General features: G+C 44.3%; 1 protein-coding gene and 1 long non-coding RNA gene across 2 annotated transcripts; one reads left to right on the forward strand and one right to left on the reverse strand.

Annotated features, from left to right (window-relative positions):
• Window positions 1-16,231: 16,231 nt before the first annotated feature.
• LOC141053222 (uncharacterized) lies at window positions 16,232-669,318 on the reverse strand. The gene is made up of 26 exons (XM_073550619.1): window positions 669,272-669,318; window positions 642,312-642,491; window positions 574,641-574,724; window positions 572,103-572,270; window positions 564,219-564,302; window positions 562,750-562,917; window positions 542,074-542,316; window positions 535,616-535,846; window positions 459,802-460,032; window positions 457,776-457,898; window positions 454,988-455,272; window positions 443,923-444,169; window positions 435,126-435,315; window positions 429,827-429,980; window positions 393,436-393,603; window positions 363,138-363,305; window positions 357,613-357,780; window positions 353,245-353,376; window positions 254,992-255,129; window positions 215,307-215,369; window positions 208,935-209,044; window positions 150,808-150,882; window positions 100,861-100,954; window positions 98,025-98,086; window positions 55,946-56,048; window positions 16,232-17,579 (listed from the first exon to the last, which is right to left on the reverse strand). The coding sequence occupies exons 2-26, from the start codon at window positions 642,471-642,473 to the stop codon at window positions 17,190-17,192; spliced, it is 4,041 nt and encodes a 1,346-aa protein (XP_073406720.1). The 5' UTR covers window positions 642,474-642,491; window positions 669,272-669,318; the 3' UTR covers window positions 16,232-17,189.
• Window positions 669,319-867,514: 198,196 nt separating this feature from the next.
• LOC141053076 (uncharacterized) lies at window positions 867,515-871,911 on the forward strand. Its single transcript, XR_012220960.1, has 3 exons — window positions 867,515-867,570; window positions 870,820-870,918; window positions 871,267-871,911. It is a non-coding gene; the product is annotated as an uncharacterized lncRNA (long non-coding RNA).
• The last annotated feature ends 281,522 nt before the right edge of the window (window positions 871,912-1,153,433 follow it).

Below are 1,153,433 nucleotides of genomic sequence, written 5' to 3' on the forward strand. Positions count from 1 at the left end.
ATTTTTCCGTCTTTTGACCCACTGAGTCATGTGAGGTCTTATTTTTTGCGGGACGAGTTGACGTTTTTATTGGTACCATTTTCGGGCACGTGACATTTTTTGATCGCTTTTTATTCCGATTTTTGGGATGCAGAATGAACAAAAACCAGCTTTTCATGAATTTCTTTTGGGGGGTGCGTTTACACCGTTCCGCGTGCGGTAAAATTGATAACGCGTTTTTATTCTTCGGGTCAGTACGGTTACAGCGATACCTCATTTAGGTCGTTTTTTATGTTTTGTCGGTTTTTTGCAATGAAAACAATTTTATATAAAAAATAATTATTTTTGTATCGCTTTATTCTGCGAGCTATAACTTTTTTATTTTTTTGCGGATGATGCTGTATGGTGGCTCGTTTTTTGCGGGACAAGATGACGTTTTCAGCGGTACCATGGATATTTATATGCGTCTTTTTGATCGCGCGTTATTGCACTTTTTGTTCGGTGGTATGATAATAAATCATTATTTTTTGCTTCGTTTTTTATTTTTATTTTTTAAGGGGTTCGCTAAAGGGGTTAACTAATGGGCCAGTTTTATAGGGCAGGTCATTACGGACGCGGCGATACCAAATATGTGTACTTTTATTGTTTTGTTTTTTTTTTATTTTCAAAAAATGGATTTATTGGGGAATATTTTTTTTTTTTTAACTAATTTATTTAGCGATTTTTTTTAAATTATTTTTAACACTTTTTTTTTTTTTTTTTTACTTTATTACCTTGTCCCAGGTGGGACATCACTGTCCTGTGACAGATCGCTGATCTGTCACATCACAGATCACTGTGACAGATCAGCGATCTGTCACAGGCACTGCTGCAGACTTCCTCATGCCTGCGCTTTGCAGGCACTGAGGAAGCCAGCTTCCTCAGGCCCCCGAAGGCCCCCGTCGCCATCTTGGATTCGGGGGCCTGGAGGAAGGGAGTCCCCCGCAGCAGCGCTGCACATTGCGCTGCCGTGGGGGGCTCAGGGAAGCAAGGAGGGAGCCCCCTCCCTGCCGATGCTTCCCTTTAACCCCCGGTACACCGCGATCGCGTTTGATCGCGGTGTGCAAGGGGTTAACGTGTCGGGGGCGGTCCGTGACCGCCCCTGACACATTGTGCCGGGTGTCAGCTATGATAATTAGCTGACACTCGGCCGCGATCAGCGGCGCTCACCACGTGGGCGCCGCTGATCGCGATGACGTAATATTCCGTCCATGGTAATTAGGTCCATGGTCACATGGACGGAATATTACGTCAATTGTAGGTAAGGGGTTAATGGGTGCAGTAGCTGTGACATGATCAGAGTTTTTAGATGCAGTATTGAGGAGAGAGGAGAAAGCTAATCCTGCCCACACCAGGCTCTGTGTACATTGTTTATTGACAGTGAGCTGCTTATCACAGGAGGGGGTGTGGCTGGACAATGTCTCATGATTATCTCCTAGTGATAAAACCTCATTGTTGGTAAACAACAGCATACAACCAAAAAAGTGAAATCTGTGTCTCAGCTGCTACATCATGATGTTCTCAGATTAGATAGCAAAAACCTGCTGACAGATTCCCTTGCAATAGGAACTGTTTCTTTCAGTATAACACAGACACATGGGTTTACTAGAAAAAAAAAGATAGTAGTTGATGAATTAACCCGACGGCGTGGCACTAGAACTACGTGAACACAGGAAAAACTCATGTAGCCTTTAGTAGCTAAACTCTCCAACACACTAAATCACCTTGTATAATCTGCCTGTATAATGCTAGATCCATGACATCCATGTCTGGGCTCCATTCCTGTTAGTACTGTAATTACGATATGCAAATCCTGAAAAAATAGGGACAAGCATTGTAATAACGTATGTAAATTAGCTGCTGCAATCATTACATAAAGCCCGTTTACTCTGAGGCTGAAATCCCAGATACATGTAACTTTTTTTTTTTTCATTTTAGATAGGACGATTATCATCTATATTCTGAGATTTTCATAAAACTTTATTAACGTTTGCACATTCAGCCCTACTTAATTGTTTTTGGAAGAGCTGTCCGTCATCCTTTATATCCAGGACTGCGATGTCATAATTCCTTGAAGCAATTATGTTGTGCTTCTTGTTTCAATAATTTGATACCATGGGGAACACATTTCCTTTGAATAGGAAGGAACATTATCTTTGTATCACACTTCGTATGCATGAATTGAAATAACAGGGAGAAAAAAAACTGTAAAAATAATGGCTCGCTGTCACAACCATGCTTGGTGCCAGTAGAACATGGCTTAGGGGAATACACTAAACAGATGTTTTTGACCAGAAAGCGTGGTGAGGCTTGTACTCACATCTCAATACAAGATTGATTTTGGTGAAAACATATTTATCTTAGATTGAAGCATCATTTTCAGAGATGTGTATTAATCTTACAATTTTTCATTTATTTTGTAGGTGTTTGCGAGCACATACACCACTGCCGTTCCCAGAATTTGTGTAATTGTGATCACGTGCACCAAACATCTAGAATAACAAAGCGTGAGAAAGGCTCCCAGTAGCCGAAACGTTGCCACGCCACCAGGGCTATTAAAGTCCTTTTGGTACTTTAGCAAGTATTGGAGTGCTGCCTCTTTATTCCATTTTAGAATAACAAAGGAATGTATTGGAAAATTGCAGTAAATCATTAAAGAGTTTTTACAGTACATGCGATAAATGTATAATTGCTGGGGATTCAATCTCTGAGACCCCTACAATCCAGAGTATGGGAGTCCAAGAGTCCCATAGGTGAACAGAATAGTACAGAAGTATAGTGTTGTATTGACTTCTATGAGACAGAACCATGGAAGTGAATGAGGTTGAGGTTCTTTCTCATTACCGCTCCTCTCACATAAAGGACTTTGGGACGCCATTTTCAGGATTGGTCCATCAGACATTTATTTAAGGGAATCTGTCATCAGATTTTTGCTTTCCCATCTGAGACCAGCATAATCTAGGGAAAGAGACTCTGATTCTAGTAATCTACCTTTTACTTTACTGGTTGCTGAAGTTATTATTAAATACAATTTTATCTAGCAGTTCTCTGAATGCTGAGCCCTGTATAACCCTGCCCTCGGCACTGATTGGCAGCTTTCTATGCACACTGTGCATAGGCAGAAAACTGCCAATCAGTGGTGTAGGGACATGGTCGGTCTACCTGTCAACAGGCCAAAGAGTCCTCTAGTAAAAATCTCCTGCTGATAAAACAGTGAATTACTACAGCAAACAGCCAAGTCAGTGACATATTGCTGCAATTAGGGTATGAAACAACTTTTCAACATTAGGCTGAGATACATCGGCTTAGTAGTACACCATCTCTTAATATTACTTCCTAATTAAAATCAACCATGTGGGGGCCTAAAATCTGCATCCAGTGATCCATAAGTCAAATTATTTTCTCCATTTTGTGCACAAATTCAGTCTCACACCATTACATACTACTACAGCACATAAAGACAAACAGTATCATCATACAGTGTCAACTATTGGAGACTCTCCTCCAGGCCTTGGGTACCATATTCCTGTTAAAAATAGAATTAAAATAAAAAATAGGGATATACTTACTCTCTGTCGGCCCCCAGAGTCCTCCCGGTCCTCAGCGGTGCACGCGGCGGCTTTGTGCCAAAATGACCTTTGTGACATCACGGTCGCGTGACCGCTACGTCATCATAGGTCATTGAGATCAAAGGTCGACAGGAGGTAAGAATATCCATATTTTTTATTTTTTTAATTATTTTTAACATTCTATCTTTTATTATTGATGCTGCATAGGCAGCATCAATAGTAAAAAGTTGGTCACACTTGTCTGCATCGTGAGCACATAACCAAAATGTTCGAGCACGCCAAAATGCTCAGAGGAGACCCGAGCATGCTCTGGGAAACCATAGTAACGAGTATACTCGCTCATCACTAATCGTTATTCCTCTGAGTAGCAGTTAAATCTAATGACTCACAGGTGACATCTTGGATCGGATGGATTCACTTTCCTATTTCTGTTCATTCAGACCACCACCCTGATTTCTCTTGGTCATTACTTGCTTCCTTTAAGATATCTTTGATTTCCTCATATATCTATGTCCATAATTATACTTCTGCTGAAAATATAGTACAAGTAAGAATAATAGCAGAAAATCGGTAGTTACCCAGACGGTAAAAGTGTACAAGTGGGTCCTCCGCTAAGTAGTGCCCTAAATAATAGTGGGGTCCCTAACACTGTAATAGTACCTCTCTTTGTGCTGCCTACAATATTTGCTCTCCATTTGTTTCCTACGTTGTAATAGTGCTCCTTTTCTGCCTCCCACAGTAATACTATTTCTTGACTACTCACCACACAGTTGATGTCATATTATTGCCCCATCCCACAGTAATGCTGCCCTCTTACTGCCCCTGAACACAGTTGTGATACACGTAATGGTGTCCTGTCCAAAATATTGTTAGCGCCTGCTCGATCCACCTTAGATACAGTTGACTAAGGTGCTCACCGAAGCAGAGGAAGAATCACTCAAACACCTCTTGGCCATGACACTACAGTGCCTGTGAGCTGGGGAAAGAATAACGTTTAGAAGGCCCATGGATGATGTAGAGTGGTCCTGCCATGCCTACAAGATGTTTGTATGTGGACTGACTGCGGCAAGTACACGATATGGGGTGGGAAAGGTCCACGCTCTGATTAATTAAATATGAGGATCACTTATGTTCGGGGTCTTTTAATGTCGATATCTTCAATCTGGGAGATATTTGACTTTTTGCAAGTATCTAGCGCAACAACTACTATGAATTAATAGGAAAAAAAAATCTTACATATTACAAAGGTCTGCTCACATAACTTAGCAAGCAGGGCAGCAGATTTACTGCAAGAGATAAAGGGAGAGAGGAAGCCATCTTTCTGGGCCAGCATAGACTAAGCAAAGTGGTATTTACAGGGGCCTGTACATATTAGGCATTATTCTGTAAACCTCTGGAAAAGATCCATCCAGGCTACTAAGCTGATTACGCCTATGTTAACAGCAGCCAGATGTTCTGTCTCATCTGTTTGGAAATCAACATTGGCTTCTTCTGCAATATGTGCACATAAAAGGTCAAGATCATGGAGCTTCACATACTGTAGTATGACCTAATCACACTGCATGAGATCTAACAAGGTATGGGAACTTTTACCACTAGATTATTAGCAGCCTACTAATAAACAATGCAGCCTTTTCACGTTAAACTCTTGTAATCAAGGTTCAGTCTTTACTCTGAAGGAACATGTAACCTCAACGTTGACCTTCCTTGCCTATTGACTTTCCTTTGTATATTCATGATTAAATTTAAAATATTAAAGAGGGAAGCTATTATCATATGCTTATAACATACTAAGATTAAGGAACAATCAAAGTTAGAAAGATTAAACATGAGCAAGATGAAGAACAGGCTCCTGGCCATGTGAGACCGCAATAAGAAGGCCTAGGAATCATGTCAGATGCAAGTCTATTAGGAGATATTATTACAGGGTGTTCTGATCAGGGTTGTAATTAGAAAGTAAAGGAACCCATATCTGTGAATACACTAAGCAAACCAATTTATACTTGTCCTCCCGGCATGGAAACATGCTACATTTTGTCTGGTGATGGAACAGGATCGGAAAATGAACCATTCCGAGGGACGAGCTAAAGATCACCACCTTGGACCACATACAACTATTCTTAATTAGGGAAGGTTAAGTGTTTGACCCATTGTAATACTAAATGAAGACAAGTGATCAGCAGATCATCTCTCAGGCAACATCAGTAATACATGACACTCGTAATTTAAAGGACAAAAAAAACTCCCATAAGAAAATGAACTTTAAAATAGACTGCAAATGCAAATCTGTATTGTGCGAAAAGTGATTGACAAAACCCCAAGGCGGGATGTAATCAGGACTGCTGAAGACTTTACAATGAAATAAAGAAATGTAATCGCTTGACAAGACCTCCTGGATTTACACTATTTCCCACTATGATAAAAGATTTAGGTTCCTCTTTGATTTACATATCTTTGCGAGAGGGGTAGTTAAACAACTATATCATGCTTACTTGATTTTTTCTGCTGGCTTAGCATAATTCTGAATAATAAAAAGAGCATAAGGTGATTTATAAGTTCTGGAAAGAATAAACTATTTTTAACAAAAAAATCGGCAAGATAGCGTTCTGTTCATCAAATCCTCTGTCACATTACATCAATCAGACCTTTATAAAGTGAATGCTTAGCAGATTGCTCTCATCAGTACAGGAACCGTTACATAACTTAATGTATATGCTGTACAGTCACATTTCCAGCAAATGAGAATAGGTAGAGCAAATCCTTCGCCAAAATGCAGATTTTTTTTGTAATTAGCTTACATGAGGATTCAGCCATTTTTCAGAACCATAAAAGGCCATCAAAATGTTAATTAAAAAAATCCTAATACCAACTCTCCTCTGCTCCATATCAGCCGTCCAGTCCTAGTTACATATTCGGCTGGAATCTCAAAGGTTTTGTGCAAGCGCACAAAAGGTCACGGCATTATGGTGTCATTATGTGCACCATGACCTAGTTTGCACATGCACAGAACCCGCTCTAGCCCCATCAAAGCCAGATGCCTTGGCCCAGTGCTAGAGTCCCAAAGATTTCAGTGCCAGCAGCAGCAACCTGAAGTTGCTGTGAGGACCAGACGGGTGACTGCGAGGAGCGGTGGAGATGCAGAAGTGAGCGGTAAGGTGAGTGTAAGGATATTCTTCATTTTTTTCATCTTACATTTATAATATTTTGGTGCCCGGAGAGATCCCAAAGCACAATAAAGGACATTAAATTAACAGAGAATAACTTCTTCGCAAACAGTATTTCTCAGGGAAAAACTTGGGAACAGACAAGTTCAAATTTTGCCTGATCCACTCATCTTAATTTTTAAGGAAATTGGTGGACTGCAATATCAAGACAGATAATCAAACTTGGGGTTATTCAATTTATTAAAAAGATGGCTGAGGTATGATCTAATTACAATGTTCAAATATATTATTATTTTGAACTTTGGTCCCTTTCCAAAGTTCAAAAAGCACCATTAATTCGAATGAACTGGACATTAATGGATAGTACTGGCATCCCTCCCATGACCTGGTTACATTTAGGCATGCAACACTGACAAGCTGGCATCCTCTACACCTAAAGGAAAAGGTTTCATCATCACTGACAAGGATTCTTTACTGTAAGAGAATTGAACCTATTGCGCTCTCTGCCGCAAGACGTTATGATAGATACTTCATTGAACAATTTCAAAAAGGGCCCGGATGCTTTTTTGAAAAATATGATATTTCAGGTATTATTGGTCCTAAATTTTCGGAAAAGGGACATTGATGGTATTTATTCTGCATCAAAGTCTTGGAGTCGGGAAGAATTTTTTCTTTTAATATGGAAAATTAGCAATTCCCTCGCTGTTTTTTTTTTCTTCTGAGGGCAGAAATGTTTTTTTCAACTATAACAACTATGAAACAAACTGCAGATAGGATATATAGAAGGTAAGCGGGAGCAGTGGTCCTTAATATTCCAAATTCATATACCCAATTCTTTAAGAATTAAACTTACCAGGTGATGATTATATAGTAAATGAGTCAGGGACACGGCGTGTCCCACTTTGGCCAAGCAAAGCACAGGGATGAGAAATTAGAGCACTATGGTATCCTGCTGTATGTTCAGGTTACATTTATTTATGCTTATAATTTAAAAAAAATAAATATAAAATGTCTACCAATTTTGGACTCTGGTCCCTTTCCAAAGCAAATGGTACATGCTCCATCCCTACTAGGTTCAGCCACCTGTAACACTGACGTTGTCAAACTTAAATTTCCGAATGTAATAAAAACTGGAATGATAATGAACCCCAAAGGGTCTTATCTGGATTAAAATGAGAAACAGAGGCAGATAAAATTCTCATCTACAAAGCAAGTCACAAGCCATGGGTTAGCTTGAACAAGTTGGCTGCTGCAGAATCAAAGAACAGAATACACGGTATACCATGTAAAACTGGAGAAAGGTGGACGTAAATCCATGCTCCCAATATTATAAGGTGCAGGAAACCGTGAAGATGTGAATGTGGCTTATATTTATCTGTGCGTTTTGAAGCACACCTGCTTCTTCCTCAGGACAAACCAGTGATAAAATCCTTTTTTCCCCTATTAGGCTAACAATTTGCCAGCAAGTAGTTGCTAACTACCTGCCAGTTTTGCCCTTCAAAGATGTCTCCTGGCACTGGCGATGACTCTCCTATTTCCTTTAGCTTCACATTGACAGAGCCGCACTTTCTTTTTCTCTCTGCTCAGTCGATTTGGCATCTCTGCCAACATCATGGCGTTTGAGGCGAGAAAGATTCACCGCACACTGTTAATTCTGGTTATGCAAGGTTTTTATTGTTCGTGAAAGCAGACATAAAAAGTTACTCTGAAATCTGTGTCAAAGTTACGACGCCAGGACATTTTTTATGTCTGCTCTCACGAACAATAAAAACCTTGCATAACCAGAATTAACAGTGTGCGGTGAATCTTTCTTGCCTTGGTCGAGGGGTCACGAACCACATTCCACCAGCGCCTCGCCAAACGACCAAGTGCATGCCAATCCTGTAGTATCAACATCATGGTGATTGACAGCCAGCTCCAGCAGTTAGGCTGTGAAGAGCCGGTTGTCAATCAACATGATGCTGGCAGCGCTGACCCATCGACAGAGCAGATCGAGAGACAAGGAGTTGCTCTGTCGAAATAACGTCATAGAAGGCAAGAGAATGGTCGTCAGGAGTGGTCCGTGACTGCTCTGAGCCGGAAAATATTGTCGCAGGACAGAACTGGCAGGTAGTTAGCACGTTCTTTGCCCCATAGGCAAAGAAAAACAAATATCGAGGATAACCCCCTTAATGGCTTCACCAACTGTGCTCATTTTTCTTGACCATAAACACTAGCAATTAATTTGGGCAGTCTATGCATATACTATATAAAAATAGATCAAAATAGCAAAACATAAGAGGAAAACATTTTAATGCTATTGTATAAATAATTGGATTTCAGTATTATCCTGAGATTCCAACAGTATTATGTCTTCTAGCTTTCCCAACCAACATCATGGTAAGTCATACAATGAGTGACTTAATATTAGTATATAAATAGCAGGATGACAATAGACCAATGAAGTACTATTCAGATATTGGAATGGCAAACTCTTATACATAAAAGAAACACAATGAGATGAAAAATTGTAACAGGTGCAACAGTTGATGGTAAAAATATGAACTCATCTCCAAAAAAAATGTAACAGTACCTTTTATACAAAGACAATAGAAAAAAAAAGTGAAGCATACAAAACAACCCTTGTCGCTTTAATCAGTTGATAAAAGCATAAAGATAATCATCTTTTTTCATAGACAGTCTCCAATTTAATTCAAAGCCTAATATTTGGAAATCACAGAGAACAAATAAATATGTCTACATTTTTTAATGAAAATTACAGGCTCTGTGCTGATGCTCGACACAAAAGACAATTTAGTTCCTCACATATAAAATAACAAGTATCAGTAGCTATAGGTGACAGCTAATTTCCTTTAGCCTTGCTGTGCCCTGAAGCTACTAATGGAAGCCTGTTTTCAAGTACTATTGGAAAATATTAAACAAAAACAAAAAGAAAGCTGTCATTTTCTTGGGTAATTGCAATCCAAACTAAGTGCAAAGCTAAAGTACTTCACATAAATTACATAAATATATTAGCGTTTTATTTAAATAGATCCGGTTATTCATACAAAACAGTGCCGTTATTGGAGCATAGAAAAAAAGGTTTATATAGTGCAGACATTTTCATCCATTACTACAAAAGAGAATAACGTACATTCTATAGTAAAGCAACTTTGGTCCATGGTCATTTTGAAACATACAGTGGGGCAAAAAAGTATTTAGTCAGTCAGCAATAGTGCAAGTTCCACCACTTAAAAAGATGAGAGGCGTCTGTAATTTACATCATAGGTAGACCTCAACTATGGGAGACAAACTGAGAAAAAAAAATCCAGAAAATCACATTGTCTGTTTTTTTTTCCTTTTATTTGCATATTATGGTGGAAGATAAGTATTTGGTCAGAAACAAAATTTCATCTCAATACTTTGTGATATATCCTTTGTTGGCAATGACAGAGGTCAAACGTTTTCTGTAAGTCTTCACAAGGTTGCCACACACTGTTGTTGGTATGTTGGCCCATTCCTCCATGGAGATCTCCTCTAGAGCAGTGATGTTTTTGGCTTTTCGCTTGGCAACACGGACTTTCAACTCCCTCCAAAGGTTTTCTATAGGGTTGAGATCTGGAGACTGGCTAGGCCACTCCAGGACCTTGAAATGCTTCTTACGAAGCCACTCCTTCGTTGCCCTGGCGGTGTGCTTTGGATCATTGTCATGTTGAAAGACCCAGCCACGTTTCATCATCAATGCCCTTGCTGATGGAAGGAGGTTTGCACTCAAAATCTCACGATACATGGCCCCATTCATTCTTTCATGTATCCGGATCAGTCGTCCTGGCCCCTTTGCAGAGAAACAGCCCCAAAGCATGATGTTTCCACCACCATGCTTTACAGTAGGTATGGTGTTTGATGGATGCAACTCAGTATTCTTTTTCCTCCAAACACGACAAGTTGTGTTTCTACCAAACAGTTCCAGTTTGGTTTCATCAGACCATAGGACATTCTCCCAAAACTCCTCTGGATCATCCAAATGCTCTCTAGCAAACTTCAGACGGGCCCGGACATGTACAGGCTTAAGCAGTGGGACACGTCTGGCACTGCAGGATCTGAGTCCATGGTGGCGTAATGTGTTACTTATGGTAGGCCTTGTTACATTGGTCCCAGCTCTCTGCAGTTCATTCACTAGGTCCCCCCGCATGGTTCTGGGATTTTTGCTCACCGTTCTTGTGATCATTCTGACCCCACGGGGTGGGATTTTGCGTGGAGCACCAGATCGAGGGAGATTATCAGTGGTCTTGTATGTCTTCCATTTTCTAATTATTGCTCCCACAGTTGATTTCTTCACTCCAAGCTGGTTGGCTATTGCAGATTCAGTCTTCCCAGCCTGGTGCAGGGCTACAATTTTGTTTCTGGTGTCCTTTGACAGCTCTTTGGTCTTCACCATAGTGGAGTTTGGAGTCAGACTGTTTGAGGGTGTGCACAGGTGTCTTTTTATACTGATAACAAGTTTAAACAGGTGCCATTACTACAGGTAATGAGTGGAGGAAAGAGGAGACTCTTAAAGAAGAAGTTACAGGTCTGTGAGAGCCAGAAATCTTGATTGCTTGTTTCTGACCAAATACTTATTTTCCACCATAATATGCAAATAAAAGGAAAAAAAAACAGACAATGTGATTTTCTGGATTTTTTTTTCTCAGTTTGTCTCCCATAGTTGAGGTCTACCTATGATGTAAATTACAGACGCCTCTCATCTTTTTAAGTGGTGGAACTTGCACTATTGCTGACTGACTAAATACTTTTTTGCCCCACTGTACATTCCTAGGTTTAGAGGTATCTTTGGTCAAAATTATTGCCAAATGTTGTTTGAATGAAAGAGGTAGTACTAAGTGGTTTATATGTAGAGGCAACATGATTATCATTATAAGCTGCCCTAAGCCAGCTATGCACTCATTTGCCAGTTATTGGCCAATACTTCCCAATGAACATCCTTTTTTTGGCCTCGCCTGAGCTTGCATGTTTTGTTTTTTTTTCAATGGGTGGAGAGGGGAATAAACAACTAATAGTCACCAGATAAGCAGTGGCTAATTTGCCATGGAAACAAAGGATTGGAAATGCTAAAATCCAACATGTCCACTCCTACTTTCTCCTAATATCTGCCTCTGAATTTGGGCGGCCCCCCACTTACAAATAAGACAATTTGCTCCAAAAATGGACTTGACAAAATGGTTGGCACCCTCAACTTAATATTTGATTGCACATCCTTTGGAATAAAAAAAGCTTCAATCAATCGCTTCCTATAACCGTCAACAAGCTTCTTACACCTCTCAACTGAAATTTTGAACCACCTGTCTTTTGCAAACTGCTTCAAGTCTCTCATATTTGAAGGACGCCACCTCCCAACAGCAATTTTAAGATATCTTCATAGGTGTTCAATCGGATTTAGATCAGGAATCATTGTGTAATGTGGACCCGTCTTGTGTGACACGACCCGCAGGTCGGTAACAAACAACAAGACAAGGCACGTGTAACTGTCCTGTGTGGCTCGACCTGCAGGCCGGTAATTGAAACAGCAAGACACGGAGAAAGGGGCAACAGTTACAATGGTGGGCCCTGCGATAGGGAATGGGGATGTGGAGACCTCCTGCACTCCCCTGAGTCAGTGTCCCTTCACTCCTAACGATCCCTAGGCAGGTTCCGCACCAGGCACCGATCAGGATAACTGTCACCCTAGCACACCTTACACCTATCCCTTGCTAGGGAGCTAGGTGGTGCAGGCACTGGCCCCAACGCTGTACTAATACACACCAGGGAAAAATACAAACAGGGGAAACACCAAAAAGACTTATCTTGCTCTGCTGCAGCACCAGGCAGCAGAGTGCATCACCGGATTAACTTTTCACAGTGGCTCGACACCTCAAAGCCAGCTGCCACCTTCACCATCTCACTCTGCTGCGGACACCGGGCAGCCAGAGTTCAACACCAGTTTTATCAGTGGCTCCAAACTTCAAGCCAGCTGCTAAACTTCACCAGGTTTCTGCAGTGGCTTCACACCTCAGCCAGCTGCTCCCTTCACCATGGCTGGAATCCCAAAAAGACGCTATCACCAACACCTTCTCTTAGACCATGACCCTATATAGGAAAAGGGAATGGTCAAATGATCAGGGGCTAAAAACTGCTATAACCCCAGTGACCACCGGGGGCAAAAGGCAAAGCAAAGAAAACATCAAGTGCAATGACCCTAACGGCCACCGGGGGCAAAACTAGAACTGAAACCACACAGTGAGGAAAAAAAAGGTTACCAGTACTTTTATCTGTCATGATCCAGCATAGATCATGACACATTGCTGGCCACTTCAGAACTCTCCAGCACTTTGTTTCCATCCATTTCTTCTTGAAGGATGTTTTGAGTCATCGTCTTGCTGGAAGATCTATGACCTAGGATGTAAACGCATCTTTCTGACATTGGGCACTACATTGCAAACCAAAATCCTTTGGTAATCTTAAGATTTCATGATGTCTTGCACACAGTCAAGGCACCCAGTGTCAGAGGCGGCAAAACATCCCCAAAACATCTTTGAACTGCCACCATATTTGATTGTAGGTACTGTGTTCTTTTTTTGTAGGCCCCATTCCGTTTTCAGGAAACCATACAATGATTTCCTTTACCAAAAAGCTCTATCTTGGTCTCATCTGTCCATAATATGCTTTTCCCAGAAGGATTTCAGCTTACTCACATACATTTTGGCAAACTGCAGCTTTATATGTTTCTGTGTCAGTAGTAAGGTCCACCTAAGACTCCTGCCATAGTGTCTCATTTCATTCAAATGTTGGCAGATAGTTCACGCTGACACTGATGGACCCTGAGCCTGCAGGACAGCTTGAATTTCTTTAGAACTTGATTGGGGCTTTCCATCATCTGAATTATCCTGCGTTGCAACCTTTCATCAATTTTTCTCTGCCATGCAGGTCCAGGGAGATTAGCTAGAGTGCCATGGTTTGCAATGTTCTTGGTTATGTTGTGCACTGTGGACAAAGGAGCATCAAGATCTCTGGCTACGGATTTGTATCCTTGAGTGTCACGGTATGTCTGGCTCTGCGTAACGCTACCCGACGATTGGTCAGTCACAAAACCACAAGACAGACAAGGGGACACCGTGGAAACAATTACAACGGTGGGTCCTATAATAGGGAATGGGGAAGTGGACACCTCCTGCACTCTCCTAAGGAAGAGCCCTGACTCTCCTCATGTTCACTATAGGGGTTCTTTCAACCTGTTGCCGGCCAGGATACCTCAGTCCTTCACTTGCCCTGCACCTATCCCTTACTAGGGAACTCGCAAGTGCGGACACAGGTCCTCACCGCTGTACTAGTAAAACACAAGGAAAAATAACGGACAGGGAAAAACAAACAACTTAGCTTTCTCTGCTGCCAATGCTCCTGAGGCAGCAGAGTACGGCACACAAACTCAGCTTTCAGCAGAAACACCACTGCTCCAGATATGCTGCAAAAAACACTGCTCCAGATAGTTCCTCTCTTCTCAAAGGTTGGTTAGCAAATTACCAGTATTACCAACAGGGAGCTGCAGCAGCTGATGATCTTTTATAGGAAGGAGGGGGGTCACCACCTGCTGACTAATTAAAACTGTAGTAACACCAGCGGCCACCGGAGGGTGAAAAACCCAGCAACCGACCAACTACAGTTGTAGTAACACCAGCGGCCACCGGGGGGCAAAAACTCATATTAACTCCCGAGGCCTGAAAGGAAAAAGGTTTATAAGAGTATCCAGACTCTGCCACAGATACAAGAATAGATCGTGACATTGAGAGTGTTGATATTGCTCAAGGCACTCAGTGCCAGAGGCAACAAAACAACCCCAAAACATCTTTGAACCTCCATTATATTTGACTGTAAATTCTGAGTTCTTTTCTTTGTAGGCCTCATTCCATTTTCGGTAAACATTAGAAGGATGTGCTTTACCAAAAAGCTCTATCTTGGTCTCATCTGTCCACAAGGTGCTTTTCCAGAAGGATTTTGGCTTACATACAATTTTGGCAAACTGCAATCTAGCCTTTTTATGTCTTTGTGTCAGCAGTGGTGTTCTCCTAGGTCTCCTGTCGTAGCGTTTCATTTCATTCAAATGTCGACTGATAGTTCAAGCTGACATTGACGCACCCTGAGCCTGCAGGACAGCTTCAATTTCTTTTAAAATTGATTTGGGTTGCTTATCCATCATCTGGACTACACGGTTTTACAATTTTTAATCAATTCTTCTCTGTCATCCACATCCAGGGAGATTAGCTACAGTGCTATGTTTAGAAAACTTCTTGATTATATTGCACATCATGAACAAAGGAATATCAAGATCTCTGGGGTTGGCTTTGTAACCTTGAGATTGTTGATATTTTTCAACAATTTTAGTTCTCTGTCCTCAGACAGTATTATTCTTTTTCTGGTCTTTCTGATTAGTGTGGCACACATTGACATGCAATGCAAATATTGAGTCAATTTCTCCCCTTTTTATATGGTTTCAGGAGTGATTTTCATATTGCTCACACCTGTTACTTGCCACAGGTGATTTTACACGAGCATCACATTCTTGAAACAAAACTGTTTACACACATTTTTAAAAAAGCGCCAACAATTTTTGGGGTTTAGTTTGAAATTATGTTCAATTTGCCTATTTTTCGCTGTTTTTGTTTGTATTGTTCCAATACACACAAAAGAAATAAACATGTGTATAACAAAATGTGTAATTGCATGAATTTTCTGGGAGAAAAACTTCATTTTCTGGAGCAATTTCAAGGGTGCCATCACTTTCAGCCATAACTGTATTTTTTTATATTGCAGAAACTTATCCCTCCCCTTCTTTTTACATTATTGTTTGCTAGAGGTTATTGTGCTGGAGGATTCTGTGCATTGACCCATGGGGTATTACGGCATTTCTTGCAGTGCAGAGGTAAGCTAAGGTAATTTGGAGAGGTGAGACAAGAGTCAATAGATTAGGCTCCAATGGGTGCAAATGGGTCTGGAAGAAACAAGTGAAAAGGGGGCTAAAGGATAGAGAAATCAAGTTCGGCGGAGGAAGCCTGATAAAAGTTTTTTTCACAGCCAAAGTAATTGGATACTTGACCAGAATCGATGGCGGTCTCAAAACTGAGCTATATGCGAGTATTCGAGAAGACAAGTTACTTCGTACATTCTAGTTCTATGGGTATGAAAAGAGCAACATGGTGTTTCAGCAGGACAACAATCCATGTCAAGATTGGAGAAGAAATGTTTCAATGACAATGAAGTAGAGGTGCTGGATTGTTCCTCTCAGTCCCCAGACCTTGACCCAATCGAACACTTGTGGGTAGAGTTTATGAAAAATCTGTATATATACCGAAGTAAGTTGACCAATGTTCACCAACTTTGGAAACATGTAGAAGAGACCTTGAATCAAATTTTAGTTGAGACATGCTGTAATCTGATCAATGGCATGCCCAGAAGGATTCAGGCAGTGCTGAAATACAAAGGTCAATTTACAAAATACTAACAAAATACAAAAAATATAAATTTTGATTTTTAGGAGCAAAACAGTAACAATGCAGTGACATGACAAGAATCTGCATAGCTAATCATAGGCTAAATAGTTTCAAGTCAAATTTATGTATGAGATAGCCAAGAGGATTGCCTATAAAATGATGGCTATCTCATGTTTAAAGCAGTAGTGAATGTTGAGATATGGAGCATGACAGCCAAAAATTCAAAACATTGTTACCTTTTTGTTTGTCAGCATACTACTGGGAGGTTCACAATCACATTAAATAAGTCCAAAACTAGGAGCAAGAGGCAAACTGCATAACAGGAAATCTGAAAATATTTTCAGGAATGAAGACTGCAGAGTGAAGCTTCATGTAGCATTTGTCATTGGAGTTAACCACTATATGTATTAAAACAAATCAAGAAAAACATGTCTACTTTCTCCCACAAACAGCACCAAACCTGTTTATGGTTTATGTCTTGCATTATTGATCAGCTCTATTGTAATTAAAAGGGTTACATTACAATGCCAGATGAAATCTGTGAACATGTATGACACTGGTTTTGAAAGAAGACATTTTCTAATATTGATCATAGTTTAAAATAACTAAAATTGTTACATGCTGATAGTGCCTGTGTAACAGGGCAAGCAGCTGCCTGCTATGGTTCAGTTCTTGAGCCTGCTCAATACATGGAGATCTGAAATGCATAGTACATATACAACAGATGTTGGGAAGGGAGTAAAGGATATAAAAAAATCCCAATAAATTATCACAATAAATAATGACGCCACCATGACTCAAACTATGTAGATTACAACATATAATAAGTACTTTCAATTGAAATTTGACCACAATCTAAATAAGGAAAATCAGTGAGTAAACTATGAAGTATGTATCAATGTTGAGGTTAGAACCAATGACTACATAAACTCACATAAATCTCATTTCTGTCCATTTATCTCATTGTAGTTTCTTTGTAGAAGAGCAGAAAGCTCTAAAATGTGTTTTGTTGAACATGACTTGTCTTCTGAATTTTTTACAACTAATTGTTCTAAGACCCCATTTAAGATGTCTTTTGCTTCTTGGCTTTGGGGAAGAATCTGCAATGGTCTACCACAGCATGTTTGGTTCACGTGGCTGCAGGATAAAATACTGTTAGGGCTGGTCTCATTGTGGAGAATGTACTTTTGTCCTTCAACTTTCAAATGAGTGAAAAGATTTGACAGGGTTTGACTGTAGGTTTGCAACTGGAGATCCAGCTTCTGGTTTTTAAGCCTTTCCTCTTCCACCCGCTGCCGTAGACCTCCATTCTCTTGTTTTAGTTCAGCCAGCTACATCAGAAAAAGAAAATACGAATGTCATACAAAAGTCAAGTCAATACATATGAACAATTGATTTAACATAATTCATCGATAACAACAAGATTCATCAACTTTTAGAAGTGATGTCCAGAGGCACCACTCAACTTTTCTTTAAGCCTTTATAACAAGGAAAACATATTTATTTTTGCAGTTGTATTGTCTATATGGGATCCTTTGCTTAAGTCTGAAATCACACATGCAGCTTTAGATGTAGTTATTTTAGATCAAACACTGGAGTAGATACAAAAGAGAGCAGTTTCAGTCATTTCTTAATATTTTTCTTTCTTGTTGGATTTACTCCTTGCTTTGTCTTGAATATAACAAAAACTGTAACTGTTTCATCATAACAATGTCAGCAATAAAACACATACATTTAATAGCTTAGAGGTCTATATACCTCTATCTACGCTATGATGACAAAAGAATATCCAATGGAAGACCTCCCGCACTAAACAATATGATTATAATTTCAGGAACAGGACATGAGTTCAAGATGTTGATTTGGCTCCAAACTCCAGAGATCTCAATTCGATCAAGCATCTGAGGTCCAATCCAAGTCCAATCCATGAAGGCCTAACCTCACAAAGTGTAAAACTGTTAAATCTTCTATTTCAGGTACATACATTAAGTAAAACAGGAATCTCCAGGATTAAAATCTAATGCCATTTGACTTTGCGGTCTTAATCTTGGCTTCATTAATTGAGATGATTAAAGAGAATCTTTCATCAAATTTTTCATATTAAACTTGACACATGATGAAATAGTGTCTGAGGAGTGGAATTTAACTTTTTTTTTGCCTCTCCATTGTGGAGATATTAGCAAATATTAACTTTAGTTTTGTTCAAATATTATTACATAGTTTTCATTAGGGCGTGTACTTCTGCCTACTGTATGATGCTGACCAATCATAAGTAGGCAGCCACATAGAAGTGAAGAAGGACCTGTGATGATATAATCAGGGTCACATCACCATAGTCCACATGTCCTGCCAGCCATAGTGTGCAGCCTAAATAAGCACACAAGCTATATTATACAGCACAGAAGTGTGGCGCTACTAACTCATTAGTTAACTAATTAGGAGCCAAATATTTGATTGCTAATAGAAGGAGAAGCAAAATGAAAAAAACCCTGTAAGGCTGTGTGCCCACGATGTGATTTTTAAGCATTTTTGCAGCGATTTTCGGCGTGAAAACGCTGGAAAAACGTTTAAAAATAGTGTACAGAACGCCCCCCATGCATTCCTATGGCATTCCGCACATGCTGTGCTAATGCTGTGCTTTTTTCCGCGGCGGAATCGCATCACGGAAAAAATCCCAGCATGATCATTCTTTTGTGCGGAATCGCAAAGAATTGCCGCGATTCCGCACCCATAGGAATGCATGAGAATCGCTTACTTCCCGCATGTGGCTATGCCCACCATGCGGGAAGTTAAGCATCTCATGTGCGGTTGGTACCCACGGTGTGGAGGAGAGGAGACTGTCCTCCAGGCCCTGGGTACCATACCCCTGTAAAAAAAAGAATAAAAAATAAAAAATCGGGGTATATTTACCTTCCGACATCCCGCGCTGCATTCCCGACCTAAGCGTTCCCAGTAATGCCTTGCGGCAAGGTCCTGTGATGACGTGGTCTCGCGAGATCGCTATAGTAACGCGAGACCAACGTCATCACAGGTCTCACAAGGCATTACTGGGAACGCTGTGGCCCGGGATGGCAGCGCGGGACGTCGGAAGGTAAATATACCCCGATTTTTTATTTTTTTATCATTTTTAACATTTTATCTTTTACTATTGATGCCGCATAGGCGGCCTCAATAGTAAAAAGCTGCTCACACTTGTCAAACACTATGTTTGACGAGTGTGACCAACCTGTCAATCACTTTCCAAGCGATGCTTCAAATCGCTTGGAAAGTGCTTGAGAAAATCGCGGCAAAATCGCGAACAGAATCGCGGTAATCGCGCGTTTTCTGGGAAGGAGTCTGGTTTTCAGTGTGCGTTTTAACACGCAATGTGGGCACATAGCCTAAAACGTTTTATTCCACTCTGCAGCCGCTATTACATTGTGTGTCCAGTTCAACATGAAAAGTTTGGTGGAAGGTCCCCTTTAACACCGCAAAGTTGAAATGCGTTGGATTTAACATCGGAGATTGCTGTTTTTATATTATAGAATGAAAGTGCTGGCTTCCTATACCAATTCCATGGAACAGTGCACTTGCAAGGAGGGAAAGGATTTATTATGAGAGCGGAAAGCTGTCAAAACATGATCTTTAATCTCAACATCTTGGGGTCAGTGATCTTTTGGTGTCCTAACTACTTTGGTAATAGGGTTTCTGCCCAATTTTAGGCAGGAGGTGTTCATGTTATGGCTGATTGACACATATTTAATGTAGAAATGCCTGCACTTTGGTAGAACCAGGCAGTTATTACTATGCAAAAATGGCACAGATAATTAATTGTAATTAAAATTATATAGTGATTATCACTAATAAACAGGGCAGTAATCACTTTATTGACCATATAATGCATTTCTAATTAAGAGACAGGTCTCTGCCTCATGTATTATGGGCATAAATGTCACACCAATTTAAAAATTGAATGTAGTATGCAAAACTGAGAAAATACAAAGAATTCAACATTATTGTAAAATCACCTATAAATGAGTTTCAACCCTTGGTGTTTGATGTGATAATGTTATAGTTTGAGCATGGCGGTAATAATCATAGGGAGAGGTAAAAACTAGTCATTAGATGTAACTCAAATGCTGTATTTAGCAATTTGGGTGTTAATTAAAAGATTGTTCTCTGGCTGTAAAATGATAAAATGCAGGCAATCGAATCTGAGTCCTGGAATAATGGACAATAATGTGTAGTCCATAAAGCTTTCTAGTTATTTGACATGATTAGTGTGCAGGGTTTTTAGACGTTTCTTTCCCTTTTAGGAAACTTTAAAATGGAAATAATTGGAATCAAGTTTAGTGTCACTTATCTTTATCAGAAATTCATACAAAATCTATTCATCTTAGCGAGACAATTTCCAATTCCATTTATCACTTTCTAACAGCCATTCTGGGCAAGATGAAGCATTAAGTGTAAATTTACAAATTAATCGTTTATACGTTATACAGGAGTCCCACAAAGATTGGGGTAATAAATATAAATGAGAACCCCAGACAAAAAGAATGATTTTTGTATAGAATAACAGTATAAACATAAAATAGAAATTATTAAAAACACCAAATTTTCCAGCGTTTACTAGATGTAACCATTTTTTTTTACATTTGTCTAGAAAAAAGTGAATTCTTTTAAAATACAGTTTCTTTTGGCACCGTGGTTACATGCATTTTCTGTATACTCGGGGAAAATTTTGTATAATGTGTTATGCTTTAAGAGGTTGTATAGGATTAGAAATAGATGGTTGCAACATTCTAAAGATAAATGGTGGGTGTCATTATAGCTCAGGCTCATTCACTTTAAAGGATTAGATCTACAATACCAGAGATAACCCATGGAGTGGCGTGACATTTTTTTCTGGCTGAAAGCCGCCATGCGTTTTTAATCCTGAACATTTTTCTAAGCCTAAAGGAGCAGCGTACAACACCTTGATTTAAAGGACATGGAAAAGATACTCACATGAGGTTTGCCTGGTAAGTTCCTTTAATTACTGGATGTTGCATTTGCCTCAACCAACCCTATCAATTACAGTTATAATTATCCTTTCTAAAGATTTGTTAGATGTGTTGCTGATTGTCACATCCGCCATGTCTGTTTTGCCTCATGACCCCTGGAGCGGTGTGCACGCGCATCTCATGTCTGCTATCCTGCATGTTCCCTAGAGCAGTGTGCACACTCACCTCATGACTGTTGGGCTGCAAGATGCCTGCGCTTCTGCTCTGCCTTCTGTGATCATCTCTGTGTTCCAGGAACCCCTGATCATGTGTCCTTACTAGGCTCCAGCGCTGTCTGGTTCTGCAATCATCTCTGCATGTCTGGAACCCCTGATCATGTGACCTTTCCTAGGTTCCAGCACTGTCTGGTTCTGCAATCATCTCTGCATGTCTGGAATCCCTGGTCATGTGACTGCTCTTTGTGATCCTGGAGGAACTGAACTGGAAGTTCTCCCCTGGTCTTGACCCGGAAGTACTGGTGCTATGGTGCTATATCTGACCACCCCTCGCTATGGTGAGGGCCTGATTATTGTGTTGCTTCCCTGCATGACTGCTTGGTCTGCTCGGTCGCTCCCTGTTTTCTGTGCCCCTGCACTCTGCCCTGTCGTGCGTCTCTGCAAACGCTCTGTGCTTGTACTCTGCCTCTTGTCTCGTGCCATGTCTTGTGCTGTCTCTCGTGCCATGTTTGTCCTTGCCTTGCTTTGCCTTGTAGTACTTCCACTGTTCTCTGCCTTAGCCTGTTTTGCTATGTCTCTCCTTAGCTATTCTTTGACTTGTAGTCCTTCCTCTGTCTTGCCTGTTTTGCCATGTCTGGTCTTTGCTATTCTGAGCCTTGTAGTACTTCTCATGCTTCTTGTCTCAGCCTGGTTTTCTGTATTCTGTCCTATTGTGCTCTCTTGCACATTCCTAAGTCTAGTCCCAAGGCTCTGCCTTGGCCCGGCTCTGGGCTTCGGCCTACGCTCCACTGCTAGACTCTGTCCTCTGGTGCTCTCTAGCACACTCCCTGACTAGTCCCAAGGCGCTGCCTTGGCCCGGTTCTGGGCTTCGGCCTACGCTCCGCTGCTAGTTCTATGTCTCGTTTCCTGGATAGTCCCAAGGCTCTGCCTTGGCCCGGCTCTGGGCTTCGGCCTACGCTCCGCTGCTAGCTCTGTTCTCGCTCTGATCTGACTATGGGTTTCTGTCTCTGTTCCTCTCCGTGTTCTGCTCCCTGCTTTGCCTTGCCTCGCTCCTTGTCTTGCCTTCCCTGAACCCCGGTGTGGGTTCCCTCGCCGCCTCCTGTGCCTTGGTCGTGCCTCGTGTTTGTGTACAGCCATGTGCACTGGCCAGTGAGGCGTGGCTCCTAGCATGCACCCTGCCTTGAACCCTGGCATGGCTCCTAGCACGCACCCTGCCTTGAACACTGGTGTGGCTCCTAGCACGCACCCTGCCTTGAAACCTGGCGTGGCTCCTAGCACGCACCCTGCCTTGAACCCTAACCCTGGCGTGCCCTCTGCACGCGCAGGACTCTGCTTTGTTTCTTGTGCTTTGGCGTGTCTCTACACACGCACCCTGTCTTGTTTGTTGTACTTTGAACCCTTCTCTCTTGTACCTTGGCATGTTCTACACATGCGCCCTGTCTCATTTGTTAAGCCTTGAACCCTGGCATGTCCTCTACACACGCACCTTGCCTTGTAACCTGGCGTGTCCCCTACACACGCACTTTACCCTAGACCCTGGTGTGCCCCTAGCACGCATCCTGCCTGGAATCCTGCCTTGGACCTCGGCGTGTTCCCTAACACGCACCATGCCTGGAGATCTGTCATGCCTCCTTGTCTGAATGTTGGCTTGCCTGCCGGATGCCGGGAACCTGCCGAGCGCTGCGAGAGATCGTAGGCCTGATGACTGCGGCCTGATGTCCAGAGCTGATGTCCGCAGCCTGATGCCCTGATCGTGTCAATCGTTGCCAGCTGTCCGGAGTCTGATGCCATTGTGCCTTTACCTGTACCCAGGCGTGCCTCCTGGCCCATACCATGCTATGGACCTTGGCGGCCCACGCATGCACCCTGCCGTGTTGCTTGTTTTCACTTTTGCACTGAATGTTATCCTGAAGTTCTTAATGAAGATACCTTGAACTTACCTCGTCTTGTCTTGCTTCCTGCTCGTCCGTGTCGTCAGACACTTGCAGATAGTGTTCCCCTGAGCCGGCCGTCTGGTCCCAGCAGTTGTAGTGGCTCACCCCCTTGGTCTTGCCCCTGACACTCCATGTATAGGGGGTGGTTTCTCACAAGGTAAGCTCGCCCTTGGTGGGCGGGTGCCACGACCCAGAGGGTCCACTCAAAAAATCGGCTCAGCGGAAGCTGAGTCCATCACACTGATCAGTGAGAGCCTGGGTCCTGATAACCCCTCTGATAATTCACGGTATGGCTCTAAAGTGTACAGCTCCTGCCTGAATGTCCCTATAGAGTGGTGTACGAACCCTTAGAGTATCTACTGAATCCATACACTGCTCTGTTTGCATTGATTCAGGGACTGTGGACTTCAAAGCGGCGCTTTGTCACTGATGCGACTGCTCTTAAAGACAACAGGGGATACACTGATACCGCAGGTCAGCAGGCGTAAGCTGATGAGACTACTGCTCCCATCGGGCTACGTCTGCTGTCACTTATAACTGATAACAGTGACAACAGGTGCTGCTGATAGGAGACATAGTCTCATCAGCAGGTACTTGTGCTCACAGTTAATTAAAAAAAAAGTAAAATACATACATATTCAAATAAAAATAAAAAACCCCATTATACTCACCTAACACCAAATCCCCGATGCCCACGTTTCCTATAAAAATGTAAAATAATAAACCAACATATATTCATCTGTCCATCGTAGTCCACGTAATCCCGAGTGTCCCTTGGCGATTTGACTGCTTTACTCGGCCACCGGGCCGGCGATACACTGACAGGAGGTAATCGCTCCCGGAGTGTATAGCACTGAGCTGCCATGAGAAAATTCTCATGCAGCGGTGCAGTAAGTGAAAGCATCGGAGCTGATCAGTTGATGAACTCCAGTGAACTCTCTCACGGCAGCTCAGTGATACACTGCGGGAGCAACTACCTCCTGTCAGTGTATCGTCGGCGGCCGAGTAGAGCAGTCACATCACCATGGGACGCTCAGGATTACGTGGACTATGACGGACAGATGAGTATATGTTGGTTTATTGCTTTACCTTTCTTTAGGAGATGAGGGCATTGGGGAATTGGTGTTAGGTGAGTAAGTTTTTTTTTTTTTTTAAACTGTGAGCACAGGCACTGGCTGAAGAGACTATGTCTCTCATTAGCACACCTGCTGTCACTGTTATCAGTGGTCAGTGACAGCAGACGTAGCCCGGGAGCAGTAGTCTCATCAGCCTACGTCTGCTGATCTGCAGTAAGCTTTTTACTGCAGGTCACCATTCTGGTCACAGACACAGCTCCGGGGTCATGCTGACATCTGACAGCATGACCCTTCAGCACTCTGACCGACGGTTTTACTGGCGCTAGCATTACTGCCAATAAGAACCACCGCGCTGGTGTTTTTCACGCTGTCACACAGATGACAGCGTGAGAAACACCATAGGAAGCCGGTAAAAACGCACAAAAAAAAAAGCAAATCCGCTAACATTATTATACCTGTGCTTTTGCTGCAGCTTTGACTGACTCAATTGAAGTAAATGGGTAAAAACGCTGCAGAAACACACAAAGAATTGACATGCTGCAGAAAAAAAGCACTGCTAATACTCAAAGGAAATTTACTGATTATGTGCACAACACTTCTGGACTGTCATTGAATTAGCTTGCATAAGGATTCCATAGCGTTTTTGGCCCATTTCCGTGCAGAATAAACACATCAAAAACGTACTGTGTGCACACAGCCTTAAAACAAACCTCATGTTAGAAACCGTTAAGCAAAGCATCATCAAGCATTTATAACTGAGGAGAACTTAACTCTTTCACTAAAGGATGTTACAGTACATCCAGACTGCAGGTGACTTCCCGAAATTGGGAGTACAGCTATGTCTGAAGGATGAAAAACAAAAAACACCACAAACCACAGAGTCAAAAAAGTCCATTAAAAAAGTATCATCATTTATTCAAAAACATTATGAAACAGGTATATAAACAAATACATGTGTACATATAAAGACAAGGTCAGAGAGAAAAGCTCAGGTGGTAAAAAACCAGCTCATCCAAAAAGTTTCATATGGTGGGCATGTGAAATACATCATGAACAAGTGTATAATAATAGAAAAATGCTATTAGTAAAGTGCCAGTGCTTAAGTATTCCATTAAGTCCTAGCAAAATGCATTATATCACTCCATAGATGCTACTAATCTGTTTTAAGGTATTTTAATAGAGAGCATCATAACTGTATCTAAGCAGATTCAACAATGCAAGAAGTCAGGCTAAAATAAGCAGTTAGTCATGGCTCTTACCCATGTTTTACCACCTGGATGGGCCACTCAGCAGCCCCCCCCCCACTACATAAAAAAAGTTGTGAATTCTGCCATCTCTTTCTCTCAGACAGTCAGACTGAGAAATCCATCTGAACCATTCTATCGAACAATATGGGTCGGTGTGCTGTCCGTGTTATATCTAATTAAGAATTGAACAGCACACATCTGATTTATATGCTCATCTACATGAGCCCTAATACACAGTGAATGTTGCATTCGTGTACATGAGCAATGATATAACTTTTTTCAATTCTGACCTGATCTAAGAGGAACTACTACGTGATCAATGGTGGGTCCCCAAAAGATCAGAAATTTATTACCTAGACTATGAATAGATGATAAATGTCATTCATGGAAAAATCCTTAAAGTGAATCTGTGAGCTTATACATGCTGCCCAATCTGTGGACAGCATACATCAGGCACTGGCTGTGTGATAGCCAAGTATGCTTTACTCTGAAGCCCTGCGGCTTTTAAAGCTGTTGGGGACTGAGACCAAGCTGTAGGGTGTTCGGACAAGCGGGTCCCTGGCGGCTTCTCCCCACCCGCTGTACTGTGTTGATATCGGGCTGGGAGGAGCTGATTTTAAAGAATGTTTTTCTCTGAAACACCATAGCATTTCAGAGTCAAAGATATCTGGCTGAGATCATGCCTGATACACAGCGTCGGACTGGAGCACCTTGGGCCCACCAGAGAAAATCATTCTTGGGGCCCATTATGTAGCTGCATAGAAATAAATACAAGAACACACCAATTGCGTGGTAAAACACGCTAATATCAGGGTATAATATAAGGTAGTATACATCTTAATTATGTAGCAGGGGTTGGGGTAGAATCATAGAGAGGTAGCCACCTCATAGAATATAATGTAGCCCCCCTCATAAAATATAATGCAACCCCCTCTGATAGAATATAATGAAGCACCCCACAGAATATAATGCAACCCACTCATAAGGTATAACGCAGTCCCCACCATAGAATATAATATAGCACCCTCATAGGTATAATGTAGCCCCCGTCATATAGTATAATGCAGCCCCACCACAGAATATAATGCAGCCCCCTCATAGAGTATACTGTAGCCCCCTCATAGGGCATAATGCTGCCCCCTCATATAGTATGATGTAGCCCTCCCAAAATTTAATGTAGCCCCCTGAGAGAATGCAGACCCATCACAGAATATAATGCAGCCCCCATAGAGTATACTGTAGCCCCCTCGTATAGTATCATGCAGCCCCCCAGAATATAATGTAGTTCCCTGAGAGTATAATGCAGCCCCACCACAGAATATAATGCAGCCCCCCCACAGAGTATACTGTAGCCCCCTCATATAGTAATATGCAGCCCCCCAGAATATAACGTAGTCCCCTGAGAGAATAATGTAGCCCCAACACAGACTATAATGCAGCCCCCCATAGATTATACTGTAGCCCCATCATATAGTATGATGTAGCCCTCCAAAAAATAATGCAGTCCCCCCACAGAATATAATGTAGCTTACTCAAATTATAATGCAGCCCCTCTCCACCCCCATCATTGTCCTCATCACCACCTCCATCATTGCCTTCTCCCTCACCACCCCTATCATTATCCCCCATCACTGCCCATTCCACCACCTCAATCACTGCCTCCTCCCCCACCACCATCATTGTCCATTTCATCACCTCCATCATTGCCTCCCCCACCACCATCATTGCCCAATTCATCACCTCCATCATTGCCTCTCTGTCATGATCCAGGTTGGATCTGACAGAGTAAATGCACAAAGTATTTTTTTCTCCCTTGGCTGTGTGCCAAAGGTGGTTTTGCCCCCGGTGGCCATTAGGGTCATTGCACTTTGGTTACCTTAGTTTGTGCACGTAATTATGTAACAGGTGTGATAGCTCTCTAAGAGAGTATCAGGTGTGTTAATCACTGTTGGTGATAAAGTATTCATTTGCAAGCAAGCCTGGGTGAAGGTTGGAGCTAAAGGAGAGTCACGGGCAGCTCAGTGAGATCCCTGGAGTGTCAGCTATGGTGTCTGCAAGGAGTGCTGGCATGGCGTGGTGGAGTCACAGCTATGGTGTCAGCAAGGAGTTCGTGCATGGATTGGTGGAGTGGCAGCTATGGTGTAGAGCTGCACTCAAAATGCTGGACGTTGTTGCTGAGAGCTGGAATCAAGCATGCTGGACTTTTTGGCAGAAAAGCTGGACTCATTTGCGGGACTCTGTTTCTGGACAGCTCCACGCAGGTGTGGACTCTGTTTGTTCCAAGGCTGCACTATGATGCTGAGAAGGTCCATTTCTGGACAGTGCACCCAGATGTCGGACACAGTGGAGAAGATGCATGCAGGTGGTGGGCTCTGTTGCTGGGAGCGTAAGCAACAGAGCAAATCTAAGTGGTGTTCCCCTGTTTTGTCACTTTTCCTTGTGTGTGTTTAGTGCAGTGTTGGGATTAGTTTCCGCACTGACCAATTCCCTAGTGAGGGTTTTAAATGCAGGGCGAGTCAGGGTTTTGTGGTTCCTGATCGGCACCCGGTGCGGAACCGGCCTAGGGAACGTTAGGAGTGTAGAGACACTGACTCAGGGGAGTGCAGGAGGTCTCCACTTCCCTGTTTCCCTATCGCAGGGCCACCATTGTTATTGTTACCCAGGTTTTGACTATTCCATTTGTCTTATTGTATTAGTTACCGGCCTGCGGGCCGCGTCACATAGGACAATTACACGTGCCGCGTCCTGTTGTATTAGTTACCGGCCTGCTGGTCGTGTCACTCAGGACAGGGCACGTGATACTCTCCCCACTATTGCCCATCACCTCCATTATTGCCTTCCCCCCACCACCATCATTGCCCGTGAGCTCCATCCACAACATTGCCCATCACCTCCATCATTGCCTCCCACCATCATTGCTCATCACCTCCATCATTGCCCATCACCTCCATCATTGCCTCCCCCACCATCATTGCCCATCACCTCCATCATTGCCTCCCCCCACCACCAACATTGCCCATTTCATCACCTCCATCACTGCCTCTCCCCACTATTATTGCCCATCACCTCAGTTATTGCCTCCTCCCACCACCATCATTGCCCATCAGCTCCATCATTGCCTCCCCCACACCATTCTCCATCATTGCCTCCCACCATCATTGCCCATCACCTCCATCATTACCCATCACCTACATCATTGCCTCCCCCAACCATCATTGTCCATCACCTCCATCATTGCCTCCCCATCATCATTGCCCATTTCATCACCTCCATCATTGCCTCTCCCCACTATTATTGCCTCCCCCACCACCATTGCCCATCAGCTCCATCATTACCGCACCCACACCATTGCCCATCACCTCCCTCATTACCTCCCACCATCATTGCCCATCACCTCCATCATTGCCTCCCCCACCATCATTGACCATCACCTCCATCACTGCCTCCGCACACCATTATTGCCCATCACCATTGCCTCCCCCACCATCATTGCCCATCACCTCCATCATTGCCTCCCACCACCAATATCATTGTCCTTCCTCACCTCCCCTCTCTCTCACACACAAACACAAAGCACCGAACCACACACGCACTCACACACAAAGCACCGCACCATATACACACACACAGACACACACAGCACAGCTCACCTCCCCGCAGCAGCACAACTCGGCAGCCTCTTCCTCGCCGGAAGCTTTCTGTCTGAGACAGCATGCTGGATGATGATGTCATTCAGCTGGGCGGTCTCAGACAGGAAGTTCTGGGCAGGAAGCAGGATGCAGGGATGTGCTGCACTGTGTGTCTGTGTGCCTGCTTGTGTTTATGTGGTGCAGTGCTTTGTGTGTGAGTGTGTGTGTGGTGCGGTGCTTTGTGTGTGTGTGTGGGGTGCGGTGGTGGGGATTTACATGCGGGCAGTGTTAGCTGCAGCCTGTGGCTAACGCTGCCCGCTATTAAAGAGAAATGGTATTCATGCCTCTCCACGCCCATGGGGGTGTGGGGAAGTGTGAATATTCATTTTGCTTTAGCAGCGGGGACAGGATCCTGTCTAGAGCTGCTGCTACGCTGGCATAGGGTGGGCCCCCTTGACTCAGGGGCCCCATAGCCACTGGCTGGGGGCCCCTGGAGCAGTGGGGGCCCTAGGCAGCTGCTGGCCATATTTCCAGCAGGTATTAGTGCCTGGGCAAGCCGGAGAATGCTCCGGTGGGCCAGTCCAATCCTGCTGATACATTCTACCCAAGTCGTGGGCAAGCATCAGATGACAAGTTCAGTTTAAATGTTAAAAATCAAGGGTGCACTGACTTCGAAGGGACCATGTGAGTGTTGGTGCTTGACCAGTAGGGTGAGAATGGGGTGGAGTGATTTATGAATGTGTGCACGCAATCTGAAGGTTTTAAGCCAAAACCATGAACAAATGTGCAGCTTTTAGTATGTATTCAGACTGGACATCCGTTATGAGGCTGCAGACTGGCTATAGCAGTCATGTAACATTAAAATATAATTTACGAGGTGGTTACTGCCAATGGGACAAGTGTCATCTCCTCCTCTTTCATCAGAACGCTTACAAAATAAGTTACCTTAGACACCTTATTGATAATATTTAGACCTATATGGTGACAATATTTACCATGCCCAAATAACTATGGAAATGTTCTGTATTTCCTCTTTTACCAGGTTTCTAAAAAAGCAGAATCTTATTTGGCATTCGAGAATAAATATTAGTGCTGTTCTGATCTCAATCAGGGGACATTCACCGAGCTTGAAATGGAAAGTTTGAACCTTAAAGATAAGTTGAAGTTTAGTCTTCTGGAAGTATGTAATAACAGAATGATGGTATTGCAATTTGTACATTTCTAATGTGGCAAACCAACACATGACGCCACGCAGAGGGAAGGTGAGAATAATAATTTTTTTATGCACTAAAGAGCAATGGCAGAACAGGCAACATATAACAGCATGGGGCCCAAGGATAAGGGACACATACCTGGATAAGGGACACATTAAAAGCATGGGGGATGGGGCCCAGGATAATGACACATGCCAGGATAATGGATATATATAAAAAGATGGGGCCCAGGATACAGTGTGTGGGTATATATATATATATATATATATATATATACACACTGTATATATATCAGAATGGGGCCCAGGATAAGGAACAAGTGGGGGATGCATATACCACAATGGGGACATATATACCAGGACGTGGCCCGGGCAGGATAAAGGACATATATTTCAGGATGGTGGATAGTATACCAGGATGGAGAACATATATATACACCAGGATAGGGGGAGGTCCAAATCTTGCACTGTGGCCCATGAGACTCTAGTTATGTCACTGACTTAATGATATTTTATTTTCTTACAGAATCTGACATAGGGTAACAAACCATATAGCTCATATGTTTACAAGCTTGGATCTGACACAGACTCCTTCTTTTATAATATTTGGTGGTAAGGCCTAGCTCTTGAAGTACAATCTGTACATTATAATCTGCTAAAGTCATAACTAAAGTACATTTCATTAAAGAAAAGAAAACTATAAAACACAGACCAATGCAATTTGGTTTAACAAAGCTTTAACAAGAAAGGTACAGTGCAGAATGTGCTATAATCGTACCGCTGATGAACAGCTTTTAGGAATTTATTCGGGAACAAATTTGGACAGCATTCAGGTCCAACAGAGGCAAAGTATATTTCAATGTGACAATCAATGTAAAAAAAATAAAAAATTTAAGTATAAAAAAGCGAATCTTCAAGAATCATTAAAAATGTCTCTAGAGACACCAATATCCAAGGTTGGTTGTGGTCAATTTAAAAATGGAACATAATTAGACGTGGATAAAGAAAGAGCAGCTCCTAAAAATAGTGAAACATGCATGAAGGATCTTCTCCTTAAAAAATGGGAATATAATTTAACATGTATGAAGAAAGATCTGCTCTTATTCCAAATACTCATTACCAACTCAAACACACCAGAAGACAGATGGTCTGTATGCAGAGCACAGGTAATGGAGATTTAATGGCAAGGAGACTTTTAGATCACAATTATTAGAGATTGGTGAATTAATTTGAGAGGAATTTGAATTCTACCGGAATTTTACAAAAATTTGTATTCTCTAGAATGCAGATTTTTTTGTAACTAGCTTCATGCGGATTCATAATAATGACAGCTGGCTGGCCACCATCTTCCAGAACCATAAAGAGATGCTATCAACAGGACATTCACTCCTATACATTACCAGGTCGGACAGTTCTTTGGGGAAGTCACGGGGCCGTGACCCGACTCTGTGGAACTGGCTGTGCCGTAAAATGGGGAATATGTATATGGGATTTAACATGACGCCACCTGTGTTCGGCAACGGATGGCCGACGTCACTAAAGGAGACCAGGCGTCTGATGGTGACGCAGCTGGGATGGTTCTGCTCCCCACAGGTGGAGCTGAGTTCCAGGTCTACCGTTCTGTTTATGTCAGGCTTTGTGCACCTTTTGGTGCAGGACTCTTTTCCTTTACTTGATGGTTGATAGTACAGACCGGGACACTGGTAACAGATCGTAATGGAGAGACGGGCAGCCTGAAAGCAATTTTTGATACACCTGGCCAGGTAGGTGCAGAGGACTTCATTCTGTCTCTCTGTTTCTTTAAAAAAAACGTTGCCCGCATGGCAGGCAGCTCGAGCTTATCACAGGTGCCACTCCTTTGTGTCGGCTCCAAGCTATGGTATGCTGCTGTGCAGCTGGGTATTAGATCGGGCCAGGAGACCTGCAGTCCCCTGCCCTCTGGATTTAGCTGCCGGGACTTCAGTACCTGCGCAACCATGGACTCAGGTGTCTGTTTTTTTGCGCTCAGCTCTGGGGTGAGTTTAATCATAGCTCCACTCCCCAGGTTCTGCTCGATTTCTGTCCTACTGACACCTGGTAAGGGGACCCCTCCTTGCTTCCAGGCATGACATTACTTCCTGTGAGGGAGGCAATGCCACTCTGGCAACCGGACTCCTGGGGTGCCACATTCCCCCTTAGTGAAATTCTGTTCTCCCGGACTGAGGAAATATAAACATATTAACATGTGAACAATCATATTAATTTACAAGATATCAAAAATAAAAATTACAAAAACTAAAGCTCAAAAATAGTCCTGGTGACGATTAGTCCATGCGTCATTGTCCATTGTTCATTCCTGAGCCAGGTCGGTAACTATATACAAGTATTGTCCTGGTCACGAATCCAGTGACCCAATCATCTATTAAATCAAGTAAAATAGGATTGCTCAAAAGTTCTTACAGAGTCTCTGTAGGCTCATATGCCTGACGGTTATGTACTTACATTACATATTTACATATCTTATTTACACGATCTACTTACATGCGGAACCTTACAGAGATTTGACCTAGGGTACTACGGGTAGACCTTCGTAGCACTGGTACTGGTGTAGTGCTCTCTCTATTGGCTGCGCTACTGGTGACTCTACGTAGCACGGGTAAACCTGATGTTCTACGACCACTGATGCTCACTATGGGCATGACAGTTTCGCCACTGGCAGGGGGTGGATTATCTTTCTCCACTGCTTGTGTGGCATCTGCTGCTTGAGCCCACTGGTCTTCAGGCTGGTCTTAAGTCGCATCTCTTTCTGGCACTACTAGCTGGGAAAAAGTCAAAAAGGGCACAACTATGGCCTGGTTCACCCTTGTCCACTTTGGAGGGAACTTGCAGCGTAGTGTGCCAATCTTTCCCTCCACCTTTTCCACTGACTGAGGAATGTCTTGGTCTTCAATCCTTTCCTATAGCTGGTCAGGGCATGGTTTTAGATGATCCCTCGACACTGCCGCTGTGCTTTCTCCTCCATCTTTACTGATGAGGCACACCTTGGTGTTATCAAAGTCTGAAGGTAAAACGGTGTATGGCTCAGCCTCCCACTGGTCGTCTAGTTTGTGAACTCGCATTTTCCTTTTGAGTACCTGTTCTCCATGTGACAAGGGAACTACAGGGGCGTGCTGATTAAAATTTCTTTCCTGCCTGGGACAAATTTTTCTCTACACATTCTTGCACCTTGTGTTGCTGTAGCCGCTCCGTATCCCAGTCTGCAACAGGTAATGTCGTCTCAGGGGTTAAAACTCCCATGTCCAAGTCAATGGGTAACTTGCCAGGTCTTGCCCTCATCAGGTAGGCGGATGTACAGTTGTTGGAGTTCAACGGGATGTGGTTATATAAGTCTACCAAATCCGTTAACTTCTCTGGCCACAGGCTATGCTCTTCCAGGGGCAGAGTCTTCAACAGGTCTTTTACTACCTGGTTCATTTTCTCGCATATCCCGTTCGTCTGGGGATGACACGGCATAGTTCTTATTTTCTTGCAGCTGTACAGGTTACAGAACTCCTGGAACACTCTGCTTCAAAGCCTGGGCCTTGGTCAGTAAGCACTTGTTCAGGGTCTTTCGGTTTCAGGTTGCATAGACCACATTCTGGACACCATTTCTCGATTACTTTCCTCATGCCAACCCAGTAAAATCGCTCACGTAGCAGGACTTCCAACTTCTTCCACTCAAAGTATCCTGTTCCATCGTGGTATGCTTCTAAGACCATTGGCGCATCCCGCTTTGGGACTACCACCTGCCAGACCACTTTGTGCGTTCAGGAGTTGACACTTCTCCGACACAGCTTCCCCTCATTGATGAACAGCTTGCTCTTCTCCTTCCACAACTGTTGGGTCTCTTGTGGAGCATCTGGACCGGGGTGTGAATCAGCTTGTGTCAGCAATTCCTTTACTAGGCAGACTGCTGGATCGCTGTCCTGCGTTTCTGCCCATCCATGGTGGGGCAATGGGTTGTCTCTTGCACGGCATAGTGCTTGTCCCTCATACAGTGGAAGCACTGGGCCGCACCAGGGTGGTGGAAGGCTGGTAACTCGATTTCTTTGAGTTCCTCTGGGTCTTCCCCCCCATCCAGCAAGTTGGCATCTTGGACAGCGCATCAGCATTAGCGTTTTTATGCCCCGCCCGGAATTTGATGGTAAACTTGTAATTGGACAGCCGAGCCATCCATCGCTGCTCCAACACACCTTGATTCGCCGTTTCAAGGTGGGTCAGCGGATTATTATCCATATAAATGGTAAGCTTCACTGAAGCTAGGTGGTGCTTGAATCGCTCCGTTACCGCCAAGACTATGGTGAAAAACTCCAGTTTAAAGGAACTATAGTTGTCGGGGTTCCTTTCCTTGGGACGAAGCTTCCTGCTGGCATAGGCAATCACTCTCTCTCTCTCTGCCTTGCTGTACCTGGGAAAGCACTGCTCCCAATCCCACATTGCTGGCGTCCTTATAGAGTATAAAGGGTTGGCCATAATCGGGGTAGGCCAGGACTTTGTCTCCCGTAAGAGCCATCTTCAACCGAGTGAAGGATTCTTTTTCTCATTTACTCTACTTGAACGGATGACTCGGGTTCTTGGTCTTCTTGGACTGGCCTATTAAGAGGTCCTGCATAGGTGCCACTATCTTGGTGAAGCCCTTTATGAATCTCTTGTAGTAACCTACCAAACTGAGTAACTGCCGCACTTCCTTGATAGTGGAGGGTCTTGGCCAGTCCATGATCATGGTGACTTTTTCAGGGTCTGGTGCCACACCTTCGGCGCTTACCATGTGACCTAGGTACTGCACCTTGGACTTCAACAGGTGGCACTTGGATGGCTTTACTTTCAGGCTGAAACCGGAAAAGGCCTCGAACACCACGGCCAGGTGATCCAGGTGGTCTTTGCACGTCTGAGTAGACGATGACATCAACCAGATACAACAAAATGGTTTTGATGTTTTTATGTCCTAGGCAGCATTCCATTAACTGCTGGAACATTCCCGATGCATTGCAGAGCCCGAATGGCATGCAATTGAACTCGTAGAGGCCCATTGGTGTCATAAGCGCTGTCTTCTCTCTGTCTGCTTCTGCCATGGGAACCTGCCAATACCCACTGGTAAGATCTAAAGTGGAGAAATAGTTGGCGGATCTCAGTGCAGCTAAAGATTTCTCAATTCGTGGTAACGGGTAGGCATCTTTATGTGTAATGCGGTTAATCTGCCTGTAGTCAATACAATCTCACTGTACCATCTTTCTTTTTAATGAGGACTAATGGAGCTGCCCAGGGGCTACAACTATCTCTGATTACTTCAGCCTCCTTCAGCTCCTGTAACATACCCTTGGCACATTGATAGTGAACTGGGGGTACAGGCCAGTACCTCTCTTTAATGGGCGGATGATCTCTGGTGGGGATATGGTGTTGGACCCCTTTTATTTGTCCAAAGTCTACCAAAGTCTAGAGGGTTTGCTAAAGACCTGCTCATATTCTTGAACCACCCGGTAAACACCGTGCTTTTGGTGCGAAGGGGTGGAGTCAGTACCTATGTGTAGCTTCTGACACCAATCCTCCAGCTGCCCCTCAGAGCCATTGTCCTTCGCCTGGTCGGATAGAAGCAAGGGTTCCACAGCCTTTATTGCATTATTACTGACAGTGAATAGCTTAGCAAGGGTGGCATTCCGGGGTAAATGGACCTCTTTCTCCCCACAATTCAGGATGCATATCGGTACCCTCCCCTTGTGGACATCGACTACCCCTCTGGCTGACAGGATGGTGGGTCTACTATCAGAGCACATGGGATCTACCACGGCCTGGTAATCTTGACCCCTGAGGCCTATTGCTGCCCGACACCAAATCAACATTTCACTGCTAAGGGGTATTGCAATGCGGAACGGATCACTCACTCTGACACTGCCGACTTCTCCACTAGACAGCTCTACCTGTTGTCTCTGCATCAGGGCTCTGATTTACTTTTGCAGGACATGCTGCTGACTGGAACTGGCAGTCTCGGCTACCTGTTGCAACAAAACAATAATTTCTCCAAGACAATTCTCTATTACTGTGGTTCCTAGAGGAATCATAGGATGGCATTCTTGTCTGTCAATATCAACTATAATCAAACCTTGCGACTGGAATTCTACTCGGTCAACCATGATAGTCACACTTCCTTATACCCCACATGAGGCAAGGGCTGACCATTGCTGGCAAAGATTTAAAGTGTTCATCTGGGCTGTGAGTAATGTCTGAATCAGCCCAATACCGTTTAAAAAGGGTATATAGCATCGCTGTCACCTGTGTGACCAATAAAGCATTCATCGGGATGCCATCAAGCACGATGGGAAGAACTGGCCATCCTTCCACATACTTGTCTTGAAAGCTTTGTGGGCCCAGTCATCTTATTCCTGGAGGTTGGCCCTCTGCCCCAGGGGTTGCTTGTTTAAATTACAGAATTTTGCGATGTGCCCTGCTTTGTTGCAGCAGCGGCAGATGGGCCGTCCATCCTGGTCGTAGCGATTGTTCTCGCTTCCTCTGGTCAGTGGGATTCTCCTCTGCCATCGCCACGGGACGCTATCTGGACTGGAGGCCAGCTGGGTCTTCTCTTTTAGGGACATTTGCATGGACTGCATGGTTTTGGTTAGTGCAGTCACACTTTTTGTCAGCTCCTGAATCTGGAAACGAAGGCCTGCAGAGGAGTCATTATCTAGGGTCTGCGCATCAGCCTTCACGGGTGCCGGGGAAAAGGATGCCACCTCCTGGTGGTATGTGATAGCTGGGCGCCGGAGGGGTGCAGTGCCACTTGGGGTTGGTTCTCGCAGTCCCCGGATGGCCCGGTCTTTAAATCGTGCTAAGTCCAGGTCAGGGTTTCTCAGGGCCATAATGCGCAGCTGTGTCCGGTGAGCGGTAGACAGGAGCCCTTGGTAAACTGCTTGGCTAGCAATCTGTCCTCGTCTCGCACACTGTCAGGGTCTACCTGTTTAATGGCCTGCAGCGCCTCTTGTAGGTTTAGGGCATAGTCCCGTACAATGTCCTGCACCCTCTGTTTGCACCCGTAAAATTTCATTTTAATCTCCGCTGCTGTGCGAGTGTCAAAAGTATCTTTGAGCTGGGCCTAAAATTTTTTTGTGGGTGTCCGGCCAGGACTTCACCTCCCTCTGGAATGCACCGGTTAGCTGGCCAATAAGGATGCTGACTTTTTGGCTCTCTGACAGAGGTACACTTCGAATAAACTATGCAGTCTCTCCTTAAAGTTGCTCAGAGTGTGCGACTCCTCTGAGTCCTGAGGTAGCCAGTCCACCCCTGGGATATATGGCATGGATAAAGGCATTACGGTGGCTGCGGCCGAGCCCGCCGCTGGATCCTCTCCTAGATTGGACATCTCCTTCCCTCCTAGTAAACTTAAGCCAGGCTCTGGGTATCATTACAGTAGTAAGCGGCTGCTTCACAGGCGGGATGGATTGAGCTCCCAGGGGTTTCCAAGTCGGGGCCTCCTGCTTTCGGAATGCTGTGTGGCGCAGTAATCGTGGCTATTTTACAGTTCAATAAAGTCTATGGCACACAGAACCCAGTAATACCAGGCTATGAAATCCTGTTCGTGATGCCAAATGACACAACCACCAGGGCCTTGGGGTACTCAGAACCAGGTTCTTTGGGGATGTCAAGGGGCCGTGACCCGACTGTAGCCCTGGCTGTGTGATAAAATGGGGATATGGGATTTAACGTGACGCCACCTGTGGTGTTCGGCAACGGATGGCCGACGCTGCTAAAGGAGACCACTAGGGCTGATGGTGATGCAGTTGGGATGGTTCTGCTCCCCTCAGGTGGAGCTGGGCCCCAGGGCTACTGGTTCTGTTTATGTCAGGCTTTGTGTACCTTGTGGTGCAGGACTCAGGGTGCAAGAGTTCACTGGAGGACACAAGGTCTGTAATTTTCTTTTCCTTTACTTGATGGTTGATAGTACAGACCAGGGCACTGGTAACAGATCGTAATGGAGCGCCAGGCAGCCTGGAAGCAATTTTGGAAACACCTGGCCAGGTAGGTACGGAGGCCTTCCTTCTGCACTGTCCTCCCTTTTTCCTTGCTGCCTAACAGCTCATCCTCCTGCTGCTAACTGTCTCTCTCTGTTTTTGAAAAACAAATCATTGCCCGCATGGCAGGCAGCTCAAGCCTATCAAAGGTGCTGCTCCTTTTTGTCATCTCCAGGCTCTGGTATGCTGCTGTGTCGCCGGGAATAAGATCAGGCCAGGAGACCTGCAGTCCCCTGCCCTCCAGATTTAGCTGCCGGGACTTCAGTACCCATGCAACCACGGACTTCAGTATCCAGTTCTTAGAGCTCAGCTCTGGGGCGAGTTTAATCACAGCTCCACTCCCCAGGTTCTGCTCGACTTCTCTCCTACTGACACCTGGTAAGGGGACCCCGCCTTGCTTCCAGGCATGACATTACTCCCTGTGGAGTGCCACACATGTTTTTCCTTGTTATTTATTTTGATGGATTATGGATGCATTATTTGCATAAATACTTTTGTTGCTAATTACGTTTCTATAGACTAATTACTGCATTGGATAATGAACAGTTTAGCTATATTTGTTAAATAGATCCTTTCATCAAAATATCCCTATTTATCAATTGTATAGAAAAGATAGTTTATACATTAAGATATTTCTCGCAGAGAAGCAGAGAGTTTATTCAATCCCATTGACAACAATGTACTCCAAAAAATTCAATAATCAGAAGACAAGCTTTTATAAAAGGTGCAAATTGTCTTTATTGAGTGTAACGCGCGTTGGGGCATTTGCGCTTTGGATTGGGCTTGCGGCATGGGTAAGGTTGGATTTGGGTTATATACTATACAATGAGCTACGGCACACTGATTGTTACTTAGCAGAATTTCTGTAGATGTGTTAGTACTGGTGTATCCTGTTCAGTGTGATTTGTGCGATGATTTTTGTTTCCCAACCCCCTTACTCTGGCCTATTTTACCGTTTGCATATATGCATGTTAATTGGCTGTGCAAAACAACGTATTATGCAGCTGTATACCACACTATGCACTTTAGCAATTGATGTTTATTTGCACGCCTATCTACATTCATCATGAGGCCCTCCATGGTATTATGGTTGTATCACTGCCCGCTTGTTCCTTATTACGCTAATTTTTAGCATCAATTTTCTTGATACAAATATTATTGTTACACTCAATAAAGACAATTTGCACTTTTTATAAAAGCTTGTCTTCTGATTATTGAATTTTTTGGAGTACAATGTTGTCAATGGGATTGAACGAAATCTCTGCTTCTTAGATGTCTTTCATTATATTGTTTGAGAGTATCCTATAGGTGGAATATGTATACCGTAACCCAATTTTTCCCATATGTTTACATTATTTATTAACTATCTATTTAGGGTGATAGATAGATCGTTAATTGGGGACGCCATTTTGCGTTTGTCCTTAGGGTGTCAACCTCCGCGGCCCAGGTAGGAATGAGCCTATGGCTAATGTTAATTTACATTATATACTGTAGTCCATTTTTCCACATACATCACCTGTGTGGATAGGTGGACTTTTTCTGCTCCACCTTTTTTTGGCCTCTTTTTAATTGATTATGGGTCACAGCTGTGCTATATAATTTATTTGTTGTAGCTCTGATATATATACAGTACAGAGCAAAAGTTTGGGGACACCTTCTCATTCAAAGAGTTTTCTTTATTTTCATGACTATGAAAATTGTAGATTCACTCTGAAGGCATTAAAACTATGAATTAACACATGTGGAATTATATAATTAACAAAAAAGTGTGAAACAACTGAAAATATGTCTTACATTCTAGGTTTTTCAAAGTTCATTCTCTTGATGAGCTTCAAGAGGTAGTCACCGGAAATGGTCTTCCAACAGTCTTGAAGGAGTTCCCAGAGATGCTTAGCACTTGTTGGCCATTTTGCCTTCACTCTGTGGTCCAGCTCACCCCAATTCATCTCAATTGGGTTCAGGTCTGGTGACTGTGGAGGCCAGGTCATCTGGAGTAGCACCCCATCACTCTCCTTCTTGGTCAAATAGCCCTTACACAGCCTGCAGGTGTGTTTGGGGTCATTGCCCTGTTGAAAAATAAATGATGATCCAACTAAACGCAAACCGGATGGAATAGCATACTGCTGCAAGATGCTGTGGTAGCCATGCTGGTTCAGTATGCCTTCAATTTTGAATAAATCCCCAACAGTGTCACCAGCAAAGCATCCCCACACCATCACACCTCCTCCTCCATGCTTCAAGGTGGGAACCAGGCATGCAGAGTCCATCCGTTCAACTTTTCTGCGTCGCACAAAGACACGGTGGTTGGAGCCAAAGATCTCAAATTTGGACTCATCAGACCAAAGCACAGATTTCCACTGGTCTAATGTCCATTCTTTTTGTTCTTTAGCCCAAACAAGTCTCTTCTGCTTGTTGCCTGTCCTTAGCAGTGGTTTCCTAGCAGCTATTTAACCATGAAGGCCTGCTGCTCAAAGTCTCCTCTTAACAGTTGTTGTAGAGATGTGTCTGCTGTAAGAACTCTGTGTGGCATTGACCTGGTCTCTAATCTGAGCTGCTGTTAACCTGCGATTTCTGAGGCTGGTGACTCGTATGAACTTATCCTCCGCAGCAGAGGTGACTCTTGGTCTTCCTTTCCTGGGGCGGTCCTCATGTGAGCCAGTTTCTTTGTAGCGCTTGATGGTTTTTGCCACTGCACTTGGGGACACTTTCAAAGTTTTCCCAATTTTTCGGACTGACTGACCTTCTTTTCTTAAAGTAATGATGGCCACTTGTTTTTTTTCTACTTAGCTGCTTTTTTCTTGCCATAATTCAAATTCTAACAGTCTATTCAGTAGGACTATCAGCTGTGTATCCACCAGACTTCTGCACAACACAACTGATGGTCCCAACCCCATTTATAAGGCAAGAAATCCCACTTATTAAGCCTGACAGGGCATACCTGTGAAGTGAAAACCATTTCCGGTGACTACCTCTTGAAGCTCATCAAGAGAATGCCAAAAGTGTGCAAAGCAGTAATCAAAGCTAAAGGTGGCTACTTAGAAGAACCTAGAATATAAGACATATTTTCAGTTGTTTCACACTTTTTAGTTAATTATATAATTCCACATGTGTTAATTCATAGTTTTGATGCCTTCAGAGTGAATCTACAATTTTCATAGTCATGAAAATAAAGAAAACTCTTTGAATGAAATGGTGTGTCCAAACTTTTGGTCTGTACTGTGTATATATATATATATATATATATATATATATATATACACGTATAGCTGATTCATAGCAAAACCTTTCGGGTATAATAGGGCCATCTACTGTCACCTCCACTGCTCACTCTCCCCTGCCCATTCCTCAGCATATCTTCTTCCTGCTGCCATAATGCGTTGCACCTTTATGCTAGGCTGAGACTTTTTCTGTTGCTAGATCTGGGATGACCCTATGTATGCATATTGTAAGGTCACGGAGACGTTGAGATCTGCATGCACCTCATCACAGGCCTACAGTTAACATGCAGCGTGTGATGGCACTAAGAAGAGCTGTTTAGGACCGTACAAGGGACAGTGAGGTGAGTATTAGTACATTTTTTCCTACATCTTACATTTATTATACTCTGGGGTCCCTACAGACTTCATAGCTGTATAAGGGACATTTAATTCCCTAAGAATAAATTTACAGAATTTCTTTGTGAAATCCATGTGATCTGGCGAATTTGAATCTCATCAGATCTGCTCATCTCGAACAATGGTCTTCTGCATAAGAAGGAAGACTGGAGTTTTGCTAGCAATGACAGTCGTAATAGTGAATATTTCAGTAATGACATTCAGGCATCTACATTATTTTAAACAAAACCGCCTTAATATTAACTGTAAATAGGGGTCTGAAAAAATCTCAGAGGAATTTTTCATTTCACAGTGATATTTTCTTTTTACCATTTTAATTAGAAATCCAGTAATTGAGAGAAAACAAAAATGGTAAACGTGGTTATGATGCCGCCCCTATTACACCCTGAATTCACATATCGGTAATAAAGGTTTAGACTCTTTTAATGTGGCAATTATCACCTAATTAGGGTCCTGTAAAGATAACATTTCAATTACATGTATAAAAAAAGAGATAAAACGAATCCTTGATGTGAAAAAACACATCTGAACCATCTCACGTCTCAATGTGGAAGAATGACAGGTGTTGCTTAAAAACAAAGACTCCTTCCAAGCTGCAGGCCCTCCTGATGTAACGGCTCCTTTTCTTGCCTACATGAGGTCCGTAATGATCACATCAACTGTTTTATGGCTAAAAACAATAATGTTCACTATTAAGTACTGCAAAGCGGGCCTGCGAGCAGCTGGGGTAATTATAGCCCACCATCAATGAGACAGTAAACATTAGCGACCTTCCTCCAGCTAGCACTGAACATGCCGATTATGCAGGGACAATTTAGTTTGCAGTGGCATGGCCATTTTCTGGCTATTAGCAGGAAATGAAATGAGATATTTCATTATTATTTAGTATGAAAATTCTGTGGAGAAGTTGCTGAAAATTACCGCTGAATTTATACTTGAGTTACTACACTCATTATTTCAAACATCTTGGTCTGAATCAATATCAGTAATGATTCATTCTTTTGATTAAGAAGTGACTCCATCTGTAGATGTCAGATAATTACCAAGATGACCCATAATGAGAACATTTCACAACTCTCTGACTTAACTTTCTTATTCCCTCAACAGCATAATGACTTCCTGAAAGAGCTTTTTATAGTGTGCCTATGCTCCTGGGGTTTCTTTTCATGATCAGCCACTATCTTGGCAATGTGCTCATTTTTATTTTGTCTTTAGTTAAAGAATATATATCTTATGCATAAAAAACACACAAACATCACGCTGCGATAGACATATTGATGTTCAGTAGATTGGACAAGTGGTAATAGGTACCTGTTCTTGGAAGACAAAAAAAAAATTAAAATAAAAGAAAAATGGCCTTTTCAAAGGAGCTGGAAAGCAGCTTTAAATTATGACACCAAATGTGCTTTGTTATTCAGTTAAGAATTCAAAGGGGAATTAATCTCTGTTTTATTATATCAAATATTGAAATAAGATGGAGGATATTCTTTTGATCTATCCACCAGAGGAATGGAATGCAAAAAGTTTTCAAAAAGGAATCTAAACTTTCAGTATGACAGTTTAGCATAAACCGTGAAATTTATTATGGAAGCGGTATACAGAGGATGCTTTGTAGCTGTCACACGCGTTACTGTTTTCTTATGGTTGTGCACTATTCCAGTTGACTAATGACAGTGTTTACAACTGTATGTTTTATGTCTTTGCTGTAGAACTGAAGATCTTTCTATGAACGTAGTTTATAATTTTTCCACCACTTAGCTTGACCATAAACTGCTTGCTGTTTTCCAGATCTTTGTAACTGCAAGCGATTCACTGACTGCTTTTTAGGAAATAAAAACAGCAATAGTAAATGTCTGAAGCCAAAAAGTGGGGAAAAACACGTATATTATTTACCGGTAATTTGTTTTTTCGGAACTCATGACAGCACCAATGAGAGAGGGGATCTGCCCTTCGAGGACAGGAAACCTTCAAGATTAAAAGGGCGGATCCTCTCTCCACATCAGTAGGTTTATAGAGCACGAAAGGACCTCCAAAATTAATGTAAACAACTTAAATACCTATCATTATTACAGTTTACTCTCACCACCATTGAATAACATAAACCACACCCAAGAAGGTGATAAACTTAGTAAAAAAGGGGGGAATATAAGCGTGCTGTCATGAGTTCCGAAAAAAAACACATTACCATTAAGTAATGTGAGTGTATTTTGATACCCATGACAGCACCGAGAGAATTATACAGAACCAGTGCAACTTAGGGTAGGAACACATCCTGTAGAACCTCTATCCTAAATGTGAGGTCAGAGGAGACAGATAGATCCAGTCTATAGTGCCTATAATAGTTAGGACAAGAAGACCAAGATGCAGCCTTACAAATCTGTTCGATGGACACGTCAGATCTTTCTGCCCAGGAGGTTGCCATCGCTCTCATAGAGTGGGCTTTAAGCTTTCTGGCACCGCTCTACCTGCCTCTGAGTAGGCTATCCCAATGGCTTCTCTTATTCACCTCGATGAAGGTACCGCTGGAAACCTTAGACCCTTTTCTGGCTCCCTGGAAGGAGATAAATAGAGCCCTATCCTTCCTCCATGATTCTGTGGCTGCTAAATACTGCATAATGGCCCTGATTTTATTAATTGGCTGTCCATCAACGTTCACCATCCAACCTGACTGAACTGGAGAGAATCTGAACAGAAAAATGGCAGAGGATCCCCAAATCCAGGTGTGAAAAACTTGTTGCATCATTCCCAAGAAGACTCATGGCTGTACTAGCTCAAATGGGTGCTTCTACTCAATACTGAGCAAAGAATCTGAATATTTATCACCATGTTATATTTCAGTTTTTCTTTTTTAATAAATTTGCAAAAATGCTTTTTTTTCAGTCAAGATGTGGTGCAGAGTGTACATTAATGAGAAAAAAATGAACTTTTTTGAATTTACGAAATGGCTGCAATGAAACAAAGAGTGAAAAATTCAAAGGGGTCTGAATAATTTCCGTACCCACTGTATACGCTCTTAGTGCAAATGTAGTACTATTGCAAAAATCATAAAGTGCTTGTATACATTTATCCATGTTTTTCAATGCGGGATGACCCCCACTGAAAAAGCTTACGCAAAACATGCATCTGGGGTTGGCCCCTGGGAATTCTGTGGTCTGTGCACCGGCACTTTACAACATGGGTAAGTGTGTACAACCCTTATAATTTGGGAATGGGCAGTATAGTTATTTTATAATAGAAAAAATTGGAGTCTGGCTCAACAAGACTGGATTTTCCTTTTCCTTTTCAAAAGGAATTATAGTGCATACAAAAGAAAATTTTCATGGTGGACATGACCCAGTCGACGCATTTTGACTGCATGAAGCAGTCTTACCCATGAGTCATGTGCTCTTCGTGGGTCCAATTTAGATTTTTCTAGATTCAAAAGTCATCCTAAAACTTTTAAGGTATTGCATATTTCCCTTACTTGATATTGACAGTGATTGTATGAATTTCCCACTATGAGAAAATCGTCTACATTAGGGGACAATCAGTCTGTTCTCTTCCCGGAGGTGGGCCGTGACCTCTGATAGTAACTTCGTGAACACCCGAGGTGCCACTGCTAGGCCAAAGGGTAGGGCATTGTACTGGAAGTGCCATGTGACCCCTTCTATTGTCACTGCTACCCTGGGAAATTTTTGGAAATCTGGATGTATTGGCACATGGTGATATGATTCCCTTAGATCGAGTACCACCATATTAAATCCAGGAAAGAGTAGTTTAACTGCAGATTTTATCGACTCCATCTTGAATGTGGAGATTTTCAAGAACTTGATCAAATTTCTTAGGTTGATTATCTGTCACGCACAGTGTAGGACAGACTAAGTGCAACACAAAGGGATGAGGGGAAAGGGAACCAAACACTAGGGAAGGGGAGAGTGGAGACCCCTACACAGATCTAAAGTCACCCTGTCTGTCCTATCATTCCTATATAGGTTCTGCACCTATTGCCGAGCAGGATACCTAATCCCTGCCTGACCCTGGCGATAAGTCCTGCACAGGAAAGGACAGGATGAGCGCTAGTCAATCCTCACTACAGCTAAAGACAGCTAGAGTACACAAAAAAGGGCACACTTAGCTTGAGAAGACTCAAAGAAAAACACAGATGTCCTCCATCAACATCAAGGAGGAAGATAGTAGACTGCAATAGCTCCAAGCCGCAACAGGGAAGTGCAAATAGAAAATATCACCCGCGCTTGTCAGCAGCAAGCAGGAAGTATATCAACACTCAGGTCCAGGTGTGGCCATTAGCACCGGGGGAGGAGGCCACTTGTCTGCAAAGCAAACTACTGAGACCTGACATATGCAGTGCAATGGTCTGCAGCCTCTGACAAATCCAAGACATTATCACCCTGTAAGAATTGTCTAATTTTTTTAAATAAGGAACAGGGGTAAATAAAAACTTTTCTCCAACTGCTCTAGAGTAACTTCTAGTAGATTAACAATCTAAGACTCTAACGCCCATTATCACAAATCTCTCTTATTGAGGCGTGAGAAATTCCAGCCTCAGGCCCGATTTTACTACTTTATGCTGAGGACCCAGGCATTGGAGGAATATTTTTTCCAGGCTGAAAGGAAGAGAGAGCCCCCTCACCTGCGAAAAAGAGTAATTTGAGGGGACTTCTGCTTTCCTGGGAGGGACCAATGAATAAGAATTCTTTAGTTCTTTTGGATCTGTTCACTCACTATTCTTGCTCTTTGAACACCCGCCTCCCGAAATTTTTCTTCCTCCGAAAGGGCTGCTTAAAGGAAGAAAAGGGGAGTTTGGGAACCCCTTCATCGGGGCGCAACTTCCGGTTTACGCCCCATGGCCGCGCATCCGGCTACCGTACCCCATATGGTGATGGCGCCACAGCCCACGCTCTGTCTGAGGGACAAAATTGGCTGGAATTCAGATCGGACGCCATGTCACGTTTGGAAAGCCCCTGATGTACCTAAACAGTGGAAACTCCCCACAAGTGACCCCATTTTGGAAACTAGACCCCCCAAGGAACTTATCTAGATATGTGGTGAGAACTTTGAACCCACAAGGGCTTCACTGAAGTTTATAACGTACAGCGGTACAATTAAAAAATCATATTTTTTCCACAAAATGATCTTTTCACCCCCAATTTTTATTTTCCCAAGGGTAACAGGACCCTAAAAGTTATTGTGCAATTTGTCCTGAGTATGCTGATAACCCATATGTGGGGGTAGACCACTATTTGGGCACATGGCAGAGCTCGGAAGGGAAGCAGCGCCATTTGACGATTTTGGCTGGAATTGAGATCGGACACCATGTCGAGTTTGGAAAGCCCCTGATGTACCAAAACAGTGGAATCCCCCCACAAATGACACCATTTTGGAAACTAGACCCCCCAAGGAACTTATATAGATGTGTGGTGAGCACTTTGAACCCCCAAGGGCTTCACAGAAGTTTATAACGCCCAGACGTGAAAATAAAAAAATCATTTTTTTTTCCACAAAAATGATATTTTTGCCCCAATTTTTTATTTTCCTAAGGGCAACAGGAGAAATTGGACCCCAAAAGTTGTTTTGCAAATTGTCCTGAGTAGGCTGATACCCCATATGTGGGAGTAAAACACTGGGCGCATGGCAGAGCTTGGAAGGGAAGGACCACCATTTGACTTTTTCAACGCAAAATTGGTTGGAATTGAGATCAGACGCCATGTTGCGTTTGGAGAGCACCTGATGTGCGCAAATAGTGGAAACCCCCAATTCTAACACCAACCCTAACCCCAACACACCCCTAACACTAACCCTAGCCCTAATGGGAAAATGGAAATAAATACATTTTTTTAATTTGATTATTTTTCCCTAACTAAGGGGGTGATAACGGGGGGTTTGATTTACTATTTATGGCGGTTTTTATGTTTGGCAGCTGTCACACGCTTAAGATGCTTTTTATTGTAAAAATAGTTTTTGCATCACCACATGTTGAGAGCTATAATTTGTCCATATTTTGACCCACCGAGTCATGTTAGGTCTTATTTTTTGCGGGACGAGTTGACGTTTTTATTGGTACCATTTTCGGGCACGTGACATTTTTTGATCGCTTTCTATTTTGTTTTTTGGGACGCAGAATTTACAAAAACCAGCATTTCATGAATTTCTTTTGGGTGGTGCGTTTACGCCGTTCCGCGTGCGATGAAATTGATAAAGCGGTTTTCTTCTTCGGGTCAGTACGGTTACAGCGATACCTCATTTATGTCTTTTTTTATGTTTTGTCGGTTTTATGCAATGAATACAATTTTATATAAAAAATAATTATTTTTGCATCGCTTTATTCTGCGAGCTATAACTTTTTTATTTTTTCTCTGATGATGCTGTGTCAGCTCGTTTTTTGCAGGACAAGATGACGTTTTCAGCGGTACCATGGATATTTATAATTATAGAAGGATAGGGAAAATGAAGGGAGGTCAGCTCACCAGTCTCGGTTGCGATCCATAATCCTCCTGCGCACGGAGTCACCTTGATCAGGGGTGTTGACTGAAGCAAAATAAAGGATGGAATCTCCAGCGCTGGACTTCAGTTAAAAATACATCATTTATTGTAAATTCTTAAAATCGAACAGAAAAAAGTATGGATAAGGACATACAGGCAGATGGGGTCTCTGGTGGTCTCCAACCAACGCGTTTCGACCTAGAGGGTCTTACTCATGGTTCACACTAGACCAGTACTGACAACTACAAATAGTACAAAGACTAGTAAATCACAGGTGTTGGACAAAAGAATTAATGAAAATAGGGAGTATCCCTACCAGTTAACTCTTGCAAACACTCAGCCTAATGTGGAGCTGAAACAAAAACTTGTCGGAAAAACAGGAAAAAAAAAAAAAAAAAAAAACTAATAAAAAGATATCATAAGAATATAATAACAATCACAAAAATTATCAGAATAACCAGAATTGAATAGGACTAAGTAGAATGTAAATATACAGAAGAAAATATCAATCTAATTGCAATATTAAATCAAGTCGTTTGTTCAGACCTAATGGTACTCTTGTATTTAATTTAAAAATCCAAAAGGATTCACGATTTAATAATTTTCTCCTGAAATCACCTCCCCTAGTAGATCTATAGACTGTCTCTATTGCCATAATTTTGAGACTATCAGTTTTACCTCCATGAACAGTTTTACAATGATAAGAAACTGCTGAAATATTATAATTACTACTAGTAGCTTCTGACAAGTGTTTCCTAATTCTCTTTTTAAGAGGTCCTATTGTACAGCCTACATATTGTAGGTTACAAAAAACGCATTCAATAACATATATTACTCCTTCTGAATTACAATTTATGTGAGACTGAATAGGGTATGATATGCCAGTAACACTAGAAGTGAATCTGCTGGTTTTAACCACATAGTTGCAGACTTTACAGGGATGATGTCCACATTTGGAAAAGCCTTTATATGACAACCAAGTATTATTTTTAGTTCTCCTATTACTGATAAAAAGACTGGGGGATAAGATATCGCTCAAAGCAGGAGCTTTCCTGGCTATGTATCGTACCTGGGTATTGTCCAGAATTTGACCAAGTTTATTATCATTGTGTAAAATAGGTAAATATTTTTTGACAATGTCCGTTATCTTATTGAATTGTGGACTGTACATGGTAGAAAAACTAACTATAGGACGGTCATAATTATTACAGGGGGCCCGTGTGCGATTCTTTTTCTTGTTAACAGTAACTCCAGTGTGTACAAGGCTCAAAGGAGATTCATTCAGCAGGGTGTGTCTATCGATCCTGCTGACAATATTATCAGCTTTCCTTAGTATCCAATTAGCATATCCTCTGTCCTTAAGTCTAGAGAGGGTTTTGTTTGATTCTTTGGCAAATGTTATATGTGAGCTGCAATTTCTTTTTAACCTAATTAATTCTCCCACTGGAATGTTTTTAACCACGTGCTTGGGGTGACAAGAATAAGCTTGTAAAATTGAATTTGTATCTGTGGGTTTTCTGAAAGGAAAAACGCAGACCTTTTGGCTGTCAGAATTCACAGACAAAGTCACATCCAGATAACTGATAGAAAAATCCGACACTGTAAATGTAAATGAAAGATTAAAATCATTCATATTAATATAGCTAATGAAATCACTAATCCCTGAGATGTCTCCCTTCCAAATCAAAATCAGGTCATCTATAAAGCGACCATATAGTTGTATATTTTGTGAAAAGGGATTATTGTTACATAAGATATATTTCTCTTCCCAAACAGCTACTGTAATATTAGCTAAAGCTGGGGAACATTTGCCCCCCATACTTACTCCTTGTTTTTGTAAGAAAAAAATTCCATCAAATGAAAAATAATTATGTGAGAGAAGAAAGGAAACTGCATCCACAATGAAGGATTGAATTTCTATCACATATGTGCTATATTTGTCCAAAAAGAATGTGAGACTAGAAATAATCACATTGTGTGGTATGGACGGGTATAAACCCACCACATCACAAGTAATCCATGAATATTCTGGTGACCAATGATAATCATCCAAAGCAGAGATTAACATTTTGGTGTCTCTGATATATCCTGGAAGATCAATGACCAAAGGTTGTAGGTAATGATCAACCCACTCTGCCAATTTCTCTGAAAAAGACCCTATCCCCGAAATTATAGTTCTAAAGGGGGGGGGAACAAATCCTTGTGGATTTTAGGAAACGCATGATAAATGGGAATCACAGGGTTCTTGATATTAACATAATCATAAATTTTCTGTGTTATGGCCCCTGTGATTAAACCATCGTTTAATAATTTTGACAAATCACACTGAAATTTAGACGTGGGATCACTAGAAATCTTGGAATAGGTAGCAGAATCATTCAAAATGCGCAGATTTTCTGAATAATACAGACCAGCATTAAGCACGACTACTCCACCCCCTTTATCTGCCTGTCTCACCAGAATGTCAGCATTATCTTTTAACTCTTTCATAGCTGCTCTCTCTTGTGCTGTTAAATTGTCATATGTCATTTCTGTTATTTTATCAAGCTCCACTAAATCTTTCTCTATTAGTTCTTGAAATATATCTAAAATAGCAGGTCTGGACTGAACTGGATAAAACCCTGGATTGGGCATTTTAAAGAGATCATTTAAAGTCCTATTTTTTGGTAAGGAATGTGATTGTAAGTCTCTAAGAGTGGAATAGCCTATAAGATCTTTAAAAGAAAAATTTCCATAGGGAAAAATTAACTCCGGAATATTTGTAGATCCAGACAGTGACAAGGTCTCTGAAGAGGTGGACTGGTAGTCAAAATGGCATTTCAAAGTTAAATTTCTGGCAAACTTATTCACATCTAGAAGAGTCTGATAAATATCAAATTTGTTGACTGGACTAAATCCCAAGCCTTTGCTCAAGAGAGTCATATGAGCTTCTGATAGGATATAGCTTGAAAGATTTATTACAGGGCATGTTGATATCTCCTCCTGTTTCTGAAGTGGTAGTTTCTTTTTATGTTTCCTCCCCGCTCTTCTCCGTCGTTTTTTGATCTCCTTACGATAATTCCATCACTACGGATATCCTCAGAATGATTAGTGTTGAAGGAAGCATCTAAGAACTCTTCTGACGTATTCAGATTAGAACTGGAAGACACTGTTGAATCATGAGACCTGGTGAAGCTGACCCTGCGATCTCTATGGTGAAAGCCTGAAAAACCATGCTGGTATCGTTTTTTACCTTCTTGAAAAGGACGGCTTTTCTTCCAGGAATAAACCTGGTTCAATTCAAAGTCGCGTTTGTCTCTTGTGAATTTACTGCGTTTTATATCTGCAATATATTCTTCCAGTTTGGAAAGATTTTTTTCCATTCTTGAATTAAATTTGTCAAAGTCTTTCACATTATTGTGTTTGTTCAGAGAAGTCTGCATCTTAGTGATCTCTTCTTTAACACAAGTCATCTCCAGTTCCTCATATTTAATAATCAACTCCATTAATTTGAAAGAACTTTGTGTAAGAATCTGCTCCCACTCTAATCTGAAAGTGTCTGAGTAGATGAAGGTAGGTCTTTTGTTCAGTCTCAATCCCCTAGGGATAAGTTTTTTCGTCAGGTAAGATTTTAGAGAGGTCATGTCCCACCATAATCTGGTTTCCTTATTTTTCCGATTTTCCAGTTTATTAAAAAGGTTTTCTAAAGACTCTACCTGAGAGACCCCACTGCTCACATTAATAACATCATCTGTAGAGTCAAAAATGGCTGCAAAGATATGCTGCCTATTTCTGTCCAAATCCATGTCCATAGAATTAGTGTTTACAAGCGTCCACAACAATTATAGAGTAAGGGAGCAGGACTAGATCATAAATATAATTATAGAAGGATAGGGAAAATGAAGGGAGGTCAGCTCACCAGTCTCGGTTGCGATCCATAATCCTCCTGCGCACGGAGTCACCTTGATCAGGGGTGTTGACTGAAGCAAAATAAAGGATGGAATCTCCAGCGCTGGACTTCAGTTAAAAATACATCATTTATTGTAAATTCTTAAAATCGAACAGAAAAAAGTATGGATAAGGACATACAGGCAGATGGGGTCTCTGGTGGTCTCCAACCAACGCGTTTCGACCTAGAGGGTCTTACTCATGGTTCACACTAGACCAGTACTGACAACTACAAATAGTACAAAGACTAGTAAATCACAGGTGTTGGACAAAAGAATTAATGAAAATAGGAAGTATCCCTACCAGTTAACTCTTACAAACACTCAGCCTAATGTGGAGCTGAAACAAAAACTTGTCGGAAAAACAGGAAAAAAAAAAAAAAAAAAAAAACTAATAAAAAGATATCATAAGAATATAATAACAATCACAAAAATTATCAGAATAACCAGAATTGAATAGGACTAAGTAGAATGTAAATATACAGAAGAAAATATCAATCTAATTGCAATATTAAATCAAGTCGTTTGTTCAGACCTAATGGTACTCTTGTATTTAATTTAAAAATCCAAAAGGATTCACGATTTAATAATTTTCTCCTGAAATCACCTCCCCTAGTAGATCTATAGACTTTCTCTATTGCCATAATTTTGAGACTATCAGTTTTACCTCCATGAACAGTTTTACAATGATAAGAAACTGCTGAAATATTATAATTACTACTAGTAGCTTCTGACAAGTGTTTCCTAATTCTCTTTTTAAGAGGTCCTATTGTACAGCCTACATATTGTAGGTTACAAAAAACATTTTTCATTAATTCTTTTGTCCAACACCTGTGATTTACTAGTCTTTGTACTATTTGTAGTTGTCAGTACTGGTCTAGTGTGAACCATGAGTAAGACCCTCTAGGTCGAAACGTGTTGGTTGGAGACCACCAGAGACCCCATCTGCCTGTATGTCCTTATCCATACTTTTTTCTGTTCGATTTTAAGAATTTACAATAAATGATGTATTTTTAACTGAAGTCCAGCGCTGGAGATTCCATCCTTTATGGATATTTATATGCGTCTTTTTGATCGCGCGTTATTGCACTTTTTGTTTGGCGGTATGATAATAAATCATTACTTTTTGCTTCGTTTTTTATTTTTATTTTTTAAGGGGTTCGCTTAAGAGGTTAACTAATGGGACAGTTTTATAGGGCGGGTCGTTACAGATGCGGCGATACCAAATATGTGTACTTTTATTGTTTTTTTTTTTAATTTCCAAAAAATGAATTTATTGGGGAATATTTTTTTTTTTTCTTGAATTTATTTAGCGATTTTTAAAAAATTATTTTTACACTTTTCTTTTTTTTTTTTTTTACTTTATTACAATGTCCCAGAGGGGACATAACTGTCCTGTGACAGATCGCTGATCTGTCACATCACAGATCGCTGTGACAGCTCAGCGATCTGTCACAGGCAGTGTGCAGGTTTCCTCCTTGCCTGCGCTTTGCAGGCACTGAGGAAGCCAGCTTCCTGCAGGCCCCCGGAGGTCCCCGCCGCCATATTGGATCCGGGGACCTGCAGGAAAGGAGACCCCCGCAGCAGCGCTGCACATTGTGCTGCCGTGGGGGGCTCAGGGAAGCACGGAGGGAGCCCCCTCCCTGCCGATGCTTCTCTTTAACCCCGGTACACCGCGATCGTGTTTGATCGCGGTGTACAAGGGGTTAACGTGTCGGGGGCGGTCCGTGACCGCGCCTGACACATTGTGCCGGGTGTCAGCTATGATAATTAGCTGACACCCGGCCACGATAAGCGGCGCTCACCAAGTGGGCGCCGCTTATCGCTATGACGTAATATTCCGTACATGGTAATTAGGGCCCAGGGCACATGGACGGAATATTACGTCCAATGAAGGAAAGGGGTTAAACAGCTCTGGGACAGTGTGGCGAGTTTTGAGTGGCGACTTTTGTGTTTCGACTTTTATGTGGCGAGGTTGGTGTATGTGTGGTGAAATGTGTGCTGAGGGTGGTATATGTGTTGAAGCACGTGGTAGTGTGTGGTGCATTTTGTGTGTGTGTTCATATCGCCGTGTGGTGAGTATCCCATGTCAGGGCCCCACCGTAGGAACTGTACGGTATATACTGTTTGGCGCCATCGCTCTCATTCTTTAAGTCCCCCTTGTTCACATCTGGCAGGTGTCAATTTGCCTCCAACACTTTTCCTTTCACTTTTTCCCCATTAGGGGCAAAATTGTTTGGTGAACTGGAATGCGCGGGGTTAAAATTTTGCCTCACAACATAGCCTATGACGCTCTCTGGGTCCAGACGTGTGACTGTGCAAAATTTTGTGGTTGTAGCTTCGACGGTGCAGATGCCAATACATACACTTTTTCCCCATTATGTAGACAGGGGCAAAATTGTTTGGCGAATTGGAAAGCGTGGGGTTAAAATTTCACCTCACAACATAGCCTATGACGCTCTCGGGGTCCATATGTGTGACTGTGCCAAATTTTGTGGCTGTAGTTACGACGGTGCAGATGCCAATACATACACTTTTTCCCCATTATGTAGATAGGGGCAAAATTGTTTGGCGAATTGGAAAGCGTGGGGTTAAAATTTCGCCTCACAAAATAGCCTATGACGCTCTCTGGGTCCAGACGTGTGACTGTGCCAAATTTTGTGGCTGTAGCTGCGACGGTGCGGATGCCAATCCCGGACATACACACACACACACCCACATTGAGCTTTATATATTAGATTGTAACTGCTTTGCAGTTTGTACATTGCGTAAACCTCTATCTACAAATACACTGGCCAGTTATGAAGCCACTTCATCCTATTGACAGGGTGCTGTATTTGCACTTAATCTATTAGTAGCTATACTCTATACAATATACATATAGGTAAGGAGGAGGCCATGTCTGGGCTTAGCCAGTGGCTGGTGGGGAGCCTTAATTGCATAAAGAACTGATTTTCATCAATCAATATCTATGTGGCAAATAGGCTGCACCATCTAGCAGTCTGCAGAACTGATCAACTTTTCAGGATGTAGAATAAAGAAAAATAATATTTTGGTGACACCAATGTAGTAAATGTGGTGCTCCAACTCAGTGCCCATGGCGGTACCTACCATCAACAGAAAAAAAATGGATTATTAGAAACAAATTTGATCAAAACACATTATTAATCAGAATTTATTTCTTGGGAGATTTTCAAGGTTTGGAAAGTTTAGTCATATAACTAGGAAAAGGTTAATTCTTTAATTTTCTTCATTTCTGCATTTTTTTCCTCCTTGCCGATTTAAAACATTGTAATAACAAAAGCACAAGATTTGTTTTGTAAGTAAGTCTATGTATTCAAAAAGTACAATTTTGCAGGTTACCTTCTGATTTAAAAAATGAATAGATGTAATATTGTTCTTTAACCGAACTTGCATGTCACCAGAAGCTGTTAGATTCTTCTTCAGTATGTTCATGTGCTCCAACCTAATATAAATGGAAAATAAGACATTTTTGCATCAGCCTAAATCAGCAGAAATAAGCCATAGACATTTACAAAATACTTTTAGAATGTCTATGTTCGATTTATATAATGACTTTCATTATTATGTTTGAGAGCTACACTATAGACTAACAGGGTTGTCCAGCACATGAAAAAACATTTACAGGCTAGTCGATTTCTAAAGGCCCCATCTCACATAGCGAGATCGCTAATGTGTCATCGATTTTGTGATGCAACAGCGATCTCGCCTGCGATCTCGCTACATGACACGCAGCAGCAACCACCCCCCCTGCTGGATATCGCTGATCGTGCAGGAATGTCCTGGGCCATTTTTTCGTCGTCGGCGTTCCGCTGGCATGCATCGCTGTGTTTTATAGCTGGATTGTTGCTGCTTCGCTGAAGAGATCTGCCTGTTTTACAACTTACTAATGATCATTTAGCGACGCACCAGCCCTACCCTACCAGGTTGTATCGCTGTCAGTATCGCTGGTGCATCGTTAAGTGAAATGGGTCCCTAAAGCTGCTTGTTCCCTACCTGTCTCTACTTCCTGTTGTGCTCATGACATCCTAAAATTGGTGAAACAACTGGGATCCCAACTGATAAGGTGTGTGACAATTGTTACATTAAATTCCTATTGACAGTCTACAGGAGTTATAAAGAATAAATGGTCGCACATGTTCACTTACGGCTCCCATTTTTGTGATCAGTGGAGATCTCAGCAACTGGATATGTAATAAAAGTTTTTTAAAAGACAACTTAAAAGAGGACCTTTCACTTGTTTGAGCATGGTAAATTGACTACATCATGGAATAGTGGCTGCAGCGATGAATAAAATGTAGTTTAGAAAATCTGCCAGAACAAAGTATAAAGACAAAAGTTGTCAGTCAGTTTTTTATGAAATTATTTTATTCTCATTATTTGATTCTGTCTCTTGTGTAGTTCTTTGTGTACTTTCTGTTCCTACATAAAGCCAGCAATGCTGAAAATATGATGAAGAGAATTTTTGTGGTAGACTTTTTTTTTTCAGTTTTCTATTTACATTTGTGTAGCTTTTGTTAATGTGTTTAAATGATTCCATAATCTAAGGATGAATGTGAGAGTTGACAGCATTGTGAGATGAGACCTAGAAGTGTTTGTATTGATACATAACTCAGCTCTACTGTAGCTCCAGACAGTAGCTGAAGAGTTATGTTTTGTTACAAACACTTCCACTTACTCAAATTAACTCACAGGAGCTGTCAGTTATCACCTGCTCCTTCATACTGATTGTTGTGAAATGTTATCTAGAAGTATTTGTAATGATACATATCTCAGTTCTGCTCATAGCTGCAGAGATCTGTGAGGTGAGGAGGTCATATTATTTTATTCCCTGCATGATGCTGCCTGCATGAGATTGGTCAATCTGATGCAGGGGAAGAAGTACACACCCCCAGACAAAAATCTCTAATTAAAGCCCAGTTGAACTATACCATTACAGGCTAATAATGCAATAGAGAGGAGAAATGAAAACAAAAACTTTGTTTTGGTCAACTTGCAGCCACTATTCCATGATTCGGCTAGTTTTGACATGCTCTTTCTTGTGGAAGGTCTTCTTTAAACCACTGCCAAGGTGAAGATTAGAACAGCATGCAGCACTGTGGTTGCTGTTATATTGACATACATCTTAAAAGCACCTCTCATACCTAAATAAGAACCTTTAGTTACCATTTGGATCTATCACATGTGTCACAGCATCAGGCGTCCATTTTACCTGTATGTTGAAGCCATGGCGCTAGTACGAACTGAGCCAAACTTTTTTCTCTGCTTTTTGTTTCACATACACACATTCAACAAAAATGCTATCTTTGTAGATTTTACTTTACTTTTTATGTTACATGCCAATAAAAATATTTTCTTTCACATATTGGACTAGTCTAAGTATTGCTAAGATATCCGCGAAAACAAATAAACAGATTTTATGGGAAAAAGTTAAGTTTCGCAAAAAAAGCAAAAACAAATTTAAGCTGCAAAATAACAAGGCACTACGTAGAATATGATATTATGTTTATTATTCACAAATAGGTTCACGTGCAATCATTACATGGTATCAAAGAGCAGTCAGAAAGGCAGATGGCATACAGACATGCAGATCTGACAGCCTGTCCTTGTGATAGACACAGTCTGCATCAAAGTTCCTTGTAACTTGCCTGTGGAGTCTGTCAAGAGAGACGCTGTAACAGAATAACTCTAAGAAAGATTCAAGGGTAGCGCTAATGGCAGGATGTGTAGTACTTAACACATCCTTGTTTGTAATAGTATGAACAAGGGCAAACATATTTGTGATTAAATATGCATTAGGTACGAAGGGCTGTGATGAATGCTGCAGACTTCTGCATAGGAACGTTTCTCGCGTGCTATCAAGGCATCCCATTAGGTTCTTCACTACTTCTACAGAAAAGAAATGGCTTCTGTGGAATTAAGTAAAGGCTAAAGTTTTTAAAAAGTGGATAATCTGTATTTCTATAATTGGAAGGACCAAGTTAATGCAAAAAATGATTTGGTTCCTGTTCATTGCACGGAGAAATGCCTATGTGATCTGCCATCGGATCAATGGAATGCAAAGAAAACCAAAGATATGAATAAATGGATTGATTTCCATAAAGTCACTGGATTCTACTTTATTAAAGCAGATACTGATCTATTCAGCGATAACACATTACAGGGATCAGCTTGCTCTACTTTTGCACTAAACTAATACAGTCTAAAAAAAGAATAGAGTACGCTCATACAGCATGAGGACACTCATCCTGCCCCTACCCCAAGTGGTTGAGGGGAACAGTGTAAATTAATATACGGCGTCCATTACTGACTGGTGAGGTGGAGTGTGGTTTAAAATTATCACCAGGAATTAAATGAATGTATAACTGTCACATCAACAACTTTGCATAAATCGATTGTATAGGAAAAACACTGTAGGTTAATACCATTCTAAAGCTGTGCAGCTGCCATACTGAAAGCCTGGTTACCAGTGGGAAGAGAACTCTGGCTTTCAGTCATAGAGGTTTGCTGACGTGATTTCAGTCACCGCTTGGTACACAGAAGTAAAGGGTGGCTGTAAGCAGGACCTGGAACACTGAATATGAGGCAGAGAAGCTATTAACCTGCACATTAACCCCATATCTGCAGATTAACAGCATTTCAGGATATAACAGGTACTATTTAACCCCTTTCTGACATCTGACGTACTATACTGTCCATGTGCCCTGGCACAATTCGACCACCTGCATGCTATAGAAGCGATCAGCCCGCAAAAAATGACTGTCCCATAGTGGAACAAAGTGTAAAAGTAAGAATGAAGTAAAAAAAAAATTTAAATAATTGTAAAAATATTAAAAAAAAAAATCAATATTTATTCTATCACTAAATAAATATTTGAATGAAAAAAAAAATCTTAACAGTAGAATTACACATATTTGGTATCCCCTTGTCCGTAATGACCCGGCCTATAAAATTGTCCCACTAGTTAACCCCTTTAGTGAACACCATAAAAAAAGGCAAAAGTAACAATGCTTTATCAACATACCGCTGAACAAAAAGTGGAATAACACGCGATCAAAAAGATGGATATAAATAAATGTGGTACCAATGAAAACGTCATCTCGTCCAGCAAAGAACGAGCCACCATACAGCTCCATAACCGGAAAAATAAAAAAGCTGTAGCTCTCAGAATATATCGATGCAAAATTATTTTTTATATAAGATAGTTTTTATTGTATAAAAGAACCAAAACATTAAAAAATTATAAAAATGAGGTATCGCTGTAATTGTACTAACCCATAGAATAAAACTGCTTTATCAATTTTACCACACGCGGAATGGTATAAACGCTTCCCCCAAAAGAAATTAATGAAATGTTGTTTTTTGTTCATTCTGCCTCCATAAAATCAGAATAAAAAGCGATCAAAAAATGTCATGTGCCCGAAAATGGTACCAATAAAAATGTCAGCTCGTCCCGCAAAAAACACAATCTCACATGACTGTGGGCCAAAATATGGAAAAATTATAGCTCTCAAAATATGGTGATGCAAAAACTATTTTTTGCAAAAAAAGTGCCTTTTAGTGTGTGACAGCTGCCAAACATAAAAACCCACTATAAGACCTCTTTCACACGTCCTGATATTTCCGGTACCAGAGATGTTGTGTAATACTTGCAGCACATGTGTGGCATGTGTGTGCTGCCTCAGTACCACAAGGACAGGCGCCAGGGAAGAAGCGTTACAGTAAGAGCTGTTCCCCGGGGCCGGGTGCTGAACACGGCTCTCTTCATTGTCCATCACTCTGCCAGCTATCAGCACAAAAAGGGGAGAATGATGAGAGCCATGTTCAGCACCTGGCGCGGAGGAATAGCGCTTACTGTAACTCTTCTTCCACGGTGCCGATGCGTGTCACATGGATGACATCCATGTTTGTTATGTGTATGCATGTGTGCTGGATGCTTTATGGCCCGTGCTGACATTAAAAAAAGGACATGTCAGCATGTTTTGCCCATGGACACACGGTCCATGAAAACACACTGACATGTGCACAGACCCATTCACTTGAATAGGCAAATAGCGCTCCGTTCCTCCCGAGTCTCTCTGCATGGCTAAGTAGCACTGTACAGCCACATATGGGGTATTGCCACGTTCAGTAGAAATGGTGGGACAAATTTTGCTGCAATTTTTACCAAATTCTTGTGTGAAAATGTAAAATCTTTGACTGAAGCTAAATTTTGGTGGTAAAAATGTAGTTATTTTGTCCTCACCACCCAATGGTATAAAATTCTGTGACACACCCATGGTGTCAATATGGTCACTACACCCCTACATGAATTCATTGAGAGGTGTAGTTCATGAAATGGGGTCACTTATGGGGGTTTCTGCTGTTTTGGCACCTCATGGGCTCTCCCAGTGGGTCATGGCACCTGCAAACCATAAGGATATGTTAACACTGGGCGCTTTTGCTTTTTTATGCTAATTTTCAGCTGTTTTTACAGTACCAGCAAAGCCTATGAGATTTAAGAAATCTCATGAGCACACTTTTTTTTGTGTCATCAGGATTTTGTCCTTTGCTACGTTTTTTGGACATAGAGCATGTCACTTCTTTCAGCGTTTTTGCAGCATTTTTCACCCACTGGCTTGAATGGGTGTTGAAAAAAATGCTGCAAAAATGCAAGTATCATTATTTGCAGTGTTTTTGCTGCTAAAAAGTCAAGGACACTAGCATGGACAAAGAGATAAAAACGCACCAAAAATGCACCTAAACCTGCGTTTTTGCAACAGCTTCTTTCCTGCCAAGAACATCAGGCTTTGCTGCAGAAAAAAAAGCAGCAGAAACGCCCAGTGTGAACTTACCCTAGCAGTAAAATCTGGCGCTCCTTCCCTTCTGAGCTCTGCCATGTGCTAAACAGTGGTTTAACCCCATATATGGGGTATCAGTGTACTCAGGACAAATTGCACAATAACTCTTGGGGTCCAATTTCTTCTGTTACCCTTAAAGTTGGGGACAAAAAGTTCATTTTGTAGAAAAAATATGATTTTTTTAGTTTTATAGCTCTATGTTATAAACTTCTATGAAGCACTTGGGGGTTCAAAGTGTTCACAACACATCTAGATAAGTTCCTTAGGGGGTCTAGTTTCCAAAATGTCACTTGTGGGGGGTTTCCACTGTTTAGGCACATCAGGGGCTGTCCAAATGCGACATGGCGTCCGATCATAATTTCAGCCAATTTTGCATTGAAAAGTCAAACGGCGCTCCTTCCCTTCTGAGCTCTGCCACGTGCCCAAAGAGTGGTTTACCTGGATATATTGGGTATCAGCATATTCAGGAGAGATTGCACAACAATGTTTGGGGTCCAATTTCTCCTGTTACCCTTGGTAAAATAAAAAAAATGGATCTGAAGAAATTTTTTTGTGAAAAAAGTTAAATGTTCATTTGGAGTGCTCCTTGCACTCCAGCCTATGTGATGTACACAGCATTCTCACTGTCTCCTATACGACGCATATATAGCAGTCTATCATGGATCCTTATCTTATGTGATGTAAATATGGCAGACTCCATGTACCTTATTTGATTTGAATATACATATATACTGTACATGTAATGTGTACACAGGAATCTCAGTGTCTCCAATGTGCTGCATATACTGCATTCTCAATGTATCCTATGTGATATACAGAGTTCAGTGTCTCCTATATGATGTATAAACAGCAGTCTTGGTGTATCTTGTGTCATTTATATACAGCAGTTTTGGTGTCTCTCAAGTGATGCATACAGCAGTTTCAGTGTCTCCTATGTGATGTATGTCTTTTTCGTGATGTACACAGCAGTCTTGGTGTCTCCTATGTGATGCACACAGAAGTCTCAGCATCTCCTACGTGATGTATACAGCAGTCTCAGTGTCTCCTATGTGATGTACACAGCAGTCTCGGTGTATCCTATGTGATATATAAAGCAGACCCCCCATTGCTTCATTTCTGTAAACATTGCCTGAGCAGCGTTGAATTTCCACTTTGAGGACGATTGCAGTGTAATATGCTTCTGTGTTGGGAGCAACTTAACTGCTGCAAGCCGTTCTTTTCAAAAATTAATCACAAAGCGTTAAATGCACTCCAGACCAACAATGCAAATCTGAAAAAGCAGTTACTCAGTTACTAGTCGTAACCATCAATACCACCTAACATCACAGCGTCACCAAAGAGAAGCAGTTTCATCCATTATAATAGGAGTGAGTTAACTAAGTATTTGACCAAATATATTAAGCTATTTTTCAAGTTGATAATCTTGTATATAATGATGGTATGGCTATCCAAATAGCCCTTGGTAGAAACAAGGTCCCCCGGTTCTCTTTACAGTAATTGTCACTTCAGCATTTGAACTACTTCTTCAGCTTTTTGACCCAAAAGGGTGAACTTAGGACTACAAAGTTGACCAAGTATGGAATGGACTAAGTATGGAATTGACTAAGTATGGAATGGACAAGGCAACTGTTAGGTGGATTCATAACTGGCTTAGTGATCGGACCCAAAGAGTGGTCATAAATGGCTGCACATCCAGTTGGAAGAATGTCTCAAGTGGGGTACCACAGGGCTGTGTCCTGGGCCCTGTAGTGTTCAACATCTTTATCAATGATTTAGATGAAGGAATTGAGGGTAAACTGATTAAATTTGCTGATGACACAAAGCTAGGAGGGATAGCTAATACTAGAGAAGAGAGAGAGAGGATTCAAAAAGATATAAATAAACTGGAGCAGTGGGCAGCAACTAATAGAATGATTTTTAACAGGGAAAAATGCAAAGTACTACATCTGGGCAATAAAAATGAAAAAAGCATATACAGAATGGGAGGAATAGGGCTAAGCAACAGCACATGTGAAAAAGACTTGGGTATACTAATAGATCACAGACTGAATATGAGTCAACAGTGTGATGCAGCAGCAAAAAAGGCAAATGCAATTCTAGGATATATTAACAGAAGCATACAGTCTAGATCACGTGAAGTCATTATTGCCCTCTGCTCTTTGGTCAGACCTCATCTGGAATACTGTGTCCAGTTTTGGGCACCACATTTTAAAAAAGATATCAACAAAACTGGAGTAAGTTCAGAAAAGAGTGACCAGAATGGTGACGGGTCTGCAAACCCTGTCTTATGAGGAACGGTTGCAGGATTTGGGAATGTATAGCATGCAAAAGAGAAGACTGAGAGGAGACTTAATAGCTGTCTAGAAATATCTCAAGGGCTGTCACATTGTAGAAGGATCATCTTTATTCTCATTTGCACAAGGAAAGACTAGAAGCAATGGGATGAAACTGAATGGGAGGAGACACAGATTAGATATTAGAAAAAACTTTTTGACAGTTAGAGTGATCAATGAGTGGTACAGGCTGCCACGAGAAGTGGTGAGTTCTCCTTCAATGGAAGTCTTCAAACAGAGGCTGGACAGACATCTGTCTGGGATGATTTAATGAATTCTGCTTTGAGCAAGGGGTTGGACAAGATGACCCTGGAGGTCCCTTCCAACTCTACGATTCTATGATAGCATTTGCAGAGTTGATTGCGTTCAGCATGATTTAGACTTGTCTTTTCTATGGACTCGACATATTTGCAGATCTCTGTGTACATCTGTAAGGAACTGCACAAGGGCAGCCCCGAGGATAAGGTTTTTAACGTGTTTCACCTTCCTCAGATATTGTGCATCTGTAATAAACTTTCCTTACAATATAAATGTTGCTCACTGTCATAGAGAAAAATGTAGCTTTAAAAAAGTCAAATAAATTTCTTCCTAGGAGAAACCGACATGAAATCCTGCAGACATTTTACACATTCAAAAACAGCATTTCAAAGAAAAAAAAATCTCCTGCAATTTGCTGTTTGAAGAGCTGAATATTAGCTGCATCATGGTTGTGGAGATGCATTGGTAAATAACTCTCCTTGCTGGAGATGTAATTATGGGTTTCTAAAAGCTGATCCTTTTTGAATGCATTTCTTTTTCATTGTGACTGGCACTAATCAATAGTATGAGCAGATTTTTTTTTTCAGCTACAGGAAATGGTATATGACAATGGCTTGTTCTCGAGCACGCTTTTTAAAAATCCCTTTGTTCAGAAATATATATTGATGTATTACTTGGAGCTGTTTCTCTTCCCGTGAAACAAAAGCCTACTCTGCAATCTAATGTCATCCTGAATTTCTCCATGTGTCCTGGGCACAAAAATCAGGGAATCTCTGTGGCTCATTCCAGGAAGTGTCACTGCAAACACTGATCTTCATGTGTGCTAAATAGATAGACTACCAATATGCAAAGCAATAATTACTTATAAAGGGCTTATATTGGTTTCTTGGTTCGGAAACATTGCGGCTTCTTCTTCTGGGTCATATGGTGGCATCTTAATGAATTCAGAACATTAAAAGAGTAGCCTAGAGTGCTTTCTTCATCAGTAAGTTTCTAGAGAAGCACCATGTGATAGTGTGGCTTACCAGATGTGCCCAACTGACATTGTATATAGAGTTTAATGTTATAATGATCAGAAAAGAAGATCCATTAAATTTACATTTGGAAAATAAAAATTCAATGGCAAGCATACAGAATTTAAAAAAACAAAATGAAAATCAGTATATTTGCAATTGTGAAGTAAAGTATAAACTTGTCAACTAGTGATGGGCGCACCCCTGGATGTTGAAGTCCAACGGGTTTGACAGGACAGTTAATAAAAGTTTGGTTCGGGTACCAGAACGATACCCGAATGCGGACCCCATTCAGATGAATGCGGGGCCCGAGCTACTCTGTCATCTGCATGGCAGTGCAGCAAACACTGAATCTGCTCGGTGGTAAGATTATTACTGTTGATTAGAGGGCCAGCAGCTGTGAACTGCGGTAAAAAGTTTACCTCCAATCATAGTTGTTGGCTGATGAGAGAGTACTTCTCCCATTAGCCTACGCTTGTTGCCACTGATAACACCTGCACTGTAAATAAAAAAAATAAATAAAAAAGGCATGGATTCCCCTCTATTTTTGATAACCAGCATGACAAAACTGACAGATATTGGCCCCCCAGCCTAAAAATAGCAGCCCACAGCCACCCCAGAAAAAGGACAAGTCTGGCCCTGTGGCGGTGGTAAAAGGGGTTAATATTTGTGGGGTTAATGTCACCATTGCATTGTCAGGTGACATAAAGACCACAGGTTAATAATGGAGAGGCGTCTATAAGACAAATATCCATTACTAATCCTACAGTCATATTGTAAATAAAGACACAGCCAGAATAAAGTTCTTTATTTGAAATAAAAATGCACACCGTTTTACTTTTTTATTTAAAAATAAAAAAACAAAGCTATGCTCACCTTATGCCCATTCTATTGAATCCCTCGTCCCTTGTAAAAAAAACAGAAAATAATAAACAATACTCACCTAAGTCCATGCCATTGAAGTCCTGCTCTCCTGTAAAAAAAAAAAATAAAATAAAAAACAACCATATCCATCACCTGTGCAACAAACTTTCCCCCTGAGAAATTTCTTACTGTGGTGAACTCACCGAGCTCAGTGATGCACAATGAGACTTTTTCTCACGGTGCTTGTGGTGATCTCACTGAGGTCACCGCAGTTCATCAGCCTGGCTCAAAAGTGAAGTGAGCTGGGAACGCAGCATCAGTAAACTATGGTAACCTCGATGACATCACCGCTAGTCATTGATGCTGCTCATTGTTCCGTGGTTTTCAGCCAGGATGGTCGCATCTTGGCACCGCCAAGGTTGAAAACCACTTATCGCAGATATGGATCACAAACGTGGCACAGTATGTCGGACAGGTAAAAAAATGGTGAGTATAACGGTTTTTTATCTTTACATAAAAAAGTAAAAGGGGGTAATTTTATTTCTAATAAAGGACTTTATTCTGGTTGTGTCCTATTTTACAATATGACTATAGGGTGGGCTTGAAGTCACCTCACAATACAAAGATGACATCAACTTCACAAATATTAATCCTACTTGCCATCACCACAGGGCAAGTGGGAAGAGCCATGCAAAGAGCCAGAATTGGCACATCTAATTGATGTCCCTTTTCTTTCTGGGGCAGCTGTGGGCTGCTATTTTTATGCTGGGTGGGCTAATATCCATGACCTCTAATCTGCCTTAGAATACCAGCCCCCAGCTGTCTGCTTTAGCTTGACTGGTTGTCAAAAATGAAGGTACCCCATGTTTTTTTTTTTAATTCTTTATTTAAATAATTTAAAAAATGGCATAGGACCCCTCTATTCTTGATAACCAGCTATGGATAAAGCTGAGAGCTTAGGGTAGGAGCCCACAGCTGTCAATTTTTTCATGTTGCTTATCAAAAATAGAAGGGAACCTATCCCATTTTTATACATTTTTTTATTTATAGTGAAGGTGCCGGCTGATGAATACTCCCATCAGCTGCCGCCTGCCCTCGATGTTATCAACAGCAAGCGTAGGCTGATGGGAGTAATTCTCTCTCACCAGCCAACACCTCTGAGACCGGACATAAACTTTTTACTGCCGGTCCAGCTGCTGGCGCTCTGACCAGCGGTAATAATCTTACCATCGTTAAGAGCCACTGGCGTTTCTCACGCTGTCATGCAGATGACAGTGTGGGAAACACCTGATGTTCGGGGTGCCATACTCGAACAGTAACAGACTTCCCGGAGAAGTCTGTGCTTGGGGTCTGTGCCCAAACAGTAGGTGTTCAGTACGGACTTTGAATTTTACTGTTCGGGTTCGTCCATCTCTATTGTCAACATGACAAATTAAGGGTAATACTGATACAGTATGCCATTTCACTGTCTTTTATCTCCCAAGTCTATGTTATTTGATTGTAGTTGTGTACTAGTATAGAGTCAGGCATTGGGACCATATGGGTATATTCAAATGCAGCAGATTTCTTTGCAGAAATTTCTACAACTGTTCTATACGTCTGAATTGAGTGTGATGAAATCTAGTTATTGTATGAAATATATGCCCAGATTTCACTGAAATCTGACTTTTATTGAAATACTATATACAGTTGTGGCCAAAAGTATTGACACCCCTACAATTTTGTCAGATAATACTCAGTTTCTTCCTGTAAATGATTGCAAACACAAATTCTTTGTTATTATCTTCATTTAATTTGTCTTAAATGAAAAAACACAAAAGAGAATGAAGCAAAAAGCAAAGCATTGATCATTTCACACAAAACTCCAAAAATGGGCCAGACAAAAGTATTGGCACCCTCAGCCTAATATTTGGTTGCACAACCTTTAGCCAAAATAACTGCGACCAACCGCTTCCGGTAACCATCAATGAGTTTCTTACAATGCTCTGCTGGAATTTTAGACCATTCTTCTTTGGCAATCTGCTCCAGGTCCCTGATATTAGAAGGGTGCCTTCTCCAAACTGCCATTTTTAGATCTCTCCACAGGTGTTCTATGGGATTCAGGTCTGGACTCATTGCTGGCCACCTTAGAAGTCTCCAGTGCTTTCTCTCAAACCATTTTCTAGTGCTTTTTGAAGTGTGTTTTGGGTCATTGTCCTGCTGGAAGACCCATGACCTCTGAGGGAGACCCAGCTTTCTCACACTGGGCCCTACATTATGCTGCAAAATTTGTTGGTAGTCTTCAGACTTCATTATGCCATGCACACGGTCAAGCAGTCCAGTGCCAGAGGCAGCAAAGCAACCCCAAAACATCAGGGAACCTCCGCCATGTTTGACTGTAGGGACCGTGTTCTTTTCTTTGAATGCCTCTTCTTTTCTCCTGTAAACTCTATGTTGATGCCTTTGCACAAAAAGCTCTACTTTTGTCTCATCTGACCAGAGAACATTCTTCCAAAATGTTTTAGGCTTTTTCAGGTAAGTTTTGGCAAACTCCAGCCGGCTTTTTTATGTCTCGGGGTAAGAAGTGGGGTCTTCCTGGGTCTCCTACCATACGGTCCCTTTTCATTCAGATGCCAACGGATAGTACGGGTTGACACTGTTATACCCTCAGACTGCAGGGCAGCTTGAACTTGTTTGGATGTTGGTCGAGGTTCTTTATCCAACATCCGCACAATCTTGCGTTGAAATCTCTTGTCAATTTTTCTTTTCCGTCCACATCTAGGGAGGTTAGCCACAGTGCCATAGGCTTTAAACTTCTTGATGACACTGCGCACGGTAGACACAGGAACATTCAGGTCTTTGGAGATGGACTTGTAGCCTTGAGATTGCTCATGCTTCCTCACAATTTGGTTTCTCAATTCCTCAGACAGTTCTTTGGTCTTCTTTCTTTTCTCCATGCTCAATGTGGTACACACAAGGACACAGGACAGAGGTTGAGTCAACTTTAATCCATGTCAACTGGCTGCAAGTGTGATTTAGTTATTGACAACACCTGTTTGGTGCCACAGGTAAGTTACAGGTGCTGTTAATTACACAAATTAGAGAAGCATCACATGATTTTTCGAACAGTGCCAATACTTTTGTCCACCTTCTTTTTTATGTTTGGTGTGGAATTATATCCAGTTTGGCTTTAGGACAATTCTTTTTGTGTTTTTTCATTTAAGACAAATTAAATGAAGATAATAATACCAAAGAATTTGTGTTTGCAATCATTTTCAGGAAGAAACTGAGTATTATCTGACAAAATTGCAGGGGTGTCAATACTTTTGGCCACAACTGTATGTAGCTGATTTTCAGTTGCCGAAATGAGATGTTTGTGGATCTGTATTTGGCTGGTTTACATAAAGCAGAATAATAAAGACACCAGGCGGCACGGTGGCTCAGTGGTTAGCACTGCATACTTGCAGTGCTGGGGTCCTGGATTCAAATTCCACCAAGAACAACATCTGCAAGGAGTGTGTATTTTCTCCTCATGTTTGCATGGTGTTATGAATAGGTCACCGAGGAGGATGGCAGGAATAGGCTAGATCACCAGGAAACCAGAAAGGTTGGTAACTTAGCGGATTGCAGACCCCTGATCCTAACAACACAACTAGCAGTAGCCGTGGGGCGTACCTACGATGCCCTAGACACCTCAGCACAGCCAAAGAACTAACTAAGCTTAAAGCAAGAAAGGTGAAATCTAAACTGCCCCAGAGTAGAACCCCAAAGAAATAGATAGCCCCCAAACATATAATGTTGTTAAGAAAAGATGAGGCACAAACGCAGGCAGAAAATAGACTGAGCAAATGATGGGGCCCAAACTGTCTAGATAGGATAGGAAAGGAAGGACACAGTCTGCAATCACGCAAAAACCCTAAAAAATCCAACACGTCTGATGTACAAAAAACACTGAGGTCTCACGACCTCTCCCCCACTATATCAGTATTCTGGTGTGAACTGGCAGCAAAGCAAAAGAGACTAATATAACAGGGGACTGAACAAACTGACACAAGCTGTAACATATGGAGCGGGGTCCAGCACTGCCCCAGCAGGGAGCATGCTCAACCCTCACAGCAAAGCAGAAAGGGGCAAAACCAGATCAGATGCAAAGGATTAGCAAATTAACAACTTAACTGAAAAATGCAGGATCAGGCAGGAGACAGCAGACCTCAAAATGCACAGGAAGAAACTAATCACCAGCAGAAACTGAGGGAATCCTGCTTACTTATATCCTCCCCAGTCAGTAACCCCTGATTTCCAATCATCGTCGTGAGGTGGCAGACTTCTCTCAACCCGGCCAGCTCCACTACCCGCAGTAACCACCAGAGGGAGCCCCGACTCAGAAGTCAGATCAAGAGAATTCACAACAGCGTGGGGTTCCTCTGGGTACTCTGGTTTCCTTCCATATTCCAAAGACATACTGATAGGGAATTTAGATTGTGAGCCCCATCGGGGACAGTGCCAATAATGTCTATAATCACTGTGGAATTAATGGCGCTATGTAAATGAGTAAAATAAATAAATCAGATAACCTACTTATAAAACCCCATCCAAAAGTGAATATCTGAGTGTGGATCTCTGGGAGTGGTTCAGGGCCTGGCTTTAAAAAAAAAGGCTGTGGAGTCAGAGCCCATTTTGGTGGAGTTAGAGTCGATATAAAATGGACTGACTCCGACTCCTAAAATATATAATAAATTGGGTACAGTAGTTCAATGCAGTTTGTGGAGAATATTTTTTCATAAGAATTTGGAAAAGTTATGAAATATCCTATAAATATCTGTCCTATTTCTGATCTAAGGTCTTTTAGCTGAGATAAATCTGTGCTGCAGTTCATGTTCATGATAAGTAGTGAAGCTCCTCCTCTACAGATAAGGGGAAAAATAACAAACACACAGGGAAGGAAAGCCTACATTCATCTCATCTCAGAATTTCTGGAGTGAACAGGAAAGCGGGATTAAAGAAGGTAAGTACTTCTTAAAGCATATCTAAATTGTCAATAAACTGTGCATAAATCAATAGTCCAGTATATGTTGTCTCTGTATGTTTTATGTTTTAGTTTGTTTTTCCTCTTAGCTCATGTTTGGAGAAATTAGCTGCTCTGATGACTTATATACACTATACATAGAATATGAGTGGAAAAATGTTTTATAACATTTCAAATTCGGAAACACAGTAACAGGATAGATGAGTTGCATACATATTTGTGTGTGTGTGTGTGTGTGTGTGTGTTCTGGAATGTGATTCAGCACAAACATGTCCCCTCCCTTCTCCCCTCTTCACAGACTGTGAAGAAATATGATGTGAAGCATTTAGTGAGCTGTACCCTGCTGAGACAAGCCTTGACATTGAAAGTTCAGAGTAAAGCTATTTAACAACACATTTTACAAACTTTATACTTATCATTTGTCCTATTGATTTATGCAAAGATTGTTTTATTTCTATCCCAAATTATACAGTGCATGATTCCCTATTCTTTTTGAAGAATTACAATATACTTAATTTTTTTCACAGCACAAAATTATTTTGAGAGCAAATTTACATAATTACAAAATGACTAAGAAGCATCTTCTGAAGTCAGCTGTATTTGGCATTTCACAGTGACTCAAGATGATATACACTGACACGCAAAATGTTTAAGTGACCCAAATGAAAACAAATGCTGTGATGCCAAAATCAGTGCATACTTAGGCAGTGGTAAAAATGCTCCTTCAAGAGATTCCAATCTAAAAAGACATTAACAATGCTACCTCCCAGAAGTTTACAAAGCTGTGACTGAAAAAGATCAGAGCAGCACCAAGAAACCAGAGGCCAGCACTTCCCACCAGGCAAAGGAGGAGGAAAGAGCCTCTCAAACATCAGTTACAAGATATTTTGTAAGTGATAAAGTTACTGTAACAATGACAGCAGACGTGTTTAAAAGACAGCTCATCGAGCTTGTTGTGAAGGACAGTGTACCATTAACATTATTTGCACAACCAGCTTTTACAGCTTTTAATGGAGAAATGGCCTGCAAACTTGGTGTTTCTCTGGAAAGAGAAAGTATTAGAAAATTAGTGATTGAAGAAGCCCTTAACCAAAAGGAAGATCTTAAAAAGACTCTCAAGAGACGCTTTGTATTTCTTAAAATGGATGCCTGCACACATCACAGAGTGAACTATTTTGCCATCAATGTTCGATATGTTTGTGACAACAAAAAAATTGTTACCAAGACACTGGCAGTAAAAGATACTAAAGCTCATCACAGCAGCCAGTTTCTCCAGAAATTACTGGAAAAATTTCTGCAAGATTATGAACTTAAAAAAAGAACAGGTTCTTGCTATCGTAACTGATAATGCTTCAAACATGATAAGTACAATTAAACTGACGATTCAGAGTAATAAAGGTGAACAGCAGCTAGAAGAACATTTCACATACAGTATGTTGGATATAGAAGGCCACAGTCCTGTTCCCATAACGGAGGAACAAACAGATATTACTACAGAAGAACAGCAAAATGATTCTTTACAATTAGGTGATCTTGTTGAAGCTGCTGCACACCTCTTTCCTATTCATCACATGCGCTGTGTTGTGCACATGCTGCAGCTGGCAATAAGGGATAGTCTGCAAGAGGGACATGCTGGAACTCTGATTAGCAAAGTGAGGAAATTGGCTATTGCTGCCAGAACCCCTAAAATTGATTCCAGTTTGAAGAGACATGCTAGAAAAAGAGCAATTGTGGATTACGCCACTCGGTAGGGCAGCACCTATTTTATTTTATGATCAAGCGATTGCTTGAGATGAAACCATTCCTTGTAGATATTGCCAGCCCTCAGGTAACACTACATGAAGGTCAATGGACACAGGGGGCTGAATTGAAGGAATTGCTTCATCACCCATTTACAGTGACTAAAAAGTTAGAAGCTGAGGATTTAACGCCTGGCATTTTTATAAAGGGGTGGAAGAACTTGTTGTCTTGCCTGTTCCAAAGAGAAGGTTTAATTGCAGATAGCATTGCTGCTTCAATGAAACAGAGAGAGACAATGCTATTAGAAAATAAAATTCTTCTGGCAGCTGTTTATGTGGACCTGAGTCATCGTATTTTGCAGGATGATCAACAGCTTACTAAAGGAAAAGAAGCTCTGATTGAGGAAGAAGTTAGGATGAGTGGGCTACAGGATGGCCAAGAGCAAGAGGACTCGGGTCCTGCCAGTGCTGCTGCTGCTGCCTTCCTTCATCCACATCAAATGAGGAGTTTGATTTTGACAAGTATTTGGATGATATGGACCAGGCAAAGCGTTGCTGCAGCTAAAAACATTCCACTCCCATAGAAAAGAGATTGACCATATTTCAGCAAAATTTTTCACTTGCTCTCAAAGAAGTAGAAGAGTTCAATCGTTCATCAAAACTGACTGTGCATGAGGCAATTCCATTATACCCTCAAATTGTTAGAGGTGTTGCCTATGTGGTTAGTACTTTGCACCAACCCAAGTTAGTGTAGAGAGGTTGTTCTCTAGCCTTAAAATAATTAGGTCAGATTTGAGGTCATCTATAAAGGAGGATCTGATGGAGGTGATACTATTTCTCAGAACAAATTCATAGACTGCACAAATGTTATTCGGTACGTTTTTGTTGAAAATTGCTTTTTTCCCCACTTACTGCATAGTGTATAATAAACTGTAAAGTTTTTTGTTCTAAAGTTGTTTTCCAATAAATATATTTTATGTTCTATATAAATGGCTTGATTATTGTATCATAATAATGATTAAAAGCCTGATGTTACCATTTTACTACAGTAAATTTATCCCTTAAACTTAAACATGAGCCATGTATGAGGAAGTCGGAGTCGTGGAGACGGAGTCAGTGTCATGGGAATTGAGGAGTCGGAGGTTTGGCTTCCCGACTCCACAGCCCTGCTTTAAAGGGATTGTCCAGAACTATTATATTGATGATCTATCCTACAATAAAGTATTTCCCAAACTCCAGGCTTCATGTCTCCCAAACAGATCATGTTTTCATGATTTCCTTAGTATTGCACAGGTGAGAGAAATCCTGAAAATATATGTTGGCAGGCCATGAGAAACACCGCTACCGGAGACTGGTGGTGCCCAACACCTGGCACTTTATAAATCAGATGTCATCTGTAAGAAGTGTATGGGGCAAACAGCTCTGTACACTGCTTATTAGCCACTCCCAGGTAATGTAACTTGTCTCTCATTCAAGTAAACGTGAGATAATGTGTAGTACCCAAGGGCAGTTACTAAGCAATGTATGAAGCCGTACTGGTCAGCTATGAACATTCTTTACATACAAACATCATTGGAGCAGAAAACAGTTGATTGATGGGGGTTCCAGGTGTCAGACCTCCTCTGATCTCATAACGATGACTTATCTTATGCCCAAATCATCAATATGCTAGGACCATACACCTTTAAATATCTCATTTTGGGACATGTGAACTGTGGTACCGCAGTAGTGATACAAAAAGCTTTGTATTATATTGTTCATAATTAGAAAAAAAAAATCTAATATTGACAATGTCACACCTGTCAATTTAGCCAAGTTTGGTAATGCAGAATTGCCCAATTAATTTCAGCTCAACCAAGATGCAACGCAAAACACAACCCATTTCCAAATAAAGTGCTATTGCTTTTCATATTTTATGGTTACTGAACAAGCCTTTTCCGTTGAGAATATTGGGAGAACACAGGAAGAATTGCAACTAGTGCCAAGTCAGTCTTGTACCTCAAAGCACATGATGAGAACTTAAAGAGTGTAGCCACCAGTAGAGGGAGCTCACCGCATACAGTTTTACAGTGAACCCAATGATAATACAGTATGTAGTAAGCTCTCATGCATTCTCCATTAGCCAGCATTTTATCTTTTTCTTTAACAACTAAAATGCTGAATGTTCTAAAGACATATTGAAAAATTAATTATTAAAACAGCATTTAATAAAAGTAGATTATTTTTGGCATACAAAAAGGTGGCAATGGCCACAAAAGAATACCTAGTTCCCTTGAGTTCAAAGTGTGACTTTTTTTTTTACATCTGAATGTAAATGAAGAACTTGACTAACTGTCACTATGTAGAATTAGCAGTTCTCGTGTTTAGGCAGATATTATTTATATAGGTTAGAAATGGTGACGTAAAGCGATTATATTGTGATGACTACACCAGGTTGCACCAAGATTAACAACTGTATTTTATTTTTTATTTTTTCTTACCTAGGTATTGTGGAGCGCTGCTTAATAGCTATGCAACAGTCAGGACTGCTCGTATGGTGTCAGGCTGATTTAATTTCTAAGACACCCGGCTCAGTGAATGATTGGTGACAACAAAAATGAATAATTGCTGCCTGGTTCTTCCTGCTGCCTGCCTTATTACTGTAACTATAAGGGGAGAAAGGGCAAATACAATGTGCAATGTGACATGTGGCCCAGGAGCGTTTATCTGACTCTACCAGAGACTTCCCGACCTTTGCATGCACACAGCGCCTCTTATAATTGCTAGTTCTCCCCTCTGCCTCCATTTCTCAGCTCGGCGCAACAATGGCACACAAGGAGACAACATTTAGGTCTTGTTTTATCTCCAACGGCAAATATTTTATGAATAAATAAATATTAACAAGACGTCTTATCAGCGGTGACATTAATCCTTTAATGTACCACATCTAATAATATAGGAAATTATACATCTGCAAGTCTCCTCCATCTTGTTACAGTCATGGTAGAGGGATGTAAGATGTAGTCTTTATGATACAACTAACAAGAACGTAGGAAGTTACAATAAAAAGTTTGATGAAGAAAGGATGTACAGAGAAATTATACCCGCGAGGGTAGAAATGTGTCTTTCTCAGAAATTCTACTTGATTAATTCTAAATGATACAGAAGTCACTCTGAGGTTTTTCACGATAACTTGTGGACCAGTGAGAGTCTGTATGATGATCATGTTGGGCAACTGTAATGACCGTCTACAGTAGTGTTCACAGTAATGGACCATAGAGAAGAGAAATAAATGGATCATCAAAGACAGAAGAGTGTATTTGTCACTTTGGCATGTAAATGTTTCACGCAAATATGCTGCTGGTACTAATAACCACCACAGTAGCAATAGAAACCGATATTCATTGGTGGATCAACTGGAAAAAATACAACTGGTCCCAGTAACCACCACAGTAGATACAAAGAAACCAGTATTCATTGGTGGATCAACTGGGAAAATACAACTGGTCCCAGTAACCACCACAGTAGATACAAAGAAAGCAGTATTCATTGGTGGAGCAACTGGAAAAATACAACTGGTCCCAGTAATTATCACAGTAGTAACAGACACTGGTAATCATTGTTGGATCAACTGGGAAAAATGCAACTGGTCCCAGTAATTATCACAGTAGTAACAGACACTAGTAATCATTGTTGGATCAACTGGGAAAAATGCAACCGGTCCCAGTAATTATCACAGTAGAAGAAGCTTCATTGTGCAACACTTTATTATTGTACAACAGAGAACACCACCAGGTAGGCCATAGGTCACTCAGATGGCCATGATGTAGGTGCGTTTTATCGCTAGAATTTTAGCTGTAAGTCCCGGCATGGTAATGGAGTTTAAGACTCAATCTAACTGCATCAGGGATCAATCAGGCTGTTACTTTGGTCGGTAGCATTGCAAGATGCAACCAACACAAATTACTTGACAGAAATACATCGACATTATGTCATTCTGAGTGACAAATAAAGCCTTACTTGCCAACTCTCCCAGAACGTCCAGAAATAAAGGCGACCTTCCAAAGTCCCAGTGGGAGTTGGAAAAAGTCCCAGACAAGTAGCAGTTTCAATCCTAGGTATTGATAGGGCGGTCACTATGCGGCCATATTTTTTGTTGTTATGCAATGGTCTTGATACATTGTAAGTGCACATTCTAATAAAAAGTAAATAAAATACAGGGTGGGCTATTTATATGGATACACCTAAATAAAATGGGAATGGTTGGTGATATCAACTTCCTGTTTGTGGCACATTAGTATATGGGACGGGGGAAACTTTTCAAGATGGGTGGTGACCATGGCGGCCATTTTAAAGTTGGCCATTTTGGATCCAACTTTATTTTTTCCAATGGGAATAGGGCCATGTGACACATCAAACTTATTGAGAATTTCACAAGAAAAACAATGGTGTGCTTGGTTTTAACATAACTTTATTCTTTCATGAGCTATTTCCAAGTTTATGACTACTTATAAAATGTGTTCAAAGTGCTGCACATTGTGTTGGATTGTCAATGCAACCCTCTTCTCCCACTCTTGACACACTCATAGCAACACCGCAGAAGAAATGCTAGTGATGGGTGTCTCAATATGGAAACTGCTGCACCACACACACACAGACTTACACACACACTCAGACTCATACACTCACACATTTAGACTCACACACTCAGACTCACACACTCACTGACACACACACTCAGATGCACACAATCACTCTCTCACACTCACTCACATACTCACACACAGATACACTCAGACTCACACACTCTCACTCTCACACACATACTCTCACACACTCACACACACTCAAACTCACACACTCACTCTCACATTCTCACACACACTCAGACTCACTCTCACACACTCTTACACTCACTCACTCTCTGTTAGGGCTGGCGAACGCATTAAATAATAAAGATGGTAATAAGGTGCGTTTGCAGCCCGGGGTCCACCGTGTAGGGGTGATAAACTGCTGCTCAGTAATGGCGGATGCTATATGGCGGTATAATAGAGGAACACATGCGGGTTAATATCACCCGGGGTGTACAGGGGCGGACTCTGTTGCTTCACAGAGCCTCACTACCGCTGAACATAAATGCCGGAGGCTGTTAAAGCTCACAGAGCTCGGCAAGGTAAACGCTCAGTATCAGATCACAGAACTCAGCCCCAAGGACACAGGGTCAGAGTCCCTCTAGACCTACTAAGCATGCGGTGTCGCAACTGCGGACGCCACTAAGTGACGTTGGCGACCATGGAGTGTCGACCAAGTGAACCGTGGCGTACAGACCAAGCCACCACTTGGTGTTGATGCCAGTCTCTGACTCTGCCTCCTACTTGCTCCTCAGCCTGGGTGTTAACAGGCAAGGGTAGGGGTTTCCAATGAGTCATTCACCAGAGACATGCATACAACTCTCACTCCACATGGTCTAAATCTTTCTCTATATTAGCCTTTTATAGCCACGTCCTTTCGGGACTTTCCTGACCTTCCTGATGGTCCAATCCGAGCTGGAGAAGGACCTGAGCATATGACCTCCGATCTCCAATGAGAGATCGTCCCCTGGGCATGCTCAGTGGACCGAAAGGAGGACTTAGAACCTGGAGTAGCTCACTGCTGACGAGCATGCGTTGCTATAGCTGGACCAGAGGTGGCAGCAGCAACCAAACCTACAGAGCTGGTCTGAGCAGAGCACCTGGATTGACGAGTCTGCTGAGCAGTCTCCTCTGCGGCCGGAGAGGAATGGGAGACTGCCGAATGCAAGGCTAGGGATTCCTGCTGTGCAGCGACAGGAACCCGACGCCTAACACTCTCACACACTCACGCAGCCTCTTGGGTGGTACCACCGACGCACTGCGCCTACGCGAATTCCACGCAGGCACAGTGAATCATTTGGCTGATCCCGGTGGCAGATACGTGACGTGTCTACAGGCAGATGAAGCCGGTCACAATAAAGGGGTTCTTCCAAGAACGAAAGTTAATTTTAAAAATTGCCTGTGTCTGACCGTGTACGAAGCATACCACTTCTCCTGGGCAGGAGAGGAAGCAAAAGACAATACTGACATTACAGCATGGGATTACAGAGGGTTCATTTTGTGAGGTAAAATATTTGACTGACTGTTTTTAAACAATATTTTACCTCACAAAATGTATCCTCTGCGATCTCCTGCTGTAATGTCAATATTGTCATTTGCTTCCTCCCCTGCCCAGGAGCTGTGGTATGTTCTGTACACAGTCAGACACAGGGGTGAGAGACAGAGCACAGGGGGGAGACAGCTCAAACGGGACAGCACATGAGGGGAGAACACAGCACAGGAAGGCAGAAAGACAGCGGACAAGGGGGATAGCACATCGGGTATACAGGTCAAAGAAGAGAGCACAGATGGGAGAAGTCAGCACATGGGGAAAGAGTGGATAGGTGGGTGAGCACACGGGGGGAGAGATTGTCAACGCTTCAAAGCCTGCCCCATCATTACATTACCGCCCTCCCGATGCGATAGCATCGGGCCTCCATCTAGTTTAAAAGATCTGCAGGCCAGTTAAAAGTAATCAGTCAGAATATTTTGGCTATGGAATATGAGAACAGCATGACATAAAGGCAGACAAAGTGATTCCAGCGATGTATCACTTACTGGGCTGCTTGGTGCAGTTTTGAAATCCCTGTTTTCTCTGCAGTAGATGTAGTAGTGGTCAGAATGCTGAGCTGTGTATAACCTCGCCCATGCCCGATTGGCAGATTTCTGTGTATACTGTGCGTTGTCAGCAAGCTGCCAATCAGTGGGGGAGCGGGGTTACACAGATTAGCATGACTATCTTACACATGACACCTAGTCCTGCAATTAAAATTTCCTGGTGATAAAATACTAATTATAATGAAAGCGCTGGGCACAGACCAGTAAGTGACACATCCTTTCAGCAAAATGAGGAAATATCACACAGTTCTTAATTCCAGCTTCCTCACACATTGAGAAAGGTCAGCACGATGGACCACAGATGTGCGCAAAGAATCATTTACTAATTTATTAAATACATTACTATACTTTGCAGTGATGTCTGAACAGCCATAGTCCTAAAACTACCGAGGAACCGTTCCTAAATGTTTGCAGACACTTGTCTGTGATCAGCGGGAGCCCTCCACCCACCGCAATACTTCATGTTTCAACAAACACAGTGTGTGCCCAAAATGTGCCTATAGACAATTTGCTAGAGAAATGCAGCCCTCTTATTCATGGCACCTGTGTGTCACGGGCTTGTTGTTCCTAGTAACATTATTAAACTATCAATCATAGAAACAGACAATGATAGATATATCAGAAGTGCTCCGCAGGGAAGCAGCGTCAGTACACTGGCTACTGCTAAATTACAACTCCCATCCTTTTGCTGTTTGCTATGGGTTTGACCAAAACATACATGTCACAAGCGCACGTATTTCTATATGAGAGCATGGCATAAATATACAATATGCATCTATTTTACATTTCAGAAGTTGTCACATTATAATAAGACTGATCCAGAACATGTGCAGAACAATCCTATTGTATTAGCAGCGATGTAATATGTAGCTGTATTCTTGCCTAATGCTGCACGGTAACACGTACGTATAGTTTTATGTGAAAATGGTCTTCGGTTGCATTGATGTCTTACAGTGTTGGTGGCTTGGGTTTGGCTTTGACCACAGACATTATCTGCATAGACTTTTGATGTTCTCAGCGAGTTTCCTTGGGGTACTCGGGTTTATTCTTACACTTCAAAAAATATATACCAAGAGGTCAATAGACTTCCTAGGAAAGTGACCAGAGAGTATACAGTATGTGTCTTGGGGTTTCTTCACATGTTGCATTGCAAAGAGTGAAATCCACTTACATCTTCAACATAAATTGACATTTTGCGGATTTCAAATCTTCAGCACAGCTCAGTTTCCATAGAGCAAGGTTTATGCAGGATGAATAATTAGTGAAATCTCATCAACAAACCCGGTACTGACAGATGCAGTGGATTTTCCACAAGAGAAACTGGAGGTGAAAACCTCTGTACTACGCTGTGGAATTTGTTGACGCTAAGGAATGGTTAATTAATCTATGATAAAATAATAAAAAAAAATGTGCTGAATTAGAAACTAGCCTTAGGGTTTGTCATGTAATCTGCTAGGTGTTAGAAGAAGACACCGCGTTAAGATTGAGTTGAATTGTATAGTAATGTAAAGGAATATTTTATTGTTATTGATGTTTTCTATAAATCTGCATTTTATCCTTATGGCCAGTTTGTCTCTTGGTTTCCTGGAGGTTTACCTCAAGGCCGTCCCTGGGGATTGGGGAGGGCTGTCCATAGGGGAACCATTGAGAAGGCATAGGGATATATGTTAGCAGAAGTTAAGGTAAGATATAATTACCAGCATGGGAACAGCCCACATATTGGGAGGTGCTAAATAAGATAGAAAGGGGAAGCACTTCCTAGTTAAGGATAGAAGTAAGGAAGTATTAGACAGCATCAGTGGGGAGCTACAGGTTCATTGTCAGCGGATGTATAGGTGGCAAAATGTCCTCTCAGTCTCAAGTCACCCATACACCATGAGGACACATCTGAAATTTCACACAGATCCTGAGTCGGTGCAGGGGCCTAGGGCCCAGAAGAGGCATTGGATTCCATGGCTCTTTCTTCCTTAAATGGAAGAGAACGATCAGGTCACAACAAGAGGGAAAGATGGTGGGCCTCAGGGACGCTGTACTGCTTTGTAGGAAGCCCCTGGAACCAACACACCTTTATGTATCCAAACTACAAAGTAAAGTTGAAACTGTTGGATCAGGCCAAAAGTCTCCTCTTATGTGTGCAGCTGTATCCGGTCCCAAGGACAGGGAGGTAACAAAGACTCCCGAACAACAAGTGTGTACAGAACGAATCCCACAACACAAATGCCAGGTTCCTGTTTAGAAGAGGGGTTTCAGGGTGAAGAGAAGTCAGTACTGTCCCTGAGCACCCCTTAAAATCCACACTTCATGTCTGAAGGCAGAATGAACACCTGACCAAAGGTAGGCCTCAAGAAAAAGTGTGCAAATGAATACTGTCATAAGGGTGTCACGTACCCCCTGAAAGACCTGGATGTCCAGTAATGAACCGCATGTCTTCTTTACACATTAAATGGATTTAGTTTCCTCTGGTGCTGAAGAGGATAATGACCCTTTCTATGCTGGTCAGAAACATGCAGCTCCATTTTAGCTTCTACTGATCTGGTCATTATTTCTTCCTATAAAAACTGGTCGGACCTTCTTGTCACTGCTGATGAAAGATTTGGCTTCCTGTGCTGTATGCTAAAGCTAAGTGGAGTAGAGCTGTTCTGTTGTATTAGGGTTCTGTGGTTTACTGTAGTACGTGTATGTTTATCTCCTGGTCCCTTTTCCCATTTAACTTATTCCTCCCCGTCCCTATCCTCTTCCCTATTGTTGGTTAGTGATTTTGTGTGATAGAGGTTTTCTGTTATCCTTGTTTTGTCTTTTGTGTCTTGTTTACCTTACATTTCTGTCCCATGCCTCATGAGGTGGGGGCAGGGACCTATCAGGGCTTAACAGGAACATAGTAAGGTCAGTGACTCAGGCCTCTGTACCTTCAAGAGTACCCTTGGACAATGATAGTTAGGGTCCAAGTTCCACGGACAGTTTGAAGCCCCCTTCCATAACAAAGAATGTCACAGCATGACAATACATTGAGCAGACATATCCTTGGTGTGGCACATGGAATCCAAATATGGTCTTGGATGCCTAAAATCTGAAAAAATAGTATATCCTATATTGCTGGTACCTGAAAAAGAAAGTTCAGGCAGCCAAGGAACTCCAAAATCTCATCAGGCTCCATTCCAGTTGATTACTAGATTATAGATGCATTTACTATGGCTTTTAATCTGCATCCCATCGGCAGACAGCCTTAAACAGGTTAATAGATTGATAACATGAAACAAAAGCAACAGGAAGTAAACGTAAATCTTCCCCAATCCTGGATCCTTTAGAGGGAATCTGTCACCAGGTTTTTGCTACTCCGAGAGCAGCATGATGTAGGGGCAGAGACCCAGATTCCAGCAATGTCTCACTTAATGGATGCTGCAGTTTTCAGCTCTCTGAATGCTGAGCTCTGTATAACCCCACCAAATCAATGATTGACAGCTATATGTGTACACTATGCACAGGCAGAAGGATGCCAATCAGTAGTGGTGGCTGGACTATCTTGGAAGCAGAACACATGATTATCACATGATTAATTTCCTACTGATAAAACAGTGATTTTTTTTATAAAAAAAACTACACTAAGCAGCCTAGTAAGTGACACATTGCTGAAATCAGGGTCTCTGACTCTATAATATGCTGCTCTCAGATTAGGTAGTAAACATCTGGTGACAGATTCCCTTTAAGGTTATGTCCACATAAAGTCTTTTAACTCAGGTGTACCAACAAAGTGTTTTTTTAAAGAAGAAGACACTTCAAGAAACTCTGGCATTTCATTTCCTGAGGTGCCTTTTGTGCCATTTTTTTCATGAGATTTCTGAGAGCCTTTTTCCCATGCATTTAGCAGACAGCGATTATTGGTGGGTTTTTCACAATTTTTTTAGGCAAACTTTTTACTGAAATTTACTCCTTTCAATAAATAAAGAAACTAATAGTGTTTTTTGAAGTTAAGATGATGGCACAATGCACAAAAAGCTAGGAGGCCATCTCCTGGGCATCTTTTGTGCTTTCTCATTAACATGTATTGCAAAGTACATAGCGTATTTCGAGTGGAAAATTCCTGAAGAATGGCCTGGTCACTAGAGATGAGCGACTTTGCCTTTTTTCGGGTCGAGTCGGGTTTCATGAAACCCAACTTTCGCAAAAGTCGGGTCGAGCGAAATCGGCCGACTATAGGGAAAAGTCGGGGGTCCGACTGAAACACGAAACCCAATGTAAGTCAATGGGGAAGAAAAGTCGGCAGTGAGAGGAGGACAGGAAACACACCTACAGTGACCATTTTAATGACAAAAACATCGATTATCATTACTTAAGCTTGGAAACCTTAATTTTCTTCCTAATAATAGTTAGACATTGAAAACTGGGGGTTATTTGGCTAAAGTTGTGGGGGGGTAGGTCTGGCTCCAGATTTTCGTGGGCCCTGGGCCAAAGAGTGTCACTGGGCTCTTTTAACACATGCCACAATTCATGATCCTCTGATACGGCAGAGAATTAGCGGCATAGTACAATGAAAAATACTTCACTTCTAACATCTCATGACTGATATCCATTTTAAATTCTCCAATAGCTCCAAAAACAGACAGTATATTCCTCCATACAGTATTATGGGCACCGCATAGTGCGCTATACAGAGTAATGAGGCCAATATATTTCTCCATACAGAATCATTGGTCTCATATAATGTTCGATACAGTATAGGATGAGCTCCACATAATACTACAGTATATGTTGGTCCCCATGGATGAAGCTCCACTGTCTTATGGGCCCAAATAATGCTCCATATATAATGGGCCCCATATCTAATGCTCCAGTGTATAATGGGCCCTGTAAATGCAGCTCCAGTGACTGATGTCCACCTTCGGAATGCTCCAGTGTATGTTGTGCCCCAGATATCATTCTCCAGAGTATCGTGCTCCCCAAAAATTGCTCCAAACCTTTAAAACAATTAAATAAGTTTCCTCGCTAGGGAATCCCTGTACTAGTCTGGACTCCTCATCATCCCCATCTTCCCTCTCTCTGCACTTGGACTGTTTAGGCAGAGGGCGTACAGACGTGATGTCATCGCGCTCTTTGACCAGAATGTCACTGTCAGGAAACGCGGAAGACGTCACGGCGGAGGAGCAAGGAGAGGTAAGTATTTCAACTTTGTAAGTGCTGTGATCCTTACCAAGTGGCGGGGCCCACTCGTTGGCGACGGCACTGGCACAGGGCCCCTCATAGTACGGCGGTGTGTCTGACGGCGGGTGTGCACCCCCACCGTCAGAGACACTTGATTGCACTATGAGGGACCCTGTGCCAGTGCCCGTGCCCAAGAGTCGGCCCACCCACCTGTCCAGGGCAACGGCACTCGCATAGTTGGGTGCGCTAGGTGGTGATCCCGGCCATGGGGGGAGGCAGCCCAGTTAGGGAGGTTTACAAAATGGCATATGTTGATGTTGGACATTCAGCTGCTGCAAAAGGCGAAATTGGGCAAGTGCGAGGAAGAGGAGGACCAAAGCAAGTCATTTTTCTGGCAACCTAGGTGTCATCAGGGGAAGGTGGGACAAAATCCTTGGAAACCCATGCATGGTTCATTTTAATGAAGGTTAGATCATCCACATTTTGGGTCGACAGACGGGTCCTTTTCTCTGTCTGGATTGATCCAGCAGCACTGAAGACTCTTTCCGATAGTACACTTGCAGCTGGGCAAGCGAGCTCCTGTAAGGCATATTGTGCCAATTCAGGCCAGGTGTCCAGTTTAGCGGCCCAATAGTCAAAGGTGAATGACCTGTGAGGGAGAACATCGATATGGGAGGAAAAGTAGTTTGTAACCATAGTTGACAACTGCTGTCTCCTGTCACTTTCAATCGATGCAGTATTACCTGTCATGTGAGCGGGACTTGAAAAGTCAGTCCACTACATGGTCATGAAACCCCTGTCTCCAACGCCACTTCTGATGTGTGCACCACGAACACCTCTTCCAAGTTGCCCCCGGCCCCTACGGCTCGTGTGAGAATCATCACCGCTGCTGTGTGCTGGGAATGCCTCAACAAACCGGTTTACCAGAGTTGCTTGTTTGTTAGCCAATATTAGGTCAAGGTTCTCCTGTGGCATGATGTTTTGGAATTTGCATTTATAGCGTGGATCGAGGATGCTGGCCAACCAGTAGTCGTCATCGTTCATCATTTTGGCTCTGCCAGGCATAATCTGACATGTGGGCCAATGTTCCCGGTGTCAATGATGCACTGCGAGTGCTGGGTGGAGGAGCACTTTCTGGCAAATCCACATTCCTCCAGTCACGCACAAAGCCTGTACCAGACCTTGCCACGCCACCATTTTCTCTTGCCCCACGAGAAGCATCCTCCTCCCCTAAATATTCATTCCCATCATCATCCTCTTCTTCTTCCTCCACCTCGTCCAGGAGTGGTCCCGAAGCAGACAATGGCTGACTGTCATCAAGGCTTCCCTCCTCCTCTTCCTCATCATCCTCGGCTGCAGACGCCTGCTCCTTAATGTGCGTCAAAGTTTGCATGAGCAGACGCATAAGTGGGATGCTCATGCTTAGGATGGCGTCGTCTGCGCTTACCAGCCGTGTGCATTCCTCAAAACACTGAAGGACTTTACAGAGGTCTTTCAGCTTCGACCACTGCACACCTGACAACTCCATGTCTGCCCACAAAGTGGCTGCCCGTGTATCCTCCCACAAATGCATTACAGCCTGCCTCTGTTCGCACAGCCGCTCAACCATGTGCAGGGTAGAGTTCCACCTTGTTGCAACGTCGATAATTAGGCGGTGCTTGGGAAGGTGGAGCAATCGCTGCAGCTTCTGCATACGACTGGAGTGTACGGGCGACCGGCGGATGTGCGAGCACAGTCTTCGAACCTTATGGAGCAGGCCTGTGAACTCCGGATAGTTATGGAGGAAGCACTGCACCACCAGGTTCAAGGTGTGAGCCAAGCAAGGTATGTGTCTGAGTTTTGAAAGGGCTATGGCTGCCACAAAATTCCGGCCGTTATCACTAACTACCTTGCCTGCCTCAAGATTTAGACTGCCCAGTCATGACTCAGTTTGTCGCTGAAAGTAGTCGGCCAGTACCTCCGCGGTGTGTCTGTCGCCCAAACACATCATCTTCAACACAGACTGCTGATGCTTTCCACTAGCTGATCGATAGTGGGACACCTCGTGTGCAACACTGGCAGCTGCGGATGGAGTGCTCGTGCGACTGCGCTCTGTGGACAAGCTTTCGCTTCTGGAGGAGGAGGGTCGAACACTTACAGCCAACTGTTTCCTATACTGTGGGCTAGGCAGCACTGTCCCACCACCGCTGTCCCCTGTGGACCCTGCATCCTTCACATTAACCCAGTGCACAGTGATGGACACGTAACGGCCATGGCCATGCCTACTGGACCATGCATCTGTGGTGAGGTGCACCTTTCCACTCACTGATTGCTTGAGTGCATGGACAATGCGGTCTTTCACATGAAGGTGGAGGGCTGGGATGGCTTTGCGAGAAAAGAAGTGCCGACTGGGTAGGTCATAGCGTGGTACTGCGTAGGCCATGAGTTCTCGGAAAGCTGCGCTTTCAACCAACCGGTAGGGCATCATCTCTAACGAGATTAGTTTGGCAATGTGGGCGTTCAAACCCAGTGTACGTGGATTAGAGGATGAGTACTTTCTTGTCCTACTCAGTCTCTGGTAGGGTGAGCTGAAAATTTGCTGCTAGTGGTGTGCTAACCGGTGGGCTTAAAGTGGGGGAAACAATGTAGCATTGCTGACTACATTCATTGGGAGCAGTTGCACATGTGGTACGTGAGGTTTGGTAGTCCGTCCACGCTTGCAAGTGCATGGTGGTTAAATGTCTAAGCATGCAACTGGTATTCAAATTTCTCAGATTTTTCCCTCGGCTAAAGGTCTTTGCGCACTTCTTACAGATAACCTTTGCCTGATCATTAGGATTTTGTTCAAGAAAGTGCCACATTGCACTCTTCCTACCAGGGAAGACATTTTCAGGCCTTGCACGCTGTGCTAATTTGACCGTCTGGCCAAGCTGTCCTGCAACTCTTTTGGGTTTTGTAACCCGTTTTTGGACTGCTCTGGGCCTGCCAGATAACAGCTGTTGCGATATCGATGCCTGCTGCGTATGCTCCTCCTCCTCTTCTGAGCTATTGGCAGCGGCACCCTCTTCCCCCAATGGATGCCAATCTGGGTCAACAATTGGGTCATCCATCACCTCCTCTTCAATGTCATGTGCACCTTCCTCTGTGTCACCGTGTATGGTGGTATAGTATGCAGGAAGGGGCACCTGAGTTTCTTCTGGGTCAGATTCAGGCTCAGTACACTGCGAGGACTATGTAGTGCTCTGTGTGAATGTACCAGCAGAATCATCTAGCAGTGGCTGTGCATCAGTGCACTCCATCTCTGATTCATGTTGGACTGGGGAATTCAGGCTTTCACTTGATAACCCAGGCATGGTATGTGAAAACAGCTCCATGGAGTAATTTGTAGTGAGGCCTGCCGCATCCTTCAATTTTGGTACGAGTGAAGGAAAGGTGTGGTTCATGACCATGAGCCTCCAATGACGATGCAGTGCTTTTATTTTTTGAAACTTCAGAAGAGGAGGCGATAGAACTGGAGGCTGTGTCAGCAATGTAAGCCAAAACTTCTTCCTGAAGCTCCGGCTTTAAAAGCGGTTTACCTACTCCCAGAAAAGGGAGCATACGAGGCCTTGTGGAGCCAGACAATGACGCAGGCTCACCATCTCTTGCCTTAGGTGCTATTGTGCTTTTGCCACTACCAGCAGAAGCACCACCATCAGGACCAGCTGGCAACCCCACCCACTTCCACGGCCTCTTCCACCATACTTCCTCATTTTTGTGAAAAAGTACCCAAAATAACAACAGCTATATGGTACTGTAAAACAAGGTAGAGGGTGTATAGAATATTGCTGAGAATTTGACTCTCACTGTAGATTGGAGGACGCTGAACTGTTGTCTCAGGCCCAGGAGAGATTACACCGCAATGTAATGGGCTGAAATTGGATGCTGTATGACAAGGTGGACGGTGTATAGAGTATTGCTGAGAATTTGACTCTCACTCTAGATTGAAGGACGCTGAACTATTGTCACTGGCCTAGGAGAGATTGCACTGCAATGTGACAGGCAGAAATTGGCTAGTGTATGACAAACTACAAGGTATTTATAGAATTGGGCAGAATTGGAATCTCACTAGAGTGTAGGTCTGTAAGAACGGACAAACTCCTCGGCTTTTTCTTACAGAGTCACACACAGATCACAGATAGCTTCAATTTGGCCGTGATACCAGCTGGTACACGGTACTGTGTGAGGAACGTACACCGCTGTACGGTGTGTGTATGTAAAATTGTCAAGCTCCATGTTTTTGTATACGGACTGACACACGCTGTCTCTGTCTAGTTTTGAATGTAATCAAACAGCAGATATGAGAAACTGTTTGAAAAACAGACAAAACTCTACGGTGTAGGTCTGTAAGAACGTACAAACTCCTCGGCTTTTTGCTCACAGAGTCACACACAGCTTCAATTTGGCCGTGATACCAGCTGGTACACGGTACTGTGTGAGGAGCGTAAACCGCTGTACGGTGTGTGAAAAAATGAACACTCAGTAACTCACCAGGACAAAACAATAAAATTTGGATTGCTTTGAAAAAAGCAGTTTGAACACCAGTGTGCACACAGCAATGCAGCTATCAGGGAGCCTATAAGGCAGCCTAATAACCAACAGAGCTGATGCACCAAAATATAGCCTCCCCCCTTGCACTGCACAGTGACTGGTGTGTTGTACAGGCAAAATCGCTAGCAGCAGAAGCAGTTTTCTTTATCTTCTTCCCTGCCTAACGCTCTCCCTACAGAATCAGCAGCAGCAGCTCTCCCTATTCTGAGATCAGCATAAGTAAGATGGCGGTCGGCGTGCACGCCCTTTTATACCCCCTGTGATGCCCCACAAAGCAAGCCAATCACGTGCATGCCCTTCTCAAAGATGGTGGTGACCACTGCCTATGTCATCACATTGCCCACAGTGTCTGTTCTTCCTGATTGGCTGAAAAAGGGCGCTGAACATCTTTTCAAACGCGACTTTTGCGCTTAAGTCGCCAACCTCGTGGCCGACCTCACGCTAAGGTCGGGTTTCGTTTCATGAAACCCGACTTTGCGAAAGTCGGCGACTTTTGAATTTTTTCGACCTGTTTCGCTCAACTCTATTGGTCACTCCTTTTTACCGCTTGGTGATTTTAAAAAACTGAAGCGGTTAAAAGATGTTCAAAACCCTGAACAGCAAGTCACTTTTATATAAAGATGCATATGTACGTTCTATGTTGCGCTTTCTGATCGGCTTTTCTGGTGGTGTCTGCAGTGGAATCTGCCTGAAATAGACATCTTGTTCACATACCCTTAGAAGAATAGGGGAGAGGAGGAAGAGGAGCCTGCTGTGCTCCTGAAGATGGCTGCACCATTGACCCAAATTGTGTACTTTTTAATAATGCTAGCAGAGACCAAATTCTCTGAATTGGAGAAGAGCAAAGGACCTAAGGACCTGTTACACTAAGCGATATCACTAGCAATATCGCTATAACGTCACTGGTTTTTGTGACGTTATAGCGATATTGCTAGCGATATCGCTATGTCTGATACTTACTTCTGACCGCTCCCCCGCTGATTATCGCTGATTCCGCGAGAACGTCCTGGACCGTTTCTCGTCGTCAGCTTCCTGCTGGGCTTTCTGCTGTGGAGACGAGCGACGCGTGGATGCGGGTGGGAGGACATCAGGATCGCCTCATCTGACAGGTAAGTAGCGACCCCCGACCCCTGCGATGTCGCTGGTGAGATCTGCCTGTGTGGCAGCTCACTAGCGACCACTTAGCGATGCACCAGCGATCCTGACCGCGTCATATCGCTGGTCGGGATCGCTGGTGCATCGCTAAGTGTGACAGTACCTCTAAAGTTGTCCAGATCTGCCAATCTGGCCAGGTACAGAGCAGTACTTACAAGCTGTATAACAAACTGCTTGCAAGTGCTCACTCCTTCCAAAGTAAACCAACCACTGCAGAGGTGGCAAGTAATCTAGCACACAAGCTGTAAACTATAAAAATTGAAAACCGCACCGTTCTTGAGAACATTTTTAATAAGAAGAAAAATTGCCAGGCTGCTTGTTTTTAACAGCACTCTGCATATTAAACCAATTACGAACATGAGACACCACCCTAGCAAAAAAACTAATACCGTACTTATGTACAATGTAAGTGCTTTATAAAAATTATACACTATTCTCTGTCAAAGATGGGAGTCATCCTAATACATGACAATATGAAACCACATAATCCAAAGGGGAGATTCAGAGTTTGTGTGGGGTGGCGATCCTTGAATTTGGGAACATTACTGTATATTTTATAGCCAAAAAAAAAGTAAAGAAAGGAAGACTTGGACACGGGACATCACTCGCCCAGTTCTGTAACCTCATGGCTGTAAATCTTAATCTTTTAGTGTGATAAGTGGTCTCTGTGGTAGAGGAGTCTGTGAGTTAACATTCAAAAAGAATAATTATTCTAAAATGACCTAAAAAAGGGGAAAAAAGCAAAAGGAATAAAAAAATCAGAGCCGCAATGCTCCAGTTCTCAGAACTTGAGATGAAAATGTCCTTTCTACTGATGTATATTCCATCTCCGCGTGCTTTACTCAGCCGTGTTCTAATCAGAGCTGCGACATGTCTGCAGCCTTTCCCATTGCTACCTGCTGTGCTTTGCCTCACAGTTCTTACCAAAGTGTATTTTAGAAACCTTAACGAACAGCGCCGGATAAACATGGCTGCCATCCACACATCCCGGCGTCGAGCAGAAGCAAATTTGTCACATGAAGCAGCGTCCGTTTCCGCTTCAAGAAGCAAACCTGCCATTTCGTCTTATCACTGGGCATCTAGATATGTGCTTATTTCTTCTGAGAACATGCTGTGCTGGTATAGCACACTCAGTTGTGACTCCAGTATATTAATGAAATTGTAATGGAAAAAGGAAATTGCATACAACTGGTAATATCGCCCCCGACATATACATCATTTTTGTTATGTTTTGTCACAGAATCTTAAATTTTTTCCCTATCTTAACTTCCACAAACACAAATGACGGATTTCTCTCCATATCCTCAGCAATGACATTTGCCGTAAATTTAATTTATAATAGTGTACCAAGTATCCGGTGCCGCACTGTCATTGAGATTATTGAAATGATAGTTGTGTGAGATGATCTATCAGTCCAAACTGCAGGACTTGGACCAATCTCGTCTATATTAAAATTACCTGCGCTGTAAGAAAGCCATAACTCTTCCGCTTTCTCTTACAAGTTTGCCTTCTGTTTTGAGTTTGGTGAATAATTGCATTCTGCTGATCAAAAACAAATTCTAATGTACTCGGCACGCTGTCATTGATCACTGGAAGCGTTAATATCCAATAAAAAATATGTGCATGTTTCCGACTAACACTGACATCTTTATAATAAAATCCCGTGCTCTCGGGCCACTGTGTTTTTTATGCTAAGATCACAATTTACTAAAGTGCAGTGTGAAAACCCCGCAATTAGATTCTATTAAATTTTCAAGCCTCAGTTCCTCACTTTTCAAATGATTTATGTGAAGGCTGCAACTTTAATGTAATTTCGTAGAGATGAGTAACTGGAGCAGTGGGATACTGAGCTCCTGCCCAAGAAAAGCAGAATACTCAATTCTGTAATCTCACCTATATTCAGTGCGGAAAACGAGGTGCCGGACTGCAATTTCGTAGTTATTAGATGCTGTTCTTCTCCAATCACAATGCAGGGTCCTATGACTTACTGGCTCCTCATCTTGCAGCCATAACAGAACAGTATTAAACTGGTTTAACTGGCTGCTGACATAAAGAGGTTGTCAACAGTTATCAAAAAATATTTTTTTCATTTCCCTAGAAATAGTATTAATCTTGCCCATGAGCTCTGTCCATTATATCATCTGAGGGACATTTCAACCTTTTTCATGTCACAAATTTGGACCCTGAAAAGCCCTGTTCCCTGGGACGGTTTGGGGCACTTCATAAGTCCATTGGCTAACAAGCACTCATTGGGCTTAAAGGGATTTGCCCAATGAAAACAAGGCGATAACCTGTTGATAAGCGGTAGTCTAACTGTTGAGACCTGCAAAGATCGTCAGAGTTGGGCACTTTTATTCCCGTTAGATTGGTGCGATGGTACATATGCTTGACTTGCCACTCTATTCACTCCTTATGGGGCTGCTGAGCAATGCACTAGGCTTTATCTGGCAGCCCCACAGAAAATCAACGGAGCAGTGGTCAGGTGTTATCTATCAGGCTGTATGCTGCTGTTTACTTACAATGAAGGTTTTATTACCAGGATATTATCATTGCTGGACTTGGTTTCAAAGGACCGACTGAGCACGCCCCTCTCTGATAAGCAGCTCACTGTCGGTATGCAATTTACATAGTGAGCCTGGTATGGGTAGGGTTAGCTTTCTGAGTCCTGCTACATCGAAAAACTAATTGTGCCACAGCCACTGCACCCAGTAAACTAAGTGATACATGGTTGGAGTCAGGATCTCTTTCCTACATTAAGCTGTTCTCCGATGAGGTAGCAAAACCCTGGTGACAGATTCCCTTTAACACATTCATATAGATGTATATATACATTAATCTACTGTTAGGCACATAAAATAGACACATTTATATATGTACACAAGTTTGGCCAGTGTACATTTGCACCATGTCTGTAGCATGCCTCCAAGGCTGAAGTCAGAGGAATTTCCAGATGAAAACTCTGATTATACATGTTTGACGGATGCCACTGAGTGGCAATAGTCATTCATAGACAATATATGTGAACACAAGTTCCTGAAATGTATTTTAAAAGTATGTTAGTTGTGATCCATCCATCAACCATTTTACTGGATGCTTCTGTATGGAATTGCAGTGCTATTTTATACAATCAAGAAAAAAAACAGACATATGCCAGCCAGGAGATCAAAAGCCTCTGTCTAGTGAATGGGCCTATGGATCTAGTTAGCGTATCCATCAGAGGAAAATGTACATTATATTCGCAGTGTAAAATAAGACCTATTGGGAGACACCCTGTTACTCTTTGGATTTATCTATAAAGCAGTGAGATCTATTCTTCAGTTATAAGGAAGTCCTAATGCATAACAGGTCACCTCAGATAGATCCAACTGATGATTAGGTCAGCCCCCTCCTGACTGACTCTGTAATGTTTTCTAACCTTTACTCCTAATATGTACTTTATGTAGTTTTTTAAGAAGCTGGAAAACCCCATGAAAAAAGACCTGTAACTCCCTTGACATGTATAATAAGTAAATGCGGTCTACACAAAATAAAACTCTGCACTGTTTCTTGGTTCTTCTGTAAGTCATGTACCGGGGTGTGTTCCTCAGGATACAGCAAAGTCATGGGCAACAAAACCAACTCCTACACAGATCACTCACTGTAATTATTTTACTTATTTATGGGGATGACTCAACCAGAATATAGAAAACATTCAAAACCTTACACCTACATTCAGCAGAGAGGCTGAGACTTTGTGCTGTACAGTGTGGTGCCCAAATAATCTGTACCTAGTACTATACTTTTTATAGATCTACCTACTGACGTGCCTGTCTAAACCAGCTGCCTGTTACCTGTTAAGGCTAGTTTCACACTAGCGTTTTTTGCGCTGCGCCTCGTGCGCTTACCAAACGCATGCAAAAACGCATCATGCGTTTGCTGTTTTTTTGCGCATGCGATTTAACCAGTTTGTCACCATGTTAACTCAAAAAATGCATGTGATTTTAAACGCAAGCGTGCGCATGTCCTAGTGCATGCATGCGTTCCCATATACTGTAATGCTGTTTTTTTGCGCATTCCGTGCGCTAACGTGCATATGCATTTTTTTAAGACAGGTCGGACGGACCAAAAATGCAACAGGTTGCGTTCGGCGCGCACTACAAAAAAACGCATGCGCACGAAAACGCATACGAACGCGTGCATGCGCTAGACCATGCGCACCCATGTTAAATATAGGGGAGCAAGCGTTAAAAAACACAAGTGTGAAACCAGCCTAACACCCTGGGAATTGGGACAATTATATGAGTGTATCATAAGGGCTTGCATGCGGTACAGGACAACAGTTAATAATCTTACAATCAATAACCTCTATACCCAACCAAATATCCCTTCCCCGTCCCGATGTGACTTCAATGAACTCAAAGGAATAGTCCGTCCTCAACTATACCCAAAATACCTTAACAGTTAACCAACTATAATGGTCCTCAGAAACTGTCTCTTGAAAGAAAAACAAGTTAAAGCTTGGTCTGAAGTCCATTGTGTGCCGTATCAGCACCTAGGCGTGGATTAGGATTCTTAGTTAAAGAACAAAGGAACAAAAAGGAAATGTTGCAGCAAATCCGGACGTTGAGGACACTGATTTTGGCACTAAAAGTGGCCTGACACAGTCAATATGCCCATCTGTTGTGAATTCCCTTTCTGGGCTCCCTCTAGTGGTTACTGAAGGTAGTGGAGCTGGTCAGATTGACAGAGGCTTGCTACCTGATAATGATGATGATGATTGGAGATCTGGGGTTTCTGAATGGATTATTTAAGACAGTTGACTTCCTTCAATCCCTGCTGGTGATTTTCTTCCTGTGCCTTCTGAGGTCTGATGTCTCCTGCTCTGTTCCTGCATGGTGCAGCTAAGTGGTTCATTTGCTAATCTTTTTGCATTTGATCTGGTTTTGTCTGTCTCTGCTTTGTACGGGTCAGCTTGCTTCTGCTGGGGCTGTGCTGGATCACCGCCCATATGTTACTGCTTGTGCCAGTTTGTTCTGTCCCGTTATATTGGTCTCTTTTTGCTTTGCTGTCAGTATATACCAGAGTGCTGAAATAGTGGGGGCGAAGTCCTGTGACTTAAGTGTTTTTTGTGCATCAGGCATGTTGGATTTTTCAGGGTTTTTTGCGTGATTGCAGACAGTGTCTTTCCTTTCCTGTCTAGTCAGTTTGGGCCCCATCATTTGCTCAGTCTATTTTTCTGCCTGTGTTTGTCTTTTCATCTTGTCTCACCGACAATATATATTTGGGGGCTATCTATTCCTTAGGGGTCTGCTCCGGGGCAGTATAGATTTCACCTTTCTTGCTTTAGGCTAGTTAGCTCTCCGGCTGTGCCGAGGTGTCTAGGGCATCGTAGGTACGCTCCACGGCTACTGCTAGTTGTGTGGATAGGATCAGGGGTCTGCAATCCACTTAGTTACCAACCTCTCTGGTTTTCTGGTGGCTTAGCCTGGTCCTGCTATCCTCCTCGGTGACCCATTCATAACACCCATCTATCTAACTACAGGCTCTATCTCAGCCTTGAGTATTTTGGAGCAAGAATGTAGCAAGGTATACAAAAAAAGGTTGTACTCTATTGTGCTAAAGCATGTCAAGATGAAATATATGAAATATGAATATTTCAGCATATAGGCTGATGTCTGAATTCCTGGGTGAATGTGGATACCTCTCTCAGTAAAGACTGTATTTAAGGGTAAGTAGGAACCTGCTATAATTAAATTCACATGTTGAAGGGCAGAGTGTTAGAGAGGTATTCACATTGATACGTAGTGACCCGTCAGTTTTTGAGACCACCTTCAGGTTGGTTGAAGGGCAGGCATGTTTTGGCCAAATAATGTGCAAGGCGTCTCATTTTTTAACTAATATTCAGAAGCCGTATTGCTCTATTCATATTGACATGATTTAGCACGATAGAGTGGAACCTTTTTTTGTATATTGTACATGGAGGTAGCTAATCGTGTTGTGCACCTATTCACACTATCTTGGATGTACCAATCAGTTTTTTGTTATTTCTATGTTAGCTTACTGACCGAGCATTCCACCCTTCAATATGTGGTGATTTTAATTACAGCAGGTTAGTATTTACCCATAAATGAAGGCTCTACTGAAAGAGATGTCCACATTCACCAAGGAATTCAGACATCAGCCCAAGAGAGGTATTCACATTGATATGTAGGGACTCATCAGTTTTTGAGACCACCTTGACGTTGGCTGAAGGGCAGGCATGATTTGGCCAAATAATGTACAAAGCGTGTCATTATATCCTAATATCCAGAAGCCATATTGCACATTCACACTATCTTGGATGTGCCAGTCAGAATGTAGTGAGGTGCGTGCATGCCTACCCACCACGGTGGCACAGTGGGCCTTAGCTTTTCTTACAGACCCGTCTGCTCCAGACAAACAATCAGTGTGTACCAACGGATGTGCGGCCCCTCAAGCAGGCGACCGGTAGCATTGATAATTATATCTTAACTCTTCAGAGGCGTCCAATGCCTATCACGCTATTTCCCATCCTTTTCCTTCTCTCAGTAGTGCTCCTGGCTGGAATCTCCTCACATCTAGACAGGTTCTGGTCACAGACACGACCAGCTCCAATCTCCCACTGCTCTGGTCTCAGTGGGATGCTTCCACAAGAGGATGTCGTTGGATTCCCTTCTCTTTATTCTGAATAAATCCAGACTGCCCTTAAGATGGCCGTACTTCCTCTTCCTGTGTTTCACATCACTCAGGTTGTAGCCCCACCTCTGACATTTTTCATGCATCTCACAGTCTTTCAGTAATGTTTAGGCAACAGCGACATCTTGTGACCAAATAACAACATTACTGTAGATGAGCAAATCTATTTACAACAGGTACAGTAATATACTGATGCGGGAAACAGGCATTCACATTTATAGCATCCTGGTGAGCCGACACACATCTCACACGTCCTTCTGGATATTTGTGAATAAACAGACAATTGGGTGTTACCACATCTCTGGTAGAAGGGGCATGCGACTACATAGTCACGCAATGTTAGCATTGATTGGATTGTGTCTGTCTGTGCATGGATACACCCCCAGCTGGTAACAACCAGAGGAATAACAGAGGAACGGCACAACATATAGTTCAAAGAAAGCAGCTCCACAATTTTTTATTTATTGTTAAATCAGTCAGTCATTCAATAAAACAGACATGTCCATGTGGCAGATCATATATAATTAATTCATACTAATTCTAGTTTATAGGCAATTACTGAACATAACCAATTTACCAATTAGCAGAGGGATAAGCTCATTTGGTGTCAAATGTGATGGTTTCAAAATATGCCCCTCCCCCTTGGCAATAACAACTGTCAGACACACATCAATCTCAAATATTCTCCTTTATACTGGCAAATGCTCAAAATTGTTTTTTAGGTTTATTGTTTTTTTTTTAAATTGTGCCTATCTCAAGCTCACGAGGGAACAAGGTGGTCACCTACTCCTTGCCCATAACATACATGCAGAACTGCCGCCATTGCCAGGACTACAATAGAGATCTTGAGTTTGCTTATTCAGTATTCTTGTTTAATGTGATTCTTATTGCCTGCAGAAAATCCCCCCCCCCAAAAAAAAAAAAACAAAAAACAGAAAATGTATGGCTGAGGGGCTGCCGATCTCATGCATATCCACGGCAGTAACAATGGGAGGGATCTGCATCTCTGACTGTATTCCCTGTTATTAGCGATGCTCCGGGATGTTTTGTAGAATGAAATTCGGCGCAGATCAGACAATCAAATGAAATAAAAGCATGCGGGGACTTACTCTTGTGTTTCCAGCTGTCTTTTAAGTTCTGAAAGTACTGCTCGCTGTTCAACACCACTTTCCTATACAAACCGAAAAACATGAAATTGCTTTCAGCATTTAAAAAAGGCAGATTTTAAGGCTTGCGAGAGCTTTTTATTTTTTTTTTTCTCTCCACAAATTTCGAGATGAAAAATATTACCTTGTCTAGAAATGCATCAAATGTTGATTTCTAAACATAAAATTCATTCCTGACATGACGAAAAAAAATTTTTTTTTTGCACAGCTAAAGCAGGTTATGGAGGCAAAACTGATTTTTGCTACAATGACGTGAAATATTCTACTTTTGCAATGACCCTTTTCTTGTTAAATTTGTTGCTTCCCCACCAATATCCTCATTCATTCTTTAAAAGAAATACTAAAGTGCTGTATTAACTCATTTTCATCTGAAAAACCACTTCAGCAACAAAGCCCAGAAGTAATCGGGCCACTAGATATTTATGAGATATTCACATTTTCACTGTGGTCCTCAGACACAAGAAGGTGCAATTTCTCAGTAGGTCACTGACGCTATTAAGGGGTTGTCCACTAATCGATATTGGTGACCCCACCGTTTTCAGCGCTGGTGGTGGCCAGATGTACACAAAGGTAAAGAACCAATGATCAGCACACCTCCGTACAGTCTAGTGGTCATACCCGGTACTGCAGCTCAGCTCCTATGGAAGTGAATAGGAAGTGATTGGATTTAGTCCGTGAGTGGGATTGATCAACTATTTAACTCATTTGCAACTGGAACCTCCGATATTCTTTTATGAACAGGACCATCAGCCACATTATTGACTGAAAGTGAAAATTTAATTTAAAAAAAACAACCAACCATAGTAAATATGCTGATGACATCTCTATTTGCACTGTACAATGTATATTTGATGGGTTGACGCAAAAGAGTATCACGCCCCAGCCAGTGACTTCCATGGTGAAGGACATGCGCTCCTGCTTGATTGATGAGCTGCATTGGTGCCCCATTGGCCTTAAAGGTGTGGTCCGAAACAAACATTTACCCTACATTTAATCTTAAATGATTGCCTATTTTATCTAATCTCTTTTCCCATACACTTTAATTAAAAATTCCCTATCATTCCCTCACTATACTACCTAACTGCTTATTTTTACCTGCTTCCTGTTTAATGATCCTTTGTTTGAGAGCCCCAGTGCATACTTGGACATTCATAGTTACAAAGGTTGAAAGAAGAAGTAGGTCTATCAAATTCAATCTTTCTCCACCAATTGTCACTAAATTATCTACAACCCACAATCATCCAGCCCTTTTTTAAAAGCTGTTATAGTGTCAGCCATTACTACCTCTTGTAGGGTATTCCAGTCTGACTGCTGTAACTGTAAAGAACCCTTTCCTACTTAGCTGTTGGCATCGCCTTTCTTCCACCCGTAATGAGTGCCCCCTAGTTCTAAGTATGGTCTTTGGAAGGAAGAAGTCATGTTCCAATCCTTTGTATTGACCACACATATATTTATACATGTAAATGAGATCTCCTCTGAAACGTCTTTTTTCTAAGCTAAACAAGCCCAACTCAGGTCAGAGGGCACGATGACGTAGTTAGTGCATGCCGCGCCCTCTGCTGCCTGAACGTTACTGGAAAGAGACCCGGAAGACAGAGCGGCGGGCAGCGATGGAGCGGGGACTGGTAAATATCGCCAGTGCCGTGGGCCTGAGCCAGCGGCGACACCGGCACCTGGCCCCTATAGCACGCCGGTGTCCCCGCCTGCTCAGGACACCGGCACCTGGCCCACAGCGACGAGAGGTGAGTATGTCATTTTTTTTTTAAATGGCAGCAGCAGCTTGAGCAGCATTATATGGGCATAATTGGGCATTTTGTATGGAGCATCTTATAGGGCCACCATTATCCTTTGTGCAGCATTATATGGGGCATATTATGTATGGAGCATCTTATGCGTCCATCATCCTATGTGCAGCATTATATGGGGCATATTTTGTAGGGAGCATCTTATAGGGCCAACATTATCCTTTGTGCAGCATTATATGGGGCATATTATGTATGGAGCATCTTATGCATCCATCATCCTATGTGCAGCATTATATGGGGCATATTTTTTGTATGGAGCATCTTATGGGACCCATCATGAACTTTATGGAGCATGATATGGGGCTCTTGATTCAATATGGATATTCAAAAGCATTTAGCCTACTGATGTCTCAATTAATTTACCTTTTATTGGTATCTATTTTTATGTTTTAAATTTACCAGTAGTTGCTGCATTTACCACCCTCGGCTTATACTCGAGTCAATAAGTTTTCGCAGTTTTTGTGGCAAAAGTAGGGGCCTCAGCTTATACTCGGGTTAGCTTATACTCGAGTATATACGGTAGATTATACATTAAATAGACAAACATTTAGGATTGAAACAAATGTTAGTTTCAGACCACCCCTTTAACTGGGCACTCCTGATGCTGCTGTATGGCACAATGATGCAAAAGCGAGCTGGAATCAGTGCTAGCAGTGCGCTGGAGCAATCCCAGCCAGCTTCAGTGCAGTGACTATGCGCGCAAGAGAAAAGAGCTTGTAAAAATTGTGCTTGGTCAGTCAACGCTGGTAGACTACAGCGGTGGCTGGAAACCTAGGCAACAAGCTAAACAAAAAAATATATGTATTTATTAGGAAAATGTAGTGGAATTTTAATAAATAGTAAACTACAAAAGTGCTTGTTTTAACACGCAGTTTCAAATAATCTCATGAATGCAGATGGGAAAAACACTTTCACATATTTTTAAGCAGTAACAAAGCAATTCATTGAGTTTTCATTTAGAAAGACATCACTACCTTTAAGTGTTTACTTTCATTTTTCGTCTCTTCCATTTCTGATCTAAGTCTGTTTACCACTGCAGACAAGATCTCTTCTCTTTTTTGGAAGTTGCTGCGGAAAAAAAATCAATATGCATGTTATTCTAAATATATATATACATACTTTACCAATAATCTATTATACATCATGTTGCATTTTTCTGCCACAATTTTCAAAAATGATAGTAAAAGAATACAGTAGTTCTATTGTGATCTTGGTTAAAAAAACAGACTGAGGTCACTACATGTGAACACAGCCTTAAACTATCTACTCGATGCTCACAATGTCAGGGTTTGGTTCCATGCACCCTACTGACAAGCCAGAATTCTGGAGCACTGACCCTAATAACTCTACCCCACTATATCTTCCCTATTGCCCTTCCAGGATGTTTCACACAGTGATGTCACAGTTACATCTTTCACTGACTCAGTTATTTGCACGTGTTGAGTATTTCCAAGCAAATTTTTCTGCAACAAAAAACGGTTTTGGTAACAAAATTGCCTAATAAAACACATACGCTTTTACTTGTGCTGCATTTTTTCTTATTCATTTGAATAGGTTAAAAACTCTGCAAAAATGCTGAAGGCATTGACATTCTGCAGATTTCAAATACCGCTTTCATATTTAGAATCCGTATGGAAAAAATAAGCAGCGTGGGCATGAGATTTCAGTAATATAATTCTCATTTGCTGGTACTGTAATGTGCAGCATTTTTACCTTCGAAAGCATGAAGAAAAAAGCGGAAAAAAATGCAGCATGTGAACAAGTCCTAACTGACGCAATGCAGACTGTGAGTGGCACAGAGAGAGAAGGAGGGAGGTAGAAAAGCCAGCTAGTGAAATGTTTATGGGATTGTCATAGATGCATATCTTTATACATTTTCTGATTAAAGACATTTTATTAGATCCATAAAAAGTTTAGACTCTAAATTAGCCCTCTGTACAGTTACGGCCTCCTCCTCAGCAAATTTCTAATCAAATTTCCCAAACCTTTTAAGTGTAAGTGCACAGGACATCTTTTTCAGGAGGATTCCACAATGGAAACCACCTTAAAAGCCTATGAGAAAATGGTTAAAACAAAGAACATACGCATTTCTATATATAAGACAACTTCCGATCTGTATGTTCAGACTTGTGAACGCTTTTTGGCTGCTTTAGGTTTCTAAAAACATCAAGTGATTAAAAGAAGTGACATGTCCATTCTTCTGCCATTATTGTCTTGGAAGACATTCTGTACTTTACAATACAAGTCAAAGGAAAAGCTCAAAAGACAAGCAAAAAATTTTTGGAGTGTTTTTAGATTGTTTTTGCTTACAAAAATCACAAGTGTTGTCTTCATCATTCAATGGAGTGCGAAAAACACTAGTGGAAAATGACAGTAAAAAAAGACAGAATTTCAAGACAACCAGCTTTGTAAACAGCATTGTGTTCCCATCCATAGTATTTACTCATGTGACGGCGGCCTCTGCTGTCCTTAACCTGCTACAGTATTCCTTCCGATGGATGGTGACATCAACACAGTTCACATTCTCCATGGGCAATATTGACTATAAAAATTCAGTGGAGGGTTAAAGAGTTGACCAACAGTATTTGGTTATATCAGAACAGAAATCTGACTGGAAAGTGGACAAACCCTTTAACTTTTCATTAAACTTTCCCATGCTTAAGGTACATATACAATGGCTTTTATTAAAGTTAAAGGAATTGTGCACTACGCCGACAACCCCTTCTCAATCCCTATGTTTCCCCGCCATGTTTCTAGCGGTGTTAGTACTGGCTCTTCCTGGGCATAATAATGTCACGCGATCCCTTCGGCCAACGAGTACTGACTTCCCTCTCATGTCCTACGGATGTAATTGACCTCCAAAGGAACTCAGAGTAAAGGCTGCTCTCTCACTTACTCTGGATGCCTTAATTTGTCCAAAGGAAAGGAGAGTGAATCCAGCACTGATCGCCGCAGGGATCGCATGATATAATAATGTCACATGATCCCAGGGACAGCCACTGCTGACACCATTTCAGGGGGCGAGTATAGCTGTTATTATTTTACAGGGGTGAAAACATAGGGATTCAGAAGGGGTTTACCAAGTAGTGGACAACCACTTTAAGGCTAAAATTAAACCTTAACTTTCAAAACTTTCAGAAACAAATACTTAATTATAAAAAATAAAACTTGAATTGTGTCAGCTGTTGGATAATTGTAATAAATGTGACTAGAGGTTTTTCTCTATATGATAAAAAGTGCACATTAGACCATTTAATAAATGACTGATTATTATAATATTACATAGTTATGTAGTACACAAAAAGAGAACTGGAAAAGAGAAATGTAAAAAAAAGACACTCATCAAAATGCATAAAATGCAATGGTCATTACAGGATAGTAACATCAGGCCACAAGTTTGTGTTGACAATATGAAAAATTTATAGAGTCTGAAGAGCAGCGGGAGGAGGCAGGCGGCGTGTCACATATATTGTATATGTAGCCTTCTTTGTATTATTTGTATTTTCTACTTACATCTGAAGCTCACTATAAATCAAAAGCAAGGCCAAAGGATCTGTATATTAGAAACACAAAAGCTGGAAGCACTTCTCCGAATACATAATTTATGACCCTGGTTTCTCCAGTCCTTGGAGCAGTTGTATTATACCACTCGCATTTGTTTCTTTGTGTAAACTTTGATTGTTGTTTTACTTTTTTTTTTTTTAACAAACAGTGAAAGTTATATAACAAGCCGCCATGCCCAGCGCTCGCACTGTGCGCTTTGCCAAGTCCAAAAACCAATGTGACAGAGGGAGTTTAGCTATAATGAACTTTAATAAAAGCACTTAAGCGCAGGCAAAGCCCCCCCATAAAACCTGATGACATCATAATCTTTCCTGTTGTAAACTTCAGCGGTCCCCTTCTTAAACACGAAATATGAAACATTTATAGGAGTGGATGAAGTAGGACCTGTAAAATTCATCTTCTGAGTATTAACAGCTAATTCTTTATTTGTTTCATGTTTTCCTAACATCCTGTTTCAATAGCCTATTACTTAGATATTGTCCTTCAGCCACATGGACTCGCACATTCCTGCCAGCTGAGATAGCCTGATTTATAAGAGTGATATCCCGAAAATCCATATGTTTGAATACATCCTGTGAAAGTAGTTATGGGATGTCCGCTTCCATACATCACAATAGTCTGCAGCCAAGAGAAAAGTAAATTAAACGTATAGTATTCCGCTTGTTTTATGAAGACAGTGAGAGCGATCACACAGTATGGCGCATCCATATGTACACGGCAAAGTGTGAAATAAGATTAGTGCTGAACAGATGCTCATTAATTTAACACTTTAACCTCCCCATTCCAGACTGACACTGGACGTCAGAGTTAGCATTGTATTATTTCAGCATTTTAGGGTACGGGCGAATACGCAGGGGATTTGGCTGTGAAAAAAAACTGTTGCACATTATGAATTGTGAATGAGATTTCTCTACATATCACTCCCAGGCTGCGGAGAAAATCTGCAGTATAAATAGATCGCACCCACAGCATTGAAACCTACAGCATGCCAATTAATGCTCTGATATCAGTGCAGAGTGAATTGGGAGGCATATCCTCACCTTTTTCAAGACAGTAGCGACCACAGTGGAAAGTCCACAATGGTATTATTATAAGATTGTATACGCTAAAAATAGACCTTAAAGCACCACTCCAGTGAGTTTTTTTATTGCACAGCTGGAGTGGTGCTTTAATTGTAAGTCCCCTGCATGATACTCACCTTCCAGGGTTTTCATTGCAGCTCCGGTCCATCTCTGGCGAAAAGGGACCTGCCTGCAGCTCCAGTGTTTCACGAAGCTGTGTGGAGGTCCCTTTCCAGTACAAGTGTATGAAAGCCTCGCTCTATCTCTCATAGACTTGTATTGAGCACGTGTGACGTAGCTTCTGACATCCAGCCACTCAGAAGATACTGTCACAAGATGGCGCCACTGGACCACAGTGGTGCCGAAAAACGAAGACGCCGGAGGGTAAGTACATCTCCAGGAGCAGGGGACTTCCATTTAAAGCGCCACTCCAGCGCTGAAAGAAAACAAAATGCTGGAGTGGTGCTTTAAAGAGATCTGTACTAAAGTCATATATTGTCATTTAGAAAACTCCTCATATTAGGGAATATGGACGTCATAGTGGGAATTCAGCTGTTTATGTATTCCCTTTTAGCTAACATGGGGAGCTTCTAAGAGCTACTCTTGCTTTTGAAGACTGGGCAAAGCAATCCCATTGCATCCATGTTATACTACATTTCTCCCACAGAGGCCACTGTTTGGATAGCTACAGTTTCTGAATCTGGCCCAGCAATGATCTTCTGATTGTTGGGTCTGCTTCACTCACAAGAAGGGGTATAGCTGTAAAGAGACAAGATCTATAAAATGTATTTGGTGCTTAAAAAAATGCCATAGTCAGGCACCAAAATCATTATAAACTGCTTAGACGCAGCATAAAATTGGTTGGTAGGATGAGCAAATCTCACAACATTCATTTTGAGCAGATTTGATTTGGAGTGAATAAAATGGACCCAAATCAAAAATGCCCTGAAAAATGTTTATTATGCTCTGAAGTCTCACCAAACCCCAAAACATAAAACAAATGATGGGGAGGAAAAGGTTTAAAAATAATAAAAATAATAAACATTATACACATACTGTGGTGTAATGACCACTGTGTCCACGAGGGGGCGCTGTGTGGATGTCCCAAGAGTGTGAGTGGTTGAAGAGCCATTATGTATCTCAAGGTGGGTGACCTTGAGATAGAGACATATGTATGTTTATGAATGCTATTGTAAAGTATATATGTCTGTGTGAAGGACCTGTGGTGAGGTCATAGTCATGTGACCCGGTGGGCGTGGCTATGGACCATATAATGTGGCCAGGTTAGGTCACATGGAGTGAATGCTGGGACCAGGCTGGTCCAGTTTGGAAGGTCCCGTGAGGAGAAGGATCTCCTCACTATCAGCCTGTGGAGCGGCTGTGTGTGTAATGGCGGCCAGTATCTGAGAGTCCCTGAGGAGTGAATGGACTTCTGCGGCCTGGAGAAACAGCCATATGGGAACCCTGACGTGGGTGAGATAACCCTGGGGCTAAATAGCCTCTATAATGGACGCTCTCCTGTAATGCTGTGTATATTGCTGCTGGAGGTTTATGAAGGATGAATAAACCTCATAGACTAAGATTTGTTGGAAAATCCTGTGCCGGATGTGTTTTTCGATCGCTGCAAGCGAGAACCCCTTACTTACATGACAGCGCTACCTCACAATACCTATCATGAAGTACTGTGGAGCTGCAATGGTGCACGGGATAGGTGAGAATAAAATATTTATTATTTTTAAAGAACTATTTCAGAATTTTTTTTTTATTTTCTCATACTGCTGGAGTGGTATCATGAATGTCTGTTCCCAGCCCCTTGTAAAACACTTCCCAGCCGCAATTTTCAGCTTTCTCAGGTAAGGCTCCTGTTCTGTTCTGTCATCTTGTGACTGCAGCTCCGGACTGTTAAGGAAAGTCAGAGGTAACAGTCACAAGTTCTCACAGTTTGGGCTCTCATAGACTTACATTGAGGAGTTTAGGTACTGTCACACTTAGCGATGTACCAGCGATCCCGACCAGCGATATGACGCGGTCAGGATCGCTGGTACATCGCTAAGTGGTCGCTAGTGAGCTGCCACACAGGCAGATCTCACCAGCGACATCGCAGGGGACGGGGGTCGCTACTTACCTGTCACACCAGGCGATCCTGCGTCCTCCCGCCCGGCTCCACGCATCGCTCGTCGTCACAGCAGGAAGCGCCGCAGGAAGCTGACGACGAGAAATGATCCAGGACGTTCTTGCACAATCAGCGATAACCAGCGGGGGAGCGGTTGTAGGTAAGTATCAGACACAGCGATATCGCTAGCAATATCGCTATAACGTCACAAGTTATAGCGATATTGCTGGCGATATCACTTAGTGTGACAGGCCCTTTTGTATGCTCTCCCCGTGTTTGCGTGGGTTTTCTCTTGGTGCTCCGGTTTCCTCCCACATTCCAAAGACATACTGATAAGGAATCTAGATTCTGATCTCCATTGGGGACAGTGATGATAATGTGTCCAAACTGTAAAGCGCTGCGGAATATGTTAACTCTATATAAAGATTATTATTATTAAGTGACTTCCAGTTCGCCCAGTAAACATTGGAGAGATCCAGTGGGACATAACTAGCAGAATAGGACTGGAGCAGAAGACGAGGGTGGTTAGTATGATACTAGAAGCAGGGAACATACATTAGTGAGACCACTCCGGTGGTAAAATGATAATAAAAAAGTGCTGCTTTAATCACTTCACAGTGTCTCAATTCATTTTGGATCTGTGTCAGAGTCTGGACTCTCTGTATAAACCTTTTTCCTTTCTGGCCTCGGGGGTTAATATGGAGTTTTGCCCCCGGTGGCCGCTGGTGTTACTACAACTGTAGTTGGTCGGCTGCTGGGTTTTTGCCCCCGGTGGCCGCTGGTGTTACTACAACTGTAGTTGGTCGGCTGCTGGGTTTTTGCCCCCAGTGGCCGCTGGTGTTACTACAACTGTAGTTGGTCGGCCGCTGGGTTTTTGCACCCCGGTGGCCGCTGGTGTTACTACATGTTTAATTAGTCAGCAGGTGGTGACCTCCCCGCTCCTTCCTATAAAAGGTAATCAGCTGCTGCTGCTCCCTGTTGGTAATACTGGTCATTTGCTAACCAACCTGGATGAAGACTGGACCTACCTGGTGGAGAGGGGGTTCAGCTTATTTGAAGCAGTGGTGATGCTGCTGGATGCTGATCGGGTGCCTTCCTCTGCTGCTTGGAGCATTAGATAAAGCTAAGTTTGGGTTTTTAGTTGCTTTAACCCCGTGGTGTCTGTTTTATTTTCCCTTGTGTGTTATTTGGTGCAGTTCACTTTATTCCCTGTCTCTCCTCCTGGGGAGGGGGTTGGTGGTTTAGCTCAGGGCTAAACAGGAGATAGGTTCAGGTCGGGGACTTGGGCCTCACTACCTTCAAGTGTACTCCCAAGTTAAGGAAAGACATCCTTAGCCTGAGGGGCAGTTCAGGGGCCCAGGTTCCACGTCTCCTGCCTTTTCCCTACTGCCCCATGACACACAGCCATCAAAAGAAGATAGCCAGCTAGCTGCCATTTTGGAAGTTTTTGTGTACTGAATCCCCCAAAAACTCAGATTTGCCAGAAATAGTGATGAGCGCAAATGCTCATTACTTAACTTTGTTGAGGGTGCTCGGTATATACTGAGTATCATGGGTGCTTGAGTGTCATGTTCTAGTCCCTATGGCTGCATGTTTTGCGACTGTTAAACAGCCCAAAAACGTGTGAATGCCTGACAAACACGGGCAGTGTTTTGGGTGTCCAAGGCTACTTTCACATTAGCGTTTTTTAGCACTGCGCTTCGTGCACAATAGAAATGCATGCAAAAAACATATGCGTTTTGCATGTGTTTGCGTTTTTTAGGCACATGTGTTTTAACCAGTTTCTAGCCATGTTAACGCTTAAAACGCTTGCGATTTCAAACGCAGGCGTGCGCATGTCCAAGCGCACGCCTGCGTTCTCATAGACTGTAATGTTATTTTGTCGTATTCCGTGTGCAAGCGTGTGCATGCATTTTTTTTTACGCCGTTGGACGGACCCAAAAATGCAACAGGTTGCGTCGGGCGCGCCTAGGCGCACACTACAAAAGAAAACGCATGCACACGAAAACGCATACGAATGCGTGCAAACGCTAGACCGTGCGCCCGCCATGTTAAACATAGGGGCGCATGGCGCATGCATGCGCACAATGCGCTACGCTAAAAAACGCTAATGTGAAACTAGCCTAACAGTTGCAAATCTTGCGGCCGTGGGGACTCAAACATGTCCCTCGAGCACCTGTGATACTCTGTGCATACCCAAGCACCCTCAGCAAACTCGAGTAAAGAGCATTTTCGCTCAGCACTAGCCAGATGCTGAAATTTTGGAGAAATTCATAACAAATTTAATTTCTTAAACCACAGAAATCCTTTTTTGGTGGCTCCTTCCCTCAATGGCATTTCCTCTTTTGTCTCTGCTTTAATGTCAGGACACACTTCAACTCCCAGCATGCTCAGGACATAAAAAAAACAAAAAACAAGCAATAGATTTTTAAGTTTGCTGTGTTATTCTCCACCTCTAGACGCAGGTAAACACGTATGCCGATACACATCGCCGTGTACCCTGAACTGGTGAACTCAGGTTCACGATTATAAAAGAGAAGACTAAATAAACATGGCACGGATGAAAAAAACAAGAAGAAAAACACAACCATCAAATATTGCACTTTCTGTGTTATCAGAAGGCAGAGGAAGCTAACTATTCGCAGTTTTTATTCTTCTTGGTATAAAGCAATGCACTGGGTACGGGGTAAAATTCCATGACAGTACGACTCCAGAGACATCTTTGATCATTCATTGTGATGCATAAAATATGTCACAGCTGTACCATAAAAGATATCAGCCATCAGGCATGGCTGTCATTTGCCCTTGCTGGTTTATATGAGGGAAAGGGAACAAAAAAAAAGTCAGCTTTTCTGTTTTATACTTCTGTAGAATTACTACTAAGGATAAACACAAGCTATTTAGACTATGCACATATTATCAGACTTCTGCTTCATTTCAAACGGAGCCTCATCATAAAATAAACATGCTAAGGAGGACGGCTCGGGCGGATATTTCCTTACAACATACACCATTTCATATGTTGTTATAAGCTGTGAATATGTTAAGGGCTGCTGGAGAGCTAGGCTCGAAATAAAGGATTACACATTTCCCCGGAGACTGGTCCCTTTCATTTGATTTTCTGTGATGCTCGCATCTTATTTTCATTCAAAATCTCATCGTGTGTAACAAAAGCCTCAGTTATGACTACAAAAGCAAAGTGGCAACTAGAAATCCATGACATTTGTATCACAAAAGACAAAAACAGGCAGCAACAAAATGGGTTGCCTACACCATGGGCACATTACATAGATATATATATATGTTTAGGATTTGAATATTAAAGGGATTCGCCTACAGTCCTCTAATTTATTAAACAACCACGGGCAGTGGAATTTTGCTAGACTATAAATTGGGATTCATGGTGTTTTATCTCGTGTATATTGTTTCATGCTAAACTGAAAACCCAGTGTAAAAGTAATGCAGAACAGATAGATCAAGGCGGAATATCCTCACATCCAACATCACTCCTGCTCAGCTCCACATTTGGTGTCTATTTTAGGTTATTAGGGATATCAGTATACTAGGGAATCCCTACCATAAAGTTATCAACAAAATCACTGCCAACAGCCATGAAGATGGAAAAGAGACAAAAAGCCCCTCTTTGTAGACACTCTCTCGACAGAGTATGGATTCTGGTTAGTCCTGATGAAGAGGTCCAGTGTGACCTCGAAACGCGTTGACTTGTAAACCTGTTCTAATAAACGATTTGATTTTAAGGATTTTATCTCAGCAGCACATGAGTGATACCTCCCATCGTTTTCCTTGTACATGTGTTATACAACTAGTTCCAATTGCAGTAGCCTATCCTCATAGACGAGACTAAACTAGTGGACGCACATTTGTGGATTGTGCTGATGGCACGCTCATGGCAGCTGGAAGGCCAACTAAATGCCCCCTGTGCTTGCCATGTTTGTGCCGATTGCCTGTTGATTTTACAATATTAGAATAATGCTGTAGTATATTACAAAATTAAAGAAAAAAAAATGATGTGCTTAAAAAATATATAAAAGTTCGTATGATCCCTCATTTTGCCAGAATATGCAAATAATCTAAAAATGAATATATTTGGTATCGCTGCATGTGTAAGTGTCCAATATGATAGAATGTCAGAATATTTATCCCAAATATGGTGAAGGCTAAAATGAGAAAAAAAAAATGGCCAAATCATTGTTTTTTTTGTTATTTGCCTTCTAAGAAAAATAGAATAAAAAGATAAGAAAGTCATATAGATCCCAAACAGGGAATTATAAAAAAAAAACAAAAAACAACTGGAAATGTAACAAACAAGCCCCTGCACATCTCTAGTGACTGAAAAACAAAAAGGTTTTCACTGTTGGAAACCAAGGAAGGGTGACTTTGCAACCAAGCATTTTCATGGCAGAATACTGCAAAACTGAAAGAAAAAAGTCTATTTTATCTGTAAAAAAACATTTATCAGTTCTGAGAAAACATAAGAAGTTACAGTGGATGAAAACGTAGACCTTTTCTAATATATATCATTAGGAAATAAGTTGAATTCTCATAGTATTAAGGAGAGGCAGGTTTTAGTTTTTTTAGGTTCCCTTTACCACCATGGGCCCAAAATCTGGGAGATTCTCATCTCTGGGCTGTACCAATTGAGAGAAGGGCAGTGGATTCTAGTCAATGTCTGAATGGTAAATAGAGCCTTTTGTGAAGACTTGTCACACTTCGGGAGGACTCATACTTCATCTGTTTTGTCTTCCTGTCAAGTTGCTATTCCTCTGAATACAAAGAAATAATTGATTAACCTATCTTTCTTATAAATTTTCCTAAAGCGGATTCATAAACATGACAGATGTGTAATAAGATGTTCGTGTAAATACTAAAAGAAGACATAGCTGCTTCTAAAGGGTCCATCTGCAGGAGGAAAACATGGCAGTTTGTAAAGAGTCTGCCACCTTCTTGCCACATCTCGCATTGATGTGCCATCCTGGATGAGCTGCACTACCTGAGCAACTTCTGTGGGTTGTATACCGCCTCATGCTAATGTACAGTACCTGTAGGAGAGCAATGACAAAAGCGATCCAAAACCACCAACAAGGATGAGAACAAAAGAATGGTCTCCTTTACAAGAGTTGTCTTGCTAATTGCCTATCATTTCTACCTGCTGTCTGTTCCAATTGGACAACAGGAGAAATTAATTCACAATCTGTTTGCTTCATAAAGCTGGAGTCACACATAGCGACTTACCAGCGATACCGACACCAATATCATGGTGTCAGGATCGCTGGTAAGTCACTATGTGATCGCTGGTGAGCTGTCACACAGACAGCTTCACCAGCGATCAGCACAAGAGATGCCGAGCGCCCGGCATCGCTTGCCATCCCTGTAAAAAATAGAATTAAAATAAAAAATATTGTTATTCTCACCTTCCGACATCCCGCGCAGCCATCCTGCCTCTCTCCACGCTCCGGTCCCAGTAATCCTTTGCGAGAATGACAGCGAGAGTCACAGTCTCGCGGGAGCGCGAAGTCTTGCGGTCATTCGTGCAAAGGATTACTGGGACCGGAGCGTGGAGAGAGAATGGCTGCGCAGGACGTCGGAAGGTGAGAATAACAATATTTTTTATTTTAATTCTATTTTTACACCTGATCGCTGGTCTCCCGCCTGTCACACACAGCGATGCGTGCTGGCCAGCGGGAGCCCAGCCACCAAAAAAATGTCCAGAGGTTTCTTACAGCGATCAGTGATACCGGCAGGGGGGCCGCTCGCTGATCGCTGTCACACACAGCGATCTCGCTGGTGAGATCGCTGTTACGTCACAAAAGTTGTGATTCAGCAGCGATCTCGCTAGCGAGATTGCTATGTGTGACTCCCGCTTAACTGGACAGGTTGATTTCACAGAAGTGTGACTGAGTTATATTGTGCTGTTTAAGTGTTCCCTTTATTTTTTGAGCAGTGTATAATGATATGAAGAAGTAGATTCTCCAGCTAACTTCTATATTCTAATGATGTGTTCTCATTGTCACAGTAAAGGTTTTTTTATTTGCAAAGTGAATTATTAATATCCAGCTTTTAAAGCAAATGAGGTAGGACTAATCCCGTAAGGTGTCACTTCCCCCAGACTAGTCCTCCTGTGACAGATATCCTGCACAATTCCCATACAGTAAAGCCCCCGTCACACGTAGTGATCTTGCTAGCGAGATCGCTGCTGAGTCACAAGTTTTGTGACGCAACAGCGATCTCACCAGCGAGATCGCTGTGTGTGACACTTACCAGCGACCCCCCCCCTGCCGGTTATCGCTGATCATCCTGGAATGGACAGGACAATTTTTTTGATCGCTGGTCTCCCGCTGGCCAGCACACATCGCTGCGTGTGACAGGTGGGAGATCAGCGAGCAGGAGCTGGTAACTAAGGTAAACAGAGGGTTTCTAAGCGGCGCAGCGCTTAGAAACCCGATGTGTGCCTTAGTTACCAGCGCGCTGGTGCAGGGAACTGGTAACCAAGGTACACCTCGGGTTTCTAAGTGCCGCTTAGAACCCGATGTGTACCTTTGTTACCAGCCCCCTGCACCAGCGCGCTGGTAACTAGGGTACACGGTGGGTAACTAAGTGACGTGCGTCGCTTGTTACCTGCGTGTTGCTGGTGCTGATCGCTGGTGAAGCTGTAGTTTGACAACTCACCAGCGATCAAGTAGCGACACACCAGCGATCCTGACAAGGTCATATCATTGTCGGGATCGCTGCTACATCGCTATGTGTGACGGGGCCCTATGGTCATGGAGTCATAATTAGGGAATCTGAGGCTGAACTAGTCTGGGGAAGTGACACCTTGCAGTACTAGTCCGATCTACTTTAATAAAAATGTGAAGAACTAAAATCGGACGTAGTCAAAGGTACCTGTATTTTCAAATGATTTTTTTTTACCAGTTCAGAAGAATTTGTTTTATCAGTTTTGCCTATTGCATGCACCATGTCTAATTTTCAGTTGGCTCTAAGTTGGTGCGTGGAGACTGGCTGTTAGGCCACATTCAAATGTTCAGTAATTGGTCAGTATTTTACCCCAGTATTTGTAAGGGTACCCTTACACTTAGCGATGCACTAGCGATCCCGACAACGATATGGATCGCTGGTGCATCGCTAAGTGGTCGCTAGTGAGCTGCCACACAGGCAGATCTCACCAGCGACATAGCAGGGGTCGGGGGTCGCTACTTACCTGTCAGACGCGGCGATCCTGACGTCCTCCCGCCCGCGTCCACGTGTCGCTCGTCGGCGCCACAGGAAGCCCAGCAGGAAGCACCTGACGAGAAATGGTCCAGGACGTTCTCGCTTGATCAGCGATAACCAGCGGGGAGCCGGTCGGAGGTAAGTATCAGACATAGCGATATCGCTAGCAATATCGCTGCTGCGTCACAAAATCGGTGATGCTACAGCGACATTGCTATGTGTAACGGGGGCTTTAGTCAAAACCAGAAGTGGAACAATCAGAGGAAAAGTATAATAGAAACACGTCACCACTTCTTCATTTATCACCCACTCCTGGTTTTGGTTTACAAACACTGATGAAAAATACTAACCAAATAATGAACGTGTGAACGTGGTCCTCTGACTGGTCAATAGTGATAAACTCCTGCTGATAAAACACTCATTGTCTTGAAGCTACAACACACTTATCAGCAGGAGATTATCACTGCCTGACTAGGTGTCACATGCATGGCAGTCAGGCTAATCTGTGTATCCTGGCCCCAGAAACTGAATGGCAGCTTGCTGACAATTCAGTGTGGGCAGGATTATACACAGCTCAGCATTTGGACCACTGCTACATCTACAACACATAAAACAGGAGTTCTATCAAACTGCACTAAGCAGCCTAGTAAGTGACACATTGCTGATGTCAGGTTGTCTTCCCTTATATTATGCTGCCCTCAGATTACAAAGCAAAAACCTGCTGACAGATTCCCCTTAACACATTATGCAGGTATATATATAGTACACAAATGCACACAATAATGTATAAAATATGCACATACACATAACACATGTATATACAAAATAACATTTTTGTATTGCACCTGTTCAGACTATTTTTTCTTGGTTCATTCATTTATGGTTGTTACAGCCGTAACTTTCATATTTTTATCATTGCCAAACACATACGTAAGTGTTACATTTAATTATACAGAGCACATACAGATGCTGGGGTCACTCCCCCAATGTCCTGAGTAAGAAGAGGCGAAACCTAATGATCACAGTATTCTGATTAAATCATATTCAGTCAGACTGTCGCTCCCCTCCCACTGTATGTTATTTACGAGAGACTGTCAGAATGTTATATCCTCAGACAGTGCCTAGCACAAAAACCACAGGGGCAGGAGAGAACACTGTGCTGCTGCTCCTAAGGTAAGATGTTATACCCTCAGACAAAAACTAGAAGGGCAGGAGACAACAATGTGCTGCTGCCTCCTGATACTTCAGACTGCCCTTGAGGCAAAATGTTATACCCTCAAACAGTGCCTAAAACAAAAACCACAGGGGCAGGAGACAACGCTGTGCTGCTGCCCCGAGGATACTTCCGACTGCCCCTGAGGGAAGATGCACCTCACGGCACCAATACACCTGGATGTTGGATCCCCACTGATCTATGCATCAATTCTCACAGAAGTCTGCATTCAGTTTATTTAATCCAAAATGGGCATGGTTTGAAAAAGTGAAAAAAAAAGTGAGGTGCAGAAGATCCTTCTCATTACAGCAGAGCACGAACCACCGAAGCCGTAAAGAACCTGCTGTGGTGTGAACAACTAACAGTAAAGTGTAATGAGATTGTTACTTAATAATACTGTATATTTAACTTTCCAAAAATGATCGAATCGTCTTGCCAGTTCTTCCATTCCCCCCTTTCCTTGTGTGCAGCTGCCGCATTAACCGTTTTCTGTTTGAAAGTTTTCTCCTATTAGCTCAACATACATGGGTCATTACATTATTTGTTAATTTACTACGCAGCGGTGCTTTGAAAGAGAACGAGTAAACAGCCGCTTACCCGACATAAAGAATCGATTAGTGGTCGCCATCTGGTTCAGCTCTTGAAAAACTGGCTGCCATATGTTTCGGCCAACACGACAAAACAAACTGTTTTATATTGTCACCACCTCCAGCTCTGTTTTATGTATTGTACCAGCTTTAATAGACTTATGAAATGGATTAGAGGCTGTTTCGCTTGTGCCCTACTGCTAGATGGAAAGGAAAAGGAAAAAAACCCCAGAACGTACAGAAAGGTTTTAAAGGAGTCAACGTCACTTGAAATAGAAGGCTCCTGACAGTCGCAAATAAAAAGAGGAGCGGTAATTGTTCCACTACTTATTACTGTGTGTTTTAATCTGTAAAGGCTTTAATTAAAGTCATTCTTATCACAACTAGGAAGACTGCAATCACCAAAAAAACAATAGGAAATTAATTTACCATGTAAGAGATTAACAGCATCTAAAAATCGGATTCTTCTACTGTACGATTTCATAAATAATGCATATATAAATACATATAGGTTGCTGTTGGAAAAATAACATATCAGGTTCAAATGAAATCAAGGAATGTTAATCTCTTTTGCAGCTGCTATTTTTGTTTTATGGTATTTTTACAGCTGTTTTTAATTTCTTTTAAGAAATACTAAACCTTTAGGAGAATTCCCCTGCGAGCAGCCACAGTACAGATAATTGGTTTCATTGCAATTCAGATTATGAACATCATTTTTCAGTTGTTACTTTCAAACTCCATGTACAGTGAAATCTGTAAGCCATTTTCTTCATTTCAGCTACCTCAAAAAAAAAGGCAAAATTACACAAGCGACACAGTCACATTATTCAATTGTCTCTAAAAGTATTTACCTATATGGCACGCATTGGAAGAGCCCGGAAAATGTGCCTAAGTACAAACACATCTATAATTTTACATAAAAATCTGGAGGGTATGGTTGCTATGCTTAACAATGGCTTCTGCGCCGTGTCTCGAATGTCACGAAAACAGAAAAGTAAATGCAGAACAATTTAAATGGTTCAATATATTTGCTCAAAATAGCAGAATGCGTCACTTTAAAATGTATGCTGCAGCTCCGCTCATAATCACCCTGCACGCCCTTGGTTTGCTTTTATACTGTTGATTATTTTATTTTTCAAGGGAGAAAAAAAACACTTCCATAAGAGGCTGTTAAGAGCTCAAGGTTAGCAAACATCTTGTGATTTCCTGTGCAAATTAGGCTCAATAAATTATGCTACATATTTATTTCTAGAAGAACAGTAAAAAAAAGATGATGTGCAGACAATTGTTTCTTAAAACTTTTCATGTATATGGAGTCAAAACGGGCTATATCTCAAGTCAAAGACATAATAATACACGGCTCCTGGACCTCAATGCAAGAGCCCCTCTGCCAACTGCCAGTTACAATTTCTATCAAGCACCAGTGCCTGGATGCAACCACCCTGCGAGCCTTATGGCTATGCCCCTGAATACAAAGGGGAGAAGCAGTACACACAAACAACGTATGAGACAGTCAGATCACAAAAGATTACAAAAAGCAGTCCAAAAAAATCTTAGTCATTGGCAAAAAAAAAAGGAGGTGGATCTGTAATGGTGGTGGGAGCTGATGGATTGCTCCCTGATGACACTCAAGGGTTAATTGCATATGATGTTCATGTATGTGATAAAGGTATGATAACCACTGAAGCTGCGGTTAGCTAGCACAGGGTTAACCGTAATGGCGAACCCAGTTTGTGAGAGGGAACTGAGTGTTAGCGGCAAGTGCAGGAAGTGACAGTCAGTCAATATGAGGGCAGCAGCGAGTAACATAGCAGTTCTGAGGCTGCTAGGGACAACGTAGGCCTGATACTCGGGGCAGTGGATGTTAGGAACGGCAGAATGCACTAAATAAATAATAAAGTGCGTTCGCCGCTCGGGGTCCACCGTGCAGTAGGTGTTAAAACTGCTGCTAAACAATGGCAGACACGCTATGTGGCGGTATAATGCGCTCGGGTTCAACGTCACCCGATGAGCGCAGAGCGGACTCTGATAAACTCACAGAGGCGCTGTAACAAAAACATACAAGTATACACTGAGCCAGTTAGACTTCACCGGACTCATTGAAATTGCACGCACGGTATCTGGTCACATGACACGGTTCCAAGACAGGGGCGGTGTCCGTCTAGACCTACCGTGTGTGCGGCGTCGCTGCTGCAAACGCCGGTAAGTGCTGCTACATGCAGCATGACAGCAGACACAGCCGCTAAGCGATGGCGCCTTGAGAGATGTGACACCACCGGACGCTAGCGTAGAGGTGCGGTGTGCATAGTGGCCTAAGGCTTGCCACTGACTGGCGCTGACTGCTAAACTAGTTCCCTATCCACATACGTAATATCAGAGGGAAGGGGTTTTATAATGAGTCAGTCACCAGAATCATACATCCGTCACCATTCACACATAGCAAGTATAGTCTATACTAGCGCATGGCTGAACGGCCATGTGGCCCTTTTATAGCCGTGCGCTGCCGGGACCTTCCAGATCTCTGAGATGGACCAATCAGATCAGGAGAAGGACCTGAGCACGTGACTCCCGACCTCCAATGGGAGATCGTCTCATAAGTATGCTCAGAGGAGCGGCAGAGGGACTTAAGGCCCTTTTACATTTAGCGATGCACCAGCAATCCGACAAGCGATCCGACCCAGTCAGGATCGCTGGTGCATCGCTAAATGATCACTAGTGAGCTGTCACACTGGCAGACCTCACAGCAATGCAGCAGTGACGAAGCGCACAATACTCACCTTTCACACACAGCGATCCTGGCGTCCTCCCGCCCGCGTCCACGCGTCGCTCGTCGTCACCGCAGGAAGCCCAGCTGGAAGCTGACGACGAGAAATGGAGCCGGACATTCTCGTGCTTTCAGCAATGGACAGCGGGGGAGCCGGTGGGAGGTAAGTATCACGCATAGCGATATCGCTATAACGTCACAAAATCAGTGACATTATAGTGATATTGCTGTGTGTAAAACCCCCTTTAGTCTCAGGAGTAACTTGCTGCGAAGCAGTATGTGAGGCTCTGGACTCCTGCTGTGTAGCCGCAGGAATCCGACGCCTAACAGTGGATTACTGCAAATACCCTTCCATGTGATTCTGTCTAAATTGCCTGGGGCAACCTCGAAATGAATGTCGGGGACCAGAGGCACACTCAGCTTGCGAAGCTACAGGGAAAGATGGACTCAAACTACATGGGGCGGAAGGTATTGCAAACCGGATATACTGCTAGAGGTGAGGCAGAGACCCTAGAACTAGGAAAGCCAGTAAGAGGGACATGCCACCTATACCAAGAACCATGGCTGAAGTTGTGCACTGTTCCTTTGGGAGAGATGACAGCCCGTTGGGCCTTATCCTTTGTATCTGACTGTAAATACTGTACATACTGCCATTCACAAAGTACAAGTTTGGTTTTTGTGAACCATGTGTTTCCTGGACTAATTGCTGCCCTGGTGCCAGAAGAAGGATTCCTGGAGTCAGAAGAGGCCTGCAGGCCAGAAGTAAGTGGGAAGCACCACATACACAACAGTACACCAGGACTGAGACACATCTTGTCTGCAGGATGCCAGAGAGAGTTGGGATCGAAGCTCGCCCACGACTACATCACTTGGGTATCTTAGGCTACTTTCACACATCAGGTTTTTTCTGACAGGCTGGATCCAGCTCTTTTTTCAAAAACCGGATCCGGCTGCAGATTTCGCCAGATCCGGTTTTGTGTCATTGAATTGTATTAGCGCCGGATTGCGCCACATGGCCTTCCGGTTCTTCCGATTTTCGCCAGATCTGGCTAAATGTTTCATTCCGGCGTCTGGAAAAAACGTTTCTTGTAATGTTTTTTGTCTGCGGTGAAAAACCAGACAGCGCCTCTGGCTGTTTGCTACAATGGTAGTTTATGGGCCCCGGAATGCGGATCTGGTTTTTACGTCTGAGCATGCTCAGATCCCATTGCCCAGCCCCCAGATAACATATATAAACAATGCCAGTGAGGCACTCATTCATCCATTACCATGCAGCCAGCCAGCCACAGAGGATCCAGCCACAGAGGATCCAGCCACAGAGCAGCCAGCCACAGAGGATCCAGCCACAGAGCAGACAGCGACAGAGCGGGGCCAGCGACAGAGCATTTCCAGCAGCTGCAGAGCATCCAGCAGCCACAGAGCCAGACCAGCCACAGAGCAGCAAGCAGCCACAGAGCCAGGCCAGCCAGCCAGACATGTTTTCTTCTTCTGGGAGCCCTACCTCACGGTTTCCACGCTTAGAGGTAAAAAAAATTACTTACCTTTCTTGACTGCAATAATCTTACTGACATCACCTCTGGTTACAGCTGCTGAGGTCTCGCGCTATGAAGCGTAAGACTGGCAGTGGCTGCAGCTCCAGTCTATGGAGCTGCGTTCTCTGAATGGGGTTCCATAGACTGGAAGAAAACAGGGATCATCCAGGGACCTCCATATGGACTTCGGCGGACCCTGTAGATTATTTTCTTCTGGTAATAAATGGGTGAAAGACGGTAATTGTCAGGCAGTGTTTTTTAACAAATAAAGGACTTTTGTGTGCGTGTGTGTTTATTTTGCCTATGAGGTTAGTAATAGGGGTGTCGGATAGACACCTCTCCATTACTAACCCCTGGGCTTGATGTCAGGCGATATTACACAGCTGACATCAACCTCAAAACCATTACCTCGATTGCCAACGCACCAGGACAATCAGGAAGAGCCGAGGCTAATTTAATGGAGGTGTCATTTCTGAGGCGGCTGAGGGGTGGTCATTTTACGTTAGGAAGGGGACAATATCCATGGCCATTCCCAGCCTATTAATATCAGCCTGCAGCTGTCTGCTTAAGTCTTTGCTGGTTATTAAAAAGACAGGGGACCCCACACCATTTTTTTTATTTATGCCTAAAAAGCTGCATGATAAGCTCCCAAGAGTTTATTAAACATCTGATGGCTATCTATCTCTCTCTATATGTACTGTATCTATATCTGTATATAAGATTGCTTTATTAGTTTTGTAAACTAGCTTTAAAGGGAATCTGTCACTGTTTTTTTTGGCCTATCAGATGCCGGCATTGACATCAGGGGCTCATCTACAGCATTCTGTAATGCTGTAGATAAGCCCCCGATGTAACCTGAAAGATAAGAAAAACACGTTAGATTACACTCACCGGAGAGGGCGGTCCGGTCCGATGGGTGTAGAGGTCCGGTCCGACGCCTCCCATCTTCATACGATGCCGTCCTCTTCTTCCCTTCCTGTTGTGGCTCCGGCGCAGGCACACTGCTCTGCCCTGTTGAGGGCAGAGCAGAATACTGCAGTGCGCAGGCGCCAGACCTCTCCCGACGCCTGCGCACTGCAGGACTCTGCTCTGCCCTCAACAGGGCAGTGCACCTGCGCCGGAGCCACTACAGGAAGGGAAGACCGCGACACGCATCGGACCAGACCGCCTCCTCCGGTGAGTATAATCTAACGTGTTTTTCTTATCTTTCAGGTTTCATCGGGGACTTATCTACGCATTGAATCACAGTGTCCAAAATATTGTTTTATGAGATTAGATCAACAAATTCAGAGCTATCTCATATATCCTGCTAAAATTATCAAACCTTTATTAATCAATTATGCAAAATAAACACTAAAATTAATAATGCATCATACAAAAGGAACGAAGAAATGAACCCAATAGTGCCTTTCCCTATACTGACCTGTGTATCCCTACCTATCAGCGGAGGTTGGAGCTCTAGGACCTACGCATTGGCTCCCCCACTCCTTGACGGCTCTCCCTGCTACCCTTATAGGGCCCTATAGTGGCAGGGGTGTGATAAGGCGTTTATAGGTAGGTGAGAAAGAAGAGAAATGTCTTGGATGGAGTGTTCTTGGTTTTCTTTCTGGTGTTCTTCTTAGTTAGGATGTCTATTATGATAAATGGACTCTATCTAGAAACACATTCTCCAGAACCCTCATATCTCACTGATCTAATATGGATATGTATGAATATAGATTATAAATAGAGCCCCCCAACAAACCAGAAAGGAGACTATTAGGTTATCAATACCATTAAAGATACGTCGAAAGTTATAGATATACTCTCTTTAACAAAAATCCTCTTACAGCTCAGTATTTAATACACAGGTCACTGATATATAAGAAACAGTGTCCCATTAAAAAACCCCAAGAATAGGTGTGGTGCACCACATCAAACAAACCAAAATTGTAAAAAAGTGTGTATAGTGCTAAAAATGCACATCTATATGTCAAAATTGATATAGAGTTCAATAAGAAGCGATGTATAACTAGGTTAATTAGCCCGGTTAGATCTAGCCATCTGAAAAATTATTCACATAATGATGAAAAAATATACTGAATTATTCATGGTCTGTATGATGGAATAATCAACAGGCATAACAGCACTATAGATTATATTGTGCAATGCACAGAATACAGGAATCATGTAGGGGTTCCAATAGTCCATTCACTCATGGACTGTGCAATTTAGAAATGTAAAAGCATGAACAACCTGTTCCTTATGGTCATGCATTAATATAAGAGGGAGATTAAATAACCCCCCTTTCCTTAATCATTATAATTCAATAGTCGCCAAGTAAAACATCCAATTTAGACCATCATTCATAGACAGTGTAACAACCCTGCTGGCATCACTACATGGCCTCTCATCCCCCGCACACCAACTTACTTTCTCCTTCAAACCATGCTGTGAAATCTGTCTGTTGCCAGCCCTGAGCTCCATGTGCTATGCCTCTTGTTTTCCTGCTTGCTCTCCATGTTTCCTGACTGTGTGTATAGGGGGGCGGCGCCTGAACTCTCTGGTTCTTATGCAGTCTGGGTGCACCTGGGTAATCTGTCCCTGACCAACCACCTGGAGCCCTTGACTATTTAGTTTCGCCACTCCCACTGAAACATTGCCTGAGCAATGTCTATACTCAGTTAGTATTCCGCTGCTGAGGAAGCCAGGCCCTGTTCTGTCTGTCTCCTTCTTTGGAGGATTACTCTAGTCTTGCTTTGTACCCTGTCTGCCTGCCGGGAGGCTGAATATCCTGGCCCTTGAGTCTTGTTCCCTGTACCTTGTCCATACTCTGTCTGCCTGCCAGGAGGCTGAATATCCTGGTCCTTGTGTCTTTGTCCCTGTGCCTCTGTCTGAACTCAGTCTTACCTCTGTCTGTCAGTCTCCTTGTTTGTGGTTCCTTCCCTGCCGTGTCTTTCCTTGTGTCCTCTTTATCTGTGCATCTGCACGGCTCCCTAGCCGCTCTGCCTGCACGGCTCCCTAGCCCCTCTGCCTGCTCCGCGCTCCCTAGCCGCTCTGCCTGCTCCGCGCTCCCTAGCCGCTCTGCCTGCTCCGCGCTCCCTAGCCGCTCTGCCTGCTCCGCGCTCCCTAGCCGCTCTGCCTGCTCCGCGCTCCCTAGCCGCTCTGCCTGCTCCGCGCTCCCTAGCCGCTCTGCCTGCTCCGCGCTCCCTAGCCGCTCTGCCTGCTCCGCGCTCCCTAGCCGCTCTGCCTGCTCCGCGCTCCCTAGCCGCTCTGCCTGCTCCGCGCTCCCTAGCCGCTCTGCCTGCTCCGCGCTCCCTAGCCGCTCTGCCTGCTCCGCGCTCCCTAGCCGCTCTGCCTGCTCCGCGCTCCCTAGCCGCTCTGCCTGCTCCGCGCTCCTGCGGCTCTGCCTGCTTCGCACTCCTGCGGCTCTGTCTACCTGCACCTCCTGTGGCTCTGCCTGCTCCGCACTCCTGCGGCTCTGTCTACCTGCACCTCCTGTGTGAACAGGCCCAAACCTGTTCCTTCATACTCCATTCCTTCCTGCCTATATCCATACCTGCACCTCCTGTGTGAACAGGCCCAAACCTGTTCCTTCATATTCCATTCCTTCCTGCCTAGATCCATCCCTGTACCTCCTGTGTGAACAGGTCCAGATCCTGTTCCAGCATACACCACTCCCTCCTGCCTACACCTGCTGTGTGAACAGGTCCCTACCTGCTCCTTTTCATACCACGCCAATCTGTCCGGTGTCTCCAAGCCGTGCCCGCCTGTCCTGTGTCTCCAAGCCGTGCCCGCCTGTCCTGTGTCTCCAAGCCGTGCCCGCCTGTCCTGTGTCTCCAAGCCGTGCCCGCCTGCCCTGTGTCTCAGCCGTGCCTGTCGTATCCACCTGCCTGCCTGTCTATAGCCTCTGTCAAGGTGTCCTGTTCCCGAGTGGGATCAGCAGCCACAGCCAGACACCACCCTGGAGTGGCACCCGGCAGCTACCTGCCGCACAAGCCTGACCTCACCATCAGAGACTCCAGTGAAGACCAAGGAAGCTGCCGTAGTTACGCCCCTTCCAGGGTAGTCTGGTTTGTGGCACAGTGGGGCCACAACCCCCCGGCTCGCGCCATTCAGCCAAGGCGCGAGCGTGACAGTTTGCTCAGGCCATGGTCCCCGCTGAGTCCCATGTCCTTTCGCCCTCGGAGCAAGATGAACTTTTTTGCCAGTATGGGCAACCAAATAAATTTACCCGGTCTGAAGCCCAATCCTTCACTGCTCCACCCACCATTGTGGTCTCCAATAGACTGTTTGCTCAACTAGAGGCTGGCATACCTAAAGTTGAACCTCCCTCGGACCCGCCAAGATATGATGGGAACCCCAAGCACTGTCGTGCCTTTATGGAGCAGTGCCTACGCTATTTTCAATGGCATGCTCCCTACTTCGCCAGCGATCGGGTAAAGGTAGGATTACTAATGTCCTACCTAACAGGAGATGCGTTGCAGTGGCTCAACCCCCTTTGGGAAGCAGGGGATCCCATCACCTCGAGCTTACCGGCCTTCCTGGTGGCCTTCTGCAAAGCCTTTGACAAGCCTGGTACAGTGTCTCCTGAAAAGTCTTCCCCTCCTAGCTTCCAGGAACGGATCAGACGAAAGAGACCTGTGGCCAATTCATCTTCTCCGTCTGTGACCGTCCATGACCCATCTGTTCCTCAGCCTGCCAAAGCAGCCCCCATGCAAGATCCAAGAGGTCTAAGAAAAAGGGGCTGGCTAGGTTGTCGCCAGAGGCCAGTCCTGAGAAGGAACATCCTGATGGTCTCAGCCCTGTGAAGCCAAAGCTCCAGAACCTTGGGCCAGTAGGAGAGACTGCCCTTGGTGAGAGTACCTCCTCGCTACTAAAGTCTGTGACTGTTCCGGTGCCTTGTGGGAGTTTCGGCCGTGCAGATGTATGCAAGCTACAAGCCAGACAAAGTCTGTGCATGGTTCCTGCTCCAGAATCCATGCAGGGGGTTTGGTGATGGCCAAGCCCTACTTGTGAACAGTCCAGCATTGAGGGGTCAACTACAGCTCCTAATCGGAGCATTATACACAGAGACATTTGTCTTCCACCTGCTGACCAACTTGCCCACCGGTCGTTTTGAGCCGGGCACTCTATTGCCCCTTCCGGTCCAAAGACCCAGCATGGTGCTGTATTTGGATCTGCCTAGCCAACAGAGGTGTCTAGTTCCATTACTGCAAGGTCAGTCTTCTGTATCGTCTCCTTCTCCACCTGATCTGCCGGCTATCAAGCCATGGTGTACTGACGTCACTGAAGAAAAGAAAACAGTGGCGCCCTCTCCGTACACCTCCGGTGACCATACCAGTGACCAGTCCTCAGGAACATCCCTGACACTTGATAGTCTTCCCCAGGATGATGGGCTGAAGATTGATCCTGAGTGGATGCCCTCGGCTCCTCTATGGTCTGTGGGTGAAGGTCCCAGGATTAAGCAGTACTCGTTCGCCTACTTGAAAGAAGTGGTCCAGTCTGTTCCGGGTAACAGGCGGAGGTGGCTCCCCGTATGTATGCCTCCAACTTCCATGTGGCAGGTGGATGAAGAGGTGAGAACAGTGGCCTATGCATCTGTTTTTTACCCGTCTGGAGGAGGAGGTCCAATTTTCTTGGGATATCGGGCTGAAGTTGGACTCGGTAAAGGTCTCTTCGGTTTCCAGCTGGCCGGCTGATGTAGGGGTCAAGTCTGAGGCTTCCAGGTCCCTGCTTTCTTCCACTCTGGAGGAAGAGATCCAAGTCCTTATACCTTTGGTGTTGGAGGCTGTTGGGCACCAAGAAACTTGGCACTCGGTGATTCCGGATGGCACACCTACTTCGTCTCACCAGAAGGATGCCCTGTCAGCCTGGACTGTATGTGGTTCCATACTCCTTCTTCAGGTCATTCTGGCAGGCTTGAGGAAGAGGGGCCGTAAAGGGGGGGTACTGTAACAACCCTGCTGGCATCACTACATGGCCTCCCATCCCCCGCACACCAACTTACTTTCGCCTTCAAACCATGCTGTGAAATCTGTCTGTTGCCAGCCCTGAGCTCCATGTGCTATGCCTCTTGTTTTCCTGCTTGCTCTCCATGTTTCCTGACTGTGTGTATAGGGGGGCGGCGCCTGAACTCTCTGGTTCTTATGCAGTCTGGGTGCACCTGGGTAATCTGTCCCTGACCAACCACCTGGAGCCCTTGACTATTTAGTTTCGCCACTCCCACTGAAACATTGCCTGAGCAATGTCTATACTCAGTTAGTATTCCGCTGCTGAGGAAGCCAGGCCCTGTTCTGTCTGTCTCCTTCTTTGGAGGATTACTCTAGTCTTGCTTTGTACCCTGTCTGCCTGCCGGGAGGCTGAATATCCTGGCCCTTGAGTCTTGTTCCCTGTACCTTGTCCATACTCTGTCTGCCTGCCAGGAGGCTGAATATCCTGGTCCTTGTGTCTTTGTCCCTGTGCCTCTGTCTGAACTCAGTCTTACCTCTGTCTGTCAGTCTCCTTGTTTGTGGTTCCTTCCCTGCCGTGTCTTTCCTTGTGTCCTCTTTATCTGTGCATCTGCACGGCTCCCTAGCCGCTCTGCCTGCACGGCTCCCTAGCCGCTCTGCCTGCCGCTCTGCCTGCTCCGCACTCCTGCCGCTCTGCCTGCTCCGCACTCCTGCCGCTCTGCCTGCTCCGCACTCCTGCCGCTCTGCCTGCTCCGCACTCCTGCCGCTCTGCCTGCTCCGCACTCCTGCCGCTCTGCCTGCTCCGCACTCCTGCCGCTCTGCCTGCTCCGCACTCCTGCCGCTCTGCCTGCTCCGCACTCCTGCCGCTCTGTCTGCTCCGCACTCCTGCCGCTCTGTCTACCTGCACCTCCTGTGGCTCTGCCTGCTCCGCACTCCTGCGGCTCTGTCTACCTGCACCTCCTGTGTGAACAGGCCCAAACCTGTTCCTTCATACTCCATTCCTTCCTGCCTATATCCATACCTGCACCTCCTGTGTGAACAGGCCCAAACCTGTTCCTTCATATTCCATTCCTTCCTGCCTAGATCCATCCCTGTACCTCCTGTGTGAACAGGTCCAGATCCTGTTCCAGCATACACCACTCCCTCCTGCCTACACCTGCTGTGTGAACAGGTCCCTACCTGCTCCTTTTCATACCACGCCAATCTGTCCGGTGTCTCCAAGCCATGCCCGCCTGTCCTGTGTCTCCAAGCCGTGCCCGCCTGTCCTGTGTCTCCAAGCCGTGCCCGCCTGTCCTGTGTCTCCAAGCCGTGCCCGCCTGCCCTGTGTCTCAGCCGTGCTTGTCGTATCCACTTGCCTGCCTGTCTATAGCCTCTGTCAAGGTGTCCTGTTCCCGAGTGGGATCAGCAGCCACAGCCAGACACCACCCTGGAGTGGCACCCGGCAGCTACCTGCCGCACAAGCCTGACCTCACCATCAGAGGCTCCAGTGAAGACCAAGGAAGCTGCCGTAGTTACGCCCCTTCCAGGGTAGTCTGGTTTGTGGCACAGTGGGGCCACAACCCCCCGGCTCGCGCCATTCAGCCAAGGCGCGAGCGTGACAGACAGTATAGTTACCATCAATCTGTCCACATGACCATACAATAAAGATTTCAAAGAAGGGTTGAATAGCCCATTTAAGCAGAGATACTGATATAACAGAAACCAACAGAGCATCATACCATGAGAGGTGACCTCCCTGACCATCTGGCCACATCCTGCACATTCCATGTTCAAGCTAAGTACTCAATTTTTCCATCACACTCCTGATGAACCTCGGAAGAGGGGAAACGCGTCGAGTTTACATTGGAGTTAGATCTGTTGGGGTTTTTTATGGGACACTGTTTCTTATATATCAGTGACTTGTGTACTAAATACTGAGCTGTAAGAGGATTTTTGTTAAAGAGAGTATATCTATAACTTTCGACGTATCTTTAATGGTATTGATAACCTAATAGTCTCCTTTCTGGTTTGTTGGGGGGCTCTATTTATAATCTATATTCATACATATCCATATTAGACCAGTGAGATATGAGGGTTCTGGAGAATATGTGTCTCTAGATAAGAGTCCATTTATCATAACAGACATCCTAACTAAGAAGAACACCGGAAAGAAAACCAAGAACACTCCATCCAAGACATTTCTCTTCTTTCTCACCTACCTATTAACGCCTTATCACACCCCTGCCACTATAGGGCCCTATAGGGGTAGCAGGGAGAGCCATCGAGGAGTGGGGGGGCCAATGCGCAGTTCCTAGGGCTCCAACCTCCGCTGATAGGTAGGGATACACAGGTCCGTATAGGGAAAGGCACTTCCCTATGGTGTTCATTTCTTCGTTCCTTTTGTATGATGCATTACCAATTTTAGTGTTTATTTTGCATAATTGATTAATAAAGGCTTATCTACAGCATTACAGAATGCTGTAGATAAGACCCTGATGTCAATGCCGGCAGCTGATAGGCCAAAAAAACGGTGACAGATTCCCTTTAAATTACAGAGAATTACAGTATGTAAAAGATGATGTTAAAAATGCATTGCATAAGGTTGTCAGAGATGCTAGTTGAGAAAAATTGCGTTGTACTTCCATAATACTCGCATGACTCTTGTCCTACTTTTCTGGAGCAACATTGGAGCAATTTTTTTTACGCAGGTGAGACCGAGCCTTTAGCCACAATATCTACAATATCTATGATCTTTGGGTTTCTAGGGAAGCAGAGCTGTACTTTGAATATGCTACCCTTAAATAAAGTAGCATATTCAGGCAACAGATAACTGTAAAACAGCTGTCTTGTTTGCAAAATCCATTTTTTAAAACCCAATTAAAGGGGTTGTTCACTATTTGGACTACCCGTCTCAATCAGCATGTTTGCCCACATAAAATATAAACATTTCTACTCACCAGCCTTAGCTCTCACTTCCTCTTGATGTCTGATTCATCCAAAGTTGGTATAAGTGAAGCACGTGCTGCACTGTTTGTGTTACATAACAATGTGAATGTAAGCCTTGGGAGAGCCAGTGAGGACACCGCTTGTACGGTGTCGGCACCAGAGGTGAGTTTAAGTGATTTTATTTTATGGGGTGTGAGGTAGCGCTGTCATTTAAGTAGGGGATCACTCGCTTGGCAGCCACAAAAACAGATCCGGCACAGGTTTTCCATAAACTCAGAACGGTCCATGCGGTTTATTAAACATCATAAACCATGACCAGCAATATATAAACATCATAGCATCCATGATAGAGCTTCACACTGCTAGCAATGTCCAATACGCAGGCTTTTCAGCCTCACAGTTATATCTCACCCCGTCAGGATTCTCTCATGGCTGCTTCTCCATACTGGAGACATTCATTCCCTCCAGGGAACTCTCAGGCACTTGCAGCCATTAAACACAGCGTCCACACGTGCTGTCAGGCAGGAAGCCCCATCTCAGCAGGACCTTCCACTCTGGACCAACCAGGTCCCAGCATTCACCCCATGTGACCTACCCTGGCCACATTATATGGTTCATAGCCAAGCCCACCGGGTCACATGACTCTGACCTCATCACAGGTACTTCAAGCACTTACACATTCTTTACAACAGTGTTCTTTAAACACACCCCCTGGGTGGGTTTGTAGGTAACTGGCCCGTCCATCTCCCTAGTTACCTGGAGACTTCTCCCTGTCACATTAAAGCAGCACTTCAGCAGTATCACTGCTGATCAACACATAAGTCTCCATCTCAAAGACACCCACTTTGAGATACATAATGGCCATTCAGTATTCTGCCATTCATCCTTTCTCTTGGGACATCCACACAGCGCCCCCTAGCGGACACAGTGGTTACTACACCACAGGGGGTAAACATGCTGATTGATACGGGCTTGTCTGAGCAGTGCACAGCCCTTTTAAGGTGTTATGCATTACTTTATCCTGAGATGTAAAAGGTAGCAAGTGAACAGTCAATTCTTTAAGTTGATGTGTTGGAAGCAGGAAATATGGTTGAAGTTGACAAGGGACAAATTATGATTTCATGTGTGTTACTGGTTTCCAGTGATTAAAACCTACCAAAAACATTCAAAATATATAGTGAATACTAGTGAGAGTATTCATGCTAAACACGGTCCACTGCTAAAGGTGCCCACACAAGAGCATCAAAACTGGACCATGAATCTATAGAAAAAGGTAGTCCGGTTTGATGAACCATGTTTTCTTTTTCATCGTATGGAGAGAAGGCACCAAAAGCACCATGGGAAATAGGCAAGTTGGCAAAGGCATCTTGGTGTTCTGGGCAATGTCGTGATTAGAAATTTTGAATCTTGGTGTTTATTATAAAGATAGGCCTCACTCAGTTGGCAGTTTTTCACATACCACTTGTATCCATGTTTTTTAAGGTAGAGCTCGTACATATGATAGTCTATGGGGTAGATAAAATGTCTGACTCTTCAATCGGATCGAGTGGTACGCACATAAGCTTGGAGACTAGTTCGATATTGATCCGAATGTCAGACCAAATTCCCCAATGCTAGTCTATAAATCCTTAAAAAGATCTGAGAAAAACTGATGGAGTCTGACCAAATTCAGAAGGTAAAAACTCACACACTGACCAAACTCTGACACTTACCAAAAACACTAATGAAGCTCAGACTGTTTTTTTGCATTTCAAAAAAATCACTGACCTGTGAAGGAGCAAATTCGGTACTTTGCCTAAATATTTTTGCACACAAATTATACACGTTTATCAGGTACTGTCTAATGGTTCTTTTATCAGGATAATGCATCATTGCCACACTGAAAAATAATCAATGGTTTGAGAAACACGATAAAGAGTTTGAAGTGTTGACTTAGGCTGGAGTCACACATAGCGACTCAGCAGCGATCCTGACAACGATATCAACGTGTCACACAGACAGCTTCACCAGCGATCAGCACAGCGACGCCCGCGTCGCTGTGCACGTTAGTAACCAGCGCGCTGATGCAGGAAGCTGGTAACTAACGTACACATCGGGTATCCAAGGGACGTGCGTCCCTAGATACCCGATGTGTACGCTAGTTACCAGCTCCCTGCATCAGCGCTCAGGTAATATACACATCGGGTATCTAAGGGATGCACGTCCCTAGGATACCCGATGTGTACGTTAGTTACCAGCAGATCGCTGGTCTCCCGCCTGTCACACACAGCGATGCATGCTGGCCAGCGGGAGACCAGCGACCAAAAAAAAGTCCTGGCCTTTCCTGCAGCGATCAGCGATACCGGCAGGGGGGCCGGTCGCTGATCGCTGTCACACACAGCGATCTCGCTGGTGAGATCGCTGTTGTGTCACAAAAATTGTGACTCAGCAGCGATCTCGCTAGCAAGATCACTATGTGTGACGGGGCCTTTACTCTCCAAATTTACCAGATGTAAATTTGATCAAACATTTGAGGGATGTACTACAAAAACATTACTAATCCATTGAGTCACCTCTCCCAACTTACAAGACGCTGCTGTAAAAAAAATACTAACTTTTTTTGTGTCGCCATTTTCTGAGACCTGTAACATTTCCATTTTTATAAGATAGGAGTGTGGGAGATTATTTTTTGTGGGTCCAGATGATATTTTTATTGATAACATTTGGGGGTAGATTTAACATTTTGATAGCCTAATACAGCATTTTTTGTGGTATTTCAGTAACCAAAAAACCCTCAATTTTTTACTTTTTGAATTTTTTTTATGTTTACGGTGTTTATCGATTGGGTTAATTACTTTTATATTTTATTCAATCTGAATTTTCTGGTTGTGGCGATACCACACGTGCATTTATTTTTATTATCTTTATTTTTAGTGGGGGAAAAGGGGGTCAATCTTAACTTTTATTTAACTTTTATGTTTTTTGATTTTTTTTCATATTTTTCATAATTTTTAAATATATTCTATTCAATCAAAATGTTATGGTTTCAGCGATACCTCGCGTACATATATTTTTTATTATCTTTATTTTTTCAGATTTTTTAAATTTTTTTTATTTTTTTTTTACTTGTAACTGTATTTATTAGTGAACTTAGAGAACTTTAACCTGCGATTGTCTGATCGATTGTAATGAACGCAGCAATAACACATTATTGCTTCATATAGCCACAGGTTGTGTTTCAAAGGTGCTCCGTGATGACAGCCATGGAGGTCTTCAACAGACACCCAGCTATCATAACACATCAATGCCACGTGACTATGTTACAGAAGTGCTTATAGGCACATGTCATCTCCTATCTCAGTAATGTGAAAATCTGTCTTCACTGAAGACAGATTTTATTATTGGATTGATAGTGAAAGATTGGTCCAGGAGGAAAAAGAAGCAGATTTCTCTGATATATTACAAAGCTGCTTATTTTCATATGTTCTATTGAGTCATAAAATAAACTCAACTAGAGGTGGAAGACCTGTGAAGACTCAGACGTCAAGGTTAGATTTCAGAAAGGCAGATTTTAAGGGATTCAGAAAGAGAATTGGAGGGATCCAATGGCTGGATATCCTTAAAGACAAAAATATCCAGGAAGGATGGGAAATCATGAAAAATGAAATTCTCAAAGCACAGTTGTTAACAATTCCGAAAAGAGGGAAGAATAGGAAGCATTTAAGGAAACCAGGATGGATGAACACAGAACTTAAGCACATGCTAAAAAGGAAGAAAAAAATGTTTATAAAATGGAAAGAGGGAGGCATATCTAAAGAAGAATATAATGCTGTCTGCAGAACCTGCAGGGCACAAATCAGTTTATCTAAAGCTGAAAATGAATTGAGGCTTGCAAGAGATGTCAAAAGAAATAATAAAGGATTTTGGTGATATGTCAAAAGTAAAAGAAAAGTCAAAGATGCTATAGGATTTTTACAGGATGAAAATGATGAAATGGTAAGACAGGATGTTGAGAAGGCTGAACTTTTAAATTCCTATTTTGCATCTGTTTTCTCTCAGAAAGGAAATGTAACATCAACTGTTATTCACTGTCCTATTAAGGGAATAGAAGAATCCAGGATATCTATAAGCAGAAAGATAGTGAGGAAACACTTAGTTAACCTAAATGAATTCAAGTCTCCAGGTCCAGATGAATTACACCCCAGAGTACTGAAGGAGATAGCAGAAGAAATTTTTGAACCCCTCTCCATAATCTTTGAAAATTCTTGGAGAACAGGAGAAGTGCCAGAAGACTGGAGAAGAGCAAATGTTGTTCCTATCTTCAAAAAGGGGAAGAAGGTGGACCCAGGCAACTATAGGCCGGTGAGTCTGACTTCTATACCAGGAAAGATCTTTGAACAAATTATTAAACAACATGTATGTCAATACCTGGATTAGAATGAAGTGATTAAACAGAGTCAGCATGGGTTTGTAACTAATAAGTCATGTCAGACTAACTTAATTTCCTTCTATGACGGTATCACTGATTGGGTGGATCAAGGAAATGCTGTAGATATAGTATATCTTGACTTCAGCAAAGCATTTGACAAAGTCTCTCATACAATCCTTATTGAAAAAATGACTAAGTATGGAATGGACAAGGCAACTGTTAGGTGGATTCATAACTGGCTTAGTGATCGGACCCAAAGAGTGGTCGTAAATGGCTGCACATCCAGTTGGAAGAATGTCTCAAGTGGGGTACCACAGGGCTCTGTCCTGGGCCCTGTATTGTTCAACATCTTTATCAACGATTTAGATGAAGGAATTGAGGGTAAACTGATTAAATTTGCTGATGACACAAAGCTAGGAGGGATAGCTAATACTAGAGAAGAGAGAGAGAGGATTCAAAAAGATTTAAATAAACTGGAAAAGTGGGCAGCAACTAACAGAATGGTTTTTAACAGGGAGAAATGCAAAGTACTACATCTGGGCAATAAAAATGAAAAAAAGCATATATAGAATGGGAGGAATAGGGCTAAGTGATAGCACATGTGAAAAATACTTGGGTATACTAATAGATCACAGACTGAATATGAGTGTGATGCAGCAGCAAAAAAGGCAAATGCAATTCTAGGATGTATTAACAGAAGCATACAGTCTAGATCACGTGAAGTCATTATTTCCCTCTACTCCTCTTTGGTCAGACCTCATCTGGAATATTGTGTCCAGTTTTGGGCACCACATTTTAAAAAAGACATCAACAAACTGGAGCAGGTTCAGAAAAGAGCGACCAGAATGGTGACCGGTCTGCAAACCCTGTCTTATGAGGAAAGGTTGCAGGATTTGGGAATGTTTAGTTTGCAAAAGAGAAGACTGAGAGGAGACTTAATAGCTGTCTACAAATATCTAAAGGGCTGTCACATTGTAGAAGGATCAACTTTATTCTCATTTGCACAAGGAAAGACTAGAAGCAATGGGATGAAACTGAATGGGAGGAGACACAGATTAGATATTAGAAAAAACTTTTTGACAGTTAGAGTGATCAATGAGTGGAATAGGCTGCCACGAGAAGTGGTGAGTTCTCCTACAATGGAAGTCTTCAAACAGAGGCTGGACAGACATCTGACTGGGATGATTTAGCGAATCCTGCTTTGAGCAGGGGGTTGGACCAGATGGCCCAGGAGGTCCCTTCCAACTCTACGATTCTATGATTCTATGATTCTATGAAAAATAAAATAATGGTTACTCTTTAAATGACACAAGTCTAGCTACAAAAAGTATTTTAAATGTCATACTCATGTCTCAGTGGATAAACCTAAGTTGTGCAGTAGATGAACATGAGAAATTGTAAAACATCTTTTAGACATAGGTTACAAAGAGCAAATCACTCGTCACGTCAGAAAGTCATAATTAGCTGACACACAAACACACACAGCGCATGCAAAGCCCTAAAATGTCAGCAAAAAGGAAATCAACACATATCAAATGCAAATAGAAATATTTCATGCTGGCAGTGGAAAATATGTTAAGAATTTATTTAGATACAGTCATTGTCTTTTGTGGGAAATTATGTCCAATTTGCCTTTTTCTGCATTTTTTTGTGTTGTTTCAATACACACAAAGGAAATAAACACGTGTATAACAAAATATGGGTAATTACAATAATTTTATGGGAGAATACTGTCATTTTCTGGAATCATTTCAAGGATGCCAACACTTTCGGCCATGACTGTATGTGCAGAAAATGAACAATATACAGTATGGGATGACTCTCTCGCAAAAGGGTAACAATGCTTTGAATTTTTGACTTTTAGTTGAGATGAATCTGTGCTGCACTTTATGTACATGCTCAGTAATGATCAGTGCTGTGGACTCGTAGTTGAGAAGAATCTGTGCTGTACTTTATGTACACATGCTCAGGAGTGACCAGTGCTGTGGAGTCGTAGATGAGATGAATCTGTGCTGCACTTTATGTACATGCTCAGTAGTGACCAGTGCCGTGGAGTCGTAGATGAGATGAATCTGTGCTGCACTTTATGTACATGCTCAGTAGTGACCAGTGCTGTGGAGTCGTAGATGACATGAATCTGTGCTGCACTTTATGCACATGCTCAGTAGTGACCAGTGCTGTGGAGTCGAAGATGAGATGAATCTGTGCTGCACTTTATGCACATACTCAGTAGTGACCAGTGCTGTGCAGTCATAGATTAGATGAATCTGTGCTGCATTTTACGTACAAGTATATCAGAGGGCAATACAGAGATCTCTCCAATGAACTGTTTGTACCAAGGACTCTGACAAGAACAAGGGGGCATTCTCTTCGTTTGGAGGAAAGACAATTTTTGCACCAGCATAGAAGAGGGTTCTTCATGGTAAGAGCAGTGAGGCTCTGGAATTCTCTTCCTGAGGAAGTGGTGATGGCCAACTCACTGAATGAATTTAAGAAAGGAATGGATGCTTTTCTTGTGAGTAACAGTATAGAAGGTTACGAATAACATATTATTATAGGTAGATGGTTGACCCAGCTTAGGGGAAGGAATTTTTTTCCCTATGGAGAAAATTGGCTTCTACTCTGTGGGTTTTTGCCTTCCCCAGGATCAACAATGCAGAACAGCTGCACTAAAAATAGGCTGAACTAGATGGACATAAGGTCTTCCTTCAGCCTTCAAAACTATGTTACTATGTTACATGCTCAGTAGTGACCAGTGCTGTGGAGTCGGAGTTGAGATGAATCTGTGCTGCACTTTATGCACATGCTCAGTAGTGACAAGTGCTGTGCAGTCGTACTTGAGATGAATCTGTTCTGCACTTCATGTACATGCTCAGTAGTGACCGGGGCTGTGGAGTCGGTAAGCCAAACCTCCGACTCAGACGCCTCAATTTCCCTCACTTCTGACTCCAGAGACCTACCTCACTACTGAGCATGTACATAAAGTGTAGAACAGATTCATCTCAACTAAAAGCCCAGATCCTTAGATTAGGAACAGAACAGACATTTATAGGACATTTCATAACTTTCCCAAATTACCAAAAAAATTTACAGCACATCCTGCATTGTTTCACCTAACAAACACTATACCATAAATGATTAAAATATAACTATTAATTCACATCAATATAAGAGCAACAATTAAATACAAAACATGCAAGCACACACCATCACCAGGAATAATAAAAAAAACCCAGGGAGGTGCCTATCCCTGATACTCACTGAGCCACCCTACCTGCCAGCGGAGGTTGGCACCCTATGAACCTCTGCAAGCATTTCATCAGAGGGAATTTGCTCAAGATATCTCTTATCTACTGGCCATTGGGCCATTTCCAGAACATGGACAACTATGAGCTAAGTAGTCCTTCATTTTGTATTCTTCCAACTGTCATGCCACTCACATGATGCAGTTTGGCAACATTTTTGGCTGAGAGACCATTATCGATGAGCTGAATGATGCTGTTTCTCTTTTCTTAAGAAATCTCCTCTCTCAGCACTGGCATCTCATCTCCCAAGATCTTGGTGCTGAGATCTCCATCTGGGCATGCACCTCCCCTTGCAGCCATTTTCCCGTAGTCCACCGCATAGGAAACCATGGAACTGAGGGGGGCTCTGGCCTTTCACAAAATATCGGCAGAGCCCCCACAGCAGCACCGGAAACCCCAGCGGCGCGCCGAACATCCGAACACCCCCTCATCCCAGCCTGCGGCCTGCAGCAACAATCTACTCTTTCCTCCTCCAGCCGCGACCGTGGGACCCTGCTCCACCGTGACTGGTAAGGTATATCCGCAATATAAGACGCACCCCGATTTTCCACCCAAATTTGCAGGAAAAGTGCGTCTTATAATCCGAAAAATACTGTAAATAGTTTGGGTGTCAAGTAAACCACTGGATGCTGTTTGGCTGAAACCTCAGAAATCTTGAGGAGGAATCAGTACAAGTGTGCAAGAAAAATGAGTTATTACATAATGATTACTGGGTAATCGCTCAGCTGTCTGAGTAAGGCCGGGGTCAGACTTGCGAGTGTGATGCGAGAAACTCGCATCAATACCCGGCACTGCTGCTGGCACTCGGGACCAGAGTGTGTGGCTGCATGTATTTCTATGCAGCCGCACACTCCGGTCCCGAGTGTCGGTATTGATGCGCGAGTTTCCCGTATCACACTCGCAAGTCTGACCCCGGCCTAATACAAAGACTATGATACAGAATTGACTCTGAGTCTCCATCTTGCATCTCCTGCCTGCTGGAGACAAGTGTTGACCTTAATTACAAATTCAGTTCTGCTACATCTGTACATTGTGTCCTAAATTCTTAATATTGTATAATTGCTAAAACATGAGAATATGTCTTACTGTATGATGGTGCAATTCAATAAATGGTTATTCATGACAAGTTTTCTGGCCAAATCATAAATTAGATATCGAACAACTAATTTAGTTCTGACAAAACGTCTTTGCTGCAAATAGTCTAATAAAAGCAAACTCTTCAGATGTAAGTAAATATGTGGTTTATTAAGATTGTATTACGTGCATCTCAATTTTTCATTAACCTGGGAGGTTTTTTTAAGGCTAATACTGAAATACAAGAAACGGAATGAAACTAACACGCAGATCTTTAATTGTGTTACTTGTACCTGCTTTATGAAAGATGAGGATCATGTATGCACTCGTATAAAATTACACATTGCAAAAAGATTATTAATAAATGAAATCATATTAAAGTAGCATTATACAGTAGGTGGGAAAGATACAGAAACTGCAAATAAAAAAAGGAGTCATTTTCAATACTGTACACTCTAAATCCCAAATTTCTTGTCTGTTATTTGGTCAGGTTCATGATACCTGGTGACCCTTTCTTGCAAGATACCTTCGATCACATTTATAAATTCCTAATAAATATTTACAAAGTATGAGCGCAACACGCAGAACTAAAAGCAATTACACAACTTATCATGCTGTCAATGAGGTTATTATTGGTTGTCTGAGAACTGTTCTGCCATGCTTACTGCCACCCAAATCATCAGGATCACAATTTTCTTTAGCAATGAGTCCTGCTTTTGTCTAAGACGCAAAGATAGATGAAAATTGTTCTATATACCATATGGGCCACAGGAAGGCCTCTTCATGGCATTAAACATCACACCAGTCCTAATTCCTCAATTATCCTGTGAGGTGACAATGTACGGTAGCCAGACCCCTGTAGTTTTCATTCCAGGTACACTAACAGCTCGGCATTACAATGATTTGGTCATGGAACCAGTGGTCCGGCCATTTCTCCAAAGTGTCTCCGGAGTTGTCTTTCAACATGGCAATTCCAGACCACATCATGATCATGCTTCTGTTAGCAGAATGCGTGACCTAAATGTGCTACCATAGTCTGCAGTGTCTCTGGAATTGTCTCACATCGAACATATCAAGGAAGCTGCCAGCAGCGGAGCTTGATGATTTACATTCCCAGCTGAATTCTATATGGCAGAATAGTCCTTAGACAACTCATTGTTAGCAGCCAAGGTGTGTAAGTACGTGTACAGGGTGGGCCATTTATATAGATACACCTAAATAAAATGGGAATGGTTGGTGATATAAACCTCCTGTTTGTGGCACATTAGAATATGCGAGGGGGAAAACTTTTCAAGATGGATGGGGACCATGGCGGCCATTTTGAAGTTGGAGATTTTGTATCCAACTTTATTTTTTCAATGGTAAGCGGGTCATGTGACACATCAAACTTATTGGGAATTTCACATGAAAAACAATGGTGTGCTTGGTTTTAACGTAACTTTATTCTTTCATAAGTTATTTACAAGCTTCTCTTTGTTTACAGCCATTGACATGTCGCAGAGGTTAACACATGACACAGATAGAAATTGTGTTGATGTCTGGTGAACACAGTATCCAAGTCATTGCAGCACATTTCAATGCAAGACACCCTACGCAAGAAAACTGTCACCATTCCCATTTTATTTAGGGGTATCCATATAAATGGCCCACCCAGAAAAGTTTGCCTCATCACTGAACATAACATTCTGTGTACACTGAGGGTCCTGTTCCAATTTTTGTTTTTCCCATTCTGCAAATTGAATGCACCAATCTGGGTCACCAACCATTCCCATTTTATTTAGGTGCATCCATATAAATGACCCACCCTGTATTTCTTCACTTGACACTCATAATAGATGCTGACTACACTGCGTTCCAAATTATTATGCAAATTGGATTTAAGTGTCATAAAGATGTAATTTTTTGTTTTTCAAATAAACTCATAGATGGTATTGTGTATCAGGGCTCTTTGGATCACTGAAATCAATCTCAAATTCCTGTGATAATTAGTTTACCAGGTGAGCCCAATTAAAGGAAAACTACTTAAGAATGATGTTCCACATTATTAACCCCTTCACTACCAAGGGTGGTTTGCACGTTAACTACCGGGCCAATTTTTACAATTCTGACCACTGTCCCTTTATGAGGTCATAACTCTGGAACGCTTCAACGGATCTAGGCGGTTCTGACATTGTTTTCTCGTGACATATTGTACTTCACTTTAGTGATAAAATTTCTTCGCTATAACTTGCGTTTATTTATGAAAAAAACGGAAATATGGCAAAAATTTAGAATATTTTGCGATTTTCAAAGTTTGAATTTTTATTACCTTAAACCAGAGAGTTACATGACAGAAAATAGTTAATAAATAACATTTCCCACATGTCTACTTTACATCAGCACAAATTTGGAAACAACATTTTTTTTTGTTAGGAAGTTATAAGAGTTAAAAGTTGACCAGCGATTTCTCATTTTTACAACAAAATTTACAAAACCATTTTTTTTAGGGACCACCTCACATTTGAAGTCACTTTGAGGGGTCTATATGGCAGAAAATACCCAAAAGTGACACCATTCTAAAAACTGAACCCCTCAAGCTACTCAAAACTACATTCTAGAAGATTATTTACCATTCAAGTGCTTCACAGGAGCAGAAGCAACATGGAAGGAAAAAAATAACATTTAACTTTTTAGTCACAAAAATGATCTGTTAGCAACAATTTTTTAATTTTCCCAAGGGTAACAGGAGAAATTGGACCCCAAAAGTTGTTGTCCAATTTGTCCTGAGTACGCTGATACCCTATATGTGGGGGGGGACCACTGTTTGGGCGCACGGCAGGGCTCGGAAGAGAAGCAGCGCCGTTTGACTTTTTCAACCTAAAATTGGTTGGAATTGAGATTGGACGCCATGTTGCATTTGACGAGCCCCCAATGTGCCCAAACAGTGGAAACCCCCCACAAGTGACCCCATTTTGGAAACTAGACCCCCTAAGGAACTTATCTAGATGTGTGGCGAGCACCTTGAACCCCCTGGGGCTTCACAGGAGTTTATAACGCCCGGGCGTGAAAATAAAAAATCATATTTTTTCCACAAACATGATCGTTTAGGCCCCAATTTTTTATTTTCCCAAAGGTAGCAGGAGAAATTGGACCCCAAAAGTTGTTGTCCAATTTGTCCTGAGTACGCTGATACTCTATATGTGGGGGGGACCACTGTTTGGGCGCACGGCAGGGCTCGGAAGGGAAGCAGCGCCGCTTGACTTTTTCAACCTAAAATTGGCTGGAATTGAGATTGGACACCATGTTGCGTTTGACGAGCCCCCAATGTGCCCAAACAGTGGAAACCCCCCACAAGTGACCCCATTTTGGAAACTAGACCCCCTAAGGAACTTATCTAGATGTGTGGTGAGCACCTTGAACCCCCTGGGGCTTCACAGGAGTTTATAATGCCCGGGCGTGAAAATAAAAAATCATATTTTTTCCACAAACATGATCGTTTAGCCCCCAATTTTTTATTTTCCCAAAGGTAGCAGGAGAAATTGGACCCCAAAAGTTGTTGTCCAATTTGTCCTGAGTACGCTGATACTCTATATGTGGGGGGGACCACTGTTTGGGCGCACGGCAGGGCTCGGAAGGGAAGCAGCGCCGCTTGACTTTTTCAACCTAAAATTGGCTGGAATTGAGATTGGACGCCATGTTGCGTTTGACGAGCCCCTAATGTGCCCAAACAGTGGAAACCCCCCACAAGTGACCCCATTTTGGAAACTAGACCCCCTAAGGAACTTATCTAGATGTGTGGTGAGCACCTTGAACCCCCTGGGGCTTCACAGGAGTTTATAACGCCCGGGCGTGAAAATAAAAAATCATATTTTTTCCACAAACATGATCGTTTAGTCCCCAATTTTTTATTTTCCCAAAGGTAGCAGGAGAAATTGGACCCCAAAAGTTGTTGTCCAATTTGTCCTGAGTACGCTGATACTCTATATGTGGGGGGACCACTGTTTGGGCGCACGGCAGGGCTCGGAAGGGAAGCAGCGCCGCTTGACTTTTTCAACCTAAAATTGGCTGGATTTGAGATTGGACGCCATGTTGCGTTTGACGAGCCCCCAATGTGCCCAAACAGTGTAAACCCCCCACAAGTGACCCCATTTTGGAAACTAGACCCCCTAAGGAACTTATCTAGATGTGTGGTGAGCACCTTGAACCCCCTAGGGCTTTACAGGAGTTTATAACGCCCGGGCGTGAAAATAAAAAATCATATTTTTTCCACAAACATGATCGTTTAGTCCCCAATTTTTTATTTTCCCAAAGGTAGAAGGAGAAATTGGACGTCAAAAGTTGTTGTCCAATTTGTCCTGAGTACGCTGATACTCTGTATGTGGGGGGGACCACTGATTGGGCGCACGGCAGGGCTCGGAAGGGAAGCAGCGCCGCTTGACTTTTTCAACCTAGAATTGGCTGGAATTGAGATTGGACGCCATGTTGCGTTTGACGAGCCCCCAATGTGCTCAAACAGTGGAAACCCCCCACAAGTGACCCCATTTTGGAAACTAGACCCCCTAAGGAACTTAACTAGATATGTGGTGAGAACTTTGAACCCCCAAGTGTTTCACTAAAGTTTATAATGCCCAGGCGTGAAAATAATAAATCCTATTTTGTGCCCACAAAAATGATCGTTTAGTCCCCAATTTTTAATTTTCCCAAGCGTAACAGGAGAAATTGGACCCCAAAAGTTGTTGTCCAATTTGTCCTGAGTACGCTGGTGCCCCATATGTGGGGGAAAACTACTGTTTGGGCACACGTCGGTGCTCAGAAGGGAAGAAGTGACGCTTTGGAATGCAGACTTTGATGGAATGGTCTGCGGGCGTCATGTTCCGTTTGCAGAGCCCCTGATGTGGTTAAACAGTAGAAACCACCCACAAGTGACCCCATTTTGGAAACTAGACCCCCTAAGGAACTTATCTAGATATGTGGTGAGAACTTTGAACCCCCAAGTGTTTCACTAAAGTTTATACTGCCCAGGCCTGAAAATAAAAAATCCAATTTTGTGCCCACAAAAATGATCGTTTAGTCCCCAATTTTCAATTTTCCCAAGCGTAAGAGGAGAAATTGGACCCCAAAAGTTGTTTTCCAATTTGTCCTGAGTACGCTGGTGCCCCATATGTGGGGGAAAACTACTGTTTGGGCACACTTCGGGGCTCAGAAGGGAAGAAGTGACGCTTTGGAATGCAGACTTTGATGGAATGGTCTGCGGGCGTCATGTTCCGTTTGCAGAGCCCCTGATGTGGTTAAACAGTAGAAACCCCCCACAAGTGACCCCATTTTGGAAACTAGACCCCCTAAGGAACTTATCTAGATATGTGGTGAGAACTTTGAACCCCCAAGTGTTTCACTAAAGTTTATACTGCCCAGGCCTGAAAATAAAAAATCCTATTTTGTGCCCACAAAAATGATCGTTTAGTCCCCAATTTTCAATTTTCCCAAGCGTAAGAGGAGAAATTGGACCCCAAAAGTTGTTTTCCAATTTGTCCTGAGTACGCTGGTGCCCCATATGTGGGGGAAAACTACTGTTTGGGCACACGTCGGGGCTCAGAAGGGAAGAAGTGACGCTTTGGAATGCAGACTTTGATGGAATGGTCTGCGGGCGTCATGTTCCGTTTGCAGAGCCCCTGATGTGGTTAAACAGTAGAAACCCCCCACAAGTGACCCCATTTTGGAAACTAGACCCCCTAAGGAACTTATCTAGATATGTGGTGAGAACTTTGAACCCCCAAGTGTTTCACTAAAGTTTATACTGCCCAGGCGTGAAAATAAAAAATCCTATTTTGTGCCCACAAAAATGATCGTTTAGTCCCCAATTTTCAATTTTCCCAAGCGTAAGAGGAGAAATTGGACCCCAAAAGTTGTTGTCCAATTTGTCCTGAGTACGCTGGTACCCCATATGTGGGAAAAAACTGTTTAGGCACACGGCAGGGTCGGAAGGGAGTGACGTTTTGAAATGCAGACTTAGATGGAATGGTCTGTGGGCGTCATTTTCCATTTGCAGAGCCCCTGATGTGCCTAAACAGTAAAAAAAACCCACAAGTGACATTGATTTGGAAACTAGACCCCCAAGGAACTTATCTAGATGTGCCCCAACTAATCTAATGTTTCCGGTAACGAAATTTAGTAGTGCATTGAGGTGTGGTACAATTTGAAGCAATCCTTCATACACAGGCCAGGTTTTTCGGGGCAGGTGTCGCATTGATAAATGGTGTCCTTGCGTATTCCGTTTTTGTAACACACTCGGCACCTTTTTTGCGATTTACCTCTTTTTCCAGTTTGCGGGACCTCCCCCGGGAAATGCTGACCTGGTACAATACGAGCACCTTCAGTTCCGGAAGTTCTGGGGCCCGCTCCTTCCAGAGTGCCAAACATCAGGGCCTTAACCACTACCTCCTGAAACTGAAGGTACGACGTATCGCTGGGGCATGCACATTGTGACAATAGGAATGCGTTGAGCATTGCCAATTGGACGATGTGCACGACCAGCTTTTTGTACCACGCCTTGGCCTTTCTCAAAGCATTGTACGGTTGGAGGTATTGATCGGAGCGATCAACGCCCGATCAATGTTTTTATTGTACCCCAGCACACATTCAGGTTTGCTGACCTGTGCCGAGGTACCCCGTACAGTGCTGAGGGCGCTGCCATCACCGTATATGGTGGTCAAGAGAAAGACATCCCTCTTGTCCTTGTACTTGACCACCAGCAGGTGGTCGCTACATTGGGCCCTGCTCTCACCTTTTCGGAGCATCTGCCCAAGTAGCGTCTTCGGGAGGCCTCTCTGATTTTTGCGGACAGTACCGCAAGCTGCGGTACCTCGCGCAAAGAGGGCTTTGTAGAGTGGGACACTGGTATAAAAGTTATCAGTGTAGAGGTGATAACCTTTATCCAGCAGTGGGTGCACCAAATCCCACACAATTTTCCCACTCACTCCCAGGTCAGGAGGACACTCAGGGGGTTCAATCCTGGTGTCCTTTCCTTCGTACACTCTAAACCTGTGGGTGTACCCTGAGGTACTCTCACACAGCTTATAGAGTTTGATTCCGTACCTGGCCCTCTTACTGGGCAGGTATTGACGGAATCCGAGCCTGCCCTTAAAATGGACCAAGGACTCGTCCACGCAGATGTTCCTTTGGAGCACGTACACTTCAGCAAACTTTTTGTTGAAGTGTTCGATGACCGGCCGAACTTTGAACAGACGGTCAAAGTTGGGGTCATCTCGTGCGAGACACTGTGCATTATCGTTATAATGCAGAAACTTGAGGATGGCCTGAAAACGCGCCCGGGCCATGACCATTCGGAATACTGGAGTGTTGTATAAAATATCAACACTCCAATATTGCGAAATTTCAGGCTTCTTCAGGATACCCATGTGGAGGACCAGGCCCCAAAACTTCGTCATTTCAACTGCGTCCACAGGAGACCAGTTAGTATAGGATGAAAGCGGGTTTTGCTCCAAAAATTGCCGAGCGTACAAATTAGTTTGCTCCACCATGTGGTTAACAAAATCCTCAGAGAAAAAGACTTTGAAAAAGTCAATTTCTGTGAGGCCGGTGGTGTCAAACTTGATTCCTGATTCTGCCACAAAATCAGGAATCAGTGGCTCGTAATTTTCGGGGGGCGAGGTCCACACAGGGTCTGCTGAATCAGCTGCGGGCATGGTGGGCGCTGCCTCATCTTCTGTCCTGGAGCGTCTGCGTGGCGGTTCCGCAGGACCCGAGGAGGAAGATGAGGAGGGGGAAGAGGAAGAAGAAGAGGATGAAGAATCCGAAAAATAAAGAAAAGTCGGATCGTCATCCTCGCTATCAGTGTCGGAGGCAAGGTAAGAATATGCCTCCTCCATTGAATAGCGCTGTTGGGAGGAACATGATGGGCGGGACATTTTTTTGTGTAAATATGGTGCTTGGGTGTACTTTATTTATAACTGTGTATGTGGTGGGGGGCTAGTGATTGGTGCACACTATCCTGTAAGAAAAAGCTAAAAGGAAATGTGGAAAAAAAAGTCTAAAACAGCAGGACCTAGATATGGTAAGTGAACGGCGTCACTTACCAAAATTCAGTGGCTGCTGGATGTGTGCACAGGGGTGGCTCAAAGGGGGGGGAGGTGAAAAAGAAAAATGGAAAACAGTCGGCACGAACTTTTATAAGTGAATTGCGTCACTTATCAAAATTCAGCGGCTGCTAAATGTGCACACGGAAACGGCACAAAGGGGGGTAAAAAGAGGGGGCTGGGAGGATTGGGGTGGATGAATAGAGATCGGACAGGGATCAACAGTTAGGGTTGTAGTTACGTGGCACAAAAAGGGGAGAAAAAAATTTAAAACGGCAGGCAGGTGGCGCAAAAGTGGGGTGGAGGGGGGTGGGGGATGGGGGGATTGGGGTGGATGAAGAGAGATTGGGCAGGGGTCAGTTAGGGTTGTTGTTAGGTGGCACAAGGGGGGGAGAAAAAAAATGAAAAACGGGATGTGTGTGCGAAGGAAAAAAGGCGAGCACGAGTGTTGATCGGTGAACTGCGTCACCGATCAACGCTCGGTGGCTGCGCACGGAGGTGGCGCAAAAGTGGGGTGGAGGGGGGTAAAAATAGGGGGAAGGGGGATGGGGGGATTGGGGTGGATGAAGAAAGATTGGGCAGGGGTCAGTTAGGGTTGTAGTTAGGTGGCACAAGGGGGGGAGAAAAAAATGAAAAACGGGATGTGTGTGCGGAGTAAAAAAAAGCGAGCACAAGTGTTGATCGGTGAACTGCGTCACCGATCAACGCTTGGCGGCTGCACACGGAGGCGGGCCAAAAGGGGGGGTGGAGGGGGTAAAAGGGGGGTGAGGGGGGGTAAAAGGGGGGTGAGGGGGGTAAAAGGGGGGACGGGGGAATGAAGATAGGTGGGGGGGTGAAGATAGATTGGGCAGGGGATCAGGGATCAATTAGCACTTACAGTTGTAGTTTTCTTTCTTCTTCTTCTTTCTTCTGCAGGGATTGTGATGCTACAAGCTGTGGCACCACAATACCCAGCACAGGAGCTCTTGCTGCGTCCGACCTCTCTGCAGGAATCCTCAGCTAGAGTGAGGACCCCTGCAGACAGGTTAGACAGGTCAGAGGCAGGTCAGGGGGCAGGTCACAGAGCGGTCACTTCGCTGCTGTGACCTGTCATTGGTGGGATCGAATGATTACATCGATCCCACCAATCCCTGATCTGCCTGGTGACCATGGTAACTGCCTAGGATCGGAGCTCACAGCTCCGATTCCTAGGCAGGTCATGGCCAGGTCATCAGCAGGGCACAGAGCGGTCACATGGTGACCGCAGCTGTGCCCTGTGGCTGGCGCGATCGCCGATCTAATCGATCGCGCCAACCACTTCCTGCAGGCCCTACTGGGCCTGTCCTAGGCTCTGGCCTAGGATCGGTGCTATTACAGCACCGATCCGGGCCGGTACCGGCAGGGCACAGCGGCGATATTGCGCCGCTGTGCGCTGCGATTGGCGCGATCGATTAGATCGGCGATCGCGCCAATCTGGGGGCTTTTCTCCGGTGCCTGGCGTTGCCAGGCACCGGTCCTAGGATCGAGTACATCGGTACTCGATCCTAGCCTAGATTCCTGTTGTTTCAGCCAATCTGATTGGCTGAAACAAAGAGAGTTGCTGTGATTGGTTGTTCTGAATTGAACAGCCAATCACAGCTCAGAGAGGGGCAGGCCAGGGCGGAGACTGCCCGGGATGCCGAGGCCATCTATCCTGAGGTAAGATGGCATCGGCATTTTAATGCGATCACCGCGACTTAAGTCGCGATGTCGCATTAAAGGGCATGACGTAATATTCCGTCCATGGTAATTAGGTCCATGGTCACATGGACGGAATATTACATCAATTGTAGGTAAGGGGTTAAGCAGGGCACAAGTTTCATGGAATTTAGGAAAGAAAAAGGACCTCTCTGCTGCTGAAAAGCATCAAATAGTGCAATGCCTTGGTCAAGAGATGAAAACATTAGATATTTCCGAAAAATTTTAACGTGACCATCGTACTGTTAAGAGATTTGTGGTTGATTCTGAGCACAGACATGTTTGTGCGGAGAAAGGCAGAATGAGGAAGGTTTCTGCCAGGCAGTTCATCGGATTAAGAGAGCAGCTGCTAAAAAGCCATTACAAACCAGCAGACAGATATTTAAAGCTGCTGGTGCCTCTGGAGTCCCTCGAACCTCATGGTGTAGGATCCTTCAAAGGCTTGCTGTGGTGCGTAAACCTACTATTCAGCCACCCCTAAAAAGTGTTCACAAGCAGAAATTGTAGCAGTGGGTCCAGACATACATGAAGACTATTTTTCATACAGTCTTTTTTACTGATGAGTGTCGAGCAACCCTGGATGGTCCAGATGGATGGTTGGTGGAAGGCCACTATGTCCCAACAAGGCTTCAGCAAGGAGGAGGAGGAGTCATGTTTTGGGCCGGAATATGGGGAAACAGCTGATGGGGCCCTTCAAGGTTCCTGAAGGTGTGAAAATGACCTCTGCAAAGTACTGTATATAGAGTTTCTGACTGATAGTTGTCTTCCATGGTATAAAAAGCAGAAATGTGCCTTCAGGAGCAAAATCCTCTTCATGCATGACAATGCACCATCTCATGCTGCAAAGAATACCTCTGAGTCATTGACTGCTATAGGCATAAAAGGAGATAAACTCATGGTATGGCCACCATCTTCCCCTGACCTCAACCCTGTAGAGAACCTTTGGAGTATCATCAAGCAAAAGATCTATGAGGGAGGCAGTTCACATCAAAACAGCAACTCTGGGAGGCTATTCCGACTTCATGCAAAGAAATCCAAGCAGAAACTCTCCAAAAACTCCCAAGTTCAATGGATGCAAGAATTGTGAAGGTGATGTCACAAAAGGGTTCCTATGATAGCATGTAACTTGGCCTGTTAGGATGTTTTGGAGTTAAATAGCTTTTTTGTTCAGTGAATGTGACCTCCTAATGCTGCAAATTCCACAAATGAACATTTTCAGTTCTTTAAAACAGATCAAATGTTTAGAAATTCTACTGTGCCTAATAATTTGGAACAGTGCAATTTGAGTTTTTATTCATTTTGGAGATTATACTGTTATCATTGGGAGGTTTCTTCAATAAAATTTGATGTATACTCTAACGGGTGATGACTTTTATTAGACTGACTGTCATTTGTACTGACTATTTAGGAAAATCATAGAAAAATATCATTTGCATAATAATTTGGAACACAGTGTAAATCAAGAATTTTTTAAAAATTTTGTTTCCATTTTTTTCATCACTTATATATCTTTAACATCATCCTTGTCACAGGTTTACAGCGAAAGAGAGGTGCCAGAAGATCGCAGCTTCTGGTTTCTCCTACTCCTGCGCTGAATAGAAGCATTTCACCTTCATATTAAATGGTGCAAATTTCTTTTGGCAGTGCAGAGGTTAACTTGCTTTGTTGAGAGCTCTTGAAGTTAAGGCTCTCAGCTGTGCAATGTTAGCCACTCCCATCTCCTATTTAATCTGGGTCCTGACTAGAGATGAGCAACACACACGTACTCAGTGAGATCCCCGCTAGCACCATGAGAAAGTTGCACGGTGCAGAGGAGAGTTCACGGCAGCATAATTCTCCGAGTGAACTCGCCTCTGCACCATGCGACTTTCTCACGGTGCTAGTGGGGATCTCACCGAGATCACCGCAATGCAGACCGGCTGGGAACACAGCCTCAGTGATGTCACCGCTAGTCACTGAGGCTGCGCTCGCAGCTGTTCATTCACCAGTGGCTTTCAGCCTGGACGGTCGCATATTGGCACCATCAAGGTTGAAAACTAATTATCCCCCAGACATGGATTACGGTGTGGGACAGAATGACGGACAGGTATGGTATATTGTTGTTTTTTTATTTTATTTTTATTACAGGAGATCGAGGGTTTCGCTGGAATTAGGTGATGCAGTAAGTATGGTTTAATTGAGATTAAAGGAGTCTGTTTCATTTTTCAATTAAAGGATTTTATTTTGGCTGTGTCTTTATTTACCATATAACTTTAGGGTTAGTAATGGATAGGTGTCTTATAGACGCCACTCCATTACTAAGCCATGGGCTTGATGTCACCTGACAATACAAAGGTGACATTAACCTCACAAATACTAACTCCACTTGCCACTGTTACAGGGCAAGTGGGAAGAGCCAAGCAAAGTGCCAGAATTGGCGCATCTAATAGATGTGCATTTCTGGGCAGCTGCGGGCTATTATTTTTAGGCTGGGGGTGCCTATATCCATGGCCCCTTACCAGCCTGAGAATACCATCACCCAGCTGTGAGCTTTAGCAAGACTGGTTGTCAAAAATGGGGGGGACCTAACGCCTTTTTTTAAATTATTTATTTAAATAATTTAAAAAAACAGAATGGGGACCCCTCTATTCTTGATAACCAACCTTGCTGAAGCTGATAGCTGAGGGTTGCAGCTATCAAGAGCTATCTTATGCTGCATGGCTTGGAGATTGTTGGTGGTAGTTATTTGAGTAGGCGCTTAGTGGATTTATGTGTGACTGTTGTTTGATTTTGAGTGTGTGATAATTATCTTTCTTCTCCTACTTTGGTTTAACCCCATCCTTCAGTCCCCGGTGCATTCCTCTGTTATATGTGTGTGTATATTTGTATGTTTGGCATTTTCTGTTACCCCTGTTCATATTACCTTTTTAAGTCTGGTTGGTGTATTGTGGTACACCCCACTTCTCTGAGTGGGGGAAGGGTACAGACGGATGCCGGATTCAGGAGTTAAGGCATGGTATTTGCGTCTTCACCATCAAAAGTAATTCGGGGAGCAGGGCAAGCTAGGGCTGCGGTAGCATTAGGGACAGAGATGGACACCCAGGACAGCCAATAACAGAGATGTGAAATTCCTGCTATTTCCACAATTCCATGACTTTTCCTTCATTAATAGAATTAAAGAAAAGATTCACAGGCCCTGGTCCAGCAGCCATGTCAGTATTCTGTAGCAGCTGAATCAGATAACTGTGATTCTCCTGCAAAAACATGATGTTGCAGAGAAGTCGTAGTACTAGCATGAATATCTGCCTTATATCCTCAGATAGACAAATATGACTACAATGAATATTGTGCCTTGATAAATGTATCTTACAAGGGCAATTGTAGATACTACAGTAATGCAAAGCAAATACACTTAATATTGAGGTGACAACAAAAAAAAAATACATACTCTCTGTCCTCTGCCAGGTGTGCCAGGAGTTGGTTTTGCTCATGAATTTTCTCACCTAGGTTTTCGTTGGCATGCCTGTTCAAAAAGAAGAAGAATTTAGAATGTGGAAACTATGTTTTTATTAGCAAATATATGAAGCAGTTTAGAAAATATCAGATCAGTAAGTAAAGAAAACATTAATAAGCCAAATAGCTGATTTAAAAAAATCACCTGCATTTGGAGAGATAAACAAGAAGATAAAGAATTCTGCAAACAAAAACTCTTTTTAAATATTCCTATAAAATAATTTTCTCAATGTTGATAGTTTCTCTCAGCTCACACCACAAAGCTTTTTAGGACTAAATGATTATTTACATTGCACTATAGTGACAAACTGTTAGCCAGCATAGTGCAATAGACTCAAATGCATACCCCCTAAATTTTAAAGACGGAAAAAAGAGATATATTGACTGCTGCAACAGAATTAAAACAAAACAGAGGACACAATCTTAATAGTAGAACAGGGAGTTCATGGCTCCCCGCTCCTCCATTGTATTAAATTGTATCTGTGTCCAGCGGACACAAATACAGTTTCAATTCAGACATGCCATTGATCTTTCAAGACAGTTTCCTGATGGATGGGAAGTATACATCAAGTGTAAGGCCTCTTTCACACTTCCGTTTTTTACAATCAGTCACAATCCGCCAGGTTTTGAAAAAAACGGATCCTCAAATTTTTTTTGAGGATCCGTTTTTTTCCCATTGACTTGCATTAATGGCGGATTGGTGTCCGTTGCATCCGTTTTTTGTGAGGATCCGCCAAAAGTTGCTGTCCGTCACCATCCTCAAAAATTTCAAAACGGAGCTTGTAACGTTTTTTTCTCTGGCGGATCCTGCAAACACTGATTTAACCCGAATTTCTTTCTGGGTGCCGGACAAAAAAAAATATTCTCTCTCTCTCTCTCTCTCCTTCCCGGCCAGCGATTCCTTTAAATTTCTTCATTTTCAGGATCCGTCTGAAAACGGATCCTGTGCCATCTGTTCACATCAGTTGAGAACGGATCCGCTTGTCCGCCTTTTTGGCGGATTATAACTGATGCAAAAAACTGAAGTGTGAAAGAGGCCTAAGGGTACCGTTACACTAAGCAATGCACCAGCGATCCCGACAACGATATGACCTGGTTAGGATCGCTGGTGCATCGCTAAATGGTCACTAGTAAGCTGTCAAACAGGCAGATCTCTTCAAAGACGCAGCAACGTTCCGGCGATCCGTATAACGACCTCGGCGGTCGTTGGGACCTTGTCACACAGCAGCTGTTCTGGCGACTCCCGCCTGCGTCCCTGAGTTCATAGTCACCAAAGAGGTCACTCGTTGGTGTCAAACACAGCGATGCATGCTGGCCAGCGGGACACCAGCGATCAAAAAATGGCCCAGGACATTCAAGCACGATCAGCGCCATCGCAGCGGGGGGCCGGTCGCCGCTATGTGTCACACGTATCGAGATCGCTGTTGCATCACAAAATTGGTGACGCAGCAGCGATCTCGCTAACGATCTCGTTATGTGAGACGGGGCCTTAACTGGCACTTGAAAAAAACCTGTGTAACTAGATAAGCAGTCACACTCACCTGAATTGAGGTAATCTGAATGTAAATTAATCAGTTAGTGCCCATAATCTCCATAATGAAACACTGTCTGCATACTATTGAAAATTATATTTTAAACCTGTTGTTGCATAAGTATGTCCTTTTTCAGTGAAATGTGGCAACAGCTGATATCATGTATAGGATAATATTGAATTTTGACAGTTGATAAAATAGGGTTTGCTTCTGTTACGATGGCCACTCAACATGTATTTCACTCTGCTCCTCCGTGTACCTGATCATCGCTCTGAGCTGCCTGGTGCTTTTCTTTCAGCTCTGTTGTTTGTGAGTTATAGGGAGGTGCGGCCATACTCTGTAGGAATTTGTTTCTATTCAGTTCTGCAGAGATCTGCTTACTTGGCCTATCACCTGCCAGCGGGTGATATACGAGGCAACTCCACGCTCCATTCCTCGCCTGAACTTAGGTTCTTAGTAGCTCTGTCTCTACTTCCTATATTAGTTTATTCCTGTGTTGCCTCAGCTGCCAGCTTATCATGGCTAGTTATCAAGAATAGAGGGGTCCCACCCATTTTTTTTTTAATTTAAATAATTAAAAAAAATGGGGTGGGGCCCCCTGCATTTTTGACAACCAGCTAAGTTGAAGCAAACAGCTAGGAGCTGGTATTCTCAGACTGGTAAAGGAGCCATGGATATTGGCCGCACCCCAGCCTAAAAATAGTAGCCCGCAACCGCCCCAGAAAAGGCGCATTTACTAGATGCGCCAACTCTAGCACTTAGCCCAGCTCTTCCCACTTGCCCTGGTGCGGGTGGAGGTGCTTTAAATAGCACATATCTCCCAGCCATTGGCTGGGGACACTTTAGGATGGTGCACACTTGGCCCCTTCAAGAAGCATGAGCAGGCACCCTAAGTACAGTGCCCAGAGATCTGAGCACTGAGTGCGTACTCCGAACATCACCAGAAGGAGAGGACTGAGGAAGTGTGGGACTGCGGTGGTGAGTGAGTTGGCATCTCTGCTGGGGAATGGAGGCAGAGATGCTGGCGCTACAGTACCCCCTTTTACACCCTCTTTTTAAAGCCAGCAAGGAATCTCTCCTGGAGGATGGCATGAATGTTCTTCGTAGGCTCCCAAAACCTGCTCTCAGGACCAAAGCCCTTCCAATCCACAAGAAAGATCTTTCTGCTTACCTTCTTAGTGGCCAGACTATTCTCTACCTCCAAAATGTCTTCAGTGCTAACTGGAGCAGGAATGGTACCGGGATCTTTAAAAAAAGGGCTGAGGATGACAGGCTTGAGGAAAGACACATGAAAAGAGTTGGGGATCCATAAAGAGGTAGAAGTCTGAGTTTGTAGGCTACTGGATTGATCTGTTTAAGAACCTCATGTGGTCCGATGAAGCGAGGGCCCAATTTATAGGATGCCTTAAGTCAGACATACTTAGAGGACAGCCAGACCTTGTCCCCAGGACGAAACAGAGGCAGACCCAGATGTCTCTTGTCTGCATGTCTGTTCATCCACTCCGAGGACTTCAATAATGTGGACTTGGTATCCTCCAAGATTTTAGAAAAACCCTTGATGAGGGACTCATCAACTGGAATTAGTCCTACCGGTAATGGTGTTTGCAGGAGTCCATCATGACAGCACCACCAGGAGGTAGTCCTTCTTATCCTTGATAGGGACAGGAACACAGATGAGGTTAAATAGCCCCTCCCCACCACCACCCTTCAGTGATTTTCTCAAGTACCACACCAGGATGGATGCAACAAGATTTTTTTTTTTAGTGAATTTCCTCTCTACATACATTCAGATCTTACAGCAGACAGGAAATCAAAAGGAAGGGAATATAAGGGTTACTATCAAGATGGACACCTGGAAACACTATTACCTGTAGGACTAATTCCTACTTTCCAGGATGTCCTTCCTGACAGCACCACCAGGAGAAATAACAAACAACTCCTACTAGGGCAGGATTATTGCTTGGAGGACTTTCCTCCCAAAAGCCGTCTGTTGGTTTGACAAAATGCCCAACTTATAATGTCTGCAAAAAGTATTTAATTTTTACCAAGTTGCCGCTATGCAGATCTGATCCACACATGCCCCTGAGCTCTCTGCCCATGAAGTCGAGATTGCTTTCAATGAGTGAGCCTTGAGGTTTTCTGGAGGAGTTTTCACCGAGACGCACGCTGCTCTAATCGTTGACTTTATCCACCTAGCGAGCGTAGATTTTGAAGCTTTCTTCTAACAGCATGCAAGAGTATGTCCGTGTTCTCAGAGGAAAATAAGCATTTCCTCCTTTCCTCAGGATGCAATACTGTGGAACTTTCACCTTCGCCCATGTCAGGATCAAAGTAGTAAGACAACTCTCCTTCTGAGCTTGGGTCCACATCACACCTGGGTCTTTTAAACTGTGGGGACTGGAAAGGCATTAGAGCGGAGACAGTACTCTGTACCTCTTCCCTAATCATGGTTTTCATACTGGTTAGCAATGAGGCTTGTTCTTCCGTAAGTAATTTAGTAATGCAGTCCTCACAGAGCTTCTTATCATAGCTCTCCGGGAATCTGACATTACATATGGCACATCTATTAGCCTTCCTTTTGGTCGCTGAGGTGGGTCGCCTAAGCGTCTCCTTGTCCTAAAAAGACAATATATGAAAGACTCCTGTAGGCTATTTGGATCTAGGGAAAGTAATGTGACTTAATACGCTTCACTCACATGATCCAAAGATTGATCTAAGGACTGGACTTCAAAACGGCTAGTGCCCTCCATATTAAAGTAGGACTGCTGCCAGCTGTTCCTCACCCTTAAGTAGTCTGTCTTACCTGGCTCCAGGACATCTAATTCCTCAGATCCTTCCAAGCCCCAGCTGCTGCCAATCTTCATAAATGCGCTCTGCAAGTGTCCAGCGGTATTACGCGCCCGGAACGCACGCTGCAACACGAGAGAAACACAGGTATCTGGCACCATATTCCCGCCTGCACACCGGTCGGTAATCCTCATCCTGCGCACACCCCCCGGAAGCTGCGTCACCGGCGTGCCCACCAATAACGCGGTCTGCTATACTGGATGTTCACTCGGGAGTGTGCGTTGTCCCAGAAGCCGTGTGAGACCCGGAACTGGCAGCAGATGCCCAGAGCCCTATAGAGAGGGTTGCGGCTAATCCCGGGAGCCCATAGCTCGACCGGATGCTGAGGGACCCTCCGAGGTGTCTGCGTGGTTTACCAGAAGCCCTCCTGAGAGCATGTACTCCTCCTGTACATATATTCCGAAGCCCAGAGCCCTATAGAAAGGGATGCAGCTATACCCAGGAGCCCCCAGCTTGACCAGAAGCTGAGGGACTCCTCCAAAGAGTGTCAACGAGGCTCCAAGCACAGGTATGCTGAGCCTATTCCTTGTCAATGAAACTTTTGCACATGTGTGCTCCTCTTCTGTGTCTGTCCCTGATAGAGACAGGAAAAACACTAGAGGGTGGTGGTGGGGAGGGGGCTAGTTAACCTCTTCTGTATTCCTGTACCTATTAAGGATAAGAAGGACTACCTCCTGGTGGTGCTGTCAGTAGGGACATCCTGGAAAAATGGAGATTTGGCAGATTCACTCACATGGTTGTTGTACAAGAATTCGGCCCACGGCAGGAGCTCAGACCAGTCAATGTGGTGGATGCTGACAAAGTGGTGTAGAAAGTTAGTAAATATCGAACTGACCCGTTCTACCTGGACACTTGATTAAGGGTGGTAGGCCGAAGAGGAATCCAGAGTGACGTTAATTAAATTACAGGTGGCCCTCCAGAAACGAAAAGTGAACTGGATGCCTCTATCTGAGACAATATGGAGCCGAAGACCATGGAGGCAGAAAATGTGTAGACTGAATTACTCTGCAAGTTCTGGAGCAGATGGGAGACCGGACAGTGGAGTGAAATGGGCCATCTTGGAGAAGCGATCCACAACCACCCAGACAATGGTACACCCGGCCGATACTGGAAGATTGGTGATGAAATCCATTGCAATATGCTGCCAGGAAGCAGATGGTATGGGCAAAGGGAGTAACCGACCGGTAGGAAGCTACTTTGGGGTTTGCTCTGGGCACAAGAGGGACAGGCAAAGATAAAATCCACAATATGCTTGCGCAAGGACAGGAACGGCCACCAATAGTGTCAGGAAAGGAATAGAGATGTACTTTTCTGACTGACATGGTCACCCAACTCATATATGTGACCCCAGAGAAAGACCTGCTTCCAATCACATTCAGTAGCAACAATCTTTCCAGAGGGGAGACAAGACAAATCCAACTGAGTGACCGCAAAAATTTTGGAGGGCTCAATGATGTGTTGGGGTTCCTCCTACTGGTCGAAAGACTGGAAGGATCTAGAGAGGGCATCCGCCTTGACGTTCTTATCTGCTGGCTAAAAATGGAGTGTGAAGCTGAAGTAGGTGAAGAATAGAGACCACCTGGCTTGTTGTGGGTCAACTTGCAGATATGCAAGATTTTTGTGGTCCATGTGTATAACCACCGGATACATAGCTCTATCCAGCAATAAGCACCACTCCTCTAGAAGCAGTTTAATTGCCACTAGTTCTCTATCTCCTATAGAGTAATTGCATTCCAGAGCAGAGAAGATCTTGGAAAAGAAGCTGCAGGTCACCATGTGACCAGAAGAAGACTTCTGAGTAAGAACGGCTCTGGCCCCTGAAGGAGCATCCACCTCCAGGAAGAACTGCTTCTTATTGTCCAGATGATGCATCACAGGAGCTGATGAGAAGGCCTGTTTTAAAGACACAAAGGAGTTTTCTGCCTCTGGAGTCCATATCACAGGATTGGCCCCCTTGCACCTCAGGCAGAAATAGGAGCAGTCCGAGAGGAGAAATTTGGAATAATCTGATGCTATTAGTTCGTAAATCCGAGAAACTGCTGGATGGTTTTCAGACCATCTGGACGAGGCTACCTTAAGACGGCAAAAATCTTCTTGGGATCCATTTTCAAGCCGGTCTCAGAGATGATATACCCAAGAAATGTAAGGGAGGTCTGTTCGAAGACGCACCTTTCATATTTGGCGTATAGACGGTTCTTCCTTAACCTCTGCAAGACCTGGCAAATATCCCTCCTGGTGTGCAGGCATATCGGGTGAGAACATCAATAAGTCATCTAGATATTCTACCACACAAGTAGAGAAAGTCCCAGAAGATGTCAGTCATCAGTTCTTGAAAGACGGCAGAGGCATTATAGAGTTCAAAGGGCATTACCCGATACGCATAATAGCCTTCCCAGGTATTAAAGGCCATCTTCCATTCATCTCCTTGAAGTATACGAATCAGGTTGTATGCCTCACGAAGGTCGAGCTTTGTGAATACTGGGGAACCCTTAAGTCAATGGAACAACTCAGATTAGAGGCAGGGGGTACTTATTACTAATGGTAATTTGGTTGAGACCCCTGTAATTGATACGGTCGTTTTTCTTCACGAAAAAGAATTCAGCTCCAGCCAGGTAGGAAGATTTCCAGATAAATCCCCTGACAAGGTTCTCTTCAATATACTAGGACATGGCACAGGTCTCAGCCTATGACAGGGGATAGATTCGGCCTCGTGGAGAAGCGCCTCATAGGTCAATAGTGCAGTCATACAGTCTATGAGGTAGGACAGTCTCGGCCTCCATTTTAACAAAGACATCAGCTTATGTCCAGTATTCAGCAGGAAAGCCGGGCATATTATATGGAGAAATCAAGGGTTGAGCAGGATGAATGGGAACTAAACATCTCTTGTGGCACTCCTGGCCCCAACGGAGTACTTCTCTGAATCTCCAATTCAATACTGGTTCACGTTTTTGCAGCCATAGCAGGTCTAGAAGTAGAGGGTGAGACCGGCCCAACATCACAGAGATTAACCTTCTCCAAGTGTAGCATTCCTACTCCTACAGGCTCAGTCACGAATAGGATGGTTTTGGAAAATTTTCCATCCACTGAAGAAACCACCAAATGATCGAGATGTTGGATCAGAATCTGATATTGTTCCACTATGGCCTGTTGAATGAGGTTACCTGCGGAACCAGAGTGGAGGTAGGCCAACTTGACAAAATGAATGCTGCCACAGGAAATGGATACTGACAGAGTCAGTGACAGAGAGGAGTGATTTTCACCCAGGGTGACCTCGCCAACAAACCCTAGGCTCAGGCATTTCCCGGTCTCTCCAGGCAGATTACATGCTCAGGACTGCCACAATAGAAGCACCTTCCCTTGAACTGGCAGACCTCCTGACGATGCTTGGTCATCTTCACTTGGTATACCTGCATGGACTCAGGATAGGGGGTGCCGGAGCTGAGGTTTGCTGCATAACAGGTCTTTGAAAGATAAGAGCCAGGCATACAAGTCTTCTCTCGCGGTTCACCTCCCTGGAACGCTCCTGAAATATGATGTCTATCCGTGTTGCTAAAGATACCAGGTCATCCAGAGAGGTGGGAATATCATGACCGGCCAGCTTATCCTTGATTAGCCCAGACAGGTTTTCCCAGAAGATGGCTACCAGAGCCTCATTATTCCAGGTGGGTTCTGACAACAGGATGCAGAAGCATACAGCGTACCGGCCCAGTTTTCCCAGGTGCAGTCGGAGGAGAGAAGATGCTGCTAAGGACGCTTGACCGGGTTTGTCGAAAACCTTACAGAAGGCTTCAAGAAAGGACTGAAGGTTTGACACTAGATGATTTCCTTTCTCCCATAGCGGGTTAAGCCACGTCAAAGCCTCGCCAATGAGGTGGGACATAATGAAGGTCACCTTGGCCCAATCTGAGACTAACGCATGATCCAAGAGTTCAAATTGTAGCGTGCACTGATTAATGAACCCTAGCAATAGACCAGGATCAAAGTCATAGGGTGGAGGAGCAGACAGACAAGGTCCAAAGCCAGGTACGTAGCTGGCAGACTGTTGAGGCACATCTGACACTGTTGCAGCTTGAGTAGATGCGGATGCAGGCGGAGTTGTCAATGTGTCTAGATGGGTGATAAGTGTCTGCAGATAGGATAGGATCCTGTCCTGTTGGTCTTTCTGGTGAAGACCTCCAGGTACAAGTCAGAGTCGGAGGAAGCCTGAGAGTGAGCGGATTCCATTGCCTGTGTAACTTGTATCAAAATGGAAGGTGGAACCACTGTGCAGCGATCCAAGGAGAGCCTGGAGGGGTGTGAATAAGTGGCTCAACATGTCCGACCTCAGGTGCACTGCTGCAGATGATACTGTAATCTGAGGATGGATGAGGGAGGCGATACCAAGTGCTACACTAGGACTTATGTTGGGTGGATGGCAGCTGATCCCCAAAGGACAGGAGGCAGGAACAGTCCGGAATGGTAGACAGGCAGATGGTGCACGCTTGACACCTTTAAGAAGGGATGAGCACCCTAAGCACAGTGCCCTGGGTTCTGCACGCTGTGTGTACCCCAGGACATCAGCAGCAGGAGAGGAGGGAGGATGTACGGGACAGCGGTGGCGAGTGAGTCATCGTCTCTGTCGGGGAATGAAGGCAGAGGGCAGAGATGCTGGCTCTACACAACTGCACCAGGGCAAGTGGGAAAAGCTGGGCAAAAGCACCAGGATTGGCACATCTAATTGATGTGCCTTTTTTGGGGAGGCTGAGTGCTGCTATTTTTAGGCTGGGGGGCCAATATCCATGGCCCCTTACCAGACTAAAAATACCAGCCCCAAGCTGTCAGCTTTATCATGGCTGGTTGTCAAAAATACGAGGGAGCCCATGCCGTTTGTTTTAAATTATTTATTTAAATAATTTAAAAATACGGCGTGGGACCTCTCTATTCTTGGTATCGAGCCATGACAAAGCTGACAGCTGACAGTTGCAGTCCACAGCTATCAGTTTTGCTTGTGCTGGTTATCAAAAATAAAAGAAGGTGCTGGCTGATGAATACTCCCATCAGTGGTGCCTGCTTTCGCTGTTATAAGTGACAGCAGGTGTATGCTGATGAGAGTAGTACTGTCTCATCAGAAAAACACCTGCGACCAGTGGTAATCATTTTACTGTCGGTCATAGCTTCTGACTCACGCGGTCATCTGACAGAGTGGGAATCACAGTTCTCTGACCCGCAGTAATGATCTTATCGCCGATCAGAGCCTGCGTTTGCCGTGCTGTCATGCAGATGACAGCGTGGCAAACAATGGATATTTGGGCACCCAGCTGAATGGGGTCCAGGTATCGTTTTTTTAGATGTTCGGCCGTACCTGCCGGACCCGAACATTCACGGGTTTGCCATCACTATTTCCTATTTATTATTTTATAAGGGGGACTACTTCATTTAGAAAGGGTTGTCCAGGTAGTGAACAACTTCTGAAACTTTATAATATAGTCTCTAGGTCAATAATGTGACTGATGGAAGAGACTTTAGGGATATTGGCATCTCAAGTTTGAGTCTATTAAAGTGTATATTCATGCAGCATGCTCCCGCTCAGACTAAAGGGGGTTTTACACATAGCGATATCGCTATAACGCCACCGATTTTGTGACGTTATAGCGATATCGCTATGTGTGATACTTACCTCCGACCGGCTCCCCCGCTGTCCATTGCTGATCGCGCGAGAATGTCCGGCTCCATTTCTCATCGGGCGCTTCCTGCTGGGGCTTCCTGCTGTGATGACGAGCGACGCGTGGAGGCGGGCGGGAGGACGTCAGGATTGCGGTGTGTGAAAGGTGAGTATCGTGCTCTGCGTCGCTGCTGCATTGCTGTGAGATCTGCCTGTCTGAAAGCCCACTAGCGATCATTTAGCGAGGTCGGATCGCTGGTCGGATCGCTGGTGCATTGCTAAATGTAAAGGGGCCTTTAGTGTATGAAAGTGAATATGTTACGTACATAGACATTCAAGCAGAACTCTCCTCTTGCTATGGGACTATATTCACAGATACTGACAGAGTTTAAAAAATGTAGGCACTGAAATAATCATACTATTCCAATATCCCTGAGTCTCTGAATAATACCGACTTTGTGCATTAATATTGGAACCACCACCCATTGACCACACTATTTACAATCTATCCATATAGAAATCAAAAGTGCAAGGAAATTGTAAAACGGAATAGGGAAGATCTTCAAACAGTTAAACAGCATTTACAGTCAAGGCGATTTCTAATAATATTTGAAATGTATCCTTTATGTATGCAGAGCTAAATTTACTTACAATCCACCCTAAGGCACAAACTGCAGTGAAGTGAAATTTACTGAGGGTTATGGCGCAACATCATTTCAATTCCTTCGCTGATGTCAGGCCATAAAGAAGGAAACTATATGCTGCAACAATCCAAACTTTATACAATTGACCAGAACTTCCACAGAACATAAATGGACTACAATAAATAAGACAAGGTAAAATCCAAATACTACTACTGGCTAATTGAAAGGAGAAAGAACATTGCTATTGCTACCATCTATGATTACAAAGCCAATAACAGAATTGACATTGTACCTTGCCTTCATAAACCAAACTCCAACTGTGAGCAAAATTTTAAGTGTCGTTTAGGGATTACTTTCACCCAGGACAACCCTTGTCAGACCTATTTGTTTCACACAGAAAAAAGTATTTCTGCAAGAGGGGTAAAATAGGCAGTGATTCACCTTCTGGAACATTATGAGCCAAAGATGTGGCTTATTTTCAAAAAGGCCGGCAGATCATTGTTTCTCACAGATATTTTTAAACCCACCTGGTACATCTTGCTTTAGAGGTGCCTTCACTAAAGGGAATCTGTCAGCGTTTTTTTGCTATGTAATCTGAGATCTGCATGTTATAGGGGCAGAGACTTCGATTCCAGCCATGTATCACTTACTGGACTGCTAGGTGTAGCTTTGTCTGTTGTAGATGTAGCAGTGATCAGGCTTACCCTGTAGAGGCATGACTAGTTGCCTACCGGGTCTTCATTATAGCCTCTTTTGATGAGAATAGGCTGGGCTGCCAGTAAACACCAGGTGCTACTTGAGGGCAGTTGACTGGAGGGGCAGAGGCACGAGTATGTGGTACAGGAGGGCAAAGACAACGATGTGGTCAGCCGGTTCGAAATCAGTGCAGGCAGTACAGGTTCAGGATACATAGCCGAGGTCAGAAGCAGAGAGGTCAGACAGGACATGTACACTAGCAGAGTCAAAAATGGGAGGAAGAAATGCACAAAGCACAATCTGGACACTAGCTGAACAAAAAGGCCCTAGGAACCAACATTTGGGCAAAGAGTGGTGGGTGAAACTGCCTGATATAGAGTCTGCTCACACGGGATAGGCTGGGGAACATAGTCTCTGCGTGGCACAGCAGGGTTAAATTCTTGCATAGACTGGCTATGCCCCCTAAGCCACACAGAGACACCTACAGATGCAGCAGTGCTGCAGGAGTAAAAATTCAGCAAGCCCATCTGACATGAGTTGAAACCAAGTGGCGACCATGGTGAGTAGGGCGGCACTGAGGAGGCATGCATGTTACCACCATGACAGTACCCCCCACTTTACACCTCTCTCTTTTAGTCTGGATCCTCAAGGAAACGTCTAGGGAATAGTAGGGCTGCAGGCATTTTTGGCAGGCTTGCTCTTGGAGGACTCAGTAGTACTAGTACACTGTGGACTGGCAGCCACAAAGAACAGAACATCCCTGGCTGGTTTGGATTAATATCTCCTCAAAGTTGAAGCCACGGTCTTAACCAAAGGAACATCTCTTAGAAGAGCCACTTCAACAATCTTAGCCGGGAAAAATTTGTAGTGATCCCCCCTCAGAATCAGACATATCACAAATTTGAGGCGATGAAAGCAGGGCCGAAGGCATGGGAGGTGGGGACTTGGGCAAGACCTTGGTAAGGCAGTTGGTAGAACACGACAATCCCCAATGAAGCACCTGACTGGTGGACCAGTCAACAACTGGTGCATGTAGACGGAACCAAGGAAGACCTGGAAGAACAGAGTCTACAGAGCTAGGTAGGACATAACAGATTTTTTTAGAGTGCTGGATTCCACATTGCAGGGTGACAGGCAGTGTGACATGATGAATAGGCTCCACCGGAGGTTGTCAGTCAATGGAGGCAACAATCAGGGGACGAACAAGCTGTTCAGTAGGTATTGACGATCTAGGTTGGAATGGATGAGGTTATGAACAGATCCGAAGTCTAAATGGGCTGCAGTGGAGAGACACTTCTTTCCCCCTTTTCAAATCAAGGTGACTTGGGTCAAAAGTTTTGGACAGCTGATTTTATCATTCCAGGGTCATCTCTTCGACTGTCCTAAGGCGCTGGAGGCATCTGGGCCTAACTGGGTACTGACGAACATAATCTCTCTCGCTTTCACAGTACATGCACACTTTGTCATGATACCTTTGCTGTCACTCTTGTACAGAGAGTTTGGATCATCCTACCTGCATCAGCTCTACGGTAGACTTCTGGCAGCAAAGGTCACTAAAAGGTTAAAGCCGACCTAGGAGTTTTCCTGAAAAAAGCAGACAATTGAGCATGTTCTAGAGCTTGTTCATGGAAATGGAGATCAATCCTAGATGTGAGGTATATAAGGGCATCCAGAGAGGATGATAGATCTCTGCCCGTCAACTCATCCTTCATTTCAGAACAGTTCCGCCGCCAAGGTGCAGAATCATAAGGCATACTGGGCCACGGTATCTGTGACCTGTCACAGAGTCAGCAGGAACGAGTTGGAAGACGAGGTGCGTTCAGGTACCTCGAATACTGCCTGGAACATATCTAAGAATCTAGCAACATCGCAATTCTCAGGACCTCCATTCTCCCAATTGAGGTTTGCCCAGGTCATATCTCAACCAGACAGCAGAGAGACCAAGAAAGCAATCTTGGTCTGGTCTGAAGGAAAAAGAAGATTGTGGAGGGAGAATTGGATCTGGCACTGGTTAATGAAGCCACGGCTCTCCAACAAAGTAGGACAGAAATGGAAGCTGAAGTTTAGCTGTTCCTCCAGACCCTGGAACTCCTGGTTGCTCCCCTAGAGATGATGTCAATGCTGAGGAAGGCGGACCTGACAAGGTTGATGTGCATGACATGGTGGACATAGAAGTGGATAAAGCCTGCAGGAGAGTTGTCATTACATTAATCCCCAGCATTAGCTGGTGTTTACTAGAGTATCTGGTGGTGAGAAAAGGCTTGGCTGCCGGTAGATATCAGGTGCCATTCCAGGGCAGTCCCCGGGATTGCAACAGCTGAGGGTCCACGGGTATTTGGTAAATTTTTTCATTCTAATACGTTTGCTTTTTAGGACCTGATATTTTTCATGTGATAAGACTTCGATGGCTGATTGGTTTGAGGTTACTTTAATTAAAGCATTGTGGGATGTGGAGGTATATAGACTTTGATAAAGATTGCTGCGCCAATCGAAATGTGTTGCTTTGTTCTCTTGTTGCCACAGTGCTGTCCAGGAGCATTTTGCATGTTTTAATATGGATTGAATAAATGTTTAATTTTTACCAAGGACCTAGAGCATCAAACTTTGTTTTTCTATATTATTATACACAGACTGAGACTTGTATTCCCATTTTCAAAATTACTCAGCACTGAAGTAGCCTACCACAATAAGAGTAGGCTTATAACCTCCTGTTGATACACTGAAAAGGCCTAAAATTGCGCTGCTTGGCCATCCCACATCCTTTATACTGGTTGTAGTCCACTCTAATTGGCTGGGCTAGACCAAGTGATTTGAATGATGCAGGGCATTTATCTGACAGCCCACCGAACTGCACATGATAGCATTAGCCCACTCTCGGAGTCTTCATGGGTGTGTGAAATTACTCCAGACGGATCCTCGTTAATTGCAGAGTGTTCAAATTCATGGACACCTGCGAATTTCAGGAAATTCGACTTGAAGTTGGACCTCCATAGATCAATGTGCTCATCTCTAGACAAGATATAATCCATATCTCAGTTGTGTTCCATTTTCATATAACCTTGACCTTAGTCACACAGCTTCTATTATATATGCTCTGAAGTATATTCTGATATCTATGAATTATTGCAAAGGGTTTTGTGTAATGTGAGATGATTGTCATGCTAACCAATACCCTATTAAAGAACTGAGTAAAATAACAGTATCAAGTTCAATCGCTCTCAAAAATAACCACTCATTATATCTGCTCCTTGCTGCATGTTTTTACTTAATTCTCTGCCTCTGTGGACATATGAATTTCTCATTTTTTTCCGGATAAAAAACATATTTTCCCAATGATTTACACATGGCTTCAAAATACGCAAAATTAAAAAAGAATTGGCCAAATGTCTTTAAAAGCCTTTGATTATTTGATCTTTTCCACTTAGGCATTAAAAATGATAATAATACTACTCTAAAAGAAACAGCACAGTAAGGCCGCCACCCCTAACAGTATATCACATAATGCCATCATGAGATACTGTTGTCATCTTGACGTATGGGATGAACTGCAAACAGCTGTCCTGTGTGTTGAGAGGCATGGAAAACCTGAAGCTGATTAGACTTCTTGTCATAGCTTTGACTGCTCCAGCTCTAATTTGACTCCAAACTGAAATATCAACAAAGAAGAATGAGAAAATTAAAAATTCAGCCCGTTTTGACATTGTTTTCTTGACAACAGTTTGACGTTAATATTGTGGGTGGATAAAATGAAAAGAAAAGAGCTGTCTCCAAAAGAGGAAAAAAAATCTCTTTATGGAAGAAAAAAAAATGATGGAACTGCAAGACTGAGCTCATCTTCATGAGATTAGACATCTTGGAATTGCAGCCGTCAATGGAGAAAATAGAACCCGTGATAATACCTTACTTCTGATAATATGAAAAACAGGACTTTTTCTACAGATTTCAAGGAAGGAAGCTGAGGGCCACAAAATAAAAAAAAGCCCTGAACACTGTAGAGGAGTTCATATTTTAATTTTTGTGGCTCTGTTCACACCAATTCCATTTTTTCTATTTATGTTACTGTACATAATGTACCAATGACAGCTGTGAGGAAAAGGTTTCCAAACAGACCCTAAAGAACACAGCCAGATCCAAGTGGCTTCTGTGATGGTGCAGATCGCAGGACATTTCACCGACTGCATTACAAAGGGTAAAATCGGTGACATGCGAGGAGTCTGCACAAGAGGATACAAAAAAGAAAAAGAAAAAAAACGCTATGTGGCCAACACCATTATCCATCTATCTTTCCCATACAAGGTTTTAATTGGGATCTAAGCCTAGTTTCCTTTTCAGTCACCATTAAGATGAGGCCCTGTTTGGCACATGGAGAGGTAGGACATACAGTGTTTAGAGACTATCCATTGGTTGGATGGCTTTTGTGCTCTTTGGTTAAAAAAAAGTCTAAGTACCTTACATTTTTAGCAATATTGGAGTTCCTTCATTCATTTGTCGCAGTGTGATGACGCACCGATATGTATGGCTGCATAAGACGCTAGGATAAGCGGCAACAGATAGTTTGCGCACAAATTCGCAGTCAAAATCCACTGTGTACTCTTATGTCAATTTTTGCTTAACAGCAAGAATATATCTATTTAACCCCCTAATGAAAAAGTGCAGAAAATTCATTGCAGTTTCCATTTCATGGAGCAGCGTTCAAACTTCTGCAATCCAGGAAGAGCTGGCCGGTTCTCCAGTTGTCAGACACAGCTTCGGACCCAGGGAAGAAGACAGGAGCTGTATCCACTATCTTCTATCTCACCTCCTACACAGTGATCATATATAATGGCACCTCTCCAATGCTTCTGTAGGACATGGCAAACTTAGCAGATCCATATCAGCTTTGCCAATTATGTAGGGCACAACAGGAGGCTGTTCTCCTCTGTATTTTCACCAGGGATCGTTTGATAATCTATTTAGGAATAAGTTCATTTTTGGTCTCATCACTCCAAATTACCTTGCTCTAGAAGTGTGAGGCTTGCCTCTGTGCTTTTCTGCGTATTGTAAGCGAGATACCCTATGGCAGTTGCGCAGTAATGGTTTTCTTCTGGTGACTCAACCATACAGCCCATTTTTCTTCAAGTGCCTCCTTATTGTGCATCTTGAAACAGCCACACCACTAGTTTTTAGAGAGTCCAAAATTTCAGCTGATCTTATTTGTGGGTTTTTCTTTGCATCCCAAACAATTTTCCTGGCAGTTGTGGATGAAATGTTTGTTGGTCTACCTGACTTGGATTTGTTTTTACAGAGCCCCTGATTTTCTATTTGTTAATCACAGTTTGAACTCTGCTGACTGGCATTATCAATTCCTTAGATATCTTTTTGTATCCATTTCCTGTTTTATACAGTTTAATTACCTTTTCCCATAGATCCATTGACAATTCTTTTGCTTTCCCCATGACTCACAATCCAGAAATGTCAGTAGCTGGATGAAAGATGCAAGAGTCTGTCTGGATCCCAGAAACTCATTCAGCTTTTATGCACACACTGATTACAAGCAAACAGGTCACATTTGAGGATGTTACCTTTAGTAGCCATTCAAACCCATTTGTTTCAACTTCTGTGCAAGTTATCAGGCCAAAATCACCAGGGTATGTGAAATTTTGATCAAGGCCACTTGGATGTTTTGGGTTGTCATTATGATTTAAAAAGACAAAAACACCGTAGTTTGACAATAAATGGCTTCACCCAACCACTAACCATGAGTGGAGAAAAAGTTTTGGTGTTATTATTCTTATTCTTTGAAAAAAGGCCAAGAAAGCAAACATTCTGCCAGGGTATGTAAACTTTTGAACAAAACTGTTACTTATACCAACCAAACCAGAGACCCACCTTTACACAGCACATTGTAATGAGGGGCCAATACTTCAAAAGTGTGCTGTTTGTTTTGGTGGGTATGAGGTACCTTGGTTTTCTTACATTAACAAAAGAAAGCAAAAAAATGAATTGTTTTCTTATGAAATTGGCCATAGTGTGTTAGAAATAGGAAAAATGGTGAAAGTCCCATCTCTGTAACCAAGATATACTGAATTATTTACTTTGGTCATGATTAAAAGCCTCTGTTCGAAATGTGTAGACACTGAGCCTTTTGATGTATATTATTTTAATGTTTTTATAAACTTCCCGGTTTTAAACCTTTTTCAACAAATGTGACGTTTTAACTGTATTTTTGAATTGCAAATGATGGATTCTCTCAATCTCCCACTTCCCATATACTCGGGTATTGTTCTTAGGTCAGTCAGCAATGGGCAATAGAGTTTTTAACTCATTTATTATTTCACCCATCTCAACTCAAAGCTATTTTCTTTGGGTATTTAAACCAGTTTATAAGATCTAAGACATATATATATATATATATATAACATTCACTTGTAATCCAAAAAGACTGCTAATAGAATATATTTCATAGAAACTCCATGGTACGCTAAGTGATCTTGAGTGCATACTATATTGGTTTAGTAAATTTGGAAATTGGAAAATGAACTGCAATTTGCTAGAAACATATGTTTTATAGTAGCCATATGGACTGTAAAAGGAAACAAAAGCCTTGAGATGTCCATTGACTTGTATGAAAAACTAGCCATGGTTTGTGACACAATTCCATTGAGATCAATTTTTGTACATAAAAACTCAACATCAAATATTTTGCAAGTTAAAAAGTAAAAAATGCCTTTCAGGACATTCATTTTTGTAAGGAAGTTTTTTCTTTTTATTTTAGCAAATGTAAAACTTCCTTTCGACAAGTGTAAAGACACACGAGCAATCGGTTATATTAATCATAGACTATAATAATTCTGTTCAGTAAAATAAAACCCATCAATCGTTATGAGCACCATATGTCTGTGCAGCACTAATATGCACAAAATTATCTACAAATTTAAGAGATGCTGCTTCTCTCTTAGAAAATTATATATAATTTTGCAGTTACGGTGGCAACCTGTAATGCTAGAAATCAACTGATGAGAGAGGAGATGTAATTGCACGTCTGCCAATCAGGAGCAGAAGATACCAAGGTTTAATTAATTTGTGCTTCACGAAAGGCAATAGTGATTTCGAAAAGCGAGACTTGCGCTTCTAAATCCTTGCAAATAAAGAATCATGTTTGCTTGTTACAAACCTAATATGCAAAAGGAAAACTATGTTGATGACTCCGGGCCAAGGTTGACATATGCAAAGTTAATGTCAATCAAGGATCAAGGAAAGCGAAGAGTTGCGAAAACGGTCCCAAATTAAATGTAAGTATTCAAACATCCAAAAGGGACAAAAGTAAAATACTGAAAAAAAAAACTCAGAAACAAGTTTAAAGACAAGTAAGAGTAATTTCAAAGGACAAAGTAAAACATTTTCATTCATTACTGCCCCATCAAACAAATAAGCCACTATTAACATACAAGTTAGATTTCTGGAAGTATTTTTATTTTTTAACCCTACTGAAAAACAGTCTACCAGACGCTTTAATGTCTGATAAAAGGATTGGGCTCAATAATAATAGCATTGTCCATGATGTGCAGCGACTTCAATCTATTTTTACAGAAACCTTGCGACCATTTAAAAAAAAAAAAAATCACTACTTCATAAACTTTGTTTTAATGAGGACGTTAGCAACTTTTTGTCTCAAGGGGGTAAAAATAATTTGTCAGGGTAGTACAAAGATTTTGCTGTAAATTAACAGCTCCAGCCTAATAATTATAAAACTCATTCATTATGAGCAGGGCCTTCACTCCTTTTGGTATCTGATTTATGTGTTTCTTTGTAATGTCTTTATTGTCTGTACAAGTCCCCTCTATAATGTAAAGTGCTGCGGAATATGTTGGTGCTATAGAAATAAAAATGATTATTATTATTTTTGTGTGTCAGCACAAACTATCTGTCAACATTTGAATGAAATGTAACACTAAGGCAGGAGACCAAGGAGAACCCAACTGCTGACACAGACATAAAAAAGCTAAACTGCAGTTTGCAAAAATGTACATGAGTAAGCCAAAATCCATTTTGTGGACAGATGAGACCAAGATAGCTTTTTGGTAAAGCACATCATTCTACTGCTTACCGAAAACAGATTGAGGCCTACGAATAAAAGAACACAGTATCTACAGTCAAATAGTCAAATATGGTGGAGATTCAAAGATGTTTTGGGGTAGTTTCGCTGCCTCTGCACTAGGTGCCTTGACTATGTGCTAGGCATCATGAAACCTAAAGATTGCCAAAGGATTTGGGGTCGCAATACAGTGCCCAGTGTCAGAAAGCTGGGTCATGAGTCTTTCAGAAGGACAATGACCCCAAACACACTTCAAGAAGAACCCAGGAAAGGATGGAAACAAAGAGCTGAATAGTTTTGAAGTAGCCAGCAATGAGTCTGTATCAAAATCCCATTGAGCACTTGTGGAGAGATCTTAAAATTGCTATTGGGAGAAGCACGCTACAAATATGAGACACCTGGAGCACTTTGCAAAACAGGAGTGGTCCAAAATTCCAGTTGAGAGGTGTAAGAAGCTTGTTGATGGTTATAGGAAGTGATTGATTTCAGTTATTCATCCAAAGAGAGTGCAACAAAATATTAAGCTGAGGGTGCAAACAATTTTGTCCCTCCCAATGTTGATGTTTTGTGTAAAATTATGTCCAATTTGCTTTTTTTTCACATATTTTTTTGTGTTGTTTCAACACACAATAAAAGTAAACATGGGTATACCATAAAATGTGTAATTGTAATAATTTTCTGTGAGAAATATTTCATTTTCTGGAACAATTGAAAGGGTGTTAACACTTTTGGCTTTGACAGTATAATGTGTTACACTTGTAGAAAACTTGGCACTCAGGTAAATGTTGTAAGCAGCTCATTTTATTTTCTGCAGGCAATCCAAAAATAAAGAAACATTTCAGTACTACAATGACCTTCATCAGTCATACAGATTGCAGTGTGCACAGGGTTACAGGCAGAAACAAACGCTCAGGATATGCAGCATATGCTGTAGCAGTGTGTGGTGTTGGAGCAGTGAGGGAGTCTATAGGTCATCAATGTCAGATTAGCCGGGGTCCAACTCCCGACACTCCAGGCGATCAGCTGTTATCGGTGTAGGCAGCGGCTGCCGGCCGACAATACTTACTTGACGAGCTGCTTCTTCTACTTGTAGTGACCACATAAGGGTACTATACATCTGCCTCCTATTGATTTAACCTATAACAGAGAGAGCAGCTCAGCAAGTATTTTCATCTGGCAACCGATGTCCCAGACACCAACAACAACTGATCGTCGGGGGTGTCGATACTAAGGATAGGCGATTGATGTAAAAGTAGTGGACAACCTCTTTAACTGTCTATCGCTGTTACAGCAATGACTGTTTTTATTAAAGGTATCAGACCCATATGTAGTGGCACATCTCCCTTTTAAAAAGGTTGTCCAAAACTTTATTTTGATCACCTATCCTTAGTATAGGTCATTACTAAAAATTGGTGGGGGTGTGACACCAGGTACCCCCACTTAATGGGGCTGTCCTCCAAACAAAGTCAATTTTATTTTATAGATCTTAGAATAAAAATAAGTTCCACAATTGGATGTGTTAACATGGGTTAGTGTTCTGAGATTATATATGTCCCCCTACTGCTAGGTACTGTGTAATGGATGTGTCTGGCCATGTAGGAGAATGGTTGGATATACCACACCTCCTGAGTAGGGGAAGAAGCAAAAGAGAGTATACAGACATTACAGCATGGGATCACAGCTGATTTTTTCTGTGAGATAAAACAAGTTTTCAAACAGGCAGGGAAATTATTTCTCTACAGAAACAAGCAGCTTGATCCCATGATGTAATGTCTTTATACATACTCTTTTTTGTATATATTCAGGCCATGTGCCTGCATGGTCAGACATAGCTATTACACAGTACACAGCAGGGGCACAGGCATAAGATTATATCAGCACAGGAACTTTTTTTTCTAACACATCTAATTGTAAAACTTATTTTTAGTCCAAGATCTACTGAACAAAGTGCACTTTGTTAAAGTGCCAACCTCTTTAAAACTAAAGGAAAAACACCGTATGCACAACTTAAGAAGGTGCTCAAGTACTGCCCCACACCGTACATGAATAATAAAGAAAACTTGGCACCCAACTTCTAGAATATTTTTTGGATTTTTTAATGCAGCCAGAAAATAATAGACGTTTCGGCCTCCATCAGTAAGAGACTGCAGTATAGTAGTTAATCGCATTCAGTGTGATAGTAGAAGTGACACCATAGTCACCTTAAATGTGCCTGGTCATGCACTAGGCGCTGGGCATGGAGCCTCAATCAAATAGTACCTGGGTGGGTGGGGGTGCCGTGACTATGGTGTCACTTCTACTATCACACTGAATGCGATTAATTACTATACTGCAGTCTATTACTGATGAAGGCCAGTGAGGCCGAAACGTCTATTTTCTGGCTGCATTAAAAAATCCAAAAAATATTCTCGAAGTTGAGTGCCAAGTTTTCTTTATTAACCTCTTTAAAACTGTCATCAAGTGTGGTAACTCATAGTATGAGGTATCCATAGAGATTCAAAATAACGTTTTATATACAAGGTATAAAACATAGATGAAACGGGATCCCGGTTGCAATGCAACATGCCGTGGTAAGTCACTTTTTCAACCAAAATCTCGTTTTACTACTCCAAATTATAATAAGTCTGCTGCCTCTGGATATTCTCTGAATCCAACATTCATCAGACCGCATTTAAGAGCTCTAAAATAGGTTATCTTTTCAACATAAATGGGTAAAATTGACAAACGCTTTGCTTACAGCACAGGGGGTACACAACTTGGACCAGTGGCATCATGATGCCATAGTCCGAACAGTCAATTAATTAAGAGTGCCCAGTTCTCGGCAACAGCAAGCAATAACTAATAACATTTATGTAGATCTTTTTCATCTCATCTCCTATATATTTAAGTAGTGAATGGCTCCAGAGTTTTGTTTGATTCATAAAAAACCTTCTGTCAGCTCACACAGGATTGAAAAGGTTTGCACATTTGGTTTCCATATTACAAGTAAATTAACAATTCCATCTCACGGGGTAAGGGAAAGCTGATCAGATGACCTGGCTTTGCCAAGTACCTTTCAAAGCCCATGGAAAAAAGAGTGATTTAATATTTTGTTAAATTTAGCACACTAATTTAGTATCAAAACTTTACCAGAGGAAAGAAAATAATCTGTACTGAAATCAGTAGTTACTGATGGAATGGCAGTAAACACTTAATATTAAAACTGTGAACTTTAACATATTAGTAATATTATATTCTCATGGTAGAGAGTAATTAAAAAACAGGTGCCTTGTAGCCATTATCTTTTAGATACTATCAATGGTGCACAGTGTCGGTCTGCAGTGCCAAGGGCCCACCAGTAACTCCCACCTGAATACTTGTCCATAAGGCCTCTTTCACACTTCAGTTTTTTACAATCAGTCACAATCCGCCAGGTTTTGAAAAAAACGGATCCGCAATTTTCTTTTGAGGATCCGTTTTTTTCCCCATTGACTTACATTATTGGCGGATTGTGACGGATTGCCGTCCGTTGCATCCGTTTTTTTTAGGATCCGCCAGGATGCTAGTGTCCGTCACCATCCTCAAAGATTTCAAAACGGAGCTTGCAACGTTTTTTTCTCTGGCGGATCCTCCAGACACTCATTTAACCCGAAATTCATTCTGGGTGCCGGACAAAAAAAAAAAAATTCTCTCTCTCTCTCCCCCTCTCTCTCCACCTCTCTCTCTCTCTCCCCCTCTCTCTCTCCCCCTCTCTCTCTCTCCTTTTCCAGGCTGCGATTCCTTTAAAAATCTTCATTTGTCGGATCCGTCAAAAAAACGGATGGGTGGCATCCGTTGTCATCAGTACTAAAACGGATCCGCCATCCGTCCTTTTGGCGGATTTTGACTGATGCAAAAAACTGAAGTGTGAAAGAGGCCTAAGGCACAAATTAAAATATTATGTAAGACTGGCCCCATTTATCAAAAATGGACTTGTTGCTGAGAGCAGGCAATCAGAGCTCAGCTTTAATTTTTTACATCGCTTAGGAAATAAAATTAAAGCTTTACTGTTTGGCTGTTTTAGACAATAAAAGTGGGTGTTTACATCAGTTATGATATATTTGGGCACATTACTATGTTCATAAAATGGCACATGTGATCTGCACCAAATTTAGTAAATAATTCCAGTACTTTCAATCACAAATTCTGACACGCTGTGGGAGATTTATCAATGCTGGCGCAGAATGTGAGCACTGCAACAAACTCTGCTCAGTTCAGCCTGCCTTTTTCATGGACTAGATAACTTGCTAACTAGTGGATCTCCATTCCAACCAATGGGACCAGGACAGACAGACAGAACATCTGCCCAGTTCAGTCTTCCTTGTTGATGGACTAGATATCTTGCTAACTAGTGGATGACCATTCCAACCAATGGGACCTGGACTGATAGACAGAACAATGTGTTATCCCTAATGAGGCGCTCTTATCCTTGTTCCAAAATGTAGCAGCAGATGAGGCACCCAACCGCTACCCAATTAATGCTCTAAAGAGCTGGTGGAAAAAGACAAACGGAGCCTCACAGGTGAGAAGAGCAGCAGTCATGCATGTGCACTACTGCTCCATTACAAATGGGGTAAAAGTTCCCCATTCTGCGGATTGATGCAGAACCCCAACGATAACTTGCTTTCACCGAACAACCCTTTAAGCTCTCCAATTATTCCTGATGCATCTGTATGTGTCAAAAAATGTTGTAGAGGCATCCTAAATAAGTATCTTAATGCCCACTAGTTTCCAATGCCAGAGAACTACAACTAAAACTAAGTACCTGATGCACTCATCATTCCTCCGCATAACCATCAACACCCACTACTGCCAAGAGAGCTATGGAGAGCACTTCTAGAAAATCTAAGACACATCCCTTCCAATGATGTTGGCCAACAGACGGAAGGAAGCCTTAGATTCTTTTTAATTTCATTAATTTTTAACATTTTATATTGAAGGTGAAGACATCAGTGGCCAGTTTGTGTAACTTATTACGGGGCTCTAGTATTGAGAAATGACAAGAGGCGGCATGAGAAAAGCATCAGGTATGTTTGCTATACATGTTCCGTATATAGTCAAAGTATCGGTTTCAACTGAAGGGTCCATGTAATACATTAGTAAATTTAACCTAATATTTTTTCAAGGTTTAAACCATTCAGTGCTCAAGACATTGCATCAATTTCTTACAATTTTGACAATTCCGAAACACACTAAAATGTACATTTCTTATAACACAGGTGAAAAAAGTGCCCCAAAGTCCAGTAAGGAATCCAATAAAATTAATTTTTAAATATTATTAATTACTTATTCCTCATATATTTTATTCTAAAACTCTTATGTAGTTACTTAGTAAATAATAATCCTCTGTATACAGCACCAACATATCCCTCAGTAGTTTATAATCCAGAAGGTAAATTTACAGAGAAATAAACTATTTAACCCCTTTCTGATGTTGGGCGTAATAGTACGCCTACGTCTGAATCCCTCTCTTTGTCCCTTTGATGTGGGCTTCGGCAGTGAGCCCACATCTTTCCCGGCACGTCAGCTGTTTTGAACAGCTAATATCTGCATCTAACAGCCATAGGTGGAATCGCGATCCACCCGCGTCTGTTAACCTGTTAAATGCCGCTGTCAGTGTCTGACAGCGGCACTTAACTCGCACTTCCGGTAAGCGTTAAGCGTGCTGGAAATCCCACCCATGGTGACCCCTTCACATGATTGGGAACACCGATTGGTTGGCAAGACAACCAGAGGTCTCCAGAAGACCTCTATGGTTGTCATAGCTTGATTGCTATGAGCGCCACAGTTTCTAGTCTCCCATGGAGACAATTGAAGCATGCAAGAAGTTAAAAAAAGTTGTTAAAAATATTAAAAAATAAAAAAAAATAAAAGTTCAAATTACCCACCTTTTGCCCCATTCAAAATAAAAATAATAAAATCTATATATATAAGAGGCATCGTGATTACTCGCTAATTCCGCTCCTTGCACAGTAGCTCCGCCCACCACATCACCACACATAATCCCGCCACCCACCCCATTACCACACACAATCCCGCCCCCACCACATTACCATACACAATCCCACCCCCACCACACTACCACACACATTCCCGCCCCATACCCATTACCACACACAATCCCGCCCCCACCACATTACCACACACAATCCCGCCCCCACCACACTACCACACACAATCCCGCCCCCCACCACACTACCACACACAATCCCACCCCCCACCACATTACCACACACAATCCTGCCCCCCACCACATCACCACACATAATCCCGCCCCCCACCACATCACCACACATAATCCCGCCCCCCACCACACATAATCCCGCCCCCCCACCACATCACCACACATAATCCCGCCCCCCCACCACATCACCACACATAATCCCGCCCCCCACATTACCACACATAATCCCGCCCCCACACTACCACACATAATCCCGCCCCCACCACATCACCACACATAATCCCGCCCCCCACATCACCACACATAATCCCACCCCCCCACCACATCACCACACATAATCACGCCCCCCCACCACATCACCACACATAATCCTGCCCCCCACCACATCACCACACATAATCCCGCCCCCCACCACATCACCACACATAATCCCACCCCCCACCACATCACCACACATAATTCCGGCCCCCCACCACATCACCACACATAGTCCCGCCCCCCCCCCACATCACCACACATAGTCCCGCCCCCCACCACATCACCACATTCAATAAGACTGGCGTTCTCCTACCTGATCCTGTATTCACACATGGTCAATTATACACTGCATTCTCTAGAGTAACAAGTTGTAAAGGTCTTTCAGTTCAAATTGTACCTGGTAGAAGTCAAGGAAAGATCTTTGAAAATGACGAAAATGACTATACATTTAATTGTGTTTACAGAGAAATTATAACTTAATTTATGCTTCGTTATGAAATTTGTATAGATGCTGGAATGAATAAAAAACGCACATCTTACTGAATCCAGTTTGTTTTTGATTTTACACTGTGAATAAAATGTATCATTAGTATTATTCAGATTTTTAATGATTATTATTATTAGCTTCATTTTAATTTAATTTACCACCCGTCGTAAGCGCTATTGAAAGTGGCGCCTATTTTTTTATTTTTTTTACTATAGTTTGGATTTTTTTTCACCACTTAAATACAAAATAACCTAGACATGTTTGGTGTCTATGAACTCGTAATGACCTGGAGAATCATAATGGCAGGTAACTTTTAGCATTTAGTGAACATGGTAAAAGAAAAAAAAAACAATTGTGGAATTGCACATTTTTTGCAATTCCACCGCACTTGGGAATTTTTTTTCTCATTTTCCAGTATACGATATGTTAAAAACAATGGTGTTGTTCAAAACTTCAACTTGTACAGCAAAACACAAGCCCTCGCATTACCATTTTGACTGCAGAATAAAAAAGCTATGGCTCTGGGAAGAAAGGGAGCAAAAAACAAAAATGAAAATACCTCCGGTCATGAAGGGGTTAATAATACAAACAAAGGCCTTGCTTGCATAAGCTTAAAATCTATCGGGAGACTATGGAAGACATGTAAAAGGTGCATGACCTGTATAATAGTCAAGCCTCCATTTACAGAAGAGAGAAATATACACAAAACTGCATAAATCAGTCATCAGACAGTATTTCTAGACAGATATAAAGTGCACTAGATTATGGCCAGATGCTATCGCATCGGGAGGATGCGATAGCATCACACCTCTTGCCATGTTAACCCTCAACACACACACTCCTCAACACACACTCCTCTCACCTTTCACCATCTCCACTCACTCTTTCACTCCACATACGACCCCTTCTCTCACTCCGTCTCTCATACTCACGCCGTCATCGCCGCTGCTCCACGATCCCCGACATCTTCTTCCGCCGGCGCCATCCTGGATCCAGACGTTGTCCACGCCGGCGACATGTTCTTGCGGCGACGCCATCTTGAGTATCGTGAAATCCCGCGATAGTCAAGATAGCGTCGCCGGAAGAACATGTCGCCGGCGTGGACGACGTCGGGATCCAAAATGGCGTCGGCGAAATCTCGCGAGTTTTCGCCGACGCCATTTTGGATCCCGACGTCGTCCTCGCCAGCGACATGTTCTTGCGGCGACGCCATCTTGACTATCGTGGGATTTCGCTGATCCAAAATGGCGTCGCCGCAAGAACATGTCGCCGGCGTGGACGACATCGGGATCCAAAATGGCGTCGGCGTAATCTCGCGAGATTTCGCCGACGCCATCTTTTTGGATCCCGAGTCGTCCACGCCAGCGACATGTTCTTGCGGCGACGCCATCTTGAATCTCGCGGGATTTCACGAAATCCAAGATGGCGTCACCGCAAGAACATGTCGGCGGCCTGGAGAACGTCTGGATCGGCGGCGGAGGAAGATGTCGGGGCAGCGACGATGACGGTGTGAGTATGAGAAACGGAGTGAGAGAAAGGAACGTATGTGGAGTGAAAGAGTGAGTGGACGTGAGTGGAGGTGAAAGGTGAGAGGAGTGTGTGTTGAGGCGGTGTGGTGTGTTGAGGGTTAACGTGCGTGTGTGTGTGGTGACGTCACCGGTTACAACTGGACGGACGTTGTTACAACCGGAAGCTGGTTAGGGCATTTATTATTATAGATTATGGCATGAGGGATAGTGAAGTGTTGAATGAAATGATCATGCTCTGAATAATCGCAAACAAAAGAGAGGTAAAAGATAAAAAGTCACAATATAGAATGTGAAAGGTCTGTATAAAAAATTGTAAGTTATAACTAAAACTCTGGATGCTGGGAATAAAAGTAAAAATCTGAGGTAGTGCATTCCATAGAACTGGTGAGGCACAAGAAAAATTTTTAAAATAGGAGAGGAAAGATTGGAAAGAAAAGGATGTTAGTCTTAAATTGTAAGAACTGAAATACTGTAGAATGATATAGTTAAATCTGCGCTGTCGGTGTTCAAGGATAGAAGAGGTGAAAGGTATCTAAGAATGCGGTATGTCAATGCGTTTCGAATTTCCAAACTTATTCATCAGGACAAACCAGTCAGTGAGTAATACAATCAAACTTATCAAAGGTATAAATAGACATGATATTAAAAAACAAAGGTGTGTAGGTTAATGGACTTCAGATGTCATATGATCAAGAAGAGTTAAAAAATGAAAAACATTTAGGACTTATTCTAAAATGTATTGTTAACAACATATATAATTAAAAAATATATTCTTATTAATTTAAAAATTGTAACATTCAAACAATAAAAATGTATAAAATAAAATAATTTAATTATGTACAGTGGCTTGTGAAAGTATTCACCCCCTTGGCATTTTCCATGTTTTGCTATCTCACAACTTGGAATTTCACTTTTCTTAGGTTTAGCATCAGTTCATGTAAAGAACATGCCTACAACTGTGAACATTTGGTATTCTTGTTATTGTGAAACAAACAACAAATAGGGCAAAATAACTGAAAACTTCAGTGTGCTTAACTATTCACCCCCTTAAAGTCCATACGTTGTAGCGCCTCCTTTTGCAGCAACTACAGCTGGAAGTCACTTTGGATATGTTTTTATGAGCTTTCCACATTTTGCCACTTGGATTTTTGCCCATTCCTCAAGGCAAAACTGCAACAACTCCTTCAAGTTAGATGGTTTCCTTTGGTGAATAGCAATCTTCAAGTCTGACCACAGCTTCTCAATGGGCTTTGACTAGGCCACTCCAAAACATTTACACATTTCCCCTTAAACCACTCGAGTGTTGCTTTAGCCGTATGCTTTGGGTCATTGTCTAGTCGGAAGGTGAACCTCCGTCCCAGTCTCAAATCATTGACAGACTGAAACAGGTTTTGCTCAAGAATATCCCTGCATTTTGCACCATCTATCTTCACCTTGACTCAGAACATTTTCCCAATCACTGCTGCTGAAAAGCATCTCCACAGCATAATGCTGCTATCACAATGTTTCACTGTGGGGATGGTGTTCTTGGGTTGATGGGCTGTATTGGTTTGGCACCAGACATAGCATTTATCTTGGTGTCCAAAAAGCTACATTTTGGTCTCATCTGACCACAGCACCTTCCTCCATACATTTGGGGAGTCTCCCACATGTCTTTTGGCAAACTGAAAACGAGCCTGACAATGTGTATAAATAAAGGCTTTTTTCTGCCCACTCTTCCATAAAGGCCACGTCTATGGAGTGTACAGCTTATTGCAGTTGTATGGACAGATACTCCAGTCTTTGCTTGGGACTGCTGCAGCTCCCAGATTGCTGCTTGCCAATGGGTTGCTCCATCGCATTTTTGTATTTTGGGTTTTTTTTTTAAGTACATTTGTGAAATGGGTAGTCAGGAAGGATACAGGCCTGCAGTCAGTATTGCATTATTTGGATGATTTTTGGAATTTCGGTCCAGTCGATCGTACAATGTTCAATTTTGTTGAAGGTGCATTTAAAGCAGTTTCAGTCACCAATAAGCAAACCTAATTTTGTGTGTTGCATTATTCCAATGGGCAAATTTTTTTTGTAGAAGACTAGCTAGTGATATGGCAGGGGCTTGTAATCTTTCTCATTCGCTTTTCTTCTAGTAAAAAAGCTGATTTGAGAATTTGGTTGTCCTTTATGGATCTAACGGTAGATAGGTTTTGATGAAAGAATGAATGGACAGTTCAGAGTTGGAATTGTTCACTGATGCATCAGGATGACACGGTTTTGGTGCATGCATATTTCAAGGGCAGGTGGTTTTCAGGTTCTTTGTCAGAGGAAAGGGATTTAGTTCGTAACTCAACATTAATGGAGCCATTTCCCATAGTGAAGACAATCAAAGTTTGGAATGAGATGTTCCTCAACACGAGAGTTAAATTCTGCTGCTGTAATCTGGCGGTGGTAAAGGTCATTAACAGCTTGTCTGCATCTTCCCCTTTGGTCATTAATCTGGTTAGGTATTTGGTATTACGAGGACTAGAATTAAATGCATGGTTTTGTGCTAGGCACGTACCAGGTGTGCGTTAGGCTGGTTTCACATTAGCGCTTTTGTGCGCAGCGCATCGTGCGCACCCGTGCGCATGCGCACTGCGCACCTATACTTAACATGACGTGCGCATGGTCTTGCGCATACTTGCGTTTTCGTGCGCATGCGTTTTTTTGTCTTTTGCGCCAGGCGCGCCAGACGCAACATGTTGCATTTTTGGTTCCGCCCTGTCTCGTCAAAAAAACGCATGCGCACGCTTGCGCACGGAATGCGCAAAAACACCACATTGGAGCCTATGGGAACGCATGCGTGCGCATGGTCTTGCGCACGCTTGCGTTTTTTTGCGCATGCGTTTTTGAGTTAAACAAGTCTAGAATGTTCTCTAGACAATGGAAAAAACGTCACACTTAAAAACGCATGCGCATAAAAAACGCCAACGCATGCAAAAAACGCATGTAAAACGCAAACAACGCTGCGTTTTTTTTACACATCAGCGTGCGCATGACGTTAAAAAAACGCGCGTTTGTTTTGCGTTTTTCTTTGCGTTTTTTATGCGCCCGATGCGCTGCGCAAAAAAACGCTAATGTGAAACTAGCCTAATAATATAATTGATACCATTTCTCATTTTCAGTGGTATTGTCTTCTTTCGCTGGCTCTGTGAGCAAAGCAGTAGGCCACCCTTTATCTGGTTCATCTATGGCAGTGTTTCTCAACTCCAGGCCTCAAGACCCACCAACAGGTCAAGTTTTCAGGATTTCCTTAGTATTGCACAGGTGATAATTCCATCACCTGCTCAAGCATTAACAGCATCACCTGTGCAATACTAAGGAAATCCTGAAAACTCCGGATAGCCTTTGATTTAATGATGCATTTGGTAGGAAGTGCCACCTGGATAACTTATGAGTCAGTTTGGAAAGAATGGTTGGGTTTTAGTAAGGGGTTAAGTAGTGAAGGGATGTCTGATGATTTGTACTTTATAGGAGATTGCTTTTCAAAGAGAGTGTCTATTATGAAAAAGATGTCTAGTTTAACCTCTTTGTTTAGGATGTTGAGTCTAAGGGTGTGTGCATATGCTGCGGATTCTGCTGCGGATCCACAGCGGGTTTGGTCCTGTGGATCCCTGCTGCGGTGTACAGTACCATTAAATTAAATGGAAAATGAAAACCACAGTGCAGACAGTGCAGATTTTTCCGTGCGGATTTGCTGCGGTTTCAAAACCGCAGCATGTCAATTCTTTGTGCGGATTCTGCAGCGGTTTGGCACCTGCTCCATGGCAGGTGTCAAACCACAGGGGAAATCCGCAGGCTAAACCGCAGAAAAACTGCAGATAAACCACAGGTCTTTTGATAAATCCAAGCGGAAAAATCAGCAGGACAATCCGCAGCGTGTGCACACACCTTTATGGATTTATTTAAAGTTTTCATGGCTCGTGGGCTTTAAAGGGCTACAAGAGATGTTTCACAGCTCAGGATAAAAGGAAACCAATATATCTTTCATTGTTAAGTGATATAATTGGAGATTTAAAAAAAAAAAATGTATGCTTAACTGTTTTGGAGGAACATTTATTTCATGCAGCTTTCTCTCTGGCCTTTTTCAGCACATTTTGGATTAGTGAATTAGTCAGCCGTACAGTGTTATCTCAAGATGGTCTGTCCCTTGGGGATGTGGAGTGGCTAGAGGATCGGGTCATATGTACGTTATGCTGTTCCAAGACATTCCAGGATAGTAAAAGGAAGGTGACTCTGTTGGTGCCTTGACGTGTCCAGTTATTTTTAGATTCACAAGGATGGCAAGGCCCTTTCTAGGTTTAAAATTTGGGCAGTTTTTCGGAAAGTACTAGAAAGGCTTAGTCTTAACCATAGGGAATTTGCATCTCAATCTTTTTTGAATAAGGGCAGCCACCAAAGCAGCGAGATGAGGTTTAATTCCAGGATCTCCTCAGGAAACTAATGGTGTGTTTTTATTTTATACATGTTTTAATTAATGAAGACTGCTGTGGCCATATACTGGTATTTCCATCATCACTCAGGGTTATATCTTTATTCGTTTGTGCCAAGGACACTTTGCAACACCCTAGTCATGAATGACAGTATCAATATGAATTTGAACATTTCCAAAGTAAGAAAAAAGTCAAATCGTAGTGCCGTTTTGAGTGACTTTTAATTTCTCTTACAAGTCATTTACCTTGATTCTTTCATTATTTACTTCCAGTCGATAAAAGTATGTCCAGGCCCTTTCACATATCACTTTTTTTCCATCAGTTGCAATCCGTCGATTTTAGAAAAAAACGGATCAGGCGACTGAGTATATGTGTCTAGGGGTTTCTTCACATGTTGCATTGCAAAGAGTGAAATCCACTAACATCTGCAACATAAATTGACATTTTGCAGATTTCAAATCTCCAGCACAGCTCAGTTTCCATAGAGAAGGGTTTCTGCCAGATGGATAATTAGTGAAATCTCATCAACAAACCCGGTACTGTATGGACACAAAGATATTTGCGGTAAAAAATTTTTACTGAAAAATATTTATTACATTGTAAGAGCACACGGATATTACAAAGACATGATGCATGTTTCCAGGAACGTCCCAAAGTACGGAGGTATCACCCTCAGAACAAAGGTACCTAAACAACTCATGTTTATGGATTCATGACGCCAAAATTTAACACCATATATAAGGGCTCCATAGCACATTTTTTACCGCAAACTCCTTGTTCTCTGGTATTTTCAATTGTATTGGGAGTAGGTAACAGGTGTTTGGGTGGTTTTTACTGTGCTTCCACCCTATAATACCAATTATGCAGCTGGGCTGTCTGACAGGGACACAAAGGTGCATGGCTCGTCACAGCACAGTTATCAGAAATTTGTAAGATTTTTTATCACCTCGAAATAAATGGAGAAACTTCAAACTGAATTCAAGCAGGGATCTGGAAAAGTTTAAGGCATCAATACGGAAAACACTGTAAAAAAACAAACCTTTCCTGTTCTAATAAATAACCTTCATTTACTGAATATGTAATACCCCTTTAAAAATGATAAGTCATGCAGCCATGAAAGATACTGAACACTTTGGCTTTTTGCTTTGATATCATGTATGATGCCATTAGGGTAAGCCCTTGTCACTGTAATCCTCCATACAGGCCAGCTGTTTTCTTAACAATAAGCCCATATGCCCAATAAATCTTATGCAAAGTCTTTATTATATCTCCAGGAAATAAAACAGAAACATTTGTTTAAAACTTCGATGCTGTAAAGCTTGCACGAAGCGTGACCGCTTTTCTCTTTTTAAGGCAGGCGAGTTTGGACAATTAGAATTTTGTTTGTGTGGTATACGAGGGCAGCAAACATTTCAGTGGTTAATTAATTACGTTCGGCTCCTTTATACATCTGATTGCCCTTGCAGCCGCAGAGGCTCTGGAAACATTTAACGCATGTCGGTGCGCTGAAAGAAAATGCCGTCCCCTCTGTATGTTGATAATCAGAGCTTTGGGGGGATTGGAAAAGAGCAGTTTTTGATTATAATGTGGCTAAGTTTCAAAACCGGACTTTTACCAGGTGCAGCCCTCTAATTTTATACATCGGCCCACGCACTCTGCTGGCTTCTGCTACGAGAATTCAAATGGAAAACCCAGCTTAAAACATGTTCACAATTTTGCCCATGCTGAATTAATGGCACTTCAGATTTAACTTTGAAACGTCTCCCACCTCTTCAGGGAGCCATCTCGCAGCCTCGCAGTCTCTAGTTTCCCAGTGGGGGGAAAGCCTCCCAATTAAGGAGGCATTTCAAAACTGCTGACAAAATGCAATATTGAGATATGTATAAATATTTCATATGATGCCTGAAAGTTTTCTAGGGCTGTCTGGCAGTCTCTCTTTAAAATGTTCAAGTAAGTCCTGATGCCAAACACATAATATAATAAAAACACAGACTAAACTTGGAACTCGTATACATAGGATATGTGACATGTGTGGTATTTAAAGGTTTTCACTTTTGCAGTTTGGTTAAACATTTGATACTTTGCTAAACAAAACATAAAAAAATCAATCCCTTAAGAAAATAAAATCAAGCAATAGTGTTTTGGTGATTTAAAACCAAACATTACAATTATATACACCATGGTGAGCCGGAATACAGCGGTATTGTCATGTACTATTGCATAAAATCTGACAAATGCAAAACAGTACTGTAACTAATCTACTGTACATAAGATCTCATTCAGAGGTTCTCTCCGTGATTTAACAGATACAACACGTACATATTATAGTCCATAGAGCTGGACAAATATACATTATTATTGGTCTAAATGACCTTAAAAAAACAACAACTCATAAATGTCCATTTTTAAATGGATGTGTGGATTAAAACTCGGACAGCACAAGGATGCTGACCCAGTTGTATCATAGTGCTTTCTGATTTTTGCTGAGAGTTTGATGGGTGAAGCTTGAAAAACTTACTGTATTTTTCAGAGTATAAGACGCACCCCAAATTTTGAGGAGAAAAATAGGAAAATTTTTATTTTTTAATAAAATGGTGGTGCTTTTTATAATCCATGCCTCTTATTGCTTACTGGAGGTGGTGGCTGTGGTGAAGCGGGGTCCCAGGGCCGCTGCTGGAGGAGGCAGGAGTGGGGTCATCCTGCAGGCTGGGATGAGGAGGTGTCCGATGTGCAGTATGCCGCTGCAGGTGTCCACGGCGGTGCTGCTGGGGTGCCCGGCGCTGCCTGGGATGTCCAGTTTTGTGGGGGGGCTCATCTCCCGAGATCTTGATGCCGAGATCTCCATCTGCGCATGCGCCACCCCCGGCAGCCATTTTCGCGGAGTCCACCGCACAGGAAACCAAGGAACTGCGGGAAGCTCTGGCCTTCCACGAAACATCGGCAGAGCCCCCTGCAGCACAGTCACCCCGGGCAGCACCGCCGGGCACCCCCTCATCCCTGCAACTGTATCGGTAAGGTGTATATGCATTATAAGATGCACCCCATTTCCCCCCCCCAAAGATGGGGGAAAAAGTGCGTCTTATAATGCGTAAAATACGGTACATTATAGATAATATCCATCAGGAAATCTGCTCCCAACCACCAAGTACTGTGACTCGCATCCCTTCCTGCATCTCCCCTGGCTCACTCTCCACATTTGATCCCATCACAGAAGTCTCCAGACTCCTCTCTTCCTCTCGTCCGACCACATGCACTACCGACCCCATTCCCTCACATCTCCTCCAGTCTCTCTCTCCAGTCATCACAGCTCACCTAACTGCAATTTTTAATCTCTCCCTCTCCTCGGGCATTTTCCCATCCTCCTTCAAACACGCCATCGTTACTCCATTACTAAAGAAACCCGCTCTCGACCCATGCTGCACAAACAACTACAGACCAGTCTCCAATCTCCTCTTCATCTCTAAAATTTGGAGCACCTAGTTTACTCCCGCCTTACCCGTTACCTCTCCACTCACTCCCTTCTAGACCCTTCACAGTCCGGCTTCCGCCCCCCTACATTTGACTGAAACTGCACTCATCAAAGTGACCAATGACCTTCTGACAGCAAAACGTAACGGTGACCACTCTTTGCTCATTTTTCTTGATCTATCTGCAGCTTTCGACACTGTTGACCACCATCTCCTACTCTCTAGGCTCCAGTCACTAGGCATTAAGGACACTGCTCTCTCCTGGTTCTCTTCCTATCTCTCTGACCACTCCTTCAGTGTTTTGTTCTCTGGCTCCACGTCATCTCCTCTTCCTCTCGCTGTTGGGGTACCTCAGGGCTCAGTCCTTGGCCCCCTTCTCTAGTTCTCTCTACACAGCCACAATTGGACAGACCATCAGCAGATTTGGCTTTCGGTATCATCTTTATGCTGATGACACACAACCATATATGTCATTCCCCGACCTTACCCCCACTGTACAGAATACCAGTGACTGTCTGTCCGCAGTCTCCAACATCATGTCTGCTCTCTATCTGAAACGCAACCTCTCCAAAACTGAACTTCTTCTGCTCCCGCCGTCTACTAATCTCACTAAATCTGACATTTCCCTCTCCATGGGTGGCACCAAATAACACTCCGGCAGCAGGCATGCTGTCTGGGTGTTATGTTTGACACCAATCTCTCCTTCACATCCCATATACAATCTCTTGCCCACTCTTGCCACTTACACCTAAAGAACATCTCTAAAATCCGCCCTTTTCTCACCATGGAAACAACAGAAACCCTCACTGTAGCATTGATCCACTCCCGCCTGGATTACTGCAATGCTCTATTAATTGGCCTCCCCGTTACTCAACTATCCCCTCTCCAGTCCATACTTAATGCAGCAGCCAGGGTCATCTATCTGGCTAATCGGTACTTGGACACGTCCGCTCTTCACCAGTCCTTACATTGGCTGCCCATTCATTATAGGATCCAATTCAAAGTACTTGTTCTCACCCACAAAGCTCTCCACAGTGCAGCACCCCCTACATCTCCTCCCTCATTTCTGTCTAATGGCCTAACCGACCGCTGCGCTCTGCAAACGACTTTCGGCTAACCTCTGCATTAATCCATATCTTCCACTCCCGACTCCAAGACTTCTCCCGTGCTGCGCCAATCCTCTGGAATGCACTACCCCAAGAAATTAGGACTATCCACAATTTGCATAGTTTCAGGTGCTCCTTCAAAACACATTTGTTCAAAGCGGCCTATCGCATTCACTAATCAAAGTCATTCTATGTGTAAGTGTGCATGTGTAGTGAATGGGCTATCTCCATCCATCCCTCACTCCCTCAAGATGGCTGGACCTTCATTGTAAATACACCATTGTAAATACACACCTGTACCTTGTATCTCCCCCACCTCATTGTAGATTGTAAGCTCTCACGAGCAGGGTCGTCGTATTTTGCTTTAATTATTTTATTGTTAACGTTTTTACTTATGAATTGTGTTTTGAAACTGTTAAACTGTAAAGCGCTGCAGAATATGTTGGCGCTACATAAATAAAGATTATTATTATTACATTAATTTTTATTTCATACAAACAAAACCTTTGGTGAAATTCTGATGGTAAGAACTGAGACCCCGACCATAAAACTGATAGGAAAATGCTGAAGAATGGCTATATTCATAAGTGTTTTTTATTCAAATTAAAAGTTACTATTTACAATACCAGCAAAACTTAAGAGATTTCAGAAATCTCATACACACGCCTGTTTATTTTTTCCTGACCGAATGTTAGGACTACAGCGTTTTGAAATCTGCAGCATGTCAATGATTTCAGCTTTTTTGTAGAATTTTTTCACCCATAGAAAGAAGTGACAAAAAGTGGGGAAAAAAACCCCTGCAAGGAATGTAACAGCATTTTTCACTGCAATTTTGGTGAATAAAACTAACTTTATTAAACCTGTGCTGTACTCGTAAAAAAAAAAAAAGAACACATGTAATCCACACTTAAAAAAATCCTGCAAAAAATAAACAAATTCGAAAAATGCTTTAGCTACAGAAAAAAAAAAGAATCAAAATATGCAGCATATGAACATAGCCTAAATTGAACACTTTTTTTTACTTATGAGAAAAATTCCAGATGTTTGAATGAGTCCTAAGTAGGGATGGGGAGACCGGTGGTAATTTGGATTCTGGTACCTGACCAGAAATTTTTAAAAACTTTTGTTTGGATATCAGAACAGTACCCGAACTTCCAGAAGAGCCTGAACCCCACTGAAAGTAACGGATTCCTGAAATGGTAAAAAAAGAAAAGAAATTCTCTCTTTCAATGACTGTCCGGTACGAACGCCGAACATTTCTGTCTGGATTCACCCATCTCTAGTCCTAAGGCTGATTGCCCACAATGAGATTTTATCGTGTTTTTCAACCTGTTCGTTTTTGCTGTGGCAAACACGCAGCATTTTACAGTATCAGCATAGTGGATTGGATTCATACAAATCTCATGTCCATTGTGCTTCTTTTTTAAATTGCATAAACTGACCTGCGGAGTGTTTTTCCAATCTGCAACATGACAATTTCTCTTGCACGTACGTTGAGTTTTCTGGAATTTCCCCATAGACTTACATTAGATGAGAAAAATCCGCAGGTAAAATAATGCATGTGTTTTAGTGCATTCACACAGCGTCAACAAATCAACAACACATGTATTCCGCACCTAAAAGTGTCAATATTAGGAAGTTTCAAAAGCAAAGCAGCTTTATTTAAAGCATCACTGTTGGTGTATGTTTGGTGCAACAACTCCATTCCTGTCTGAGTGTTTAGTTGTTAGATTTGTATGCTGTTCATAAAATTAGAATAAAAAATAACTCCCAGAGGCATACACAGGGAGAGCATGCGACTGTATTTCCTGTGTTTGTGTATGAGAGAAGCAGCCTGCTGTAGATGCTGCACAGTTAGACACACACATGATTTATTCCAGATCTATTAAGCTTATCATATATTGTTACTGAATAAATAAGCTCTGTTGTCACATGCTTGGAGAGTATCCTGAATAATCCACTGCCAACAGAACCCCAGGGTGACACAGCAACAGAGAAGATGTCCATTAGCAGCAATCCTGTCAAGTTCTCAGTGCCAAGCCTCACTAACCAGAACTACCAGTCCTGGAAATTGAAGATGAAGATGCTGCTCATAAGAAAAGGTACATGGAAATATACTTGGGAACAAGTGCCTCATTCACTACCAGATGATTGGCTAGAGAAGGATCAGAAAGCACAAAGCATGATCTCCCTCTGTGTAGATGATAATCAGTTTGTGCATATATGCAAGTGTGTAACTGCAAAGCAGATGTGAGATGAGTTACAGAAAGTGCATGAAAGATCAAATCTCAGCAATAGGCTTTATCTTATGAGAAAGCTGGATCAGTCTAAGCTAAGTGATGAACAGAATATGCAGGACTAGGTAAGAAACATCCTAGAGATTGTGGAGCATGTCAGGGGTATTGGAGAAGAAATTAAAGATTTTCATGTTGCTGCACATCTCTTATTTGGTCTTCCAGAAAGTTATGACACACTCGTGACTGCTGTAGATGCACGGCCAGATGATGAGCTGACACTAGAGTATGTTAAAGGCAAACTTGTGGATGAATTCAAGAGAAAAATACAGCATGTAAGCAGCAGTAATGAATCCAGAGCAGAAACAGCTTTAAAGACACAGGGTTTCCCTAAATAAAAGCGCAATCTAAGAGAAACTCGTGAATGTTTTGTCTGTTAAAAGCCTGGCCACATTAAAGCAGACTGCTGAATTTGGAAAGCAAGAATGAGTAAGTTTAAAAAGCAGAACAGTCATCAAAGAGTTAAAACAGCTGTAAAGTAAGATTCTGCATGTGCTGAAACTGCATTTAATGCCAGTACAGGCCCATCTGCAAAGCATATATGGTGTATAGATTCTGGTGCAAGCAGTCATATGACAAATAACAAGGATTTCTTCATTTACGTTAATGAAAGCAAGTCAGAAAAGGTCATCTTAGCTAATGGTCACTATATGACTTCAGAAGGAGTAGGAGATGGCTACCTCCACTGTCCAGTTTCCTTACCACAAAGCAGAAAGATCCCAATAAAGGATGTTCTTCATGTTTCCAGCCTTGAAAGCAATCTTCTGTCAGTAAAGAAGCTCACGCAAAAGGGAAATGTAGTTACTTTTATACTTTTAGAGATAACAGCTGCATCATCTCAAAGAAGGGTCACACTCTTGCAGAAAGAAAAATCCAAGATGAACTTTATCAGCTAAAATGCAAAGAAAGAGTGTACAGTGCTAGATAAGATCTACATAAGAACTGTATCCATGTATGGCACAGATGTCTTGGGCACAGACACCCAGAAGCAGTAGGAAGCTAGCTCAACTTGCAAATGGTATTGAAATCAACCAGTGTAGTCAAATAATGAAGTGCACTAGCTGTATTAAAGGGAAAATTTCCAGAAAATCCTTTCCAAAATAAGCACCACTAGATCTGCACAGCCTCTGGATCTGATACATACAGATGTATGTGGTCCAATGAGTGTTCAAGCCATCATGACAGATTGATACAGTATCTTCAAAACAGAGTGCCAGGTAAAGCCACGCCAAAGAGACTGGAATGCAATTAAGAGAATTCTTCAATATGTTAAAGAAACTCAAAGGCTAAATGTTAAGATATCTGCATAAGGAGATCTCACTCTCAGAGGTAATGTGGATGCCGATTGGGCTGGAGATTCACGTGATCAGAAATCAACAAGTGGTTACTTGTTCAAGTGAGGAGAAAATTCAGTTTATTGGTCCAGCAGAAAACAAGTGTCAGTCACATTATCTTCTACAGAAGCAGAATATATGACTGCTGCTTATGCAAGTCAAGAAGTAATTTGATTGAAACAACTTTTGGAGGATTTCAGTAAGCCATTAGCTCAAACAACAGTTATCTATGAGAACAACCAAAGATGCATTAAACTTGGCAACAGTGAAAAGATTAGTGCAAGGACTAAGTACATTGATGTTAAACATCATCACTTATGTGACTTAGTGGAACATGATGTACTCGAGTCTGACAAGATGATAGCCAATGGTATGACAAATCCATTATCAAGAGCCAAGTTTGTGGACTTCACAACCGAAATGGGACTAACAGCATAAGTAGTTGCTGAGTGGGGGTGTTCAAATATGTTTGGTGCAATAACTCCATTCTTGTCTATGAGTGTTTCGTTGCTAGATCTGTATGCTGTTCATAAAGTTAGAATAATAAAAAAAACTCCCAGAGGGTCACACAGAGAGAGCATGTGACTGCATTTCCTGTTTTCCTGTGTCTGTGAGAAGGAGAAATGGTGTAAACACCAACAAAAAAGCGACCACAGGTCCATTATTAGAAAAATATACAAATCTTTATTGAAACAACTTTAGGCAAAAGACAAATATGTCTCGGGTATGCTATACTATGTTGCTGTTGTTTATTAGCATTTTTTGCTTGTGTATGAGAAGCAGCCTGCTGTAGATGCTGCACAGATAGAGACACACAAATGATTTATTCCTGATCTATTAGGCTGTGTTCACACACAGCGTTTTTTTAGCGGTTTTTACCGCGGTTTTCACTATAAAACCGCTATAAAACCGCTAAAAACAAGCTTCCCATTCATTTCTATGCATTTTGCACTTTCTGTGCACATTGATGCGTTTTTTACCGCGAAAAAACCGCATCGCGGTAATAAACGCAGCATGCACATTAATTTTGCGGTTTTTTCCGCGGTTTAGGCTTCTCCCATGCTTTTAGAAACCGCTGCGGTAAAAAACGCATCAAAACCGCCGCGGAAAAATAGGTGCGGTTTCTGGGAAGGGATTCAGGTTTTTGTGCAGAAATTTTCTGCAACGTGTGCACATACCCTCAAGCTTAACATATATTGTTCCTGTTTGTTCCTGAATAAAGAAGCTCTGTTGTGACACACTTGGAGAGTATCCTGAATAATCCGCTGCCAACAATGATACACCAACAAGTGACAAAAAATGCAATAAAAATGCAGGGTATAAAAACGCAAGTAAACTAAGGGTGGGCTTACATCACGTTATAGCCATGCGTTTAACTCATCTGTTACTTAGCGGCACTAACGCTATGTAACGGATGCGTTAACGCACCCACTGGCTGCCATTATAGTAACGCATCCTAACGCATGCCAAATTTGGCATGCGTTAGTGATGATGTGTTACTTTGTGGCGCACACTCGAACGCGGTCTACCGCGTTCTAGGGTGCGTTAGGTCTAACGCACAGCGAATGGACGTGTTCGCTGTGGATATGCCTGTATGGCTAACGCATGGTAACAAAATGTTACCATGCATTAACGCATACGCTAGTGCTAAGGGTTAAAAGGATGCAAAAAATGACATCAGCGTTAGCGCATCCATTTAACGGATCCGTTAAATGGAAGCCCCTAACGCAATGTGAACCTAGCCTAAGGCACAGAAATTCTGCAGCGTCGAAAACTCAACAGACACTTATCATGGGAACGTAGCCTAAGAAAGGTAACCTACCCTCAATGTCAACCTAAAGCAACAATGAATGATTGCAAATCAACTGGAGAAAAACAAAAAAAAATGGGCCGGCGTATAAATTGGAATGCATGCAACGTATAGGAGCATGTTCACACTGGCCAGCAAACAGACAAAACCTACCATTGAAAAAAGCATAAAAGCCATACCACCATAGATGTAACTTAACTTATTGATTAACCTTTATGAAATCTTATGGGGGGGGAGGCTGCAATTGTTAGTAGATAAAAGTATCTGTAAATAATGAGTAGACACAAAGTACTGTCAAGTTTTCGTTTTTGCCTAGAAGTTTGCATTTACTGTAAATTTCAAACTTTTGACTCTCCTAATTGATAAATGTGGGATTTGACTGTCAGTAAAGTTATTCTTTAGCAGGCTCGTGTTGCATAATGAAATGATTAGGGAAATGAAGACAAGAAAAAAAAAAGTTTCTCGACCATTCAATCATTTTTATTTCTCACTTTTTGAAAGATAAAATTAACTAAATGTGTGTGTGATTCCAACAAAGAACAGCTGTAAAATAAAAGTACAAAATAGATACTTTGTGCATAATTACCATGCGTAATTACCGCATATATTGGTAGGTATGCATACCATCATGAGCAATTTTTTTTCTATGTTTCAAAGCACCAAAATTGACAAATGAAGTAACTTTGCAAATAGACTTGACAAAAAAGGTTTTAGTTGGATGTAACTCATACTATAGGTCTGCATAAATGTCATGGCTTCATTATACCGCTGCACAACCAGCTCTACCATTATCCACTGTATTCTCACCCATCCCCTGTAGACTGTGTTCCGTCATGGATAGAGTCCTCTCTCCTCCTGTACTTGTATTGTTTAAAATTATTGTACTCGTTTTCTCGGTGTATAAGACTAGTTTCACACTAGCGTATTTTACATGCAGCGCACGGCGCCGATAAGTCCTGCCCCCTGCCCGCCCCATCCAGTCATCGCCTCCTACTATCGTACACGGCCGCATGCGATCTGCGCACCCTATCTTTAGCATAGGGTGTGCAGACCGTGCGCTGGTAGGATTTTTGCATGCGCTGCGCACTTTTGAAGGTACGCCGAGCGCGCCAAAATGCGACATGGTGCGTTCGGCGCACACCGGTGCACCTTCAAAAGTGCGCAGCGCATGCACAAATCCTACTAGCGCACGGTCTGCGCACCCTATGCTAAAGATAGGGTGCGCAGATTGCATGCGGCCGTGTGCGATAGTAGGAGGAGATGACCGGACGGGGCGGGCATGGATCGGGCAGGGGGCAGGGCTTAGCGGCGCCGTGCGCTGCATGTAAAATACGCTAGTGTGAAACTAGCCTAAGCCTTTTCACATGTAAAGCACCATGGAACAAAATGGCGCTATAATAATAAATAATAATAGATGCTGTATGCACAAAACGAAAGGACATTATTTGCAAAGTTCAGTTATACATTTTAGTTACATTGAAAAAATTATAATATTAAGATAGTGGCGGTTCAACTGCTGAGATCTCCACCAATAGCTAGTGGAGTGCAGCGGTGTCCACGCTGTGCAGTGATGAGGCAGTGACCCAAGCAAGTTCAAAACAAATGTGCTTGAGGCTATGTGCTCACGTTGCTTTTTTGATGCAGAATATTCCTGAGCGGAAAAACAAATGTGCTTGAGGCTATGTGCCCACGTTGCTTTTTTGATGCAGAATATTCCTGAGCGGAAACGCACATCCTCTTCCCGGGAAAATGCAAGCGTTTTATGAAGCGCTTTTGTAAGCGTTTTTGACGCTTTTGTTAAGCGTTTTAGCATGCGTTTTCCTAAGCGTTTTTGCAATACAATTGTATGTATCCAGAAGAGCACGCGTTTCCGCAAAATTAATGAACATGCTGCGCTTTTTGTGCTAAGTGTTTCCTCAGCGGAAAAAAATGCACCATTAGCACAACATGTGCGGATTCCATTATGATTTCATGGGATGCTTTTCTTAAGCGTTTCCGCAGCAGAAACGCGCATCTAAAAGCGCTGCGCTAACACTTAAAAAAGCAACGTTGGGACACAGCCTAAAGAGAAGGTGCCACCAGTTTTCTTGTAGTTTTGTTTTTTTGTGAAATTACGCTTAAAATAGTAATTGAAATGTATTACTGCAATGTTTGCACTGTTTGCAAACATTTCTATATGAAAAATATTACGGTATATATTTTTATACAAATACATATATTTACCATTAGGGGAGAATTTTCCGTTTTAGACTTCAAGCAGCTATAGTAAGACTTACCAGCTGTTAGCTGAAAAATTGGGGCAGTAACTGCTGACATCTCCATTTCCCTCCCCTTTTCGGAGTTCTATTATCCCTGGGGCAGAATGAAGAGTAGCATCACAGGGCAGTGCCATTTTGTGGGGTGACTGCCCTGTGATCTATCATCAGCAGTTAAGGCACCGTCACACTAGGCGACTTACCAGCGATCCAGACACCGATATCAAGGTGTCAGGATCGCTAGTAAGTCGCTATGTGATCGCTGGTGAGCTGTCACACAGACAGCTTCACCAGCGATCTGCACAGCGATGCCGAGCGCCTGGCATCGCTTGCTATCGCTGTAAAACATAGAATCAAAATAAAAAATATTGTTATTCTCACCTTCCGACGTCCCGTTCAGCCATCCTGCCTCTCTCCACGCTCCGGTCCCAGTGATCCTTTGCACGAATGACCGAGAGACTTTGTTAGCCCTCGAGACCGTGACATCTCGCGGTCATTCGTGCAAAGGATCACTGGGACCGGAGCGTGGAGAGAGGCAGGATGGCTGAACGCGACGTCGGAAGGTGAGAATAACTATATTTTTTATTTTTTTTATTATTTTTTACACCTGATCGCTGGTCTCCCGCCTGTCACACTCAGCGATGCGTGCTGGCCAACGGGAGACCAACGACAAAAGAAACGTCCAGAGGTTTCTTCCAGCAATCAGCGATACCGGCAGGGGGGCCTCTCGCTGATCGCTGTCACACACAGCGATCTCGCTGGTGAGATCGCTGTTACGTCACAAAAGTTGTGACTCAGCAGCGATCTCGCTACCGAGATCGCTTAGTGAGACGGGGCCTTTACTGTCTCTCTCTCTCCCATCAGGCTCTCTTATCCAGATTACATGATTTCTCTCACCCCCTCTCCACAATATCTGGCCATTCACTGCAGATCCTTATCTCATCTTACTGAGGGATGAATCACAACTCCTGCTGAGCAGCTGACAGCTCCTGCTCTGATAATGCTATTGTAAACTGTTCCTCCTTGTTGTCTCTGCTATTCTGCCCATGCTTTTCTCCTGCATTTTACTCCTGTCAATCTAGGATCTGTTCTACTGGAAGTAGTACTGCTTATGTTAGCAGATCCAAGGGCTCCATGAACATGGCAGCAGAACACTCCCACTACTGTGAATTGTGCCGCCCACAGAGGCGTGTCCAGTTCACAGCAGTGACAGTTGCCTTCCATTAGATAGGGCCGGCATCCGTCTGTTATCTCCTATGACCATGGGGTGCCGTATTGTGACACTGAAAGTGTTGTGCTGCTACTGTGAAAGCAAGATGTCAGCCCTCAGTGCCTTCTTCAAACTCCTATAACATAAGAAATGTTTCAAATGCAATCAGAGCTTGGTTATAACAGCATGTTATGTTACATTACATTAATTTACTAATGATCTACAAACGGGGTACCCTCCCTTTAATCAAGAAGCACCACTACCCAAACAACATGAAGACCAAGGAGATCTACAAACAAGTCTGGGACAAAATTGTTGAGAAGTCAAGTCAGGGTTGGTTTATAAAAAAAATCCCAATCTCTGATGATCCCCCAGAGCATAATAATAATAATAATAAATTTTATTTTTATAGCGCCGACATATTCCGCAGCACTTTACATTTCAGAGGGGATTTGTACAGACAATAGACATTACAGCATAACAATAATCACATACAGTAGATTATAACAAATACCAAGAGGAAAGAGGGCCCTGCTCGCAAGCTTACAGTCTATGAGGAAAGAGGGAGACACGAAAGGTGGGTGGTAACAGTTACCCTGATTGTATGGACCAGTCATAATGTTAAGTGTGTAACAGTACAGACACAGAGGGCTAATGGAGGCATAAAGCATGTGGGAACATGATGCGGGGAACCTGGTTATGGTAAAACTTTTGGCTCTGCCACACAGGGATAGATTAGGTTAATGTGTTGGGGTGGTAGGCCAGTCTGAATAAATGCGTTTTCAGGACACGCTTAAAATTGTGGGGATTGGGGACTAATCGTATTGACCTGGGAAGTGCATTCCAAAGAATTGGTGCGGCACGTGTAAAGTCTTGGAGACGGGAGTGGGAGGTTCTGACTATTGAGGATGCTAATCTCAGGTCATCAGCAGAACGGAGGGCGCGGGTAGGGTGCTATACTGAAACAAGGGAGGAGATGTAGGGTGGTGCTGAGCCATGGAGGGCTTTGTGAGTGAGGGTAATAAGTTTATACTGAATTCTGGAGTGGATGGGTAGCCAGTGTAATGACTGGCACAAGGTAGAGGCATCAGTGTAACGATTGGTGAGGAATATGATCCTGGCTGCAGCATTCAAGACAGATTGGAGGGGGGAGAGTTTGGTAAGAGGAAGACCGATTAGAAGAGAGTTACAATAGTCGAGACGAGAATGAATAAGAGAAACAGTAAGAGTTTTTGCAGCGTCAAAGGTAAGAAAAGGTCGAATTCTAGAAATGTTTTTGAGGTGCAGATGACAAGAGCGAGCCAGTGATCGAATGTGGGGGGCAAAGGAAAGCTCGGAATCAAGTATGACCCCAAGACAGCGGGCCTGTTGCTGGGGAGTAATAGTGGAACCACACACAGAAATGGCAATGTCGGGTATAGGTACATTAGTAGAGGGAGGAAACACCAGGAGTTCAGTCTTTGACAGGTTCAGTTTCAGATATAGTGAGGACATGATATTAGACACAGCGTTTAGACAATCGCCGGTGTTTTCTAGAAAGGCTGGCGTGATGTCAGGAGAAGAAGCGTATAATTGGGTGTCATCAGCATAGAGATGGTACTGGAAACCAAATCTACTGATTGTTTGACCAATAGGGGCAGTGTACAAGGAGAAGAGGAGGGGACCTAGAACCGATCCTTGGGGGACCCCAACAGTAAGGGGAAGATGAGAGGAGGAGGAATCGGCAAAAGATACAGTAAAGGAGCGGTCGGAGAGATAGGAGGAGAACCAGGAGAGAACGGTATCCTTAAGGCCAATGGAACGGAGCATAGTGAGGAGGAGCTGATGATTCACAGTGTCGAATGCTGCAGAGAGATCCAAGAGAATTAGCATGGAGTAATGACCATTTGATTTAGCTGTTAGCAGATCATTAGAGACTTTAGTGAGAGCATCATCAAATCCATTATCATCAAATGGAAAGAACATGGTACCACAACAAACCTGCCAAGAGAGGGCTGTCCACCAAAATGCTCAGCCCAGGCAAGGAAGGTATTAATCAAAGGGGCAGTAAAAAACACCAAAGGTAACCCTGAAGTAGCTGCATTGTTCCCAAGAAGAGACTGGAGTATCTGTCCACACGACCACAATAAGTTGTACACTCCATAGAGGAGGCCTTTATGGAACAGTTGTCAGAAAAAAATCCTTTACTTACACACAAAAATTGTATGGCTCATTTTTAGTTTGCCAATAGACATGTGGAAGACTTCCCATATACATGGAGGAAGGTGCTGTAGTCAGATGAGACCAAAATTGAACGTTTTGTCCACGAAGGTAAACACTATGTCTGGCGCCAAACCAACACATCTCATCATTCATCAAGAGTGGGGGATTTTTTTTCGGTAGCAGAGGACAGGGAACATGGTCCAAGTAGAGGGGAAGATGTATGGTGCAAAATTCAGGAATATTCTTGAGCAAAACCTGTTTCAGTTTGTCAGTCATCTAGGACTGGGACGGAGGTTCTCCTTTCAACAAGACAATGACCCAAGTTGTTTAAGGGGAAACGTAAATGTTTAGGAGTGGCCTAGTCATAGTAACATAGTTTTGAAGGCTGAAGGAAGATCTTATGTCCATCTAGTTCAGCATATTTTTAGTGCAGCTGTTCTGCATTGTTGATCCTGGGGAAGGCAAAAAACCCACAGAGTAGAAGCCAATTTTCTCCATAGGGAAAAAAATTCCTTCCCCTAAGCTGGGTCAAGCATCTACCTATAATATTCTGTTATTCATAACCTTCTATACTGTTACTCACAAGAAAAGCATCCATTCTTTTCTTAAATTTATTCAGTGAGTTGGCCATCACCACTTCCTCAGGAAGAGAATTCCAGAGCCTCACTACTCTTACCGTGAATAACCCTCTTGTTCTTGTCACAGTCCTTGGTACAAACAGTTCATTGGAGAGATCTCTGTATTGCCCTCTTGCATACTTGTACATATATATTAAGTCTCCCCTAAGTCTTCTCTTTTCTAGAGTAAATAGACCTAATTTTGATAACCTTTCTGGGTATTGTAGTGAACCAACTCCATTTATCATTTTAGTAGCCCGCCTTTGAACCCTTTCAGTTCAGTAATGTCTTTCTTGAGCACCGGCGTCCAAAATTGCACACAATACTCCAAGTGTGGTCTGACGAGTGATTTGTACAGAGGGAGAATTATGTTTTCATCTCGTGTCCCCAGACCTCTTCTAATGCATCCCATGACCCTATTTGCTTTGGTGGCAGCTGCCTGACACTGGGCACTCCAATTTAGCTTCTTATTGACTAAGATGCCTAAGTCTTTTTCCATGTCTGATTTCCCTTGCAGTTTCCCATCTAGTCAAAGCCCTGATCTTAATCCAATTGAGAATCTGTGGCCAAACTTGGAGATTGCTGTTCACCAAAGGAAACCATCCATCTAACTTGAAGGAGCTGGAGCAGTTTTGCCTTGAGAAATGGGCAAAAACCACAGTGGCAAAATGTGGAAAGCTCATAGAGACTTATCCAAAGTGACTTGCAGCTGTAATTGCCGTAAAAAGAGAATCTACAAAGTAGTGACTTTAGGGGTGAATAGATATTCACACTGAAATTATTCAGTAATTTTGACCTATTGCTTCACAATAAAAAGAAAACCAAATGTTCACAGTTGTAGGCATGTTCTATTATGCAAACCCTACACAAACAGTGAAACTCCAGGTTGTGAGGTAGCAAAACACGAGAAAATGCCAAGGAGGGTGACTACTTTTGCAAGTCATTGCAACATTTCTAAATGTATAAATTATATTTGAAAAATAACATTATCGGTCTCTTGAATATTGTGACCTGTATACAGGCACATTAAGGCCATGTTCACACATGCAGTATTTGGTCAGTATTTTCCATCAGTGTTTGGAAACCAAAACCAGGAGTGGGTGAAAAATGCATTAGTGGTGCACGTGTCTTTATCATACTTTTCCTCTGATTGTTCCACTCCTGGCTTGGGCTTACAAATACTGATATAAAAAACTGACCGAATACTGAACGTGTCCCTACATTTATTTGTATCATAACATACAGATTTGCATAAACAAGGTTCTGAAGAATTTAAACTGATGATGAACGTAAAAGGGTTGTCTGCTATAGTTATTTTTCTTTCAAATTGGGCCCATGGTAGTTTTTAAAAACAGAAAACCTACCAGACTGCTGTTGTGTCCCTCATAAAGCCCCCGTCACACATAGTGATCTCGCTAGCGAGATCGCTGCTGAGTCACAAGTTTTGTGATGCAACAGCGATCTCACCAGCGAGATCACTGTGTGTGACACTTATCAGTGACCGGCCCCCCTGGCGGGTATCTCTGATCATCCTGGAATGGCCAGGACATTTTTTTGATCGCTGGTCTCCCGCTGGCCAGCACGCATCGCTGCGTGTGACAGGCGGGAGACCAGCAATCAGCGAGCTGCCGCTGGTAACTAAGGCACACATTGGGTCCCTAAGCGGCGCGCAGCGCTTATAAACCCGATTTGTACCTTAGTTACCAGCGCGCTGGCGCAGGGAGCTGGTAACCAAGGTACACATCGGGTTTCTAAGTGCCGCGCGCCGCTTAGAAACCCGATGTGTAACTTGGTTACCAGCTCCCTGCACAAGCGCGCTGGTATCTAAGGTATACAGTGGGTAACTAAGCGACGTGCGTCGCTTGTTACCCACGTGTCGCTGGTGCTGATTGCTGGTGAAGCTGCCTGTTTGGCAGATCACCAGCGATCATGTAGCGACACACCAGCAATCCTGACAAGGGAATATCGGTGTCGGGATCGCTGGTGCGTCGCTATGTGTGACGGGGCCCTAAGTCACCCTTATTCATCTTACCATAGAGGTCATCATATGCAGACAATGAGTGGCCACTGACTGGCTTCAGCACTGACATATTGTCCAAGTAATTCGAGAAGGTGCTCAACATGAAGGCCACAAACATTTGCAACAAACAAAAAGGTTTAAATTTCTGGCACTGTGTGGCAGATTCAAAAGAAATAAAAAAATGGTGAGCAGCAGGAATCAAACGAGAAAAAACTGGGCACTTTTGACCTGGTGATTTGTCCCCTTTAATGTAAAAAAAAATACCTGCCAGACTGCTCGCATATCCCTTGTTAGTTCCCTTAAAGGCCCCGTCACACTAAGCGACTTACCAGCAATCCCGACACCGATATCAAGGTGTCAGGATCGCTAGTAAGTCGCTATGTGATCGCTGGTGAGCTGTCACACAGACAGCTTCACAAGCGATCAGCACAGCGATGCCGAGCGCCCGGCATCGCTGGCCATCGCTGTAAAAAATAGAATCAAAATAAAAAATATAGTTATTCTCACCTTCCGACGTCGCGTTCAGCCATCCTGCCTCTCTCCACGCTCCGGTCCCAGTGATCCTTTGCACGAATGACCGCGAGATGTCACGGTCTCGAGGTCTAACAAAGTCTCACGGTCATTCGTGCAAAGGATCACTGGGACCGGAGCGTGGAGAGAGGCAGGATGGCTGAACGGGACGTCGGAAGGTGAGAATAACTATATTTTTTATTTTTTTAAATTATTTTTTACACCTGATCGCTGGTCTCCCGCCTGTCACACACAGCGATGCGTGCTGGCCAGCGGGAGACCAACGACCAAAGAAATGTCCAGAGGTTTCTTCCAGCGATCAGCGATACCGGCAGGGGGGCCGCTCGCTGATCGCTGTCACAAACAGCGATCTCGCTGGTGAGATCGCTGTTACGTCACAAAAGTTGTGACTCAGCAGCGATCTCGCTACCGAGATCGCTTAGTGAGACGGGGCCTTAATTCCTCTTGTGATGGGGAATGTCATTTGATCTCTACAACCAATTAGTGGCCACTGACAGGCTGCAACGCTGACGTTTTGTCGAAGATAGAAGAAGACTGTCTTTTCAAGCTCAGATCGAAGATCGACATTGCAGCAGATAAGTGACCCTGATTGGCTGAAGGAGGCACATTATATACACTTCTGGAAAAAGACGCGAGGAGACCAGCGGGGGACATAGGCAGCTGTGTGGAGGAATTGTAGGGTACCGAAAAGGTGAAATGGAAATAGTGGAAACTCCCTTACAGTTGTCTACAAATAAAGCGATCAGTAGGTGTTCCTAACAAAAATAATACAATTTTCCATAGTTTGAGGTGATGTGTATTTTTACCGACATAATCTATAGATTGGGATCCTACCACTGAGAAACAGTACCAGGCAGTAGCTGCTGGCTGGAGGAGCAAGCATGAGCTAGAGTAATCTAAATAACTGGGGCAGTAATTTTATGAGCAGTCTGACTATTTAGAATAATCTTGCTCAGGCTTGCTCCTCCAGCCAGCAGCTACAGCCTGGATACAATCCAAGGGACCCTGCTCTAGAACTCTTCTCCCATCAGCACAGCCTATTTTTACAAGTGTTTTTTTTTTATATTTTTCATGGACATTTTACCTGGGGATCCTCTCCAGCCTTGAAGCAGCAACAGGTGGAACTTTTAATAGGGGCAATCCACCATCCCCTATGTGAGCAATAGCATTTTTTCCATTTTTCTTCCTCTTTTAATAGGGTCATCCTAATGTGTGCAATTTATCCACAGCTTGTACTACAAAATTAAGCTGCTGAAATTTTTAAATGGCACTGGCAAGCATTATGTCGCTAGCTAATATGGCCTTGCCAGGTCTCTAGCAAAATCATCATAAAAGCAAAATCATTATAAAACTAAAGGCAGATAAGCAGCATTAAAAGCAAACCTTTATGCTATGTGCACACAGTGCATTTTGATGCGTTTTTGCAGCATTTTTTCCATGCGTAAATGTGCCAAAACACTATGGAATCCTTATGCTAGCTTATTCCATGACAATGCACTGTGCAAATGATCAGTAAATTTCTGTGCGTATTTGCAGTGCATTTTTTCTGCAGCAAGTAAATTCTTTTTGTGTTTCTGCATCTTTTCTGCACCCATTGACTTCAATTGAATCAGTCAAATCCGCAGTAAAAATGCAGGTATAAAAATGTTTGCGGATTTGCTGAGTTTTTTGTTTTACCGGCTTCCTATGGTGTGTCTCACGCTGTCATCTGTGTGACAGCGTGGGAAACACCGGCGTGGTGGTTCTTATCAGCGGTAATGCTACCACCGGTAAAATAGTCCACTAGAGCACTGCGGGATCATAATGTCAGATGTCAGCGTGACCCCGCAGCTGTGGTCACCCACGGTCTCATCTGCCAGCGCCCTGTGTCAACAGTTAAAGAAAAAAAAGGTAAAACATACACAGTCAAATAAGAAAGCATTATACTCACCTTAACGCCCGATGCAGTCATCTCCTAGAAGTATTGTTAAATAATAAACCAACATATACTCAGCTGTCCACCATAGTCCACACAATTCTGAGTGTCCCAACGGCGATCTCACGTGTAGAACAATCACATATGATGTGACTGCTCTACCTGGCTGCCGGCGATACACTGACAAGAGGTAATCGCTCCCGCAGTGTATCAATGAGCTGCCGGAAGAGTTCACTGGAGTTCATCAGCTCCAGTGCTCTCACTTACGCATTGCTGTGTAAGAACTTTCCAACGCAGCAGTGGTGCCATAAGAGAGATCACCGGAGCTGATCAGCTGATGAACTCCAGTGAACTCTCTCACGGAAGCTCAGTGCTACACTGCAGGATTGATAACCTCCTGTCAGTGTATAGCCGGCTGTCTTTGAGAGCAGTCACATTACTGATGTGACTGCTCTCAAAGTGATCATGATCATCGAGGGACAATATGGATTATCTTCTCGGTGGACAGGTGAGGAATATTGTGGTTTACAATTTTATTTTTGTTGCAGATGTTGGCTTCGGTGGATTAGGAGTTTGGTGAGTATTGTTTAGTTAAGATTATTAAAGGAGTCTGTGTCATTATTTCAAATAAAGGACTTTATTCTGGCTGTCTGTGCGTTTATACACTAATTGATAGGTGTCTTATAGAAGCCTCTCCATTACTAACCCATGGGCTTTATGTCACCTGACAATACAAAGGTGACATCAACCCCACAAATATGAACCCCACTTGCCCTCACTAAAAGGCAAGTGGGAAGAGCGAGGCTAAGTGCCAGATTTGGTGCATCTTATACATGTGCCTTTTCTGGGGTGGCTGTGTGCTGATGCTTTTAGTCTGGGAGGGGCCAATATCCATGGCCCCTTCCTTGACTATTAATATCAGCCTGCAGCTGTCTGCCTAGCCTTTGCTGGTTAGATTTTATAGGGGGACCCTATGCCAATTTTTTTCTGGGGTCCCCCTGTAAACTAGCCAGTAAAGTCTAAGAAAACAGCTGTGAGCTGATATTAATAGCCTGGGAAACTTTATGGCTATTGGCTCCTTCCCGGAATATTAACATCAGCCCTCAGCCATTGGCTTTCCCTCTGCTGATTATTTAAACTACGCGGGAGCACACGCAATTTTTTTTTCTTTTAAGTTAACAGTTGCTGTCTGGTTATAGCCTATGTATGTTCCTTCTGTTAACACTCCTACATAGGCTGGTGACAATGTGTGTGTGTTTGTGTTTACTTATCGGCTTAGTAATGGGAGTGTCGGGCTGATACCTTTTTATTACTAAAGCCCCTGTCACACACAGCGATCTCGCTAGCGAGATCACTGCTGAGTCACAAGTTTTGTGATGCAACAGCGATCTCACCAGCGAGATCGCTGTGTGTGACACTTACTAGCGACCGGCCCCCCTGCCGGGTATTGCTGATTGTCCTGGAATGGCCAGGACATTTTTTTAATCGATGATGTCCCGCTGGCCAGCACGCATTGCTGCGTGTGGCAGGCGGGAGACCAGCGATCAGCGAGCTGGCGCTGGTAACTAAGGTACACATTGGGTTTCTAAGCGCCATGCGGTGCTTAGAAACCCAATGTGTACCTTAGTTACCAGCCGCTGGTGCAGGGAGCTGGTAACCAAGGTACACATTGGGTTTCTAAGTGCCGCGCGCCACTTAGAAACCCGATGTGTACCTTGTTACCAGCTCCCTTCACCAGCGCGCGGGTAACTAAGGTACACAGTTGGTAACTAAATGACGTGCATCGCTTGTTACCTGCATGTCGCTGGTGCTGATCCTTATTTAGCTCAAAAAAGCATTTAATGCTGTACAAAAACACATGCAAAAAACGCTTACAAAAATGTGGCAAAACGTGCGGTTTTTCTGCAGGGTTTTTCCTGCCAAGAGATGCAGAAACCTTGCAGAAATTTCTGCAAGCAAATACTCAACCTGTGCACATAGCCTTAATGTTCAAAAAGTCGATCATGAAGACTACATTAACTAATTAAGTGACAATGGAATACTGCTAGAAGGTAATAAAATCCACAAATAAGACAAAATATGCAGTAGAAGTAATGGTGTTGAGACTCAGGAGGAATTTAAGTATGCATAGCAGACTCACAAATCCATAGACAATTGAAATAGCACCAGCATCTAAAAATCTTATATCTTTATTAGCACTCATATATAATACCACATAACCGTTCTCACAGCAGTCCTTTTTTATAGCTTGACTATAAGGGTACCGTTACACATAGCGATGCACCAGCGATCCCGACAATGATATGGATCGCTGGTGCATCGCTAAGTGGTCGCTAGTGAGCTGCCACACAGGCAGATCTCACCAGCAACATCGCAGGAGTCGGGGGTCACTACTTACCTGTCAGACGCGGCGATCCTGACGTCCTCCCGCCCGCGTCCACGCCTCGCTCGTCGGCGCCACAGGAAGCGCAGCAGGAAGTGGCTGACGAGGAATGGTCCAGGGAGTTCTTGCGTGACCAACGATGAGCAGCGGGGGAGCCGGTCGGAGGTAAGTATCACATGCAGCGATATCGCTAGCAATATCGCTGCTACGTCACAAAATCGGTGACTTTACAGTGATATTGCTAGCGATATCGCTATGTGTAACGGGGGGGCTTAACTCCTGGGAGCCCCCAGAAATCATGTGTTAAATGTGAGGGGACTCTGCAAAATGTTGTCAGTTCCATTCTGCCACCATCACAGGAGAATAGATTTACAGATTGACAAATCAAGCCTGTGATGTACATGAGGGTGCCCCAGCTATAATAGAAAAGGTTCAGAATGGGAATCTTGTGTGGCATTAGTCAACTAGATTAAAATACCTATTTTCACTTTTAGCTAAAATACTTGCTCAATTATCTCATATAAATCCTATTACATCAAGTAACCAAAATAGCTATGAGCGAGGTGTTGTCCTTACTGACTAGGTCACATGATATTGACAGTGCAACCGGTAAAGACGTGAATAACGCAAATAACATTAGAACCAACAATGGAGAGAGCTTATTTGTAATAAATACCGTGACTGATAAACTCCAAAATGCACAACATACAAACCAAGACCAACAATATGGTGCAACTAAAGTCTCATAAAAAATATTATATTATACTGATATGAAAGATAAATAACAAAATAAAAATAAAAAGCAGAGTAACTCAATGGAGGGCTACACATGCAAATATAGGATGTTGCTTTTAAGCTTGTAATATAAGATTCCCAGTGCCAATAATGTAGATCATAATAAGGAATATAAAGTAAAGTATATAGTTAAGAGTACTTACATCATGTGATGATGACGGGACTTAGTTGCAGAAGTGGCCCTGGCACGCCAATACATGTTTCCCCCTAGCTTAGTCAGGTGACACAGCCCTGCAGGCCACATCTGGTCTTCTGGCTGTTACAGTCCAGCTTGTGGACTGAGGAAACTGAATGGCTGAAAACAACATGAAGCTGCCCTCCCTCACCCAATGCCCCAATATTACTGCTACCTGCAGGATGCAAATAGCGGTGAAAATATAACGATGCAGGAGGGAGCTGGAGAGAGGTGATTATTTGTTTTGCTTTTTTTGTTAAAATGTTAAGAATGTGTGTGGGATGTGTCTGTACAGTATATAGGGGGTCTATGTAGGAACTCATACTGTATACAGGAATGCTATGGTGACTTGTTCTGTATATATAGGGACTTTGTGTGAGATGATACTGTATATAGTGGGACTGTGTGGGGGCTCATACTGCACATAGGGGACTGTGTGGGGATCATACTGTAGAAAGAGGGGCTGTGTGGAGATCATGCTGAATATAGGCGATGTGTGTGGGGTCATATGGTATATAGGGGACTGTGGGCTCATACAGTGTATGGGGAAGTTGTGTGCGGAGTCGTACAGTATATAGTGGGGTGTCGGCAAAGATAATTCTGCTCAATATTATATACTAAAATTAATACAAAATAATAAATTTAATTAATGTTAGCATTAATATTGAGAATAATTAATTTCAGCTAATTTGTTCAACCCTCCACAATAGTCATGGTATCTCATGTTCCTAGGGAAAAATACACCCTTTGTATAAGGGGTATATGAAGAAGACATCCAAAAGTCAGGCATTTCATTTTAACAATACATAAAAAATTATTAAATTACAGTAAGAAAACCGATAAAAAGGGTATGTGTACACAAAGCCATTGCAGTAGAAATTTCTGAAACCAAAAAAGCATCTCTTGGCATGTAAAAGCTTTGTAAAATATGTGCTTTTTTGACACATTTTTCCATATTCATTTGATTGGTGAGAAACGCTGCAAAATCACTGAAACAGTTGTCATACTGCAAATGTGAAACTGCTTCAAATCAGCAAGGAAAAAATAATCAGCATGCGCGTGAGACTTCAGAAAACGCATTCATTTTGCTGGTACTGTAAACTGCAGGGTTTTGGTGCAGAAATTTCTCCTGCAAATTCTGATAGTTTGCACATACCCCAAAAAGACAAAAAAAATAGAAAATAAAAAGTGTTTCAGACTTTGAATATAAAGAGCATATTTGGGCCTGATCACAAGGAAATATACGCCACCTCCATAATACACTTTTATTACAACCTTAAAAAATAACTTGGCCAATTATATAATTTTAAAATTAACATTCTTTCCTGGATTGGAATAAGTCACAGAAACTTATGAAAAATAAACTATTATTTTGAAAAGCAAGCTAAAGTAAATGTTTTAACTCGGCTCTCTGAAAAAAAAAAAAGAAACGAAGAAAATAAAAAAAAAAGTCACTAAAATCAACCAGGCAGTCCTTAAAAAAAGTGTACTGTAATATAACACCATACCTATAACTGCTTAACAGCCCAGAAAAAAAGATGCTTTAAACAATGCAGAAAATGATGTGCGGCATTTATCAAATTTACTTACTTTTGCTCTTTGATCCACTGATTAACATTTTCAGCCACAAATTCACTTTCCTTATGGAGGCGACTGTTGTCAGTTTGTGTTGCTTCTAGAGCTTGGCGCAGGATTTCCAGCTGTGGATGTAGACAGATCAAAGACTATGATGGACTCCCTAGAACAAGGGCTATCTGGAATACTAATAATAGTCTGTAATACTTGTAAAGAATCAAGTCATTTTTCTCCACTCCTTCAAATAATCATGGTTTCCTTGTACATGCTATTAATTGATTCAATATGCGAGATGGAATGCCTGAACCTTTCCCACGCTTTACATTTACCAGTATACTATAATATGCATTACTCTACCTCCAGAGGTTGTTTAATTCAAATCAGGCTTATATTATAAAAACAAAGAAATATGAAAAGAGCCGCTACAACTTGTAATGTTTAAAGTGTAGTTTTAGGTTAATGTGTGCACCGTGATGTGATTTTCATGAAAAGGCTATTTGCCATTGAGGGGTAACTTCAAAATTATTGCAAACCAAACCTGGGCAGAATTTAAGGAGAACGACTACGCTTCATCTTTAAACAATGTGATCGTTCCTCTAATAACAGATCAAATGGAAAAACACAAGTGAAATTGTGCCACAAGTCGGACGAGTGAAACTGGCCTTAGAGGAGTTGGCAACGACATTTAAAGAACTTGACAGGGTCGGCAACATGTGAAACACTAACTCTCATATCATCACGCGACCACTTCATATGTGATTTGCATATACCGGATTATGTGCCAACTGCTTTCTCTTCCACTTCTCTCTTGGCACTTTTAATATTATACATTTCTCGAGGAGTACCTGTTTCACTTCCATTTTTTTTTACAGAAACAATATGATACCACAGAGAGAAGTCCACTTATAATAAATCCTGTACTTATCAGGGTCTTCTCAAGTTTGAAAGTTATCCTCTACCAAAGAATAGAAGAAATGCCGATTGCTGTAGGTCAAACGACTATGACCCTCAACAATCCTAAAAAATAAGGCTGTAATGGAGAGAAGGTCAATCACGTGCACTACCTCTCAATTCATTCTGATAGGAACATGAACCATTTCCGGAGCGCTAATTAAGAATAAAAGAAGCAGTAGTGCTCATAATCAACCTCCACTCCATTCAGCTGAGGCTCTTCCAGAATGGTCTTGGGACTGGTGAGGGTCAATGGTGGTCACTCACCGAGCAATCAGAAAGTTATCTTCTATCCCATAGATAGGGGATAATTTATAAAATCGGGAGCACCCCTTTAAACCTACCTTGCCATACACATGGTTTACTGGCATGGCATATACTAAAGCATACGGTAATTAATAACATATCCTATTAGAAAGAAGTTGTGACATATACTACTGTAGAAACTCACTAGTAATGGGGTATTACAATACTACACATTTGCCTTTCCTGATCTGCAGGGATACTCTTCCACCTCATGGAAAGCACAAAATCTCACACAGACACTTGTCTGTGTCACTCCTTGCATGACTGATGACATCATACATATTCACAAGGTACATCAAAGAAATTGCAGTCTAGGAAAAAAGATGATGCTGGCAATGGTCGAGATCCCCTGCAGGTACATTTGTATGGGACATTCAGGCAGAGTCTGAGCAAAAAGAGAATGTATCGCAAAATAGGATAGCAACAATTAAAGCTATGACTTTCACAAGGCTACAACGCTATAACACTAGGTTAGTAAATGAGCTTGGAGGAGTGGGAAGGTGATATCCTTTATCTTCTGGCTCCTGCCCTATCAGATGAAAGGGAAAAGCCCAGTAATCAATTAGTTTCCATGGACAGTGTGGAGAATATGCTGGCGGATGGAATGAAGAATTCATACTTAAGATGATTAGTCATTCTGAGAGTTTGACAAGCTGTTGATGGATCTTCAAAGGATTGAGGAATGGGATTATTGGATCATAATTTATTGATAAAACCCATGTTGTAGCCAGAGTTGTCCCTTCTAGGCAAGGCTTTTCAATGAAGATATCAATCTCCTTTGTAAATTTCAGAGCTGCAGTATTATCTCATTTAGTGAGTAGGTTGAAAAGCAAATTATAATCTTTCAATCTAAAGGGACTTGGTGATGAATACTCTAACTCCAAAGCGGACTTTCTTTTTGACATACAATTACCACATGCAAACCAAATGGCTTGACCCTAAATTGCTTTTGTATACACATACATCCCATTATGATGTTTCATTAGATTATAGTGAGGTGAAATGACTTAATACATTTATCAGATTGCAAATTCATCAAAGTTCAATATATTTTGGAATCATTTTTTCTGTTGCAAATTTTGCTTTTTTACCATATTGCTCAATAAATCGCTAAAAGCACCTTTAAAATGTGATAAGAAAATTAATTTCTTAGTTTCCAAGGAAATTAGATCGATGTTCTTTGTGCTTTCATGCACTAAATTAATACACAGGGCTGTTTTAAATCTTTAATTTACAAGTTGAAAGTATTTTTATATTTTAGTCACTTTATGCAAATCATACAACATATAAACATTAAAGGGGTTTTCCAGGCTTAAAAAAATAGGCTACTGTAAATGATCATTAAATATTAAGATAGATAAACCTTTAACTTTGGTGTCCAATCTGTTTGTTGCCTCTTTGATCCTGGATTCCTGCTAATGCGCTTCCGGTCATGTCCTCAACACAGAACAGCATATCCTCAGGACATTACCGCAAATAAGTCAAATGCAAATACTTTCTTATTTCAAAGTACAAGTAAACATAAATTTATTACTATCTCACTACTCACTGAGCAGACGCTAGCGACATCACCCGGTGAGCCCGCCAGCTCTATTCACTCAAAGTTCTGACCTCATTCAAAACGCATCGATACAGTGTAAGAAACATCTTATTGCCCCTCCATACTTCCATGGCTGGGAAGCAGCAGTCTGAAATCACAGCAATATTAGTTGCTACGACTCCTATGGAAATTAGTAAAGAAAACTACCATGAACACCAGAAGAAAGGATGTCAGAGCTGATTATTGAGTCAGACAGTTGCTCTAATGTTATACCTGGTCCAGCAGACAAATCAAAGATAAACTTAGTAATTTTTTGTTTTGATTTTGCCAGTGACTTAACCCCTTTCTGATATTGAACATAATATTCCGTTCATGTGACGTGGGCCAATTTGACCATGGACAGAATAATACATCATCGTGATCACCCGTGCACACAGGGGGTGCATGGGTGATCGTCGCCGGGTGTCAGCTGATTCTGACAGCTGACACCCGGCACTAGGTGTCAGGAGCGGTCACAAACCGCTCCCGGCACTTTAACCCCCAAAATGCTGTGACTGAAAACAATCGCATCATTCCGGAAGCCGGCAGAGGTTAGACAGCCCCTCTGCCTTTGGATAAAAAGCATCTTTTAGGCTAGTTTCACACTAGCGTTTAAACGACGCGCGCACGGCGCCGCTAAGCCACGCCCCCTGCCGGCTCCCTGCCCGCCCCTTCCTGTTATCGCCTCCTCCGAGCGCAGAGGGCTGCATGCGTTATGCGCACCCTATCTTTAGCATAGGGTGCGCAGGCCTTGCGCAACTATGAATATAGCGTGTGCTGCGCATTTTTGAATGTGCGCCGTGCGCGCCAAAATGCAACATGCTGCGTTCGGAGCGCACGGCGCACCTCCAAAAATGCGCAGCGCACGCTATATTCATAGTTGCGCACGGCCTGCGCACCCTATGCTAAAGATAGGGTGCGCATAACGCATGCAGCCCTCTGCGCTCGGAGGAGGCGATAACAGGAAGGGGCGGGCAGGGAGCCGGCAGGGGGCGTGGCTTAGCGGCGCCGTGCGCGCGTCGTTTAAACGCTAGTGTGAAACTAGCCTAAGCGTGTGACAACTGCCAAACATAAAAACCCGCTATAAGGCCTCTTTCACATGTCCTGATATTTCCGGTACCTGAGATGTCAGTGTCCGTGTGTGTAATACTTGCGGCACACGTGTGGCATGCATGTGCCGCATCAGTACCACATGGACGGGTGCCAGTGAAGAAGTGTTACAGTAAGCCCTGCTCTTCGGCGCCGGGTGCTGAACACGGCTCTCATAATTCTCTCCTGCTCTGCCGGCGATCGGACTATTACTCCCATCAGCCTACCCCTGCTGCTGTTAATATCAGTGACAGTAGGAGCTGCTGATGGGGTATTCATCAGCTGCCACCTGCACTATAAATAAATAAATGAAAAAAATGGTGTGGATTCCCCTGTATTTTCTATAACCAGCCAGGCAAAACTCACAGCTGGGGGCTGCAATCTTCAACTATCAGCTTCAGCAAGGCTGGTTATCAAGAATAGAAGGGTCCCCATGCTATTTTATTTAAATTATTTAAATAAATAATTAAAAAAATGGTGTGGAGTTCCCCCCATTTTTGACAACCAGTCTTGCTAAAGCTCACAGCTGGGGACTGGTATTCTCAGGCTGGTAAGGGGCCATGGATATTGACACCCCCAGCCTAAAAATAGCAGCCCGCAGCTGCCCAGAAAAGGCACATCTATTAGATGCCAATTCTGGCACTTTGCCCGACTCTTCCCACTAGCCCTGTAGCGGTGGCAAGTGGGGTTCATATTTGTGGGGTGGATGTCACCTTTGTATTGTCAGGTGATATCAAGCCCACAGGTTAGTAATGGAGACGCATCTATACGACACCTATCCATTACTAATCCTATAGTTACGTGGTAAATAAAGACACAGCCAGAATAAAGTCTTTTATTCGAAATAAAACAAAACACAGTTTTACTTTTTATTTAAAAATAAAAAACAATACTCACCAAACGAATATACCATCGAATCCCTCATTCTCCTGTAATAAAAGTAAAACAAAAAAACAACAATATATCATACTGGTCTGTCGTTTTGTCCCACGCTGTAATCCATATCTGGGGGATAATTAGTTTTTAACTTGGACGGTGCCAAGATGCAACCATCCAAGCTGAGAGCAGTAGTTTACCTGCACATATTGGGTATCAGCGCACAAACTGCACAATAACTTTTGGGGTCCATTTTCTCATGTTACCCTTGGTAAAGTAAAAAAAAATTGGATCTGAAGAAATTTTTTTGTGAAAAAATTAAATGCTCATTTTTTAAGCATTTCAAAAATTCCTGTGAAGCACCTGAAGGGTTAATAAACTTCTTAAATGTGGTTTTGCGCACCTTGAGGGGTACAGTTTTTAAAATAGTGTCACTTTTAGGTATTTTCTATTATCAAGGACAACATCTGCAAGGAGTTTGTATGTTCTCCCCGTGTTTGTGTGGGTTTCCTCCGGGAACTCCAGTTTCCTCCCACATTCCAAAGACATACTGATAGGGAATTTAGATTGTGAGCCCCATCAGGGACAGTGATGATAATGTGTGCAAACTGTAAAGTGCTGTGGAATATGTTAGCGCTATATAAAAATAAAGATTATTATTATATACACCCCTCAAAATGACATCAAATGTGCTGTGCGCCCAAAGAAAAAAAGTGGTGTTGAAAAATGAGAAATCGCTGTTCAAATTTTAACCCTTATAACTTCCCAACAAAAAAAAAAATTTGGTTTCAACATTGTGCTGATGTAAAGTAGACACGTAGGAAATGTTACGTATTTTGTGTAACACATCTCTGTGATTTAAGGGCATGAAAATTCAAATTTGGAAACTTGCAAAATTTTCTTCAAATTTGTTTTTTTTTTTTTCACAAATAAATGCAAGTCATATCAAAGAAATTTCACCACTATCATGAAGTATAATACGTCATGAGAAAACATTGTCAGAATCACCGGGATCCATGGAAGCGTTCTAGAATTATAAACTCATAGAAGGACAGAGGTCAAAACTGTAAAAATTGGCCTGGTCATTAGCATGCAAACCACCCTCGGGGGGGGGGGGGGGGGGGGGGGGGGGAGTAAAGGGGTTAAAGAGGTTGTCCACTACTTTTAAACTGATGACTTATCAGGATAGGTCATCAACGTCTGACTGGCTGGGGTCTGACACCCGGCACCCACGCAGATCATCTGTTATTGGTGTCAGCGGCAGACTGAAGTACACACTTGCGAAGCTGGCTGTCTTCTGATAATGGATTATTTTTCTATTACCGAAGAATCCCTTTAAGTTTGAATATGTCACAGGATTACTACAGATACATGTCTAAAAAACTGTAACATATAAACAAGTATTTCATAAAGCGAGTTCAGACATGGACTACCAAATCGCATCATTGTCTCATGGGTTAATTTCTGCATTGATGAGAATTCCTACATCTGTGTTATACTTTAGTTTGAAAGAATAAAAAATATAGAAAGACCGGTTGGATTATAGCAAACCTTGACTAATAGCTAAGAATTTTCTTTGAACTTACCTCCCTCTGTGCAGTAATGTATTTCTTTTCTGAGGTTTTCAGTTCACTTTTCAAGTTTGCCACCTAATAGACAAAGAGATCAATTAGCACAGAAGGCAAGCTAATATAACAAATACACAAACACATTAAAACACACATTGTGACATGAACATAAAAGGTACCAGGATACACAAACTACAATGATCTGTAGCCCCACTGAGACATGAAGCGACATGAAGCGCTTCCACTTTTAAATACAAAGAATAGGTTTAGAAATAAGTCATATTTGCAAAATTGAGCAAGAATTAATACGGTTGACCATGTAGAAAATAGCTCAACATTAATACTGCTATAATGAACAAAGTTAGCTGTATACGTATGTTTCCCCACCTAAAGGACATTTCAAATTTTATTTTTTTTTATTCTGTTTTGTTCCCAAAATTAATAGAGAATAAAGTTAAATTATCTATTACTTTGTATAAGATATACAAGGATAAATGAGATTATTTTCTAACCATGTATACGAGTACACATACACACATACACAGTATGCACGGTATAGTTAAGTGCACAGCCTACGACATGGGAGCCTGGGGTTCAAATCCCTGTGGAAAATAAATTGAAGAAAATTATATAACAAGGCTCCTAACACTATAAGGGTGTGTGCACACGCTGCGGATTCTGCTGCGGTTCCGCAGCGGTTTTGGCCGCTGCGGGTCCGCAGCTGTTTTTGCTGCGGTGTACAGTACCATTATTCCCTATGGGAATAAAAAAACGCAGTGCAGACAGTGCGGATTTTTCCGCGCGGTTTTTCTGCGGTTTTGAAACCGCAGAAAGAATTGACATGTCAATTCTTTCTGCGGATTCCGCTGCGGTTTGCCATCTCCTCCATTGAGGAGATGAAAAACCGCAGGGCAAAACCTCAGAGCAATCCGCAGGTAAAACCGCAGGTCTTCTGACCTGCAGATTTACCTGCGGATTTTACAAAATCCGCGCGGCCAAATCTGCACTACAATCCGTAGCGTGTGCATGTACCCTAATACTACCTTAGGTAGCTGTTAAAAGTGCACAACCACTGACATGGGAGACTAGGTGGTTTAAATCCTGGCTCTGTCCTGTTGGACATAATATGCCAGTAGTGGTCCTTGGGCAAGGCTACTAACACTATAGTGCCTACTAAAACATAAAATAAAACATGAGAGTGTCACGAACAAAGAGAGTCATGCCGGCTCGGACGTCGCCCGGGTTAACAAGGTCCATGTCAGGTGTCGACGAACCAGGACAATCTGATGATAAATGGGCTACTGGAACAAACCATGGACAAGGCAAGAGAACTTGGATCTGAAGAAATGCTACTATAACAGCAGACAAAATGAAAGAGAATATATAAAGCGTATGAGTAAACTCCGGATGGATACGAGACCTGCATGTCCACTGACTGAGATATAACTAGTCAGCCAATGTTTCAATATCACAAAGAGAAAGCTATTATCACAACTTGAGATGGATCAACTGCACTGCAGATCCACCCCACATGAAGACCTGGAAGAACAACATGTGCAAGAAAGATCCTGAACCAATCCTGCAATTAGAAAGCACTGCCTCTGATCTGAAAAAGATCTTGGATAAACTAAATACCATCAAGCAAAGAAACTCCACCAGACAGTATGCTAGAAGACGCCAATAGAGCACTTGCATCAATACCTACCACCACAACTCAAACTAATGAACTGATCTATGCTCATGGAAATGCTTGGCTATACAACCAGCAAGAACAACAGGAGTACTGGAACAGAAGACTTGGAGACAAAGATCAAGGTGACACAAAGGGAAGCCAACTAACAGAAATACATAAGGGTGTAAAGACCAAGCTGGCCAAATATAAAGATTCTAGAGACAGCTAAACAAAGGCTCACATCACTTGCTGCAAGACTAAAGGGGGTTTTACACATATCGATATCGCTAGCAATATCGCTAAAGCATCACCGATTTTGTGACGCAGCAGCGATATTGCTAGTGATATCGCTATGTCTGATACTTACCTCAGACCGGCTCCCCCGCTGTCTATCGCTGATCGCGCGAGATCGCGCAGCTCCATTTCTCGTCGGGCGCTTCTTGCTGGGCTTCCTGCTGGCGCCGACGAGCGACGCGTGGACGTGGACGTCAGGATCGCCTCGTCTGAAAGGTAAGTAACGACCGCTGTATCGCTGCTGCATTGCTGTGAGATCTGCCTGTGTGGCAGCTCACTAGCGACCATTTAGCGATGCACCAGCGATCCTAACCGGGTCGTATCGTGGTCGGGATTGCTGGTGCATCGCTAAATGTAAAGGGGCCTTAAGCTGAGGCCAGGAAGATAAATGCCCTGTTCTCCATAGAACCATCCAAAGCATCCAAGGTCTACTCCCTACTCCCTCCAATAGCAGAGAATGAACAATACTGGAGGAACATATGGGAGAAAAAACACCAGTGATATGTGGCTGCACGATCTGAGAATGAAACACAGTAACCACCTAGAGCTAGAACCAGTCACAAGTACAGAAGCAGACATCCAACAGCAGATCAAGAACATAATGAGCTGGATAGCACCTGGCCCTGACATGGTTCACACCATCTGGCTAAAGAAATTAACAGCAAAGCAGATGACCCAACTGCTAGAAGCCTGTCTAACACAAGGAGAACAGTGCTAATCATGAAGGAAAGGAACAGTTCCATCCAACTACCGCCCAATAACCTGTCTTGCAACAACATGGAAACTCCTGTCAGGCATCATAGTCACCAAACTACAGAACCATATGAATCCAACTGAGAAGGGAATTGGAACTGACACTCTAAGTACCAGCCTGGATTGACTACAGGAAAGCCTATGACTCAAGCCACACAAATGGATCTGTGAATACTTGGCTCTCTACAATGTCAACAGGAAATTAAGAAACTTCCTCAGAAACGCAATGATGAACAACATTGGATGTCAACTAACACAAGTGACCATCAAATGCGGCATATACCAAGGTGATGCACTGTTCTGCATAGGCTTGAACCCCCGCAGTCAGATAATTACAGAGTCTGGCTACGGAGACAAGCTCAAGAGTGTAAGCACCATCTGCCACCTCCTCTACATGGATGACAACAAGCTGTATGTGAAAAATGAACGAGACATCAGTTCACTGATCCACCTGACAAGGATCTACAATCAAGACATTGGGATGTCCTTTGGACTGGAGAAGTGCAACCAGTTGGTAATAAAGAGAAAGCAAGGTAGTCAAGACTGATTGATGGAGTGGAATTAACAGCAGGACACATAGCAGATGTACAGACTTGCTACAATTACCTTGGCATCCCACAGGGATATGGTAACCATGATGAGGAGGCAAGGAAAGCAGCAACATCCAAATACCATCAAAGGGTAAGACAGGTCCTGAAGAGTCAGCTCAATGGGAATAATAAAATCCACACTATCAATACATATGCCCTGCCAGTTATCAGAAACCCTGCTGGCATAGTGTGCTGGCCAAAAGAAGAGCTAGAAGGTGCAGATGTGAAGACAATGCATGGAGTTCTCCACCCTAAGTCTAGCACCCAAAGATTGTATACCAACAGAAAGGAGGGTGGTCGAGGCTTGATAAGCATCCAAGCCACCATCCCGGATGAAACAAGGATTATCCAGAAATACATCAGAAAAATGGCACCAAAAGATGAGATGCTGAGAGAAAGTCTTGGGCAGTGATGGCGAATCTTTCTGAGACCGAGTGCCCAAACTGCAACCTAAAACCCAATTATTTATGACGAAGTGCCAACACATGCCAAATGCCGCATCATGATCCCCTTCATGCAGAAATATGCCCCATCATGATCCCCTTCTTGCAGAAATATGCCCCATCATGATCCCCCTTCATGTAGAAATATGCCCCATCATGATCCGCTTCATGCAGAAATATGCCCCATCATGATCCCCCTTCATGCAGAAATATGCCCCATCATGATCACCTTCATGTAGAAATATGTCCCATCATGATCCCCTTCATGCAGAAATATGCCCTATCATGATCCCCTTCATGCAGAAGTATGCCCCATCATGATCCCCTTCTTGTAGAAATTGCCCATTCTACTACCTCCATCATTTCCTCCTCCCCATCATTCCCATCATTTTCCCTCTCCCCATCACTCCCATCACAGCCATCATTGTCCCTCTCCCCATCACTCCCATCATTGTCCCTCTCCCCATCACTGGCTCTCTTCCCATCACTCCCATCATTGTCCCTCTCCCCATCACCGCTATCACTGGCCCTGTCCCCATCACTCCCATCACAGCCATCTTTGTCCCTCTCCCCATCACTGGCCCTCTCCCCATCACTCCCATCATTGTCCTTCTCCCCATCACCGCCATCACTGGCCCTCTCCCCATCACTCCCATCATTGTCCCTGTCCCCATCACTCCCATCATTGTCCCTCTCCCCATCACCGGCCCTGTCCCCATCACTCCCATCATTGTCCCTCTCCCCATCACTGGCCCTCTCCCCATCACTCACATCATTGTCCCTCTCCCCATCACCGCCAAAACTCCCATCATTGTCCCTCTCACCATTACTACCATCATTGTCCCTCTCCCCATCACCACCATCACTGGCCCTCTCCCCATCAGCCCCATCATTGTCCCTCTCCCCATCACCGCCATCACTGGCCCTGTCCCCATCACTCCTATCATTGGCCCTCTCCCCATCACTCCCATCATTGTCCCTCTCCCCATCACTCCCATCACTGTCCCTCTCCCCATCACTTGCCCTGTCCCCATCACTCCCATCATTGTCCCTCTCCCCATCACTCCCATCATTGTCCCTCTCCCCATCACTGCCCCTCTCCCCATCACTCCCATCATTGTCTCTCTCCCCATCACTGGCCCTCTCCCCATCACTCCCATCATTGTCCCTCTCCCCATCACTGGCCCTCTCCCCATTACTCCCATCATTGTCCCTCTCACCATCACTACCATCATTGTCCCTCTCCCCATCACCACCATCACTGGCCCTCTCCCCATCAGTCCCATCATTGTCCCTCTCCCCATCACCGCCATCACTGGCCCTGTCCCCATCACTCCCATCATTGTCCCTCTCCCCATCACTCCCATTATTGTCCCTCTCCCCATCACTTGCCCTGTCCCCATCACTCCCATCATTGTCCCTCTTCCCATCATTGCCATCACTGGCCCTCTCCCCATCACTCCCATCATTGTCCCTCTCCCCATCACTGGCCCTCTCCCCATCACTCCCATCATTGTCCCTCTCCTCATCACTCCCATCATTGTCCCTCTCCCCATCACCGCCATCACTGGCCCTCTCCCCATCACTCCCCTCATTGTCCCTCTCCCCATCACTCCCCTCATTGTCCCTCTCCCCATCACTGGCCCTGTCCACATCACTCCCATCATTGTGCCACACTCACGACACACACACACACCAGCGGCCACACACACACACACACCAGCAGCACACACACACAACAGCGGCCACACACACACCAGCGGCCACACACACCTCTCCGCGCGCCGGCAGCATCCTTCCTGTCACTTCCTCACACACATTGAGAGTCGCGGCCGCGGCTGGATGACATCATTCAGCTCTGCGCCGCACCGCTCAATGTGTGTGAGGAATTTGCAGCTCTGAACAGTGAGGCGAGGCCTTGGCCGCGTGCCAGCTGAGAGGGCTCCGCGTGCCCTGTCTTGCACGCGTGCCATAGGATCGCCATCACTGGTCTAGGGCAAAAACAGCAGATCTGGAAGGAAGAACAAGAACATGAAGCGCCATGGCAAGACAAGCCACTGCATGGGATGTACCATCGACAGATAATGGAGGTGGCTGACATGGAGAAATCAGGACTCCAAGAAAGCACAGAGGCACTAATCATAGCGGCGCAAGAGAAAGCACTAAGTGCCAGATCCATAGAAGCAGTAATCTACCACACAAGACAAGTGCAGACTATGAAAAGAAACCTAAGAAACCACCAACACATAGTGTCAGGATGCAAAATGCAAGCAGGAACAGCGTATACCAAACACCACAACCAAATAGCGTGAATTGTATACAGGAACATCTGCACAGCATATGGGCTAAGTCCCCCTAAGTTCAGATGAGAGACCCAAAAGAAAGTGATGGAGAATGAAAGGGCAAAAATTCTGTGGGATTTCAAGATCCAGACATATAAGCAGGTATTGGCTAACCAACCAAAAATTGTGATAGTAGACAAGGATCAGAAGACAGCAATGATAATAGATGTGGCAGTGCCAAGTGACAGCAACATCAGAAAGAAGGAATAGGAGAAGCTGGAGAAGATGTGGAAGGTGAAGGCAACAGTGATTCCAGTGGTGATAGCAGCACTTGGAGCAGTGACCCATACATTGGAAGAATGGCTACAACAGATCCCAGGAGCAACATCTGAGCTTTCTGTCCAGAAAAGTTCATTGCTGGGAACAACTAAGATCCTACGCAGAACCCTCAAACTCCCAGGCCTGTGTTGGAGGATCCGAGAATGAGAAAGGACAACAAAGACCATCCTCAGTTGGGGGTGAGAAGGAAGTTTACACACACAAGTGCTTCTCACAAAATTAGAATATGATCAATAAGTTAATTTATTTTAGCTCTTCAATACAAAGAATTCAAAACGTAAAACTCATATTGTATGGAGTCATTACAAACAGAGTGATGTATTTCAAGTGTTTATTTCTGTTAATGTTGATGATTATGGCTTACAGCCAATGAAAACCCAAAAGTCATAATCTCAGTAAATTAGAATAATTAACAAAAAAAAACACCTGCAAAACCTTCAAAACATTTAAAAAGGTCCCTTAGTCTGTTTCTGTAGGCTCCACAATCTTGGGGAAGTGTTGTGAACTCTCTTGTTCCAACTTTTGAGGCAGGGCTCCCTCTGGTGGATACTGCTGGTAGCGGAGCTGGTCAACATGATGTTAATCCAACAGCTGCAGAGGATAATTGGAGGAATGGGGGTAGTGACTGGGAGTACATAAGCAAGCAGACTTCTCTCAGTGTCTGCCGGTGATACTCCTTTCTTTTCTTATTGAGGATTTCTGTCTCCTGCCTCTTCGTGCATTTTCCAGCTAAGTGTCATTTGCTAAACCCTTTGCATCTGCTTTTGCCATGCTGTCAGGGGTCAGCTTGCTCCCCCTGGGGCTGCTGGCTCCTGCCCTGTGTTTTTGTATCTTGTGTTTGTTTGCTCAGTCCCCTACTGTATTAGCCTGTTGCTAGCCGCCAGTTCACACCTGAGTGCTGATATAGTGGGGGCGAGGTTGTGCAAACCTCAGTATTTTTGTACTTCAGTCATGTTGGTATTTTTAGGGTTTTTGCGTGATTGCAGACAGTGCCTTTTCTGTCCTGTCCTATCTAGTCAGTGTGGGCTCCATCATTTGCTCAGTGTATTTTCTGTCTGTGTTTGTGCTTCATCTTGTCTCACCGACAATTTATGTTTGGGGGCTGTCTATTCCTTTGGGGATCTGCTCCGGGGCAGTTTAGATTTCACCTTTCTGTCTTTAGGCTTAGTTAGTCCTACGGCTGTGACGAAGTGTCTAGGGCAGCGTAGGAACGCTCCACGGCTACTGCTAGTTGCGTTGTTAAGATCAGGGGTCTGCAATCCGCTGAGTGAACAACCTCTCTGGTGTTCTGGTGGCATAGCCCATTGTACTCTCCTCCTCAGTGACCCATTCATAACAGGGAAGACTGCTGACTTGACAGATGTCCAGAAGGCAGTCATTTACACACGCCACAAGGAGGGTATGCCAGAAAAGGTCATTGCTAAAGAAGCTGGCTGTTCACAGAGTGCTGTATCCAAGCATGTTAATGGAAAGTTGAATGGAAGGAAATAGTATGCTAAAAGAAGGTTCACAAGCAACTGGGATAACCACAGCCTTGAAAGGATTGCTAAGAAAATTCTATTCAAAAATTTGGGAGAGATTCACAAGGAGTGGACTGCTGCTGGAGTCAACGCTTCAAGAGCTACCAGACACAGACGTATCCAGGACATGGGCTACAAGTGTCACATTCCTTGTGCCAAGCCACTCATGACCAATAGACGCCAGAAACATCTTATCTGGGCCAAGGAGAAAAAGAGTGGGCCTGTTGCTCAGTGGTCGAAGGTGTTCTTTTCAGATGAAAGTAAATTTTGAATTTCATTTGGAAATTAAGGCCCCAGAGTCTGGAGGAAGAGTGAAGAGGCCACAATCCAAGCTGCTTGAGGTCTAGTGTGAAGTTTCCACAATCAGTGAATGTTTGGGGAGCCCTGTCATCTGATAGTGTAGGCCCACTGAGTTTTTTCAAGACCAAAGTCAGTGCAGATGTCTACCAGGAGATTTTATAGCAATTCATGCTCCCCTCTGCCGACAAGCTTTTTAGAGATGGAAATTTCATTATCCAGCAGGACTTGGCACCTGTCCACACTGCCAAAAGTACCAATACCTAGTTTAAAAACAACAACTGGAGGATCCTGAAAGCGTGCTACACACACATTGCGAGGATTCAGAAGTCTGCCGTCAAGTGAATGACTGCAGATTTTAAACTCAAGCCTGGACAGATCATTTAAAGATTTCTGGTAGAAGGTTTACACAGTAAAATATCGATAATGGCAGATGATACAAAACCATGTAAAGCAGTCAATACAAGAGAAGATAGTATTCTGCTACAGATGGATCTGGATAAGTTGGAAACTTGGGCTGAAAGGTGGCAGATGCGGTTTAACAATGATAAATGTAAGGCTATACACATGGGAGGAAGGAATCAATATCACCATTACACACTGAAAGGGAAACCACTGGGTAAGTCTGACATGGAGAAGGACTTGGGGATCCTGGTTAATGATAAACTTACCTGGAGCAGCCAGTGCCAGGCAGCAGCTGCCAAGGCAAACAGGATCATGGGGTACATTAAAAGAGGTCTGGATACACATGATGAGAGCATTATACTGCCTGTACAAATCCCTGGTTAGACCGCACATGGAGTACTGTGTACAGTTTTGGGCACCGGTGCTCAGGAAGGATATAATGGAACTAGAGCGAGTACAAAGGAGGGCAACAAAATTAATAAAGGGGATGAGCGAACTACAATACCCAGAGAGATTAGCAAAATTAGGATTATTTAGTCTTGAAAAAAGGCAACTGAGGGGCGATCTAATAACCATGTATAAGTATATAAGGGGACAATACAAAAATCTCTCTGAGGATCTGTTTATACCAAGGAAGGTGACGGTCACAAGGGGACATACTCTGCATCTGGAGGCGAGAAGGTTTTTCCACCCACATAGAAGAGGATTCTTTACTGTTATGGCAGTGAGAATCTGGAATTCCTTGCCTGAGGAGGTGGTGATAGCAAACTAAGTAGAGGGGTTCAATAGAGGCCTGGATGTCTTCCTGGAGCATAACAATATTGTATCTTATAGTTATTAGGTTGTTTAGAAGGACGTAGATCTAGGGAATTATTCTGATGGAATATAGAGTGAACTAGTTGTACAAATGTCTTTTTCGGCTTTGCTATGTTACTATGTTACTAGTTTAGTGCTATTATCACTAATGTATATGCTGGTAATATTTGGTTTTGGTTTTATGACATTTGTTTGTTATGTTGCAATATTATTATTGAAGTGTTATATTATATTTAATTGGTATTATTTATTATAATTAATTGTTATTATTAAATCTTAGATAGTGCTATTAGAAATATTGGCCTTGTAGTAAATCTTGATTTCCTTCCTAACCATGACATACAAAGCCACCTACAACCTTTGTCCTCCATACATCTGTGACCTCATCTTCTGGTACTTACATGCACGCAACCTCCGATCCTCACAAGATCTCCTTCTATACTCCCCTCTTATCTCCTCTTCCCATAATCGCATACAAGATTTCTCTCGCGCATCCCCCCTACTCTGGAACTCTCTATAACAACATATCAGACTCTCGCTTACCACGGAAACCTTCAAAAAGAATCTGAAGACCTACCTCTTCCGACACGTCTACCATCTGCAGAAACCACCGATCGACCAAACCGCTGCACGACCAGCTCTACCCTCGCCTACTGTATCCTCACCCATCCCTTGTAGATTGTGAGCCCTCGTGAGCATGGTCCTCTCTCCTCCAGTACCAGGCGTGACTTGTATCGCTTAAGATTACTGTGCTTGTTTTCATTATGTATACCCCTCCTCACATGTAAAGCACCATGGAATAAATGGCGCTATAATAATAAATAATAATTTCATGCAGGCAGGATGATATTAAAATAGATACCCCAATCTGGATCTTGGGGGCAGGGACAAGCATGGGCCTGTGTGAAGTGCCAGGCTTGAAATTCAGTACCAGTCAGTTTCTAATGTGGGCCAATTATTGCAAACATGAATTGTTAATTTGCAAACTCAAAAATGTATTTTTCCTAACAAAGTCATTCAAAAGGAAAGCTAAAATTTAGCCTACAAAATTTTAACTAACAAGAATTCAACCAAGTCTTATAATTCATTAAACAGGTGTCCAGCAAACAGTTAATTATACAAAAGGACATGTTGTCAGCAATGGCACCATATGAAAGAGAAATGTCACAAGACCTGAGAAAGAAAATAATTGATTCACACAAGAAAGGTGAAGGCTATTAGAAGATTAGCAAAAATTTAACAGAGATGAAACTGCAACCATGTGAGAGAGCTGTCAAGGCCGACTGCAGAAGTTAACTACTGACTTGCAAGTTCTCTGCAGTTAACTAAAGAAGTAGAAAGCTAAACTAGGGTGAATGTTTCCAATGACACAATGCGGTGTGTACTGTAGTGGAATGGCATGGATAAGTGTCGCTCACAAAGGAAGCCTCTCCTAAAGTGCATACACAATAAAGTTGACTACAATGTGCCAGGGACCATGCTGAAAAATTTGAAGACTACTGGCATTTTATTCTCTAGAGTAGGCCTGCACAACATATGGTGCATTGGGGGCTGCTGTCAGTAAGGGCTGGGGGTGTGGTTACAGTCACCGCTCTGTATACTCAGAGCGGTGACTGAAACGGTGTCGCCACTGGGACTGAAACCGAATGCTGCCAGAGAGAATAAATTTCATTTTTTCCACACAGCGTTCATCTACATGCAGGTACTGGGCAGGTTAGTAGCATAACTCTATTAACCTGAAGATTAACCCCATATTTCTAGGTTAATAGCATTTTTGATCGTGACAGATTCATTTTAAAGTTTAAAGTGTCACTTTGGCGCTAGGACTTGGGCAGAGCACGCTCATGAGCCTCCTGCTTCGATGCGTTTAGCAGCGTGATGAGGTCATGACACTGCTAACATTACTGATGCTGTAGCGCAGAAGAGGTAAGGATACGCCTAAAAATGTAAGCACTCTAACAGGAGCTGAAGATTAAACATCCTATTGAGGAGGAGGAAGAGGGGGATTGCTGGGGAAGAGCTGTGGGGTGGATGTTAACAAGAGGGGCGGTGTGTGGGGACATTATGGAGAGGACCTGTATGTGGGAATGTTATGGAGAGGAGCAGTGTGTGGGGTGTTACAGAGAGGGGTTGTGTGGGGGGTAAATTATGGAGACAGGCATTGTAGTTGGACATTATGGAGAGGGGCTGGGAGGGAAAGACATTATGGAGAAGGGCAGTGGAAGGAAATATTATGAAGAGGGGCAGTGTGGGTAGGATATTATTGAGTGAGGCAGTGCGGTAGGGCTATTTTGTGCAGGAAGCACTGTAAGACGCAATTAAATATTTGGGAGTGTAGCATCGGATATATCTTTATTCATGGGACAGTTGGAAGTAAACTATTAGCCAAAATGTCTTAGTATGCTGAATTATACTTATATTTTTAAGGACACAGTTTTGGGATGTGCTACTGAAGACAGAGATGAGGAAATATTGTAGAGACGAGCTCTGGGCATGAAATCTCGTCATGGCATCTGTACTACGTGGAGACAAAAGGGATGAGAACGATTAGAGAAGTCTCCTGTTAGGTACCTGCAAGCAAATGTTTATTTGTGAACCTTCTTGGTCCACAGTCTGATGATGGTTGCTTACATCAACTACAATGGTATCTCCTTACCATTGTTAAGGACATACTGGAAGATGCAGGTCTACATGATACAAGTGTATATGGGGCTGACCTGAAACTGCAGTTGATCACTATACTAAGCTTGGTGATGTATTCATGTAGAGACGGTGGTTCTGATCATGTGGCAATCTATACCATGCTTCATGTTAAAACTGAAAAATCCTCAAAATTTAGTTTTGAGATTATAAGGAGACTTTGATTGAGTTTCTGCTTCAAAAATTTGGGAATGTTCACATTGATTTTTTCTTTTTTAGAAGAAACTCTCAAAATCTTTATCAAATACTAAAAACTTGGTTCTGCAGATGTATTCATGTAAATACCCCTTTAAATTTTTTCTCGGCCTTTGGTTCAGGATGACAATTTGGCCCTTGGACCAAAAAATGTTGCGCAACCGTCCTCTGGAGTGATAAGACCAAGATAAATATTTTTGGAACTGATGCCTTCAAAACTGTATGGCATTGCAAAGGTGAGAAATACAAAGAAAAATGATTGGTGATCAGAGTAAAACAAGGTGGTGCCAGTGTCCTTATGTTGGGTTACGTGAGCGCTACTGATGTTGGGGAGCTACATTTCATTTATAGTATCATGAGTTCACAGAAACACTGGTCTATATTGAAAGAGAAGATGCTACCATCACTCTATGTTCTTTGTTGTGAGTTCATTTTCCCCTTCACCATTGAGGTCTGATGAACTCCCTCTTCTGGTGAAGGAAGGTACTGAGGCTGATTACCAAGCACCTGAGCAGGATGATGATGACTGGGTGACTGGAATTGCTGACTGGATATAAGGCAGCCGACGCCCTTCTGCCTTGCTGGTGATTTCCCTGAGGGATTCTAGGAGACCAGTCTGATTCCTGCTCCTCAAAAGCTAAGTTTTCTGCTCTGCTTTTTGCATTTGTGTTTTGGTTTTGTTTTCCCTTGTTTTTCTGGATTTCTGCCATTCCCTGCTGGGGTGAGCTGAATTTCTTTTTGCTCTGTCTTCAGAAAATACCCGAGTACTGATAAAGTATTTTTGAAGCCTAGCGTCTTCAGGGCTTTTTTCCCTATCAGTCTGTTGGCTCTTGTTTTGATAGGGTTTTGGCGGATTGCAGACAGCAGCTTTTCTATCCTGTCCTATTTAGTTAGCTTTGGCACCATCATTTGCTCAACCTATTTTTCTATCTGTGTGAGTGTTTTTTCAGCTTGCTTCACGGTCATTATATGTTGGGGGCTGCCTATTGCTTTGGGGTCTGCTCTGGGGCAGTTTAGATTTCCCTTTCTGTCTTTAGGCTATTTAGTTCTCTGGCTGTGATCGAGGGGTCTAGGGCACTGTAGGAACCCCCCACGGCTACTGCTAGTTGTTGTTGATAGGTTCAGGGGTCTGCAATCCGATAGCTGCCAACTTCTCTGGTTTTCTGGACTTAGCTAGTATTTCTGTTTTTCCCTCCTACGGTGACTCATTCATAACAGTTCTTGCTAGATATGCACTTTTTCAACATGACAATGATCCAAAACACATATAAGGCTAAGGTTGAATTTCTGTAGAAAACTGATTCAGCAGCCTTCCTTTGTGACTGGGGCACAAACATGCAAAACAAAAAAGGGCCTTCCACAAACTGTTACCACAAAGTTGGAAGTAACCTATTATCCAAAATGTCTTAGTATGCTGAAGTGTTAAGATTTTCCTTCAATAGAACTAAGGGGCCTAAGCAAAGCTCTGGAAAACAACCCCATAGCGTTATTCCTCTTCCAAACTTTGGCAAACATTTTGAACAATACCGTTAAGCAGGTTGGCACCTCAGCACTCTGTGACCCCCACTAACTTTAGATGGTCTCCCACATCGTGACTGACTTGCTATACCTTCCAGTGCTTCCAGTTTTCAATAATACCACTCACAACTCATCATACAATATTTAGGAAGCAAAAAGACCACAAAGTGAATTGTTGCAACAGTCCCATCCTCAAATTGGTTGAACTCTTTAGAAGACAATTCACAAATGTTGGCATAAGCAGACGGCATGGCTTGGGACAGGATTTTATATACCTGTGGCAATGAGACTGTTTGAAATAGTAAGGGTGGTCCATACCAAGCAGAAAGCAAAAAAAAAAAAACAGAACACATCTTAAATAGCCTATACTATACAAATATTAATGTACAGTGGGTACGGAAATTATTCAGACCTCTTTAAATTTTCACTCTTTGTTTCATTGCAGCCATTTGGCAAATTCAAAAAGTTCATTTTTTTCTCATTAATGAACACTCTGCACCCCATTTTGACTGAAAAAAAAACAAAAATGTAGAAATTTTTGCAAATTTATCAAAAAAGAAAAACTTTAATATCACATGGTCATACGTATTCCGACTCTTTGCTCAGTATTGAGTGGAAGCGCCCTTTTGAGTTAATACAGCCATGAGTCTTCATGGGAATGATGCAACAAGTTTTTCACACCTGGATTCGGGGATCCTCTGCAATTCTTCCTTGCAGATCCTCTCCAGCTCCGTCAGGTTGGATGGTGAACGTTGGTGGACAGCCATTTTCAGGTCTCTCCAGAGATGCTCAATTGCCTTTAGGACAGGGCTCTGGCTGGGCCAGTCAAGAATGATCACAGAATTGTTCTGAAGCCACTCCTTTGTTATTTTAGCAGTGTGCTTAGGGTCATTGTCTTGTTGGAAGGTGAACCTTCGGCTAAGTCTGAGGTCCAGAGCACTGTGGAAGAGGTTTTAATCCGGGATATCTCTGTACTTCTCTGCATTCATGTTTCCTTCAATTACAACCAGTTGTCCTGTCCCTGCAGCTGAAAAACACCCCCATAGCATGATGCTGCCACCACCATCTTTCACTGTTGGTGATCGTATTGGGCAGGTGATGAGCAGTGCCTAGTTTTCTCCACACATACCAGTTAGAACTTTTTGATGATAATTCTATCTTCGTCACATCAAACCAGAGCATCTTATTTCTTACAGTCTGGGAGTCTTTCATGTGCTTTTTTAGCAAACTCTATCTGGGCTTTCATATGTCTTGCACTGAGGAGAGGCTTCCGTCTGGCCACTCTGCCATAAAGGCCTGCCTGGTGGAGGTCTGCAGTGATAGTTGACTTTGTGGAACTTTCTCCCATATCCCTACTTCATCTGTGGAGCTCATCCACAGTGATCTTGGGGTTCTTCTTTACCTCTCTCACCAAGGTTCTTCTCCCACGATTGCTCAGTTTGGCTGGACGGCCAGGTCTAGGAAGACTTCTGGTGGTCCCAAACTTCTTCTATTTAAGGATTATGGAGGCCACTGTGCTCTTAAGAACCTTGAGTACTGCAGAAATTATTTTGTAACCTTGGGCAGATCTGTGCCTTGCCACAATTCTGCCTATGTGCTCCTTGGCCAGTTCCTTTGACCTAATGATTCTCATTTGGTCTGACATGCACTGTGATCTGTGAGGTCTTATATAGACAGGTGTGTGCCTTTACAAATGAAGTCCTATCAGTTTAGTTAAACACAGCTGGACTCCAATGAAGAAGTAGAACCATCTCAAGGAGGATCATAAGGAAATTGACAGCATGAGACTTAAATATGAGTGTCTGAGCAAAGGGTCTCAATACTTTTGATCATGTGATAATTCAGTTTTAATGCATTTGGAAAAATTTCTAAATTTCTGGGGGGGGGGGGGTTCGGTCAAGATGAGGTGTAGAGTGGATATTATTGAGAAAAAAAAATGAACTTTTTTGAATTTACCAAATGGCTGCAATGAAACAAAGAGTGAAATATTTAAAGGGGTCTGAATACTTTCGATACCCACTGTATCTAACTGTAATGACGTTTTATAGATTCAAACGCTTATGGGCATGGTCATTAGTTTGCCAATTCCTGTAATAATGATGTGTCTTATATTACTTGAATACCGTATATACAAGTGGCAATATAAAAGTACAATAAGTACAACTGACTCCTGCCACTCTTCACCACTCAAACTAGGCACACCCTAAAACGTGCGGGTAATACTGCATGCATAGTGACATAATGCCACCTGCCCAATAGACACAAGACTGTATATATTGGCATACAGCATAATTAATGCTATTATTAAAAATTACAGAACTGCATAGATGTGGCCAAATATTTATCTTTACACAAGAAAATGAATTCAGTCATATTGTGCCACACATTCGGAGAAGTGCCAATTTATATTTTACAGTAATTGCTTTAGAAATCAGAGTTGAGGCCACAGTGTGAATCTAAGGAACACAAAGAGATCCTTTGTTAATATCCAGTTAACCCACCGAGCAGGACCTGCCACTCAAAGACCCTTTTTCTTCCAGTTAGAGCGAAATTTTATAATTACTGATTTACCAAAATCTGGCCAAATTACACACGTGGCAGCGTCTTTCTGCTCCGTCTATAAACTGCTCAGCTTTATGTCTTGCTGTTTATAAGTCTTACAAAATGCTGCGTGTCATTATGGCCTCATTACTGTTGGCTGGAAGTACATTATAGCTTATATAAATATTATGTGTAGGCTGCAATTTGGGTAATCAGCTGCTCGTGATTGACAGAAATCCACACTGTCATTTACACTGCTCTGTATGAGCCTCGGGGGAGCGGGCGTATAAGCTCTAATAAGTATATGCTATCTGCAAATGCTATGGCAATCCCAAGATCTTTACAAAGGTACAGAGAGGAGAAAAGGGGAAGTATTTTTCATCTACCTAATAATGAGCACTTTCATCTCTTCGCACCTGGTAGGAGAGACTAAATGTGTGCTGTATGCTTAGAACAGAAAATATTTACTAACTGGAGTCTTTCCTCATATTTTTACATAGAGTATTTGTACAGAAAAACTATTTTAATATTATATCATGGTGTTTCCAGCCTATATTTATTTTCCTACTTGGGTAACAGCTGATTTGGGTGGTAATCGTTAAAGTAGTTGTTCATTACTTTAACATTAATGGCCTACCCTTAGGATAGGTGATCAATGTCTGATCGGTGGTGGTGGTGGCACCTGGCACCCTTGCCGATCAGTTATTCTCGTTAGAGACAAGTTACGGAGCTGCAATCAGACATTGAGGACCTATGCCCAAGGTGAAAATTGAAATGGAAAACCTCCCTGCAAGACAATAAAAACTTGCAGTGAATAAACACAATTCCTTCACAGTTTTTTGGGATTTGATTTCATGGTATTCATTGTATGGTAAAAGTGATAGGTAATAGCAGCATGATTTTAATGCTCCTAAACAGAAATATCTGTCCTACGCTGTGTACCTGATTAAATAATTGCACCTCACTGTGCTCCCTGCAAAAAATCTGACCCCCACTTTGCCCTCTAAAGGTACATGACCTATACACTGCCCTCTCCTTTAAAATGTTGCCTGCACACCATATCCCCCTTATGAATTATAACTCTTACACTGTCTCTATTATGAACTATGGCCTCCATACCGCTCTGCCTTGAGTGATGATGACCATAACTGCCCCCTTTATGAATTATAACAACCATACTGTTCAAACTTATTAGATATAACCATCAGACTGTCCGCCCTTATGAACTATAATGGCCACACTTTTTGCTTTATAAAGTATAACTGTCACACTGGCCACCCTTGCCAACTATAACCTCCACACTGCTCCCTTATGAACTATGGCCCCCACAACATCTTCACTACATGCAGTCACCTCTCCGTTGATTATCCTTATGCTGTACCTATCTCCACACTGCCCACCACAAGCTGCCACTCTCCATACTGTAGGAGCAGGAACTGACATCTCCCTGTTCTCTGAGCTGGATGTCAGTGTAACACCCAGGTTGGAGAAGTGGTTGAGTTCCACTCCTGGGGGACACCTTAGGCCGCCGCCTGAGGTGAGATACTCATCTCACCTCATGGCAGAAGAGCCCCTGTGTATGGGGGCCTCTCCGTTCTCTCCTGACAATTAATGACAGGGAAGAGAAGGATTTGGCCAATTCTCTTGTTCTCCGGAGTTGGAAAAGCCATAGAATGAAGATTCTGTCAGTGGGTTTTTCATTGAGATCACAGGGATAAGGGGCTGAGAATTCTTGTGTATGAGACTTTAGAAACTCTGCTGAGATTTGTCAAGACTAATAGAAGGCATATCAATAAATGAATGTGTAGCTATATATGAAATACTCACACAGTATTTACTTTTTCTGTATCTAAATATATTTATATGTAAAACACACATACGGTAGATACCTATATATAATATACCCAGGTAGAGCATTCCCATGTAATCTAATATACATCTGTGTCTACCTCATATGTGTATATAAGTTTATATTATACTAGATGTGGGCCCAATGCTATCGCATAGGGAGGGCAGTGATAGCAGTGAGCCACCAGAGGGCACCCGCACCCCATCTCCAGCACACGCCACAAGCCGCTGTCTTTCCTGATGGCTGTGACTGCATGAAGGTGGATGGGCAGGCAGCGGCGGGATCCGGCGTGTGTAGTCAGGTGGCAGCAGGTCCTAACGGTGGTACGGTGGCGGGTTCTGGCGGGGGTCCGGCGGCGGGTCCTGCCGGGGGGCAGTATGCCTGCGACAGTAGGGGGGGTCCAGCGTGGGTGTCTCAGCGGTGTCCCGCTGGTGGTACTGCGCAAGGTCCTGGTACCACCAGCGGGTGCCATATTGGAATACCCATCACTTGGGTATTCCAATATGGCAGTCAGTGTACTTCCGGTGCGGCGCGGTGGATTGTGGGATTCGAGGATGTCCGGACGGAAGTGGATGATGGACAATTTTAGATAAGTATATAATAGATGAGGTTTTGTGCTGTACCTGTGTGTGCTCAGCTATAACAGGTATAATACATATTAGTATAATGTGTGCAAACTGTAAAGCGCTGTGGTATATGTTAGCGCTATATAAACATAAAGGTTATTATTATTATTAATATGTACTCCACAGGAGGATGGGGTCAGGCCCAGCCTGGATTTGTCAGAGCAGAAATGACAGGAGGTAACCTGTCAGAGAATACAGGTAGTGATTTACTGACAGTGATGCCGAGATTTGAGCTCACTGGTCGGTGCTGTGTGTGGAAAATAAACCTGATCTTGTACGGACCAGACAGCACAGAGCTCGGGGTCAATGTCAGTAAATCACTACAGGGTGGGCAATGTATATGGATACACCTAAAAAAATGGGAATGGTTGGTGATATCAATTTCCGGTTTGTGGTACATTAGCATATGGGAGGGGGAAACTTTTCAAGATGGTGGTGACGATGGCAGCCATTTTAAGGTCGGCCATTTTGAATCCATCTTTATAAATGGCCCACCCAGGTGTATCCATATAAATGGCCCACCTTGTACTTCAAGTCTATGACTGCGGCTGCTGCCTCCTGCCATTATGTTCTAAACAATCTGACACATTCCCAGCTGGCTGTTCATTATCTTCTATTTAGTTTGAAGTCAAGGGTCAGTGAGATTCTGCACACAGTTGTAACTTCATGACAGCCCTGAGTGTGCAGATGTTGCTCTACACAGGCTGGAAGTGTGGTGCAGGAGGTGATGTAATAACTGGCACCAGAGACGAAAGGAGGAGCGACGATGGTGGTAGGCACATGTTGCACGCTTTGCCGCACCCTGCTGAATTGTGGAAAGTAAAGCAGCATGCGATGAGAGGCTAGTGCAGTGACTCCTCTTAGTTACACTGGTAAAACAAACTTTATTTAAAATTGTAAAACGCTGCACTGGAGATCGGGGACAGTGCACTTATGATTTGAGGCACAGGATCAAAGTGCCTAGCGATGTTCCTGCTGCTATGAAATCAGATTGCCTTTTAGAAGTTTGTCCTCTCTCTCTCTCTGTGAGTACTGATTTATACAGGACTCCATAGAAATGTTGTTTCCAGGGCCTAATTATGTAGTCAGAATAAACACAGAACAGTAGAACTGAACTATGTCTCATAACAAACATGTTAACTCCTGCAACTTTCACAGCTTTGCAGTATTGCAACATGGCTACCTGAGAGATGGAAGCTGAAAGGAACCTGCAGATGTGTCAGGTATAATCACACATAGCTCTGCAGTGAGAACAAGAGACCAGAGAGCGGCCATTACACACAGGGCTGGACTGGCCATCTGGCAACTCTGGCAAATGCCAGACAAGCCTGTCTGGTCATGGGCCGCCTTGTCTGCTACGCTGTTAACAGTATCGGCGTTCTCAAGACACCCATACTGTTAAAAGTTGTGACAGAGCACAAAGTCGCTGACTCCGTCTCTTACCCCAGCAGGCCACGGGTATCATTAGAAATATTGGTCTTGTAGTAATAATAATAATAATCTTTATTTTTATATAGCGCTAACATATTCCGCAGCGCTTTACAGTTTGCACACATTATCATCACTGTCCCTGATGGGGCTCACAATCTAAATTCCCTATTAGTATGTCTTTAGAATGTTGGAGGAAACCGGAGAACCCGGAGGAAACCCACGCAAACACGGGGAGAACATACAAACTCCTTGCAGATGTTGGGATTCGAACCCAGGACAGCATTGCAGAATGCTGTAGATAAGCCCCCAAAAGGCAATGGCCGCATCTTATAGCGGCAAAACAAGGTGACAGGTTCCCTTTAAAATAAGCTCTGGAAGCAGATTCTCATTCAGATTACTGACTGGCCCATAGTCCTGAACTGCTCAATTGAATACAAGAAAAACATTGATATATCTGAAATAAAACATCAGATCACAGATACGAAGGTATCGTTTTATTGGTTGATATGACTGACAGATTCCTTTTAACGGCAATTAAAATGCTCAACAAGGCCACCACCACAAGTCCTTGAATGCTATATGAACACACATATATATATATATATATATATATATTCTGCAATATTCCGCAGCAATACAAAATCCCTCCTACTACCTGTTAACCCTTCTATCCTCCCTACTCCTTCTTTCTACATAATGTGTCTATTGGCAGATTAGGCTGAACAGTAACTTGTATTGGAAAATGTTGAAAACTGGGTTTCAAAGGCACGAATAGGAGAACAACAGAAACAAATTTAATAACCATATTTAGGATATATGCACACATTCAGGATTTGCAGCATACTATTCTTCTGCGAACTGTGGTGTTTTGGCAGATAAAATGCTGTATAAAATGTGCACTTTTTTGCTGTGTTTTTTGTGGAGATTTTCCCCCATTCGATAGTATGGGAGAAATCTGCTGAGAAAATGCTGCAAGAATTGACATGCTGTAGGTTTAAATAGAAACTGCTAGCCTGACCACGCCCCTCCTGTGATAAGCAGCTGACTGCCAATAGACAATGTACATAGACAGCCTGGTGTGGGCGGAGTGAGCTGTAGTGTGGGTGAGGTTAGCTTTCTGAGCTCTATTTCATCCTACATCTAAGAACTCTGATTGTGTCACAACTGCTACACCCAATAAACTGATACATCACTGGAATCAGGGTCTCTTTTCCTACATTATGCTGCTCTCAGATGAGGGAGCAAAAACCTGCTGACAGATTCCCTTTAAATTTGCTGCAAATCTGCAAGGAAAAAATAAGCAGTGTGCGCGTGAGACTTCAGGAATATCATTCACGTTGCCTGTACTAGGAAATCCTTCAGATTTTGTAACAAAACTGCGTGGAAAAAAAAATTTGACAAAAATTCTACGTGTCCTTTTACCCTAAAAAGTTATTTTTTTTGTACCATTTACTAAACACTGACTTAAAACCAATCACAGTAAACAGACCAGAAACTTTATTCTGTAGATTTGATTTTTTTCACCTTCCAGCTTGCACAGGTTTTACTTCAGAGCTCAGTGGCCATTTAACAAGAAGCATGCTATATCTCTTCCTTCATTCTCTTGATCTACCTATAATAGGTCAACCTCCCTTACCTTAATATGACTGTGCAAGTGGTGATTTTCAGGAGAAAGTTCACTGGGGCAATGTTCACATGTTCAGTATTTGGTCAGTATTTGTAAGCCAAAACCATGAGTGGGTGATAAATCCAGAAGTGGTGACGTGTCTCCATTACATTTTTCCTCTGATTGTTCCACTCCTGGTTTTGGCTTACAAATACTGATGTAAAATACTGACCAAATACTTAATGCGTGAATGTGGCCTAATATGTCTGAATGCCACTAGTGTCCTCGGACCACAGATGCCACTATTGTTCCCAGGAGTAGAAAAGTATTAAGTTACGTACCGGTAACGGTATTTTTCGGAAGCCCATGACAGCACCACGAGAGAGGGGATCCGCCCCATAGGAACAGGAAACCTACAGATACAAAAGGGCGGTACCTCTCCCACGCATCAGTTGGATTACAGAGCTTGAGAGGCTACCATGGTTAGTACACAACATATGATATATACAACCTATCTACCCTATTTAACAGAATTATTTCATACCATCTCCCACATAAGGTGATTCTATGAACAAACTTCTAAGGAGTGCACCCCTATATGTGAACAAGGGAGGGAACTAAGGGTGCTGTCATGGGCTTCAGAAAAATACCGTTACCGGTACGTAACTTAATACTTTATTCGGACTCCCATGACAGCACCACGAGAGAATTACAGAGATGTAAACTAACTTAGGGAGGGACTACAGCCTGCAGCACCCTTAGCCCGAAGGTGAGGTCTGAGGAGGCACCCATGTCTAACCGATAGTGGTTAAAAAAGGTGGAAGGAGATGACCAGGTGGCCGCCTTACATATTTGATCAATTGATACTCCAGATCTCTCTGCCCAGGATGATGCCATGGCCCGAGTGGAATGTGCCCTCAGGTTCTGTGGAGCCGGACCGCCACCTGCTGTGTAGGCAAGAGAGATAGCCTCCCTAATCCACCTTGCTAATGTGCGTTTTGATACTCTGTATCCTTTTCTGGAACCTTGGAAGGATAGGAATAATGCGTTCTCCTTCTTCCAAGGATCCGTGGCTGCTAAATATGTCAGTAAGCACCGCCTAATATCTAATGCCTGAAGTTTCTGCTCTTTAGGGTTGGTTGGATTAGGGAGGAAGGAAGGCAGAACTATCTCCTGTGTCCTGTGGAATTGTGTTGCTACCTTGGGAAGGTATGCTGGATCTGGCCTTAGGATCACTCTATCCTGTAAGAACTCTGTGTAAGGAGGCAATCTGGAGAGTGCCTGTATGTCGCTCACCCTACGTGCGGATGTTATTGCTACCAGGAATGCTGTTTTAAGGGATATAATCTTTAGTGAGGCGGAATCTAAAGGTTCAAACGGACTTTCTGTCATGGCTGTAAGGACTAAGTTTAAGTCCCACGGTACGCATCTGTCTTTGTGTATAGGTCTCGATCTGGCCGCTGCTCTGATCAACCTTGCTACCCAATAATCTTTTGCAATATCAGCTGCAAACAGGGCCCCTAAGGCTGAAACCTGTACTTTTAGCGTACTTGTGGAGAGACCCAATTCGAAACCTTTCTGGAGAAATTCCAGAATATGTTTCGTGGGAATTCCATCTCTGATGTCAAAGTGAAAGGTGGATAGGAAGCGTTTCCAGGTCCTAGCATAAATATTAGTGGTGGTTAATTTTCTGCTTCTTAGGAGGGTGTCAATTAAGTTCTTGGAGAACCCTCTATTTTTTAATAGTGACCTTTCAAACACCACGCCGTCAAATGAAGTCTCGCTACTTGTGGGTGGCTGACTGGCCCCTGGTAGAGGAGATCCGGAAGGTTCGGTAGTACCCAGGGATCGCCTACCGACATGGTCCTCAACCACGCGAACCAGGTCCTCCTGGGCCAAAAGGGGGCAATCAGTATGACTCTTGCCTGATCCGCTCTGATCTTCCTGACTACCAGGGGAAGAAGATTCAATGGTGGGAAGGCGTATGCCAGAGAAAAGTCCCATCTTATCAGTAGGGCATCCACCGCCAGGGGATTTTCCCTGGGGTTCAGAGAGCAGAACAATCTTTCTTTTCTGTTTTCTCTGGTGGCAAAGAGGTCTACCTCTGGCTGGCCCCATCTGCGGACAATCTGGCGGTAAATGTCTTTGTTCAAAGCCCATTCTCCTTGTCTTAGAGCCTTGCGGCTTAAAAAGTCTGCTCTTACATTGTCCTTTCCGCTGATGTGGAGCGCGGTCAAAGATAGACAATTTCTCTCTGCTATCTGGAGGAGCCGTTCTGTTATCTGCATCAGAGCGCTGGAGCGGGTTCCACCTTGGTGGTTGACATATGCTACCGCTACCTGGTTGTCCGAGTGTATCCTCACATGATGGCCCTGCAGGTAGATAATGAGTTTCTTGACTGCTCGCTCTATCGCCAATAGTTCTCTCTGGTTGGATGAGATTTCAGAATTAGAATCCCACTGGCCCTGTACCACTATGTCCCCCATATGGGCTCCCCAACCAAAGGAACTAGCGTCTGTGGTTATAATACGGGTTATCTGTGCTATCCAGGGCACCCCTGACGCTAGGTTCTCGCTCTGAAGCCACCATCTTAGTGATGTAACAGTTGAGGGGCTTAGACACATCCGACCTTGTAAGGAGCCTCCAAGGGCCCTGCTATTAATCAAGACGTCGTTTTGAAGGGTTCTGGTATGGAACTGTGCCCACCTTACTGCTGGGATGCATGAAGTTAGAGAACCTAACAGGGACATGGCCTGTCTGAGGGTCATAGATGGATTATCCATTGCCCGAAGAACCTGCTCCTGTATCTTTTGTAATTTATCTAGTGGTAGCAGGCACCGCTGAGTGTCTGAATTTAGTATCAATCCTAAAAATTTCTGTATTTTTAAGGGCTGGAGTGGGGATTTCTCGTAGTTTAAAATCCATCCTAGGTTTTCTAACCTGGATCTAGCTTTTTCTATCTGGGATTTACAATGACCCATCGATTTTCCTACAATCAAGAAATCGTCTAAATATGGAATGATTAAGACGTCAACCTCTCGTAAGTGAGCCATAACTTCGGCCACTAATTTTGTAAAAACCCTGGGTGCTGCTGAGAGACCAAAGGGAAGGGCTCTATACTGAAAATGACGTACTGTGCCCTCTACTGAAACTGCCACCCTCAGGAACTGCTGGAAGTCTGTATGGATAGGTACGTGATAGTACGCGTCTTTCAAATCTATGACTGCCATAAAACAACCTTTAAACAATATTTTTATTGTTGTATTAATGGACTCCATTTTGAATTTATGATTAATCAAAAATTCGTTAAGGGAACGAAGGTTTATAATCGTTCTGAATGTGTTATCAGGTTTCTGGATTAGAAACAGGGGAGAGTAAAACCCTCTTCCTCTTTCAGCCTCTGGGACCTCTACCAGAACATTTTTCTGACATAGGCTCAAGACTTCCGCTTCTAAAGCCGCTTGTTCAAGATGAGAAGATCTTAAGGGGGTCAGTTTAAAGGTGTCCCGCGGGATCTGGGTAAATTCCAACCTAAGCCCGGTGGATATTACCTTGCGCGCCCAGTCACTATTCGTAATCTGCGACCATGCCGGGAAGAAGGATGACAGTCTACCCCCTACGGGAACCGCTAGTCATTGATTTGGTTTCTTTTGATCTCTTGACGAGCGTGTAAACATATAGCCCGTACCTCGTCTCCTTCTGTCTTCCCATCTGGGTCGATCTCTAACAGGTGAAGAGTTGCGCCTTCTCCCCTGGCCAAATCTCCTTCTACCAAATGGGCGACGGTAGGACGCTGATGAAAGGTTTGGGAACTTTTTCTTGTCGTCCCCCGCCTTTTCAAGCAGCTCGTCTAGGACAGTTCCAAATAAGTATTCGCCCTCACATGGAATCGCACAGAGCTTTGCTCTGGACTGGATGTCTCCCTGCCAGCACTTTAGCCACAGGGCTCTGCGAGCTGCGTTAGAGAGACCTGCTGCTCTGGCGGCCATTCTCATTGCATCCGCTGAGGCATCTGCTAGGAAAGCTGCTCCCTCTTGGATGGTCGGTAGGGCCCCAAGAATTGTTTGTCTTGATGTACCCTGCTTTAGTTGTGACTCCAACTGGTCCAACCAGACCATCATGGACCTGGCCGTGCACGTTGAAGCCACTGCTGGTCTTAAGGACCCGGCCGCCATCTCCCAGGTGTTTTTCAGGAAGGTATCAGCTTTCCTGTCTAAGGGATCTTTAAGGGATCCCATGTCCTCAAGAGGGAGCGAGGATTTTTTTGATGCCTTCGCAATGGCAGCGTCTAATTTGGGGGCTCTGTCCCAAGAACTTACTGCCGGATCGTCGAAGGGGTATCTCCTTTTGAGGGCTGGTGGTAGCGACCCTCTTTTGTCCGGTCTTTTCCACTCTCTGTGGATCAGATCCTGTATCTTTTGGTTTAACGGAAAGACTCTCCGCTTCCTCTGTTCCAGCCCACCGAACATGACATCCTGCATGGATAAATGGGGCTTAGGCTCCTCTACCTCCATTGTCCCTCTGACTGCTTTGACCAGCTTGTCTACCCGGTCAAGAGGCAGACAAAATCGCCCCGAGTCCTCTTCTCCTGAAGAGGACGAGGGAGATGAAGCCTGGGAGTCTCTGCTTTTTCTCCACTCTGCTGAGGAATCAGACTCCGCCGGGACCTCGCCCCTTAGACTTTGCGGCTGAGACAAGGACTTTAGGGTTTCCCTCATTTCTACCCTGACAATGTCTCTCAAACTCGCCGCTACTGCAGGCGACTCTTCTGCCACCGTCTGCTGAATACAGGGGGGGCACAATCTTTTGAGGCACGCGTCTGGTAATGGGCATGCACAGAGTGCGCATTCCCTATGTTTATTTTTATTTGTAGCTTTTTTTCCCTAGAAAAAGAAAAACACAGAAGGGGGGTCCCGTCACTGAGTGAACTTTCACGAAGATCACTTACCAGTGCCACAATCAAGTACCGGAGAACGAGGGGGATTTCTTTCAGCCGATGCTCCTGTCTGCCTGGAGGAGCTTTTACGAGTGGACTGGTCACTTCGTCCCGCATTACTGTCACGGGACCCTTTCTTTTTCTGTTTGACCTGCCGAAGGTCATCCAGGGGCGGCAGTGATGTCTGCCGCTGCTGCCCTTGCTTCTGTCGCTGCTGCTCTCGATCGCTTTCCATCACCACTGCTGCTGCTGCTGCACACTGCTGCATGTAGTAATGTGGCCAAGGCAAGGTACCCTGCCCGGGTCCCGCCTAAATACCCCTCCTCCGGTCAGCAGTTTCCATGCCGCGCCCCTCCCCCCCCTTAATGGATCTCCCTACCCCAGCTGGCGCCCCACCGCGCGCCATCGGTGTTTCCGATGGGCGCCGCCATCTTGGGATCGCCGCGCACGCGCAGTAGCGCGCTGACCCGGAAGCGCCTCCTCCGCCCGCCCCCTGACGTCACCGCTACCCCGGAAACGCCGGAAGCTCCGCGGGACGCCCGGGAGCTCCGGAGCAGCGCCCGGTCGCAGCCCTCTGCACAGCGCTGGCAACCTATCTGCGCCGCCGGAGCCGGGAATCCCGGGGGGGAAAATACTTACCGGCGGCGGCGTAATTCCGGAGACGGCCATCCTCCGGACGCCGCTCCCTGCTGTCCACGCCACCGCCGTGATACCCATCCTGGGCCACCGTGGCGTCTTCCAGAAAATCCGAACCAAGCCGAGGTAGGAGACCCCCTCGCTACCGGTGTCGGCTGGCCGGTCTGGGATCCCATTCTTCTGTAGGATCCCGTCCCCTCAGGAACAGGAAACCAACTGATGCGTGGGAGAGGTACCGCCCTTTTGTATCTGTAGGTTTCCTGTTCCTATGGGGCGGATCCCCTCTCTCGTGGTGCTGTCATGGGAGTCCGAATAAAAAACACATTTCCACAATTTCTTCATTACTGTATACTAGATTAAAGGGATATCTCTTTCTTGTACATTTATGGCATATACATAAAAAGTCCTGTTCTTGAAATAGATGCAAATTCCATTATTGGGACCTTATGGACTATCCTGTACATATTCTAAAAAAGTACAATATAGTAATACCCCAGTAACAAGTCTCAGTAACATTTGACTCATATAGCTGCATATCTGCAACAATGGTACAGCTTAAAATATACAAAGGCCTTATGGGTATCTTACATATAGTAGAAAGGTAAAACAAGAAAAGATAGTAAACCATATTATGGTATTTTATCCTTATCACTAGAGTTGAGTGATACCGTCCGATACTTCAAAGTATCGGATCGGAATGGATCGGCCGATCTTAAAAAAAAAGTATCGGTATCGCCGATTCCGATACCGGAAGTCCCATTCAAGTCTATGAGACTTCCGGTATCGGAATAAGAAAAATCCTGTTTTTCCCTTGTACAGCCTCTCTGGGGTCTGTACGGGCCTTTCGGGGGGCTGTGCCGGCCTGCCAGGGGGTCTGTGCAGGCTCCGGTGGTCTGTGCCGGCCTGCCGGGGGGCTGTGCAGGCTCCGGGGGGCTGTGCCGGCCTGCCGGGGGGCTGTGCCGGCCTGCCGGGGGGCTGTGCCGGCCTGCCGGGGGGCTGTGCAGGCTTCGGGGGTCTGTGCAGGCATCGTCCGATGGGACTACAAGTCCCATCGGGCGATGCCTGCTACCATGACAGTGATTGACACATTAGCCAATGATGGGACAGTAGTAGTCCCATCATCCGGCTAATGTGTTGAATGTAAAAAAAAAAAAAATTACATGCTACATACATGCTACATACATACAACATGCATACTACATACATGCTACATTCATACTACATACTACATACATGCTACATTCATACTACATATATACTACATGCAACATACATACTACATATATACTACATGCATGCAACATGCATACTACATATATACTACATGCAACATACATACTACATATATACTACATGCAACATACATACTACATATATACTACATGCATGCAACATGCATACTACATATATACTACATGCTACATACATACTACATATATACTACATACATACTGTATGCTACATACATACTGCATGCTACATACATACTACATGCTACATACATACCACATACATACTACATGCTACATATATACTACATATATACTACATGCTACATACATACTACATATATGCTACATACATACTACATACATACTACATGCTACATACATACTACATATATACTACATACATACTACATATATACTACATGCATGCAACATGCATACTACATATATACTACATGCTACATACATACTACATATATACTACATACATACTGCATGCTACATACATACTACATGCTACATACATACCACATACATACTACATACATACTACATGCTACATATATACTACATATATACTACATGCTATACTACATATATACTACATACATACTACATACATACTACATGCTACATACATACTACATATATACTACATACATACTACATACATACTACATGCATGCTACATACATACTACATGCTACATACATACTACATATATACTACATGCTACATACATACTACATATATACTACATGCATGCTACATACATACTGCATGCTACATACATGCTACATACATACTACATGCTACATACATACCACATATATACTACATACATACTACATACAATACATTCATACAATACATACATAGACATACAGTACATATAACATAGAGTAACATACTTACCAATACTTGTCACATTGTTCCCCGAAGCCATTGTCTTTTACGGAATAAATATTAACATAACAAACCACAAAAATACTCACCCACGATCCGAAGCAGTCCACGAGTGTGTCCCACGACGATCTTGGGTAGAGAACTGCAGCATCAGCTGTTGCTGCCGTTCTCTACGGGCTGCAGGAATACAATGACGGAAGGTAGGTATCCTTCCGCACTGTATTCCTCCGCCACTTAAAAAAAAAAAGTCCCTAGTCTCACTTTATGCCATTGCTGTGCCATTGCCGGTACAGACCCCCACAGGGTGCACAGACCACCGGCAGGCCGGCACAGCCCCCCGGCAGGCCGGTACAGACCCCCACAGGGTGCACAGACCACCGGCAGGCCGGCACAGCCCCCCGGCAGGCCGGTACAGACCCCGGGCAGTCCACACAGCCCCCCGGCAGGCCGGCAGAGACCCCCGGAAGGCCCGAAATGACGGCGCATCATGATGCGCACACACCGCGCATCATGATGACGTCAGGCTGTCAATCAACTTTGAACTTCCGATTCCGATGCCGACTTCCGATATTGAAAAAATATCGGAAGTCGGTATCGGAATTCCGATACAGCAAGTATCGGCCGATACCCGATACTTGCGGTATCGGAATGCTCAACACTACTTTATCACCTTTCGCTATTTTCTTTCCTCCAGAAGTAAGCACAGGTCAGTGTGAAAAGTTCTCCAATCTACTGTATACTAATGGTTGTCCTCTTTACTGAATTAGCGTGTATTTTCCTATCACTTATGTAAACTGTTTTTTTTTTTCTAAAGCTTTTCTCAGCTGATTTAGCTAATACTATGGCATTGCATCTCCAAGAGGCCTTTCCCGGTCATGGCCACCCCACTTGTGTGCCATGTGGCTTTCCTATACAGTTAACAAATGGTATGTAAGTGCATATCGGCCATTCAACGCATCAAAGAACACACTTCTGGCCTCTGCTTTGTGTATGGTGGACTACAGCAAGTTGACGGTATACGATGGGAAAAAGTCCCGATGTATACTCTAGGCAAAGTGCTCAGACACAGTGTGCACCTAGCCTTACAAATGAAAAAATGTAACTTTAAACTCCAGCGGACAAAATCCAGGATGCAAAATTTTAAAAAGTTTTTTCTTGCATTAGCAAAAATTTTTATTATTAAAGTCCATCATAAAATAAATCCACACTTCTGGACAGTAGATAAATAGATTAGGGAAGGGGGGGCTAGCCTCTCAGACTACGCGTTTTGGCGAATTAACGCCTTCTACATGGTCTGTCCAACTGAAAATTAAGCTACCAATATATAAGGAAGAGGGGGGGAAGGGATGAAAAAAGGAATTAAAATCAAGAGTAAGTCCTCCCATACTTTAACCCTATGATGACAAAACCCCAATCAATAGTGATACATGGAAAGAGCATATGAAAAATCAGTTAACAAGTATACAAATATATATATGGGAAAAAAATGTTCCAGCATTCTACATCATAATAATGTCACTAAATAAATATCTTGACAAAAAGATACAACAAACAAAAGATATATATATGCATAAACATACATCCACCAGATGGATAGATCATCAATTTTAATTATAAATGTATTATTTCTTATTCGATTCCCTTTAATCCTTCTTTCTGAAAAAAAAAAAAAAAAAAACCCCAAAAAAACCGCCCCCCCCAAAAAAAAACAAACAAAAAAAAACAAAAAACGGAAACACATTCAATAACAAGTAATAAGGTCCTGTCTCTTATTCGTGCCATCTGGTGTACGACTACCTAAAGTAAAAATCCAAAAACTCTCCCTATTTATTAATTTGCGTTTATAATTACTGCCACGTGGAGGTGGAAAAACCTTTTCAATGCCCATAAAGGAAAATGAATCTGTGTTTCTTCCATGGACTATCACAAAATGTCTAGATGCAGCAGAAATAGTAAGTGCCGTAGTGCTCTCAATATCGCTCAGATGTTTACGAATACGCCTTTTTAAGGGTCCTGAAGTACAACCAATATGTTGGATCAAACAAATGGTGCATTCTATTGAATATATGATATAGTCAGAACTACAATTAATAAAATTGTTAATTACATAGGTTTTTTTATAAGCAAATGAAGAAAAAAGTTTCGATTTTTCCGCAAAATGACAGCACTTGCACTTTCTTGCACCACATGGAAAAAACCCTTTCATATCCAACCACGTTGTTGGAGTGGTGGATTTTTCAGAAAAATAACTCGGGGAAAGGATATCCCTTAAAGAAGGTGCTTTTTTGGCAATAAATTCAATTTTGTTATTTCTCAAGATTTCCCTTAATTTTGGGTCCTGATTAACAATGGGTAAATATTTCAGAAGAATTTTCTTGATATTATAAAAATCTGTACTATATTGTGTTGAAAAAATTATTGTAGATTTTCTAGTATCAGAATCTTTTTTCTTTTCGCAGTCGACGTCAGAGGTATTAGAAATTCCTATTTGGAATTTGTCCAGCTTTATCCTATCATCAGCACAAATTTCCTTGCTATCAAGAGGTTTGAGTTTTTGTCCTACTCAGAATTTTAATATTTTTAATACTATTTTGGATATAAATAAACTCGCCAGGAATATCACTATAAAATCACATTTTGAGGAAAGTAAGGAGCATCATCCCAGAGCAGTGTGTCCAGTGGAATTAAATAACGATACATTTTTTTCGTTTGAAGAACAGAAAACAATGCTGGACTTGCAGATTCTGGAGAATGAAAATAATCTGGACAATGGCGGTAATTATAAACGCAAATTATTAAATAGGGAGAGTTTTTGGATTTTTACTTTAGGTAGTCGTACACCAGATGGCATGAATAAGAGACAGGACCTTATTACTTGTTATTGAATGTGTTTCCGTTTTTTTGTTTGTTTTTTTTTCAGAAAGAAGGATTAAAGGGAATCGAATAAGAAATAATACATTTATAATTAAAATTGATGATCTATCCATTTGGTGGATGTATGTTTATGCATATATACAGTCATATGTAAAAGTTTGGGCACCCCTATCAATGTTAACCTTTTTTCTTTATAACAATTTTGGTTTTTGCAACAGGTATTTTAGTTTCATATATCTAATAACTGATGGACTCAGTTATATTTCTGGATTCAAATGAGGTTTATTGTGCTAACAGAAAATGTGCAATCTGCATTTAAGCAAAATTTGACCGGTGCAAAAGTATGGGCACCCTTATCATTTTCTTGATTTGAACACTCCTAACTACTTTTTACTGACTTCCTGAAGAACTAAATTGGTTTTGTAACCTCATTGAGCTTTGAACTTCATAGCCAGGTGTATCAAATCATGAGAAAAGGTTTTTAAAGTGGCCACTTGCAAGTAGTTCTCCTATTTGATTCTCCTATGAAGAGTGGCATCATGGGCTCCTCAAAACAACTCTCAAATGATCTGAAAACAAAGATTATTCAACATAGCTTTTCAGGGGAAGGATACAAAAAGTTGTCTCAGAGATTTAACCTGTCAGTTTCCACTGTGAGGAACATAGTAAGGAAATGGAAGAACACAGGTACAGTTCTTGTTGAGCCCAGAAGTGGCAGGCCAAGAAAAATATCCGAAAGGCAGAGAAGAAGAATGGTGAGAACAGTCAAGGACAACCCACAGACCACCTCCAAAGACCTGCAGCATCATCTTGCTGCAGATGGTGTCACTTTGCATCGGTCAACAATACAGCGCATGCATAACGCCTTTTTGTATGACCAAACAACTCAATCTTTGTTTCATCAGTCCACAGGACCTTCTCCCAAAATGTAACTGGCTTGTCCAAATGTGCTTTTGCAGACCTCAGGCGACTCTGTTTGTGGCGTGCTTGCAGAAACGGCTTCTCTCGCATCACTCTCCCATACAGCTTCTCCTTGTGCAAAGTGCGCTGTATTGTTGACCGATGCACAGTGACACCATCTGCAGCAAGATGATGCTGCAGGTCTTTGGAGGTGGTCTGTGGATTGTCCTTGACTGTTCTCACCATTCTTCTTCTCTGCCTTTCTGATATTTTTCTTGGCCTGCCACTTCTGGGCTTAACAAGAACTGTACCTGTGTTCTTCCATTTCCTTACTATATTCCTCACAGTGGAAACTGACAGGTTAAATCTCTGAGACAACTTTTTGTATCCTTCCCCTGAAAAGCTATGTTGAATAATCTTTGTTTTCAGATCATTTGAGAGTTGTTTTGAGGAGCCCATGATGCCACTCTTCATAGGAGAATCAAATAGGAGAACTACTTGCAAGTGGCCATCTTAAATACCTTTTCTCATGATTTGATACACCTGGCTATGAAGTTCAAAGCTCAATGAGGTTACAAAACCAATTTAGTGCTTCAGGAAGTCAGTAAAAAGTAGTTATGAGTGTTCAAATCAAGAAAATGATAAGGGTGCCCATACTTTTGCACCGGTCAAATTTTGTTTAAATGCAGATTGCACATTTTCTGTTAGTACAATAAACCTCATTTGAATCCAGAAATATAACTGAGTCCATCAGTTATTAGATATATGAAACTGAAATAGCTGTTGCAAAAACCAAAATTGTTATAAAGAAAAAAGGTTAACATTAATAGGGGTGCCCAAACTTTTACATATGACTGTATATCTTTTGTTTGTTGTATCTTTGTGTCAAGATATTTATTTCGTGACATTATTATGATGTAGAATGCTGGAACATTTTTTTCCCATATATATATTTGTATACTTGTTAACTGATTTTTCATATGCTCTTTCCATGTATCACTATTGATTGGGGTTTTGTCATCATAGGGTTAAAGTATGGGAGGACTTACTCTTGATTTTAATTCCTTTTTTCATCCCTTCCCCCCTCTTCCTTTTTATTGGTAGCTTAATTTTCAGTTGGACAGACCATGTAGAAGGCGTTAATTCGCCGAAACGCGTAGTCTGAGAGGCTAACCCCCCCCTTTCCCTAATCTATTTATCTACTGCTCAGAAGTGTGGATTTATTTTATGATGGACTTTAATAATAAAAATTTTTGCTATTGCAAGAAAAAACTTTTTAAAATTTTGCATCCTGGATTTTGTCCGCTGGAGTTTAAAGTTACATTTTTTCATTTGAATCTTTCGTGGCTGGCTCCTGCTCTGGTCTCCGTGCAGACTTTCTCCTGGATTGATATTGGATCTCACACACCGGGGTGTACAGGTAAGCTGGCTTTGAGTTTTTTTGTATAGCCTTACAAATGTTCATTATTACATTATTACAGAGTCTTACAGTTGTGGCCAAAAGTATTGACACTCCTGCAATTCTGTCAGATAATACTCAGTTTCTTCCTGAAAATGATTGCAAACACAAATTCTTTGGTATTATTATCTTCATTTAATTTGTCTTAAATGAAAAAACACAAAGAATTGTCATAAAGCCAAATTGGATATAATTCCACACCAAACATAAAAAAGAGGGTGGACAAAAGTATTGGCACTGTTCGAAAAATCATGTGATGCTTCTCTAATTTGTGTCATTAACAGCACCTGTAACTTACCTGTGGCACCTAACAGGTGTTGGCAATAACTAAATCACACTTGGAGCCAGTTGACATGGATTAAAGTTGACTCAACCTCTGTCCTGTGTCCTTGTGTGTACCACATTGAGCATGGAGAACAGAAAGAAGACCAAAGAACTGTCTGAGGACTTGAGAAACCAAATTGTGAGGAAGCATGAGCAATCTCAAGGCTACAAGTCCATCTCCAAAGACCTGAATGTTCCTGTGTCTACCGTGCGCAGTGTCATCAAGAAGTTTAAAGCCCATGGCACTGTGGCTAACCTCCCTAGATGTGGACGGAAAAGAAAAATTGACAAGAGATTTCAACGCAAGATTGTGCAGATGTTGGATAAAGAACCTCGACTAACATCCAAACCAGTTCAAGCTGCCCTGCAGTCCGAGGGTACAACAGTGTCAACCCGTACTATCCGTCGGTGTCTGAATGAAAAGGGACTGTATGGTAGGAGACCCAGGAAGACCCCACTTCTTACCCCGAGACATAAAAAAGCCAGGCTGGAGTTTGACAAAACTTACCTGAAAAAGCCTAAAACATTTTGGAAGAATGTTCTCTGGTCAGATGAGACAAAAGTAGAGCTTTTTGGGCAAAGGCATCAACATAGAGTTTACATGAGAAAAAAAGAGGCATTCAAAGAAAAGAACACGGTCCCTACAGTCAAACATGGGAGAGGTTCCCTGATGTTTTGACTACCAACAAATTTTGCAGCATAATGTAGGGCCCAGTGTGAGAAAGCTGGGTCTCCCTCAGAGGTCATGGGTCTTCCAGCAGGACAATGACCAAAAACACGCTTCAAAAAGCACTAGAAAATGGTTTGAGAGAAAGCACTGGAGACTTCTAAGGTGGCCAGCAATGAGTCCAGACCTGAATCCCATAGAACACCTGTGGAGAGATCTAAAAATAGCAGTTTGGAGAAGGCACCCTTCAAATATCAGGGACATGGAGCAGTTTGCCAAAGAAGAATGGTCTAAAATTCCAGCAGAGCATTGTAAGAAACTCATTGATGGTTACCGGAAGCGGTTGGTCGCAGTTATTTTGGCTAAAGATTGTGCAACCAAGTATTAGGCTGAGGGTGCCAATACTTTTGTCTGGCCCATTTTTGGAGTTTTGTGTGAAATGATCAATGTTTTGCTTTTTGCTTCATTCTTTTTTGTGTTTTTTCATTTAAGACATCTTTTTGAGGAAGAAACTGAGTATTATCTGACAATATTGAAGGGGTGTCAATACTTTTGGCCACAACTGTGTATTCTGTCTACACGCTATATTATTTGCTCGCCGATCTGGACCTCATGTAAATCTAATTTTTACATATGGAAGATTTTATTTCTTCTGACTTGCCCCAATAGATTACTCTAGAAATCAAAAAGGCTCCCATTAGAAAATGTTCATTTTTATTTAACAACTAATTATATATAGAAAATAACAATAAAAACAGGTCAGTTGCTGTGACAATCCTCACATATATTAAAATTTGAGACCAGCAGTGCAGTTACAATGCTGCTCAATATAGAAGATGAACAAAACAAAAAAAGACAATGTGTGAATATACGCTAATGAAAATAAATAAGTAAAAGCAAGTGCATTAAATAATTAACATAGGGTACTTAGTAAACACTGTGTTTGATAAAAAAAAAGCATAAAGCTGTCCCACCGTGACAAGGTGTACCCAATTGGGACAGTAACTACACTCTCAAACGCTCTCTGTTTGTTTCTATGGCCAGTGTGAACATGCTCTTACACGAAGCATGTTATTCAAGTCATACTCTGGCTCAGTTTTCTGTTTTGGTCTTTAATATTTTTGTACTCAGTACAAATAGGGTGTGGCCCCTTTTCACTGAGATGGGCAGTACATATATAGTCCCTCCAAAGCTGGGTGTCCGGTTGGGACCTGGTGACTCTATGCCACTGTTTCACACTAAGTAGGTATTAACATTAGAGAGTGTAGTTACTGTCCCAATCGGGTATACCTTGTCGCAGTGGGACAGCTTTATACTTTTTCTGATCAAAAACAGTGTTTACTAAGTACCCTATGTTAATTATTTAATGCTCTTGTTTTTACTTATTTATTTTCATTAGGGTATATGCACAGATTGTCTTTTCTTTGGTTGTGTTTGTTTCTATGGCCAGAGTGAACATGCTCTTACATCATGCATTTTATTCAAGTGATACTCCAGCTCAGATTTCTGATTTTCTTCCCTATAGAAGATATATAGTTGCAGCCACTGTATACCATTGTAACAGCGACCATTCTGCAATAAAAAAGGAAATCAGCTCGGTCCTAATTCTCCTTTGAAGTCCTACTTGGTACAACTTGCCTGGTAATATCATATCCAAGTCTTCCCTAAGCTGCTATAAAGCAAGTCTACGCTCACATACTGTTACTGACGTCCAAAGTTTAGAATTATATAAAAAAAGGAATATCTATTGTATAGTGTGTAAGATTTGCCAGATGTCATTGTATCTCTCCAGTAAGTAATATACAACCAATGTGAAATACATTAAGAACTACACCTTTTCTGAAATAAATACATAAAAAGTTCTAAAATATAAATACAAAAATGCCATTAATAATTATTACGGTTGTGACGGCCACTTACAATGAGCGGCTATTAGCCAGCCTACTGGATACATAGGGCAGGTGCTGCAGAATACATGACTAACTAAAACTGTAAGACAAGCTCTTGTATCGGAATTTGGAAGAAAAGAAATAATACCGATTTTTATTTAATTACAAAAGAAGTAGACAAAAAAAGAGGCAGCAGTCTTGTGTGTACATTAGGTGCAGATTTACACAGTGACTATTCCATACGGAGACTCATAAAACTGACAAATGTTCTTCTGTTGCTTTGTGACTGTACAGGACGGGATTTACTAGTAAAGTGCAGTAATGGAATCTGTGTACAGAAGAAGTGGTAAATGTCTTCTTTGCATGACTGTTCCAATGGCCTTTAACCCCTTAATGACAGAGCCAATTTTAACCTTAATGACTAGGCCAAATTTTACAATTCTGACCAGTGTCACTTTTTGAGGTTATAACTCTGGAACACTTCAGCATATCCCAATGACTCATCAGCGCAATTTTTTTAAACAACATTTTTTTGTTGTTGTTAGGACGTTATAAGGGTTAGAAGATGACCAGCGATTTCTCATTTTTCCAACAAAATTTACAAAACCATTTCTTTAGGGACCACCTCACATAATGCCCCCATGTAAAATAATAGCAGTTATATTCATCTCTGGTGCAAGTGCCATTCCATGCAGGGCTGTGGAGTCGGTAAGCCAAACCTGCGACTCCGACTCCTCAATTTCCCTTACACCGACTCCGACTCCAACTCCGACTCCACGACTCCGACTCCGACTCCCACACATATTGCTTATATTTAAGTGAAAAATTTATTGTAGTACAATGTGAACCTCAGACATTTAATCATTTTTATGATCCAATAATCAAGATATTTAGATAGAACAGAATATATATTGGTGTACTACCCGGTTTTCATTCTTTTTGGTACAGATACGATATGGATAGACAGATATGGATAAATGGATAGATAGAGCAGATTTCTAATCTGCTTTTGCTATTGAAAACATTATCTATGAGCTCAAAAACCTTTCAGGTGATGCAGTTTTTTAAAAAGATGATCAGCTTTTGCAGCTGAAAAACGTATCCTCAAAAAACACAGGAAAAACGCTGTGTGAATGTAGCCTTAGATCAGGAATATAACAGCCATTTATAGGACATTTCATAACTTTCCCAAATTCCTATGAAAAAATATTCAGCACATCCTGCATTGAATTACTGTACCCAATTTATTATATATTTTAGGAGTCGGAGTCGGTCCATTTTATACCGACTCCAACTCCGACTCCACCAAAATGAGCACCGACTCCGACTCCACAGCCCTGATTCCATGTATGTCAGTGCCTGCTCTCATGGGGCTTGGTTGACATTGTTATGTCCCGCAAACCCAGCAGCCAATCATTGGCCACATACCTCTCTCTTCCTTTAGACAAAACGGAGATTCATAGGAAGTCGAAGAGCAGCAGCATGTTCTCACTTCTTCCAAGTGTCAGTTTCGTCTGCAATCCCTGACATTACTGGAGGCGAGTTTAGCAATTATTTTACATTGGGAACTATGCTGATTGAGAAGGGGTTGTCTGATTAGTCGACAACCCCTGTAAAGTAGTAATCTGGCTCGGTTCTCTTTTGTAACGGAAACTAAGCAGGCCTGGTGACTCTACCTCTATGGATAACTGCTGCATTGCGTTTATAGCGACAAGTATTTTGCCCCTGCCAAATTCTAATAAATAGAACATGATATCTGCAAGTGAGGTGATATATCTGTAGACGTATTAAAACCAGCCCCACTCACTTTTTGATACACGAGCGAGATAGATTCTAATAAGTAGGACATGTGTGCAATACCTGGCACATGCACAGCCGAGCTGGCAGATCTCTGTAGATGAATTAATAAAAGCTAACTCTTATTGCGGAATCTTACGGAATGTGGAGTGTTGTTTGCCACATTAGAAATGCACAAAATACAATACCATCATTCTGTTATTACTTACTTCCAGAAGACTAAACTTCAACTTATCTTTAAGGTTCAAAATTTCCATTTCAAGCTCGGTGAACTTCTCCTGATTGAGATCAGAACAGCACGAACATTTATTCTCGAATGCCAAATCAGTTTCTGCTTTTTTAGAAACCTGGTAAAAGAGAAAATACAGAACATTTTTCATAGTTATTTGGGCATGGTAAATATCGTCACCATATAGGTCTAAATATTATCAGTATGGCGTCTAAGGTAACTTATTTTGTAAGCGTTCTGATGAAAGAGGAGGAGATGACACTTGTTCCATTGGCAGTAACCACCTCGTAAATTATATTTTAATGTTACATGACTGCTATAGCCAGTCTGCAGCCTCTGATGATCAGAAGCTCATCAATATTCCCTCATAACGGATGTCCAGTCTGAATACATACTAAAAGCTGCACATTTGTTCATGGTTTTGGCTTAAAACCTTCAGATTGCGTGCACACATTCATAAACCACTCTACCCCATTCTCATCCCACTGGTTCAGCACCAACACTCCCTTCCGAGTCAGTGCACCCTTGATTTTTAACATTTAAACTGAACTAGTCAGCTGATACTTACGCTACAGTGTTTCAGAAAAAAAAACATACTTTAAAAGCAGCTTCTCCAGCCCAATATCAACACAGTGCAGCGGGTGGGGAGAATCCGCCAGGGACCCACTTGTCCGAATACCCTAAAGAACAGTCTCAGTTCCCGACAGCTTTAAAAGCCACAGGGCTTCAGAGTAAAGCATACTTGGCTGAGATCACACAGCCAGTGCCTGATGTATGCTGTCCACAGATTGGGCAGCATGTATCAGCTCACAGATTCACTTTACGGATTTCCCCACAAATGGCATTTATCATCTATCCATAGTATAGGTAATAAATGTCTGATCTTTTGGTAACCCACCACTGATCACTACTAGTTCCTCTTAGTTCAGGTCAGGATTGAAAAAATTCCGGTATATCATTGCTCATGTACACGAATGCAACATTCACTGTGTATTAGGGCTCATGCAGACGAGCATATAAATCAAAACTGTGGTCTTCAATTCTTAATTAGATATCACACAGACAGCATACTGACCCATGTTATTCAATAGAATGGTTCAGATGGACGATTTTTTTCTCACTCTGATTGTCCATGAGAAAGCGATGGCAAAATGTACCTTTTTTCCAAGTCTCGAATGAGACTCACCCATTCAAGTCTATGGATGCATAAAAAAATCAAAGTTTCCATATGGAACATAACTGGTGGCATCTGATTTTTGTGGATGTATTTCTATTATAACCTGTAGGGGAAAACTGTATTTGCTTTTGTACATTTTTTAATGCAGTTGTATGAAAATGGATCGCACATGGTTGTCACAAAAGCATCACAAGGATGTCACATGGAGTTAAAAAATGAACATATGGATGAAAATCAGAAAAAAAAATATACCCAAGTTTTCTGGATAAAACTTGGATGATTTCTCATACACGCATCTGTAGCTTCAGTTGGACTTAGAGACTATGAGGTTAGGCAATTTCAATCAGTTAATACAGAGAATAAATAGATGATAAAGAATTAATATGGTGCCAACACTATTGGAAATATTTCCATAAATATGAATGTAATACATATAATACAAACGTGTATATAAATAAGAGGACATATAATCAAAACAATATATACATACAGGCTCATCCACCAATGACCCGACGCACATTTCACTGATGCAACATCAGGGGTCAACCATATAAATCGAATGTGTGCTGTAAACCATTTTAATGTAACAGCACGCGAAAAACACACTGACCAATGTTATTCAATAGTGCTAGTCAGATGGACGATTTTTCATTTATGTCTGTCTGTCCGTGAGAAGAAAACTGCAGAGTGCAATTTTTTTCTGCGTTTCGGAAGCATGAGAGAAATGATCCCATATGGAACATCCAGGTGGCATCTGATTTTTGTGGATATATTTCTATTATTAACCCAGGAAACTGTATTTGTTTTTGGACATTTTTTAATGTAGTTGTATGAAAAAGCATGTTCTTCAGACATCACACGGATGTCACATGCACTTACTGTTAGTCTGGCAGAATACGGGGCTATGTTATCTCAATCAGTTGACAAATTCAGCTTTGCAAAATATACAATGCTAATAATGTTTTCTAAGAACAAAAACATATAACATTTCTTTCTATTAAATGTGTGAAATATATTTCCTATTTTAAGACATCTTTACATAAATGTCAATGCTGCTTTATGCAGCTCAATGGCATGAAAACTAAACGTAGTCACAATTAACCTTCAGCACTTCTCGATACATTTGCATCACCAATTATCTAAGGTAAGAATTTGCCCTAGATCAGCCAAGGTGACAGCATATAGTGATGGTAGATCAGCTTAATATCTTTCGATTCTTTACAATAACAAGCTTAACAAAGTAAAAGACAAAAAGCATTAAGAGCAATCACTGCTGCAACGTTTGAGGGAACAGATCACATTTCGGTAAAAAGCTCTTCTAGTTTCAGAGTAATGTATGGATGCACGATGCCTAATTCATCCCATATATGGCTGTAATATCGACATGACAGCGCAGGCAGCAGAACACTACATATGGTTTACATTTAAAGCATATATATGAGTGATTGGAACAAACACCAATTTCTATTTTTTCCCTTAGCACAAAGCGTAAAGAATTCAGCAGTTTCTAATGAAAACATTGCCTTTGTGGTAACAAAAAAAAATCTTTATGGAAATAAAATATATATTTTTAAATGTTCTCAGAGAACAATTTTCTGCCAAGACGGTGAATAGAAGGAAACATGCAGCCATAAAATTTGTGAACGGTTGAAAGGGAAGCAGTGAATTTTTCATTTCTTCCCCCCTTCATTAAAATGTACCAAGTACTCATTAAACTTTATGGATTAGTCATACTTAGCACCACGTACACTTGTGCCTTAAAGGGTTTTCCAGAGGATAAAAATTATTTTTAAAAGGGCTCAGACTGGTTTTAAAAAAAAATGAATACTTTCCCTCTTGCAATGCCCTGCAGATCTTCTGATGCTTACTTGGCCCCCATTGGTCTCAACTTCTTGGTACCTTCTCGAGACATCCGAAGTGCCCACTCAACCAATCACATTTTGATAATCACAATAGGGCACCTGTGCTGTGCAAAAATGCAATAACAGTGGGACGTGTCCAACTTGCAAGCCCTTATAGTTACTCAGAGTCCACCGCCAATAAACTCAAATTACTAAAATGAGACTTCCAGGTTTACAAGAGCTTACAGGAAAGAGTCTCCTGAAAGTTACAGGGAAATTGGGGATGTATTACTAGTGAAGGCAATCAGACAATGGTCTGGCTTACAGGAACAATCAGAGAATATACCAGAAATAGATAATAAGTCTGACGTACTAATGAGCATTCTCGCAAATCTCCCCACTGTTCAGGATGATATTTAACAGCTGGTTGCTGCATACAGTGGGTACGGAAAGTATGCAGACCCCTTTACATTTTTCACTCTGTTTCATTGCAGCCATTTGGTTAATTAAAAAAGTTCAATTTTTTTTCTCAAATAATGTACACTCTACACCCCATCTTGACTGGAAAAAAACAGAAATGTAGAATTTTTTGCAAATGTATTAAAAAAGAAAAACTGAACTATCATATGGTCATAAGTATTCAGACCCTTTGCTCAGACACTCATATTTAAGTCACATGCTGTCCATTTCCATGTGATCTTCCTTGAGATGGTTCTAGTCATTCATTGGAGTCCAGCTGTGTTTAACTAAACTGATAGGACTTGATTTGTAAAGGCACACACCTGTCTATACAAGGCCGCACAGCTCACAGTGCATGTCAGACCAAATGAGAATCATGAGGTCAAGAGAACTGACCAAGGAGCTCAGAGACAGTACTGAGGCAAGACACCAATCTGGCCAAGGTTACAAAAGAATTTCTCCAGTACTCAAGGATCCTAAGAGCACAGTGGCTTCCATAATCCTTAAATGGAAGAAGTTTGGGACCTTCAGAAGTCTTCCTAGACCTGGCCGTCCAGCCAAACTGAGCAATCGTTTGAGAAGAGCCTTGGTGAGAGAGGTAAAGAAGAACCCCAAGATCACTGTGGTTGAGCTCCACAGATGCAGTAGGGAGATGGGAGAAAGTTCCACAAAGTCAACTATCACTGCAGCCCTCCAACAGTCGGGCCTTTATGGCAGAGTGGCCCGACGGAAGCCTCTTGTCAGTGCAAGACATATGAAAGCCCACACGGAGTTTGCTAAAAAAACACATGAAGGACTCCCAGACTATGAGAAATAAGATTCTCTAGTCTGATGAGACAAAGATAGAACTTTTTGGTGATAATTCTAAGCGGTTTGTGTGGAGAAAACCAGGCACTGCTCATCACCTGCCCAATACAATCCCAACAGTGAAACATGGTAGTGGCAGCATCATGCTATGGGGGTGTTTTACTGGTGCAGGGACAGGACAGCTAGTTGCAATTAAAGGAAACATGAAAGCGACCAAGTACAGAGATATCCTGGATGAAAACCTCTTCCAGAGTACACTGGACCTCAGACTTGGCCAAAGGTTCAATTTCCAACAAGACAATGACCCTAAGCACACAGCTAAAATAACAAATGAGTGGCTTCAGAACAACTCTGTGACCATTCTTGACTGGCCCAGCCAGAGCTCTGACCTAAACCCAATTGAGCATCTCTGGAGAGACCTGAAAATGGCTGTCCAACAACATTCACCATCCAACCTGACAGAACTGGAGAGGATCTGCAAGGAACAATGGCAGAGGATCCACAAATCCAGGTATGAAAAACTTACTGTATCTTTCCCAAGAAGACTCATGGCTGTACTAGCTCAAAAGGTGCTTCTACTCAATACTGAGCAAAGGTTCTGAATACTTATGACCATGTGATATTTCAGTTTTTCTTTTTTAATAAATTTGCAAAACTTTCTACATTTCTGCTTTTTTCGGTCAAGATGGGGTGCAGAGTGTACATTAATGAGAAAAAAAATGAACTTTTTTGAATTTACCAAATGGCTGCAATGAAACAAAGAGTGAAATACTTCCGTACCCACTGTATCTGCATACACAGGGGGACTTCACTCACTCTCAGATCACTCCTATTAGCCAAACAGCACCGTTTTTTGTGCCATTTTCTTTAATGAAATCTAATAAATTCTTGTATTAATAAGTGCTTTCATATATTACATTTTATTTAAAATGTAAATGGTTACTCTCCCTTGCATGAATCAATAATTTAAGCTAATATATAAGCCATTTTCTAATACATATTATTAGATAATTTTACTTCTTTCTCCATTTACAATCAATCTCTTCTGTTCCTGCCTCTTGAACTCATCATTCACATTAAAAAAATAAAATAAAATCCAGATATCTCAAAAATAGATTGACTGCCATCTCAGTGAGGAATCAGATTGGAGCTGTCTTTTTAAGTTTACGAGGAGAGGAAGAGATGAGGATGCATCTTTATACTAAAGTGATTTACTTCACTCCAGTGCTGGTTTTAACAGCCACTCTGCTTAGGCTGGTTTCACATTTGCGCTGTGTTTTTGCGCACGCGTTTTTCCCCTATATTTAACATGGGTGCGCATACGTGCGTGATTGCATGCGCACGTATGCGTTTTTCGTGTGCTGCATTTTTTTTTATGGTGTGCGTCCTTAATTTACAGACGCTACATGTTGCATTTTTTGGTCCGGCCAACCGCTTAAAAAAACGCATGCGCATGTATGTGCACGTTTTGCGCAAATAATTACCATTGTGGTCTATGGGTGCGCATTGGCATGCGCATGCATGCGTTTTTTTGGTGTCAATTGGTTAGACTAGTTATAAAAATCCCCAACAAAAAAAACCTCATGTCTATATAAAAGGAGGTGTCTGCCTGCACTGTACCATAACTAGAGACAGCCTGGAGAGCAGAAAGACTGCAAAAGAAGACCCCATTTTCAATTCCAGCTTCAGCGGCAAGAATGTGAGTATTATTACATCTAAAAATGTATGCCTGCCCTTTTAAATTGTATATTTACTATTGCTTTGTATTATTTTTACATGCAGTATGTCTTCGGAATTGGAATATTCACCATCCCGTCAGGAACTGGCACCAGCAGACCGTGAGGTGATTATTTTTGTGCGTTTGGTAAGTATATCTGCTGCTACTCAAAATCTCTAACGTTTGTTGTTTTTTTTCAGACATCGTCATCTTCAGCGGACGCGACTAGTGAGGGCGAACAGCAGGAGAACCAAGCCATGTCCCAGTGGTGATACGGAATGTAAGTATCAAATGATTTGTGATGTTCTTTATTTTTTATCTTTATATTTCCTCTTTTCTGGATCTTTTTTGTAACTTTTTATTCACACAAAATTTGAATATTCTAATGAATGTGTTTTGTCTAGGTTCCACAACGGGAAGACGTCTAACTGGATAATGAGCACCTTATCCGCCTGGTCCAGGAGCGTGCCCCATTGTGGGACAGCCGTGACCGGCTGTACAAGGACAATGTGGTGACCCGGCGGCTATAGAATGAGGTGGCTGCCGCGTTCATGGATGGCTGGGACAGTGCCACTGCATTCTCCAAAAAGGCCTTTAGTAAGTATTTCACTGCTCTGTTGTGCCACAGTGACTATTGTCCTTGATGGCACTGTTGGGTTTCGTGCTAGATATATTCTAGCACGAAACCCAACAGTGTCATTTGGCTCAACAGTGACTGCTTTGGGTATTGTATTGCTGTATTGTGCAGCATTGACTCTTGTTCGTGATGGCACTGTTGGGTTTAGTGATAGCATACGTCGTGCATCATACACAATTGTTAAATGTTGTTTGTTTTTCCAACAGTGGACAAAGTCCGAACACGTTGGTCCTCGATCAAGGACCGCTTCAACAGTGATGTTCGTGCTGAGGGCCAGGTTCGCAGTGGTTCTGCATCAAGTACAAGAACAAGATACCGGTACTATCAAGCGTTGCAGTTCCTAAGACCGGTCCTTGCACCAGATCGTAAGGATTATAATTTTTTGGTTTTTATTTTTATTAATCTGTGTTCTTCTAATCCACAGCTGATGCTTCTTGTAAAGGCATGATAGTAATGATTTTCCTTTCTTCCACAGCACCTGGAGCAGCACCCTGCAACTTAGCCCTGGAGCGGTCCTTCATCGGACGACCTCGGACCAATCTCAGCCATCCGACAGCCAGGAAGCACCTTGCATGTCAGCAACACAAACAGCTGCTGACCAGGAAGCTGGTCAATCAGGTGTTCCCCTGTCCCAGGTCTCTGCCACTGGTTATGCGGGCACTACCCGCCAGCGGCAGAAGGCCTTGGACAGGAATGTCTTGCCCGAGTTTATGCACTTGAGCGAGGCCTTTAATGCCAGCCTCAAGTCGCTGTCAGACAGAGTGGAAAGCGGTTTTTCACTCATGGAATGTTGTTTTAACCATATGGAACACCGCTTCCATTCTGTCGAACAGCGCCTTGACCGTCTGGAGGCCAACCTCAACAGACCAGCGCACCATTTTTTTAGTAAGATTGAAAAGGGCATGGCGGAACAGCTTAGTCCTGAGCAACAGCTGAATGTGCTGCAGGCCTGCAACAATGCTTTCTTGCAGGCTATGCAACATAATCGGTACGGGCAGCAGTCAGTGGTGTCATTTCCAATTGTGCCACCATTGACTCGTTTCACCTCACTACCGACTTGTGCTGCATACCACTGCACGGACACCTCTACTCAAAGCCAGGACACCCACCATTACACCACCACAAGTCTGAGTACTGCTGGTCACTTCACCGACACAACCCTGGCAAGCGCTGCTCCTGTCTGGAGCACCACCGCCACCCCCATGCATGCTTGGAGCACAGCCACAGTAACCACTCCTCAAATGTGGAACAGCCCTGCCGCAAACACTACAACATGTACTAGCCCTGCCACCACCACTCCGCAAACCTGGACCATCACTGCCGCCACCAGTCCTCCTGCAAGGACGAGCACTGCCACCGCCACCACAGGGCATCAGCAGCAGCCACAACAGCAGCAGAAGGGGGACCCACATTCCTTATTTGCCCCAAGTTCCAGGCGGCACCAACAATCAAGGCGGGCATTGGGCCCAAGTAGGTCCAGGCAGGCCAGTTTAAGGAGACAAACAGGACCACTGTAGCTGAACCTCTGTGCTCTCCTCCTAGTGTGTCTAGTTCCATTCCCATAACTGGCTTCCTTCCCCCACAAGTTTTGTTGCCCCTTCCCCTAGAACACCTTCATCGACTATAAGCTGTTCATCTTCACTGCACACCCCCAACTTGCAACCATCTGTCCCCAAACGCAGAAAAAAATAAAGTTTTATTATTTTTTTTTGGTTAAAAATAAATTTAAATTTCTGGTTCACCATAACAAAGTTTGATTAATGTTTTTGGCGCAGCCTACACACAATGCGCCTTAAACTTTGCAAGGTGTCATAAAAAGTGTTTTGAGGATTGGCTGTTTTTACCATTCTCATTTCACTTATTGTGATACTAGGCAAGGGGGATTATAGATATACCTTGTAATTAACAACATACTCTTATTACATGTGTGTTGAATCTACTGATGGGTAAAATACACGTCATATGTTCAATACCAAGGCCTAGTATAATAACTAGAGTTGACCGACTAGGATCTGGTTTCATGAAACACAAACTGGTCAAACTAGGGCAAAAAAAAGTCGGAGATTCATTCGAAACCCTACTACAATGTTAGTTAATGGGAAATAAAAGTCGGCATTCAGCGGATTACATTCATCCACTCAATGCAGACTTTTTTTCCCCATTGACTTGCATTGGGGTCGGGTTTTGAACGAAACTCCGACTTTTTTTCCACTAGTCGGACCAGTTTCATTTGAAACGAATTTGGTTTCATGAAACCCGATCCTACCTAAGTCGCTCAACTCTAATCATAAATATTTATCAATCATGGCCTGGATAATACACATCATATTTAACCTGCAGCGTTGCTTACGTACCAATATATTTCACACAGACTAGCGATGCTGCAGTTTAACTCATATGTGTATTTACCTGCCCAGGTGTGAGATCATGAATTCACAGGTATACATGGGAAGTTTTTTATTTTATTGGAGTGTAAAAAACATAGTGCACTCGGTACTGGTATCAAAACAGGTTTTTTATTAACATACACACAAAAAAACATTTTTACACTATTTCATCTTGCAAATTGGTCCCTCATTTGGCCAACTTCAACGGATGACCTGAGAGGGTGCTAAGTGAATTCAGGCAATGGGTTAGGAGCAGCATCGAGTTCAAAGGTCGGGTGCTCTTTAGCCATCACAAAATTATGTAGAACCACACACGCCTTCACCACCTCATCCATTGTTTCAAGTTTGAGATTAATGGCTGTGCCGAGAATTCGCCATCTGGAGACAAGAATCCCAAAAGCACACTCTACAGTTCTTCTGGACCTGGTCAGCCTGTAATTAAAGATTTTTTTGGTGTGGTCCAAGTCACGGCTGGAGTAGGGTTTCAGTAGATTTGCACACATTTGAGAAGCCTCATCCCCAACCATTACAAAGGGCAGTGGCGGAGCTTCGGTGTGGGGAAGAGGCCGTGACATAGGGAAATTAAATTGGTTGCCATACAACCTCCGGCCCATGTCTGAGTTTTTAAAAGCCTGGGAGTCATTACCACGGCCAAATGCTCCAATGTCCACTGCTACAAACATACATCCGGCATCCGCAATGGCCATGAGTACTATTGAAAAGTACTTTTTGTAATTATAGTACTCAGATCCAGTTCTTTTGGGTTTGATGATCCGTATGTGTTTACCATCAACAGCTCCCAAACAGTTAGGGAAATTGCATACTGTCCAGAATTTGTCAGCAATTCCCATCCACTTTTCAGCGGTGGGCAGGGGCATAAATTCTGGACAAGAACGTTCCAGAGAGCCCGGCAGGTGTTCGCAACAATTCCAGACAAGGTAGAGATTCCAATACGGTACTGGAAGTGTAGTGAAGATAGGGTCTCTGCGAAACAGAGAAAGAAGTAAAATTAATATTTCTGTATATGGTTTTTTAAAACTATAAAATAAAAAGTTAGTACATTCATGAAAAATTAGCCCATGTTTTGAATAGTACATGTAAAAAAAAAAACCATCAGACCCCACCCCTTGGTTTTTAAATATTACGTACCGTAATGTCACTAGGAGCCGTTCCTCAGGAACAATCACACGACGGAGCTGTGTGTCCTGTCTCCGGATGGATTCTTGGACATGAGCAAGCAAATCCCTGAAGCTTTCTTGGGACATCTGGATATAATCTGTAAATTTCTCTGGGTTTGCCTGTAGCTCATGGAGGGTGTGGTACGCCCCACGGCTCTCCCGAAGTTCAACAATCGGATGTATCCACATACACGCCGCTGCCGTCTTCGCTGTCTCTCTCTCTTCCTTTGTTAATGGCAAGCAACTGCATATGCCCTAGCCATCGCGATGTCCAAATCCAAGTTGAAGAGAGAACTCTTCCAGCACAGATCCATGTTGACATGAGAAAAATCAAGCAAATGTGAAGAATACTGTAGACAAGGTCTATATATTAACATACCACACCGCCACTGAGGTCACATTGGTCGTGTGTGTTGCAAGATTGTTATCTAGATTTTTTTTTGGGTGAGGACAAACAATGTGCAAAAAAACGCAAACGCACTAAAAACACATACAAACGCTGCGTTTTTTTCCTGCATGCGCATAAAAATGCTTGAAAAAAACGCAGCGTTTGTATGCATTTTTTTCATACGTTTGTGTGCGCAAAAAACGCAGCACAAAAAAACGCAAGTGTGAAAGTAGCCTCAGTACTGTTATACAAAGTCCTCCATGCAGCTGCTGCTTCTGAACATTTTGTACAGGGAATAAAAGCTTTTTGAAGATAGGCTGTGCAGATAGAAAAGAGTCTGTCGCTGCAAGATAGTTCAATGAGGGTTCATTGATTCTGAATATATATGGTACACAAAGACAAAAAGAATGCAGGACTCATTCATTGGTCTGCGTGCTGCATATGAGAAAATCACTGGCTGGTCTCCACCTGCCAGCTCAGAGACAGGGCCGGACTGGTCATCTGGCAATTCTGGCAAATGCCAGAAGGGCCTGTCTGGTCATGGACCACCTTGTCTGCTATGTTGTTAACAGAATCAGTGTTCTCAAGACACTCAAACTGTTAAGAGTTGTGACGAAGGTATCATTAGAAATACTGATCTTGTAGTAAATGTTGCTTTCCTCCATCCAGGGTAAAATTAGTAATATATCCCATGATCGGGGCAGGGACAGCATGGGCCTGTGTGATTTCAAATGCCAAGGCTGATTTTTAGACCTATTCCGTACCTGCTCAGAGACAACTGAAAATTATGTGGGATACAAATCAGATAATAGTCAAACAGTGTTATTCCTCGTGTACAGGTTATTGTGAATAGTCACTTGAGATGACAGGTTTATTTTATTGCATGCTATATTTAAACCCAAGCATTAAAATAATCATTTGTAAAAATCTATGTAAAACAACAACAGAGTTTTCAAATGTATTTTGTGTTAGGTCATCCAACTTTTTCTGCAGACTTGTGGTGATGGGATATTTGGACTGTGTGCAATGAATCATTTCCCTGCATGTTTTTTTAACTCCTTTCTGCAGTACCAATGGTGAAGGTGATTGGGTTTCTCTTGAGTATAATGTTGCTGATATTTAAATGACAATCGGTGATGGAACCAAGATAACCAAAAAGGTAAGTGTGTCAATTTTATTATTATTTTTACGTTGAGAACTGCCGTATATTAGATACAGCAAGATAGCTTTGCTCCAATTGTCTGGATTGTTACCTCCAGTCATGCCAATACACAGTTATAGTGCAGGAGCCTGCAGTATAATCACTCTTCAAAATTATTTTCTTTATAGATTTTATTCTTATTAGCAGTACAGACCGGCTGTGGAGAGTGCGGTCTACCAGATTACCGTCTCTAAAGCTATAAAACGCACAGTATGTCTATGGTGCTGGAGACAGAAACCTAGAAGAAACCATGGAACAATGTTGGCAATATGTTTAAAGAAACAATAGGAAAACGTGACATTATGAATAAATTACTAAATACCTTTAATTGGCAAATCATATTTATTTTGACTAAAGAAGTAATCACTAATCCCACTAACAACAACATTTGCAAGAAGTTTGTATGTTCTCCCCGTGTTTGCCTGGGTTTCCTTCAGTTTCCCACCACACTCCAAAGACATACTGATAGGGAATGTGGATTGTGAACCCCAATGGGGACAGTGATGATTATGTCTGTAAATCGCTGCGGAATTAATGGCGCGATGTAAGCGATTAAAATAAAATAATGGTTCTCTAAAGTTTATTAAAATGACCACTGTTTTGTTACACTGACAAAAAACTATCCTAAAAAGTTAATAGGATTGGTGCTTGTAAGCATGTGCACATGTGCAGTATGAAGCTCCGCTGCTGTGACCTTGAGGATAACTATACCACATACTATAAAGCTATCACCTTGGTCATAGCAGCATAGCTTCCTACAGCATAGACACAAAGGCACCTGCACTTTTTTAGATTTATTCATAATAATGTTCTATAATTTTTTTTCTCTACTTACGAAAAAAATGTGTATAGCAGAGGCTCCTGCAAGGTTTTATTTTGCATAATAAGGGGTTCACGTTAAAGACAAGGGCTTATTTCAGGACTGGTATTTTGTAAGCAGGTCTTGATGCAAAGCCTGCTGGAGTAAGGCGCCTGTAATGAACTTGGTGCATCTTTCAGCTGTTGCGTACCAGCAGAAGACTTCTTCTTCAGTCATGTACTTTGGTACTTTATCCCACCTCTGTGGAGTAAATGAAGAAGTTGTTGGCCGCACTCAGCCACACACGTCCACCCCTGCTATGCTCTGCTCACTTTTCTAAAGATGGAAAAAAAGCAGCAAAACCGAAAATGTTTGCTGAAACAAATCCCCAATTCTAGAGAACGTTCCTATCATTACTATAACGCTTCATGAAGTCATTGTTTTTACGGTACATACATTTTGTTGATATGTTTCCCTACGGATTACTCGGCGATGACAGAGAAAGCTGACTCAGAAACTAGATATAAGCACAACAAATATTTTAGAACACGTCATTAAGCTTTCATTTCATTTTGATACCATCCTTCCTTTTAAAATGCATTTTAAACTACAGAATAAAAACAAGTGTCCTGTATTTCTTTGTCTGCTAAGACCAGGTGCACACTTCTTTACTTCTTAGCACAAAGGGAAATGTTTTATGGTTGTATAAGGAAGGAAAAAAAAAGATTTACACACATTTAAGAATGTTATTTATTAGACAGGTATCAAAAGCCATGCAGGTTCACATATCTTTATTCAAGGGGTATTGGCACAATGAGGCAAATGAATCTACATTCATTAGATTTAAAACATTCCAATTTATTTTTAGTGCACACATGGATATACTTTTTACCTATTTGCGGCACAAGGTCTGCCTAAAAATATGTATTTTTTTCCTCCCCTTGAGAGCTATGAATTTCATAATGTGACTTGGGACCTTTTTTTTTGCAAATTCTTCCTTCTATTTATTATCAGTAAAAGAAGAGCTGATTTATGGAGCCGGCTGTGCCTTAAGGCATACACCATAGGCACAGACATAACCTAAATTCTGAAAATAATTAAACCTATTAAAGAAGGTGTGGAACTGCCAGATCAGGATTTTATGATCCGCTAAACTTTTAAGGCTTTTACAAAGAGTTAGAAAGTGACTCCAAAATGAAAAATAATATATACTTGACCATATACTCATCATAATTCCCTATCATCACACATTAATGAACAAACTTATCGGAGGTCAGGAGAGGATGGAGGGTGATTGACTGCTTCTTCTCTATGACATTATTTATCACTAGGGTGGAAGAACACTAATGTTTGAGCATAGCATCATATACAGTAAGTATATATGCTGTAACGCTCGCGCCCTGGCTGGTTGGCGCGAGTGAGGGGAGTGGCCCCACTGTGCCACAAACCAGACAACCCTGGAAGGGGCGTGACTAAGCAGCTACCTGGGTGTCCACTGGAGCCTCTGATGGGGAGGTCAGGCTTGTGCGGCAGGTAGCTGCCAGGAACCACTCCAGGGTGGTGTCTGGCTGTGGCTGCTGATCCCACTGAGGGACTGGACACTGATTGCAGGTGCAGGCAGGTGCTGACAGGCACGACTGGTACTATGACAGGCACGGCTGGCATTTTGGCAGGACAGGCAGGCATGGCTGGCACTCTGACAGGACAGGCGGGCATGGCTGAGGCACTGGCAGGCAGGAACTGACTCGGTAATGACAGGACAGAGACACGGACTGGGACGAGTAGGATATGTGAACAGGTAGGGGCTGTGCACACTGGAGGTGCCTATACCCTTCATCCAATTTTAATGTGGACAAACTCAAATGAAAGCTGAAAGTCTGAACTTCAACTGCATCTGTTTTGTTTAAAATTGCATTTATGCTGGTTATCTGATATGTCCTTTATGTGTACGTAATATTTAATATATGAAATATCTGCAGAACATGTAGATGTGCTGAATATATATATATATATATATATATATACTGTATATATTATTTTCCTGGGTTTTTGTAGTAATGTGCCCTTTATTCAGCTTTTATAATTTTTTAAAAAAATATTCTTTATATAATAAAATAAAATTTATTCTATAATACCATAAGTCTTTTTATTGCATATTTTTTTTAGGATTTTATGTGTATAGTGCAGGACTTTGATTTTATATACAATTGTTTTTTTGTTTGATTTAGCAAGGTGTTCTGCAGCAGCAGGTGCCACAGAGAAGGAGAGCAGAGCGGAACCGCAGATATGCAGAGAGTAACTGCAGCAAGAGACTCTGCAGCAGCAAGAACAAAGCAAGTCAGAACCGCTAGGTATGAGGAGAGACACTGCAGTTTGCAGCAAGAGGTTCTGCAGCAGCAGGTGCCACAGAGAAGAAGAGCAGAGTGGAACCGCAGGTAGGCGGAGAGGAGCTACAGCAAGGCGTTCTGCAGCAGAAAAAAGGGAGTAAAGACCAGAGTACCCAGAGCAGGGAAGGAAAGACCACAGACTGGGAAAATACAGGCACAGGTATATGACAGAGTTCAGACTAGGCTACGTACTGAGAAAGGCATGGAGACAGGGATAAAATGGGCATAGGTATAGGACGGAGTTCAGAGAAGGCAAGGTACAAGTCAGTGCACAGGAACTAAGACACAGACCAGGATATTCTGCCTCCTGGTGGGCGGAACGAGAAATGCACAAGGCACAGAGACAGGGATACAGAGACCAGGATATACAGCCTCCTGGTGGGCAGAAAATAAGACACAAAGCACACGGAAACAGATCTGGGAATAAAGCGCCCAGAGCAGGCAGAGACAGGAAAGGGCCTGGCAAGTCAGCAGCAAGGCACTGACTGAGTATAGGCATTGCTCAGGTAGCTTCCACCAGGTGGAGCTGCCCTAAATACTAGAGGTCTCTTGGTAATTGGCCAGGGACACATTAGGCAGGTGCACACTGATTCGATGAGAACCAGAGAGTGTCGGCACCGTCCCCCTATGCAAACAGCCAGGAACCATGCAGTGATGCAGGCAGGGTTGTTACACATGCGTACCAAAAAAGACACCCCTTTCATAATGAAAAATAGGTATTAGACCTACTGGTAATGATGTTTCCAGGAGTCCATCCTGACAGTACCATGGAGGACGTCCTCCTCCTCCTTACAGGGACAGGAAAAGCACACGAGAGGTTAAAAGGTCATGTCCCACCCCCTCTCCCTCAGTGATTTAACAAGTACCACAAGGTGGATGATGCTAGTAACAGTTTAATGAAACAATCATATTACAGCATATGACATAACATAATACAACATAGTATAACATAACAGGGAGGGAACTACCCATGCTGTCAGGATGGACTCCTGGAAACATCATTCCCGGTAGGTCTAATACCTATTTTCCAGGACGTCCACCTGACAGCACCATGGAGAGTACCAAAGCACCTCCTCAGGGTGGGATTACCGCCTGGAGAACTTTTTTCCCAAATGCGGTCTGCTGACCAGATAGCACATCAAGCTTGTAGTGCTTGCAGAATGTGTTAAGATTGGCCCAGGTTGCTGCTCTACAGGTTTGATCAACCGAGGCCCCCGCCCGTTCGGCCCATGAGGCCGATACCGCCCTTGTAGAGTGGGCCTTTATGGAATCTGGCGGGTTGGTGCCTTCTGCTTGGTAGGCGTCAGAGATTACTGAGGTAATCCAGAGCGCGATGGACGCCTTAGAGGCCTTCTTCCACTTATTTTTCCCCCAAAAAAGGATGAACAGGTTTGGGTCAATGCGCCAACTATTGGTGGCCTCTAGATAGTCTAGAACTGCCCGACTCACATCCAGTGAGTGAAGACGCTGTTCCTTTTTATTACGGGGATTATCACAGAAATTTGGTAATACTATTTCTTGGTTTAAATTTTTAGAAGAGGCTACATTTGGAGTAAATGCCGGGTCTAACCTTAAGATTATACGGTCATCTCTTATCTGGAGATATGGGTCCTTAGTGGACAGGGCCTGGATCTCCCCTATTCTTTTGGCCTTGGTAATGGCTACCAGGAAGGTCGTTTTACGAGTGAGATCAGAGATGGTTATTTTCTCGCTGGGGGTGTAGGGGTCTGTACAGAGAAACCTGAGTACCAGGCCCAGGTCCCAAGGCGGGGTGAGCTGCCTAATCGTGGGGCACAGGCGCTGCGTGGCTCTTATAAATCTTATTACCCAGGGATGGGAAGCTAACTGGTAATCGAAGGCACTCAAGGCCGAAATCTGGACTTTTAGAGTGCTGGGTTTAAGGCCTTTATTAAACCCTGCCTGCAAAAAGCTTAGTATGCTAGGGATGTCAGGGGTGCCTGCCACGAGATCGGACCTGCCACCCTCCAGACAGAATCTTTTCCATATCTTTCGATAGATTGCGGATGTCACTGGTTTCCTACTGGCCTATAGGGTGGATATGACCTGATCCGACAACCCCTTTGCCTTCAGGATGTCCCTCTCAGGATCCAAGCCGATAGGTGGAGTCTTGCTGGGTTCGGGTGGTGGATCGGGCCCTGGTGGATGATGTCCTTCCACAGGGGTAGTTCGACTGGATTCCCTACTGTCATGGCTCCTAGAAGGGGAAACCAGCTTCTCTTCGGCCAGTATGAAACGATCAACATCACTGTCATATGGTATACAGTCTATCTAGAGTCAAACGCATGTGTATAATAAGACACATGAGACATAAGCTTCTTAAGCATTTCTTGTATTACTTCATACAAGTAGTGCAGTAGCAGGATAGTTGCAGAGTTAGGCAAACAACCAACGATATTCAGAGTCCATTACTTTCCTGTCAGAAGTAGCTTGCAAGCAGAAGGGTTCTGTGTCCACAAATGGTTCCAAGCAGAGGAGATCCAGGCTTCACAGACCAAGTCACAAACTGGGAATAGAGCTGATTCAGGAGCACAGGTGAATCAGCTGGAGCTGATTAAAAGGACAATTGGCAGGAAACAGGGCAGGGACATCATAGCTGAGTACTCCATGTTATTTGAGGGCAAAGTCACTGCACATGCCAGGAAACAAGATGGCCAACGACAAGCTGAGGACTCCATATTGGTTGAGGGCAAAAGTCAATGCACAGTCCAGGAAACAAGATGGCCGACACACTAAATGCGAAGATAACGGATCTAGCATAAAAGTCCGAAAACATTACATTACTCCCCCCTTAAGGACAGCCTCCGGATGGCCCCAGTCCAGGCTTTCCCGGGTACCTCTGATGGAACTGGCGGAGTAAACGAGGCGCATGGAGATTGGAGGCTGGTTCCCACGAGTTGTCCTCAGAAGAATAGCCTTGCCACTGTACCAGGTATTGCACCCCGTTTCTACGCAACCTGGAGTCCAGGATCCTTTCCACGACAAACTCCTCCTGGCCATCGATGAGGACCGGAGCAGGAGGGGAAGAAGAACGACCAGGGAAAGAATTGGGAGTTGCAGCCTTCAGTAGAGAAACATGAAACACAGGGTGAATCCTCATAGATCTCGGCAGTTGAAGGCGACAGGCAACGTTACTGACAAGCTTAGTAATCTTATAAGGCCCGATGTACTTATGACCCAATTTGGATGATGGTACTCTCATCTTAAGGTTCTTAGTTGACAGCCAAACCAAATCTCCTACCTTGAAGGTTGGTGCAGGTTTACGAAACCTATCTGCCGATTTTTTATACCTGTCCTGAGCGGATTCCAGATTCCTCTTAAGTAGATCAAGGTTCTGTTGTAGAGATGTGATTCTGTCGGCTACAGCTGGGAGAGGTGTGTCTATGGGAAATCGAGGAAGGATGTTAGGATGATAACCCAAATTGGCATAAAAGGGTGACAACTTAGTGGAAGCGCTCTGCGAATTGTTGTAAGAGAATTCAGCCAGTGGGAGCAAATCCACCCAGTCATCTTGTAGGTGGCAGATAAAACAGCGGAGATACTGTTCTAGGGTCTGGTTAGTCCGCTCAGTCTGTCCATTTGTCTGCGGATGAAAGGCAGAAGATAGATTAACTTTGATGTTTAACGCAGCACAGAAGTGCTGCCAAAACTTTGAAGTGAATTGCACCCCTCGATCAGATACAACCTCATCCGGTACGCCATGCAGACGAAACACATTTTGGATGATCAAGTCCGATGTGTGTTTCGCAGTGGGTAAACCCACACACGGAATAAAATGGGCTGCCTTTGTTAACCGATCCACCACCACTAGAACTGTGTTCTTCCCTTGAGAGGTTGGCAGCTCCACAATGAAGTCCATTGATATGGATCCCCATGGACGGGTGGGAATGGGTAGGGGTTGCAAAAGACCTGTAGGCGACGAACGTGGAGTCTTGCATCTAGCACAGACTTCACAAGAAGTGACATAATCCAGAACGTCTCTTCTGTACGTGGGCCACCAAAAGAAGCGAGACAGGAATTCTTGAGTCTTCAGAACTCCTCTATGCCCCGCTATTTTAGAATCGTGGACGAGTTGCAGTACTTTCCCTCTGGCCGCTTCAGGAATATACAGGCGTTGCCCCTGAATCCACACACCATTCTTATATACAAGACTTACTTCACAAGATGGTTGTGCCAACCAGGGATCCGTATGGTATGCTTCCTTGATATCGTTAAGCAAGTCTTGATTATGGATCACCCCCAGGAACCTGGAATCAGAGATAATAGTCTTATGAAACGTGAGTGGGATAGTTTCATCTGAGTAGAGTCTAGACAACGCATCGGCCTTTCCATTACGCGATCCTGGTCTATAAGAGATAACAAAACTGAATTGGTTTAAAAAAAGACTCCAACGAGCCTGGCGAGGAGTCAAACACTTAGCCGATCTGATAAACTCGAGATTGCGGTGGTCAGTCAATACGATTATCTGCTGTGCAGCTCCCTGAAGGTGGTGTCTCCATTCTTTGAAGGCTGCGATGATGGCCAACAATTCTCTATTACCCACGTCATAGTTTCGTTCTGCAGGAGACAACCGCCGAGAAAAGAAAGCACAGGGATGTAAGACTTCTTTCTCGCCTGTCCTCTGGGAGAGGATAGCTCCAATGGCACTGTCTGAGGCATCCACCTCTATTATGAAGGCACGTTCAGGGTTAGGATGCACCAGAATAGGTGCCGTGGTGAATTTCTGTTTCAGGCGGGAAAATGCTTCTTGAGCCTGGGGGGTCCAGGTAAAAGCAGAGTTCTTGCGGGTAAGCTGTGTGATGGGAGACACTACCTCAGAAAAGTTCCTGATAAAACGCCTATAAAAATTAGCAAACCCTATAAAGCGCTGGACCTCCTTTACATTCTTGGGGACCGGCCAGTCTTTAATGGCTTGGATCTTACTCTCATCCATACTAATTCCTCGTGACGTCATTACATACCCCAGAAATTGGATCTCCGTCCGATGGAATTCGCACTTTTCTAGTTTGATATACAGATGGTTTTGTCGAAGGCGTTCTAAGACCATTTTCACATGTCTGTGATGTTCCTCTGTGGAGTTAGAAAAAAATCAAGATATCATCCAAATAAATTACAATGAATGTATCCAGGAGATCTCTAAAAATGTCATTCACCAAATGTTGGAAAGTTGCTGGGGCATTACATAAACCGAATGGCATTACCAGGTATTCAAAGTGTCCGTAGCGTGACCTGAAAGCAGTCTTCCATTCATCCCCAGGTCTAATGCGGACCAAGTTATAGGCCCCACGGAGATCCAACTTAGTAAAGAGCTTTGCATGCCGTACTCTCTCCAATAATTCCGGAATCAAAGGTAGTGGGTAACGGTTTCTGATCGTGATCTTATTGAGCTCCCGATAATCTATGCAGGGCCTAAGAGATCCGTCTTTCTTCTTCACAAAGAAGATTGGTGCACCAGCGGGAGATGAAGAATGGCGTATGAAGCCCTTGGCTAGCTGTTCATCTATATAGTCCTTTAGCGCCTTTAGCTCTGGGCCTGCCAAAGGGTAAATCTTGCCAAACGGTATCCCTGCACCTGGTAATAGGTCTATTGGACAGTCATATGGACGGTGAGGGGGTAGTAGGTCTGCGTTTCTTTTGTCGCACACATCAGCATACTCACGGTATATTGCTGGTAGCTCTGAGACTGATGGTGGTCCCTTAGGGATGGAGCAGACTGAAGCTTCTGGACTTATCTGTGTCTTCGGAAAGTGCAGTTCTTTAGTCTCCCAATTAATCGTAGGATTCTGAGCCTGCAGCCAAGGCAGTCCTAGAATAATAGGGAAATGAGGAGAAGAGATGAGCATAAAGGACAGACTCTCTTGATGGTCATTACCCATGAGGACCTTCAGGGGTTCCGTCTCCTGGTCCACTGGTCCCGAGTTTAACAGTGAGCCATCCACGGTCTCCATCTGTACAGGAGTAGCCTTCTTTACTGAATGTACGTTATGTCTCTGGGCAAAGGAGATGTCCATAAAATTGCCGCTTGCCCCTGAATCAATCATAGCGGAGGTAGATACCCAAACGGAGTGAACCCTGAGTTTGAGGGGAATGAAGCAATGAGAATTGTTGTTCTTGCAGCTCAGCTGGGAAACCGCTGAGAGGACCGGAAAAACTGCTGCAGTAACACCTGCATCGGGCTCAGAGATAACGGAGTTCAAGTCCGAGTAATCAATGTCTGTATCTTCTACTCCCTCTGGGGTCTGTAGTGCGGACCTGACAGAACCCCTCTCACAGCACTCGCAGTGTATGATGGCTGCAGTTGTCTTACGAGAACGACTGGGGCAGTTGATGATGAAATGTCCTGACTTACCGCAATAGAAACACAGATTTTCCTTTAGTCGCTGTTCCTTACGTGCATCACTGACCCGTCTCTGTAAAGAGTCCACCTGCATAGGCTCGGGTTTTGGTTCTCGTATAATCCTGCTCAAGGACTCCTTGGCTGGAGAGGGAGAGAATAAATGATTAGAGTGCCTTAGCTCCGACCACCTCTCCTGTCTGCGTTCAGTAAGCCGAGCATCGATCCGAATACAGTAGTTGATAAAATCTCCTAATGCTGTAGGTGGGTCGACACGAGCAAGTTCGTCCTTAATTACAGAGGATAATCCTCTCCGAAAAACCGATCTTTTAGCGGAGCTATCCCAAGTGGTGTCGAGGGCCCATCTCCGGAAATCCAGAGCATATTCTGCTACTGAGCGCTTACCTTGGCTTAAAGTCAACATAACTCATTCCGCTGTAGCACCGCGGTTCGGATCATCGAATGCCTTCCCCATAGCTGAAATGAAAGCATCAAGGTTATTTAGACAGTCGTCGTCAGTCTCAATTAGAGGGTTTGCCCATGCGAGAGCTTTGTTGGAGAGCAGCATAATTATTGTTAATACTTTAGATCGCTCAGTAAGGAACTGAGGCGCATGAGCCGCAAAGAACAGTTTGCATTGATTAATGAATCCTCTGAATCTTTCCCGTTCACCGCCAAAGCAGAATGGTGGTAGCTTGGGGATTCCCATTGCCGGGGTGGAAGTTTGGGTTTGGACTTGTCGCTCCAGAACCTCAATCCGGGTTCGTAAGTCCTGAGTGGTCTGTCCGAACACCTGTAGATTATGATCACTCCGATCCCGCAGACTTGCAAAGCTGTCCTTTACTGCCTGTAGATCGGCAAGGATTGAATTGGTTACTTCGCACAGATGTTTAATAGAGTCCTCCATATTCCCCGAAGATGTATGGCAGAGAGGCTGGAAAGAAAGAAAAGGAGCACAATAGTGTTTACCTGTGGTAACACTCCTGACTTAAAAGAAGGGAATGTGTTCACCTGGAAAGGTTGTGAGAAGCCACAACCACTATCACATATATCGATATCTTGGATCCACAGCCTGCAGCGGCTCCCCAACGGCAAAGATCCAAAAAAAAAATAAATAAATAAAAAATCTCTATACAGGTTGCAGCGGTGTCTCAGACCCAGCAGACTCTATCATGGCTCCTGAATCTGTCATATGGTATACAGTCTATCTAGAGTCTAACGCATGGGTATAATAAGACACATGAGACATAAGCTTCTTAAGCATTTCTTGTATTACTTCATACAAGTAGTGCAGTAGCAGGATAGTTGCAGAGTTAGGCAAACAACCAACGATATTCAGAGTCCATTACTTTCCTGTCAGAAGTAGCTGGCAAGCAGAAGGGTTCTGTGTCCACAAATGGTTCCAAGCAGAGGAGATCCAGGCTTCACAGACCAAGTCACAAACTGGGAATAGAGCTGATTCAGGAGCACAGGTGAATCAGCTGGAGCTGATTAAAAGGACAATTGGCAGGAAACAGGGCAGGGACATCATAGCTGAGTACTCCATGTTATTTGAGGGCAAAGTCACTGCACATGCCAGGAAACAAGATGGCCAACGACAAGCTGAGGACTCCATATTGGTTGAGGGCAAAAGTCAATGCACAGTTCATGGAAACAAGATGGCCGACACACTAAATGCGAAGATAACGGATCTAGCATAAAAGTCCGAAAACATTACAATCACTCTTGCATGGTCCTCGCGTATCTTCCTGAGCACTGCCGGTATGAGAGCCAGTGGTGGGAACGCATAAGAGAGGGATTCTCCCTAAGTCTGACTCAGGGCGTCTACGCCTGCCAGGTGGTCCGTCGGATTCAGGGAGTAGAATCTGGGGACCTTCGAGTTCTTCCGGCTTGCGAAAAGATCTATACTGGGGGTCCCCCAACGCTGACAAAGATGGTCGGAGATTTCCACGTTCAGTTCCCACTCTGTCGGGTGGATCTGTTGTCTGCTCAAGTAGTCTGCTACTTCGTTCTGGGAACCTTCTAAGTGTACTGCGGTCACTGATCAGATTGTTTGTTCTGTCCACGTGAATATTTTTCCCGCCAGGGCCTGTAGTGGTTGATGTCTGGGCCCTCCCTAGTGCTTCAGGAATGCCACTGCCGTTATATTGTCGGATAATATGCGAACGTGATGATTCTTTAGTACCGGCTGGTTTCGCCGCAACGCTTCCCAGTCCGCGAAGAGCTCCCTGAAATTGGAGGATCTGGTCCTGATGTCTACTGGCCATTTTCCTTGGAAGATCTTCCCTTCTATGTGGGCTCCCCATCCCCATGCACTGGCGTCTGTGGCGACTACCACGTATGGAGAGGTTGTCCATAGTACGCCACTTGAAGGTTTCTGGACTGTGTCCACCAGCGAAGGGACTCCTTTACTCGTTCTGGCAGCCTTAGGGGTTTGTCTAGCGATGCCTGACTTCTGTCCCACTTCGCGAGGATCTCTCTCTGTAATGACCTCGAGTGGAATTGGGCCCATCGGACACACGGGATGCAGGCCGTTATGAGGCCCAAGACCTCCATTGCCTCTCTTATGGAGCATTGACGCCTCAACAGGTCTCTGGTTCTGGCCTGAATAGTCCTCTGCTTCCGCTCGGGTAGCCAGGATATTCTGTCGGCTGAGTCTAGAAGGACTCCGAGAAATACTTTCCTGGTCTCTGGCCTGAGGTCCGACTTCTCCCAATTGATCACCCAGCCAAGGAACTCCATTACGGTAGTTGCTCGGTTCCTGTCTTGAATGAGCACTTCTTTGGATCTTGCCACCAGTAGGAAGTCGTCTAGATATGGAATGATCACGATACCCTGATCTCTCAGGTAGGCCACCACCTCCACCACCAGCTTTGTAAAGATTCTGGGAGCTGAAGCCAACCCAAATGGAAGACACTGGGACTGGAAGTGGCAGGTCCGGGCTGGTAAACTGACCGCGAACCTTAGTAGCCTCTGGGATGAGGGATGGATAGGGACCTGGTAGTATGCCTTTTTCAGGTCTAGGGTGCACATGGCGGCGTCCCTGTCTATTAGGAGGATTGCGAATCGGATCGATTCCATCCGGAATCTCTTGTACCTGACCCAGGCATTCAGTGGTTTCAAGTTTATGATAGTGCGGGCCTCGCCGGATGGTTTTGTGATCGAAAACAGGGAAGAGTATTGTCCTCTTCCTCTTTCCGACGGAAGAACTGGTACTATGACTTTTGAGTTGACCATGTCCTGTAGGTCTGTCCACATTGCGGAGTCCTCCAGGACGACAATGGGGGCAAAATATGTCGGGGGAGGTGAATAAAGCTCTATACTGTAGCCTTCCGCGATGGTTCTGAGGACCCACTGATTGTGGGTGACTCGGGACCAATTTGCTGCGAAGTGGAGAAGTCTCCCCCCATTACCTATGGCGTCATTGCCTCCTCGATCTAGATGTTGATGTGAAGAGGGGACCCTTGTTCCTCCCACCTTGGTTGGAGGAGCTCCTATAGGAGCTTCTATTGGACCTTGCCCGACCCCTGAAGTCAGTCTGTCTCGTAGAGAAAGGGCTGGGGCCATCTGGGTTTTTCCTCTGGGAATGCCTTATTTTTATCAGACACTAGCTCTAGAATGTTATCTAGGGCTGGACCAAATACCCTCAGGCCCGAGAAGGGGATGGCGCATAGCTTTGTTTTAGAAGCGTTATCCCCCAACCAGGATTTAAGCCATACCGCTCTTCGGGCCGCATTAGAGAGGGAGCTGTTTCTGGCTGCAAACCTCACTGACTCAGCCGACGTATCCGACAGGAATGCCGTGGCCGATTTCATGAGAGGAAGTGATGCTAGGATGTCTGATCAAGGGGTCTTGTTGGCTAGGTGTTCCTCCAACTGCCCCATCCACAAAAACATAGACCTGGCCACCGAGGTGGCTGCTATGTTGGCCCAAATAAGAGCCGCCGACGTCTGCCATGTTCTCTTTAACAAGACGTCCGCCTTCCTATCCATCGGGTCTCAGAGACCTGATGAGTCCTCGAATGGGATGGCAGTCTTCTTGGTAACCTTGACGACAGGAACGTCTATTTTAGGGACTTCCTCCCATGCCCGTGTTTCCTCGGGATCAAAAAGCAGTCTATTTTTAAAGTCTCGGGAGAGTATCAACCGACGCTCTGCCTCTTTCCACTCCTCCTGGACCATTGTCTTGATGTGTTCACTTACGGAGAACACTACCTGTTTCCGGGCCACCAGTTCTCCAAACATTAAGTCCTGTCTGGACTGTGGTCTAGGGACTTCCTCTATTTGCATAGTATTTCTGACTGCCTGGACCAACTCATCCGTGTCCTCCAGTCTGAACAGGTACTTCCTGCTCTGATCCTGTCTATCCCCCAGGATCTCGCCTTCCTCCTCCTGATCTGAATCCCGGAAGTTGGACTCCTCACTAGGGCTTGCTTCCAAAACTGGGTCTGCTTCCCACCTTGGACGCTTGCGACTCGGCCCTGGGCTGGGGGACTGATGCCGTGCAAGGCTGGCTGTAGAGGCCTGAACTTCCTCCCTTATCAGCGATCTCATTTCGGAAAGGAGGGATGGCTGTTCCTCGCCTATGACCCTTGAGGTACAGGGTCCGCATAGGGTCTTGTTATAGGTGTCTGGCAGCTTTATCCTACATACAGGGCATCGGACCGATTTGGAGGTGGCTTTTGCCGGGTCCTTCACCCCAGAGGGGGATTCAGCCGGGGTTCCCTTCTCCTAATAATACAGAATGGGGCACCTACTCAGAACTGGGCTGCGGGGATGGGTGGGGGAGGGTGGTCTGCGCCCTGTGCACTTACCCCTCCACCTGCTGGAGCGTTTCCTTCCATCCTGCGCGATTCTGCAGAGCGATCTGGACCTCAGGAGCGCGCGCTGGGATTCAAGGCCGGCGTGTGACGTCACCGGACGTGACGCAAGGCCGCCTCCTCCACTTCCTGCCTGGGCTGCGCCTGCACACGACCGCGCTATGCTCCTGCTGCCGGTGCCCACTCGGCCTGTCGCCTGCGGTGGGCCGACCCCCGTCTGCTGTGGTGGTCTGTTGGAGCCGCCGCTCCTTCCTCCCGGCACCGACCACGCCGTCCTCCTGCCGGTGCCCGCTCGGCCTGCCACCTGCGGGGAGCTGACCTCCGCCTGTTATGGCAGTCTGCTGGAGCTGCCTCTCCTTCCTCCCGGCGCCGACCACGCCGTCCTCCTGCCGGTGCCCGCTTGGCCAACCGCCTACGGGGAGCCGACCATCGCCTGCTATGGCGGTGAATCCTGGAGCAGAGAGCCTCCCCTGGAGAGGAACGGCTCCCTCCAGGAGCGTCGTCCTGCTCCTGGCCTTTGGAGCAGAGGACTCCCCCTTGGAGAGTTTCGGCCCCGGGACCTCTTGACAGGGGAAGGATTGGACTGGCCACACGATCCCCTGAGCTTCTCCGGTAAGTTCAGCTCAGTCTCTCGTGTGTCCCTCCATGTAGGAACAGGAAAATCACTGAGGGAGAGGGGGTGCTTTTCCTGTCCCTGTAAGGAAGAGGACATCCTCCATGGTGCTGTCAGGTGGACGTCCTGGAAAATTATGCTTTACCTATACAATGTGTGAGTGGGGAATTACATGACCACATGTATTGGATTAACATACTTGTGTTCATGTGTCAACTAGTGTTAGGCGTCGGGTTTCTGCAGGGGCACAACAGGAATCCAGAGCCTCACATTCTGCGGTCTCCCATTCTCTATCGACTGCAGAGGAGATTGCTCAGCAGCCCCGTCGTTCCAGACGCTCTGCCCAGACCTGCTCTGTGGGTCTAGCAGTTGCTGCCACCTTTGGATCAGCAATAGCAATGCAGGCTTGTCAGCAGCAAATCACTCCAGAGGCTAAGTCCCTCCATCGCTCTACTGGGCATGCTCACGAGACGATCTCCCATTGGAGATCGGGAGTCACATGCCCAGGTCCTTCTCCAGATCTGATTGGTCCATCTCAGGGATCTGGAAGCTTCCGGAAGGTCCCGGCTATAAAAGGTTTGCATGGCTGCTCGGCTATGCGCTAGTATAGACTCTAGTTGCTATCTGTGTGAAAGATGATGGATGCATGTGCCTGCGAATGACTCATTAAGATCCCCTCCCTCTGATACTATGTGTGTGGATAGGGACTTAGTCATAGAGTCTGCGTCAGTCAGTGACACGCTACAGGCCACAGTGCACATCTTACAGAACTAGTGTTTGACAGTGCGCCCCCTCTTGGACATTGTCATATTGTGGTTGGATGTCGCCACGCTGCAGTCAGCAGCACGTGTTGGCGGTAGCGACGCTACATGCATGGTAGGTCTAGATGGACTCTTGGGCCTAGTCCTGTGACCATATACCGTGCGTGTGTAGGGAGGAGGGCCCCCACAGAGTGTCCGGGCCAGAACCAAGGGGACCGCCATGAGTTCCTAAGGAAACAGTACCCGGGGAACAGAGGAGGAGAGTGGACTGTTGAGAGTGACAGGACAGCAAGGGGAGGGGCGAGTATAAAAGGGACAGGGAGCGCGCAGAGGTATCAGTTGGTGAATCGTCAGACACGGAGCAGGAGACGGAGGGGGCATGAGAGAACGGGAAGGACACTGACAGTTCAGAGACCAGCAGCAGAGGGTAGATACACAGTGGCCCTCGGGAAAGAGGCGCCGAGCTTACCGACAGGGGACTGTCTCTTCACCCCCAATCCCGGGTTACGATCTGCCCCGGTCATCCTCGGCTGCTAACGCTGAGCTTGAGCCCTCTGCGGCCTGTCCGCTCCCTCTCCCGGCTGCTGCCATCTCCCTTCAGCTCGCGGTTGCGGCCTGCCCGCTGCCACCCGCGGACGCTGCCGATTCATGTCAGCCCGTCATTGCGGCCTGTCTATCACCGCTCACAGCCGCCTTCAACCCTCTGCAGTCTGCAGTTCGGGCCTGTTCCTCGTCAACAGAGACACTCTGCACACAGTCCCAGGCTGTGTGCGTGGCCAGTAAACCGCCACTCTTGAGCACTGCAACACAACCCTGCTTGGGGACAGGAGTCACATTGAACTCGCTAACAAGCGCAACCCCGCTGTTACACAGGGGGTTACTTCCTCTCAGGACTCCATCAGGGCCTGTTGTGCCCCAAATCCTCCAGGGTGCTGGGGCGCCCGAAGACTACTCCAAATCTTCAGCAGCTGGGCCCAGCGGCTGTGACGCCAAGGCAGCCTCAAAGACGCCACAGCAGCCTCATCAAAGACGCCAGAGCAGCTGCATCAAAGACTCCAAAGCAGCCTCATCAAAGACGCCAAAGCAGCCTTATCAAAGATGCCAAAGCAGCTTCATCAGCAACACAGCTTCCACAGAGACGCCGAGGGACGTCAGGACGGATAAGTGACATTATAGAGTATAAGGACCCGTAGACGGCCATACCCTGGCCCCATAGTAACCGGCCTCGGCCGTTGTAGTCGTGTTCTTTCCAAATAGTGCTTGGTTGTACTGAGTCCCAGCGAGGACAACTGTTGTTATCCCTTTTTGGTTGCTTAGTATAGCCCTAGCGGCTTTAAATTATAAAAAGTTTGCTTTTCAAAGTTCAACCAGTCTCGCGTCTCGTCACTGCATCCTGCGAACCTGCTGTTACCTACACGTGCACAACGCTGAGACCTGTGAGGTCAACAGGCTCGGCATTTATGTTTATGTCTTAGGTGCCTCTTTGATAATAACAGAGCTCGCCAGTGCACGCCGGGTGACGATCAACCCGCGTGTGCCATACCGCCATATTGGTGCGTCTGCCATTATAAAGCAGCAGTTTAACAACTCTGCACGGTGGACCCCGGGCGGCGAACGCACTGTTATTTAATATTTAGAGCGTTCCGTCGTCCCTAACAAACTAGTTTTCTGCAATTTTCTCCATCTGAGAGAGGCGGGGTGAGACTAGTCTTCACATGTCCGCATGTATGCAACTCACATTCGTGGTCACTTTGCCATCCACACGATATAAACATGGGGAACTGTGAGAGAGTGCAGAGTTTGGAGCTCCTTACTTAGAGTGACCTCAGACTTTTCCACCGATACCAAACAACCCTTTTAACTAAAGTTGACTTCTTTGTAATAAATTAATCTTCAAAACACACAAAAATAGTAAAAAGATTAATAGAAAAACATATATAAATGGATCTGGAGGCAATTAACCAACCGGTTATTGTTGTATTTCATATTTTCTGGCAGGTACCATATAAAATTCTCAAAGAATACCTGGAAACCTTATTTGAGTACAATGTCCTCGCAAGCTTTATTAGATAATGTTAAAAGTAAAGCGCTCGTGGGACCAACTCAATTTTTATTAGTCTTTATGAAATGCTATACTTCTTGGTAACATAAAAAACACAGAAAATGTGTCACAGTGTAAAGTAACAGATGTGCTAAGTGTCGTAAGACATCAAAAGATTTTGCTCAGTCTTAGGCATAATCACTATGAATATATGACCCAAAATTTTCCATAAAGATTAAATTTCATGAAAACTTATTATTGACGAGAATATAGACCTCGCTATTTTGGGGAATAAAAACAAGAATGTGTGGTGCCCGTAGAAGCAATCACAATATAAACTGAAAACTCAGCTACAGCAACCCAGTGGAGTTTAACTCATTAATACATTAGATCTTAATGTAAAAGAGATGGTCAAGTAATTTGCAGTTTTAATTTTTCAGCTTTGCTGAATTTTGCTGGGGAATAAAATTTACTGCAAATTGCAATACTGCAAAGCCTCTAATTGCCATGAAAATTGGTGTATAATATTCAGAGGTCACCTAACATAAATGCAAGGTAAGGTTCACGTGACAGTCAAAAAGGCTAAATTTAACACCAACCTGTCCATAATATTGTTCTGACCAAGTTTTAGGAGAAACGACCCCTTCCTCAAGCACACATTTCCTCCAAAACTTAGCTAAATTGGAGAGTGTCATTTCCAGCTTCTGTGAACATTTTATATTGATTTTGAGAAAGTCAAGCTGTCAGCATTTCTATGAGGATCACATGGAAATATGGATGATAGAGTGTAAGGTTCTACAGATGGACATTATGAATGTGGTGAATATATAAAATGGTGATAATTTCTACATTGCACTAAAAAAATGTTTATGCAAGAAAAGTGTGCCAAGTGCAGTTATTGTTGGACATTTTGTGAGGTAGACAGTTGTTAGGCAGTGACCGGTGTCATATGTGAGGGTCGCTATGTGTCACCTCCAGGATGCGCACAGAAGCATATTGAGGCCGTGGGAGTACGTTGCAGTCACAGGCATAGCTGTGATTGCAATGCAAAATAAAAGTAAGTGTTGGTATTGGGCAAGCTATTTGTCCAAGGCGGTCTTTTATTTTTTAAACGGACTACTGGATAATAGAGAGGCAGTCAGTTTCCTTCCCGGACGGGTTTTTCCAAGTAGCCTACGGCCACAGGTACCCTGTGAAAACCCTTGCAGCAGAGGGTTGGGTGTGTCAGTTTGGTCTTGCAAGTGTGCAGAGCAGGAGGCTCTGCAGAGCTTCACCTGTGTGAGGCAACACAGGCAAGTGGAGACAAAAGGCCTGGCACCCCTCAGCATGCATGGCAGTGCAGTTGGGTCTCAGATGTAGGCTGTCTTGATTCCCAGCTGAGAATGTCATGTGCTATTTATGCAAGTTGGACATTAAGGCACATTTTGCTTTGAACTTTGCTTAGTCACTGCTTCATCACTGACTCAGGAATTGAAGGTAAACTGATTAAATTTGCTGATGAAACAAAACTAGGAGGGATAGCTAATAATAGAGAAGAGAGAGAGAAGATTCAAAAAGATATAAATAAACTGGAGCAGTGGGCATCAACTAACAGGATGGTTTTTAACAGGGAAAAATGCAAAGTACTACAACTGGGCAATAAAAATGAAAAAAGCATATACAGAATGGGAGGAATAGGGCTAAGCAACAGCACATGTGGAAAAGACTTGGGTATACTAATAGATGATCACAGACTGATCAAGAGTCAACAGTGTGATGCAGCAGCAAAAAAGGCAAATACAATTCTAGGATGTATTAACAGAAGCATACAATCTAGATCACATGAAGTCATTACTGCCCTCTACTCCTCTTTGGTCAGACCTCATCTGGAACACTGTGTCCAGTTTTGGGCACCACATTTTAAAAAAAGACAACAAACTGGAGCAAGTTCAGAGAAGCGTGACGAGAATGGTGACCGGTCTGCAAACCATGTCCTATGAGGAATGGTTGCAGGATTTGGGAATGTTTAGCTTGCAAAAGAGAAGATTGAGAGGAGACTTAATAGCTGTCTACAAATATTTGAAGGGCTGTCACATTGTAGAAGGATCATCTTTATTCTCATTTGCACAAGGAAAGACTAGAAGCAATGGGATGAAACTGAATGGGTGGAGACACAGATTAGATATTAGAAAAAACTTTTTGACAGGTGATCAATGAGTGGAACAGGCTGCCATGAGAGGTGGTGAGCTCTGGGATGATTTAATGAATCCTGCTTTGAGCAGGGGGTTGGACCAGATGGCCCAGGAGGTCCCTTCCAACTCTACCATTCTATGACTCTATGATTGCATGATTCTACTGCACAGTGTGGATAACGCTGCACTACACAGTTGATATTAAAATTCAGGAATCTGGAGATTTGTGCTTTGTATTAACAGAAAAAAATAATTATGGCTTCTCTGCCAGTGACACACAAGCCTAGGTTTCAGGATTCTTCTTTACTAGAAAAGTAAGGACACAAGGTGTTAAACTGCCTTCCTGGTTTGCAATTGCAGTTTATGAAGACAAAAATAACCTACTTTTATTAAGGTGCTGTAACTGCAGTATATCACTGATCAATTAATTCACCAATTTGTCACAAATTACAAGGGGGATATATTCGTATATCCCACTGCTGACATCAATTTGTCAAGTACCCGCTTCTCAGCATGTGACTTGGGGTTGCACCTGCAAGGGTTAATCTACCTCCTCTCACTCAGTCCAGCATTCAACCTCTGTCCTATGCTGCAATAGAAGCATAAATCACACCCCGATACAGACAACACACCCCGTTTCAATCATGCTGCAACCACTCACCGAATACAAGGGCGATGAGTCCCGGAAATATTACTACTACTGTCTGCCAATCATCAGGGTCACACACTTTAAGGCTATGGATTCTTTAGAGCATACAAGGTTCAAACTCATTAAAGTTTTAAGCTTTAATAAAAAAGGTACAGTGCTTACAATAAAAAGGATATAAAAATGGAAATAAAAAGTGATATACAAATATGCCAAACGGTGATAAAATAAAAAGGATAAAATTACAGAAATACCTACAACGTTTCCATCTGCAGTTATTCTGTTTCCTGTGAGAGGAGAAGCAAATTATGGCACACATCAGCCTTCCGGACTGCCCCCACACGTGAACATCTTTCTTTGTGTACAGGCCTAATTTATAGATTTGACATGGAGATTCGATTTCTAGACCAGCCACTCATGTTAATATTCTAATTGCTGGTTTGTGACTGGACCATGGCGACTCTACCAATGAATACATTATTTTCTCTGAAAACTCTTTGTGTAACTTTTCTCATAGATAGATATTGTCAAGCTGCAATTGACATCTCTCTTAGAAGATTCAGAAGGTGTGAAATGTTTCCACTTTGTGTGTTCTCAGCAAGGCCCCCTGGGGAGACTGGAGACTGCCTTTCTCAGGATAACATATGCTGTGACCTTTGTGAGACCTACAGTCTAGGGACAGATGTCAATTACTGCTGGTCATACATCCATACATATTTCACTACACCTCCCTCCTTATGAACGTGCATGGGGGTTGACTTACAGGTTCCAAAGGCATACTGATAGGGATTCTAGATTGAGAGCCCCATTGGAGACAGTGCCAATAATGTCTGTAAAGCGCTGTGCAATTAATGGTGCTATATAAATGAGTAAAATAAATAAAAAACAAATAACAAATTCACAGTCACTTGAATCTTTATTATTCACAGACAGACTACTACTCCCAGTTTCAATGTGCATATTAGTTCATTAGTGTTGACACAATTCAATTTCAGCCTTTTTCTGACCTCCATTTCTAGGCTGTAAAAGCATATAATGGTTCTGCTTAGCCAACCCCAATCTTTTATATAGGTTGTGATATTTCCCCCAATTGGCTGCTTTGACCATGTGATGTAATAGCTGCAGGGTATTTTAGGGAAATCTTAGCTGTGCAGTACTGCTTAGACATATGGATAGACTAAGGAGGGACAGAGCACTATTTCCCTCCTGAAGCACAGATTTTCCTAGAATAGTTTTCGAATTCCATATACAGAGCCCCTAAGTGCTAGAAGAACAGAATCCCTTCCTCAAGTGACCCCATTTGGGAAATTATACCTCATTGGGAATTTATCTACAGGTGTAGTGATGATTTTTGCCTCCATTGTAGTTACCAGTACGCTGTAGTGACCAGTATCCTATCACGACCAGTATGTTGTGCCTAGATCATGCTTATGAAGACATGCACCCATAAGTTAGGCAAGTTCTCATCAACTCAGAAATACCAAACATGTGAACGCTATATGTGGTTTAGGTACACTGTGGGGCTCAGAAGGGAGGGGTGCCGCTGGATTTGGGAGCGCAGAATGTTCTGAATTTTTTTTTTTTGATTGGCAAGGAACCATTTTGCTTTTCCAGAGTCTTTGTACTACTAGTAACATGGAAGCCCCTATATTTCTGTTAACAGATAACGGACGCGAGTTTGGACTTGCTTTTTATTTGTGAATTGAGTTGAACCTTTTGTCAGGAATATTTTACATAACGTTTGGGATCACATTTATCCAGCATTCTACGCTGAGCACTTACATCAGGCTATCCAGCTATATCTCTGATTGACATGATTCAAATGAAACCCCCAAGGGATCTATTCACTATGAGGCAGCAAATTTGCTCTAGACTCCATCTGATATCTGTTCAGTGGTGTCCTTATTTTCAGAAGTGCGCAAAACTGTGGATGGCGGCACTTTTATGCAATCCTAAAAAGACGGACACCACTAGATCATAGGTCCTATGGCGTCCACAATTCCTCCATCTGCCTCATTATAGGGAATTTTCTGCCAAAGATTCCGACTGAATCACATATTTCAGAGATTTCCATGGAAAACCCAGTGTAAGCGCTCAACGCAGGATAAATGTGTGCCTTATTGAGATCTTTGGGAGGCAGAATGAATAAATCAACAGCAGGTGAAGAATTGATTTTATTTTTTTTACGCCGTTCCTTGTATAGTATAATTGAAATGGCGACTTTATATTTCAGGTTGGTGCAATTATAGTGATACTAAATTTATATCGGGTTTTTATGTTTGGCTGTTGTCACACACTAAAAAAATGATTTTTATAGCGGCCTCACCATATTTTCAAAGCTATGATTTTTTTCATATTTCAGCCCACAGGATCATGTGAGGGCTTGGAATTTGCGGGAGGGCGGAACTTACTTTTTTATTGGTACCATTTTCAGACACATGACATTTTTTGATTGCTTTGTACTGTTCAGGTCCGTCCATTATAATCATGAGTGCTTTTATTTAAACCCAAAAAAACAGGCAACCTTTGGGGACAACAGGTGAAACAGAAGTCTTTAGCTAGTACGCTTCCAGAAAGCAGGCATAGCAGCATTAGAGCATAGTTTTGAGTCAGTTGAGCTTGTGACATTATCAGTAAAATAGAATTATATAGCGATCCCTTATAAACTTGAAAAATAGAGTGTTTACTTCTGCATTTGAGCCAGACACAGGCAGGGAAAGGAAGACTGATTCCAAAAGCCAAAGAAGTAAGGGGCCAATATTGTTTTTATACTATATGTAGTGGGTTATTCCAGGAGAACCCCTTTAAACAATCCTTATTTAACGACCTTCAATAAGTGACTGTCAAATTTAAAAAACAATTTTTTCATCTACAAAGAGAAACTACTGAAGAAAATGACATTTTTCTTTCAAAATCTGCTACAATTAAGGAAAGAAGAAGTTGGCAGAACAAACTGCCAGGACAAAGAACACTGTTCTACTTCTCTGTGATACCCTGACAGCACTCAGATTTTAGTCTTAGTCGGTAAGATTACATTTTTTACTCATTTTGGAGGTTGAACACAGGAAGGGTAAAAGAGCGTCTAAGGCAAGACAATGTATTAACCTTTCTTATTTCATTTACTTTGAGACAGTCAACCTTCAGCTTGCGCCACGTGTTCCTTCTACAATTAAAAGATACCATTTATCATAAAGTTATTGCATTTTAACAAAGATATGTGAAGCTTCCAGCAAAAACATCTTGGCTTTCTGCTCTGAGCCTTTTGAAAGAATCATGTTTTTGTATGTAAGGAAAATAAAACTTTTTTTTTTCCTGTGGAACATACCACGGCATGTTAATTCAGCATTAATTATAGAACATGTCAAACTGTATTTCAGTCAAAGCTTGCTGCAAGTCTCCTGAGCTTTCTTAATGACAGTAATTATAGGTCATAAAAAGAGTCGTCTGAAATTAACATTTCTCTCATGTCTTGATGGGAAGATGTAAATGGTCACACGATGCAGATGTTTTGATTAGTAAAATTTTCACTTCCTTTTTTGTTTCAATGCTTGTCAGATTTCACAGTGCTAAACCTCTGGGTGCTTTTTATCAGCTGCCAGAAAATCAAAGTGGAGGTGTATCCAAATACGCTGAAAAAAATGGATAGGATAAAAAAAAGAAAAGATCTTTCAAAGTTTTGTCTGCTTCATATTTCGAAATGTCCTATTTTCCTCCTGATTGTTTCATTTCCCCAGGCACATCATCCATTCTCTGGGCTTCTGACAGACAACACTTTTTTGGATCACGAGAAAAATTTACAGAGAAAATACACTTACATAAACTTCCAGGATAAACAGAGTGTCTATTAATACTCTACAGTATACCAGGTTTCCTACTTGACAAGTAAAGACATCTGAAGGAGGAGTAACAATTAGACAGATTTAAATATTTTTTTTTATTTTGGCTGCATGGTGACTTTGGATAGAACTAATGCATGATGTCGAAGTTTAAAGGGCATTAATGAGAACGGAAATACACAAGAAAAAAAGATGCAACCAATGTATCCAGACTGCACCCACAACATTATATATTTGTCATGACAGACAAGGCAGTCTGGACTGTACACACTTGTCTGCTTACAACCCTTCAGGCCTTTAATACATGTATGGCAGAAATCACAGTTTTTCGGCGATGGTCCAGTTCTGTAGCACCATCTTGTGAGTGCAACTTCTGAGTGGCTCAGAAACATCAGCAAGCGATAGATGCTACTGTGCATGTTCTGTCGCCTGCACCATTTTGCTGAAGTTACATTTTTTTTTTCAAAGCCAACACTATTATATGCAAGCGATAGATGATACTGAGCATGCACCACCACCAATGCCATTTTGCTAAAGTTTTTTTCTTTTTCTCAAAGCCAATACTATTATATGCAGTATGTAAAATAGAAGGCAGGTGACTGAAGTTTCAGTGACCTGTCATAAGTCCATAAGTATGAATATTTAAGCAGAGTACCACATAAAGCCCCACCCAATGACGGCTCTGAAGCACCTCATTAACTGAATACTGCCAGTACAAACTAAACAACAGCCACAAGGCGCATTTCATCAACCAAGGTATCATTTAATTCAGTATAACGGTGCCAACCTGACACTGTATGTAGTTTACTTAGCAAATCCTGCTGACAGGTTCTCTTTAACTGGAAAAGTCTTCAGAAGACCTCACCTCCCACCAGACTTCCTGCTTGCCACATGGAAATGTGCTCCAGAAGATCGACAGGTTGGACTAGCAGCTTTGCCATGCTACAGATCCAAACTGTGTGCTTTTCCATGCTATAAGCATCAGAGAAGCACAAGGACACTAAAGTTGTCCAGATCCAGCGATCTGGAAAAGCTTCAGGGTGGTGCTTACGAGATCTAAAACAAAGCTAGCAAATCACACTCCTCGTCTAGGAACTTGGCCACCTCTAATATACAGCAGAAGTGGCCAGTGGGCTAGGCAGATGTCAGCACTCAATAGAATTAAAAATACTTTCAGTTCTTGAGAACAAAGCAGATTTTTATTAAGAATTAAAGAGGAAAGTTGCTTGTGTTTTGCAAGCACTTTGTAATGTTCCCATTTAACAGGATGAGAAAACCCCTTTAAATAAACAATTAACATGGTATGTACTGTATATGTACTCCATTCATTTAGTGCAATGTACAAATCATCACTAGCTCATTTTGTAGATAGATGACCTTAACTATTATGATATGCAACTTTATTTCTAATAAGTATCCAAAATTTTTAACTACAAACTCCAGACAATTCATACATGGCCAGCAAACATGGCAAGAAGATCTTCTTTGCTGGGAACCTATCCTAATGTGATTTCTCTACTGGGCTGAAGACTACATTTATATGGGTAGGAAGGATCTTGCTGTAGTTAAAACCGCCATGGGCTGATGGGTGGAGTGCTTAGTCAGAGAACCTGTATTTACAAATATAAAAAGACAGACCCAGGAGAGAAATCACATTAGGATAGGTTCCCAGCAAAAAAGGTTGCTTTGCCATGGCTGATGAGAATACATGAATAGGCCAAATTATGTGCCAAGTATCTTTGGAATTCAAATTTCATATATTTCATGTTTACATGCTATAGCACTACAGAGTGCAACTTTATTTGACAGTTATGTATGGTGATGGCTACTCTTAGTATGCATCTTTACACACTAGTTTTTGATTTGGAAGTGGCGGTCAGTCTTTTGATATTTATACATAGACTCTCTGACTGAGCACTCCACTTATCAGCCCGTGAAGGTTTTATCGATAGCAGGATCCTACCTACCCATATGAATGTAGGCTTTAGCCCAGGAAAGGAATTACATGCCCAGCAAAGAAGGTTACCTTGCCGTGGCTTTGCAAAATTGGCCAAAATTATGTGCTAAGTGTCTTTGTTATTTCATATTTTATAGAGCAGTAATGGAACTCAAATTTCATGAGTGAAATTTTATCAGAGAGAATAGCTGCCATCTAAAACACAAGGTACATAATCACAAGCATGAAGGAGCCTAATAATTTCAATGCTCTCTTGAACCCGGTCTTGCTCAGCAGTAGTGGTTTTCCTTAGGCTAGGGTCACACTACCATATTTTCTCTCCTATGAGAGAATCTGGCCAATTATGCTAATCACACTCTGATCATACACTGATCAGAGTTTGATCATTGTATGATCACAGTGTGATCCGATTTTCTTGGATGAGGAAAGGATGGAGAAAATAAATTCTTCATCTCCTCCATTCTGTCAGTTTGTGGAAATCGGACAGCAATCAGATATCATCCGAGCGCAGTCCGATTTTGTTCACGGCTCACTGACATGCATGGCCAAGCACGATCCAAATATCAGATGCAAATTGATTATCCTGCAGTTTTTATCTCAGGCACACTGTGTCCGAGGAAAAAAGATTGAGCATGTGCATGGCCCCATAGAATAACATCAGTCTGAGAGCTGTACGTTGTTTCGTCAGCTTGTACATTGATTGAAGTACTGTCGTCTGCATGAGCCTTAAATCTTACAAATTTAAGAGAAATGGAGATGGGATTCTGAACCACATAATGCCAAATAATAGTTTCCATACCAACACTAACAATTGATCATTATATGTTAGCACAGTGCAATAAAAAAAATAAAAATACACCTAAAATAAAAAATCAGAATTTTTAAAACTATGCTAATTGTACAGGTCCAGTGGGGAATTAGCAGAAATTAAAAGCAAAGCACTTGGAATAAGAGAAGGGTGACACCTTAAGTAATAATAAAACTAATACTTGACATTCATCCTCCTAGAAAATAATAATAAGATAAACTTTTGCAAGGGCATTCTGAGCAGCCAATCCGGTTTTATTAATAATTTCCTGTTCCTATATTGGAAGCTCACATTATCTGGTCACAGTCACAGTAGACCTGCACAGATATTTAATAAAGCTGCCATTGGTAATCCTCTCTGATTACCTATAAGCTTCCAGCTGTAATACACACTGTGCTACAGCTCCGTAGAAGGACATCACACTGTCACCTGGTATGATGTTTGACAGCTTATTCTGCAATATCAAGCTAGCACAAAATTGCTTTTTCCAAATCCATCCCTAGTTAATAACTGAAGGCAATAATGGTATTCAGCATGCGTAATATACTGAGAAGGCAAAATGAGGCAACAGAGAGAAAATGATTAAAGACTGACTATTATGAGGAGGAGATCAAACGTTGAATTTTGAAACCGACAACAATGGTTCAATTACAACATCATGCAGAGAGCGCTACGAGTCTACACTGCGATTCGGGGAGACGCACGCACACTACAAAGACCCATTGTGTGAATAAGAGATGCCTTCTAATTTCAATTTAAACAAAGCAATATTTCACATTTTATTTTCGTGACGACTGTATGCACAGTAATTCTCCCCTGAGCCGTGCAGGGACATATCTCTTGATAAACTACGTACCGTGTACATTCATCTGCTTGTGCACAATGCTCTGCTCATGTTTTTCTTTATACACCCGTTTCAACACAGCATAAGAATTACCGTAATACTGGTTTAGTCTCCAAGTAAGGGACTCAAGTCTACAGAATGTAAGAAGCTTGCTACATACTGTCCACCATATTGCCGTATAGCCATAAACTGGATTCAAGCTTCAAGGGATTTTACTTACATACTGACTAGCTGAAGTATAACAAAGCTGAATATCCTCTTTTTTGTTAATTTTTATAGATCATTTCAATTGCTTGGTTACAGTGTTGTCAACTTGGCTTTTTGTTTTTTGCTAGACAGCTTATGAAAAATCACGGACAGGAAATATTTTTTATAAACACATTGAAAAACATTATTATATAATGTTGATTAACCCCTTCGCACCCGAGCCTGTCTTTGCCTTAGTGACCAGGCCAATTTTTTCAATTCTGACCAGTGTCACTTTATGAGGTCATAACTCTAGAACGCTTCAACGGATCCTACTGATTCTGACAATCTTTTCTCATGACATATTGTACTTCATGATGGTGGTAAAATTTTTTAGATATGATCTGCGCTTATTTGTTAAAAAAAAATCAAAATTTGGCGAAAATTTAGAAAATGTTGCAATTTTCAAACTTTTAATTTTTATGCCCTTAAATAAGAGAGTGATATCGCACAAAATAGTTAATAAATAACATTTCCCACATGTCTACTTTACATCTGCACAATTTTGGAAACATAATTTTTTTTTTTTTAGGAAGTTATAAGGGTTCAAAGTTGACCAGCGATTTCTCATTTTTACAACAAAAATTGCAACACCATTTTTTTTAGGGACCACCTCACATTTGAAGTGAGTTTGGTTGGTCAATATGACAGAAAATACCCAAAAGTGACACCATTCTAAAAACTGCACCTCTCAATGTATTCAAAACCACATTCAAGAAGTTTATTAACCCTTCAGGTGCTTCACATAAATGAATGGAATATGGAAGGAAAAAATAAACATTTAACTTTTTTTCACAAACATTTTACTTCAAAACCATATTTTTTATTTTCACAAGTGTAAAAAGAGAAAACGAACCACAAAATTTTTTGTGCAATTTCTCCCGAATACGCCAATACCCTGTATGTGGGGCTAAACCACTGTTTGAGCACACGGCAGAGCTCAGAAAGGAAGGAGTGCCGTTTGACTTTTTCAATGCAGAATTGGCTGGAATTGAGATCGGATGCTGTTATGATTGAGTCACCGTAGGAGGCAAAAACAGAACTGCTAGCTAAGTCCAGAAAACCAGAGAGGTTGGCAGCTATCGGATTGCAAACCCCTGATCCTATCACAACAACTAACAGTAGCCGTGGGGGGTTCCTACGATGCCCTAGACCCCTCGATCACAGCCGGAGAATTAAATAGGCCTAAAGAAAGAAAGCGGAAATCTAAACTGCCCCAGAGCAGACCCCAAAGCAATAGGCAGCCCCCAACATATAATGACGGTGAAGCAAGATGAAAACACTAACACAGACAGAAAGATAGACTGAGCAAAGACGGGGCCCAAACTACCTAAATAGGAAAGGACAGGAAGGCTGCTGTCTGCAATCCGTGAAAAACCCTATGAAAATAAGAGCCAACAGACTGACAGTGAAAAAGGCCCTGAAGACGCTAGGCTTCAAAAAAGCTATGTCAGTACTCAGGAATATTCTGAAGACAGAGCAACCAGCAAAAGGAGATTCAGCTCATCCCAGCAGGGAATGGCAGAATCCAGAAAAGCAAGGAAAACAAAAACAAAACATAAATGCAAACTGGCAAAGCAGAAAACTTAGCTTTAGGGAAGCAGGAATCAGACTGGTGTCCTAGAAGTCCACAGAGAAATCACCCACAGGGGAGAAGGGCGTCGGCAGCCTTATATCCAGTCAGTGACTCCACTCAGCCAGTCATCCTCATTAGACTCAGGTGCCTGATAATCAGGCTCATTACCTTCCTTTACCAGAATAGGGAGTTCACCAGACCTCAGTGATGAAGGGGAAAATGAACTCACAACAGGATGCCATGTCGCATTTGGAGAGCCCCTGATGTACCTAAACAGTGGAAACCCCCCACAAGTGACCCCATTTTGGAAACTAGACCCCTTAAAGAACTTATCTAGATGTGACATGAACACTTTGAACCCCCAAGTGCTTCACAGAAGTTTATAACGTAGAGCCATGAAAATAAAAAAATCATTTTTTTTCCATAAAATGATCTTTTAGCCCCCAATTTCTTATTTTCACAAGGGTAACAGGAGAAATTGGACCCCAAAAGTTGTTGTCCAATTTGTTCTGAGTACACTTGTACCCCATATGTGGAAGAAAACTACTGTTTGGGCACACGGTGGGGCTCGGAAGGGAAGAAGTGATGTTCTGGAATGCAGACTTTGATGGAATGGCCTGCGGGTGTCATGTCGCGTTTGCAGAGCCCCTGATGTACCTAAACAGTGGAAACCCCCCACAAGTGACTCCATTTTGGAAATTAGACCCCCCCAAGGGACATATCTAGATGTGTGGTGAGCACTTTGAACCCCCAAGTGTTTCACTAAAGTTTATAATGTAGAGGTGTGAAAATAAAAAAAATCATTTTTTTTCCACAAAAATGACCTTTTAGCCTCCAATTTTTATTTTCCTAAAGGTAACAGGAGAAATTGGACCCTAAGAGTTGTTGTCCAATTTGTCCTGAGTACGTTGGTACCCTATTTGTGGGAGAAAACTACTGCTTGGGCACACGGTGGGGCTCGGAAGGGAAGTAGTGACGTTCTGAAATGCAGACTTTGATGGAATGGTCTGCGGGTGTCATGTCGCGTTTGCAGAGCCCCTGATGTACCTAAACAGTGGAAACCCCCCACATGTGATCTCATTTTGGAAACTAGACCCCCCAAGGAACTTATCTAGATGTGTGGTGAGCACTTTGAACCCCCAAGTGTTTCAGTAAAGTTTATAATGTAGAGGCGTGAAAATAAAAAAATCATTTTTTTTTCCAGAAAAATGATCTTTTACCCCCCAATTTTTATTTTCACAAGGGTAACAGGAGAAATTGGACCCTAAGAGTTGTTGTCCAATTTGTCCTGAGTACGCTGGTACCCCATATGTGGGAGAAAACTACTGTTTGGGCACACGGTGGGGCTCGGAAGGGAAGTAGCGACGTTCTGAAATGCAGACTTTGACGGAATGGTCTGCGGGTGTCATATTGCATTTACAGAGCCCCTGATGTACCTAAACAGTGGAAACCCCCAATTCTAATTCCAACCCTAACCCCAACACACCCCTAACCCTAATCTCAGCCCTAACCATAACCCTAACCACAAACCTAACACCAACACACCCATAACCTTAATCCCAGCCCTAGCCCTAACCTGTGTACCTGCTTTTTTTTTCTTTACTTTTTTTTCTTTTTGTGACAAGATCGCTGCCCTGCGATCTGACTCATAGTAACGCCACTTCTCCTCTGATCTCACACTAACAGATGATCAGAGGTGAAGCAGCGGTACTATGTGACAAGATCGCTGCCTGGCACATAATAACGCGACTTCTCCTCTGATCTCACAATGACAGATGATCAGAGGTGAAGCAGCGTTACTGTGTGACAAGATCGCTGCCTGGCACAGCTGTGCCAGGCAGCGATCAGCTGTGCCAGGCAGCGATCTAGTCACACAGTAACGCTGCTTCACCTCTGATCATCTGTCAGTGTGAGACCAGAGAAGAAGTCGCGTTACAATGAGTGAGATCGCCGGGAAACAAGCAGCTTTCCCAGCGATCGCTCCCATTGGCTGCTGTGATGCTGATGTCATCAGGACCTGAACCAATAAGGTCTCGATGACGTCGGGGGTCCCAGCATGCATTGTGCACCGGGATCCCTGCGTTATAAGTTATGTGGGGGTCCCGGGGGGCACAAAACCGCCGACAGTAGATAAACGTCGGTGCTGCACAAAGCCCAGCAAGCGCCAACGTTTATCTACAGTGGGCGGTCGGGAAGCAGTTAAAAGTGATCCATGTCTACAGCCCATAGTTCTGATAAGAAGACATCACCTGAATTCACTGTAAACTCTAAAATGATTATAATTAGCCAGTTTCTTTAGCAATGACCTTTTGTGTCTTATTACCCTCCTTGTGGAGTGTGTCAGTGATTCCCTTCTGGACATCTGTCAAGTCAGCAGTCTTCCCCATGATTGTGGAGCCTACGAAACAGACTAAGGGACCTTTTTAAACTCTTAGTAAGCTTTTGCAGATGTTTTTTGTTAATTATTCTAATTTATTGAGATAATAACTTTTGGGTTTTCATTGGCTGTAAGCCATAATCATCAACATTAACAGAAATACACACTTGAAATACATCACTCTGTTTGTAATGACTCTATATAGCATGTGAGTTTCACTTTTTGTATTGAAGAACTGAAATAAATTAACTTTTTGATGATATTTAATTTTGTATTTAGCACCTGTATGATTACGTCTGCGACCTAATAAATTTAAAAAGTTTGACTACTCTATTTTTTTTTAATCAAATGTGTTGGGGATATGATTTTGCGGCACTTACTAATACATATGACAGGTTTTCCCTCCTTTGTTCTCTTAGCACAGCATCCCTCTCAGACTAAGTACCTCAGCATGTTTTTCTTGACTTAGAACAAAAAACAGGTAAAAGCTTATACACAGAAACACGGTGCATTAGCATAATCAAATATATAGAATATTAAGTTTAATTATTGAAATAACACACACCATTGCAAAATCAGAATTCAAATCATTTGAAAACTCACATCAAATATGGAGTAAGCAAAATAATATGATACAAACTCCCCAGCAAGGAAAAATTACCACAAAATCACAAAAATATCACAGAAGAGAATTTACAAACGAGGTGATCTCTAGTGCTCTAGGGAACCAGACAATCGTACGAAATGGGGGAAAGACTAAGTTTAAAACTATAACATACGAGTTAAAAAAAATGGAGTTAATTTTGAATATTTGTTTGTTTCTATCCATATATTGGTGTGTGTGGTGCTGAAATAAGCTTCAGGGATTTACAGACCCTGACCTAATAACCATATAGCTTCATTAAAAGATTATCATGGTGCTCTATGGATTAGGTTCAGCTTCCTAAAAAATAAGGAGCAGCAAATAGGACTTCATGGTGTTTTTCCTCGTATCACAGGGATGAATGCTATCCCTAATGTAATCAGTCAGAGCGAGAGATCAGATAACAAACATGTTAATTTCATTTGTGATGAGGTAATAAAACTTTCATTAACTGTGAATTTTAAACACATTTCATTTACGATAATTACTATTGTAAACAAATGTTTTGCCTTACTGCTACAGATAAGTACTGATGAGTTATGGGGGTGCCATCTGTTCACAGTGAAATTAGTACCCCTAAATGGAGCTAGGATATGCAATATAGGAGTCATAAAAAAGCATACTCCAGAGCAAAACAGAGACATAAATTACTTGAGAATTACCATATAATAAAGTGTATCCTTTCGGAGCGCTGCCTGCTTGAAACTAACACAATGTAAGGCCCCCTTCACACGTCCTGGTGATTTCTGTAGTGGAAAAAAACAGTACTGATGAGATTCTTGGTCCGTGCCCGTGTGACAGCCTTCTGTACGTACGGGACATCCGTGTGCTGTCAGTGTGGCATGTATGGAATGAAATATAACATAGAAATTAAAGACTTTCATGTATTAACCCCTTCATGACCCAGCCTATTTTGACCTTAATGACCTGGCCATTTTTTGCAATTCTGACCAGTGTCCCTTTATGAGGTAATAACTCTGGAACGCTTCAACGCATCCTAGCGATTCTGAGATTGTTTTTTCGTGACATATTGGGCTTCATGAAAGTGGTAAATTTAGGTCGATAATTTTTGCATTTATTTGTGAAAAAATCAGAAATTTGGTGAAAATTTCGCAATTTTCAAATTTTGAATTTTTATTCTGTTAAACTAGAGAGTTATGTGACACAAAATAGTTACTAAATAACATTTCCCACATGTGTACTTTACATCAGCACAATTTTGGAAGCAAAATATTTTTTTGTTAGGAAGTCATAAGGGTTAAAAGTTGACCAGTGATTTCTCATTTTTACAACAAAATTTACAAAACCATTTTTTTAGGGACCACCTCACATTTGAAGTCACTTTGAGGGGTCTATATGGCAGAAAATACCCAAAAGTGACACCATTGTAAAAACTGCACCCCTCAAGCTACTCAAAACCACATTCAAGAAGTTTATTAACCCTTCAGGTGTTTCACAGCAGCTAAAGCAATGTGGAAGGAAAAAATGGACACTTTAATTTTTCCAACACAAATTTTCTTTCAGCATCAATTTTTTCATTTTCACATGGGCAACAGGATAAAATGGATCCTAAAATTTGTTGGGCAATTTCCCCTGAGTACAGCGATACCTCATATGTGGTCATAAACCACTGTTTGGGCGCACGGCAGGGCTCAGAAGGGAAGGAGCACCATTTGACTTTTTGAATGGAAAATATGCTGGAATATTTAGCGCTTGCCATGTCGTGTTTTGGAGAGTCGCTGTGCGCCTAAACACTGGAGCTCCCCCACAAGTGACACCATTTTGGAAACTAGACCCCTTAAGGAACTTATCTAGATGTGTAGTGAGCACTTTGAACCCCCAAGTGCTTCACAACAGTTTATAACATAGAGCAGTGAAAATAAAAAAATCATTTTTTTCCCTCAAAAATGATTTTTTAGCATGTTATTTTTTATTTTCACAAGGGTAACAGGAGAAATTGGACCACAAATGTTGTTGTCCAGATTGTCCTGAGTACGCTGGTACCTCATATGTGGGGGGGGCACTGTTTGGGTGCAAGGCAGGGCGCAGAAGGGAATGAGCGCCATTTGGCTTTTTGAAATGAAAATTAGCTCCTATCGTTAGCGGACACCATGTCGTGTTTGGAGAGCCCCTGTGTGCCTAAACTTTGGAGCTCCCCCACAAATGACCCCATTTTGGAAACTAGACCCCTAAGGAACTTATCTAGATGCATAGTGAGCACTTTGAACCCCCAGGTGATTCACAGAAGTTTATAATGCAGAGCAGTAAAAATAAAAAATCTTTTTTTTTCCTAAAAAAATTTTTTTTAGTTGGCAATTTTTTATTTTCACAAGGGTACTAGGATAAATTGGACCCCATAAGTTGTTGTCCAGTTTGTCCTGAGTACGCTGGTACCCCAAATGTGGGGGGAACCACTGTTTGGGCACACGTTGGGGCTCAGCAGGGAAGTAGTGACATTTTGAAATGCTGACTTTGATGGAATGGTCTGCGGCCGTCATGTTACTTTTGCTGAGCCCCTGTGTGCCTAAACAGTAGAAACCTCCCACAAGTGACCCCATTTTGGAAACTAGACCCCCCATGGAACTTATCTAGATGTGAGATGTGCAACTTGAACCCCCAAGTGCTTCACAGAAGTTTATAACTCAGAGCCGTGAAAATAAAAAATCATTTTTTTCCCTCAAAAAAAATGATTTTTAGCACACAATTTTTTTCTTCACAAGGGTAACAGGATAAATTGGACCCCAAAAGTTGTTGTCCAGTTTGTCCTGAGTACGCTGATACCCCATATGTGGGGAGGGACCACTGTTTGGGCACACGTCGGGGCTCGGAAGGGAAGTAGTGACGTTTTGAAATACCGACTTGATCGAATGGTCTGCGGGCATCATGTTACGTTTGCAGAGCCTCTGATGTGCCTAAACAGTGGAAACCCCCCACAAGTGACCTCATTTTGGAAACTAGACCACCCAAGGAACTTATCTAGATGTGTGGTGTGCACTTTGAACCCACCAAGTGCTTCACAGAAGTTTATAACGCAGAACCGTGAAAATAAAAAATTTTTTTTTCTCAAAAAATGATTTTTTAGCCCGCAATTTTTTATTTTCACAATGGTAACAGGAGAAATTGGACCCCAAAAGTTGTTGTCCAGTTTGTCCTGAGTACGCTGGTAGCCAATATGTGGGAAGGGATCACTGTTTGGGCACACGTCAGGGCTCGGAATGGAAGTAGTGACGTATTGAAATGCAGACTTTGATGGAATAGTCTGCGGTCGTCATTACGTTTGCAGAGCCCCTGATGTGCCTAAACAGTGGAAACCCCCCACAAGTGACCCCATTTTGGAAACTAGACCTTCCAAGGAACTTATGTAGATGTGTGGTGAGCACTTTCAACCCCCAAGTGCTTCACAGAAGTTTATAATGCAGAGACGTGGAAATGAAAAAAACATTTTTTTCCACAAAAATAATTTTTTAGCCCCCAATTTTTTTTTTCCCAAGGGTAACAGAAGAAATTAGTCCCAAAAGTTGTTGTGCAATTTTTCCTGAGTACGCTGATACCCCATACGTGGGGGTAAACCACTGTTTGGGCACACGTCGGGGCTTGGAAGGGAGGGAGCACCTTTTGACTTTTTGAACGCAAAATTGGCTGGAATCAATGGTTGCACCATATCGCGTTTGGAGACCCCCTGATGTGCCTAAACAGTGGAAACCCCTCAATTCTAACTCCAACCCTAATCCCAACACATCCCTAACCCTAATCCCAACCCTATCCATAACCCTAACCCCAACACACCCCTAACCCCAACACTAACCATAACACTAACCACAAGCCTAACCCTAATTCTAACCCTAACCCTAATTCCAACCCTAACCCTAATTCTAACCCTAAATCCAACCCTAACCCTAATTCCACCCTAACCCTAATTCCAACCCTAACCCCAATTCCAAACCTAACCCTAATTCCAACCCTAACCCTAATTCCAACCCTAACCCTCTTTCCAACCCTAACCCTCTTTCCAACCATAACCCTAACCCTAATGGAAAAATAAAAATATTTTCTTTATTTTATTAGTTATGCCTACCTATGGGGGTGATAATCGGGGGGTTCATTTACTTTTTATTTCATTTTGATCACTGTGAGTGTGATCAAAATGAAATAATGGAATCTGCAGTCGGCAGATTCGGGCAGGCGCACTGCGCATGCGCCCGCCATTTTCCAAGATGGCGGCGCCCATGAACCGGACCCGCCGGACACCGGGAGCGACGGGGGGGCTTAGAAGGTGCCGGGGGCGGTGAGAGTGGGTGAGGGGGTTATCAGAAGCTGGCGGGGAGCGGAGGGAATGGGAGGGGGGCAGATGATGACAGCGGCGGCAGATCGCCGCTGTCATTCAGTGGCGGGGGGCGATCGCCGGTGGGGGGGGGTCGAATCGGTGTCTCCAGCCATGTCTGATGCTACTGCAGCATCGGCCATGGCTGGATTGTAATATTTCAAAAATTTTCATTGATGAAATATTACTATCGCTCTGATTGGCTGTTTCACTTTTAACAGCCAATCAGAGCGATCGTAGCCACGTGGGGGCGAAGCGATGCCCCCTGTGGTGAATTACAAAGTCCCCTGTATCTGCGGGTCAGGTGACCTTTCAGTGACCCCGGTCACCCGACCCGCAGGGGGGCTTTGAATTCATGACACAGGGTATGCGTCATAGGTCGGATTGGCACCGACTTTCATGACGCATACGCTGTGTCACAGGTCGGGAACCGGTTAAAGATGTTCAAAGATAGAGATAGATAGTGATAAGGAACATGATCGATAGATAGATGGATAGACCGATAAAAACAGGTCGATGTGAATTCTAATCAGTAGTTTACGTGCTTATTTTTCTCTACTTATATTGTTTAAGTAAATAAATAAAGTTAAAAAATGGCGTGGGGGTTTCCCTTAATTTTTAAAACCACCTGAGGGAAGTCTGGCAGCTGGGGACTGATGTTAATATTCTGGGAAGGGGCCAATAACCATAAAGTTTTCTAGTTTATTAATATCAGCTCACAGCTGTTTAGTAAGTGTCACAATCCATTTTTGGATCTGTGTCAGATCTAGGATTCTCATTTATAAACTTTTTTCTTTCAGGCCATCGGTGGTTAATATCAGTTTTTCCCCCCGGTGGCCACTGATGTAATTGCATTGCTAGGTGAGCTTGCTAATACAGGTGGTGACCATTCCCACCTTCCTTTAAAAGGTCACCTGGTGCATCAGCTGACTGTTGGTGATACACTTCCTCTTTGGAGACCAACCAAGCAGCAACCAAGCTGAAGACAAGAGCTTTCTGGTGCAGTGGTGCTTCAGCTGAATGCTGTGATCAGGTGCCTTACTCTGCTGTGCGGTGCATTGCAACAGAGAAAGCTAAGTGTAGTTTGTCTTATCTTGTTTTGTTATATCTTTCCTTGGTGTTGTATTAGTGCAGCAGTGGCACCAGTGTCCGCACTTGCCAATTCCCTACTGAGGGATAGGTGCAGGGCAAATGAGGGCTAAGGTATCCTGCTCGGCGACAGTTTGAAAGAAGCTGTATACGGACGTCAAGATAGACCAGGGCACAGCCTCAGGAAAGTGCAGGAAGTGTCCATTTCCCTGTTACCTATCGCAGGGCCCACCGTTGCAATTGTGTCCCCGGTGTTCCCTTGTTTGTTTGCTGCTTGGTGACCGACCGACTGCTGGGTCGTGTCACACAGGGCCAGTCACTTCGTGACATTATCACCAACCCTAACATTTTTTTTCTGGTGAGCCATGGCCCATATGCAGGCCTTTGTCCAACTGCTTCAGACCCTCACTGAGGAGCGTAGGGTGCCGCGTGGTGAGGTAGTGCAGCAGCTGCAACAGTTGGTGGGGTTCGGGGCCTCGGCTCAGGTGCAGGCTCAACCAGAAACCAAGATATCTCTCCCAGACAGGTTTTCTGGTGGCAGAGATTTTTTGGTTTTTCAGGAGGCCTGCAAGCTATACTTCAGGCTCCACCCTCGTTCATCAGGGAGTGAGGAACAATGGGTGGGATTCATCATATCCCTTCTTAAGGGTGATCGCCAATCCAGGGCCTTCTCCCTGCCAATTCACCATCTCTATGGTCAGTGGACAAGTTTTTTTGCGCCTTTGGCGAATATGCCCCCTGTGGTCCTTGCTAGGGAGGAGGACACACCGGTGCAGTCGGATGAAGCCATGCAGGTGGGAGGAGCTAGTTCCCAAACGGTGTTGCCTACGGTTCGTTGTGGTGTGTGTTGTGAGTTCATTTTCCCCTCCGTCACTGAGGCCTGGTGAACTCCCTATTCTAGTGAAGGAAGGTAGTGAGCCTGATTATCAGACACCTGGGACTAATGAAGACGATTGGCTGGGTGGAGTCACTGACTGGATTTAAGGCAGCCTACGCCCTTTCTGCCCTGCGGGTGATTTCTCTGTGGACTCTTGGACACCAGTCTGATTCCTGCTCTCCTAAAGCTAAGTTTTCTGTTTTGCCTTTTGCATCTAAGATTTGTTTTTGTTTTTCTTGCTTTTTGGATTCTGCCACTCCCTGCTGGAGTGTGCAGTGTTCCGTGAGCTCTGTCTTCTGAAGGTACCTGAGTGCTGATTTAGTTTTTGAAGCTTAGTTGCTTCAGGGCCATTTTTATATCAGCTTGTTGGCTTTTGTCTCTGATAGGGTTTTGGCAGATTGCAGACAGCAGCTTTCCTATCCGTTCCTATCTAGGTAGTTTTTGGGCCCCGTCTTTGCTCAGCCTGTCTTTCTGTCTGTGTAAGTGTTTTCATCTTGCTTCACCGTCATTATATGTGGGGGGCTGCCTATTGCTTTGGGGTCTGCTCTGGGGAAGTTAGATTTCCCCTTTCCTTCTTTAGGCCTATGTATCTCTCCGGCTGTGATCGAGGGGTCTAGGTCATCGTAGGAACCCCCACGGCTACTGCTAGTTGTGTTGATAGGTTCAGGGGTCTGCAATCTGATAGTTGCCAACTTCTCTGGTTTTCAGGACTTAGCTAGCATTTCTGTTTTTGCCTCCTACGGTGACTCAATCATAACAGAATCACCCGCCCAACCGCAGATCCTGGGGTACTCAATAGCAGGAAAGAATTGTGTTTTTAAAAAAAAAAAAAAAAGTGTATATTCTTTCCTCTATCTCTGAGGCCGTAGGGGGAATTTTTTTTTCTCTCAATGGAGATAAAGCAAGTGTCTGATCGCGTGGAGCAGCTCGCTGCTGAAGTGCGAGGAATTTCCGCCTATCTTGCTCGTTCACATGCTGTTGAACCAAAGATCCCCACACCTGATGTATTGTTTGGGGATCGATCTAATTTTTTGAGTTTCAAAAATAATTGTAAATTATTTTTTGCTTTGAAGCCTAACTCGTCAGGGAGCCCCACGCAGCAGGTTAAAATTGTAATCTCTTTGCTGCGCGGCGATCCCCAGGATTGGGCGTTTTCTTTGAAACCAGATGACCCTATTCTGACTAATGTGAACGCATTTTTTCAAGCCTTGGGGTTCCTGTACGACGAACCTAATGCTATTGATCAGGCTGAAAAGACCCTGTTAGCATTGAACCAGGGTCGAGAATCTGCAGAGTTGTACTGTCAAAAGTTCCGAAAGTGGGCGGTCCTTACTACCTGGAATGATAGTTCCTTGGCTGCTCTCTTTCGGAAGGGTTTGTCAGAAGCCGTAAAAGATACTATGGTGGGATTTCCTGTTCCCTCTGGTCTGGACGATTCTATGTCTTTAGCCATTCAGGTTGATCGGCGTTTACGTGAACGCAGGATTACACGAGAGGTGTTGCCACCGGTTGAACAGACGTCTGAACCTATGCAATGTGATAGAGTTTTGTCTAAGGCGCAACGTCAGGAATTCAGAAGGCGTAATAAGCTGTGTTTTTTCTGTGGAGATGCCTCCCATGTTATTTCTGTTTGTCCTAAACGTGAGAAACGCTTTGCACACACGTTTTCTGTTGGTGGGGTTCAGCCTAAGTTTCTTTTGGCGATTACTCTGATCTGTTCCCTGTCCACATTTTCCGCCAAGGCTTTTGTGGATTCGGGAGCAGCGCTAAACCTAATGGACTTGGATTTTGCTAAACGTTGTGGATTTCCGTTGACACCTCTGCAGACGCCTATCCCTTTGAGGGGGATTGATGCTACCCCTCTGGCTAAAAATAAACCTCAGTTTTGGACCCAGTTGGTCATGCGGGTCGCCCCAGACCACCACGAAAATTGCAGATTTTTGGTGTTGCATGGTCTGCATGATGCCGTTGTTCTGGGGTTTCCCTGGATGCAGATTCATAATCCAGTTTTGGATTGGAAGTCTGTGTCTGTGGTGAGTTGGGGTTGCCGGTGTACCTTTAGTGAGGCTCCGGTTTTTTCCACCTCTCCTCAGTCGCATGAGGTTCCTGACTATTTGGCGGACTACTATGATGTATTTAGTGAGAATGAGTCTGCGTCCTTGCCTCCTCATAGGAGTTATGACTGTGCAATTGAACTAAACCCGGGGTGTAAATTTCCTAAGGGTCGGCTCTTCAATTTATCTGTACCCGAGCACGAGGCTATGCGATCCTATATTAAGGAGGCGTTGGAGAAGGGTCATATTAGACCATCCTCTTCACCCTTAGGTGCCGTTTTTTTTTGTGTGGCCAAGAAGGATGGTTCTTTAAGGCCTTGTATTGATTATCGTGCCCTCAATAAAATTACTATTAAATATCAGTATCCGTTACCCCTGATTTTGGATCTATTCTCTAGAGTCAGAGGTGCTTGCTGGTTTACCAAGCTTGACCTCAGGGGGGCGTATAATCTTATCCGCATTAAGCCGGGGGATGAATGGAAGACGGCGTTTAATACTCTGGAGGGACATTTTGAGTACCTGGTGATGCCTTTTGGGCTCACTAATGCCCCTTCTGTCTTCCAGTGCTTCACGAACTATATTTTCCGAGACTTTGTCGATAAATTTTTGATTATCTATCTGGATGATATTTTGATCTTCTCCAAGGATTGGGATTCTCATGTGGAACATGTTCGGACTGTGTTCCGGATCTTGAGAGAGAATTCTCTGTATGTCAAAGGATCAAAATGCCTTTTTGGAGTACAGAGAATTTCTTTTTTGGGATTTATTTTGTCACCGTCAACTATTGAAATGGACCCGGCCAAGGTACAGGCCATTTATGATTGGGTTCAGCCCACTTCTTTGAAGGCCCTCCAGAAGTTTTTGGGTTTGCTAATTTTTATCGGAAATTTATAGCAAAATTTTCTAGTATTGCCAAACCATTGACTGACCTGACCAGGAAGGGTGCAGATGTGTTGAATTGGTCTCCGGAGGCGGTTGCTTCCTTTCAGGAGCTGAATCGTAGATTTACCTCCGCCCCGGTTCTGCGGCAACCTGATGTCTCACTCTTGTTCCAGGTAGAGGTGGATGCTTCTGAGATTGGTGCAGGAGCGGTGTTGTCCCAAAAGGATCCGGTAACATCTAAAATGAATCCCTGTGCTTTCTTTTCCCGTAAGTTCTCTTCATCTGAACGTAACTATGATGTGGGGAATCGGGAACTGTTGGCCATGAAATGGGCATTTGAGGAGTGGAGACATTGGTTGGAGGGAGCCAAACATCAAGTTGTGGTCCTCACTGACCACAAAAATTTGATTTACCTAGAGTCGGCTAAACGCTTGAACCCTAGACAGGCTAGGTGGGCCTTGTTTTTTACACGTTTTGATTTTGTGGTCTCTTTCCTTCCTGGAACTAAGAATGTCAAGGCAGACACCCTCTCTAGGAGTTTCTTTGCTGATTCTCCTGTGGTGACCAAGCCTGCCACCATCTTAGGCGAAGGGGTAGTTCTTTCTGCCATCTCGCCCGATTTGAGACTTGCTCTGCAAGAGTTCCAGGAGGACAAACCTGAGCTTTGCCCCAGTGGAAAGTTGTATGTTCCTGACCAGTGGAAGAAGAGAGTGATGCCTGAAGTTCATTGCTCTGCATTGGCTGGTCATCCAGGTATTTTTGGTACTAGAGATCTGGTGAGTCGCTCTTTTTGGTGGCCCACCTTGTCTCATGATGTCAGGAATTTTGTGCAGTCCTGTGGGACTTGCTCCCGGTCTAAAACTTGTTCTCGCTCTAGTGGGTTGTTGATGCCTTTGCCGGTCCCCAGGAGGCCATGGACCCATATTTCAATGGATTTCATCTCTGATATGCCGGTCTCTCAAAGAATGACTGTTATTTGGGTGATTTGTGATAGGTTCTCTAAGATGGTTCATCTTGTACCTCTCCCTAAGTTGCCATCTTCCTCTGAGTTGGTGCCTCTGTTTTTGCAACAGGTGGTTCGCTTGCACGGGATTCCAGAGAACATTGTATCTGACAGAGGAGTTCAATTTGTGTCTAAATTTTGGAGGACGCTCTGTTCCAAGTTGGGAATTCAGTTGTCCTTCTCCTCTGCTTTTCACCCTCAGACCAATGGGCAGACAGAGAGAACAAACCAGACCTTGGAGTCGTATTTGAGATGTTTTATTTCCGCTGATCAGGATGATTGGGTTTCATTTTTGCCCTTGACCGAATTTGCTTTAAATAATAGAGCTAGTTCTGCCACTTTGATGTCACCTTTTTTTTGTAACTTTGGTTTTCACCCTCGATTTTCTTCAGGGCAGGTGGAGCCTTCTGCCTGCCCAGGTGTTGACACTGTGGTGGAGAGAATGCACCAGATCTGGGACCAAGTGGTGGATAAGTTATCTCTCTCCCAGGAAAAGGCCCAGCGGTTTTCCAATCGTCATAGGACCATTGGTCCCCAGTTTAAGATTGGTGATATGGTGTGGTTATCATCAAAAAATATTGCTATGAAGGTGGCTTCTCCTAAGTTTAAGCCTAGATTTATTGGACCTTACAAGATTTTGGAGATTATTAATCCGGTCTCTTTTCGTTTGGCTCTTCCTGTCACATTTAAGATCCATAATGTCTTCCATAAGTCCTTGTTGAAGAGGTTTGTTGAGCCAGTTGTGCCTGAGGTGGCACCTCCGGACCCTGTATTGGTTGAAGGTAACTTGGAATATGAGGTAGAGAAAATTCTGGATTCCCGTCTGGCTAGACGGAGACTCCAGTATTTGGTTAAGTGGAAGGGTTATGGTCAGGAGGATAATTCCTGGGTCTCTGCCTCTGATATTCATGCCAAAAGATTGGTGCGTGCCTTTCATCAGGCTCACCCTGATCGCCCTGGTAGCGTTGTTGAGGGTTCGTTGACCCCTCCTCAAGGGGGGGGTACTGTTGTGAGTTTATTTTCCCCTCCGTCACTGAGGCCTGGTGAACTCCCTATTCTAGTGAAGGAAGGTAGTGAGCCTGATTATCAGACACCTGGGACTAATGAAGACGATTGGCTGAGTGGAGTCACTGACTGGATTTAAGGCAGCCTATGCCCTTTCTGCCCTGCGGGTGATTTCTCTGTGGACTCTTGGACACCAGTCTGATTCCTGCTCTCCTAAAGCTAAGTTTTCTGTTTTGCCTTTTGCATCTAAGATTTGTTTTTGTTTTTCTTGCTTTTTGGATTCTGCCACTCCCTGCTGGAGTGTGCAGTGATCCGTGAGCTCTGTCTTCTGAAGGTACCTGAGTGCTGATTTAGTTTTTGAAGCTTAGTTGCTTCAGGGCCATTTTTATATCATCTTGTTGGCTTTTGTCTCTGATAGGGTTTTGGCAGATTGCAGACAGCAGCTTTCCTATCTGTTCCTATCTAGGTAGTTTTTGGGCCCCGTCTTTGCTCAGCCTGTCTTTCTGTCTGTGTAAGTGTTTTCATCTTGCTTCACCGTCATTATATGTGGGGGCTGCCTATTGCTTTGGGGTCTGCTCTGGGGCAGTTAGATTTCCCCTTTCCTTCTTTAGGCCTATGTATCTCTCCGGCTGTGATCGAGGGGTCTAGGTCATCGTAGGAACCCCCCACGGCTACTGCTAGTTGTGTTGATAAGTTCAGGGGTCTGCAATCTGATAGTTGCCAACTTCTCTGGTTTTCAGGACTTAGCTAGCATTTCTGTTTTTGCCTCCTACGGTGACTCAATCATAACAGGTGTGGGGGCATGGTTTTACTGTGGGCAGACTGGTCTTTTCATCGGTGTCTGCCCAACGCGCGCCAAATCATCTGTACCACCTAAGCCGCGTCCCCTGGTCATGTGGAGGGAGGCGACCAGGGAGTGGATATTTCTTCCATTTTTTCCCCTCAGTGTACCTTGTCAGCAGAAGTGGTGGTTGGCGGAGTAACTAAGGGTATACCGGTGCTTGTGGACAGTGGAGCAGGAGTCAATCTGGTGGATGCTCACTTTGTCCAGACCCATGGCCTGAGGTGTAGGAAGCTAGCAAAACCCCTAAGCGTCCAGGCCATTGACTCTGTCCCACTTAGCCAGAGGAGGTTGACCCAAGTCATGGATAATATACATCTGCGTATAGGGACTCATCAGGAGTCCCTGTCGTGCTATGTCTTGGGGGGAATGCCATCACCTATTGTTTTAGGCCTCCCTTGGTTGAAAAGACACAACCCGGTCATAGATTGGCGGTCTAGGGAAGTAGTCAGCTTGGATCAGTCGTGTGAGGGCTGCTGCCCAGGGGCTACTGTCTCTGCCATCATTCTACAACCTTCCCCTTCTCCAGTATGGGCAGCAGAAGTGCTGCCAGGGAGTAGGGGAAAGTCTCAACCCTCACCACAAGCTAACCCTGAGTGTCGGAGTGCTCTTAGGAGGAGGAGTCAGAGGAGAGTGGTGGTTCCTCCTGAGCTTTGTGGGGGTGTGAGTGTGACGACACAGGGGGACTCCTCTGTTGTTGGTTCTGTGATGAGTTCACCATCTTGTGGCAAATGTGTGCATGGCAATAAACATTCAGGTCCGGACCTGTGTGTGAATGAGTACATATGGGTGTCCACCAAAAAAATCCAGTGGAAGTGTGCTGCTGGGGTCTGGAGTTCTCGGGTGATTGGGCCGTATCGGGTTTCGGCCATTCTTGGCCCAAGGACTTACCAGCTGGAGTTACCCCCAGTAATGCCCGTACACAACTCATTCCCCAGGTTGGCACTCTGGAGATGTGTGGTGCCTCCGGAGCATACGTTGTCACCTTCATCAGTACACGTTTGCCATAAACCTGAGAGTCAGGTGATTGATGAGGTGAACTCTGGTGGATCAAGGCGTCCTTATTTTAGGTTGTTTTTTGGTGAGGTGTGGCGTTGAGGGTCCAGAGGCCCCTCATTGAAGGAGGGGTACTGTTAATCCATTTTTGGATCTGTGTCAGATCTAGGATTCTCATATATAAACTTTTTTCCTTCCTCTTTGGAGACCAACCAATCTGAAGACAGGAGCTTTCAGGTGCAGTGGTGCTTTAGCTGAATGCTGTGATCAGGTGCCTTTCTCTGCTGTGCAGTGCATTGCAGCAGAGAAAGCTAAGTGTAGTTTGTCTTACCTTGTTTTGTTATATCTTTCCTTGGTGTTGTATTAGTGCAGCGGTGGGACCAGTGTCCACACTTGCCAATTCCCTACTGTGGGATAGGTGCAGAGCAAGTGAGGGCTACGGTATCCTGATCGGCGACGGTTTGAAAGAATCCATATAGGGCGTCAGGATAGACCAGGGCACAGTCTCAGGAGAGTGCAGGAGGTGTCAATTTCCCCGTTCCCTATCGCAGAACCCACCATTGTAATTGTGTCCCCGGTGTTCCCTTGTTTGTTTGCTGTTTGGTGTCTGACCGATTGCTGGGTCGTGTCACACAGGGCCAGTCACTTCGTGATAGTTAGCCTTTACTGGATATTATAGGGGAGATTCCCCCAAATTGACCTGGGGTCACCCCTATATTTACTAACCAGCACAGGCTAAAACGACAGCTGCAGGCTAATATTAATAGTCTAGGAAGGGGCCATGGATATTAACCCCCTCACATACTAAAAACATAAGCTCTCAGCTACCACAGAAATGACGCATCCATTAGATTAGACAATACTGGTGCCTAGTCTCTGCTTTTCCCACTTACCCTTGTACAGTAGCAAGTGGGGTAATAGCAGTGGGGTTGACATCAGTTGTTTAATGTTCACTGACATCAAGCTCAGGGGTTAATAATGGAGAGGTGTCTATCAGCCACCCCCATACTCAAATTTAAAGGGAACCTGTCACCTCTTTTTTGGCCTACCAGCTAAAAATATCAGTTAATTGAGTGTCAGCTATGCATTCCACAACTACTTCTAAAAACCCCTGACTCCCCATGTATTACCCATAAAAACCTTTTTTAATGCTCCCGTGCTGTATGGTAATGTGTTCGGTCCGGTCCGAGGGGTGTTGCTTTGGTTCCCTCACTCCACCCCTCCTTGGTTTGCTGTACGCATTCCTTGCCGTGAATATCGCAGATCGAATAGAGATTTTGCATGTGCACATTCAAATGGGATCTAGCGCGTGCGCAGTATGCTTTGCCTAACTGTGGGCAAAGTCAAAAAGCAGTCCAACGCATGCGCACTACATCATATCTGTATTTCTCGGCCGTAAGGACACCAAGAAAGTCTTAGTTACTCACCGGTTAACGGTGTTTTTCGGAGTCCATGACAGCACCACCTGAGAGAGGGGATCTGCCCTTCAGGAACAGGAAACCTACAGATACAAAAGGGTGGCACCTCTCCCACGCATCAGTTGGATTACAGAGCACAAGAGGACCACAATGGTTAATAGCAAAATTATATACAGTACTTTACACAACTATTCTTTACCAGTGTACATACAAGAGGAAGAAGTGCACACCCAAATTTAAACTAAAGGGAGGGAATATACGGGTGCTGTCATGGACTCCGAAAAACACCGTTAACCGGTGAGTAACTAAGACTTTATCGGTCGTCCATGACAGCACCACCTGAGAGAATTACAGAGAGTAAAACTATTTAGGGAGGGACTACAGCCTGCAGTACCCTTATACCAAAAGAGAGGTCTGTGGAAGCACCCAAGTCTAGTCTATAATGACTATAAAAGGTGCTCGGAGAGGACCAAGTAGCCGTCTTACATATCTGGTCAATGGACACTTCTGACCTTTAGGCCCACGAGGTCGCCATGGCTCTGGTGGAATGCGCCCTCAGCTTCCGGGGTGGCGACCTGCCTTTTGAGGTGTATGCTATTGAGATCGCTTCTCTAACCCACCTGGCTAGTGTACTTTTTGATGCTCTACAACCTTTCCTAGGGCCATGATGAGAGACAAACAGGGCATTATCTTTTTACCGGGGATCGGTAACTGCCAGATATTCTTTGAGGCATTTCCTAACATCCAAGGTGTGAAGCTTCTCTTCCTTCTCATTAGCTGGATTAGGGAGGAAAGATGGAAGGACTATCTCCTGTGTCCTATGAAAGCTGGAAACTACCTTAGGTAAATATGCCGGATCAGGCCTGAGTATTACCCTATCGTCCTTGAACTGTATATAAGGAGGACGTCTAGATAATGCCTGGATGTCGCTTACCCTACGAGCTGAGGTTAGAGCTACCAGGAAGGCTACTTTGAGGGACAGGTTTTTTATGGAAGCTAATGAGATAGGTTCGAATGGGGCTTCTGTCATAGCCGTGAGGACTAGGTTCAAGTCCCACGGCATGAATTTATCCTTCGCTATTGGCCTGGATCTACCTGCTGCCTTAATGAATCTACTGATCCAGTAATTACCCGCGATGTTGCAGCTAAAGAGGGCCCCCAAGGCTGATACTTGTACTTTAAGGGTACTAGTGGAGAGCCCCATATCCAGACCTTTCTGAAGAAACTCTAAGATTTGGTTTACAGGTACTGAAGCGCCAGCAACCACTCCAGAGTTCTGCAGGAATTTTTTCCAAATACTGACATAAATTTTGGTGGTGATGACTTTTCTACTTTTAAGTAGGGTGCTAATCAGGTCTGGAGAGAAGCCTTTTTCTCTCAGTAGTGTCCGTTCAAACTCCACGCCGTCAGATGTAGGCCAGCCACCTGAGGATGGAACACTGGGCCCTGGGATAGGAGATCCGGGATGTCCAGAAGGACCCAAGGGTCGGACACTGACATGGTCCTGAGGCAAGAAAACCAAGCCCTCCTGGGCCAAAATGGAGCGATAACTATCACCCTTGCTTTGTCTCTCCTGATTTTCTTCATCACCAGGGGTAGTAGCGATAGGGGAGGGAAGGCGTATGCTAGCCCGAAGTCCCACTTTATCAGAAAGGCATCTACCGCCAGGGGGTTCTCTCTGGGATTTAGGGAGCAAAATTGTTTTAATTTTCTGTTTTCCCTGGTAGCGAAGAGGTCTACCTCTGGTTGTCCCCATCTTTGTACAATCAGGTCGAAGATCGAGGTGCTTAGGGACCATTCTCCTTGTTTTAGTGGATTGCGGCTTAGGAAACCTGCGGTAATATTTTCCTTCCCTTTTATATGTAGAGCTGTTAAAGATTGAAAATGCTGCTCTGCTAGCCGGAACAACCGTTCTGCCACATTCATCAGGGGTTTGGAACGAGTCCCGCCTTGGTGGTTGATATAAGCCACGGTGACCTGATTGTCGGAGAACACTCGCACATGATGGCCCTGTAGATACACAAGTAGCTCCTTAGCTGCCTGCTCTACCGCTGTCAACTCTTTCAGATTAGATGACATTTCTATATGATGATGCTCCCATAGGCCCTGTACCAGAATCTCACCCATATGGGCCCCCCAACCGGAAGGGCTAGCATCCGTGGTGATTATGCGGGATATGTCATACTCCCAGGGGACCCCTTTGGATAAATTATCTTTGACTAGCCACCACTCTAGGGACTCCCTTGTGTTTCGGGACAAGGTTAGCTGACCCTCCAAGTAACCCCCAAGGACTCTCTGATGCCTTAAAACCTTGCCCTGCAGTTTTCTTGTATGAAACTGTGCCCACTGGACTGCCGGGATACTGGACGAGAGGGAACCCAGAAGGGACATGGCTTTCCTGAGGGACATGGTAGGGTTATTGCAAGCGTTCAGGACCTGATAGTGTAGGCGAACAAGCTTCTCCGGGGGCAGACAGCATTCCTGTTTCTCAGAGTCTAGGATCAGGCCCAAGAACTGTTGGACTCTCACCGGCTGTAACCAAGACTTTTTAATGTTAAGCAGCCATCCTAACCCCTCTAGGGCAGACATTGCCCTTTGTAGTTGTTCCAGACAATGTTTTGCTCTGAGCTGAAAGTTCCGGTTTTGTCCCCATGGTGGACCTTATTGCTTTAACTAGCTTATCCATCTGGTCTAAGGGGAAGCAGAATCGACTCGAGTCTTCCTCTGAAGATGATGAAGTGGAGGCCGGGGAATCTGAAGAGTCATCGATCCTTAGGGCGGGGTCAAGGACTCTGAACCTGAGAAACTACATTCTCTTCCCCTAGAGGAATCCTTTTTAGATAGGGCCTTTATCTCTGTCCTGATTATGTCCCTCAGGCTTGCGGTGAAGTCCGGCGTTTCTTCCGCTACCTGTATGGACGGGGGAGAGTGTAAGGGCCTGTCAATCTACCCCAGCCAACGTCCCCTTCCACCCCTACCGTTTGTCTCACGCATGGCTGACACAACTTTTTAGGGTGGCCGTCTGGCAAGGGGCAACTACAGAGGGCACATTCCCTGTGCTTCTGTTTTCCCGTAGCTTTCCTCCCCTGCAAACAAAACATAAGGGAACACTGCATCAGGGTACATTCATGGAGATCTCTTACCCATGCAGATGAGGCAGGTACCGGATCACGGAGGGAGGCAGGAGGATCCTTTAGCTTGGAGGAACTTCTGTGGCTTTGTTTGCCCGTCCGTTTCTGTTTTTTCTGCTGGCCACTCGCATGCGGCTTCACTGTGGCCTGTTTCTGTGGGTGCTCCTGCACTTCGTCCAGCTGCTCTAAGGGGGCTTCTGTCGTATCCATCGCTGGCCTTCAGAAGCACCCCAGCAGCGTCACCTCCTGCCTTTTAAGGCCTCCTTGCCCGGGTCAGCAGGGTTCTCGCGCGCACCCCCCACCCGGGACCCCCCCGCGACCCTCCCCCCGCAAGCTCCGGTCCTCCCCCGGCCACCGCGTGCCGCCCAGGACTGCCGCGCACACGCGGCGTGCACCGGAAGCCGGCCGGCACCCGACTTTCGGCGTCCCCGGCCCCGCCCCCTCCGCCGCGTCACTTCCGCCGCCCGTCCGAGGCCTGCGGGGGACGCGCAGAAGGAGCAGGCACGGCGCCCCCCGCTCAGGCCAGGCTACAGCCCCCACGCGTGCCGACCTGCGCCGCCGACCAGGCGCCACGCCAGGAGAGAGAGAGAGCGGCCACGGGGAGAGCGCACCAGGAGGGGCCCAGGTCATACATACCTGGTGCGGCAATATGGAGGCGGCTGTCCACCGGACCCCTGGCTCCCACCTGCTCTCACCACCGTCGTGGAGACCTGCCCGGCCCCACCGTGGCGCTTCCAGGGACCCGAGCTTGACCGAGGTAGGAGACCCCCTCGCTACCTGGGTCGGTCAGCCGGCCTGGGAATCCCTTGGCGACTCGATGATGGACGATCTGAAGGAAGTCCCGTCCTCTAGGAACAGGAAACCAACTGATGCGTGGGAGAGGTGCCGCCCTTTTGTATCTGTAGGTTTCCTGTTCCTGAAGGGCGGATCCCCTCTCTCAGGTGGTGCTGTCATGGACGACCGATAAATAAGCAATGTTAAGGATCAAAACCCGATGGTTAGAAAAGAAACCTTGGTGAAGCCGATGAAAAATACATCCTGAATACTTCCCATTGAAAATTGTCCAGCAGTACTAACAGCTAAAAAATAACATCATCCAGTGGGACCCAACTACAATCATCTACTGTTTACTGTAGAGAAGTCTGTCCAGAATTGGTCTTCATGGAAGAATTGCCTTTCAAACACCATACTTTCGACATGCAGACAAGGCCAAGTGACTGACAATGGAGAATATGTTGAAATCTACTTTTCACATGGATAAACCTTCTCTTCACAGTGTGCTCCGATTCTCTCATTTGAGAGAATCGGATCACATTATATTGACACTCTGATCAAACTCTGATGAGAAGTTTGATCAGAGTGTAATTTGCATAATCAGCCAATTCTCTCAGATGACAGAATCTATGACCACCTGACCTTGTCCAAATTTAAACTCATGTTACATAGTAGTCAGTACACAGCTGCCATACTTTACAGTGATTCTGAAGAACCACATAGAAAGTTCAGTTGGTCTAGTAGGATTTTCTTGACATTTTCATACTTGGATTTCATGGCAAAAGCCATGGTCTGTAAATGACTTACAACACAGTAAAGGGATCTCTTCATTGAAAATGGTCAGTCAGAAGGGTACAAAAAACTTCCAAGCCATTAGATATACCATGCAACACTGTTACAACGGTCATCAAGAAGTGGCTTGAATTTGGCACAACATTGACATTATCTAGAACTGGATGTGCTTCAAAAATTGATTGACAAACAAGAAGAAAACTGGCGTGGTAGTCTGCCAAAAGGCCTACAGCAACACTTCATTAGCATCCTGATTGGGTTCATTGCTGTGGGGTGGCTTTTAAGCTGATATATATATATATATATATATATATATATATATATATATATATATATAACACAGTGTCATCTAAGTACCTTATGTTATTTACTTGTACAACTACTATTTACTTAATGCGGGATATTTGCTCATTTTGTTTTTATCCTTGGTTATGTTAGGTAATGGCCACTGTGTGAATGTGTACCTACATATTTCTCTTATACCAACATGTGCTCCAGCTAATTTGTTTGGTTTAACATTGCAGGAACACCAAGAATTTCTGGCAAGTACTGTTTTTTTTACTGCTTGTAACAACAATCAACCATATTCTTTATATGTCTGAACTGAGTGGTAGGGTGTGTGGCAATAGAGAAAGCCTATTCTTATAACAAAAACATCCAAGACCAGCTTTGACCAACAAGTCTGCCAAAAGCATGTGGAAAAATGGCTATGGTCTGATGAGACCAAGGTTGAACGTTTTGGCCATAATTCCAAAAGATATTTTTTTGCGCGAAGCCAACACTGCACATCACCAAAAGAACACCATATCCACAGGGAACAATGGTGAAGGTATCAATATTCTTTAGAGATGTTTTTCAGCAGCTGGAACTGGAGCTTTAGCCAGGGAATTTTGAACAATTTTAACTATAAGTCAATTTTGTCTCAAAACATTCAGGTTTCTGAATGCTGAAGATAAAGACGAATTTGAAGCATAAGCAGGAAAACAACCCTAAGCATACCTCCAAATCAACAAGAGAATGGCTTTGCTAGAAGAAGTTTAAGATTTTGAAATGGCACAGCTAGAGTCTGGACCTGAATCCAATTTAAAATCTGTGCTATGACCTGAAGAGGATACTGTACGAGGGATTTGCCCTTGTAGTCTGTCAGATTTGGAGCACAACAGCAAGGAAGAGTGGGCAGAGATTGACAATTCTACATGTGTCGTGCTGATCGGTTCCTATCTATAAAGTCTGAAAGCTGCCATAAATTCAAACAGTATTTCAACAAAGTATTATTTTAAAATTGTGCATATGTATTCAATTACATTATTTTAGTTCTTTATTTTTATTTTTCCACCAGAAAATACTTCAATTGAATTGTACATACTTCAGTTGACACTAATGGTGGAAAAAGTTCTGAAATTATTCTTCTTGGTATGATTTTTTTTTACATAACAAAAACCAGGCATTTTAACAGATTTGTGTAAACTTTTTATAACCAATGTAAGGCTATGTTAAGAGAGCTTTCTGTATGCAAAATGCTCCTGGTGTACAAATTGAGCATATCCAAAGAATACAGTGAGCCAGACACATGCCAAGTATACACCATGCAATAAACTGTTTTTTTAGGAAATGCATTTTATGAGAGACTTATTCAACTGTATGTTTCTATGGTTGAAAACATTGGGGTTGTAAGTTGGGTGCATACTCCATTGGTCTGATGCATATTCCGAATATAAACAAAAAATGCAACGTAAACCTAATGGACTTGTCCTGTCAAACCACATGGATTACCTATCTGATGGGAATCTGACACCCCCCATGATCAGTGGATCCTAACACGTACTGCTGAACAGATCTAACAAAAAAAAGAGCTGTCACTCTTAGGAATGGCGGAACGCACTAAATAAAAATAATAAAGTGCGTTCGCCTCTCGGGGTCCACTGTGCAGTAGATGATATGACTGCTGCTAAGTGGTGGCAAGCAAGATGGCGGAAATGCGCAAGTGGGTTAAACTACACTGTTAAGTCACAGAGGTGCCAACAAAGACAAATATAATAACGCTGAGCCTGTTGGAGTCACAGTACTCATAGTAAATGCACACACGGTATCTGGTCACAGGAGCAGAGCCAAAGACAGCGGAACTGTGTCCGTCTAGACCTATCGTGCGTGCGACATCGCAACTGCGGACGCCCAGGAGGGCTGCAACTGCAGCGCGGCGTAGGACACGGCCACTAGACGACAAAGCTAGTGCGGAAGCGCAATGTCGGACGCTAGCAACTGTGGATGATGTAGTAGTGGCGCGCTGGCACTGACTCTAAGCTTAGTTCCTGTCCACATGCGTAATATCAGAGGGAGGGGCTTTCAAATGAGTCATTCACCAGAATCATACATCCATCATCATTCACACAATAGCAACTAGAGACTATACTAGCACATGGCGGAATGGCCATGCGCGTTTTTTATAGCAGCCGGGACCTTCCGGAAGCTTCCAGATCTCAGAGATGGACCAATGAGATCTGGAGCAGTACCTGTGCACATGACTCCCGATCTCCAATGGGAAATCGTCTCATGAGCATGCTCAGCAGGAGGACAGAGGGACTTAGCCCCTGGAGAGATTTGCTGCAAGGCAATCTCCTCTGCGGTAGATAAAGAGCAAGAGACCGCAGAATGTAAGGGTCTGGATTCCTGCAGAGCAGACACAGAAACCTGACGCCTAACATGTTACACATTACATTGAATGGATCTGGGCTCCATAGCTGTTTCATGCATTCATCCAGCTACACACTAATTATTACATGAAATGTCTAGATCATACCAAGTCATGTGGCTGTTCCGAACCAAGGGAAGACAGAAGAGACAGCAGACCCAAAGGTAGGTAAAAGTCAATAATTCTTTAATAATCTTGTATCCATTAAGACGACACACAAGGGATTTAAAACCGACACGTTTGTGGAGTCACTCATCCTTAATAACTGTACAACAAATACATTACAATGGTCTTACTTAAAGCACAATGACCCAATCAGCTAACACATGACGCAAATCACAGGATACCACATGACAGGAGAACCACATGACTGAGAACAAACCTGAACAGTAATAAAGGAGTTTAAATTATGTATGCAAGATTCCAAAGTGAGAAGTTCTGTGACCAAAAATATATTAAAAAAATTAAATGAATAATATTTGAACACTAACTAATGACATAATGGAGAAAATACAAGAAAAATCCCTACAGCTCATATGTCACAAAGTCAAAATCAAATACAATACTATAATTCTGTAGTTGTCACGCTAGACATGCCAGACGCATTTGCTAAGAGGAACGTAGCTTCCATAGGGAGTATTATTTTCAAAAAGTTTGCGAGAAAGAGGTTATAATTCCTCATTAGCATCTACAGCATTTAATAGTCATACACCAACTTAGAAATCCATTATTGGAGGATAGAAGTGCAAATCAAGCAACAAGTGGTTCAGTTGCATCTGTCACCTTTTCTACACCTTTTAGTCTGCAGTTCTGGCAAATAAGAATTATTATCCAAAGAAACCTCTCTATTGCTCGTCAAGATGATATTTTGGGTGAAATCATTTCAGGTGGCTGCAGATATGTAGCTAGGAGGGGGCGATCTCTTGGGAATATATTATCCCCTACTTTATTCCACAAACATGATACCACAAATTTTATATTGATAAATTCATTACTATTGGTAGCCATCACGTGGTATACTACAGGTACTTCTCACAAAGTTAGAATATCATCAAAAGTTAATTTATTTCAGTTCTTCAATACAAAAAGTGAAACTCATATTACATAGAGTCATTGCAAACAGAGTGATCTATTTCACGTGTTTATTTCTGTTAATGTTGATGATTATGGCTTACAGCCAAAGAAAACCCAAAAGTCATTATCTTAGTAAATTAGAATACTGTATACCACCAGCTTGAAAAATGATTTTAAAATCCGAAATGTTGGCCTACTGAAATGCATGTTCAGTAAATGTACTCAATATTTGGTTGGGCATCTTTTGCCTCAATAACTGCATCAATGTGGCATGTCATGGAGGCGATCAGCCTGTGGCAATGCTGAGGGGTTATGGAAGCCCAGCTTGCTTTGATAGCATCAACAAAAAAGAAAGGTCCTCCAATGAGGTAAAAAGATATATTTTTATTCAACACATTAAATGATAAAAATTTGACACGGCAACCATATAGAAATAGGATAGCAAAAAAACACATACACAATGGGTGACACAATACATAGAAAAAAATCAGTTATGGCACATGACGTAATATATGACAACAAATTAATTAAGACTGTGCATAAAGCGCCTGGTATCATGAAAATGTATCATATAGTATATATCATATATCCAAAGGTGTAATGTAATCACAAAAATGCGTCACAAAATACGTGCAAAAATGCATAAAGTGCCTAGTGCAAAAAATATATATATCTCGTATGTGTGCGTATATGTATATGTGCATGCCTTATATGTTTTTTAGTTCGCATGTATGTATGCACCCTTATTTGTTTGTTTGTCCTTTACCTTTAGAGATTTTTATTCATTAGAATATATAAAAAATCTTCTTATTTTGTCTTGGTGTCCTTTTTCCAAATATCTCTTTATACTGCACTCTTTGCACTTTAGTATCATAATATCTTGTTTTTCTTTATATATATATATATATATATATATATATATATATATATATATATATATATATATATACACACACACACACACACACGGTCGTGTATATATATATATATATATATATGTATATATATATATATATACACACATATTTGCGTGATATATTCATACTCCATGTCTGTCGTTATCGACTGCAGCTTTGTCTTGCACTTTAGTACCATAACACTTTGTCACTTTACATATTTTTTGGCATCTTTGTATGCCATATTTGACAACACTGTCATTTTTTCTTGGCATCTTTGTGAATATACATATTGTATGACATATTTGTATGCCATATTTTTATGGCATTTTATGGTTTGTCTTTTTCATATGTCATTTCTTGATAGCACATTAGTCTAGCACATTTTCACTGTAATGACATTTTTCTTTGTATTCTTGTCACTTTTTATTCATTTAATCAGGTATCCATGCACGCCACAGGTGTATGGTAGTTCATGGTATTTTCTTCATATACTGCACAAATTATTCTTCTTCTTGGGTCACCACTCACTTCTTTATAACTTGGATGGTAATATACTAGTCATTATACACTATGCCCTCTTGTTGGGATTTTTTATAAAATAAGTATCTTATTTTGTGCACTGTCGCACTATTGTGTATCTTTTTTTACATATCCCAATTTTTTCTGAGGTGTGGTATTTTTTATTCTCATTATTTTATGTATTTTTTATTATTTTTTCATTTTTCATTTTTAATTGAAATAAAAAAAATTTCTATTTTAATTTTTTGTTATTATTTTATTATTTTTGTTTATATATTTTTTTAAAAAAAACTTTTTCTGTATATAGATTTTGTATTTCGCATAAAATATAAAAATATTTTTCTACCTAGATATATGTACATGTTTTTGTATGGATATGACTTGATAACTAGAATGACAGGGAGGATGCATGTGGGCCCGCATGCATCACCCGTTCATGTCATTAAAAAAGTTTTTAAAAAAAATGCCATTTGTGTTATGTGTACTTTATATTGGGAGAAATGCTCTATGACTCTGAAGTCTGTTAAACTAAGATTTCGATTAGGATCCTATTTTTATTTGTGTTTGCCCCGTTTACATTCTTTTTTAGGATGGGTTACATTTTGCTAAGTGGTATACGAATGCACCGTATAATGTGGGCCGTCTTTATGAGATACAACATTGACGTGCCCAGTGACGTGTTGTCTTCTAGACAACAGAGTATGTCTCCTATCATGGGTAATCCAAAATGACGCTTAGATTTCCGGTTTTTGCATGGGGAGCCGTCGCCAGGACGACCGTGGGGATGCACTCCCGGGTATCACGTATTGATGACAGCGCTGTCTAAATATCTAGGACACGGCGGCTTTTACTGGGGCACACTTCCGGAAACGGGAACTAAGTATAGCGCAATGCGGATGTTGGGAGCCGTGCACTTCACAGGTGATCTGCATTATGTTGATTGGCAACACATCAAGGTATAAAAAGAGCAGTCTTGTGAAATGGGAGATTGAGCACCCCTTCTGAGGAAGATATACATCGAAACGCACGTCAGTGGGACAATAGGTGACACCCTATTTTGGTAAATATAATCTCTTGATTAGTTTCTGTGATCTTTAGCCATGGAGAAAAATTTTTTTTTCCATATCTGGTCTCCTTTTTAATTTATTTACATCTTTGCACTTTATTAAAAGGTTTTTTCCTTTCTAAGGAGATCAGTTATAGGAAAACCAGCAATGCCAGTATGTTATGGATCACTATGTGCAAGAACTTTTTTGATGGAGTAATTGATGTAATAATATATTTTTATTTATAAAAATTGTTATGTACTACTGTGTTTCAGTACAGTGTCTGTTGTAGTACGAGATATATATATTTTTTGCACTATGAACATTATCCATTTTTGCACATATTTTGTGAAGCATTTTTGTGATTACATTACACCTTTGGATATACAGTGTTGGCCAAAAGTATTGACACCCCTGAAATTCTGTCAGATAATACTCTGTTTCTTCCTGAAAATGATTGCAATCACAAATTCTTTGATATTATTATCTTCATTTAATTTGCTTCCAAGGAAAAAACACAAAAGAGAATGAAGCAAAAAGCAAATCATTGATCATTTCACACAAAACTCCAAAAATGGGCCTGACAAAAGTATTGGCACCCTCAGCCTAATACTTGGTTGCACAACCTTTAGCCAACATAACTGCGACCAACCGCTTCCGGTAACCATCAATGAGTTTCTTACAATGCTTTGCTGGAATTTTAGACCATTCTTCTTTGACAAACTGCTCCAGGCCCCTGATATTTGAAGGGTGCCTTCTCCAAACTGCCATTTTGAGATCTCTCCACAGGTGTTCTATGGGATTCAGGTCTGGACTCATTGCTGGCCACCTTAGAAGTCTCCAGTGCTTTCTCTCAAACCATTTTCTAGTGCTTTTTGAAGTGTGTTTTGGGTCATTGTACTGCTGGAAGACCCATGACCTCTGAGGGAGACCAAGCTTTCTCACTGGGCCCTACATTATGCTGCAAAATTTGTTGGTAGTCTTCAGACTTCATAACGCCATGTACACGGTCAAGCAGTCCAGTGCCAGAGGCAGCAAAGCAACCCCAAAACATCAGGGAACCTCCGCCATGTTTGACTGTAGGGACCGTGTTCTTTTCTTTGAATGCCTCTTTTTTTTTTCCTGTAAACTCTATGTTGATGCCTTTTCCCAAAAAGCTCTACTTTTGTCTCATCTGACCAGAGAACATTCTTCCAAAACGTTTTAGGCTTTGTCAGGTAAGTTTTGGCAAACTCCAGCCTGGCTTTTTTATGTCTCGGGGTAAGAAGTGGGGTCTTCCTGGGTATCCTACCATACAGTCCCTTTTCATTCAGACGCCGACGGATAGTACGGGTTGACACTGTTGTACCCTCGGACTGCAGGGCAGCTTGAACTTGTTTGGATGTTAGTCGAGGTTCTTTATCCACCATCCGCACAATCTTGCGTTGAAATCTCTCGTCAATTTTTCTTTTCCGCCCACATCTAGGGAGGTTAGCCACAGTGCCATGGGCTTTAAACTTCTTGATGACACTGCGCACGGTAGACACAGGAACATTCAGGTCTTTGGAGATGGACTTGTAGCCTTGAGATTGCTCATGCTTCCTCAGAATTTGGTTTCTCAAGTCCTCAGACAGTTCTTTGGTCTTCTTTCTTATCTCCATGCTCAATGTGGTACACACAAGGACACAGGACAGAGGTTGAGTCAACTTTAATCCATGTCAACTGGCTGCAAGTGTGATTTAGTTATTGCCAACACCTGTTAGGTGCCACAGGTAAGTTACAGGTGCTGTTAATTACACAAATTAGAGAAGCATCACATGATTTTTCGAACAGTGCCAATACTTTTGTCCACCCTCTTTTTTATGTTTGGTGTGGAATTATATCCAATTTGGCTTTAGGACAATTCTTTTTGTGTTTTTTCATTTAAGACAAATTAAATGAAGAAAATAATACCAAAGAATTTGTGTTTGCAATCATTTTCAGGAAGAAACTGAGTATTATCTGACAGAATTGCAGAGGTGTCAATACTTTTGGCCAACACTGTATGAGATATACTATATGATAAATTTTCATGATACCAGGCACTTTATGCACAGTCTTAATTAATTTTTTGTCATATATTACTTCATGTGCCATAACTGATTTTTTTCTATGTATTGTGTCACCCATTGTGTATGTGTTTTTTTTGCTATCCTATTTCTATATGGTTGCCGTGTCAAATTTTTATCATTTAATGTGTTGAATAAAAATATAACTTCTTACCTCATTGGAGGACCTTTCTTTTTTGTTGATTGTATTTGGTTTCACGGTCCTCCGTGTTATAACCTTTATCCTTCCTGTTTTGGTCAACTTGCTTTGATAGCAGCCTTTAGCTCGTCTGCATTGTTGGGTCTGGTGTCTCTCATCTTTCTCTTGACAATACCCCATAGATTCTCTATGGGCTTAAGGTCATGCGAGTTTGCTGGCCAATCAAGCACAGTGATACTGTTGTTTTTAAACCAGGTATTAGTACTTTTGGCAGTGTGGACAGGTGCCAAGTCCAGCTGGAGAATGAAATTTCCATCTCTAAAAAGCTTGTCGGCAGAGGGAAGCATGAAGTGCTCTAAAATTTCCTGGTAGATGGCTGCACTGACTTTGGTCTTGATAAAACACAATGGACCTACACCAGCAGATGGCATGGCTCCCCAAACCATCACGGATTGTGGAAACTTCACACTAGACCTCAAGCAGCTTGGATTGTGGCCTCTCCACTCTTCTTCCAGACACTGGGAAATTCATTGATTTCCAAATAAAATGCAAAACGAACTTTCATCTGAAAACAACACCTTGAACCACTGAGTAACAGTCCGATTCTTTTTGTCCTTGGCCCAGGTAAGACGCTTTTGGGTTGTCTATTGGTCATGAGTGGCTTGACACAAGGAATGTGACACTTGTAGCCCATGTCCTGGGTACGTCTGTGTGTGATGGCTCTTGAAGCAGTGACTCCAGCAGCAGTCCACTCCTTGTTAATCTCCCCAAAATGTTTGAAAGGCCTTTTCTTAACAATCCTTTCAAGGCTGCGGTTATCCCGGTTGTTTGAGCACCTTTTTCTACCACACTTTTTCCTTCCACTCAACTCTCCATTAATATGCTTTGAAACAGCACTCTGTGAACAGCTAGCATTTTAGCAATGACCTTTTGTGGTTTACCCTCCTTGCAGAGTGTGTCAAAAACATCTGTCAAGTCAGCAGTCTTCCTTATGATTGTGGAGCCTACTGAAACAAAGTGACATTTTTAAATGCTTAGGAAGCCTTTGCAGGTGTTTTCTGTTAATTATTCTAATTTACAGAGATAATGACTTAAGTTTTCATTGGCTGTAAGACATAATCATCAACATTAACACAAATAAACACTTGACCGCATATGGCGACTACAGTTTTTCCTTTTTATTAATACCTACCCAGCTCCCAGTATTCCCCCACTCCTAAAATAACGCACACTACAACTTTTAATTCTTTGGATAATTTTGGCCACAGCGGCCGATTTTATTAACGAACAATAACATTAACAATAAACATCAAAATATTAATCTTAATGCAAATAATATGAGGGGAGGGTTCTTGGAGCTAAAAGATCTGGCTATAAAACCTCAAAATCTACCACCATGTTACCCTCAGCCATCCAGCCCAGCTCGAGGGCACCGTAACTCCCGTTCCGGGAGACTAACCACCAGAGCTCCCGAGGTAAAAACCCCGTCCAGAGCCCATCACAAAAAGCCAGATCTCCCATACCCATTTAAATTGTCGGGAATATTACTTCCAACTCCTTCCCCGACCAATCACCGCCAACTCCAAGAACCCCACCCCCCGCCCCGTAGCCACTGTGACGACAGCAACAACGCCTCGTATGGATTTTCACCAAAATTCCTCTTGCACTTTACATATCTATCCATTAACTGTATTAAAATTATTTTTTTTTTTTGTATAAACATATAAATACACATTAATCCCCTAATCCCTCACCCTGTACGACCGCACAACAGGGAGGGTGGGTGGGTCTTCTCTCCTCTGCTGGTGATGAAGTGTGGCTTCTTCCCGCACTTTTTCCGCATCCAGGCTGCCCCCACCCCGAACCCCTCCCCTGACCCCATCTCAACCAATCATTTCAAATCTGCCACAACAAATTCAAAACTTGCCGGCCAATTGCAGTCATGGGGGGCTTCCTCTAGGCTGTGCCCTCCCCAGCCCCCTCCTTGAAATAGATCACTCTGTAATGACTATATAATATATAAGTTTCACTTTTTGTATTGAAGAACTGAAATAAATTAGCTTTTTGATGATATTCTAATTTTGTGAAAAGCACCTGTTTATCGAATGCAGTGCATGTTAAATAAAATATATAGGTTGCACTATTAGAAATCTCAGAACATCTTGCTACTATAGTCAAAAAGAATGCATCCTATTCTATTGCGGTAAAGCATTTTGACAATGTATAAAATTGTGATACTAAACACATTGGGTTCTATAGTGTAGAGGTTTCCTACCCTATCAGAGGGTGACGTTGGCTGAAGCGCCTCATGTTGAGAGAAGATTTTTGGATACTTAAACTTGACACCAAATACCCTGCAGGTATGAATTTCAGAAAAGATCTGTTTTCATTTTTTTCTGGGTGCGATATCCTCAGGCCCCAATAAATATTTAATATATGGGGGGTTTTTTCCCTCTATATAGCATATGAAGTGCAGGGTTTTTTCTATTTTTTCTACTTATTTTGTGAGCTACTGTTCAAATATTATTCAACTAATTTTTTTTATATATTTTAGGTCACAGAACTACTTTATGGGTTTTAATTCCCTTGTGTGTCTTTTTAATGGATAGAAGACTAAAGAATTATTGACTTTTACCTACGGTACCTTTTGATGTGCAGTCTCTTCCGTCTTCCCTGGTTTCATTACTGCTGTGCTGCACCAGCCAGGAACATGGCACCCTTTGGCCGGTCCTCTTCCCTGCATTGGAATTAGCGTGATCGAGCTCCTTCACCTTTCCTCTTCACACTGCTATGTGGCTGTTCTATTTGTGTTAGCGACCAGATATCTGATCCTCACACTTACAATTCTGTACTGTATTGTGCATTATTTAAGTGGTCACTAGGGCACAATAGTATAAAAAGTGCCAATATATCTTAAAAATGAGCATGTAGCGCTCTACCATACACAAGCCAGCTCAGCCAAGCTGAGTATGCATGTGCTTTCAGTGCAAGTGGTAGAGTAAGCTGCTGAAAACACCTCTAGCGGCAGCTTATGTCCAGAGAGAACAAAATAATTACGGTTAAAATGCTGAATGCTTGATCCTACTCATTACTTTCGCCATCTTCAGGAGGACCCCATACACATTATACATCTGCTGGTTCCACCATAACCATAAGGTTCAACAGACCTTTATGTGTATGAAGACCTTTGGAGTTTCCACCAACTAAGGCAATACACACTCTTAAGCTCCATATTGCTAACATATTGAGACAGTAATTAAGGAACTCACCACCCACAACATGATAAGAGTTTATTGGTCACAAACAAAAAACTTTGCACAAATCAATAGTAAAGATGAATAAAATAAACTTTGAAATATATCTTTATCAGACAAATCGCTTTACACTTGTATGCCACTTTCTCCACTAACACAACTCATCGTAAACTCTGGAGAAAGCATGCCATATCAGTCTTGCTCAAAGCAAAATGGACTGCCAGCGAAGTCAAGTGATTAGCTAAAACGCATATTGTAGTCTAAATAGAAGGAAGAGGGGAGGAGAATTCAGCATAATAATGGACCAGGCAGAAACGAGTAAATGGAGTGTAGCTTCCAGAAAATGTATTTTACTTTAGAGCTGGATTCACAGGCACACTGCTCTCATATGCTATGGAATGTCATCTATGCAGCTGCTTTTGTCAGCGTGCTAAATAGAAACAAGAGCGGGAATCCATCTCTCAGTGTGTACTGCATATGGAAGACATTATAGAAGTTAGTCTCCACCAACCAACTCAGAAAGAACTGAAAAGTAGAGAGATCACCTCCAGAGGAGATAAGTGGTGAAAAATGTAGGATATAAGTCAAATATTGAACACAAAAAGTATTACTCATGCACACAATCAATTACTTATTTTCATAAGTTACTTGAAAAGAAAGGTATGTTTTAAAGGGTTACACTCAAGCTGTCTCTTGAGCCACTCAGAGCTATGATGACTCTCCTCACTTCTTGGTTTAACAGTTATGATGAGCAACTGAACTGTAGTATTATTATAGAACTGTAATGTTCAGTATAAGATTTGCTATAATATAGTCATCAGTTATTTATTTTGGCAAGTACACTATTAACAGCATCTACATAAAGCGATACACAGTGGATCTGACCAAGTATACAGCTCAGGTCAGGAAGTGCCATAATTAGGAAAACTACTTTGAAAGTCAATGCTCAGCACTGGTGATATTGCAAGATTTATAACAGCAGCTTGTCAGGAGCGTAGATGTAGTGAGAGGTAGATGAGATGAAAACTGCTGCATAGAAATCAATGGGCCAGACAGTGTGGGTGGTATGTTATGAATAATCGCTCTCCAGAACTGTAACTAATGTGCACTCTTGGCCAAAGTGGCCAAGCTCCATGGATACCAACTATGCAAAATGAAAGATAAAAGCGGTCATTGCAGGAAAAGGACAGCAGACAGAAAAAGCAGATATGTTCATGCTATATATCTAACTAAAGCAATTTAATAACTTGAGAATACCCCTTTAAAAAAGAAATAGATTAAGAGCTTGATAGTGAGATCATGACTAGAGCCAGGTAAGGATAAATGTCTGGGGATATATATTATTTTGGCAGCAAAAACTCCTAAATAAACAAGTGTCACATATTAGTAAAAACCAACAGGGATGAATTCCAAAAGTTTCTTCACATTTTTTGCATTGATATTAATAAAAAAAAACACTTTCTATGAATAGTCAAGGGAAACGTTTACCTCACTCCAAAGCAAAACACACAAATCAATAAAGAAATGATTAATATACCATAATGTAGTTTAATGTTGGCATCTCTACTAGAACTGTTCAGATGTTCAGAACACAGTCATAAAGCATTTCTTCAAATAATAATCACAATCTGGAAAATATTCTTCTGGGGGAGTTCATGCATCTGAAGAAGCACAAGAGTGCAAGTGCTTTCTGAATCTAAGAGACATCATTACTTCTAGCATCTATTTATCCACACATCTGCACTTACTACTCACAGTATCAAAGTCAAGAGGGGCCTCAGCTCTAAATCTCTCTGGATAAAAAAATACTAAAATCTGATAGTTGTGTCATTCATCATGACATCACAATATAAAATCTACTGTTTTACATAGGATGACAGGTAACTTTTGAACCATCACAATGGACAGATCACAAATCCCTACGGCTATGTTCACATTTGCTTTGGAAGCAGCATTGTGCCGTAACATTTAGCAACAAAAGCATCACACTATGGATTATTATTGTTGCTGTTGAAACAGTGAAAATCAAAATAAAACATTAAAGGGAAACGGTCACCAGGTTTTCCCAATATAAACTGAAGTCACCACCTTTAACTAGCCCATTACCGCAACCATCATACTGTTTGTAAGACCACAAATCCCCCTTAAAATCTCCAAAGATACCTGCCGGGTCCATGCGAAAACCAGTGGACGATAAAACATATCTTAGAAAAGGGATCTGCTTAACTGAGAGGATACATTTCTCTGGTTTGACAAATAATTTATTGTCTCCGAGTATCTGTAAGACCAGCCTGACATGTATCTGATATGACTCAAGGTCAGGTGAATAAATGAATATGTCATCAAGATAGATTACAACAAATCTACCTACCAGGTGACTTAAAGATGTAATTTACAAAGTGCTGAAAGACGGCGGGAGCATTAGTCAACCCAAATGCGGTCACAAGGTTCTCATAGTGTTCCTCAGGTGTATTGAAAACTATTTTCCACTCTTCCCCCTCTTTAAAATGAATGAGATTATATGCCCCCTGAGATCCATTTTAGAAAATCATTTTGCTCCTACAATCCGATTAAAGAAGTCCAGGATGAAAGGGAGTGAATACGAATCCTGGACCATAATCTGATTGAGCTTCCAGAAATCTAGGCAGGGGCGTAACCCCCCCCCCCATCTTTCTTCTTTACAAAGAAAAACCCAACAGCAGTGGGAGATGAGAATGGTCTGATAGTATTTAGTCATCCACCAATTGTGCAAGTTCTCCAACTTAAAAAGATGAGAGAGGCCTGTAATTGACATCATAGGTAGACCACAACTTTGAGAGTCAAAATGAGAAAACAAATCCAGAAAATCACCTTGTCTGATTTGGAAAGATTTATTTTGCAAATTATGGTGGAAAATAAGTGTTTGGTCACCTAAAAACATGCAAGATTTCTGTCTCTCACAGACCTGTAACTTCTTCTTTAAGAGGCTCCTCTGTCCTCCACTTATTACCTGTAGTAATGGCACCTGTTTGAAGTTGTCTTCAGTATTAAAGACATCTGTCCACAACCTCAAACAGTCACACTCCAAACTCCACTATGGTGAAGACCAAAAAGCTGTCGAAGGACACCATAAACAAAATATTAGCCCTTCACCAGGCTGGGAAGACTGAATCTTCAATAGGCAAGCAGCTTGGTGCAATGAAATCAACTGTGGGAGCAATAATAAAAAAATGGAAGACATACAAGACCACTGATAATCTCCCTCGATCTGGGGCTCCACACAAGATCTCACAGCGTGGGGTCAAAATGATCTCAAGAACGGTGAGCAAAAATCCCAGAACAACACGGGGGACCTAGTGAATGACCTGCATAGAGCTAGGACCACCATAACAAAGGCTACCATCAGTAACACACTACGCCACCAGGGACTCAGATCCTGCAGTGCCAGACATGTCCTCATGCTTAAGCCAGCACATGTCCGGGCCCATCTGAAGTTTGCTAGAGAGCATTTGGATTATCCAGAAGAGTAATGGAAGAATGTCATATGGTCTGATGAAACCAAAGTAGAACTGTTTGGTAGAAACAAAACTTGTGTTTGGAGGAGACAGAATGCTGAGTTGCATCCAAAGAACACCATACCTACTGGGAAGCATGGAGATGGCAATATCATGCTTTGGGGCTGTTTCTCTGCAAAGGGACCAGGACGACTGATCCATGTACATGAAAGAATGAAAGGGGCCATGTATCGGGAGATTTTGAGTGCAAACCTCCTTCCATCAGCAAGGGCACTGAAGATGAAGCATGGATGGGTCTTTCAGTATGATAATGATCCCAAGCACACCACCAGGGCAACAAAGGAGTGGCTTCGTAAGAAGCATATGAAGGTCCTGGTGTGGCCTAGCCAGTCTCCAGATCTCAATCTCACAGAAAACCATTGTGGAGGGATTTGAAAGTCTGTGTTGCCTAGCGACAGGCCCAAAACATCACTGCTCTAGAGGAGATCTGCATGGAGGAATGGGCCAACATACCACCAACAGTGTGTGCCAACCTTGTGAAGACTTACAGAAAACATTTGACCTCTATCATTGCCAACAAAGGATATATAACAAAATATTGAGATGAACTTTTGTTAATGACCAAATACTTACTTTCCACGATAATTTGCAAAATAAATCTTGCCAAATCAGACAAGGTGATGTTCTGGATTTATTTTCTCATTTTCACTCTCATAGTTGTGGTCTACCTATGATGTAAATTACAGGCCTCTCATTTTTTTTAAGTGGGAGAACTTGCACAATTGGTGGCTGACTAAATACTTTTTTCCCCCACTGTACATAATTCTTCAAGGTCTGTCTCTGTGGACTAAATATATTATATAGTCTGCTCTTTGGCAGCTTGGCCCCAGGAAAAAGATGAACGGCACAGTTATAAGGACGATGGGGAGGAAGTTCTTGCCTCCCTGCTCCGAAAACATATCCCCAAAGTCAGACAGGTATTTAGGCAGACTTGGTATCCACCCTTGCAAGACGGGAGCCCACGCAGTGTCCTTGACAATGCTCACTCCACTTTACCAACTCCCGAGTCTGCCAATCTACCACAGGGTTGTGCAGAGTGAGGCAAGGTTGTCAAAGAACCACAGGAGAGGGCAGACCCTCTAGCACATAATAGTCAATATCTTCTGAGTGCATGGCCCCTACCTGTAGATTTAACCCTAAAACGACTTGAGTAAAATACCCCTGTCTCAAGGGTGTAGAGTCGATGGTGATTATGGGTATAGCTCTGGACAGTGAACCTAGCATCGATCAAGTTAAACCTCGCCCCACTGTCCAAAAAGGCAGAAGTAACCACCTTATTTTTGCACAGATGGATTTCAGCAGGCAGAAAAAATTGTGTCCTGCCCAAGGACACGAAGATATGTACACCCGGGTTGATAATCTCCTCGCAACCCGGGCTCCTTAGTTTTTCGGCGGCTGTTTACAGTGAGGTAGGGAAAGAAATGCACCTTTCTCTTACTGTTAAAACGTACTCCCCCTTTACGCTGAACTACAGACTGATTTCCAGAATGAGTTGCCTCACCCAAATGCATAGGGTCCTCAGATGACTCAGACCAGGTTTCCCTTGACCTGGGACCTCCCGCACATTGGGGTGTCTCTTTATGTCTCTGGCAAAAAGAGCGATCCACCCATATAGCCAGAGACATGGCCTCCTCAAGGGAGACTGGAGTCTCACATAGGGCTAAGGCATCCTTCACCCTTACTGTTAGCCCTTCACAGAACTGACTACGGAGCGCGGGGCCATTCCACTACATGTCTTTGGACCACTCCAAAACTTTGAGCAATACTCCTCCACCAGCTGGTCATCCTGTCGAAGCTGACGTAGTGTGGACTCAGGGAGATGCAGTCGGGGTCGTCGTATATATGTCCCAGTGCCAGAAAAAAATCCTCCACCGTCAGGAGCAATTGGAAGTTGGACGGGAGAAAGAATGCCCATGCTTAGGGGTCACCCTGAAGGAGCGAGATTATTATCCCACCCGTTGCTCCTCAGTTTCTTAGGAACAAGGATGTAACCTGAAGTGTAGTTTACAGGCCTCCCTGAAAACAATAAAGTTGTCACACACCCCCAGAGAACCTGTTAGGCAAAGCGATCTTGGGCTCCACTAAGGGTTACCTGGGAGTTATGGTCTCCAAAACCTGATGTGTTAGGGTGCTGCAAAACGACAGTGCATAGATCTGTCACCTCCAGGCTGTTCTGCTGCAGTTGCCGTGTCAGAGCAGGGATAGGCTACATAACGGATGAAAAAACAGTTTCAGTCAGAGCTAATGTCACCACACTGTTGTCAGGTGTCCAGAGACCAGGGGCTCCTTCCTTGTCTCTAATGCTGGAGGTGCCCTAGCTCACCCTGGTCCCCAGAGTACTTCTGATGGTGAATATGCTGGTGCTACGTACCTTGCCTTAGCTCCTGAATCCACCCTCAATCTTCACCCTTCCTCCACCCAGGGAAGAGGGGGTGTAGTAGTGTATCGCAATGCACCAAAAAATCTAACAGGGATAACGAAAAATACCAATCATACAAATATACTCAAACAAACAACAGAAATGCACTGGGGAGAGGAGGATGGTGTTAAATCAAACTAGGAGAAGAAGAGGAATTATCACACACCCAAAACCTAGCAACAGTCACAGACAAACCCATCAAACACCTTCTCAAATAACAACCATCAACAACCTCCAGCCATGCAGCAAAAGATGCTCTGACAAGGAGTGCTAGCCAGGGCCCAGATTATATAGGAGATGGGAGTGGCTAACAGTAAACAGCTGAGCCTTAATGCAGGAAAGCTTCCAGGAGCTCTTAACTGAGCAGATTAACCCCTGCACTGCAAAAATAAAAATCGTTTTGCAATTAGGGAGTGATTTCTTGGATCCCAGAACGGTAGCCACAGCTGTAGTGCTCAGTACTAAAATATAATGCCCTCCATGCTGCTGAACGTTTCTTAGACAGAAAAAAAATCAGGCATCCTGTAAATGAGAGACATCATAGCAGTAAGTCTCCACCCACTAGAACAGTCATATAATGGCCATAAATAGTGTCATATCACGTATACACACACCAATGCTTATTTTGAAAAGCTAGCTTAAATGATCAATACACTTTAATGAACCCCATTGATGTTGGACTTTCAAAAAGTGCCATCTCCTTACATCAGATGCAGTTTGTTCTGAGCTATAGAACCTGAGTTAAAGTATTACAATGTAATACAATAATGTAGTTAGATCTGAACCCATATGTAGGATATTTGGTAATTAGTAGCTAGTCTTATCTAGTGACATAAGGGATATCACAGCTCAGGCAGTGATTTCTTGGCTTTCTAGCCAACTAATCGTCAACATCCTCATGATTAGTGATTCAGCGTGCAAAATGCCTAGTAACGTGGAGACCTCTAAAGCCGTGTTTAATTAGCTGACATGTGATGGCCTCTCTCTTTTTTCATCATGTTTTCATCAAACCTGAATCACCGCGGTACAGGCTGCAATTTCAAGGACTATACAGTAATTCTGTTATAATGTCAGTCAATCTGCTTTGGTCTATTCCATCTGCCTGTCCCTATAATATACTATACCAACAAAACATAGCATGAATTGAATGAAGAAAATTGCTACCATACCTTAAGGGGACAGTAGGCAAGTGTGAAGACTATTGGGATTGAGTGACAAGAATCTTCTGTTAAAGTGTTACAAGAAGGGGAAAAAAAAGGGTGGTGAAGTAAAAGAAAATCACTCAAGAGTCTAAGATAAAAATTAATGGCTACCATATACAGTGATAGAAATTATGTTTGGTGCTTACAATTAATTAATTCAACTAATTACTCTCCTTCAGCATTTAGGGGCTTTCTTATTACATTATCAGTATAAATTTATTAATAGCAAAACGTGAAACAGTTTCAAAGGTGATTATCATTCTATGACTTCTAATTTATAATGCAGAAATTCCTTCACTGTTAAAAACTGGTTGGGGGCCCAAAAATTACACAGCAGAGGAATCAGAAGGCAAGTGAAAACTTAAAAGACTTGTCTCCTTTAAGAGCATCCCATTCACCGGATGAGGTTTGTTATAAAAATAATGAACCGCATTTCATTCACTGTTCGTGGCTTCACTATTCTCCCCCACTGCTCCTGATACTGGCTGCAGTCATGATGTCACTTCGACAGTGCGGCAGCCAATTGTCATGGTCAGGCGTGGCTGGACACAGCGCTCCATAGAATATGCCCCATATGCTACTCCATAAAGGTTATGGCCCCATAAGATGCTCCATAAAATATGCCCCATATTCTGCTCCATAAAGGTTATGGCCCCATAAGATGCTCCATAGAATATGCCCCATATGCTGCTGCTGCGAATAAAAAAAAAAAAGTGAGCAGGCGGGGACATCAGTGCGCTATGGGGGCCAGGTGCCAGTGTGGCCGCTGGCTCATGGCCCCGACACCTCCGATATTCACCTATCCCGTTTCACCGCTGCGCGATGCTCTGTCTTCCAGGTCCTCTGTCACTGACTGTTCAGGCAGAGGGTGCACACTAACTACGTCATTGTGCCCTCTGACCTAGACGTCACAGCCAGAGGACGCAGAGGACAGAGCGGCGCATGGCGGTGGAGCGGGGACAGGTGAATATCGCATATGCTCCCCACATCATACTTACCCCCTCCTGGCGCATCTCTGCAGTCCGTGCTTCTCCGATGCCGGCAGCTCCTTCCAGTGGTCACGTGGTACCGCTCATTAAAGTAATCAATATGCGCATATTCATTTCTTTAATGAGTGGTACCACGTAACCGCTAAACACAGGAAGAGCTGCGACACCGGAAACGATCCGAGAAGCAGGGGCTGCAGAGACAGTGCCAGGAGGGGGTGAGTATGATCTGACAGCCGCACTTCCCCTCCCCCGCCGACCCCCTGGTCTATGACTCGAGTATAAGCCGAGAGGGACACTTTCAGCCTTAAAAAATAGGCTGAAAATCTCAGCTTATACTCAAGTATATACGGTATATATATTTTAAATAAAAATGGCAGGCCCAGACTGGTGATAGATTCTCTTTACGCAAGTAACCAGTATAGAAATGTAAGTAGGTGTCAAGAGCAGTACAACGGCTGAGAAAAATTTATAGACCCAAACATGAGGTTCTCAGTTATCATGTTGACTGCAAAAAGTGTTCTGCCTATTTTATATTTCAAGATGAGTTCTCTTGCTGTTGGTGCAGTGCGGTGACCTTTGTTGCAGCGTTGTTATTTCTGTGGGATGGTAGGCTGCAGAGCTATAGAGGCTTTGTCTGGATTGCTCCCTTTGCTGGCACAGTGTCCTACAGCTATGATCACTACCTATAGATTTGACTCATAGGATAGGGACCCACTGAGAGGTTTTGCCATGACATGGCTTATACATTATTAGCAAAATATTAACGAAGATCCTTAAGTTAAACTGTTGCGTCTTATAGTCCAAAAACTATGGTAATTAAAGATAATTGGAGTGCTGACTACAAAAATTAAACATGATTTTATTGATACAATGATAAGTAACATACATAATCATAATCTTATACACAAAAATGATTAAGGAAGGAAAAGATAGGATCCACAACAGAAGCCCTGGGAATGAGGCATTAGGGGTAAGAGGCAGTTCCACAAATTACATAAGTATACAGTGTTGGAAGATCATGTAAACATATACTCTCCTAGTGAAAATGTAGTAATATTGCAACAATCATAAAGTGCTTGTGCTGAGACGGTCTACTATTACTTATAAACTGAGAATGTGGAAAGCAGGGCCATAAAGTAAATGTACTGCCCATACCCAAGTTATAAGGGTTGCATACACTTGCCCATGTTGTAAAGTGCCAGTGCACAGACCACAGAATTCCCAGGGGCCAACCCCAGACGCACGTTTCGCGTAAGATTTTTCAATGGGGAATTTTTTCTATAGCTGCAGCCTAACCTAAATACTATAATAAGATTTCACTTTGTTACTTTGATAGTAGAGATTAATGTATGAATTGTGCTCTTATAACAAAACATATGGCCAATTTTCTGACAATTGAAAATGGATTTTATTGTATCCACTGACACAAAAAAAGCGTAAGATCTTCAATTTACTTATAAACTGATCAACCAGCTTTATACTAGGAAAAATTGTAAAAATATAAAATGACATTATAAAATTAAGTGCTGATTTTGTCCAACCGGTATCATTATAAGTAACAGTGCCTGAACCAGTCATCCAGTAGAGGATAGTAATATTAAGAACTGCATGTAAATATAAGAAGTGAGGACGATAGTATGTCTGTGATCAAAACTTCAACCCTCTGACATAGGCAGTTAGAAAAAAATAGTTTTAAAGTCACTCTAAATCCTGTAAATGCCCACTATATTGTCACCCCCAAGTTATTCCTCTTTTTTAAAGGGAAGGTGCCATCCCAAAAAAAAATTTTCAGCAATTGAAAAAATGTAAAGAATTAATGTTTACATTTTCTTAAAAAATATTATCATTTGTTTTTAATTTTGCAAAATATGAAAAATAATTTTAAAAAGTTTGGCATTTCCACTTGTTAACACTAGGGGGAGCAGCTACTGAAATCTGGCACAAAAACCTATGACATCTAGGAACACAGTGAGCAGCCATTTTGATGGGGCCTGCAAAGTTACTGACTGTCTTTGCATGTAAACTCTGGATCAGAACGGCCATCAATCAGCCTGATCCAGACTTTGCAGGCAAAGACCCCATTCCCCTCCTCAGATCCTGTCCTGGCAATGTGTGAAAGCGAGGCGACAGGCGCAGTCCGGGGTGACGCTGGGAAGCAGGATGGTGAAAATGTAGCCATACAGTAACGATAAAAATGAGACCCCTCTCTTCAGCTGCCTCACCAGCCCTCCCCTGACTGCACCTATTACCCCTGACCTGTGTGCAGGTGCTCAGCCAGAACCACCCTAGAATGGGTCCCCTTTTAGCAGATAATACTGCCATAGTGTTCTCACATAATACCGCCATATAGATCATACACAATACCGCCATATAGATCATACACAATACCACCATGTAGATCTCACACAAAACCAGCAGGGTGACAGCAGCACAGAGTATTTCAGGAGAGCAGTATCTCACGGGATAGGATTAGATACACGGCTCAGCAGGCAGCATCACACAGGAGAGGATTAGATACACGGCTCAGCAGTCAGTATCACACAGGATAGGATTAGATGCACGGCTCAGCAGACAGTATCACACAGGAGAGGATTAGATACACGGCTGAGCAGTCAGTATCACACAGGATAGGACTTGATACACAGCTCAGCAGTCAGTATCACACAGGAGAGGATTAGATGCACGGCTCAGCAGACAGTGTCACACAGGAGAGGATTAGATACACGGCTCAGCAGTCAGTATCACACAGGATAGGATTAGATACACGGCTCAGCAGTCAGTATCACACAGGATAGGAATAGATACACGGCTCAGCAGTCAGTATCACACAGGATAGGAATAGATACACGGCTCAGCAGTCAGTATCACACAGGAGAGGATTAGATACACAGCTCAGCAGTCAGTATCACACAGGAGAGGATTAGATACACGGCTCAGCAGTCAGTATCACACAGGAGAGGATTAGGTACACGGCTCAGCAGTCAGTATCACACAGGATAGGATTAGATACACGGCTCAGCAGTCAGTATCACACAGGATAGGAATAGATACACGGCTCAGCAGTCAGTATCACACAGGTTAGGATTAGATACACGGCTTACAGATATGCCCACACTGGTGAAACTTCCAGCCCCCCCATACACTAGACTATGGGCTGTATATGTCACTGTCCTCCTCAGACAGCCATAAAAGCTGTCATAAAAGGGAAGGTGTCAGATTACCGGAGATCACTGGGGCTGTGAGTGAGGAGGCGGAGACAGAGCAGAAGAACACAGTAGAGCAGGAAGCACAGGGCTGAGCCTGGAGTAAGCAGGACAGAGGAGCATAGAGAAAAGTCACCCGCACTCACCACTCTCCATCCTCCAGCTCCAGTGAGCGCTTCTCTCCTCTGCTGACCACCTTCTCCATATCTTCAGCCTCTCCTCACAACACAGGACCCGTTATGCCACAAGTGGTCCTGTGATAGAGGGTAAGTGGAGCTCAGCAGATAGCACTGGGCTACAGTAAAATGGCGCCCAGCCACACCTACAGCAGTGAATGGTGCAGCCCACAGGGGCGTGCCCAGTTCACTGCTAATGAGGCTGCAATGTGGGGTCGGGAGCCGACCGCAGTCTCCTATGTCCAGGGACGGCCATATTTGCAGACTGTATGAGTCCTCCACAGATCTGCAAATCAAGATGGCCGCGCCCAGTGGCTACATTAAAACATTATTACAAACAAACCATAAATCCTGGTTAGTACAACATTTGCTGAAACAACATGTTTTGTTACTTACTATTTTTTTGCAAATTATATAAAATTGTGGCACCTTCCCTTTAAAGCTTACACACATTTTATACAAACTTTCTAAAAAGCACATTGCATAAAAACTAACTCTTCATCCATATATTCTTTTTGTCTACTGGCACTACTAACAATATACACCTACTTTTATCATCCGCAGCTGAATAGTATTCTCATTTCATCAGAGAAATGAAAAGTATATAGCTAACGGGGTTATCCACTACTAGGACAACCCCTTCTTAAACTGAATGTTTGGCCCCAATAAAATAAAGCCTTTATTTACCTCCAGAGCGGGCACTGTTCCAGCGGTGTTGGCACTCGGCCTCCCCAGGCTTTGATTCGGTGTGACAAGTAACGCTGGCGCCCAATCAGTGTTGGAATCATAGCCTTTGCCTTCAGCCAAACTGAACATGAAGAGGAAGCCAGAACTGAAGCTGATCCCGGACTTCTTCATGTTGAGTTTGTCCGAAGGCTGAGACAGTGAAGCCAGCTCTGATGGGGCGCTGGGCATCATGTGTCATTCCACCGCATCACAGCCTCTGGACAGCGAGTACCGACACCGCACAGGTCTTTGACATGTAATTCTATCACTACTAGTGTTGAGCGATACCATCCGATATTGAGAAATATCGGATCGGATTGGATCGGCCTGATACCCAAAAACGTATCGGGTATCGCCGATTCCGATCCCGGAAGTCCCATTCAAGTCAATGGGACAGAAATATCGGAAAAAAAAAAAAACCCTTACTTGCACATCCAGTTCGGGAGGGGGGAAGAGTGTGGGCGGTGCATGGGCGGACACTGTGCGTGTCTGTGTGTGCGGGCCTGCCGGGGGTCTGTACGGGCCTGCCGGGGGCTTGTGCTGGCTGCCTGTACGGGCCTGCCGGGGGCTTTTGCCGGCTGCCGGGGGGTCTGTACGGGCCTGCCGGGGGCTTGTGTCGGCTGCCGGGGATCTGTACGGACCTGCTGGGGATCTTGTGTGTGTGCAGGCTTCGTCCGATGGGCCTATAAGTCCCAACGGGCGATGCCTGCTACAATGACAGTGATTGACACATTAGCCAATGATGGGACAGTGGTAGTCCCATCATCCGACTAATGTGTTGAATGTAAAAAAAACAAAAACATACATACATATATACAACATTCACACATACTACATACATACTACATATATGCAACATTCATACAACATACATACATACTACCTACCTACTACATATATACTACATTCATACAACATACATACATACAGTACATACTACATATATACTACATTCATACAACATACATACTACCTACTACATATATACTACATTCATACAACATACATACATACAGTACATACTACATATATACTACATTCATACAGCATACATACATACTACATATATAAAAAATTCATACAACATACATACTACATACTTCATATATACTACATTCATACAACATACAAACATACTACATACTTACTACATACCTACATACAACATACATACTACATAGAATACATTCATACAATACATACATATAGACATACAAGTACATATAACAGAGTACATACTCACCATTACTTGTCACTTTGATCCCCGAAGCCTGTGTCATCTGTGGAAAAGTATGAAAATAACCAACAAGCAATATACTCCCTGATCCGCAGAAATCCACGAATGTCCCACGCCGATCTACCGTGGAGAACAGCAGCATCAGCTGATGCGACTGCTCTCTAGGGGGCTCCAGGAATACAATGACGAGAGGAAGGTATCCTTCCGCACTGCATTACTCTGCACATTTTTCCACAGATGACACTCGCTTCGGGGATCAAAGTGACACGTGATGGTGAGTATGTACTCTATGTTATATGTACTGTATTTCTATATGTATGTATTGTATGAATGTATTGTATGTAGTATGTATGTATGTATGTATGTTGTATGTCTGTAGCATGTTGTATGTACTATGTATGTATGTATACACAAGGAGAAAAAGGAGTGACTGAATCCAACAGTTTTTTATTATAAAAATATGAAACTTTTATTATAATTGGTAAGTATAGAAAAGCACAATAATCATAATATAATTACACATAAAATATGACACCATACACCAGAATAGGAGATACACAACAATAGTAGGAGGCACCAACCCACAAAAATGCCTAAGATATAATAGCCCTTATGGGATATAGTTAGCAAACAACTGCCTATGTAAAAATCCTATCGTAACCATAATATGTCTAGGGTGGCAGAGAGCTCCCAAAGCGGGCTGACATTATGGAAATGAAAACAACGGTAAGAGTTCAACCATACATAATTATGCCAAAAAGGTAAAGAGATTATAATGCGAACGCTTACCAGATGGTGCCCACTAGCCCCCGGTTGTAAAAGGAATCTCCAACGCGCGTTTCGCGCTTGCCACTAGCGCTTTCTCAAGGAGATGCCGCTAGTACTGGCGCAGGACCTTAAGTAACCATAACGATCATCACATGTCTGACCATGTGATATGAATGAACCAATCAAAAGCGGTTATAGCGGCGCATGCGCCGCGGCGCCAGCCAGTCCTCTCAAATAAAGACAGACGCCCATCGTTGGACGCGTGCTCAAAATCAGCGCTCACGTCACAAGTATAGAAGGCACCGCCCCCATGGGGAGGAACACGGGAGGGCACACAACGCATGCGCACAACCGCAGAGTCACGGTACAGACGTGACAGCTATTAATAAGGCTACATACAAACATGGAGAAATCAAAAAAGCACACAGATCAAGTAGCGATTACACCCACACAGTCCCACCCCACACAGAATGCCATCACAATCAAAGATATAGAATAGATCTCTACATCCCCAGCTCCATTAACAGATATAACCAGTGGTAGAAAAGTGTTCAATACATACAGCAGGGGGAGATTCAAATACAGTATCCAATCGATGGCAACTGAATGGCTGGAGCCGGTGAAGAAGAAAACGGTGGATCCATGTGTACCAGAACAGCGGCAGGAACAATAAAACTAAGAGATAAAAAATGAGAAACAATTAGAAATTAAGAACAATAAAAATACAAACGGGGAAAATGATGGGCAGTGGTGGACATGGACAACCCAAAAGGGTAACTTATTCTACAGGAAAGAGGCAAAGCTCAGAGACTCATTAAGACCTTTTGGGGTAATCGTATCCAGCATAACAATTCACTTAGATTCTCTTTGCGCCAAAATTTTCTTATAGTTACCGGCTCTGATCCCTAGATGAACCCTATCAATCCCCCTCACCATTAATGTCTGTGGGTCACAGTTGTGCACCAATTTGAAGTGACGAGGGATCGTCTTTAAAACAGAAAGATCGGTCACTGTCTTAGCCCCCAGAATGTCACGAACGTGCTCCCGGATCCTCACCCGGAGTTCTCTCGAGGTTAAACCCACATATATAAGAGAACACCCGCAAATGGCATAATACACCACATTATCACTGCCGCATGATATCCGTTCTGTAATTTGAAATTCTTTCGACCTGTTCGAATTATGGAATGTTGAGCACCGTGAGACATTGCGGCAGGCCAGGCAGTGGCCGCACGGGACCGAACCAGCCACAGGGCCCCTAGTGCCAAACGGGTTGATTGTATCAGGGACATAATGGCTCTTAGCCAAAAGATCCCTTAAATTCTTAGATCTTCTTGCAGTCATCAAGGGATGATCACCAACAGAAGATCTAAGAATTTAAGGGATCTTTTGGTTAAGAGCCATTATGTCCCTGATACAATCAACCCGTTTGGCACTAGGGGCCCTGTGGCTGGTTCGGTCCCGTGCGGCCACTGCCTGGCCTCCCGCAATGTCTCACGGTGCTCAACATTCCATAATTCGAACAGGTCGAAAGAATTTCAAATTACAGAACGGATATCATGCGGCAGTGATAATGTGGTGTATTATGCCGTTTGCGGGTGTTCTCTTATATATGTGGGTTTAACCTCGAGAGAACTCCGGGTGAGGATCCGGGAGCACGTTCGTGACATTCTGGGGGCTAAGACAGTGACCGATCTTTCTGTTTTAAAGACGATCCCTCGTCACTTCAAATTGGTGCACAACTGTGACCCACAGACATTCATGGTGAGGGGGATTGATAGGGTTCATCTAGGGATCAGAGCCGGTAACTATAAGAAAATTTTGGCGCAAAGAGAATGTAAGTGGATTGTTATGCTGGATACGATTACCCCGAAAGGTCTTAATGAGTCTCTGAGCTTTGCCTCTTTCCTGTAGAATAAGTTACCCTTTTGGGTTGTCCATGTCCACCACTGCCCATCATTTTCCCAGTTTGTATTTTTATTGTTCTTAATTTCTAATTGTTTCTCATTTTTTATCTCTTAGTTTTATTGTTCCTGCCGCTGTTCTGGTACACATGGATCCACCGTTTTCTTCTTCACCGGCTCCAGCCATTCAGTTGCCATCGATTGGATACTGTATTTGAATCTCCCCCTGCTCTATGTATTGAACACTTTTCTACCTCTGGTTATATCTGTTAATGGAGCTGGGGATGTAGAGATCTATTCTATATCTTTGATTTTGATGGCATTCTGTGTGGGGTGGGACTGTGTGGGTGTAATCGCTACTTGATCTGTGTGCTTTTTTGATTTCTCCATGTTTGTATGTAGCCTTATTAATAGCTGTCACGTCTGTACCATGACTCTGCGGTTGTGTGCATGCGTTGTGTGCCCTCCCGTGTTCCTCCCCATGGGGGCGGTGCCCTTTATACTTGTGACGTGAGCGCTGATTTTGAGCGCGCGTCCAACGATGGGCGTCTGTCTTTATGTGAGAGGACTGGCTGGCGCCGCGGCGCATGCGCCGCTATAACCGCTTTTGATTGGTTCATTCATATCACATGGTCAGACATGTGACGATCGTTATGGTTACAAAAGGTCCTACGCCAGTACTAGCGGCATCTCCTTGAGAAAGCGCTAGTGGCAAGCGCGAAACGCGCGTTGGAGATTCCTTTTACAACCGGGGGCTAGTGGGCACCATCTGTTAAGCGTTCGCATTATAATCTCTTTACCTTTTTGGCATAATTATGTATGGTTGAACTCTTACCGTTGTTTTCATTTCCATAATGTCAGCCCGCTTTGGGAGCTCTCTGCCACCCTAGACATATTATGGTTACGATAGGATTTTTACATAGGCAGTTGTTTGCTAATTATATCCCATAAGGGCTATTATATCTTAGGCATTTTTGTGGGTTGGTGCCTCCTACTATTGTTGTGTATCTCCTCTTCTGGTGTATGGTGTCATATTTTATGTGTAATTATATTATGATTATTGTGCTTTTCTATACTTACCAATTATAATAAAATTTTCATATTTTTATAATAAAAAACTGTTGGATTCAGTCACTCCTTTTTCTCCTTGTGTATGCATAGTCCCATGGAGTGGAACCACTTATCATGGCAGACCATATATTTAGGTTACTGCTATTTGTGTTCTGTAAAATATTGGGCTATTGTGTTTTACTATGTATGTATGTAGTATGTACTATGTATGTTGTATGAATGTAGAATATATGTATGAATGTATTATATGGATTATGTATGTTGTATGTAGTATGTATGTAATATGTATGCTGTATGTCTGTAGCATGTTGTATGTATGTTGTATGTATGTAGTATGTATGTATGTTGTATGAATGTAGTATATATGTAGTATGTATGTTGTATGAATGTTGTATATATGTAGTATGTATGTATGAATGTTGTATGTATGTAGTATGTATGAATGTAGTATGTATGAATGTAGTATATATGTAGTATGTACAGTATGCAGTATGTATGTTGTATGAATGTAGTGTATATGTAGTATGTATGTTGTATGAATGTAGTATGTATGTATGTAGTATGTATGAATGTTGTATATATCTAGTATGTATGTTGTATGAATGTTGTATGAATGTTGTATATATGTAGTATGTATGTAGTATGTATGAATGTTGTATATATGTAGTATGCATGTAGTATTATGCTGTATGAATGTAGCATGTATGTAGTATGTATGTAGTATGTATGAATGTTGTATATATGTAGTAAGTATGTTGTATGAATGTTGTATATACAGTGGGGCAAAAAAGTATTTAGTCAGTCAGTAATAGTGCAAGTTCCACCACTTAAAAAGATGAGAGGCGTCTGTAATTTACAACAAAGGTAGACCTCAACTATGGGAGACAAACTGAGAAAAAAAAATCCAGAAAATCACATTGTCTGTTTTTTTTTTTCATTTTATTTGCATATTATGGTGGAAAATAAGTATTTGGTCAGAAACAAAATTTCATCTCAATACTTTGTGATATATCCTTTGTTGGCAATGACAGAGGTCAAACGTTTTCTGTAAGTCTTCACAAGGTTGTCACACACTGTTGTTGGTATGTTGGCCCATTCCTCCATGCAGATCTCCTCTAGAGCAGTGATGTTTTTGGCTTTTCGCTTGGCAACACGGACTTTCAACTCCCTCCAAAGGTTTTCTATAGGGTTGAGATCTGGAGACTGGCTAGGCCACTCCAGGACCTTGAAATGCTTCTTACGAAGCCACTCCTTTGTTGCCCTGGCGGTGTGCTTTGGATCATTGTCATGTTGAAAGACCCAGTCACGTTTCATCTTCAATGCCCTTGCTGATGGAAGGAGGTTTGCACTCAAAATCTCACGATACATGGCCCCATTCATTCTTTCATGTACCCGGATCAGTCGTCCTGGCCCCTTTGCAGAGAAACAGCCCCAAAGCATGATGTTTCCACCACCATGCTTTATAGTAGGTATGGTGTTTGATGGATGCAACTCAGTATTCTTTTTCCTCCAAACACGACAAGTTGTGTTTCTACCAAACAGTTCCAGTTTGGTTTCATCAGACCATAGGACATTCTCCCAAAACTCCTCTGGATCATCCAAATGCTCTCTAGCAAACTTCAGACGGGCCCGGACATGTACAGGCTTAAGCAGTGGGACACGTCTGGCACTGCAGGATCTGAGTCCATGGTGGCGTAGTGTGTTACTTATGGTAGGCCTTGTTACATTGGTCCCAGCTCTCTGCAGTTCATTCACTAGGTCCCCCCGCGTGGTTCTGGGATTTTTGCTCACCGTTCTTGTGATCATTCTGACCCCACGGGGTGGGATTTTGCGTGGAGCACCAGATCGAGGGAGATTATCAGTGGTCTTGTATGTCTTCCATTTTCTAATTATTGCTCCCACAGTTGATTTCTTCACTCCAAGCTGGTTGGCTATTGCAGATTCAGTCTTCCCAGCCTGGTGCAGGGCTACAATTTTGTTTCTGGTGTCCTTTGACAGCTCTTTGGTCTTCACCATAGTGGAGTTTGGAGTCAGACTGTTTGAGGGTGTGCACAGGTGTCTTTTTATACTGATAACAAGTTTAAACAGGTGCCATTACTACAGGTAATGAGTGGAGGAAAGAGGAGACTCTTAAAGAAGAAGTTACAGGTCTGTGAGAGCCAGAAATCTTGATTGCTTGTTTCTGACCAAATACTTATTTTCCACCATAATATGCAAATAAAATGAAAAAAAAACAGACAATGTGATTTTCTGGATTTTTTTTTCTCAGTTTGTCTCCCATAGTTGAGGTCTACCTATGATGTAAATTACAGACGCCTCTCATCTTTTTAAGTGGTGGAACTTGCACTATTGCTGACTGACTAAATACTTTTTTGCCCCACTGTATGTAGTATGTATGTAGTATGTATGAATGTTGTATATATGTAGTAGGTATGTATGTAGTATGTATGTTGTATGTATGTAGTATGCATATATATATTTTTTTATACATTCAACACATTAGCCGGATGATGGGACTAGTACTGTCCCATCATTGGCTAATGTGTCAATCACTGTCATTGTAGCAGGCATCGCCCGATGGGACTTGTAGTCCCATCGGACGATGCCTGCACACACACAAGACCCCCAGCAGGCCCGTACAGACCCCCGGCAGCCGGCACAAGCTCCCAGCAGGCCCGTACAGACCCCCAGCAGCCGGCACAAGCCCTCGGCAGGCCCGTACAGACCCCTGGCAGCCGGCACAAGCCCCCGGCAGGCCCGTAAGACCCCCGGCAGCCGGCACAAGCCCCCGGCAGGCCCGTACAGACCCCCGGCAGCCGGCACAGGCCCCCGGCAGGCCCGTACAGACCCCCGGCTGTTGGCACAGACCGCGCATCATGATGCGCACAGACCATGCATCATGATGACATCATTTCAGCAGCCAATCACAGCCACAACAGTGGCTCATTGCATTATGGGGATTTCCGATTCCGGTATCCGATATTGTAAAAATATCGGTACTCGGTATCGGAATTCCGATACAGCGAATATCGGCTGATACCCGATATTTGCAGTATCGGAATGCTCAACACTAATCACTACCTTTATGTATTGTTATCTCTGTTGCTGCACTTAAGGGGAATTAACAATTTTATTCACATGCAAATGAGGCATTAAGTGTTCTGCACATCAAAGAGCACTTAAAGAGCCACCGCTTTCAGAGCTTGCTCCCCACCCAGCACCAACATTCTTAGCTTGATTATTATTATTTGTTAATATTATAGCGGCATTTTTCCATGGCACTTTACATGTGAAAAGGGGTATACATAACAAAAAACAAGTAGACCCTGCCCGTGAGGGCTCAAAATCTACAAGGGCTGGATGAGGATACAGTAGGTGAGGGTAGAGCTGAAAGTGCAGCAGTTTGGTGGAAAGATGGTTACTGCAGGTTGTAGACTTGTCGGAAGAGGTAGGTCTTCAGGTTCCTTTTGAACATTTCCACGGTAGGCAAAAGTCTGAAATGTTTGGGTAGAGTGTTCCAGAGAAGGGGGGATACACGGGAAATATCTTGTATGCGATTGTGGGAAGAGGAAATAAGAGACGCGTAGAGAAAGAGATCTTGTGAGGATTTCCTTGTCTGACACCTGACCGTGAGCTATCAATCAAGCTAAAGAGACTGGAGCTGGGCAGGGAAACAACCTTGGAAAGCAGAAACTTGGAAAGTGCTCTGTCAAACCCAAAGCACTTCATGCCTCATTTGCACGGGAATGGAACTGCTAATTACTTGGGAATGCAGCAAAAGATAGAAAATATAAAGGTGTTGATGGATTTACCTTTCAAAGACCTGCATGCCTCTATATATGAATTGGGGGGCTGATCTTACTGACAGTATTTAAGTGAATTAGGTCTAAGGAGAATAAGGTCATATAGCCTTAGGGTCAATCAATACAAAGAATTAAACAGTAGATCATAGATTTCATTGAACTTCACAGTTAAAGGTATGTTGCAATTGTGTATTACCCCCTCATGACTTCTTGGCAACGATAGCAGTGTCTGTACAATGAGCATGAAGAGTCTGCTTGCAGCGATGTAGTAATGGCCTAACGCTCATAAGGAGCTACTTGTCATTAGTAGACAAAAGGATGAAGAGTACAAATGTGTATTTCTGACATAGGGTTGTGGATTTGATGGGTTCTTCAACACCTTAACATGCCCTGATCATTAAAACATGAATACCTGATGCACTTATTAAGCATCTATATGTTAATCAGACAGCATAAATATCCCTTCATCTTCCTGAGCATCAGGAATTTGCTAATTACAAAGCTCAGCTGCCCCTGGGTTTTCATAGAAACATTATCCATATTTAGTCTGCATGTTGACAGTTCCCCGGTAGTACAGTATGCTAGATTTATAGAGCATCTACCCAATTCATAAGTAAAACTTTACTTTAACCTTTATACCAGTAGCTTCCTTATGGATCTCCAATGACACAGACTGTTCCCAGGATTGCCTACAAAGCAGTTTTGAGAGTAGCTGACAAGTGGCCATCATGCTCCTAACAGATCCATTGCTCCCTGCTTTTCCTTTACTCTATACTTTAACGTCCAGATGCAAGAGCGAGTCAAGTTATATAGAACAGGCTCATATTTTATAAGCACTTGTATTAACAGGAACATAAGTTCAGGGCATTGAACAACATATGTATTTTAACAATAGCTCCGCAAAGCAAACAGCTTGAAAATCAAATGAAGTTTTTGGTCTTCTCTTAAAACAATAACATTTTAGTTTCTATAATGGAAATCAGAAATGCAAATAAACTTATCCCAAAAAATGCAGGGCCTCAGCTCGATTAATACTAGCAAGCTTTTCGAGAGTTTTGACAAGTACGTGCAGACGGTACATTTTAAGAAATTATGGCAAGTCAGTTCTCATTTTTCTTACAATTAAAAGTGTTGCTCTGTGTCCCTTTACAGTATTACGATTCTCTGAGGCCCGAAAACGCTGCTTATTAAGTCACGAAAACACTGCACGGTCTAAAATCACTGGTGGTCAGGAGTTAAAAGCAAAGTGTCTCGATTTTACGAAAAAATTATAATTATGAGTCATTAAGGTTCCAGTATCAGCTCAAGGTAATGATGAAACACTCTTGCCCCCTTTAGAACATCTTGTGTTACTTAACCCCTTCAAGACCAAGAGTGGTAACTCGAGACGGGAACAATAAATCTTTGAAGCCACAGGAGAGAAATTTAATCTTAATAGTTTCAGTCAAAAGAAATATTCAAGCAAGCTCCCCAAATTTTCTGCGACCTTTGTATCTCCTAATTAGATAACAGATGGAAGAGTTCCTAACAACTCCTCTGAAACAGTCACTTGTTTCAAAAGGAAAAAAAAAAGTGTTTTAATTTTAGTAACTTTGATACAATGATTGTAAACATTTGTGTTACCTCCTCTCTGGTACTTTTATGTTGAAGTTTCAACAATTCGATTTTGGATTCTTGCTTGAATTCAGAAACCTTTTCTTTCAGTCTGTCGAGCTCAACACAGAGAACAAAGTTCTCTTTTGCCTTCACATTCAGCTAGAAACAAAATGAAATCCTATTAACCAGTTATCCCACAAAAAAACATATATTTTCTGTACTACTATACTTCATAACAGTTTGACTCAACCACTCAGCTACTCTCCTGTTCCAATTTATATTAAGTATTACATTGCGCTCAGTAACAAAATTATATAATAATAAAATGGGTAGTTTAATAAATAAATGATGAAATCCTGATTTTCTCTGTATATAGTGAATCAAGTGTATTGTACTAAATAGTGCTCATATAGAAGAGCAGATGACCCAAGGGAATTCTCCTATTCCCCTGTGGGCAATTCTGAGAATGAGCCTTTGGCTCTTACATGCAATCAGTGTTTTCTCAAGGTAAGAATGCATAAAATGTCCTCAGTTTTCACCTGATTATGTACATACTGTACTGTTGTAAATTCACTTTCTGGCCTGCCTCTGGTTGCTAGTGAAGGTAGTGGAGCTTGTTGTATTGACAGAGGAGTCGCGAGTTCTCTTTCTGGGCTCCCTCTGGTGGCTACAGGAGGTAATGGAACTGATCTAATTGACAGAGGCCTGCCACCTGATAATGAGGATGACGATTGGACATCTGGAGTCTCTGACTGGATTTAAGACAGCCGACTCCCTCTATCCCTGCTGGTGATTTTTCCTGCCTCCTGAGGTCTTAGTTTCCAGTTCAGTCCCTGCATACTCAAGCTAAGTGTTCTTTGCTATTGTTCACATTTGATTTGGTTTTGTCTATTCAGTTGTGTGGTCAGCCAGCCCCGGCTGGGGCTGTGCTGAATTTCCATCCTTATGCTACTGTTTGTGTCAGTTTGTTTTTTGTCCCTTATTAGATTGGCCTCTTTTTGCTCTGCTTTCAGAATATGCCTGAGTGCTGATATAGTGGGAGAAGTCTAGTGACTTCAGAGTTTTTGCTATCAGAAGTGTTGGACATTTTTGCAGGTTTTTGTGTGATTGCAGACAGTGTCTTTCCTTTCCTGTCCTTTCTAGTTAGTGTGGGCCCCATCGTTTGCTCAGCCTATTTTCCTACCTGTGTTTGTGTTTTCATCTTGTCTCACCAACAATATATGTTTGGGGGCTGTGTTTTCCTTTGGGGGTCTGCTCTGGGGCAGTTTAGATATCCCCTTTTCTTGCTTTAGGCTTATTTAGTTCTCCGGCTGTGTCGAGGCATCTAGAATCATCGTAGGCACGCTCCACGGCTACTGCTAGTTGTGTGGATAGGATCAGGGGTCTGCAATCTGCTAAGTAACCAACCTCTCTGGTTTTCTGTAGCTCAGCATGCTCTTGTTTTCCTCATCGGTGACCCAATCATAACACTGTACATCAAATAAAGTTATTTTTTACTACCTTTAAATAAAGCGGGTGAGTGCAGTAAGATCCAGCTGGTGAGTGCCGTAAGATCCAGCTGGTGAGTACCATAAGATCCAGCTGGTGAGTGCAGTAAGAGCCAGCTGGTGAGTGCCATTAGATCCAGCTGGTGAGTGCCTTTAGATCCAGCTGGTGAGTGCCGTTAGATCCAGCTGGTAAGTGCAGTAAGATCTAGCTGGTGAGTACCGTAAGATCCAGCTGGTGAGTGCCGTTAGATCCAGCTGGTGAGTGCCGTTAGATCCAGCTGGTGAGTGCCGTTAGATCCAGCTGGTGAGTGCCGTTAGATCCAGCTGGTGAGTGCCGTTAGATCCAGCTGGTGAGTGCCGTTAGATCCAGCTGGTGAGTGCCGTTAGATCCAGCTGGTGAGTGCCGTTAGATCCAGCTGGTGAGTGCCGTTAGATCCAGCTGGTGAGTGCCGTTAGATCCAGCTGGTGAGTGCCGTTAGATCCAGCTGGTGAGTGCCGTTAGATCCAGCTGGTGAGTGCCGTTAGATCCAGCTGGTGAGTGCCGTTAGATCCAGCTGGTGAGTGCCGTTAGATCCAGCTGGTGAGTGCCGTAAGATTCAGCTGGTGAGTGCCGTTAGATCCAGCTGGTGAGTGCCGTTAGATCCAGCTGGTGAGTGCCGTTAGATCCAGCTGGTGAGTGCCGTTAGATCCAGCTGGTGAGTGCCGTTAGATCCAGCTGGTGAGTGCCGTTAGATCCAGCTGGTGAGTGCCGTTAGATCCAGCTGGTGAGTGCCGTTAGATCCAGCTGGTGAGTGCCGTTAGATCCAGCTGGTGAGTGCCGTTAGATCCAGCTGGTGAGTGCCGTTAGATCCAGCTGGTGAGTGCCGTTAGATCCAGCTGGTGAGTGCCGTTAGATCCAGCTGGTGAGTGCCGTTAGATCCAGCTGGTGAGTGCAGTAAGGAACAGCTGGTGAGTGCAATATGATCCAGTTGGTGAGTGCCGTAACATCCAGCTGGTGAGTGCAGCGTGATCCAGGTGGTGAGTACCGTAAGATTAGGCTGGTGAATACCGTAAGATTAGTCTGGTGAGTACCGTAAGATTAGGGTGGTGAGTACCGTAAGATTAGGGTGGTGAGTACCGTAAGATTAGGGTGGTGAGTACCGTAAAATTACTCTGGTGAATATGGTAAGATTAGTCTGGTGAGTACCGTAAGATTAGTCTGGTGAGTACCGTAAAATTACTCTGGTGAATATGGTAAGATTAGTCTGGTGAGTACCGTAAGATTAGTCTGGTGAGTACCGTAATATTGGGCTGGTGAGTAGCATAAGATTAGGCTGGTGAGCACCGTTAGATCCAGCTGGTGAGTGCCGTTAGATCCAGCTGGTGAGTGCCGTTAGATCCAGCTGGTGAGTGCCGTTAGATCCAGCTGGTGAGTGCCGTTATATCCAGCTGGTGAGTGCCGTTATATCCAGCTGGTGAGTGCCGTTAGATCCAGCTGGTGAGTGCCATTAGATCCAGCTGGTGAGTGCCGTTAGATCCAGCTGGTGAGTGCCGTAAGATTCAGCTGGTGAGTGCCGTTAGATCCAGCTGGTGAGTGCCGTTAGATCCAGCTGGTGAGTGCCGTTAGATCCAGCTGGTGAGTGCCGTTAGATCCAGCTGGTGAGTGCCGTTAGATCCAGCTGGTGAGTGCCGTTAGATCCAGCTGGTGAGTGCCGTTAGATCCAGCTGGTGAGTGCCGTTAGATCCAGCTGGTGAGTGCCGTTAGATCCAGCTGGTGAGTGCCGTTAGATCCAGCTGGTGAGTGCCGTTAGATCCAGCTGGTGAGTGCCGTTAGATCCAGCTGGTGAGTGCAGTAAGGAACAGCTGGTGAGTGCAATATGATCCAGTTGGTGAGTGCCGTAACATCCAGCTGGTGAGTGCAGCGTGATCCAGGTGGTGAGTACCGTAAGATTAGGCTGGTGAATACCGTAAGATTAGTCTGGTGAGTACCGTAAGATTAGGGTGGTGAGTACCGTAAGATTAGGGTGGTGAGTACCGTAAGATTAGGGTGGTGAGTACCGTAAAATTACTCTGGTGAATATGGTAAGATTAGTCTGGTGAGTACCGTAAGATTAGTCTGGTGAGTACCGTAAAATTACTCTGGTGAATATGGTAAGATTAGTCTGGTGAGTACCGTAAGATTAGTCTGGTGAGTACCGTAATATTGGGCTGGTGAGTAGCATAAGATTAGGCTGGTGAGCACCGTGACATCTGGCTGCAGAGTGCCGTATCTATCTACTCTTTGTGATGAAGATTGTGCTTGTTCGCTAAACTTTGATACTGCGCACTAAATACTACAAGCCAGTGATTAGGGCTCTCTGTATCCCAGCTGATGTCGACATGAAGGTAGTGTCAACTACTATTTTTCTCTATGTATTCATGCTTAAAAAGGGGTTGTCCACTTCAGGACAACCTCTTCTTGAATGCTAATGTGGCCCAGAAGAAATAAAAAACACATATACTTTCAAGACTGACACCATTTCTACCATTTTGGTACTGTGTTTCCTGCAAGCAATGTGAGGATTGACCGGCTGCAGCCTTCTCACTTCTGTTAAATGGAACAGTAATCAGATGGAATCACTGGGAAACACAATAACAACAATGCTGGAAGGAGGCTGGTTCTTAATGTATGAATGCTTTTTATTTAATTTGATCAATTTGTGCAGTAGTGGACACCCACTTTAACGCGTCAGTAGATGACAAAAATAATAGAATAGTGTTGGAATGCTAAACGAGGGAGAAAACTTGGAAATCACAGGTGTAGAAGAGCAATATGCATCTTTTATGGTTTACCTACCCAAACCAAAGACAAAAATAAAACTTACGGTACAAAAATTATGTCTTGCATTGTAACATGAAAACAACATTCGATGGAACACAGCAGTGTTACCTGTTCGACTGTCTGTTTGTGATTTGATTGTAATAAAGTTATTTCCCGTCTTAAATCACAAATGTTCTGCTCAGCAGACTCCAGACTTTTTGAACATTTTCTGCAATGTCTCTTTGACTGTTCCAAATCTTCTTGCAGTTTTGCGATCATTTCCTCATAAAATTCAGCCTTGAACATAAAAAATGTGCAGTTTGATGAAGACCTTTTTTATAGCATTTAGGAGATTATTTAAAGATCACCATATGATTGCGGTAGAAAGCAAAAGCAAGCGCTAGCTACTTTGAGCCCTTTTTACAGCCCAGAGCTGCGTTTTAACTATGATCGAGATCTTTAAACAATTCTCTTAAGTTTTCCTATTCTGATGACGGGGGCACACATAAAGTAGCAGCCAACGCCTGACCTGCGTGTGAAGATACAGTTGTAAGGAGTTCCTCGCCAAATGTGTGAATGCAATTTTTCTTCATTCCTTTTATCAGAGAATAGAGCCTGTACAAATAATAAAAGGCACGGGTTTTGTAATCCTCCAGTCATCTAACCTCCCCACAGGGGCAAACAGAAGCAATGTGCAGTTCCATGGTGTCAGGAGCCACAACCAGAGGATTAAAACAAGCCTTATTACTGTACAAGCTCCGATACTCTGTTAAATTACTTATGTGAACAATTCAGATTGCAATACCAATTTTACCTACTGCTCAATGCGCCTACAACAAGGGGGGGATTTAATAAAGCTGGGACACAGATTACTTTTAGGAAAATGGTGTTCATATTCCTTTTCTGCGCTATATACATAATAATTTCCACCGAGATATTTCACACTGAATTATAATAAAATTGCGTCCAAAACACAATCTGCTACAATAAGAAGGATTATTCTGTCACCGGAATATGTCATTGTTCCCTGGTTCCCCATAGATTTAGTTTAGAAATTTTAAATATCTTAGCTATAATAAAACTCTCACTATCAAATAAAAAAACATTTAGCCTTTAGTTATATTTGACATTTTTTTTTATATCTAGATTGGTCTACGATGACCCCTCTTACTTGCCTGTCTATTGCTTGGACTTTGGCATTTTTATTCTTGCAAATGAGATGCTTCCAAGAGGAAAGGGACAATGAAAACCTTAAAATTGCAGACCTGAAAAGGACAGCTTTTTAATGTGAATTACATTAAGTGACCTGCCCGGGTGATCGAGATGACCTCCGAAAGCAATATATTGGTCTATGGGAATAATCTCAAGAAGAATAATAATGAATGTTTATGAAGGTGGGAAAAAATATTCTACATATAAAAGGTAAATGCTTTAGACTAGGTTCATGCTTTCTGCAGAAAAAAAAAAGTCAGAACCAATTTTGGAAAAATTCTGTACTAAATGGTGGAATCTTTGCTGCAGATTTTACTGCTGCTGATGTTTTCTTTTCCTACATAAAATGCAGTAATTGTTACATAAGACAAGGTGTTACCACAGAAGGAGGGCTGTGCAAATAGCAGCAAGGAACCAGCCATGGAAACACCAAGTGAAGGATGTTTTGTCTTAGCATGGATAAAAGCACTTTCCAGGTTAAAGAAAAAACAGAAACATTGTAAGGCTATGTGCGCACGTTGACTATTTGCTTGCAGAAATTTCTGCAAGGTTTCTGCATCTCTTGGCATTAAAAAATGTTGCGGCAAAAACACGTGTTTTGCCACAATTTTTGGAGCATTTATGCAGCGGTTTTGCATGCATTTTTCGGAAGTGTTTTTGTACAGCAATGACGGCTTTTTTTAGCTAAATAAAGATATTTAAAAAAAAAGTTTTGTGATGTAATTTCTTGGTTCAACACCACCTCTTTCATTCTGATGCTGTAGCATCAGCGTAATCTTGATAAGTAAACACAAACACACAATGTCACCAGCCTATGTAGGAGTAGAATGAACCTACATAGGCTGTAACCAAACAGCAATTCTTAATTTAAATAAAAAAAAAAATGAAAAAAAAATTGCGTGTCTCCTGCGTAATTTTCATAACCAGCAGAGGGAAAGCTGACGGCTGTTAATATTCTGGCAAGGACTCAATAGATATAAAGGTTTCCAGGCTATTACTATCAGCTCACAACTGTTTGTTTAGCCTTTACTGGCTAGTTTACAGGGGGACCTCAGAAACAAATTGACATAGGGTCCCGCTATAAAATCTAACCAGCAAAAACTAAGTAGACAGCTGTGGGCTGACATTAATATCATAGGAAGGGGCCAGGGATATTGCCCCCCCCAGACTAAAAACAACAGCTCTCAGCCGCCTCAGAAAAGGCACATCTATAAGATGCGCCAAATCTGGCACTTAGCCTCGCTCTTCCCACTTGCCCTGTAGTGGTAGCAAGTGAGGTGATAGTTGGGGGGGTTGATGTCACCTTTGTATTGTTAAGTGACATCAAGCCCCGAGGTTAGTAATAGAGAGGCGTCTATAAGATGCCCCATAACTAACCCCATAGTGATATTATAAAAAAAACACAGACACCCAGAATAAAGTCCTTTATTTGAAATGACACAGATTCCTTTAATGAATCTAAATTAAACCATACTTACCGAACGCCTAATCCACTGACACCGTCTCCTGCAACAAAAATAAAATAATAAACCACAATATTTTTCACCTGTCTGCAGAGTAGATAATCCATAATGTCCCACGATGATCCTGATGACTTTGAGTGTAGTCATAATAATATTATAATAATAAAATTTATTTCTATAGTGCCAACATATTCCGCAGCACTTTATATTATAGAGGGGACTTGTACAGACAATAGACATTACAGCATAGCATAGCAATAAACACATAGATCAAAACAGATACCAAGAGGAACGAGGGCCCTGCTCGCAAGCTTACATTCTATAAGGGAAAAGGGGAGACCCGAAAGGTGGATGGTAACAATTGCTTTTATTGTTTTTATGGTTTGAACCTTCCCTAGCGTAAGAATCGGGTGTTCCTGTGGCTGCATGAACCAGTCAACAGTCTAAATATGTAGCAGTACAGACACAGAGTATTAAATGCAAAAAGCATGTGAGAACATGATGCGAGGAACCTGGTTATGGTAAAAAATTTAGAAATGAGCCACACAGGGATATTTACGTTAATGCGTTGAGGCGATAGGCCAGTCTGAACAAATGAGTTTTTAAGGCACGCTTAAAACTGTGGGGATTGGGGATTAATCGTACTAGCCTGGGTAGTGCATTCCAAAGAATTGGCGCGGCTCGTGAAAAGTCATGGAGACGGGAGTGGGAGGTTCTGATTAATGAGGATGTTTACCTCAGGTAATTAGCAGAACAGAGGGCATGGGTAGGGTGGTAGGCTGAGATGATGAAGGAGATGTAGGGTGGTGCTGAGCCATGGAGGGCTTTGTGGGTGAGGGTGATAAGTTTATACTGAATGAGAGCCGGCGATACACTGACAGGAGGTAGTCGCACCAACAGTGTAACAATGAGCTGCCGTGAAAGAGTTCACCAGAGTTCATCAGCTGATCAGCTCTGGTGATCTCCCTTACAGCACCATTGCTGCATGAGAAAGTTCTTCCATCAGCGGCTCTTGCCATCACTGTTATCAGTGAAAGTAGACATAGCATGATGGGAGGAGTAGTCTCATCAGCCCACGGCTGCTGATGTGCGGTAAGCTTTATACCGCAAGTCACAGCTGCGGGTTACAGTAACATCTGCGGAGTCATGCTGACATCTGACAGAATGACCCTGCAACGCTCTGACGGTCTGACCGGCGGTAGCGTAACCATGGGTCACCGCTGCGAGTCACAATCACAGCTGAGGGGTCACGCTGACATCTGACAGCATGACCCCGCAGCGCTCTGACTAAGGCTGTGTGCACACGATGCGGATATCCAGCGGATCCGCAGCGGATTTTTCGGCGCAAAAACGCTGCATATCCGCATTGTGATGTACAGTAGCACTTAAATCAATGAAAAAAAAAAGCCGCTGTGCAGACACTGCGGATTTTTCTGCGCGGTTTTCCTGCGGTACAAAATCCGCAGCACGTTACTTCTTTTGTGCGGTTTTCCACCTCCCCAGTCTCCAAATCCGCAGGGGGAAATCCACAGTGGAAAACCGCACAAAAACCGCAAGAAAACCACATTAAAAATGGAAGAAATCCACAGGAAAAATGCAGGTCATTTGACCTGCGGATTTCTTCAATTCTGCGTGGAAAAATCCGCAGGGCAAAAAAGTACATCTGCACTCAGCCTGAAGGCATTACCGGAGGCAGTGATACGCCAATCAGAACCACCACTCCGGTGTTTCCCATGCTGTCACACAGATGACAGCATGGGAAGCCCGTAAAAGAGCAAAAAAAAAATCAAAGCCGCAACATTTTTATACCTGCGTTTTTGCTGCGGATTTGACTGATTCAATTGAAGTCAATGTGTGGGACATGCTGCAGAAAAAAATGCACTGCAAATACTCAAAGGAAATTTACTGATCATGTGCACAACACTTCAGGATTGTCATTGAATTAGCTTGCACAAGGTTTCCATAGCGTTTTTGGCCTAAGCGCTGAAAAAATGCTGCGAAAACACATAAAAAATGCTCTGCGTGCACATAACGTAAGGGTACGCTCACACTTCTGTATTAAATTGGTCCCATCGTCATCCAGGTGAGTGGGACGATTTTTTTCTCACTTGTCATCTGTGAGTTGTCCGTATGCAATACTATTTTTTATTCAGCAGCTATTAATCTTGTACAGGGCCATTTACAGTCTCCTATGCTACAAAGTTGTAATGTATCTGTAAAAATCAGATGCGACTGATGATCCATACAGCATGAGATTTCTTTCTCGCACTGTTCCGATTTTAGAGTGAAATCTCAGCATGCCGAATACAGATAATTCACAGATCTGCACTGCCTCATTGAGTAACATGGATCCGAGTGCAATCCGATTTTAGATTGGATTGCACTTGTCTGATTTGTACGCTCATGAGCGAGACCTAGAGGTTCTCTCACACTGGCACGTAGCCAGTGTGTAACTTGGACAATGTTTCATCAGAGAGCATTATCTCCAAAGTCATACTATGGAGCAGTGCCGATTTGCTTTTTTTTTTTTCATGCCATATCGGCATGCATCCATACAAATTGATGGGTGCGTGCAAAACATCAGACTACACTTGGATGTCATCCCAGTGTAATCCGATATACGCTCACTCACGGAACGGAGAAGATGGAGAAATTAAGTTCTCCATTTTCTCCGCACCTTCACATGCAAGAGAATCGGATCACAGTAAAATGACACTCGAATCACGCTCACAGCAGATGTTTAAGCCACGGGTCATTTACATACAGCATCCGATTCTCTCGCCAGAGTGAGCAAACCCTTAACCTGATAAAATGTTGACCTGTAAAGTATCTATGGCATGTATTAGTTATAAGTAGACTGAACCTTTACCTGTTATCTGCCTCTCTTTATCCCACGATAAGGAATCAGAATGGAAGATCTATGGAGCAGACTGGGCATCGCCATACAGTACAACATTTAATACCAGATGGAAAAAATACCTGTGCAGTGTAATATTTAATCTGTTTCTCTCCTGTAGAAAGATTCAGGAGGAGGATTTTCATCTGTGCTTGGGTTTGAAGTAGATCATTTTGAGATGAACTACTTATCTCCTGTAAATGGTGAATTTCATCCTCCAATTTTATCAGTCGATTTTCTTGTTCTTTAATCTAAAAATATAATGGAATATGTATTTTTTTTAAATAAATACAGGTGATGACAAGGTGAAACTTGGAAATCATAGAGACACATTATATAGCTGAAAAGCTTTTTTACCTACCAGAATACTACCTCTAATTTGGATACACTCTTAAAGCGAACCTGTCAGCTCTTTTGGCTGATATAAGATGCGGCCACTGCTGTTCAGGGCTTATCTACAACATTCTATAATGCTGCAGATAAGCCCCCGATCCGACCTGCAAGAGAAGAAAAATTAGTTTTATTAAACTCACTCAGTGGGGCGGTCCGGCCCGAAGGGTGCACAGAGTGCCGGGAAAGGTCAGAGAGACCCAGTGCCTGCGCACTGCAGTACGTTGCTCTGCCCTCATCAGTGCAGATAAGAATGCCTGTGCAGGAGCACGATGCCGGGGAGCCTGTGAAGCAAGCAGGAAGGCGACAATGCAAGAAGATGGGCGGTGCTGGACCCAGACCTGCAACACCCATCGGACTGGACCGCCCCCCGAGCGAGTAATATAAAAGTTATTTTTCTTATCTTTCAGGTCGGATCGAGGGCTTATCTACAGCATTATAGAATGCTGTAGATAAGCCATGAAAGGTAGTGGCTGCATCTTATATGGGCAAAACCTGGTGACAGGTTCCCTTAATTATAGTGGAAAAAGAACAAGGAAACATGCAGCAAAAAATGAAAGTCAAAAAAGTCAACTCAATTCCCTTCTTTTTTCAATGGCAAATGTTAAATAATTGGCGGAAATGCTTTTTTCAATAATGGGGGGCTAAAATATTTTGGACTGTCATATTATTATTATTATTATTTATTTATATAGCGCCATTAATTCCATGGTGCTGTACACATGAGAAGGGGGGTTACATACAAAGTTATAGATATCGTTAACAGTAAACGAGTTTCCACAACAAATTTACAATGACAGACTGGTACAGAGGGGACAGAGGGGAGAGGACCCTGTCCTTGCGGACTTACATTCTATGGGATAGCGGGGAAAAGACAGAAGGTTGGGGGTGCAGCAGCTCTGGTGGTGATGAGGCGGCAGCTCAGGCAGTGGTGAGGCGGCAGAATGGTTATTGCAGTTTGTAAGCTTTCCTGAAAAGATGGGTTTTCAGGTTCCGTTTAAACGATCCGAGGGTGGTTGATAATCGGACGTTTTGAGGCATGGCATTCCAGAGGTTAGGGGATAGTCAGGAGAAATCTTGGAGGCGGTTGTGTGAGGAACGAATAAGTGTGGAGGAGAGTAGGAGGTCTTGGGAGGATCGAAGAGTACGTGATGGAAGATATTGGAAGATTAGTTCAGAGATATAGGGAGGGGAAAGGTTGTGGATGGCTTTGTAGGTCAGTGTTAGTAGATTGATCTGGATTCGTTGGGGAATTGGGAGCCAATGGAGGGATTTGCAGAGGGGAGAGACAGGGGAGTAGCGAGGAGAGAGGTGGATTATTCGGGCAGCAAAATGGAGGACAGACTGGAGTGGTGCAAGAGAGTTAGCAGGGAGGCCACAGAGGAGGGTGTTGCAGTAGTCAAGGCGGGAGATGATGAGGGCATGTACAAGAGTTTTAGTAGATTGAGGACTGAGGAAGGGATGGATTCTGGAAATATTTTTGAGTTGGAGGTGGCAAGAGATTGGACATGCGGTTTGAAGGACAGGGAAGAGTCAAGAGTTACTCCAAGGCAGCGGGTTTCAGGTGCAGGAGAGAGCATGATGCCATTTACCATAATAGATAGATCGGGTAGGGAAGATACGCGAGATGGAGGAAAGATAATGGGTTCAGTTTTGTCTACGTTGAGTTTTAGAAGCGAGAGGTGAAAAAGGAGGATATGGCTGACAGACACTCCGGGATTCTGGACAGCAGAGAGATGACATCTGGGCCAGAGAGGTAGATCGGAGTGTCATCTGCATACAGGTGGTACTGGAAGCCATGGGACTTTAGGAGTATAGATGGAAAAAAGTAGGGGCCCCAGGACAGAGCCTTGGGGGACTCCAACAGAGAGGGGGCGGGATGAGGAGGTAGTGTGGGAGTGGGAAACGCTGAATGTGCGGTCAGAAAGGTATGAGGAAATCCAAGACAGGGTGAGGTCTTTGATGCCAAGGGAAGAAAGAATCTGTAGCAGTAGGCAGTGGTCAACTGTGTCAAAGACAGAGGACAGGTCAAGAAGGAGGAGCATGGAGAACTGTCTGTTAGCTTTGGCTGTGAGTAAGTCATTAGTAATTTTGGTCAGGGCAGTTTCAGTGGAGTGGTGGGGGCGGAAGCCAGATTGCAGGATGTCAAGGAGGGAGTTAGATGAGAGGTGGGGGGAAAGTTGAGCATGGACATGCTGTTCAAGGAGTTTGGAAGCAAACGGGAGCAGTGATATGGGGCGATAGCTGGGCTGAGCAGTTGGGTCAAGGTTTGATTTTTTGAGGATGGGTGTTATGGTGGCATGTTTGAAGGCAGAGGGGAAGGTACCAGAAATTAGGGATAGGTTGAAGAGATGGGTTAGGGCTGGAATGATCATATTAGTGAAGTTGGGGAGCAGGTGGGAAGGGATGGGGTCAAGTGCAGAGGTGGTGAAGCGTGATTTGGAAAGGAGATGAGTAAGCCTTCAGTGATGTGGGAGAGGGAGGTTATTAGGTCTGGTATGTGGAGCAGTTGGGGTGGTGGAACTGTAAAGGTTTGCCTTGTTTAGTCGATCTTGTTTTTGAAGCAGGTGGCAAAGTCCTCAGCAGAGATGAGGGGAGCTGGAGGTGGCAGTGGTGGGCGGAGGAGAGAGTTGAATGTGCTGAACAGTTGTTTTGGGTTGTGGGATAGTGAAGTTTTGTGAAATAGGTCTGTTTAGCAGAGGTGAGGGCTGATTTAAAGGCAAGTGTAGCTTGATTAAAAGCAGTGAAGTCGTCTGGCAGGCGTGTTTTCTTCCAACGCCGTTCTGCGACCCTGGATGCTTGTCGAAGTTTTTTGTTTAGGTTGTTGTGCCAGGGTTGCCTATTGGTTTGTCACATTTTGCCATGCATGAGAGGGGCGACTGAGTCTATGGCTGATGTGAGGTTGGCGTTATAAAAAGCAGGGGCACTGTCCGTGTTATGGAGTGAAGATATGGAGGACAGAGGTAGAAGAGAGTCTGTGAATGTCAAGGTGTGTGAGGTTTCTGCGAGGATGTGCTAGTGGCTGGACATGGAGGGCAGGTGAGAAGGACAAGGATGAGAAGGTGAGTAGATGGTGGTCAGATAGGGGGAAGGGAGAGGTTGTGAGATTAGATAGGGAAAAGAGGCGGGTGAAGATGAGGTCTAATGTATGTCCATCAGTGTGGGTGGCTGTGGAGGACCACTGAGTAAGTCCAAAGGATGAGGTAAGTGACAGGAGTTTGGAGGCTGCTGGCTGGTGGGTGTCAATGGGGATGTTGAAGTCCCCCATGATAATGGTGGGGATGTCAGCAGAGAGAAAGTGGAGGAGCCAGGTGGAAAATTGGTCAATGAAGGTAGTGGTTGAGCCCGGTGGTAGGTATATGACAGCCATTTGGAGATTAGAGGGAGAGTAGATACGGACAGAGTGAACCTCGAAAGAAGGGAGAATAAGGGAGGGTGGAAGTTGGATAGGGTTGAAGGAGCAGGTTTTAGAAAGGAGGAAACCCACTCCTCCACCATGTCTGTTGCCAGGGCGAGGAGTGTGGGTAAAGTGGAGGCCACCATAACAGTGCGGCCGGGGAGGCCGTGTCAGCAAGGTCTCAGTAAGGGCCAGGAAGGAAAGGTTGCGGGAGGTAAAGAGGTCGTCATATCTGGAATGCTATAATTTATAAGTAAATTCAAAATCACATAGAAGAAATAATATTGGAATACAGTTGGAGCTTGGACCTACAAATTCCTAAGTAACAGATTTGTGTCTCTTGGCCTCCGCCATGTCTTTTACTCCTCGTCACTTTGATTTACTGTAAGACAAATAGGTGCAGCAGAAGCCTCCTTGCTGTGTCCTAGGTGCAAGAGGAAAAAACAGTACTGAAGCTTGCGCCCTTTGGATAAGGGAGGTGGCTTCAGTTGGCCATCGTTGAAAATAGAACTGGCCAATGGGAGATAAATCCTTTTATTTTCTGCAGGATTTTCATACAAACTGCAGAATCATGTAGATTATGCTTTAAACTGAGCAATTAGATTATTTGCTCAATTCAAACATTCATTTAAAGGATTATTCCCAGAATTACACTATTTCTTTTACAAAGCACAGTAAATGTATACTTAATGTTAATATACATACTGAGCCGAACATAAAATTTCTTTCATGTACCTGTGTGATTTTTCATCTCTTTCTGTCCCGTGTCCCATACATCTTTCCATAGCTGAGTAAGCAATCCTATTCTTATTTGCTAAAACTACATTTATCTGCAGCACTTGCTTCTCCTCAGTGCTGCAGACCCCTACCCTCTTCTCCTGGGTGCTCCTGACTATCTACATGTCTGAATTATCACAAAGCTAATCTACGGCCTCTTTCACACATCAGGTTTTCGCCGTCAGGCGCGATCCCGCGCTTTTGACAGAAACCGGATCCGGCGAAATGCAATGCCGGATCCGGTTTCCCCCCCATTGACTTGCATTTGCGCCGGATCGCGCCGGATGGCCATGCGTTTCATCCGGTTTTCGCCGGATCCGGCAATGTGTCGCGATCCGGCGTCTGGAAAAAACGGCTACTGTAACGTTTTTTGTCTCCGGCGAAAAAGCCGGACACGCCGGATCCGGCGCGTCCGGCTTTTTCACACAATGAAAGCCTATGAGCGCCGCAATGCGCCTGATCCGGCGAAAGCCGGATCCGGTGGCCGGATCCGTTTTTTTTGGTCTGAGCATGCTCAGTAGCTCTGCCCACTACAACCTGTCAAAGAAGGGCTGTAGGAACATGCTATATATAGTTTTCCAGTAGCCAATCCCGTTCGGAAGGCCACAAGGGTCAATTTTAAAAACCAGATCCGGCGTAATCCGTCGAAAAACGGATAGAAAAACGGATGAACCGGATGAGACGGATCCGGTTTTGTCTGTCAAGAACAAGACGGATCCGGCAGAAAACCGGATCTGGCACATCAGGTTTTACAAAACATTTGCCGGATCCGGCATTCCGGCACGACGCCGGATCGCGCCTGACGCCGAAAACCTGATGTGTGAAAGTAGCCTAAGTGTAGAATTCACCTTATGCCTCTGTGCACTCTATGCCCCTGTACAGTACCTTGACTGACTGATATTATCTTCTCTAAATCTACATCAATATGGCTGCCTGTGTGGTTTTATTTCATTGTTAAAGGGAACTTGTCACCAGAAAAAAACACTATTAACCTGCAGATATGGGATTAATATGCAGGTTAATAGTGTTATTAACCAGCCCAGTGCCAGAACTTACTCAGGCGCTGTGGGGAGAAAATGAATTTTATTCCCCTCGGCAGCATTCCAGTTTCAGTCACGGGGCTGGTGCCAGCGCTGGTCAATCACCACTCTGAGTATATAGAGCGACAGCTGTAACCGCGCACCCGACCCTGACTGGCAGCAAGCCAGTCACAATGCAGAGCCACTGTCAGTCAGTAAAGCCCCCGTTACACATAGCGATATCGCTAGCAATATCGCTGTAACGTCACCGATTTTGTGACGTAGCAGCGATATTGCTAGCGATATCGCTATGTCTGATACTTACCTCCTGGATCATTTCTCGTTGTCAGCTTCCTGCTGGGCAGGGCTTCCTGTTGCGCCGACGAGCGACACGTGGACGTGGGCGGGAGGACGTCAGGATCGCCGCGTCTGACAGGTAAGTGGCGACCCTCGACCCCTGCTATGTCGCTGGTGAGATCTGTCTGTGTAGCAGCTCACTAGCGACCACTTAGCGATGCACCAGCGATCCTGACTGCGTCATATCGCTGGTCGGGATCGCTTGTGCATCGCTAAGTGTAACGGTACCCTAAGGGGGGTGCGGATAAAGACACCACTCTCCAATATCTATACTCAAATCTGGATGACTGAACCAGTGCTGGTGCCTCCTCCGTGACTGAAAACAGAACACTGCGGGGGAAAAAGTTGATTGTCTCCCTTCTGCGCTCGGCTAAGTGTGGGCAGCAGGCAGGTTTATAACGCTATTAACTTTCAGGTTAACCCCATATCTACAGGTTAATAGCTTTTTTTCTGGTGACAGGTTCCATTTAACCGGTTTAAAGCAGAGCTCAACTTTCCTGCACTTCTTTGCAATGAAGCTTATACAGTGGCATGTAAAAGTTTGAGCAAACCCTGGTCAGCATTAATGTTATTGTGAACAGGTAAGCAAGTTGAAGATGAAATGATCTCTAAAAGGTCTAAAGTTAAATGACACATTTTCTTTGTATTTTAGGCAAAAAAAATGTATATTTTCAGCTTTTAAATTTTAAAAATTGGAAAAAGGAAAATGGGCAGATGAAAAAGTTTAGGCTCCTTGCATGGTTAGTACTCAGTAGTTTTGAAAGTATCATAACTTGAACATGTTTTTTGTAGCCAGCCAAGAGATTAACAATTCTTGTTTGATGGATTTTCATCCATTCTTCCTTGGAAAATTCTTTGAGATCTGTGAGATTCCTGGGTCGTCTGTCAGGCACTGCTGTTTTGGAGGTCTAGCCACAGATTTTCAGATCAGGGTACTGTGAGGGCCATTGGAAAGCCTTCAGCTTGTGCTTTTTGAGGTAGTCTATTGTGGATTTTGACGTGTGTTTAGGATCATTATCCATTTGTAGAAGCTATCCTCTTTTCAACTTCAGCTTTTTCTACAGACGGTGTTAGGTTTGCATCAAGAATTTGTTGAAATTTCATTGAATCCATTCTTCCCTCTAACTTTCACTGAAATTTTGCTTGGTCTTCCAGACCTTATGTTGACCTCCACTGTTCCCGCCGCAGCACGGTGGCTCAGTGGCTAGCACTGCAGCCTTGCAGCACTGGAGTCCTGGGTTCAAATCCCACCAAGGACAACATCTGAAAGAAGTTTGTATGTTCTTCCTGTATTTGCATGGCTTTCCTCCCACATTCCAAAAAGACATAGTGATAGGGAATTTAGATTGTGAGCCCCATCGGGGACAGTGATGATAATGTATGCAAACGGTAAAGCGCTGTGGTACATGTTAGCACTGTATCAAACTGAGGAAAGGGCAACTTGAAAATGCTTTGTTATCTTCTTGTAGCCTTCTCCTGCTTTGTTGGCCTCCACCATTCTCAGAGTGCTGGCAGCTGCTTAGAAAAACCCATGGCTGCTGTTTTTTGGCACAAGGTTAGAGAAGGCTGGGTTTTCATAAAGATAGGAAATTTGAATCACCTGGCCTTTACTAATGATGTTAATGAACACGCCATAACCCTAACAAGCTAATTAATATCTGAAACCTTGGTCAAAGATATCTGAGCACACAAATCTACAAAAGGTGCCCAAACCTTTGCATTGGCCCATTTTCTTTTTTGCAATTTTTAAAATGTAAAAAATGACAATGTATATATATTTTGCCTGAAATACCAAGGAAATGTGTCGTCTTAAACTTTAGGCCTTTTAGAGATCAATTCGTTTTCAATTTGCTTAACTTCAAAATAACAGTAATTTTTACCAGGTGTGTCCAAACTTTTACATGCCACTGTAATTACTAGTCAGAGCAGGGTTATGTTTGTTGCCTGCTGCTGAAAGATCAGTAATGTAAAACTGCAAATACTGCTCTGTTGATGCATATGGCAGAGGATTATCTTCTGTCATATGCATCAACAGAGCAGCATTTGGAGTCTACAGTAGGCAACAGACAGTTAAAAACCTCTCAGGTTGTCTATACACTGCCCTATTTTGTAGTATGCCCCTCCTTTGTACAGCCCAATCCTGCAGTACATCAATCTTCTCAGCCCCCCTTTATACAGCTTATCCTGCAGTATATCCTTTTATCAGTTCAGTTCTAGAAATATCCCAGTGCAGAGCTTTGCTGGCAGGCATCAAGCTGAGAAAGAAGCACTGTGCAAGATTGACCAAGGGCACTAGAACAGCACCTGGATGGTTCCATTGGCAACTAGAGGAGAAACAAAGAAACAAAACCTGGAGTAGCATCCATGGCTGTGGGGGAAGGGGGTAATATGTACAAAACGGGGCAGTTTCAAAAATGAGTTATATTAGCACACATTAATATGTGTGCATTAGTAAAACACATCATTGTGATTTGGGGAATAACCGTCTCTTTTTCTAATCCAGTTAAAACTACTGTAACAAATGAGAAAATAACGTTTCCGAACATGTTTTGGGTGCATTACAAAGCTCAGCATCCTGTTCATTCTGTGAACGGTTTATGACATTCATATATGATATTTCTCAATGTGAAAACTCCTTATAGAGCAGTTATGCAGCATGTTCCCTAGAAAACAGAATATTGCCATGGACCACATGTTGGAAGCAGGCTCACAGTGGTGTTAATACGTCTGACTCTGGTGTTACAAAGACCAGCTATGTCTTGTGTACAGAATGAAGGCTCAGTTGTGTTTGATCAACTACGTGCCATTATAAAGTGGTGAGCGAACGTAGGAAGTAATCACACAACGTTTCAATTTGACCAAACATTGCAATATCTAGGGAGATGACATGTTTTATTTTCACACTGCCTTTAAAAGTAATGAAATTAGGAGTCTTACTCAAACACACCTGAGGAAAATAACTCTCAGCTCCTGACAAGGCCAGCAATATTAGCAACATAAAACGGCTGGTAGGGCGAGTGAGCTCACAGCTGCAGTTCTAAGGCTGCGATTATTAAAAAATAATTGTGTATTAAGCCTGGATTAAAAAGTGCCCTACAAACACACATTGTGATTTACAGCAAAGGAAGCCATGGTATTCCATTTACAATGATAAAATGCTTGCTGAGGAACATTACTCAAAGTTCATTACCAGACCTGGGATTTTAGCCCCTCTGCATGCAATTTACCATGTGTTTTTATTTCCTAATAGATGTAAAAGTGCTCGAGAAATAAAATTCAAGGTATAGCAGCTGTTCTGTGCCCTGCATGGAAAACAAGAATTGCCATGGAAAAATCTGAATTTCCTTTGCTTAGGCTGGTTTCACACTTGCGTTTTTTTTTTGCGCTGCGTTTTTGCGCATAAATGCGCATACGTTTTTTCCCTATACTTAACATGGGTGCGCATAGTCATGCGTTTGTACGCGTTTGTATGCGCATGCGTTCTTTGTTGTGTGCGCCCGGGCGCACAAAATACATCCTGTTGCATTTTTTGTGCGCCCGACCTGTCTCAAAAAAACGCATGCACACAAAATTCACCCAAAAACACATTATAGTCTATGGGTGCGCTGACGTGCACAAGGACATGCATTTGTTTGTAAAGACCAAGCGCAAAAAAACGAGAAAACGCATAAAAAACGCATGATGCGTTTTTTATGCCCGTTTGCACTGCGCACGCGGCGCAAAAAAAGCAAGTGTGAAAGTAGCCTTACATAGTATTTTCTAGAGCTGCATATAGCTAATGTTTAAATAGAGTCTGTTAGCACAAAATGACTGTTCAAACCAAGCATAGGTGCTCGGTGCAGCCTTTAGCATAGCCAATCGGTCTGGTGCATCTTTCTAACAATTTGTGTTCCATCTACTTCTGTCCTCCTCTGACTCCTGTGAAGCCAGTGCTGCCAATCAAAGAAGAAGGGAGAAAAGGATAGATGCCAAACAAGGAAGATGGGAGATGCACTGAACGGAACTGGTTGGTCACAACTAGGGTGCACTAAGCGCCAGGACTTTTATTTGCTTAGATGACAGACCATGTGGCAGGCAATCTTGACATGGGTCTAATCTCTTAGATCTGAACTCTGAGACAACCACTTACTGACTGCACAGGGAACCCCTGATTCCCAACTTGCAATGCATATCGACCACCAGCTTCATAGTTTTTAAAGAAAAGTTGGGTAACACTGTTTGATGCTTCCACAGCTGTTATAAACTTTAACTGAAAGACGCAGGCACAAGCATACCCACTTTTTCATTAAAGCTTGTCACCTGTTGCATGCTGTTCATGCTTGCATAAGCAGAATGTATCAGCCACTGGCGGTATCATCACAGTCATGCGCTTTTTCTCTGAAAAGCTGTGGCATTTCAGGAAAATAATATACTTTTAATAGCATATGTAGACCATGCCATATAACTGACTAGTCGTACAGGCGGGTCCCCGACACCTTCTCTTCGCCCACTGACAGTGACTGACAAGCCTCTGCCTGCGCGCGTGTATCAGCAGAGGCTTGTCAGTCACTGTCAGCAGGCAGGGACAAGCCATTGATGGCCCGCCTCTACGACTAGTCAATAAATAGCACGAGTCGGCCACAACAGCTATTAAAGGTATGTTTTTCTCTGAAACATTAGCGTTTTAGAGACAAACAAACATGGCTGTGATTGTTCAGCCGGTGGCTAATACATGCTGCCACAGATTGGGCAGTATGTATCAGCTGACAGGTTCGCTTTAAAGTGGACTCATTTTTTTTCTCCAGAGCTGTGACAGCCATCTAATAGGAATTTATCAGAGTCCCAATAACATCATTAATTTTTACTGATATAAATATGGTAGATTAAAATAGTTTTAAGAAAAATATACATCATATAGTTCAAAAAGGGGATCACACAACAGAGTCACAGCTGAGCAGATTGGTCTTCCGGATACACCAAGTGGTGACAGGTATAGCAATGTTACACTTTCAATTAAATGTATAAATAGTACATGCCATAAGGAAACAATGAAAAAAAAGTGATGGTGCATATGGGCCATGAGATGATGATACAATAAATGCATAGCGTATAATAACTGCCCATAGGCTCCAAAACATCCAAAAGTGACAGTGCACATTCTTCCAAAGAGATAATAAAGTGCCGTCTGCAAAAAGTCCTGACTATTGAAATGTTAAATGCACAAGTGGCAAGAAATTTCAAGGTTATACAGAAAGGAATGCGTGTTTAGCCCAAATTGGGAGCATTGTACCCAAAAAGAGGTTAGGAAAATGTAACCACATGAATGCTGTACCTGTTGGTGGACTACTCAGTCTGGAAACACGCCTCTGACCCCCTTAAGAAAAAGCTAATGTAAAACGCGCGTCGGGGCAATAGTCAGGACTTTATGATCCCCTTTTTGAACTGTATATGATATATTTTTCTTAAACTATTTTAATCTATTTATATCAATAAAAATTCATGACTTTATTGAGACTTTGTACTTCCCTTCTTTTTTGGTTCTATGACATTTTGGAAGTTTTTCCCATTTGTAATCAAGTGGTCATTCTTGGGATAAGGAATTTATCAGGCATCTTATAGATGATTATGTGGAAGAGAATGAGATACCCCTTTAACAGTGCTAACTTTTCCACATTTTCTAATTCAATTAGCAATTGTATAAAACAACAAAAAAGGTACAGCATATAGTATACATACATATATAGCATACATACAGCATATAGTATACATACATATATAGCATACATATAGCATACAGTATGCATACATATAGTATACATACAGCATATAGTATATATACACAGCAGCCACTACCTTACTAGTGTAGCACACCTCGATGCTCCACGCTCTCTGCGGGTTACAATCATTCTCATTCACTCTGACGAGCACCAAACTACAATATGGACTGACAGTGCACCAGAGTCGCCAAGTTGGCAGCTGCCTTATCTGTATGAAAAAATAGCTCTATCCATGGTTATACTCTCAGTAGTACAGTATAACATTTAAGCCTTGAGTATAAGAATTCTTCTGCTCCACTGTAAATACCTAAGTATATTGTAATGCACATATAGAATGCCAAAAGGAATTAAAATAAAATCACCGTTCCCCAAAGGAGCTGTGAATATGCAGATAAATACTAAAGAAAACCGTATAATGAGAAAGAAATATCTGTGTCATACATTTCTTATCTTCCGTCCAGCATTTCTTATCAGTCATTTGGAGATTACACATCATTTTATCATACACGGCTTGTGCATAAACAGTCAGACAAGTCAGAAAAAAACTACCACGCATGTAAGCCCAAGTAAGATCATAAGTCAATCCGATGAATACGTCTCTCATGACTATCTGCATTATATCCACTACTGTAGAGGCTCCGCCATGTGCTGCAGCTAGCGGATGGCGTGTCCCGTCTATTCTCACTGGATACGCTCAGCAATGTGCAATAACTAGGTGTCATGTGAGCCAACAAAATCTATATCATGTTGCCAAAAAAGAAACTTATTATATGAGTAATGTGCCTTAACATAGACCCAGAAAAGCACTGCAGAGACCCCGTCATCAGGCAATTTTACTAAACTGTGACTGAGAAGAGCACAACACTTAGGCCTGTTTCACACTTCCGTTTTTTCAAATCCGTCAAAATCCGTTGTTTTCCGTTAAAAAATGGATCCGCCATTTTTTGCAGGATCCGTTTTTTTTTGTCCCATAGACTTCCATTAGCGATTACCGCGGATCCGTCAAAAAACGGATCCGTTTTTTTAAAAACGGATCCGTTTGCATCCGTTTCCGTCAAAAAAACGGAAACGGATCCGGTTGGCGGACACAAAAACGGAAGTGTGAAACAGGCCTTAGGAGATATCACACTTTTGGTATTTTTTTTTTTAATAAAATGAAAAAGTCAGGAGAATGTATTAAAAAATAAGTGGCAAGAATGGATAACACAACAGAAGTAGTAAAGCTCAGCTTCCCCTGTCATTCCAAGTCCGACATTGCTGGGTCCTTGCTGGTCTCTGATTACCTGCTCAACCACTCACTGGAGGTAGTAGTAACCTACATTCGTCAAGAACGGTCTGAGTGATATTCCCTATGTGTGAAGAGGAAACACGAAGCAGAGGGGGAGCAGGATCCGTGAAGTGAGATTTGATTATTTAATTAATGCCACTTGGAGACTTCAATTTTTTTTTACTTTACACATTAAAATCTAAGCAGATAGGGTAACACACAATTATTATTAGAGACATCATTATCATTATTTGAGACAGAGACCCTGATTCCAGCAATGGGTCACTTACTGGGCTGCTTGCTGTATTTTTCATATAATCACCATTTCATCAGAGGGAGATTATCAATAGAGGACTAGGAAACCTGCTGCCGTGTAGTCCTGCATATTCCTGATCTGTGTATAACTCCTTCCCCGTTCACCCTTTCTGTGTACGCTGTTCATGGGAAGTAAGCTGCCAATCGGTGGTGTGGGCGGGGTTAAAAAGAGATCTACTTTCAGATAACTGGTAGAGCTGCAGCAGAAAAAAGCAGTTATTTTATTAAAATGACATCAAGCAGCTCAGTAAGTGACACATCACTGGAATCAGGGTCTCTGCCCCTGCATTATGCTACTCTCAGATGAGCAGCAAAAACCTGGTGACAGACTCCCTTTAAGTTGACCTTACATGATAGTCATCACATTGACCATCATTTTGTTTCTTAACCCCTTTCCAACGTTGGGCGTAATAGTACGCACATGTTGGACTCCCCCTGTTGCGCCGAAGCCCGCACCTTTCCGCGCACATGTCAGCTGATCTATATACTGGACATGTGCCCACAACAGCAACGGGTGGAATCGCGATCCACCCACGGCTGTTGACTAGTTAAATGCCGCTGTCAATCTCTGACAGCGGCATTTAACTCGCACGTACTGGAAGCGCGCCTTTTATCCCGCCAACAGTGACTTCATCACATGATTGCGGGTCACCGATGGGTCGGCATGACAACCAGAGGTCTGATGCAGACCTCAATGGTTGTCATTGCTGGATTGCTATGAGAGCCGCCGGTGGTTGGAGCGCATATCAAGTGAGCATTTCTGCTACACACCGGGCGATCAAAGTATTGCAGCTTAGCATGGAAAAAATAAGACCTCACTCAACCCCTCACTCAACCCCAGGAAAATGGCGCAACTTTTTTTTTTCTTTTCAACAAACTTTGGAATTTTTTTTTCACTACTTTCAAAAAAGAGACCTAGACATGTTTGGCACCTGTGATCTCGTAATGACCTGGAGAACCATAAAGGCAGGTCAGTTTTAGCATTTAGAGAACTTGGTTAAAAAAAAAAAACAACCAACTGTGGAATTGCACTTTTTTTTGCAATTTCACCACACTTGGATTTTTTCCCCATTTTCCAGTACATGATATGTTAAAAACAATGGTGTCATTCAAAATTAAAACTCGTCCCGCAAAAAACAAGCCCTCACATGGCCATACTGACGGAAAAACATGGATTTTTGTGAGTATTCACCGTAAAATCCTTTTCTCCGAGACGCTCATTGGGGGACACAGATACTGTGGGTGTATGCTTCTGCCACTTGGAGGCTGACACTAAGTGAAAAAAAGAGGTTAGCACCTCCTCCGTAGTATACACCCTCGCCCCTATTGCGGGGTGGAAATCAGTTTGGTGCTAAAGCAGTAGGAGGACAACAAAGCAGCCTTAATACAGGTACAACAACATGTCAAAAAACATCACTCTTATCTCAAACTAGTAAATGTACCTAAATTTTAACAAAACAAGAGCCAACTGGCTATTAGGGTGGGTGCTGTGTCCCCCAATGAGCGTCTCGGAGAAAAGGATTTTATGGTGAGTACTCACAAAAATCCATGTTTCCCCTTCGCCTCATTGGGGGACACAGGTACTGTGAGACATCCTAAAGCAGTCCCTGGGTGGGAGATTGACTCACCGGTCCAAGGTACATGCCTCTTTTGTTTAAAGGTGCTCCACCGCTGCTTGGAGAATCCTTCTACCCAGGCTCGCATCCGCCGAAGCCTGAGTATGACTATTACAATGTCTGGCAAATGTGTGCAGGCTGGACCAGGTTGCTGTTTGCAAGCCTGTTCTGTCAAAGCCTGATGCCGAAGCGCCCAAGAGGCGCCCACTGCCCAAGTATAGTGCGCTCTGATCCCTGCTGGAATCAGCGTGCCTCTAATGCGGTATGACTCCTAAAAAGTCAAACAAAAAACCATCTGGCTATGGTCGAATTTGAGGCAGCGAGTCCCCTTCCTGCGCCCTTTGGGGAGCACGAACAGCATGTTCGTCTGACGAAAGGGAGCCGTCCTCGACCCGTACCCCCGGAGGGCTCTTACCAGGTCTACCATGTGACGAGCCTCTTCCACACGGTGCACCGGTGCTGGACAAAATGAAGGCAAAACAATATCTTCATTAAAGTGAAAAGAGGACACGACCTTCGGCAGAAAGGGAGGGGTTGGTCTGAGCACCCCTTATCCTTATGAAAAGCGAGGAATGGAGGAATGCCGTCAGCTCTGAAAAACCTGGCTGACAAAAGTGATGGCCACTAGGAACTCCACTTTCCAGGAAGGGAACCTCAAAGAAACCTTCTGAAGCGGTCCCAAAAAGGAGCTTCCTGCAGAACCCTTAGGACTAGGTCCAGGTCCCAGGCATCCATAGGCGCCTTATAGGGAGGTGCCAAGTGGGAGAGACCCTGGATGAAAGTCTTTACCTGTAACCTGGTAGCCATTCCGCACTGGACCAGGACGGATAAGCTGATATTTGTCTCCTGCGGGAACTTGGGCCAGGCCCAAGTCTAGGCCCGACTGGAGAAAAAACAAGATGTTGGGGATCGAGAATCTCAGCGGAGAAACACCGCGTCCTCGACGACAAGCGAAGAACACCCTCCAGGTGTGGTGGTAAATTCGTGCTGAGGTCGACTTCCGGGCGCTAACTATTGTAGCGACCACCTTGCTCCCAAACCCTACCTGGGTTAGAATCCAAGATTAACTGGCCATGCCGTCAAACACAGGGCCACTGAGCTCGAGTGGCAAATCGGCCCTTGAAAAAGTAGCTTTGGGAATTCTGGCAGTCGCCAAGGAACGTCGGCGAGCAGGAGCATTAGAACTGCGTACCACGGTCAATAGGACCAGTCTGGGGCCAGCCGAATCGCCAGAGCCCCTTCCCTCTTGATCCTTTTGATGACTCTCGGCAGTAGCAACAGCGGGGGGAAATAGATATGGGTGGCGACACTGGTTCCATAACACAACCAACGCGTCTACCGATTGCCTGCGGATTCCAGGCCCGAGCAACGCATGTGGGCACCTTGGCATTCACTCTGGAAGCCAACAGATCCACATCTGGTGTTCCCCGCAGCTAAAAAATCTGCTGGAAGACTTCAGGATGTAGAAATCACTCTCCCCCTGAGAAAGTCTGCCGCCCAATTTTCCACGCCCGGGATGAGAGCTGCCAAGGTCACCGAGTGGTTTGTTGGACCCTCTGAAGAATGTGCCCCACCCCGAGCATGGTTGCTCTGCTGCCGGTGCACCCTTGATGATCTATATAGACCACCACCGTAGCTTTGTCCGATTGAATTCAGACAAGGCGGCCTGCAGAAAGTGATGAAACTGTTGCAGAGCCAGTCAAATTGCCCGTATCTCCACTAGCTCGGTCGGGAGGAGAGCCTCCTGCGGGGACCATCGCCCTTGGGTCGTGTGGTGGCGAAAACCCTGTGTGACGTTTTAGGAAAGAGCTACGTCAGAGAGTGGACCCTCTGGATCGCGGATCCGGAGCCCCTGGGCCGAGCACTCCAGGTGAAGACCGACCCCTATACAGGGATCGTTTGGGGCAGGACCACAGGGGACGGAAGCGCCACAGCCGGAACCAAGAGGGACGGCTCCACGGACAAATAAGGACTAGGGAGAAGGATGGCTTAGATACGGACCCGGGACTGACGGACGGAGGAATGAGACACAGGGCAAGGCAGTGAGACAGAGCGTGGACAAGAGGAACTACAGAGGCATGTAACACAGGGCACGGCAGGGAGGCAGAGCATGACCAAGAGGAACAACAGAGGACTGTAACACAGGGCACGGCAGGGAGGCAGAGCATGGACAAGAGGAACTACAGAGGACTGTAACACAGGGCATGGCAGGGGGGCAGGGCATGGACTAGAGGAACAACAGTGGACTGTAACACAGGGCACGGCAGGGAGGCAGAGCATGGACAAGAGGAACTACAGAGGACTGTAGCGGCCAGAGGGTGCAGGAGACTACACGATCATCAGGCGTCCTCCTCATAGCGAGGACGTCTGAAGTATCCTAGCACCCGGAAGTGCGTCCCCCTGTCCTGCCCCTCAGCGCCGCCCACCGCTGGAGGGAGAGAGCTGGAGGGAGAGAGCGGGAGGGGGCGCGCGCGCGACAGGGAGCGGGTGCCAGGAGCAGCTGTGAGGAGGAACGCAGGACGGGCGCGCGCCTGGACGGGGGCGCGTAGGTAAGGAGACGCTGCAGCGTGCGCTGCTGCTGGAGGGGCATCGGCGGGCATAGCCGCCGATGTCACAGTACCCCCCTCCTTACGTCCTCCCCTACTGAGATTTGCCAAAAACTTTTTCAGAATCCGGGGGGCATTGATATTCTCTCGGGGCTCCCAGGACCTTTCCTCGGGGCCAAAACCCCTCCAATCGATAAGGAAAAGGGTCTTTCCCTTGACTCTTTTCATAGCCAAGATGTCTTTGACCTCAAAGACGTCGTCCGAAGCAACTGGTAAAGGAGGGGCGATGGAAACTGGTTGGAACCGATTCAGGACTACGGGTTTCAAGAGCGAGACATGGAAGGCGTTGGGAACACGGAGCGAAGCAGGCAACCACAGCTTATAAGCCACTTCATTGATGCGTCCGATCACTTCAAACGGCCCAATGTACCGAGGGCTCAACTTGTAAGAGGGAACTCTCATACGGATATGTCGAGTTGAAAGCCAGACTTTGTCACCTGAATGGTACGGAGGCACGTCCTTTCGTCTTTTGTCCGCATGTTTCTTGATTCGGTTATTGGCGCTCTTGAGCGCTTCCCTGGTCTCCCTCCAAATCTGCGAGAATTCCATTGCGAGTGAATCTGCTGCGGGCACTCCCGTAGATGTGGAAAAGGGTAGCGGAATACCTGGATTTTGACCGGTTACCACAAAGAATGGTGACTTGGCGGTAGATTCGCTGGGATGGTTGTTGTGCGAGAATTCAGCCCAAGGTAGGAGCGCGACCCAATTGTCCTGATGGGCGTTGGAGAAGTGACGTAAGAAGGTAGTTAACACCTGATTAATTCGCTCCACTTGCCCGTTTGTCTGAGGATGGTATGCAGAGGAGAAGTCGAGAGATGTACCCATAAGCCGGCAGAGAGCCCTCCAGAAGCGAGAGGTAAACTGGACCCCCCGATCCGACACAATCCGATGAAGAAGACCATGCAGCCTGAAGATCTGGTGGATGAAGATCTCGGCCAACTTCGGGGCGGACGGCAGTCCCGGTAAGGGAACAAAGTGGGCCATCTTGGAAAAACGATCTGCTACGACTAAGATGGTGGTACATCCAGCTGAGCGGGGTAAATCAGTCACAAAATCCATAGCGATTTGCTGCCAAGGAGCCTCAGGAACTGGTAATGGGTGAAGAAGACCGGAGGGCAAAGCCCTAGCCACCTTGTTCTGGGCACAGGTTGTGCACGAGGCTACATAGTCCATCACATCCTGGCGAAGCGTGGGCCACCAGTAATACCGGGAAAGCAGCAAGAGAGTCTTCTTAGTCCCAACGTGCCCAGCAACTTTGGAGGAATGCCCCCAGCGCAGCACCTCTGAACGTCTGCCTTGAGGGACGAAAGTTTTACCTGGCGGAGGAGTGGAAAAATTCACAGGAGCCATGGTGATCATCTTAGCAGGCTCGATAATATAGGATGGGTCTTCATCCCTCTCCAGTGACTGTAACGACCTGGAAAGGGCATCGGCCTTGATGTTCCTATTACCAGGTCGAAAGTGAAGTTGAAAGTCAAAGCGGGAGAAATACAGGGCCCACCTGGCTTGCCGGGCATTGAGTCTTTGGGCAGACTGCAGGTAAGCCAGATTTTTGTGGTCCGTAAGGATGGTGACGGGATGTACAGCCCCCTCGAGTAAATATCGCCATTCAGCCAAGGCCATCTTAATGGCAAGTAATTCCCGGTCTCCAATGGAATAGTTGCACTCCGCAGGCGAAAAGGTTTTAGAAAAAAAAAATGCAGGGGACCAGGCGCCCGGATGAAGCCTGCTGGGACAGGACCGCCCCCGCTCCAGTGGAGGAGGCGTCCACCTCTAGGACGAAGGGCCTGCTGGTCACTGGCCGATGCAAGATGGGTGCAGATGCAAAAGAACGTTTCAGAGCCAGGAAGGCGTCTTCAGCTTCGGGGGACCAGCTGTTGGGTTTCGTTCCCTTACGGGTCAAGGCCGTGATGGGTTTGGTAACCGTAGAAAAATGAGGCACGAATTGACGGTAATAGTTTGCGAACCCAAAGAACCGCTGGATGGCCTTTATCCCCACTGGACGGGGCCACTTGAGTACCGCACTGAGTTTTTCGGGATCCATCTTCAGACCGGAATCGGTGACGATATATCCCAAGAAGGGCAATGACGTCTGCTCAAAAAGGCATTTCTCAATCTTGGCATAGAGTCGATTCTCTCGAAGGCGATGCAAGACCAAGCGTACGCTCTTGCGATGGGAGGACAGATCGGGCGAGAAAACGAGAATGTCGTCTAAATACACCACCACACAGGAATAGAGCAGATCCCGGAACACCTCGTTGATAAATTCTTGAAATACCGCTGGTGCGTTGCAAAGACCAAATGGCATGACTAAGTATTCATAATGCCCGTCATGGGTATTGAAGGCCGTTTTCCACTCATCCCCTGCGCGGATCCGGATCAAATTGTAAGCTCCCTGCAGATCTAACTTCGTGAAGATCCGAGCTCCTCTCAGCCGGTCAAAGAGCTCTGGAATCAACGGAAGGGGATATCGATTTTTAACGGTGATATTGTTTAGGCCCCGGTAATCTATACAAGGCCGCAGGGATCCGTCCTTCTTTCGGACGAAGAAAAAACCCGCGCCCGCAGGGGAAGAGGACTTCCGGATAAACCCCTTGGTCAGGTTTTCCTGAATGTATTCCGTCATGGCAGAGGTCTCGGCTGGAGAAAGAGGGTACGTTCTTCCTCTGGGAGGGACAGCTCTGGGAATCAGGTCGATAGGGCAGTCATAGGACCGATGTGGAGGCAGGGAATCCGCTTCCTTCTTGCAGAAAACATCAGCGTAGGCGTGGTATGGAACAGGAAGGCCCGGGAGATCGGTTGGCCTAGGCAGAGAATGGGGATGAACAACGGTCCGCAAACAGCGTGCATGGCAGGCGTGCCCCCAGCGCAAGATCTCCCCGGAGCGCCAGTCGACAACTGGCTCATGCCCCCTAATGGCGTGGGATAGTTGAGGCAGGACATAAAAGGCAATCTTCTCGAAGTGAAGTGCACCAATTTGTAGCTCAACTTCGGTGGTAACCATGGTGATGAGTCTGGGCAGAGGTTTGCCATCGACGGAGGTGATTGCTCGCGGGTTTCTTAGGACAACCACGGGAATCTGGAGTTTGTCCACTTCTTCCTGGCGGATGAAGTTGCCCGCTGCGCCCGAGTCCACATACGCCTCCACGGAGCCATGCCCCCGACCTGTAATAAGCAGAGCTGAAAGAGTAAGTGGAAGAGAGGGGGTATGATCACCTAGGGGGCCCTCTCCTACCTGGCCTAGGTGGATGCGTTTCCCGGTCTCTCAGGGCAAGTGCGTACGAAGTGGTTGGCCCCTCCACAATATAAACAGAGTCCATTAGTCATCCACTTCCTGCGCCGTTGTTCGGACAAGCTTGACGCGATCCACCTGCATAGGCTCAGGAGCAGAGTTACTAGAGGGTGCAACAGCGCACGGAATGGGGGCTTGGTATAACCTAAAGGGCCTTCTCTCCCTGGCTGACTCTCTGGCGCGTTCCTGAAAACGCAGATCAATACGAGTAGCCAGAGAGATGAGATCTTCCAGGGTGGTTGGAGAGTCACGCCCGGCCAGCTCATCCTTGATTTTACTAGAAAGACCTCTCCAAAAGGCACCTACAAGAGCTTCATTATTCCACCCCAGCTCCGAGGACAGGGTCTGGAAACGGATGGCGCATTGCCCTACCGTCAGGGATCCCTGGCGAAGGTTAAAGAGGGCCTCCGTAGTGGAAGCAAGGCGCCTGGGTTCATCAAATACCTTGCGAAATGTTTCCAAAAAACTCTGGATACTGGTGACCACCGGGTCATCTCTCTCCCATAAGGGATTCACCCAAGCCAGCGCCTCTCCCTCAAGATGGGACACTATAAAGGCCACCTTAGCGCGGTCTGTGGGATATTGTTGGGGCAGGAGCTCAAAGTGCAGTCTGCACTGGTTTAAAAATCCCCTACACAACTTCGGGTCCCCACTATACCTGGGCAGCTTTCCAAGGCAGGGAGGAGGAGCTGGGACAGCGTCCCGGGGTTGGGTAGAGGCGGCCGCGGAGGACTGTAGAGCAAGCAGTCGATCATCCACAGACGCCATATACCCCAGAATGTGAGATTGAGCGTTGCGCTGCTGTGCGAGCTCCTGCTGGAGACTGGCTAAGAGGGGGGCGTGCCCAGGGTCAACGGTTTGCATGGCGGAAAGCCGGTTGTCCATGGATTTCATGAAGGACATAATCCGGGTCTGATTTTCCCTTAAGAACAGTAGTTCCTTTTGAGTGGCAGCCGCGACACCGGCGGGGTCCAGGGCCTGATGATACTGTGACGTTTTAGGAAAGAGCTACGTCGGAGAGTGGACCCTCTGGATCGCGGATCCGGAGCCCCTGGGCCGAGCACTCCAGGTGAAGACCGACCCCTATACAGGGATCGTTTGGGGCAGGACCACAGGGGACGGAAGTGCAACAGCCGGAACCAAGAGGGACGGCTCCACGGACAAATAAGGACTAGGGAGAAGGATGGCTTAGATATGGACCCGGGACTGACGGACGGAGGAATGAGACACAGGGCAAGGCAGTGAGACAGAGCGTGGACAAGAGGAACTACAGAGGCATGTAACACAGGGCACGGCAGGGAGGCAGAGCATGGATAAGAGGAACTACAGAGGACTGTAGCGGCCAGAGGGTGCAGAAAACTACACGATCATCAGGCGTCCTCCTCAGAGCGAGGACGCCTGAAGTATCCTAGCACCCGGAAGTGCGTCCCCCTGTCCTGCCCCTCAGCGCCGCCCACCACTGGAGGGAGAGAGCGGGAGGGGGCGCGCGCGCGACAGGGAGCGGGTGCCAGGAGCAGCTGTGAGGAGGAACGCAGGACGGGCGCGCGCCTGGACGGGGGCGCGTAGGTAAGGAGATGCTGCGGCGTGCGCTGCTGCTGGAGGGGCATCGGCGGACATAGCCGCCGATGTCACACCCTGCTCCCCAGTAGAGGAGACTGGCTTTGGATGTCATCATCAACCAATGGTCTGGCAAAAAGGGCTTCCCCTGGGACAGAGAGGGACTGGTTATCCACCATTCGAGCGACTCCCTGACTTGACAGGATCGCCGGCCCCACTGATCGAACGTGAACGGAATTCTTGTCCCAGGCTGACAAGAGGGCGTGCTGCAGGGGGCAAAGAAGGAACTGGCGAACGGTAGTGCTTCTATTGCCGCCACCATTTCTCTTAGAATCCGCATCCCGAACCAGCTGGAATGAGGGACTGGATGGCGAAGTGTCCAGACTCCCTCAGAAGAGTAAGCGCCTCTTCCTGAGGAGAATTACCAGCCCTCGGCAAGTGTCGAGGATCCTTCCTAAGAAGGAAAAACCTCTGAGCTGGCACAAGAGATGACTACCTCGCGCTGACCAACCCTAAGCGGCAAGAATATCCAGCGTGATGTTGACATTTTTCTCGCATGCCCGTGCTGAGGGGCCCTTAACTAAGAGGTTGTCCAAGTAAGGCAAAAATGACTATGCCTCAAGATTGTAGCATGACCATGACAACTGTCATAACCTTTGTGAACACTCCGGGAGCCTTGGCTAGCCCGAAGGATAGTGTTATGAACTGAAAAATGTCGACCATTTATGTCAAAGCGCAGAAACCTCTAACGAGCAGGAAAAAATGGGCTCGCCACCTGATGAATGTACTCATGCTCAGCCTAGAATGGCCGGTGGCCATGTGCAGATATGCGTTCTGGATATCTATGGAGGCCAAGTATTCTCCCCGCTTCATGGCCAATATATCTGACCAGAGAGACTCCATCCGAAAAAGTCTGATGCTGACGAATCTGTTCAGAAGCCTCAGGTCCAAGACAGGTCTGACAGACGCGTTCCCTTTTTGTGAACCGCAAACAGCCTGGAATCGCAACCCTGAGCTCTTTCGTGTTCTGGCACAGAAACGATTACTCCGTTGTACTGGAGCGATTCGATGGCCCCTAATAGAGCCCTTGCCTAGGTTTCCACCCTGGGAAGACGAGAAAAGGAAAAACCGTCTTGGAGGGCATCTGACAAAATCTATTTTGTAAACCTGAGGCCACCAACTCCCTTACCCACGTGTCGTGTGCAACACTGAACCAGATGTGGCGGAATCAGAGTAGACAGCCGCCCACCTTGCCGGTGTCGTCTGGCAAATGCCTCAAGTCATTTAATCGACTATCTTTGGGATCTGGATCCCCTTAAGCTGGGCTGCTGAGTTCGCATTCTCCCCAATGGGTTGGATCTATATGAGATCTGACGCTCCCTATCCTGGTTGGGGCGGCCTGAAGTGGCGGAATTGGCCGCTGTGGTACACCCGGGGTTGCGAAAAAGATCAAAAACGTGCCTGAAAAGGGTGCGAAAAAGGCGGTTTGATCCTTTGTTGAGGGAGAAAAAAACGCTCTTTCCTCCTGTGGAGTCAGAGATAAGCTTATCCAACTTCTCTCCAATAAACGGCCGCACTGATCATAAGGCAGAGAAGTCAAGGACTTCTTGAAAGCAGAATCGGCCCGCCATCCATAGAGCTCTTCTGGTAGAAATTGCGCTAGCGGCAGCAAGTGCCGAGCAATTAGCAGCATGCAAAGACGCATTGATTACATAGTCCCAGGTCCATCGCCATCTGCCTCGCGATCTCCGATATCTCGGCAGGTAGCTCTGCTTCTGCGCGACCCTGTTTAACGATTCTGACCATGAATTCATGGCCTTGGCTGCCCAAGTCGCTGCGAACGAGGGAAAGAGCGCTGATCCTGACACCTCACTTACTGAGCAAGAAGCTCTTTATGAGGCGATCCGTGGAATCCTTAATAGAGGAACCACTAGAAACGAAACAACAGGGTTTCAGTGGCTAGACGCGACACCAGTGGAACCACCATCGGAGATTTCATCCACTCCGGGGAGATTGCATATTGGTCGCCTCGCAGGGGAGGGCTCCTGGGCACGATCGGGCTCACAGGCTTCGCATAATTTTTGGCTCTGGCATGTGGCAAAAAATTAACCCCTCCAGAAATGCATGCGGCATAAGGGAACGCGATTTACTTTTCCCAATCATATTGCAGCCAGGTCTAATTCATATGAGGGTTGAAGGGAAAGGAGGAGGGGGCAAAAAACGCCACCTTTAAATTGCAGCGAGCCTCCAAGATCAGAGTCACACTTACAGTGTCCTGTGACCCACGTGCTCCTGTCGCTGCCTCTGCTGCGTCTCGCTCTTGTCCTCCGGGTAGGGCGGGCCATTCCTATCCCGGCCGTGGCCTACCTGCCATGAAGCTGGGGGCTCAATCTGTTCGGCATCCGCTTTAGCCAGGGGGCGGCGCCAGGAATGACGTCACGCCAGAGGCGGGACTTCCGCCTGCTGCCCAGTCACGGCCAGAGCCGCGGACTAAATTTTGCCCGCACGCCCGACGCGGGAGGAGGGGGTTGAGCGGACCGGCGGCCCGCAGGCCGAAGGCTCCAGTCCCTGCCGCCAAAACCCGGCGCCCACGCCTGGCGGAAGGAGGGAGGAGGGAGGAGAGGGAAGGAGGATTGCTCTACACTTCCTAAGATGCCTGGAGCTTCTTGGAACGCTGCTGCAGGCCCTCCCCAGCCCTTTATACCTGACTCCGGCTCTAACCTGTACCACCAGGTAGAGGGGATGGGGTTAGTTTATGGACGGTGCCGGGACCCAAGCTCCATCTAACCCCTTCAGGGGGTGAGGAGAGGGACCGTCCGCCGCCTTGCAGCACTGCTGTCTAGCGTTGGTGGAGCAGTGGGGGCCATACCTAGGGGTGGACAGGGCTAAGTCCGGCATCGTGTCCCACGTTGCGGGAGAGGATACGTGGAGGGACACTCGCACGTGCTCGCCCGTTGTTGGTTTGGGGAAATCGGACCCTTTCAATAGGATCCGTTGCCCCTGTCTCTTCTTCATAAAATAAACAAAAATAAATGTCTGGGGAAAAAAACCCAAATATGTCCCTCGGTGCGGGAAAGGATACGTGGAGACGATACTCAACACGTGCTCGCCCGTTGTTGGTTTGGGGAGATCGGACCCTTTCAATAGGATCAGTCGCCCCTGTCTTATCTTCATGGAAAAAAAGAGAGAAAAAAAAAAAGTCTGGAGAAAACCAGACACGTGTGCCTCCAAAGACACTAAGCAAAAAACTGATTTCCGCCCCCAATGGGGGCGAGGGTGTATACTACGGAGGAGGAGCTAACCTCTTTTTTTCACTTAGTGTCAGCCTCCAAGTGGCAGAAGCATACACCCACAGTATCTGTGTCCCCCAATGAGGCGAAGGAGAAATAAAAAAGTAATGACTCTGGGAAGAAGGGGAGCAAAAAACAAAAATGCAAAAACTGAAATACCCCTGGTCATTAAAGAGTAAATGTTTAAATTTTTACTTCATAAATCAATAGCACACAAGAAAATAAGCAACTTTGTAATATATCTTTCCAAAGAAATCTGCTTTTCTTCTCCTGGATTAGTCAGTCATTTTCAATATTCTTTACTCTCAGGTAAGTGAAGTGAAAATTACATTACTGAGAAAGGAGAAGGTGATTACTACTGATAAGATTCTTATATTGGCCAAAGTGGGAGGAGGCAGGCTTGTGGCTCCTTCCACTTCCTTCCTCCTCACCTCCTATATTTCACACTAGCTGAAGAGCCCGGCGCTGCACGGGCATAGTAACTAACTACGGTTATAACAAATTATAATGATTATATCTATATATATATAAAACTGAGAGTATAGCCCTGCCCACTCCGCATAGCCACATTCACTATAATATACCACATCATCCCGTCAGCCAGAGCCACCGGACTACTACCCCTAATATTCCACATCATCCAGTCAGCCAGAGCCACCGGACTACTACCCCTAATATCCCACATCATCCCGTCAGCCAGAGCCACCGGACTACTACCCTACTACCCCTAATATCCCACATAATCCCATCAGCCAGAGCCACCGGACTACTCCCCCTAATATCCCATAACATCCCGTCAGCCAGAGCCACCGGACTACTACCCCTAATATTCCACATCATCCCGTCAGCCAGAGCCACTGGACTACTCCCCCTAATATTCCACATCATCCCGTCAGCCAGAGCCACCGGACTACTACCACTAATATCCCACATCATCCCGTAAAAGCCACCGGACTACTACCCCTAATATCCCACATCATCCTGTCAGCCTGAGCCTCCGGACAACTACCACTAATATCTCACATCATCCCGTCACAGCCGCCGGACTACTACCCCTAATATTCCACATCATCCTGTCACCCAGAGCCACCGGACAACTACCCCTAATATCCCACATAATCCCATCAGCCAGAGCAACCGGACTACTCCCTCTAATATCCCATATCATCCCGTCAGCCAGAGTCACCGGACTACTACCCCTAATATTCCACATCATCCCGTCAGCCAGAGCCACCGGACTACTACCCCTAATATCCCATATCATCCCGTCAGCCAGAGCCACCGGACTACTCCCCCTAAAATTCCACATCATCCCGTCAGCCAGAGCCACCGGACTACTACCCCTAATATCCCACATCATCCCATCAGGCAGAGCCACCAGACTACTACCACTAATATCTCACATCATCCCGTAAAAGCCACCGGACTACTACCCCTAATATCCCACATCATCCCGTCAGCCAGAGCCACCGGACAACTACCACTAATATCCCACATCATCCCGTCACAGCCGCCGGACTACTACCACTAATATCCCACATCATCCCATCAGCCAGAGCCACCGGACTACTACCACTAATATCCCACATCATCCCGTCAGCCAGAGCCACGGGACTACTACCACTAATATCCCACAGCATCCCATCAGAGCCACCAGACTACTACCACTAATATCCCACATCATCCCGTCAGAGCCACCGGACTACTACCCCTAATATCTAACATCATCCCTATAGCCAGAGCCACCGGACTACTACCACTAATATCCCACATCTTCTCGTCAGAGGAACTGGACTACTACCCCTAATATCCCACATCATCCATCAGCCAGAGCCACCGAACTACTACTCCTAATATCCCACATCATTCCGTCAGAGCCACCGAACTACTCCCCCTAATATCCCACATCATTCCGCCAAAGCCATTGGACTACTACCCCTAATATCCCACATTATCCAGTCAGCCAGAGCCATCGGACTACTACCCCTAATATCCCACATCCTAACTTCCATACCGGAGATCCCTTTAAGAGGGAAGATGTGCCTATGAGATGGAGGTTGTGTGATGGGTATATGGGCAGGGGGGGGGGATTCATTTCTGTCATGTGCTCTGCTCCTTTCTGTGGGGGCAGACAATGGCTGGGAGCTTATGTTCCCGGGGATGCTAGATTTCTCCCACCATGGCAGTGTCTGCTGAGGTGTTGTCGTGGAGTGAGAAAACTATTGCTCACGGCAACCAATCACAGCTCAGCTTCTTTTAAACAGCTCTGGTGAAATGAAAGATGCTTCGTGATTGGCTGGTGATACACACAGACATACATTCACTTTTATATATATAGATAAAATCTTATCAGTACCAACTGTCGCCTCCTACCTAAGTGACATAAAAATCTGTCTTCACCGAGTACGGATTTTAACAGAGAATTGTGAATTTTGAAAATAAATGATCTGTCCAGGGAGAAAAAGAGGCTAATTTCTTGGATAAGATATATTACAAAGTTGCTTATTTTAATGTGTACTACGGATTAATGAGATAAAAATTTAAAGGAGTATTGCCATCTCCAAGATCCTATCCCAATATGTAGTTGGTGTAATAATAATATTAGCAAATACTTCCAATTAGAAATATAGTATAGTTTTTCTGATTTGCTGTGTCTCTTTTCTCATGTGCAGACATTGCAGAATCGTAGATATCCATGGTTACATCCACTGATATAGTGAGTTAGATAGCTAGTTGATAGTGGTCATAACCATGGATACCTAAGGTCCTGCAATGTCTACACATGAGGAAAGAGACAAAGCAAATCAGAAGAACTATACTACATTTCTAATTGGAGGCATTTGCTAATATTAATATTATTACTCCTACTACATATTGGCATAGGATAACAGCCATTAGTTTTTTACAATATACACTGAGGATTTACCAGCCCCATTATTGGTTTACACTGTTACATCTCTTCAAGTAATGATTTTGCAATCTAATGTTGTTGCAAGTTCAGGGGTCCCAGTGTTAGGTCCAAAAAAAGACTTCTAATAAAGGAATAATGCACCCATCTAAAAGGACACATATGCTTTGTTTTAGGACACTCAAGTGATAATTAGATAAGGGTAATTTTAAGAAAAATTATGCATTTTAACCATTTGAATGAACAGGACTATTTTGGGCCATGATACTTTTAGGAATGTTTCATTCCAAATTTACTTTGCTGCTTAAAGCGAATCTGTCATCAAAATTAAATGCATTGTCAGGTTGGCGCCGTTCCGCTGATTAAAATGATACCTTGGCTGATGAAATCCGTCTTGTGGTTATTTAATCTTTGTTTGCAGTTTTGAGTTAAAGAGATGTCCCTGCTCCAGAGTGGCCTGTGTGCGGGGCTTTTTTGGTGCTCTGGCCTCATCGCCATCATTCTGGCTTAAATGACCGGTCACTGAACATTCATTGACCTGCCTTCTACATTAAATACGGCGCTTACAGAGTTAATAGTGTGGTCTTTAAAAAAAATTACGGTAACTCCAAGAAAATGGTGCCGGTGGCAGCGCCTGTGCAGTAGCATCTATGGGAAAGCGAAGCTTAATCTGCACAAGCGCCACCCATCAGTGGCCAAGGCTTATACAGATTAACAGCATCGCTTGCCAAGAGATGCTACTGTGCATGCCACCGCCATTTTGCTGAAGCACAAAAAAAATTGCCTCCAGCAAAATGACGGTGAAGCATGTACAGTAGCATCTATGGGCAAGTGATAGAGAATACTGCGCAAGCGCCGACGCCATTTTGATGGAGTTAATTTTTTTTTTTTTTAAAGACCACACTATTAACTGCACAAGTGCTGTATTTAAAATAGGAGGCAGGTCACTGTCATTTAAGCCAGAAAGATGATGATGAGGCCAGAACAACAATTAAAGACCCCACCCCTAGGCCTGCCCCAGAGCACGAGAATCTCATTAACTCAAAACTGCAAAGATTAAACAACAATCACAAGACGGATTTCATAAACCCAGGTATCATTTTAATCAGAGTAACAGCACAAACCTGACAATTTGTAGAAAAGATTTATGATTTCTTATTATTTCACACTGGCCATGATATATTTTATTTTTTATGCCTTATAGAGGAAAAAGCGGGCTGAAACTAATTTTTCTTTCGCCCTAATTTGAGGGGTTTTTTTTTCACTCAATAATATTCTTTCCCTAAAATGAATCTTATAACTATTTTAGTTTTAGCTTTACATGTGGATTTGCATATAGTTGAATACTCATCCAGGTACAGACATTTCTGATTGCAGGTAAAGAACAGATAGGGCCAAGGTAGAATACACAAGTAATCTTGATATTGGGGCAATTATTATACATATATTATGTGCAAAATAACTGCACACCAATGACTAGTATGCTTGACATTGCACAAGTGTGCCTTTTTTAATTTATCTTTTTTTACATTTGCTTTATTTTACAAGTTATAATAATTGCGTTGTTGCTCTGCCCAGATTAGTAAGGAACACAACTTCTTGCTGATTACTATCATCACATATAGATCATTGATAACAGAGACCTAATGGTAACTGCTCAACTGTTACCAATGATTTGTCTGCTGACACACACAGAATAGATGCACATTGCGTTTTCCCTGAATGGGCCCTCTGTAAAAAGAAAAAAAAAGGATTCTGTAACATCACAGGCTGAACCAATCAAATGTAGAAGCATACTAAAAAATAAGAGAGCAACATAAATGTCACTTATTACCAGATGAGAGTCGCTCTTCTTTTTTGACTTTAAATGTTCCACTTCACTTTCCAGGTCTGATGTCTGTTTCTTCAGCTTGTTTATCAGATTTTGACCATCTTGATGATGAACCTGGCCCTGATTGAGCTCTTCACGTAAACCTTTTACTAGATTCTCATAATTTTCAACCTACAAGAAAAGTATACGAATATTCAGTTAAGATGAATTTTAATCTATGAATTGAAACAATTCACCAATTTTGAAAACTGTGAGTCATTAAGGACAAAAGAAATAACTATTCATGATAAAGTGATTAAAAGGGTTTACTCATCCGAACAAACCATATCTAAATGCCAACAAATTAGTTTTCTCCCACTGTTTGATATAAACAAAACACAATAGGAACAATGCCAGGAGGAACTGTGGAGTAGGAACTGTGCCAAGAGGAACTGTTGATGCTCACAGAGAAATCACTGGGACACACTGATAAGCGGTGCAAATGTAGTGAACTAGACTTCACAAGAGCCAGAAATCACATGGAGAATATGATTAAGCACACAAGGCCTGCTCCATCAAAACCGGCATTGTTCACATCAGTCTTGATTAGGAGGAATGTTGGAGTCAAGTCGTTCCTGATCCATAAAGAGGTGCACGCCTCTTCATTCATGAATCTGGGGCATCTGACGAGTGGTGTGCACCTCCTTCCGCTACCCCAGAAGTCTCACTACAGTCAGCTACTGGAGAGAGATTTATGTAGTAGGGAATGCCACAGTTAGTCATCAATTAGACAAGTTGTAATGTCCAGCCCTCACCGACCCTTGCCCATTTTGTTGGAGTGGAGAGAATCTGGAGTGAAAATGCTAAATGTCGCAAAATTTTGTCGTAACTCCAAGTTATGCCTAAATTTCGCAACTTTTCAAAACATTTGCACCAGAATTCTGATTTGAAAGTTTTGAAGAATCGGGCCCATACAAGTAACACATCTCCACCTAGAATCTGGCTTCCATCATTCCAATCTCTGATATAAAAGCTGAAACTCCCAAACATGTATAGTTCTGAAGTGTATTAACTGGATAGTTCATACTGCAGACTCAATCTATCCATGCAGGAGTGGATTTGTTCATGGGGAGAAAAATGGATGGAAAACACAAATCCAAACTCTTCAAAGGGATTGCCCATTTCATTAACCCCTTAACGACCAGAGGTATTTTTGGTTTTGCAGTTTCATTTTTTGCTCCCCTTCTTCCCAGAGCCATAACTTTTTTTTATATTTTGGTCAAAATGGCCATGATTTTTGCGGGACGAGTTGTACCTTTGAATGACACCATTGGTTTTACCATATCATGTACTCAAAAATGGAAAAAAAATTCCAAGTGCGGTGAAATTGCAAAAAAAAAAGTGCAATCCCACACTTGTGTTTTGTTTTTTTGCTAGGTTCACTAAATGCTAAAACTGACCTGCCATTATGATTCTCCTGGTCATTACGAGTGCATAGACACCAAACATGTCTAGGATCGTTTTTATCTAAGTGGTGAAAAAAAATTCCAAACTTTGTTAAAAAAAAAATTTAGACATTTTCTGATACCCATAGTGTCTCCATCTTTTGTGATCTCAGGTTGGGTGGTGGCTTATTTTTTGTGCGCCAAGTTGATGTTTTTAATGATACCATTTTGGTGCAGATACGTTCTTTTGATCGCCCATTATTGCATTTTAATGCAATGTCGCGGCGACCAAAAAAACGTAATTCTGGCGTTTTTACTTTTTTTTCTCGCTACGCCATTTAGTGATCAGGTTGATCTTTTTTTTATTGATAGATCGGGCGATTATGAATATGTGTATGCTTGATTTTTTTTTAGTTGTTTTATTTTGAATGGGGCAAAAAAGGTGGGTGATTTGAACGTTTATATTTTTTAAAAAAATATTTTTTTCCACTTTTGGCATGCTTCAATAGTCTCCATGGGAGACTAGAAGCTACCATAACCCGTTCGGCTCTGCTACATACAGGCAATGATCAGATCACCTGTATGTAGGAGAATTACTCACTTGCTATGAGCACCAACCACTGGGAGGCACTCATAGCAAACCAGCAGTGAAAACCATAGAAGTCTCCAGGAGACCTCTGGTTGTCATGCCAACCCATCGGTGAACCGCGATCACGTGACGGGAGTCACCGATGGGCGGATTTCTGGCACAATTGCCGGAAGTGCAAGTTTAATGGGTTAATAGCCACGGGTGGATCACGATTCCACCCGCGACTGTTCCAGGCACATGTTAGCTGTTCAAAACAGGTGACATGTACAGGGAAAGACGTGGTCTCGCCGCTGGAGCCCACATCAAAGGGAGGGAGTCGGACATCAGTGTACTATTACGCCCGATGTCAGAAAGGGGTTAAATAAATGGGCCAGTTAGGTAATGTTTTAAAACAACTAAATAACTATTAAATACCTATTAAAAGACAAAGCAGTGCTGCTGCTCCTCACTGGTCTTTGCTTACAGTGCTATAACAGTCATATGATGCAGCATGATACCAGTACTGCAGCTCTTTAAAGGGAATCTGTCACCCAATTTTTCGACTATGAGCTGCCGGCACCGACATCAGTTGCTTATCTACAGTATTCTGTAATGCTGTAGATAAGCCCCCGATGTAACCTGAAAGAGAAGAAAAAGGAGTTAGATTATACTCACCCAGGGGCGGTCCGGTCTTGGTCCGATGGGTGTTGCGGTCCAGTGCCTCCCATCTTCTAACGGTGACGTCCTCTTCTTTTCTGCCTGTCGTGACTCAAGCACAGGTGCACTGCTCTGCCCTACAGAATGCTGTAGATAAGCCCCTGATGTCAGTGCCGGCAGCTCATAGTCGAAAAATGGGGTGACAGATTCCCTTTAAACAAAGACCGGTGAGGAGCAGTGGAGAGGTGGTGATACATCAACAGGGGGTTTCAACTGGTAAGCATTGTTTAGTTTAACATTTTAAAGCATTAAGAGTATCACCTATTTTTGCATAACCTTCAAAATGAAACTTCTTTAAGGCTGCTGTAGATGCACATCAGATGTACTGCCATTGAGAAAGGTTTTGTCCAATTTGCATCTTTTGGGTATTTTTAAATCCTGTAGCTAAACATTTTTTTAGTAAGCATTGTGGGAATCTCAGGCCCTCGGGTCGTTTACAGCCCAAAATTACCTTTTCTCAGCCCAATGAAAAGATTTTCGTGGAACACAGTGCACAGGCAAGAAGCTGTGTTTTCTTATTCTATGCCGCAGCCCCAGCATCTCCTGTGGTGTCTATGCCGCAGCCCAGCATCTCCTGTGATGTCTATGCTGCAGCCCCTGTAAATCCTGTGATGTCTATGCTGCAGCCCCAGTATCTCTTGTCATGTCTAGGCCGCAGCCCCAGCATCTCCTGTGATATCTATGCTGCAGCCCCAGTATCTCTTGTGATGTCTATGCCGCAGCCCCAGCGTCTCTTGTGATGTCTATGCCGCAGCCCCAGCGTCTCTTGTGATGTCTATGCCGCAGCCCCAGCGTCTCTTGTGATGTCTATGCCGCAGCCCCAGAGTCTCTTGTGATATCTATGCCGCAGCCCCAGAGTCTCTTGTGATGTCTATGCTGCAGCCCCAGCGTCTCCAGTGATGTCTATGCTGCAGCCTCAGCGTCTCCTGAGATGTCTATGCCACATCCGCATATCTCCTATGATGTCTATGACGCAGCCCCATTGTCTCCTGTGATGTCTATGCCGCAGCCCCAATGTCTCCTGTGATGTATTTACTGATGTCTTGGCATCTCCTATGTGATGTATATACAGCAGTCTCAATGCATACCATGTTCTGTAGACTGCAGACCTCCCCATTGCTTGAGTTCTATAAATGTAATATGAGAAGTGATGAATTTCCCACTGTGAGGAGACCTGCAGTGTAAAGGGCCTGTCACACTAAGAGATATCGCTAGCAATATCGCTATAACTTGTGACGTTATAGCGATATTGCTAGCGATATCGCTGTGTGTGATACTTACCTACAACCCGCTCCACCGCTGCTTATCGCTGATCGCGCGAGAACAGGCTGGACTGTTTCTCGTCGTCAGCTTCCTGCGGCGCTTCCTGCTGTGACGACGAGCGACGCGTGGAGCCGGGCGGGAGGACGCAGGATCACCTAGTGTGACAGGTAAGTAGCGACCCCCGTCCCCAGCGATGTCGCTGGTGAGATCTGCCTGTGTGGCAGCTCACTAGCGACCACTTAGCGATGTACCAGCGATCCTGACCGCGTCATATCGCTGGTCGGGATCGCTGGTGCATCGCTAAGTGTGACAGTACCTTAATATACATGTGTATTCGGTATGACTTACTGCTGCGAGGTCTTTATAAAACGTGTCATTGCCTGCATTCCAGACCGACATAAATCTGGAAAAGCAGTTATGAGTAGCAACATTATCGGTGCCACCTAACATCACAGCCACACCAAAGAAAAGCAACTCCTACCATCACATTAGGGGTGAGTATATTAAGTGTTTCACCTAATGTAGCAGGGTAATTTTCAAGTTGATAATTTTTTATGAGCACTGAAGGATGGTATAAAATATGCAAATGGACTCAGCCAGAAAAAGTTCCCCATCCCTGGCGTGCAGAATCAAACTTCCATTCTTTACATTATAACACATGGAGAAGCATGGAAGAATGGAGAAGCAACTATTAGGTGAATTGTGACAACTAAATAGTGCTACAATCAAGCTATGTGTAATGCAGCCAGACTGTTATCTTAAGTCATACTGCAAGGCTCGTTAAAGGGTTGACTTGTAAGATTGCTACTTCCAGTAGGTGGCACAATAGTTCAAGTCCTCTTCCTCTCTGAAGAGACAATTTGCGTATTTCATTTCCCAGAGGAGAATGCAAGGTGTTTAGGTCCCCTTATACCGGCGTGTCAGACCTGACAAGTCACTTCTCCAAAAGGAGCAAAAGGAAAAAGCTTACCCCTTAGACACCAGTCTTAGCCTCTCACCTAGCTAAATCAGATCTCATACTTTGCACTGATGAGGGGCAGTACCCCGAAACACTGTGCCTTCAAATTGAGATTCCGATTTGGCTTTTATCCCAAGTCATTTTGCAAGGCTCATTAAAGGGTCGATATTCATTTGTAGTATTGCTACTTCCAATAGGTGGCACTAGACTACAAGTCCTCTTCCTCTCTGAAGAGACAAATTGCATATTTAATTTCCCAGAAGAGCATGCAAGGTGTTTAAGTCTCCTCATACTGGCATGTAAGACCTGGAATGTCACTCTCTACAAGAACACTTACCTCTTAGATCCCTGTTTTAAACTCTGAAACACTCGATTTTGGAGTGCTATCTTTTGTTTTGTTTAGAGACAATGATTTCCATGCTCTCTGGTCCATAAAACTACATTAACATAGCAAACCACTGCATATGTAGTCAGTGCTAGATCAGATTTATGAGAAGAGCAGCTGTCTGGAAAAGACGCTTAGATGCAATGCAGCTCAATGCCTGTGTAGTTATAGACAAATTATTCCTAATTGTATCACCTATAAGTGAAGTATACTTCTAATTATCTTCTTCCTACAGCTGTATGAAAATCAATAACCATAAGCCTTAGAATGAAACACACACTGCACGCTCCTGCAGGCTTCTAATGAATGCAAATAGTTTGACCTTTCCTTGACAAGCCTGAATATTGTTTCATACTTTTGCCATTAAACTTGCTGTTATCAGCAATTCACATTACAATCAGGACAAAAAAAAAGCAGAACAATAAAAAAGAAAAAAAAATCAAACTCAAAAAATAGGAAAATTAAAAAAAAAAAAAATTGACAACAGCAAGAGGAAATCAAAATTGTACAAAACAAGTGCGTGAACTTTCTGCATCTGAAAGCACATATCTGGATGATGAGCTTCTCGGTTGCATAATGAATTTCTTTTATTCACGTAGCTTTTTGTCTGAAGAGGCTCTCGAATCATCATGTGGATGCAGTTCTGCATAATTTTTATATAAATATTAGAGGAACACTTTGGTAATTGGTTTCCATCGAAATTCACAGTCATTTTTTCTCAAGAGCGGCGTTCTTTAAAAACAAAGGTTAATTGAAAATTGGCTTTAGCTAAACCCCACTGCTGGTGATATAGAGAGCTATCGCAAATGGATAAATAGGATGATGATGCAGGTAGAAACTTTTACTCAAGGGACGTGGAGGATGGACCACTGTTGCAGCCCTGGTGTGCAGAAACTAGCCTCTTAACTACTTGTATCACTTTTTAGAAGTGTTTTCCCCCTAAGGATAACTTATATATTAAAATGGCTACAGTTATATCTGCAAATGTACAGGAGCTGGATATTCCTTATATGTATTATACACGGCTTTTCATTTCTCCAAATGCAGCCAGCCATGTAGACAATGGGGGTTTTCATTGCACATGTCACATCTACATTCAATGGCATTATAAGAAAAATGCACTATGATTACTGAACATGTCAAACATAACCAAGTATATTGATATTACAAATATTGAAGTATATTCATCATTATTGTCTAATTCTTAGGCAGTGCAAACTTGTCATAGAATTATAGAATGGTAGAGCTAGAAGGGACCTCCGGGGTCATCGTGTCCAACCCCCTGCTCAATGTAGGATTTACTAAACCATCTCAGACAGATGTCTGTCCAGCCTCTGTTTGAAAAATTCCATTGACGGAGAACTCACCACCTCTCGTGGCAGCCTGTTCAGCTCATTGATCACCCTCACTGTCAAATTGTTTTTTCTATTATCTAATCTGTATCTTCTCCCTTTCAGTTTCATTCCATTGCCTAACTTAGGGTACCGTTACACCTAGCGACTCACCAGCGATCCCGACCAGCGATATGACGCGGTCAGGATCGCTGGTGAATCGCTGGGTGGTCGCTAGTGAGCTGCCACTCAGGCAGATCTCACCAGCGACATCGTAGGGGACGGGGATCGCTACTTACCTGTCAGACGCGGCGATCCTGCGTCCTCCCGCCCGGCTCCACGCATCGCCCGTCGTCACAGCAGGAAGCACCGCAGAAAGTGGCCGACGAGGAATGGTCCAGCAGCTTCTCGCGCGATCAGCGATAATCAGCGGGGGAGCCGGTCGGAGGAAAGTATCACATGCAGCGATATCGCTAGTAATATCGCTGCAACGTCAGAAAATAGGTGACTTTACAGCGATATTGCTAGCGATATCGCAGTGTGTAACGGGGGCTTTAGACTAGACAGTCTTAAAATGAGCCAAATTTATCATAGTGTCTCATGCTGGTTGATAAATCTAAATCTTTGTTTTACAGCACCTATTAGTTAACTTACTTTCTGTCAAAATTTAAGTAAATTTTCTTGACACACAGAGCCTGATTCATTAAGACTGTGTTTCACATGACAGTTTAAATCAACCGAAACAAGCCTACTTAATTAAGAGGTGCATACAACTCTTAATGAATTGGGCGCAAGTGACTGATTGACGTGTGCCTCTGCCTGAATTGTTACTCCAGTCTACTGAAATTCATGGCATTAAAGTGTAAATTTTGATTAATTAGACCGGCATGCTTAGCCTATTTTGGTGAAGCTGTTCAGGACATGTGCATAAACTTTGAGTTGTGCCAAAATTTTGTGGCATGTTAGAGGATTTTCGAATGGTGATTAAAGAAAAACCACAAAGTAGATATCTTCACCAAAGGTAATAATAATCTTTATTTGTATAGCGCCAACGTATTCTGCAGCGCTTTACAGTTTCAAAGGTATCAATGTAATCAGTACTACAGTGCCATTACAGCCATATCTAGTTTACATTACAAAATTGTGCTGACATGTTCTCTTTAACCCCTTCATGACATGTGTGATCTACCCGCGGCAATTAACCTTGCTGTCAAACTCTGACAGTGGTATTTAACGCGCGCTTCCGGCCATCAGGCCGGAAATCCACCCATTGGTGACCCTCGTTCCATGATCGCCGGTCACCGATGGGTTGACATGACAACCATAAGTCTCATTGAGACCTCTATGGTTGTCACTGCTGGTTGCTGTGAGCGCCGCCCGGTGGTCAGTGCTCATTGCAAGTGAGTTCTATACTACATACAGGTGATCTGATCATTGCCTGTATGTAGCAGGGGCAATCGGGTTATGACATCTTCTAGTGTCCCATGGAGACTATTGAAGCAAGCCAAAAGTAAAAAAAAAAGTGTTTAAAAATATTTAAAAAATATAAAAGTTTTCTGCCCCCCTTTCGTCCCATTCAAAATAAAATACAAAAAAAAAAAAAAAATCAAATATACACATATTTGTTATCGCCGCATTCACAATCTGTCAATATAAAAAAAGAATTATTCCGATCAGTAAACAGTGTAACGAGAAAAAAAAAGTAAAAACGGCATAATTACGTTTTTTTAATTGCCATAACATTGCATTAAAATGCAATAACGGGAGATCAAAAGATCGTATCTACACTAAAATGGTATCATTAAAAATGTCAGCTTGGCAAGCAAAAAATAAGTCCTCACCCAACCCAAGATCACAAAAAATGGAGACGCTAAGGGCATCGGAAAATGGCGTAATTTTTTACGAACTTTGTATTTTTTTTTCACCACTTAAATAAAAAAGAACCTAGACATGTTTGGTGTCTTTGAACTCGTAAATAGAGATGAGCAAATTTGTTCGGATTCGGTTCCGAATACAATCAGAATCGAATATTGTTTTTGCAATATTCGTTGAACACAACCGAAAGTCATTAGAGTCAATGGGAGTAGAAATTACCAAATATGTTCGGAACCGATCATAAGACACATATTCGGCCTGAATAGTGTTCGAATATGGCACGAATTTGTCAAAATCAGATTCGGGCCAAAGTCCAAACAAATTCACTCATCAAGCCGTAATGACGTGGAGAATCATAAAGGCAGGTCAGTTTTAGCATTTGGTGAATATGGTAAAAAAAAAAAAAAAAAATCCAAAATAATGTTGTTGAATTCCACTTTTTTTCAATTTCACTGCATTAGGAATTTTTTTCCCGTATTTAAGTACCCGATATGGTAAAACCAATAGTGTTGTTCAAAAGTACAACTTGTCCTGCAAAAATCAAGCCGTCACATGGCCATATTGACGTAAAAGTAAAAAAGTTATGACTCGGGGAAGAAGGGGAGCGAAAAACAGAAACGCAAAAACAAAAAAGGGCTCCGTCTTGAAGGGGTTAAAGAATTTTCCCACTACAAGAGTTATTAGGTTTGGCAGCAGAAAGCAGTAAAGATGTCAAGTGATGACGTGACCTTATGCTTGCATGCACAGAACCATCCTGGGCCTCGTCAGAGCCAGAAGAGCAGGGATTTCAGCTCTTGCTGCAGTGATGAGAAGGAACAGATGAGGGATAGTTAAAACGCAGAGTATAGAGAGGGAGCGGTGAGGTGAGTTTAAACACTTTATTTATTCTTAACATCTTAAGTTTATTATGCTCTGGGGTCGGAAGAGATCCCAGAGCATAACAAGGGACAATCAATTCATGGAGAATAGCTTCGATGTGAATTGAATTTCTCAGGAAAATCTGTGGGATTTGGCAAATTCAAATTTTGTCACATCCACTCATCTCTACATCTTACTATTAAAAGGGACCTCGAAATGTAATTTTGTTGTTACAAAAATATACGAGCTATTTAGTGCATATGGTCTCACCAATCTAAATTCAATAAAAATGATGCCCTCTAAACGAAATAGCAAGCAGTCATAAGCAACTTCCATTGAAACATGTGGTCACATGACAGGTGGAGAAGAGGTGGATAATTTTTTTGTAAGTATATATGAGTTACTAATACCATTTAGATAAAACCGTCATGTACATGTGTGACTTTTCAGAAAAAAAATAATTCCACTGATTCATAATTATTGCAATAAACAGAAAATTTATATTTTCTTTAAATGTAATAAAAATATATAGGCTACCTTCAAATGTATCTGAAAGGATTGTAATGAGTGGGATATGCTTAAAATCAGAGAGCATATATGTATTATATAGCAATTTCTTCTAAAAGCAATACAAAAAAAGATCAAATATGACATGGCAATTCATTCTGGATGGGAGCGCTGCTATGTAATTAACCGATTTGTGCCAATCATGATCACAGGTAATCACTCACTGGCTTCAGGATATATTAACTTAAGTGTGATTAAAGTATGAATGTGAAATTATAGGATTAAAATATACATTCTTTTTGTACAAATTAAAGTTAAATTGTGGCAATTTGCTTTCATGATAATGTTCACATAGCACTAATGAATTCACGGCTATGCTGTCAGACTAAACACTGCTATTTGACACAATTTAACGGCATGTGATAATAACACTTTATAAATTATTTTTATACTTTGAAAACAGTGCAAATAAAACATCACAAGGACACCATATAAAACAGCTCTGGCAAAAATTAAGAGACCACCACATCAAAACCCTGTCATGGGCAGCCCATTCTCCAGACCTAAACCCCACTGAAAACCTCTGGAATGTAATCAAGAGGATGATGGATAGTCACAAGCCATCAAACAAAGAAGAACTGCGCCAGAAGCAGTGTGATAGGTTGGTGACAAGCATGCCAAGACGCATGAAAGCTGTGATTAAAAATCATGGTTATTCCACAAATTATTGATTTCTGAACTCTTCCTGAGTTAAAGCATTAGCATTGTTGTTTCTAAATGATTATGAAGTTGTTTTCTTTGTATTATTTGAGGTCTGCAAACACTTTTTTTTTTGTTTTTTTTCACCATTTATCCTTTTCAGAAAAAAAATTAATGCTTGGAAATTCGGAGACATATTGTCAGAAGTTTTTAGACTAAAAGAACAATTTACTCAGAAATATGCCTTGTGATAAAACACTCCGGGATCGCCTATGCTGGGGTCAAAGGTCACGTGCATTCAGCATGAAACTCAGGCGCAGAGCTGGGATTTGGGTGTAACTGACCCTGGGTCAGGTTTATTAACGGTGAAAGCAATGCAAAAGGAAATAAAACATAAAACAAATCCTTGCCTGTCCGGCACTAACTAAACAATGGACAACCTAACTACCAACTGGCGGGCTTCTCCCGTCCAGCCAAACCACAGTTGCAGTGGACACTGCTTCCACTCGCGTGTGTCTCTCACACAGACAGGCTCTCTGTGTTCCCAGGCTGAGACACTCACACAACCACCTTGCATCCTTTTATATCCACCTCCCATTATTCATTAGCAAGCAGGTGCGATACTGACCAGACTAGGCCACATAGAAAAGGAATCTGGGCGAGATATACTTGCCCTCATCCACTATTCCCACATGATTCTCACATATCCCCCCCTCTGCTCAGACCACTCCGGCCGAGCAATGACACCCGCCAAACAGTGCACTCGGGACAGGGCATCTGCATTTCCCATCTGTACCCCTGGGCGGTGCTCCACCGTAAAAGTGTAGGCCTGCAGGGCAAGGAACCACCGGGTCACCCGGCTATTCTGTTCCTTGTTCAAGTGCATCCACTTGAGAGGGGCATGGTCAGTGATCAGCCTGAATTTTCGGCCCACCAGGTAATATTTGAGGGCCTCTAGAGCCCACTTAATGGCGAGGCACTCTTTTTCTACGACTGCATACCTTTGCTCGTGTTTATTCAGCTTCCTGCTGAGATAGAGGACTGGGTGTTCCACTCCGTCCCTCACTTGTGAGAGTACGGCCCCGATACCGGTATCAGAGGCATCCGTTTGTACCACAAACTCACTGCGGAAGTCCGGAGTCACCAGTACGGGCTGAGAGCAAAGTGCCCGTTTTAGGCTATGGAAGGCTTCTTCAGCCGCTAAACTCCATTTAATCATGACGGAGTCTTTCCCATTTGTAAGATCTGTCAGGGGGGTAGCGATGGCTGCAAAATTGGGTATGAACCGGCGATAATAACCGGCGATCCCCAGGAAGGCTTGCACCTGCTTCTTGTTGACAGGTTGTGGCCAGTCCTGAACTGCCTGAATCTTATCAACCTGGGGTTTAACAACACCCCTCCCAATTACATACCCCAAATACCGGGCTTCTTCTAGCCCGATGTGACATTTCTTGGGGTTCGCGGTTAGACCTGCCTCCCACAGGTCGTCAATCACAGCTTGTACTTTCTGGAGATGAGTCTCCCAGTCCAAGCTGTAAATGACAATGTCATCCAAATAGGCCGAAGCGTACCGCCTATGTGGCCTCAAGACTCGATCCGTCAGTCTCTGGAAGGTCGCCGGTGCCCCGTGCAGTCCAAACGGCATATACACATACTGAAATAAACCTTCCAGCGTAGCAAATGCCGTCTTTTCTCTGGCCACCTCAGCCAGAGGGATCTGCCAATACCCCTTTGTTAGATCTAGGGTCGTAATATACCGGGCTTTTCCTAACCGATCTATTAACTCGTCGACCCGGGGCATAGGATAGGCATCAAATTTTGAGACCGCATTCAGTTTCCTGAAGTCATTGCAGAATCGGATGGTGCCGTCCGGTTTAGGAATTAGCACAATCGGGCTGGACCACGCACTGTGCGATTCCTCAATGACTCCTAACTCTAACATTGCCTTCACTTCTCGGGAAACGGCTTCACGGCGCGCTTCCGGGATTCGGTAGGGCTTTACGTGAACTGTGACACCAGGTTCCGTTACAATGTCATGTTTCATTAGCATAGTCTGCCCGGGTTTTTCTGAGAAAAACTTTTGGTTGTGAAGTAGAAACTGCCTGACCTCAGTCTTTTGCCGCTCCGAGAGAGTCTCTGCAACCCGTACCTCCGGCACGGTATGCGGGCAGACAGGACGGGCCAGCTCCGCTGATAAGGCAGACCGATCCTTCCAGGGCTTTATCAGATTTACATGATAAATCTGTTCAGGTTTCCATTTACCTGCCTGGTATACTTTGTAGTTTACTTCACCAACTCTTTCCTTGATCTCAAAGGGGCCCTGCCACTTTGCCAGGAACTTACTGTCCACCGTGGGGACCAGGATCAACACCCTATCTCCGGGTGCAAACGTACGTATCTTGGCGCCCCTATCATAGATTCTTTTTTGGGCTCCTTGAGCCTGTACCATGTGTTCTTTGACGATAGGCATAACAGCCGCAATACGGTCCTGCATTTGTGTGACGTGATCTATCACTGTTTTAAACGGAGTGACCTGACCCTCCCTGGTTTCTTTTGCAACATCTAACAGTCCGCGAGGACGTCGGGCGTACAATAACTCGAAAGGCGAGAATCCCGTGGAAGACTGGGGTACTTCCCTGATGGAAAAAAGCAAATACGGAAGTAAATAGTCCCAGTTCTTCCCATCCTTGTCTATCACCTTTCTCAGCATCTGCTTCAGAGTTTTATTGAACCGTTCAACCAACCCGTCTGTTTGAGGGTGATACACGGATGTGCGTAACGGTTCGATTTGTAACAATCGGCAGAGCTCCTTCATTATCCTGGACATAAAGGGGGTCCCCTGGTCGGTGAGTATCTGTTTTGGTATACCAACCCGACTAAACACATGCACCAGTTCCTTGGCAATCGTCTTGGTGGCCGTGTTACGCAAAGGGATGGCCTCCGGGTAACGGGTGGCATAATGCAAGATGACCAGGATATGTTGGTGTCCACATGCAGACCGTGGAAGGGGCCCAACTAAATCCATCCCAATCCTCTCAAACGGGACTTCAATAATAGGTAGGGGTACCAAAGGGCTACAGAACCGGGGCTTAGGTGCAGAGGCTTGGCAGTCAGGACAAGACTCACAATATACACGAATATCGTGATGCATGCCTGGCCAAACAAAACAGTGTAATATCCTTTCGGTGGTTTTCTGGACTCCCAGGTGACCTCCCATCACATGTCCGTGGGCCAGGTCCAACACCTGCCGCCGGTAGGGTTTTGGCACGACTAATAGTTGCACCGTATCTTCCCCCTTTTTCTCTATCTGATAGAGTAAATCATTCTCCAGAACCATGTAAGGATATGCCAGCCTAGAGCCAGGTTCTACGGGTACCCCATTTATCACTTTTACATTTGTCCTAGCCTGAGAAAGGGTAGGATCCTTTATTTGCTCGCTTTGGAAGTCATCTTTCTGAACTTCTAAATCCGGCAAACGGGGAGGTGGACGGCTGTCGACCTCCTCCTCTTCCCCGGTCTCCTCCGTATCACCCGCCATGACTGAAAACGGGAACGGCAGGTCATTTCCCGCAGACTCTTCCCCAGAGTCTTCCGGGGAGACCTCTTCTAGGGGTTCGGGACCCACACGTGCCCTGGGAGAAGAATCATGTACACCATTACCCTGGGGTATCAACTGATTCTCCCACAATTGCCAGAAGTGGGGAAAATCCCGGCCCAGGATAACATCATGCAATAACGCCGGGACGAGTCCCACTTTATGTTGCACAGACCCATAGGAAGTTGTAATGCATATGACCGTGGTGAGGTACGAACAGGTGTCTCCATGCACACACGTTACAGAAAATTTGTCTGATGGTCCAGTTGGGGCTGACACCAGACTGGCCTTCACCAGAGTCACCACACTTCCCGAGTCTAACAATGCCACCACATTTTTGCCATCAACAGTTAAATCACACAAGTGTTTTTCCACATCCTTTTGACCGGCATTCACACTCACTACCCGTGCAACCATAGACATGCGGTTTTTAGCGTCTGTGACGTCGCACTGCATGGGTTCAGTAGTGACCGGACAGTTCACAGCAATATGTCCCATCTCTTGGCAGCGGAAACACCTAACGGGCCCCTTGCTTAGACCATAGTTCGTTACTCTCAGCCTCGCATTGTGGGCAGTCCCGTTTTCCTCCCCCACTGTCTTAGGGCTTTTTCCATCTCCCCTACTCCCTGGAACAGTCTTACCGGTTCCACGTGGAGATGATGAAGAACAAGGTGGGGTAGCGTCGTCTCGGAGTCCTTCCGCCACGGAGTAACGTTCAACCAGATCCACCAGTTGATCTGCCGTCATAGGATTTCCATGGCTTACCCACTTCCTCAGGGCTGGCGGTAGAGCTCTCAGGTACTTGTCCATGACGACTCTCTGGATTATCTCTGGCGCTGTCAGCACCTCGGGTTGTAGTCACTTCTTCGTCACGTGGATCAGGTCGAACATCTGTGACCGCGGTGGTTTATCCGGCTGATAAGTCCATTGATGCACTCTCTGTGCACAGACAGCGGTCGTCACTCCCAGCCGGGCCAAGATCTCGGCTTTCAATTTGTCAAAGTCCTGCGCGGCTTCAGGCTCTAAGTCATAATAAGCCTTTTGGGCCTCACCGGAAAGAAACGGGGCAATCAGGCTGGCCCATCGTGCCTTCGGCCATTTTTCTCTCACCGCCGTCCGTTCAAACGTGGTCAGGTATGCCTCGACGTCATCTTCGGTCGTCATCTTCTGCCAGTACCGACTCACGTGAATCACTCTCGACTCGGCTTCCAGGTTAAGCTCAGGTAAGCTCGCCAAGCGCTGCGCCACCTGCTGGAGAAGCGAACGATCGGTAACTGTCATGTCCACCAACTCCTTCAGCTGGGCCATCATCACCCGATTAGCTTCTTGCTGGACGGCGGTGGACTGTACCAGCGCTTTCACCACGTCCTCCATGCTCATGCTTGCAACGTGATGCCCGCGTTCTCCACCACAATGTGATAAAACACTCCGGGATCGCCTTTGCTGGGGTCAAAGGTCACGTGCATTCAGCATGAAACTCAGGCGCAGAGCTGGGATTTGGGTGTACCTGACCCTGGGTCAGGTTTATCAACGGTGAAAGCAATGCAAAAGGAAATAAAACATAAAACAAATCCTTGCCTGTCCGGCACTAACTAAACAATGGACAACCTAACTACCAACTGGCGGGCTTCTCCTGTCCAGCCAAACCACAGTTGCAGTGGGCACTGCTTCCACTCACGTGTGTCTCTCACACAGACAGGCTCTCTGTGTTCCCAGGCTGAGACACTCACACAACCACCTTGCATCCTTTTATATCCACCTCCCATTATTCATTAGCAAGCAGGTGCGATACTGACCAGACTAGGCCACATAGGAAAGGAATCTGGGCGAGATATACCTGCCCTCATCCACTATTCCCACATGATTCTCACAGCCTATAAAGATAAAAATCAGACAAACTGATCATTTGGAAGTGGTCTCTTAATTTTTGCCAGAGCTGTACATTAAATAAAGTATTCAAGAGTGTAATTTGGTTTTAATCACTTTCTTATTTATGCTAACATTTCAGGGTGACCACACTTAAGGTACTGTCACACTAAGCGATATCGCTAGCAATATCGCTATAACTTGTGACGTTATAGCGATATTGCTAGCGACATCGCTGTGTCTGATACTTACCTACGACCGCTCCCCCGCTGGTTATCGCTGATCGCGCAAGAACGTCCAGGACCGCTTCTCGTCGGCCGCTTCCTGCGGCGCGACGAGCGTGGAGTCGGGCGGGAGGACGTCAGGATCGCCTAGTGTGACAGGTAAGTAGCGACACCCGTCCCCAGCGATGTCGCTGGTGAGATCTGCCTGTGTGGCAGCTCACTAGCAACCACTTAGCGATGTACCAGCGATCCTGACCGCGTCATATCGCTAAGTGTGACAGTACCTTTACTCTCAATATCTTTTGCAGATTCTAGGATCGCTAGAAAAGTACTCTCCTAAGGAGTAAAGGAATCACACACAAAACAACTACAACTGACACAAACTATAGTAAAGTGAATGAATCCAACAAAGTCTATCACCAGCAGGAGACATCAATAGCTGAAGTTATTTAAAGCTGCACTCAAGAAATGCTAGGACAGACAAACAGAGTAAATGAATAACTGTGGTAAAAGGGGTATTCTCATCTCCTAGATCCTATCCAAATATGTAGTAGGTGTATTAATAATAATATTGGAATATACCTCCAATTAGAAAAGTAGTATAGTTCTCCTGATTCATTATGTATCAAAGGCCTTCTTCACCCGTCCGTTTTTTGTGCCTGTATGCGGTCCAGTTTTTAAGGGCCGCGAATACGGACATACAGTGGGTACGGAAAGTATGCAGACCCCTTTACTCTTTGTTTTATTGCAGTCATTTGGTAAATTCAAAAAAGTTCTTTCTTTTCTCATTAATGTACAGTCTGCACCCCATCTTGACTGAAAAAAACAAAAATGTACAATTTTTTGCAAACTTATTAAAAATGAAAAACTGAAATATCACCTGGTCATAAGTATTCAGACCCTTTGCTCAGTATTGAGAGCTAGTACAGCCATGAGCGTTCTTGGGAATGATGCAACAAGTTTTTCACACCTGGATTTGGAGATCCTCTTCTCCAGTTCTGCTAGGATGGATGGTGAATAGTGATGAGCGAGTATTTGGATGTGCTCTGAGATTTAGTTTCTGTCATCATAGCTGCATGATTTGCGACTGCTAGACAGCCTGACTACCTGTGGGGATTTCCAAACAAACAGGCAATCCGAACATGTATTCAGGCTGGCTAGCAGCCGTGAAACTAAATCTCTGCATGCATCCAAATACTCGGAGATCACCCAAGCATGCTTGGGAAATCTTGAGTAACGAGTATACTCGCTCATCACTAATGGTGAATGCTGTTGGACAGCCACTTTCAGGTCTCTCCAGAGATGCTCAATTGGGTTTAGGTCAGGGCTCTGGCTGGGCCAGTCAAGAATGTTCACAGAGTTGTTCTGAAGCCACTCCTTTGTTATTTTAGTTGTGTGTTTAGGGTCATTGTCTTGTTGGAAGGTAAACCTTGGCCAAGTCTGAGGTCCAGAGCACTCTAGAAGAGGTCTTCACCCACAATAACTCTGTACGTGGCCGCTTTCATTTGCTTCCTTCAATTGCAACCAGTCGTCCTGTCCCTGCAGCTGAAAACCACCCCATAGCATGATGCTGCCAACACCATGTTTCACTGTTGGGATTGTATTGGGCCGGTGATGAGCAGTACCTGGTTTTCTCCACACATACCACTTAGAATTATCACCAAAGAGTTCTATCTTCATCTCATCAGACCAGAGAACCTTATTTCTCATAGTCTGGGAGTCCTTCATGTGTTTTGTAGCAAACTCATATGTCTGGCACAGAGCAGAGGCTTCCATTGGGCCACTCTGCCATAAATACCCAACTGGTGGAGGGCTGCAGTGATAGATGACTTTGTGGAACTTTCTCCCATCTTCCTACTTCATCTCTGGAGCTCAGTCACAGTGATCTTGGGGTTCTTCTTTACCTCTTTCACTAAGGCTCTTTTCCCATGATTGCTCAGATTGGTTGGACGGCCTGGTCTAGGAAGACTTCTGGTGGTCCCAAGCTTCTTCCATTTAAGGATTATGGAGGCCACTGTGCTCTTAGGAACCTTGAGTACTGCAGAAATTCTTTTGTAACCTTGGCCAGGTCTGTGCCTTGCCACAATTCTGTCTTTGAGCTTCTTGGCCAGTTCCTTTGTCCTCATGAGGTTTGTGCCTTTATAAATTAAGTGTTAGGGCTGGCGGAACGCACCAAATTATAAAATAATAGTAGGTGCGTTCGCAGCCCGGGGTCCACCATGCAGAGGTGGTACACTGCTGCTAAGTAATGGCGGAAGAACTAAGCGGTGTGAAACCAGTCACACGTGGGTTACGTCACCCAATGTGAACAGGGCGAACTCTGTTACTGCACAGAGCCGCACCACCGCTGAAATTAGATGCCGGAGCCTGTTAACTCACAGAGCTCGGCCAAAAGAGCGCACAGTGTACAGCCACAGAACTCTACCCCCAGGACACGGGGTTAGAGTCCTTCTAGGCCCACTGAACATGCGGCATCGCTGCCGCAAGCGCCGCTATAGACACTGGCTATGGAGCACGTGCACTGAGGCATGCCGAGTCCCTGGTGAGGCCAGATGCCTGACTCAACCTCAGACCTACCTACGCCTAAGCCTGGGCGCTAGCAGGCTAGGCTGCACAACACATGCGTACCAAGGGTAGGGGTATCTTAATCAGTCATTCACCAGAGACATTCATACGTGCATACATCACTCACTCCACATAGTCTGTAAATACAGTCTATACTAGCGCATGGGCGGCAATGCGAACCTTTTATAGCCACAGGCGTCCGGGACCTTCCTGGCTTCTCGGATGGGCCAATCCAAACACGAGCAGGACCTGAGCACGTGACCCTTGATCTCCAATGGGAGATCACTCCACGGGCATGCTCAGTGGCCCGACATGAGGACTTAGTCCCTGGAGAATCTCGCTGCTGAGCAGCATGCATTGTCATAGCTGTGCCAGAGGTGGCAGCAGCAAGCAAACCCATGGATTTGGCCTGAGCAGAGCGCCGGGACTGATGAATCTGCTGAGCAGGCTCCACTGCGGCCGAAGAAGAATGGGAGACTGCTGGGTGCAAGGCTCTGGATTCCTGCTGTGCAGTGGCAGGAACCTGACGCCTAACATTAAGTCCTATCAGGTTAATTAAACACAGCTGAACTCCAATGAAGGAGTAGAACCATCTCAAGGAGGATCAGAAGGAAATGGACAGTATGTGACTTAAATATGAGGGTCTGAGCAAAGGGTCTGAATACTTATGACCATGTGATATTTCAGTTTATCTTTTTTAATAAATTTGCAAAAATTTCTACATTTCTGTTTTTATTTCAGTCAAGATGAGATGCAGAGTGTACATTAATGAGAAAAAAAATGAAATTTTTTGAATTTACCATGTGGCTGCAATGAAACAAAGACTGCAAAATTTAAAGGGGTCTGAATACTTTCCGTACCCATTGTACGCACATCCATTAAATTCAATGGTGGTGCGTACATGTCAGGTTTTACACATGGAAAAAAAAACATTGCATTGCCTTCTAACCACCCCCACAATTATCATGGTGTGTGGGAGGTTAGAAGGCAATGCAACACATTTCAAACGCAACTCCGGCGCTCTTTGTCACAGCTTCCAGCTGTCGAAAAGCATTGCATACTATACGTTTGAATTGCATACAATAGAAAATGAACTTACAGCTTGAGACATCTCACATATCACTGCTATCTTTCGGGCGACATGGTCGTATATGCCCCACAGCACTGCCCTGATAATGAAACACGTCGGGAGCACGGGAGGGAGTGTCCACCATTGTATACCTTTAGGAAGGTCAAATCTTTTGAGTGATGCATATTGCATTCTGTATCTGACCTTTCCATATCTGTTTATGCCTTATCACGAATGTATCCACAATATGGTAACTATATATGGTGGTCAAAGGGTTTTGGATAGACCTCTCACCATAGGCTATACTGTGTGGAAAAAATGCACGATGCTCTGAGACACCCAGATCCGCTTCTGATTTCTATATTCCTGTAACAGAGGTATCGTATGTGGAGTATACCAGTTGTCAGGAGTATTTATTTATGTATTTACTGGGTGAACTAAAAGTTCCCAGAGGTCTTACCATTGAATAGACTACTACACATCTACTGTGTATACCCCATTATCTGTATTGTTTGTCATTGCACTCTGGGTTTGTGTATTTATTTTAAAAGTTTATCATTAAAAGTTATTTTTTATTTCAAACGCTGCATATCTGATATGTTAAGTTAGATACCATCATCTGCTGTATATATCCTTACATATTAGTGACTTTTCTTTTCTTCTCCTTAACTTTAAAAAATTCATTATTGAATCTGAAACAGTGAACCATTACATGAGCAGGTGTTTCAAGTTTTACTACCTCCTTGGAAGTTCTGCAGACTCCAATCTGCATCGGTTCTTGCCTCAGTAGGATGAGACGGAGAAGTCACAAAACACCATTGAATGTTTTCTTATCCCCAAGATATCTGTCCAAACACACTGCCAGTGACAAGGTCTCATCCAGGGACAACAGGGAGGGGCTTAAAACCATCATTTCTGACTAGTAAGACCCTGGCAAAATTGACTGCGGAGAGCTGGGTCATTCCCGGAGGTCTCCACTATACAGCATCTGAACTGAAAGCACTACTCTACCACACTAGGTTTTCCCTGACCCAAACCTGTGGATCAATGACTCAGCAACTGAGGTCGTCATATTAGAGCCCCAGAGCAGATAAAAAACCGTCTACTGAGGAAAGCACTGGAGAAGCCTCAGGCAGAGAAAATGTCCAAGTCTGAGGATCTCCACAGAGCAACAACAGAAAAATACCCTCATGTTGACTCTCAATTCTAAATGAAATAGGACAGAGACGAAAAAACAATTTACATGAAAAAAGAAAGATAGAAAAGTTACTTCAGAGCCTGTCAAAAAATACGGCAAATTTACCTTAGACTCAGAAGACGGTTTTAAATGTTGTAGAACCTACATAGCGGCGATTAACATATGTTGAAACTGCTACATGACAAGGACCAAAATTGTGTGGTCAAGGTGTCCACAGCATTTATGATGGCTTATTAGCACACACAAAAAAAGGAGTGGACTGGTGATAATGTTATGACTGCCAAAGCATATTCATACGGGTAACATACAAACTAGGGAGACAAATATCTGAATCTGAAAGGTCTCTGTTTAGACTAGGAAATGCCCTTCTCTGACCCTGGTGTGTCCCAGCCTGACGCTAAGGATGGCATCCTAATATAACGCAATTGCACCCACACTTGACAGCAGCTTACCCAGAATGTCCTTAGCAGCTCGTAGGATCACGAGAGAAGCGGTTCCCCAATGAGTAAAGGAATTGCACACAAAACAACTACAATCAACACATAGTACAGCAAAGTGACAGACTCCAACAAAGTCTATCCCCAGAAGGAAACATCAATATGGGAAGGGAAGGTATTTAAAGCTGCACCTGAAAAGCGATAGGACAGACAAACAGAGTAAATGAAAAACATCTGTGTTAAGCTAGACAGACTGCAACCAGATAAAAAGTTTGTCTCCTGTGGCTTGGTAGAAAGAAGATCTGACCACAGAACACAAACTCAAAGGATCGAATCTAGGAGAATGACACTTACTAAGCAGTGACCAAACAGTAAAATCCTTTGAGCACTTACTGTATGGAAATCACTTAATAAATGATGGGCAGCACTGTTGCAAGATCTCTCGCTTTTCTGAAAAGGGCCACAAGGAGTTAAGGGATGTGAAAATTCAAGCCCTAGAAAGGTGTGCCATTTTATGGGGGGTTAACAAAGAATTTCTGGCATACCTTTGACAACAACTTACAGCATATTCAGAAAAGTCACCAATCTGAGGATGACCACTCTTTCATAAATAAAAAAGGGCAGCCCCAGACTGCTGGTCTATTTAAAATCTACTTTCATGATTTATGTAGCAGATACAGATGCGGCTTCTGATCTTAATTATGCACTTTTGTATTTGCATCTGATAATAAAATGACATCACTTCTGATATCAGTGTTTGCAGTGTCTCTGAAAACCTTATTGTGATGGTCACAGAGGCCTGGGAAATAAAAAGACAGGGAGGCTCTACCATTAAGTTAGTAAAACTTACATAACATGTCCCATTCCTGGGTTAAACTGGTTAAGGTACTGTCACATTTAGCGATGCACCAGTGATCCTGACCACGATACGACCGGGTCAGGATCGCTGGTGCATCGCTAAATGGTCGCTAGTGAGCTGCCAAACAGGCAGATCTCATCAACGATGCAGCAGCGGTCGGCGGTCGTTACTTACCTGTCAGACGCGGCGATGATGACGTCCTCCGCCCACGTCCACACGTAGCTCGTCGGTGCCAGCAGGAAGCCCAGCAGCAAGTGGCCGTCGAGAAACGGCCCTGGACGTTCTCGCACGATCAGCGATAGACAGCGGGGGAGCCGGTCGGAGGTAAGTATCACACTTAGCGATATCGCTAGCAATATCGCTGCTGCGTCACAAAATCGGTGACGCTTAAGCGATATCACTAGCGATCTTGCTTAGTGTGACGGGGCCTTTAGACATACATAAAATAGATACCAAGACTACTATTGATAACATCTAAAGGGTTAAACTATCATAAATATTATGAATGGTACTAGCGCCAATTGCAGCAGTTACATTGAAGTTGCATCTGGACAAGACAGGCACCACCCACTGTGTATATATCAGGCCCAACTCTTCACCAGAGCACCCACATGCGCACCTGATATCTGACATATAAGTATAACAAATGTCAACAAAGTGTTAAACGTGAGTAAAAATAACCTGTTTAATTTCTTATTGTCAAAAAGTTTTGTTTTAACATTTTCATTTTTAAAACTGCCATCTGCGATATTCACATATTCTTCCTTAATAGACGGTGTAGCATGGTATGTGTGTACTTTGAGGCAGCAGAATAGGTTGGTGTTAATGGACGTAATAATTTAGTGAAGGCAGTAGCGTAGCTACCGGTGGGCAGAGGGGGCCCACCTAGAGTTACGCTACTGTAACTGTATCGGCGTGCGCCGGGCTCCCATACAGTTACAATCTGTCACAGAGAAGGGAGACTCGATCACCCCTTACTGCCACCCAGCCTCTATAGGGCCCTTGTGCAATGGGGGGGGCTGGTGCCAGAACCGGGCCCCCCGCAGTCATCTCAAGTTCAACTGTGTCGGCTGAATGCCGAAACATTCGGAAACTTCCTTGTGCTTGTAGGAATAAGAATTAATTGTGGAAGTGCCACTAATAACCTAAGCCATTATCTGTTTGTATGAATGCTGAAACAGTTGAAAACACTGATGAGACAGGGAGCATCATGCTCCCTCTCCCATCACTCTCCCTCTGTGTCTGATGTCTCTGATGCAGACACTGACAGCAGGTGCAATGATATCATTACTTGGCGTCCACAGTCCTGAGATTAGCGGGTACTTGGAGCAGCGGGGGAATGAGGAGGAGAGACGAGTATTTTATTTTTATTAAGGTGAGGGCATGATCGTATACAGAGTCTGCTTATGGGGGTGCATTATACTATATAGGGTCTGCCTATGGCGAGTGCATTATACTATAGAGGCCTATGGTGGTGCACTATACTGTATAGAGTCTGCCTATGGGGGTGCATTACACTATATAGAGGTCTTTGGGGAGGGCATTATACTGTAGAGGCCTATGGGGAGTGCATTATACTATATAGAGGCCTATGGGGGTGCATTATACTATAGTCTGCCGATGGGGGTGCATTATAGTATATAGAGGCCTATGGGGAGTGAATTATATGGTATAGAGTCTGCCTATGGGGGTGCATTATACTAAATGGAGGTTGCCTATGGGGAGTGCATTATACTATATGGAAGCTTATGAGGAGTGCATTATACTATAGAGGCCTATGAAAAGTGCATTATACTATATACAGGCCTATGAGGAGTGCATTATACTATATTGAGGACTATCTGGTGCATTATATTACATGGAAGCTATTTAGAAGGTTATCATAAAGTGTGGGGATTAAAGTGAGGGGCCATCCAACAGTGTGGGAGTTAATGTGGGGTCTTTGTACATTGTGGCGGCCATCATAGAGTGTTGGAGCCATCAAACAGTTTGGAGGCTACTAAGGGGTCACTATACAGTGAGGGGGCATAATACTAAAGTATAAGATAGCATCATACTGTGTAGAGGGGAGCTGTGCAGGGGACAGACTCAGGACATTATTAAATGTTAAGTGAGCATTGTGAATGCTCACTGGGGCACACACAGGATATTATTACTTTCTAGGTGGCAAAATGTGGGCACTGTTTTCTAGGGAACTTGCACGTGGCATTAGGGTTGTTTTACCATTTAGAAGACTCACAGTAGGGGTAGTTATAAGGACACATACAGCAGTAGCAGTTCTGTATTGGGGTAACAGCAGGTTGAGGAGTTTGTGCAGGTTGGGAATAGATGGGGACAGTGCAGGAAATGTCAACAAATGTGTCTTTGTTGTAATCTCTGCAGCCGAGTCCTGGCTGGAGAAGTTGTTGTGTCTGTCTGGGCCAGGTGGAAAATATGGGAAACGTGAACCCTGCAGCAAAGGGTTGGGTGTGTCAGTCTTTGCTTGCAAACTGCAGAGCAGGTGGCTCTGCAAAACCCAGCGTGTGTGAAGCGAAGCCAACGGATGCAAAATGCCTGGCACCCCTCAGCTTGACACGATGGTGCAGTCACCCATGGCAACAAGTCCCGGAAGCGGACTGTTTTGACGCCCCGGCTGCGATCCGAAGGATACCGTTTTTCCTTTCATTTTGTGAGTTTTGGACAATAAAGACATTGTCGTTAAACTTTTCCTGGGTCACTGCCTTATTACCGCACGGTGTGAACACCGCCGCACTACATTTTATATAACTGTGCTGTAATCACTTACATATTCCGTAGGACTGGTATCTACAACTATATAGTCACCATATGGCGGTAATATCAATATTGGTCTTTGTATAGAGACTATTTTCACTAACAGGGCAGTGATCTGCTGAGGTTGCCCCAAACCTATAGTTAGGGTGCGCCACCATAGTTGTAATCAGGGCTACCTGGTTAGGGGCACACTCAGAACTTTCACCTCCACGAACCAAAACCCTAGCTACGCCTCTGAGTGATGGGCACGGATATGTATGCAAAGCCCGAACTGTTTGCACAGTGTAAAAAAGTGTTACTGTGCAGTCTGAGCATCTGCTTCCACATACTGCAAGGGAAGTGGATTTTCCGTTGTGAAGTCACTTGCAGAAAATCTTATACTTGCAGACACTGTACTATGCTGTGGATTTGAAATTCCAGGAAATGAATACATGGTGCAGGTTTCAGTGCACATTTCATCCTTTGTAATGGGGTGGAACATGCATAAAATTTGCACCTTTCCCTAATATTTTACTCTTGCGAATTTCACAGCAGGAGATACCCGCTTGGAAACATACCATATTCTAGGATTTCAGTACTCTAAAGCCAACGATAAATCATTCGCCCACTAATGATAATGGGGGCATTGTCCCAGTCTACACAGTAAAGCTGAAATGTGAACTTCAAAAACAGGGAATGTCAACCTGTCTTGTGTGTACACCAATGTCTAATGTAACACCTGGAATATACACTCCCATAAAAAATACGCCACTAACATTTTTAGAAAATCCCCTTTAAGAAAAAAGCCGAAGAAATGTTTTGAAGGGTCCAGAAATTATTAGCTTCCACACATCTGTAACTTCAAAAACAAATAGCTGTATACTTACAAACAGATGAATACAATTCCAGACCTGTCTGTGGCTTGGCAGATGCCGGGAAATACAGAAATTTGTTGACTGTGTCGGCAGTAAACAAAGCGTTAAACATTTAACACTTTCTCGAATGCCCGTGATTCCTGTTCATCAGGAAAAAAAAAGCCTGGCCTCATCTGAGAGAATGATAACATTACACTTCATCTGTCTTTTGTGTATTCAAGGGGAGGAGGCAAAAAGATATTAAAGTACAAAGGATTTGCTTGAAAATGCAGGTTGCATAGGAAGGGAATTCACTAAGGGACAAAAATAATAAAAACGCTTTATATTAAAAAATCAATAAGTAGAATACTTTTATAGCTATGCATGCCTGTTCGTTTATATGGGAGTAAAGGAATAAGCCTCTGGCAGACCCTACTAGAACAAAGGATTGGGGGTCCTGAAGTACACTACGCCAATCCCACCTTCACCCAAAGGCAGATCGGCCATTGAAAATCAGGTTACGGTCCCTCAATACATGTAATATTGTCAGTCGGTCCCTTGATGCCACAAGGGATCTGTTGCCTCCCACAGGACTGGAACATAAAAAAAAAAAAAAAAAAAAAATTAAAAAATGGCGAACTCTGTAGCTTTTTTCTTCTTAAAATATTTCAAGATGTAAGAATCAACTAGAAGAAAAGCTTAAAAACAGAGTCTTTCTAATTGAAATGATCACTTTACTTCCAAGCTCTGAAAGGGTTAATCACATTTAGAAAACATCATTTGTCCAAAGTATTGGGAGTCTGACAACTGGGACACCACAATCCCAGAATTCTGAATGGAATGACAATTAATGTGCATTACTCATCCATTCAGTCTCTGTGGGACTCTCGATAAAAGTCAAGCTCTGTCGTCGGCTATCTCCGGCAGTGCCAAAGAGGATAAATAGTGCAGTGGTGCGCATGTCCGATCACTGCTCCATTCAGAGCTTACTTCTCTAAATTGATGAAGTTGGCGGGTTTGGAAGCCCAACTGATTTTAGGGATGGGAATATCCCTTTAGTTTCTCCATGATGTGGTAATTTTCCAATTTTTGCACTTTACTATTCTCCTCCCCATCCTCTCAAGAGACATAAGATTTTTTATTTTTCCGTCCACATAGCAGCATAGACGTATGAGAGATTCTTTTTGAAGGACGAGTTGTATTTTTGAACAATATCATTCACTACACTTTTCAAACTACTGGGAAAACACACACAAAAAAAAAACCAAAAAAGAAAACCAATCCTTGCTTGAAATGAAGAAAATGAAGTCCCAGCACCTTATAGTACTGGCAGAATGCAAATGGAGAGAAACTGCTTGCTAAAAAAAAAGAGAGCATAGCAAGTTATAGACTGTTAGGGCAGATCAGGATATATCATATTGGGATGTCCACAAAAATCAGTTTTAACTTGCTTGGAGGGGATGAGGGCAGCAATATTATGGTTTTCTACAAGATTTACGTGAAATAACAGGTGTGCTTTACATGCAGCTTAATCCCATTCCTTCCTGCTCTATTAAAGATTATCTGTAACTTTGTTCACTATGTAATGTTTAGGTCAGACTCTCGGGGCTGCATTATTTTAGAACACATAATGAGATGTGCTACGTTATTCTCATACAGGGCTGGAAATTCCACGTCTCTTTCGGTACGGTGTTTGCTCGCCACATGCAAATTTATGGAGAAATCACTCAACATAATCAAAAATTTGCTTCCCGTAAGATCATAAGCCCCCCCTATTCTTCTAATTTTGAGAAGGGAAAGAGGGAAATTGAACTCTTTTGGTATGATATAGTGACAGGCACTGGCGGACACAGACAAACGTGGGACAATATGTGGGCCCTTTGCAATCCGATAGTTCACCATAATGCACATTTCCACCTGTTTTAGAGGGGATATTGGCCCCCTTACCTCTTGGGCCCCTTGTGCACCAATGGTATGTCAGCCCCTTCTTGACAGGTGATCCAAGCTTACACATTACCCTACACTTTCATTGTATATTGTATGTATAAAAAATAGAAAATATGAAATAATAATAATGAAAATACTCGTATAGGAAAAAAAAGCAAGCCACAGAAAAAAGGCATTGCGAAAGAAGAAATGTATAAAATATGGGGGAATTATTCTATAAAGAGATGAATGAATCGATTGGCATCAAGATGAATTCGTCCAAATGTTTTGAAATTCGAAATGTATGAATCCATCAAAATGGCGGTCTTTGCAGGATTCTTTTGAGTGTTTCGAAGTGGTTGAAAATGTAAAAAAAAAAAAAAGAAAAAAAAAAGAATATACTCACCTGTGCTAGCCCCCCGCCCCTTGTTATTACACTGGATCTCCCTGTCTGGTCCTCAATTGGGTCCCTCCAGTGTATTATTCTCTGTTCCGGATCTTCTGTCACTCACTAGATCTCAAGCAGCCATTTGGGGCACAAAGCATGTCACCATTATCTGTCGTGACCCAGTGAGGCTTATTCAGCACTGAACTGAAGAGAAAACCGAAGACCAAAGGGAGGCAGCAGGGGACCTAACTGATGTAGCAGCAAGGCAGAAGAGAGGCAGGCCAAGACTTCCTTACCCTCCGTTTTTATGCTTTGAGCCTGGAGAAACCTCAGAATTTAATAAAAGTCTTTCCAAAGCGGATTCGATTTAATTTTATTAAATCGAATTTGCCGGCCAATTTTGGGAGATTTGCTAATCTCTTGAAGTGTATGTCAGGTAAAGTAACTGGCTCTAATTCATTAAAGAAGCACTCCTCGCATCAAAGTTTGTATCCTCTTAATATATTGCAATCATCATATTATATAGCACTGTGTACTTACAATTGCTCATTCTGTCTTTCTACCCAGCAAATTCTTCTCGTTCCCATTAGGTCTATGATATCATGTGATTAAAAACAGACTATCTGCATCCTTCTAAGCTCTAAGTAGAAAGACGGAGTCTCTTTTTCCTGCATGAGTTACCACTGCAAAAGTCCCTTACTGCAAAAGTCCCTTGCAGGGAAGAGGAGGGAGCAGTTGGTTCAGGAGTTGAAGAGGAGGTGGCGCTGGGCTGCCAGAGACTTTGCAGTGAAGTAGAATTGTAGTCCTAATGATGACTCATGCAGAGGAAAAAGACGTCCTGTTTCTACATAGACCTTACAAGGATTAAGCTATTATGCTTTTAACCATGTAATGTCGTAGACTTAATTGAAAAGAGAAGCGTTAACTGAGTAGAAATGAGCAGTTGTAAGTACACAATGCTACAGTTGTGGCCAAAAGTATTGACACCCCTGCAATTCTGAAAGATAATACTCAGTTTCTTCCTGAAACTGATTGTAAACACAAATTCTTTGGTATTATTATCTTCATTTAATTTGTCTTAAATGAAAAAACACATTTAGAATTGTCCTAAAGCCAAATTGGATATAATTCCACACCAAACATAAAAAAGAGGGTGGACAAAAGTATTGGCACTGTTCGAAAAATCATGTGATGCTTCTCTAATTTGTGTAATTAACAGCACCTGTAACTTACCTGTGGCACCTAACAGGTGTTGGCAAAAACTAAATCAAAATAGAAAGAAATAGCCAGCTCACCAGAGATCAAGCGCAGAAACTCGGAGCTCCGTGCGGACCAACGTCATAGACCATAGAAGGAAAGTTCTGCTCCAGCTGCTATTAAAATCTTCTTTAATGAAAAACCATTAAAACATACAATGGTGAAGACTCTCCATGTAACCACACCACAACAGAGATGACAGGCTACGCGTTTCGACCAGACGGTCTTTGTCAAAGCCATGTTTGAAATTTGCCTTAGATTAGACATATATAACAGTGTCAACCCGTACTATCCGTCGGCGTCTGAATGAAAATATGGTAGGAGACCCAGGAAGACCCCACTTCTTACCCCGAGACATAAAAAAGCCAGGCTGAAGTTTGCCAAAACTTACCTGAAAAAGCCTAAAACGCTTTGGAAGAATGTTCTCAGGTCAGATGAGACAAAAGTAGAGCTTTTTGGGCAAAGGCATCAACAGAGTTTACAGGAGAAAAAAAGAGGCATTCAAAGAAAAGAACACGGTCCCTACAGTCAAACATGGTGGAGGTTCCCTGATGTTTTGGGGTTGCTTTGTTGCCTCTGGCACTGGACTGCTTGACCATGTGCATGGCATTATGAAGTCTGAAGACTACCAACAAATTTTGCAGCATAATGTAGGGCCTAGTGTGAGAAAGCTGGGTTTCCCTCAGAGGTCATGGGTCTTCCAGCAGGACAATGACCCAAAACACACTTCAAAAAGCACTAGAAAATGGTTTGAGAGAAAGCACTGGAGACTTCTAAGGTGGCCAGCAATGAGTCCAGACCTGAATCCCATAGAACACCTGTGGAGAGATCTAAAAATGGCAGTTTGGAGAAGGCACCCTTCAAATATCAGGGACCTGGAGCAGTTTGCCAAAGAAGAATGGTCTAAAATTCCAGCAGAGCATTGTAAGAAACTCATTGATGGTTACCGGAAGCGGTTGGTCGCAGTTATTTTGGCTAAAGGTTGTGCAACCAAGTATTAGGCTGAGGGTGCCAATACTTTTGTCTGGCCCATTTTTGGAGTTTTGTGTGAAATGATCAATGTTTTGCTTTTTGCTTCATTCTCTTTTGTGTTTTTTCATTTAAGACAAATTAAATGAAGATAATAATACCAAAGAATTTGTGATTGCAATCACTTTAAGGAAGAAACTGAGTATTATCTGACAGAATTGCAGGGGTGTCAATACTTTTGGCCACAACTGTATATTTAATATGGTGATTGCAATATATTATGATTAAGAAAACTTTGATAGCAGTGCTTCTTTAAGGTGTTGCAGTTAGAAGAGCCCAATTCATTTAATGAGTAAGCTGCATCTTACAAATTATGGGAAAAGTGGCCATAAGTGTGACTTTTACACCAGAAAATTCCCGTAAACACTTTGATGTACCGGCACCTCTGTGTCTATAACTAAGAAGCAACACATGACGGAGCAGTTCAATGGGCTATGTCTTAAAGGTATTTCACATAAGATCCAACAATGACCCCTAGCAACACTCCAAAACAATTTCAATGCAGCCTTTTATAGTGGCATTACTCTGCATTGCGTACTATCCTGGCATGTGATGTGCCATATGTTCCTACAATAGATATCCTATTGGTTCATATGCACATAATGATTATATACCCACTGCAACAAATTGCACAATTACCAGTTAACATAGTTACATCCAAATCTGCAAAGATTCCCAAGTGCAAAAACAAAATACTTTGGGGTGATCGCTAACAAATAGCTTACAAGGGCGCAAAAAAGAAGGAATGATAGGAGGGGCTGCCTGGAGGAATGAATGCTTCTCCCTCGGTGACGTGGGGCACAGACATCACCACTACTATGCTCCCTCGTAAGCCTTTAATGTTCTGAATGATTCCTTGTTACATCTTACTTAGTATCGATCTTACAGCCATCCTTACCTATCCTTTACCCAGTGTGGTCATTGAACAGTAGAAAGGTTCAATAGGAAGATCAGCTCCTCATCCACTTTTTCTCGAAAGCAATTTGTATTATGGATTTATTTTAATAGTGTACAGTGGCAGTTGCTGTTTTTACTATTAAAAAACGGTTTGATTATCTGACCTTGCTTACTTTATCTTTTTAGGTTCTGTGCACAGGCTCTAAAACGAATCAATAGACGGGAATTCCTACACAGCATTATGGTGAAATCAATCTCAATTCAGACTTATTTATACTTTCCGTGCATGGCTCAATCTCTTTCTCTCCTAATTGTTTCTGCATTTTTTTAATAAAGCATTTCTAGTTACAGAATAATGCATGCAGTTTGGCGAGCTCAATCATTTCAGAATTTCTCTGCGTAATGGCAAAATTAACTTAAATCCTCCTGCAAAGTTGTTCTCGATTTGTATTCCGAGGGAGTACAAACTGGTACTGGGTAATGACCTTTTTTGTTCAATCACTATATAGCGCAATAAATATTCATCACTACTGCTCCGAGTCTTCCTATTATTACTGCTCCTTCAGCCTCTGAATGCACAGTGTTAAAAATAGGATATAGGTTAACTGCCAAAATAAAAAGCGAATTCAAGCAATAAATAGAGAAATAAAAGATTTCATCGAAAAGAACAAATAAAATGTAAAAGAAAATTAACTTAATGGTAAAAAAAAAACCAAAAAAAAAAACTTGTTTTATGTGACCACCAACGCGTGCGGACAGAAAGGAAAAGATGAAATTCTACAATACCTCTTATTGTGTGCGAAGATTGGTCGGGTACAGATTGACCGGGGTTATTTATATTCAACCACAAATATAATGCATTTCCACCAGAAAACATTTAAAATATAAGACAGAGTTCCGATTCCTCACACAAGACTGCATCCAAGATTTTACCTTCCTTGTATTCATGACCCAACACACAAAGCAATAGTCAATGGAATATGGGCAAGCTATCCAATACTAATAATGGAAAAATAAATAATTACGGTATTTGCCGAATTATTAAACTTACCAGCAGATCTGGCTTTTGTAACCCTTGGATATCAGAAAGAGCAAGGAAAATGAGGGTGCGTCTTATAATGTGTATATACCTCACTGGCCACGATGGAGCAGGGTGCCAGGGTGGCGGCTGGAGGAGGAAAGAGTGGAGCGTTGTTGCAGGCCACAGGCTGGGATGAGGGGGGTGTTCGGATGTGCGGCGTGCCACTGCGGGTCTTCGGTGCTGCTGCGGGGGCTCTGCCAACATTTTGTGAAAGCCCAGAGCCCCCACAGTTTTATGGTTTCCTATGTGGTGGACTCCGGAAAAATGGCTGCCGGGGGGCAGTGCATGTGTAGATGGTGATCTCGGCACCAAATTCTCAGGAGATCAGCGCTGAGATCTCATCTCCCGAGATCTTGGTGCAGAGATCTCCATTCTACCCATGCGAAGCCCCTGGCAGCCATTTTCCCAAAGTCTATAGCATAGGAAACCCTGGAACTGTGGGGGCTCTGGCCTTTCACAAAATGTTGGCAGAGCCCCTGCAGCAGCACTGGACACCCGCAGCACCGAACACCCCTCATCCCAGCCTGTGGCCTGTAGCGTTCCACTTCTGCCTCCTACTGCAGCGACCCTGCCATCCCGCTTTACCGCAGACACCATCCCTGGTAAGTAAAAAAACGCATGGATTATAAGAAGCACCACCATTTTATTAAAAAAAAAAAGTTTTTTTCCTATTTTTCCTCCTCAAAATTTGGGGTGCGTCTTATAATCCGCAAAATACGGTATATGCATATACACACACACATTTATGGACAGAGGTATTGGGCTATCTACACATGACACCTACAGTACATGAGCTTTTTGACATCCCATTCTAAATAAATGGGAATCTGTCACCATTTTAGCCACCTAATCTGAGGGCAGCATGCTACTGATTCCAGCAATGTGTCTTTTATTGAGCTGCTTGCTGCAGTTTTGAGAAAATCACTATTTCCTCTGGTGCAAATCTACCAGTTCTCTAAATGGAGTTCTGTGTAACCCTGCCCACCCCACTGATTGGCAGCTTTTTATTTTATTTATTTTACTCATTTATGTAGCGCCATTAATTCCACAGCACTTTACAGACATTATCATCACTGTCCCTGATGGGGCTCATAGTCTAAATTCCCTATCAGTATGTCTTTGGAATGTGGGAGGAAACCGGAGTACCCGGAGGAAACCCACGCAAACACGGGGAGAACATACAAACTCCTTGCACATGTTGTCCTTGGAGGGATTTGAACCCAGGACTCCAGCGCTGCAAGACTGCAGTGCTAATCACTGAGCCACCATGCTGTTGTACACAGCTTTCTGTGTACACTGCGCATAGGCAGAAAGCTACTAATTGGTGGTGGGAAAGGGGTTATACAGATCTCATAAATATGTAAGACTATATGGCAGCAGGTTTACTAGTCTTTTATGATAATCTCCTGCTGATAAAACTGTGATTTTATCAAAACTGCAGCCAGCAGACCAATAATTGTCACATTGTTGGAATCAGGGCCTCTGCCTCTACATTATGTTGCTCTCAGGTAAGCAGGGCTGTGGAGTCGGTGCTCATTTTGGTGGAGTCGGAATAAAATGGACCGACTCTGACTCCTAAAATATATAATAAATTAGGTACAGTAGTTCAATGCAGAATATGCTGAATATTTTTTCATAGGAGTTTGGGAAAGTTCTGAAATGTCCTATAAATGACTATTCTATTCCTGATCTAAGGCTACATTCACACACAGCGTTTTTCCTGTGTTTTTTGAGGATACGTTTTTCAGTTGCAAAAGCAGATCAGCTTTTTAAAAAACCGCATCACCTGAAAGGTTTTTGAGCTCATAAATAATGTTTTCAATAGCAAAAGCAGATTAGAAATCTGCTCTATCTATCCATTTATCCATATCTGTCTATCCATATCATATCTGTAACAAAAAGAATGAAAGCCGGATCGCACACAGACTAACACTCCTTTTTTTTTTAGCACCAGTCAGGTACACCTCATAGCTGCCCAAAAGGACTCCCAGGACAGGCATTGCTAGTCTTCAGTAACATCAACATCAACTGATAGTTGGAATAAATAGACAACATTCATCACATCTTCTTAAGGTGCAGGCTTTATTTTCAAGTGTAGGGGTGTGAGGTATGAGGTTCTGCAGCAGCTGAGGTGTGAAGTATGAAATTCTGCGGAACAGTAAGAGACTCTACCCCCCCCCCAGGTTTGATCCTGGCTACGCCCATAGTGTGAATGTAGCCTGAGGATCTAGGCTTTATCTTAGCCGAGATAAGTCATAGTGTATGTGTATGTATATATATATATATATATATATATATATATATATACACACACACACACACACACACACACAGTACAGACCAAAAGTCTGGACGCACCTTCTCAATCAAAGCGTTTTCTTTATTTTCATGACTATGAAAATTGTAGATTCACTCTGAAGGCATCAAAACTATGAATTAACACATGTGGAATTATATAATTAACAAAAAAGTGTGAAACAACTGAAAATATGTCTTATATTCTAGGTTCTTCAAAGTAGTCACCTTTTGCTTTGATTTCTGCTTTGCACACTCTTGGCATTCTCTTGATGAGCTTCAAGTGGTAGACACCAGAAATGGTCTTCCATCAGTCTTGAAGGAGTTCCCATTTCTGGTGACTACCACTTGAAGCTCATCAAGAGAATAAGGCCCGACTCACAGTCTCCAATCTAGTTCATCCCAAAGATGTTTGATCGGGTTGATGTCAGGGCTCTGTGTGGCCAATCAAGCTCTTTGATGACAAACTCCCGCAACCAGGTCTGTATGGAACTCTACGTTGTGCACTAGGGCACAGTTATCCTGGAACAGAAAACGGACATCCCCAAACTCTTCCCATAAATTTGTAAGCTACAGTTGTCCAAAACGTCTTCTTATGCTGAAGTATTTAAAATGTCCTTTCGCTGGAACTACAGGCCTAGGCCCCCATCAGTTCTTACAGCTGGAAAAATGCAGCCAGGCAGGTGATGTGGCAAATTGTCAAACCCAAAACAATTGTTTGTCACTCCGCAAAACAGATTTTAGCAATTCCACTCACAGGTGGTGGCGGAATATTTAGAAGGGAAGAAATTCGACAAACTGACATGATGCAATGGTGGCATCCTACTACAGTACAATATTAAAAAGAGCCATTCTTTCACAAATGTTAGCAAGGGCAGACTTCATGGTGAGGGGCTGGATATTACGCACTTGTGGCAATGGGACTGAATGAAAAATCTGACTTCAATGATTAGGATGTGTGTCCTGAAATTTTTGTTCATATAGGGGGATATGTAGATAGAAAATGCCCAAGTCTTGTGTCAATGCAGGGAACAAACCTCTGCATGGAGAATGCATGGCTGTGGATTGTCTGTTGCACTGCAAAAGGTGAAATCTACTATGAACATCCACAGGAAAAATGGACATACTATGAATTTCAACATTTGCACTGAAAAGGTGCAGGTGATTTTTAAAATCGCATATATTTCACTGGTACTGGATTAGCCGATGGAGATTCTGCATGCAAATAAATGGTAGATATGCTTACAGATCAATAGGAAAGGCACATCAACATTTTCTGAACTGGCTGTGTTCACATGATGCATTTGTATTGTGTTTTTTACTGCAATTTTCCAATAATGAGATAAAAACAATTGAGAATTTTACAGTGTGTTCAGAAAATTCCAGCAAAACGAATGCATTGTGTGAACATGGCCTTTGATGGCAAGACTATGAAAGTTATTCAGATTGTAAAGCGCTTGGTACCAGCAGAAAGACATATCTATCTATAGCTATAAAGATATATAACAATTAAGGTACCTGCTGCTGTAAATTTTGGGCATTCTCTCGGACCGAGGCATTCTCGATCTCATACTTATGGTTGGTCTGTTGAAACTGAAGACTTTCCTGAACTGTCATCTGATGCTGTGACTTTAATGCTGCTAATTCAGCTTTCACATTTGCCAGCAGTTCTCTGGAGTAACAAAGGAAAAAAAAAGACAAATATGGCGATTTTAATATATAGAATAAAACTAAATGGTGATGTGCGGTATTGAATAAAGTCATGTTTTAATGTCATGTAACACTGGTGTGTATGTGTGTAGTGTGAAGAGAACATAATTTGTATTCTCGTTCCTTATTTATTTATATCCTAGAAAAGCCAAAGACTGTAAACATCTTGAGAAGATTTCCTAATAATTCCATCACACATCAGCAATACATAATAGACCCGAGCTCACAAACAGGTCATGAATATATATTGTCTATACATGCAATTCTGAATGGCACAAAAGGACTAATGTTTTTCAAAAGAAAATGTTGCCGGAAGGAGAGAGAGAGAGATTACTTTATATACACTATAAATCACTTTTGCAATCTATTCTTTACAAGAAAGCATGTTACTATGGAACTGCTAAGACACCAGAATACCCAATGTTTGGGTCATCTAAAATAAATTTTGTCTTTCAAATGAACCCAAAAAATGTGGTTATTTTTCTGCTGGTTTTATATACAACAAATGAAACATAAGTCTGAACTGATAATGTTATGGCTACATCCACATGGGTCGGGTATGCTGCGGCTTTTCTATCAGGAAATTCTGCAGTATGTCATACTACCAGGGTTGTGAATTTGATGAAGTCTCTTTGGCCTCTTTCACACTTCAGTTTTTTGTGTCAGTTAAAATCCGCCAAAAAGGCGGAAAAGCGGATCAGTTCTTAACTGATGTGAACGGATGCCACAGGATCCGTTTTTTGATGGATCCGCCGAACGAAGAATTTTAAAGGAACCGCTGGCGAGAGAGAGAGAGAGAGAGAGAGAGATTTTTCTCGTGCGCCAGAAAGGATTTCAGGGTTAAATTTCCGCCTGACTTCCTTTCTCTGGGCATGTGCACTGTAAAATGGTGGATCCGTTTTTGTCAAAAACTGGCGGATTTTGACTGATGGTCCAAAACGGAAGTGTGAAAGAGGCCTTCCACACACTGTGGAAAACAATCTGCAAAACACCTGATCCATGAAGTTTCTGTGCACTGATGTACCTTAGCAGGCAAATATGAGACCTCAAATATCCTAGTTACCATTACTGATATAATCACAACCCCGATCCATGTGTCCTAGTAGGCATGTATCCACACACGAGGCGCCATTCAATGAGCCGCCGCAGAGAATTGCACCAGCTCTGTCCGTATGTTACAGGGTCAGCCATTTAAATATAAGGGATTGGCCTAGCGGCACTATATATCCAATATAATGACGAAACCTAAGGCAAAACAAAATGAGCATATACCCTGCTGTAAGTAAATTTGTAAAAGCAATAGTGCATTTAAAGAGCAAAGCGTACTTCATAAACTCAGTTTTCGATTTAAAAAAAAAAGTGTAAAAGCCATCCCTCCAGCGTCAAGCTGCACCCAAATCGGGGTGGTCCTAACCTCTAGTATTAAACCTTAATGTGTGTCATAGTGACGTCAATGTGAATAAGGGCAGAGCAGATATGGACACCCAGCAAATGGGAAGCTGTATAAACGTAATGTCCAGCTCAAAGGAAGGAAGGTCACACCCATACCTGCATTAAATACAGAAACCTGAAAAGCAATATAATGGTTGCTGCATGGAAATGGCTGGAAACTTGTAACTTAGGGAAAATTTAAACCATTCAACAATCAGGTAACATCCTTCATTATCGTCCCAATTAAACACGTAGCTGATCACCCAGCTAGGAAGAAAAACGCTTATTCTTCAGATGATTGGACAGTCTGAGCCGGCATACAATTCATAGTTATCGGCTGCACATTGCCTGGTAAAAAGAGGAGATGGTTTCCTGATCACGTGATGCTACGATGCGGACAGAATGATCATATACTTTCAATCGTTCTGCTCCCATCATTACTTGTTGGCTTGTATAAACAGGCCAGTAAACCAGTGACGATCGACCGTGTACAGTATATATAGTATGCAGATATGTAGTTGACGGGCGCTCGTTAACGAGCCGAGAGCGTTCTGTCTGAGTGCTTGTAGATGACAACTGGCCACAGGTTAGAGAAGCTGGAATTGCCGTGATTAGCTGATTGTAGCCATAGGCTGCCATTCATTTGACACATGCGAAGTGAGTAGCCATTTGTCCTCGGATTCGGAGGTATGAGTCAGCATAAGTTTTGATTTTTAAAGTGCAGGACAGTACAACAGACTGTAGGTAACCACAAAAAGACTAAGCCACAGAGTATACAGGGGACTGTTTTTTCATTGTTGCCAATAGCAGACGGATCGGAAGGAATTCACATGGAATATGAACCAAGGGGTCTCTAGGCCTCGTGTGAAAACCACCAAGTAGTGGTCTCGTTACCCTAGCAACCAAAATCTCACTTTCACTTTCTAAAACTATACTGGCAAAATGAACATGGACCCCGATTGGTTGCCATGGACATCAAGGCCTTTCTTTTCAAAAGCAGGTGTCACACATGAGGCTCGGGATCCCCTGGCAATCATAGCTATCCCCTACTAGAAGACAACAGCAGACAACTTACTAAAGTGGTTGGTATTTTAATTGAATCAATCCATTAAGCACCCAGACAAAAGAAAATAATATTATAAATGTATCACTATAACCTTCCTGCAACAATTGAGTTTATTTCTATTTCATCCTCATATTCACACTTACCATATCAATTGGATTTTACCCATAGGTTTACTGATTTCAAGTCCATCCCTGAGCACATAAAGCAGCTCTGGACACAAAGTGCCCATAAAAATAGTCGGATTATATAAGGCTACTTCAAGTAAACTTAATCCTGTTAAATGCAAGCTCAAAGGCAAGATTGCCTTATTAGAACATTTTATGGCATGGAAAATATCAACTAAGAAAGGTTAGCAGCAAATAAATAAAGACATAAAAATAAGTAAAAATATATATATACATATATTGATTATGTATTAAAATGAGCAATGATATGATATGGTGATAGAAAGATAGATAATAGCTATGAGGCACATGATAGATAGATAGATAGATAGATAGATAGATAGATAGATAGATAGATAGATAGATAGATAGATAGATAGATAGATAGATAGATAGATAGATAGATAGATAGATAATAGAATGAGGAACATGACAGATAGATAGACAGATGAAATTGATAATTATGTAATTTATTAGGTTTTTCTCAATAACTATATACAAGGCAATGGTGATGGAAATGTGACACCTGCACAGGAGTTTTACCTTTAAGTAGCTATGAGATTAGGCAGAAAAATCCCATTTTCATAATGTCTCGGTTCAGAGTTTAAAAGTCTAAATTATTTTGCAATGGAGCCTTGCAAATATAACTATGAAAAGCAAATCAATAAAATGTCTATTCCTATCTATTCACTGGGGACCTCAGCTGCACAGCCGCACAAAAATCAATGCAACAAATTATTACGATTTCCAGCCACCCACTAGAAGCTTTGGACAAGTATTTTACATAGAGCAGGTCTGTGCTGGGAATCTGGCCTTGCCTATATATAGCCTGGACTGTTCATTAGGAGGTAGGGTAAATTATATATATCACGTAAAAAAAAATCATAATTTTCAGCAGTAACACAATCTCTAGGACTAACCAATAGGCACAAATTGAAAATGAATGCTTTTTATTGCCATCATCTTGCATTACAAATTTGCTCTTTGTAACGCTGGGACTTTATTAGTACTATTATTACTACTAATATGAATTTTTTTTTTTATTATTTTGTGGTCATTTCATTACGGTTCATTTAAAACATCCAATTGATTAATACTTATTCTGAATACATTCTTTTGCATACATGACCAGGACTGAATAATAAGATGAATGCTAGAATATGCAGAAAGATTTGCCACCATCCACACAGTAGGAGGTGAGCTTCGAATACTTTGCAGACACTTTAAGGAGCAGTCGCACAGCTTAGTTTTAAGGGTTGTGCAGAACGCATGACCTAAGTTTTATTCACTCGTCCAATGCTGCCTGTTGCCCAACAATCTCCCGACACGTGTTATGGCTACAGAAGGCGTCAGTCACTTCTTCCGATATGCACTTACAAGCTTAACTGCATAACCTCAGCGCTTGGAAAAAGCCATCTGAAACCTCGGCAGCACTTTAGCAATGTATCGGGTATTATTCAGTATGAGCATTTCAAAAAAAGAAAAAAAAAAAAAGGTTTGAAATCCGGGAGTGGTCTTGATTGGAAATGATTCCAGTACCGCCGAGACATCTGAATGTGACAAACGATCGTGACGGCTTTTTACATCAGGAAACAAAGGCAGAAAAGCTAAAATTCAAACACGGCGTCAGTCACGGGGATTTTGTGGGGCCTATATGAACGTACCTGAAATCACAAATGCGGCAGAGCCCAATCTGACATTCGGTATCGCTCACGCTGACCCTACAACATATCACCAGTGTTTTTCATAGGACTGCAGATAAACCTAGTGCATTATCTTAGCCTACAGAGTTATCCATGATGCTTAATCACAGCAGCCTCAAGGGGTTAAATGGCAAAAAAATGACTTGTATTGCCCCAGTTCTTGTTGAGTAACCTGCAGGCACCTATAGAATATTTTCAGACAAGACTACTTATTCATAATGCTATTTCTCAAAAAAATACCTAGAACTGCAATCGATCTTAATGCAAGCTACTAAGAAGCGAGTCCTTGGCCTTCTAACGAATACACCCAGCCCTGGCCAATACTATCGAGTGTTCTTTATTCTTCGCAGCCCTCCTTAAGTATGGTAACAGGAAAGCAACGTAATCAGAGTATTCAAGTATAATTTGGCACCATCTTGCATCAAGTCAGCTACTTTGACAAAGAAAAGGAGACAACAAGAGCCATATGTAACCTTTGTACGCTCCAGTGTTGGAAAATTAAGACCTTCGCCCCCATTTTTCTGTCATCGTAGACTTCTAAAAAAAAAAAAAAAAAATGCAGACACCTTCTTCTCTACAAACAGAAATGTAATTGTATAGCCACTGCATAAAAGAAAGTTCCATGCTACAGATATGCACATATGAATCAGGACCGAACAGGAAAGCGACATGCATTAATCATAGCTCACACCTTTAAGAAAGATGATCAGTGGTGATTTCTTAGGGAGGTGGTGAGGACTCACTTGTATGCACTATTTTCTTGCTCGGAGGCTGTGAGATGTTCTTTCAGGGTCTTCAGGTCTGTCTGGGACTTTCTGCCGGTCTGTTCCTGGCGGACGGTCTCAGCTATTTGCTCACTTAGCTGCTCTTGAGTTGCTTTCAAGCTGGATTCTAGGAGAAGAAGTTTTTCTTCTTGACTGGCAAGTTCTTGTGCTAAAAGGATAAAAAGAGAGACAGTGTAGGTTGCAAAAATAAAAAACACAGATATAAAATACAGATATAAAAGAGCTGTTTTTATTCTTTTCAGCATTACTTTATTTCTAAATAGATAGTGACTCACTGTTCAGGTAAAATAGGAGTGAGCATGTGTATGTGTTCAATTATCTGCTCGCCCCCGGATTACTCTTAAAATGATAAATGACATATATCAATTTGGAAAATAAAAAAATTGGGTTCACTTCTAAATCTAAATGTGGAGCACTAATAATCACTAACTGTAATAAATACACTGCTACTCCAAAAGCTGTGCACACGATTTCAAGGTCAACCAATAGATGGTGCTCTGCTACCAGATCAAGAAGGAATAGAGGAGACACTAGTAGGGCTCGCTTTTTTTTTTTTTGCTGAAAAAAGAAGCGATTTTAAGACAAAGACATTTCCCTTTGTTCTTTGTTGACCGCAGTCCAAAATGATATGTAGAGACAATTTGAATAAATTACTTTCTGACCATCAAAAACAAATATTGCCTGTGCCTTGAAGAAATGGAAGAAGTGTGGCTTAATTAAAAAAAAAAAAAAAAATCAAAATAATAAAAAAAATGCTAATAAAAATCAGGTAATAGTAAAACAATGCCATGAAACTAACCACATGTGTACGGATATATACAGTGCATATATATATATATACACACACACACACATACACACACAAATGTAAACAGATAGATAATTTGCTTGTACAAAAGTTTCAATTAATAAAAATAGACCCTGTATACACCTACATTTTACAGATGTACTGCTAGTGAATTATAGGTTACAATTAATTGTAAAAAATGTGAAGATTGAAGTCTACCATCTTTGAACTAACATGCAATAGGAATGTGCTAAACACTTTGATATTGATCCAAAAAGCCCTGCACTTCTTTTTCTCGACTTGCCTGAAGGCGTGAGACAAGCATCTTAACTCAGTGAATTATCATCATCTGTCTTGCAAAGGTGGATATCATATAGCTGGATATCGCCAGCATCTGCCGGTGAGCGGGAGCACACTCTATGTATCTTCCAGATTTACAGTATCACATGGCATCGCCAATCACATTTAAAAGGTTAGATATACAAGAAGAGCAGTGGTGGAGACAGAGAAACTTTTCTTACACCCTTAAACTCTACTCTGGTTCAGTAGAATCTTAGGTAAATTTGATACAAACAAATCGTGAAAAAAAAAAGAACAAAACAAAAAGCAAAGCAATAGTCTTAAACGTTTACTGTGCGAATGATAAAACATTTGGGATTGGCATGAATTCCAATTCCTTAATATTTCTGGTACAGACACGAAAATAACGAACATCTTTGAGGACACTTGGGCCTTAAGTCTGGCTTTTTTTTCTAGGAAATACAACAAACGGAGTGCATTTCCAACCAATTTATCACCTCAGCTGACAATTATGCTCTAGGCTGTCACCATTAATTAATCAGCTCAATTAGCTTAATTCCGTAATCATTAAACCTGTTTATTTCCTCAATTAGCATATGACAATGGTGACATTTAATATATTTGCCAACGGGGCTGTGTGTCGTGTGTTCATATTACTGCTCAATTAATACCCTATAGGCGTATTGGCACGAGTGCCATCTGCAGCAGGTCCTTCACGTGGCGCAAAACTATGGGCACAGAAACAAGAACCACCAATTGTGTGTGGATATATATATATACACACACACATACACACACTTTTTTATATACAGTGAGCATATGTTGTGGGTTACTTTGGAGCCCATATACTGTAAATACATATATATGGCGTTAACACATGTATGATATACATGCATATAGACACACACACTCTACGTCTGTGTACGTGAACAAAATTGAGGCCGAATAATGAATGATCCAGGCTGGACAATGAAGGGGTTAACTCCGCAGGACATCTGCATCTCTTTGAGGCAAATGAGTGGAACGTTTAATAATTTCAACACGTGTTGAAATACGGACGCAATCTAATGAACAACTTCAAGTGAGACTCCTTTCAAAATCTAAGATAAACCCTCCAGGCTGTAAAACAAAATCTCACTAAGGGGAAAGGGGAGAGGGGGAGAGAGTGCTGCCATTACCCAATAAAGGAAATGTAATCACACAGTAAATCAGCCTCTCTTCCACCACTAAAGCAATGTTTTGGGCTTTGGAAGTGTCAAGCCTCCAATGTTTTAGATGAGGCAACATTTTGTTCCCTGTACCAGGTGTGTATCAGCTTATGTAGAAAACATCCAGCTCCAAAAAAAAAAAAATCTCTTTTCCCGAGTTTCCCAGCAGGATATTGTGCTCACCTATGTATATAATTTATAAGTGTGTCTGGATTAGGGAAATTACACTAAATTTAAGAGAGGTAGCAGCAGAAGGCATTGGTGAAAAAACATCATTGACATGGACAGCCATGCCTGGAAAACATGCAGGACTGCAGCTTTCCCAATGACCAGCGTCGCTATTCAGAGTAGTAGGTAGGTTGCACAGGACGCATTTAGGTTAAAAGAAAAAGGCCATTTGATTCCCTTTAGTAAAAAAAAAAAAAAATATACTTTCAGTCGGTGCAGTTGCTGAATTTATGTTTCAAGGGCTGCTTCCCTGAGAAGACTATATACAAACCATCCGCACATATATGAATGGTTTTTTTTTTACCATGAGACCAGTAAGAGCATAACTCAGATACAAAGTCTATCACGCAGCAAAAATATCTACTGAAAATCACAAACCGAGAGTATACGCAGCGAATCTTATATTTACATCTGTAATATAAAATAGCTGAAAAAAGCCAGGATCTGGAGAGCGAACGCCTGAGCTGAGTGTTTCTAAGCGGAACATCAATATTAAAAAATCAGAAGGAAAACATAAAATACCAGTATACATATATATACACCAAGCAAAATATGTGTTTAACTGTTATTTGACATCTCAGAAAGCTTATCTATGAAAAAAAAAAGATATTATTATAGGTGTGTGTATGTTAATTTGTGTATTAGAATAAATAATTATAAACATATGTATTATTAAACGTGTATATGTATATTTATGTGCTTGTATGTACACGTACTAAAATAAATGTGTATCATTTTTGTTATATATACACATGCAAACACAAATATATCTGCACATACATGTATTATATAAAATGCATAATTATACGTACATACGTGCAAACACAAATATATATACACACACACATATCTTCATACACAGATACATGCATTGTATACTGTAATATGTATAATTATACGTACATATGTGCAAACACACATACACATATCTATACATATATACATGTACTATAAAGTTTATAATTTATTATGTAATATATCCATATGGAAACATAAAACATGTGTGCATATATAAGCATACACATATACATGAACTATTATATATTTATAATATATATTCATCCAAACATGATAAACATATGTGCATATATGAATACACATATACATGTATTATGATAGTTTCATACTTTATTATATATGACTGCAAACACATAAATATAAAACAGATGTGCATATATGTATATATTCATGTATTATGATCGATTTACAATATATTCCAAATACATGAATATAAATGTACATATGTATACACATATATACGCTGTGTAATATGTCTAATTATGTATATTTTATATAACACAACTATAAACATGCGTTCGTACATACACGTATGCATATATTAGAATACAGTATATGTCTAATTATTTATTAAACCACATATAAAACATAAATCTACATATATATACATCTACACATGGAGATACAGTCAAGTAACAGCTAAACACATCTCTAGCTCTGCTGCAGCTGTATATAACGTGCTCAGATATTTTATTCTTTTTTACCTGTAAAGGCCATTACTATATGTTTACATTCGGAATCCGCCCTTTCCACCCCCCCACCCAATAAACTACACAAAAAGGGATCAAACAGTCGCACGCTATAAAACGAAATCAAACAATAAAGTTTGTGATACAGGTGTCATTTCAGAGACCAAAACGCTGCAGCTGTAATAAGGTGAGGAGTGGGATATAAGGCGCGTCTGGACACTGATCTGGCTCTCCCGTCTGGGAAGGGTTAAGCGCGCCGACGTTTACCTCTGCCCTGGTCTTGAGCTCCGGTTGATCCCAGGCCAGAGGCGCGAGCAGCTGCATGCTTTATTTACAATCCCTTTGGCAGACTTACAACTGCCCCGAGCTATAACATAGTGTACCTAATGTTCAAACTGGCAGGTAATCTCGTGTCAAACAGACTTCTTTGATTTAAAGTGATCAATAGATTCTTGTAAAGTGGTAATTTCTCTGATGTTTCCACCTTGCTTTCCAGTACAGGTGAATCACACGCATGAAAAAAATAAAAAATAAAATAAAAGATTAAATTTAAAAAAAAAAAAAAAAACACTATATAATACACCAACAATAAACCGCACTGTTCTGATAATCGCTGTCTCTCTATATACGCACGCTGTATATACATGCAGGTTTTCCGGTGAACGGTGATTTCGGATCAATATCCCGTGTAATACAATTATCTGCAATGATCTGGCTGTATTGAAAAAGAATTTGCAGTAGACCTCTAGGGGTTTTATCTAGAATCAAGTATCTGGCCAGGCTGTGAATAGGGAAGTGGAAAATGAAGGTGCTGACATTGTCTGTCTATAACATTCCCAATGACTTCATTAATATTTGACTAGAGGACGGTAAGCCTTTTTTTTCTTTTTTCCCAGTGCTTTTTTTTTATTGTTGTTATTATTTACGTGTTATTTTCTATTGTCCTAAAGGTTTATTTAGACTCCTGAATTGTAGGACACATAGGATACATACAGGGATTTTTTAAAATCATATATATATATATATATATATTTTATTTTAATAGAGAGGGTTAAAAGTCATCAGCCAAGGTAATGTGGCTGTCACCTAAAAATAGAGTGGTCTGCGTGCAGTCTACATAGACAGCACTGGTCAGGTGTATTTCTATGTATACGGCTCGGCTCAGAACTATTTTATTTAGGTGTTTGGTTGAAAACTGTAAAAATTGTCAGCATGGTTAGATCACCAGTGTCAGCCTTTATAAACGGTACACAGGGAGAGACGGCCGAGAAGGAATTGCTGTCATGTGACAGGCGCTGAGACAGGGCTGACAGTAAAGGTGTGCGGCGGGATCTCATTGTGGGATTTCATTTCACCGTAGATCCAACGTATGACAGGCAGGGAGACTTATATACCTTGAATTAACACTGAGAAATGCACTATTTCATGGCAGACATAAGCACACGAGGCGCACAATTCATGCGTAGTAAAACATCACATTATTTGTGTCTGAATTACAAAAAAAATGTTCTAATTGTTCCTTTCTCTTATGTTGTTCAGAAAGAATAAAGTCATCAAGACTTTAACGATCCAAATGTGTGAGGAGTATCAGTATCGCTTGTCTCAGCCGGCATCGATGCGTCCTGTGTGCAAATATGCAGTGAAAAAAATTGGGCTTTTCTTCAATTTTTATTATCGTTTATAAAATATAAAAGTGTCTTTCTTCATCTCATATAAAGAGAAGCCATTGTTTGGTCCTCTGTTAGGGTTTTTTACCGGTTATCGTTTTTGATACCCATGTATGGATAGTACCGTAATAATCACCAAATCGGCAAAAAAATGGGGACACGTTGCAACGAATTACTGGAGAGGCTTGTTAGACTTTACGTACATTAGTTAAAAGACTTCCATATATACATACCTGCACATATTTCTCTGTTAGGCCTGTTTCACACTTCAGTTTTTTTACATCAAAATCCGTCGTTTTGCCAAAAAACGGATCCGCCATTTTTTTTGACGGATCCGTTTTTTTTCCCATTGACTTGCATTAGCGGCGGATTTTGACGGATGGTCATCCGTTGGATCCGTTTTTTGACGGATCCACCATAATTTTGGCGCCTGCTGTCTTGAGCTGACGGACAATGAAACGTTTTTTGTCTGCGTCAAAACTGAGGATAGCAACAGATCCGCCGCTATCCGCCATTCGTTATCATGGTCGCCTATGGGTGGTGGATCCATTTCCAACCGTTAACTGACAGAATCCGGTAACAGATCCACTTTTTTACACTGAGCATGCCCAGAAGGATTTCCTTGCCCGAAATTTAACCCCAAATGCCATTCTGGTGGTGGAAAATTCTCTCTCTCTCTCTCTCTCTCTCTCTCCAGATTCGTTTTCCTTTCAATTTCGGTCACTACCTGCTAAAGCATCCGTTTGTGTCACAACGGTAACGGATCCGTTTCTTCACAACCTGGCGAATTTTGACTGACGTCAAATAACTGAAATGTGAAACAGACCTTATAAAGAACTATTAAGGGAATTGAACTGGATTACTCAGAAATGTCAATAAGGCTGCGCTGCTGTTATTGAATATGGCAGTACAGCAGAGTTAAATTTGTCATTTTGCCAATTCTTTACTTCATTATTACTTAATTACAATATATTCACAGGTTGAAGATTTGCTGCAGAAATTTCTGGAAATGTCTCATCCATTTGAATGGAGCTTGCAGAAATCCATGCTCATCCTATTCACAAGTATGGAATGGATATTCTGCAACAAATCTGCTGGGTGGAAATATTATCCTTAAGGTAAAGAAGAAGATTTATATTTGGTGTTAGGGAAAACCACAGATAAGAAACACATTGTGATATTAGCTGTGCCACATGACAACCTCAGCTCCACTGTATCTGTTGTAATGATACAGTCATGTTTATGTGTGTGGTGTGTGTATATGTATGTGTGGTGTGTATATGTGCATGTATGTATGTGCGTATATCTGCATGTATGTGTATATATATATATATATATCTCTGAATATGTGCATGTATGTACTGTATGTGTATATGTGCATGTATGTGTGTATGTGCTTGTATATATGTGTGTATATATATATATATATGTGTGTGTGCGTGTAAGAGTGTGTATGTGTATATGAGCATGTGTGTATATGTGCATGTATGTGTGTATATATATGTGTATATGTGAATGTATGTATGTGTATATGTGCATGTATGTGCTTGTATATATGTGTGTGTAAGAGTGTGTATATGTGCATGTATGTGTGTATATATATATATATATATATATATATATATATATATATATATGTGTGTGTGTGTGTGTGTGTGTGTGTGTGTATATATGTGCATGTATGTATGTGTATATGTGCATCTATGTGTGTGTATGTGCTTGTATATATGTGCATATATATATATGTGTGTGTGTGTAAGAGTGTGTATATGTGCATGTATGTGTGTATATGTGCATGTATGTATGTATGTGTGTATATATGTTTATGTGTGTATGAGTGTGTGTATATGTGCATGTATTTGTGTATATATGTGTATATGTGCATGTATGTATTTGCTTGTATATATGTGTATATATATATGTGTGTAAGAGTGTGTATATGTGCATGTATGTATGTGTTTATAGATGCACATGTATGTGTGTGTATATGTGCATCTATGTGTGTGTATGTGCTTGTATATATGTGTATGTATATATATATGTGTGTGTGTGTGTAAGAGTGTGTATATGTGCATGTATGTATGTGTGTATATGTGCATGTATGTATATATGTGTAGGTGTGTGTGTATGAGTGTGTATGTATGTGTGTATGTATGCATGTATGTGTGTGTGTATGAGTGTGCATGTATGTGTGTGTGTATGTATGTGTGTATATTTGTGGTGTGTTTCTTATTCACATCTAGACACAGGAGACAGACATAGCCTATGTGAACATGTGCTTGATATGCAGCATTTGTCAATTGCTGCTGCTGCTAATAAGGAACCACTCCTTGTGTCCCCTCAGCCAGCCACGCTCATATATAATGGGCCTCACACTTGAGCGACAGCCAGGGCACTGAAATCTGCTAACTCCCACTTTATGATAAAACAAAGGAAGATCAATCTCTGAGGAGCTTGCATGTGTTTTTCCACTTTCTTCTTCAGAACCAAACTATTTTGATTTTGTTCAATTGTTTTAGTCACTTCTGGCAAACGGTAAAATAATGATGATAAACAGTTATGAATGCGGCAAAAATAAATAAATAGAATCCATGAATCACTCCGTAATGGGATCTTTGTGTTGAACATATGTCCAGTGATCTCACGTCTGAAACCACAAGATCCAGCAGAAAAAATATTATATAATGATGCGAATAAAAGAAAAAAAAAAAACATTAAAATAACACACTGGAATACATAAAGCTGCTTAGAAAAAAAAAATGTAATTATTTCATAGCTTTCCAGATTTAATAATTTACAAAATTACCAATTCCCCCCAAAAAGTGAAATGGATGACATTTCTTCTATTTTATGCTAATGTGACATCTGGGCGCGACAGCACAATACAGCAGAAGCTGATAAGAAAAAACAGGCCTCTATCCAGGAGGCGTCTGAGGTCGTCGGGCTGGATATGAACTGTGCACATGTGAACACACTGTGCGCGGAACATGTGAGCACTGTGGCATCGGAGGTGTAAGCTTTGTTGCCGTGACCTTGCACACAGCACACAGGCGATTACTGCCCCTTCAGCAATGTTACCTGTCTCCCTGTGCAGCTTATGCACATCTTGGAGCTCCACACCGAGGTCCTTTATCTCGGCTCGGAGGACACTGCTTTCCTTCTCCTTTAGATCCATTTTTTTCTCTGCGTCCTGGATTCTCTCTTCCAGTTTCTTGACCATGCTGTCAAGGTGCTCTGCCTCCGCCGCCTTTTCTTTGATACCTTTTCTTGCCTGCAGGAGATCGGCTTCCGATTTGCGCAGAAGGTCATCTCTTTTGCTTACTGCCTGTGAAGATAAAACATACAAAACAAAAAAAAATGAAACTGCAGCTACTAACAGTAAAACACTATACACAAGCTAGAACATGTATGTGTGACCGACAGGAAGAAATGCTCTCACTTATACTACAGTGTCCGAAAATACAGTCCCACTAAAGAAAAACGGAAATGTGTAATGGAGACATGTACATAACTGCAAATGATGGAGAACCAACTAAATAAGAGAAGCATCATCTTATGCTTCTATATCACATATATACACAGTATATACACCTACATATGTGCAAGTATATTGTAGAGGGAAGCGATGCATAGTACGGATACACTGACACATAATGTACTTGTGTATATTTTCACTGTAGATGGTGGTTGGAGAGTGATGCATGAGGCTGAAGACCACACACAAGGAACATATAACTGTGTGCAGATAACACATAGATAGGCCTCACATAACTGAGCACACAGGGTCTTCTGATACTGTACTATATTTTGAGATACACATCGCTCCCTTGATGACACAGGGGGGGATGGTTGCCTATTTGTCCATGTGTACTCTCAGGTGCCCAAGGGGATGAAGCATGCCTGACCGAGAGATCCCACAGCAAATAAAATTTTTACTATGTAGCCACAGTCACTAAAATAATAGTAGTAATAATAATAATAATAATAATAATAATAATAATTAGTCAGATTTTTTTTTCCTTAAACACTGGCACAGTGCGGACTGCATTTTCCTGTACAATCCAACAAATGGCATTCTGGCACATACTGATGCATACTCACGCATACAGTACTTTCACATACTGACTAATACTGGCACATACCAACGCATACAGTACTGTCACATACTGATGCATACTGGCACATACAGTACTGGCACATACAGTACTGTCACTGAATAATACTAGCCCATACAGTACTGGCACATACTGACGCACACTGGTACATAAACTACTGGCACATAATGACCAACACTGGCACATACCGATGCATACCGGCGCATACTGGCACATACAGTACTGGCACATACTGACTAATACGCTCACATACTGATGCGTACAGTACTGGCAAATACTGATGCATACTGCCACATATACTGGCACATACAGTTGTGGCCAAAAGTATTGACACCCCTGCAATTTTGTCAGATAATACTCAGTTTCTTCCTGAAAATGATTGCAAACACAAATTCTTTGGTATTATTATCTTCATTCAATTTGTCTTAAATGAAAAAACACAAAAAGAATTGTCCTAAAGCCAAATTGGAAATAATTCCACACCAAACATAAAAAAGAGGGTGGACAAAAGTATTGGCACTGTTCGAAAAATCATGTGATGCTTCTCTAATTTGTGTAATTAACAGCACCTGTAACTTACCTGTGGCACCTAACAGGTGTTGGCAATAACTAAATCACACTTGCAGCCAGTTGACATGGATTAAAGTTGACTCAACCTCTGTCCCGTGTCCTTGTGTGTACCACATTGAGCATGGAGAAAAGAAAGAAGACCAAAGAACTGTCTGAGGACTTGAGAAACCAAATTGTGCGGAAGCATGAGCAATCTCAAGGCGACAAGTCCATCTCCAAAGACCTGAATGTTCCTGTGTCTACCGTGCGCAGTGTCATCAAGAAGTTTAAAGCCCATGGCACTGTGGCTAACCTCCCTAGATGTGGACGGAAAAGAAAAATTGAAAAGAGATTTCAAAGCAAGATTATGCAGATGTTGGATAAAGAACCTCGACTAACATCCAAACAAGTTCAAGCTGCCCTGTAGTCCAAGGGTACAACAGTGTCAACTCGTACTATCCGTCAGCGTCTGAATGAAAAGGGACTGTATGGTAGGAGACCCAGGAAGACCCCACTTCTTACCCCGAGACATAAAAAAGCCAGGCTGGAGTTTTCCAAAACTTACCTGAAAAATCCCAAAACATTTTGGAAGAATATTCTCTGGTCAGATGAGACAAAATTAGATCTTTTTGGGCAAAGGCATCAACATAGAGTTTACAGGAGGAAAAAAAAGGCATTCAAAGAAAAGAACAAGGTCCCTACAGTCAAACATGGCGGAGGTTCCCTGATGTTTTGGGGTTGCTTTGCTGCCTCTGGCACTGGACTGCTTGACCGTGTGCATGGCATTATGAAGTCAGAAGACTACCAACAAATTTTGCAGCATAATGTAGGGCCCAGTGTGAGAAAGATGGGTCTCCCTCAGAGGTCATGGGTTTTCCAGCAGGACAATGACCCAAAACACACTTCAAAAAGCACTAGAAAATGGTTTGAGAGAAAGCACTGGAGACTTCTAAGGCGGCCAGCAATGAGTCCAGACCTGAATCCCTTAGAACACCTGTGGAGAGATCTAAAAATGGCAGTTTAGAGAAAGCACCCTTCTAATATCAGGGACCTGGAGCAGTTTGCCAAAGAAGAATGGTCTAAAATTCCAGCAGAGCATTGTAAGAAACTCATTGATGGTTACCGGAAGCGGTTGGTCGCAGTTATTTTGGCTAAAGGTTGTGCAACCAAGTATTAGGCTGAGGGTGCCAATATTTTTGTCTGGCCCATTTTTGGAGTTTTGTGTGAAATGATCAATGTTTTGCTTTTTGCTTCATTCTCTTTTGTGTTTTTTCATTTAAGACAAATTAAATGAAGATAATAATACCAAAGAATTTGTGTTTGCAATCATTTTCAGGAAGAAACTGAGTATTATCTGATAGAATTGCAGGGGTGTCAATACTTTTGGCCACAACTGTATTGACGCATACAGTACTGGCACATAATGACGCATACTGGCCCATACTGACGCATATTGGCACATACAGTACTGTTACTGAATAATACTGGCCCATACAGTACTGGCACATACTGACGCATACTGGCACATACAGTATTGGCACATACTGGTACATAAATTACTGGCACATACTGAATAATACTGGCACAAACCGATGCATACCGGCGCATACTTGCACATACAGTACTGGCACATACTGACTAATACGCTCAAATACTGATGCATACTGGCACATAATGATGCATACTGCCACATATACTGGCACATATTGACTCATACTGGCACATATTGACTCATACTGGCACATACTGATGCATACTGGCACAAGCAGTACTGGCACATACTGACGCATACTAGCACATTCAGTACTGGCACATACTGATGCATGGGAACACAGTACACACACAAAGAATAAAATAATCACACTGACAAAATTTTAATGTGGTAAAGCAATGGCCGTGATGGTTTTATTCAGGGTAACTTGAAATATAATAAAACATGAAAACCTAAAATTCATATCATACCATATACCAATAAATAAATAAATAATTTCATCAACTCAATCCACCCAAAGTGATTGGACGATTTCCCCTCGAACAAAACAACACGACAAAGAGAGAAGATCACAGACAAAGAAATGGGGAGGGTGGGCGGGAATCACTGAGGTAACTGACAGGTGACAGGGCTATTTATATCCACAATATTCCCACACTTTTCAAATAGCCAATCAGTAAACACATAAAAAAGGCGCAAAAACAATTGACTGAAACCAGAATAAACGTGCTCGTGCTTACACAGCTGACTAACTTTGACCTTTGAACTTTCAGTCAGTGACAGAACACCAAATAAGAGACTCCTCATGACATAAAATTAAAAAGCCCAAATAAATAATATGGTGTCCATGTTCCCATGAGTCCTCTCCCATATATTAATGGGTGGAGGGCTGCCATACTGGCACATACAGTAGTGGCACATACTGGCCATATACAGGCTGAAAGAACCATTTTATTTGCTTCCATCTGGAGTACAGTGGGCCTATGGCCACTCTACAGTAGACGTCAGGAAAGGCTGCCAATGTATATTGTAGGTGCAGAGACACAGTGCGCCCGTGGCCTTACCGCAATATCATACTCTCACTCATGGCTGCACATGGGTATGGCTGTCAGAGGTGTGCAGCAGCCAACCATGGGGTCACAGGCTTAAACAGGAACAGTCATTATAATTTTTATTTCATAAATTAATATCAGAGAAATCTGCTTATTTCTCTGCCAGAATTGACCAGTCATCAAAATTCTCAATTCGGAGGTAAAATCTGTATTCAATGATGACAGTTACATTACTGAGAGAGGAGATGGTGGCGGCTACTGATAAAACTCTATGTAGAGACAGAGCTCTGCCCTCCTCCTCCAATCTACACAGAATCTCATCAATGGCCACCACCATCTTCTCTCAGTAATGTAACAGTCTGTCATCATTGAATACAGATTTTACCTCAGAATACAGAATTTCTATAATGACTGATCAGTCCGGGAAGAGAAAGAAGGTTTATCTGATATATTACAACGTTGCTTATTTTCACATGTTCTACTGATTCATGAAATAAAAATTTAAACAACGGTTACTCTTTAAATTGAGGAAAACCCTAGGAAAACAAGAAGGTATGCACACCTACCAGCCTGACAGACTTTTTGCCTAAAATAAAAACCTGTCAGAGGTCTACAATTTAAAGCAGAGCTCCCACTGCTCAGGACCAATTTTGGGTGAGGGTTGATTTGTCTGGTTACCTTCACCAAACTGGGCACTAGTGTGAATTTCTATGGTAGAAGGTTACCAGGGGCTGAGCAGCATCCTGGATACACAGAGCTCACCTCCAGCATGTATTACAGGAAAAGACAATCCCACAAAAGAAAAATCTGAAACTTGATTCAGACTGCAACCTGCTTATCAGGGGGTCTGAAAACAAAAGGAATGAACATTGCAGACTGAGACTTAGTCGTTGCATTTAGTTAATAAAATTACACTAACACATGGAAATACATTTCCATGTCAATGTTGTCCATAGCCTTTATAGGGGTTTTCCATGATCAGAACCCATATGCCCAAACTACTGCATACTTCTAAATCAATAAACACAGACAGTGTTCACTTTCCCTGGCACAGGCCGGCTCACCTCAGATGCTCCAGTCTATGTTTATTTGCTACACAATAGTGATGAGCGAACGTGCTGGGATAAGGAGTGATCCGAGCATGCTCGGGTGCTAACCCAGTGTCTTCGGTGTGCTCGAAAAATATGTTCGAGACCCCGCACCTGCATGTCTCCCGGCTGTTCAACAACCACAACACAGGCAGTAATTGCATAACAAACAGGCAAAAAATTGCGACATTTGAAAAAGTCCAATATCATGAATCGATCGAAAACATACAGAAAAGCAAAGTTGTTGAGGAGAAATAAAAACAACAGCACTGACACCAATTCATCAAAGTGCTGTGTTTATGTAAAACACTCAGAAAATTGCTAATTTTTTTGTGCTATGCGAAACGGTACAAAAAACACAAAACTTGTTTTTATGCCGATTTCAACCAACTCCCCCAAGGAAGGTGGAGTGGGGAAAAGATGGAGAATGCCAATGACCACTCAACAAATTCATCAAAAGTGGTGCTGTACATTACGTTTCAGTCGTCGAGGCGCGCGCTACTGTCAAGATGCGCTGAGTTCATTGAGTTCTCATTCGAATGGGTGAAAAACACTGCAGAAATGCTGAAAAATGTCAATTTAAAAATAAATATTAAGCAGCGTGTGCAAAAGATTTCAGAAATGTCACTCACTTTGCTGGTACAGTAAAACACTGCATTACACCGTGGTAATAATGAGCGTAAAAAACACGGCAAAAATGCAACATATAAACCAGCCCCTAAAGGTGCGACTATTATACGGGCTATTTCCCCTACAAGGCTATGTGCTCGATTTATGCTGTCATTTTGGGCCCACAAACTCCCTTTAAACATATAAGTAAATAAGTATACGTTACTTCAATTGTGCAAAAAGTTATGAGACTAAAAGCAGACAAGAACCTTAGAAAAAGTCATCAACAAGGAGATAAAAATTTGCAGCAGCTACATAATTCCAGCTTGCTTCAGTAATTACTCAAACACGTTTTTATTTTTTCCCCTCACTTGCCATGTTGAATACTGAACAAGTAAAATTTCATTTTAGGAATCGCTCAAAATGTTTTCTTTTTAATTCTTTTCTCCGGGCTGTAATTAGTTTAATCTGGTTTGCTTTATTGTTATATTTCATTGGCGCAGGTTTCAAATCAATTAATATTTTGTACTCATCGTGACGGACTGGTATTTATTGGCTTGTTGCCACACCTTGATTCTCTATCACATTCAATCATGGCTCTTTTAATCTGAATATTTAGTACTCTTTCATGTCTTAATTACAGCAAATTGCACACAGTTGGCACCATTTCTTGAAATTAATCCCAGAGTACTTTGTTTCTGTCAAGCAGTCAAAGCCCTGGAGAATAATAGTAAATGTTATTGCAGATCTAAATTTAAACGACTGTCTATGTATTTAACACAAGCCTTTAATTATTCGTGAAATTCGTTTTTTTCGGTTCAAAATGTTAAACATCCTTCATTGAAGAAGTTAAATTGCTGTAGGCAGCAAATAAAATAAGTATTTATTTTGCCCTCATATTAAAGAATAATGCAATTAGCTTTCCCCCTGTCCCATCGACATCATAATTACAATTATCACTATTATTATTTATTATTATAGCGCCATTTATTCCATGGCGCTTTACATGTGAGTTATTGCTATTGCTGAGGTTCACGGTTATTTAGGTCAAGGATATATGAGAAATTCTGCATTTCAGTTCACACCCTGCAAAAAACATAAAAATGCAATATTAATTTTGGAAATATATAGTTAATTCATAAGAATTTCTTTGTTGCATGCTCCACTTTTTTGTTGGTGCAGATCGTTGCGCTGTTTCCATATCGGCCAGTAAAGGGCTTCTCCGATGAAAGCAAGAAATGAATAGGTGATAGCTTATCCATAGTGGGGGTTCGACAATTGGGACCTGCGTCGATGTGCAGAATGGGAGACTTGATCCTCAAAAAGGCACAATTATGCCCATTAGATTGGAGCAGCAGTGCACACTGGGGCCCCACAAGTAATAAATAGTGGGGGTGGAAAATGCGATCTGTCGCTCCATTCTAATGGAGATAATAGTGCTCTGTTCTGGACTGGGAGTAACCTTTATAAGACCCCTACCCTCAAAAAAAAATCCTGATCCTTTTGCAGATGTCTGGCATTGGATTTCATGCCATGGATGTGCTACCACGTGCTGAAGCCAATTACTTGTGCATCTTTTGGACACCACATGTGAACATAGTTTAGGGCACATGCAACAACCACATCTTGAAAACGCAGCCTGATCCCATAAGTTGGTAAATTATTTTATCAAGGGGATAAAAAAAAGGCATGGTGATTTAGGGTGTGTCCACACAAGTGATTAACATTAGATTTTTATTATCATGACAAAAATCAGAGTCAGAGGAAGACCATAGGAGTTCTGCCCTGGCTACGTACAAGGATTAGCTCCATTGTTGTTCAATAAATGTTCAAACCAAGCACAAGCGCTCTGTGCACCCTTGGCACGGCCAAGCAATACAGTGCACCCTTGGCATGGCGAAGCAGTACAGTGCACCCCTTGGGCAAGGCCAAGCAGTACAGTGCACCCTTCGCATGGCCAAACAGTACAGTGCACCCTTCGCACGGCCAAGCAGTACAGTGCACCATTGGCATGGTCAAGCACTACAGTGCACCCTTGGCATGGGATCTGACAAAACATTGGATGGCACTTGGACCAATGTTATACTATGAGGCTGTGCACGTGTCTATTGTTTTCCTCGGAGTATGTCCGAAAAAAAAATTGCAGCACGAATCGCACTCATGCAAGTCAATGGGTCCGTCAAAAATAAAAAATCAGACTGCACTCCCGATTTTCACAGCCTGACACAATGGACAAAATGGAGACTTTTTTTTCCATCTTCTACACATCTGAGATAATCGGATCATAATTTGATCAAAGTGTGATTAGAGAAACTGTCCCTATTCTCTCGGATGAGAGAAAATATGGTTGTGTGACACTAGCCTTATTGGCATGAATTCCTACAAATCAGAAACAAACACCACAGCAATTTCCTATAGACCTTATACCAATCTCGTAGCATGTACCCCTATTTTGCCTAATGACATTATTATCCATGTTTTATCCTCCAGGGGGGTCAGTGTTCCCATTATGAAGGCTGTCCTACCATATTACATATTATATTATTAAATAGGAGTGCATGAGTGATTTTTTTTTTTTTTTTACTTTTCCGAGAACGCTCTTTTTTTTTTCCTTTTTAAATGTTTATTCTGAGCAGGGAGACGAGCTGCCTTTTAAAAAAAAAAAATGAGTAGACAGGTAGCACAGAGAGTAACATTTCACGGAAACCACTTATAAATACAATTCCCTTCTCTAACTTTTAGCAGCCCAGAGTTGAAGCCAGAGATTCTGGGCAGTGACACACAAATAGGAACTGAGTGAATCACCTTTTGCCTCCATCCACTTTACCGCTATCCCCTGAGCATATGCCTGCAGCTTAAACAGAACTTTATAAATCCACAGCTTGAGCACCAGGTGAACCCTGACTAAATACAATCCCTGTGCAAACCGGCTGCCACCAGCAGAAGCCTCTGCTCTTTTCTATGCAACAAAACAATCTATGCCAATAATAAAGACTCATTAATATAAATGGAGGCGAACATAAGCAAGCATCGCTCCCTACAGCAGCAGCCTGTGAAGCCTATGGCCCGATTCATCATTGCCTTTGCATCTGTTTTTTTGTCTAGTTCTGTGTTCTAGTTTAAGTCCTCCACCACCTATGTATTTTTTAGTTTGCCAGTATTTTAGCACATTTTTTATGTAGTTTTGCAAAATGTGCAACTTTTGGTGCTTAAAAACAATAGTTCAAGGCAATCTTTTACTTTGTGCCAAATTCGTGAAATGTGTGTGCCATTTTGCACAATTCGGTGTCTAAAACGGCAACTAATACCACAAGACAAAAAGGAAAGCGACAAAGAAAGTAATGAATTGGGGCTAAGAATGAAGAACCATCTCACGCATGCACTTTGGTTCCACTGTATGCCCAGGGCCGGCCCGAGAGATTACGGCGCCCTAGGTGAAACTATTTTGTTGTGCCCCTACTATTCTTGGCAGTAGTAGATGAAAACTTGGGATATAAATTTAGGAGCAAAATAAACCACAAAAATGATTAATTAACTCTCTCCTAACGCTTTAATCTTCTGAGAAGTTGTATAGGACAAATATATACAAAGTAATCAATAACACAAAACAAAAACACTAAGTCACCGAGATTAATTTGTTTCGCAACTTCAGATTCTATCGAAATTGTTGCCAAACCAACCAACCTCTCTTGCGTCATATTTGCCCTTAAATATGTACACTTTTCTTTCCATCCCTAAAACTTTTTGCCTTTTGAAAAGATTTTTTATAATTTTTTCTATTTTTTTCTCTGGCGCCCCCTTTGGGTCGGCGCCCTAGGCGGCCGCCTAGTTCGCCTATACGTTCGGGCCGGCCCTGTGTATGCCTTTGAGGTCACATAAGCAGACGACAGGGGAAAAAAATTATAAATCTTATGGTATATTATGCACAGATATATACATGTTTCACATAGTCTTTTTTTTCTGCTGACTGATTGTCAGGAAAAAGAAAAAAAACCATGGAGACACATCCTACTTTGATCAGTACTGAGGATCGATCTCGCCAATGCAAGCCAATGGCCCCATGAAAAAAAATGAATAAGAGGTCATCTGCTGTCCATACTTTTTTCTTTTCGTTTTTCGATAAAAAAAACATGAACCATTTTTTTATGTAAGAGAAAAAAAAAGTGGGAAATCAGCTTAGAAGTTGTTGGTCCTTCAGGTACTCTATGCTACTTTTTCAACTTTTGGTGAGTATGGTGCAAAAATGGAATACAGCTCAGTGTGAGAATTTTTCAAAATATATATATTTTTTTTAACATATTTTAAATTTTTAGAAGGCGGAACTGTCGACTTAATGTCAGCACTCCAGCCAATGCCAGACCCCGGAACCAGTGGCGACACACACACAAAACATTTGGACCTGGGTGGGGTGAATACAGCGGGGTTAGTTGCTGTAGACAGCAGCTGGGGATTAACTTTCAATGAAATGGAACAACCCCTTTAACCAGTTTACAGAGGTTTTATGGCAAAACTGCTTGAAATGTGACAAACTTTTTACTCTTTTTTTTACTCTTGACTGTGCAAAAACTTTGCAACTTTTAACCATCTTACGCCAGGCCCAACCAATTATGCCAACTTCTTTAAAAGTAAGTGGAGCTTAGCGGAGATGGGGATGTTGTCATGTGTATCCGAAAAATTCATAATAATTTGGCAGATCTTACTTCAGGACCTCTTTCAATTAGACTGGTGTGCAAAATGCCAGACCTGATGAATCTGAGTTTTCATTTCATGTTTCATTCAATGCCACATAATAAAAGGTATTCACTTAATTGCACTTCTCTTTTCAACATCACAAAACAAGACTTTTCATATTTGTTATTGCCACTAGTTGGAGATATAAAGTTATTTTTCCATCAGGGTCCTGTATCGGTGCTCCGTTTGGCCATAGTGGAGACCTCCTAAACTATTGAATCCCATTTTTGCTAACTTTTTTTGGAAACCTCTATCTACTACTCCTACTCTGGAGGACGCAGTGTGACCATGCCACATCACTCCTTTATGCTGCAGCACATGCTTGCAGCCGCCGGATGTTGACCCCCAATGAGAACATCTGATTGCCAGGGGTTTCTAATGCTGGACCATACTAGTGATCCCCAGCAGGCCTCCAGCTAGATGACAAGCATAAAAGCAGCTTCCATTTCTACACATGTATTCAACAGATCAGCCACTACAGGCTTAATGATACTTTTTCATGCATACCTGGTCTTTCAGCATACAAAAGTCCCTGGAATCCTTCAGTTCGGCCTCCAGTAGGGCTACAGACTGCTCCAAGCGGACAATTTCGGCTCTGTGCTTCTGCTGGCCTGCCAGGATTTCCTGATGGAGGGAGTGCAAGGTGATTTCTAGCTCCTCGGTTTCTTGTGCATACTTCGTCTGCTGGTCTCGTGCTTTTCCAGCTTCAGCGTTCTGCCGGTCAATAATTTGCTGACCCTCCTCTACCTTTGCTGTCTTTTCACAGACTTGTCTTTTTAGGTCTTCTATCTCCTATATAGCGCACAAAAGGCATAATCAGTCAGTCAGGTAAAACGCTTCTGACATGTAAATTATTACATTAAGAGCATTTTGCAGGCTCATTCTTATTAGAGCATTCATCACTACAGCGGCTCAGTGGTCATTAGTGGAGTCCTGTGCTTTGCTTCTGACCTTCAGCCCCCATTTATGTGGATGGCTCATTAATTTTAATCGGCATAGTTATGCATAAATTAAAGGGAAGAAGTCAGCTTAGGAGTCAAGTGGGCGGTCCTACTCAGTGAATGATATCCTCTCTGTATACGTGTGTATGCAGGCTGCGGTCAGTCACTGATTACAAACACCCCCTTGACTCATAATAATCAGGGATTTTCATGCAACTTTTTTAACAAACTTATAGATATATATTAAATCTGCTCAGATTATCCTGCGTTATACATGCTGCATTTCCAAGCTGACATATTCCTGTATTTTTCAGATATGTACAACACTGTATAGAGGACCATGTGCACTGGGTCCTTCCAATGGCAAACCTAAAGCAAACTGTTCACCAGATTTCAGAATATATTCAGGTCTTTTCCATGTCAGTATTGCTGCAAAACTCAGATATATAAGAGGTTTTCCAGCTTCAGAAAACCACATCTGTTCCCAGGCACAGTTTGCTGTAAAAAACAAACAAACAGTGCTTTACTCACACTTCCCAGGTCCCGCACTGAGTCCCTAACACTGGACCAATTATCTGTTATTGTCTGAAATGCTGACATCATCCCAGCTTTGCAGCAGCCAATGACTGAGCGACACCTGGCATCTACACAGGCATCGGCACTGAGCTCATAGCTTGGCTACAGCTCTGTTGATGTGACATCAGCACTGAAGACAATAGCATACACCAGGGGAGCAAAGGCAGAGACACAGCAGTGGACCTGGGAAGGTTTTCAGACTGCTCCTGGGAACAGAAAAATCCTTTAAAATGAGAATTGTATCTGACTGATGGCTGTAGCTTGTACTGAGCAGAGGGAGACCACAGCAGCAACAGGGAGGAGAACGTTGAGGAGCTCTCAGTCAGGCTAAGTTGGCTGAGATTGAGCTAGACTTTCATAAAGAATTATACAGACATTCACACTAGGCTTTTTTAGCTTTTTTATGTGTTTTTTTAATGCTAATTTTCAGCTGCTTTTTACAGTACCAGTTATGTCTATGACATTTCAGAAATCTCATGCACACACATTGTTTTTTTGTCATCGGGATTTTGAGCTTTGCATAGTTTTTTTAGACATAGAGCATGTCACTTCTTTCAGCGTTTTTTCTGCATTTTTCACCCGTTGAATTGAATTTAAAAAAAAACGCATGGAAAACACAGCAAAACTGCAACAAAAGCAGCAAAACCTGTGTTTTTGACACAGCTTCCTACTTACCAAGCAAAAAAATACAGCAAAAACGCCCAGTGTGAACTTAGCCTTACACATGTGAATTTTGCTGTGGAAAGACCACGGGATCTGCGGCAGAAACAAAAAACTTCATCTGTTAGGCCTGGATCACACTACCGTGTGTGATGCGAGAAACTCGCACGAGTCTCTCGCATCAACATCAGGCATTGCCGCCGGCACTCAGGACCGGAGCTGCGGCTGCATGTATTTCTATGCAGTCACAGCTCCGGTCTTGCGTGCCGGACACAGTGCCAGGTGTTGATGCGAGAGACTCGTGCAGTAGTGTGATCCAGGCCTTAGTCTGATGGTCAACAGTTCCTGCACTGTAAAGTTTGAGAAGTTGTATTGGTCTAAGGAAGGTTCACTAGTTTAGACTGAGCCCTTTAGTTGTGGAAAAAGTGAAATTTACTGAAAATTGTAGAATTCAAGAAAAAGCTGCAAGATGAAGATAAAAAGAAGTAATAAATTAAAATTCAGAAAAGAATAGCTTGAGGGGTAAGAAATGTTCCACAGATAAACAGATCTTATTATTCAGTACTTATACCCATATACCAGAAGAGGAGTAGGAAGTGTATATACCTAGGACCTGAAATTCATCAAAATTTTCTCACCGGTCTTGGGGGCTTGTGGTGTAGTCACACACCTTTTAATGAATCAGGGGCATCAGACAAGTGGCGTAGAGCTTCATGCGCCACTCCAGAAATGTTATTCCAGTCATCGCCTGGAGAAAGATTTCTGGAGTAAGGAATATCACAGCTTGAATTACACATAGTGCAGCCCCACAACTTTGTTTGGTCCACTGTGGCAGGGCTGGAAAAAACTGGCATGCAATTATCAAGATTTTTGGGCAACTATGAATTTGGAGAAATTACTTTGATGAATCGGGACTATAGACTTGTAATAGTCACATGTGGCTGTGAAGCTATGTAGTATCTTACTAGTCTCCATAACAGCTAGAAATCAAGGTTATGCAGTAAGCAGCTCCGAAAAGATGTTTTTTTTTTCTTTTCCAGCAGTGAAAAAATACCGTATTTAGTTTTCAGCTCACTGTGGCTACCATGTACCTATCTCTACAGAAATATAATGCTCACTTTTTGGCACTGCTGCAGTTGTAATGACAGTGCTACATACTCCTCGTTTGAGTGGCTGTGAGTTGACTTGCACTCCTCTAATTTAAAAGAAATTTTATTTACGTCATTCTGGCTTTTCAGACTCTGAAACAAAAAAGAGAATTAAGAAAACTTGACTTGGCTTAGCATAGCATACTAAAGTAATACATACGAAGAAAAGTGCAAAAAATGTTCTACAAGAGTTACATGTTCAGACAGCCCAATCATACCATACAGCATGTGACTTCCTATACAATATAGGTTAGTTTGGATAAATTTGGAAACTGCAAAAAAAAAATATTGTTTAACATAATAGTTATATTTTTATTGGATTATTTTTCTTATCTAAGCTTTAAATGAGAAATAACAACAAACTCTAATAAGGGCATTCGTATGTAAGACGTTGTGAATCACAACTTGTGACAAACCTAAAGGAATTTTCAGCTACAATGAAACTGATGTCTTACAATTAGGACATGTCGTCAATATCAGATCGGTGGGGGTCCAACACCTGACACTTGTATGGTATAGCATGTAATCCAACCTGAAAATCCCTTCTAGAGGGATCCAGGCATAAATCTATTTTGTATAGGTCTACCATGCACCAACAAAGAAATATTTTCACAATATTGGAGAAGTAAACTGAACTTGGTTTTATTTGGAACGACAGCCTCTTTTGATAACCCCACTTGTTTCTTGGTGCATTGAAGACCTCTAGTAAAAAAGACCCTGGTCTTTAATTTTTAGAAAATGAATATGTTACTCTCATGGATAGACACAATAGATTTGAGCAATCCAAACATCAGTTACGTATAAATAGAGTGCATCTTGTAACATCCTGAAAACACAAAAAAAGGGACTGAGAGGGAGTCATGTTCCTGGTTGGTCCTGAGATGAATACAAGATATTATTCAAAAGTTAAAGGCCAAGGCACATTCAGGCAAAGTGCAAAGGATTCGGGCAAGTACAGAATGGCTAAATGAGAATTAATCAAAACTAATCCTATGAAAGGTAAAGCACAACCTTAAAGTCATTGTCTTGCCTTAGGCTACAAGTCTGCAGTAACTCAATGCCACTGCAGACTTGCGAATCCTCACATCCCGTGCACTGCACACTGTGAGGATTTTCAAGTGCCGAGAGTAGGCGGTCATGTGACTGCAAGTTTGCATGCTTACAGCCATATTCCGACTATACTGCGTCTGGCCTCGCTCAGTACACTTGCATAAAGCGACACCGTGCCCATCTAGTTGGCACGTGACTGCATTTATGCAAATCACATACATGCGGTCACGCACCAACCGGTGGCACCAAAGAATCCTCACGATACGCACGTGATGTAAGGATTCAAAAGTCTGCAGACTGCATAGAGTGACTGATGATTTGTAGACTACGGCCGGACAGCTCTGTTAATGGTCACAAAAGAAATAACAAAAAACACACATGACAGGGGAGAGGGTGGGTTTGTAGGTCCTTGGGTGCTTTGATGTCAAGTTCAATATCAACACAATATTCTCAGTGAGTGTCTGGTAGTTCAGTAGGCGGATCACCTCTTAGTTCATATTCAAAATGTTTAACTTTTGACCCACTTGGATTCTCTCACTGGAATTACTAAAAAGGGGCCAAGGGATGAGTTATAGGAACCCTCTATAATAAATCCATGCTAGAAAAAAGTAGTCCTTTCCTTGTAGTAGCATACAGCACACAGCCTATTTGCACGTTCTGCACTGTACAGGGAGTGTAAGCGACTACAAACATAGAAATTGAAATTCCGCATCAGCACATTAGAAGTTATGTACAAAATACTCCAGTTTAGGAGGGTTATTGAAGGTGAAAGGGTCTCTATGAATTGTTATTGTTACTTGCAAACAAGTATGTTGCCTCGGCAGCTTCAAAAACTAAAATATATTAGCATCTCATTCCATTTTAAAAAAGAAAAGAGAAAAGGCTATGAAAACCATAGTAACAATGATAATAAGAACATTTTGATACATGTAACAAAGTTCTGTACCTCCTTTTGTAGTAAATCAATCTTTTCTTTCAACGCTTCCACCTGCTGCTCATACTGCTGGCACTGCTCTTTGTTCAATTTAACATCGTCCTTAGAGGAATGCAGCTCTCCAGTTAACTGGTCAATCAGGTGTTCAAAGGCCTCTACCTGGTCACTCTTTTCCTTATACTGACGTTGAAGAATCAATACTTCAGCTTCGAGACTCTGAATTGTTTCCTTTTTGCTCACATTCTAACAAAAGTTGGAGAAAAAAAAGACCAACACAAAATACCGTAACTGAAATTTCTACTCCAACATCCCATTCCTTATATACAACACTACAGTCTCTAATAAGTGCGGTAATAATTGTAATTGCTTAATTAGAACAATTTGATAAGGTAGATAGTTAAAAGTCCAAGATCAGAATGGCTCATGTATGAAAAATTAAACGTGGTTTATGCCATTTATGTAATTAGTTTTAAAACAGTTTTTGATCATTGATAATGTTTTAGACCATTTGTAATGAGATGGAAAAGTGAGAAGACACACAGTTAAAGCCTAAGAGAGTGTCTGCAAGCGAACACTGCCACTGCTGGTCAATGATGATAGAAAAAGAAAGCAGAGAGAATTACATATGAAGGAAGTGAATGTTCCATGGGGGGAAGAGATTGGAGGAGACACCAGGTTAGGTGACAGAGCTATCGCATTTAGGAATTATAAAAGGCCTAGGAGAGCAGAGAAGAGGAGTAGGTTCCTGAACCTGTAGAAGAACAGACTTGTGGTGCGGCGAGGTTGAATTATAGCCGCCATTACGAGTGACCAGACCTGAAAGCAGAACCGAATGACCAGGCCCGAAAGAACTGAGTGACCAGACCTAAAAGCAGAAGCAAGTGACCAGACCCAGAAGTAGAACCAAGTGACTAGACTCGAAAAAAGGCTCGAGTGACCAAAACTGAGAGAAGAACCAAGATACTGAAATTGGAGCTAAGTGAACAGAGCCAGAAACAAGCGAGCGGGAAGAGAGCCACGAGAAGCAAGCGAACCATGTTAAAGGGACATTCGTGAGATCGGCAATGTGAGGTGCAGAACACATGGGACAGGGATCGCGCTTCAGGGGTCAGAGACAGCCAGCGCAATGTGTTCTAGAAGTGATTCAACAAGAGGAGACTTGCGGCCTAATGATGAAGTAGCATAAACTCCAGTTAGGGCCTGGATAACGTGCATCAATACAGCCAGAGTAGTGATGAGCGAGTGTACTCGTTACTCGAGATTTCCTGAGCATGCTCGGGTGATCTCCGAGTATTTGGATGTGCTCGTGATTTAGTTTCTGTTGCTGTAGCTGCATGATTTGCGGCTGCTAGAAAGCCTGAATACATGTGGGGATTGCCTGTTTGTTAGGAAATCCCCACATGTATTCAGGCTGTCTAGGAGCCACAAATCATGCAGCTGCGGCGACAGAAACTCAATCTCCGAGCACATTCGAAATACTTAGAGATCACCCGAGCATGCTCAGGAAATCTCGAGTAACGAGTATACTCGCTCATCACGACACCAGAGTGATAGGATGACAGTGATGGGTACACCACTGACTGTGATGCACCATATGACAGAGTACTAGAATAGAGACAGTTGTATCTATTGTAAATGTTTAGTGCCTTGTATGATAGGGTTTAATATTGTTATATCTGTTACCGCTGCTTCAATCCAAAGAAACCACTGACGTTTAAATTGTTAAAAACAAAAAAAAAAACATTTTACTGCACTCTAATAATCAGATAACCTTGTTTGATTTTTCTTCCTAATCATTCAAATTGCTGTGTATGGGCCCCGTCACACATAGCGACTCACCAGCGATCCCGACAACGATATCAACTTGTCAGGATCGCTGGTGAGTCGCTACATGATCGCTGGTGATCTGCCACACAGACAGCTTCACCAGCGATCAGCACCAGCGACGCCGAGCGTCAGGGGGGCCAGTCGCTGATAGGTGTCGCACACAGCGATCTCGCGGGTGAGATCGCTATGTGTGACGGGGCCCTTAGAGTAATAAATAATCTTTGGTTAAGATACTGCTGTGTCCTTATCTTCTGCACTGTTGCATCCCAAGCTCATGTAAAGAGGTGGAAGCATTGCCCACATTGCCCCTGGAAGATATGTATAGTAATGGTGTTTGAAAAGCTTAACGTTGAATATTGTTAATAAAGAAGTAGTGGTCTTCCCAATTGCAGATGGGTGAAAGGGACAGTTAGAGTTAAAGGTTGGGAGGAGTCCAGAGTTGGAGGGGCTAAAGTGAAGAGACAGCAGAAAGTTTCCTGCCAGGACATTATATAGGGATGACCCTGCATCATTAGCCGACCTTGGGTATCACTAGTTGGCATACCCGCTTTCAGTGAGTAGTGTGTGTCCTGTGGCAAGAGAGAGACGACCGAGCAGATAGTAAGATCCTACAGATAAGTGAGTCACAGTCCAGAGTCCTTACAGAGTGAGAAGAAAGTAAGAAGTATTGGGGCCTGGGGCAGGAAGCCTAGCGTGACGGTACAGCAGTCTGTCAGCCAGGTAATGGAACGGAGAAAGAAAGAGTAATAAGCGAGACGAAGAGGAAATGCCGCGTGTGGTGGTCCAGAGGCGTCAATAAAGCGGAAAGATAAATAGCAGCCATACTGGCATAGAAAACGCCTCTAAGGGAAGAAAGAAGCGGACGCATGGGTGGAAGTATAGGGGATAGGAGTCTTTCTTGCTGGACTGTAGTGACATTATTGGGGATGAGGAAGCTCCCAGGATAGTGTGCAGGGATGTGATGAGGCAGAAGAAAGCTAAATGAAGTGGAAAGCGAAAGTGACTCCAGGAAAAGGAGGAAGAAGTGTGGGATAATGTACCAAGTCACAACAGAAATATCCATGAAGATGAATGCTCACTATCTGCTGTACATAGTTCCTCAAAGTTAATGTTTAGGAAAATTACATTTATTTGTGACCTTGGCCTTTCTCATTGAACTTTGCAACACCTGGTCCTGGCCAGCCAAAAACAACGTCACCATGCTCTCTGTAAGGGCGCATTGCCATCACAGCTATAGTCCATACATCCAGCCAGGACCCCCATTTTCATGTAGCATGCCAGGGTGTGAAGTATGAGTACCTTGCCTATGGCTACCGTTCCCCGCCACGTTACACATTTCTTGATATTCTTTAGCTGTTAAAACTGCAAATCTTTGCAAAAGATGGCTGTCATTTTATTGGAAGCTCTAAATTATTCAATAATTGGCAAATAAAGGCACATTATCTGGTCTTACATGTTCAACATTCACAGTCAGAGTACAGGCCACCATCTTGACCAGCAGCGGGACTCCTGACCCAAATTCAACAATCTCAAATGTTCTTATGAGGCTGCTGAGTTCAGATATGGAGACTAGTGGCTGGTTTAGACACTGCAGTCCATACACAAACCAAGAAACTTGTAGTTCCTAAGGCCAATCAATGGTCTCAACAAGAAGTCCCAACTTCAAAGTTGTAGCATCCATTTATCCACAGTGACTCTCGATTGAAATGAAACAAATTTTTAAAAGGAATCTGTCACTAGGTTTGCCACCTAATCTGAAAGCAGCATGATGTAGGAGCAGAGACCCTAATTCCAGCAGTGTGCTACTTACTGGGCTGCTTGATGTAGTTTTGATATAATCACTGTTGTACCATCAGGAGATTATCACTAGAGATCTGAAAACCCTGCCCCACCATTGATTGGCAGTTTTAGTCCTTTGCACAGTGTACACAGAAAGCTGCCAATCAGTGATGTGGGTGGGGATATACAGAGCTCAGTATTTGAGAACTGCTAGATCTGCAGGAAATATAAACAGAGATTACATCAAAACTGCAGCAAGCAAACGAGTAAGTGATATATCGCTGTAATCATGGTCTCTGCCCCTACATTTTGCTGCTCTCAGATGGGAAAAACAAAAACTTGGAGACAGATTCCATTTAAGGAAGCACCCAGAATATTTTGTATATTAAATGTGCATATATGTACATGATGTGTAGTGTGAGTGTATTAATCTTCTCACCTACTGCTGCTTTATGTGATTTCTAATCAGTGCTTTGTGTGCTAATTTTTCTATACTTGCATTTATTGTTTAAATAAATAAAATAAAAACATTGCGTATGGTCCTCCATAATTTTCATAACTAGCTGAGGGAAAGCCCACAGCTAGGGGCTGATGTTAACCCCTTAACCCCCAAGGGTGGTTTGCACTGTCACTTTATGAGGTAATAACTCTGGACTGCTTCAAAGGATCTAGGCGATTCTGAGACTGTTTTCTCGTGACATATTGTTCTTCACTTTAATGGTAAAAGTTCTTCGATATAACTTGCATTTATTTGTGTAAAAAATGGAAATTCGGCGAAAATTTTGCAATTTTCGAACTTTGAATTTTTATGCCCTTAAAACAGAGAAATATGTCACACAAAATAGTTATTAAATAACATTTCCCACATGTCTACTTTACATCAGCACAATTTTGGAAACAAAATTTATTTATTTTTTGTTAATAATAATAATAATCTTTATTTATATAGCACCAACATATTCCGCAGCGCTTTACAGTTTAACAGTTTCAAAACACAAGTCATAAGTAACAACATTAACAATACAATAATTAAAGCAAAATAAGATGACCTTGGAGTCTTGGAGTCGGGAGTGGGAGGTACGGATTAGTGCAGAGGTTAGTCGAAAGTCGTTTGCAGAGCCCAGCGATCGGCTAAGCCGATAGACAGAAATGAGGGAGGAGATGTAGGGGGGTGCCGCACCGTGGAGAGCTTGGTGGGTGAGAACAAGTACTTTGTTAGAAAGTTATAAGGGTTAAAAGTTGACCAGTGATTTCTCATTTTTACAATCAAATTCACAAACCATTTTTTTAGGGATCACCTCACATTTGAAGTCATTTTTAGGGGTCTATATGGCAGAAAATATCTAAAAGTGAAATCATTCTAAACTGCACCCCTCAAGCTGATCAAAACCACATTCAAGAAGTTTATTAACCCTTCAGGTGTTTCACAGAAGCAGAACCAACGTGGAAGGAAAAAATTAACATTTACGGTATCTTTTTAGTCACAAAAATTATCTTTTAGCAACAATTCTTTTATTTTCCCATGGGTAAAAGGAGAAAGTGGACCCGAAAAGTTGTTGTCCAATTTGTCCGGAGTATGCTGATACCACATATGTGGGGAGGGGGACCACTGTTTGGGCGCATGGTAGGGCTCGGAAGAGAAGGAGCGCCGTTTGACTTTTTCAACCTAAAATTGGCTGGAATTGAGATCGGACGCCATGTCGAGTTTGACGAGCCCCTGATGTGCCTAAACAGTGGAAACCCCCCAAAAGTGACCCCATTTTGGAAACTAAACCCCTTAAGGAATTAATCTAGATGTGTGGTGAGCATGTTGAACCCCAAGTGTTTCACTAAAGTTTATAATACCCGGGCGTAAAAAAAAAAAAATTTCCACAAAAATGATTTTCTAGTCCCCAATTTTTTATTTCCTCAAGTGCAACAGGAGAAATTGAACCCCAAAAGTTGTTGTCCAATTTGTCCGGAGTATGCTGGTACCCCATATGTGGGAGAAAACTACTGTTTTGGCACACGTCGGGGCTCGGAAGGGAAGTAGTGACGTTACGGAATGCAGACTTTGATGGACTATTCTGCGGGCATCATGTTCTATTTGCAGAGCCCCTGATGTGCCTAAACAGTAGAATCTCCCCATAAGTGACACCACGGAGTTGGCACAAGGGGGGCTGAGGAAAAAAGCTAGCAGAAGTGTTGATCGGCAAACTGCGCCACCAATCAACGCTCGGCGGCTGCTAAATGTGCGTAAGGAGGTGGCGTAAAGGGGGGGTGGAGGGGGTAAAAAGAGGGGGAAGGGGGATGGGGGATTGGGGTGGATGAAGAGAGATCGGGCAGGGATCGGGGATCAACACTTACGCTTGTAGTCAGGTGGCGCAAAGGGAGGGGGGAAAGATGGAAAATGGCAGGCACAAATCTCTGATAAGTGAACTGCATCACTTATCAAAGTTTGGCGGCTGTGGAATATGTGTACAGAGTTGGCGCAAGGGGAGCTGAGGAAAAAAAATCAAGCACGAGTGTTGATCGGTGAACTGCGTCACCAATCAACACTTAGCTGCTGATAAATGTGCACACGGAGGCGGCGCAAAGGGGTATGGAGGGAGGTAAAAAGGGTAGGGGGATGGGGGGATTGGGGTGGATGAAGAGAGATTGGGCAGGGATCAAGGATAACACTTACAGTTGTACTCTTCTTTCTTATGTCTTCAGCAGGGATTGTGGTGTTACAGGCAGCTGTGGCACCATAATACCTAGCACAGGAGGAGCTCTGACTGTGTGACCGCTCTGCAGGAATCCTCAGGTAGAGCGAGGACCCCTGCAGAGCAGTCAGACAGGTCACAGGCAGGTGAAAGACAGGTCACAGTGCAGTCACACCGCTGCTGTGACCTGTCATTGGTAGGATCGAATGAGGACATCGATCCCACCAATCACTGCTGGCCATGATGACCATGGCAACTGCGTAGGATGGCTCCGTTCCTAGGCAGGTCACAGGCAGGTAACCAGCAGGGCACAGAGCGGTCACACCGTGACCGCAGCTGTGCCCTGTGATTGGAGCGATCGACGATGACATCGATCGCGCCAATCAGCTCCTGCAGGCCTTACTTGGCCTGTCCTAGGCTCTGGCCTAGGATCAGTGCTATTACAGCACGATCCAGGCCGGTACCGGCAGGGCACAGCGCGGTAATACTGCTGCTGTGCCCTGCAATTGGCGCAATCGAGGCAATCCGGGGGGTTGTTGCCAGGCACCGGCCTAGGGTCGAGTACATCTGTACTCGATCCTAGCCTGGGACCTCATTGTTTCAGCCAATGAGAATTCTGAACAGCCAATCACAGCCTATCACAGTGATCGGGAGGCTGGGAGGGCGGAGACAGACCCCGGGATGCTGAGGCCATCTTCGCTGAGATAAGATGGCATTGGAATTTTAATGCAATCACTGGGACTTAAGTCGTGATGTCGCATCAAATGCCCCATACCCCGTCCATGGGGATTAAGTCCCAGGTCATATGGACGGGATATTACGTCCGATGGCAGAAAGGGGTTAATATTCTGGGAAGGGGCCAATAGCCATAAAGGTTCCAAGCGTATTAATAACAGCTCACAGCTGTTTGCTTAGCCTTTTCTGGTTATTATAGGGGAGACCCACCCAAAAAATTTACATGGTTCCCCCCTAAAATCAAAAACCAGCAGATGTCAGCTGACATTAACAGCCTGAAAAGGGATCATGGATATTGGCCCCCTCGCATACTAGAAACATCAGCTCTAATTCATTAGATGTGGCGCTTACCCTGGTGCAGTGGCAAGTGGAGTAATTGTTTTGGGGTTGATTTTAGCTGTTTTATGTCCACTGACATCAAGCCCAGTGGTTAGTAATGGAGAGGCATCTATAAGACACCCCCATTACTAACCCCATAGTCAAATTTAATAAAGAAACAGAGTAAAGTCCTTTAATTGAAATAAATACTCCTAGACATTCTTTTTTACCCATTTATTCACCCAAAAATGAAAATAAAAAAGCAAATTTATACTCACCTTTTGCAGATAATCCATTACTGCTCATGTCCCATGACGATCGGGATGGTTTGGTGAGCGGTCACATGGGTGATGCCACCACGCCAGCCGGAACACACTAATGTGATGTGCGGTCGCATCACTGTGTTTATTTTAATTAAAGGACTTAACTCTGCAGTGGGAGCCAGATATTTTTTTATATCCATAGCTCCCATTCAGGACATTCATCCACAGGAAGGGAGGAAGGTGGGGTGAGGTGATCCTTCATTGTTAGATTGTTAAAAAAATCTGCGTATTTATCCTAAGGTTTGTAGGTTACTTACAGTCTAAAGCCCCCATTACACACTGCGATATCGCTAGCAATATCGCTGTAAAGTCACCGATTTTGAGACGTAGCAGAGATATTGCTAGCGATATCGCTGCATGTGATACTTACCTCCGACCGGCTCCCCCGCTGCTCATCGCTGATCGCGCGAGAACGTCCTGGACCATTCCTTGTCGGTCACTTCCTGCGGCGCTTCCTGTGGCGCCGACGAGCGACGCGTGGACACGGGTGGGAGGACGTCAGGATCGCCTCGTCTGACAGGTAAGTAGCGACCCCCGACCCCAGCGATGTCGCTGGTGAGATCTGCCTGTGTGGCAGCTCACTAGCTACCACCTAGCGATGCACCAGCGATCCAGACCGCGTCATATCGCTAGTCGGGATCGCTGGTGCATCGCTAGGTGTAACTGTACCCTAATATGAAATAACAGCTCAAATTAGGCCTCTGAGACACTATCAAGAGTAACAGAATGATTGCTTTTAACTTTAACTTATGTATACATAAGATCCAGCCCACGCTGTTACTTACTGTCACTGAATGGAAACATTAATTCCAGAGGCTGAACACCTTACAGGTGAAATTAATGCACTTAAACTGACGAGCAAGCAAATCTCTAAAAAAACACAACAATAAGTTTGACGTAAACAATGCTCCGTGCTGGAAAAAGTCCTCATCCCTTAGAGCGGTGGATTCCGCTCCACGTCCAATGGTCCAGTAGACTTTAGCACAAGGTCAGTTCCTCACAAATGGTATAGATTTCCTGACATTATTTTAATAAATATACAACACATTAGGAAAAAGTAATGTATTCCTCAATGTTCACATAAAAACTCCTATAAAATTGATAAATAAGGCCATGTGCACACGATGCATTTTTCCTGCGGATCCGGAGCGGAGTTTACCGCGCAGAAACGCTGCGGATCCGCAAAGTGATTTACAGTACAATATAAATCAATTTTAAAAAAAAAAACGCTGTGCAGACGCTGCGGTTTTTTCCGCGCGGTTTTTGTGCGGTACAAAATATGCAGCATGTCACTTCTTTTGTGCGGTTTTCCACCTGCTCCATTCTTCAAATCCGCAGGGGGAAAACCGCACAAAAACCGCAAGAAAACTGCACAAAAATAGGAAGAAATCCGCAGGAAAAATGCAGGTCATTTGAAAAATCCGCAGGAGGAAAATCTACGTGTGCACTTAGCCTAAGTGTTATTTGCACATGTTCTTATTTAAGGGATTTTTAATAAAACTGTGACTACATCACTTTGGTTTTTCCCTTGAGATGTCTCATAAAAAGCTGTTCAAAAGCTTCGTACTGAAAATAGCTACTGTCGCTCTTACATTAAGAGGTTTTTTTTTATCCCTGTTTTAAATGAGACATTCATAATACTTAATGAAGGAATAAAATAGATTGTCATCGCCGTGCCCTGCTACAGCGTGTAATGAATGGAAACGTTGTAACAATCGCGGCAGCACTGCCCCTGAGCATTGCGGGAGTTATGCTGGGATATGTGCCCAGATTTTGCTTTGCTGTGGATGTTTCTAATTTCTCCTGTCTTAATCAGGTTCTCAAATTAACACAATCATCTGATTGTTCCTTTTCATAAGGTCTATCCCATAGATGGGAACTTAATGATGCTCAGGCAAAGCATGGCTAGAATTCCCAGCAGAGCCCTAATTGATGAAATGAACTTTGACGACTGGGATTTCCAAGTTTGTTTAAAATATATCCCTCAGTAACATGGTTAGGCTCATGGCATACATGATTACAGTGAAATGTATATAGTATGATGAAACATCAGGAATGAATGCTTGCTGTTATTTTAATGAAAAAATCAGCCAACATCTAGCTGAACCGAGCTGCTACTACAATCATACGGGAAGCCTGACGTAAGCGCCTGCCAGAATTATATAAGAACGCTGAACATCGTAACATGGGAGAAAAAAAAGAATGAACGCAAAAATTATGATCATGGAATCCTTTCCAAGTGAACTTTGCACAGTCATTAATTGATGACCTGCTTGGATAACTTCTGTTTGTTTGATGGTTCCTCAACTTTAAGGCCGAGTTCACATGTGAAGTATTCATGAGCTCGAAACAAATCCAGTCAACAAAAAAAAGCTGCATCCGCTTCAAACTGATGACAAACTGATGCGTTCTCATTAAGGCTACTTTCACATTTCCGTTTTGAAGCATCAGGCGCGATGCGGCGAAAAATGGAAAAACCTGCTGCCACCGGATCCGGCTTTTTTCCCATAGACTTACATTATCGCCGCATTGCGCCTGATGGCCATGCGGCGTGTCTGGCTTTAGCCGGAAACGGCAAAAAATGCCTGTCCGGCGTCTGCAAAAAAACGTTCCATGCAACGTTTTTTGACAGCGCCGGACCGCTTTTTTGCAGAGCGCATGCGCGAAGACTCTCTTCCCTCTCCCTCTCCTGCACCGTATCCGGCAAAAACAGATGATCAGGCGGGCTGTGGCTCCTACCGGATCAGGTTTGACAACTTTTCGCCTCAGCCCGCCGGATTTAAAATCCAGAAATGTGAAAGTAGCCTAAGGCCGGTTTCACACTAGCGCATTTTCAACGCGCGCACGGCCGGGGGTAGCTCCGCCCCCGATCCGGCTCTCTGCCCGGCGTGCCCGCCCCTTCCTTGTAGCGCCGCCTCCTAGCGGACAGCGGCGCCTGCGATCGGCGCACCCTATCTTTAGCATAGGGTGCGCCGATCGTGCGCAGGCCGTGCGCTAGTTGCGCTTTGACCTGCGCTGCGCACTTTTGACGGTGCGCCGTGCGCGCCAAAATCCGAAAAGTTTGATTTTGGCGCGCACGGCGCACCGTCAAAAGTGCGCAGCGCAGGTCAAAGCGCAACTAGCGCACGGCCTGCGCACGATCGGCGCACCCTATGCTAAAGATAGGGTGCGCCGATCGCAGGCGCCGCTGTCCGCTAGGAGGCGGCGCTACAAGGAAGGGGCGGGCACGCCGGGCAGAGAGCCGGCTCGGGGGCGGAGCTACCCCCGGCCGTGCGCGCGTTGAAAATGCGCTAGTGTGAAACCGGCCTTACTTCAATGATTTAACCAATGGATCCAACTGCAATCAATTTTTAAACCAGGCTTAAGTCGTGTCAAAGAAAAAATAAAATTATCAGTTCTTCCAGGTTTTTAATTACCTTTGGATCCAGCTGGTTCCCAGGTAGTAGTGGTAATAGTAGAGGTAAAAAAAAGTTTTCATCCAGCAATCTCAGGGATTGAGATGCAGACAATACCTACTCAATGACTGTTTCCCCCAAGTAATATAATAACAGCTATAGTGGGGAAAATAAGTATTTGATACACTGCCAATTTTGCAAGTTTGAATGGAGAGGTTTGTAATTTTTACCGTAGCAGCGTTGGAACTCACTCTCCCAGGGCTCGTATGACATTGTTATGTCACGCGATCCCTGCAGCCAATCAGCGGTAGCTTTACTCTCCCCATCTTCTGACGTAAATTACATCCGGAGTGGGTTAGGGAACAGTTGCAGCTCTGACTTCATCTTGATGTCAGTTATGTTTGAAGAAGAAGAGAGTGAAGCGGACGCTGTTTACACCAAAAGGCTATGTTCTGTCCGCCCATATAATTGCTGTCTAGAAGGTCTAGTCATTTTTTATGTCTTCGATTATTACAGACATTTTATTTTTGTGTGTATTAATCCTTCATATATTTCATACTGTAAGGTAACAGCACCACCTGCTGGCTGTTTAATGCATAGATTCTAGTTTAATTTGCAATGTATTGTGGGATTGTTCCTGTTACATCATAGTCTTGTTTATGACACTGTGAGGGGAACAGCAGCCTTTATTCCTCCACGTGTCTTAGGAGAAACTACACCATTCGTGTTCTTCATGCTTCTTAAACAGCCTGCTCTAAGCATAGTTGGTAAGCACTATCTAGGTGTTATAATCCTGTGTTTATAATGTTTGTTGTATTAAATAGGTAATCATCAGCAATGTATTACCTCATGGTACCTATGTATTACCTCATGGTACCTATGTATTACCTCATGTTACTGTGTATTCCAGGCGATCTGTATTTTATGCTCTCTGCAGTTATATATTCTGAAAAGCTCCTGTTATTGCATCCTATAGTTTCACCCTTTCCTGTCACATCTGTAATCAATAAAAGAAGGTTACAATTTTACAGCCTTTTCTTAAAGAAGACCGGCTGTTTAGCTACATGTCTCATTGCACACCCTGCTAACGTGTATGAGGACAGTATAGTGAAACAACTGCTGAGAACAAGCTCAGAAGATCTGACGTTACAGAGCCCGCCATTATCCAAGCATACGTTTATTGCATACGGATATTGCAGCAACTTCCTAACGGTCGGACCGAATAATCGGACCATAAGGAGCCTGCCATTATCCACGCAGAGCCGACAAAGGGATATCACAGCGGTCGCCTAACTGTTGAATCATGTCTCAATGACGAGCATCCTCTTTCAAGACGAGATCACGAGTTGGTTCCTCCAAGACATCATCCATCAGCAATGCCGCCACTATTGCCCGCGCAAAAGCTGAAGCGGCAAAAGCAAGCAGCACCTTTGCTGAGCAAGAGATAGAATTGAAACTACAACAAGCATGCCTGGATGCAGAGGAAGCACGCCAACAAGCATGACTCGATGCAGAGAAAGCGCGCCTTGAAGCAACATTACAGAAACTTGCTATTGAAAAAGAAACAGCAGCTGCCATAGCAGAAGCCTTAGAAGCTGCCGTATATTCTGACGACGAACGCAGCAGTGTGCTAGGCCTACAGCAAGTTACTCAAGATCCATTGCAGCGTACTGCAGAGTACGTCCATCAGCATTCCAAATCAAATGACGATCCAGACCCACAGGCAAAGACAGAGCATTTTGTCAACAAGTCAAGCCAACCAGATAATTCGGACCCCCAGAAAGCCAACTATCAGTCTCCCTACCAAAACAAAGGAAATACACATTGGGATGATACTGACTACAATAATCTTTCTCCAGAACAGAAGATCCGGAATCTGTCCCAGCTTAAAGAGAATCCCTTCGCTTCAGAAAGGTACTACAGCAGTTGGACCAAACCAGAGACATCTAACAGGTATGATACCACAGCACACATGTACTCTGACAACACTCCATCAGCTGGCATCAGTGCCAATCAAGCCACGATGGAATTTTCCAAGTTCCTTGCTCGACGTGAGTTGATCACTAAGAGCCTTGTAAAGTTCAGCGATCGCGCTGAAAACTACAGGGCTTGCGAGCCGCCTTCAAAAATACCATAAGAGACATAGGTCTATCATGTAGTGAAGAAGTGGATCTCTTGGTAAAATGGCTAGGAATTGAGTCTGCCAAACGCGCAAAGAGAATCAGAGACATTAATGTAAATTATCCAGATGTCGGGCTCAAAAGGATTTGGAATAGACTTGATGAATGCTATGGCTCAGTAGAGGTTATAGAGAGTGCTTTGTTTAAAAGAATAGAGGACTTTCCAAGAATAGCGAACAAGGATTATTCAAAGCTAAGAGAATTAACTGACTTGTTAAAGGAGTTGTGTGTAGCAAAAGCAGAAGGAGATCTTGTGGGGTTGACATATCTCGACACTGCTACAGGTGTGAACCCCATAGTTCAAAAACTCCCATATAACCTGCAAGACAAATGGGTTACATATGGTTCTAGGTATAAACAGACTTACAATGTACCATTTCCTCCATTCAAAGTGTTTGTAGATTTTGTCTCAGGACAAGCAAAAATTAGAAGTGATCCTAGCTTTGATTTCATGCTGTCACGTGCCAATAACTCTGTTAGTAAACCTCGTAGAACAACTGTAGAGGTCCACAAAACTAACATTTCTTCCACAGGTTCAGTCCCCAAAGAGTTCAGCTCCGGTCAAGGAGAAGACAAATCCAAGGACCCAAGCAGGCAGTGTCCCTTACACAAGAAGCCACATTCCTTACTTAAATGCAGAGCTTTCAGAGAAAAGTCATTGGAAGAAAGGAAGGCCTTCCTTAAGGAGAACCGCATCTGCTACAAATGCTGCTCTTCAACATCCCACTTCGCCAGGGACTGTGAGGTTAGTGCAAGGTGCACCGACTGTGACAGCACCGAACATAACTCAGTTCTACACCCTGGACCACCATCAGATGCTTTGCCCCAAGAGCATAGCGGGGAGCTGAATGACTCAAATACTGACACTCCAGCCATTACTTCTAAGTGTACAGAAGTTTGTGGGAATCTCATAGGAGGCAAGTCCTGTTCTAAAATCTCCCTAGTGAGAGTCTACCCGGCAGACAAAAAGGACAAAGCCATCAAAGTATACGCGATTTTAGATGATCATAGTAACAGGTCATTAGCCAAGTCTGCCTTCTTTGATAGCTTTAACGTCAGAGGACTCAGTGCCCCCTACTCTTTGAAAACTTGTGCCGGTATAGTAGAGACAGCTTTTAGGAGCGCAACAGGCTACGTAGTCGAGTCTATAGATGGCCAAATGTGTCTGCCCTTACCAACCATATTGGAATGTAACCAGATTCCTGACAACAGGTCAGAGATACCTACGCCTGAAGTGGCATCGTATCATCCTCATCTGAAGCGTATAGAACGCCTGATTCCTAACCTTGACCCAGAGGCTCAAATAGTCTTACTCCTCGGGAGAGATATTCTATGAGTCCACAAGGTTAGGCAGCATATGAATAGCTCTCACAATGCTCCATATGCCCAGAGACTCGACCTTGCGTGGGTCATTGTAGGAGAGGACAGTTTAGGAGAAGCACACAAACCGACAGTGGTTAACAACATGCTTACCAGTATGCTTGATCTCTCTCTCCTTCAACCATGTGAAAATCACTACTTCGTAAAGGAGTTGCTACACAGCCCTTCAGCACCAAGTATCTTAGCGAGTCGTGCCAATGATGATTGCATTCAGAATTGCGACCAAGATCACCTTGGGTGTACGGTCTTCCGCAAGGCCAAAAAAGATAATAGTACAGCAATGTCATTTGAAGATAGACTGTTCTTAGAGATGATGGAGCAAGGAATGGTGCAGGACAAAACGAAGAGCTGGATTGCATCTACCCTTCAAGCCTCAAAGACAACGCTTGCCTAACAAGAGAGAACAAGTTTACAACACTTTGTCTCCCTCATGCACAGCTTCTGTAGTAGACGAAAGATGAAAGACCATTTCTTAACCTTCATGGAGAAGATATGTAAGAACAGTCATGCAGAGTTAGCACCTACACTTCAAGACTTTGAGGACCACTGGCACCATGGTAAACCCCTCCACACAGCTCTACAGCTAGAGCAGTCGAAGAATATAATTATCCGAGAAAACTATGCCAAAGAAATCGACTGTTTAACCAATCAACGACCAATACCAAAGGATAGTGTTCTGAGGAAACTCAGAGGAGCAAGAGAACTGCAACTCTCTTCCATCTTGGATATGAATGACGTTGAAAAATACCTAAGTGTACAAGAGTGTACTTGGACATTCAACCCACCACATTCTACACATATGGGAGGTGTATGGGAGAGAATGATAGGTGTCGCAAGGAGAATCCTCGATTTAATCTTCTTACAGGTAGGATCTGCAAGACTGACACACGAAAGTGTGACAACATTCATGGCCGAAGTGTCAGCCATCATAAACGCCAGACCGTTGACTCCAATTTCTAATGATCCTGATGACCCAACTGTTCTCACCCCAGCCCTGCTGCTTACGCAGAAGACCGACCCTAATTGCTCTCCACCTGGAGAATTTTATGTTAAAGTCCGTTACAGGAGTCGATGGAGACAAGTACAGAGTCTCTCCAATGCCTTTTGGGACAAGTGGAAAAAACAGTACCTGCCTACTCAGCAACAGAGGAGAAAGTGGCAAACCAGCAAGCCTAACCTCCAGCCTGGCGATATAGTACTAATGAAAGACTGTCAGTCTCGAAGAAATGAATAATAAAGTAAACCCCGGCACTCAAATGAGGACAAAGGAATAATGCATAAGTGAATTTATTGACACACTGCAAAGGGAACCTAACCAGAGCAACAGCACCAACGTTTCAGCATAAAGCTTTTCTCAAGGTAGTTGCCTGAAGAGGTGTGAAAAAACAACAGTAATAGTGAGTGCATTTATGTACATGTGATACATAGAATAAATACATACACAAATAGTACAAATAATACAAATATACATAGAAAATGTACTGCGGACGGAACGTACATTACTGGTTAAAGCAGGAAAACACGGGTCTCACAGGACAACCGAGTATTTTCAAATGAAGGTGAGGTTCCTTACATTTCGCAGAGTGTGCTTCTTAGTCACATGGGGAATAAAAAATTTCAACATAAGTGGACAAGTATGTACCAAAGAAGAGGCAATATTGGTCAAGGCACAGATAATGCAACAGCCAAAATAAATATCCGTATGGGGAAGGGAAGATGCAGAGGAAAAAAAAGGGGGAAAAAGGAAAAGAAAAGAAAAGCAGAAAAAAGAAAAGAAGAAAAGAAAAAGAAAGAAGAGGAAAAGAAGAGAAGGAGAGAAAGAGAGGAAGAAGAGAAAAAGAAGAAGAGAGAAATAAGAGAAAGAAAAGAAAGAGGAAGAAAAAAAGAAAGAAGAGGAAGAAAGAAGAGAGAGAGAGAAAGAGAAAGAGAGAGAGAGAGGGAGAAAGAGAAAAGAAGAAAGAAAGGAAACGAAAACAAGAGGAGGAAGACACGGAAAGAAAGGAGAAGAGACGAGGAGGGGAGCAGAAAAGGAGGAGGAGGGGGAGAGAGAGAAAGAAAAGAAACGAAAGGGAGAGGGAAGAGAGGGGAGAGAAGAGAACAGGGGAAAGAGAGAAGGAGGAAAAGAGGGAAAAGGAAGAGGAGAAAATAGGAACTGGGAAAGAAGAGAAGAGGGGGGAAAAAAGGGGGGGGGAGAAAAGAAAAGAGAAGAAATAAAGTAAAAGAAAGAGGAGAGAGGTAATAGAAAATAGGAGAGGAAAAAGAAGAAGGAGGAAAGGAGAAAAGAGAGATGAAAAAGAAGAGAGATGAAGTGACAGAAAGGGAGAAAAAGGAGTGAAAGAAAAGTAGAAAAACAAAAGGGAAGAGAGGAACGCGGCGAGTAGGCACAGTTGGCAGCAAGAGAGCACAAGAGAAAAGGGGGGAACACAGTGAATAGGCACAATTGGCAGCCTCAGGAGGGCAGGACACATACCATGAGTGGAGGAGTGATCAGGTCACTATGCTAGGTGAGTGGATGGACGCCTGAAAAGTAAACGAATATGGTAAAACAGAGCAGAACAAGAAAGGAGTGAGAGCTCAGAACCAGAGGTACCTGCAGTAGAGGTCCGGGACAGGCACATATGGCAGTGGGAACGGATGCGGCGGCGTGGTAAAGACCGGATAGAGGGCGCCATTATAAAGGGGCCGGCAATGTGTTGGAGATGGCGTCATGTCCGGTGACGCATAGTAGGGCACGCGCATGGGGGACCACTGTGCGCATGTCCGTGACGCGCTCAGTCATGTGACAGCGCCGTGGCGCGCAGTGGGACGCGCATAAAGGGACAGACTATATGCGCATGTCTATGATGCACAAAATAAGAGTGGGGCGGTCAGTGAGAGAGAGGTGTTGCCTCTCATATTACCTGTTGCAGGGCGAGAACGGGGGTGTATCGCTGGAATGGTATGAAAAAGGTGAGGGTTAGTTGTGTAAGATCTAGAAAGGAAAAAAGAAGAGAAATTAATATTAGGAAAAGAGAAGGGACATAACAGAAAAGGGGAAGAGCACATGGGTACATACATATATATACACATATATGCACCGAAGCGCATACGAATAAATATGCGAATCCAGAGGGACAGAAAATAAAACGGCATATAGAAAATCAAAATCCATCAAAGCAGGCATAAAAGCCACTAGTAATGCAGTCCCATCTACAAGTCGATCAAACAGACAAAAGAACAGTAGGGCATAAGGTATAAATCAACGGGGGGCATCATATTCCCTATTAAGCCCTAATGGCTCTAGGGTTTGGAGGGTATGGATCCAAAATGCCTCACGTTCCCTAAGGGTATTAATGCGATTCCCGCCACGGCGGGGTTGGGAAATCTGTTCGATCACTTGGAATCTGAGTTGTGGGATGGAGTGGCCAGCAGTATGAAAGTGAGATGGAATAGGTAAGGTAGTCAATTTACAGCGAATAGTGGATTTGTGCTTGTTGATGCGGTCGCGGATATGCTGAGTGGTCTCTCCAACATACCCGAGGCCACACGGGCACTTGATCAGGTAAATAACATAGTTCGATTCACAGGTAAAACATTCAGGGATTGGGAACTTCTTCCCGGTACGTGGATGTGTAAAAAATTCGCCTTTAGTAATGTGTGAGAATTGGAGACAGCGTAAGCAGGGGAAAGTACCCTTGCGTTGGCATGAGAAGAAGGTCTGTCTAGCCAATGGCTTAGAGGAGCCAATGTCGGCTCTGACAAGGGAATCCCTAAGATTCTGGGGATGTTTGTGACAGATCAGGGGCAGAGAAGCGAATTCAGGGATGGAGGGATATGCTTGACGGAGTAATGGCCAGTGTTTAAAAATGACGCCGTTGATGAGGGGGCTAAATGGGTGGTAGGTGCTCACAAAAGGAATGCTCTTGAGGCTCTGTAGGTCAGAAGTTGGGATAAGGGGCGAGGGTTTTACATATGACGGATAGCCCCTTGTTGAAAATTTATTATCCATGTCGATGTGTCGTGCATCCCTAATGGAGGGATCTGAAACAATCCGGTCGACACGGCAGTGCTGAGAGTGAGGTAGGGATCTCTTAATGTGTCGCGGATGACAGCTAGAGTATAAGAGAAGACTATTTCTGTCTGTCGGTTTAGTGTACAGATCCGTCGAGAGGGTTTGATCAGGATTAACAATAACAGTGGTATCAAGGAAATTGATGGAGTGGTCACTATGATGAAGGGTAAACGAGATATTGTCAGTGGCATTGTTAATGTCGGAGAAAAAGGAAGGTAGTGATGTAACATCACCTGTCCAAATAAGAAAAATGTCGTCTATATAGTGTTTCCACAGTGCCACCTGACTATCAAATAGTGGATGAGGGTAGATGTAGCTCTGCTCAAAAAAGTCCATGTAGATGTTAGCGTAGGGGGGTGTGACGTTGGATCCCATCGCGGTCCCCCTACATTGCAAGAAAAATTGATCCTCGAAGAGGAAAAAATTCTGAGTGAGGACCACCTCAAGCATATCAAGACAGAACTCTTTTTTGGAAAGGGAAAGATCCGTGTGGGTATCAAGGAACCTGTCAACTGCATGGAGGCCTTCGTGATGGCCGATGCTGGTATATAGGCTCGAGACATCTAAGCTGACTAGCAGGCAGTTGGCAGGGACATTCAGGATAGATCTAATTATGGACAAGAAGTGATTGGTGTCCTTCAGATACGAGGAAATCTTGGGAATATGTGGAGTGAGTATTTTCTCAAGGGTAATGGAGATGGGTGATAATAACGAGTCAGTGGATGCGACTATGGGACGGCCGGGTGGGGAAGTCAAATTCTTATGAATCTTAGGAAGCGTGTAAAAAACAGGAGTAATGGGATGGTTATTGATCAAAAAGTCACTAAGTTTGTCGTCAATGATGGCATTCTGTTTATACATTTTTACTTTCTCTTGTATGAGAGTGGAGATGCGGGCTGTGGGATCACGGGATAGTGGACGGTAAGTACTGGTATCTCCAAGTTGTTGGCGGATCTCGTCAATATAGAAGGTCCTGTCGAGGACTACAATGGCCCCACCTTTATCGGCCGGTTTGATAATGATATTCTTATAGTTTTTAAGGGAGGCCAAGGCCCTGCGTTCGTCAGGGGTCATGTTCTTCTTGATGTGGAAAGTGCCCTTACCGATATCAGTTGTAATAGTTTGAATATCTCTAGAGACTAAACTGATGAATGTCTCAACGGGATGATAACAACGTGGAGGATGAAAACTACTAGGGATACTAAAGGTTAAGACCCGTGAGTGTGAACCCTATAGGGGATGCTGATGTCCCAGATGTAGTGGATATTCGGTCAGTGTCAGGGGCTTTGCTGGCAAAATGTGCTTTCAGACGAAGGTTTCTAAAAAATCTATTAAGATCATGTTCTAGAATGAAGGGTATTAAAGGAGGGCGTTGGACAGAAGGAGAGACCCTTCTGTAAGACCAGGATCTCGAGGGGGAAAGGGTTTGAATGGATATGTTGTAGACAATATTGTCCCTACCTGGGAACGGGTGGTCACTCGATCTGAACATCCTTCGGTTTTTTTGACCCCTCCTCGTCGGCTTTTGCCAGGGCGTCTCGGGCCTAAAAAAGACTGGGAATCTGTAGAAAAATGATCAGGCAACTACCTTGAGAAAGGCTTTATGCCGAAACGTTGGTGCTGTTGCTCTGGTTAGGTTCCCTTTGCAGTGTGTCAATAAATTCACTTATGCATTATTCCTTTGTCCTCATTTGAGTGCCGGGGTTTACTTTATTATTTGTATCTAGTCTTTTACCCCCAGAGCACCTTCAACGGGTGGTAGAGCCTGGATTTTCTATACTCTCGAAGAAATGAATGGCCATTAGGTCTCATTACCCAGACATTCCCAAGTAAGGATGGAATCATACGTAAGGTGGAAGTAAAAATTAGGAAAACAAGGCAACACCAAATTGTTCCTCAGGCCAGTAGGGGGACTCGTTCTGCTGTTCTCGTCCAATAAACACAATAGTGACGTCGGCTCGCGTCAAGCGGGGAGTGTTCTGTCCAGCCATATAATTGCTGTCTAGAAGGTCTAGTCATTTTTTATGTCTTCGATTATTACAGACATTGTATTTTTGTGTGTATTAATCCTTCATATATTTCATACTGTAAGGTAACAGCACCACCTGCTGGCCGTTTAATGCATAGATTCTAGATTAATTTGCAATGTATTGTGGGATTGTTCCCGTTACATCAGCCGGGGCTGGCAGACCACACAAAAAACTGAATAGACCAACAAAATCAAGTGTGAACATTAGCAGAAAAACTTAGCTTTAGATGACTGGAACAGAGCTGAAAACCAAGAGCTGGCAAGCCAGAAGGAATAACCAGCAACTGAATAGGGCGTCGGCTGTCTTAAATCCAATCTGAGAATCCTGAGATCCAATCGTCATCCTCATTCTCAGGTGGCAGATCTCCACCGATCAAACCAGCCGCACCACCTCCCGTCACCACCAGAGGGAGTCCAGAAGGGGAACTCACAACAGGTGAACCCGAGAATGAACTAACAACACCCTTCCCTCTACGACTGAGTAATGGCTGTATTGTCAAACTAGAAGCACCCATACTCATAACGCTAGCTGGATCTCAGCAAGGAAAACCAGTACCTTCCGTGAGCTGCATCAACAGCATCTCACCAAGCCAGCCGTTACACTAATCGACAGAAGGGTATCTCTCATTTGGCTGACAACCCTGGTCATACTTCAAGGCTCTTAATGAACTGACTTACAGGTAGCATTAGAAGGACAACTTCCTTCTGAAAGAGAGTTCATTTGCACGGCTGTTCATCATTTCACAAATTAACCATGAGCACTATTGATACTATTTATGGAAACAAAGCCCTCATTTTTCCAATCCCCTTTAAATCAGAGAGTACAAAGCAAAGAAAGGTCATACAAAAAAAGACCAAAAAATAGCCAGGTTTTCGTATTGTTAAAGATCTATGTGTCGTATGTCCTTTAAATAGCTGAAACATAAACTAGACCTGTTTCTATTAAAAGAAAGTTTCCAAAGACATCAGCGCAATCATAGAAGGGAGGAATTGTAAAGAACCTGCAGCTAAATTGCAGGATAATCACCATATCTCAGCTGAACAGCCATCTGTAAAGTAACTATACTTTCCTTGTTTCTTTCATTATAAATGTGTTCGAACACAATTCTTCTGCAGGCATTTAAATGTCAAATATGTAGATTTGCTTATAAGATTATACAAATCCATAGAACAAGAAATGTCTGCTGCGGGTAAACAATACAAGAGCACTTGATAATAGCATGTGCTCTCCTCTGTCTCTAGGCAGCTGAGCCCATATGTTGGACACGCATGATGAGCAGCTATAAGGTTGTATTCAAACTTTTATGGCACAAGCACATAGCTGTCAGCCAGACTATGGCCCTAGATGGGCAGGCTGCTTAATGATGCAAGTGACACCACCTTGGCTGAAAGACGCTTCTCATAAAATGCCTTTGTACACTTGAAAAGACCCTTTAAAAGCTTCTGCCAAAAGTGAGTTCTTTAACATAAACACAGAAGAATACACGGGCTTCAAACATTGTTCCCTTTGCATAAGAGAACATTTCTACAAATAACGTAGAAAAGAAACCTATTGTTCCTGATAGCACATATAACAAGGGAAGAGAGAAAAGACTGAAACCTGGAGACAAGTACTGAAGAAAGACAAGGCACCATCAGGCAGTACAAAGTGGCATGCCTATAATACAGGTCAGGTTCAGGACTTCACTTTCATTATGTATGACATAGTTTGTCCTAGTTAGAATTCATTATTTCTTTCTACACTACATGACCTGCAGGTACGGCACAGATCTGTAGTGAGAAAGCTGACTGCAGTACCGGTAGTCCCAACTTATAAGAAGATAACACTCACAAAAATATAGCGGCAACATGCCGGTGCGAAGATGCAGACACATACTTTTGCAATGTTACATGATAATATACTTCAAAAAGTCTTTGACTGAATACTAGGAAAAACAAGGAAACCTAATTCCGATGTTTCCCAAAAATAAGCGTTAAAATGAACATGTCTACCATGAAACTCTTTGGGCCGAGGACTAGAACATGCACTCAGGATAGTTATTCAGGTGCTGGGGTCTTTCTCTTTCCTCTCCGCCTGATACCTAGAAGCTTTTGTCTCCCCTTCAGCCAGGTCCGAAGCCATGATCAAGGCCCTGCGACAGAGAGCAGCACAGGAAGGTGAGCGATCGTTTCAATCCCTTGTGTTCAACTCCCTATGCCCTCTCATGACCCCCTAGCTTTGCCGCAGACCTCCCCTTATATTTATATATCCCGAGGCTCCATCTCCTCCTAGGCCGCAGTCCTCCTGTGGATCTCCCGAGGCCGCAGGCTTCCTTGGGCATCCCCCATCATCCCCTAGTCTCCCCGCTGACAGTATCTGACAATATCTCTTGCTCTCCCCTGTGCTGTCCGCCCATACCCACCTCCTGCCGGCCATTCATCCTGCTCACCTGCGCCTTCTCCCAGCTTGCCCCCCCCCATTCACACTACTCCGGCTCTGTGCGGTCCTCCTACCATCCGATGCAGATTCACATCGGCGGCTGGTCATCATCGCCGCTCCATCCACCAATCCGATCACGTCGGGCGCTGCGGTTGCCGTCGCCGTGCACGGGTCTGGGAGCATGTGCCCCTCGCACATTATTCCTCCACCGGCATCGCGCTCCACTCGCCTAGGATCGGGCCTCCGCGACTTCTCCCAATGTCGCGCTGAGGCCCGGACATGTCCCGCCCACTTCCGGTCGGTCGGGAGCCGGGCCTGAACACGCCGCAGCTCCGGAGCTCTTAGACCGCCCACTTCCTGTCATCGGTCCCGCGATGACTCAGCCCACTACCTATCACCAGGCCCCGCTCTCCACCCACTTCCTGGCAGCGGGCACGGGACAGCCCCGCCTGTCTGCGGGGAGCTCGTCCTGTGCTGCAGATTGGCCAGGCCTGAGCTCCACAAGCGTCGGGAGAACAGGACACCTGTCTGGCTCCCAGTCCACGAGTCGATTGTGTCCCCCCAAACGCTGACGTCGCATGGGACCCTCCCCACCTCACAAATTCCACCCTAACCCCACACCTGACCCGCAGCATCTCTCGCAGGCGAAGCTGCACCGCCTGCTCGGGAAGACTTGGGGTCAGGTGTCAGAACCCAAAAGGCTGCTGCAGAGCGCGCTGTCCGGTCCAAAACGATCGTTCAACACGCTCTGCCGCATATACAGTATGTTAAAACATAAAACGTTACACAAGCACTCCAACCACACAGTACACTCTGCCAACTCCCACAATGACCCCTTATAAAAAAAATACCCCCGTGCGAAAAAGCACGTTATTGTGATGAAGGAGCAGCCGCCATCTTAGATATAGGGCCTAATGCTCGCCTCATGTCTGAGCTTGGCATCCATTTTGGTCTGAGTTCACCAGTATTGCAGGCAGCCAACTGCTCCTACCCCCCAGGGCCTGTGTGCATAGTGAATAAAGCAGGAATTAGTGCTCCAATGTTGAATAGGAAGGCCTTTTAGTATGATAATGAGATAATGCCCAAAACAGAACTTCAAAGCTTAGGTAAGGAGCCACATCAGCATGGGGCAGGAAATTGCCTGAGGGTTTTAATTAGAATATACCTGTCAGCCAGACACAGGAATACACATCCATTGTGTGTCCCAGTCGCTCCGGCTCCATCCTAGGATCATGGATTATGAACCCATCTTGCGAGTTATGGACTCATGAAAATATCCGAATGACCCTGAGGAAATCGCGCATCTGGCAGTGTGACTCCTGAGTCGGTGAGGGCGCTGGGACCTGAGATATAGAGATTGGCCCTCCACAGTGACCCAATGGGGCCATGTTTGCTCTCCACACGACAAGCAAAACAAACCGCATTCACTGGTACCTCATGTCCTGATCCGAGCATGCTGTAGAAAGTTACCCTCTTTCTTAGACATTGGGAATAAGTTCTGCAGCGAGCTAAAGGGTGGAGATTATTAGCCCACCCTCTGACATAGGGGGAGGAACCTAGCATGTTTAAGAACTAGCAGCCCATGCAAGAGACAGACACTCACACAGAAGAACCAGACGATGATGATCTAAGAAGCAACTGGGGACAGATCTGCCAAGGGGAGCAGCGGCCCATGCTTTGGGGGTCTGTCCGGCAACTAAGATTCTTGTACCTGTGGACTGCAGAGCTCCCGGCACCCACATGCAACCTGGTAAATTGACCTCCAGCTTAATATCTCTAATTCTTGTAACCTTATTGTTATATTTTACTCTGACTGCAAATCCACTGTAATTCCATTGTATAGCTTTCTGTATATTTCTGTAATTATCTAGTGCGCCCTTAAGGCAATTAAACTATACAATTAATCTTGGGCTGATGCTTTTACTCTGATTACGAATCTTAGAATACCCAGCGGGTAACAGGACATCCTCCCCGGCGGCCATTTGCTCTAGGTGCAGTTCCCTTACTGACCTGAGAGACCAGTGGGGCGCCAGAGAGCTGTGCCTGTGTAGTTACGTCACAGTGGTGACGTGGGAGGAACGGGTCCTGTGTCCTCCACAGTTATCAATTATGCCCCTAGCCACAATGGGCGCAGGGGGTAACATCACTCCCCATAGTAGCAGTGGTCCCAGGCGTAGACGCCGCACGACCTCCCGCTCCTCCTCTTACTTCTCCTCTGCAAACTTCAGTCATCATTCCCACTATCCCTCTAAGAGCCGTCATCATGCTAAAACCGCAGACACGGACCACATAGGAGCTAACACCGCAGACACGGACCACATAGAAGCTAACACCGCAGACACGGACCACATAGAAGCTAACACCACAGATACGGACCACATAGAAGCCACCACGGTTCAATCCCACACTCCCTGGGCTTCTGGACACAGCAGACACCTAACCTCAACCTACGATACTGCAGGAGCCTGAGTACCTCCATCACCTGGAGTCACTCGGCCGAAGTCAAATAGCGGTGAGTGATCTCACCCCAGCGATCTACGTTTCATAAATCACTCAAAATATTGATTATGTTTCCGCCTGGTGGTGGTACAATGTACAGTTCCCGCAGGTGCCTGACCCTACAGCCCAAATTTGGCTGGGAACAGATGTTTGGCTATGATTAATGATGGCTCAAAAAGCAGCCCCCCCACCTTTTCATACGCGACCAATAATTACTCCTAATTACTCCAGGACTCAACGGTCGCATGTGGACCTGGGGCCTGCTTACAATTTAACAAAGGATACTGCTGATTCAATGTGTCTGGTAAATATAAACATGGATGCTCATCCTGCGGACGCGGACACCCTGCATCATGGTGTACCCGCCAAGCAAATGAGGCACTTACGAGCTGCTCTGCGGAGAAATTATGGTTTTGATTACAGGTTTTACCCCCGTTAAATTAAGAGTCCCTGGAGCGGAGTCGGCGGATCCAGGAGTCGGAGTATACCAGCTCAGGTATCACTCCTCCTGTGACATATATTGGTGAATGTTGATAAATCGATAATGTATCAATACTAAGAAAGACATCTACTTAAAAAAAAATAATAATAATTTCAATGCTAGTTTCTCAGCAGCCACAGGCCAGAACTCAGTGGTCGTACGGAGACCACGGGCCTGCTTGTTATACAATAATGGAAACTGTCGCTTCCAGGCGGCATGCAGATACAGACACGACCGCTCAGCCTGCGGAGGCGGACACCCTGCATCAAGGTGTACACGCCTCGCAAGTGGAACTGCTACGAGGCAAAACCCCAAGGAGCGTAGCCGCAATGGGCCCCTGGCTAAGCCTTAGAATCGTAGAGTTGGAAGGGACCTCCTGGGCCATCTGGTCCAACCCCCTGCTCAAAGCAGGATTCGCTAAATCATCCCAGTTAGATGTCTGTCCAGCCTCTGTTTGAAGACTTCCATTGAAGGAGAACTCACCACTTCTCGTGGCAGCCTGTTCCACTCATTGATCACTCTAACTGTCAAAAAGTTTTTTCTAATATCTAAACTGTGTCTCCTCCCATTCAGCTTCATCCCATTGCTTCTAGTCTTTCCTTGTGCAAATGAGAATAAAGTTGATCCTTCTACAATGTGACAGCCCTTTAGATATTTGTAGACAGCTATTAAGTCTCCTCTCAGTCTTCTCTTTTGCAAACTAAACATTCCCAAATCCTGCAACCTTTCCTCATAAGACAGGGTTTGCAGACCGGTCACCATTCTGGTCGCTCTTTTCTGAACTTGCTCCAGTTTGTTGATGTCTTTTTTAAAATGTGGTGCCCAAAATTGGACACAATATTCCAGATGAGGTCTGACCAAAGAGGAGTAGAGGGAAATAATTACTTCACGTGATCTAGACTGTATGATTCTGTTAATACATCCTAGAATTGCATTTGCCTTTTTTGCTGCTGCATCACACTGTTGACTCATATTCAGTCTGTGATCTATTAGTATACCCAAGTCTTTTTCACATGTGCTGTCACTTAGCCCTATTCCTCCCATTCTATATATGCTTTTTTCATTTTTATTGCCCAGATGTAGTACTTTGCATTTCTCCCTGTTAAAAACCATTCTGTTAGTTGCTGCCCACTTCTCCAGTTTATTTAAATCTTTTTGAATCCTCTCTCTCTCTTCTCTAGTATTAGCTATCCCTCCTAGCTTTGTGTCATCAGCAAATTTAATCAGTTTACCCTCAATTCCTTCATCTAAATCGTTGATAAAGATGTTGAACAATACAGGGCCCAGGACAGAGCCCTGTGGTACCCCACTTGAGACATTCTTCCAACTGGATGTGCAGCCATTTACGACCACTCTTTGGGTCCGATCACTAAGCCAGTTATGAATCCACCTAACAGTTGCCTTGTCCATTCCATACTTAGTCATTTTTTCAATAAGGATTGTATGAGAGACTTTGTCAAATGCTTTGCTGAAGTCAAGATATACTATATCTACAGCATTTCCTTGATCCACCCAATCAGTAATACCATCATAGAAGGAAATTAAATTAGTCTGACATGACTTATTAGTTACAAACCCATGCTGACTCTGTTTAATCACTTCATTCTTATCCAGGTATTGACATACATGTTGTTTAATAATTTGTTCAAAGATCTTTCCTGGTATAGAAGTCAGACTCACCGGCCTATAGTTGCCTGGGTCCACCTTCTTCCCCTTTTTGAAGATAGGAACAACATTTGCTCTTCTCCAGTCTTCTGGCACTTCTCCTGTTCTCCAAGAATTTTCAAAGATTATGGAGAGGGGTTCAAAAATTTCTTCTGCTATCTCCTTCAGTACTCTGGGGTGTAATTCATCTGGACCTGGAGACTTGAATACATTTAGGTTAGCTAAGTGTTTCCTCACTATCTTTCTGTTTATAGATATCCTGGATTCTTCTATTCCCTTAATAGGACAGTGAATAACAGTTGATGTTACATTTCCTTTCTGAGAGAAAACAGATGCAAAATAGGAATTTAAAAGTTCAGCCTTCTCAACATCCTGTCTTACCATTTCATCATTTTCATCCTGTAAAAATACTATAGCATCTTTGACTTTTCTTTTACTTTTGACATATCCCCAAAATCCTTTATTATTGCTTTTGACATCTCTTGCAAGCCTCAATTCATTTTCAGCTTTAGCTAATCTGATTTGTGCCTTGCAGGTTCTGCAGACAGCATTATATTCTTCTTTAGATATGCCTCCTTCTTTCCATTTTATAAACATTTTTTGCTTCCTTTTTAGCATGTGCTTAAGTTCTGTGTTCATCCATCCTGGTTTCCTTAAATGCTTCCTATTCTTCCCTCTTTTCGGAATTGTTAACAACTGTGCTTTGAGAATTTCATTTTTCAAGATTTCCCATCCTTCCTGGACATTTTTGTCTTTAAGGATATCCAGCCATTGGATCCCTCCAATTCTCTTTCTGAATCCCTTAAAATCTGCCTTTCTGAAATCTAACCTTGACGTCTGAGTCTTCACAGGTCTTCCGCCTCTAGTTATCCAAAATTCTAAAATAGCATGGTCGCTACCTCCTAGGGTCCCAGCCACTTTTACCTCCTCAACCATTTCCTCCCTGTTTATAAGGATTAGATCCAAGGTAGCAGTTCCCCTTGTTTTCTCCTTTACCTTTTGGAAGATAAAGTTGTCAGCAAGAGAGGATAAGAATTTCCTTGACCTGTTAGTTTTGCCTGAGAGAGATTCCCAACAAATGTCTGGATAGTTGAAATCTCCCATGACAACTATGTCATATTTTTTGGAGAACTTGGCCATTTGATGCATAAAGAGTTCATCCATATCTTCAGCTTGCACAGGCGGCCTGTAGTAAATGCCTACAATGGTGTCCTTTCCATTGTTCTGTCCTTGTATTCTTACCCAAACAGTTTCCACAGAACTCCCAGTCTCTGAAGCTTCAATCTCTGTGCAGATATACGCATTTCTAACATACAATGCGACACCCCCTCCTCGTTTATCAAGTCTGTTTCTTGCAAATAAGTTGTATCCTTCTAGTCTTGTATTCCAATCATGTGTATTGTCCCACCAAGTTTCAGTGATTCCAATGACATCATATTTCTTTTCCTGTGTTAGTAGTTCCAATTCTCCTTGTTTGTTGCCCATGCTTTGTGCATTAGTATAGAAACATTTTAGTTTGTGATTGGTTTCTCTTTCTCCAATATTTTTTTTAATTAGATTCTTTCGTCTTTGTTCTTCCTTTCCACTTCTAATAGCAGAGTTCTCAGTAGCATTTGTCAGGTGTATGGCTTTTTCTGGTCTTTTGCTTCCCTTCCCATGTTGTTCTAGTTTAAAGCTCTCCTTACAAGTGTAGCAAGGCGACTTCCAAATACCTGCTTTCCAGTCTTCGTAAGGTGCACCCCATCTCTAGCAAGTAGTCCATCGTATAAGTAGTTCACTCCGTGATCCAGAAATCCAAATCGTTGCTGACGGCACAATCGACGTAGCCAGTTGTTCACCTGCAGAATCTTATTCCACCTCCTTGTTCCATGGCCATCCACTGGGAGGATGGAAGAGAAGACCACCTGCGCTCCCAGTTCTTTCACTTTCTTGCCTAAGTCTTCAAAGTCTCTGCAGATGGTTTCCAGGTCGTTTCTTGCGGTGTCATTTGTCCCCACATGTAGTAGCAGGAATGGGTAGTCATCTGTAGGTCTGAAGAGTCCTGATATCCTGTCAGACACATCTTTAATTTTTGCACCTGGAAGACAGCACATTTCTCTTGAAGTTATATCCGGTCTGCAGATAGCGGCCTCTGTTCCTCTCAACAGGGAATCCCCCATGACCACCACTCTCCGTTTCTTCTTCACAACATTTTTCTTTCTCCATCCAGGAGGACTCTGAAGGCGTACAAGGTTGCTGTTTGTTGGCAAAGTCTTATCCTGATGTATTTCTTCATCGTTTTCCTGCGTGAGAGCCTGGTACTGGTTTCTGAGCAGTATGGGTGCTGACTGCCTCCTGATCCTCCTGCTTCTCTGGGTCACATGTCTCCATTCCTCTGTTTCTTTAGGTGCACTTCGAATTTCTTCTCTTTCTGTAACATGAAGAGATAATTCTGCTCTGTCCAAGAACTCTTCACCTTCCTTAATGATCTTCAACGTAGCTAACCTCTCTTCGAGATTTTGCAACTTTTCCTCCAACAGGGTCACAAGCTTGCATTTGTGGCATGTGAAGTTTGGCTTTTCCACTGGTAAATCTGTGAACATGTAGCTCACCAAATGGCTCCTGGCCTCTTCCATCTTGAGATTTCTTAAAAAGATAAAAGATGAGCCAAAATTCTCAAGACTCTTCCCCTGGTTTCTCCGATTTCCTCTTTTCAGCTGCAACGGCCAAAACCCAGTGATCGTTGAGCTCGCGGAGACTCTTCACTTATCCCAGAAGGCACTGGGAATATGCAAATGATCTCCTCAAGACTCTTCCCCTGGTTTCTCCGATTTCCTCTTTTCAGCTGCAACGGCCAAAACCCAGTGATCGTTGAGCTCGCGGAGACTGTTCACTTATCCCAGAAGGCACTGGGAATATGCAAATAATGATCTCCTCAAGACTCTTCCCCTGGTTTCTCCGATTTCCTCTTTTCAGCTGCAACGGCCAAAACCCAGTGATCGTTGAGCTCGCGGAGACTCTTCACTTATCCCAGAAGGCACTGGGAATATGCAAATAATGATCTCCTCAAGACTCTTCCCCTGGTTTCTCCGATTTCCTCTTTTCAGCTGCAACGGCCAAAACCCAGTGATCGTTGAGCTCGCGGAGACTCTTCACTTATCCCAGAAGGCACTGGGAATATGCAAATAATGATCTCCTCAAGACTCTTCCCCTGGTTTCTCCGATTTCCTCTTTTCAGCTGCAACGGCCAAAACCCAGTGATCGTTGAGCTCGCGGAGACTCTTCACTTATCCCAGAAGGCACTGGGAATATGCAAATAATGATCTCCTCAAGACTCTTCCCCTGGTTTCTCCGATTTCCTCTTTTCAGCTGCAACGGCCAAAACCCAGTGATCGTTGAGCTCGCGGAGACTCTTCACTTATCCCAGAAGGCACTGGGAATATGCAAATAATGATCTCCTCAAGACTCTTCCCCTGGTTTCTCCGATTTCCTCTTTTCAGCTGCAACGGCCAAAACCCAGTGATCGTTGAGCTCGCGGAGACTCTTCACTTATCCCAGAAGGCACTGGGAATATGCAAATAATGATCTCCTCAAGACTCTTCCCCTGGTTTCTCCGATTTCCTCTTTTCAGCTGCAACGGCCAAAACCCAGTGATCGTTGAGCTCGCGGAGACTCTTCACTTATCCCAGAAGGCACTGGGAATATGCAAATAATGATCTCCTCAAGACTCTTCCCCTGGTTTCTCCGATTTCCTCTTTTCAGCTGCAACGGCCAAAACCCAGTGATCGTTGAGCTCGCGGAGACTCTTCACTTATCCCAGAAGGCACTGGGAATATGCAAATAATGATCTCCTCAAGACTCTTCCCCTGGTTTCTCCGATTTCCTCTTTTCAGCTGCAACGGCCAAAACCCAGTGATCGTTGAGCTCGCGGAGACTCTTCACTTATCCCAGAAGGCACTGGGAATATGCAAATAATGATCTCCTCAAGACTCTTCCCCTGGTTTCTCCGATTTCCTCTTTTCAGCTGCAACGGCCAAAACCCAGTGATCGTTGAGCTCGCGGAGACTCTTCACTTATCCCAGAAGGCACTGGGAATATGCAAATAATGATCTCCTCAAGACTCTTCCCCTGGTTTCTCCGATTTCCTCTTTTCAGCTGCAACGGCCAAAACCCAGTGATCGTTGAGCTCGCGGAGACTCTTCACTTATCCCAGAAGGCACTGGGAATATGCAAATAATGATCTCCTCAAGACTCTTCCCCTGGTTTCTCCGATTTCCTCTTTTCAGCTGCAACGGCCAAAACCCAGTGATCGTTGAGCTCGCGGAGACTCTTCACTTATCCCAGAAGGCACTGGGAATATGCAAATAATGATCTCCTCAAGACTCTTCCCCTGGTTTCTCCGATTTCCTCTTTTCAGCTGCAACGGCCAAAACCCAGTGATCGTTGAGCTCGCGGAGACTCTTCACTTATCCCAGAAGGCACTGGGAATATGCAAATAATGATCTCCTCAAGACTCTTCCCCTGGTTTCTCCGATTTCCTCTTTTCAGCTGCAACGGCCAAAACCCAGTGATCGTTGAGCTCGCGGAGACTCTTCACTTATCCCAGAAGGCACTGGGAATATGCAAATAATGATCTCCTCAAGACTCTTCCCCTGGTTTCTCCGATTTCCTCTTTTCAGCTGCAACGGCCAAAACCCAGTGATCGTTGAGCTCGCGGAGACTCTTCACTTATCCCAGAAGGCACTGGGAATATGCAAATAATGATCTCCTCAAGACTCTTCCCCTGGTTTCTCCGATTTCCTCTTTTCAGCTGCAACGGCCAAAACCCAGTGATCGTTGAGCTCGCGGAGACTCTTCACTTATCCCAGAAGGCACTGGGAATATGCAAATAATGATCTCCTCAAGACTCTTCCCCTGGTTTCTCCGATTTCCTCTTTTCAGCTGCAACGGCCAAAACCCAGTGATCGTTGAGCTCGCGGAGACTCTTCACTTATCCCAGAAGGCACTGGGAATATGCAAATAATGATCTCCTCAAGACTCTTCCCCTGGTTTCTCCGATTTCCTCTTTTCAGCTGCAACGGCCAAAACCCAGTGATCGTTGAGCTCGCGGAGACTCTTCACTTATCCCAGAAGGCACTGGGAATATGCAAATAATGATCTCCTCAAGACTCTTCCCCTGGTTTCTCCGATTTCCTCTTTTCAGCTGCAACGGCCAAAACCCAGTGATCGTTGAGCTCGCGGAGACTCTTCACTTATCCCAGAAGGCACTGGGAATATGCAAATGATCTCCTCAAGACTCTTCCCCTGGTTTCTCCGATTTCCTCTTTTCAGCTGCAACGGCCAAAACCCAGTGATCGTTGAGCTCGCGGAGACTCTTCACTTATCCCAGAAGGCACTGGGAATATGCAAATAATAAGAATACACGGGCTTCAAACATTGTTCCCTTTGCATAAGAGAACATTTCTACAAATAACGTAGAAAAGAAACCTATTGTTCCTGATAGCACATATAACAAGGGAAGAGAGAAAAGACTGAAACCTGGAGACAAGTACTGAAGAAAGACAAGGCACCATCAGGCAGTACAAAGTGGCATGCCTATAATACAGGTCAGGTTCAGGACTTCACTTTCATTATGTATGACATAGTTTGTCCTAGTTAGAATTCATTATTTCTTTCTACACTACATGACCTGCAGGTACGGCACAGATCTGTAGTGAGAAAGCTGACTGCAGTACCGGTAGTCCCAACTTATAAGAAGATAACACTCACAAAAATATAGCGGCAACATGCCGGTGCGAAGATGCAGACACATACTTTTGCAATGTTACATGATAATATACTTCAAAAAGTCTTTGACTGAATACTAGGAAAAACAAGGAAACCTAATTCCGATGTTTCCCAAAAATAAGCGTTAAAATGAACATGTCTACCATGAAACTCTTTGGGCCGAGGACTAGAACATGCACTCAGGATAGTTATTCAGGTGCTGGGGTCTTTCTCTTTCCTCTCCGCCTGATACCTAGAAGCTTTTGTCTCCCCTTCAGCCAGGTCCGAAGCCATGATCAAGGCCCTGCGACAGAGAGCAGCACAGGAAGGTGAGCGATCGTTTCAATCCCTTGTGTTCAACTCCCTATGCCCTCTCATGACCCCCTAGCTTTGCCGCAGACCTCCCCTTATATTTATATATCCCGAGGCTCCATCTCCTCCTAGGCCGCAGTCCTCCTGTGGATCTCCCGAGGCCGCAGGCTTCCTTGGGCATCCCCCATCATCCCCTAGTCTCCCCGCTGACAGTATCTGACAATATCTCTTGCTCTCCCCTGTGCTGTCCGCCCATACCCACCTCCTGCCGGCCATTCATCCTGCTCACCTGCGCCTTCTCCCAGCTTGCCCCCCCCCATTCACACTACTCCGGCTCTGTGCGGTCCTCCTACCATCCGATGCAGATTCACATCGGCGGCTGGTCATCATCGCCGCTCCATCCACCAATCCGATCACGTCGGGCGCTGCGGTTGCCGTCGCCGTGCACGGGTCTGGGAGCATGTGCCCCTCGCACATTATTCCTCCACCGGCATCGCGCTCCACTCGCCTAGGATCGGGCCTCCGCGACTTCTCCCAATGTCGCGCTGAGGCCCGGACATGTCCCGCCCACTTCCGGTCGGTCGGGAGCCGGGCCTGAACACGCCGCAGCTCCGGAGCTCTTAGACCGCCCACTTCCTGTCATCGGTCCCGCGATGACTCAGCCCACTACCTATCACCAGGCCCCGCTCTCCACCCACTTCCTGGCAGCGGGCACGGGACAGCCCCGCCTGTCTGCGGGGAGCTCGTCCTGTGCTGCAGATTGGCCAGGCCTGAGCTCCACAAGCGTCGGGAGAACAGGACACCTGTCTGGCTCCCAGTCCACGAGTCGATTGTGTCCCCCCAAACGCTGACGTCGCATGGGACCCTCCCCACCTCACAAATTCCACCCTAACGCCACACCTGACCCGCAGCATCTCTCGCAGGCGAAGCTGCACCGCCTGCTCGGGAAGACTTGGGGTCAGGTGTCAGAACCCAAAAGGCTGCTGCAGAGCGCGCTGTCCGGTCCAAAACGATCGTTCAACACGCTCTGCCGCATATACAGTATGTTAAAACATAAAACGTTACACAAGCACTCCAACCACACAGTACACTCTGCCAACTCCCACAATGACCCCTTATAAAAAAAATACCCCCGTGCGAAAAAGCACGTTATTGTGATGAAGGAGCAGCCGCCATCTTAGATATAGGGCCTAATGCTCGCCTCATGTCTGAGCTTGGCATCCATTTTGGTCTGAGTTCACCAGTATTGCAGGCAGCCAACTGCTCCTACCCCCCAGGGCCTGTGTGCATAGTGAATAAAGCAGGAATTAGTGCTCCAATGTTGAATAGGAAGGCCTTTTAGTATGATAATGAGATAATGCCCAAAACAGAACTTCAAAGCTTAGGTAAGGAGCCACATCAGCATGGGGCAGGAAATTGCCTGAGGGTTTTAATTAGAATATACCTGTCAGCCAGACACAGGAATACACATCCATTGTGTGTCCCAGTCGCTCCGGCTCCATCCTAGGATCATGGATTATGAACCCATCTTGCGAGTTATGGACTCATGAAAATATCCGAATGACCCTGAGGAAATCGCGCATCTGGCAGTGTGACTCCTGAGTCGGTGAGGGCGCTGGGACCTGAGATATAGAGATTGGCCCTCCACAGTGACCCAATGGGGCCATGTTTGCTCTCCACACGACAAGCAAAACAAACCGCATTCACTGGTACCTCATGTCCTGATCCGAGCATGCTGTAGAAAGTTACCCTCTTTCTTAGACATTGGGAATAAGTTCTGCAGCGAGCTAAAGGGTGGAGATTATTAGCCCACCCTCTGACATAGGGGGAGGAACCTAGCATGTTTAAGAACTAGCAGCCCATGCAAGAGACAGACACTCACACAGAAGAACCAGACGATGATGATCTAAGAAGCAACTGGGGACAGATCTGCCAAGGGGAGCAGCGGCCCATGCTTTGGGGGTCTGTCCGGCAACTAAGATTCTTGTACCTGTGGACTGCAGAGCTCCCGGCACCCACATGCAACCTGGTAAATTGACCTCCAGCTTAATATCTCTAATTCTTGTAACCTTATTGTTATATTTTACTCTGACTGCAAATCCACTGTAATTCCATTGTATAGCTTTCTGTATATTTCTGTAATTATCTAGTGCGCCCTTAAGGCAATTAAACTATACAATTAATCTTGGGCTGATGCTTTTACTCTGATTACGAATCTTAGAATACCCAGCGGGTAACAGGACATCCTCCCCGGCGGCCATTTGCTCTAGGTGCAGTTCCCTTACTGACCTGAGAGACCAGTGGGGCGCCAGAGAGCTGTGCCTGTGTAGTTACGTCACAGTGGTGACGTGGGAGGAACGGGTCCTGTGTCCTCCACAGTTATCAATTATGCCCCTAGCCACAATGGGCGCAGGGGGTAACATCACTCCCCATAGTAGCAGTGGTCCCAGGCGTAGACGCCGCACGACCTCCCGCTCCTCCTCTTACTTCTCCTCTGCAAACTTCAGTCATCATTCCCACTATCCCTCTAAGAGCCGTCATCATGCTAAAACCGCAGACACGGACCACATAGGAGCTAACACCGCAGACACGGACCACATAGAAGCTAACACCGCAGACACGGACCACATAGAAGCTAACACCACAGATACGGACCACATAGAAGCCACCACGGTTCAATCCCACACTCCCTGGGCTTCTGGACACAGCAGACACCTAACCTCAACCTACGATACTGCAGGAGCCTGAGTACCTCCATCACCTGGAGTCACTCGGCCGAAGTCAAATAGCGGTGAGTGATCTCACCCCAGCGATCTACGTTTCATAAATCACTCAAAATATTGATTATGTTTCCGCCTGGTGGTGGTACAATGTACAGTTCCCGCAGGTGCCTGACCCTACAGCCCAAATTTGGCTGGGAACAGATGTTTGGCTATGATTAATGATGGCTCAAAAAGCAGCCCCCCCACCTTTTCATACGCGACCAATAATTACTCCTAATTACTCCAGGACTCAACGGTCGCATGTGGACCTGGGGCCTGCTTACAATTTAACAAAGGATACTGCTGATTCAATGTGTCTGGTAAATATAAACATGGATGCTCATCCTGCGGACGCGGACACCCTGCATCATGGTGTACCCGCCAAGCAAATGAGGCACTTACGAGCTGCTCTGCGGAGAAATTATGGTTTTGATTACAGGTTTTACCCCCGTTAAATTAAGAGTCCCTGGAGCGGAGTCGGCGGATCCAGGAGTCGGAGTATACCAGCTCAGGTATCACTCCTCCTGTGACATATATTGGTGAATGTTGATAAATCGATAATGTATCAATACTAAGAAAGACATCTACTTAAAAAAAAATAATAATAATTTCAATGCTAGTTTCTCAGCAGCCACAGGCCAGAACTCAGTGGTCGTACGGAGACCACGGGCCTGCTTGTTATACAATAATGGAAACTGTCGCTTCCAGGCGGCATGCAGATACAGACACGACCGCTCAGCCTGCGGAGGCGGACACCCTGCATCAAGGTGTACACGCCTCGCAAGTGGAACTGCTACGAGGCAAAACCCCAAGGAGCGTAGCCGCAATGGGCCCCTGGCTAAGCCTTAGAATCGTAGAGTTGGAAGGGACCTCCTGGGCCATCTGGTCCAACCCCCTGCTCAAAGCAGGATTCGCTAAATCATCCCAGTTAGATGTCTGTCCAGCCTCTGTTTGAAGACTTCCATTGAAGGAGAACTCACCACTTCTCGTGGCAGCCTGTTCCACTCATTGATCACTCTAACTGTCAAAAAGTTTTTTCTAATATCTAAACTGTGTCTCCTCCCATTCAGCTTCATCCCATTGCTTCTAGTCTTTCCTTGTGCAAATGAGAATAAAGTTGATCCTTCTACAATGTGACAGCCCTTTAGATATTTGTAGACAGCTATTAAGTCTCCTCTCAGTCTTCTCTTTTGCAAACTAAACATTCCCAAATCCTGCAACCTTTCCTCATAAGACAGGGTTTGCAGACCGGTCACCATTCTGGTCGCTCTTTTCTGAACTTGCTCCAGTTTGTTGATGTCTTTTTTAAAATGTGGTGCCCAAAATTGGACACAATATTCCAGATGAGGTCTGACCAAAGAGGAGTAGAGGGAAATAATTACTTCACGTGATCTAGACTGTATGATTCTGTTAATACATCCTAGAATTGCATTTGCCTTTTTTGCTGCTGCATCACACTGTTGACTCATATTCAGTCTGTGATCTATTAGTATACCCAAGTCTTTTTCACATGTGCTGTCACTTAGCCCTATTCCTCCCATTCTATATATGCTTTTTTCATTTTTATTGCCCAGATGTAGTACTTTGCATTTCTCCCTGTTAAAAACCATTCTGTTAGTTGCTGCCCACTTCTCCAGTTTATTTAAATCTTTTTGAATCCTCTCTCTCTCTTCTCTAGTATTAGCTATCCCTCCTAGCTTTGTGTCATCAGCAAATTTAATCAGTTTACCCTCAATTCCTTCATCTAAATCGTTGATAAAGATGTTGAACAATACAGGGCCCAGGACAGAGCCCTGTGGTACCCCACTTGAGACATTCTTCCAACTGGATGTGCAGCCATTTACGACCACTCTTTGGGTCCGATCACTAAGCCAGTTATGAATCCACCTAACAGTTGCCTTGTCCATTCCATACTTAGTCATTTTTTCAATAAGGATTGTATGAGAGACTTTGTCAAATGCTTTGCTGAAGTCAAGATATACTATATCTACAGCATTTCCTTGATCCACCCAATCAGTAATACCATCATAGAAGGAAATTAAATTAGTCTGACATGACTTATTAGTTACAAACCCATGCTGACTCTGTTTAATCACTTCATTCTTATCCAGGTATTGACATACATGTTGTTTAATAATTTGTTCAAAGATCTTTCCTGGTATAGAAGTCAGACTCACCGGCCTATAGTTGCCTGGGTCCACCTTCTTCCCCTTTTTGAAGATAGGAACAACATTTGCTCTTCTCCAGTCTTCTGGCACTTCTCCTGTTCTCCAAGAATTTTCAAAGATTATGGAGAGGGGTTCAAAAATTTCTTCTGCTATCTCCTTCAGTACTCTGGGGTGTAATTCATCTGGACCTGGAGACTTGAATACATTTAGGTTAGCTAAGTGTTTCCTCACTATCTTTCTGTTTATAGATATCCTGGATTCTTCTATTCCCTTAATAGGACAGTGAATAACAGTTGATGTTACATTTCCTTTCTGAGAGAAAACAGATGCAAAATAGGAATTTAAAAGTTCAGCCTTCTCAACATCCTGTCTTACCATTTCATCATTTTCATCCTGTAAAAATACTATAGCATCTTTGACTTTTCTTTTACTTTTGACATATCCCCAAAATCCTTTATTATTGCTTTTGACATCTCTTGCAAGCCTCAATTCATTTTCAGCTTTAGCTAATCTGATTTGTGCCTTGCAGGTTCTGCAGACAGCATTATATTCTTCTCTAGATATGCCTCCTTCTTTCCATTTTATAAACATTTTTTGCTTCCTTTTTAGCATGTGCTTAAGTTCTGTGTTCATCCATCCTGGTTTCCTTAAATGCTTCCTATTCTTCCCTCTTTTCGGAATTGTTAACAACTGTGCTTTGAGAATTTCATTTTTCAAGATTTCCCATCCTTCCTGGACATTTTTGTCTTTAAGGATATCCAGCCATTGGATCCCTCCAATTCTCTTTCTGAATCCCTTAAAATCTGCCTTTCTGAAATCTAACCTTGACGTCTGAGTCTTCACAGGTCTTCCGCCTCTAGTTATCCAAAATTCTAAAATAGCATGGTCGCTACCTCCTAGGGTCCCAGCCACTTTTACCTCCTCAACCATTTCCTCCCTGTTTATAAGGATTAGATCCAAGGTAGCAGTTCCCCTTGTTTTCTCCTTTACCTTTTGGAAGATAAAGTTGTCAGCAAGAGAGGATAAGAATTTCCTTGACCTGTTAGTTTTGCCTGAGAGAGATTCCCAACAAATGTCTGGATAGTTGAAATCTCCCATGACAACTATGTCATATTTTTTGGAGAACTTGGCCATTTGATGCATAAAGAGTTCATCCATATCTTCAGCTTGCACAGGCGGCCTGTAGTAAATGCCTACAATGGTGTCCTTTCCATTGTTCTGTCCTTGTATTCTTACCCAAACAGTTTCCACAGAACTCCCAGTCTCTGAAGCTTCAATCTCTGTGCAGATATACGCATTTCTAACATACAATGCGACACCCCCTCCTCGTTTATCAAGTCTGTTTCTTGCAAATAAGTTGTATCCTTCTAGTCTTGTATTCCAATCATGTGTATTGTCCCACCAAGTTTCAGTGATTCCAATGACATCATATTTCTTTTCCTGTGTTAGTAGTTCCAATTCTCCTTGTTTGTTGCCCATGCTTTGTGCATTAGTATAGAAACATTTTAGTTTGTGATTGGTTTCTCTTTCTCCAATATTTTTTTTAATTAGATTCTTTCGTCTTTGTTCTTCCTTTCCACTTCTAATAGCAGAGTTCTCAGTAGCATTTGTCAGGTGTATGGCTTTTTCTGGTCTTTTGCTTCCCTTCCCATGTTGTTCTAGTTTAAAGCTCTCCTTACAAGTGTAGCAAGGCGACTTCCAAATACCTGCTTTCCAGTCTTCGTAAGGTGCACCCCATCTCTAGCAAGTAGTCCATCGTATAAGTAGTTCACTCCGTGATCCAGAAATCCAAATCGTTGCTGACGGCACAATCGACGTAGCCAGTTGTTCACCTGCAGAATCTTATTCCACCTCCTTGTTCCATGGCCATCCACTGGGAGGATGGAAGAGAAGACCACCTGCGCTCCCAGTTCTTTCACTTTCTTGCCTAAGTCTTCAAAGTCTCTGCAGATGGTTTCCAGGTCGTTTCTTGCGGTGTCATTTGTCCCCACATGTAGTAGCAGGAATGGGTAGTCATCTGTAGGTCTGAAGAGTCCTGATATCCTGTCAGACACATCTTTAATTTTTGCACCTGGAAGACAGCACATTTCTCTTGAAGTTATATCCGGTCTGCAGATAGCGGCCTCTGTTCCTCTCAACAGGGAATCCCCCATGACCACCACTCTCCGTTTCTTCTTCACAACATTTTTCTTTCTCCATCCAGGAGGACTCTGAAGGCGTACAAGGTTGCTGTTTGTTGGCAAAGTCTTATCCTGATGTATTTCTTCATCGTTTTCCTGCGTGAGAGCCTGGTACTGGTTTCTGAGCAGTATGGGTGCTGACTGCCTCCTGATCCTCCTGCTTCTCTGGGTCACATGTCTCCATTCCTCTGTTTCTTTAGGTGCACTTCGAATTTCTTCTCTTTCTGTAACATGAAGAGATAATTCTGCTCTGTCCAAGAACTCTTCACCTTCCTTAATGATCTTCAACGTAGCTAACCTCTCTTCGAGATTTTGCAACTTTTCCTCCAACAGGGTCACAAGCTTGCATTTGTGGCATGTGAAGTTTGGCTTTTCCACTGGTAAATCTGTGAACATGTAGCTCACCAAATGGCTCCTGGCCTCTTCCATCTTGAGATTTCTTAAAAAGATAAAAGATGAGCCAAAATTCTCAAGACTCTTCCCCTGGTTTCTCCGATTTCCTCTTTTCAGCTGCAACGGCCAAAACCCAGTGATCGTTGAGCTCGCGGAGACTCTTCACTTATCCCAGAAGGCACTGGGAATATGCAAATAATGATCTCCTCAAGACTCTTCCCCTGGTTTCTCCGATTTCCTCTTTTCAGCTGCAACGGCCAAAACCCAGTGATCGTTGAGCTCGCGGAGACTCTTCACTTATCCCAGAAGGCACTGGGAATATGCAAATAATGATCTCCTCAAGACTCTTCCCCTGGTTTCTCCGATTTCCTCTTTTCAGCTGCAACGGCCAAAACCCAGTGATCGTTGAGCTCGCGGAGACTCTTCACTTATCCCAGAAGGCACTGGGAATATGCAAATAATGATCTCCTCAAGACTCTTCCCCTGGTTTCTCCGATTTCCTCTTTTCAGCTGCAACGGCCAAAACCCAGTGATCGTTGAGCTCGCGGAGACTCTTCACTTATCCCAGAAGGCACTGGGAATATGCAAATAATGATCTCCTCAAGACTCTTCCCCTGGTTTCTCCGATTTCCTCTTTTCAGCTGCAACGGCCAAAACCCAGTGATCGTTGAGCTCGCGGAGACTCTTCACTTATCCCAGAAGGCACTGGGAATATGCAAATAATGATCTCCTCAAGACTCTTCCCCTGGTTTCTCCGATTTCCTCTTTTCAGCTGCAACGGCCAAAACCCAGTGATCGTTGAGCTCGCGGAGACTCTTCACTTATCCCAGAAGGCACTGGGAATATGCAAATAATGATCTCCTCAAGACTCTTCCCCTGGTTTCTCCGATTTCCTCTTTTCAGCTGCAACGGCCAAAACCCAGTGATCGTTGAGCTCGCGGAGACTCTTCACTTATCCCAGAAGGCACTGGGAATATGCAAATAATGATCTCCTCAAGACTCTTCCCCTGGTTTCTCCGATTTCCTCTTTTCAGCTGCAACGGCCAAAACCCAGTGATCGTTGAGCTCGCGGAGACTCTTCACTTATCCCAGAAGGCACTGGGAATATGCAAATAATGATCTCCTCAAGACTCTTCCCCTGGTTTCTCCGATTTCCTCTTTTCAGCTGCAACGGCCAAAACCCAGTGATCGTTGAGCTCGCGGAGACTCTTCACTTATCCCAGAAGGCACTGGGAATATGCAAATAATGATCTCCTCAAGACTCTTCCCCTGGTTTCTCCGATTTCCTCTTTTCAGCTGCAACGGCCAAAACCCAGTGATCGTTGAGCTCGCGGAGACTCTTCACTTATCCCAGAAGGCACTGGGAATATGCAAATAATGATCTCCTCAAGACTCTTCCCCTGGTTTCTCCGATTTCCTCTTTTCAGCTGCAACGGCCAAAACCCAGTGATCGTTGAGCTCGCGGAGACTCTTCACTTATCCCAGAAGGCACTGGGAATATGCAAATAATGATCTCCTCAAGACTCTTCCCCTGGTTTCTCCGATTTCCTCTTTTCAGCTGCAACGGCCAAAACCCAGTGATCGTTGAGCTCGCGGAGACTCTTCACTTATCCCAGAAGGCACTGGGAATATGCAAATAATGATCTCCTCAAGACTCTTCCCCTGGTTTCTCCGATTTCCTCTTTTCAGCTGCAACGGCCAAAACCCAGTGATCGTTGAGCTCGCGGAGACTCTTCACTTATCCCAGAAGGCACTGGGAATATGCAAATGATCTCCTCAAGACTCTTCCCCTGGTTTCTCCGATTTCCTCTTTTCAGCTGCAACGGCCAAAACCCAGTGATCGTTGAGCTCGCGGAGACTCTTCACTTATCCCAGAAGGCACTGGGAATATGCAAATAATGATCTCCTCAAGACTCTTCCCCTGGTTTCTCCGATTTCCTCTTTTCAGCTGCAACGGCCAAAACCCAGTGATCGTTGAGCTCGCGGAGACTCTTCACTTATCCCAGAAGGCACTGGGAATATGCAAATAATGATCTCCTCAAGACTCTTCCCCTGGTTTCTCCGATTTCCTCTTTTCAGCTGCAACGGCCAAAACCCAGTGATCGTTGAGCTCGCGGAGACTCTTCACTTATCCCAGAAGGCACTGGGAATATGCAAATAATGATCTCCTCAAGACTCTTCCCCTGGTTTCTCCGATTTCCTCTTTTCAGCTGCAACGGCCAAAACCCAGTGATCGTTGAGCTCGCGGAGACTCTTCACTTATCCCAGAAGGCACTGGGAATATGCAAATAATGATCTCCTCAAGACTCTTCCCCTGGTTTCTCCGATTTCCTCTTTTCAGCTGCAACGGCCAAAACCCAGTGATCGTTGAGCTCGCGGAGACTCTTCACTTATCCCAGAAGGCACTGGGAATATGCAAATAATGATCTCCTCAAGACTCTTCCCCTGGTTTCTCCGATTTCCTCTTTTCAGCTGCAACGGCCAAAACCCAGTGATCGTTGAGCTCGCGGAGACTCTTCACTTATCCCAGAAGGCACTGGGAATATGCAAATAATGATCTCCTCAAGACTCTTCCCCTGGTTTCTCCGATTTCCTCTTTTCAGCTGCAACGGCCAAAACCCAGTGATCGTTGAGCTCGCGGAGACTCTTCACTTATCCCAGAAGGCACTGGGAATATGCAAATAATGATCTCCTCAAGACTCTTCCCCTGGTTTCTCCGATTTCCTCTTTTCAGCTGCAACGGCCAAAACCCAGTGATCGTTGAGCTCGCGGAGACTCTTCACTTATCCCAGAAGGCACTGGGAATATGCAAATAATGATCTCCTCAAGACTCTTCCCCTGGTTTCTCCGATTTCCTCTTTTCAGCTGCAACGGCCAAAACCCAGTGATCGTTGAGCTCGCGGAGACTCTTCACTTATCCCAGAAGGCACTGGGAATATGCAAATAATGATCTCCTCAAGACTCTTCCCCTGGTTTCTCCGATTTCCTCTTTTCAGCTGCAACGGCCAAAACCCAGTGATCGTTGAGCTCGCGGAGACTCTTCACTTATCCCAGAAGGCACTGGGAATATGCAAATAATGATCTCCTCAAGACTCTTCCCCTGGTTTCTCCGATTTCCTCTTTTCAGCTGCAACGGCCAAAACCCAGTGATCGTTGAGCTCGCGGAGACTCTTCACTTATCCCAGAAGGCACTGGGAATATGCAAATAATGATCTCCTCAAGACTCTTCCCCTGGTTTCTCCGATTTCCTCTTTTCAGCTGCAACGGCCAAAACCCAGTGATCGTTGAGCTCGCGGAGACTCTTCACTTATCCCAGAAGGCACTGGGAATATGCAAATAATGATCTCCTCAAGACTCTTCCCCTGGTTTCTCCGATTTCCTCTTTTCAGCTGCAACGGCCAAAACCCAGTGATCGTTGAGCTCGCGGAGACTCTTCACTTATCCCAGAAGGCACTGGGAATATGCAAATAATGATCTCCTCAAGACTCTTCCCCTGGTTTCTCCGATTTCCTCTTTTCAGCTGCAACGGCCAAAACCCAGTGATCGTTGAGCTCGCGGAGACTCTTCACTTATCCCAGAAGGCACTGGGAATATGCAAATAATGATCTCCTCAAGACTCTTCCCCTGGTTTCTCCGATTTCCTCTTTTCAGCTGCAACGGCCAAAACCCAGTGATCGTTGAGCTCGCGGAGACTCTTCACTTATCCCAGAAGGCACTGGGAATATGCAAATAATGATCTCCTCAAGACTCTTCCCCTGGTTTCTCCGATTTCCTCTTTTCAGCTGCAACGGCCAAAACCCAGTGATCGTTGAGCTCGCGGAGACTCTTCACTTATCCCAGAAGGCACTGGGAATATGCAAATAATGATCTCCTCAAGACTCTTCCCCTGGTTTCTCCGATTTCCTCTTTTCAGCTGCAACGGCCAAAACCCAGTGATCGTTGAGCTCGCGGAGACTCTTCACTTATCCCAGAAGGCACTGGGAATATGCAAATAATGATCTCCTCAAGACTCTTCCCCTGGTTTCTCCGATTTCCTCTTTTCAGCTGCAACGGCCAAAACCCAGTGATCGTTGAGCTCGCGGAGACTCTTCACTTATCCCAGAAGGCACTGGGAATATGCAAATGATCTCCTCAAGACTCTTCCCCTGGTTTCTCCGATTTCCTCTTTTCAGCTGCAACGGCCAAAACCCAGTGATCGTTGAGCTCGCGGAGACTCTTCACTTATCCCAGAAGGCACTGGGAATATGCAAATGATCTCCTCAAGACTCTTCCCCTGGTTTCTCCGATTTCCTCTTTTCAGCTGCAACGGCCAAAACCCAGTGATCGTTGAGCTCGCGGAGACTCTTCACTTATCCCAGAAGGCACTGGGAATATGCAAATGATCTCCTCAAGACTCTTCCCCTGGTTTCTCCGATTTCCTCTTTTCAGCTGCAACGGCCAAAACCCAGTGATCGTTGAGCTCGCGGAGACTCTTCACTTATCCCAGAAGGCACTGGGAATATGCAAATGATCTCCTCAAGACTCTTCCCCTGGTTTCTCCGATTTCCTCTTTTCAGCTGCAACGGCCAAAACCCAGTGATCGTTGAGCTCGTGAAGGTTTGGTGTCTAAAATGACAGTTATGGGGTTAGAACTCGTTCACAAACAGGCACGCAAAGGAGACCATATAAAACTGTCTTGCGCTGAGTCACGCTGGATTTTTATGCTTGATACTCTCATTCCTAAAGGACTCAATAGTGAAATTGAACTATTTGGCTTCCAGTGATGACGGACATTTTTAATGGATTTATTTTCTTCTATTGAGTGTGCATATATACTACAGAGATTGCAAGCAGGACCACATCCCTGAGGAAGGAGACAGGAGTCTCTGAAACATGTAGGATAGCTTTTTGGTCCTCATTGCAATCTCTAGGATGCAGCCCAGTGCATCACGCGTCTCTGACTTCACACAGGTCCTGTGGTGAAGAGCATAGTGTGAAGTTCAGGCACCTAGTTCAGTGTGTTTTCCCACCCAGCCTGCCATTAGAGCGACTGCTGCCACCGGCCGGGGTAGCATCGCTAACAGGATTACTGCAGTTCTTAAGCAAGAAGCATTTAATCAATAACCCACTGGAGGAGTGTTATTATTTACAGAAGGACTTTTGGGATCTCCAAACACAGAATCAGCATTCACTTGTGAGACTGAGCCCGCCCTCCCCCTCTGTGGCTGTTAACCCCTACTGCTTTACAAGGTAATCTTGGTTTCTTGCACTACAATTGGCATTAGCATTTAAAGGGATATATATGACTTTTTTAGTGATACTTATTGTTGTTCTATGCCCAAACCTGGTTCTTTTATTGTGCTCTGGACTTTGATTTTTTTTTTTCTCTTCAAATCCATTTGAGTAAGACAATAGATACCAGTGACTCTAAGCGCAGTAGTAATTCATTTATCTATACAGACGTTCCCTTTGACATCTATGGTGACTGGTGTCTTTCTACTTTTGCTGCTGGAGTCCCTATATATACTTGAGCGCCACTGAGGTTTTCATATTATATCCTCATATATTAACCCGCCTATTGATGCTGTTTTAGAATGCGGCACTAGTTCACTAAATCGCAGCGAAGAATGAGATTGCAAACGCTGAAGATATTAGGGCTGACTCGTATTGTGACTTGCATACCATTTTAGATATTGTTATAATATCATGCAACAGACTTAAAGAAACGGGGCGACGACATTCCGTACTAGGTTGGAATCTTTTCTAGCCTTTAACGGCTTGCTTTATGAAAAAATATTTAGTTACATCGGCCCATCCCACTAGCTGAAAGAAAAAGGCTACTCCCGATAAATGACGCTGCGCTAATGTACCCGACGCGCCTCTACTCTTGAGCTGATTCAGGAGTTCTACCACCACGTTGCATCTCGCCTGATCACACGTATCGACTGGCCTCCCTTTAATTAGTGAGCACCACTCTTCCCATGCCTTACCATAAACCTGCCGAGAAGCCGGTGTCACTGAGGCGCGGATCAAGGGCATCAGTGATTGGCCACTGTGTCCCAGAGATAAGGAGGACACAGTAGGTCTGTTGGTTCTGCGCTTGGAAGAAAGACTTTAAAGGCCTGCCAATCGGAAGACAACAGAGAGTTAACCATCTTATCATCCACAGTAGACATCACTCTAGCTCGGCACCAGATGTTGTGTCTAAGGCTTAATAGTGCAAGGCGGCGCAACAGCACAAGAATCGAATCGGTGGTGATGAGGAAGACAAACTGTTTAAAAATTTCGCACTTCCCGGGTTTTTGATTAGAAATCTGATATTAGCATTTTTTAGTTTGTCACCCCATAGTTCGACTGATGTAACTATGGCAAATATCTCCCACAAAACGGGGTTGCGGCCCCAGTTGGCAGAGGTCCATAGGACCGGCTATCTGCTTTTGCACCATTGGTTTCAGTAGATTGCGACAAAACTATTTGTGAGATCCGCACCCAACAGTAGACCAATGGCGCTGTTTAGCGTTTCCTTAGACATGACACATGTATGCCCATTGTAGATTTACAAAAATGTTTTCCAGACGGCCAAATCCGCTTTCACTGAGCGATTAATTCTGATTCGGTGGCCCGGCTGGGCGATGCCCTTTGTAGCTAATGATAACCTGCGTGAGAAAGCCATGCTAACAGGCATAACTCGACAAGCAAAGTTGAGTAAACCTAGTAAGGACTGCATTTGCAGGAGGGTGACTTTCTTTTCAACGAGGAAACTTTTAACCATTTGGAGTGTTTTTTCCAATTTATCCGCTGGTAAACGAAAAATCATCTCATTGGTGTCTATTTCAATACCGAGGAAAGGGAGAACGTTACACGGACTGATCGTTTTCTCTGGCGATAGTGGGACACCGAAACGCCTAGAAATAAATTTAAACTTTTAACCCCTACTGCTTTACAAGGTAATCTTGGTTTCTTGCACTACAATTGGCATTAGCATTCAAAGGGATATATGTCTTTTTTAGTGTTACTTATTGTTGTTCTCTGCCCAAACCTGGTTCTTTTATTGTGCTCTGGACTTTGATTTTTTTTTTTCTCTTCAAATCCATTTGAGTAAGACAATAGATACCAGTGACTCTAAGCGCAGTAGTAATTCATTTATCTATACAGACGTTCCCTTTGACATCTATGGTGACTGGTGTCTTTCTACTTTTGCTGCTGGAGTCCCTATATATACTTGAGCGCCACTGAGGTTTTTATATTATATCCTAATATATTAACCCGCCTATTGATGCTGTTTTAGAATGCGGCACTAGTTCACTAATTCGCAGCGAAGAATGCGATTGCAAACGCTGCAGATATTAGGGCTGACTCGTATTGTGACTTGCATACCATTTTAGATATTGTTATAATATCATGCAACAGACTTAAAGAAACGGGGCGACGACATTTTTTTTTTTCTCTTCAAATCCATTTGAGTAAGACAATAGATACCAGTGACTCTAAGCACAGTAGTAATTCATTTAATATATGAGGATCTCGCAATATGCAGCGACGCTCTGCGCATTAGAGTGCGGAAATCAAAATGTGACCCCACCGGCAGAGAGTCGTGGGTCCTGGTCAGGTCCCTAGACGGCCCCATATGCCCGGTCAAAATAGTCAGACACTATGCAGCTATTAAGCACGAAAGTAGATTTTTCCTCTCACACACCGAGGTTCCCACTTACTAAATATCAATTTCACACAATCTTTAAGAAATGTATACAAGCTGTCGGTGTAGACCCCAAAGAATACGGAATGCGTTCTTTTAGAATCGGAGCGGCCACTGAAGCAGCTACGGCCGGTGTAGCAGAAGCTGAAGTACAGAGATTGGGACGTTGGAAATCTGCATGCTTTGTAAGATACATAAGACCAGACCTGCTATAACACATCTTGTTTCTTACAGGAGGTCATAAGCCCATAGTTTGGGTATTGGGACATTCTTTTATTTATTGGGCGTGCAAAAGAGCTGACATACGCCCTGGTGGAAAGAATTTTCACTTCCCACAACTTGAGGTCAACTGGAGAGGCATCAGATCTTCCCGGAGTTGGTTAAAATTTCTAAAATGGCAAAAGGGCCACTGATATTGGTGTTACATGCTGGTGGTAATGATTTGTGCAAGACAACAGGTGCGGAGCTCTTCACGACAAAGAAAACTGACATCAAGCGGGCTGTTTGCTTGATACCACATATGGTGGTTGTGTGGTCCGATATAATATCACGAACGGTCTGGCATGGAGCTAAAGACCCTAAAGCCATCGACAAGTCAAGGAGAAGGATAAACGCAAAGATGGCAACGTTTGTCAAAGAGAACTACGGCATCATGGTTCACCACCACAATCTGGAAGAAGACATCTCATTCTTCCTGAGACCGGACGGCATTCATCTAACAGATATCGGCCTAGATATGTTATTAACTAACTTGCAGGACAGGGTTGAACAGGCCTTAATGATGTTGTGTGGGGGTCGAGTCCTGTGTAGGTCATACACATGATCCTCCGTGGCGGTAGTGTAGAGGGGGGCAAGGTTCGTAACCTCTCATCAGCCGACGTGCCCAGCGGTCACGGGCCTACAGCTTTGAGTCCGTTGTGAATTGTACTTGCCTCTCTTTGCTTATTAATAAACTGTGACAGACCTGTTCAACCCATCCATGCTTGTCGGTGTTTTGTTATTACGGGATTGGTGGGAGGCGGGAAGGCACTGCTTATGCCACACAGGTCTCTGCAGTCTGGCAGGCACTGTACTGAATAAGGATCGTGCCTCTGACTGTAGAGTCCCCATGGATTTGATGATAAGCGAACTCCGTGCAGTGCCTCCCCCTCCCACTACTCCTCCCCTCGTGATGCCATAATTAGGACGCCCCACTGACCAACGGAAAGAGAGGAAGGGGCGTCCGGCCACACCCTCAGGGGTTAAATTCAGGTGCTGGGGTGGGGGTCTCTTTCCTCTCTGCCCCAAATACCTAGAAGCTTTTGTCCCACCCTCCCTCCCTTATAGATTAGCAGATGTGCGGCACAAATGTTGGTTAAAATTTATATTTAAAAAAAAAAAAATATATATATATACACTCACTGGCCACTTTATTAGGTACACCATGCTAGTAAGGGGTTGGACCCCCTTTTGCCTTCAGAACTGCCTCAATTCTTCGTGGCAGAGATTCAACAAGGTGCTGGAAGCATTCCTCAGAGATTTTGGACCATATTGACATGATGGCATCACACAGTTGGCGCAGATTTGTCGGCTGCACATCCCTGATGCTAATCTCCCGTTCCACCACATCCCAAAGATGCTCTATTGGATTGAGATCTGGTGACTGAGGAGGCCATTTGAGTACAGTAAACTCATTGTCATGTTCAAGAAACCAATCTGAGATGATTCGAGCTTTATGACATGGCGCATTATCCTGCTGAAAGTAGCCATCAGATGTTGGGTACATTGTGGTCATAAAGGGATGGACATGGTCAGCAACAATACTCAGGTAGGCTGTGGCGTTGCAACGATGCTCAATTGGTACCAAGGGGCCCAAAGAGTGCCCAGAAAAAATTCCCCACACCATGACACCACCACCACCAGCCTGAACCGTTGATACAAGGCAGGATGGATCCATGCTTTCATGTTGTTTACGCCAAATTCTGACCCTACCATCCGAATGTCGCAGCAGAAATCGAGACTCATCAGACCAGGCAACGTTTTTCCAATCTTCTACTGTCCAATTTCGATGAGCTTGTGCAAATTGTAGCCTCAGTTTCCTGTTCTTAGCTGAGAGGAGTGGTACCCAGTGTGGTCTTCTGCTGCTGTAGCCCATCTGCCTCAAAGTTCGACGCACTGTGCGTTCAGAGATGCTCTTCTGCCTACCTTGGTTGTAACGGGTGGCAATTTGAGTCACTGTTGCCTTTCTATTAGCTCGAACCAGTCTGCCCATTCTCCTCTGACCTCTGGCATCAACATGGCATTTCCGGCCACAGAACTGCCGCTCACTGGATTTTTTTTCTTTTTCGCACCATTCTCTGTAAACCCTAGAGATGGTTGTGCGTGAAAATCCCAGTAGATCAGCAGTTTCTGAAATTCTCAGACCAGCCCTTCTGGCACCAACAATCATGCCACGTTCAAAGGCACTCAAATCACCTTTCTTCCCCATACTGATGCTCGGTTTGAACTGCAGGAGATTGTCTTGACCATGTCTACATGCCTAAATGCACTGAGTTGCCGCCATGTGATTGGCTGATTAGAAATTAAGTCTTAACACACAGTTGGACAGGTGTACCTAATAAAGTGGCCAGTGAGTGTATATATATTTGATTTTGTTCAGATTTATTATTCACATTATCTTTTTATTCTGTTACAGCGGTAGTGTAGAGGGGGGCAAGGTTTGTAACCTCATCAGCCGACGTGCCCATCGGTCGCGGGCCTACAGCTTTGAGTCCGTTGCAAATTGTACTTGCCTCTCTCTGCTTATTAATAAACTGTGACCGACCTTTTCAACCCATCCATGCTTTGTTATTACGGGATTGGTGGGAGGCGGAAAGGCACTGCTTACGACACATAGGTCTCTGCAGTCTGGATATACAGAGTTCCAACATGGAGGTTGGCAGAGGCAAAGCTTACGGAACCCAATGAAAAATCCCCAACAGAGACCCCAATTATCACAAGTCTTTAATACTAATAGTCTTTTCATATTGGCCAAAAGGATCTTTTTAGTCCCCCTAGGCTCCAGGGCCCAGATGCAATTTCAATCCTTGCATATACTATAGCTTGAAGAAAAAATAGATTTTGACGATGTAAAAAAAACAAATTCTGCAGCAGAGATCCCAAGGAGTACAATGGCATGGAAATGTAGAGAAGTCAGACACCTTGGCTTACTGACTACACTGTCCTTTTTTTCATGGCTTTTGATCTAAGAGAATCTGTAAGCAGGATTTCACACTCCAAACTATTTATCTGCGCCCCTAGCTCTTTCAAAGACAAGTCCAGCAATACCTTTACATGGCCAGTCCATTTCTCAATTACTGAAAAATCAGGTTTGATTTCATATGGAAATGAGGCTGAAGATCTACTATAGAGCTCAAGCCTTCCGTTGCTCCTTCTCTATCAGGAGGAGGTGGCACTGGGCGGGGAATAGAGCTGGAGTGACAGAGGATTCAGATATTTCATATGCATTTGCATATCAATTTAAATGCTGTTTTCTCAGTAATTTGTTAAGGAACTGGTCATGGTGTGGTGAACGGACTGGCCATCCTGCTTACAGATTCCCTTTAAGGTGTATACGAAAAACCTAATTCATATTTTTCATTTTATTCTTACAACAGCGTTATTCCAGGTCAGTTCTCCATTCCTCCCATGTAAGAGTCAGAGCAGATAACTGCGGCAAACTGTAGCTTCTGCCAAGGTGTACTTAGCAAAACCAACACTTGCATCGTAGGTCAACAAGCATGTGACTTATCTCATTTAAAGGATCTTTTTTATTTATTTATTTTTTAAATGACCATGTAGTATGATCTTATAAAAAGTAATATTTAACTTAAAGATGACCACTGCTTAATGTCCCCCATTGTCTTTGCGCTTCCTCTTCCTGAAGAGGAAATGGCTGCAATGGTGACCAACTCAACACCACTGTTCCAAGCAACTATTCATCTCTATGGTAGCTCTGCTTATAGAGTCATGTTATGAATTGATCTTATGTTTTTCTTTGGTGGAAACCACAGGCAGCATGAATAAGAGCCTGGCTGAGCGATTGCAGTCTCTTTTCTTTTACTCTAAAACGTTGTGATTAGAGTTGAGGGACTTTGGACAGGTCGGGTTTCATGAAATAAAATTTGAGTCGGATGAAATTGGTCCGACTAGGGCAAAAAAAGTCGGAGTTTCGTCCGAAACCCGACCCCAATGCAAGTCAATGGGAAATAAAAGTTGGCATTGAGTGGATGACTTTTATTCCTCATTGACTTGCATTAGGGTCGGGTTTCGGACGAAACTCCGACTTTTTTTGCGCTAGTTGGACCAGTTTCATCCGACTCAAATTTTGTTTCATGAAACCTGATCCGACCAAAGTCGCTCAACTCTAGTTGTGATATATCAGATAAAACATAGTTTGAAAAGGCGGCCGGGGACTATAGGGAGAGACCTGATTTGTCCGCTGCATCTTCTCTCCTACCCACTCCAGTTGATAGACAGGTCTTATCCATGTGTGTACTTAGCACGAGACCTATCAATCATCTGGAGTGAGGTGGGGTGAAGTCGGCTGGGTTATGGGGCAGACTAGTCAGGTCTCTGCGTGGTCCCAGGCTGGCTTTTTCTAACTATTTTCTTTGAAACGACGCCAGTGTAAAACATATCAGGCTACAATTGCGCAGACAGTCTCTGATTCACGCTGCTCGCAGTTTGGGCAGCAAGAATCTAGTGACAAGTTCCCTTTAATATTGTGTTTTTTGTCCATGGCTGACCATCACGTCTACCATTACTGTTAATTGAAGCTGTATGACTAATTACATGCGTAGGAGTATAACTTAGATGACCAAGAGACTGCGAAATCTGAGCTACACTAAAATGCTTAGGCAATTATATTTCATGGAAAAAGGAAAACAGAGAGTGTATGACTGCTATGGTTTAAGTGCATAAGAAAACTGACACAGAGGAACTATTCACAGGGATCGGGCTAAAGGGGGATTAACTCAAATTAAACAGAGATGGAAAGAACTCAAAATATTTGTGGCTCTTTGAACAGTATTTATTTTAATTCAAGAGATAACTGGAGATGTGTCTGCTGCAAACATTGCTGATGTTCCCACTTTTAATTTAGGCTCAATTTGGCAGAACGGAATGAAAAGCGAGACACGCTTATAGCTGGCTGCATAGTAGCAAGAGGTTGGGTTTCATAGGCATACAGTTTTACAGTAAAAATATATTTTAAAGATGCTGTTTACAAATGTGGTTTCTAAATGTACATTATGATACAGGAAAGATGTATATCTTTGTACCGTGTTAGCCAGTAGATAGAAAAATATTCAGGATTGAGAGTCTTCAGTAGTTGATACCTTTTAGTGGCTAACTGAAATGATGGTAACACATTGCAAGCTTTCGAGACTACTCAGGTCTCTTCTTCAGGCTAGACTAATACAAAATCTGAAGTCACATATTTATGCACAATACAGCCTAGAAAAAATGCAATAGATAAGACATGTGACGTGAAGCAGAACTATCAATATGGGAGAGGGAGAAACATAAATATAAACATTGGACCAGTTCATAGATAAGGAGTCCGGATGTTTTATGGTCCTCTGATTGGGGTCTAGTTCTGTGTTGTAATGCCCCCACAAGGTTTTAAAAGGAAATTCCTTAATTGATGTAAAAAGACATAAATCCATGCGACACATTCATTCCAGCACTGAGAGTGTCAAAGTTCGTCATAAATTTGTACTCCCAAACTCGTCTCTCTCTGAGAATTGAATTTACCTTTCAATACCAGTAATTTCATATCCACGTTGCTGTGATCAGGGATACAGAAATGTTTTGCCACAGGTAGATCCATTCTTTTTTCTCTTATTGTGTGACAATGAGCATTCATCCTTGTTCTAAGCTTTTGCCCTGTCTCCCCCACATACAGACCCCCAATTGGACATTTAGTACAAATAATTAAGTACACCACATTAGATGTAATGCAGGTGAAAGAACCTGGGATCGTGTAGTCCTGATGTGAGTTGGGGATCTTTATCTTGTCCGTGGTCATTATAAATGGACAGGTTTTACATTTTTTCTGGTTGCAAGGAAAGGTTCCGGCAGCTGTTGGAGAGGACAGGGAGCTTCTGACAATGATGCTTCTTAAATTTGGGGGCTGCCTAAAACACAGCAGTGGGGGGTCTGGAAATATGGATTTTAATCGGGCATCTTTTTGTAGTAAAGGTTGTAATTTCCATGCAGCTCCCCTTAGCACCTCCAGATTTGGGTTGTAGGTGACTACTAGAGGCACTCGGTTATTTTCTTCTTTAGCTTTGTAATGTAGCAGGTGCTTCCTTGACAATCTGGTGGCTCTTGTAATTTGGTTTTCAATTGTTCTTGGATGGTAACCCTGATTCAAAAATGTCTTTTTGAGGTGACCAAGGTGTTTGTCTCTATCCATGGGGTTGGAACATATACGATTGTATCTGATGGCTTGGCTATAGATAATACAGTTCTTTATGTGTTTTGGATGGAAACTGTCCCATTTAAGGTATGTTGGACGGTCGATTGGCTTCTGATACAGGGATGTCTCAATTTCATTGTTTTTTAGCTTAATGATGGTGTCCAAAAAATTAATCTCAGTACTGGAGTAGTTGAGTGTTAAATTGATGGTGGGATGAAATTGATTAAACAGTCATTCTGTGCTGACAGGGTCCCTTTAAGAGGTAACCCCTCTAGTGGAATGTAGCTACTGCACACATGCGGCCAGCTCTATGGAAACAAGCTGTGCACGATAAAAAATAAAAGCTGCAATTGCAGGAGAATGACCGCAGATGGAAAAAGCAAGTCGAGAGCAAACATTTACTTTTATATTGCCTAACTAATTAGAGCAATTTAAGAACTTGAGAATATCCTTTTAAGGTACCCATACACATGAGACAGTTATCTGATGGCCAGTAATTATCTCTCTAAACTCTCCCATACATGTGAATGTTAGGCTAGGCAGAGTATTCATGCGTTCTCAGTGTTTGGCATCGGATTATCTCCTATCAGATCCAAACTGTAAAGCATCTACAGTATATTTAAACTGATCGATCCTCATTTCTCCCGAAATCACCTCTTGGAATACAGTCTAAAGGCTCCTACATATATCAAATGACTGCAGTCTCAAAGTGTTGGCAGCGGATTACTCAGGATACTCTCCAAGCCTGTGACAACAGAGCATCTTTATTCAGGAACAATATATGATAAGCTGAACAGATCAGGAATAAATCATTTATGTGTCTCCATCTGTGCAGCATCTAAAGCACGCTGCTTCTCTCATACACAGACACAGGAAAAACAGGAAATACAGTCACATGCTCTCCCTGTGTGAGATTTTTTTTGTTCTAACTTTAGAAACAGCATACAAATATAGCAACTAAACACTCAGACAGGAAAGAAGTTGTTGCACCAAACATAATCCAACACCCCCACTCAACAACTACTTATCCTGTTAGTCCCACTGTGGTTCTCAAGTCCACAAACTTGGTTCTTGATAATGGCTTTGTCATACCATCAGCTATCATCTTGTCAGACTCACAATAAACAAACTCGAGTACACCACGTTCCACTAAGTCAGGTACGTGGTAGTTTTACATCAATGTGCTTAGTCCTTGCACTAATCTCACTGCTGGCAAGTTTATTGCATCTTTGGATGTCCTCATAGATAATTGTTGGTTGAGCTAATGGCTTGCCAAAATCTTCCAAAAGTTGTTTCAACCAAGTTGATTCTTGACTTGCATAAGCAACAGACATACTGTATATTCTGCTTCTGTAGAAGATAATGTGACTGACAGTTGTTTTCTGCTGGACCAAAAAATTTAATTTTCTCCTAACTTGAACAAGTAACTGTGGCGCCCCTGAGGCTCAGTCGCCACAGAGGTACTGCACCTTCTCCTAAGGTGTAGTGCCCCACCATCCGGGTAAGGTGGGAACTCCTTTCCACACTCCAACACTCGCACCCCACATGACAGGGTAGTTCAGCACAACCACATTGAGGTCTCTCTCACCTCCTAGACATTAGGAGTGCCTTGGTGGTTCCCTGCTTGGAACACTGGATGTGCTGGGAGGTGGTTGGAGTTGAGATCCATATAAAAGATGGGGAAGCTTTAGAATTACAGATCAGATCAGTCTTGGGGAGTCTGACGGGAGGTCAGGCGAGAGAAGGACAGTCAGTCAGGAGAGTCTGAGGATGGGTCTGAGGAGTGCTCCAGCTGCCTCAGTGATAGGAGCCAGCTGGCACGGGAAAAGAACAGAAGGAGAAAGACGTAGAACAACGTAGAACTGCAACCTAAGCTTCCATAGGAGAAAGAACAGTGCGGAACAAAGGAGTAGGAGAACAGAGAGGAGACGTGGGTTGGAAGAGGAACCCTGCCTATAGGTTCTCAGCGCAAGGCCGGGGCCCGGTCCCCGAGGTTGTATGGACACTTATGGTTCTGCAGCAGACACCGGTGGAGTAGTTGGCTGTAAATGCACTACTCCCATCTAAGACTTGGGGCACAACAGCAACTGAATAGAGAGCCAGGACTCCAGAGAAGGGAGTCCCCGAGAGAGGCTACAGCTGTCTGCCATACGAGTAGAGTTGTTAGGAACATCTGACAGGAGGAACTCCAGAGTACCACGGTACTGGAGTTCTTCACACCTTAAGGCGCAATAGAGGAGTCGTTCAGGAAAGGTACATGTTGGCGGAGTGTTGGAGAGGAGAATCCTGACTTGCCCGGGAGGTTGATTGAGTCTCTGCCCCGGAGGACACGGCACGGAGGCAGGCACCAGTGTGTACCACGGACTGTGAGTAAAGCTTTGGAACTGCAAGCACTGGTGTCTTCCATTCATTTGTGCGCTAACACCGTCAGCACCGCTACATCTGGGTACCAGCATTCCTCACACCGCCTGCGCCTATCCTCATCTATTGCAATTACACTGCCCTGGGGTTACAGCTTCACCTGTGGGGAGCTACACCATCTTGCTGCAACACACCATCAGCCCCAGAGGATCTGCATGCAGTGTTGGCTTAACATCTTGTTTGCCAAACACCACAGGTGGCGTCACGAACTATTCCATTACACTTTAACTACATCACATTCCACCATTACTTGGGCGCCCAGGGCCACGGACCGGGTCACCGCTGTTGTGACACATTCCCCTGGCACCGGCCCGGTACCGAGTACCCTGCAGCCCTGGAAGGGCGATCCATAACCACTTGTTAATTTCCGATCACTTGAATCTCCAGCCCAATCTGCATCCACATAACCTCTGAGAGTGAGATCTCCTGATGTAGAATTCTTAAGATTTAGTCTTTGAGTTTCTTTAAGATATTGAAGAATTCTCTTAATTGCATTCCAGTCTCTTTAGCGAGGCTTGCTTACACGTTGGCAGAGAATTCCGACTGTGGCTGTGATATCCAGATGAGATGTGGTTGATATGTACAGAAACACCCCACTGCTTGTCTGTAACTCTCATTGCTGGCTGGGTAGCAGATCTTCTTCTGCTCCCGTCATTTATTCACTTCTGCTTCTCATGAACAGGCAGTTTTTGCATCTCTTGCCATGACTGTGGCTCTGGCTCAGGAAGTGTTCTGACCATATAAGAAAGGCATCTAGCTGGGATACCTTTATTTGGCCTTTCTGATCTCCTGACTGGAGATTGACTTGGTTCTTCTGTGTCTTCCTTGGTGGCTTCAGAGCTTATCCACACATCAGTGTTTTCCTTTTCGGTGTCTGGGTTTGGTGATTGAGATTCTTGTTCTTTCCTTAGGTTGAATAACTGGTGTAACTTCATGGAGTTTGAGTGATACAGAGTTTTAATCAATCACTACATCTCTGCCGATTGTTACTGTGATGGTCTCTGGCTGCAGGATTCTGTATCCCTTTGGAGTTTCGCTATAGCCCATCAGGACTCCTTGCTTTTCATGTGATTCCCACTTGGAACCTTTTTCTTTGGGAACATACACAAGAGTTTTGCTTCCAAACATCCTGAGGTGCTTCAAGTTAGGCTTCTCGCAGTTTCATAGCTCTTATGGAGTTTTATTTACCTGGCACTCTGTTTTGAAGATAGCAAGCTGTCATTATGGCTTCTCCCCAATGTGTTGCAGGTAGATTCGCATCAAACGTTATACTTCTTCCACTTTCACAGAGAGTACGGTTCTTTCTCTCTGCAATGCCATTTTGCTCTGGGTTGTATGGAATAGTAGTATGGAACAAGATTCCATCCTTTTTCAAAATGGTTTGCACCTTACCACTTGTATATTCAGTTCCATTATTTGCACGCAGGGCTTTTGGCATTTTTCCAAATTTGTTAAACACTACAGCAAGATATTCTTCGAGTTTCTGTGGAACATCATCCTTACTGTGAAGCAGGTAGGCGACTGTATATCTGGAGTAGTCATCAATAAATGTGAGAAAATATCTCTTCTTGCTCGGAGTTTGAACACTCATTGGACCACATACATCTCTATGTATCAGATCCAGAGGCTGTGCAGATCTAGTGGTGCATATTTTAGGAAAGGATTTTCTGGACATTTTCCCTTTAAGACTGCTGCAGTGTTGCTATCAGTGCGTCAAGAGTAGGAGAAGAGGGTTGCATTGACAATCCAACACAATGGGCAGCACTTTGAACACATTTTATAAGTGGCCATAAACTTGTAAATAACTCATGAAAGAATAAAGTTACGTTAAAACCAAGCCCACTATTGTTTTTCTTGTGAAATTCTCAATATGTTTGATGTGTCACATGGCCCTATTCCCATTGAAAAAAATAAAGTTGGATCCAAAATGGCTGCCATGGTAACCACCCATCTTGAAACGTTTCCCCTCTCCCATATACTAATGTGCCACAAACAGGAAGTTGATATCAACAACCATTCACATTTTATTTAGGTGTATCCATATAAATGGCCCATCCTGTATAATGTCACAGATTCATTCAATGAGGTTGTTCTTACTCGGGCTAATCTGGGAGTTTTTAACTTGCAGATTCCATGAGCAAGGTCTCATTCTAACGACCCTTTTCCACATATGTGTTCAATCGGTATTATTAAAGGATAGAACTTGTACACATTTACATAGAACATGCGAAACAGCAAAAAATATCACAGAAACATGTTCGTTTTTGAACAAAGTCATAATTCAAAAACTACCAAGACAAGTCTATGGGTATGTGAAAAATCAATGAAGGCTGATATTTCCATTCATGAGCAAAGTCCGTTTTAAGCATTGTAATTGGCAGGAGAAGCTTTGCAAATTATTTATTATCATATGAGAAAATACATTGATGGTAAAAACTGATAAACTGACCAAATACTGATGAAAATGGCAGCAAAAACACTGATTAAAATTGGTCCTTTTTTGAGTATGAGAAAAATCGCTGACATTTAAATAAGGCCTCAATAGCATGCTATTTGTTCTTATGGATATTTTTTTCTCCATAAAGCGGTTGGAAGCGTGAAATGACCGTCGCCCTTTTCTCTCTTTCTGGATACTCCACCTGGTATGTAATAAATGATAATTTTTTAGCCATGGTGTGAATGCTATAGTTTTTTCTTTGTTAGATTTTTTTTCCTGGCCAGAACTATTTTCCATGCATATTTTGGCACATAATTTGTGTCAAAATCTGTGTGAACATATACTTAGGGAATTGAACTATCAACAAGTTTTTTTTTTAAATTTCTCCTATGTAAGAACATATAACCCAAGACAACAGGGGAAATTTATTTATATATTATCTGCTGTAAAGAATGGGGCTCATGCAAAAATTGTATTTTTCTCTGTGTGGAAATTCTACATTATTTTCCCATCAATGAAGAGCTTGACTACAAAGATGAAAACTGCACCATAAAATGGAAGAGTTCCCACAGGGATAGCCTGCATTGTTATAGCAGAAGTTATAAATAAGGTTGTATAACCGCCACCTATTACTAAAAGCTGATTGTCCCCCACTCCAAGCTGTATACATCTATTAAATAACGGGTATTTAAAAAGGAAATAATTTCAGTTATGAGCAATGAAAAGAAATAGAGAGTGCTAGCTGTGCTTCTAATTACAACTTTTAATCAGTGATACAATGGGGACTTGGCATAGTTGAATACAGTAAGAGATGTATCGAGAATCATGATTATAATGCTTTAAGAGAGGGACTCAGGGATTCAAAAGCAATTATTTTACATGCACTTAAATTTGAAAGTTTATTATTTGTTTGGACTTTAATCACTCAATGTTTTATGCATTTTAATAATAGATTGCATTATGTGACACAAGAAAATATCTAGGGGAAGAAAGAGAAACGGGTAATGGAAAACACAACAGCACGATTTACAAAACACAATGATGGCTTATTCTTCATTTAGTGTAACAATCCCCCTGCACAGGTAGCATGTCATAAATAGTTACATAACATTTACTAAGCTATGAAATAAAACTTACAAACACAGCCTGTAACAGGACTTAATGGAAATAACCCATCATCAAAAAGTTTTCAAACATAAAGGCAATGAAAAGCAGTATAGCTTAAAAATTAAATTTGCTATAAATATAGTGGCAAAAAAAATAATCTCCGGTCTCCTTTGTGGACAATACCAGGAAAGTCAGAAAAGTTATAACCTGATCTTCGTGAAAAATTTGGGGTAAAAGATGACATAGTTGGCAAATTATTTACAACTAGAAGCAAATGTTAAAGGGTTGTGTCATCAAGACAACTCCAGTCTATATATATGGGTATTATAAGGAGGGTTCCCCCATGAAGGCACCACCCTTCTCTGAGCCAAAATGGAGAACGTAGGATCATCTCCACAGTTCAAAGACCCCCCCATTCATTTGAGTCAAGTCACTGGAAAAGGATGAAAAGTCAGCATAGTTTTGGAAGTGTAGCACTCAGTTCACTAATTTTAATAATTTGTTGAGGGCCACATGTTGACTAACGGATTTATATACACCGCAATGTTTGCCAAGTGAGTCTATATTTCCCATTCTGCTGCAGGGAAAACGGCTGGTTGTCCACAGATTTTCCTGAAAAAGAAATCTGCTTTTTGTAGGTGTCCTCATTTGAATGGAGTGATCTCTGAAAAAGGCAATCCTTTCGCAACCTCCATGGTTAATAAAACATCCTGCAGTCACATGCCTTCACATCAGCAGTTCAGAAACTTTCCCTAGTACTCGTCCAATGAGGCTGGTTGACATGACATAATACCATCAGGATTAAAAGATCATCAAAAACTGTGACCATATTCTACGTTAACACTGTGCAAAAAATTTACTGTACATAGACATTTTTACAGATTGAACTTTGGTAAGACATTGGCTCCATCACAGTCTTCTCTGGTAATCTAAAAACAATGGCTAGTTGGGGACTGATGTTATATATTTCACTAGAAGCTAGTTATATTAGCAATTCAGACACATTGTCCCAACAGAAAATTACTTATTGACTATTACATTCTATGATTCCATCAGGTCTCAATAAAATTACCTAAAAAGTTGGCTTTGCAAAGGCCATATAATGTGTTTCTGACAGTCACCATTTCAGTTTGCCCTCATTTAGACATCCAGTGTTTCACTTTTTTATTTTTCTGGTTAGCCAATAAAGGTATCACTCCTAGAATACTTGTATGTGATTTCCATCAGTTTGGTCAGTAATTGAATGTGGGACAACCTGCCAAGCTTTCCCAAGTGAAGCCACTTCAAGAAAATAAACAGATCAAGTACGTGAAACACTGACATCTGAATGAGGCCTTACTGTGTTATAAAGCACATACTGCATCTGCACAATGGTAAAAAAAATCTAGTGCCCCCAACTATATAGTGCAGTTTACATCTACTAATCCATATATAAGTTTCTTGTGGACACATAGTGCAATAAAAAATATTCATACCCAGTGAACTTTTAAAATATTCAGAAAATCATCATTTCCTTTACACTTCACAAATACTTGCTACTTTGTGTTGGTATATCAGGGTAGACCATGAGTAAAGCCCCCGTCACACATAATGATGTCCCAGCGATCCCACCAACGATGCAACATGGATGGGATCACTGAGACATCGTTAGACAGCCCCAGCGATCAGGACCAGCGACGCTGGACGCTGGTTTCTAATGTAAACGTCAGGTATCCAGGAGACGCGGCTCCTGGATACCTGCTGTTTACCTTGGAAACCGGCGTACACGCTGGTTTCCAAGGTAAACATCATGTATCTAGGAGCCGCGCGACTCCTGGATACCCGCAGTTTACCTTGGAAACCAGTGTGTACGCCGGTTTCCAAGGTAAACAGCGGGTATCCAGGAGCCGCGGCTCCTGGATACCCGACGTTTACATTAGAAACCAGCGTCCAGCTACGCTGATCGCTGGTCTCTCGCTGCCACACACAGTGATGTGTGCTGGGCAGCGGGAGACCAGCAATCGAAAAACGGCCCAGGCCACTTGAGCACAATCAGCGATAACCGGCAGGGCGGCCGGTCACTGATCCCCGTCACACACACAGCGATCTCGCTGGGGAGATCGCTGATGTGTCACAAAATCAGCGATCTCGCTAGCGAGATTGCTGTGTGTGAAGGGACCCTAAGAGGTAGAGTCGAAACGTGTAGGTCTTATTAACCTTGAGATGGATTATTCTCAATGTCTATGGATATATTTTATATAAAAATAGCTCATTAAATGTTAAGTTTTAGAATCAAGACTTCAAGTTTTTTCCTTGCTGGATTATTTTCCTCTCTAATTGTGCATGCTGCAGTTGCTCTGGCTTAGACCCAAGCAGGGTGGTGAAAGCTCAGAAATTCATCACGTCCATCCAGGTGAGCGGACTTTGTTCATATATTTTTCTCGTGTTGGTTAAGACATATGGTAGTAATACCACACTAGCAAAGCCTCTCCTAGGCAAAGATTTCAAAGCAGAATAAGATATCAAAATGAGCTCTTCTATCTCTTTGGAAGAAGCACCAAAATTTTGCCATGACAAAGGACAGTAAAAGCAGTGATCGGACAAGAAAACTTAGTATAGCAAATGATTGACACTTCATGCTTACTTCCTTTTAAATCATAGAATGTCCAGAAGTGCCACCAGCTCAGAATGTAGCTTCAGAAGTCTACTCTTTGGAGAAGTCGGTCAAAAGCCTTTAGTGTTCTTCTTTGAAGAATTGATGACAGAAAGCCATACCTTTGACAAGGCAACAAAGCCAAGCGGCTCAAATATATATGAAAATATAGGAACTGTGGTGTACAAAAATGCCACTATATGCACTAGAATTTTGGTCAGGATTAATGGTGTCCACAATGCTGAGAAATACAGGCAGATATTTAAACATCATGGAACTCCATCAAGGAGGTGTCTGACTGGCTCCAAATGTATATTGCAGCAGGACAACAACACAAAACATACAGCCAATGTCATAACTATCTTCGGAGTAAAGAAGAACAATGAGATTTGCATGTGATGATATGGCCCCCACAGAGCCCTCATCTCAACATCATCAAGTAGCTGTGGGATTAAATGGAGAGACAGAAGCATTTGTGCAAGTCTACATCCACAGAAGATCTGTAGTTGGCTCACCAAGATATTTAGAAAAACATCCCTGCCGAGTTCCATCAAAGACTGTGTGCAAGTGTACCTAGAAGAATTGACACTTTGAAAGGTGGCCACAGCAAATGTTGATTTGATTTAAATTTGACTTTTATTCATTCAGTTTGAATTTTGGTAATTGATAAAAATAAACTATTACAACTTCTATATTTGAAAACATTCTTATTCTGCAGCATTTTTACCATTTAATCATTTCGCCCAGTACCCAGTACATAGATAAATGTATGTACATACACACGCACATATATATCTTTAAAAGTCGCTAATAAAAAACACTTTCATAGCTGTACTGCTTCGGCTATACCGCATAGATTGTTTTACTTTCTAATATAGTCTGTCAACGATGCCCTGGAAACATTAGTTAGCAGCTGATAAAATTAATTACGGTTATAAATGTAATCTGATTAAATTCGTCACTACAAAAGAACGCCAAAAAAAAAATTACGCAGCTCTCATTTACTATCCAAAACCTGTTATTCTCTTCAGATGTCTCAATTACATGACAATATGAAACAAAGCCAACTCTCTTGACTCGTTCTAACAGTGCCCAAGTGATTCTTGGCATGTGTCTCTGGTCCCTCGAGTGTTCTAATTAGCTAAGATCTCCTCAATTGTTTTAGCTATAATTAGCAGGCATATAAAAGTAATGACGTATTGCACAATGGCAGTGAACAGTAATTAACTTTTTTGTTCCTATCGATGTTCCAGGCAGAGCTACCCCACAACACACTTCCTCAGGCACTGATGCTTAATTCAGTGCTCATTACACAGAAGGCGCGCTATATCTTGGCACGTGGCCATGCTCTACATTCCATGTGTGGAGTGAACGGCTTGGATGGCAGCCAGCATTATTTCAGAAACAAACAACTGTGCCATGTGCGAGAGACGAGGGAAAAAAAAAATTGCTGCTGGGGGATCTGGCATATGTGCAGCCTGTTGGGTCTTTTGGTAGCAAAGTGGTTATATTACTCAACATAATAAAGGAGGAAAGTCGTTTACGGTAAAAGAAACAGACTGCAGCAATTCACACAAATGCATGTAAATGAGGCTTTTGAGATTTTCCATTCATGTTATCCATGAATTAGGCAGTGTCTTCGCAACTAGATGACAGTTCTATAACCATCCATTAATCGGTAAAAGAGACAAAGAACAAATTAAAAAAAAAAAGCACAACACTGTGTTGAGTTTTATGATAGAAGACAGACGATGCTGTGAACCAAGACAGCGAATACTACTTGTGGCTGGTTACTACATAGGTATGTGTACCAAACTAGTCCTTCTATATTAGAATTTCCTAAGACAATGGCCCCAATTCATCAGTTTGCTCCATAATTTTTGAAATTGTACAACTTTTTTGGCCTGCTAAAAAATGAGACTTTTGGTTGGTTAGCTCCACTATTTTCTTTCTGATAAACCTTAGCCAGAGGGGTCATTGCCAAGCGCAGCCAAAAGGTTCATCATCACTTACACTAAAAATGTATTTATGGTGGATGTGTACTCATTAACCTGACCAAAGTACATTTCATATGGGCGGTGCATAATAGCTAAATGGAGCACCTCCCGAATAGACTTCAGTGCATATTACTCCACTGCACCCGTCAGCATGACTAATACACAATTTTAATCAAGGACGATGACTATTGAAATCCAAAAGGTCTAGAGCAGGGAAATCAGAATACTATTTATTAGTAGAGATGGGCAAACCCGAACAGTATTTCAGGCACAGACATCGAACACGTACTTCACCAGGAATACTCCAATCAGCCGCTCCTGCTCTCACTGTTATTAGCGGCAACTGATGGGAGTTGTAGTCCCATCATCTGACACCAGTGACCGGAGTTAAACTTTATACCTGTGATCACATCTGTGCGCTCACGCTGTCTTTTGACAGCGTGGGATCAGCGGCTGTCTGACCGGCGGTGATGATTTCACCGCCGATCAGAAGCGGGGTTTACAGCGCTGTCATACACATGACAGCATTGCAAACACTGTATGTCAGGGCCCCCCCATTCATGGCGTCTGGGTATTGTTTTGGTACCCAAACCCGAACTTTTGGTACTGTTTGGCGGAACCCGCCGGACCTGAACATCCAGGTGTCCCCCCATCTCTATTTATTAGCAGTAATCAGAATGCACAAAACAGTGCTCTGGTCTGGAAGCCACAAAGTCCGAACATGGCCACTGGACAAGGGTCCAGTGAATCGTTTTGCTTAATGCTAGCTGGGGTACATTAGAATATGTGTTTTAAGCTTTTCCACTTTATTACACCAAAAGCAATTCAGTTACCATGCACTCCATTTGTGTATCCCTTCTTCTCATTATACGTTTATGTTATTTTTATGTTCAGATCTACACTCAGCGGGTTTTTACTATTGAAAAGGACATGAAACAAAAACTGTAAAAAATAAAATAATTTATTTTATTACTGTATCGGGGCACTAAATCAACCGGAGTAACTACAATTGGCTCATTTTTAGGAAATCATAGACAATGATGAAGGCAGGTAGGTGGGGGGGATATAAGAAGGTTGCACAAGTGCACTCTTTTACCTTGTCATTAGTACATTATTTTCTTACAAAGTAAAAACGACAAGGCACATTTTCCAGTTTTTTTTTTTTCTCTTTAAAAAGTCATCTTTGATCTTGGCCAGTAATTATTTTTCTACCAGGCATCCTGAGAGATAGGCTTTAGTTCTAAATGTTGCTGAACACGATCTGTATTACTGTGAGCGCTATCATAGTAGAAGTTAAAAACACCATTTTAATCTGTTACGGATAAAAATAATTAATTCTAGATTTTGTTTTCATCAAACATCACTGCCTTTCATCATTCATTTACAGTTGTCCTAAAGCACTTTCTTAAATAAAAAAAGTTCAGATTCTTTTTTGTTCAATATAAATATGTTCGTGACACAAATATGATACTTATTTTACTTTTCTTTTTTTCTTTTGCATTTCAAATTAACTTTAAGAGGGATAAACTTTAGCACTTTCGTATTTCGATCAGAAATGTTCAAACTACCAGAACAAGAAAGATGAACTCTACTCTTACAGAGACGTGTAACCTTTTATAGTGAAGCTCCAACTTTAGTACCAGCTTACAAGGCAGATTAAAGAGAACGTGTGACCAAATTTGACAAAACAACTCTAAACATTAAAGCACTCTATTAGTCTGTGGCTGCCGGACCAGAGCCTTGTGAACCTTCTGATACCTGCCGACAATCCCTAGCATGGCATCATGCATGTGTTATGCTGCAATGATAACGTCCCCCAAGGCCTACAAATCAGAAGAGTTGTGGGGTTGCCGGCAGAATATAGGAAGTCCATGTGGTTTTGGCCCAGAAGTCACAGATTACCGATGTAGCCACTTGACCAGGCTATATATATATATATATATATATATATATATATATATATATATATATATATATATATATATAAAATTAAGAGACGACTGCAAAGTTTTATAAAAATCAGTTTCTCTACATGTCTGACAGCCATTCCATTCCAGTGTCAGCTGAATTCCAACCAGAGTACACCTCATTCTACTTAATGTGCTTCTGATTAGGGGATCACCTGAACCAAATCTTATTTAACGAAGGAAAGTATAAAAAACACTGCTGTGGTGTTCACAATCCTCTTGCAATAGGACTAGCTGGATGGCAAAACGAGTGCTAGTAATATTCCAAAAGTAATAGGAATGAAAAAATAACTTTTAACCAAACCAAAGGACTTGAAAAAAAAGTCGAGTGAGGAAAAGAAGGGCTCAATTCTGGCTTTACTAGCAAAGGGATACAGTGAGCATCATGTTGCCTCCATCCTTAAAATTTCTAAGATGGCAGTCCATTACAACAAGGTCAAGCAGAAGACATTGGGAACAACAATGCTACAGACCGGCAGAGGGCGAAAACGACTCTCCACTGATCGGGATGACAGTCATCTTATTCGAATGTCACTCAGCAACCGAAGGATGACATCAAGTGACCTATAAAAGGAATGGCAAAAGGCAGCTGGGGTGAAGTGCATGGCAAGAACAGTTCATAACAGGCTCCTAGAGGCAGGGCTCAAGTCAAGTATAACTGGAAAAAAAGCCTTTCATCAATGAGAAGCAAAAGACCATAAGGATTCCAGCAAGGCAGGAATAGGGCAGGTTAATCTGTTATGAACGAGTCACCGTAGGAGGCAAAAACAGAAATGCTAGCTGTCCAGAAAACCAGAGAAGTTGGCAGCTATCGGATTGCAGACCCCTGAACCTATCAACAACAACTAGCAGTAGCCGTGGGGGGTTCCTATGGTGCCCTAGACCCCTCGATCACAACCGGAGAACTACATAGCCTAAAGACAGAAAGGGAAATCTAAACTGCCCCAGAGCAGACCCCAAAGCAATAGGCAGCCCCCAACATATAATGACGGTGAGGCAAGAAGAAAAAACACTAACACAGATAGAAAGATAGACTGAGCAAATGATGGGGCCCAAGCTAACTAGATAGGACAGGATAGAAAAGCTGCTGTCTGCAATCCGCCAAAAACCCTATCAAAACAAGAGCCAACAGACTGACAGGGAAAAAGGCCCTGAAGACGCTAGGCTTCAAAAAGACTATGTCAGTACTCAGGTATTTTCTGAAGACAGAGCAAAAAGACACAAAGGAATTCAGCTCACCCCAGCAGGGAATGGCAGAATCCAGAAAAGCAAGGCAAAATAAAACCAAAACACAAATGCAAAAAGCAAGGCAGAAAACTTCGCTTTTGAGGAGCAGGAATCAGACTGGTCTCCTAGAATCCCTCAGAGAAATCACCAGCGAGGCAGAAGGGCGTCGGCTGCCTTATATCCAGTCAGCAATTCCCATCACCCAGTCATCCTCTACCAGCTCAGGTGTTTGGTAATCAGCCTCACTACCTTCCTTCACCAGAAGAGGGAGTTCATCAGACCTCAATGGTGAAGGGGAAAATGAACTCATAACAGTACCTCCCCCTTGAGGAGGGATCACCGAACCCTCATCCACGCCACCAGGGCGATCAGGTTGAGCCCGATGAAAGGCACGCACCAATCTTTTGGCATGAATATCAGAGGCAGAGACCCAGGAATTATCCTCCTGACCATAACCCTTCCACTTAACCAAATACTGGAGTCTCCGTCTAGCCAGATGGGAATCCAGTATCTTCTCTACCTCATATTCCATGTTACCTTCAACCAATACAGGGTCCGGAGGTGCCACCCCAGGAACTACTGGTTCAACAAACCTCTTCAACAAGGACTTATGAAACACATTATGGATTTTAAATGTGACAGGAAGAGTCAACCGAAAAGAGACCGGATTAATGATCTCCAAAATCTTGTAAGGTCCAATAAATCTAGGCTTAAACTTAGGAGAAGCTACCTTCATAGCGATATTTTTTGATGATAACCAAACCATATCACCCACCTTAAACCGGAGACCAATGGTCCTATGTCGGTTGGAAAACCGCTGGGCCTTTTCCTGGGAGAGAGATAACTTATCCACCACTTGGTCCCAGATGTGGTGCATTCTCTCCACCACAGTGTCAACACCTGGGCAGGCAGAAGGCTCCACCTGCCCTGAAGAAAATCGAGGATGAAACCCAAAGTTACAAAAAAAGGTGACATCAAAGTGGCAGAACTAGCTCTATTATTTAAAGCAAATTCGGCCAAGGGCAAAAATGAAACCCAATCATCCTGATCAGCGGAAATAAAACATCTCAAATACGACTCCAAGGTCTGGTTTGTTCTCTCCGTCTGCCCATTGGTCTGAGGGTGAAACGCAGAGGAGAAGGACAACTGAATTCCCAGCTTGGAACAGAAAGTCCTCCAAAATCTAGACACAAACTGAACTCCTCTGTCAGATACAATGTTCTCAGGAATCCCGTGCAAGCGAACCACCTGTTGCAAAAACAGGGGCACCAACTCAGAAGAAGATGGCAACTTAGGGAGTGGTACAAGATTAACCATCTTAGAGAACCTATCACAAATCACCCAAATAACAGTCATCCTTTGAGAGGCAGGCATATCAGAGATGAAATCCATTGAAATATGGGTCCATGGCCTCCTGGGGACCGGCAAAGGCATCAACAACCCACTAGAGCGAGAACAAGGTTTAGACCGGGAGCAAGTCCCACAGGACTGCACAAAATTCCTGACATCACGAGACAAGGCGGGCCACCAAAAAGACCGACTCACCAGATCTCTAGTACCAAAAATACCTGGATGACCAGCCAATGCAGAGCAATGAACTTCAGACATCACTCTCTTCTTCCCCTGGTCAGGAACATACAACTTTCCACTGGGACAACGCTCAGGTTTGTCCTCCTGGAACTCTTCCAGAGCACGTCTCAAATCGGGCAAGATGGCAGAAAGAACTACCCCTTCGCCTAAGATGGTAGCAGGCTTGGTCACCACAGGAGAATCAGCCAAGAAGCTCCTAGAAAGAGCGTCAGCCTTGACATTCTTAGTGCCAGGAAGAAAAGAGACCACAAAATCAAAGCGTGTAAAAAACAAGGCCCATCTAGCCTGTCTAGGGTTCAAGCGTTTAGCCGACTCCAGGTAAATCAAATTCTTGTGGTCAGTGAGGACCACGACTTGATGTTTAGCTCCCTCCAACCAATGTCTCCACTCCTCAAATGCCCATTTCATGGCTAACAGTTCCCGATTCCCCACATCATAGTTACGTTCAGATGGGGAGAACTTTCGGGAAAAGAAAGCACAGGGATTCATTAGATGTTACAGGATCCTTTTGGGACAAAACAGCTCCTGCACCAATCTCAGAAGCGTCCACCTCTACCTGGAACGGGAGTGAGACATCAGGTTGCCGCAAAACCGGGGCAGAAGTGAATCTTCGCTTCAGCTCCTGAAAGAGAGAAACAGCCTCCGGAGACCAATTCAACACATCAGCACACTTCTTAGTCAGATCAGTCAATGGCTTGGCAATACTAGAAAATTTTGCAATAAATTTCCGATAAAAATTAGCAAAACCCAAAAACTTCTGAAGGGCCTTCAAAGAAGTGGGCTGAACCCAATCATAAATGGCCTGTACCTTGGCCGGGTCCATTTCAATACTTGACGGAAACAAAATAAATCCTAAAAATGAAATCCTCTGTACCCCAAAAAGGCATTTCGATCCCTTGACATACAGGGAATTCTCCCTCAAAATCCGGAACACAGTCCGAACATGTTCCACATGAGAATCCCAATCCTTGGAGAAGATCAAAATATCATCCAGGTAGATAATCAAAAATTTATCAACAAAGTCTCGGAAAATGTCGTTCATGAAGCACTGGAAGACAGAAGGGGCATTAGTGAGTCCAAAAGGCATCACCAGGTACTCAAAATGTCCCTCTGGAGTATTAAACGCCGTCTTCCATTCATCCCCATGCTTAATGAGGATAAGATTATATGCCCCCCTGAGGTCAAGCTTGGTAAACCAGCAAGCACCTTTAACTCTGGAGAATAGATCCGAAATCAGGGGTAACGGATACTGATATTTAATAGTAATTTTGTTGAGGGCACGATAATCAATACAAGGCCTTAATGAACCATCCTTTTTGGCCACGAAAAAAAAACCAGCACCTAATGGTGAAGAGGATGGTCTAATATGACCCTTCTCCAACGCCTCCTTAATATAGGATCGCATAGCCTCGTGCTCGGGTACAGATAAATTGAAGAGCCGACCCTTGGGAAATTTACACCCCGGGCTCAGTTCAATTGCACAGTCATAACTCCTATGAGGAGGCAAAGACGCAGACTCATTCTCACTAAATACATCATAAGAGTCCGCCAAATAGTCAGGAACATCATGTGACTGAGGAGAGGTGGAAAAAAACAGGAGCCTCACTAAGGGCACACTGACAACCCCAACTCACCACAAACACAGATTTCCAATCCAAAACTGGATTATGAATTTGCAACCGGGGAAACCCCAAAACAATGGTATCATGCAAATTATGCAACACCCAAAATCTGCTATTTTCTTGATGGTCTGGGGCGACCCGCATTACCACCTGGGTCCAAAACTGAGGTTTATTTTTCGCCAAAGGAATAGCATCAACCCCCTCAAAGGGATAGGCGTCCGCAGAGGTGTCATAGGAAATCCACAACGTTTAGCAAAATCCAAGTCCATTAGGTTCAGGGCTGCTCCCGAATCCACAAAAGGCTTGGCGGAAAATGTGGACAGGGAGCAGATCAGAGTAATTGCCAGAAGAAACTTAGGTTGAACACCACCCACAGAAAACGTGTGTACAAAACGTTTCTCTCGTTTAGGACAGAAATAATATGCGAGGCATCTCCACAAAAAAAAAACAGCTTATTACGCCTTCTGAACTTCTGACGTTGCTCCCTGGATAAAACTCTATCACATTGCATAGGTTCAGACACTTGTTCAACAGGTGGCAACACCTCTCGTGCAGTCCTGCGTTCACGTAAATGCCGATCAACCTGAATGGCTAATGACATAGAATTGTCAAGACCAGAGGGAACAGGAAATCCCACCATAGTATCTTTTACAGCTTCTGACAAACCCTTCCGAAAGAGAGCTGCCAAGGCATTATCATTCCAGGTAGTAAGGACCGCCCACTTTCGGAATTTTTGACAGTACAATTCTGCAGAATCTCGACCCTGGCTCAATGCCAACAGGGTCTTTTCAGCCTGATCAATAGCATTAGGTTCGTCATACAACAACCCCAAGGCTTAAAAAAATGCGTTCACATTAGTCAGAATAGGATCATCTGGTTTCAAAGAAAACGCCCAATCCTGGGGATCGCCACGCAGCAAAGAGGTGACAATTTTAACCTGCTGCGCAGAGCTCCCTGACGAGTTAGGCTTCAAGGCAAAAAATAATTTACAATTATTTTTGAAACTCAAAAATTTAGACCGATCCCCAAAAAACACATCAGGAGTAGGGATCTTTGGTTCAGCAGCATGTGAATGAGCAAGGTAGGCGGAAATTCCCCGCACTTCCGCAGCAAGCTGCTCCACACGATCAGACAATTGCTTTATCTCCATTGAGAGAAAAAAAAAATTCCCCCTACGTCCTCAGAGATATAGAGGAAAAAATATACACACCTTTTTTTTTTTTTAAATTCTTTCCTGCTATTGAGTACCCTAGGATCTGCGGTATGGCTGGTGATTCTGTTATGAACGAGTCACCGTAGGAGGCAAAAACAGAAATGCTAGCTAAGTCCAGAAAACCAGAGAAGTTGGCAGCTATCGGATTGCAGACCCCTGAACCTATCAACAACAACTAGCAGTAGCCGTGGGGGGTTCCTACGGTGCCCTAGACCCCTCGATCACAGCCGGAGAACTACACAGCCTAAAGACAGAAAGGGAAATCTAAACTGCCCCAGGGCAGACCCCAAAGCAATACGCAGCCCCCAACATATAATGACGGTGAGGCAAGAAGAAAAAACACTAACACAGATAGAAAGATAGACTGAGCAAATGATGGGGCCCAAGCTAACTAGATAGGACAGGATAGAAAAGCTGCTGTCTGCAATCCGCCAAAAACCCTATCAAAACAAGAGCCAACAGACTGACAGGGAAAAAGGCCCTGAAGACGCTAGGCTTCAAAAAGACTATGTCAGTACTTAGGTATTTTCTGAAGACAGAGCAAAAAGACACAAAGGAATTCAGCTCACCCCAGCAGGGAATGGCAGAATCCAGAAAAGCAAGGCAAAATAAAACCAAAACACAAATGCAAAAAGCAAGGCAGAAAACTTAGCTTTTGAGGAGCAGGAATCAGACTGGTCTCCTAGAATCCCTCAGAGAAATCACCAGCGAGGCAGAAGGGCGTCGGCTGCCTTATATCCAGTCAGCAATTCCCGTCACCCAGTCATCCTCTACCAGCTCAGGTGTTTGGTAATCAGCCTCACTACCTTCCTTCACCAGAAGAGGGAGTTCATCAGACCTCAATGGTGAAGGGGAAAATGAACTCATAACATTAATCTTTGCGAAGGACGTATGAATCAAACCGCATACAAGGTTATTCTGGAAAAACAGTTGATTACTTCTGCTCAGACAATGTTCCTCAACTCTGAGGACAGTTTTTTCCAGTAAGACAATGTACCATGCCACACAGCTAGGTCAATCAATGTGTGGATGAAGGACCACCAAATCAAACACCTGTCATGGCCAGCCCAATCTCCAAACCTGAACCTCATTGAAAACCTCTGGAATGTAATCAAGAGGAAAATGGATAGTCACATGGAAAGTCACAAGTCACAAAATGCAACATGTTGCGTTCTACGCAGTTCGACGCATGCAGAGGCATCAGCATACATTCGCATGGCCTGCGTACACAATGTTAAAGATAGGGTACACAGGACGCATGCCGTCGTAGGCGAAGCTGAATGGAAGAGGTGCAGCAGTGGGCGGGACTTAACGGAGGAGCTACGCAGGCCTCCGCAGCTATGCCCTCCGCAAGTGTGAAACCAGCCTGAGACATGTTGTCAGTAGCTTATAGAATAAAAGAGCGATTTACACTTTACTCAAAAATATACCTATAAAGAGAAAAATCAGACAAACTGAAAATTTTACATATATATTATTTTTTTTTCTTCTGAGCTATTCTTTACAGCTGGGAAAAATGGCAAGCACCAACCCAAAAAAGGCACAAAGTACACTTATTTTTTTTCCCACACGCCCTGCCACCCACACCCACCATTGTAATTTATGCCCTAATGAGAAGATTTTGAAGTTTCCTATATATACGCTATCATCTTGGCTGTTTATATACCTCCTATAAACTCTTACAGAGAGTGACCATGCCTCTAGGCACCTCATTCATAGTAACAGGGAAATGGGGATCCCTTCAGTTAGAAACCTCTCCTAGCCAACTGTTAATGGGATTGTATAGAATATCAAAACAAGATGACAAAAACTACTTTAATGGGAAATCCTCTTTATATCACATGTACTTAGAACTGCTTTAAAGGGAATCTGCTTGACTGAAAGCTCCTTTTGATGGAAATCACACAGCATAGAGGCTGTTAGACAGCAGGAGGGGGTGGCGCTGGGTCAGGACTAAAGCTGGAGTGACCATGGCTTTAGATCTACAATAGCTCTTTAGCCTCACTTGCATGTCAATTCAAACGCTGATTTTTCAGTAACCAAGGAACAGACTTGGCAATTCAAAGGTATTGTAGGAATTGTCTCTGAAAGCACTCCATGCTGACTGATTTCCTTTAAGAACAGGTGTATGTACAGTTCCTAATGCATGGTTAAATACATGGTTTTCCTACCTCACTAGTAGATTCTGTCATATGCTGTTGCAGGGCACCAACATGTTTCTCCAGACACTTCATAGTATCCTTGAGGGATAGGTATTTTTTCTTATACTGTTCTTGAGCAGACTCTGATGCTCTAGCCTTATTCTGGACTTTCAATATGTTTTGCTCCAACAATTTGACTTGTTGTTGTAGCTGCTCCATGTCTGACTTTTGTTGTTTTACAGTTTCTTCTTGAGTGGTGATCTAGAAGCAGAAAAGTAGATAAATTTTAGTCATAAACTCATATTTCTCGTATACACCTTTATCCTAGAAAAAACAGAACACTATGGGGCTGATTACTTGAAGGGAGTCTGTCAGGTGTTTTTTTAACAGCATACTAATAGTATACTGAAATAGGGCTTGGGCAGCCCTTTCAGAAAGTGTAAAGTTTATTGCTGTAAGCTCAGGACAATTCAAAGTCACGTGTCGACTAGTCAAGCGTATGTAAATCAAACTAAATATTCACTCCCTACCCCTGCCCGCCTCTCTGTGCCGATGTTAGTGATAGTTAGGGTGCTGTAAGATTACTGTATCACAATCCTGAGACTGGCCGTCGGCCATTCTGAGCTAAGTGTGACAGCTGCAAAGAAACACATGCTGACAAACTTGGGTCAGGAGAGCCATCGAGCACTTAGAGGAGAAAGACCATTCAGCTTATCAGTGCATGCTCAAAAGACTGCATCGCTGATGGTATAGGGTTGCATTTGTGCCTATGGCACGGGCAACTTACACATCTTGAAAGGCACTATCAATGCTGAGCATTATATGGAGGATTTAGGACAACATGTGCTCCCATCCAGACAATGTCTATTTCATGCAAGCACTTGAATATTTCAGAAAGACAATGCAAAATCTCATACTGAACCCATAACAACAGCATGACTTTGCAAAAGAAAAAATTCAAGGGATTAACTGGCCTTCTGAAGTCCAGAACTTTCACCAACAGAAAATATGTGACACCTTATGAAACAAAAAATTCAACAAAGATCACCCAAAACATTGCTCTCACAAAACGCCAAGATTGGTCTTTTCACCTTGGTGCGGATTTGTAAAAAACGCTTCATAAATGTGTCCTAAGGATTTGCCCTCCATTTCTAAGCCACAAACTGGTAAACCATACAACAATTAACAATAGGAAATTTATTTAACTTCTAAGGATGTAGTGGAAAGCCATAGAACTTTTAGGAAGCACTTTTTAGCTGCCCCACAAACCCTCTACACATTCTCCAAATGAAAGACTGGATCCGATCCTACTGGAGATAAACTTGTTGTTATAGTAAGCTAAATATGTCCAAAACAAGTGTGCATTATCTACATATAGCTTTCATGTCAAATCTTTACATATTCTTAGAACATCTTTATATTTAAAAGTGAATGTATGTATGTGTGTGTGTATCACCAACCAATCACGAAGCATCTTTCATTTCACCAGAGCTGTTCAAATGAAGCTGAGCTGTGATTGGTTGCTATGAGCAACAGTTTTCCTTGCAACCAATCACTAAGCATCTCTCATTTCACCAGAGCTGGTTAAAAGAAGCTGAGATGTGACTGGTTGCTATGAGCAAGTTTTTCCACTTGACAACACCTCAGCAGACACTGACTTGGTGGGAGAAATCTAGCATCCCGTGGAACATAAGCTCCCAGCCATAGTCTGCCCCCCAGACAGGAGCAGAGCACATGACAGAAATGAATCCCCCCCTCCCTTGGATCATTGGTATGCAAGTTAGGGCAAATACTCTCAACGTTTTGGTACTGACCCCAGGCTTTTCGTAAAGGGATCTCCGGTATGGAAGGCAGGGCAAATCCATCCAGTGCTTTGGTTCTGACCCCATGCCTCTCTTTAAGGGATCCTGGGTATAGAAGTCAGGGCAATTGCCTTCAAATGCTCTGGTACTGACCCCAGGCTCTTGGATCACCCCCAGGGCTGTGGGATTACTCGGTACCGGGCCGGTGTCTCAGAGGGATGTGTCACGGCGGTGGTGGCCCCTGTCCGTGGCCCTGGGTGTCCAATGTAAAATGGGTTGAATAGAGGTTATAGTTTATAGGTAGGTAGTTCGTGACGCCACCTGTGGTGGTGCTCGGCAATGAAAGTGTTAAGCCGACGCTGCGGTGCAGATCCTCTGGGACAGAAGGTGGGGCGCAGCAAAGATGTAATAGCTCTCCACAGGTAGAGTTGTGGTCCCAGGGCAGTAGTAGAATAGATGTTGAGGTAGATGGTGTTGTGTTAGACACAGAGATGTAGCAGTGCGGAGTGGGTTGGCGCAGGAGAAAGGCAATGACACACCTGAGAGCAGTTCCAATTCTTTTACTCACATTTCTGGCACAAACAGGTGCCTGCTTCAATGCCGCAGTCTCCAGGTCAGGGACTCAGCCAACTCCCATGTAGATGGAATTAACCCTTACAGCACTCCCTTTCGTGTGTCTGTTCTGAACGTCTCCTTTCTAGTGCTAATCTGAAGTACTTGCAGTTCTAAATTACACTCAAGTGCCTCCTTCTTGATGTTACTTAAACTTCACTAGTATGACAGGTGGCTGTAGCCTGCTTCGGGGACTCCATCAATCATGTCCCAGCTCACACATAGGTTGCCACTGTGTCTTCGAGTCTTTGGTGGGAATAGAGCGGTCTCAACTCCTATTCCTCCGGTTTCTGTTGCAGGATCGTTAGTATCACAAACAGCCTCGCATACCGGCGCCTGGCCTTGGCTCAATGAACTTAGGGAAAGGCTCCACACCAGCCCTCATCCCCAGTCTCTCTCCTCCTCACGTTCCGTTCTTATCTATCTTCCTTCTGAACAACTGATCTTTCTTCCTTCTCTTCCCTTGCCAACAGCTCCAACTTACAGGAGGCTGCTGCAAACACGTTCTCTCTCTATCCCTCCACCGGGGATTATCACAGTCGAGAGTTCTCCTCTCCGCTCCCCCCTGCGGGGAACTTCTGCCTTCCTCCCCCTCTCAGGAGATTCTGCTCAGAGGTCTTCCCTCTGCTTCCCCCTGAGGGGAACTGGCCTAACTTCCTGTCAGCTTTCCCTTCTTAGTGTTTCTAAGCTCCACCCACCATCCAGAACCCTTCATGAACCAAAGCAGCAGCCATAAAGTGTGCTCTGTTGTTCTAAGGTGTCTGTGCTGGATGCATGTGCTGGAGTCTGGTCAGGTGTAACCATCTTACCTGGGAAGTGGGATACTACACCTCAGGAGGAGGTACAGTACCTCTGTGGCGACTGAACCCTCAGGGGCGCCACACTCTCTTAAAGGGATCTCTCAAACGGAAGTTGGGGCAAATCCGCTCTGATTCTGACCCCAGGGTTCTATTAAAGGGATCATTGATATGCAAGTCAGGGCAAATCCATCTAGTGTTCTGGTTCTGATCCCTGGCTTTCTTAAAGGGATCCCCGGTATGGAAGTTAGGGCAAATCCAATCTGCACTTTGGTACTGACCCCAGTCCTCTCTTAAAGGGATCCCTGGTATGGAAGTCAGGGCAATTGCCTTCAAATGCTCTGGTACTGACCCCAGGCTCTCTTAAAGGGATCTCCTGTACAGAAGTTAGGGTAAATCCCTCAGTGCTCTGATTCTCACCCTAGGCTTCTATAAAAGGGATCACTGGTATGGAAGTCAGGGAAAATCCACTCAGCGCTCTGGTTCTGACGCCAGGCCTCTCTTAAATGGATCTCCGGTATGGAAGTTAGGGCAAATCCCTCAGCGATGTGATTCTGACCCCAGGCCTCTCTTAAAGAGATCATTGGTATGGAAGTCAGGCCTCTCTTAAAGGGATCCCCGGTATGGAAGTTAGGACCGTTCCACTCAGCGCTATGGTTCTGACACCAGGGTCTCTTAAAGGGATCCCCGGTATGGAAGTGAGGGCAATTCCACTAAGCGCTCTGGTTCTGATCCCAGGCCCCTCTTAAAGGGATCCCCAGTATGGAAGTTAGTTTAAATCCCTCAGTGCTGATTCTGACCCCAGTCTCTCTTAAAGGGATCATTGGTATGGAAGTTAGGGCAATTCCACTCAGCGCTCTGGTTCTGATGCCAGGTTTCTCTTAAAGGGATCCCCGGTATGGAATTTAGGACCGTACCACTCAGCTCTCTGGCTCTGACCCCAGGCTGACGGGATGATGTGGGATATTAAGGGTAGTAGTCCGATGGTTCTGACGAGATGATGTGGGATATTAGTGGTAGTTGTCCGGTGGCTCTGGCTGACAGGATGAGGAGGGATATTAGGGGTAGTACTCCGGTGGCTCTGGCTGACAGGATGATGTGGGATATTAGGGGTAGTAGTCCAGTAGCTCTGGCTGACGGCATGATGTGGGATATTAGTAGTCCGGTGGCTCTGGCTGATGGGACGATGTTGGATATTAGGGGTAGTAGTCCGGTGGCTTTGACGGGATGATGTGGAATAGGGGTAGTAGTCCGGTAGCTCTGGCTGACGGGATGATTTGGGATATTATAGTGAATGTGGCTATGTGGAGTGGAGTGGGTGGGGCTATACTCTCAGCTTTATAAACATATCTAATATATAAAGCTCAAAGTGTGTATGTATGTATGTATGTGTGTGTGTATGTGTGTATGTCCGGGATAGGCATCCGCACCGTCGCAGCTACAGCCACAAAATTTGGCACAGTGACACGTCTGGGCCCCGAGAGCATCCTAAGCTATGTTGTGAGGCGAAATTTTAACCCCGCGCGTTCCAATTCACCAAACAATTTTGCCTCTATCTACATACTGGGGGGAAAAGTGTGTGCGCGTCAAGCCCCGCCCCTCATTGTGATGTCACAATGCCCCTATTTGCATACTGGGGAAGCAGTGTGTGCGTGTCAAGCCCCGCCCCTCATTATGTCACAATGGTTGCCATGGCGACGCCGATGTCATCAAAGGTTGCAAGCCCTGCCGCCGCTCATTATAATGTCATAATGGTTGACTATGGAATGGAGGATGTGTGATGAGTATATGGGCACCGGACTATGGGATGGAGGATATGTATGATGGGTATATGGGAACGGGACTATGGGATGGAGGATGTGTGATGAGTATATTGGCACCGGACTATGGGATGGAGGATATGTATGACGGGTATATGGGCACGGGACTTTGGGATGGAGGATGTGTGATGGGTATATGGGCACTGGACTATGGGATGGAGGATATGTTTGACGGGTATATGGGCACGGGACTAGGGGATGGCGGATATGTATATGGGCACGGGACTATGGGATGGAGGATGTGTGATGGGTATATGGGCACTGGACTATAGGATGGAGGATATGTATGACGGGTATATGGGCACGGGACAATGAGATGGCGGATATGTATGATGGGTATATGGGAACGGGACTATGGGATGGAGGATGTGTGATGAGTATATGGGCACCGGACTATGGGATGGAGGATATGTATGATGGGTATATGGGAACGGGACTATGGGATGGAGGATGTGTGATGGGTATATGGGCACTGGACTATGGGATGGAGGATATGTATGATGGGTATATGGGCACGGGACTATGGGATGGAGGATGTGTGATGGGTATATGGGCAATGGACTATGGGATGGAGGATATGTATGACGGGTATATGGGCACGGGACTATGGGATGGCAGATATGTATATGGGCACGGGACTATGGGACGGAGGATGTGTGATGGGTATATGGGCACTAGACTATGGGATGGAGGATATGTTTGACGGGTATATGGGCACGGGACTATGGGATGGCAGATATGTATATGGGCACGGGACTATGGGATGGATGATGTGTGATGGGTATATGGGCACTGGACTTAAGGATAGAGGATATGTATGACGGGTATATGGGCACAGGACTATGAGATGGCGGATATGTATGATGGGTATATGGGCACGGGACTATGGGATGGAGGATATGTATGATGGGTATATGGGCATGGGACTATGAGATGAAGGATGTGTGATGGGTATATGGGCACTCGACTATGGGATGGCGAATATGTATGATGGGTATATGGGCATGGGACTATGGGATGGAGAATATGTATGATGGGTATATGGGCATGGGACTATGGGATGGAGAATATGTATGATGGGTATATGGGCATGGGACTATGGGATGGAGGATGTGTGATGGGTATATGGGCACTCGACTATGGGATGAAGGATATGTATGATGGGTATATGGGCACGGGACTATGGGATGGAGGATAATTATAATTTTCTATAACTAACCACAGTTAGTTACTATGCCCGGGCAGCGCCGGGCTCTTCAGCTAGTATATATATATATATATATATATATATATATATATATATATATATATATATATATATATATATATATATATATATATATATATCTATAAAATCATTATAATTTATTATAACTAACCGTAGTTAGTTACTATGCCTGGGCACCGCCGGGCTCTTCAGCTAGTGTTAATATGCAAAGGCCTTCTTGGCTCATTACCTTCTTTTTGGCATCTTGGTACAGGAGTTCAGCACGCTCTAAGTCTTCTTCAAGAGACAATATTTTATCCTTGGACTCTTGCATTTTCAGAAGATCTGCTTGATGTTCTGTAGATTCAGAGATCAGATCTTTTTGCATGAGGGAAGACTTTTGGTTCCACCTTTCTAAGTCAGCAGTGTGAGACCGTTTGGCTTGATCTAGGTCGCTCTGAAGTTTCTCTACAATCATCATGTAATTCTGGATCTGAAATAGAGAATAGTTCACTTTCCTATATCTGTAAATGCTTTAGTGCCTTCAACATTGTTCTACTAATCATGAAGAACTAACCATTGATCAGCTGCCCTTTTTGATCAATTTACTTTACCCTAACTAACGATAAAAGAGGTTATTAATGTTATAATAACCTTAATAAAAATTACACTAAGAATAAACAACCAATGTCAATGTAAAGAATGATCACAAAAGGGATTAGAAAAAAATGCTTTCTTCCAAAACTAATGCCACACTTGCCCACAGTTTGTATCTAGTATTGCAGCTCATTATTATTGTCGTCAACGTAGCTGAGCTTCCCTAGAGTCAAAATGCATGTGAAGGTGTGGCGCAGTTTCTGAAAGAATACAAATTAAGTATTCCTGATCCTAAACAACCGTTGTACTATTTACTGCAAAAGTGGCCTTCTCAGTTAAAAAAAAAAAAGAAGTATATGATTTGTTTCTTATTTACTACTAAGAAATGCTGCAATGGTAGAGTTATTGTTCCAAATATTTCATTATTTGCCCATTTTGCAGACCACAGTGCCCATAGCGATACACTTCTGTCATAGTGATACCCTCTGTCAATTCCTTCATTGGCTCTCCATTACCCAGAGACTCGAGTTCAAAACCCTTACCATGGCATACAAAGCCATCCACAACCTGTCTTCTCCATACATCTGTGACCTCGTCTCTCGGTACTTACTGTACCTGCACACAACCTCCAATCCTCACAAGATCTCCTTCTCTACTCCCCTCATCTCCTCTTGCCACAGTCGCATACAAGATTTCTCCCACGCATCCCCCTACTCTGGAACGCTCTACCACAACAAATCAGACTCTCGCCTAATGTGGAAACCTTCAAAAGGAACCTGAAGACCTACCTCTTCTGACAAGCCTACAACCTGAAGTAATCAACAAAAAGTTACACAACCAACTCTACCCTCACCTACTGTATCCTCACCCATCCCTTGTAGATTGTGAACCCTTGCGGGCAGGGTACTCTCTCCTCCTGTACCAGTTGTGACTTTATTGTTTAAGATTATTGTACTTGTTTTTTATTATGTATTCCCCTTTTCACATGTAAAGCGCCATGGAATAAATGGTGCTACAATAATAAATAATAATAATACACTTTAGAACATTGTTCTGATTAGTAGCAAATCTTCAAGTCAATGGGTAGTTTTCAATGTTCTTCCACAGACTGTTCCCAATGGGCTCTTGGGTGTTTCCAAACAGAGTTTGATAAAATAATATGTAACCCAAAGGCAACAGGGATGAAAATCGGTCTAACAGTGGTAACATTAAGGCAAACAATGACAACTAGTGAAGCCAGATATTAGCATCGAGCAAGACAAATACTGTTTAATATGTAGTAGGGAAAACTGGATGTGCATGCCATTAAATAGAAAGGAAGGATGAAGATCATGGGGAGTTATGTTGCATATATTACCACACAGACACACACAAGAGATCAGACTATAAAGGCAAAGGCGGAAGGACACGAAAGAGAAGGACTTTTCTGTTCATCAGATTTTAAAAGGCACATAAAGGCTTATTGTTTAGTTACTAATTTTTATTCTAAGAGGAGCTGATTAAATACCACATCCTGCTTATTCTAAGTAGTTCAGCACATTTTTTTTCATTGCTTTCAATTTGACTTGTAAAATCACCTTCATTTGTTATGCAGGCGTGATATCGCAAGCCAAAAGCCAACATTTGTCAAGTTAAGTTCCTTGAATATTTCGGGAAATAAGCTAGGATAATAGTGTTGGGAATATAGATTGTGTATATATACCCAGAAACTTCTGGTACTAATCGCTGATACAAAACTGTTCTTTACATGTCCACAATCAAATTGAAATACCTGATTATAAGACAGGACATAGAAGTCGGTAAAAGTATTCAAATCATAGACTGTAAGGGCTTAATAACTACGCTGCTCAAAAAAATAAAGGGAATACTTAAACTACAGACTATAACTCCAAGTAAATCAAACTTCTGTGAAATCAAACTGTCCACTTAGGAAGTAACACTGATTGACAATCAATTTCATATGCTGTTGTGCAAATGGAATAGACAACAGATGGAAATTATTGGGAATTATCAAGACACACTCAATAAAAGGAGTGGTTCTGCAAGTGGGGACCACAGACCACATCTCAATACCATTGTTTCTGGCTGATGTTTTGGTCACTTTTGAATATTGGTTGGGCTTTCACACTCGTGGTAGCATGAGACGGACTCTACAATCCACACAAGTGGCTCAGGTAGTGCAGCTCATCCAGGACAGCACATCAATGCGAGCTGTGGCAAGAAGATTTTCTGTGTCTGTCAGCGTAGCGTCCAGAGCTTATAGGCGCTACCATGACACAGGGCAGTACACCAGGAGACATGGAGGGGGCCATAGGAGGGCAACAATACAGCAGTAGGACCGGTACCTCAGCCTTTGTGCAAGGACCTCCAGCAGGCCACAAATGTGCATGTGCATGCACAAACGGTTATAAATCAACTGTATAAGGATGGTCTGAGGGCCCGATGCCCACAGATGGGGGTTGTGCTCAAAGCCCAACACTGTGCAGGACGCTTGGTATTTGCCACAGAACACCAGGATTGGCAAATTCGCCACTAGTGCCCTGTGCTCTTCACAGATGAAAGCAGGTTTACACTGAGCAGATGTGACAGACCTGACAGAGTCTGAAGACGCCGTGGAGAGAGATCTGCTGCCTGCAACATCCTTCAGCATGACCGGTTTGGCAGTGGGTCAGTAATGGTGTGGGGTCGCATTTCTTTGGAGGGCTGCACAGCCCTCCATGTGCTCACCAGAGATAGCCTGACTGCCATTAGGTACCGAGATGAGATCCTCAGACCCCTTGTGAGAACATATGCTGGTGTGGGTTCCTCCTAATGCAGAACAATGCCAGACCTCATGTGGCTGGAGTGTGTCAGCAGTTCCTGCAAGATGAAGGCATTGAAGCTATGGACTAGCCCGCCCATTCCACAGACCTGAATCCGATTGAACACATCTGGGACATCATGTCTTGCTTCCTCCACCAACGTCACGTTGCACCACAGACTGTCCAGGAGTTGGTAGATGCTTTAGTCCAGGTCTGGGAGGAGATCCCTCATGACAACATCTGCCGACTCATCAGGAGCATGTCTAGGTGTCGTAGAGAGGTCAAACAGGCACGTGGAGGCCACATACACTACTGAGCATCATTTCCTTGTCTTGAGGCATTTCCACTCAAGTTGGATCAGCCTGTAATTTGATTTTCCACTTTGATTTTGAGTATCCTTCCAAATCCAGACCTCTGTGGGATATTAATTTTGATTTACATTGATCATTTTTATGTTTTCTTGTTCTCAACACATGCCACTATGTACTGAATAAAGATCTGCAGCTGCGATATTTCATTCAGTAATATCTATGATGTGGTATCTTAGTGTTCCCTTTATTTTTTTGAGCAGTGTAGAACCCTGCCAAATCCAACCAAATGTTTCAATGACATTTCTTATATATTTGTCAGAAAATGTAACCATTTTTACCTAATAATAATGAGCCTATAGACAACTTCTACGTATGGAATATGAAGTACAGTGGCATGTAACTGTTTGGGCACCCCTGGTCAAAATTACTGTTATTGTGAACAGTTAAGCAGGTTGAACATGAAATGACCTCTAAAAGATCAGGAAGAGGAATTTTCACTTCTCTAGCAAGATGGCACCGCCAGGGCATGCACAGTAGCAGGTACTTGATCACCTCTATATACAACGATAGCTGCTACTGTGCAGGCGTGGCTAGCGCCATTTTCAAAATGGATTTTTTTTTTTTTAAATATCAAGATAACATCAACCATAATAATTATATGCACATTACACATGCGATTGTACTGCAGTGCAGGCGCCACTTTTTATTTTTGTTATGTATATATAATTTTCATTATGTTAACTAGGGGGCAGGTCAGTGAGGGATCAGTGACCTGTCAGCAGTGTTCATTAAGAATAGCTAATCAGAGCACCTCATGAAGACCCCCCACAGGCCACCCTGGAGCACGAGCATATCATTAACTCGAAAAGGGAAAATAAAGATTAATCAACAACGACAAGACGGATTCCATCACCCCAGGTATCATTTTAATCAGTACAATGGTATGGGCAGACCTCACACTATCTGTAAGGTTACTGTGTACAATCCTGCTGACAGGTTCTATTAGGCTGGGTTCACATTGCGTTGCGGGCAATGCGCTGATGTCATCCGTTACATAGTGGCACTAACGCTATGTAACGGATGCGTTAACGCACCCATTGCCCGCAATAATAGTAGCGCATCCTAACGTATGCCAAAATCAGCATGCGCTAGCAATGATGCGTTACTTTATGACGCGTTACTTTATGACGCACCCTCGGACGCGGTCTGCAGCATCCGAGGGTGCATCGGGTCTAGCGCAGAGCGAATGGACCTGTATGGGCTAACTTATGGTAGCGCATGGTAACAAACTGCTATCATGCATTAGCGCATACGTTAGCGCTATGAGCACAAATCATGTAAAAAATGACATCAGCGTTAGAGAATCTGTTTAACGGATCCATTAAACGGATGTCCCTAACGCAATGTGAACTTAGCCTTACCTGAAAACAACTTTTTTTTTCTGGAAAAACTTCTCTGTAAACCATATTTTTGGTGTATACACTGTAGTCTTTGTCTAAGTTGCCTTGTTGGTCAGCAGCAAAAACTTTGACCTTGACTTGCTGCTGTAAGGATTTTGTCCTTGAATAGGTCACATAAAGTTGGCCGTGGCTGAAGCCTGGAGATGGCAAATATAGTGGGGGAAAGAAATATTTGATCCCTTGCTAATTTTGTATGTTTGCCCACTGACAAAAATATGAACAGTCAATAATTTTAAGGGTAGGTTAATTTTAACATTGAGAGATAGAATATCAAAAATAAAATACAGAAAATCAGATTGTACACAGTCTGCGTTTATATATTATACTAGCTGAAGAGCCCGGCGTTGCCTGGGCATAGTAACCAACTGTGGTTAGTTATAACAAATTATAATGATTATATTGTACATAAAAATATTTCATATCATATATTCAACACTACAGATTTGCAACACAAATTAACTAAACGATTAGCCAAGTATTGATAGTATTTTATTTTCAACTCATTCAAGAGCCTTTTGATAAACAACATGTGTATCTGTGTATCTAACCCTATCCTGTGTGAGAATGTCTGCTGAGCTGTGTATCTAATCCTATCGTGTGTTACTGACTGCTCAGCCGTGTATCTAATCCTATCCTGTGTGACACTGATTGCTGAGCAGTGTATCTAATCCTATCCTGTGTGATATCGTCTGCTGAGCTGTGTATCTAATCCTATCCTGTGTGATACCGTCTGTTGAGCCATGTACAGTTGTTTCCAAAAGTACTGACACCCCTGCAATTCTGTCAGATAATACTCAGTTTCTTCCTGAAAATGATTGCAAACACAAATTCTTTGGTATTATTATCTTCATTTAATTTGTCTTAAATGAAAAAACACAAAAAGAATTGTCCTAAAGCCAAATTGGATAAAATTCCACACCAAACATAAAACAGAGGGTGGACAAAAGTATTGGCACTGTTCGAAAAATCATGTGATGCTTCTCTAATTTGTGTAATTAACAGCACCTGTAACTTACCTGTGGCACCTAACAGGTGTTGGCAATAACTAAATCACACTTGCAGCCAGTTGACATGGATTAAAGTTGACTCAACCTCTGTCCTGTGTCCTTGTGTGTACCACATTGAGCATGGAGAAAAGAAAGAAGACCAAAGAACTGTCTGAAGACTTGAGAAACCAAATTGTGAGGAAGCATGAGCAATCTCAAGGCTACAAGTCCATCTCCAAAGACCAGAATGTTCCTGTGTCTACCGTGCGCAGTGTCATCAAGAAGTTTAAAGCCCATGGCACTGTGGCTAGCCTCCCCAGATGTGGACGGAAAAGAAAAATTGACAAGAGATTTCAACGCAAGATTGTGCGGATGTTGGATAAAGAACCTCGACTTTCATGCAAACAAGTTCAGAGAAGCCAGAGAACTCAGATTCAGGCAAAACAGAAGTCATGTACAGTACAGTTAAACGAGGTACAGGAGGGATAAACAGACGGGAGGTCAGACAAAGCCAAAGGTCATACACAGGATCACAGTACAGTACCAGGGATGAGACAGAGCAGATAATCAGGGCCAAGCAGAGATCAAAACCAAACAGACATAGGAGGTACCAGGCAGAATCCAAAGCGATATCCAGGAAACAGACCGAGTCATACACAGAGAATCAAGTAACCAGAACACAGCACTAACACACTCAGGGGTCACCACACAATGCCAAGGTCGAAAGTATAACTGACAGGGATGGGAGCGTCCTGAGGCTATAAGAAGCCTCCCCCAGAACCAGGGAGAGGTCACAATCATAGCCCCAGGTGTGCAGGTAAGCCTGCACCGGGATCACAACCTTTAACCCCAGAAATGCCAGTCATCAGTACTGGTTCCATACATTAACCCCACGTGTGCGAGTCAAACCCGCAGTGAGATCATGACAGTACCCGCCTCTCAACGGGGGGCCTCTGGACCCCCAGGCTTGCCCGGGTACTTAGCATGGAAAGCCCGCACCAGGCGATCAGCATGCATCAACCGGGCCGGTACCCAGGACCTGTCCTCCGGTCCATACCCCTTCCAATGAACCAGGTACTGTACCGACCGCCGTACCAACCTGGAATCTACGATATGACCAACCTCGTACTCCACCTGCCCCTCGACCAAAACAGGAGGAGCAGCAGGCTCGGAGTCTCCCCGGACTGCTTCAAAAGGTTTCAGTAGAGATTTGTGGAAGACGTTAGGGATCTTGAAAGAGGGTGGAAGGCACAGCCTATACGCCACTGGATTGATTTTTTCCACAATCTTGTATGGGCCAATGAATTTGGGTACCAACTTGGCTGACGGAATCTTTAACTTAATGTTTCGCGTGGAGAGCCAAACTTTCTCTCCCACCCGAAACATGGGACCAGGTGTTCGTTTCCTGTCCGCGAAAAACTTATACCTGCCTTGAGACCTAGATATACGCCGCTGGACTTCTGCACATGTATCTTTTAACTGCTGAACAGAGTCCTCAGCCCCGGGACACCCCGAATCCAGACGAGAAAACTCACCGAAATGAGGACTGAACCCATAATTGATCAAAAACGGAGTCATACCCGTGGATTGACTCACCCGAATATTGAAGGCAAATTCAGCCAACGGCAGTGCATCGCACCAGTCATTCTGTCTAGCAGAGGTTAGACACCTGAGGATCTGTTCCAGGGACTGGTTAGTGCACTCCGTCTGCCCATTGCGCTCAGGATGGTATGCAGACGAAAAGGACAGAGACATACCTAATTTTTTGCAGAAAGCACGCCAAAACTTAGCCACAAACTGCACACCACGATCAGACACCACATTCAGGGGTACCCCATGCAACCGGATCACATGCTGCACAAACAACCAGGACAACGTCTCAGCTGACGGTAGTGCGGACAGGGGTACGAAATGAGCCTGCTTAGAAAACCTGTCCACCACTACCCATACCACTGTATTACCCTTAGATGGAGGGAGATTGGTAATAAAATCCATGGATAAGTGAGTCCATGGCCTTTCGGGCACTGCCAAGGGTATCAGCTCCCCTGCCGGCCGGCTATGAGAGCTTTTAGAACGAGCGCATTCCCCACAACCAGCAATGAATTTTTTTTATGTCCGAACCAAGGGTAGGCCACCAAAAGATCCTAGCCACCGCCAGACGTGTGGCCAAAATACCAGGGTGAGCACTCAGCTTGGATTCATGGAACTCCTGCAAGAGTTTCAGGCAAAGTTGCTCTGGGACAAACAACTTCCCCTCCGGCTTGGCCGCCAGGGCCAGCGACTGGGCTCCCTGAATCTCCCGTTCCAATTCAGATGAGACCTCTGCTATCACAACCCCAGGGTGAAGAATGGAGGACGGTGGCTCAGGGGGCGACACCGGCTGAAAACTGCGTGATAAGGCGTCAGCCTTGACATTCTTAGACCCTGGACGAAATGTAATCGTAAACTGAAAACGGGAAAAAAAAAGTGACCAACGGGCCTGTCTGGGCATTAGTCTTTTAGCAGACTCAATGTACGACAAATTTTTGTGATCCGTGATCACCGTAACCAGGTGACTGGCCCCCTCCAAAAAGTGCCTCCATTCTTCAAACGCCAATTTGACCGCAAGAAGCTCTCTATTGCCTACGTCGTAATTTATTTCCACAGCAGAGAACTTCTTGGAAAAGAAAGCACATGGCCTGAGGTTGGTTAGAGTGGCAGGCCCTTGGGACAACACCGCCCCCACCCCCACCTCAGAGGCGTCCACTTCCACGACGAATGGTTTGGACGGATCTGGCTGCACTAACACAGTAGCAGACGTAAAACATTTTTTCAGCGTTGCAAAGGCCTCTTTTGCGAGCGAGGACCAATTTCTCACATCCGCACCTTTGCATGTTAGATACGTGAGAGGTTTGACCACTTGCGAAAAACCCCGGATAAATTTGCGGTAATAATTGGCGAACCCCAAGAAGCGCTGAAGACCCTTAAGATCTCGGGGTTGCACCCAATCCGCAATGGCCTGCACCTTCTTGGGGTCCATGTGAAAACCCTCACCGGATACAATTAACCCCAAAAAGGACAACTCTTGTACACAGAATACACATTTCTCCAATTTGGCATACAAATGATTTTCTCTAAGCCTTTGGAGCACAGTTCGTACATGTTCCAAATGAGAATACTTGTCGGGGGAATATATCAAAATATCATCTAAGTAGATAACGACAAAACGACCAATGAGATCCGAGAATACCACGTTGATGAAATTCTGAAATATGGCAGGGGCGTTGGTAAGACCAAACGGCATGACTAAATTTTCAAATAGTCCCTCGGTCGTGAGGAACGCGGTTTTCCATTCATCCCCCTCCCGGACCCTTATCAAATTATATGCCCCCCGAAGGTCCAGTTTAGAAAACCACTTTGCCCCTGATAGTTGGTTACATAAATCGGGAATCAACGGAAGGGGGTACGTATTCCGTACAGTAATTTGATTAAGCTCCCGGAAGTCGAGACAGGGACGTAACCCGCCATCTTTCTTCTTTACAAAAAAGAAACCTGCCGCCACAGGTGAGACTGAAGGACATATGTGTCCTTTACGCAGACTTTCAGTAATGTATTCCTTCATAGCCAAGCGCTCAGGACCGGACAAATTAAACAGATGGGCTTTGGGTAATTTAGCCCCCGGGACCAGCTCAATAGCGCAGTCAAAGGGTCTATGTGGCGGTAACGTCTCGGCCTCGCTTTCGGAGAATACATCTTCGAAGTCCTTCAGGCATTCCGGAATACCTTCCAGCTCGACAGATGATACAGACACAGATTTAACAGGTTCAACCAGCAGTGCGGATTTATCACATAACTCAAAATCATTAAACCCCCATTGAATAATCTCTCCCGTTTTCCAGTTAATAACTGGGTTATGGCGTTGTAACCAGGGCATGCCCAACACCAACCCTGCAGGTAGATTGTCCAGCACAAAACAACTTATGTTTTCCACATGAGTAGCGCCCACTCTGAGCGAAAACACATCAGACATAAAGCGAATTCCCTCCTTAATGAGGGGAGAGGAGTCAATGGCCATCACCTTGATCGGAACCTTGAGCCTAACTTTCCCTATCTTGCAGTGTGTGACCAATTGGGAGTCAATAAGATTAATAGATGATCCGCAGTCCACGAAGGCTGTAGAGGAAAAAGAACTACCATCCACAAACAGTTCCACAGGCAGTACTACTTTAGAAAACGAGGAAAATGGTACCTGAGGGTCTGAGCAGCCTCCCCGTTGACTACCCAGACCTAGTCGTTTCCCGCCGACCGGGTTTGAAGACGAGCAATTCGGGCACTCCCTTTTCCAATGTCCCGTTTTACCGCAGTAAAAGCATAACTGCTTGTCCTTCCGGCGTTTCCTCTCCGTATCCTTCAGGGAGAGGGCGCCTACATCCATGGGCTCAGGGGCAGTCTCTTTTCCACTGGGGAATAATGGAGTATCCACCTGCATCACCCCTCTGGCCCGCAGCCTGCGGTCCATCCGGACGGCCTGGGTCATGGCGTGCTCGAGAGAGTTAGGTGGGGGATGTAACGCCAAGGCATCCTGCAGCCGCTCGGACAAGCCTCTGCGAAAGAGTCATCGGAGTGCGGCGTCACTCCAGGAGACCTCTGCCGCCCAGCGGCGGAACTCAGAACAAAACCACTCAGCTGAGTGTTTCCCCTGACAGACACTCATTAACATGTCCTCTGCCAATCGCACTCGGTCAGGTTCATCACAAATGTGCCCGAGGGCCTCAAAGAATGCGTTCACTGACATACGTTCAGGAGCAGAGGAAGACAGAGAGAAAGCCCATGCTTGCGGAGCCCCCCGAAGTAGGGAAATAATGACCCCCACCGTCTGGAACTCATCCCCAGAGGAGCGGGGCCTTAGAGAAAAAAAAAGCTTGCATCCTTCTCTGAAAGACCTGAACTCCTTTTTATCCCCTGAGAAAAGGTCTGGTAATTTGACCGGAGATTTGGGGGACGCTAATGACACATCCCTACCCCCAGAACTAGAAGCCCCTGCATCGACAGCCCCCTGCACAGTAACCACCAACTGTTGCTGGGTCTGGGCCATCGTGCGTTGTTCCACATTGAGCTTATGGAACATTTGGGTCAGGTGCTTGACCTGATCAGCCAAGGCTTGTATGGGATCCATGAGGATAACACACACTTTTTTTTTTTTTTTTCCTTCAGAGAAAAAAAAAAAACCTGAAATGGTCAGTTATAATGTCAGAGACACCGCACTACACTTGCTCATAGAGCCAGTGCGCGTGTCCTGAGTACAGAAGCAGTGCTAAACGAGGTACAGGAGGGATAAACAGACGGGAGGTCAGACAAAGCCAAAGGTCATACACAGGATCACAGTACAGTACCAGGGATGAGACAGAGCGGATAATCAGGGCCAAGCAGAGATCAAAACCAAACAGACATATAAGGTACCAGGCAGAATCCAAAGCGATATCCAGGGAACAGACCGAGTCATACACAGAGAATCAAGTAACCAGAACACAGCACTAACACACTCAGGGGTCACCACACAATGCCAAGGCCGAAAGTATAACTGACAGGGATGGGAGCGTCCTGAGGCTATAAGAAGCCTCCCCCAGAACCAGGGAGAGGCCACAATTATAGCCCCAGGTGTGCAGGTAAGCCTGCACCGGGATCACAACCTTTAACCCCAGAAATGCCAGTCATCAGTACTGGTTCCATACATTAACCCCACGTGTGTGAGTCAAACCCGCACTGAGATCATGACAATACTATTCTGTGTGATACTGTGTGGTGAGCCGTGCATCTATTCCTATCCTGTGTGATACCGTCTGCTGAGCTGTGTATCTAATCCTATCCTGTGTGATACTGACTGCTGAGCTGTGTATCTAATCCTATCCTGTGTGATACTGACTGCTGAGCTGTGTATCTAATCCTCTCCTGTGTGATACTGACTGCTGAGCCGTGTATCTAATCCTATCCTGTGTGATACTGTGTGCTGAGCTGTGTATCTAATCCTATCCTGTGTGATACTGTGTGCTGAGCTGTGTATCTAATCCTATCCTGTGTGATACTGTCTGCTGAGCTGTGTATCTAATCCTATCCTGTGTGATACTGACTGCTGAGCTGTGTATCTATTCCTATCCTGTGTGATACTGACTGCTGAGCCATGTGTCTAATCCTCTTCTGTTTTCACACTATAGGAACGGAGAGAAGCGCAAATAGGGTCTTATCCAATAAACAGGGTACAAAAGGATTTAAAATTCTACTCACCTGATAAAGGAGAGGTATAGCGCTGCTGCACATACAAAGGTCAAACCAGTGACCGCTGAAAGATATAGTTTAATGGAACTTTTTATGGATTTCGTGCGCTGCTTGACATAACACACCAGTACTTGTGCATAAAAAGTTCCATTAAACTATATATATAGTCCTCTCCTGTGTGATACTGACTGCTGAGCTGTGTATCTAATCCTATCCTGTGTGATACTGACTGCTGAGCCGTGTGTCTAATCCTCTCCTGAGTGATACTGACTGCTGAGCTGTGTATCTAATCCTATCCTGTGTGATACCGTCTGCTGAGCCGTGTATCTAATCCTATCCTGTGTGATACCGTCTGCTGAGCCGTGTATCTAATCCTATCCTGTGTGATACTGACTGCTGAGCCATGTATCTATTCCTATCCTGTGTGATACTGACTGCTGAGCTGTGTATCTAATCCTATCCTGTGTGATACCGTCTGCTGAGCCGTATATCTAACCCTATCCTTTGTGATACTGACTGCTGAGCCGTGTATCTAATCCTATCCTGTGTGATACTGACTGCTGAGCCATGTATCTAATCCTATTCTGTGTGATACTGTCTGCTGAGTCGTGTATCTAATACTATTCTGTGTGATACTGTGTGCTGCGCCATGTATCTAATCCTATCCTGTGCGATACTAACTGCTGAGCCGTGTATCTATTCCTATCCTGTGTGATACTGGGCTCCCCCTGCAGTCTGTGTCAGAGGGTGGTCTGTACTGGCACGGTAATAAATTGTGTTATTTCCAGCTTTACAGAAGGATGATAACACCATATAAATTATAATAATAATAGGCAAAATTGTTTGGTGAATTGGAAACGCGCGGGGTTAAAATTTCGCCTCACAACACAGCCTATGACGCTCTCAGGGTCCAGACGTGTGACTGTGCAAAATTTTGTGGCTGTAGCTGAGACGGTGCGGATGCTAATCCCGGATATACACACACACACATACAAACATACACATTGAGCTTTCTATATTAGATTCACTTATGTTTGTTTTGTGTGTGTAAACATTATATTTGAACATGGTATGTAATGATATTATGGTATTCAATAGTGAATGAAAAAAGAGGTTGAACAAGGAAATGACATCACAATTCTTTTTTTTAATAATATATCTTTATTTAGCTCTATGGATGTACAAAAACGCATGAAAAACTGCATCAAAAACGCATAAAAAAGTGCGAATTTTCCACTGCATTTTTCTGCCAAGAGATGCAGAAACCTTGCTGAAATTTCTGCAAGCAAATACGCAACGTGTGCACATAGCCTAAATGTTCATGAGAGACATTGTCCTCATCATTTTTAGTCCAATTTGAGGACTTCAATATTCCTACAACAATTGCTGTTCTTCATGCATACTCAAATTATTTCGGTTTTTCTGCCATGTGGTACAACAGGAGGGATTTGTTGAAAATCTCCACCAAAAAGAAAGACCGCACTTCCGAACGTTTTTTCGAGGGAACGTTTGCATCTTCAGTCATGAGTTATTTGTACAATGTGTCACCTGCATTTACAACATGAGCTAGAGCCATAGAAGTTTCGTCCCAGATTATTAGTTTGGTTTTTTTTTAACTCATTGGCAGTATTGATGCCATGACGAATAATGCAAATAGACATTTCATTAATTGGTATAGGCAGTTTGAACAGATCATGTGAAATTCAGCATCCCTTCAGTAAAATAGCTACAATATCTGTAAATATACATAGCAAGACTAATTTGTTTTTTGCTACAAATGTAATCCTTGATGGTATTATACAGAAATGTTTTTCAACTTCCACCAGGTCTGTCAATGAAAAACAGGCATTTTGGCAAGTTGGGGTTTTCAATTGCTTCTTTGATTTTGCTGAAAAACTTTCGTTGTCCTGGATTTAACATTTGGAATTTCTCTTCAAACAAAACTTTTTCCGCAAAAGGGTCATAATATTTGCCAGAATAGATTGACTTACCGTACTTGCCAACAGGAAGTTGTACGCCCAAATCTTTTTATGACTTTCCATGTGTCACAGAGGCAATTTCATGTAATGTCATATAGAGGGCCTTTTCTATATGAGGGAAACTCTTGTTATAGCCTTCCATGAGATTTTTATTGTGCATTTGAAACAATGCTGCTGCACAATTGCATCAGCTGTATTGGCATTTGATAAGTGGCGGATTCTGTTAGGCAAGTATCCCATTCAGAGTCATCATCCATTAACCCTCTTGCAATACATGCTTATTGGAAAGTAGCAAAACGGTCTGAGATCCTCAAAAGCAGAGAAGGAGAATTTGGAAAAAGTATTTTTCACTGTCTAATGGACTACAGGTAAACATTCTGTCAATTGTGGTTTTATGACCTTTGCTACGTGTTTTCCATGTAAGATTTTAATCATCATATGTGTAATGTTCAGGGATTTCAATGTTTAAATATTGTTGGGCACTAGAATCTTTCCAATTCAGTTTAAACCAAACACGAAGTATAGACTTGGAGTCTTTCTGTTGAACTGCTTCAGCTTCTTTACCTGGTATAAAGTATATTATATGCTTGTCCTCAAGGTGTACATTTAATCTTTCCACATGATCAGTTTGATTGGCCATTTTATATTCTCCAGCATGCTTCAGGTGCACTTACATATCGCGTTTCCAAGTACCTTATTTTTTGGACTATAAGATGCACAGGACCATAAGACGCACACCAAATTTTGGGGTGGAAAATAGAAGAAAAAAGATTTTTATAAGTTAGGGGTCCATCTTATTGTCCGAATTTAAGGTATCTTACCTGAGAGCCAGCGGTGGTAGAGCGGAGGTCACAGGAGGTATGGTACATTCCTCAGGAAGCTGGCGGCGGTAGTAGTGGGGCAATGCTGCAGTCCCGGGGTGCGATGCTGCGGGTCCGGGGTCGGCAGTGAAGCAGAGCATGGTCCCTTCCTCAGGATGCCGGCGGCAGAAATGTAGCGACGCTGCGGGCCGTTGTACACGGCGAGCAGAACAGAGTGCATCACCGGTTTCTTGGCAGCCATCTTCCTGAGGCCGCACGTGCGCAGATTGAGTTCTTGGCGTCCCTCGGCTTCAGGAAAATGGCCGCCAAGATTTCCATGTGCTCACACGCGGCCTCTGGCAGCCATTTTCCTGAAGCTGATGGCCGCAGCTTCAGGAAGATGGCCGCAGGGAAACCAGTGATCCACTCGGCTCTGCTTGCCGTGGACATCAGGCCGCGTCGTCGTCACCGAAATATCACATGGTCATAAGCATTCAGACCCTTTGCTCAGACACTCATACAGTATATAAGTCACATGTTGTCCATTTCCTTGTGATCCTTCTTGAGATGGTTCTGCTCCTTCATTGGAGTACAGTTGTGTTGAATTAAACTGATAGGACTTGATTTGTAAAGGCACACACCTGTCTATATAAGACCTCACAGCTCAAAGTGCATGTCAGACCAAATGAGAATCATGAGGACAAAGAACCTAGCCAAGGAGATCAGAGACAGAATTCTGGCAAGGCACAGATCTGACCAAGGTTACAAAAGAATTTCTGCAGTACTCAAGGTTCATAAGAGCACAGTTGCCTCCATAATGCTTAAATGGAAGAAGGTTGGGACCACCAATAGTCTTCCTAGACATGGCCGTAAAGCCAAACTGAGCAATCGTGGGAGAAGAGCCTTGGTGAGAGAGGTAAAGAAGAACCCCAAGATCACTGTGGCTGAGCTCCAGAGATGCAGTAGGGAGATGGGAGAAAGTTCCACAAAGTCAACTATCACTGCATCCCTCCACCAGTCGGGTGTCTATGGCAGAGTGGCCCAACGGAAGCCTCTCCTCAGTGCAAGACATATGAAATCCCGCATAGAGTTTGCTAAAAAACACATGAAGGACTCCCAGACTATGAGAAATTAGATTTTCTGGTCTGATGAGACGAAGATAGACCTTTTTGGTGATAATTCTAAGAGGTACGTATGGAGAAAACCAGGCACTGCTCATCACCTGCCCAATACAATTCCAACAGTGAAACATGGTGGTCGCAGCACCATGCTATGGGGGTGTTTTTCAGCTGCAGGGACAGGACGACTGGTTGCAATTGAAGGAAATATGAATGAGGCCAAGTACAGAGATATCCTGGATGAAAACCTCTTCCAGAGTGCTCTGGATCTCACACTTTGCCAAATGCTCACCTTCCAACAAGACAATGACCCTAAGCACACAGATAAAATAATAAAGGAGTGGCTTCAGAACAACTCTGTGACCATTCTTGACTGGCCCAGCCAGAACCCTGACCTAAACCCAATTGAGCATCTCTGGAGAGACCTGAAAATGGCTGTCCATCAACACTCACCATCCAACCTTACGGAACTGTAGAGGATCTGCAAGGAAGAATGGCAGAGGATACCCAAATCCAGGTGTGAAAAACTGATGTGTGATATATATATCCCCCTCACTGGCAGCGTCTCAATAACTCGTACCTATAAAGGGAAGCCTTTCCGGTGACTATTTGCTCTCGTTGCAGTACCCTGACTGACCTGGGGCAATATATAATATTATACATAATATATTAGTAGAATATTCCCAAGAAGACTAATGGCTGTACTAGCTCAAAAGGGTGCTTCTACTCAATACTGAGTAAAGGATCTGAATACTTATGACCATGTGATATTTCAGTTTTTCTTTTTTTAATACATTTTGAAAAATTTCTACATTTCTTTTTTTTAGTCAAGATGGGGTGCAAAGTGTACAATAATGAGAAAAAAATGAACTTTTTTGAATTCACCAAATGGCTGCAATGAAACAGAGTGAAAAATTTAAAGCGGTCTAAATACTTTCCATACCCACTGTATGTGTCTGTGAGGGAGCCCTATTTTTTGTAACTCTATTACATACACCATACCATTAACACGTCGAATTTTGTGGTATCTGGTTAAATCTCCAAGTAGCAATTTAAGTTTCATGTTAAATACTCATGCTACTAAATCGATCCTGTCACATGGTTGCTGACTGGGAAGTAAGAATATTACTTTTCTTCCAGGTAGGATATCTACATCCTTGAAATAGTGTTTGTTCACTAATCGGTGAAGAACGGCATATTCTTCAACTCTTATGGTACTTAGATTCTTACACACCCAATTCAAACGGTTTACCTCAGTTTTACATTAGGCCAATAGACATCAACAATAAATTGATGTGTCAGCTTTCCTGCATTAAGAAACTGGTTAAAAGTACCATCACGAATGGCTACGTGGTATGAATACAATTGAAGTTGAAACACATTCCCTTGACCAAACTTTTTTAAGATCTGTAGTCCACCCAGTGTACCCACAACGGAAAAGCAAAGGGTAGCACATTGGTTCACAGAGTCTAATCAGGATAGATATATTTTGTAAAATCGCACTTTTAGGATGAATTGTTATGTCACGGGTTTCTGGGGGTGCAACATCTGCACTGTGGAAAAGGACAGCAATTTCTCCTCTGGTAATTGGAGCGTTGATTCTGCCGATGCACAGTATTTACTTTTTCTTTCACGAAAGTCATGTTATATTTAATTGGTGTTCAGTTTTGGAGATTTGCCTTGAGCATTTGTTCTTGTTCAATTTCAACATATTTTTGTATTCTCTGTCGAAAGGATTGATATCTTCGAGAATTCTTTGGAGATTTTGCATTACATTACGAATGCATCCAGTGTTGGGTGAATTGTGCACTCTTTTATTCAAGGCTTCAGCCACATCCAGAATATATAACTGGGCATAGGTTGGTGATTCACCTTGGTTAGCGTACCACACAGATGTTGCATGGTAAATTTGCCCATGGATTCTGTAACAGAGAGGACCTGATCGGTCAACTTATGCACCAATTGATGCAAAAGCATCTATTGTATGAGCTTATGTTTTCCATAAAATTCTTGAAGTTTGGTTCTGATCCCTTCATACAATTAGTAATCCAGGGATGTATGTGTACTTATTCCTATATGATGGTTTCATTATGACAACAGTTTGTTGTAATTTCATTTTTGAAATAGTTAAAATTACAAACTGGGCATTTTTTGTTCATTGGGCCAAAACAGCATGGCGTCAATGCCGTTATTCATTGAAATTTTCGGCAAGCAAAGCAGTTTTACAAGATCTGAAGTTCTTACGCCAGCGGAAAGGTTGGTTAGTATGGCTATTCTGTGTCTCCCAGTATTGGGTTCATTATGCTGCTGAAGCTCACCTTCAGTCATATTCTGTCAGGTAGACCTATGCCTTTCAGCGTCTGAAATGCACATCTGGTGACACTCTTTTTGAGTGAGATTTTGACAGACAGACATTTTTCTGACAGCAGTGGCTTCACGATGCAATTGAAGGTGCTGTTCTGAAACCTTACTTCTACAAAACCTTTGAGCTTCAGCCCTCCTTGCTTTTTTTTTGCCTGAGCTTCTTCCTCATAGGGTATTTGATGGTGTTTGGATAGCTCTATTATGGAACGAATACGGTTGTATAGTTAATTGGCAGCTTTTTAATTATACTGCAGCATTTGGTGATAAAGAAATGTATTTATTGTTCAATAAATTCTCTGTCAACTCCTTTTTTTCAAAAAAAAAAAAAAAAAAACTGTGGTATTTCTCTATGCTGCGTTCTTGGTACAAGAGTTTGTGGGTGGGGTCTTATGTGTTGTGAGTTCATTTTTCCCTTCACCATTGAGGTCTGATGAACTCCCTCCTCTAGTGAAGGAAGGTAGTGAGACTGATTACCAAACACCTGGACAGCTAGATGATGACTGGGTGGCTGGAATTGAGGACTGGATATAAGGCTGCCGACACCCTTCTTCCTGGCTGGTGATTTTCCTGCTGGATTCTTGGAGACCAGTCTGATTCCTGCAGCTCAAAGCTAAGTTTTTCTGCTCCGCTTTGTACTCTTCAGTTTTGTTTTTGTTTTGCCTTGTTTTTTGGGAGTTCTGCCATCCCCGGCCGGGGGTGAGTTGAATTCCATTTTTCTCTCTGATCTGTTGATATTTTGCTCTGTCTTCAGAATATACCTGAGTGCTGATATAGTCTTTTTGAAGCCTAGCGACTTCAGGGCCTGTTTTTCCTATCAGTCGGTTGGCTCATTTTGATAGGTTTTTGCGGATGGCAGACAGCAGCTTTCCTATCCTGTCCTATGTAGTTAGCTTGGGCCCCATCATTTGCTCAACCTATCTTTCTATCTGTGTTAGTGTTTTCATCTTGCTTCACCGTCATTATATGTTGGGGGCTGCCTATTGCTTTGGGGTCTGCTCTGGGGCAGTTTAGTTTCTCCCCTTTCTGTCTTTAGGCTACATAGTTCTCCGGCTGTGATCGAGGGGTCTAGGGCACCGTAGGAACCCCCCACGGCTACTGCTAGTTGTTGTGGATAGGTTCACGGGTCTGCAATCCGATAGCTGCTAACCTCTCTGGTTTTTCTGGACTTAGCTGGTATTTTGTTTTTTCCTCCTTCGTTGACTCATCATAACACTTATGTATGTCTTCCTCCCTTTATATTTTTATTTGAACTTCTTCTGGACTTTCTAGGTTGGGTGTTGCCTATGTATTCCTCCACTGGCTTTTTTTCTTTCCTTTATCCTTAATTATACTTTTGTTTATTACTGTTGAAGTAATCTTCTCCCTTTTTCTAGTAGCCATATGGGCGTCGTTTGAGTAGTGCTCTGCTAACGGTGTATTATAATTAAAATGGTGTCGGAGTGTGTGCGTGTGTGCTATGAACCCGTTCTACATGCAGGTGGTGAGCATTTTTATTGGTACATTTTATGTTAATTTTGTAGTACAATACTTCATTAAAATGGTTCTGTGGTAATTTTGTAGTACAATACTTCAATATTCACAAACACAGTGTCTTCAATAAAATGGTGACGTAGCGCTGACTCCAGCACCACACTGCGCAGGCGCCGCCAACCCCGGCTTCGGACAGAAGGACGCTGTGCTGCGTTATATATAAAATTCAGCATATTCACAAGGGAAGACTGGTCCCATGAAAACAATAGAGGCAGAGAACTTTCATTATATCCATTTGTTTAATCCGTTCAATAAGTGGAGCACATGGAGCAACAAATTTAGAGATTATCCCATCACACTGTAAAACGTGCTTGAATGTATATATGGCTTTTGATCCCACGTCTACTTATAAAATCAAGAACATGCAGAGATCTGGGAAAAGTAAATGCTCAACTTGAATTCCATAAAGCAATCTGCCAACCTGTCACTTCACTCACACAATGTTATTATTTAACTTGATGAATGGGACGTCTGCTTAAAGGAAAATTGTACAGTTGACGGAACAATTAAGTCTTTTCCCCATTAAAGGGCATAAACTGTGTAAATGAGAAGTTTCTGTGTTAAGCTACTCAATGTTCAAGTATCAAGTATCTACCATTATTGATCAATTAAGCATGATCATCTTTCTATAATCTGCTGGACTCAACAAAGAAAATTGTTGGATCTCTTGTGCAAAAATCTTAGACAATATCTCATATGAGGATCATCAATAAATATTATATATTTACCTGGCCAAGATGGATCTCTTGTTCGTGCGAGAGATGTTGCTTTACCTTTTCAGCCTGGTTCAGTCTATCCTCCTGATCATTGTTTTTTTCCCACAATTCCCGAGATTCGCTTTGTAGAGATTTAACCCTTTGCTGAAGCCTTGAAACTTCAGCCTCTTGGAGACTTAACTAAGAAATAAAAAAAAATGTTTGTGTCTCTCAGGCTAGGCTCACATAGACGTTCAAAGTTCCATTTTAAAGTTGAATGACAGAAATAGCAAATCAGAACTTCTGAATGAACTGATCCATTCTATGACAGACGAAAAGAGAACCAAACAAACTCCATTGTCAACATTTTAATGGGAAAAATAGCATTCTCTGTTTTACTTCTGGTAAAAATAATAGGACTTGACATGGAGCTACCTAACAGAGGTCCCGACACAAGGTTGAACCTAGCCTTAAAGAAGTTGCCTCGGTTGCACTAATTGGCAGAATGGGGAAATGTTATCTTTGTCTTGAATAACACTTTTAATTAGTAATGCAATTCCTTTGGAAAGGTTAAACCTCTATTCACTTGGTCTTACTACCTAATATCAAAGAGTATGGGACCAATAAGGACTGGGCCTTGAATCTCCAAGAGCCCTGTAGCAAACACACAGTTGGCCTTTATGGTACATCTGCTCTTGTTCCAGGAGAAAAATACATTAACATGACCATATTGTAAAAGAACTTCAAGAACCCGCAATGCCTAAATGGGAATCATTAATTGCATTACCAACTTCTAAGGTGACCCTGTACCTTACTGCTCTACTTAAAGCAGAGGTAGAAAGTAGACGTCTAATGTTATTTATTGATTGGTTGCTAATAAAGTTAAAAAGAAATAATTTCTCTTTTGAAAGAAACCTTTAATTCATTTTTAGCATATCCAGAATAGAAGAGAAAAAAGGAAAATCTAAAGCCAGTAAATATACAATTCACTAAATTGTAGATACTGTACTAAATGTTTTCTGAGGTATGCGCTACCTGGTACAATAAATTCAGTGATACACTGCTACAAAACACACTAAAAATCCAGATTGCATAATTTTCATTAATTTAATAGAAGATTTTCAATAATAAGCAGCGCCGTCCCATTGTGACAGCACATATTCATCATTTAGATTGTTACTATGCAACAAGGTCAGCGCTTGCCTCTCACTGAATTAAACCAAGTGACTTGTGTATACCCCAACTTCCTTCCATGAATCTAAAATTGTTTATTGTTGCACATAGTGTGATGGGTAACACAAAGGTCAACAATGACAGAAAAGCCCGGTCCGACGGACTAAACCTTTAATTCCAACAACTTGAGGATTGTACCACACGTAAGTGTGCCATGCACAGAGGAAGTGGTAGAGAAGGAGCTGAGCGTTTCCATCTTACCAACAGCTACGGATACTGAAGAATGATCTGTGAACAGACGTTTCAGTCTAAACTCTCAGAGTACTTACTTCTTCTTGAGTGCCAAAATATTTCTCCTGTGATGTTTTCAAGTCTGTTTTAAGTTGTAAAATGATTTGATCTCTGTTATTAACCTAAAAAAAAAGAATATCAAAATTAAATACAGATGGAGAATAAGCGAGAGCTAGAACACCAGAATGAATAACTAACTTCATTCAAAACTAACTTGAGCAAGACAAGGCATTGTGCTCTCAACCTCTTTGTGTCATCTCTATTCCTTGCTGGTTTCCTTTCAATACACGATTCCTTAGATATTCCACACAAAGGGCAGTACCATGTTACAGGACTACAGACAAAGCCGTAAAGTGCTGCAGAAACTAAAACTGTCCAGTTTAACCCCTTCACATACTAAGAATCTCTGCAAGGATAAGCAGAGAACACCACAGATGTCTACCCATACAAATTATATAACTGCAAAGGATCTACTATGAGAGGAGCTTGTCTCTTGGGAGCAAATAGATAAGTCATGTATGTTTTTTATATCTGATCTTAATGTTTCTCTACATATAACAGTTACAAAAATGGAGAGAGGCCGGGCCAAGCATGACTAGTAGTCCCAATCTTTGCCTTTTTTTCATAGAACTTAAAGGGAACCTGTCAGCAGGTTTTTAGACCCCAAAGTAAGGTCATCATAGTAAAGTACCTGTAATTATAATTACTTCCATACCTTTAAATTAAAAGTTAATATCTCCATTGCTTTATAATCCATCTGAAAATTCTTATATAAAAGAGCATGGCCTGCATTTACAGCTTTCCATATGCGCAAGATCTCTGTCTCTGTGATCTGCTTCCCTTCCTGAGATCTCACGCCAATCCAGCCATTCCTGGGGCAGCGCATACACAGATGCACGGTACGGCTTTTTCAAAGTTTTCAAGATGTTACTGTACCTGCGCTATCTCCAAGAATGACGTCACCTATATGAGATGCTGCCTGGTGGAATAAGTCACAGAGAAGAGTGACCTGTTAATCATTGTCAGGAGACCGGCAGCGGTGTCACGGGTTTGTCAGAGGCTGCAGACCGCTGCTCTGCATCTGACTGCAGAAGATCTCAGCAGTATGCTTTGCAGACTTCTTCCTGGGCCTTCTGACTTTAGAATCCAGTGGCAACCTCCATCAAGTGTTCCCCCTTGTTTGTGTATCCTATCTGTCTTTAGTTGTAGTGGTGCTTGAAATGGGTCATCCTGTCCAGGGATTATCGACAGGGTCAGGCAGGGATTAGGTATTCTGCTCGGCGATAGGTGCGGAACCTACCACATTTTTCGGACTTTAAGACGCACTTTTTTCCCAAAACATTTTGGGGGAAAATGGGGGTGCGTTTTATAGTCGGAATACACTTACAAATAATGTAGCGGCAGCAGGAGTCGGGCGATTCTGCTGCGAACCCGGTCCGACGCTGCTGGGCAATGATCACACTCTCTTCCCAGGCTGGTGCAGCAGGTTCAGCGATGGTGCTCTGTGTTGCGTGGGAGGCTCCGCCAACATTTTGTGAAAGCCTGGGGGCCCCACACATCCATTGCTGCAATGCGGTGGCCTCCGGGAAAATGGCCGCCAGGGGCGGCGCATGGTCATATTGAGATCTCAGCAACGAGATCTCGTTGCCAAGATCTCAATCTGCTTCGATGCGTTGGTCTCTGGGAAAATGGCCACCGAGGGCAGCGCATGCTCATATTGAGATCTCGGCAATGAGATCTCATCCCGACATCTCGGGACGAGAATCTCGTTGCTGAGGTCTCAATCTGAGCATGCGCCGCCCCCAGCGGCCATTTTCCCGGAGGCCAACACATCACAGTAATGAATATGCGGGTTCTCTGGGCTTTCACAAGATGCTGGCGGAACCATCCGCACCACAGAGCACCAGCGCCGAACCTGCCGCACCAGCAGTACCAGGCTGGGATGGGATTTCCCGGAAGCCACCGCACCTGCCTTGGATGAGAGTCATATCGTCGGAACACTGAACATCTCCTGTGACCCCGCCGCTCCACCAGCGCTGCTGATCCCCCTGGGTAAGCTGAATTCTAACTGTAAGACGGACCCCCTTTTGACACATTTTTTTTTTCTCTATTTTCCTTCTGAAAATTTGGGGTGCGTCTTATGGTCCGATGCATCTTATAGTACAAAAATATGGTATATAGGAACGATAGGGCAGACAGGGTGACTTTAGATTTGTCTAGGGGTCTTCACTCCCCCTTCTCTAGTGTTTGGCTCCCTTTTCCTTATCCCTTTCTGTTGCACTTAGCCTTTCCTACACATTTAGTGACAGCCGGGAGGAGAAAGGTCGTAGATATCCTGCATTTGCAAGCTCATTTGCATACGAAATTGTCAATGGATTATGAGACCACAGAGACATGCATTTATAATATAAAGGTATAGAAGTATAGGTACTTTATTATCATGATGTTATTTTGGGGTCTAAAAACTGCTGACACGTTCCCTTTATCCTGCAGTGTGTTCATTCAAACAGTAGTCAGAAATTTAGGAAATGAAGTGTAGTACCTGATGGACACATTTAAATATCATCGCTAAAATACTTGCACAAAAAAATGGCTAAAACTGCCTTTTACCTTTTTAGTAGCTTGTCAAACGAGTCTCTTTTAGTAACGCCAAAAAAATTACCATGACTAAAGTATTGTTTGAATCATAGAATCGTAGAGTTGGAAGGGACCTCCAGGGCCATCTGGTCCAACCCCCTGCTCAAAGCAGGATTCACTAAATCATCCCAGACAGATGTCTGTCCAGCTTCTGTTTGAAGACTTCTATTGAAGGAGAACTCACCACCTCTCGAGGCAGCCTGTTCTACTTATTGATCACTCTGTCAAAAAGTTTTTTCTATTATATAATCTGTGTCTCCTCCCATTCAGTTTCATCCCATTGCTTCTAGTCTTTCCTTGTGCAAATGAGAATAAATATGATCCTTCTACAATGTGACAGCCCTTGAGATATTTGTAGACAGCTATTAAGTCTCCTCTCAGTCTTCTCTTCTGCAAGCTAAACATTCCCAAATCCTGCCACCTGTCCTCATAAGACAGGGTTTGCAGACCGGTCACCATTCTGGTCGCTGTTTTCTGAACTTGCTCCAGTTTGCTGATGTCTTTTTTAAAATGTGGCGCCCAAAACTGGGCACAGTATTCCAGATGAGGTCTGACCAAAGAGGAGTAGAGGGCAATAATGACTTCACGTGATCTAGACTGTATGCTTCTGTTTATACATCCTAAAATTACTTTTAACTTTTTTGGAGCTGCATCACACTGTTGACTCTTGTTCAGTCTGTGATCAATTAGTATACCCAAGTCTTTTTCACATGTCCTGTTGCTTAGCCCTATTCCTCCCATTTTGTATATGCTTTTTTCATTTTTATTGCCAAGATGTAGTACTTTGCATTTTTCCCTGTTAAAAACCATTCTGTTATTTGCTGCCCACTGCTCCAGTTTATTTATATCTTTTTGAATCCTCTCTCTCTTCTCTAGTATTAGCTATCCCTCCTAGCTTTGTGTCATCAGCAAATTTAATCAGTTTACCCTCAATTCCTTCATCTAAATCATTGATAAATATGTTGAACAATACTGGGCCCAGGACAGAGCCCTGTGGTACCCCACTTGAGACATTCTTCCAACTGGATGTGCAGCCATTTACGACCACTCTTTGGGTCCGATAACTAAGCCAGTTATGAATCCACCTAACAGTTGCCTTGTCCATTCCATACTTAGCCATTTTTTCAATAAGGATTGTGTGAGATACTTTGTCAAATGCTTTGCTGAAGTCAAGATATACTATATCTACAGCATTTCCCTGATCCACCCAATCAGTGATTCAGTCATAGAAGGAAATTAAGTTTGTCTGGCATGACTTATTAGTTACAAACCCATTCTTACTCTGTTTAATCACTTAATTCTTGTCCAGGTACTGAGATACATGTTGTTTAATAATTTGTTCAAAGATCTTTCCTGGTATAGAAGTCAAACTCACCGGCCTATTGTTCCCTGGGTCCACCTTCTTCCCCTTTTTGAAGATAGGAACAACATTTGCTCTTCTCCAGTCTTCTGGGACTTCTCCTGTTCTCCAAGAATTTTAAAAGATTATGGAGAGGGGTTCAAAAATTTCTTCTGCTATCTCCTTAAGAACTCTGGGGTGTAATTCATCTGGACCTGGAGACTTGAATTTATTTAGGTTAGCTAAGTGTTTCCTCACTATCTTTCTGTTTACAGATATCCTGGATTCTTCTATTCCCTTAATAGGACAGTGAATAACCATTGATCTTACATTTCCTTTCTGGGAGGAAACAGATGCAAAATAGGAATTTAAAAGTTCGGCCTTCTCAACATCCTGTCTTACCATTTCATTATTTTCATCCTGTAAAAATCCTATAGCATCTTTGACTTTTCTTTTACTTTGGACATATCCCCAAAATCCTTTATTATTGCTTTTGACATCTCTTGCAAGCCTCAATTCATTGTCAGCTTTAGATAATTTGATTTGTGCCCTGCAATTTCTGCAGACAGCATTACATTCTTCTTTAGATATGCCTCCCTCTTTCCATTTTATAAAACATTTCTTTCTTTCTTTTTAGCATGTCCTTAAGTTCTGTGTTCATCCATCCTGGTTTCCTTAAACGCTTCCTATTCTTCCCTCTTTTCGGAATTGTTAACGATTGTGCTTTGAGAATTTCATTTTTCAAGATTTCCCATCCTTCCTGGACATTTTTGTCCTTAAGGATATCCAGCCATTGGATCCCTCCAATTCTCTTTCTGAATCCCTTAAAATCTGCCTTTCTGAAATCTAACCTTGACATCTGAGTCTTCACAGGTCTTCCTCCTCTAGTTATCCAAAATTCTAAAATAACATGGTCGCTTCCTCCTAGGGTCCCAGCCACTTTTACCTCCTCAACCATTTCCTCCCTGTTTATAAGGATTAGATCCAAGGTAGCAGTTCCCCTTGTTTTCTCCCCTACCTTTTGGAAGATAAAGTTGTCAGCAAGAGAGGATAAGAATTTCCTTGACCTGTTAGTTTTGCCTGAGAGAGATTCCCAACAAATGTCGGGATAGTTGAAATCTCCCATGACAACTATAAAAAAAATGACAAAAATCTTGGCACTCAATATGTGAAATATTCAGAAGAGCGTCTTCCACACAGGGCAGCCAGACCACAGACCAGGGCTTCACCAGCGCAATTCAATTCTAGAGGTTGTATACCCACTGCTATCAGCGCTGTCTTCACTCCTTATTTTAGTGACCCTAGAGGTCCCTTTTCTGAAGCCCTACACTGTACAGTCCACGTACGCTTTCCAGACGCCAGCCATTTAACATTTCCACTGGCCATCCAGACTCTCTACTTTGTCCTTCTTTTGGCTACCATTGCAAGGATTTATTTATTTCAGTAAACGAGATTTTTCTGATGAAGGTCCTATGCTGGACCGAAAACGTTTAAACCTTTCTGCCTGGATGCACAAAATAAAAGTGTCTGAATATTTCACATATTGAGTGCCAAGATTTTTGTCATTTTTGATTGATGGGTTGGATACCCGACTTGAGCACCAACAACCAAACTATTCCTGAGTGCCGTGCTCTCTTTATAGGATTGTAATTTTTCCCATGACAACTATGTCATATTTTTTGGAGAACTTGGCCATTTGATGCATAAAGAGTTCATCCATATCTTCAGCTTGCACAGGCGGCCTGTAGTAAATGCCTACAATGGTGTCCTTTCCATTGTTCTGTCCTTGTATTCTTACCCAAACAGTTTCCACGGAACTCCCAGTCTCTGAAGCTTCAATCTCTGTGCAGATATACGCGTTTCTAACATACAATGCGACACCTCCTCCTCGTTTATCAAGTCTGTTTCTAGCAAATAAGTTGTATCCTTTTATCCTTGTATTCCAGTCATGTGTATCGTCCCACCAAGTTTCAGTGATTCCAATGACATCATATTTCTTTTCCTACGTTAGTAGTTCCAATTCTCGTTTGTTGCCCATGCTTTGTGCATTAGTATAGAAACATTTTAGTTTTGTGACTGGTTTCTCTTTCTCCAATATTTTTATTATTTACATTCTTTTGTCTTTGTTCTTCCTTTCCACTTCTAATAGCAGAGTTCTCAATAGCATTTGTCAGGTGTATGGCTTTTTCTGGCCTTTTGCTTCCCTTCCCACATTGTTCTAGTTTAAAATTTGCTGTGTGTTATTCTAATATTACATTCCTCTCAGAAATAAAAAAAAAAATACAAATTAGTGTCACCATTCCACTTGTCAATGGCTGGGTCCCTACAGAGTCTGGTATTATCAGGACTTGCTGTATACTATCCTTGTGTGTAAGGACAAACCCACAATTGGGGACACCCAATTGTCAAATTATTTTAAAAAATTCTAGATAAAATAACAGGAATAGGAACATGCACAGCTATAAGAAAAGATATATACTATTTACTAAAACTGACATGTTAGGCGACCTCACATAACCTCTTTGAGAAATTACTAGTCATCTTCCAATACATGGTCTTGATCTATGGCATAGTTTGTACTCATGCTCCGTCACCTGTGCAGAGATGATAATGCAGGGTGAAGTAGGAGGTGATACCATCACCTAATACAGTTTTGTGTGGATTTATAGCCTTCATTTTTTATATTTCTTATGTGGATAATTAGATAATTGCTGAAAATAATCTCTACAGAACAGTGTCAGCGTTTTGAGGCCCAGTGTTTAGCAATTTGCAAACAGAAAATACCATAAAAAATAAAAGATTTCTCATAAAATCCTGTCAAAATTCTTTAACAGTAGATAAGACTTATTTTTTTAATGGAATTATCCTTAAGCCATTGGAAAATTCTGATTTTTTTTTGTAATATACTATAATATAACTCATCATCTAATTTTACTTCCTTCTCTCCCAACAGCTATGCCACCATGCTGTTTGAATGCCCAGTTCCTGCTCCTTCAGAAGCTGCTTTCAAATGCTACTCACCAAGATTTGTACACCATATTCAAACTACATGCGAGCAAGACTTTCCTATCTGAGCCACTCAGCTCCCAGCCCCACTTAGGGAAAATCCTGCACACAGATTGTTTGTATAGATATTGCCAAGCCCAACAGTAGTTAAAAGGAGCTTCTAAAGAAGCAGGAATTGAGATTGAAAAAGCACACCGACATTTGGTGAAGAAAGAGATAAGAAAACAAAAAAGGTAATGAAGTATATTACAAAAATGTTAACTCTGCAATGCCTGTGGGACATTGAAATAATAATAATCAAAAAAAAAAAACCTTTTACTTACTTTTTTATGTTAAAGATACTTTTAAAAGCTATTTTTCTTTTGACACATTCCCTGTAAAGTACTATCCTTGATTCCTTGGATGTAATATGTCGGAAATAAAGTTCTAATTAGTCCGAATAACAAATAAATCCAAAAATAAGTGAAATAAAAATGGCATTGAAATAAGAACCAGAATATAGCATGTTCACTAGCAGGGATGTGAATAATGCCATCACCGAGAACATGCACAGGTTATGTACTTATGAGCAGTAATTTAGCTGCAGTAATGGGGTACTTTGAGGAAGATGTTCACAGTAAGAACAAAGACCAATAGTATATGCTAATTTATATTCTTTGCTTTATTTTTTGATGTTACAAATACCCGTCACAACTTTGCTCTTCCCCCAACTAAATCTAGCACTAAACACAGTAAAGACTAGTCAGACACCGAAAACAGATCATGAAAGAAAAATGAGTTGCATTACTTCTAAAAGTAATGACGCATACGATGTTGCTATTTGTGAAGAACACAGGTTACAAATGACATGCCTTGTTATATACTGTAAACTTGTAATTGACAAGAGGCTCTCAAAGAGAAAGAGAAGGGGGGTAATGTATTGTAACGCACAGACACACACCTCTTGTTGTGCAGTTTTATGTCTCTCTGTGACAACTGCCAGCTTTAGCTCCAGTCTCTTCCTTTCTTCACTCATCTTGGAAATGTCCTGGGACCGCTGCATGATTTGCTCTGTCAGCTGAATATTTTCTTCCTTAAGTTTATGTAGAAGTTTGTCCCGGTGGAGCAACTGGATGTAAAACAGATACGGTAAATGCAAGGTTCATTTTAAATATTGCTGTCCCATCTTCACATTATGTTCCCTAAAGTGGAGCCTAATCCTCTGAAGGAATTGCATCTAATTTGAGCAAAAAGCTGCTTGTATCTTAAACATTCACAACAGGCAAGTACATCGGCTCCTACAAACTTGAAAAGAAATGGCATTTTTGACAGCTGTTTGCTTGGGCCATAGATGTAAGCAGCTTTTACAAAGGAAATACTTGATTTTATTTCAATAGGATTTATAATCATACAGAGCCGTCTGTGTTGTGCTCTTCGCAGGTTCTTTTAATTCTAAAAATTTTAATAGCATAATTTATTTAAGGAGAATGACTTGAATATATTGTTTGCTCAAAGTAATAATGTTCCCATGTATTCCCAATATCACTGGAATTACCCATTTACATTGATCATTTGAGATAACATCTGCAGGGAGTTTCTAATGATAATGCACACCTTCATTGGCAGGACATGGGCAGTTTCAGCGAGATCGCTGATTTTGTGACATGCCAGCGAGATCGCTGTGTGTGACGGGGATCAGCGACGGGCCCCCGTGCCGGGTATCGCTGATCGTGCTCGAGCAGCCTGGGCCGTTTTTCGATCGCTGGTCTCCTGCTGCCCAGCACGCATCGCTGCATGTGGCAGCGAGAGACCAGCGATCAGTAATGCTAGACGCTGGTTTCTAATGTAAAAGTCGGGTGTCCAGGAGCCGCGGCTCCTGGATACCCGACGTTTACATTAGAAACCAGCGTCCAGCGTCGCTGGTCCTGATCGCTGGGGCTGTCTATGTGACAGCTCACCAGCGATCAGCCTAACGATGTCCCAGCGATCCCATCCATGTCGGATCGTTGGTGGGATCGCTGGGACATCGTTAGGTGTGACGGGGGCTTTAGTCTGTATGTTGTAGTCTGTTGATGGGTCTGTACGGCGAATATCCAGTAGTGAAATGGAATATTTTAGAAAGTGACAAATTGGAAATCATATATAATAAACTTTCTTATATTCTCTACAGGTGATTTGAACTTGTAAATATAAAAAGGGAGAATGTGTCATCAACTTAGACCTTCCCAAAACAGAATATAGGACCTTCATCAACTTTAGACATGAAAACACAAGGTAATGGATACGTGTGTGGCCCCAAAGTGCTGCTCTGAAACTGAGAAATTCTATTGTAAGAGCATATGAGCATATACTAAAAAGAGGTGGAAATGGATTGGAGGGTGGACCAATGCACAGCAAGGGCATCAGTCTACTTATTTTCCAGATGGTGCCTCCATTCCTCTCCTTGAGTGACAGCTCTACTCTCCACTGGTCAAACTAATGCAACAGAGGGCAAAGCTGTAATTTAAGGAGACGAAGGTGATACTAATTGGAAGTTATGAAGCATGCACCTCCACCCTCTTTAGCATATATATATATATATATATATATATATATATATATATATATATATATATATATATATATACATATACACACAGTATGGGATTGTATAGCTTTTGGGCCACACAAATATTTATTACCTTGTATTTGCAATTCAATTATTAATCAATTCCATTCATTATTAATGGGAGCACCGGAGATTGTCAAGGAAAGCATTAGAATGAATGCAGAAGAAGTGTGCATGATCGACCACTCTTTAGAGTCACGGTTCTTGGGAACGATGGGGACCATAGCAGTCAGACCCCACTGACTGGAAAATTATCCCCTATACTGTGGATAGGGGATAACTTTTGAACTTGAGAAAACACATTTAAGGCTGTATTTTTGTATCTCGAAAGCCCTCAAAGCAGTCGTGAACTTGAAAAAATATGTGTTGTGTATTTGACTTTGGGGATTGTCTTCACTGGGTGAAAATTTTGGAGCAATTTTTCCATTTTACTGTAGAACCATCACAAAGTAAATTTTCAGGGGGTGTCTACTACTTTTACATTGATCACTACACAGTCTAAATATGCACCAAATTTATCATCCACATGAGCTACTTACCGTAATTTGGTGCATTTTTAGACAGTCTACATTTACACTTTCAACTCCCCAATGCTAAAAATCAAACTTGTAGCCCAGCAGGTTGGATTCCTGTATTATATACGTTTCTCTAGTGCTTATGCTCACATTATTATAAAAAGAAAATATGCATTTTTGGCTGTTTGGAAGCAGAAGGGAAAATGGTTTTTCTACTTGGCACACATCACTGAGACATTACAAAAGGTAACAGAAACCATAAACAATCACAACAGGATCCCTAATTATAGATGTATATTTTAGGTACTTACACTGCCAAGGAATAAGGAAATAAAAAGCAAAGGTTAATACAAAACAGGCAATTAAAATTGATTACCTCATCATAACATGCAGAGTACTGGTTTTGAGCTTTTAATAGTTCCTTCTGTAGGGCCTCACGTTTGCTTTCTTTGTCGTGTATCTAAGGAGAAACAGTTATAGAAAACATTTCAATAGTAACAACATGAAGAGCGCCGACGACAAGTTCTCTACTCTCCAAATTACTAAAGGTAGAGTAGTAAATATAGAGCAATGTCAAACCCGTTATTTCTACTGCCACAGATCAGCTCTAATAACAGCTGCTCCAGGTGCAATTTTACAGTCATTTTTCACATGATCTTTGAACACACCTACGGTTTCCGAGCGAGGGCACTCTGGCCATTTTGGTACTGAAACACACAGCAAGCGTGAAGTGATTGGCTCCATGTTAATGGGGAGCGAGCATGAATGCGCCGTTGGGGTGAATGAGGCGTTCATGTGATTTCAACATTTGCTGCACCTTGCGTGATATGAAGGATTTCAATTTCATCATTTTCTAAACACAGAAAAATGTATCTCTCCAATTCAGAATATTGAATGTCTTATGGAAAGTGAAAGGTCGTTTGTAACTGTCCAAAGGATTGATGGAGTTAAGATACCTCCTTGACCTTCACCCTGCGCTCATAAAAAACAGTTTCAGATGACGGAGCACGGGACAGTTTTTTTTTCCCTTGCCAGAAATGTCGGTTCCTATTCCCTTATTGCGGTGCTGATTTGTTATCTGATATTTTTCATAATTGTGTGTCAACATTTAATTACTGTGCGTCTTCCCTCATTAAAAAGCTAACTGTCACCTAATACTGCTTAGCAACGTTCGCTGTTTACACTAATTCATGCAATTCTGTCTGCTCCCTGCCATCTTTCTCCATCACGATCAGCGACATAATTGCTTTAGATGCCATTACAAACAGCCAAGGTCACTGCCTTCAAAAATATATATTCCAATTATATATCAGTTAGAAGGAATGCCTGGAACAAGCTCCCGGCCTTTGCTTAACATGGAAAAGAATGTAACACCTTGAAAATAACAGCGCAATAGTAACATGCACAATGCAAAACACAAAGGCAGCAAGGATATAGATAACAAACTTAACTAAAACTTTACTAACTATCCTGCTAAAATGTCACCACTGAAACGACACAACACGAGAGCTGCAGGCAATAAGAGGCATTCATGAGAGGTCTCCTTTATTAGCATATGTAAAGACCACAAGATTATTTTTCTTTGTCTAGTTAATATTTCTATTCTGTGGGGAAAAAATAGGTAATTTTTTGTTTTTTAAAATCATTTTTTTTATTTTGCAGATCTTATTTAGGCAAAAAATGAAATAAAAAAATGTAATGGGCTAAAACCCTAGTTAAGTGGCAAATATGGTTTATGATAATTGTGACTGCTAAGAGCAGAAAGGACAAATTATGATAGTAGATGGTTTGTGTTGCTCACATTTTCAATAAGAGCTGATGTCCAGTAGATTATAGTGGCCACGAAACAATGTATGGATTTGCAGTGCTCCACTCTGAACACAGGCACCCACAGGTGTCAACAGCTGATCAATGGAGATTTCAAGTGTCAGACCAAGGATAATCAATATCCCAAGGATAATCAATATGAAAATACCTTTACCCCCTTAGTAACTAAGCCAATTTTGACCTTAATGACCAGGTCAAATTTTTCAATTCTGACCAGTGTCTGTTGTGAGTTCATTTTCCCCTCCGTCACTGAGGCCTGGTGAACTCCCTATTCTAGTGAAGGAAGGTAGTGAGCCTGATTATCAGGCACCTGGGACTAATGAAGACGATTGGCTGAGTGGAGTCACTGACTGGATTTAAGGCAGCCTACGCCCTTTCTGCCCTGCGAGTGATTTCTCTGTGGACTCTTGGACACCAGTCTGATTCCTGCTCTCCTAAAGCTAAGTTTTCTGTTTTGCCTTTTTGCATCTAAGATTTGTTTTTGTTTTTCTTGCTTTTTGGATTCTGCCACTCCCTGCTGGAGTGTGCAGTGTTCCTTGAGCTCTGTCTTCTGAAAGTACCTGAGTGCTGATTTAGTTTTTGAAGCTTAGTTGCTTCAGGGCCATTTTTATATCAGCTTGTTGGCTTTTGTCTCTGATAGGGTTTTGGCAGACTGCAGACAGCAGCCTTCCTATCCGTTCCTATCTAGGTAGTTTTTGGGCCCCGTCTTTGCTCAGCCTGTCTTTCTGTCTAAGTGTTTTCATCTTGCTTCTCCGTCATTATATGTGGGGGGCTGCCTATTGCTTTGGGGTCTGCTCTGGGGCAGTTAGATTTCCCCTTTCCTTCTTTAGGCCTATGTATCTCTCCGGCTGTGATCGAGGGGTCTAGGTCATCGTAGGAACCCCCCACGGCTACTGCTAGTTGTGTTGATAGGTTCAGGGGTCTGCAATCTGATAGTTGCCAACTTCTCTGGTTTTCAGGACTTAGCTAGCATTTCTGTTTTTGCCTCCTACGGTGACTCAATCATAACAAGTGTCACTTGTGGTAATAACTCTGGAACACTTCAACGGATCCCACTGATCCTGAGAATGTTTTTTGGTAACATATTGTGCTTCATGATGGTGGTAAAATATCTTTGATATGACTTATGTTTATTTATGAAAAAAATGAAATTTGGCAAAAATTTAGAAAATGTAGCAATGTTCAAACTTTTAATTTGCATGACCTTAAATCAGAGAGATGTGTCACACAAAATAGTTAATAAATAACATTTTCCACATGTCTACTTTACATGAGCACAATTTTGGAAAGATATTTTTTTTTTTAGTTAAGAAGTTAGAAGGGTTTAAAGTTGACCAATGATATTTTTTTTGGGGGGGACCATAACATCTGCTGTGATTTTGGGAGGCCTATATGACAGATAGTACCCAAAAGTGACACAATTCTAAACACTGCACCCCTGAAGGTGCTCAAAACCACATTCAGGAAGTTTACTAACCCTTCAGTTGCTTCACGAGAATTGAAGCATTGTGGAAGGAAAAAAATGAACATTTAACTTTTTCACCAAAAATTTAATTTAGACCCAAACGCTTTTATTTTCACAAGGGTAACAAGAGAAAATAGACCCGAATATTTGCTGTGCAATTTCTCCTGAGTATGCCGATACCCCATATGTGGGAAAAATAAACTCTCTTGGCGAAAGGCAGGTCTTGGAAGGGAAGGAGAAGTTGGACTTTTTGAACGCAACAATGTCTGAAATCGAAAATGGACGCCATGTAACATTTGGAGAGCCCCTGATGTGCCTAAACAGTGGAAAACCCCCACAAATAACCTATTTTGGAAACCATACCCCTCAAGGATTTTATACAGGTGTATAGTGAGCATTTTTGACCCACAGGTATGACACAGAATTTGATAACATTAGGTCGTCATATTGAATATGTTGTCATTAGTGTTGAGAGCAAGTGCTCGCTACTCCAGTTTGCATCGGGTCCGTGCCCCGCATGTTTCACGGCTGTTAGACAACCAAAAAAAAAACATGAGGGGATCTGCGATACTCCATGCATTCCCGAGCACCCGATGCAAACTCGAGTGGCGAGCACTCACGTTCAACACTAGCTGTCTTATTGCCATATTTTATTTTTACTTTTGAAAAAATCTCAATTCTAACTCCAAACCTAACACAACCCTAACCCAAAACTAACCCCAACCCTAACCATAACACAACTCTAACCTAACCCCAACCCTAACTACAAAGGAAAAAATTTAAAAAAATTTTATTTTATAATTTTTATCTAACTAAGGTAGTGACAAAGGAGGATTTGATTTACTATTTTTTTTTTATTTTGATCACTGCGATAAACAAGAAAAATCCCCTATTTTTGCCAGGTACCGGCAAGAACATCTTTGTGGGAGATATCGAGGTGGTGGGTCAGGGGACCCCATTTCCTTCTTCTCTGGTATGTTAGATCATATGAGAGATATCTAGAGAAATGTGAGATCATATTCGGTGAATAATGGCGATCACATGACAGGGGACTGTAAAAGCCAGCCATAGTTATGTTCTCCAGGGTCTCAGCTACCCCGGGTAGCTGAGACCCCAGGGATTTTCTGATGCTGGTGGCACTCTTCCCTTATTTCTCAGCACCGTTAAAAAGCGGTGCTAACAAATAAGTACCCTTAACCGCAGCCGTTAAAAGGAATATGAGCGATAGTTAAGGGGTTAAATCAGATTGATGGCAACGAATGATTGAGGTATGGATCGAGATATGGCTATGATTTGTCTGGACCTCCCCCATAAAATTATCTTCCCTGTAAGAAATTATTTTAAATGAATTAACAGAAATCGATATTTTTTCTTTTTTAACTTACAAGTCTACCGGGCAAAGATTATTCAGTATTTGAGAAATCTGACATGTTATACTGAAATGCATGTGGACATCATCTGATCTGTCACAAGATTTTGAAATATAAACTTATATTACTAAATAGATCTTTCAGACTGGATGAGACTGGTGTGCTAACTTTGAATTTTCTTCCCCTGCATGATGTTGATAGATAATAAGCAGGAGGCATCGTCCAAGGTGTTAAAAAAAAAAAAAAAATAGCATGCTTCTGAAAGTCAGAAGAACATGCTTACTCCTGTGAGATCTATTGTATAAAGAAAGACAGCTCTGATCTCAGCTCAGCCACTGTATAGAGTAGATCAGAGCTGGCAGTCCTAAACACCTCCAGCTTTCTTCTCATGGCAGTCAGTGCATGCAGTGCATGGTCTTATTACAAACATACAGTTGTGGCCAAAAGTATTGACACCCCTGCAATTTTGTCAGATAATACTCAGTTTCTTCCTGAAAATGATTGCAAACACAAATTCTTTGGTATTATTATCTTCATTTAATTTGTCTTAAATGAAAAAACCCAAAAGAGAATGAAGCAAAACATTGATCATTTCACACAAAACTCCAAAAATGGGCCAGACAAAAGTATTGGCACCCTCAGCCTAATACTTGGTTGCACAACCTTTAGCCAAAATAACTGTGACCAACCGCTTTCGGTAACCATCAGTGAGTTTCTTACAATGCTCTTCTGGAATTTTAGACCATTCTTCTTTGGCAAACTGCTCCAGGTCCCTGATATTTGAAGGGTGCCTTCTCCAAACTGCCATTTTTAGATCTCTCCACAGGTGTTCTATGGGATTCAGGTCTGGACTCATTGCTGGCTACCTTAGAAGTCTCCAGTACTTTCTCTCAAACCATTTTCTAGTGCTTTTTGAAGTGTGTTTTGGGTCATTGTCCTGTTGGGAGAAACATAACCTCTGAGGGAGACCCAGCTTTCTCACACTGGGCCCTACATTATGCTGCAAAATTTGTTGGTAGTCTTCAGACTTCATAATGCCATGCACATGGTCAAGCAGTCCAGTGCCAGAGGCAGCAAAGCAACCCCAAAACATCAGGGAATCTCCGCCATGTTTGACTGTAGGGACTGTGTTCTTTTCTTTGAATGCCTCTTTTTTTCTCCTGTAAACTCTATGTTGATGTCTTTGCCCAAAAAGCTCTACTTTTGTCTCATCTGACCAGAGTACGTTCTTTCAAAACGTTTTAGGCTTTCTCAGGTAAGTTTTGGCAAACTCCAGCCTGGCTTTTTTATGTCTCGGGGTAAGAAGTGGGGTCTTCCTGGGTCTCCTACCATACAGTCCCTTTTCATTCAGACGCTGACGGATAGTACAGGTTGACATTGTTGTACCCTCGGACTGCAGGGCAGCTTGAACTTGTTTGGATGTTAGTCAAGGTTCTTTATCCAACATCCGCATAATCTTGCGTTGAAATCTCTTGTCAATTTTTCTTTTCTGTCCACATCTAGGGAGGTTAGTCACAGTGCCATGGGCTTTAAACTTCTTGATGACACTGCGCACAGTAGACACAGGAACATTCAGGTCTTTGGAGATGGACTTGTAGCCTTGAGATTGTTCATGCTTCCTCACAATTTGGTTTCTCAAGTCCTCAGACAGTTCTTTGGTCTTCTTTCTTTTCTCCATGCTCAATGTGGTACACACAAGGACACAGGACAGAGGTTGAGTCAACTTTAATCCATGTCAACTGGCTGCAAGTGTGATTTAGTTATTGCCAACACATGTTAGGTGCCACAGGTAAGTTATAGGTGCTGTTAATCACACAAATTGGAGAAGCATCACATGATTTTTCAAACAGTGCTAATACTTTTGTCCACCCTCTTTTTTATGTTTGGTGTGGAATTATATCCAATTTGGCTTTAGGACAATTCTTTTTGTGTTTTTTCATTTAAGACAAATTAAATGAAGATAATAATACCAAAGAATTTGTGTTTGCATACTTTTAATTTCATGGCAGTCAGTGTGTGATGGGTGGTGGAGGGGAAAAGTAGACCTGGGTATCATAACAAACATCTCCAGAATTCATCTTAAAGCAGTCAGTGTTCAGGAAGGAGGGTACAGCAGACCTGGTTGTTATTACAAACACATATAACTTTAATTTCACAGCAGCCAGTGGGGGGTGGGAAGGGGTGGAGGGAAAAAACAAATTTGAGTTTGATAACAAAAACCTCCAGCTTTCATCAAACAGCAGTCAGTGTGTGTGTGGGGGGGTATAGCAGAGCTCACAGAACTGTGAGAAGGGTGCTGCTTCTGCATAGCTGTTTGTTATGACACTCAGCTAAGTTGTACCTTTCTTCCTCCTGCTCATTATCTGCCATGAGAAGAAAGCTTCAGAAAGTTGTGGGAAGCAGGGTGTGTTACAGTCCGCGCTGCCGAGATTCACAAATCACCTGGGATGCAAGATGTTGTAGCAGTGTACTCCTTTATTTCCTCCTACGCGTTTCGGCGCCCTTCCTGGAGGAAGGTGCCAGGAAGGGCGCCGAAACGCGTAGGAGGAAATAAAGGAGTACACTGCTACAACATCTTGCATCCCAGGTGATTTGTGAATCTCGGCAGCGCGGACTGTAACACACCCTGCTTCCCACAACTTTCTGAAGGTTTTTCCACGTGTGAGTGGTTGGTGGAGGTCCTGCAGCAGCTGATTCTCAAGCCAGTTGTGGGTCACACAACTGGAATAGGTGAGTGGAACTGTATTATACCGCTCATACTTCAAGTGTAACTAGTGATAGGGCACTATTGCGCCTCTTGTTCCCCCTACCATTTTTGTATTGATGAGAAGAAAGCTGGCGATCAGGGTGACAGCAGTGTTGTATGTCATTACATCACATAGTAGAAAACATTTTTTTTAAATGAAGTAATCAAAAAACAATATTCACACCAAAATTGTAAAAATATAAACATCAGCTCATCATACAAAAAAAAAAACAGCCCATAGATATATGTATGGGCCTCAAAAAATGACAACACAGATAAAATTTTATTTTTAACTCAAAATTTTTTTTTTACACCAACACAAAAACGAAAATTGACTGAATACCAAAGGGGTTAAATACAGTTTTACAAGCTATAACTATTTCAGTATTGTATAGGAAGAAATATAATTCATTTATTTATTTACTCGTACGATGTTCTAACCAAAAAACAATTTAACTATCATCAAAAGGTTTCTGATCAACTCTGTTTTTAGAGATGACTTGTCACGAGGTCAGAAGTGACCAGTTTCTGCTTGAATATCCTGTTTGTTTTTTAAAGTCTGCCATACGGCTGCCTTGATAAAAACGTTTTTTATTCAGTACTACTTTTATATTATTTTCCAAAGCTGTGTGGCTTCCATTATTCCCTGAAGCCATGTATTTAGGCTGCTTAGCATTGTTACACAGTGAGCACCGTCCCTTTGGAAAAAAAAAACATAAAAACTAGCACTAAATAATAAGGCCTATATCTTTGGAACCACACGGGAGGATTGAAAAATAAAAACTAAAAACAACTAAACACTCAGGGTAACAACAAGAATAAAGGAAGAGCAATAGCTGTCCAGAGGTCAACTGCCTGGATAGCAATGGATAAAACTGCCCATTAAGGCTGGTTTCACATTTGCGTTTTTTAGCGCTGGAAAAAAAACGCTAACCTGCGCATGCGTTTTTTCCCCTATATTTAACATGGGTGCGCATACCTGCGCGCTTGTAAGCGCATGTATGCGATTTTCATGCGCTGCGTTTTTTTGGGGTGTGCGATTGGATTTTCCAGACGCATCATGTTGCATTTTTTGGCCCTGCAAAAAAGCGCATGCGCACATATGCGCACGTTTTGCGCTAAAAATGGCCATTATAGCCTATGGATGCGCATATGTGCGCACTGGCATGCTCATGTAAGCGTTTTTTTGCATATGCGTTTTTTTTTTTAACCATGGAATTTAGGGGTTTGAGTTAGAGTTAGGGTTAGTTAAGGGGGTTTAGGGTTAGGGTTAGGGTCAGGGTCAGGGTTAGGGTTGGGTTTTGGGTCAGGGTTTAGTATGGTTTGGTTAAGGGTTAGGGTCAGGGTTAGGGTCAGGATTAGGGTTAAGTATGGTTTTGTTAAGGGTTAGGGTCAGGGTTAGGGTTAGGGTTAGGGTTAAGTATGGTTTTGTTAAGGATTAGGGTCAGGGTTAGGGTTAGGGTCAGGGTTAGGGTTAGGGTCAGGGTTAGGGTCAGGGTTAGGGTTAAGTATGGTTTTGTTAAGGATTAGGGTCAGGGTTAGGGTCAGGATTAGGGTTAAGTATGGTTTGGGTAAGGGTTAGGGTCAGGGTTAGGGTTAGGGTCAGGGTTAGGGTCAGGATTAGGGTTAGGGTTAGGGTTAAGTATGGTTTTGTTAAGGGTTAGGGTCAGGGTTAGGGTTAGGGTTAGGGTCAGGGTTAGGGTTAGGGTTAGGGTCAGGGTTAGGGTCAGGGTCAGGGTTAGGGTTAGGGTTAGGGTTAGTTAGGGTTTAGGGTTTGGGTTAGGGTTAAGTATGATTTGGTTAAGGGTTAGGGTCAGGGTTAGGGTTAGGGTCAGGGTTAGGGTTAGGGTCAGGGTTAGGGTTAGTAAAGTCATGGTTTGGGTAGTGTGAGGGGCCACCTAAAAATGTTGGAAAAAAACGCAAACGCGGTAAAAACGCGCTAAAAACGCATACAAACGCATAAAAACGCTGCGTTTTTTTCATGCATGCTCATAAAAATGCTTGAAAAAAACGCAGCAGTTGTATGCTTATGTATGCGTTTTTTCAATGCGTTTTTTTGCGGGAAAAACGCGCTGCAAAAAAAAGCAAGTGTGAAACTAGCCTAAGAGCTAAAAATATAGAAGATAAAACATAGAAAATCCAAAATATGTGATATCTTTCAACGGTTAAATAAAGTAAAATAAAATTGGTGACAAACCTCAAACAATATTTTATTTCAATTCACCACTGAAAGTTTCTTTGTTAATCAGTGGCTAAGCATGTGACCACTGCACCCATTTAATGGCCACAGTGATCACGTACCATAATACTTTTTCATGGCCCACAAAAAACAGGAGAGCTCTGTGGGGGAACATGGATGTCCAAGTGAAAGAAGAGGTGTGTATAGTTTTTTTTTTGCTTGGATAATCCACATAATAATAATCTTTATTTTTATACAGCGCTAATATATTCCGAAGCGCTTTACAGTTTGCACACATTATCATCGCTGTTCCCGATGGGGCTCACAATCTAACTTCCCTATCAGTATGTCTTTGGAATGTGGGAGGAAACCAGAGTACCCAGAGGAAACCCACACAAACACGGGGAAGGCACACAAATTCCTTGCAGATGCTGTCCTTGGTGGGATTTGAACCCAGGATCCCAGCTCTGCAAGACTGCAGTACTAACCACTGAGCACCTAAGGCTATGTTCCCACTGATTTTTTAAAGAGTTTTTGGAGTAGATCCACTACAAAATCTTCATGAAACACCTATTCAAAAATATTTAGAAAGCGTCTCCTGTTTATTCCTATGACACTCAAAATTAAGCTTTATTCCTTTGTTACCTAAAATAACACTATTAAGCTGCAGATATGTGGTTAATCTGCAGATTAACAGCGCTGTTATGCTGCCCGGCACCTGCACGCAGTGAAAATGAACTTTATTCTCCCAGCCAGCATTTGATTTCAGTCATAGGGGTGGCGCTGGTTCAGTGGTGGCTGTAACCGCACCCCTGGCCAAGACTAACACTCGCCGGCTGTGAGCCAGGGCTGGGGACACGGTTCCACCCACCGCTCTTTATTCCCAGAGAGGTGACTAATCTAGTGCCACCCCCATGACTGAAACCGAATGCTGGCGGGGGAATAAAGCTTATTTTCTTCCCGCTGTACTCGGCTATGTGCAGGCACCTGGAAGCATAACACTACTAACCTGCAGAATTACAGCACGTCTGCAAGGTAATAGTGATATTTCTGGTGACAAATTCCCTTTAATATGAGGTTTATTCTGAGGTTTTGAAAAATACCAGGTGGAAAAAAATGTGCATGTCACTTCGCTGAAGGGAATCCTGATGAAATCAGCTCCAAACTTGGTACAGTCAAATTCAAAGGCTGAAAAAAAACTTCAGGTAAAGAAAATCTCATCCAATAACTCCCCCCTAAAAAGATATGCAAATTGCCTCTTCAGAGAGGAAAAGGACTTGAACTCTACGTAGCCAAATCAGTTCTCATACATTGCACTGACGAGGGCCAATAGCACGAAACCCCGTGTCTGCAAATTGATATTCTGATTTGGCTTTTATCCTAAGTCATATTACAAGACTCGTTAAAGGGTTGATTGTGACTTGTAGGATCGCTACTACCAAGAGGTGGCACTATAGAGTTCAAGTCCTCTTCCTCTCTGAAGAGGCAATTTGCATATTATTTTCCCAGAGGAGCATTGCATGGCGAATAAGCCTCCTTACCTTGACAAGCCAGAGCTGGTATGTCACTCTCCACAAGGAGAAACCTTACCCCTTAGCCCCCAAAAAGACACATTTCTCGAAGCAGTTTCCACTCGAAAAACTGGGCATTTCTCACAGCCTCAAAAAATGCCTGGTGAACTTTTTCCTTTAATTTTGAAGTTCATGGTCAAGCTTGGTTGACCAGTTTGTCCCTAAGAATTGACCAACTACGTTTATTGTAATTTATAGGAAAATAAAAGAAATTACAAATTATGGTTTACAATTATGACAAACAGCAAGAGAACAACAAGGTTTACCCGTACAGGCCTACAAACAAATGCACTATCAGGGTGCAGTGGACCCATATAATAAAGATGGCAACACAGGTGCAAAAATACCAATCAAGCAACTGCTCGCAGCCTACCAATACATGGAGGGGGCGGTTGCCTGGTATGTTGATGCACAAAACAACTTGTTATGCGGCGCTGTTCACACTAAGGCCATGCACAGTGTCCAGGCCAGCCTAGTAGTGACACCCTTCTATTAGCTCAGGCGGGCTGCCCAGCGCTATCAAAATGCATGCCGTGTGAACAGACACCACAGTTTACAAGACCAAATGGGCCCAGCTGCACCCCGAATAAAAAGTGCAAAAAACACATTTAAAAAAACACATTTAAAAAAATGTGGAGTATTAGCTGATATTTTGGCCAAAATACGCGAGCCCGTAACCTACGTCAAAGATCTCCACGTTTACGGGTACCTAACACTAAATACTAATACAGCACAGTACAAAAAGAGGACTTGAAAATCCTCCTTTAGTGTTAGGTACCCGTAAACGTGGAGATCTAATAGAAGGGTGTCACTACTAGGCTGGCCTGGACGCTGTGCATGGCCTTAGTGTGAACAGCGCCGCATAACAAGTTGTTTTGTGCATAAACATACCAGGCAACCGCCCCCTCCATGTATTGGTAGGCTGCGAGCAGTTGCTTGATTGGTATTTTTGCACCTGTGTTGCCATCTTTATTATATGGGTCCACTACACCCTGATAGTGCATTTGTTTGTAGGCCTGTACGGGTAAACCTTGTTGTTCTCTTGCTGTTTTTCATTTGGAGGATTTTCAAGTCCTCTTTTTGTACTGTGCTGTATTTGTATTTAGTGTTAGGTACCCGTAAACGTGGAGATCTTTGACGTAGGTTACGGGCTCGCGTATTTTGGCCAAAATATCAGCTAATACTCCACATTTTTTTAAATGTGTTTTTTTAAATGTGTTTTTTGCACTTTTTATTCGGGGTGCAGCTGGGCCCATTTGGTCTTGTAAACTGTGGTGTCTGTTCACACGGCATGCATTTTGATAGCGCTGGGCAGCCCACCTGAGCTAATAGAAGGGTGTCACTACTAGGCTGGCCTGGACGCTGTGCATGGCCTTAGTGTGAACAGCGCCGCATAACAAGTTGTTTTGTGCATCAACATACCAGGCAACCGCCCCCTCCATGTATTGGTAGGCTGCGAGCAGTTGCTTGATTGGTATTTTTGCACCTGTGTTGCCATCTTTATTATATGGGTCCACTACACCCTGATAGTGCATTTGTTTGTAGGCCTGTACGGGTAAACCTTGTTGTTCTCTTGCTGTTTTTCATTTGGAGGATTTTCAAGTCCTCTTTTTGTACTGTGCTGTATTTGTATTTAGTGTTAGGTACCCGTAAACGTGGAGATCTTTGACGTAGGTTACGGGCTCGCGTATTTTGGCCAAAATATCAGCTAATACTCCACATTTTTTTAAATGTGTTTTTTTAAATGTGTTTTTTGCACTTTTTATTCGGGGTGCAGCTGGGCCCATTTGGTCTTGTAAACTGTGGTGTCTGTTCACACGGCATGCATTTTGATAGCGCTGGGCAGCCCGCCTGAGCTAATAGAAGGGTGTCACTACTAGGCTGGCCTGGACGCTGTGCATGGCCTTAGTGTGAACAGCGCCGCATAACAAGTTGTTTTGTGCATCAACATACCAGGCAACCGCCCCCTCCATGTATTGGTAGGCTGCGAGCAGTTGCTTGATTGGTATTTTTGCACCTGTGTTGCCATCTTTATTATATGGGTCCACTGCACCCTGATAGTGCATTTGTTTGTAGGCCTGTACGGGTAAACCTTGTTGTTCTCTTGCTGTTTTTCATTATTGGAGGATTTTCAAGTCCTCTTTTTGTACTGTGCTGTATTAGAGTTTACAATTATGACCTATAATACTTCCAGTAGGGTAGAAACCGGGTAATTTCAATAAATGAAGCCTACATTTTCCACAGAACAAGAAAAGTCGCATCACTATCCCTTCTACAAACTACATTAAGAAGCATTTAAATTAATGACCTTAACAGGATTTCCAGCTAGTTGAATTACTACACCATGCTGTAAAACAGTCATCCCCTTGTCTGAACAGCTTAGAGCCCCCAAAAAGAAGAGACTTCCATGAAACAGAAGGAGTGAACATGGCCGCCGTTATTATTATGTGCCTGCCAGCTGGTTTCTGCTCATTTAAAGCAGAACGAAGTAAAGATCATTGCATATCATTCCACTAATCCTTATTTTATTCCACCATTTCAAAACCTGAAAAATGTTTATCCAACTGCATGTCATTCCGAACTTCACATTCTAATACAATGAAATGTCTACGTTGGTATTTCTGTCGAAATCTGGCAGCGACGACTATAAAGCAAAATGAATGTCAGCGATAATTAACACTGACAGAGAAGGAAACACGGAAAAAGTAAACAGTGGTTAAATTGTGTTTTTTTGCACAATACATTAAAGTTGCTAAGTGCCGAGGACACTTTCTACGGCTCGAGTCGGAATGATGTATTTCCAAGAAAATGCTACTAAGAGAGTTAGGCATCAGGAAACCATTAGATGGCAGTTTTCAGTAGTTTCAATCCCACAATTTGATTTTTAAATGATGAAACATTCAATAAATGAAATGACTTTGCGCAAACATATACGTGGAATAAATTATTTCGAATGAAAGCATGGAAGCTATTTGTTCAGCTGCTCCAGCGGTTGGAAGGTTAAGAACAAAAGCTATTATTGTTCAGTGTATTTTTTCGCAGGAAATAGACAGTGGCAAAGATACAGAAGTTCAACACATGAGATCAGAGACACAGTTTTCATAGTAGACTCAAAACAGATGTTGGAGAGACGTGTGATCTTTACAGAAACTATTAGTTATGTTTTCTTTTCAAAGTGTAGCACGTTAACGGGATCGTGTACCTGGTTAACCACTTCACCGCTCGCAAGAACTGGAGGTGTTAAGGGGTTAAACATTCTTGTATAGCAAATAAATATAAGACAAGACAAAAAAAAAAGAAAGAAAGTAGGAAAGTTATTTGTACAGCACGCCCTGCTTACTCAACACGAAAAGTACAGGCATTTATGAAACCCTATCATTTAATTACAGCCTGCACATTTCTTTAAACACGTTTTCCATTATACATAATAATTTGCTTGAACCACCAGCCCAGTAATTACAGCGATTCCATCCAAAATTAAGTTTTGAAACTATTTTGCAGACTTTATAAATAATGATGTCTAAACCAGTGTTTTTATAAAATTGTGCCTTTCGTTAAATGACCTTATTGTAGCCTAGGTAGGTTTCAAAAGAAATTCATTTTATTACAGAGACTCCATTGGGACCTGTTATTTACCCGCACTTGTATGTATAGTCAGAAGTCTTCACTTAGAAACCTTTTTTTTTTTTTAATTCAGACTCTTTCTTTACCCTTGTCACACTCACTGTCACTTCTATGTCACGTAAGCAAGTGTACGACGAAGTTTGATGAACACTAATGACCTGAACAAGAACTTACAGCACTTAGTAGCCTAATATGGCTATGTATAAAGATGCAATGGCACAAAGACTGCTATGGAAATGTGAAATGTGCAATCCTAAGACCTTCCCAAACCACCTTCTTCAGCCTTCCTATCCAGTAAAATACACTACAGTGCAGTGGTGTGGCCAAGCAGTTCAGTGCGCCTTCCTACCTACTAATTTTCTATCTCCTCCTTTCTCTGACTCCTGTAAAGCCAACGCTGTCAACTAAGGAACATGGGGATGGAGAACGATGGAAAACCAGTAGGTGGGGAAGTCCACTGAACTGCTAGACAAAGTCAAGGATGCTTGATTCAAGCAATCATTTTATGCTGGTAAGACATTTATATATATCTATTCCCTGTAAATTTGGATTACAACAAATATTTACCATATGCATTTGTGTAATTTATATCCTGGCCGCTGCATTCACACACATCCACCGCCCTGGCATTAACTCTCTACACTCCATCCATATCGGCCCCTCACTCCTTTCCTCTCCTATGTATAGCACTCACGCTCTTTTCACATTGCTAAATTGCACAGATCCATTCAGTCCCACCATTCAACATGAGACGCTCTCACAAATCACTTAACCATCTGCTCACTCTATCCTCCTTCTCCTAGTCGCAGGAGACATTGCTCCCAACCCTGGTCCCCCATGTTATAGAAAGTCAAACCCTCCAACCGCTACACTCAAAAACCCCTCTAATCTTATTAACGTTCCCTGCATGCCGTCTCTCTTACTTGTGCCCTTTGGAATTCTCACTCAGTGTGTAACAAACTCTCCTTCATCCATGACTTCTTCCTTTCTAATTCTCTTAACATTCTGGCTCTTACTGAAACCTGGATCCAGCAGTCAGACACTACCGCAGCTGCTGCTCTTTCATATGGTGGACTACACTTCTCTCATACCCCAAGATCAGACAATAGAGCAGGTGGAGGCGTTGGTCTGCTCCTATCACCAAAATGTACCTTTCAGGTTATCCCTCAACTACCCTCACTTGTCTTCCCTTCTTTTGAGGTCCATGCCCTCAGACTCTACACTCCCTTCTCCATGCAAGTGGCGGTGGTATATCGTCCTCCCGGCCCTTCCCATCAGTTCCTTGATCATTTTGCCACTTGGCTTCTACATTTTCTCTGTGACATCCCTACCCTCATCATGAGCGATTTCAACATCCCCATTGCTCTTCCCCTCTCCCCATTTGCTACTCACCTTTTATCTCTAACCTACTCGTTTGGCCTTTCGCAGCTTACTAATTCTCCAATGCATGAAGACGGAAACTCTCTCGACTTGGTCTTCTCTCGGCTTTGTGCAGTGGATGATTTTGCAAACTCCCCTCTCCCGCTCTCTGACCACAACCTTCTTTCAATCTCTATAAAGAACTGCCAGACTGCTCAGGTCACCCCACTGTCCATACTTATAGAAACATATAGGCCATTAACACTCAGAAACTTATGAAGAACTTGCAGTCTTCATTGGCCCCTATCTCCTCCCTCTCATGTCCTGATTCTGCACTGAAGCATTACAATGAAACACTTCAAAGTGCCCTGGATGAATTTGCACCTCCTTTATATAGAACAACACGACACAGACAGCGACAACCCTGGCACACCCTGCAAACACGTTTCCTGCAGCGGTGCTCCAGGTGCGCCGAACGTCTGTGGAGAAAATCCAATCTACACGAAGATTTCATCCATTATAAGTTTATTCTTCGAACATACAACACAGCCCTTCACCTCTCAAAACAAACCTATTTCAACACCCTCATCACTTCACTGTCCAATAAACGTCTCTTTGACACTTTTCATTCTCTACTCAACCCAAGAGTACAGGCCCCAACCACGGAGCTTCAAGCTGACGATCTGGCCAATTACTTCAAAGAAAAAATTGACCAGATCCGACAGGAAATTATCTCCCAATCACCTCATACCATGCACTGTCCTCCCTCTCCCACTGCATCTAGCTCACTCTCTGATTTTGAACCAGTCACAGAAGAAGAAATAAGCAGGCTCCTTGCATCTTCTCGCCCAACCACTTGCACCAGTGACCCATTTCCGTCACATCTACTCCAGCCCCTTTCCCCTGCTGTCACCCCTCACCTAACTAAAATATTTAACCTCTCTCTCTCTTCTGGTATCTTTCCCTCCTCATTTAAGCATGCCATCATACATCCACTACTTAAAAAAAACATCCCTCAACCAAAACTGCACCGCTAACTATAGACCTGTCTCTAATCTGCTCTTCATCTCTAAACTCCTGGAATGCCTGGTCCACTCCCGTCTTATCCGCTATCTCTTTCATAACTCTCTTCTCGACCCTCTCCAATCCGGTTTCCGCTTTTTACACTCTACTGAAACTGCCCTCACTAAAGTCTCTAATGATCTACTAACAGCTAAATCAAATGGTCACTACTCCATGCTAATTCTCTTGGATCTCTCTGCAGCATTCGACACTGTGGATCATCAGCTCCTCCTCACTATGCTCCGCTCCATCGGCCTCAAGGACACCGCTCTCTCCTGGTTTTCCTATCTCTCTGAAGGCTCCTTTACTGTATCTTTTGCTGGTTCCTCCTCCTCTCATCTTCCCCTTACTGTTGGGGTTCCTCAAGGATCAGTCCTAGGCCCCTCCTCTTCTCTTTGTACACTGCCCCTATTGGTCAAACAATCAGTAGATTTGGTTTCCAGTACCATCTCTATGCTGATGACACACAATTATACGCTTCTTCTTCTGACATCACGCCTGCCTTTCTAGAAAACACCAGCGATTGTCTAAACGCTGTGTCTAACATCATGTCCTCACTATATCTGAAGCTGAACCTGTCAAAGACTGAACTCCTCGTGTTTCCTCCCTCTACTAATGTACCTATGCCCGACATTACCATTTCCATGTGTGGTTCCACTATTACTCCCCACCAACATGCCCGCTGTCTTGGGGTCATACTTGACTCCGAGCTTTCCTTTGCCCCCCATATACGATCACTGGCTCGCTCTTGTTATCTGCACCTCAAAAACATTTCTAGAATTCGACCTTTTCTTACTTTTGACTCCACAAAAACTCTTACTGTTTCTCTTATTCATTCATAAAGCATGTGGGAACATGATGCGGGGAACCTGGTTATGGTAAAACTTTTGGCAGCCATGTTAAGTGTGTAACAGTACAGACACAGAGGGCCAGTGGATGCTTGTGTAAAATAGGCAGTATGTATTGGGAGTGTGTAAAGAGTTTGCTCGAACAAAGCAGACTAAAATACCAGCATGTTGCCACCTTTGGAGAAAAATGACATCATGTTTATGAGTGCCTCAGGAGCACATCTAAATTACTTCTCTAGAGCAGCTAGTCTTTTCTGGAACTCTATAGGACATGAAAGTAGACTCTGCTAAATACAAGTTATCCATCTAAGTGATTAAATTGGATGTATAGTATCAAATATTTACCAATTTTTTTTCTTCTAACTACTTTTATTCACAAGTATGATCCAGATGTAGGATAGGGTAGGCTAGGGTCACATAACTGTTTTCCTTTCATCCGAGAAAATCGGACCAATTAACGGCTTTTGAACGCAGGTGATTCCGTATGTGTTCGTTGAACTGTGGGGAATCGCCGCGTACACTACATTGTATGGGTGAGATTTATCTTGCGGATTCGCAAGAGAAAATGACATGCTGCGATCTGGAAAGGCACGCCGCATGTCTGTTTCCGCAGGGAAGCCGCAGGCATCTCTGGACGCATTGTGGACATAGGATTTCTTGAAATCCCCACTATGCTGTAACATCTGGATGCTGCGGATTGGACGTTGCGGAGGTACGCAGCGTCCAACCCACATTTACTGACTGTGTTCAACTACCCTAAGGAAATAAAACTCAGATCACAGTGTGAGCTGATCTTCCCCATAGACTCACAGACATGAATGGTCCAGTGCCATCCAAAAACCGGATGCAACAGCGCCATTCATGTGTTTTTTCCCTTGGATCGACTTAGTCCGAGGAAAAAAAAATTGGACGTGGGCATTGCATCATGGAATTACCGTATAAACTCGTGTTTAAGCCGAGATTTCAGCCCATTTTTTTGGGTTGAAAGTCCCCCTCTCGGCTTATACACAAGTCATATACCTGGGGGTCGGCGGGGGAGCGGGGGTGTCAGAGATCATACTTACCCCCCGGTGCTGTCTCTGCAGCCCCCCCCGCTTCTCCATGGTCTCCCTTCCTGCCTTCAGCGATCACGTGGTACTGCTCATTAAACTCATGAACATGCGCATATTCATGAGTGTAATGAGCGGTACCATGTGACCGCTGAAGGTAGGAAGGGAGACCATGGAGAAGCCGGGCTGCATAGACCGCCGCCAGGAGGGGGTAAGTATAGCAATATTCATCTGTCCGGGGTCCATCGCTGCTCACCGCTGTCTGCTGCGTCCTCTGTCTGTGACGTTTAGGCGGCAGAGGACGCTGTGACGTGGTTAGTGCGCGCTGCGCCCTCTGCTGGCTGAACAGTCACTGACACAGGAAACACAGACAGCAGTGAGCAGCGATGGACCAGGGACAGGTGAATATCTCAGGTGCCGGGTCCTTAGCAGGAGAGGTGAGTATGGCATTTTTTTTTAGCAGCATATGGGGGCATAATATATGGAGCATCTTATGGGGGCATGTTCTATGGGGCAGCATATGGGGGCATATTCTATGGAGCAGCATATGGGGGCATATTCTATGGGGCAGCAAACGGGGGCATATTCTATGGGGCAGAATATGGGGGCATAGTCTATGGGGCAGCATATGGGGGCATATTCTATGGGGCAGCATATGGGGGCATATTCTATGGGGCAGCATATGGGGGCATATTCTATGGGGCAGCATATGGGGGCATATTCTATGGGGCAGCATATGGGGGCATAGTCTTTGGAGCAGCATATGCAGGCATATTCTATGGGGCATTTTCTATGGGGCAGCACATGGGGGCATATTCTATGGGGCAGCATATGGGGGCATATTCTATGGGGCAGCATATGGGGGCATATTCTATGGGGCAGCATATGGGGACATAGTCTTTGGAGCAGCATATGCAGGCATATTCTATGGGGCAGCACATGGGGGCATATTCTATGGGGCAGCATATGGGGGCATATTCTTTGGAGCATCATAAGGGGGAATAATCTATGGAGCATCATATGGGGCATAATCTATGGAGCATCATATGTGGCATAATCTATGGAGCATTTTATTGGAGCAATATTAACCTTTATGGAGCATTATATGGGGTGTATTTTGTGTGGAGCATCTTATGGGGCCATCATGAACTGTGTGGAGCATTATATGGGGCTCCTGACTCAATATGGATATTCAAAAACATTTGATGTGTCAATTAATTTTACTTTTATTGGTATCTATTTTTATTTTTGAAATTTACCAGTAGCTGCTGCATTTTCCACTCTAGGCTTATTCGCGAGTCAATAAGTTTTCCCAGTTTTTGGTGGCAAAATTAGGGGGGGTTGGCTTATACACGGGTAGGCTTATACACAAGTATATACGGTAAATGGAGACAAGTGGTGTCAAAACGACGGATAGCACTTGTCTGATTTTTATGGTCGTATGCACAAGCCCTAATTGCCTAATCTGCCCAGCCATTTCTTATTAAATCTCTATGAAAAAATAGAAATGTGCACCTCATGGTAAAAATACATCTTGCTCACAAGAACAGGGTCTACCACCCTTAGAAATCAATCCCTGCGTTTCAACAAAGGCAAAAAAAACACAAAAAACTCATTGTATTTGATGGCATTTCTTGAGCACTTTTTTACCCACCTTTATCTGTTTCAGTGGCATATGCTACTGAATTTTATTGTACTGACTAAATAAAAATAGTATGCATGCTTTACATTGATGTTTTACAATGAAGTAAAAGAGAAGTGAAAAAAGATGTTGTTTCAGATTGCAATTCGTTGTAAATATATGTTTTACTACGGCAGTCGTTGTCCATGAAAAATCCATGCAAAATATAATGTGAATATTGTTACACCACTGGGCCTGAGAATACATTCAATGTAAATGTTTAATCACATTAAGTAATAATATGCAACTAGTGAAATGTGAGTTTCTATGTTACAATAGAAACTAAGGCGGAAGATGAAGATTGCTGTTCTCCAGAAAACATTACAAAAAGATGCACTTTATGTCGCCTCCTGGTACAAGAATATCCATCAATAAAGAAAGGTGATATCCTGCAAATCTAAAATTATGGCTTTTCATGGAGCCCAAGTATTTCTAAAAAAAAAATGAAAAGATTTACAAGCTACAAGACAATTTACTGTGTAATTTCAGCTTGCAAACGGACTCTGTAATTTTGTTCTCGATCCACATGTAAATGAACCGTTTAGCCAACGTTACAGATGGAACAACTCTGCCCTTTCTGCTCTTAAAATGATTGAGGTATTAACAAAGGTAAAGGCTAATATTTTTTAAAATGTTATTGCCAACAATCTTGTACATAAGAAAGCTAAAGTATTGCGTGCAGACCAAGAACAGTACAAATCTACAGCTGGTAAAAAGTAAAACTGGACTTTAAGAAACCAAATAATGACCATACATCTACACTGTTAACCACTGTTAGAATGTGTACCCATCATTTTAATTTTTATTTTATTAATCAACAGAACACATGAAAATAAGCAACTTTGTAATACAGGTGTGGCCAAAAGTATTGACACCCCTGCAATTCTGTCAGATAATACTCAGTTTCTTTCTGAAAATGATTGCAAACACAAATTCTTTGGTATTATTATCTTCATTTAATTTGTCTTAAATGAAAAAACACAAAAGAGAATGAAGCAAAAAGCAAAACATTGATCATTTCACACAAAACTCCAAAAATGGGCCAGACAAAAGTTTTGGCACCCTCAGCCTAATACTTGGTTGCACAACCTTTAGTCAAAATAACTGCAACCAACCGCTTACGGTAACCATCAATGAGTTTCTTACAATGCTCTGCTGGAATTTTAGACCATTCTGCTTTGACAAACTTCTCCAGGTCCCTGCCATTTTTGGATCTCTCCACAGGTGTTCTATGGGATTCAGGTCTGGACTCATTGATGGCCACCTTAGAAGTCTCCAGTGCTTTCTCTCAAACCATTTTCTAGTGCTTTTTGAAGTGTATTTTGGGTCATTGTCCTGCTGGAAGACCCATAACCGCTGAGGGAGACCCAGCTTTCTCACACTGGGCCCTACATTATGCTGCAAAATTTGTTGGTAGTCTTCAGACTTCATAATGCCATGCACACGGTCAAGCAGTCCAGAGGCAGCAAAGCAACCCCAAAACATCAGGGAACCTCCGCCATGTTTGACTGTAGGGACCTTGTTCTTTTCTTTGAATGCCTCTTTTTTTCTCCTGTAAACTCTATGTTGATGCCTTTGCCCAAAAAGCTCTACTTTTGGCTCATCTGACCAGAGAACATTCTTCCAAAACGTTTTAGGCTTTTTCAGGTAAGTTTTGGCAAACTCCAGCCTGGCTTTTTTATGTCTCGGGGTAAGAAGTGGGGTCTTCCTGGGTCTCCTACCATACAGTCCCTTTTCATTCAGACGCCAACGGATAGTACGGGTTGACACTGTGGTACCCTCGGACTGCAGGGCAGCTTGAACTTGTTTGGATGTTAGTCGAGGTTCTTTATCCAACATCCGCACAATCTTGCGTTGAAATCTCTTGTCAATTGTTCTTTTCCGTCCGTATCTAGAGAGGTTAGCCACAGTGCCATGGGCTTTAAACTTCTTGATGACACTGCGCACGGTAGACACAGGAACATTCAGGTCTTTGGAGATGGACTTGTAGCCTTGAGATTGCTCATGCTTCCTCACAATTTGGTTTCTCAAGTCCTCAGACAGTTCTTTGGTCTTCTTTTTTTCCATGCTCAATGTGGTACACACAGGGACACAGGACAGAGGTTGAGTCAACTTTAATCCATGTCAACTGGCTGCAAGTGTGATTTAGTTATTGCCAACACCTGTTAGGTGCCATAGGTAAGTTACAGGTGCTGTTAATTACACAAATTAAAGAAGCATCACATGATTTTTCGAACAGTGCCAATACTTTTGTCCACCCTCTTTTTTATGTTTGGTGTGGAATTATATCCAATTTGGCTTTAGGACAATTCTTTTTGTGTTTTTTCATTTAAGACAAATTAAATGAAGATAATAATACCAAAGAACTTGTGTTTGCAATCATTTTCAGGAAGAAACTGAGTATTATCTAACAGAATTGCAGGGGTGTCAATACTCTTGGCCACAACTGTACATCTTATCGGAGAGGTCTGCTTCTTTTCCCCTCCAGCTCTGATCATTCATTTTGAAAATTCTCAAGTCTCAGGTAAAATTTGTCTTCAATTAAGACAGGTTTTTACACTCCTGAGAAAGTAGATGACAGTTGTCTCCTTTTTAAATGGAATCTTATAAAAACCAAATGTCATCTCTTATCTTAGTAATGTAAAAATCTGTCTTCAGTGAATACAGATTTTACCCATGAATTGAGAATTTTTGAAAATTCATGATCAGTCCTTGCAGAAATAAGCAGATTTCTCCGATATATTACTAAGTTTCTTATATGATTTATAAATAAAAAAATTGAAGATTTATTTTATAAATCTTATTGATTTATAAAATGGGATTAAAACGAGGGCTACTCTTCAAGTATTCAAAAGCCTTTCCTTAGGCTAGTTTATCAATGTGTGATCAGTGGGGGTCTGATATAGGAAACCATGCTGAAAAATAACTATGGTATTTTCCCAATTCCATCAGTTTTATGGCATTTTTGAAAGAAGGAATAGTCTAATCAGATGCCACGTTCTTGCTATCAAAAATCCCAGGTGTAGCCTAACAAACCTCATTATAAATCAATGTGATCTCTCACGATTTGTCTGCAGTTGAATGTAAGCAGATCTATGACACAGGCATGATGCTAGTGTGAATAAGGCCTTGCATGAATATTGAAAGGCTATACATAAGTGTATCACTTAGTTATTACATTATTTATGCTTAGGGGAAAATGTTCTTCGTTTCCAACCAAGCTCATTGGCTTTCGGTATAAATTGTTAACTGGCTATACAAACTGTATGGGAAGAGGAGCACAAAAGATCAATGAAGAGCTCTGTTACTGCATCTGTAAGTGAACATGATTAAAAAGTGATTAAGTAAAAGGACATCATGCCTGGAAAGTAAAGATGGATGTATACACGTTCATTTCCTAGACAAGACTTGTCTCTGTCCTTGAGGCAGTAGATTCAAGGGAGTCTGCCTAAGCAGATGTGCTACTATCCTATGTATAGGAAGGTAATGTCAGCCTTGTAAACCACAAGACAATTACTTGTATTGCTTACAACCACAAGCCGCAAACCCTCATATTCCAGCTCTCTCCTCTTCTGTGAGACTGAACAGCCTTTTCCCAATGGGTCGTTTGCATCCAGAAAAGGGATTTAGAACACAAACTGCAAAGTCACAAATTTGATGAGAGGTAGGTAAGTGGAACCGGTAACAAGAAGAGAGAAGAGAGAATATTTGCACTCGGCGTGAGAAGGGTGCTCAGATTACTGGTTATTTATCATTGATATGTAAGTTCTATATGTAGATTTTAAGATCTTTTATTTTCTTACATCACAAACTGTTGACACTTTCACACAAATACTGAGCCTCGATTTGTTGAGAAATCATCATTCCAGAGTAGATGTGACATATTCTTTAAAAGAATACTCTGCTATAAACATGGCTTGCACCATAAAGTTATTGATGTTGCAGGTCACAAAGGATCAGTTTATAAAGTTTATAAACAATACATCTCTGTTAACCCCTTGAAGATTTTTCATTTTTTACGCTTTTGTTTTTTTTTTCCTCCTTGCCTTTTCAGATCAAGCTGTAGTTTTGAATGACGCCATTCATTTTGCTATATAATGTACGGAAAAATAGGAAGAAAAAAATAAACGTTCTGTTGATCAGTACGGTTAAAAAAAAAAAAAAAATTGACCTTAGTCACCTCATTTTGAAGGCTATAATGTTTTCTATTTTTTAGAAGTTAGAGTTGTATGAGGCCTTGTTATATATAAAGGGACAAGTAATTTTTTCTAATACTGTTTTTGGAATGCAAAAAACTGCATGGTCCCTTTTTTATTTCTGTTGGGGAACGAAAATAACAGAAAAAAAAACAGCAATTTGATTTTCCCAATTCAATTTTTTTTTGATTTGGCATTCACTGCATGCGATAAATAAGTTGACACTGTACTAGTTTGAGCTATGTGGTGTAGTAACCACTGTGTCCACTAGGGGGTGCTGTGTAGATGTCCCAAGAGAACAGATGTGTGGCAGAATCCTGAAGGATGGTTATGTATCTCAAGGTGGGTGGCCTTTAGATGGAGACTTAGGTATGCGTATTGATCAGCAATGATATTGCTGAGGTGTTGTTTCAAGGTGTAAGGGAGAAGTCTCCAGGTAACTAGAGAGTTGGGTGGGTCTGGTTACCTACAAACCCACCCAGGGGTGGGTCTGAAAATGCCTGTAGTAAAAAGCTATGTGAGTGTGTTTAGGACCTGGGATGAGGTCATAGTCATGTGACCAAGGGGCGTGGCTATAGACCATATAATGTGGCCAGGGTAGGTCACATGTGGTGAATGCTGGGACCTGGTTGGTCCAGTGAGGAAGGTCCTGCTGAGATGGAGCTTCCTGCCTGACAGCACGCGTGAAGTGGCTGTGTGTAGTGGCTGCCAGCACTTGTTATTTCCCTGGAGGGAATGAATGTCGGCTGCATGATAAAAGAACCATGAGGTTACCCGGACGTGGGTGAGATAACTTGGGGCTAGGAAGCCTGCACATTGAATACTGCATAGCCTATATGACTATAGGACATTGCTAACAGAGGGAAACTCTGTAATGGACGCTATGCTGATTTTGCGGTTAAGTGAACTGTCTGTTGCTGTGATGGTTTATGATGGTGAATAAACTGCAAGGACTGTTATGATTTGATGGAAAATCCGTGCCGGATCTGGTTTTGTGGCTGCAAGCGAGTGATCCCCTACTTAGATGACAGCACTACCTCACATTATTTATACAAACGGTGATAACAAATAAATATAAAAAATAATAACATTTTAGATTTCTCTTTTTACATTTGGGAGAAAGGAGGAGGATTTACACATTTGAATTGGTGGAGGGTTTTTTTATGCTTTTGTACATTGGTAAATAAGGTACTCAATTTTGTTGACTTGAACCTGCAACCCTCTATCCCCTTTTATAATCTCTTAAATAATACTGCCACAGTTGACACAGACAACTAAGAGTTAAAATATTGCAATCTTAGCACCAATCACAACAGTTACTCTTAGAAATCAAAGCATAAGAATCAAAAACATGTAAATTAACCAAATCATTAATTGGTACCATCATGATATGGAGCATCAAGAGCATGCACACATAATCAGGGAAGAAGCACAAGACGTTGTGGGAAGTGCAGTTTAGAGAAGGAGTGAGCTGCTCTCAGGACATGAACATCACAGAAGTAGTGAATACACAGGTAAAGAAATTTTTCCGAAATCTAGTAAACACTGGATTTTGACAAACTATACAAATACAAAATATGACAGAACAGTAGAAATACTGTTGGTTAACTAAAAATATAACGTTTAACCCCTTAACGACCGCCGACACACCTTATAATCCCTTCACTAGAAGGAAGAAAGACGCGCACTCCAGCTATAAAAAGGTGCGGACTGAACGTGGAATTATTCCACAAAACCCCTTCACGACATGAACCGTACTAGTACGGCGCATATCGTGTCCCGCCCCTTGATGTGGGCTCCGGCGCTAAGCCCACATCTTTCCCGGCAAGTCAGCTGTTTTGAACAGCTGACATGTGCCCCTAACAGTCGCAGGTGGAATCACGATCCACTCACAGCTGTTAATCCATTAGATGCCGCTGTCAATCGCTGACAGCTGCACTTAATGTGATTGTGCCGGAAGCGCGTCACTATTCCCCCCCCATTGGGTGACCCTGTCACATGATCGCGAGTCACCAATGGGTCGGCATGACAATCAGAGGTCTCCAAAAGACCTCTATGGTTGTCAATGCTATGAGCACAATCCGGTAGTCAGCACTCATAGCAAGTGAAATTTGTTGAAATTATTAAAAAAAAATATATATATATCAAGCCATAAAAAGAATTACTCCGATCGGTAAACGGAGTAGCGGTAAAAAAATGTCAAAACACAAGAATTCCGTTTTTTGGTCACCGCAACATTGCATTAAAATGCAATAATGGGCAACCAAAAGATCGTATAAACACCAAAATGGTATCAATAAAAACATCAGCTCGGCACGCAAAAAATAAGCCCTCACCCAGCCCAAGATCAGGAAAAATAGAGACGATACGGGTCTCGGAAAATTACTCAATTTAGTTTTATTTTTTTTAACAAAGTTTGGATTTTTTTCACCATTTAAATAATAAAACAACATATACATGTATAAGGGGTTGGAGAATTAACCCCATTAAGCCTTCTTATTGTATATATATTTATTATATTTATATTGTTGTTGCTGTATTACCCATGTATTATATGTTGTCTTAATGCTGTTACCTGTGTATGGTAGGAATAGTGCAGTCTGGGTTGTGGCCACTAGATGATGGCAAAGAGGGCACTACTCTAGAGCTAGTAATATAAGAGTTAACTATAGGAGGGGTTAGTTGGGGAATAGTCGGGAAGGTCTTCCTGTATCTAGTCAGACTGACTCTTGTGTGCTCGGGTGGGCTATATGCCCGAGCAGCCCAACTACCCCGTAAAAAGAGTATTAAAGGGTATTCCCAGCAATCCACAGGGGCAACATAGAGAACAACCAGATATAGCAGAACCCGCAGTAGAGAGGAAAAGAAGGAAGTAGAGGAAGATGGAAGATCACCGTAAAAGTGTATGGGCAGGTCACTCAAGTATGGGGTGGATAGCCTCGTGGGCTAGATCTCTGTTGTCTGAGGCAAAGACGAAAGGAGAACGCTCTACCATGGTGACATTCCACCGGGAGGACACTGAGGGGTCGTCTGAGTTACCCCGTCCCGCGGAAACACTTAGTGATTCAAGGAACAGAGAAGGGAAAGATGTAGTAATGTGCCATCTTTACTGTGATGGAAATACTAGATACTACGTGGATGTGCTGTGTCCTGAAGTAAATAAATTTGTTCAGTTAAGAGTTGCTCTGGACTGTGTCTCTATTCTTTGGGATCCAGGACCAGCTTCAAGTCAGCGCAGCCAAGAAGAAGTGAGTACCAATTGTAACATGCAAGAGAAAATGTACTATTTTCCTGTAGAGGAAGGCCAGGGTGTACAATGCCTGACAACCTCAGCCACAACTACCGCCCTGGCCGACCTTTACACATGCTTGGTGTCAACGAACTCAAAATGACCTGGAGAATCATAATGGCCGGTCAGTTTTAGCTTTTGGTGAACATGGTAAAACAAAAAAAAAAAAACAGTTGTGGAACTGCACTTCTTTTGCAATTTCACCTCACTTGGAATTTTTTTTTTCCCATTTTCGAGTACAAGACATGGCAAAACCAATGGTGTTGTTCAAACGTCAACTTGTCCCGCAAAAAACAAGTCTTCACTTGGCCATATTGATAGAAAATTAAAAAAGTCGTGGCTCTGGGAAGAAGGGGAGCGAAAAATAAAAAGGAAAATGAAAAAGGGCTGCGGCGTGAAGGGGTTAAAGACAGCAGTTATCGGTACTTATTCCTCAGTGCCGCTTTTTAATGACGCTGAGAATTAAGGGTATAGCACCCCCCAGCGTAGGAAAATTTCCAGGGTATCAGCTATCTGGAGTAGCCGAGACCCTGGAGGAACATGATCATTTTTACGGTCCCCTGTCGTGTGATCACTAGTGTTGAGCATTCCGATACCGCAAGTATCGGGTATCGGCCGATACTTGCTGTATCGGAATTCCGATACAGACTTCCGATATTTTTTCAATATCGGAAGTCGGCATCGGAATCGGAAGTTCAAAGTTGATTGACAGCCTGACGTCATCATGATGCGCGGTGTGTGCGCATCATGATGCGCCATCATTTCGGGCCTTCCGGGGGTCTCTGCCGGCCTGCCGGGGGGCTGTGTGGACTGCCCGGGGTCTGTACCGGCCTGCTGGGGGGCTGTGCTGGCCTGCCGGGGGGCTGTGCCGGCCTGCCGGGGGGCTGTGTGGACTGCCCGGGGTCTGTACCGGCCTGCCGGGGGGCTGTGCCGGCCTGCCGGGGGGCTGTGCTGATGTCCGGGGGTCTGTGCAAGCATCGTCCGATGGGACTATAAGTCCCATCTGGCGATGCCTGCTACCATGACAGTGATTGACACATTAGCCAATGATGGGACAGTAGTAGTCCCATCATCCGGCTAATGTGTTAAATGTTAAAAAAAAAAAAAAAAAAAAAATACTACATACATACTACATACATACTACATGCATGCTACATACATACTACATGCTACATACATACTACATATATACTACATGCATGCTACATACATACTGCATGCTACATACATACCACATATATACTACATACATAATACATGCATGCTACATACATACTACATACATACTACATACATACTACATGCATGCTACATACATAACATATACTACATGCATGCTACATACATACTACATGCTACATACATACTACATACATGCTACATACATACTACATACATACTACATACATGCTACATACATACTACATGCATGCTACATACATACTACATGCATGCTACATACATACTACATGCATGCTACATACATACTACATACATGCTACATATATACTACATGCATGCTACATACATACTGCATGCTACATACATACTGCATGCTACATACATACTACATACATACCACATATATACTACATACATACTACATGCATACTACATACATACTACATATACTACATGCATGCTACATACATACTACATGCTACATACATACCACATACATACTACATACATACTACATGCATGCTACATACATACAATATGCTACATACATACTACATATATACTACATGCATGCTACATACATACTACATGCTACATACATACTACATACATACTACATGCATGCTACATACATACTACATACATACTACATGCATGCTACATACATACTACATATATACTACATGCATGCTACATACATACTACATATATACTACATGCTACATACATACTACATGCATGCTACATACATACTACATACATACTACATGCATGCTACATACATACTACATGCTACATACATACCACATACATACTACATATATACTACATGCATGCTACATACATACTGCATGCTACATACATACTACATGCTACATACATACCACATGCTACATACATACCACATATATACTACATACATACTACATACATACCACATATATACTACATACATACTACATACAATACATTCATACAATACATACATAGACATACAGTACATATAACAGAGTAACATACTTACCAATACTTGTCACATTGTTCCCCGAAGCCATTGTCTTTTAAAGGAATAAATATTAACATAACAAACCACAAAAATACTCACCCACGATCCGAAGCAGTCCACGAGTGTGTCCCACGACGATCTTGGGTAGAGAACTGCAGCATCAGCTGATGCCGCCGTTCTCTACGGGCTGCAGGAATCCAATGACGGAAGGTAGGTATCCTTCCGCACTGTATTCCTCCGCCACTTAAAAAAAAAAAAAGTCCCTAGTCTCACTTTATGCCATTGCTGTGTGGGAATTTCCCACGCAGCAATGGCATAAAGTGAGACTAGGGACTTTTTTTTTTTTTAAGTGGCGGAGGAATACAGTGCGGAAGGATACCTACCTTCCGTCATTGGATTCCTGCAGCCCGTAGAGAACGGCGGCATCAGCTGATGCTGCAGTTCTCTACCCAAGATCGTCGTGGGACACACTCGTGGACTGCTTCGGATCGTGGGTGAGTATTTTTGTGGTTTGTTATGTTAATATTTATTCCTTTAAAAGACAATGGCTTCGGGGAACAATGTGACAAGTATTGGTAAGTATGTTACTCTATGTTATATGTACTGTATGTCTATGTATGTATTGTATGAATGTATTGTATGTAGTATGTATGTAGTATATATGTGGTATGTATGTAGCATGTAGTATGTATGTAGTATGTATGTAGCATGCATGTAGCATGCAGTATGTATGTAGCATGCATGTAGTATATATGTAGTATGTATGTGGTATGTATGTAGCATGTAGTATGTATGTAGCATGCATGTAGTATGTATGTAGCATGCATGTAGCATGTATGTAGCATGTAGTATATATGTAGCATGTAGTATGTATGTAGCATGCATGTAGTATATATGTAGTATGTATGTAGTATGTATGTGGTATGTATGTAGCATGCATGTAGTATGTATGTAGTATGTATGTAGCATGCATGTAGTATGTATGTAGCATGTAGTTTATATGTAGCATGTAGTATGTATGTAGCATGCATGTAGTATATATGTAGTATGTATGTAGCATGTAGTATGTATGTAGCATGCATGTAGTATGTATGTAGTATGTATGTAGCATGCATGTAGTATGTATGTAGCATGTAGTATATATGTAGCATGTAGTATGTATGTAGCATGCATGTAGTATATATGTAGTATGTATGTAGCATGTAGTATGTATGTAGTATGTATGTAGTATGTATGTGGTATGTATGTAGCATGTAGCATGTATGTAGTATATATGTAGTATGTATGTAGCATGTATGTAGTATATATGTAGTATGTATGTAGCATGCAGTATGTATGTAGCATGCATGTAGTATATATGTAGTATGTATGTAGTATGTATGTAGCATGCATGTAGTATGTATGTAGCATGTAGTATATATGTAGCATGTAGTATGTATGTAGCATGCATGTAGTATATATGTAGTATGTATGTAGCATGTAGTATGTATGTAGTATGTATGTAGTATGTATGTGGTATGTATGTGGCATGTAGCATGCATGTAGTATGTATGTAGTATATATGTAGTATGTATGTAGCATGCATGTAGTATATATGTAGTATGTATGTAGCATGCAGTATGTATGTAGCATGCATGTAGTATATATGTAGCATATATGTAGTATGTATGTAGCATGTAGTATATATGTAGTATGCATGTTGCATGCATGTAGTATATATGTAGTATGTATGTTGCATGTAGTATATATGTAGTATGAATGTAGCATGTATGTAGTATGAATGTAGCATGTATGTAGCATGTAATTTTTTTTTTTTTTTTTACATTCAACACATTAGCCGGATGATGGGACTACTACTGTCCCATCATTGGTAATGTGTCAATCACTGTCATGGTAGCAGGCATCGCCCGATGGGACTTGTAGTCCCATCGGACGATGCCTGCACAGACCCCCGAAGCCTGCACAGCCCCCCGGCAGGCCGGCACAGCCCCCCGGCAGGCCGGCACAGCCCACCGGAGCCTGCACAGACCACCGGCAGGCCGGCACAGCCCCCCGGCAGGCCGGCACAGCCCACCGGAGCCTGCACAGCCCCCCGGCAGGCCGGCACAGCCCACCGGAGCCTGCACAGCCCCCCCGGCAGGCCGGCACAGCCCACCGGAGCCTGCACAGACCCCCTGGCAGGCCGGCACAGCCCCCCGAAAGGCCCGTACAGACCCCAGAGAGGCTGTACAAGGGAAAAACAGGGTTTTTCTTATTCCGATACCGGAAGTCCCATAGACTTGAATGGGACTTCCGGTATCGGAATCGGCGATACCGATACTTTTTTTTAAGATCGGCCGATCCATTCCGATCCGATACTTTGAAGTATCGGACGGTATCGCTCAACTCTAGTGATCACCATTATTCACTGAATAACGGCGATCAGAAAAAAAATTAAGTTTTAAAATTCATTTCTCTCTCCTCTGATATGATTTAATGTATTAGAAAAGAGAGAAATGGGCTCCCCCATCCTTGGGCCTTCCATGTCATCTTCTTGGGAAAAAAATGGCAGGTGCATGTGCAGTGCATCCGCTGAATTCTGCCGTACCATACTCCTTGGGATTCATGGTGTTGTTTGGTTAGTGGTGTCTCTTGCTTAATGGTGTTGCAACATCTGTGACCTTTCAGAAAAGGGTTAGATTGCACTCAGGTGGACTTCCTTACACAAAACATGTGACTTATGAAGGTAATTGCCTACACTGGAAATTTTTAAAAGCTTCATGGCAAAAGGGGTCAATACATACAGTTATGGCCAAAAGTATTGACACCCCTGCAATTTTGTCAGATAATACTCAGTTTCTTCCTGAAAATGATTGCAATCACAAATTCTTTGGTATTATTATCTTCATTTAATTTGTCTAAAATGAAAAAAAAAAAAGAGAATGAAGCAAAAAGCAAAACATTGATCATTTCACACAAAACTCCAAAAATGGGCCAGATAAAAGTATTGGCACTCTCAGCCTAATACTTGGTTGCACAACCTTTAGCCAAATAACTGCGACCAACCGCTTCCGGTAACCATCAATGAGTTTCTTACAAAGCTCTGCTGGAATTTTAGACCATTCTTCTTTGGCAAACTGCTCCAGGTCCCTGATATTAGAAGGGTGCCTTCTCCAAACTGCCATTTTTAGATCTCTCCACAGGTGTTCTATGGGATTCAGGTCTGGACTCATTGCTGGCCACCTTAGAAGTCTCCAGTGCTTTCTCTCAAACCATTTTCTAGTGCTTTTTGAAGTGTGTTTTGGGTCATTGTCCTGCTGGAAGACCCATGACCTCTGAGGGAGACCCAGCTTTCTCACACTGGGCCCTACATTATGCTGCAAAATTTGTTGGTAGTCTTCAGACTTCATAATGCCATGCACACGGTCAAGCAGTCCAGTGCCAGAGGCAGCAAAGCAACCCCAAAACATCAGGGAACCTCTGCCATGTTTGACTGTAGGGACCGTGTTTTTTTCTTTGAATGCCTCTTTTTTTCTCCTATAAACTCTATGTTGATGCCTTTGCCCAAAAAGCTCTACTTTTGTTTCATCTGACCAGAGAACATTCTTGCAAACTCCAGCCTGGCTTTTTTATATCTCGGGGTAAGAAGTGGGGTCTTCCTGGGTCTCCTACCATACAGTCCCTTTTCATTCAGACGCCGACGGATAGTACGGGTTGACACTGTTGTACCCTCGGACTGCAGGGCAGCTTGAACTTGTTTGGATGTTAGTCGAGGTTCTTTATCCAACATCCGCACAATCTTGCGTTGAAATCTCTTGTCAATTGTTCTTTTCCGTCCGTATCTAGAGAGGTTAGCCACAGTGCCATGGGCTTTAAACTTCTTGATGACACTGCGCACGGTAGACACAGGAACATTCAGGTCTTTGGAGATGGACTTGTAGCCTTGAGATTGCTCATGCTTCCTCACAATTTGGTTTCTCAAGTCCTCAGACAGTTCTTTGGTCTTCTTTCTTTTCTCCATGCTCAATGTGGTGCACACAAGGACACAGGACAGAGGTTGAGTCAACTTTAATCCATGTCAACTGGCTGCAAGTGTGATTTAGTTATTGCCAACACCTGTTAGGTGCCACAGGTAAGTTACAGGTGCTGTTAATTACACAAATTAGAGAAGCATCACATGATTTTTCAAACAGTGCCAATACTTTTGTCCACCCTCTTTTTTATGTTTGGTGTGGAATTATATCCAATTTGGCTTTAGGACAATTCTTTTTGTGTTTTTTTCATTTAAGACAAATTAAATGAAGATAATAATACCAAAGAATTTGTGTTTGCAATAATTTTCAGGAAGAAACTGAGGATTATCTGACAAAATTGCAGGGGTGTCAATACTTTTGGCCACAACTGTATACACATGCCAGTTTTTAGTTATTTGATCCCATAAATTTAATCTATGCCCTAATTTTTGTCACTCCACCAACTTAGACAATTTAGTGCTGATGCATCGCAAACAAATTGGATTATGAAAAAAGCGGGGGAGGGGGGGTGAATATTTTCAGTGAATTTGTATAATTTTAACCTGTTAACCCAGCGCCATGAATTTAAGAACTAAAGCTCCTGAAATCTAGCAGGAGAAGGTCAGGCACAGACACAACTGCAGACCCAGTTTTTCCTCTGCGGTATACATGGCAAAGAATCAACACCGCTGACAGTTCTGTAGGACCTGGTGATCACATAATTGAGAGGTCTCTGTCCCACATAGCAGAGGTGCTAGGTCTTATCATATTCAGATTAGCTACGCTAGTGAAAAAATATTTGTAAACGATGTAAAGTCCCCGCTGCAAAGAAAAAAAAAAGAACAGGCAAAAAAAAAGATTTTTTTTTCAGATGAAATACATTTTATTACATGTACTTTGCAAAGAATAACAATAAATTACACGTACATATATTTGATATGCACACAACCAAAATAACCTGGACAATAGATTATTTGGTGTGATATTTGAAAAGTGAAAAATATAAAGCTAAACTAAAATTTGATTTTTCTATCTTTGCGTCAGAGAAAATTTTTTTAATAAAAATTACATGGTAAATTTTATATACCCCAAAATAAGGCTGAGAAAATACAATTTATACTGCAGAAAAAACATCCTCATTCTGACCCGTCACATAAAATATAAATAAAATTATGGCTGTTAACAGCAGAGTGTCAAAAACGAAAATAAGAAAAATAATTGGCAGACATTAAAGGAGTATTCCCATCTCCAAGATCCTATCCCAATATTTAGTAGGAATAATAATAATAATAATAATAATAATAATAATAATAATAACATCAACAACAGTAGTAGTAGTATAATAGTAACATTAGAAATGCATTATAATTCTTCTGATTTGCTATGTCGCTTACTCCATGTGCAGGGCATTGCAGTAGATTAGTTATCCGTGGTTACGAGTACTAACACCTAACAGTCACTATATGAGTGGTCGTAACCATGGATAAATAAGCTAATGCAGTACCCTGCATATGGAGCAATCGACATAGCTTATCAGAGGAACTATCCTACATTTCTAATTGGAGGTACAGTTAGGTCCATATATATTTGGACAGAGACAACATTTTTCTAATTTTGGTTCTAGACATTACCACAATGAATTTTAAACAAAACAATTCAGATGCTGTTGAAGTTCAGACTTTCAGCTTTCATTTAAGGGTATCCACATTAAAATTGGATGAAGGGTTTAGGAGTTTCAGCTCCTTAACATGTGCCACCCTGTTTTTAAAGGGACCAAAAATAATTGGACAATTGACTCCAAGGCTATTTCATGGACAGGTGAGGGCAATCCCTTCGTTATGTCATTCTCAATTAAGCAGATAAAAGGCCAGGAGTTGATTTGAGGTGTGGTGCTTGCATTTGGAAGGTTTTGCTGTGAAGGAAACATGCGGTCAAAGGAGCTCTCCATGCAGGTGAAACAAGCCATCCTTAAGCTGCAATTTTAATGTGGATACCCTCAAATGAAAGCTGAAAGTCTGAACTTCAACTGCATCTGAATTATTTTGTTTAAAATTCATTGTGGTAATGTCTAGAACCAAAATTAGAAAAATGTTGTCTCTGTCCAAATATATATGGACCTAACTGTATTTGCTAATATTATTATTCTTACTCCTAGTAGGTATTGGGATAGGGTCATGGAGATTGGAATACTACTTTAAGGTCTTTTGAGGCCTGGTAATTAAGGGTATAAAGGTTAGTCTCATTCCATCAGGGAATAGATATGCCTTAAATGTGCATGGCATGCCAAGATGGAGATCAGTGTTCGGCCTATTTCAGAGCTCCCATAGAAATGAATGGGGAGTGCTGTGGATGTATGGCCAACTCTCGACTGAAAGTGATGAATGATGTATCCAGGTTTTCAAGGTTGATTTGAGTGTCATCGAGATCCATATCTATCATATCACTTTCATCCATCCATATGAGATGTGAAAACTCCTTTAAAAGGGAATCTGTGATCAGGTTTTTGCTACCCAATCTCAGAGCAGCTTGAAGTCGGGGCATAGGACCTGATTCCACCAATGTGTCGCTTACTTTACTGGGCGCTGAAGCTCTGATTAAAAACTGATGCTGATATAGCTGTGCTCTGTATCATCCCACCCACACCAGTGATTGGCAGCTTTCTATGTACACCGTGCATAGGCAGAAAACTGTCAATCAGTGGTGGAGGCATGGTTTGATTACCTGGTAGCAGGCCATGTAGTCCTAGTAATAATCTCCTGCTGATCAAGCAGTGATTTTATAAAAACTATACTACGCAGCCCAGTAGGTGACACATAGCAAAATCATGGTCTCTGCCCTGACATTATTCTGCTCTTAGATTAGGTAGCAAAAACCTTCTGACAGATTCTCTTTAAGTGCATAACTACTGTATTTTGCATGAATGCCAGGATTTCATGACCACAGGGTGCCAGTATAAAGATAGCATATGATATGCATAGGTACATATATCTGCACAAGCAATTTTGGTTAAGAGTTGTGTCTCTGTCAATTTCATTCTTTATCTGAACAGAAGCGAGCAAAGAAAAATAAGAACAAGTTTTTTTTCTTTTTTCACATTACAGTTCGACAAATGAAAATGATTTTATAAAGGTAACATCTGTTTTTTCTGAAACCAATTTAAGTGCAATTATGGTAACTATCTACTCAAAAGACATTGCAAAGAGCAGATCTAATTTGTTGTAAACTGGGGAAACTCATCACCCCCCCTTGGCAGTGGCGGGCTGTAAAAAGTCTTTGGTAAGGGGGGTCATGGAAAGATCACATGCAACAGAGGTTTTGTATCACATCGCCAAATTACTCAGAGGCACTGTAGTCTTGCAAATTGAACTAAACTTCCCTAATTCCAAGAAATAACACTGCAGTGAAAATTGGTTCTATGACTTTGAAAGAAAAATATTCTTCACATCTAAAAATGTCCTGTGAGCAGGGAAGAATTCAAGAAGCAATGCTCTGAAGCAGTACAACGTGTACTCATCTTTCTCAATGCGTTCCTAACTTCCTGGAACAGTCAGCAAGTAAGGTGAGGGTCGAGACTAGACAAGCAATGTAAACCGGAAAGCGTGCAACTACCAACAAAAGGATCACTGGTTTCTTGTCTCTTTCGCCAAGTAAGAATCAATAACAGCAAACAATTAACTCGATATAATAATCCTCTGATGATTGTACCAATGTTCTGATTTTTAATCCAACGACGTATCAAAGTCTAGCTAGTATGAAAAGATTAACGCTAAATGCCAAATGAAGGCACTAAAACGTGAGCAGATGTCTAAGGCTACTTTCACACATCAGGTTTTCGGCGTCAGGCGCGTTCCGGCGTCGTGCCGGATTCAGCAAATGTTTAGTAAAACCGGACGTGACGGATCCGGTTTTCTGCCGGATCCGTCTTGCGCTTGACAGCCAAAACCGGATCCGTCTCATCCGTTTTTCGATCCGTTTTTCAACGGATTACGCCGGATCCGGTTTTTAAAATCGCCCCTTGTGGCCTTCCGAAAGGGATTGGCTACTGAAAAACTATATATAGCGTGTTCCTACAGCCCTTCTTTGACAGGTTGTAAAGGAGAAAGTGCAGGTTGGAGAGAAGAGCAAGTTACTGGCGAAGATGGATGTTGTGATTGGAAATATTTTGAAGAATTTGGCGGATTTTACAGCGGAGGCGAATCGTTTGAGGGTGATTGTTCTGGAGAAGGAGAGAGCGAGACAGCAGCAGCGCATCAGGCATCGTAGACGACGTTTGTGGATCCACCCCATCACAGCCAAGAGAATGACGTGTGGGGTCTATTCTACACTCTGCATGGACCTTAGACGAAACCCGGATACATTTTTTGGATATGTTCGGATGAAAATGGAGAATTTTGATTACTTGGTGGAGCGCATTGCACACCTCATAAGAAAATCGGACACCTATTGCCGCTTCTCTGTTTCACCCGCAGAGCGTCTGATGGTGACTTTAAGGTAAGCCACATTTATTGGATATGCTCGCATCAGAGCACACTTTCACTGCAATCTTGTTGGTGGTAGTTTGCAGCTCCAAGTGTTATAGCTGACTTTTGGTATGCAATGCTGTGATTTTAAACTAATTGATTGTTTTTTAATTCCCCACAGATTTCTTGCAACTGGAGAATCCCTTTCGTCACTGCATTTCCAGTACAGACTCGGGATTTCCACCATATCTGGAATAGTAAAGTACACATGCCGTGCACTGTGGGACTCCTTAGCTGAAGAGTTTTTACCAGAGCCCACAACAGAGAGGTGGATTGAAATTTCAGAAAAGTTTCAACAGATATGTCAGTTTCCGAACTGCTTGGGCGCTGTGGACGGGAAACATATCCGCATTGTAAAGCCAGCCGGATCGGGATCGGAATATTTCAATTACAAGAAATATTTTTCAATTGTCCTCATGGCCATCGCTGACGCGGAATACAAATTTATTGCTGTTGATATTGGGGCCTATGGCCGCTCCAATGACTCTCAAGTTTTCAAACTGTCTGCCATGGGGCGTAAACTGTATGGAAACACCTTCCAGTTCCCACCCCCTAGACCGCTGCAGCAAACATCTGGTCCACCTATGCCATTTGTCTGTGTAGGGGATGAAGCCTTCCAGCTGCCAGAACACCTTTTGAAACCGTACTCTAGCAGAGGATTGACAAGACCAAAACGCATTTTTAATTACCGCCTCACAAGAGCAAGAAGAATGGTTGAATGTACCTTTGGTATTCTGACAGCCAAATGACGGGTCCTATTGACTGCGATCAACCTCAAGACAAAAACTGTGGACGAGGTGATCAAAGCGTGCGTGGTACTCCACAATTTTGTTATCTGCAAGGAACCCATTTCCATTGAGGACACCTCTGAAGAAACCACCTTGCAAGATTACCATGACATTACCACTAGAAGTTCTGTGACGGTTTCAGTAATGAGGGACAATTTTGCACTGTACTTTATGTCACCTCAAGGCAGAGTACACTGGCAGGATGACAGAGTGTGAAAGATTTGTGCCCTTAACCAAACTTGTGTACCTTCTGTACCAACAGTATATACCTTTGCCAACCAAAGTTGGCTATCTTGTCATGGTCTTACTATTTTTACCTTTAGGCCACAGGTGTGTACCTGGTTGTGTTTTATGCAAAGTATTTCACCTTTTAACAAAAGTTGTGTACATTGTTAGGAAATCACCAACAATAAACACAACTTTTTAGGTGAAATACTTTGCTTCAAACACAACCAGGAACACAACTGTGGCAAAAAGCTAAAATTTACCCACAGTTATATACCTGGTTTTGAATACCTTTTTACCTTTGAAATACCCTGTATTTAACCTTTTTTTAAAAAATATTTTGCCGCAGAAAGAAATGACAGACAACCATTGTGAAACGATAATTTAACTTTTATTTAAATTATTTTTTTTTTTGTAAAATGTTTTTAAAGTGCAAAAAACTTTTTTAATAAAGGTTTTAAACCCAATGGGCATTTTTATTAAAAAACACACATTACAAATCTGTGTAGTGTGGGGTGGAAATACTGCTGGAGGGGCTGCGGGACACTTCGACACTGGGAGTGTGGAGAGAGGACTGGGATCGTGGTGGGGAAGGAACAGTTAGAGGTGAAGGTGTGGAAAAAGCTACAGAATGGGTGGACATGTGGGAGGCAGAAGAGGTGGTGGGCGGTGGAGTGGAGGGTTGGGCAGGGACTGTAGGAGCAGATGATGTTGATGGAAAGTTGTATGGGGAAGGAGTTTGGTACGGGGAAGGAGTTTGGTACGGGGCAGGTTGCTGGAAGTGGGGAGATGTCTGTTACTGGGGAGGTTGCTGGTACTGGAGAGGTTGCTGGTACTGGGGAGGTGGCTGGTATGTAATAGGAGGGGGAGGATGGAAAGTGGCTGGAGGGGGTGCAGGTGAAGGAACTACTGGGGTGGGAGGAGGAGGTTGGGAGGTAACGTGCTGGAGAGCACCGTGGCATGAATGCATTACATGCATCTGCTGGGTAGGAGAGAGCGTTGCCATGCGCTCCACAACAGACCTGAAAAAGGTGTGGTTTGGCGAAGATCTTGCTTCTGAATGCATGGTTTGCAGAAGTGTCTTCACCTCCAGAATGCTGGAGTTGATCTGCTGAAAGCCTGCGGAGATTTGCTCTGACAAGACTTTTAGACAGTTCTGGAAAGATGCATTCAGATGCAAGAACTCTGGCGCATAAGTCTTTTCCTGACCCCTCTGCCTCTGCCGCCCAGTACCCGCAGGTGTACTAGAGGTGGCAGGGGCAGAAGGGTGAGGTAAAGGGAAAGCGATCTCCTCACCAGCAGCTTCATGTAATGTAGGCGGCCACGATGCTCCTGTGCTGGTGGATGGGACAGATGGGTCGAATGTGTGGGAAGGCTGGGAAGGTGCAGATGTACCGGGGTGGTCGAAGTGTCCCTCGGTGCCGGTCTCCTCAGGGATCGCCTCAGAAGGGTCCAATCGTGCAGGCTCCCGAGTGCTGCTCACCGTGCTGTGGAATAAAGAGATAAAAAACAATTAAAATAGTGACATGGCATGGCCCTGGCTGAGAAAAAATTGCTACATCTAAACATTTTTTTTTTCACATGTGGTGTGTAATATTTACCTTCTGGTGACCATTGTATCCCGGAGGAACGACAGGGCTCGTGCGTACTTGTACTTGCTCCTGCGTCCTCCAGATCCACTCGGGGCCCGCATCTCTTTATTGAACTCCTTCTTGAAATGATCCCTCACAGACCGCCACCGCTTCATAATTCTGTCCCCTGAAACGAGAAAGGACAAAGTGGTTAGTATACAACATCAGTGTTTCCCAAACTCCAGTCCTCATGGTCCCCAGGGGTCATGTTTTCAGGATTTCCATAGTAAATAGAAATCCTGAACACATGATCCGTGGGGACCACGAGGACTGGAGTTCGGGAAACACTGGTTTACATCAAGCAACCGGTACTGTATATACTTACGCTCTTTAATCTGGGCCCGAGCATCGAGGCCCTCCCAGCGGGCCACAAGGAGCGAACAGATTTCCTCCCAGAGTCGTCGGGTAACGATCAGGTCAGCATGGCGGTGGTCAGCCATATTCCATAGCGGCTCCCTTTCTCTGACGAGATCGATAAGGTGGTCCACATCTATTCCTCCATCCTCACCGTCTGAGTCGGGAGCACGCTGTGAAGGCTGTTAAAGTAAAAGAGAAAAATAGCAAAATTAGTCACCACACTTAAGACATGAAATAAAAAGTGTACCAAAATTTCATTTAAATATTATACTTACACGCTGGTGACCGCCGCGTTGCTGTCGCTGACGACCCTGGGAGGCACTGCGAGGACCTCTTGGCCGAGCACCAGATTGGGAAGACTAGAGAAGAAAATAAAAAAAATTATGTGTTTGGATGTTGGCATTTGCTGTGTGTGGTCTGCAGAACATTGTTTTCTATGTGTTGTGTGTTTTATTGAAATAAAAGGCAATGAATAGACATATATTACAGAGATGATGGATTTTGGAAATAAAAACTTACCGTCAAATGCTGACGATGCGAGGGAGGGCTCCCTGAAGAAGATGTGCTGTCCTCTTGCTGGCCAGACTCCATGGCTGTGGGTGGTGCTGTTGCTGCTGCCAGTGCTGCCACTGCTGCTGCTGCATCTCTTGGGCGGCTGTTGAATAAAGAGAAACAAAGGGCCAATGAATATCTTGATATTCCATGGCCCTAGTTTTGAGGAATGGGGGATTTGATAATTACCTTCTCTCATCTGCTGCTGGACTCCCCTCCCGTTGTTCAGCATGCTGCTCCATTTGGGGTGGTGGTGCTGATGGTGCTACAGTGGTCTCCTGCCTTCTTCTGCACCTGGTTGCTGTCTTGGGTGGCATGTTGGGTGTGGCAGAGGGTCCCACTGTCATGCTTTTATATATGTGTCTTGTGGGCAGAGCTACTGAGCATGCTCAGACCCAAAAAAACGGATCCGGCACATTGCGGCGCTCATAGGCTTTCATTGTGTGAAAAAGCCGGACACAAAAAACGTTACAGTAGCCGTTTTTTCCAGACGCCGGATTGCGACACATTGCCGGATCCGGCGAAAACCGGATGAAATGCATGGCCATCCGGCCCGATCCGGCGCTAATGCAAGTCAATGGGGGGGAAACCGGATCCGGCATTGCATTTCGCCGGATCCGGTTTTTGTCAAAAGTGCCGGATCGCGCCTGACGGCGAAAACCTGATGTGTGAAAGAGGCCTAACATGAGTGAGACTGCAAGTAAAGTGACGAGTACAATATGTCTCACAAAATCTATAGCGTGCAGTGACTAAAATCAATGGAGTCTTTTAGCACATCTGTAATATCATGGAAGATCTGTGTAAAGGCTTGTGCAGACAGCTGTATTTTCAGTCCGAGTGCGACCCAACAACACATCGGATTGACCTCAGACCAATGTTATTCTACCGGGCCATACATGTCTGATTTCTTCTTGGAATCGAATCTGTTAAAAAAAATCATTACCACCAGTCAGACAGCTGCGGTTCCCATGCTATCAAAAGATAGTGTGAGCGTGCAGCTGTGATCGGACGTATAAAGTTTACCTTCGGTCGTTGGTGTCGGCTGATGAGACTACTGCTCCCATCAGCTGACGCCTGCTGCCATTAAAGGGAATCTGTCACCCCATTTTAGCCCTATCAGCTGCCAACACCGCCAACAGGGGCTTATCTACAGCATTCTGTAATGCTGTAGATAAGCCCCTGATGTAACCTGAAAGAAAAACACGTTAGATTATACTAACCGGGGGGCGGGTGCGGTGGGTGTCGTCGTCCAGTCCGGCGCCCCCCATCTTTATACGATGATGTCCTCCTCCTTGCTTCTCCCTCGGCTCCTTCGCAGGCGCACTTTATCTGTCTGCCCTGCTGAGGGCAGAGTAAAGTACTGCAGTGTGCAGGCGCCGGGAAAGGTCAGAGAGGGAGGACATCATCGTATGAAGATGGGAGGCACCGAACGGGATGGCAACACCTTTTTTTCTTATCATTCAGGTTACATAGGGGGCTTTTCTACAGCATTACAGAATGCTGTAGATAAGCCCCTCATGGCGGTGTCGGCAGCTGATAGGGCTAAAATGGGCTAAAATGGGGTGACAGACTCCCTTTAATAACAGTGAAAGCAGGAGCGGCAGATGGGAATATTCATCAGCCGCTCCTGCGTTGTAAATACATAATTTAAAAAAAATAATGATTAATGATAACCAGCAAGGCAAAACTCACAGCTGGGGCTGCAACCCTCAGCTGTAAGGTTCAGCAAGGCTGCTTATCAAGAATAGAGGGGTCCCTATGCCATATTTTTTAATTATTTAAATAAATAATTTAAAAAAAAAACAGTGCGGGGTCCCCTCCATTTTTGACAACCAACCTTGCTAAAGCAGACAGCTGGGGGCTGGTACTCATATTGCCCTCCCCAGCCAAAAAATAGCAGCCTGCACCAACCCAGAAAAAGCGCATCTATTAGATGTGCCAATTCTGGCACTTTGCCCAGCTCTTCCCACTTGCCCTGTAACTTTTGCAAGTAGAGTTCATATTTGAGGGGTTGATTTCACCTTAGTATTGTACTAACAGGGGCTGAACCCAAATAGTAACACAGAAATCCGGGTGAAGTCTGCATTCAGTGTCCGTGCCTGAACAGTAGGCGTTCAGTACACCTCTACTTGTAAGTCAATGGGTCAGTCAAAAAAAAAAACAAAAAAAACTTAAAAAAAAAAAATTCAACAAGGTTAAGTAAGCCTAATGGCAAACCTGAAGATCTAATGATGAGTGGGAATGGTGCACCAGAGCTGGCCATATTTAAAGGGGTTTTCCACTTTCAATCTAATGCATACATGTCAAACTCTGGCTCGCGGGACAAATCTGTCCCTAAGGCTGGTTTCACATTTGCGTTTTTTTGCGCTGGAAAAAAACGCATACGTGCGCATGCGTTTTTTCCCCTATATTTAACATGGGTGCGCATACCTGCGCGCTGGCATGCGCACGTATGCGATTTTCATGCGCTGCGTTTTTTTGGGGTGTGCGTTTGTATTTTACAGACGCAGCATGTTGCATTTTTTGGTCCTGCAAAAAAGCGCATGCGCACGTATGCGCACGTTTTGCGCTAAAAATGGCCATTATAGCCTATGGATGCGCATACGTGCGCACTGGCATGCGCATGTATGCGTTTTTTTTAGCGCTGCGTTTTTTTGGTGGTGTCCACTTGTTGTACTAGTTATAATCTTCTAAAGTAAAAAAAAAAAAAGTCTATATAAAGGAGGTGCCTGCCAAAACTCTGCCACTACTACACTGACAGATTGGAGAGCAGACAGTCAACAAGGAACCCATCTTCTATCAGCGAAGAATGTGAGTATATTACATTATATGCCTGTCCTTTTAAATTATGTATGTACTAATGATTTTTATTATTTTTACATGCAGTATGTCTTCAGAATCCGAGTATTCCCCATCGCGGCAGGAATTGGCGCAAGCAGACCGTGAGGTGATTATTTTCGTGCATCTGGTAAGTATATCTGCTGCTTCTCCAAATCTCTTACGTTTTTTTCAACTTTTTTAAGACATCGTCATCATCATCTTCTGCGGACGGGACTAGTGAGGGCGAAGAGCAGGAGCAGCGAAGCCAAGTCCCGGTGGTGATACGGAATGTATGTATCAAATGATTTGTAATGTTCTTTATTTTTTATCTTCTATTTTTACTCTTTTTTATGTTTCTTTTTTTTGTAACTTTTTATTCAATTTAAATTTGATTATTCTAATGAATGTGTTTTGTCTAGGTTCCACAACGGGATGAAGACATCTACCTGGATAATGAGCAGCTCATCAGCCTGGTCCAGGAGCGTTCGCCGTTGTGGGACAGTCGTGACCGGCTGTACAAGGACATTGTGGTGACCCGGCGGCTATGGAATGAGGTGGCCGCAGCGTTGATGGATGGCTGGGACAGCGCCACAGCATCCTCCAAAAAGGCGTTTAGTGAGTATTTCCCTGCTCTGTATTGTGCCGCAGTGACTGTTGTCCTTGATGGCACTGTTGGGTTTCGTGCTAGGCATATTCTAGCAGGAAACCCAACAGTGTCATCGGGGTCTACAGTGACTGCTTTGAGTATTGTATTGCTACATTGTGCCGCAGTGACTGTTGTCCTTGACGGCACTGTTGGGTTTCGTGCTAGGTGTATTCTAGCAGAAAACCCAACAGTGTCATCGGGGTCTACAGTGACTGCTTTGAGTATTGTATTGCTACATTGTGCCGCAGTGACTGTTGTCCTTGACGGCACTGTTGGGTTTCGTGCTAGGTATATTCTAGCAGGAAACCCAACAGTGTCATCGGGCTCTACAGTGACTGCTTTGAGTATTGTATTGCTATATTGTGCCGCAGTGACTGTTGTCCTTGACGGCACTGTTTTTTTTTTACCAACAGTGGACAAAGTCCGAACACGTTGGCGTTCGATCAAGGACCGCTTCAACAGTGATGTTCGTGCTGAGGGCCAGGTTCGCAGTGGATCTGCGTCAAGGACCAGAACTAGATACCGTCACTATCACGCGTTGCAGTTCCTAAGACCGGTCCTTGCCACGAGATCGTAAGTATTATAAATTTTGGGTTTTTATTTTTATTAATCTGTGTTTTTCTAATCCACAGCTGATGCTTCTTGTAAAGGCATGGTAGTAATGATTTTCCTTTCTTCCACAGCACCTGGAGGAGCGGTCCTTCCTCGGACGTCCTCTGACCCGTCCCAGCCATCCGACAGCCAGGAAGCACCTTGCAGGTCAGCCACACACACAGCTGGTGACCAGGAAGCTGGGCCATCAGGTGTTCCCCTGTCCCAGGTCTCTGCCACTGGTTATGCGGGCACTACCCGCCAGCGGCAGAGGGCCTTGGACAGGAATGTCTTGCCCGAGTTTATGCATTTGAGCGAGGCCTTTAATTCCAGCCTCAAGTCACTGTCCGACAGAGTTGAAAGCGGTTTTGCACTCATGGAACGTGGTTTTAACCACTTTGAACACCGCTTCAATTCTGTAGAACAGCGCCTTGACCGTCTGGAGGCCGACCTCAACAGACCAGCACACCATTTTTTTAGTAAGATTGAAAAGGGCATGGCGGAACACCTTAGTCCTGAGCAACAGCTGAATGTGCTGCAGGCCTGCAACAATGCTTTCTTGCAGGCTATGCAGCATAATCGGTACGGTCAGCAGTCAGTGGTGTCATTTCCACCTGTGCCACCATTGACTCGCTTCACCTCACTACCGACTTGTGCTGCATACCACTGCACGGACACCTCTATTCAAAGCCAGGACACCCACCGTTACACCACCACAAGTCTGAGTGCAGCTGGTCACTTCACCGACACCACCATGGCAAGCGCTGCTCCTGTCTGGAGCACCACCGCCACTCCCATGCATGCGTGGAGCTCAGCCACCACTAGGCAAACATGGAACAGCCCTGCCGCTACAACAACATGTAGTAGCCCTGCCACCACCACTCCGCAAACCTGGACCATCACTGCCGCCACCAGTCCTCCTGCAAGAACGAGCACTGCCAACGAAGAGCAGCAGCAGCAGCCACCTCAGCAGCAGCAGCCACCTCAGCAGCAGCCACCTCAGCAGCAGCAGCAGCCACCTCAGCAGCAGCAGCAACCACCTCAGCAGCAGCAGCAGCCACCTCAGCAGCAGCAGCAGCCACCTCAGCAGCAGCAGCAGCCACCTCAGCAGCAGCAGCCACCTCAGCAGCAGCAGCCACCTCAGCAGCAGCCGCCACCTCAGCAGCAGCAGCCACCTCAGCAGCAGCAGCAGCCACACCAGCAGACGGGGGACCTACACTCAATATTTGCCCCTAGTTCAAGGCGAAATCTATCAAGGCGGGCATTGGGCCAAAGTCGGTCCAGGCACACAAGCCTACGGCGACATGCCATTACAACTAAAGTACCTGAACAGATTTCCTCTCCTCCAAGTGTTCCTAGTTTAATTCCCTTAACTGGACTACCTTCCCCCACAAGTTTTGTTGCCCCTTCCCCTCAAACACCGTCTTCAACTGCAAGTGTTGCATATTCCCTGCACACCCCCAAATTGAAACCATCTGCCCCCAAACGCCGGAAAAAATAATTTTTTGGTTTATTTTTGTGATTAAAAATAAATTTACATTTGTGGTTCACCATTACAAAGTTTCATTAATGTTGTTTGCGCCGCTCACACACACTGATGGGTATATACATGTTAAAAACCAACCCAAGGCCTAGTATAGTCATATGTGAAATAACACGGACTAGTATAGTCATACCAAGGCCTAGTGTAATAACTCGAGTTTTACCAACTAGAATCTGGTTTCATGAAAAACAAACTGTTGAAACTTGTCAAGTTTCACCAGTTTGTTTTTCGTGAAACAAGATCCTAGTTGGTAAAAATCGAGTAGGCCTTGGTATGACTATACTAGGCCGTGGTATTTCACATATGACTATACTACTAGCCCCAAGGCCTACTATACTCATATTTGAAATACCACGGCCTAGTGTAGTCATTCCAAGGCCTAGTGTAATAACTCTAGTTTTACCAACTAGAATCTGGTTTCATGAAAAACAAACTGTTGAAACTTGTCAAGTTTCACCAGTTTGTTTTTCGTGAAACAAGATCCTAGTTGGTAAAAATCGAGTAGGCCTTGGTATGACTATACTAGGCCGTGGTATTTCACATATGACTATACTAGTAGGCCCAAGGCCTACTATACTCATATTTGAAATACCAAGGCCTAGTATAGTCATTCCAAGGCCTAGTGTAATAACTTGTAAGTTGGAATTGAGCAGATTACATTCATCCACTCAATGCTGACTTGTATTCCCCATGGACTTTCATTGGGGTTGGGTTTCAACTAGTTGGACAATTTTCTCTTGAAAAAAATTGGTTTCCTGATTCATGGCCTGCAGCTTTGCTCGTTCCAATATATTTCACGCAGACTAGCAATGCTGCATTTTAACTCATATGTGTATTTACCTGCCCAGGTGTGTGAACATCAAAAAATTCAGTTATACATGGGAAGTTTTTTAGTTAATTGGAGTTTAAAAAATATAGTGCACTCAGTAATGGTATCAAATAAGGTTTTTTATTACCATAAACAAACAAAAACATTACACCATTTCATCTTGCCAGTGCACCCGTCCTACATCAGAAATAAAGTAGGCCGCAAATTGGTCCCTCATTTGGCCAACTTCAACGGATGACCTGAGAGTGTGCTGAGTGAATTCAGGCAATGGGTTAGGAGCATCATCGTCCAGTTCAAAGGTCGGGTGCTCTTTAGCCATCACAAAGTTATGTAGAACCACACAGGCCTTCACCACCTCATCGACTGTTTCAAGTTTAAGATTAATGGCCGTGCCCAGAATTCGCCATCTGGAGACAAGAATCCCAAAAGCACACTCGACAGTTCTTCTGGCCCTGGTCAGCCTGTAATTAAATATTTTTTTGGTGTGGTCCAAGTCCCGGCTGGAGTAGGGTTTCAGTAAGTTTCCGCACATTTGAAAAGCCTCATCGCCAACCATTACAAAGGGCAGTGGCGGAGCTTCGGTGTGAGGAAGAGGCCGTGGCATAGGGAAATTAAATTGATTGCCATACAACCTCCGGCCCATGTCTGAGTTTTTAAAAGCCTGTGAGTCATTACCACGGCCAAATGCTCCAATGTCCACTGCTACAAACATACATCCGGCATCCGCAATGGCCATGAGTACTATTGAAAAGTACTTTTTGTAATTATAGTACTCAGATCCCGTTCTTTGGGGTTTGATGATCCGTATGTGTTTACCATCAACAGCTCCCAAACAGTTGGGAAAATTGCATACTGTCCAGAATTTGTCAGCAATTTCCATCCACTTTTCAGCGGTGGGCAGGGGCATAAATTCTGGACAAAGAACATTCCAGAGAGCCCGGCAGGTGTCAGCAACAATTCCAGACAAGGTAGAGATTCCAATACGGTACTGGAAGTGTAGTGAAGATAGGGTTTCTCCAGTCGCCAGGAATCTGTGAACAGACAAAGAAGTAAAATTAATATTTATGTATATTATTTTAAAAAACTATAAAATAAAATATTAGTACATTCACGAAAACTAATTACCCAAGGTTTTGAATACTAAATTTAAAAAAAAAACATCAGACCGCACCCCTTGGTTTTTAAAACATACCGTAATGTCACCAGTAGCCGTTCCTCAGGAGGAATCGCACGACGGAGCTGTGTGTCCTGTCTCCAGATGGATTGTTGGACACGAGCAAGCAAATCCATGAAACTTTCGTGGGACATCCGGATATAATCTGTAAATTTCTCCGGGTTTGACTGGAGCTCGCTGTAGAGGGTGTGGTATGCCCCACGGCTCTCCCGGAGTTCAACAATCGGATGTATCCACATACGCCGCCGTCTTCGCTGCCTCTCTCTCTTCCTTTGTTCATGGCAAGCAACTGCATACGCCTGAGCCATCGCAATGTCCAAATCCAAGTTGAAGTGAAAACTCTTCCAGCGTAGATCCATGGTCACGAGAAGAATCAAGCATATGTGAAGAATACTGTAGACAGGGTCTATATATTAACATACCACACCCACAATGAAGTCCCATTGGTCTTGTGTGTTGTTGAATGGTTGTTTTTTCTTTTTTGTGGGGTTTTTCCAAAATCTGTAAAAAAACGCAAACGCACAAAAAACGCATACAAACGCACAAAAACGCTGCGTTTTTTTCCTGCATGCGCATAAAAATGCTTGAAAAAAACGCAGCGTTTGTATGCATTTGTATGCGTTTTTTCAATGCGTTTTTTTGCGGGAAAAACGCGCTGCAAAGAAAAGCAAGTGTGAAACTAGCCTCAGGGTGATTATATTTGGCCCGCAATGCCACATAGAGGACTTTGTGGGGTCATCACTCTGAATGGAGTACTATGTTGGGGCCCATTATACTGTGTTGAGGGCTATATAATCATCACAGCTTGGGGATTATACTGTGTTGGAGTCACCATACCATGGTGGAGTTTTCTGTGGAGGAATTCTCTCTGGGGGTATCGTACTCTGTTCAGGGGGCACTTTTGTTGGCATCATACTTTATTGTGGCAATGAAACAGCAATCTAGGGGCTTCAATAGTATCATAGAATCATAGAGTTGGAGGGGACCTCCTGGGCCATCTGGTCCAACCCCCTGCTCAAAGCAGGATTCGCTAAATCATCCCAGACAGATGCGTGTCCAGCATCTGTTTGAAGACTTCTATTGAAGGAGAACTCACCACCTCCCGTGGCAGCCTGTTCCACTCATTGATCACTCTGTCAAAGGTTTTTCTAATATCTAATCTGTGTCTCCTCCCATTCAGTTTCATCCTATTGCTTCTTGTTATGATTGGGTCACCGAGGAGGAGAGCAAGCCCAAGCTAAGCCACAGAAAACCAGAGAGATTGCAGACCCCTGATCCTATCCACACAACTAGCAGTAGCCATTGAGCGTACCTATGATGATCCTTGATGCCTCGGGACAGCCAGAGAGCTAACTAAGCCTAAAGCAAGAAAGGGGAAATCTAAACTGCCCCAGAGCAGACCCCCAAACACAAACGCAGGCAGGAAAATAGACTGAGAAAATGATGGGGCCCACACTGACTAGACAGGACAGGAAAGGAAAGACGCTGTCTGCAATCACGGAAAAAACCCTGCAAAAAGTCCAACACATCTGATACAAAAACACTGAAGTCGCATGACTTCGCCCACTATATCAGCACTCTGGTATATTCTGAAAGCAGAGCAAAAAGAGGCCAATCTAATAACGGACAAAAACAAACTGGCACAAGCAGTAACATATGGACGGTGATTCAGCACAGCCCTAGCCGGAGAAGGCTGGCCCACACAATACTGAGATAGACAAAACCAGATCAAATGCAAACAGAATAGCAAATGAACACTTAGCTGAACATGCAGGGACTGAGCTGGAAAAAACAGACATCAGGAGGCAAGAAAAAAATCACCAGCAGGGATAGAGGGAGTCGGCTGTCTTAAATCCCAATCTGAAACCCCAGATCTCCAATCGTCGTCCTCATTATCAGGTGGCAAGCCTCTGTTAATCAGATCAGCTCCATTACCTCCAGTAACCACCAGAGGGAGCCCAGAAAGAGAACTCGCAACTCTTCTGTCAATCTGACCAGCTCCACTACCTTCAGTAATAACCAGAGGGAGGCAAGAAAGCGAATTCACAACAGCACCCCCCCCGTTGAGGAGGGGTCACCGAACCCTCATCCACACCACCAGGCAGATCAGGATGGACCCGGTGAAAAGCACGAACCAATCTTTCGGCATGAATGTCAGAAGCAGAGACCCAAGAATTATCCCCCTGGCCATAACCATTCCATTTGACCAAGTACTGGAGTCTCCGTCTAGCCAAACGAGAATCCAATATTTTCTCTACCTCATATTCCACATTGCCTGTAACCAATACAGGGTCAGGAGGCGCCACCATAGGAACTACTGGCTCCACAAACCTCTTCAGCAAAGATTTATGAAACATGTTATGAATCTTAAACGTAACTGGAAGAGCCAAATCAGAAAGAAATGGGATTAAGGATCTCCAAAATCTTATAAGGTCCAATGAATCTTGGCTTGAATTTTGGAGACGCAACCTTCATAGGAATATTCTTTGAAGACAACCAAACCATGTCACCCACTTTAAACCGGGGACCAATGGTCCTATGCCGGTTGGAAAACTGTTGGGCTTTTTCCTGAGAGTGGGACAACTTATCCACCACTTGGTCCCAAATCTGCTGCATTCTCTCTACCACAGTGTCTACACTTGGGCAGGTCAAAGATTCCACCTTCCCTGAAGAAAATCGAGGATGAAACCCAACGTTACAGAAAAAGGGGGACATCAAAGTGGCAGAACTAGCTCTATTGTTTAGTGCGAATTCGGCAAAGGGCAAAAATGAGACCAAGTCATCCTGATCAGCAGATATGAAACATCTCAAATAGGACTCCAAAGTCTGGTTTGTTCTCTCAGTCTGCCCATTGGTCTGAGGATGAAATGCAGAGGAGAAAGATAACAGAATTCCCAGTTTGGAACAAAAAGCTCTCCAAAATCTGGAAACAAACTGAACTCCTCTGTCTGACACAATGTCCTCAGGAATCCCGTGCAACCGAACCACCTGTTGTAAAAACAAGGGCACCAACTCAGAAGAAGATGGCAACTTTGGGAGTGGTACAAGATGGATCATCTTGGAAAATCTATCACAAATCACCCAGATAACAATCATTTTCTGAGAGACAGGAAGATCGGAAATAAAATCCATTGATATATGGGTCCATGGCCTCCTGGGCACCGGCAGGGGCATCAACCCACTAGAACGAGAACAGGGCTTGGACTGAGAACAAGTCCCATAGGACTGCACAAAATTCCTGACATCACGAGATAAGGCAGGCCACCAAAAAGACAGACTCACCAAATCTCTGGTACCAAAAATACCTGGATGACCAGCCAACGTGGAGCAATGAATTTCAGACATTACTCTCTTCCTCCACTGGTCATACAATTTTCCCATAGGGCAACGTTCAGGTTTGTCCTCCTGAAATTCCTCCAGGGCACGTCTCAAATCGGGTGAGATGGCGGAAAGAACTACACCCTCATTTAGAATGGTAGTAGGCTCAGTCACATTAAGAGAATCTGCAAAGAAAGGGCGTCCGCCTTAACATTCTTAGTGCCCGGAAGAAAAGAGACCACAAAATTAAAACGCTTGAAAAACAAGGCCTACCTAGCCTGTCTAGGATTCAGGCGTCTGGCTAATTCAAGATAAATCAAATTCTTGTGGTCAGTGAAGACCACAACCTGATGTCTAGCTCCCTCCAACCAATGTCTCCACTCTTCAAATGCCCATTTCATGGCCAACAATTCCTGATTCCCCATGTCATAGTTACATTCAGATGGGGAGAATTTTTGAGAAAAGAAGGCATAGGGATTCATCTTAGAAGTCACCGGATCGTTTTGGGACAAAACTGCTCCTGCACCAATCTCAGAAGCATCAAACTCCACCTGAAATGGGAGTGAGACATCAGGTTGCCGTAGAACCGAAGCAGAAGTGAATCTCCGCTTAAGCTCCTGAAATGCCGAGACTGCCTCTGGAGACCAATTCACCACATCAGCGCCCTTTTTGGTCAGATCAGTCAGTGGTTTAACAATACCAGAAAAATTACTTATAAATTTACGGTAGAAATTAGCAAAACCCAAAAACTTCTGGAGAGCTTTCAAAGAAGTGGGCTGAACCCAATCATATATGGCCTGTATCTTGGTCGCGTCCATTTCAATAGCAGACGGGGACAAAATGAATCCCAAAAATGAAAAGCTCTGTACACCAAAGAGGTACTTCGATCCCTTAACATACAGAGAATTTTCCCTCAAAATCCAGAACACAGTCCGGACATGTTCCACATGAGAATCCCAATCACTGGAAAAGATCAAAATACCATCCAGATAAATGATCAAAAAACTTATCAACAAAGTCCCGGAAAATATCATTCAAAAAAGATTGGAAGACAGAAGGGGCATTAGTGAGCCCAAAAGGCATCACCAGGTACTCAACGTGTCCCTCCGGAGTATTAAACGCCGTCTTCCATTCATCCCTGTGCTTGATGCGAATAACATTATACGCCCCTCTGAGGTCAAGCTTGGTAAACCAACAGACACTTTTAACTCTGGAAAATAAATCAGAAATCAGGGGTAATTGATACTGATATTTAACAGTGATTTTGTTAAGGGAACGATAGTCAATACATGGCCTTAATGAACCATCTTTCTTGGCCACAAAAAAAAACCCAGCACCTAAAGGTGAAGAGGATGGTCTACTATGATTCTTCTCCAACGACTCCTTGTTCAGGTACCGATAAGTTGAAAAGCTGACTCTTGGGAAATTTACACCCAGGCATTAACTCAATTGCACAGTCATAACTCCTATGAGGAGGCAAAGACGCAGACTTACTTTCACTAAATACATCAGAAAAATCAGCCAAATAGTCAGGAATATCATGAGACTGGGGAGAGGTTGAGAAAACAGGAGTGTCACTAAGAACACATTGACAACCCCAACTCACCACAGACACAGATTTCCAATCCAAAACAAGATTATGAGTCTGCAACCAAGGAAAACCCAGAACAATAGTATCATGCAAGTTGTGCACCACCAAAAATTTACAATTTTCTTGGTGGTCCGGGGCAACCCGCATTATCACCTGGGGTTTATTCTCCGCCAAAGGAATAGCATCAATACCCCTCAAAGGGATAGGAGTCCGCAGGGATATCATAGGAAAACCACAACGCTTAGCAAAGTCTAAATCCATCAGATTCAAAGCTGCTCCTGAATCTACAAAAGCCTTAGCGGAAAATGTAGACAAGGAGCAGATCAGGGTAATTGCCAAAAGGAACTTAGGCTGTACACTGCCCACAGCAAATGTGTGAGCAAAACACTTTTCTCATTTAGCGCAGACAGAAATAGTATGAGAGGCGTCCCCACAGAAAAAACACAGCTTATTACGCCTTCTAAACTCCTGACGTTGTGCCCTAGACAAAACCCTATCACACTGCATGGGTTCAGCCGTTCGTTCGAAAGGAAGCAACACCTCTCGTGTAGTTTTACGTTCACGTAAACGCCGATCAACTTGATTGGCCAATGACCGAGTCGTCTAGACCAGAGGGAACAGGAAATCCCACCATAACATCTTTTACGGTTTCTGGCAAACCCTTCCGAAAGAGAGCTGCTAGGGCATCGTCATTCCATTTAGTAAGGACCGCTCACTTTTGGAATTTTTGACAATATAACTCTGCAGAATCCTGACCCTGGTTAAATGCCAATAAGGTTTTCTCAGCTTGATCAATAGCATTAGGTTCATCATACAACAACCCCAAGGCTTGAAAAAAATGTGTCCACATTAGCCAGAATAGGATTTTCAGATGTCAAAGAAAAGGCCCAATCCTGGGGATCGCCGCGCAACAGGGAGATGACAATTTTAACCTGCTGCACAGAGCTCCCCAATGAGTTAGGTTTCAAAGCAAAAAATAGTTTACAATTATTCTTAAAATTCAAAAATTTAGACCGATCCCCAGAAAACACATCAGGAGTAGGGTGTCATGTCGCCATCAGACACAGGGACTGCTGTTCCTGCCTCGGCCACTGGGAGGCGCCGGACTGTCACGTTGCCGTCAGATACAGGGACTGCTGTTCCTGCCTCGGCCACTGGGAGGCGCCGGACTGTCACATCGCCGTCAGATACAGGGACTGCTGTTCCGGTCTCAACCACTGGGAGGCGCCGGACGGTGACGTCGCCGTCAGTCTCGGGGACGGCTGTTCCTGCCTCGGCCACTAGGAGGCGCCGTGGTTCCCCCGTGGGTGGTGGTGACGGAGTAGGGGCTCCTGCGCAGGCATCTGGTGGGCGCAGGCTCTGCTCCTGTTAGTCAAGAAAGGGTTGGTCCATCACCATCTGGCCTGGTCCTGGGGGCGGTACAAATGACATCATCAGACTGTGAGCCTGTGAGGGATAGCCTGATGCTTCAAATACCTTGGGGTCTGTCTTGCAGGCTGCCAGATATAGTCTTGGTTTCCCCAGTGGGCTTAGTTTGTTATTTGCTATCTTTGACTCTGACCTTTGCCTGGATTTCTGACTCTGCTCCTGCCTGACGATTTTGTTCTTTCTGGCAACCGTCCTGCTCTGGTTCGCTGCTCTTATTCAGACAGCACCTCCTGGGCTCTGCTGTAAATCCAGATCCCTGTATAGGGTTAAAGGGTATCGGGGTTGCTCGGGGTGCTGTCTTACTGCAGCCCAGACTTGCAGACGGACGTCACATTGGGATTTTTGGTTCAACAGCAGATGATTGAGCGAGATAGGCAGAAATTCCCCGCACTTCAGCAGCGAGCTGCTCAACACGATCAGACAATTGCTTAGTCTCCATTTAGAAAAAGAAAAAACAACAGCTTCTAGTCTTTCCTTGTGCAAATGAGAATAAAGATGATCCTTCTACAATGTGACAGCCCTTGCGATATTTGTAGACAGCTATTAAGTCTCCTCTCAGTTTTCTCTTCTGTAAGCTAAACATTCCCAAATCCTGCAAGCTTTCCTCATAAGACAGGGTTTGCAGACCGGTCACCATTCTGGTCGCTCTTTTCTGAACTTGCTCAAGTTTGTTGATGTCTTTTTAAAATGTGGCGCCCAAAACTGGACACAGTATTCCAGATGAGGTCTGACCAAAGAGGAGTAGATGGCAAAAATAACTTCACGTGATCTAGACTGTATGCTTCTGTTAATACACCCTAGACTTGCATTTGCTTTTTTTGCTGCTGCATCACACTGTTGACTCATATTCAGTCTGTGATCTATTAGTATACCCAAGTCTTTTTCACATGTGCTGTTGCTTAGCCCTATTCCTCCCATTCTGTATATGCTTTTTTCATTTTTATTGCCCAGATTTAGTACTTTGCATTTTTCCCTGTTAAAAACCATTCTTTTAGCTGCTGCCCACTGCTCCAGTTTATTTATATCTTTTTGAATCCTCTCTCTTCTCTAGTATTAGCTATCCCTCCTAGCTTTGTGTCATCAGAACAGTAGGAAAATTACTTTTTAAGGGCTGCAAAGTTGTGAGATATGCTCTTCTGTGACCCCACCGAATATTAAGGTTTTTGGGGTTTTTTTGGAGGGAGCCCAATTAGAACTTCTCATATGGGACACCATGATTTCTTTGTACGCCCCTACCTGTGAGGAAATACCCAATGCTATGGTCATGTGGTATGTTTTGTAAGAATCATTAATTAAAATGTACTTTTTTGTGGGACAACCCCTTTAAGATTCCATATTAGATAAGGAGAAACTTCCTCAATTGTACACATTTAAAAAAAAAACATGACAGTTGGCCCGTGACTTTGTCCAGGTTTTTAATTTTGGCCCTTTGTATATTTGAGTTTTACATCCCTGATCTAATGGGTGAATCAGATAGTACTCACCCTCCTTGGATCCAGAGGAGCTGGCTTTGTAGCACTGCTCCAAACTCTGCTTTGGCTGCAGCGGTGACGTCACAATTATAGCACATATCCCCACTGATGTTACAGAGAACGATGCAGGGGTGGAGAGCCAGCGCTGAACCCGAAGACAGTGAGCATAAAATGATTTTATTATTTTTTACACAGCGCTGGAAATTAAAGTGGAGAACCTGACATTAGAATAAACTTTATCTAAAAAAAAACCCTTTCAAGACATGCCTTTCCTAAGTAATGGTAATGTTTGGAGACCTTTGCTCTAAATATAACCTAATAAGGCTTAGAACTTCCTATAAATACTCACCTAGTTGTGTTTAAACATCTTCTAATTTATTATAGCAGAAAATGTACTGAGTGAGAGTCATATGTCAAGCATTTTCTCTGCAGACAGGGAAATTTCAGGCATGCCAACGCTGTCAATAACCAGTGAGGGAGGTGGGGCATGCAAAATCAGAGGGTGGAAAGGTGCAAGGTGCATCTTATTTAGTATATTTTATTAACCTTCGGTTTCTGCAAAATGGAGGCAGCATGAACATTAAGGGTTCATGCAGACGTCCATGGATTTTGGGCTGATCTCGCGATGCACGGACTGGCCGTGGCTCTCCTGACCCAAGAACACACTATTCGGACATAAAAATGAAGCTGTCATGCTCTGGTTGAGAGACCCGCGGTCAGTCTGTGCATTAGCAGTCCATGCTCGAATGTCTGCATGAGCCCAAAAGTTGAGACTTTTACAGGGGCTATATCCGCTACAATGCTGTGTGCTTAGTTTATACTGTTAGTTTGGGATTAAAGACTCCTATACAGGGAAGAGATTGGTGCACTGCTCATACAGCAAGCTATTAGAGTTGGGCGTATTGATTTGAGGAACTCTGGTCCATCAGCCAGCTTATTTGTCTTTGACCGCTGGACGAAAGGCTTGTGAATCTCTTCCTCTCAGGGATCTTCTGCATGACTTTTGAGTAGTCAGGATGGCGTTACATCATCATTGTGCGTGACACAGATAAGGTTCCATCAGCCTGGCTAAATCAAATGCTACACCAAGGAACTCGGAAGGTAAAAGATTTGCATGCTTCCCATCCAGCGGCCAGAATCCTGGCCTGGCCGATGGACTGGAGTCCCATAATCGATCCTCCCAATTCTACAAGCCAGTATAATAGGTACAATTAGAAGAAAATAGGCAAATTAAGATAGTCGAATTACCTAGAAGAACTTGACGACTCACACAGGCTATATTTTTTAGGTTAGCTTTTAGACACAGTTTGCACACAATATTTTGAGGGTTTCAACAGACATGTCTCACCTATCCATAAGACCTCTGTACATGGCTATTGCTGTCCCATATATTGTGATTGAAGCGGCACCTTGTATGCTCCAACACTCCAGGCAAGTTTCTTCTAATTGCGGTTGTACAGAGCAAAAAGTGGTTTACCAAATGCAATCAAACAGTTATCATCTATCCTGTGGATAGGTGATTAATTTAATTTGTGGGAAAACCATTTTTGTTTTTTTAAGAATCATTGGCAGTGGGAGCAATTATTTCCACAGGGGGAATTTTCCTCAAATATGTTCACATCATCATCTTTTACCATTACACATTATCGATCCTTCCTAGGAATAATCACGAAAAGGGTTTGACCAAAGTCTTATTACATTTACATAGGAAAGACACCCAAAGGGACTTAAATTTCTCTATGAAAGTATCCAGTCCATTTACTAAGAGTATTAATTCCCCATGAACTTTACACATTATTTCATGAAACACACCCAAGCTTTAATGTATTTTATTGAGATGTTATGTGATGTGATATAACAACACAAAGCAGCAAGTATTTGTGAAGTGTAAAGGAAATGTTACATTGATTTCTAAATATTAAAAAAAATATATAACTGAAAAGTGACATGCATTCTCACAGATTGTCAATGGAATTTATTTCTGGACTGTGACTGGGTCATTCACACACACGAATATGTTTTGATCTCCGTTCCATTGTAGCTTTGGCAGGATGTTTAGGGTGGTTGTCCTGCTGGAAGGTGAATCTATGTCACAGTCTCAAGTCATTTGCAACCTCTAACGAGACTTCCTCCAGAAATGCCCTGTATTTGACTCTATCTTCCCATTAACTCTGACCAGCTTCCCTGTCCCTGCTGAAGAAAAGTATCCCCACAGCATGAAGGTGCGACAAAGTTTTACGCTGGGGATTGTTTTGAGGATGATGTGCAGAGTAAGTTTAACACCACACATACCATTTTGCATTTAGGCCAAAAAGTTCTACTTTGGTCTCAACTGACCAGAGCACCTTCTTCCACATGCTGCATCCCCTACATAGCTTTTTGAAAACTGCAAACAGGACTTCTTACGGCATGCTTTCAAAAAATGGATTTCTTCTTGACACTCTTCCATAAAGGCCAGATTTGTGGAGTAAACGAATAAGGGCAAAGTCAGATAGCCGAATAAATCTGATTGAGATCGGACTGTAGTGCTCAGACTGACCGAGTGTGACAGCTGCATAGAAATATATGAAACTGTCACACTCGGGTTGGAAGAGCTGAGGCCCATCTGACTCTGCCCTTTTAGTTGTTCTGTGGAAAATTCCTCACATCTGAATTGTAGATCTCTGCAACTCCTCTAAAGTGTCTATGGGCCTCTGGACTGCTTCTCTAATTAGTGCTCTCCTTGCTTGGTATGTCAGTTTAAGTGGCTGACCATGTCTTAGGCTAGGTTCACATTAGCGTTTCTATGTGCAGCGTATCATCTGCATGCGCAAAACATATGCGCAAACGCATGTTTACGCAGCATTTTTTATCAGCATCCTCTTACGCATGACGCCAATAAAACGCTGCGTGTGCATGCGTTTGTATGCGTTTTTGCATGCGTTTGCGTTGTTTCTGCACATGCGTTCGATATTTCCAGTGCTTTTCCAGTAGTTTTTCCTTGACACCAGACACACAATGGGCGTGTCTCATGGGATTTCTAGATATAGGCCAGAGTCACACTAGCGGAAAAATCAGACGAATGCAATGAGATAAAAAAATTGCATTGCATTCGTCCCAATGTTATTCTATGGGGCAGCTCCCATCATCCGATTTTTTGTCGGAACGTTTCCTCGGACCGAGACAATCGCAGCATGCTGCGATTGTCACCGATTTTCAGATCGGACTCGCCAATGCAAGTCTATGGGTGCGATTAAAAATCGGATTACAAACGGACCACAAGTGTGACTTGCGATAAAATCGCAAGACTTCTCAAGGTCAACAGGAAAGAGCATCAGGCATTGGCATTGGATGCCAATTTGATGCTTAGATGCGAATAAAATCGGTTCATCGCCGGAAATTCGGATGACAGACGGATCCCTGGACAAGAAACCTTTGTGAAATTTCGTACTGTAAAAATCAGACCGATTTTTTAATCGTTGTGTGTGACTCCAGCCATAGACACAAAGTCAGCCAAATATATGCACAATAAATAATATTAAAGGAATCTATCATTGGCAAAATATTTTCATATGAGTTGCAAAGTGCTGCTAATCTGTGGGGGTCCAGCTCCTGAGACCCTCACAGAACACTCAACATACCGCTGTGAAGTGCACAGCTCCTGCAAGATAGGGTGCACATAAGGGCTCAATAGCAATTCTGTCATCCAGGAGGGTGCCTCATGAGCTCACTAGAATGATGCACATCTGAATTCTGGGGCCTAGTTAGCTCAAGAGATGCCAAGAATCCAATGGCTGAGGATGCAAGGCACAGAAGCAATACTGCCCTAGTTTGGCATAGAAGAGTGGATGCCAGATTAAGGCTAGATTCACTTTTGCTCCGTTTTGCGCAGCATTTTGTGTGCACATGAAACACAATGAAAAAATGCTTGCTAACGCATATCAACGCAGCGACTTTTTTAAGCATCAGCGTGCGCATGACGACAAAAAAATGCAGCGTTTGTATGTGTTTTAATGCGATTTTGCATGCGTTTGCGTTTTTTATGCACATACGTTGTCTAGGTGTCACATTTCACAGGATGAAAATCCTTGCAAAATTCTTGAAACAGACTCCACCAGTGGGACACCAGTGGGCTCGTGTCATGGGAATTATTTATATATACCCTGTTTACAGCTGAATTCTTCAGATTTGCTTGCTATTTCCTTTGTCAACATGGATCTGCGTTGGAAGAGTTTTCACTTCAACTTGGATTTGGACATCGCGCTGGCTTAGTCTTTTGCAGTTGCTTGCAAGGAACAAAGGAAGAGAGACAGCGAAGACAGCAGCGGCGGCGTTTGTGGATACATTCGATTATTGAACTCCGGGAGAGCCGTGGAGCGTACCACACCCTCTACAGCGAGCTCCAGGCAAACCCGGAGAAATTTAGTGACTATAGCCGGATGTCCCAAGAAAGCTTCAGGGATTTGCTTGCTCATGTCCAAGAATCCATCCAGAGACAGGACACACAGCTCCGTCGTGCGATTGCTCCTGAGGAACGGCTCCTGGTCACATTATGGTACGTAATATTTACAAACCAATGCCTGCATAATTTTCTTTGTTCTGCCATGTACTATTCCAAAGCCTGCAGAATTATTGTTCTGCCATGTAGTAAACAAAAGCCTGCAGAATTATTGTTATGCCATGTACTAATTTTTTTTATTTCGTTTTAAAAAACCGTATACACAAATATTAATTTTTGCTCTCAGATTCACAGAATCCAGGCTACTGGATAGACCCTTTCTTCACTCCACTTCCAGTACCGGATTGGAATCTCCACCTTGTCAGGAATAGTTGCGGACACCAGCCAGGCTTTGTGGAACGTTCAGAATTTATGCCCTGCCCACCGTGGAAAAGTTGATTGAAATAGCTGAAAAATTCTGGACAGTCTGCAGTTTCCCAAACTGTTTGGGAGCGGTGGATGGGAACACATCCAGATAATCAAACCCAAAAGAAGTGGATCAGAGTACAACTACAAAAAGAACTTTTCTACAGTACTCATGGCCATTGCGGATGCAGACTGTTTGTTGCAGTGGACATTGGGGCATTTGGCCGTGGGAATGACTCACAGGCTTTTAAGAACTCTGACATAGGCCGGAGGTTGTATGGCAACCCTTTCAATTTCCCCATGCCACGGCCTCTTCCCCACACGGAGGGTCCGCCACTGCCATTTGTAATGGTTGGGGATGAGGCATTTCAAATGTGCCAAAACCTGATGAAACCATACTCCAGCCGGGACTTGGACCACACCAAAAAAATCTTTAATTACAGACTGACCAGGGCCCGATGAACTGTAGATCGTGCCTTTGGTATTCTTGTCTCCAGATGGCGCATTCTCACCACAGCCACTAATCTGAAACTGGAAACAGTGGATGAGGTGGTGAAGGCGTGTGGTTCTTCATAATTTTTTGATGGCTAAAGTGCACCCTAACTTTGAACTTGATGATGCAGCTCCCTATCTCAGATGTAGGACGGGTGGAATGGCAAGATCATATGGTGCAAACGTTTTCTTGTGTGTATGTTAATAAAAAAACCTGTTTTCATACCTGTACTGAGTGCATTGTTTTTATACACTCCAATACAATGATCAACTGCCCAGGTGTACCAGTGAATTCATGATGCTGTGTTTTGTGCATCATGAACTTACTAGCACTCCTGACCAGGTGACTATACATACACACAAGTTGTATGACCTTTATCATCTCTCCAGTTTGTGTTCAATTTAGAGCGACGGTGGAGATACTACAACTAATATTTGTGTCACCTGGCCTGATGTTAAAAATAGTGATTTGGGGATGCACTAGCATCCGTCACTCTTCATGACACCTGACCATGTGACTATAAATATTGTTTGTAGGATCACCACTGTGGCTGGAGTATGAACGTAGACTGGAGAGATAATAAAGTTTATACAAATTCTACAATCCCCAGGCCTGGTGTTATGCTGAAGTGAGGACCCCGAAAATAACGAATCCTGACTTCAGAATGTTATCACACCTTGGCAGGTGAATACACATATGAGTTAAACTGCAGCATCGCTCCAGTCTGCGTGAAACAGATAATGCAGACTGAAGCGACACTGCAGGTTGACTCATATGTGTATTCACCTGCCCAGGTGTGATAGTTAGGATACAAGGCCAGGGTATTGTACATATGACGTGTATTTTCCCCATCATCTCCTCAGTTTATACACCGCATACTGATTAGAGGATGTGGTTAATTACAAGGTATATCTAGAATCTCCTGGCCTTGTGTCACAAATAGTGAAATGATGATGGTAAAAACACACCATCCTCAATTAACTTTTTATGATACCTGGCAAGGTAACAATAGATATGCCTTGCAATCAACACCACCCTCTATTCAGTCTGTGCAATATTAGCAGACTGAAGACACTAATGGAGGTGGAAAATACAAGTCATATATTTGTGTTTTGACTACACATATATCCAGGAATGACACAAGAAACGTGTCAGTAATGGAGCTATGTGGTGGCAAAAACGCATAGTACGGCGCATTGTGTGTATGGCGCAGTGTGTGTAGGCGGCGAAAGACACAATAACCAAACAGTATTATGGGAAACCAGAATTTTACATTTATTGTAAAATAAAAAAAGGGTTATTTTGAACGATGTTTGGGGAGGATGGTGGCACTTTGGGGGTGTGGAGAGACGAGGAATGGCTAGAAGGCAAGGAAGGGGTTCTAGGGGAAGGGAGATGAAAGTAGTTGGGGAAGGGAGCTCAGGGATGGAACTGGAGGCAGGTTGAGACACAGTAGGAGGAGAGGGGGGAGGGACAGACAAAGTTGTTTTTTTTTTCTCTTTCTGTGTCCTGGAGTCTCCTGCCTGGACCTTTTGGCACTGTGTGACCGCTTTGACCTTGGTGACCGGCTGGACGGGGTTGAGCATGGGTGGCTTTGCACAAAAAGGCAATGGGGATCACCCCTCTTCTGATGATGCTCGGTGGTGGCGGGGGTGGTGCTCCTACCAGGAGGAGCGCTGGCGATGCTCCTAGGAGTGGTGACGTACTCCTAGAAGGAGGAGTGGTGGCAGTGGTGGTGCTCCAGACAGGAGCAGTGCTTACCATGGTGGTTGCGGGGGAGTGTTCAGCAGCACTCGGACTTGGGGTGGTGTCCGGCTTGGCTTGGAATGCAGGTGGCCTTGCAATGGTATGCAGCAGAAGTCGGTAGTGTGGTGAAGCGAGTCAGTGGTGGCACAGTTGGAAATGACACCGACTGCTGCATGTACTGACTCTGCTGCATAGCCTGCAAGTAAACAGTGTTGCAGGCCTGCATCACATTCAGCTGTAGATCAGGACTAAGGTGTTCTGCCATGGTCCGTTCAATTTTGCTGAAAAAATGGTGCGCTAGTCTGTTGAGGTCGACCTCCAGATGGTCAAGATGACTGTGGACTGAGTGGATGCGGTGGTCCATGTGGTTAAAACCGCATTCCATGAGCGCAAAACAGCTTTCCACTCTGTCGGACAGCGCCTTGAGGCTGTTCTGAAAGGCCGTGCTCAAGTGCATGAACCCGGGCATGACATTCCTGTCCAAGGCCCTCTGCCGCTGGCGGGAAGTGCCCGCAAAACCAGTGGCAGAGACCTGGGACAGGGGAAGACCTGACATACCAGCTTCCTGGTCTCCAGTTGTCTGTGTTGCTGACATGCCAGATGCTTCTTGGCTGACGGATGGCTGGGACGGGTCCGAGGTCGTTCGATGAAGGACCGCTACAGGAACAGGTTGCAGGGTGCTGCTCCAGGTGCTGTGAAAAGAAAAGAAAAACATTAGTATCATGCATTTACAAGCACCAACTGCTGTGGAATAGAAAAGCACAGAGTAAAAAACAATACAATACAATACAAAAAAATACTTACGCTCTGGTGGCAGGGACCAATCTTAGGAACGCCAACTCCTGAAAATAGCGGTATTTTACTCTGGTCCTTGCTGCTGAACCACTGCGAACCTGGCCCTCATCACGAACATCCCTGTTGAAGCAGTCCTTCATCGAGCGCCAACGGCTTCTAACTTTGTTCACTGTGGGAAAAACAAAGAAAAAAAATTAGACAATGCACTGATGGCAAAATCTCTATCATCACACACACCTGTGTCATCATGCCCAAGAGTCAATGCGGCACCACACAGCAATACAATAGTTAATGCACTCACTGTTGGCCATGATAAGACAATTGTGCACCATGCTAGAAAATATCTAGCATGACACACACCTGTGTCATCACGCCCAAGAGTCAATGCGGCATCACACAGCAATACAATATATACAATGCACTCACTGTTGGCCTTGATAACACAATTGTGTACCATGCTAGAATATATCTAGCATGACACACACCTGTGTCATCACATAGCAATACAATAGTCAATGCACTCACTGTTGACCATGATAACACAATTGTGTACCATGCTAGAAAATATCTAGCATGACACACACCTGTGTCATCACGCCCAAGAGTCAATGCGGCACCACACAGCAATACAATAGTCAATGCACTCACTGTTGGCCATGATAACACAATTGTATACCATGCTAGAAAATATCTAGCATGACACACACCTGTGTCATCACGCCCAAGAGTCAATGCAGCATCACAGACCATTGAAATACTTACGAAAATCCTTGCGGACCCTTTGACACGCAGTGTCTCAGCCATCCATCAGCGCTTCGGCCACCTCATTCAAGAGCTGCCGGGTCACCGTGGTGTTTGCGTGCTGCTGGTCACAGCTGTCCCACAACGGGACACGCTCCTGGACAAGGTTGATCAGGGCCTCGTTGTCCAGAACGATTTCTTCATCCCGTTGTGGAACCTAGAAAAAAAAATTCGTTATAATCTTGCAAATATTTGTAAATGAAAAAGGTAGAAAAAGATACAGAAAAGAAGAAATACTGAAGATGAAAAACAGGACAGGAAAAAGACAGGAGAGAAAAAAAAAAGTCAGTCTATAATTACATGCCATCTCCCCGCCGGCACTTGGCTTGGCTGCTCCTGCAATTCGGCCTCTGAAACCGTGTCCGATGATGTCTGAAAAAGAACAAAAATTAATTTGCCACATGTGTAGATACAGCATCCAACACTTACCCAAAATGTAGGGCAGGAAGATACTCACTTCACGATCACCTTGGGCCAGTTCACCCCGGGATGGTGTGTAGTGTGATCCAGAAGACATGCTGCAATAAAATAAATACATTAGTACATAATACATTTTCAAAAGGACAGGCAGACATTTGGTTAGAATACTCACATTCTTGAAGTTGCTGCTTCTCTAAAGATTTCAGTCTGCTTTGCTCTCTCCTCCAGGCTTTCTGTAGATAGTGGTCTGCTAGTGCAAACACCTTTTATCTACATAACCCCTAAACAATGTTTCTTGTGTAGGGGGTGGTTTAAATAAGTGTCTAGACATTGTTTACTCAAAAATTGCATGCGCTCAAAAGCGCAGGTGTGCGCATGTCCATGCGCACGCCAGAGACCCCATAGACTGTAATGTGATTTTTTGGAGCATTCCGTGCGCACGCGTTTTTTTTTTAATGAAATTGGGAGGAACAAAAAATGCAACATGTAGCGTCTAGGAAAAACACCTGGAAAAAGCGCATGCGCACGAAAACGCTGATGAACGCATGCAAGCGCTAGACCATGCGCCCGAATTGTTAAACATAGGGGAGCATAGTGCATGCGCCCAATAGCGCTGCGCGCAAAAACGCTAATGTGAAACCAGCCTAAGGCAGCAAAAAGATCAGATTTCCTATTGAGCCGGTCCACCACTCCTGCAGGAGCTGCCAACTTCAAAGTGATGTTTTGAGCAATTGGAGACGGTCTCGGAGCGCCGACTTTTAACAATCAGCAACACTTTGCAGTCCATATAATATATAAATACAGTATCTTTTGTAACTGATAGGTACCATTTAAACCTTGGACTGCAAAAGTGCCAAAGCTGTCTAGATGGGGACAAGCTGTAATATTGGAAAATGCAAGTTTTTTTTAACCCCGAATACAAGCTGTAGAATATGTTCTGGCTGATAGGACAGGGTCATGTAGGAACTCCATTTAATATTTTGAGAGCGCAAAAACACTGTGTGCTTGCACCAATTACCTTGTTTGCGGCAGCTCTTTTTGTGTCCTTCAGTTTGTCACTCGCCCTGTGTAGACTTACTTTCTGCTGCTGGATTTGGGCTTCCAGGTCCTGCATCTCTCTGGTCTTTTTATGCAATTCAGACTTCAGAATTCCAACTTCCAAGTTTAGCCCATTCATCATAATGTCACTGCTGCTAAGCTGGAACACATTGATGTCAGATACACTGAAGTGAAAGACGTTATAAACAGATGTTTCTAAAAAGAATCGTAATTAGTTTGTGGTATTGGGATTCAACAAAGCCATGTGTCTGACAGAACATCTGAACATAGCTACAGCAAATGGGAGCCATGCAAACTAACCCGAAGCATGGACAAGTAGTGTACTGCTGTAATGTATGATGGCTGCAAGTGTTTGCCGAAAATGGAGCTGGAATATGAGGTTATAGCTTCTGTTTCACATTAATTACGAACTAGAACCATTCGGCGCATCCTGTCAGCACGATTCCCTTGTTGTTTTCCACATTTGTGTTTACTTGGGCAGACATATCTTTCTATTTGATTGCCCAGCCAAATAATAAGTGGCTTGAAGGGGTCCCAATCATAAATTAATTGAACACACTAATATACTTTCTACAATGATGTTATGGAACCAGCGACACCATGAAGTCCAGACATTTTAGCGGATAGGTGGTCTGTGATGTTGGGGTCCTAAGTCACTACCTGATCATGGACAAATATATATCTTTGTACCAGGTTAGCCAGTAGATAAAAAGTTCTACAAATCTAAGAGTCCTCAGTGGTTGATACCTTTTATTGTGGTAAGATGTAGTGAACTGCTCAGCCACACCAAGGGTGCACAAAGCGCATCATTAGCATATTTGAATAAAGAACAATTCCTAGGAAATGCAGCAATGGCAATGGATGTAGACACTAAAGGTATGATTTTTATTAGGGCTATATCCCCTAGTGTTTGCATGCTACTGTAACTTTCAACCATATGTTAGCCTCTCAGTGTGTCTTACTCCAAAAAAAAGTTGCAAAATCATTTCCAAGTGGTAAATACTACAGTTTTTACTTTAATACGAATGTTTAACCCTTTAAAAGAAAAGCCAGTCGACCCCTTTATGAATTGTACCTAGAAGAACATTGGGGAGTGACATTGCACTTTGTAGCTTCTCAGCCTAAGGGCTGCATCAGACGCCAGTAGGACTCGTGCGAGAATCGCATCGCACTGCATGGACTGGCCCGGCACCTCTCCTGACCTGAGCAAGACAGCAAGCATGATGGATTACTATGCAGCTGTCAAGCTCAGGTCAGGAGAGCCGACAGCCAGGGCGAGGTTTACGATGCGATTCTCGCATGCCATACGGCAGTCTGTTTCTGCCCTAATTCTCTAGCTAGAAACACCGTCCTCTGGCTGATTGACAAATCGTAGGTTCTAGTACATGACCACTGAAGGTTCTAGTACATGACCACTGACGGTTCTAGTACATGATCACTGACGGTTCTAGTACATGATCACTGACCTATCAGTCAAGGGAGATCTCTACTAGGTATGGAAATTCAGCACAAGGCTGAGAAGCTAAAAGTGACTTGTCACGCCCCAATGCATTTCCAGACAACTTCAAAAATCTGCTAGAGAAGCCCTTTTGGTCCTGAAAGGGATAGACTGGATCATGTTTTAAAAAGCTACACATCCACAGTCACATAATAAATGATTGGGGGGGGGGGTTAAAGTTTCTGACATTTCCCCTTTACCTATGTTGTAGGAATTGCTGACTACTCTTTTAACAGTTTGGTTCATCAATGGCTTAGAGACAAATCCTTCCAGATGAATAGTAACAATTGAAATGTGACATAATAGGTGAACATGGCTGTGTGACCTCCTATCACTAGGACTGTGGAGTTGGAAAACCAAAGTTTCAACAGATTTGTTGATAAATAGGGGTCTCAGATTGATTGAATATAAAATATATTTATATTAACATTTCTAAAACTTTTCTAAATTGCTATGGAAAATAAAGAAAAGAAAAACTAAACAACTACTATAAGCACTCATTACCAAGACACCTTAGCAGTCGTCTACCTGTCCCTGCAGAGTTTAAGCAGTACATTAATTTACAAATGACGGCATGTTAAAAAGCTGCGGTTTATCTTTAAAATTACAATGACTGAAGAAAAATGCTTCATTTACAGGCTGAAAGGACCAAAATAGCACAGCTTTATTTGCAATAATAAGACACAGGAAATGTGTTTTAATGTAAAGGGACTCAGAGATCACTAAGTGATGCGTCATTTAAAGCAAATAGATTACCAAATATAATCTAAAAAGCAGTGCGCTAAGGAAAAATAAAAGAACCTGCCACATCTCAAACTGCTCTGTAGGTAACATACTTCTCAAACAGATACAGGTAACAGAAGTGGTGGGGGTTAATATATGTGCACACATTATTTCAGGCGAGTACGCACAGTAACCTACCTGAAAAGGAACTACTGTAAGTAGATGTTAAAAAGAATAAACATAGGCACTGCAATGTAAAAACAACTTGCAAAGAGCTTAAAAAAATTAACCTGACCATTCCTTAGACAGCTTCCACTTGGAAATCACTACCTATTTTAAACATACAAGAGAAAAAACAAAAACAAAAAAACGCTGGCAGCAAAGTCACTGCAAAAAACATCTTTGGCATGAAAAACTCATCGGTACGCTCGCGTCTAAAAGACGACAAGTGCATATATTCTTGTAGGTTTATAAATCTTGAAAAGCTACTGGTGCACCAGGTCCTAGGCCGGGGTAACACGGGTGTCTATTCTCTCATGGGAGAGAATTGGACAGATTATGCAAATGACACTCGGCTAAAACTCTGATCAGAGTCAGTTTACCGTGATCCAATGTGCTCGCAGGAGAGAATTGCAGCACAGGTGCGGAGAAGACAGAGAACCTAATTTCTCCATCTTCTAAATTGTCTGTATCCACAAAAATCGAACTAGGTGAAGGTAAAGGGAGAAGAGCAATGAAAGCCTGCTTCAGACATCTGTAAGTGATACAAGTATTCTGTGTTTTCACTTGTACCCAGTATAAACATTAATGGATACATATTCTATGGGACTGTTAACAAGTTCGTGTTTTTTGCACAATTGTCTTCAAAATATCAAGGCGACATGTCAGTTTTTTACCTGAATCAAAATTGCCCATATAACTAATAACATTATGATACATTGGAGAAGCTTTGAAGTTTCTTTACTTTTTCATCAGTGAAAGCACCACTTACTCCAGTGTTTTATTTTTATTGCAGAGCTGGAGTGGTGCTACTAATCTCAGTTCCCTGCCCTCAGCATTACATTTATCAGACCCGTCTTCATCTTTTTTTTAAGCCGCTCTGGTCTGTCTCCAGCACTTTGTGACTTGCCGAATCGCTCCAGTGTTTGCCAGGCGATTCAGATGTCACAACTCAACGCAAGTCTATGAGAGCCAGAATGAAGTCAGAACGAGGCGCTTACAAACTTGTATTGAGAACTTGTGACTGGTACCTCTGACTTCCAGTTGATCAGAAGTTGCGGTCACAAGGTGGCAGTGCCGAGAAGAGCTGAAGACAGCAGCTGGTAAGCATAATACTAGGATCAGAGACTTAAAGCGAACCTGTCAGCAGTTTTGGCCGATATAAGATATGGTCGCTGCCTTTCAGGGCTAATCTACAGTATTATTTAATGCTGTAGATAAGCCCCCCGGTCCAACCCGAAAGATAAGAAAAATAAATTTTATTATACTTACCTGCAGGGTGTCCCGGTCTGATGGGTGTCGCAGGTATTGGTCCAGTGCCTCCCATCTTCTTATGATCGCCACCTTCCTGCTTGCTTCATGGCTCCTCGGCATTGCGCTCCTGCGCAGGCGTACTGATCTGCCCTGTTCAGGGCAGAAGAAAGTATTGCAGTGTGCAGGCGCTGGGAAAGGTCAGAGGCCCAGAGCCTGCGCACTGCAGTACTTTACTCTGCCTTTAACAGGGCAGATAAGTACGCCTGCGCAGGAGCGCAATGCCGGGGAGTGATGAAGCAAGCAGGAGGGCGGCGATCATAAGATGGGAGGCGCCGGACCAAGACCTGCGACACCCATCGGAACGGACTGCCCCTAGGTGAGTATAATAAAATTTATTTTTCTTATCTTTCATGTCAGATTGGGAGCTTATCTACAGCATTATAGAATGCTGTATATCAGCCCTGAAAGGCTGTGACCGTATCTTATATCAGCCAAACCTGGTGACAGGTTCCCTTTAACATTAGTGGTAGCACTCTAGCGCTGAAATAAAAAACACTGGAGTGGTGCTTTAAAATCACTGATGAAACAAACACTAATGGTAAAAACTAACACTGACCAAACAATGATGGACAAAGGTCTGTGCTTTTATGTAGAATAAAAGTCACAGACATGTGAATGAGGCCTTAGAACACATGTCAAACTCTGGCCTGTGGGCCGAATCTGTCCCGCAGGGTGATTATATTTGGCCTGCGACGCTGGGCGGGTCCCCCGAGTATATTCGGCCTGTGATGTCGGTGGGGTCCCTTGCCCGAGATCACATTTTCAACTATATTAGCATCCTGTATGCCTATGCAGTTGAAAGCAGAGATCGAGGAAGGCGAATCAGCTGTGCTCCTTTTCCCATCATAGCCCCTCTGATGTCTCAGCGTAGCAAGCGCAATGACATCATTACAATGCTCTCGCTGTAGCAAGACGTGCAGAGAATCTGGAGACACCATGAAGATACCGGAGCTGCGGGGGAACAGACAGAGGTGAGTGTTTATTTTTTTTAATGTTGGGCCTATTATACTATATGGAGCACTATATGGGGTCCTTTATACTGTAGGGAGCACTATGTGAGGACATTACACTATAAGGAGCACTATGTGAGGCCATTATACTGTATGGCACACTATGTGAGGACATCACACTGTATGGAACAATATGTGGGTCCCTTTATACTGCATGGAGCACCATGTAGGGCCCTGTATACTGCAGGGAGCACTATATGGGGCCCTGTATATAGTATGGAGAACTATGTGAGGCCATAATACTGAATGAAGCACTATATGGGGACCAGCTTTCTGTATGGAGCACTACGTAGGGCTCTTTATACTGTATGAAGCACCATGTGAGGCCATTATACTGCTTGAAGCATTATGTAAGGCCATTATATGTATGGAGCATTATGTGGGATGCATTAGAATGTATGCAGCACTATGTGCCATTATACTGTATGGAGCACTATGTGAGGCTATTATAACTGTATGGAGCACTATATGGGGCAATATACTGTATGGAGCACTATGTGGGGTCCTTAATACTGAATGGAGCAGTATGTGAGGCTATTATACTATATGGAGCACTATATGGGACCCTTATACTTATATTTTATGTAGCACTATGTGGGACCATTATACTGTATGGAGGACTATGTGTGGCCATTATACTGTGTGGAGCACTATATGGGGCCCGCTGTACTGTGTGGAGCACTGTGTGGGGTCATTATATTGTATTGAGCACTATGTGAGCCCATTATACTGTATGGAGCACTATGTGAAGCCATTATACTGTATGGAGCACTATGTGGGACCCTTATACTGTATGGAGAACTATACGGGGGTTATTATACTGTATGGAGAACTTTTTGTGGCCATTATACTGTATGGAGGGCTGTGTGGGGATTACAGTTGAAGAATGATGCTGTGATGGGGTCACCCATCGTTTGTTGGGTGGATTGAGGAAGGGCGAGTACAGTAGGGTCATCATAACATGCGTGTGGAAAGTACTGTGGAGAAATTCACTCAGTGTATTTGGGGGCACTTTTTTTGCATCATACTTTATTATCTGTATTATTCAAGGTTTTCATCCTTTTTTATTACATACAAGTGCTTCTCACAAAATTAGAATATCAAAAAGTTAATTTATTTCAGTTCTTCAATACAAAAAGTGAAACTCATATTATATAGAGTCATTACATCTTTACATCAACTGAAAGGTGACATCAACCCCACAAATATTACCCCACTTGCCACCGCTACAAGGCAAGTGGGAAGAGCCGGGCAAAGTGCCAGAATTGGTGTATCTAATAGATGTGCTTTTTCTGGGCAGCTGTGGACTGCTATTTTTAGGCTGGGGGGGGGTCAATATCCATGGCCCCTTACCAACCTGAGAATACCAGCCCTCAGTTGTCTGCTTTAGCAAGGCTGGTTGTCAAAAATAGGGGGGGACCCCCACGCTGTTTTTTTAATTATTTAATTAAAAAAACAGCATGGGGACCCCTCTATTCTTGATAACCAGCCTTGCTGAATATGACAGCTGAGGGTCTCAACACCAGCTGTGAATTTTGTCTGGCTGGTTATCAAAAATAGGGGGGAACCCACCCCCTTTTTTTTTTTTGTTTTTTTTAATTACCATATATATTTATAGCGCAGGAGCAGCATATGAATACTCCAATCCGCCTCTCCTGATATCACTGTTATTAGCAGCAGCAGGGGTAGGCTGATGGGAGTAATAGTCCAATCACCCACCGCCTGCTGTCTCTTTTATTACTTAAATGCAAGTCTCATCATTCTCCCCTGCTCACACCGATTGCCAGCAGAGCAGGGGAGAATGATGAGAGCAGTGTTCAGCACCCGGCGCCGGGGAACAGAGCTTACTGTAATGCTTCTTCCCCAGTGCTGATGCTTGTCACATGGATGACATCAATGTGTGTTATGTGTATGCACGTGTGCGGGACGTTTTATGGCCCGTGCTGAAATTAAAAAAAGACATGTCAGCATGTTTTGCGCACACACAGTCCATGGAAACACACTGACATGTGCACAGACCCATTCACTTGAATAGGCAAATAGCTCTCTGTTCCTCCCGAGTCTCTCCACATGGCTAAGTAGTACTGTACAGCCACATTGGGGTATTGCCGCGTTCAGTAGAAATTGTGGGACAAATTATGGTGCCATTTTTACCCACTTCTTGTGTGAAAATGTTAAATCTTTGGCTAAAACAAAATTTTGGTGGTAAAAATGTAGTTATTTTGTCCTCACTGCCTATTGGTATAAAATTCTGTGACACACTCTTGGTTGTCAGTATGATTACTGCACCCCTAGATGAATTCAATGAAAGGTGTAGTTCGTAAAATGGGGGTTTCTGCTGTTTTGGCACCTCATGGGCTCTCCCAGTGGGTCATGGCACCTGCAAACCATAACAGTAAAATCTGGCGCTCCTTCCCTTTCGAGCTCTGCCATGAACCCAAACAGTGGTTTACCCCCACATATGGGGTATCAGTGTACTCAGAACAAATTGCACAATGACTTTTGATGTCCAATTTCTTCTGTTACCCTTGGGAAAATAAAAAATTGGGAACGGAAAGAGCACTTGTGAAAAAAATATAATTTTTTATTTTTTCGGCTCTACATTATAAACTTCTGTGAAGCACTTGGGGGTCTAGTTTCCAAAATGATGTCGCTTGTGGGGGGTTTCCACTGTTTAGACACATCAAGGGCCCTCCAAATGCGACATGGCGTCCGATCATAATTCCAGCCAATTTTGCGTTGAAAAAAGTAAAATGGCGCTCCTTCCCTTCCGAGCTCTGTCAGCATACTCAGGACAAATTGATCAACAACTTTTGGGCTCCAATTTCTCCTGTTACCCTTGGGAAAATAAAAAAAATTGGATCTGAAGTAAATTTTTAGTGAAAAAAATGTTAAATGTTCATTTTTTTTAAACATTCCGAAAATTCCTGTGACGCACCCGAAGGGTTAATAAACTTCTTGAATGCAGTTTTGAGCACCTTCAGGGGGTGCAGTTTTTATAATGGTGTCACTTTGGGGTATTTTCTATCATACAGACCCCTCAAAGTGACTTCAAATGTATCAAATGTAATGTGGTCCCTTAAAATAAAAATGGTGTTGCAAAATGAGAAATCGCTGTTTAAATTTTAACCCTTATAACTTCCTAACAACAAAAAAAATTGGTTCCAAAATTGTGCGGATGTAAAGAAGATGTAATAACCTGCAGAAAATGCGGGATGCAGTCATGCACGTCGAGGCAGTGCAAGGGTTAAACAGGTTTATTTACAGGGGGATGTACTCCACACAGGGAGTGAGGGATTGTAGGTGACGGCGAGGAACGGGGCAGAACTAGAAGGTTGGCAGGATAGGTGAGGGACGAACTAGAGTTCAGTAATAAAGAGATTAAACTTATCGGACTGTAGCCTTCTGTTGTGAGGAAGTACAGGGTTCCAAGGGTGGGGCGGGCTATCTCGACGCAGTCTCTGACAGCCGGGAATCCAACGGTGGCACCGACAACAGCGGCACATGCAGTCTCTCAAGTCTCTGTCCAAGATAAAGAAACGGCCTCCGGGAAAAACAACAGTATGCTGGGCAGTGAGAGGGGGGGGTCCTGCTCTCACCACTCTTAGTCACAAGTCCACACTCAGAACGTGTCACCGCAGGGACAGTGCCGCGCTCATCGGACAGTCCAGCTACTACTCTCAGGGTCTCAGATCTGTCACTGCGCACGCCGGGCATGCACGCACTAGCGACTGTCTCAGGCTTGTCAAGGGAGTCTCCTCCGGTCACGGAAACTGGCGGTTCCACGTTTACACAGAGGGCGCTCACCGTGTACTATCAATTTGTCTCAGTCCTCAGCAGGAAGGCTCTTTTGAGTATGTGGTCACTCTTGGGCAGAGCGGGTGCGGTACTCACTGTCTCCTAGTGTAAGGCACCTGGCTTAGCTACGCATGCTCCGCTCTGCTGGCACAGCTCCGCACACTCAGCTCTGCTGGCATAGCTCCTATTCCAGACAGCAGCAGCACGGCCTGTCACAGGGCCAGCTCTCTCTGGAGGGAGAAGCAGAGCATGCTCCTCTCTGCTCTGCACGCTGTAATTAACTGGCGCCAACTCCTGCTGCAGCACGCGCTTTTCCTTCCTATATCTCTGTGTCAGCTTGCTCTCCCCGCCCCCTCTTGCCAGCAGGAAACTCCGTCTCTCCTCTCCTTCCCTCCTGCAGCAGGGGAAGGTCCGCCTCCCTCAGGCTTCCCCCAGAAACAGAAGATGCAGCCCTTTCAGTTCCAGACCAGGCATGCAGGTACCCACAGTCCGGTCCACCTCCTTACATAGACATGTGGGAAATGTTACTTATTAAGTATTTTATGCGACATATCTCTGTGATTTAAGGGCATGAAAATTCAAAGTTGGAAAACTGCGAAATGTTCACCAAATTTCTGTTTTTTTTTTTACAAATAAACGCAAGTCATATCAAAGAAATTTTACCACTACCATGAAGTACAATATGTCACGAAAAAAACAATGTCAGAATCACTGGGATCCATGGAAGCGTTCTAGAGTTATTTCCTCATAAAAGGACAGCAGTCAGAATTGTAAAAATTGGCCTGGTCATTAACATGCAAACCACCCTTGGCGGTAAAGGGGTTAAAATCCGAAACGTTGGCCTCCTGAAATGTATGTTCCGTAAATGCACTCTTTTGCATCAATTACTGCATCAATGTGGTCTGACATGGAAGGGATCAGCCTGTGGCCCTGCTGAGGTGTTATGGAAGCCCAAATTGCTTTGATAGCAGCATTCAGCTTCTCTGCATTGTTGGGTCTGGTGTCTCTCATCTTCCTCTTGACAATACCCCATAGATTCTCCTTGGGGTTAAGGTCAGGAAAGTTTGCTGGCCAATCAAGCACAGTAATACTGTTGTTTATAAACCTGGAATTGGTACTTTTGGCAGCGTGGACAGGTGCCAAGTCCTGCTGGAGAATGAAATTTCCATCTCTAAAAAGCTTGTCGGCAGAAGGAAGCATGAAAAGCTCTAAGGCTGTGTGCACACGCTGCGGATTCCGCTGCGTTTCCGCAGCGGTTTTGGCCGCTGCGGACACGCAGCAGTTTTAGCTGCGGTGTACAGTACCATTCATTTGAATGGGAAAAAAAAAACGCTGTGCCGACGCTGCGGAAAAAACCGCGCGGATTTGCTGCGGTTTTGAATCCGCAGAAAGAATTGCATGTCAATTCTTTCTGCGGAAACCGCTGCGGGTTCCTATCTCCACCATTGTGGAGATAGTGAATCCGCAGGACCAAACCGCAGGCAAAACCGCAGATAATCCGCAGGTCTTTGGACCTGCAGATTATCTGCGGTTTTTGCAAAATCCGTGCGGATTAATCCGCAGCGGATTCCGCAGCGTGTGCACGTACCCTAAAATTTCCTGGTAGATGGCTACGCTGACTTTGGTCTTGATGAAACACTGTGGACCTACACCAGCAGATGACATAGCTCCACAAACCATCACTGATTGTGGAACCTTCACACTAGACCTCAAGCAGCTTGGATTGTGTGCTTCTCCACTCTTCCTCCAGACTCTGGGACCTTGATTTCCAATTGAAATGCAAAATTTACTTTCCTTGTGCAGTGTGTCAATGACTGCCTTCTGGACATCTGTTAAGTCAGCAGTCTTCCCCATGATAGTGGAGCCTACTGAAACAGACTAAGGTACCTTTTTAAATGCTTAGGAAGCCTTTGCAGGTGTTTTTTGTTAATTATTCTAATTTACTGAGATAACGACTTTTGGGTTTTCATTGGCTGTACATCATGTGGCGAAGCGATCACTAAGCAGGTTGGGGTATACTCGCTTGGCAGCAATAGTCAACTACACAGGAGCGGATTCTTCCTTTAAATAAGTCAAACTTGGTTTTATTACAGAATCATAAACCATTACAGGGTATGTGAACCATACAGAACCCACAAACAGTCCGTTTTCCGGTTCCGTTGGCATAGTTCAAATGCCTGATGTCCGTCAGGACACAATTCCCCAGGCTCGGGGTTACCTGGTTAATAGCACCTCAGGTTTTTTCTAGCCTCTGGCTTCTTAGTCATCCAGACCCTTGGTGCTTCCTGGACCTTTGGGAGCTCCAGCCAGCTCCCGTCTCACACATGGATCTCTTCCATGTGTTGCACAAAGGAAATATGTAGAACCTTCCAGTGTTCACAGGAGAACGCCCCCTGGGAGGTGTGTGATTAACCAGTCCCACCCATCACTTCTAGTTAACCCTTAAATCTAGGCCTTTGCTAAAGTACAGGTTTGTGGGACTACAAGACCCAGCAACCTGTCCTGGACTAAGATCGCCACAGACCTCTGTCTGTGCGATACACACATTAAGCATTAGTTGATACACCCCAGTCATAATCATCAACATTAACAGAAATAAACACTTGAAATAGATCACTCTGTTTGCAATGACTCTATATAATATAGGAGTTTCACTTTTTGCATTGAAGAACTATTATATATTCTAATCTTGTGAGAAGCACCTGTATACATGGGGTGTCAGAAAGTATGTTATACATATATACAGGGTGTCAGGTATTATATTATACATATGTTCAGGGTGACGGGTACTATATTTTACATATATACAGGGTGTCAGGTAATATTTTATATATATAGAGTGTCAGATACTATACTATATACACACAGGGTGTCAGGTACTATATATATATATATATATTAGTGTCAGGTACTATATTATACATGGATATACAGGCTGTCAGGTACTATATTATCCCCTTTCTGCCATCGGATGGAATAGTACATCCGATGGCAGCACCCCCGCTTTGATGTGCCTCCAGCGGTGAGCCCGCATCAAAGCCGGGACATGTCAGCTGTTTTGCCCGCAGTAGCCATGGGTGGAATCGCAATCCGTCCCGTGGCTATTAACTAGTTATATGCCGCTGTCAAACTCTAACAGCGGCATTTAACAAGTGCTCCCAGCAATCTGACTGGAAATGCACTTACCGGTGTCCCACGTCACGTGATCGAGGGTCATCTGCATAACAACCAGAGGTCTCCTTGAGACATCTATGGTTATTGATGCCGGATTGCTATGAGTGCCACCCTGTGCTATATTATATATACAGGGTGTCAGGTACTATATTATATATAGTTGTGGCCAAAAGTATCGACACCCCTGCAATTCTGTCAGATAATACTCAGTTTCTTCCTGAAAATGATTGCAGTCACAAATTCTTTGGTATTATTATCTTCATTTAATTTGTCTTAAATGAAAAAACACAAGAGAATGAAGTGAAGCAAAACATTGATCATTTCACACAAAACTCCAAAAATGGGCCAGACAAAAGTATTGGCACCCTCAGCCTAATACTTGGTTGCACAACCTTTAGCCAAAATAACTGACCAACCGCTTCCGGTAACTATCAATGAGTTTCTTACAATGCTCTGCTGGAATTTTAGACCATTCTTCTTTGGCAAACTGCTCCAGGTCCCTGATATTTGAAGGGTGCCTTCTCCAAGCTGCCATTTTTAGATCTCTCCACAGTTGTTCTATGGGATTCAGGTCTGGACTCATTGCTGGCCACCTTAGAAGTCTCCAGTGCTTTCTCTCAAACCATTTTCTAGTGCTTTTTGAAGTGTGTTTTGGGTCATTGTCCTGCTGGAAGACCCATGACCTCAGAGGGAGACCCAGCTTTCTCACACTGGGCCCTACATTATGCTGCAAAATTTGTTGGTAGTCTTCAGACTTCATAATGCCAAGCACACGGTCAAGCAGTCCAGTGCCAGAGGCACCACAGCAACCCCAAAACATCAGGGAACCTCCGCCTTTGACTGTAGTGACCGTGTTCTTTTCTTTGAATGCCTCTTTTTTTCTCCTGTAAACTCTATGTTGATGCCTTTGCCCAAAAAGCTCTACTTTTGTCTCATCTGACCAGGGAACATTCTTCCAAAATGTTTTAGGCTTTTTCAGGTAAGTTTTGGCAAACTCCAGCCTGGCTTTTTTATGTCTCGGGGTAAGAAGTGGGGTCTTCCTGGGTCTCCTACCATACAGTCCCTTTTCATTCAGACGCCGACGGATAGTACGGGTTGACACTGTTGTACCCTCGGACTGTAGGGCAGCTTGAACTTGTTTGGATGTTAGTCGAGGTTCTTTATCCAACATCCGCACAATCTTGCGTTGAAATCTCTTGTCAATTTCACTTTTCCGTCCACATCTAGGGAGGTTAGCCACATTGCCATGGGCTTTAAACTTCTTGATGACACTGCGCACGGTAGACACAGGAACATTCAGGTCTTTGGAGATGGACTTGTAGCCTTGAGATTGCTCATGCTTCCTCACAATTTGGTTTCTCAAGTCCTCAGACAGTTCTTTGGTCTTCTTTCTTTTCTCCATGCTCAATGTGGTACACACAAGGACACAGTACAGAGGTTGAGTCAACTTTAATCCATGTCAACTGGCTGCAAGTGTGATTTAGTTATTGCCAACACCTGTTAGGTGCCACAGGTAAGTTACAGGTGCTGTTAATTAAACAAATTAGAGAAGCATCACATGATTTTTCGAACAGTGCCAATACTTTTGTCCACCCTCTTTTTTATGTTTGGTGTGGAATTATATCCAATTTGGCTTTAGGACAATTCTTTTTGTGTTTTTTCATTTAAGACAAATTAAATGAAGATAATAAAGAATTTGTGTTTGCAATCATTTTCATGAAGAAACTGAGTATTATCTGACAGAATTGCAGGGGTGTCAATACTTTTGGCCACAACTGTATACAGGGTGTCAGGTACTATATTATATATATACAGGTTGCCTGGTGCAGGTACTATATTATATACAGCATATATATACAGCTCTGGCAAAAATTAATAGACCACTTTCAAATGTTCAGTTTGTCTGATTTTACTCTTTCTAGGTATATTTTTGAGTAAAATGTAAATTGTTCTTTTAGTCTACAAACTTCTGACAACATGTCTCTGAATTTCCAAGCAATAAATTTTTTTTTTTTTTTTCTGACAAAGAAAAATGGTCAAAATTAAAAAAAACAGTGCTTTCAGACCTCAAATAATGAAAGAAAACAAGTTCATAATCATTTAGAAACAGGGATTTTTATGAGTGCTCACCACACCTCAAATCAACTCCAGGCCTTTTATCTGCTTAATTGAGAATGACATAACGAAGGGATTGCCCACACCTGTCCATGAAATAGCCTTGGAGTCAATTGTCCAATTACTTTTGGTCCCTTTAAAAACAGGGTGGCACATGTTAAGGAGCTGAAACTCCTAAACCCTTCATCCAACTTTAATGTGGATACCCTCAAATGAAAGCTGAAAGTCTGAACTTCAAGTGCATCTGAATTGTTTTGTTTAAAATTCATTGTGGTAATGTCTAGAACCAAAATTAGAAAAATGTTGTCTCTGTCCAAATATACATGGACCTAACTGTACCATGGGTGTTATGCTGCTGCCACTAGGAGGCTGACACTAAGTGATACAAAAAAAGTTAGCTCCTCCTCTGCAGTATACACCTTCCTGCTGGCTCCCAGAGAACCAGTTCAGTGCAAAAGCAGTAGATCAATAACATCACATTAGAGTACAACACTTCAAAATTTAAGAAAAACAAGCACAAGCCAAGAGATTAACAGGGTGGGTGCTGTCTCCCCAAATGAGTGGCTCGGAGAAAAGGATTTTATGATGAGTACTCACAAAAATCCCTATTTCTCCTTCGCTTCATTGGGGAAACACAGACTATGGGACGTCTCAAAGCAGTCCCTGGTTGGGGAGCCACATAACAGATCGACCCCCATGTACCAACTGACTAAAGCTGCGCTACCGCCGCTTGCAGGATACGTCTGCGAAGGGCCGCATGTGCAGAAGTCTGAAAACGTAGGCTGTACCAAGTCGCAGCCTTGCAGACTGGTTTTGTCGACGCCCGATGCCGAATGGCTCAAAAAAGTGTCCACCGACGGAGTATAGTGTGCCTTAATCCCCGCTGGGATAGGCTTGTCTCTGATGCGGTAGGACTTCTGAATAGCCAAGCGAAACCATTTGCTATTGTGGCCCTGAAGCGGCTAAATCCTGCCTGAGACCTCAGGAAGCAAGGATAGGGCGTCCGACCTACTGAAGGGCACCGTCCTGGAGTCAAACCTTCTGAGAGCCCTCACTACATCCAGGGTGTGAAGAGCTCATTCCACCCGATGTACCAGTGCTGGACAAAAAGAGAGAACAATGTCCTCGTTAAGGTGGAAAGATGAGACCACCTTGAACAACAAAGAACGGAGGCGATTCGATGACCACCTTGTCCTGGTGGAAAAATCAGGAAAGGAACTCTACAGGACAAAGTGGCTAGCTCTGAGACTTGCCTGATAGACGGCACTGCGACGTCACTGCAACAAGAAAAGACGACCTTCCAATACAGAACTGGCAACTAGACATCTTGCAACGGTTCGAACGGCTTCTGCTGAAGAGCACCCGTGACCATTATAAGGTTCCAGGCCTCTAACGGCATTCTATAGGGGAATACCACATGGGAGACTCCCTAAAAGAAAATCATCACTTAGCAAATGGAAGCAATCCTGCGCTGAAATAAAACAGATAAGGCCGAGATCTGGCCTTTGAGAGAGATAACGTCAAACCTGATTACAGACTATTTTGGAGAAATTTCCCAAAGTGGAGGGAACAGAGAAGACATGAGGACTTCCACGGCACCTGCACAGTGCGAAAAAGTTTATCATGTGCGGTTATAGATGCTAGCTGATGCATGCTTCCCAACACGAATCATGTTGGGAAAACCCTTGATGAGAGAACCCAGGTTGAGATAGCTCCCAAGGTTCAACGGCCAGGCCGTTAAACACAGGGCCCCTGAGTTCTCATAATAAAACGGACGTTGCCATAGCAGATCTGGACGATCCGGTACTCGCCATGGGATATCGGCGACTATCTGCACTAAATTTGCATACCACGCCCAGCGTGGCCAAACCTGGGCAACAAGGATTACTGGAGTCCCCTCCACTTAGACCTTCCTGATGATCCTCAGAAGAAAAGAAAGCGGGGAAAACAACACGTACGGAAGACGAATCTGATGACATGGAGAGAACTGTGCATGCACCTTGATGGTCTTGGGATCCCGAGACCGAGCTCTGAAGCTGGGCACCCTGTCATTCAATCTTGAAGCCAACAGATCCACGACCGAAGTCCTTAAATGAATACATATCTGTCGAAAGACCTCCAGATGAAATTCCCACTGTCTCAAGGCGAGACTTTGACGGCTAGGAAAAACTGCCACCCAATCTTCCACGCCTGGGATATAGATTGCTGAAAATACCGAGAGGTTCCTCTCTGCTCATCGGAGAATATGGGCTACCTCTCGCATGGCCGCCCTGCTGCGGGTACCCCTTTGATGATTGATATATATGCGACAGCCGTAGCTTTGTCCGACTGTATTTGGATGGGGTGACCAGACAGGAGATAATGAAACTGCTGTAGGGCTATCCCGTTTGTTCAGATTTCCCGGGGAGGCTCGACTCAAGAGTTGATCAGCGCCCCTGAGCGGTGTGGTGACGAAAGACTACTCCCCAGCCAAGGAGGCTGGCATGGTAGTCACTACCAGCTATTAAACCGGGAAAAAAGGATTTCCCCTGGAAGACGGAAGACCTCAATGTCCATGACCTAAGAGGTTGCCTGACCCGCCAGGGCAAGCGGCACTGGTGGTTGAGGGAGAACGGGTTCCTGTCCCGAGCCACCAGAAGAGCATGCTGCAGGGGACAGAGATGCAGCTGAGAGAAGGAGACTGCTTCCATTGCTGCCACCATTTTTCTCCAGTGCCCTCATGGCAAAATGGATGGAAAGACCGGATGAGTGGCTAAGAGCGCAGGCTCCTTGTTGAAGGACTCGGACCTTGTCTTGAGGGAGAATCACCAACCCTCTGAGGTGTCCAGGGTCATTCCTAAAAAGGATATCCGCAGAGCTGGAACGAGGGAAGACTTGTATACATTTATCATCGAGTTCAGGCAAGAAAGAGTATCGCCAGTGATACGAAGGCACTTCTCGCATTCCTGGGAGGACGGACCCCTGTTTAGAAGGTCGTCTGAGTAGGGCAGAACGATCACACCCCAAGAGTGCAAGATGAACAGCACGGCCGTCATGACCTTCGAGAGCACTGTGGGAATGGTAGCATGCTGTTTGGGAATGGCGAAGCACAAGAATGTTTAAAGAGGGAAAAATCGGAATATGGAGGTAAGCGTCCCGTTGTCGATGGATGCTAGAAACTTCCCTCTTTTATCGACGAGTTTGCATGATCCTTGGTGGGATCTGAACCCAAGATTCCAGGCCTGCAAGGCTGTGTCACGGTCCTGTTAGGGTCGGCGTGCAGTCACCACTGAGCAAGGACTCACCCAAACCGCAGATGGGCCTGGGGTCAGACACGGCCGGATAGTTCAGGCAAACAGGACCTGGAGAAGCTGAAGTCAGTGAGTAGTGAAGGACCTACGGTCATGTGACTGCAAGGGGGCGGGACTTAGCATCCTGCTGCCAGAGAGATATACAAAATACTATACAGGAATACTCAAAGTCAGACAAACCGGGTCATACACAGAGATAACAGTAAAGTACCAGGGATGAGACAGAACGGATAGTCGGGGACAGGCAGCGGTGAAAGAACAAAAAGACATAGAAGGTACCAAGCAGAATCCAACAAGCAGTATCCAGAGAACAGGCCGAGTCATACACCAAGTTATCAGGTAAACAAGAACACAGCAAAAACACACTCAGGGGTCAACACACTCTGCCAAGGGCGAAAGTATAACTGACGGGGATAGGAGCTTCCTGAGGCCATAAGAAGCCTTCCCAGAACCAGGTAGAGGCCACAATAATGAGCCCCAGGTGTGCAGGTAAGCCTGCACTGGGATCATAACCTTTAACCCCAGAAGTGCCAGTCATCAGCATTGGTTCTAGACATTAACCCCACATGTGCGAGTCAAACCCACACTGAGATCATGACAGGCTGCAGTGCTAATCTACTGGACCCACGTTCTGCGTTAGAGATGGAGGAATCATCTGAGGCAGGCTGGCGAAGACCTCGACCGATAGAGGAAGGATCATGAAGGGACTGTATCGCTGTGACCAGTGACACCATGGGCAGTGACAGCGACAAAACCCACTCAGGGGGAGTATAGTGCAGTCTAGATCCCAGTCTCTACAAAATAAGGCTGTACCACAGAATGCCCCATGACATGTTAATCCCAAGAATCCTTTGCACGGAAAACCAATGGGGCCTCAGCTTCAGAGCACTTACCAAGGACTGTTGCGCATGGGTGCTGCAGGTCCAATAACCTCCATGGTGGGATTTTGATCCCAGGACCCCATGCAGCCAAAGTAATGACCAAACTGTAGAGCCCCTTGAGCTCTTCATTTACTGGGACCAGAACAATGATTCCGTCTTAACGCAAAGAATCTATCGTGTCTGAAAACAGTTTTGTTGTTGACACCGAAAAGGACGTCTAAGCCTTGCTGCAGAGGAAATTTGCTCTTTCCTCCCGTAGCATCAGAGACAAGCTGAACCAAATTCACTCTAAATAAACGGCCACTCTCGTAAGGAAGAGATGTCAGAGACTTTTTGCACACAGAGTCCGTTTTCTATTTACTGAGTCATAAAGTCCTTCTGAACGTGATGGCATTTGCAGCTGATGGCTAGCTGCGCTGCACTGCATCTAAAAGGGGAGTCTAGGAGACCATGGCTTTAGGTACCCCCGCCACAGCAAACAATGGATAATGCTGAACTCGAGTTCTGTGGGTTGATGATCCATCCGGCCAGGATAGAAGGGTTCTACAGCCGGACAAAATACAAACAAAAAGAAGGATTTTTCCAGCGTCTCCAGGAGATAAAATAATAAATGCTTTATTGAGAATATAAAATCTTCATACCATCAGGTAAAAATGACATAAAGAGGCGTATGGAGGGGAGCAATTTCCTACGCGTTTCACCCTAAGAGGGCTTAACCATGATTAAGCCCTCTTAGGGTGAAACGCGTAGGAAATTGCTCCCCTCCATACGCCTCTTTATGTCATTTTTACCTGATGGTATGAAGATTTTATATTCTCAATAAAGCATTTATTATTTTATCTCCTGGAGACGCTGGAAAAATCCTTCTTTATGTTGTGCATGCACTATACACCTGGGTCAGGGTGTTTCCGTGCGTCGGAGGTGTGATCAGGAGTGAAGAGGGGTGAGCTGAATACTTCTTGTTTGTGCAAAATACAAACAAAGTACGTAAATACACAGGTGTCTGTTGTGGTGGTCTCTAAATTTTTACCAGACCTGAGTGTGTGTGTGTGTGTGTGTGTGTGTGTGTGTGTGTGTGTGTGTGTGTGTGTGTATATATATATATATATATATATATATATATATATATATATATATATATATACACACACACACAGTCATATGTAAAAGTTTGGGCACCCCTATTAATGTTAACCTTTTTTCTTTATAACAATTTTGGTTTTTGCAACAGGTATTTCAGTTTCATATATCTAATAACTGATGGACTCAGTTATATTTCTGGATTCAAATGAGGTTTATTGTACTAACAGAAAATGTGCAATCTGCATTTAAACAAAATTTGACCGGTGCAAAAGTATGGGCACCCTTATCATTTTCTTGACTTGAACACTCCTAACTACTTTTTACTGACTTCCTGAAGCACTAAATTGGTTTTGTAACCTCATTGAGCTTTGAACTTCATAGCCAGGTGTATCAAATCATGAGAAAAGGTATTTAAAGTGGCCACTTGCAAGTAGTTCTCCTATTTGATTCTCCTATGAAGAGTGGCATCATGGGATCCTCAAAACAACTCTCAAATGATCTGAAAACAAAGATTATTCAACATAGCTTTTCAGGGGAAGGATACAAAAAGATGTCTCAGAGATTTAACCAGTCAGTTTCCACTGTGAGGAACATAGTAAGGAAATGGAAGAACACAGGTACAGTTCTTGTTAAGCCCAGAAGTGGCAGGCCAAGAAAAATATCAGAAAGGCAGAGAAGAAGAATGGTGAGAACAGTCAAGGACAATCCACAGACCACCTCCAAAGACCTGCAGCATCATCTTGCTGCAGATGGTGTCACTGTGCATCGGTCAACAATACAGCGCACTTTGCACAAGGAGAAGCTGTATGGGAGAGTGATGCGAAAGAAGCCGTTTCTGCAAGCACGCCACAAACAGAGTCGCCTGAGGTATGCAAAAGCACATTTGGACAAGCCAGTTACATTTTGGAAGAAGGTCCTGTGAACTGATGAAACAAAGATTGAGTTGTTTGGTCATACAAAAAGGCGTTATGCATGCGCTGTATTGTTGACCGATGCACAGTGACACCATCTGCAGCAAGATGATGCTGCCGGTCTTTGGAGGTGGTCTGTGGATTGTCCTTGACTGTTCTCACCATTCTTCTTCTCTGTCCTTCTGATATTTTTCTTGGCCTGCCACTTCTGGGCTTAACAAGAACTGTACCTGTGTTCTTCCATTTCCTTACTATGTTCCTCACAGTGGAAACTGACTGGTTAAATCTCTGAGACAACTTTTTGTATCCTTCCCCTGAAAAGCTATGTTGAATAATCTTTGTTTTCAGATCATTTGAGAGTTGTTTTGAGGAGCCCATGATGCCACTCTTCATAGGAGAATCAAATAGGAGAACTACTTGCAAGTGGCCACTTTAAATACCTTTTCTCATGATTTGATACACCTGGCTATGAAGTTCAAAGCTCAATGAGGTTACAAAACCAATTTAGTGCTTCAGGAAGTCAGTAAAAAGTAGTTAGGAGTGTTCAAATCAAGAAAATGATAAGGGTGCCTATACTTTTGCACCGGTCAAATTTTGTTTAAATGCAGATTGCACATTTTCTGTTAGTACAATAAACCTCATTTGAATCCAGAAATATAACTGAGTCCATCAGTTATTAGATATATGAAACTGAAATACCTGTTGCAAAAACCAAAATTGTTATAAAGAAAAAAGGTTAACATTAATAGGGGTGCCCAAACTTTTACAAATGACTGTGTATATATATATATATATATATATATATATATATATATATATATATACATACACACACACACACACACAGTACAGACCAAAAGTTTGGACACACCTCATTCAAGGAGTTTTCTTTATTTTCATGACTATGAAAATTGTAGATTCACTCTGTAGGCATCAAAACAATTACCACATGTGGAATTATATACGGTAATTAGCAAAAAAGTGTGAAACAACTGAAAATATGTCTTATATTCTAAGTTCTTCAAAGTAGCCACCTTTTGCTTTGATTACTGCTTTGCACACTCTTGGCAAAGCAGTAATCAAAGCAAAAGGTGGCTACTTTGAAGAACCTAGAATATAAGACATATTTTCAGTTGTTTCACACTTTTTTGTTAATTATATAATTCCACATGTGTTAATTCACAGTTTTGATGCCTTCAGGGTGAATCTACAATTTTCATAGTCATGAAACTAAAGAAAACTCTTTGAATGAGGTGTGTCCAAACTTTTGGTCTGTACTGTGCATAATATATATATATATATATATATATATATATATAATATACACTGATAAAACACTCCGGGATCGCCTTTGCTGGGGTCAAAGGTCACGTGCGTTCAGCATGAAACTCAGGTGCACAGCCGGGTTCCGGGTATAACTGACACTGGGTCAGGTTTATTAAAGGTGAAAGCAATGCATAAAGGAAAAAAAACATAAAACAAATCCTTGCCTGTCCGGCACTAACTAGACAAGGTACAACCTAACTACCAACTGGCGGGCTTCTCCCGTCCAGCCAAACCACAGTTACCGTGGGCGCTGAGACACTCACACAACCACCTGGCATCCTTTTATATCCACCTCCCATAATTCATTAGTAACCAGGTGAGATACTGACCAGACTAGGCCACATAGGAAAGGAATCTGGGCGAGATATACCTGCCCTCATCCACTATTCCCACATGATTCTCACAACACACACACGGTGTCTGGTGCAGGTACGGTGTTATACATATAAAATACATAAATACACTGGTGTCTGTTGCAGGTACCATATTATACAGGTCAGGTGCTATATAATACATATATGATACATATCTACACCGTTGTCTGGTGCAGGTACTATATTATATGTATATATACATGGTGTCTGGTGCAGATACTATATTATACATATATACCGTACATACTCGTGTATAAGCCGAGATTTATAGCTCATTGTTTGGGCTGAAAGTCCCACTCTCGGCTTATACACGGGTCATATATCTGGGGGTCGGCGGGGGTGTCAGAGATTATACTTACCTGTCCTGCTGCGGTCTCTGCAGCCTCGCTCGCTTCTCCACTGTCTCCCTTCCTGTCTTCAGTGGTCACGTGGTGCCGCTCTTTACCACTCATGAATATGCGCATATTCATGAGTGGTAATGAGCGGTACCACATGACCGCTGAAGACAGGAAGGGAGACAGTGGAGAAGTGAGCGAGGCTGCAGAGACCGTGGCAGGATGGGCGAGTATAGCGATATTCACCTGTCCCCCGGTCCATCGCTGCTCACCGCTGTCTCTGCTGCAAACTGTGTCAGTGATGTTTAGGCAGCAGGGGGCACGGTGACATGATTAGTGCGCGCCGCCCCTCTGCTGGCTGAACAGTCACTGACACAAGAAGCGGCAGACAGCGGCGATGGACCCAGGAGAGGTGATTATGGCATTTTTTTTGCAGCATATGGGGCATAGTCTATGGAGCAGTATATGAGGGCATAGTCTATGGGGCAGCATATTCTATTATTCTATGGAGCAGCATATGGGGCCATAAACTATGGAGCAGCATATGGGGGCATAGTCTATGGAGCAGTATATGAGGTCATAGTCTATGGGGCAGTATATGGGGGGCATATTCTATTATTCTATGGAGCAGCATATGGGGGCATAGTCTATGGATTCCACCCTCGGCTTATACTCAAGTCAATAAGTTTTCCCAGTTTTTTGTGACAAAATTTTGGGGGAAAGTATGAGGAACTCCGATCAATTAGTAGCATTCCAGCAAGGGAATTCCTTGCTGGAATGCTACTAATTGATAGGAGTTCCTCATAGTTTTTATGACATAATGGATTAATAAAGAAGAAGTTTTTACAAATCTGGTGAACTTTCATCCTTTTGCTGGATCCCAATTTCCTCTTATTTCTACATATATAACACATATACACACGGTGTCTGGGGCAGGTACTTTATTATACATATATACAGGGGGTCAGGTACTATATTATACATATATAACACATATATACAGTGTCTGTGGCAGGTACTATATAATACATATATACAGGGGGTCAGGTACTATATTATACATATATAACACATATATATACGGTGTCTGGGGCAGGTACTATATAATACATATATACAGGGGGTCAGGTACTATATTATACATATATAACATATATACACAGTGTCTGGTGCAGGTACTATATAATACATATATACAGGGGGTCAGGTACTATATTATACATATATAACACATTAATACACGGTATCTGGTGCAGGTACTATATTATACATATAGTACCTGCCCCAGATACCGTGTATATATGTATAATATAGTACCTGCACCAGATACCGTGTATTAATGAGTTATATATGTATAATATAGTACCTGACCCCCTGTATATATGTATTATATAGTACCTGCCCCAGACACTGTGTATATATGTGTTATATATGTATAATATAGTACCTGACCCCCTGTATATATGTATTATATAGTACCTGCCCCAGACACCGTGTATATATGTAGAATATAGTACCTGACCCCCTATATATATGTATAATATAGTACCTGACCCCCTGTATATATGTATTATATAGTACCTGCCCCAGACACTGTGTATATATGTGTTATATATGTATAATATATACACGGTGTCTGGGGCAGGTACTATATAATACATATATACAGGGGGTCAGGTACAATATTATACATATATACAGGGGGTCAGGTACTATATTCTACATATATACACGGTATCTGGGGCAGGTACTATATAATACATATATACAGGGGGTCAGGTACTATATAATACATACAGTGGGGAAAAAAAGTATTTAGTCAGTCAGCAATAGTGCAAGTTCCACCACTTAAAAAGATGAGAGGCGTCTGTAATTTACATCATAGGTAGACCTCAACTATGGGAGACAAACTGAGAAAACAAAATCCAGAAAATCACATTGTCTGTTTTTTTTTCATTTTATTTGCATATTATGGTGGAAAATAAGTATTTGGTCAGAAACAAGCAATCAAGATTTCTGGCTCTCACAGACCTGTAACTTCTTCTTTAAGAGTCTCCTCTTTCCTCCACTCATTACCTGTAGTAATGGCACCTGTTTAAAATTGTTATCAGTATAAAAAGACACCTGTGCACACCCTCAAACAGTCTGACTCCAAACTCCACTATGGTGAAGACCAAAGAGCTGTCAAAGGACACCAGAAACAAAATTGTAGCCCTGCACCAGGCTGGGAAGACTGAATCTGCAATAGCCAACCAGCTTGGAGTGAAGAAATCAACTGTGGGAGCAATAATTAGAAAATGGAAGACATACAAGACCACTGATAATCTCCCTCGATCTGGTGCTCCACGCAAAATCCCACCCCGTGTGGTCAGAATGATCACAAGAACGGTGAGCAAAAATCCCAGAACCACGCGGGGGGACCTAGTGAATGAACTGCAGAGAGCTGGGACCAATGTAACAAGGCCTACCATAAGTAACACACTACGCCACCATGGACTCAGATCCTGCAGTGCCAGGGGTGTCCCACTGCTTAAGCCTGTACATGTCCGGGCCCTTCTGAAGTTTGCTAGAGAGCATCTGGATGATCCAGAGGAGTTTTGGGAGAATGTCCTATGGTCTGATGAAACCAAACTGGAACTGTTTGGTAGAAACACAACTTGTCGTGTTTGGAGGAAAAAGAATACTGAGTTGCATCCATCAAACACCATACCTACTGTAAAGCATGGTGGTGGAAACATCATGCTTTGGGGCTGTTTCTCTGCAAAGGGGCCAGGATGACTGATCCGGGTACATGAAAGAATGAATGGGGCCATGTATCGTGAGATTTTGAGTGCAAACCTCCTTTCATCAGCAAGGGCATTGAAGATGAAACGTGGCTGGGTCTTTCAACATGACAATGATCCAAAGCACACCGCCAGGGCAACGAAGGAGTGGCTTCGTAAGAAGCATTTCAAGGTCCTGGAGTGGCCTAGCCAGTCTCCAGATCTCAACCCTATAGAAAACCTTTGGAGGGAGTTGAAAGTCCGTGTTGCCAAGCGAAAAGCCAAAAACATCACTGCTCTAGAGGAGATCTGCATGGAGGAATGGGCCAACATACCAACAACAGTGTGTGGCAACCTTGTGAAGACTTACAGAAAACGTTTGACCTCTGTCATTGCCAACAAAGGACATATCACAAAGTATTGAGATGAAATTTTGTTTCTGACCAAATACTTATTTTCCACCATAATATGCAAATAAAATGAAAAAAAAACAGACAATGTGATTTTCTGGATTTTTTTTTCTCAGTTTGTCTCCCATAGTTGAGGTCTACCTATGATGTAAATTACAGACGCCTCTCATCTTTTTAAGTGGTGGAACTTGCACTATTGCTGACTGACTAAATACTTTTTTTCCCCACTGTATATAACACATATATACAGTGTCTGGGGCAGGTACTATATAATACATATATACAGGGGGTCAGGTACTATATTATACATATATAACACATTAATACACGGTATCTGGTGCAGGTATTATATTATACATATAGTACCTGCCCCAGATACCGTGTATATATGTATAATATAGTACCTGCACCAGATACCGTGTATTAATGAGTTATATATGTATAATATAGTACCTGACCCCCTGTATATATGTATTATATAGTACCTGCCCCAGACACTGTGTATATATGTGTTATATATGTATAATATAGTACCTGACCCCCTGTATATATGTATTATATAGTACCTGCCCCAGACACCGTGTATATATGTAGAATATAGTACCTGACCCCCTGTATATATGTATTATATAGTACCTGCCCCAGACACTGTGTATATATGTGTTATATATGTATAATATAGTACCTGACCCCCTGTATATATGTATTATATAGTACCTGCCCCAGACACCTTGTATATATGTAGAATATAGTACCTGACCCCCTGTATATATGTATAATATAGTACCTGACCCCCTGTATATATGTATTATATAGTACCTGCCCCAGACACCGTGTATATATGTAGAATATAGTACCTGACCCCCTATATATATGTATAATATAGTACCTGACCCCCTGTATATATGTATTATATAGTACCTGCCCCAGACACCGTGTATATATGTAGAATATAGTACCTGACCCCCTGTATATATGTATAATATAGTACCTGACCCCCTGTATATATGTATTATATAGTACCTGCCCCAGACACTGTGTATATATGTGTTATATATGTATAATATATACACGGTATCTGGGGCAGGTACTATATAATACATATATACAGGGGGTCAGGTACTATATTATACATATATACAGGGGGTCAGGTACTATATTCTACATATATACAAGGTGTCTGGGGCAGGTACTATATAATACATATATACAGGGGGTCAGGTACTATATTATACATATATAACACATATATACACGGTGTCTGGGGCAGGTACTATATTATACATATATACAGGGGGTCAGGTACTATATTATACATATATAACACATATATACACGGTGTCTGGGGCAGGTACTATATTATACATATATACAGGGGGTCAGATACTATATTATACATATATAACACATATATACACAGTGTCTGGGTCAGGTACTATATAATACATATATACAGGGGGTCAGGTACTATATTATACATATATACACGGTGTCTGGGGCAGGTACTATATAATACATATATACAGGGGGTCAGGTACTATATTATACATATATAACACATATATACACAGTGTCTGGGGCAGGTACTATATAATACATATATACAGGGGGTCAGGTACTATATTATACATATATAACACATATATACACGGTGTCTGGGGCAGGTACTATATCACACATGGATATACACAGTTACCTTGCAGGTGCACAGACTCTCGGTAACCGCTGAATGACCACAGAATGCCGCTCTGAACTTCACATCCCGCCCATACACAGCTCCAAGGAGAAACTGACCAATTACCGTGCAGATAACATCTGTTCCCCATACTGTTTCTTATGTAAGAAGGTCTGTGATTGGCTGCACGCAGTGTGAGGACGGTTGTCAATTGTTTGTGGAAACTAGTTCATTGTTTGATACTTTGTTTAGGACGAGGGGGAAGGAGACGACACGTGAGGACCGCAGTGCTGGGGGAGCGCGGATCACTGTGCACACAGCTCCTGGCGCAGGGAGGCTGGTGATGGGGGAGCGCGGGTCACTGTGCATACAGGTGTTCTGGTGCAGGAGGCTGGTGATGGGGGAGCGCGGGTCACTGTGCATACAGGTGTTCTGGTGCAGGAGGCTGGTGATGGGGGAGCGCGGGTCACTGTGCACACAGCTCCTGGCGCAGGGAGGCTGGTGATGGGGGAGCGCGGGTCACTGTGCACACAGGTCCTGGTGCAGGGAGGCTGGTGATGGGGGAGCGCGGGTCACTGTGCATACAGGTGTTCTGGTGCAGGAGGCTGGTGATGGGGGAGCGCGGGTCACTGTGCATACAGGTGTTCTGGTGCAGGAGGCTGGTGATGGGGGAGCGCGGGTCACTGTGCATACAGGTGTTCTGGTGCAGGAGGCTGGTGATGGGGGAGCGCGGGTCACTGTGCACACAGCTCCTGGCGCAGGGAGGCTGGTGATGGGGGAGCGCGGGTCACTGTGCACACAGGTCCTGGTGCAGGGAGGCTGGTGATGGGGGAGCGCGGGTCACTGTGCATACAGGTGTTCTGGTGCAGGAGGCTGGTGATGGGGGAGCGCGGGTCACTGTGCATACAGGTGTTCTGGTGCAGGAGGCTGGTGATGGGGGAGCGCGGGTCACTGTGCATACAGGTGTTCTGGTGCAGGAGGATGGTGATGGGGGAGCACGTGTCACTGTACACACAGGTCCTGGTGCAGGGAGGCTGGTGATGGGGGAGCGCGGGTCACTGTGCACACAGGTCCTGGTGCAGGGAGGCTGGTGATGGGGGAGCGCGGGTCACTGTGCATACAGGTGTTCTGGTGCAGGAGGATGGTGATGGGGGAGCGCGGGTCACTGTGCACACAGGACCTGGCGCAGGGAGGCTGGTGATGGGGGATCGTGGGTCACTGTGCACACAGGTCCTGGTGCAGGGAGGCTGGTGATGGGGGATCGCGGGTCACTGTGCACACAGGTCCTGGTGCAGGGAGGCTGGTGATGGAGGAGCGCGGGTCACTGTGCACACAGGTCCTGGTGCAGGGAGGCTGGTGATGGGGGAGCGCGGGTCACTGTGCATACAGGTGTTCTGGTGCAGGAGGATGGTGATGGGGGAGCGCGGGTCACTGTGCACACAGGTCCTGGTGCAGGGAGGCTGGTGATGGGGGAGCGCGGGTCACTGTGCACACAGCTCCTGGCGCAGGGAGGCTGGTGATGGGGGAGCACGTGTCACTGTACACACAGGTCCTGGTGCAGGGAGGCTGGTGATGGGGGAGCGCGGGTCACTGTGCACACAGGTCCTGGTGCAGGGAGGCTGGTGATGGGGGAGCGCGGGTCAGTGTGCATACAGGTGTTCTGGTGCAGGAGGATGGTGATGGGGGAGCGCGGGTCACTGTGCATACAGGTGTTCTGGTGCAGGAGGATGGTGATGGGGGAGCACGGGTCACTGTGCACACAGGTCCTGGTGCAGGGAGGCTGGTGATGGGGGAGCGCGGGTCACTGTGCATACAGGTGTTCTGGTGCAGGAGGATGGTGATGGGGGAGCGCGGGTCACTGTGCACACAGGTCCTGGTGCAGGGAGGCTGGTGATGGGGGAGCGCGGGTCACTGTGCATACAGGTGTTCTGGTGCAGGAGGATGGTGATGGGGGAGCGCGGGTCACTGTGCACACAGCTCCTGGTGCAGGGAGGCTGGTGATGGAGGAGCGCGGGTCACTGTGCACACAGGTCCTGGTGATGGGGGATCGTGGGTCACTGTGCATACAGGTGTTCTGGTGCAGGAGGATGGTGATGGGGGAGCGCGGGTCACTGTGCACACAGGTCCTGGTGCAGGGAGGCTGGTGATGGGGGATCGTGGGTCACTGTGCACACAGGTCCTGGTGCAGGGAGGCTGGTGATGGGGGAGTGCGGGTCACTGTGCACACAGGTCCTGGTGCAGGGAGGCTGGTGATGGGGGAGCGCGGGTCACTGTGCATACAGGTGTCCTGGTGCAGGGAGGCTGGTGATGGGGGAGCGCTGGTCACTGTGCATACAGGTGTCCTGGTGCAGGGAGGCTGGTGATGGGGGAGCGCGGGTCACTGTGCATACAGGTGTCCTGGTGCAGGGAGGATGGTGATGGGGGAGCGCGGGTCACTGTGCACACAGGTCCTGGTGCAGGGAGGCTGGTGATGAGGGAGCGCGGGTCACTGCACCCAGGTCCTGGTGCAGGGAGGCTGGTGATGGAGGAGCGCCGGTCACTGTACACACAGGTACTGGTGCAGGGAGGCTGGTGATGGAAGAGCGCAGGTCACACAGGTCCTGGTGCAGGGAGGGTGGTGATGGGGGAGCACGGGTCACTGTGCACACAGGTCCTGGTGCAGGGAGGCTGGTGATGGAGGAGCGCAGGTCACTGTGCACACAGGTCCTGGTGCAGGGAGGCTGGTGATGGGGGAGCGCGGGTCACTGTGCACACAGGTGTCCTGGTGCAGGGAGGCTGGTGATGGAGGAGCGCGGGTCACTGTGCACACAGGTCCTGGTGCAGGGAGGCTGGTGAAGGGGGAGCGCGGGTCACTGTGCATACAGGTGTCCTGGTGCAGGGAGGCTGGTGATGGAGGAGCGCCGGTCACCGTACACACAGGTCCTGGTGCAGGGAGGCTGGTGATGGAAGAGCGTGGGTCACTGTGCACACAGGTCCTGGTGCAGGGAGGCTGGTGATGGAGGAGTGCGGGTCACTGTGCACACAGGTCCTGGTGCAGGGAGGATGGTGATGGGGTAGCGCGAGTCACTGTGCACAAAGGTTTCCTGGTGCAGGGAGGCTGGTGATGGGGGGAGTGCGGGTCACTGCACCCAGGTCCTGGTGCAGGGAGGCTGGTGATGGAGGAGCACGGGTCATTGTGCACACAGGTCCTGGTGCAGGGAGGCTGGTGATGGAAGAGCGCGGGTCACACAGGTCCTGGTGCAGGGAGGGTGGTGATGGGGGAGCACGGGTCACTGTGCACACAGGTCCTGGTGCAGGGAGGATGGTGATGGGGGAGCACGGGTCACTGTGCACACAGGTCCTGGTGCAGGGAGGCTGGTGATGGAGGAGCGCGGGTCACTGTGCACACAGGTCCTGGTGCAGGGAGGCTGGTGATGGTGGAGCGCGGGTCACTGTGCACACAGGTTTCCTGGTGCAGGGAGGCTGGTGATGGAGGAGCGCGGGTCGCTGTGCACCCAGGTCCTGGTGCAGGGAGGCTGGTGATGGAGGAGCACGGGTCACTGTGCACACAGGTCCTGGTGCAGGGAGGCTGGTGATGGGGGAGCACGTGTCACTGTGCACACAGGTCCTGGTGCAGGGAGGCTGGTGATGGGGGAGTGCGGGTCACTGTGCACACAGGTGTCCTGGTGCAGGGAGGCTGGTGATGGAGGAGCGCGGGTCACTGTGCACACAGGTGTCCTGGTGCAGGGAGGATGGTGATGGGGGAGCACGTGTCACTGTGCACACAGGTCCTGGTGCAGGGAGGCTGGTGATGGAGGAGCGCAGGTCACTGTGCACACAGGTGTCCTGGTGCAGGGAGGCTGGTGATGGAGGAGCGCGGGTCACTGTGCACACAGGTGTCCTGGTGCAGGGAGGATGGTGATGGGGGGCACGTGTCACTGTGCAAACAGGTCCTGGTGCAGGGAGGCTGGTGATGGGGGAGTGCGGGTCACTGTGCACACAGGTGTCCTGGTGCAGGGAGGCTGGTGATGGAGGAGCGCGGGTCACTGTGCATACAGGTGTCCTGGTGCAGGGAGGCTGGTGATGGGGGAGCGCGGGTCACTGTGCATACAGGTGTCCTGGTGCAGGGAGGCTGGTGATGGGGGAGCGCGGGTCACTGCACCCAGGTCCTGGTGCAGGGAGGCTGGTGATGGAGGAGCGCGGGTCACTGTGCACACAGGTCCTGGTGCAGGGAGGGTGGTGATGGGGGAGCTTGGGTCACTGTGCACACAGGTCCTGGTGCAGGGAGGATGGTGATGGGGGAGCACGTGTCACTGTGCACACAGGTCCTGGTGCAGGGAGGCTGGTGATGGAGGAGCGCGGGTCACTGTGCACACGGGTCCTGGTCCAGGGAGGCTGGTGATGGGGGAGCGCGGGTCACTGCACCCAGGTCCTGGTGCAGGGAGGCTGGTGATGGAGGATCGTGGGTCACTGTGCACACAGGTCCTGGTGCAGGGAGGCTGGTGATGGGGGATCGCGGGTCACTGTGCACACAGGTCCTGGTGCAGGGAGGCTGGTGATGGAGGAGCGCGGGTCACTGTGCACACAGGTCCTGGTGCAGGGAGGCTGGTGATGGGGGAGCGCGGGTCACTGTGCACACAGGTCCTGGTGCAGGGAGGCTGGTGATGGGGGATCATGGGTCACTGTGCACACAGGTCCTGGTGCAGGGAGGATGGTGATGGGGGAGCGCTGGTCACTGTGCACACAGGTCCTGGTGCAGGGAGGATGGTGATGGGGGAGCGCGGGTCACTGTGCACACAGGTCCTGGTGCAGGGAGGCTGGTGATGGGGGAGCGCGGGTCACTGTGCATACAGGTGTTCTGGTGCAGGAGGATGGTGATGGGGGAGCGCGGGTCACTGTGCACACAGGTCCTGGTGCAGGGAGGCTGGTGATGGGGGAGCGCGGGTCACTGTGCACACAGCTCCTGGCGCAGGGAGGCTGGTGATGGGGGAGCACGTGTCACTGTACACACAGGTCCTGGTGCAGGGAGGCTGGTGATGGGGGAGCGCGGGTCACTGTGCACACAGGTCCTGGTGCAGGGAGGCTGGTGATGGGGGAGCGCGGGTCAGTGTGCATACAGGTGTTCTGGTGCAGGAGGATGGTGATGGGGGAGCGCGGGTCACTGTGCATACAGGTGTTCTGGTGCAGGAGGATGGTGATGGGGGAGCACGGGTCACTGTGCACACAGGTCCTGGTGCAGGGAGGCTGGTGATGGGGGAGCGCGGGTCACTGTGCATACAGGTGTTCTGGTGCAGGAGGATGGTGATGGGGGAGCGCGGGTCACTGTGCACACAGGTCCTGGTGCAGGGAGGCTGGTGATGGGGGAGCGCGGGTCACTGTGCATACAGGTGTTCTGGTGCAGGAGGATGGTGATGGGGGAGCGCGGGTCACTGTGCACACAGCTCCTGGTGCAGGGAGGCTGGTGATGGAGGAGCGCGGGTCACTGTGCACACAGGTCCTGGTGATGGGGGATCGTGGGTCACTGTGCATACAGGTGTTCTGGTGCAGGAGGATGGTGATGGGGGAGCGCGGGTCACTGTGCACACAGGTCCTGGTGCAGGGAGGCTGGTGATGGGGGATCGTGGGTCACTGTGCACACAGGTCCTGGTGCAGGGAGGCTGGTGATGGGGGAGTGCGGGTCACTGTGCACACAGGTCCTGGTGCAGGGAGGCTGGTGATGGGGGAGCGCGGGTCACTGTGCATACAGGTGTCCTGGTGCAGGGAGGCTGGTGATGGGGGAGCGCTGGTCACTGTGCATACAGGTGTCCTGGTGCAGGGAGGCTGGTGATGGGGGAGCGCGGGTCACTGTGCATACAGGTGTCCTGGTGCAGGGAGGATGGTGATGGGGGAGCGCGGGTCACTGTGCACACAGGTCCTGGTGCAGGGAGGCTGGTGATGGAGGAGCGCCGGTCACTGTACACACAGGTACTGGTGCAGGGAGGCTGGTGATGGAAGAGCGCAGGTCACACAGGTCCTGGTGCAGGGAGGGTGGTGATGGGGGAGCACGGGTCACTGTGCACACAGGTCCTGGTGCAGGGAGGCTGGTGATGGAGGAGCGCAGGTCACTGTGCACACAGGTCCTGGTGCAGGGAGGCTGGTGATGGGGGAGCGCGGGTCACTGTGCACACAGGTGTCCTGGTGCAGGGAGGCTGGTGATGGAGGAGCGCGGGTCACTGTGCACACAGGTCCTGGTGCAGGGAGGCTGGTGAAGGGGGAGCGCGGGTCACTGTGCATACAGGTGTCCTGGTGCAGGGAGGATGGTGATGGGGGAGCGCAGGTCACTGTGCGCACAGGTCCTGGTGCAGGGAGGCTGGTGATGGGAAAGCGCTGGTCACTGCATACAGGTGTCCTGGTGCAGGGAGGCTGGTGATGGGGGAGCGCGGGTCACCACCCAGGTCCTGGTGCAGGGAGGCTGGTGATGGAGGAGCGCCGGTCACCGTACACACAGGTCCTGGTGCAGGGAGGCTGGTGATGGAAGAGCGTGGGTCACTGTGCACACAGGTCCTGGTGCAGGGAGGCTGGTGATGGAGGAGTGCGGGTCACTGTGCACACAGGTCCTGGTGCAGGGAGGATGGTGATGGGGTAGCGCGAGTCACTGTGCACAAAGGTTTCCTGGTGCAGGGAGGCTGGTGATGGGGGGAGTGCGGGTCACTGCACCCAGGTCCTGGTGCAGGGAGGCTGGTGATGGAGGAGCACGGGTCATTGTGCACACAGGTCCTGGTGCAGGGAGGCTGGTGATGGAAGAGCGCGGGTCACACAGGTCCTGGTGCAGGGAGGGTGGTGATGGGGGAGCACGGGTCACTGTGCACACAGGTCCTGGTGCAGGGAGGATGGTGATGGGGGAGCACGGGTCACTGTGCACACAGGTCCTGGTGCAGGGAGGCTGGTGATGGAGGAGCGCGGGTCACTGTGCACACAGGTCCTGGTGCAGGGAGGCTGGTGATGGTGGAGCGCGGGTCACTGTGCACACAGGTTTCCTGGTGCAGGGAGGCTCCTGATGGAGGAGCGCGGGTCGCTGTGCACCCAGGTCCTGGTGCAGGGAGGCTGGTGATGGAGGAGCACGGGTCACTGTGCACACAGGTCCTGGTGCAGGGAGGCTGGTGATGGGGGAGCACGTGTCACTGTGCACACAGGTCCTGGTGCAGGGAGGCTGGTGATGGGGGAGTGCGGGTCACTGTGCACACAGGTGTCCTGGTGCAGGGAGGCTGGTGATGGAGGAGCGCGGGTCACTGTGCACACAGGTGTCCTGGTGCAGGGAGGCTGGTGATGGAGGAGCGCGGGTCACTGTGCACACAGGTGTCCTGGTGCAGGGAGGATGGTGATGGGGGAGCACGTGTCACTGTGCACACAGGTCCTGGTGCAGGGAGGCTGGTGATGGAGGAGCGCAGGTCACTGTGCACACAGGTGTCCTGGTGCAGGGAGGCTGGTGATGGAGGAGCGCGGGTCACTGTGCACACAGGTGTCCTGGTGCAGGGAGGATGGTGATGGGGGGCACGTGTCACTGTGCAAACAGGTCCTGGTGCAGGGAGGCTGGTGATGGGGGAGTGCGGGTCACTGTGCACACAGGTGTCCTGGTGCAGGGAGGCTGGTGATGGAGGAGCGCGGGTCACTGTGCATACAGGTGTCCTGGTGCAGGGAGGCTGGTGATGGGGGAGCGCGGGTCACTGTGCATACAGGTGTCCTGGTGCAGGGAGGCTGGTGATGGGGGAGCGCGGGTCACTGCACCCAGGTCCTGGTGCAGGGAGGCTGGTGATGGAGGAGCGCGGGTCACTGTGCACACAGGTCCTGGTGCAGGGAGGGTGGTGATGGGGGAGCTTGGGTCACTGTGCACACAGGTCCTGGTGCAGGGAGGATGGTGATGGGGGAGCACGTGTCACTGTGCACACAGGTCCTGGTGCAGGGAGGCTGGTGATGGAGGAGCGCGGGTCACTGTGCACACGGGTCCTGGTCCAGGGAGGCTGGTGATGGGGGAGCGCGGGTCACTGCACCCAGGTCCTGGTGCAGGGAGGCTGGTGATGGAGGAGCGCGGGTCACTGTGCACACAGGTCCTGGTGCAGGGAGGGTGGTGATGGGGGAGCACGGGTCATTGTGCACACAGGTCCTGGTGCAGGGAGGCTGTTGATGGAGGAGCACGGGTCACTGTGCACACAGGTGTCCTGGTGCAGGGAGGCTGGTGATGGGGGAGCGCGGGTCACTGTGCACACAGGTGTCCTGGTGCAGGGAGGCTGGTGATGGAGGAGCGTGGGTCACTGTGCATACAGGTGTCCTGGTGCAGGGAGGCTGGTGATGGGGGAGCGCGGGTCACTGTGCATACAGGTGTCCTGGTGCAGGGAGTATGGTGATGGGGGAGCGCGGGTCACTGTGCACACAGGTCCTGGTGCAGGGAGGCTGGTGATGGGGGAGCGCGGTTCACTGCACCCAGGTCCTGGTGCAGGGAGGCTGGTGATGGAGGAGCGCCGGTCACTGTACACACAGGTCCTGGTGCAGGGAGGCTGGTGATGGAAGAGCGCGGGTCACACAGGTCCTGGTGCAGGGAGGGTGGTGATGGGGGAGCACGGGTCACTGTGCACACAGGTCCTGGTGCAGGGAGGATGGTGATGGGGGAGCACGGGTCACTGTGCACACAGGTCCTGGTGCAGGGAGGCTGGTGATGGAGGAGCGCGGGACACTGTGCACACAGGTCCTGGTGCAGGGAGGCTGGTGATGGTGGAGCGCGGGACACTGTGCACACAGGTGTCCTGGTGCAGGGAGGCTGGTGATGGAGGAGCGCGGGTCACTGTGCACACAGGTCCTGGTGCAGGGAGGCTGGTGATGTGGGATCATGGGTCACTGTGCATACAGGTGTTCTGGTGCAGGAGGATGGTGATGGGGGAGCGCGGGTCACTGTGCACACAGGTCCTGGTGCAGGGAGGATGGTGATGGGGGAGCGCAGGTCACTGTGCGCACAGGTCCTGGTGCAGGGAGGCTGGTGATGGGGGAGCGCGGGTCACTGCATACAGGTGTCCTGGTGCAGGGAGGCTGGTGATGGGGGAGTGCGGGTCACTGTGCACACAGGTCCTGGTGCAGGGAGGCTGGTGATGGGGGAGCGCGGGTCACTGCACCCAGGTCCTGGTGCAGGGAGGCTGGTGATGGAGGAGCGCGGGTCACTGTGCACACAGGTCCTGGTGCAGGGAGGGTGGTGATGGGGGAGCACGGGTCACTGTGCACACAGGTCCTGGTGCAGGGAGGATGGTGATGGGGGAGCACGTTTCACTGTGCACACAGGTCCTGGTGCAGGGAGGCTGGTGATGGAGGAGCGCGGGTCACTGTGCACACAGGTGTCCTGGTGCAGGGAGGCTGGTGATGGGGGAGCGCGGGTCACTGTGCACACTGGTGTCCTGGTGCAGGGAGGCTGGTGATGGAGGAGCGCGGGTCACTGTGCATACAGGTGTCCTGGTGCAGGGAGGCTGGTGATGGGGGAGCGCGGGTCACTGTGCATACAGGTGTCCTGGTGCAGGGAGGATGGTGATGGGGGAGCGCGGGTCACTGTGCACACAGGTCCTGGTGCAGGGAGGCTGGTGATGGGGGAGCGCGGGTCACTGTACACACAGGTCCTGGTGCAGGGAGGCTGGTGATGGAAGAGCGCAGGTCACACAGGTCCTGGTGCAGGGAGGGTGGTGATGGGGGAGCACGGGTCACTGTGCACACAGGTCCTGGTGCAGGGAGGATGGTGATGGGGGAGCACGGGTCACTGTGCACACAGGTCCTGGTGCAGGGAGGCTGGTGACGGAGGAGCGCGGGTCACTGTGCACACAGGTCCTGGTGCAGGGAGGCTGGTGATGGGGGAGCGCGGGTAACTGTGCACACAGGTGTCCTGGTGCAGGGAGGCTGGTGATGGAGGAGCGCGGGTCACTGTGCACACAGGTCCTGGTGCAGGGAGGCTGGTGATGGGGGAGCGCGGGTCACTGTGCATACAGGTGTCCTGGTGCAGGGAGGATGGTGATGGGGGAGCGCAGGTCACTGTGCGCACAGGTCCTAGTGCAGGGAGGCTGGTGATGGGAGAGCGCGGGTCACTGCATACAGGTGTCCTGGTGCAGGGAGGATGGTGATGGGGGAGTGCGGGTCACTGTGCACACAGGTCCTGGTGCAGGGAGGCTGGTGATGGGGGAGCGCGGGTCACCACCCAGGTCCTGGTGCAGGGAGGCTGGTGATGGAGGAGCGCCGGTCACTGTACACACAGGTCCTGGTGCAGGGAAGCTGGTGATGGAAGAGCGTGGGTCACTGTGCACACAGGTCCTGGTGCAGGGAGGCTGGTGATGGAAGAGCGTGGGTCACTGTGCACACAGGTCCTGGTGCAGGGAGGCTGGTGATGGAGGAGCGCGGGTCACTGTGCACACAGGTCCTGGTGCAGGGAGGATGGTGATGGGGGAGCACGAGTCACTGTGCACACAGGTTTCCTGGTGCAGGGAGGCTGATGATGGGCGGAGTGCGGGTCACTGCACCCAGGTCCTGGTGCAGGGAGGCTGGTGATGGAGGAGCACGGGTCACTGTGCACACAGGTCCTGGTGCAGGGAGGCTGGTGATGGAGGAGCACGGGTCACTGTGCACACAGGTTTCCTGGTGCAGGGAGGCTGGTGATGGGGGAGCGCGGGTCACTGCACCCAGGTCCTGATGCAGGGAGGCTGGTGATTGAGGAGCACGGGTCACTGTGCACACAGGTCCTGGTGCAGGGAGGCTGGTGATGGAGGAGCGTGGGTCACTGTGCACACAGGTCCTGGGGCAGGGAGAATGGTGATGGGGGAGCGCGGGTCACTGTGCACACAGGTTTCCTGGTGCAGGGAGGCTGGTGATGGAGGAGCGCGGGTCACTGTGCATACAGGTGTCCTGGTGCAGGGAGGCTGGTGATGGGGTAGCGCGGGTCACTGTGCATACAGGTGTCCTGGTGCAGGGAGGCTGGTGATGGGGTAGCGCGGGTCACTGTGCATACAGGTGTCCTGGTGCAGGGAGGCTGGTGATGGGGGAGCGCGGGTCACTGCACCCAGGTCCTGGTGCAGGGAGGCTGGTGATGGAGGAGTGCGGGTCACTGTGCACACAGGTCCTGGTGCAGGGAGGGTGGTGATGGGGGAGCACGGGTCACTGTGCACACAGGTCCTGGTGCAGGGAGGATGGTGATGGGGGAGCACGTGTCACTGTGCACACAGGTCCTGGTGCAGGGAGGCTGGTGATGGAGGAGCGCGGGTCACTGTGCACACAGGTCCTGGTGCAGGGAGGCTGGTGCTGGGGGAGCGCGGGTCACTGCACCCAGGTCCTGGTGCAGGGAGGCTGGTGATGGAGGAGCGCGGGTCACTGTGCACACAGGTCCTGGTGCAGGGAGGGTGGTGATGGGGGAGCACGGGTCACTGTGCACACAGGTCCTGGTGCAGGGAGGATGGTGATGGGGGAGCACGTGTCACTGTACACACAGGTCCTGGTGCAGGGAGGCTGGTGATGGAGGAGCGCGGGTCACTGTGCACACAGGTGTCCTGGTGCAGGGAGGCTGGTGATGGGGGAGCGCGGGTCACTGTGCACACAGGTCCTGGTGCAGGGAGGATGGTGATGGGGGAGCGCGAGTCACTGTGCACACAGGTTTCCTGGTGCAGGGAGGCTGGTGATGGGGGGATTGCGGGTCACTGCACCCAGGTCCTGGTGCAGGGAGGCTGGTGATGGAGGAGCACGGGTCACTGTGCACACAGGTCCTGGTGCAGGGAGGGTGGTGATGGGGGAGCACGGGTCACTGTGCACACAGGTCCTGGTGCAGGGAGGATGGTGATGGGGGAGCATGTGTCACTGTGCACACAGGTCCTGGTGCAGGGAGGCTGGTGATGGAGGAGCACGGGTCACTGTGCACACAGGTCCTGGTGCAGGGAGGCTGGTGCTGGGGGAGCGCGGGTCACTGCACCCAGGTCCTGGTGCAGGGAGGCTGGTGATGGGGGAGCACGGGTCACTGTGCACACAGGTCCTGGTGCAGGGAGGATGGTGATGGGGGAGCACGTGTCACTGTACACACAGGTCCTGGTGCAGGGAGGCTGGTGATGGAGGAGCGCGGGTCACTGTGCACACAGGTGTCCTGGTGCAGGGAGGCTGGTGATGGGGGAGCGCGGGTCACTGTGCACACAGGTCCTGGTGCAGGGAGGCTGGTGATGGGGGAGCACGGGTCACTGTGCACACAGGTCCTGGTGCAGTGAGGCTGGTGATGGAGGAGCGCCGGTCACTGTGCATACAGGTGTCCTGGTGCAGGGAGGCTGGTGATGGAGGAGCGCGGGTAACTGTGCACACAGGTCCTGGTGCAGGGAGTCTGGTGATGGAGGAGCGCGGGTCACTGTGCACACAGGTCCTGGTGCAGGGAGGCTGGTGATGGGGGAGCGTGGGTCACTGTGCATACAGGTGTCCTGGTGCAGGAGGATGGTGATGGGGGAGCGCGAGTCACTGTGCACACAGGTCCTGGTGCAGGGAGGCTGGTGATGGGGGAGCGCGGGTCACTGCATACAGGTGTCCTAGTGCAGGGAGGATGGTAATGGGGGAGCGCGGGTCACTGTGCGCACAGGTCCTGGTGCAGGGAGGCTGGTGATGGGGGAGTGCGGGTCACTGTGCATACAGGTGTCCTGGTGCAGGGAGGATGGTGATGGGGGAGCACGGGTCACCACCCCGGTCCTGGTGCAGGGAGGCTGGTGATGGAGGAGCGCCGGTCACTGTACACACAGGTCCTGGTGCAGGGAGGCTGGTGATGGAAGAGCGTGGGTCACTGTGCATACAGGTCCTGGTGCAGGGAGGCTGGTGATGGAGGAGCACGGGTCACTGTGCACACAGGTCCTGGTGCAGGGAGGATGGTGATGGGGGAGCGTGGTTCACTGTGCACACAGGTTTCCTGGTGCAGGGAGGCTGGTGATGGGGGGAGCGCAAGTCACTGCACCCAGGTCCTGGTGCAGGGAGGCTGGTGATGGAGGAGCACGGGTCACTGTGCACACAGGTCCTGGTGCAGGGAGGCTGGTGATGGAGGAGCACGGGTCACTGCACACAGGTCCTGTTGCAGGGAGGATGGTGATGGGGGAGCGCGGGTCACTGTGCACACAGGTTTCCTGGTGCAGGGAGGCTCGTGATGGGGGAGCGCGTGTCACTGTGCACCCAGGTCCTGGTGCAGGGAGGCTGGTGATGGAGGAGCGCGGGTCACTGCACCCAGGTCCTGGTGCAGGGAGGCTGGTGATGGAGGAGCGCCGGTCACTGTACACACAGGTCCTGGTGCAGGGAGGCTGGTGATGGAAGAGCACGGGTCACACAGGTCCTGGTGCAGGGAGGGTGGTGATGGGGAGCACGGGTCACTGTGCACACAGGTCCTGGTGCAGGGAGGATGGTGATGGGGGAGCACGGGTCACTGTGCACACAGGTCCTGGTGCAGGGAGGCTGGTGATGGAGGAGCATGTGTCACTGTGCACACAGGTCCTGGTGCAGGGAGGCTGGTGATGGTGGAGCGCGGGTCACTGTGCACACAGGTGTCCTGGTGCAGGGAGGCTGGTGATGGAGGAGCGCGGGTCACTGTACACACAGGTCCTGGTGCAGGGAGGCTGGTGATGGGGGAGAGTGGGTCACTGTGCATACAGGTGTCCTGGTGCAGGAGGATGGTGATGGGGGAGCGCGGGTCACTGTGCACACAGGTCCTGGTGCAGGGAGGATGGTGATGGGGAGCGCAGGTCACTGTGCGCACAGGTCCTGGTGCAGGGAGGCTGGTGATGGGGAGCGCGGGTCACTGCATACAGGTGTCCTGGTGCAGGGAGGATGGTGATGGGGGAGTGCGGGTCACTGTGCACACAGGTCCTGGTGCAGGGAGGCTGGTGATGGGGGAGCGCGGGTCACCACCCAGGTCCTGGTGCAGGGAGGCTGGTGATGGAGGAGCGCCAGTCACTGTACACACAGGTCCTGGTGCAGGGAGGCTGGTGATGGAAGAGCGTGGGTCACTGTGCACACAGGTCCTGGTGCAGGGAGGCTGGTGATGGAGGAGAGCGGGTCACTGTGCACACAGGTCCTGGTGCAGGGAGGATGGTGATGCAGGAGCGCGAGTCACTGTGCACACAGGTTTCCTGGTGCAGGGAGGCTGGTGATGGGGGGAGTGCGGGTCACTGCACCCAGGTCCTGGTGCAGGGAGGCTGGTGATGGAGGAGCACGGGTCACTGTGCACACAGGTCCTGGTGCAGGGAGGCTGGTGATGGAGGAGCACGGGTCACTGTGCACACAGGTCCTGGTTCAGGGAGGATGGTGATGGGGGAGCACGGGTCACTGTGCACACAGGTTTCCTGGTGCAGGGAGGCTGGTGATGGGGGAGCGCGGGTCACTGCACCCAGGTCCTGGTGCAGGGAGGCTTGTGATGGAGGAGCACGGGTCACTGTGCACACAGTTCCTGGTGCAGGGAGGCTGGTGATGGAGGAGCGCGGGTCACTGTGCACACAGGTCCTGGTGCAGGGAGGATGGTGATGGGGGAGCGCGGGTCACTGTGCACACAGGTTTCCTGGTGCAGGGAGGATGTTGATGGGGGAGCGCGGGTCACTGTGCACACAGCTCCTGGCGCAGGGAGGCTGGTGATGGGGGAGCGCCGGGTCACTGTGCACACAGCTCCTGGCGCAGGGAGGCTGGTGATGGGGGAGCGCGGGTCACTGTGCACACAGGTCCTGGAGCAGGGAGGCTGGTGATGTTGGAGCGCGGGTCACTGCACCCAGGTCCTGGTGCAGGGAGGCTGGTGATGGAGGAGCGCGGGTCACTGTGCGCACAGGTCCTGGTGCAGGGAGGCTGGTGATGGGGGAGCGCGGGTCACTGCACCCAGGTCCTGGTGCAGGGAGGCTGGTGATGGAGGAGCGCGGGTCACTGCACCCAGGTCCTGGTGCAGGGAGGCTGGTGATGGGGGAGCGCGGGTCACTGTTCATACAGGTGTCCTGGTGCAGGGAGGCTGGTGATGGAGGAGCGCCGGTCACTGTACACACAGGTCCTGGTGCAGGGAGGCTGGTGATGGGGGAGCGCGGGTCGCTGTGCGCACAGGTCCTGGTGCAGGGAAGCTGGTCATGGGGGAGCGCGGGTCACTGTGCATACAGGTGTCCTGGTGCAGGGAGGATGGTGATGGGGGAGCGCAGGTCACTGTGCACACAGGTCCTGGTGCAGGGAGGCTGGTGATGGGGGAGCGCGGGTCACTGCACACACAGGTCCTGGTGCAGGGAGGCTGGTGATGGGGGAGCGCGGGTCACTGCACCCAGGTCCTGGTGCAGGGAGGCTGGTGATGGAGGAGCGCCGGTCACTGTACACACAGGTCCTGGTGCAGGGAGGCTGGTGATGGAAGAGCGCGGATCACTGTGCACACAGGTCCTGGTGCAGGGAGGCTGGTGATGGGGGAGCACGGGTCACTGTGCACACAGGTCCTGGTGCAGGGAGGCTGGTGATGGAGGAGCACGGGTCACTGTGCACACAGGTACTGGTGCAGGGAGGCTGGTGATGGGGGAGCGCGGGTCACTGTGCACACAGGTGTCCTGGTGCAGTGAGGCTGGTGATGGAGGTGCGCGGGTCACTGTGCACACAGGTCCTGGTGCAGGGAGGCTGGTGATGGGGGAGTGTGGGTCACTGTGCATACAGGTGTCCTGGTGCAGGAGGATGGTGATGGGGGAGCCTGGGTCACTGTGCACACAGGTCCTGGTGCAGGGAGGCTTGTGATGGGGGAGCACGGGTCACTGTGCACACAGGTCCTGGTGCAGGGAGGCTGGTGATGGAGGAGCGCCGGTCACTGTTCATACAGGTGTCCTGGTGCAGGGAGGCTGGTGATGGAGGAGCACGGGTTACTGTGCACACAGGTCCTGGTGCAGGGAGGCTGGTGATGGAGGAGCGCAGGTCACTGTGCACACAGGTCCTGTTGCAGGGAGGCTGGTGATGGGGGAGCATGGGTCACTGTGCATACAGGTGTCCTGGTGCAGGAGGATGGTGATGGGGAGCGCGGGTCACTGTGCACACAGGTCCTGGTGCAGGGAGGCTGGTGATGGGGGAGCGCGGGTCACTGCATACAGGTGTCCTAGTGCAGGGAGGATGGTAATGGGGGAGCGCGGGTCACTGTGCGCACAGGTCCTGGTGCAGGGAGGATGGTGATGGGGGAGCACGGGTCACTGTGCGCACAGTTCCTGGTGCAGGGAGGCTGGTGATGGGGGAGCTCGGGTCACTGTGCATACAGGTGTCCTGGTGCAGGGAGGATGGTGATGGGGGAGCACGGGTCACCACCCCGGTCCTGGTGCAGGGAGGCTGGTGATGGAGGAGCGCCGGTCACTGTACACACAGGTCCTGGTGCAGGGAGGCTGGTGATGGAAGAGCGTGGGTCACTGTGCATACAGGTCCTGGTGCAGGGAGGCTGGTGATGGAGGAGCACGGGTCACTGTGCACACAGGTCCTGGTGCAGGGAGGATGGTGATGGGGGAGCGCGGGTCACTGTGCACACAGGTTTCCTGGTGCAGGGAGGCTGGTGATGGGGGGAGCGCAGGTCACTGCACCCAGGTCCTGGTGCAGGGAGGCTGGTGATGGAGGAGCACGGGTCACTGTGCACACAGGTCCTGGTGCAGGGAGGCTGGTGATGGAGGAGCGCGGGTCACTGTGCACACAGGTCCTGTTGCAGGGAGGATGGTGATGGGGGAGCGCGGGTCACTGTGCACACAGGTTTCCTGGTGCAGGGAGGCTGGTGATGGGGGAGCGCGGGTCACTGCACCCAGGTCCTGGTGCAGGGAGGCTGGTGATGGAGGAGCACGGGTCACTGTGCACACAGGTCCTGGTGCAGGGAGGCTGGTGATGGTGGAGCGCGGGTCACTGTGCACACAGGTCCTGGTGCAGGGAGGCTGGTGATGGAGGAGCGCCGGTCACTGTGCACACAGGTCCTGGTGCAGGGAGTATGGTGTTGGGGGAGCACGTGTCACTGTGCACACAGGTTTCCTGGTGCAGGGAGGCTGGTGATGGGGGAGCGCGGGTCACTGTTCACACAGGTCCTGGTGCAGGGAGGCTGGTGATGGGGGAGCGCGGGTCACTGTGCACACAGGTGTCCTGGTGCTAGGCACAGAGCTGGTGATGGCCATAACTACAGCGCTGTATATCAGATATTACCTGGATTTTATATGAATTATATTCTTTTGTGATTGTTGTTTTAGAAGGATTAGAACAAAGACTTGAAATATGCAAAAATATACACTGGCGCTAACCAATAGGAAAACGGGCTTTTGGTACCTAAACAGAGACAGCTTATACCGTCAAGGAAGGCTTAAATAAATAAAGAAGATACCGCGCTCCAAATTGCATGAGAAAGGATCAATAATGGTGAAAGTGAAAATGAAAGTAAATAACCTGTACCTCACACATATACCCGACACTAGGAACGTGAAGGAGGTATAATTTCACCCCACCGGCAATAAATTGCTAATTAACGATGACGGGCAGAGGCCGCAACTCATTCAGACTTACCCTGACTCCAGCTGAATGACAGGTGCTGTCCCCACCCCAGTGAATGTTCCACAATGGTGATGGGTAAATGTAGGACATGCTGAGAGGATGAGGTGGATGAACTTGGATGTCTGGGGTGCAGGTGTTGAAATATGCCGTACAGAGCCAGAACCGCTCCGGCCGGTAGCGTCCTGGATGCTCGGCTGGAGGATGGCCGATACTGTACTACACTGACAGCGTGTGACGTCACAATGCTGAGCTACGGAGCCAACAACCAACGTGTTTCGAAGGCAAATCGTCCTTCTTCGTCAGGGTTACCGCCAACCCATTCTGGCTGACATATAGAGTGTGTTTATGGTCAAATACTTGTTTAACCCCTGAATTGATCACCCCTCACCTCCCCAGTAGATAGTTAATTGCTGATTAAGGCTGAGACATACATTCAGAAGACAAGCAATGAACGGCTAGAATGTATACCTCACATAAATAGGTTATAATGATAAAAATGATTGGAAATATTGAAAACTAAAACTTTATTATGTTAACATTAAAACATTTTAATATAAATAGATAAAACCGGATAGAAATGGAAAAGAAAACTCTACAAGTAACATCAAATATACCCTACCTACTGCAAATATTCTTATAAAAAAAATGAAATCCAAAATATATAAAAAATATATTTGCGAAGGATATGGTAGGGGATGGCAAGTGCATGTAACTTAAAAAGTATTCATAAAACCACGTGATATGAATGTGGCTGATGTGAATAGTCATAAACAGCCTTTATGTATGTATATCAAAATATTAATATTAGTTATGAATGTAGACCTGTTACATACCGGATATGAATAAAACAGGTAAGGGTAATGATTATAATTATGTGTAAATACCCCTTGTGGATAAGCTTAAAATCTAGTTTGAATAAAAAATCTTTAAGATAAAAAACACTAAAGGGCTGGTTGAAAATATAGATGCATGAGACCCCTAATGGAAGCATTGATATGCATTCATTTGTCTAAAATCATATTAGAAGGAGTATAGTTCTAATTCATGATTACGGCCTTTAGGGGCCAGACTGTCCAAGGAAAATATCCAATAGGACTCTACTCTACACATTTGCTTCAGGAAATCACCCCCTCTCTGATTCTGATGGACCACCTGAATGCCACAAAAATGGATGCCTTTCAAGGACTGGAGATAGTTCTAATTCATGATTAAGGCCTTTAGGGGCCAGACTCCAAGGAAAATATCCAATAGGACTCTACTCTAGACATATGCTTCAGGAAATAACCCCCTCTCTGATTCTGATGGACCACCTGAATGCCACAAAAATGGACGCCTTTCAAGGACTGGCTATGTTTATCTCTAAAGTGGCGTGAGAGAGGGTGTCCTATAAAGCCTTTACAAATATTAGAAAAGTGTTCTTTGATGCGATCCATCAGGCGGCGTTTAGTACGGCCCACATACAATTTATTACATGGGCACCTAATGCAATGTATGACCCCCCAAGAAAAACAAGATATGCTTTCTGTGATGTTGTACTCCATGGTACCACTGGAGTTAAAAAATGTCAATTGACGTGCATTTTTAAAAGAGGTGTTCATGCACCCTCCACATGGTAGGAAACCTTTAATGCCCTGATTGAGGGCCATCAGGGGACCTTTAGGCCCCCCGAAAGCCATCTTTGTGGTTGGAGCCACAAGATTTCCCAACATTTGTGACTTCCTATATACAAATCTAGGGTTACTAGGGAGAAGTTCCCCGGTCAGTTTATCTTTATGAACGATTGGTCAGTGTTTGCGTATAATGTTGGCAAACTTGTTATAACCCGTATGGAACTGAGTGATGATTGGAAGTTTTAAAATCTGTTACTGCATGCTGGAGCATAGAGGGTGATTTGATTGTGTATTACTGATCAGGGATTCTCTAGGGAAAGAGGCGGTGACCTGAACTATCCTGCGTGGCAACCTTTCATTAATTTTTTTCTGGCATCTACATCCAGGGAGATTGCTAGAGTTCCATGGGTTGCAAACTTCTTGATTATATTGTGCACTTTGGACAAAGGAACATCAAGATCTCTGGAGATGGACTTGTAACAGTGAGATTGTTGATTTTTTTCAACACTTTGGTTCTCAAGTCCATAGACTGTTCTCTTCTCTTTCTGTTCTCCATGCTTAGTGTAGCACACACAGAGACACAACGCAAAGATTAAGTTAACTTCTTCCTTTTTTATATGGTTTCAGTTTTGATTTTCTTATTGGCCATGCCTGTTACTTGCCACAGGTGAGTGTGAATGAGCATAACATTATTAAAACAAAGTTGTTTACCCATAATTTTGAAATGGTACCAACATTTTTGTCCAACCCTTTTTTTGAAATTATGTCCAATTTGCCTTTTTTCTGTCTTTTTTTTGTGTTGTTTTAGTATACACAAATTTTAATTTTGTCACCATTTTGTAAATTCACTTTTGGATTTCAACACTTCCTGAATTCTTCTAAGCATGATCTCAGATTCAAACTTGTCTCAAACAAAATCTGATCCCAGGTCTCATCTACACGTTCCCAAAGTTGGTGCTAACGGTCTACTCACTTGGATATGAATACAGTTTATTCTTTAACTCTACTCACAAGTGTTTGATTGGGTTAAGGTCTGAGGACTGTGGGGGCAAATCCAGCTCCTCTACTTTAATGTCTTTGAACCATTTCTTCACAAATCTCGACTTTTGCTTCAGGTTGTTGTCCTGCTGGAACACAATGATGTCCTTTTCATACCCATAGTACTCAAGTATACAAAGTAAATCATCTTGTAGGATACTCGCATATAGCACAACATTGAGACCACCATCAATCCTGGTCAAGTATCTAATGCCTTTGGCTGTGAAACAACCCCATATTATCAGGTTTACTCTACCAAACTTGATAGCTCCTTCAATTTCTTGATCTGTTAGCCCCCTTTTCCCTTGTTTCTTCCAGACTCATTTGCATCCATCAGAGCCTAGTCTATTGACTTTTGGCTCATTGCTCCAAATCACTCGTTTCCAATCTTCTACTGTCCACTTTTCATACTTTTTTGCAAACTTGAGCTGATGCTTCTTATGGTGACATTAAAGTCGAAGCCTCTCCACCTTTTTTCAAGCCACCATTCTAGACTTGTGTAATGTGTAGTGATGGGTGCACCCTTGGATGTTTGGGTCCAGCCGGTTCGGCCGAACAGTTAAAAAATAAGTTTCGTTCAGGTACCAGAACAGTACCCAAGCCTGAACCCAGACCCCATTCACTTGACTAAGGGGCCCAAACATCCAGTGTTTGCCACGTTATCATGTGCATGACAGCGCAACAAACATTGCCTCTTATTGGTGGTAAAATTATTACCACTGGTCAGAGACCCGCAGCTCCCACAATAACAGCGTGAGCCCGCAGCTGTGACCGGAGGTAAAAAGTTTACCTCTGGTCGCTGGCATCAGCTGATGGGACTGCTACACCTGCTGCAACTAAAAACAGTGAGAGCAGGCGTAACATCGAGAGGATGATAGGAGTATTCATCAGCCGATACCTCCGCTCTAAATAAATAATTAAAAAAAAACGTGTAATTTTGATAACCAGCCAGGCAAAACTGACAGTTGCTGACTGCAACCCTCAGCTGTCAGATTTAGCAAGGTTGGTTATCACAGATAGAGGGGTCCCCAATAATGATCTTGCTCCTTCAGGGGCATCTGCAAGCATGGGCATTTTCTCTCCCATCTGACTCCCAGTTTCTCCAGACGGTGGAGAATTTTTTCTGACACTGGGTCATATATATGATAACCCCAACCACGTCTCCTTGACTGAGTCCACACTGTGTCAGCTCCAGCAGGGAGACCGGCCGGCGGAGGAGTATTGTTCCGAGTTTCGGAGGTGGTCCACAAACGCTAAGTGGAATGAACCCGCATTCCCTAGCCAGTTCTGTGAAGGGCTATCAGAAAGGGTGAAGGAAGCCTTAGCTCTGTATGAGACTCCAGTTTCCCTTGAGGCGGCCATGTCTCTGGCTATCTAGCTTGATCCCCGTCTTCATCAGAGAAATAGGGAGACAATCCAATGTTCATGAAATCAAGGGCTAAGGGAAATTGTCATGCAATTTGATGCGAAATCTCATCCTGGAAAGCAGTCTGTTGTTCGGCGCAAAAGGGATTGTGTTTTTACTTTGGTAAAAAGGGCCATTTCGTGGGCACGTGTCCCTCCCTTTCTCACAGTAAACAGCCGCCGGAAAACTAAGAAGCCTGGGTTGCGGGGAGGTTAGCCACCTGGGTGTACTTATCACCTCCGTGGGTAGGACACAATTTTTTCTGCCAGCTGAAATTCATCTGGGTGAAGTTAAAGTGGTTGTGTCTGCATTTCTGGACAGTGGGGCGGGGTTTAACTTGATCGATGCTAAATTCATTCAGGTCCCGGGCCTCAATCCACATTCACTGTCCAGACCCATACTCTTAATCACCATTGACTCCACCCCCTTGAGACTGGGGTATTTTACTCATGATGTCTGAGGGTTACATCTTCAAGTAGGGGCCATGCACTCTGAAGTTATTGACTGTTATGTGCTAGAGGGTCTCCCCTCCCCTGTGGTTCTTGGACTTCCTTGGCTCACTTTGAACAACCTGTGGTCGATTGGCAGACTCGGGAGGTGGTAAAGTGGAGTGTGTATTGTCGAGGACACTGCTTGGGCATCCAGCTTGTGTAAGGATTCCGGACTCTCCTTGTGCCTGTTCGCCCTGATCCAAGATGGAGTCTTGGATCTTGCCCTGTCATGGAACCTCCAGTCTGTCCCGATTATTTAAGTTTGGGTCATGTGTTCTCCTGTGCCTGAGTATTTTGTTGCTGTCTTGCTCCTGCCCATCTGCTAGTGGACTCCCTGCTGCGGCTGCTGCTCGTTACTTGGTGCTCTTCCTCTCTACATTCTGCTGCCTACTACCCTGCTGTGCTCAACTACTGTCTGGACTTCTGGTGTGGAGCTGATCACCCTTGGAGTTGCTGTGGCCAGTAAGGAATCCTGACTTTTGCCTTCTCCTTTGGGTCTGTGTCTGTTGGGAATGCGTTGCTGGACTTATGTGGGACTTTCAGCACTATAGGTACACATTGTGACCATCTCCTGTTTTGCCTCTCCAGTGTCACGCTGGACTTCTGCGTTTGAGTACCGTTTGCATTTCACCCTTATGTTTGGTGGACTTATGCACCCTAGTGCTGTGTGCATGCTGATTTACTACATTGTGGGACTGCCTCATTAATGCAGTGTACTTACTTAAATATCTGCTGCTGGACTCCTACGTTCTGTGCCCTGTGTGCACTTGAGTATTAGTACTGTTGGACCGGTTATTATTAGTGGTCTTACCCCGCTCTTCAGTCACTTAGGACATTTCCATATTGTGCTGAGTTTTCGTTACAATTGCAGAAAGTGTACTGCCAGTTTTGCTTTACCTGCGTTATTCCATATTGTGCTGTGCTGCTGTTGCAGGAAGTACTCTGTTTAGTTTTGTCACTCTTGTGAACAGGGCTGTGGAGTCGGAGTCATGGAGTCGGAGCTCATTTTGGTGGAGCCGGTATAAAATGGACCGACTCCTAAAATGTATAATAAATTAGATACAGTAATTCAATGCAGAATGTGCTGAATATTTTTTCATAGGAATTTGGGAAAGTTGTGAAATGTCCTATAAATGGTTGTTCTATTCCTGATTTAAGGCTACATTCACACACAGCGTTTTTCCTGCGTTTTTTGAGGATGCTTTTTCAGCTGCAAAAGCACATCAGCTTTTTCAAAAACCACATCACCTGAAAGGTTTTTGAGCTCATAGATAATGTTTTCAATAGCAAAAGCAGATTAGAAATCTGCTCTATCCATATCTGGCTATCCATATCATATCTTATCTGTACCAAAAAGAATGAAAGCCGGGTAGCACACAGACTAACACTCCTTTTTTTTTTTTAGCACCAGTCAGGTACACCTCATAGCTGCCCAAAAGGACGCCCAGTAATACATCAACATTAATTGATAGTTGGAATAAATAGAGCGCATTCATCACCACATCTTAAGGTGCAAGTTTTATTTTCAAGTGTAGGGGTGTGCAGTATGAGGTTCTGCAGCAGTTGAGGTGTGCAGTAGGAGGTTCTGCCCTCCCCTAGGTTTGATCCTGGCTCGCCCATGGTGTGAATGTAGCCTGAGGATCTAGACTTTGTCTTAGGCTGGTTTCACATTTGCGTTTTTTTTGCGCTGTTTTTTCCCCTATATTTAACATGGGTGCGCATACCTGCGCGCTGGTAAGCGCACGTATGCGATTTTCATGCGCTGCGTTTTTTTGGGGTGTGCGTTTGTATTTTCCAGACGCAGCATGTTGCATTTTTTGGCCCTGCAAAAAAGCGCATGCGCACGTATGCGCACGTTTTGCGCTAAAAATGGCCATTATAGCCTATGGATGCGCATACGTGCGCACTGGCATGCTCATGTATGCGTTTTTTTTGCACATGCTTTTTTTTTGTTAACCATGGAATTTAGGGGTTTGGGTTAGAGTTAGGGTTAGTTAAGGGGGTTTAGGGTTAGGGTTAGGGTCAGGGTTAGGGTTGGGGTTAGGGTCAGGGTTAGGGTTAAGTATGGTTTGGTTAAGGGTTAGGGTCAGGGTTAGGGTTAAGTATGGTTTGGTTAAGGGTTAGGGTCAGGGTTAAGGTTAGTTAGGGTTTGGGTTAGGGTTAAGTATGGTTTGGTTAAGGGTTAGGGTCAGGGTTAGGGTCAGGGTTAGGGTTAAGTATGGTTTGGTTAAGGGTTAGGGTCAGGGTTAGGGTCAGGGTTAAGGTTAGTTAGGGTTTGGGTTAGGGTTAAGTATGGTTTGGTTAAGGGTTAGGGTCAGGGTTAGGGTTAGGGTCAGGGTTAGGGTTAAGTATGGTTTGGTTAAGGGTTAGGGTCAGGGTTAGGGTTAAGTATGGTTTGGTTAAGGGTTAGGGTTAGGGTCAGGGTTAGGGTTAAGTATGGTTTGGTTAAGGGTTAGGGTCAGGGTTAGGGTTAAGTATGGTTTGGTTAAGGGTTAGGGTCAGGGTTAGGGTTAGGGTCAGGGTTAAGGTTAGTTAGGGTTTGGGTTAGGGTTAAGTATGGTTTGGTTAAGGGTTAGGGTCAGGGTTAGGGTCAGGGTTAGGGTCAGGGTTAGGGTTAGGGTTAGTAAAGTCATGGTTTGGGTTAGTGTGAGGGTTAGGGTTAGGGTTAGTAAAGTCATGGTTTGGGTTAGTGTGAGGGTTAGGGTTAGTAAAGTCATGGTTTGGGTTAGTGTGAGGGTTAGGGTTAGTAAAGTCATGGTTTGGGTTAGTGTGAGGGTTAGGGTTAGGGTCAGGGTTAGGGTTAGTAAAGTCATGGTTTGGGTTAGTGTGAGGGTTAGGGTTAGGGTCAGGGTTAGGGTTAGTAAAGTCATGGTTTGGGTTAGTGTGAGGGGCCACCTAATGTTGGAAAAAAACGCAAACGCGGTAAAAACGCATACAAACGCATAAAAACGCTGCGTTTTTTTCATGCATGCTCATAAAAATGCTTGAAAAAAACGCAGCAGTTGTATGCTTTTGTATGCGTTTTTTCAATGCATTTTTTTGCGGGAAAAACGCGCTGCAAAAAAAAGCAAGTGTGAAACTAGCCTTAGCTGAGATAAGTCATAGTGTTATATATATTGTAAGGTAGTGCTTGTTATTAAGATAGGGGACACTTGCTAGGCAGCCAAATAACCAGGTCTGGCACGGGTTTCTCATATAACCCCAGCAGTCCATGCGGTGGATTAAGCATCATAAACCATGAATCAGCAACAGAAAGTTCATATCAACAGCATAGCGTCCATGACAGAGCTCCACTCTGTTTACCCTGTAGTCACACAGGTTATGCTGTTTGGCGTCGGGTTCCTGCAGCTGCACAGAGGGAATCCAGAGCCTTGCATCCTGCGGTCTCCCATTCTCCGACCGCTCAGGAGCCTGCACAGCAATCTCAGAGTCGCAGGCGCTGTGCTCAGACCAGCTTTGTGGGACTGGTTGTTGCTGCCACCTCTTGGTCATCAATAGCAGCGCAGGCTGCCCTGCAGCAAGCCACTCCAGTGCCTAAGTCCTCACACACGCGTCCAGGGTGGGTGGTCACTTTGGCAGTAAGCGGACCACAGAACTCCTGACAAGGTCTTATTGGTGGCCGCACATGGCTCAGGACACTAAAGAGTACATTCAAGCATGCGTCTCTTGTGCTCGGAACAGGTCCTCTAGGCAAAGGCCGGCTTGGTTACTGTATCCCTTGCCGGTGACAGACAGACCCTGGGAGATGGTCGGCATGGACTTTGTGGTCGGCCTGCCCAACTCTGGTGGCAGCATGATCATCTGGGTGGTCACCGATCATTTCTCTAAAATGGTGCATCTGGTGCCACTCGCGCGGCTGTCTTCTGCTCGTGGTCTCGCCGCACTGTTCATAAAGCACGTATTTCGTTTGCACGGTATGCCAGACAAAATAGTCAGGGACCGAGGTCCCCAGTTTGCGTCTTGATTTTGGAGGGAGCTCTGCAGTCTACTCAGTATCGAGCTCAATTTGTCCTCCGCATATCATCCCGAGACGAACGTGTTAGTTGAGAGAGCCAATCAAACTCTGGTCACATACCTGCAACATTTTGTCTCTGCCAGGCAGGATGACTGGGCATCCTTACTACCGTGGACTGAATTTGCCCTGAATAACGCAGTGGCTGATTCCACTGGTCAGACGCCATTCCTTCTCAATTATGGCCAGCATCCGCTCATCCCTGTCCCGATGCCAGTGTCTTCCACTGATTCCAGGGTGGCAGACTGGGCAGTGGAGGCTCGCGACATTTGGGATCACACCCAGGATGCTATTTGAGCCTCTAAAGAGAGAATGAGCACGTCAGCCAACATACATCGGCGTCCCGCTCCAACTTTTGCCCTTGGTGACTTGGTATGGCTCTCTGCGCGTAATATCAAGCTGCAGGCTGAGTCCTCCAAGTTCTCTCCGCGATACATTGGTCCCTTCAAGGTCCTCGAGCGCATCAGCTCAGTGGTCTACCGTCTGGCTCTTCCACCACACTTGGCCATCTCTGACGTCTTCCATGTGTCTCTTCTCAAGCCTGTTCACATGGCTCGGTTTTCCGAGTCATCTTCCGGGACATCAGACCTGTCCTCGGATGAGTTTGAGGTCAACGCCACTGTGGGACGCAGGATTGTGCGTGGCAAAAAATTTTATTTGGTGGACTGGAAGGGTCATGGTCCGGAGGCTCAGACCTGGGAGCCAGAGGATAACATCCACACCCCGCTTCTGATCTCGACATTTGAGTGTGCCGAGGCTCAGAGGGGAGGGGGCCTTAGGAGGGGGGGTAATGTTAGGCGTCGGGTTCCTGCAGCTGCACAGCGGGAATCCAGAGCCTTGCATCCTGTGGTCTCCCATTCTCTGACCGCTCGGGAGCCTGCTCAGGCCAGCTCTGTGGCACTGGTTGTTGCTGCCACCTCTGGGTCAGCAATAGCAGTGCAAGCTGCCCTGCAGCAAGCCACTCCAGTGGCTAAGTCTTCTCGTCATGCTACTGTGCATGCTTGCGAGACGATCTCCCATTGGAGATCGGGAGTCACATGCTCAGGTCCTTCTCCTGATCTGATTGGTCCATCCCAGAGATCTGGAAGGTCCCGCACGGCTATAAAAGGGCCGCATGGCTGCTCAGCCATGCGCAAGTATAGGCTTTACTTGCTAGATGTGTGAATGGTGATGGATATATGATTCTGGTGACTGACTCATTAAGATTCCCCTCTCTTTGATATTACGTATGGGGATAGGGAACTAGAGTAGCAGTCAGCGCCAGTCAGTGGCAAGCCATAGGTCACTGTGCACACCGCACCTCTACACTAGCATCCGATTGTGTCACGTCTCACAGCACTATCATATAGCGGCAGAGGTTACCGCTGCACTGCAGTCAGCAGCACTTACCGGCGTCCGCGGTAGCGACGCCGCACGCACGGTAGGTCTAGACGGACACTGACCTCTGCCTTGGGTCTGTGTCCTGTGACCGTATACCGCGCGTGCAAGTTAGCTGAGACCTGTGGCGTTAACAGGTTCAATCTTCTGAGTTTAACACATAGGTGCGGTGTGCACAGTGACCTATGGCTTGCCACTGACTGGCGCTGACTGCTTCTGTGAATTAACAGAGATCGCTCAGCGCACCTGGGTGGCATTTAATCCGTGCGCGTTTATACTGCCATATAGCGCATCTGCCATTACTCAGCAGCAGTGATAACACATTCTGCACGGTGGACCCCGAGCGGCGAACGCACTTTAATATTTATTTAGTGCGTTCTGCCTTTCCTAATATTATGCAATGTCCAATATGCAGGCTCTCTAGCCTCACAGTTATCTCATCCCGTGGCCAGGTTACCTCATGCTTGCTTCACCACACTGCAGATGTCCATTCCCTCCCCTGGGAACTCTCAGGCACTTGCAGCCATTAAACAGCGTCCACACATGCTGTTAGGAAGGCAGCCACATCTTCCTCATTCGGTCTCATGTCAGCCCAGATGAGAACTTTCATACGGACCAACCGGGTCCAAGCATTCACTCATGTGACCTACTGTACCTTGGCCACCTTATATGGTCCGTAGCCACGTCCACCGGATAACATGACTATGACCTCATCATAGGTCCTTCAATCATTCACACACATATACATTACTATGGCATTCTAGATACCTGCCCCTAGGTGGGTTTGTAGGTAGCTGGTCCTGCCCATCTCACCAGCTACCTGGAAAGCTCTCCCTGACACAGTGTAACGAAAGCTCAGCAGTACCTCTGCTGATCAACACACATATTCAAGCTTCCATCCCAAGGCCACCTACCTTGGGATACATAGCGATTACTCAGCATCCTGCCACTCATCCTCTCTCCTGGGACACCCACACAGCGCCCCCTAGCGGACACAGTGGTCACTACACCACAATATATATATGTGTGTGTGTGTCCAGATTCTGGACCGTGAAGAAGGCGGGTTCTACCGCTGAAACGCGTAGTCCTATCTGCACGACTTTCCTGCGTTATTGCTGTTTTGAACTGCTTGGACCATTGCATTTTAATGGATTTATGAATAAAAAGAAAAAAATTTTTAACAGCATCCTGGATTGCTCACGTTATTGCTGGACTTTGCTTTGTCGTTGTTCACATTTGTATGAATGGACTCTTACATCCAGATCCGGGCACAACGGAGTTAACCAGGTCAGCTGAGGTTCCAGGTGGTTCACAGGAGTGAGCTGGTCTACATTGTTGGATATATATATATATATATATATATATATATATATACACAATATGCAGTGTATATATATATACTGTATATATGTAATCAATATTATATAGTGTATTACATATTTACAATTTATTACAGTTTTTTGTGTTCTAAAGTTGTATTCCAATAAATATATATTATGTTCTATCTAAATATCTTGATTATTGTATCATAAAAATGATTAAATGTCTGATGTTCACATTGTACTACAATACATTTTTCACTTAAATATAAGCAATATACAGTTGTGGCCAAAATTATTGACACCCCTGCAATTTTGTCAGAAAATACTCAGTTTCTTCCTGAAAATTATTGCAAACACAAATTCTTTGTTATTATTATCTTCATTTAATTTGTCTTAAATGAAAAAACACAAAAAGAATTGTCCTAAAGCCAAATTGGATATAATTCCACACCAAACATAAAAAAGAGGGTGGACAAAAGTATTGGCACTGTTCGAAAAATCATGTGATATGCTTCTCTAATTTGTGTAATTAACAGCACCAGTAACTTACCTGTGGCACCTAAGAGGTGTTGGCAATAACTAAATCACACTTGCAGCCAGTTGACATGGATTAAAGTTGACTCAACCTCTGTCCTGTGTCCTTGTGTGTACCACATTGAGCATGGAGAAAAGAAAGAAGACCAAAGAACTGTCTGAGGACTTGAGAAACCAAATTGTGAGGAAGCATGAGTAATCTCAAGGCTGCAAGTCCATTTCCAAAGACATGAATGTTCCTGTGTCTACCGTGCACAGTGTCATCAAGAAGTTTAAAGCCCATGGCACTGTGGCTAACCTCCCTAGACTTAGACGGAAAAGAAAAATTGTCAAGAGATTTCAACGCAAGATTGTGCGGATGTTGGATAAAGAACCTCGACTAACATCCAAACAAGTTCAAGCTGCCCTGCAGTCTGAGGGTACAACAGTGTCAACCCGTACTATCCGTCGGCGTCTGAATGAAAAGGGATTGTATGGTAGGAGACCCAGGAAGACCCCACTTCTTACCCTGAGACATAAAAAAGCCAGGCTGGAGTTTGCCAAAACTTACCTGAAAAAGCCTAAAACATTTTGGAAGAATGTTCTCTGGTCAGATGAGACAAAAGTAGAGTTTTTTGGGCAAACGCATCAACATAGAGTTTACAGGAGAAAAAAGAGGCATTCAAAGAAAAGAACACTGTCCCTACAGTCAAACATGGCGGAGGTTCCCTGATGTTTTGGGGTTGCTTTGCTGCCTCTGGCACTGGACTGCTTGACCGTGTGCATGGCATTATGAAGTCAGAAGACTACCAACAAATTTTGAAGCATAATGTAGGACCCAGTGTGAGAAAGCTGGGTCTCCCTCAGAGGTCATGGGTCTTCCAGCAGGACAATGACCCCAAACACACTTCAAAAAGCACTAGAAAATGGTTTGAAAGAAAGCACTGGAGACTTCTAAGGTGGCCAGCAATGAGTCCAAACCTGAATCCCATAGAACACCTGTGGAGAGATCTAAAAATGGCAGTTTGGAGAAGGCACCCTTCAAATATCAGGGACCTGGAGCAGTTTGCCAAAGAAGAATGGTCTAAAATTCCAGCAGAGCATTGTAAGAAACTCATTGATGGTTACCGGAAGCGGTTGGTCGCAGTTATTTTGGCTAAATTTTTGTGCAACCAAGTATTAGGCTGAGGGTGCCAATACTTTTGCCTGGCCCATTTTTGGAGTTTTGTGTGAAATAATCAATGTTTTGATTTTTGCTTCATTCTCTTTTGTGTTTTTTCATTTAAGACATTAAATGAAGATAATAATACCAAAGAATTTGTGATTGCAATCATTTTCAGGAAGAAACTGAGTATTATCTGACAAAATTGCAAGGGTGTCAATACTTTTGGCCGCAACGGTATGTGGGAGTCGGAGACGTGGAGTCAGTGTTGGAGTTGAAGTCGGTGTAAGCCCTGCTTGTGAAATATACTTATTTACATCAATTTTGGTCTCTGTCTCATATTGTCCCTCGCCATCAGATTCTGTAGTACCCATATAATTATTACAGGATACTCAGGACAAAGAAGGATTCTGCGGGAATAATGTAGACCGAGACAAAGTTGGATCAGTTGTTTTCTGTGATCCACTCTTTACACGGCGATATAGAGGCACTGCAAAACAAGGTTGTTAACTGGGAGGCCCATTTTGGGCAGATACTTCAGTAATCAGGTGGCTATTCTGATGGCTGCATGGGCACCTCCACCTCCGGTACAGCTACAGCCAACTAGCCCTCCCAAGTTACCACCAGTTAGGTTCAGTGGGGACCGTTACAAGTTTCATGGGTTTGTAAACCAATGCCTTTTGTATTTTGATGTGCATGCCACCCATTTCCTTACGGATCGATCTAAGGTTTTATGTATTATCATGTTGCTTACTTCCCAAGCTCTCGCATTGACTACTCCGCTTGTGGAGACTCATGGCCCTTGTTTGAATGACCTAGACGATTTCCTTGCTGCTATGTCCATGTTGTTTAATGATCTTAATCGATGCACTACAGCTGAAACCGCCTTGTTATCACTACGTCAGGGTAAGTGTTCTGTCTTTGAATACGGTACTGAGTTTTGACAGCTGGCAGTGGATACGATTTGGGACAGGTATGCCCAATTACCCATTTTTAAGTGGGGATTGTCTAATGTGTTGAAAGATGAATTAGCTCATGCAGATGCTCCAGGAGAGTTAGATGCTTTTACACAGTATTGTGTACACATTGATATACGTATTACTGAGCGTAGACAGGAGAGATTTGCAGCCTTTAATCGTGTCACTAACTCTTCCCTTCCTTCTAAAGAAGCTTCAGGCAAATACTCTTGGGAGGCTGAACCAGTTCCCATGCAGGTGGATGCGCTACAGCAGCATGAGAGTAACAAGCGCAAGGAGCATCGTTTCCGGGAAAGTCTGTGCTTTTACTGCATTCAGATCACTTAATTATCAACTGTCCCAAGGGGCCTCGCAAGGTACAAGCCACGGTAGGAGAGTTTGAGAATCAGGATGGTGAATCCATTACGTCGGAGTCTAGTTTTTCAGTGAATGCCATCTTTCACTCTCTAGCTATGACTGCCTCTCCCAAATCGCTAAAGGGTAAGGACACACGTTGCTCTCTTCCTATTAAGATCGGGTCGTCCAGACAATGGATTCTCTGTACATCTATGGTAGATTCAGGGACAGGAGAAAATTTTATGGATTTAACTTTTGCCCGGGAACATGGCATACGGACCCAGCAGAGAGCCGCCCCGGTAACTATGGAAACAGTGGATGGCTCCCCTCTAGTCTTTGGACCATTAGATCAAGAGACTGTACTCCTGGAATTCTTCATAGAGCCTGATCATTAGGAAATACTGTCATTTATGTTGATCTCTTCACTACATTTCCCTTTAATTTTAGGAATTCCATGGCTGCAGTCGCAAAATCCTATTATCAACTGGGAGACTAAGGAAATCACTTTCCCATCAAACCGACACAAGTAACAGGTCAGGCAAGTCCTCAGGATACAGAATGTGCCACTGAGGCATCTTCTTTACCATCTGTTTATAGTGAATTTTCAGACATTTGCGAGAAGAAGATGGCAGACCAGCATCTTCCTCACAGACTGTATGATTGTCCTATTGAGCTGCTTCCGGGGCCGCTATTCCATTTAAGAATGTCTACCCACTAGCAGCTCCGGAGCTGCAGGCTTTAAAGGAATGCATCGATGAGAATTTGGCTAAGGGTTTCATTCGCCCCTCCTCATCACCGGCAGGAGCACCCATCTTTTTCATTAAGAAGAAGGATGGAACTCTTAGATCATATATTGGCTATCGGGTGCTCAATAACATGACCATTTGGAATCGCTACCCATTACCCTTGATACCTGAACTGCTGGAAAGAGTGCGACAGGCTAAGATCTTCTCTAAGTTGGATCTTCAAGGAGCGTATAATTTATTAGGATTCGCTCTGGAGATGAATGGAAGACTGCATTTAGATGTCGGTATGGGCATTTTGAATATCTGGTGATGCCTTTCGGTCTCTTCAATGCTCCGGCAACCTCCCAACAGCTGGCTAATGATATTTTCAGAGATCTATTGGACCATTTTGTCGTGATCTATCAGGACGACTGTAATGTACTGTAATGCATGATTTTGTTGGAACCTTCTAGAATCCTCCATTCTTTGAGAAAATCAGTCTGTCACAAGCTTGCAGCACCCTCCTTCGCCCCTCCTTTTGTTTCTCCCTCCTTAGCAGCTGTGTGTGCTGGTCTGCAGGCATCTGAAACAGGACACCGTCCATTTTCTGGGGAGCTAGGAATGTTAATTAAGCTGAGTGGAAATAGTGTCTTTGTCCTGGCCATGAGGCTGGCTGCAGGTATAGGAAATTTTAAAAGAAGCCCTAGCGTGCCAGACATATAATAATCACATTTCTGTGATCTGAGTGGACCCGGCTTCGCTACGGTAGCTCTTGCGAAGTTCTCGGACCTCCAGAAACTGAGATATGGAGTGCTCCCAAATGGAGTGTCCTATCTAGTGCATGTTTGATGTTGTTTTATTAGGTTCGATAAACCACAAACAATGATACCCTTTGTGAGTTTATTCGAACTTCCCTCGTTAAGATATTTTTATTATAAGTTTTTAGATAAATTGCAACTTAGAGAGTAGGGGGGTTGGACCTCACCAGACCTCTTTTGTGAGGTCACAGACCCAAAGGGATAAGGTATTCCCTCCCAAAATTCATTCAGTTTGAGCTGCAGATGCCATGCTAGAATGATCTGCCGATGTCTTGGGATATCTGGCTGCGGCCCATCCCCCGAGCCACATGGTCTGCCTAATATCAACTAAGCACATGTAAGTGTTACTCTTTGTTTTAATACTTGTTATTTTTTATATATTTGCATTGTACATATTTAATGTCTCAATTTATAGCAACTTTATCTATGTAATCACTGCCTGCATTTTGGGAATAAATGATAAAATTATCAGTCTGCCTTAATGCTCTAAGGAACAAACTATGCACCTTTTTTATATAATTATGCTACTGTTTGGATTGGCTTCGAACCCCTCCATTAAGTCTATAACTTAAATGGAGAAACCAGGAGCTGGTGGCAGCGTGGTGTGTGCGGTTGGCTAGGCTGTTTGGCAGTCCGGAAAGGTCTTATATTGCTGAAGGGGGGCTGCGGCCACAGCATTGATAATTCCCTTACTGCAGTAGTCTAATTGCCCGTGCACAACAAGCAGCCCATCCGGCGACTAATTATCCTAGGTGCAGTTCTCTGACTGACCTGAGGGTAAGGGGAGGCACCGGAGAGCTGCGAGTTCCAAAGTGGAACTGAGAAAGTGGGATATACATAAATCCCTGCAGTTCTTGGAAGGTTGTTAGCAGTGATGGGGCATCCAAAATACCCCCCTGCGATAAATTGTTAGGGCAAGATTAGTTTGCTGTGTTTTTGTCACATGGTGCCGGTGCTGGGATAACTAAGATAAGCCCCCACTGTGCCTGTGATAGCCATGTGCCAGCAGGGCGTTGCGTCCATCCACTGACATACTGGTGTCAGTGGTGGGATCGTCACATATTGGTGGCACAGGGCGCTGCTGTCCGGTCGTTCATCACAATTTGGTGGCAGAGCGGTGGGATGATCCTAGAGCATTAGTGATTTGGTTTGAGCGATCATTCCTCTCACTAAAGACCTGTACGGTTCCTGCGGGAATCCTGCATCATAGGTTTTGGAGAAAAGACTCAGTGGTTACTAGTGCTAAGACATTTTTGTGTACTTGCAAGTATCCCCTCCCTTTTTCTTCGTTTTTCTTTTCTATCTTTAATTTGGCAACCATGGTGGCAAAAGGAGAACACTGGTACAAACAGCAGACAAAGGAAGTTCTTGCTGGGTTATGCACATACCAAGGCCTTGACGCCACAAACAAAAACAGCCCAACTGATCATGGCTCTGGTGCAGCTGGACAACAACCAGAGCCCAGTGGGCACAGAGGTTGGCCCAAGTGATAATGGGGCTGCAGCAGAGGCTCCACTCCTGAGCGCTGGCCTCACATTCAACCAGAGCACGCTGGACCCCTACCTGCAAGCGGCCTTGGACACACTCCCCGTCGAAGACAGTGAGGGACGGGTGAGGCTGATCCAGCAATATCGGCAAGAGGTCCGAGCTGAAAGAGAGGCTGAGAGAGCCGAGCGCCAAGCGCAGAGGGCCAATGAACTGGAGGTGCTCCAACGGGGAGGGAATGCCCCCACAGCCCGAAGCAGTGAGCCCAGCAACGTCTAGAGTCCTAAACCCTGGCCAGAGCATTTTCTCATGATGGAAAAGGACGGGGACTTGGACACGTTTCTGCAAGCCTTTGAGAAAGCCTGCAGACAGTACCAGATTCCTAGAGAACAATGAACCAGATACTTGACCCCAGGGCTAAAAGGCAAAGCTCTGGAGGCATTTGCTTCTCTCCCGCCAGAAGACGATGACGACTATGATGCCATAAAGCAGGCTCTCATTGCCAAATACCGGCTGACACCTGAGGTATACCGAAAGAAGTTCCGGAACCTCCAACGTGGCCCACACGATAGCTATAGCGATGTGGTGCAAGGACTCAGGACCCACTTTGACCAGTGGATCCATGGACTGTCCGTTGATTCCTTTGAGCTGCTACAGGACCTGATGATCAAAGACCAATTCCTGCATCTGCCCAGCTGAGGTCTGACAGTTCATCCTGGACTGCAAACCAACGAATGCAGACGAAGCGGCGCAGATCGCCGACAACTATGAGGCCAACCGGAAGCCAGAGACACGGAGGCCAGTCACCACCAGCTGAGATGGGGTAAGCCTGCAACCAACCCCAGTGCCCCAGCTAGCCGTCACTCTGGAGGCCCTGTCCCTGTTGCCAACACCAGGCCTACTACTGACAGTCGCCAGTGTTACAACTGCAATCGGACTGGTCACCTCCGTTTCACCTGTCCAGAAAAGCTGAAGAACCCCCCAGCCAAGGCCTCTGGGCCCAACGCCTCTGTTCTTTTGGTGGGAGGTGTGGTTGGGAGGATTGACAACAATGTTCAACCCATCCAGGTGGGGGCCCGTCTTGCTACAGGCCTCAAGGACACCGGGGCTGAACGAACCCTCATTGGTCCTGGACTGGTGGCCCCTGAAGAGTTTGTTGAGGGGAAAACCCTGACTCACTGGGATTGGGGGTACCTGCTGTCCCTTGCCAGTGGCCCGGGTATTCCTTGATTGGGGTGCTGGGAGCGGGTTGAGGGAAGTGGGAGTGTCTGAAAACCTGCCCACTGATGTTTCATTGGGGACTGACTTGGGGAGGATGGTTGCATACTATGTCCCTGACACCACTCCCCAATTTGAAATGCGGAATGCTGAATTTCCACTCTTACTTATCAGTATTTTGCCAATTTGCTTTTTGTCCCCTACTAGTTTGGTCTCTTTTTGCTCTGTCTCAGAATATTTCAGAGTGCTGATGTAGTGGGAGAAGTCTAGTGACTTCAGGGTTAATTTTGCTATCAGAAGTGTTGGACATTATTTTTGTAGGGTTTTTTGCAGGTTGCAGTCAGTGTCTTTCCTTTCCTTTCTAGTTAGTTTGGGCCCCATCGTTTGCTCAGCCTATTTTCCTGCCTGTGTTTGTGCCTTCATCTTGTTTCACCGTCAATACATATGTAGGGGCTATCTATTCCTTTGGGGTCTGCTCTGGGGCAGTTAGTTTTCTCCTTTTCATGCTTCAGGCTTATTTAGTCCTCTGGCTGTGACGAAGCGTCTAGGAACATTGTAGGTACGCTCCACGGCTGCTGCTAGTTGTGTGGTAGGATCAGGGATCTGCAATCTGCATAGTTACCAACCTCTCTGGTTTTCTGTGACTTAGCTTGTTTTGCTTTTTTCTCCTCGGTGACCCATTCATAACAGAATCACCAGCCATACCGCAGATTCTAGGGTACTCAAAAGCAGGAAAAAGTTGTTAAAAAAAAAAAGTGTCAGAATTTTTCTTTTTATATTTTTTCCTCTTTTTTCTCTGGGGCCGTAGGAGGATTTTTTTTTCTTTTTCCTAATGGAAATTAAGCAATTGTTTAGGCCTCTTTCACACATCAGGTTTTCGCCGTCAGGCGCGATCCGGCGCTTTTGACAGAAACCGGATCCGGCGAAATGCAATGCCCATTGACTTGCATTTGCGCCGGATCGCGCCGGATGGCCATGCGTTTCATCCGGTTTTCGCCGGATCCGGCAATGTGTCGCGATCCGGCGTCTGGAAAAAACGGAGACTAACGTTTTTTGTCTCCGGCGAAAAAGCCGGACACGCCGGATCCGGCGCGTCCGGCTTTTTCACACAATGAAAGCCTATGAGCGCCGCAATCAAGATATTCATTGGCCCTTTGTTTCTCTTTATTCAACAGCCGCCCAATAGATGCAGCAGCAGCAGCAGCAATGGCAGCAGGTGGAACACCACCCACAGGCATGGAGTGTGGCCACCAGGAAGACAGCACATCATCTTCTGGGAGCCCTCCCTCGCATCGTCAGCGTTTGACGGTAAGTTTTTATTTCCAAAATCCATCATCTCTGTAATATATGTCTATTCATTACCTTTTATTTCAAAACAGGATTCACAAGATGAAGAGGAGCTCCCAGAAGAAGAAGGAAGGGGTGGACAGACACTTGGAGTGGGCTCACAATTGGTAAGTTTTTTGCATCAAACGCAGAAACACAACATCACACTACACACATAGAAAACAATGTTCTGCAGACCACACACAGCAAACAAATGCCTACATCCAAAGACATAACATTTTTTGTTTTTTTCTCTAGTCTTCCCAATCTGGTGCTCGGCCAAGAGGTCCTCGCAGTGCCTCCCAGGGTCGTCGGCGACAGCAACGCGGCGGTCACCAGCGTGTAAGTATAAATATTTTTGCTTTGTTTTTTTGCACTTTTTATTTCATTTCTTTTGTGGAGGCTAATTATGTTATTTTTGTCTTTTTCTTTAACAGCCTTCACAGCGTGCTCCCGACTCTGACGGTGAGGATGGAGGACTCGATGTGGACCACCTCATCGATCTCATCAGAGAAAGGGAGCCGCTCTGGAATATGGCTGACCGCCGCCACGCTGACCTTATCGTTACCCGACGACTCTGGGAGGAAATCTGTTCGCTCCTTGTGGGCCGCTGGGAGGACCTCGATGTTCGGGCCCAGATTAAAGAGCGTAAGTATATACAGTACCGGTTGCTTGATGTAAACCAGTGTTTCCCGAACTCCAGTCCTCGTGGTCCCCACGGATCATGTGTTCAGGATTTCTATTTACTATGGAAATCCTGAAGACATGACCCCTGGGGACCATGAGGACTGGAGTTTGGGAAACACTGATGTTTTATACTAACCACTTTGTCCTTTCTCGTTTCAGGGAACAGAATTGTGAATCAGTGGCGGTCTGTGAGGGATCGTTTCAAGAAGGAGTTCAATAAAGATATGCGGGCCCCGAGTGGATCTGGAGGACGCAGGAGCAAGTACAAGTACGCAGAAGCCCTGTCGTTCCTCCGGGAAACAATGGTCACTAGAAGGTAAATATTACACACCACATGTGAAAAAAAATGTTAGATGTAACTTATTTTTTTCAGCCAGGGCCATACCATGTCAGTATTTTAATTGTTTTTTTTTCTCTTTATTCCACAGCACGGTGAGCAGCACTCGGGAGCCTGCACGATTGGACCCTTCTGAGGCGATCCCTGAGGAGACCGGCACCGAGGGACACTTCGACCGCCCCGGTACATCTGCACCTTCCCAGCCTTCCCATACATTCGACCCATCTGTCCCATCCACCAGCACAGGAGCATCGTGGCCGCCTACATTACATGAAGCTGCTGGTGAGGAGATCGCTTTCCCTTTACCCCACCCTTCTGCCCCTGCCACCTCTAGTACACCTGCGGGTACTGGGCGGCAGAGGGGTCAGGAAAAGAGTTATGCGCCACAGTTCTTGCATCTGAATGCATCTTTCCAGAACTGTCTAAAAGTCTTGTCAGAGCAAATCTCCGCAGGCTTTCAGCAGATCAACTCCAGCATTCTGGAGGTGAAGACACTTCTGCAAACCATGCATTCAGAAGCAAGATCTTCGCCAAACCACACCTTTTTCAGGTCTGTTGTGGAGCGCATGGCAACACTATCTCCTACCCAGCAGATGCATGTAATGCATTCGTGCCACGGTGCTCTACAGCAGGTTACCTCCCAACCTCCACCTCCCACCACTGTAGTTCCTCCACCTGCACCCCCTCCAGCCACTTTCCATCCTCCCCCTCCTATTACATCTGCACCCCCTCCAGCCACTTTCCATCCTCCCCCTCCTATTACATCTGCACCCCCTCCAGCCACTTTCCATCCTCCCCCTCCTATTACATACCAGCAACCTCACCAGTACCAGCAACCTTCCCAGTACCAGCAACCTCCCCAGTACCAGACATCTCCCCACTTCCAGCAACCTGCCCCGTACCAAACTCCTTCCCCGTACCAAACTCCTTCCCCGTACCAAACTCCTTCCCCGTACCAAACTCCTTCCCAGTACCAAACTCCTTCCCCGTACCAAACTCCTTCCCCATACAACTTTCCATCAACATCATCTGCTCCTACAGTCCCTGCCCAACCCTCCACTCCACCGCCCACCACCTCTTCTGCCTCCCACATGTCCACCCATTCTGTAGCTTTTTCCACACCATCACCTCTAACTGTTCCTTCCCCACCACGATCCCAGTCCTCTCTCCACACTCCCATTGTCGAAGTGTCCCGCAGCCCCTCCAGCAGTATTTCCACCCCACACTACACCGAGTTATAATGTTTTTTTTGTAATAAAAATGCCCATTTGGTTGGTTTCAAACCTTTATTAAAAAAGTTTTTTTAACTTTAAAAACAGTTTACACAAAAAAAAATATTTTAAATAAAAGTTAAATTATTGTTTACACTGGTTGTCTGTCATTTCTTTCTGCGGCGAAATATGTTTAAAAAAAAGGTTAAATACAGGGTATTTAAAAGGTAAAAAGGTATTCAAAACCAGGTATATAACTGTGGGTAAATTTTAGCTTTTTGCCACAATTGTGTTCCTGGTTGTGTTTGAAGCAAAGTATTTCACCTGAAAAGTTGTGTTTATTGTTGGTGATTTCCTAACAATGTACACAACTTTTGTTAAAAGGTGAAATACTTTGCATAAAACACAACCAGGTACACACCTGTGGCCTAAAGCTAAAAATAGTAAGACCATGACAAGATAGCCAACTTTGGTTGGCAAAGGTATATACTGTTGGTCCAGAAGGTACACAAGTTTGGTTAGGGCACAAATCTTTCACACTCTGTCATCCTGCCAGTGTACTCTGCCTTGAGGTGACATAAAGTATAGTGCAAAATTGTCCCTCATTACTGAAACCGTCACAGAACTTCTAGTGGTAATATTTCCAATGACAACATCCATCTTCGCCAGTAACTTGCTCTTCTCTCCAACCTGCACTTTCTCCTCTACAACCTGTCAAAGAAGGGCTGTAGGAACATGCTATATATAGTTTTCCAGTAGCCAATCCCGTTCGGAAGGCCACAAGGGTCAATTTTAAAAACCAGATCCGGCGTAATCCGTCGAAAAACGGATAGAAAAACGGATGAACCGGATGAGACGGATCCGGTTTTGTCTGTCAAGAACAAGACGGATCCGGCAAAAAACCGGATCCGGCACATCAGGTTTTACAAAACATTTGCCGGATCCGGCATTCCGGCACGACGCCGGATCGCGCCTGACGCCGAAAACCTGATGTGTGAAAGTAGCCTAAATCGTGTGAAGCAGCTGGCTGCTGAAGTGCAGGGAATTTCCACCTACCTCATTCAGTCACATGCTGCTGAACCTAAGATCCCTACTCCTGATGTGTTTTCTGGGGATCGATCTAAATTTCTGAATTTTAACAAAAATTGTAAATTATTTCTGGCCTTGAAGTCTAACTCATCGGGGAGCTCTGTGCAGCAGGTTAAAATTGTCATCTCCTTGCTGCGCGGCGATCCCCAGGATTGGGCTTTTTCTCTGACACCTGAAAATCCTATTCTGACTAATGTGGATGCATTTTTTTCAAGCCTTGGGGTTGTTGTATGATGAACCTAATGCTGTTGATCAAGCTGAGAGAACCCTGTTGGCATTAAACCAGGGTCAGGATTCTGCAGAGTTATACTGTCAAAAATTCCAAAAGTGGGCGGTCCTTACTACATGGAATGATAGTGCATTGGCAGCTCTCTTTCGGAAGGGTTTATCAGAGACCGTAAAAGATGTTATGGTGGGATTTCCTGTTCCCTCTGGTCTGGATGATTCTATGTCATTAGCCATTCAAGTTGATCGGCGTTTACGTGAACGTAAGACTACATGGGAGGTGTTGCCACCTTTTGAACAAACGTCTGAGCCTATGCAATGTGATGGGGTTTTGTCTAGGGCGCAACGTCAGGAGTTTAGAAGGCGTAATAAGCTGTGTTTTTTCTGTGGAGATGTCTCTCATACTATTTCTGTCTGCCCAAAATGAGAGAAACGTTTTGCACACACAATTGCTGTGGGCAGTATACAACCTAAGTTTTTTTTGACAATTACTCTGATCTGCTCCTTATCCACGTTTTCCACGAAGGCTTTTGTGGATTCAGGAGCAGCGCTGAATCTGATGGATTTGGACTTTGCTAAATGTTGTGGTTTTTCCATGACGCCTCTGCGGACGCCTATTCCTTTGAGGGGTATTGATGCTACCCCTTTGAGGGAGAATAAACCTCAGTTTTGGACCCAGGTGACAATGCGAGTTGCCCCAGACCACCAAGAAAATTGTACATTTTTGGTGCTGCATAATTTGCATGATACTATTGTTCTGGGTTTTCCTTGGTTGCAAACTCATAATCCAGTTTTGGATTGGAAATCTGGGTCTGTGGTGAGTTGGGGTTGTCGGTGTGTTCTTAGGGACGCTCCTGTTTTCTCCACCTCTCCTCAGTCTCATGATATTCCTGATTATCTAGCCGATTTTTCTGATGTATTTAGTGAGAGCAAGTCTGCATCTTTGCCTCCTCATAGGAGTTATGACTGTGCAATTGAGTTGATGCCTGGGTGTAAATTCCCCAAGGGTCGGCTTTTCAACTTATCAGTACCCGAACATGATGCTATGCAATCCTATATTAAGGAGTCATTGGAGAAGGGTCATATTAGACCATCCTTGTCACCTCTAGGTGCTGTTTTTTTTTGTGGCCAAGAAAGATGGTTCATTAAGACCGTGTATTGATTATCGTTCCCTTAACAAGATGACGGTTAAATATCAGTACCCATTACCTTTGATGTCTGATTTATTCTCCAGAGTTAAGAGTGCCTGCTGGTTTACTAAGCTTGACCTCAGGGAGGCATATAATCTTATTCGCATCAAGCACGGGGATGAATGGAAGACAGCGTTAAATACTCCGGAGGGACATTTTGAGTACCTGGTGATGCCTTTTGGGCTCACTAATGCCCCTTCTGTCTTCCAGTCCTTTATGAATGATATTTTCCGTGACTTTGTTGATAAGTTTTTGATAATTTATCTGGATGACATTTTGATCTTTTCTAGTGATTGGGATTCTCATGTGGAACATGTCCGGACTGTGTTCCGGATTTTGAGTGAGAATTCCCTGTTTGTTAAGGGATCGAAATGCATCTTTGGTGTACAGAGGATTTCATTTTTGGGATTTATCTTATCTCCATCGACTATTGAAATGGACCCGGCCAAGGTACAGGCCATTTATGATTGGGTTCAGCCTACTTCTTTGAAGGCCCTCCAGAAGTTTTTGGGTTTTGCTAATTTCTATCGTAAATTTGTAGGTAATTTTTCTGGTATTGTCAAACCACTGACTGATCTGACCAAGAAGGGCGCTGATGTGCTGAATTGGTCTCCTGAGGCTATCTCAGCATTTCAGGAGCTTAAGCAGAGATTTACTTCAGCTCCAGTTTTACGGCAACCTGATGTCTCACTTCCATTTCAGGTGGAGGTAGATGCTTCTGAGATTGGTGCAGGAACTGTTTTGTCCTAAAAAGACCCTGTGACTTCAAAGATGAATCCCTGTGCCTTCTTTTCTCGAAAGTTCTCCCCATCTGAACGTAACTATGAAGTGGGGAATCGGGAATTGTTGGCCATGAAGTGGGCATTTGAGGAGTGGAGACATTGGTTGGAGGAAGCTAGACATCAAGTCGTGGTCCTCACCGATCACAAGAATTTGATTTATCTGGAGTAGGCCAAACGCTTCAATCCTAGACAGGCTAGATGGGCCTTGTTTTTCACGCGTTTTAATTTTGTGGTCTCTTTTCTTCCGGGCACTAAGAATGTTAAGACAGACGCCCTTTCTAGGAGTTTCTTTGCTGATTCTCTTAGTGTGACCGAGCCCACTACCATCCTAGGTGAGGGGGTAGTTCTTTCTGCCATTTCGCCCGATTAGAGACGCGCCCTGGAGGAATTTCAGGAGGGTAAACTTGAGCGTTGCCCTATGTGAAAATTATATGTTCCTAACCAGTGGAGAAAGAGAGTGATGTCTAAAATTCATTGCTCCGCATTGGCTGGTCATCCAGGTATTTTTGGTACCAAAGATTTGGTGAGTCGGTCCTTTTGGTGGCCTGCCTTATCTCGTGACGTAAGGAATTTTGTACAGTCCTGTGGGACTTGTTCTCGGTTTAAACCGTCATCATTCTAGTGGGTTGCTGATACCCTTGCCGGTGCCCAAGAGGCCAAGGACCCATATCTCAATGGATTTTATTTCTGATCTTCCTGTCTCTCAGAGAATGACTGTTATCTGGGTGATTTGTGATAGATTTTCGAAGATGGTCCATCTTGTACCACTCCCAAAGTTGCCATCTTCCGCTGATTTGGTGCCCTTGTTTTTACAACAGGTGGTTCGGTTACATGGGATTCCTGAGAACATTGTGTCCGACAGAGGAGTCCAGTTTGTTTCCAGATTCTGGAAAGCCTTTTGTTCCAATCTGGGAATTCAGTTATCCATCTCCGCCTTTCATCCCCAGACCAATGGACAGACTGAGAGAACAAACCAGACCTTGGAGTCTTATTTGAGATGTTTTATATCTGCTGATCAGGATGATTGGGTCTCATTTTTGCCCTTGGCCGAATTCGCACTGAACAATAGAGCTAGTTCTGCCACTTTGATGTCACCCTTTTTCTATAATTTTGGGTTTCATCCTCGATTCTCTTCAGGGCAAGTGGAATCTTCGTCCTGCCCAGGTGTGGACACTGTGGTTGTGAGAATGCAGCAGATATGGGACCAAGTGGTGGATAAGTTGTTACTCAGGGAAAAGGCCCAGCGATTTTCCAACCGGCATAGGACCATTGGTCCCTGGTTTAAAGTGGGTGATATGGTTTGGTTGTCGTCTAAGAATATTCCTATGAAGGTTGCATCTCCTAAATTTAAGCCAAGATTTATTGCTCCTTATAAGATTTTGGAAATTCTTAATCCTGTTTCGTTTCAATTGGCTCTTCCAGTTACGTTCAAGATTAGTGTTGAGCTTTCCGATACCGCAAGTATCGGGTATCGGCCGATATTTGCTGTATCGGAATTCCGATCCCGAGTACCGATACTTTTTTCGTATCGGATACCAGAATCGGAAGTCCAAAATGCAATGAGCCACTTTTGTGGCTCTGATTGGCTGCCGAAATGACGTCATCATGATGCGCTGTCTGTGCGCATCATGATGCGCCGTCAGTTCGGGCCTTCGGGGGGGCTGTGCCGACTGTCTGGGGGTCTGTGCCGGCCTGCTGGGGGGCTGTGCCGGCCTGCCGGTGGTCTGTGCAGGCTCCGGGGGTCTGTGCCGGCCTGCCGGGGGGCTGTGCCAGCCTGCCGGTGGTCTGTGCAGGCTCCGGTGGTCTGTGCCGGCCTGCCGGGGTGCTGTGCTGGCCTGCCGGTGGTCTGTGCAGGCTCCAGGGGTCTGTGCAGGCATCGTCCGATGGGACTACAAGTCCCATCGGGCGATGCCTGCTACCATGACAGTGATTGACACATTAGCCAATGATGGGACAGTAGTAGTCCCATCATCCGGCTAATGTGTTGGATGTAAAAAAAAATAAAAAAAATTTACATGCTACATACATACAACATGCATACTACATATATACTACATGTAACATACATACTACATGCAACATGCATACTACATACATGCTACATGCTACATACATGCTACATACATAATACATATATACTACATGCATGCAACATACATACAACATATATACTACATGCATGCAACATGCATACTACATATATACTATATATACTACATGTAACATACTACATATATACTACATGCTACATACATGCTACATACTACATACATGCTACATACATAATACATAATACATATATACTACATGCATGCAACATACATACTACATATATACTACATGCATACTACATATATACTATATATACTACATGTAACATACATACTACATATATACTACATGCTACATACATGCAACATACATAATACATACATGCTACATACATACTACATACATTATACATATATACTACATGCATGCAACATACAACATATATACTACATGCATGCAACATGCATACTACATATATACTATATATACTACATGTAACATACATACTACATATATACTACATGCTACATACATGCAACATACACACTACATGCTACATACATGCAACATACATACTACATACATGCTACATACATACACACTACATGCTACATACATGCAACATACATGCTACATACTACATACATGCTACATACATACTACATATATACCACATGCATGCAACATGCATACTACATATATACTGCATATATGCTACATGCATGCAACATACATATATACTACATACAGTACATATAACAGAGTACATACTCACCGACACTTGTCACTTTGATCCCCGAAGCCATTGTCCCCTTGAGGAATAAATATCAAAATTAAAAAAACACCAATATACTTACCCCGATCCACAGAAGTCCACGAGGGTCCCACGTCCATCTTGCGTGGAGAACAGCAGCATCAGCTGATGCTACCGTTCTCTACCAGCTCCAGGAATACAATGACGGAAGGTAGGTATCCTTCCGCACTGTATTCCTCCACCACTTTAAAAAAAAAAAAGTCCCTAGTCTCACTTTATGCCATTTCCCACGCAGCAATGGCATAAAGTGAGACTAGGGACTTTTTTTTTTTAAAGTGGTGGAGGAATACAGTGCGGAAGGATACCTACCTTCCGTCATTGTATTCCTGGAGCTGGTAGAACGGTAGCATCAGCTGATGCTGCTGTTCTCCACGCAAGATGGACGTGGGACCCTCGTGGACTTCTGCGGATCGGGGTAAGTATATTGGTGTTTTTTTATTTTGATATTTATTCCTCAAGGGGACAATGGCTTCGGGGATCAAAGTGACAAGTGACGGTGAGTATGTACTCTATGTTATATGTACTGTATGTCTATATGTATGTATTGTATGTAGTATATATGTATGTTGCATGCATGTAGTATATATGCAGTATATATGTAGTATGCATGTTGCATGCATGTGGTATATATGTAGTATGTATGTAGCATGTATGTAGTATGTAGTATGTATGTTGCATGTATGTAGCATGTAGTGTGTATGTTGCATGTATGTAGCATGTAGTATATATGTAGTATGTATGTTACATGTAGTATATATAGTATATATGTAGTATGCATGTTGCATGCATGTAGTATATATGTTGTATGTATGTTGCATGCATGTAGTCTATATGTATTATGTATGTAGTATGTATGTAGCATGTATGTAGTATGTATGTAGCATGTAGTATATATGTAGTATGTATGTTACATGTAGTATATATAGTATATATGTAGTATACATGTTGCATGTATGTAGTATATATGTTGTATGTATGTTGCATGCATGTAGTATAAATGTATTATGTATGTAGTATGTAGCATGTATGTAGTATGTATGTTGCATGTATGTAGCATGTAGTATATATGTAGTAAGTATGTTACATGTAGTATATATGTAGTATGCATGTTGCATGCATGTAGTATATATGTTGTATGTATGTTGCATGCATGTAGTATATATGTATTATGTATTATGTATGTAGTATGTATGTTGCATGTATGTAGCATGTAGTATATATGTAGTAAGTATGTTACATGTAGTTTATATGTAGTATGCATGTTGCATGCATGTAGTATATATGTTGTATGTATGTTGCATGCATGTAGTATATATTATGTATGTAGTATGTAGCATGTATGTAGTATGCAGCATGTAGTATATATGTAGTATGTATGTTACATGTAGTGTATATATAGTATATATGTAGTATGCATGTTGCATGCATGTAGTATATATGTTGTATGTTGCATGCATGTAGTATATATTATGTATGTAGTATGTAGGATGTATGTAGCATGTATGTAGTATGTAGCATGTATGTAGTATGTAGCATGTATGTAGCATGTAGTATGTATGTAGTATGTATGTTACATGTAGTATATATAGTATATATGTAGTATGCATGTTGCATGCATGTAGTATATATGTTGTATGTATGTAGCATGCATGTAGTATGTAGCATGTATGTAGTATGCATGTTGCATGTAGTATATATGTAGTATGTATGTTACATGTAGTATATATGTAGTATGCATGTTGAATGTATGTAGCATGTAATTTTTTTTTTTTTTTTTTACATTCAACACATTAGCCGGATGATGGGACTACTACTGTCCCATCATTGGCTAATGTGTCAATCACTGTCATGGTAGCAGGCATCGCCCGATGGGACTTGTAGTCCCATCGGACGATGCCTGCACAGACCACCGGAGCCTGCACTGCTCCCCGGCAGGCCGGCACAGCTCCCCCGGCAGGCCGGCACAGCCCCCCCGGCAGGCCGGCACTGACCCCCGGAGCCTGCACAGACCACCGGCAGGCCGGCACAGCCCCCCGGCAGGCCGGCACAGACCCCCGGAGCCTGCACAGACCACCGGCAGGCCGGCACAGCCCCCCCGGCAGGCCGGCACAGACCCCCGGAGCCTGCACAGACCACCGGCAGGCCGGCACAGCCCCCCGGCAGGCCGGCACAGACCCCCGGAGCCTGCACAGACCACCGGCAGGCCGGCACAGCCCCCCGGCAGGCCTGCACAGACCACCGGAGCCTGCACAGACCACCGGAGCCTGCACAGACCCCCCTGGAGGCCGGCACAGCCCCCCCGAAAGGCCCGTACAGACCCCAGAGAGGCTGTACAAGGCAAAAATAGGGTTTTTCTTATTGCGATACCGGAAGTCCCATAGACTTGAATGGGACTTCCGGTATCGGAATCGGCGATACCCGATATTTTTTTTAGATCGGCCGATACCATCCGATATGATACTTTTAAGTATCGGACGGTATCGCTCAACACTATTCAAGATCCATAACGTATTTCACAAATCTCTGTTGAAGAGGTTTGTTGAGCCCATGGTTCCTATGGCAGTACCTCCTGACCCTGTGTTGGTTGATGGCAATGTGGAATATGAGGTAGAGAAAATATTGGATTCTCGTTTGGTTAGACGGAGACTCCAGTATTTGGTCAAATGGAAGGGTTATGGTCAGGAGGATAATTCTTGGGTCTCTGCCTCCGATATTCATTCGTGCTTTTCACCGGGCCCATCCTGATCGGCCTGGTGGCGTAGATGAGGGTTCGGTGACCCCTCCTCAAGGGGGGGTACTGTTGTGAGTTCATTCTCTGGTTCACCAGTTGTGAGTAGAGTTGAGCGAAACGGGTCGAAAAAATTCAAAAGTCGCCGACTTTTGGCAAAGTTGGGTTTCATGAAACGAAACCCGACCCTAGGATGAGGTCGGCCACGAGGTCGGCGACTTACGCGCCAAAGTCGCGTTTCAAAAGTTTGTTTTGCGCTCTTTTTCAGCCAATCAGGATCCACGGACACTGTGGGCAACGTGATGACATAGGCACGGGTCACCACCATCTTTCAGAAGGGCATGCAAGTGATTGGCTTGCTTTGGTGGGCGTCACAGGGGGTATAAAAGGGCATGCACGCCGGCCGCCATCTTACTTCTGCCGATCTTAGTATAGGGAGAGGTTGCTGCTGATTCTGTAGGGAGAGCGTTAGGCAGGGAAGAAGACAAAAAAACTGCTTCTGCTGCTAGCGATTTGGCCTGCACAACACACCAGTCACTGTGTGTGCAGTGCAAGGGGAGGCTATATAGTGGTGTATCAGTGGTGTTGGTTGTTGGGCTGCCTTCTAAGGCTTCCTGACATTCCTGCATTGCTGTTTACCCACTGCTCCGCAAACTGCTTTTTTAAAAGCAATCCCAATTTTTTTTTTGTCCTGCTGAGAAGAAAAAAAAACTGCTTCTGCTGCTAGCAATTTGGCCTGCACAACACACCAGTCACTGTGTGTGCAGTGCAAGGGGAGGCTATATAGTGGTGTATCAGTGGTGTTGGTTGTTGGGCTGCCTTCTAAGGCTTCCTGACATTCCTGCATTGCTGTTTACCCACTGCTCCGCAAACTGCTTTTTTAAAAGCAATCCAATCTCCCTTATCCTCTAGTCACTTTTGTCACAGCTGTGCCATCGAGCCTGTCACATAGCGCTCAGATATTCATTGGGCCTCACACAATCCAAAAGTGTCCAGTGTCCAAAAGTGTGTGCAGAGATTCAAAATCTCCCTTATCCTCTAGTCACTTTGGTCACAGCTGTGCCATCGAGCCTGTCACATAGCGCTCAGATATCAGTGGGCCTCACACAATCCAAAAGTGTCCATCCAGTGTCCAAAAGTGTGTGCAGAGATTCAAAATCTCCCTTATCCTCTAGTCACTTTGGTCACAGCTGTGCCATCGAGCCTGTCACATAGCGCTCAGATAACAGTGGGCCTCACACAATCCAAAAGTGTCCAGTGTCCAAAAGTGTGTGCAGAGATTCAAAATCTCCCTTATCCTCTAGTCACTTTGGTCACAGCTGTGCCATCGAGCCTGTCACATAGCGCTCAGATATCAGTGGGCCTCACACAATCCAAAAGTGTCCAGTGTCCAAAAGTGTGTGCAGAGATTCAAAATCTCCCTTATCCTCTAGTCACTTTGGTCACAGCTGTGCCATCGAGCCTGTCACATAGCGCTCAGATAGTGGGCCTCACACAATCCAAAAGTGTCCAGTGTCCAAAAGTGTGTGCAGAGATTCAAAATCTCCCTTATCCTCTAGTCACTTTGGTCACAGCTGTGCCATCGAGCCTGTGACATAGCACTCAGATATCAGTGGGCCTCACACAATCCAAAAGTGTCCAGTGTCCAAAAGTGTGTGCAGAGATTCAAAATCTCCCTTATCCTCTAGTCACTTTGGTCACAGCTGTGCCATCGAGCGTGTCACATAGCGCTCAGATATCAGTGGGCCTCACACAATCCAAAAGTGTCCAGTGTCCACAAGTGTCTGCAGAAATTCAAAATCTCCCCTGTCCTATAGACATCTTGTACCTTGTTTTACATTACTATATAGTTTGTTGGATTTTGTCTACATTTCTACCAAAAATGAGGAAGGCTGGTGGAAGAGGCCGTGGAGTTGGGCGGGGGTTGGCAGCTGGTAATGGTGTTGGTGGTGGATCTGATGGTAGTGGCAAGAGCAAAATAGGACCGAATGCAGGAGGTGCTGACCCTGCGTCATCGTCTGGCTACATAAGGCCTCGAACGCTTAGTTTTCTAGGAGTTGGCAAACCGCTTTTAAAGCCAGAGCATCAGGAAAAAGTTTTGTCTTACATTGCTGACTCAGCCTCCAGCTCTATCGCCTCCTCTTCTTCAGTTGTAAAAAGTAAAAGCACTGAGTCGTCATTGGAGGCTCATGTTCATGAACCACACCTTTCCTTGTGTCCTTCACCCCAACCAAGATTGAAGGATGACGCAGGCCATACTACTGATTACTCCATGGAGCTGTTTTCACATACCATGCCTGGATTATCAAGTGAAATGGTGAATTACCCAGGCCAAGATGAATCTGACATGGAGTGCACTGATGCACAGCCGCTGATGGATGATTCTGCTGGTACATTCACTCAGAGCACTACATTGTCCTCGCAGTGTACAGAGCCAGATTCTGACCCTGATGAGACTCAGGTGCCCCTTCCCGCACACTATACCACCATACACGGTGACACAGAGGAAGGTGCACATGACATAAAAGAGGAGGTGATGGATGACCCAGTTGTTGACCCAGATTGGTATCCATTGGGGGAAGAGGGTGCTGCTTCCAATAGCTCAGATGAGGAGCATCCACAGCAGACATCGACATCGCAACAGCTGTTATCTGGCAGGCCCGGAGCACTCCAAAGACAGGTTCCAAACATCAAAAGAGTTGCTGGACAGCTTGTCCAGAGGGTCAAAAGATCACATCGTGCTAGGCCGCAAAATGTCTGCCAAAGTAGGAAGAGTGCAGTGTGGCACTTTTTTGAACGAAATCCTCATGATCAGGCCAAGGTTATCTGTAAGAAGTGCGCAAAGACCTTTAGCCGAGGGAAAAATCTGAAAAATTTGAATACCAGTTGCATGCTTAGACATTTAACCAGGATGCACTTGCAAGCGTGGACACAACACCAAACCTCAAGTGCCACATGTGCAACTGATCACAACGAAGGTAGTCAGCAACGCTACATTGTTTCCCCCACTGTAAGCCCACCGGTTAGCACAGCAGCAAATGTTGAGGTGTCGTTGCAAGACCACAGCAGTCAGGGAATCCCACTGTTATATCAACGAAAGACTGATTCTAGGCCATCAGAAAGAACACCAACTCCATCACCATCATCAACCCTCTCTCAGTCCGCCCTGTCCACCGCTACTTCCACCATATGCAGCTCTCAAGTCCAGCTCACCCTCCCAGACACTATGAGTAGGTCAAGAAAGTACTCAGTCTCTCATCCGCGTACACTGGGTTTGAACGCCCACATTGCCAAACTAATCTCGTTTGAGATGATGCCCTTTCGGTTGGTGGAAAGCACAGCTTTCCGCGAACTCATGGCCTATGCAGTACCACGCTATGACCTACCCAGTCGCCACTTCTTCTCTCGCAAAGCCATCCCAGCCCTCCACCATCATGTGAAAGACCGCATTGTCCATGCACTCAAGCAGTCAGTGAGCGGCAAGGTGCACCTCAAAACTGATGCATGGTCCAGTCGGCATGGCCAGGGCCGTTACGTGTCCATCACTGCGCACTGGGTTAATGTGGTGGATGCAGGGTCCACAGGGGACAGCGGTGGTGGGACAGTGCTGCCTAGCCCACGGTATAGGAAACAGTTGGCTGTAGGCGTTCGACCCTCCTCCTCCTCCTCCAGAAGCGAAAGCTCGTCCACAGAGCGCAGTCGTACGAGCACTCCATCTGCAGCTGCCACTGTTGCACACGATGTGTCCCCCTATCGAGCAGCTAGTGGAAAGCGTCAGCAGGCTGTGTTGCAGATGATGTGTTTGGGCGACAGACACACCGCCGAGGTGCTGGCCGAGTACTTGAAGCGACAAACTGAGTCATGGCTGGGCAGTGTACATCTTGAGGCAGGCAAGGTAGTTAATGATAACGGCCGTAATTTTGTGGCAGCCATAGCCCTTTCAAAACTCAGCCACATACCTTGCTTGGCTCACACCTTGAACCTGGTGGTGCAGTGCTTCCTCAAAAATTATCCGGAGTTAACAGCCCTGCTCCAGAAGGTGCGAAGACTGTGCGCGCACATCCGCCGGTCGCCTGTACACTCCGTTCGTATGCAGAAGCTGCAGCGATTGCTCCACCTTCCCAACCACCGCCTCATTATCGACATTGCAACAAGGTGGAACTCCACCCTGCACATGGTGGAGCGGCTGTGCGAGCAGAGGCAGGCCATAATGCATTTGTGGGAGGATACACGGCCAGGCACTTTGAGAGCAGACATGGAGTTGACCGGTGTGCAGTGGTCGAAGCTGAAAGACCTTTGTAAAGTCCTTCAGTGTTTTGAGGAATGCACACGGCTGGTAAGCGCAGACGACGCCATCCTAAGCATGAGCATCCCACTTATGCTTCTGCTCATGCAAACTTTGACGCACCTTAAGGAGCAGGCGTCTGCAGCCAATGTTGATGAGGCGGAAGAGGAGGAGGGAATCCTTGATGACATTCAGCCATTGTCTGCTCAGGGACCTCTCCTGGACGAGGTGGAGGAAGAAGAGGAGGAGGAGGAGGATGATGGGGATGATTACTTAGGGGAGGAGGATGCATCTCGTGGGGCAAGTGAAAATGTTGGCGTGGCAAGGTCTGGTACAGGGTTTGTGCATGACTGGAGGGATGTGGATTTGCCAGAAAGTGCTCCTCCACCCAGCACTCGCAGTGCATCATTGACACCGGGAACATTGGCCCACATGTCAGATTATGCCTTGCGGATCCTAAAAAGGGACCCCCGCATTGCCAAAATGATGAACGATGACAACTACTGGTTGGCCAGCATCCTGGATCCACGCTATAAAGGCAAATTACAAAGCATCATGCCACAGGAGAACCTTGACCTAATATTGGCTAATAAACAAGCAACTCTGGTAAATCGGTTGCTTGAGGCATTCCCAGCACACAGCAGCGGTGATGGTTCTCACACGAGCCGTACGGGCCGGGGGCAGCTTGGCAGAGGTGTTCGTGGTGCACACAGCAGAAGTGACGTTGGAGACAGGGGTTTCATGACAATGTTGTGGACTGATTTTTCAAATACCGCTCACACAACTGGTAATACTGCATCGATGGAAAGTGACAGGAGACAGCAGTTGTCAACTATGGTTACAAACTTCTTTTCCTCCCATATCGATGTTCTCCCACACAGGTCATTCCCCTTTGACTATTGGGCTGCTAAACTGGACACCTGGCCTGAATTGGCCCAATATGCCTTACAGGAGCTCGCTTGCCCAGCTGCAAGTGTGCTATCGGAAAGAGTCTTCAGTGCAGCTGGATCAATCCTGACAGAAAAAAGGACCCGTCTGTCAACCCAAAATGTGGATGATCTAACCTTCATTAAAATGAACCACGCATGGGTTTCCAAGGATTTTGTCCCACCTTCCCCTGATGACACATAGGGTGACAGAAAAATGGCTTGCTTTGGTCCACCTCTTCCTGGTACTTCACCTATTTCGCCTTTTGCATCAGCTGAATGTCCAACATCAACATATGCCACTTTCTAAAACTCCCTAACTGTGCTGCCTCCCCCCCATGGCCGGGGTCACCACCTAGCGCACGACACCGTGCGAGTGCCATTGCCCTGGACAGGTGGGTAGGCCGACTCTTGGGCGCGGGCACTGGCACAGGGTCCCTCATAGTGCAATCAAGTGTCTCTGACGGTGGTGGTGCACACCCGCCGTCAGACACACCGCTGTACTATGAGGGGCCCAGTGCCAGTACCGACGCCCATGAGTGGGCCCCCCTTGCTTGGGCAGGGCCCCAGCATTTGCAATCTTTACCTCTCCCTGCTCCTCCGCTGTGTAATCTGGGCCGTCAAATCCATACTGTGCCTGACACCGTCTGAGCCTGCCTCCTGATGTATAGACATATATTTTGAATGTGTACGCTATCCATACATGTTATCCGGGGAAAAGGGACCCTTTCTAATCTTTGTGCAATCACGTGCAATCCATACTGGGCCTAACACCGTCTGAGCCTGCCTCCTGAGACATATATTTTGAATGTGTACGCTATCCATACATGTTATCTGGGGATACGGTACCCTTTCTAACCTTTGTGCAATCACGTGCAATCCATACTGGGCCTAACACCGTCTGAGCCTGCCTCCTGAGACATATATTTTGAATGTGTACGCTATCCATACATGTTATCCGGGGATACGGTACCCTTTCTAACCTTTGTACAATCACGTGCAATCCATACTGGGCCTAACACCGTCTGAGCCTGCCTCCTGAGACATATATTTTGAATGTGTACGCTATCCATACATGTTATCCGGGGATACGGTACCCTTTCTAACCTTTGTGCAATCACGTGCAATCCATACTGGGCCTAACACCGTCTGAGCCTGCCTCCTGAGACATATATTTTGAATGTATACGCTATCCATACATGTTATCCGGGGATACGGTACCCTTTCTAACCTTTGTGCAATCACGTGCAATCCATACTGGGCCTAACACCATCTGAGCCTGCCACCTGATGTATAGACATATATTTTGAATGTGTACACTATCCATACATGTTATCTGGGGATACGGTACCCTTTCTCACCTTTGTGCAATCACGTGCAATCCATACTGGGCCTAACACCGTCTGAGAATGATAGATGGGGCCCACCATACACTGGAACATTCCAAAGGTGGACATCAGACACTGGAGCAGCATTTACAGGGCCCATTATACACTAGAGCATTAGAAATGGGGCCCATTATGTTTGGAGCATTATTTGGGCCCATAAGACAGTAGAGCTTCATCCATGGGGACCAACATATACTGTAGCATTATGTGGAGCTCGTCATATACTGTTTCAAACATTATATGGGACCAATGATTCTGTATGGAGAAATAGATGGGCCTCGTCATGAGATGTAAAAAGTGAGGTATTTTTCATTGTACTATACCGCTATTTCTCTGCCGTATCGGAGCTTGATGAGTTGTGGTATGTGTTAAAGGGGCGCTCTTTCGCCCAGGGCACATGAAAACCTGGAGCCAGCCCTCCCCCCCCACAGTCTGTAGCCAAATAACCCCCATTTTTCAGTGCGTAACTTGTATTATGAAGTTAATTAAGGTTGACAAGCTTAAGTAAGAAGAATTGATGCTTTTGGCATTCAAATGGGCACTGTTGGTGTGTTTCCTGTCTTCTCACTGCCGACTTTTATTCCCCATTGACTTACATTGGGTTTCGTGTTTCGGGACGACCCCGACTTTTCCCTATAATCGGACGATCTTGCTCGACCCGACTTTTGGAAAAGTCGGGTTTCACGAAACGAAACGCGACCCTAAAAAACCAAAAGTCGCTCAACTCTAGTTGTGAGTTCTCCTTCCAGACTCCCTCTGGTGGTAACAGGAGGTAGTGAGGCTGATTTGATCTGTGGAGATTTGCCACCTGAGAGTGAGGATGACGATTGGACCTCAGGAGTCTCAGATTGGATTTAAGACAGCCGACACCCTATTCAGTTGCTGGTGATTCCTTCTGGCTTGGCAGCTCTTGGTTTTCAGCTCTATTCCAGTCATCTAGAGCTAAGTTTTTCTGCTAATGTTCACACTTGATTTTGTTGGTCTTTTCAGTTTTCTTGTGTGGTCAGCCAGCCCCGGCTGGGGGGGGGGTGAATTTCCACTCTTATTTATCAGTATTTTGCCAATTTGCTTTTTGTCCCTTACTAGTTTGGTCTCTTTTTGCTCTGTCTCAGAATATTTCAGAGTGTTGATATAGTGGGAGAAGTCTAGTGACTTCAGGGTTAATTTTGCTATCAGAAGTGTTGGACATTATTTTTGTAGGGTTTTTTGCAGGTTGCTGTCAGTGTCTTTCCTTTCTTTTCCAGTTAGTTTGGGCCCCATCATTTGCTCAGCCTATTTTCCTGCCTGTGTTTGTGCCTTCATCTTGTTCACCATCAATACATGTGTGGGGGCTATCTATTCCTTTGGGGTCTGCTCTGGGGCAGTTAGTTTTCCCCTTTTCATGCGTCAGGCTTATTTAGTCCTCCGGCTGTGACCTAGCGTCTAGGAACATCGTAGGTATGCTCCACGGCTGCTGCTAGTTGTGTGGTAGGATCAGGGATCTGCAATCTGCATAGTTACCAACCTCTCTGGTTTTCTGTGACTTAGCTTGTTTTGCTTTTTTCTCCTCGGTGATCCATTCATAACAGGGACCCAGGAGCACCCCGTGTTGTACCTGAGCCGGAAACTTTTGCCGAGGAAAGTGGCATACTTGACTATCGAGAAGGATTGTCTGGCCATGGTGTGGGCACTGCAACGTTTGCAGCCCTACCTGTACGGGCGCACCTTCACAGTGGTAACCAAGCACAACCCTCTGAGCTGGTTGCACACAGTGTCCGGAACCAATGGAAGGTTGCTCCGCTGGAGCCTTGCCCTTCAACAGTACGACTTTACTGTACAACACAAAAAGGGCAGTGAACATGGTAATGCCGATGGGTTGTCCCGCCGGGGCGAACCCGCTGAGGTGCGCATGGCCAATTACCATCAGGTAATGCCTCCGTAGCGCCCTCTAAAAGGGGAGGTGTAATGTACTGTAAGGCATAATTTTGTTGGAACCTTCTAGAATCCAACATTCTTTGAGAAAATCAGCCTGTCTCAAGCTTGCAGCACACTCCTTCCTCCCTCCTTTTGTTTCTCCCTCCTTAGCAGCTGTGTGTGCTGGTCTGCAGGCATCTGAAACAGGACACCGTCCATTTTCTGGGGAGCTAGGAATGTTAATTAAGCTGAGTGGAAATAGTGTCTTTGTCCTGGCCATGAGGCTGGCTGCAGGTATAGGAAATATTAAAAGAAGCCCTAGCGTGCCAGACATATAATAATCACATTTCTGTGATCTGAGTGGACCCGGCATCGCTATGGTGGCTCTTGCGAAGTTCTCGGACCTCCAGAAACTGAGATATGGAATGCTCCCAAATGGAGTGTCCTATCTAGAGCATGTTTGATGTTGTTTTATTAGGTTCGATAAACCGCAAACAATGATACCCTTTGTGTGTTTATTCGAGCTTCCCTCGTTAAGATATTTTTATTATAAGTTTTTAGATAAATTGCCACTTAGAGAGTAGGGGGGTTGGACCTCACCAGACCGCCCCTTTCGTGAGGTCACAGACCCAAAGGGATAAGGTATTCCCTCCCAAAATTCATTCAGTTTGAGCTGCAGATGCCATGCTAGAAAGATCTGCCGATGTCTTGGGATGTCTGGCTGCGGCCCATCCCCCAAGCCACATGGTCTGCCTAATATCAACTAAGCACAAGTAAGTGTTACTCTTTGTTTTAATACTTGTTATTTTTTATATATTTGCATTGTACATATTTAATGTCTCAATTTATAGCAACTTTATCTATATAATCACTGCCCGCATTTTGGGAATAAATGATAAAATTATCAGTCTGCCATCATGCACTAAGAAATGAACTGTGTGCCTTTTTTATATAGTTATGCTACTGTTTGGGTTGGCTTCGAACCCCTCCATTAAGTCTATAACTTAAGTGGAGAAACCAGGAGCTGGTGGCAGTGTGGTGTGCGCGGTTGGTTAGGCTGGTTGGCAGTCTGGAAGGGTCTTATATTGTTGAAGTGGGGCTGCGGCCACAGCATTGATAATTCCCTTACTGCAGTAGTCTAATTGCCCGTGCACAACATGCAGCCCATCGGCGACTAATTATCCTAGGTGCAATTCCCTGACTGACCTGAGGGTAAGGGGGGCGCCGGAGAGCTGCGAGTTCCAAAGTGGAACTGAGAAAGTGGGATATACATAAATCCCCGCAGTTCTTGGAAGGTTGTTAGCAGTGGTGGGGCATCCAAAATACCCCCCTGCGATAAATTGTTAGGGCAAGATTAGCTTGCTGTGTTTTTGTCACATGGTGCCGGTGGTGGGATAACTAAGATAAGCCCCCACTGTGCCTGTGATAGCCGTGTGCCGGCAGTGTGTCGCGTCCCTCCGTCCGCTGACATACCGGTGTCATTGGTGGGCTCATCACATATTGGTGTCACAGGGCGCTGCTGTCCGGTCGTTCGTCACAAGGACATTTTAATTTTTTCTGATTCTTTGCAGGAACATCAGGAGCATGTTAAAACAGTCCTGAGGTGTCTGAAAGAGAATCACCTCTGAGAAATGCAAATTCCATCGCACTGTTAGTTTTTTCAAGGGTATATCATCTCGCCACAGGGGCTTAACATGGAGGCAAGTAAGATCCAGGCTATTCTTGATTGTCCCGCACCTAAAAATGTCATGGAGGTCCAGCGTTTCATCGGATTTGCAAACTTTTATAGGTGATTTATTCATAATTCTTCTGAAATTGTTCGACCCATTACACAGCTAACCAAGAAGGAAAAGTCTTTCTTGTGGTCCGCACAGGCTCAGGAAGCCTTTGTCTTAAGTCCCGGTTTACTTCTGCACCTGTATTGATTCACCCTAAACCGGCACATCCTTTCATCGTAGAAGTGGATGCTTCGGACTGTGCTCTGGGGGCCATCCTCTCACAGAGAACAGGAGAGAAGGGTTTGTTACATCTATGTGCTTTTTTTCTCGCAGACTCTCCGTTGCAGAGAATAACTACGATGTGGGAGATAGGGAGCTTCTAGCCATTATCGCTGCGTATAAGAAATGGAGGCACCATCTGCAGGGGGCAGCACAACAAGTTATTGTGTGCACGGATCATCACAACCTGGAATTCCTTAGATCTGCGAGATGTCTTTCTCCACAGCAAGCTCTATGGAGTCTATTTTTTAACCAATTTAATTTTGTCATTTCGTACTGCCCTGGTTCACATAATGGTAAAGCGGATACTTTGTCCCGAATCCACGCCATGGATTCCGTACCTGAACCCCGTCTAAGACTGTCTTGACTGAAGCCAACTTTGTCGGAGTCATTCAGAATAAGGACTTATGGAAGACCATTAAGGAGGCCTATGACGCAGACCCATTTCTCTCCAACCCGACTGCTGACGCGAACTTAGTTCTCAAGAACAGTATGTGGGTCCCGGATCAACGTTTATATGTTCCAGAGGCCGTAAAGCTGCAGGCCCTCAAGTTTGTCCATGATTCCAAGTGGGAGAGTCATCGGGGGGTACAGAAGACACAGGAATTCCTGAGCCGTTGTTTTTGGTGGCCTACCTATCTGAAAGACATGAAGAGCTACGTTCTCTCTTGTGAGGTATGTGCACGTTTTAAGACTCCTCGTGTATAACCTACTGGACTGCTTCAACCACTACCCGTCCCCTCTCGTCCTTGGGGGTCTATTTCAATTGACTTTATAGTTGAATTGCCCACCTCTGGGGCAAATAATTCTATTCTGGTGGTTATAGATCGCCTTACTAAAGCTGCGCACTTTATTCCTTGCACTGGTCTTCCCTCAGCCAAGGAGACCGTAGATCTGGTCATCCAGAATGTGTTCCAGCTGCATGGAGATCCGGATGAAATTATCTCCGATCGGGGAGTGCAGTTTATGTCCAGATTCTGGAAGGGATTCTGCTCTGCGCTTGGTGTTAATGTTTGTCTGTCTTCTCCATTTCATCCTCAGACTAATGGACAGACGGAGCAACTAATCAGACTCTGGAACAGTATCTTCGGTGCTATATCAGCCATTCACAGCATGACTGGTTGGAGTTGCTTCCGCTAGCAGAATTTTGTTACAACAACTCTCAGAGTTCATCTACTAAGGAAACACCCTTCTTTGCCAACCTGGGTTATCATCCAAGTATTCTTCCCAAATCCCCGATCGATTCACCAGTGCCTGCAGTTCATGCAAGGTTGGCAGCAATGAGGCAGAATCTGGTAACCCTGCATGAATCACTGTCTACTGCACAGGAGAGATATAAGAGATTTGCCGATAGGTTTCGGAGGCCTGCACCTACAGTATGTTCAAGATAGGGGACTCTGTGTGGTTACCTACTAAAAACTTGAGATTGAACATTCCATCACAGAAACTCGGACAAAAATTCATCGGCCCGTTCAAGATCTCTGGGATTGTGAGTTCCGTTGCCTGTCGTCTGAAGTTGCCATGGACCTTGAAGGTACACCCTGTGTTGGAGAACTCTTGGGAGCCGGTGCGCAATATCTGTGCTCCTCAAAATATTACTCTGTTCCATCATTCTGCTGCCTACTGCCCTGCTGTGCTCAACTAGTGTCTGGACTTCTGGTGTGGAGCTGATCACCCTTGGAGCTGCTGTGGCCAGTAAGGAATCCTGACTTTTGCCATGTTTTAAGTCTGCATCTGTTGGGGCTGCGTTGCTGAACTTGTGCCGAACTTTCAGCCATATAGGTACATATAGTGTCCTTCTCCTGTTTTGCCTCTCCTGTGTCACGCTGGACTTCTACGTTTGAATACCATGTGCATTTCACCTTTATGTTTGTTGGACTTATGCACCTTAGTGCTGTTTGCATGCTCATTTACTACATTGTGGGACTGCCTCATTGATACTCCTAGTTCTGTGCGCACTTGAGTATTAGTACTGTTGGACTGGTTATTATTAGCGGTCTTGCCCCGCTCTTCAGTCATTTAGGACATTTCCACATTTGTGCTGGATTTTCGTTACAATTGCAGAACGTGTACTGCCAGTTTTGCTTTACCTGCATTATTCCATATTGTGTTGTGTTTCTGTTACTGTTGCACAAAGTACTCTTTAGTTTTGTCACTCTTGTGAAATATACTTATTTACATCAATTTTGGTCTCAGTCTCATATTGTCCCTCGCAATCAGATTCTGTAGAGCCCATATGACTATTACAACTTGCTAGGGTAGATACCCAATCTGTACCTAAATACCTGTCTAACTTTGGGGATGAGTGCTTGGAGCAGGGGTGCCAATAACTTCCTCCCCATCGTCCTTATGACTGCACTGTTAATCTTGTCCCTGGGGCCAAGCTGCCTAAGAGCAGATTTTATAATAGCTCTGGTCCAGAGGGGCAAGCTATGAAGGACTATATTGTGGAAAGTTTGGCAAAGGGTCATATCAGATCATCCTCATCCACCATTGCTTCAGGGTTTACCTTTGTAAAGAAGAAAGATGGAGGTTATACCCATGCCTAGATTTCAACTAATTCAATCTGATCACAGTCCGGGATCCATATCTGCTCCCTCTAATCCCCGGCCTATTTAATCAGATTGTAGGAGCAAAATTATTTCCAAAACTGGACATCAGGGGAGCGCATTAAAGAGGGGATGAGTGGAAAATGGCTTTCAATACAGCGGAGGGACATTATGAGAACCTGGTGATGCCATTTGGGTTGACGAATGCTCTCGCTGTCTTTCAGCACTTTGTAAATTACATCTTGAGTCACCTTATAGGTAGATTTGTGGTAAACTATCTTGATGACACATTTATTTATTCACCTGGCCTTGAGTCACATCAGGTACATGTCAGACAGGTCTTACATATATTCAGACACAATAAATTACCAAACTTGATATATGTATGTTCTCAGTTGAGGAGATCCCTTTTCTAGGATATGTGTTATCATCCACCAGTTTTCACATGGGTCCTGCGAAAGTCCAGGCGGTACTCGTATCATCCTGATGATTTGAAGGTGTTACAAATGTTTTTTGAGTTTCGCCATCTACTACTGTAAGTTCATCAAAATATTTTCGGCAGTAGCCAAACCTCTGACAGATTTGACCAGGAAAGTGACAGACTTTTCCAAGTGGTCCAGTCCAGCAAGAGAGGCATTCGATACCTTGAAGGAGTGTTTTGCATCTGTGCCAATCCTCATACAGCCTGACGTCACTAATCCTTCTATCATTGATGTTGACACGTCAGAGGTTGGGACTGTATTGTTGTCCACGTGCATATTTAAAAAAAAAACCTGTTGACTGTAGAGAGAAATTATAACATAGGTAACGGAACCCTTGGCAATCAAGTGGGCATTTTCTGGAGGGAGCATTTCAACCAATTATAGTATTCAGTGATCATAAGAATCTTGTATATTTAGAACCTGCAAAACATCTAATGCCTCAATAGGCTAGAAGGGCATTGTTCTTCACCAGGTTTAAATTTTTTGTCACATATAGGTCAGGTAACAAAAACATTAAGGCAGATGCAGTATCGCGTTGTTTTCCTGTGGGTGGAAATGATTGTGAACCCAATCCTGTACTACAAAAAAGGGTGGTTATGGTGTCTATATGCTCCGATATTGAAAAAGAGGTTGTTGACGCTCAGGGGGGCGCCTCTGCTACTTGCCCATTAGGTAAACTCTGCCTGTGAATCTTCCTCTGAGAGTCTTTAGTGAACATCACGATTCGATCTTGACCAGACATCTTGGTAATAAAGCAACTACTGATCTTCTTTTTAGCGTTTTTGGTGGTCAGGGATAGTTCAGTGAAATGTCTCATTTTATTTCATTAGCTGCTTTACCTAACGCCATGACCTTGGCGCAAATTTTCATCAAGAAACTTTTAAAATTACATGGGATCCCGACTGATATTGTTTCTGACTGGGGGTGCAGTTTATTTCCAAGTTTTGGAGGGCGTTTTGCACCCTTTTGGGGATCCATCTGTTGTTGACTTCAGCATTTCTAATGGACAAACTGAACGAGTTAACCAGAATCTTGAGACTTATGTTAGGTGTTTTGTGTCTGAGAATCAGGATTGGGTAACCTACTTGCCTTTAGCTGAATTCGCAGTAAATAATCATCGTGAGTCTACTGGTAAGGCCCCTTTCTTCGGGGCATACGGGTTTCATCAGTTCAGTTCAGTTAATAAGAATCGTTCTTCTGGAACACCCATCAATTACATCTATGTGGCAGGGGGTTACTGATAATTTGAGGAACAAGGGGTCCAAATATAAGAGTGTGGCTGATCAGAGACATTTGGTGGGTCCGGGCCTGTATGTTGGTGACTAGATGTGATTGTTCTTTAGGAATATTAAGTTGTAGGTTCCATCATGGAAACTGGGCATTCCGCCTTGTTTTGCCACCCACCTTTAGGATCCATAATGCATTTCATCGATCTGTTCTCAAAAAATACATTGTGTCTTTTGTACCATCACTGCTACCACCATCTCCAGTCATTGTGGCCGGAAACTTAGAATTTCAGATAACAAAAATCATGGATTCTCGCTTTGTACATCGGTTGCTTCATTATCTGGTACATTGGAAAGGATACGGTCCTAAAGAGAGGATGTGGCTACCAGCATATGACGTCCATGCGGCCAGACTGATCCGGTCACTGCGGGGCGGGATCTGGGGCGTCCACAATGCACAGGAGCAATAGCCTGATGTCGGTTCTCAGGCAGCGCGCACTGCACATGCCAGAGAACACTTGTTACAGCTCAGGTGCCGGGATTCAAATCAAGAGGCAGCGACACACGGGGCATCATGATGGACAGATCATGGGTGGCACCGAGGCACCGGACAGGCATGATTGATGGATGTAATAGAATGCTAATGACCATCGTCAGCATAATAATTGGCATAGATCAAAGATAAGTGAACTATTGATGGCAATACCAGCTGGCAATATGGAAAAATCGTGGACTAATCGTAAATTCATAGCAACCGTGAGCAAAGCTCCAAAAACACAACAAAAGTCCAGGGAAAATTATAGATAAATATAAATATTTATTGCACTACAAAATACAATTGACAAGTAGGGAAAAGAGGGGGACAATGCAATGTGTCATGTCCGTAACCGCATGGGTATAAACAAGGGGAGCTTGAACAATTTAGGCCCAGGTATCTGATATAGTATTAGGCATAGTATAACAAATTATACCATCAGGTAATAATAAACAAGTCAAAAGACTCGCACTCAGTACAAATCACATAAAAAAAGCATCAATATTTGAGTATCCATGTATGGTCAGATGCAAGCGTCATAATGAAGGTGAAAATGAAAGTAACTAATACCTGATGGGCAGTGGCCAAAGGCTTCATTGTGTCCAGACACCCACCCCGACGCGTGTGATGAAGGACTGACCCTCCGAAATGGATGTGGATGCATTTTACTGCTATGGGGCTGCATTATACTGCCTTGATGCTGCATTATACTGTGCTATGGGGGTGCATTATGCTACGATGGGGCTGTATTATACTGATATGGTGCTGCATTGTACTGGTATGGAGCTGCATTATACTGCTATGGGGCTGCATTATACTACTATTGGGGTGCATTATACTGCTGTGGCGCTGCATTATACTGCTATGGGGGTGCATTATGCTACTATGAGGATGTATTAAACTGTTATGGGGCTGCATTATACTGCTATGGGGTGCATTATACTGTTTATAACTATGGAGTACATTATACTACTATGGGGTGCTTTATACTACTATAGGGGTGCATTATACTGCTATGGTGTGCATTGTACTGCTATGGGGCTGCATTGTGCTGCTATGGGGGTGCATTACACTGCTATGGGATGCATTATACTATGTATGACTACGGAATGCATTATACTACTATGGGGGTGCATTGTACTGCTATATATGACTATGGGATACATTATACTATTATGGATGACTATGGGGCAATATGGAGAGACATGGGGGAAGTATGGAAAGACTTGAGGCAGAATAGGCTGACACATGGGGTCCAAAATGAGAAGACACATGGGGTCCAGAATGTGGGATATTAATACTGTAAGAGCTAATTAAAATATTTTGAGGATACTATTTACAGTGTGGGGGAGGAGAGGTCTTGTTACTGTGCAGGGCGACATGGTTGCTTTTTTTCTTCATCTGGCGTAGTGTAGAGGTTGGGGAAAAATGGGTAATGTGCTCTACATAACTGTTATTTTCTGCAGAGGTGAGTCCCGGCTGGAAGAAGTGATGGCTGTGTGCACTGGATGAAGTTCAAAAGCGAAGATGAAGGACTTCAACTAGAGACATTACTGTTGAGTCAGTGTGTTACCTGTACACTGACACTATACACTATATACTATATACAGAGCTCCTGTGTATAATGTCACCAGTGATCACTGTATTACGTGTATACTGACAGTTTACACTGTGTACTAAATACAGAGCTCCTGTGTATAATGGCATTTATGGTAAAATTAGTATTGTGTTTTTTTTATTAATAATCAGTACAGGAGTATTCGGTCACTATGTTGTAATATGTGGTCCAACCATGGTGTGGTGGTATTTATTCCATGTATGTGGTATTATGTGGTGGTAATATGTGGTCTGGTCTTGGTGTGTTGGTATTTGTCCCTTGTATGTGGTCTTATTCGGTCACTATGTAGTGATAATGTGGTCTGGTCATGGTATGGTGGTATTTGTCCTATGTATGTGGTATTATGGGTCACTAAGTGGTGGTAATATGCGGTCCGGCCATGGTGTGGCTGTATTTGTGCCTTGTATGTAGTATTGTTCGGTCACTATGTGGTGGTATTATGTGGTCTGGTCACTGAGTGATGGTATTTGTGCCTTGTATGCGGTATTATTGTTAATTTAAAAAAAAGGTATGTGACACATTCCCTTAAAGAAATACAAATAAAAATATACCTAAAAAGAGTATTGGATTTTTTAGCAAATATTTAATACGTTACAATAGAATAGGGCTTGGCTAAAAGAGTCTACCTAGTTGTGGTGGCAGCTTAACAAAAATCTTTTAGCCAAAACAAAAGCTGCTGGCTATGTACGTGATCTGGTGTTAGATGGGAACTGTTAAAGTGTGATTGGTGAGTACGTAGTGCAAATGTGGAGTTTTCCTATGAGTGGGCGGTGGGGATGTGGGAAGGTTTGAGGGTTGAACACGGAGCTGGGGTGGACTCTGGGTGGAGTCTCAAGAGGACCCAAAAATGTTGCCAGCATGGGGCCCCAAAATTCCTGGTGCCAGCCCTGGTTGTGAACATCACTGTGGATTTGACATGCATAGTCTGTCAATTTATGCTACAGTTATACATCACTGATACTATCTTCTGCAATGTCAGGGTAAAAGCTATGATATAGTTCAGAATTTGCACAATAGAAGCTACAGCAATATTCAAAGAATTTATGCAGATATTGCAAAATTTGCTGTCTAAATTCTGCAGCCAGTACATTTAATGTGAACAGACACTTTAGAACAGGAATGATTTTAATGCATTTAGGAAAAGAGTTTTTTGGTCACACACTTTATTAGTCGTTTTTTATTATGCAAAAATTTATGGAAAAACATGTAAACCATGCGGCGTTTGATAAAAACATTAAAAAAAAATGCAAATGCATAAAAAGCCACAAAAATGCAATGTTCGTGTTGTGGTTCATGATTCTCTATTGACTGCCAACTTACATACGGTATACTGCAGTTATAGAATAAAAAATGTGACCAAAAATGCCTGGAAAATCAGAGGGTCTGATTCCACAAGACCGGCGTTTTTTCATTGGGAATTAGAAGGGGTACATTAAAAATTACAGAACACATTTACATTTTATATAATAAAGACTTCTAAAGAAGCAGGGTTTGGGACCATTAAAACAGAATATTTTACTAAATGAATATCTCCTGGCCTTGGATTTATAAAATAACTACAAATACTTATGGTAGGTTTCTATGGAATAAATGCTTTGGCCCACTGTCATTAAAAATTAGTTTTCCACGTGTTGGTGCATGAGACATAGAACAAGGCAAATATTTTTGCTAGTCAGATTGTTTTACTTAACACCCAATGATAGAGTCTTCAAAAGAATTCCAGACGTACCTCTATATGCATTACTACCGTGTAACAATAGGAAAAGCTGCTTTTAGTTCCACAATATTCCACAGACTCCATTATCACTGGCCTTGCATTTGTTCTTCTGTTCTCGGCTTTACTTAATTAAACATACCTTGAACTGCATTTTCCCAAGAAAACACTTAACTTTCTTACATTCTTTACACAGCTCTGGGTTAATATCATCTTTAGCAATCACTGTTTTCCTTGACCATCTCCAGTACATAGCGGAAGGACCCGTAGTAAATGTAAATGAATGATATTTTGAGTGGCCCCCACCCACCTGATCATTCACCTTGAAAGATGAAAAAAACATTTATTAATTACTTTAGGTCATTCTGTACTCTATCTACCTGTCCTATTACATAGTTTTCTTCAAGAATTAGATATAAAGACCTTGAAATTATAAAGCAACTTCTGTGTCAAGTGGTACTCCTTAACAATCAATAGCAGGCTTCACCACGCTACACGTTATTAGCAAAAGCAAAATCAGATTGTTGGAGATGAAGTGTGTCATCTTCTCCTTGGGAGGTCGAAAAATGGAATATGAAGTTAAGAAATTGTGCATTTAGGATTAGGTATATATAGTTTTTTGTTTTTTTTTTACATTTGATAAATTGGGTAGAGAGCTATGTAATTTTAAGGCTCGTTTTTGCAATATGTCAAATAAATGAAAAATAAGAAAATATATAAATGAAGAAAAAAGTTAAAAATTGCTGCTATCAATACAAACTTCTGTTACTAGTCCAAAAAAAGTGTCCGATATAGCAAAATATTTCTTACAGAATGGGGAACGTATTTTTAAAAGTATTTCAGTAATTCTTTATGGTCCTAAAAAATGGGAAAAACAGACACTTATTTTCTTTATTTTTCCACCGATATCTCCCAATGAAAGAATATGACAGTGACATAAAAATGAAGCCCCATGTGTCACAAAAAAAGACACTAACTTTACTTGCACATCCAAACATGGAAAGATTTTACATATCTTAAAATTCTATGTAGAAAAAAGAAGCAAAATTATGCCTGTTAAACAGGGATAGAATCATAGAATCATAGAATCGTAGAGTTGGAAGGGACCTCCTGGGCCATCTGGTCCAACCCCCTGCTCAAAGCAGGATTCGCTAAATCATCCCAGTCAGATGTCTGTCCAGCCTCTGTTTGAAGACTTCCATTGAAGGAGAACTCACCACTTCTCGTGGCAGCCTGTTCCACTCATTGATCACTCTAACTGTCAAAAAGTTTTTTCTAATATCTAATCTGTGTCTCCTCCCATTCAGTTTCATCCCATTGCTTCTAGTCTTTCCTTGTGCAAATGAGAATAAAGTTGATCCTTCTACAATGTGACAGCCCTTTAGATATTTGTAGACAGCAATTAAGTCTCCTCTCAGTCTTCTCTTTTGCAAACTAAACATTCCCAAATCCTGCAACCTTTCCTCATAAGACAGGGTTTGCAGACCGGTCACCATTCTGGTCGCTCTTTTCTGAACTTGCTCCAGTTTGTTGATGTCTTTTTTAAAATGTGGTGCCCAAAACTGGACACAATATTCCAGATGAGGTCTGACCAAAGAGGAGTAGAGGGAAATAATGACTTCACGAGATCTAGTCTTAAACTGGTTAAAAAAATTCAGAACTTTGACCTTTGAAAACAAAACTGAAATCGGTCACCATTTTCTACAACCATTTTTACTTTAATTTTGGAGTTGTGTGAGGGTTTGTTTTTTTTGCAGGCTGTCATTTATATTGTTGCTATTTCGGGCTGTATTCAATGTTTTGATCATTTTTCATTAATTATTCACAAGTTTGCAGGGAGTTATTACTAACTAAGGACCTACAGCTATGGATATTTCTATGGCTGTCCAGGCATTTGGACCTTTTTTTTTTGCTTGTTTTTGAAAGGAGTATAATAATGGAAATGGACAGGAATATTATAAAAGAAATCCTGTTTAGACATTTTTCTAATGAAACTAGTAGCATGGCTGTATACGTCCCAGTAAAACAATAAACATGATTCCTGTCTTGTTGTAATCTGATGAGCTAGCGCCTAGAAAACAAGCTTTGAAATCACATGTAAATTAGCTTGGATGTGGGAAACACAAATATAGTTTTAATTGATATACTAGGAGCTATACCATTAGTTTCAGTAGTAAATCGAAAAATTCCCTTTAAGGCCATTGGACTTTTTTTAAGACTGTGGACAAAAAAGTAAATCTCAAAAATCCATTCTTAAATAGGTTAAAGAATGATTTAGACATTTTATACTTACTTTTGACTTGTAGCGTTAAAGAGAGCAAAAAGATGTTGAGATCCAATAATTAGATGGATGGAAACATTCATAAAAGCTATTTTAATCAGAAGTATGAAAAGCCAAAAAATTAAATAATATTGGTATTGTTCTGTCTAGACACACTATGTATATATACATAAGAAATAAAAGTAACTCCATCATACATATTCTATGTGATCAAAATTAATTCAATGTCCCTCCAGCCTAAAATTAAACTTTCACATTGCTTAGTAGAACATGTGAGAAGTTTGGAAGTTTTTTTCACCTAAGTTAAGTATTTTTCCTCCAGCCATACCAGTACCCTGGCATTAAAAAATAAAAGGTGATTATCAAACTTAATGTTCTATGGGCTTATAGTTTGTTCTTCTTGTCTACTTTGTCAATTACAACATCCTTCATTATGTTAGCTTGTTCCCTTATCTTTTCGTACTTTCTCCTTGAAGTCCCGGTTAGTCAAAATGAATGGTTTCCTATGATCATACACATTTTGAAAGAAGCAGGGGCCACAATGCTCGGTAATGACCATCCCCATAAACAAAGGAAAACCAGTTTGTCCTCTTTAGAACTCAATTGAAATAAATTAGAATTTATCAAAAATACATGATAATTGTTAACCACTAAGCTGAGTGCTAGCTCGGTACATGCTGAAAACTGCATTTGGATGCTAGGTAACTTGACATTTCCACTTCTACCTCACTTTTCTATTTTCACGGCACTGCTGGATCAGCAGTGACTCATGTCCTGGCTTGTACAGCAGCGGAAGGTTGCAAAAAAGCAAAAAGTGCCAAAAGAAGGCATCAGATTAATTAGGAATAGTCCTACCAGGATTTACATGCTGTGGTACAGTAAAGAGTGTTTTACTGGATGGGAGATACATTTCTCCCAGCAGGTTAATGTTTGGCCGGGTTTTTCCCTAAAGATAGGAACTGCGATGATGTCATGGTCACGTGATAAGCCCATGTGATGTTTACCTCACTTGTAGGAGGGGTTATGGGCTATGTAATGGAGGTTGGTGTTTGACACATGGTGAGTGTGTCTGGAAGCTACAGGAACTTGGCTGGTCTTAGCCTAAACTTGTATACAGGATCCCCGTGCTGCAGGACTATAGCAGAAAGACCTGGCAGCCACTTAGTTAAGCCCGTCCCGTGAAAGGGGTGAGCCTAGGACCAGTGGTTCTCCAAGCTGGAGTATATTTATGTTTTTCCATACTTTCTGTTAATCTGCTGTTTGCAACGTGACATTAAACCACTGAAATTGGACTTTAAGCCTGTGTGTTGCCTCGTTACTGCAGCCCTGCCATTACCTATCAGAGCAAATCCCTACAATGCAGATTTCAAGTTCTATACCATAATGGTTATTTTTTCAATTGCTATTGCTCAGGATTCTGACTTGTGATTGACCACTGCCTGGAAATCACCATTGTTCTTCCAATTGTTTGTATGTTCATTGCTGATCTATTTTAGCTCTGATCCTTTTGTTTTGTTCCTGGATAACACTACTGTCTCCTGCTCTGACCTGTTACATTCTGACCAATCTTCTACTGTGTTTACTACTACGTTTGCCAAATCACTAAAGTTCTGTGAAATGTGACCTCTGTTAGCAAAGGCCATCCCTCATTGATGGCATCAAGGATGAAACCAAGAAGAAAACTCAGACTCTGAACTCTAGTCTAGTCAATTCCAGATGGATAGCAGCTTACAAAGTCAACATCTCCAGTACCCGACTATCAGAAATAATGCAAAATAATGGACAAGCTACTGACATACAACAATTTGTCCCTTTTCAGAAAAGTTTGGGTTACAAGCTGTGGTAGTTCTAAAAAAACAAACTGACTGTTAATTCCCCTACCCAGATCTACCAGTTTCTCTCCTCTGCCTCCTGATTTTTGTTTGTCTGCAGCTCTGATGTCAGGTCGACAGTTCTGCAGCCATTTAGTGATCTCAGTGGTTCATACCAGCAGACCCACTAAGCTCGGTGACTGGTTACAGCATAGTCTATGTGATTTAAAGGCTGCAGACAGTAAAAACAGAGACTGGGTAAGCAAGCAGAGATATGGTACTGGACGTGTTGAAGGTAAGTATTACTCAGTTTTTTTGCTTTTTATAACTAGTGAAGATTTTTTCCACACTTAAATTATGCACTTATTCTGTTTTGAAAATCCCATTTACAGGTACTGTACTGTAATTTACTACAGATTTTAGGTGGGAAAACTGCCCTACAAATCTTCCACACCTGAATGTGGCCTTAAAAGGGTGTTCCTGGGAATAAATATTATAGCGTAAAGAAGTTATCCGGTATAAAATAAAAAGTCTGCAGTCCATGTGTAACTGCAGACTTGTGGATCCTCCAAGCACACGCACTGTGCCATTGTCCGCCCTGAGAACGGCAGTGAAGTATGTGATATGCATTCTCCTGGGCAGTAGCCATGTAGTGGGTGTTGCCTCGCTCACTTGACAGTCGCTCCCACTAGACGAGTTCTGCCTGGGAGTATGCATATTGCATACTTGACCGGTGTTCCCAAGGAAGACAACGGAGAATAATGCATGCACTGGGAGGATTTACAAGTCTGCAGTCACACAGAGTGACTTCAGACTTTTCATTTTAGACTGGACAACCCCTTTAAAGATTTTTGAGTGGTAGTAAAAAATAAAATAAATGATAATCGCCTGCAGGCCTGGTCCTAGCTCTTAAATGGTCCATGCTAGTCTGTCCTTCCTTGTCCTATCCTTGATAGACCCAAAATTCCCACTCAACCAATCGCTAATTTTGGTGGGTCACCTTTGTGAGGGTGAATAAGGAAGTACAGACCAGTGTGGACCAAGTGAGCAATAGCACAGGACCTATGGGACATCAAAAATTGATTTTGCTTCCATTTTTCTGTACTGCTTCGAGTACTTCCCTTATTCCTCGGAACACTACCTTCATATATTTATTCCAATTGCCTTCACTGTCCGCAAAGATAAAACAATGGAAAACAGTAAGTATGATAAAAGAGAAAAAAATGATATTGTTGTATTTTTTAACCCTAAAGTTTCTGACATGAAAAATATTGTAAGAGCTGCTTAACTACAGTCAAAATGTCTCTCTGTAAGTTGAGGTTTAAGGAAATAATAGTTTTGCATTTTTTTCAACATTTCATAAGATATTACATTTCTGAACTTTTAAAGTATTCTTTTCCTATATAAGATCCGCAAGGCCACAACATCTTAAAGCATTAGAACAAATTTTTGTTATATTCCAACGTATGAATTTCACAAAAGGACAAAAAGCAATCAATCACAATTCAAGACATGTCACTAACAGAATAAAGTATTCACCTCTTTTAAAAGTACATCTTGTTCACTCTGAGCTGTTATCATGTGGGTTTCAATTTTTCCCTGTAATCGGCCATTTTTTTCCAGCGTCTCTTGCTAAAGATGTTGGAGTTGTTTCATTTCCTTTCTCTGTTCAATTATTGCCTGCTCCAGTTTCAAAATCTTTCAACAAAAGAATATAGAATTAGAGATTTGCTGCACCCAGTTTGCCTAGATAACATGAAAAGCCGAGCAGAGCCATCATGAAACAGACTAAATCAATAGAATATAATTCATCGGTTGGCTGGAAAATAGTCATATAGATTCTGTAAAGTGGGGGAAAAAGTACAGAGCTATTTCCTGTTGTTTTACTTGAGCTTGTTATTGTGATTAACAATTAACTTGAAAAATAAGTTTTTATTTTTCTGTAGCGTCAAGAAAGATTGATCGGGATTGACATTGCATAAGGATAATTTTTTTTCTTAAAATGTCACAGTACTTTTTAGTTAGATAAATCACAGATTATATTCACTGTACAGAACTTACTCTGCCTGTACAGATTTCTACACTCACTGGCCACTTTATTAGGTACACCTGTCCAACTGTGTGTTAAGACTTAATTTCTAATCTGCCAATCACATGGCGGCAACTCAGTGCATTTAGGCATGTAGACATGGTCAAGACAATCTCCTGCAGTTCAAACCGAGCATCAGTATGGGGAAGAAAGGTGATTTGAGTGCCTTTGAACGTGGCATGATTGTTGGTGCCAGAAGGGCTGGTCTGAGTATTTCAGAAACTGCTGATCTACTGGGATTTTCACGCACAACCATCTCTAGGGTTTACAGAGAATGGTCCGAAAAAGAAAAAAAATCCAGTGAGCGGCAGTTCTGTGGCCGGAAATGCCTTGTTGATGCCAGAGGTCAGAGGAGAATGGGCAGACTGGTTCGAGCTGATAGAAAGGCAACAGTGACTCAAATTGCCACCCGTTACAACCAAGGTAGGCAGAAGAGCATCTCTGAACGCACAGTGCGTCGAACTTTGTGGCAGATGGGCTACAGCAGCAGAAGACCACACCGGGTACCACTCCTCTCAGCTAAGAACAGGAAACTGAGGCTACAATTTGCACAAGCTCATCGAAATTGGACAGTAGAAGATTGGAAAAACGTTGCCTGGTCTGATGAGTCTCGATTTCTGCTGCGACATTCGGATGGTAGGGTCAGAATTTGGCGTAAACAACATGAAAGCATGGATCCATCCTGCCTTGTATCAACGGTTCAGGCTGGTGGTGGTGGTGTCATGGTGTGGGGAATTTTTTCTTGGCACTCTTTGGGCCCCTTGGTACCAATTGAGCATCGTTGCAACGCCACAGCCTACCTGAGTATTGTTGCTGACCATGTCCATCCCTTTATGACCACAATGTACCCAACATCTGATGGCTACTTTCAGCAGGATAATGCGCCATGTCATAAAGCTCGAATCATCTCAGATTGGTTTCTTGAACATGACAATGAGTTCACTGTACTCAAATGGCCTCCTCAGTCACCAGATCTCAATCCAATAGAGCATCTTTGGGATGTGGTGGAACGGGAGATTCGCATCAGGGATGTGCAGCCGACAAATCTGCGCCAACTGTGTGATGCCATCATGTCAATATGGTCCAAAATCTCTGAGGAATGCTTCCAGCACCTTGTTGAATCTCTGCCACGAAGAATTGAGGCAGTTCTGAAGGCAAAAGGGGGTCCAACCCGTTACTAGCATGGTGTACCTAATAAAGTGGCCAGTGAGTGTATGTTCAAATTTGTTGTTAAAAGCCTACATACATATTAGGCAAACGTTGGCCGAACTTGATGGTATCAAGAGGTTCAGCCAAAAGTCTAATGTGTAAGAAGAGCCCCAGACAGAATATTGTCTGGAAGACAAGGATCTTGAATGTCCTTTTTCGGACATCCAGTCCTTATGTTCTTTAAGCGATAAGCCACCATCAGAGATGTCTAGCAGCGGGTCTCTCATTAAAGAACACAAGAGCACTCAGCAGAGTATGTGGGAGAGTCAGGCAAAATAGCCATTGTGCGGCTGACAGCTATCTGAAGTGTATGGGAGGCTTAAAGATATAAACCTAAGTGAAACATTGTTACAAATCTTTCAGAGGGATGCAGCACACTTAATATTGCTCAGATATTGGGACGTAATCACAGAAACACCAAAAGTTTTGTTACAAATAGTTAATAGGGTCACAAAAAAGTGTTGAGAAAAAAAAACGCACGTTAGCTACCAAAGATTTGAGAAGAATCAAATGTGAAGCGACCATGAAGCCATCATCTTCCAGTGCTGTCATATTCCAGAACTGCAACCTCCCTGGAGAACCAAGAAGTACAAGGTGTGTGTATGGATGGATAAGGGATGATGGATGAGGGAAGAAGGAATGGATCGATGAGGGAGGGATGGATGGATGGATGGATGGATGAGGGAGGGAGGAATGAATGGATGAGGGAAGGAGGGATGGGTGAATGCACACAGCACATTATACTCATGAATGTAGAAGCCTTTTCCATCCAGGTTCGTCCAGTCCGCTGAGTCATTCCCTTGCTGCCTGCACTATGTGCAGCATGGGTAGGCTGAAGCAGGGGACAAGAGGATAGTCTTGCAAAGACTGGGGTCAGTTTTGACACGTTTCTGCCAGACAGGAAATCTATAGGCCGGGAGTGAGCAGCTCCTCCAAAATCAGGAGACAGCTGCTCATATGACTGTCATGTATGATACTAGGACACCATGCAGAATTCTGACAGGTAGTATAGAGTTGAGCGAAACGGGTCGAAAAAATTCAAAAGTCGCCGACTTTTGGCAAAGTCGGGTTTCATGAAACGAAACCCGACCCTAGGATGAGGTCGGCCACGAGGTCGGCGACTTACGCGCCAAAGTCGCGTTTCAAAAGTTTGTTTTGCGCTCTTTTTCAGCCAATCAGGATCCACGGACACTGTGGGCAACGTGATGACCTAGGCACGGGTCACCACCATCTTTCAGAAGGGCATGCAAGTGATTGGCTTGTTTTGGTGGGCGTCACAGGGGGTATAAAAGGGCGTGCACGCCAACCGCCATCTTACTTCTGCCGATCTTAGTATAGGGAGAGGTTGCTGCTGATTCTGTAGGGAGAGCGTTAGGCAGGGAAGAAGACAAAAAAACTGCTTCTGCTGCTAGCGATTTGGCCTGCACAACACACAAGTCACTGTGTGTGCAGTGCAAGGGGAGGCTATATTGTGGTGTATCAGTGGTGTTGGTTGTTGGGCTGCCTTTTAAGGCTTCCTGACACGCTGGCATTGCTGTTTACCCACTGCTCCGCAAACTGCTTTTTTAAAAGCAATCCAATCTCCCTTATCCTCTAGTCACTTTTGTCACAGCTGTGCCATCGAGCCTGTCACATAGCGCTCAGATATCAGTGGGCCTCACACAATCCACAAGTGTCCAGTGTCCAAAAGTGTGCGCAGAGATTCAAAATCTCCATTATCCTCTCGTCACTTTGGTCACAGGCAGCTGTGCCATCGAGCGTGTCACATAGCGCTCAGATATCAGTGGGCCTCACACAATCCACAAGTGTCCAGTGTCCAAAAGTGTGCGCAGAGATTCAAAATCTCCATTATCCTCTCGTCACTTTGGTCACAGGCAGCTGTGCCATCGAGCGTGTCACATAGCGCTCAGATATCAGTGGGCCTCACACAATCCACAAGTGTCCAGTGTCCAAAAGTGTGCGCAGAGATTCAAAATCTCCATTATCCTCTCGTCACTTTGGTCACAGGCAGCTGTGCCATCGAGCGTGTCACATAGCGCTCAGATATCAGTGGGCCTCACACAATCCACAAGTGTCCAGTGTCCAAAAGTGTGCGCAGAGATTCAAAATCTCCATTATCCTCTCGTCACTTTGGTCACAGGCAGCTGTGCCATCGAGCCTGTCACATAGCGCTCAGATATCAGTGGGCCTCACACAATCCACAAGTGTCCAGTGTCCAAAAGTGTGCGCAGAGATTCAAAATCTCCATTATCCTCTCGTCACTTTGGTCACAGGCAGCTGTGCCATCGAGCGTGTCACATAGCGCTCAGATATCAGTGGGCCTCACACAATCCACAAGTGTCCAGTGTCCAAAAGTGTGCGCAGAGATTCAAAATCTCCATTATCCTCTTGTTACTTTGGTCGCAGGCAGCTGTGCCATCGAGCGTGTCACATAGCGCTCAGATATCAGTGGGCCTCACACAATCCACAAGCGTCCAGTGTCCAAAAGTGTGCACAGAGATTCAAAATCTCCATTATCCTCTCGTCACTTTGGTCACAGGCAGCTGTGCCATCGAGCGTGTCACATAGCGCTCAGATATCAGTGGGCCTCACACAATCCACAAGTGTCCAGTGTCCAAAAGTGTGCGCAGAGATTCAAAATCTCCATTATCCTCTCGTCACTTTGGTCACAGGCAGCTGTGCCATCGAGCGTGTCACATAGCGCTCAGATATCAGTGGGCCTCACACAATCCACAAGTGTCCAGTGTCCAAAAGTGTGCGCAGAGATTCAAAATCTCCATTATCCTCTCGTCACTTTGGTCACAGGCAGCTGTGCCATCGAGCCTGTCACATAGCGCTCAGATATCAGTGGGCCTTACACAATCCAAAAGTGTCCACTGTCCACAAGTGTGTGCAGAAATTCTAAATCTCCCCTGTCCTATAGACACCTTGTACCTTGTTTTACATTACTATATAGTTTGTTGGATTTTGTCTACATTTCTACCAAAAATGAGGAAGGCTGGTGGAAGAGGCCGTGGAATTGGGCGGGGGTTGGCAGCTGGTAATGATGGTGTTGGTGGTGGATCTGATGGTAGTGGCAAGAGCAAAATAGGACCGAATGCAGGAGGTGCTGACCCTGCGTCATCGTCTGGCTACATAAGGCCTCGAACGCTTAGTTTTCTAGGAGTTGGCAAACCGCTTTTAAAGGCAGAGCATCAGGAAAAAGTTTTGTCTTACATTGACTCAGCCTCCAGCTCTATCGCCTCCTCTTCTTCAGTTGTAAAAAGTAAAAGCACTGAGTCGTCATTGGTGGCTCATGTTCATGAACCACACCTTTCCTTGTGTCCTTCACCCCAACCAAGATTGAAGGATGACGCAGGCCATACTACTGATTACTCCATGGAGCGGTTTTCACATACCATGCCTGGATTATCAAGTGAAATGGTGAATTACCCAGGCCAAGATGAATCTGACATGGAGTGCACTGATGCACAGCCGCTGATGGATGATTCTGCTGGTACATTCACTCAGAGCACTACATTGTCCTCGCAGTGTACAGAGCCAGATTTTGACCCTGATGAGACTCAGGTGCCCCTTCCCGCACACTATACCACCATACACGGTGACACAGAGAAAGGTGCACATGACATAGAAGAGGAGGTGATGGATGACCCAGTTGTTGACCCAGATTGGCATCCATTGGGGGAAGAGGGTGCTGCTTCCAATAGCTCAGATAAGGAGCATCCACAGCAGACATCGACATCGCAACAGCTGTTATCTGGCAGGCCCGGAGCACTCCAAAGACAGGTTCCAAACATCAAAAGAGTTGCTGGACAGCTTGTCCAGAGGGTCAAAAGATCACAGCGTGCTAGGCCGCAAAATGTCTGCCAAAGTAGGAAGAGTGCAGTGTGGCACTTTTTTGAACAAAATCCTCATGATCAGGCCAAGGTTATCTGTAAGAAGTGCGCAAAGACCTTTAGCCGAGGGAAAAATCTGAAAAATTTGAATACCAGTTGCATGCTTAGACATTTAACCAGCATGCACTTGCAAGCGTGGACACAACAACAAACCTCAAGTGCCACATGTGCAACTGATCACAACGAAGGTAGTCAGCAACGCTACATTGTTTCCCCCACTGTAAGCCCACCGGTTAGCACAGCAGCAAATGTTGAGGTGTCGTTGCAAGACCACAGCAGTCAGGGAATCCCACTGTTATATCAACGAAAGACTGATTCTAGGCCATCAGAAAGAACACCAACTCCATCACCATCATCAACCCTCTCTCAGTCCGCCCTGTCCACCGCTACTTCCACCATATGCAGCTCTCAAGTCCAGCTCACCCTCCCAGACACTATGAGTAGGTCAAGAAAGTACTCAGTCTCTCATCCGCGTACACTGGGTTTGAACGCCCACATTGCCAAACTAATCTCGTTTGAGATGATGCCCTTTCGGTTGGTGGAAAGCACAGCTTTCCGCGAACTCATGGCCTATGCAGTACCACGCTATGACCTACCCAGTCGCCACTTCTTCTCTCGCAAAGCCATCCCAGCCCTCCACCATCATGTGAAAGACCGCATTGTCCATGCACTCAAGCAGTCAGTGAGCGGAAAGGTGCACCTCACAACAGATGCATGGTCCAGTCGGCATGGCCAGGGCCGTTACGTGTCCATCACTGCGCACTGGGTTAATGTGGTGGATGCAGGGTCCACAGGGGACAGCGGTGGTGGGACAGTGCTGCCTAGCCCACGGTATAGGAAATAGTTGGCTGTAGGCGTTCGACCCTCCTCCTCCTCCTCCTCCTCCGGAAGCGAAAGCTCGTCCACAGAGCGCAGTCGTACGAGCACTCCATCTGCAGCTGCCACTGTTGCACACAATGTGTCCCCCTATTGAGCAGCTAGTGGAAAGTGTCAGCAGGCTGTGTTGCAGATGATGTGTTTGGGCGACAGACACACCGCCGAGGTGCTGGCCGAGTACTTGAAGCGACAAACTGAGTCATGGCTGGGCAGTGTACATCTTGAGGCAGGCAAGGTAGTTAGTGATAACGGCCGTAATTTTGTGGCAGCCATAGCCTTTTCAAAACTCAGCCACATACCTTGCTTGGCTCACACCTTGAACCTGGTGGTGCAGTGCTTCCTCAAAAATTATCCGGAGTTAACAGCCCTGCTCCAGAAGGTGCGAAGACTGTGCGCGCACATCCGCCGGTCGCCTGTACACTCCGTTCGTATGCAGAAGCTGCAGCGATTGCTCCACCTTCCCAACCACCGCCTCATTATCGACATTGCAACAAGGTGGAACTCCACCCTGCACATGGTGGAGCGGCTGTGCGAGCAGAGGCAGGCCATAAAGCATTTGTGGGAGGATACACGGCCAGGCACTTTGAGAGCAGACATGGAGTTGACAGGCGTGCAGTGGTCGAAGCTGAAAGACCTTTGTAAAGTCCTTCAGTGTTTTGAGGAATGCACACGGCTGGTAAGCGCAGACGACGCCATCCTAAGCATGAGCATCCCACTTATGCGTCTGCTCATGCAAACTTTGACGCACTTTAAGGAGCAGGCGTCTGCAGCCAATGTTGATGAGGAGGAAGAGGAGGAGGGAATCCTTGATGACATTCAGCCATTGTCTGCTCAGGGACCTCTCCTGGACGAGGTGGAGGAAGAAGAGGAGGAGGAGGATGATGGGGATGATTACTTAGGGGAGGAGGATGCATCTCGTGGGGCAAGTGAAAATGTTGGCGTGGCAAGGTCTGGTACAGGGTTTGTGCGTGACTGGAGGGATGTGGATTTGCCAGAAAGTGCTCCTCCACCCAGCACTCGCAGTGCATCATTGACACCGGGAACATTGGCCCACATGTCAGATTATGCCTTGCGGATCCTAAAAAGGGACCCCCGCATTGCCAAAATGAAGAACGATGACAACTACTGGTTGGCCAGCATCCTGGATCCACGCTATAAAGGCAAATTACAAAACATCATGCCACAGGAGAACCTTGACCTAATATTGGCTAATAAACAAGCAACTCTGGTAAATCGGTTGCTTGAGGCATTCCCAGCACACAGCAGCGGTGATGGTTCTCACACGAGCCGTACGGGCCGGGGGCAGCTTGGCAGAGGTGTTCGTGGTGCACACAGCAGAAGCGTTGGAGACAGGGGTTTCATGACAATGTTGTGGACTGATTTTTCAAATACCGCTCACACAACTGGTAATACTGCATCGATGGAAAGTGACAGGAGACAGCAGTTGTCAACTATGGTTACAAACTACTTTTCCTCCCATATCGATGTTCTCCCACACAGGTCATTCCCCTTTGACTATTGGGCCGCTAAACTGGACACCTGGCCTGAATTGGCCCAATATGCCTTACAGGAGCTCGCTTGCCCAGCTGCAAGTGTGCTATCGGAAAGAGTCTTCAGTGCAGCTGGATCAATCCTGACAGAAAAAAGGACCCGTCTGTCAACCCAAAATGTGGATGATCTAGCCTTCATTAAAATGAACCACGCATGGGTTTCCAAGGATTTTGTCCCACCTTCCCCTGATGACACATAGGGTGACAGAAAAATGCCTTGCTTTGGTCCACCTCTTCCTGGTACTTCACCTATTTCGCCTTTTGCATCAGCTGAATGTCCAACATCAACATATGCCACTTTCTAAAACTCCCTAACTGTGCTGCCTCCCCCCCCATGGCCGGGGTCACCACCTACCGCACGACACCGTGCGAGTGCCGTTGCCCTGGACAGGTGGGTAGGCCGACTCTTGGGCGCGGGCACTGGCACAGGGTCCCTCATAGTGCAATCAAGTGTCTCTGACGGTGGTGGTGCACACCCGCCGTCAGACACACCGCTGTACTATGAAGGGCCCAGTGCCAGTACCGACGCCCACGAGTGGGCCCCCCTTGCTTGGCCAGGGCCCCAGCATTTGCAATCTTTACCTCTCCCTGCTCCTCCGCTGTGTAATCTGGGCCGTCAAATCCATACTGTGCCTGACACCGTCTGAGCCTGCCTCCTGAGACATATATTTTGAATGTGTACGCTATCCATACATGTTATCCGGGGATACGGTACCCTTTCTAACCTTTGTGCAATCACGTGCAATCCATACTGTGCCTGACACCGTCTGAGCCTGCCTCCTGAGACATATATTTTGAATGTGTACGCTATCCATACATGTTATCCAGGGATACGGTACCCTTTCTAACCTTTGTGCAATCACATGCAATCCATACTGGGCCTGACACCGTCTGAGCCTGCCTCCTGAGACATATATTTTGAATGTGTACGCTATCCATACATGTTATCCAGGGATACGGTACCCTTTCTAACCTTTGTGCAATCACGTGCAATCCATACTGGGCCTAACACCGTCTGAGCCTGCCTCCTGAGACATATATTTTGAATGTGTACGCTATCCATACATGTTATCCGGGGATACGGTACCCTTTCTAACCTTTGTGCAATCACGTGCAATCCATACTGGGCCTAACACCGTCTGAGCCTGCCTCCTGAGACATATATTTTGAATGTGTACGCTATCCATACATGTTATCCGGGGATACGGTACCCTTTCTAACCTTTGTGCAATCACGTGCAATCCATACTGGGCCTAACACCGTCTGAGCCTGCCTCCTGAGACATATATTTTGAATGTGTACGCTATCCATACATGTTATCCGGGGATACGGTACCCTTTCTAACCTTTGTGCAATCACGTGCAATCCATACTGTGCCTGACACCGTCTGAGCCTGCCTCCTGAGACATATATTTTGAATGTGTACGCTATCCATACATGTTATCCAGGGATACGGTACCCTTTCTAACCTTTGTGCAATCACGTGCAATCCATACTGGGCCTGACACCGTCTGAGCCTGCCTCCTGAGACATATATTTTGAATGTGTACGCTATCCATACATGTTATCCAGGGATACGGTACCCTTTCTAACCTTTGTGCAATCACGTGCAATCCATACTGGGCCTAACACCGTCTGAGCCTGCCTCCTGAGACATATATTTTGAATGTGTACGCTATCCATACATGTTATCCAGGGATACGGTACCCTTTCTAACCTTTGTGCAATCACGTGCAATCCATACTGGGCCTGACACCGTCTGAGCCTGCCTCCTGAGACATATATTTTGAATGTGTACGCTATCCATACATGTTATCCAGGGATACGGTACCCTTTCTATCCTTTGTGCAATCACGTGCAATCCATACTGGGCCTAACACCGTCTGAGCCTGCCTCCTGAGACATATATTTTGAAAGTGTACGCTATCCATACATGTTATCCGGGGATACGGTACCCTTTCTAACCTTTGTGCAATCACGTGCAATCCATACTGGGCCTAACACCGTCTGAGCCTGCCTCCTGAGACATATATTTTGAATGTGTACGCTATCCATACATGTTATCCGGGGATACGGTACCCTTTCTAACCTTTGTGCAATCACGTGCAATCCATACTGGGCCTAACACCGTCTGAGCCTGCCTCCTGAGACATATATTTTGAATGTGTACGCTATCCATACATGTTATCCGGGGATACGGTACCCTTTCTAACCTTTGTGCAATCACGTGCAATCCATACTGTGCCTGACACCGTCTGAGCCTGCCTCCTGAGACATATATTTAGAATGTGTACGCTATCCATACATGTTATCCAGGGATACGGTACCCTTTCTAACCTTTGTGCAATCACGTGCAATCCATACTGGGCCTGACACCGTCTGAGCCTGCCTCCTGAGACATATATTTTGAATGTGTACGCTATCCATACATGTTATCCAGGGATACGGTACCCTTTCTAACCTTTGTGCAATCACGTGCAATCCATACTGGGCCTAACACCGTCTGAGCCTGCCTCCTGAGACATATATTTTGAATGTGTACGCTATCCATACATGTTATCCGGGGATACGGTACCCTTTCTAACCTTTGTGCAATCACGTGCAATCCATACTGGGCCTAACACCGTCTGAGCCTGCCTCCTGATACATATATTTTGAATGTGTACGCTATCCATACATGTTATCCGGGGATACGGTACCCTTTCTAACCTTTGTGCAATCACGTGCAATCCATACTGGGCCTAACACCGTCTGAGCCTGCCTCCTGAGACATATATTTTGAATGTGTACGCTATGCATACATGTTATCCGGGGATACGGTACCCTTTCTAACCTTTGTGCAATCACGTGCAATCCATACTGTGCCTGACACCGTCTGAGCCTGCCTCCTGAGACATATATTTTGAATGTGTACGCTATCCATACATGTTATCCAGGGATACGGTACCCTTTCTAACCTTTGTGCAATCACGTGCAATCCATACTGGGCCTAACACCGTCTGAGCCTGCCTCCTGAGACATATATTTTGAATGTGTACGCTATCCATACATGTTATCCGGGGATACGGTACCCTTTCTAACCTTTGTGCAATCACGTGCAATCCATACTGGGCCTAACACCGTCTGAGCCTGCCTCCTGAGACATATATTTTGAATGTGTACGCTATCCATACATGTTATCCGGGGATACGGTACCCTTTCTAACCTTTGTGCAATTACGTGCAATCCATACTGTGCCTGACACCGTCTGAGCCTGCCTCCTGAGACATATATTTTGAATGTGTACGCTATCCATACATGTTATCCAGGGATACAGTACCCTTTCTAACCTTTGTGCAATCACGTGCAATCCATACTGAGCCTGACACCGTCTGAGCCTGCCTCCTGAGACATATATTTTGAATGTGTACGCTATCCATACATGTTATCCAGGGATACGGTACCCTTTCTAACCTTTGTGCAATCACGTGCAATCCATACTGGGCGTGAGAACGGCTGGCGAGCTGTTAAGCAAGCTACAGCACCTGTCCAGACAAGTACAGGGATTCCCTAGCGAGGAGACTTATTTGATTGTTTTCAATGTTGGGACAGCAATTTTTGGGGAGCACTATACTCTGGAGAATGATAGATGGGGCCCACCATACACTGGAACATTCCAAAGGTGGACATCAGACACTAGAGCAGCATTTACAGGGCCCATTATACACTAGAGCATTAGAAATGGGGCCCATTATGTTTGGAGCATTATTTGGGCCCATAAGACAGTAGAGCTTCATCCATGGGGACCAACATATACTGTAGCATTATGTGGAGCTCATCATATACTGTTTCAAACATTATATGGGACCAATGATTCTGTATGGAGAAATAGATGGGCCTCGTCATGAGATGTAAAAAGTGAGGTATTTTTCATTGTACTATACCGCTATTTATCTGCCGTATCGGAGCATGATGAGTTGTGGTATGTGTTAAAGGGGCGCTCTTTCGCCCAGGGCACATGAAAACCTGCAGCCAGCCCTCCCCCCCCCACAACTTTAGCCAAATAACCCCCATTTTTCAGTGCGTAACTTGTATTATGAAGTTAATTAAGGTTGACAAGCTTAAGTAAGAAGAATTGATGCTTTTGGCATTCAAATGGGCACTGTAGGTGTGTTTCCTGTCCTCCTCTCACTGCCGACTTTTATTCCCCATTGACTTACATTGGGTTTCGTGTTTTGGGACGACCCCGACTTTTCCCTATAATCGGACGATCTTGCTCGACCCGACTTTTGGAAAAGTCGGGTTTCACGAAACGAAACGCGACCCTAAAAAACCAAAAGTCGCTCAACTCTAAGGTAGTATATTACAAACTGTCAGCGTTCTGCATTCTAGGTACACACACAAATTACACAGAAAGCCCTGACAACCCCTTTAATTCAAAATACCCAAAAATATTTTTGCAATCATTTAATAAAAATGAAACAGTTAGTTTATTTAAAAGTAAAGGATACAAAAACTACACGTAATTGGTACTGTTGCACCCATAGAGTTCCAGACTATAAAATTTACACAGTATTAATCCTTCATCAATGTTGATGTGGTCAGTACACCATATTCTGCTTATGCCTTGCGGACAGCATGCTTTCTTTTTGCGTCCAAGATTTTCCTGTCTTCAGCTGCACGGCACGTGATCCTGCCTCACCAACCTGGACGATCCAGGGCAAGCTCTTCCCATTCATTGATGCTAACCTCCAGGTTTTTGAGGGATGCCTTAAGGCAGTCTTTAGAGCGCTTCTTCTGCCCACCAACTGCTCACTGTTCTTGGCACAGTACTTCGTAAAGCAGTTGTTTCAGTAGTCGGCTGTCAGACATTCTGACCACATGTCCAGCCCACCTGGCTTGGGCTTTCAGCAGGAGAGTGTAAACGCTGCAGGGCCTGGTTTGTTCCAGAATTGCCGTGTCCGTACATTGTCTTGCCACCTAAAGTGGAGAAGTCTGCAGAGGCAACTCATGTGAAAATGATTAAGCTGTTTAGCATGCCGGCTGTAGACTGTCCAGGTCTCGCTAGCATAGAGAAGTGTGGTGAGGACCACCCTGCAGTAGACCTTCAGCTTGGTGGTACGGCTGAGTCCCCATCTTTCCCAGATGTTCTTACGCAGTCTCTCGAATGTGGCACTCGCTTTGGCAATTCTGTTATTAACCTCAGTGTCTATGGTTACTTCACGGGAGAGTGTACTGCCTAAGTAGGTGAAGTTATCGACTGCTTTGAGGTTTTGCTCCTTCACCGTGATACGTGGCTCCTTGTATAGTTTCCCTGGAACAGATTGATACAGGTCGTCGATTTTTCTAGTGTTGATCTCGAGACCAAAATTGTCGCAAGCTTGAGAAAAACAGTCCATTTCATGCTGTATCTGATGTTCCGTGCTAGCGTTAAGTACACAGTCATCAGCAAATAAGAATTCACGGATAACAGTCTCATGCACCTTCAGGTGTTTTGGGTCGAATAGCTTGCCATCAGTCCTGTACCTAACCTGGATTCCATCTTCACAGTTATTAAAAGCATCACTTAACATTGCGGAAAATAGCATACTGAACAGGGTTGGAGCAAGCACACAGCCTTGTTTTACGTCATTTGTTACTGGGAAAGCCTCAGATACATCTCCATCATTCAGAACCTTCACCATTATGCCATCATGGAACTGCCTGACGACTGATATGAACTTGCTCGGGCAGCCAAATTTTGCCATGATCTTCCACAGGCCATCTCTACTGACTGTTTTGAAAGCTTTGGTCAAATCAACAAAAGTCACATAAAGGTCACTGTATTGCTCCTGGCACTTTTCCTGGAGTTGACGTGGTGCAAAGACCATATCTACTGTTCCACGTTTGAGCCTTGCTCAAGGTGATGTAGAAGGCGGTTGAGCAAGAGACGAGACAATATCTTTCCTGCCGTGGGCAGAAGGGAGAAGCCTCGATGGTTATCACAAGATTGGCAATTACCTTTCCTCTTGTATATGTGAATTATGCTGGAATCTTTCAGCTGTTGCGGAACCTGTTCTTTTTCCCACATATACTGAAATAGTTTGCTCACAATTTGCATCAGAGCAGGGCCACCAGCTTTATATGCCTCAGCAGGTATAGCATCATTTCTTGGTGCTTTTCCACAAGAAAGTAGTTTTACTGCTTTCCTTACTTCATCTCCACTTGGAAGAACATCAAGGTCATTGATAATTTCTACCTGGGGCAGGCAAGCAATAGCCTTTAGCCTCGTCATTGATATTGGCAGGGCGATTGAGAATATTATTAAAGTGCTCAGCCCACCATTCCAGAATTTGTTTCTTTTCTGTCAACAGCTTAGTTCCTTCTTCATTAAACAGTGATGAAGAGCTTGATGACTGGGGTCCATATACAGATTTGAGCGCATTGTAGAAGCGTTTCTGATCATGGGTATCTGCATAGCCCTGAATTCATCAGCCTTCTTGCTAAACCAGTTATCCTGCATTTTGCGTAGCTTGATTTGTACCTTTCTTTTTATGTTGATAAAGGCATCTTTCTTAGCTAGCGACTTGGGGTCATTTTGATATACCTTGTACTACTGATGTTTCTCTTCTAGGAATGTCTTGATTTCCTCATCATTTTCATAGAATCAGTCTTGATTATTTCTGGCTGCTGATTCGAGATGCAGCAGGGCAGTGTTGTAAACAGCATCTCTCAGAATCTCCCACTGCTCCTCAACGCCGGTCTCCTCTGCCTGCAGTATATATAACAGTCTGCCATCAAGGTCATTGCCAAATTCCCCTGCAATTCTTTTATCTTGCAACTTATAGACATTCAGCCTCTTTGTTGTTTTCTGCCCTTGGGGACTCCTCGCCAGCAGGATGCAGAGCCTGCACACTTAGACTCAATGAGGAGATGGTCAGTCCAGCAGTCTGCACCACACTTGGCCTTTGTCACTCTAAAGTCCATCCCATTCCTTTTCCTGGCGATGATGTAATCAATGAGATGCCAATGCCATGAGCATGGGTGCATCCATGATGTCTTCTTGCGTGTGGGTAAACGGAATATGGTGTTGGTGATGACAAAGTCATGTGAGGCACACATCTTGAGGAGCAGCAGGCCATTACTGTTACACTTGTCAGTGCTGTGTCTCCCAATTACCCCTTCTCAGTTTTTATGGTCTGTTCCCACTAAGGAATTAAAGTCTCCAAGTATAATGAGCTTGTCTGCCTGCGGGATTGCTGAGATAGAGTAAGTGTGTCAAGTTCATCATAGAACTTATCTTTAATGTCATCCTGTCATCTGGGTTAGTCATAGTGGGAGCATAGGCATTGATAAGAGTTGCATGTTTCTTGTTTGTAAGTGGGAGCTGAAATGTCATCAGACGGTCGTTGATGCCCTCTGGAAGCCTGGTAAGTTTACGAACAAGATGAGTTTTGATAGCAAATCCCATTCCTGCTTCTCGTTTTTCAGTGCTGACTTGACCACTCCAGAAAAGCATATATCCACCACTATGCTCTGTCAATTGACCCTTGTCTTCAAGGCGAGTTTCGCTGAGAACTGCTATATCAACGTTGTAACGAGCTAGCTCCCTAGCATCCAATTCCGTTCTTCTCTCTGGTCTGTCTGCTTTAGTATTATCCAGCAGAGTTCTCACATTCCATGTGCCAAGGTTGAGTACCATCATTTTCTTTTTCTTTATTGCGTGTCGACTGCTGTATGGGAAACCCACCAGCTGCGGTAGGCTGGCCAGGTGAAATGAAGCAGACAATGTTTGAGGCACCTTTTCTAGCCCCGTCCTTGAATGAGGTGAGCAGAGTGATCCTAAACAGGACTGCTCAGACACCCAGGAGGCTGCCGAACTCCACTGCTGCTTCTGTCCAGTGGGGAGCGACTATATGGCCTGAGCCGCCTGCATGCAGGTTCGTGACTACAGCTTCCAGTGATTCCACACCTGCTGCTTTACCATTTTCCCATCGCCACAGGACTTTGGATACGCAGTGGTTGAAGTCATGACTTGCGCTTGATTTGGACTCCACAACGCTGTGCTGGGAATCAATTGTCTGTCCGTTGAATCTTAAATGGTTTCTTCTGCACAGTCTGCCATATCCAGTCTTCGCATGCATGGGTAGGCAAACCCTTAAAAATCACCGTAGGTCTCGAAGAAACCCGACAGCTACCCTCACCTGGTTTGGCCCGTTTGCTGAAGCGGTGTTCTGGGGTGTACCCACTGCCGCATGCTGACAGCTACTTGGAGGTACAGGTGAGAGTTGAGCATCAGATGAGGACCAAAGACTGAAGAGCTGTCCAGAAAGGACACGGCAAGCCCTCCACCAGAGGTGCTACCTCTATCTAGATACCCCAAACACCCCACAAAAAGATTTGTATAACAAGATATTTATAGAATACTGTGATCCCTATACAATTAATATTTCAAAATGTAACAAAACTGTTGTTTTTCTTACATCTCCCCCACCCAAAAAAAGTAATTAATTATTTTACTTTAATTTTAATAAACTATGGCCATGGAAAGAAAAATTAGGAGATAAAAAAATGTTTTGTGTCTTAAACGTTTTAATAAAAATCAGTGCAGGGGATATCCGTGTGAGGGAAGGGCTCAGGTGATGAACCTTCATCACATATATCTTAGCCGGCAGCAGTGCCTATCAACAGTGGCCAGAGCTGAGTTCCGATCATTGTTGTTAACTATTTTAATGCTACTATCATCTCTGTCAGAGGCATTTAAACACATAAGACATAATTGCTGGTAATTGCTACCATGCCATAGCAGCAGAGGTCCTGTTGAAGGTTTCCATCACTACCACTTTTGGTACTCCTGTGTTTCTATACAAATGCACTAAGCATGGGCAACAAACAAGGAGAATTGGAACTACTAACTCAGGAAAAGAATATATCTGCATACTATATTCTGCAATGATGTGCTATTGCAGTATACAGCATAGGTGATCAATCACAGATTTAAGTTCCCAAAGAGGACTAAAAAGAAAGGTTACAAAAATGTAATAAAAAATTATATTTTATATAAAATATAATTGAGAGAATAGAAGAAGAAATCGTAAACGTAAACGTCCTAATAATATACAGTACTTTCAAGAAGATAATACGGTATTGCCACTTATCAAATGGTTATAAGCGTAGACCATCATCGGTGTAGTACCATCAAATATTCTTAGTCCATAAAAAAACTCTATAAATAATACATAAAGTGAATGAAAAAAATGAAACATTCCCATCACCATAAATATAAGAAAAAAATTAAAATCACATAACTTTTTGTCCTTTAAAAATAAAGTTTAGCAAAAAAGCAACAACATTTGGTTTTGCCGCATATGTAAATGTCGAGTCTATCAAAATCTAAAATCAATTAACCCAAATTGTAGACAGGGGTGTAACTACCACGATTACAGTGGTCGCCACTGCGACCAGGCTCATCGAGTCAGGGGCCCGGCAGGTCAGAGGCACGCCGACACCAGCAAAAGTTTCAACTGTTTGTGCGTGCACCACAATACATGCTGCCGGCCAGGGCCTCCATCAGGGCATTACCTGTATGAGGTCCGATGAGCAGAGGGGGCCAGCAGCAGCAACAGTTAACAGCCGTCGGCCAATCACAGGCCTACGTCAGCATGCACATCCCGACGTAAGACGTCACTGTCATACACAGGAACGACGCTGTGTGCCTCAGCTGAGTCGAGGGTGAGGACATCGCTGGAGCTCGGCAAGGTAAGGAAAAACTTTTTTTGTAAAGATGCGGTATGGGGCACATTATACTGGTATGGGGGTGCATTATACTACTATGGGGAGTGGGGGGAAAGGGGATGCATTATACTGCTATGGGGCTGCTGCATTTTATACTGCTATGGGGTTGCTGCATTTTATACTCCTATGGGGCTGCCGCATTATTCTATATATGACTATGAGGTGCATAATACTTTATAAGAGGACTGTGAGGTTCATTTTACTATTATGAAGTACTATGGGGTGCATTATACTTTATTGAGAATCACAAACTAAAATGTTTCTATACAAATGCACAAAGCATGGGCAACAAACAAGGAAAATTGGAACTACTAATGCAGGAAAAGAATATATCTGCACAGAGATTGAAGCTTCAAAGACAGTGAGTTCTATGGAAAGTGTTTAGGTAAGAATACAAGGACAGAGCAACGGAAAGGACACCATTGTAGGCATTTAGGCAGCCTGTTCATGCTGAAGATATGGATGAGCGCTTTATGCATCATATGGCCAAGTTCTCCAAAAATATGACATTGTGGTCATGGGAGATTTCAACTATCCAGACATTTGTTGGGAATCTCTCTCAGGCAAATCTAACAGGTCAAGGAAATCTTATCCTCTGTTGATGACAACTTTTTCTTCCAAAAGGTAGGGGAGAAAACAAGGGGATCTGCTACCTTGGATCTAATCTTATAAACAGGGAGGAAATGGTTGAGGAGGTAAGAGTGGCTGGGACCCTAGGAGGTAGCGAACATGTTATTTTAGAATTTTGGATAACTAGAGGAGGAAGACATGTGAAGACTCAGATGTTAGATTTCAGAAAGGCAGGTTTTAAGGGACTCAGAAAGAGAATTGGAGGGATCCAATGGCTGGATATCCTTAAGGACAAAAATGTCCAGGAAGGATGGGAAATCTTGAAATATTAGATTCTCAACACACAATCGTTAACAATTCCAAAAAGGGGGAAGAATAGAAAGCATTTAAGGAAACCAGGGTGGATGTACAAAGAACTTAAACACATGCTAAAAAGGAAGAAAGAAATGTTTATCAAATGGAAAGAGTGTGGCATATCTAAGCAAGAATATAATGCTGTCTGCAGAACCTGCAGGGCACGAAGCAGATTATCTAAAGCTGGCAATGAATTAATGCTTGCAAGAAATGTCAAAAGCAATAAAAAAGGATTTTGGAGAAATGTCAAAAGTAAAAGAAAAGTCAAAGATGCTATAGGATTTTTACAGGATGAAAATGCTGAAATGGTAAGACAGGATGTTGAGAAAGCCGAACTTTTAAATTCCTATTTTGCATCTGTTTTCTCTCAGAAAGGAAATGTAACATTAACTGATCTTCACTGTCCTATTAAGGGAATAGAAGAAACCATTATATCTATAAACAGAAAGATAGTGAGGAAACACTTAGCTAACCTAAATGAATTCAAGTCTCCAGGTCCAGATGAAGTACACCCCAGAGTACTGAAGGAGATAGCAGAAGAAATTTTTGAACCACTCTCCATAATCTTTGAAAAGTCTTGGAGAACAGGAGAAGTCCCAGAAGACTGGAGAAGAGCAAATGTTGTTCCTGTCTTCAAAAAGGGCAAGAAAGTGAACCCAGGGAAATATAGGCCAGTGAGTCTGACTTCTATACCAGGAAAGATCTTTGAACAAATTATAAATTATTAAGCAACATGTATGTAGGTACCTGGATAAGAATGAACTGATTAAACAGAGTCAGCATGGGTTTGTAACTAATAAGTCATGTCAGACTAACTTAATTTCCTTCCATGACAGAATCACTGACTGGGTGGATCAGGGAAATGCTGTAGATATAGTATATCTTGACTTCAGCAAAGCATTTGGCAAAGTATCTCACACAATCCTTATTAAAAAATGACTAAGTATGGAATGGATAAGGGAACTGTTAAGTGGATTCATAACGGGCTTAGTTATCGGACCCAAAGAGAGGTCGGAAATGGCAGCACATCCAGTTGGAAGAATGTCTCAAGTGGGGTACCACAGGGCTCTGTCCTGGGCCCTGTATTCAACAGCTTTATCAATGATTTAGATGATGGAATTGAGAGTAAATTGTTTAAATTTGCTGACGACACAAAGCTAGGAGGGATAGCTAATGCTAGAGAAGAGAGAGAGGATTCAAAAAGATATAAATAAACTGGAAAGTGGGCAGCAACTAACAGAATGGTTTTTAACAGGGAAAAATGCAAAGTACTACATCTGGGCAATAAAAATGAAAAAAGCATATACAGAATGGGAGGAATAGGGCTAAGCAACAGCACACGTGAAAAAGACTTGGGAAAACTAATAGATCACAGACTGAACATGAGTCAACAGTGTGATGTAGCAGCAAAAAAGGCAAATACAATTCTAGGATGTATTAACAGAAGCATACAGCCTAGTTCACATGAAGTCATTATCGCCCTCTACTCCTCTATGGTCAGACCTCATCTGGAAAACTGTGTCCAGGTTTGGGCACCACATTTTAAAAAAGACATTGACAAACTGGAGAAAGTTCAGAGAAGAACGACCAGAATGGTGACCGGACTGCAAACCATGTCCTATAAGGAACGGTTACAGGATTTGGGAATGTTTACCTTGCAAAAGAGAAGATTGAGAGGAGACTTAATAGCTGTCTACAAATATCTGAAGGGCTGTCACATTGTAGAAGGATCATCTTTATTCTCCTTTGCACAAGGAAAGACTAGAAGCAGTAGGATGAAACTGAATGGGGGGAGACACAGACTAGATATTAGAAAAAACTTTTTGACACTTAGGGTGATCAATGAGTGGAACAGGCTGCCACGAGAGGTGGTGAGTTCTTCTTCAATAGAAGTCTTCAAACAGAGGCTAGACAGACATCTGTCTGGGATGATTTAGTGAATCCTGCTTTGAGCAGGGAGTTGGACCAGATCGCCCAGGGGGTCCCTTCCAACTCTACCATTCTATGAGGACTATGGGCTGTGCATATACTTTATGGAAGACTATGGAGGTGCATTTGATTATACTACATACCTTAGATGACAATGAACTGTACAGTATATTATATATAGGACTATAGGGGTGCATTATATTATATGGAGGACTATGGGGGAGCATTATACTTCTTATATGGATCCCCATGACTTCTATGTAAGCCACTGATGAGTATAATGGTTTATTTTCTTTTGTACATTACAGAACAACGGCAGAACAGGGGACAAATATATACCAGGATGGGGCACTGGATAAGGGACGAATAACAGAATGAGCAATATATATACCAGAATGGGGTCAGGATAAGGCACATATTTACCAGGATGGAGGGTGCATATGTATAATTTATCCAGAATGGCAGGGGGCCCAGTCTAAATCTTGCATCGGGGCCCATCATACTCTAGTTACACCATTGAGGTCAGACTATACAACATTGCAACAAAGTTATAGTGTGCAAAATGAATAGAGAAAATGTGAATTTGGGTGGAAAATATTTTAGCATAGGGGGGCCCATTTGAAAGTTCACATCGGGGCTCATGACTGCAGAGACCTGTGTGTCGTAAGCAGTGCCATCCCGCCTCCCACCAATCCCGTAATAACAAAACACCGACAAGCATGGATGGGTTGAACAGGTCGGTCACAGTTTATTAATAAGCAGAGTGAGGCAAGTACAATTCGCAACAGACTCACAGCTGTAGGCCTGCGACCGCTGGGCACGTCGGCTGATGAGAGGTTACGAACCTTGCCCCCCTCTACACTACCGCTGTGACATAGTAACCAGATAACATGAATAATATATGTGCACAACCAATTATGTAAAAATATATATACATTGTGTTTTTTTTTTTTGTTGAAATTATAGATTTTAATACAAAACCACCGCATATCTTCTAATCTATAAGGGAGGGAGGGTGGGACAAAAGCTTCTAGGTATCAGCCGGGGAGGAAAGAGAGAGACCCCCACCCAGCATCTGAATTTAACCCCTGGGGGTATGGCCGGACGCCCCTTCCATTCACTTTCCATTGGTCCGTGGGGCATCCTAATCACCTGGGGAGGGGGATTAGTGTGAGAGGAGGAGGCACTGCACGGAGTTTACTTATCATCAAATCCATGGGGGCTCTACAGTCAGAGGCACCATCCTTATTCAGTACGGTGCCTGCCAGACTGCAGAGACCTGTGTGTCGTAAGCAGTGCCATCCCGCCTCCCACCAATCCCGTAATAACAAAACACCGACAAGCATGGATGGGTTGAACAGGTCGGTCACAGTTTATTAATAAGCAGAGTGAGGCAAGTACAATTCGCAACAGACTCACAGCTGTAGGCCCGCGACCGCTGGGCACGTCAGCTGATGAGAGGTTACGAACCTTGCCCCCCTCTACACTACCGCCACGGAGGATCATGTGTATGACCTACACAGGACTCCGACCCCCACACAACATCATTAAAGCCTGTTCAACCCCGTCCTGCAAGTTTAATAAGAACATATCTAGCCCGATATCTGTTAGATGAACGTCGTCCGGTCTCAGGAGGGGTGAGATGTTTTCTTCCAGATTGTGGTGGTGAACCACGATGCCGAAGTTCTCTTTGACAAACTTTGCCATTTTCGAGTTTATCTTTCTCCTTGACTTGTCAATGGCTTTAGGGTCTTTAGCTCCGTGCCAGACTGTTCGTGATATTATATCAGACCACACCACCACCATATCTGGTATAAGACAAACAGCCCGCTTTATGTCGGTTTTCATTGTCGTGAAGAGCTCTGCTCCTGTTGTCTTGCACAAATCATTTCCACCAGCATGTAACACCAATATCAGCGGCCCTTTAGCCGATTTAGAAATTTTAACCAACTCCGGGAAAATCTGCTCCCACTGGAGCCCTCGGATGCCTCTTCAGTTGACCTCTAGTTGTGGGAAGTAAAAATTCTTTCCACCGGGGCGTATCTCGGCTCTTTTGCACGCCCAATAAATAAAAGAATGTCCCAACACCCAAACAGCGGGCTTATAATCTCCTGTAAGAAACAAGATGTGTTATAGCAGGTCTGGTCTTATGTATCTTGCAAAGCATGCGGATTTCCAACGACCCAATCTCTGTACTTCAGCTTCAGCTGCACCGGCCCTAGCTGCTTCAGTGGCTGCTCCGATTCTAAAAGAATGTGTTCCGTATTCTTTGGGGTCTACACGACAGCTTGTAGACATTTTTTAAAAATTGTGTGAAATTGAAATTTAGCAAGTGGGGACCCGTCGGTGTGTGAGAGGAAAAAACGACTTTCGTGTCTTATAACCGCGTAGTGTCTTACTATTTTAACAGGGCATATGGGGCCTTCTAGAGCCTTGACCAGGACCCACGACCCTCTACTGGTGGGATCGCATTTGGATTTCCGCACTCTAATGCGCAGAGCGTCGCTGCATATTACGAGATCCTCATTAATTAACCCGCCTATTAGTGCTGTTTTAGAATGCGGCACCAGTTCACTAATCCGCAGCGCCCCGAAGAATGCAATTGCAAACGCTGTAGATATTAGGGCAGATTCGTATTGAGACTTGCACACCGTTTCAGATTTTGTTATAATATCGTGCAACAGACTTAAAGAAATGGGGCGACGACATTCCTGACTGGGTTGGAGCCTTCTCCAGCCTTTAACGGCTTGCTTTATGAAAAAATATTTAGTTACGTCGGCCCATCCCATTAGCTGAAAGAAAAAGGCTATTCCCGTTAAATTACGCTGCTCTAATGTACCCGACGCACCTCAACTCTTGAGCAGATTCAGGAGTTCTACCACCACGTCGCATCTCGCCCGAACACACGTATCAACTGGCCTCCCTTTTACTAGCGAGCACCACTCTTCCCATGCCTTACCATAAACCTGCCAGGTAGCCGGTGTCACTGAGGCTCGAATCAAGGGCATCAGTGATTGGCCACTGTGTCCCAGAGGGAGGGAGGACACAGTAGGCCCGTTGGTTCTGCGCTGGGAAGGAAGACTTTGAAGGCCTGCCAATCGGAAGACAACAGAGAGTTAACCATTTTATCATCCACAGTAGGCGTCACTCTGGCTCGGCACCAGATGTTGTGTCTAAGGCATAATAGTGCAAGGCGGCGCAACAGCGCAAGAATCGGTGGTGATGAGGAAGACATACTGTTCAAGCATTTGGCGGTTCCCGGATTTTTGATTAGAAATCTGAGATTTACATTTTTTAGTTTGTCACCCCATAGTTCGACAGATGTAACTATAGCAAATATCTCCCACAAGACGGGGTTGCAGCCCCAGTTGGCAGAGGTCCATATGTCCGGCCATCTGCTTTTGCACCATTGGTTGCGATAGATTGCAACAAAACCATTTGTGAGATCTGCGCCCACCAGTAGACCTAGGGCGCTGTTTAGCGTTTCCTGAGACATGACACATGTATGCCCATTGTAGTTTTCCAAGAATGCATTCCACACGGACAAATCCGCTCTCATTGACCGATTAATTCTGATTCTGTGGCCCGGCTGGGCGATGCCCTTTGTAGCTAATGATAACCTGCGTGAGAAAGCCCTGCCAACTGGCATTACCCGGCAAGCAAAGTTGAGTAAACCTAGTAAGGACTGCATCTGCTGGAGGGTGACTTTCTTTACCACGAGGAAACTTTTAACCATTTGGAGTGTTTTTTCGATTTTATCCGCCGGTAAACGAAAAATCATCTCGTTTGTGTCTATTTCAATACCAAGGAAAGGGAGAACATTACACGGACCGAGCGTTTTCTCCGGCGATAGTGGGACACCGAAAAGCCTAGAAATAAATTTAAACTTTTGAAGCAGAAAAGAACAGAGTTTAGATTCCTTGGGACCCACAAACAAAAAATCATCGAGGTAGTGGATTGTGGAATTGCTGCCTGTTTCGTGACGTATTACCCAGTCTAAGAAGGTGCTGAAAAGTTCGAAATAGTGACAGGAAATGGAGCAGCCCATGGGCAGGCACATGTCGAAATAAAAAAGCTGGTCCACCTTACAACCCAACAAATGAAAGCATTCGGGGTGCACGGGTAATAGACGGAAAGCTGACTCTATATCGGTCTTTGCCAACAGGGCACCGGGCCCCGCTGCTCGCACAAGCTCAATTGCTCTGTCGAACGACGCGTAAGTTACCGACGAGTCTTCGGGGGGAATTGCGTCGTTGACCGAATCGCCTTTAGGGTAAGATAGATGGTGAATTAGCATATATTTACCGGGTTCTTTTTTGGGCACAATACCTAAGGGCGAAATCCTGAAATTTTTAAATGGTAATGATTGAAATGGGCCCGCCATCCTGCCGAGTTCGACCTCTTTCATGATTTTTTGTTGTAAGACCTCCGGGAACTCTCGAGCTGATTTTAGATTCTTAGCTGATGTTGGTGCTAGGTTAAATTTAAAGGGGATGAAAAAAACGGACCTAAAACCGTCAGATAATTGCTGAGCAGCTTCTTTATTGGGGTAAAGGCTTAGCCAGGGGCCCATGGCGGCTACGCTCACCGGGGTTTTGCCTCGTAGAATTTGCGTTTGCGAAGCGTGTACACCTTGATGCAGGGTGTCCGCCACCGCAGGTTGCGCAATGATGTCTATATCTGCATGCCGCCTGAAAGCGACAGTTTCCTTCATTGTATAACAAGCAGGCCCCTGGTCTCCGTATGACCACTGAGTTCTGGCCTGCGGCTGCTAACAAACTAGTGGCCGATGATGAAAAGGGGGGGTGTTTTTGTGTAAGCATTAATCGTAGCCAGACATCTGTGGCTTTTACTCCCCATCCTAGATCAGGCTGCAGGGCTAGCCGTCTGCGGAACTCCTCGTCATAGCGCCTCCAAGCAACACCGCCATGAGACTTATAGGAGTTATATATTAAATCCTGGTATATAAATAACTCAGAGCAACGTTCTGGGTGTTTTTGACCCATAATACATCCTAGGACTGCGAAGGCCTGCAGCCAGTTGTTCATGGTATGCGCTATTTTACCTCTATTTCTATCGTATGACCATTCGCCAGTCCTCCTTTCCTTATCTACTGACTGCTGGTCTGCTGATAACAGAGACCATATGTCAACGTAATCATTATTCCAAATTTTTTCTTTTGTATCTTGGTCTATGTGTGTACCTAGTGGACTAATTCCACAGAAAAAAGCATCTTTGTGTAAACTAGCTAATTGAGGTATATTCCTAGTAACGGTTTGACCTCCCGGCTGGTGTAAGTGTTCAACTAACGCCCTGATAGCAGATACCAGGCTGTTTTCCACAGCATCATGTGTATTATTAGATGCGTTGATTACGCCAAACTCACCGCTGTTCCTCGCTGATCGAGAGTCTCCAGGAGATGGAGGTACCCCGACTCCGGTGGTGGTGATGTCCTGCCCATGACTGGTGACCTTTGATGACTCTGCGCTCCCAAGACCCGTTGAATGTTGCTGGACTTCCATCTCAGAAACGGAACCTGAAATGGGTTGAAGTGATAGCTCTTCCCGGCTTGTGGGCAATGGTGGAGCATGTGGCAGCCGATGACTGCTGTCTGCCCGTGGTGGATATGATGGTGGAGCATGTGGCAGCCGATGACTGCTGTCTGCCCGTGGTGGGTATGACGGTGGAGCATGTGGCAGCCGATGACTGCTGTCTGCCCGTGGTGGGTATGACGGTGGAGCATGTGGCAGCCGATGACTGCTGTCTGCCCGTGGTGGATATGATGGTGGAGCATGTGGCAGCCGATGACTGCTGTCTGCCCGTGGTGGATATGATGGTGGAGCATGTGGCAGCTGATGACTGCTGTCTGCCCATGGTGGATATGCTGTCGATGATAGCTGCGCACTGATTCCGACCACGATCTGACCGGAGGTCCCAATTGGTGTTGAGGAGGCCCTCCGTCTGGCTGACTGGGATGGAGATCTCGTACGCCGTCTTCTGGATGCCCCCGACCGCCTGCTGCGACAACTCTCGGGTGCGTCGGACTGTTCAGAAGTAGAAGGTGACCGCCACCTGGATGACCGCGATCTGTGACGGCTTCTATTGGAGCTTCACTTTTGACTGAAACGGGAACAGCGACAGACAGAGGGACAGCGAGAATGGTGATGGGAATCCCCTGAGGAGGGGGATAAAGACCTGTGGTGTATGGAATTTTGACTACCAAGGTTAGAGCTTATATGCTGACTTGGTGCATGCCTAAGGGTAGTTTCTGGTACCAGTTGAAGAGGAATATTCAGAGGGCTCTGGGCGATTGTTGTCTGTGTGGCGTTTAGCAGGGAGGATGGCGTAATATCCGCCAATAATGTGGGGTGTGCAGAGCGGGATTGGCTCATTGGAGGGGTCGGCGGTGTATAGTGTGTTGTGCTTGCTATACATGTTTCACCTTGTTGTTGGAGCAGAGCGCGCTGAACGGTCGGATTGGTCCGGACAGCGCGCTCTGCCGCAGCATTGTTTCTTCTGCATCCCACGTCGTCCCGCACGGGCGGCAGAGCTGCGCCCGCAGGGATGATGTTGCAGACCGGGTGTACCTGAGATGGCTGGCTATTGTAGTGGCTGCGCGGCCTCCTCTGTAGAGGCTGCTCTACAGGACTTGCCATTGCTGCAGACATAGAGGAAGTAGAGATGGGACGCTGTTTGGGTGGATCTAGGGGCCGGCTCAGATGCCTGGCCCTAAACAAAGGATTAGGGGTGGGACTGGAGATGGGCGGGCCTATGCGGTGACGCTGGGCTGAAGTGGGTGGAGCTACAGGCCGGCTATGACGCCCAGGTCCCAGCAAAAGTGAAGGGGTGGGTGTGTGAGTGGGAGGACGATTGTGGGAGGAAGTGGGCGGAGCCACTGTCTGATGCACCCGCCCAGGACCGAGCAGAGAAGAACTGGTGGGCGTAACGACGGGGGAAGAAGTGGGCGGAGCCACCGTCCGACTCACACCACTAGAAGAACACAGTAATGGCGTCCGGTTCTGTGGCCTACATGCGACGCCCCAGGCTGATACAAGTGGGGAAGAATCCTGTATCTGAGCAGCAGCCCGGGCGCGACGCCGAACAGCAGAAATCTCGCCCACATGCAGATGCTCAGGCTGGCGCTTAGTTCTGAATGAGCGTCTGCTGGAGCGCGGCCTCTGAGAGGAGGTGGTGGGAGCAGCGTGTGCCCGACTAACTGGAGATGGCAGGGGAGAGGACAGTATAAGAACTGGGTGGCAGGTGGACGGGCCAGGGGAGGACGGGACATGCAAGGATAGAGGGGAAGCATTCGGAGGCAGAGCAGGCGTGGTGGGTAACTCAGGGGCGGCTTGTACAAAGGGCAGCGCCGGGGCCGACAAAGGAGCCGGAGGGGACGCAGTGGACGGGCCAGCAGAGGACGGCGCATGTGAGACTACAAGGGAGGCATGCAGAGGCAGGGCAGAAGGAGTGGGAGACACAGGGGCTGCGTGTGCTGCAGGCATCACCGGAGCAGGGGGAGACAAAGGACCCTGTGGCCTTGGATTGGATTGAGCCTCGGGGGATAAAGGAGAGGCCAGCGGTGACGGGGGATTAAGAGAGGGCACAGGTGGGTGATAATCTAATTCAGATAAAAGGGCTAAAATACATGGATCACCCACCTGTGCTGCTCTCTGCCGCAGGGCCGCAATCACTGCCTCAGACATGGCTCCAGGGTCCTCAGGAAAACAAAAGCTTCTAGGTATCAGCCGGGGAGGAAAGAGAGAGACCCCCACCCAGCATCTGAATTTAACCCCTGGGGGTATGGCCGGACGCCCCTTCCATTCACTTTCCATTGGTCCGTGGGGCGTCCTAATCACCTGGGGAGGGGGATTAGTGTGAGAGGAGGAGGCACTGCACTGAGTTTACTTATCATCAAATCCATGGGGGCTCTACAGTCAGAGGCACCATCCTTATTCAGTACGGTGCCTGCCAAACTTTGTATTTATACCACTGATTGTAAACATCATCAAGTTAAAATAAATCAAAATGCCAGAATTGTGTTTTTTGTGGGATCAACACAACTCCCTATAAATGCAAAAATAGTGATTAAAATGATTTATGTATCTCAAATTGGTATCAATAAAATCATCTGCTTTCCATGCAAAATAAGACTTCCAACAGCTCCATAAAAATATTAGGAGTGTCCGAAAATGGTGACACAAACCAGGATTTTTTTTTTCAAACTTCTGAATTTTTTTCACTACTTAAAAATAGGTATGTAATCGTAATGACCTGGAGAATCATTTTACCAGGTTATGTTAACCTTTAACCCCTTAACCCCCAAGGGTGGTTTGCACGTTAATGACCAGCTCAATTTTTACAATTCTGACCACTGTCCTTTTATGAGGTAATAACTCTGGAACGCTTACATGGATCCCGGAGATTCTGACATTGTTTTCTCGTGACATATTGTACTTCATGTTAGTGGTAAAATTTCATTCATATAACTTGCGTTTATTTGTGAAATTTGGCGAAAATTTTGAAAATTTTGCAGTTTTCCAACTTTGAATTTTTATGCCCTTAAATCACAGAGATATGGCACACAAAAACTTAATAAGTAATATTTCCCACATGTTTACTTTACATCAGCACAATTTTGGAATTTTTTTTTGCTAGAAAGTTATAAGGGTTAAAAGTTGACCAGCGATTTCTCATTTTTACAACACCATTTTGTTTAGGGACCACAACACTTTTGAAGTCACTTTGAGGGGTCTATATGACAGAAAATACCCAAAAGTGACACCATTCTAAAAAGTACACCCCTCAAGGTGCTCAAAACCACATTTTTTGAATGTTTAAAAAAATTAACCTTTAACCTTTTTGTCACCAAAAATTACTCCAGGTCCAATTTTTTTCATTTTACCAAGGGTAACAGGAGAAATTGGACTGCAAAAGTTATTGTGCAATTTGTCATGAGTACACTGATACCTGATGTGTGGGGGGGACCACTGTTTCGGGGCATGGCAGAGGTCGGAAGGGAAGGAGCGCAGTTTGACTTTTTCAACGCAAAATTGGCTGGAATTGAGATTGGATGCCATGTCGCGTTTGGAAAGCCTCTGATGTGCCTAAACAGTGGAAACCCCCTGTTAGGCGTTGGGTTCCTGTCGCTGCACAGCAGGAATCCCGAGCCTTGCATTCAGCAGTCTCCCATTCCTCTCCGACCGCAGAGGAGGCTGCTCAGCAGACTCGTCGATCCCGGCACTCTGCTCAGACCAGCTCTGTAGGTTTGGGTGCTCCTGTCGGTCCACTGAGCATGCCTGTGGGACGATCTCTCATTGGAGATCGGAGTTCACATGCTCAGGTCCTTCTCCAGCTTGTATTGGACCATCAGGAAGGCCAGGAAGGTCCCAGAAGTACGCTGCTATAAAAGGTTTGAATGGCCGCTCAGCCATGCTCTAGTATAGACTGCATTACCAGACTATGAGGAGTGAGTGTGGTATGCATGTATGAATGTCTCTGGTGAATGACTCATTAAGAATCCCCTACCCTTGGTACGCATGTGTTGTGCAGCCTAGCCTGTTAAGCGCCCAGGCTTAGGTGTAGGTAGAGGCAGAGTCTGAGACTGGCATCAGTGTCCACCGGTGGCTCTGCACGCCACGGTGCACGTGCTCAACACCACCATAGTCAGTGTCTATAGTGGCATCTGCAGGTGCGACGCCGCGTGCTCAGAAGGTCTAGAGCAGGGTTCCCCAACTCCAGTCCTCAAGGCCCACCTACAGGTCATGTTTTCAGGATTTCCCTTGTATTGCACAGGTGAAGCAATTATCACCTGAGCAATACAAAGGAAATCCTGAAAACATGATCTGTTGGTGGGCCTTGAGGACTGGTGTTGGGGAACCCTGGTCTAGAGGGACTCTGACCCCGTGTCCTTGGGGCAGAGTTCTGTGACCGCATTTTGTGCGCTCCATTGCCGAGCTCTGTGAGCTAAACAGGTTACGGCATTTATGTTCTGCGGTAGTGCGGCTCTGTGAGGTAACAGAGTTTGCCCTGTTCACACTGGGTCACGTTAACCCACGTGTGACCTTTTGAATACCGCTTTATACTTCCGACATTACTAAGCAGCAGTTTACCACCCCTGCACGGTGGACCCTGGGCTGCGAATACACCTTACTATTATTTTATTATTTGGTGCATTCCGCCAGCCCTAACACCCCCCACAAGTGACCCCATTTTGGAAACTATACCCCCCAAGGAACTTATCTAGATGTGTGGTGAGAACTTTGAACCCCCAAGGGCTTCACAGAAGTTTATGACATACAGCCGTACAATTAAAAAATCATATTTTTTTCCACAAAAATGATCTTTTCACCCCCAATTTTTATATTCCCAAGGGAAACAGGACCCAAAAAGTTATTGTGCAATTTGTAGTGAGTACGCTGATACTCCATATGTGGGAGACAACTACTGTATGGGCACAGGTCGGGGCTCGGAAGAGAAGTAGTGATTAGAGATGAGCGACTTTGCCTTTTTTTGGGTCGAGTCGGGTTTCATGAAACCCGACTTTCTCAAAAGTCGGGTCGAACGAAATCGGCCAATTATCGTGAAAAGTCAAAGGCCGACTGAAACACGAAACCCATTGCAAGTCAATGGGGAACCAAGGTCGGCAGGAAGTGGAGGACAGGAAACACACCTACAGTGCTCATTTTAATGCCAAAAACATCAATTCTTATTATTTAAGCTTGTCAACCTTAATTTACTTTATAATAATAGTTAGGCATTGAAAACTGTGGGTTATTTGGCTAAAGTTGTGGGGGGGGGTAGGGCTGGCTCCTGATTTTCGTGGGCCCTGGGCCAAAGAGTGTCACTGGGCTCTTTTAACACATGCCACAATTCATGATCCTCTGATACAGCAGAGAAATAGCGGTATAGTACAATGAAAAATACTTCACTTCTTACATCTCATGACTGATATCCATTTTAAATTCTCCAATAGCTCCAAAAACAGACAGTATATTACCCCATACAGTATTATGGCCACCGCATAGTGCGCTCTACAGAGTAATGAGGCCCATATATGTCTCCATACAGAATCATTGGTCCCATATAATGTTTGAAACAGTATATGATGAGCTCCACATAATGCTACAGTATATGTTGGTACCCATGGAAGAAGCTCCACTGTGTTATGGGCCCAAATAATGCTCCATATATAATGGGCCCCATTTCTAATGCTCCAGTGCATAATGGGCCCTGTAAATGCTGCTCCAGTGTCTTATGTCCACCTTTGGAATGCTCCAGTGTATGGTGGGCCTCATATAACATTCACCTGAGTATAGTGCTCCCCAAAAATAGCTGTCCCAACATTGAAAACAATTAAATAAATCTCCTTGCTAGGGAATCCCTGTAATAGTCTGGACTCCTCATCGTCCCCATCTTCCATCTCACTGCACTTGGACTGGTTAGGCAGAGGGCATACAGACGTGATGTCATCGCGCCCTCTGACCAGAATGTCACTGTCAGGAAACACGGAAGACGTCATGGCGGTGGAGTAGGGAGAGGTAAGTATTTCAACTTTGCAAGTGCTGTGATCCTGAGCAAGCAGGGGGCCCACTCGTTGGCGACAGCACTGGCACAGGGCCCCTCATAGTACGGCGGTGTGTCCTCCCACTGGCAGAGACACTTTTTCGTACTATGAGGGGCCCTGTGCCAGTGCCATTACCCATGAGTATGCCCCCCACCTGCTCAAGGAACCTGCACTTTCATCTGCACCTTCCTCTTTGTCACCGTGTAAGGTGGTATAGTATGCGGGAAGGGGAACCTGAGTTTCATCAGGGTCAGATTCTGGCTGTGAAGAGTGCGAGGGGAATGTAGTGGTCTGGGTCAATGTACCAGCAGAATCATCTAGCAGTGGCTGGGCATCAATGCACTTGTGGCGCCCCCCAGGATTACGATCGCCACAGTGGCATTACCTCCCTCCTAGGGAGTGTGATATCATGCTTGGGAGCAACGAAGGATCTCTCTAGCAGTTAAACCAACACACAACACAATTCCCACTCCAGGCCAGTAGGGAGACCTCTGAACCTGACAGCTGAGGAGCTGCTCTCTGTGGTCGGGAGGAGGTAAGTTAGGGCAGTCTGTGAAGGGAAGGGGAAGTGTGTGGACGTGAGAAGGGGAGCTGGAGGATGAGCAGAGTTAAGGCTCACTCCTAGCTGGAGCGCATGGTCGGGATTCCGGTCTACGAGTTTGTAGGGACACTGACAGTCCTGCAGCAGAAACCGGAGGATGTAGCAGCTGTAAATGCTCTGTTCCCAACTAAGGCTCAGAGGCCCCAGCAGCGACATGTGTGAGCCAGAAGAAAAAGGCTATGGCTGCCTGCCATACGAGAAAGTTCCAAAAGAGACCTCAGATAAGCGCTAGAATGGAGGCCACACTACCTATCTGCAGAGAGAGAATACCAAATTTGCTTCCAGGCTGACCAACTCCTTCTCCATCTGTACTCTGGGTCCTGGACGGCACTTACCAAGTACAGGTAAAGGAACTGCACCACTGTGTCTGTCATCTTTCTCCTGCGCCTGGCGCACGGCTCTGCTACATCCTGCACTGCACACTATCTAACAACTCTTTCATCTGCCCTGCGACTATGGCCCTACCTGTGCAGGGCTTCTACATTTAGCTGCACCACAACATCTGTCCCAGAGAAGCGACACTGCAGCGCAGGTCAATCTGATCAGAAACCACAGGTGGCGTCACGTATCATTCATAGTGTTGAGCTTTCCGATACCGCAAGTATCGGGTATCGGCCGATATTTGCCGTATCGGAATTCCGATACCGAGTACCGATACTTTTTTCGTATCGGATACCGGAATCGGAAGTCCAAAATGCAATGAGCCACTTTTGTGGCTCTGATTGGCTGCCGAAATGACGTCATCATGATGCGCTGTCTGTGCGCATCATGATGCGCCGTCAGTTCGGGCCTTCGGGGGGGCTGTGCCGACTGTCCGGGGGTCTGTACTGGCCTGCTGGTGGTCTGTGCAGGCTCCGTGGGTCTGTGCTGGCCTGCCGGGGGGCTGTGCCGGCCTACCGGTGGTCTGTGCAGGCTCCGGGGGTCTGTGCCGGCCTGCCGGGGGGCTGTGCCGGCCTGCCGGTGGTCTGTGCAGGCTCCGGTGGTCTGTGCCGGCCTGCCGGGGGGCTGTGCCGGCCTGCCGGTGGTCTTTGCAGGCTCCGGTGGTCTGTGCCAGCCTGCCGGGGGGCTGTGCCGGCCTGCCGGTGGTCTGTGCAGGCTCCGGTGGTCTGTGCAGGCATCGTCCGATGGGACTACAAGTCCCATCGGGCGATGCCTGCTACCATGACAGTGATTGACACATTAGCCAATGACGGGACAGTAGTAGTCCCATCATCCGGCTAATGTGTTGAATGTAAAAAAAAAAATAAAAAAAAAATTACATGCTACATACATACAACATGTATGCTACATATATACTACATGCAACATGCATACTACATACATGCTACATACTACATGCATGCTACATACATGCTACATACTACATGCATGCAACATACATACAACATATACTACATGTAACATACATACTACATATATACTACATGTAACATACATACTACATACATGCTACATACTACATGCATGCTACATACTACATACATGCTACATACTACATACATAATACATATATACTACATGCATGCAACATACATACAACATATATACTACATGCATGCAACATGCATACTACATATATACTATATATACTACATGTAACATACATACTACATACATGCTACATACTACATGCATGCTACATACTACATACATGCTGCATACATACTACATACATAATACATATATACTACATGCATGCAACATACATACAACATATATACTACATGCATGCAACATGCATACTACATATATACTATAAATACTACATGTAACATACATACTACATATATACTACATGCTACATACATGCAACATACATACTACATACATAATACATATATACTACATGCATGCAACATACATACAACATATATACTACATGCATGCAACATGCATACTACATATATACTATATATACTACATGTAACATATATACTACATATATACTACATGCTACATACATGCAACATACACACTACATGCTACATACATGCAACATACATACAACATACATGCTACATACATACACACTACATGCTACATACATGCAACATACATACTACATACATGCTACATACATACACACTACATGCTACATACATGCAACATACATACTACATACATGCTACATACATGCAACATACATACTACATACATGCTACATACATACCACATGCATGCAACATGCATACTACATATATACTGCATATATACTACATGCATGCAACATACATATATACTACATACAATACATACATATAGACATACAGTACATATAACATAGAGTACATACTTACCGTCACTTGTCACTTTGATCCCCGAAGCCATTGTCACCTGAGGGATAAATATCAAAATAAAAAAACACCAATATACTTACCCCGATCCGCAGAAGTCCACAAGGGTCCCACGTCCATCTTGCGTGGAGAACAGCAGCATCAGCTGATGCTACCGTTCTCTACCAGCTCCAGGAATACAATGACGGAAGGTAGGTATCCTTCCGCACTGTATTCCTCCACCACTTTAAAAAAAAAAGTCCCTAGTCTCCACGAGGGTCCCACGTCCATCTTGCGTGGAGAACAGCAGCATCAGCTGATGCTACCGTTCTCTACCAGCTCCAGGAATACAATGACGGAAGGTAGGTATCCTTCCGCACTGTATTCCTCCACCACTTTAAAAAAAAAAGTCTCCTCCTCAAAGTCTCCTCCTAAAAAAAGTGGTCTCCTCGTGGAATTTCCCACGCAGCAATGGCATAAAGTGAGACTAGAGACTTTTTTTTTTTTTTTTTTTTAAAGTGGTGGAGGAATACAGTGCGGAAGGATACCTACCTTCCGTCATTGTATTCCTGGAGCTGGTAGAGAACGGTAGCATCAGCTGATGCTGCTGTTCTCCACGCAAGATGGACGTGGGACCCTCGTGGACTTCTGCGGATCGGGGTAAGTATATTGGTGTTTTTTATTTTGATATTTATCCCTCAGGTGACAATGGCTTCGGGGATCAAAGTGACAAGTGACGGTAAGTATGTACTCTATGTTATATGTACTGTATGTCTATATGTATGTATTGTATGTAGTATATATGTATGTTGCATGCATGTAGTATATATGCAGTATATATGTAGTATGCATGTTGCATGCATGTGGTATGTATGTAGCATGTATGTAGCATGTATGTAGTATGTATGTTGCATGTATGTAGCATGTATGTAGCATGTATGTAGTATGTATGTTGCATGTATGTAGCATGTAGTGTGTATGTTGCATGTATGTAGCATGTAGTATATATGTAGTATGTATGTTACATGTAGTATATATAGTATATATGTAGTATGCATGTTGCATGCATGTAGTATATATGTATTATGTATGTAGTATGTATGTAGCATGTATGTAGTATGTATGTTACATGTAGTATATATGTAGTATGTATGTTACATGTAGTATATATGTAGTATGTATGTTGCATGCATGTAGTATATATGTAGTATATATGTATTATGTATGTAGTATGTATGTAGTATGTATGTAGCATGCATGTAGTATGCAGCATGTATGTAGTATGTATGTTACATGTAGTATATATGTAGTATGCATGTTGTATGTATGTAGCATGTAAATTTTTTTTTTTTTTTACATTCAACACATTAGCCGGATGATGGGACTACTACTGTCCCATCATTGGCTAATGTGTCAATCACTGTCATGGTAGCAGGCATCGCCCGATGGGACTTGTAGTCCCATCGGACGATGCCTGCACAGACCCCCGGAGCCTGCACAGACCACCGGCAGGCCGGCACAGCCCCCCGGCAGGCCGGCACAGACCACCGGAGCCTGCACAGACCACCGGCAGGCTGGCACAGCCCCCCGGCAGGCCGGCACAGACCACCGGAGCCTGCACAGACCACCGGCAGGCCTGCACAGACCACCGGAGCCTCCACAGACCACCGGCAGGCCGGCACAGACCACCGGAGCCTGCACAGACCACCGGCAGGCCGGCACAGCCCCCCGGCGAGCCGGCACAGCCCCCCGGCAGGCCGGCACAGACCACCGGAGCCTGCACAGACCCCCCGGCAGGCCGGCACAGCCCCCCGAAAGGCCTGTACAGACCCCAGAGAGGCTGTACAAGGCAAAAATAGGGTTTTTCTTATTCCGATACCGGAAGTCCCATAGACTTGAATGGGACTTCCGGTATCGGAATCGGCGATACCCGATATTTTTTTTAGATCGGCCGATACCATCCGATACGATACTTTTAAGTATCGGACGGTATCGCTCAACACTAATCATTCACCTATAAAAGCTATTCACCCCTTTGCATGGACGCCCATGGCCACGGAACGGGTCATTACCACCAACGTGACACATCCCTCTGAGACACCGGCCTGGTACCGATTAACCCCACTGCCCTTGCTGGCCACCCACACTCCATGTCAGATTCATCTTGGACTGGGGAATTCACGATTTGACTTGATAACCCAGGCATGGTATGATAGAAAGAGCTACATGGACTAATGTGAAGTGTGGCCTGCTGCATCATTCACTTTTGGTGGGGGTGAAGGACACAAGGAAAGGGGTTCTTCCTGACCAGGAGCCAGCACTTGACGACTCAGTGCTTGCATTTTTTTGAAACTTCAGAAGAGGAGGGCATATTTGCTGGAGTCTGTTTCGGCAATGTAAGCCAAAACCAGTTCCTGATGCTCCGGCTTTAAAAGCGGTTAACCTACTCCCAGAAAAGGTAGCCTTGCAGGTGTTTCGGAGCCAGACCATGATGCAGGCTCAACACCTCCTGCCTTAGCTGCTATTGTGCTTTTGCTACTACCAGCAGAAGCACCACCACCATCAGCACCAGCTGGCCCCCCCGACGGCCACTTCCGCTGCCTCTTCCACCAAACTTCAAAATGTTGCAGAAAATGAACCCAAAATAACATCAGATATATGGTACTGTATCAGAAGCGTACAGCTCTATACAGTCAAAGGATGATTGTCAATTTCCCTATAAATACCATCAGTCACACAGAGACGGCCACAGGCTCTGTATGGATTAGACAAGAATATAAAAAGTAGAAAAAGTGTACAGTATCATCAGATAGCAGGTATATATAGTATAGTTTAAACATTCTAAATCTCCGTCGATATTTCAGGAGGCAGACACAGACGCTCTCAGGCTCAGTATGGATTACAACACAATATAACAAGCCGTAAAATGGTAATGGATCTGAAGAGTACAGCTGTACACAGTGTAGGTGTCATTGTTCTCAATTTCAGTATTTATTTCCACAGTCAGAAAATAACTCTCACTTGGTCAGTTTGGATTAGACCAGAATCTAAAAAGCAGTAAATGGGTAATATATCACAAGTGTAGAGCTGTATACACTAGTGATGGGGTAATTTTTAAATGTACATCTAAATTGCAGGAGTAACCCACAGACTGTCACACACTCAGAAGGAATCACACCACAATATAACAAGAAGATCTGCAAGAAATAATCACACATGTGGGACAATGTTCCAGGTGTCAATGATACACTTAGAGTGGTGGGTGGAGGAGGACTTCCTGGCAGAAAGGGTACAGTATCACCATATACCAGGTATATATAGCATAGTTTAAACATTAACAATGTACGTCTATATATTCAGGAGTAGTGTTGAGCCACCCCGCTAGTGTTCCAGTTCGTTTTGGTTCGTCGAACACGAGGCAAGTTCGTCGAACACCATTGAAAAAAGTGGCAGGCAAACACAAACAGATACAAACACATAGAAAACAATTACAAAACACCTTAAAAGGTGTCCCAAAGCAGACAAAATGCTCAGAATACAAAAATAACATATGGAAAACGGCAAGTACATATAGAAAAGAGGTGGAGGAGTAAAGGGAGGAGGAGGATACACAGATATAGGCATGTCATGCCCTTATGAAGTCAAGAAAGGTTGGAATAAAAATGTAAAATACCAAAAAACAGTAAAAATCTGAAATCGAAGCCGATCATATACCGTCGGACTTCCCACCATAAATTAGGCCAACTGCTGATCGGGCGGCGTTATTCCCATGAACCTCCAAACAGCGTCCATGAAGGCAAAGTGTTTGGTTTCCGGGGGCAGTATGCTTGCAAAGCTGAACCTTAAAGGAATGTCCAGAAGGGCACCACCAGGAGTGGAGCCTGTGGCTTAATTCGACTCCACCCGGGAAACCTCAACCATGCCAGCTACAAAAAAGATTGACAGATTGCATGCTTTGTTGATTCTGTGGGTGGTGGTGGTGGATGTCCGTTTTTAGTTGTGCTAGCGATTTGTCAGCTTAATTCCGTTAACGAACGAGACTCCGGCATGCCCCCACGGTACGCGTCAAGCTTACTAGAGGGACACACGAGACCCTGGCATGCAAGATCGATCAATAACAGGTCTGTCGTGCCCTTACATTTCCGGGGCTGCATGCGCGCTACACTGAAAGGTCCAGCGTGTGTCACTTACAGGTGCAGATAACCCGCAGAACCCCGTTAGTGATGGGGATCTGGGATTACAATTCTTCCCCATGAATGAGGATTTCCCAGTAAGTGCAGGTCAACCGGAATTCTGGAATTAGGCCTAACCGGCATTCCAGAAAAAATGAAAAAATTAAGTGTCCAAACCACAGGTGCTGTAGCTTGCTTAACAGCTGGGCTCCTATGCTGAGTAGCACGCAGTTCTTACATAAACAGGCGGCATAGCGTGGTTCACTGGTGGGCTCCTCTGCTGAGTAGCAGACAGTGCTACAAGGCCCAAAAGGATTTTCTGGACAAGATGCGGTAAAATATAATTAGAAACACACACAGTGTAGCTCTTTGAACGGTGTACTACACCGCTTGCTACCACACACCGCTACTATGCCATGAAACAGTCTATTAACATTGAAAACCATTATTAATGTGAAAATGAATTTACGCTTTCAGTGAACGAACCGTTCTTGAACGGAACCTCGAACAGCCGAATTTTAAGCAACGTGTTCGAGTTCGACGAACGACTCAAACACCGCCCAAAACAGCTGGAATTTTAACTTGGCGAACAGGTCGACTCGAACACCGCTCATCTCTAATCAGGAGGCAGACTCAGACGTTCTCAGACCCAGTATGGATTCGACAAGATTGTAGAAAGTTGAGAAAGGGTACAGTATCACCGGATAACAGGTATATACAGTTGTGGCCAAAAGTATTGACACCCCTGCAATTTTGTCAGATAATACTCAGTTTCTTCCTGAAAATGATTGCAAACACAAATTCTTTGGTATTATTATCTTCATTTAATTTGTCTTAAATGAAAAAACACAGTATCACCGGATAACAGGTATGTATGTAGCACAGTGTACAACTGAAAAACCTATGTCTATATATCAGGAGGCACACTCAGAGGGTCTCAGGCCCAGTATGGATTTGACGTGATTGTACAAAGTGGAGAAAGGGTACGGTATCACCGGATTACAGGAATATATAGCATAGTTTAAACATTAAAAACCTATGTCTATATATGAGGAGGCACACTCAGAGGGTCTCAGGCCCAGTATGGATTCGACGTGATTGTAGAAAGTTGAGAAAGGTTACAGTATCACTGGATAGCAGGTATATATAGCATAGTTTAAACATTTAAAATCTGCGTGTATATTTCCGGAGTCCGACAAAGACACTCACAGCCTCAGTATGGATTAGACAAGAATCTAAAAAGTAGAAAAAGGGTTATGTATTCGAAGCGTACACCAGTATACACTGGTATTTTTCAATCTTCATATATATTTCAGTCTCAGTAAGACAGTCCAGACTCTCCTCAAGAGGAAACGAGATGGATACAAGTACAGATGGAAAGTCGACTGATTGCAGAAATTTTGGAATTACTAATCACGGTAAAAACTCCTGGGAGAATTCTCAGAGGCGATGCTGACCCTTAATTACTTTGTCTGTGGAGACTGCGAAAACAGTTCTTGTGAAGAAAGGTTTGCAGTATCGCAGTACCGTGGAACCCATCACCGTTACTCATCTCCATCAAATTGTGATCACAGGAACAGATGTAGACATTGTCCTCACTGCCTATCATGATCTGTCAGGTAACTTTGGAGTGCAAAAGACACAAGCCACAGGCCGTAGGCGATTCTATTGGATTGGCATGAGAGGACACATTTAAAAATGTGGGCAGGAATGTCACACGTCTGTGAGTCGGAAAACTGAAAGCTGGTGATAAACCACCACTGCATCTCATTGTGAGTCGACGTCCATAACAAATGGAAGCCATTGATCATCTGAAGATAGAGCCCAGAAGGACAGGGCATAGCTACGTCTTAACCATCATCTATCATTTCACCAAATTTGTATTGGCAGTCCCAGTGAAGTATTTAACAGGCTAGACTACACAGTGGTGAAGCAGGGAGAGGTAAGTATTGCAAGTGCTGGTGCCCTGAGCAAGCAGGGGGGGCCCACTCGTGGGTGGCGGTACTGGCACAGGGCCCCTCATAGTACGCCGGTGTGTCTGAGGCGGGTGTGCACCCCCACCATCAGAGACACTTGATTCTACTATGAGGGACCTTGTGCCAGTGCCGTTGCCAAAGAGTGTGCCCACCCACCTATCCAGGGCAATGGCACTTGCACGAGTGCGTGCGCCAGGTGGTGACCTCGGCCCTGTGGCAGGAGGCAGCCCAGTTAGGGAGGTGGAAAAATTTGCATATGTTGATGTTAGACATTCAGCAGCTGCAAATAGAGTAATTGGAGAAGTCCGCGGAAGAGGAGGACAAAAGCAAGCCATTTTTCTGGCAACCTACAGGTCAGCAGAGGAGGGTGGGACAAAATCCTTTGAATGCCATGCATGGTTCATTTTAATGAAGGTTAGATCATCAACATTTTGGGTCGACAGACGGGTCCTTTTTTCTGTCAGGATTGATCCAGCAGCACTGAAGACTCGTTCAGATAAAACACTAGCAGCAGGGCAAGCGAGCTCCTGTAAGGCATACTGTGCCAATTCAGGCCAGGTGTCAAGTTTACTGGCCCAATAGTCAAAGGGGAATGACCGGTGAGGGAGAACATCGATATGGGAGAAGTAGTTTGTTGCAACGTCGATAATTAGGCGGTGCTTGGGAAGGTGGAGCAATCGCTGCAGCTTCTGCATACGACTGAAGTGTACGGGCGACTGGCGGATGTGCGAGCACAGTCTTCACACCTATGGAGCAGGGGTGTTAACTCCGGATAATTATTGAGGAAGCACTGCACCACCAGGTTCAAGGTGTGAGCAAGGCAAGGTATGTGTCTGAGTTCTGAAACGGCTATGGCTGCCACAAAATTCCGGCCGTTATCACTAACTACCTTGCCTGCCTCAAGATGTAGACTGCCCAGCCATGACTCAGTTTGTCGCTGCAAGTAGTCGGCCAGTACCTCTGCGGTGTGTCTGTTGTCGTCCAAACACATCATCTTCAACACAGCCTGCTGACGCTTACCACTAGCTGTTTGATAGTGGGACACCTCATGTGCAACACTGGCAGCTGCGGATAGAGTGCCCGTGTGACTGCGCTCTGTGGATGAGCTTTCGCTTCTGGAGGAGGAGGAGGGTCGAACTCCTACAGCCAACTGTTTCCTATAGCGTGGGCTAGGCAGCACTGTCTCACCGCCTCTGTCCCCTGTGGACCCTGCATCCACCACATTAACCCAGTGCGCAGTGATGGACACGTAATGGCCCTGGCCATGCCTACTGGACCATGCATCTGTTGTGAGGTGCACCTTTCCACTCACTGATTGCTTGAGTGCATGGACAATGCGATCTTTCACATGCACGTGGAGGGCTGGGATGGCTTTTTGCGAAAAGAAGTGCCGACTGGGTAGGTCATAGCGTGGTACTGCGTAGGCCATGAGCTCGCGGAAAGCTTTGCTTTCAACCAAACGGTAGGGCATTGTCACGTGGATCCGTCCCATGTGATGCGACCAGCAGGCCGGTAACTAGAACAACAAGACAAGGGGGTAGGGAAACAGTTATAACGGTGGGCCCTGCAATAGGGACAGGGGACGTGGAGATCTCCTGCACTCCCCTGAGTCAGTGTCCCTAACGCTCCTAACGTTCCCTATGCCAGTTCCGCACCGGGCGCCGATCACGAACCTGTCGCCCTAGCACACCCTACACCTATCCCTTGCTAGGGAGCTGGGTGACGCAGGCACTGGCCCCACCGCTGCACTAATACACACTAAGGAAAAAACACAAACAGGGAAACACCACTTAGCTATACTCTGTTGCACTTGCTCCTGGCAACAGAGTCCACCACCAGCATGCAGCTCTCCTCCTGAATCGCTACCACCAAGCTCTGTCAGAGCTAAGGAAATCCCCTATGACTCCTTTCACACCAGGCTCTGTCAGAGCTGCTCTCCAGCTCCTTCCTCCACCAAGGATGGTTGAAATGAACACTATCACCCACACTGATTGCAACACCTGTGACTCTTTTCTAGCAGAGCCAGCAATCACACCTGTATTATAATCATGTGCACTTAACTGAAGAAACAAGAGTGCAATGACGCTCACCACCACCGGGGGCAAACTTAGAACAAACGACACCACAGTGCAGTAATCCTAATGGCTACCGGGGGCAAAAACCCACCTTAAGCACAGCTTAGGAAAAAAAGGTTACCTGTGCTTTATATCTGTCATGATCCAGCATCCAGCATGATCCAGCATGATGAGTACTTTCTTGTCCTACTCAGAGTCTCTGGTAGGGTGAGCTGGACTTGAGAGCTGCATATGGTGGAACTAGCGGTGGACATGGCGGACTGAGAGAGGGTTGGTGATGGTGTTGGTGGTGTTGCTGATGGCCTAGATTCAGGCTTTCGTAGCAATAACATTGTGATTCCATGACTGCTTTGCCCTTGCGACGACACCTCGACATTTGCTGCTGGTGGTGTGCTAACCGGTGGGCTTACAGTGGGGGAAGCGATGTAGCGTTGCTGACTACCTTCATTCGGAGCAGGTGCACATGTGGTATGCGAGGTTTGGTAGTCCGTCCACGCTTGCAAGTGCATGGTGGTTAAATGTCTAAGCATGCAACTGGTATTCAAATTTCTCAGATTTTTCCCTCGGCTAAAGGTCTTTGTGCACTTCTTACAGATAACTTTTGCCTGATCATTAGGATTTTGTTCAAAAAAGTGCCACACTGCACTCTTCCTACTATGGAAGACATTTTGAGGCCTTCCACGCTGTGCTAGTTTGACCGTCTGGTCAAGCTGTCCTGTAACTCTTTTGGTTTTTGTAACACATTTTTGGACTGCTACAGTCATGCCAGATAACAGCTGTTGCAATGTCGTTGCTTGCTGTGGATCCTCCTCCTCCTCTTCTGAGCTATTGGCAGCGGCACCCTCTTCCCCCAATGGATGCCAATCTGGGTCAACAACTGGGTCATCCATCACCTCCTCTTCAATTTCATGTGCATCTTCCTCTGTGTCACCGTGTAAGGTGGTATAGTATGCGGGATGGGGCACCTGAGTTTCATCAGGGTCTGACTCTGCCTCAGTACACTGCGAGGACAATGTAGTGCTCTGAGTGAATGTACCAGCAGAAAAATCTAGCAGTGGCTGTGCATCAGTGCACTCCATGTCAGATTCATCTTGGACTAGGGAATTCATGATTTGACTTGCTAACCCAGGCATGGTATGTGAAAAGAGCTCCATGGAGTAATCGGTAGTGTGGCCTGCCACATCCTTCACTTTTGGTAGGGGTGAAGGACACAAGGAAAGGTGTCATTCCTGACCAGGAGCCTTCCCTGACGACTCAGTGCTTTTATTTTTTGAAACTTCAGAAGAGGAGGCGAGAGAGCTGGAGGCTGTGTCAGCAATGTAAGCCAAAACTTGTACCTGAAGCTCCGGCTTTAAAAGTGGTTTACCTACTCCCAGAAAAGAGAGCCTTCGAGGCCTTGTGGAGCAAGACGATGACGCAGGCTCAACACCTCCTGCCTTAGGTGCTATTGTGCTTTTGCCACTACCAACAGATGCAACACCACCACCACCACCATCGGGACCAGCTGGCAACCCCCGCCCAGTTCCATGGCGTCTTCCACCATACTTCCTCATTTTTATGAAAATGTACCCAAAATACCACCAGCTATATGGTACTGTAAAACAAGGTTGAAGTTGTATCTAGTATAGGTGAGAATTTGAATCTCACTATAGATTTGAGGACGTTGAACTATTGTCTCAGGCCCAGTAGAGATTACACCTCAGTGTAACAGGCTGAAATTGGATGGTGTATGACAAGGTGGAGGGTGTCTATAGGATTGGTGAGAATTTGAATCTCACTATAGATTTGAGGACGTTGAACTATTGTCTCAAGCCCAGTAGAGATTACACCTCAATGTAACAGGCTGAAATTGGATGGTGTATGACAAGGTGGAGGGTGTCTATAGGATTGGTGAGAATTTGAATCTCACTATAGATTTGAGGATGCAGAACTATTGTCTCAGGCCCAGTAGAGATTACACCTCAATGTAACAGGCTGAAATTGGATGGTGTATGACAAGGTGGAGGGTGTATTGTTATGAATGAGTCACCGGAGGAGGAAAAAACAAAAATGCAAGCTAAGTACAGAAAACCGGAGAGATTGGTAGCTGGCGGATTTCAGACCCCTGATCCTATTCACAACAACTAACCGTAGCCGTGGAGCATTCCTACGGTGGTCCTAGATGCCTCTTCACAGCCGGAGAACTAAATAAGCCTAAAGAAAGAAAGGGGAAATCTAAACTGCCCCAGAGCAGACCCCAAAGCAATAGACAGCCCCCAACATGTATTGTCGGTGAAAACAGATGAAAACACAAACACAGACAGAAAGACAGGCAGCGCAAACGATGGGCCCAACTAACTAGTTAGGAAAGGACAGAAAAGATGCTGGCTGCAATCTGCAAAAACCCTACCAAAAATGTCCCAACACGTCTGATAGGAAAAACGGCCCTGAAGTCACTAGACTTCAAAATCCCTATATCAGCACTCCGATATATTCTGAAGACAGAGCAAAGAGGTTTAACCGATCAGGGACAAAAATGGAAATTCAGCAGAGCCCCAGCCGGGGCTGGCAGAACACAAAACTAAGCAAATCAGACAAAATCTCATGGAACAATAACAGAGCAAAACTTAGCTTTAGAAGACAGGAGCTGAACTGGAGGCCAGAGCTCAGAGCAGAGAAATCACCAGCAACCCTACAGGGCGTCGGCTGCCTTATATCCACTCAGAGATTACGGATGTCCAATCGCAATCCACCTGTTCAGGTGACAGGTTTCTCCCATCCAAATCAGTTTCACCACCTCCTTTCACCAGCAGAGGGAGTTCATCGGACATCAAAGGTGAATGAGAAAATGAGCTCACAACAGTGTATATAGTATTGGTGAGAATTTGAATCTAATAGAGATTTGATGACGCTGAACTATTGTCTCAGGCCAAGCAGAGATTACACCTCAATGTGACAGGTTGAAATTGGATGGTGTATGACAAGGTGGAGGGTGTATATAGTATTCGTGAGAATTTGTATCTCACTAGAGATTTGAGGACACTGAACTATTGTCTCAGGCCCAGTAGAGATTACACCTCAATGTAACAGGCTGAAATTGGATGGTGTATGACAAGGTGGAGGGTGTCTATAGGATTGGTGAGAATTTGAATCTCACTATAGATTTGAGGACGCTGAACTATTGTCTCAGGCCCAGTAGAGATTACACCTCAATGTAACAGGCTGAAATTGGATGGTGTATGACAAGGTGGAGGGTGTCTATAGGATTGGTGAGAATTTGGATTTCACTAGAGATTTGAGGACGCTGAACTATTGTCTCAGGCCCAGTAGAGATTACACCTGTCAGGGTCCTGACAGCATCGGCGTACAGCCTCCGCTAAGCTGGGACTCACCCGCACCATAGGGACCCCTGGGGACAAGAACAGACGGAAAATAAAGATGCACGCGACCTGAATATAGAAGTTTAGAAAGCAGGCACAGGACCTACAGTCATGTGACTGCAAGGGGGCGGGGCTTAGCGTCCTGCTTTCAGAGGAGTAACAAAACTCAGAGTCAGGCAAAGCAGAGGTCAAGCACATTACAGGCAAGCGAGGTACAGGAGGAATAAACAGACGGAAGGTCAGACAAGGCCAAAGGTCATACAAAAGATATCAATACAGTACCAGGGATGAGACAGAATGGGCAGTCAGGGCCAAGCAGAGATCAAAAACCAAACGGACATAGAAGGTACCAAGCAGAATCCAAAGTGATATCCAGAGAACAGACTGAGTCATACACAGAGAATCAAGCAACCAGAACACAGCACTAACACACTCAGGGGTCACCACACAATGCCAAGGGCGAAAGTATAACTGACCGGGGATGGGAGCTTCCTGAGGCTATAAGAAGCCTCCCCAGAACCAATGAGAGGCCACCATAATAGGTCCCAGGTGTGCAGGTGAGAGTCTGCACTGAGATCAGAACATTAACCCCAGAAGTGCCGGTCACCCAGCACTGGTATCATGACAACACCTCAATGTAACAGGCTGAAATTGGATGGTGTATGACAAGGTGGAGGGTGTCTATAGGATTGGTGAGAATTTGGATCTCACTAGAGATTTGAGGACGCTGACAATGATGCTCTCAGTCCATGTATGGACGCAGGCAGCCTAATAAGCAGGACTGCTGCACACACAAAAGGGTGGAAAAATGAACGCTTGGTAACTGTGCAGAAAAGAGGAAGAAAAGTATTTTTGCTTTTAAAAAAAGCAGTTTGCACAGCAGTGTGCACACAGCAATGCAGCTATCATGGAGCATTATAAGGCAGCATAATAACCAACAGAGCTGATGCACAAAAATAGAGACTCCCCTGTCACTGCACACAAAGTGTTGTGTTGTAAGTGGAAATCTCTAACAGCAGAAGCAGTTTTTGGGTTCTTCTTCCCTGCCTAACACTCTCCCTTATTCTGAATCAGCAGCAGCATCCTCTCCCTAATGCTAAGATCGGCAGAAGTAAGATGGCGGTCAGCGTTCACGCCCTTTTATAGCCCCTGTGACGCCACACAAAGCCAGCCAATCACTTCCATGCCCTTGTCAAAGATGGTGGTGACCGATGCCTATGTCATCGCGTTGCCCACAGTGTGCATCCTCCATCATTGGCTAAAAAAGGGCATCTTTTGAAACGCGACTTTGGCGCTCTGGTCGCCGACCTCGTGGCCGACCTCACGCTATGGTCGGGTTTCGTTTCATGAAACCCGACTTCAGCGAAAGTCGCCGACTTTTGAATATAACTGACCCATTTCGCTCAACTCTAGTAGTGATGTTTTGGAATGCAGACTTTGATGGAATGGTCTGCGGGTGTCATGTCGCGTTTGGAGAATCCCTGATGTGCCTAAACTGTGGAAACCCCCCACAAGTGACCACATTTTGCAAACTAGACTCCCCAAGGAACTTATCTAGATGTCTGGTGAGCACTTTGAACTCCCAGGTGCTTCACAGAAGCTTGTAATGTAGAGTCATAAAAATAAACAAATCATTTTTTCCACAAAAATGATACTATTGCCCTCAATTTTTTATTTTTCCAAGGGTAACAGGAAAAATTGGACCCCAAAAGTTGTTGTGCAATTTGTCCTGAGAAGGCTGATATCCCATATGTGGGGGTAAACCACTGTTTGGGCGCATGGTGGAGCTTGGAAGGGAAGGAGCACTGCTTGACTTTTTCTATGCAGAATTGGCTGGAATTGAGATCAGACGCCATATCGCATTTGGAGATTCCCTGACGTGCCTAAACAGTGGAAACCCCCCATTTCTAACTCCAACCCTAACCCCAGCACACCCCTAACCCTAGCCCTAACCCTAGCCCTAACCCTAACACACCCCTAACCCTAATCCCAACCCTAACCCTCGCCCTTACCCTAACCCACCCCTAACCCAAGCCCTAAGCCTAACCCCAATACACCCCTAACCCTAACCCTAGTCCTAATGCTAGCCCTAACCCTAACACACCCCTAATCCCAACCCTAACCCTAGCCCTAACCCTAGCCCTAATGAGAAAATGGAAATAATTTTTTTAATTTTATTATTTTTTCCTAACTAAGGGGGTGATAAAGGGGGGTTTGATTTACTGTTTATAGTGGGTTTTTATGTTTGGCAGCTGTCATACGCTAAAAGATGGGAAAAAGAGAGAAATTCAGCTCACCCTTGAAGATGTTATCCTCCCAGCCGTAAGAAGTTTAATCCGAGCAAGGAAACATCTCTGCTTGACGTGAAATGCTTGTTTGTGAAGAAAAGGTATCCAGCTCAGGAAATAAAATCACAAGTCTTTATTTGAACAAATTTAAAAAATATGCTGCTTTGTTGAACCAGTACATACTGAGGGAAGGAATGTCTGAGAAAAAAACTGGATGCGTTTCGAACATGTTTAGTGCTCTTAGTCCTCAGTTTGAGGTTAGGGTTGGAGTTAGAAATGGGGGGTTTCCAAACTGAGGACTAAGAGCACTGTACGTGTTCGAAACGCATCCAGTTTTTTTCTCAGACATTCCTTACCTCAGTATGTACTGGTTCAACAAAGCAGCATATTTTTTAAATTTTTCAAATAAAGACTTGTGATTTTATTTCCTGAGCTGGATATCTTTTCTTCACAAACATGCTAAAAGATGCTTTTTATTGTAAAAGTAGTTTATGCATCACCACATTTTGAGAGCTATAATTTTTCCATATTTTGACTAAGAGTCATGTGAGGTATTATTTGTTGCAGGACGAGTTGGCGCTTTTATTGGTACCATTTTCGGGCACGTGACATTTTTTGATCGCATTTTATTCTGATTTTTGTGAGACAGAATGAACAAAAACCAGCATTTCATTAATTTCTTTTTTTTGGGGGAGGGCGTTTACACCGTTCCGTGTGTGGTAAAATTGATAAAGCAGTTTTATTCTTCGGGTCAGTACGATTACAGCGATACCTCATTTATATCATTTTTGCATGTTTTGGCGCTTTTATACAATAAAAACAATTTTATATAAAAATAGTTATTTTTGCATCGCTTTATTCTGCGAGATATAACTTTTTTAGTTTTTTGCTGATGATGCTGTATGACAGCTCATTTTTTGTGGGACAATATGATGTTTTCAGCGATACCATGGTTATCTATATCCGTCTTTTTGATCGCGCGTTATTGCACTTTTTGATAGGCGGTATGATGATAAAGCATTGTTATCTGCCTTTTTTTGAAGGTGTTCACTAAAGGGGTTAACTAGTGGGACAGTTTTATAGGGCGAGTCGTTATGGACGTGGCGATACTAAATATGTGTATTTTTATTTTTTATTATTTACAAAAAAAAGAATTTATAAGGGAATATTTTTTTATTTAGGGATTTTTAAAAAATATTTTTACAGTTTTTTCCCCACTTTATTACTTTGTTCTAGGGGGACATTACTATATTGTGTCAGATCGCTGATCTGACACTTTGCAGTGCACTGTGTCAGATCAGTGATCTGACAGGCACTGCAGGAGGCTTTCTCAGCGCCTGCTCTCAGCAGGCAAAGAGAAAGCTGCCTCCCTGCAGGACCCCGAAGGCCCCCGCGGACATATTGAATCTGGGGACCTGCAGGAAGGAGGCCCTTGGAACAACGCGAGCACATCACGTTCCGATTGGGCTCAAGGAAGCACGCAGGGAGCCCCATCCCTGCGCGATTCTTCCCTATGCCCCCAGTATACAGCGATCATGTTTGATCGCAGTGTGCCAGGGGTTAATGTGCCGGGGGTGGTCCGTGCCACGATCAGTGGTGCTCCCCTCGTGAGCACCGCTGAACAGCTATGACGTACTGTGAAAGCTACCACTGAGCAGGCACTGAGAAAGCTGCCTCCCTGTAAGACCCCGATGGCCCCCGCAGGCCATATTGGATCCGGGGACCTGCAGGAAGGAGGCCCACAGAACAACGTGAGCAGAATAGGTTGTTCCGAGGGGCTCAAGGAAGCACGCAGGGAGCCCCCTCCTTGCGCGATTCTTGCCTATGCCCCTAGTACACAGCGATTATGTTTGATCGCAGTGTGCCAGAGGTTAATGTGCCGGGGGTGGTCCGTGCCGCGATCAGCGGCACTCCCCCCGAGAGCGCCGCTGATCGGCTATGACATGCTATCCCGTCCTTGGAAATTAAGTCCCAGGGCACATGGACAAGATAGTACATCATATGGCAGAAAGGGGTTAATGAATTATGTAAAACCAAAACCCCCCAAGAAAAAGTCTTAATTGCACTTTTTTTTCACCATTTCAACCCATTTGGATTTTTTTCCCATTTTACAGTACATTCAAGCTTTGACTGGCCCACATAAGAACAGGAGAATCCTCCGGTGGGCCCCTGTGCACAAGTAGGCCACCACATTCATATGAGCAGCAGAGACACGTCATCCACACAAGGCAAGAATGAGGAAAGCGATCGAAGACGGGAAGCGCCGGACCAAGAAGAACGATATGCCTTGAACTAGTCCGCTCCGCCGGTGAGTATAATAAAAGTTTTTTTTCTTATCTTACAGGTCGAGTTGTGGAACTTATATACAGCATTATGGAATGCTGTTTATCAGCCCTCAAAGATGGTGGTTGTAACTCATATCTGCCAAACCTGGTGACAGGTTCCCTTTAACAATCTACCCAGTTCATTGTTATATAAACTTGTAATTGAGGATAATGTCACATTTGAACGTAGCTTAATAGTTGGGCCCTAAAATTGGTTACTGGTGGGCCTTTGGCACCCCAGTCTGACACTGAATGCATTGTATGGTAAAATGGATAGTGTCAATCAAAACTTCAACTTGTCCTTCAAAATCAAACCCTAAAACAGCTACCTTGATAGAAAAATCAAAAAAGTTATGGCACTTGGAAAAAGGAGAAGAAAAAATAAAGAGAAAAAAATTAAAATTGGCTTCAGAGGCGAGGGATTAATGTAGCCCCATCCTTGAGGGGTTTAACCCCTTCATAACCAAGCCTATTTTGACCTTAATGACCAGGCCATTTTTTGCAATTTAGACCAGTGTCCCTTTATGAGTTAATAACTCAGGAATGCTTCAACGCATCCTAGCAATTCCGAGATTGTTTTTTCGTGACATATTAGGCTTCATGATAGTGGTAAATTTAGGTTGATAATTTTTGCGTTTATTTGTGAAAAAAATGGAAATTTGGTGAACATTTTGAAAATTTCGCAATTTTCACATTTTGAATTTTTATTCTGTTAAACCAGAGAGTTATGTGACACAGAATAGTTAATAAATGACATTTCTCACATGTCCACTTTACATTAGCACAATTTTGGAAACAAAATATCTTTTTGTTAGGAAGTTATAAGGGTTAAAAGTTGACCAGCAATTTTTCATTTTTACAACAAAATTTACAAAACCATTTTTTTAGGGACCACCTGACATTTGAAGTCACTTTGAGGGGTCTATATGGCAGAAAATACCCAAAAGTGACAACATTCTAAAAACTGCACCCCTAAAGCTACTCAAAACTACATTCAAGAAGATTATTAACCCTTCAGGTGATTCACAGAATCTAAAGAAACTTGGAGGGAAAAAATGGACATTTTAATTTTTCCAACAAAAATTTTCTTTTAGGATCAATTTTTTCATTTTCACATGGGCAACAGGATAAAATGGATGCCATGTTGCGTTTGGAGAACCCCTGTGCACCTAAACATTGGATCTCCCCCACAAGTGACCCCATTTTGGAAACTAGACCCTTCAAGGAACTTATCTAGATGCATAATGAGCACTTTGATCCCCCAGGTGCTTCACAAATTGATCCGTAAAAAAAAGTACTTTTTTTTCACAAAAATTTTCTTTAGCCTCAGTTTTTTCATTTTCACATGGGCAACAGGATAAAATGGATCCTAAAATTTGTTGAGCAATTTCTCCTGAGTACACGGATACCTCATATGTGGTCATAAACCACTGTTTGGGCGCACAGCAGGGCCCGGAAGGGAAGGAGCGCCATTTGACTTTTTGAATGGAAAATTAGCTCCAATCGTTACCGGACACCATGTCTTGTTTGGAGAGCCCCTGTGCACCTAAACATTGGAGCTCCCCCACAAGTGACCCCATTTTGGAAACTAGACCCCCGAAGGAACTTATGTAGATGTGTGGTGAGCACTTTGAACCCCCAAGTGCTTCACAGAAGTTTATAACGCAGAGCAGTGAAAATAAAAAATCATTTTTTTCCTCAAAAATTATTTTTTAGCCTGCTATTTTTTATTTTCACAAGGCTAACAGGAGAAATTGGACCACAAATGTTGTTGTGCAATTTGTCCTGAGTACACCGATACCCCATATGTGGGGGAGAACCACTGTTTGGAATCATGGGAGAGCTAAGAAAGGAAGGAGCGCCATTTTGGAATGCAGACTTTGATGGAATGTTCCGCGGGCGTTATGTTGCATTTGCAGAGCCACTGATGTGCCTAAACAGTAGAAACTCCCCAAAAGTGACACCATTTTGGAAACTAGAACCCCCAAGGAGCTTATCTAGATGTGTAGTGAGCACTTTGAACCCCCAAGTGCTTCACAGAAGTTTATAACGCAGAGCCATGAAAATAAAAAATTTTTCTTCCTCAAAAATGATTTTTCAGCCCACTATTTTTTATTTTCTCAAGGGTAACAGGATAAATTGAACCCTAAAAGTTGTTGTCCACTTTGTCCTTAGTATGCTGGTACCCCATTTGTGGGGGGAACCACTGTTTAGGTGCACAGCAGGGCTCAGAAGGGAAGGAGCGTCATTTGACTTTTTGAATGGAAAATTAGCTCCAATTGTTAACGGACACCATGTCGTGTTTGGAGAGCCCCTGTGTGCCTAAACTTTGGAGCTCCCCCACAAATTACCCCATTTTGGAAATTAGACCCCCTAAGGAACTTATCTAGATGCATAGTGAGCACTTTGAACCCCCAGATGCTTCACAGAAGTTTATAACGCAGAGCCGTGAAAATAAAAAAATATTTTTTTCCTCAAAAATGATTTTTAGCCCACTATTTTTTATTTTCACAAGGGTAACAGGATAAATTAGAGCCCAAAAGTTGTTGTCCAGTTTGTCCTGAGTATGCTGGTACCCCATATGTGGGGGTGAACCACGTTTAGGCACACGTCGGGGCTCGGAAGGAAAGTAGTGATGTTTTGAAATGCTGACTTGATGGAATGGTCTGCGGGCGTCATGTTACGTTTTCAGAGCCCCTGATGTACCTAAACAGTGGAAACCCCCCCACAAGTGACCCCATTTTGGAAACTAGGCCACTAAAGGAACTAATCTAGATGTGTGGTGAGCACTTTGAACCCCCAAGTGCTTCACAGAAGTTTATAACGCAGAGCCGTGAAAATAAAAATATTTTTTTTTCCACAAAAATAATTTTTTAGCCCCCAATTTTTTTCCCAAGGGTAACAGGAGAAATTAGACCCCCAAAGTTGTTGTGCAATTTTTCCTGAGTACGCTAATACCCCATATGTGGGGGTAAACCACTGTTTGGGCACACGTCGGGGCTCGGAATGGAGGGAGCAGTGTTTGACTTTTTGAACGCAAAATTGGCTGGAATAAATGGTGGCGCCATGTCGCGTTTGGAGACCCCGTGATGTTCCTAAACAGTGGAAACCCCTCAATTCTATCTCCAACCCTAACCCCAACACACCCCTAACCCTAATCTCAACCCTAATTATAACCCTAACCACAACCATAACCCCAACACACCCTTAACCCTAATCCCAAACCTAACCCTAACCACAAGCCTAACCCTAATCCCAACCCCAACCCACCCCTAACCCTAATCTTAACCCTAATTCTAACCCTAACCCTAATTACAACCTTAACCCTAATCCCAACCCTAATTCCAACCCTAACCGTAATTCCAACCCTAACCCTAATCCCAACCGTAACCCTAATTCCAACCGTGACCCTAATTCCAACCCTAACCCCAATTCTAACCCTAATTCCAACCCTAACCGTAATTCTAACCCTAACCCTATTTCTAACCCTAACCCTAATTCCAACTGTAACCCTAGCCCTAACCCTAATGGAAAAATAAAAATATTTTCTTTATTTTATTATTTGTCCCTACATATGGGGGTGATAAGGGGGGCGGTGATTTACTTTTTTTTATTTTGATCACTGTGAGAGTTTATCACAGTGATCAGAATAAATGAATGAATCTGCAGTGTTGCAGATTCGAGCGGGCGTGTGCCCGCCATTTTCCAAGATGGCGGCGCCCATGGAGAGAGATGGTGGGACACCGGGATGGCCAGAAGGATGTCGGAGGCACTGTGGAGGGTGAGGGGGAGATCGGAAAGTGGGGGGAGTGGAGGGAAGGGGAGGGGGGACAGATTATGACGGTGGCTGCTGATCGGTGCCGTCAGTCAGTGGCGGCAGCCGATCGGCGCCTCCAGTCGGTGGGGGGGTGCTGACCGGTGTCTTCAGCCATGGCAGATGCTATTGCTGCATCGGCCATGGCTGGATTGTAATATTTCACCAAATTTCATTGGTGAAATATTACAATCGCTCTGATTGGCTGTTTCACTTTTGACAGCCAATCAGAGTGATCGTAGGCACATGGTGGCTAAGCCACGCCCCCTGGGGTTAACTTTTAAGGGTCCTCTGTGTGCGGGTCGGGTGACCTTTCAGTGACCCCGGTCACCCGACCCGCGGGGGGGGGCTTTAAAGTCATGACGCCACATAGGCGTCACTGGTCATAATGGCACAGGTTTTCATGACGCCTATGTGGCATCATTGGTCGGGAAAGGGTTAAGCAACATTTCATAATGAATGTATAAACACAACATATAATCTCTACAAAAAAAATATAAAAATATATTGCTATATTGCAAATGATTTAAAAATATATATCTAATCCTTTTTTCTTTTTTCTTTTTTTGTAATACGAGTTTAATGTAGAGCCTAATTTGGCTTTCTTTTTTTTTTTTTTTGCTTACTAAGGCTTTTTTATTACCTGTCTATCAATTACTGCAAAAATAATTATAAGGATAGCCAAAACAAGGAGGTTGATTGAAAGCCTTTTGTCTTTGAAACCAGAACAAGTAGAACTCTTTCATTTTTATAATTTGCAAGAGGTGCTATTCACCTATTTATATAATATGGTGACAATTTAATCTACCCTCTGAAACTGGACAAGTCTGTCAGAATGATTGATGGAACTGCTGTTTGTAAAACATTGAAACACTGAACACAAAGTTACAATATATGTGTGCCAAAGCTCTCGTTTGACCTTGCATTGAAAACTTATAATAGAGCTAAAAAATAACGCTAATATAACTAAACAACCATTTTTTCTCTCTTGCTTCTATTAAGATAAATGTATAGCTGATAAATAACATAGTTAGTTGAATTGTGACTAGCCCAAGATTACAATAAATGGATATCTTTAGAGTTTTAAGTAGGTTTTACAGAGAAGTAAACATTTTTTGGGTAGTATACTAGTTATACTTAGTATTTGCATGCAAAATTGGAAAGCATAAAAAAGGTGGGGCACACTTTTTTTCTATAATTCCCAAGCTTTATATGTCAGCAATATGTTACACAGTGTCCATAGGAAATTGTGAGTTCTATCAGGGACTGATGGAAATGGTTAAAATCTACTTTCCTTACTTTTAGGGTACACACAATAGGGCCAATGTCATAGCAAGTTATAATAATAATAATAATAATAATAATTTTATTTCTATAGCGCCAACATATTCCGCCACACTTTACATTATAGAGGGGACGTGTACAGACAATAGACATTACAGCATAACAATAATCACATAGATCATAACAGATACCAAGAGGAATGAGGGCCCTGCAGAAAATGGGAGACATGAAAGATGGATGGTAACGATTGCTTTCATTGTTCGGACCAGCCATAGTGTAAGAATTGGGTGTTCATGTAATGCTGCATAAACCAGTTATCAGCCTAAGTATGTAACAGTACAGACATAGAGGGCTATTAAATGCATAAAGCGTGTGAGAACATGATACGAGTCACCTGGTTATGGTAAAAATTTTGAATGGGCAACACAGGGATAGTTAGGCTAATGCATTGAGGCGGTAGGCCAGTCTGAAGAAATGCGTATTTAGTGCTCGCTTAAAACTGTGGGTATAGGGGATTAATCAAATTAACTTGGGTTGTGCATTCCAAAAAATTTGCGTAACACGTGAAATGTCTTGGAGACAGGAGAGGGAGGTTCTGATTATTGAGGATATTAACTTCAGGTCATTAGCAGAATGGAGGGTACAGGTAGGATTGTAGACTGAGATGAGGGAGGAGATGTAGGGTGGTGCTGAGCATTGGAGTGCTTTGTGGGTGAGGTGTGGCGTAACGCCTATTATGTGTGTTGGGGAACACTCGCTTGGCAGTGGATTAACGTAGTCAGGCATGGTTTTCCACACAAAAAAGTCCATAGGGTTTATTTAAACAGCACAAACTGCACCGTAATTCAGGTTGCACATCACCAGCTTACACACAGTCCATTACTTCATCACGTGTGGCTTTACAAAGCATTCACTAGTCTCGCCGGACTCTCTCCAGTCACCATGTGACCGCACAGTTCAGTAACTGACCTTTGTCAGTGTACATAGTTCTTTTCCCATACCCAAGGTTACCTCTCAGGAGCTCCTGCTCCACAGGCTGACTCCTCATTAGTCCAAGGTCCTCAACAGAGCAGCGTCTTACTCAGTGTAGGGCCATCCCAGGCTCTGCACACACATGTGGCCTGCCTGGGTGTTATTCAGGATGTTCGTCCAACACTCAGGCCACCAGGTCCAAGGTCTCACCACGTGTGTCATGGGAAGCCTAGGTAACTTTTGGCTGAAACCCCGGGGCCCCTGCGGTGTCCCCTCAGACTAGGGGAAACCCTGTCTGTCCCTTAACCCAGGGTTTACACTGAAGGTGTGCCTGCCTGGGCCTCCACCCTGTCCTTGTCCCTGTCCAGCCCTAAGCTGAACCCACCACCCTCCACCCAGTGAGGAGACCAAACACCAGACCCCACAAATAAGTATGGACAGGGATAACGGAAATGCACCACACCGCGTACACACAGGGGAATACAGTAATGTGCAAGGGCAACCAAATAATACAACACAGGGAGGCAAAATGGCAACAATGGAATATACTACACCAGCAACCGTATGCTCCTTAGACTACCACTCCAGACCGGTATTGCATAGCACAAGGCAAGAGCTATAGTCGGTGATGCCCATAGTCACACAGGGCAATTTAAAGACAGAGGGCGTGGCTAAGCCCTCAGCCAGAATGACAACTTGGTAACCCAATCCAAGCCGGATCAGAAGACCATCCAGCGCCGCTGAGAACCATGTGGTAGGATGGGGTATTACCGCTGTCTGCCGGACACCCTGGTGCGAACAGTGTCCGACATGACAGTACCCCGCCTTCTACGAGGGACCCCAGGAACCTCACAATGTCGAGGACCCGGCTTGTCTGGATGGCGGCGATGAAACACTGTAATCAGTTGGTCCGCATGTATGTCCGAGGCCGGCACCCAAGTCCTCTCCTCAGGACCATAGCCACGCCAGTGGACCAGGTACTGTAGAGTGCGACGCACTACCCGAGAGTTTACCACCTTGGACACCTCAAACTCCAACGTGCCATCCACCAAGACGGGAGGTGGTGGCACAGGAGAAACATCAACAGCACCCACGACTTTCTTAAGTAACGCCTTGTGAAACACATTATGTATCTTGTATACTGCAGGTAACTCTAAACGAAATGCCACAGGGTTGATAATTGCGGAGATCCTAAATGGACCAATGAACCTGGGCCCCCACTTAAGTGATGGTATTTTGAGTTTGATGTTCCTTGTAGACAACCACACCCAATCACCCACACACAGGTCCGGACCAGGCACACGTCTACCGTCAGCCACACGTTTATACCTAGAACCTACATTAAGCAAGCGCTGCTTTACTCTCCTCCAAACGGATGACAATTGTGCTCCCAACTGGTCCTCCTCAGGGACGCCCGCAAAGCTCCCTTGGCGCAAGGTACAGAATTGGGGATGTTGACCATAAACACAAAAGAAAGGAGATTCCCCAGACGATTCCTGATAATGATTGTTTATCGCGAATTCAGCCAGAGGAAGAAAAGCCGACCACTCTTCCTGATTGTCAGACACAAAACAGCATAAGTATTGTTCCAGGTTTTGGTTCATACGTTCAGTCTGCCCATTCGACTGAGGATGGAAAGCCGATGAATGAGACAATTTAGTCCCTAGGCGTGAACAAAAAGCTCTCCAAAATTTTGCCACAAATTGTGTACCTCTATCAGATACAATGTCAGACGGGACACCATGAAGTCTGACCACCTCGCGAATAAATACCTGAGCAAGGGTCTTCGCATTGGGCAAAGATGGCAAAGCAACAAAATGCGACATTTTAGAGAACCGATCAACTATTACCAGAATGACCGTGTTCCCAGCCGAGGAGGGCAAATCCGTAATGAAATCCATGGAAATCTCAGTCCATGGCTTACTGGGCACACAGAGAGGATGCAACGTGCCAGCAGGACGGGAGCATGGTGTCTTGGCCCGTGCGCACGTGGTACAGGCTGACACATATGAGGCCACGTCCTGCCGGATTTTGGGCCACCAAAAACAACGTGATACAAGTTCCAGAGTGCCCTTAACTCCTGGGTGACCCGCCAGGACAGTATCGTGATGTTCCCCTAACACTTTTAAGCGTAGGTGTAGTGGCACAAACGATTTATTAGGAGGCAGATCCGGCGGTACCTCCTCCTGAGCATCAGCAATCTCTGCCTCAACCTCTGTTGTGAGAGTCGAGACCACAACTCCCTTTTGGAGGATAGGCACCGGATCCTCACGTGGCTCTCCACCCGGAAAACATCTGGACAAGGCGTCCGCCTTAGTATTCTTAGAACCTGGTCGGTATGTCACAAAAAATTGAACCGGGTGAAGAATAACGCCCAGCGAGCCTGTCTGGGGGACAGGCGTTTAGCAGACTCTAAATAAAGCAGATTCTTATGGTCTGTTATAACAGTAATCTGATGGACAGCCCCCTACAAGAAGTGTCGCCATTCCTCAAATGCCAACTTGATGGCCAACAATTCTCTGTTACCAATATCGTAGTTACGCTCGGCCGGTGACAGTTTCTTGGAGAAGTAGGCACACGGATGCAATTTGCCCAAGGATGGACCCTGAGACAGTACCGCCCCCACTCCAACCTCAGATGCATCCACCTCCACAGTAAATGGTAGGGAGACATCAGGCTGAACCAGGATGGGAGCTGAAGCAAAACTGTTTTTGAGGAATTCAAACGCGCGCACAGCAGCCTCAGACCAGTCAGAAAAATTGTTACCTTTTTTAGTCATGTCGGTGAGCGGCTTAGCAATCATAGAAAAATTCTTAATAAATTTCCTATAATAGTTTGAAAAGCCCAGGAATCGCTGAAGCGCCTTGAGATTATCAGGCCGATCCCACTGCAGCACCGCTTGCACCTTAGCGGTGTCCATTTTAAACCCTGAGGCGGAAATTACATTACCTAAAAAAGGTAATTCTTGGACGACAAATACACATTTCTCAAGCTTGGCATAGAGCTTGTTTTCCCTGAGCAACTGCAACACCTGCCTAACATGCTCTATGTGTGCATCACGGTCGCGTGAGTAAATAAGAATGTCATCAAGGTATATAATAACAAATTTCCCCAAGAGATGAGAAAAGACATCATTTATGAAATGTTGATATACTGCTGGCGCGCTCGTCAACCCAAATGGCATCACCAAATTCTCAAAATGACCCTCAGGGGTATTAAATGCCATCTTCCACTCATCCCCTTGACGGACTCTTATGAGATTGTACGCCCCCCTGAGGTCAAGCTTGGAAAACCATTTGGCACCAGACACCTGGTTGAACAAATCAGGTATCAGTGGCATCGGGTATGGGTCACGAACAGTAATCTGGTTGAGTTCCCTGAAATCCAGACACGGGCGTAATCCGCCATCTTTCTTCTTGACAAAGAAAAACCCCGCCGCCAATGGAGATGATGAAGGCCTGATGTGCCCTTTGCTTAGACTTTCTGCAATGTATTCTTTGAGAGCTTGCCTCTCAGGACCTGAGATATTAAACATCCTGGCTTTTGGTAACTTGGCCCCCGGTTTTAACCTAATAGCACAGTCATAGGGTCGGTGCGGTGGCAGCTCTGAACAACCTCTTTCAGAAAATACATCAGCAAAGTCCAGCAGTGGCTCCGGGATGCTGGGAGTCACAGCGGAGATACACGTGGCCAGACAACTCTCCTGGCAGTATCTGCTCCACTGAATTATGTCCTGGGTTTTCCAATCAATCACCGGATTGTGCATAGACAACCATGGAAACCCCAGAACTATCTGAGCAGGTAAATTACTGAGCACCTTACATGTTACCCGCTCAGAGTGTAGGACCCCAATGTGGAGTTTTACATCAGCCACAAACTCTTTAATCTCCCCTTGTGAGAGAGGGGAGGCATTGATGGTAACCACCCGGATAGGATTAGGCAGCGTCTCCACCTTAAATCCCGCAGTACGTGCAAACTTTTCATCAATGAGATTAGCGGCTGAACCACTATCTACAAATACAGTAATCGACAGCTCTTGGCCCCCGATAACTACCTTGGCAGGGAGCATACACTGGGAGACCACCACGGAGGATATGCAAAGGCTCAGACTAGACTCCTCCAAACCCTCTGAGCCTAGCAGTTTTCCGCCGGCATGTCTTTCTTAGGTACCAGGGGGCAAGCATTAATAAAATGTCCTTTTTTGCCACAAAAAAAACAGACCCCTTGCTTTCTGGGCAAGGGACATTTATGCTTGTTATTATGTGTATGTGATATACCAGCGATCTGCATAGATTCCACGGATTCACCTGAGGCGACCTCACCAGAGACTGCCCCTCCCCCCACAGGCAATGTCTCCTGCGACCTCTGACGAAAACGGCGATCAATGCATACTACAAGCACCATAGCAGCCTCCAGAGAAGCGGGAGTCTCATACATAAGCAGAGCTTGTTTTACCCTTTCAGAAACCCCATGCAAAAATTGACTCCTTAGTGCAGGGTCATTCCATTGCGTGTCCACAGCCCAGCGACGAAATTCCGTACAATAATCCTCCACCAGTCGCTCACCCTGGAGTAGAGAGCGTATTTTAGACTCTGCTAACGCCAGTCTGTCAGGATCGTCATAGATTAAACCCAGAGCAGAAAAAAAAAGTCTACGGACTCAAATGCTGGTGATTCAGAAGGTAGTGAAAATGCCCATGCTTGTGGGTCACCACTCAGCAAGGAAATTACAAAGCCCACACGCTGAGCCTCATTTCCTGAGGAGAGAGGACGCATGCGAAAATACAGTTTGCAGGATTCACGAAATACAACGAACTTACAGCGATCACCAGAAAATCGTTCAGGGAGAGGTAACTTAGGTTCAGCTGCCCTGACTGCTGCCTCAGTTTGCACAGCAGGAACTGACAGGCCTTGTTGCTGGACCGCCCCCCTCAGTTCAGTGACCTGTATGGACAGAGCCTCCAGCTGCTTGGTTATGGAGACTATAGGATCCATGGTAAATAATTCCTATTTTTTTTGGGCCGACTATAATGTCACGGGAAGCCTAGGTAACTTTAGGCTGAAACCCCGGGGCCCCTGCGGTGTCCCTCAGACTAGGGGAAACCCTGTCTGTCCCTCAACCAAGGGTTTACATTGAAGGTGTGCCTGCCTGGGCCTCCACCCTGTCCTTGTCTCCTGTCCAGCCCTAAGCTGAACCCACCACCCTCCACCCAGTGAGGAGACCAAACACCAGACCCCACAAATAAGTATGGACAGGGATAACGGAAATGCACAACACCACGTACACACAGGGGAATACAGTAATGTGCAAGGGCAACCAAATAATACAACACAGGGAGGCAAAATGGCAACAATGGAATATACTACACCAGCAACCGTATGCTCCTTAGACCACCACTGCAGACCGGTATCGCTTAGCACAAAGGCAAGAGCTATAGTCGGCGACACCCATAGTCACACAGGGCAATTTAAAGACAGAGGGCGTGGCTAAGCCCTCAGCCAGAATGACAACCTGGTAACCCAATCCAAGCCGGATCAGAAGACCAACCAGCGCCGCTGAGAACCATGTGGTAGGATGGGGTATTACCGCTGTCTGCCGGACACCCTGGTGCGAACAGTGTCCGACATGACAACGTGCTCCAGGAATCCGATCCTACTCCCAAGATCTTCCAACACAGACCTTCCAGGACCTTGCACCCTGAACCATTCAGGTATGCACACTCTCTCCATGTGACCAGACCTCAGACACATTATATGGTTGTAAAAACCCCCATGGATGGGCGGTACATGTGTCGTTAGTCAATTCGTGCCCAGCTCTCTGACTAATCCTATAACCACCCTTCTCATGTAAATAATACACTATAAGTCCCAGCATAACCATATCATTTTGGGCTTACAAAGCAGAGAACCTCTGCGACACATACCGGCCATTTACAATAATGCCAGTCCCTAATTTACCATCATAATTATGCCTCCAAGCGCATCCTGAAGCGCATACACAGTGCTCCCTAGCTGTAACAGAGGTTACTGCATCACAGAGAGTAATAAGTCTTTACTGGATTCTGGAGTGGATGGGTAACCAGTGTAATGACTGGCACATGGTAGAGGCATCGGTGTAATGATTGGTGAGGAATATGTAACCTGTTAGTATTTTTTAAGTATGGAAGCAAAACTGAAGATGAAACCTATGTAAATATTAAACGGGTTGTCAGGTGAAAACTGCAGACTTATGAATCCCACAGCATATGTGCTTTTTACTTTGGGGATTTGCCTGTTTAGACATGGGAGTGGAGGGTATGTATAAATTATACATACCCACGGCCACTGGCATGGCCTCGCTCCATACAGGGAGAGCAAGGCTGCATCCACTTGCGAGGGATATGTATAACTCATACATACCCTACGGTCCCGGGTTAGAAACAGGTGAAACCCCGCAGCACACAGTGTGTGCTCTGGGGGGGATTTATAGGTCGGCAGTCACACAGAGTGACTATAGACACACTGGTTTTGACCAGACAACAACCACAAAAGATCCCCTTGGTGGGATTGTTGCTCAGGATTAAAACTCTGTAAGCCAATAAAGCTACCTTCTGTACGTGCCAAATTTCCACCTAGTGAATTGGATCTTTAAAACCCTTGTTCCACATGAGAAGTCTGTATTCAGCATGGAGCAATGACGTTGGTGCAGTAGGGAGATCCAGATCGAAGAAAGGAAGCTGTGCAGAACCACAACAGGAGTCGGAGACAGGAATCACAGGATTAGATGAAGCAGAGTAGAGATTCAGGAATCAGTGGAGCAAAGGTGAGCTGCATAACTAAATGACAAAGTAGACTTACAATATAGCACAGGTGACATTGCACAGAATCCAATGCAGAGTTAGCAGTGGTATGGCATACAGTAGTTATCACAGCATTATAGCAGAGCTGAGTTGAAGTCAGAACTAACCAGTGGTATAGAAGAGTTATACAGCAATGTAGTCCAGCTGTGTTTGTCACAAGGTATTAAGCAGAACTGCCCAACATTATAGAAATCTTACACAGCAATATGTCAGAGTTAAGTTTTTCAGACTGCATTTGAGACTGCCTCGTGTCACTGTAAGGTTCTAGCAGGAACTCTGGATGCAGTGACGAGCAGGAGGCAGAGCAAGAGTTAACGGGTTGTTTATAAAGAGTTATTATACTAGTGAATACTCAACAGGGAGAGAGGGGGTGAGGGAATATAGGTGAACAAGGTGTATGCAGTAATAGATCAATAGTAGAAGTTCAAATAATGGGTTAACTTATCAATCTGTGGTTCCCGGACGGAGGAGGCTGGAAAATCCCACGATGGCACAGTATTTGACATGTGAAGTTCCCGAACCGGTTCCGGAGAAAGGTGAAGCACTGTCTCTTAATGGAGGCAATGTATCCTGGCCTTCCCACGTGTAGTCTTGTGGTCCTGGAACAAGGTACTGCCTGAGTGGGTAACTGCGGCACTGCGTTTGGTGAATGAAGTCTCGAAGTGGAGGCCACAGTCACGCTACCTGCTTCAGCATGCACTGTTTGGTGAGTACTGTGTCGCAGGCTGGCAGAAGTCAGCGGTAAAAAAACGGTTTGTCTTAGTCACGTCAGTGACAACAGGAGTGATGGTCTCTGGAGGTACACAATCTGTGTGCGCGGGGGATGAAAGAGCGCAAAGCAGGCCTGCTCGTTGGCGTCGGTTTGCAGAGAGGGAGTCAACCTTCTCCCGTAACACACGCTGTCTTCCCGCCAAAGGACCCATTCTGGCGTGACCCGTCCCGACAGTTCCGGCCCTGACAAGAGAGAGATATCACCAGCCCAGTCCATCTCCCTACATCACCATTTATCTTCAATTTAAACACAGAAGTTATTTTCATGAAGGCTGGATTTGCCAAAAAAGAAGAAGGAATCAAAGTTGCTTGACAAATTATCAATAATCTTAAATACGCAAATGATACAACATTGATAGCAAGAAGTGTAGATGGAATAAAGGACTTATTATGGAGTGCCAAGATGGAAAGCTCGGACATGGGACTCCTACTCAATACAAGGAAGACAAAGATATTGACTACTGCCAGGTACGACCAGTATACATTTGAGATGGACAGTGAAGAACTGGAAGTTCTAAAGTTCAACCTACTCGGATATATGATGAATCAAGATGCAGCGACAACACCAGAAGTCAAATAGAGAATAGCTATGGGCAAATCAACAATGAAGTAATTGGACAAGCTCTTCAAATTAAAGGATCATTTCACTGGTGATGAAGACAAGGGTTGTGCATACTTTGGTCATTTCTGTGATATCATACGGATGCGAAACTTGGAGGAAAAGTAAAGAGACAAGAATCGACACCTTTGAAATGTGGTGCTGGAGAAGAATGTTATCAATACCATGGATTGCAACAAGAACAAACAAATCAATTTTGAAAAAAAATCAAGTCAGACATGTCACTTGAAACAAGGATCAACAAAACCTTCCACTTACCTACTGTGGACACATCATACAAAGAGAGCAATCACTGGAGAAAGACATCATGAAGGAACAATCCAAAGAGGAAGACCAGCAACCCGATGGTTTGATACTGTGTTGGCAGCGGATTATTCAGGATACTCTACAAGCATAGGAACAAACAGGAACAATATATGATAAGCTTAACAGATCAGGAATAAATCAGTTGTGTGTTTATATCTGTGCAGCATCTACAGCAGGCTGCTTCACTCATATACAGACACAGGAAATACAGTCACATGCTCTCCCTGTGTGAGCCTCAGGGAGCTTTTTGTAACAACTTTATAAATAGCATACAAATCTAGCAACTAAACACTCATAGACAGGAATGGAGTTGTTGCACCAAACATATTCAAACACCCCCACTCAACAACTATTTATCCTGTTAGTCCCATTGCAGTTTTGAAGTCATCCACAAACTTGGCTCTTGACAATAGCGTTGTCATACCATCAGCTATCATCTTATCAGACTCGCAATAAACAAACTCTAGTACACCATGTTCCACTAAGTCACGTAAGTGGGGATGTTTTACATCAATGTGCTTAGTCCTTGCACTAATCTTCTCACTGATGACAAGTTTAATGCATCCTTTGATGTCCTCAAAGATAACTGTTGGTTGAGCTAGTGGCTTACTGAAATCTTCCAAAAGTTGTTTCAACCAAATTACTTCTTGACTTGCAAAACCAGCAGACATATATTCTGCTTCTGTAGAAGATAATGTGACTGACACTTGTTTTCTGCTGGATCAAGAAATTAAATTTTCTCCTAACTTGAGCAAGTACCGTATTTTTCGCTTTATAAGACGCTCCGGATTATAAGACGTACCCCTAAATTTGAGGAGAAAAATAGGAAAAAACTTTTTTTAATAAAATGGTGGTGCTTCTTATAATCCAGGTGTCTTATTGCTTACTGGGTGTGGAGGGAAGTGGGGTCCCAGTGTTGCTGCTGGAAGAGGCAGGAGTGGAACGTTGCTGCTAGGATGAGGGGGTGTTTTGATGTGCGGGTGTCCGATGCTGCCGCTGTGCTATGTTCCCAGTGTTGCTTGGTGTTGTTGTCTCTGCGCTCTGTACCTGGTGCTGCCGCCCGCTCTGTCCCCCCGGTGCTGCCGCCCGCTCTGTCCCCCCGGTGCTGCCGCCCGCTCTGTCCCCCGGTGCTGCTGCTGCGCTCTGTACCTGGTGCTGCCGCCCACTCTGTCCCCCTGTGCTGCCGGGTGCTGCCGCAGCGCTCTATCCCCCGGTGTTGTCGGGTGCTGCCGCCGCTCTCTGTCTCGTGCTGCATGGGGGGGCTCTGCTGTTCCATCCATGCTTGCTTGCCCTGTGTGGTGGATTGCTTCTGGGAAAATGGCCGCTGCAGAGATCTCGGCACTGAAATCTTACGGTGGCCAAACTTTGTCAGGAGAAGAGTCTTTCCTTCTTAAATTACACAGACACAGGAAACTCCACAATACAATGTTTGCACAGTAACAGTCTCTAGGCAGAAGATGATGATGGTGGTAGTAATGGATGCATTTGAGCACCAGTCATGAAGCAGCCATAAGAATTTAAAACAGAAGTCTTTTTACTGAAGGTAATGGGGCAAATTATTATTTACAAACAGCGGGAAACTGAGGTACAGGATCGGTTGATGATTGCTGTGTACCTGCAGACAGGCAGATCTTAGTAACCTCTGGTTTTATTGTCTGAATATTTCTTCTTCAGCACTGTGCTCTGTTTCTGCCCTGAGGTCATTTTTCCTCCTAGAGGTACAATGGTAGTCTTCCTCATATGAAGACTATTAACTCCTCGTATCATGTCAGTCCCCTTTTTAAGCAAAGCAGGCAGGGAGAAGGTAGGTAATTCCTTCACCTACAAAATGTCTTCCTCTTCTCAAGTTGTCTGACCACCAACTGCCACTTCAAATTAAAACTATCTCACAGGACTTGGCTCCTCCCCCTTCTATGTGACTGTAGAGCTGCAGTCATTGGCTGACTGCCCTGAGCTGGCTTATAAGGCCTGGGAATGTCATTTTGGAGGTGCTCTTAGAGTTAGAATGGCAACCCCATGCAATGAGGAATAGACAAAAGATGTGGAAATAGAAGGATGCAGCTCTGGATTTATAACATAACAGTGGTTACATGGCCTAGTCCTGGGGAGGTCTGAACCTGCATAAGATTATCCACTCCATTGCAATACTATCCATATAATTAGCAAAAATAATGCTTGTATAGTTACCACTGTAATACAAAGAATTTTGATCTTTTCCTTTAATTTTGCTATCAGTAAAATCCCAGTACAATAAACTGGTCCTTTTCTCCAGCAACTGATATCTATAGCTGCAAAGCACTATATCTTTAGGTAGAGCTGCATCTGAGAATGAAATCTGGAAGAGAAATAGTTTGTGCAGCTAATATTGTCTCAGGTGAGTAATAAGGGATTCTTCCCATAAGAAATGTGGAGAAACGTAGACCGAACTGTACTTTAACAAAACAATGATACATCTACAATACTTCAGGCAAGGCCAGAGTAAGTAGCCCACAAAATATGTTACTATCATTTTGACATTCATTCTTGTTTTTTTTCAGGGTGATCTAGGAATACATTGCATCTTAGTTTTTATTTACTGTTGGCAAGTGGGCAGTAAAATGCCAGTTTGGTACAATATAATGCCAACATATGGGTAATATATGGCTATAACTGAAGTGCAATGTAGCAAAAAAAATGTAAAATGCAGAAGCATCATTCTCACGTCCAGAGCATTACTTCTCAAAAATAAGGCCTTTTAGTAGACATGCAGTATTATTGTTTTGGGAGCATAGCTGTACCTAACCATTCTTCTAGATATAGTAGTAACGCTATCTTCAAAACAAGTGCATGTGGATTTTTCAAATCTTTTTATATAAGGGAGATGCTGATGACTTTAAGATTTAAATAGGTTATCAGGAACTATTTCAGTTTCTTACTATGGCCTAAGAACTTACAGCTTGAAAGTCACTAATTACCTGCCCGTTCTGCCCACTGCCAATCTCTGCCGGCTACTGCTGGTGATTCTATGACTTCCACTAATGTTATATCAACAGGGCAGCTGCTTGTCTTTCACTCTGCTCTGTTGACAAGATATGACTGCCAATGTCATTCTGATTGACAGCCACTTTCCTGCTGGCTAACTGCAGGAAGTCAGCTGTCAATCAACATAATGTCAGCAGTCATAACCTGTTGATGGAGCCAAGAAGAGGAGGAGCTGCTCTATTGACTTGAAGCAGCATATTCTCTGGCTGGAGCGGTCCGTGACCGCTCCGAGCTGGCGCCGATCATAAAAGACAGATGGTGTATCCTCCCAGCCCAAGGACTGGTTGAGCACATGTGCATCAGTGCAGCAGGCAGGTGAGGCACGGGTTGACATGGGTTGTAGAAGTACTGGAAGCTGCAGGCAGAAAGGAGATTGGGACACAGGCAGCAGAGGTACTGGAAGTTGCAGCATATAGGACCCAGGAACACTAAAGGTACTGTCACACTTAGCGATGCACCAGTGATCCCGACCAGCGATATGACATGGTCAGGATCACTGGTGCATCGCTAAGTGGTCGCTAGTGAGCTGCCACACAGGCAGATCTCACCAGCGACATAGCAGCGGTTGGGGGTCGCTACTTACCTGTTAGACGAGGCGATTCTGACGTCCTCCCGCCCGCGTTCACGCGTCGCTCGTCTCCACAGCAGGAAGCCCAGCAGGAAGCTGACGACGAGAAACGGCCCAGGACGTTCTCACGTGATCAGCGATAACCAGCGGGAGAGCGGTCGGAGGCAAGTATCACACATAGCGATATCGCTAGCAATATCGCTATAACGTCACAAAAACCAGCGACGTTATAGCGATATTGCTAGCGATATCGCTTAGAGTGACAGGCCCTTAAAAGTCTTGGTGGGCCTTATATAGACTAAGGGAGGCGATCAGATGGTAGCATGTCGAGCCACCTGCAAAGCCTGACGTGGAACACAACTGAGTTCAGCAGGTGAGAGGGGCAAAGCCCAGATCCGGTACAAGTGTTTCACAGTTAGCAGCTATCTGCCTGTTAGTTCTTAGACCCGTTTAACAACAAACAATGCCATCTGCTTGCTGAAGATACTCATGCAGAGACAACATTACTGCCTTGTCTGGCACTGAATTTCCCGCTACAAATAATTTTAGTGAGAGAAGTTTATGGACTAAATGATGGCGTCACTTTAACCCTGGGCCTTCACCCCCAAGGGTGGTTTGCACGTTCATGACCGGGCCAATTTTTACAATTCTGACCACTGTACCTTTATGAGGTCATAACTCTGGAACGCTTCCATGGATCCCGGTGATTCTGACATTGTTTTCTCGTGACATATTGTACTTCATGTTAGTGGTAACATTTCATTCAAATAACTTGCGTTTATTTGTGAGAAAAACGGAAATTTGGCGAAAATTTTGAAAATTTCACAATTTTCCAACTTTGAATTTTTATGCCCTTAAATCACAGAGATATGGCACCCAAAAAACTTGATAACTAACATTTTCCACATGTTTACTTTACATCAGCACAATTTTGGAACCAAAATTTTTTTTTGTTAGGAAGTTATAAGGGTTAAAAGTTGACCAGCGATTTCTCATTTTTACAACACCATTTTATTTTTACGGACCACATCACATTTGAAGCCACTTTGAGGGGTCTATATGATAGAAAATACCCAAAAGTGACACCATTCTAAAAACTGCACCCCTTAAGGTGCTCAAAACCACGTAAAAGAAGTTTATTAACCCTTTAGGTGCGTCACAGGAATTTTTTTTTGGAATATTTAAAAAAAAATGAACATCTAACTTTTTTTTCACAAAAAAAATACTTCAGGTTCAATTTTTTTTATTTTACCAAGGGTAACAGGAGAAATTGGACTGCAAAAGTTATTGTGCAATTTGTCCTGAGTACGCTGATACCTGATATGTGGGAGGGAACGACTGTTTCGGCGCATGGCAGAGCTCAGAATGGAAGGAGTGCCGTTTGATTTTTTCAATGCAAAATTGGCTGGAATTCAGATCGGACGCCATGTCACGTTTGGAGAGTCCCTGATGTACCTAAACAGTGGAAACCCCCTACAAGTGGCCCCATTTTGGAAACTAGACCCCCCAAGGAACTTATATAGATATGTGGTGAGAACTTTGAACCCACAAGGGCTTTACAGAAGTTTATAACATAAAGCCGTACAATTAAAAAATCGGGCGTGAAAATAAAAAATTCGTATTTTTTCCACAAACATGATCAATTAGTCCCCAATTTTTTTATTTTCCCAAGGGTAACAGGAGAAATTGAACCCCAAAAGTTGTTGTCGAATTTGTCCTGAGTACGCTGACACCCCATATGTGGAAGAAAACTACTGTATGTACACACGTTGGGGCTCGGAAGGGAAGTAGTGACGTTTTGGAATGCAGACTTTGAGGGAATGTTCTGCGGGTGTCATGTTGCCTTTGGAGAGCCCCTAATGTACCTAAACAGTGGAAACCCCCCACAAATGAACCCATTTTGGAAACGAGACCCCCTAAGGAACTTATCTAGATGTGTGGTGAGCACTTTGAACCCCCAAGTGCTTCACAGAAATTTATAATGCCCGGGCATGAAAATAAAAAAATCGTATTTTTTCCACAAACATGATCAATTAGTCCCCAATTTTTTCATTTTCCCAAGGGTAACAGGAGAAATTGGACCCCAAAAGTTGTTGTCCAATTTGTCATGAGTACGCTGACACCCCATATGTGGGAGAAAACTACTGTATGGACACACGTCGGGGCTCGGAAGGGAAGCAGTGACGTTTTGGAATGCAGACTTTGATGGAATGGTCTGCGGGTGTCATGTGCGTTTGGAGAGCCCCTGATGTACCTAAACTATTGAAACTCCCCACAAGTGACCCCATTTTGGACACTAGACCCCCCACGGAACTTATCTAGATGTGTGGTGAGCACTTTGAACCCCCAAGTGCTTCACAGAAGTTTATAACCCTCGGACGTGAAAATAAAAAAATCATTTTTTTCCACAAAAATGATATTTTTGCCCCCAATTTTTTATTTTCCTAAGGGTAACAGGAGAAATTGGACCCCAAAAATTGTTTTGCAATTTGTCCTGAGTAGACTGATACCCTACATGTGGGGGTAAAACACTGTTTGGGCGCATGTCAGAGCTTGGAAGGGAAGGAGCACCATTTGACTTTTTCAACTCAGAATTGGCTGGAATTGAAATCAGACGCCATGTTGCATTTGGAGAGCCCCTGATGTGCCCAAACAGTGGAAACCCCCAATTCTAACTCCAACCCTAACCCCAACACACCCCTAACCCTAATCTCAGCCCTAACCCTAACCCTAGCCCTAACCTTAGCCCTAACCCTAGCCCTAACCCTAACCCTAGCCGTAATGGAAAAATGGAAATAAATACATTTTTTTTATTTTATTATTTTTCCCTAACTAAGGGGGTGATAACGGGGGGTTTGATTTACTATTTATGGCAGTTTTTATGTTTGGCGTCTGTCGCACGCTAAAAGACGCTTTTTATTGTAAAAATAGTTTTTGCATCACCACATATTGAGAGCTATAATTTTTCCGTATTTTGACCCACTGAGTCATGTGAGGTCTTATTTTTTGCGGGACGAGTTGACGTTTTTACTGGTACCATTTTCGGGCACATGACATTTTTTGATCGCTTTTTATTCCGATTTTTGGGACGCAGAATGAACAAAAACCAGCGTTTCATGAATTTCTTTTGGGGGGGTGCGTTTACACCGTTCCGCGTGCGGTAAAATTGATAAAGCGGTTTTATTCTTCGGGTCAGTACGGTTACAGCGATACCTCATTTAGGTCGTTTTTTTATGTTTTGTCGGTTTTATGCAATGAAAACTATTTTATATAAAAAATAATTATTTTTGCATCGCTTTATTCTGCGAGCTATAACTTTTTTATTTTTTCGCTGATGATGCTGTGTGGCAGCACGTTTTTTGCGGGACAAGATGATGTTTTCAGCGGTACCATGGATATTTATATGCGTCTTTTTGATCGCGCGTTATTACACTTTTTGTTTGGCGGTATGATAATAAATCATTATTTTTTGCTTCATTTTTTATTTTTATCTTTTAAGGGGTTGGCTAAAGGGGTTAACTAATGGGACCATTTTATAGGGCGGGTCGTTACGGACGCGGCGATACCTAATATGTGTACTTTTATTGTTTTTTTTTTTTTTTATTTTCAAAAAATGGATTTATTTAGGGGAATATTTTTTTTTTTTTGTAATTTATTTGGCGATTTTTTTAAAATTATTTTAACACTTTTTTTTTATTTTTTTTTTACTTTATTAAATAGTCCCAGGTGGGACATCACTGTTCTGTGACAGATCGCTGATCTGTCACATCACAGATCACTGTGACAGATCAGCAATCTGTCACAAGCAGTTCTGCAGACTTCCTCATGCCTGCGCTTTGCAGGCACTGAGGAAGTCAGCTCCCTACAGGCCCCCGAAGGCCCCCGTCGACATCTTGGATTTGGGGGCCTGCAGGAAAGGAGCCCCCGTCAGCAGCGCTGCACATTGCGCTGCCGTGGGGGGCTCAGGGAAGCACGGAGGGAGCCCCCTCCCTGCCGATGCTTCCCTTTAACCCCCGGTACACCGCGATCATGTTTGATTGCGGTGTGCAGGGGGTTAACATGTCGGAGGCGGTCCGTGACCGCCCCTGACAGATTGTGCCGGGTGTCAGCTGTGATAATCAGCTGACTCCCGGCAGCGATCAGCGGCGCTCACCACGTGGGCGCCGCTGATTGCGGTAGACGTACTATCCCGTCCATGGGCATAGGGGCCCGGGTCCCATGGACGGGATAGTACGTCTGATGTCAGGAAGGGGTTAAGGGTATGTGCACACGCTGCAATTCTGCTACGGATCCGCAGCGGATTTGGCCCTGCGGGTCCGCAGCATATTCTGTTGCATTGTACAGTACCTTTATTTCCTATGGAAATAAAAAAACGCAGTGCACATGCTGCGGATTGTTCCGCGCGGATTTGCTGTGGGTTACAATCCGCAGCATGTCAATTCTTTGTGCGGATTTCGCTGCGGTTTCCTACCTTCACCATTGTGAGGTGAGAAACCGCAGGGCAAAACCGCAGGCTAATCCGCAGATAAACCGCAGGACTTTTGTCCTGCGGATTTACCTGCGGATTTTTCAACAAAATCCGCACAACCTAAAAACTATGTGTGCACTTACCCTAAGTGTTAATTATAAATCACAATTATTTCTATATTTTATTTATGGAAAATTTATGTCAGACAAAGTGGGCTCGATTCACAATCGGCTGCTTAATTTCACTGTTCTGTTCCATCATAGAAACAGAAGAATGAAATTAGAGGCCATGAGAAATTCATCAATGGAAATAAAACCAGCGGTGCACGACAGACCACTTTCAATATAATGGGGTTCATTTGACTTTCTCCATGGTGTCAGGTATTTTACCAGAAAAAATAGCACAATATTCAACATACAGTGGGGAAAAAAAGTATTTAGTCAGCCACCAATTGTGCAAGTTCTCCCACTTAAAAAGATGAGACGCCTGTAATTGACATCATAGGTAGACCACAACTATGAGAGTCAAAATGAGAAAACAAATCCAGAAAATCACCTTGTCTGAGTTGGCAAGATTTATTTTTCAAATTATGGTGGAAAATAAGTATTTGGTCATTAACAAAAAATCATCTCAATATTTTGTTATATATCCTTTGTTGGCAATGACAGAGGTCAAATGTTTTCTGTAAGTCTTCACAAGGTTGGCAAACACTGTTGGTGGTATGTTGGCCGATTCCTTCATGCAGATCTCCTCTAGAGCAGTGATGTTTTGGGCCTGTCGCTGGGCAACACGGACTTTCAAATCGCTCCAAAGGTTTTCTATGGGATTAAGATGTGGAGACTGGCTAGGCAATTCCAGGACCTTCATATGTTTCTTACGAAGCCACTCCTTCGTTGCCCTGGCGGTGTGCTTGGGATCATTATCATGCTGAAACACCCATCCTTGTTTCATCTTCAGTGCCCTTGCTGATGGAAGGAGGTTTGCACTCAAAATCTCATGATACATGCCTCAGTCATTCTTTCATGTACACGGATCAGTCGTCCTGGTAGCTTTGCAGAGAAAGAGCCCCAAAGCATGATGTTGCCACCCCCATGCTTCACAGTAGGTATGGTGCTCTTTGGATGCAACTCAGCATTCTGTCTCATCCAAACGTGACGAGTTTTGTTTCTATCAAACAGTTCTACTTTGGTTTTATCAAACCATATAACATTCTCCCAATACTCTTATGGATAATCGAAATGCTTTCTAGATAACTTCAGACTGGCTTGGACATGTACTGACTTAAGCAGGGGAACATGTCTGGCACTGCAGGATATGAGTCCCTGGCAGCGTAGTGTGTTACTGATGGTAGCATTTGCTACAGTGGTACCAGTTTTATGCAGGTCATTCACTAGGTCCCCCTGTGTAGTTCTGGGATTTTTGCTCACCGTCCTTGTGATCTTTTGACCCCACGGGGTGAAATCTTGCGTGAAGCCTCAGATTGAGGGAGACTATCAGTGGTCTTGTATGTTTTCCATTTTCTTATTATTGCTCCCACAGTGATTTCATCACACCAAGCTGCTTGCCTATTGCAGGCTCAGTCTTCCCAGCCTGATGCAGGGCTACAATTTTTTGTCTGGTGTCTTTCAACGGCTCTTTGGTCTTCACTATAGTGGAGTTTGAGTGTGACTGTTTGAGGTTGTGGACAGGTGTCTTTTATACTGATAACAATTTCAAACAGGAGCCATTACTACAGGTAATAAGTGGAGGACAGAGGAGCCTCTTAAAGAAGAAGTTACAGGTCTCTGAGAGCCAGAAATCTTGCATGTTTTTAGGTGACGAAATACTTATTTTCCACCATAATTTGAAAAATAAATCTTGCCAAATCAGACAAGGTGATTTTTTGGATATGGTTTCTCATTTTGACTCTCATAGTTGTGGTCTACCTATGGTGTCAATTACAGGCCTCTCTCATCTTTTTAAGTGGGAGAACTTGCACAATTGGTAGCTGACTAAATACTTTTTTCCCCCACTGTATCAGAGGTGATTCTTTAAAGCTTTTACAACAGGAAGCTGGCGTAAAATGCTTTGAAAGATTATAAATTGTTTGTAGTGATGAGTATTTTGGCGTGCTCGGAGATTTAGTTTTCATCGTCTCAGCTGCATGATTTGCTGCTTGCAGACAGGCTGAATACAAGTGTGAAATGCCTGTTTGTTAGGGAATTCCCACATGTATTCAGCCTGTCTACAAGTCGCAAATCATGCAGATGAGATGACGAAATCTAAATCTCCAAGCACGCCAAAATACTCGGGGGACACCCGAGCATGCTCAGGAAAACCCGAGCAACGAGTATACTCGCTCATCACTAATTGTGCAAAGTTTTGCAACTTTTGGCATTTTCATCCCAGTTTGAAGCACCTTTAGCAAAGTGGGTAGAGCTGGGGAGGAGTTGGGATGTTGAGTAACTAAAGCCGCCAATCAAATACTACACAAGTGATGGTATTTTTACACCAGAAATGCTACTCCAGTCTTTGTCAGTCTAGAGAGCATAATTGTTTTACTTTGCAACAGGAAACTATGTAAAATAGTGACCATTTACTGAATGTGTGAACTTGACCTTAGTATGTCAGGGCTCCCTTCACAGGTTCATTATTTGTAAGCCAATACCAAGAGTGGGTGATAAATAGAGAAGTGGTGACATGTTTATATTATACTTTTCCTCTGATTGTTCTACTCCTGATTTTATCTCACAAATACTGATGTAAAATACTGACCAAATACTGAACGTGTGAACGTGGCCTTACGGGGAGTTTTCATTGCATTGCTGCCACTTCCCATTCAACAGATTTTTTTTACATGCTGCACAATGTTAACAAGTATGATATATATATATATATATATATATATATATATCAGTAATTATAATTGATACTTTACTTGGAACTTCTGTAACAAAAATAAAAAGGTAAAAAGCAATTACCAGCTCACCGGAACACACCTTTATCAGTCCATTCTGATGGACTTTAATACAAAAGTGGAGAAAAAAATGGGATCCAACACTTTGTTTAGAGAGTCAAAATCTTCCAGCTTGTTTTAAAGGGTTGGTTGTGACTTGTAGGATCGCTACTACCAATAGGTGGTGCTGTAGAGTAAAAGTCCTCTTTCTCTCTGAAGAGGCAATTTACATATTAAATTTCCCAGAGGAGCATTGCACGGTGAATAAGCCTTCTTACCTTGACAAGCCAGAGCTGGCATGTCACTCTCCACAAGGAGATACCTTACCCCTTAGGCCGGAGTCACACTGGTGAGGAATACGGGCGCGTGAGAGGCGCAAAAAGCACGCATTAGACACGGACAAATGATTCTCTATGGGGTCCCTTGCACCAGGCGTATATTTCTCATCCGTATTCTAGGCTCCGTGCCAATCGCAGCATGCTGCGATTGTCAGCGTATTACGGCCGTAATACGCCAATGCAAGTCTATGGGTGCGCAAAAATACAGATTACACACGGACCACACGTGTGACTTGCGAGAAATACGCACCCGGTGTCTTTTAGCAAAGCCGGCAATTCAGTGCACGATACAGTAAACTCACACTGACAGGTTTAATAAAGAAAAAAGAATAGATATAGACACATAGAATACATATATATATGCATTCTATGTGTCTATATCTATTCTTTGGTTTCTGTTATAAAACCTGTCATAGGGCTCCATTATATGTCCATTTTGCAAGCCTGCGAGAAAATCTCACCATACGGATGCCATACGGATTGCATACGGATGCTGACATGCGCAAAATACGCGACCACACCTTGATTACGGATGACATACGGAGCACTGTTTAGGGGCCATTGATCCGTATTACGCATGTAAAATACTGACCGTATTTTGCGTCGGTTAGTGTGACCCTGGCCTTAGACCTCAGTCCAGAGCCCCTCACCTAGCCAAATCAGTTCTCATACTTTGCACTGACGATGGCCAATAGCCTGAAACACTGTGTCTGCAAATTGAGATTCTGATTTGGCCTTTATCCTAATTCATATTACAAGACTTGTTAAAGGGTTGATTGTGACTTGTAGGATTGCCACTACCAATAGGTGGCGCTGTAGAATAAAAGTCCTCTTTCTTTCTGAAGAGGCAATTTGCAGCTTGTTTTACGAACATCATAAAAGATCCAGATAGGTGTCTGTCTATATGGGTCCTTAACCCCTTCACTACCAAGGGTGGTTTGCACGTTAACTACCGGGCCAATTTTTACAATTCTGACCACTGTCCCTTTATGAGGTCATAACTCTGGAACGCTTTCATGGATCCTGGTGATTCTGACATTGTTTTCTCGTGACATATTGTACTTCATGTTAGTGGTAAAATTGCATTCAAATAACTTGCGTTTATTTGTGAAAAAAACGGAAATTTGGCGAAAATTTTGAAAATTTCGCAATTTTCCAACTTTGAATTTTTATGCCCTTAAATCACAGCGATACGGCACACAAAAAACTTAATACATAACATTTCCCACATGTTTACTTTACATCAGCACAATTTTGCAACCAAAATTTTTTTTTGCTAGGAAGTTATAAGGGTTAAAAATTGACCAGCGATTTCTCATTTTTGCAACACCATTTTATTTTTAGGGACCACTTCACATTTGAAGCCACTTTGAGGGGTCTATATGATAGAAAATACCCAAAAGTGACACCATTCTAAAAACTGCACCCCTCAAGGTGCTTAAAACCACATTCAAGAAGTTTATTAACCCTTTAGGTGAGTCACAGGAATTTTTTGAATATTAAAAAAAAAATGAACATTTAACTTTTTTTCACAAAAAAAATACTTCAGGTTCAATTTTCTTTATTTTACCAAGGGTAACAGGAGAAATTGGACTGCAAAAGTTATTGTGCAATTTGTCCTGACTACGCTGATACCTGATATGTGGGGGGGAACCACTGTTTCGGCGCATGGCAGAGCTCAGAATGGAAGGAGCGCCGTTTGACTTTTTCAATGCAAAATTGGCTGGAATTCAGATCGGACGCCATGTCACGTTTGGCGAGCCCCTGATGTACCTAAACAGTGGAAACCCCCCCAAGTGACCCCATTTTGGAAACTAGACCCCCCAAGGAACTTATCTAGATATGTGGTGAGAACTTTGAACCCACAAGGGCTTCACAGAAGTTTATAACGTACAGCGGTACAATTAAAAAATCATATTTTTTCCACAAAAATGATCTTTTCACCCACAATTTTTATTTTTCCAAGGGTAACAGGACCCTAAAAGTTATTGTGCAATTTGTCCTGAGTACGCTGATACCCCATATGTGGGTGTAAATGACTATTTGGGCGCATAGCAGAGCTCGGAAGGGAAGCAGCGCCATTTGACGTTTTTGGCTAGAATTGAGATCGGACACCATGTCGCGATTGGAAAACCCCTGATGTACCAAAACAGTGGAAACCCCCCACAAATGACACCATTTTGGAATCTAGACCCCCCAAGGAACTTATCTAGATGTGTGGTGAGAACTTTGAACCCCCAAGGGCTTCACAGAAGTTTATAACGTACAGCAGTACAATTAAAAAATCATATTTTTTCCACAAAAATGATCTTTTCACCCTCAATACTTATTTTTCCAAAAGTAACAGGACCCTAAAAGATATTGTGCAATTTATCCTGAGTACGCTGATACCCCACATGTGGGTGTAAACCACTATTTGGGCGTATGGCAGAGCTCGGAAGGGAAGCAGCGCCATTTGACGTTTTTGGCTGGAATTGAGATCGGACACCATGTCGCATTAGGAAAGCCCCTGATGTACCAAAACAGTAGAAACCCCCCACAAATGACACCATTTTGGAAACTAGACCCCCCAAGGAACTTATCTAGATGTGTGGTGAGCACTTTGAACCCCCCAGTGCTTCACTGAAGTTTATAACGTCCGGGCGTGAAAATAAAAAAATCGTATTTTTTCCACAAACATGATCTTTTAGTCCCCATTTTTTTATTTTCCCAAGGGTAACAGGAGAAATTGGACCCCAAAAGTTGTTGTCCAATTTGTCCTGAGTACGCTGATACCTCATATGTGGGAGAAAACTACTGTATGGGCACACGTCGGGGCTCGGAAGGGAAGTACTGACGTTTTGGAATGCAGACTTTGATGGAATGGTCTGCGGGTGTCATGTTGCGTTTGGAGAGCCCCTGATGTACCTAAACAGTGGAAACCCCCCACAAGTGACCCCATTTTGGAAACTAGACCCCCTAATGAACTTATCTAGATGTGTGGTGAGCACTTTGAACCCCCCAGTGCTTCACAGAAGTTTATAACGACCGGGCGTGAAAATAAAAATATCGTATTTTTTCAACAAACATCATCTTTTAGTCCCCATTTTTTTTATTTTCCCAAGGGTAACAGGAGAAATTGGACCCCAAAAGTTGTTGTCCAATTTGTCCTGAGTACGCTGATATCTCATATGTGGGAGAAAACTACTGTATGGGCACACGTCGGGGCTCGGAAGGGAAGTAGTGACGTTTTGGAATGCAGACTTTGATGGATTGGTATGCGGGTGTCATGTGCGTTTGGAGAGCCCCTGATGTACCTAAACTATTGAAACTCCCCACAAGTGACCCCATTTTGGAAACTAGACCCCCCATGGAGCTTATCTAGATGTGTGGAGAGCACTTTGAACCCCCAAGTGCTTCACAGAAGTTTATAACGCCTGGGCGTGAAAATAAAAAAAACATTTTTTTCCGCAAAATTATATTTTTGCCCCCAATTTTTTATTTTCCTAAGGGTAACAGGAGAAATTGGACCCCAAAAGTTGTTTTGTAATTTGTCCTGAGTAGGCTGATACCCTACATGTGGGGGTAAAACACTGTTTGGGCACATGGCAGAGCCTGGAAGGGAAGGAGCACCATTTGACTTTTTCAACGCAGAATTGGCTGGAATTGAGATCAGACGCCATGTTGCCTTTGGAGAGCACCTGATGTGCCCAAACAGTGGAAACCCCCAATTATAACTCCAACCCTAACCTCAACACACCCCTAACCCTAATCTGAGCCCTAGCCCTAACCCTATCCCTAACCCTAACCCTAGCCCTAACCCTAGCCCTAACCCTAACCCTAACCCTAGCCTTAACCCTAGCCCTAACCCTAGCCCTAACCCTACCCTAACCCTAACCCTAGCGGGAAAATGGAAATAAATACATTTTCTTTTAGTTTTATTATTTTTCTCTAACTAAGGGGGTGATAACGGGGGGTTTGATTTACGATTTATGGCGGTTTTTATGTTTGGCGGCTGTCGCACGCTAAAAGACGCTTTTTATTGTAAAAATAGTTTTTGCATCACCACATATTGTGAACTATAATTTTTCCATATTTTGACCCACCGAGTCATGTGAGGTCTTATTTTTTGCGGGACGAGTTGACGTTTTTATTGGTACCATTTTCGGGCACGTGACATTTTTTGATCGCTTTTTATTCCGATTTTTGGGATGCAGAATGAACAAAAACCAGCTTTTCATGAATTTCTTTTGGGGGGTGCGTTTACACCATTCCGCGTGCGGTAAAATTGATAACGCGTTTTTATTCTTCGGGTCAGTACGGTTACAGCGATACCTCATTTAGGTCGTTTTTTTATGTTTTGTCGGTTTTTTGCAATGAAAACAATTTTATATAAAAAATAATTATTTTTGTATCGCTTTATTCTGCGAGCTATAACTTTTTTATTTTTTCGCTGATGATGCTGTATGGCGGCTCGTTTTTTGCGGGACAAGATGACGTTTTCAGCGGTACCATGGATATTTATATGCGTCTTTTTGATCGCGCGTTATTGCACTTTTTGTTCGGTGGTATGATAATAAATCATTATTTTTTGCTTCGTTTTTTATTTTTATTTTTTAAGGGGTTCGCTAAAGGGGTTAACTAATGGGACAGTTTTATAGGGCAGGTCATTACGGACGCGGCGATACCAAATATGTGTACTTTTATTGTTTTGTTTTTTTTTTATTTTCAAAAAATGGATTTATTGGGGAATATTTTTTTTTTTTTAACTAATTTATTTAGCGATTTTTTTTAAATTATTTTTAACACTTTTTTTTTTTTTTTTTTTACTTTATTACCTTGTCCCAGGTGGGACATCACTGTCCTGTGACAGATCGCTGATCTGTCACATCACAGATCACTGTGACAGATCAGCGATCTGTCACAGGCACTGCTGCAGACTTCCTCATGCCTGCGCTTTGCAGGCACTGAGGAAGCCAGCTTCCTCAGGCCCCCGAAGGCCCCCGTCGCCATCTTGGATTCGGGGGCCTGGAGGAAGGGAGTCCCCCGCAGCAGCGCTGCACATTGCGCTGCCGTGGGGGGCTCAGGGAAGCACGGAGGGAGCCCCCTCCCTGCCGATGCTTCCCTTTAACCCCCGGTACACCGCGATCGCGTTTGATCGCGGTGTGCAAGGGGTTAACGTGTCAGGGGCGGTCCGTGACCGCCCCTGACACATTGTGCCGGGTGTCAGCTATGATAATTAGCTGACACTCGGCCGCGATCAGCGGCGCTCACCACGTGGGCGCCGCTGATCGCGATGACGTAATATTCCGTCCATGGTAATTAGGTCCATGGTCACATGGACGGAATATTACGTCAATTGTAGGTAAGGGGTTAAAGATATTAGAAATAAAGGCTGCGAGATTTTAACTCTTTAAACAAAGTGCTGGATCACGTTTCTTTTTTTTTTTTTTAAAGTTAAACCATATTGCAGAAAATGTACAAGTAAAATGTTTATGTTTTTTGAGTGCAGCAACACTATGTAAGGTCTAAAAGCAAAGAAAATGCAGATTCGGAAAAAAAAAGATCATGTTGGCCAACAATTAAGAACAAAATGGTAAAATAGAAGCTAACAGAACTCACACATCTATTAACTCTGCCCTCAGCTCAGTTTGCTGTTTAAAGCACGGCTGGATTACTGGATGATTTGTAGAACCATGTAAGGTATTTTATTTAGTTTACACGACTAGACCCATCTCTGGATTATTGTTCCTAAGTAGTGTATACATTTCCCTCACTGAAATGTCTTCAGACAGCTGATCAATAAGTGGGTAAAGCCAGAATTCATCACATTCCGCGCTGTCCTCCTGGGAGAAGCTCAGAAGTGTCATTGTAATGGACCAACAAGAAGAGCACTAGATATCTGTCGTTACTCATTAAAGACAAAAAAGGTGCAAAAGAAAAGCTGAGCACTGTAGACTATATAGTCTGCACTTCAATGCACTGAAACATTAATGGTCTAAGGCACGGAGCGATGTCCATCCTACTAACACATTAACTGCTCCACTAAATACCGTTATTTACCCCTTTATTCAACTAACACGAGAAACCTGACTCAGCCACAATATTTCCAGATGAGACACAGCAGCGCTTCATTGGCGCCCTGTCCCTGGAGGTAAAGAATCTATATTGTATGTATGTTTCAAGCAGAAAGAAGGTAAAATTGCTTTGCTCTTTCCTGATATGTATGTGATATCACAACAATCACTTGGAGCAGAAACATATTGAGCACTATTAGATATAGACATGGACATATGAAGCATATATGAATACATGGAATATATGTGAGGATAGAATAGAAAGCAAGGACACATTCAGTATATAATATTCAGTAGTATATTAAAAATTGCATATACAAGCTACCAATGCCACATTGTTATGAATTCTTCAACTAAAGTTGGCTACAGACAAACTTTGCACAAGACTACAGGTCCGAAGGACAACTCTGGTATCCACTCTTTCACCCTCATCCGGGGATTTACCCTGGCTGCAGACGTACCCAGATGGTGTCCACAAAGTAGCAGCTGGCCGGTGAAGCATGTTGGGGAAAGAAGCGTCAGCAAACTGGGGTTTTGTTGAGCTACCATAGCAACTGGGGGCTGATGGAAGGGGCTTCTGTCCAAGCCTGGTTTAAAATGTTAAAAAAAAAATCTTAAAAAAAATAGAAAGTTGAACTCACGTACTTTTTTATTCTGAAAATAAACAAATTATAAAATAAGAATATTTGGCATTGCTGCAATTTTAAAGATATAATCTTTCAAAGTATTAAAAATTAAAATGCTTGAATTGTATTTTTTTGGGCATCTGAACTCCCCTCCATCCCCCCCCCCAAAAAAAAAAATATAAAAAGCAAGTTCAAGGTTGTATAGACCCCAATTTTGTTAAGTATATTGTATTGTAAAGAAGATGATGTTAGTCAAAACTACATCTCATCTCTCAAAAAAACAAGCCACTGTGGTTATGTCAATGGAAAAGAAAAGTTAAGGGACATGGAAGAAAGGGAGGCAAATGAAAGTGCAACACTAAAAATGAGGTTTGGTCACGAAGATTAACATTTTTGTGCTTTCTACATTTTCATGTTCGGCAGCCATCTTGCTTGTATTTTCTTTGTCTTCTTTTCTCAGTGAAAGTGCTCCTCTTGCGATCCCGCAACATGCCACTTGTAAGTAGTGTTGAGCATTCCGATACCGCAAGTATCGGGTATCGGCCGATATTAGCGGTATCGGAATTCCGATACTGACTTCCGATACTTTTGTCATATCGGATACCGGAATCGGAAGTTCCCATCATGCTATGAGCCTGCTTGCTTTGATTAAGCCAATGGGAATCCTCCGAAGTGTGGGCACATCCTGTTAGGCATGTAGGCATGTTATCTATTGGCATGGCTGTGATTGGCTGCCGAAATGATGTCATGATGCACTATAAAAGCCACCGCAGCCACCATTTATGGTTCACTCTGCTGTGAATTCAGTTAGGGACAGGCTGCTGTAGAAGACTGTGAGGGACAGTTAGAAATAGCGATTCCACCAAACATCTAGTGCTTTACCCAGGCTACATAAACCACCACTGTAGCCTTCTTTGCCCTAGCAGCAGTGTTCACAGCTGTCTGCAAGGGCTGTGTGAGTGCAGCTCACGCTGTGGAGTGGGTCCTGCAGCCACGTCAGGTTGTAGGCTGCCCAGCATGCCTCACTGCTGCCTCATACATCTTTTAATTTTTGAGCTGCATTTTTTACATAATTTCAATCTAGTGTGCTTCCATCCGTATCCATATACGTTGGTTGCAAACACTAGTAGTAGACAGCGGAGCCTTTCTGCAGCCTTTCAGTGCTAGTGTCCACTTTGCTGCACTGTTCACGGCTGTCTGAGAGGTCTCTGACTGTGTGTGAGTGCAGCTCACGCTGAGTAGTGTGTCCTGCAGCTACGTCTGGTTGTAGGACGCTCAGCGTGCGTCAGTGCCTCACACATATTTTTATTTGAGTGCAGCTCATTTTTTCTTCTATTAGTGTGCATCCATCCGTCTCCATCTACGGTGGTTGCAAACACTATATAGGAGTACACAGCGGAGCCTTTCTGCAGCCTGTCAGTGCCAGTGCCCACTTAGCTGCACTGTTCACGGCTGTCTTGAGAGGTCTCTGACTGTGTGTGAGTGCAGCTCACGCTGAGTAGAGTGTCCTGCAGCTACGTCTGGTTGTAGGATGCTCAACGTGCGTCACTGCCTCACACATATTTGTCTTTGAGTGCAGCTCATTTTTTCTTCTCCTATTAGTGTGCATCCATCCGTATCCATCAACATTGGTTGGTTGCAAACACTATATAGGAGTAGATAGAGGAGCCTTTTTTTCTGGCTTGTGCCCTGCCGGCGCAGCCAGATTAGTATTACCCAATTTTTTTGGAGCCTCATCTTTTGCATTGTAGGTTACCTGCCTGCATTGTAATAGCTCCAAAAAGTTGGTGATACTATCAGTTTCAATTCTTTGTTCACATACTTTGAGTTTGTTTCCAACAAAGAAACCACAAAAAAAGTTCACCAAACACTACATTTGGAACTTGTGTAGGCCACATCAGCTCCTATTAAAGTGTAGTCCACACACACACACTTCATAAAATTAGTGTTTCTTGTACCTGTAACCAGCTGTTCAGGAATAAGCACACTAAGGCCCCCCTTTGTACTTTTCTGCCTATCTTAAGCAGTCTGGCAAGATGAAGAAGGCAGGGAGTAAGGCATGTGGGCGTGGAGTTTCAGCAGGGAGAGGACGTGGGGATTCTGCAGGGAGAGGACGTGGGGATTCTGCAGGTAGAGGACGTGGGGATTCTGGGCCTGCTGCGGGCACCAGTGGATCAGCATCCCCCAGTTTTAGCAGGCAACAGTCCTTTATGCACAGCTTTGTAGGACCTCAACGTACCCCACTGCTGCGGGAGGAACAAATTGAAGCCGTTGTCGGATGGATGGCAGCTAACGCATCGACTTCAATTACTTCCACAGCCTCTCAGGACCAGGGCACCAAAGAGCAACCATCTGTCTCTTCACCACCTGCCAAAGTGCCCAGGCAGTCAGAGAGACATGGACAGGAGCCATCACAGTCTCTACTTCTGTTCTCGGAATCTGTTGGCTTGGAAAGAGGGGGCCAGCCAAGCAGCATTCCTGAATGTGAAGAAGAGGGAGTATGCAGTGATGCGCAACTTCTTTGTCCCTCTGAATCTGAAGAGGCGAGTGGGCCAGTGCCTATGGTCAGCACACCTCAGTACGCATCAGATGATGACGAGACTCAGTTGCCACTTTCTGGTGCGTACGGTGCTGGCGAGACAACCCCGGAGAAGCAGCTGTTTGAAGAGGGGAGGGAAGATGATGAGGTCCTTGACCCATCATGGCGTGAGGAACAGGAAGGTGGTGGGAGCAGCTCGGAGGAAGAGATTCCCCTACCGGCCAAAACAGGAGGCAGAGGGAGGGGGAAGACTTGGTTGCCTGTACCCTCCACTTCGGCACCCGTTAGGAGCATTCCTCATTCCAAAGGCAAAACGGGCGCTCCCAAGACTTGCAGTGCGTGGTCCTTTTTTGACACAGTTGCAGATGACATTTGCTTTGTCAAATGCAAGCTGTGTCATCAGAAAGTCAAAAGAGGGAGAAATGTCAGCAACCTCAATACCACAAATATGTGGAAACATGTGCGCACCAAGCACGAGTTGGAGTTGCAGAGACACCCTGAAGACGTAGGCCAACGTACAGCACCACCTACCACCTCTTCAGTTCGTGTTGGGGCCTCTTCCTCCAGCTCACACACTGCTGGTTCGGCTTCCTCACAGGATCGCCAAGGAAGAACCTCTGCCACTGTTGTCCGGAGACCCTGTCAGATTCCACCCATAGCAGCACGTTCCCATCCATCACAGCCATCGGTAGCACAGGCATGGGATAAAAGGCGCCCTTACTCGGCAAACCATCCCTGAGCACAGTCTCTGAATGCTGGCATTGCCAAACTTCTGGCAGTTGAAATGCTGTCATTCAGGCTGGTGGACACTGACACCTTCCGGGACTTAATGGCATTGGCAGTCCCCCAATACAACGTGCCCAGCCGCTTTTATTTCAGCAGGCGAGCCGTCCCTGCCCTGCAGAAACATGTTGAGGGCAAAATAAAACATGCGCTACTAAACGCCGTTAGTAGCAAGGTCCACCTGACCACCGATGCGTGGACCAGTAACCATGGACAGGGACGATACCTTTCCCTCACTGCCCACTGGGTCAATGTTGTGGAGCCGGGTACAGATCTGGAGAGTGGCGCTGTACGTGTTCTTCCAACGCCACGGATTGCAGGACTCCAGTCTGTACACATAGACTCCTCCTCCTACTCAAGTTCCTCAGAAACAGCAGAGCAGGAGCCTGTTTGTTACAACCGATATGAGCACAGCCGTGGCCAAACGTCAACAGGCTGTACTCAAATTAATTTCTTTGGGGAATCGAAGCCACACAGCGCAGGAGCTCTGGAATGCTATCAAGCAGGAGAGCGATGTGTGGTTTGGGCCAGCGAATCTCCAGCCGGGCTTGGTAGTGTGTGACAATGGCCGAAATCTGGTGGCAGCTCTTGGCCTAGGCAACCTCACACACATCCCATGTCTGGCACATGTGCTTAATTTGGTCGTGCAGAGCTTTCTGAGGGACTATCCGGATCTTGATGCACTGTTGCACAAGGTCCGCATAGAGTGCGCTCATTTGCGGCGTTCCAGCACGGCAAGATCGCGCCTCGCTGCTCTGCAGCGACGATTTGGCCTTCCGGAACATCGCATCATATGTGACCTACCCACCCGGTGGAATTCAACGTTACATATGTTGGAGCGGTTGTGTGAGCAGCAGGCAGCAGTCATGGAGTACCAGCTGCATCAGGCGCAAACAAGTCGCACTGTGCGCCGTTCACACTTCAGCACCATTGAGTGGGCCTCTATGAAGGACAGCTGCCTCGTTTTGCGTGCCTTCGATGAATCCACGCGGATGGCGAGTGCAGATGATGCACTAGTCAGCATGACTGTCCCCCTTATCTGCCAGCTTCAACAAACACTGCAAGCACTAAGGGATGAGGTTTCGGAAGAGGTGGAGGATGAGGAGTCCCAAATGCCATCTGCTTCTGGACAGTCTGCGCTACGTGTTTCCTCACAAAGGCCTAGGCAGGGGACACTTTGTGAGGAGGATGAGGAGGAGTCGATGGAGGAGGAAGACATCTCTCCAGAGGAGGGAGGTACACAAACCTCTACTCAGTATGTACAGCGAGGGTGGGGTGATGCAGAGCAGGCTGAGGTCACGCCTCAAACAGGGGACAGCGGTTCTTTGGCAGTTGGGAGTCTGCAGCACATGGTTGATTTCATGCTGCAGTGCCTGAGAAACGACCGCCGCATCGCCCACATTCTCGTCTCGGCTGATTATTGGGTGTACACCCTCCTAGATCCTCGCTACCGGGACAGCGTACAAAGGCTCATACCAACGTTGAACCGGGAGCGTAAACTGCGGGAGTACGAAGAGTCACTGGTGCAGTCCATAATGTTTTCCATTCCACCCGACAGCATTGTTGCTAGTGCTTTACAAAGCAGCTCTGTGCGTCGAGGCAGTGGAGGAAACTCTGCACAAAGAGGGAGCAGAGGCAGCACCGCAGCACAAGGCAAGACCACTATGGCCCAAATGTGGCAAAGTTTTGTGTGTCCACCACAATTGTCTACACCATCAGCGACGCCTCGAGTCAGCAGGAGGCAACGCTTCCGTCAGATGGTGTCAGACTACATGTCTTGCCCTGTCACTGTACTCCCAGATGGCTCTTCCCCCTTCAAGTTTTGGGTCTCTAAGCTGGATACATGGCCAGAGCTTAGCCAGTATGCATTGGAGGTGCTGGCTTGCCCTGCTGCCAGTGTATTATCGGAACGCGTCTTTAGTGCCGCAGGTGGTGTACTAACAGACCGTCGCACGCGACTATCTTCCGATAATGTTGACCGGCTGACTTTTCTGAAAATGAACAAGGCCTGGATCTCCAAAGACTTTGCCATTCCTCTTACAGACTAAATTAGTGGTTGGCAACTGTATCCAGGTCTGCTGGTGTGTTCATTTTTCTACCACCTGAACTATAATCCCTGTGCTTCAACACAGCCAGTTGTCGCTCAGATGTGTCGTCTGCACAGAGAAACACACCAGCTCCTGTACTAGTGTGGTTCAGTAACGCCAGCTGATCCCCTGCTGTGTGGACGGCAAAGTCACCAGCTCCATCAACATTCAAACCACTACTGATTTTTAACCGTGCCCAACTTAGGTCTCTGGCTCCACTGTCTCTACTATTTCCCCTGGCCTCAAACCCCGCCATCTACATCTCTGAAGTGGCGTCAGCACAATCTACACTTGTTCCTGTGTTCCTGTGGCTCAGTCCCATCAGTTTATCCCCTGATGTGTGTCCGGCAAGGTCTCCTGCTCTGTCCACATTCCCATAACCAGTAGTGGGAATGAGGACAGAGCTGGCGAACTTGCCTGACAAACATCAAGGGATGAACTGACGGGACTGAGCACCAGTAACACAGGAACAAGTGTAGGTTGTGCTGACGCCACTTCAGAGATGTAGCTGGCGGGGTTGGAGGCCAGGGTAAATAGTAGAGACAGTGGAGCCAGAGGCCTAAGTGGAGCATGGTTAGAATCAGTAGTAGTCAACAACCTCCATAAAAACCACTGCCCATTGGCCTCTGCAGGCGGCATGCGTAATCCTGGGCTCCAACAGCGTCAGTTGGTGTTCAGAAGTGTCGTCTCCACAGAGCCAAACACATTCGTTCAAGTGTTAGTGGGGTTCAGCACTGCCAGCTGTTCCTCTGCTGTGGAGATGGCAAGTCTCCTGCTGCCTACACCTGCCAAAATCCAGTAGGCCCCAGCCTGCTCCTCGCCTGATCCTGGGCTCCAACAGCGTCAGTTGGTGTTCAGAAGTGTCGTCTCCACAGAGCCAAACACATTCGTTCAAGTGTTAGTGGGGTTCAGCACTGCCAGCTGTTCCCCTGCTGTGGAGATGGCAAGTCTCCTGCTGCCTACACCTGCCAAAATCCAGTAGGCCCCAGCCTGCTCCTCGCCTGATCCTGGGCTCCAACAGCGTCAGTTGGTGTTCAGAAGTGTCGTCTCCACAGAGCCAAACACATTCGTTTAAGTGTTAGTGGGGTTCAGCACTGCCAGCTGTTCCCCTGCTGTGGAGATGGCAAGTCTCCTGCCGCCTACACCTGACAAAATCCAGTAGGCCCCAGCCTGCTCCTCGCCTAATCCTGGGCTCCAACAGCGTCAGTTGGTGTTCAGAAGTGTCGTCTCCACAGAGCCAAACACATTCGTTCAAGTGTTAGTGGGGTTCAGCACTGCCAGCTGTTCCTCTGCTGTGGAGATGGCAAGTCTCCTGCTGCCTACACCTGCCAAAATCCAGTAGGCCCCAGCCTGCTCCTCGCCTGATCCTGGGCTCCAACAGCGTCAGTTGGTGTTCAGAAGTGTCGTCTCCACAGAGCCAAACACATTCGTTCAAGTGTTAGTGGGGTTCAGCACTGCCAGCTGTTCCCCTGCTGTGGAGATGGCAAGTCTCCTGCTGCCTACACCTGCCAAAATCCAGTAGGCCCCAGCCTGCTCCTCGCCTGATCCTGGGCTCCAACAGCGTCAGTTGGTGTTCAGAAGTGTCGTCTCCACAGAGCCAAACACATTCGTTTAAGTGTTAGTGGGGTTCAGCACTGCCAGCTGTTCCCCTGCTGTGGAGATGGCAAGTCTCCTGCCGCCTACACCTGACAAAATCCAGTAGGCCCCAGCCTGCTCCTCGCCTAATCCTGGGCTCCAACAGCGTCAGTTGGTGTTCAGAAGTGTCGTCTCCACAGAGCCAAACACATTCGTTCAAGTGTTAGTGGGGTTCAGCACTGCCAGCTGTTCCCCTGCTGTGGAGATGGCAAGTCTCCTGCTGCCTACACCTGCCAAAATCCAGTAGGCCCCAGCCTGCTCCTCGCCTGATCCTGGGCTCCAACAGCGTCAGTTGGTGTTCAGAAGTGTCGTCTCCACAGAGCCAAACACATTCGTTTAAGTGTTAGTGGGGTTCAGCACTGCCAGCTGTTCCCCTGATGTGGAGATGGCAAGTCTCCTGCTGCCTACACCTGACAAAATCCAGTAGGCCCCAGCCTGCTCCTCGCCTAATCCTGGGCTCCAACAGCGTCAGTTGGTGTTCAGAAGTGTCGTCTCCACAGAGCCAAACACATTCGTTCAAGTGTTAGTGGGGTTCAGCACTGCCAGCTGTTCCCCTGCTGTGGAGATGGCAAATTTCCTGCTGCCTACACCTGCCAAAATCCAGTAGGCCCCAGCCTGCTCCTCGCCTAATCCTGGGCTCCAACAGCGTCAGTTGGTGTTCAGAAGTGTCGTCTCCACAGAGCCAAACACATTCGTTCAAGTGTTAGTGGGGTTCAGCACTGCCAGCTGTTCCCCTGCTGTGGAGATGGCAAGTCTCCTGCTGCCTACACCTGCCAAAATCCAGTAGGCCCCAGCCTGCTCCTCGCCTAATCCTGGGCTCCAACAGCATCAGTTGGTGTTCAGAAGTGTCGTCTCCACAGAGCCAAACACATTCGTTCAAGTGTTAGTGGGGTTCAGCACTGCCAGCTGTTCCCCTGCTGTGGAGATGGCAAGTTTCCTGCTGCCTACACCTGCCAAAATCCAGTAGGCCCCAGCCTGCTCCTCGCCTAATCCTGGGCTCCAACAGCGTCAGTTGGTGTTCAGAAGTGTCGTCTCCACAGAGCCAAACACATTCGTTCAAGTGTTAGTGGGGTTCAGCACTGCCAGCTGTTCCCCTGCTGTGGAGATGGCAAGTCTCCTGCTGCCTACACCTGCCAAAATCCAGTAGGCCCCAGCCTGCTCCTCGCCTGATCCTGGGCTCCAACAGCGTCAGTTGGTGTTCAGAAGTGTCGTCTCCACAGAGCCAAACACATTCGTTCAAGTGTTAGTGGGGTTCAGCACTGCCAGCTGTTCCCCTGCTGTGGAGATGGCAAGTCTCCTGCTGCCTTCACCTGCCAAAAGCAACAGGCCCAGCCTGCTCCTCGCCTAATCCTGGGCTCCAACAGCGTCAGTTGGTGTTCAGAAGTGTCGTCTCCACAGAGCCAAACACATTCGTTCAAGTGTTAGTGGGGTTCAGCACTGCCAGCTGTTCCCCTGCTGTGGAGATGGCAGTCTCTCCTGCTGTCTCTGCATTCCAAAGACAGTAGGCCTCAGCCTACACCCAGATTTTGCCTGGGCTTCAACACATCCAGTTGTAGCTCGGAAGTGCCGTCCACACGGAAAGAGACACTTGCTCCCGTGTCTCAGTGGGGTTCAGTAACGTCAGCTGTTCCCCTGCTGTGTGGATGGCAGTCTCTCCTGCTGTCTCTGCATTCCAAAGACAGTAGGCCTCAGCCTACACCCAGATTTTGCCTGGGCTTCAACACAGCCAGTTGTAGCTCGGAAGTGCCGTCCACACGGAAAGAGACACTTGCTGCCGTGTCTCAGTGGGGTTCAGTAACGTCAGCTGTTCCCCTGCTGTGTGGATGGCAGTCTCTCCTGCTGTCTCCGCATTCCAAAGACAGTAGGCCTCTGCCTACACCCTCCTATTTCCTGGGCTTCAACACAGCCAGTTGTAGCTCGGAAGTGCCGTCCACACGGAAAGAGACACTTGCTCCCGTGTCTCAGTGGGGCTCAGTAACGTCAGCTGTTCCCCTGCTGTGTGGATGGCAGTCTCCCCTGCTGTCTCCGCATTCCATAGACAGTAGGCCTCTGCCTACACCCTCCTATTTCCTGGGCTTCAACACAGCCAGTTGTAGCTCGGAAGTGCCGTCCACACGGAAAGAGACACTTGCTCCCGTGTCTCAGTGGGGTTCAGTAACGTCAGCTATTCCCCTGCTGTGTGGATGGCAGTCTCTCCTGCTGTCTCCGCATTCCAAAGACAGTAGGCCTCTGCCTACACCATCCTATTTCCTGGGCTTCAACTCAGCCAGTTGTAGCTCGGAAGTGCCGTCCACACGGAAAGAGACACTTGCTCCCGTGTCTCAGTGGGGTTCAGTAACGCCAGCTGTTCCCCTGCTGTGTGGATGGCAGTCTCTCCTGCTGTCTCCGCATTCCAAAGACAGTAGGCCTCTGCCTACACCCTCCTATTTCCTGGGCTTCAACACAGCCAGTTGTAGCTCGGAAGTGCCGTCCACACGGAAAGAGACACTTGCTCCCGTGTCTCAGTGGGGTTCAGTAACGCCAGCTGCTCCCCTGCTGTGTGGATGGCAGTCTCTCCTGCTGTCTCTGCATTCCAAAGACAGTAGGCCTCAGCCTACACCCAGATTTTGCCTGGGCTTCAACACAGCCAGTTGTAGCTCGGAAGTGCCGTCCACACGGAAAGAGACACTTGCTCCCGTGTCTCAGTGGGGTTCAGTAACGTCAGCTGTTCCCCTGCTGTGTGGATGGCAGTCTCTCCTGCTGTCTCCGCATTCCAAAGACAGTAGGCCTCAGCCTACACCCTCCTATTTCCTGGGCTTCAACACAGCCAGTTGTAGCTCGGAAGTGCCGTCCACACGGAAAGAGACACTTGCTCCCGTGTCTCAGTGGGGTTCAGTAACGTCAGCTGTTCCCCTGCTGTGTGGATGGCAGTCTCTCCTGCTGTCTCCGCATTCCAAAGACAGTAGGCCTCTGCCTACACCCTCCTATTTCCTGGGCTTCAACACAGCCAGTTGTAGCTCGGAAGTGCCGTCCACACGGAAAGAGACACTTGCTCCCGTGTCTCAGTGGGGTTCAGTAACGTCAGCTGTTCCCCTGCTGTGTGGATGGCAGTCTCTCCTGCTGTCTCCGCATTCCAAAGACAGTAGGCCTCTGCCTACACCCTCCTATTTCCTGGGCTTCAACACAGCCAGTTGTAGCTCGGAAGTGCCGTCCACACGGAAAGAGACACTTGCTCCCGTGTCTCAGTGGGGTTCAGTAACGCTAGCTGATCCCCTGCTGTGTGGATGGCAAAGTCTCCTGCTGCCTACACAGTCCTACTACTACTGATTTTTAACCGTGCTCCAATTAGGCCTGTGGCTCCACTGTCTCTCGTATTTCCCCTGTCCTCCAACCCCGCCAGTTACAGCTCCGAAGCGGCGTCTGCACAATCCACACTTGTTCCTGTGTTACAGGTGTTCAGCCCGGTCAGTTAATCCCCTGATGTGTGTCCGGCAATGTCGCCTGCTCTGTCCACATTCCCATAACTAGTTACACGTTATGGGAATGTGGACAGAGCAGGCGACATTGCCGGACACACATCAGGGGATTAACTGACCGGACTGAACACCTGTAACACAGGAACAAGTGTGGATTGTGCAGACGCCACTTCGGAGCTGTAACTGGCGGGGTTGGAGGACAGGGGAAATACGAAAATCAGTGAAGCCACAGGCCTAAGTGGAGCTTGGTTAAAATTAGTAGAAGTCTACAACCGATCTTAAAATTTCTTCAATGCAGCCTCAGCCTGCTCCGTGCTTGTCCCTGGGCTTCAACACAGTCAGTTGTTGCTCGGAAGTGACGTCTTCACAGAGTAAAACACTAGCTCCTGTGTTTGTGTGGTTCAGTAACGTCAGCTGTTCCCCTGCTGTTTTGATGGCAATCTGTCCTGCTGCCTCCCAATTGACAGCACATCAGGCCTCAGCCTGCTAAGTGCTTGTCCCTGGGCTCCAACATCGCCAGTTGCTGCTCATAACTGACTTTGGCACGGGTACTCCCTCCTGCCCAGCTTGGTTCCAGCCCTGCCTGCTGTTTCCGGGAAGTGTCAATGTCAGTTTGCCACCCCAAGTTGCCATGTCGTGTTGCGGTTGGGGTAGCCGAGGCTAGGGTGCCAGCAGTTTAGGTGCTTCCTATGTGGACTGCGGGTTCTGGTAAGAAAGGCTTGTTCCGTAGTGCCAGTAGGACAAGCACCCCCTGTAGGACTGTGTGATTCGGTAACTGCGGCCAGCTTGCGGCATGCCAACTTTGCTTTTCAGGGGTAACTTCAGCTGCCCCTCCGGGTCCCAGCACCGTCAGCTGGTTCTCGGCAGAGCCTTTGGCCTAGGTGCCTCCATCTCGGTATCCGAGTTCCGGCAACGTCTGCTGGTCCTTGGTAGTGCTTTGTAGCACAGGTACCTCCTGCTTAGTAACCGGGTTCCAGCACCATCAGCTGGTCCTCGGTTGTGCCATTGGCTCTTATTCCTTCTGCTGCCCCTCTGGGTGCCAGCACTGTCAGCTGGTCCTCGCTATTTCCATTTGCTCTTGCAGCTTATGCTACCCATCCGGGTTCCAGCACCGTCAGCTGGTTCTCGGCAGAGCCTTTGGCCTAGGTGCCTCCATCTCGGTATCCGAGTTCCGGCAACGTCTGCTGGTCCTTGGTAGTGCTTTGTAGCACAGGTACCTCCTGCTTAGTAACCGGGTTCCAGCACCGTCAGCTGGTCCTCGGTAGTGCCATTGGCTCTTGTTCCTTCTGCTGCCCCTCCGGGTGCCAGTACCGTCAGCTGGTTCAAGAGGACAAAGAACAGGAAGACAACCACCAAGATGCAGAACAACAAGAGAGAGAAGACAAAGAAACATAAAAAAAAAAGCAGAAGAACATTAAGCATAAGACTAATACTCTGAGCAAATGATATTATCTTATTTATAAGCAGAAGAAGACTAAGCAGTGTATGGGGGTGAGTCCGTTCCTCCTCGTGGTGCCCCTGGAAAAGGCCTGCTGCTGCAGGCCAAACTGAACGCGGACAAATCCTGTTGTAAATCTTTTGTGACAGGCAGAACGGAAGGTGTAAACTTCTAACTTTTCTAGATAACAACTACAGGAATGCCTGACACAAATAAGAATATGATGAAGAAGAATAGGAAGAAGATGAAGAAGTTGAATATGTAGAATAATAATTGTTGAATAAGAAGAATATGAAGAATGTAAGAAAAGGAAGAAGAAGAAGAATGTAAAAAAAGGAAGTAGAAGAATGTAAAAAAAGGAAGAAGAAGAAGAATGTAAAAAAAGGAATAAGAAGAAGAATGTAAAAAAAGGAAGTAGAAGAATGTAAAAAAAGGAAGAAGAATAATAATAAGAAGAAGAAGGTAAAAAAAGGAAGAAGAATAAGAAAGAAGAAGAAAGAAGAAAGAAGAAGAAGACATACATGTCTGGCAAAATATAAATGAGGCTAACATAGTCAATATCTTTGTAACTCCTAACGTCTTTAAAAAAAAAGTTTAATTCCTGCTATTCCATTTGATTGGGCTAAACCTCTATGGCTTTAATGTCTCCTCCACCTCCCACAATACATTCTACATTATTCTTAGTTGTTTTTCTTCATGTAGAATTAACCTACAAGGAAAGAAAGGTTTTTTTTTAATTCCGATATTTTGGCACCATTGACTTGCATTGGTTCCCGGTATCGGAATCGGCGATATCGATACTTTTTTTTAAGATCGGCCGATCCATTCCGATCCGATATTTTCAAGTATCGGCTGGTATCGCTCAACTCTACTTGTAAGACATTTAGCAGAATGAACTGAAGTGTGGTAACTTGCACTTCAGAGAGTCACGTGCCCTAACAGAAATCAGGAAAACCTGAAAGTTACTCATAGAATATAAAAAATGTAATAACAGCAACTGTATATGAGCTGGCACAAAAATCTCAGTCAATGACAAAAAAAAATTTTGATAAATAATAATATCAAGCCATAAAGGGAACCTGTCACGAGGTTTTACCAGTGTAACCACCGTTACCGCCTGTTTTACAGTATTCTAAGAATATATATATATATATATATATATATATATATATATACACAGTATGTCTCCAACCCTCTCTGCATGGCCCCAAAATTATCTTTTATAATGCCCCCATATGGCGCGGTCCTGTCCGATGGGAATCTCTGGTCTAGATCTGGCGGTTGGAGACTCATATACATCATCCTAGAATACCGTAAAACAGGCGGTAAGGGTGATAGTGAAAACCTGGTGACAGGTTCCCTTTTAAAGGGCCCGTCACACTAAGCGAGATCGCTAGCGATATCGCTAAAGCGTCACCGATTTTGTGACGCAGCAGTGATATTGCTAGCGATATCGCTATGTGTAATACTTACCTCCGACCGGCTCCCCCGCTGGTTATCACTGATCGCGCGAGAACGTCCTGGGCCATTTCTCGCGTGGACGCCGGCGGGAGGACGTCTTCATCGTCGCGTCTGACAGGTAAGTAACGACCGCCGACCGCTGCTATGTCGCTGGTGAGATCTGCCTGTTTGGCAGCTCACTAGCGACCATTTAGCGATGCACCAGCGATCCTGACCGGGTCGTATCGTTGTCGGGATCACTGGTGCATCGCTAAATGTGACGGTACCTTAAGAGGTTACCGAATATGAACAGTGGAGGCATACTCACGTTCTAGCACTCTTGCAGGTCCATCCCAGGCCATTCTAGAGATCAGTATCAGCTCTGAAAGCTCTGTTGACTCCATTCGCATAGCAAGCATCAGATAAATAAACAAATCCATTATTGGATACTTCTCTGAGGACACAGTCTTCTACTCACCAGACCTGAGCCTGTAATTGGCTGCACAGTCCTATTGATTTCCAAATACAGGAGACATCACTTCCGGAGTTGGTGCAGATCTCCAGAGCTGGATCTGTGAGTGAGCTCTAAGGTTAGTATTTCTATGTTTTGTATTTCAAAATCATCTATGCCTTAAAAAATATATATGTATAAATTGCTGTGTCAGATAGTACTTTTAATTTCTATAATCTGTTTATTGTTTTCTCACTGGGTCAAATGAATGTAAATTATTTTTTCGGTTTTGTCGACATTTCTTCTGTTAGGATATGCTTTTACGGAAAACTTAAAATTGAACTTTCCCCAGAAAAAAAGCCTACATTGTTGATGATCCAGAATGTTTTGATGTCTCATCAAAGTGCTACTTGTAAACAGTCTGCTTTCTCCATGTTTCACTAATGAGACAAGAAATTGAACTATAGCCAGGTACACTGCTTTATCGGAGACTAAACTAAAAGCAATGTAACATGATGGTTTTGGTGAAGCGGGACATGAACAGCAAGTCCCAGAATTAACAAAGCAGTTGAGTACAGAACACATTGTACATTAGTAGATCTGCATGGCTAGTGTTACACCAGGCAACAGATGTAACAGAAAACTACTCTTTCTTTTGATTCATCATAAAAGCTGGAAGATAAATGCTAAGATTTATGCGGTATCAGGACCTCTTTATTTTGTAGATGTGTTCATTTTACAAACTAAATGTTTAATGAACAGTTTTTTTGCTTATTTTTCCATGAATTTTACACTGAGATAATTTATATGCTTTCATTTGAGACACTGGAGAATATTTATCATTCAGACGTCCGTGCAAATCAGTCTGAGATCGGACCTCAATACAAGGACTGGCCGCGGCTCTCCTGACATAAGCGTGACAGTCTCATAGAAATACATGAGGCTCTAATGCTCCGGTTGGGAGAGCCATTGCCAGGCTGTGCATTAGTGGTCCACTCTCAGACCAATTGGTATGGACATCTGAATGTGCTCTAGTTATTAGAGACTTGGGCCAGGTTCACATAGCGTTTGGCAGTCCGTTTAATGGATTGCGTTACACCGTGGCATTAACGCGATGTAACGCATCCGTTAACGCTACCATTACCGAGCGCATGGCTAATACATGTCATAAGCGGCATGCATTAGCGATGTGCCGTCATTCTGTGATGGACCCTTGTACGCGGTCTGCAGCGTTTGAGGGTCCATCACTGCTAGCGCAGATGGAGCATCTGCGCTAGCGCGATTGCTAAACGCGATCAGAATATGAGAGTAGCATTAACGCAGTCCGTTTAAAGCATGCGTTGAACGGACTGCATTAACATTATGTGAACCTGGCCTTAGAGCAGGGTTCCCCAACTCCAGTCCTCAAGGCCCACCAACAGATCATGTTTTCAGGATTTCCTTAGTATTGCTCAGGTGATAATTGCTTCAGCGAGATCGCTGATTTTGTGACACATCAGCGACGTGTGTCACGGGAATCAGCGATCGGCCTCCCTGCCGGTTATCGTTGATCGTGCAGCATCGACAAGGGCCGTTTTTCGATCGCTGGTCTCCCACTGGCCAGCACGCATCTCTGCGTGTGGCAGCGAGAGACCAGCGATCAGCGACGCTGGACGCTGGTTTCTAATGTAAACATCGGGTATCCAGGAGCCACGGCTCCTGGATACCCGCTGTTTACCTTGGAAATCGGAGTACATGCTGGTTTCAAAGGTAAACAGCGGGTATCCAGGAGTCGCGCGGCTCTTAGATACCCGATGTTTAGCTTGGAAACCAGCGTGTATGCCGGTTTCCAAGGTAAACAGCGGGTATCCAGGAGCCGCGGCTCCTGGATACCCGACGTTTACATTAGAAACCAGCGTCCAGCGTCGCTGGTCCTGATCGCTGGGGCTGTCTTGCGACAGCTCACCAGCGATCAGCCTAATGATGTCCCAGCGATCCCATCATGTCGGATAGTTGGTGGGATCGCTGGGACATCGTTATGTGTGACGGGGGCTTTAGAGGAGACAATCTTAAAATGCTTCATGTGGTTCGGTACATCTAATTTTAAGTTTGTCAATTCTGGAGCATTTCTTAGTGCATTGTTTCTCCCCTTTTTCAATAAACCCCCCTTTTATCATGCCCTCTTATCAGGCAAGGAGTAAAAACTATCTAAAACACACATAAGTATGGTGCACATCATAAAAACAGTTTTTGGGTACAAATTACACCAAAATTCTGGTGCATAAATTTCTCCCACTGCATCGCCAAAAGAAAAAAAAATGGAAGGAATCACCATCAAATGTTGAACATTAAGGCTGTGTGCACACATTGCTGATTCTGCTGCGTTTCCGCAGCGGTTTTGGCCCTGCGGAAACGCAGCAGTTCCGCAGATATGGTACAGTACCATGTAACCTTATGGCTTTTCAAAAACGCTGTGCTCACGATGCGTTTTTTCCGCGCGGTTTTGCTGCGGTTTACAAACCGCAGCATGTCAATTGTTTGGGCGGTTTCCGCAGAGGTTTCACACCTTTAGGCTGTGTGACCACGACGTGATTTTTAAGCGGTTTTGCCGCGATTTTCGGAGCGAAAACGCTGCGAAAACATTTAAAAATCTTGTACATGACGCACCCCATGTATTCCTATGGCATTCCGCACATGCTGTGCTAATGCTGCGCTTTTTTCCGCGGTGGAACCGCATCGCGGAAGAAATCGCAGCATGATCATTCTTTTGTGCGGAATCACAAAGAATTGCTGCGATTCCGCACCCATAGGAATGCATGAGAATCGCTTACTTCTCGCATGTGGCTATGCCCACCATGCGGGAAGTTAAGCGTCTCAGGTGCGGTTGGTACCCACGGTGTGGAGGAGAGGAGACTGTCCTCCAGGCCCTGGGTACCATACCCCTGTAAAAAAAGAATAAAAAATAAAAAATCGGGGTATATTTACCTTCCGACGTCCCGAGCTGCATTCCCAGGCCACAGCGTTCCCAGTAATGCCTTGCGGCAAGGTCCTGTGATGACGTAGTCTCGCGTGACTCTAGCGGTCTCGCGAGATCGCTATAGTAACGCGAGACCAACGTCATCACAGGTCTCGCAAGGCATCGCTGGGAACGCTGAGGCCCGGGATGGCAGCGTGGGACGTCGGAAGGTAAATATACCCCGATTTTTTATTTTTTTTATCATTTTTAACATTTTATCTTTTACTATTGATTCCGCATAGGCGGCCTCAATAGTAAAAAGCTGGTCACACTTGTCAAACACTATGTTTGACGAGTGTGACCAACCTGTCAATCACTTTCCAAACGATGCTTCAAATCGCTTGGAAAGTGCTTGAGAAAATCGCGGCAAAATCGCAAACAGAATAGCGGTAAAATCGCGCGATTTCTGGGAAGGAGTCCAGTTTTCATTGTGCATTTTAAAACGCTACGTGGGCCCATAGCCTTAACATAGTAGAGGTGTGAAATCGCAGGGCTAAACCGCAGGTCTCTTTACATGCGGTTTTACCTGCGGATCTGCATGGAAAAACCCGCAGGTGAATCCGCAACGTGTGCACGTAGCCTTAGATATTATGCATGCAGCAATACTGTACAGAAAACTGTATGGAAAAATCAAGAGACCCTTTGACATTGGTCTCCGTGTGTTGTCTGATGCTTTATGTCAGATATATGCCCCTAAAATAAATACTTCTAGGGGAGTACAACTCCAGAATAGGTGATGAGATGAAGCATGGCAAATGTCTTTGTGAAATCCCAAGTATGCTGAGAATAGATGAGTGAATCTCCCAAAATTTGATTTGGGTAGAAGGGGTTTAAAGCATTGTTTCCTCTTCAATAGCACTCGTTCTCCTGGATGGTCTCCCATGGCAGTCTTCTTTTCTTTGGTCGCTTCATTACGGTGTTCAGGCCAATCAGGGGTCTTTGATCTTCTACGGTCACAAGGTGGATGAGGGTGTTGCATGTCATGATGCATGTCATGGTGTGGGTTGTCTCCCCACGTGTTAATCTCAGTTACAGGAAGAACAGTATAATGCACAGTACTAAGAATAAACGCTCAAGAAATATTATTTTATGGAAAATATAAATATTTGGTAACACAGCCAAGTCAGGGGTGGATTCAGGTCCTCTTTACTTTGTGCCCAGGTTAGGCTGGGTTCACACTGCCTTAGGGGGCAATGCGCTGATGGATCCGTTACATAGCGGCGCTAACGCTATTTAACAGAACGGGTCCATTAACGCACCCATTGGCTGCAATGATACTAATGCATGCAACGTTTTTGGGTGCGTTAGCTGTAACGAACGGCGAACAGACCTGTTCGCTGGGCATAGAACTGTTGGCTAACGCTAGGTAGCGCATGGTACCTTAGCGCTACCTAGCATTAACGCATACCGTTAGCGCTAGGTCACTAAAAATGTCAAAAATGACATCAGCGTTAGGGCATCCATTTAACGGATCCGTTAAATGGATGCCCTAATGCAATGTGAACATAGCCTTATTTAGTCCTGCGTTACCATTACATAGAATTTTTTCCAGCTTTACTTTTTGCTTGTAAAAAACCTCAATACATTTCCTGTTTTTTTTTTTATTATTTCAAGCCATGCATTTATATGTTCTTTTCCCGTCATATAGACTATACAAGCTTTACAAATATTAATTGCCCTCATACTGAAAGACTGTGACCATATGTTTCTGGATCTTGCAAATACAAAAAGGCTTGGTTCAAACAAAAGTTTTTTGAGAGGATTTTATAGGGAATCAGCTCCAAAATTTATAAAAATTATAACTTCAAATACTCTTTGAATTCAGATCTTATTCATATCAATGGACAATCTATTTTGCTGTTCATATGGTGAGTTTTTTTAGGCTTTTCTGGCACGGTTCCCAAAAAACTTGCAGAGAAAAAAAGAAGTGACATGATAGTTCCTTAAAGCACATTCTTCATGGAATCTGCTCCAAATTTTACACGGTCAAGTCAAAAGCCTGCAAAACACCATGTGGGAAAAATGCTTAAAAAATATTTAAATAATGCTTCAGGAAAATAAAAATGTCTCCAAAAAATCAGCGTTCACTGTTATGGATTCCTATTAAAAAAACAAATTTTTCCACCTCCAAAAAACTCTGTATGAACCGAGCTTTATAAATGCAGCCTCTAAGGATTGTGCTCCTGTGTCTGCTGATTAAGGGCAGTTTCACACGTGAGTGTCTCTGGTACGTGTAGTGACAGTTTTCTCACGTACCGGAGACACTGACACACGTAGACACATTCGAATGAATGTGTCTATGCAGATGTCAGCGCATTTTCACGGACCGTGTGTCCGTGTGCAAAAAACACGCTGACATGTCCGTTTTTGTGCAACAGCACGGATCACAAGGACCCATACAAGTCAATGGGTCCGTGTAAACACGTACTGCACACGGATGCTGTCCGTGTGCGTTTCTAAAAGTCAAAGGGTTAACATTGAAAATAATTTTTCAAAAACACGGACACGGACGGCACACAGATGGTACACACGGACATACGGATAGCACACGGATGGCATACGTATGCACACGGACACACGGACAGCTCCGGTACCGTTTTTTCCGGTACCGGGATTATCTGGCAGTGTGAAACTGCACAAAGCAAAAGTCTACATCCTACTGCACTGGAACACTTGCATCCTCCTGCCGTTATCTCTGTGGCATGCCATACCTTCACGTTTGTACTGTGCTCTGGAGTATGTTGGTGATACATACCACAAGAAGCCAGAACCAAATAAATACTGTCTGGACTGTCTGCTTGCTCTTTATTTGGTGGTTTTAGCCCCAGTTTTCACATAAGGTCAGACTTTCTTTTGCACATTGGGTGAAACTTAATTTTAAGAGTCTTTATAAAACCAGTTCTGTAATAAAACAGTATCTATGCAAAGCATGTGCATTATACTCTGTATAAACTACAAGTCTGACAGATTGCATAGATCTCAGAAATGGTTTACATAAAAATAAGTATTAAAAAAAATATTTGCTAAGTAGTTAACAGAAATATGTTGGGTATTTTATAAAGAAAAGGAGAATGCCAAAAATCTTTAAATTATGAATTCTGGTCCAGATGCAATACATTGTGTTATATTCACATCACATCTCAAACGTAACTAAGTGCTACGTGTTCTATAAAGAATACACATTCCCTAACAAACTTCTACATGGGAAAACAGATTTGCTTTTAAATGTCTGAGTTGTAAACATTCGTTTTTTTCATTTTACAACATTTATAGTGTAACTTACACTAGGACTGAAAAACTGTAATTCCGGGAAAATAAAACCCAGACAAAAATCAATCCGGTGCCTTGTCAATAGCAAGAAACAGTAATTATAATGTGAATTCGAAATTGCAGAAATAACTGGGTTGTCCACTTCCATCGTCATATGACAAAGTGCCTTCCAAGTTGCTTGTTCCTGTGGATTTTATATTGTAATCTAAGGTAAAACATCATTGTAAAGAATGTATGGACTGTAATGCCAAAAAATGTCACACTTTGCCAACTACGCAGTCTGTTAGGAAACTTTTATCTCTCAAGATAAGTGTTCAAGGCCTGCAAAGATGAAAATTGATCTGGGTTCTGTTTGGTAAGAGAAGTAAGGGTTGTTACTACCCAACATTTAAGAAGAAAAAGGAGGAGGTTGTACAGATGCACAAGGAAAATGTTTTTTTTCCTTGCTCTGGAACTGATATCCATGATTGGCTCTACGATTCCTGGTGGCCCTATCCAATTTTGGACAGAGAAGCCGACTCTTCAGGTTAGAGTACTACAAGTTGAGGACATTTCTTTTTTTTAGTTTTGACACTTTTTGATGCCCCAAAAATGCCCCAAAGCTCTATTTCAACCACCTTCCTAAAACTCTACTCTGCCTCCATTTCCTCCAACTAGCATGCTGCAATACAAAGACATTGCTGATGTCTTTTCAAAGCATAAGGCACAATCACTACATCCACATTGGCCGTTACACTAGGCCACATTTCTTCTTGAAGGTACCAAACCATTGAGAGGCAGAGTCTATCCTCTATCTCTTCCTGAGTTTTAAGCAATCTTAAATTAAGGGGAATCTCAGAGAGCGGGTTCATTCGGAGGTCTATATATCCAGCTAGTGAAGGCTTTTTCTATATACAGTTGAGGCCAAAAGTATTGACACCCCTGCAATTCTGTCAGATAATACTCAGTTTCTTCCTGAAAATGATTGCAAACACAAATTCTTTGGTATTATTATCTTCATTTAATCTCTCTTAAATGAAAAAACACAAAAAGAATTGTCCTAAAGCCAAATTGGATATAATTCCACACCAAACATAAAAAAGAGGGTGTACAAAAGTATTGTCACTGTTCGAAAAATCATGTGATGCTTCTCTAATTTGTGTAATTAACAGCACCTGTAACTTACCTGTGGTACCTAACAGGTGTTGGCAATAACTAAATCACACTTGCAGCTAGTTGACATGGATTAAAGTTGACTCAACCTCTGTCCTGTGTCCTTGTGTGTACCACATTGAGCATGGAGAAAAGAAAGAAGACCAAAGAACTGTCTGAGGACTTGAGAAACCAAATTGTGAGGAAGCATGAGCAATCTCAAGGCTACAAGTCCATCTCCAAAGACCTGAATGTTCCTGTGTCTACCGTGCGCAGTGTCATCAAGAAGTTTAAAGCCCATGTCACTGTGGCTAATCTCCCTAGATGTGGACGGAAAAGAAAAATTGACAAGAGATTTCAACGCAAGATTGTGCGGATGTTGGATAAAGAACCTCGACTAACATCCAAACAAGTTCAAGCTGCCCTGCAGTCCCATGGTACAACAGTGTCAACTCGTACTATCCGTCGGCATCTGAATGAAAAGGGACTGTATGGTAGGAGACCCAGGAAGACCCCACTTCTTAACCCGAGACATAAAAAAGCCAGGCTGGAGTTTGCCAAAACTTACCTGAAAAAGCCTAAAACGTTTTGGAAGAATGTTCTCTGGTCAGATGAGACAAAAGTAGAGCTTTTTGGGCAAAGGCATCAACATAGAGTTTACAGGAGAAAAAAAGAGGCATTCAAAGAAAAAAACACGGTCCCTACAGTCAAACATGGCGGAGGTTCCCTGATGTTTTAGGGTTTCTTTGCTGCCTCTGGCACTGGACTGCTTGACCGTGTGCATGACATTACGAAGTCTGAAGACTACCAACAAATTTTGCAGCATAATGTAGGGCCCAGTGTGAGAAAGTTGGGTCTCCCTCAGAGGTCATGGGTCTTCCAGCAGGACGATGACCCAAAAAACAGTACAAAAAGCACTAGAAAATGGTTTGAGAGAAAGCACTGGAGACTTCTAAGGTGGCCAGCAATGAGTCCAGACCTGAATCCCATAGAACACCTGTGGACAGATCTAAAAATGGCAGTTTGGAGAAGGCACCCTTCAAATATCAGGGACCTGGAGCAGTTTGCCAAAGAAGAATGGTCTAAAATTCCAGCAGAGCATTGTAAGAAACTTATTGATGGTTACCGGAAGCGGTTGGTCGCAGTTATTTTGGCTAAAGGTTGTGCAACCAAGTATTAGGCTGAGGATGCCAATACTTTTGTCTGGCCCATTTTTGGAGTTTTGTGAAATGATCAATGTTTTGCTTCATTCTCTTTTGTGTTTTTTATTTTAAGATAAATTAAAAGAAGATAATAATACCAAAGAATTTGTGTTTGCAATCATTTTCAGGAAGAAACTGAGTATTACCTGACAAAATTGCAGGGGTGTCAATACTTTTGGCCACAACTGTAATATAGAAACATGTCTCTGAGACCGTGCATAGAATATTGGGGTTTAAATAATATCACTCTGAATGACCATTGTCTATTGACGCACATTTCAGAGTTGTTTGATCAGATTAAGGGTTGATTCCTCGTCACCAAATGAGATAAGCATGAAGCCTGTGTGAGGCAGTTACCGGTGTCATATTTGAGGGTCATTGTGTCCCCCCAGGATGTGCAATGCAAAATAAAAGTAAGTGTTGGTATTGGGCAAGCTATTTGTCCAGGCAGATTAAAGAAACCCTGCTCTGGGCTTTTCTTTTTGAAACAGACTACAATATGGTAGTGGGACAGTTCATTTCTTCCCCAGCTGGGTTTTCCATGTGGCCTACGGCCACAGGTTTCTTGTAAAGACCCCTGAAACAAAGGGTTGGGTGTGTCAGTTTGGACTTGTAAGTGTGCAGAGCACAGGGCTCTGCAGAGCTCCACCTGGGTGAGGCAACACAGGCAAGCGAAGCCAAAAGGCCTGGCACCCACAGCATACACAGTGGTGCAGTCGCCCATGGGAATAGGTCTCAGAGGTGGACTGTTTTGTTTCCCGGCTGTGATCTGGAGGATTCCGTGTGTTGTGTATTTATGTGAGTTGGACATTAAAGCATGTTTTGCTTTGAAGTTTGCTGGGTCACTGCCTCATCACTGCACAGCGTGGATACTGCTGCACTACACCTGATACTCTACCTAATCTACATAAAATAGGGAGAAGACATGGAAAATCGCATTCAACTCCCATGATGGTCATTATGAATATCCTGTCATGCATTTTAGTTTATGCTATACACCAACTGTGTTCCAGCATTTCATGAATTAAATCTTTTGTGTTGTCCTATATCTGTATTAGTTTGTCTGGATGTCATTCTAATCTTCTCCAGAAATCTGAACTCGCATCGTCTCCATGTCTTCTTAGTTTTCAAGAAACTGATTCAAAATCATCTTTATGCCAAACTGCAGAAATGTCTCCTTGAGCATTATGAATTGCCCCTTCTATAAGTCTTCTTATGGACCCAAAGAAAGTTTCAGCTATCCTTGATCAGCCATAGCCCAGTGTAACATCCTTACCAGTTTTCCTCTGCTCCATTTGAACTTTAGCTGGTGGGTGGCGCTGCACTATTGTCATCGGTGACATGGGACGGCAAAGCAGCAATCCTGTTCCTAGGACGTTTGGTGCTGCTCAGTCAGGGAGTTATGAGGTTAATTTCTAGCTGTTTAGATTGCCCCTTTCCATCAGATCAGGGGATGTGGTTGTCTTCTATATAAACTATTGACCCTCTGACTGAATTTATCTGCTCTGGTTCAGTCCTTTGCTTTCAGCTCCTGTTTATCTTGTTCGTATTTCTGTTGTCTGACCATGGCCTCTTTATCTGAACATTCTTTTGCCTTCTGATTTTGCACATTGACTGCCATTTTGGTTCTGACCTCAGCTACCTGATCTCTTCTGTCAGTCTGCACCATCAGCCAACAACTGACTCCATGGCCCTAATCCAGCAAGCCTTGTATATGCCCAGATCCCTATACAGATGTTAAAGGTTGAAGACCAGGGCAATCTCTAGGATTTGATAAATTGAATGGCTTGTGTTGTCTGTTTGTGGTGACCATTTTTAGAGCTCCCAGGAGACCACTGACAGAGCTCTGTAAAGCTGTTGGTCTTAAAGTTCTACAAAGATTCTAAGGCTTTGCTAAGTATTACTGCCAGTTTTTTAAAAATTACTCTTAAGTGGTAGCCCCCGTTAAGTCCCTCAATTAGAATGGTACGTTAAAAGGGACAAATAATTACTCATTTCAGGGCTGGTGCATTGATCCAGGAGGTACAAGTGGCATGACTAGTGATTAAAAGTTTCTTCACAGAGCTTGACTCAAGCAACAAGGAAACAATGTTCCTTGTAGACGGACGAAAAATACATGCAGACGGAATTGGACATGGAATCCTAGTCTGTCCTGATAAAAATGGCCAAAACTTAGCCAAATCAGTAAAGGATGTTTTGTATGTTCCCGATATACAAGGAGGACTGCTATTCGTAAATTGCATGACAGCTAAAAGGACTCACTTTTATGCTATGTGCACACGTTGCGGATTTTTAGCATTTTTGCCGCATTTTTTCAACGCGAAAATGCTGCGAAAACGCTTGCACAACGCAACCCATTAAATTCAATGGCATTCTGCAATGCTGTGCTATTGCTGCGTATTTTTCCACGGCGGAGTTGCATTGTGGAAAAATACGCAGCATGCTCATTCTTTTTGTGGAATCGCGGGGATTCCGCACACATAGGAATGCATTGATGCACTTGCTTTCCGCATGTGGCTATGCCCACCATGCGCAAAATAAGCGGAAAATGTGTGGATGGCACCCAGGGTCTGGAGGAGAGGGGACTCTCCTCCAGGCCCTGGGTACAATATCCCTGCTAAAAAAAGAATTAAAATAAAAAATCGTGATATTCTCACTTTCCGGCGGCCCCTTCAGCCGTCCTGGTTCTTACCGATGCTCCCGGCAACTCCCGTTCCCAGTGATGCCTTGCAACAATGACCTGTGATGACGTAGCGGTCTCGTGTGATGTTACGTCATATGGGGTCATTGTCGCAAGGCATCGCTGGGAACGGGAGTTGCCGGGAGCATCACGAGGATTGGGACAGCTGAAGGGGCCGCCGGTAAGTGAGAATATCACGATTTTTTATTTTTTTTTTAGTATTTTTAACATTAGATCTTTATACTATTGATGCCGCATAGGCAGCATCAATAGAAAAAAGTTGGTCACACTTGTCAAACACTATGTTTGACAAGTGTGACCAACCTGTCAATCAGTTTTCCAAGCGATGCTACAGATAGCTTGAAAAACGCTAGAATTCTGCAAGCTAATTACGCTTGCAAAATGCTAGTGTTTCGCAGGAATTCCACATGTGTATTTCTCGTGTATTACCTGCGGTAGGGAGTTGCGGAATTGTCGCGGAAATTTCTGCAACAATTCCGCACGTTTCCACATAGCCTATCATTCAAAGATGATGAATGTATTATCCTGGATAGAAACGAGATAACAGCCAATGCAAAAGTGACTGAGCATTTGTAGAATTTCAACACAGTGAAGGAACAGATGAAACTACATATGTATACATAGACATAATGACTAAGGCCTCTTTCACACATCAGGTTTTCTGCTTCAGGCGCGATCCGGCGCTTTTGACTAAAACCGGATCCGTCGAAATGCAATGCCGGATCCGGTTTCCCCCCCATTGACTTGCATTAGAGCCGGATCGAGCCGGATGGCCATGCATTTCATCCGATTTTCGCCGGATCCGGCAATGTGACGCGATCCGGCGTCTGGAAAAAACGGTGACTGTAACGTTTTTTGTATCCGTCGAAAAAGCCGGACACGCTGGATCCGGCGTGTCCGGCTTTTTCATACAATGAAAGCCTATGAGCGCTGCAATGCGGCGGATCCGGTTTCTTTGGTCTGAGTATGCTCAGTAGCTCTGCCCACAGGACATATATAAAAGCAAGACAATGGGACCCTCAGCCACACCCAACATGCCACCCAAGCCAAGAACCAGGAGCAGGAGAAGGCAGCAGACATCTGCAGCAGCAGCACCATCAGCACCACCCCAAATGGAGCAGCATGCTGAACAACGGGAGGGGAGTCCAGCAGCAGATGAGAGACAGTAATTATCAAATCCCCCATTCCTCCAAACTAGGGCTATGGAATATCAAGATATTCATTGGCCCTTTGTTTCTCTTTATTCAACAGCCGCCCAATAGATGCAGCAGCAGCAGCAGCAATGGCAGCAGCAGAAACACCACCCACAGCCATGGAGTCTGGCCATGAGGAAGACAGCACATCTTCTGGGAGCCCTCCCTCGCATAGTCAGCGTTTGACGGTAAGTTTTTATTTCCAAAATCCATCATCTCTGTAATATATGTGTATTCATTGCCTTTTATTTCAAAACAGGAATCACAAGATGAACAGGAGCTCCCAGAAGAAGAAGGAAGGGGTGGACAGACACTTGGAGTGGGCTCACAATTGGTAAGTTTTTTGCATCAAACGCAGAAACACAACATCACACTACACACAACACATAGAAAACAATGTTCTGCAGACCACACACAGCAAACAAATGCCTACATCCAAAGACATAACATTTTTTGTTTTCTTCTCTAGTCTTCCCAATCTGGTGCTCGGCCAAGAGGTCCTCGCAGTGCCTCCCAGGGTCGTCGGCGACAGCAACGCGGCGGTCACCAGCGTGTAAGTATAAATATTTTTGCTTTGTTTTTTTTGCACTTTTTATTTCATTTCTTTTGTGGAGGCTAATTATGTTATTTTTGTCTTTTTCTTTAACAGCCTTCACAGCGTGCTCCCGACTCTGACGGTGAGGATGGAGGGATTGATGTGGACCGCCTCATCGATCTCGTCAGAGAAAGGGAGCCGCTCTGGAATATGGCTGACCGACGCCACGCTGACCTGATCGTTACCCGACGACTCTGGGAGGAAATCTGTTCGCTCCTTGTGGACCGCTGGGAGGACCTCGAAGCTCGGGCCCAGATTAAAGAGCGTAAGTATATACAGTACCGGTTGCTTGATTTAAACCAGTGTTTCCCGAACTCCAGTCCTCGTGGTCCCCACGGATCATGTGTTCAGGATTTCTATTTACTTTGGAAATCCTGAAAACATGACCCCTGGGGACCATGAGGACTGGAGTTTGGGAAACACTGATGTTGTATACTAACCACTTTGTCCTTTCTCGTTTCAGGGGAGAGAATTGTGAAGCGGTGGCGGTCTGTGAGGGATCGTTTCAAGAAGGAGTTCAATAAAGAGATGCGGGCCCCGAGTGGATCTGGAGGACGCAGGAGCAAGTACAAGTACGCACGAGCCCTGTCGTTCCTCCGGGAGACAATGCTCACCAGAAGGTAAATATTACACACCACATGTGACAAAAAAAGTTTAGATGTAAATTTTTTTTTTCAGCCAGGGCCATACCATGTCACTATTTTAATTGGTTTTTTTTCTCTTTATTCCACAGCACGGTGAGCAGCACTCGGGAGCCTGCACGATTGGACCCTTCTGAGGCGATCCCTGAGGAGACCGGCACCGAGGGACACTTCGACCGCCCCGGTACATCTGCACCTTCCCAGCCTTCCCACACATTCGACCCATCTGTCCCATCCACCAGCACAGGAGCATCGTGGCCGCCTACATTACATGAAGCTGCTGGTGAGGAGATCGCTTTCCCTTTACCCCACCCTTCTGCCCCTGCCACCTCTAGTACACCTGCGGGTACTGGGCGGCAGCGGCAGAGGGGTCAGGAAAAGACTTATGCGCCAGAGTTCTTGCATCTGAATGCATCTTTCCAGAACTGTCTAAAAGTCTTGTCAGAGCAAATCTCCGCAGGCTATCAGCAGATCAACTCCAGCATTCTGGAGGTGAAGACACTTCTGCAAACCATGCATTCAGAAGCAAGATCTTTGCCAAACCACACCTTTTTCAGGTCTGTTGTGGAGCGCATGGAAACGCTCTCTCCTGCCCAGCAGATGCATGTAATGCATTCATGCCACGCTGCTCTCCAGCAAGTTACCTCCCAACCTCCTCCTCCCACCACAGTAGTTCCTCCACCTGCACCCCCTCCAGCCACTTTCCATCCTCCCCCTCCTATTACATCTACACCCCCTCCAGCCACTTTCCATCCTCCCCCTCCTATTACATCTACACCCCCTCCAGCCACTTTCCATCCTCCCCCTCCTATTACATACCATCCACCTCCCCAGCACCATCCACCTCCCCAGCACCATCCACCTCCCCAGCACCAGCAACCTCCCCAGCACCAGCAACCTCCCCAGTACCAGCAACCTCCCCAGTACCAGCAACCTCCCCAGTACCAGCAACCTCCCCAGTACCAGCAACCTCCCCAGTACCTGCAAACTCCCCAGTACCAGCAACCTCCCCAGTACCAGCAACCTCCCCAGTACCAGCAACCTCCCCAGTACCAGCAACCTCCCCAGTACCAGCAACCTCCCCAGTACCTGCAAACTCCCCAGTACCAGCAACCTCCCCAGTACCAGACATCTCCCCACTTCCAGCAACCTGCCCCGTACCAGACATCTCCCCACTTCCAGCAACCTGCCCCGTACCAGACATCTCCCCACTTCCAGCAACCTGCCCCGTACCAGACATCTCCCCACTTCCAGCAACCTGCCCCGTACCAAACTCCTTCCCCATACAACTTGCCATCAACATCATCTGCTCCTACAGTCCCTGCCCAACCCTCCACTCCACCACCCACCACCTCTTCTGCTTCCCACATGTCCACCCATTCTGTAGTTTTTTCCACACCTTCACCTCTAACTGTTCCTTCCCCACCACGATCCCAGTCCTCTCTCCACACTCCCAGTGTCGAAGTGTCCCGCAGCCCCTACAGCAGTATTTCCACCACACACTACACAGATTTATAATGTGTGTATTTAAATAAAAATGACCAGTTTTATGGTTTCAAAGCTTTATTAAACAAGTTTATTAAAATTTTAAAAAAGTTTACTAAAAAAAACATTTTTCAATAAAAGTTACATTATTTTACACTGGTTGTCTGTCATTTCTTTCTGCGGCGAAAAAGGTTAAATACAGGGTATTTAAAAGGTGAAATGGTATTCAAAACTAGGTATATAACTGTGGGTAAATTTTAGCTTTTTGCCACAGTTGTGTTCCTGGTTGTGTTTGAAGCAAAGTATTTCACCTAAAAAGTTGTGTTTATTGTTGGTGATTTCATAACAATGTACACAACTTTTGTTAAAAGGTGAAATACTTTGCATAAAACACAACCAGGTACACACCTGTGGCCTAAAGCTAAAAATAGAGACCATGACAAGATAGCCAACTTTGGTTGGCAAAGGTATATACTGTTGGTACAGAAGGTACACAAGTTTGGTTGGGCACAAATCTTTCACACTCTGTCATCCTGCCAGTGTACTCTGCCTTGAGGTGACATAAAGTATAGTGCAAAATTGTCCCTCATTACTGAAACCGTCACAGAACTTCTAGTGGTAATGTCATGGTAATCTTGCAAGGTGGTTTCTTCAGAGGTGTCCTCAATGGAAATGGGTTCCTTGCAGATAACAAAATTGTGGAGTACCACGCACGCTTTGATCACCTCGTCCACAGTTTTTGTCTTGAGGTTGATCGCAGTCAATAGGACCCGCCATTTGGCTGTCAGAATACCAAAGGTACATTCAACCATTCTTCTTGCTCTTGTGAGGCGGTAATTAAAAATGCGTTTTGGTCTTGTCAATCCTCTGCTAGAGTACGGTTTCAAAAGGTGTTCTGACAGCTGGAAGGCTTCATCCCCTACACAGACAAATGGCATAGGTGGACCAGATGTTTGCTGCAGCGGTCTAGGTGGTGGGAACTGGAAGGTGTTTCCATACAGTTTACGCCCCATGGCAGACAGTTTGAAAACTTGAGAGTCATTGGAGCGGCCATAGGCCCCAATATCAACCGCAATAAATTTGTATTCCGCGTCAGCGATGGCCATGAGGACAATTGAAAAATATTTCTTGTAATTGAAATATTCCGATCCCGATCCAGCTGGCTTTACAATGCGGATATGTTTCCCGTCCACAGCGCCCAAGCAGTTGGGAAACTGACATATCTGTTGAAACTTGTCAGCAATTTCAATCCACCTCTCTGTTGTGGGCTCTGGTAAAAACTCTTCAGCTAAGGAGTCCCACAGTGCACGGCATGTGTACTTCACTATTCCAGATATGGTGGAAATCCCGAGTCTGTACTGGAAATGCAGTGACAAAAGGGATTCTCCAGTTGCAAGAAATCTGTGGGGAATTAAAAAACAATAAATTAGTTTTAAATCACAGCATTACATACCAAAACTGAGCTATAACACTTGGAGATACAAACTACCACCAACAAGATTGCAGTGAAAGTGTGCTCTGATGCGATCACATCCAATAAATGTGGCTTACCTTAAAGTCACCATCAGACGCTCTGTGGGTGAAACAGAGAAGCGGCAATAGGTGTCCGCTTTTCTTATGAGGTGTGCAATGCGCTCCACCAAGTAATCAAAATTCTCCATTTTCATCCTAACATATCCAAAAAATTTATCCGGGTTTCGTCGAAGGTCCATGCAGAGTGTAGAATAGACCCCACGCGTCATTCTCTTGGCTGTGATGGGGTGGATCCACAAACGTCGTCTACGATGCCTGATGCGCTGCTGTCTCGCTCTCTCCTTCTCCAGAACAATCACCCTCAAACGATTCGCCTCCGCTATAAAATCCGCCAAATTCTTCAAAATATTTCCAATGACAACATCCATCTTCGCCAGTAACTTGCTCTTCTCTCCAACCTGCACTTTCTCCTCTACAACCTGTCAAAGAAGGGCTGTAGGAACATGCTATATATAGTTTTCCAGTAGCCAATCCCGTTCGGAAGGCCACAAGGGTCAATTTTAAAAACCGAATCCGGCGTAATCCGTCGAAAAACGGATAGAAAAACGGATGAACCGGATGAGACGGATCCGGTTTTGTCTGTCAAGAAAAAGACGGATCCGGCAGAAAACCGGATCCGTCACATCCGGTTTTACTAAACATTTGCCGGATCCGGCGTTCCGGCACGACACCGGATCGCGCCTGACGCCGAAAACCTGAAGTGTGAAAGTAGCCTAAGAGAATGACGCGTGGGGTCTATTCTACACTCTGCATGGACCTTCGACGAAACCCGGATAAATTTTTTGGATATGTTAGGATGAAAATGGAGAATTTTGATTACTTGGTGGAGCGCATTGCACACCTCATAAGAAAAGCGGACACCTATTGCCGCTTCTCTGTTTCACCCACAGAGCGTCTGATGGTGACTTTAAGGTAAGCCACATTTATTGGATGTGATCGCATCAGAGCACACTTTCACTGCAATCTTGTTGGTGGTAGTTTGTATCTCCAAGTGTTATAGCTCAGTTTTGGTATGTAATGCTGTGATTTAAAACTAATTTATTGTTTTTTAATTCCCCACAGATTTCTTGCAACTGGAGAATCCCTTTTGTCACTGCATTTCCAGTACAGACTCGGGATTTCCACCATATCTGGAATAGTGAAGTACACATGCCGTGCACTGTGGGACTCCTTAGCTGAAGAGTTTTTACCAGAGCCCACAACAGAGAGGTGGATTGAAATTGCTGACAAGTTTCAACAGATATGTCAGTTTCCCAACTGCTTGGGCGCTGTGGACGGGAAACATATCCGCATTGTAAAGCCAGCTGGATCGGGATCGGAATATTTCAATTACAAGAAATATTTTTCAATTGTCCTCATGGCCATCGCTGACGCGGAATACAAATTTATTGCGGTTGATATTGGGGCCTATGGCCGCTCCAATGACTCTCAAGTTTTCAAACTGTCTGCCATGGGGCGTAAACTGTATGGAAACACCTTCCAGTTCCCACCACCTAGACCGCTGCCGCAAACATCTGGTCCACCTATGCCATTTGTCTGTGTAGGGGATGAAGCCTTCCAGCTGTCAGAACACCTTTTGAAACCGTACTCTAGCAGAGGATTGACAAGACCAAAACGCATTTTTAATTACCGCCTCACAAGAGCAAGAAGAATGGTTGAATGTACCTTTGGTATTCTGACAGCCAAATGGCGGGTCCTATTGACTGCGATCAACCTCAAGACAGAAACTGTGGACGAGGTGATCAAAGCGTGCGTGGTACTCCACAATTTTGTTATCTGCAAGGAACCCATTTCCATTGAGGACACCTCTGAAGAAACCACCTTGCAAGATTACCATGACATTACCACTAGAAGTTCTGTGACGGTTTCAGTAATGAGGGACAATTTTGCACTATACTTTATGTCACCTCAAGGCAGAGTACACTGGCAGGATGACAGAGTGTGAAAGATTTGTGCCCAACCAAACTTGTGTACCTTCTGTACCAACAGTATATACCTTTGCCAACCAAAGTTGGCTATCTTGTCATGGTCTCTATTTTTAGCTTTAGGCCACAGGTGTGTACCTGGTTGTGTTTTATGCAAAGTATTTCACCTTTTAACAAAAGTTGTGTACATTGTTATGAAATCACCAACAATAAACACAACTTTTTAGGTGAAATACTTTGCTTCAAACACAACCAGGAACACAACTGTGGCAAAAAGCTAAAATTTACCCACAGTTATATACCTAGTTTTGAATACCATTTCACCTTTTAAATACCCTGTATTTAACCTTTTTCGCCGCAGAAAGAAATGACAGACAACCAGTGTAAAATAATGTAACTTTTATTGAAAAATGTTTTTTTTAGTAAACTTTTTTAAAATTTTAATAAACTTGTTTAATAAAGCTTTGAAACCATAAAACTGGTCATTTTTATTTAAATACACACATTATAAATCTGTGTAGTGTGTGGTGGAAATACTGCTGTAGGGGCTGCGGGACACTTCGACACTGGGAGTGTGGAGAGAGGACTGGGATCGTGGTGGGGAAGGAACAGTTAGAGGTGAAGGTGTGGAAAAAACTACAGAATGGGTGGACATGTGGGAAGCAGAAGAGGTGGTGGGTGGTGGAGTGGAGGGTTGGGCAGGGACTGTAGGAGCAGATGATGTTGATGGCAAGTTGTATGGGGAAGGAGTTTGGTACGGGGCAGGTTGCTGGAAGTGGGGAGATGTCTGGTACGGGGCAGGTTGCTGGAAGTGGGGAGATGTCTGGTACGGGGCAGGTTGCTGGAAGTGGGGAGATGTCTGGTACGGGGCAGGTTGCTGGAAGTGGGGAGATGTCTGGTACTGGGGAGGTTGCTGGTACTGGGGAGTTTGCAGGTACTGGGGAGGTTGCTGGTACTGGGGAGGTTGCTGGTACTGGGGAGGTTGCTGGTACTGGGGAGGTTGCTGGTGCTGGGGAGGTTGCTGGTGCTGGGGAGGTGGATGGTGCTGGGGAGGTGGATGGTGCTGGGGAGGTGGATGGTATGTAATAGGAGGGGGAGGATGGAAAGTGGCTGGAGGGGGTGTAGATGTAATAGGAGGGGGAGGATGGAAAGTGGCTGGAGGGGGTGTAGATGTAATAGGAGGGGGAGGATGGAAAGTGGCTGGAGGGGGTGCAGGTGGAGGAACTACTGTGGTGGGAGGAGGAGGTTGGGAGGTAACTTGCTGGAGAGCAGCGTGGCATGAATGCATTACATGCATCTGCTGGGCAGGAGAGAGCGTTTCCATGCGCTCCACAACAGACCTGAAAAAGGTGTGGTTTGGCGAAGATCTTGCTTCTGAATGCATGGTTTGCAGAAGTGTCTTCACCTCCAGAATGCTGGAGTTGATCTGCTGATAGCCTGCGGAGATTTGCTCTGACAAGACTTTTAGACAGTTCTGGAAAGATGCATTCAGATGCAAGAACTCTGGTGCATAAGTCTTTTCCTGACCCCTCTGCCGCTGCCGCCCAGTACCCGCAGGTGTACTAGAGGTGGCAGGGGCAGAAGGGTGGGGTAAAGGGAAAGCGATCTCCTCACCAGCAGCTTCATGTAATGTAGGCGGCCACGATGCTCCTGTGCTGGTGGATGGGACAGATGGGTCGAATGTGTGGGAAGGCTGGGAAGGTGCAGATGTACCGGGGCGGTCGAAGTGTCCCTCGGTGCCGGTCTCCTCAGGGATCGCCTCAGAAGGGTCCAATCGTGCAGGCTCCCGAGTGATGCTCACCGTGCTGTGGAATAAAGAGAAAAAAAACCAATTAAAATAGTGACATGGTATGGCCCTGGCTGAAAAAAAAAATTTACATCTAAACATTTTTTTGTCACATGTGGTGTGTAATATTTACCTTCTGGTGAGCATTGTCTCCCGGAGGAACGACAGGGCTCGTGCGTACTTGTACTTGCTCCTGCGTCCTCCAGATCCACTCGGGGCCCGCATCTCTTTATTGAACTCCTTCTTGAAACGATCCCTCACAGACCGCCACCGCTTCACAATTCTCTCCCCTGAAACGAGAAAGGACAAAGTGGTTAGTATACAACATCAGTGTTTCCCAAACTCCAGTCCTCATGGTCCCCAGGGGTCATGTTTTCAGGATTTCCAAAGTAAATAGAAATCCTGAACACATGATCCGTGGGGACCACGAGGACTGGAGTTCGGGAAACACTGGTTTAAATCAAGCAACCGGTACTGTATATACTTACGCTCTTTAATCTGGGCCCGAGCTTCGAGGTCCTCCCAGCGGTCCACAAGGAGCGAACAGATTTCCTCCCAGAGTCGTCGGGTAACGATCAGGTCAGCGTGGCGTCGGTCAGCCATATTCCAGAGCGGCTCCCTTTCTCTGACGAGATCGATGAGGCGGTCCACATCAATCCCTCCATCCTCACCGTCAGAGTCGGGAGCACGCTGTGAAGGCTGTTAAAGAAAAAGACAAAAATAACATAATTAGCCTCCACAAAAGAAATGAAATAAAAAGTGCAAAAAAAACAAAGCAAAAATATTTATACTTACACGCTGGTGACCGCCGCGTTGCTGTCGCCGACGACCCTGGGAGGCACTGCGAGGACCTCTTGGCCGAGCACCAGATTGGGAAGACTAGAGAAGAAAACAAAAAATGTTATGTCTTTGGATGTAGGCATTTGTTTGCTGTGTGTGGTCTGCAGAACATTGTTTTCTATGTGTTGTGTGTAGTGTGATGTTGTGTTTCTGCGTTTGATGCAAAAAACTTACCAATTGTGAGCCCACTCCAAGTGTCTGTCCACCCCTTCCTTCTTCTTTTGGGAGCTCCTGTTCATCTTGTGATTCCTGTTTTGAAATAAAAGGCAATGAATACACATATATTACAGAGATGATGGATTTTGGAAATAAAAACTTACCGTCAAACGCTGACGATGCGAGGGAGGGCTCCCAGAAGATGTGCTGTCTTCCTCATGGCCAGACTCCATGGCTGTGGGTGGTGTTTCTGCTGCTGCCATTGCTGCTGCTGCTGCATCTATTGGGCGGCTGTTGAATAAAGAGAAACAAAGGGCCAATGAATATCTTGATATTCCATAGCCCTAGTTTGGAGGAATGGGGGATTTGATAATTACCGTCTCTCATCTGCTGCTGGACTCCCCTCCCGTTGTTCAGCATGCTGCTCCATTTGGGGTGGTGCTGATGGTGCTGCTGCTGCAGATGTCTGCTGCCTTCTCCTGCTCCTGGTTCTTGGCTTGGGTGGCATGTTGGGTGTGGCTGAGGGTCCCATTGTCTTGCTTTTATATATGTCCTGTGGGCAGAGCTACTGAGCATGCTCAGACCAAAGAAACCGGCTGTCGCCGGATCCGGCGCATTGCGGCGCTCATAGGCTTTCATTGTATGAAAAAGCCGGACACGCCGGATCCGGCGTGTCCGGCTTTTTCGACGGATACAAAAAACGTTACAGTCACCGTTTTTTCCAGACGCCGGATCGCGTCACATTGCCGGATCCGGCGAAAATCGGATGAAATGCATGGCCATCCGGCTCGATCCGGCTCTAATGCAAGTCAATGGGGGGGAAACCGGATCCGGCATTGCATTTCGACGGATCCGGTTTTAGTCAAAAGCGCCGGATCGCGCCTGAAGCAGAAAACCTGATGTGTGAAAGAGGCCTAATATACACATGTAGTGTTGGCATTTAGGTCACAAGCATCCAGAAAGTATAAAGGAACTGCTAAACCGAAATCTGAAATGATCTAATAATGCCTGCTTACTCGATCACCATGAGATGTGAATGTTGCATCAAATCCAAAACTACATGGGCAACTCTTCCTAAAGAAAGTCAGACAAGTGTCACACGACCACTTCTCCTAGTACATAGCAGTGTAAGGGTATGTGCACATGTTGCGTATTCATGTGCGGAATCTGCAGAATCCGCAGGTCAAAATACTCGCGTTTTTACTGCGGATTCCTGCAGATTTATTGAGGATTTTGTGTGGATTTGGCCTGCATTTTTACACCTGTGGATTCCTATAATGGAATGGGTGTAGAAATGCTGCGGAATCCGCACGAAGAATTGACATGCTGCAGAAAATAAACCACTGCGTTTCCAAGCGCATTTTTCCACAGCATGTGCACAGCATTTGTTTTTCCATAGGATTACATAGTACTGTACATCACTAGCGAATCTGCAGCAGATCTGCAGGGCCAAATCCGCTGCGAATCTGCACACGAATCCGCAACGTGTGCACATACCCTAATGGTACATAGTACTAGTACATAGTAGTAGCAATACCCGGAGGTATAGTGACATGTAAAAATGTGGGCACAACTGGTCAAAATCACTGCTATTGTGAACAGTTAAGCAAGTTGAAGGGTATGTGCACACATTGCGGGTTCTATTGCAGAACCGCAGTGGATTTGGCCCTGCAGGTCCGTAGCAGAATCTCCTGTGTTGTACAGTACCTTTATATCCTATGTATAACAAAAAACGCTGTGCACATGCTGTGGAAAAATCCACAGCATAAACGCTGCGGGTTCATTTCCGCAGCATCTCAATTCTTTGTGCGGATATGCAGCGTTTCTGCACCCATTGACTTGCATTGATCTGCAGCAAAACCGCAGGTCTGAAAAAGATCTGCAGTTTTGCTGTGGATGAAACACTGCAGATCGGGAGGAGGGGACTGTGTGTGTGTATGGGTGATGACTGTCTGTATGGGCCTATGTGTGTGGAGGTGTCTGTGGGGCTTGACAAGGACTGTACGGGGGTCTGCCAAGGCTGTGCAGGGGTCATTGGGCTGTGCGTTAGGTGTCAAGTTTTCCCCACTGCACAGGGGGAATCTCGAGCCATGCTCTCTGCAGTCTCCCATTGCTCTGTAGCCACAGAGATTCCTGCTCAGCAGGGTCCTCACTCCAGGTGTCTTGCCTAGGCTGATGCTGATGTCTGGTTGCTCCTTCTGGCTCTGCTATAACTCCATGCCTGAGTCAGCAGCAAGTAGACGTTTCTGGGACTTAGGCCGGAGTCACACTGGCGAGGAATACGGGCGAGTGAGAGTCGCTAAAAGCACGCATTAGACACGGACCAATGATTCTCTATGGGGTCACTCGCACCAGGCGTATATTTCTCATCCGTACCCTACGCTCCGTGCCACTCGCAGCATGCTGCGATTGTCAGCGTACTACGGCCGTAGTACACCAATGCAAGTCTATGGGCGCGCAAAAAATACGGATTACACACGGACCACACGTGTGACCTGCGAGAAATACGCACCCGGTGTCTTTTAGCAAAGCCGGCAATTCAGTGCGCTATACAGTAAACTCACACTGACAGGTTTAATAAAGAAACGAAAGAATAGATATAGACACATAGAATGCATATATATATATATATATATATATGCATTCTATGTGTCTATATCTATTCTTTGGTTTCTGTTATAAAGCCTGTCATAGGGCTCCATTATATGTCCATTTTGCAAGCCTGCGAGAAAATCTCTGCATACGGATGCCATACGGATTACATACGGATGCTTACATGCGCAAAATACGCGACCACACCTTGCTTACGGATGACATACGGAGCACTGTTTAGGGGCCATTCATCTGTATTACGCATGACCGTATTTTGCGTCAGTTAGTGTGACCCCGGCCTAAGTCCTATCTTTTAGGTACTGAGCATGCCCTGGGATGACCTCTCATTTCAGGTCAGAGGTCACATGCGCAGGTCCCGCTCCTGCTCGGATTGGTCCACTACTGGGAAGGTCCCGGAAGGACGCCACTATAAAAAGAGCAGCCATGCGCTAGTATAGGCCATGCTCCCAGTACTGTATGCACAGTAGCGTCCAACTGTGCCTCCCTGCTGCGGGCAATGTCGTACCGCACCAGGTAGCGGTGACCGCCGTGCGCTCTTCTAGCGCTTTCCTCCCCATCCTGGGTGGTTAGTGGCGTTCACCGCAGCGACTCTGTGTGCACTTGGTGCAATTACATATACTGTTACCTTTTGCTGGCACCACAGCAACATATCTTTATTTATCTTACAAAAACGCATACAAATCCGCAGGCAAAACCGCACTGAAAAACCGCATCAAATCCACGGCAAAAACGCATCAATAACGCATCAAAAGCGCACATGCGTTTTCTGCCAAGAGATGCGGATTTTGTGTGGAAAAATTTACGGTAAAATCCGCAACGTGTGCACATACCCAATGACAAAATAATCTCTAAGGCTATGTGCACAAGTAGTTTTCGGTGGTGTGGATTTTTCCTCGCGGATTTTGGAAAAAACGCAGGTCAAAAAGACCTGCGGTTTAGGCTGTGGTTTAGCCCTGCGGTTTCACACTTCTACAATGGAGGAGATGTGAAACCGCAGCGGATTCCGCACAAACAATTGACATGCTGCGGATTGTAACCCGCAGCAAATCCGCGCTGAAAAATCCGCAGCATGTGCACAGCGTGTTTGGTTTTACCATTGGAAACAATGGTACTGAACAACGCAGAAGAAACTGCTGCAGACCCGCAGGGCCAGAAACGCTGCGGATCCGCAGCAGAATCCGCACCGTGTGCACATAGCCTAAGGCTGTGTGCACACGTTGTGTATTTGCTTGCAGAAATTTCTGCAGTTTCTGCATCTCTTGGCATTAAACGCAGTGGAAAATATACGCTTTTTTATGTGTTTTGATGCGTTTTTGTAAATCCATAGAGCTAAATAAAGATATATTATTAAAAAAAGTATTATGATGTAATTTCCTTGTGCAACCTCTTCTTTTTCATTCTCCATTGAAGACCATAATGTCGTTACATACAATGTTCAAATTTATAATGTTTACACACACAAAACAAATATAAGTGAATATATGAATATATATATATATATATATATATATATATATATATACAGTATATATATATATATATATGTATACCAAACTCGAGGTTTAGTAATGAACAGGTGTTAGCCAGATTCCCTCAGTAATAACATGGTTCATAAAGAGTTAAATAAAGACACACACACACACAGAGTCACCAGTCTATGTAGAACGTAATTAACCTACATATGCTGAAACAAAACATCAACTGTCAGAAATCTGCGTGAAATGCAAAATCTGTTTATTTTTAAAAATAATTTTTATAACCAGCACAGGGTATAGCCGGTGGCTGAGGGCTGACGATAATATTCTGGGAAGGAGCCAATAGCCATAAAAGTTCCCAAGCTATTAATATCAGCTCACAGCTCTTTGCTAAACCTTTACTGGCTAGTTTACAGGGGAACCCGAGAAAAAAAAAAAGTGACATGGGGTCCCCTATAAAATCGAACCAGCAAAGGCTAGGCAGACAGCTGCGGGCTGATATTAATAACCTAGGAAGGGGCCATGGATATTGGCACCCCCCAGGCTAAATACATCAACTCTCAGCTGCCCCAGAAATGGGGCATCTTATAGATGCGCCAATTCTGGTACTTAGACTCACTCTTCCCACTTGCCCTGTAGTGGTGGCAAAGTGGGGTTCATATTTGTGGGGTTGGTGTCACCTTTCTATTGTCAGGTGACATCAAGCCCACAGGTTAGTAATGAAGAGGCATCTATAAGTTACCTATCCATTACTAAACCCATACTGATATTGTATAAACCCATAGTGATATCGTATAAAACACAGACACTCAAAATAAAGTCCTTTATTTGAAATAATCACACAGACTCCTTTATTGAATCTGAATTTACCATACTTACTGAACGCCTAATCCCTGACGCCCTCATCTCCTGCAAACAATAAAAAAATAATAAACCAACATATAATACTATCCTGTCTGATGTAGTCCACCTAATACCGATTGTCCCACAGCGATGTATCACTGTGCTCCCGTGAGAGTTCACTAGAGTTCATCCCCAGTGCTCTAACTTACAGCACCGCTATGTGAGAACCGGAGCTGATCAGCTGAAGAACTCCTGTGAACTCTCATGGCAGCGCAGTGATACACTGCGGGAGCGATTACCTCCTGTCAGTGTATCGCCGGAGGCTGGGTAGAGCAGTCACATCTCCCGAAATCAGATATTGTGGTCTTCTGGACCCCCTCTGTCACAGTAAATCCATGAGAACATAGCTTTCAGCTTTCTAGTTAACATGTGTATTGCAGGAGATTGCCTTATCATTCACTTCACAAAGCTGTCTAATCATCTCTTATAAAAACGTATGATTTCAATCAATCTGCAATTACTTTATAGCTCAGTCCTTTGAATCTTGGTACAAATATATGCTCAACTCTACTTCTACAGTTACCAATGACTGGACACATCTCAGCTAATACTGATGCTGTTCATACCAATATCTTCTTCCTCTACGAACAGCAGCACTGACATCTCTGGATTGGCACAATTGATTAATCTGGGGTAGTTCAGTAGTGGACAAGCCCTTTAATTTTCAGATTACAACTTTGAAGATCCTGAGTTTCTGGGGGTCACCATTTCCACAAGGACAGTCCTACATATGATACACTACTGTCACAGACGTGGTTTGTGGAACCACTGTGCCAAGGGCCGTGGAGAGTCTGGAGGGGCATGACTAAGCGAGCACCTGACTTTTCAGTAGAGCCTCTGATGGTGAAGTTTAGACTTGCCACTCCAGAACAGACCAACGGATGTGAAGCAGCTGGACCCAGTGGACAGACTGGAGGAAACAGCTGGCAAAGTTTGTATTAGAATGCAGCAGACAGAGTTTGCATCAGAGTGCAGCAGACAGAGTTTGCATCAGAGTGCAGCAGACAGAGTTTGCATCAGAGTGCAGCAGGCAGGATTTGTATCAGAGTGCAGTAGGCAAGATTTGTATCAGAGTGCAGCAGGCAGGATCTGCACCAGGGTGCAGCAGGCAGGAGTTGCACCAGAGTGCAGCAGGCAGGAGTTGCACCAGGGTGCAGCAGGCAAGATTTGCACAAGAGTGCAGCAGGCAGGATCTCCACCGAAGTGCAGCAGGCAGGATCTGCACCAAAGTGCAGCAGGCAGGATCTCCACTGAAGTGCAGCAAGCAATGGTACGCAACCTTATGCAACTTGGCTGCAGAACAGGAAGGTTGCTAAGGCACAACCCAGTGGGGAGGAAGCATTGGCTGGGGAGGAAATAGCAAGTCCACGTGCTGGCCCTTTAAGATGGCGGGAGCACGCAAGCTCTGCTGGGAGCATGTGGAGCACAAGAAAGGGGAGAACCGACTGCAGCATGGGTGAGTGAAGTGATGCGCCGGAGGCCCTTCCTGTCAGAGCAAGGATCCGGCATGGTGCTAACAACTAGTTAGTGGAATAAGAATAAAAAAAGACAGACAGCATATAAAAACATGAGGCACACCCCTATTAATTAGCCAGATCTGAAACACTCCAAGATACTAGACACTCCAAGATATGCTGTCTGTCTTGGAGTGTCCCATACTTGATATTTTATCTAATTGATCTATTAAAAGTTATATGTTAAGTACCCTATTAACTGCTATATCATTTGAAACTAAGTGGCTTTGGTTAGTATGCCCAGCTATTTGATGGCAGTCCTACATGCCCCGATAGCTGGTCCTAGTGAGGTGACAACCAATATAAGTCAAATCAGTCTCATTATACAGCAATAAGGTAGCAGCGCACACTTCTACAGTGTCTTCAAAAAAATATTCATATCCTGTCAACGTGACCACATTTTTTCACATTGCACCCAGAAACTTAAGTGTATTTTATTGGGATCTTATGTGACAAACCAATGCAAAGTAGCAAGAACTTGTGAAGTGTAAAGGAAATGATACATGGTTTTCTAATTATTTTAAAAATATAAATATAAAATTGAAGACTTGTCATGCATGAGAAGTTTACAAAAAGAGACAACTCCAGAACTTATACTTCTTGGCACTTTGTTTTAATCTTAAGAGAAATACTCTTTATGAGAGTTTTCCAAAAGGTGAAATTAAGGAGATATTTGCAGATCTTCTTTTAGATTCACATGCAGCTGTGACTGATATGCACTAATTGATTTCCTTTCACTATACGTTTTTCTAAGTTGCGCAGATCATATTATTTTTCCTTACCTTGAGTGAGCTATGAATTATTTCAGCAAACTTTCATCAGTGAAATGAACAAAAGGCCCTGTAACATCACTAAGAATTAACATTATTCCATGGTATATTCAGGTTGCCACTATATTATGCATGCATTTCCCCAGAATAACTGACTTTGTTATAAATTCTTCATCTTTTATCTGTCTCATGACGTTTCGGAAGAAATAGGCTCCAGGATGCAAATAGGTGGGAAAAGACAAATTCAGCATCATTCTGTTACTTCATTTAGAAATAAAGAAAGACTTTGCTAATATAGCACATAGGGTAAAATGTAAAGAAATGTAAATCATGAGTCTTATATTGCCTTGTTGTGAGACAAAGCGCTTCTATATGTGCTTGTACCAGCGCGTATAATAAACTAATATTAGACTTTATTGGATAAATATTTGCAAAAATGGTATTCCACAATTGGCCATCATACTTTTGGATTAAAGGTGAGCTAACCTGATTTTCAAAGTTCAGATTTCGTACCGAAAGTGCCCGGTGCTAAACACCGAAAATGGACTTTCCCTACAAGTCTGCTGCAATGATCAGAGTTCTGGGGGAAGTCCATTGCAGAGAGAGAAAGAGAGTTTTTTTTAACCTAGATTCAAAGTTTGGGTGCCAATTGTTTTCAATGGGGATCGGCTTCTGGTTGAAGTTTGGGTACAGTTCTGGCATCTGACCAAACTTTGGAATAAATTTCAGGTTGGGTACTGTAACAACCTTGCTGGCATCACTACATGGCCTCCCATCCCCCGCACACCAACTTACTTTCTGCTTCAAGCCATGCTGTGAAATCTGTCTGTTGCCAGCCCTGAGCTCCATGTGCTATGCCTCTTGTTCTCCTGCTTGCTCTCCATGTTTCCTGTCTGTGTGTATAGGGGGGCGGCGCCTGAACTCTCTGGTTCTTATGCAGTCTGGGTGCACCTGGGTAATCTGTCCCTGACCAATCACCTGGAGCCCTTGACTATTTAGTTTCACCACTCCCACTGAAACATTGCCTGTGCAATGTCTAAAGTCAGTTAGCTCCTTGCTGCTGAACTAGCCAGGCCCTGTTCTGTGTATCGCCTTCTCTGTAGGAATACTCTGTCTCGCTTTGTACCTTGTCCGCCTGCCAGGAGGCAGAATATCCTGGTCCTTGTGTCTTTGTCCCTGTGTCTCTGTCTGAACTCAGTCTTACCTCTGTCTGTCAGTCTCCTTGTTTGTGGTTTCCTTCTCTGCCGTGTCTTTCCTTGTGTCCTCCCTGTCGGTGCATCTGCACCCTCGCAGCTTTATCTGTGTTCCGCACTCCTGCGGCTATGCCTGCTCCGCACTCCTGCGGCTCTGCCTACCTGCACCTCCTGTGTGAACAGGTCCAAACCTGTTCTCTCATATACCACACCTTCCTGCCTATATTCATACCTGCATCTCCTGTGTGAACAGGTCCAAACCTGTTCTCTCATATACCACACCTTCCTGCCTATATCCATACCTGCATCTCCTGTGTGAACAGGTCCAAACCTGTCCTCTCATATACCACACCTTCCTGCCTATATCCATACCTGCATCTCCTGTGTGAACAGGTCCCTACCTGTTCCTTCTCAAGCCGTGCCCGCCTGTCCAGTGTCTCCAAGCCGTGCCCGCCTGTCCGGTGTCTCCAAGCCACGCCTGCTTGCCCTGTATCTGTCGTACCTTCTTGCCCTGTGTATCAGCCTGCTTGTCACTCGCACCTATCCAGGTGTCCTGTTCCCGAGTGGGATCAGCAGCCACAGCCAGACACCACCCTGGAGTGGCACCCGGCAGCTACCTGCCGCACAAGCCTGACCTCACCATCAGAGGCTCCAGTGAAGACCAAAGAAGCTGCCGTAGTTACGCCCCTTCCAGGGTAGTCTGGTTTGTGGCACAGTGGGGCCACAACCCCCCCGGCTCGCGCCATTCAGCCAAGGCGCAAGCGTGACAGTCTACCCCCGGCTCGCGCCATTCAGCCAAGGCGCGAGCGTGACAGGTACCAGAACCCAAACTTCCAGTCATCCCTATTCTGGATCCAAAAACTGTATATAATAATTTTTATATAGCGCTAACATATTCCACAGCACTTTACACACATTATCATTGCTGTCCACAATGGGGCTCACAATCTAAATTCCCAATCAGTATGTCTTTGGAGAGTGGGAGGAAACCAGAGTACCCAGAGGATACCCACGCAAACACAGGGAGAACACACAAACTCCTTGGAGTGATTTGAACCCAGGACTCTAGCGCTGATAGGCTGCAGTGCTAACCACTGTGCCGCCCATATATATGAACTAGCTATTAGTTCCACCATGATGTCCCCATAAAGCACGGTTTTCAAGTTGCAAATTCCGCATGCAGCCAAAGGCCTCACAATTTTATGATAATATTTCACTTTTTCTGCAGTGATGTATACATTCATGGTTTTCTCCAGATGTAGCAGCAACACCATCAATGACCAGACTAAGTCGTTTTATCCAAAGAGCCTTCACATGGGCAATCAGAGTATGTCTTTTTATTTTTCTACAGTATAATGCTTATAGTGATCCATGCTTTATCTGGTTTATTTAGTATATCCTTTTTATATTTTTATTTCTAAAACTTTGATGTTTTGTTGAAAGTTACCTTATTTTAGTCAGTGTTTACATCTAGTATGGAAGATTAGCTGCGTGGCAGTATGTAAAATGCGATCGTTGGAGACAGAGATTGTGACATAGAAGTTTTGTTAGCACAGGGCATCTTCTTTTCTACAGGCATTTGTGAAAGCATTCACCCCTCTTGGAATTTTGTGTTTTGCTACCTCACAACCTGGATGTCACTGTTTTTTTTTTTTTTTTTTTTTTTTTTTTACAGGTTTGCATCAGTTCATGTAAAGAACCTAAGAGTCTATTATGCCCTAACCAGCAACAAGGAGGACCGTGGCAGACCAAAGAAATGATGTAGGAAACAGATACTCCAACAACAAAGTGATATCTTAAAAAATATGGGTTTTATTCAAAGAAAATAAAACCGCCACTGTGCATGAGTTATAATGGAGATCATTTAAATTCAGCAACATTATACAGTATATGCAGAGCATGATATTGGTAAACACCTTGACGTTAATTGAAATAATCGCTGTAATCTTATTTACACTAGCAACATAACACACATCATAATGAACATTTCGAAAGGAAAAAATTGGTATGCAAAATAAAGGTATGGGAGTATCAAAGTGCTGAGTGCTTGATATATAGATGCAATGCTAGGAGATGCTGGAAACTGTCCCAAGTGTGTGGTGCAGAGCAGAAGGTTCGGATATCAGAAATAAGGCTATAATAGCATAATACCCAACCCTCTGCCACCAGACAGACCAGGGAAGGTAAAAGGAGTGCACTTAATATAGTTGGTATTCAGGCAAAACTTAATATAAGGTGTGAGGCAACGGCTGGTGTCATTTGTGAGGGTCACTATGTGTCCCTTAGGATGCGCTCAGACGTGTATTGTATCTGCTGGAGTGCCTTGTGGTCACAGCAGGATACCTGTGAGTCGCAAGGCAGAATAAAAGTAAGCTTGAACCTGGTCAAGTTATTTGAACCAGGAACTGTTCAGGAAAACCCGGTATGGGCTTTTATTTTTGAAACGGCTTGGAGGAAGGTAGTGGTGCCAGTCCGTTTCCTCCAGGCTGGATCTTATAGGTGGCCCATGGCTACAGAGTTGAGTTGAGAAAAAAAACCCTGCAAGAATGGTTTTGGTGTGCCAGTCTGGAGTTTGGATGGTTTAGATCAGACAGCTCTGCAAAAGCTGTACCTGTGTGAGGGAACACAGAGCCCAGTGGAGTGAACTCCTGGCACCATGAAGTGTAATATGGTGGTGCGGTTGCCCTCAGCAACCAGATGCATTTGTGGACTGTTTTGTATCCCAGCTGCGATCCGGAGGATACCACTTCTTTTGTTTGTAAGTATGTGGACATTAAACCTACGTTTGCTTTGAACTTTCCTTGGTCACTGCCTCATCATTGCACAGCGTGGACACCAGGGCACTACAAAGGTTACAGGCAGGCATATCTACAGAGGCTTCAAACTGCCACAATGGACCCCCTTTATGTACATTTTGGCTGTTGTTCCTCAGAAGGCGTAAGACCACCTTGTCATTGGTTGCTGGGCATACATGAATTGGCCAAATTATGTGCTAAATGTCTCAATTTTTACCCTTCGCCACAACAGCACCCACTTGTGAGAGGGATCCGCCCATAGGAACAGCAAACCTACAGAGATAAAAGAGAGCCTTCCCTGTTATACCAGCCAAAAAAGCCCTGGTTAAGAAAGAATGGGATAAGCGACCAGAGAGGTTATCTCTCCTCGGCCTCAAAGAGAAGGTACCCCTTCAGTGACGAGGAGTTGTTAACGTGGTCTAAGGTGCCGAAAGTGGACGCCGCGGTCGCCTCTACCTCAAAGCAATCATCTTTACCGGTAGAAGACGCAGACGTACTAAAAGATCCACTTGACCGTAAAGCAGATGCCTCATTGAAAAGTGCATGGGAGGCAGCTACCGGCACTTTTAAGCTGGACTGAATTGATCAACTAGACCAGCAAATAGAGCAAAAGACCTCCAGGGACAAATTACGAGCCGCTATTCCCTTGATCTGTGGCACGGCTGCGTATATAGCGGATGCTTCTGCTGACTCATTACGAATGGCAGCCAGGACAGCAGGCTTGCTTAATAATGCCAGGCGTAGTATGTGGCTTAAGAGCTGGAGAGGCGATACCCAATCCAAGGCAAAGCTCTGTGTCATCCCTTGTGGGTGAGTTTCTGTTCGGGAAAACCTTAGATGAAATCCTCACCAAGGAAAAAGGGCTTCCCTAACCCCTCTCTCCCATTTTATAGGAGGGCGTTTAGGAGATGGCTATTTGGCAGAGGAAGGCCAGCGGAAAACCAGAATCGTTGGGCCGCAAAGGAGGACAAAAACAAAGGTGTCATATTTAAAGGATACTCCTCCCGTAGAGACAGAAACTAAAGAACCAGTCCCTCCAGTAGGGGGAAGACTAAAATTTTTCCTCTGAGAATGGGAAAAAGTCACAGCCAGTTCTTGCGTCCTGGACATTGTTAGAATTGTTAGAAATGGGCTAAAAATAGAGTTCCATCATGTTCCCCATAACACGGTTATTATAACATCTCTCAACTCGCCAATCCAACAGCAGGCCCTGGAAGTTGAGATTCTAAGCTTGTTGGACAAAAAAGTGTTGGTCTCTGTGCCCAAAGGGCAGGAAGGGAAAGGATTTTATTCCCCTCTTTTTCTGGTACCTAAGCCAGATGGCTCTTTCAGGACAATTATCAACCTGAAAAAGCTAAATACATTTGTCAAAAATCATAGATTCAAGATGGAATCTATTAGATCTACAATTAAGCTTCTCTTTCCCAAATGTATGATGGAAGGTAAAGGATGCTTATTATCATCTTCCCATCCATTACAGGTATCAGAAATACCTCAGAGTGGCGGTCTCCCTCGATGGCTCCATACACCATCTCCAGTTTACAGCAATGCCATTCGGCCTCTCCATCACACCACGAGTCTTTACCAAGGTGATGCTGGAAGTAATGGCCTTCCTGCGCCAAAAAGACACCTTAATAATACCCTATCTGGATGACTTTTTAATAATAGGGAACTCAACTCGACAATGTAATAAACGAGTTGCTGACGCAATCTTATCCCTACAGGCTCTAGGTTGGATAATAAACTTCAAGAAGCACAGAGTCGAGACACAATCCGTCCAGTCCTTCCTAGGTCTCCAACTAGACTGCATAAAGCAAAAATGTCTGCTACCACAGGTAAAAATTGCAATGATCAAAACAAAGATCAGACTAGCAATAGACAAACCATGCATGTCCTTGAGGGAGGCAATGTCCCTCTTAGGTCCCTTACTCCTGCATCCCAGCAGTACAGAGGGCCCAGTTCCACACCAGGGAACTCCAACACCAAATTCTCCTAGAAGAGGCTTGTGTATGAGGGAATTTGGCAAAGAAAATCACCTTATCCCAAACAGTCCTAACTTCCCTAGCGTGGTGGATAGACGACAACAATCTATTGGGAGGAGTGCCATGGGTGATAACACCTTCCCGTATAGTTACTACTGATGCCAGCCCTACCGGATGGGGGGCTCATATGGGAGAGACCTTCTCACAAGGCCGATGGGATATTAGCGAGATACAGGATTCCTCAAACTTGAAAGAGCTGAATGCAGTTAGTCATGCGTTATATCACTTCCTTCCACAGCTACAAGGGGAACACATGAGAATCCTTTCAGACAACACCACAGTGGTAGCGTATCTGAACAAGCAAGGCGGAACTCGATCGGACAGTCTAATGTCTTCCGCAAGAAAAATATTATCCTTAACCAAAAAGCAATTTTTGTCTCTCTCGGCTCTCCACATAAGAGGAAGAGACAATTCGGAAGCAGACTTCCTAAGTTGCCACATGTTACGGCAAGGAGAATGGTGCCTGAGCCAGCAAATATTCGAACACATTGTGTCGCTGTGGGGGTCTTCCCCAGATAGATCTCTTCGCCACCAGACAAAACAGACAGGTGCGAAGGTTCACCTCCCTGAACGTCCCAGACTGTCCAGAAATTCTGGATGCCCTCCAAGTCCCATGGCAGTTCAGGCTGCCATATGCATTTCCCCCAATCATACTACTGCCACAGGTAATCAGGAAGATCGGGGCAGAAAGGGCATGAATAATCTAAATAGCGCCATTTTGGCCAAGGAGGCAGTGGTTTTCATGCCTGCAAACAATGTCAGTGACAGATCCTTGGGTGCTCCCCTCAACCCCCAAGCTTCTTAGCCGGAAGGGTCAGTGACATACAGGCACTTTCAATAGAACCTCCGTTCCTATTAATATTCCAGGATCAGCTGATATTAAAACCAGACCCCCTCATATCTGCCAAAAGTAGCTGGAAATTTTCACAGGTCACAAGAGATCCACCTCCCTTCTTTCTTTAGTAACCCTTCAACTCCAGAGGAAGAAATATTTCATATGCAAGATGTCAGAAGAGCAGTATTACAATACATTGAGAGGTCTAGCAGCTGGAGGAAGAGTAGGGCTCTGTTTATTTCCTTTCAGGGCCGAAAGAAGGGATATGAAGTCACAAGGGGTACCCTGCCACGGTGGATCAGGGATGCGATCTGCCTAGCATACTCCGCGAGAAATGAAGATCCTCCGGAGGGTATCAGGGCACATTCCACCAGAGCTATGGCATCCTTGTGGGCGGAGAGGGAAGACGTCGCAATCGAGTCTATATGTAAGGCCGCAACTTGGTCTACACCCTCTACCTTTTATAAACACTATAGGCTTGATTTATCATGCTCATCTGACCTAGCCTTTGGTAGAGAAGTCCTCAGCACTGTGGTCCCTCCCAGGTGAAGGTCTCTGAATGTCTCTCCAGTGGGTGCTGTCATGGCGAAGGGTAAAAAGCTGGATTACTTACCGGTAATGCTCTTTTAATGAGTCCACGACAGCACCGGCTCACTACCCTCCCTAGAAGTTAACATACTGTGTATATATACCTTCTTAGATATAGAACTGATAAACTAAAATATTGAATAATATAATGGCCTAATAATTGGCCGTCCTCTGGGTACTCTGAAATCCAACTGAGGAGGAGAGGAGGACCACCCTCTTTTATCTCTGTAGGTATCCTGTTTCTATGGGCGGATCCCTCTCTCCAGTGGGTGCTGACGTGGACTCATTAAAAGAGCATTACCGGTAAGTAATCTAGCTTTTTTCTTATTATCCAGAGCAGGATTGCTATTCATATTTCATATATTCCATATTGACATGCTTTATCATGACAGAGCTCACCTTTTTTTGTGTATTGTATATGGACGTGGCTGCTCCTAGTATCACCTGTTCACATTAGCTTGGAAGTGTCAGTCAATCTTTTGTTATTTGTATGTTAGCTCTCTGACCGAGCACACCGCCCTTCAACATGTGGTGGTTTTAATTACAGCAGGATGCTACCTATCCATAAATACAGGTCTTTGAGAGAGGTGTCCACATTTACCCAGGAATTCAGACTTCAGCCTAAGAGAGGTATTCACACTAGACACGTAAGGTCTCAGCAGTGTGAGACCACCTTGTCGTTGGTTGCTGGGCATGCATGAATTGGCCAAATTATATGCTAAGCGTCTCAATTTTTTCTTAATATCCAGAGCATTATTGCTATTCATATTTTATATAATCCATGTCTACATGCTTTAGCACGACAGAGTGCAACTTTTTCTTGTATAGTTTCCATTTGATGATAATGGATTTGATGGTGCCATTAGAGAAGAGACTTACTAAGAAAAAACCCTACTTGTTCTTTTCAATAACTTTGTCCCTGACTTGTTTGGAGATCTCCTTCGCCTTCATGATATTTAGTTGGTGGTGCATCTTGCTTAATGGTGTTGCAGCCTCTGTGGCCTTTCAGAAAATGTATATATATACCGACAGACTATGGGACAATTAAATTGCACACCGGTGGACTTCCTTTCACTAAACATATGACTTATGAAGGTAATTGCTTGCTCCAGAAATTTGTAAATCATCACAGCAAAAGGGGTGAATACATATGCACATGCCAATGTTTAGTTATTTGATCTAATACATTTATTGTATGCCTATATTATTTTCATTTTGCCAACTTATACCATTTAGTGCTGATGGACCACAAACAAATTTGATTACAAAAATATTTAAACACAGGTTGTAATGTACAATAGCAAAATAGGTAAAAAGCTAACAGTTGGCAAAGTTAATATTTTTGCATGCCACTGTATAATGTTAGTTTGCAAAATGAATGCAATACGTTACATCCAGATACACAGCACACATTACCCCCTGCAGGCAGCGCGCACCCTTTCCCGGCGTAAGTGAGGACGATGCTCAATACTGCTCCCACTTCCAATGCTGTTCACCAGCTGCCGTCCTTAAATTAATAGGGTAAAATTTCCCAACAAATTTTCACTGACCAGATACCCACTATCTCTGAGCAGTCTGCTAACTGATGAAGGCTGCATGAGGCTGAAACGTTTTTTGTTTATTTTGGCTGCATTAAATTCACCAGTATTCCTTCAGAAGTTGAGTGCCAAGTTTCTTTCTATTATGAATTCGTAATGACCTGGAGAATCATAATGGCAGGTCACTTTTAGCATTTAGTGACCTAGCAAAAAAAGCCAAACAAAAAAACAAGTGTGGGATTGCACTTATTTTGCAATTTCACCGCACTTGAATTTTTTTCCTGTTTTGTAGTACACGACATGGTAAAATTAATTGTATCGTTCAAAAGTACAACTCATCCCACAAAAAACAAGCCCTCACACGGCCATATTGACAGAAAAAAAAAGTTATGGTTCAGGAAAGAAGGGGAGAGAAAAATAAAAATGCAAAACCAAAAATACCCCTGGTCGTTAAGGGGTTAAGCACATCAAATTGTGGAAGTTGTTGTTATTCCAAGATCTATTAATTAAAATAAACTTCTGTTCATGAGAAAACCCCTTTAATAACTGAGTGTCTTGAACAGACCCTTCCTGTCTCGTCAGTTTTCCTACATGTAAAGTGCACTCACTGCACTCCTTTCTAAACTCCATAATGAATTAGCCCACATCTGTCTGTAGACTACTAAGGAAACCAGGCCAGAAAGAAAATGACAAGTCTAAAATATATATAAATGTAGCATGACTTGCTAGTGCAATCACTAACCCAGAAGTACTTTCCCCTGAGTGCCCCCTAAAGCAAATAATGCTTCTTGAGTAGAGATGAGCACATCGATATGTGAAGGATTGAGTTCAAATCAAATTTATTAAAATTCGAGGTTTTACGTGAATTCAGACATTTTGAGATTCGATCCATGGTAGCAAAAAAAAAAAAAAATTGCATTGAACTGTGGGGAGGAGGACCCCCATACAGTGATTGGGCTGGAACCAGGGGGACCGCCATCAGGGTTGTTGAAGAAACCACATCAGGGGGATTACAAAGGGAGACATGCGACTGAAGTTGTCAGGGCAACAGGGGGCGGGGCGAGGGTAAAAGGAGCAGGGGACGCGCTGAGGTGGCAGTTGGCAGAGAGCCTGACAGGAGAGAGGAAGCCGTGCGGCAGAGAGAGGACTGTGGCAACTGACGGTGTGGAAAAGAGAGACAGGCAGGAGATTGAAAAAGGGAAATTTGAGACTTACCGAAGGTTGACGCGTAAGAGACTCTCCCCGGGAGTTTCCCCCCGCAAAGATTCAGATAAAGTGACGGCCGCTGATTCCCTCCGTGGTGTGACAGGACTGGGATCTCAGGCGACCGCTGCGACGACACAGCAATCCGGTACAGTGGCCAGGACACTGCCCCCCTGTCTTCTCCCACAGCTGCGGCCCCGTCATCACCGACCTCAGGGGACGTCACCTCGCTATAGGCGGCCGCAGAGCCCGTCCCGGTTACTGAGGGGACACTGAGCAGAATTTGTTAACGTTTGTCTTTTTTTTGAAACTGCGTCATGACCTGGCTGGGGAACGAGCGCCTCTAAACGGACGCCTGGGAGATTGACCCCCTGAACAGTTTCTTCAGGGCCCGTTGTGCCCCACCGACCCCACTTCTTCAGGGCCTGTTGTGCCCCACCGTGCCAGCTTCTTCAGGGCCTGTTGTGCCCCACCGACCCCATTTCTTCAGGGCCTGTTGTGCCCCACCGTGCCAGCTTCTTCAGGGCCCGTTGTGCCCCACCGATCCCATTTCTTCAGGGCCTGTTGTGCCCCACCGTGCCAGCTTCTTCAGGGCCCGTTGTGCCCCACCGACCCCATTTCTTCAGGGCCCGTTGCGCCCCACCGCCCAGTTTCTTCAGGGCCTGTTGTGCCCCATCGTTCCGGTTTCTTCAGGGCCTGTTGTGCCCCATCATTCCGGTTACTACAGGGCCCGTTGCGCCCCACCGTCTAGTTTCTTAAGGGCCTGCTGCGCCCCATCGTTCTGGTCTCTTCGGGGCTGGACAAGCACAAATCCTTCCGGGAAGTCGTGGATTACAAGGCAGCCACATCTGCAACCCCTGAGTGGTCGTGAACTCGAGCGACGCCCGGAAGGCTAAGTGTATTATAGAGAAAATAAGGACCCTTTTTGTTTTTTTAATGTTGTTTTACGAGTCCCTGCGAGGACAAATAAGTGTTTCCCCTTTTGTCTGATTTAAGCAGTTTTAGCCCTTGCGGCTTTAAAACTTATAAAAGTTTATTTCACCCCACATTCAGTCTCGTGTCTCGTCACTGCATCCTGTGAGCCTGCTCGAACCCTACACTTGGCGTAGTCGGCAGGATGCAGTCTCCGAGCGCGGACAGTGGTAGCCCCGAACATGGGAGAGCTGTAAGCTCTGTTAATAATGAGGGTCCCCGTACCAGCATCTCATTGGGGGCCATGTTGAACAACCTGCCTAGATTCTCTGGCTCAAATACTATGCTATGGAGCTGGACAGAGCGGATGAGGGGGCTTTTTCGGATGCACCCAATGACCCCTGACCTGGAGGCTGAAGTGGCACTCATGGCCCTAGACGGGGAGGTGCGGAGGTCAGTGATGTTGAAACCCCCGGGGCACCGCAACACTTTTGAAAAGGTGTTGCAGATAGTGGAACAGACCCACGGGGATCCCACTAATGTGGGAGAGTTAAGGACCCGACTGTTTAGCCGGATGCAGGCAGAAGGGGAGACGATTACTCAGTATATGAATGTACTCAAAGAGTTGCATACGGCTATTGAAAGAAAAGATGGGGTAGGGGTAGGACCTGTTGACATAACCCTACGTGACCTACTGGTGACTGGACTGCGAGATCCACTGATAAAGCAGGCTTTAAGGGAACGGATCAGAATGAATCCCCAAATCGACTTTTCAGAAGTGGGAAGTCAGGCACGGGTTCAGGAGCAAGAGCAGGGGATGGCGGTCCCCGTGGGGAAGGTCCGAGGTGTGGAGGCCTCCTCGAACACAGTTGAGGAACCTCAATGGGTGGAGGAGATGAAGCGTGAATTGAAAAATATAAAGAGCGAGTTGGCTGAAGTAAAGAGAAGAACCGAACCGGAGACTGGACGACCCAGTGCTAATCCCGGTCCCTGGGGGTCACGCTCTCCGCGAGGTGGTCAATCTCTACCGGCCCGGTGTTATGAGTGTGGAGAACCAGGCCACTTCACCCGAGAGTGTCCGCGGCGTGGGAGATACCCACCCCGGAGGCCATTAAACTAAAGGGCTCCGGGCTGGGGGGACGCCCCTCGGAGCAGAAAACCACAACTAGGGGTGGTGGAAGTCCCGAAGATTTGGTAGCAAAGTGTCCTGAAGTTTGGGCAGAAGTAGAGGGCCGGGCCGTCCGGTGTCTGGTGGACACGGGGTCACAAGTAACCACTATGCCCGCAGCGTACTTTCAACAAAACTTTCCGGAGGCAGCAAAGCCTCAGTGGGGGCCCATGATTAGACTAGTAGCCGCCAACCAACTGCCGGTTCCGGTTGCCGGGGTAGTGTGGGTGCAGGTGACGTTGTGCGGTAAACCCCTCGGCCGCAGAGGGGTGGTGCTGACTCAAGGAGAAGCTGATCAACGACACCCCGTCACCCTAGGCATGAATATTTTAAAAGAGTTTGGTAACCTGTTGCTTAATGATCCCACACAAAGGACACTGAAGCAGTGGGGTTCTCGCACAGCTCAGGGACAGGTATTCCAGCAGCTGGTGCGAGGTGCGCGGGTGCATCGGGACTGCCAGGAGGGTGAGGCTCTGGGCAAGGTCATCGCGACAGCGGCACCCCTGCTTGTGCTGCCTCCTGGACAGACAGTGGTGGCCCTGCCAATTCGGGCCCCGATACCTTTGGAAGGCGTAGAGGTGCAGGTGGAGCCGTGTCACTCAGAGCACTTACCTCCTGGCATACTGGTGGCCCGTTCCCTCGCTACGGTGCGAAAAGGAACCGCCCTGGTCCGCTGCGTTAACCTTGAAGACCGAGATATCATTCTGAAAGCACGGACTGTACTGGCCAAACTAGTAAAGCCTCTAGAAGAAGTGCTGCCCGCTGCTGCGGTTCAATTACGAGTACACCCCGAGGATCCTGGGGAGGTAACAATACGAACCCTACAGGCCCACGAAGTCTCGACACAAGAGAAGGGCCGAAATATTTTGGAGCAGATGCGGGCCGAGCTTTCTGGACTAACTGCGGCCCAACTTTCACAAGTAAAAGCATTGCTGGGACAGTACCATTAAGTATTTGCTAGTCATGAGGACGACTTTGGGTGTACCACCGCCATCACTCATGAGATCCCCACAGCAGGAGCGGCCCCTATCCGAGAACGATATCGACAGATCCCGCCACAACTCTATCAGGAGGTGAAAACTTTGCTGGCTCAGATGCTACAAAAAGGGGTGATACGGGAAAGTCAAAGCCCTTGGGCGGCCCCCCATCGTGTTGGTCCGGAAGAAAGATGGTACACTACGATTCTGTGTGGATTATCGTAAATTGAATGCTTGCACTATTAAAGACTCATACCCACTGCCCCGCATAGAAGAATCTCAGTCTGCATTGGGTAAAGCAACATATTTTTCGACCCTGGACTTGGCCAGTGGGTACTGGCAGGTGCCTATGTCAGAAGAGGACAGAGCTAAGACGGCGTTCATAGTGCCCATGGGACTGTTTGAGTTTAATCGAATGCCATTCGGGCTGGCCAACGCCCCCGGGACATTTCAGCGATTGATGGAGCGATGTCTAGGGGATCTCAATTTTGAGGCCACGTTGATCTACCTGGACGACATCATCGTCTATGCCGCCTCCTTCGAGGACCACCTGAAGCGGTTGAGACAGGTACTCAGCCGGCTGCAAAAGTACGGGTTGAAGGTGAAGCCTCAGAAGTGCCACCTATTTCGCTCTCAGATTGAGTATCTGGGTCATGTCGTTTCGGCAGAAGGTGTGAGGCCATCCCGGGAGAAGATTGCTGCTATCCAGGAATGGCCTACCCCCGAGACGGTGAAAGACGTGCGGGCTTTTCTGGGGTTAGCTGGATATTACCGTCGTTTCGTAAAGAATTTTGCATGTCGAGCTCGAGCCCTACATGACCTGCTGAAGGGGGCTCCCGCTGGGGCCAATGGGCGAAAAATCCAGTGGCAACACCCTCAGGAAGAGGCCTTCCGAGATCTCAAGGCTGCACTCTCGGATGCCCCAGTGTTGGCTTATGCGGATTTTTCTCAGCCGTTCATCCTGCACACTGACGGGAGTCTTCACGGGCTAGGAGCTGTGTTGTCACAAATTCAGGATGGCCGGGAAAGGGTGATCGCATACGGAAGCCGTTCACTCCATGACTCCGAGCGTAACCCTGACAATTACAGCTCTTTTAAGCTCGAGCTCCTCGCAGTGGTGTGGGCTATGACGGAGAGATTCGCAGAGTACCTAGCGGGCTCCGAGGTGGTAGTGTGAACTGACAATAACCCACTGGCTCATTTGGAAAACGCCAAGTTGGGGGCTTTGGAGCAGCGATGGGTGGCCCGAATGGCGAAGTACAATTACAAGATTATTTACAAAAGAGGGGCCGAGAATGTTCATGCAGATGCTCTCTCTAGGATTCGACATACAACTCCTGGACAGAATCGAGACGAAGAATTAGAAGGAGAGGAAATACCGTTCGCTCTTACCGCTGCCGTGCTCACCAATGTTGATGCAAAAGTATCTTCCCCAGAGGCCCACAGGGGCATCCTGGAACAATCTCGTAATAAGTGGATACAACAGCAACAAGAAGATGAAGAAGTTGGACTTCTCCGGACATGGGTCGCCGCTGGTCAATTACCCACTGATACTCAACGACAAGCTTTGACCCAAGACCTGTCGCTGATGCTGCGACAATGGGAGAGACTGATTATCCTAAGGGGATTACTGTACCGTAAGATCACTTCGCAAACAACCTCAATGACTGTTTGGCAGGTGGTTACGCCCGGAGCTCAACTACACGAACTGGCTCGAGAGGCTCACGAAAAAGGGGCCCACTTTGGAGTCAAAAAGACTTTGCAATGGTTACAGCAGAAAGTTTATCACCCACGCTTGTCGGCTGTTGTGGACGAAGTTTGTCGTACTTGCCGCTTATGTGAATTGGCCAAACCGCCTGCTCAGAGGGCCGCAACACAGACGATTGTGACTTCAGAACCCTTGGAGCTCTTGACGGTGGATTATCTGCACATTGGTCCCGCATTCCAGGGATACGAACACTGCCTCGTCATGGTGGATCATTTCACTAAATTCGCTGTGGTCACCCCTACTCGAGACCAGACCGCGGAGTCAGCCGCCTCCGCAATTTGCAGAAATTTTATACAAGTGTACGGCTGTCCTCAACGCATACATTCCGACCAGGGAGCATGTTTTTTGGGGAAAGTTATGGAGGAACTACATCATCTTTATGGGATTGATAAATCCCGGACCACACCATATCACCCGCAAGGGAATGGGGCTTGTGAGCGATTTAATCGGACATTGATTCAAATGCTACGCACTCTGGAGAGTGACAAGAAAGCTCGTTGGCCTGAATATGTTTCTGAATTAGTGTGGGTTTATAATAATCGGGTACATCGAGTAACGGGCTATACTCCTTATTTCCTGCTGTTCGGACGAGAGGGTAAAGGGATCACGGAGGTAGAGTTGGACCCCGAAGAGCCTCGGCCCTGGACCGGAGTGTCGTCTTGGGTCCGAAATCATCGCCACAGGTTGCAAACTCTTCACCGAATTGTACATACCAAACTTCAAGACTGGGAACACCCCGGGAAGAATACAACCTCCCCTCCCCATCTCCAAAGCGGGGACCGTGTGCTTGTACTAGATCAACGCCCCCAGAATAAACTGGAGTCACGTTGGGAAGAGAGTCCTTATCGGGTACTATGCCGTATCCATTCAGAAGGACCTGTGTACGAAATACAGCCCGAGCAGGATGAAACACTGCCCACTCGCATTGTGCATCGTAATATGTTACGCCTGTGTATTTCTTCTGACCCGAAGCAACTGGAACCCGTCCCGAAGACATCCGAACCGGAGTCCATATGCTGGGACTCAGACGACGAGGATTTCCCTCCAGTTCCCAAGGGCCCTCCACCCAATAATGAGCCAGTTGACACAATTAACCCACCGGCATCTTGCAGCTCACCGACGTCCACCACCCCAGAAGATTCCACCCCAGTCGAACTTAGACGCTCCGAGCGGTCAACAGCCGGCAAACCCCCCGAACGGTATGAACAAGACCAGTTCGTATGGCAACAAATATTGACACCTTTACAGACCAATCTCAATAGACTAACACACTCGCCCGAGGACTGGCGAGCTTACAGGGTGGGGGAATGTGGGGAGGAGGACCCCCATACAGTGATTGGGCTGGAACCAGGGGGACCGCCATCAGGGTTGTTGAAGAAACCACATCAGGGGGATTACAAAGGGAGACATGCGACTGAAGTTGTCAGGGCAACAGAGGGCGGGGCGAGGGTAAAAGGAGCAGGGGACGCGCTGAGGTGGCAGTTGGCAGAGAGCCTGACAGGAGAGAGGAAGCCGTGCGGCAGAGAGAGGACTGTGGCAACTGACGGTGTGGAAAAGAGAGACAGGCAGGAGATTGAAAAAGGGAAATTTGAGACTTACCGAAGGTTGACGCGTAAGAGACTCTCCCCGGGAGTTTCCCCCCCGCAAAGATTCAGATAAAGTGACGGCCGCTGTTTCCCTCCGTGGTGTGACAGGACCGGGATCTCAGGCGACCGCTGCGACGACACAGCAATCCGGTACAGTGGCCAGGACACTGCCCCCCTGTCTTCTCCCACAGCTGCGGCCCCGTCATCACCGACCTCAGGGGACGTCACCTCGCTATAGGCGGCCGCAGAGCCCGTCCCGGTTACTGAGGGGACACTGAGCAGAATTTGTTAACGTTTATGTCTTTTTTTTGAAACTGCGTCATGACCTGGCTGGGGAACGAGCGCCTCTAAACGGACGCCTGGGAGATTGACCCCCTGAACAGTTTCTTCAGGGCCCGTTGTGCCCCACCGACCCCACTTCTTCAGGGCCTGTTGTGCCCCACCGTGCCAGCTTCTTCAGGGCCTGTTGTGCCCCACCGACCCCATTTCTTCAGGGCCTGTTGTGCCCCACCGTGCCAGCTTCTTCAGGGCCCGTTGTGCCCCACCGACCCCATTTCTTCAGGGCCCGTTGCGCCCCACCGCCCAGTTTCTTCAGGGCCTGCTGCGCCCCATCGTTCTGGTCTCTTCGGGGCTGGACAAGCACAAATCCTTCCGGGAAGTCGTGGATTAAAAGCGCCTGTGGCGGGCGCGAAACGTACGTCGGGGGTCGTTGCATGGGCCTTCACCTCCTCTGCTCCCCGGTAAGCAGCCTGCCTTTACTTGTTTCCACACTTCGGTCATTTGGACCGCTGGGCGGGTCGTCTCCCGGGTTCTCTCTGGCACAATTGCGCAGTTTTGATATGTTGATACATATGTTATTAACTATTTAAGAATCCTTTCACATGTCATCGATTCATTTATGTTCAGTGTCCATTGGACTTGCACATTGACCCCTCTGGATGTTTTTTTTTTTTGGCGCTCCAGACATGTACAACTATGTACAATACACATTTAATTGAGTATGCCATATTTGACTATCTTTTACCATTAGACATATGTCTGTTATGTGCAATGCCCATGGGCTGACTGAACGTTGTGCCATGTAGATTTGGAGCACTGGTATTTTATTTACCCTGTCCTTGTCTGTCCTGATTGTTGTATCATTGGGGTTTATCCCCCCTATTTTAGTCAACTTGTATACTTGTCAGCACTTGATGTGAGTACTAATAAAATTTATACTTTTGCATATATTTTGGATCCGTTACTCCATTTTCTCCTTTTTAAGAATATAAACTTGCATATGTCTGGTAAGTGTATAAGCATATCAAGTATACAATTATTTCAGAGACATGTGTCTAAGTTGTAGCAGGATGACCTTGGGATTTTGTGCTGAGGTCATTTGTGATCATTTTCCTATCCGTGACTACTCCTCCGAGGACAAATGTTTATGTAACCATATAAGATTGAATTAGAGCAATGGAGCAGAATTAAATCGTAAAATATCTCTGATAACCTGTAATTAACGTCTCTTTCAAGGTAAAACACACAATTCATTTTGGTTTCTTTTCTGGTTCTTTTGATTCTATACAATGAAACAAGAAATAATAATAATTGTGGCTATTTGTTCTATTCCCATCTACAGTTATTTTACAGTATAAAGAAAACTTACATATATTATAAAACTTTATTTTTTTTAGTTATGAACCTAACAAATATATGAGGTTATTGCTTAAAGGGAACCCGTCATGTCTGATAATTTTGTTAATCTGCTTATAATGGATTAATATGCAGTTTAATAGTGTTATGAAGGTATCTGACAGCATTACTGATTGTGTGGCACCTGGGAGAAAATGAACTTTATTTCTCCCGGCAGCTGACAGCTTTCAGTCATGTAGCATGACTGGAGCAAATACAGTCACCACTGATAAGCAATGAGCTATAAGCATGCCCCAACTCTGATTGGTATCTCATTCTGTGTTGACGCACTACAGAGATGGCTGTCAGTCAGTGCCGGAGCATGCTTATGTCTCAGTTCTATAAGCGATGACTATAATTGCTCCGGCCACGCCTGTATGACTGAAAGCTGACGGCTCCCATGAGTAACAAAGATAACTTTCTCCCAGGTGCTGCACTTTTCGTTCTGCACCCAAGGCACCTTCATAACGCTGTTAACCTGCAGATTAACCCCATATCTGCAGGATAATAGCACTGTTAGATCTGACAGGTTCTCTTTAAGTATTCCGGGCCCAAAAAATAGTACCGTATGTCGTACGATTATAGGTTCAAGTCCCCTTAGAGAACTAAAATGTAAAAAGTTTGAAATAGCATAAAAAATAAAAAAAATAAAAATTTGTATAAGTCCCCTATTCTGTAAAAATAAAAAATACGTGGTATATCCGTGTCCATTCTATCTTAATATAAAATTAATGAACCTAATTGGTAAACACTGTAAATAGAAAAAGAAAATCGAAACCCTGAATTTACAGTTTTTTGCCAAAACTGCACAAAAAAATGGAATAAGGATGTAATCAAAATGCTAATGTTCTAGTCCAAAATTGTATCTTTAAAAACTACAGCATGCTATTAAGAAAAGCTCTCAAATAACTGAAAAATAGGTTATGGGTCTCAAAAAGTGTCGACATAAACAAAACATTTTTTTTTACAAAGAGTGGACACTGTTAGGAATTATGTCACCATCATCATTATTAATTTTCTTTTTTACTTTTCATTTTCCAAATGATAAAGGCAGCAAAGTCAAAATATTTGCTTAGAATTGACCCTTTTTTAATTGTTTTCAAAATAATACAAATGCGTTAGTTCCAGGAAAATTGCTGACTGGTGGCAAGATCTGTTAACGTAGTAACATTACTCAAAGATTCTGTGTAGTTATGGAGCGTGCAGGGGAAATAGTTATATTTGGGCCCTGGTGTCCGCAGGGGCTCAGCCAACTTTTTGCCACATGGAAATATACCAATTTAATAAAAGGCATGTTGTCAGTGAGAGCACTATCGTCGCACGAATTTTGGCTCATCTTTCATCGTTTTTAAGAAATCTCAATATGGAAGGGGCCAGGAGCCATTTGGTGAGCTGCATTTCATGCTACATGTTCACAGACTTATCAGTGGAAAAGCCAAACTTCACATGCCACAAATGCAAGCTTGTGTCCCTGTTGGAGGAAAAGTTGCAAAATCTCGAATAGAGGTTAGCTACGTTGAAGATCATTAAGGAAGGTGAAGAGTTCTTGGACAGAGCAGAATTATCTCTTCATGTTACAGAAAGAGAAGAAATTCGAAGTGCACCTGAAGAAACAGAGGAATGGAGACATGTGACCCAGAGAAGCAGGAGGATCAGGAGGCAGTCAGCACCCATACTTCTCAGGAACCAGTACCAGGCTCTCACGCAGGAAAACGATGAAGAAATACATCAGGATAAGACTTTGCCAACAAACAGCAACCTTGTACGCCTTCAGAGTCCTCCTGGATGGAGAAAGAAAAATGTTGTGAAGAAGAAACGGAGACTGGTGGTCATGGGGGATTCCTTGTTGAGAGGAACAGAGGCCGCTATCTGCAGACCGGGTATAACTTCAAGAGAAATGTGCTGTCTTCCAGGTGCAAGAATTAAAGATGTGTCTGACAGGATATCAGGACTCTTCAGACCTACAGATGAATACCCATTCCTGCTACTACATGTGGGGACAAATGACACCGCAAGAAATGACTTGGAAACCATCTGCAGAGACTTTGAAGACTTAGGCAAGAAAGTGAAAGAACTGGGAGCGCAGGTGGTCTTCTCTTCCATCCTCCCAGTGGATGGCCATGGAACAAGGAGGTGGAATAAGATTCTGCAGGTGAACAACTGGCTACGTCGATGGTGCCGTCAGCAAAGATTTGGATTTCTGGTTCACGGAATGAATTACTTAGATGATGGACTACTTGCTAGAGATGGGGTGCACCTTACGAAGACTGGAAAGCATGTATTTGGAAGTCGCCTTGCTACACTTGTAAGGAGAGCGTTAAACTACAACAACATGGGAAGGGAAGCAAAAGACCAGAAAAAGCCATACACCTGACAAATGCTATTGAGAACTCTGCTATTAGAAGTGGAAAGGAAGAACAAAGACAAAAGAATCTAATTAATAAAAATATTGGAGAAAGAGAAACCTATCACAAACTAAAATGTTTCCATACTAATGCACAAAGCATGGGCAACAAACAAGGAGAATTGGAACTACTAACACAGGAAAAGAAATATGATGTCATTGGAATCACTGAAACTTGGTGGGACGCTACACATGATTGGAATACAAGACTAGAAGGATACAACTTATTTGCAAGAAACAGACTTGATAAACGAGGAGGAGGTGTCGCATTGTATGTTAGAAACGCGTATATCTGCACAGAGATTGAAGCTTCAGAGACTGGGAGTTCTGTGGAAACTGTTTGGGTAAGAATACAAGGACAGAACAATGGAAAGGACACCATTGTAGGCATTTACTACAGGCCGCCTGTGCAAGCTGAAGATATGGATGAACTCTTTACGCATCAAATGGTCAAGTTCTCCAAAAAATATGACATAGTTGTCATGGGAGATTTCAACTATCCAGACATTTGTTGGGAATCTCTCTCAGGCAAAACTAACAAGTCAAGGAAATTCTTATCCTCTGTTGCTGACAACTTTATCTTCCAAAAGGTAGGGGAGAAAACAAGGGGAACTGCTTCCTTGGATCTAATCCTTATAAACAGGGAGGAAATGGTTGAGGAGGTAAAAGTGGCTGGGACCCTAGGAGGTAACGACCATGCTATTTTAGAATTTTGGATAACTAGAGGCGGAAGACCTGTGAAGACTCAGACGTCAAGGTTAGATTTCAGAAAGGCAGATTTTAAGGGATTCAGAAAGAGAATTGGAGGGATCCAATGGCTGGATATTAGGGATGGGCGAATCCTGAAATACTCGGAATCGCTAGACTGTAACGAGTCCGAGTCGGAAACTCGCTACTCGTTGCGAGTCTAGCGAGTCCAATTGTAATGAATGGGGATGCGAGTATTGCAGCGATTCCTGTGCTGGGGAGAGAGAGAGATATTACTACAAGCAATTCTAGTTTCTTAGCGATTTTGTGTCCCCCTGCTGACACAAAATCGCTAAGAAACTAGAATTGCTTGTATTAAACTCTGAAAAAAAAAAATAGGAGTCTTAGCGATTTTGTGTCCCCCTGCTGACTAGTGTTGAGCTTTCCGATTGGCTGCCGAAATGACGTCATCATGATGCGCTGTCTGTGCGCATCATGATGCGCCGTCAGTTCGGGCCTTCGAGGGGGCTGTGCCGACTGTCCGGGGGTCTGTGCAGGCTCCGGTGGTCTGTGCAGGCTCCGGTGGTCTGTGCCGGCCTGCCGGGGGGCTGTGCAGGCTCCGGTGGTCTGTGCAGGCATCGTCCGATGGGACTACAAGTCCCATCGGGCGATGCCTGCTACCATGACAGTGATTGACACATTAGCCAATGATGGGACAGTAGTAGTCCCATCATCCGGCTAATGTGTTGAATGTAAAAAAAAAAAAAAAAAATGACATGCTACATACATGCTACATACATACAACATGCATACTACATATATACTACATGTAACATACATACTACATATATACTACATGCAACATACATACTACATACATGCTACATGCTACATGCATGCAACATACAACATATATACTACATGCATGCAACATGCATACTACATATATACTATATATACTACATGTAACATACATACTACATATATACTACATGCTACATACATGCAACATACATACTACATGCATACTACATACATACTACATACAACATATATACTGCATATACTACATGTAACATACATACACTCTACATGCTACATACATGCAACATACTACATACATGCTACATACATGCAACATACTACATACATGCTACATACATGCTACATACATGCAACATACATACTACATACATGCTACATACATACAACATATATACTACATCTATACTACATGCTACATACATACACACTACATGCTACATACATGCAACATACTACATACATGCTACATACATGCAACATACATACTACATACTACATACTATATGCATACTACATACATACTACATACATACAACATATATACTATATATACTACATGTAACATACATACTACATGCTACATACATGCTACATACTACATGCATACTACATACATACAACATATATACTACATGTAACATACATACTACATACATGCTACATACATGCTACATACATACCACATGCATGCAAGATGCATACTACATATATACTGCATATATACTACATGCATACAACATACATATATACTACATACAATACATACATATAGACATACAGTACATATAACATAGAGTACATACTTACCGTCACTTGTCACTTTGATCCCCGAAGCCATTGTCACCTGAGGGTTAAATATCAAAATAAAAAAACACCAATATACTTACCCCGATCCGCAGAAGTCCACGAGGGTCCCACGACGATCTTGCGTGGAGAACAGCAGCATCAGCTGATGCTACCGTTCTCTACCAGCTCCAGGAATACAATGACGGAAGGTAGGTATCCTTCCGCACTGTATTCCTCCACCACTTTAAAAATAAAAAAAAAAGTCCCTAGTCTCGCTTTATGCAATTGCTGCGTGGGAAATTCCCATGCAGCAATAGCATAAAGTGAGACTAGGGACTTTTTTTTTACAGTGGTGGAGGAATACAGTGCGGAAGGATACCTACCTTCCGTCATTGTATTCCTGGAGCTGGTAGAGAACGGTAGCATCAGCTGATGCTGCTGTTCTCCACGCAAGATCGACGTGGGACCCTCGTGGACTTCTGCGGATCGGGGTAAGTATATTGGTGTTTTTTTATTTTGATATTTAACCCTCAGGTGACAATGGCTTTGGGGATCAAAGTGACAAGTGACGGTAAGTATGTACTCTATGTTATATGTACTGTATGTCTATATGTATGTATTGTATGTAGTATATATGTATGTTGCATGCATGTAGTATATATGCAGTATATATGTAGTATGCATGTTGCATGCATGTAGTGTATGTATGTAGTATGCATGTAGCATGTATGTAGTATGTATGTTGCATGTAGTATATATGTAGTATGTATGTTGCATGTAGTATATATGTAGTATATATAGTATATATGTATATATGTAGTATGTATGTTACATGTAGTATATGTAGTATGTATGTAGTACGTATGTAGTATGCATGTAGTATGTATGTTGCATGTAGTATATATGTAGTATGTATGTTGTATGTATGTAGCATGTAATTTTTTTTTTTTTTACATTCAACACATTAGCCGGATGATGGGACTACTACTGTCCCATCATTGGCTAATGTGTCAATCACTGTCATGGTAGCAGGCATCACCCGATGGGACTTGTAGTCCCATCGGACGATGCCTGCACAGACCACCGGAGCCTGCACAGCCCCCCGGCAGGCCGGCACAGCCCCCCGGCAGGCTGGCACTGCCCCCCGGCAGGCCGGCACAGCCCCCCGGAGCCTGCACAGCCCCCCGGCAGGCCGGCACAGCCCCCCGGAGCCTGCACAGCCCCCCGGCAGGCCGGCACAGACCACCGGAGCCTGCACAGACCACCGGCAGGCCGGTACAGACCCCCAGACAGTCGGCACAGCCCCCCTGAAGGCCCGAACTGATGGCGCATCATGATGCGCACAGACAGCGCATCATGATGACGTCATTTCAGCAGCCAATCGGAAAGCTCAACACTAGTCAGCAGGGGGACACAAAATCGCTAAGACTCCTATTTTTTTTTTTCAGAGTTTAATACAAGCAATCTAGTTTCTTAGCGATTTTGTGTCAGCAGGGGTACACAAAATCGCTAATAAACTAGGATTGCTTGAATTAAACTCTGAAAAAACTAGGATTGCCATTGATTTGTATTGGACTCGTTACTGTGCGAGTAATCGCTTGGAAACTCGCAGAGTACTGACTCCTGCGAGTCCCCTACTACTCGCAGAGTAACGAGTCCTAACGAGTAGATTCGCCCATCCCTACTGGATATCCTTAAAGACAAAAATGTCCAGGAAGGATGGGAAATCTTGAAATATGAAATTCTCAAAGCACAGTTGTTAACAATTCCAAAAAGAGGGAAGAATAGGAAGCATTTAAGGAAACCAGGATGGATGAACACAGAACTTAAGCACATGCTAAAAAGGAAGAAAAAAATGTTTATAAAATGGAAAGAGGGAGGCATATCTAAAGAAGAATATAATGCTGTCTGCAGAACCTGCAGGGCACAAATCAGATTATCTAAAGCTAAAAATGAATTGAGGCTTGCAAGAGATGTCAAAAGCAATAATAAAGGATTTTGGGGATATGTCAAAAGTAAAAGAAAAGTCAAAGATGCTATAGGATTTTTACAGGATGAAAATGATGAAATGGTAAGACAGGATGCAGAGAAGGCTGAACTTTTAAATTCCTATTTTGCATCTGTTTTCTCTCAGAAAGGAAATGTAACATCAACTGTTCTTCACTGTCCTATTAAGGGAATAGAAGAATCCAGGATATCTATAAACAGAAAGATAGTGAGGAAACACTTAGCTAACCTAAATGAATTCAAATCTCCAGGTCCAGATGAATTACACCCCAGAGTACTGAAGGAGATAGCAGAAGACATTTTTGAACCCCTCTCCATAATCTTTGAAAATTCTTGGAGAACAGGAGAAGTGCCAGAAGACTGGAGAAGAGCAAATGTTGTTCCTATCTTCAAAAAGGGGAAGAAGGTGGACCCAGGCAACTATAGGCCGGTGAGTCTGACTTCTATACCAGGAAAGATCTTTGAACAAATTATTAAACAACATGTATGTCAGTACATGGATAAAAATGAAGTGATTAAACAGAGTCAGCATGGGTTTGTAACTAATAAGTCATGTCAGACTAACTTAATTTCCTTTATCAAGAAAAAAGAGGGGGAGAAGCCAGCGCTGCTTGTGGTCAGAACATAATACATAAAGTGTGAAAACACACATAGGTTTCAATCTGTATTCAAAAATGAGACATTTAGCAAAAAATTGATCAATTGTTTGAGCTACCCCGCCACGTCAAGGCAGTCTCGTATGGGGAGTCCTACTCTACGTTTTTTATGTTCGCTGTGCCATTACGGCCTCCTAAATGTATAAAAGCAAGACCTCATTACATGCACACTGTACCTCAAGCATTTCAGAATCGCTCCTATGGCACCAGAGAGGACAAGCGCAGGTAAAGATTAGCCAGGTCCATGCAGACATTTCAGGTCCAACCTCCACACTGCCTGACCAGCACCACAGATAAAGGACGATCCAGGCCCAGATACAGGTGCGTAATCAAATAAAGCCTAGGGCAGGGCAGGGCTGCCGTTTAATGTGAACAGCAGCCTAGATCAATCACTAAGAAAACAGAAAGAATGGCGTACATGACCCAGCGCGCACGGCTACAGTGGTGGTCAGCCACAAAACCAATATCAAGAAAAAAGAGGGGGAGAAGCCAGCGCTGCTTGTGGTCAGAACGTAATACATAAAGTGTGAAAACACACATAGGTTTCAATCTGTATTCAAAAATGAGACATTTAGCAAAAAATTGATCAATTGTTTGAGCTACCCCGCCACGTCAAGGCAGTCTCACATGGGGAGTCCTACTCTACGTTTTTTATGTTCGCTGTGCCATTACGGCCTCCTAAATGTATAAAAGCAAGACCTCATTACATGCACACTGTACCTCAAGCATTTCAGAATCGCTCCTATGGCACCAGAGAGGACAAGCGCAGGTAAAGATTAGCCAGGTCCATGCAGACATTTCAGGTCCAACCTCCACACTGCCTGACCAGCACCACAGATAAAGGACGATCCAGGCCCAGATACAGGTGCGTAATCAAATAAAGCCTAGGGCAGGGCAGGGCTGCCGTTTAATGTGAACAGCAGCCTAGATCAATCACTAAGAAAACAGAAAGAATGGCGTACATGACCCAGCGCGCACGGCTACAGTGGTGGTCAGCCACAAAACCAATATCAAGAAAAAAGAGGGGGAGAAGCCAGCGCTGCTTGTGGTCAGAACGTAATACATAAAGTGTGAAAACACACATAGGTTTCAATCTGTATTCAAAAATGAGACATTTAGCAAAAAATTGATCAATTGTTTGAGCTACCCCGCCACGTCAAGGCAGTCTCGTATGGGGAGTCCTACTCTACGTTTTTTTATGTTCGCTGTGCCATTACGGCCTCCTAAATGTATAAAAGCAAGACCTCATTACATGCACACTGTACCTCAAGCATTTCAGAATCGCTCCTATGGCACCAGAGAGGACAAGCGCAGGTAAAGATTAGCCAGGTCCATGCAGACATTTCAGGTTCAACCTCCACACTGCCTGACCAGCACCACAGATAAAGGACGATCCAGGCCCAGATACAGGTGCGTAATCAAATAAAGCCTAGGGCAGGGCAGGGCTGCCGTTTAATGTGAACAGCAGCCTAGATCAATCACTAAGAAAACAGAAAGAATGGCGTACATGACCCAGCGCGCACGGCTACAGTGGTGGTCAGCCACAAAACCAATATCAAGAAAAAAGAGGGGGAGAAGCCAGCGCTGCTTGTGGTCAGAACGTAATACATAAAGTGTGAAAACACACATAGGTTTCAATCTGTATTCAAAAATGAGACATTTAGCAAAAAATTGATCAATTGTTTGAGCTACCCCGCCACGTCAAGGCAGTCTCGTATGGGGAGTCCTACTCTACGTTTTTTATGTTCGCTGTGCCATTACGGCCTCCTAAATGTATAAAAGCAAGACCTCATTACATGCACACTGTACCTCAAGCATTTCAGAATCGCTCCTATGGCACCAGAGAGGACAAGCGCAGGTCTTTATCTGCGCTTGTCCTCTCTGGTGCCATAGGAGCGATTCTGAAATGCTTGAGGTACAGTGTGCATGTAATGAGGTCTTGCTTTTATACATTTAGGAGGCCGTAATGGCACAGCGAATATAAAAAACGTAGAGTAGGACTCCCCATACGAGACTGCCTTGACGTGGCGGGGTAGCTCAAACAATTGATCAATTTTTTGCTAAATGTCTCATTTTTGAATACAGATTGAAACCTATGTGTGTTTTCACACTTTTTGTATTACGTTCTGACCACAAGCAGCGCTGGCTTCTCCCCCTCTTTTTTCTTGATATTGGTTTTGTGGCTGACCACCACTGTAGCCGTGCGCGCTTGGTCATGTACGCCATTCTTTCTGTTTTCTTAGTGATTGATCTAGGCTGCTGTTCACATTAAACGGCAGCCCTGCCCTGCCCTAGGCTTTATTTGATTACGCACCTGTATCTGGGCCTGGATCGTCCTTTATCATGTGGTGCTGGACAGGCAGTGTGGAGGTTGGACCTGAAATGTCTGCATGGACCTGGCTAATCTTTATCTGCGCTTGTCCTCTCTGGTGCCATAGGAGCGATTCTGAAATGCTTGAGGTACAGTGTGCATGTAATGAGGTCTTGCTTTTATACATTTAGGAGGCCGTAATGGCACAGCGAATATAAAAAACGTAGAGTAGGACTCCCCATACGAGACTGCCTTGACGTGGCGGGGTAGCTCAAACAATTGATCAATTTTTTGCTAAATGTCTCATTTTTGAATACAGATTGAAACCTATGTGTGTTTTCACACTTTTTGTATTACGTTCTGACCACAAGCAGCGCTGGCTTCTCCCCCTCTTTTTTCTTAACTTAATTTCCTTCTATGACGGAATCACTGATTGGGTGGATCAAGGAAATGCTGTAGATATAGTATATCTTGACTTCAGCAAAGCATTTGACAAAGTCTCTCATACAATCCTTATTGAAAAAATGACTAAGTATGGAATGGACAAGGGAACAGTTAGGTGGATTCATAACTGGCTTAGTGATCGGACCCAAAGAGTTGTTGTAAATGGCTGCACATCCAGTTGGAAGAATGTCTCAAGTGGGGTACCACAGGGCTCTGTCCGGGGCCCTGTATTGTTCAACATCTTTATCAACGATTTAGATGAAGGAATTGAGGGTAAACTGATTAAATTTGATGATGACACAAAGCTAGGAGGGATAGCTAATACTAGAGAAGAGAGAGAGAGGATTCAAAAAGATATATATAAACTGGAGAAGTGGGCAGCAACTAACAGAATGGTTTTTAACAGGGAGAAATGCAAAGTACTACATCTGGGCAATAAAAATGAAAAAAGCATATACAGAATGGGAGGAATAGGGCTAAGTGACAGCACATGTGAAAAAGACTTGGGTATACTAATAGATCACAGACTGAATATGAGTCAACAGTGTGATGCAGCAGCAAAAAAGGCAAATGCAATTCTAGGATGCATTAACAGAAGCATACAGTCTAGATCACGTGAAGTCATTATTTCCCTCTACTCCTCTTTGGTCAGACCTCATCTGGAATATTGTGTCCAGTTTTGGGCACCACATTTTAAAAAAGACATCAACAAACTGGAGCAAGTTCAGAAAAGAGCGACCAGAATGGTGACCGGTCTGCAAACCCTGTCTTATGAGGAAAGGTTGCAGGATTTGGGAATGTTTAGTTTGCAAAAGAGAAGACTGAGAGGAGACTTAATAGCTGTCTACAAATATCTAAAGGGCTGTCACATTGTAGAAGGATCAACTTTATTCTCATTTGCACAAGGAAAGACTAGAAGCAATGGGATGAAACTGAATGGGAGGAGACACAGATTAGATATTAGAAAAAACTTTTTGACAGTTAGAGTGATCAATGAGTGGAACAGGCTGCCACGAGAAGTGGTGAGTTCTCCTTCAATGCAAGTCTTCAAACAGAGGCTGGACAGACATCTGACTGGGATGATTTAGCGAATCCTGCTTTGAGCAGGGGGTTGGACCAGATGGCCCAGGAGGTCCCTTCCAACTCTACGATTCTATGATTCTATGATATTTTGCATCTGCATTTTGGTCATATCTGACAAAGAAACTTGATCAGTTTCAAAATGTTTTGAATATTTATTTTTATTGTAATAATTTGATTTTTCATTTTTTCTAAAGATTGTCCCATTTGATAACGATCCGGATATCTTGGCTTTCCTCTGCACTATCCATGGTTGATATTTTGCATTTGGGAACTGGAACTTGGGACCTCCGACTTTTTAGTTCACAGATGAATACTGTAATTTAAAAAAAAAATTGCTTTATAATATTCTAATATTTTTGAGCTATCTGTTGAGAGTAGAAGTACAAATTTTCTATATAAAGAATTATTTCTCATATTTACCTTTACTAGGATGTGAACTTAACCAAGAGATGATTTTCGTAGTCGCCTAAAATCAGCTTGGCAAAAGTAGGAAGTTTAGAGTAAAATTGTATTGAGTGGTGGAATCTTCTATATTTCATAAGGATTTCATGAATTTTACCATTTTTAAGCCTCGGATATAAACATCTTTGAATAAATGGTTCTTTGACAACTTTTTTTTAACGTCAGGTTCCGTTTGACAATCTTTACGACTCCCCAAAATGTGTAAAAGATAATTCCAGCTTATGGCAAAAGTTTCAAAATGGAATAAACCTGTCTCCCTTGCATTTTTAACACCCATTGAGGCCATAAATATTGCCAAGTCAATAAACATCCAAAGAAGATGGTAAACACAACTGTTACTTGATATTAAAAGCAAAATTTTAAGGAGAGCCTAATAAGTTCAAAATGATAAAAATATGTTTCAGATTTTATTAAAATGTGACTAGCATTAATATCCAAATAAACCAGCCCTTGTGAAATATGCTAACATAATTGCTTTAGGACTTTTAGGCACGTTCATATTAAGTATACTTTTCAGTTAGTATGGCATCGTGCCACATAAAAATGATTTATAAAGAAAATGGAGTAACATGATTCGAATGTCTGCCTCAGCAATATATTGTAAGGCAGGCTGCCATGATCTACACACATTAGTTAAAAGGCACAACCATAGAGGCATTATTTCTGACAAGTAAATTGGACTACAACCACAAAGGGTGATTAATAAGCCAGGTCTCTATGGTGTGCCAAATATATTTCAAAGCGTTATTTCAAGGTTTTGTTCTTGCATTAGCAATTGTTTTCATTTTCTGTATATTGCAGATGTTAATTATTTAGTGTTATTTAATCATCAAAAAGACTAATGATTTACCCAAATGAGAACAACAGTACATGAGATGCATTGGTAATCTGGACTGATAATCAAGAATGATATGATGTGTCCAACTCATGCTGAGAAAGCAAACATCGATGTCAGCGCAATTACGAGCATGGTTCCTTCTTCATTCTTTGTTATAAGGGGTTGTACAATGATTTTATTAGAAAGAACTAAGCATGAGAGGATCGATCAGCAGAGGATCAAGTTTGATTAAAAATTCACCTTTTCACATGAATTTGAACATGTTAAAATCCATTTCATGGTTTGCCAAGAAAAATCTTGCCCGGCACAATCTCCCACACTGCTGATCGGGCTGTTTTGATGCCCAGGCCTCCCCATAATCTTTCAGATTATCATACCTTGTATACTGGTGGTCAGTAAATGGACCTTAACCCCTTTCTGACATCGGGCGTAACAATACGCCAATGTCGGACACCCTCCCTTTGATGTGGACTCAAGTCTTGAGCTCACATCTTTCCTGCCGCAAGTCAGCTGTTTTGAACAGCTGACATGTGCTCAGAACAGCCGCGGGTGGAATCGCAATCCACCAGTGGCTATTAACCCGTTAAATGCCGCTGTCAAACCCGAGCCGGAAATCCGCCCATTGGTGACCCCCGTCATCTGATCGCAAGTCACCGATGGGTTGGCATGACAACCAGACATCTCCTGAAGACCTCTATGGTTGTCAATGCCAGATGGCTATGAGTGCCGGCCAGTGGTTGGCGCTCACAGCAAGTCAGCAATTCTGCTACATAAATGTGATCTGATCATCGCCTGTACGCTGCAGAGGCGATTGGGTTATGGCAGCTTCTAGTCTCCCATGGAGACTATTTTTTGAAGCATGCCAAAAGTAAATAAAAATGTTTTTCAAAATCTAAAAATTAAAAATATATAAAAGTTCAACTCACCCACCTTTTGCCCCATTCAAAATATAACAATAAAAAATCAAACATACACACATTTGGCATCGCCGCATTCAGAATTGCCCGATTTATCAATATAAAAAAATTAAACCCGATTGCTAAACAGCATAATGATTCAAAACGCCAGAATTACGTTTTTTTTGGTCGCAGCAATATTGCATTAAAATGCAATTATGGGCTATCAAAAGATCGTATCTGCATCAAAATGACAGCTATGCACGCAAAAAATAAGCCCTCACCCAACCCGAGATCACAAAAAATGGAGATACTAGGTGTATTGGAAAATGGAGCAATTTTTTTTTTTTTTACAAACTTTGAATTTTTTTTCACCACTTAAATAAAAAGAACCTAGACATGTTTAATGTCTATGAACTCATAATGACCTGAAGAATCATAATAGCAGGTCAGTTTTAGCATTAGTGAACATAGTAAAAAAGGAAAACAAAAAACAATTGTGAAATTGCACTTTTTTTGCAATTTCACTGCACTTCAAATTTTTATCCCGTTTTCCAGTACAAGACATGTTAAAACCTATGGTGTTGTTCAAAAACACAACTTGTCCCGCAAAAAACAAGGCCTCAGGCTAGTTTCACACTTGCTTTTTTTTGCAGCGCGTTTTTCCCGCAAAAAAACGCATTAAAAAAACGCATACAAATGCATACAAACGCTGCGTTTTTTTCCAGCATTTTAATGCGCATGCAGGAAAAAAACGCAGCGTTTTTGCGCGTTTGTATGCGTTTTTTGTGCGTTTGCGTTTTTTTACAGATTTTGGAAAAACCCCACAAAAAAGAAAAAACAACCATTCAACAACACACAAGACCAATGGGACTTCATTGTGGGTGTGGTATGTTAATATATATACACCCTGTCTACAGTATTCTTCACATTTGCTTGATTCTTCTCGTGACCATGGATCTGCGCTGGAAGAGTTTTCACTTCAACTTGGATTTGGACATCGCGATGGCTCAGGCGTATGCAGTTGCTTGCCATGAACAAAGGAAGAGAGAGAGGCAGCGAAGACGGCGGCGTATGTGGATACATCCGATTGTTGAACTCCGGGAGAGCCGTGGGGCATACCATACCCTCTACAGCGAGCTCCAGTCAAACCCGGAGAAATTTACAGATTATATCCGGATGTCCCACGAAAGTTTCATGGATTTGCTTGCTCGTGTCCAACAATCCATCCGGAGACAGGACACACAGCTCCGTCGTGCGATTCCTCCTGAGGAACGGCTACTGGTGACATTACGGTATGTTTTAAAAACAAAGGGGTGTGGTCTGATGTTTTTTTTTGTAAATTTAGTATTCAAAACCTTGGGTAATTAGTTTTCGTGAATGTACTAATATTTTTTTTATAGTTTTTAAAAATAATATACATAAATATTAATTTTACTTCTTTGTCTGTTCACAGATTCCTGGCGACTGGAGAAACCCTATCCTCACTACACTTCCAGTACCGTATTGGAATCTCTACCTTGTCTGGAATTGTTGCTGACACCTGCCGGGCTCTCTGGAATGTTCTTTGCCCAGAATTTATGCCCCTGCCCACCGCTGAAAAGTGGATGGAAATTGCTGACAAATTCTGGACAGTATGCAATTTTCCCAACTGTTTGGGAGCTGTTGATGGGAAACACATACGGATCATCAAACCCCAAAGAACGGGATCTGAGTACTATAATTACAAAAAGTACTTTTCAATAGTACTCATTGCAATTGCGGATGCCGGATGTATGTTTGTAGCAGTGGACATTGGAGCATTTGGCCGTGGTAATGACTCGCAGGCTTTTAAAAACTCAGACATGGGCCGGAGGTTGTATGGCAACCAATTTAATTTCCCTATGCCACGGCCTCTTCCTCACACCGAAGCTCCGCCACTGCCCTTTGTAATGGTTGGCGATGAGGCTTTTCAAATGTGCGGAAACTTACTGAAACCCTACTCCAGCCGGGACTTGGACCACACCAAAAAAATTTTTAATTACAGGCTGACCAGGGCCAGAAGAACTGTCGAGTGTGCTTTTGGGATTCTTGTTTCCAGATGGCGAATTCTGGGCACGGCCATTAATCTTAAACTTGAAACAGTCGATGAGGTGGTGAAGGCCTGTGTGGTTCTACATAACTTTGTGATGGCTAAAGAGCACCCGACCTTTGAACTGGACGATGATGCTCCTAACCCATTGCCTGAATTCACTCAGCACACTCTCAGGTCATCCGTTGAAGTTGGCCAAATGAGGGACAAATTTGCGGCCTACTTTATTTCTGATGTAGGACGGGTGCACTGGCAAGATGAAATGGTGTAATGTTGTTGTTTATGGTAATAAAAATCCTTATTTGATACCATTACTGAGTGCACTATATTTTTTAAACTCCGATTAATTAAAAAACTTCCCATGTATAACTGAATTTTGTTATGTTCACACACCTGGGCAGGTAAATACACATACGAGTTAAAATGCAGCATTGCTAGTCTGCGTGAAATATATTGGAATGAGCAAAGCTGCAGGCCATGAATCAGGAAACCATTTTTTTTCAAGATAAAATTGTGCAAATAGTTTAAAACAAAGTATGTGATTTTCTCAAAACACAACACTCAAAACCCAACCCCAATGAAAGTCCATGGGGAATACAAGTCAGCATTGAGTGGATGAATGTAATCTGCTCCATTAAAAGTTATTACACTAGGCCTTTGAATTGACTATACTAGGCCGTGGTATTTCAAATATGAGTATACTAGGCCTTGGGGCTAGTAGTATAGTAATATGTGAAATACCACGGCCTAGTATAGTCATACCAAGGCCTACTGTTATAACTCGATTTTTAACAACTAGCATCTTGTTTCAACAAAAACAAACTGGTGAAACTAGAAAGAAACTTATTTTTTAGACAAGTTTCAACAGTTTGTTTTTCATGAAACCAGATTCTATTTGGTAAAACTAGAGTTATTACACTAGGCCTTGGAATGACTATACTAGGCCGTGGTATTTCAAATATGAGTATACTAGGCCTTGGGGCTAGTAGTATATGTGAAATACCACGGCCTAGTATAGTCATACCAAGGCCTACTGTAATAACTCGATTTTTAACAACTAGCATCTTGTTTCAACAAAAACAAACTGGTGAAACTAGAAAGAAACTTATTTTTTAGACAAGTTTCAACAGTTTGTTTTTCATGAAACCAGATTCTATTTGGTAAAACTAGAGTTATTACACTAGGCCTTGGAATGACTATACTAGGCCGTGGTATTTCAAATATGAGTATACTAGGCCTTGGGGCTAGTAGTATATGTGAAATACCACGGCCTAGTATAGTCATACCAAGGCCTACTGTAATAACTCGATTTTTAACAACTAGCATCTTGTTTCACCAAAAACAAACTGGTGAAACTAGAAAGAAACTTATTTTTTAGACAAGTTTCAACAGTTTGTTTTTCATGAAACCAGATTCTATTTTGTAAAACTAGAGTTATTACACTAGGCCTTGGAATGACTATACTAGGCCGTGGTATTTCAAATATGAGTATACTAGGCCTTGGGGCTAGTAGTATATGTGAAATACCACGGCCTAGTATAGTCATACCAAGGCCTACTGTAATAACTCGATTTTTAACAACTAGCATCTTGTTTCACCAAAAACAAACTGGTGAAACTAGAAAGAAACTTATTTTTTAGACAAGTTTCAACAGTTTGTTTTTCATGAAACCAGATTCTATTTTGTAAAACTAGAGTTATTACACTAGGCCTTTGAATGACTATACTAGTCCATGTTATTTCACATATGACTATACTAGCCCTTGGGTTGGTTTTTAACATGTATTTACCCATCAGTGTTTGTGAGTGGCGCAAACAACATTAATGAAACTTATTAATGGTGAACCACAAATGTAAATTTATTTTTTATCACAAAAAAAAAATTTAAAAATTATTTTTTACGGCGTTTGGGGGCAGATGGTTTCAATTTGGGGGTGTGCAGGGAATATGCAACACTTGCAGTTGAAGACGGTGTTTGAGGGGAAGGGGCAACAAAACTTGTGGGGGAAGGTAGTCCAGTTAAGGGAATTAAACTTGGAACACTTGTAGGAGAGGAAATCTGTTCAGTTACATTAGTTGTAATGGCATGTCGCCGTAGGCTTGTGTGCCTGGACCGACTTTGGCCCAATGCCCGCCTTGATTGATTTCGCCTTGAAGTAGGGGCAAATATGGAATGTAGGTCCCCCGTCTGCTGGTATGGCTGCTGCTGCTGAGGTGGCGGCTGCTGCTGCAGAGGTTGCGGCTGCTGCTGAGGTGGCGGCTGCTGCTGAGGTGGCGGCTGCTGCTGAGGTGGCAGCTGCTGCTGAGGTGGTTGCTGCTGCTGAGGTGGTTGCTGCTGCTGCTGAGGTGGCGGCTGCTGCTGAGGTGGTTGCTGCTGCTGCTGAGGTGGCGGCTGCTGCTGAGGTGGCTGCTGCTGCTGAGGTGGCGTCTGCTGAGTTGGCTGCTGCTGCTGAGGTGGCTGATGCTGCTCTTCTTGTTCAGTGCTCGTCCTTGCAGGAGGACTGGTGGCGGCAGTGATGGCCCAGGTTTGCAGAGTGGTGGTGGCAGGGCTACTACATGTTGTTGTAGCGGCAGGGCTGTTCCATGTTTGCCTAGTGGTGGCTGAGCTCCACGCATGCATGGGATTGGCGGTGGTGCTCCAGACAGGAGCAGCGCTTGCCATGGTGGTGTCGGTGAAGTGACCAGCTGCACTCAGACTTGTGGTGGTGTAACGGTGGGTGTCCAGCCTTTGAAGAGAGGTGTCCGTGCAGTGGTATGCAGCACAAGTCGGTAGTGAGGTGAAGCGAGTCAATGGTGGCACAGGTGGAAATGACACCACTGACTGCTGACCGTACCGATTATGCTGCATAGCCTGCAAGAAAGCATTGTTGCAGGCCTGCAGCACATTCAGCTGTTGATCAGGACTAAGGTGTTCCGCCATGCCCTTTTCAATCTTACTAAAAAAATGGTGTGCTGGTCTGTTGAGGTCGGCCTCCAGACGGTCAAGGCGCTGTTCTACAGAATTGAAGCGGTGTTCAAAGTGGTTAAAACCACGTTCCATCAGTGCAAAACCGCTTTCAACTCTGTCGGACAGTGACTTGAGGCTGGAATTAAATGTCTCGCTCAAATGCATAAACTCGGGCAAGACATTCCTGTCCAAGGCCCTCTGCCGCTGGCGGGTAGTGCCCGCATAACCAGTGGCAGAGACCTGGGACAGGGGAACACCTGATGGCCCAGCTTCCTGGTCACCAGCTGTGTGTGTGTGGGACCTGCAAGGTGCTTCCTGGCTGTCGGATGGCTGGGACGGGTCAGAGGACGTCCGACGAAGGACCGCTCCAGGGCCAGGTTGCAGGGTGCTGCTCCAGGTGCTGTGGAAGAAAGGAAAATCATTACTACCATGCCTTTACAAGAAGCATCAGCTGTGGATTAGAAAAACACAGATTAATAAAAATAAAAACCCAAAATGTATAATACTTACGATCTTGTGGCAAGGACCGGTCTTAGGAACTGCAACGCGTGATAGTGACGGTATCTAGTTCTGGTCCTTGACGCAGATCCACTGCGAACCTGGCCCTCAGCACGAACATCACTGTTGAAGCGGTCCTTGATCGAACGCCAACGTGTTCGGACTTTGTCCACTGTTGATAAAAAAAAACAGTGCCGTCAAGTACAACAGTCACTGCTTCACAATTTAGCAATACAATACTCAAAGCAGTCACTGTACACCCCGATGACACTGTTGGGTTTCCTGCTAGAATACACCTAGCACGAAACCCAACAGTGCCGTCAAGGACAACAGTCACTGCGGCACAATGTAGCAATACAATACTCAAAGCAGTCACTGTAGACCACGATGACACTGTTGGGTTTCCTGCTAGAATACGCCTAGCACGAAACCCAACAGTGCCGTCAAGGACAACAGTCACTGCGGCACAATGTAGCAATACAATACTCAAAGCAGTCACTGTAGACCACGATGACACTGTTGGGTTTCCTGCTAGAATACGCCTAGCACGAAACCCAACAGTGCCGTCAAGGACAACAGTCACTGCGGCACAATGTAGCAATACAATACTCAAAGCAGTCACTGTAGACCACGATGACACTGTTGGGTTTCCTGCTAGAATACGCCTAGCACGAAACCCAACAGTGCCGTCAAGGACAACAGTCACTGCGGCACAATGTAGCAATACAATACTCAAAGCAGTCACTGTAGACCACGATGACACTGTTGGGTTTCCTGCTAGAATACGCCTAGCACGAAACCCAACAGTGCCGTCAAGGACAACAGTCACTGCGGCACAATGTAGCAATACAATACTCAAAGCAGTCACTGTAGACCCCGATGACACTGTTGGGTTTCCTGCTAGAATACGCCTAGCACGAAACCCAACAGTGCCGTCAAGGACAACAGTCACTGCGGCACAATGTAGCAATACAATACTCAAAGCAGTCACTGTAGACCACGATGACACTGTTGGGTTTCCTGCTAGAATACGCCTAGCACGAAACCCAACAGTGCCGTCAAGGACAACAGTCACTGCGGCACAATGTAGCAATACAATACTCAAAGCAGTCACTGTAGACCACGATGACACTGTTGGGTTTCCTGCTAGAATACGCCTAGCACGAAACCCAACAGTGCCGTCAAGGACAACAGTCACTGCGGCACAATACAGAGCAGGGAAATACTCACTAAACGCCTTTTTGGAGGATGCTGTGGCGCTGTCCCAGCCATCCATCAACGCTGCGGCCACCTCATTCCATAGCCGCCGTGTCACCACATTGTCCTTGTACAGCCGGTCACGGCTGTCCCACAACGGCGAACGCTCCTGGACCAGGCTGATGAGCTGCTCATTATCCAGGTAGACGTCTTCATCCCGTTGTGGAACCTAGACAAAACACATTCATTAGAATAATCAAATTTAAATTGACTAAAAAGTTACAAAAAAAGAAAAAAAAAAAAGAGTAAAAATAGAAGATAAAAAAAAAAAAAAAACATTACAAATCATTTGATACTTACATTACGTATCACCACCGGGACTTGGCTTCGCTGCTCCTGCTGTTCGCCCTCACTATTCCCGTCCGCAGATGATGATGACGATGTCTGAAAGTTGAAAAAAACGTAAGAGATTTGGAGAAGCAGCAGATATACTTACCAGATGCACGAAAATAATCACCTCACGGTCTGCTTGCGCCAATTCCTGCCGCGATGGGGAATACTCCGATTCTGAAGACATACTGCATGTAAAAATAATAAAAATCATTAGTACATACATAATTTAAAAGGACAGGCATATAATGTAATATACTCACATTCTTCGCTGATATAATGTGTTCTTGGTTGAATGTCTGCTCTTCAATCTGTCTAGTGTAGTAGTGGCAGAGTTTTGGCAGGCACCTCCTTTATATAGCCTTTTTTTTTTGGACTTTAGAAGATTCTAACTAGGATAAAAAGTGGACACCACCCAAAAAACGCTGCGCTAAAAAAGCGCATACCTGCGCATGCCAGTGCGCACGTATGCGCATCCATAGGCTATAATGGCCATTTTTAGCGCAAAACGTGCGCATACGTGCGCATGCGATTTTTTCAAGGGCCAAAAAATGCAACATGCAGCGTCTGGAAAATACCATCGCACACCCCAAAAAAACGCAGCGCATGAAAATCGCATACATGCGCTTACAAGTGCGCAGGTATGCGCACCCATGTTAAATATAGGGGAAAAATCGCATGCGCACGTATGCGTTTTTTTCCAGCGCTAAAAAACGCAAATGTGAAACCAGCCTCACATGGCCATATTGACTGAAAAATAAAAAAATTGCTCTGGGTAGAAGGGGAGCAGAAAACGAAAATGCAAAAACAAAAATACGTCCAGTCATGAAGGGGTTAACAGACCACCAGTTCCCAGTGGAGAACAGTATGTACAATAGAGTCGTTTTCCATTTCTAGAGTCATTGGGTAAGTCTCTCTCTTCTTTAGAGTGTAAGCTCTTATGGTCAGCAGAGTCCTCTCTTTCTAACCTGTAAACTGTAATATACTGTATTATGGTCAATGAGGTCCTCTTTCTCTCTCTTTCTCTTCTGTAAAGTGTAAGCTCTTATGATCAGTGGAGTCCTCTCTCTTTCCTGCAAAATGAGAGTTCTTATGGGCCAGTGAGGTCCACTCTCTCACTCTACTCTCATCCATGTGTATTTGTCATGCAATTACCAGTTTTCCAGTAATGAGATTTGCACAAATTTGTTAAGTTTTTGGGAAAATTCAGCAAAGCTGTCAAATTTGAATGTTTTTTTTTCTAAACCAGGTGTATGAATGTTTTTTTTCTTAACCAGGTCACACTTTATAACATGTTCAGTATTCTGTCAATTCAAGAATTCTTATCAGAAGAGATTAGTCTTTCAGGCAAATTCATATTTGACTATTCACATGAATTTTCCCAGGAAATTCAATTCACAGAGAACTTATTTTCCGCAAATTTAATTTCCGCCATTCTGCTGGATTTACTCGGAGTTACAAAAAATCTGCCTGTTTGCAAATTTGGATGTTTGTAATGTTCGAGTAGAATTATATTCTCCTCAAATATATTCTCTGATTTCTATTTCTCATTTAAAAAAAATAGAAAGCCCGCTGAACTTAAAACTTATAGAGATTTATTTGAAGCCTGGCATGTGCCTGCCATCGTTGAATACAGTGGTTGTGTGTGTGTGTCCTTATTTGTGGTCCTCAAAAACCGCACCGCATACAGACCTGAAAAGCAGGAGCTCTGATGGATTTCTATTGTTATGCAAAATTTTTATTGAAGTTTAGGTGGCCACCATACACATGAGTGTGCTGGGGGATCCTGCTGATATTGGTGAGTTTTGCTAACTTGTTTAATGTCTGTGGGGGCTTTTACTTATCTAAATGTACGCATTCTATGTGATTTGTTCTGTAAAAATCAAGCTTTTAAAATACTGCATAGCCTCAAACATATATATTTTCATAAATATATGGATAAGAAAGAAAAATAGATAAAAAAAATGCTATTGGTTCTTTCATCCAAAATTGGTTCAGTACTTAGGGGGTTAATACAGACCAGGCAAGTTTTTTTTCTGCATGAATCCTGATTCGCCACTTATTTGGTAGGTCTTAAATGAATTAAAAAACCTTTAACCTTCAGCCTTTTTTACCAGCAAAAAAGTGTGTGAATGTACATACAGAAAGAAGGAGGTTAATACTCATTTGAAATAATAGATTGAGATTAAAAATTGTTCTATAATGTCTGTGACCACTTTTGCATCTATAACATATGGACTGGAATTTGGCAAACTTGTGACTCATGACTATAATTTTTTGTTTTACCCCTCTCTGACATTAGACATACTATTCCATCCATGTGACCTGGGACTTAATTCCCATAGATGGAATAGTACGTCATGTGCGATCAGCCACCCTCATGGGGGGAGCGCAGCTGATCTTGGCCGGTTGTCAGCTGATTCTCACAGCTGACACCTGGCACTAAGTGCCATGTGTGGTCATGGACCGCTCCCATCACTTTTATCCCCGGAGACCCGATGGCATGACGCAGGGTCCCAATCGCTCCCATGGTAACCCAATGTCATCATGATGACATCTGGGTTACCAGAGCTAAGAAACTTCTTGTCATGCGGAGTGCATGTCAATAAGTATCTCAGGTCCGTGTGCACAGAGTGCAGCGCTGGCAGCTTAAAGCAATCAGCCTGCACAAAATGAGTGTCCCATAGTGGGACAAAGTGTAAAAGTAAGAATGAAATAAAAAAATTAAAATAATTGTAAAAATATACCTAAAAAAATAATAATAACAAGAAATCAATACTTATTCTATCAATAAATAAATATTTTAATTAAAAAAAATCTAAACAATAAAAGTACACATTTAGTATCGCCATGTCCTGACCTGACCTATAAAACTGTCCCACTAGTTAACCCCTTTAGTGAACATCATTAAAAAAACACAAAAAACAATGCTTTATCATCATACCACTAAACAAAAAGTGGAATAACACTCGATTAAAAAGACGGATATAAATGAATGTGGTACCGCTGAAAACATCACCTTGTCCCACAAAAAACAAGCCACCATATAGCTCCATCACTGGAAAAATAAAAAAGTTATAGCTCTCAGAATGAAGCTATGCTATAAAAGCGCCAAAACATAAAAAATTGATATAAATGAGATATAGCTGTAATCTTACTAACCCGAAGAGTAAAACTGCGTTATCAATTTTTCCACACGCGGAATGGTATAAATGCCCCTGATACATATTGGGTATCAGCATACTCAGGACAAATTGCACAACAACTTTTGGCATCCAATTTCTCCTGATACCCTTGAGAAAATAAAAAATTGGGGGGAAAATGTAATTTTTGTGAAAAAATATGATTTTTTATTTTTACAGCTCTACATTTTAAACATCTGTGAAGAACTGTGGGGTTCAAAGTGATCACCACACATCTAGATAAGTTCCTTAGGTGGTCTGTTTTCCAAAATGGTGTCACTTGTAGGAGGTTTCTACTGTTTAGGGACATCAGGGGCTCTCCAAACACGACATGGCATCCAATCTCAATTCCAGACAATTTTGCATTGAAAAGTCTAACGGCGCTCCTTCCCTTCTGAGCTCTGCTGTGTGCCCAAACAGTGGTTTACCCCCACATACGGGGTATCAGAATACTCCAGACAAATTCTACAACAACTTTTCTGTTTTTTTCACAAATAAACGCAAGTCATATCAAAGAAATTTTACCACCATCATGAAGTACAATATGTCAAGAAAAAACAGTTTCAGAATCACCGGGATCCATGGAAGCATTCCAGAGTTATTACCTCATAAAGTGACAGTGGTAAGAATTGTAAAAATTGGCCTAGTCATTAACATGCAACCACCCTTGGGGGTAAGGTAAAGGGTTTAAAAAACCTAATGAGGCAGATGGAGATATTTATATTACAAACTTCCTGAAAGTTTCACTTTTTAAGTTTAATACTCAACTGCAAGGAAAAATAGGTCGTAACAGTCTGTGTACAAGATGGCAGAAACTTGGCAACTTAGAAACACAAATTAGTGTATGCTCAGGCTGGGACATAAAGTCCCTGGGTCTTACTGTAAATCAATTAGCTGGAATACAATGTCCTCTCCAAGCTGCAAGACTCCTTAGAAGGAACTTTCCTGCGCCTGGTCTGTTCTTCTCCTTAGGGTCTGCCATGGCTTCTCTGCCAAATCTCCCCAAACGTGTCACGTGAAATAATGCTGGCAACCAGGTTCCGAACCTGCCTGGCACTGGCACTTAGGCCCCCACTGCTGGGAGGAAATGAACTTTATTCCTCCCATTAGCATTTGTGTTTCAGTTACAGGGATGTTGCTGGTGCAGGTTCAGTCACTTCTTTATGTGTAGAGAGCGACTGCTGTAAGTGGCCCTGGCACTGACTGACAGCTTGCTCAGCATTTGGGCTGGCTCTCAGTCAGTGCCGAGGGTACGGCTACTGTCACTGCTCTCTATACACAAAGTGGTGACTGAGCCCATTCTGGTACCACCCTCATGACTTAAACCCGAACCCTAGTGTGAAGAATTAGGTTAGTTTCCTCCTGGTAGAGTGGCTGTCAGTGTGAGTGCCGGGTAGGCTCAGAATGTTAGTGATCTGCAGATTAACCCCATATTTGCAAGTTAATTGCATTTTTTCCCGTAACAAGTTCCCTTTAACAATGCAGCAAATATGTTCTGGTTTTGGGCATCCTTTGTCACACTGGGCGGGAACCACAAGGCCTACACACTCTTCCACAAGATCCACATTTCTTTCTAGGCTTTCTTTCTGCCACCTACACAGCTTACTATGCCATTTACAAAGAACATGCAGCACACAGTTTCTTGTACTCTTCCTGTCCTCTCCAAAATCTTCTCCTGGGAACCGGTCTTTCAGTTTTGCCACTCTCTACTGTAGGTTACTCATCCAGAACCTTTGATTTATGGCCCAGGCCAGCAATATTGGCTGTGTTGTACCTATATTCTCTAATGTAACAATATGTATATGACTTTTTGACCAAGCTTTTTATTTAAGATGAGAAAATGGAAAAAATAACGACTGGCGATAAACAACAAAATTCCCACTTCTATCCAGATGGAAAATATATTCCAGAATGCTATTGATTAATTTATACGTCTTTATTGCTCTAATTCCATCTCTCTGCATCTGAAAGTCTCACTCGTACAATACTGGCTAGTTCAGTTATTACCTTGTCATCTCAATGCTTTGCAATTAAGTCATTTTTATTGATTCGTGACCAATGTGGAGCTGAAATTTGTTTTAATCAAATCAGTTTGTTTTCACACTGAACATCAAGAAATTAGTGCTTTGACAACTCATTTTCTTCTCCAGTGTCTTAGAAAGCACATTACAGCTTGGGGGGTTGTGCAAGTTTTATATTTTCTTTACCTTTTTTTCTCCAAACATTACGGGAAATAAACAAAAAACTTTCATATAAGTGTAATTTCCCCAGGCCTACTTAATTGTTAGCTTGTTTGGACAGAGCTCTCTTACTGTATCTTAGGTTTTTATAGTTTTTTTGCATTGATATTTGTGTTTATATGTTTAGTGCATTATTGTACCGCAGAATCTGATCAATGTCTATAAATAAAACTAATACTAATTAAAGCGGTCATTCACTATTTAGATATTGATAATTAGGATAAGTAATCAATAATTTCAGATCTGTTGGGATCCAAAGTTTGGCACCCAAAGTGAATAGAAGTTGATCTGCAGTATCCAAGAATGGCCATTGCGCAGATTATTTAGCTGTGCTGTTCCAACTCCATATACTGCTTACATCTTGTCGCAGCTGGAGCAGCAACAACTGATAGATGAAGGTGCTGTATGTCACACCCTCGCTAATATGATGTTTATGATCTAAGGCTGACCATATGCATATAATAACTGATGGCTGTACACTCATTCATACATCAGCTACCTTGCATTTCTTCCCACTCACACATATACATGAATGTTTGGGGCATAACCAGCTCTGATACAGCACAGTACAAAAAGAGGACTTGAAAATCCTCCAATAATGGAAAAAAGCAAGAGAACAACAAGGTTTACCCATACAGGCCTCCAAACAAATGCACTATCAGGATGCAGTGGACCCATATAATAAAGATGGCAACACAGGTGCAAGAATACCAATCAAGCAACCGCTCGCAGCCTACCAATTCATGGAGAGGGCGGTTGCCTGGTATGTTGCCATCTTTATTATATGGGTCCACTGCATCCTGATAGTGCATTTGTTTGGAGGCCTGTATGGGTAAACCTTGTTGTTCTCTTGCTTTTTTCCATTATTGGAGGATTTTCAAGTCCTCTTTTTGTACTGTGCTGTATTAGTATTTAGTGTTAGGTACCCGTAAACGTGGAGATCTTTGACGTAGGTTACGGGCTCACGTATTTAGGCCAAAATATCAGCTAATACTCCACATTTTTTTTAAATGTGTTTTTTGCACTTTTTATTCGGGGTGCAGCTGGGCCCACTTGGTCTTGAAAAACTGCGGTGTCTGTTCACACGGCATGCATTTTGTTAGCACCAGGCAGCCCGCCTGAGCTAATAGAAGGGTGTTGGTACTAGGCTGGCCTGGATGCTGTGCATGGCCTTAGTGTGAACAGCGCCGCATACAAGTTGTTTTGTGCATCAACATACCAGGCAACCGCCCCCTCCATGTATTGGTAGGCTCTGAACGGTTGCTTGATTGGTATTTTTGCACCTGTGTTGCCATCTTTATTATATGGGTCCACTGCATCCTGATAGTGCATTTGTTTGGAGGCCTGTACGGGTAAACCTGGTTGTTCTCTTGCTTTTTTGCATAACCAGCTCTGGCAGTGGCTTATTTCCTGAAGAACGAAACGGCTCTTGTATCACCTGACATTATCTATCAGGGAGTCAGGAGTCCCTAATACACAGTAGACTATTGGCTTAGCACATCAAATATGAAATTTGAATTCACTGGGTTTCACAAATTTTTCCCCAAAATTAGACTTTGGTTTGTAAACTCAAACTGATGGTGTCACTTAAAGGTAACCTCATCCTGCTGTGACTGAGACAAGTAATATTCCTAATATACCATAACACCCTCCACAAATGCATAAGGGAGGCCAACTGCGATGTGCATTTGTTAGTACTAGTGCCCAGAGGACAGTGGTGATGGTGGAGCTTCTGCTGCTCTTAGCAGATCCCACATTCTCAGCTGTGGTATATTTTCTTTTTTTCTTTTAGACTACCCTGTCTATTTATACTTTTTCTTTCACTATAAATTTTATACAACACTTTAACTAACTTTTGATAATCTTTTCAATCCCAATTATTCAACCATTACTAAAAAGCATGTAATAAGAAATGTTAGGTAGGTAGCTACATGTACAGAAACCAAAATGTGCAGCAGACCATAGTACAGGTGCGACGTCTACAGTTGTGAAATTGAACTAGTAAAAAGGATGAGCAAAACCAGACATACACAGACATTTTTTGCGACTTTTCAACAGAATTAAATGCTTTTCCCAAAAATGACGAAATAAATGTTAGGTAGGTACGGGACAAAAAACTCCACCCCAGCAACAGGGCCCTGTATTTGTGTGTTGTGTAAGGATGTAAGATGGTCCGTTGTAGATACAATTCTTAATTTTAGTGAATTTTATTTTGTATTTTAAATAAGCAGTTATTACCTTCACAAAAAAAACATGAAAGAAATTTCAAAACTCTGTGCAAGCACACTGAAACTGATTTCAGATTATTTTTTTTTTCTGAAAAATCTATTATGCTGTCTTGCTTCTGCTTTTACATGCATTGAGATTGAAGAAAAAATGTGTAATTGTATTTTAAATACAATAGGACAGATGTCATCTACACCATGTTACTATTGCAGGCATTGCTCCTATCTCTCTCTCCTTCAATCAACTGAATCTCTAAATTATTCATAGAATGCTGCTGTCATCTTCTTCAGTGCTGCAGTTGTGCAACACAGTTCTATCTGTAATACTCATCCAGTGTTTTAGGGCTTACTCTTCTTATCTCTATTGCTTAACTATCGGCGCTGACAAAATATCATTATCATAAAATCACCCTAAAATGGCTGCTTTGTTTCCTGCTTAGTCTTTTCTACAGGCTATGATATTTCTGATTGTGCTATACAAAGGTCAAGCAAGGAACTTTATTGAAGCCCTCACAGTGACATCTGAGGTCATGTCAACCTTCTGTAACTGATGTTATCTTCTACAATGCGTAAAATAGTGGAAAGATTTTTTGGAGCTAGTTGTGAAAATTGTATCACTAGTTGTTCAAATTTACTGTGACCTACAAGTTTCAAAAAATTCAACTCAAGTTCGACTCACCTCTAATTGATTTGATCTTCTGTAATCACCATTATGTAATACAGCTCCGGTATCTGCTTAGTACCTGACAACCAGCCATTCTTTATTGTAAATATGACATAAGTGGTGAATGTATGAACTACCCTTGTGATAAAGGGAACCTGACAGCTTCCCCATGTCCGACAATGCCACTTACACACAACTTTATTCCACTGTTATTGATTTAAACAAACACGTTTTCATTGTTTCATGCTTAATAAATTTCCCTAAAATAATTTTTACAACTTGGCCATGGATATACTTATTAGTGAGTATGGGGGAAATTATGCTCCCCAAGACTAATAGTCCCACAAATTATGTCATGCTTCTGTGGGTGTGAGTAACATGATTTCCAAGAGCAGCATTACCACCAGCTGTTTCCAAATCTCATGCATGCACCTGACTTTCAAACTCCCTAGTAATGTAACAATGAAGCTGGGTACATACAATTGGCTGCATTGTGCATTGCCAGGGAGGATGAACATTGCATGCACACATGAGATTTGCAAGTAGTCATCGGGAAGCATGTATCAGACGCCTGGCATCCTTTCAGACATATACTTTATATCTAAGTCTGAAATGCTGCAGCATTTCAGAGAAAAACATAGTACAGTAACCACCGGGGACCAAGCTTCTTTGTAAACTAGTCAGACAGGTGGGTCCCTTGGATCTTTTCCCCTCCCACTCCCAATGAGTGACAGGTCTCTCCCTGCATGCGTGTATAATGAGAGGCCTGTCACTCCAGGTCAACAGGTGGGGAGAAGCTGTTGAGGATCTGACTTGTCTAATATGTATAATCACAAGAAAGTCCAAAATATCTATAACCCCATATCCATTCGGGTATATGTATCCCTTTAATAATATCAAAACTATTCACACACAATGATACCTAAAAAAATACTCTGGTAACAAAAAGGGTACATAATAAAAAATATATTCATTGAAAACCAATATTAAAAAATGTCTACTATGTAGCCTGCAAAAACGGCGTGAAAGTGCAATGAGGACTGCGCTTGCTTCTGGTGGAGTACAAAGTTCTTTATTCAGCCAACGCGTTTCCTGAGCCTACTGGCTCACTTCATCAGGGCAGATTACATTGAAAGATAATGAAACATTCTTATAGAGAAAAAAAAATCCAATGGTTTAGTGGACTAATACCTGGTACTTGCACTTTACAGCATACATCTGCACTTCATGAGCCAGGTTCTAATACTCCTTGAGGTCTCACCCCTCCCCCCCCCTTTTTTCCATTAACTTTAGTCACTTTTTACCCCGTGATCCATAGCACTCTGTTCTATTTTTATTTTTGCATAATTTTATACTTTTTCTTATTTTAATACACTTTTATTGTAGTGTTTTTATGTTTGTAATAAAATTTCATTGTTTTTGAGTTTTTTTTTTTTTGTTTGACCTTTGTTGATGTCATTTAACCCTGCATTGGCGCCAATTTTTTATTTTTTTTTTTCTCTATAAGAATGTTTAATTATCTTTCAATGTAATCTGCCCTGATGAAGTGAGCCAGTAGGCTCAGGAAACGCGTTGGCTGAATAAAGAACTTTGTACTCCACCAGAAGCAAGCGCAGTCCTCATTGCACTTTCACGCCGTTTTTGCAATTTTGTCCTAGGACCCTGTGCAGACTTGCTGCTGCTTCTCATGCGTTTATGGGTGTTGTGACTTTCTCACAACCCCAATAGGTGAGCACCTTCCTTTTTCTCTGTTAATGTGTTCTTTGATACGGATTTTACACAGTGGATGCGCCCTGTATTTTTCCTTTCTATTCACAGTTCACTCGTGTCCCTTGGCGGGGGCTCAGCGGTCGGTGATTTTCTCAGGAGCTGCTCCACTGTCCAGGATCTGTTATGGACTATTTCAATCATCGCCTTCTCTCCAGAGAACGCCTCATATTACAGGTGGTTGGCAAAATCCACCCGGTCAACCAGGAGGAGACCCCACAAGTAGCCTTTTCGGAGGACGACACCAAGACCATGAGGACCCTTTTCCACACCTTAGAAGATTCCATCAAATAAGAAATCTCCAACAGCCTACACGCTAGATTTCTAGCTATATATATGGACGAACACATCTGTCCTAAATGACTCAGGATTTCTTTACAGACACCTTTTCCGCAAGATCTTGCATTCTCAGATGAATGGGAGGATATTCAGTATGACTGTATGCAGAGGCTTTTACATTGCCTACATAAGAAAAGGACTACTCTTGCTCAGATTGCAGCAGAAAAGGTACTGGAAACTAATGCAATGTTATCCAATTTCTCTGATCACCCTCTCTTTAGAAAAATCAATTCTAGTATTTCTATTGCAGCTCTTAATTTGGAGCATGATACAATTGTAAAAAAGTCAAAGAAATTGAGCAGGGACAGAGAGTCCCCTTCCTCCCCTACCCTTGACTCACCCATTCTAGAAGAAAGCTCTGTAGTTCCTAATAATTCTTCTCACTTTAAAAATTTTTCTCACATTAAAAAACCCCCCCTTTTTCTTCCTAACACTCAGACTCACTCCTCCATGAACACCAACCCAGGGAGAGTCTTTATTAATAGCAATAGAGGGAAAAACCAGCACCCTAGAAGCAAACCGAGGGATCCCCCTGGGCCAGCTTTATCTATTACACCTACTCCTTCCACCATTACTATGCCCACACGTACCCTTTCTGAATTTATGGACTCCAACATCAATTCCTTCAAGTCAAGTGTGGAAAGCCCTACTTCCATACCCACTGTTAATGTCACTCCTAATTCTGCCAATGACATGGCAGCACTAATTATTGATAGAAGGAGGTCTTCCTCCTTCCCCCTACCTTTCTTTGACCCCCCGCTCACCCCTGCAAAATTACACTACTGAGGTCTTTGATCTTGATCCTCCGGTCACCACTGATCTCATTGTTCTTAACATTGACAACCCTACTACCTCCTGTATTGACAAACTCCCTGCTGTTTCTACTGAAAAGAGGTTGATCATTAATGACCAGGTCATTATTGACAACTCAGCTGCTGGTTCATCAGCAGCAGTGTCCTTTTTACCAGCTGCATGCAATCCCATTCCCCAAGCAAAAAGAGATATCCCTTCTTTTTTTCAGAAGGTCACACTAAAAAGAAAAAATCCTATAGAGGAGCCAGAGGCCAAGGAGCAAAGAAGAAAAGGGAAAAGCGACAATTAGAGTTGAGCGATACTGTCCGATACTTCAAAGTATCGGATCGGAATGGATCGGCCGATCTTAAAAAAAAAGTATCGGTATCGCCGATTCCGATACCGGAAGTCCCATTCAAGTCTATGGGACTTCCGGTATCGGAATAAGAAAAACCCTGTTTTTGCCTTGTACAGCCTCTCTGGGGTCTGTACGGGCCTTTCGGGGGGCTGTGCCGGCCTGCCAGGGGGTCTGTGCAGGCTCCGGTGGTCTGTGCCGGCCTGCCGGGGGGCTGTGCCGGCCTGCTGGGGGGCTGTGCAGGCTCCGGGGGGCTGTGCAGGCATCGTCCGATGGGACTACAAGTCCCATCGGGCGATGCCTGCTACCATGACAGTGATTGACACATTAGCCAATGATGGGACAGTAGTAGTCCCATCATCCGGCTAATGTGTTGAATGTAAAAAAAAAAAAAAAATTACATGCTACATACATGCTACATGCATACTACATACATGCTACATACTACATGCATGCAACATGCATACTACATGTAACATACATACTACATATATACTACATGCATACTACATGCATGCTACATGCATGCTACATACATACTACATACATACTACATGCATGCTACATACATACTACATGCATGCTACATACATACTACATGCATGCTACATACATACTACATGCATGCTACATACTACATATATACTACATGCATGCTACATACATACTACATGCATGCTACATACTACATATATACTACATGCATGCTACATACATACTACATGCTACATACATACTACATACATACTACATGCATGCTACATACATACTACATGCTACATATATACTACATACATACTACATGCATGCTACATACATACTACATGCATGCTACATACATACTACATGCATGCTACATACATACTACATGCATGCTACATACATACTACATGCTACATACATACATACTACATGCATGCTGCATACAATACATTCATACAATACATACATAGACATACAGTACATATAACATAGAGTAACATACTTACCAATACTTGTCACATTGTTCCCCGAAGCCATTGTCTTTTACGGAATAAATATTAACATAACAAACCACAAAAATACTCACCCATGATCCGAAGCAGTCCACGAGTGTGTCCCACGACGATCTTGGGTAGAGAACTGCAGCATCAGCTGATGCTGCCGTTCTCTACGGGCTGCAGGAATCCAATGACGGAAGGTAGGTATCCTTCCGCACTGTATTCCTCCGCCACTTAAAAAAAAAAAAAGTCCCTAGTCTCACTTTATGCCATTGCTGCGTGGGAAATTCCCACACAGCAATGGCATAAAGTGAGACTAGGGACTTTTTTTTTAAGTGGCGGAGGAATACAGTGCGGAAGGATACCTACCTTCCGTCATTGGATTCCTGCAGCCCATAGAGAACGGCAGCATCAGCTGATGCTGCAGTTCTCTACCCAAGATCGTCGTGGGACACACTCGTGGACTGCTTCGGATCATGGGTGAGTATTTTTGTGGTTTGTTATGTTAATATTTAGTCCGTAAAAGACAATGGCTTCGGGGAACAATGTGACAAGTATTGGTAAGTATGTTACTCTATGTTATATGTACTGTATGTCTATGTATGTATTGTATGAATGTATTGTATGTAGCATGCATGTAGTATGTATGTAGCATGTAGTATGTATGTAGCATGTAGTATCTATGTAGTATGTATGTAGCATGCATGTAGTATGTATGCAGCATGCATGTAGTATGTATGTAGCATGCATGTAGTATGTATGTAGCATGTAGTATGTATGTAGCATGTAGTATGTATGTAGCATGCATGTAGTATGTATGTAGCATGCATGTAGTATATATGTAGTATGTATGTAGCATGTAGTATGTATGTAGCATGCATGTAGTATGTATGTAGCATGCATGTAGTATGTATGTAGTATGTATGTAGTATATATGTGGTATGTATGTAGTATGTATGTAGCATGCATGTAGTATGTATGTAGCATGCATGTAGTATGTATGTAGCATGCATGTAGTATGTATGTAGCATGCATGTAGTATGTATGTAGCATGCATGTAGTATGTATGTAGCATGCATGTAGTATGTATGTAGCATGCATGTAGTATGTATGTAGCATGCAGTATGTATGTAGCATGCATGTAGTATGTATGTAGCATGTAGTATGTATGTAGCATGCATGTAGTATATATGTAGTATGTATGTAGTATGTATGTAGCATGCATGTAGTATGTATGTAGTATGTATGTAGTGTTTATATATATATATATTTTTTTTTTTTTAACATTTAACACATTAGCCGGATGATGGGACTACTACTGTCCCATCATTGGCTAATGTGTCAATCACTGTCATGGTAGCAGGCATCGCCAGATGGGACTTGTAGTCCCATCGGACGATGCTTGCACAGACCCCCGGACATCAGCACAGCCCCCCGGCAGGCCGGCACAGCCCCCCGGCAGGCCGGTACAGACCCCGGGCAGGCCGGCACAGCCCCCCGGCAGGCCGGCACAGCCCCCCGGCAGGCCGGCAGAGACCCCCGGAAGGCCCGAAATGACGGCGCATCATGATGCGCACACACCGCGCATCATGATGACGTCATTTCGGCTGTCAATCAACTTTGAACTTCCGATTCCGATGCCGACTTCCGATATTGAAAAAATATCGGAAGTCGGTATCGGAATTCCGATACAGCAAGTATCGGCCGATACCCGATACTTGCGGTATCGGAATGCTCAACACTAGCGACAATCCATAAAATCAAATGTTTTTAATCTATCATCTCACCCCCTGTCCCCGGATGAGGAAGGGTTATTAAGCAAGGGACTCTCCTTCTGCCCTACAAATAAAAGCAGTGGTTTTGAATTATTTCTTGATGCCCAAAAATTCATTAGGAAACTTACCCTACTGAGACATTTTGAACTCAAAAAAGTTCATTCTAACCCTGACACTTCTAACACCACAGTGGTCTCTTCCTTCCACCTTGATGTCAGAGGGAAATCCTCATTCTACCCACTAGAAAGTAGAGGACATCATGTAGAAACATTCTCTGATCTTCTATTGGATCGTCTTAATACACTACCTACACAAAATATACCAGTAAAACGGAATTTGTCCTCAATAGAACGTGTGGCATTGGAAAGATTGGAGAAAAACACGAATTTGGTTATCAAATCTGCAGATAAAGGTGGAGGGATAGTGATTCAAGATAAAACTGATTATGTGAATGAGGCTTTTAGAATTTTATCTGACAAAAAATTTTATCTGCCCATCCCCCAGAACCCCATCCCCCAAGCTACTGTTATTTACAATGATTTTATCAAAAAGGCGCATGATTCTGGGGTTCTTAATGACCATGAAAGGAAGTTTTTAACAGTTAAGAACCCCTCTACTCCTTTCCTGTACCATTTACCCAAAATACACAAGAGTACCATTAATCCACCAGGAAGACCTATTATTTCTGGTATTGACTCTCTCACCAGCAATTTATCATTTTATATAGATAGAATCATGCAGCCTCATGTCCTACAGCTCCCCAGTTTTTTAAAGGATTCTAAACAATTGATCAACCTAACTAACAATATACCTTGGAAAAATTCTTATGTTTTTATTTCATTTGATGTATCTGCTTTGTATTCCAATATTGATCACCAACTGGGTTTGAGCTGTTTTAAAAAATTTCTACTTACTGACAGTCGATTGTCTGACCCTCAAAAGGATTTTATTTTTAATGCGATGGATTTTATTTTACATAATAACTTTTTTACTTTTCTGGGGGATTTTTATCATCAGATCAGAGGCACCGCTATGGGATCACGGGTCGCGCCAACTTATGCTAATCTTTTTATGGGGGTCTTTGAGAATACTTTTATTACCATTGATTCATTTCTAGAGGGCGTGGTTTTATATAAAAGATACATTGATGATTTATTCTTAATCTTTGACACCAGTTTTATTCCAGTTGACGTCTTTACTTCTTCCATACAGAACAACATATGGGGTTTGGAGTTCACCCCCCACATTAGTAATACCCAGATGGACTTCCTTGATATCACCTTTTATATAATAAACTCCAAAATTTATACCAAAACTTTTTTTAAGAAGGTTGACTCCAATAGTTATGTCCATTTTAAGAGCAGCCACTATTCTAAATGGCTTTTTAACATTCCTCATAATCAATTTCAGAGAATCCGAAAGAACTGTACAGAAGATGAGGATTTTAATAATCAGGCTGAGGTCCTCAAGGGAAGATTCCTGGCTCAAAAATACCCCTCCCAATTGGTTCATTCTACTTTTAATAATGTTTAAAAAAATTTTAACCAGCAAATTCTTTTAAGTGGGAGATCTAAAGAAAAAGATACACATGCTAACTATCAGGCCAATTTTATCACTACCTACAACTCCCAACATAAGGAGATTAAAAATATACTAGGGGACCTATGGTACATTATCCAAAAAGATCCTGTACTTAATAAAGTTCTTCCTGACAAACCTACTGTTACATTTAGGAATGCCAGATCACTAAAAAATCATCTGGCCCCTAGCAGATTGAGCCAATATACTCCCGACAATCATACCGGCTTGACACCAGGCATTTTTAGATGCCAGAGGCCCAGGTGTAGCCTTTGCAGTAATATTGCCCATAATACTTTCATCTTTTCACATCCATTCACCTCAGAAAAATTCACCATCACTAATCACCTGTCCTGTGTGTCTGCCTTTGTTATTTATGTTATCCTGTGTCCTTGTCCTAAATTGTATGTTGGGAGAACCACACAACCCCTTCATTGTAGAATGAACTCACATAGACACAACACTAAAATTGGATACCAACAACATGGTCTGTCACGACACTTTGATTCATTTCACCAAAGAGATTTTTCTAAAGCCATCATTTTTCCTATAGAACACATCCCTGAACACGTTTCCAATAGAACCCAAGCATTAAACAGAAAAGAGGTCTATTGGATCTATAAATTGAAGACAATTGGCTCCTATGGCCTCAATATTATCAATGATGCTTTCATTTTGATTTCACCCAATTTTATGACTTTTTTTTTTTTTTTTTCCCCGATGTCCGATTTTGATTTTCCCTCTACAAAATAAAATGAAAAGACTATTTCTTTACAAAAATACCATTTGAAGTTGTTTTTTTGAATTTTGATTCCTATAAAATAAATTGACAAATAATTCCTTTAATGTTCTTCAAACCACTTCTGTTTATTCTAATGGTTCAGTGGACTAATACCTCGTACTTTACAATCTGTACTTGCACTTTATTAGTCAGGTTCTAATACCACTTCAAGTTATTTTGCTGGATTTTGATTTTTATAAAACAAATAATTTCTAAAAAATTTTTCTTAAACCACTTCAGCTAAATCCAATGGTTTAGTGGACTAATACCTGGTACTTGCACTTTACAGCATACATCTGCACTTCATGAGCCAGGTTCTAATACTCCTTGAGGTCTCACCCCTCCCCCCCCCCCTTTTTTTCATTAACCTTAGTCACTGTTTACCCCGTGATCCATAGCACTCTGTTCTATTTTTATTTTTGCATAATTTTATACTTTTTCTTATTTTAATACACTTTTATTGTAGTGTTTTTATGTTTGTAATAAAATTTCATTGTTTTTGAGTTTTTTTATTTTGTTTGACCTTTGTTGATGTCATTTAACCCTGCATTGGCGCCAATTTTTTTTTTTTCTATGAGAATGTTTCATTATCTTTCAATGTATTCTGCCCTGATGAAGTGAGTCAGTAGGCTCAGGAAACGCGTTGGCTGAATAAAGAACTTTGTACTCCACCAGAAGCAAGCGCAGTCCTCATTGCACTTTCACGCCGTTTTTGCAATTTTGTCCTAGGACCCTGTGCAGACTTGCTGCTGCTTCTCATGCGTTTATGGGTGTTGTGACTTTCTCACAACCCCAATAGGTGAGCACCTTCCTTTTTCTCTGTTAATGTGTTCTTTGATACGGATTTTACACAGTGGATGTGCCCTGTATTTTTCCTTTCTACTATGTAGCCTAGCATTGTATTATAGCAGATGTGAATTGCAGGCCATGGACTGGAGTACATTTTCTGATTTTGGTGCACCGGTAGCCTGCTAGGTGTTTTAAAACGCGTGTGGGTCTAAGTGCAATGGGCGCTTTTCTCTCCAGCAGACATTTGAAAAACACATATAAAATAAATGCCTTGATGAATTGCTGCAATAAATTTTGAATAATGAAAATCAATTTAATAATTTAAAACATGCTCAATTTTTAATAAAAGTAAAAAATAAAATAACATACATACAGTTTTTATCTACTGCCCACAATGACTAAAGATTAAAAAAGGCGAGAGACCAGATTGCAGTAGAGATAATGTAAAACATGGCTGCTGTGTTGCGAATTGCCTTGGTGTCACTTATCTCCAGAATTAAATTAATCCGCAGTAATTCAATGCATTAAACCACTTATTAGCATGCAACAATATTTCTTTCAGAATTGATTTTTGTAAGATCTGTTGCCTTTTAACACTTGTGTTAGAACAATTATATTAGTGAAGGATCCAAGACAAAAATTAATTTGTCACAGATGGAGATGGTTCAGTGTGAAAAACTGAAGTCCAAAATGCAAAGAGGTTGAAATCCTCTAAGGTTACTTAACCCCTTGGCGTCAAAGCCAGTTTAGGCCAAACCATTTTCTTCCATTTTTTTTTCCTGCAACATAGTTCAATGAATGCTTGTGTTTTTTTTAGTATGAGCTGTGTTTTTCACTGTCATCATTTTGGAATTTATAGAGCTTAGCAAACTTTTATTAACTTTTTTTAAGGGAAGGAATATAAACTAAACAGCAGTTCTGCTCCATTATTTTGCACTTTAAATTTTACGCTATTCACCATGCTGCACAAATAAGTCTTAACGTTGCTTCATGAGTCAGCACGATTATGGCAATACCAAATTTCTATGATTTTATTTATTTTGTACTACTTTTGTACAGATAATGCACAACTTCCAAAAAAATATTCGCTTTTGGGTCACCATATTCTGAGAGCCATAAACTGATGCCACATGCTATTCGCAGTCGCCAGGTATCACTGATTGAAGCCGGCGACTCTGGTGAGCAGTGATGTCAGTAATGTTACTGCTATTCACAGTTGCTGGGGCTGGATTTGGGAAATCTTGTGGGAAGCGTCGTTGGACCTGCGTGGAACTTTTTTTTTCAATAAATTGGTGAGCTATGGAAGTACCTTGTCTGTCTTTCTCTCTTCTTATGTTTTTCAGGTTTCCATTTGTGGACAACGTCAGATTCCCTGGACTACGTCGGACCTGAATTTTTTTTTTTTGAGAACCAGGAAATGTGTTTATTCAAATAAAGTTTTTTTCTCTGTGTGTGTTTTTTTTTAATACTGAGTTAGTAATGGGGGTGTTTTGTCGACCCCTCTCCATTACTAACATCAGGGCTTGATGCCAGCTGTGAATTTTGACAAATCACAGCTTGCATCAACACATACTACCATTAGGCCGAGGTCAGACTAGCGTATGGCATGAGATGCGAGAGCATCGGATGCAATATGTTAATGATCCTCGACTCCTGTTCTGCTGTGAGCGGGAGCCGAGTGTCATGCCACTGTGTTCTGAGCCTCTTGCACAGAGAGGATCGGAGCACAGCTGCAGAGGAGGCAGAGAAACGAATTTCTCTATCTCCTCCATTGTCGGGGTCAGCGTATATCACAAATCACTCGGATGATATCCGAGTGATGTGTGCTGTGCTACTTGCACCCATATGCTTATATGGGTGCGAGTATGCTGAGACTCAGCCGAGTGTCAGTGCAAATCGCAGCATGCTGCAATTTCACTCAGACGCTGAAAACGACTGAGAAAAAAACGCTTATAGGCGCTGCCCCATAGATTAATACTGGTTTTATCGCATAGCACTCGTCCTTATTCCTCGCAAGTCTGACCCCGGCCTAACTCAGATTTCCAATGCACCAGAGCAAATTGTTGCAACAAATGTGATGCACCATTTCTGGGGTTGCAGCTCACTGATATTTTAGGCTGTGAAGGACCCAATAACCTTGTACCTTTCCAGCCTGATAATATCAGCCCACAGCTGTCTGCTTTTAGCTTTGCTGGTTACCAAAAATTAGGGGGGGACCACACATCATTTTTTTATTTCATCTTTGCAGCATATATAATGGTATTTAACTATTTCCAGCAACTTCACTGAATCCTGCATGTGTCCAACCTCTTTCATTCATCTTTGCAGCATATATAATGGTATTTAACTATTTCAAGCAACTTCACTGAATCCTGCATGTGTCCAACCTCTATCATTCATCTTTGCAGCATATATAATAGTATTTAACTATTTCCAGTAACTTCACTGAATCCTGCATGTGTCCAACCTCTTTCATTCATCTTTGCAGCATATATAATGGTATTTAACTATTTCAAGCAACTTCACTGAATCCTGCATGTGTCCAACCTCTATCATTCATCTTTGCAGCATATATAATAGTATTTAACTATTTCCAGTAACTTCACTGAATCCTGCATGTGTCCAACCTCTTTCATTCATCTTTGCAGTATATATAATGGTATTTAACTATTTCCAGCAACTTCACAGAGTCCTGCATGTGTCCAACCTCTATAATTCATCTTTGCAGTCTATATAATGATATATAGTTATTTCAACTCACTCTGCTTGTCCCCTTATGCTATTGAGGTCAAGTAACTTTTCAAAGTGGTTTATGATCCATGTAGGCCTGGACACTTGTTTATCTGCTAAATACATTTAATGTGTCCTGCTGTCCTAACTTAGTTTGATTGATTGCTAACGAGTAAGGAGATAAAAAAAGGAAAATCTTAGAACTGGCCTTCTATAAATTCAGAGCTAGCCTGGGGAAGGCATTTATGCAGGGGGGCATTTATGTACATGTAATCTTGGGGTCATACTTGACTCCGAGCTTTCCTTTGCCCCCCACATTCGATCACTGGCTCGCTCTTGTCATCTGCACCTCAAAAACATTTCTAGAATTCGACCTTTTCTTACTTTTGACTCTGCAAAAACTCTTACTGTTTCTCTTATTCATTCTCGTCTCGACTACTGTAACTCTCTTCTAATCAGTCTCCCTCTTACCAAACTCTCATCTCTCCAGTCTGTCTTGAATGCTGCAGCCAGGATCATATTCCTCACCAATCGTTACACCGATGCCTCTACCTTGTGCCAGTCATTACACTGGCTACCCATCCACTCCAGGATTCAGTATAAACTTATTACCCTCACCCACAAAGCCCTCCATGGCTCAGCACCATGCTACATCTCCTCCCTTGTTTCAGTATACCACCCTACCCGCGCCCTCCATTCTGCTGATGACCTGAGGCTAGCATCCTCAATAATCAGAACCTCTCACTCCCATCTCCAAGACTTTACATGTGCTGCGCCAATTCTTTGGAATGCACTTCCCAGGTCAATACGATTAGTCCCCAATTCCCACAATTTTAAGCGTGCCCTGAAAACGCATTTATTCAGACTGGCCTACCACCTCAACACATTAACCTAATCTATCCCTGTGTGGCACAGACAAAAGTTTTACCATAACCAGGTTCCCCGCATCATGTTCCCACATGCTTTATGCATCCATTAGCCCTCTGTGTCTGTACTGTTACACACTTAACATTATGGCTGGTCCATACAATCAGGGCAACTGTTACCACCCACCTTTCGTGTCTACCTCTTTCCTCATAGACTGTAAGCTTGCGAGCAGGGCCCTCATTCCTCTTGGTATTTGTTATAATCTATGTGATTATTGTTATGCTGTAATGTCTATTGTCTGTACAAATCCCCTCTGAAATGTAAAGTGCTGCGGAATATGTCGGCGCTATAGAAATAAAATTTATTATTAAGTAATCGAAGTACATGTATCAAAGTACGCTGGCAGTTATAAAATGGCAGTTAGACAGGGCAGGAGACAGGTAAGACAAATAAATCTATTCCCTGTACATTTGGGCTACCGCAAATATTTACCATATGCATTTGTATAATTTATATCCTGGCCACTGCATTTACACACATCCACCGCCCTGGTATTAACTCTCTACACTTCATCCATATTGGCCCCTCACTCCTTTCCTCTCCTATGTATAGCACTCACGGTCTTTTCACATTGCTACACAGCACAGATCCATTCAGTCACACCATTCAATATCAGAGACGCTCTTCCAAATCACTTAACCATCTGCTCACTCTTTCTATCCTCCTTCTCCTAGTCGCAGGAGACATTGCTCCCAACCCTGGTCCCCCATGTTATAGAAAGTCAAACCTCCCAACTTCTACACTCAGAAACCCCTCTAATCTTATTAATATTCCCTGCCTGCCATCTGTCTCTCTTAATTGTGCCCTTTGGAATTCTCGATCAGTGTGTAACAAACTCTCCTTCATTCTGTCATGATCTCAGTGCGGGTTTGACTCGCACACGTGGGGTTAATGTTTGGAACCAGTGCTGATGACTGGCATTTCTGGGGTTAAAGGTTGTGATCCCGGTGCAGGCTTACCTGCACACCTGGGGCTATGATTGTGGCCTCTCCCTGGTTCTGGGAGAGGCTTCTTATAGCCTCAGGACGCTCCCATCCCTGTCAGTTATACTTTCGCCCTTGGCATTGTGTGGTGACCCCTGAGTGTGTTTGTGCTGTGTTCTGGTTACTTGATTCTCTGTGTATGACTCGGTCTGTTCCCTGGATATCGCTTTGGATTCTGCCTGGTACCTTACATGTCTGTTTGGTTTTGATCTCTGCTTGGCCCTGATTATCCGCTCTGTCTCCTCCCTGGCACTGTACTGTGATCCTGTGTATGACCTTTGGCTTTGTCTGACCTCCCATCTGTTTATCTCTCCTGTACCCCGCTGGTCTGTACTGTGCATAACCTCTGCTTTGCTTGGACTCTGAGTTCTCTTCCTTCTCTGTGTGCAGGACGCTAAGCCCCGCCCCCTTGCAGTCACATGACCATTCACATGACCATAGGTCTTATGCTGGCTTCCTAAACTTCAGCATCCACAGGTCCTGTGCATCGGTACTTTCTGGCTGTACCTGACCCCGGTACCCCTACATTGCGGGTGAGTCACTGCTCAGCGGACGCTGCACGCCGGCGCTGACACTCAGGACACGCGCACTGGCTCAGTGAGCAAGTACAGTGCGGTGTCTCTGACATTATAACTGACCATTTCAGTTTTTTTTTCTTCAGAGAAAAAAAAAAAAGTGTGTGTTATCCTCATGGATCCCATACAAAGCCTTGTCTGATCAGGTCAAGCACCTGACCCAAATGTTCCATAAGCTCAATGTGGAACAATACACGATGGCCCAGACCCAGCAACAGTTGGTAGTTACTGTGCAGGAGGCTGTCGATGCAGGGGCTTCTAGTTCTGGGGGTAGGGATGTGTCATTAGCGTCCCCCGAATCTCCGGTCAAATTGCCAGACTTTTTCTCAGGGGACAAAAAGGAGTTCAGGTCTTTCAGAGAAGGATGTAAGCTTTTTTTTTCTCTAAGGCCCCGCTCCTCCGGGGATGAGTTCCAGAGGGTGGGGGTCATTATTTCCCTACTTCGGGGGGCTCCGCAAGCATGGGCTTTCTCTCTGTCTTCCTCTGCTCCTGAACGTATGTCAGTGAACGCATTCTTTGAGGCCCTCGGGCACATTTATGATGAACCTGACCGAGTGCGATTGGCAGAGGATATGTTGATGAGTGTCTGTCAGGGGAAACATTCAGCTGAGTGGTTTTGTTCTGAGTTCCGCCGCTGGGCGGCAGAGGTCTCTTGGAGCGACGCCGCACTCCGAGGACTCTTTCGCAGAGGCTTGTCCGAGCGGCTGCAGGATGCCTTGGCGTTACATCCCCCACCTAACTCTCTCGAGGACGCCATGACCCAGGCCGTCCGGATGGACCGCAGGCTGCGGGCCAGAGGGGTGATGCAGGTGGATACTCCATTATTCCCCAGTGGAAAAGAGACTGCCCCTGAGCCCATGGATGTAGGCGCCCTCTCCCTGAAGGATATGGAGAGGAAACGCCGGAAGGACAAGCAGTTATGCTTTTACTGCGGTAAAACGGGACATTGGAAAAGGGAGTGCCCAAATTGCCCGTCTTCAAACCCGGTCGGCGGGAAACGACTAGGTCTGGGTAGTCAACGGGGAGGCTGCTCAGACCCTCAGGTACCATTTTCCTTGTTTTCTAAAGTATTACTGCCTGTGGAGCTATTTGTGGATGGTAGTTCTTTTTCCTCTACAGCCTTCGTCGACTGCGGATCATCTATTAACCTCATTGACTCCCAATTGGTCACACACTGCAAGATAGGGACAGTTAGGCTCAAGGTTCCGATCAAGGTGATGGCCATTGACTCATCTCCCCTCACTAAGGAGGGAATTCGCTTTATGTCTGATGTGTTTTCGCTCAGAGTGGGCGCTATTCATGTGGAAAACATAAGTTGTTTTGTGCTGGACAATCTACCTGCAGGGTTGGTGTTGGGCATGCCCTGGTTACAACGCCATAACCCAGTTATTAACTGGAAAACAGGGGAGATTGTTCAATGGGGGTTTAATGATTTTGAGTTATGTGATAAATCCGCACTGCTGGTTGAACCAGTTAAATCTGTGTCTGTATCATCTGTCGAGCTGGAAGGTAATCCGGAATGCCTGAAGGACTTCGAAGATGTATTCTCCGAAAGCGAGGCCGAGACGTTACCGCCACATAGACCCTTTGACTGCGCTATTGAGCTGGTCCCGGGGGCTAAATTACCCAAAGCCCGTCTGTTTAATTTGTCTGGTCCTGAGCGCTTGGCTATGAAGGAGTACATTACTGAAAGTCTGCGCAAAGGACACATACGTCCTTCAGTCTCACCTGTAGCGGCAGGTTTCTTTTTTGTAAAGAAAAAAGATGGCGGGTTACGTCCCTGTCTCGACTTCCGGGAGCTTAATCAAATTACTGTGCGGAATACGTACCCCCTTCCGTTGATTCCCGATTTATGTAACCAGCTATCAGGGGCAAAGTGGTTTTCTAAACTTGACCTTCGGGGGCATATAATTTGATAAGGGTCCGGGAGGGGGATGAATGGAAAACCGCGTTCCTCACGACCGAGGGACTATTTGAAAATTTAGTCATGCCGTTTGGTCTTACCAACGCCCCTGCCATATTTCAGAATTTCATCAACGTGGTATTCTCGGATCTCATTGGTCGTTTTGTCGTTATCTACTTAGATGATATTTTGATATATTCCCCCGACAAGTATTCTCATTTGGAACATGTACGAACTGTGCTCCAAAGGCTTAGAGAAAATCATTTGTATGCCAAATTGGAGAAATGTGTATTCTGTGTACAAGAGTTGTCCTTTTTGGGGTTAATTGTATCCGGTGAGGGTTTTCGCATGGACCCCAAGAAGGTGCAGGCCATTGCGGATTGGGTGCAACCCCGAGATCTTAAGGGTCTTCAGCGCTTCTTGGGGTTCGCCAATTATTACCGCAAATTTATCCGGGGGTTTTCGCAAGTGGTCAAACCTCTCACGGATCTAACATGCAAAGGTGCGGATGTGAGAAATTGGTCCTCGCTCGCAAAAGAGGCCTTTGCAATGCTGAAAAAATGTTTTATGTCTGCTCCTGTGTTAGTGCAGCCAGATCCGTCCAAACCATTCGTCGTGGAAGTGGACGCCTCTGAGGTGGGGGTGGGGGCGGTGTTGTCCCAAGGGCCTGCCACTCTAACCAACCTCAGGCCATGTGCTTTCTTTTCCAAGAAGTTCTCTGCTGCGGAAAGAAATTACGACGTAGGCAATAGAGAGCTTCTTGCGGTCAAATTGGCGTTTGAAGAATGGAGGCACTTTTTGGAGGGGGCCAGTCACCCGGTTACGGTGATCACGGATCACAAAAATCTGTCGTACATTGAGGCTGCTAAAAGACTAACGCCCAGACAGGCCCGTTGATCACTTTTTTTTTCCCGTTTTCAGTTTACGATTACATTTCGTCCAGGGTCTAAGAATGTCAAGGCTGACGCCTTATCACGCAGTTTTCAGCCGGTGTCGCCCCCTGAGCCACCGTCCTCCATTCTTCACCCTGGGGTTGTGATAGCAGAGGTCTCATCTGAATTGGAACGGGAGATTCTGGGGGCCCAGTCGCAGGCCTCGGCGGCCAAGCCGGAGGGGAAGTTGTTTGTCCCAGAGCAACTTCGCCTGAAACTCTTGCAGGAGTTCCATGAATCCAAGCTGAGTGCTCACCCTGGTATTTCAGCCACACGTCTGGCGGTGGCTAGGATCTTTTGGTGGCCTACCCTTGGTTCGGACATAAAAAAATTCATTGCTGGTTGTGGGGTCTGCGCTCGTTCTAAAAACTCTCATAGCCGGCCGGCAGGGGAGCTGATACCCTTGGCAGTGCCCGAAAGGCCATGGACTCATTTATCCATGGATTTTGTTACCAATCTCCCTCCATCTAAGGGTAATACAGTGGTATGGGTAGTGGTGGACAGGTTTTCTAAGCAGGCTCATTTCGTACCCCTGTCCGCACTACCGTCAGCTGAGACGTTGTCCAGGTTGTTTGTGCAGCATGTGATCCGGTTGCATGGGATACCCCTGAATGTGGTGTCTGATCGTGGTGTGCAGTTTGTGGCTAAGTTTTGGCATGCTTTCTGCAAGAAATTAGGTATGTCTCTGTCCTTTTCGTCTGCATACCATCCTGAGAGCAATGGGCAGACGGAGCGCACTAACCAGTCCCTGGAACAGATCCTCAGGTGTCTAACCTCTGCTAGACAGAATGACTGGTGCGATGCACTGCCGTTGGCTGAATTTGCCTTCAATACTCGGGTGAGTCAATCCACTGGTAGGTCCCCTTTCTTGATTAACTATGGGTTCAGTCCTCATTTTGGTGAGTTTTCTCGTCTGGATTCGGGGTGTCCCGGGGCTGAGGACTCTGTTCAGCGGTTAAAAGATACATGGGCAGAAGTCCAGCGGCGTATATCTAGGTCTCAAGGCAGGTATAAGTTTTTCGCGGACAGGAAACGAACACCTGGTCCCATGTTTCGGGTGGGAGAGAAAGTTTGGCTCTCCACGCGAAACATTAAGTTAAAGATTCCGTCAGCCAAGTTGGGACCCAAATTCATTGGCCCGTACAAGATTGTGGAAAAAATCAATCCAGTGGCGTATAGGCTGTGCCTTCCACCCTCTTTCAAGATCCCTAACGTCTTCCACAAATCTCTACTGAAACCTTTTGAAGCAGTACGGGGAGACTCTGAGTCTGCTGCTCCTCCGGTTTTGGTCGAGGGGCAGGTGGAGTACGAGGTTGGTCATATCGTAGATTCCAGGTTGGTACGGCGGTCGGTACAGTACCTAGTTCATTGGAAGGGGTATGGACCGGAGGACAGGTCCTGGGTACCAGCCCGGTTGATGCATGCTGATCGCCTGGTGCGGGCTTTCCATGCTAAGTACCCGGGCAAGCCTGGGGGTCCAGAGGCCCCCCGTTGAGAGGGGGGTACTGTCATGATCTCAGTGCGGATTTGACTCGCACACGTGGGGTTAATGTTTGGAACCAGTGCTGATGACTGGCATTTCTGGGGTTAAAGGTTGTGATCCCGGTGCAGGCTTACCTGCACACCTGGGGCTATGATTGTGGCCTCTCCCTGGTTCTGGGAGAGGCTTCTTATAGCCTCAGGACGCTCCCATCCCTGTCAGTTATACTTTCGCCCTTGGCATTGTGTGGTGACCCCTGAGTGTGTTTGTGCTGTGTTCTGGTTACTTGATTCTCTGTGTATGACTCGGTCTGTTCCCTGGATATCGCTTTGGATTCTGCCTGGTACCTTATATGTCTGTTTGGTTTTGATCTCTGCTTGGCCCTGATTATCCGCTCTGTCTCCTCCCTGGTACTGTACTGTGATCCTGTGTATGACCTTTGGCTTTGTCTGACCTCCCATCTGTTTATCTCTCCTGTACCTCGCTGGTCTGTACTGTGCATAACCTCTGCTTTGCTTGGACTCTGAGTTCTCTTCTCTGTGTGCAGGACGCTAAGCCCTGCCCCCTTGCAGTCACATGACCATTCACATGACCATAGGTCCTATGCTGGCTTCCTAAACTTCAGCATCCACAGGTCCTGTGCATCGGTACTTTCTGGCTGTACCTGACCCCGGTACCCCTACATTGCGGGTGAGTCACTGCTCAGCGGACGCTGCACGCCGGCGCTGACACTCAGGACACGCGCACTGGCTCAGTGAGCAAGTACAGTGCGGTGTCTCTGACACATTCATGACTTTTTCCTTTCTAAATCTCAACCTTCTAGCTCTTACTGAAACCTGGATCCAGCAGTCAGACACTACCGCTGCTGCTGCTGCTGTTTCATATGTGGACTACACTTCTCTCATGCCCCAAGATTAGACAATAAAGCAGGTGGAGGCATTGGTCTGCTCCTATCACCAAAATGTACCTTTCAGTTTATCCCTCAAGTACCCTCACTTGTCTTCCCTTCTTTTGAGGTCCATGCCGTCAGACTCTACATCCCCTTCTCCATGCGAGTGGCGGTGGTATATCGTCCTCCTGGCCCCTCCCATCAGTTCCTGGATCATTTTGCCACTTGGCTTCCACATTTTCTCTTCTGTGACATCCCTACCCTCATCATGGGCGATTTCAACATCCTCATTGCCCTTCCACTTTCCCCATCTGCTACTCACCTTTTATCTCTAACCTCCTCGTTTGGCCTTTTGCAGCTTACTAATTCTCCAATGCATGAAGATGGAAACTCCCTCGACTTGGTCTTCTCTCAGCTTTGTGCAGTGGATGATTTTGCAAACTCCCCTCTCCCGCTCTCTGACCACAACCTTCTTTCAGTCTCTATCAATAACTGCCAGGCTGCTCAGGTCACCCCCACTGTCCATATTTATAGAAACATACAGGTCATTAACACCCAGAAACTTTTGAAGAACTTGCAGTCTTCATTGGCCCCTATCTCCTCCCTCTCATGTCCTGATTCTGCATTGAAGCATTACAACAAAACACTGCAAAGTGCCCTGGATGAATTTGCACCTCCTATACATAGAACACCACGACACAGACGGCGACAACCCTGGCACACCGTGCAAACACGTTTCCTGCAGCGGTGCTCCAGGTGCGCTGAACGTCTGTGGGAAAATCCAAACTACCCGAAGATTTCATCCATTATAAGTTTATGCTTCGAACATAAAACACTGCCCTTCACCTCTCAAAGCAAATCTATTTCAACACCCTCATCACCTCACTGTCCAATAACCCTAAACGTCTCTTTGACACTTTTCATTCTCTACTCAACCCAAGAGTACAGGCCCCAACCACGGAGCTTCGAGCTGACGATCTGGCCAATTACTTAAAAAAAAATTGACCAGATCCGACAGGAAATTATCTCTCAATCACCTCATACCATGCACTGTCCTCTCTCCCCCACTGCATCTAGCTCACTCTCTTATTTTGAATCAGTCACAGAAGAAGAAGTAAGCAGGCTCCTTGCATCTTCTCGCCCAACCACTTGCACCAGTGAACCATTTCCGTCACATCTACTCCAGCCCCTTTCCCCTGCTGTCACCCCTCACCTAACTAAAATATTTAACCTCTCCCTCTCTTCTGGTATCTTTCCCTCCTCATTTAAGCATGCCGTCATGCATCCACTACTTAAAAAACCATCCCTCAACCAAAACTGTGCCGCTAACTGTAGACCTGTCTCTAATCTTCCTTTCATCTCTAAACTCCTGGAATGCCTGGTCCACTCCCGTCTTATCCGCTATCTCTTTCATAACTCTCTTCTCGACCCTCTCCAATCCAGTTTCCGCTCTTTACACTCTACTGAAACTGCCCTCACTAAAGTCTCTAATGATCTACTAACAGCTAAATCAAATGGTCATTACGCCATGCTAATTCTCTTGGATTTCTCTGCAGCATTTGACACTGTGGATCATCAGCTCCTCCTCACTATGCTCCATTCCATTCACCTCAAGGACACCGTTCTCTCCTGGTTCTCCTCCTATCTCTCTAACCGCTCCTTTACAGTATCTTTTACTGGCTCCTCCTCCTCTCATCTTCCCCTTACTGTTGGGGTTCCTCAAGGATCAGTCCTAGGCCCCCTCCTCTTCTCTTTGTATACTGCCCCTATTGGTCAAACAATCAGTAGATTTTGTTTCCAGTACCATCTCTATGCTGACGACACCCAATTATACGCTTCTTCCCCAGCAACATGCCCGCTGTCTTGGGGTCATACTTGACTCCGAGCTTTCCTTTGTCCCCCACATATGATCACTGGCTCACTCTTGTTATCAGCACCTCAAAAACATTTCTAGAATTTGACCTTTTCTTACTTTTGACTCCGCAAAAACTCTTACTGTTTCTCTTATTCATTCTCGTCTCGACTTTTGTAACTCTCTTCTAATCGTCTCCCTCTTACCAAACTCTCCCCCCTCCAATCTGTCTTGAATGCTGCTGCCAGGATCATATTCCTCGCCAGTCGTTACACCGATTCCTCTACCTTGTGCCAGTCATTACACTGGCTACGCATCCACTCCAGAAGCCAGTACAAATTTATTACCCTCACCCACAAAGCTCTTCATGGCTCAGCACCACCCTACATCTCCTCCCTTGTTTCAGTATACCATCCTACCTGCGCCCTCCGTTCTGCTGATGACCTGAGGTAAGCATCCTCAATAATCAGAACCTCCCACTCCCGTCTCCAAGACTATACACGTGCTGCGCCAATTCTTTGGAATGCACTTCCCAGGTCAATACGATTAGTCCCCAATCCCCACAATTTTAAGCGTGCCCTGAAAACTTATTCAGACTGGCCTACCACCTCAACACATTAACCTAATCTATCTGTCATGATCCAGGTTGGATCTGACAGATTAAATGCACAAAGTAACCTTTTTTTTCCTTTGGCTGTGTGCCAAAGGTGGTTTTGCCCCGGTGGCCATTAGGATTATTGCACTGTGGTGTCTTTTGTTCTAAATTTGCCCCCTGGTTGTGGTGGTGTGTGTCATTGCACTTGGTTACTTTAGTTTGTGCACGCAATTATGTTACAGGTGTGATTGCTCTATAAGAGAGTGTCAGGTGTGTCAATCACTGTTGGTGATTAGTCCTCAGTTACATGCAAGCCTGGGTGAAGGATGGAGCTGAAAGAGAGTCCCGGGCAGCTCAGTGAGAGTCCTGGAGTGGCAGCTATGGTGTCTGCAAGGTGGGCTGGCATGGCTTGGTGGAGTTGCAGCTATGGTGTCAGCACGGAGTTCTTGTATGGCTTGGTGGAGTGGCAGCTATGGTGTAGAGCTGCACTCATGATGCTGGATTCGGTTGCTGAAAAGCTGGACTCAAGATGCTGGACTCTTTTGCGGAAAGCTGGACTCTTATGCTGGACTCTGTTCTCTGGACAGCTGCATGCAGGTGGTGGACTCTGTTTGCTCCAAGGCTGCACTATGGTGTTGGACCCTGTCGGAGGAAAAGATGCACGCAGGTGGTGGGCTCTATTGCTGGGAGCGTAAGCAAAAGAGCAAATCAAAGTGGTGTTCCCCTGTTTTGTCTATTCTCTTTTCCTTATGTGTGTTTAGTGCAGTGGTGGGATTAGTTTCCGCACCGTCCACTTCACTAGTGAGGGTTTAGGTGGAGGGCGAGCTAGGGTTTAAAGGTATCCTGAGTGGCGCCCGGTGCGGAACCGGCCTAGGGAACGCTAGGAGTGTAGAGGCACTGACTCAGGGGAGTGCAGGAGGTCTCCACGTCCCCATTCCCTATCGCAGGGCCACTATTGTTATTGTTACCCAGATTTTCCCTTATTGTTTAAATTCGCCTTACTGGAGGTGGGGTTTCCAGATTTACGTGTTACGTGTATTACCTAAATTCGCCTGTTGGAGGCGGCGTATCCAGCTGCACGTGTTATTATTTAAATTCGCCCCACTTGAGGCGGTGTATCCAGGGTCACGCATGTCATCTAAATCCGCCCTGCTGGGGGAGCTGTGTCCAGCCGTGGGTGACCGTGACACTATCCCTATGTGGCACAGCCAAAAGTTTTTACCATAACCAGGTTCCCCGCATCATGTTCCCACATGCTTTATGCATCCATTAGCCCTCTGCATCTGTACTGTTACACACTTAACATTATCGCTGGTCCATACAATCAGGGCAACTGTTACCACCCACCTTTCTTGTCTCCCTTTTTTTGTCATAGATTGTAAGCTTGCGAGCAGGGCCCTCATTCCTCTTGGTATCTGTTATGATCTATGTGATTATTGTTATGCTGCAATGTCTATTGTCTGTACAAGTCCCCTCTGAAATGTAAAGTGCTGCGGAATATGTCGGCGCTATAGAAATAAAATTTATTATTATTATTTATTTTTTTATTTATTAGCTTCATATATGTACAGTAACCAACACAAGCAAGGCAATAATTACATATATCACGGATATCTTACTAGCTATCTATCTACCCAAAATCTATTTATCTAGTTATCCATATTTTTGCACATATTTAACATCTAAACACCTGTAATTTCTATTCTTCATTCTATTCTGGTACATGTCACATGAATAGTGCACATGGACGGCACATATATGTCACATGGATGTCACATGGATGGTACACATGTACACACGGATATATATATCATCTACACTGCTCAAAAAATAAAGGAAACACTAAAATACCACATCCTAGATATAACCGAATGAAATATTCCAAATTTTTATTCCTTACATAGTGAAATGCATTGAGAAAAATAAAACATAAAAATCATCAATGTAAATCAAAATTAATATCCCATGGATGTCTGGATTTGGAATAATACTCCAAATCAAAGTGGAAAATTAAATTAGAGGCTGATCCAACTTTCATGGAAATGCCTTAAGAAAATGTCTGTAGCCTTCAGTAGTGTCTGTGGCCTCAACATGCCTGTATGACCTCTCTAAAAATCTTGGGCATGCTTTTGATGAGGCAGCAGATATTCTCCTGAGGGATCTCCTCCCAGACCTGGATTAAAGAATCAGTCAACACCTGGTCCGTCTGTGGTGCATTGTACCTTTGATAGATGGAACGAGACATAATGTCCCAGATGTGCTCGATTGGATTCTGGTCTGGGGAACAGGCAGACCAGTCCATATCATCAAGGCCTTCATCATGCATGAACTGCTGACACATTTCTGCCACATGAGGCCCATCATTGTCATGCATCAGAAGCAACCCAAGGCCAACTGCACCTGCATATGGTCTCACAATGAGTCTGAGGATCTCTCCCGGTACCTACTGTCAGTCAGGGTATCTCAGGCTAGCACATGCAGGGCTGTATGGCACTTGAAAGAAATGCATCCCACACCATTGCTGACCCACTGCCACACAGGTAATGCTGGAGGATATTGTAGGCAGCAGAACATTCTCCATGGCATCTACAGACTTTGTCACAAGTGTTCAGTATGAACCTGTTTTCATCCATGAAGAGCACAGGGCACCAATGTCGAATCTGTTAATTTTGGTGTTCTCTGGTAAATGCCAATCACCCTGCAAGGTGCTGGGTTGTAAGCATAACACCCACTTGTGGATGTCGTGCCCTCATACCACGCTCATGGACAGTTTGAGCAGACACATGGATGTTAGTGGCCTGCTGGAGGTCATTTTGTAGAGCTCTAACAGTGCTCCTCCCATTCCTCCTTCCACAAAGGATTAGGTAGAGTTCCGGATGCTATGTTGTTGCCCTCCTATGGCCCCCTCCATGTCTCCTGTTGTAGCAGCTTGTCTCCTGGTGTCTGCTCCATGATCTAAACACTGTGATGGCAGACACAGCTACCCTTCTTGCCAAAGTTCGCATTGATGTGCCATCCTGGATGAGCTGCACTACCTGAGCAACTTCAGTGGTTACACCCTTCTACTCTGCTTCCTCTACTGCCTCCTCATATGGTCACATTAAGACCTGTGTAGAGTCGTGGGGCGAGCTGGGGGGTGGTCCCACTTTATACCGCGCAGAGATGTAACAGAGACAATGGAGGCAGATGTCGGGTACAACAGGTCCAAGCTTTATTCTCTGGCCGTCCACTTGACAGCCTCCGCAGTACACCGCACTTCAAAGCAATACACTTTACTTTGCTTCCCTTGTTGGCCCTCCGTTTCCAGAGCCGTTTCCTGCACATCGTACTTTACACTGGGGACGTGTATGCATACACCGTCCCCTCTTCACTCGTTGACACTCCTGTCAGATCCGTCACTGTGGCCGCCCTAGGCCTGTAACCAACAGTACTTTTACTGAACAGTAGTCTCTCTCAGTACGATATGCTTTACCTCGATGCCTCGCCTATTCTGCGGTACTTTCCTGTCAGGACCACCCCCCTGACGTTCTCTCTCCTCAGTCCCCCGGTTTGGTTTTCCTCAGGGTGCACAGACTGTCGCAGTCCTCCTGTCACTTGAGCTCCCCCTGGGGACTGGAACTTTCTGGAACCCTCCCTCAGTATTTATAGCAATCCCGGTCCCCTGTCACTGTAACTCCGCCCCCCCATGACCAACGGTTTCTAAGGCCCTAAGCTGATGTCAAGTCCTTTGCTCACTCCTCCCTGCCATCTAATGGTCAACCCAAGGTACTGCACGTCCACTACACTTTCCTAGCTGTTTTCCCATTGTAGTAACTGTCACCTATCTAAACTGTGCAAACCTATCTTTCTCTATTCTGACACGTCCATCCGTCCGTCAGGTCACCTTCCCTACACCTGCACCACTAAAGTCAGTATAGCCAGGGGGGAATTACAGCATGCTGTTCTGAAACTCCTCTGTTTGGGGGAAAAAATCCCACAATACTCAGGAGCTTTGAATGGGGATAAAACAGCATACTGATGAGATATTGGTGCTGGTGAACCTCAAACCCGGCCTGGTGTTGTGCGATAAAGGGTGAAATTTCGTACCAGCTCTGGGCCTAGCTGCTTTGACAGACATCGCTTGCCTGGGTTATGTGCTGAATTTGATGGTGCAGAGCTTCCTAAAAAACTAACCACATATATCAGAGCTGCTGCTGAGAATGCAGGCAGTGTGTGCACGCTTTCAATGTTCTCATCCTGCTGCTTGCTTGCCTGAACTGGAGCTTAACTTCTGCCTTCCTGCTCACTGCCTCATATGCAACGTACCAACAAGGTGGAACTCCACCTTGCATATGCTGGAGAGACTGTTTCAGCTGCAGCACACACGGCTGAGTCGCACTGTGGAACAACACCATTTCACCACCAATGAGTGTGCCTCCATGCGGGACATGTGTGGCATGTTGCTCTGCTTTTAATATTCCACCAGTATGGCCAGTGCTGATGATGCCATCATCAGCATTATTAAACCACTTATATGCCTGCTGGAAAAAACAATTCAGGTGATGATGGATGAGTTGGTGGCACAAGAGGAAGAGAAGTAGGAACAGCAGGGCCAATTCACACCGTTATCAGGTCTGTCATCCACACATGGCTCAGACAGTAGGTTACTGTCTCAACATCAGCCATATTCCCAAATGTACAGTCAGGGGACAGGGAAATATGATGATGATGATGAGGAGGAGGAATCGTGTATATAGGAGGGTGACATTCAGAGCAGCTCAAGGGCATCACTGGGGCATGGCTGGGGGATACAGAGTACCCAGACGATACAACTTCCACCTAGGACAGCTTGTTATTACCTCTCAGCAACCAGACACACATGATCCAATACATGCTAATTTGCCTGCACAATGACCCCCTAGTTGTCTGTATTGTTTCCAGTGTAGATTACTGCGTGGCAGCCCTGCTGGATCCCTGCTGCAAGGACATTGTACCATCACTACGTCCGTCACTGGAGCTAGAGTGCAAAATTTGTGAATACAAGCACACACTTTTAGAAAAACTGCTCATGGCTTTCCCACCTGACAGTGTGGGCTCAGTGGAAGACTAAGGCAGGGAAGTAGGAGGAGGAAGTCACAAACGCAGTTGGAGCACCGCCAACACCTTTGAAGGCAGGATTAGCATGGCAGAAATGTGACAAAACTTTATGAGCACACCACAACATACCACACCACCATCTGATATGGTCCATATTAGCAGTAGGCAGAGTTAGAACAACATGGTGAAAGAGTACCTATCCACATGTGTCCACGTACTAACTGATGAGTTTGTCTCATTTAACTTCGGGGTCTCCAAATTGGACACATGTCCTGAGCTTGCCCATTATGTCTCGGAGATGCTGGCCTTCCCTGTGGCAAGTGTACTGTCGGAACGTGTGTTTAGCATGGCAGAGGGTGTGATCACAGACAGGCACATCCACTTGTCCAAATCCAACATGGGTAAGCTAACATTCCTTAGAATGGACCAGCATGGATCCCAAAGGACTTGTCCATACCTTTGGATGACTATACAACTATAATGGTCGCACCAACCAGTATTCAGCTCTATTTGCCATTTGTTTCATTTGGGTGAATTCTCCTCAAATAAAAAAAAAAGAAAACTGTGTTGGCTCCCTCCTCCTCCGCCACTTCCACCGACACCACCACATTCATTTCCTCCTCCAGCTGGACCTCTGCCCCTTGGTTATAGCTTGTTTTTGGACCTTTTTTTTATGGAACAGTCACAGGAGATAAGGATCTCCAAATTCTAATGAATCAAGTTGTTCCCCAGTTACAGCAACAGCCTAATTCAAATGACCTTTATTTCCAACAAGATGGGGGCCCTTCCACATTATTCAAGAGTAGTCCGCGAGTATCTTGATGAAACATTTCCTAATAAATGGATTGGCCGAAGAAGCCCACTTGATTGGCCGGCACGTTCACCAGACTTGAACCCAATGGATTTTTTCTTTTGGGGAGTACTCAAGGACAAAGTTTATAGTCAAAAACCAAAAAGTGTCAGTGATTTGAAAAATTACATAAGAGATGCATTTCAAGAAATTTATACCCAAAGAGACTTGTGCAAAAATGTTTGTCGAAGTGTAAGAGGCAGACGTCAAAGCTGTGCGAATTGTGATGGAAAACAGTTTGAGCGCCTGCATTGATAAAATTTAAGGGCTTTTATATTATTGTTCAGAATAAAATTTAATTGTCAATGTTATGCTTGTGTTAGTAAATATAATTTTATATATAAATCAAAATAAATGTTATTTTCTGTCCACCTACTTTTGGACCACCCTGTATAAGGTGGTCCAAAAGTAAGTGAACAGAATGTGTAATAGGGTTATGAAGAGAGAGATTTATCAAACATGGTTTAAAGTGAAACACTCAGTTGCCCTTAGCAACCAATCAGATTCGACTTTTCATTCTTCACAGACTCTTTGGAAAATGAAAGGTGGAATCTGATTGGTTGCTAAGGGCAACTGAGTCAGTTTCACAAATCCAGTTTTCACAGATATACAGTATCTCCCCCAAATCTGTTTTCTTTTCAGATAATTCAGATAACCCATAATGGCAGATAATTTAAATACAGATCATAGAAAATGGATTTTAACCCCTTAACGACCGCTGATACGCCTTTTCACGGCGGTAATTAAGGGTACTTGTGACATCGGCGGCCGTACCCGCCGATGCCCCTTTAGCGGCGGTGCCCGCCGCAGCTTCCTCTCACCTGCCTCCCCCTGCTCGCGCGTCCTTCCGCGCTGCTTGCCGCTCTGCTGCGGGTAACCGCGCCGGCCTTAGGCCGCGCGCGCGCGTTCCTCCGGCCTCTGTTGGCAGGGGGCGTCGCTAGGGGAGGGTCTGTAGGGCGCACTTCCGGTCTCCGCATATATCAGGCGCCCGCTCCATTCTGAGGGCGCCTGATGATTGTTTGTGACTCGCAGCACCCATCGGCCTCACCTTTTTCAGTGTTCCCTGCCTATCCTTGTTGCTCCGTTGTCTGCCCTGTTCCTGGTCCTTGTCCGTCAGCCTGTCTCCTTCCGTGGTCCTCCCTGTACCTTTCCTGTAGTCTTCCTGCCATCACCTTCTGCCTTCCTCCCCGCTACTCCTGCTCTGTCTGCCAGTCCTCCGAGTCGTCCCTGCTGGCTCCGGCTGTCGCGGTTCCGCCCCCTGTGGTCCTGCCCCTAACGATCCCTGTACAGGGGTCGGTCTTCACCAGGTGCGCTCGGCCCAGGGGCTCCGGATCCGCGATCCAGGGGGTCCACTCTTGGACGTATTGCCAGAGGCGTCACAGTATCATCAGGCCATGGATCCCGCCGGTGCCGCTGCCACCACACAAAAGGAATTACTTTTCCTTCGTGAAAATCAGAGCCGGATAATGTCCTTTATGAAGTCTATGGACACCCGGTTGTCCGCCCTGCAGACCTCTGACCCCGGACACGCTCCCCTCTTAGTCAGCCTTCAGCAGGAGCTCGCGCAGCAGCGCGACGCCCAATCCCACATCTTGGGTTACATGGCATCCGTGGATGACCGATTACAGGCCCTGCAATCCTCTGCTGCCGCTGCAACTTCCTCCCCGGATGTAGCCTCTACCCCGGCTCCCCGTCTGGGCAAACCCCCCAGGTACAGTGGAGATCCCAAGTTATGCCGGGGCTTTTTAAATCAATGCAGGCTACATTTTGAGCTTGCCCCCCTTCAGTACCCCACTGACCGCGCCAAGGTGGCGTTCGTTGTGTCCCATCTCGAGGGTGAGGCCCTGTCCTGGGTAAACCCCTTATGGGAGAGAGATGATCCCGTCGTGTTAAGCATACAGACCTTCTTAGAAACCTTTCGCAAGGTATTCGATGAACCGGGTCGCTTAGCGTCCTCCACTGAGGCCCTTTTTAACCTCCGCCAGGGTTCCCTCACAGTGGGGCAATATGCCATCCGCTTCCGGACCCTCGCTTCTGAGTTGGGGTGGAACAATGAGGCTCTGGTAGGAGCCTTTTGGAGAGGCCTCTCCAGTAAGATCAAGGATGAGCTTGCCGGGCGTGACACTCCCACCACTCTGGAGGACCTTATTTCGCTAGCCACTCGCATAGACCTCCGCTTTCAGGAGCGCGCTCGAGAGGCAGTCGGAGAGAGGAGGTCCTTTAGGCTGTATCAGGCCCCTGTCCCCCGTTTCTCGGTATCTCCCGTTAGCACCGCTCCTGAGCCTATGCAGGTCGATCGTGTCAGGCTGTCCGAGCAACGCCGCAGGGAGAGGATGACCAAGGGTCTCTGCCTGTACTGTGGGGGTGCCAACCATTTTGTGCGTACTTGTCCGGAGAAGCCAGAGAGATCGGGAAATGCCTCCACCTAGGTCAGGTAAGAGAGGACCCCCTAGGTGATCAAAATTCCTCTCTTCCCCTTACCCTTTCTGCTTTGCTAATTACAGGTCGGGGGCGTGGATCTGTGGAGGCGTATGTGGACTCGGGTGCTGCCGGTAATTTCATCCGCCAGGAGGAGGTTGATAAACTCCAGATTCCGGTGTTGGTATTGAAGAACCCTCGCGCTATTTCCTCCGTTGACGGTAAACCTTTACCCGGACTCATCACCATGGTTACCGCCGAAGTAGACCTTCAAATCGGAGCTCTCCACCTCGAGAAGATTGCCTTCTATGTCTTGCCACAACTAGCCCATGCTGTTCTCCTAGGGCTTCCCTGGCTCAGACGGCACGAGCCTGTGATTGACTGGCGCTCTGGGGAAGTTCTCCGTTGGGGGCACTCCTGCCAGGAGCACTGCCTACGGGCTCTCACGCGTCCCCGTCCATGCTTGAAGCCTGCCGACCTCCCGGGTCTACCCGCACCCTATCACACGTTTGCCGACGTGTTTAGCAAGAAGGAGGCGGATTCCTTACCCCCTCATCGCTCCTATGACTGCCCTATCGACCTAGTTCCTGGTGCCACTCCTCCCAGAGGGAGAACTTATCCTTTGTCCCCAGCAGAGACCTCGGCTATGTCGGAATATATACAGGAAAATCTGGCCAAGGGGTTCATCCGGAAGTCCTCGTCCCCTGCGGGCGCAGGCTTCTTCTTCGTCCGGAAGAAAGATGGGTCCCTGCGACCTTGTATTGATTACCGGGGCCTGAACAACATCACGGTTAAAAACCGGTACCCGCTCCCGCTGATTCCTGAACTCTTCGACCGGCTGAGGGGGGCCAGAATCTTCACGAAGTTGGATCTGCGGGGAGCTTACAACTTAGTCCGAATCCGAGCGGGGGACGAGTGGAAGACGGCCTTCAATACCCGGGACGGCCATTATGAATACTTGGTCATGCCGTTCGGTCTCTGCAATGCTCCAGCGGTGTTTCAGGAATTCGTAAATGAGGTGTTCCGAGACCTACTTTATTCCTGCGTGGTGGTGTATTTGGACGATATCCTCGTTTTCTCGACCGACCTCTCCTCCCATCGGAGAAGTGTACGCATGGTCCTGCAGCGCCTTCGAGAAAATCGTCTTTACGCCAAGATCGAGAAGTGCCTTTTTGAGCAAACAGCCTTACCCTTCTTGGGGTATATCATCACGGAGTCCGGTCTTAGGATGGATCCGGAGAAGCTGTCCGCGGTACTCCAGTGGCCTCGTCCAGTTGGCATAAAGGCCATCCAGCGTTTCCTCGGCTTCGCTAATTATTACCGGCAGTTTGTACCCCACTTCTCTACAGTCACCAAGCCCATTACGATCCTGACCCGTAAGGGGACGAAGCCTAACGTCTGGTCTTCTGAAGCCGAGGACGCCTTTCTGACCCTGAAGCGCTCGTTTGCCTCTGCTCCGATCTTACACCGTCCAGTGGCTAGTAGGCCCTTCATCCTGGAAGTTGACGCCTCCTCCACTGGAGCTGGGGCAGTTCTCTCCCAACAGGCTCCATCTGGACGTCTTGTCCCCTGCGGGTTCTTCTCCAAATCCTTTTCTCCCGCGGAGTGCAACTACTCCATTGGGGACCGGGAATTATTGGCCATTAAGATGGCGCTGGAGGAATGGCGATATCTGCTCGAGGGGGCAGTGCACCCCTTTACTATCTTCACGGACCACAAAAACCTGGCCTACTTGCAATCTGCCCAGAGACTCAACTCCAGACAAGCCAGGTGGGCTCTGTATTTTTCCCGTTTTGAGTTTAAGCTCCATTTCCGGCCCGGCAGTAAGAACATCAAAGCTGACGCGCTTTCCAGGTCTTTGCAGCCACCAGAGAAGGAGGAGGACCCATCTTATATCATCGAGCCGGCTAAAGTTATCTCCGTGGCTCCCGTGAGGTTCTCTGACCCCCCGCCTGGCAAGACCTTCGTTCCTCCAAACAAACGTCTGGAAGTACTGCGCTGGGGTCATTCTTCCAAGGTTGCTGGGCACGTTGGGATTAAGAAGACTCTTTTGCTTCTGTCCCGGTATTACTGGTGGACCTCTCTCCACCAGGATGCAAAGGACTTTGTAGCCTCCTGCAGGACTTGTGCTCAGAACAAGATTCCAAGGACTCTGCCCTCCGGCCTCCTTCATCCGTTGCCTGTGCCAGAGGCTCCTTGGCAGCAAATCGCCATGGACTTCGTGACTGATCTGCCCCGCTCTGCAGGATGCACTACCATCTTGGTCGTCGCTGACCGCTTTTCCAAAATGGCCCATTTTATTCCCCTGGTCGGACTGCCATCTGCTCCAAAGTTGGCCGAAATCTTTATCCACCACGTGTTCCGGCTACATGGTCTCCCTCTGCGAATCGTGACCGATCGTGGGGTCCAGTTTACTTCCCGATTCTGGAGGGCCCTCTGTCGGCTCCTGGGCACGTCTCTCGACTTCTCCTCAGCGTATCATCCTCAAACCAACGGCCAAGTGGAACGGATTAACCAAATTCTGACCACCTACCTACGCCACTTTTCTAACGCCCATCAAGATAATTGGGTCTCTCTTCTTCCTTGGGCGGAATTCGCTCATAATAATCATTCCAGCGAATCAACGTCCAAGACACCGTTCTTTGTGGTAACTGGGCTAAATCCTGGGGTTCCATTGCCCTTTTCCGCATCATCCGGAGTTCCTGCAGCAGACACTCTCGCCAAGGAGTTTTCACAAATTTGGAAGGAGACCAGAGAGGCGCTCGAGCTGGCCAACGTCCGAATTAAGAGACACGCGGACAAAAGACGAAGGGATCTACCCCCGTACCAGCCCGGGGACAAAGTCTGGCTTTCTACCAAACATATCCGCCTGAAGGCCCCTGCTTACAAATTAAGTCCTCGGTACATCGGGCCTTTTGAAATACTTGGGCGCATTAACAAGGTAGCCTACAAATTGAGGTTGCCGGCGTCACTCCGGGTCCCTAACGCCTTCCATATCTCGCTCCTCAAACCTGTGGTCTTGAATCGGTTCCAACCAACCTCCATGTCTTCTCCCTCGCCAATTTGTTCTAACAATGTCTTTGAAGTAAAGGACATTCTGGCTATGAAAAGGGTCAAGGGTAAGACTCTTTTTCTTATCGACTGGAAGGGTTTTGGCCCAGAGGAGAGGTCCTGGGAGCCCCGAGAAAATGTCGATGCCCCCCTTATCATGAAAAGATTTCTGACCAGCCTCAGAAGGAGAGGGCATATGGGAGGGGGTACTGTGACATCGGCGGCCGTACCCGCCGATGCCCCTTTAGCGGCGGTGCCCGCCGCAGCTTCCTCTCACCTGCCTCCCCCTGCTCGCGCGTCCTTCCGCGCTGCTTGCCGCTCTGCTGCGGGTAACCGCGCCGGCCTTAGGCCGCGCGCGCGCGTTCCTCCGGCCTCTGTTGGCAGGGGGCGTCGCTAGGGGAGGGTCTGTAGGGCGCACTTCCGGTCTCCGCATATATCAGGCGCCCGCTCCATTCTGAGGGCGCCTGATGATTGTTTGTGACTCGCAGCACCCATCGGCCTCACCTTTTTCAGTGTTCCCTGCCTATCCTTGTTGCTCCGTTGTCTGCCCTGTTCCTGGTCCTTGTCCGTCAGCCTGTCTCCTTCCGTGGTCCTCCCTGTACCTTTCCTGTAGTCTTCCTGCCATCACCTTCTGCCTTCCTCCCCGCTACTCCTGCTCTGTCTGCCAGTCCTCCGAGTCGTCCCTGCTGGCTCCGGCTGTCACGGTTCCGCCCCCTGTGGTCCTGCCCCTAACGATCCCTGTACAGGGGTCGGTCTTCACCAGGTGCGCTCGGCCCAGGGGCTCCGGATCCGCGATCCAGGGGGTCCACTCTTGGACGTATTGCCAGAGGCGTCACAGTACTTAAACCACAGCGCCGTTAATTCACAGCGCAGTGGAGAAAGTAAATAACACCCCCCAGTGTAGGATTTTCTCTGGGGTCTCGGCTGCCGGGGGTAGCCGAGACCCCAGAGAACATGAATCAGGTCAGTTTTACGGACCCCGCTTTTGCGATCGCCGTTACTAACCCTATGACGGAAACTGCAAGAAAATAAAAGCTGCAATTTTGCATTTAATTTCACTTTCCTGTGATGTGATCGCTCATAAGAGGAGAGAGAAATAAGGTCCCCGATCCCCCCCCTGTACCTCCCGGTGGTCCTCTGTCCCCTCATAGTGATCAAAATAAAAAAAATAGCAAATAGCCCCCCCGTTTATCACCCCCTTAGGCTGGTTTCACACTTGCGTTTTTTTTCGCGGGATTTTAGCGCTAAAAAACGCATGTGTTTTTTTTCCTATACTTTGCATGGGATGCGCTTATGTGCGCATACACACGCGTTTGTATGCGTTTTTGCGTGCATGCGGTTTTTTGCGGTATGCGCTCGGGCGCACAAAATGCATCCTGTTGCATTTTTTGGGCGTCCGACTTGCCTCAAAAAAACGCATGCGTGCGCAATGCATTTTTTTACAGCAAGACACCCATTATAAGTCTATGGGTGCGCATATGTGCGCATTGGCATGCTTATGTATGCGTTTTTTTGCACATGCGTTTTTTTTTTTAACCATGGAATTTAGGGGTTTGGGTTAGAGTTAGGGTTAGTTAAGGGGGTTTAGGGTCAGGGTTAGGGTTAGGGTTAGGGTCAGGGTTAGGGTTAGTTAGGGTTTAGGGGTTAGGGTTAGGGTTAGTTAGGGTTAGGGTTAGGGTTAGGGTTAGTTAGGGTTAGGGTTAGGGTCAGGGTTAGGGTCAGGGTTAGGGTCAGGGTTAGGGTTAGGGTTAGTAAAGTCATGGTTTGGGTTAGTGTGAGGGGCCACCTAATGTTTGGAAAAAATGCAAATGCGGTAAAAACGCATACAAACGCATAAAAACGCTGCATTTTTTTCATGCATGCTCATAAAAATGCTTGAAAAAAACGCAGCAGTTGTATGCTTTTGTATGCGTTTTTTCAATGCGTTTTTTTGCGGGAAAAACGCGCTGCAAAAAAAAGCAAGTGTGAAATTAGCCTGAGTTAGGCAAACATAATGAAATAAAGAAAATATTTTTTTTTCATTATTCCATTAGGGCTAGGGTTAGGGCTAGGGCTAGGGTTAGGGCTAGGGTTAGGGCTAGGGTTAGGGCTAGGGTTAGGGCTAGAGCTAGGGTTAGGGTTAAGGTTAGGGTTGGAATTAGGGTTAGGGCTAGAATTAGGGATAGGGTTGGAATTAGGGATAGGGCTAGGATTAGGGCTAGGGTTAGAATTAGGGGTAGGGTGAATTAGGATTAGGGTTGGGATTAGGGTTAGCGCTGGGATTAGGGTTAGGGGTGTGTTGGGGTTAGGGTTGGAGCAAGAATTGAAGGGTTTCCACTATTTACCAACTTTGGGGGTCTAATTTCTCCTGTTACCCTTGGGAAAATAAAAAAAATTGGGGGCTAAAAAATCACTTTTGTGGAAAAAAAAGACTTTTTATTTTCACGGCTCTGCGTTATAAACTTCTGTGAAGCACTTGGGGGTTCAAAGTGCTCACCACACATCTAGATCAGATCCTTGGGGGGTCTAGTTTCCAAAATGTCACTTGTGGGGGGTTTATACTGTTTAGGCACATCAGGGGCTCTGCAAACGCAACATGACGCCCACAGAACATTCCATCAAAGTCTGCATTCCAAAATGGCGCTCCTTCCCTTCCGAGCTCTCCCATGCGTCCAAACAGTGGTCCCCCCACATATGGGGTATCAGCGTACTCAGGACAAATTGCACAACAACATTTGTGGTCCAATTTCTCCTGTTACCCTTTGGAAAATAAAAAATAGCGGGCTAAAAAATCATTTTTGAGGAAAAAAAAGATTTTTTATTTTCACGGCTCTGCGTTTATAAACTTCTGTGAAGCACTTGGGGGTTCAAAGTGCTCACCACATATCTAGATAAGCTCCTTTGGGGGTCTCGTATCCAAAATGGGGTCACTTGTGGGGGTTTATACTATTTAGGCACATCAGAGATTCTGCAAACGCAACATGGCGCCCACAGAAAATTCCATCAAAGTCGGCATTCCAAAATGGTGCTCCTTCCCTTCCGAGCTCTCCCATGGGCGCAAACAGTGATTGCCCCCCACATATGGGGTATCAGCGTACTCAGGACATATTGCACAACAACATTTGTGGTCCAATTTCTCCTGTTACCCTTAGGAAAATAAAAAAATAGCGGGCTAAAAAATCATTTTTGAGGAATAAAAAAGATTTTTAATTTTCAAGGCTCTGCGTCTATAAACGTCTGTGAAGCACTTGGAGGCTCAAAGTGTTCACCACATATCTAGATAAGCTCCTTCAGGGGTCTAGTTTCCAAAATGGGGTCACTTGTGGGGGGTTCATACTGTTAGGCACATCAGTGGCCCTGCAAATGCAACATGATGCCCGCAGACCATTCCATCAAAGTCTGCATTCCAAAATGGCGCTCCTTCCTTTTCGAGCTCTCCCATGCGCCCAAACAGTGGTTCCCCCCACATATGGGGCATCATTGTACTCAGGACAAATTGAACAACAACATTTGTGGTCCAATTTCTCCTGATACCCTTGATAAAATAAAACATAGTGGGCTAAAAATTCATTTTTGAGGAAAAAAAAGTGATTTTTTATTTTCACTGCTCTGCGTTATAAACTTCTGTGAAGCACTTGGGGGTTCAAAGTGCTCACCACGTATGTAAATAAGCTCCTTCAGGGGACTAGTTTCCAAAATGGTGTCACTTGTGTTTTTTTTTCACTGTTTAGCCAAATCAGCGGCTCTCCAAAAGCGACATGGTGTCCAATCTCAATTCCAGCCAATTCTGCATTGAAAAAGTCAAATGGTACTCCTTCCCTTCTGATCTCTGCTGTGTGCCCAAACAGTGGTTTACCCCCACATATAAAGTATCAGTGTACTCAGGACAATTCGCACAACAACTGTTGAGGTATGATTTCTCTTGTTACCCTTGTGGACTGAGTCAATGTCTGCCTTCTGGACATCTGTCAAGTCAGCAGTCTTCCCCATGATTGTGGAGCCTTCTGAAACAGACTAAGGGACCTTTTTAAACTCTTTAGAAGCTTTTGCAGGTGTTTTTGTAAATTATTCTAATTTACTGAGATAATGACTTTTGGGTTTTCATTTGCTGTAAACCATAATCATCAACATTAACAGAAATAAACACTTGAAACAGATCACTCTGTTTGTAATAACTCTATATAATATCAGTTTCACTTTTTGTATTGAAGAACTGCAATAAATTAACCTTTTGATGATATTTTAATTTTGTGAGAAGCACCTGTATTAGATTACCTGTGCTGAAAAGTGTAAAAATCTAAGCTTCTTGTGAAAATGGCATGACATGAAAATGAAGTAGTCACCGATCTTCCTTCAGACCAGAATGGAAAATATCCTCGGTTGTACATTATGGGAGCAAGTATCTAGAGGGAGCCCTATAAAATAAATAGCTACTTGACAGGAGCTTTGTTTTTTTTTACAAATGAAATGTCCCTTTAATTAAAAAAAAAAAAATTATTTATAATTACAAATTTTGATTTTAATTAAACAGAAGAAAAATCCCAGAATAATTTAATTCTGTTTTTCTGCTTTCTCTTTGAATTTATTTTGTATTTATTTTCCATTTTATTCTGCTTTCTTATTTTGTAAATTCAGTCCAAAATCTATGAGCTACATTCTACATCTGTTTTGAATAGGACGGAGAATATTGCATAACCGACTTGTTTACAATGTATATTAATAATGCATATCACTTACATAACTTTGTGTACGACATAGGATTTTACATTGGGCGTTTTCCGTATATATTATTTTAGGACGTACCACATGGTACAGTCTGGATTTTATTTTTAAAGCAACATAATAGTTGAATTATAACTATGTGAAATGGATTGGATTTTATTCTTTAGATGTCAAAATGGAAAATTCCTTTAAAAATTTGGCATAAATTATTAAATACTGGAATGGCAAGGATTTGTGGGGTCAATTTCAGTGATAATGTCAATTTTTTTGTGCATGCATGCAGCAAATCTAAGTATTTCAAATACTAATTCTGTCTCGATAAAGGCGCAGCCATATTAAGACACAGCCATGCAGAAAATGATTCATCCTCCATATGAACACACTATACATTTAGAAATATGAAGGCTGAGCATACCATTCTTCAAAGTCCCAGAAGAAAATGAAAGCCTGTGTGTTTCCAACTGTATATTCTTCCACCAGAATGATTTATTTTCCTTTTAACATCCACATTACTTTACCAGACTAATTTTGTCTAAATACACAGACATAGACTTTGTATATTAATATATACACTCCCTGTCTCGCTCTTGAAAAATAAGCTGGTGAAAATTTGGACAAGATACATATTGTCTAGTGGAATAGTGTACAGACATATAAATTGTACTTCAGCACAGCTTAATACATATAGCATGTCCAAGATAGATGTATAGACTGATAGACAGACAGACAAACACAAAGACATAGATAGATAGATAGATAGATAGATAGATAGATAGATAGATAGATAGATAGATCGATAGATAGATAGATAAATAAATGCATGATAGAAAAAAAGATGAGAAAATTAGGATGGTAAATAGATATTAGATATAGATAGTGTCATGCGTCTGAACCCTTGAGCCTATGCTTTGTGGTCTCCTTCTCTGTCCACCGAGCCACAGCAGATACACCATTTCTTCCAGTGTTTAGTTTCTGTTAACCTTGCTTCTGTCTTTTTACGGTAACAGATGTTTTCATTTACTCATTTGTCTGCCCTATCACCTTTCCGGTGCAGGTTTCACTTTCGGTCACGTACAGTACATGGCAGTTCTCATGGTCACCTCAGCTCATCGCGAGGACTGCAGTGTATGTGAACTTCCAGCTGAAACAAGGTAAGACATTATTTAAATTAGTACACATGCATAGTAAGCTGCGTTCCCGCACTTAATACGCATGTGTCTAAGAAGATAATGCGGTTTTACCATATCTAATGATAGTGAATGGGTAATTTATGCAGCAGAGATGGAGCACCTGGAAAGGCACACCTCATGTCCATCTCCGCATGGAAGCCAGAGGTGTCCCTACACGCATAGTGGAGATGGGATTTCATAAAATCCCATCCACTATGTTGTAACATCTGGCCGCTGCAGGTTTGATGCTGCAGATGTACACAGCGTCCAACCCGCAGTGTTTGAAAGTGTCACACTGACCGTGGGAACATATCCTTAAGGAGCCCCCAAAGTAAAATAATAGCACTTATACTCACTTCCGTTGCCAGTACCATTCCAGCGGTGTCGGTGTTTTTTCTGCATGTTACACCATCCCTGTGGCCAATCAGCACTTCTTAACTCTCATCACTTTGGACAAATCATATACATCCGGAGAAAATAAGAACTGCTGCACCCTCATTTCCTCCAGATATATGTGATATGTCTGATGAAACGGAGAGTAAAGAAGCACTAATTGGCCTCAGAGATCAGAGTTGGGAATGATGGGAGAGGGAGCATCAGCTGACACTCTCTCCTACATCATTGCTTTGAACTGTACCAACGTCTATGATGCCGGTATAGTTCAATGCGGCAGCGGGGGGAGTTGGCACTGGCGGCAGGCGGGCCCCCCTGCCTCATGGGCCCCATAGTAGCTGTGTGATGTGTGATGTGCCACTAGCTGGGGTGCCCCTGGGGGAGGAGCGGGGGCCCTAGGCAGCTGCCTGGTCTGCCTGCCGCCAATGACGGCCCTGTGAAGAGATTAGGGTAAACTGGTGCATTCTTCGGGTTCATTAGAGGAGACCTAAGCACCCCGGGAGTTACGGTTTCCACGGCAGCAAGGAAAGGAGATAATTTTGTGGTCCAAGAGTCGTGCAGGGCACAGAATACTCACAATGTGGCAGATCTTAAATAGGGCTGAAGCTTGTAAGTCCAGGGTGAAATGGATGAATGGGATCCCTTATATCTTGAGGTCCTACAGAAGTGATGCTGCGGTACCGCCATGGGTGCTACTACCCTGTAATGTGCGTGAGGACAAAGAAAGCATGAAAGGGAAAGTGCAGGAGGAATGCTGTGTGGACTGTAATGTAACTGATGTGCCCGGGACCATTGAAGAAGATAGTAAAATAGTTTGTTTTGCATCTGAACCGGTATCTATGTCTGTTCTTTCCACCCTATGCACCGAAGCTGTGGTACATGAGCTGTGCAACACCGCTGTGGAATCCCTGGCGGTGAACTAGAACCTCAGACAGGTACGCCGGTAGAAGCAGACAATTTTCCAGTGAGAGAAGGCCAGGACACCAAGGCCCTGATGTCCTCGGTCACGACTACCATCCTGGCTCCTTCTTACATATATGTGTATATATGTTAGGAATGGCGGAACGCACAAAATAAAAATAATAATAAAGCGCGTTCGCCGCTCGGGGTCCACTGTGCAGTAGGTGATATAACCGCTGCTAGATGGTGGCAGAGACAATATAGCGATTATGCACACGGGTTAAACTTCACCCGGAGTGTGCAGGACGGGCTCTGTTCACACACAGAGGAGCCGCAACAAAAGATACAAAACACTGAACCTGTTTGTGTCACAGGCTTCAGGTAGAATACACAAAAAGGTAAACGGTCACAGGAGTAGCCCAAGATGGCGGTACTAAGTCCTTCTAGACCTACCGTTAGTAATTAAGAGTATAGCGTCGCAGCCGTGAACGCTCAAGTGGGCTGCTACTGCAGCGTGGCGTGGATACTGCCGCTCATCAACACCGCTATGGCGCAAGCGCAATGTCGGACGCTAGCAGCTGTGCCTATGGAGCAATAGCGCGCTGGTACTGGTACTGGTAATAACTCAATCCCTCACACTCGCGTAATATCCAAGGGTAGGGGTTTCAAATGAGTCATTCACCAGATCATGCATCCAACATTCACACAGCAGCAAGTATGACTATACTAGCGCATGGGCGAGCGGCCATGCGGGCCTTTTATAGCCATGCGCTTCCGGGACCTTCCAAAGACCTGAGCATGTGACCCACGATCTCCACTGGGAGATCGTCTCATGGGCATGCCTAGTAGCGCGGCGAGAGGATTTGCTGCAAGGCAATCTCTTCTGCAATCTCCTCTGCAGTAGATATTGAGCAGGAGACTGCAGAATGTGGGGGTCTGGATTCCTGCATAGTAACCACAGAAATATATATTATATATAATGTAATAATAACATATAACATATAATATATAACATAATATATAGATACATGTATGCATGTAATATCAGTTAATATCCTGCTAATCTGGCATAAGTTTATTGTATAAATAACATACGTAGAAGTGTGTGTATATACAGTATATACTAGATGTGTGCCCGATGCTATCGCATTGGGAGAGCAGTAACATCATGATGGGGGCAGCTTTGTGGCTCTGGGGGTGGCGGCCCAACCACTTCCATGCAGTCACAACCGGCAGGAAAGACGGTGTTTTGCAGCCTGTGCTGGAGATGGTGTGCGGCACCACCAGAGGGTGGCCGCACCCAATCTCCAGCACAGGCCTCAAGCCGGGGTCTTTCCTGCTGGCTGTAACAGCACGGAGGTGGTTGGGCAGGCAGTGGCAGGATCCAGCGCATGTAGTCAGGCGGTGGGTCCTGGTGGGGTCCGGCGGTGGCATCCCTCTCATTACTCCCCCTCATTACACCCTCATTACACCCCTCTCGTTATATCCCCTCATTACACCCCTTTCACAGCGTCGTGATCACAGCGGCTACCTGGATCCGAGCGGCAGCTGGGATCTGAGTGGCTGGGATCCAAGCAGCGACCGGTATCCCAGCAGCGGTCGGGATTGCAGCGGCATTCAGGATCGCAGCAGCAGCCTGGATCCGAGCAGCGTTTGGGATTGCAGCGGTGGCCTAGATCCGAGCGGCCGCTGGGTCCCAGCAGTGGTCGGGATCGCAGCGGCGACCTGGATCCGAGCGGCAGCTGGGTCCCAGCGGCGGTTAGGATCGCAGCAGTGGCCTGGATCCGAGCAGCGGTCGGGATCCCAGCGGCAGTCAGGATCGCAGCGGCGGTCGGGATCGCAGCTGCGTCCTGGATCCGAGCGGCTTCACTTGGGTATTCCAAAATGGCGGTCGGTGTACTTCCGGTGCGGTGCACTTCTGGTGCGGCGCAGTGGATTGTGTGATTCGGGGAAATCCAGACGGAAATGGATGACAGAAAATTTAAGGCAATTATATATATATATATATATATATATGTTACACCCGGTCCCCGTCCTGGTGCTGCACCCAGGTCTGCTGCTGTTACACCTGGCCCCCGTCCTGGCGCTGCATCCAGGCCTGCCGCTGCTCTCCGTTCTGGGCACTCACCTCGAGCCTCTTGTGCTGCTGCTCAGCATTCTGTCCTCCCTCCTGCCTCCTCCTGGTGTCCTGTGAGGAGATCTGTAACTAAGGCTATTAGGGCACGCCCGCCCGCTCTCTTGCCTTCTTAAAGGGGTGGTGTGCATTATTCAAAAAATGCAATCAACCAATGGCAGCGCACTGGCTGCTATTTCTGGCCTCTCCTCCATAGGGAGAGCGCCGGAGCAACAAGTATCTATCATTGCTACATCCGGTTCTCATGCTAACCTGTCTGCACTGCATCTGCAGTCTCTGTGCATTGTCTAATGCTCTCTGTTTCCACAGAATATCAGTATCCTGTGTTACCTGGTTATATCAGCAACCATCTGGGCCTAAGCCATCCCGTTCCGCCTACAGCCATCTGAGGCCAAGGACTGTGTGAAGGTCACTGCAACCGACTCCTTACCAACTAACCGGATCCAGGGCCCAGCGCCTTACGGACTCTGCTGTAACTTTTGTTATCCCTTTTGGTCCCGCTGGGACAGCTGCCACGTCTTCGGGGTCTAACTGGAGGTAGCACCTGTGTCCTCTGGGTATTCCATTATGGCCCTGCCTGAGGGGCTTTACTATGGGTGCCCGGGGCTCACTAGTCACGCCCCCTTCGGAGCCCCCGGACGGTGGTCTCGAGGTTCCACTTCAAAAATAAAAACGAATGTGAACTTCACCATCTCTGCCTTCGCTTCCATTCGTTACAGATTGGTCTGGCCATGGAATCCACTGGACCCCAGAGGCCTCCGACGTTGGAGTTGTGCCATGAGGTGACCCGTTTAAGAGAACAACAGGATAAGATCACGACATATCTACGTAACCTGTCCACCCACATGGATTCTCTGCAGAACCCGCCTAGCAACACCCAGGTACCTGCTGTCATGATAAGCAAGGGCCCCCGCCTGGCGGCTCCTACCCACTTCCATGGTGATCCCACTCAGTGTCGGGGTTTTCTCAATCAGTGTACCCTACACTACAAAATATTGGGGCATATGTTTGCCTCTGACCATGCCAAAGTGGGCTTCATTATGTCACATCTAGCAGGTGAGGTTCTCACCTGGCTGAATCCGTTATGGGAGAGAGGAGACCCGCTGGTTAATGATCTTCAATCTTTCCTAGAAACTTTTCGCAGGACCTTTGATGAACCTGGCCGGGTCACATCGACCGCTTCTGCTCTGCTTCGCTTACGCCAAGAAACCCTCACGGTGGCTCAGTATGCTGTTCAGTTCCGCACCCTCTCGTCTGAGTTATCTTGAACAATGAGGCCTTGCTGGCTACCTTCTTGGAGGGCCTATTTGGAAAAATTAAGGATGAGCTGGTGGGACGGGACAGGCCTACCATCTTGGATGACCTGATTTCCTTGGCGACCCGGATTGACCTGCGTTTTCAGGAGCGTTCCATGGAGAGTAAGCGTGACAGGAGGTCCTACCACCTGGACGCTAATTCTTCCAAGACGTCTACTGTTGTGAGTTCATTTTCCCCTTCATTACTGAGGCCCGAGGAACTCCCTCTTCTGGTAAAGAAAGGTAGTGAGCCTGATTGTCAAACACCTGATGCTGATGATTGTGACTGGCTGAGTGGAGTTACGGACTGGATATAATACTGCCGACGATTTCTCTGTGGGATCCTTGGAGACCAGTCTGAATTCCTGCTCCTCCAAAGCTAAGTTTGCTGCTCGGCCTTTTGCTTTGACTTTGTTTTTGCTTTGTTTTTCTGGATTTCTGCCATTCCCTGCTGGGGTGTGCTGAATTCATTTAGCTCTGTCTTCTGAAAATACCTGAGTGCTGATTCAGTTTTTGAAGCCTAGCTGCTTCAGGGCCTTTTTCATATCAGCTGGTTTGCTTATGTCTTTGATAGGGTTTTTGCAGATTGCAGACAGCAGCCTTCCTTTCCTTTCCTATCTAGGTAGTTTTGGGGCCCCATCTTTGCTCAGTCTATCTTTCTGTCTGTGTTAGTATTTTCATCTTGCTTCACCGTCATTATATGTTGGGGGCTGCCTATTGCTTTGGGGTCTGCTCTGGGGCAGTTTAGATTTCCCCTTTCTTTCTTTAGGCTTATGTATTTCTCCGGCAGTGATCGAGGGGTCTAGGGCATCGTAGGAACCCCCCACAGCTACTGCTAGTTGTGTTGATAGGTTTAGGGGTCTGCAATCTGATAGTTGCCAACTTCTCTGGTTTTCTGGACTTAGCTTGTATAAGTGCTTTTGCCTCCTATGGTGACTCATTCATAACAGTCTACCTCATCCTCTTCTCCTGAAGCTAAGGAGGTAGATCGAGTAAGTATAGCCAGCCGCCGCCAGGAGGCGTGTCGCAAAAAAAAAGGCAGTTGTCTGTACTGTGGTAGTTTCGAACGCCTGATCCGCTCCTGTCCAAAGAAGTTGGAAAACTCCTGCGCCTAGGCTCGGTAGGAGAGGCCACCCTAGGTAGAGAACGTTCCTCTCCTTCATTGCAGATCTCAGTCTCCGTGACCTGGGGAGCAATAAATTTTTCTGGACTCTGTCTGTTGGACTCTGGAGCCGCTGGAAGCTTTATCCAGCAGACGCTTGTAGATTGCTACCACTTACCAGTTCAGGCTCTTCCCAACCTGTTGCGGGTAACCGCTGTCGATGGCCAGCCTCTGACCGAACCCGTCCAGTTCCAGACTGAGCCAGTGGAACTCCGGGTAGGTCTTATGCATTCTGAAAGAATTCGTTTTTATGTGTACCCTGGTTTGTCTCACCCCTTGCTTCTAGGTTTGCCTTGGTTTCAGAAACATGAACCAGTCCTTAATTGGAGAACAAGCAAAATTCTACATTGGGGAGATTCCTGCTCGGACCGTTGTTTAACCCGGATTGAACCAGCTTCACCCCCGGTCCAACCTGCTACCCTGCCTGGATTACCATCCGCTTACTGGTCCTTCTCGGATGTTTTTGGGAAAAAGGAGGCTGAAAAACTTCCTCCCCACAGGTCGTATGACTGTCCAATAGACCTTCTTCCTGGAACATCTCCTCCTCGTGGGAGAGTTTACCCTCTTTCCCAGGCAGAGACTCAGGCTATGTCGGACTACATCCAGGAGAACTTGGCCAGAGGGTTTATCCGAAAATCATCGTCACCAGCAGGAGCAGGCTTCTTCTTCGTGAAGAAAAAGGACGGATCCCTGAGGCCCTGTATCGACTACCGAGGACTGAACCAGATCACGGTAAAAAACAGGTACCCTTTGCCTCTAATTTCAGAACTGTTTGACCGTCTCCGAAGGGCCAGGATCTTCACCAAGCTGTATCTCAGAGGGGCTTACAATTTGATCCGAATCAGAGATGGAGACGAATGGAAAACAGCCTTCAACACTCGTGATGGCCACAACAAGTACCTGGTAATGCCGTTTTGTCTAAGCAATGCTCCCGCTGTTTTCCAAGAGTTCGTCAATGACATTTTCAGGGATCTGCTTTACACCTGTGTTGTTGTCTACCTAGATGACATTCTGATTTTTTTCTACTGACTTGGTCTCGCATCGCAGACGAGTGCACCTAGTCTTACAGAGGCTCAGGGAGAACAGACTGTACGCCAAGTTAGAAAAGTGCCTCTTTGAACAATCCTCTTTGCCTTTCCTTGGTTACATTGTTTCCTCCAGAGGATTAAAAATGGATCCAGAGAAGTTATCAGCTGTACTCAAGTGGCCTCGTCCGTCTGGGTTGAAGGACATACAGCGATTCCTGGGCTTCACCAACTACTACAGGCAATTCATTCCTAACTTCTCCACCCGAGTGGCGCCCATCTCAGCTCTAACCCAGAAAGGAACAAATCCTTAGGATTGGCCTCCTGAGGCTGAGGAGGCCTTTGTTTCTCTCAAAAAGGCCTTTGCTGTCGCACCTATTCTTCATCGTCCTAACGCCAATGAACAATTTTTTCTTGAGGTCGATGCCTCTTCAGTAGGTGCGGGAGCTGTACTAACCCAGAAATCGTCCTCCGGGCGAATGCATTCCTGTGGTTTTTTTCCAAGGATTTTTCTTCCGCAGAGAGCAATTATTCTGTTGGAGATCCGGAATTGTTGGCTATCAAATTGGCTCTGCAGGAGTGGAGGCATCTTCTAGAAGGAGCTCTTCATCAGGTAGTCATATACACCGATCACAAAAACCTTGCTTACCTCCAAACTGCACAAAGGCTGGATCCTCGTCAAGCCCGCTGGGCTTTGTTTTTTGCTCGTTTTAACTTTCTTCTTCATTTTCGCCCAGCTGACAAAAATGCCGAAGCAGACGCACTTTCCAGAGCCTTTCTACCTCCTGATCAAGACGAAGAACCACAGCACATCATTAAACCCTCAAGGTTAGTCGCGGTTACTTCTACTGATCTTGCCCGGCTGCCTCCCGGGAAGACTTTCGTGTCAGCTTCTGAGCGTACTCGTGTCCTTCGGTGGGGTCACTCATCCAAGTTGGCTGGTCACGCCGGCTAGAGAAAGACTCTGCAACTCATCTCCCAGTACTACTGGTGGCCTGCCATGGCTAAGGACATTCTGGAGTACGTCACAGCCTGTCCTTCCTGTGCTCGTAACAAGACAGTCAAGCATCTACCCGCAGGTAGGCTTCAGCCTCTTCCAATTCCGTCTGCCCCCTGGCAGCATATCGCGATGGACTTCATCACAGATCTCCCGAACTCATCTGGCTGTTCTGTGGTGTGGGTAGTGGTGGATCGCTTCTCTAAAATGGCTCACTTCATTCCACTACACAGTCTTCCAACTGCTCCTGAGTTGGCGGACCTGTTCATCCGGCACATCTTCCGTCTCCATGGTTTCCCTCTCCACATGGTGTCCGACAGAGGAGTCCAGTTCACCTCTAGATTCTGGAGAGCAGTTTGTAAACTGGTAAGAATTGAACTGGATTTTTCCTCAGCGTACCATCCCCAGTCCAATAGACAAGTGGAGAGGACAAATCAAATCCTGGCTGGATTCCTGCATCACTTTGTCAACGCCCATCATGACGACTGGGTAGACTTACTGTCCTGGGCCGAATTTTCTTACAACAATCAAGTAAGTGAATCTTCTGGAAAGTCTCCCTTTCCGATTGTCTTTGGATTGCAACCCGGAATACCTCTTCCCATCTCCGGATCATCTGGCGTTCCAGCTGCTGATACTTTCTCCGAAGATTTTTCTAAGGTCTGGAGGGATACCAAAACTGCTCTGGAGAAAGCCTCCCAGCGTATGAAAAGGCATGCGGACAAGAGACGTTTGGATGCGCCTATCTTTCGTCCCGGAGACAAGGTATGGCTCTCTTCTAAGTACATCCGGTTAAAGATACCATCCTACAAATTGGGTCCCCGGTTCATCGGACCATTTGAGATCTTGAGACAGATCAATCCAGTCTCGTACAAGCTGAAGTTGCCCACTTCCCTACGTGTGCCTAACTCCTTTAATGTTTCTCTCCTCAAACCAGTAGTTTTGAGTCCCTTCTTTAATCATCCGGGTACCACTCCTGACCCTGTCTCGGAGGATGATGTTTTTGAGGTAAAACATATCCTGGCAGTAAAAAAAGTAAGGTGTAAGACTTACTACCTAGTGGACTGGAAGGGTTTTGGTCCTGAGGAGAGATCTTGGGAGCCTAGGGAGAACATCCAGGCTCCTCTTCTCCTTAAACGGTTCTATGCAGACTTGAAGAAGAGGGGGTGTAAAGAGGGGGATACTGTTACACCCGGTCCCCGTCCTGGCGCTGCGCCCAGGTCTGCCGTTGTTACACCTGGCCCCTGCCCTGGCGCTGCGTCCAGGCCTGCCGCTGCTCTCCGTTCTGGGCACTCACCTCGAGCCTCTCGTGCTGCTGCTCAGCATTCTGTCCTCCCTCCTGCCTCCTCCTCCTGGCATCCTGTGAGGAGATCTGTAACAAAGGCTATTAGGGCACGCCAGCCCGCTCTCTTGCCTTCATAAAGGGGCGGTGTGCATTATTCAAAAAATGCAATCAACCAATGGCAGCGCATTGGCTGCTATTTCTGGCCTCTCCTCCATAGGGAGAGCGCCGGAGCAGCGAGTATCTATCATTGCTACATCCGGTTCTCATGCTAACCTGTCTGCACTGCATCTGCAGTCTCTGTGCATTGTCTAATGCTCTCTGTTTCCACAGCATATCAGTATCCTGTGCTACCTGGTTGTATCAGCAACCATCTGAGCCTAAGCCATCCCGTTCCGCCTACAGCCATCCGAGTCCAAGGACTGTGTGAAGGTAACTGGAACCGACTCCTTACCAACTAACCAGATCCAGGACCCAGCGCATTACGGACTCTGCTGTAACTTTTGTTATCCCTTTTGGTCCCGCTGGGACAGCTGCCACGTGTTCGGGGTCTAACTGGAGGTAGCACCTGTGTCCTCCGGGTATTCCATTCTGGCCCTGCCTGAGGGGCTTTACTACGGGTGCCCGGGGCTCACTAGTCACGCCCCCTTCGGAGCCCCCCGGACGGTGGTCCTGAGGTTCCACTTAAAAAATAAAAATGAATGTGAACTTCACCATCTCTACCTCCGCTTCCATTCGTTACAATATATAGAGTATATATATATATATATATATATATATACACACACACACATGTTTACATTGTATAACTTAATTATGGTCAGATGAATGAAAAACACACTGTTGAATACTCACAATAAGATAACTTCAATCACCACTCACTGTTGCATCTGTAACGGGGCACATAAAAGTCAAAAGGTCATTATGTATCTGCTTTACATATTCTTATGCAAAACGTGAAAGCCCTTATTGATGGACAACGTCATAAAGCCATCACTATGTTTATAGACATTTAATTGAAGACAGCATAAAACGATAAACTAAGAAACATGCATGGTTGACTTCTACAATTCAACCCATAAATCATACTGATGTTCAGACAAGTCGCCCAGACACAAATTCAGATGATAGATGAACCATTTAACTTTGATTTTTGAAAGCAACGAGCTTGCTAGCAATACCTCACACTGACTAATACCACATATGGTCATACAAGAACTCATCTAAAATCCATTTTTCCCTTGTGTGGATGCTAAAATTATCTTCTAAATGATCATTATTAAAAGTATGCTGTGTGTAACATCTTCCTAATGTGCCTAGCTAGATTCATAGACTATCTGCCTCAGTAAGCAATGATTTTATCACTATTTCTAATCTGAAATGAAGGGCTCTTAAAATCTAGATGAAAAGAATGAGGTAATCTTGAAAATTAATTTATGGAATGCATTATGCTGTAGCAAAGTTAATCGAATAATTCAAAAAGGAAAACGTTGAGCATATTTTTTCTAAATATGGTATGAAATATTTAACCAGCCCTTGTTAACAGCTCCTATAGACAGCCTAATAGAGATGGCATGGGGTGTACAAAAACATCTGGGAAGGAGATCATGCTTTTACACAGCACTGGAATAAAAAATTGCTTGTTTTCAAAGGAAAATTATACTATACCTGTGGACAAATTGTTTCAGATGTGTTTTCAAGGGAACGTAACATCATGAAATGACATATTATTTAATACGAGTTATTATTCGAAACACGTTTGATGATTTACTTTTCCTTTTTTCATTAAAAAGTCCTAGAAAAGAGATGTTGAAATGTTAGTTTTTACACTGGCTGCAAGAATAAACACAATAGCTTTATGCATCCTATTTTCTGTAGCTTGTTTGTCAGCCTTACTGTGTAGATTAGGACAGAATGAGCGGAGTCATCATGTTATCATTAGAGGATGAGAAATGGCAGTTGTACTGCTGGAGACCCAGATAAGGTAGGGGTTTCCACATGTATTATTAATATTAAATTAATAAAGATAACTCTTTATAGACAGTATGTCCCGTCATCCTTGGGGTAGGCAGGGAGGTCATTTCCCTATCGTTTTAGCTGTAGACAATACAGAAAGAAAGCTGCCTCCAATATGGCTGCCTCTACAAACTATTTAAACTAATAAAATAAATAGCTACGCAATATTGAGGGAAAAAAATATTATTTATCATCTACAAACTTAAATCATCCGGGACTGACCAATTTTGGGTCTTCAAGACAAAGTATTTTTTTTTCTTTTTTCTTTATTTCACTTTCAAATTCAAAAAAGCTGTAGCATTTTTATTTTTCATTTGCTCTAACTCAGGGATGTCAAATTTGAATACACAGAGGGACAAAATTAAAAGCTTGGACAAAGTCACCAGCGATCCTTGATATTTGTTAAACTGATATCTACAATGGAGATATATTATCAAATATAAAGATGGACTTTTTCATAGGGAGATAAACTTAAAGGAGTTGTCCAACAAATAATGGCCTAATCTATATATATATAATTGTCTTATCATGTCTCTCTGTCTGTCTGTAACCGAAATCCTGCGGTGCAGCTGTTTGTAACGGTAAGCTGCGTCTGGCGCAGTCGGCAGGCGCAGTCTGGCGCAGCACTCAATCGGGTGCAGCGCATCTGTAAAAAATAGAATTAAAATAAAAAAAGGGTATACTCACCTTCTGACGGCCCGCGATCTCCACTCCACGCGCCCGGCCTCTCGTTCCCAGTAATGCCTTGCGCCTTAGACCGGAGATGACATCACTCTCGCGAGAGCGCAACGTCATCAGCGGAAAGCATTACTGGGACCGCTAGGCCGGGCGTGTGGAGTGGAGATCATGGGCTGTCGGAAGGTGAGCATATAACTATTTTTTATTTTAACAGAGACCATGCATACCAGGAAAGGGAGGTGAGGGGGACTACGCATACCAGGAAAGGGGGGTGAGGGTGACCATACACACCAGCAAAGGGGGGTGAGGGGGACCATGCAAAACAGGAAAGGGGGTTGTAAGGGGACCATGCTTATCAGGAAAGAGGGGTGAGAGGACAATGCATACCAGGATTGGAGGGTGAGAGGACCATGCATTCCAGGATTGGAGGGTGAGGGGACCATGCTTACCAGGATTGGGGGGTGAGGGGACCATGCATATCAAGATTGGGGGGTGAGGGGACCATGCATATCAGGATTGGGGGTGTGAGAGGACCATGCATACTAGGATAGGGGGGAGGGGTACCATGCATATCAGGATTGGGGGGTGAGAGGACCATGCATATCAGGATTGGGGGGTGCATTATTGCATTATTATTAAAACTTCATAAATAAACTACATACATATTCTAGAATACCCAATGCGTTAGAATTGGGCTACCATCTAGTGTAAATATAATAACAAAGGATAAAAAAGTATGATACAAACAAAATTGCCCCCAAATCACAGCATGATACAGTCATATGTAAAAGTTTGGGCACCCCTATTAATGTTAACCTTTTTTCTTTATAACAATTTTGGTTTTTGCAACAGCTATTTCAGTTTCATATATCTAATAACTGATGAACTCAGTTATATTTCTGGATTCAAATGAGGTTTATTGTACTAACAGAAAATGTGCAATCTGCATTTAAACAAAATTTGACCGGTGCAAAAGTATGGGCACCCTTATCATTTTCTTGATTTGAACACTCCTAACTACTTTTTACTGACTTCCTGAAGCACTAAATTGGTTTTGTAACCTCATTGAGCTTTGAACTTCATAGCCAGGTGTATCAAATCATGAGAAAAGGTATTTAAGGTGGCCACTTGCAAGTAGTTCTCCTATTTGATTCTCCTATGAAGAGTGGCATCATGGGCTCCTCAAAACAACTCTCAAATGATCTGAAAACAAAGATTATTCAACATAGCTTTTCAGGGGAAGGATACAAAAAGTTGTCTCAGAGATTTAACCTGTCAGTTTCCACTGTGAGGAACATAGTAAGGAAATGGAAGAACACAGGTACAGTTCTTGTTAAGCCCAGCAGTGGCAGGCCAAGAAAAATATCAGAAAGGCAGAGAAGAAGAATGGTGAGAACAGTCAAGGACAATCCACAGACCACCTCCAAAGACCTGCAGCATCATCTTGCTGCAGATGGTGTCACTGTGCATCGGTCAACAATACAGCGCATGCATAACGCCTTTTTGTATGACCAAACAACTCAATCTTTGTTTCATCAGTCCACGGGACCTTCTTCCAAAATGTAACTGGCTTGTCCAAATGTGCTTTTGCATACCTCAGGCGACTCTGTTTGTGGCGTGCTTGCAGCAACGGCTTCTTTCGCATCACTCTCCCATACAGCTTCTCCTTGTGCAAAGTGCACTGTATTGTTGACCGATGCACAGTGACACCATCTGCAGCAAGATGATGCTGCAGGTCTTTGGAGGTGGTCTGTGGATTGTCCTTGACTGTTCTCACCATTCTTCTTCTCTGCCTTTCTGATATTTTTCTTGGCCTGCCACTTCTGGGCTTAACAAGAACTGTACCTGTGTTCTTCCATTTCCTTACTATGTTCCTCACAGTGGAAACTGACAGGTTAAATCTCTGAGACAACTTTTTGTATCCTTCCCCTGAAAAGCTATGTTGAATAATCTTTGTTTTCAGATCATTTGAGAGTTGTTTTGAGGAGCCCATGATGCCACTCTTCAGAGGAGAATCAAATAGGAGAACTACTTGCAAGTGGCCACCTTAAATACCTTTTCTCATGATTTGATACACCTGGCTACGAAGTTCAAAGCTCAATGAGGTTACAAAACCAATTTAGTGCTTCAGGAAGTCAGTAAAAAGTAGTTAGGAGTGTTCAAATCAAGAAAATGATAAGGGTGCCCATACTTTTGCACCGGTCAAATTTTGTTTAAATGCAGATTGCACATTTTCTGTTAGTACAATAAACCTCATTTGAATCCAGAAATATAACTGAGTCCATCAGTTATTAGATATATGAAACTGAAATAGCTGTTGCAAAAAACAAAACTGTTATAAAGAAAAAAGGTTAACATTAATAGGGGTGCCCAAACTTTTACATATGACTGTACCCCCACAGTGAATTCCTTCACAGTACCTTCCTCCTCGTCCATGGTATGATGATCCTACTGTACCTCTCCTCCCAAAATCCACCCAACAAAGAATGGTGACCCCATCACAGCAACATTCTTCAACTGTAATCACCACACAGCCCTCCATACAGTTTAATGGCAACAAAAAGTGCTTCATACAGTATAATAGTCCCCACATAGTCCTCCATACAGTATAACAGGGCCCTGCATTGTCTTTCATACAGTATAACGACCCCACATAGTGCTCCATAATGGCCCCACAGAGTGCTGCATACAGTATAATGCAACCTACATAGTTCTCCATACAGCATAATAGCCCCACATAGGGCTCCATACAGTATAATAGCCACACATAGTGCTCCATACAGTATAATAGGCCCAATATAAATAAAAAACAAAAAAACTACTCCCATCTGCCCATTCCTCCGCTGCTCTGGTCTCTTCATGGTGTCTTCAGATCCTCTGCAAACCTCGGTACAGTAGGCGAGTTGTAATGATATCATTGCGCCAGCTGTGCTGAGACATCAGACACAGAGGTGGAATGATGGGAGAGGGAGTGTCAGCTGATTCTCCCTCCTCCATCATTGCATTCAACTGTATTGGCATCTAGGATGCCGATATAGTTGAAAGTGCGACCCGCCTGGCATCACAGGTTAAATATACTTGGGGGACCCGCCTGTCATAGCCGGCCACATATAATCAACCTGTGGTCAAGATTTGGCCTATGGGCCAGAATTTAACATATGTGATCTAATTGTATGAGTGGCCTGGCCAGTAGGAGCAATGCCTAGTAGAAGACTGGCCAGTTTCCTACTGCACACTGATGAGGGGCAATACCCCAAAACAGCTATCTGTGGATGGATACCATGTTTTGGCATAGGTGGTTTCCTTCATTGGAGACTGCCCTTCCCGTGGTTGTTCCTTCCCGGGGAAAGACCTGGCTAGTCATTGCTTGCGTTGAGAAACATGTGATGGTGTCTCCGCGGCTTGTGTTTTGCACGTTTTACATATTTCCCATAATGGATGGGGGCGTTGCTCTAGAATCACTGCGTTGAGAAACATGTGATGGTGTCTCCGCAGTGTTGGATGTTGATCTCCATGAGTTCACTCATCCTCCATTTTCACAGTCTTCTACTAGGCATTGCTCCTACTGGCCAGTTTCCTACTCCACACTGATGAGTACCCTGAAACAGCTGTCTGTGGATGGATACCATGTTTTGGCATAGATGGTTTCCTTCATTGGAGACTGCCCTTCCCGTGGTTGTTCCTTCCTGGGGAAAGACCTGGCTAGTCATTGCTTGCGTTGGGAAACATGTGATGGTGTCTCCGCGGCTTGTGTTTTGCATGTTTTACATATTTCCCATAAGGGATGGGGGCATTGCTCTAGAATCACTGCGATGAGAAACATGTGATGGTGTCTCCGCAGTGTTAGATGTTGATCTCCATGAGTTCATTCTTCCTCATTTTTCACTTGACCTGCCTGTGACCTGTATGACAGCTCTGCAGGGGGTCTTCACACTAGCTGAGGATTCTCTAGAGAGCGGACATACCTCTGGATCTCCTGGTGTGCTGGGTATTGTGGTGCCACAGTAGCTTGTAGCATCACAATACCTGCTAAAGAAAGAAGAAAGAAAAACCCTACAACTGTAAGTGTTGCCTGATCCCCGATCCCTGCCCAATCTAGCTTCCCCTCCCCAATCTAGCTTCATCCCCCAATCCCCCATCCCCCCTTCCTCCTACCCCCTCTTTTTACCCCCCTCCTCCCCCTTTCGCGCCACCTCCGTGCGCACATTTAGCAGCCGCCGAGCGATGATTGGTGACGCAGTTCACCAATCAACACTCGTGCTTACTTTTTTTTCTCAGCCCCCTTTGCGCCAACTCCGTATTCGCATCCCACAGCCGCCAAACTGTGATAAGTACAAAGAGAAGGCTGGTAGTGCAATAAGAGACTGCGCTGCTGTGGTAGAATTCAAGATATCTTTATTGCCAACGCGTTTCCTGAGCCAGTCCCAGCTCACTTCATCAGGGCATTTGATGCCCTGATGAAGTGAGCTGGGACTGGCTCAGGAAACGCATTGGCAATAAAGATATCTTGAATTCTACCACAGCAGCGCAGTCTCTTATTGCACTACCAGTCTTCTCTTTGTACCAAGTCCTTGGACCTCGTGCAGACTGCTGCAGCTGTTTTATGCGATTATAGGTGTTGTGACTCTCACAACACTATCAGGTGAGCCTAACATTTGCTGTGCACTCATCTACTTTCCATACAGACCTACGCATTGGAAGTGCCCTGTCTCCCTCTCTTTCTTTAAACTGTGATAAGTGACATAGTTCACTTATCAGAGCTTGTGCCTGCTGATTTCCTTTTTTTTAACCCCCCTTTGCGCCACCTAACTACAAGCATAAGTGCTAATCCCTGATCCCTGTCCAATCTCTCTTCATCCCCCTCCCCTTCTTTTTCCCCCCTCCATCCCCCTTTGCGCCACCTCTGTGCGCACATTTAGCAGCCCCCTTTGCGCTAACTCTGTATTCGCATCTCACAGCCGCCAAACTGGGATAAGTGACATAGTTCACTTATCGAGCTTGTGCCTGCTGATTTCCTTTTTTTCACCCCCCTTTGCGCCACCTAACTACAAGCGTAAGTGCTAATACCTGATCCCTGTCCGATCTCTCTTCATCCCCCCTTTCCCCTCTTTTTACGCCCTCCATACCCCTTTGCGCCGCCTCTGTGTGCACATTTAGCAGCCCCCTTTGCGCCAACTCCGTATTCGCCTCCCACAGCCGCCAAGCTTTGATAAGTAACATAGTTCACTTATCAGAGCTTGTAATAAAAAGAGAAAAAAAAGCCAGCACTGCCAGTGGTCAGAATGCATAACATGAGGTGCATATGCACATATCTTACTGCATTCAAAATGAGACATTTAGCAAAATATTGATCAATATATTGAGCCACCCCGCCACGCCAAGGCAATCTCATATGGGGGGTCCTACTCTACATTTGTATTTATTCACTGTGCCATTGCGGCCTCCTAAATGTTTTAAAAGCACGACCATATCAAATACAATCCATACCTGAAGCATGACTGCATCACTCCCGTGCAGCCAGATGGAGCAGGTGCAGATGAAGGCCAACCAGGTCTGAACACAGACATCTCAGGTTTGACCTCCACACACTGCCTCTCCAGCAAACACAGATGAAGGGCAATGCAGGCTCAGACATGGATGCAAAAATAAATAAAGCCTGGGGCAGGGTGGGGCTGCCGTGAGTGTGCACAGCAGCCTAGATCAATCACAATAAACACAGAAAAGATGGCGAACATGACCCAGCGTGCACGGCAACAGTGGTGGTCAGCCACAAAACCAATTTGCAATAAAAAGAGAAAAAAAAGCCAGCACTGCCAGTGGTCAGAACGCATAACATGAGGTGCATATGCACATATCTTACTGCATTCAAAATGAGACATTTAGCAAAATATTGATCAATATATTGAGCCACCCCGCCACGCCAAGGCAATCTCATATGGGGGGTCCTACTCTACATTTGTATTTATTCACTGTGCCATTGCGGCCTCCTAAATGTTTTAAAAGCAAGACCATATCAAATACAATCCATACCTGAAGCATGACTGCATCACTCCCGTGCAGCCAGATGGAGCAGGTGCAGATGAAGGCCAACCAGGTCTGAACACAGACATCTCAGGTTTGACCTCCACACGCTGCCTCTCCAGCAAACACAGATGAAGGGCAATGCAGGCTCAGACATGGATGCAAAAATAAATAAAGCCTGAGGCAGGGCGGGGCTGCCGTGAGTGTGCACAGCAGCCTAGATCAATCACAATAAACACAGAAAAGATGGCGAACATGACCCAGCGTGCACGGCAACAGTGGTGGTCAGCCACAAAACCAATTTGCAATAAAAAGAGAAAAAAAAGCCAGCACTGCCAGTGGTCAGAACGCATAACATGAGGTGCATATGCACATATCTTACTGCATTCAAAATGAGACATTTAGCAAAATATTGATCAATATATTGAGCCACCCCGCCACGCCAAGGCAATCTCATATGGGGGGTCCTACTCTACATTTGTATTTATTCACTGTGCCATTGCGGCCTCCTAAATGTTTTAAAAGCACGACCATATCAAATACAATCCATACCTGAAGCATGACTGCATCACTCCCGTGCAGCCAGATGGAGCAGGTGCAGATGAAGGCCAACCAGGTCTGAACACAGACATCTCAGGTTTGACCTCCACACACTGCCTGTCCAGCAAACACAGATGAATGTGTGGAGGCTAAACCTGACATGTCTGCATTCAGACCTGGTTGGCCTTCATCCGCACTTGCTTTTTCTGGCTTCATGGGAGCGATCCAGAAATGCTCAGGTACGGATTGCACTTAAAGTGGTCTTGCTTTTAATGTATCTAGAAGGCCGTAATGGCACAGTGTTTATTAAAAACGTAGAGTAGGACCCCCCACATGAGATTGCCTTGGCGCGGCGGGGTGGCTCAATTGAATTGATCAATTTTTTTGCCAAATATCTCATTTTGAATACAGTTAGATATTATGTGCATATGCACTTTATGTTATGCGTTCTAACCTTAAGCAGTGCTGGCTTCTTTTCTTTTTTGCATGTTGGTTTGTGGCTGACCACCACTTTTGCCGTGCACGCTGGGTTATGTTCGCCATTTTTTCTGTGTTCACTGTGATGGATCTAGGCTGCTGTGCACACACACAGCAGCCCCGCCCTGCCCCAAGCTTTATTTAATTGTGCACCTGTGTCTGAACCTGCATTGCCCTTCATCTATGTTTGCTGGTCAGGCAATGTGTGGAGGCTAAACCTGACATGTCTGCATTCAGACCTGGTTGGCCTTCATCCGCACTTGCTTTTTCAAGGCTTCATGGGAGCGATCCAGAAATGCTCAGGTACGGATTGCACTTAAAGTGGTCTTGCTTTTAATGTATCTAGAATGCCGTAATGGTACAGTGTTTATTAAAAACGTAGAGTAGGACCCCCCACATGAGATTGCCTTGGCGCGGCGGGGTGGCTCAATTGAATTGATCAATTTTTTTGCCAAATATCTCATTTTGAATACAGTTAGATATTATGTGCATATGCACTTTATGCTATGCGTTCTAACCTTAAGCAGCGCTGGCTTCTTTTCTTTTTTTATCAGAGCTTGTGCCTGCTGATTTCCTTTTTTTCACCGCCCCTTGCACCACACCTGTACGCACACCCAGCAGCCGCCACTGAACTTTGATAAGTGACGCCGTTCACTTATCAGAGCTAGGGCCTGCTGTTTTAGACTTTTCTTTTCACAGGTATTTTTCTCCCCATTTCTTTTTTTCTTTTAGCTTTTTCTTTACAGAATAGTGTGCACCAATCACTAGCCCCCCCCACACATACACAGTTATAAATAAAGTACACCCAAGCACCACATTCACAAAAAATGTCCCACCCATCATGTTCATCCCAACAGCGCTATTCAATGGAGGAGGCATATTCTTACCTTGCCTCCGACACTGATAGCAAGGATGAAGATCCCACTTTTCTTTATTTTTCGGATTCTTCATCCTCTTCCTCTTCCCCCTCCTCATCTTCCTCCTCGGGTCCTGCGGAATCACCACGCAGATGCTCCAGGACAGAAGATGAGGCAGCGCCCACCATGCCCGAAGCTGATTCAGCAGACCCTGTATGGACCTCGCCCCCTGAAAATTACAAGCCACTGATTCCTGATTTTGTGGCAGAATCAGGAATCAAGTTTGACACCACCGGCCTCACAGAAATAGACTTTTTCAAAGTCTTTTTCTCTGAGGATTTTGTTAACCTCATGTTGGAGCAAACTAATTTGTATGGTCGTCAATTTTTGGCGCAAAACCAGTGTTCATCATATTCTAACTTGTCTCCTGTGGACGCAGTTGAAATGATGCAGTTTTGGGGCCTGGTCCTCCACATGGGTATCCTGAAGAAGCCGGAAATTCGGCAATATTGGAATGTTGATATTTTATACAACACTCCAGTGTTCCGAATGGTCATGGTCTGGACGCGTTTTTCACAAATTTCTGCATTATACTGATAATGCACAGTGTCCCGCATGAGATGACCCCAACTTTGACCGTCTGTTCAAAGTTCGACCGGTCATCGAACACTTCAACAAAAAGTTTGCTTAAGTGTACGTGCCCCAAAGGGAGATCAGCGTGGATGAGTCCTTGGTCCATTTCAAGGAAAGGCTCGGATTCCGTCAATACCTGCCCAGTAAGAGGGCCAGGTACGGAATCAAACTCTGCAAACTTTGTGAGAGTACCTCAGGGTACACTCACAGGTTTAGAGTGCACGAAGGAAAGGACACCAGGATTGAACCCCCTGAGTGTCCTCCTGTGACTGAGTGGGAAAATTGTGTGGAATTTGGTTCACCCACTGCTGGATAAAGGTTATCACCTCTACACTGATAACTTTTATACCAGCATCCCACTCTACAAATCCCTCTCTGCGCGAGGTACCGCAGCCTGCGGTACTGTCTGCAAAACTCAGAGAGGCCTCCCAAAGACCCTACTTGGGCAGATGCTCAGAAAAGGTGAGAGCAGAGCCCAATGTAGCGACCACCTGTTGGTGGTCAAGTACAAGGACCAAAGGGATGTCCTTCTCTTGACCACCATACACGGTGATGGCAGCACTCTCTGCACTGTACGGGGTACCTCCACACAAGTCAGAAAACCGACCTGTGTCGTGGGGTACAACAAAAACATGGGGGGCGTTGATCTCTCTGATCAATACCTCCAACCGTACAGTGCTCTCAGAAAGGCCTGGGCGTGGTACAAAAAGCTGGCCGTGCACATCGTACAAATGGCAATGCTCAACGCATTCCTGCTGTCACAATATGCACGCCACACCAATACGCCCCAGTACTTCCGGGACTGAAGGTGCTCGTATCGTACCAGGTCAGCTTTTTACGGGGGTGGTCCCGCCAACTGGTAAAAAAGGTAAGCCACAAAAAAGGTGCCGAGTGTGTTACAAAAGGGGAATATGCAAGGACACCGTTTACCAGTGCGACACCTTCCCCGAAAAACCTGCCCTGTGTATGAAGGATTGCTAAAAAATTGTACCACACCTCCATGCACTACTAATTTACATTAGATTAGTTGGGGGCACATCTATATGTGTTCTTTGGGGGTCTAGTATCCAAAATGATGTCACATGTGGGTTTTTTCCTGTTTAGGCACATCAGGGGCTCTGCAAACGGAACATGATGCCAGCAGACCATCAAAGTCAGCCCCGACGTGTGCCTAAACAGTTTTCTCCCACATGTCGGGTACCAGCGTACTCAGGACAAATTGGACAACAACTTTTGGGGTCCAATTTCTGCTGTTACCCTTGGGAAAATTAAAAATTGGGGACTAAAAGATCATTTATGTGGGAACAAAATAGGATTTTATATTTTCACGCCCGGGCATTATAATCTTTAGTGAAACACTTGGGGGTTCAAATTGCTTACCACACATCTAGGTAAGTTCCTTAGGGAGTCTATTTTCCAAAATGGGGTCACTTGTGGGGGGTTTCCACTGTTTAGGTACATCAGGGGCTCTGCAAATGGAACATGACGCCCGCAGATCATTCCATCAAAGTCATCTTTCCTCCATCAAAGTCTGCATTCCAAAACGTCATTACTTCCCTTTCGAGCCCCGACGTGTGCCGAAACAGTAGTTTTCTCCCACATGTGGGGTATCAGCGTGCTAAGGACAAAATGGACAAAAAACAGGGGCTCTGCAAATGGAACATGGCGTCCGATTTCAATTTCAGCCAATTTTTGGTTGAAAATGTCAAACTGCGCTCTTTCCCTTCCGAGCCCTGCCGTGTGCCCAAACAGCATTTCTCCCCCACATAAGGGGTATCAGCACACTCAGGACAAATTGGACAACAACATTTGGGGTCCCATTTTACCTGTTACCCTTGGGAAAATAAAAAAATGGGGACTAAACAATCATGTTTGTGGAAAAAATAAGATTTTTTATTTTTAGGCCCGGGCGTTATAAACTTCTGTGAAGCCCTTGGGGGTTCAAAGTGCTCACAACACATCTAGATAAGTTCCTTAGGGAGTCTATTTTCCAAAATGGGGTCACGTGTGGGGGGTTTCTACTGTTTAGGTACATCAGGGGCTCTCCAAACGGAACATGGCTTCCGATTTCAATTTCAGCCAATTTTAGGTTGAAAATGTCAAACGGCACTCTTTCCCTTCCGAACCCTGCCGTGTGACCAAACAGTGTTTTTCCCCCACATAAGGGGTATCCGCGCACTCAGGACAAATTGGACAACAACTTTTGGGGTCCAATTTCACCTGTTACCCTTGGGAAAATAAAAAATTGGGGCCTGAATAATCATGTTTGTGGAAAAAATATGATTTTTTATTTTTACGCCCGGGCGTTATAAACTTCTGTGAAGCCCTTGGGGGTTCAAAGTGCTCACCACACATCTAGATAAGTTCCTTAGGGGGTCTAGTTTCTAAAATGGGGTCACTTGTGGGGGATTGCCGCTGTGTAGGCACATCAGGGGCTCTCCAAATGGAACATGGCGTCTGATCTCAATTTCAGCGAATTTTAGGTTGAAAAAGTCAAACGGCGCTCCTTTCCTTCTGAGCCCTGCCGTGTGCCCAAACAGTGTTTCTGCTCCACATATGGGGTATCAGCTTACTCAGGACCAATTGTACAACAACTTTTGGGGTTCAATTTCACCTGTTACCCTTGGCAAAATAAAAAATTGGGGACTAAACGATCATGTTTGGGACTAAAAATTAAATGTTCATTTTTTTTCCTTCCACATTGCTTCTGCTCCTGTGAAACACCTGAAGGGTTAATAATCTTCTTGAATGTAGTTTTGGGTAGCTTGAGGGGTATAGTTTTTAGAATGGTGTCACATTTGGGTATTTTCTGCCATATAGACCCCTCAAAGTGACTTTGAATGTGAGGTGGTCCCTAAAAAAAAATGGTTTTGTAAATTTTGTTGTAAAAATGAGAAATCGCTGGTCACCTTTTAACTCTTATAACTTCCTAACAAAAAAAAATTTTGTTTCCAAAATTGTGCTGATGTAAATTAGACATGTGGAAAATGTTTTAGTAACTGTTTTGTGTCACATATTTCTCTGTTTTAAGGGCATAAAAATTCAAATTTTGAAAATTGCAAAATTTTCGCCATATTTCCGTTTTTTTCATAAATAAACACAAGTTACAGTGAAGAAATTTTACCACTATAGTGAAGTACAATATGTCACAAGAAAACATTCTCAGAGTCGCCAAGGTCCGTTGAAGCGTTCCAGACCTCATAAAGGGACAGTGGTCAGAATTATAAAAAAAGGCCTGGTCATTAACGTGCAAACCACCCTTAGGGGTAAAGGGGTTAAAATTGTATTTTACATTTTAAAATTTGCTTTGTTCATCCTTGCTGTGCAAATAAGATATTATATTCATTCCGTGGGTCAGTGCAACTTTGTCGATAGCAAATTTGTATAGTTTCATTTTTGTTTTATTTTTTGAGTTCATTAATGAAGTACTCCCCCCAAAAAATGTATTTTCTAAATCTGCCTACATGTGTTTGTAATGTAGTGTAAGTGCAATAAAATACTGACAATGAGACTAAATTTATATAGGTTTTTTATGTTTTATTTCTGCTACACAGAAAAACTCTTTTGAAAAAATATTTTGCTTGTCGCTGTTATTTTTGCACCAATAACATTTTTATTTTTCTGTACATAGAGCTGTTTTAGGAATTGCTTTTTTTTCAGGAAAAACTCTACTTTATACTAGTATCACATTTGAGTACATTAAACTTTTTGATCACCTTTTATTCCATCTCTTTGTACCATAGATGATTAAAAAACAACATATCTGGAATAATTTTGCATTGATACTTACCTGCATTTACTGACATATAATGTACATTTCTTAGGAGAAGAAACACAAGAGCACGCAATAAATTCCATGTAGAAAAATGTAAATTTTTTATTAAATAGTTAACAATATAAAAATGGATAGCAAAAGATGTGCTCATGAACAATTAGGACAATAAATCCCATGTACCGACCCAATCCCCTCCAGATGGAAAACCAGGTGAGTATGTATTAAGAGCCTCATCATATCTTAGATCAAAATACCACCCCAGCAGATATGAAATACATAATCAAGGTAGCGGTGACTGATATTATCAATGTCAATACACGCAAACAGCGGAGATCAAAGTGCTGGTGGAAGTAAGAGATGACCTTCGGATCATGCCATAGATCAGAATACCACCCCAGCAGATATAGAGTGAATAATCATAGAAGCAGTGACCGATGATACCAGTGCCAACACACACTGCCAGTGGTGGTCAAAATACTGATAAAGATGAAGGATCAAATAGGTAACAACTCACCAGGGAGGGGAAGAGGAAGGAGTCCAGCAGTGGGGCCTCCACTGCTGGACTCCTTCCTCTTCCCCTCCCTGGTGAGTTGCTGGGGTGGTATTCTGATCTATGGCATGATCCGAAGGTCATCTCTTACTTCCACCAGCACTTTGATCTCCGCTGTTTGCGTGTATTGACATTGATAATATCAGTCACCGCTACCTTGATTATGTATTTCATATCTGCTGGGGTGGTATTTTGATCTAAGATATGATTTGAGGCTCTTAATACATACTCACCTGGTTTTCCATCTGGAGGGGATTGGGTCGGTACATGGGATTTATTGTCCTAATTGTTCATGAGCACATCTTTTGCTATCCATTTTTATATTGTTAACTATTTAATAAAAAATTTACATTTTTCTACATGGAATTTATTGCGTGCTCTTGTGTTTCTTCTCCTAAGAATTGTATGTTTTGAGCTTGCGTTAGGGTGTTGGAGCTGGGTTGTCCCTTGTCTCCCTCATACCCTTCATTTATGGGACTTTTGTTGCCATATAATGTACATGTACAGTGGTATGTAAAGTTTGGGCACCCCTGGTCAAAATTAAAGGTATTGTGAACAGTTAAGAAATTGAAGATGAAATTATATTTTAAAGGCCTAAAGTTAAAGACGCCACTTTTTTTGGTATTGAAGGCAAAAAATATATGTACCATATTTTTTGGATTATGAGATGCACCAGACCATAAGATGCACCTAGGTTTTAGAGGTGAAAAAAAATGGAAGCAAAAAATGTCATAACGCACTATTATGGGGGGGGAATCTGCTGCTGACACTGTTATAGGGGTAATGTCCCCCAATTCCGAAAAGAGGGAAGAATAGGAAGCATTTAAGGAAACCAGGATGGATGAACACAGAACTTAAGCACATGCTAAAAAGGAAGAAAAAAATGTTTATAAAATGGAAAGAGGGAGGCATATCTAAAGAAGAATATAATGCTGTCTGCAGAACCTGCAGGGCATAAATCAGATTAGCTAAAGCTGAAAATGAATTGAGGCTTGCAAGAGATGTCAAAAGCAATAATAAAGGATTTTGGGGATATGTCAAAAGTAAAAGAAAAGTCAAAGATGCTATAGGATTTTTACAGGATGAAAATGATGAAATGGTAAGACAGGATGTTGAGAAGGCTGAACTTTTAAATTCCTGTTTTGCATCTGTTTTCTCTCAGAAAGGAAATGTAACATCAACTGTTATTCACTGTCCTATTAAGGGAATAGAAGAATCCAGGATATCTGTAAACAGAAAGATAGTGAGGAAACACTTAGCTAACCTAAATGAATTCAAGTCTCCAGGTCCAGATGAATTACACCCCAGAGTACTGAAGGAGATAGCAGAAGAAATTTTTGAACCCCTCTCCATAATCTTTGAAAATTCTTGGAGAACAGGAGAAGTGCCAGAAGACTGGAGAAGAGCAAATGTTGTTCCTATCTTCAAAAAGGGGAAGAAGGTGGACCCAGGCAACTATAGGCCGGTGAGTCTGACTTCTATACCAGGAAAGATCTTTGAACAAATTATTAAACAACATGTATGTCAATACCTGGATAAGAATGAAGTGATTAAACAGAGTCAGCATGGGTTTGTAACTAATAAGTCATGTCAGACTAACTTAATTTCCTTCTATGACGGAATCACTGATTGGGTGGATCAAGGAAATGCTGTAGATATAGTATATCTTGACTTCAGCAAAGCATTTGACAAAGTCTCTCATACAATCCTTATTGAAAAAATGACTAAGTATGGAATGGACAAGGCAACTGTTAGGTGGATTCATAACTGGCTTAGTGATCGGACCCAAAGAGTGGTCGTAAATGGCTGCACATCCAGTTGGAAGAATGTCTCAAGTGGGGTACCACAGGGCTCTGTCCTGGGCCCTGTATTGTTCAACATCTTTATCAACGATTTAGATGAAGGAATTGAGGGTAAACTGATTAAATTTGCTGATGACACAAAGCTAGGAGGGATAGCTAATACTAGAGAAGAGAGAGAGAGGATTCAAAAAGATTTAAATAAACTGGAGAAGTGGGCAGCAACTAACAGAATGGTTTTTAACAGGGAGAAATGCAAAGTACTACATCTGGGCAATAAAAATGAAAAAAGCATATATAGAATGGGAGGAATAGGGCTAAGTGACAGCACATGTGAAAAAGACTTGGGTATACTAATAGATCACAGACTGAATATGAGTCAACAGTGTGATGCAGCAGCAAAAAAGGCAAATGCAATTCTAGGATGTATTAACAGAAGCATACAGTCTAGATCACGTGAAGTCATTATTTCCCTCTACTCCTCTTTGGTCAGACCTCATCTGGAATATTGTGTCCAGTTTTGGGCACCACATTTTAAAAAAGACATCAACAAACTGGAGCAAGTTCAGAAAAGAGCGACCAGAATGGTGACCGGTCTGCAAACCCTGTCTTATGAGGAAAGGTTGCAGGATTTGGGAATGTTTAGTTTGCAAAAGAGAAGACTGAGAGGAGACTTAATAGCTGTCTACAAATATCTAAAGGGCTGTCACATTGTAGAAGGATCAACTTTATTCTCATTTGCACAAGGAAAGACTAGAAGCAATGGGATGAAACTGAATGGGAGGAGACACAGATTAGATATTAGAAAAAACTTTTTGACAGTTAGAGTGATCAATGAGTGGAACAGGCTGCACGAGAAGTGGTGAGTTCTCCTTCAATGGAAGTCTTCAAACAGAGGCTGGACAGACATCTGACTGGGATGATTTAGCGAATCCTGCTTTGAGCAGGGGGTTGGACCAGCTGGCCCAGGAGGTCCCTTCCAACTCTACGATTCTATGATTCTATGATTCTATGATTCTATGTACTGATATCCCCCATCCTGGTATATAAAGTGGGGAAAAAAAGTATTTAGTAAGCCACCAATTGTGCAAGTTCTCCCTCTTGAAAAGATGAGAGAGGCCTGTAATTGACATCATATGCTTCTTACGAAGCCACTCCTTCGCTGCCCTGGCGGTGTGCTTGGGAATATTATCATGCTGATAGACCCATCCATTTTTCATCGTCAATGTCCTTGCTGATGGAAGGAGGTTTGCACTCAAAATCTCACTATACATGGCCCCATTCATTCTTTCATGTACATGGATCAGTCCTCCTGTTCCCTTTGCAGAGAAACAGCCCCAAAGCATGATGTTGCCACCCCCATGCTTCACAGTATGTATGATGTTCTTTGGATAGAACTCAGCATTCTGTCTCCTCCAAACATGACGAGTTTTGTTTGTACCAAACAGTTCTACTTTGGTTTCATCAGACCATATGACATTCTCCCAATACTTTTCTGGATAATCCAAATGCTCTTTAGAAAACTTCAGATGGGCCTGGACATGTACTGGCTTAAGCATGGGGACACGTCTGGCACTGCAGGATCTGAGTCCCTGGCGGCGTAGTGTGTTACTGATGGTAGCCTTTGTTACGGTGGTCCCAGCTCTTTACAGGTCATTCAATAGATCTCTCCGTGTGGTTCTGGGATTTTTGATAACCGTTCTTGTGATCATTTTGACCCCACAAGGTGAGATCTTGTGTGGAGCCCCAGATCAAGGGAGATTATCAGTGGTCTTGTATGTCTTCCATTTTCTTATTATTGCTCTCACAGTTGATTTCATCACACCAAGCTGCTTGCCTATTGCAGATTCAGTCTTCCCAGCCTGGTGCAGGGCTACAATTCGGTTTCTGGTGTCCTTCGACAGCGCTATGGTCTTCACCATATTGGAGTTTGGACTGTGACTGTTTGAAGTTGTGGACAGGTGTCTTTTATGCTGATAACAAGTTCAAACAGGTGCTATTACTACAGGTAATGAGTGGAGGACAGAGGAACCTATTAAAGAAGAAGTTACGGGTTTGTGAGAGCCAGAAATCTTGCATGTTTTTAGGTGACCAAATACTTATTTTCCACCATAATTTGAAAAATAAATCTTGCCAAATCAGACAAAGTGATTTTCTGGATTTGTTTTCTAATTTTGACTCTCATAGTTGTAGTCTACCTATGATGTCAATTACAGGCCTCTCTCATCTTTTTAAGTGGAGAACTTGCACAATTGGTGGCTGACTAAATACTTGCTTTCCCCACTGTATATGTTCCCATCCTGGTATATATGATCTCCATCTTGGTAGATATGGCCCGTAATCCAGAATTACATGTCCCCCATCTCTCTCCAGGTATCATGGCCACCATCCGCATCCTGTTATTTACGGCCACCATCCCCTTCCTGGTTTCCATTGCCATTATCCCCATACTAGCATATATGGCCCCCATCGCCATCCTGGTATGCATGGCCCCCATCCTGGTATACATGGCCACCATCCCCATCCTGGTATCCACAGCCACCATCCCCATCCTGGTATACATGGCCACCATCCCCATCGTGGTAAACATGACCCACATTATGGTGCACACATACAGAAAAAAATGATTCTATTCACCTTTCTTCCTCTCCCTCACAGCGCTGTGTCCTGTGCTGATGCCAGGAGATAATTTCTGCATGTAACAGTGCATGACATCACTGCAAAGCGCCCTCACATCCCGAGATCAGCTGCGGTAATATTCACTGTTCCCCATGTCCAGGACTATGGGTGTGGGGAGCAGTGAATATTCATTAGGTATAATAGCAGGGACACTGTTAGCCACAGCCACTGGCTTCCTGCAGTGGCTGTGTGACTGCTCTCCAGCGTCCAGCAGCTGAAGGAAGCTGGTTGTTACGACTCTGTTGTCAGTTTTCCCAGGACCAGGGGCTCTTTCCCTGTCCATAATGCTAACGATGCCCTAGTTTGACTTGTTCCCAGGATTACTTCTGAAGGTGAAGATACTGGGGCTATGTACCTTGCCTTAGCTCCTGAATCCAACCTCAGTCTGTACCTTTACCTCATCCAAGGAAGAGAAGGGTAGTAATGCACCATTATACACCACCAATACTAACAAGGTAATATGAATAGGGATAAAGGAAAATGCCAATCATACAAATATACACACATTAACAACAGAGGTAAACACTGGGGAGGGGAAGATAGAGTTAAACCAAAGAAGAAGAAGAAAGGGAATTATCACACGCTCAGAACATAGATAACATCACAGATAAATCCACCAAATGCCTTCTCCAACAAAAATCTCCAACAACCTCCAACCATGCTGCATAAGCTTGCTCTGACAATGAGTGATTATATAGTACTAGCTATGAACCCGTTCTATGCCCGGGTGGCGAGCATTTTTATTGGTATATGGTCTCCCATCCTGGTTTGTGCTGCCCCCCTCCTATCCTGATATGCATGGTACCCCTCATCCCCCAATCCTGGTATGCATGGCCCCCTCACTCCCCAATCCTGGTATGCATAGTCCCCTCATCTCCCTATCCTGGTATGCATGGTCCTCTCACTCCCGCATCCTTGTGTGCATGGTCCTCTCACCCCCTATCCTGGTATGCATGGTCCTCTCACCCCCCCTATCCTGGTATGCATGGTCCTCTCACCCCCCTTTTCTGGATGAATGGTCCCCTCACCCCATTCCTGGTATGTATGGTCCTCTCACCCCCATTTTCCTGGTATGCATGTTCCTCTCATCCCCCAATCCTGGTATGCATGGTCCCCTCATCCCCAATCCTGGTATGCATGCTACCGCTCACCCCCCTATCCTGGTATAAATGGTCCTCTCACCCCCAATCCTGGTTTGCATGGTCCCCTCACCCCCTTATCCTGGTATGCATGGTGTTATCACCCCCCTATCCTGGTATACATGCTACCCCTCACCCCCTTTTCCTGGCATGCATGGTCCCCTCACCTCCCTTTTCGTGGTATGCATGGTCCCCTCACCCTCCTTTTGTGGTATGCATGGTCCCCTCACCTCCCTATCATGGTATGCATGGTCCCCTCACCCCCATTTCATGGTATGCATGGTCCCCTCATCCCCTTTTGTGGTATGCATGGTCTCCTCACCTCCCTTTCGTGGTATGAATGGTCCCCTCACCCCCTTTTCGTTGTATGCATGGTCCCCTCATCCCTTTTTAGTGGTATGCATGGTCTCCTCATCCCCTAATCCTGGTATACATGGTCCCCTCACCCCCCTATCCTGGTATGCGTGGTCCTCTCACCCCCTATCCTGGTATGCATAGTCCTTTCACCCCCTATCCAGATATGCATGGCCCCCTCACCCCCCTTTCCTGGTATGTGTGGTCCCCTCACCCCCCTTTCCTGATTTGTGTGGTCTCCTCACTTCCCTTTCCTGGTATGCGTGGTCCCCTCACCCCCCTTTCCTGGTATGCGTGGTTCCCTCACCCCCCTATCTTGGTATGCGTGGTCCCCTAACCCCCCTATCCAGGTATGCATGGTCCGCTCACCCCCTATCCTGGTATACATGGTCCTCTCACCCCCCCTTTCCTGGTATGCATGGTCCCCTCACCCCCCCTTTCCTGGTATGCTTGGTCAACTCACCCCCCTTTCCTGGTATGCATGATCCTCTCACCCCCCCTTTCCTGATATGCATGGTCCCCTCACCCCCCCTTTCCTGATATGTGTGGTCTCCTCACCCCCCCTTATCCTGGTATGCATGGTCCTCTCGCCTCCCTTTCCTGGTATGCATGGTCCCCCTCACCCCTATTAAACTACACACATACAAAAAAAAACATACTCACCTTTCTTTCCTGTGTTCCAGCGCTGTCACGTTCTGCTGGAGGCCGTGGGAGAAGTCTGGCGCCGGAGTACGCACATGCCCATAGCGCTGTCCGGCGCCATATTGCTGAAGACACACTGCAAATGTGTCTTTAGTAAAATGGCGCCGGATCGCGCTATGCACATGTGCGATTCCGGCCGCACTCCTGCTCTGGTCTATGGCCGAAGAGAAGTGCTGCGGCAATGCTCCTCCCGGTCAGGTAATTATGTAAGTATGGCGCCGGAAATAGCGGTATGCAGTGTGTACGCGTCTCGCCATTTCCAGCGCCATACACACTCCTCACCCCTGAATGCCTCACTCAGTCTGGAGCCAGACTGCGCAGGTGCGTCGTGCTTGCGCAGTCTATAGAGGCTTCAGACAGAGTGATGCTTAGCCCATTATATTATAGATATAGGAGTGGCTAACAGTGCACAGCTGAGAGCCTTAAGGCAGGAAAGCTTCCAGGATCTCTCAAATGAGCAGATTAACTCCTGCACTGCTAACAGAAATTTACACCAGTTAATATGAATGTGAAGTGTTTCTAATCAGTGCAGGATTCGGAGAAATCAGACGCTCCGGTCTTTTGGCTCCTCTTTGTCACGTAAACCCATGACACCGGTGGCTGAAGCTAACAATGTGATCTCTATTAAACAGAATGAATATTCATTGCTCCCAACTCCTTTAGTCCCTCCCACCTCTCGGTGCCGACTTCAGTACATAGATGTGGGAGGGACTATGGGGGTTAGGATCAGTGAATATTTTCTTTAGCAGAGGTCACAGTGTTAGCTGCAGCCAATGGCTCCTGCCTCCTGTGACCCGCTGCCCTGCCACCCCCCCTTTCCATAGCCAGACTATAAGATAAGTTACATCCAGACTATAAGACACCCCCCCACTTTCCTCTAAAGTTTGAAAGGAAAAAAGTGATTCTTATAGTCTGAAAAATACGGTATATAGTATTATTATTTACATTTTTTAAATTACAAAAAAGGAAAATGGTCCGATGCAAAAGTTTAGGCACTCTTGGAGATTTGTGTGGTCAAGTAGCTTTGACCAAGGTTTCAGATCTTAATTAGCCTGTTAGGGTTATGGCTTGTTCGCTATCATCGTTAGGAAAGGCCAGGTGATGCAAATTTACCAGCTTAATAAAAAAATCAACCTCCTCTAACTGTGTGTCAAAAAACTGCAGCCATGGGTTCTTCTAAGCAACTGTTTAGCATTCTGTAAATGAAAATGGTGGTGTCCCACAAAGCAGGAGAAGGCTATAAGAAGATAGCAAAATGTTTTCAAGTTGCCCTTTCCTCAGTTCAAAATGTAATTTTGAATTTTAGAAATGGCTGTTAACAAGAACAATGGATGTCAAGAAGGTGGTATGGAAGACCAAACAAAATTTCAGTGAGAGCTGCTAGTAGGATTGCAAGAGAGGCAAATAAAGAAAATCAACCTCCTCTAACCATGTGTCAAAAAACTGCAGCTATGGGTTCTTCTAAGCAACTGTTTCGCATTCTGTAAATGAAAATGGTGGTGACCCACAAAGCAGGAGAAGGCTATAAGAAGATAGCAAAACGTTTTCAAGTTGCCCTTTCCTCAGTTCAAAATGTAATTTTGAATTTTAGAAATGGCTGTTAACAAGAACAATGGATGTCAAGATAAGGTCTGGAAAACCAAATAAAATTTCAGTGAGAGCTGCTAGTAGGATTTTAAGAGAGGCAAATCAGAACCCCCACTTGACTGCAAAAGCCCTTTCGAAAGATTTTGCAGTGTCTGGAGTTGTGGTACACTGTTCTATTGTTCAGAAACACCTGCACAAATATGGCATTCATAAAAGAGTCATCAGAAGAAAACCTCTCCTGCATTCTCACCATAAAATTCAGAATCAGAAGTATGGAAAGGAACATCTAAACAAGCCTGATGCATTTTGGAAACAAGTCCTGTGGACCTATGAGGTTAAAATAGAACTCTTGGGCCACAACAATCAAAGATATGTGTGGAGAAAAAAGGCAAAAGATTTAAGGAAAAGCCAAACATTAAGCATGGGGGTTGTTCAATCATTCTTTGAGGTTATGTTGCAGTTAATGACATAAGCAATATTTCACGGGTACAGGAAAGAATGGATTTAAGCAATTTCAACAAATTCTTGATGCAAACATAACACCATCTGTAAAAAAGCTGACGTTAAAAAGAGGATGACTTCTCAATGTCTTTTAAAACAGACATTGAAAAACTGGAGCAAGTTCAAAGAAGAGCTACTGACTTGCCCACCAGGGTCGTGGGACACTCGGAACTGGGTAGGATAGTTCTTTGGGGAAGTCATGGGGCCGTGACCCGACTCTGTGGCCCTGGCTGTGCTGTAAAATGGGGAATATGTATAGGGATTTAACATGACGCCACCTGTGGTGTTCGGGAACGGATGGCCAACGCTGCTATATGAGACCGCTGGGGCTGATGGTGATGCAGCTGGGATGGTTCTACTAACCACAGGTGGAGTGGGGCCCCAGGCTACCGGTTCCATTTTTATCAGGTTTCTTGTACCTTGTGGTGCAGAACTCAGGGCGCAAGAGATCACTGGAGGACACAAGGGCTGTAGTTTTCTTTTCCTTTACTTGATGGTTGATAGTACAGACCGGGGCACTGGTAACAGATCGTAATAGAGAGCCGGGCAGCCTGGAAGCAATTTTGGATACACTTGGCCAGGTAGGTACGGAGGCACTCCTTCTGCGCTGTCCTCCCTTTTTCCTTGCTGCATAACAGCTCACCCTCCTGCTGCTAACTGTCTCTCTCTGTTTTAAAAACAAACCGTTGCGCGCATGGCAGGCAGCTCGAGCCTATCACAGGTGGCTCTCCTTTGTGTCTGCTCCAGGCTTTGGTATGCTGCTGTGCTGTTGGGTATTAGATCGGGCCAGGAAACCTGCAGTCCCCTGCCCTCCAGATTTAGCTGCTGGGACTTCAGTAGCTGCGCAACCACGGACTCCGGTATCTGGTTCTTAGCACTCAGCTCTGGGGCGAGTTTAATCACAGCTCCACTCACCACGTTCTGCTCGACCTCTCTCCTACTGACTCCTGGTAAGGGACCCCTCCTTGCTTCCAGGCATGACATTCCTCCCTGTGAGGGAGGCAATGCCACTGTGGCAACCGGACTCCTGGGGTGCCACACTACCAAGATGGTGAACAGATTGTAAAGTATGTCCTACAAGGAACGGTGAAGATCTGAGAATGTTTAGCATGCAAAAAAGAAGGCTAAGAAGAGACTTAATAGCTGTCTACAAATATCTGAAGGGCTGTGACAGTGTAGAACAGAGGTCCCCAAAATGAGTTATATTATACTCACCCAGGGGCGGTCCGGGTCCGGTTTTGGTCCGATGGGTGTTGCGGTCCGGGTTTGGCGCCTTCCATCTTCTAACGGTGACATCCTCTTGTTTCCTTCCCATTGTGGCTCCTGCGCAGGCGCACTGCTCTGCTTATTGAGGGCAGAGTAGAGTCCTGCAGTATGTAGGCGCCGGCAGAGGTAAGGCGCCTGCACACTGCAGTATTCTGCTCTGCCCTCAACAGAGCAGAGCAGTGCACCTGCGCAGGCGCCACAACAGGCAGCAAAGAAGAGGGTGTCACAGTTAGAAGATGGGAGGTGCCGGACCGTGACACCCATTGGACCAAAACCGGACCCGAACCGCCCCTGGTTGAGAATAATATAACTCATTAGGTACTAACCATCATCTGAGTGTGCACCTAATTTAATAGAAATTTTTGTGTGAAAAAGGACTTTAATTAGAGATAATAGGTACTAACCATGCAGTGTGCCCAAACTTTTGCATCGGCCTATTTTCCTTTTTGTAATTTTTAATATGTCAAAAATGACTGTTTTTTTGCCCAGAATACAAAGAAAATGTGTCATCTTTAACTTTAGCCCCCATTTACATGCCACTGTATTTCATGGTGATCAAGTGGACTCAGGGGCTATGCCCATTGTGATAACCATGTGAGCTTGACTTACAGGAGGTTGGCCATTACTGAATAACTCCTTCTTTACAGCTATATTGGCCATCATAAAGTAAAAAAAATATATACTTACCTAGTAGACTAGGTGCCATTTGGCTACAGCCTTTGATATTCTACCAGAGCAGACTTCAGAAGTGATAGCTGATAGCTACACCGCTTAATGGAAGTATTATAAATAAATAATAAGAATAAGAATAACATTAATTGGCTACGGCATAACTATCACATGACCAGGAATTCTGCTAGTCTGGGAATTAAGTATGGTATGTTTGTTTAGTTCTTATTTCTTGATAGGCAGTTTAGCTGTTCAGTAATGGACAACCTCTTTATCTGACCCCCAACAATAGTATTGGTACAATGGTGCCAGCACTGATTCAGGCTGTTTGATCAACTAGATGCTGTCGTCTATGATGACCACGGCATCTACAAGACTGAGAAGGAGGAGGCTCCTGCTTTCACTTCATTCTTCTCCATCTAAGAAACCAAAAACACAGCTCTGTCAATGAAAAAATAAAATTGCTTTCAGAATATGACAATGCATATACTGTAAAGCAAATAGTTGAATGTGCAAAAGAATCAAAACATAAAAAATCTTTATAAATCTAATATTGGTGGAATCCTGATACAATGAATAAAGTTGTCAATACTCTTATGCTGCACAGTAATTGTCATGAAAAAAATAAAAACAATTCTAGAATTACTGTTTTTTATTATTTTTTGCCCCCCCCAAAATCAGAATAAAAATAGAGATAAAAAATATTTAGGCTTCCTGAAATCATATACTGTAAATGAACACTTTAACTTATACTGCAAACATCAAACCCTTACTAAGGTCTATTAATGCAAAAATGAAAAAGCTAAAGCTCTCATAAAATGGTAATGCAAAATATATTCACTGCTCAAAAAAATAAAGGAAACATTAAAATACCACATCTTAGATATCACCGAATTAAATATTCCAGTTGCCAATCTTTATTCATTACATATTGATCAATCTACTGTACATCAAAATGAATGTCCCATGGAGGTCTGGATTTGGAATGATACCCAAAAACAAAGTGGAAAATCAAGTTATAAGTTTATCCAACTTCAGTAGAAATGCCTCAAGACAAGGAAATGATGCTTAATACTGTGTGCATGGCCTCCACGTGCCTGTATAATCTCCCTATAATGCCTGGGCATGGTCTTGATGAATTGGTGGATGTTATTTTGAGGGATCACATCCAAGACCTGGATTAAAGCATCAGTCAACTCGACAGTTTGTGGTGCAACGAGACATGATGTCCCTGATGTGCTCAATTGAATTCATGTCTGGAGAACGGGCAGGCCAGTCAATAGCAACAACGCCTTCATCATGCAGGAACTGCATAAACACTTCAGCAACATGAGGCCTAGCATTGTCATGCATCAGAAGAAACCTAGGGCCCAGCGCACATGCATATGGTCTCATAATGGGTCTGCGGATCTCATCCCAGTACCTTATGGCAGTCAGTGTACTACTAGCTTGCACATGTAGGGCTGTGTGGCCCTCCAAAGAGATGCCTCCTGACACCATTACTGACTCACCACTGCCAAACTGGTAATGCTGGAGGATGTTGAAGACAGCAGAATGTTTTCCACTCTGTCACATCTGTCATATGTGCTCAGTTTGAACCTGCTTTCATCTGTGAAGAGCAAAGGGCGCCAATGTCGAATCGGCCAATCTTGGTGTTCTATGGCAGATGGCAATCACCCTGCACGGTGTTGGGCTGTAAGCTCAACACCCACATGAGGACATTGGGCTCTCATACCACGTTCATGGAGTCTGTTTCAGTTTGAGCAGACACATGGATGTTAGTGGCAGGCTGGAGGTCATTTTACAGAGCTCTGGCAGTGCTCCTCCTGTTCCTAATTGCACAAAGAAGGAGGTAGCAATCCTGCTGCTGCGTTGTTGCCTTCCTACTGTCCCCTTCATGTCTCCTGGTGTACTGGCCTGCCTCCTGGTATCTGCTCCATTCTCTGGACACTGTGCTGAGAGTCACAGTTACTCTTCTTGCCACAGTTTGCATTGATGTGCCATCCCAGAAGAGCTGCACTACCTGAGCAACTTTTATGGGTTGCTACTGTACCTCTAGGGGTGAGAGAGATGACAAAATGCAAAAGTGACCAAAACAACAGCCAAAAAGGATGAGAACAAAGAAATGGTCTGTGGGCATCACTTGCAGAACTACTCCTTTATTGTGGTTGTCTCGCTAATTGCTTATCATTTTGACCTGCTGTCTGTTTCATTTGCACAACAGCAGGAGAAATTCATTCATAATCAGTGTTGCTTCATTACTGGACAGGTTGATTTAACAGACGTGTGACCTTGAGTTGCATTGTGTTGTGTAAGTGTGCTCTTTATTCCTTTATTTTTTTGAGCAGTATATAAATATATATATATATATACAGGGGTTGGACAAAATAATGGAAACACCTGGAAACATCAGCAAAAGTTAGTTTAATATGGTGTAGGTCCACCTTTTTGCGGCGATTACAGCCTCAATTCTCCAAGGTATGGATTCATACAAGGTGTGAATTGTTTCCAAAGGAATTTTAGCCCATTCTTCAGTTAAAACACCCTCCAGTTCTTTAAGCGACGATGGCGGCGGAAATCGACATCTAACTTGAATCTCTAAAATCGACCATAAGTGCTCAATAATGTTGAGGTCTGGGGATTGTGGGGGCCAGATGTGATGCTCAACTTCATTAGAATGTTCCTTGTGCCATGCTTTAACGATTCTAGCTGTATGAATTGGTGCATTATCATCCTGAAAGATGGCGTTCCCCTCCAGGAACAGTGCTTGAACCATTAGATGCACTTGGTCGCCCAAAATGCCTAGATAATCTCGGCTGTTAATTCTTCCTTGAAGGGATATCATTGGCCCGGCGGATCTCCATGAAATAGCACCCCAGATCATCACAGAACCTCCGCCATGTTTTATGGTTGGGAGAAGGCAGTCTGGATGGAATGCTTCTTTCGTCTGTCTCCAAACGTACACTCCGCCGGAGGTGGAAAATAGGGTAACCAATGATTCGTCTGAGAATATCACATTTTTCCACTGCTCGAGGGACCAATTCTGGAGGTTTCTACACCACTCTAAACGCTTGGAAACATTTCTCATTGAGAGCAGTGGTTTTCTAATTGCAGCTCTTCCGTGGAATCCAGATTTGTGCAGCTCCCGACGAACAGTTTTCGTGGAATCTGGGTTCTGTAGGTGTTCATTGAGCTCAGCAGTGATTTGCGGAGTCGCGGTCTTGCGATCCTCTCTCACAATTGGCTTTAGAATCATAGAATCATAGAGTTGGAAGGGACCTCCTAGGCCATCTGGTCCAACCCCCTGCTCAAAGCAGGATTCGCTAAATCATCCCTGACAGATATCTGTCCAGCCTCTGTTTGAAGACTTCTATTGAAGGAGAACTGACCACCTCTCGTGGCAGCCTGTTTCACTCATTGATCACTCTAACTGTCAAAAAGTTTTTTCTAATATCTAATCTGTGTCTCCTCCCATTCAGTTTCATCCGATTGCTTCTAGTCTTTCCTTGTGCAAATGAGAATAAAGATGATCCTTCTGCAATGTGACAGCCCTGGAGATATTTGTAGACAGTTATTAAGTCTCCTCTCAGTCTTCTCTTTTGCAAGCTAAACATTCCCAAATCCCGCAACCTTTCCTCATAAGACAGGGTTTGCAGACCGGTCACCATTCTGGTTGCTCTTTTCTGAATTTGCTCCAGTTTGTTGATGTCTTTTTTAAAATGTGGCGCCCAAAACTGGACACAGTATTCCAGATGAGGTCTGACCAAAGAGGAGTAGAGGGCAATAATGACTTCACGTGATCTAGACTGTATGTGGGTCGCCCTCCCAGGGCTGTGGGGTACTCGGTACCAGGCCGGTGTCAGGGGGATGTGTCACAGCAGCAGTGACCCAGTCCGTGGCCCTGGGCGCCCAAGCAATGGGGAGATGTAGTTAATGGTAGAATAGCTCGTGACGCCACCCGTGGTGTTTGGCAAATATGGTGTTAGGCCAACGCTGCATACAGATCCGCTGGGACTGATGGTATGTGCAGCTTAGATGGTAAAGCTCCCCACAGGTGGAGCTGTAGTCCCAGGGCAGTGTAGATGTAGCTGGCACGGGGATGTAGCAGTGCGAAAAGCGTAGGGAATAGACAAGACACAGCAGTTGTAGTTTTTGTACCTTTACTGAGTATATGCAGTCCAAGGTCCTGATTACAGATGGAATTGGAGCAGGTTAGCCTGGAAGCAGATAAGGATTCTCTCTCAGCAGAAGGGCTGTGCAGTCTCCTTCTTAGCGCCTTGTGGTGTGAAGCACTCCAGTACTTAGTTACTCTGAAATGCCTCTCTTCAGATGTTCCTAGAACTATACTTGTATGACAGACAGCTGTAGCCGCTCTCTGGGACTCCTCTCCTGAGTCCTGGCTCTCTATCCAATTGCTGTTGTGTCCCAAGTCTTTGCTGGGAGCAGGGCATTTACAGCCTCCTATTCCTCTGGTATCTGTGGCAGGACCGTTAGTATCCATACCACCGTGGAGACCAGGCTCCAGTCTTTGTGCTCTAGCGGTGAGGGAGCTCTCCTCCCGGAGCTCAACCTCCACCCCGCTCCACACGTCTGCACATGTGGACCTGCTCACACAATCTGACTACTCCTTCTTCCTCACCCTCAGAGAGCACTCTGCTCCTGAATCCTGGTTCAGAGCTCCCCCTGCTGGCCTGTAATGGAAATGTGTTGCATGCATTAGGTTAACTGCTGGAGAGACCCATCACTGCTTCCAAGCCTGACATTACCCTCCCCTGGAGGAAGGCAAAGCCAGTGTGGTGACCATACCCCTGGGGGTGCCACATTCCCCCCTAGTGCAAGTCAGCACTCCTGGGCTGAACAAAAACATGAAAAACATCATATAGACATTTTAACAGTAATAGTTGTACAAGATTTCAAAATGTAAAATGTACAAAAACCAAGTGCTCAAAATTGATCCTATGATGACAAGTCCAACTTCAATGTCCATGGTTCATTCCTGGGTAAATGGTGAAAGTTCTTGACCACACACAAGTCCTGTGGTTCAGTGTCCATAAAGAAAACAAGAAAACTCCAAGGAACTCTTACAGGTTACCTGTAGGTACAAAACTTAGAAAACAGTTACATATTTACATTCAATTTCAGTATTCACATTTTACTTTATATGCGGAACCTAACTGGTAGTACACCCTGTGTGGTACGAGTGGATCTGCATAACACTGGTGTTGTAGTGGTCCCTACCAACCGTCTGGTCCTAACTACCGGTGTAGTGTGTAATGCTCTAGATATGCTCCTAGTAATTCTACATGGCACGGGGACACTAACTGGTCTGTGAACTCTTGGACTCACCACGGGCACTACAGGTTCACCACTGGCAGGGCGAGGGTTCTCTGACTCCACTGCTGGTGTGGCCTCTGTTGCCTGATTTCCTCGATCTTCAAGGTCTTCTTGAGTCCTATTCTCCTGTGCTTCTACTTGGGGAAATAACAACACCGGCACCACAATTGCATCATTAACTCTAGTCCTATTCGCAGGGAACTCTCCCAGCACTGTACTGACTGTATTTTCTTCCTTTGCAGGTGGGATGTTATCTGATTCTCCCGCTTTCTCTTTCAACTGATCAGGGCATAACTTCAAATGATCTCTGGATACCGCTGCTGAAGTCTCTCCTCCATCTTCTCTTGAGAACTTGTTCTCCCGGAGAAAAAGGAACAGCAGGTGCATTTTGGTTATAAAGTCTCTCCTGCTTCTGCCTTGCCTGAGTCAGACTCTTCTCCACACACTCCTGTACCCTTCTGTACTGCTGCTGCCTCTTCTTGTCACAGTCAGCATCTGGTGACGTTTCTTCAGGCGTCAGGACTCCCATGTCCAAGTCAATAGGCAGCTTACCAGGCCTTGCTCTCATCAGGTACGCTGGAGTACAGTTGGTAGAGTTCACTGGGATATGGTTGTAGAGATCTACCAGATCGGGTAACTTTTCTGACCACAGATTTCTCTCCTCCAAGGGCAATGTCTTCAGTAAATCAATCACTACCTAGTTCATCTTCTCGCACATGCCGTTGGTCTGTGGGTGATAAGGTATTGTCTGGATCTTCGTACACCCATATAAGTTGCAAAATTCATGGAACACTTCTGCCTCGAAAGCTGGACCTTGATCTGTCAGCACCCTCTCAGGATAACCATGTGGTCTGCAGAAGTGCTGCTGGAACGCTCTGGCTGCGGTCCTGGCCATTAGATCTTGACAGGCACAACCACCAGGAATCTTGAATAGTGGTCCACTATGGTAAGGGCATAGAGGTAGCCTGACCGGCTTGGAACCAGCTTCACATGGTCCAGGGCTACCAACTCCAGGGGCTGGTTGGTGATGATTGGCTGTAAGGGAGCTCTCTGGCTGTCTCGATCCTTTCTGCGCAGGTTACACTGTCCACACTCCCAGCACCACCTCTCAATGGCCTTCCGCATGCCAGTCCAGCAGAACCTCTCTCGGAGCAATGTTTACAACTTCTTCCATCCAAAGTGTCCAGCTCCATTGTGGTATGCTCCTAGGACCATTGATGCATCTCTCTTTGGGACCACCACCTGCCAGACCAGCTCATGTGTGCGGGCATTAATACTCCTCCGACACAGCTTCCCTTCATAAATGAACAGCCGACCTCTTTCCTTCCACAACTGATGAGTTTCTTCAGGAGCATTCAACTCTGGGCGTGAGTCACCTTGTGTCAGCAGCTCTTTCACCAGGCGGACTGCAGGGTCATTATCTTGCACTTCCTGCCCAATCATGATGGGGCAACGGATTCAGAGTGACTTCTTTCAAGCCAGGCCGCCTTTTTCTCACTCCTTGAACACGTTGGGCCGCCAGTGGCCGGTGGAAGGGAGGCAATTCTACCTCTTCCAGAGCCTCAGGGTGTTCTCCTGCATCTGACAGATTAGGCATTCTGGATAGCGCATCAGCATTGGCATTCTTGTGCCCTGCCCGGTACTTGATGGTAAACTCATAATTGGATAACCGAGCCATCCATCGCTGCTCCAGTGCTCCTAGCTTGGCAGTGTCCAAGTGGGTCAATGGGTTGTTGTCCGTGAAGATTGTAAATCTGGCCGAAGCTAGGTAATGCTGACAGCCCAGACTATGGCAAGGAACTCCAGCTTGAAAGACCTGTAATTATCAGGGTTCCTCTCAGTGGGACACAGCTTCCTGCTGGCATAGGAGATCACTCTCTCTTTTCCATTCTGTACCTGCGACAGTACTGCTCCTAATCCCACATTGCAGGCATCCGTGTACAGCACAAAGGGTTTGTCATAATCTGGGTAGGCCAGAACTTCGCCACCTGTGAGAGCCATCTTCACTCTGGTGAAAGACCTCTCCAACTCTTCAGTCCATTCAAATGTGGAATTCTTCTGCTTGCCTTTCTTGGACTGCCCCACCAGAAGGTTTTGCATCGGGGTGGCTATTTCAGTAAAGCCTTTGATGAATCTCCAGTAGTAGCCTACCAGTCCAAGGAATTGGCGCGCCTCATGAAGGTTGCTGGGCTTCGTCCAGTCCCAGATGACCGTGACCTTGTCAGGATCTGGTGCCACACCTTCTGCACTGACCACATGACCGAGGTACTGTACCTTAGGCTTCAGGAGGTGGCATTTTGAAGGCTTCACTTTCAGGCCAAAATTGGACATAGCTTCAAACACTTCAGCCAGGTGTTCCAGATGCTCTTCATAGGTTTTGGAGAAAACGATGACATCATCCAGGTACAACAGGACTGTTTCAAAGTTCATGTGTCCCAGGCAGCACTCCATCAGCTGTTGAAACGTTCCTGGAGCAGTGCAGAGTCCAAATGGCATATAATTGAACTCACAAAGACCCATTGGAGTGGTAAATGCGGTTTTCTCCTTGTCTGCCTCTGCTACGGGAACCTGCCAATACCCACTGGTGAGATCCAAGGTGGAAAAGTAGTTAGCAGTTTTAAGTGCAGCCAATGACTCTTCAATTCTAGGTAATGGGTAGGCATCTTTATGTGTGATACTGTTAATTTTCCTGTAATCAACACACATTCTCATAGTACCATCCTTTTTCTTTACAAACACTATTGGGGCTGCCCATGGCCTACAACTGTCCCTGATGACACCAGCTTCCTTCATCTCTTTCAACATACTCTTAGCACATTGGTACTGTGTTGGGGGTATAGGTCTGAACCTCTCCTTTATGGGTGGATGGTCTCCAGTGGGGATATGATGTTGCACCCCTTTTACCTGCCCAAAATCTAGTGGGTGTTTGCTGAATACCCGCTCATAGTCTTGAGTCACTCTGTAAACCCCATTTCTCTGGTATGTAGGTGTAGAGTCAGTTCCCAACTGCAGTTGCTGGCACCACTCTTCTAGCTGCTTCACAGGGCCATTGTCCTCCACCGGATCGGATGAGACCAAAGGCTCTGCTGCCTGCAATGAGTTATTAACAGTGAGCAGCTTACCAACTGTGGCGTACCGAGGTATTGTGGCTTCCTCCTCCCCACAATTGAAAAGGCGTACATGTACTCTCCCCTTTCGTACATCAACCACCCCTCTGGCTGTCAGGACAGTGGGCCGGCTATCCGAATATACTGGCTTTACCAATGCCTGGTAATCCTGCCCTCTGAGACCTATGGCTGCCCGACACCATATCAACATTTCACTCCTGGGGGGTATTACAATGGGGAAGGCATCACTCACTCTGATGCTGCCAATCTCTCTGCCAGAGAGTTCTACTTGTTGTCTTTGCATCAGGGCTCAGATCTCCTTCTGCAGGACTCTTTGTTCACCGGAACCAGCAGTCTCAGCCACCTGTTGCAACAAGACAATAACCTCGGACAGACAGTTTTCAATTACATTTGTACCAAGAGTCATCATGGGATTACATTCACGTCGATCAATATCAACAATTATCAGTCCTTGTGATTTTAGCTCTACCCGCCCCACTTTAACAGTAATTTCCTTGCATACAATCTGTGGCAAGGTATGACCATTACTAGCAACTACTGTTAGTTCATCAGTTAGGCCATGGGTGAGTTCAGAATCAGCCCAGTACCTCTTGGACAAAATATACAGCATAGTGGTCACCTGGGAGCCAGTGTCCAGCAAAGCGTTCATGGGGATGCCGTCAATCACCACAGGGAGGATCGGTCTCCCTCCCACATACTTGGCTCTCCAGTTCCTTGGGCCTGGTGATACTACTCCTGGGGGTTGGCCCTTTGCCCCAGGGGTTGCTCGTTTAAAGGACAGTACCTGGCCAGATGACCTGCATTGTAGCAGCGCCGACAGATGGGACGTCCGTCCTGGTCATAGTGATCGTTGTTCCTTCCTCGAAGTGGCGGGGTTCTCCTCCTCCGGAGCCACGGGACATCCTCTGGACTGGAAGCAAGCTGGACCTTTTCTTTGGAGGAATCCTGCAGGGACTGCATGGTTCTGGTGAGTGCAGCCATTCCTTTGGTCAGCTCCTGGACCTGAAGACGCAGCTCCTCTGTTGGATCTTTATCCAGGGTCTGGGCATCAGCCTCCACAGGGATGGAAGGAAAGGATGTAGCTTCCTGATGGTAGGTGATCGCTGGGTGCCTAGGGGGTGCTGGATGGCTGTCAGAGAATTCCTGCAGTACCTGGATAGCCCTGTCCTTGAAATTAGCAAAGTCCAGATCATGGTCTTGCAGGGTTAGAATACGTAACTGCCCTCTGTGGGTGCTGGACAGGAACCCTTCAATGAACTGCTCCTTTAACAGTTGATCTTCTTCCTTTACACTGTCAGGGTCAACTTGTTTAACTGCTCGCAGCGCCTCCTGCAGGTTGAGCGAATAGTCTCTGATACTGTCCTGTGCCCTCTGTTTACAGCCAAAGAACCTCATCTTGATTTCAGCTGCAGTTCGGGTGTCAAAAGTGCTCTTCAGCTTGGCCAGGACCTTTGCAACAGTCTCTTTATCGGTGTCCTGCCAGGCTTTCACCTCCCTCAGTGCGGCACCCGTTAGCTGTCCAATCAGGATATTCACTTTCTGGCTTTCAGACAGGGGGTAAACTTTAAACAAGCTGTACAGTCTCTCTTTAAATTCACTCAGGGTATGTGACTCACCCGAGTACTGCGGTAGCCAGGCCGCTTCCGGTATGTAGGGCATGGATAGCGGCATTATGGGGACCGCTGCGGCGGGCGCTCCTACTGGCAGTACTGTGGGGTTGGCGGTGGCGCCTACTGCTGCATCGCTGTTTGGCGCGGACATTTTCCCCCCCAGTTAACGTTAGCCAGGGCTGGGGGTTATGTGAGCTCACCGGCGGCCGCTTCGCAGGCCTGACGCTCCGGACTGTAGGCCTCAGCTCCTCCCCCTCTCGCGCGCTGTCCTCTCTTCCCGCGCGGCACTTCTCTTCTTCGCGCTCTGCGGCAGGCTCCGCCCATGAAGGCTGCCCCTCTTTCTTCCCGCGCACGCCAAGCAGCACGGCAATGGCGGTTTCTTGCACCAAATTCACACAGTTCACAATCACAGTCTATGGCACACAGGACCCAGGGATACTGGGCTCCGTAATCCTGTTCGTGACGCCAAATTGGGTCACCATCCCAGGGCTGTGGGGTACTCGGTACCGGGCCAGTGTCAGGGGGATGTGTCACAGCAGCGGTGACCCAGTCCGTGGCCCTGGGTGCCCAAACAATGGGGAGATGTAGTTAATGGTAGAATAGTTTGTGACGCCACCCGTGGTGTTTGGCAAATATGGTGTTAGGCCAACGCTGCATGCAGATCCGCTGGGACTGATGGTATGTGCAGCTTAGATGGTAAAGCTCCCCACAGGCGGAGCTGTAGTCCCAGGGCAGTGTAGATGTAGCTGGCACGGGGATGTAGCAGTGCCAAAAGCGTAGGGAATAGACAAGACACAGCGGTTGTAGTTTCTGTACCTTTACTGAGTATATGCAGTCCAGGGTCCTGATTACAGATGGTATTGGAGCAGGTTAGCCTGGAAGCAGATCAGGATTCTTTATCAGCAGAAGGGCTGTGCAGTCTCCTTCCTAGCGCCTTGTGGTGTGAAGCACTCCAGTACTTAGTTACTCTGAAATGCCTCTCTTCAGATGTTCCTAGAACTATACTTCTATGACAGACTGCTGTAGCCTCTCTCTGGGACTCCTCTCCTGAGTCCTGGCTCTCTATCCAATTGCTGTTGTGTCCCAAGTCTTTGCTGGGAGCAGGGCATTTACAGCCTCCTACTCCTCTGGTATCTGTGGCAGGACCGTTAGTATCTGTACCACCATGGAGACCAGGCTCCAGTCTTTGCGCTCTAGCGGTGAGGGATCTCTCCTCTCGGAGCTCAACCTCCACCCTGCTCCACACGTCTGCACACGTGGACTTCCTCACACAATCTGACTACTCCTTCCTCCTGACCCTCAGAGAGCACTCTGCTCCTCAATCCTGGTTCAGAGCTCCCCCTACTGGCCTGGAGTGGAACTGTGCTGCATGCATTAGGTTAACTGCTGGAGAGACCCATCACTGCTTCCAAGCATGACATTACCCTCCCCTGGAGGGAGGCAAAGCCAGTGTGGTGACCATACCCCTGGGGGCGCCACATATGCTTCTGCTAATACATCATAGAATTGCATTTGCCTTTTTTGCTGCTGCATCACACTGTTGACTCATATTCAGTCTGTGATCTATTAGTATACCCAAGTCTTTTTCACATGTGCTGTTGCTTAGCCCTATTCCTCCCATTCTGTATATGCTTTTTTCATTTTTATTGCCCAGATGTAGTACTTTGCGTTTTTCCCTGTTAAAAACCATTCTGTTAGTTGCTGACCACTGCTCCAGTTTATTTATATCTTTTTGAATCCTCTCTCTCTTCTCTAGTATTAGCTATCCCTCCTAGCTTTGTGTCATCAGCAAATTTAATCAGTTTACCCTCAATTCCTTCATCTAAATCGTTGATAAAGATGTTGAACAATACAGGGCTCAGGACAGAGCCCTGTGGTACCCCACTTGAGACATTCTTCCAACTGGATGTGCAGCCATTTACAACCACTCTTTGGGTCCGATCACTAAGCCAGTTATGAATCCACCTAACAGTTGCCTTGTCCATTCCATATCTAGTCATTTTTTCAATAAGGATTGTGTGAGATACTTTGTCAAATGCTTTGCTGAAATCAAGATATACTATATCTACAGCATTTCCCTGATCCACCCAATCAGTGATTCCATCATAGAAGGAAATTAAGTTAGTCTGACATGACTTATTAGTTACAAACCCATGCTGACTCTGTTTAATCATTCATTCTTATTCAGGTACTTACATACATGTTGTTTAATAATTTGTTCAAAGATCTTTCCTGGTATAGAAGTCAGACTCACCGGCCTATATTTGCCTTGGTTCACCTTCTTCCCCTTTTTGAAGATAGGAACAACATTTGCTCTTCTCCAGTCTTCTGGGACTTCTCCTGTTCTCCAAGAATTTTCAAAGATTATGGAGAGGGGTTCAAAAATTTCTTCTGCTATCTCCTTCAGTACTCTGGGGTGTAATTCATCTGGACCTGGAGACTTGAATTCATTTAGGTTAGCTAAGTGTTTCCTCACTATCTTTCTGTTTATAGATATCCTGGATTCTTCAATTCCCTTAATAGGACAGTGAAGAACAGTTGATGTTACATTTCCTTTCTGAGAGAAAACAGATGCAAAATAGGAATTTAAAAGTTTGGCCTTCTCAACATCTTGTCTTACCATTTCATCATTTTCATCCTGCAAAAATCCTATAGCATCTTTGACTTTTCTTTTACTTTTGACATATCCCCAAAATCCTTTATTATTGCTTTTGACATCTCTTACAAGCCTCAATTCATTGTCAGCTTTAGATAATTTGATTTGTGCCCTGCAGGTTCTGCAGATAGCATTATATTCTTCTTTAGATATGCCTCCCTCTTTCCATTTTATAAACATTTCTTTCTTCCTTTTTAGCATGTGCTTAAGTTCTGTGTTCATCCATCCTGGTTTCCTTAAATGCTTCCTATTTTTCCCTCTTTTCGGAATTGTTAACAATTGTGCTTTGAGAATTTCATTTTTCAAGATTTTCCATCCTTCCTGGAAATTTTTTTCTTTAAGGATATCTAGCCATTGAATCCCTCCAATTCTCTTTCTGAGTCCCTTAAAATCTGCCTTTCTGAAATCTAACCTTGAAGTCTTCCTCCTCTAGTTATCCAAAATTCTAAAATAGCATAGTCGCTACCTACTAGGGTCCCAGCCACTTTTACCTCCTCAACCATTTCCTCCCTGTTTATAAAGATTAGATCCAAGGTAGCAGATCCCCTTGTTTTCTCCCCTACCTTTTGGAAGATAAAATTGTCAGCAAGAGAGGATAAGAATTTCCTTGATCTGATCGTTTTGCCTGAGAGAGATTCCCAACAAATGTCTGGATAGTTGAAATCTCCCATGACAACTATGTCATATTTTTTGGAGAACTTGGTCATTTGATGCATAACGAGTTCATCCATATCTTCAGCTTGCACAGGCGGCCTGTAGTAAATGCCTACAATGGTGTCCTTTCCATTGTTCTGCCCTTCTATTCTAACCCAAAGAGTTTCCACAGAACTCCCAGTCTCTGAAGCTTCAGTCTCTGTGCAGATATATGCGTTTCTAACATACAATGCAACACCTCCTCCCCGTTTATCAAGTCTGTTTCTTGCAAATAAGTTGTATCCTTCTAGCCTTGTATTCTAATCATGTGTATCGTCCCACCAAGTTTCAATGATTCCAATGACATCATATATCTTTTCCTGTGTTAGTAGTTCCAGTTCTCCTTGTTTGTTGCCCATGCTTTGTGCATTAGTATAGAAACATTTTGTGATTGGTTTCTCTTTCTCCAATATTTTTATTATTTAGATTCTTTTGTCTTTGCTCTTCCTTTCCACTTCTAATAGCAGAGTTCTCAATAGCATTTTCCAGGTGTATGGCTTTTTCAGGCCTTTTGCTTCCCTTCCCACATTGTTCTAGTTTAAAGCTCTCCTGATGAGTGTAGCAAGGCGACTTCCAAATATGTTTTCCAGTCTTCGTAAGGTGCACCCCATCTCTAGCAAGTAGTCCATCGTATAGGTAATTCACTCCGTGATCCAGAAATCCAAATCCTTGCTGACGGCACCATCGACGTAGCCAGTTGTTCACCTGCAGAATCTTATTCCACCGCCTTGTTCCATGGCCATCCACTGGGAGGATGGAAGAGAAGACCACCTGCGCTCTCAGTTCTTTCACTTTCTTGCCTAAGTTTTCAAAGTCACTGCAGAAGGTTTCCAGGTCGTTTCTTGCTTTGTCATTTGTCCCCACATGTATTAGCAGGAATGAGTAGTCATCTGTAGGTCTGAAGAGTCCTGATATCCTGTCAGACACATCTTTAAGACACAGAAAAAACAAACCCCTACAGAGGTCTGTCATTGCAAGAAATAAAAAAGGTCAGCTCTTCAGAACTTGGTGATACAAAAACATTTTCATTTTTTTCTTAAAGTGTTTTTATAAGGGCAGAGTAGTAAAAAAAGAATATATAAATATAGCACCACAACAATGCTGGCACTACTATTCTCAGTTTATTTGTTTTTTCCCATTAAACACAAAAAATATCTGCAAAACTTTTATCGATAGTTTAAAATGGTGGCAGTAAAGTCTATCATGAGGTATACACCCATCCTGAGGTATGCAGCATATATGGGACACAGCCTGAGGCATACAGCAGATAGGCTACACAGCCTAAGGCTATGTGCTGTATACCTCAGGTTGTGTCCCCTATGAGCTGTATACTTCAACCTGTTCTATATGTGCTGTATACCTTCGTCTGTGTCTCAAAAAATAGTCTGAGTGCCGGCGGGTTGCACCAAATGATGTTCGATGTTCCTCACTCCTGCTCTAGAGTCTCCAAAACCCAGAGCAAAATAAATGTAAGATGTAAAAAGAAAACTAAAAAACTTACACTCACCATATCTACTCCTCACTGTCACCCATCTGGGTGACGTACAAAAGATCATACCAAATGATAGTACGTAAAGATCACGGTGTCATAATGTTATGATGTATGTGGTGAAATCATGACACTGATCTTTTATACGGTTGCACAGAATCCTCACAGACCTTGTCAAAGCCAGAAATCTTGGCTCAGCATTTCAGCATGAGTGGCGGCCATCTGAAGATGTGGCAAGGACCAGATGGATGATGTGGAGGTGCTGGAGAGGTGAGTAGTAAAGTGATTATAAAGGTATTTTTATGGCCTTTTATGGTTCAGAAATATGATGGTCAGTGGCTACTATTTTGATGAATCTGCATTGAAATGAATTACAAAACAAAATCAACATTTTGGTGAATGTAGATTTTTGCAAATTTTGAGCAGAATTCGATTTTATTCAAATTTATTCACACATCCCTAGCCATTTCCAAACAATTTGCTGCCCATCATTCTCCAGTGAGAAAGAGTATTTATTCACCGCAAGTTCAGGCCTTGAAATGCTAACAGACAGCTCAGACTCTATAGGCATAAGTTGGCATGTTAAATGTTCAAGTTCATGACAGTACAATTAGAAAAAAATTGAGCAAGAAATCCAGGCAGATACTTATCCTTCATGCAGTACCTTCAAGGAGGCATCTGAGTGACCTTAGACAGCAACCCGAAACGCATAGTCAATGTCATTAAGAATTATCTTTGGTGTAAAGAGCCCTGACCTCAACATCATTGAGTCTTTCTGGGATTACATGGAGAGACAGAAGAATTTGTGCTAGCCTACATCCACAGATCTGTGGTTACTTCTCCAAGATGTTAAGTACAACTTCCCCTGCTGAGTTCATTCAAAAACTGTGGGCTTGTGCTTGGACAAATTTATGCTTTGATGCTGTTTATATATTTATATTTTAATTTCAGATTTATTAATTGATAAAAATTTACTATTAACACTTTTACTTTTTAAAGCATTCTTTGGTGCATTTTTTCACATCTGCCTATATTTTTTATACAGTACTGTATATACAGTATATATGAAACCCAAAAATATTAATAAAATACAAATTAATTAATTAAATATGCTGCAGAGGAACATGCTTCTTTTACATATACAGTTATGAGAAAAACGATCTGCAATATTTTCTATATATTTTTTGTGCTCAACCATCCAAATATTGTTTACACGTTGGTCAATTCTCGACACTGCACAGTTAACAAATGCCATATATTGACGAGCTAATTACCAGATTACATACCCTCTGAGCCTATTACAATGACCAAAGTGCAGATGGTGCAATTATTTTTGTTACACACTTCTTTTTATGATGCAAATCAATGGCAAGATTGCATAGGTCACAATTGGACCATGTTGATAAATACAATTTCTGTCATTCTAAAGAGCTGATTATCCAAATCTAGTTACTATATATTAAGCATTGCTCTAAAATGTGACATTAATCTAAATCATATATGTATGATGATAATAAACAGAAGAAAACTTTTATTTTGCATTGATTTTTGTATTTCTATGTGGATAATTTTCCAACCAAGCCTTTGTAATACCTGATAATACATAGCCAAAGGCATTACAGAACACCAAAAAATAAATTCTGATGGTTATTAGTAGAGATGATTGGATCTTTTGAAATTTGAATTTGTCGACTTCTCCAAATTTTACCCCAAAAAATTGATTTGCAGTGAATTAATCTTTACGAATCTCAATACTGGAAAGTGTGAATTGCTCAGAAAATTCACATGGGGAAGAAGAGAAAGCGAGGAACCCATTTACTATAAGAGCCTACACTATATAGGAGAGGGGAGAGAACCCCACTGACCATAAGAGCTTACAGTCTACAGGAGAGAGAGCAAGGACCCCACTGACCATAAGAGCTTGCACTCTACAGGAGAAAGAGGGTACTATGCTGACCATAAGAGACTACACTCTACAGGAGAGAGAGCAAAGACCCCCATGACCATAAGAGCTTACACTCTACAGGAGAGACTTACCTATTGATTCTTATAATAATAATAATAAATAATAAATTTTATTTTTTATAGCGCCGACATATTCCGCAGCACTTTACATTTCAGAGGGGATTTGTACAGACAATAGACATTACAGCATAACAATAATCACATACAGTAGATTATAACAAATACCAAGAGGAGTGAGGGCCCTGCTCGCAAGCTTACAGTCTATGAGGAAAGAGGTAGACACGAAAGGTGGGTGGTAACAGTTGCCCTGATTGTATAGACCAGCCATAATGTTAAGTGTGTAACAGTACAGACACAGAGGGCTAATGGATGCATAAAGCATGTGGGAACATGATGCTGGGAACCTGGTTATGGTAAAACTTTTGGCTCTGCCACACAGGGATAGGTTAGGTTAATGTGTTGAGGCGATAGGCCAGTCTGAATAAATGCGTTTTCAGGACACGCTTAAAATTGTGGGGATTGGGGACTAATCGTATTGACCTGGGAAGTGCATTCCAAAGAATTGGCGCGGCACGTGTAAAGTCTTGGAGACGGGAGTGGGAGGTTCTGACTATTGAGGATACTAACCTCAGGTCATCAGCAGAACGGAGGGCGCGGGTAGGGTGGTATACTGAAACAAGGGAGGAGATGTAGGGTGGTGCTGAGCCATGGAGGGCTTTGTGGGTGAGGGTAATAAGTTTATACTGAATTCTGGAGTGGATGGGTAGCCAGTGTAATGACTGGCACAGGGTAGAGGCATCGGTGTAACGATTGGTGAGGAATATGATCCTGGCTGCAGCATTCAAGACAGATTGGAGAGGGGAGAGTTTTGTAAGAGGGAGACCGATTAGAAGAGAGTTACAATAGTCGAGACGAGAATGAATAAGAGAAACAGTAAGAGTTTTTGCAGAGTCAAAAGTAAGAAAAGGTCGAATTCTAGAAATGTTTTTGAGGTGCAGATGACAAGAGCGAGCCAGTGATCGAATGTGGGGGGCAAAGGAAAGCTCGGAATCAAGTATGACCCCAAGACAGCGGGCATGCTGCTGGGGAGTAATAGTGGAACCACAGACGGAAATGGCAATGTCGGGTGTAGGTACATTAGTAGCGGGAGGAAACACAAGGAGTTCAGTCTTTGACAGGTTCAGTTTCAGATATAGTGAGGACATGATATTAGACACAGCGTTTAGACAATCGCCAGTGTTTTCTAGAAAGGCTGGCGTGATGTCAGGAGAAGAAGCATATAATTGGGTGTCATCAGCATAGAGATGGTACTGGAAACCAAATCTACTGATTGTTTGACCAATAGGGGCAGTGTACAAGGAGAAGAGGAGGGGGCCTAGAACCGATCCTTGAGGAACCCCAACAGTAAGGGGAAGGTGAGAGGAGGAGGAACCGGCAAAAGAAACAGTAAAGGAGCAGTCGGAGAGATAGGAGGAGAACCAGGAGAGAACGGTGTCCTTGAGGCCAATGGAATGGAGCATAGTGAGGAGGAGCTGATGATCCACAGTGTCGAATGCTGCAGAGAGATACAAGAGAATTAGCATGGAGTAATGACCATTTGATTTAGCTGTTAGCAGATCATTAGAGACTTTAGTGAGGGCAGTTTCAGTGGAGTGTAAAGAGCGGAAACCGGATTGGAGAGGGTCGAGAACAGAGTTTTCTGAGAGATAGCGGATAAGACGGGAGTGGACCAGGCGTTCCAGGAGTTTAGAGATGAAGGGAAGATTAGAGACAGGTCTATAGTTAGCGGCACAGTTTTGGTCGAGGGATGGTTTTTTAAGTAGTGGATGTATGATGGCATGCTTAAATGAGGAGGGAAAAATACCAGAAGAGAGAGAGAGGTTAAATATTTTAGTTAGGTGAGGGGTGACAGCAGAGGAAAGGGACTGGAGGAGATGTGACGGAAATGGGTCACTGGTGCAAGTAGTTGGGCGAGAAGATGCAAGGAGCCTGCTTACTTCTTCTTCTGTGACTGGTTCAAAAGATTCTTGAAATGGAAAACAACTCTGCTGAACAAACTGTGCTTCACTGGGAACTGATGATTTCAGATGGCCCTGGTACTGACTACTACTATACACAGTATGACAACCTATATTATGGAAGGCCACACAGCATGACATTACCCTGATTTCTGATGCTTCATTAGCATGGTAAATGGTGCCGAGCAAGTTTCTTCTTTGTGACTCATGTACCAAAACTCAAAATATAAATATTTAAACTTGCGTTAAACCGTGAAATTCAGAAACTTGACTCAAACTCAAATTTCAATTGGATTGATCAGCTCATCTCTAGTTATTGGTACTAAATGTGCATGCACACATTAAAAAACGTAAACTCATTTTACTAAACTAAGATTGGTATAAGGCTATGTTCACACGTTGTGTTTTTGCGGCACTTATTTTGCTGCTTTTTTTAATGTTAATTGTTTACAGTGCCAGCAACAGCTATGAGATTTCAGAAATCTCAAGCACACTCATTGTTTTTTTTATCCAGACAAAAATGGAAAACAATTTTGAAAACTGCTACATGAAACTTCTTTCAGGATTTTCTCAGAATTTTTGCAGCGTTTTTTCACACTCAAAAAGCAATGAGTAAATACAAAAGCACAGCAAAAAACACAGGTATCAGGTTTTTCTGCAGTTTTGGTGCGGAAAACTCAGGAAGTTGCATCATGTTTTTTGGGGGGCAGTAAACTTTATCAGCATGCACAAGAGAGATATGTTCCTGATAAAAACACAGCAAAAAATGCAGCAAAAACACAGCAAATACATAGCAAAAAAACAGCTTCTTTATGGCAGAGAACAGGTTTTTCCTGCAGAAAAAATAGCAAAAATGCAGCATGTGAACATAGCCTAAGACATGAGTTTTCTCCCTCTGATTAAAATGCATGTTTTTTTATTTAATGTGTTTGCTTTTTTTTCAGATATTTTTGAACCTAAAGTGTTAAAATGTCCCATAGAGAAAAAGTGCCATATTATCAACATGGTAGATTTTGTTGGAAATAATCCTAACCCAAAAATCTCATAAATAAGACACAAAAACATTGCTAATGATTTGTACCAAACCAGGCTTTAATATTGCCAAACATTCTGAAGGCAAATCGTTTTCTCATCTACATATCTTTATGTGAAATCATTTACAATTTGGATTTGATAATCATTGCTTGATGGAATTATAGTCAGTGGCATCATAGCTTTGGTTTGATGATCTAAGAAATTTATGCCAAGCTCTTCAATTATTTGATCAAGGGAGGTATAGTAATGACAAGCCTATAATGCATTTTAGAAGATTCAGATGAAAAATTGGCTGAACTATATTAATTTAATACTGTAATAAAATTAGAAAATTAAATTCGGTGCAAACATGCGAGACATGATATATGCCTTATCATGGCTACTGTCCCTTATACCAAGAGTTTACAATTAAAAATGAGCATCTCACTAATGAACCTGATGAATTTTCTGAATCCAATTAGTGAAAGAAAAAAGGTATAAGTAAAAATTCTGAATATATAAACTATGCATTGCCTGCACATATGCTGCCTGCAACACCTGCAGTGGTAAATTCCATCACGTTTCACTTTTGCATATCTGTCGGTGTTTCCGTCAGGCCACTTTGTCAAAGCAAATCCTTGTGGCCTTTCTTTGCCATGTAAGAATGGTAGAAGTGTCCACACCCTCTTCTGGCAATGAGAACAACTTTGATCCAGGGGTATATATATTTTTTTAAATAATGCACTTTGAGGGCATGTGCCATGAAGCAAGCATGTAGAGGAAGAGTAGGGAAAGCTGTAGAAAAGAATGATAGTTAGGATGACGACCAGTTACAGTATTACTCGTGGATGCGGATTGGCTACTAAAATGTCGATCATGAGGTAAAGAAGGAGGACAGCTTGACCCTTGCTCCTCTTGCTCGTCATATTGCTTTCCCCACTTGATCAGGTTATGCTGTCTCAACTGCAGATGGAGTGATGTAATTCTTAGTCGATGTTTGCCACGATGTAAATGGCCTATTTTAACCTCTCACTGATGTCCGTTGTAGAAGTATTGAGCAAGTCTGTAGCAGATGTATGGAGCGGGCTTACGGGGTGCATACTCGGCAAGTAATGGCTGCATGTTACAGCCAGGACCTGACTCTAACAACCTGTTAAATGCTGCTGTCAAACTGTAGTAGTTGCATTAACAGAGTGCCAGCATGGGGGTAATTCATTTTTTGTGTGCTTTGGAGCTCCTGTGAAATGATCATGGGTCGCCGATGGGTTGCTCTGACAGTCAGGTGCCTGTAGAAGACCTCTGTGCTTGACATTACAGGGCTCCCTTGAAACCCAGCCTGCGGCCGGGCTTCAATGGAGACCGTGATTTTTAATATTTGCAGCAATGTCGAAGCATTGCTGTGTACAGCACATGCGATCAGATGATCACAGGTTCAAGCCTCTATGGGGACGAACAAGTACAATGAAAAGTAAAAAAAAGTTTTCAAAAATATGAAAAAGATAAAAATAAAACAACACATGAAAGTTCACACATGTGGTATCGCCATGTTCAGAAAAGTCCGATCTGTCAAAATATAACAATGATTAACCCATTCGGTAATCACAGTAAAAAAAATTCTAGAAAGCCGAAATTACATTTTTTTTTGTCGCTGCAATACCACAAAGCATGCTCTAATAAGTGATGAAAATGTCAATCCAACATGGTGTAGAGGTGGGCCAAGCTGGGGGGGTGGTCCTTCTTTATACCGCGCAGAGATGTAGCAGAGACACGATGGAGGCAAATGTCGGGTACAACAGGTCCAAGCTTTATTCTCTGGCCGCCCACTTGACAGCCTCCGCAGTACACCACACTTCAATGCAATACACTTTACTTCGCTTTACTTGTCGGCCCTCCGTTTCCAGAGCCGCTTCCCGCACACCGTACTTTACACTGGGGACGTGTATGCGTACACCGTCCCCTCTTCACTCGTTGACACTCCTGTCAGATCCGTCACTGTGGCCGCCCTAGGCCTGTAACAAACAGTTCTTTTACTGAACAGTAGTCTCTCTCAGTACGGTATGCTTTACCTCAATGCCTCGTCTATTCTGCGGTACTTTTCTGTCAGGACCACCCCCCTGACTTTCTCTCTCCTCAGTCCCCCTGGTTTGGTTTTCCTCAGAGTGCCCAGACTGTCGTAGTCCTCCTGTCACTTGAGCTCCCCCTGGGGACTGGAACTTTCTGGAACCATCCCTCAGTATTTATATCTCTCCCGGTCCCCTATCACTGTAACTCCACCCCCCATGACCTACGGTTTCTAAAGCCCTAAGCTGATGTCAAGTCCTTTGCTCACACTCCTCCCTGCCATCTAATGGTCAACCCAAGGTACTGCACGTCCACTACACTTTCCTAGCTGTTTCCCCACTGTAGTAACTGACACCTGTCTAAACTGTGCAAACCTATCTTTCTCTATTCTGACACGTCCATCCGTCCGTCAGGTCACCTTCCCTACCCTCTCCCTTCCTTTGTCTATTGTCTTCCTTGACAATTTGTAATCCCTGCCTTCGTCATTCTGAAGCTTCACCTACACTCTGTTGTCGGACCAGCTGTTGGGCCAAACCCACTTCCTGCGGGGGCCGAACCATACTGGGAGCACCATGCTCTGAGCAGTCTACTGCTACTCACCAGCGCGCACGCCACATGACAACGTCTTTCAAATTCGGCTAGGTACACCCATATTCTCTCTATGGCGTGTACCTTCCCCTACTCTCCCATTCTGTCACCTTCCACTATCCGGTACGCCATGATCGAGGCCTCACACCTACCAGATCATTGTCGGCGCCCGCCTTCTTCCGGGTGTCCGTGGTGTCGGGGACCTGACCTAGGACGGCTGTCTTTCTCACGTCTTCCATCTCTTTTACCTTTCTTTCAGTTATATGTCATGGTTGGCGTCTCGGTCTCCCAGACCTCCTCCACATTTAGAACCCTTTTCGGATCGCACACTTTCCTTTAGTCCCATAGACCTTCCCTTACCCGGACCTGTTGCATTTACTTTTGCATATTATACAACAAAACAACTTTATAATAGCAATAGTACCCCCTTTTCTATTTTTTTTTCATTTACCTTTTTTTTCTTTTTAACCAACAAAACAAACAAAAAAATATAACAGGCTTTCTCCCCCTTCCTTTAACATTGGCACTTTTCTTTTTGCATCCCCGCTATGTCAGGCAAACCAATTTCAACACTTATAACAAGAAAAACATTTTTCTTTTAACCTGGATGCAAACTGTCCCAATTACACCGTTATGCAGATAGCGAATTCCCAACAGTTCAAGCCATCTCCTGGTGGCTGGTAGCAAGGGACCCCACAACCGTGGAGCTCCCAGGATGCAAGAAGTGTCCCTTTCTGCAAGTTAGTATAAACGAGCCGTCCCAGGGATCGTGCAGCCGCCATGCCAGCCTCTCCCCTCTCATGGAGCAGGTTCCAGACTTCCTGCTCCCTGGCCCTCTTCTTCTTTATAACTCCTGCGACCCAAACAGAGGGTCCGGTACGAGCCCTAGAGTCTGGTGGGCGGGACTTAACCAAGGATGACAGCGGGGCAGAGGCGGCTGATGATGTCAGCGGCCCAGCAGCCGCTGGGGCCGGGTGGCGGGCAGTGACAGCCGGATTTCTCGCAGATTGGGCCACAGGGCCTGACACATAGGCTGCAGCCGGCTCCACCGCCGACATAGCCGAGGCCGCGGGATAGGCCGCACCCGGAGTTCCAGACGGAGCCAGAGTAGCTGCCGATTCCGGGAATGAAGTCGCTACCGGCAGGGGACACGCAGCAGCGCCTTTTGTAGACAGTCTCTGCACCGGCGACACCAGACATGGCGCCACCGGGCATGATGAATCAGGAACGGTAGCGGAGGCCCTTCTCAGCTCAGCGTAAACAGTAAGGGCCTCCTCGGCCAGACTTTCGGATACAAAGGGGGCCGCGTTCTGCGGCTAAGTAGCGTGGACTTCTTGCAGAGCCACTGGCAGAGCTGGGGGAACTCTCACCTTCCCCGACGTCGCGGCCTCCGTCACATCTTCCCGCGGCTTCTCCCGCAGTCTCTGTTCTTCACCCCGCCGTCCGGCGGGGCTAGCCTCCAGGCTCAGGGGGTCCGCGGGGAGGCTTCCCGGTGATGTCTTTGGCAGTCGCTCCTGTAGGGTCCGCAACCACTCTTCTCCGCCTGAGATCTGGAAGACTGTCCATGACTCCCAGCGGGACTCAATCTCCCGACGCCATCGCCACTCCAGGCGCCCGAGGACTCCTGGCACATATCGTTTCCCCCAGGAGTACGTTGGAGGGGGCCCCAGTCCATCCGGAACCATGGCAAACACCCGGACCTCTCTCCTGCGTTGGAGTAATACCGCCATCTTGGGCAGAATCAGCTGCTGCCTTGGATCCTCTGCAGCAATGCAGATCCGCCACAGCGTCCCAATTTGTAATCCACAGGTCAGTAATTAGTAGTCCACAGGTGTTTATAATCTAAAATAGAGCAGCCCAAGTTTTTCTCAGTCCTTCAGACGCAGGCCTGAAGCAGAAAATAGCGTACTAGCGGTGGCGATCCTGTCGACTACGCCAAATGTAGAGGTAGGCCGAGCTGGGGGGTGGTCCTTCTTTTTACCACGCAGGAGATGTAACAGAGACACGATGGAGGCAAATGTCGGGTACAACAGGTCCAAGCTTTATTCTCTGGCCGCCCACTTGACAGCCTCCGCAGTACACCGCACTTCAATGCAATGCACTTTACTTTGCTTTACTTGTCGGCCCTCCGTTTCCAGAGCCGCTTCCCGCACACCATACTTTACACTGGGGACGTGTATGCGTACACCGTCCCCTCTTCACTCGTTGACACTCCTGTCAGATCCGTCACTGTGGCCGCCCTAGGCCTGTAACCAACAGTACTTTTACTGAACAGTAGTCTCTCTCAGTACGGTATGCTTTACCTCGATGCCTCGTCTATTCTGCGGTACTTTTCTGTCAGGACCACCCCCCTGACTTTCTCTCTCCTCAGTCCCCCTGGTTTGGTTTTCCTCAGAGTGCCCAGACTGTCGTAGTCCTCCTGTCACTTGAGCTCCCCCTGGGGACTGGAACTTTCTGGAACCCTCCCTCAGTATTTATATCTCTCCCGGTCCCCTATCACTGTAACTCCACCCCCCATGACCAACGGTTTCTAAAGCCCTAAGCTGATGTCAAGTCCTTTGCTCACACTCCTCCCTGCCATCTAATGGTCAACCCAAGGTACTGCACGTCCACTACACTTTCCTAGCTGTTTCCCCACTGTAGTAACTGACACCTGTCTAAACTGTGCAGACCTATCTTTCTCTATTCTGACACGTCCGTCCGTCAGGTCACCTTCCCTACACTGGTACCAATAAAAACATCTTCTTACCCGCAAAAAATAAGCCTGCATACAACTCCATCAAGCGAAAAATGAAAATGTTACGGGTTTCAGAAAATGGTGAAACAACCCAAATAAGTTATGTTTTTAAGCTTCTGATTTTTTTCACCACAAAAATAATAATAAAAAAAATGGGCATTTTTGGTATCAAAATAATCATACTGATGAGAAGAACCATATTGGAAAGTCATTTTTACCACGCAATGTATATGGTAAAAACAATTCCCTAAAAACAATGTCTGAATTTGGTGTTTTTCAAAAGTACAACTGGTCCTGCAAAAAACAAGCCAACATATGTTTATTATGGATAGAAAAATAAAAAAGTTATGGCTCTGGGAAGAAGGGGAGGAAAACCTAAAAGCGGAAAGGGAACTTGGCAGTGTCGGGAAGGGGTTAGAAAAATAAAACCTGCACACTACAATATATTGGTTCTCTGGTAAAAAAAAATTCCCACACACAAGATGCCCTCACAGAACAACCAACTCTAGAGTTACCAGGCACTGTGGATCATCCTTCATCAACATCAGTTATGAAATTACCTACTACCAAGCTGACAGCAGAAAAAGCTGATCTTCCCTCTTCCCTCCTCATCTGATAACATTACCTCCTCGGCATGGTGATTTGGTTCCTAACCATCATAAGCATTATCCATGACTGTTCACAGCTGTTACAGAACGGAAATGTTCTGAGCTCCATGTTCACACTTCCAAATGTTACCTCTAATGCCATTGCCACTCAACTAGGCCATTGAATAGCTTCCTCATCTGAATCATAGAATGGTAGAGTTGGAAGGGACCTCCTGGGCCATCTGGTCCAACCCCCTGCTCAATGCAGGATTCACTAAATCATCCCAGACAGATGTCTGTCCAGCCTCTGAAGACTTCCATGGAAGAAGAACTCACCACCTCTCGTGGCAGCCTGTTCCACTCATTGATCACTCTAACTGTCAAAAAGTTTTTTCTAATATCTAATCTGTGTTTCCTCCCATTCAGTTTCATCCCATTGCTTCTAGCCTTTCCTTGTGCAAATGAGAATAAAGATGATCCTTCTACAATGTGACAGCCCTTCAGATATTTGTAGACAGCTTATTATGGTAAGTCTCCTCTCAGACTTCTCTTTTGCAAGCTAAACATTCCCAAATCCTGCAACCGTTCCTCTTAGGACATGGTTTGCAGACCGGTCACCATTCTGGTCGCTCTTCTCTGAACTTGCCCAGTTTGTTAATGTCTTTTTTAACCCCTTCATGACCCAGCCTATTTTGACCTTAATGACCTGGCCATTTAAGATCCTAGCAATTTTGAGACTTTTTTGTGACATATTGGGCTTCATGTTAGTGGTAAATTTAGGTTAATAATTTATGCGTCCAGAGATCTACATCTCTGGACCAGATATCACCTCCCTACTAACCAGAATCCCTCAATGTCTGTCCACTATTTCATCCTTCTTCTCCACTAGATATCTGAAACTCAACATGGACAAAACAGAATTCATCATCTTTCCCCCATCTCACGTGACCCCCCTTACGAACCTATCAATTACAGTAAATGACTGCCCACTCTCCCCAGTCCCACAAGCTCGCTGCCTCGGAGTAATCCTTGATGCTGATCTCTCCTTCAAACCACATATCCAAACCCTTTCCACTTCCTGCCGACTTCAACTCAAAAATATTTCACGCATCCGTTCATTCCTCACCCAAGAATCTGCAAAAACCCTAGTCCATGCCCTCATCATCTCTCGCCTTGACTACTGCAACCTCATGCTCTGCGGCCTCCCCTCAAACACTCTCGCACCCCTCCAATCTATTCTAAACTCTGCTGCCCGACTAATCCACCTGTCCCCCCGCTATTCCCCAGCTTCTCCCCTCTGTCAATCCCTTCACTGGCTCCCAATTGCCCAGAGACTCCATTACAAAACCCTAACCATGACATACAAAGCCATCCACAACTTGTCTCCTCCATACATCTGTGACCTCGTCTCCCGGTACTTTCCTGCACGCAACCTCCGATCCTCACAAGATCTCCTTCTTTACTCCCCTCTTATCTCCTCTTCCCACAATCGCATACAAGATTTCTCTCGCGCATCACCCCTACTCTGGAACTCTCTACCACAACATATCAGACTCTCACCTACCATCGAAACCTTCAAAAAGAGCCTGAAGACCCACCTCTTCCGACAAGCCTATAACCTGCAGTAACCACCGATCGACCAAACCGCTGCACGACCAGCTCTACCCTCGCCTACTGTATTATCACCCATCCCTTGAAGATTGTGAGCCCTCGCGGGCAGGGTCCTCTCTCCTCCTGTACCAGTTATGACTTGTATTGTTTAAGATTATTGTACTTGTTTTTATGTATACCCCCCTCACATGTAAAGCGCCATGGAATAAATGGCGCTATAACAATAAATAATAATAATAATAATAATAATAATGCGTTTATTCGTGAAAAAATCAGAAATTTTGCGAAAATTTTGAAAATTTTGCAATTTTCATAGTTTGAATTTTTATTTTGTTAAACTAGAGAGTTATATGACACAAAGTAGTTAATAAATAACATTTTCCACATGTCTACTTTACATCAGCACAATTTTGGAAACAAAATTTGTTTTTGTTAGGAAGTTATAAGGGTTAAAAGTTGACCAGCGATTTCACATTTTTACAACAAAATATACAAAACCATTTTTTTTAGGGACCACCTCACATTTGAAGTCAGTTTGAGGAGTCTATATGGTTGAAAATACCCAAAAGTGACACCATTCTAAAAACTGCACCCCTCAAGCTGATCAAAACCACATTCAAGAAGTTTATTATTAACCCTTCAGGTGTTTCACAGCAGCAGAAGCAACATGGAAGGAAAAAAAATGAACCTTTAACTTTTTAGTCACAAAAATGGTCTTTTAGCAACAATTTTTTTATTTTCCCAAGGGTAAAAGGAGAAAGTGGACTCCAAAAGTTGTTGTCCAATTTGTCCTGGGTATGCTGAAACCCCATATGTGGGGGGACCACTGTTTGGGTGCACGGCAAGGCTCGGAAGGGAAGGAGTGCCACTTGACTTTTTGAATGGAAAATTAGCTTTAATCATTAGCGGACACCATGTCATGTTTGGAGAGCCCCTGTGTGCCTAAACTTTGAAGCTTCCCCACAATTGACCCCATTTTGGAAACTAGACCCCCCAAGTAACTTACCTAGATACATAGTGAACACTTTGAATCCCCAGGTGCTTCACAAATTGATCCATAAAAATGAAAAAGGACTTTTTTTTACCAAAAATTTTCTTTTAGCCTCAATTTTTTCATTTTCACATAGGCAACAGGATAAAAGATAAAATGAACTTATCTAGATGTGTGGTGAGCACTTTGAACCCCCAAGTGCTTCACAGAAGTTTATAACGCAGAGCTGTGAAAATAAAAAATCATTTTTATCCTCAAGTAATGATTTTTTTAGCCAACAATTTTTTATTTTCACAAGGGTAACAGGAGAAATTGGACCCCAAAAGTTGTTGTCCAGTTTGTCCTGAGTATGCTGGTACCCCATATGTGGGGGAACCACTGTTTGGGCACATGTCAGGGCTCGGAAGGGAAGTAGTGGCGTTTTGAAATGCAGATTTTGATGGAATGGTCTGCGGGCGTCATGTTATGTTTGCAGAGCCCCTGATGTGCATAAACAGTTGAAACCCCCCACAAGTGACCCCATTTTGGAAACTAGACCCCCCCAGGAACTTATCTAGATGTATGGTGAGCACTTTGAACCCCCAAATGCTTCACAGAAGTTTATAATGCAGAGCTGTGAAAATAGAAAATCATTTTTTTTCGACAAAAATAATTTTTTAGCCCCCAATTTTTTATTTTCCCAAGGGCAACAGGAGAAATTAGACCACCAAAGTTGTTGTGCAATATTTTCTGAGTACGCTGATACCTCATATGTTGGGGTAAACCACTGTTTGGGCACACGTCGGAGCTCGGAAGGGAGGGAGCACCGTTTGACTTTTTGAACACAAAATTGACTGGAATCAATGGTGGTGCCATGTCGTGTTTGGAGAGCCCCGAATGTGCCTAAACAGTGCAAACCCCTCAATTCTAACTCCAACCCTAACCCCAACACACCCCTAACCCTAATCTCAACCCTGATCCCAACCCTAACCCTAATCTTAACCCAAATTCCAACCCTAACCCTAAGTCTAACCCTAACCCTAATTCCAACCCTAACCCTAATTCTAACCCTATCCCTAGTGGAAAAATAAAAATAAATATATTTTCTTTATTTCACTATTTTCCCCTACCTATGGGGGTGATAAAGGGGGGGTTATTTACTATTTTTTTATTTTGATCACTGTGATAGGGTCTATCACAGTGCTCAAAACGTCCCTGGAATGAATGAATCTGCCTGCGGGCAGATTCAGCTGGTGCACTGCACATGAGCCCACCATTTTGGAAGATGGCAACGCCCATGAGGGAAGACGGAGGGACACCAGGAGGGACACCAGGACTCGGGAGGTACCAGATGGGAGGGGGTTGGATCAGACCACTGGGGGAGCGGAGGACAGGACGGAGGAGAGGAAAGACTAACGGCAGGCAGATCGCCGCCGTCAGTCAGTGGAGGGGGCAGATCGTGGTCTCCTGCCATGGCCGATGATATTGCAGCATCAGCCATGGCTGGATTGTAATATTTCAAAAAGTTTCATTGGTGAAATATTACAATTGCTCTGATTGGCTGTTTCACTTTCAACAGCCAATTAGAGCGATCGTAGCCACGGGGGGAGGGGGCAAAGCCACCCCCTTGGTGTGAAGTACAAGTCCTCCTGTACTTGTGGGTTGGGTGAGCTTTCAGTGACTCCAGTCACCCGACCCACAGGAAAGCGATCCCACCATGACGCATATGCTGTGTTACAGGTCGGAATGGCACAGGTTTTCATGACGCATACGCTGCGTCACAGCTTGGGAAGGGGTTAAAATGTGGTGCCCAAAACTGGACACAGTATTCCAGATGAGGTCTTACCAAAGAGGAGCAGAGGGCAATAATGACTTCACATGATCTAGACTCTATGCTTCTGTTAATACATCCTAGAATTGTATTTGCCTTTTTTGCTGCTGCATCACACTGTTGACTCATGTTCAGTATGTGAAGAAAATACCATTTCTTCATTAGCTTGCCATGGGTTTGGGGTCTAAAGCTGGATGGATAGAGGTGTCATTGATGTGATTGAAAGTCCACTGTGAAAAAGATTAGATAATAAAGTCAAAGAATCATAGAATCATATAATCGTAGAGTTGGAAGGGACCTCCTGGGCCATCTGGTTCAACCCCCTGCTCAAAACAGGATTCAATAAATCATCCCAGACATGTCTGTCCAGCCTCTGTTTGAAGACTTCCACTGAAGGAAAACTCACCACCTCTCGTGGCAGCCTGTTCCACTCATTGATCACCCAAAATGTCAAAAAGTTTTTTCTAATATCTAATCTGTTTCTTCTCCCATTCAATTCCATTGCTTCTAGTCTTTCCTTGTGCAAATGAGAATAAAGATGATCCTTCTACAATGTGACAGCCCTGAGATGGGATTGTGGAAACCACAAAAGATATCGACCAAAGATCGAGTATTAGTAAATATAAATATAACACCTTTATTACGGAAAAATGGGAAAAATGGGGAACATGTACAAAGAACAAGCAAAGTGCAGCAGTGCAAGAGGACATGCAGGACTAGCCACGGCCAAAAAAAGAAATAAATCAAGATATTGAAATCTCATTAGCATAACAATATGGAGGCAGAGAATATTTAAATGTACTCACTGGCAAAATATGATCCAAATTACTGGTAAACAACAATGAGATATATACCTAGCCCACAACGGCATATACAAAAAGGTCCCTACACTGAGACAGACATATGTCTGTATGAATCTATGTCTAAATAATTGAATTTGTATGGCTAAAATGCCAGAACAGCCACTTAGTGCTGCTACCTCAGGAACAGGGATATATTGAGAGCTTATTATACCAGAGAGACCTGTTATTCATCCCACTGGGGGACACATAATGGCACCCACCCAGATAAGGGTTAATAACCCCGAGACAGTATTACCTCCAAGCCAAAATTCGGACGTGACCGCCTGGCCATCCGAATTTTCGCTTGGAGGTAATACTGTCCGTTGCAGCACCGGCAGTTCGGGTACGGAGCACACTGCCTGCCCTGCTGCTTGCACGCTGATAGCGAGGGCCTCTCTGCAGCCTTGCGCACTTTCTACCTCAGCTTCCGGCCGGGGTCTTGGACTAAACAAGCCCCCGCTTCCTGGGTCATGGGGCCTGTCCGGTCCCCTATTCCTTCCCCCAGGAAACAGGGAAGGCAGCTTCAACAGTTCCGATCCTGGCAATCACGTACCTGCTGCCTGGTTTTCTCGCTTACAGTTGCATAATTTTTGGGTGTTAACCTTCACAGTCAAGCAGGGGCAAATCAGGGTCACGTTAGGAATTTGCTTAGTCTGTATATTAACTTGTAGTGTGCAGGTTTAAAATCTTCCCTGCTTCGTTTATCTCTGTATGAGTGTTAGGCCTCAATTATAACAGGATCCCTATGACCCTGTATACAATATGGAGGTGTTAAGAAAAACACTATAAAAAACAAGTAGCCCTTGTCTTTGATTTCTGAACTATTTGAACTATAGAATCCTTGAGTCAAGAGTGTTCATGAAACTGTATCTATGGGGAGCTTATAACTTGTTTTGGATACATAAGCACAACAAATGGAAGACAGCCTTTAACCCCTTAACGACCGCCGATACGCCTTTTAACGGCGGTAATTAAGGGTACTTAAACCACTGCGTGGTCCAGGGTCCCCTCCCGGTGGTCCTGCGTCCCGCCGACGTCCTCCAGTGGGCGCCGCCATCTTGGATCCGGGGAAAATGGCGGGCGCATGCGCAGTGCGTCCGCCAGGAGTCTGCAGGCTCCGGCTGGCAGATTCCATTCATTCATTTTGATCACTATGATAATCTATCATGGTGATCAAAATAAAAAACTAGTGAATAGCCCCCCCCGTTTATCACCCCCTTAGTTAGGCAAACATAATGAAATAAAGAAAATATTTTTTTTTCATTTTTCCATTAGGACTAGGGTTAGGGCTAGGGTTAGGGTTAGGGATAGGGTTGGGGTTGGGGTTAGGGTTAGGGCTAGGGCTAGGGCTAGGGTTAGGGCTAGGGTTTGAGGTAGGGTTAGGGCCAATTAGGATTAGGGTTAGAATTAGGATTAGGGATTAGGGTTGGGATTAGGGTTAAGATTGGGATAAGGGTTAGGTTTGTGTTGGGGTTAGGGTTGGAGCAATAATTGAGGGGTTTCCACTATTTACCAACTTTGGGGGTCTAAAAATTGGGGGCTAAAAAATCACTTTTGTGGAAATAAAAAATACTTTTTATTTTCACGGCTCTGGGTTATAAACTTCTGTGAAGCACTGGGGGATTCAAAGTGCTCACCACACATCTAGATAAGCTCCTTGGGGGGTCTAGTTTACAAAATGAGGTCACTTGTCAGGGGTTTTCACTGTTTAGGTGCATCAGGGGCTCTGCAAGTGCAACATGACGCCCACAGACCATTCCATCAAAGTCTGCATTCCAAAATGGCACTCCATCCCTTCCAAGCTCTCCCATGCACTCAAGCAGTGGTTCCCCCCACATATGGGGTATCAGCGTACTAAGGACAAATTGCACAACAACTTTTGTGGTCCAATTTCTCCTGTTACCCTCAGGAAAATAAAAATTAGCGGGATAAAAAATCATTTTTGAGGAAAAATTTTTTTTTTAATTTTCACGGCTCTACGTTTATAAACTTCTGTGAAGCACTTGGGGGTTCAAAGTGCTCACCACATATCTAGATAAGCTCCTTTGGGGGTCTAGTTTCCAAAATGGGATCACTTGTGGGGGGTTTATACTGTTCAGTCACATCAGGGGCTCTGCAAACGCAACATGACGCCCGCAGACCATTCCATTAAAGTCTGCATTCCAAAATGGCACTCCTTCCCTTCCAAGCTCTCCCATGCACCCAAACAGTGGTTTCCCCCCCATATGGGGTATCAGCGTACTCAGGAAAAATTGCACAAAAACTTTTGTGGTCCAATTTTTCCTGTTAGCCTTGTGAAAATAAAAAATATCAGGCTAAAAAATCATTTTTGAGTAAAAAAAATTATTTTTAATTTTCATGGCTCTACGTTATAAACTTCTGTTAAGCACTTGAAGGTTCAAAATGCTCACCACACATCTAGATAAGTTCTTTAAGGGGTCTAGTTTCCAAAATGGGGTCACTTGTTGGGGGTTTCCTCTGGTTAGGAACATCAGGGGCTCTCCAAACGCAACATGGCATCCGATCTCAATTCCAGCCAATTCTGCATTGAAAAAGTCAAATGGGCTCCTTCCCTTGCGAGCTCTGCCGTGCACTGAACAAGTAGTTTACCCCTACATATGAGGTATTGGCGTATTCAGGAGAAATTGCACAACAAATTTTGTGGTTAATTTTCTCTTCTAACACTTGTCGAAATAAAAAAAATTGGTTCTGAAGTAAATTTTTTGCAAAAAAAAGTTAAATGTTAATTTTTTCCTTCCACCTTGCTTTAGTTCCTGTGAAGCACGTAAAGGGTTAATAAACTTCTTGAATGTGGTTTTGAGCACCTTGAGGGGTCTAGTTTTTAGAACGGTGTCACTTTTGGGTATTTTCTGTCATGTACACCCCTCAAAATGACATTAAATATGATGTGGTCCTTAAAAAAATGGTTTTGTAAATTTTGTTGTAAAAATGAGAAATCGCTGGTCAATTTTTAACCCTTATAACTTCGTAACAAAAAAAAAATTTGCATCCAAAATTGTGCTGATGTAAAGTAGACATGTGGGAAATGTTATTTATTAAGAAATTTGTGTGACACATCTCTCTGATTTAAGGGCATAAAAATTGAAAGTTTTAAAACTGCAAAATTTTCAAAATTTTCGCCATATTTCCGTTTTTTTCATAAATAAACACAAGACTTATCGAAGAAATTTTACCACTAACATGAAGGAAAATATGTCACGAAAAAACAATCTCAGAATCAGAGGGATCCATTAAAGTATTCCAGAGTTATAACCTCATAAAGTGACAGTGGTCGGAATTGTAAAAATTGGCCTGGTCGTTAAGCTGCAAACTGGCTCTGTCACTAAGGGGTTAATACCCATGCCGGTCACTATGAGTATCATGTCATGCCCTAAGGTCTGTGCTTTCAGGAATTCATTGACAACATCTTATGGGACCTCATCTATATCTCTGTGGTTGTGTATTCGGACATCATGATTTTCTCTCCCAAACTGTCTACTGAGGAGAGGGGATAAATTACTGAGGAGAGTAGAGAAGGATGAAGCTACTATGGAGAGGGGAGAAACTACTGAGAGGGGAGAAATTACTGAGGAGGTGGGAGAGGAGAGAAACTACTGAGGAAAGGGGAGAAACAGCACTGGGGAGAGGGGAGAAAGCCTTACAGCAGTTACCCCTCTGTGGCTGCTATTCACACACAGGAGTTCCCACCTGTAATATTCCCAGCAGCTCAAAAAGTGCATCGAAAATGCAAGTAAAGTAAAAAATGCAGGGAAAAACATGTATTTGAGGCCTCACTCCCACTTCCATGTTGCACAATTGTGTTCTATCTGTTATCTGTTCACAGATACCACAGGCACCAATTATAATCTAGGATGCAATTCCCATGTCCATGTTTTTCACAGACTGTGTTTCTGTGCAAAACACATGGAGATATATCCGTTATTTTCTGGCAGCTCAGATGAAAAGTGCAAATACAAGTCTATGGGTCCCTGAAAATCATGTGCAGCACATGGATGGCAATTTTATTTTTTTTATCTATGCTTGAAAAAACACTGATGACACACTGATGGTAAAAACAGACACACGGATGACACGGTTATGCACAACAGCAATGAAATCGGAATCATTTTTTCACGTACGTATTTAATCACAGATGTGTGATTGAGGCTTAGAGCTGTGTTTTTCCTGCAAAGAGACATGTTTTTTGTGTAATAATGTCTGCAGCAAATACGTAAAGGGGTTTTCCAGGTTTATCACACACAGTGAAGATTCTCCGGTGTCGGCGGCGAGACAGCATGGTCATGTGACCGCAGGTATGCAATATGCATACTCCCGGCCATATTCTACTAGCCTTGCAAATTGAGCGTATCTTGCAACTCACATGCGCTTCACCAGAAATGTCACTCTAGGTAGGGACTGTCATACATTTCTATAGTATGATTATGAAAGGTAGGGGCAGGCGCCACCATGCCCTATCTCGCCCCTGAACTGCCCATTTTGGGAAAGACTGGCATAAAACCACCAAGTTACTAATTTTTGTGCAACGTTGAGTTGCACGAACATTTTGTGACATTTCAACAGTTTTTTTTATGTGAGAAAACTGGTGAAAACTATTTGATGAATAGGGGCCAAAGACTACTATGTTCTTCTGCCTATCTGAAACGACGTCATTGAAAAGGAAAGAGAACCGAGTCCAAAGTTACAAGCATTGAACTTGATTTGTATCATTATACTCAATAGGTCAGTTAGGGGTTCTATCTGAATTCCATTTTTTGGAGTTTCAGATGCTACCATCAACAAAATCCTCATTGTGCTGTCAAAGCGCAGTGTGAACAGTCTCTACGACTCTGTTTATCCTTCCTAGTGTATTTGACAGCAATTTGCATTACTTTTGCCATTTCTCATGCATCAGTTACAACATACAAACCTTATTATCATCATGCAATCAAGTTGTACACATTGAGTGTTGACCAATAATCATGGAATGTGCCTACATGTGTCTACGTGCAGTTTACCTAATATATGGAATAAGAGCGTAGAAGCAGATAAATATCACATAAATTGCAAAATATATGCTGTAAATTATTCCTTTTACCATTAGGGTTTTTGCATTCAGCACACTTTTAGACTTTTTCTTTCTGAAAATAAGCTCACGTCTGTTTTGTATAGGCATCTTCATTAGAAAAATGGGTATGCTGAAGTGCGAAAGGTGAGCAGATAAGTGCACTTACACTAAAGAAAATAGATTTGTGGTGTGCATTATGTGTACATCATAAATGACCTCATGAATGATAATTCCAATGAAAATGCTGGCACTTTTTGCCTACCACTTATTTATTCACAGAATATGTATTTTTTTCCCAATAGACTGTGACTTTGAGTGGTCTTGTTTTTATTATATCTATTGTATTCCTGGCATTGACTTTAGCACTTCAATTCTGTTATCTTTAAACTACATTATTATTTATTGTAAATGTCCTAGCTCGTTTGTTCGAAAGAAACCTATGTAGGAGGAAAGCTGTTTTAAAGTGTAAAGTGTTAAAATGACTGAATGATTAGATTGAACTCAAAATAAAACATGTACCTATTATAAAGGGACAGTCACAGACAAGAACAGTGGACACAAAAAGCCTACTCTACATATAAAAAGTCTATTAAAATGCTTAGATTTTGTCATGTACAAAATCATAGCCGGAAGAATCATTTGAGAACGTTTCCACCCTCAATGTCACCCATGATTGTTTAATTCAATTGACAAACAATTTATCAACTATGTGACTTCTCGAGCCAACTGGTCACTCAGGATTTTATTTAGGGTTATCATACTACAGAGGGCTCAATACAAATACACATAACAATTTCAAGATTTACATTTATAAAATAATTATTAAATTATGTATCATTTCCTTTACATGTCACACAAATACTTGCTACTTAGTGTTGGTATATGACATAAAATCTCAATAAAATACATTTAAGTTTGTAGGTGTAACATAAAAAAAATGTGGAAAAGTTCACAGGATAGGATTACTTTTCCAGGGCACTGTCATACATTTTGGAAGATTCAGATGAAACATTGGGTAAAATTTATTAATACTCTAGTAAAGTAATAGAATAAAGAAGATTTTAACCGGTGAGTGCCATCTGTATTTCTTTTTTGGTGAAGTTGTTGTGCCTATTGCTTTGGAGTGGCACCCCGGTCTATGGAGAACTTCTCACACTGCACGCACTTTTAGGCGGCAGTTCACACAGGCATGTGCACAATGAATGCATTTTCTTGCTGTGCTGATTAATTCCTGGTTGGAGATACTGTAGTAAAGTAAAAATAAATGAATTTGGTGCAATTTGCTAGACATGCCTTATGATTCATTACAACTAGTCTCCCTTCCACCAATTTTTTTGCACTAAATTTTTGGCACAAATGAATCTGACAAATTTTATGAATTTTCTTAGTCTATGGATGAAGGAATAAATGAAATCCAATATTTCTAACTACATAAAATTTTGTATAAATTATGAAATTTATAATTTTATTAATTTCCATAAAATAAAAATCTAACATTATATACTAATTATAAAATGATTGCTGTACATTTATCCCACAATTACACAGTGCGATCAGGTGTGTTTTTCCTTATAAGAATTGGTGAAATGTTACAATTGCACTTCCAGGCAGTGTGCACAGCTATGCCCTTATGAATACCCGTTCCTATCCACCTATCCGTTGTTCTGATAAATTTTGCTATAACCTCTTTGCTATAATCTATAGAATAGATAGTCTCATCACATTGCCCAATGGTGTTAGCTAGTGCTCTATCCCATATCAGAAATGTTGCATTCAATTTCTCAGTTTCTATTCATTCTTGACAGCCATGAAATGTGACATCTCAAATATTCAAATGTTACATAACTTTTCGTTATCCAATAAATGAAGTATGTCTGCAGAAAAAAACATTACTTATTAGTTTCTCACCAAATAGGATTAACGGTGATCCAATTGTGATGCTGAGTCATTTTTCACAGACAAGACAAGCTGGGATAGTCAAGGAGTCTGAGGTCCAAAGCCAGGAAGGTACCTCATAAACAGAAAGAAATGACAAAGCATAATCATGTAATGGTCTGAGGTCAAAATACCAAGAAGATAGCCTATCAGAACAAAGGGGACAAACAGACGGATGGTAAGAGTGAGGTCCAAGATCAGGCAATGAAAGATGAACAAACAGAACACAAGGCACAGAGATGTAAACTACACAAAACATTTGGCAGACATCTGGGACTAACAACCCAGTAAAGTAGCTGGGCAATCATCTGGGATAATGAACACCTGGAGACAGAGAGCACCTCCCAGTCTCAGACTGGGCCATCGAGCTGTCAATCAAAACACTGACAGATCAGCATACCCCTGGACCAGACTGGATACTGAGCTGTCAATCAAAGTACTGACAGCATCAGCTAGACGCTGTACCAGATTGGGTGGCTGAGCCATTAGAAACTGCATCCCAGATACACTGAGGGGTGGAATTGTGTCACAAATATTTTGAAATTCAAATTCAGGTCCAGCATGCAGAGGCATCCACATACATCCGCACGACCTGCGTACCCAATGTTAAAGATAGGTATGCAGGCCGCATGCAGACATAGGCGGAGCTGACCGGAGGAGGTGAGGCAGTGGGCAGAGTTTCACGGAGGAAGTCTGCAGGCCTCCGCAGCTCGGCCATCCGCAAATGTGAACCTAGCCTAAGGCTGGAGTCACACTAGCGAATTTAAAATTGGTCCGATTTTGATCCTGCAAATTTGGACGAGTGTAATGCAAGTGTCATGCTCATGTCATGCGTTTTTCATGCAAGTGCAATCTAATTTTTCACACCTAGCATCTGATTTACATCCAAATGTAGTGTGATTACTATCCAACTGCAATGCGATTTTAACATGAGCTTTTACATCGAGAAATTCTCTAAGTCATTTACACATTGTTTTCAAAGGAAATATTCTTCAAAACATATGTACAGATATGATAGATAATAGATAGATAATAGAATAAAAGCCGGCAATTCATCTGTCACGTACAGTAATATCACAGCGTGACAGGTTAGATTAGAATAGATAGAATAGCCTCTATTTCCTTATCTTTAAAGTAGAAACTAAGACATGTATAGTTATATATAGCATAAATATGATTGGTACGATTATCATCCCTACGTTTCCCTTTCATCCCTCTTACCCATGTTTGTTCCCCCTCCCTTTCTCTCCTCCTTTTTCTCCCTCTTTTTCCTATTCCTGCTCTCTTAAGCTTTGCACCCCTTAAAGAAAACAAATGTTGATTCTTCTTTGTATTTTTGTAGCTATTCTGTCCATGCCAACATTCTTAAATAAAGAATTTACAAAAAAAAATAATAGATAGAATAGATTTACGCACATAGGATAGGTAGATATATAGATGTCAGTGACACACACATATATATATATGCATATATATTATATAGATGGATAAATACATAGAACAAAAGTTAGCAATTCATTTGCCATGTACTGTAAAATCACTGCAGGAGCCGACAGGACAGGAGAGAAGAATTACATACAGTAAATACACATTGAATACATAGATTTATAGATGTCAGTGACATATTCAATTAGTACAGTGTGTGTAAATTATACACAGCAACCAAAGGGAATCAGTTGCTCCAGGATGAAGGAGTGAAAGATAAATGTTTTTTAAAAAATATTAAATTTTTATTGAGTCAATCAATGATAAAATACAAAGGTAAAAATATGAAGAAAGGTGCAGAAATAAGAGAAGGGATGTAGGGACTCAAAATAGTATAATTTGCTGCCTGGTAAATCACATGATCAAACCCTAACAAGCATAATAATCAAGTGAGAGTCGTATTACTGAGACCATAGGGGATTAATACTAAGTGCTGTAAATGCTAAAAATAGTCTATACACCTTTAATAAAAAAATAGTAAATAAACTGTAGCATATAAGTAATGTAGTATAGAGATGATTGTCTTGCAGAGACTGCCCCTACGAAGAAGCAGGGGAAACGTGCATGTCGGGTATAAATTCTGTGACACACCTGTGGTGTCAAATATAATTACTGCACCCCTAGATAAATTAATTGAGAGGTTTAATTTGTAAAATGGGGTCACTTATGGGTGGGGTTCTGCTTTTCTGGCACCTCAGGGACTCTGTCAATAAGACATGGCAACCTCAAACAAGTGCAGCAAAATTTGCACTGTAATATGGCGCTACTTCCCTTCTGAGCTTTGCACTGTGCCTCCAAAGTAGTTTTCAACCACATATGGGGTATCAGTGAACTCAGAAGAAATTGCCAAACAATTTTTGGGGTCCATTTTCTCCTGTTACCCCTGTGAAATTGCAAAATTTGGAGCTAAAAAATATTTTTAAGGAAAAATGTGATTTCATTTATTTACACTGCTCTTTGTTATAAACTTCTGTGAAGCACCTGGGGGTTCAAGGTGTTCAATACACATCTAGATAAGTTTCCAAAGGAGTTTGGGCGATGTGTTATGAATTCTCTCTCTGGCTTCCCTCTGGTGATTACCGAAGGTAGTGGAGCTGGTCAGATTGACAGAGGGGTTGCGAGTTCTCTTTCTGGGCTCCCTCTGGTGGTTACTGGAGGTAGTGGAGCTTGTTATGAATGAGTAACCGAGGAGGAAAAACAAAAACAAGCTAAGCCACAGAAAACCAGAGAGGTTGGTAACTAAGCGGATTGCAGACCCCTGATCCTATCCACACAACTAGCAGTAGCCGTGGAGCGTACCTACGATGATCCTAGATGCTTTGTCACAGCCAGAGAACTAAATAAACCTAAAGCAAGAAAAGGGGAAATCTAAACTGCTCCAGAGCAGACCCCAAAGCAATAGACAGCCCCCACACATGTATTGTCAGTGAGACAAGATGAAAACACAAACACAGATAGAAAAATAGGCTGAGCAAATGATGAGGCCCACACTAACTAGAAAGGACAGGAAAGGAAAGATGCTGTCTGCAATCACGCACAAAACCCTGCCAAAAAATGTCCAACACTTTCTGATAACAAAAACCCTGAAGTCACTAGACTTCTATTCCCTATATCAGCACTCTGGTATATTCTGAAGACAGAGCAAAAAGAGACCAATCTGATCAGGGACAAAAAGCAAACTGGCATAAACAGAGACATAAGAATGGAAATTCAGCACAGCCCCAGCAGGGGCTGGCTGACCACAAAAACTGAGTAAACAAGACCAAATATGTGAAAAAATAGCAGAGCACACTTAGCTTGAGAAGGCAGGAACAGAACTGGAAACCAGAACCTCAGGGCAGGAAAAAATCACCAGCACAAAATTAGGGAGTCAGCTGTCTTAAATCCAGTCAGAGACTCCTGATGTCCACTCACAGTCCTCCTCCTCAGGTGGCAGGTCTTTGCCATTTAGATCAGCTTCATTACCTATTGTTACCACTAGAGGGAGCCCGGATGGAGAACTCACGACTCCTCTGTCAACACATCCAGCTCCACCACCCTCACCAGAAGCCAGAGGTAAACCACAAAATGAGTTCACAACAGGAGCTGATCTGATTGACAGAGGCTTGCCACCTGATAATGAGGAAGATGATTGGAGATCTGGGGTTTCAGATTGGGATTTAAGACAGCTGACTCCCTCTATCCCTGCTGGTGATTTTCTTCCTGTGCCTCCTGAGGTCTGATGTCTTCTGCTCTGTCCCTGCATGTTCAGCTAAGTGGCTCATTTGCTACTCTGTTTGCATTTGATCTGGTTTTGTCTATCTCTGCTTTGTGAGAATCAGCCAGCTCCGGCTGGGGCTGTGTTGAATCACCGCCCATATGTTACTGCTTGTGCCAGTTTGTTTTGTCCCCTGTTATATTGGTCTCTTTTTGCTTTGTGTTCAGAATATACCAGAGTGCAGATATAGTGGGGGCGAAGTTGTGCGACTTCAGTGTTTTTGTGCATCAGAAGTGTTGGATTTTTGCAGGGTTTTTTGCGTGATTGCAGACAGTGTTGTTCCTTTCCTGTCCTGTCTAGTCAGTGTGGGCCCCATCGTTTGATCAGTCTATTTTTCTGTCTGCGTTTGTGTTTTCATCTTGTCTCACTGACAATATATGTTTGGGGGCTATATTCTTTTGGGGTCTGCTCTGGGGCAGTTTAGATTTCCCCTTTCTTGCTTTAGGCTTAGTTAGCTCTCCGGCTGTGCAGAGGCATCTAGGATCATCGCAGATACGCTCCACAGCTACTGCTAGTTGAGTGGACAGGATCAGGGGTCTGCAATCTGCTTAGTTACCAACCTCTCTGGTTTTCTGTGGCTTAGCCTGGGCCTGCTATCCTCCTCAGTGACTCATTCATAACAGAATCACCAGCCTAACTGTATACACTAGGGTACTCTAAAGAAGGAAAGAATTTAAAAAAAAAAAAAGAAAAGTGTCAGAATTTTTTTTATATATATATTTTTTCCTCTTTTTTTCTCTGGGGCTGTGGGAGGATATTTTTTGTCTAAGCCATTGTCTGATCGTGTTGAGCAGCTCGCTGCTGAAGTGCGGGGAATTTCTCGCTCAATCATCTGCTGTTGAACCAAAAATCCCTACTCCTGATGTGTTTTTTGGGGATCGGTCTAAATTTTTGAATTTTAAGAATAATTGTAAACTATTTTTTGCTTTGAAACCTAACTCAGCCTCAACTAAGCATTGAGTACATTTACTGAACATACATTTTAGTAGGTCATAAAGGTTATAAAGTATTCTAATTTACTTAGATAATGACTTTTGGGTTTTTATTGGCTATTAAGCCATAATCATCAACATTAACAGAAATAAACACTTGAATTAGGTTACTCTGTTTGTAATGACCCAATATAATATACAAGTTTCACTTTTTGCACTGAAGATATTAAATAAATTAACTTTTTGATGATATTTTAATTTAGTGAGAAGCACTTGTACTAGTGAAATGTAACAAGAACCACGTTACAGTGCATGGACAAATCACTGAATCCATAAATCTTTTTGGAAGTTTTTTTGTGAGTTTACTATACCAGCGAAATGTAACAAAAACCACGTTACAGTGTATGGATGAATCTTTGAATCCATAAAATTTTTTCAAGCTTTTTTTTAGTTTTATATAACACCGAAAGGTCATAGAAAACATGTTAAACTTTATGGATGAGAAATTGAATCCAGACAAAATTCTCACTGCTTTTTTGAAGTGTTTTATATACCACTGAAATGTACCCAAGAACACGTAATACTGTATGAATGACCAATATAATACCGAAAAAAATTCACAACTTGTTTTGAGGTTTATACAGTTGTGGTCAAAAGTATTGACACCCCTGCAATTTTGTCAGATAATACTCAGTTTCTTCCTGAAAATGATTGCAAACACAAATTCTTTGGTATTATTATCTTCATTTAATTTGTCTTAAATGAAAAAACACAAAAAGAATTGTCCTAAAGCCAAATTGGATATAATTCCACACCAAACATAAAAAAGAGGGTGGACAAAAGTATTGGCACTGTTCGAAAAATCATGTGATGCTTCTCTAATTTGTGTAATTAACAGCACCTGTAACTTACCTGTGGCACCTAACAGGTGTTGGCAATAACTAAATCACACTTGCAGCCAGTTGACATGGATTAAAGTTGACTCAACCTCTGTCCTGTGTCCTTGTGTGTACCACATTGAGCATGGAGAAAAGAAAGAAGACCAAAGAACTGTCTGAGGACTGGAGAAACCAAATTGTGAGAAAGCATGAGCAATCTCAAGGCTGCAGGTCCATCTCCAAAGACCTGAATGTTCCTGTGTCTACAGTGCACAGTGTCATCAAGAAGTTTAAAGCCCATGGCACTGTGGCTAACCTCCCAAGATGTGGACGGAAAATAAAAATTGACAAGAGATTTCAACGCAAGATTGTGCGGATGTTGGATAAAGAACCTCGACTAACATCCAAACAAGTTCAAGCTGCCCTGCAGTCCGAGGGTACAACAGTGTCAACCCGTACTATCCATCGGCATCTAAATGAAAAGGGACTGTATGGTAGGAGACCCAGGAAGACCCCACTTCTTACCCCGAGACATAAAAAAGCCAGGCTGGAGTTTGCCAAAACTTACCTGAAAAAGCCTAAAACATTTTGGAAGAATGTTCTCTGGTCAGATGAGACAAAAGTAGAGCTTTTTGGGCAAAGGCATCAACATAGAGTTTACAGGAGAAAAAAAGAGGCATTCAAAGAAAAGAACACGGTCCCTACAGTCAAACATGGCGGAGGTTCCCTGATGTTTTTGGGTTGCTTTGCTGCCTCTGGCACTGGACTGCTTGACCGTGTGCATGACATTATGAAGTCTGAAGACTACCAACAAATTTTGCAGCATAAAGTAGGGCCCAGTGTGAGAAAGCTGGGTCTCCCTCAAAGGTCATGGGTCTTCCAGCAGGACAATGACCCAAAACACACTTCAAAAAGCACTGGAAAATGGTTTGAGAGAAAGCACTGGAGACTTCTAAGGTGGCCAGCAATGAGTCCCAACCTGAATCCCATAGAACACCTGCGGAGAGATCTAAAAATGGCAGTTTGGAGAAGGCACCCTTCAAATATCAGGGACCTGGAGCAGTTTGCCAAAGAAGAATGGTCTAAAATTCGAGCAGAGCATTGTAAGAAGCTCATTGATGGTTACCGGAAGCGGTTGGTCGCAGTTATTTTGGCTAAAGGTTGTGCAACCAAGTATTAGGCTGAGGGTGCCAATACTTTTGTCTGGCCCATTTTTGGAATTTTGTGTGAAATGATCAATGTTTTGCTTTTTGCTTCATTCTCTTTGTGTTTTTTCATTTAAGACAAATTAAATGAAGATAATGATACCAAAGAATTTGTGTTTGCAATCATTTTCAGGAAGAAACTGAGTATTATCTGACAGAATTTCAGGGGTGTCAATACTTTTGGCCACAACTGTATACCACTAAAATGTACTCAAAAACATGTAATACTCTATTAATGACCAATATAATTGTCATGGTCCAGTCCAGAGTTTATCTTCTGCTGTCTTCACTCCGGACTGGTCATGCGGGGGTAAATCTCCTCAGCCTCGTTCTGGAGCTAGCTGGGCTATTTCAGTCTCTCACAGCCTGCTGACCAGTGTTAGTGATAGCTCAAGCTTCCAGTTTAGAGTCTCTGACCCTTGTACCTTGGTGATCCTCCTGCCTTTGAGTGATATTCACGTGTATGACCCGGACTGATCTCTGACCCCGTCTCTTGGTATTCGTCTCTGCTGTTACGTTCCCTCTCTGGCATCTGAGCCCCCAGCTTGTACCCCGACCACGTATTTCGTCTTGTGTTTTGGACCCCGTGCTCATGTTCTGGCTTTCTGACTCTCGGCTTGGTATTTTGACTACATGTATTGCTGCTCCTTCTGGTACGTCTGCTCCTGCTAGTTTCTGACTCGGTTCATCTGACTATTCTCTCTTGTTACCTGTGGCACCTGTGCTGTTGCTCAGGGTTGCTGCTCTTAGTGTGTAACCTCTCTTCCCTGACCAGCTCCCCCTCTGGGAGGTTTCACTACATTATCACTAACCTATACATTTAAACGGGATTTTGCATTTTTTTTTCTTTGGTCATGGATCTGCTGCATAACTTGGCAGATCAAGTGTCCAGTTTGACGCAGATGGCGCAGGACTTTTCTGTGAATCATCAGTCCCTTGTCATGTCTCATACCCACTTACAGAAAGAACTGACTGAGACTATTAAGACCATGCAGGGAAACACCTCTCATATTGTTTGTCCACCAGGTGACTCTGTAGATGTTATTTAGCACTCTCCTGAACCCTCAGTTAAACTTCCTGACTAGTGTTGAGCGATACCACCCGATATTGAAAAATATCGGATCGGATTGGATAGGCTGATATGAAAAAAGTATCGGGTATCGCCGATTCCGATCCCGGAAGTCCCATTCAAGTCAATGGGACAGAAATATCGGAGTTCAAAAAAACCCTTTCTTGCCTTGAACATCCTGTTCGGGAGGGGGGAAGAGTGTGGGCGGTGCATGGGCGGACACTGTGTGTGTCTGTGTGTGCGGGTGGGCTCTGTGCGGGCCTCTCTGGGGTCTGTGTCAACTGTCAGGGGCATGTGCCGGCTGCCGTTGGTCTGTACAGGCTCTTGGGGTCTGTGCCGACTGTCGGGGGCCTGTGCCAGCTGCCGGTGGTCTGTACGGGCCTCTAGGGGGCCTGTGCTGACTGTCGGGGGCCTGTGCCGGCTGCCGGTGGTGTGTATGGGTCTCTCGGGGGTCTGTACAGGCCTGTTGGGGGCCTGTGCCGGCTGCCAGTGGTCTGTACGGGCCTCTCGGGGGCCTGTGCCGGCTGTCTGTGGTCTGTACGGGCCTCTCGGGGGCCTGTGCCGGCTGTCGGTGGTCTGTGCCGTCAGCCGGGGGCCTGTGCCGGCTGTCGTTGGTCTGTGCCGGCTGCCGGTGGTCTGTATGGGCCTCTCAGGGGCCTGTGCCGGCTGTCGGTGGTCTGTGCCGGCTGCCGGTGGTCTGTGCGGGCCTGCCGGGGGTCTTGTGTGTGTGCAGGCATCGTCCGATGGGACTACAAGTCCCATCGGGCTATGCCTGCTACAATGACAGTGATTGACACATTAGCCAATGATGGGACAGTAGTAGTCCCATCATCCGGCTAATGTGTTGTATGTAAAAAAAAAAAACATGCTACATATATACTACATTCATACAACATACATACATACTACATACATACTTCATATATACTACATTCATACAGCATACATATATACTACATACATGCTACATATATACTACATTCATTCAACATACATACATACTACATACATACTACATATATACTGCATATATACTACATTCATACAGCATACATACATACTACATACATGCTACATATATACTACATTCATACAACATACATACATACTACATATATACTACATATATGCTACATTCATACAGCATACATACATACTACATACATGCTACATATATACTACATTCATACAACATACTTACATACTACATACTACATACATGCTACATATATACTACATTCATACAACATACATTCATACTATATACTACATACATGCTACATATATATAACATTCATACAACACTACATACTGTATATACTACATACATGCTACATATATACTACATTCATACAACATACATACTACATACATACATACAACATGCTACAGACATACAACATACATACATACATACTACATACTGCATACATACTACATTCATACTGCATGCAATACATTCATACATTCATACAATACATACATAGACATACAGTACATATAACATAGAGTACATACTCACCATCACTTGCCACTTTGATCCCCGAAGCCAGTGTCATCTGTGGAAAAATATGAAAATAACAAACAAACAATATACTCCCTGATCCGCAGAAATACACGCGTGTCCCACGCCGATCTCCCGTGGAGAACAGCGGCATAAGTTGATGCAACCGCTCCCTACGGGGCTCCAGGAATCCAGTGACGGGAGGTAGGTATCCTTCCGCACTGTATTCCTCCGCCACTGTAAAAAAATAGTAGCATGTATGTAGTATGTATGTATGTTGTATGGATGTAGTATACATGTAGTATGTATGTAGTATGTATGTATGTTGTATGAATGTAGTATATATGTAGCATGTATGTAGTATGTATGTATGTTGTATGAATGTAGTATATATGTAGCATGTATGTAGTATGTATGTATGTTGTATGAATGTAGTATATATGTAGCATGTATGTAGTATGTATGTATGTTGTATGAATGTAGTATATATGTAGCATGTATGTAGTATGTATGTATGTTGTATGAATGTAGTATATATGTAGCATGTATGTAGTATGTATGTATGTTGTATGAATGTAGTATATATGTAGCATGTATGTAGTATGTATGTATGTTGTATGAATGTAGTATATATGTAGCATGTATGTAGTATGTATGTATGTTGTATGAATGTAGTATATATGTAGCATGTATGTAGTATGTATGTATGTTGCATGAATATAGTATACTAGATTATGGCCCGATGCTATCGCATCGGGAGGATGCGATAGCATCACACCTCTTGCCATGTTAACCCTCAACACACACACTCCTCTCACCTTTCACCATCTCCACTCACTCCTTCACTCCACATACGACCCCTTCTCTCGTCTCTCATACTCACGCCGTCATCGCCGCTGCTCCACGATCCCCGACATCTTCTTCCGCCGGCGCCATCCTGGATCCAGACGTTGTCCATGCCGGCGACATGTTCTTGTGGCGACGCCATCTTGAGTATCGTGAAATCCCGCGATAGTCAAGATGGTGTCGCCGCAAGAACATGTCGCCGGCGTGGACGACGTCGGGATCCAAAATGGCGTCGGCGAAATCTCGCGAGTTTTCGCCGATGCCATTTTGGATCCCGACGTCGTCCTTGCCAGCGACGCCATCTTGAGTATCGCGGGATTTCGCCGATCCAAAATAGCGTCACCGCAGGAACATGTCGCTGGCGTGGATGCCGTCGGGATCCAAAATGGCATCGGCGAAATCTCGCGAGATTTCGCCGACGCCATTTTGGATCCCGACGTCCTCCACGCCGGCGACATGTTCTTGCGGCAACGCCATCTTGACTATCGCGGGATTTCGCCGATCCAAAATGGCGTCGCCGCAAGAACATGTCGCCGGCGTGGAGGACGTCTGGATCCAGGATGGCGGCGGCGGAAGAAGATGTCGGGGATCGTGGATCAGCGGCGATGATGGCGTGAGTATGAGAGACGGAGTGAGAGAAAGGGTCGTATGTGGAGTGAAAGAGTGAGTGGACGTGAGTGGAGATGGTGAAAGGTGAGAGAAGTGTGTGTGTTGAGGGTTAACATGGAAAGAGGTGTGCGGTGACGTCACCGGTTACAACTGGACGGAAGTTGTTACAACCGGAAGCTGCTTAGGGCAATTATTATTATAGATATGTAGCATGTATGTAGTATGTATGTATGTTGTATGAATGTAGTATACATGTATGTATGTATGTTGTATGAATGTAGTATATATGTAGTATGTATGTAGTATGTTTTTGTTTTTTTTTTTTACATTCAACACATTAGCCAGATGATGGGAATACTACTGTCCCATCATTGGCTAATGTGTCAATCATTGTCATTGTAGCAGGCATCGCCTGATGGGACTTGTAGTCACATCGGACGATGCCTGCACACACACAAGAACCCCGGCAGGCCCGCACAGACCACCGGCAGCCGGCACAGGCCCCCGACAGCCGGATCAGGCCCCCGAGAGGCCCGTACAGACCACTGGCAGCCGGCACAGGCCTCCGAGAGGCCGGTACAGACCCCCGACAGTCGGCACAGACCCCCCGCAGTCGGCACAGACCGCGCATCATGATGACATCATTTCAGCAGCCAATCACAGCCACAACAGTGGCTCATTGCATTATGGGGACTTCCGATTCCGGTATCCGATATTGAAAAAATATCGGTACTTGGTATCGGAATTCTGATACAGCGACTATCGGCCGATACCCGATACTTGCGGTATCGGAATGCTCAACACTATTCCTGACACATTTTCTGGCGAAAAGGATAAATTTCATATGTTCAAGGAGAGTTGTAAATTATGGTTTTCTCTTAGACCCCGATCGTCTGGGGATGAGACTCAGCGGGTGGGGATTGTTACTTACTTAGGGAGGGTCCCCAATCCTGGGCTTTCTCGTTGCCCCCTACTGCCCCTGAACGGATGTCGGTAGATAGGTTCTTTGAGGCCCTAGGACTTATCTATGATGAACCGGACCGTGTTAGGGTGGCAGAGGACACTATTATGGGTCTGGGGCAAGGGAAGCACACAGCCGAATGGTACAGCTCCGAATTTCGTCGATGGTCCACTGAAGTGTCCTGGGACGACTCCGCACTGAGATGTCTGTTCAGGAAGGGACTGTCGGATTGCTTGAAGGACGCTCTGGCTCTCCATCCACCTCCCAGCTCATTAGAGAAGGCTATGACTCAGGCTATCCGTATGGATCGGAGACTGCGGGAGAGAGTTGCTACTCAGCGAGGGTTTCCGTTTTTCCCTGCTAACCCTGATGTTTTGCTTCCATCTGAACCTATGGAGGTGGGAGCCACCAACCCCCCGGAGAAGGAGAGGAAACGGTGACGTGATGGAAAGTTGTGTTTTTACTGCGGAGATGTTGGACATTGGAAAAAAGACTGCCCCTCCTGTCCTCTGACTAACAAGCGGCTGAGTCTGGGTGATAATCGTGGAGGTCACCCAGACTCTCAGGAACCTTTTTCTTCATTTTCAAAGATACTGCTAAAGGTGGAACTTGGTGTCGAGAACGGCTTTTTCCATACGTCGGCTTTTGTAGACTGTGGGTCATCCCTGAACCTGATTGACGCTAAGCTGGTTGCTCGCTGTAGATTAGGGTCAGTTCGGTTGGGGACTCCCTTAAAAATTGTGGCTATTGACTCTACACCTCTCACTAAGCATGGTCTCCATTTCATTTCTAAAGAATTCACCCTCAGGGTGGGGGCCCTACACCAGGAGCGCATGACATGCTTTGTTTTTGTTTTGGATAACCTCCCTGCTGGCCTGGTGTTAGGGTTTCCCTGGTTGCAACGGTATAACCCGGTTATTGACTTGGGGTCCCAGGATATTGTTAAATGGGGACCTGTGTTATGAGCTCATTTTCTGCTCCACCAGTTGAGAGTTCTCCTTCCGTTCTCCCTCTGGTGGTGACAGGAGGTAGTGAGGTTGGTTTAAGTGGTAGTGATCTGCCACCTGATGAGGAGGATAACGATTGGATCTCTGGAGTATCAGACTGGATATAAGACAGCCGACGCCCTATCCTGGTGCTGGTGATTCAGCCTGCTTCTCAGGTCTTGGACTTCAGATCTCTTCCAGTCTTCTCAAGTTAAGTTTGTTTTATGCTAATGTTCACACTTGCGCTTGTTGGTCAATTCAGTTTCTTGTGTGGTCAGCTTGCCCCTGCTGGGGCTATGCTGAACTTCCACTCCTAGTTATCTGTATTTGCCAATTTGCCTTTTTGTCCCTTATTAGATTGGCCTCTTTTGCTCTGTTTCAGAATATTTCAGAGTGCTGATATAGTGGGAGAAGTCTAGTGACTTCAGGGTTAATTTTGCTATCAGACTTGTTGGACATTATTTTGGTAGGGTTTTTTGGCAGATTGCAGACAGTGGCTTTCCTTTCCTGTCCTTTCTAGTTAGTCGGGCCCCATCGTTTGCTCAGCCTATTTTCCTGCCTGTGTTTGTGTTTTCATCTTGCTTCACTGTCAATACATGTGTGGGGGCTGTCTATTCCTTTGGGGTCTGCTCTGGGGCAGTTAGTTTTCCCTTTTCTTGCTTTAGGTTTATGTAGTCCTCCGGTGGTGACGAGGCATCTAGGAACATCGTAGGAACGCTCCACTGCTACTGTTAGTTGTGTGGTTAAGATCAGGGATCTGCAATCTGCATTGTTATCAAACTCTCTGGTTTTCAGGGACTTAGCTTTTTGTTGTTCCTCCTCGGTGACCCATTCATAGCAGAATCACCAGCCATACCGCAGATTCTAGGGTACTCAAAAGCAGGGAAATATTGTTTAAGAGAACGAGAAAAAAAAAAGAAAAAGTGTCAGATATTTTTTTATATATATATTTTTTCCCCTCTTTTTTTTTCTGGGGCCGTAGGAGGATTTTTTTTTTCCTAATGGAGATTAAGCAATTGTCTGATTGTGTGGAGCAACTTGCTGCTGAAGTGCAGGGAATTTCCATCTACCTCATTCAGTCACATGCAGCTGAACCTAAGATTCCTACTCCTGATGTGTTTTCTGGGGATCGGTCTACATTTCTGAATTTTAAGAATAATTGTAAATTATTTCTTGCTTTGAAGCCTAATTCATCGGGGAGCTCTGTGCAGCAGGTTAAAATTGTCATCTCCTTGCTGCGCGGCGATCCCTAGGATTGGGCCTTTTCTCTGACACCTGAAAATCCTATTTTGACTAATGTGGATGCATTTTTTCAAGCCTTGGGGTTGTTGTATGATGAACCTAATGCCACTAATCTAGCTGAGAGAACCCTGTTGGCATTAGACCAGGGTCAGGACCCTGCAGAGTTGTACTGTCAAAAGTTCTGAAAGTGGGCGGTCCTTACTACATGGAATGATAGTGCATTGGCGGCTCTCTTTCGGAAGGGTTTGTCGGAAACCGTAAAAGATGTTATGATGGGATTTTCTGTTCCTTCTGGTCTGGATGGCTCTATGTTATTAGCCATTCAAGTTGATCGGCGTTTACGTGAACGTAAAACTACACAGGAGGCGCTGCCACCTTTTGAACAAATGTCTGAACCTTTGCAATGTGATGGGGTTTTGTCTAGGGCGCAACGTTGGGAGTTTAGAAGGCGTAATAAGCTGTGTTTTTTCTGTGGAGACGCCTCTCATACTATTTCTGTCTGCCCTAAACGAGAGAAATGTTTTGCACACACATTTGCTGTGGGCAGTATACAACCTAAGTTCCTTTTGGCAATTACTCTGATCTGCTCCTTGTCCACATTTTCCAATAAGGCTTTTGTGGATTCAGGAGCAGCTCTGAATCTGATGGATTTGGACTTTGCTAAATGTTGTGGTTTGTCCATGACGCCTCTGCAGACGCCTATTCCTTTGAGGGGTATTGATGCCACTCCTTTGGCGGAGAATAAACCTCAGTTTTGGACCCAGGTGATAATGCGAGTTGCCCCAGACCACCAAGAAAATTGTAAATTTTTGGTGCTGCATAATTTGCACTATACTATTGTTCTGGGGTTCCCCTGGTTGCAAACTCATAACCCAGTTTTGGATTGGAAATCTGTGTCTGTGGTGAGTTGGGGTTGTCAGTGTGTTCTTAGGGACGCTCCTGTTTTCTCCACCTCTCCTCCTCAGTCTCATGATATTCCTGATTATCTGGCTGATTTCTCTGATGTATTTAGTGAGAGTAAGTCTGCGTCCTTGCCTCCTCATAGGAGTTATGACTATGCAATTGACTTGATGCTTGAGTGTAAATTCCCCAAGGGTCGGCTTTTCAACTTATCTGTACCCGAACATGATGCTATGTGATCCTATATTAAGGAGTCGTTGGAGAAGTGTCATATTAGACCATCCTTATCACCTTTCGGTGCTGTTTTTTTTTTGTGGCCAAGAAAGATGGTTCATTAAGACCGTGTATTGATTATCATTCCCTTAACAAGATGATGGTTAAATATCAGTACCCGTTACCTCTGATGTCTGATTTATTCTCCAGAGTTAAGAGTGCCTGCTGGTTTACTAAGCTTGACCTCAGGGGGGTGTATAATCTTATTCGCATCAAGCACGGGGATGAATGGAAGACGGCGTTTAATACTCCGGAGGGACATTTTGAGTACCTGGTGATGCCTTTTGGGCTCTCTAATGCCCCCTCTGTCTTCCAGTCCTTTATGAATTATATTTTCCGAGACTTTGTGGATAAGTTTTGATCATCTATCTGGATGATATTTTGATCTTTTCTAGTGATTGGGATTCCCATGTGAAACATGTCCAGGCTGTGTTCCGGATTTTGAGGGAGAATTCCCTGTTTGTTAAGGGATCGAAGTGCCTCTTTGGTGTACAGAGGATTTCAATTTTGGGATTTATCTTGTCTCCAACAACTATTGAAATGGACCTGGCCAAGGTACAGGCCATTTATGATTGGGTTCAGCCTACTTCTTTGAAGTTTCTCCAGAAGTTTTTGGGTTTTTCAAATTTCTATCGTAAATTTATAGGTAATTTTTCTAGTATTGTCAAACCACTGATTGATCTGACCAAGAAGGGGGCTGATGTGCTGAATTGGTCTCCTGAGGCTGTCTCAGCATTTCAGGAGCTTAAGCGGAGATTTACTTCAGCTCCAGTTTTACGGCAACCTGATGTCTCACTTCCATTTCAAGTGGAGGTAGACGCTTCTGAGATTGGTGAAGGAGCTGTTTTGTCCCAAAAAGACCCTGTGACTTCTAAGATGAATCCCTGTGCCTTCTTTTCTCGAAAGTTTTCCCCATCTGAACGCAACTATGACGTGGGGAATCCAGAATTGTTGGCCATGAAATGGGCATTTGAGGAGTGGAGACATTGGTTAGAGGGAGCTAGACATCAATTTGTGGTCCTCACCGATCACAAGAATCTGATTTATCTGGAGTCGGCCAAATGCTTGAATCCTAGACAGGCTAGATGGGCCTTGTTTTTCACGCGTTTTAATTTAGTGGTCTCTTTTCTTCCGGGCACTAAGAATGTTAAGGCAGACGCCCTTTCTAGGAGTTTCTTTGCTGATTCTCTTAATGTGACCGAGCCTACTACTATCCTAGGTGAGGGGGTAGTTCTTTCTGCCATTTCGCCCGATTTGAGACACGCCCTGGAGGAATTTCAGGAGGATAAACCTGTGCGTTGCCCTATGGGAAGATTGTATGTTCCTGACCAGTGGAGAAAGAGAGTGATGTCTGAAGTCCATTGCTCCGCATTGGCTGGTCATCTGGGTATTTTTGGTACCAGAGTTTTGGTGAGTTGGTCGTTTTGGTGACATGCCTTATCTCGTGATGTCAGGAACTTTGTACAGTTCTGTGGGACTTGTTCTCGGTCTAAACCCTGTTCTCGTTCTAGTGGGTTGCTGATGCCCCTGCCGTTGCCCAAGAGGCCATGGACCCATATCTCAATGGATTTTATTTCTGATCTTCCTGTCTCTCAGAGAATGACTGTTATCTGGGTGATTTGTGATAGATTTTCGAAGATGGTCCATCTTGTACCACTCCCAAAGTTGCCATCTTCCGCTGAGTTGGTACCCTTGTTTTTACAACAGGTGGTTTGGTTACACGGGATTCCTGAGAACATTGTGTCTGATAGAGGGGTCCAGTTTGTTTCCAGATTCTGGAAAGCCTTTTGTTCCAATCTGGGAATTCAGTTATCCTTCTCCTCCGCGTTTCATCCCCAGACCAATGGGCAGACTGAGAGAACAAACCAGACCCTGGAGTCTTATTTAAGATGTTTTATATCTGCTGATCAAGATGATTGGGTCTGATTTTTGCCCTTGGCCGAATTTGCGCTGAACAATAGAGCTAGTTCTGCCACTTTGATGTCACCCTTTTTCTGTAATTTTGGGTTTCATCTTCGATTCTCTTCAGGGCAAGTGGAATCTTCATCCTGCTCAGGTGTGGACACTGTGGTTGTGAGAATGCAGCAGATATGGGACCAAGTGGTGGATAAGTTGTCACTCTCTCAGGAAAAGGCCCAGCGTTTTTCCAACCGGCATAGGACCATTGGTCCCCGGTTTAAAGTGGGTGATATGGTTTGGTTGTCATCTAAGAATATTCCTATGAAGGTTGCATCTCCAAAATTTAAGCCCAGATTTATTGGACCTTATAAGATTTTGGAGATTCTTAATCCTGTTTCTTTTCGATTGGCTCTTCCAGTTACGTTCAAAATCCATAACGTATTTCACAAGTCACTGTTGAAGAGGTTTGTTGAGCCAGTAGTTCCTGTGGAGGCACCTCCTGACCCTGTATTGGTTAAAGGCAATGTGGAATATGAGGTAGAGAAAATATTGAATTCTCGTTTGGTTAGACGGAGACTCCAGTATTTGGTCAAATGGAAGGGTTATGGCCAGGAGGATAATTTTTGGGTCTCTGCCTCTGATATTCATGCCGATAAATTGGTTCGTGCTTTTCACTGGGCCCATCCTGATCGGCCTGGTGGCATGGATGAGGGTTCGGTGACCCCTCCTCAAGGGGGGGTACTGTTATGAGCTCATTTTCTGCTCCACCAGTTGAGAGTTCTCCTTCCGTTCTCCCTCTGGTGGTGACAGGAGGTAGTGAGGTTGGTTTAAGTGGTAGTGATCTGCCACCTGATGAGGGGATGAATGGAAAACTGCATTTCTCACCTCTGAGGGTCTGTTTGAAAATTTGGTTATGCCCTTCAGTTTGACTAACGCACCAGCGGTATTCCAGAATTTCATTAACCATGTTTTTTCTGATTTTATTGGACGCTTTGTAGTTGTTTATCTTGATGACATACTCATATATTCTTCTGATAGACAAAGTCATATGGGTCATCTTCATGCGGTTCTCCAGAGGCTCAGGGAGAACTCACTCTTTGCCAAATTGGAGAAATGATCATTTTTTACTCAAGAATTGTCCTTTCTAAGGGTCATCCTGTCTGCTGAGGGGTTTCATATGGACCCTAGGAAGATACAGGCCATTGTGGATTGGGTGAAACCCAGAGATCTCAAGGGTCTTCAGCAATTTCTGGGTTTCGCCAATTGTTATAGAAAATTCATCAAGGGATTCTCTCAAGTGGTCAAACCCCTCACTGATCTCACCCAAAAGGGGGCGGATCTCAAAAACTGGTCAGCTCCAGCTGTGGCGGTGTTTTCTTTGTTAAAAGAACGTTTCATGACTGCTCCGGTACTGGTTTAACCTGACTTGTCTAAACCATTCATCATAGAAGTGGATGCCTCTGAGGTGGGAGTCGGGGCTGTGTTGTCCCAGGGGCCCACCACATTAACTAACTTAAGACCCTGTGCCTTCTTTTCTAAAAAATTTTCCTCTGCTGGAAGAAATTATGATGTGGGTAACTGAGAGTTGTTGGCCATTAAATTGGCTTTTGAAGAATGGAGGCATTTTTTGGAGGGGGCTGTCCATCGTATCACTGTCATTACAGATCACAAGAACCTGTCTTACATCGAATCCGCCAAATGTCTGACTCCGAGACAGGCAAGGTGGTCACTTTTTTTCCCAATTTTAGTTTTCCATCACTTTCAGACCAGGTTCCAAGAATGTCAAGGCGGATGCCTTGTCTCGCAGCCTAGATCCGCTATCGCCTCCTGAGCCTCCTTTCTCCATTCTTCAGCGTGGGGTGGTGGTGGCTGTGGTGTCCCCGAGATTGGAGCAGGAGATTCGTGAGGCCCAATCTCTTGCTCCTCCGTCCATACCTGAAAATATGCTCTTTGTGCCTGTCCAGTATCGGTTAAGGGTGCTTCGGGAGTTCCACGACTCAGCTCTGAGTGGGCATCCTGGAATCTCGGCCACTCGTTAAGCCATCACTAGGCTGTTCTGGTGGTCCTCGTTGACTTCTGACATCACTGGTTTTGTGTCCTCCTGTGAAATTTGTGCCCATGCTAAAGCCTCCCACAACTGGCCGGCCGGGGAATTGGTGCCACTGCCAATTCCAGATAGACCGTGGACTCACCTGTCCATGGATTTCATCACCGATTTCCCACCCTCTAATGGCAAAACCGTGATCTGGGTAGTTGTGGATAGGTTCAGTAAACAAGCACATTTTGTACCCTTAACGGGCCTTCCTAATGCTGAGACTCTATCTAAGCTACTCATTGAGCATGTGATTCGGTTGCATGGTGTGCCTGTCAGTGTGGTGTCTGATAGAGGGGTGCAATTTGTGGCAAAATTCTGGAGAGCTTTTTGTAAAAGGCTGGGCATCAGTCTGACCTTTTCATCGGCCTACCATCCCGAGACCAATGGTCAGACTAAAAGGACCAATCAGTCTTTGGAGCAGATCCTGCGGTGTCTTGTCACATCCAGACAGGATGATTGGTGCTCTGTGATACCTATAGCGGAATTCACCTTCAATAATCGTGTCAATCAGTCTACTGGTACTTCTCCTTTCTTCTGCAACTATGGGTTTCACCTTCATTTTGGTGAATTCTCCAGACTAGATTCGGAGTGTCCAGGGGCTGATTTGGCCTTTTTGCGGTTGGAGGAGGTTTGGAGGGAGGTTCAGAGAAACATTGGGGAGGCTCAGGGCAAATATAAATTTTTTGCGGATAAACGACGCTTGGTGGGGCCGACTTATCAGGTGTGGGATAAGGTATGGTTATCCACCAAAAACATAAGGCTGAGAATTCCCTCTGCTAAATTGGGTCCCAAGTTTATTGGTCCATATGAGATTTTAGAGGTGATTAATCCTGTGGCCTTTCGCCTGCGTTTGCCTCCGTCATTACGGATTCCTAATGTGTTCCATAAGACGCTTCTGAAGCCGTTGGTGCCTTCCTCTGATGAGTCTCCCTCGCACCCGCCGCCTGTTATGGTAGATGGTCAGACCAAGTATGAGGTGGAACAGGTGGTGGATTCTCACATGCTCCGTCGTTCACGTCAGTACTTGGTCCATTGGAAAGGATACGGTCCTGAGGATCGGTCATGGGTGCCGGCGTGTTTGGTCCATGTGGATCGGTTGGTCCGGGCCTTTCATGCTCGTCATCCAGGAAAGCCTGGGGGTCCAGTGGCCCCCCATTGAGAGGGGGGTACTGTCATGGTCCAGTCCGGAGTTTATCTTCTGCTGTCTTCACTCTGGACTGGTCATGCAGGGGTTAATCTCCTCTGCCTCGTTCTGGAGCTAGCTGGGCTATTTCAGTCTCTCACAGCCTGCTGACCAGTGTTAGTGATAGCTCCAGCTTCCAGTTTAGAGCCTCTGACCCTTGTACCTTGGTGATCCTCCTGCCTTTGACTGATATTCACGTGTATGACCCGGACTGATCTCTGACCCCGTCTCTTGGTATTCGTCTCTGCTGTTACGTTCCCTCTCTGGCATCTGACCCCCCGACTTGTACCCCGACCACGTATTTCATCTCACGTTTTGGACCCCGTACTCATGCTCTGGCTTTCTGACTCTCGGCTTGGTATTTTGACTACGTGTATTGCTGCTCCTTCTGGTACGTCTGCTCCTGCTAGTTTCTGACTCAGCTCGTCTGACTATTCTCTCTCATTACCTGTGGCACCTGTGCTGTTGCTCAGGGTTGCTGCTCTTAGTGTGTAACCTCTCTTCCCTCACCAGCTCCCCCTGGTGGAGGTTTCACTACAATAATATGGCAAAAATTTTAAACAATTTTTTGATGGGTAAGACACCACCGAAATGCAACCAAGAAGACGTAATACTTAGTGATGGGTTAAGACGAAAAATAAAGTTTGTGGTTTGTCCTGAACACCCAGTGTTTGGGCATGGACCCTGAACATGGACTTCTCCAGGAAGTCCACATTACTGTCTTGGTCTGTCACCCCTAACAACGGGTGTTTCCCATGTTATCATGCAGATGTTTGGTCCCCTCATACATCTGAATGAGGTCCAGGTTAGATTTGGTTTAGTTACTGCTTTGTACCCAAACTGAACTTTTGTTAGATGTTCGGCAAAACCACCGGATTCGAAAATCCAGGGGTTTGCCCATTTCTAGTAATACTTTATGAATGAGCAGTATAATACCAATACATTTTTTAACAATTTTTCTTTGAGGCTTATATACCTTCCAAATGTACTCAAGAAGACGTAATACTCTATGGATGAGCAATATAACACCGATTCATTTTTCAACAATTTTTGGGAGGGTTAGATACCATCTAAATGCACCAAAAAAGATGTAATACTCTATACATGAGCAATATAACACTGATACATTTTGATCAATTTTTTGTACGGTTTTATAGTAATGAAATGTACCCCAGAACACATTATACTCTGTGGGTGAGTAATTGAATCCAGATACATTTTTGCACAGTTTTTTGTAGGGTTATATATCACAGAAATGTACCCCAGACAATGGAATAGTGTATGGGTGAGAAATTTAAAACAGGAAAAAAATTGAATGGATTTTTGAAGGGTTAAATATCACAGAAATTTACCACAGATAATGGAATTGTGTATTGGTGAGAATTTAAAACCAGTCAAATTTTGTAATGCTTTTTTTTAGTTTTACATACCACCATAATGTACTAGTAAATGCATTAAACTTTATGGATGACTAATTGAATCCAGAACTATGGTCAATTTGGAATGCAAATATTTTAAAAGTGTAGTTTATGTACTGCTACACTCATGCAGGAAATGAAGTGCAAAGCCAGGAAAAAAATATATGGAGGGTCATCCATAGACCCCTGAAAGGCAACTACTGGCGGGCCTCATTCAAATATTTTTAAAGTGTAGTTGCTGTACTCCTACACTGATAAGGGCTTTGCACAAAGTGCAAATCCAGCAAAAAATTATAAAGCGGGTAATACAGTAATCTTTTCAGGTGTCAGCTTCTTCCTCAGGAGGCTGGGGGCCTGCTTCCTGGAGCCAAACTCTCAGGTGTCTGGGCTGTAAGTGACCCAGCTTCCTGCAGTGCCAGAGCCCTTGATGACATATAGAAATGGGCAGCAACCCCCTGCGTTTCTACACTATCGGCTGCTCCCACATAGGAGGTGGGGAAATCCAAGGACAATACGCTCTCTCGGGGTGGTAATAGATCTGTCTCTAGCCACTTCAAAGAGCCTCTCCCAGGCCTGTTTATTCCTCAAGAATGGTTCATCCTGCTCTCTTCCTTCTGGGTTCATACCCACTGCATACCAGTGATGTTATCCATCTAATTTGAGGAACGTGATGCTAGCTCCAGCCATCAGCTCTTGCTGCCTTTGAGTGCATGCGTTCTGTCTAATAGTTGAATGAGATGTGATGTCTGGTCCCAAACTTTTCAATGGGCCTCCCTCTCCGCTGATGGCCATAAGTAATGACCACCCCTGGGGATGCCAACTCCTGGTACCTTGCGGCTAGCGGGCCTGATAACATTTCTCCAGACCTATTCCTGGCTCACCTCCTTTTCTCTTCTGACAAGTCTAGGCCCTGCAGTCCGTTCACCAGTTCCTGGATCCTGGATAAGGATGTGGCCTGGGTTTGGGCCTTCATGGTTCCTGGTAATCGGCCGGACCCAGACCACAGGCTTCTGCCACCTCTATTGTTGCGCCAGCTTCCTCTGGCTCCAATATTCCTGAGATCACTCCCTTGGGAGTCTTGTGTGGTTTTCCACCTTTGTAGCCCACCAAGAATATTAAACTGTATGGATGACTTATTGAAAACAACAAAAAAGGTTGACACTTTTTTGGAGTGTTATATGCCACAGAAATGTACCTCAGACCACAGAATAGTGTATGAATGAGAAATTTAGCCCAGAAAAAAATGTTTATGCTTTTTTTGAGTGTTATATATCACAAAATTGTACCCCAGACAATGGAATACTGTATGAATGAGAAATTTAACCCAGCAACTTTTTTAAACTCTTTTTTGGAATGTTAGATATCACAAAAATGTACCCCACACCATGGAATACTGTATTGTTAAGTAATTTAATCCAGAAAAAAATGTCAGCTTTTTTTAGAGTGTTACCATATTTTTCGGACTATAAGATGCACTGGACTATAAGATGCAAGAGGAAATTAGGAAAAAAAATTGAAGCAAAAAACGAGGTTAATTATGTACTTTATATCCCCTGTCCTGGTATATATGGTCCCCTCATCCCCATCCTGATACACATGGCCCCCTCATCCCTATCCTGGTATGCTTTTCCCCCCTTATCCCTATCCTGGTATGCATGCCTCTTCTTCCCTAGACTGGTATACATGTCCCACTTATCTGTAGCCTGGTAAGTGTGGCCCTCTCATCCCTATCCTTGCAGGAATTCTTGCTCTCATCTATATCCTGGTATGCAGGACTCCCATCTCATCCTAGTTTGCATGGCCCCATCCCTATCCTGGTATGCAGGGCCCCATCTTTAACCTGGTATGATTGGTCCCCATCTCGGTCCTGGTATGCATGGCCCATCCCTTATCATGGTATGATTGGCCCCAACCCTTATCATGGTATGCATGGCCCCATCAGAAAACATAAAAAATAACCATTACAGTTACCTTCCTGGCGCTTCCTTACATTGTCCTGCTCGGGTGCCAGCAGCTACTTTATGCTTGTAAGCAGCGCATGGCGGGGACATCATGCACTGCTTGCAAGCCGAAGGGCAGCTGCCGGAATACTCAATACTCTGCACACCAGGACTGTGTGCGGGCAGAGCAGTTAGTATTCATTGCTCTCTAGCGAGCACAGTGTCAACTGGAGTCTTCCTGCAGCTGCCGGCAGTCATGTGTGCTGCTACTTAAGAGAAACTAATATTCACCTCGCTCCTCTCCCATGGTCATGGAATGCAGTGAATATTAGTTTTCTTTATCAGCGGGCACAGGAGTTAGCCGCAGCAACTGGTACTACCTCTGTGACCTGCTGCTCCGCCAATACCGCTCCCTCACCTTCCCACCACAGTCAGAGCCGGTACATCCGGACTATAAGATGCACCCCCCATTTTCCTCCACATTTTTGGAGGAAAAAAATGTGTCTTATAGTCTGAAAAATATGGTATATAACACAAAAATGTACCACAAAGCATATAATACTCGATGGATCACACAATATATTCAAATGCCCCAGTTATATATTTTGCAAGGTACTGCACAGCCCTAATCCCTGTCTGCAGACTGTATTCTGCCACTGTCCCTGCTCCTCTGACTCGCTCTCCCTCCCTAGATTAAATGCAGAATGTATGTGAAAGAAACATCAAAGCAATCGATCAGCCCTTAGAAGAGCTGATAGTATGAAGGCTAAGCTTCAACACCAGTATCAAGACTACAGGACTCTTGATTCGTTACACTGTGCACACACATAAGCACTCTCTCACTTCAATACAAAGTGTCATAGAGCTGTGCAATGGCGACAGTGTGCCGAGCTGGGTGGCACCTGTTCTTTTATAATCCCTGAGGATGTCATTCGGCAAGCTAATCATAGTAATGCCTCAATCAAGATGGCTATGGCATGCTTATTGGCTGTATAACAGGTGCCAAACATGTGGGGTCAGGATACGTGTTTTACATCGAGCATCGCCCAATGCTTGCCGAGTAACAAGCACCCAGATACTTGAGTGATATCCAAGTATCACTGAGCTTGTTCGCCCACCCCTAGCATAGCATAAAACTAGTCACCAAAACATGAAACTCTAACAACCTCCCAAGGCCAAAAATAGGGGCCATTACTGCAGGGCCGCCATCAGGGCATTACTGACCTTACTGGTGTAAGGGGCCCGGTGGGCAGAAGCAAAGAGCTGGGGCCAGGACTGGGTGAGAAATGCTGCCTCCTTTTTTGCTTCTGCTCACCGGGCAGTTTTAAAAAAACCTTTATTTGTGAACAGGGGTGGAATTCAGCCGCTTCTGCAAAACCAGTTGCTATGAACCAGCAAGAAAAAGTGCCTTGATCCAGTTATAATGTCAGTATCTGCGCTCTCATGTGTCTCTCAGGGGGTGGCAAAATCCTCCTGCAACAGGTGCAATGTGCTGCCCCTTGAGATATAGCACACTGCGCTGCAGGGCAGGAGCAGTCCTGAGACAGGGAATAATCACTCACGCCAGCCTGCAGTCAGCAGCGGAGTCAGGAGCTGATCCCTCCCCTCCAGCAGCATCACAGCTATCAGACTGTGGAACAACATGGAGGGGTGGGGCTAAATGGAGAGGGTGGAGCCACAGACAACCAGGGAGAAGGATGCTGAAGGAAAGACAGAAAAGAGCAGGAGATAGAAAAGATGGAAGAAGGACAAAAGAGAAAGATAGAGGCATGGGACACAAGAGAGACAGGTGAGGGGGCTGAATATAGGACACTGGCTGTCTCCTCCCTGACTTACCCTTTTTTCCTGCACTGTCTTCCCTCTTGACTGGCTGCAGTATATTGGCAATACATGCTAGTCCTGCTTGTAATTTATGACAAAGTCAATGCATTATTGTTTGTCCCTTTTCTATTGGCTGCAGCCTGTGATTTTATAAGCTGTTAGAAAAGGCCATAACCAGGGGTGGGATTCGTCTGGTTTGGGGGGACTGATTGTTCAAATTGCAGCCGGTGCCCCAATCCAGTTCTGTGTTTATCTGAACTGAATGTATGTCCTCAGTCCGGGCCCCTCTCCTCACTGGACCCCTGTGGCAGGATTCAGCCATTTGCTCAGTAACTGAACGTGTGTCCTTGGAAGCTTAAATCTATTGTCATGAAGGACCACTTCGTGCACGACAATAGGACCCACTAGCCATTTAGACTACGTTACCAAGATCAGGAAGTAGCAGCGCTTTAGACGCAGTGTATTTTTTCTGCATCCAAAGCACTGCATACTAATCACACAGATAAATCTGCAGGTGTTCAGTGAACCATGTGGATTTAATACACCCAAATACATTTCTATTGTTGACATTTCTGTTGCAGAGACGAGCATCTCCTCAAGAGAAATTGACATGTTGCAGCTCATAAACCCATGCCCCGCTCTCCGTCTCTGTGGGTGATCCGCAGGTGAACGTACAGGCATAGTGGACATGGGATTTTAGAAATCTCATCCACTATGCTGTAACATCTGGCCACTGCAGTTCTGACTCTGCATAAGTACTCAACATCCAAACCATAGCAATTCCTTAACCTGGGCACATACCTTTAGAGGCCAGCAGCTCACGTCACCAGCACGTAGTGTCACTGTCATGTGCCAGTGCCTCAAATGGTTGAGGAAGAGGACATCGCTGGGCCGTGGCCAGGTAAGGAGAAACTTTTTTTTCACTAAAATCCACAATATGTAGAGACATATAGGGGGCAAGGTAAGAAGACATACATTTGGGCAGGATGGAGATATATCAGGGGACAGGATGAGGGGATATATGTGGGTGCAGGATGGAGACATGTGGGGGGACAGGATGAGAAGACATATATGGGAGTAAGATGGAGAAATGTGGGAGGACAGGATGAGGGGACTTAAATGGGGGCAAGATGGAGATATATGGGGGGACAGGATGGAGTCATGTGGGGGGACAGGATGAGGGGATATATATGGGGGCAGAATAGTGACATGTGGGGGGACAGGATGAGGGGACATATATGGGGGCAGGATGGTGACATATGGGGGGACAGGATGAGGGGACATAAACTGTATGTGGGCAGGATGCAGACATATGGGGCCAGGATGGAAGGACATATGTGGGGACAGGATGAAGCCATATGGGGAGGGCAAGATGGGAGGACATATGGGAGGACACATGTGGCCAGGATGGGATGACATATGGGAGCAGGGCAGGATGGAGACACATGGGGACCAGAATGGGGTTCATTATTACAAGAAGCTGCCAGGATATGGGACATTATTACTGTTGGGGCTAATTAAGGGATATAATTACTGCGGTGGTTTATTTTATTTTTGAGAATACTGTTTTCAATGGGGGGTCCTGTTACTGTGCAAGGAGACACTGTCACTTTTTTCTTCATCTGGCATAGTGCAGAAGTTGGGGAAACATTGGGGAATGCGTTTTGGAAGCGGTGCTCTGGATAACTGTGTTATTTTATGCACAGATGCTTCCTGGCCGGAAAGAGTGATGGTGGTCTATGCTGGATGAAGATGAAAAACAAAGATGAATATCTTCAACTAGAGATGTCACTGGTTAGTCAATGTGTATACTGTACACTTACACTATACACTGACAATATATACAGAGCTTCTGTGTATAATGTCACTGGTGATCCCTGCATTACCTGTACACTATATACTATATACAAAGTTCCTGTGTTTAATGTCACTGGTGATCACTGTATTGCCTGTACACTTTCGCTGTATACAGAGCTCCTATGTATAATGTCACTAGGGATCATTGTATTATCTGTACACTGACAGTAAATACAGAGTTCCTGTGTACAATGGCACTTGAAACTGTGTTTTTTTATTAATGATCAGGTACCACATACAGTACCTTGTATGTGGCATTATTTGGTCACTATGTGATGGTAATATGTAGCCTTTTCATGGTGTGGTGGTATTTGTCCCTTGAATGTGGTATTATTCGGTCACTATGAGATGTAATATGTGGTTCGGCCATGGTGCTAAAAGATGGATGTGATACATTCCCTTAAAGAAAAATAAATAAAAATATATTTAGAAAGAGTATTGGATATTTTATGAAATATTTAATATGTTAGAATAGAGTAGGGCCTGGCCAGAAGAATCTACCTTGTCATGGTGGCGGCTTAAAAAATCTTTTGGCCAAACCAAAAGCTGCTGGCTATGAATATGACATGGTGTTCAATGGGAACTGTTAATGTGTGATTGCTGAGGACGTGGTGCAGAAGTGGAGCTTTTTCAAGAGTAGGCGGTGGGACTGTGAAAGGTTTGAGGTGTGGAGGCGGAGCTGGGGTGGAGCCTGGGCGGAATCTCAAGGGGCACGAAAATTTTGCCAGTATGGGGCCCTGAAATTCCTGGTGTCAACCCTGCATTACTGTTCCCAGAACCAGACTTGTTTGCAGCTATATAGCTCAGAAATTAATGAAACTGTACATAAAGTGATCATGTATGAAAGCACCCTAAAAGGGAAAGTGTAATCAGAAAATAACTTACCTGATTTTAAACAGTATGACAATTTCTGATGACACATGCTGTTTCTTTTGCCATTTTAATTGAGCCTTACAGAAAAGCCAATCAAAATAAAAAACAACAATAACAAAAGAATATAATTGGAGCATAAAAAAGCTAAACACACTCAAATGCAACACAAGCATGTGCCTCAAAAATGTGTTTTTAATGATGCATTGTAGATTTAGAAGCATTATCTTGACCAGTGATTCCCAACTTGTCTTACCTTAGCAGCCAAATACAGCTCTAAGAAATGGTCGCAGGCAACTTCCAGAGTCCTCTATTACTGATGCAATACCAGACAAAGCTTTCCCATAGGAGGCCTTGTGGCCACCTCATTTACTACATCTTGGAGTTCCTATCTTGTCCCACTAAGTATTCTTAAACTCCCTCCACATTATTGCTTCCATCTATTACTCTCTTACCTCCATGTCCAATATATACAAATCCAAATCTTCTCTTCAGTGTGGGGTACTCAAAAAAGTCACCATCTAGAGATCCACTCACTAGATGTTTGGTAGACTTGGTACTAATGCACTAAGCCGGCAGACAGCCACGAGCCACACATCATGGCCCAGTGAGCTGCATTTAGCTCCAAATCTACAGGTTGGATATCCCTGATTTACACACATTGAAACCATTTTTTAGAATTCTAAAGAATAAGTTTCTGCAGGGTAATTCATTGGGTGAAATGCTTCTCAGCATATACTTCGCAATGATATCTTGGGGGGGTAAATGCTGCTGAAGATATCTATGCGGCATCTCTACTGCAGGACGTCCACAGCGGAGATCCGAGCGGAATGCTACTTTGTATCAAAATTATATTTTCTACCTTTTTTTGCCATTATTTTTATCATAGTGTTTCAAAAGGTCAAGAGAACAGACAAAAGTTGATTAAAAGTCATCATCATCCTGTGACTACATTCTGATTTTTTTAAAAAAATTTTTGCTTTACAATAAATCTGATTTTACGATTTTGCATTCTGTTAAGTCTAAGGGAGGTTGAGGAATTCTAGTTTTTCTCTCTTAAACAGAATCAAGCACAAGCTTTATAAAAGGCGAGTTATATTTATTTACTAATATCAGAAATTGGGAATAAATCATCACATCTTTTTCTTGACCTAAAATACTACTATACGGCAGTAATAATATTGCCTTGCGCCCCTGTAAGTGTCTTTTTGGTATCACCCAGCGGTAATGAATGAAAGAGCAGTGATATTTAGATGGATGAGATGTGTGCCAGGAAGAGAAAACTACCAAACAAGGACCTAGAGCGATCCCCTGTCTTCACATGCTTGATTTCATTCCTTAATTAGAGTCATTAATCAAAAGGTATGAGATATGAGACTTTAGAAGGGCTTGGTGACACGACACCTTGCCACCTGTCAAAATTACAGCTTTCTGTTCATGCACCATCCCTCAAATAGTTATTTTCTACAAGCCTGGCTGCATCCCACAATTTATTATTTACTGTATAGTTCTATCTCTGCTCAATGTCAAAAAAAAATCTCAGATAAGAAATAGTTTACAAGGGTCGGCTTAAAAAAAAAATCGTAAAAAATAAATAAAACCATGAAATTGTAAACATTTCTATATCTTTTATACGTGCACGTGTGTTTATACCGCATCGTTTTCTTTACTATACTGTGCTCATACTTCACTCACTATTTCTAGGCTGCCAATTTGTTGAGGAAAGAGACTGATGACTAGGCAGAGAGATGGGTAAATGGGTAATAGGAAGTACCAAATATTTAAAGTAACTCTTGCCTACATTTTTTTTTTTGCAAAATCTGATTTAGTTTACACTATTGTATTTGCAAATGATGTTGTTCAGTCTTTTTTTTTTTTAATAGACTTCTTTATTGGAAAAAAATGCATGTCAGGAGTGTAAGAATGTAAAATATACATAAAACATAATTATAGAAATGTAAAAAAATACATAAAAATGCCTATAAAAATGTTTGTGTCTTTGGCTTGCAATTTTTAAGACTTTTGCATGCATAATTTACAATTGATTTTTGGGGTGTTTTTTTTGGCTTCTACAATTTGATAAACATGAGAAAACCTTAATGTTTTATGTGTGTTGCACTAAAATAATTCATGTGTTCAGTGTTTGCAGAGCACTGTTGTCTAATGTTTGTATTTTAAATCTGCAATATTGCAACATCGTACTTGAAACAATGTCTTCATTTGATTCTACAGGAAATGATGACCCAGTTCACTTACAGACTAGGTACATAAAAGTAAGTGTGTTGTAGAGATGGGCGAACCCGAACAGTAAAGTTCGGTGTCCATACCGAACACCTACTGTTCGGGCACGGACACCGAACATGGGCTTCACCCGGAAGTCCGTATTACTGTTCGGGTTCAGCTGCCCAAACACGGGTGTTTGTTGCGCTGATATGTGCATGGCAATGCAGCAAACACCGCTTCTGATTGGCGTCTGTCCAAGCTGAAAACCACTGGTGACTGAACTGCTGCGAGTGCAGCCTCAGAGACTGGTGGTGACGTCATAGAGGTTACAGCCAGTCACTGAGGCTCCGTTCCCAGCCGGGCTGAACCGCGATGACCTTGGTGACATCCATAGAATCATAGAATCATAGAATCGTAGAGTTGGAAGGGACCTCCTGGGCCATCTGGTCCAACCCCCTGCTCAAAGCAGGATTCGCTAAATCATCCCAGTCAGATGTCTGTCCAGCCTCTGTTTGAAGACTTCCATTGAAGGAGAACTCACCACTTCTCGTGGCAGCCTGTTCCACTCATTGATCACTCTAACTGTCAAAAAGTTTTTTCTAATATCTAATCTGTGTCTCTTCCCATTCAGTTTCATCCCATTGCTTCTAGTCTTTCCTTGTGCAAATGAGAATAAAGTTGATCCTTCTACAATGTGACAGCCCTTTAGATATTTGTAGACAGCTATTAAGTCTCCTCTCAGTCTTCTCTTTTGCAAACTAAACATTCCCAAATCCTGCAACCTTTCCTCATAAGACAGGGTTTGCAGACCGGTCACCATTCTGGTCGCTCTTTTCTGAACTTGCTCCAGTTTGTTGATGTCTTTTTTAAAATGTGGTGCCCAAAACTGGACACAATATTCCAGATGAGGTCTGACCAAAGAGGAGTAGAGGGAAATAATGACTTCACGTGATCTAGACTGTATGCTTCTGTTAATACATCCTAGAATTGCATTTGCCTTTTTTGCTGCTGCATCACACTGTTGACTCATATTCAGTCTGTGATCTATTAGTATACCCAAGTCTTTTTCACATGTGCTGTCACTTAGCCCTATTCCTCCCATTCTATATATGCTTTTTTCATTTTTATTGCCCAGATGTAGTACTTTGCATTTCTCCCTGTTAAAAACCATTCTGTTAGTTGCTGCCCACTTCTCCAGTTTATTTAAATCTTTTTGAATCATCTCTCTCTCCTCTCTAGTATTAGCTATCCCTCCTAGCTTTGTGTCATCAGCAAATTTAATCAGTTTACCCTCAATTCCTTCATCTAAATCGTTGATAAAGATGTTGAACAATACAGGGCCCAGGACAGAGCCCTGTGGTACCCCACTTGAGACATTCTTCCAACTGGATGTGCAGCCATTTACGACCACTCTTTGGGTCCGATCACTAAGCCAGTTATGAATCCACCTAACAGTTGCCTTGTCCATTCCATACTTAGTCATTTTTTCAATAAGGATTGTATGAGAGACTTTGTCAAATGCTTTGCTGAAGTCAAGATATACTATATCTACAGCATTTCCTTGATCCACCCAATCAGTGATACCGTCATAGAAGGAAATTAAGTTAGTCTGACATGACTTATCAGTTACAAACCCATGCTGACTCTGTTTAATCACTTCATTCTTATCCAGGTATTGACATACATGTTGTTTAATAATTTGTTCAAAGATCTTTCCTGGTATAGAAGTCAGACTCACCGGCCTATAGTTGCCTGGGTCCACCTTCTTCCCCTTTTTGAAGATAGGAACAACATTTGCTCTTCTCCAGTCTTCTGGCACTTCTCCTGTTCTCCAAGAATTTTCAAAGATTATGGAGAGGGGTTCAAAAATTTCTTCTGCTATCTCCTTTAGTACTCTGGGGTGTAATTCATCTGGACCTGGAGACTTGAATTCATTTAGGTTAGCTAAGTGTTTCCTCACTATCTTTCTGTTTATAGATATCCTGGATTCTTCTATTCCCTTAATAGGACAGTGAATAACAGTTGATGTAGCATTTCCTTTCCGAGAGAAAACAGATGCAAAATAGGAATTTAAAAGTTCAGCCTTCTCAACATCCTGTCTTACCATTTCATCATTTTCATCCTGTAAAAATACTATAGCATCTTTGACTTTTCTTTTACTTTTGACATATCCCCAAAATCCTTTATTATTGCTTTTGACATCTCTTGCAAGCCTCAGTTCATTTTCAGCTTTAGATAATCTGATTTGTGCCCTGCAGGTTCTGCAGACAGCATTATATTCTTCTTTAGATATGCCTCCCTCTTTCCATTTTATAAACATTTTTTTCTTCCTTTTTAGCATGTGCTTAAGTTCTGTGTTCATCCATCCTGGTTTCCTTAAATGCTTCCTATTCTTCCCTCTTTTCGGAATTGTTAACAACTGTGCATTGAGAATTTCATTTTTCAAGATTTCCCATCCTTCCTGGACATTTTTGTCTTTAAGGATATCCAGCCATTGGATCCCTCCAATTCTCTTTCTGAATCCCTTAAAATCTGCCTTTCTGAAATCTAACCTTGACGTCTGAGTCTTCACAGGTCTTCCACCTCTAGTTATCCAAAATTCTAAAATAGCATGGTCGCTACCTCCTAGGGTCCCAGCCACTTTTACCTCCTCAACCATTTCCTCCCAGTTTATAAGGATTAGATCCAAGGTAGCAGTTCCCCTTGTTTTCTCCCTTACCTTTTGGAAGATAAAGTTGTCAGCAAGAGAGGATAAGAATTTCCTTGACCTGTTAGTTTTGCCTGAGAGAGATTCCCAACAAATGTCTGGATAGTTGAAATCTCCCATGACAACCATGTCATATTTTTTGGAGAACTTGGCCATCTGATGCATAAAGAGTTCATCTATATCTTCGGCTTGCACAGGCGGCCTGTAGTAAATGCCTACAATGGTGTCCTTTCCATTGTTCTGTCCTTGTATTCTTACCCAAACAGTTTCCACAGAACTCCCAGTCTCTGAAGCTTCAATCTCTGTGCAGATATACGCGTTTCGAACATACAATGCGACACCCCCTCCTCGTTTATCAAGTCTGTTTCTTGCAAATAAGTTGTATCCTTCTAGTCTTGTATTCCAATCATGTGTATTGTCCCACCAAGTTTCAGTGATTCCAATGACATCATATTTCTTTTCCTGTGTTAGTAGTTCCAATTCTCCTTGTTTGTTGCCCATGCTTTGTGCATTAGTATAGAAACATTTTAGTTTGTGATTGGTTTCTCTTTCTCCAATATTTTTATTAATTAGATTCTTTCGTCTTTGTTCTTCCTTTCCACTTCTAATAGCAGAGTTCTCAATAGCATTTGTCAGGTGTATGGCTTTTTCTGGTCTTTTGCTTCCCTTCCCATGTTGTTCTAGTTTAAAGCTCTCCTTACAAGTGTAGCAAGGCGACTTCCAAATACATGCTTTCCAGTCTTCGTAAGGTGCACCCCATCTCTAGCAAGTAGTCCATCGTATAAGTAGTTCACTCCGTGATCCAGAAATCCAAATCGTTGCTGACGGCACCATCGACGTAGCCAGTTGTTCACCTGCAGAATCTTATTCCACCTCCTTGTTCCATGGCCATCCACTGGGAGGATGGAAGAGAAGACCACCTGCGCTCCCAGTTCTTTCACTTTCTTGCCTAAGTCTTCAAAGTCTCTGCAGATGGTTTCCAGGTCGTTTCTTGCAGTGTCATTTGTCCCCACATGTAGTAGCAGGAATGGGTAGTCATCTGTAGGTCTGAAGAGTCCTGATATCCTGTCAGACACATCTTTAATTTTTGCACCTGGAAGACAACACATTTCTCTTGAAGTTATATCCGGTCTGCAGATAGCGGCCTCAGTTCCTCTCAACAGGGAATCCCCCATGACCACCACTCTCCGTTTCTTCTTCACAACATTTTTCTTTCTCCATCCAGGAGGACTCTGAAGGCGTACAAGGTTGCTGCTTGTTGGCAAAGTCTTATCCTGATGTATTTCTTCATTGTTTTCCTGCGTGAGAGCCTGGTACCGGTTTCTGAGCAGTATGGGTGCTGACTGCCTCCTGATCCTCCTGCTTCTCTGGGTCACATGTCTCCATTCCTCTGTTTCTTCAGGTGCACTTCGAATTTCTTCTCTTTCTGTAACATGAAGAGATAATTCTGCTCTGTCCAAGAACTCTTCACCTTCCTTAATGATCTTCAACGTAGCTAACCTCTCTTCGAGATTTTGCAACTTTTCCTCCAACAGGGACACAAGCTTGCATTTGTGGCATGTGAAGTTTGGCTTTTCCACTGGTAAGTCTGTGAACATGTAGCAAGAAATGCAGCTCACCAAATGGCTCCTGGCCTCTTCCATCTTGAGATTTCTTAAAAACGATGAAAGATGCTATCACGGTGAGGAAAACTCACCCGGACACAAATCAGAACCTGGACCCCATTTTACTTGAATAGGGGGCTCGAACAACCAGTGTTTGCCATGTGCAAACAGTGCTTTTGATAGGCGGTTAAAAAACAGCATGGGGACCTCTATAACCTTGATAACAAACCTTGCTAATGCTGACAGCTGAGGGTTGCAGCCCCCAGCTTTCAGTTTTGCCTGACTGGTTTTCAAAAATACAGGGGAACTCATGCAGTTTTTATTTATTAATTATTTAGAGTGCAGGCGCTGGCTGATGAATACTCCCATTAGCCGCCGCATGCTCTAACTGTTATTAGCAGCTGCAGCAGGCGGAGGCTGATGGGAGCAGTAGTCCCATCAGTTGACACCAGTGATGGGAGGTAAATTTTTTACTTCTGATCACAGTTGCAGGCTCACGCTGTCATTTGACAGTATGGGACCATGGCTCTCTGACCGGCGGTAATGATTTTACCAATTTTACCGATTTTACCTTTGTTCCTCTCCTGGCTGACTTGGCATCCCATAATGAGGATCCCTTTCTGGCTCTCTAACCACCTCTTTACCACAGACACTATTGATCACAGTAGTTCAGGGTTCAAAAGGCCGGGATCAGAGATTTCTCCAGTCCTGGTTGTTACTGCAACAAACTGACAGGCAAATCCCACAGTACATCTAATTTATTTTGTGTTGAGAGTTTAAAGTGATCCCAGTGAAGGGATAAATGAGTGCATATAGTTTTATTAAAATTTGTTCAAAAAATCTCAGGTTGATTTTGGAAAGATATTGCCTCCAGCAATATGTCACTGAGGCATGTTGGATGTGCAGGTCACATCTATCTTTTTTATAGTGTTGTTTAACTACAGAACAATAATTCTACACCTATAACAACCCCGTGAAAAAAGCTACAGAAATAGCGTAACTTACCGTATGTAGAAAAACAATATGTAGAAGCATTGGAGGACACAGACAAAAATGACCCCTGTGTAAAAGCAATATATGTACCCTTTGCAGCGCAAAAGCTCATCATAATACATATTTCCACCTGGTTTGGAGGTGATAGTGGCCCCCAATCTCTTGGGCCCCTATGAGACTGCACATGCTGCACCAATGATATGTCCACCCATGTAGAAAATTCCAGCAATATACTGTATATCTACACATAAAAGGATCACACAGAGAACACAACTGAAATGCAGCGTTCCTGCTTTCACAATGTCAACAAAAGAATCTCAACAAATGCAACTGAAGTCAACAAGGTTTTTCAGTTGTCAATTCACTGTGTTAAAAAGTAAAGGGGTTGTTCATAATTAGGAAAATCTGTCTACTTTCTTTGAGAAATAGGACCCTAGACCATGGATTAAGTGTGGTGTTGCAGCTCCAGTTCATTGACTTCAATGGGACTCAGTTGTAATACCAGACCCAAGTGATGGTCAGGGGTGGCACTATTTCTGAAAGGAAGCAGTTATATTTTTCTAATCTTGGACAACAGATGCAATACAGATATAAAAGGTACTCATGGAAGAGAACAGTCATCTATAAGTAAAATATGAGAACTTTAACCCCTTCATGACCCAGCCTATTTTGACCTTAATGACCTGGCCATTTTTTGCAATTCTGACCAGTGTCCCTTTATGAGGTAATAACTCTGGAACGCTTCAACGCATCCTAGCAATTCTGAGATTGTTTTTTCGTGACATATTGGGCTTCATGTTAGTGGTAAGTTTAGGTCGATAATTTTTGCGTTTATTTGTGAAAAAAATCAGAAATTTGGCGAAAATTTTGAAAATTTCGCAATTTTCAAATTTTGAATTTTTATTCTGTTAAACTAGGGAGTTATGTGACACAAAATAGTTACTAAATAACATTTCCCACATGTCTACTTTACATCAGCACAATTTTGGAAGCAAAATATTTTTTGTTAGGAAGTTATAAGGGTTAAAAGTTGACCAGTGATTTCTCATTTTTACAACAAAATTTACAAAACCATTTTTTTTAGGGACCACCTCACATTTGAAGTCACTTTGAGGGGTCTATATGGCAGAAAATACCCAAAAGTGACACCATTCTAAAAACTGCACCCCTCAAGCTACTCAAAACCATATTCAAGAAGATTATTAACCCTTCAGGTGTTTCACAGCAGCTAAGGCAATGTGGAAGGAAAAAATGGACATATTAATTTTTCCAACACAAATTTCCTTTGAGCATCAATTTTTTCATTTTCACATGGGCAACAGGATAAAATGGATCCTAAAATTTGTTGGGCAATTTCCCCTGAGTACACCGATACCTCATATGTGGTCATAAACCACTGTTTGGGTGTACGGCAGGGCTCAGAAGGGAAGGAGCGCCATTTGACTTTTTGAATGGAAAATATGCTGGAATATTTAGCGCTTGCCATGTCGCGTTTGGAGAGTCGCTGTGTGCCTAAACACTGGAGCTCCCCCACAAGTGACCCCATTTTGGAAACTAGACCCCCCAAGGAACTTATCTAGATGCATAGTGATCACTTTGAACCCCCAGGTGCTTCTCAAATTGATCCGTTAAAAAAAAAAAGTACTTTTTTTTCACAAAAATTATCTTTTAGCCTCAGTTTTTTCATTTTCACATGGGCAACAGGATAAAATGGATCCTAAAATTTGTTGGGCAATTTCTCCTGAGCACACCAATACCTCATATGTGGTCATAAACCACTGTTTGGGTGCACGGCAGGGCCCAGAAGGGAAGGAGCGCCATTTGACTTTTTGAATGGAAAATTAGCTCCAATCGTTATCGGACACCATGTTGCGCTTGGAGAGCCCCTGTGTGCCTAAACATTGGAGCTCCCCCACAAGTGACACCATTTTGGAAACTAGACCCCTTAAGGAACTTATCTAGATGTGTAGTGAGCACTTTGAACCCCCAAATGCCTCACAAAAGTTTATAACATAGAGCAGTGAAAATAAAAAATCATTTTTTTTTCCTCAAAAATGATTTTTTAGCACGCTATTTTTTATTTTCACAAGGGTAACAGGAGAAATTGGACCACAAAAAGTTGTTGTCCAGATTGTCCTGAGTACGCTGGTACCCCATATGTGGGGGGGACCACTGTTTGGGCACACGTCGGGGCTCGGAAGGGAAGTAGTGACATTTTGAAATGCTGACTTTGATGGAATGGTCTGCGGGCGTCATGTTACATTTGCTGAGCCCCTGTGTGCCTAAACAGTAGAAACCCCCCACAAGTGACCCCATTTTGGAAACTAGACCCCCCAAGGAACTTATCTAGATGTATGGTGAGCACCTTGAACCCCCAAGTGCTTCACAGAAGTTTATAACGCAGAGCCGTGAAAATAAAAAATCATTTTTTTCCCTCAAAAAAAATGATTTTTAGCCCGCAATTTTTTTTTCACAAGGGTAACAGGAGAAATTGGACCCCAAAAGTTGTTGTCTAGTTTGTCCTGAGTACGCTGATGCGCCATATGTGGGGGATGACCACTGTATGGGCACACGTCAGGGCTCGGAAGGGAAGTAGTGACGTTTTGGTATGCTGACTTTGATGGAATGGTCTGCGGGCATCATGTTACATTTGCAGAGCCCTTGATGTTCCTAAACTGTGGAAACCCCCCACAAGTGACCCCATTTTGGAAACTAGACCCCATAAGGAACTTGCCTAGATGTGTGGTGAGCACCTTGAACCCCGAAGTGCTTCACAGAAGATTGTAACGCAGAGCCATGAAAATAAAAAATCTTTTTTTCCTCAAAAAAAATGATTTTTAGCCCGCAATTTTTTATTTTCACAAGGGTAACAGGAGAAATTGGACCCCAAAAGTTGTTGTCCAGTTTGTCCTGAGTACGCTGGTACCCCATATGTGGGGGGAAACCACTGTTTGGGCACACGTTGGGTCTCAGCAGGGAAGTAGTGACATTTTGAAATGCTGACTTTGATGGAATGGTCTGCGGGCGTCATGTTACATTTGCTGAGCCCCTGTGTGCCTAAACAGTAGAAACCTCCCACAAGTGACCCCATTTTGGAAACTAGACCCCCCAGGGAACTTATCTAAATGTGTGGTGAGCACTTTGAACCCCCAAGTGCTTCACAGAAGTTTATAACGCAGAGCCGTGAAAATAAAAAAATCATTTTTTTCCCTCAAAAAAAATGATTTTTAGCCCGCAATTTTTTTTTTCACAAGGGTAACAGGATAAATTGGACCCCAAAAGTTGTTGTCCAGTTTGTCCTGAGTACACTGATACCCCATATGTGTGGGGGAACCATTGTTTGGGCACACGTCAGGGCTCGGAATGGAAGTAGTGACGTTTTGAAATGCAGACTTTGATGGAATAGTCTGCAGTCGACATTACGTTTGCAGAGCTCCTGATGTGCCTAAACAGTGGAAACCCCCCACAAGTGACCCCATTTTGGAAACTAGACCTTCCAAGGAACTTATGTAGATGTATGGTGAGCACTTTCAACCCCCAAGTGCTTCACAGACGTTTATAATGCAGAGACATGAAAATGAAAAATACATTTTTTTTCCACAAAAATAATTTTTTAGCCCCCAATTTTTTATTTTCCCAAGGGTAACAGGAGAAATTAGACCCCAAAAGTTGTTGTGCAATTTTTCCTGAGTACGCTGATACCCCATATGTGGGGGTAAACCACTGTTTGGGCACACGTCGGGGCTTGGAAGGGAGTGAGCACCGGTTGACTTTTTGAACGCAAAATTGGCTGGAATCAAAGGTTGCACCATGTCGCGTTTGGCGAGCACCTGATGTGCCTAAACAGTGGAAACCCCTCAATTCTAACTCCAACCCTAACCCCAACACACCCCTAACCACAGCCCTAACCCCAACACATCCCTAACCACAGCCCAAACCCCAACACATCCCTAACCCTAATCCCAACCCTAACCATAAACCTAACCCCAACACACCCCTAACCCCAAAACTAACCATAACACTAACCACAAGCCTAACCCTAATTCTAACCCTAACCCTCTTTTCAACCCTAACCCTCTTTTCAACCCTAACCCTCTTTTCAACCCTAACCCTCTTTCCAACCCAAACCCTCTTTCCAACCCTAACCCTAATTCCAACCCTAACCCTCTTTCCAACCCTAACCCTCTTTTCAACCCTAACCCTCTTTCCAACCCTAACCCTAACCCTCTTTCCAACCCTAACCCTCTTTCCAACCCTAACCCTAACCCTCTTTCCAACCCTAACCCTCTTTCCAACCCTAACCCTCTTTCCAGCCCTAACCCTAACCCTCTTTCCAACCCTAACCCTAACCCTCTTTCCAACCCTAACCCTAACCCTGATGGAAAAATAAAAATAAAAATATTTTCTTTATTTTATTAGTTCTGCCTACCTATGGGAGTGATCATCGGGGGGTTCATTTACTTTTTATTTCATTTTGATCACTGTGAGAGTGATCAAAATGAAATAATGGAATCTGCAGCCGGCAGATTCGGGCGGGCGCACTGCGCATGCGCCCGCCATTTTCCAAGATGGCGGCGCCCATGAACCGGACCCGCCGGACACCGGGAGCGATGGGGGGACTTAGAAGGTGCCGGGGGCGGTGAGAGTGGGTGAGGGGGGGATCGGAAGCTGGCAGGGAGCGAAGGGAATGGGGGGGGGCAGATGATGACAGCGGCGGCAGATCGCCGCTGTCATTCAGTGGCAGGGGGGGCGATCGCCGGTGGGGGGGGTCAAATCGGTGTCTCCAGCCATGTCCGATGCTACTGCAGCATCGGCCATGGCTGGATTGTAATATTTCATCAATTTTCATTGATGAAATATTACTATCGCTCTGATTGGCTGTTTCACTTTTAACAGCCAATCAGAGCGATCGTAGCCACGTGGGGGCGAAGCCACGCCCCCTGTGGTGAATTACAAAGCCCCCTGTATCTGCGGGTCAGGTGACCTTTCATTGACCCCGGTCACCCGACCCGCAGGGGGGCTTTGAATTCATGACACAGGGTATGCGTCATAGGTCGGATTGGCACCGACTTTCATGACGCATACGCTGTGTCACAGGTCGGGAAGGGGTTAAAGGGGTTGCCCGGCCTTAGGCTACAGGTAGGCAGTCATTCCATGTGACTACAGACTTGTGAATCCTCACTTCTCACACACTGCGCACTGTGAAGATTCAACAGCATCGGGAGCAGGTGGTCATGTGGTAGTATGTATGCAATGTGCATACTTCTGGCCTCATTCCAACTAGACTTGCCCAGCCTCACACAATACTCTTGAATTGAGTGAGGCCACACACGTCTAGTCGGGATGTGACCACAAGTATGCATATCGCTGGCACCAGAGAATCCTGACAGCCTGCAGTACACGTGATGTGAAGGTTCACAAGTCTGCAGTCACATAGAGTGATTTCAGACTTGTTGCCTTTAAAAACGTTACTTTAGGCCTTTTTGCTGAAGTTACTGGTGTCGTTTATCTGTTGCAGTTCAGCACAACATGCAATTTTGAAAAATCTTGTATTAAAAGAATATGAACTTCATATTTTTCTAGAAGAGTGGGTTGTTTTCTCATATGGGTAATACTTTTAGAGCCTACAATCTTTTCTCATCAGCTTAGATATATACCACAGATTTAGCCATTCATTTTATACAGCCCTTTCAGGATGTTTTAGAGCTATATTGCCACTCACATTTCATGTATATTGTTTTTTTTTTCCCATTATGAGAATAATAGATGGGAGCCAGTGCTAATGTTTGCCATTTACAGCACTCGAAGCCCCAAGTCTGTGCAGAATATCTTAAGTGTTTTATTTCAGCCATATGGTGAGACAGACAAAGCTAATGTGCATTAGGAGGAATCTGCATGTAGGTTTAACTAAATAGTCACTAAAAACCATTATGGGCACATAGCGGATGACTGCTTTTCAGCAAGATTTTTTGTTGTTTGTCATTGAAAAAGGAAAGTTATGTTTTACTAAACAAGTAAATAAATTATAAAGGAAGAAAAATTAATTTGACATTTCATGGTATATTGTTCTTAAGACTAATTTTTCTCGTAAGCAAAAAAACTGACCAAGTTCCTTTAATATTTGGGCAATGTCAGTTTTCAACATTAGAATTTCATCAGTTTTTCTCTCATATGCAGAAAAATCTGATTGAGCTTCTTCTATGAAAGAGTATGTGCACAAGTCATCTTTTTCAGATGGATTCTGCCCAGAAGACGCAGTGAAAAAGTGCCGCAAAAGCGCCCCATAACATCAACATAGAGCATATCCATGTCAAAACGACTGTGCGTGTTATGATCAGACCATGTTCCTGTACGGTCAGACACAGCCATTAGGGGAGTAAGGCCTGCATTCTGTCCTAATGCGAGGTGCCGGTATAATGGATCCTGTGGACCCCAAGCACAAAAAATTCAAATATTCATCGCACACGCTGTCTGGTACGTGATACCAAAGATTTTAATCCAAAAAGTGATAACAGCACAAAATACAAGTAGCACAGAAAATTTTGGGAGCGACAGAAAAAAGTGACGTTTCAGCCTATCCCCGGCCTTATCCAAAAAGTGGCTTGGCTTTATATTACCCAGAAAAGTTGTGTTTAGAGATGTCCCAAATCAAAAGAACCAGGCTGTGGTCCTCAGGAAGCCATATGCTGTAGAGTGCTCAATAATGGATTGCCAGCGCTCCCGCGCTCAGCCCATCTGCTGCTGTTGTCACACAGCCATTACACAGTACACAGCAGGGGCACATTTATAAGATTATCTCAGCACAGGAACATTTTATTTAACGCATCCAGTTGTGGAAATTATTATGCCAAGATCTATTGATTAAAATGTACTTTGTCCGCAAAAAGTACAATGACATGTGAACAGCCACATAGGCTATAATGAGTATAAATTCTACAGTATCCTAGAAAATCTAAGGTCTAAATGCACCGTTCGTTTTTTAACTTTTTTAATCACTGATTATTTTATAAAATTCCTTACAACCAATGTGCTGTCTCGGAAATAAATTATGCCTACTGTATATATAGATTCATACAAAGCAAAGATAATGTTGGCTCATTTTAGTGTCCTTGTTCTAGATGAAATATGAGGAGTCTTTGTGGTTCCACTGAACTGTACTGAGATGAAAATAGGTGTCTACCATCTTCCAGGTCTAGTTTAGGACCTTCTGTGTGGGGAGGAGGACCCCCATATAGTGTTTGGGCCGCAACCAAGGGGACCGCCATCAGAGTTATTGAAGGAAGCACAACAGGGGAATTACAAAAGGAGACATGCGACTGAGGTTGTCAGGGCAACAGGGGGAGGGGCTAGGGTAAAAGGAGCAGGGGACGCACTGAAGTGGCAGTTGGGGAAGAGAGGGAGTGAAGGCAGGACACAGGGTGACTTGCAGGGGCACCGAGAGGAGCCTGCGAGGAGAAAGTGACCGATTTACCGACAAGAGAGACGTGAGAGACTGTGCCCAGAGACTGCTCCCCGCTCCCGTTCTGAGAGAATTATCCCTGCTAACCCCCGCCTTGAAGAGAGAGGAACTATACCTCCGGTTGTGGCCGTGAGTACCGGCAACCCAGGCCTCAGAGACCTGGGCCCTTCCCCCCAGCCTTCCCCCATCACGCCGGCCCGGCCATCATCGGCCTCAAGATACGCCACATTGTCACAGGCGGGATAAAAGGCTCGCTACCCTGGCTTAGGAAGAGACTCCTTGGTAAAGGACGGCTACAGGCCTTTCTGGGGAACTGCGTCATCACCGCGCGCCACCTCCATCATTTACTTCAGGGCCCGTTGAGCCCCAACGGCATTGCTTCCTTCAGGGCCTGTTGCGCCCCAGCGGCAGCGTTTTCTTCAGGGCCTGTTGTGCCCCAGCAGCAGCGTTTCCTTCAGGGCCTGTTGCGCCCCAGCGGCAGCGTTACCTTCAGGGCCTGTTGCGCCCCAACGTCCCCGTTTCCTTCAGGGCCTGTTGCGCCCCAGCGGCAGTGTTTCCTTCAGGGCCTGTTGCGCCCCAGCAGCAGCGTTACCTTCAGGGCTTGTTGCGCCCCAACGTCCCCGTTTCCTTCAGGGCCTGTTGCGCCCCAACATCCTCGTTTTCTTCAGGGCTTGTTGCACCCCAACGGTATTATTTTCTTCAGGGCCTGTTGCCCCCACCGACGTCACTTTCCTCAGGACAGCCGCCTCAGCGACCTCAACGCGGCCACGCTACTGAACCCAGCAGTCCCTGGAAGGCTAAGTGAAACTATATTTGGTTAAGTTTGTTGAGTCCCTGCGTGGACTGTTGGTGTTGTTTCTTTATCCTTGTTTTGTTCAGCCTAGCCCATCGGCTAGAGTTATATAAAAGTGATTTCGAAAACCACCATTCGTCTAGTGTCTCGTCACTGCATCCTGCGAACCTGTCCGACCCTACACTTGGCGTAGTCGGCAGGATGCAGTCTCCGAGCATAGACGGTGGTGGCGCAGGTCAGGGGGAAGCTGTAGAATCTGTAAATAATGAGGGCCCCCGTACTAGCATTTCATTGGGGGCCATGCTGAAAAACCTGCCTAGATTTTCTGGCTCCAATACTATGCAATGGAGCTGGACAGAGCGAATGCGGGGGCTCTTTCGGATGCACCCAATGACCCCTGACCTGGAAGCTGAAGTGGCACTCATGGCCCTAGACGGGGAGGTGCGGAGGTCAGTGATGTTGAAACCTCCAGGGCACCGCAACACTTTTGAAAAGGTGTTGCAGATAGTGGAACAGACCCACGGAGATCCCACTGATGTGGGAGAGTTAAGGACCCGTCTGTTTAGTCGGATGCAGGCAGAGGGGGAGACGATTACTCAGTATATGAATGTGCTCCAAGAATTGCATACGGCTATTGAAAGAAAAGACGGGGTAGGGGTAGGACCTGTTGACATTACCCTACGTGACCTACTGGTGACTGGACTGCGAGATCCACTGATAAAACAGGCATTACGGGAACAGATCAGAATGAATCCCCAAATAGATTTTTCAGAAGTGGGAAGTCAGGCACGGGATCGGGAGCAAGAGCAGGGGATGGCGGTCCCCGTGGGGAAGGTCCGAGGTGTGGAAGCCTCCTCGAACACAGTTGAGGAACCCCAGTGGGTGGAGGAGATGAAGCGAGAATTGAAAAATATTAAGAGCGAGTTGGCTGAAGTAAAGAGAAGAACCGAACCAGAGACTGGACGACCCAGTGTTAATCCCGGTCCCTGGGGGTCACGTTCTCCGCGGGGTGGTCAACCTATACCGGCCCGGTGTTATGAGTGTGGAGAACCAGGCCACTTCGCCCGAGAGTGTCCGCGGCGTGGGAGATACCCACCCCGGCGGCAATTAAACTAAAGGGCTCCGGGCTGGGGGGACGCCGCTCGGAGCCGAAAACCACAACTAGGGGTGGTGGAAGTCCCGAAGATTTGATAGCAAAGTGTCCGGTAGTTTGGGCAGAAGTAGAGGGCCGGGCCGTCCGGTGTCTGGTGGACATGGGGTCACAAGTAACCACTATGCCCGCAGTGTACTTTCAACGAAACTTTCCAGAGGCAGCAAGGCCTCAGTGGGGACCCATGATTAGACTAGTAGCTGCTAACCAACTGCCGGTCCCGGTTGCCGGGGTAGTGTGGGTGCAGATGACGTTGTGCGGTAAACCCCTCGGCCGCAGAGGGGTGGTGCTGACTCAAGGAGAAGCTGATCAACGACACCCCGTCACCCTAGGCATGAATATTTTAAAAGAGTTTGGTAACCTGTTGCTTAATGATCCCACACAAAGGACACTGAAGCAGTGGGGTTCTCGCACAGCTCAGGGACAGGTATTCCAGCAGCTGGTGCGAGGTGCGCAGGTGCATCGGGACTGCCAGGAGGGTGAGGCTCTGGGTAAGGTCATCGCGTCAGCGGCACCCCTGCTTGCGCTGCCTCCTGGACAGACAGTGGTGGCCCTGCCAATTCGGGCCCCGATACCTTTGGAGGGCGTAGAGGTGCAGGTGGAGCCGTGTCACTCAGTGCACTTACCTCCTGGCATACTGGTGGCTCGTTCCCTCGCTACGGTGCGAAAAGGAACCGTCCTGGTCCGCTGCGTTAACCTTGAAGACCGAGATACCATTCTGAAAGCCCGGACTGTACTGGCCAAACTAGTAAAGCCTTTAGAAGAAGTGCTGCCTGCTCCTGCGGTTCAATTACGAGTACACCCCGAGGATCCTTGGGAGGTAACAATACGAACCTTACAGGCCCACGAAGTCTCGACACAAGAGAAGGGCCGAAATATTTTGGAGCAGATGTGGGCTGAGCTTTCTGGACTAACTGCGGCCCAACTTTCACAAGTAAAAGCATTGCTGGGACAGTACCACAAAGTATTTGCTAGCCATGAGGATGACTTTGGGTGTACCACTGCCATCACTCATGAGATCCCCACAGCAGGAGCGGCCCCTATCCGAGAACGATATCGACAGATCCCGCCACAACTCTATCAAGAGGTGAAAACTTTGCTGGCTCAGATGCTGCAAAAAGGTGTGATACGGGAAAGTCAAAGCCCTTGGGCGGCCCCCATCGTGTTGGTCCGGAGGAAAGATGGTACACTACGATTCTGTGTGGATTATCGTAAATTGAATGCTTGCACTATTAAAGACTCATACCCACTGCCCCGCATAGAAGAATCTCTGTCTGCATTGGGCAAAGCAACATATTTTTCGACCCTGGACTTGGCCAGTGGGTACTGGCAGGTGCCCATGTCAGAAGAGGACAGAGCTAAGACGGCGTTCATAATTCCCATGAGACTGTTTGAGTTTATGCCATTCGGGCTGGTCAACGCCCCCGGGACCTTTCAGCGATTGACGGAGCGATGTTTAGGAGATCTCAATTTTGAGGCCACGTTGATCTACCTGGACGACATCATTGTCTATGCCGCCTCCTTCGAGGACCACCTGAAGCGGTTGGGACAGGTACTCTGCCGGCTGCAAAAGAACGGGTTGAAGGTGAAGCCTCAGAAATGCCACCTATTTCGCTCTCAGATTGAGTATCTGGGTCATGTTGTTTCGGCAGAGGGTGTGAGGCCGTCCCGGGAGAAGGTTGCTGCTATCCAGGAATGGCCTACCCCCCGAGACGGTGAAAGACGTGTGGGCTTTTCTGGGGTTAGCTGGATATTACCGTCGTTTCGTAAAGAATTTTGCATGTCGAGCTCGAGCCCTGCATGACCTGCTGAAGGGGGCTCCCGCTGGGGCCAATGGGCGAAAAATCCAGTGGCAACACCCTCAGGAAGAGGCCTTCCGAGATCTTAAGGCTGCACTCTCGGATGCCCCAGTGTTGGCTTATGCGGATTTCTCTCAGCCGTTCATCCTGCACACTGACGGGAGTCTTCACGGGCTAGGGGCTGTGTTGTCACAGGTTCAGGATGGCCGGGAGAGGGTGATCGCTTATGGAAGCCGTTCACTCCATGACTCCGAGCGTAACCCTGACAATTACAGCTCTTTTAAGCTCGAGCTCCTCGCAGTGGTGTGGGCTATGGCAGAGAGATTCGCAGAGTACCTAGCGGGCTCCAAGGTGGTAGTGCGAACTGACAACCCACTGGCTCATTTGGAAAACGCCAAGTTGGGGGCTCTGGAGCAGCGATGGGTGGCCCGAATGGCGAAGTACAATTACAAGATTATTTACAAAAGAGGGGCCGAGAATGTTCATGCAGATGCTCTCTCCAGGATTCGACATACAACTCCCGGACGGAATCGAGATGAAGAATTAGAAGGAGAGGAGATACCGTTCGCTCTTACCGCTGCCGTGCTCACCAATGTTGATGCAAAAGTATCTTCCCCAGAGGCCCACAGGGGCATCCTGGAACAATCTCGGGATAAGTGGATACAACAGCAACAAGAAGATGAAGAAGTTGGACTTCTCCGGACATGGGTCGCCGCTGGTCAATTACCCACTGATACTCAACGACAAACTTTGACCCAAGACCTGTCGCTGATGCTGCGACAATGGGAGAGACTGATTATCCGAAAGGGACTACTGTACCGTAAAATCACTTCGCAAACAACCTCAACGACTGTTTGGCAGGTGGTTACACCCGGAGCTCAACTACACGAGCTGGCTCAAGAGGCTCACGAAAAAGGGGCCCACTTTGGAGTCAAAAAGACTTTGCAATGGTTACAACAGAAAGTTTATCACCCACGCTTGTCGTCTGTTGTGGAAGAAGTTTGCCGTACCTGCCGCTTATGTGAATTGGCCAAACCGCCTGCTCAGAGGGCCGCAACACAGACGATTGTGACTTCAGCACCCTTTGAGCTCCTGACGGTGGATTATCTGCACATTGGTCCCGCATTCCAGGGATACGAACACTGCCTCGTCATGGTGGATCATTTCACCAAGTTCGCTGTGGTCACCCCTACTCGAGACCAGACCGCGGAGTCAGCCGTCTCCGCAATTTGCAGAAACTTTATACAAGTGTACGGCTGTCCTCAACGTATACATTCCGACCAGGGAGCATGTTTTTTGGGGAAAGTTATGGAGGAACTACATCATCTTTATGGGATTGATAAATCCCGGACCACACCATATCACCCGCAAGGGAATGGGGCTTGTGAGTGATTTAATCGGACATTGATTCAAATGCTACGCACTCTGGAGAGTGACAAGAAAGCTCGTTGGCCTGAATATGTTCCTGAATTAGTATGGGTTTATAATAATCGGGTACATCGAGTTACGGGCTATACTCCTTATTTCCTGCTGTTCGGACGAGAGGGTAAAGGGATCACGGAGGTAGAGTTGGACCCCGAAGAGCCTCGGCCCTGGACCGGAGTGTCATCTTGGGTCCGAAATCATCGCCACAGGCTGCAAACTCTTCACCGAATTGTACATACCAAACTTCAAGACTGGGAACACCCAGGGAAGAATACAACCTCCCCTCCCCATCTCCAAAGCGGGGACCGTGTGCTTGTACTAGATCAACGCCCCCAGAATAAACTGGAGTCACGTTGGGAAGAGAGTCCTTATCGGGTACTACGCCGTATCCATCCAGAAGGATCTGTGTACGAAATACGGCCCGAGCAGGATGAAACACTGCCCACCGGCATTGTGCATCGTAATATGTTACGCCCGTGTATTTCCACCGACCCGAAGCAACTGGAACCTGTCCCGAAGACATCCGAACCGGAGTCCATATGCTGGGACTCGGAAGACGAGGATTTCCCTCCAGTTCCCAAGGGCCCTCCACCCAATAATGAGCCAGTTGACACAATTAACCCACCAGCACCATGCAGCCCACCGACGTCCACCAACCCAGAAGATTCCACCCCAGTCGAACTTAGATGCTCCGAGTGGTCAACAGCCGGCAAACCCCCCGAACGGTATGAACAAGATCAGTTCGTATGGCAACGAATATTAACACCTTTACAGGCCAATCTTAATAGACTAACTCCCTCGCCCGAGGACTGGCGAGCTTACAGGGTGGAGGAATGTGGGGAGGAGGACCCCCATATAGTGTTTGGGCCGGAACCAAGGGGACCGCCATCAGAGTTATTGAAGGAAGCACAACAGGGGAATTACAAAAGGAGACATGCGACTGAGGTTGTCAGGGCAACAGGGGGAGGGGCTAGGGTAAAAGGAGCAGGGGACGCGCTGAAGTGGCAGCTGGGGAAGAGAGGGAGTGAAGGCAGGACGCAGGGTGACTTGCAGGGGCACCGAGAGGAGCCTGCGAGGAGAAAGCGACCGATTTACCGACAAGAGAGACGTGAGAGACTGTGCCCAGAGACTGCTCCCCGCTCCCGTTCTGAGAGAATTATCCCCGCTAACCCCCGCCTTGAAGAGAGAGGAACTATACCTCCGGTTGTGGCTGTGAGTACCGGTAACCAGGCCTCAGAGACCTGGGCCCTTCCCCCCAGCCTTCCCCATCACGCCGGCCCGGCCATCATCGGCCTCAAGATACGCCACATTGTCACAGGCGGGATAAAAGGCTCGCTACCCTGGCTTAGGAAGAGACTCCTTGGTAAAGGACGGCTACAGGCCTTTCTGGGGAACTGCGTCATCACCGCGCGCCACCTCCATCATTTACTTCAGGGCCCGTTGAGCCCCAACGGCATTGCTTCCTTCAGGGCCTGTTGCGCCCCAGCGGCAGCGTTTTCTTCAGGGCCTGTTGCGCCCCAGCAGCAGCGTTTCCTTCAGGGCCTTTTGCGCCCCAGCGGCAGCGTTACCTTCAGGGCCTGTTGCGCCCCAACGTCCCCGTTTCCTTCAGGGCCTGTTGCGCCCCAGCGGCAGTGTTTCCTTCAGGGCCTGTTGCGCCCCAGCGGCAGCGTTACCTTCAGGGCTTGTTTCGCCCCAACGTCCCCATTTCCTTCAGGGCCTGTTGCGCCCCAACGTCCTCGTTTTCTTCAGGGCTTGTTGCACCCCAACGGTATTATTTTCTTCAGGGCCTGTTGCCCCCACCGACGTCACTTTCCTCAGGACAGCCACCTCAGCGACCTCAACGCGGCCACGCTACTGAACCCAGCAGTCCCTGGAAGGCTAAGTGAAACTATATTTGGTTAAGTTTGTTGAGTCCCTGCGTGGACTGTTGGTGTTGTTTCTTTATCCTTGTTTTGTTCAGCCTAGCCCATCGGCTAGAGTTATATAAAAGTGATTTCGAAAACCACCATTCGTCTAGTGTCTCGTCACTGCATCCTGCGAACCTGTCCAACCCTACATCTGTTTCAATAACCCGCATGGTTATTGTAACAGAAGATGCTTCAAGAAAACACAGGCGATGTTTCTCAGACACTTTTGCGGCTTTACATCTTTTTTTTTTTAATCCTACATATAAAATAGTTGTGGCTTCCAAACGGCAAGAAGAATGGCCAGGTCAGAACGTTTAGATGCTTCTTGACTTTTGAAGCCTGGAGAAGTTAAAAAAAAAGTTACAAAAGACTGAACAAATGCACAACATATCATTTTGACATTGCTGTTCATATGTTAATTTACTTTTTATGTACTTAGTGTTTTTTGAGTATGGTTACAGGTTGAAAACACCTAAAAAGATGCTGTGCGCACATTTATAATTTTTTTCCCGAAACATCTTTTGTGTCGGTCGTTTCCTGAGTGTTTTCCCAACAGCTTTCGTCATTATAAGCGCTTTTGACGCGGTTCCGCAGCAGAGTTGCCCTAAAATTGCAAATGCGTTTTTTTACCTGCTGATTTTCTGCATTTAATGTAAGTCTATGGGGAAATTCCGTACATAAAACTCAGCGCACCCGCAAGAGAAATTGACAGGCTGCAGATTTGAAACACGCACTGCAGGTCAGTTTACACGGGGTGAAAAAAAACACAGTGGGCAGGAGATTTCTATAAAACCCAACAACATTGTTGGAACTTTAAGACGCTGCGTTTTTGATGCAGCAGAAATCCGTAGCGTCAGAATTTCACCAAAAACTTATCATGGGTGCATAGCTTTAGGCTTACGGCCTAAAATACAGGAAGCATGCAATCTTTTCGTATTCCATATACATTGTCTTACCATATCAATGTTCAGTAAGCTCTTAACCCCTTAAGGGCTCAGACATTTTTCAATTTGGAACTTTCATTTTTTCCATCCCCTGTTCCAAAAAGTCAGAACTTTTTTTTTTACATTGAAATAGCGTTATGAAGGCTTCATTTTTATGGGATGAGTTGTACTTTTAAATTGCACTATTTATTTTACCATGCAGTGTACTAAAAAATGGGAAAATAGTGACAAAAACACAATTCTGTCATTTCTTGGGGTGTTTTTATTTTTATTACATTCATTCTGTGGTGAAAATTACCTGGTAGTCTGATTACAGTGATATTACACTTACAGTGGGGGAAATAAGTATTTGATCCCTTGCTGATTTTGTAAGTTTGCCCACTGACAAAGACATGAACAGTCTATAATTTTAAGGGTAGGTTATTTTAACATTGAGAGATAGAATATCAAAATCCAGAAAATCATATTGTATAAAATTATATGAATTTATTTGCATTTTGCACTGAGAAATAAGTATTTGATCCCTCTGGCAAACAAGACTTGGTGACAAAACCCTTGCTGACAAGCACGGCAGTCAGACGCTTTTTGTAGTTGATGATGAGGGTTGTGCACGTCAGGAGGAATTTTGGTCCACTCCTCTTTGCATATCATCTCTAAATCATTAAGATTTTGAGGCTGTCGCTTGGCAACTCGGAGCTTCAACTACCTCCATAAGTTTTCTATGGGATTAAGGTAAGTAGACTTCTAAATTAAAATAAATACTTATTTCCCCCACTGTATATATATATATATATATACACACACACAGTTGTGCTCAAAAGTTTACACACCCCAGCAGAATTTTTTGCTTTTTTGGCCTTATTTCAGAGAATATGAATGATAACACCAAAACTTTTTCTCCACTCATGGTTAGTGGTTGGGTGAAGTCATTTTGTCATGATCCATGCTGGATGACTGATAAAAAGCACAGGTAACCTTTTTTCTTCTTAAGCTGTGCTGGTTTTTGCCCCCGGTGGCCATTAGGATTATTGCACTGTGGTGTCGTTTGTTCTAAGTTTGCCCCCGGTGGTGGTGAGCGTCATTGCACTCTGGTTTCTTTAGCTAAGTGCACATGATTATAATGCAGGTGTGATCTCTGGCTCTGCTATAAGAGTCACAGGTGTTGCAATCAGTGTTGGTGATAGTGTTCATTTCAACCATCCTTGGTGGAGGAAGGAGCTGGAGAGCGTTCCTTGCAGTACTGTCTTAGCCCAGTTGTGGAAGGAGTAATAGGGGATTTCCTTGTAGCTCTGACAGAGCTTGGTGGCAGCGATTCAGGAGGAGAGCTGCAATCTGGTGGTGGACTCTGTTGCCAGGAGCAAATGCAACAGAGTAAAGCTAAGTGGTGTTTTCCTGTTTGTGTTTTTCCTTAGTGTGCATTAGTACAGTGGTGGGGCCAGTGTCTGCGCCACCCAGCTCCCTAGCAAGGGATAGGTGTAGGGTGTGCTAAGGCGACAGGTTCCTGATCGGCGCCCGGTGCGGAACCGGCATAGGGAACGTTAGGAGCGTTAGGGACACTGACTCAGGGGAGTTCAGGAGGTCTCCACGTTCCCTTTGCCTATCGCAGGGTCCACCGTTGTAACTGTTTCCCCTTTCCCCGTGTCTTGCTGTTTTAGGTACCAGCCTGCAGGCCGTGTCACACAGGACAGCTTCACGTGCCGTGTCTTGTTGCTTCAGTTACCGGCCTGCGGGTCGCGTCACACAGGACGGGTCATCGTGACATTATCACCAACCAATAACTTTTTTTTCTGCTGAGCCATGGACCCAGTTCAGACCTTTGCTCAAATGCTGCAAACCCTTACTGAGGAGATTAGGGGGCTGCGCGGTGAGTTGGTGCAGCAACTGCAGCAGTTGGTGGGCTTTGGGGGCTTGGTTCAGAGACAGGCTCAGCTAGAACCCAAGATAGCCCTCCCTGACAGATTTTCTGGAGGGAGAGATCAATTCTTGGTGTTTCAACAAGCCTGTAAATTGTATTTCAGGCTGTGCCCTCGTTCATCAGGGAGTGAAGAGCAACGGGTGGGAATCATTATGTCCCTTCTTAAAGGGAATCCCCAATCCTGGGCCTTCTGCCTTCCAGATGATTCTCCATCATTAGAGTCCGTGGACGAGTTTTTTGCGGCTTTGGCGCTTGTGTATGGGGATCCTGATGGCGTCACCCTGGCGGAATCCCGACTCCGTAGGTTTAAACAGGGAGCCCGGGTTGCTGAGGAGTTCTGTTCAGAGTTTAGGAGGTGGGCCACTGACACTCAGTGGAATGACCCTGCACTTAGGAGTCAATTTGTATAGGGTTTGTCTCCAAAGTTGCAGGATACTCTGGTGCAATATGCCACCCCCAGGTCGCTGGAGGTCGCCATGTCCCTTGCCATCCAGGTGGATAGATGCTTTAGGGAAAGACATATACATAAAGTGCCCCCTGATGTCCTCGCTAGGGAGGAGGACCCACCAGTGCGGACTGAGGAACCCAGACAGCCTGGTGTTGTTGATACAAAAAAGGGGGTGTCTGCGGCTCGTCGTGGTGGGGGGTATGCTTTTCCTGTGGGAAGCCTGGCCATTTTATGAGAGCCTGCCCAGTTCATGCCAAGTCTCCAGACGAACCTATGCAAGTAGGAGGAGCTAGTTTGTATTCGGAGCTACCTACGGTTCAGGGAGTGGTGTCGGCATGTTTGTACTGTGGGCAGACTGGTCATGTCCTGAAGGCTTGCCCATTGCGCGACTAATTATCTGTGCCATCTGAGAAGCCGCATTCCCCAGGTCACATGGAGGGAGGCAACCAGAGAGTATACATTTCCTCTATTTTGCCCTCCCAAGGTACCATGTCAGCAGAGGTGTTGGCTGGCGGGGTACCGGAGGTGATACCAGTGCTTGTGGACAGCCGAGCAGGAGTCAGTCTGGTGGATGCTCGCTTTGTCCAGACTCATGGTCTGAGGTGTAGGACGCTAGCCCAACCTATTAGCGTCCAGGCCATAAACTCTTTTCCACTGAGCCAGGGGAGCTTGACCCAAGTCGTAGAGAATATCCATCTGCGTATAGGGCATCATGAGGAGTCCTTGTCATGCTACGTCTTGGAGGGAATGCCAAAACCTATTGTTTTAGGCCTCCCTTGGCTGAAAAGACACAACCCGGTAATAGATTGGCGGGCGAGGGAAGTGGTCACCTGGGGGCAGTCGTGTGAGGGCTGCTGCCTAGGAACTACTGTCTCTGCCGTCTCTCTTCAACGGACCCCTTCCTCTCCGGTGAGAGCAGCAGATGTGCTGCAGGAGAGTAGGGGCAAGTCTCAACCCTCACCATTGGCCAACCCTGGGAGGCGCAGACCTCATGGTGGATGGGGTTGGAGGGTGGTGTACCCCTTGGTGAAGTGCGGGGGTGTGAGTGTGGTGACACAGGGGGACACCTCTGTTGTCAATCCCAGAAAGAGTTCTCCAAAGGGTGACGAATGAGTGGCAATAAACGTTCATGTCCGGACCTGTGTGTGAACGAGCGTGTATGGGTGGCCACCAATAAACATCCAGTGGAAGTGTGTTGTGGAGTGTTACCAGCTCATACCAAAGATACACAAACACAACTCACTCCCCAGGTCAGCGCTTTGGAGATATGTGGTGCCTCCAGAACATACATTGCCAATACCAGCGAGCTCGTTTGTCATCAACCTGACATGCAGGTAGTTGCTGGGGTGAATTCTGGGTCTGGGCATCCCCGCTGTAGGTGGTTCCCTGATGAGGAGCGGTCTTGAGGGTCCAGAGGCCCCTCATTAAGGGGAGGGTACTGTCATGATCCATGCTGGATCAGGACTGATAAAAAGCACAGGTAACCTTTTTTTTCTTAAGCTGTGCTTAAGTTTCGTTTTTGCCCCCGGTGGCCATTAGGATTATTGCACTGTGGTGTCGATTGTTCTAAGTTTGCCCCCGGTGGTGGTGTGCGTCATTGCACTCTGGTTTCTTTAGTTAAGTGCACATGATTATAATGCAGGTGTGATCTCTGGCTCTGCTATAAGAGTCACAGGTGTTGCAATCAGTGTTGGTGATAGTGTTCATTTCAACCATCCTTGGTGGAGGAAGTAGCTGGAGAGCGTTCCTTGCAGTACTGTCTTAGCCCAGGTGTGGAAGGAGTAATAGGGGATTTCCGTGTAGCTCTGACAGAGCTTGGAGGCAGCGATTCAGGAGGAGAGCTGCAATCTGGTGGTGGACTCTGTTGCCAGGAGCAAATGGAACAGAGTAAAGCTAAGTGGTGTTTTCCTGTTTGTGTGTTTCCTTAGTGTGCATTAGTACAGTGGTGGGGCCAGTGTCTGCGCCACCCAGCTCCCTAGCAAGGGATAGGTGTAGGGTGTGCTAGGGCGACAGGTTCCTGATCGGCGCCCGGTGCGGAACCGGCATAGGGAATGTTAGGAGCGTTAGGGACACTGACTCAGGGGAGTGCAGGAGTTCTCCACGTCCCCTTTCCCTATCGCAGGGCCCACCGTTGTAACTGTTTCCCCTTTCCCCGTGTCTTGTTGTTTTACAGCTTCATGTGCCGCATCTTGTTGCTTCAGTTACTGGCCTGCGGGTCGCGTCACACAGGACGGGTCATCGTGACACATTTATTGTCAAACTACTGTGCTTTCTATTTGTCAATCATAATGACAACGAAAAGCATCAAAATGACCCTGATCAAAAGTTCACATACCCTGGTGATTTTGCCCTGATATCATGCATAGATGTTGACACTAATGGGTCTGAATAGCTACTAAAGCCATTTAGTGGACTCTTGCATCTTTCATCCAGCCACTGACATTTCTGGATTGTGAATCATGGGGAAAGCAAAAGAATTGTCCACGGATCTACGGGAAAAGGTAGTCGAACTGTATAAAACAGGAAATTGATACAAAAAGATATCCAAGGAATAGAAAAAATATAAATTCTGAAGTTTTATGTGTTAACCTATGTTGTATTTTGATACGTTTTGGACCTTTTAAGACATGCTGATACCAAAACTTTTTATTTTTTTTAAATTTTTCTTTACCTTATTTTTAAAGGGGTAAAACAAGGCTGACAAAGTTTTATATGTTTAGAATATATCTTTTTGTTTTTACTGTATAGCCTTCCTGTAGGACTTGAACATTATGTGAGGCACAACACCCTAGTCAATGTGAAGCATGCAAGAGACCTAGTAGTCAGTTTGGTTGTTCCTTCCCGGTGAAAGACCTGGCTAGTCATTGCTTGCGTTGAGAAACATGTGATGGTGTCTCCGCGGCTGTTGATTTACATGTTTTTGCATATTTCCCATAAGGGATGGGGCATTGCTCTAGAATCACTGCGTTGAGAAACATGTGATGGTGTCTCCGCAGTGTTGGATGTTGATCTCCATGAGGTCACTCATCCTCATTTTCGCAGTCTTTTTACTAGGCATTGCTCCTACTAGCCAGTTTCCTACTCCACACTGATGAGGGGCAATACCCCGAAACAGCTGTCTGTGGATGGATACCATGTTTTGGCATAGGTGGTTTCCTTCATTGGAGACTGCCCTTCCCGTGGTTGTTCCTTCCCGGTGAAAGACCTGGCTAGTCATTGCTTGCGTTGAGAAACATGTGATGGTGTCTCCGCGGCTGTTGATTTACATGTTTTTGCATATTTCCCATAAGAGATGGGGGCATTGCTCTAGAATCACTGCGTTGAGAAACATGTGATGGTGTCTCCGCAGTGTTGGATGTTGATCTCCATGAGGTCACTCATCCTCATTTTCGCAGTCTTTTTACTAGGCATTTCTCCGACTAGCCAGTTTCCTACTCCACACTGATGAGGGGCAATACCCGAAACAGCTGTCTGTGGATGGATACCATGTTTTGGCATAGGTGGTTTCCTTCATTGGAGACTGCCCTTCCCGTGGTTGTTCCTTCCCAGTGATAGACCTGGCTAGTCATTGCTTGCGTTGAGAAACATGTGATGGTGTCTCCGCGGCTGTTGATTTACATGTTTTTGCATATTTCCCATGGGCATTGCTCTAGAATCACTGCGTTGAGAAACATGTGATGGTGTCTCCGCAGTGTTGGATGTTGATCTCCATGAGGTCACTCATCCTCATTTTCGCAGTCTTTTTACTAGGCATTGCTCCTACTAGCCAGTTTCCTACTCCACACTGATGAGGGGCAATACCCCGAAACAGCTGTCTGTGGATGGATACCATGTTTTGGCATAGGTGGTTTCCTTCATTGGAGACTGCCCTTCCCGTGGTTGTTCCTTCCCGGTGAAAGACCTGGCTAGTCATTGCTTGCGTTGAGAAACATGTGATGGTGTCTCCGCGGCTGTTGATTTACATGTTTTTGCATATTTCCCATAAGGGATGGGGGCATTGCTCTAGAATCACTGCGTTGAGAAACATGTGATGGTGTCTCCGCAGTGTTGGATGTTGATCTCCATGAGGTCACTCATCCTCATTTTCGCAGTCTTTTTACTAGGCATTTCTCCTACTAGCCAGTTTCCTACTCCACACTGATGAGGGGCAATACCCCGAAACAGCTGTCTGTGGATGGATACCATGTTTTGGCATAGGTGGTTTCCTTCATTGGAGACAAGGCTGACAAAGTTTTATATGTTTAGAATATATCTTTTTGTTTTTACTGTATAGCCTTCCTGTAGGACTTGAACATTATGTGGGGCACAACACCCTAGTCAATGTGAAGCATGCAAGAGACCTAGTAGTCAGTTTGGTTGTTCCTTCCCGGTGAAAGACCTGGCTAGTCATTGCTTGCGTTGAGAAACATGTGATGGTGTCTCCGCGGCTGTTGATTTACATGTTTTTGCATATTTCCCATAAGGGATGGGGCATTGCTCTAGAATCACTGCGTTGAGAAACATGTGATGGTGTCTCCGCAGTGTTGGATGTTGATCTCCATGAGGTCACTCATCCTTATTTTCGGAAGACTAGAGGACTGGGCAACAAGCTGTGGAAGCAGAACAGGTAAGGGATGGGGTGAGTATAACCCTTTCCCTCCATTTATGCTGTAGTGCAGCGGTGTCTACACTGTGCAGTGATGAAGCAGTGACACAGGAAAGTGCAAAGTAAACTGAGTTTTAATGTCCAAAACTTACAAACAAACCAAACGGTATCCTCTGGATCACAGCCGGGAAACAAGACAGTTCGTAAATGCATCATGTTGCCGAGGGCAACTGCACCACCGTATTATGCTGCGGGGTGCCAGGAGTTCACTCCGCTTGGTTCTTTGTTCCCTCACACAGGCTGAGCTTTTGCAGAGCCATCTGCTCAGCACTTTGCAAACTCCACACTGACACACCCAAACCTCTGCTGCACGGGTTTTTACAAGGAACCTGTGGCTATAGGCTGCATGGAAAACACATAGCGACCCTCACATATGACCCCGGTCACTGCCTCACAATACATTGGTGTCTGAAGAGGCCTCTGCCCATAATAAATGAGTTGTACCAATAGTTGAGGCACTTTTGATTCATGATGAGTTTATTGTATGCAAATCTAATCTGCCAGCAGAATTCAAGCAAGTCTGCCTGAATTGAATTTCTGGAAATTCGCTCATCTCCAGTGATATGTCATGTATTATGTATAATATTATGTCATGTGTGTAATTCATCAAATTGACATTGAAAACAGAGAGTAGTTTGATCACTTTTCTGTCAGACCTGACATGACAGTTATGTCTGCCATCAGGTTGTCATGCACCACGGCCTGTTAATAGGAATGTTTACGATGAACTTATAGAGGGTGTCCAGGGATGACATTATCACCCCTTTTTTCTACATCATTGCATCACTTTATGATTTTCTGCAGCAGCTGAGGTGTGCCTTATAGGGTTCTGCATCACTTGAGGTGTGCATTATAGGGTTCTGCAGCAGTTGAGGTGTGTATTGTGAATTTCTGGAATAATTGAGATGTTTATTATGAGGTTTCACAGCTGATGTGAGTATTGTGAGGATCTCCAGCAGCTAAAATGTGTACTATGAGGTTCCGCAGCATCTGAAGTGTGTGTTATGAAGTCGGGGCACCAATGAGTGTACAATTGTATGTCATTAACATAGAGATGACACCGAAAGCCAAATCTGCTAATAGTTTATCCAGTAGGGGCTGTATGGAGAGAAAAGAGGAGGGGACCTAAAACTGAACCCGATTGAACTCCAACTGTATGGGGAAAAGAAAGGGAAGAAGAGCTGGCAAATTATGTAGTGAAGGAGCGGTTAGAGAGGTAGAAGGAGAAACAATATAATTTGGTATCCTTAGGCCTCGCTCACATCTGCGTACAAACAAAATCGCTCTGATTTTCATCCAGAAAAGTAGGACGAGTGTCATGTGAGTAAAATGCTATTTTTCTCACATAGCATACGTATGACATGAGTATGCAATGCGTTTTTTGTCTGCAACTATTATTCTACAATCATTTACAGGATCATTTACCGTGTTCTATGCTACAGAATGAAAATGGTATCTGTAAAAATCGGAAGGCATACGCATGGTCCGTGTGCCATACGTTTTTTATCTCACACCCATTGACTTGTATTGGTGAGTCTCATCCGATATACACATCCACTCGCAGCATGCTGCAATTTTCTTCTCATCCAGATTCCACCAGAGGAAAAATTCGCAGATAAGCACTGCCTCATTAAATATCACTGGTGCGAGTGCAATGTGACTTTTTCTCACCTTGTTCTAGTCAATTTTACATGGAAGTGGGAGCGAGCCCTTAATGCGAGCCATGTGTAGCGCCCCTGAGGGTTCAGTCGCTATAGAGGTACTGCACCTCCTCCTGAGGTGTGGTACCCCACCATCCAGGTAAGGTGGAAACACCTGACCACACTCCAACACCTGCACCCCACACCACAAAGTAGTGCAGCAAAGCACCTTCGGCGGCTCCCTGCTTGGAGTGTAGCATAGCACCCCTTGGTGGCTCCCTGTTTGGAACAGAAACGTGCTGGGAGGTGGGTGGAGTTTAGTTCACATAAAAGAGTGGGAAGAGTTGAGTTCAGTCAGTCAGTCACTCAGTCAGTGAGTGAGGATGTAGAAGGACAGAGTGTGAGACAGAGAAGATCCCCAGGAGAGGGATGGGAGAAGGAAGTGCTGCAGCACGCCACAGTGATCTGGGTCTGCTGGCACAGGAAAGAGATAGAGAATGGAAGCTTGATTCTCCATTGGGAAGAAGGACTAGCACGGAACGTGAGAATAAGAGAACAAGGACCAGGGTTAGAGGAGAACCCTTTTCAAGTTCTAAGCGCAAGGCCGGGGTCCGGTCCCCAAGGCTGTACGGATACTAATGGTCCTGCAGCAGACACCGGAGGAATAGAAGTAGTGACCACTTTATTCCCACACAAGACTTGGGGGCACAACAGCAACATATTAGTGAGTCGGGACTTAGTAGCAAGGAGTCCCCAAAGCATGCTACAGCTGTCTGCCGTACAAGTAGAGTTCATAGGAATATCTGACAGGAGGAACTCCAGTGTAACTCAGTACTAGGAGTACATCATTCAAAGGCGCTAAGAGGGAGACATTCAGAAAAGGCACATATGCTGGCAGAGTGTTGGAAAGGAGTAATTCATCTTGCATGGAAGTTGGCTGAGCTCCTGACCCAGAGGACACGGCACGGATGCGGGCACCTGTACCTGCAACAGACTGTGAGTAAAGCTTTGGAAGTACATGCCCTGGTGTCCTCCACTTATTCCTGCGCCAACCTGCCCAGCACTGCTACATCCCTTGCGCCTGATACTACACCATCTAAGTGTCACTTCACCTACACTGCCCTGGGACTACAGCCCTGCCTGTGGAGGGCTATAACATCACTGCTGCACCATACCATCTGTCCCAGAGGATCTGTCTGCAGCGTCGGCTTACATCTCTATTGCCGAACACCACAGGTGGCATCACGAATCACTCATCATAAGCACACTGAACATTCCCCTTTTACAATGGGCACCCAGGGCCACGGGCCGGGTCCCAGCTGCCGTGACATCTCCCATTGAAGCTCATCGGGCCCGGTACCGAGTACCCCACAGCCCTTGGAGGGCGACCCACATGCATAGTGAGGAGGAGCTGGTGATCCACCGAGTCAAATGCGGCAGCAAGATCCAGGAGAATCAGGGAGTTGTGGCCTTTAGATTTTGCTGTTAGTAGATCCTTATGGAATTTTTTAAAGGACATTTTCTGTGGAGTGTAAAGTCCAGAACGCAGATTGAAAAGGTCCAAGAAGAGAGTTATTTGAAAGAGCAGGACTAAGCATTCCAGGAGTCTAGAGGTGAAGCAGAAATTAGAGACAGGTCTGTAGTTATCATAACATGACGGGACAAGAGATTTCTTTATTATTTTGATAAATCTTTATTCTCATTTGCATAAGGAAAGACTAGAAGCAATGGCATGAAACTGAATGGGATGAGACACAGAATAAATATAAGAAAAAACTTATTGACAGTGAGGATGATCAATAAGTGGAACAGGCTGCCACGAGAAGTGGTGAGTTCTCCTTCAGTGGAAGTCTTCAAACAGAGGCTGGACAGACATCTGTCTGGGATGATTTAGTGAATCCTGCTTTGAGCAGGGGTTGGACCAGATGACCCAGGAGGTCCCTTACAACTCTACCATTCTATGATTCTATGATAACATTTGAAAGAGGATGGAAAAGATGCCAAAAGAAATAGAGAGGTTAAGTATTTTGATTATGTAAAGAGTGACGACTGGGGTTAGGGACTGGAGGAAGTGTGAGAGGTCATCATTGCAGGTATTAGGACCAGGAGAAGAGAGGAGCCTGGAACGTTTTTCTTCTGTGACTGGTTCAAAGATGAAAATTGACCTAACTGACCTATGGGAGCAATCATTCTATGCTATGACATGCGTTTTTGAGATTATTTCCTGTCAAATATTGTAAAACTTTCATTTGAAGTGGCCAGATCATCAGATCTGAGATCGGTGATAGGGGCCTGCACTTTAGGACAGAGGAAGGAGTGAAAAGTGTCAAAATCATTTTGGATTATAATTTAGTGCAGTGATTAGCGTAAATTATGAGATAATACTGTTTCAGCTCTGACTACAACAACTTGCACATGAAGGACATGAAAATCCTTTGGATAGGTGACAAATGTCCAATGTGGAGCAACTGCTTTAATTAAAACAGTCCTATCCACAGATCTTATAAGGCCTATGTGTCTCCATGGTAACAGACTACAATATCTGTGTAGTCTGATGTTTCTTCATATTACCTTCCATTCATCCCCTGTTTCTTCCTCACCTATGAATGTATGTTAGTAAGAATTATAGGACCAATCCTCTAATCAGACTAGGATCTCTCAACATAGGGCTTGTTTGTTGCCTCTCACTATAAAACATACAGGTCTAAATAGAAGGTATAACACAAATTCAAATGTTACTATTGCCGGTAAATGGTCACTCTTTTTTTTTTTTCAGAAAATTTGCACAAAATACAAGTGATTCACTTATTAGAGAAATCTGATTCTTTCTCTACTTATGAGACACTTCTTGTCCTATCTCTTCCTCCTGAACTCACCTGAAAAGCTGCTAAAATCCATCTTGGTAAAAATAAGATGAACTGTCAGCTTATTAACTGATTAGATTACAGCTGCTTATTGAAGTTTATGGAGAGGAAAGGAAGAGGGAGAAGCTGAGTGAAAAGCCGGTTGAAAAAGAAAGGCAAAGAAACACACACACACACAGTGCTTCTGCTTTCTAATAAATGTTTATCTTATCCCAGAGCTTGATTCACAGCTACACTGTGCAGTACTGTTGTGTAATTTTCTCCATAATGCTGCTCCTTCTGAACATGTGTTACACCTAAACAGGAGGACAATAATTCCAAATGTCAGTGTGTGCTCTGTAAGGGAGACATTTTAGGAGCGAGTATCCATCCACAAGTTCAGAGACAACTGATAATTAGAGCTTTCAGAAGGGAAAACTGGTGAAAAAAGAGGATATAATTAATATAATGGTCAGAAATAGTGTTAGGCTACTTTCACACTTGCGTTATTTGCACTGCGTGCGTAGTGCAAACGCGCATAAAAACGCACCATGCGTTTTTTAATGCGTTTTCTTGTTTTTTGCGCATGGTTTTTGCAAAAAAAAGCATGCGTTTTTTGCGCTGACGTGCGCATGACCATGCGCATGTCAGCGCTCCCATAGGCTTTAATGGGTTTTCGGTGAATTTTGTGCGCATTGCGTGCGCATGCTTTTTTTTGAGACAGGTCCGACGCACAAAAAATGCAACAGGATGCATTTTGTGCTCCCGGGCGCACACTACAAAAAAACGCATGCGCATACAAACGCATACAAATGTGTACAAACGCATGACTATGCGCACCCATGTTAAGTATAGGGGAAAAAAAACGCAAGCGCATGTGTGCTCAAAAACTCAGCGCAAAAAAAACGCAAGTGTGAAACCAGCCTTATTCCTCATGTAGATATGTATACATGACAGCTTTATGTGAAAAATCACTTGAAATGACAGGTGCACTTTAACCTTCTTGCGCTGTTAGATCACGGTAAGTACAGTACTTTTATCAATAGTACCTTGTTTGTAAATCTAAACAGTAAGTAATGCATCTACAATAAAATATCAAGACTTCATGTTTTGGCATATACAGGTATTAAATATTGCTTATACTATCCACATTTATCCACTTGGCAAAATCCATAAATGTAATGTGAAATGTCATATTTCTATTACATGTGAGCTGAGACTATATAAATCATTATTAAAAATCCATAAAGAGTTTTCCTGGCAGTCACATATACATCATTTTACTTAATGATTTCAATTATTAAAAAAATTAAAACCATAAAAATATCAAATGACCTTGAGTATTTTTGGCTAGCCCAAGTCTTCCCCAGTCATGCTGGATTTGGCGTCTTCCCTGCAGTGTAAATCTAGTGGGGGTGTATCATTTTACTTTGAGTAGAATAGGAATTAGCAAGTAGATAATGGTTGGATTTGAAAGACTTAATATCTATAATGGCTATGTAATTATGTAACAAAGAAAAAAACAAATCTTAGGACAGAAAAATGACTTAAAAAGTCACTGTACAATTTATGGCTTGTTTTGCACAGAATCTTGATAGGGAAAGTTTAAAAATGTTAATGTTTATACAACCCTTTAAACCCATGTGGAATATTGGATGGGATCCCATTGCTGCAGAACCTCATGTTGCTTTTCAGTCTTCATTATCTTTCTTTTGTGGGATTACTGTATGTATCAGTCCATTGCTGTGACATAACTATTGGTACAAGCAGGGCCGGACTGGGACTAAAATTCAGCCCTGGCATTTGAAGTTACACAGGCCCACTAGTCACATGGTGACTGTATAATATTTTTGTACAGTTGTAGGTTACAAGCAGTGAGAGGAGATTAACACGACTATATAACATGTAGTCAGAGCTGTGCCCAGTATTTCAGCTCAGTCCTATTTATTGCTTTTAGGTACAGTACTCCTCCCAAAGCTCTGTCCCCTTTTGTACGCACGGTGACAGAATTCCTTGCAGAACTGCTATCCATTGGGTAACCAGACCCCCTGGTCATAGCTGCCTCTATCATACCTCCCAACTTTTGAGGGAGGGAAAGAGGGACAAAGACTGCGGCACAGGCTCCCCCCATCTTGGGTAAAGTATGCTGCCACGGCACCCAGTGCACATTTTATGCACTTTTTGGAGGTTGTCTACCTAGTTCTGAACTTATTGTTTCAGGGCGTAGGTATACTTTATTTACCCACATAGGATAATTTTTTTTCCCTGTATTAGGGGTTGGTTTAACTGCTGTTTGCATGCTGCATTCATATGTACTCTGGTTCTATTGTGCTTTTATTGTGCTGTATTATATTATGATATCTTTGACATGAACATTGCACTTTCTATTTTCAACAGTCTGATAGCTCATAATGTGTCAACTGAGGCTTTCTATTAACAGCATGCACAACTAATGTGCTTGATATTATATGGCTGTGTTGCTTTAAATCAGGACCAGTAGTAAGCTTACCATCTATTCCTTGGATGATTGGAACCTGTTAGGGTTATATTAGTAACCCATCTGGGTTTAATGTGTCATTTTGTGACCTTTTAATGTTTTTAATGTGTTTTTGGTTTGACTGACATTTAATAAAAATAGTACATTTTGTCATTTATAGTGGCGATCCCATTTTTTGGTCAGTAGCGTTCTCTTTCTTGATTCATCCGCTCTGTACACCTCGTACTCACGCGGCTCCTCTCCGTACACCTCGCGCACACACGGCTCCTCTCCGTACACCTCGCGCACACACACGGCTCCTCTCCGTACACCTCGCGCACACACACGGCTCCTCTCCGTACACCTCACGCACACACACGGCTCCTCTCCGTACACCTCGTACACACACGGCTCCTCTCCGTACACCTCGTACACACACAGCTCCGCTCCGTACACCTCGTACACACACGGCTCCTCTCCGTACACCTCGCGCACACACACGGCTCCTCTCCGTACACCTCGCGCACACACACGGCTCCTCTCCATACACCTCGCGCACACACACGGCTCCTCTCCGTACACCTCGCGCACACACACGGCTCCTCTCCGTACACCTCGCACACACACACGGCTCCTCTCCGTACTCCTCGTACACACACGGCTCCTCTCCGTACACCTCGTACACACACGGCTCCTCTCCGTACACCTCGTACACACACGGCTCCGCTCCGTACACCTCGTACACACACGGCTCCACTCCGAACACCTCGTACATACACTGCTCTGCTCCGTACACCTCGTACACACGCGACTCCGCACCGTACACCTCTTACACACACGGCTCCACTCCGTACACCTCGTACACACACGGCTCCGCTCAGTACACCCCGTACACATACAGCTCTGCTACATCTACCCTGTAAACCCCTCCTGACCCCACACATACTTATCTCATCCAGCAACATGACAACAGCACAGCAGAGTCTTGCAGACACCAAGAGGCAAGGCTGAGCACACAGGACCTGTGATGAGGTCACAGGAGGGGCGGAGTCAGGGGTCTGGACAAAGGCTCCTGATCATATGACCCCCTGACTCCTCCCCTCCTGTGACCTCATCACAGGTCCTGCGAACGGAGAAGGCAAGCGACACTGTGAGTGGCTGCGGGGGCGGGGGGGTCTCATGCTGCGGCGAGGTTGGGGTGCGTGGGGGGGCGTGGCGGCTTATCTCCCTGCAGTGCGGGAGGAACTTGGAAACTATCAACGCCGTGCCCGCAGAGGGCCGGCGGCAGGAGCAACAGTGGCCGCAGCAGCTGGCAAGCGGCCAGATGATCGGGAGCTGCCGCCCGCGGCCCACATGACAGCGGCCCAGCGGGAAAATGCCCGGTTGGTTATATTGCCAATCCGGGCCTGGGTACAAGCCTCGTGCTCTGGCATTAATATGCACGACATATATTATCCCTAATTATCCATTTACTGAGACATCATTACGTCTATTAACTCTATACTATGAGACTACTAAGTCAATTAATCCAATAGTAAGACCTCTTCTACACACCACTTGTGCAACAGGGAGGAAAATTAGGGAAAGACACAAAGAGTGGCATACTGCTAAGGGTGGCAGGCAACATGACCGGTACAGGATCGGTGACATAGGGGGGACTGGAGTCTACAATCTATGCTCTACTTTCGACAAATGTTGGGAGGATTTGTATATAGCGGGCTCACGCACTGAGCCTGCTCCATACCCGGCAGACACAGCAGACAACCACCAAGAGATACTGCAATTGGTACTAGCTCTCATTCCAGTGGTGTAAGTAGATGCTGTGATGACCATCTAAGTGGTAAGATGGGAATTGGGGCTCTATGTCTCTTCCATTCGGTCTCAGAAATGTGATCACATGAGCTGATTGGTTGTTTCATGGCAACTGGGGACCCATACGGGGGTTCGAAGTTGGATTATTGCAATGGGGCCCCTGAATTCCTATGTACACTTCTGGACACAAGGCATAGATTAAATAGCAAAACAACCATAAGCTTTTCTTGTTCTTTTGCTGTTGATCTTGATCATAGTAATCATGGATTGGCGCAATACTGATCTGCGCAAACATTTTGCAACTTTTTTTTGTTTTCACAACAGTTCCTACCAGTTTTGCCGAGGTAAGGGGATCTGGGGCAGGAGAGGGATGTAGTAACCCCCGCCTGTCTAATTCATGATCAGTTGTGTCATAGAAATGTTATGTCAGTCACTGATTGGAGCAAGATTTCTAGTGAAGTTCACAGAGGTGGGCGCCTCTTGTAAGATGTGCCTGAGGCATTAAGTGGCATCCATCTGTTACTGAATCAGGTGCCTCTTACTCCGGAACACCCCTTCGTTGAGACTGACGAGTACAACGCCGGTCTTATTGAATCAGGGCTGTGATCGAGCCATACAAAAGAATGCCACTGTTAATTCAATTGTAAAATCAAATAGTAATCCCCTAATAGGACAACAATATAATAAATAATGCAATTAAAACTATAGTTTGTAGAAAAAAAGGTGATTTAGCATAAAATATATTTTTTGTACAAACATATAAAAAAAAATAAAAATCTGCTTGAATTAGGTGTCCACACAATTATAGAAAACTGAACAATTCACTAGTAGATAGCTCCTTCCTAATTGATTTTGTGCTGGTGTCATTTCCTGCAATGTTAGCATTATGATTCCTGACAAAGACACTGGGTGGCCATATTTACCATAATAGCAGACTGTAATTTGGGCCAATAAGGTGATTTTGCAGGCTGGACAGTCAAAAAAGCTGATCTGATGACCAATCATCAAATGGGTTCAGCAAGCAGTCCCTGACCTCGTTACTGCATTAAAGGGAATCTGCCAGCAGGTATTTGCTATGTAATCTGACAGCATCATGTGGTAGGACAGAGACTTGATTCCAGCGATTTGTCACTTAGTTTACTGGATGCACCAGTTAAGATAGAGTCACAGTTTCCTCTGCTGCAGATCGAGCAGAGCTCAGTTGTTCAGCTGTGTATAACCCTACCAACACCACAGCTTTCTGTGTGCACTGTATAGTGACAGAGCAGCTTGCTAATGAGTTCTGAGAGCGTGTTTGTCCTATGGTAATATTATCCTGCTGATAAAACACTGACTATATTGCTACAGAAAAACACAGCCTGGTAAGCGACATATCACTGTAATCCAGGAAGGAAAGTGGTCTGCAGCAATGAAAAGCTCAGTTCCGACAATAACGTAAAAAAACCTTTTAATTAATCCATTTAAAAATCTTGCAACCAATGTGGGTCACTGTACAGATAGCTCACACAGATGAAACCGACGCGTTTCAGCAACAAGCCTTAGTCATGGTATTACTGTAATCGGGGTCTGAGCTCATACATTATTATGCATTCAGATTAATAGCAAAAACTTGCTGACAAATTCACTATAAAATCCCCTATTCCCTCTACCAGGTATTGTATTTTGTACTTTTTTGGATACTACCCTGATCTGCTATTTTGACTGAAGTTCTGTATTCTGACCCACATATTTTCCTGACTTATCACCTACTTATCACCTTGGATGCACCAACTGGTTTATTAATTGGACTGCCTCACACCTCTTTGATCATCAGTTCTGATTGACCCTCCAACATCCTCTAACTACATATTTGGATCTTTTTTGTCCTTGTCTCTGCCATTCTGGTGCTGACCTAACTCACTCCACAGATCCCTTTATATTGTGTTACTTTACATAAGCGCTCCTCCTCCCATCAAAATTGTTATCCTCTTAATATATTGCAGTCATTATATTATATAGCACTGTGTACTTACAATTGCTGATTTTTCTTTTCTACCTAGTAAATAAAATTTTTCTCTTTTCTATGCTTTATGTACAAACAGGAAGATTCATTTCCCTGCATGAGTCCTCCTCCTATTCAAGTCCTGACTCAGCTGCTCCCTCTTCCCCCTGCCAGGGACATTTGCAGTGACTTACAGCTGGTACAGAAAAAAATGTACCTCCTCTTTCTACATAGAGCTTAGAACGATTCAAATAGTCAGTTTTTAAACACGTGATGTCATAGACCTAATGGGAGAGAGAAGTATTAGCTGGGTAGAAAGGCAAAACAAGCAACTGTAAGTACAGAGTGGCATATAATATCATGATTGCAATATATTAAAAGGATACAAATTTTGATGGGAGGAGGAGGAGGGCTTTTTTAAAACATTTTACATTATGGTTAACTTTTAGTGTGACAGTAATTGGTGGCTGTAGTGAATGTGATCTATGGTTCACAGAGAGGAGTATTACATTGACAATAACCATTGGAACCACATGTAGCTTCAAAATAATTTGTTTCAAGCGAATCTGGGTACTAGCCTAAATACCGTATTTTTCGGACTATAAGACGCACCGGACCATAAGACGCACCCCAATTTTCAGAAGGAAAATAGGGAAAAAAATAATAATGTGTCAAATGGGGGTCCGTCTTACAGTCTGAATTCAGCTTACCTGGGAAGGGATCTAGCACAGGTGGAGGATTGGTCACAGGGGTCATTCAGTGGTCCAGGCTTGTGCGGTGGCGGCTCTGTGCTGGGGCAGGTTGGTTGTGCAGGAGCAGCTGGGCTGTACTGGGGCAGCTGGGCTGGGCTGGGGCAGGTGGGCTGTGCTGGGGCAGCTGTGCTGGGGCTGGGGCAAGTGGGCTGTGGGGCAGCTGGGCTGTGGCAGCTGTGCTGGGGCTGGGGCAGCTGTGCTGGGGCTGGGGCAGGTGGGCTGTGCTGGGGCAGCTGTGCTGTGCTGAGGCAGCTGTGCTGGGGCAGGTGGGCTCTGTGGGGTGAGGGTGGTGGCTCTCTGTGCTCCGGTGCAGGGACGAGATCTGAACCGGCGGCCATCTTTCCGGCATCCATGCTCCCGGAGGCCACCGCAACATGGCGGCGGCCAGCAAGGGATGTGCGGGGGCCTCCGGGCTTGGAGGAAATGCTGGCGGAGACGCCGCCCCTGCACCGGAGCACAGAGAGCCACTCCCCCTGCACCGGAGCACAGCCCGCTGCCACCACCGCACTACAGAGCCCCGTGGCACCTGCACCAGCCTCGGAGGTAGGAACATTGCGACCATAAGACGCTCCCCCCACTTTCCCCCAAAATTTTGGGGGAAAAATGTGGGTCTTATGGTCCGAAAAATATGGTACATAGAAATATCACATGAAATTAAATTCAAATTAATTCATTAATATTTCCAGTTCATCATGACAATTGTTGTAAACTTTCTATTGAAATGCTTATTGGTATCTCAGAAGTCTCCGAAACACTGGTTGATATCATATGCAGATGGAAGAAGGAAGTTGCCATTTCCCAAAATGTTTTCTTCTTTTTTTAATTGAGCAATTTGGCGAACAGTGTAATAAATCATTTTTGTGCAAGACTCACTCACAGGAGTGTTGTTAATATCACAATCCTTCTAATTAAATGATTTTTTTTTCGACAGTTTTCATTACAAATGCCACAATACTAAAGAAGATACACTGGATGGCTGTCACCCTTTATAGTGTGATTACACCTCACTGTTAATTCTACTCTATCCGCTTAATGACTGAATCTAACAAATTATAAAATGTAAATCTAGAAAACTAATATACGTCTATTTACCGCACACGTCAATAAAAGTAATGAATGGAACATAGTACATACATAAATTCATTTATCACCACAGGTACCTTTTTCTTATACCGATACAATATAGCTGGGATTCTGCACCGGTCTGTTCCTGTGAATCTACAGCGTTTGTTAACATTTCCCAATTGAGGGAAAAGCCAAATGTAGTGGCTGGGGATTCTACCAATCATTTTCGAATCAATTGTGTTTTGCAAAGCTTTTTCTTTTGGTCGCACGTTTTTTTGCAAGTGGTTAAGAGATGTTTTAATTGGAGAAAACATGGAGCCATAGAGGAATATTATATAACCAAGATGATTTGATTGCAAATCTAATGTGGTTTGCAATTCAAAAAGTGGCAAGCTCACACGCGTTTTATGCCAAATTGTCATGACCTCTCTAGGCATTTTTTTGTTGGCAAATGGATTTTATGAAAATATGTGTACTTAGAGGCAAAAATATGTTATGTTCACCCTATGCAACTATAGGTGGGCACTGCCGGGATTCACTGCTACCTTGAGGACATGTTCTTATAGGGCTGATTTCTGTACAATTTGCATATTGTTTGCTAAGGAGTAATACCTACAGCAAAGAAGAAACCATGAGCAGTATACCATTTTTTGGGTGGGAAGGGGTGCATGGGATTACACCAATTTTTAAGGAACACTTGAATTGGTTTTATGCTCCGCTGCTATCATCCGATGGTGTAGTATATGTCACAGTTCCACCCCTCAGGGTGTCTGGGATGCAATTACTGACAGCCTGGCCATCCAATCCTGTACAGGAGCATGCTGAAGCTGTCAGTACTGTGATTGGCAGCATGGCCATTCAGTCTGATTCAGGGGCGTGTTGAGCTGTCCGTGTGTTTGACAGCTTAGCTAGCCAATCTGTGACTGTGGGGTGTTGGCTGTCTTATGTGTTCATTATTCCAATTAATGGCCATGTTTCTTTACTGAGCTGAGTTTCCCAGAACAATGCCAGGCATACATTCATCTTGTGAGGTTTGTGCTTTGTGCTCTCCTGTGCCATGAGTTTTTTATGCTTGATCTGATGCCTGACTTTGAACTTTGTTATGACAATCTGCCTTTTACCCCTTCAGCTCTGATCCGTTATCCTCACGGTACTCTGACCTCAGAACATTACCTGACTACTCCTTTGTCTCTTCCTTCTGTTTATCACGTACCCTCCTGGCTTCTAACCTTGGACTCCTTGAACAGTTTGACTCATGGCTTGGCTGTGAGAAGTGAATATCGTCACATTACATCTGACCACTACGTTTTTCTTTTTTGCCAGTATGGATCCTGCTCATATGCTTTGGGACCAGGTGGCAAATTTGATGCAGATGCTCAGGATCTGGCAAAGGATTGCCAGAGTCTGGAGTCATCGTAATATCAGTAGCAGGGTCAGATAAAAAGCTTGATGAAGACCTCCCATAGCCCCCCACTGCCGGCAGTGGCTGTGACTTCAGTACACTCTGATGTACAGTTGGTCTCTCCCGAACCTGTCATATTACTCCCTGATACATTTTCAGGAGAGAAAGACCAGTTTAGGGTATTCAGGGATACCTATACATTATTTTTGCCCTGTGCCCCTGGTCTTCAGGGGAGGAGTTCCAGCAGGTGGGAATAATCATGTCCCTCCTGCGAGGGGGTCCTTTTCTTTGTCCCCACAAGCCCCAGAACGGTTTTCCATTGATACCTTTTTTGACAGTTTAGGTATGATATTTGATGAATCTGACAGAATCCAGGTCGTGGAGGCTAAGATCTTGAACCTGGCACAGGGGGTCGCACAGCTGATGACTACTGTAGTGAGTTTGGGCAGTGGTCCACCGAAGTTCTATAGAATGATGCTGCTCTCAGGTGCCAGTTCCAAAGAGGCCTTTCCAAGACACTCAAGGATGCTCTGGTCCTCCATGATGCCTCTTGTTCTCTGATGGAGGCCATGACTCAGGCCATATGAATGAACCACAGAATCCATGAGAGACATGCTGAACAGCAGGCCACATGCTATACTTCCCCAGAACAGGTCCATTTACCCGAGGTTAGAGTTGACAGTCTTCGTGTTGCGGAGAGAAGATGGAGACAAGATCTCAGACTCTGACTATACTTAGAATCATAGAATCATACTTTGATCTCTCTGGACATTTTCTTAAGAATTGCCCAACTCGTCCTCAAGCCACCAAACCATCGAGAGAAAGTCTGAGTCTGGGTGACGACAGAGGAGGTCACGCAGACTCTCAGGTACCGTTTTCTTCCTCTCATAACATACTGGTAAATACGATGATTTCCTTTGAGAACCAGTTGTTATCAACATTGGCGTTTATTGACTGTGGGTCTGCTGCTAACTTTATTGATTCGGGACTGGTTCTGAAATTAGGGTTAGGGACAGTTAGTTTAGAAAGACCCATTCAAATTATCGCCCTTGACAAGACACCGTTATCTCATAACTTGGTCAAGAGAGTAATGGTGGATTTCACTCTCCAAGTGGGAGCTCTCCACTCTGAATCCATCTCCTGTCTTGGGTTGGATAATTTACCTGCTGGATTGATACTGGGGTTTCCATGATTGTAGATTCGCAACCCAGTTATTGTTTGGTGTCTGAAGGAGATTGGGAAATGGGGCCCCAACAGTTCCAAAAAATGTCTAAAAAAATGAACAAATATGCTCCGCTAGTCTGGAGGGTCTTCCAGGGTACCTGAAGGACTTTTGAGATGTGTTCTCATAAAAAGAGGCAGAGATACTACCTCATTTGCCTTAGGATTGTGCTATTAACCTTTTTCCTAATGCCAAATTGCCAAAAACTCGCCTTTGCAATTTGTCGGGGCTTGAACGGGCAGCCATGAAAGAATATGTTAATGAAAGTTTACGGAAGGGTCATATCCTTCCTCCTCCCCTGTAGCTGCTGGATTTTTCTTTGTTAAAAAGAAAGATGGGGATCTTCGTCCTTGCCTTGATTTCCAAGAACTAAACAAGATCACGGTTAAGAATACCAACCCACTTCCACTCATCCCCGATCTATATAATCAGCTTCTTGGGGCCAGGGTATTTTTTAAACTTGATCTTAGAGGGGCTTACAATTTGATATGCATCCGGAAGGGTGATAAGTGGAAAACAGCATTTTTAACATCTGAGGGTCTGTTTGAAAACCTTGTTATGCCTTTCGGATTATCTAATGCACCTGCTGTGTTTCAAAATTTAATGAATGATATTTTCTCTGATTGCATTAGAAGATTTGTTGTAATATACCTTGATGACATTGTAATTTTCTCACCAAACTTGGACAGTCACCAGGAAAATGTCCATGTGGTGTTACAGAGACTGGGGGAGAACTCTCTGTTTGCTAAATTAGAGAAATGTGTTTTTCTGTTCAAGAGATGTTTTTGGGGGTTTATTTTGTTAGCAGAATGGTTTAAGATTGACCCTGGAAAGGGGCAGACCATAATTGATTGGATTCAACCTCATGATCTAAAGGCTTTGCAGCGTTTTCTGGGATTTGCCAACTATTATAGAAATAGAAAATTTATCAAGGGGTTTTCACAGATTGCTAAACCACTTACTGACCATACACATAAGGGGACGAATCTCAAGGTTTGGTCGCCAGGTGCTATCAGGGCTTTTGAAAGATCTCCAAGAACCGTTTATTGTGGAGGAGGGTGCTTCGGAGATCGGAATTGGGGCAGTCTTATTGCAGGGGCCCAAAACTCTGCAGGGGCCCAAACCTGCGTCCATGTGCTTTTCTTTCTAAAAAAATTTCACCAGCGGAGAGAAATTATGATGTTGGGAATCAGAAGTCTTTTCTCTCGATTTAGTTTTTCTATTACATTCAGGCCAGGGTCTAAGAATGTGAAAGCTGATGCTTTATCTCAGTCTAGATTCCATTTCTCCTCCACAACCCCCATCCTCCATTATTCCTCAAAGTATTGTGGTGTCTATGGTAACCTCAGAGCTGGAAGCGGAGATTCGTAAAGCCCATTCGTTGGCTCCTTCTATTTCCCCAGGGTCAAAATTAATTGTGCCTGTGTACCTAAGATTGTGGGTGTTACAGGAATTTCATGATTCTATTTTAAGTGGCCAACCTGGAGTTACTGCCACAAGGAAATCCATTGCTAGACTTTTTTGGTGGCCATCCATGCATAAGGATATTAAGGATTTTGTAGCTGCTTGTGAAGTCTGCGCATGCGCCAAAGTCAGTCATTGCCGGCCAGCTGGGGAATTGTCTCCATTGCCTTTTCCAGAAAGACCATGGACTCATCTGTCCATGGATTTCATTACTGATTTGCCTGTGTCTGATGGGAAGACTGCAATTTGGGTAGTTGATCAATTCAGGAAACAAGCCATTTTGTTCCTTTGTCAGGATTACCTAATGCTGAGATACTCTCTAGGTCGTTTATCTCTCATATTGTAAGATTACATGGGATCCGTCTGAACATTGTGTCTGATAGGGGAGTACAATTTGTCTCTAAATTTTGGAGCGCTTTTTGCAATAAACTAGGGATTGACTTGTCATTTTATCTGCTTTCACCCACAAACCAATGGCCAGACTGAGAGGACAAATCAATCTTTGGAACAAATTTTAAGATGCTTAATGGCAGGGCGACAGGAGGACTGGTCTTCATTTTACCTCTCGCTTTGTCTGCTTTTCAACAGTCGAGAAAATAAATCTATCGGAACCTCACCTTTCTTCTGTAATTATGGTTTTCATCCCCATTTTGGTGAACTTTCTAGGATTAGGTTTTAATTCTCCTGGGGTGAAGGTCGCCATGCAGAGACTTGGAGATGTCTGGAGGGAAGTTGAAAAGAATATTGGGACTGCCCAGATTCACTAAAAATGAAAGGCCCATTGAAGATGGTCAGTGTGTCCTGCTTCTAAGATTGGGGATAAGGTTTGGTTGTTGTCTAGGAGCATTAAACTTAAAGTGCCGTCTGCAAAGTTGGGTCCAAAGCTTATAGGTCCATATGAGATCCTAGAGGTGGTCAATCCTGTGGCATTTAGAGTAAAGCTTCCTCCATCCCTTCGCATCCCTAACATATTCCATAAATCCCTATTAAAGGAGTATGTCCCTTCTGCATTGTCTCCCTCATCCCCGGCTCCTCCAATTTCAGTAGATGGTGGCCTGGAATATGAGGTTCAAAGGATTGTGGATTCTCAAAAGGTCCATAATTCCCTCTAGTACCTCATCCACTGGAGGTGATACGGACCAGAGGAGAGTTCCTGGGTCCCTGCTCGAGATGTAAAGGCCAATCGGTTAGTCAGGGCCTTCCATCTAATTTCCTGGGAATCCTGGGGGTTCAGTGGCCCCCCTAGAAGAGGGGGTACTGTCACAGTTTCACCCCTTAGGGTGTCTGGGATGCAGTTACTGGCAGCTCGACCATCCAATCCGATACAGGGGCATGCTTAAGCTGTCTGTACTGTGATTGACAGCATGGACCTCAAGCCTGATTCAGGGGCATGCTGAGCTGTTGGTGTGTTTGACAGCCCAGCTACCCAATCTGTGACTGCGGGGCATCGACTGTCTTATGTGTTTATTCTTCCAATTAATGGCCATGCTACTTAAATGAGCTGAGTTTCCCAGAACACTGCCAGACATACATTCATCTTGTGAGGTTTGTGCTTTGTGCTCTCCTGTGCATTGAGTTCTTTATGTTTGATCTGTTGCCTGACTTTGGACTTTGTTCTGACAATCCACCTGTTTAACCCCTTCAGCTCTTATCCATTATCCTCACGGTACTCTGACCTCAGAACATTACCTGACTATGCTTTTGTCTCTTCCTTCTGTTTATGACGTACCCTCCTGGCTTCTGACCTTGGACATCTTGACCACTCTGACTCATGGCTTGGCCGTGAGACTTGACTAGTGTCACAGTATACATGCAGATGGTGCTGGTTTCTTTTATTGTATACATGCGGGTGGTGCTGGTGCCTTTTATAGTATAGATGCGGGTGGTGCTAATGCCCTTTATAGTATACATGAGGGTGGTGCTGGTGTCTTTTATAGTATACACGCGGGTGATGTTGGTACCTTTTTAAAGTATACATGCGGGTGATGCTGGTGTCTGTTATAGTATACATGCGGGTGGTGCTGGTTTCTTTTATAGTATACATGCTGGTGTCTTTTATAGTATACATGCGGATGGTGCTGGTGTCTTTTATAGTATACATGTTGCTGGTACTTGTGCTTTTCATAGTATACATGTGGGTTGTGCTGGTGTCTTTTATAGTATACATGCTGGTGGTGCTGTGCCTTTTATAGTATACATGCGGGTGGTGCTGGTGCCTTTTATAGTATATAAGTTGGTGGTGCTGGTGCCTTTTATACTATACATGCGGGTGGTGCTAGTGTCTTTTATAGTGTACATGCTGGTGGTGCTGGTGTCATTTATAGTATAAATGCGGGTGATGCTGGATCCTTTTATAGTATACATGCTGCTGGTGCTGGTGCCTTTTATAGTACACATGCGGCTGGTGCTAGTATCTTTTATAGTATACATGTGGGTTGTGCTAATGCCTTTTAAAGTATACATGAGGGTGGTGCTGGTGTCTTTTATAGTATACACATGGGTGATGCTGGTACCATTTAAAAGTATACATGCGGGTGATGCTGGTATCTTTTATAGTATACATGCGGGTGGTGCTGGTTTCTTTTATAGTATACATGCTGGTGTCTTTTATAGTATACATGTGGATGGTGCTGGTGTCTTTTATAGTATACATGTTGCTGATACTTGTGCTTTTTATAGTATACATGCTGCTGGTGCTGGTGCCTTTTATAGTACACATACGGCTGGTGCTAGTGTCTTTTTTAGTATACATGCGGGTGATGCTGGTATCTTTTATAGTATATATGCTGGTGGTGCTGGTGTCTTTTATAGTATACATGCTGGTGTTGCTGGTGTCTTTCATAGTATATATGTGGGTGGTGCTGGTGTCTTTTATAGTATACATGCGGGTGATGCTGGTTCCTTTTATAGTATACATGCAGGTGGTGCTGGTGTCTTTTATAGAATAGATATCAACATGAGGAAATGGTTGCACGCAATTGCTTTAAGACATATCAATGTGAAATCCATGAAGTGTGAATAGCGTAATGGCTTTTGAAATTTAGGAAAAACACATGAGATGTTTAGCACAAAGTTTAGCCAAGAAATGTGAGCCCATTCACCAATGTCAAGGTAATCTCATGATCGAATGGGTCCCTAACCTAACTGCCTAGTGTGAACACTTACCTCTGGCTAATAACTTGGTCAAGCCTATAGTTATAGGAATGTCGGAATCAAATGTGATTGGATGTAATTAAAGCCACAGCTTGGTGAAGGGCGGAGTGCTCAGTCAGAAAGCTGAATATGCAAATAAAGTCCGTGGAGCCTCATTTAAGAGTCTCAAACACGGGACTAGCCAGATCTTCCTCCAGGGAAGGACCCAGCCAAGGAGTGGCTCCTTTCGGAAACCACCATTACCACCATATTAAGTGGCCCTTTAAGTCAATATCCAGCTCTTTACGAGTTTACAGAAATGACAAGGGAAATACCAAGGCCAGGTATCCATCCACAGACAGCTGTTTCGGAGTGTTGCCCCTTCTCAGTGTGGAGTAGGATTCTGGCTAGGTGGGAGCAATGCCTAGTAGACCTTGGTATATGTTTGGCCAAAAAATGTGAACCCATTCACCAACATCTAGGTAATCTCATGATCGAATGGGTCCCTAACCTAACTGCCTAGTCTTTTTATATATTGATAGATCAGGTGATCCTGAGATTGACAGCGGCATTCAACATGTTAACAGCCATGAGTACATCGCAACTCCACCCGTGGCTGTTAGAGACACATATCAGCTAATGAAATCAGCTGTCATGTGCTGGAAAGGATGCGGGCTCAGCGTTGGCGCCTACATCAAAGGGGAAGACCCAACATGTGGAGTACATGTACAGCGCAAGTCATATAGGGGTTAAAAGGAATCAACCCCACATAGGCCTTGATATCCGTGTTCCAATGCGCTGGACACAGAACTCCCTGAGAATCTGCCTCCAGTGCTTATTTTAAATGAATGGGTGCGTTACCAATATGAGACATGTAATGACTGACCGTCTGCTCTCCTGATCTACATGTCTCACACTGGTAATGCCCCCTTTAATTTAAAATAAGCTCAGCCTGGTAGTCTAGTTTTTCTAGCTGACTCCCTTTGGTCATCTTGTCAATTCCAAAATGCTGTAAAAGTACAATGTCAATTTGTGTATGAGTCATTGGGAGTAGAGTTGAGCGACTTTTGGTTTTTTAGGGTCGCGTTTCGTTTCGTGAAACCCGACTTTTCCAAAAGTCGGGTCGAGCAAGATCGTCCGATTATAGGGAAAAGTCGGGGTCGTCCCGAAACACGAAACCCAATGTAAGTCAATGGGGAATAAAAGTCGGCAGTGAGAGGAGGACAGGAAACACACCTACAGTGCCCATTTGAATGCCAAAAGCATCAATTCTTCTTACTTAAGCTTGTCAACCTTAATTAACTTCATAATACAAGTTACGCACTGAAAAATGGGGGTTATTTGGCTAAATTTGTGGGGGGGGAGGGCTGGCTGCAGGTTTTCATGTGCCCTGGGCGAAAGAGCGCCCCTTTAACACATACCACAACTCATCACGCTCCGATATGGCAGAGAAATAGCGGTATAGTACAATGAAAAATACCTCACTTTTTACATCTCATGACGAGGCCCATCTATTTCTCCATACAAAATCATTGGTCCCATATAATGTTTGAAACAGTATATGATGAGCTCCACATAATGCTACAGTATATGTTGGTCCCCATGGATGAAGCTCCACTGTCTTATGGGCCCAAATAATGCTCCAAACATAATGGGCCCCATTTCTACTGCTCTAGTGTATAATGGGCCCTGTAAATGCTGCTCCAGTGTCTGATGTCCACCTTTGGAATGTTCCAGTGTATGGTGGGCCCCATCTATCATTCTCCAGAGTATAGTGCTCCCCAAAAATTGCTGTCCCAACATAGAAAACAATCAAATAAGTCTCCTCGCTAGGGAATCCCTGTACTTGTCTGGACAGGTGCTGTAGCTTGCTTAACAGCTCGCCAGCCGTTCTCATGCCCAGTATGGATTGCACGTGATTGCACAAAGGTTAGAAAGGGTACCGTATCCCTGGATAACATGTATGGATAGCGTACACATTCAAAATATATGTCTATACAGCATGAGGCAGGCTCAGACGGTGTTAGGCCCAGTATGGATTGCACGTCATTGCACAAAGGTTAGAAGGGGTACCGTATCCCCGGATAACATGTATGGATAGCGTACACATTCAAAATATATGTCTATACAGCATGAGGCAGGCTCAGACGGTGTTAGGCCCAGTATGGATTGCACGTCATTGCACAAAGGTTAGAAGGGGTACCGTATCCCCGGATAACATGTATGGATAGCGTACACATTCAAAATATATGTCTATACAGCATGAGGCAGGCTCAGACGGTGTTAGGCCCAGTATGGATTGCACGTCATTGCACAAAGGTTAGAAGGGGTACCGTATCCCCGGATAACATGTATGGATAGCGTACACATTCAAAATATATGTCTATACAGCATGAGGCAGGCTCAGACGGTGTTAGGCCCAGTATGGATTGCACGTCATTGCACAAAGGTTAGAAGGGGTACCGTATCCCCGGATAACATGTATGGATAGCGTACACATTCAAAATATATGTCTATACAGCATGAGGCAGGCTCAGACGGTGTTAGGCCCAGTATGGATTGCACGTCATTGCACAAAGGTTAGAAGGGGTACCGTATCCCCGGATAACATGTATGGATAGCGTACACATTCAAAATATATGTCTATACAGCATGAGGCAGGCTCAGACGGTGTTAGGCCCAGTATGGATTGCACGTCATTGCACAAAGGTTAGAAGGGGTACCGTATCCCCGGATAACATGTATGGATAGCGTACACATTCAAAATATATGTCTATACAGCATGAGGCAGGCTCAGACGGTGTTAGGCCCAGTATGGATTGCACGTCATTGCACAAAGGTTAGAAGGGGTACCGTATCCCCGGATAACATGTATGGATAGCGTACACATTCAAAATATATGTCTATACAGCATGAGGCAGGCTCAGACGGTGTTAGGCCCAGTATGGATTGCACGTCATTGCACAAAGGTTAGAAGGGGTACCGTATCCCCGGATAACATGTATGGATAGCGTACACATTCAAAATATATGTCTATACAGCATGAGGCAGGCTCAGACGGTGTTAGGCCCAGTATGGATTGCACGTCATTGCACAAAGGTTAGAAGGGGTACCGTATCCCCGGATAACATGTATGGATAGCGTACACATTCAAAATATATGTCTCAGGAGGCAGGCTCAGACGGTGTCAGGCACAGTATGGATTTGACGGCCCAGATTACACAGCGGAGGAGCAGGGAGAGGTAAAGATTGCAAATGCTGGGGCCCTGGCCAAGCAAGGGGGCCCACTCGTGGGCGTCGGTACTGGCACTGGGCCCCTCATAGTACAGCGGTGTGTCTGACGGCGGGTGTGCACCACCACCATCAGAGACACTTGATTGCACTATGAGGGACCCTGTGCCAGTGCCCGCGCCCAAGAGTCGGCCTACCCACCTGTCCAGGGCAACGGCACTCACACGGTGTCGTGCGCTAGGTGGTGACCCCGGCCTTGGGGGGGGAGGCAGCACAGTTAGGGAGTTTTAGAAAGTGGCATATGTTGATGTTGGACATTCAACTGATGCAAAAGGCGAAATAGGTGAAGTACCAGGAAGAGGTGGACCAAAGCAAGCCATTTTTCTGTCACCCTATGTGTCATCAGGGGAAGGTGGGACAAAATCCTTGGAAACCCATGCGTGGTTCATTTTAATGAAGGTTAGATCATCCACATTTTGGGTTGACAGACGGGTCCTTTTTTCTGTCAGGATTGATCCAGCTGCACTGAAGACTCTTTCCGATAGCACACTTGCAGCTGGGCAAGCGAGCTCCTGTAAGGCATATTGGGCCAATTCAGGCCAGGTGTCCAGTTTAGCGGCCCAATAGTCAAAGGGGAATGACCTGTGTGGGAGAACATCGATATGGGAGGAAAAGTAGTTTGTAACCATAGTTGACAACTGCTGTCTCCTGTCACTTTCCATCGATGCAGTATTACCAGTTGTGTGAGCGGTATTTGAAAAATCAGTCCACAACATTGTCATGAAACCCCTGTCTCCAACGCCACTTCTGCTGTGTGCACCACGAACACCTCTGCCAAGCTGCCCCCGGCCCGTACGGCTCGTGTGAGAACCATCACCGCTGCTGTGTGCTGGGAATGCCTCAAGCAACCGATTTACCAGAGTTGCTTGTTTATTAGCCAATATTAGGTCAAGGTTCTCCTGTGGCATGATGTTTTGTAATTTGCCTTTATAGCGTGGATCCAGGATGCTGGCCAACCAGTAGTCGTCATCGTTCATCATTTTGGCAATGCGGGGGTCCCTTTTTAGGATCCGCAAGGCATAATCTGACATGTGGGCCAATGTTCCCGGTGTCAATGATGCACTGCGAGTGCTGGGTGGAGGAGCACTTTCTGGCAAATCCACATCCCTCCAGTCACGCACAAACCCTGTACCAGACCTTGCCACGCCAACATTTTCACTTGCCCCACGAGATGCATCCTCCTCCCCTAAGTAATCATCCCCATCATCCTCCTCCTCCTCCTCTTCTTCCTCCACCTCGTCCAGGAGAGGTCCCTGAGCAGACGATGGCTGAATGTCATCAAGGATTCCCTCCTCCTCTTCCTCCTCATCAACATTGGCTGCAGACGCCTGCTCCTTAAGGTGCGTCAAAGTTTGCATGAGCAGACGCATAAGTGGGATGCTCATGCTTAGGATGGCGTCGTCTGCGCTTACCAGCCGTGTGCATTCCTCAAAACACTGAAGGACTTTACAAAGGTCTTTCAGCTTCGACCACTGCACGCCTGTCAACTCCATGTCTGCTCTCAAAGTGCCTGGCCATGTATCCTCCCACAAATGCATTATGGCCTGCCTCTGCTCGCACAGCCGCTCCACCATGTGCAGGGTGGAGTTCCACCTTGTTGCAATGTCGATAATGAGGCGGTGGTTGGGAAGGTGGAGCAATCGCTGCAGCTTCTGCATTACGAACGGAGTGTACAGGCGACCGGCGGATGTGCGCGCACAGTCTTCGCACCTTCTGGAGCAGGGCTGTTAACTCCGGATAATTTTTGAGGAAGCACTGCACCACCAGGTTCAATGTGTGAGCCAAGCAAGGTATGTGGCTGAGTTTTGAAAGGGCTATGGCTGCCACAAAATTACGGCCGTTATCACTAACTACCTTGCCTGCCTCAAGATGTACACTGCCCAGCCATGACTCATTTTGTCGCTTCAAGTACTCGGCCAGCACCTCGGCGGTGTGTCTGTTGCCCAAACACATCATCTGCAACACAGCCTGCTGACGCTTTCCACTAGCTGCTCGATAGGGGGACACATCGTGTGCAACAGTGGCAGCTGCAGATGGAGTGCTCGTACAACTGCGCTCTGTGGACGAGCTTTCGCTTCTGGAGGAGGAGGAGGAGGAGGAGGAGGGTCGAACGCCTACAGCCAACTGTTTCCTATACCGTGGGCTAGGCAGCACTGTCCCACCACCGCTGTCCCCTGTGGACCCTGCATCCACCACATTAACCCAGTGCGCAGTGATGGACACGTAACGGCCCTGGCCATGCCGACTGGACCATGCATCAGTTGTGAGGTGCACCTTTCCGCTCACTGACTGCTTGAGTGCATGGACAATGCGGTCTTTCACATGATGGTGGAGGGCTGGGATGGCTTTGCGAGAGAAGAAGTGGCGACTGGGTAGGTCATAGCGTGGTACTGCATAGGCCATGAGTTCGCGGAAAGCTGTGCTTTCCACCAACCGAAAGGGCATCATCTCAAACGAGATTAGTTTGGCAATGTGGGCGTTCAAACCCAGTGTACGCGGATGAGAGACTGAGTACTTTCTTGACCTACTCATAGTGTCTGGGAGGGTGAGCTGGACTTGAGAGCTGCATATGGTGGAAGTAGCGGTGGACAGGGCGGACTGAGAGAGGGTTGATGATGGTGATGGAGTTGGTGTTTTTTCTGATGGCCTAGAATCAGTCTTTCGTTGATATAACAGTGGGATTCCCTGACTGCTGTGGTCTTGCAATGACACCTCAACATTTGCTGCTGTGCTAACCGGTGGGCTTACAGTGGGGGAAACAATGTAGCGTTGCTGACTACCTTCGTTGTGATCAGTTGCACATGTGGCACTTGAGGTTTGGTGTTGTGTCCACGCTTGCAAGTGCATGCTGGTTAAATGTCTAAGCATGCAACTGGTATTCAAATTTTTCAGATTTTTCCCTCGGCTAAAGGTCTTTGCGCACTTCTTACAGATAACCTTGGCCTGATCATGAAGATTTTGTTCAAAAAAGTGCCACACTGCACTCTTCCTACTTTGGCAGACATTTTGCGGCCTAGCACGCTGTGATCTTTTGACCCTCTGGACAAGCTGTCCAGCAACTCTTTTGATGTTTGGAACCTGTCTTTGGAGTTCTCCGGGCCTGCCAGATAACAGCTGTTGCGATGTCGATGTCTGCTGTGGATGCTCCTCATCTGAGCTATTGGAAGCAGCACCCTCTTCCCCCAATGGATGCCAATCTGGGTCAACAACTGGGTCATCCATCACCTCCTCTTCTATGTCATGTGCACCTTTCTCTGTGTCACCGTGTATGGTGGTATAGTGTGCGGGAAGGGGCACCTGAGTCTCATCAGGGTCAAAATCTGGCTCTGTACACTGCGAGGACAATGTAGTGCTCTGAGTGAATGTACCAGCAGAATCATCCATCAGCGGCTGTGCATCAGTGCACTCCATGTCAGATTCATCTTGGCCTGGGTAATTCACCATTTCACTTGATAATCCAGGCATGGTATGTGAAAACAGCTCCATGGAGTAATCAGTAGTATGGCCTGCGTCATCCTTCAATCTTGGTTGGGGTGAAGGACACAAGGAAAGGTGTGGTTCATGAACATGAGCCTCCAATGACGACTCAGTGCTTTTACTTTTTACAACTGAAGAAGAGGAGGCGATAGAGCTGGAGGCTGAGTCAGCAATGTAAGACAAAACTTTTTCCTGATGCTCTGCCTTTAAAAGCGGTTTGCCAACTCCTAGAAAACTAAGCGTCCGAGGCCTTATGTAGCCAGACGATGACGCAGGGTCAGCACCTCCTGCATTCGGTCCTATTTTGCTCTTGCCACTACCATCAGATCCACCACCAACACCATCATTACCAGCTGCCAACCCCCGCCCAATTCCACGGCCTCTTCCACCAGCCTTCCTCATTTTTGGTAGAAATGTAGACAAAATCCAACAAACTATATAGTAATGTAAAACAAGGTAAAAGGTGTCTATAGGACAGGGGAGATTTAGAATTTCTGCACACACTTGTGGACAGTGGACACTTTTGGATTGTGTGAGGCCCACTGATATCTGAGCGCTATGTGACAGGCTCGATGGCACAGCTGCCTGTGACCAAAGTGACGAGAGGATAATGGAGATTTTGAATCTCTGCGTACACTTTTGGACACTGGACACTTGTGGATTGTGTGAGGCCCACTGATATCTGAGCGCTATGTGACAGGCTCGATGGCACAGCTGCCTGTGACCAAAGTGACGAGAGGATAATGGAGATTTTGAATCTCTGCGTACACTTTTGGACACTGGACACTTGTGGATTGTGTGAGGCCCACTGATATCTGAGCGCTATGTGACACGCTCGATGGCACAGCTGCCTGTGACCAAAGTGACGAGAGGATAATGGAGATTTTGAATCTCTGCGTACACTTTTGGACACTGGACACTTGTGGATTGTGTGAGGCCCACTGATATCTGAGCGCTATGTGACAGGCTCGATGGCACAGCTGCCTGTGACCAAAGTGACGAGAGGATAATGGAGATTTTGAATCTCTGCGTACACTTTTGGACACTGGACACTTGTGGATTGTGTGAGGCCCACTGATATCTGAGCGCTATGTGACAGGCTCGATGGCACAGCTGCCTGTGACCAAAGTGACGAGAGGATAATGGAGATTTTGAATCTCTGCGTACACTTTTGGACACTGGACACTTGTGGATTGTGTGAGGCCCACTGATATCTGAGCGCTATGTGACAGGCTCGATGGCACAGCTGCCTGTGACCAAAGTGATGAGAGGATAATGGAGATTTTGAATCTCTGCGTACACTTTTGGACACTGGACACTTGTGGATTGTGTGAGGCCCACTGATATCTGAGCGCTATGTGACATGCTCGATGGCACAGCTGCCTGTGACCAAAGTGACGAGAGGATAATGGAGATTTTGAATCTCTGCGTACACTTTTGGACACTGGACACTTGTGGATTGTGTGAGGCCCACTGATATCTGAGCGCTATGTGACAGGCTCGATGGCACAGCTGCCTGTGACCAAAGTGACGAGAGGATAATGGAGATTTTGAATCTCTGCGTACACTTTTGGACACTGGACACTAGTGGATTGTGTGAGGCCCACTGATATCTGAGCGCTATGTGACAGGCTCGATGGCACAGCTGCCTGTGACCAAAGTGACGAGAGGATAATGGAGATTTTGAATCTCTGCGTACACTTTTGGACACTGGACACTTGTGGATTGTGTGAGGCCCACTGATATCTGAGCGCTATGTGACAGGCTCGATGGCACAGCTGCCTGTGACCAAAGTGACGAGAGGATAATGGAGATTTTGAATCTCTGCGTACACTTTTGGACACTGGACACTTGTGGATTGTGTGAGGCCCACTGATATCTGAGCGCTATGTGACAGGCTCGATGGCACAGCTGCCTGTGACCAAAGTGACGAGAGGATAATGGAGATTTTGAATCTCTGCGTACACTTTTGGACACTGGACACTTGTGGATTGTGTGAGGCCCACTGATATCTGAGCGCTATGTGACAGGCTCGATGGCACAGCTGCCTGTGACCAAAGTGACGAGAGTATAATGGAGATTTTGAATCTCTGCGTACACTTTTGGACACTGGACACTTGTGGATTGTGTGAGGCCCACTGATATCTGAGCGCTATGTGACATGCTCGATGGCACAGCTGCCTGTGACCAAAGTGACGAGAGGATAATGGAGATTTTGAATCTCTGCGTACACTTTTGGACACTGGACACTTGTGGATTGTGTGAGGCCCACTGATATCTGAGCGCTATGTGACAGGCTCGATGGCACAGCTGCCTGTGACCAAAGTGACGAGAGGATAATGGAGATTTTGAATCTCTGCGTACACTTTTGGACACTGGACACTTGTGGATTGTGTGAGGCCCACTGATATCTGAGCGCTATGTGACAGGCTCGATGGCACAGCTGCCTGTGACCAAAGTGACGAGAGGATAATGGAGATTTTGAATCTCTGCGTACACTTTTGGACACTGGACACTTGTGGATTGTGTGAGGCCCACTGATATCTGAGCGCTATGTGACAGGCTCGATGGCACAGCTGCCTGTGACCAAAGTGACGAGAGGATAATGGAGATTTTGAATCTCTGCGTACACTTTTGGACACTGGACACTTGTGGATTGTGTGAGGCCCACTGATATCTGAGCGCTATGTGACATGCTCGATGGCACAGCTGCCTGTGACCAAAGTGACGAGAGGATAATGGAGATTTTGAATCTCTGCGTACACTTTTGGACACTGGACACTTGTGGATTGTGTGAGGCCCACTGATATCTGAGCGCTATGTGACAGGCTCGATGGCACAGCTGCCTGTGACCAAAGTGACGAGAGGATAATGGAGATTTTGAATCTCTGCGTACACTTTTGGACACTGGACACTTGTGGATTGTGTGAGGCCCACTGATATCTGAGCGCTATGTGACAGGCTCGATGGCACAGCTGCCTGTGACCAAAGTGACGAGAGGATAATGGAGATTTTGAATCTCTGCGTACACTTTTGGACACTGGACACTTGTGGATTGTGTGAGGCCCACTGATATCTGAGCGCTATGTGACAGGCTCGATGGCACAGCTGCCTGTGACCAAAGTGACCAGAGGATAATGGAGATTTTGAATCTCTGCGTACACTTTTGGACACTTGTGGATTGTGTGAGGCCCACTGATATCTGAGCGCTATGTGACACGCTCGATGGCACAGCTGTGACCAAAGTGACTAGAGGATAAGGGCGATTGGATTGCTTTTAAAAAAGCAGTTTGCGGAGCAGTGGGTAAACAGCAATGCCAGCGTGTCAGGAAGCCTTAGAAGGCAGCCCAACAACCAACACCACTGATACACCACAATATAGCCTCCCCTTGCACTGCACACACAGTGACTTGTGTGTTGTGCAGGCCAAATCGCTAGCAGCAGAAGCAGTTCATTTGTCTTCTTCCCTGCCTAACGCTCTCCCTACAGAATCAGCAGCAACCTCTCCCTATACTAAGATCGGCAGAAGTAAGATGGCGGTCGGCGTGCACGCCCTTTTATACCCCCTGTGACGCCCACCAAAGCAAGCCAATCACTTGCATGCCCTTCTGAAAGATGGTGGTGACCCGTGCCTAGGTCATCACGTTGCCCACAGTGTCCGTGGATCCTGATTGGCTGAAAAAGAGCGCAAAACAAACTTTTGAAACGCGACTTTGGCGCGTAAGTCGCCGACCTCGTGGCCGACCTCATCCTAGGGTCGGGTTTCGTTTCATGAAACCCGACTTTGCCAAAAGTCGGCGACTTTTGAATTTTTTCGACCCGTTTCGCTCAACTCTAATTGGGAGGTTTCATCTAAATTAATTTTAAGAATTTCAAAAGGAATTCCTAGCAGAGTCACAGACATACCTAAAAAACACACTGTGAACAGGGCCTTCGGGTGTTTTTAAGAAAGACTAGAAGGTCGCGTTGGTTCTTTCACTTTTCCCATTTTATCTACGTAACACTTTGTCACTAGGCTGCTTTTCTTGTCTCTTCCCTCCCTGCCTATGCTCAGGCTTTCATGCTGTAACACTTTGTCACTAGGCTGCTCTTCTTGTCTCTTCCCTCCTTGCCTCTGCACAGATTTTCATGCTGTAGCAATCCACTTCTCTATGTAACAGGAAGAGATTTGTTGAATGCATTGGAGAGCCGGAGGCAGAGAAGGGGTTAACCAAGGTTTGCTGTACAGGAAGTTAAACAGAGAATACTCCACACAGGGAGACAAGATTAGCAAAAGCAACTGCGGTTATTAAGCACCACCACCATGTACAATAGAAAGATATGCAAAAAAACTGGGTAACTTATCGTTTGCAGTCCTTGCAGGGGAAAGGCTGGAAAATCTCTTAACGGCGTCGCAAACCGTGAACAAAGTCTCTGGCTGTATTATGGAGGAACGAGAAGCACTGTCTTCCAATGATGCTGATGGATCCGGTCCGGGCTGGTTTGAGTACGCTGGGTTGTAGAAACATTCCTTTGTGTGGATCCCTCAGGGATGGTGTCGAACACGAGCCATGTCTCCGCTCACAGACCGTGGTAGCGGGCGGGCGGCCGATAGTCTCTAAGAATGCAACAAGTCAAATTATCAAACAACACAGGCGGGAGGGGACTGTCCACAAGAATGGGGTCAGACGGTAACTCAATAGCATCAAAGTCAACTCTGGGATCAGCACTCTGTGGGAATGGTGGTGTGGAGTTGTTTGCTGGAGCAGCAGAGAGGGAGTCAACCTTCTCCTGTCACTTTCCCACCAATTCTCTCGCGTTTCCGTGCTCAGTCCTCTTTATACTCCCCACGCCCCCTGCTGTGCAGTGTGAAGGTCCTTCCCTCCCAGAAGAATTCTCCCCCGGCAACAGTGGTGACAGCCCCAATAGTTCTGGCCTTAAAGTGCACTGGGACACTGCTGACTCTGCCTTGTGGCTCATCCTCTTACACCTAGGCTGCTCTTCTTGTCTCTTTCCTTGCCTCTGTTCAGGCTTTTATGCTGCAACACTTTGTCACTAGGCTGCTCTTCTGGTCTCTTTCTTCCTTGCCTCTGCTCAGTATTTCATGCTGTAACACTTTGTCATTAAGCTGCTCTTCTTGTCTCTTTCCTCCTTACCTCTGCTCAAGTTTTCATGCTGTAACACTTTGTCACTAGGCTGCTCTTCTTGTCTCTTTCCTCCCTGCCCCTGCTCAGGTTTTCATGCTGTAACACTTTGTCACTAGGCTGCTCTTCTTGTCTCTTCCCTCCTTGCCTCTGCTCAGGCTTTCATGCTGTACACACAAAGTATCTAGAATTGACTTTTCTACTTCATTCCACACACCTCCTGTGTTCCTCAAATCTGGTCCCATGGTTAGCAGTGCTCCTCTTGTTGCAGCCTCTCTTACAGGTTACACATACATAATAAACGTGGTGTACCCAGGTGAACACTCATACAACATTGTAGCACCATAGCTGTGCTTTACAGGAGAACTACCAGCGCTATCTCTAACTGTTCAGGAAGGGGCTCAAATCCCACCAAGGGCAATATCTGCAAGGCGTTTGTATGTTCTCCCTGTGTTTGCGTGGGTTTCCTCCGTGTTCTCCGGTTCTCTCCCACATCCAAAAAACATAGTGATAGGGAATCAAGACTGTGAGCCCCAATGGGGGCAGTTATGATAATGTCTATAAAGCGCTGTGGAATTAATTGTGCTGTATAAGTGAGTAAAATAGGTAAGGGTAAGGGATTATGTTTTTCAAGGAAATATATGTAACTGTTTGGAAATGATAACACTAAATTTTTGATCAGCCAGCAGCCCATTTTTGGGCAGTTTACGGATGATTTATATGCAGTACAGGCATAACTTGAAGCTCCCGTGTAACAATGTAAAATCTGTATAGAAGCCCTGAAATGTCTATCTTAGGCCTCTTTCATATGTCCCTGTTTCTCAAGGACTGTGTGTACTTGCAAAATACACATAAACATGTCTATTTTTTTCCCGACAGCACGGATAACAAAGGTCAACACAAGTCTACGGGTCCTTGAAAAACACGTACAGAACACGGATCCATATTTCATCTGTGCCTTATCCATGTTTCACATTGCAAATGATACAAGTTTTCTCATTTATTTGTTTCTTTATCCATTTGTGAAAAACACTGATGGTAAAAAAGGACACACGGATCTTACACTGATGATACCAGTACCATTGTAAATAAGGCTTTATGCTTTTTATAATACTGGTGCCTTCTTATGTGACTTTCGGACTATTCAAGCCCATGGATCTTGGTGTATTTTTCGGCTTGCTTTTATTCTATGGAGCTGAATAACAACAACTAAAAAATACATTAAAAAAAACAACAAAAAAGTAACAACAGTATAAAATAATGTGTTTTGGATATTGACTATATAGCGACTGCACTTGTACGGTTGCTGCCTATATTAATACATATGGACCACTTTTTACTTATTGCTATTGTTTGACAGCTCCTGTAAGTTCACCTTTGATCGCCTGGCAGGCATTTGACCTGCTGGGTCCAGGCGTTGCTAGTGCTGAAAGGGTCTCTGGCAAACTGGAGAAAGGTCCTTGCAGCTCAGCGTCATGAGACTCCGCGAAAGTAAATGTGTTAAAAGGCAGATACTTGATCTATTTTCATTTCCAACATTTCCTTTGTGTAATATTTATACATATTAAACACTCCGTCCTCCGCAGCCCTGCAAATGATTAGCCTCCCTCTATTTACAACTCACTTTAATTGCTTTAAAACACCATTTGTCAGCTTCATGTTCTATTGACAACGCTATCGATTTATCCGATTTGGGCTTTGTCTTGCCTATTGTACATAAAACTCACATATGCAGTTCAAATGGGAAATAGCCGCATTGATTTTCTTAACTTGAGCCCAAATGCTAAAGATTTTTGGATAAGCTTTCTCATTACTTAAGCCGAAATCAATAGCAAAGAGCATCTTTTAATGAAAGAGTCGTTTGAGCATCAAACTTCAGAAATGGGGTCCTGTTCATCCCTTGCTTTGCAGATTGATCTTTTAAGATTCTTAAGTGAGGTCCAATTGGTTGACATTGCGGTCTCTCTCCGGCAGCTTCAGACGAGAAGATACGAGAACGGGAATGGCTGGATGGATTCCTGCTCTTTGGAGAACGAGCCGAGGACCTAAATCCTCTCCCTGCTGAACGTGTCGACTACTAAAGCAGATGAATCCGGGATATTTAAAATGAAATCTATTCACTAATAAGTTCCAGAAATGGATACGCACTCGGCAAGACTTGAACTCAACCTTACACATTTTTTTCCAAAATCCTTAAGCGCTATTTTGTCACCTGGAAGCCAGCCTAATTAACGATGGCGCCTATCGCCCCTTTTACGGAGATTGCAGTGTAATTAATTGGTTTATAGCATGAGATTTGCCTTGTCTTTTAATTTCACTGGGCTTTCTTCCAGTTTCAGGCTCAAGAGCAAACCATTTACCAGCTAAGGATTGTGGAGTGTGAGCTGAAATCCCGGCTTAGGAACTGAAAATCTTGGGTTGAACATTTGCCGAATTAACTTGACATGTGTGACAAGTTACAGTATATGGGCACACCGAGCATCAGGTACTGTACAGAGATATCATTAACTGCCCTGAGCTGCATAAATTAAGCTGATTATGTCTTCACTTAATTAACTGAGAATGACCTATTGATGTATAGGCTAGAAAGATAGAGACTGCATGGTGCACCCGACTAAATTTATTGGCTTTCAATTAGTTCTCCTATTGACTATGACACTTAAGGCAAAAGAACATTGTGCAGAAGGTTATAGGAATGCCGGCTTAACTCTTCATGTGCCAGGAGATTCCCTAAGAATCCTTGATGACAACCATGCATTCCTATGTCAAGTTAGTACACATGATTGATCTTACTAGTATTTAACCCCTTAATGGCAAGACCAGAAAAAAAAATTGGCAGTACCTATGGAAAAAAAAAATGGTGCGAAAGCCATAAAAGGGCTTTCCATATGTATCCAATGCTACTGTAGTGCCTTGTATCATTGGACTCAACAGTAAGTGATAATAATAGTACTGGTGAAAAACACACAGAATAACAATTGTTTATAGCCATATACACTGCAAAAAATGGTGTGTGTATATATATATTATAATAATAATCTTTATTTTTATATAGCGTTAACGTATTCCACAGCACTTTACAGTTTGCACACATTATCATCACTGACCCCAAAGGGGCTCACAATCTAAATTCCCTATCAGTATGTCTTTGGAATGTGGTAGGAAACCCACGCAAACACGGGGAGAACATACAAACTCCTTGCACATGTTGTCCTTGGTGGGATTCGAACCCAGGACCCCAGCGCTGCAATGCTAGCCACTGAGCCATCGTGCTATATATATATATATATATATATATACAGAGATGTAAAAAATATACATAAGTAAGCCTTTGTTCACATGGCCATATTTTCGGTTCGAGTGTTGTCTGAGGAAAATGTTCACAACATGTACAGTATATAATGGATGCAATACGGATGAAAATTGTCTGTTTTTTTCTGATCACGTTTTCTTCCACTTTTTTTCGGCCATATGATGATAAAGCAGTTCTTTACCTCTTCTTTTAGTTTTTTTATGCTGTTCTCTGAAGGGGTTAACTAGTGGGACAGTTTTATAGATTGGGTTGTTCCGGACACGGTGATACTAAATATGTGTACCTTTTTATGTTTATTTTTGTTTTTACATAAATGAATGCATTTATTGAATTAATATTTTTTTCATTTTTTTATTGTTCTTTCTTTTGTGGTTTTTAAATTTTTTAAGAACTTTTTTTCCATTGTTCCAGGATGGAACATCAACGTACCCTGTTCTGATTGCTGATCTAACACTCTGCTTCTGCATCGCAGACAGAGAGGAGGTATGTCAGCACATACCCTGAGCAGGAGCTTACAGTTCACCGTCCCTGGGTGATCTGTGGTCATCTTTCAGCCCGAGGTCTCCATGGATACCATCAGTCAAAATCGCATTGTGTCGATGGGAGCAGAAAAGGAGCTTCCTTCCTCTGTCCAGCGATGTTGCTGTCACTATTGACAGCAGCATCAGAGGGGTTAAATGCTTGTGATCGGTGCTAGCACCGATCACGGGCATTGCTGCAGGGTGTCATCTCTCATGCAGAGCTGAGCCCGCGCGACCGTGAAGAAGTACAGTTAGGTCCATACATATTTGGACAGAGACAACATTTTTCTAATTTTGGTTCTAGACATTACCACAATGAATTTTAAACAAAACAATTCAGATGCAGGTGAAGTTCAGACTTTCAGCTTTCATTTGAGGGTATCCACATTAAAATTGGATGAAGGGTTTAGGAGTTTCAGCTCCTTAACATGTGCCACCCTGTTTTTAAAGGGACCAAAAGTAATTGGACAGATTAAATAATTGTAAATAAAATGTTCATTTCTAGTACTTGGTTGAAAACCCTTTGTTGGAAATGACTGCCTGAAGTCTTGAACTCATGGACATCACCAGATGCTGTGTTTCCTCCTTTTTGATGCTCTGCCAGGCCTTCACTGCGGTGGTTTTCAGTTGCTGTTTGTTTGTGGGCCTTTCTGTCTGAAGTTTAGTCTTTAACAAGTGAAATGAATTCTCAATTGGGTTGAGATCAGGTGACTGACTTGGCCATTCAAGAATATTCCACTTCTTTGCTTTAATAAACTCCTTGGTTGCTTTGGTTCTATGTTTTGGGTCATTGTCCATCTGTAGTATTAAACGACAACCAATCAGTTTGGCTGAATTTGGCTGGATCTGAGCACACAGTATGGCTCTGAATACCTCAGAATTCATTCGGCTGCTTCTGTCCTGTGTCACATCATCAATAAACACTAGTGACCCAGTGCCACTGGCAGCCATGCATGCCCAAGCCATCACACTGCCTCAGCCGTGTTTTACAGATGATGTGGTATGCTTTGGATCATGAGCTGTACCACGCCTTCGCCATACTTTTCTCTTTCCATCATTCTGGTAGAGGTTGATCTTGATTTCATCTGTCCAAAGAATGTTCTTCCAGAACTGTGCTGGCTTTTTTAGATGTTTTTTAGCGAAGTCCAGTCTAGCCTTTTGATTCTTAATGCTTATGAGTGGCGTGCACCGTGCTGTGAACCCTCTGTATTTACTTTCATGCAGTCTTCTCTTTATGGTAGATTTTGATATTGATACGCCTACCTCCTGGAGAGTGTTGTTCACTTGGTTGGCTGTTGTGAAGGGGTTTCTCTTCACCATTGAGATTATTCTGCGATCATCCACCACTGTTGTCTTCCATGGGCGCCCAGGTCTTTTGCATTGATGAGTTCACCAGTGCTTTCTTTCTATCTCAGGATGTACCAAACTGTAGATTTTGCCACTCCTAATGTTGTAGCAATTTCTTTGATGGGTTTTCTCTGTTTTTGCAGCTTAAGGATGGCTTGTTTCACCTGCATGGAGAGCTCCTTTGACCGCTTTTTCCTTCACAGCAGAACCTTCCAAATGCAAGCACCACACCTCAAATCAACTCCAGGCCTTTTATCTGCTTAATTGAGAATGACATAATGAAGGGATTGCCCAGACCTGTCCATGAAATAGCCTTGGAGTCAATTGTCCAATTACTTTTGGTCCCTTTAAAAACAGGGTGGCACATGTTAAGGAGCTGAAACTCCTAAACCCTTCATCCAATTTTAATGTTGATACCCTCAAATGAAAGCTGAAAGTCTGAACTTCAACTGCATCTGAATTGTTTTGTTTAATATTCATTCTGGTAATGTCTAGATCCAAAATTAGAAAAATGTTGTCTCTGTCCAAATATATATGGACCTAACTGTATATGTACCGCGGTTTGCGGGAACACGGCTCCTGCCACGCCGTACATATACAGCACATGTTGGGAAGGGGTTAAATAAATTAGCAGGCTTTTGTTATGTAATCTGAGAGCAGCGTTATGTGGTGGAGGTGACCCTGATTTCAGTGTTGTGTCACTTACTAGTCTGTGTGTTGCTGTTTCAATATAATCTGTGTTTTATCAACAGGAGATTATCACTACAGGAGTAGGTGTATCCTAGTCAATCGGTCTGTGAAATCCTTCCTCACCGCACTAATAGAAAACTGTCAATCAGAGGTATGGGAGGGGGTACACAGGGCTCCGCATTCTGAGCACTGCTACATATGCAGCAAAAAACAGTGATTATATAAAAAAGACAGCATGCAGATCAGCAAGTGAAACACCGCTGGTATTAGGGTTTCAGCCCCTACATGATGCTGTTGTCAGATTACTTAGCAAAAACCTGGTGATAAATTCCCTATAAGGCTAATTCATACTCCAACCTGCAAATAATGTGATCTCCTACAGTGATAATTTTTTATAACAACTGTCCAAATCCGATCTGCGCATGTGTCAGTCCATAGTGAATAATTCCCAGAGTACGTAATATTTGTGTATATAATTAAGATGGTAAATGTTTGTTATATATAATGAAGGTAAATAGGAAATACGAAAGCAATTACATTAGTCATACTTAATTTAAAATAATAATGATAAATTCAATCTGTGTATCATTTCTGGACACTATTGTGATCTGATACTGGGGATCTGCAAATTTAGAGCAAATACTTAATAAGGAAACATTATAGTAGTCATTATATATTAACCCCTTCCAGACCCTCTCCGTTCTAGAATTCCAGCCAATTTTGCATTGAAAAGTCAAACTGCGCTCCTTTCTTCCGAGCTCTGCCATGCACCCAAACAGTAGTTTACCCCCACATATTGGGTATCAGCATACTCAGGACAAATTGTACAACAACTTTGCTGTCCAATTTCTCCTGTTACCCTTGGTAAAATAAAACAAATTCGGTCTGAAGTAAATTTTTTGTGAAAAAAAGTTAAATGTTCATTTTTTTAAAAACATTCCAAAAATTCCTGTGAAGCACCTGAAGGGTTAATAAACTTCTTGAATGTGGTTTTGAGCACCTACAGGGGTGCAGTTTTTAGAATGGTGTCACTTTTGGGTATTTTCTATTATATAGACCCCTCAAAGTGGCTTCGATTCTGATGTGGGCACTAAAAAAATGGTTTTGTAAAATTTGCTGAAAAATGAGAAATCGCTGTTCAAATTTCTACCCTTATAACTTCCTAACAAAAAAAAATTTGGTTCCAAAATTGTGCTAATGTAAAGTAGACATTTAGGAAATGTTATTTATTAACTATTTTGTGCAATATAACTCTCTTCTTTAACGGCATAAAAAGTAAAAGTTGGAAAATTGTGAAATTTTCAAAATTTTCGCCAGATTTCCATTTTTTTCACAAAAAAAGTCATATCGAAGAAATTTTACTGCTGTCATAAAGTACAATTTGTCATGAGAAAACATTCTGAGAATCAGTGGGATTCGGTGAAGCGTTCCAGAGATATTACCTCATAAAGGGACAGTGGTCAGAATTGTAAAAATTGGCTGGTCAGAAAGGTGAAAATAGGCTGGGTCACGAAGGGGTTAAAGGTAGTGATGGGCGAGCACTAAAATGCTTGGGTGCTCGTTGCTCGGGTTGAGCAATTTGGAATACTCAGGTACTGGGACAGAACCACGAGCCCAATGTAAGTCTATGGGAGACCTGAGCATTATTACCGCGATTCCCCCCCATGGGTCCTTTTAAAGGTCTAAGAATGTATGAAAATGATGGAAACACTGCTCAAATGACATGGGGACATCATGGGGATCGCCACTGGAAACATTCCTGACTCCTAGTTCACAGCATTAAACAATGTTGTCAGAGTTTCATGCCATTTTTACGGGTGCACCAAAAAACATACCAAAAGAAACCAAAACGGATTTTGCAGGGAAATATGTTAAGGTACATCCTTTCCAGGTTAGTGACTTGTATATAAGGCATAATAATTAACCCCAGACCAAAATGTTCCTCCACCACTTGGGCTATGTTCAGATGCAGCGTTTTTGAAGGGTTTTTCAACTTTAACATTGCTTTTAATCAATACAAATGCATTCACTGGGAAATGTCATTGTAACATTTACCAACCCTAGCTGGCGCCATGTGGTATGTGACACATAAGAAGACACATCTTGTTTCATTTATGAAGGAAAGACTCTTAATGTCACAGAGCCTATTTTTACAGGGGCATTAGGCAGCATTAATCTGCTTAAAGGTCCATTATTGAACAGTGGGTCTCCAAATCTGTTATAGCCTATGCAGTGAGTGGATGAGCTGCCAAGAATTATGACGCATCCCAATACCCCTTTCATGAGATATCCAGGTGGGCTTCCATAAAAAATGTTGCATTGAATGCAAGGCCTGCCCTGCTACCAAGTCATCTGCACCCCAATATGCCTTTGAACCCAGGTACTGGATGGGCCCAGGAAAATCACTTCACATTATTCATTTTGTACTCCCATTCTGTTTTCTTATGAATTGACTGCAAGGCCTGCCCTGCTACCAAGTCATATGCACCCCAATAACCCCAATCCCCCCTTGGAAGAAACAGGGAGGAAGGCCTCTTAACAAAAAATGTCCCATTAAAAAGGAGTGGATCTCATAGACTTGGAATGCTCATACACTTAGTGTATGGGCTGGCAAACATTTCCCCTGTGAGGTACACCTCAACTTTTTCAGAACAAGTATTTTACGCACAGCCTAACCACCCACCCTTGTTAATAATTCGACACTGCCTGTAGCTGCATGGAACACGTAAACCCTTTTGATCTAGTGGCAGTGGATGATGAGACTAGGAGGAAGGCCTGATTAAAAAATAGGCCCAATTTCTAGGAGCGGGTCTCGGAGACTTGGAATGCCCATACACTTAGTGTATGGGCTGGCAAACATTTCCCCTTGGGGGTGTACATATTTTTTGTATTTTGGTGACGGGCATCATAACACCCTTGCCAAAACATAGAGTGGCCGGAGCATGACTGAATACGTTCACCCTGATATTCAAGTGGTGGTAGACGATGAGGAGAAGGAGCAGGAGGACACCAAATAGCCAAAATCTGGAAGCTCATATCCATGTTTGGTTTTGAAGAGGTGCATGGGATTACACCTCTCAAAAAAACACTACATTGGAGTTTATGCTTCGTTGTTACCATTTGATGGTGTCGAGAAGTCAGGCCTAATCCATCCCTTGTTCATTTTTATAAGAGTCAGCCTCTCTGCATTTTCCATGGAAAGGTGAATGCGCTTATCTGTGATAATGCCACCAGCAGCACTAAAACGCGCTCGGACAAAACCCTAGTGGCAGGGCAGGCCAGGATCTCCAAGGTGTAGAGAGCCAGCTTATGCCACAAAAGGCACAGAGGAATCATGGAGGACGTTGGTACGGTCAGCAAGGTACTACCTCAGCATCTTAGAAAAGATTGCATTCCTTGTGAGAACACCCCGCGCCTCAGTGCATGGGCGATGGGAGGGTCTTAGAAAACTGTCCCAGAACTTTGCTAGTGTTCCCCTGCCTCTGCTGGAGTGGACTTGTGTCTGTCTCGGCTGTCCTGCTTGGTTGGCCAACAAACTGTTATCTCTGCCACCAGCGTTTTGAGATGGGAATTTTTTTAGTAATTCTGCAACAATGGCCCTATGGTACTGTACCATTTTGGTACACCTGTCTGCCTCTGGAACAAGAGATTGAAAGTTATCCTTGTACCGTGGGTCTATAACTGTTACTAGCCAGTAATGACTGGTACCCAATATTTTGACAATAAGAGGGTCACGGGAAAGGCAGCACAACATAAAGTCAGCTGTTATGATTGAGCCACCGTAGGAGGCAAAAACAGAAATGCTAGCTAAGTCCAGAAAACCATAGAGGTTGGCAGCTATCGGATTGCAGACCCCTGAACCTATCAACACAATTAGCAGTAGCCGTGGGGGGTTCCTACGATGCCCTAGACCCCTCGATCACAGCCGGAGAATTAAATAGTCTAAAGACAGAAAGGGAAATCTAAACTGCCCCAGAGCAGACCCCAAACCAAAAGGCAGCCCCCCACATATAATGACGGTGAAGCAAGAAGAAAGAACACAACACAGACAGAAAGATAGACTGAGCAAAGACGGGGCCCAAGCTAACTACATAGGAAAGGACAGGAAGGCTGCTGTCTGCAATCCGTGAAAAACCCTATGAAAATAAGAGCCAACAGACTGACAGTGAAAAAGGCCCTGAAGACGCTAGGCTTCAAAAAGCTATGTCAGTACTCAGGAATATTCTGAAGACAGAGCAACCAGCAAAAGGAGATTCAGCTCACCCCAGCAGGGAATGGCAGAATCCAGAAAAGCAAGGCAAACAAAAACAAAACACAAATGCTAAAAGGCAAAGCAGAAAACTTAGCTTTAGAGGAGCAGGAATCAGACTGGTTTCCTAGAAGTCCACAGAGAAATCACCCGCAGGGCAGAAGGGCGTCGGCAGCCTTATATTCAGTCCGTGACTCCACTCAGCCAGTCATCATCATTAGACTCAGGTGCCTCATAACCAGGCTCATTACCTTCCTTTACCAGAATAGGGAGTTCACCAGACCTCAGTGACGAAGGGGAAAATGAACTCACAACAGTACCTCCCCCTTGAGGAGGGGTCACCGAACCCTCAACCACGCCACCAGGGCGATCAGGGTGAGCCCGATGAAAGGCACGCACCAATCTTTTGGCATGAATATCAGAGAAAACCTCAAAAAAATATATATATAATGGATCAAATACTCTAAAAAAAACACCAAGATAGCAGCAAAAAAAATTGATCCTAAAAATTAACTTTTATTCCAATATTTAAAACTTGGATGATACCAGTATAGGGAACAGGGTACAGGATATTTTTAACATACAAAATATGCAATGTTAAATTAATTCATGGGGTAACCCAATGACCCAATATACAAATTGCCATCCATAAGTCTGTCAGCATAAAAATTCAGAAAAATACTTATCAGCCATCAGATGATATCGAGCCCAGCCCGACGCGTTTCCCCCTCTCATTGGGTTACCCCATGAATTAATTTAATGGTGTTCTTTGCCATCCTTGCTTATAAAAGAGACTATTGTGTCTATTGTGTATTTTGAGGACTATTATGTCCTTTGGATATGTTAGATCAGCAAATATTTTTTTTCCTGATGAACTCCTTTTGGATTTGATCTATGCATTGCTGTTATGTGTAAACGTTTTTTCATAGAAAGCTACAGTCTGTCATCTATGCAGCATTTAGCATTTTTTCTACGAGATAAGTTTCTATTTGAGCTGCAACCATAAGCATTTTTTACTACGAGATATTAGGGTGGACATATACCCACCACTCTGTTTTAGAATAGGTGCACTCCTAGAGACAGTATATAGTCTCTCCACCAGGGGTCATTTTTTCGGGAATTCTGTGTGTTTGTGTTTTTTTGTGTATCCTCGTCGTGGATTAGGGTTTTTTAGGGTGTTATTAGGGTCACCGACGTTGAGCGGGGGCGCCACATCGCATATATTAGGGTGCCAACCTCCGCGGCAAGGAAGGGACGCACTAGGGCCTATTAGGGCGAGCGTAGTGCCCTGATACATTGCATATTTGTATGTTAAAAATATCCTGTACCCTGTTCCCTATACTGGTATCATCCAGGTTTTAAATATTGGAATAAAAGTTAATTTTTAGCATGAATATCAGAGGCAGAGACCCAGGAATTATCCTCCTGACCATAACCCTTCCACTTAACCAAATACTGGAGTCTCCGTCTAGCCAGACGGGAATCCAGTATTTTCTCTACCTCATATTCCATGTTACCTTCAACCAATACAGGGTCCGGAGGTGCCACCCCAGGAACAACTGGTTCAACAAACCTCTTCAACAAGGACTTATGGAACACATTATGGATTTTAAATGTGACAGGGAGAGCCAAACGAAAAGAGACCGGATTAATAATCTCCAAAATCTTGTAGGGTCCAATAAATCTAGGCTTGAACTTAGGAGAAGCCACCTTCATAGCAATATTTTTTGATGATAACCACACCATATCACCAATCTTAAACTGGGGACCAATGGTCCTATGATGATTGGAAAACCGCTGGGCCTTTTCCTGGGAGAGAGATAACTTATCCACCACTTGGTCCCAGATTTGGTGCATTCTCTCCACCACAGTGTCAACACCTGGGCAGGCAGAAGGCTCCACCTGCCCTGAAGAAAATCGAGGATGAAACCTAAAATTACAAAAAAAAGGTGACATCAAAGTGGCAGAACTAGCTCTATTATTTAAAGCAAACTCGGCCAAGGGCAAAAATGAAACCCAATCATCCTGATCAGCGGAAATAAAACATCTCAAATACGACTCCAAGGTCTGGTTTGTTCTCTCTGTCTGCCCATTGGTCTGAGGGTGAAAAGCAGAGGAGAAGGACAACTGAATTCCCAGCTTGGAACAGAAAGTCCTCCAAAAGCTAGACACAAACTGAACTCCTCTGTCAGATACAATGTTCTCAGGAATCCCGTGCAAGCGAACCACCTGTTGCAAATACAGGGGCACCAACTCAGAGGAAGACGGCAACTTAGGGAGTGGTACAAGATGAACCATCTTAGAGAACCTATCACAAATCACCCAAATAACAGTCATTCTTTGAGAGACCGGCATATGAGAGATGAAATCCATTGAAATATGGGTCCATGGCCTCCTGGGGACCGGCAAAGGCATCAACAACCCACTAGAGTGAGAACAAGATTTAGACCGGGAGCAAGTCCCACAGGACTGCACAAAATTCCTGACATCATGAGACAAGGTGGGCCACCAAAAAGAGCAACTCACCAGATCTCTAGTACCAAAAATACCTGGATGACCAGCCAATGCAGAGCAATGAACTTCAGACATCACTCTCTTCTTCCACTGGTCAGGAACATACAACTTTCCACTGGGACAACGCTCAGGTTTGTCCTCCTGGAACTCTTGCAGAGCAAGTCTCAAATCAGGCGAGATGGCAGAAAGAACTACCCCTTCGCCTAAGATGGTAGCAGGCTTGGTCACCACAGGAGAATCAGCAAAGAAGCTCCTAGAGAGGGCGTCTGCCTTGACATTCTTAGTTCCAGGAAGAAAAGAGACCACAAAATCAAAACGTGTAAAAAACAAGGCCCACCTAGCCTGTCTAGGGTTCAAGCGTTTAGCCGACTCTAGGTAAATCAAATTCTTGTGGTCAGTGAGGACCACAACTTGATGTTTAGCTCCCTCCAACCAATGTCTCCACTCCTCAAATGCCCATTTCATGGCCAACAGTTCCCGATTCCCCACATCATAGTTACGTTCAGATGGAGAGAACTTTCGGGAAAAGAAAGCACAGGGATTCATTTTAGATGTTACAGGATCCTTTTGGGACAAAACAGCTCCTGCACCAATCTCAGAAGCATCCACCTCTACCTGGAACGGGAGTGAAACATCAGGTTGCCGCAAAACCGGAGCGGAGGTAAATCTTCGCTTCAGCTCCTGAAAGGAAGCAAGAGCCTCCGAAGACCAATTCAACACATCAGCACCCTTCTTAGTCAGATCAGTCAATGGCTTGGCAATACTAGAAAATTTTGCTATAAATTTCCGATAAAAATTAGCAAAACCCAAAAACTTCTGGAGGGCCTTCAAAGAAGTGGGCTGAACCCAATCATAAATGGCCTGTACCTTGGCCGGGTCCATTTCAATAGTTAATGGAGACAAAATAAATCCCAAAAATGAAATCCTCTGTACTCCAAAAAGGCATTTCGATCCTTTGACATACAGGGAATTCTCCCTCAAGATCTGGAACACAGTCCGAATATGTTCCACATGAGAATCCCAATCCTTGGAGAAGATCAAAATATCATCCAGATAGATAATCAAAAATTTATCGACAAAGTCTTGGAAAATATCGTTCATGAAGCACTGGAAGACAGAAGGGGCATTAGTGAGCCCAAAAGGCATCACCAGGTACTCAAAATGTCCCTCCGGAGTATTAAACGCCGTCTTCCATTCATCCCCCTGCTTAATGCGGATAAGATTATACGCCCCCCTGAGGTCAAGCTTGGTAAACCAGCAAGCACCTCTAACTCTAGAGAATAGATCCGAAATCAGGGGTAACGGATACTGATATTTAATAGTAATTTTGTTGAGGGCACGATAATCAATACAAGGTCTTAAAGAACCATCCTTTTTGGCCACAAAAAAAAAAACAGCACCTAAGGGTGAAGAGGATGGTCTAATATGATCCTTCTCCAACGCCTCCTTAATATAGGACCGCATAGCCTCGTGCTCGGGTACAGATAAATTGAAGAGCCGACCCTTGGGAAATTTACACCCCGGGCTCAGTTCAATTGCACAGTCATAACTCCTATGAGGTGGCAAGGACGCAGACTCATTCTCACTAAATACATCAAAAAAGTCCGCCAAATAGTCAGGAACATCATGCGACTGAGGAGACGTGGAAAAAACCGGAGCCTCACTACAGGCACACCGACAACCCCAACTCACCACAGACACAGATTTCCAATCCAAGACTGGATTATGAATTTGCAACCAGTGAAACCCCAGAACAACGGCATCATGCAGACCATGTAACACCAAAAATCTGCAATTTTCTTGATGGTCTGGGGCGACCCGCATGACCACCTGGGTCCAAAACTGAGGTTTATTTTTCGCCAAAGGAGTAGCATCAATCCCCCTCAAAGGGATAGGCATCTGCAGAGGTGTCATTGGAAATCCACAACATTTAGCAAAATCCAAGTCCATTAGGTTTAGCGCTGCTCCCGAATCCACAAAAGCCTTGGCGGAAAATGTGGACAGGGAGCAGATCAGAGTAATTGCCAGAAGAAACTTAGGTTGAACACCACCAACAGAAAACGTGTGTGCAAAGCGTTTCTCTCGTTTAGGACAAACAGAAATAATATGCGAGGCATCTCCACAGAAAAAACACAGCTTATTACGCCTTCTGAACTCCTGACGTTGCGCCTTAGACAAAACTCTATCACATTGCATAGGTTCAGACGTCTGTTCTACCGGTGGCAACACCTCTCGTGCAATCCTGCGTTCACATAAACGCCGATCAACCTGAATGGCTAATGACATAGAATCGTCCAGACCAGAGGGAACAGGAAATCCCACCATAGTATCTTTTACGGCTTCTGACAAACCCTTCCGAAAGAGAGCAGCCAAGGCATTATCATTCCAGGTAGTAAGGACCGCCCACTTTCGGAACTTTTGACAGTACAACTCTGCAGAATCTCGACCCTGGTTCAATGCCAACAGGGTCTTTTCAGCCTGATCAATAGCATTAGGTTCGTCATACAACAACCCCAAGGCAAAGAAAACGCCCAATCCTGGGGATCGCCATGCAGCAAAGAGATGACAATTTTAACCTGGTGCGCGGAACTCCCTGACGAGTTAGGCTTCAAGGCAAAAAATAATTTACAATTATTTTTGAAACTCAAAAATTTAGATCGATCCCCAAAAAATACATCAGGTGTAGGGATCTTTGGTTCAACAGCATGCGAACGAGCAAGGTAGGCGGAAATTCCCCGCACTTCCGCAGCGAGTTGCTCCACACGATCAGACAATTGCTTTATCTCCATTGAGAGAAAAAAAAAATTCCCCCTACGGCTTCAGAGATATAGAGGAAAGAATATACACACACCTCTTTTTTTTTTTTTTTAAACACAATTCTTTCCTGCTATTGAGTACCCTAGGATCTGCGGTATGGTGGGTGATTCTGTTATGATTGAGTCACCGTAGGAGGCAAAAACAGAAATGCTAGCTAAGTCCAGAAAACCAGAGAGGTTGGCAGCTATCGGATTGCAGACCCTTGAACCTATCAACACAACTAGCAGTAGCCGTGGGGGGTTCCTACGATGCCCTAGACCCCTCGATCACAGCCGGAGAATTAAATAGCCTAAAGACAGAAAGGGAAATCTAAACTGCCCCAGAGCAGACCCCAAAGCAAAAGGCAGCCCCCCCACATATAATGACGGTGAAGCAAGAAGAAAGAACACAACACAGACAGAAAGATAGACTGAGCAAAGACGGGGCCCAAGCTAACTACATAGGAAAGGACAGGAAGGCTGCTGTCTGCAATCCGTGAAAAACCCTATGAAAATAAGAGCCAACAGACTGACAGTGAAAAAGGCCCTGAAGACGCTAGGCTTCAAAAAGCTATGTCAGTACTCAGGAATATTCTGAAGACAGAGCAACCGGCAAAAGGAGATTCAGCTCACCCCAGCAGGGAATGGCAGAATCCAGAAAAGCAAGGCAAACAAAAACAAAACACAAATGCTAAAAGGCAAAGCAGAAAACTTAGCTTTAGAGGAGCAGGAATCAGACTGGTTTCCTAGAAGTCCACAGAGAAATCACCCACAGGGCAGAAGGGCGTCGGCAGGCTTATCTCCAGTCTGTGACTCCACTCAGCCAGTCATCATCATTAGACTCAGGTGCCTGATAATCAGGCTCATTACCTTCCTTTACCAGAATAGGGAGTTCACCAGACCTCAGTGACGAAGGGGAACGTGAACTCACAACAGTCAGCCATGCGTGCCAGACTGGTAACAGGCAAGCCTTATGTGTCCTCACCAACAGGACGACTGACCAAGGTGTCCTCCTCCTCCTCCTCTTCTTCTTTGTCTTCTTCCCTGTCCTCAGGCCATCCACGCTGAACAGACGGTATTACAGTTGTGGTTGTAGTCCCGTCTATAGCGCATGAAAGTAGCTCCTGTTCTTCCTCCTCCTCCTCTTCCTCATTGTCAACCAATCCACATTGGGATGACACGAGGCTGGGCTGTGTGTAATCACCATGTATGGCTCCTTGATCCATGTCCTCGTGCTCCACCTGCAATGCCTCCTCTTTCATTGTGAGCAGAGAGCTTTTTAGAATGCAGATAAGCGGGATGGTGACGCTAATTATGGCGTCATCGCTGCTCACCATCTTGGTGGACTCCTCAAAGTTTTGGAGGATGTTTCACATGTCTGACAACCATGTTCACTCCTGAGGTCTTATGTGTGGAGTCAAATCTGAAAAACTAAGGCCTTGTTGATGCTGGCATTCAACAACTGCCCACTTCTGCGCACAAATCCTTTCTAACATATGCATTGTAGAGTTCAAATGTGTGGGGACATCACAAACCAGTCGGTGAGCCGGAATCTGCAATCGCTGCTGAAGCACGGCAAGGGCGGCTGAAGCTGTAGCTGACTTTCTAAAATGTGCACCCAGGCGGCGTACTTTAACCAGCAGCTCCGGATAGCTTTTTAGAAAACGTTGAACAACAAGGTTCAGCACATGGGCCAGGCATGGTACATGTGTCTGTTCGCATTGCCTCAAAGCTGCCATTGTCACACACAAGCATGCCTGGCTGGAGATTCAGCGATGTTAGCCACACATTGGCCTGCTCTTTCAGAGCTGTCAACAACTCTTCAGCATTTTGCGGTTTGCCACTTAAGCAAATTAGCTTCAGCACAGCCTGTTGCCGCTTTGCTTTGGCAGTGCTTCCAGCTTGTGAATGATGTGCTCATTTCGGACATGGAGGCTGAAGAGGAGGAGGAGGTGCAGGAGCTGTACGCAGTGGGGGCAACCCTGATTGACGTAGGGCCCGCAATCCTTGGCATCAGGAGGACGTGTTCCATCCCAAGGTCTGATTGGGTCCCGGCTTCCACTATGTTAAATGTGTGGCCTGTATTTTTTTTTTTTTTGCTAAATACTGCTGTATATAAATACAGTGACACCAAGGACAAAAAAAGAAAACTGCCATAAACTGGCCAAACTTTGAGCACGCACAGATATGATCTGGCATGGTGATACAACTACGACAAATGTGTGGCCTGTATTTTTTTATTTTTTGGCTAAATAGTGCTGTATATAAGTACAGTGCCAGACAGCAAAAAAAAATTGATTTAGGGCTAAAAAGACAAAAAATTTTAGCAGACAGATGGATGAGGCATGTCACAGAAATACCACACTGTAAAATATGTGGCCTGTATGTTTTTTGGTGGGGTTTAGCAAAATAGGTTCAAGAAATTGTGTAAGACACGCAAAAAAAAAATCTACTCAACCATACCACATAAAAATTAGATATTTCTCTGCGCACTCAAAAGGGATGTTTGGGTGGGACCTATTTAAAATTGCTGGATTTTCACGCTGTGCTAGGAAAAGGATCTGGCTTATTGTGCACTGTTAAAAAGCTAATGTAGGAAGAAAAAAATGGGCTCTGGATTGCTTTGCCATAAAAAAAAGCTCTTTTAGCCCAGGCCCAAAAAATTTTCAAAGCCAATTACACCTGGGGCTAAGTATATACAGCCAATATATCCTACAGGTAGCAGCAGCACCAGAGCACAGGAAGGGAATGGACCCTCTTGATGTATGCAATGATCTATATACACACATACTGTACAGTGCCTACAGGCCTTGCACTGATGTGTATAGAGCAACGTACACTACCCTGCCTACTTGACACTGGAACCCATATACTCCGTAATTAGTCCTTAGGCCGGGGTCACACTGGCGAGGAATACGGACGAGTGAGAGGCGTTAAAAGCACGCATTACACACGGACCAATGATTCTCTATGGGTTTGCTCCCAACAGCCGTATATTTCTCGGGCGTATTCTACTGTCCGTGCCAATCGCAGCATGCTGCGATTGTCAGCATACTACGCCCGTAATACGCCAATGCAAGTCTATGGGTGCGCAAAAAATACGGATTACACACGGACCACACATGTGACTTGCGAGAAATACGCACCAGGTGTCTTTTAGCAAAGCCGGCAATTCAGTGCGCTATACAGTAAACTCACACTGACAGTTTTAATAAAGAAACGAAAGAATAGATATAGACACATAGAATATATATATATATATATATATATATATATGCACTCTATGTGTCTATATCTATTCTTTGGTTTCTGTTAGAAACCCTGTCATAGGGCTCCATTATATGTCCATTTTGCAAGCCTGCGAGAAAATCTCTCCATACGGATGCCATACGGATGCCGACATGCACAAAATACGCGACCACACCTTGCTTACGGATGACATACGGAGCACTATTTAGGGGTCATTCATCCGTATTACGCATGTAAAATACGGACCGTATTTTGCGTCGGTTAGTGTGACCCCGGCCTTAGAAAGACTATTGGTTTATCTGGAAATGAGTAGTTCACGATGGTACACCCCACATTAACTAATAAATCCCAATTCTGACTCTATCTCGGCAGCAGTTCTCCCTACACTATCTAAATCCGGAGCTGAATGTGCCAAGCAGGGCGACGTTCGGTCTCTTATACCCCTGATGATGCTGTGCGGCCAGCCAATTACTGCACGACCACAACAAATATGGCTGCGGCGTTTCATTGCCTGGCAGACAATTCCTGCATCATGATTGGGTCTCTAAAGTCCACCAAAAACGCTGGGTGGAGACCCGAGTTCCCGACGAGTAATCCCGGAAATGCTCAGTGCTCAACGAGGCGAGCAAGTTCGCTCATCACTAGTTAAAGGGAATCTGTCACCAAGTTTTTGCTCATTCATCTGAGAGCAGCACAATATAGGAGAAGAGACCCTGATTCCAGTGATGTACCACTTAGTTCACTTAAGCTGCAGTTGTGACACAATCAGAGTTCTCAGATGAAATATGAAGTAGAGCTCAGAAAGCTGCTCCCCACCACACCACAGCTTTCTATGTGCACTGTCTATTGACAGTCAGCTACTTATTGGAGGAGGGGGGCATGGTCAGACCAGGGCTCAAGTGAGCATCAGTCCAGGCAGTTATAATCTCCTGGTGATAACATTTTCAGTGTATGAAAACAACAGCATTCAGCCTAATAATTGACAGGTTCCTGAAATCTGTATCTCAATTCCCAACTTATGCTGCTGTGGGACGAACGGCCCCCATCGAGTGTCCGAGCCGGAACCAAGGAAGCCGTCATCTGGGTTCCGGGGGAAACTGTCCCCGGGGAACAGAATTCGGGGACAGACCGGTGTGACAGACAGAAGGGCTGGGGGAGGGACCAGTATAAAGGAGGCAGGGAATTCCTGGGACGATGAGTCAGCAGACCGGGACAGAGGCAGCAGGAGACTGTGGGAGCAACTGAAAGCTAGAGCGACTTACTAGTGCCAGGGAAGATGCTCACCGAGGACTCCAGAAGGACGGTGCCAAGGCGATCATCCGAGACTTGCTGCCCCGCTCCAGCCCACGGCCGCTGCTGCCTCCCCTCAGCCCGCAGCTGCGGCCGTCTCACTCCAGCCCGTGGCTGCGGCCTGTACCCCACCACCTGCAGCCGCCCTGCTCTCATCAGTGGCCGCGGCAAGTACAGTGCCATCGGCGGCCACCACTGTCCTGCTCTGGTCCGCAGCAGGGGCCGGGCCTCTGCTGACCGTGGACTCCCCATCGCAGCCGTTAGCTGCGCAGGTGGCCTGTCATTCACCACCACCCATTGCTGCCACTTGCCCCAGTCCGGGGGCTCCAGTGTCATCAGCGTGCCGGAGCGCGCAAAGACTTCATCAACGCCTCAGCAACTGGGCCCAGCAACTACTACACCGAAAGACCACCATCCCGAACGGCGAGGGACGTCTGGACAGCTAAGTTGACTATATATTTAAGGACCCATAGTCGGCCATACTGCGGCCCTATAATAACCGGCTATTGCCAGAAGTAGTCGTATTTTACCCATTTGTGTTTGCTTGTATAGAGCCCCTGCGAAGACAACCCGTGTTACCCCTTTTGGTGATCAGGCTGTGACTGAGGAAATTTCCCTCTAGTCTTATAAACATTATAGAAAGCACCAAATTGTCTCGCGACTCGTCACTGCATCCTGCGTACCTGCAAACACCACATTTGGCGTAGTCAGCAGGATGCAGTCTCCGAGCGCAGACGGCGGTGCGCCTGATCAGAGTGGGGTTGCGGGTGCTGCTGATGATGGGGGTCCCCGATCCAGTATCTCCCTGGGGGCTATGCTAAGTAACGTGCCCCGGTTTTCTGGCTCCGATATGCTGTTGTGGAGCTGGACAGAATGTATGTGGGGCCTTTTCCGCATGCACCCCATGACCCATGATTTAGAGGCTGAGGTGGTCCTTATGGCGCTAGATGGGGAAGCCCGGAAGTCGGTAATGTTGAGATCCCCGGGGTGTCGCAACACCTTCGCCAGGGTCTTGCAGATCCTGGAAGAGACCCACGGAGATCCAACATATGTGGGGGAGTTGAGAACCCGGTTGTTCAGTCTGATGCAGGGGGAGGGGGAGACCATCACCCAGTATATGAATGCCCTCCAGGAGCTACACACCACCATAGAAAGGAAGGACGGAATAGGGGTAGGGCCCATCAACATTACCCTGCATGACCTGCTAGTGACTGGACTCCGGGACCCGCTAATCAAGCAGGCATTGCAGGAACAGGTCCGAGTAAACCCACGCTTAGCCTTCTCTGAAGTGGGGAGTCAGGCCCGGGTGCGGGAGCAAGAGCAGTGGATGAAGGCTCCTGTGGGGAAGGCCCGGAGCATGGAGTCTTCCGTAAGCATTGTTGAAGAACCTTAATGGATTGAGGAAATGAGACAAGAACTGAAGAGTATCCGGGGCAAGCTGGCAGAAGTGAAGAAAAGAACGGAGCCCGTGCCCGGCCGACCTGGCTACAATTCCGGGCCCTGGGGGCCTTGCAATACCTGGGGTAGCCGAGCCTCACTGCCCCGGTATTACGAGTGTGGAGAACTGGGCCACTTCGCACAGGATTGTCTGCGGCATGGGAAATACCCACCCTGGTGGACATTAAACTAGAGGGCTCCAGGCATGGGGACGCCGCTCGGAGCTGGAAGCTACAACGAGGGGTGGTGGAAGTCCCGAAGAACTGGTCGCTAAGTGCCCAATAGTATGGGCCGAAGTCGAGGGTCGTGCTGTGCAGTGCCTAGTGGATACAGGGTCGCAGGTAACGACCATGCCGGCAACGTACTTCTGGCAGCATTTCCTGGAAGCGGCAAGGCCCCAGTGGGAGCCCATGATACGACTAGTGGCTGCAAACCAACTGCCGGTACCTGTCGCCGGAGAGGTGTGGCTTCAGATGACATTGTGTGGTAAATCCCTCGGCCACCGAGGAGTGGTCCTAACCCAAGGAGAGGCTAGCGACCATCATCCGATCATCTTGGGCATGAGCATGCTGCGGGAGTTCGGCAATATATACTCCTCAACGATTCCATGCAGGAGACCGTTAGTCAGTGGGGTTCTCGCATGGCCCAGGGGCAGGTCTTCCAGCGGTTGGTGCGGGAGGCGCGAGTGCTCCTGGAGTGTCAGGAAGGTGAGGCGCTGGGCAAGGTCATCATGCCGGCGGCCCCCCCGCTCGTGCTTCCTCCGGGGCAGACTGTGGTGGCTCTGCTGATCCACACCCCAATACCACTGGAGGGCATGAAGGTGCAGGTGGAATCATGCTACTCAGAGCGCATGCACTCTGGCATCCTGGTGGCCCGCTCCCTGGCCACAGTGCGGGAAGGGAACGTGTTGGTATGTTATGTCAACCTGGAAGATCAGGATATCGCCCTGAAGCCCCGGACCGAAATGGCCAAACTAGTAAGGCCACTGGAAGAGATGCTGCCGGACCCCGCAGTCCAGTTGAGGGTGCAACCCGAAGATCCCTGGGCAGTAACGGTATGAACCCAACAGGCTGCCGCATCCGCGGCCCAAGAAAGAGGTCAAGTCATTCTGGAGAGAATGCGGGCTGAACTTTCCGGCCTAGCGCCAGCCCAGCTTCTCCACGTAGAGACACTTCTTAGACAATTTTACAGTGTCTTTGCCAGCCACAAGGATGACTTTGGATCTACCATGGCCATCACGCATGGGATCCCCACGGCAAGAGCGGCCACCATCCGGGAGTGATATCGGCAAATACCACTGCAGCTATACCAAGAAGTGAAAACTTTATTAGCCCAAATGCTCTGGAAGGGGGTCATACAAGAAAGCCAAAGCCCTTGGGCAGCCCCTACTGTCCTGGTTCGGAAAATGATGGCACTGCGTTTTTGCGTGGATTATCGGAAGTTGAACGCCTGCACCATCAAGGATTCGTATCCACTGCCCCGCATAGAAGAGTCTCTGTCTGCCCTGGGGAACGCGACATACTTTTCAACCCTTGACCTGGCCAGTGGGTACTGGCAGGTGCCGATGTCGGAGGAAGACAGAGCCAAAACGGCATTCATCCTTCCCATGGGACTGTTTGAGTTCAGTCGGATGCCGTTTGGGCTGGCCAACGCCCCAGGAACTTTTCAGCGGTTGATGGAGCGGTGTCTAGGAGACCTCAACCTTGAAGCCACATTCATATATCTGGACGATATTATCATCTATTCCGCCACGTTCGAGGACCACCTGAGGCGGTTGGGGCCGGTGCTTGGCCAGCTGCAGAAGTACGGGTTAAAGCCCCAGAAATGCCACCTGTTCCGCACCCAGATCGAGTTCCTGGGGCATACCGTCTCGGCAGAGGGCGTCTGACCATCCCCGGAAAAGGTTGCTGCCATCCAGGGGTGGCCTACCCCCGAGACGGTGAAGGACGTGCGGACCTTCTTGGGGTGGGCCGGCTACTACCCTCGGTTCGTGAAGAATTTTGCATGCCGAGCTCGAGCCCTGCAAGACCTGCTGAAGGGGGCTCCCGCCGGGGCGAATGGACAGAAGATCCAGTGGCAAGAGGATGCGTTTCAAGATCTCAAAGCTGCTCTCTCGGACGCCCCGGTATTGGCATATGCGGATTTTTGCAACCGTTCATCCTGCATACCGACGGGAGCCTCCAGGGACTAGGAGCTGTGTTGTCACAGGTGCAGGACGGCCGGGAGAAAGTGATCGCCTATGGTAGCCGGTCGCTGCCAGACTCAGAACGCAACCTGGACAATTACAACTCCTTTAAGCTCGAGCTCCTCACGGTAGTGTGGGCAATGACGGAGTGATTCGCAGAGTATCTGGCGGGCTCCAAAGTAGTAGTGCGGACCGATAACAACCCGTTAGCCCATTTGGAGAATGCCAAACTGGGGGCCCTCGAGCAGCGGTGGGTGGCTCGGATGGCCAAATTCAATTATAAAATCATCTACAAACGGGGAGCTGAAAACGTGCACGCCGCTGAGCTCTCCAGAATCCGACACACCACCCCAGGGAGAAGTCAAGACGATGAATTAGAAGCAGACGAGATGCCGTTCACCCTCACCACCGCCGTGCCTACATTCAACACGCAAGAAGCGCCTCATCCGGGGCTCCTAGGAGGGATGCTGGAACAGCCCCGCGAATACTGGATCCAGCAGCAACAAGAAGATACAGAAATTGGACTCCTGCGCCAATGGGTGGCCACCGGTAAATTGCCCACGGGCTCACAGACACAGACTTTGACCCAAGATATGTTGCTGATGTTGCGCCAGTGGGAAAAACTAGTCATCAAAAAGGGACTTTTATATCGAAAAGCCATGTCACAAACAACGTCAGCTACAATATGGCAGGTGATCGTGCCCGGAGCCCATCTCAACCAACTGGCCCGGGAAGCACGAGAAGGGGGCTCATTTTGGTGCTCAAAAGACTTTACAATGGTTGCAGCAGATAGTGTACCACCCATGCTTGCACGCTGCTGTAGAAGAAGTTTGTCGAACCTGCCACCCATGCGAGCTCGCTAAACCCCCGCGCAACGAGCCCCGGTGCAAACTATTGTAACATCAGCCCCTCTGGAGCTTCTTACGGTGGACTACCTGACCATAGGTCCTGCCTATCAGGGGTATGAACATTGTCTCGTTATGGTGGACCATTTCACCAAGTTCGCCGTGGTCACCCCCACTCGACAGCAAACAGCGTAGTCGGCTGCCTATGCGATTTGTTAGAACTTTATTCTAGTATACGGCTGTCCACATCGAATACATTCGGACCAAGGAGCATGCTTCCTAGGAAAAGTCATGGAAGAGCTACACCATCTTTACAGTATCGATAAATCGCGGACTACGCCGTACCACCCGCAGGGAAACGGACCCTGTGAGCGATTCAACCGTACACTAATCCAAATGCTGCGCACCCTGGAGAGCGACCGCAAGGCCCGCTGGCCTGAATATGTCCCCGAGCTGGTGTGGATATATAACAATCGGGTGCATCGAGTGACTGGTTACACCCCCTACTCATTGCTGTTCGGACGGGAAGGCAAAGGAATTACGGAGGTGGAATTAAACCCGGAGGAACCCCAACCCTGGACCGGGGTATCCTTGTGGGTCCGAAACCACCGGCACCGGCTGCAGACCCTCCACCATATTGTCCATACGAAGCTCCAGGATCTAGAACACCAGGGGGAGCACTGCCCCCACCCATTGACTTTCAGACTGGGGATCGGGTACTCGCACTTGATCAACGTCCCCAAAACAAGTTAGAACCACGGTGGGAGGTGAACCCGTACGGAGTGTTGCGCCGAATAAGCCCCGACGGGCCTGTGTGCGAAAAACAATCTGAAGGGAACGCTCCTTTCACTCGGGTAGTGAACCGTAACATGTTACAACCTTGTACGTCTACCGATCCCCCGCAGCTCGAACCGACCCTCCAGGTCCCCGACCCCCTGCCCACGGTCTGGGACCTGGATGACAAAGAGGACTTCCACGTCGCATCTGCGGGTCGCCCCAGTAGTGGCACTACAGTAGACCCGGAAATCCCACCAGAACCAACTATTCGACCACCCTCCACCACCCCAGAAGACTCCACTACACCCGAGCTTCGACGCTCCGAGCTGTCAACAGCTGGCAAACCCCCTGAACGTTACGCACAGGACCAGTTCGCATGGCAACAAGGACTGTCGTTCCAAAAAACGAACCCAAGTCTACAAAATCCCTCGCCTGAGGACTGGCGAGCATACAGAGCAGGGGAGTGTGGGAGGAATGGCCCCCGTCGAGTGTCCAAACCGGAACCAAGGGAGCTGTCATCTGGATTCCAGGGGAAACTGTCCCCGGGGGACAGAATTTGGGGACGGACCGGTGTGACAGACAGAAGGGCTGGGGGAGGGACCAGTATAAAAGAGGCGGGGAATTCCTGGGATGATGAGGCAGCTGGAGACCGTGGGAGCGACTGAAAGCTAGAACGACTTACCAGTGCCAGGGAAGACGCTCACCGAGGACTCCAGAAGGACGGTGCCAAGGCGATAATCCGAGACTTGCTGCCTCGCTCCAGCCCGCGGCCACTGCGGCCCCAGTTCAACCCGCGGCCGCTGCCGCCTCCCCTCAGCCCACGGCTGCGGCCTACCCGCGGTCACCCGTGGCCGCTGCTGTCTCGCTCCAGCCTGCGGCTGCAGCCTGTTCCCTGCCACCTGCAGCCGCCCTCTCTCACCAGTGTACGCGGCAAGTACAGTGCCGTCGGCGGCCACCACTGTCCCGCTCCGGTCCACAGCAGGTGCCGGGCCTCTGCTGACCGTTGACTCCCCGTCGCAGCCGTTAGCTGCACAGGTGGCTTTTCATTCACCACCACACATTGCTGAAACTTGCCCCAGTCCGGGGGCTGCGGCCCATCCGTCCAAGGACTCCGTCGGGGCCTGTGGGGCTCCAGTGTCATCAGCGCACTGAAGCGCGTGAAGACTTCGTCAACGCCTCAGCAACTGGGCCCAGCAACTACTACGCTGAAAGACCATCATCCCGAACGGCGAGGGACATCTGGACGGCTAAGTTGACTAAATATTTAAGGACCCGTAGTCGGCCATACCGTGGCCCTATAGTGACCGGCTATTGCCAGAAGTAGTTGTGTTCTACCCGTTTGTGTTTGCTTGTATAGAGCCCCTGCGAGGACATCCTGTGTTACCCCTTTTGGTGATCAGGCCGTGACTGAGGAATGTTCCCTCTAATCTTATAAACATTATTATAAAAAGCACCAAATTGTCTCGCAACTCGTCACTGCATCCTGCGTACCTGCAAATACCACATTGCCCTCAGCCAGATTCCCTTTAATATTTTGGATAATGTCAAAAAGCAGAAACAGAAAATTATTTTAATATATACTTTTTAAGGAATTGCTGTAAAAATGTCTGCATTTTCTAATGAAGAGGCTATGTGGTTCAACTCAGCCAATCAGCTGAGTAGATGGTGTCATTTACATACAAAGATGTGTTATAGCTAGTGTTGAGCGATACCGTCCGATACTTAAACGTATCGGATCGGAATGGATCGGCCGATCTAAAAAAATATCGGGTATCGCCGATTCCGATACCGGAAGTCCCATTCAAGTCTATGGGACTTCCGGTATCGGAATAAGAAAAACCCTATTTTTGCCTTGTACAGCCTCTCTGGGGTCTGTACGGGCCTTTCAGGGGGCTGTGCTGGCCTGCCGGGGGTCTGTGCCGACTGCCCGGGGGTCTGTGCGGACTGCCGGGGGGCTGTGCCGGCCTGCCGGTGGTCTGTGCTGACTGTCCGGTGGTCTGTGCAGGCTCCGGGGGTCTGTGCCGACTGCCCGGGGGTCTGTGCGGCCTGCCGGGGGGTCTGTACCGGCCTGCAGGGGGGCTGTGCCGGCCTGCCGGTGGTCTGTGCAGGCTCCGGGGGTCTGTGCAGGCATCGTCCAATGGGACTACAAGTCCCATCGGGCGATGCCTGCTACCATGACAGTGATTGACACATTAGCCAATGATGGGACAGTAGTAGTCCCATCATCCGGCTAATGTGTTGAATGTAAAAAAAAAAAAAAAAAAAAAAAAAAAATTTTACATGCTACATACATACAACATGCATACTACATATATACTACATGTAACATACATACTACATATATACTACATGCAACGTACATACTACATACATGCTACATACTACATGCATACTACATACATGCTACATACTACATACATGCTACATACATACTACATGCTACATACATAGTACATACATAATACATATATACTACATGCATGCAACATATATACTACATGCATGCAACATGCATACTACATATATACTAAATGTAACATACATACTACATATATACTACATGCTACATACATGCAACATACATACTACATACTTGCTACATACATACTATATACATACAACATATATACTACATGCATGCAACATACATACAACATATATACTACATGCATGCAACATATATACTACATGCATGCAACATGCATACTACATATATACTACACGTAACATACATACTACATATATACTACATGCTACATACATGCAACATACATACTACATACTTGCTACATACATACTACATACATACAACATATATACTACATGCATGCAACATACATACAACATATATACTACATGCATGCAACATGCATACTACATATATACTATATATACTACATGTAACATACATACTACATATATACTACATGCTACATACATGCAACATACACACTACATGCTACATACATGCAACATACATACTACATGCATGCTACATACTACATGCATACTACATACATACTACATACATGCTACATACATACAACATATATACTACATGCATGCAACATACATACTACATATATACCACATGCATGCAACATGCATACTACATATATACTGCATATATACTACATGCATGCAACATACATATATACTACATACAATACATACATATAGACATACATAGTATGTATGTAGTATGCATGTAGTATGTAGCATGTATGTAGTATGTATGTTGCATGTATGTAGCATGTAGTGTGTATGTTGCATGTATGTAGCATGTAGTATATATGTAGTATGTATGTTACATGTAGTATATATGTAGTATGCATGTTGCATGCATGTAGTATATATGTTGCATGCATGTAGTATATATGTATTATGTATGTAGTATGTATGTAGCATGTAGTATGTATGTAGCATGTATGTAGTATGTAGCATGTATGTAGTATGTAGTAGTATGTAGCATGTATATAGTATGCATGTAGTATGTAGCATGTATGTAGTATGTATGTTGCATGTAGTATATATGTAGTATGCATGTTGTATGTATGTAGCATGTATATAGCATGTATTTTTTTTTTTTTTTTTTACATTCAACACATTAGCCGGATGATGGGACTACTACGGTCCCATCATTGGCTAATGTGTCAATCACTGTCATGGTAGCAGGCATCGCCCGATGGGACTTGTAGTCCCATCGGACGATGCCTGCACAGACCCCTTGAGCCTGCACAGACCACCGGCAGGCCGGCACAGCCCCCCGGCAGGCCGGTACAGACCTCCCGGCAGGCCGCACAGACCCCCGGGCAGTCGGTACAGACCCCCGGCAGGCCGCACAGACCCCCGGGCAGTCGGCACAGACCCCCGGAGCCTGCACAGACCCCCGGACAGTCGGCACAGACCACCGGCAGGCCAGCACAGCCCCCCGGCTGGCCGGTACAGATCCCTGGACAGTCGGCACAGCCCCCCCGAAGGTCCGAACTGACGGCGCATCATGATGCGCACAGACAGCGCATCATGATGACGTCATTTCGGCAGCCAATCAGAGCCACAAAAGTGGCTCATTGCATTTTGGACTTCCGATTCCGGTATCCGATGCGAAAAAAGTATCGGTACTCGGTATCGGAATTCCGATACGGCAAATATCGGCCGATACCCGATACTTGCGGTATTGGAAAGCTCAACACTAGTTATAGCTATTCCTTGATTGGAAGTAGCACGTGTTTGTTTCCTAAAGCCCCTCAGCAGCTATCATCTATTTCTCCTGACTCCCCCATACACAGGAATGCGCTGCAGAGTGGCCGGCAGCTTATCTCTCAGAGAACTGTTGGAAATCCCATGTGCAGGATCCTTCTCTCCATCTACATGAACTGCCGGGGGAGAGTCAAGAGGCTTCCATACACATTAATTTGCCTTAATGTGCACTTGTCTCATGCATATTAATTTATTGTTATCATAAAGCATTTTTAGATTTTGTTTGCTGGTAATTCTGTATAGTTATCAGAAGTATTATATATGGTAGTTCCACATCTAAGTAGTAAGCATTAGTATGCAGTAATTATAGCATACAGCATATACTTCTCAACATATTATCAAATCATGAAAAAAATACATCTTAGAAAAAAGCAACCATACTTTCTTATATCCGGTCACAGTACACACAAATGTACTGGATGATGTTACCAATCCCGGCCCTATCACCCCCAAAAGAACTTATTTTTAATATGTTGATAAGCCTCACACCACATTTTTCATGTATAATAGTGGGCAAACTGTACACAAATATGTTGGTCTAATATTTCAGAGCAATCATTCCTAGAACGAGAGAAAGTTGCTTGATTTAATTAAAACTGGCAGAAATCTCAGCGTCGATTACCAATATTAGGAGTTAATCTTTAGCCGTACGTAACTGCCTTCATATCCATTAAAATCCACTTTATCGCTGTTCTTTAATCGGCTTTTAAAGTTTTCGGGTAGATAGCTTTACGTGCATAGTGGAATATGTTTAGGTAGGGTCTTTGGCTCCTGCCCCGGTCCCGCATCCTCAGCCTACCTCTCTGCATTGTGAGTGACCTGCCTCCTTTTTTGAATTTTACACGCCAACACCATCCCTGTCAAGAGCAGTGTGTGCGCGGATTGATCTCTTGGAGGTTTACGATAAAATGGTGCCAGGGTGGCATGTGTGCAGATTGATATCTTGGCTGAATTAAATCTCTAAACCTGCTGGATCTGGTTCTGTCAAATAGACTAGATAGAATTTCAGGTCTACATGTCAGGGAGCATTTGGGAAGCAGTGACCATAACATGGTAAGTTTCAATGTAATTTTCAATCAAATATTCAAAAGGAGAAATGCCAAAACCTGGAACTTTAACAAATTAAGGGAAGAGCTTAATCATATATGCTGGGACAACATCATGGTACCTGGGGATACCGAACATAAATGGGGCATTTTTAAGGAAATACTACTAGAGTCCTGCAAAAAAACTTATACCCTCTGGTAATAAAATGTCAAGGAATAAAAAGAAATCATTATGGATGAACAGGACAGTACAAAGTTTAATAAGACAAAAACAAAGGGCATTCAAAATATTGAAAGCCGAGAATACAGAAATAGCATTTCAGAAGTATAAAGATCTAAATAAGAAATGTAACAAAGAATTCAAGCTGGCAAAGTTATTTACAGAGAAACAAATCGCCAATGACATTAAAATAAATCCCAAATTTTTTTATAAATTCATCAATGCTAAAAAGAAAAAAATAGATGGTATCGTCCCCTTAAAAAATGACAACTCCAAGATAATCACGGAGGACAAAAAAAAAGGCAGAGATATTAAACAGGCACTTTTCATCCATGTTCAGCAACGAACTGTCTGTTACAGGGATCATTCAACAAGGCAAAAATAAAAATTTACATCCTGATATAGCAAGTTTAACACAAAAAAAGTGCATTTACATATGAGCAATTTAAACATTGACAAATCCCCCGGCCCAGATGGCATTCATCCATGGATACTGAAGGAATTGAGCTCAATAATTGTCAGACCACTGTATCTCATATTCTTAGACTCTATTATAACAGGGGTGGTGCCACAAGATTGGAGGATGGCATTTAAGAAAGGTAAGAAGGTGGATCCGGGCAACTACTGTCTGGTAAGCCTGAAATCAGTAGTGTGCAAAATTTTTGAGGGCATTATAAGAGATGACCTGCAGAAATATATTGCAGAGAATAATATAATAACTGACATCCAACATGGATTCATGAAGAATAAGTCGTGTCTAACTAACATGTTGAGTTTCTATGAGGAGGTGAGTGCGAATTTTAGCAACCTTGCCAGCATCACTGCATGATCTCCCATCCCCCACACACCAACTTACTCACTGCTCCAGGCCTTGCTGTGTGCTCTTTCTGCTGCCAGCTCCTTGCTGTGTGATTCTTGCTTCCTGCCTAATCTCTGCATGCTTCCTGGCTGTGTGCATAGGGGGGCGGCGCCAGAACTCTCTGGTTCTTGTGGAAACAGGGTTCACCTGTCTAATGTGTCCCTGACCAATTACCAAGACGCCTCTAGTATTTAAGGCAGCTCCACCCCGTGGTAGCTGCCTGAACAAAGCCTTAACTGAGTTAGTGTCTTGCTGCTGAGTTGCCAGGTCCTGTCCTATGTTTCACCTTTTCTGGAGGCTTGAATTCTACTTCTGTGTCTGTACCTCTTCGTCCGCCCTCCAGGAGGCAGAATATCGTGATCCCTGTGCTATTGTTCTTAGCCTTGCCTTGTACCTGTCCTCTCTGCCCACCAGGAGGCAGTATATCCGGCTCTCTGTGTCTTTGTTCCTGTACCTTGTCTTGTACCATTACCTTGTCTGAACTTAGTCCTACCTCTGCCTGTGCTCCGTACTCTTGTGACTCTGCTTGTGCTCCGCACTCTTGCGGCTCTGCCTGTGCTCCATACTCTTGTGACTCTGCCTGTGATCCGTACTCTGGTGACCCTGCCTGTGCTCTGTACTCTGGTGACTCTGCCTGCGCTCCGTACTCTCGCGGCTCGGTCCGTGCTCCGCACTCTTGTGACTCTGCCTGCTCCATTCTCTTAGAAAACCAAAAACAAAACAAATATCCTAAAATAAAAAAGTAAAAAATAAATTGCAAAAATTGCATGAGGGTAGTAATAATAAGGGTATTTAGTAAACATAATTTTGAACTAAAGAATGTACAAGCCATCCCGCCATGTCAAGGCAACCCTTGTGGGACCAGGGGCGGACCTACCACCTGTGCCTTGCATGGGGGCCCCGGGGGAGAGGGGGCCCCTCCAGCACCGCATGGCTAATTATTCAAATTAGCTATGTGGAGCGCCAGGCGCTAGGAGGAGAGGTGCCAGCCGTGAGGTGAGATGATATCAGCGTCAGTCACGCTGTGCTGCGCTGCTGCTGTGGGGGAGGAGAGGAAGAGACAGACTGTCTCACTCACTGTGCCTGTGGCGCCGGCTGGACGGTGGCTGCAGCCGCAAGTCAGTCAGTCACTTGTGTGTGTGTATGTGTGTATGATGTCTGTGTGTATGTCCGTGTATGTTTGTGTATGTGTGTGTATCTTTGTATGTGTGTGTATGTGTGTGTATGTATGTATGTATGTATGTGTGTGTGTATGTGTGTGTGTATGTATGCATGTATGTATGTGTGTGTGTGTATGTATGTATGTCTGTGTATGTGTGTGCATGTCTGTGTGTGTATGTATGTGTGTGTATGTGTGTGCATGTGTGTATGTCTGTGTGTGTGTGCATGTATGTGTGTATGTATGTATATGTGTGTATGTATGTGTGTGTCTGTATGTATGTATGTATGTGTGTCTGTGTGTATGTATGTGTGCATGTCTGTGTGTGTATGTCTGTGTGTATGTCTGTGTGTATGTAAGTGTGTGTGTCTGTGTGTATGCATGGGTGTATATGTGTCTGTGTGTATGTATGTGTGTATGTCTGTTTGTGTATGTGTGTGTATGTCTGTGTGTGTATGTATGTGTATATGTCTGTGTATGTGTGTGTGTGTATGTGTGTATGTCTGTGTGTGTATGTATATGTGTATGTCTGTCTGTGTGTATGTCTGTGTGTGTATGTCTGTGTATGTCTGTGTGTGTATGTATATGTGTATGTCTGTCTGTGTGTATGCCTGTGTGTGTATGTCTGTGTATGTCTGTGTGTATGTGTGTGTGTGTCTGTGTGTGTGTGTATGTGGAGCCTGGCCCTGGAGGAGATGCGGACATGAGGAGAAGACTGTGATGAGGAGAGAAGACCATGATGCCCGGGGTGATGGAAGAAGGCCATGAGGGGTAATGGGAGAAGGCCATGAGGGGTGATGGAAAGAAGGCATTGATGGGATCATGGGAGTGATGGGGAGAAGGCAATGATGGGAGTGATGGAGAGAAGGGAGTGATGAGGAGAAGTCAATGATGGGAGTGATGGTGTGATGGAGCAGGCAATGATGGGGGTGATGGAGCAGGCAAAGATGGAAGTGATGGGGAGAAGGCAATGATAGGAGTGATGGAGCAGGCAATGATGGGAGTAGGCAATGATGGGAGTGATGGGGAGAAGGCAGTGATGGGGTGATGGAGAAGGCAATGATGGGAGTGATGGGGAGAAGGCAATGATGGGAGTGATGGGGAGAAGGCAGTGATGGGGTGATGGAGAAGGCAATGATGGGAGTGATGGGGAGAAGGCAATGATGGGGGTGATGGAGAGGACAATGATGGGGTGGTGGGGGAAAAAGAAATGATGATGGGGTGGTGGGGGAGAATGCACTCTTGGTGGTGGAAAGGGCAATAATGGTGGTGGTGGAGGAGGAGGAAATGATGGAGGTGGTGGAATGGGCAATGATTGGAGTGGTGGGGGAGAAAGCAAAGATAGTGGTGGGGGAGAAGAAAATGATGGAGGTGGTGAAGAGGGCAATGATGGGGTGGGGGAGAGGACAATAATGGGATGCGAGGGGAGGAGGACAATGAGGGGTGTGGGGGATTGGAATGTTAGGAAGGGGAACTTATAATGGCCTTAGGAACAGGGGGAGGTGGAGCAAGACGTTATCGCTTATTATGTCTAACACAGTCCCTTAGTATATAGTGTACTCACTATGTCTAACACAGTCCCTTAGTATATAGTGGACTCACTAATTCTGTATAACACCACCCTTAGTTACATAGTTTCCTCTTTTATTATGTATAACACGTCCCTTATTATGTATAACACGTCCCTTATTACGTACCATCCTCTCTAGTTATATATGGTGCCATCCCTTATTATATAGCTTCCTTTGCTGTTATGTATAGTGCTTTCTCTTACATAGTGTATTCTTGTTAATTTTCTTATTTACAGTGCCCTCTTTTATTACATAGTCCACTCTCTTGTTAGATCTAAAATGACTGCTGATGGTGCAGCCGGTGACCTAACTACTAGTCCATCAGCTCCTCCATTAGAAAGGAAGCTTTCCCATGCTCCATCAGCCATCATTGCTTTATACAGCTAACAAGACAGGACGGTATAAAATAAAAAACAGGGCTCTATATAATTCAATATGTAAGGGATGGTACTGTACATAAGAGAGGGCACTGTGTAAGGGACAGCAATATACATAATAAAGGAGACTATGTAATATATATACATGTATGTGTGTGTAGCTATATAATATCAATATATATATATATATATACAGTGGGGAAAAAAAGTATTTAGTCAGCCACCAATTGTGCAAGTTCCCCCACTTAAAAAGATGAGAGACGCCTGTAATTGACATCATAGGTAGGCCACAACTATGAGAGTCAAAATGAGAAAACAAATCCAGAAAATCACCTTGTCTGAGTTGGCAAGATTTATTTTTCAAATTATGGTGGAAAATAAGTATTTGGTCATTAACAAAAAATCATCTCAATATTTTGTTATATATCCTTTGTTGGCAATGACAGAGGTCAAATGTTTTCTGTAAGTC

This window comes from Dendrobates tinctorius, unplaced genomic scaffold, assembly GCF_039654945.1.
Source record: "Dendrobates tinctorius isolate UK_male_01 unplaced genomic scaffold, ASM3965494v1 ptg000165l, whole genome shotgun sequence".
NCBI lineage: Eukaryota > Metazoa > Chordata > Amphibia > Anura > Dendrobatidae > Dendrobates > Dendrobates tinctorius.

Excerpts from the sequence above, each read along its gene's own strand:
- LOC141053222 (XM_073550619.1), bottom strand. The coding sequence starts at position 642,473 with ATGATGAATGGGCTAAACTTGGAAGTTGGAATTCTGAAGTCTGAATTG. Across the intron at positions 542,317-562,749 it reads AAGAGATCCATCTTGGCCAG|ATCCAGAATTACATGATGAT; the intron begins GTAAATATATAA and ends TCTCTATTTCAG. Across the intron at positions 455,273-457,775 it reads AACTGCAGCAGTGCCAAAAA|GAGATAGAAGACCTAAAAAG; the intron begins GTGAGCATTATA and ends TGCGCTATATAG.